This window comes from Homalodisca vitripennis, chromosome 1 (genome assembly GCF_021130785.1).
Source record: "Homalodisca vitripennis isolate AUS2020 chromosome 1, UT_GWSS_2.1, whole genome shotgun sequence".
Lineage (NCBI taxonomy): Eukaryota > Metazoa > Arthropoda > Insecta > Hemiptera > Cicadellidae > Homalodisca > Homalodisca vitripennis.
The window spans coordinates 150,585,443-151,738,875 of NC_060207.1; the positions used below are offsets into that span (position 1 = coordinate 150,585,443).

At 31.4% G+C, this 1,153,433-nt stretch overlaps 2 protein-coding genes across 2 annotated transcripts; one reads left to right on the top strand and one right to left on the bottom strand.

Annotated features, from left to right (window-relative positions):
• Positions 1–235,603: 235,603 nt before the first annotated feature.
• Positions 235,604–242,914, top strand: LOC124353658. Its single transcript, XM_046803605.1, has 3 exons — positions 235,604–235,942; positions 237,387–237,636; positions 242,844–242,914. The coding sequence occupies exons 1-3, from the start codon at positions 235,694–235,696 to the stop codon at positions 242,912–242,914; spliced, it is 570 nt and encodes a 189-aa protein (XP_046659561.1). The 5' UTR covers positions 235,604–235,693.
• A 93,261-nt stretch (positions 242,915–336,175) lies between these two features.
• Positions 336,176–844,394, bottom strand: LOC124373942 (hemicentin-2-like). Its single transcript, XM_046832254.1, is given in 15 exon segments — positions 336,176–336,466; positions 337,196–337,362; positions 337,453–337,707; positions 339,582–339,884; positions 341,088–341,381; positions 342,016–342,136; positions 342,138–342,176; positions 342,259–342,389; positions 343,837–343,978; positions 344,736–344,896; positions 346,453–346,656; positions 347,670–347,780; positions 349,770–349,978; positions 351,166–351,298; positions 843,346–844,394. Coding segments are annotated over 15 exon segments (2,601 nt in total). The 5' UTR covers positions 843,449–844,394; the 3' UTR covers positions 336,176–336,238.
• Positions 844,395–1,153,433: the final 309,039 nt, after the last annotated feature.

A 1,153,433-nucleotide genomic window follows, 5' to 3' on the forward strand; every position in this document is an offset into this window, starting at 1 on the left:
CTATCAAACAAAGTCAACAGAAAGTTCGATAGCCTTTGTGCGGATCAGCAACGTTTACCAGTACGAGACAAGAAGCAAGGATGACTACCGAGCTTAGAGTCAGGCTTCAAAACATTTGTCTATATTAATTGGAATCAGATTGATGAACTCCTTGAGAATATCAAACAATTAAACAATTACGTCAATAAAATATTGAAATAATTTGAAGTATCGTTGGTGTATGTAAAACGTCTTCCACTGTATCAGTTGATGAGTTTCCATCAAAGAAGGCTGATATGTTTTCTATAATGACCAATAAAAGTTTTGTTGGCAGTTTCGAGGATAAACATGTTAGAGTCTGACAATGGCTCTTTTAGATTCAACGAGTTTTCATTGAAATACTAACACAAAAGAAACACAGGGTTTTAGCCAACAGCCGTGACGATTCTGTTCGTGTTTTGAAAGGCATTAAAATAGAAATGTTCATGGACTTAAATATTAAAATTTTCTCTCATTCTTTATAAAGCCTTATTAAGGATAAGCAGAGGATCACCATATACGTAGAGGTCAAGGATCATAAACCTTGGAGAGATTTTGAAATACTTTTTGTCTCCACGACTACCACCTCAGAAAATGGGCAGACTATATCTTACCCAACCATAAAAATCTATCAACAAAGGGATCTATTTTTCAGGCTTGATAGTAATCTTAAAATCCAAAGGAAGCCCCACCTTTTTTTAAAGTAGAATTTTTTCGGCTACCTCTATATGTATTTTTAGTGACAAGTATCAGTATTTAAATTGGGATAAGTAAACAACATGGTCTATCTATGTACCGTACATTGTAAAATAGAAATGTAAAAACAAATTCGTCTATTTGTGGTTTTTACAGTTCACCTAATGTGTCTTTATGAAATATTTTCAATGTTAAATAAGATTAGGCCATCGTTAGCAATATTTGCTTATTCCTTCTTTTTTAGGACTTCTATTCAGTAAATGATGACCAGAAATAGAAACAGGGGCAAATAATAAAAAAAATAATTTGTTGTATCGCTATAAGAATAAATTTTATAGGAGACTTTAAAAAATGAAATAACTTTTTAAATTAAGTTATGTTAAGAGAAAATATTATGTTGAACACTGTTAATAATAAGTTTAATCTTTAATAGCCCGTTAAATAATATAACATGTTACATCATCTATTTAAAAAACAAGTTTTCTACAAGTACGTCGTAGTACTTGTAGAAAACATCTATTTAAAAAACAAGTTTTCTACAAGTACATCGTAGTACATATTGTGTTGGTAAACTATTTTTCATGCTATTATATTGTTTGAGTAGGTGGGTGTAAGATAAAGAGGACAAACATTTGTATTTCTAATTACGCCTGGATATTCTATTAATTTATTAACGTGATATTCAAATTACGTTTCGACCATTAAAATCTAAAAAAACTAAACATAAGACTGATGAAACAAAATGTTATGGATATTTTATATCAATTTACAGGCACAATGAATTTTGTCTATACAGACATCTACACCTGAGGCGCGGTGAGTGTAAGAGGCTGAAGACCCCTATCTGCAAACATTACCACCGGGTCATCTCAGTGATGTAACTTGTTTGCCAATAAGCAACTCAAACACCAACCGCTGAGTTAGTAGTTTCATAAACGACATGTGTATTTGCGACCAAGTTAGATCCTGGTTTGTCCAGTGGGTGGAATTAAACAAGAGACAATTTTGTGTTAAATTGTTAGCCACTGAGCAACACTGACGTAACTGTTGATTTAGTGGTCCCAAAACGATATATGTGTTTGCGACTAAGTTAGATCCTGGTTTGTCCAGTGGGATAAATTAAACAAGGAGGCATGTTGCACAAAGTCCTCGACCATAACCACTAGATCAACTCAATCCTGTTAAGTTGTTAGCCACTAAGCAACACCCACATGAACTGTCAAGTTAGCGGTAGACAAGCTGACGTGTGTGGTTGCTACCAATTTAGATCCTGGTTGAATGTCTACAGGCTTCAATTAAATGAGGGAATGTCTTCTTTTATACATTTGAACATTTTTATCTATATATTAACATACATTATTTTTATGAAAAATTATTAGCACAGTTAAATACCACCTACCAGACGAAATATTTTATAGTATCTAAAATATACTGTAACTCTCATAACACTTGAAATGATATGACAATAGGTTGTGTTATTGTAAAGTAGCACGCATATGTCCTGACTTATACATCAGAAAGCTTACATCCCATTTCTTCATCTGTGATTGAGTATCATCGATCATGATCTTGGGCGCAATATAGACGAGTAGGCGTATGAAGAATAAGTAGTTCAAATTCCATGTACACGCTTTAAACAGAGATCTGTGGTTTTAATCTCTCACCTACATAAGTAGGAGTATACCACACCACATGTCGTTTAACAGGCTTTGCTGAGATCCCAGGTAAAATTTAAAGTATGTAGCTAATTTAATTAGGATACATATATTACTAAGTAACTTATAGTAAGGATACTAAGGATTTACATCACTATACTTTGTTTGCTTACAAATTTATTTACTCTGAGATTTACTCGTTGCTATCACGGTTCCTATAGGACAAATGTAAAAGTTTTCGCTAACTCTCAGTCAAAGCCCATAGACTGACATGCATCATAATTGAACTCAATTTGATGATTATAGATATGAAGCTTCATGCAAAATTTCAATTTATAGGTCAGTTTTTTCTTGATGCTTCGTGCGAAAATACATAAAGATGGTGACAAATAAAATATTCAATCCTCTCAAGTAATAGGTTTTCCTAATGCAACAATAGTTTAAAAGACGAAATCTAAATTATGTCAAATTTTGAATTATCGGTTGTAAAGTTAAATTTAATGTTAATGCTAATTATATTGTACACAAGATTATCTCACTAAAGTAAAAAACAATTCTTATGTGAAAGACTCAAATTTACAATAACAACATTGTACCCTTATTGAATATTCTAGTCAGATTGTGTTCGTCATTTATTTGCTAACGTGACAAGAAAGGATATAGTAAAAAGATTTTGTAAAACTGTTATGTAGGTGTATAGCTATCCAGGATTAAGATTACCAATTCTTCTTGCAAGGGTTATCATATATTTTAGGGTTTGCAACAATTTTTTGGTTGAGTAGTGAGCTTATGAGGGAAAGGACGGCTTGCTACTTAGTAGTAGCAAGCCTATTTTGTTTGTCACGGGATATTTTGTTTAAGATATCATGTTATTTAAAGCCCTTAATCTTGCAAGTAAATTGACATAGCTGAATGTGAAAATTGAGTTAATGCTTTAAAAAAGTCACGCGTAGTGTTTTTGCAAGCACAGCTGGTGACACACACCACCCGCTCATGGCGCATTTCCTTTGTGACCTTACAGGAATTCCAATTACCCTTGTATACCATTTACCATAGGCCACAAAATTAATATTGGTACCCGTTGGTTAACAGTCGAGGACTGTGAGGTTGCTATCCGGTACCTTCAATGGACGTCAAAATGTATTGATATTATTATGGCTTAAAAAATGTCATTCATATATAAAACATATATTTTTTGCAATAAGGAAAAGGGTTGGTTAATTTCAATTCTTGTGTAAGAAAGATATCCGTTGTCCCACTTTTTGGTTTATCTAGGTACTGAAATAAACTACGAGTATGTATCATCAATGTTATATTTACACAACATATACCTAATTCATATGGTTACAAAAGTTTTGTCTGCTTAATCTTTCTTATGTTTCTAAGTTTTCAGTTCATGCTGTGTAATAACACTCATAATACAATTAGTTTTAATATTTATAAAGTTTCAGCTAAGGCTATGCAGTTTTAGTAGCAATGTTATTATGAGTGAACCTGAAAATTAATACATAATTATCACGTAAAACATTTATTTTAATTCTAGAGAAATAGAAATTAGATACAGATTCAGTTTTATTGTGACTAATTATTAAGCATGAGAGTTGAGAAACTAGTTTAAAATATGAGTAAAATGATGTTTGTTTCATTAAAGAAGTCAGCCAAAAACAAATTGGACATCATGATTGTATAAAGAAGAAATTTGAAAACCCCCAATAATTTAAAAACCTTACAGTTATTACAACGAAACGTGTGTCCAAATTACAGTCAACATTTCAAAATGTTTGATTTAAAAAGCAGTTTTGAAAATGTTTGCATAATTTATTTATATACTATTTATTTATTTATAGACCTACTAAATGATAAGTCCAACCTTACTTAAAAGATTTACGTTTTCTAAAGATATAATATTTTAAATATAAACTGTTGTATCTTAAATTTGAAGTAACATACAACATTTCGGTTTTATTGTGAATAAAACAAAAACTGATTGACTTTTCATAAATACCTAGTACGGCTATAATTATTTAAAAAAATAAATGAATTAAAAAATTATAATGAGGTATAATTTTTCTTATTTTTAATTCTATGTTTTAATGAAAGGTGCCCCTATAAACCTACATTACTTTATATTTACTCTATCAAATGTTGATTCTAGTTTGTTTATGCTAAAAAATATAATTACGCAATAATAAGAACCAAATGACAATTTAGTTTATTAATATATTAACTCAAGGTATTGCGTAAGTCAAGGTATTGTGGTAAGTTTGGAACATGGACAAGACTGCGGTAAGGTAACATTTGTGGTTAACCGCAACACAGGGTACCTCCATCAAACAATTGCGATTATTAACCCTATTGCAACCACAACACCCATTGGTGTACCTGAGAATGGATAATTATATACAGATTATAGTTTCAGTTAGAGAAGTACAATCTACATCAGTCATTACATTAAGTATACAAAACTAGTATTTCGTGTTCAGCTTATGTAGTAAATTTTGTATGTAGTAAATAGACAAAAAATAAATAAATAGGGCATAAAGTTCTTTATTATAATTGGAAAATACAGATGTTTATATACATAAAGCGTAAAAAAGCTAAATCGAGTTTAATAGATACTTAAGAAACACTTTCTTTCGTCGGAGGCAAGTAAGGGAACTCATTTCCGTTTCATCGAAGTGATTCAAATATTTGGAGCTGTGCAATACACTGATTTCTCTTTACCTTAGATGTTTCTTACAGCTTGTACAGTACCTCAGTAACGTGGTGTAATACAACTCGTAATAGTGTAAAATATCAGTCTTCAGCGCTTGTTACACTAAGATTATTTTTTATTTTGAGAATAAATATCTTATATCTCTTTGAAGTTTATTTTTAACCAGCATCGTTAAGCTGTATATAATAACGGCAACAATAATTTGTAATAATTGAAATTTATAATAATTGTAATATAGCACTGAATAAAAACGTTCTTACCTACTACATGAAAGTACATAAATTACTTACATCAAACGGTCCTTAGATATCATCCTGTCAAGCCAGTTGTGCATGTCACGGATAATATATTATGAGGTAGTGAAAAATTAAAAATTAAATCACTGTATTTTAGAAATTCGATAAGCCATACAGTAAACTGAAAGGGAAAGCTGTTGGTTATATGTAGCATATAACACTTCGTTACAGGTTGATCCAACAATTTTATTAGTACTGAATGCGCTTAGCTGCACCACTTCTTGCACGCAGCTTGACAGTTTGATATACCTTTGTCTCCATGTCAATCCGATAGCTAGTGACTTATTTGAGATATAATCCTGGCTGAGAAACTCTCCACTAATACCTCAGTTCACACAAGGAAAGCAGTAATTGTCTTGATGAATGTTTCTCCAAGTATAAAAAACGTTTTGGGGCTAAAATCTTACATGTAATATTTAAAATTACAAGACAAATGTTTTTAGATTATTAATAATAAAAATAATATGTAATTATTCGTGTACAATGTGTCGAAATTCCCGGGATGGTTAAATATTTTTGAAACGGTTTAAGATAGAGCTTGCAAAACTTAGTACAGACTTACTGAAAGAAATATAATTTAAGACTTATCCAGTGACCAGATACTTCCTCATGGGTACAGCTCACGAATCAGAATACTAAACTTTAAATCTAAACATAGGCAGGTATGCTCATCAAATCAAACGTCTTTATTAGTAAATTAAAATGCCGTAAATTTGACGGTAAACGTAACCAAATTCATGTAGGTTAATTAATTTATTATTAGGAAAAAACTAGAGAAATTGGCGATTGCTGAACCACATTATCATGACATAATCTAGAGATGCAATGACAATTTAACTATCAGCAGTTTATTATTTACGTTGCTTAACTGAAAATACGTATATTGATATCATTAGTGATTAAACGCTATTATAAATCCTATCATAACACAAGGATTGGTGTCTGAGAATGGACAATTGCGTAAAATTTCTCGGTTACAGTAAAGCGGAATACACAAGCAAAGAAGTGAATAATATTTCATAATATATGAGTTGTAGTTTTCATTGTGTTCCAAACATATGCATCCTAAACCACTGAACCAATATACCTGTACAACTACAAATACAGTTACATTGTAATTTGTAAAAATAAACATAACATATTATTAATATTTTGTAATTTATTGTAATTAATCAAAGTTATTGTTAACTTGACACTTAGAAAACCTGTGTCAGAATTATTGTAACCTTAACACATTACTGCAATTATAAGTGTGAAGTCACTACATAGATTTTAATACATTCCGTACTTAAGAAACACCTTCTTACGTCAAAGGAAGATAAGGGAACTCATTTCCGCTTCTTTGAAGTGTTTCAAATATTTAAAGCATTGCAACACACCCGATCCTCTGTGCCCTGAATGTTTCCTAAGACAGTCCTAAGATAGTTACACAGTCTTATGTAAGACAACTTACAGTAGTTTTAGGCATTAAAAAATAAACCAATTCAATACGAATTACATGACACGTTTCAGATGTTTTTACCCACTTTTTTTATTTTGAAACATGAAATAACTAGAAATACTACTTCTGTTTTATTAAAGGTATACAGAAACTTCATTAAGTAAGTATATAATATATTCTGCATATAATCATATTCTGCAACTTAAATAAAAGTGTGTATAAATGTATTTATTCAAAGTATGTTAAACTTACTGCTGTCGTCTGGCATATATTAATCTACTTTAATATTAGTTGTATTGCTTATACAAATCGTAATAAATGACATATATCCGGTATGCATGGTTTATTCCAATTTTAGAATAATTGAAATCAGTATATGCAGTTTTTACAAGTTAATATCTTTTAAGTAGTTTAATCCTATTAATAACTTTAGAAAGAATAACAGATTTTGATATATGTTTCATCATTTTCGTTTACAAAAACTAAAACGTGGCGCTTTAAGAACGCGTATCTGCCCTATTCTCCAGGTGTCAAACCATAAACATTAGGTTCAGCCTATATACTATTATTACTAAACAGTACAGATTTCTGGTATAATATAGTATGATGTATGTATACTAAAAAGAATTTTGAATAATATGGAAGTGTAGTGAGGAGAAGTCGGAAAATATTCCAACATTCCAATTCGGTGGTGCGGGGACTTCAAAAACAAAAGGTAAGACCGTGAAGAATGAGGATTAAATGGACAGACGCCTTCAATCTTACTTTTTATATCCAACTCTCGTTCTTAATATCAAAGTAATAATGCGAGACACAATTTTATATACTGGGGTTTCTTAAAATTTTGTGGTTTGGTAAGGTTTAGGCATTTAAAAATATATGTTTTCAATAAGTGATTACATTATTGATTAGTCCAAAGATTTAATACATTTAATGTAATGATTTTCAGACCATGAATGTTGAAAATTTTGAGATTATTCTAGAAGTAATTTTCTAACACTATAATGTCTTTTCTCGCCTAGGCATTCCCTATAACAGGAAAACATTATACGATAATAGTTTTTTTTCTGTTTGTATATTTTTCATTTTTAAGGATTTCACCTAGTGTTGTTTAGTGTTCTAAATGTAGTTCAAACTTTATACTTTTGTGTTTTCTCTGGCTGATTCTTAAAAAGTGATGTATAGTACGATTTTGGTTCTTCCTTTTTGTTTTCAACTATGGCTGAAAATTCTTATTTCAGTTTTCGTTTGAAAAACCTTTCCATAAAGCAATCGAAATTTAATCTAACCTGTGGAGACGTGTTTTCCTCAGACTTCAATTTATGTTGAAAAAGTAAGTTAATTAGCGCTACAATAAGGTACAGTACCGAAAATAGATACGGAATCATATCATAGATGTTGCACATTTCACGAATTTAGATATATTCTAAATGTAATATGAGGTAACAATTTTAAATATAAAGTTTATTAGAATAAACTATAACTAATTCAGGGAGATTGCTTTTAGTTGCAAGATATTTTAATCCATAATAAGAGCGTCTGCCACGGTAGAGTTGTCGCAAGTGTATAAGCTGCTTACCTCCATCTCTCAGTAAGAGCTCAGGTATGTGAGCTTGTGGATGAAACTCCTGCACGCTTCAGCGTACACACCAGTGCTACCAACTCATTGTCATTAAAAACCTTTCAAAACCAGGAAAATAATATCCTAGTGAATAGAGTTATTTGGTTGAGCTTAGCTAAGTTATTAACTTAGGTGTTAGAGGTAATTTTTATATCATAGAACTATTATAGTTCGTTTTTCAAATTGTTATAAATAAAATCTTACCACAATGAATCTTTTTTTATTTTCTCTCCTTGTATGTCCTATGAGTTCTGATCACTTACAGTCTAATATAAATAAATATTTCTTGTGCATAATTCTACTAATCTTGTGAAAACAATCATTCGTGTACTTACGTTGGCATTGTTATCGTCAACAATGAAAAAAGAAATCTAATTATTCTAGACCTTTTAAAGTACTAAAATCTCTCAAAAACGGGGTTTTGAATGAAGTCAAATAAATCGTACTGAATAACATTTGAGTAAAATATTATTCAGTACGCCCACATGTTTGGGTAATTTCACGACATCAATACCATTACTTCTAATATAAAGGAAACCATATTATTTTCCCTCGAAGTTTAGTAACCATAGCTATATACTTTGAAAGATTATATATTTGTAAAAATACACATATATGGTGTCATGAGAAAATAAAGAAAGAATGAGGGAAAAAACAGTATTACATGAAACTTAAACATAGACGACTCTAAAAATCATAGAAATATAATAGTGTATTAAACATATAAGAATTATAATTTCAAGTGGATGAAATTGATTCGTCCATGGAATCATTTCATTTTCATTGAACACATTTCAGACACAGGTAAATTATTTTCTGTTGACTTAAATCACTATCTGACTTATGGCCTAAGCCAAAACCTTTATGATTGCCGTAGTTTAATTTTTCTATGTGTATATCGAGAACCGTTACGGGCCACAATTCAAACCGCACAAAATTTAATTTAAATCTTTTACTATAATGAAATTTTAAAATATAACAAAAATTAATCGAGTACAAGTTTTGCTTATGCGAAGTGCATAATGTTTATCACAATGTTTTTTTAACTTAGGAAAATAATTACTTTTCTCAGGGAGTGCAACATATGTTCACAGAATTTGTTGTGAACGTCTTAAAATAAGATTTTCCAAACCAGTAAAATATAAAGCTGTAAAGTGAATAATGTTAGTATAAAACAACGAACATAATCAGATAATACTTCCTAAAGAATTAATGGCCACGAGTTTGTAGCGAAATCATGTTGAAATTTCCTAATGTAAGTGATTAGACAAGGTTATTACTAACTGACTGAGCCAAATAGAAAAGTTTGATAAGGGAACGATTACTATTCTAATCCTATTTTTATTTGGAAAAATTACGATAATATGATGGTACAAAACGTTGGGGGTCTAACTGGTAAACTAACAAATTATACGAATTACTTGTATTATATTAACATTGAAACTCTTTTATGTTAAAAGGGTAGATTTCAGTATTCTTGGTCTTAGTTTAATGTATTATTATTCAATTATCATTAGTTATAAGCTATTCCCTTCTGTCCACAACCGTTAGTTCTTAATATACATTCAGAGCAATGTAAGAAATACTTTTATTAAATCAATTTAAATATTTGCTTGTCGTTTGTGCGATACACTGCTATCAAACATCAAAGTCAGTAATCACATAATAGCGTCGAAGGTAAACGCGTTACCGTTGTCGTAAAAGTTATGGCATGATGTGTGGGTGGTCGAGGTGTGGCACTTGGGATATTAGGATATTAGCTGAATGAATAAGAATGTAACTGGTACAATATAATAAAACTAGCAGTTAACGTAGGTTTGCACACAATTTGCACCTGTATGAGCATCTCTGGTTTGATTAAATCATAATTTCGACGAAAATGTTGAGTTTACCTTCTTGCCATAATCAAGATAAAGACGTACAAAAGTGTATTTATAGTCATTGTAACTTACTTAGTTCTTAGTATTCTTTGTTCCACAGTTCATTTTGCTTTTTTTCCCTACCAAGAAAATATACATCTAGGATCAAAGAAGCCTAGTTATGTCAAAAGAATTTTTTTCATTTAAATGTATTATATTTCACAACTCTAAACCAAGATGTGATTTTTCAAACAACTTTTAAATACCAGTAGATTTTAGCACGGAGGTATTTCAAAATATTAATAGGCCTATACCCAGTAACCGTAAAAATGTCCATGTACACTTTCAGTACAATCGGTTGTATAGTTGACGCGTGAAAAAGGACATCATCGGATTTATAATATTATTAGGAAATATATTGAGCATTAAATTTAATTAGTGACGACATAAATTAAAAAAAGGATTATTTTAATTATTTTTGTAAGCATTTATGTTTAGAAAAGGCAGTTTCGTTTAGTCACTGGATGAAAAATATTTTTGTAACTTCTTAAATGTTTAGAGACTTTCAAGTCATTAATTTCCCTCAGAATAATACCCCTTTCCAATACAGTCATCAAATTAGAAATGACTAATCGTGCATATTGTTAGAGAATCTCATCCGTGTTCTACTGGCGTCCCAAAAAGGAGTTTCTATAAAAGTATAATTATATCTCTTCTGACTATTTTAGCAATGTAAAAGGAGGCAGAGTTATAAAAATAGCTTGTTCTATGTTCAAAAATGCTCATCGAAAACTTATGCAATGTCTTGTAGTAAGTGTCTTATACAGACGAGTTTTGAAACCTACTATTCTCCTTACCTACAAATTCTCTGTCCGAAAAACCATATCCCTTGAAGGATAATAGACTCTCAACTACCCAAGCGCTCCCATACCGCTTCTTACTTTATTCCCTTTCAGTCATTGATTGAGTTCTCCGTGTCCATACAATACTTTATTTTCGTATTTTATTATACATACTTAATAACAGAATAAATAAAATAACTCCAAATACAATGTAATTGTGAAATAGTAAAGCTGACATTCAAATGAATTTGTACATTTTTATAATTTATTTTCATTTAGGTAACGTATTTTATAAAATTATTTGTATAAATTACCAATACATTAACTAGGTTTTGAACGTTATGGCACTATCTGACAAATTGGAGCAGCTACATAGTTATTTTGAGGCGTACAACTGTGTTGTGGTGACCATGGTTCTCCGGAAAGAGAATAGTAATTTTACGTTTCAAAATTAAGCTGCTCTATTAAATTAACGGCAGTAGTTTTTTAGTTAGAAAGAACAATTTTATAATTGTGTAAGCTTCACTAAAACAGACAGTAAATCCTCCATCGCGTATATGAGTGTTTAGTGAATAAATGGGGTAGGTAAATTGGGTTTTATCGCCATTTTTATCATTTTGTCCTCTTCTATTGCCCAAACCTCATGTCGCCAAACAGGCTTGACGTATCAACATCTCATACGATAGTATTCGGTTCGTTTACAAATTTATTTAATCTGCTATATTATTACTGCCATCGTGCTTACCCAGGAGACCGATGTAAACATATTTCCTAACGCTCAACGAAATTCCATGGAGTGACTTGCACTATCATCTAGTTCATAATTTCTTATGAAAAATTCCAGATTGGAATGCAACATTTCAAGTGTATAGGTCAATTCCTTTTTAGATATTTCGTGCAGTCAGACAGATATATATATATATATATATATATATATATATATATATATATATATATATATATATATATTCTGAATTGAAATTTTTCTAGCGGCTTGAGGGGCTAACTATTCGCCACTTTCGTTTTAAATAACGGGTGGAAACAAAGATTTTTGAAGTGAAAACTTCTTTAGGCGCGTTGAGCGTTTTGGTAGAGGGTAAAATCCTCGGTTCGCGTCACCGACATGCTAATGATACTAACCTGCATGAAAAAGTCAGTCTCGCTGTGTTTTTTAACCGTAGACTTGGCCGCGGACTACTAACCTGCATGAAAAAGTCAGTCTCGCTGTGTTAAAACTGTCCCGGCGGAGTATGAAAACAGACTGCGAAAATCAGTGACCTTTACGGCTTCCTCTCGCGATTTAAAAGTGAAGCCAATGTCGTACAATTCTGTAAGATGCGTCAAATTAAAGCTCTTAATATTGGCAATCTATTGGTTACATTTTTAAGTATTAAAAATATTTCGAAATAATTTTGATTATTGTTTACATTTTACATAGCGTTTACAATGACAAGAAAAAAGTAGTAAGCGAGGATTTTTTTATTTTTTGGTCAGACAAAATTTGTCAGCGAGAAAGTTGTGTGAAAATAGATGAATATTTTTTTTGTAATTTATCATTTTTTTATTGGAAGTTTAGTTTAGCCTGTAGTAGCGTTTTGAAGTGATGAGTGAACGTTTCTGCCGGAACTGTAGTTGGCGCATTGGCTCACTGATACCGTATTAACTCAATAAATTAGTTTATTGTGCAATAAAAATACCTTTACGAAAGAACCAAGTTAATTTAACTAATTTATTAGTTTTAAAAATATTGTGGGTTTAATTGTTACTGCAATTATATACTTTATCCGTAAGTAAAGTTAAATTGACCACGTGGGAAGTTCAAAAGTGAGTATGAAACATATTAATATTTTTATACAGATAAATGAATAATGAAAACAACGAATATATTTTTAAACATTTTTAATATTTGTACGAATATTTGTATTTAAAATTTAGCATTATTCATTTTAATTATGTTTTTAATATTTAACCTCTTCATCATGAAATGAGTATTATTACGGTATAAGATTTATCTTACTAGCGTGGTAAAATAGATTTCTAGTTATTTGATAATATTTTTTCGTGGATTTTAAAATTGGAAAATTAAAAACGCGTCACATTTACAATTACAGATGTACTGCTACTATAACGTGTTGTTAATTACTTTCAACTTAATAGTTCCGTTTTCACTTCTATCGGCAGTCCCACGACTGCTACTGTTTTTTTTAAATAACTAACACTCCCCTATGCAGTCTCCAAAGATGTATGCAATTATTCCTAAAGTCAATACAAAATCACCTTAATCAATGTTTTAACTAACATGTTATAATTATCAGTACCGCTTTAATGCAATTAAGAAATAAACCAATACACCTAAGTATCCTAGAACTCTATAGAACAGCTACTATGTTATTTTTACCAACAAATAACAAATCAACACGTAAAACTCACATGTTACTGTGTCATATGCAAAAATTTAATATGGATTGTACACAGTTTGTTTACAAACTTCCCTTCTCTGCGATTTTATCGTTAACATCATGTATACTTAAATGTTATATATTATAATATCAATTTAAAGCTATTTTTTAAATTTAGGATTGAGCTAAAACAAAACCGTTCGTCCTTGTACCAAAAGGAAATAAGTTAAACCACTTAGATTTCTTAGACATAACACAATTCTGATAGAAATTTTGATTGAATGGAAAATGTTCACTTTAGCTGCAATTCATTTTCTGCCCTCAACTAAGCACTTTATGAGACAATGAGAACAGCTCTAGGTAAATTAGACAGAGTTTTTGTACATTACGTGTCTGTGATGTTGAAACGATAGAATATTAAAACAACTAACTCATCGTGTTTAAATACTGAAATGATGGAAAATGCTAAGTATTATTGTCAAAGAACTCCTGTCAAACAGATTTGGACTCTGCTGAAGATATCAGACGCAGTATTAAGTTGAATGGATAAATGGAAGTAAACTCTACATTATTGTTGAATCAATTTTGTTCCATACTAGCTGTGTTATGTGTATTGTTATTAGGTTATAACCTTTAGGCTATACATGTCACATAAAACCGTGCTTACTCATTGAAGCTTTCATAATGTCACATGTAATAATGAAAATTAAAGTAACAATAGAACTAGTTAAAAATTTATAATTTTCAGGTAACCTGTTTTGCGACTTACTATCTATAATTATATATCTTTAATGTCGGATTATTTCTCTAGATAAGCTCACAAACGATAAAGTGTTCACGTTAAAGGGGATTATAGGTTAAACAAACTGGTGACTGACTCTTATTATTCTAGTATATGGTTAGGAGCACTCCTGTATGGAATGAATTTTATTTTCGTCAAAGTTGGATTTGTCTTCTTGCTCTGATCAAGAAAATATATTTAAGTAAAAGCCTAATTAAGTCTACTTCCTGCAATTGTAATCTACTTCAGTATAAGTAAGGGATATAGTGAAAAATGTAACCTCCGGATGTCACTTACAATATACCAACATTGATGAAATATCCCCGTAAATAGTAATTAAATAGTCATAAAATAACCTGCGCACATACATACCTGTACACCAAGATCCCAAAATTCCCTAATAATATTCACGAATATTTTAATTCGCTAAAATTTATGAAATGCATACTTAGTGAGCCAACCGTCTTACTGTCTTTACTTATGCTCTCAGTATTATTTCTTAAAAGGTGTGAAAATCTGTAAACCTTATACAGTTCTCTGAATACCCTCTTTTCTGATCTGTGTTTACTATGCCATTTATGTATTTTCTCCATTCGCATGGATCTTCAGGTAAAAACAGACTCACTGCTCCCTCGATTGTCTCCTGCCATAACAATAATATACTTTGTGTCTTGGGAATTGTAGTCGCAGGGTCAGTTCGAGTCATATTAGTGCCTCTGTTTTTGTTTCTCCAGGCTCACAGTGCTTACATGCACCGTCTCACAATGTAAAAGGAAATTAATTTTTCGTATCCAAAATGGTTTAAATTAGTCACTTTTTTATAGCTAGTTCAGGTAAAAAAAATTATCATAACTACTGCAAACTGCTACGACATGTCATGATATTTTTTCTTGCTAACAGTAACGCTTAAAACAAATATGTTATAATGAGTAGTATTTCGGGATCAAAGTAATGTACATATTATTATAATATACAAGCAATATTAATGTAAATTTCTTCTAAACTGTCCTTAAACTTTGTGTGATTGAGTGTCAAAACATCACAACACCCAAAACATAAAATTTATATTATTTATATTTATTATATATTATATTATATTATTATTTATATTTAATATCTAGATATTCAACCATCATTCTTTACATATTTTCGCGTTTATAATGTTAATAGGATTGACAAGGAAAACATCAGAGTAATATTTGAACAACTGTGTTTATTGATTTTGTTATTTTAAACTTACTATTATTAAAACCTTGAGATGGTTTTTGTAAATAAGACTTCTTTTCAGTAATATTCGTCTAAGACTATGAAACAATGATATAAATTCGTAACTCATTATGTAAACAAATAGAAAAAGTGTAACTTATAGAATATAGCATGGATTGTAAAAACTACCGTTACTTACTTCCAAGACTTACAGAGTTAATTTGGCGAAAGAAGGGTTTGCCTGGAGATTTATAGTCTTAAAAACAGGGCCAGAGGCTTTTAATAAGGATTAAAAGAGTCAGTAAATCCTGAAAACAAAGTGGAGAAACATTTTTATGCGTTGGTGACAAAGAAGGATTTGTTTAAGTGACACCCGCATTGTTATTTCTACCTGCCCGATAAATGAATGTGGAACTGTAATCTTCCTTGGACAAAGAACTTTTACGTTTTGCCCCCTCTGTTTAACTGACAGAGATTTAATGCTGTTGGGAATTTGAGTTCTTTTGTACTTTGATTCAAAAGGTTATTTAAAAGATGAAAGAATGTATAACAATGTTGATACAAAAATGGTTTTTTCCTTCGATGTATTAAAAAAAGTTGTATCCTAGTTAAATAATTGTTATTTCTGCAGTATTATACAACATGAAATATGACTAGTTCATTTATTTTAAAGTAGTTGACCTGGATTAGTTATATTATTTCATTTTAATATAGTAAGAGGTAAAACAGATTAGTCTAAATAAATAGTTTTTATTAGAAAACACAGTAAAAAAGCGGTAAAAGTTGTTATTATTAAACCAAATCTGATGGACTATTTAATATTAATAGTGAATGCTAGCCAAATGTAAGTCTACTAAATTCAGAATAGTATTTATAAGTCCTAAATAGTAACCAACCTAGTAAGGTTAGTTACTATGTTGGGCTTAAAAAAATATTTGTTATGTTAAATTCATTGCTATTTAATATAATTTCCTAGTCAACAGAGGTAGAGATTTTTTGTCGCCCTACGAAAAAACACACTTAAAAATTGGTGAAAATAGAAATGTGAAAATATTTTTTTATGAGTTATAATTTCAGAAAATAACAGGTTTTTAAATATTATTTCTTAAAAAATTAAATTTGCAATAAATAAAGACACGTGACAAATTTATTTCACCAAAATTTCTTTTTTTATATTCAGAGAAGCTACCTTAAGGGTTACATACATTTAACACAGATTTTTGTTAATTCCAAATTCGATTTCACTACTCTGTTTAAAATAATAAGGTAAGGCCATTTTACGGCAACCACAACGCAGTAAACCCATTGTTATTGCTTCAGCTCGCCAAGTAGGCTGGGTAACCAACTACTTAGGTTGATCTGTACTTGACAATACACTCTGAACTGGGTCATTGAACCGATTTACAGATACCGCGGCAGATAATGCTGCCATATACTGTGTAAAATTTCAAGCATCTTTTCGCTTGCTGCGGAATCAATTCAAATAATCGATGTCTTGTTTTTTTTTCTTTTCCTTTATAATATTATAAAGCTTATTTATAAGTATTACAAATTAAAGTTAGTCAAGTAAGAGCTCAAAATGAAGTAGAATGCTTTAAGTTTAAAACTATATTAATGTTTGTATCAAGCAAACTTTAATGGATGCAATGCATTTAACAACATTTAAAAGCATATTTTAACATTTGTTCTTTGCGTATACTGCAAAACAGCATAAAAATTCACTTCTTAATGTTACACTGTATGATAAACAAAACAATATGTTCCTTAATTGCAAGTAATATCCAAATCATACTAATAAAGTAGTAGGGAACGTTGGTGCATAGCTATTTGCGTAGTAAATAAGTTTATTGTTATAAAACAATTGAAAGATTTGTTATAATTTTTATTGCTTTACTATTTAAGATTATTTCCTCTTAAACACCTATAATAATTCCGACAAACAGTCAGCATTATTTATATTCAGATGCTGTCAACAGATGTTCGCTGTATTGAATTATATAATACTTCCGACAAAAAAATCAGTATTTTTTTATATTCAGATGCTGTCAACAGATGTTCGCTGTATTGAATTATATAATACTTCCGACAAAAAATCAGTATGTTTTAGATTTAGATGCTGTCAACAGATGTTCGCTGTATTGAATTATATAATACTTCCGACAAAAATCAGTATTTTTGTATATTCAGATGCTGTCAACAGATGTTCGCTGTATTGAATTATATTGTCGCTGTTTACTTACAAATAGTAAGTCAAGGCAAGAGTTTTCTTAAAACCAACTCTAGTTCAGATTTATTCTAATTTTTCTCTGAATTTGGAATTTAATAAATTGCAGATTAAATACTTTGATTCAGACAATGTTTAAAACTACATATTTAATTTATTACAAACAAACACACAACACAAAGGGCAAGGGCATGTAAGGAAACGTCCGTCTCATTTGAATTTTAACTTTTTGCATTAACAAATGTTAAATAGTTGTGAATTAATATTACGAAATTACAGTTCATTCCTACTGCTGAAACGTTCATAATATTGATTTATGAATTTATCTTCACACGTTCATTAATTTGTTACATTACGACGAGTTTCGTTAACACTCTGGCATCATTGGGTATCCAAGGATTTGCTTTTTATTGTAGGTTAAAATTAAAACACAATATACAACACAAAAACACTTAAATAAATTGTAAAAATATGTACAAAACAAGAATTGCTACGACAACAAGGTATCAACATGTTCACGCGTGCTGGCCGGACGGTTTGCGACTACTGCGAAACACGTCGTAACGTCGCAAAATTAAGGAATGAGAGTAAATATATAATTAATTGTTAAATATTAGTTTATTTAAGTGATATTTATTTATACAGATAAGTTATTCAGAATTTCATATTACAGAATTGCAACCGAAGATGTAGGCTATACTGATTCCTTGATACATTATTTTAATAAATGAGTACAGTTAAAAATCAAGATTTATTAAGTTGAAAAATTACAGAATTTTAAAAGAATAAAAAGGGTTTAATTGACAATTATAGGATACACAATAGAAGTATCAAAGGCTTATTTAGTTGTAAAGTATATTTTATTACATTCCGGTAAAGCAAAAGTTCTCAACAAAATATCGGATGCGGTCTTTATTTATTAATAACAAGCATAGTTAATTCAATTCTAAACCAGATTATTTAAATATTTAACATTATCTCTAAATATTTTTAAAAGAGGGACAAGTTGCAAGTGTTTCTTGTAGACAAGTTGGATTAAAATTTAAAAGTTCCTGAAATTTATGGAATTTATCAGAAATTCACGTATTCTTATATTTAGAGTTCACAATGGGAAATTTGTTCAAATACGTTGAATATTTCGCCACTGTTGTCCTCTGCACCACAGGGGAGTCTTGACGTTTTAGGAAACAGTGGTACTGTAGTTTGGTTGAGAAAAGGTTTAATTTAAATGTATGAACTAGTTTACTGGGAATGCACCCTAAATACGCTAACACTGTCTTCTATTTCTAGATGGCATCTGAAAGGGGAGTCATGATTTAGGTAATGTTAAAATAATTAATTTGTTCAACAACGAGAACAGAAAATGAAACAGGCTAATAAGGTTTTTTTTTGCAGCTATATATAGCTATATGTATATATATATATATATATATATATATATATATATATATATATATATATATATATATATATATATATATATATATATATACACACATACACACACACATTACATAGACTTTACACAAAGTAAAAAAATATATTTTATTATATTATTTAATTGATATGCCGAATTTAATTGTTGCAAGTTGGACAAGCACGTTTCTAGGTAACAAATGTTTTATATTTTTAAATTGCTGTTTGTATTTTTAACCTCAGCAGTCCATCATGACTGATTATACTTGTAATAGCTGAGGCAGAAAATGAATCTCCTCTCATACACTGCTTTATGCAGTTATAGTAAGAACATAGCCTACAGCTAGTTGCTTGAGCTATTAATGGATCCCTGTTGGACTAAAACACCTTGGCCTCCTGGAAGACGGGTATTATCAGACACCACCCTGCAGTGAGGTCATTCCTAGTTTCTTGAGGTAAGCCAACTATTACTAAATTTAGAATACTAAATTAAAGCAATTTACACCAGAGAAGTACTTTGAAAAATAGCCAACTGTAGAGTAGAACATAGTGGCCACATCGAACAGCTGGTGACCACTTTTAAAGCGTGTGAATACAATTAATTTGGACACAGAATCTATTGGAATTTAAGGCCTCAGTAGTCTAAACCAGTGAACTAAACTAAGCTCAAATGTGTCTTGTATCATATTTCGTGTTGTAGAATAGTCAAGGCATAAGCTCCATTGTATGGGATCAATGTTTTCGTTTGTGTGCATTGTAGTTAGCAGAAAGACGTATTTATTAGGTATCGGAAAAGAAGAACTCAGCATTTTATCTGGAGTAAAAGCAAAAAGAGAACATCTATAGTGTTTTATGCAATGAAAGAGAGATCAAGCTTGTTGGATCTGAGGATACCACCCATTTCTAGCTGATAATTTTGTAGCATAATGTAAAAAAGTAGAATTGATGTAAAAAGTTATTTACTGTAATAATTCAATGTGTATGATTTATTGGTTCACTTAGTGTCCGTCCATAGTATGACGGTTCATTTTTGGGTGGCTTGATTGTGCTAGCACATGGAAAAGTATTGATCATGTAAGCAGTTATTGAGTCATTTAGTATGAATATTTTATGTCCATACTTATCGGGATTATTCCTCATATACACTCTGAAAATAAAACTATCATAATACCCAACCAACCGCCCATCTATGGTGCAATGTTCATTATGAGAATACGAACCTTTTGAATTTTATACTAAGATGGTCAATATATTTCTGATAGTTAAACATTTGTCATTCACCCTCTTTAACGTTCTTGCAGCTTTGTTATTAAATCGAAAAGTCGAAGCAAAAAACTTAATTATATATTTATAGACATTTTAGCACAAAAAATCGATAAGCCAAAACTGATGGACCAAAGTTCATCTAAGTGTCGGTTATTTTTCTTTGAACACCAGCTAAATATAACAATACAATAAAAGCGAAAAGCATTTAATTTGTTGCATTGTGGTAGCTTTGGATGTTTAATAACAATAAAACATTCCCTCTAATTTCTTTTTTTGTCTTATAGACAACTTATTTTCAAATATATTTTTTAATTTGAAGTAACCATGACTACTTCTAGGGGTTCTACCTCTTTTCCGGGTCCTTCAGAACCAAGAAAGTGAGTTACCAAGTTTCTTACCAACCTCTGTTGATATTATTCAGAGTTCCACATGTAACCATGTTCCCCAATACAGCAGCTTTATTTCTCTTACTTTCATTTCTTCTTCTTCTCCTTCCTCTGCACTGTTTTCATCAGAATGATATGACTCCTCCTCTGTATAAGCAGGATCATCATCCGTATCATCACCACTAAATCAAATTTCTTGTTCACTTTCATTATGTAATACTGAGTAGAGTTGCAAAATCTTCTTTCCAAAATTTATTCAACCATAGTTTTACGTTCCTTAATATAACTAATACGATGATTAAATATATGACCAATTGATTCCTCAACACCACAACAAAATTAGGATTATTTAATATTTTAACAGGCACTTCTAATTAATACCATGTGTCGCCAAACATGTCACAGTTGAGAGGTATCGGTTGTTTGTTGCGTCCGGCTTGTGCAAACATATCTTTAAAGCGGTCGTGCTAGTTTATGCCTTTGATGGATGTCGTTAGAAAAAGTGACGTTCAATATTGTTATACAAATTGCAAAATAGTTGGTAAATTGTATCATTTGTATAACATATTTAAAACAGCTGATCCCTACTAAAAGGCTGAACGTTAGCTTGTCAAGGCTTCTTGCAAGCATGCCTTTAAAGTGGTCGTGCTCGCTTATGTATTTAAGGATTTAATTAAAACAAGTACCGCAGGAATTGTTATAACAGTGTTACAATAGTTGATATCTAGTAAATGTTTTATAAATACACTGATTTGTGCTGTTATTTTACTGTATACATTTTCAAAACGCGCTAATTTCTTAACATTAAAGAAAATAAAACAATATTTATTTTTAATTTTCCTCTTATATATTAAAAACTATGTTAATTTTGGTTTCTTTAGCTTTAATAGTTTTAGAGATAATGATGTTGCCATAACAAATATAAACTGGCAGCTAGGGGCCAGGCGAGACATTTCTCAAGCTATGTTTCTACGCCATTTCTCTTTGAAATCATGAATACTATCACCTACAGAAATGTATGACACCTTTCTGTGAATATCCTGTGTGGCCGTCCTGACTGACTTATTGCCTGATTCCCACTGGTAGTTCTCTAACAATATTATTGTAATTGTGGATATTTTTATTCAACGTTTAATAAATAATACGTTATGTAACTCACTCATCAATAAATCATCACTCATCAAAGATATATAAGTTTAAAACTATACGTTTAAGACTAACATAAACTTAATAAATACTAATATTTCCATCTGTACGAAATTGATAATAATTACCTATACATTTCATATATAGTGAAAACATATATTTAATATGTATTTTGCTTGATAGTCATTTTAAAATATTTCAAGTCACCTTACATCCTGACAAAGAAATAACATTTTTAATTTTAAACTTCTATTTATTTTGCAAAGTACGCTCTACTTTGGCAGCTCACATATTTGCACGGAAATCTCTTGAGTGTAATTTACAGCGGAAAAATAGTTAGAGTAAGATTTATGCTACAATTTTTTTGTACTTCAGAATGGATGGCGCCAAGAACCTACATCTACGAGTAGTATACTCTGGGAGAGGATCCTTACTTAGCTGCAAACCCAATACCTTCTCATTCTACAAACATCTCCAGTGAAAATCCCATCCTTTGAGATTTTCACTATACCATCTTCTCATCCAAGTCAAAGCTCGAGGAATCAGTCATTTAAAAATTTATCCACAAATCTGTCTTCCATATGATTTCAAACAGGCCGTTTATATAATAGCACAGGTCTATAAACCAATAAATATTAGATTAGTTTTCTTCACTTCACGTAGTATTGTTATTCATACACTGAAACTTGTTTTTGTTATCTTATTATCTTCTTTTAAACCCATCAATATCAGTCAGAGTCCTTGGTGTTTCATTTTAAAATTTTAGTCTACTATAGTCCTTGTGCATCTATTAAACTTCACCTTCACTGTAGCTTCAATTTAAAAAACTGTAATTACTTTTCGAAAAATAAGTAAATGCATTTGTGGATTTTGATTCTCTAATCTTCACAACACCTTTTCAAAATAACACTTGTGTCATATTCGATGTTATCCTATCTTTCTTTCATCTTAAAACCCTGGATCTAAAACGTTTCTCCTACCCGTTAAAATTTAGCTTTACCAAAAATCTGATTATACTTTTTGACTTGCGTATTCCGGATTATTATCCCTGTTTTTATTATCAATGATCCTAAACTATTTCCGCTAACAATAAAACATTCCTTTAATTTATCTATAAAAGCAAACGGTCTTTTGTATTAATCCACTAATATGTTCCATTATATATTTTAACAGTTTTTATGCTAACGTTACAAAACTAATTTTGGACTATCTATTGGGACCTCAGTTTGTTGTTAGAAGTTTTTACATACTTATGCCATTTTCCTTGAATCCCTTTTTTTGTTTAGTTTAAACCATTCCCATTATTATTTCATCCGTCTTAATGTTGCATTGTTCTATATATTCCTTCTGTGTGGGCAGCAGTATTCTTTCTTCCGTAGAAGTTTTCCATTTTCAAGTTATATATTAATTTAGTATTAGGCGTGTTTCACATCACTCCCTTTCAATGTTTCTAACCAATATTTTCCTCTTCTTTGTTGGGGATACCTTATGTTTATGCCTCATGCAACTTCTAATTATGAAACCTTAATCTTAAGACATTGTGATGTATCTATAATATTGTTCCTAATCCATAACACTTTGAAACATTCCTTCTTTAAACAAAAACCTTTTACTTTTTCTGTTTATGGTTGATAAGGCAATTTTAGAATAATTTCTTACTATTCGTACCCTGAAGTAAGATACTTTCTTTCCATAATATTAAACTTTTAGTCCAATTTACTATTATCAATTCTATAAAAAATATTCCATAAATTGTAATTGTACGTTTTCACGCACTTCACAAATATTAACATTTACTCTTTCAGGAGCCACAATTTAACTTCTTACGCCATAACATCTTGCTATAATTTAAAACCACCTTTGCAGCACTGTATGTTATTTTCCAGTTTCATAGCAACGTTCAATTCAAGCCAATATCATTTCATAACCTCTGGTTTTATAAACCATTAATTTCCATAATTTTCCATCTTCTCCGAATGTATTTGCTATTATTTTCTTAGAAACATCTTCCATAAATTGTCATATTGATCCGAAATTTCTCTTACGTTAGTCCTATTTAGTCTCATAACAACATTTTTCAATGTGCTCTTCACCATATCCTCCTACATTATATTTTCTAATTATTTGTGCTAGAACTACCTGTAGCTAACTTTTTTACTCTTAAGTCTTTTCATAATTTTTCCAATTTATCAGACGAGTATTCTTATTTTGTTTCATACCTTTCGCATGTAACATTTCATGTGTCCATACTATATATTGTGCTTATTTTCTTTTGCAAAGATCCATTTAGATTTGATTCCACCGTTTAAGAACTTCTACTGTTATGGTCACTTTACTCCCAAAGTTTTATGTTTTTAAAGTTTAATTACCTACTTCTTCCACATTCCCTGTAAACATTTTCTAGCTTTATTTGCTTCATACCACTTCCCTTTATTACTTCTCCTCTTATCCTGATCCTGAGTCTTTGTTTATATTCTTCTTCATAATACTCGTTTGAAAAGTATTTTTTTAATTCTGTTATATTTTATCCTTCTCATTCATTCATCGGACTAGTTTAGGTCACCTAAGTTCTCATGTTTTGTTACCTATTTCAGCCATTTTCCAAAAATTGTCCTAATTTTTTTGCCTCCTATATATTATTCTATTCGACCACACAATATTTTATATTCGACCTGTTTTTCCTTTTCCATAACATATTTTTAAATTTTTCTAAGATGAATTAAAAATCTTTCCTATTACACCATGTAAAATATTCTAATTCTTGTTTATATGATTATATGATAACAGATTTTCTATGGCATTTGGTATTTAGTCGATAAAATATTCTGTATGATATTTACAGTTTATTCTAACGTTATTAAGATACTTTTTCTACAATTTCAAAATTTGTATTAAATTTTATATATTATTACAACGGATCATCTCTATTATACGGATGAATAATTATTAGACTTACTGAAACTGTTAAAATGCCCTTTGTGGTGTTTTGTTTCTAGTCCATATTCATTTTCTGGTTTTTCGAGTTTCTGGTTATTTGTATATTCTCGTATTCGGTGTCGCTCCTACTCTGTATTACATTCAAAGCCTTCTCTAAACTTGTTTCTGCATTTTAAATAACTATTCTCAATAACACATCATTTTTTTATAAGGTGCTTCCAGATCATTTCACCCACAGTTAATCTTCTTTGAAATCGCTGTCTTCTAACAAATCAGCACTAAGGAAATGGACGATTCTAAACAGGTAATTGTATACAGTTATTTCTTTTAAGGTATTTTTATACATTATTTTTAACTATATTTATGGCACAAACTCATTCGTTATTATACAGTTCATTTATTATATTATTGTACAGTTCATTCCTCGTAATTAAATATTGAGTAATTATTAATAAGTACGTTTTATTTTATAAAAATATTTGACTACGATACTTCATATTTAATAAGAGTGTCGTGCATAGCTCTTATGGCATAGTTTTGGGTTAGTGGTATGGTTTATAATCCAATATTATACATCAATGTTGTTTCTTGCAATAACGTTTATTTGGAAATAATTTCCAAACATTTTTAATAATGGTTTTAGCTTAGAGCATATATTTTCTGACTATAAAAATAGACAGAACCGTCTAGAATTATAGTAACCGTCTTCGTCGTGTTCGAAAGCTTTACGAATTGCAAGGATCCAAGAGTCTAATCTTAGTTTTGTTCTATGTAGCTGTGTGATATTTTATTGTCATTCACATGTTTAAGATGCCATAAGAAGGTGAATCATAAAAAAAATACTTGTTGTTGAAACGAAACCATAAAACGTTGATATTTCAAGGTTAACAACAAATGTGTGTCTCCAAGCCAAATTTAATAACAATTGAATTGTCCTGTTGATTCGTACTAGTAGTTTTGCAAAGACACGAACACACATACACATACAAACAATTACTTATACAAATACATATCCTTCTTCAAACTGATTTTTTTGAAGCAAATACAAAGTGGTACTTACATCTAAATATCCAAATTAGTTATTTTCTTATTGTGGTGTTTAGTACAAAAGAGAAACTGTGGTAAACTTATTAAAATATGAGAAGATACATATAAATAGTACACAGGTAATGACAGCTATAGGTAACCAGGGTGAGTGAACTGACTTACACAACCCTATGTACAAGAGGATTAGGTTGGGAGGCGGGTCCCACTGTTAACCCACCATTACGTGTCGACGCCGACAAACAGCCTTAGACCTCCCCGCCCTGGATAACACAACAGTGATAATTAGAGCTTTGTTAACTGCACGTAATCCCCAGGGTTAAAGGGGTTCCGACTTTATGACTGGCTCTGCAGCACCCTTGGTGTCGCTTTTGCATTGGCCAAGTTTTCAAGGTTTAACACCAACAAGCGCTACGTACCAAATATGTGAGCACATACTTTCCGTTGTTAATAACTGCTGATATTTTAACAATTCCACAATTAAAATAAAATAGCTTTTAAACCATTCATTAACATATTAAAATATATGCAGAGCTCTTACTTTTTTATATGTTGGGTAAGGCTGCCAAATATGAGACCCCCATTTCTTTATTATATACAGGTTGTAAAGTTGAGGGATAAACAATGCTCTATATTATCAAACATGTAAGGAATCTATTTAATACAAAATTGTAAGTTTAAAAACCGTTCAAAACTTAAAATCTACTTTTTATTTATTTTTTCAAAATGAGTGAAAAATGCCTCCTGAAAAATTCTCTTTTATATGTGACTCTCTGTTGTCTTAAAATGAGACCCTATGTTTTAGGTAGACAAGTATAATCAACCTTTTTAAACATACATAGGTTGAAATACAAAAAGATTAAGTCATGTTTTTCAATTTAAAAAAATAACAAGTATTTTATTAAAATTTATATTATTACTAACATTGTTGGCAATATCGCATTGATCATGGTTCGTGAGAATATCTAGAGAACGTTTAGAAGGCTATGGAATATTAATATATCACATATTTAATTTATAGAGAATCCTTAACACCATATTAAGGTTTATTCGTCTACTTTTACAATACAATCTTTTTGTAGATTGTCTCTTAGTTACTGTAAAAAAGTCATCTCTAGGCTCTTTCTCCTCCTTGAACCAGGATCCCTATTGGTCCCTAATTATCGTCTCATTGGGATCCTTTACTTGTTTTATGGAATAGAATACAGAGGTTATAGTGGTTGAAAGCGTTCTTCTTCACATACCTTATCTACTAGATAAGTATTAAACTATGGAGGACTATGAGTTCTACTTAGTTGGATGATAAAAAGTGGGATTGATGAGGCAATAGGCGACTGAGGGATGGTGTCTGCATCACCAGCCGTGTTCGTAAAACACTTGGTAACCAGCAAAGAAAAAGTGATTTCAACGTCATGAGGCTCTTCACAACAAACATCGCAAACTAAAATAAGGATATTGACACCCTGGCATATTCTGCTGAAATACAGTGATCACAGGACATCTGTAATAAATAAATAAATAAAACCATACGTAGAATGTTAAATTATCCAAGAAGAACTAAAACTGATCCAAGAGTAGTAAGGGTTGTATATACCATCGAATCCTCAAAGTTACCTATTAAAAATTGAAAGTTTACCAGCATATTCCACTGTTTGTCACATTGACAAAAATTAAACAGGATTATATTTCCAATACGGAATTTTTAAAATTACCAGATTTTGCAGAATATACATAACACGATTATATGTTAGACATTTTACTGAGTAAACTTAATTAATTATACAGTCGGCACTATAGATCTTCGAAACTTCTGTACTGTACCGACATCACTCCGACAGTAAATTTCATATAGTATTTTAGGTAATCTGCTTACTATTATGATAAATATCAGGAATTAACTTACTGCAAAAACCCTTTCTCTCTCTAATGGTTGCTCAAGGTGGACCGGTCAATTACTGTACAGTACTGCAATGTTTTGACAGTGTGTTGCTGTTATTATAGTGTACTACTGTTGCTGCTGTTCCTCTACTGTAGAAGTGCTTGTTAATGATGAGTGTACTATAAATTAATTATAATTCTTGGCCTGTATAGTTATTATGGCTGGTATATTTCTTGGCCTCGAGTACAGTAAGTGCAGATCAGAAATGCCCCCTGGGCATCACTGTAGGCTTGATTGCTGCGCTAGTAGCTCCAAGCTAAATGTATCTCACATCTCGGTTAAGAAATGTGGTCCTTGTGTTTTTTAATGTTGACATACGAAATCAGTAGGATTGTCGAGATTCTAAAGTGGGAAATCATTGTTTTCTTTCAATATGCTTAAAATAACTGTTTATTAGCATAATTACAAATTGACGTTAGTGCATGGTGTAGATAAAGTATGATAACGTATGCGTAACGCCAAGCAAGACATCAATAGCGATGTACATGACGTAGGTGATTGATATAGATAGTGAAGTATGATACTGTAGGTAGTGGCTCACAGTGCCACAGCTCATAGCGCCTAAACTCGCCACAGAATTGGTCAAGTGGTCACAGCGCCAATACAACCGAATAAACAATCGAATCCATGCTCATAGTGCCTAAGATCATAGCGCCACAGAATAATTGGTCAAGTGCTCAAGGCGCCAACACAATCGAATAAACATTCGGATCAATGCTCACAGCGCTACATTTATTTATTGTCACGTTAATATTTTTATAGTTATTTATTGTCATGTTGGATTATATACACCACTTAGTTATTTATTTTTTGTTACTAATTTATTTATTTATTATTCTGTTTGTTACTGTACTTTATAGAGGTATGGATATATTACCGCCCTGCAATCATATGAATGAGGAGGTGAATGTTTATGTTTGTCTTGTACACAAGTCATACATTATAGACAGAAAGTATAAACACAGCCAGCTGGAGGACTCTGATATAAATATAAATGTATGTATTTTCTTCATTTCGCAAGTGCCATTTGGCATATGAAATGTAATAATACATGTACATTTTTAAATAAATAAAGATTTTTAGAAATTCAACTTGAACGTCTCAAACAAAGATCACGGCTTCTATTTATCAGTATTAGTCTACTTGGCTAATATTCCGTGGAACATAATATTAGTACAATATAAGAAGTTCAACAACGTCTTCAAAACAACCTTTTCTCAAAACCATGTAAAAACCAATTATTGTTTAGAATTAAATCTCATTCTCATAGCGTATCAAAATATAAAATTTCTACTTCTGAGGCAGATGATGCTCTTAATGTTATAAAACCAACTTGATCTCTATACTAAGTGTACCCCTTACTAATGAATGAGATTAGGTAGTATTTTAGGGGCGTGATGAGATTAGGTTATGGAACGTGGTAGGTACATGATAACTTGAACAGCAACTCCAAGGTTAGGGAATGAGTTCCTCAAATTATGAGCTTGATTAATATATAGTGAACAACTTAATTCCGTTCTAAGAAAAAATGTATTGCAAAAATTCAATCAAATATTAACAGAGATAAAACACACTAAAGCCTACAGATAAAAAATATATTTTACAGTTTTATTATCCTTCAAATAGACATTAACTTGTATAATTATCATAAAAAAGTACAACCCATATCCATGAAAATGTGTGTAAAATAAATATGTTTAAGTAGTATTTTCGTGAAACTCACAATGATCTAAAATGTATGCCTTTTGTACGTCCAGTCTGAACTATATAACAATCAGTAAGCTAAGTTAGCAGTTCGGACTTTTCCGTATTATGAACTGAATAAATGACTAAATAGCTTTACATTAGGTTCTAATTAATAGTAATTAATAGTATAGTTGCAGCTATTTAAAGATGGAAGAGGTATTAGGAAATGATGTTAGTGTATATGGATGACTAAAAATAAGATAATTACAGGAGAAAAGTATTATTGTGCTGTAAAGCACCTTACACTAAATTACGTATAATTGAAATTATATTATTACAACTAAGTGTAAATGTTAAAATAAATTACTAACTAAACGCAACACATTTGTCAACTATTTAATTATATGTAACCATTATTAAATGAAATTCTCGTATTTCGTTAAAGTAAAACATTTTCCTGTTTTCAGTAATCGAGCATAGTTTTATAGGAGGAAAGGAGATAGATCAATAGAATGCAGGTTTCGAGGTACCAGACAGCACGCAGCGGTAATTACTACCATTACTGTAATTGTTCCTGTAATGGCTGAGGAGTCTGCTCCACGGTCTTTTAAGAAATCTAGAGATATTTTTGTAATGTTGAAAGTCTTCATAATTAGTCGTAGTTCTTACTAATGTAAAGTCACTAAATAGAATATATTTATAATAAGTGAGAATTCCATCTAGTATTACTGCACTTAAGCTAAGTTTGTGCACATAAACAATTTATCTATATGAGAATGTATTATACAAAGAATTCTTGTAATAGTTTTGCAGGAATTATAATAGTGTAGATGAATAGGTTTGTATATAATGTTAGAAGTCAAACTACTATACATATACTATAATCTATACATATATTTCAATCCGACAGTGCAATATTTTTGTAATAAGGATTCATTTTGAAAGCAATCTGAGAAAGTTTTTAGAATCATCTGGAAGTGTTATTGACTAAAAACCTATGGGGAGCCCTAGAGGCCATAGATTCCTACATTCCACGAGACTTCAGAGGCCGTGACAGTTGGAAGCCTTGGACACTGAGTTACTGGCCAATCCAAGAGACACGAGACTGCTGGTAACAGCATTGTGAATAGATTCCAACTTAAATTCCAATTTGTATTTATCTCATAATATAACTGGGAGTAATATAGAGATGTAAGAAACGTCCTTCAAACTAAAATTTATACTTAGTATTCTCTAACGGAAGAATTAAGGAGACTGTAATAAAAAAAAACTGATTGGAGTTTTGTGAATTATACGAGTAGACCAGAAATATGCATTTTAAATGATTCTTTAAATTAATCCTTAATCAAATTATTAAAGAAAGTTACAACTTCAGTTATCGTATGCTTTCCGTTACAAATTGTTAATGTTAATGTTAGTGTTGTGAAATGTAAAGTTAATAATAGTTAAAAAATTATTAGTTTATTATTTAAGTATCACCAGTAACACTATATATATATATATATATATATATATATATATATATATATATATATATATCTTATATATATAAAAATCTTGAGTCACGATGTATGTTGCCAATAAACTCCAAAACGACTGAACCAATTTCAATCAAATTTCACATGTATCCGTAATTTAGTCTAACTTAGAAGATAGGATAGTTATTATCTGAATTATTCGCTTATGTCGTGAATATAAACGAATAAAATGAAGAAAAGTTTTCAAAAGCGCCTGCACATTATAACCTGCAATTACGAGATAGATACGTATATTAAACAGTGAAACACTATTTGAAGGCGCTAAGTTATGATGTATAATTGTCTAAACTAAATTTTTGGTTGAACTTAAAGGTTGAGTGGTAGACCACTTTGTAATAAAATACATTATGCATGTACAATACATTTTTGACATATTTTCTTGATCGTGACATCAAGGTAAAATCTACATCGGGGTTGGAAATATAATTTACTTCAACCAGAAATGCTCATACGCGGGCAAAACTTACGAAAAGCGTGCGAAGCCGCGGGAAACAGCTAGTATATATATAATTATCCAGTATAATTAAAAGATATACATTTTATGAAGATATATTTTGATAAAGATTGATGAAAGATATAAATTTCATAAAAAAGTAACTCAAGTATGTAAGAAAAATAACAGTAAAATATACAATGTTATGTTCATGTGTGTACATATTACAATAACAGAATAAAGGGGTGGTATTGCATTTTGAGCGAATTAAGTTTAAAAAAGGTCAGTATTTATCTGCAAGTGGTTTCTCCGCAGATAGAAAAACCTTTTGTTCACCCTTCGAAGAGTTAATAAGTACTTAATCACACACTAGCACTTAGTGTGTGTGTGTGTGTGTGTGTGTGTGTGTGTGTGTGTGTGTGTGTGTGTGTATATATATATATATATATATTTATACTTCACAACATTTTTGTTGCCTTTAATAAAAGTTATTACTTTCACAAAAACAAACAAGAATTCACCTTTCTTTCTGTTAGCAGACTGTACAGCAGCCCCCTCAGCAATTACAGACACAATTACAGTAATTGTTGTAATTACCACCGCGTGTTGTCTGAAACCTCCAAACCTGGTTTGTATCGATCTACCTTCTTTCTCTCTGACAACATTAAATCATTTATATGGTGAGTATATATCACCTGTATTACTTTATGCGGCAATACATTTGTTTAAAAATGTCTACGCTTCTTTCCATGTATGTTTTTTTACTATATTTCTTTAGTCTACTTTTACTATGACTCATTTTACTACGCCAGTTTTTAGTAATTAGGCAAATTTATACAAACATTTAATGTCGGAACAGGAATTTAGAAAACAATGTGTTACCAAAGCAACTAATATTGTTTCTATGAAATTTATTTCGCCAGTTGTAGGATTTTTATCTTTCATTAGATTTCTCTTAGTATATCCCTGTTCTGTATATACTGCGATGAATTTACCAAATATGGTTAATACATACTCAGAAACAAGTTGAAATGACTTTTTAGTTTGTCTTGTAAGCCATAGTAATTTACAGCATAAAATATTGTATAAATGACGATTATATGTTTGAGTTGAGAATGATAATCAATTAAACGGTAAAAGAAACAGAACATATTTCCAGGAAATGAAACAATTTCTTCTGCTTTGTTTTCAAACTTACCTAGAGATGTGTGTTTGTATGTATCAGACTCAACATTTGAATTTAGTGTGATTGCAGGTTCAGATAACTTCTAAAGCTGAAGGTTTTTCGAAGAATGGAACTATTTTTTACTCTCGCTTGTTATCTTGTTTTGTCTGTTATCTTGTTAGAAGACTGGGCTAATCATGCATAGACTTATATACTTGCAAGTTAACCAATATGAGGAACCGTTATCATATTCAAAAAGTAATGATTGAAGTTAAAGTAAGTAATTAGTTAAATGTATGAAATTGTAATTAATGTAAGGTTTTAAATTACTGTAATGTTACAAATTTCTTAATTTTATATTTGCGAATCGCTAAATGTGATGCAAAGCACTAACTTCAAGATTTGCTGCACCGATTTAGCTAATTATTTTTTTTAACATTTGTTGAAGTTCAAGAACGTTTTAGATGCAGAGAAAATATAAGAAACGTTTCCCACAATACCTGTGAGTTATTAAAAATATATATTTTTTATTTCCCAATCAATTTAAACAGATAGTAAACAGATAGTAAACAGATAGTGATACTTTCAGCTAAAGTTAAATAAATGAAAATGAACATAAAAAAATAGTATACAGTGCTTGATCAGCATTGTAATGCAGATAACAATAAACATTACTATCAAACCTTTATTCCAGATAGCGCTAATTACAAATATAAAACACCTAGTGCATTGTAAAAACTATTTAAACTCTGTTACAAAACCCACATTAATGAAAATATCAATTCCTGCCCAGTCGGGAGAAAAGTAGATTTCACACGTGACCATCGTCTCAAAGTGTCAAATTGAAGATGCGGCATTTGTCTACATGTTTAATTCACACAGCAGTGATGGCACAATAAGCTCTCCATGTCTGGCATGTTAATGTAATCATAACGCTTTCAAATATTTAGATACTTCTTAATCTTGAAATCATGCAACACAAAAATGATTAACTTCTTTGTAATTACGTGAAGTTGATTAAATCGATTAATCTAAAATTATTTTTATAAATATATTCCTTTATAACTGTTCAATTAGATACTTCTATAAATTTAAACTGCTGCTATCTTGAAGTCTTGAGAGTTATCTAAAAGTAAGTAGGAATAAATGTCGTTTACAAATTTCAATTTCGAGTATACTGGCTAACAAACTCATCCAAGGTATATGCAAGTACTGCCTTTGTGCCAAGTGTAGTCAAGTACTGCCTTTGTGCCAAGTGTAGTCAAGTACTGCCTTTGTGCCAAGTGTAGTCAAGTACTGCCTTTGTGCCAAGTGTAGTCAAGTACTGCCTTTGTGCCAAGTGTAGTCTCGATACGTGAAACAACCTTCGGCAGTTATCGCGTTCACAAGGCAGCGTTAAATTGCATAAGAACACACGCAGGCACTTGTACAAACACACACAAAATGTTTTATATATATGATTTTCCCGATTATGGTAGTTTTCCGATTGGAGAAAATACCAAAAACTCGGCCAGAAACTCGGTCATTATGACGAATGCAATATGCAGATATTTATGAAACCCACCTCAAATATGTGAGTGTATTTGCTCATAAGGTACTCTAAATAGGTTGGCTTTTTGGCATTGGTATGTGGTATTTTACACTAGCTTATAGAGAAAAGCAGAGAGATGAACGCTACCATGCGTAAACAAAACATGTTCAAATCAAATCAAAATGCCTTTATTTACAAGCGTTTCTCAGTACATACACTGTTTTGCAGAACAACTCAAGTCATTTAATGGCCTTAAATACTAAATAACAAAGACTTGTGACTAAAACTAAAAGGAACAACATTGGATTATACTAAATACTAAAACTTATACACTAACAACTTAAATACGTTATTTACCAACACATATGTAGTCCTTAAGTTTTAATTTAAAAGAATTGCAACTGTATTGCTTAAGGCTAAGGGGGAGGTCATTGTACAATTTAGGGCCGAAATACGAAAAACTTTTCCTCCCGACTTCATGCCTGACTTTTCGAAAGTCAAGAAGGTAGCCATGGCGGGTACTGCGCTGCGAGACCCCCTCCTGGAACAACAACCGCTCGCTAAGGTACTGCGGTTCCTGGTGTGATAGGACCTTGTGGACCAATGAGCAAGTCAACATCCTGCAGACGGACTCCACTGGTAGCAGGCTGGCAGCATCTCGAAAGGGGGACACGTGATCAAAACGTTTCAAGTTGAAAATGAAATGCACCGCAGAGTTTTGAAGTCTCTGAATACGTTCTACGTCCCCCCGCGAGATGCTGTTACCATAGGCTGGATAGCAGTAATAAATGACGGAAAAAACCATCGACTGCATAAGCTGAAGCTTCGCAAATTCCGGCAGTAGAGATCTGAATCTGTATAGACCTCTTAATCTGCCAAGTGCACGTTGTATGACATAAGTGACGTGTTCAGAGAATGTTAGATCGCTATCAAGCATGATGCCGAGCGTTTTCACCCTGTCACACAAGGTCAAAAACTCCCCATCAAGAGCAATCCCCACACCACTGTCTGTCAAGGCCTGTATTGTGTTGTGTGGTATAGTATGAAGGACAGTGCACTTGCCTACATTGAGCTTTAACCCATTGTCTACAGACCATTTACTGATGTTTTCAAGATCAGAGTGTATATGGGCAAAAGCCACCTGAATTGAGCTAGGGTCATAGGACAAATGCAACTGGCAGTCATCAGCATACATATGAGCCGTACAGTGTTTAATACACTTTGGGAAGTCAGAGGTGTACAGGTTAAACAGTACAGGACCAAGACAACTTCACTGAGGCACACCTCGCTCCCTACTTAGAGAGGCAGATGTCTCGCCCCCAACCCTTGTCACCTGGCTTCTTCCTTCAAGATAAGACTTCACCCACTCAATAGCGTTTTCTCCAAAGCTGTAATAGTGCATCTTGGCCAACAACATTTTGTGACTAATTGAGTCAAATGCCTGCGAATAATCCAACATAACAATGGAGTTGTATTTTCCACTGTCTTTAGAGTCAATCAAATCTGAAAATTAGTTCATCAGGGCAGTGCAAGTACTATGATTATGTCTGAAGCCAGATTGAGTTTTAGGAAGAATGTTCTTATCATCCATGTGCTTCATCAATTGCTTAGTAACAATTTTCTCCAATATTTTGGACATCGCTGGTAAAATCGATATTGGCCTAAGTTGATTAACACTATGAGGGGTGGGTACCTTAGGTAAGGGATGAACTATACTTTCTTTCCATCTTTGTGGAAACATGCCTTCAGACAAGGACTCATTTATCAAATGTGTGATGGCACCTAGTGCATATGGACTCACGGCTTTAATCATCTGAATAGTAATTTCATCGCTGCCCGCTGCTCTGGTTTTTATTTCATTCATTGCTGATTTCACGTCCTTGTCAGTGACTGCATGGAAGTTAAAATTAACGGCATCATTATTTATCTTGTTCGAGTTGAAATAAATTACTTTTTCTTCCTTAACCTCATTTGCAATGCCCATCTCAACAAAGTATCTGTGAATATCATTTATATTCAAATTTATGAGGCAAACAGTTATTGGTAGAATTTCCAACTACATTACATTTCTTTAGGCACGTCCAGAAATCTTTTGGGTTACTTGAAGATGATACTTTTTCAGTGAAATATGCCTTTTTTGCCTTCCATATCATCAGGTTCTAAATAACAGTCCAAAAACAATGAGAAAATAACGTATAATCTATTATAACAGATTATTTTAAGCAGTTAGATTAACATAGTAAGGATTTTTCCATAGACCAGAAGACTTAACTGTGCCACGAAAATGCTGTACACCGAATACAGAGTAGTTCACAAAAGAGGAAGAAATGACAATCTGTAAAATTTTCAAAATATCCTAGACCAAAATTAGGTTACAAGAACCGACAGTAGCTTTTGAATGCTAAAGGTTTTCAGATGTGACACCGTAAATGAACTATATCGAATTTTAAACATCTGGAAGTATATATTTTTGACCAAAGTATGTTTTTAAGGCTAATTTGTATATTTATTGTTCAGGGAAAGAAGACAAATACAACTTTCGAGTCGTAAATATGTCATTCAAGACCAAAAGTGACACTATACTTGGAAAACGCGGTATAATAATCAGTGGGAATTTTTTCTGAACCTCTATCATAATGATGAACAATGAAGTACCTGTTTTACACCTATTTATTTAGAAAAATATTATAGAGCTCCATCTTACTAAGTAGGTAAACCGGACTTCGGTTTTGAAAATTTCGTGCAAATATGAGGGTAACAGCTAGGAGCTTACTAATATATATGGAACGTCTTAACTATATACTGGAACTTCTTTACAATACAAAATAAAAACTGATAAATATTGTAGAAGTTAGTATCCATATGGGGTTTACTGTTATGGCTGTTCTTAACTGGTGTACACGTGTATAAATGTGGGTAACACCGTTCACAGTTATTATGGGTTTTAGCATTCCCTTGGTAGAATGAAATATTTCTTTAAAAAAATATTTTTCTATAAATTACCTTCTCAAATTGTTTTCTTTTTTGTTAAGGACGGTATAAGTAGGATTTGTAAGAGCCAACTTAAAATAATTTATACTCTAGGACAGCTAGGACAGCCGTAAATACCTTTTCGTAGATTATGTGTATTTTTTCCAATTTCTTTTACACCCTCATATCTAAAATAAAATTTCTTCACCAAATATTCCTGAATTTTTCTGTGTGGAAGCTACTATTACCGACTATAATAAGGCTTAGATAAACAACTCTCATGTTTATTGCTACAAAGAATGAAAAATTGCCATACAGATAAATTACAACTTTTGAAATTGTAGAACTAGAGACGAAGTTATACTAATTTGAGTATAACGTGGCAATGTATTTTGTACTTCTTTAGTACACAGTAGCCTGTTACACAAATGGAAATGTGTAATTATATATATAAGGTTATGTAATTAGTTCCCAGCATTTTATAATTAAAGGTAAGCTAATGTTCTTTTCGCAAATAACTTGTCATTAAAAAGAAATTGCTAGGGACCTTTAGGGCAGACTGTCATTAGCCTTTGTAGTATTACATATTACATGAGTGTTGCTGGCTATTTTCTCTAGCTGGGGTGTACTCTGTCTTCTATCATTCTTATTTCTTCTATTTAGTCATTAAACAATCTTTAGCAAAACAATACATAACGATTAGTGTACGTTAATAAGTACAAAGGTTTTCTCCATCTGAATCACTTTTTCAAATAATCCATAAATATAATTGTTATTAACCAATTCTTCTCAATTTACAGTTGCTCAAATTATCTCAATAAAAAAAATAATGCTTTTGTTTTATTTCTGCAATCAGAATGTTTGACATATATGGTCATTATTACTAAAAAGGTACATGGTTTCATTATATAAAAATTAAAACAAGGTACGTCACACCACGTTTCGTGTAACATGATTTTTTCTAAGATTAAATACATTTTTTTAAGTCTACAGATGAAATCATTCGCAAAGTAACTAGCGGAAATTCAGGGCTCATGTTAATTTGTCAAATATTAAAATGGTATATGACTGTACTGATTTCGTTTACACATTTATTTACAGTATTCTGTGAATTTTTAATGCCATCATGGTTAACTATAATAAGAATTTAACAATTGTCGATAACGCTCTACTAAATTCATTTTAGTGCCACGTACTATCATAGAGACATTATCTTAATATACAACGTTGAAAGTTCATTAAAAATATCATTTGTAGGTTATTTTTCGATTTAAATATCAAACAGGCATTCATGAAGAATTTAAGTTTAGCCAGCCCTTCGAGTGATATGCAGATTTAACACTCAACTAATACACAATAGTTTCATAACAGCTGTTTATAAAACCATTTGTTTTTTTACCCCTTGTACTCTTTAGTTAAAATTCAGAATATTTTTAAACAGTAAAAATTTTTAATGACGATATGCTTACCTCACTTAAAATGAAATCTACCGTTTTGTGATATTTAACTTATAAATTAGGTATTTACTTAAACTTTAAAATGAACAAAGTTTGTTATTGTCAAAAAGGCTAGTAATATTACTATACTAAGCACTTAATCTTCCGGGTTAGCACAGATAATCAATTTAAATTATAAAGCAGATAAAACCTTCAAATACACCCTCCCTGTAAAGTAGATTGTCGTGCAGTTAATTGTAAACAAGTGATGGCGTGTCGGCACATCAATGGTGGTGTGGTTTCTCTTAACCGCAGGCAATGGTCGCCTTTGTGAATTTATAAGTACTACCGATCAAATGAAAAGAAGTTAACTTCTTTACAGATGTTAATAACATGTTTTAAATATTTCATAGTTCTTCTTTTAGAGTAAGAGTAGTAATAAAATAACACAGTATTGCTTCACATAAACAATTTTATGTATAAAAACCTCATATGATATTATTTATTTATTGAATCCTCACGCACTTCACCTGCTGGTCTTCTAATTACGTAGTACTGGCATAATTCTTGTCAGCCAAGAGAATCCATGAAACTATAGGGGTTCACTTTGTGCACACCTACAAGATAATCTTTATGGAACATTATAAGGATACGTTTATTAACAGTCAAAAATGAATATAAGTACTTTTTTTTAGGAACAACAATAGAAGGACCTCTCTAAATTGTATGTTTTACATATGTGTTTAGGTTTTGGTTTTTATAGCTTATCATTTCGATAGATTGTATATTATTATAAAATAGTTAAGTAATCAAGTGGTTAGGGTTGCTGCATGTGAGATCAACTTGTGTGAAATCTTATCATAGTATAATCTGAAATCTTAAATAGAGTAAGGAGATTTTCTGTACAGCATGACATGAACAGTACTGGCGAATTTATATATGGGTCCGAATGAGTTACATGAGATGGCTGAATACAGACAGACGTATGTTGTATGATCTGTGAGTGCTCGTCTCTGATTGATGAGAACATTAATACATACCCTATCGGCAGAATTGTTTGGCGTGGCGTAGCGCCTCTTGCTTAACTCGGTTCTCTAGAGTTTCTCGTGTTTGTAGTCACTCTTTTGGGTCAAATACGAGTAGCTTGCCCTCCCTCTCCATATGATTGTACTTTAGTTTTCATCGAGGAGCGTGCTATTAAATCCCCTTTAAATGTAGTAGTTTTGTTGAAAATTTCAAGTTTCGCTCTCCCTCCTTTACTTTGCCAAGGGAGAGCAAAGTAAAGATGCTTTGGACTGTATTGTTCGAACTATAAACTATTCTTAAGTGCCCAGACACTATGTTGACACTGTGACAATCCGTTCTCGAGTATTCGAATCTCACTCTTTTGCCGAGCTGTGTGACAGATGAATACAACTTCGGGAAGTTTGGCAGTCCTATACTATTTAACCTCTCCCCATTTTTATACCTTATCCTATTTTACCGACAAAGTTTATCAATCCGTTTAAATACTATTTAGCAGGTGGAGGCAGACGGAGAAGGAGGGCTGTGGACTGATGTACCATGGCAATCCAAGGCAGACCATGGCAGCTGATTCGGATGTCAATAAATTATTCAAAAACACGTGTTACTTGTACATTTCTGTTGTTTCCTGTTGTCTTAACATTCGTGTCCCTCCCTTCATTAATATCAAGTAAATATTTGTTCAGTTATAAAACGTATGTAATCCTTTGAAATGCGTCGAGCTAGTGATTCCTGGTTTTCTAGATGGTCATCTCTTACAGTAAGTAGTTTCCTTCCTTCTGAGATTGTAAGACATTAATGGATTACTGATTTACTGCCTTATGGTTTTCAATGTAAGTCTAACAACAGTAAATATTTGAAGAACATTACATTTTGCCTGTAAAGCAATGATTTTCATGTTACTAATTTGGTTTCTGATTTGGAGTGGTTTTAAAAGTCTTTATGAAAAATTTAAATCTTTTGAAAATATTGCAGTTTAATTATTTATATTAGTACATCCTTTCTTTTATTTGATTTCTTTGGGTATTTGTTATAGTACATTTTTATTTTTGTTTTCAATTTTTTGGAAAGGATATTTTCTTTTGTAAACAAGTTTTTACTTATATCGTTCAGTGTCTATGTGTTAATATTTAAATTTTCAAGGAAAACAAAAACCTGTTACGTAATTTTACATAAATTTTTTTAACAGTTTAAACATAGAGATCAGACTTTGGCTTTGTCTGTTAGCAAACATAAATCCCCTACTCAAATTGAGTTAATTTTATTTTACATAGTACCTTAAGTCTTAGTAGTATACTAATCCAAGGCTTCAAAAAATGATAAAAATTGAGATTAATCTTGATATAAAGCTATGCAAAAAATTAAAGTAGAAGCAAGAACTAAACTAACAATATAAATAATAGACAATAAGAGGCCAGAAAGTTTGGAACATTCAATATTAAAATTGAGTACAATGTAACTTTTTAAAACTACTTTTTAATATAGACTTTATGCTCACAGTGAACAATCGCTTGTTTTACATAACAATAATTTAGTAAATGTCCCAATTTATTTAAAAATATAAAATAAATACGTAAATGTTCTATAGAATACACGGCTCTGTTATGTAAAATAATTATATATTAAAGGAAAGCTGATCAAAGATTAACAACGTAATAATTGCACATTATATAATTTGATTGCCTCTCATTGTAAATGCATGGTCTCTTATATTTACTAAATTGTTGGCAGGCCAGGCTCTTTATAAACAATATGGTGTTGATTTCCCGACGGCACTCCTCAATCTAAGGCGTCTGAATCAGTACTTGATTCTCACTCTATTATATTGTACTGGTAATGTCAGTAATTCCTTGCAACAAACAAATTAAGGGTTAACAATGGTTGGGAACAATAGTTTTTGTTTGCTTTATAAGAGGTGTCAAAATGTAATGCAAACAAAATTCATAATCCTACAGAGTAAAAACTACTCTTTATTGATGTGCTAACTTATTTGTAATAATTAAAGAATTCACCATGATGAATAAATAAATCTAGACGTGCTCCAACAATAATTACAATACACCTGTTGGTTACAATAAGATGATCTAAACACTGTGTAGAAAGTGCTACGCTAATTTTCCCAAACCAATTTTCTTTTATTTGCTTGATATTTTTGTCTAACAGCATTGAAATGTATATGTTATCACTCTATATATCTCTATAAATTGTTGCTGAGGATAAAATCTTTGTACAGGTGGACAAGTTATTGCACCTAAGTACAGTTATTTTTTTATATTGAAGGCCAACATTTTAGAGTATTTCTAAGTTTATAAAATGCTAATTACAATTTAAAATGGGAATTTCCTTTTTTCATTGCGTTTACTATAGAAAAAAAGTCAGCAAGCTTATACACCATACAATTAACCACCAAAAGAAGACGTTTTAGCGTTGTTATAAATTCAAAGTTGTATCACCTAGATTAGATCTAGGAGAGTTCTAACATATGAAAAATATGCTTTTGAGGCTCTAAACTGTTATAAAAAATTAAATCAAATTGCTATAATTAATGAGATAAAAACTATGCTAAGAAATCGAGGAACTTTTGGCTGCAATACATTAAACGTTTTATCAGCTACCATTTCTTCTAACCAAATTATGAGTATATGGTTATTATCGTTGAAAAAATAATTATGTATAAAGTAGCCATGAAGCCATAAATAAAGCATTGAATCAAAAAGAAAAAATATAAGTTAATAAATACGGTGATAATTTTATTTAACATTAGATTGCCTGGTGATGAACGTATTTCTATTGATGATGGACTTGTTGCTTATAACTCGCTACCTAATTCAATTAAACTGTTCAACCGACAAATTTGCACTCGTGTACAGAAAAACTAATTACTAATCCAATACCGTGTAATCGCTAGCAAACTTTACATTATAATAAACTATTGAGTAAAAGGGCGATTTTATTTTATCTGCAGCCAATTATATACCCGTAATGTTCCATTTCGTACTACCTAAACTTATACTGACAAATACATAATTTAACTATTATACTAAACTCATTTATTTCATGTGCTGAAATAAGACTATAATGATGATAAATCTCTGCTAACAGACTGCATGATCAGGTTTCAATACAATAATTAGTTAGCCAATATGGAAATTAAAATGTGAATGGAATATATTTAATTTCTTTTAAATAAGCCATTTACAAACAATTTAAGAATGGGGTTTTATGACATAGACATTTGGAGAAGTTTTACGCTATTTATCTGTAACATTTATTTAATTTTTATGTTTCTCAGCACATAGGCGCTTGTACAATAATCCACTGATAAATATGTGCCTACTAAAACTTACATTCGGTGCTAATAAAATATCGTCTTTATAAATATAAATAAAAAATATGTAAAATTTGGCAATAACTACTAAAATATGTATGCATAAGGTTGAAGTAGTAGTATGTTAAACTCTAATGAAAATACAACAAATAATTTCTAATTTATAAGCTCAAAAGACATTATTTATTGTATATTAAAATATTAACCTACATACGAGTAAGCGTGTAGACAATTAAGTATATTCAAACAAATTATTAATAATTTATTTATTTCATGGTATGTAATATGCATAGAACATTGGATCTCATGATATATTCAGCATCTTAAAAACATTGTTAAACATTATGTATTGTGTTTAACGGAATGTTGTTCATTAGGTAATCACATTAATCTGAGCTTCCATACAATGATATACTGAAATAAATTATTTATTAAACGGTTATTTTAATTTTTTTACTAATATTCATTCACCTAGTCCTTAATAAATATTGCATAAAGGCATAGTGATGTAAAATCTTTTGAAATGCATAGGGAAGCGAGAGATGTTTCATTCGTCCATAACAGAAAACAATAACATTTCTAGGAAGTAAGTACTTAAATACCATAAAGCTTTCTAATGGAAAACCGTTTATATTATCCGTTATATATCCCTCTGGTTATCCCCAGCTAAACGTATTAACTTGGTTTTAATTTTTCATAGACACTAATCATTGCTTTATATTATACCTCTGGCCCGTAAAAAAAATAAATTATGAGATTTAGTATGATTTGTACGATAATATGATAGTGTAAGATTGGGTGCAGATTATATAAAGATATAATAGAGATAATCTTAATATTATAAAGATTATAGAGACTTAAATCAGGCTAGAAGAATAAAATGAACAGTTAATCGATTTAATTTAAACTCTCCATACCGCTAAATACGATGGTATGTGAATAACAAAATTAATAGTTGAGAGAATTTATTTAAACTAGTCCGGTTTCAAGTGAACTAATATGTGTGATGTAAGAGGCTATTACAATGCGTACAAACAGTAATCCGACTACTAATGAGCCTGTCTGTATGTATCTAGCTCTAAAGTATCTTATTGAGAATTAGGTAACTGCATATCTAGAGCAAGTAATTCTTAAAACAAAATTACATTTTATGTTGTGTTGGACCAAAGCTATAAATATTATATACGTATATTTATTATAATGCATATCCTAGTGAAACTATTAAGACTGTAACAGTTCAACCCATACGAAATACCTCCTGTTGTGTAACGAGTCCTCTCTGCAATATACGGCTAGAGTGCCTGGTGCAGACGCGGGGATAGTTAATGCAGGCCGGCACTAGACGATTGATTGGCCTGGTGTGATAGAAGGGAAGAAAGAATCCCGGGGGAGAGACTGATCACGTGATAGACGACTTATTGAGATGGATTGTTTGTCGGTTAACAAACACTGTTTAAGTGAAAATCACCTATTGTTTTTAAAGTGAGTGAGTTTGAAAGTCTATCATTAGGTTTTTTTAATGGTGATAAAACTTTCATATTGTTAACTGGATAACAATTTCAATTGATTAAGAACGACCCAAGAAGCGATGTGTCTAAAGAGATTTGAAATACTTTTGCCAAGATGCAGTTAGCCTACTAACAACAAATATATTATATATAAAGCAGCTATGGTGGGAAGGGCTGATTCAATGTGAATGTTGAGTTTAGCTCAAGTTCACCTTGCTCTTAAGTGCAGACTCTGAAATATGATGCTGTTTCAGACGACTCCTGAAATCTTGAGTCATGTTCGTCTGAATGGATCCAAAAATAGTCGGTAATAAAGAACAAAGACACTCAAAATGAACACCCTCCCGCTCGATCGTTTCGACATCAGAGACACTCAGACAACAAAAATTAGTGCAAACTAGGTGAAGATATATTCTCATTGTCTCATCAGGTACACAATTAATTGAGCGCACCGACTATTTTTGGATCCCTTCAGACGAACGTGACTCCAGATTTCAAGAGTTAAGTCTTGGAAAGCATCAGATTTCCGATGCTGCACATAAGAGGAAGGTGAACTGGAGCTAAACTCAACATTCAATACAAATATTTTATCACACAATGATAAAATTAGTAACGTTAGGAATAGATAACCTGGCAATCAGCGTTCAATAATTTTGATCTTACCAGCTAGCACACTCACTTTTAACACTGAGTTGATGATACTACGTGGTTGTTTAAAATAAGTTTAAAAAATACATAATCCTTTCCTAATCATATGTGTTATCAATTAGCTTCTATCTCTTTTTTCCAAACTTTTTATATTTATTTTTCCACCACGGTAAGTTTTCCAATTCTATACTTCTATTACAGTATTTTAAAGATGAAAGATGTGGTAGAAACACTTCCAATCCCTACATTGGAAATTGCATTCACCCCAGAGATAACATAGATCTTGGATGCAATTAATGCATAGTAGATAAATCTATAGTACAATCTCCCGCTACGCCAGTATATGTGGTATTCCTGTCAACAGCCTTACTGACTTGAGCTGCTGAAGGCCGACTGCTGAGGACATTTTAATAATGTTATGCGATACACTCTTTAAGACATAGCAGTGAGGTAATTTGTTCATTACGAAATGACTGTAGTAAAATAATCTTCATGTTTCAGCATAAGAACATTCTTACACTTCTAACACTTTTACGTTCTTACCTTTAGTCGTAGAGTTCTTAGAGATGTCTCTTTAAAAGTAAAACAATCAATACACGTCCAAAATATTTTTGTAAAACATACTTTTCAAAATATGAAGTTTAAAACCATTTGAGAATTTGTTTAACAATAAAAATATAAAATATCATAAAGTGTCTGAACTTTAGCGTTATTCTTATGGGTCCGAAATCAAGATGTCTGTCAGGTACAGCTGGCTCTTAAAATATATACTCACAAATAAAACTTCCAGTATGTGAAAATTGTAATAATACTCGTAGTAATTGAGACTCTTTTTAGGCAAAGTGAATATACCTCTGAGTTTATTTCCTATCTAACACTGTATACTACAATTATACAGTTAATAATATTTAATATAGTATGCTATAGCTAAATCGTTGGTATTTTAAATCGTATACTACAGCTACAGAAGGTTTGGAACTCGTATAGTACACATGGAAAAGTGTTGGCAAAAATAACATTAGCCGGCGTAGTGAGAAGCGGTTATGACATTTTCGTCAGTTAGGTTCCAGGGTTGCTTTAAGGCACAATACCACCCACATGAGATACATAGTGACCAAAATATTAAATTTACTAAGATTTGACCTGTAAATAAGACCAATACCGACTTCATATACTCACTTGTTTGTCAAGCTTAAGAACCTGTGTGATGTTTTCTATAGAGGATTCACGTTCAGGAGACACTATAGGTAAGGCTGAGTGTGTTATCGAGATGGTGATTTTGTAAAAAAAAAAAAAAAAAAAACTCGTCCATATATTGGTTAAATGACGTGTCGTCTTCATTTATATGGTGTCAGTTTTTAATACGTTGGTCTTAGTCAATATTCACAGTTGGGGTTATGCCAGCAAAGCCTCTTACAATAGCTTAAAGTAGGTTTTGTAACCAAAGAAACTGTAGTTATTATACTATTTTTTAAATGTACGGAAGTGAGTTTTGCAGATAAAATGTTGCTATAATAATTAAATGATAAAAAATTAAAGTTATTTATTTTTAAAACTTTATGACAGTTATAAAAATGTTTGCAGCACTTAAGATATTAAAAGTATTTGATTTTGTAAAGAGAAGTGCGGCTAACTTTAGATAAAGCTCCTGGTAAGGGAAATGGGAGGGATGGTGAGAAGTTGACAACTTCATTTGTTTGTGCGAAAAAAGATAAGCACCGTGTTCGTTTCTTCAGTCTGCAGGATTTTGTAGTTTTTAAAAAACTGATATTAGTATTTTCACATAACTAACGGCTAGTTGCCTCTCATAAACTCTCACAAGTAAAGTTTACATCCACTATAAGCTACCAATTAACCCTAATTGTACGTAAAGATAACAAATATTTCATTGATAGCTTGAATTATTCCACATAACAAGTATAAATTGAGTAATATGTACAACAATGCTAATAAATGTGTAATAATTTAGCCTATAGTGATTACACACGGTAGAGTTCCCGATTCAGTCCAAAATCGTAATACACTTACTTTAAAACATGTGGTGATTACTACAGTATTCCAGAAGGTAAGAGCCAATTGAATTGTATAAACACACAATCAGAGTTTTCTTGAAATTGACGGAACACTTTTTTCTAAGAAGTAAATCGATCGTCAACCACGTGAGTTTCAGCGAGGTAAAAATGAGAGGTATCAATAAGGTTAGAACATGAATTTTGTTTCTTATCTGATTTGTAGATAACATGAATTTAGTAAGACAAAACATTATATTATTTTGATAAAAATGCCCTTGAATGCTAATTTATGGACACTCCTGGCATTGGGTGCCTAATTAATACACATTAGACTCTAAACTAAGTATGACGTACTAATTATCTTATACTATTGTCATGAAGCATATCGCGCTACTATTTTTCCTCAGATACATTTTTAAAGCTTGCTGTACTTAAAACGAACCGTTGTTAATAAACGTAGAACCATCGTTAGTTAACCAAATATAGTTCAAATTTTAGGCTGAAATCGGCTTGTTTTCTGACGAAAATATAACTATTATTTGTTTTTCTGACTGTCGGTTTAAATTGTGGCATGCAGAGCAATATGAGATCGCAGAAAAAAATTCGTTCATTTTTTTAACTATTTGATATCCCTCCCCATTTCACACCCCATCACATTTGATCTCCTGTTACTGCATTTTGATTCTAAAGATTCACAAGGAATTCCAGAAGTTTGTTGATTACAGACAATTTTACAATAGCTGCTCAAAGGGAGTTTCAATTAGTTCAGTGGCATTATCAGGACATGTCCACTACACTATGTACGTGCTGGAAAGTATACACACTAGAGATACAATGAACTTACATAATTGCTTAATTAGTAGTTTTATTTAAATTTTGTGAAAAAGGTAATAGAGATTTCAAACCTGGTACATAGTGTCAATGAAGAACTCTATTGGGAATCTGTGCTCAAAACTGTACTCACAACGGTAGTAATGTTTTCATTAACCGGGCTATCAATAACCGTGTTAGTAACGAAGAAATAATTACTAAATATATCCGTAAACAGAATGAGTACACTGTACGTTATTAATACATTTGATGAGAGTATTTTGTTTCATTTTGACAATATCTTAAAAATATGGAACATTTCAACTTACCTTATTTTCTTAATAAAACGATCAACAGTTAAGCCGTCCAATCCTTTCCTGTGGACTTTCGTAATGTTGAATAAAATAGGGGAGATCTTTACCGATATTGGTTTGGTAATCCAGCGTATTTTGTAACTATGCCTGTAATGAGAAAGTTATATTTTAATTAGTACGTAAGTCTTAGTTTAGTGGCTAATGTGCACAAAGTAGGCACTCAATGCCGGAGCTTCCAAAGTTTATAAATTAACATTCAAGAGCATATTACAATAATTTGTTTTGCTTTACTACATTCATGTTATCTACAACTTTTTCCTCCATAAATAAGTAAATCCGTTAATCTCATATTTTATGTAAAGAAATATTGTATCCCTAGTGTAATAATAATAATAATAATAATACTAATAATAACGTCTTTATTTAGCAAGCGTTCTTCAAAGTAAGACTCTGGTTTACAAGACAACTTTTGTCATAACTTACAGGTAATTATTACATAAATTACAGGTAATAATAGTTATTCTAAATGATATAAAATTACATAATTATTCTAACTTATAAAATTATATAAAAATCTCTTTAACATGATTTTTAAATGTACTATAACTAAGGGTCTTTAAAGCAGGGGGCAAAGCATTATATATTTCAGGTCCAAAGTAGCTAAAACCTTTCTTGCCAATTTCTAGGCGGACCCTAGGCAAATGAAGTAGGCTGTCCTGCCGAGTACTGCGAGAATTTATTTCATGTCTAAAAATAAGTTTTTTCCTGAGATATTTAGGTTTGCCAGTCTGAAGAACCCTGTGGATTAGTTGGGCAGTCTGTAAGTCACAGCAATTTCCAATTGATAGTATCTTAGAGCTTAATCTAAATTCCCTGATGTGATCAAATTTCTTGAGATTATAAACAAATCTCAGAGCTCTGTTTTGCAATCTAATAAGAACCGTGACATACTCCTGAGACAAACAACGAGCTAAAGATGGAAGAGCGTAATATATAGTGGGAAAAATTATTGAGCGGACAATTTCTAGCTTAGAAGACACAGGCAGTACTTTTACACATCTATAAAGGGTTTTCAGTTTGATGCATATGCTTGAGGTACGAAAAGAGAAATTGACAGTTAACAAGTTGGTCTATAATAAAGAGGTTTTGGAATTTTAGTAATGTTAGCTGTTATGAGTAGCATTCGGCATGTGTGGATATACCGAGTTTTTAATTTTGATTTGAGTAGAAAATTGATAAGAATTGCTTTATATATCTACTGGTTATAATGTTAAAGGAATAAATCAGTAATTCATAAGCATAAAAACCTTATTAATAATCGATTTCCATAGAAACAGCATAGTATTTGTATGGTTCCATCAAAATCTTTCGGTTTAAATTCTTATTTTTGATATTTCTGTTGTGTTAAAATATTCCAAGCAAGAGTAGTTTTAACTAACAGATACAGCAGAATCCCAAATTCCCCAGAGAGCTGAGCAAGTCAGTAGGCAGTATCGATTCAACGTTACTGACTACGCCCAGTAGTTAAAGGCCTCAGAACCCCAATTACTGTAATCAAGCTCTTTAATTACGGTAGTATACAGGTACTCCGTATTCGTGAGAGTTTCAGAAGCTTTACATAGCTAACGTTTCTAATTTTGTAAATACATGATAGTGAAATTTTCCTCACAAAGATTACATGAAATTTCAAACAACCGTCACCAAAAATGGTACTTGATAATGCATAAAATAACAAATTATAATTAATATATTTTTGTGAAAAATGGAAATAGGAATATGGTTTATACAAATAATTAAGTATTTTTTTATGGTTAAAAGAAACTCTGATGATACGTTATAACAAAGTTAATAGTTTGTTATAATATATTTTCCTACAAATAAATTTAAAATTATTTTAAAAATATTAGTGGGTATATGTAAATATTAAAACGTAAAAAATTAAGATAAAATGCAGTAATGTATAGGTAGGATTGTAATTACATATACCCACAACCATGTTAGGGAAAACACTATATACCTCTATCAATCAATACATCTATAACCATCACTTCTAAGAGTTTAGAATGTGCCTAGTTCAAAATTTCACATTGGCGGAAAAAGTTATAGTCAATGTAAAGCATTTTATTACTTTTTAAAAAGTTCTCCAAAACGAGAGAATAATACAATATTTAGGCAGCAAATATGTTATTATTATATGAATTATGTATTTTTAGTAGTAATAAGATATGTTAGTATATTTATAAATAGTATTAAAAAGTATATAGCAGTATAAACAAAGTATCTACTTAAATATATCTATTATACGTTTAAAAAAGTATTTTTACTGTAATTTAGATTAAATTGAATATGGTTGAATAATAGTATTTATGTTTTATATTTTATAAATAATAAATTTGAGCTTAACACGAGAGCTAAAATATCAAACTATCAATATAAAATAAACAACGTGTGTTGAAAAATTATGTTCCTTTTTGTCTAGTACTATCTGGTTATTTACTCTCTCTTATAGTTAGACTAGATGCCATGACTGGATATACTTATAGGATATATTTACCATCAAATTCTTAGTTTTCCAGTTCTGGAAGAATGATTTCTGAAGGAATACAACAAGCTGAATATTGAAAACATTTATTGGACTTATACAACTTTTAGATGAAAAAGTATTACTTTTAAGGGTTTTTTTTTAAATATTTGGTTTTATATTGTAAGACATATGTATTATTAGTAAAATAAAGTTCATAGAATAGATGTACAGATAGTTGCTGGAAAGGAAGTCTCGTATTGCAATTCGAGACAAACATCCTCCGGATGTAAGTAGATACGCACATCCGCCCAGACGCCGATGGTGAACAAACAGGAAATGCTTATTTGTAAAAACCGTGCGACAATGTAAGGGACAGCCATGCTGATATGGAAAATTGTTACTCACCAATTATGATGGAGAGATTTGGCAGAGGCGTGGTCAATGAGCTGGCGGGAGAAGAACATCAAAACTGAAGAACAAGGAGGAGAGGTGGAAGTAGAGGCCGGGAATTCGAAAAGTGAAGTTCGGGAGTGTTTGTGTTCGTGTGCGGAAAAATATCTCTAGGCGTAATAAGTGTGATGTGAAATAAAATGTAAGTAATTTTAAGAACTTAGTATATTTTAGGGTTCATTAATCATTTTCAATTCCATATCTATTTAAATGTTCACAATTTCGAAAATATAAATTCATGTAAATGTTTAGCTATTTTAAAGAAAGTTTCTCATGTTAGTCCATGAACTCATTATTATTGCAACACTACAAAATTACTAGTAAATGTTATAATGAATTAAATTCAAAATAAATTGTAATGAATAATTTAATATTAAATATGTCTTCAAAGTATTAAGACATTAAGTTTTGTGCTTAATATGTCGATTGACGCAATCAATTAATCAATTTAATGAAATGTTGTCACAAATAAATGTGTTGGTTCATTTGAGGGTATTTGTACTGCCAATCTAACCTATTATTAAATCCTCTCACAGCAACCCTTGCTCAAAATATGTCACAACCTTAATCTTAAACTAAACCAACCCTACAAAACCTTACAATATAATGGTTTTGATTTTAACATCAAATCATGAAGAAGTGCTTATTTAACAACTGTATAATTCTTTTGAAACATGAAAGTCTTAAAAGTATTCTTTAAAAACTTTGTGTTGGTTTCTGTATAACAAAATATAATATTATATATTTACTACTTTAAAATTGTAACCTGTAATATTATTAAAATATGTTACAATATAACAGCCTATTTATGTGCCTTATTTTATATTTATAAATACAAAAGCATTTCAGACTATAAGCTTTACTAAATAGCCTATTAAAAATAAACAAATAATTTACATTTGGTAAATATGTAGCTTTAAAAATAAGATTGGAAAACTTTGGACATTGGAGAATACAAACGAAGCAACGTGATTAATAAAATCGAAGTGCAATTTCAGACAGTGTGCTGAAACAAAAACTAAGTAAACCATCCAGTGTTGCCAGGTAGAAAAACAGCCTGAGGTCTTGATTTCCCCTTGGCCCGGCTCTCGCAGGCCAAGATATTGCGTAGCGTATCTCAACTACCGCAGCAATTACTCTTGGACCTTTTGGGTTTCTGTTTCACTGCATCTTTATTCTGAACACTCACGTTCTGAATAAATATGTATGTTTTCGTGTGAATACTACTTCATACCACATTCAAAGCGTATACTGCGGTAATACAATTATTTTCAAAATATTTTAATGAAGTTTTAACCAAGATCAAGACAAGCCGATATATCCTCTTAGAACTATAATAACCTTTAATGTAATGTGAAATTCTTAAAAACATAAATATACTACCCATTCGCTTACAAGCATAACACATGGTAATGAATGAACTGCTTCACAAAAATTACATCAATCTTGCATTTTACATATATGTATCATGATGGTTTCCTCCACAACATGCACTTAGCTCTTAAAACTGAGAGAATTATTAATGGCAGAATATTTTACACTGTCTACAATTACAGTGTTAATGCTAACCGGTTTTGTAGAACTATTGTATTATATTCATTGAGCTAGTGTCATTCATAGTTATGTACAGGACACGTTATAACTAATTGACGTAACTATATAACAGATAATAAAGTATATATACAAATCTCAAAAGTATATATGAAATAAATAAATTATAGGTTTTGACGAGTTTCTGGAGCCTTAGGTAAACAATATTTCTGAAATAATAAGACGACATTTTAAGAAACAATAATGCGTAGTTAGTTGACTTTGAAAGCGTACATTAAGATGATGATTGAGAAAAAGATTCTTGTACGTATTACAATAGTGATACCAATGTCTTGTATTTTTTTAATGGATACATTTTAATCTCATATACAAAATAATTCAATTAGTTACTTTTTTACTAAAATACAGACATTTATTCCTAAAATTAAAATACGTGAGTTGAGTATTTTCTGCCCCAATTTGGCAACTAGAATTATTTAAAATAAATAAACAATTACGGCAGTTATCAGATTTGCTATCTTACATTATATTGCATATGCATATATTTGATTTTTTGTTGAGTCCTTGACCAGCGTAAATACGTAACACTCCCGAACATTTTGTCATAAGGTTTAGAGTTATTAATATTGTAAATGTAATGTTAGAAAGTATACCATAGATAATACACTTATAAATTTAATCCATGTATAATACTCTAATTTTTAATTGAAGTGGAATAGAAGAATAATAAAAAAATAACTTATATGAAAACGTTCCTAAAGGTGTAATGGCCAAGAATAACTATGAACGGAAATGTTAAATGCATAAATTATGAAATTATTAGTAATTATTTACGTGTTTTTACAAGGTGGTCGTGGTTTTACACTATTAATCAAAGAGCATAGAAACTTTTAGGGTAAAGAAGACACAAAGGCTTAGCTGTACTGCAACAGTATAGGTTTCTTTTTACTTTGAAATGCACTTATTGGGTTTAAAAACAAATTAGAATATTGTGTTGACTGATCTAAAATTTGTATATACTTAAACCAAACTTAGTAATTCAAAATTACTTGAGGTCAAATTAGATCAAATAACACAAAATAAAATGTTTATACATAAGAAGAAAATCACTGTTAAATGTAATCTTGTTACATTACATTTTGTAACACTTTATAATAATTCTATATGTTCCTTTTTGAAGTATGGAATATCATTGCTCTGCACGGTGTTTTCTGCATAGGATTTAACAAAATGTTTCTAAATTTCTCTAAAATAAGTACTAAATGGACTGATTGCATACATTCGAGGAAAATTACATCCTGTAATTTGTAGGTTGATCGATTTCTTGTTAAGTTCTTTTGAGTGTTATTACTCTCAGTAAGGAATGACAAGAATCAATCAGTACTTGGTAACTGATATAGGCAAATATAACGAGCTGAAATCAACTGTTGATACCTGCAATAAAAGCACAAAAGTTAGGTTACATTGTTCTCTGTTCTTTGTTCAAATGAACACCTACTCTGCCTTTGTCGTCACTCGAAAAGGCAAACAACAGCATCAGCTTTAATTAAAGACTCCCTTGGATTTGTTTTACCTTTGCTCATATGAGTAAACGAAACATTTTCGTTCGAATATGTAACTGCTTCGTGAAATTCAATGTTTCCGTCCATACAGTTTTATATATAAAAAGGATAGTTTTTAGATCTGCAATATTTTTACACAGCTTGCATCATTAAAGAGGTTCACAAACAATATATTTTAGGAATGGATGATTCCCAGTTCCAGGTATTTGAAAGCATACCGCCAGAGCGACATATTTTGGGTTAATCCTTGTTAAAACTTCACAACTATTATTTATGTTCCTTTTTGCAGCATGGGATTATGTTTTCTTATTTACAATATTTTCTAGTTGGGATTTCACAAAATACTACTAAATTTCTTTTTAATACGTTCTAAATGGATTAATTTTTCGCATAAATTACATGTAAATAATTGAATCCGCCGTATATCAAGATGTATTTCAAGGAACGATTAAATAATACACAATACTCATTGGCAAGGGAATCCCATTTTTAATGGAGAACGAATATTCTATACTGCGGACTAATAATATTTATTATAATTATTATAATGCCCATTAAATGTAATAATTTGTGTACGAGTGGTATAGGTGAGCAGTCGGAGTAACAGAGCGCCACGGTCAGAGATCGATGGACTGGGGATACCGCAAATATCGCACCGCTCTGCTCGTGATAACGTTATCATGATCGTAGCAAATTCGAAATCATGTGAGTTAACGAGTCTATGAACCATTAAATGTCACAAGATCAGTTTTTACGTTAATAAAGTCAGAATTACTCTTTATTATAAATAAGGATTTTGGAAAGACATGTTATCTAGCAATCATGAAGAACCGTAGGCCTAGTAAATAAACTGATTAAACTGGGGTCTACCTTGCTCAGAAAATGTGTCCATGTAAAATCGCAAAACCGGGAAAATTATTCAATAGGTTGGACAAAATAAATGATTTTGTTGGGCTAGGCACATTGTAAAATGGAAGGTATGATATTCTGTATACGTTATATTAAATGAGTTTAGGAAAGGCAAAAGTGATGCAAAAAGTACGTGGAAAATCTGGTTTAAACTGTACTGTTGGAATAAAGCGGCAAGATTTGACACGTGTGCGCGAGCTGAAAAGGCTATGAAGGAAATTGACAAATGGGCGAGTGAAGCAAGATAATATTCAGCAAGTATCTGATGACCCAGACTATGGATATGAACCTCACTAATGGAAGTTCACAGTAATTGTTTTTGCTTTTTTAAGACTGCCGAAAACTGTATTTAATACTTAGGAACTAAATATTTCCTAATTTTTAAGCTTTTTTAAAACATTTTCACTGGTAACTTATAGCATTATTTCTAACAGTAATAAACAGTTTCTAGGCAACTTAACTGTAAAAACATTTGTTTCTATAGACAAAAGAGTTTATTTTAAAGTTTTTAAGTTATTTATATATATATACTTAAAGTAAAACATAAATAAATATCACTGCAAAAATCTCCTTTCATATAATTTATCGTTCCTTTTCAAACACTAGAGCATGCTAAAAATAAGTAAGTTTAACATGGACGAGATGGACGCTGAAAGGTCTCCATGAACTCTTTAAATAAGATATTATTTTAGAATGGTTGTTCAAAAGAAAGAGATTGGATACTTACGAACAGAATTAGGATATTTAAAGACGAAAATACTACCATCCAAAAAGTATTTACGAAAAACTGCCCAGCACAAATGTTAAAGGATCAACATAAAGGATTAAGGATAAAGGATTGTTAAGGATTCCTGTTCAATGTTGCAAGAATGCAATATAATTTTGTTACTGTAAAGTAAAAACTAGTATATCTGGTTTTGTTCATTATACATCATATTAAGAATGGAAAGTTTAGACAGTTAAGTTCTTTTATTTTATTAGAGTCTGTTTTATTATAAGCTAATCAAGCTTCAAAGCCGTATTCAACATGTTACGAATATACGTATTTGTCTCCTCGTATTCGTATTCTCAGCTTCGTATTTGACTTCAACTATTTACAGGTAAGTAGTGGAGCTGTAGGATTATTTCAAAATGAAAAAACAGTGCCATATAACAGATTAGTAGATATATAAATTTAAGTAGGTTTAACATAATTGAATTTCTACATCTTTTAATTACATATTTAAATTTGAATTTTTTTAGGAAAACATTATAATAGGATTTCAGATACTTGTCATCGTTATATGTTACAAAGTGTATAACAACACACCCGATGTTGGAAATCTATTCTCTTCATCAGGAAATAGACAATTAGTGCCTAAAATCTTAAATGAGCGGAAATAGACTACAACTAAATTAAGGAAGGCGTATATAATGTGCTTAGTATAGATAATAATTAACGTATCAGAAACTCCAGAAAGAATACACTAATCCACGCACAGCTGAAACATTAAACTTAAGTATGATAAAATTAAAGCTAGCTCTTAGTTTACCTAATATTTAACATAGCACCTAACTAGGAAACCCAATCTCGTACTATACAACACTTCCCATACGCCTATTTCCGAAACCTTTTTGGTAAAATGTCCATACGATAAATTCAGGTCAAAGTAAAAACTAGTGAAATAACACGTTTCTAAATATTTCAAACACATCAAAGAAGCGGAAATGAGTTTCTTATCTCAAGCCTTCCTTTAAGAAGATGTTTCTTAAAATAGGATTCACTTATATTCATGAAATAGCTGGGAGTGTTTTAAATAAATGATATTAAGATATATATCTGATAATTTTATTTGACACAGTTCCACATAATTTCTTACATTTAAACGTCGTGTAGACACAAATAAGAAGAAGCATATTATTCCTGATGTTTTATACATTATGTAAATTTGTGTTTAGGTGATTTTATTGTAACTAAATATTATTTCGTATTTTAGTAGTATTGTGGGTTTATAGTTGTAATATTTAATTTATTACAACTTTAGAGAGGTTGTGTGATGAGCATAGCTAACCCTAATTAAGAAAAATGTGTAATTTCCGGGAGGGGGAATGAATAATAAACCAGTCTTATTGTGGAGTGCGTGGCGGCACAATTTATCACAATTAATCACAATTTATTGTACACTATCCTCACAATGGTAGCCGCATGTACTGTCTTCGGCTTCAGTAAACAAAACCTTACCATAGTAGTATATCAGTATTGCTTAACATATAATTAATCTGAGATTTCAATGAAAAGTAGTAGTTTTTAATGTTAAATTATTTACAATTATAACTAGTTTTGACGTAATTAAAACGATGTTGTAACAAATACCCACTGTTTTATCTTTTATTTCTCCACATGGAGTACATACTATCACACTTTGAGGTAAATATAGTTAACTCTCCTACCAAGGTTCGGACCTATCATTTTTATGATTTTGGCTGGACACCCTTACTTTTCTTTAGTACTTGCCAGGTTTCGAGTCAGAAAAAACTGTATTAGAAGGAGCACATGAGTGATAGTTATGTACGTGTTAGTAGTAAAATTTTAGATTTTTAACGTCAGAATTTCTCAAGACAATCGAGCAAACACAGAAAGAGAATTTAGAGCCAGAAAACGATTGGAAACGGTGCTACGATACAAATAATGATGGTTTCCACGTGGGTAGTAGAGGATGTTGTAGTTCACTGCAGTAGGCCTGCAGTTTTAAAACTATCTTTTTCATATCAAATATGAGTTTTAGTAGAACTGGCGTCTTATGGTGTATAAATACTAGCACATTTGAAGTAAACATAGAAATAAATTTCGGCTTTTAAATGTGCAGGCATCGCTTAGTCCGTATCAGAACTAGATTCTGTATTGTAATGTGGAAATAATGGATAAGATTAGAAGATGAGAAAATAATGACCTCGACTGTTGACGGTGTAGTGAGGTAGTAATTGACGAAACTCAAATAGGTATATAAGTATTATTAGATGTTAGGATCTGATTGTTATGGAAAGAAATTAGGAAGAGCCATGTTAAAGTTATGGTTATCCATCTTCTTTTAGTTTTAAACTTTTTGTAAGAATGTCCAACAACTAAAGTTGTAGAAGTGAAATTATAGAAAAAAGGTTGATTGTTTGTGTGGTTAAATTATTTTTATATTATATGTATATAGATACTAACAAAGTTTTTTTACCAGAAATCATCACTAAAAGAATATAAATTCAACAACAACAAAAATACTCGTAATGGTCAGTGAATAGACAAACTTACTGTAAAATTTTGGAGAAATGTAGTTTTTATTCTTAGTTTTTTATTTTTGTTTTGTTAAGTTCAATTAGATGTTTGTACATTAAAAAAATAAAAGCTACAGTTTATACAAAATGTATTAACATGTTTGTCCACAAAAACTGAATTCTTTTCTGTTACTAAACCAGTATTAACATGCTACTTACAGTTATAAAAGTTGTCATTAAGGGCTTACTATATAAAACATGATATAAGAATTCGTTATTGTATTAATATCACTAGTTTAATCGTAAAATTGTAGGCTATATACAACTTTATAGGTTAGCAGCGGGTAACTTCTAGTGACAGAATATTTATGGTAAGGATGTATAGTTACAAAAGGTCATACAACAAATGAAGAATATTTTTGGATGTTAGGATATACTAGAGTAGTGTTAAACCAAGTGTGCAGCTTCGAAATTCATTAGCTTAACTTTGGGGATTCAAAAACATCAGATTTGTTTTGTTTTCGGCTTGTAACTGGCTGGTTTTTACGAATAGTTACTCAAGTATTTTTAAAAGTAGATGAATTTTGGAAAACTCGAAGTCCTAAGAAGCTAAATTATGCTAACCAATGGATTAAAAATCATAGATCAAAAGTGTTTACATCAGATGGTTAACGGGACTGAGATCTTCTAGGACCTGATAGAGCTAAGGGTTTTTTAGTTCTAGTTGCTGACACTCTCCACAGTGACCGATGCTTTAAGAGGAAAAGAAAAGGCATACATATGTAGGATCTTTGAATTTATTGTCAGTCCAATAGCCCTAAGAGTCCTTCTTAAGAATAGGAATACATTCGGAGGATTGGAATAGTACAATTTTTAGTATACTGTATATAGTATTTTCAGTGCAAGGATACTAGTAAACAAAGTAGACGGTGGTTTCTAAGTTTGTAATTATGATAATCATTCAGAAACCAGGAAGTGCCAGGAAGAGCCAGTAAGACCTTGGATCTTAAAATGATCAAGCATCTCCTCTGTTTGGGGATGTCAGAGAATAGAGACTTGAAGATGCCAGGTGATTCAGGATCAGAAATGTTTTTAAGTCAGATCTTTTTAATGAAAAGTATAAAAATAGGTGTAGTGTGGAATTCTACATGTGTTTATCTTTCGTTGATGTTTGCTAAAATTTCTCAATTGAAACAATTTTTTTAAAATGTTGCACAAACTGTATGTTTAAATAAGATTAAACACACTTTCTTGTACTAATTATTTAATAAAACACTATTTGATGTCTTTATTTTGTATCCCATATGTTACGCCTACAGGAACTTTGTGTTAGTTCAGAGTGCAGATCAATATTTTATTTTTATACAACGTTATTAGCATTTTAATATCGTCTAATCCTAGAATATGCTACACATTTTTATTTAATTTTTAATTACAAACAATTCACAACTTCAGTTTTAGAGATATTTGGTCAGTGTACCACTTGATTTAGTTCGACATTAGTTAGGTTCATATTTACGGTATTTGATCAATTGTGGCCTATACATAACGAAATACAGTATGGTTTATATCATGAACAATGTATGTTTAAATACCACCAGGCGTAGAGAAAAACCTTAAGTACTATTTGTTAATATTAAAAAAAAATCTGACTCTGAAATAGTAGGATTGAATGAAAAACAATATGCTCACTTGATTGCCTTATAATATTCAAATATGTTATTATTTCATGCTTATTTTAGTATAACCTTCAACAAAGGAAGTTGCTTTTTAAAAGATCGGTCACGGGTTTAATCCCTGAGAATCTCGTAAAAATTGTAAATGGGGTTGTACAGTTTTCGTTAAAACATTTGATTTAAATATTCAAATGTGACTGCTGTAAAATGTCCTCTTATAAAAGAAAAAAGTAAATTAAATGTACGTTTGAAAAATAATAATCGTTTTGTAAAACAAATTTAATCAAATAATTTTAAACAAAATTTGTGAAGCCATCTTAAGGTTTAAGCAAAATAAATACTAGATCTTGAGAACTCAAGTTCCAGAGACAGCTGCAGCTACAACTTATTGGTTTGAATTATGCATTCTAGATGAGCAAAAGTAGTCTTTGATGTAAATGTTTAGTTTCTATACGTCTCTGTGACCCTTTGACGGTGATTTCAATCAGAGTTTGTTTGTTCACTGGGAGGGAAGATCTGTTTGCCATTCGGTTTGCTCTAAAACTAACTATTCCATTTATTTTGTTTACGTCATCCATTGAATTAATTCCTTTATCCTCAATAAAACGACTCTTTAACTAATATTATTTATCAACAGATGAAAGATCTTTTTGTTATTTTAATGATAATTTAGTTACATAATTTATATTTGTTTTATTAGCGAGTGGTAACAAACTCTTAACGGTGTTTGTAACTATCACAATCATCCTCATGTTCGAATACACCACGTCGGTGGATTTTAACCAAGTTGGAGAACTTCTCGTCAATGTTGTTTTATAAACACATTTTTTATATTATAAGTGTGTAATCATCAGTAAAACTTGATAATAAATTGGTTTTTAATAGACTTAAAACTAGTTGTAATATGAAAAGTTGTGGATCAAAATGTATATTTTTAATACGAGCATTAAGTAATAATAACCGAAAAATATACGAGTTTGACTCAACAGTTTTTAAAGTTTATTGTCAAATAGTTCTCGGTGTCCTTCAACTTCAGTTAAACTGTAGTTTTTTTGTAAAGAAAATTATGAAAACTATTTAGATGGTAATTTACATACAGCTTTTAGAACATTCCCAAATTAAAAGTCATATTTAGCTGGTAATATACACAAACACTTTATACGTCATAACATTCCTCATTACAGCTCGTGCACTCTGTACATAAGAACACATCATAAAGTAAAACTTACTGAAAGGTAACATTGTTAATAAATATACAATCACAGTTATAAACTCTGTCAGGTGACTGAACAATTTCATTTCCGTCGGATTGTCTATCTGTTTCCCTGTCCGCATTGTATTTAGAGAATTAACTGACCTGTAGACTTGGCAATTTAGCATGATGCTTCATTTCTATATGGGTAACAAGTTTGATGATCTGCATGTCACTCAGTGGGATTTGGCTCAGCGATATCGAACAATATTACTTTGCTCTTATGGTCATCTTTGTCGGCAACGAAAAATACCAGTATATACGTATTTTGAAATAAACCGAATACCACCTTATGACATTTTTTAATGTGACATAGTAACAAATACAGCCTTATGACATGAGCTACATACTTTAAATATTGCTTGTAACCTCAGCGAAGGTGGAATCTAATCACAATGCTTTCACCAGCAGACTCGTGTGTCTTGGATTAGCCAGTAACTCAGTGTCCATACCCAGTAGGGATCACTTCTAGCTGGTTTATACCTTCCAGTTGAACCCACCACTGGGCACATCAAAAACCGATGTTTCACTTCAGTCTGGGCAACCCTTATGGACGTCCAGGAGCGGCACATCACTAATCGCAAACATCGACATTCTGGGGTTCATGGGCAATTCGATAGGTCTAGTCTACTGTGGGAGATGACTGTTGGAGTTGGTGGGGTTTGTTCCCTAACCTCAGAGGTTGCTAGCCTTAACAAGGATGTGCCACCCCCTGCCTACTTTGACTGGATAGGCTGGTTCAGAGCTGGCCTCACCTTCTTTCGGGGGGACATGATTTTGAGATGTAGTGCCCTAATTCTTCCTCATGAATCTCTATAGGAGGCGGCCCCTACTCCGTAATCTTAATCCATCCTGAATATCCTGTCACTCCGGAAGCAGCGCAAAGGACTAAATGCAATTTATAAGCTTCTTGTCCTAAGAGAATAAAAAAAACCTCAGCGAATCCCGTTGCGTGACACATGCTGTGGCGTACTATTTCATTGTTTATAAACGTAGAGCATTAATTAAAAAACAATAATTTTCGTTACTCATTTTAGATGTATAATTTGTATATAATATGTTTTATACACAAGTCTCATAAAGGAAAAGAAAAAGCTTCCTTATGAGTAACGTACTATTCGTAAGTTAGCAACATCCACGGTCAAATTGCTCGCTCAATTATTGAACTTGATGTTTCTTATATAGAAATGAGGCTTCATTCGAAATTTAAAATCTATAGAGCAGTTCGTTCTTGACGTTTCGTGCAGACAGACAGATATTCTTAAAATACAATGAAACGTTTCTTTGGCATAAAATTTTGTTGCCAACTTTAGAAGAATAATTGGGTCAGAAACAAGTTGAATAATAAAGTTGCAGGATAGACATTAGGAAGTCATAACTCTAGATAATGGTTCTGTAGAAGAAATAGTATTCATTCATTGTGTAACTTTCAGCAATTATATTGAAGATAGTACAAGTCTGTGTACGCGAAGAAAGTTTTAATAGTATATTTGTTACGTGTTTAGACGTAATGATAAAAACTTTTTATTTATGTCTGTGGTTGCTACTATTCTTAATTTAGAGCCCCTTAACCTTTACATAAATTGAAATTTATAATACGGTAGGAATTATAGATGTTGCATTTGTACACTGTATTAGTTTACTTAGTGTACCAAAGACTATTAACGCTTTAGAAACAGAGTTTTCTGTTTATTTTTATTTAAAAAAAGGTTATATAATATGAGTTATAAAACTATAATTTAAGACTACTAATTGTTGAAAGAACAACAGATATTCAAACATTTCCTATCGTTCTTGTTACGAAAATGGAACACAGTGTGATATCCTATCAAATAATCAATCGTCAACAATTAAATATAAACTTCCTTATTTAGCTACACTACAAAATGATTACTGCTGTTAAAAAATATATAACTTAACAGCAAGAAGATACAAGAAGATAAGTATGTGGCTTGTTTGTACTACATGAATAGTACTAATATATAAAGGGTGCTTTGCCTTATATAAGTCACCTATATAAAGCACAAATTATTATTTAGAAATGATTTTATTACTTATAAAAATAGGACCCAATAAAGCTAATTCTTGGAATACTCAGTATGTATAACTTGATTTAACTGAGAAAAATTAACCATTTATCAATATGGCACTATTCATTATTTTTTCTTACATATTATTTGCACTTACACTGAAAATATGGTATTATTTCATGAAAATTTTCGTTTTACATTAAATTAAAACGAAACCACAGCTGTTGAATAATTTTTATTTTTATTTGTCATAGCAACCTTGAGTTTTGTACGTAAGGTGGTAAAATCCGGGATTGGTTGGAATATTGTTCTTTATTTCCGTCATATTACTTTAATATATTTTTACAGAAAATACTAGATAACCTCACTAGGTGTTTTTAGGATTTGAACTATAATCTTAAAGCGTCTTATAATCTTGCTTGAAGGAAAACTGCGGAGGGCAATATGCCTTTATTACAGCATGCATATAAAAAAAGATGACAGACCTACACAAGTATTCTCAAATTATGTGAATTTTTAATATTCTATTTCATTATGAAATTTATATTTTTCTGTCTTCAACCCCAATGAGACGACACTTCAACAAAAAAGTTCCTAATACTAACTGTTGTCCATTACGTTTAAAAGTATAATACAACATACAGTTCACAAAAAAAGCGCTTTACGACAAATTTACAAACAATAACCAAGTTTCATTAAAATCTATTCCACTTCAAAAGCCGATCTAAAATATTATAAACATGAAAAATAATATCGATTACGGAATAACCTAGCATTTCATATTGTATGAAATGTGCCTAGTGAATAAGGCAACATAAGAAATAAAAAACCTATATTGTGTCCATATACTTTACCAGCATAGTAATTTAGAAACTAAAACCATTATGAATGAGTGGATAAAAGTTATAAACATAAAGATTATACACCGTATCTTTCTTAAAAAAATAATTCTTTATTAACTGAGATGAGAAAATATTTAATGGCATAATAGTCTAAAATCCATCATTCCGACAAATAGAAGATTCCGTAGTTTAGGTCAGAGTCCGAAACTAGCAAAAATATCTCTTTTAATCAAAAGGTTAATAGAATCCATTAACGAAAACGAATCCCTTGAATGCAATGAATAAACACGAATCTGATTGAAACATAGATTAAAGCTCCGTAAAAGAGTAATGCTTAGAATTTTATAATGAATTCTCGACATGTAAGCACAGACAGCCCGTGTAATCCTCTACGCTGAAAGGAAATTATGTTGGCTTTTATATTGTAAAAGAGGCAATAACAGTTATTTGTCATTGAAGGAAATCCAACAAGTCCCGCTCATACTAAAAGTGTTGTGCATCATTCTAATTTGGAGTCATGTATGATTTATAGAACTACTAGCAGTTACCCGCGGTTTCGAAAGCAATTCCGTAGGTTTTGCACCTGTAGAACACTTCTGGTTCGAGTGAATTATATTTCCGACGCTTGTGTTGACTTTTCCTTCTATCCATGATCAAAAAAATAATGTTAAAAACTGTATATTTGTGATAATTTTAATTTACTTCGGTGTTAGTATTTTTGTTTCCAGCTGGTTTTGCGTCTTTCCAGATCAAGACAATATAGAAAGATCAAAAAAGGACTAATTCAGATTAATTAACAATACTGTAATGTAAAGTAAAAGTTAGACTACATTGAATCTTACATTGTACCTGCACTACTAGTTATCTAGCACATGCTCCTACTATTCATTTAGACTAATTCCTAATTTATTAGGCGTTGAACGTTTATGACCACTGCTGGTTCCAGTGAATTGTATTTCCAACGCTGCCACATACAAGAAAAAACTTTTTAAAAAGCACACATTTACTTTGTTCTTAGTATGTATGATGTGTTCCATACTTGATTTTGTCTACTTCTGTCATAAATGAACGAAGACGGGTTTAATATCAGTATTTAAAGCTATAGTAAAAGTTAGAAGTAACATTGTCTTTTACATTTAATATTTATATTTATAAAAATTTACAGATAAAAGTACATAAAAAATACGAGTTTGTTCCTTTATGAACTGAAAATTATTGTTATTATTTTAGAGCATTAAGAGATTGAATTGGTACTATAACGACTTGGATTATAGGTATTAATTTTCCAGAATATTAAGAATAAAATTATCAATCAGACATCCAAGACGATATAAAATATTTTTTTGATTAGTAAGCTCCGAGTGGATATTCAGTAAAATTTATTACTAACATATTTTACTATAAAATATTATCTGGTTTGTCGAAAATAAAAATAATAAATTTATTTTAAACTGGTAAATTAAAAATTTCAATGTTTCAGAATTTCATCACTCTCTATATTCACCAAAGAATTGACACAAACCGTTTCCCATTATAGTAAAAAGGCCCTTTGGCAAGTAATAAAAATTTCAGTCAAATATCTCAAACTAAAATCAGAGCTCTCTCCTGAAATAAAATAATAAAGTTTTTGGATAAAAATTAAATACCACTTGGAGATATAAAAAATAAAAATAAAAATATTCACTTCTAAGTTCACTAAAAATTCAAAAATCAAACTTCTCTTTCAACTAGTTGTACCTTAACTTTCAAGTCTTTGCAATTCCGATACAACTCTCTCAAACAATTATTAAAGTTAAATCAATTTCCAATAAAAGTTCACAATAAAACAGTTCAAATTACTTATTAATAAATTACTAAATATCCAAAATTCAATCAAGTTATTAACAAAGTTCAATTTTAATTCACTTTTTTGCAAGTTTGAACCAAATGTAACTTGTTTGATTCTATTGTGCTTTATTGTTCATCAAGAATCAGTTATGCAGATTGCTCTGTAGTTTCTATAAATTTATTTTTCCTCAAAATCCCTCGCGGAAAAAAATTAGAAACGCGGCGCGCACTGTCATCAACTTCATTCACGATAATTACCAAAAAGGGGCCAAAAATTATGAGCTGACAGAGCTGATAGTTCTATCATTGGCTCAGCTGTATCCAACTTTAGAAACCATAGCCCTCTCAGATCGGACGTAACTGCAGTACACAAGACACGTTCTCATCAATTCAAGCCAGTGAATCGCCTTCCTAATAATTTAAAGCTACCAGCACTAACTTGCCAAAGGATTACATATTCGTATTTATCCTAACTTTTCACGATCTAATTACAATTAAATCCCAATATTTCTTTCCCAAACATTTAATTAAATTTATGTTTTAATAAAACATTCAACCAATTTAGCTTTAAAAAACGCTACAGGTACATTAGTTAAAAAGCACAGTCCATCGAACTTTAATTTATCAGAGTTCTTGCTGACTGTTTCAAAGGTTGTCTAGGTATCAAATTCTGACCATCTTATGTATTTTTAAGGGCATTTTGTAAAGTAGATGAGTATTTACCTAATCGCTGAAATCTAAAACGGCGTTAAAATATTTGATATTCCTTAGAGAATTTACTCACTATAAATGTAAACAAATTGAAAATTCTACTTTAAAAAATGTTTTGTAACAAGCAATGTTTACACAGAACGTTACATTAGACTTGCTATTTTAATTAATATTTCACAAATTTAGAGACCAAGTTGGGATTTTCGCCACTTTAAAGACTAGTGGGTTGTATCCCAGAGGGATTTTCGAGATAAAAATGGTCTATCTTCGTCTCAGGAACCGTCAGAATGTACACGTAAAATGTCAGTACGATCAGTTAAATATGTAGTTTACACGTGAAAGCAAAACGTAGTGAGACTGCTTAAATATTTTCATATTTTAATGTAATTTACCATACTCTGTATTGTGTACGATAATAAATATTACAGTAGAAGATCATTGGAAAGAGATCATATTTTTGTTTCACAAGAGAAGGTTCATTTAAATCAGCTTATACCGCTTATAGTATGCCAAACGTAAGCTGACAATACTTAACTAGACGTCGTACACAATGTTTTAATGTTTTAATGAACCAACACAATTCGTCTCATTACATAAACGGTTAGTTATTACTTCATAGTTATTGATAATATTTGGGAAATGAGTTCTAATGAAACCTTTTGTAATATAAATTTGAGAAGATTACAAATGTTTTCATTGCTCGACCCTCCTCCTTTAATGTGCAGTGGAATCAGGTATTTTTAACTGCAAGATATTAACTAAGGTATATCAGTATTTTGGAATAATAGATTTTTAATAGCTCCAATCTCTAATAAGCTAAAATTTATATTTTTAAATTAAGCCCTTATAACTTATTTTACTGTTGATTGTCTGTAATAATGGCTGTTAAATATGATATTTATTGTATTACATCATTGCTTTTGCATAATATACAACCATGTTAATAATGCTTAAGTTACAATAAACCACATACCGGTCTTCCAAAATACTTTTTATAAATATATTTTGATAAAAGTAGGAATCTCAGACCTGTATATGTATACATACATTTTGTTGATCGGAGAAACAAGGAAAAATCAATTACGATACGAAAAATCCTATGACCTAAGTATATTACAATAGCCATAACTATGTATTTTGTAAATATTTCGTAACTGAACATTGGCATCGCAAATATAATCCACTACAACTAGAAGTGTTCATACACGTGCATAGCCCAAGAAATTGTGCGAAGCCACGGATAAATGCTAGTATTTAAAATACAAATATATTTTTATAAAATTTAAATTTTCCAAAATTCTTCACATTTGGAAATATATATCAAAACAGGTGCATAGTCTAACAGCTCCTCAAAAGAACATTAGTTGATAATAGTGAAGATATTGGCTATACAATAAGGCGAATCCCGAACAAACATGTAATCAGCACAAGCCATCATTGTACAGTAACGACGTTTAAGCCATGAGTACGCAATTGTGCAATGTGACTGTCGGCCTAGCCGGCGATCAAATCGGTTCTGGCAGTTAAGTTACTTAAGGTTTCAATAATAATAGAACCAGCAGTACTCTAGCCCGGATACGAGTAATGACTTTTCTATTTAATGAACTCGCAAAAATCAGGTTTTTTCTTTTACTTGGCAGAAACTAGCTCTTTGCTTACATTTTAATATGATTGTTACAATTTTGTTTTAGTTAAGATTTTACAACTAAAAGGAGAATTGAAAGTAATTATCAAATCAGAACATCCCATACCTCCAATTTCTCTGGATAGTGATTTTTACTTGCAATCAGTTCGGCCTGAGGTTATAAACTACGGCTTTTCCATCTTTCAAGTATAGAAATGCGCTACTGTTGTTTCGAATTTATTTAGTCTCTTCAGACATAAATACCAACAATTTGTAACGCTCTCTGTTCAGATTTAATTAGGGACATCAAAACTATGCTATAATATAATACATATACATTCTGAACTGAATCACTGTTTTTGTATTTTATTGGTTACAGATTCAGTAACCTTACTACACTGGTGTCAGTTCCAATCACCTGGACAGCAAGGTATAAATTCTTGGCATTAAAAGCTTTAGAATTCTAAATCTATTAGTGTATAAAGCAATTTCTATGCGAAATTGAAAGAGTTAATAAGTATATGAATAAATGCAACAATTCAATAATTTTACAATACACCCAAGTGAACTTTAATCTTTTTCAAGACGTGATTATTTTATACTATGAAATTTATGGCATATAAGATTGTGTGTATACTTAATAACGATAAAGAATGTAGATCATACTACCAAGTAAAGAAGTATAGTAGTTAGAACGTTTCAGAATTATATTTTTGGAAATGCTGCCAAAAGCAACAAGCTCCGAGAACAACTACACAAGATGCGCCCGTAATGAGCCAAATATTTCAAGTTTTATAAATACCGCTCTGTGTCTGTTCGTAAGCCATCACAGGCTAAGTTTTTTTTTCCTTTTTTTGTGTTATTTAATACACCAATTTTCATGTATAGTAAATTATATACATATATAATAGATCTTATTCGTTGAATTTAGAGTTGGCTGGTAGTTATTTGCAGTAAAATGTAATTTATTGTAAAATTTAATTATTTTTTTAAGGAGAATCCGATCCACCTTTATGCCTTATTCTGCCCGTCCTCATGGGCCACTTGGCCTGTGCGAGGATCTTATCAAACAGAATAAGGGGGGAGTCAATACAGTACAAGGTCGATGGTACTAATAAAAAGTGATTCGACATTAAATCTAAAATTCGATACTTCTATAAACATGAAATAATAATTTGTTGTTCAGTAGCGTTGATGTAATATGAACGTACTTGTTTAGTAATTATATAATTATATCAATCTATCGCTGGATCTCTAGCTTAATTGAACTGTAAATCAGTAATTGGCGATAGCCCAATTAACTTTTTACTTTGACAACACATTATTCTTTAGTCTTACAATTCTGAGAAATTATTTGTACGGGAATACTGGACCAGTTTTATATAATATAAATGTATATATATATATATATATATATATGTTTACTTTTATTTCTTTAATTCTTTGCTTGTATACACCTTATGTCCAACCAAATATATTCATGTAGATTTCATAGTTTGGTCCTAAAGCTTGTTAATGGTTATTAAAAATTTTACTAGAGTAGGTATTGTAATCTTTTAAAATAAAATGATTAGTTATGTTGGAACTTATGGTATGCGAGTAATCAAAACACTTTCTTCTTTAGATAATATTGGCCTTTATAATATTTTTGTTTACATAAGTTATGTAGAGCCTGATGTCGTTGTACATTCTTCGTGACTGAAGCTTACGCGTCAGCAAAACAGTGATACCAACCTTCAACTGAAGTTTGAGGGAAGACATGTTCATTAATTTCAAGGAGTTTAGAAACTCTAAGGAGTTGGTAGTGCTTTTTCGTTACTATACGGTAATCAGTGTCTAATCAACTAAGTTTATTCGCCAATTATAACATTTCGTATCTTTTTCATTATATCTTTTTCGAGAGTGTGTATTTGGTAAAAGCACTGCTCTCCAGATAACCAATCTTGATCTTTTATGTTGTCTTCCGAACGTGGAGGAACTCATGGTATGAGTTCATGTATTATGTTATACTGGCTGACAGCAAAAACCACTTGTAAATTTAATTTACTTTCATCATCCGTTCCTAGTCGTCTCTCTCAAGTCTCACCAATCTCTAGTAGTTGTAAATGCACTTGAGTCCTGGTTGTTATTTAAGATGAACACGAATTTTGCACGTAAGATGAAGTTATTCCATCCTGAACCACAGTGGAAATGCTTTAGACATGCTCTCTTATTACCAATGATGTGCTTCTTTAAATAACTGACATAGTCGGTCTAAAATATCCACTAACCAGTACGGTAACACCACCGACCAGATCCTGATTATTTCCAATATGTCGCAAGCTGTGATTCAACGCTTCTACCGCGCGCTTCTGTGACATTGTGCAATCGTCCCATTCGACCAACTTGTAATGCTTCAAGAGAGCGTCGTATGTTGCTGTTTTCTAATGTTACGTGTTGGGGTTTCTTGCAAGATTAAGTTTCAATAAACAATATGGTCGATTTGGATGGGACATAATTTATCCTTGAGTTACAGTAAAATGTGTATATGAGGTAAACAGCGGGTTTGCCACTCTTCTCGGAGTATATAAAACAGATTTATTTTCAGAAAATAATTTACTACGTTTCAGAAATTTCAAATGCGGCTTGCGGGGCTAATCGTACTTTATATAGTTCTTGATACTGTTCTGGCATCTTAAAATCCCTATTTGTCGCCAGGTAATCAGTTTGCTGTTGATTCCAAAAAGTAAACATTTATTACGTTTCCGTAGCTTTCAATATGTATTGCATACCTTTATTTGTAAATTATGGCATTTTTCACGTAAATTCTGAAATCCTGCATGGCATGTTGTTGCCTTCTGTAACTTACCTTGCTGTTCTGTGTCTATCTTTTCAGTAAATAGGTTTTCATTATATTACATTCATATGTGTTTATGAGTTGTTTTCTGAATATAAATACTTCTACGCTGCGTTCTTACATTTAAGTAGTGGATATGCCAAATGGCGCTAAAATATTTCGTCTACGTTGTGTGCGATCGAGTATTAAACGTCTTCACAAACTTTTTATAATTAGGATATATAATTATTATTCTACTTCACATCAAGAGGTTCTCGTGCTAGTCTATGGAGGTACAAGATTTTCCACGTGTCAATACCGTGGAGATGAGATTTACAATGGAACTCTACTCCATCGGAGGCAACATCAGCTGCAAACAAGGTACAGACAGGCTACTTCAAATCAGGAGGTTCTCGTGCTAGTCTAAGGAGGTACAAGATTTTCCACGTGTCAATACCGTGGAGATGAGATTTACAATGGAACTCTACTCCATCGGAGGCAACATCAGCTGCAAACAAGGTACAGACAGGCTACTTCAAATCAGGAGGTTCTTGTGCTAGTCTAAGGAGGTACAAGAATTTACACGTGTCAATACCGTGGAGATGAGATTTACAATGGAACTCTACTCCATCGGAGGCAATATCAGCGACAAACAAGGTACAGACAGGCCCGATGTGTACTTTATACGATAGTAACTTTCCTCCGAACAGCTGAAACCATCACTATCGCATTAGTGTAATAGTGCCAGGCTTTATTATATGGAAACCCAGATTTTATATAAATATTTTATATCGCACCAAGTATGAAAAAGTCTAGTGCATAAGATTAGCATATTGCCAATTACAAAACCAATATTTTCTTTTGAGATAATTTTTGTTGGTTCTTTTCAACACTACTTTTAAAAATCACAATAATCTATATTTTATAATTTTGTATTGGCCTTTATATAGCAAGGCTATCTTCTTAAGACACATCACTAAATTAAATACAACAACTAAACAAATTCATTTTTTGTTAGACATACTGATTTTAGTATCAGTTTTGTCCCATGTGCCGAAGTGTGTAAAAAGATAAATCATAACTTGGAAGTACAAATGAAATTATTAAGGGTTATATTTGTTATATTCGAGGAAGTATTATGATAATTATTATGATAATCCTATGGGATTTTATAATGGTCCTTATTCTTGATTTAATAAATCGTGTATGTTTAATTTATTTATTTAAAACAGGCATCTAAAATCTTTACGTTCTAACATCTTTTAATAATTTAAAGATTTTCTTAATATGGTGTGTCCAGTATTAATACAGCATTTAGAAACGGTAGATTTACCTTCTTTGTTAAATTTAATCTGGGAGAAGTTTTCTTTGTAGTAGTTTTGTTAGAATTTTTTTCTTTGTTTTTCAATGGAGTTTCCATTTAGCTCATCACTTTTTTATTTGGTATATAACTAACGAATTTTAGTTTTCTTCAGAATCTTTAATTTTTTTCAATTTACTTTTCAAATTAGTTCTCGTTTGTATGTGACAATTAAAAAATCTCAAATAAACGCGTTCAAAAACTTATTATTGAGAGTTGTTTTATAACCAGAAACTTATTGAAGCTAGTAGGTATAAGATAAGAGTTAAGATTGTATAGTTGTTTTAAACTTTCCTCAACAAGGCACTTTAATAAAAACTAAATTAGGTATCAAACTTGATTCATAAATAGTTCAGAATTTTTTATCTCTGTGTGACGATGGTGGGGAGTTCAATATTTCGAAGAATTGCACGTCTAGTCCATGAGGAACTGTGTTCGGCGTCTGCCAAAACTAAAATTATCCACAACCCGACAAGGCCAAACGTAACTGCGTAAGTCGGGTTGAGGGTATTAGGGTTTCCTCAATCTCCGGAGATCATGTTTACTTCGGCGATTGAGCAAATATTATTATCCACAGCATGTTCTGGGTATTTCACTCCGGCCATCGTTCGTATGAAATTCTCACTCTGTGAAGTGAGTATATCACATGTCCACATTGCAAAGTGAGTGATACTTTTAGGGCATTGAACGGATCAGGTATTTGAACGTAATATATATAAAAAATAGTCTTAGTTACCGGACAAGATGTCGGTTAGGAACAGCGGCTGGTGAGAACAACAAGAGGGAAGGTCAGAGCAGAGGCTGGGAATTGTTAAACTCCACGTTTCCTCAGGAGCATGATGATATTCAGACCGGTAATAATCTTAGAATCCAAGTTGTCTCAGTGACATAAGGTTTTCAATCACGAAATATCAATATTTACCTCAACGCCAGATGTCCAAGAGATTGTTTTACTTAATATATGTTTCAGGGGTTGGGTACATTAAGCGTAAGAAGTATTGTAGAGGCCGAGCAATAAAAGTGATTGAAGTACCCTATACTTCGGTACATAACATGTCACTTATAGGTTGAATATCTGAACTAGTGCCTATAAGCAAAGAATATGTTTCTAATATCCTAAACAATAAATGAAATCTATTGCTATATAGTACTGCTAAAGAGAAGCAGACACATTGTATGGTTATGTTATCCTCTACTTAAAATAATACATTAATATTTCTACTTTAGTAAATAATTTCTGCTATAAGCCATATTTTTAAAACTGCTTGATTTTCATACTGTACAATTATAAATGTAAAATAAACTAGAGACAGGAACAGGTAAAATGAACCAAATTATTTGACCGTGATAATCTGAATATAATTTTTTATACATAAATAAACGTGTGCGTATATAAACATTATCAACCACAGCTCACTAAACCCTCAGTTTTACAATGGGAGTTGATCTGTTTGAGGTTTGCTGTAGTAATTGCTGGCAACAAAGCAGTCTAGATTAACCCCTTGATACAATATTGATGGCACCTCGCATACCAACCGATGGGCAAGTGTACTTTGTCTGATTGCTCAACTATAATGTTGTTTAACAGTAAAAGATGAATAAAAGGAGTAACGAATATAAAAATTGTATCCAGCCCAAACATATCAGAATATATTTAATCTTATTTAAAAATTAACATAATTTTTGAGATTGGCTATCAACGTATACATACATATATTTTATATAAAAACGTTTACCTGTAGTCATGTTTATTTCAATGTCGGAAAGAATCAAAATTTGTAGAGTTTAAATTTTATGTTTATGTTTAAATAAAGTTGTTGAACATTTGTATATTCTTGCTGTAACATAAATTTACAATTCTCTAAAGTGTATCTCCATTGTGAATTCTTCTACAGCAATAATTTTTATTTTAATAAGAAGAGGTCCTCCTTCGATGAAATTTGTATATTAGTTTATAAAATAGAAAACTGTCATGATACCTAACAAAATAGAATTTAATGCCTGAGCGTGAGTATAACTATAACTCTAAGAGACTACAAATTTCAGTTATGTCCGTCTGTCCACGTGATTTCTCGAGAAGAACTTACTTACAGATTCCAAATTTAGTATAAAGCATAATTTTTATACAACGGTCCAAGTCTCTCCATGATAATTAGTTGGGCATTAGCGACCATTGTTTCATTGATCTTATGTGTAACCATGATGGCAAAATACAATCGCAGTGTATAAACTTATAATTAAACTGAGTACGAGAAAATAAGAAAATATGACACAGTAACAAACATGAAGCCTAACTACTCGCAAGGTATCCAGAGAAGAATTCGTGAAACCTTACAATTTTGAATCAAACTTTATTTCTAAATAGAAAAGGATGAGTTGTATGATAAGTCTAGGACCCCATACACCGGATTTGAATATGAGTCATAAAACCACTTAATAGGCTGGCACAATTTGTCTCTTGCGTGCCAGGGCGATGTAAAAGATTTATTTCCTTAAAGAAAAGATGGGGGGACGTAAAAAATATTTTATGAAAAAATGTATGTAATATTTCCGTTTGAGTTTGAGTTTAATTGTGCATGTAACATCAACGAAGCCTGTTACGCGACGTGTAGCGCAACACTTGTACTCTTAACTTGTAAAATGTTTGTGTGTTGTTATAGTTTATTTATGTATTCTTGACACAGTGAGACTACAAAATATCTCGATATTTTAAATATTTTGTTAATGGTTAGAAGCGGCCTCAAGAAGAAACTTAGAAGGAGGTGACGACCTTTGTACTCTACCTTGTAAGTGTAAAAACTGAATTCATAGTATCCTCTCTGTCCACCGTAAAATTTGGTGTAAATCTCAGAACACTTTCGTTTGGTCATGGGTGTTGATAGTCAATGACTACGTGATATATTATTATGGGTAACTTATTACGATATAAGTAAGCAATTACGATAATTTTCACCCGCAGTTCTAACATTTTATAATATGCAGTATTCTAACCTTTTTATTGAAGGATAGACATTTAAGATCATTAGAGACTCCATATACTACAAAATTTCAAAAAGGAACCTCGGAAAGCAGGTAATAAAATTCAACGGCAAGTATATTTTGAAATGATTTTGGCATTCTTTGTATAAAACATTGCAGTATGACGTTTACCCTCTTAACGTAAAAACAACTGAACCGATTGAGTTTGAGTTTTGTACAACGTTTTGTTTCAACATTGGAGTATTGGTTTATTTACGTTGCGTAGTACCAAAGGAGAATTAATTACTAGACCCCATCAGTGGCATTTAAATGGCTTATTTAGCTTAATAGAGATGATGCAAAATGGTTAATGATTGCTTTAAAACTCTGTAATGTTTACTTTGCCAAATATGTAGTTTACAGCTCATTTAGTGTAAGTATACATTTGTGTTATAGTTTTAACAACTTAAAGGATATGTATATATATATATATGATTATTCTTAGATAAGAAGTATATCAAATTACACATACTAAAATAAGTTAAGTAAATAAAATTATGTTTTTTAATATGTTACGTATAAACCTATCTTTTAGGGATACTGAGACCAATTTTCAATAAAAAAGCTCGCACTTATTATTATTGTTTTTCCAAAACAATGGAGCTAATGGAAGGTTCCTGCAGCCTTATTCATTTTTAATAATTTCATTAACTTGTATTTAAATAAAATCATCCAACTGATTAGACACGTCTAGTTTCAAAATCAGATAGACAACTTTTCAACGGTAGGGTTGAAATTTAAAAGTTTATTTTTTACTTCCTATCATTAAGATCTCTATGTGATCAAAGTTTAAAACATTTAATCTCTGTTATATTTATTCCTTGAATGAAATGATATGAAAATTAGGAATTTCTTGCAAATCCAGATAGTTCTAGATCACTTTAAAAACCATAACTCCATTCTCAAGAAATAACTGATATAAGAAAATAATCTCTGAAAACACTGTTTGCTCTGTAATAAACATGTTAATCTGATTTAAACATTTTCATTTTATAGCATAATGTAAGAACAAATTGCATCCTAATTTTAACAAATAGTAAAATTTGCTACAATAAGAGTTCTAATTTAAAATAAATATTATAATTAATTTTAAAATTATTTCTCCTTTTTTAGTTTTTAGCTCCTACTAAAATATAACTATTTGACTTAAAATGGACTACGACTTAAAATTTTGAAAGAAAAAAAAACTTATTTTCAAACTAAAACGTAATACATTTTTAAGTTGGTTGTACTTGTATTTAATGAAAACACCAATAAATATTAAGGCTTTTTACAAAAGCAGAAGGACCACAAGATTTTGCGCAAGCAGATACTTAATAAAACTTTGTTTCGATAGGTCAAAAATAAAAAACGCATTTTTTAAATTATTGTACACATATTATAGAGATGAAAGAGTTTAATACTATGTCGATCGTATATGACCTTGGTGAAAGATTTATAAAATATATCTATCTGACTCAGTTGAACTGTAGGTGGGGTAAATCTGCAGTTGATAAGACTTTTAGCCTTCAACATTTTGGAAAATTTTAACCTTTTTCAATATATATAAAATACTAGCATTTCTCCGCGGCTTCGCACAATTTCGTAGGCTTTGCACGTGTATGAGCACTTCTAGTTCTAGTGAATTATATTTGTGATGCCAATGTTCAGTTATGAAATATTTTTTTAAATACACAGTTATGGCTATTGTAATATACACAGGTCATAGGATCTTTCGTAACGTAATTGGTTTTTCCTTGTTTCCCCAATCAACAAAATGTATGTATACTGTACATATACAGGTCTGAGATTCCTACTTTTATCAAAAGACAAATAATATGGATTTCATAACAGTTTTTAAATTTATATTAATAGTTCCTTAATAATGTCTAAAAATATGAATATTTTAATAATGATTAGTACAGTCTTTCATATCTGCATGCAGATACTGGCTTAAAGTATAAATACTTTCAATTAACAAGTATTTTTTTTTTTTTTTTTTTTTTTTTAATTAAAAGATGTTACTGTAAACACGCACATTCATCACGCCATGAAAAATTAAATTTCAGTTGGGTGCAATATAAATAAAATTATTGAATTGCTGCATTATTTTATACACTTATTTACTCTTTCAATTTTGCATATAAACCGTTTTATATACTACTAAAATTAGGATGCTAGTTTTTTTGTATACCAAGGATTTGTGCCTTGCTGTCCACCTCGAATGGTGATTGCAAATGACACCAGTGCAATTAGGTTGCGGGAATCTGCAACCAATAAAATAAAAAAACAGTGATTCAGTTGATAATTTATATGTATTATGTTATAGTACAGTTTCGATGTCTCTTGGATGTCTCTGATTAAATTTGAAAAGAGGGAGTTGCAAATTTGGTGTTTGTAACAAAGGGTAAATTTGCTGATAACCTTGTCTTATGTAGCATTACGCTAGTTAACGCTGTTAGGTAGTGGCATATGTGTATATGTACGTCTGAAGAAACTACACAAAGTCGAAAAAACAGTAGCACATTTCTTTACCTAAAAATGGAATAGTCGTAGTTAATAACATGAGGCCGAATTGATTGCAAATAATAATCACTATCCAGAGAAAGTTAAGTTTTGGGATGTTCTGCTTGGAAAGTTGATCCCATGTCGTGTTTTAGTTGTAAAATTTTAACTAAAAAAATTGTAACAATCAATTGTCTTATGTAGCATTACGCTAGTTAACGCTGTTAGGTAGTGGCATATGTGTATATGTACGTCTGAAGAAACTACACAAAGTCGAAAAAACAGTAGCACATTTCTTTACCTAAAAATGAAATAGTCGTAGTTAATAACATGAGGCCGAATTGATTGCAAATAATAATCACTATCCAGAGAAAGTTAAGTTATGGGATGTTCTGCTTGGAAAGTTGATCCCATGTCGTGTTTTAGTTGTAAAATTTTAACTAAAAAAAATTGTAACAATCATAATAAAATTGACAAAGAGCTAGTTTCTACCAAGTAAAAGAAAAATACCTGATTTTTGAGACTTCATTAAACGGGACAATCATTACTCGTATCCGGGCTAGAGTACTCCGAGTTCTATTATTATTAACTATTCTTATGTAACTTAACTGCCAGAACCGATTCGATCACCGGCTAGGCCGACAGTCACATTGCACAATTGCGTACTCATGACCTAAACGTCGTTATTGTACAATGATGGCTTGTGCTGATTACATGATTGTTTGCTATGCGCCTTATTGTATAGCCAATACCTATACTCTTATCAACTACTTTACTTTTGAGGAGCTGGTAGACTATCCACCTGTTTCGATAACTATTTGAAAATGTAAAGAATTATAATTTCTAATAAAGACTTTATTTTATTACGATTTTTAGGGCAGAATTCGCTCCGAAATTAAAAGTTGAACAGACAGAAATGAAAAACCTGTCCCTCATTAAATAAAAATAAATAAATAAGGCCTTTATTCTTGAGCGGATTTCAGTTTACAATCTGTTTTACAAATATCGACTCACGTCAAACTAATCATAACAGCACAATTTCGTATTTTAAAACTGTGACACCCAAATATTGCGTGCTGGTAATTTACATAGAAAATTCATACTTAAACAACAATACATCATTAAGGTACCTATACAGTTTTAACTTCCTTTTTGAAAGTTTTAACAGACAAAGTCTTTATAACTGGTGGTAAGGCATTGTACTCCTGGGGTCCCAAAGTATGAGAAGGACCTTTTTGTAGCCTCCAAACCGCACACGCGGCAGTTGCAGCTTGTCGTCCTGTCGAGTGTGCCGTTCTCTTAGAGTCGCTCGCGCCACTAGTTTCCGTCTCAGGTAAGAGGGTTCACCAGTTACCAAAACCTTATGCACCAATGTCACAGTTTTTGGAGCCTACAAATATCTTGAACAGAGTGTAAAATTTGCTCTTTTGCGATAAGGTTGAGATGTGGTCCAAATTTTTTTTAGATTATAAACAAACCTCAGCGCACTGTTTCTGTATCCGTGCAAAGGATGACATTTGCCTCTTGAGTTAAGCAGCTACCAAACACTGGAAGGGCGTAATATATTGATGGAAATACCAGAGAATTTACAATATGCAGCTTTGAAAGCATTGGAATTAACGCTCTGTATCTATTCAAAACTCTCAATTTACACATTGCCACATTGAGAAATCAATTCAACATGTTTAAGAAAGTTTAGCTGATTGTCAATTATAACTCCCAGGACTTTAACAAAAACACGATCTTCCAAAACAAATACCCTCAACAGAAACAGAGAGAAGACTCCTGTTTCATGGTCTCTTTAATGGATGGTGAGGCAAAAATGCACCACAGAACACTTATCTGCAATTCAACTTTAGGCCATGTCCCTCCGACCACTCTTTAAAAAAAAAAAAACACAAACAAAAAAACAAAAAATAACCCTACGCAGATCAGCATTGAAACACTGCACCGCTTCATGGACACCTGGAGGGGGATATGTTAGAAGCATCTGAGAGTCATCCGCATAGGAGTAGAGAGTGAACACGACAATAAAAGACAATGCAAGTTCAAGATCAGCAGTATATAAAATGAACATAAAACAGGCCCTAAACATGACCCATGAGGAACCCCTGTATCCTTCGACAGCGAGGAAGAGCAGTTTTTTTATTTTACCTTCGTCACCTGACTCCGTCCGCTCAAAATGAGCGAAACCATTTTATAGCGATTTCATTAAACCTATAGAAATTTAATTTCGCAAGAAACATTTCATAATTCACTGAGTCGAACGCTTCAGAGAAATCAAGCGTCGCCAAAATACTTCCAAAAACCTTTATCTTTCGCTACATGCAGCTCATCCATAATGTTTATCAAGGCGGAGGTAGTGCTGAAAGACTTCCTAAAACTAGACTGATGTACAGGAAGAATATTTTCAGCCTCAATGAAAGCTGTCAAAAACTGATTCACCACTACCTTCTCAAGGATTTTTGACATGGCCGGAAGGATCGATATCGGCCAAAATTGGGAAATCACACTTGGATTCTTTATTTTGGGTATGGGCGTGACAAGACTTTGCTTCCAGCATGATGGAAAACACCCAGAAGCAAGGGACAGGTTTAACCAAATGCGTAATAGCTCCCAAGCAATATGGGCGCATGGCTTTCACTAGCCTGATAGATATTCCATCAGTCCCCACAGCCACTGACGTAATGTTATTCATTATGCATTTGATCTCACCCTCAGTAACTGGCACAAAATTGAACAACCATGCGCTAGATCCTCACAAACATTGTTTCTGTAGAAATCCAGTTTTCTCGAGGCTAATCCTGCTTCCACCATCCATGCCTGCAAAGTACCTGTTGAGGTCATCAGCTGAGAATCTTATATCGTCACTATTACGGTCATTTTCCAGCACTCCACCGGACCGTAAAACACCCCAGAAAATGATTTAGAGTCCTTGCAATTCAGCTTGTCGTGAAAGTAATTTCGTTTTGCTCTTCTGATGGCGCAGTTTCAATTTATTTCGTGCCTTACAGTACAACGTTTCTAGCAGCCGAAACATCACTATCATGCAGTCTGTGTTTTGAAATAAATTTTTTTTCTTTTGTGAGCTCTCTTATCTCGTCACTCCGCCACGGGGCTTCTTCTTGAGACTCGCTTTCTTGTTAACGGTACGCAGGTGTCAAGCAGTTGGACAATGTAGGTAGTTAACAATTGACTAAACTTCATCGACCGAGGTATTTGTCCATCAATATCATCCCAATCAATACGTGACAATAAAGAAACATAAAGAGGCACATCGAAATTGGAAAAATTTCGATAAGTTTTATAAATTTCTCTCCTTTTGGCCTATAGTTTGCCATACCTGAGATCACAATATACCAGGTGGTGGTCCGTAAATTGTTTACGTCTTGAATCAAGAAATTTTTGGACGTATCCACTAAACCAACTTTGACTATGTCTAGACCTTTATTCACAACAATTTGGTCGATCAATGTCGAAGAGCTCTCGGTGACACGAGTGGGCTCTGTTTATGAGTTGTACCAACCCTATCGATTCATACAGGTTTTTCAGGAATCTACAATCGGCCTTACCAGTATCCATAAGATTTTACATTAATGGTCACCCAACAAAACAACATCATCAACATCCAACATCTGATCAATAAACAAAGAATACAAAATAGAACTCAGGGTGGAATATATAACACAGGGGTGGTTTATATACCACGCACACACACAGCTTCTTGTTTCTCTCAAACTAAACTTGCCACAGATATATTCTAACCGACTATCAACATTGTTGAAATAAACCTGCGTCATTTGCAGATGATTTGCAACCAGGAGTGCCACTCCTCCACCAGCGGCCTCCCGGGAGACCCTCAGCGCCCTGTCTGTCCCTTGCGCCATAAAGAGTAGCCATCTACAATGAAACAATCTGAGGAACATTCTAAATCTCATCCCATAAAAGTTTTAGTCATAATCTCTTTGCAAAATGTTTACGCTAGAAACCCGTATAAGTCGAATCGATCTATTTAAAACAATACAGTATTTCCGTGACGAATACTACAACAGAGCTATATGAAAAAATACCCCACTGTGAACAATAATGTAATGGAGGCCTTTAATGTAAGCTTCCAATGTGTAAAAGCTAAAATTCCTACGCTGACCCTAAGTATGGAGTTTATTTATCATCAGGATAAATAATTTACAATTAGAATATTTTGTGAATATAATATAATGTTACATCTGTCTCATAATTATTTTTAATTCCTTTATAATGAGTTTATTATTTTTTAAGGAGGAGAGGCCATAAAAGTGGAGACCTAACTAACTGTTACGGTGACTTGTATGAGAGTCTTGTCAAACTGGATAAGGAGAAGCAATCCACCACAAGGTTGATTGAACTTATATAAAGTGTAATAGTAACAGGTAGGATGAGAATCTTCGTTAATATTGGCGCGGATTCCAAATCTGTTACCTTAGACCGTGAGCCTACTAACATTTATGAGGGTCTTGTCAAAAAGAATAAAGAGAGTCAGTCCACTACAAGGAAGATTGAACTCATATAAAGTGGAATAGTAACAGGCAATATATAACTTCTGCTATTAATGGCACCGATTGTAACCCGCACCTTATACCCTGAGTAAGTCCACCGGATATTCCGCATTTGATAAATTAATTAATGTGTTATTTAATTTAAATAAAAATATACAACAGTTTTATGAATATTATTATACTTGTATTAATGTTTATTTGTAGGAGTTTTACGGTGTTTATGCGTTTTTAAAAGTCGTCCATAAACAATTTAACTTTTTTTTGTAATTTTTAAAATACATTTTTTTAGATGAATCATAAAAAACTAATTTATTTCTAATCTGTTTATAAAACAATAATGATAAAATAAATATGATGAAATATAAAAGGGAATGGAAATTAGTTAATTTAAATAATATTAATTGTTTATTTACTAAAATTGTTTCATTTATTTACATATATATATACACAAAATAAAAACAAAAAGAAGAAAAAGAAAAAAGTAAACACTGGAACTGGACACTGGCAAACAAAGAAAAAGAAGGACCACGCCCCACTCAATGTAGAACCAAAGTCTATCGAGCAGGTGCCAAGTCAAAATTACATTCTCGTCAATGCTGATTGTGGGCGACAGCCATGGCAGACACCTGGCGGGCATGGTTCGGGACCTCATCGGCGGGGCCCTAAAGTGACCGGCGTGTGCAAGCCAGGGGCCGGACTCCTTGACGTCGCGTCTTCCAGGCCTTCTTCAGATGACTTCACCGTCCTCATCGCCGGTACAAACGACATTGCCAACGGTCAGCGATCAAACATCTTCCGCCATCTGGAGCGGGTTTTATACAAGACAGAATGGGGGCGTCCTCGGGTGGTGGTGTCGACTGTCCCTCATCGGCACGACCTTCCTGCTTGGCATCCAGTGCATCGCGATACAGATAATGTGAACAGGCATATTGAAGAAATAGCTGCTCGTCATGCCGGGGTTAAAGTATTAGATTTTAACAAAATACCCAGACTCCTGTTCACTAACGCCACGGGATGCACTTGCGAATGCCTGGCAGGCGGCTGCTGGCTAGACGCCTCCTTCAATGCCAGCACCAATTTTGCTGAAGACGGGGTGGCCTCACCGCGTACGCCTGGCGCTGCCATCACTCGTTCCATGGCGGCTGCTGATGGGTCCTGTGGATCGCCTGCGAGGGTGCCGGTCATGCTGCAACACAACAGCTATTCAGAAGCAGTAAAGGCCCAGCTGTCGGCGTCAGCAGCACCTGCGACGCCACCCTACTCCACCTCCGCAGTCACTTCCTTCTGCAACGGCCCTGCCAGCGTCTCCACCGGCACCAGTAGTACATATTTCTCAATCTTTTTTTAGTAGGGACTCCACTCCAAGTACCCATTACAAATTTGACAGACAAGCAAAAAAACAATAAAAACACAAATCTCAAACAATTTCAAAATTTTTTCACCAAAACGCACAAATTGCCACAAATAAAGGAGATGAGCTCCTCCTCATGTGCGATGAGCTCAATCCTGATTTGCTAGTTGTAACCGAGCACGGTTTTTAACAACAGCAACATTGAAAATTTCAAAATTTCAAAATTATGAATTGGCAAACTTTTATTGCCGCAACTCCTTCAAAGGAGGAGGTGTAGCAGTTTTTCTAAAAAACGAAATCTCCTTTACTCCCCTCACCCTTGCCAAACCTACACACAAAGACTTTGAACTCACGGGGGTGAAAGTAGAAACAAAAAACTCAAATTTTGATCTGATTGGCTTATATAGGTCTCCCAGCGTGAAACGAAGCATCTTTTTTTTTGAATTTCGAAGAAACTCTCTCTGACTTGACAGAGAAAAATCGCGGCTTCATTGTCGTGGGGGACTTCAATATTGATGTTTTAGATGTTGATAGCCCCATGACGAGGAGATTCGCCGATATACTGAGGTCGTTTGGCCTAAAGTGGTCAGTCACCTCTCCAACAAGAGTGACGGCCGATTCGGCGACTGCGATCGACAATGTCGTCACAAACATGACAGACATTGATGTATTGGTGGTTGACACAGCCATTTCAGACCACTATGGCCAACAGGTCATCGTCAATGGTCATGAAGCTACAAGGGGTCCAGTCGAAAAGAAAACAACTAGAGACATAAGGCCCGCAAACATAGCATTACTCAACTTTCTTTTGAAAAAAAGAGAGTTGGAGCTTTCTAAATTTTTGAAGACTCCCTTGAGCTGCAATTCCAAACATTGAAAACACCTTCAATTTCAATTTAGACGTGAGCTGTCCCCTAAGGAATACCCAACAAAAACGCAAAAAAAGGAAGTGCAACATGGATTACCAAAGGTATCCTGGTTTCTAGAGAAAGACTCCTCTTTTTCTCAGAAACTAACAAGCACACAACCAACGAGGAATTCAAAACATTTTTTTTCAAAATTACAAACGGATTTATAAAAAAGTCATCAAGGCTGCAAAAGCTTACGATGTAAACAAAGCATTGCTCACGTCAAAAAACGTTTCAAAAACCGCATGGGGCCATCATTAACAATAAAAAACCACTGACTGACAAACCAATTGAACTGCACATAAAAAATAAACTCATCAACGACCCTTCAAGGATAGCTGATGAGTTTAACAAATTCTTTTCCTCGGTTGGAGCTGACCAAGGACTTCGTCCCACCACATAGTCAGCCTGCTCCCCCCTTAGTACCGAGTCCGGTGGCTTCAATGGCACTGGTCCCGGTATCAGAGGAGGAGATTGCCAGAGTTGATAAGAGATTTTCCAACAAAACGGTCAAAATGACTCGAATCACGTGTCAACGTGGCTCCTACAACAGTGGTTCTAAGCATTTATTGGGGCCACTTGAACATCTCATTAACCTCTCTTTTCACGCTGGAACCTTTCCCTCCTCTCTCAAAAAGGCCAAAGGTCAGGCCAATTTTCAAGAAGGGCGACCCTTTCTCTATTCTAAATTACCGCCCAATTTCAAAATGCTGCCGGTTTTTCAGCAAAATCTTTGAGAAGCTTTTTCTTTCCCGATGTCTAAATTTTCTGGATAAGCACCCACCTGCTATCTGCAAAACCAATTCGGATTCCGAAGCGGTAAATCGACAGTAGACGCAGTCGCCCGTTTAGTCGATGCAGTGGTAGAGGGAATTGAAGGTCGAGGGAATACTTTGAGTATATTCCTTGACTTATCAAAAGCTTTTGACTGTGTCGACCACCAAATCCTCACTCACAAACTGGGAGTATTACGGGATACGAGGAAGGTCACTCAAGTGGCTTGAATCGAATCTTAGTAATCGAACACAATTCGTAGGCATTTCAGGCGTTAGATCGGAGGAGCTGGGGCTGAACTATGGAGTTCCTCAAGGCTCAATACTCAGCACTTTTCTCTTTTTGATCTACGTCCAATGATGTTGGCTCATCTGCGCAACAAGGGCGGCTCGTCCAATACGCAGATGACACGACTCTCTATCTCAACTCAGAAATCACAAGAGGCGCTCGAAAAAATGTCTTTCATTGAGCTAAACAATTTAGTTCAACACGTTCAACGAGCTCAAATCTGAAAACAAACCCATCGAAATCATCTTTCATCAAATTCAGTTTGCGACAATTCAGATTATAGTTCCAACAGTCATGTTGGATGAAACTGAAATCACTGAAGTCTACGCTATGAAATTCTTAGAATACACCTAGATCGAGGTTTGACTTGGGATTCTCATGTAGATCATGTTTGTTCAAAGCTATCCTCAGGCATTTATGTCTTTGCGGAAACTGTCCGAATACTGCCCAACCCAGGTACTGATGACGGCATATTACGGACTAATCTACCCGCACCTCTCCTACGGAGTGGCTTTGTGGGGAGGTTGCACAAACGCAAACTTTTTCCAGAATTTTCATCCTTCAAAAAAAAGCAGTCCGAACAATTGCAAAACTGAAACGGAGAGAGTCGTGCAGACCAGCTTTCAAAACCCTGAAACTGTTGACATTTCCTTTCTCTAACATATTGGAAACCTGCATTTTTTCAAGTCCCAAATGCGAGACCATAAGAGTAGTGACATACACCCTTATGCAACGAGAGGCAGGGACGACTACCGATCTGTGAGACATAGAACGGTAGCTCATGAACGACTGCCTTCCCCAGGCAGGAGTTCGATTGGTCAACAAATTGCCAAGCTCGATTAAAAGTGCCCCAATGCTGAAGGCATTTAAGACTCGTCTAAAAACAACACTGACCACTTACGCATTTTTACAGTACGGACGAGTTCATGGAACACCAACTGGGAGACATAACAATTGGCTTACTGACTGGGGAAAGGGTGGAACAATTCGAATGACTGGAGAGAGAGTGAATGTCAAAACTGTATGTTAGAAAGGGATTTTGATGCAAGTATGAGTGAAAAAGTTTAGCTTAATTCAGTTATCTGACGATTGCATAACATGTAATATGTTCACGCAATAAAACATTATTATTATTATTATTATTAATATATTTTAAAGGGATTTTCTAAGTGTGAATGTTTGTAGAATTGATGATGCAAGGGAATGGATATTTGAATGGATGTTTTTGACTTAATGGTAATTTGACTTACCATTAAGTCAAATTAATTCTGGGAATAGTTCCGATTTTATTACTGAGATCATCGTTAATCACAACCATATTCTACTTAATTTAAAATAACAAAGTATGACATTACTGGAATTAAGGAGTTTAATCTATTTATGTATGAATAGAATTATTTAATCATTTGATATCCATTATCAATAAGTTATTATACCTAATATTTATAAATAATTTAGTATTTAGGTTTTGTGACTATTTAAAAAGACTTACTTTTCAGCAGAAAATTGCGTGGGTAACTGATAGTATTATGTAAACTATTTAGTAATAATTTACTTATACTACCTATTCTTGCCTCACACTTTTTACAAACTGGAAATTGATTACAACTCCTTTGTATACAACATTATTATTGAACTACTTATGAAAAGATTAATTTTCGCGATTCTATACTAAATATTTTAGAAGTGGCCTATTTTAGCGAATCACGTAAGATTAAAACAAATTATTTCCATATTTAACATTGTTTACTTCACCATTAAATCTTCTCCATTATAAACATTCCGAAATGTAAAAATTAATTTCACAATAGAAATAAATGTCAAGCACACAATAATTACGAATAACAATAAAATTTGTTACGTTTTACATTCTTATTTCTATGTGTATTCCTATAAAGATAAAAAACATTGATTATTTATTCTTAGTAATAAAAAATCCATTAAATACTGATTACTATTTATTTTTAACATTTAGACCAATGGAGTAAATTATTTTTCACTCATCAAAACCTGGATTTTGTCAGGCGTTGATTCGCCTGCAACTACGGAAACACTATTCTTGACTCATTTAGGTCTTCATTCGCTCATTTCGACGGGCACAGGCGTTGTTAAAACTAATTTTCTGTTTGACAAGAGATTGATGTAATAGAATTGTAAGTGCTGTTATTTCAGATAACATGAACATGTTGAAAATGTATATACTATGTATAATCAGATTTTCTGGATTTAACTGTTGATAAACTAAAAAGGATTAATTTGAAAACTAATCGAAAATACAAAAATGTTTTCAGTCAAACGATATTATGAATTCAAAATATTTTGAAATACAGTACTAATTTAAAACCCCAAACGATTGAATGTTTTACACACTGCCTACAACATACAACCTTATGGGAATATCACAAAACCGGCGTCAAAGGTAACTTCTTATTAAATCAGAAAAAGTAATCGTTATGGAACATTATTATTTTCTATCAAGCCCTAAATATATTTGGTTTTGGTATTTTATATAAACTTACAAGAACAGCAGAGAGGAGCCCGAAATAAGTTAAAAAGTGTTTCTAAGTAATGAATCACGAAGGTAAAATTAATGTACATACAACAGTTCTATTTGGTGATTAATAAGATTTTGGATGTTCTTACTGAAACAATACGTCAGTAAGCTGAACTCCTAGAGTCAACGACATTTAAACGACATTAACCACTTCTTACTAAGCCAAATAATAACAACTAAGAGTATGTATAATATTGCACATTTCATATAGAGCATTTTTGGATTCCTGTACAGTATTGGCCAGTGAGGCGCAGATTTTAAATCCCAAATTAATTACCCATTAATATCTGCTTCTTCTTTAGTTTATGATTTTTCGATATTATTATAAATGATCTTAATAAAGAGAAAGTTTTCCTCATTCGAAATACCATTTATGGTAACCGTAAGCAAATTTTTGCGTACGCCCTAATATTCAAATTTATAATACAGTAAAGTAAAAATCTAATCATACTTTCTTATAATACGCCTTTTTACTATCCTCTTCTTTAAGAACAGTATAGGAAATAAATATTTATTTATTTAATCTATTTATATAAAATAAAATATTGTTACATTTTCGAACTCGACAATTTATGGATTGAAATGTTTCGTTTTTAAGAGAGAAAGATGAAACTCTGGCAAACGAAAAAGAGAATTATGAAAGAAAAAGTATGTTATTTTAGTATGACTTGCGTTCATACGCCAACGCAGTTGTAACTTAATCGGTTTAGTAATTTGTGCGTAATGGAAGATCAAAGAAGCAAACTTTCAAACAAAGTTTTCATGTTTATAATACTTGTGCCAGTAGGATACAATTTGTTACTGAATTGAATTAAATACTTTTGGTTTCTAGTTATCTCCTTTTAATTCTTTATGTATTCCAGAACTTTATTATTGTAAATAAAGAAATATTTGTTGTTTAAAAAACCATCAAAGCTACATTTTCATTAAAACTGAGATTTATTTAACTTACTTATTACTTGTTAATTTACTTTTATTCCTTTCTGTGCCATATGAATATAATGATACGACAATATACTCGAATTAGCACCAGGCTGGAAGCAAAAGGCATCCTAAAGTAGAATTTGAGTAATTCACTGTATACATCGATGCCAGAATACTACTTGGATATTGTTCACTGATTTCTGACATCTGACATATATCTAATGGAATATGTGGGTGTGGACATTTTTTCTGTATTTTTTACCCAATACGTAAAACTACTGGACCGATTGTACTGAAGTTTTACTTTGGGTCTGTTTCTATTTATATTTAGTGTTCTATTTCTGTTTCGAAAATCCTTCCGCGCTACTCCTCACTAGTCTTGAAGATACCCATAACACTCCATTGTCTACTAAATTTATGGACTTTGCTTAGTAAAAAGATCGTAACTGTGTTTGAAATCATCATAAATATAATAATTTATACACATTCAAACAGACCGACAGAGTTCGTTTATATTAATCTGTCTGTTTATATATGTCAATATACGTGCAGAAGTTTTTCTTTTTCTGGATATGTTTTTATTGAGATCAACTACAGCAAAATGCCATAATTTATTACATAATAAGGGATTAGCTAAAAAGTTAAGGATTTCGAATTTAGTCTGCTATAATTTCGCCACACTAGAATAAAACAGTGCAAATTTTAATTACATCAGTACAGCAATTCAATCAAATATCAAGAAATATTGGAGAGAAATTCTAGATATTTCAAAGATACTTATAAAAATATGTATTCTCATACTTCAGGACCACATTTAGTCTAAAATCTAAATGGACTTAGAGATTGGAATATCTTTCAGTGACTATCACTTATTGTACAGGATTGTTTGAAATGCCATTTAAAAATAATATGCTCATGGTGTCCCTGTTTAAAAAAATCTAATTGCAAGTGAAGTTGGGGTTAACATTTAGCACTACTTGAGAAATATACTGTTGTGTTTGGTAAATAAATTAAATTAATTTTTGTTATTACTACTAACTAAATATATTTAGATGGACTACAGTGGCGGTGGTATGTATCCACTTGTAAAGGGCTAGTGATGCAATCATTAAAGGTGCTTGGAGGTAGAACTTGAAGATGGTTAATGGCTAAGATTTATTGAAAGCGATTTAACTGTATCAGAGCACATCCAAACTTACTATGACACGAGCTCATAGGAGGCTTTGAAGGGATGGAATTTGCTTAGCATGTCAAGTGGTATTTTAAAGGCTTATAAAAATAACCAACAGTGAAATTCTTGTGGTTAACCTCGAATCGGACCTGTTTATACAGAATTCATGGACATTTTTTTCTTATTGTTATTTGTCATTCTTATACTTTCCACTGATGTCATTTTGTCACCAGTATATTATCGTACCTGTATACCCTATAACGTATATAGAACCTTAAATTTACGCTAGCTAAACGCGATTGAATACTTTTTTAATTCTAAGAAATTGTCAACTTTGCATGTATACATGAAGCAGCTTGAAACAAAACTTTTGAGGTGGAATAAAGCAAAATTGGAATTCAAAATATACTATGTAAATTGATATACAAGGTAGGAGTATTGCCACACTCCGTGTAGTGTAGTGGGAGTCGCTGAGACTACATGATCAATTTAAAGTTTATAGCTACATGTGTCTACTATATATCAGTTAAAATGCCGTAAGTTTTCCATTAATTTACAAACTTAATTATTCTGCAATATTTTCATTGCATTACGGTTATCTAGAAAATCAATGTAAAAAGTATCACCAACGCTCATCCAAACTCTGTTGAGTGTAATGATCAAACTCGATTTCGCTTATACTTATAGAAATTAACCTCATGTAAAATTCAAAGCTGTAGGTTAATTTGTTTTTGAGATATAATAAAAAAAGATAAGCAGATACACAGACAGAAACATCTTCTAGAACCCCCGAGTGTTGGACTTGAACGATCAGCTAACAATGAACAATGTATTAGACGTACTTCTACCATATGAATTTAGGACTACGAATGTCTCATTAAACTGTATAAAGCTGGTATCATCAAAGAACTAAGCACGTAACTGTTCACGAAGACAATAATTACTGGTTAATTGTTACTATTGAGTTAGAAGAGAAGTAATGTTTGTTTAAAGAGAATGGAATACATTGCAGTGTTCATAATGTTTGAAAGTGACTGCAGCCGGGGGGAACGTTTGTATTCGCGGTGGGAATTTTAACGAAACTACATTATTTCAACTGAAATTTAAATAATCCAAGGCCTCCGGTTCTCCAAGTAACAAACAACTGCAATGATGCTAATTCTAACAATAATGCAAATCAACAGTCCTCGCGGGAACTACAAGTTGTAGTCTGTAACTTCACTAATTGTTGTTGCTACTTTTAATGTTACTTTGTACCTCCTGTACTGGGAATCTCTATTCTCTGAAAAAACTTTAAAGGTTGTTAATCATAGGCGAATTGTTCATTACAATATAAACTTAGATTAACCAACGAAATTGCATCGAGTAAGGATAACAATTTTGCATTGCCATTATTTATTTTCTCCGACATAAAAATAGGAAAATATATTATAAAACGATTATGGAATAAATAATGATAAGAGTTTCAATATATTTAAACATAAATAACATACATTCTTGAAGCTCTTTTCTTATTGGAAATTAGATATTAATTTAAAACAAACACTCAAATAATATAGGTTTTTTATTTTTGTGAGACCAACAAAAATAAAAAAAACTCAATGAGAACATTTTCAGGTCCACATAACCACTTTTATTCAGTTAAAATATTATTAAGTTAATTTTATTCAACTTAAAATCGGAGATTTATGTAACACATCCTCTGGACCAAATACATAACTCATTTATTTAATCAGAAAATGTTTAAGATTTAACGGTATTGTTAAAGTACTGGTCTCTGTGTTTCAGCAAAAACATCTGCAAAAATATATGACAAAGTTTGTATGCACTGTACAAGTTAATAAGGCAAATAATAAAGTTGCATAATATTTTATTCTTAGTTATAAGTTTGTTAGACCTGATTATCTTTATTAATACTCGTATTTTGGCAATAAACTTTAAGCGCTTTAACTGTGGTTTGTAACTGAAATTTTGAATGCATGAGACAAAATAAATTCGCGCATGACAGTAAAAAATGCTTACTCAAAGTTTTATACGTTAGTGGATCCCGCTGCCTAATACATGCTCGGATCAATATTATTAATTAACGTTATTTATAAAACATATCAATTACATTTAAAAAAAAGTTAAATATAATTAAAACGACCAAAGAGCACGAAGGTTTTCCATGAACGAATCCTTGATAAACTTGAGCGTATTGGAGTTAGAGGTGTGCTGAAAGAATGGTTTCGTTCTTATTAGATTGCACGTCGCCAGACTTGAATTTCCTTATAAAAAGTGTGACGTCTTTGGGATGTATTTGTCTGATGTTCAGGTTGTGGGGGCTGGTATACCCCAGGATTCCATATTTGGTTTTCTATTGATTTAAATATACAATATATGTATAAATATGTATGTATATATAAGTAGATATGAATGTGAGGGTTCTAGCTCACTTTTGGGACAGTCAGAAAATCAACGTAAAATACTGTTTAAAGGACAATAAACTAATCTGTAACTCACGAATGAAAAATTAACCGAATCTATAGCTGTTTTTACTGTTCATTGTAGGCTTCTAATTTCTAAGCTGTTTTAATGAAAAAAAATCCAGAAATCTTCGAAATCTTTATTCCACGAAGTTAATTGTAAACACAGTCTTTATCTTTAATAGTCTTCTTTCCAGTAACAACCAAGTGTAATTTTTCATTTTTGTTTAATTCTTTAATCTTTTTTTTCATCCAAAACAGTCAAAAATCTGTTCGGTAAGTGTACTTTATAATCTTCCAACTCGGCAATTATTGTAAACCCGAATTTATCCTTCATTTTCTCCAAATTCAAAATTTTGTATTTCTTATTTTCTTCTAATTCTATTAATTTTCTTGTATTCTTTGAATGTTAAATCACCAACCTTATTCAACTCTTGTAACAGTGCCATTTACATAGAAAAAAATTAATACTTCTACACTTTTAAGGTGAAAAAATCAACACTATACTTCCAAAATACACAAAAACCGGGGTTTTTGACCCTAAAAACGTGTTTTTAGGGTCAAAAACCACAGCTCTTAAGGTGCATATACTAGAGTTTTTTTGAAAAAATCCTGAAAATCTACTGAATTTCTCTAATTATTGCGAATTTTTAGCTTTAAAGTTGATAATGTGAACGATATTTCTCGAAAAATCACTACAAAAATTGAAATTTAAAAAAATCTCTAAATAAAATTTTTTCTATATAAATAGAAGAATCAAAGTCTGTTTAACCATAAAATTGTGCTGATTTGTATCAAATTTTAGTAAAAATCTGTACTTTTCAAAGTGTTAGTTAAACAAATTTTTCTTCTTTAAATAGAAGAATCAAAGGCTGTTTCAACCATAAATTGTGCTGATTTTTATCAAAATTTTTGATAAAAATCCTTAGAAATTCTACTGAATTATTGCTATTTTTCAGCTTAATAAAAAGATATTTTACTAAAAAGTAAAAACTTGGCAGATTCAATATTTTCCCTATTTAAATGGAGAGGAAAAAGATATCCTGCCCGTACTGCAAAAAAAGATGTTTTCGAACATCATTTTACCCGACATTATAAGTCGAAAAATCATTTGAAGAAACAAAGAAATTTATAATAAAGAACTAAATTATTTGAGGACTTGGGCTAAAGAGAATCAAATCGATGGTCACGAGAAGATGTACAATATAGAAAAATTGCGTGAACTAAAGAAAAATTTTAAGGAAAGTAAAAAAAAGATCTCAATCTATTTAAAGATGAAAAAATTCAATCAATCGCTGAGAAAATTGTCCATTGAAACAAACGATAAAACTAAGTCTGAAATGATCGAAGAAATTGACAAAACTCTTAATGAGAAAACCTGAAAATATCATTGATGTAGAAGTTTTATCCTCAATACATGGTCTATTTAAGCAATACATTTTTAACAAATTTGAACGACAATTTCATGTCAATTTACAAAATATCTTTCTATTTTGCGCCCAGAAAATTAAAAAGTTTAATCGAAAAATTTCAAGAAACTGTGAAAAAATAGTAAAGGATATCTCTCTTTAGAATGCGAATACGAACGAACTTTTAGTTGAACGGTGAAACACAAACTTGTCCAATGTACTTTACTATAAAAGCAGACGAGATCTTTGATGTAAACGACTTTATTACTAAGCAATTTAATAAATTAAACACATCGAGAACAGACAAATCATCCAAATTAAGGGTTCTGGGATGGACATTTAAAAGCTGCAAACAACTAGTTTTGAGCCTTAATAAACACGAAATAATGAACGCAGGATCATATATCGATTTGCCAAAGAAAATCAAAGATAAGAAAGCTTTGTGTAAATATCAAAAATAAAGATGATTTCTGTTTTGTTTATTCTATCCGATGCGCTATTGAAAAACCTGAAAAGAATGCTGACAGAGCAAAGCAATACGAGAAATTTGTAAATGACGAGATATTTTCAGGTTTCGAGTATCCAATGTCCTTAAAAGATATACAATTTATTTGAAAAACGAAGCAGTAAAGCAAAAGTATAATTATCCGAAAATGTCTGTAATGTCTATAGTTTTGATGAAAAACTCAATATTGTTCCGTTACAAATTTCAGAAATTTATGATGCCGAGTTAGAAATCGATTTATTGTATGTTAAACAAGATGAAAAATCTCATTATGTTTTGATAACAGATTTAAACAAACTGGTATTTTCTCAGTTATCTAAGTGTAAAAATAAAAAATTTCTATGCAGAAGATGTTTAAGCCATTTCTACAAATCTGGAGATTTAACAGACCATTTAGAAAATTTGCAAGCAACACGAAGTTTGTAAGCCAATTATGCCGTTTCCAGGTCAAACAACAACATTTATTAATTAATCAAAAGAAATTTTCTCATCCTTACGTTATTTATATGGATTTTGAAAGCATATTAGAGAAGATTCCCACATGCAAAAACAATCCGCAAAAATCGACTACAACCAAGATTCAGAAGCATATTCCTTATGGTTTTACTCTATATTTAGTGTCTAATGTGACCAATCGTATGTACAAGCCGATATGTTATCGAGCAAAAAATGAAGAAGAGTTGCCGAACGTTCCTGCAAAATTGTTTGAAGAAACTCAATAAATTATCGAAGTACATAGCTAAAAAAATATAATTCAAAGAACATGAAGCCCATGAAATTGACTGACGAAGAAGAAATTTCGTATCAAAAATTCAAAATCTTTGCCACATTTGTGAAGAAATATCGTATCAAGACACTGAAAAAACTTTAGGGTTTTTACCAGATAATTGGAGTTCTGCTTATGATGCATTCAAAAAATGCAGAGATCACTGTCATTTGACTGGAAAATTTCGAGGTGCAGCTCATAGAATTTGTTAATCTGAATTTGAAATTTCCTCAGGAATATTCCCGTTTTCTGTCACAATATGTCTAATTACGATACGCATTTGTACATAAAAGAATTGGCAAAAACAATACGGTAATGTTGATTCGATTGCAAACACCGATGAACGATATATAAATTACTCTGTAAATTCTGGATACGGGTATGAATTTGATGGTGACAAACCTAGAAAAGTTCATAAAATTCTCTTTCGTAGACACGTTTAGATTCATGGCGTCATCTATCGAAAAATTAGCGAAAAATTTAAAGAAAGAAGACTTCAACATACAAATCATTTTATACAGGATGGAAGGAATATTGAATGAAAATTATAGAAAGACAGCCAAATGACGACGACGAGATTTTTAAAATTCTATCTGGAAAAGGAATATTTCCCCTATGAATTTATCGATAGTATTGAAAAACTTGATTACACAGAACAGCTGAAAATTCAAGAATTTCTATTCACTTTTGACAGACGAGAGCATATCTGAGAAAGATTATCAACACTACTTGAGCGTTTGGAACAAATTAAAAGAGAAAAATCTTGGAAATTACTCTGATTTGTACAATATCCAAGATGTTTTATTGCTTGCTGATATATTCGAAAATTTCAGAAACATTTGCCTTAATTGTTATAAACTCGATCCGGCACACTATCTAACAGCTCCAAGTCTTGCTTGGGACGCAATGTTTAAAATTAACGAAAATTGAGCTTCAGCTAATTAACGATTATAATAAGTATTTGATGATTGAAAAAGGCATTCGCGGAGGCATTTCTCAGTGTATTAAACGATATGTGAAAGCAAATAACAAATATTTGAAAGATTTCGATAAGACAAAGCCCGAAAATTATTTACTCTACGTTGATGCTAATAACCTTTATGGGTATGGTCTTATGCAAAAACTGCCGTATAGTGATATCAAGTGGATGGATCCAAAAAACGTATACAAAAGAAGAGTGGAAAGAAACAATTTTAGAACTCACTGGCGACGAAGATTTATGGCTATATTCTCGAAGTCGATCTTGGATATCCAACAAATTTACACGAACATCACAAGGATTTACCTCTTGCTCCAGAACATTTTTAAAAACAAACTTTGCACAACTCTACTGGATAAAAACTGAATACGTTGTTCATTCGAGAAATTTGAAGTTCTATTTGGAACAAGGTTATGATTTTGAAACATGTGAATAGAGTTATTGCATTCGATCAGAAGGCCTTTTATGAAAGAATACATTGATTTTAACACAAACATGAGAACCAAAGCTACAAGCGACTTTGAAAAGGACTTTTTATAAGCTGATGAACAACTCAGTTTTTTTTGGAAAAATCTATGGAAAATGTGAGAAGAAACAGATGTGATATTAAGCTTGGAAATGAAGAATTTTCAATGAAAACAAGCTAAGAAAACAAATTTCAAATGCTTTAACATCTTTGACGACAACTGTTATAGCGAGTCACATGTACAAACAAAAGGTTAAATTTAACAAACCGATTTACATAGGATTTTCAGTTCTCGACCTCTCAAAATTGCTAATGTAACGAGTTTTATTACAACAAATTAAAAGAAGTTTGATCCAGATTTGAATCTGTGTTACATGGATACAGGACAGTTATTTTCTAGAATTGAAACGTGATCCTTTTTAAAATTATTAAAGAAAATATAGATGACTTTGATACAAGTGATTATCCAAAAGATCATGAATGTTTCACTACTAAAAATAAGGAAGGTAATAGGGAAATTCAAAGATGAGTTAAATAGCGAAGTTTTAGAAGAATTTTGTGGTTTAAGGTCTAAGATGTACTCGTACAAATATCTAGATAAAAACCCAGTTAGGTGTAAAGGAAATTAAGAGAAGCGTTGTAAATAAAACAATAAATATCGAAAACTATAAAGAGAATGTTTGTTCGAAGATAAAGAAGGAATTTAGGGAGATGGACAGTCATCAAAAGTTTATAAACATGAGTTTGTACACTGTTACCATAAACAAAGCTGGCACTGAACGCTAAAGATGATAAGAGAATTGTCCTAGAAAATAAGATCGATACAGTACCTTATGGCTATAAAAATGAAGCAAAATCTGATATATTAGATGAGTTAAATAAACTTGGAAAACTTTGACATGTAATGGAAGATGATTTGATTCACTGCCACAAATGCAAGAAAAAAAACGAAAAATATAGATTCTAAAATCGTTCAAACTCAAAACGGGTTGTATAGAATTGCAGCAAAATGTTCAAAATGTAAGACAAATAAGAGTAAATTTTATAAAGAATCCAAATGAAAAACAAGTAAAGAAAGAAATCTAAGAATAAGGAAGAAATCGAGATTGAAGCTAGAGAAATTCATGCACCAGTTACGAAAGAAGTTTTAAAAAGAGAAAAATTATAACATTAGGAATTGACGATTTATGGGCAGCAGATTTAGTTATAATGTCTAACTATTCGGATCAAAATGATGGATTCAAGTATATGTTAAATGTTATTGATACTTTCTCAAAATATGCTTGGTCAAGAGCTATCAAAAGAAAAAACGGTAAAGATGTTTCAAAAGCCTTCGAAGATATAGTAAAAGACGCGATAAAGATCAATCACATAACCGCCAAATCTACTTCATACAGATAAGGGTTTAGAGTTTAAAAAATAAAGAATTTAACGAAGTTTTGAGAAAAAATACAACATTAAGATTTATCATACTGAAAACGAAGAGAAATCAAGTATTGTAGAGAGATATAACAGAACTCAAAATGAGAGAATGAAAGTAATTTTTGAGATTAATAAAAAACTTTAAATGGATCGATATTCTTCAAAAAAATCGTAAACAATTATAACGATACAGTTCACAGCACAATCAAAATGAAGCCTAAAGACGTAGATAAAGATGCAGAAAAAAGAGTTATTAGAGTCGGTTTTCAAGTATGTTCCACCTGAAAATTCACACGAAAACTAAATTTAAAGTCAATGATCATGTAAGAATTGTTAGTAAAAAACAAACATTTTTCGAACAAATATAAGAACAATTGGTCAAGAGAAATCTTTGTGATTTTATCAAATTAATAACACAGATCCTGTAACTTATAGTATAAAAGATTTAAATAATGAAGAAATAACCGGAAAGTTTTATGAATATGAATTGAGAAAGTCAAAGATTTTTTCTATATAAATGGAGGCCAAAAGAAAAATGTTCAATGTGCAAAGAATTAAAAGGTTTTGAAGAATTTTATAAAGATAAGAGTAGAAAAGATGGAATTATTTATAATTGTAAAGATTGTTATAGGAAGTATCATAAAGAGCTGTATGATAAAATAGAAAAATTAACTTTGGAAGAGAAAGAATGTCTTAAATGTAAAGAAAACTAAAAAAATTTCAGAGTTTAATAGTGATCACTATAGTAGAGATAAGAAAGACTCATATTGTAAAGATTGTGTAAAGAAGAATCACCATAGATTATATTATGAAGATACTCAATGTGAATGTGGAAGAAGAACTATAAAATGGTTTAAATAATTATCAAAAACATTTACAAACAAAATATCATAATTCAAGAGTTTTAACATTTTTCATCGTGTAATAATTTTTTCTATATAAATGGAGTCTCAAAAGAAATGTACAAAGTGTCAAGAAGAGAATAGAAAAGACTGTTATTGTAAGGAATTATATGATAAAATGAACAAATTAACTTTAGAAGAGAAAAAATTGTTACTTTTGTAAAGAAATTAAAAATATTTCTGAATTTAATAACTGGCAGTATAGTAAAGATAGAAAAAGATGCTTTTTTGCAAAGATTGTGCTAAAAAAATTTTCAGCGAAAGTTTATAAAAACGAAATGCCTTGTGAATATGAAAAAAAAATTCTACGATGGTTACCTAGTTATGCTAAACATTTACAAACAAAATATAATAAATCGAGAGTTTTTAGTAAAAATTTAGAAAACATTTTCATCGTGTAATTTAGATATTCTATAAATCAGTCGAGATTCTGCCATATTTGTAGTAAAATGATTTCCGTTGTATAAAATATTCAAAGATTCTTTTCATTTGGTTGTAGAGATTGATAGAATTTGGTTCGTCATCAATGAACAAAATCTCTAATTCAGGATAATTTATTTTTAGATGTTTTAATCGGTTTGGTATTTCTCGTTTCTGAGCTCTGATAACGTAATAAGGCCTTTCCCACATGTGATTCTTCTTAATTAACACAAAAACATGGTGTTTTTTTTTATCAAAATTTTTACATATCATATCTCTCTTCATTAAATTCCATTCGCAATTCTTGATTCTCTATTTTCAAGGATTTCATTTGACCTGAAATTTGTAACTGTTTTATTTCATCTTTTTAACTGCTTATTTTCGTTTTCAAGTTTGTACTCGCCATATTTTCTAATACTCGGTAAAACTTCTTCTAAAACCCAATTTTGAAACGTTTCTGCAATCTTCATTTTTAGATTTCAGTATTAAAGAATATATGCCTGGTTCATTGATGAAAATAGTGTCTGGATGTAATTTTTGTAAGAGTCGCGATTCGATACCCTTGTCAGAATCTATGTTTTCAAAGCTTTTTTTGTATTTTTCTTTAACATGATCTATGATAGCTTGTCTCGTATTTTTAAATTCCAATATTTCTGCAACATCTTTAGCCTTAAACCAAAATTCATTATTTTCGTCAACAATTGTAAAGATATGTTTGCTTTTAAATCTAAGTTGATTATTGAGTAGGTCTACAACTGACTCCATTTAGATAGAAAAGAAAATTTAACTAGTAATTTTTATTTTGAGAATTGAAGGCCAGATTCATTGATAAAAAACAGTGTCAGGATGAAGATTGTTAAGGGGCCATTCCGAATAGCCCCTTGTTTTTTAAGTAAAAATATTGAATTTTGTCATCATCATCAACTCATTTTTATTCCTTTTTTTCAATCTTAAATATATTGTTGTTTTACTCTCATTATTTAATAAATTTCCCTCAGAGTCTTGTATAGTTAGAACGATTTTTTGAATTCTTTTAATATTTTTTCTAATTGGAATATAATCGATTTCATTCGGTTTTTCACTGATTTTTGATCCATAAGCAACATTTGGGAAAAATGTGTACAAAATTTCAGATTCTTTGTGTAAATGTTCGGGTATGATTTTCAAAACTAGGTTCAACGAGATTGCAGTGCACTTCAATTACATCGAACGGTCTAAATTTTGGCGTTTTATTTCCTAAATATACCTGATTTGGCTCAATAGTTTCTTGAACAAACCCTAACAAATCTACAATAATTGCTGAAAACATTATTCTTACTGGTGATTTTATTTGAATTTTATTAGAGAGATAACTTTTTTGCATTTCAAACTTGTTTTCGTCCAAAGTTTAAAGATTTATCTGATTGTTTGAATGTTTTCAGGATAATTTTTAAGGGGAATTTTTTATTTGATCGAAAGTATAATATCCTTTGTTTAAACCATAGTATTTTGTTATGTTCTTCTCACTAAATCCTATGCAATAAGGAGAACTTTCACTAATATTTATTACAAAATTGTCAGAATAAAAACCGCTTAAAACCGATAAAAATAATTTGATTCTTCCTCTAAGTGTATAGGATGTTCCAAGTTTTAATAACTAATTTAGAGCTTTCTGAAGTCAACTTGAACAGCTTCATTTTCGCAAAGCGTTGCTTCAAGATGAAAATCTTCTATTTAAATGGAGAAAATTTTTAAAGCAAAAAGATCAGATAAAACTTCAAACGTTTGAAGAAAATAAGAAAGATCAAACCAATCAGATTGTTAATTGTTGGTTCAAGTGGATGTGGAAAAAAACAAACTTTATTATATTGAATTTTATCTACAATAGGTTGATTCCTTATTCCAATTTGTATGTTTTTAGTAAATCTTTAGAACAAGACGCCTATAAAAAAAATTACAAGAAAGATTTGAAAATATTGAGAAGAACTTAAGTAAGAAAATATCATATTTTTATAATGCTTCCGAGGACATAGTTCCGTTAAGCGAATGTAAACCGAATTCTTTAATCGTTTTTGATGATTGTATTTTGGAAAAATCAAGACGTTATCAAGGAATATTTCGTAATGTCTCGTCACACAAAAATATCTCTTGTATCTATCTTTCTCAATGCTTTTCAAAGGTTGATATTAAACAAGTTATAAGAAATAATTTGAATATGTTGTGTGTTTTTAAGCAAGACGATCACTATTCGAGAAAAAATTTACAAACAAATTATGTGGGATATGATATGAGTTTTTAAACCACTTTAATGAATTATGTGATAAAATTTGGAAAGAAGACTACGGATTTTTAACTATTAATCTAACTTTGAAGCCTAAAAATGGTAAATATTTGAATAAATTTTCCAATATAAACGTGTGATAATCTAGTTGTTTTCATGTTTTTACGTTCACGTTTACGTTTCGTGTTCCTTTTTTTTACGTTCCACGTTCACGTTCCACGTTCACGTTCATGTTTCACGTTTCATGTTTCACGTTCATGTTTCACGTTCGTGTTTTACGTTTCACGTTCATGTTTTACGTTCGTGTTTCACGTTCGTGTTTCACGTTCCACGTTCACGTTTTACGTTCCGTGTTCACGTTTCGTGTTCACGTTTCCACGTTCCACGTTTACGTTTCAAAATTTTCCTAAATAAATGGCGAACGTAACTTCTGAAGAAAGCGAAAAAACTTGATCAAATAGAAAAGAAATTAATCAAAGAATTCTCGAATTGATGAAAAAGAACAAGAATTTATTCAAAAAATTAATCAACCTGTAACATCTGCAATAAAAAATGTTGAGGGCAAAAATTGAAAAATGTTTTAAGCGATAATCAAAATTTGATGAATTTGGTTCCAGTTGTACGACAATTTGTGATATTTCGATACCAGAATCTGAGTTTGAATTGCCAAAAATTACCATCTTCAACACCATTTAGACCTCGAATCATTGAAGACTCTACCATAGTTGAACAAATAAGTCCTGGAACAACGGATATAATAATTGGTGAAATTGGTTAAAAAATTTCTTCCTTAGAGCAAAGGATGATAAATTTGGTTTTGTATTGGGACAGAAAAAAAGAAAAAAAGTTTTTATGATTGGAAATTTGCCCGTGAATTTTGAACATAATGATATCATTATTTAATGAAAAAAACATATGAAGGAACTCAAGGTTTATGGAGATTATTAACAGGCACTGATGTTCCAAAAGACGGTTTATATTCTGAAGAAGACTTGAAAAAGTATACAGAAATTTTATGGAAATCTGATTCAAATTTACAAAAATAATGATCCATCAACTAAGAAAACCAAACTCAAGTAAAAGGTAAAAAAATATCTCAATTTGATTAAACCAATTTGGGAAAAAAAAGATCGAAGGATCAGGTGTAAGAAAAATACAATGATAATAAGATTGAGTACAGATATATCGACGATTTGACAAAACTCGATGGAATTATTAATTATATTTATGCTCAAGAGAAGGCTGGAAACAACAATTTTTTGAACGAAAAGAAAAGCGATTAAAGATTTTATTTCGAACAAACTTGATGAAATGATTGAAAAACCTGATGGAATTAAAATATTTTAAAACGAGTTTTGCCGGCAATAAGTTCATCTATGATTGAGGGTAGTGGACTTTTGAATGGATTTTATCAACAATTTACCTTTTGAATTACACGTACCAACTTATCAGTATCTGGGGCCTGGCACAAAACTCGAAAAAAGACTAAAAAGAGGAGATCCTGGTATAAATAAATTAGATCAAGCTGCTATGGAAAACACGATATTTTTTATGCAAAACATAGAGACACAAATTCCAGACATATCGCAGATAAAGTTTTGCAAGATAAGGCAATGGATAGATTTTTATCAAAAGATGCTAGTTTAGGTGAAAGATTTGTTGCGCTTCCAACAGCTGGAGCAATGTTTTTGAAGAGAAAACTAGGAATGGGAATCGAAGAAGAAACTTGAAATTTTAACTATATAAATGGAGGTGAACGTAAACTTCAGCAAAAATCAGAAAGAAAAAATAAAAATCCGCTTTTAAGAAGAAAATACCCGTTAGTATTCAATTTAAAATAGATCAACTAAAAAAAAATGGCGAAGATAAGATATTTTTAACAAATAGACAATACAATAAACTCGAAAAAAACATAAGAAAAAACAATAAAGGAACCAGAATAGAATTTTCTTATAATCAGTTGAAAGAACTTAAAAATGGTGGAACTTTTGAAAGATTTATTAGATTTTGGAGAAAATATTCCAGTTGTTAAAAATGTTGTTCCTTATGTTCGTAAAGCTGCTCCAATCGTTAAAAAAGATGTGATTCCTATTGTTCGAAACATTTTAAATTGGTTAGATAAAGAGTTGGAAGATGTTACAGGATCTGGATTAGATGAAAAAAAAACTTTTGAATTACGTGAAATCAAACATCGGAAAAAAAAAATTTGAACCCTTAACATTCGGAGAATTGGAAGAAATCTGCAAAAACAATAAACATTTTAGAGGAATTTTTATGCGCGATACATTACCTGAAAAAGTTAAGAAATTTGAATGTGGAATTGTGAATTTAGACTCGATTATGGGAAGTGGAACGCATTGGGTTTGTTATTATAAGAATGATAAGAATGCCTGTTATTTTGATTCGTATGGAAGAATTGAGGACAAACCGCCGATAGAATTGATCAAATATTTGAAAAAATCAAGCGTCTACTACAATGACTCTCAGATTCAAGACTATAAACGATCCCCCAATTTGTGGATATTTGTGTATTTTTGTTTTGAATGAACTGAGTAATGGTAAAGATTTTAAAGAAGTTGTTAACAAATTATTGCTTAATAAATATGGATTCACAAAATATTTTTGACGTATTTGGAACACAAATTTATTCAAAAATGTAGATAAATAGTTTGAATTTTGTTAGTTTGAGAAATGAGTTTGATAACAAGTTAGAAAATTTATTACAAAAAACCTTCCAGATTCAGATACGTTTGCTGTCGAGATTGAAGATTTTAAAGCAGAATATTGATAAACAAACTTGCAAATTTCATGAGTTCAAATGAAGTTGCTGATAAAATAAAAACATTGGAAAAAAAAGAAGTTGATGATGGTGTAAAAAAATTATTTACCAATTTAATGTCTTCATATCGAAAAAGCTGATAAAATTACTGAAGCGATCAAAGTTGAAAAGAATTATGTTAGTTTGGCTAATTAAGAAAAGAATTGTCGGTGTTCGACCTGGTATTGACAAACATGATGTTGTTGTTAAAGAACAAATTTTAAAACCTCTAAAAATTATCAGAAAAACAATCGATATTGTTGATTTACATGATCCGAATGTTAAAAAATGCCTTAGATTTTAAAGGAAAAAGAATTAGCGGTGTTAGTAAAAGGAATTAATCCATTTGATGTTGTTGTAATGATTCAATTAGAAGATTCCTATTAAAATGTTTAATGAACTAAAAACAAAATTATGAGAATCATAAAACAGCATGTTAAAGATTTTACAACAGAAGTCTATGACAAGTTAGAAGCAGAAATAGAAGATCAGTAGACGATGTTGGTGAAATTAATGAAAAACTTTACTAATTTTAAAGAGTCTTTTGATAAGTTTAGTTTAGATGCTACGAAAAACTTTTGAGAATATTGGTCATAAATTTGTTGAATACAATGATTCTTATGCTGTCAAATTTCAAAAATTAGAAAAAAAAACTTAATAATATGGAGGAAGATCTTACTGAAATAGGTATTCGCGTAGGGTTTTATGCATGATAAAATTTCCTTATATAAATGGCGCTCATATACTGTGTGAGGTGCAAAGAGAAAACTGCCACAAACGATATAAAATACTATGCAAACATTAACGGAGTTAAGAGAATTTCTGGAAAATGTGCTGAATGTAACGCTAAAAAAAAGAGCCAATTTATAAAAACTTGAATTTTTCCCTAATAAATAGAGATGGCGGGACACTACAGTGCTTTCGATCTTTTTATTAATGCAACACGAAAAGAGATTTGAAAAAAGAACATTGGGATGATATTTCTCAAAAATATGAATTATCCGAAGATATGATGCGATTGTACATTAATAAGTTAAATTGGTATAACATTGCAAAATATCAAAATCTGTCCCCAGAGTTCATTCAAGAAAATATTACATTATCAATTAAAAGATCATATGTCTGTTCTTTGTCTCTATCAACACACTTGAGTATAAAATTTTTGGATGAAAATAAAGATACAGTTGATTGGAACAATATTATAGATAGCGGTTACTATCCTGTGCAGATTTTATTGAAAATATGTGACCGAGATCGCAAAATTTAAGGAACAGAATCCTGAATATGACGAAGTAGATCATTAAAAAATGACTCTAATTTATATCTTTTCTTATAAAAAACGTACATTAGATCGATGAAAAAAATGATACACGATGTTTAAAATTTCTAAATTTTCTCTTATTAAATGGTGGACTACAGAAAGTATGCTAGTGATATTGAAAGGACGGAGTTTAAAAATTTCTATCCAATTAGTAAACAACATTTGAATGAACCGAATAAAAGAACTGAGTTTAATATTGATTTTGGGAGATAACTTTTGCTCGTCTAACTTCCAGTTTTATATTTCTGGAACTTTAACAAGACAAGATGGTCAAGCATATCTTGGAACTGATAATGTTAGATTAATCGATAATTTTATACCGTTTTTATTTTCTAAGATTGAAGTAAGAAAGAAAAACCAATTAAATTGATAGAAGAAAGTCGAAAACTGTGGCCAATTAAGCACAATTAAAGGAACTATTTGTTATTCCAAAAGTGATGTATTTTCAAAACAGTTTTGAATCAACTTTTAAATTTGGACAATTTGAAGCGGTCGGTGATTTAGCACATTTCGGCTTAGGATTTTTTGAAAAATGTTACTATTCCGATCTATAAAGGAGGATTTTATCTAAGTTTTATAAGAGCAGAAAGACGATGATGTGATTCTGAAGACTGCAACTGGAAAATGTTATGCCTGTTGATGGCAAAATTACAATTAACGGAGTTTTTCATTAGAGTTCCGATGATTGATTACAAAACCACGAGTTAAAATTAGGTTGATTGATGAAATTATAAAATCTCAAAACATCACGTTTAATTTTCTAGATTGGCAATGTATTGAACAAAAAGGTATTTCCGGAACAACTTATTCGTTCGATATCACAAATATTTATAGAAATATCTTTCAATCCCAAGTTCGTTATCATTGGTTTTCAAACAGATAGACAAGAATAATCAAGAAAAAAATCCTTCAAAGTTTGATAGTTTGGATGTAAAAAAATATCAGAGTAAAATTGAACGGTTCTTATTATCCAGATTGAATTACAAAATTTAAACAATTTCCGGTGGTCTTTTCAGAATCATGTATCAGATGTATCAAGATTTTAAGAAAGTTTACTACAAAAATATGGAAATGTATTACAACCCCAAAGAATTTATAGCAAATAGACCCATTTATGTCATTGATACAACAAAGAGTTTGACAATATATTTCTATTTCAAAGAACGATATAATTATCAATATGGATTTTCAAAATGCTGTTACAAACGCGATTTGTTATGTGGTTGTGGTTTCTGAGAAATTTTTAGCCTATGATGTGATTAAGAACGATATTAAAGAAATTCAGTAAAAATCGTCTTATTTTCTGTTGAGCGAATGTTAGCAAATTTCATTATTTCCGTTTATAGATTTTTCATTAAGATTTCTGGGATTTTTTCATTAAAACAGCTTATAAATGTAGAAGCAAACATTGAACAGTAAAACAGCTATAGATTCGGTTAATTTTTTCATTCGTGAGTTACAGATTAGTTTATTGTCCTTTAAACAGTATTTTACGTTGATTTTCTGACTGTCCCAAAAGTGAGCTAGAACCCTCACATTCATATCTACTTATATATTATATATATGTGTGTGTGTGTGTGTGTGTGTGTGTATACACACACACACACACACAAACTACGACCTCGTACACTCCATCTCAGAGGTAGAACTATATCGGTTTGCAGATGATACTTTCAGTCAAATAATATTCTGCAATGGTGTTTAATGGGAACCATTTTGTTACTATACTGAAAATATAATGTAAAAAATATCTCCTGCAAACCAATTAAATCAGCTTGTACAAGGATGACATAATTATTGAGCCTGAACAGCGTGTGAGATTTCTGAGCATCACGGCTGACAGCAACTTGAAATACTACTCCAACTTAGAGCGTTGCTAGGAAACTGTGTTCGGGATTGTTTTTTTATTCGTAGGTTGTCGTAATTTACATGTGAAGATGTTGTTCTCAATGCTTAATATGCCATAATTTGTTCATATATGTCTTATGCATTAGCTATTTGGGGAGTATGAAAAAAAACTTATTTTACCGAAAAAGGCAATCCGAATTATAGCTCACCTTAAGAAAAGTAAAAAGTAAGGTAAAGAATGTCTTATTTTACCAGGCTAAGTTAGGGCTAAGAAGCCCTCTCTAACACTTAACCTGGGGACCAACGGCTTAAAGGTGACTTCCGAACCACCACCAATGGCCGCGGGCCGCTTGCAACGACAGGATCGCTGTTGTGTAAAAGATTTTATCCACGAAGAACATTGCAAATTTGAATTTTAAGAGCGTTGAAGTATGCGAAGGCTTGTAATAGTTAAAATGCAATAAATAATGGTTTGATTAGTGGATTGGTTGAAAAATAAAGCAAATTTATGTGGTTGCTAATGAGCGTACACTTGATTACTCAGTATACTTTGGAGTTATAAAAGGCTAACATAGTAAAAGTTGAATTTCCCTTCCTTTATCATTATTTTTGATATTTTAGAAAACATCATAAACTGAATTGATTCCTTTCCGTCCAGAACGGGAAACAGTTTATTAGAAATAAAAAAGAAACGCAATACAATAACAAAAAAAAAAATATAAACACTTCTCAAAGCCAACATGTTAAAAATATACATTTTTAGACGTTTAAAACTCCCTTATAAACATCAGAGGAGGACTATACACTTTAATAGGATATGAAAATTTTTACAAGCTGTAAATACTGATGAAAATAATTTTCATACGTGGAAAAGTCCACAATTCTCTTGCGAATTAAGATGAAAAATCTATGTGACCATAAAACTTAAACATATAAAAAAACCTATAATTTACGTGTGGTGTAAAAATAAAATAAAAAATATATTCTAAACTAAAACACATTTTGGCAATTAAATAAATCCAGATAATACATCTGATTTTACTATGTTTAAGTAATTTAGAAGCATTTATTTGTTGACATATAAATACAACTTATTAGGCTACTGTGAAACTTTAAATACAATCAAAGATTATATAAACGTAACATTTTAACTTTTATTGTTTTTTTAATTAACATACTCGTATATGTTACTCGCATATCATCGCTGGATCTACACAAAACTTACTGGAAGCTTAGTTCTGTATTTCGGTTTATATTTTTAATATGCTAGTTACATTAAAGGAGGAAGCAAATAGTTAAGGAAATAGCAAGCATAACAGGTGAGGACGCTTTGACGGTGGACAACACGAGACGTGCCAACATGGTGATGACATGTTGACAAGTCTTGTTAAAGCCACTCTGCTACATTCCGGAATATAGCGTTGACACTGGTTCGTGCTTGAAATATGTTTAAACTGTTACAATTTTCATAGTGGGATATTTTTAATTATATTATATCCTTAGGTAGATTATGATGCTAACTGTACGATTATTGTATTTTTTTACAACATTACGTTTAGCCAAATCCCATAGTTGGATATGCACAATCGTAGAACATGTTCACGTCTATGTAGAAATAAATTTTCATATCAAATTTAAAGTCTACGGGTGAAATCTTTCTCAAGACAACATGCCACACAATACAGTAAATCTTTTCATAAATTAAAATTTCATGGCAGTTATAAAATATTAAAAGTTCTGATGAGCTATAGAGGGTACTATAATTCAAGAGTACTCTGGAATAAATCATTCACTGACGTTTACCTTGACTTTCTCCTTTATTATTAGTTCATTTTGCTCCATGAATAACCATTTCACGTGCTTAAATCACATATGAGTGTACGCGATTTGTTTAAAAATGAATTTATTTTGAAATTTTTTCATTGGCATCATAGTTACCCATAAGAACAATGTAAATATATTCGGTAATGCTCAGCAAACCCCCAAGGAGGAACATGCTCTATCATAGATTTCAATGTTGCTAATACAGAAATGAAACAGCATAAAAAATTTCAAGTCTGTAGGTAGATATTGAGTTTTTAGTTCCTAGATACTGAAAAATATTTAGTTCCAAGAGATGCAATTTTTTTAGCCTGTAAAGTAATAGGCTTCACTAAAGCTCACCAAATAAAATAGGTTTAACTAAAGTAGATATAACACACACACACACACACACACACACACACACACACACACACACACACACACATATATATATATATATATATATATATATATATATATATATATATATATATATATATATATATATAGTTTTGTTTATAATTTTTTGTTAATATGTTTAACTATTTATGTCTATTACAAATGTCTGCTTTTATACGAAATATGCAGATTTTTTATGTTTACTTTTTCTGTTTTTATTGAAGATATATACGCGCGCGCGCGCGTGTGTGTGTGTATATGTGTGTGTGTATATGTGTGTGTGTGTGTGTGTGTGTTTGTGTGTCTATAATATGTTAAAGTAAAAATTAAGGTAAAGTAAAGATGTCTTATGTATAGACAAAGATGACTAATGCCAGATTTCTTATGTTAGTGATACATATTCACTATAACAAAAATATGGATTTTTACCTTCAATTGCATATTTGAACAACAAATTTCACTCAAATTTCAGTGACACGGTCACTGACATATATATTTCCTTTGCGTATATATTATGCTTTTTAATACGTTTATAGTTTGCAAAGGTAAATTTTTCACCAGGCTTCTTCGAGTGGTGTTATTATTTTATACGTAAAAAAGAGCAAATTGTTCTAGTTAAGTTCACTTGCTATTTTCAATAGCGCATTTGACATTTGCTACAAGTTTTATTATCCATAAAGGGAAAGTGTCTGTCTTGTCACGCATAATCTATCAACAATTTATGTAATTTAGTTGTAGATAATTAGCAGTACTTCCAATTACTAGTGAAAATAATAAGAAATGCCACTACCCTTGATACAGGTCACAGTCTTTATTGCTTAAACAACAAAAGCAGAAGAAAGCTTGAGTTTAAAGCACCAGATTCTTATCTCTTCTACCTTCGATAGTCCGGGGATACAAAAGTAAAAGGGCCAAACTGTACGGAAAGTCACGTGAAGTATTTTGATCTAAATTCTTAATCCGACTTTGTTTTTACACTGATTTAAAAAAAAATAAATGAATAAATGATAGATTTGGTTTTAATGTATGTTACTTTATGTGTTATATATGATTCTTTTTATGAAAATGAGGTTTCAAGGTAGCGGAAATACATGCGTAACAAAGACAAACATGTAATAAACAAATTGAATTATTACAACTTAATATTTGTACAAAATTAATTTATAGCTAATTGTAACGCAAATAAGTCTATGTTTGTTACATTTCAAGCCATGTCTTTTTATACTTATGAACTTTAAAACAACGAAGTTAAAAAACCTTTGTAATTATTGTTACCAACTTGTAAACATGCAAACTATATGCAAACATTAGATTCGTCATACTATCATACCATTATTGTACAATTTGACATCAAAAATATTTTTCTTCCATTTGATGATTCTAGATATGAGCCAAATTTTAAATCGACTTTTCTTCCGTAAGCAGTGGAATTGTATTTTTATTGCTAAGTGCTTTCTTTGTGTGCTTCTTGAAACTTTAAATTATTTGTCTATGGAATTACTAAATATAGAATCTTTTAGATATATTTATACCACCTATTATTGAAAGTAATACAATATACAGTATCTAAAATTGTAAAGATTTGAACTGGTATACACTAATACGGTATATTTTTATCTTTAATCCAATAGAACATATAATGTATGTTATTTTTAGAGAGAGGGCAAGGATATCTAATAAAAAATGTCATATATATATATATATATATATATATATATATATATATATATATATATAAAACCTGCTTCAAAAACTTGAGTGACACATAAAATATAAATGGTATTAAACCAGGTGAGTAAGGGCTCCAGTGGAGTGCCTAAGGCTTTCGTAACGTTGAAACCAATTAGGATTATCCATTACACCATTATCCGGTTTTCAATTAAACCGGATGTTGATCAATAGCTATGCATACAGTAAAGCGTCTCCTATTGTTCGACCACTTTCCCCAAAAATATCTAACATTATGATAAATATGATTATTTATCGTCTATGCTTTACTGATCTTCGTAAATGACTTCATTATACAAATAATTTACTAAGTTCAGTGTTAATAATTGGGTGTTAGGTAAAAGATATATTTGATCTACCATGATAATAATCACTATTTTAACATATCAAATAACTACATTACAGCAATGTTTAGTTTGCATTCATAAAACTGTTGTCTCATATTTTGTAAAAAAAAAAAAAAAAAAAACAAACATTATAATCCAGAATTTAAGTTTCTTGAAACTGCGTGTTCCGGTTTACTTTATAAAGGCTTGTTGATTTCAATCAAAAGATATTAAATGTATTAAAAATATATGTATACTTCGTCACTGGCATAATCCATAGATAAATTATAGACAATCCTTATCTAATTTTACTTATCCCAATTATAATATAGTTGGAAGTGAATTGAGAATTTGGGAGTGCCGATGGCCGAGCGGCTTAAGACGGACTGGATCTGAGTAAGAGATAGCGCAGGTTCGAATACAGTTTGACTGTAGCAAGTTTTTTCTGTACCATTTGCCTTGTACTGTGAAAACTCTCCCCTTTATTATGTTTAATAAGGTTCTCGTACAGGCTAGAGTCCCATGGGATGGACAAAATAAGGCTTAAAAGGGGTTCTACCTTTCCTTTATTTAAAAAGGTAAAATAAAAAATATTTATAGTTATAATAACTAGATAACACTTACTAACATCTAAATGAATTAAAACCTCGTAGTTACTACTTGTATTATTGAAATTTGAAGTACGCTGGTAGTAAAGTGCCGTAGAGAATATACTTTCTTAAATCAGCACTTAAGACTATCTTTGAAGTAAAATCTCTAATTTTCTTATACTAAAAAACTCCATGCACGAGTACAGATATGGTTTTAGTTAAAATAAGGAGTGTTACTTATTTGAAACAAATGTGTCACCCACTTTTGTTATTTCATATCATTTCTCTGTAATTTTCTTTGCATAAAATCAATCGACAAGGTGTCTATATTAATTATAAAACTCAAATAGTCAATACGTTATTTTATTTATTAAACTAAAACTATAAAAAATATTTCAAACTCAGCCGGTTTAGTAAGTTTTGCGCGATGGTTAGGAAAACATCTCTCTACTCATTTATATAAACTTTCACGTTTAAATTATTCGTATCGTACTTTAAAATATTCCTGGAAAGTTTTCGCTAATCACTCTGCATTCAAATAATGTAGATTTTTTATTAGCTCCTGGAAATATTGTCATCTTAAGATCCACTTTCAAATATTAATACCTTTTTGCATGTTGCCTCTATAACTCTTCCCACACTTGAGTCCGTTAAACCAACAAAAACAAATTCTTAAATAAATGACTATCTTACACGCGTCGTGGTAATGCACAACTAGTCTTTGTAAAAATTTTGTATATTTAGAGTAAATATGTGTGCCTTACCAGTAACTAACTATACAATATCCAAAACTAGACAAAATGTGAAATATTTAAATTTTCTTGGAAATTATATTTCCCCACTCTAAAATTAGTTATTTATTTCTCATAACAATCGTTACAATTTTACTAGTCTAAAATCTGAACTTATTAGCGGGTCTTAGCCACAAATATATTGGAATACATTGGTATTATTGATGACTATGTTTGCCTCAAGGTAGCATTGGAAATACATCGAATTCGACTGATGCTCTTTTTTGTTATGACTGTGCAAATACCAAATTTACCAACAAATGGCACTTTCAGCCTCTAGTTTTGCTACTTGGGATACATTTTAGGATTATATAAGTAAACAAAATTGAAACTGAGGGCACAATATCAGTAGTTCTGTATCACCTCCCTACTTTTCGTGTTGAGAACTACTCGTATTTCTTTAAAAACGCCGATTGTTATTGTCAAAATCTACTGTGGGTACAGTAAATTTTCCAATGAACATTTAATTAACTTTATCTCTTCAGATATAACATAAATGATATTAGCTATGATAATTGCAATTACATTGGTGAGTTTCGTTTTCTCGGATTAGTTGATTAAGACAATTTTATTATTGTAAAAATATTTAATATTAGGTAACTCTAGACTCTAGCAACGTTTACATTTCTAAGTTTCACCTAATACACTGAATAGTCTAAAATATTACCATATAAAAAGTATAATATAATTACTCTCCGCTGATTGATCCTTTGATTTATTTGAATTCTATTTAGACGTCAAAAGTAGTACTCTATGAGATTGGAAAAGTTTGCAAAGACGTATATTTATTCGACCTCAATTCTAAATGAAAACAGGTTGTCAGAAATACCGGTGTGGATATTACGTTAAGGAGAACGGAAACATTGATCTCTCTCCTCCATGGGTTACACAAATCCAATGCAGTGGGAGGTCTGGTCTACATCCCGTATGATAATTAAATCTAACAACTGCTGTCGACTAGACAAATTTATCTGACTACTACTTCTCGAGAGAAATAATATGTGACTCATAATTTTAATTAAAAGTTACTAACATATTAAAATGTTAGTACGTCTATAAACAAAGAAATCGAGGCCACTATGATGCCATACATTTGTACTCGCAAAGACAAATGTATACTGTTGTCGTCACGCATGTTGAACTGTAGATATTATTTCAAACTAATACTTACACTAAGAAATGTATTAAATGATGGCCTTAACCTATTACTCTGCCGAATACAGTTATTGGTATCTGGGTAGGCAGGCTGTTTAATTTAAAGAGGGAATATTACGAGCTTAAATCAATATTATATAAAACATTTATTACTGAGCGTATGAATAGAGGGGTTACAAAAATTTACTTCTGTTTGTCTCTTGTGTTCCCACGAACGAGAAAGACTTGACCTTAAACTTGAAATATTGCGTGAAACTTCATTTCTGTATAGACAACGAGTTTGATTCATGTAACGTCATGGGATTTAAGTGAGCGAAACTTTTACAATATTACATACTAACTTAGACAGCCTAATTTCCCAAAACAAACCGCATCACCTCTTACTTACATTATTTAGACTTTTATTTCTTTAAATATGCTATGCAACCCGACTTAATAAACAAAATTTATAAGACATACAGCAAGATATCTTTCGAAAGACTCATCTGTAGACTGTAGGGTTTTACGTGTTACATATGAAACAATGAGTTTTATGATGGTATATGCTCATCCATGGGATGTTACACAACGTCATTAAATCCTATATTTCAGTACGCTTACACAATTTCTCTTTTCACTATCATGGGTTGTAAACATATTTTTTTCTTTATCATTGTCTGTCTGTCCAACCCCACGTCACCTTAAGAATTCAATGAGCTATACAATTTTGTATAACTGTAGCGAAGCGTATTATGCCACAGGTGTAGTGACTAACACATACCTTGTTACAGTATATAATCATAACTTTAAGAGCTTTTGTAGCAAATATTTATGTTTGAGTGTAATAGGAAGAATCTATTATACTCAAGATGAAGGGTCAGGAATAATTAGGTTTTTATAAGGACATTAATTGAACAGATACTTTTGTTTCTCGTCAGCCTACACTAAATACCTTCTTATTGTTATTTATTTAATTTTAACATTAGTATTGCTTACTGATCTCCAACTAAACAAATATGGTATTTTACTTATACAGCCTTGGACTTAACTCAATAACATAGCTTGATAAACATTCCCCTATAGATAATATCTATAATTATATCTTGTAAGAACAAAAAATGTATGCACTGTTGTCTAAACACGCATTGGTTAAGTACATGGATTTAGTTTATAGATTCTTCACCACTATAGTTACTTTGAATCCTATAATGCTTAAAATACAATTTATAAAATTTTCAATTTAAATCTTTTTCTAATAGAAACTTAATTTAATTTCTTTAAAGAGTTTCTAGAATATATGTGGGTTTAGTAAACAAAAAGCTGTTTTCAAATAACTTCTAAACTTTTTCAAACAAACAAACAAATGTGCAGTAAAGGTTTTCACAACTAGCTTTCGATATATTTATTTATTTTTTAGCGTTTTACTTTTCCATGCAACCATACAAAAATAAGATTAAAACGTCTTAATTTGAGAACATTTTTGTGCAACTTTAAAATGTAGAAAAATCCAAGTTGGGTAAACTGTTGTATTCTTAACACTTTATAATAAAAAGACCTACTCAGTAGAGACATTATCTTTATGCAGGGAACATAAAATACAAAAGTTCATAGAAAGATAAGAGGATCAAAAATACTGTTATTATTTCTTTGGCCATTTAGGCCAATAAAATGAGTTCAAATATTCAACTCTGCCTTCTGTAGTACATAACTTTTGTCATAGATTTTTCATTTTCATTCAAAAGATTAAGAATAAGATCAGTTATTCTATTTATTTAATTTGCTATCTTTACCACACTCTTCAGCTCTTCTTTAATTATTTATATTAGCCAAGTGATGTCACTTTGAATGTAGGAGATTGTCCTGTCAGCAGTGCAGACTTTAGCGGTTATACACATGAATAGGTCGCAGTCCACTGTGTTATATTGTTTGGAGCCTGCCTTCCCCAGTGGTTTCCATTTTCTTGTAAGTAAAATCCCATTCATTTTGCACAGGGACTCAGCACTCAAATACTCTGTAAATTTTTCTCCTGCGGCAATGTGGTCCCTGTGGATACTATTGAATACATGTTTCGTGCGCGTGTCCACAGCAATTAACACAGTAATTAAGAGAATGTAAAATCAAAATATATCAACCTTTATTGTACGTTTGCCGCTGTAACTGCAATTCTACGAAATTACCTGTGGCATAGGATAGGTATCTTTCATAACACACATATTCACGGCTCTTAATCTACACAAAATCGGTATGTTCCCGATGGTTTCTTTACTAGTGTCACAGGATAACTCCAGGGTCTAACCGATGGGATCAAGCATTTGGTTTATTTCTTCATTTATGATTCTTTGCATTGCTGGGTCCTTAGGAATGTATAGATTTTTGATGAGCTGAACTCCAGTATTCAACTGTATTAAGTGTTATAAAAGGTGAGTCGGGCCTGTGATACTGAATTTCGGTAATTCTCTTTTGCAAGAAACTCATCGATTTCCTCTTCTTCTTTATGTAAAAAAATATAGTTTTCCTTATTACATTGTGGGTTTATGGACTCTTATAATCCCAACTCTCTTCGTTTCTGAGGATATCGATTTTTAATTCCTAATTCCGCCTGGCTTCCAGTCTAATTACTAGCTCTGACGTGAGACTTTGTAAAACCTATACTTCTAGAGAAAATTTATGGCCATATATTTTACAGTCTTCACAATATGACTTATTTACATGGATACGAGTTCCATTGGATACTCTTGCATAGTGCTACTAATACGTCTTTACTAGCGTCACTGTCCTGGAGCGTCTTAAAGATGATATTATCTATATATTAAGATAAATTCCGTTATAACCTCAGTTCATATTTCTCGGAATATTAATGACTTGGCTTGTAAGGCCTAGCAGAGGTATAAGTATATTGTGGGTGCTCTTTTTTTACCTAGCCCCTTAGTAGTTTAGCACTTCGATACTGGTATGTGTATTTAGTTAGTCTATCTTCTATGCAAAACCTGCATGTTTTCTTTTATCGGTAGTTTACATTCGCGAGAAAAAATCTTTTGCTGCAATTTCAACAGGTACTATTGGTTTACATTTTTTTACTTTTCTGAGGATATTTTTCTTTTTTCTCATTGTAGGATAATTACACTGTGATTTAAATAACGGGACATTCATCTTTGTATCTGGTTTCTATGATACGCTACTTCTGGGTACATAGCCAAAGCTTGATCATTAGGAGGACTTGCTGCTTGGATCAACTCCGGGAGTTTAGTTATGACTTTCTTAATCCCTATAGTTTATATTCCGGTAAAGAATTCTCGAATATTGTATTAAACTGTTGTTCCGGAGAGTACTTTCATGACTTCCCATTACTGCCTGAATGGCCAAAGTATAATCTTTGAAACTTTTATTTTATCCTTGTGTCATTCCTCTAATATCAATGTAAACTTTTTCTATGAACCTCCTCGGGATAAACTGAAGTTAAATGATGTAAAAAATCTAACTACTCGCAACTACGCCTTATATTATTCTGTATATTACTATATACAGTAGTACCATATATCAAATTTAGTATTTCTTTATAAAATTTTATCTATAGTTATATATTACCATCAACTACGATATATACTTTCGTTAATACATTAATATCGCTTTTAAGTTTGTTTGTGCATGTTTGATAGATGGAGTATATGAATGTTCAACAAATTTAATAAAGTAAGAATCGTTGTTTATGACTGATATGAAAGTGAGTCAAGTTGTAGGATAGGTTGTAAAGATTAAGCTTATCTTTAAAGTCTGTAACTGATATATGAAAACTCAGATACATCTCATCATATAGGTGATGATGTCCAAGGACGTACCGTTGGAGAATGAATCTTCTGGCTTGGTAGACTGAAATAGTATGGAACGTGTAAGTAGGGATAGTCCCAGTAATCTAGAAAGACCTCAAAACTATTTACTTAGGGCGCCTGCTGTTTGATGATGTGTCATCATTTTCTATGCGAAAGAGATATGGTGGCCTTATAACTTGCTGGCTGGACTGAAGTTAATATACCTTGTATGCGACGTGAATAACACGTACGTATATATACATTTGACATTGGCAGCGTTGACATTTTAGAGAAATTGGAACGAAATGAGTGTTACAGTTAAGAATTCTTAGATATTTGGACTTATAAAACCGAAGGAATAATTTCTTCAAGAGAATATTATTAATTTATCCAGGCTTAATCAATTAGACTGAGCATAGCCATTTATTATAGCCATCAAACAAATCGATAAGGTTTTAATGAATGTAAAGAGGTCATTTTGCTGTTTTTAGTTATTTATATTAGAAGATAATGAACGAAACGTACGAAAAATTATATTTTGCTATCAAAGTGGAGAGTCCAAAAGTAAACCCTTGTTAGAGTCTGTGGTTATCTGGTCCTAGTTTAAACTGCGATGGGGAGATGAGGACATTCTATCAACTGGTCACAGCTATCCTGAAGGAAGTACGAGGCAATTCTTTATTGATGTGTTGATTTTTCGATGATGCCCCTGGTGACGTTCCACTCATAATAGACATAGAAGAGGGAAAGGAAATTTTGTGCGGCTAAGTAATTTTTTACTAATTACCATTGTAGCACTCAGTTATGCCTTGGTATATCTCATAGTAAAAAGATTTTTATTAAAAAATATATCTTGATAGAGTTAACATGGTTTCAACTCTAATAGAGCAGGAAAATAGAGTATATGGGCACAATTCAAGTATTTTCTATGAACATAACAAGTCTGAAAAACAGTTTTAGTAAAGATGCTCATGACAACTACTGTTTTGAATTCATGAACTCTCAAACCCCGTTAAGCGAATCATAATAGGATAGAGACATTAGTGTTTCTAAAAACCATCACTTGCTTTACTATTTCTTAAATCAATGATTTCTTTCTATATTTGGACCTCTATAATTATCAGTAGAAAACGAGACCTTTTAGCTCACAGCCGCTAACACTTAGGTCATTTCCACTGCAGTTCGTAAGCAGGATACATAGAAACTTATATCAATGAATGACCTTGCTACGAAAAATTCCACAAAAATCTACATTAAACACTCTAATCTCCCGTATTCTGAGTGCTCCCAGCCTCTGAAAGGTTTTTGATTTTGGAAATTCTCAGTCTGGAAGAGCTCTCAGCCTCTAGAACCTTCCAGCCCCGGGCATGTTCCGGCCTCTAGTAGGTACAGACACTCCTCGACTCTTTAGAGCTGTCATAATCTACGACATGTTGGCCTCTGACAGGGCTTAAACATCTTAGCATCTGCAGCTCTTAGACTCTTGGAGCCCTTAAAATCGAGGATATCCTGGTTTATGGCAGCTTTCGACCACTAGCAGGCTTTCTCCACTTGTGTTTACCATATATCCAATGTTTGTTTAGAAACAAATTATGTATATAATAGTTTTTATCATAGGGTTCCACCCACTTGTCTCAGAAGTCGTTAAATAATCACCCTTGGTTGACAATTATCATATACAAAGGTCTTCACCGACATTAGTATCCTACGAAAAGACATTGTGTTTACGTATAAAAAAGTTTGTATCTGATGGCACTTTTTAAGCTCTAAATAAGTCTGTTGGCTTTATTTGTTCTATAGAATACATAATTTAATCAGGCTAAAATTCATACAACCACATGATGTTCACAATGATTTTACAAAATTTTGGGCATCCTAGGACTCCAACGCCTTTCTCAAAGGGCGCTAAGTAGACGTCCTTGGTTAAACATTTATCACATAAAACGTTTGTGCCTATTAGTTATGATTAAAATACATAAAATGAGTTTAGCCTGGAGCTTCAAACTCCTTTAAACGCTTTAGTTAGTAAATTAGAAGTCACCCCAAGATATGGATTGAAGTAAAAGCTTCAACCAAAGAAGGTCATAGAAATGTGTAAAAATTATAAGCTAACCCCAGTTTGTAAAAAGAATCGAGACCAATTAGGATAAATAGGAAGGAAATCTATCCAGCATAATAATCCTTATTAATGTTCTAATATACTGTATCTTATCTTAAATGGAAGTTCATTTTTGGAAGAAATTCCAAAAAAATTGGATAAAATTGGTAAAATACTAAATATTTAAAGGATGCATCGGGGTTTCTTGTAAAAATCCTTTGTACGTATCAGAACAACGTACAAGGTGACAATGGTTTTATATCTACTAATTTATAGCTTTACATTCTAAACAGTACCTATATTTCAAAAATCCTATATTAGATTCAGATTTACTGATGAAAAAAGAAAGATATGCAAGTCTCGCCCACTAGAAAGGTTGCGATTACAACATTCAACTTAGTTTAATCTTGTTTCCGGCAAAATAAACACGGGCGTGACACAGGTTGGCGGACTTTGGACAGGGCCGCACAAGGCTAATCAAATTGAATTCCTCTCACGACCGGTTCGACGCTAACAACAATTTATTGTGCGGTTCTGATTTGAATGTCACCAGTCGCCAAATGTCAAGAGATGACCAACATTGGTCATATCTGATTTTCATGGCCATCATTATAGTTGGTTCACGACACGATTTACGCTTTGTTACTATTGTTCCAATAAACAAAGGATTAATAACATTCATTTAGGATTAACCATAACCTTCGTAATTTAGCAATAATTTCATCTGAATAATACACATTATACACTAGGAGTATATCACCTTACATAAATAATACTTAATTTTAAAATAATTATTTCGTTTCACACTTGTCACAATCTTTTAACGTTTCCAGATTGGGGTTGTTAAAAGGTTTGATGGAGATTAGTTATATCATAGCTACCAAAAATTGTAAAACTGAAAATGAAAAGGTTTCAGGACAACCTCAACGTTCAAAACTGTACGTTTCCATTTTCTAATATCTCATGAAGTTTACATATGGTAGTCATACACGATTACGAAAAGAATACAACAACAAGGCAACGATATTGTAGAAAACAAACTATGTCATAATTTATAATTCTAGCCCTCCAAGTGGCGGTCATTTTTTCCTGTAGTGGCGACATGTTTTCGAGCCTCGTGCAAGGGTTTTTTAAATAATTTATTAAAAATATAAATTAAAAGTAATATATATAGAAGTATATATTTTTGTGTTCAGAATTAAATTTATAATAATATTAGTATTTAAATTTGGCCTTAAAAAATGTTTACTAAACATTTTTTTCCCATTAAATTCAAAATTTACATCCTTTTTTAATTTGGGGGGGACCATACCTAGCAAACCAAGTTATAGTAAGAAAACTATAAAAGTGAGATTGCCATTTTGTGTAAAATTTATTATAGTTTCAGAAACACATAAGCATTATACAAATTTATGAAACTATAATAACACTATATAATAAAAAGCAGCGATGCGCATAAATTGTGAAAATAGGGTGTATATGTAAGAGTTTGCTAATAAAAGTTTTACTAATACAGTTTTACTTCAATACATGTTATATTGCATATTTTATTACTCAGAATGAAGTAAACTATACAGCAGTATTAAAATAAATTCGATAACTTTTTTTTTGAAGAGTCGAAAAAAGTTTCATTTTGTCATTACTCAAAACTTTTGCAAAAAAATTTCAAACAGCAAAGTATAAAATGTGTTTCAAAGCTTGTATTATATCCAAATTTATAAATCTATGGTTTACATATGATGGGAAATTCTATGTAGTTTTAGAAAACCATAAACTGTGTCTAAATATAGTACATATATTTTGATTTTACAACTACATGTATTACTAAAATAACAGTATATAGCCTACGCGACTAACAATGACCCTGGAATGGTCCAAACAGTTATCATACATAACAAAAGAAATTACGGTAAATATATATTTGGGTTTGAAAATTGTTATTTCAGAACTAAAAGAGTGCCTAAAATAACGTTTAGTGAGTGAAAAACAATAACAAAACTACGTGAAATGAATTTTAGCCAAGTAATTTTGCCATAGCCTACACAGATTCGATAATTCATCAAAGATATTTCAGTAAAAAGAAATTTATTTATTCTAAAATATATTTATTTGCACTACTGCAATATCTAACAAATCACCACACACTAAAACACAAATAAAACTTACTAATAAACACGACTCGTCACATAAACAAATCAGACGGCATCGACAACATGGCGGTCACAATGAATTGCATCATCTTCTTTTACGTTCCAAACTACGAACTTGGTACGTTGCAACTACAATACAAAGAGGAATAAAACTATAGTATTCCTTAGGCCTTTTTTTCCCGAATCCAATGGTGCATGAATCGAATCGATACGTTGCCGGAATATACTGTAATAAGTGATTATGCAAGGTAATGTTTGTTTGTCAAAATTTTGATGAACAAACAGTTGGAGGGTTAAGTAAATCTGTTACCATTATATTAGATATACCTGGAACCGTACGTTAGCTTCAGTTAAACTTACTAGTATTTGTGATATTTTTGTAGAAATATATTTTTATTTATTATTTCAGGGTATTTAAAATTAAATTATATTAAATTATGCTCTTTGTATTTGTGCCAGAGTTTACGTCATTTACTCCACAGAAAAATTGTTGAATATATTTATATTTAGGAAAACAAACTCTGCGTGTCTAACAGTTTGACTCTTGCAAAAGTTTTTGTAATCAATATATGAAGTAACGCATTAACAAAACAGCCAATTTGTAAAAGAAAGAAGCTGTTTAATTGAAACATAAGGACTAACGCTACACTTTTACCTGATATTTTTACGATAGCTACCCATGATGTCAATAATACACAACCTTCATTCGACTATTCTAGAACCTGTTCAATTATTATTTATCAATTTGGTACATAGAGGAGTTCCTGAAATCTCAGCTGATCGATAAATGTCGCTCTCAAGAACTACATTTGGCTTTATACAGAATATTTTTTAACTGTTATTTTGTTATTGCATTGACAATTCATTGTTATTGCATGCATAGGTTCAGTTCCCGTTCAGTTAAATAATGAAACTAAACAATTTAACTAAAATATATGTATAAGTTTTGAACAATAAAACTTGAAATCAATGTATGTCTACAGACCCATCAGAGTGTTTTCCACAAACATCAATACAACGTTCAGATCCATCCATTACACATTCACAAAATGAAAAATATGGCCGTGACGAGAGTCACAACCCGGCGGCGGCTGGTGACATTCAAATCAGATCCTGCGCAATAAATTATTGTTAGCGTCCAACCGAAACGTGGCGGGAATCCAATCGTATTACTGCAAATTGTTGTGGCTCACGCTGTGTGCCATATTTGTGTTTAGGACAAATAATTACTTGAAAACACAATTCTAGTGTTGTGATTAGAGCCGTCAACAATTAATTATTGTTGAATTGCCAATTCATAGTCAAGTTACATTTAGTTTAACGATGGCATTTTGCCTTGTTAAAACAATTACATTTTCGTCGTAATACGCCTGTTAAAAATGTTTAGACGCTAGACCTCACGTAATACAAATGTATTATATTCAATAAAACAAAAAAAAAATTTTTTTCATTTTTTGCGAAATCATGAAATATTGTGATTGTAAAAGTAAATATACAAATTACAGCATATCTTGTTTGAACGCTATTTATTTCAGTTCGTTCAAATATTACAAATATCTAAACTATGATCAATTAAATACCGTATAACGCCATTACCTCTGTAACAAACATCAAACTGTACAATAATGCGTAAAAATTATTATTTCCCAGTTGTTCTTAATATGCAAGTTTAAGTCGATGCAAATAGGCTACCTCTTGTTTGGGATTGAGATGTGAGATGAACGGTCAGTATTGTGGACTTGTCGGTCACGTGTTGTTTGTCATAACTGTGTTTATGTATATCACTTTATATTACTGTATTGTCAGTCCATTAAGTAAGCCTTTTAATGATGGGATGTGCTCGACTCTCAGGTGTTTAAATTAGGGGCCTTTTACAAAGGGATGGCTGGCCACCTAGAGCCCAACCACTAGAGCCACTGACCGCTACAGACACACAACTACAAAGTCCATGTAAACCACTTTAGAATTTGTTTTGCAACCAACCTGACTTTTGATATTTAAAGCTTAACTTCTCTCCTTCTACCAACATCCTACGTCCCGATAGTCGCCACTTCTGTGGTAATGTGACAGAATATATAGCTCTAGACGCATAGTTGATTTAGATTAAATATTATTTCAATTAACTAATTGTCACTAAACTTAATATCCTAAATACGAGATGACCATTAGTTGCCTTTGCAGTAAATTGTCTGTCCGCAAAATATTTTATCTGTATGATTGTGTGTTTTCTTAAAACGATTTAACTGATACAAATTGTGTTATTGATCACAAAAACCTTTTCAATATTAGGGTTTATTAGTACAAAGCAATAGCAGCTGTTGATTTTTTCCAAAATATAATAATGAATGTATTATATATCTAAACATAATATTTATAATAATAAGTTCTTTTGGTAAATTAAATGCAGAATGCAGAGAACTTTTAAATTAGAAGAAATTAATAGCAATATTTTGTTTTTTTATCTTAATCCGCTTCGTTAACTAATCAGTTGCTCTTAAACGAGAAAATAAATCAATTACCAGCTGATCACTAGCTCCTCATTATTTAACAGTTTTAAAGTAAACAATATATTTTTTTAAACAAGTTATTCCGAGTTACTACCACGATTGTTTGTTAGTTGTGATGGAATACACCTATTATCTGTCATTAGCCAGGTATTGTTATACCATTTTATATAATTCTATATTAGAGAATAGTACCTGAAAAGTGTTTTGTAAGATTAAAAAAAGGTTTCAGTACATGATTCTTTATGGTAATAAGTAATAAACTAATAGTTTAGGCAAAAAAAAGGTTATTGAAATACTTTATATGTTATTTATACATTTCTTGTATAGTACTCAAAATGGATTTAGACTAGTTTGGTCTGTGAAAACTTAGATGTTATTAGATGTTGCTTTAAATTAATTAACATTTCTTTATTTGTTAATAGTGTTGAGAAGTAGCTATTTTTTAATTTTTCAATAAATAATTACCTTGTTGGATTTTATTTTTAAATAATGGTTTATATTTGCACAAATAGACTTTAGGGACACACATTATAATCTAAGTTTGAATGAAAACAATAAATTGTTTTACAATTGTTTTTTGCTACAAAAAAATATATAAAACGAGAGTTTATTGAGCAATTAATGGCTTATTTCTATGTCATTTAGTATAAGGATTATGCCCTTTAGGGATTGATCCTGCACCCTCTGATCCCACTGTACTTGCCAATCACACTTCACAGCGAGCGGCATCACCTTGTGATAACTTGTCCCCTTTTTCTCAGCGACCCTGCCATTTCGTGCTGCTCTAGGTCAATGCACATTCAATTTGCAAATTATGAGTATGACAGGTGCAATCTTTCATATTCTATTCTGTTTAAATTCTTAAGATATTGTATGTCTTGGATACTTAAGCTTGTAATACTAAGTTGTACTCGTAGATGTTACTATTCCGTTTTTAGTGTGACAAAATTTTTTTATTCCTTTGACTGTGACCTTTTTATGCCTTTAATTGTCTTCTACGTTAAATAGATAGAACTTAAAACTTTTATACACAACGGATAATTATGTCCAATATTTAAAAATGTTTAAAATCTTAAAATTACACAGGTTTTTAAAGCAATATAATACTATTTTCATTTTAGAATTATAGTAAAGGTCAGCCAACACAAAAATTATAAGGGGTTTTTTTCTCAAAAGATGAGATCGAAGTCCAGTAATCGTAGTAAAATAATAGGTAAACCCATTAGGATGTAATCCTACTGACTTTTCCAGGCCAGTTATTGGGATAAATCATTTTATTATCCTCAATGAATTTTATTACATTAAACTAGACATTTAAAATTTCTTATACTTACGTGAAATTTAATTCCAAGGGCTTAAAAATATTTAGAACTAGTTTTAGTGAATTGAAATGAAGCAAAAAATAAATTATGTCTCAAGAGAATGCCATAAAGACGACCTCCTTTTGAGTGTTGTCGACAATAAAGATTTGATACGATGATGAAATATCTTTACTTATCAGTCGAAAGTTGTTAACATAATTGTTGTACATTTTTAATTTTGGTAAGGCAGGAGGGTTTAATTTTGGTTAAAATATATAGTACTCGTTCAATAGTTTACCACTATGTATGAGGTTAAATAATTCTACAAATAACATACAGCTAACGAAGATTAACGAAGATTTAATTTATTTAACTTTTTCCTAAGCTGAAAGTATTAAGGTATGAAATATACCGTGGGTCTAAAAAACACAGGGCGGTTATATATTTTTTTAACTGTGTAAGATTTGTGCCCTTATCTTGATACAAAGTAACTGGACAAAAACATGTAATTTATCACATATTCAGTGGCCCCGCTATTCCTCAGAGGGACACCACACAAGGAGTTAGAAGAAATTATCTAAAATTTAAGCATAGGTTGATATGCACATCACATTAAAGGTCTTTAATAGTACAGTACAATTCCACATTTTCGACCTAAAATTGGCAAACGAGCTGGAAAAGGCACCCGTTCAAAGATGGCTTGAATTTGCAGTTACTAAGTAAATGTAATTAATGGTGGTGTTTTGATTAATGTATTCACATGTAGAACTAGAGTAATGATTTATTATTGCTGTTTACCATTACAATTATATAATTTAGTGATGAAATGACTATGATTAAGTATGACAAATTTTCGAAGTGCCCGCCTTCTGTTGTTTGGCAATGACCTAATCAGTGATAAAAGGCTTCTAAATCATGTTTTATTCCTGTACCATCACGTTCCAAGCAAGCACTGACTTCCAAGATTCTGGTCCTCAGTTCTTTCAAATCCTGTGATTTTTTTCTGTACACCCAATCCTTCAGATAACCCCTAGTAAAAGATGTTCAAAGGGGATTAATCTGGGGAACGAGAACTTATTGCCACTGGCACCTCACCTCCCAATCCATTTTTGGGGAACTTAAAATTAAGGTAATCCCTTACGACTGTTTTATAGTGGGAGGAAAGTGTTCTTCAGAGATATTTTGGCTTGCTGAAGAAACACGGTCCTACAATTCACCCACGATGCCGGTCCAGACTTTCAACTTTTGTGGGTGTTGAGTGTAAACTTCTATCGTCCAGTGAGGTTATCTATCACTCCAGTACCGGGTGTTGTTTTTTTTTGACATCGCTATTTAACACCAATTTAGCCTCACCCGAAAATCCAATGGTATTTAGAAGCATTCAGTTTGTATATAACTTTTTCATCATCACAAAACTCCAGATGACTTTCAAAACAGTTTTCGTTTAGTTCTTGATGCAATGTAAATTTATATAGTTTAAAGCCACTTTTATATAAAAACTTCCTCACTCAAATCCTCATCTGTTGCACTTAGTGGACGACCACTTCCAGGAAGATCAGATACAGAATCAATGATTAGGATTGAACTTCACTTTATGACCGTGTTAAGTCCCTCAAAACAAATGAAGGCAAAAGCTTTTACGGCCTTTCTTCACTAATGAGTACAACTGTAATAATAAAAACGAGCTAAGGCGAATGATTTCTGATTGCCCGGAATACCCTCTATCATATCAGTCATATCAGTGATAGTTGTGACTATAGGCTATTAACTCAGTAAAATAAGGTAAAATAAGGATGCAACCTCGGAATGACAGATAATAAGCTAAAAATTTGCATACGTTCTTTATTTTGATGGTATGAAACTTACCTCAAAAGTCTCATATAATCACGTGTACGCGACTTAAGATATTTAAGGTCAAACTTCACGAAAATCAGTTTTTTGTAAATATCTCGTTTCCCTTACGCTAAATGACTTGAAGGTGGTTAGTGAAATTGTAGAACGGAAAATTCTCTTCAACTTTTGTCTGTAATATTTTTATGTACGTTTTCACCCTTTTTGAGATAAAGCGCAAAGAGTAGGGGACCGCTTACCTGTATATACGATAATGCGAGGTCAGCCAGTAGAATACAATAAATAAATGAGTTATACAGTATTCTTAATTATTCACTTCATATTATTATTATTATTACTTAATACTATTATTATTGTTATTATTATTCAATTTTTATTATTATTTAAATATACCATATTTATAAATATTATTTATACATTTTATATTCTCTAAATAATACTTATTTTATTTTTACCAAATATACAATATTAAAAGAAATATTTTTCGTCCATATTAATATATTACTAATGAATATTATATCTCGAAATACAAATCTCTTGTTCGACGTTTGCTTTTTTCTGCGAAGCTGTAGCAGATGCTCCATTGTTATATATGACCGGTTTTTTACTTTCTACACACACCCGTAACGAATGAGTTTGGAATTTCTATGTATAGGTACAGTAGTGGTGGTGAGATATTTTACTTGATGATGGGAATGGTAGGGTATTTCTCTGTGTTAGTATTTCTATACCGATAAAAATTTATTCTATCCGTTAGTTGAAAACGACATCTTAGCATTAACAGACGTACGATTTTGAGTGTATCTTTTAATTGAAATGGCTGATTGTTGTTTTATTTGTAATACATTAATATCAGAAAGTGCTTCTGTGAGTGTTGTGCGTGGCTTACAAACGTTAAAAACTGCAAGTATTGACAGAAATGACGGTCATATAAATTATTTAAATACTTTGACTTCTGTGAAGGTGTAATGTTGATTGTCTAAACGTGTATATAAGTAAAACATTCAATTGGCTGCATCGAAGCGACGTGCAGAAGACGATGAAACTCCAACTGCAAAAAGTTCACCTCGTAATAAACGAGAATAGGTATTTGATTTAAAAACATCTTGCTTATTTTGTGGTCAAGTAGCTGATGAAGTCGCAGAAAAAAAGAAAAGTATAAACGAACCATCATAAAGAAAGTACTCTTGATTTTAACAATAACGTTTTGACGTAAGGTGAAGAAAGAAGCGACTTGTTTGGAAAATTAGTCAAAAAATCGTATAAACTTTTTTAACATGACTTGGTAGCTGCTGAGGCTAAATAGCATGCTATTTGCTACTCTCATTTTTTAAATCGAATACCTACTGATAAAAAGCATCACAAAGATGATAAAATCACACAGGCCATGAAAGAGTTTTTTTATATAGAAAATAATAATGATTCACAATTTACATTAAAAGAGTTGAAAGATATTCCTACCGAGTAACGTACCGGATGATAAGACTATCATTTTGTAAATTGAGGGAGAAGTATTTGACTGATATAATAATTGCAACTAAGGTTGGGTCATTCACTATTTCTTTTTTTGACACAGAGTCAAATATTTTATTTAAAGCTTGGTACGAGAATAAAAAAGCTCACCCGAAGAAGAACGATTACGAATAGTATAAGCTACTTCGGCGATTATTAAAGAAGATATTCGATCATCTATAGTTGAAACAAAGTCTTATCCACCTCCAAATAATTGATTATTGATTATTATCAATAAATAAATATATAATTATAATTCATTTGAAACATTTCTTTTAATATTGTATGTTTGGTAAAAATAAAATAAAAATAAGTATTATTTAGAGAATATATAACTTATAATTAATATCTATTAAATATGGTATATTAAATAATAATAATAGTATTAAGTAATAATAATAATATGAAGTGAATAATTAACAATATAACTCATTTATTTATTGTATTCTACTGGCTGACCTCGCATTATCGTATATACAGGTAAGCGGTCCCCTACTCTTTGCGCTGTATCTCAAAAAGGGGTTGAACGTACATAAAAATATTTCAGACAGAAGTTGAAGAGAATTGTCCATTCAACAATTTCTCTAACCACCTTCAAAGTCATTTAGCGTAAGGGAAACGAGATATTTGCAAAAAACTGATTTTCGTGAAGTTTGACATTAAATATCTTAAGTCGCGTACACGTGATTATATGAGACTTTTGAGGTAAGTTTTTATACCATCAAAATAAAGACGTATGCAAATTTTTTAGCTTATTATCTGTCATTCCGAGGTTGCATCCTTATTTTACCGGACTATATGGCTAATTCATTTTATTCTAAATCATTCGTTCAGTTCATGGATAGAACTGAGATTGTTGAACTGCTGGATTATGTTAGAATCATGTGGAAATGATTTAGAATCATTACAAACTCATAACAAAATGGGTTGATAGAGGGAAGAAATGCATTTCGGGTATATCAAGTATATGTAATCTATCCGAAACACATTAAATTATACAAAAATACCGCAGGTTTGCTCACTGTTCCAAAAATTGGACGAGGATAAAGCAATATCTGTTCTTTCTGTAATGTCGCACTATGCCAGGTACGTTTTTTATTGTTCAATAAGACTCTAAAGGTTTCAGTGTAAAACTGTTTTTTTAATTTGAACTGGAAAAGTATGTGTCATTGTTTTTAGTTGTATTAGGTTAGATCAGTAGATACTGTTTCTTGAATACTGTAATACGATCAGTAGTGTATATATATATATATATATATATATATTTAAATATATATATATATATATATACACTACCATAATTTAATTATAGTTACATAAGGTATCACATTAGTGGAATGACAGGCGAATAGCTAGTGATGACTTCAACCAGGCCATGTTATGCACCTCCTGAAAATGTCATTTGATTGAGTCTTACAAATCTCAAGGGGACAGTCAAAGGACTGAATATTAAGAGACTCCTCGCCAAAATTTCAACCAGAAGCCTAATGTTACAGATCGTAAAGTTTGTCAATAGTTCGTGAAATGCCTCTGGCTATACGGTTGAGATTTACTCCTGGGATGTTTGGCCGCGCAGAACCCGTTACACACGTATTTATCAAAAGGGTTTTATGATAGATAGAATGGTCAGTTTTATCTAAATCGAGGTTGTAAAGCAAGGTAACGATGAAGAAATTTTTGTCGGCTTGTCTGGCAGTGATGGACTCATCTGGTTGGCGGCAAATGTTACGATTCGTACTGGTACTTAATTGACCCAGGACGGTTCGGCGGCGGACCGGAAGCCGTTGTTTGAAACAGATTTACTGTACGATTCTAGAAGTCAGGCAATCACCTTTATAATGGTATTGACAGATTTATGTCGTGTGTGCGGTTGTCACCTAAGGCAGTTAAAGTTTTGAAGCTAATAGCTACTGGTAGACTATACTGTTGTGATATGTTGAGGTTATGTCCTTTATTTAGTTACCTATAAAGAGAGTTATATAGGAGGGATCTATTGACTTTTTGTCGGTGCATTCCCCTAGCTCTTTAGGTGTTCAATACTATTATAGGTGGTTGATCAAAATGTTATAAATGGTCTTTTTATAATTTTCATAGTAGTTCTTAGCCAATTTAATCTTTTAAATCCCACCAAGCCTGGCTTATTTATACTGAAATCTTATTATTCAATCTTGCACTTCACACTCACCATTAGCAACCACTGCCGACTCACCCTGTACGCCACTTTCAACTATTGCCCCTTAATTGTTGTAGTGAGGTGTAACGATAATAATCTATCTAATAGGTTCCACACATTTTTATCCTTGACACATTTGGAGCACTGCTGATACTGACAGGAAGTTCTAGACGACTATAGACGCCGGCTCGTACATCGCGGGAGGTCTCAAGAATCGTCTAGTCGTCACGCCAGCCTACATTATGCTAATAGGACTGCCCCTATCGACCCTGTTAGTTATTAATAGACCTGTTACCGAAGACAATGATCATGTAAAACAAGATGTTATTTATCTGATTAATGTAAGTTTGCTTCTGCCTATTAGAGTAAACACAACCACGTCTTGTCTTATCCATCATCTATCTAACAAGTTTGCCCAGTCTTACCGATGTTTTAACATCGACTTCAACCATAACCCTTTTCTTATAATCAGCTCTTTTAGTTATAAAAATATAAAAATTTAGTTGTGAATTTTGTGTTGTGAATATCAGGTAATAATTTGTTAACAAAACAATATATGTTCTAAACAAGACTAAGCCAATTTAAAAATTAGATGGCTTATAACAGAATTTAATAATGTGAGGTATGTTCACTAAAGCTCAACCAAATCCAATAGTTAATTTGCACTATAACCAAAATTGATGTTTCATATTTAGAAATGAAGCTTCAAGCTATACATATCTTATACTGCAAAGTCTGTAGGTTGTTCGTTCTCCTGGTATCAAACGAATAGGCAGAAAAATAAAATTTAAAAGATTATCAACCCATCGACCCCAACCAATGAAATAAATGTAATATTATACTTAGTTTTGTAACAAAATTCAACCAAAGTGAAGAAACGATCAAGATCAACAGCTTAGGTCAGATTTACCGTATCTACTTACTTGGCATCTGGATATCATGAATATATTCCAAGCTTCATATTAATCATGAATAGTAACACCCACACACACACACACACACACACACACACACACACACACACACACACACACACACACACACAACATGTGGATTTAAAAAAATTTGGCTTTGAAAAATACCATGAAAATTAATGCGGGAGGGAAAAACACCAGATATAAGTATTTATACGTTTCTTTTCAAGTTAATTCATTACTTACGACAATTACTTGTCGTAGGATTATGCTATGTTATGAAAGTTTCCTGAACTTCGGTGACAATATTTGTCATAATATGCCATCATCAAACCTCATAATGTCTCAATCTTCATAAAATACTGAACATCACAGACAAAGATTGATTTTCCTTAATTTTTACTTCGTCACATCATTCTTGAGTTACTCAAATGATGTCCTTATTATAGTTTACACTACGTCGAGTAAGTGCTTAAAGAAATAATTTACATTTAAGATTTATTTAAATACTCTAAAAAGCACTCGTCCTGAACTAATGTAGACAAGAATAACAATTATGTGATAGTCAAGTTTTGTAGCAATGTACATATTTTACAGTTGAGCTAACTCCTAAGTAACGACCAATAAGTAGTTCCAATAAAGGCAAAATTTTAGGCTACAAGCTTTTGAAATTATTTAAGAGAGACAAAATCAGTGATTTTAAATTCATTCATACCTAGAATTAGCCAAATGTACTGTCAATTAAAACGGTGATAGCTTCAAAATTTTAAAGTTCTCAAAGTTTAGTAGTGTAAACTTTATTTAACAACGTAGAGTGTGCAATTACGTCTAGATAATATTACTTAGATACCTTTACCATGAGACAGTTTTACAAGTCTTGTTAGACTGAGAAGGGAGGGATGTTCCAACTGTGCTGTCTGGCCACAAATTGCCCTGTCAACAGAGACAACTCTCAACTATTAAGGTAATGGCGTCTTGTGTATCTCGGGTTTCCGTCGTCTGCTATGGTTACGTCACATGATTTCACTACGTTCACCCACCCAAAATGTACACTATTACTAGCATTTTAATTTAAATTCATTTAGTTTTATACAAGTTTTGTTAATTAATAAAGATTATTAATTAATTAATTTTAACCCAACCATGGATACTAGTATATTCCTTTCAATTACAACAAAACAACATTACTAAGACTATGTAAAATACCAATATGAAAGCCACAAAAAGTCCTGAATATGTTGTTCACATAATACTACGTGTACTAATGTCAGAGAGAATTGCTATATTAATTTGATATCAGCAGCAGGAATGTAAATTAAAAGTTGAAAATTTAAGTCAAACAGGATGTGAATGAAGTTTTTTAAGTTTCTAATTAAAAATATCACTTCCAACGTAGTGGAATTAAAGTTAGATTTCAATTTGGCCGTCATCTAAATATTTAGACCGAGCACATATTATTATTTTCGATGTTTAATTTGTACAACACTGATGACGCAACAATTCTCAATGTTGGCATTTTAATACAGGGTATTCCAATCAAAAGAAGCCATACATCTGTGTCAAAAACAAATTATTTACTAACAAACACTTCCATTATATTGAATTACAAAAGTTTTTTAAATTCGTCCATCCATTTATATACACATATATATGTATATGTACATACATATTAATAAAGATACATTCCTGCATATTGTTTTATATCAAACTAAATAAAGTTGTTCTTTAGTTTTAAGACTTTTTATAAGCTATAAAATTTTACTTTGTTATTTTCCTTGTTTTATTAGAAAAAAATTAAAGATACTAAATTGACTTCTCATAAGGCTACGTCTAATCGTTGACAAATTTTTGTTTTCCTTACAACGTTATGTGTTCTTATTTTACTTTATTTTTTTAATTGTATGAAATCTAGATGGTAAATTAACAGGCCTAGAATTCTAAAGATAGGTTTAAGAGAACAGTCATGCAATAACATGAATATAAGAAGAACATAATCCCGATAATAATATTAACAACACATTTATGTTAAACGCTTTTCATATAGCAAAACTTGCTAATGTATTCATATACTGTTTCATAGTTTTCTAATTACTCAAAAGGTTCTAAAAATATGCAATTCAAAGTGGTTTATGTATTGTTTTAAATTCTAGCACATTTATATTATTTCTACATTGTGTTAGATAAATACAACATAATTTATAAAAAGCAGAGAACAATTAATTTATTGCATACGTATTGGTCTGCGATTGTTTTCGGTTATCTATAAGGCACATTCTAGTATTTATAAATATATATATACAATAATATATGAGAACATAACTTTCTGACAGAAAACGTAAAAATATTAACTATGGATTTTTGAACAAACTAGTTAAATCGCCCAAGAATTAATCAAATACTATGTTACAAAATGATAATTTTTGTTTTGTATTCAATATATGATTGTAAATGTTAAATCTAAATTCTAAAAAAAAAAAAATACAAATATTTATTTCAAATTTTCCATTCACTCTGATATTACTTAGTGTTTAATACAGTTCAGTTTCCCATAAGTAATCTAGCTGAAATTAATAACGACGTTTATTTCCAATAATAAAAATATATGATCCATAAAAGTCAACGTAAAGTACTTGGGATCAACGAGTAATGAATACCATATCGTAAATCTAATCGAGTATGAGATTAACTCTGAAGAATGCTGAATCACTATATTCCGGATATTTTATTTAATCTTTTTTTTATATTTCTATTGTTTTATGTCCTTCTCTGTATGGCTTAAAACTCAACTATACAAATAATTTTATTTCATGAATTCCTTTACTCTAAGACGCATTAAATTTTCCTATTTTAGAATTTTAGTGTTATAATAAATAATTTAAAAACTTAACACTAATTATTTAACGTCTAAAATACTGAATGTCCTTGAAAGCCTAATTAAAATATTTTACAAAGTAATTTCATTTCTAGTTTGTTTTTGCTATTATAACCTTTATCATGTATAGCGAAACTGATATGTCTCTTAAATCTGGGCAACCCAATGAATATTCAGGAACGGAACATCACTAACCGCAAATTACGATAGGTCGGTAGATCTTGTTTACTGCAGAGGATGATTGTTGGAGTTGGAGGGGCGCCCTTAATGTTAAAGGCATTTCAAGCCTAAACGTTATAGAATATTCCCCCGGTTTTCCCAGTCGCTTTGACTGAAATTGAGCTATCTGACCTTCCCCCAAGGTTACTCCATTGAAGTAGACCCTGTTATTCCTCCTCATGGGTTCTGGACAGGAGGCGGCCCCTATTCTCAGCCTTACTCATACTGAGTATACTGTCTCTCTGGAAGAAGCGAATAGTTCATTTTAGGATTAAGCACAATAGCGGTTTTTCCATCTTCATGTCCTTAGTAAGAAAAATTGTATGAATAGTTTCTACATAGTAATTATGATCAGTAATGCCTATAACGTTTGATAGCCTTGCAGACACATACAATTATTACCTAGGAAGAATGCCCTGCATTATAATCTTGACTGTTTAAACCTCCATTATTTTACGTGCTTAAATCCCCCTACTCTTAGTAATATACAGTTAGCTTCTAAGCACAAGGAAAAGCCATATTACTTAGAACTTATAGTCTATAAGAACACTTTTACCACACTACTACCAAAAAAGTATTGATTTCAAACTCCACTGTTAAAAAAAATTTCAAAAACAGTATATCCAGACCTGTATGCTTCCATAAAGTGGTGAGTAATAATGTGAGCTCTTGAATATACTCCTCTTTAACATCAACAAGTAGAAAAAGAAGGGTAATTCTTCGAGAATCATTTCGTTTTATAGCGTATTTTAAATAGAGCAGTCCACAAAATGTCAATTGTACAAATATTTAGTTTTTGTTGGCACATTTAAGTTTACTACACTTAAAAAATACTGTCAATTTATTGAAAAAGTTATGGAGATTTTACACCAATCTTAAAATATAAATCCCCATAAAATGTTTATTTACAACATCATGCATTGTTGATTCTTTTTCGCAGGAATACATTTCTGCAAGAAGTAAGTCGATGAGGAATGGGGGCCTCACTATATCGTGGTGAAGAGAAAAGCTGGGAGGACATAGACCTTGGTATGGGACAAAAAGAACATTCAATAAATTTTGAACAAATTTGTTATAATAAATAAGAAGTATAAACTGTTATTTAATTTGTTTTAAACGTCCAAAACACTTGCCTTACATGTTTTGAATGAAATCAAATCACATCTGTTGCAAAAGATAATGTTTATTCAAATGTTTATTGGCACGGGGACAGTCAACGTATCGAATTTCGCAACGAAGCGAGGCCTATTGTAAATTTAAAAAAGGAGCACAATATTTTGATACATGTGTACGCGATGAAAATAAAATTTCCAAGAATGACAAGAGTTGGCACGCTATTTTCGTCAGGTTACGAACAGGATCAGGTATCAGAGTCTTAATCAAGAAAACACATACTTTGGCTTGAAACTTTCATGATTATGCAGGACTGCTAAAACCTGTTCTCCAAACAGATAGACATGCGCAATCTAAATTTAGAATTAAACAGCGTCATTACTGAGAATTTGTGCTCGTTTTTTTGTAACTTAGTAACTCAAGTCATATGTGATGATATTTACAATCATTTAAAGATGCGTTACTTATCAAATTCTTCAAATTGTGATAAAATGTATGTAATTCAAATTTGCTGTGTTTTTAATTCTGTAATAAATAAAATTCATTTTAAGTATACTTCGTTAATTAATTGGTGAAAAGTTACTGATTAACAAAGTATTATAATTAATCTTTGAAAGTTTGATTTATAATTAAAATTTGGATGATATAAAAAATATAAGATTGGTGAACCTCCTTTTTGAACGGTTTTTGGGCCATAAAATAGAATGCAATTTAATTTATTTGAAGAATTATTAGTTTTAACGTCTTCTTTTGATTTTTTAATATTGTTGTAGCAGAGATAATCATAGTGAATTAAAAAATTAAAGTGGTTTCACTTTTGTGAGAAAGCCAATTGCAGTCTAGGTTCTTGCTTTAAAGACACGTATAGGCCTTTATAACCTTATAGGAATTCTGCAGCCATTGGCTTCAAAAAATGTACCATTAGACAACTCCATATAAATTTCAGTGAACTCAAAAATACACGTCGACAATGTGTATTGTAATATAACAAGGTGTTTTACGAATTGTGCTATTGAAACCATCGATTTTCATTTAAAGCAAATTTTAGACCTAATATAAGGAAGTTGTTTCCTTTGGAAAAACTCTGAAATATTCAAATCCATAAAACAGATGGTATTCCAAACAAAAAGAAACGTTCACAATAATTACAGATTAACCAGTTTCAAGTAATTTTCTTTCAATTCTCTTATTATGTTAGTAAGATTAAATTGTAAATCCTATTTTAATATTATAGACGAGAAAGTGGCTTTGTTTGTTTTACATTCACCCCTAAACTACTCTACCGATTGTACTGAAATTTTGCATGGATATCGTTAGGGTACCTGGGATGAATATTGGCCTATTTTTATTTCAAAAATGTCTCTGGGCTACATCCCATTAGACTCTAAAATAGCTAAAACCCATCTTAGTCTCTAAATGTACGAAATATTAGTTGAGAGATCGTATTAAATCTAAACAATTGTTTATGTCAACATTTTTTGTCAGCACACAATCATATTTTTAAAGTAATTTTACCACTATTTTAATGATAATATTTTATGTTTCATAATAAATGTGAATGTTTATGTGTGAAAGTTCTATATACTGAAGACTGATTGACTTCCTTGACATTAATACTGCCCAAAAAAATAAGAATATAAATGATTATTAAACTCCCTAAAGAATTCCACCTTATACCGGGATTTTGACCGTATGGATTTCTCAGGTTTAATTATGTATGCATTTTTTCTTTATCGTGACAACAAGGCAAACCTAACTATGGCACTGGAAATATCATCTTATAACGGAAGTCAACGCTTTTTGATAGGATTATTATTCCTAAATCTACATACCCATATATCCTGCTTTATGTACTCTTGAAGTCAATAAAGTAAACTAAAGTTTGACACCGTAAACTACATCAATATATAAGTGAATTTAAAAGTTAGAAATTAGACACTTTTACCCGAAGTAGGCTTCTCAGTTCTAAGTATATATATATATTTTTCTTATCGAGACAACGAGGTAAATCCAACTATGGCTCTATTTATATTAAACTAGAAGTAGATTACAAAAGTTGGAACTAAGTAGTTTTGTAACCAAAATTGCGTCTTAAGACCTATGTATAAATTTTATTAACCGGTGCAAAAATGAATACTCAGCTGTGGCATCAGAAGTATAATTAATTTCAACCAGAAATTCTCCTATACTTGAAAAACATGATATAAGAGTTAGTCTATCAATTTATGATCGTCTAACCATAAACGGTGAAATAACACGTACTTGATCTAAGCTTACTTATGTTTCAAATAAAACATAAAGGATCATTATATTGCATCATAAGAGCTTTGAATAAGTGGATTACTGAACTTAATTTTAAACATTGCGTGCGATGCCGCGGTTAATATGTAGTGTTTATATAATTAATAGTGTTTATCTTATGTTGCTATATCGGATAATTTTGCACGTTACCAATTAAATTTACAAATCAATTATTTAAAATGGACGTTATTAAAGAACATACCAATTAAAAGATTGAGAACTTTGTATACTATTATATAAGTCATAAATATAAAAATTAGTGTGATGACTGTGAAGATAAGTATTTACGTAAATAAAAACTTAAACCTCTCTATTTACTATTTCTCTTTGTAAATCCAAGTATGTTTGTGGAGTTACTTGTTAGATTGAATAGTTTGCCAGATGTATATTCGGTGGTAGAACACTGAATCCAAAATCCAGTGAGGACTAATCCAGACACGGCCCGTGAGAAGTTGGCCATAACTCAAACTTGTGGAAAGTTGTGCGGTCTGATGCCAACACAGTCCTGGTTCCCGCTCTGTTGGTTTCGTTGTTCAGCCGAGGGTGAACAGACATCCCAACCGTTCCGTTAGGCAGACTGGGCCAGTATTTGAAGGAAACGCAAACACTAAACAACAATAATTACAGATAAGTTTTGAAATACTCTAATATATGTAATGAAGTTGTAAATGATTAGTTTCAATTTATATATATATATATATATATATATATATATATATATATATATATATATATATATATATATATAGAAACTAATTATATATCCGTAATTTTTAAATTTATAGTATATTAAGAACGTATATGAGTTGCTCATTCAGGCATAAAGAAGTATATGTATATAATCCATGGAAAACTAAAAAACTAATAAGTTTAAGCATGGCCATTTCCGTAATAATGGTGAAAATAATATAAAAATAATGCACAATGTAAAGAAAGTTTTAAAATGTTAAAAATAGGTTATCTGAAGTTATGGTGTTTGACATCATCTACTGTTTACTGTTCATGGGCACCAATTCGTCATAAAATTATTTATGTTTTATAACGTAACATACATTTCCACTGCTATATCAAATAAATATATTACATTTTAATACTCCTATGTATTCGTATATTTTGTTATAATTATTTTATGTGGACCATTTATGTTCCCATTAATGTGAAATTAAAATAACAAAAAATGTTTATTGTGTATTGGCGTTGCAAAGTGCTTGCATTGATACAGTTTGATTTGATAGCTTACTCACGTTTAAATATACTATGGATTACCATAACAAGCGCTTTATGTTTTATATAACGGACGTTCGTTCCTGTTACAGATATTCTTGGTCCTAGGCTTCTGGAATTCAGTTTTCTCGCTTTACTTTTGCCTGTACTGGCTGTTTGTTTTGAGTTAGCTTCACTCTCAAGGGCTGGTAGTTTTTGACTGAGTTAGGTTTCTAAAACCTACTTATGTATATATTTGGTTCATCTTGGCAACATAGCAAACGTAACTATGGCACAAAACATATAATTAATTTATATCTGAAGATCTACTAATCGCAGAAAACTGTAATAAGAGCCATACGCGGATCATTTAGCTTCCAAAGCCTCTTAGTGTAACAATGAGCAAACTCATATTATTACTTAAAAACTGTGAATTTATTTATTTCATATCACTAACTAATAACTGAGTGCAGACTTCAAAAGTGTTGGTTGATCAGGCGTACACTTGTAATAAATCAGAAAATTCATATGCAATATTGACACTGAATACAATACTTTATTGCTTATCTATAATTAGTAAATATGTGTACTGATAATTAAACAAAGTATGTTGTATATAAAATACGAGGCTCTATAATGTTTTATTGCGCTCACAATTTCTATTAAATTGCACGATTTGCAATACCATTTAACATTTCTTAAGTATGATTATAAATAATGTGTACGAAAATTGGAAACAAAAAAAAACCTTAATATTAAATGCTCCTGATTCATAAGACCTACTTGCTATCTGGAGTGCCTCCACAATAATGCACGGTAGTAGAAACTATATCGCATGGCACGTAGTAACAGCTATGCTGAGGGTGCATGCATACTTTCTAGTCTATAGATAAGTGTAAAATATTCGCTAACTTTTAAGTACATTGCAAGGAGTGACATGTATCACCGGAATCGATGCTACCTATATAGAGCTTTATGAAAAATGTCAAGTCTACAGGTTTGTTCATCCTTAATTAATATAGGGGAACAGAAATAATATTTTTCAGTCCCTAACGCTATGGAAACCAACAAATATACAAAATATATCTCATATAACATTTTAGTAAACCATAACTTAAAATAAACTAAAAGGTGTGCCGCCTTTTATAGCAACATATAGCTTGTATTATACCAGAAAGGGCCTCAGGGTTATAATAATACCGGCAGTATAATGATACTTCTCTGCACGGCAGCTTTGAAGTTATACTGAGTGAAAGGTGGTAATAGCCACCGGATGTAGGTTAAAAGTAAATGTACTCATAAATTTAGCCACGTTAGTAACTCATTTATACGGTATATAATTATACAGTTATATCATAATTCAGACTTCAGAAGAATTCTTGACTTATTGACAATAAATTTGATCCACTTCATAGCTTTACATTGAAAACAAAGGTTAGTCACTTCATAGGAGAATACTCAATGTATCAGTTTTGTATATTGATTGCTCAAAACGTCTTTAGAAAAGATGCCCTTTACTTCACTTCAAATATTTACTAATCCTTAAATCAAATAAATAAAAGGAATAATGCATACAGTAACGTAAATCCAAATGCACTAAACACAGCCGATTATCCCATCAGCTTGTGAATACGGCTAACCATAACTTGAAGACATTAGCCAATAACCATTTGACTGCACATTGCCACAATCTAATCGTAACCTCATAGCTTTACGATTATATGTTTATGCAGCCAGAATCATATCCCTTATATTCCTTTATTGAAGAAAATGCGCTATTAAACCTTTATGTAATTAATGCTACCACTTTTACACTGGAATAAAAAAAATGAAGAGTTGAAAGTTTACTAAAAACTTATATTGATATTTGTTTATAATGACATATATATCAACTCCATGTTGCGTGAAAAAATCTTTTCTGAATACAAAGTTTTAAGTTAGTTTTGTAAATAAAAAGCGACGTGACAAACAAAAGTATACGTCAACTAATTTAACATTTTTGGCCTAAAGGCGGCAGTATTATATCGTAACTAATAATTTGATAATTCTAAGAACCAGTTACCTGCGAACACACATATTTACTAATAAAGTACTGGTGAGTGGCACGCTGGTAGCAAATACTTTGAAACAGCGTTACATTAAATCTTGGCAAAGTGCAGGTATGGGAATAGTTCTAAATTATTATATAGAAGACACTATAAGTCGGTAAGGTAAAGTATGTCTTACAGAGTACCTACAGTGGAGTGTGGTTATCAATGAAAACGAATGTATGGTTAGTTTTAGTAATATCTAAGATAATAAAACTTCTAGTGTATAGCAATTTATTACATTGCTTTAGGAGGTCCTGACATATGTGTGTAGGGACCATAGCCACAAAATAAAAACCAATAGTAATATTTTTATATTATTTGTATTTCAATACAACGCGAAAATTATAAGAGATACTCCCATCAATTAAACTTTCTAATACTATTCAGCTACATGCCTATTTTTCGTGCTATAAGAAAATTTGTAATCTTGACAATAAATGCCACTAATGAAAACTTCATGAAATTAAATGATAAAAGTATCACCATATCTCAAAATTATTAAACTACGTAATTTTTGAAAAAAAAAAAAAAAAAAATTAGCATACTTTAAATTAAAAAATACGAAATAAACGATAACAAATACAGTTGGAAAACGTAATAAACGTTATATATAGCTTTTCCTACCCTTTTAATACTTTTATGATAACGGAAATGTAACTAACGTTTATCATTGTTGGACTGCAAATTTTAAAGTAACTTAACAACGGCGAATATACCTGTTATCAGAAATGTTAAGAACGTTTATCATCGTTTATTGTAACAAAATTACAGTAATTCATAACTTAACAACGGCACAGAAGTTATCTAAAGCAGTGATAATTACACAAATCAGTAATGTTTATTAACTCATTATTAGGCCTCCATATGATACTTTGAAAGCGTTCTTAAAAAATAATAAAATGCTTTTTCCTCAAGGCAAAGAGTTTCATTACATGAATATAGAAGTTGAAAATAATCAATGAAAAGGCTTTCCCAAGAATTGCAAAGTAAGACTACATTTAATCCTTAATCAAATCTGTGATATTTATGAAAATTTGGAATAAAACTAATATTACTCTTAATCTTGCTATATTTTATAGAACTGTCGCGATGTCATTGGGCTTTTGCCTGTTTTGTAGCATGAAATTTAATAAATAATACACACGCAGGAAGTATAATGCCATAATAGATAATGATGTTACCAATAAGAGAAATATAAGATTCTAGCAAATATTTTTAAAATCTTGAATGATCATGAAATCCTTTTAATATTTTTCCAGTGTATTCATAATATGTGTAGTTTATTCATTATATTAAAAAACTTCTTTAGCAGGCAATATGTACATTAAAATGAGAGGTGGATAAGGTATCAGAGTGTTAGTATTAAAACTATTTCAACTTAACAATGTCCTCTTTGAGTACTGCTGAAAATGAGCAATATCAGTAGAGCTGCATAATGTGTAAAATGTCGGTAAGTATAAAATGAGTGTAGTGTTTAAATATTTCATATTAAAAATATATCAATAATTAGAATATCTTCTAAAACAATATTTGTTGCAATCCCGTTACGATTACAATCATGTTTTTTTTATTTTAATGACAAAAGTATATATAGAAAATTTCTTGTTTTATATAAATGTAGCAAAAAGAGTTTAACAAGCCATACAAAATCAGAGTTTAGCAAATAATAGTCTAAAGGGGAAGGTATAACATGTTATACTCTGTGATCATTTCAAGTAACTTACATTTACCTTTAGACCTAAGTAGCTCAACCTTAAAAGTAACTTAATATTTGAAATTAAAATCTAGCTGAATTTGGAAATACGGCATAGCTTTTACAAGCCATAATGAAACCCATTAGTACCCCCGGCTTAGCGCCCAATTTCCTGTTGAATAACTTGGACATCGTAGTCCTATCCTTTGTAATTTGTATAAAAAGATATACCAATATCCTTTTAGAATGTGTCTTACAATAATTGAAAATTAAGTTTAAAGAGTCCTGAAGTTGGAGAGTCAAACGGTTTTTACACACGGACACACAAATCAACAATAACTTTTCAGACCGTCCAAATTACCTAATAATATATGCCATAAATTTTTTTAATCGACTAAAACAAAACATGCTTACTTCAACCATTACAGGAGGATACAAAGATGCATTCCATTACAGGTTCACTATATTATGAAAATATTTACTTGGCCCTGTCAAAAATTATATCTATATCTGTTATCTTAGTGAGTATCGTATCCTTCATTAGTGCAAATTGGATCCGCTGCCACCTCGGTTGTGATACCATATGCAATGATCGCTTGCTCAGTGTGCCCACCTGTTTTGTCATGAGTGCCAGATCCCTCCGTTTTTATTTCATCACTCATATTGCCAAAACAAACAATTTTAGAGCACCCTACTTTCACACATTTACAATTTTGTTCAATAAAATTTATTTAATAATATGTTTTAAATTTTTAGTTTTGACTAAATAAAGTAGTTAACTTTAAATAATACTATTGTAATTTGCTGATATTTCACACTAAACAGCTAGTATTTATCAAGATAAAAGTTTAATACTGAGTGCCACATTGCGATCATCTTACAACAATTTTACCTATCTTTACATAAAATATGTTATTTCAATTATTTTCAAGATTATTTATAAACAGTGTTTCATAATAAAAATGTGTATATGTTTTATTCTTGCAACTGAACTATTTAAACATCAAATTTGTTCTAAATTATTCCACTAAGTTTTGTATATTTGATTATACATTCTAACAACTAACATCCTAAAAGCTTGCAAAACGTTTGCTTTTATATAATTATTACTTATAAGTTAATGAATTAATTAAAAATGATTAATAATACTCAAAGTAAGTAATTGTTTTGTAGTTGTATGCCCCTTTATAACTTTCCAAAAACTAAAAGTTTCATTGTTGTTTCTAAAAATGTTAATTTTAAGCACTGTTTTTCTTGTTCTACCGGAGGGGGGGAATAAATCCTGTTTTATCCTTTCTTAAAATATGGAAACAGAAGCTGAAGTTATTATGAACTAATTGTGTTGTGCGGAAACATCATAAAATCAACAAAGCGAAGGAGCATTACTCAATTCGGGACTAAAGAAAGCAGAACGACTGGAACCGTAGCCGCTCTACAGTCACGACCTGCGTGGGTGGCCTCACCTCGTGTTGGGAACACTGGTGCTACGAGTATAGTGTGCTTTTTGTTATTTATCATATGTTTTGCTGAATGTAATCAACCCTTTTTCCGTCAATGCATCGTATGAAGTTTAGGCGATGTGGCGTTGTTTACATTTTATGACACAATGTGCGTATTATATATTTTGACATTTATGACCAACAACCCAATAGTTTAAAGAATCGATAGTTATTTCGGCCAAAAAGTGACTAATTCCGACCATTAATAATCTATTTCCTGCCCAAGGTTATTCCGGAACCATAGTACAGATGGCATTAGTTTCCTGACCAAGACAGAATATTCATAGTTGGTCTGGAATACCTACATAATTTGGAAAAAAAAATACTTCCAACCATTTAAATTTACTTCCGATTGTAGTATATCAATATAGGCCTAACATGCAGTCAAGGACTAGTGGCGTGTCAACTGTGCGGTCGTACAAGCACAGCGCTGCACAGGAATCGATCGCAGTAGATAAATATGATACCCAGAGGCAGTGGGAGAGTCAGCGGCAAATGGCGGGTCTACTCCACTGTCTTACATAGACTGCTTGCAGCCACCCACAGGAATCGATCGTAGCAGATAAATATGATACCTAGAGGTGTGTCTAGGTCAGCGGGTAGTGGCGGGTCTACTCCACTGTCGTACATAGACTGCTTGCAGCCACACACGGGAATCGATCGTAGCAGATAAATATGATACCTAGAGGTGTGTCTAGGTCAGCGGGTAGTGGCGGGTCTACTTCACTGTCGTACATAGACTGCTTGCAGCCACACACGGGAATCGATCGTAGCAGATAAATATGATACCTAGAGGCTGTGGCTAGGTCAAAGGGTCGTGGCGGGTCTACTCCACTGTCGTACATAGACGGCTTGCATCCACACACAGGAATCGATCGTAGCAGATAAATATGATACCTAGAGGTGTGTCTAGGTCAGCGGGTAGTGGCGGGTCTACTCCACTGTCGTACATAGACGGCTTGCAGCCACACACGGGAATCGATCGTAGCAGATAAATATGATACCTAGAGGCTGCGTGGCTAGGTCAAAGCGGGTAGTGGCGGGTCTACTCCACTGTCGTACATAGACTGCTTGCAGCCACACACAGGAATCGATCGTAGCAGATAAATATGATACCTAGAGGTTGTGTCTAGGTCAGCGGGTAGTGGCGGGTCTACTCCACTGTCGTCTATAGACTGCTTGCAGTCACGCACAGGAATCGATCGTAACAGATAAATATGATACCTAGAGGTGTGTCTAGGTCAGCGGGTAGTGGCTTGTCTACTTCACTGTCGTACATAGACTGCTTGCAGCCACACACAGGAATCGATCGTAGCAGATAAATATGATACCTAGAGGCTACGGCAAGATCAACGGGTCGTGGCGGCTCTACTCCACTATCGTACATAGACTGCTTGCAGCCACACACAGGAATCAATCGTAGCAGATAAATATGATACCTAGAGGCTGAGGCTAGGTCAGGTGGTAGTGGCGGGTCAACTCCACTGTCGTACGGGGATTGCTTGCAGCCACACATTGTGTTTAATTATTAATGTTTACACTAATTTCCTTCTACTGTAACTATTATTTTAGTAAATAGTATAAGAAGCGGTAATTCAATCGGTCTTACAATGTAGAGCTTAATCAAGACCTAAATTGAAATAAAGAACTGTAATATTAAAAAGATATTTATGAAAGAGAAATAGTCGTGTTTACTGGAAATTCGGTTTCTAACGCTATAAATGTAATTATCGAAAAGTTATTTAGATAGAGGTGAATAAAATTTAATGTTTACTTTGATTGAACCCCGTTGAAACCCAATCAAACCTTTATCAATATGTTCTTGTTAGAGTACGCGATGCTGTTGTATCATTTGCCTTAAAGAGTGATCATTTATTGCTGAAGGATCTTAAATTTTAATTTCTTAGATTCCTTTAGATATCAATGAGTGTCTCACCTGAAGAAAAAGAATTATAAAAGGGAGTTTTAATAATTGACGACACTTATATAGATATAGACAGGGGCACTTGATATAATTCTTTATTTTTGTGTTTTCATTTCATCAACTTCGCTCATAGGCGATATTGGGAGCCAAGAGTTTCTCAAAATACGTTAAAGTTTCTTGTAACTTTTTCTTCTTACTGGATGACAGACCTTCTGCGTATTAAGAGTATCCAGGAGTTTGATTTTTCTCCAAAGAATAATAAGAAGTTCCTTCATTACAAGAGTGCACTACAGAACACATATCCTACCTGTAAGTAGAAAGTAGTAACTTATTGCGAAATTCCTGAAACTTATTTCAGGTGGCCTGTGCCCAGGAGTTTCCACTTTACGTTTGAATCATGAATCATCGCAGTCACTACCATCACAATTATAACAGGTTGTACTCTCACTCTCAAAATACAAGTATTCCGTCCATAGTGAAAGTACATTATGGATAAGTTAAACCAACTCTGGGGTTGGGTGGGACAATAATAGAAAAATATTATCTTAATAAAACAAGTGTGCATGCACTTTGAAAAGCTTAGATAGAATACGTTAACACAACAACGAAATATTTATTATGAAAAATAAACTGTGTGAAGGATACAACATATCGAAATATAATCGAAACATATCCAGGAAACTTATTATATAGGAAATTTTATATATATATATATAATTATATATATATATATATATATTATATATATATGTATAATTTAATTTCAAAAAACATTGAATCGCAAAAAGTGCTTGCTCCGCCGGGACTCGAACCCGGATCTCTCACTTGCCGGGTGAATGTGCTACCATTACACAGACTGGTAACGGTGTAATGGTAGCACTTTCACCCGACAAGTGAGAGATCCGAGTTCGAGTCCCGGCGGAGCAAGTACTTTTTTGCGATTAAATGTTTATTGAAATTAAATAAGGCTATTGCCACGAATAAAATTTTAATGTAAATATATATTCACCTTCAATTATTCGGGTGTTACGGATTGTTTGTACTTTTGAATCCTGTGCAGTGACATCGCTTAAGTTAATTTTCTCCAGATAGGATTTCATACCGTTTGTGTATCACCTAACAACACCTCTGAGTTTAAGTCCACTTCAACACTTTATAGTTTATAAGATTCTTTTATATATCTAATATATATATATATATATATATATATATATATATATATATATATATATATTTGTGTGTGTGTGTGTGTGTGTGTGTGTGTGTGTGTGTGTGTGTGTGTGTGTGTGTGTGTGTGTTCTTGAAAAAAAAAACAATGCTAAGATTTCCTTAACTTTTTAATTTGCCTTATAAACTACTAAATTCATACATAGCCTACATATACATACAATAAAAACATTCATACAAATATTATAAACAACGCTAGCAAAGATATTTTCTAAAAGAGTTTTCATTCCAAACACTTTCAGTCGGGTAGTAATTTAGATATATGAGACCAAAAGGCACGTTGGGACTATAAAGCAAGTCTCGAGCTCCACGGGTGGCTTCCTCATTATGTCTACTACAAGCATAATTATGATAATCATTAGATACTGCTACGTCTCTACCAATGCCGGTCTCGGTTACGGATGGGTCGTATTTCAATAGGATATAGGTCCTGGGCAATAAACACTAGGTCAGTACCAATAACTCCTCGGGAGAAACTGGGCACTAATTAGAAACTCTTCTTGTTGCCGGTCAATTGTAACTCGGTATTTAATAGAAGGTGCTAACATCATTTTGTTTAATATCTAAATATTATTAATAACATTTTCTATCTCTGTAATACTTGTACTTTTTATAGTATTTTTTCTTGTCAGCTGACAGAAAATTTGTAGTATAAATATTATTCAGAGTTTTTGATACTCAGGAAGAACGAAGTGATTGTGGTTAAAGGCATTAAATACTAGATAAAATGCCGTGTTATAATAAGATAATTTAGAGGACTCTCTTAGATAAACTTTTCATCTTAAATCTTTCAACAACTATTGATTAAGAACTGAAGTGTATATCTTAAAATAAAAGAAATTGCATGTACTTTAATCATGTATAGTGTTGAATATGTTTCAGACGAAAAAATTAAACTAAATATTGTTTGAATTTTATAAATATTTTAAATTATTCTGTAAGTTCTTGATTTTTGTTAAATTGTAACCCTTCAACGCACTATTTAATTTGAACTGAACACCCCCTATGTGGTCCACTTAATTTCTTGTTTTTGTGACAACATTACCTATTACATAACATTAAATGATTTTCTGTTAAGCCTATACTTGTAAAAGTGATTGTATTGCTAAAATATAAGTATACCCATACAAACATGTACAAAATACCATTACGAAATTTTTTTAAGACATGTTTACTGGAAGTTATAACTGTGTGATATGTCCTGAAGCAGTCCTCTAGACATAGGCCAGCCTCACATTGGGGACACCTGTAGATTGTGTCCCTTCTTCTGACATGTTTGTAGCAAACCACACATCTCCTTTGAGGCTTTGCTTTTTTCCCAGTTGGTGGAATCTTTTCAATAAAATGTCTTTCAGTTAGGCGCATTGGTGGAGGCTCAGTGGATGGTTTGCCTTGAACTATTCCTGGTACCTCTTGTTGAAATCTTTCCAAAATGTCTTTTACTAGGCCTAATCTAAATGTTAAGTGATCAATATTGTTGTGTTTTGATTTCCAAATGATGTATGAGTTCAGAATTGTAATGTTTAGCATACGCTTGAAGACTTTCATGTACCATTTAGTACCTCTTTTCCTTTCCAGTAGATAGTTCTCTAGCATTTGATCTTTAAGGTCCACACCCCCGATGTTCTTATTATATTCTACTACAATACCAAACAAATCTATATATATATATATATATATATATATATATATATATATATATATATATATATAAATCACTGTACAAAACTTCACGATGTTTCGTGCATTGGTTCCAGAGTTATAACGGAACATACAAACAAACATTCGCATTTATATATATTCCTGGAAGTAACATAGGCATACATACTAGAGTAAATTTGGTCCAATTTAAATAGTTTATTTAATTAATTTTTTTTATTATAAATCGTTGTTGATGTTAGAGTGTTTATATTGGATCCGACAGACTGCGCTACGACACATAATACAAAGCGAACTGATACTTAACAGCTGTTAATACTTTCAGCTGAAGTTCATCAAAGAGGCAGAAACATTTGTTTACATTTAAAATTTAGAAAATTATTATTGTAAAGTGCTTGATCAGTAGTGTAATGCAGGTTGCATAGAAGACGTCATTGCCTAATTTTAAATTCAGATTGCACCAATGATCAATAATAATATATAACAATGAATGTTTCTGTGTTTGTCCTTTATAGACTCAGAAACTATTGGACTGATCACTATGAAAATTTGTATTTATTTGTATTTTTATATGTAGAAGGTTTATATGCAATGCCCATTGATGTAACTCACCACCAGGCTGTACTGCAAGATATAAAAGTTATCAAAGCGCCTGCACATTATAAACTGCAATTACGACACAGTTACGTATATTAAATAGCCAAACACTATTTGAAGGCAAAGAAATATACGGGCAAAGCTTAAGAGACGCGTGCGAAGCCGCGGGAAACAGCTAGTAAACATCTAAACACAAACAATAACATCGTCATGCCAGCAGACAAAGTCGTTTCACAGTCAATTGCGTAGTTAGAAACAGCTGACAGCAATGTATTACACCGAAAATAACCGAAATATATTCGTTATAAGATCGGACAGCACGATGCGTACCGCGTACGTCGCGGGCCGAGTTCAGCGGTAAACACTAGACGTACGGCGTACGTCGCGGTGCGTCGAAGGGTTAATCACAGAAACTTGATAATGAATTATATATATATTTATATATATCTATGTGTGTGTGTGTGTGTGTTCGCGAGCGCGCTATATATTTTTATTGCTTATTTCTAAAAGATTTTACATATGTTAGTGAGAAGGAAGTAGTTAATAATGATGAAATTGACTTTTATATTTTACATAACATTTTAAAGGTTTATAACAGAATGATACCTAATAAGAAAAAAAGTATACACATTGCATACATCAAAAGAAATATAAATGTATCCGTATTTTATCATATTTATAAAGGGTAATACATTATTTAATGATGTTTATTGAATAAATGACTTAATTAGTTATTTTATAGTTTCTAAATAATACATATTCAACATTATAATAAATGTATTTAATAAAAATTAAGACTTACGTTTATTCCATCAATAAGTTGTATCATAGTTTATATCAAAAGATTACAAAACTAAAGCTCTGAATCTTCGACGAACTCTCTCCACATGGGCATACTTAAACACCAGTAAAACTAATATCTTAAGTGTGCAAAGCTCTAAACTTGAAGATGAGATTTAACCTTTGGGACCTTTAGAATTAGTTTCCATAGCATTATCTGATTGTTCAAAGTTCAAGTTCTTTAGCTGGAATCAAAATCAATATGCCTGCAGCAATGCTTGGGTCCCGTAATGTGTCCACGTTAACGTTTTGTAACTTTAATACGTATGTTAAAACTCAATGTTTAGCTCATCCAAAATATTAACAGGATGTTCAGAAAAGAGTGTCACAAACTTGTGAGGATGGTAGTACACAAATTTCAAACAAAAATTGTTTTGAAAAAATAGCTCAAGTCGTTTAGCCGCTAGCTGCCATGTTATAAGATTATTATTAAACCTAATACTATTTACGCTATAACACAAAATATTTCACAGTTGATTGGTATCAGTTGTTTGTTGTTCCCGGCTTGTGCAAGCGTATTATTGAAGTACTGTAGTCGTACTCGCTTATACGTTGACTGGTTTCGTTCAAACTAGTACCGTTGGAATTTTAATAAAAATGTAAAAACAGTTGATATCTAGTAAACTTTTTATAACTGTACTGTTTTAAAACATTTCTACAAATTCCATTTTCTTAATATTAAGGAATATAACATCATTATAAATAATATTATTATTTATTACAATCTATGTGCCAAATTTGGTTTCTTTAGGTTGAATAGCTTTAAAAGTAATAATCTTCTCATATGAAATACAAAATGGTGGCCAGCGAGACATTTCTCCACATACGTTTATACGGCAATTTAAAAAAGTGATAAATACTATCACCCACATAAGTTTGTTACACCCTTTTTTACACCCTATAAGTACACCTCACAGGTAAGAAGAAAATAAAATTGTCACTAATTGCTCCTAACAAAGATAAGGTATTGTGTAGTACAGGGTCCGGCAAAAAAATCTCCCTGATTTCAATATGCATTTGCAAAAAGAATAAAAAACATACAGAACAATTACTTATATTTTTGAATAGCCTATATGATGCCATTTTACATCACTTAGTACACTTTACTTGGTTTTGAAAATTATGTCCGATAAATGATGTCCCCCATTATTGTTAAGACATTCATGAAGCCTTTCCCTGAACTTGTCCATAGTTCTTCGTGTAACTTCCCTTGGAATGGCTGCCACTTCCTGCCTAATGGCATCTTTTGGTTCTTGCAGAGTTCTGGGACGATGTTTGTATACATACCTTTAGGTAGTACCTTTAGGTATACATACCTTTCAGCCTTTAGGTAGTCCCACAGAAAGAAATCACAAGGTGATAAGTCGGGTGACCTTGGGGGCCAGGAAATGTCTCCTCTTAAAGAAACAAGACGTCCAGGGAACAACTCTCTTAACATTTCCATGGACCGCCGATCAGTGTGACCTGTGGCTCCGTCCTGTTGGAACCAAACTTCTTCTTCCTCATGGTCTAAAACAAACTGGTTGATCTTGGGTCGGAGAAATGTCTCTATCATGTGACAATAGCGATCGGCATTGACCGTTACTGTTTGTCCATCTTCTTCAAAAAAGTATGGTCCCCACACACCAAATTTCGCAACGGCGCACCAAACTGTGACTGTTGGGCTGTAGTGGTTGTTGATGGAGTTCCCTGGGATTTTATGCAGCCCAGTAGCGGAAATTCTGTTTTTTAACAGTTCCACACAAGTGGAAGTGGGCTTCATGAGAAGAAATGAAGACAGCATCTGGGGGAATGTTTTGCAAAATGTCATCACATGCAGCCCTGCGAGTTTCATAATCTTCTTCAGACAACTTTTGTTGTCCAACCATTATTTTGTAGGGATGCAGATGAAGTTCCTTATGCAGTATTCTCCTTACACTCCTTTCTGACTATCCCAGGGCAGCTGCATGTTTAACCGCTGAACGCTTTGGAGACTGTTGGATGGATGTTCTCACTCGCGCCACATTCTCCGGTGTTATTGCAGTACGAGGTCGGCCAGTTGGTTTTCTTTTTAGTGCTGACTCTGTTTGTCTAAAGTTTGACACCCACAGTCTAATCGTTTTCGCATCAGGAACACTATCACGTCGGCCAAGTTCGAATCGAATCCGAAACGCTCGTTGAGTAGAAATCACAGAACCGCCATTTTTAATAAACTCCTCCACAACAAACGCCCGATGCTCACCAAGACGAGCCATGGCGAACACTCAAAATGGCACGTACGCCACACGAGCTCCTCACGCATATGAAGAATGGGGCGATCAAGCCAGGCGGAGAGAAAGAGTGGGGGCAGAGCCGAGCAGTACCGATAAATCCCGAAAATTCCTGACAAACCCTGTACATGCGGCTGATAGCTACCTCAGTTCGGAACGGCTCTGATTTCTATTATCTTACGAATTAATGAGTCGTTTTGTATCCGAATTAATGAGTCGTTTTATATCCAAAATAATGAGTCGTTTTATATTTGAATTAATGAGTCGTTTTATATCCGAACATATCTGAAAAACATAGAAATTATATAGAATTAATTATATTAATATTGAACTTTCTTTATAACTCCAAAGACACTTTACAAAATCTGAGATGGTGCACAACAAATAAAATGTCATAATCTAATTATATTTTGCATATAGGCTTAAAATGACGGTAAATATATTTTTTGTGCTATTGGAATATATTAAAATTAATAGGGCAAAAGCAGCATATTATAATGTGGAGTCCTTAATTGGTAGTAAATAAATTAATAATTACGCTACAAAATCTGTAATAAACTAAGGGGATTAAAAAAGAAACTTGCGAGTAAATATTCAACCAAAAACATAATTTTGAAATGTGACAAAATCAATGACAGCTACCTGACTTAAATACCTAACATAGCACGTGACATCATTAATAAATACAAAATTTTCCTAATTATATTATATTATTGTAACTGACAAATTCAGTATAAGATCATATATGAGTATAAGTTTGGTTTACAATTTTGAACACTTATATTTATGTAAGAAATATTACACTTATATTACAGAAATATTTATGTAATACAGATGATGAAAATAATTTAGTCCTACTGATCTCTAATGCTACGAATATCCAGATTTATGGGCTATCTGTAGTTGGCAGGAGGGGCCCCTCCATCCCCACTCTTTCTCTCCACCTGGCTTGATCGCCCCATTCTTCATATGCATGAGGAGCTCGTCGTACGCCACTACGGAACACTACCCCCTCCACATCTCTACCGCCACTACAACTCACGTGGTGGCTTGCTCAAACGGGGGACGTTTTTTTGCCGAACCCTGTATAAGCATTAAAACCAAAACAGATTTGAAAAAAGCAACGTAAATTTGTAAGGTTAATACAAATTGTATCCATTTTCCACGTGCCTTAAATTCAGTGATAATAATTTTGAGTATCAATATTACAATATTATGTTTCTGAAAAAAAAGATTAGAGTAGCCCAATATATACCGGTGTCGTCGAGGTTATGTGTTAATAAGATAAATAACATTACTAACAGTATTGGTATAACCACGAATAGCTTCAATCAAGTGTAGAATGAATCATTACACAACTAAATTAAACTAATACTATATCTGGTATATCATATCAATGAATGCTTTAAAAAAGCATTCTGTTTGATGTAGTCAATAGAAAAAACTAAATGATTACTTACTCCCTTTGTAAAACATTAAAAGGAAAGAGTTGTATTATTCTAACCACAATATCAATACATTAGAATCATCTATAAAGTTACACTACTTAACTTAGTCAAAAACACTGACAATTTTTAATGTTTGTTATAAGTTTTCTATTCCCATACATCCTGACCAACTTACAGGTACCTCTTCAGTATCTCTAAGATGGAGATATGTTGCAACAATTAGAGTATATGTAATATACAAAAATTATTGATTAATGAAATAGTTAATCACTGACAGCTTAATGAGTTCAAAATGATTGTGGGATTTGTTTTCAGTTCTTTTTATATTAAGGTTTAATGTTTAAAGTTATATAGGTTTCGACGAAGCTCATCCGAATCTCTTGGTTGGACGTGCACAATTATAATAACCACTCTTTCCTCTGTAGAAATTAAGTTTAACGCAATATTTAAAATGTGCATATGAAATAGTGGGTGATAGTTACGGGGCATCATAAAAAACGCTGCTGCCACTCATACAAGAGTAAATCAGGTTATTGTTGGACCACACAGGCAGATAGACAGACATATGAGAATTTTTTTACACTAATTACTAATAGCTAAGTAATATATGCAATTCAAACAAGTTTAACACTCAACTAATTCTCAAGATATCGCCCTTATTAAATGCAATATCTTAGTTACAAAATAAACTAGACGTTTCAATAGTAAGAATATACTACTAATTAACATATTGACTGCACTTTAGTGAAGTCTTTCACTCAAAGGGCGGGAAAAAATTTATTTCTGTCTGTCTGTCCGTAAGATATTACCAAATCGAACTAACCAATACCTATAAATGTTGCATGATGCTTCATTTATATATGGGCAACACTTAGTTCCTTGATGGTGTATGTTACTCCATAGGATTTGGCTGAGCGTTAAAGAATATCATTTCATTGGTCTTGTAGATAACCATGGTAGCAACGAGAAAATTGAAGAATAAATACATCTGTAAAGAAACTGATCCAGTCACTAATCATATAAAATTTCAATATACCACTTTCTTTCGTAGAGTAAAAAGAGAAAAATAGAGTAGAAATAAATTCAATGTTAAAAGTCGGTAACTATAGTCGAATTGATTACAAAATAGGACTGGGACCGGTGGGAGGGGCGCGGTCGACGGCTGAGAGCAGCCAATCAGCTTCGAGTAAAACGCACACGCTGCCGTTTTCACATCCCGCACGTCACTCCTCAGTCTAGTCTCTGCCCAGCAACCGATTCGTGTGTTTCACTTTGTAGTCTCGTGTTCTGTGTAACTGTAGTGGTGTTACCGTTGTTAAAACAGTCCTTTTCAGGACTTAGTTGTGACTTAGGCCTAGTGTAACAAACTATTTTGTACTTTCATAAACCTTCGTACTGGTAGTTAATGATTATATTTACATCATGAATGCAGAAAAATCAAACTGTGAAACGTCGTGGGCGTCCGCGCATTCATCATAAGCGTTTACATTATCAGAACGTAGGACGTGGTGTACCTCTGCGCACTCAAGCCAGAAAACTTGTTTGCACTGCCAAAGAATATTTCCAACAGGAAAAAACAAACAATGGCCCACTCTTACCCCGTTGCCAAAGTTGTACAACGAACTGCAGCGGCCTGGGCATAAATAAAAATACCGTTGTAAAAATTTGTTCAGAGAAGAAGAAAAACATCGTTAAATGGACAACTACATACCCTAAACAAAAAGAAATTTCCACGTCATAAACGAGTTACAAACCTGGATAATTTCCAAAAAGATGCAATCCGTCTTATGTGTATGCATACTATAGACGAAAGGAATATCCAACTTTAAAAAACTAATTCAATCATTGAAGGATGCCGATTTATTTAACGGTTGCAAATCTTCACTTTCACTTGTTTTAAAACAACTTGGCTTCAAGTACAAGTCAGTTGGGAAACGGAAAGTACTTCTTGAAAGACCAGATGTAGTTGCATGGCGCTGTAGGTTTCTTCGTCAAATGAAGAACTTAAATTTAGATGAAGTAGTCTGGATTGACGAGACATGGGTTAACACAAATCACTCCCAAACAAACGCTTGGACAGACGACTCTGTTCAAGGTTACAATGTCCGTACCTCTGGGTAAAGGGGGAAGAATGATATTGCTTCACGCCGTAATTCTAAAGGGTTTATTCCAAACAGCCTTCTACTTTTTTCTTCGAAAACAACGAGTGATTACCATGAAGAAATGGACCACGAAAAGTTTTTAGGCTGGTTTGTAAGCAATCTTCTTCCAAATTTGGAAGAATCCTTCAAACCATAGTATTTTATAATGCTAAGTACCACTCAAAAGTATTGGACAAGGCCCCAACAATGGCTTCAAAAAAATGTTTGATGGTGGAATGGCTACAGAAATTCAACATCCCATTTGAAGCAGACATGAAGAAAGCAGAACTTTTCGAAGTAATAAATTTACACAAGCCTCGCTTTCCAAAATATGTTATTGATGAGGTAGCCAAGGAACGTGGCCATACTGTAATTCGTTTACCTCCGTATAACTGCCACTTCAATGCTATAGAGTTGATTTTGGGCCCAAATCAAAGGACACGTTGCAAAAAACAATAAAACGTTCACATTGACGGAAGTAACAAGATTAACCAAGGAAGTGGATAGACTTAGTAACAGGAGATGAGTGGAAAAAAGTTGTATCACATACAAGGAAAACCATAGAGGAAGCGTGGGAAAAATGAGGGTGTTCTGGAAAACTGCGATTGAAGAGCTCATCATCACGTTAAACAGCGACGACGACTCCAGCGACGACAGCAGTGCTTTTTCGGATGACCAAAATTTGGGAGAAGATCGCTTTGACACCTGCTATCAGATGAATCTCAACATGACAGTGAAGATGAAAGTGACAGTGACTTAAGTGGAGGTGCAACAATTATGCCCAGAAGGTAGAGTACTACAATTTGATGAATTTTAATAAGTGTACGTAATAAACAATTTCAGAGTACAGCTACTAAACTAGACCTAATTAAAACGTTATTGTTTTGAATGACAGTAATATGTATGTAAATACAAATATTTAACATTTAATGCTTGTTGATTGTTTTCTTATTCCTGCTTAATTTGATAGATTTACTATTTTACTATTTTAGATATACATATATATATATATATCGATCAATTTTTCGAAAAAAAATAAAACGAATATATTTTTAATTCTATTTCCGCATGCAAATACGACAAAACTATACACTTAAAAACCATATTTTAAATAATTTTTATGAATAGGTACTGGTTTAAAATTACATCATAATATTATTATCTAGCCAATTGTAATGATATTTAAAATTAAATGTGCAACCAAATATTTATGTAATTATTTAAATCAATATTTACGTGAGTTTGTTTCATTTATTAACACCAAAACGAAAAGTATGAGCAAACAGGTTCATACAAGGTCATGAGTGAAACTTGATAATAATTTTGTGTAAATGACCAAAAGTCACTCAAAATTATTAACCGTAATGAATAAATTGATAGCATAATAATAATAATAATCAATTGAAGACTCAATAAACGGCCAGTGAAAAACGCGCGTGGCTAGCAGATCTGCTATACCCTGTAACACCAAGCGACGGTCAACGTTGGCAACGCCGCTCCCCTCCTATGCCGAGCGCCAGTCCTATTTGTAATCAATTCAACTATAATACATGTATTTATAATTTCATAAAACTTACAAAAGGAATTATTTTCCATCACTATCCATCATTCCAATCACTTGACTGTAAACTTATTCTTAACAAGATTAAAAATCTATAGCTACTTTCAATAAATCAGAAATTTGTACAGAATTTACAGATGGGTTTACAGCTTTGTTTAGGCGCAATTTTAAAAATTTACAGCTAATAAGCAATGATTAGTTATACCCTGTGATCAAAACGGAAGCCTGAAAATTATTTATATACTTATTCCTTACAAAAAATTGTCTTATTATTGTTTTCTATTTCTATTTTTGGTATTGTTATTGGAAAATCCAAAATCGTCAAAACTTAAATCTGTAGAGAGCTTTTCTTCGGTATTTACCGACCGAGTGATTTTTTCTCGGTAACTATACAGGTAGTCGAGTACAGTTTAATGATAACAAAAAATCGTCGTCCTACCTCAATAACTGAAGTCCGAATAGTTGAAGTTCTAATCATTAGAGTTTTTCTGGTGTATTTTATTTCCGACCGAAAGCGATTTTTTTTCCGATAGTTATATTCTCGTCTACAGTGGAATTATACAAAAAATCGTCATTATAACTCATAAATACCTCTATCAATGAAATCCAAAGTAGCCGAAACTTCTAGTCAGTAGAGTTTTTCCGTGTATTTTCCGACCGTACCGTTAGTTTGATCTGTACCCGAGCAACGCTCGAAAATTGCCCTACTTTTTCTAAAGGGTTTCGGCTGTCAGTGGCCCAATGTCCTCGAAAAGGGTATTTCATTTTTCCACAGAATATAGTTGTGTCTCAATTTATACGCTTGAGTGGAAGCTCTGTTTTGTTCTTTTTCTTTCTTATCCAGTGAATTCAACATCACTTTGGTGCCTTCTACTCGGTCAGAATCGAACTTCGAAAAGTTTCTGAAGATATACAAGAAAATTTGTGGTACTAGATTTGCTGTGAGAGTTGAATTTACCTATTACATCTTTACACTTTCTGTAAGGCGTAGTAAAGCTCCATATTTTTGGTATTTCCTATTTACCTTTTACCAGTGAACTCATTGGCAAATAACACACAAAACGTCGTCCCCGTAGATCCCCTGGTTTCGGACCCCCACGAACGTAATTTCTGGCTACGCTACTGGGGCTTAAGTAATCTAACATGACAAATTCCATAACCAAGAAAGTATGCGGAAGCAGGGAATATCGCAGACGATGCTATATTCGTACATTTACATCAATAATTAATATGAGTAAACTGATCGAGCAGTTAGAAAACAAATAATTGTAAAAACACTACTAGATTAGAGAAGCATTTTGTTATTTTATTATGATATATAATGTTGTATGTTATTATTACGCTTATATTATCCCTTCCCTTAATCTCTCCTATAAAGAGTTTTCACTAACGTCAACTTTTATTAGTTCAAATCAGATGTTTATATAACAATTTGTTTACATGTCGGTAAAGTAATCATTCTATTTTAAAATCATGTGGAAAACATAAAACATGCATGATGATATAATATATAAAAGTTTACCCCACTTGCGAAGAATACATCATAGGCGACCAAAAGAAGTAGTCAATTCACAAGGAGCGATAGTATTCTCTAACGCACGCCATAGTACCATAGAGCGAACATGCGTGACGTTCCGTTTTCGTTTCCACCATGGAAAACATACATCCATAGCCCGCCAAAAGAGGGTAATCACTTCAAAAATTAATTGTAGTCACTTCAACTATTGATGAACTCTAGCAAAAATGTATACTACAATAGGCATATTAATAACAATAGTCTCTCTTTCTTATCAGTTTTCATTTCCATTCACTCAGCTTACTTGCAGTTACCCAGTGTGACTAGAACCACCACCGTCTACCTTACAGCTGATCTACAGCAATAAGGGCATAACCTCAGCCCCAAAGCGATCGCTTGTTAATGATTCTGATATTATATGGGAGGTCGTTCCACAATTGACAAGTGGATACAGTGAAAGATCGTTATATAAGGCTGTCCGATGAATTGGAGTTGATAAAGAGATGGATCCCTACGAGTTCTACGAGCACCGATATCAGCATAAAAACAAAATTTTGGAGCCAAATAACCTGGATAACCATTATGGATTATTGCGTGCGGACATGACTAAGTAAATGAAGATCTCTAAGTTATTTGATTTTAAATAGGGATTATTGCTCAAGGACGCTTATTCACCATGTCTTAAGTTGAAAATGAATCGAATACAATAATAATTCTGTGCACGCTAAATTTTACTAGAATCACTGAACAATGGCAAATGTCCGGAAAATCCTGTTTCCATCACATCACAAATTAATAATTTATGTAGTAGACTATTTAGAAAATATATTCCAGGTTTTGAATGTTTAAAATTGCGAGATTAAACTAATGTATTTTTTATGTACAGCAAAAATATGTAGGTAACCATTTTGCTTAAAATTCGAAACCTACCCTTAGCTACAGTTGAGGCTCAACTATCCTATCAGTAAGAACAACACATTCCCTGCCTAAATAAATTAACAGACTTTAAATATGACGACTTTCAAGTAAGAAATTAATTTATATATTTTTGTTTTTTAATCTGTGGTACTGGAAAATATTATAATATTGCGTACACTTTTTTCAAAATAATAACAAACACTCATAAGTTTTTATGAAGTAAACTGTACATCTTGGTTGATTAAAACACTTTAACAGTGGCTACATTAATTACAGTACAAGTACTGAAAAAAGGCGTCTTGATATAAACAAAATTATGATTCTTCTTAGCGGAGCACATACACAAATAACGGCAGATGACTGTAATGAATATAATTATATGTTATCTGTAGGGCACATTCAAATTTTTGTGTGCAATATCTGTATGTTGACTCTTTTCTAGTCACAACTTGGTACTTTGGCCATCTGCCACTCATCTTTTTAACTTGTAATGCGGGGTTTTTTCTGATAAATGTACACCTTGGCATTATTCAAACATGTTCGTTCATACAATAATATACAGTTTTAAACAGTATTTATAGTCTCATTCAATACATAATTAACAATATTAATTACTTATCATAAATGGAAATTACAAAATAAATAAAATGTTCAATAAAAGATCTCTCATGATAAAACCACTTAATTCAATAGTTACTAAATTGAAAACTATTAATTACCATCTTAATTATAAAACTAATAAAGATGCTACATCAAGTGTAAGATGTAATATTTTATACAAATTTGTATTGTTTTAGAAATGTTAACTATTTTCAGTGTCAAAACAACTCCAAAATGTTATCTGGCCTCTTGACTAGTGACTAAATATATTTGTGTTCATTCATCGTCAAATTGCATTGCAATTGAAATTATATAAGTAGATAAGTAAAAAAAAAGAACTATGACTGCACATTTTAAAATTTTATTTTTATATTAAACCCTCCGCCACCCCCTAAAGTACATGTTATACTTTAAGACAACCAAACTGCAGTGTAATTTAAAATTGGTTTTCAATAATTAATAAAAACAAAGTTCAAGAAATTTATAGAGAGAGGAAATTTAGGGGTAGTTCCAGGTTCAAAAGTAGCAATTTTTTTAACTCACAATTACAACTTCTGGTTTGTTTCCTTTCAGGCTGATCACAGCAAGCTCATGTAGAGCAGTTACAAGTAGTAACGTCTCCATTTCAAACTTTGAGCCTTTTGTAGTTGCCAACCAGATTGATGCCAAGGATTTGGAGTCAATCACAAGCAGAGCAATCCGTCTTCACTGAAGATTTAAAGCTTGGAATCACCGACCAAGCTCATGACTAGGATTTGGAGTCATCACAAGCAGAGCAATCCGTCATCACTGACGATTTAAAGCCTGGAATCACCAACCAGGTTCATGACTAGGATTTGGAGTCATCATAAGCAGAGCAATCCGTCTTCACTGACGATTTAAAGCCTGGAATCCACCAACCAGGTTCATGACTAGGATTTGGGAGTCATCACAAGCAGAGCAATCCGTCTTCACTGACGATTTAAAGCCTGGAATCACCAACCACCATGTTCATGGATAGGATTGGAGTCATCATAAGCAGAGCAATCCGTCTTCACTGACGATTTAAAGCCTGGAATCACCAAACCAGGTTCATGACTAGGATTTGGAGTCATCACAAGCAGAGCAATCCGTCTTCACTGACGATTTAAAGCCTGGAATCACCGACCAGGCTCATGACTAGGATTTGGAGTCATCACAGCAGCAGAGCAATCCGTCTTCACTGACGATTTAAAGCCTGGGAATCACCAACCAGGTTCATGACTAGGATTTGGAGTCATCACAAGCAGAGCAATCCGTCTTCACTGACGATTTAAAGCCTGGAATCACCAACCAGGTTCATGACTAGGATTTGGAGTCATCATAAGCAGAGCAATCACGTCTTCACTGACGATTTAAAGCCTGGAATCACCAACCAGGTTCATGACTAGGATTTGGAGTCATCACAAGCAGAGCAATCCGTCTTCACTGACGATTTAAAGCCTGGAATCACCGACCAGGCTCATGACTAGGATTTGGAGTCATCACAAGCAGAGCAATCCGTCTTCACTGGACGATTTAAAGCCTGGAAATCACCAACCAGGTTCATGACTAGGATTTGGAGTCATCACAAGCAGAGCAATCCGTCTTCACTGACGATTTTAAAGCCTGGAATCACCAACCAGGTTCATGACTAGGATTTGGAGTCATCATAAGCAGAGCAATCCGTCTTCACTGACGATTTAAAGCCTGGAATCACCAGATACTCTATCTTCAATTTATTAATTTTTACTGATAACTAATAAACCCTCTCTCTTCTAATTTAGAATTTTGAATAAGATTATGTTAAAATTTGTATTACTATAGTTACTGTCATCAACAATTAACAATATACAGATTTTTAAAAGCCTGTTATAAAACTTTAAATTTACTAATAATTTAAAATTGAACTGGAGTCAAGGATGAAAATAAAAATGTAAAAAAAAAACAATAATTACCGGTACTGTTTATACAATAATTGTGCAGCGCATTATTGGAATCCTTTATTCTCATGAAATATATCAAACGAACAAGAATAAAATAAAAGTAAGGAAAAAACTTAATAAGCATACACTATATATAAATGAGATGGCCAAAAACAACAAATGGCTGTTATACAGTGATAATACACAAAAAGAAAAAAAAATCTCTGCGGATGCTGACACAGTTTCACAGCGTTATAGCCTACTTGGATGAAAGATTAGGAGGTGTCCTAAAGTTTATTCTATAATCGGGTCTCTATTTTGCTGTAGGCTTTAATTTTGTCTGTACTGAAGGATGTTTAAAATTGGCTTTAAATATGTAAGCAAATTTAGACATTAAATATTTACATATAATAATAATAATTTTTATTGTTGTAGTTTACCTCTTCAAAATTTAATCAGAAAGTCGGCATATCCTGTCTTAGTGTTAGAGTATCAATTGCCATGACGAGTTTAGAGGTGTTCTTAGGGTTCTCTTGTTCTGTAACATCTCCCTTGTACCGATGGTCATGTTATACAGATACAGAAACTTATTTTTGAAGTCATTGCAATTTTAAATCCTTTCATGAATTATCTGACCCTCTTTAGGTAATAGTGGTGACAGACTTGCAGTTGATATAATTAAATCGTCGTATATAGGAATTGTATTGGATAATTGGAAAATATTTAGTTTCTTTAACTTGTTTGTTTTTAAAAATAGCTAAAGTTTATATGAAAGCTGAGTGTTATATTCTTATTTTTGTTAACATGTAAAGTATCCAGATGTCATCATCAGTTAGTGCAGACCAAAGATATGCACCTCTTGCAGCTTGAATTTTCTTGATAATAGACTGTTAATAGATCTTGGGTTAAATATGTGTGACCGGTGGGCTTAGAGGCAGGGAGGGGCGCAAACAGCACAAAAGTACTTAACTTTAAAGACAAATGATTAAATTATAAATAGGTTTTTATGAAAAAGAAGTGCTACTTTAACAGTCATAATTTAATCAGTAGCATAGTTGTGGAAAGCGGGCAGCAAGTTCGGTGCCAATTTGAGGGTTCCTGCAGTAAAAGTTTGTTACTGGGCCAGCTCAAGATAAGTTATTTCTTAATGTTAGTTTTTGGCATAAGTTTTTCTCTTCTCAATTTACCCACGCGCTAAGTGACATATTTATGGATATAAGTTATGGATAGTAGGAAGTATTTGTAAAATTCATATTTTTAATTTTGTCTTCTCCACTTCTTATGTAAACAGAAATCCTTGGAACATTTGGAATAATGTGTGAATCAACATTTTAATAAATTGAAAATTTTAATTTTAACATTTTGCTTCCTATAACAATTTTATTTATATAACTTACCTGATTTAATTACTGTGTTGCAGTTTTAAAGAACAGCAGCTGTTTGATAACGCTCATTGTTACGCTTAGCTTCAATAATGATAAGGAATTAAAACAATCAATAAAATTGAAGGGGAACTTTTCCGGATACAGAAGATTAAGCGCTGTTATCAGTATATGATAAAATATGTTATGAACCTTATGTATAAATATATGAATATATATATGAGTAAAAGGCTACCGTATCATATCTATTGTGCTACTATGCTGTGGATATGTTTACAAAACTACAACACCTATAAAAAAGTCATACTTAAAAAACTCGTTGTGTGTTTGTTTGTTTTAGGTCCATTAAACAATCATATCATAACAATAAACAACTAGTAGGATGTTGCATTACAAACATTACGAAAACAACGGTATATCTTTTTTTTAGAAATGAATTACTATAGGCTAATGTTAATAATTACAATACTCTGGAAGGCACCAACAGTTATTCTACATTTTATTCATCTCATATATAATTAAACAATATCTTCTCATATAATTTGAAAAATGCCATATAGACAAAATGAACCGTACAGCACAGAGCTATGCAAGCACAGAGCACAGTGTAACTAAGTTACGTTCTGGATGGAGTGACACATAGCTGTCGTCATTGCTATTTATATTGCCGTTTGTTTTCCGCTATAGCAGATTTTTCCACAAATCTGATATTGATTGTTTCAAATAGGTGCATACTTGGCCAAAAAGTCATTTAAAAATATTCTGGCATATAAAACAATGTTAAACTAATTAGTGTTTTTGAATTCGTTACCGCGTAACTTAAATAAACTAAATGGTTGTTAAGTATAAAACAATAATGCGTTTTAGCGGACACTCATGGAACTTGCCCTCTCACTAATACTGCAGAAAACTTGTAAAAAATACGTTGTGTTTCAAATGTTATACACTGAAACAAGGGATCTTGTAAAAAATAGAGATACAATAAAGATTAAAAGAGACAAACTTGTATGTAATAACAAGACCAACAAATCATTGGGGTCAAGTTGATCCAGGTTGCGTCGTTCACTTGCTGAACTCAAAAAACTGTTTTTTTTGTCAAAATTTTCAAAACTGTCACAGCACTCCTATTAGTTAACTATATAGAAACGTTTTTATATGAAATCTGAGTGAAATTTCTTTAGTATTTAAATATTATAAGGAAAAGTTTTTCAAGACAAGCATACGGGAGGTGTCAGGAGTTGTAGGGTTTATTAGTTAGGTTTTACAAAACATATCTGAATAGTTGAAAATTATAAAACCGGAGTTTTTTTTAAAATATGTTAAAAAACCACCACAAGGAATAGTATGTTAAAACCACAATTAAAGTTATTTTAAATTCATTATAAATCATTATTTTTAAATTTATTTCATTAGGTAAATTTCATGGGATCAAAACGATGGATCTTTGCATTTAAACATATTTAAACATATTACCCCCCTGCTCTTTCTGTTTGCTTATTAAAAAAAGTCATTAAAATATTCAAAACTAGAAGAAATTTCATGTAAAAAAATCGCTTCAATATAAGTGTTGTGACGGTTTGAAAATTTTGACCAAAAACAGTTTTTTAGAGCGCAGCGAATAAATTGACGCAACCATAAAGTGAAAAAAAAAAACTATTAGTGAAACACGCGTGGCTAGCAGATCTGCTGTACCTGTAACACCAAGCGACGCGACGTCAACGTGGCAACGCCGCGCCGCTCCCTTTCCTATGCCGAGCGCCAGTCCTATTTTGTAATCAATTTAACTATAGATTAGATTTCATCGCAATCTTGCCTCATAGTAGCCTCCTTAAGTCACTGGAACTTTTATCGTTCAAACACTGTGTTTTGAGACTTACTTGATCAACAAAAATGTGAATGTATCATGATACAAGATAATTTGAAAAACATGTATCTAGATGTTTGCATAATACAAAATTTCTGCATGGAAAAGAAGTTATGTGATGGTATACCTGTATGTCCAACCCTGAAATTTGGCTCAGTGTCACTGAAGCTTATCATTCAGTAGGCGTAGACAGCTGGAGGTAGAGGATATACATATTTCTTTTAGTAATATTTCTGCTTGTACTCGCTACATCACCAGTCTGTAATGTATCTCTACTTGAAGTTGTGCATGAAACCTCAACGAAGCCTGTTGTACTACGCATGGTGTGGCGTACTCATATTTAGTCATGAATAAAACTTCCAATACTCTGAAGTAGGTCCCATAAGTTCAACGCATGTATCATGTGAGAATAATTGTGAGTAATAACGTAGTTTTGTATCTTAGAATTTAACAATAAAAGTTATATAACTATATAGAAATGTTTTCACTTACTTGATAATACCCGCACAAACTTAAGTAAGCCATACAAACGTAATATACCTTAACGATTATTTGATCCTTTTAATAATAATGCTTACACATTTTGCATGCAACAAAACCAAAGAGAACTTTCAAAGAATTGCTTTCAGTATAGAATTAAATTCAAATATCCCTATTTGGTAGATTCTGACTTTGGGTTCATCGTAAAAAAACAACAAAATACATTAAAATGTTCAGAGTTGTGATCGTTACCTGAGTTGTGATGGAGACAACAGTGCATATATATGCGAAGTAGCCACGGATTACACTAATGATGCTCGTATTGTGTCATAGTTATACAGGTACATCAGCGTGCAGCAATATCGAACGGTAACGATTTATAGTGTTACTAGTTCATCTCAGTTTATTTTGAACATTGATTACGAAGGGATATAACATGTGGGCATTGTGTTGTTACTTTGTGCTTTACGTAAAATACATAAATTATTATGCTATTTAATACATTGATAAGATCTGTAAAACATAGAATAACTTACTATCGTTTACTTAATGTCCGTCAATTGAATAAAATTGGTTGAATTATGGTTATTTTATTGTGTTTCAATGTAAAGTAGGAGGAATCAGCAAATTGTAATTTAGTATATTTGTGTATCTTAAATTTTGTTACTTTTAGAGTACAATATGATTTCAGACATTTACAATCGTTACAGGTAAAAAATATAACACTGAGTATCGAAGATTAATATCTATCCACTTAATCAAATGTCAAGAAAACACTAAAGTATAAAAAATGAAGCAAAATATATAAAAAGTCTATAAATGTTTAATTTTTACTATCCTTAGCCTCCAAATACGTTTTTTTTTAATCTTTTGAAAAGGATATATTCCAAATCTCAAAACTTAGTCTTCCATTTTTTTAAATATATAACTTTGGCAAACGTCCGAAATCTGTAACTTTTTCAAATAATCTATAGTCAATACCAAACTCTGAACGATTTAAGATATTTACAATCCTTACAGCCTAAAAAATATAACACTGCGTACCTAGGATTAATATCTATCCACTTAATAAAACGTCAACAAAACACTAAGGTATAAAAAGTGAAGCACAACGTATAAAAAGTCTATAAATGTTTAATTTTTCTATCCTTAGCCTCCAAATACGTTTTTTTTAATCTTTTGAAAAGGATATATTCCAAATCTCAAAACTTAGTCTTCCATTTTTTTTAAATATATAACTTTGGCAAACGTCCGAAATCTGTAACTTTTTCAAATAATCTATAGTCAATACCAAACTCTGAACGATTTAAGATATTTACAATCCTTACAGCCTAAAAATATAACACTGCGTATCTAGGATTAATATCTATCTACTTAATAAAACGTCAACAAAACACTAAGGTATAAAAAGTGAAGCACAACGTATAAAAGTCTATAAATGTTTAATTTTTTCTATCCTTAGCCTCCAAATACGTTTTTTTTTAATCTTTTGAAATGGATATATTCCAAATCTCAAAACTTAATATTCCATTTCTTTAAATATATAACTTTGGAAAACGTCCAAAATCTGTAACTTTTTCAAATAATCTATAGTCAATACCAAACTCTGAACGATTTAAGATATTTACAATCGTTACAGCCTAATAATATAACACTGCGTATCTAGGATTAATATCTATCCACTTAATAAAACGTCAACAAAACACTAAGGTATAAAAAGTGAAGCACAACGTATAAAAGTCTATAAATGTTTAATTTTTTTCTATCCTTAGCCTGTAAATACGTTTTTTTTAATCTTTTGAAAAGGATATATTCCAAATCTTAAAACTTAGTCTTCCATTTTTATAATATATAACTTTGGCAAACGTCCGAAATCTGTAACTTTTTCAAATAATCTATAGTCAATAACAAACTCTGAATAAAGTACATGTTATTTTGGTACAGGTTGGGTATTTTAAAAACACATACCTGTATAATTGATGCTGGAGAGGATTTTAATTTCCAAAATACCTTTTAATGCTTGAGTGTATTTTATTACCATAAATTAGGAGAAATTAATGTGAGAAATAAAACGTGATTACCTGAAGACAACAACATTCAGTTTGATTGCTTGGACGAGATACTCAGTTATTTTAAGCGAAAAAGGGTAAATAAAATGTGACACAAAGCCCATGTACAGTCCAGTTTTGGATCACAGTGCGCCCGCTGCTGCTGATTGACCTGTGACTTATTTCTTGTAAAGTATTACCATTGTAAACCCAACATTCTACATAGGCAGGTGAGAAAATGTTTTCATAAATATATGACAGTGAGTATTGTAATGGCAAGTGATGGTTTTTATACCAATCCTCAATATATTAAACCATAGAATGTGCTCTTCTTAAAACAAGGAATATTTGTTTCACACCAAGCTAATCCCTCACATAATGTGTTGTGACATTTTATGTTGTATGGCAAAAAATTATTAGACTTACTATGTTGTCCGAGTAAATTGTAGATAGCACATTTAACTCGGTACCACAGCAGTAGATGGTTCCATAGATTGTGGTAGGTCGAATTGCCGTATGTATTTGGGATTTTCCTATTTTCGCCTTGATACGGTATTTGAATAATTTATTTTGCATCGCCTGTTTAATATTCTAAAACAAATACTCGTATCATTCCTTTAACCGTAGGACCTATTGAGCTTTGTGTATTTTAGAAAACCTCTAAAACCTTCTGTAAATTAAAGATGAAATATATAAAATAGAATTCTATAAAGATAAACAACACATTATTTGATAATTAATGTTTAGATCCAACGGCAATTAAGTTAAGACAATTTTATCTGAATTATGGTTTGTACACATCTCATAGACGTTCATATTCACACACTGGATTACAATATTAAAGATTTCAATAGTCGATAATATTGTTTCTTAATATTGTTTATTAGTACTGTAACTTTAAACTGAAATAACATAAATTAGATGTCATAAAGAAAAACATTAATACATATAAAGCAATAATATGAGTTGCACAACCTAAAGTGTTTAATTGATAACAGAAACATTTAAGAGATTAATTTAAATATACATGAAACATATTGCTCAATAAAGGTTCAGAAGACTGTTATCCTATGTATAAATCATAACCTTATTAACGTATTCAATATCTTTGAGTTATTCCAATCCGTGATGTTAAACAATGCTTCACTCACGACAAAGAGACAAGGAAATAGTAGTTCGATTAAACAGAAAACAGGCCACAGGAAAAAGGCAAGAGATGCATTAATTACATTCTGTTCTTCTGTTCACTTTTATACGTCTGTCATGATTAAAATACCAAGCAGTTTTAACTAGTTAACACAATAACTATCTGACAAAATAACAGGTTACCTATTTGCATGGCATTCGTTCATATATATATATATATCATCCTGACTGTGTATATTCTCAGTTGAGACACTCACCACATACTGTCAACTAAAGACTTCAGTTGTTCAGTACATATGGAAAGCAACCATGTGCACTTCGTATTCTCTTTTACAGAACTCACTATTCCCAAATCATGATTTCCCTGTGCAAATCGCGGCTTCTGTTAGTTCCTGGCTCTGGAAGTTCCTGGCCTCGGGTAGCTTCCGTCCTATGGCTGGTCCCTTATTGTGGCTACTCTCGACCATTAGCAGGTTATAAACTCTGGCATGTCCCTGATTGTAGCTACTCTCGGATTTGACGATTTATAAACTCTGGCATATCCCTGCTTGTGGCTCCTCTCGGCCTAAGACAGCTCCAGTTTTCTGTTTGAATTTAGCTTTAATAAGCGTTGGTATTTGAGGCTTATAATTAATACAAATAATTGTGGTTAAAATCTATCCGATCACACAACTTTAGAGCAAAATTTGATTTATCATGGTTTTGGTTGCGTGGCTTCACCATATTGTCTCATAAGACGTCTAGAGTAATTGTGTATAAACAGTTTGTGGCCCAGAGGTTACTCCCCCTTCGGTCCGAATGGCTCCGGTAATAACTTCATCTTCACATTCCTCAGTAGAATATTCCTACCAAATTAGTAAAGATAAATTAAGAATTGCAGCCATAATCAAGATGATACGTACTAGTAGACAGAGAATGTACTCACTTCAAAAACCTATAATATTATTATTCATAAACCTATTATTCAAACAATTTCTCTAGGGAATGATTATACAATACACGAAAAGATAATGCTGTCGTAAACATAACTTATATTTTAAATTTTACTATTCAGGATGACTATTGGAAAGTTTAGAACAATGTTGTACATTTTTATTATACAAAAGCTGCAAGAATTCTGAAGGTAATCAGTTTTTCGTGTATAATATGTTGCAGTGGTCTGGGCGAGTTTTGGAGTTTTGTTTGTTTTAATTTAGTACTGGGTTTAGGGACTACATATATTCTTGAAGTGAAAATTCCCTACAGTCAGCATCGCCTTGAAGTTTTAATCGTCCTCTTTTCTATTATTTAGAATTATTGCACGCTTAATGTTATTCAATAGTGTTACACCTAAAATATAGTAGATGCAAGATCTAAAAGTGACGTATTTAAGCTTCTTTAAATAAAGTTATCCTATTCCATTAAACCCTGTAATAAATTTAACTTCATTGCATTGTTTGCATATTCATGTCTTTAAGATCATGATCTGTGAATAATCGCTGATATTTACACAATTCGAAAGTAGACAATTACTCTACTTACTGATTTCATAAATATTAATTTTGAAATAATACGACTAAAAGAGTATTTTAAATATTTGTTAGATTATAACTTTCAGTACAGGTATAGACAGTTTACATAAAGGTCTATTTGTACTATGCTCATTTTTTATTGCCACAATTCATAGACTTTATACATTTAAATTAGTAAAAAATACAAAAATTGGAATTTTTTATGAGTCGTGTAACGTAATAGTGGCTGGTATCATGCCCATAATTAGCTCTCCACTTATCGTGACAGTATAGCCATAAATCTAATATTTTACTTGAACTAGACACTTTATGGGTCGTAAATATAAAATGGCTTGTAATAAGAACCTAAAATACCTTTATCTAGACTATCGATAATTTTCACCGTAATTGGATACAGGCTGGTGTAAAAACATTTTAAACTATTATAAATATAATATCCTTTAAGTCCTTAAATAGTATAACAACTATCATAATACGAAGAATATTGCAATTGTCGAAATGATTGATTTAACGTGAATATTTAGTTTATCTCCAGTTTACCTTCCTCTTAGTGCATCATCCAAAATCTGACGCAGTCTTAAATTTGATTCCTCGAATCTGTAGTCATGTTCGCTTAAAAAGATCCGAAAAAAGTCGGCGACGAAGAATTCCAGGAGTCAGATTTCAGACGCTGCACTAAGAGAGAGTGAACTGGAGCTAGACTTAACATTTATTACGATGTTTGATTAATTATTTAAGTTAAAAGTTTGAGAATTTCATAGTGTAAAAAACAAACTTGTGTTATATTTTTCGTACCTGCACACAGTTTTGTGAGTTAGTAAATGGAATATGAGTAACTATGTGTAGTAAAAATGAATTTGAAAACTATAGGTAAATAATTATCAATACCCCTATATATCTTTATCATTCACCGTGATTTTTAAGATTAGATAATAGACCACTGTATCTGCTATACAGATTTATATAAATAATAATAGTTTAGCAAATAAGCAAAACATATTCGACGTAACTTAATTTACAGTACTATGTTGTGATTTAGTGTAATGAAATAAATTAGAGTAAAATTGCGGCGCCCGTTTGCTTGTAGTTAGGATTAAAACTATATTAAATTATTCAAATATAGATTCTAAACTACATAAACAAATTCTTAGCTCTTTGAGAAAACTAAATTTCAAGACCCCTCAAGAGTTATAATTAAGTGGAATGATAATTTCTGTTTTATTTTTATTTGTATTCTTATTCCAATATACATAAAGTAATCAATGATCTATTAAACCCACATACTTTTTCAGGCTGCTATAATTTTTAAATACATAATTAACACTCACTCACAGTTTATTACTTGAAAGAAAATGTTGGTTCTCCAACTTCATAATTATTGATACAGCATCAAATTACAAATATATTAAATAAACTATATTAAACTATTAAAACTGTACGTCCTCAAATTAACTTTAAAACATTTTCGAAAACTATCATGTCACGATACGCTATCAACTCATCCATTAATACGTTTTCTATCTGTTCTTCATCTTCAACTGTATTCATCCGTTAGCGGTGCGTGTTAATAAGAGAAAAGGCTTCCATGTACATACATTTTATTTAATAACTTTTAAGAGTAGATATAAATATGCTGTAAATACGAACACATGTCTAAAATATACAAAGTTTCTTTCTTTTTCCCTTCGAAAGAACGGGATGTATTACAATTTTAAGTGAGAAAATAAAACAAAATTTACCTCCCCTAAACATGGGACGACTCAATATGTTAATTATCAAAATACGAGTTTGTGTGCAACAACAAATTTAGTAAATCCTTCAAGATAATAACGAATTGTAGATTTCTTTAAGAAAAGTGACATAATATCCCAGCTCAAACTATAAAAATGCAGTTTTTCGTACATATGTGCTTGTATGTGAGAGGTCTATATGAACATAAATAACTAGGTGGATCTGTATTTGAAATACTTGATTTTTAAAGATAATATACTAAAATTGCCAGCTTTTATCTTCTTCAGAAGAAATGTTTTCAACGTAACACTTTTTGTTCAGCGTGAGTTGCAGCATAAAGCAGCGTTCCTTAGAAGCAACACTCGTATAGTTTTTATTATAAATTGTCACTCAACGTAAATAATAAATTCGCATTATTTAATAATAAGATTCTTTAATTCAGTAGGGAACTGTGGTAAACTTTTATTTATTAACTACAAAATATGTTGTAATTAATAAATTATCAAATGTTGATAATCCTAGAACCTTACTATTGATATTATCATTGCAATCAATTTAAAAGGTTGGCGAGGAATACAATTATTTAGTACTGTGGGTAACATATAGATGAGTCTTGATTGGAGACCGAATATTACCATTTGTATCAATTTGTGACATCATTAAATGATGTGATCATTAAAGATAAATTTTATCTTTATGATCTGACAGCCGTCTATATACTATCACAACATTAACTTGCTTAACCTGATATATTACAACTGTATTGAAAAACTTGAAATATTTTTTTTATTTCGTGCTCAAACAATAATAAAACATTACTAAATAAGAGATTAACAGTTTATACCAACAGTTCTAACTAGTCGAGCTAAAATTGTCTTGTAGTAATGACTGTTTATTATAAAGATAACCTTTACATTATATATTTTCTAAATTAGAAATGTACGTAACAGGCAGTCCACAGTAAAAGGACATAATAATTGCTCAAGGACGCATGAGAGTATTAATTTATCTTATTGAATATGATCTGCTACAGTTGGCTACAGTGAAATGACGGAGACAACAACCTTCGGAGGTTATTAAGATACTTGAAAGACATAAAAATAAATACAGTCAAACAGGGTAAAATAATAGCATCTTATATTTCCTAGCTTGTAGTTAGTCGTAACGTTTACAGAAAAATAAAAGTAACGTACAGTTTAATTTAGATATTTTATGTTTGTAAATGTTTGGTTATTATGATGCGAGGGATTTTTTTAATTAGCAGCAAACCCAATAGAAGTTATATTGCTTTTGCTGTTTTTATAGCTTGTATTCTACTGTTTATATTTAGAATTTGATTAGAATTAGGCTCCAAGTTACAAAAAATACCAATTAATACGTTGTGTCACTCTTCCACTAATATTTCTTTGTCACAAATACACTATACACATTTTATAACATTATTTCTAACTAAAACATGAAGATATGTTTAAACTGTGAATTGATTAAAGTAAGGGGAACGTTTAAATAATAAAAAACGTTAATTTGAATGTATTATAAAATAATTCAAATAACAAAGTAAACATTATAATATCACTGAATTATAGCCTGCACGACTTACCAAAAAGAATTTGGTACGTAGAATCGGGTTATGTACGTATGTATGTGATGTGTGTGATATCGGGGATGTGATCTACTATATTTTTCTAATGGATTTTCCGATCTTACACAACCACAAATCACTGCCGTCCTCACTGAAATAATATTGCAAAGGAAGTTTAATGTAACATACGTGAAGCTATTAGATATATGGTTTAACAATTAACAATATTGTCGCAAGATATATTATTGAAATCCTTTCGTCAAAAGATAACAGAAGTTCTCTTACTGTTTTGACCGACTGTATATCTACTAAATAATGTCTCAAGTGGAAATTCCACCATAGGTCACAGAATATTAATTTCTGGTTTTCATGGAAAGTGAATAATATACAGGGTGTCAATTAAGTCTGGAACCTCTTTTTTAATTTTTAAAACCACAATATAAAAAAATACCAAAGTTCACACGTGCTTACTGGTGATATTAACGCACATATATGTCCAATTACCGACCAGATAATCCCTTTGGGGGACGGTCCACAAGGAGTCAGTCAAAATTCTTAAATAGCAGCATAGGTCGAGTTTGGTATCAAATTAAAGGTCTTACTTAGTAGAGTACAATGCCGCAAACCGGACTTAAAAAGGTAGATTCATTCAGTAGTTATAGCTATTTGAATTTTAAAACAATTGAACAATGTAAATTATTAAGTATTACAAGTAAACACCAATTTTTAAGTACCTGTGATCAAAGTAAATGTTCAAAATGTTCCCCTACCATCGTCTGGCAATGTCCTAGGCGGTTGTAAAAGCCATCCACTGCATTTTGAAGGTAGTCACGAGGAATATCTTGAGCTTCTTGGACTATGAGATTTCTTAGGTGCGCCAAATCTCGAGGCTTAGTACGATAAACTTTATCTTTGTGATATCCCCAAAGAAAAAAAATCCAGCGAAGATAAATCAGGGGAACGAGCAGGACACTACTGCACCACGTCTTCCAATCCATCTGTGAAGGAATATTGTATCCAAGTATTCTCTAACAAGGATAGCAAAGTGTGGTGGCGCGCCATCTTGTTGGAAATAGATTCTTTGAAATTGTCGACCAAGAGCAGCTTGTAGTGCAGGAATTATCTCATTTTGGAGCATTGCTAGATACGAGTCACCAATTAAATTAACATTGATAAATAATGGGCTCATAATTTGATTTCCTATAATACCTGCCCAAACGTTAAGTTTCTGTGGATGCTGTGTATGACTCAATCTGCCACTTTCACATTCAAAACAGTAGTTGTGTTATAGGTAATAATTATTGATTCCTGGCTTCGATTACTACATTGTCAGATGATGGGAGGGGAACATTTTGAACACTTAATTTTATCACAGGTACTTAAAAATTGGTGTTTACTTGTAATACTTAAGAATTTACATTGTTCAATTGTATAAAAATTCAAATAGCTATAACTACTGAATGAATCCACCTTTTTAAGTCCGGTTTGCGGCATTGTACTCTGCTAAGTAAGAAATTTAATTTGATACTAAACTCGACCTATGCTGCTATTTAAGAATTTTGTCTGACTCCTTGTGGACCGTCCCCCCAAAGGGATTAACCGGTCGGTAATTGGGCAGATGTGTGCGTTAATATCACCAGTAAGCACGTGTGAACTTTGGTATTTCTTTCTATTATGGTTCAAAAATTAAAAAAGAGGTTCCAGACTCAATTGACACCCTGTATATTAAATAAACTGTTCGGTGAAACGTACTTTGAGTATACGGCATATTCTAATAATTGTAAGTGTGATAATTAATTATAATTAGTAATAATTGATAACATTATGTCTATATTAGTATTCTCATGTTTCTTTCAACTCTAAGAGATGGATATAATGCAAAGTTTAGTCATAACTTATAAAATATGTTATAACATGTTCATTACTAGCAATATATTTCTTTTTCATAGAATCACTTTTTGTTTCAGCAAGTTGCAAAATAAAATCATAAATATATTATTTTTGCGAGAAACATGTGATTTTATTTTTGTTATTAATCATATTTTACTAATTTTTTGGTTTTATTTTTCATTGTTACACCTTCGATCTTTGGTAATATTTTTTAAGTTAACATTTAATACAGGCATAGTTGTAATATTACGCTCGAAGATAAGTATCTTTTTTTGTATACTTTGGTTCAAAAAAGCTAAAGAGTAAACACAGTCAGCTTTAAAGGGTGTAGATTAAATCCGGCTCTGAATTAGCATACCTTGGAGAGCAGTTAAGGAAGAAGCATTAAAAGTTGTTAACAAGAATTGTAAATGATGTTGCCGTGATGGCATGTCCCTCAGGTGTTGTTGTAAATCCAGATGTTGTCTTGTGTGTTTTGTTGTGCACTCGGGAACGTTATGTTAATTACAATTTATTGTTTCCTCTTATTTAAAATGTTATATTGTGAAACTGAAGAACGTTCCAGTACCTTTGATCTGTATACAAGGCTAGATGACGAGTGTGTATTGTGAAAAGAAGAAGGTACATAATCGTTTTAGAAGGGTCGGAGGTATATGACCAGTGTTAGAATAGAGTGATATGCCATAGACTACAGTGGCTGACAGGGTCATGTGAAACAGGTTTGTGATTTGCTAAGAAATTATATACCTAGATTATGAATTTACAATCGAGTTTACATTAATCTTGTTTAACAATAAATGAAATAAAAAATAAAATACTGCAGCATTTCTTTGCGCCATTAACTTTTTTTGGTCCAAGTAACGTCTTATTGACTGAGGTAAATGTTTATGTGTATATTGTGTGTGTTATATGCGATATCTAATTATTATGTTAGATTACTATTGCATTCTAAAAACAACTATGATTTCGAAATCGACTGATTTTACCAGGTAAATATTTTATAAACTCATTTGTTCACATGTTTGGCAATAAAAATTTTTCACTGTAACAGATCTCTTTAATTGAGGTAAACTTCAGTATATAAAAAAATAATAAGTAATAGCTTAATCTTATGTTAAGTGAAATTTGCGCCATTTCTTCAGGACCTGGTGATTTGAGGTAAAGTTGTAAAGCAAAAAGTTATCCGCGTTTAGAAAACCTTGATTTTTTATTTAGACTTTGGATTTTGTAGTATAAATGTAAAATAATAAAATCATTTCCTTTAATAATATATATAATATAAGACAGATTATGAAACATAGAAGGAAAACATGTTCACATAGTTGTTAAATTTCCTGCAAGCATATTATAACAAATTAAATTTTAAATTACCGTATGTTATTTTTCAATATCCAAAATTTAACATATCAGATTTAACTTGAAGAGATTTAAGATTTTATATGAGAATTTCTTTGAAAACTGGGGTTTGACAACTTACATACTCATCATTTCACAGAAAGCTTGAGAGTGGTGATATGGTGACAGCGTTGACAGCTGATACCGATGCACCGACAGTTTGTCAGATAATTTGACACAACTCAACCTCCAGGACTACGTGTCGTGTGCATAGTAACAAACAAGTGTTTTATGTTTCCATAATCTTACACCTAATAATGATATTAAACTTAATAATAAATGTATTAAGAAACTTAATGTTTACATATTCATAATCCTACATTATCACCCACTTAATTTTAATTATTGGTATATAAGAGTATAAGTTACTTACAATATTATTTTAAGTAATTTCTATAAGAAAGGATAGCATGATTTTAAATAGTTCCATCTCTATAATAAAGAATTTTTAAAACTTTATGACAGATAGTATGCAAAGTTAGGAATTTAGACTAAATATGTTGGTGTTTATATATACCTTATTTAAAAATCTTAAAAACTAAAAACCAAACTCTTTTAAAATAACTACGGCAAACTTTTAAGATTACATTTCAAAGTTAAGATTTTTTTAAATAAGGTAAATTAATGGATTTTTATATTTTTTACTGAATTTTGTATTCAATTACCTTAGGAATATCTGATTTTGAAAAATCTAGGATGTATTTAATTGATCAGTGTTGTTTTGCTTAAGCAGAGATGGTTTTATACAGCAAAAATATTTGCTCACAATATTTATGAGTTTGGAATATATTATTAAATTTAGATGGTAATTTATCAATTAATAATCCTCAATTATTGTACGTCATTAAATGATGAACAAATAGAAATGGAGAGTATTGATGTCTCTCCAACCATTAATAGTTATTCCACGTAGTACAGTATTGTGAAACCGAGAAGATTGAAAGAGACATTTGTACTAACTGGCACTGCCAGTAGATCACCAACTGACGTTTAAATTTATAGTACGTACTGAGAAGCGACTAGATATGTTTTATGGTGGCGCAACTATAATCAAATCAAATCAAATCAAAATCTTTTTATTCATACACATAAAACAATAAAATATACATTTCCATAATTTAAATGAATAATTCCCCATATAGACTATAGGTCTGTGTAAGGGGAAGAGTCCATCAATCAGTCTTTTCTTAATTGTACTTAATTGTTCTTAATTGTAATCGTAATTGTAATTGTGTACCATACTTTAACCTAAAGATTTACCAAAGATCTGTTTAAGTAGTACAAAATACATTGTTGTAAAAATTGTATATACATATACTTACATACATGATACGCATACACACACACCCACACACACACACTCACACACACACACACACACACACACACACACACACACACACACACACACACACACACACACACACACACACACACACACACACACACACACCACACCCATCTCTATACAGTTTAGGCACCGCTTAACCACCATATTACTATTAGATGGATGGAAACAATCCAACAGCACCACCAAACCACATCCCCACAATAATAATTCCTACTTACACAAAATTCCCAAATAATTTGCTATTAAACAGGCTTCTTCGTAATTTATTGGTAACTGGAACGAATCAGTGCCTCTGCAGCAGCATCACCCAGGCTGAGCAACCACCGACCCACCCTACGCTTGTACTCGACTACACTTCCACCCTCTGCCTCCAATATGTGCTCTGGTAGATTTTTATAAAGCACATGAGCTATGTAAAAAGAGTTAAATTTTTCTATGCAACAATTTGGTCTTGGTATCTGATATCCAAACTGTATTCTATTTCTGGTAGTATAGTTGTGGTGAAGCGCTATAAAAATAAAATCTTTGTATTTTTGTATATGCAGTAAAAGAGATTTTATATATAATTGCCTTACACTTAAAACAGGAAACTCATTATATAACAGATTAGAAGGATATCTGCGGCTTTTTCCTCAAAATGATCCTTAATATACTTCTTTGTGTGAACCGCAAGTGGTTCCAGTACAGCAGACGACACTCCTCCCCACGCGAGAATACCATACTGCAGAACCGACTGCACGTAGGCAAAATAAACTGACCTAATACGATCCCCACTCAATACCGCGCTAAGCTGATTAAATGCAAATAACAACTTTCTAACTTTTTTCTTCACGTAATGGATTTGAGGTACCCAATTCAATTTAGTGTCAAAAATTACTCCCAAATAGTTGTATTGGTCCACACGACCAATGATACCACAACCGCAGGACTCGGAGTAAGGATCACCGCAGAAGTGCAGTTTGAGGCATCTCTGACCCGGATTAAAATCTATTCTAGAAACAAATGGTAAATATTTTGTTTTTGTTAAGTTAATAGTCAGAGTATTGTGATCACACCAATTTTTTTATTTTTGACAGATCTAAGGAAGCTTGTTCAAATGCCTCCTCCCACGTACTGCCAGATGACACCACAGCTGTGTCATCAGCAACAGAAAACAACTTACTATTTATGTCAATTTTTTGTTATATTATTTATATAGACTAAGAACAACAATGGCCCCAAGGGTGCTTCCCTGCACCACTCCGTAATCCACATTTGTTTGGCTACTCTTAACTCCATTAATTGAAACAAATTGCTGGCGATTATTAAAATAAACTGACAAACCAATTGAGCGCTACGTTTTTTACTCCAGCATATTCTAATTTTGATAGTAGTTTCCGCCTATCTAAAGAGTCAAAAGCTTTAGCAAGATCAAGAAAAGGTGACCAGGACTCGCTTTTTAGAACCAATTTTCTGACGATATGAATTTAGTTATGTCATAGAGAGCATCTGATGTATTTTTACCAACTCCTAAAGCCATATTGGTTTATTTGAAAGGAATAAATTCATCTCTAGATAATTCATCAATTGGACTTTGATACATTTTTCAAGTAGCTTTGATACAACAGCAAGCAAAGAGATCGGCCTAAAATTATTCATTGCTGATTTAACACACCTGACACTTATAAATGGGAACAACTTTGGCAACTTTAAAAACGCATTAGGGAATTCTCCTGTTCTAATACTACAGTTAATGATATTATAAAGGGGTTCCGAGAGTGCTTTGAATATTATCTTTAATTAATTTTGTAGGAATGTTATCCCATCCTGGTGAAGAGCTTCCTCTTAGACCAGCCACTATATTAAAAAAATTTCCTGCCGTGTAACCGGGCGGAAATCAAACACAGCACTCGCGGCGTGGTCCGCGTCGTCCACCACCGCAGGGTCGCTGGGGTGCAAAGCTCCCGCCAGCATCGGTCCCACAGAGGCAAAAAAGTTATTAAATGAATCGCAGACATTTTCCACAGATGGCGATGTATCAAGTTTTCCGGATCACAGAATGCCTCAATCAACAGGAAATCGCTCCTTATCAGATGTCCTACCCAGCCACCTCATTAACCACGGACCAGAACTTTTTTCATGTTACCTGCAGTTTCAGCAATTTATTATTGTAATAAACAAATTTAGCTCGCTTTATCGTCGAGTGTAACGTGTTACGGTAACCGAATAAATTTATTCGCAGTTGAGTATTAAATGGCTCTTTTATTAACGATCTACTGAGTTTATCCCTATATCGAATAGATTTTAACAAACCCATAGTTATCCATGGTTTTTAATTTTTTATTTTTTGCGTTTATTTTTTACTTTTCTAGAATTACGATTAATAACCGAGCGCAGAATATCAATAAATGTATCAACAGAAGCATTAACACAATTGCTCTCTAAAACAGGTTCCCAATTTGTGTCCAAAAGATCTTTGCCAATATTTACCCCAGTCATACGTATTATAAAACGGTTTCAGGCATTGAGTAGTGTGTATGTTTTTGTAAATATAGCTGGGCCAATACTGGATAGTGATCAGTCACTGTAGTTTCTAGAATTATAGAAATTATTTGACTCAAATTATGAAATTTTACAAAAATGTGAATCGATACAAGTGTTACTAGACGGTCGCGTTACTCTATCTATACACCCCACGAAACCTGCATCGCTCAGAATATCCATGTACCGTTCTTCCTGTGAATTCGAATTAATATTAAGAATATCACAATTAATATCCCCTACTAAGAAACAAAGTTTGTTTCTGTTGATATTATAGTACTCATCCAAGGCGTCATTAAAGAGGACAATGTTTGAATTAGGACTGCGGTAAAATAGCCAATAATTGACAAGGGAGACCGGCCCAATTGAAGTCAGAGATAAGGCGGTGGCCACCCCTCCAAGTCTCAGCTCACATGCAAGACACCGATAACGCACTATCTATATAGATAACAAGCCCATCTGATCGATTAATGTTGTTGTAGGATCTAAATAATTTGAACCCATTTCAAATGCATTAGTTCACTTTCGTTATCAAGCCATGCTTCTGTTAAGACTATGCAGTTGAATTTAATTTTTTAAACTATCCAATAAAAATTAAAAATTCATCTATATTTTTATTGTAACTTCGAATATTTTGGTGTAATATATTGAATGTGGTTCCGCGGTTACTAGTGGACCGCTTGAAATATGTCGAATTTTTAAAATTGTTGATATCCGAACAGGTTTCAATTTTAATTATCGGCTCGTCGAGGGGATCGTCCTCTAGAATCATTCTGTTATTTCGATGCCGCCGTCCGGTGTTAGGATTATATTATAATAGATAAATTTGGCGATTGAAATATAAATCTCTAATTAATTGTAAATTTATGTATCTAACAATGGCATATGTAGGCTGAAATCACATATAGGTATTTATATTTTTAGGTGTATAGCTTGTGTTTGAACACATCTCTAAGAACAAAAGCTTGTATAAAATTTTATTTTTAATATATAATTACTCTGTGGATTTAGATTAGATCCTAGAATTCCGGTTCGTGGTTAAATGATGCCATTTAACAATTGTCTTTTTTTATACATCTAGTACATAACACTTTGTAAAACTAATTATATAACTAGAAACATTCCAGTAAAGGGAGCAAATAGTACATATGAGAACTTAATGACAAAACATGTGGAAATTATCATGAAAAATACCATTCTATCTCAGTCCGTTTATCAGACGTATGATAAGCAACATAATTATAAATAACAGGCTAATTTAGATCATTATCATTCTATGCCTACATACATACATACATTACTATCGTGGGATATAATTTATAATTTGTAATTTGAGAGCAACATAGATGATTAAGTACATGCATATCGGTAATCAATTTTACTTTTAATGTATAATGATAAGATAATAACAGTACATATCTCAGTTTATTATTCCTTATAAGTAATGACTTTTAACTATATATTAAGACAAGTAAATTATTAAAAGGAAGGTATGACTTGCAGAACTTTACACAGAGATTGGATTGTATACATGCATGCGCTCGCGTAGACACACACTCACACGCACGCACACTTGCAACCCACACAAACACACACACGCACATGCACACACACACACACACACACGCACACGCACACATGCACATACACACTCTCATTCACACTCGCGGGCGCTCACACACATATGAACTGGCAATTAAACTATTAAAACTAATTAAGTTGATTAGTCCATAAAAAACAATCTTTATGTTTGAATTGTCTTGTCTAACATTAATACTTACTACAATTCCTATCCAAATTAGAAAAGTGGTTTCTCTCGATATCTGATCAATAAATACGAAATAGTTCTTTAATGTTTCTTGTTTTTATCTCATACTATAATTATTTTTACTATGCTTTTGTACAAACAAAAATCTCTCACATGAGATAATGGAAATAAAAACTAAAACCAACTGAGCTTACTACAAATTTTAATTCTAGGACATTTTCACAACAATACGTCCCAGATAAAATAGACACAACCGCGCCTATTTCACAAAATAATGAAACATTCGATATAATATATGTATTCTACATACTAACAAAATAAATACATGTCTTGTATTAAGCTTAAACAGAAAAACATTTTTCTGACTTTGCAACTGTATTTACTTAAGCATACTTTTTGAGAGCTACTCCCTTCAATAATATAAACAAAACGCATATGTACGCTTTTATATGCGTATTGAAAAATGCAACAGAAGAATATTACCTTATAAATAGAACTTACTTATATTGTTACTTACTTCTAATAATCAAAAATCAAATATTAACTCATACAGTTTTTATTGAAAGGATATATAGCAATAGATTATACTTAAGTTTAAAAGAAACTCATTGTATAATTTCAGTAAAAAACAGATAAATAAAATTCTACTTATAGAAAATCACCCCAAATTAATGTAACTCCTATGGATCAATTGAGGTCTACAATTTTAATAAGTGCCACTTAGCGTATAGTAGGTTAAGCTCGTCTTACATTAGACTGGTAGGGGGTTATCGGGTTTCGGTACGGATTTGGCAGCTGCTGAGTAGGATGCTGCTATCAATTCATCCAGATGTTGTTGATGTAGGATGCGAAAGGGTTTCCCCCCCTTCATGTTTCTTCGCGAGAATTCGTCCGTCACTGGTCCACACTGATGACAACTTGCCTGCTTTTATGAGTTCACGCGCCCCATTAAATATGGCTCTGGTGTGAGACGTTAGATGGTCGTTCATATATACCTGGTGGTCAGGAAACGATGGATGCAGGTCCCTGGCAGACAGTTTCTTCACTCTTCTTCTCGCCTCCAGCCAAACAGCCTTGACAGCCCGTGACACGAAGCTGACCACTATGACAGGCGGTCTTGAGTCCGCCTGGTATGATAATGGTGGCTGTAGCGCGGAGGCGTTTCCCCTTGTCAGTTACGCAGATTTATGTCGATTGCGGGGATGAAGGTCAGGCCGTACTTGCAGAGTAAATCTCCACACACACCTAGATTCCTACAGTGCGTTCATTCGTATTGACATCAATCATTTAAAAAGGCAGAAGCTATTATACAAATGTCAACTGTCAGTTTGTTGATTGTCATCCTTTGAAGTCGTTACCGCCGCAGGAATGAGATAATGCTAACTATCTAAATAACAATGGTTTTTGTAATTTTGTAGGAATAAATTTTAAACGCAGTACTGTGAATACCATGATAGGGTGTTATTTCAATTGTGTAATAACTTAATACATAAATTAAGTTTCTATTGAAAATGTTTTATTCTTTGACTACCGTCCATGAAGCTGTCAACACAATATTCCAAATAAAAACGACCCACAACCATAAGAAAACATGTACTTTAATCTACTCGAGAATTACTACAACTTTTTTAAGCAAAAGGTTCCGAAGAATGACATTATTTTACAGACTTGATGCTCTGAGAGACATTCGGTGTAGAGGATCAGCCAAATACTATAAACTACTTAGCTTATTACTAGGAACATGACATCAGAATATTACTTCCAGACGATTGACATCATATTTTCTCCAAATTGTTTGGACTCAGTCTTATTGAAAGATGTTTAAACTTACTTATGTATTCTGGGGATGGTATATCTATATATATATATATATATATATATATATATATATATATATATATATATATATATATATATATATATATATATATATATAGTCAAATAAATAATACATTTTCTACAACCCATGTCTAGATATTTTTACTGTTCGGTAAACTATGTAACTAATGCCATTAAGCTGTACTATTTCCAGTAGCGTAGCCAGAAATTTCGTTCGGGGGGGGTCCGAAACCGGGGGATCCGGGGGACGTTTTGTGTGTTATTTGCCAATGAATTCACTGGTAAAAGGTAAATACCAAAAATATGGAGCTTTAGTAACTACGCCTTATAGAAAGTGGAAAGATGTAATAGGCGAATTAAACTCTCACAGCAACTCTAGTACCACAAATTTTCTTGTATAGCTACAGAAATTTACGAAGTTAGATTCTGACCGAGTAGAAGGCACCAAAGTGATGTTGGATTCACTGGATAAGAAAGAAAAAAAAAACAAAACTGAGCTTCACTCAAGCGTATAATTGACACAACTATATTCTGTGGAGAAAATGAAATACCCCTTCAGGGACATTGGGCCACTGACGGTCGAAACCCCTTTAGAAAAGGAGGGCAGTTTTCGAGCGTTGCTCTGGTAGGCTACAGATCAAACTAACGGTCGAAAATGCACCGGAAAAACTCTACTAATTAGAAGTTCGGCTACTTTGGATTTCACTGATTAAGGTATTTATAAATGAGTTATATTGACGATTTTTTTGTATCATTACACTGTAGACGAGTATATAATTATCGGAAAAAATTTTAAAAAAATCACTTTCGGTCGGAAATAAAATACACATAAAAAACTCTAATGATTAGAACTTCAACTACTTCGGTTATTGAGGTAAACGTGGTATTTTTGATTGAGTTAGGACGACGATTGTTTGTTATCGTTAAACGTACTCGACTACCTATATAATTATGGAGAAATAAAACACTTCCGGTCGGTAAATACCGAAGGAAAGCTCTCTACTGGTTCAAGTTTTGACGATTTTGGATTTCACTGGTTGAGAAGTTGAGGTAAAAGTAGTACTTATAATTATGTTAGGAGATTGATTTTAGGTATTAATTCAACGCCGACTAATAAATATATAATTATCGAGAAAACAAAACAAAAATAATCACTTCCGATCGGAATATACTAAGGAAAATGAAATAATACTTCAGTCAGTGAAATCCAAAGTAGTCGGCACTTCTTATCAGTAGAGTCTTTCCGGTGTATTAACCAACCGGAAGTGATTTTTTCAATTTTCCTTCTATAATTATATAGGTATTAGTCGGCGTTCAATTGATACCTAAAATCAATGTTCTAACATAATTCTAAGTACCACTTTTATCTCAACGACTCAAACCAGTGAAATCCAAAATCGTCAAAATCTGAATCAGTAGAGCTTTTCTCAGTATTTTCCGATCAGAAGTGATTTAATTGTTTTTTTCTCGATAATTATATATGTATTAGTCGGCGTTTAATTATTACCTAAAATCACCGTCCTAACATAATTATAAGTACCACTTTTACCTCAACCACTCAACCAGTGAAATCCAAAATCGTCAAAACTTGAATCTGTAGAGAGCTTTTCATCGGTATTTACCGACCGGAAGTGATTTTTTTTCTCTTAATTATATAGGTATAGTGTACAGTTTAATGATAACAAAAATCGTCGTCCTAACTCAACCGAAAAGACCACGTTTACCTCAATCACTGAAGTCCAAATTAGTTGAAGTTCTAATCAGTAGAGTTTTAAAGTGTATTTTCCGACCGAAAGTGATTTTTTTATATTTTTTTCGATAATTATTTACACGTTTACAGTTTAATGACACCTAAAATCAACGTCGTAACTTAATTATAAGCAGTCATTTTACGTCCCCAAGACGAATTTGAACGAAGTGTTCGTTAATTTAAACTGTTCGCCGTGTTACGGCTCAGGTTACTTTGCGACGTCACGTGACCGCGCCCTATAGACATACCGTGATTACACTATACTATCTGAAAGGCCGAGCCCAAAAGTATCGTTTGATACTTTATGATTTAACGAAAGGACAATTATATTTTTAACAACGGTCACTTTAATCAATTAAATCAATCAATTTAATGTTTGTGGACAAGAGTAATGATAACTCTCCTTTTTTCTCCTGTTCCATGCTTTATTTTTTAATATGTCTTAAAATTTCGGGGGGGGTCCGGACCCCCTGGACCCCCCCTTCGCTACGGCACTGACTATTTCATTATACCAAATAAATTCATAGGTTTTGTTAATCTTATCTACATAAAATAATGTTTTTGCCTTAAGCAGGATTTTATTGAGAACTAGAGAACTAGAGAGTGATAGAACTATTGTTATTTGAACAAAGTCCAACGGTAAGGTTGGTTTACTTACAATCGACATGCAATCAAAATTAATTTTGCAAACGTATTTGACAAAAAATGCTTTTCAAATGAGCGTCCTATATTATTATAATATCATACTGCACATATATCTTCTGTAATGTATAAAGTCTAGTATTTTATAAAAAATCTCTTCAAAGAAAACTTTATGTAACTAATCTAACTTAGATTATAAATGTAAAGACAATAATAAAACACGTATCACTTGTCCTTTTACAGAAATTCGCTTTTGACATAAAAATAAATACAGTCAAACAGGGTAAAATAATAGCATCTTATATTTCCTAGCTTGTAGTTAGTCGTAACGTTTACAGAAAAATAAAAGTAACGTACACACACATACACTTTTTACATACACTTTTTTACGATATTTTCTTGACCGGGGCAACAAAGCAAACTTGCCGCTGGAAATATAGCTCTCAAGCACATGCAAAGCCTACAAAATTGTGTTCAAATCCGCGGGTAACTGTGAGTAACTTAACTTGTTCAATAAATACAATTACACAGATTTTTAATAGTTTTTAGTATATTCTAAATTATTCGCTATTCCATAAACAAAAGAAGGACACAAAATGAATCAAAATAACCGTTATATAAAAGGAATGGCTGGTTGCCAAGGCATGCAGCTTGCGGCCATGTTTAGCCATAACTTGCGTATATTGGTCAGTAAATATGTCGTAGGCCCTGCCGCCTACGCACAGCTGCAGGCTCTACTCTCATGTGGTAGGATTAGTTGTACTCGTTATATCTACGTTCTCATGCATGTAGTTCTGCTTTTTGGTTTTCAGTTATGAATTAAACTTACGCAGTTATTATAGACTTCTCATAAATTTAAATCCGTTCATATGCTAATAAAATAAAGTTAATTTGTGTGAACTATATAAATATGTTTTATAATTAAAAGTTATCAGTTAATTCGAGTTTAATTTGCCTGAAATTTTAGGTTTATAAAACGTTAATAGTCAAACATTAACGAAAATATGTTTTTTACATGACAACTCTTGATAAATAAGATTAAATAAAATCTATAGTCCTATTGATCGGACCTAAAAGTTACTTTTTACGAATTATTGCCACTAATAGATTATGACGTGGCTTGTCAGTGAAATGTAGTACTGTACAATAGTCACATTTACGAATAACCACCATGCAAAATACTGTACATGGAGGAACTGTAATTGCTCGTACGTTGTTACTAAGTGTATTTATTATTAGTGAGTTTTATTCCTCATAAATATAAATGAATAGCAATATGTGTTGCTAAGCGCTAATCTCGAGAACGACTTGACCCGTTCGATGAATATTTTGTAAACTACAGGTTAAAATCTAATGAATGTTTTGATTACGAGGAAACTGGGAAAAGTGTCCCGGAATATTGTAGAAGTCGGAAAAAATAATGATAATATTTTTTAATCGCATTATAAATTTAACTGACACTAAACAGCTGATAACACATTAAGCTGAAATTCGTCATAGAAGCTGATTCATTTGTTTGGATTTAAATGCTACTATATAATAAATACATTATCAATAGTGTAATGGAAATAATAAATACAAAGTCAATGTTTAACTTTTAAACCAGATTAAACAAGTGACGAATTGAAATCATCTAATTTATTATAATTATTATTAGAACAATATTTTAAAACCAACAATAACGAACAATACTGTGAATGTTTTCACATACGGTATTCCAAACTCGTAGGCTTCCTTGAAACTTCGATATAACATTGTAAAATTTCCGGAAAAATGGAAAATAATTACTAAAATGCCTCAATGATTCATTCATTCCCACACTGCAGTCCTAAAATCAAAATAACTTCACAACAAAAAACCATATGAACAATTATTTTGAAAAATTGCATGAACTTAATTAGAACTTTTCCCTTATAACGAAGGTAGATAGAAAGCAGGTAGGATTTCCCTCTACACAGTAACAGGTTTCTCAGCGTTACGTGTGTATGTAATCTTCTTCATCACGAAACAAGTTAAACCCAACTATATACGTTAGACCGAAAGTAGATTATAAGAACCGGAAGTAGTCACATTTTCTCCGAAGTAGAGCTATATATAGTTGTTTTATCGGGGTAATAAGGCAACTGAAGTGTGGCACCGTAAGTGATATAATGCGATCTGAATACACACCTTTTAACTGAAGTAGAGCTATAAAAGTATATAGTTTTTTATCAGGGTAATAAGGCAAACTGAAGTGTGGCATCGTAAGTGATATAATACGATCTGAATACACACCTTTAAACCGAAGTAGAGCTATATAAGTATATAGTTTTTTATCAGGGTAATAAGGCAAACTGAAGTGTGGCACCGTAAGTGATATAATGCGATCTGAATACACACCTTTCAACCGAAGTAGAGCTATATAAGTATATAGTTTTTTATCGGGGTAATAAGGCAAACTGAAGTGTGGCATCGTAAGTGATGTAATACGATCTGAATACACACCTTTTAACCGAAGTAGGCTTTTCAGCCTTGCTCACATATTTTTCTTCGTTAGAACAACTACTAGTAAACTCTACTAAGGCACTGGAAATATATTATACTGGAATTACATGACGGTTGTTACAAAGTATTAGTACACACTTTTTGACTGAAGTAGGTTTTCGAAAACCATGTATTTATTTTTTGTTTGTTTTTATTTGGACAACAAATATACTCAGCTGTGACTTTTAAAATTTAATTATTTCGAACCAGAAATGCTCCTTCACATGTAAAATATAGCATAAAGGTTGGGACACACATAACCGCACCGCGCCCGTCACGTAAGTCGGCCGTATGCTGGCCGTCATACGGTGAAAGAATTGCAGCGCAGTTTTCAACCTGCAAGTCCACACATGTCCGCACCGACACCAGACCGTCGTGGCCGCACCGTGCCCGCACCGTCACCGATATGTTTAGTTTGAATTTTGACGGGCACGGTGCGGTCTACGAGCGGCATCATATGTTGTTTACTGTTACGTTCTTCTTTTCAAAACTATGTAAGTAGTCTACACGTTCCATTTTAGTGAATTATTTAGTATAGCCTACTAACTCTACATCCTGTGTTCGCGTACAAAATCATATTTATTATTAAAAGTATTACATTTTCTTACCTTAGAGTAAACTAGTCATTTTTTGTTATTGTGCATATTTTCTTATTACAACAAATTTGAAAACCATGTTTGTACCTTAAGTGATCTTAAACAACTAAATTCGAATTATGAAAAATCTATAAACATTTTTTTTTAATTAATTAAAAAATAACAAGCATGTAATTATTTGCGCGAAAATATATTTTTCTTCGATGTATTGAAGTTACTTGATACATTTATTCCGGTATTTTGTAAAGGTCATATTCAGAATGTTTCTATGACATTTTTATTTTTTTTATTCTTTTCACTTCAGTAAACTAAAAATATTTTATTTACAATAAGATTTTTAAGCAAGAAAAACCCATTTTAAAAATAAATAATAATAATAAATCATTTATTTTCCCATAATAACAAACTGAATATTACAAATAAATATTATTGCCAGTGCTTAATAATAAATAATACTGACATAACGTATTTACAATAGCAGTAAATAAACAAATAAAAAAATGTTTTCTACTTACTTTATTTCAAATTTATGTACTTAGAGTAATAAAATATAAAAATTAGGTTACATCCTTTTAGATTTTTCTTTCTTTTTTTAAACTAATAATTAGGCCAATAGATTTACAAAATAAGGGAAATTTAGGTACCCCATAAGAGGCTGTGCCTGTGTTGGGGATACTACATACAAAAAACGTAAAATATAAAAATAGCGGAATCGAGCAAGAATGAAATGATAAAAATGAGTTATTGTAGCTTATGTACTAAATAATGTACTTTTACGTTTCAAAGTTTAAATTTAGTATAACTAGTGTGCTGTATTTAACAAAAAGGATTTATGCATGATTTACAATTCAAATATTAGGCTTTACACATGTAACATTAAATATTATACTATAAATAATTATTTTATAATGCTCTAAAGTGTCTATTTAAATATTATTATAACTTAGCAGACAAGACTAACCATACACTAATGTATTATCTTAAACAAATACTCAATATCATTTTGACCGATCAACCATACTCTAATGTTTTTAGAAAATATATTTATGTTTCTACTATTTTTGACTAATTCTGGCAATAAATTATTTGTCCTCGGAGCTATAAAAGAAAAACATTTTGTAAAATCTGTTTTTTGTAAGTTCTCCAGTATATATTTCACAAATATTTACTATGTTTTACAAATTATTATAAAAGGGCTTGTAACATGGCAAACTCTCTGGCATCACACTATAGCTCTTGGGTTTAATACAAAAAACATTAAATATACTGTTTATAGTGTATTTGACCGAAATTCATTGCAATGAAACACAATGAACAAGAATTATAGGGATAAAAAATATAACCAAGATAATGATATTTACAAATTTTACATACTAGCTGATTGTACAAAGCTTTACTGTAGCATTACAATGTTTCATTCACCACAGCGATTAATAAAAATAACAACAATGATAATTATTAACAATTTTCTCAAGCAATACTTAATCTTCCGAATATTTTTTAAGTATTTGTCACTTCGAATTCAAAAGAAACATGTTCTTGTACAAACAGTGAGATTATTGCGCTCGGACTGCATACGGACATGTGTGGCCTCACGGTAACCGAGCCGAGCCCGCACCGACAATCGCCTGACTCACGTGTCGGACACGGTGCGGTTATGTGTGTCCCAACCTTTAAAGTCATATTACACTCCTATACTATAAATCAAGATGACTGAAATACCTGATGTATGCCTCTTAAGTTTGAAAAATGTCGTAGTATTCTAGCATGTCACATCATAAGTGCTTTTACCAAGTAGTATAAGAACTTTGATTATGAGAATTGCGTGTTAAACAGCTTGTAACAGATATAAACAAATTAATAAAGTCTTTGAGAGACTTTTATGTTTCGCTAAGCGTTAGTGAAACCTATAACTGAAACATCTGGAAAAATAAAATATTGTCTGTTTGTCCTTTCACAGGATATCTAAAGAACTAACTGACCTATAGTCTTGATATTTTGCAAAAACCCTTTATTTCTACATAGACAACATATTCTTTGATGATGGCGATAGACACTCCATAGAATTTGGCTGAGTTTTAACACATTCTACATTGGTGTTATGGGTAACTATGATGGCATGATCTCGGAGAGCGAATACATTTATAAGCAAATTGAGTATTATAATTATATTTTTTTTAGTTATGACATATACCTATAGACGTGAAATTTTGCATGTAACCCCGAAGCCAGTTAAGCGACACGTAGTTTGGCGTACTGCTACCCTTATATAGTACATGTATTCAAAAGTTGTCGTTCTAAATGTTATATAGGTACTTTTAACTGAATAGTTGTAAAAAACTGCTGAAAAAACTCGGTATAGATATATACCAAATTGCCACGAAAAGCTATTTTCCTGACAATCAGTACCAGTCATTTGCAATGACCAGCCTTGCTGTTTATTTACGGATGTATAAAATCAAAGTTTATGCTGCAATTAAAAACTTTTAAACCAAACAAAGTAACCCAATAAAATTTACGGGTTTTACTGATCTCTGATCACATACAGCTAGTATTATTATTTTCATAACTTTTATATACAACATATAACAAATATTGTAGTGAAGATATATGAGTTTAAAGTTTTGCACACAGTTGTTAATTGAAATTCCTGTATAATTGAGCGTGTGGAGAACTGGATACGGTAATGGCCTGTTTCATATAAATTCCACATAAGAAACCTTGAATTAGTACCTAATAAGATCAGGTAGTTATTATAATATATCAACTCATTGCGTTGGTTAAAATATTTTTATTTCTTCTTCTTGTCGATATCGTATACCATAAGTATAAATATTCGCAAAATATAGTTAAGGACTTTGAAGTGAACTTGGAACTTATATTATACGATATAACTGTGTACATGGGCTCGTGTTTCGTACAACAGGTGATTGAAGTTTTGGTTCCAGAGCTTTGACTATACCCATTCAAATTTTAATTACTTTTCTCTCCTGTTAGTTCGTACTGTGTTAGTTTCTACCTTCCTGGACACGACTGACTCGTTCAAAATTATCAAATTAAAATAGACAAGTTAGGAGTACGATATAATACTTGTTGCGTAACAGGATTTGTTGAAGTTGAATCAAAACTTGAAGTCTATATGTGATTTCTTATTCAAAATATAGCGCCGACAGACAGACAGACATGACATTTTGCAGCCTTTAGAGTGTTAGGCTTCGCTAAAGTTCAGCCAATTACCTTTTAGTGATATATTTCAATTATAAATGTTTTTATGTGGGCTCTCAAAATATAATTAAAAGAAGGTTTTTAAGCCTGAATGAATATTCCATCATGGAATAAAAGTAAAGAACCGGGCAAAGCCACAAATATAAGAATGTTTATTACTTTTTAGTCTGGATGGTATATTGTTCAACAAATTTTTCCATAATATTTGGTGCATTTAGACTGAATTCACTGAGTAAATGATGATTATTATTTAATTCTTACTGACTTATATATAGATACATACAAATATATATATATATATATATATATATATATATATATATATATATATACATTAAATTGTATAAATGGCAATAACCTTATTTATTTTCAATAAACATTGAATCACAAAAAGTACTTGCTCCGCCGGGAGCAAGTATATTATATACATTATATAATATGTATCTATATATAAGCCAGTAAGAATTAAATATATATAAAATTTAGTTATGTGCAACTTATATATATATATATATATATATATATATATATATATATATATATATATAAGTTGCACATAACTAAATTTTTTTTAGAATCTCTACTATTAAACTTGCCCAATACTTCGTCAAATTTTAAGACAAGTATGTTTACGTATTTTATTCATTCAACGACTATTGGTTCCAAAATAATGTTATTTTTATAATATGGTATACTTTGGAAATATCAAATAAACGTTCGACAGTTATTTCATATCCCAAACTTCTGCTTAAAAATGTAAATATATGTTATATGAATATATTAAACACTCACCTGACAAACTAAACAAAGGATTTAAACTTACTGCAATATGCTTTAAAAAGTCGTATGCGTGTATTTTGAACTTTAGAAAAAACATCTACTCATGCATTTAAACAACAGCATGAAACCGCCAATATACAAACCAGTTAGGATTTATAAATATTTGTAAAAAGTATTATTTTCTAAACCAAGCTTTATTGTTCGTCTAGAACCCAAGAGAAACTATGAAAACTAACTAAGTAAGTTCATTTTTATAGTTTATTGGATAAACTGATCATGGTATGATTCAATTTTAACTCATGTACTCAAAGTACACGATAGCATGGAATAAATAAAAGTAAATATTATTTTTCCAATACAATTTATAATATTAATTTTATATTTTCCTGACATGACAATGGCACATATCGTAAGTTCTGTGAAAAATAACTTTTTAAATTCAAAATACTACAACATTTCTTGAACAGACAATCATGAAATTTACCTTTCCTTTAATTTCGGTGGAAGGGATTTTTATTTCCATAGATAGCCTGTATAGAATGAAAAACTAAAAACTAAAAATAATATATATATATATATATATATATATATATGTGTGTGTGTGTGTGTGTGTGTGTGTATGAGAAATGAATGCAAAAAATTTTATTTACTGAAATCTCTTTCTTTATTAACTAAATTCGATTAACTCTAAATAAGGAAATTTGGGCTGGCTAATAGTGAATGAAACTAGTATTAATACCAAATATAGTTTTTTATAATTTGTTCGTAAACATGTATTATTAAGAACATTTAATGCTAAGAACAAAAAACTCCACTCTATTAAAGTGAGAAATCGCACCTATCGACAGTCGAAAAAAGACCTTAGAGACCCATGTAAACACACAACAAGAACAATAACATCTACAGAACATACAGTGCCTTAGGGAGTCGACATCACTGCACTATTATTTACAATTCCAGTTAACTACACTTAATGTTTCTTTACTGAAGAACACTCCTGTGGGAAAAATAAGTTATTCTAAGGTGGCTTTATTCTTCTTGTTTGGGTAGAAAATGCATGTGTGTTTCAGGTGGAAAAACCATTAACCTTATAACCGAATAGATTCATTTTCACAATACAATTGATAATGACTAAAATATAACTGCCGTAGCTATATCATTATGAAAAATACGGGGCCTTATTTAAATCGTGACACTGTTTTTTAATTTGCTCCCTCCCGCCCATTATCCATATGTGTGATAACTCTCGATAGAACGGTCAAAAAACTCAACTTGGTACATACGAGTAGGTTTCTTCTAGTCCAATGTAGAACCCTTTTTATTTGTTAACAATATGAAAGAGTCATCCATTTGTCTGGCTGGCTGCATCTGACTGCCTGTACGATAACTCTTCAAAGAAAGACCGACCCTAGAGACTTGAAAATAGATATATACGTTACTATAAGCAATAAGAAGAACCCTATTGATTTTAAAGTCAAAACGCCAAAGGACATTAAGTGTATATGTCTACCCGTCTGTACGATAACTAATTAGAACAATTCTGGAGACTAAACTTAGGTTCCTCTTGACTTAAGGAACAGCTCTATTGATTTAGTGTAAAACAATGAAAAGGCAGTCACGGGACTGACCGACAGAAGTGACTACTTCTAAAATAACGGGTTGTGAATCAATATCTTGAAAAAGTACGTTTGCTAACCATTAAATGGTTATTTTAATGGTATGAGACGCTCAATTCTTTAACATAAAAGTGTTTCTATTTGCTATTATTCTTATACATATTTTTGTAATGTGTTTTAAATTTCATGTAATAAAATGGTTTGACTTCTAAATATAAAGTAATAAATATGTATGAGTTTTCTTTATTATCGTATTATTTCTATATATTATTTCTATTATTATTATATTAGTTTCTATTATTTTATAAGTATCATTTACACTACATTCACCAAAATAATTACCATTTTCATTGCCATTATATTCTCAAAATGAAATTATGGGTTTATAATAAGCTAAAGTAAGAAATAAATATTCTGGAATTAAATCTTATTAATATCTTGGAAACACAGCATCGATTCCTTTCCAAATCTGGTTAAACTTGTGTTTTTCTCGTTTGAAATTGTTAAATTTAATTTATCTTCTAAAACTTAAATTAATGGTTTTGACGTTTCTTCAGCAAAGTTTGTATTAAAATCTGATATACCAAATTTATTTTTTAATTGAATGTAAGGTAAGGCCCAATGTAGTTGACTAAACTTTATAATTATAATGAACAGAAAGACTAATTCTTTCCCACTATTAAAATTACTCTACGGCTTTGTTAGCTAGAAATGATCTAATCAATATATTTTGAACCCTTTATTAAATCTCGTCAGGACGAAACTGATAGTAAACTGGTATAGGAATTAATATTAACCATGCTGAAATTCAATTTTGAATCCAAATAGCTTTAAATACTGCTATTAAATGATGCAGTAAGTTAATAAAATTTACCTTGGATTCATTAATTATTAAATTTTTGTTTTCTAGAATTTTCAATCAAATCCATTAAAATGGGTGGTATATCTGTCTGTCTATCCGTGTATGCGCTACCTCTAATTCGTGCGTTCTGCTGTGTCCTTCGATACTTAATTGTATCACTTAGCGTTGGTATATTTGTTCCCGCTCTCATCAAGTGAATGTAAATAAGGCTCTAAATTTTCCAAACATTACAATATAGGTTTTGAACATGCCTCTATTGTCGCTACCACTAACAAGCGTTAAATTGTAGAGACAGAACATATGAGAATACAAAGTTTTCTTAACCACTGTAATTAACCAGTTCATTTACTTACTAAAGTGGAAATGCCTTTTGTCACCAGAAAATACAAAATCGAAACTAAACTAGATTGCTACCGATGCTTAAACGATATTACTTTTTCAGATGATAGGTTTCTCAGGTTATATTACAATTTAAAAAATCTTAAACGTATTTAAAAAAATATATTAAGTCCTAAGTATGGTATTTAGTCGGAAACATTGCAACAGTATTTGAGGTAAAGATTGTAACTATTGTGAGAGTATTGGATTTGACGTAACTTTTCGGAGTTACTGAGAATTTATCAGAGAACGTAAACATAATCTTATACGTGGCCAAAGGATGAAGTATTACTTTTTAATCGTAGGCCAAATGTCAGTTAGCGATTCTGTCAGGACAAATAAGGGCCCGGATTCCCGAGAACTGTGTGCCCCATGATTACAGGAGTCCGCCACGAGCCCACCCGCGCGGTTCGTGACTGTAGTTCCGGTGCGCCGCTGTGCCGGTCTGTCTCGTGTCGACTTGTATTATTCGCTGGTCGCAGCGTATTGTCGTTTTACGATGCCGCCACTGTAGGCGCGTTACCGGAAACCGGCTGTTTTACAAACCGTTGAATACGAAACGAAGTGAATTAAATTGGAATGATATTTGAATACGTCTTTGCTGAAACGAAATTCCGACTTCTAATTCCAATTATCTTGATTTTCCTATTCAGCTTAGCAAAAGTTGTCGTGTCATTTCAGGAATATTTATGGTTATCAGTCATAATACTACTGAATAAATTATTTCATTGATAAGTTATTTGGTGAAAACTAAACTATTTCATTGATAAAGTAGTTGTTACCGTAAAAAGGTGAGCATAGCCTATATCTGGTTTTTTAGTTTCTGACATTGATAAGTTGTGAAGAATTTATAATTTATCTCAACCGTTATATTCAACACCTTGATACTTTTCTACTAAACGTGTGCACTATGTTTTAGTTTGTTTAGGATGCAGTACATTTTTGTCAGACGTTATCTTCTGTTTACTTAGGACAATGCACTGAGGAAACCTCTTGATGCACTTGGTCCAACCAACCTTTGTAATGCTTCCGCAGTGACGGGATATTCAATATGTGTAAAGTTGGGAGTAGGAGTCCTGGATACATCGTGGAGGAATACCAGGCACTATCTCAGTCAAAGGTAGGCTGACTCTGTTCCAGCCTCTTATGTTCCAGCCAAAGCGGGCTGGAGGAGGCCTACTCCTTAATCCTTTGGTTAAAAATAATTAGTAATAAGCGTGTCCTACCCACTCCAACAGCCATTCTCAGCAGTAAACTATACTTATCGACGAGGCCTTTTACAATTTTTGATGCTGAAAAAATGATTTATGGACATTGGTGGATAGACAGTAGCGTGGGACTCTTCTAAGTGGTGGGATAGAACCCACGCATTACCCACTGAAAACTTTCTTTATTCATTAGGGGTCTAATCTGGGATTGGTTTTTTGTGTTAATTCATGCTAGGCCTATATTTGGCTTACTCCCATGAGGCTCTCTCCATTTAATTCTGTATGATCTTTTGGTCTAGTCCACTTTTCGATATTGATCAGTCTTCTGTAATCATAGGACATCATGAATAAACTTTGAAACGTAATCCTAGTTGCAATCACCTCCCATCATCTTACCGCACACCGTGTCAAGCGATAATGTACCAAAAATGAACAAGGCGGGGACTTTCCCAACTCGGGCAGTTCCACGTCGTCGAAATGGTTCTTTTTCCTTAATATATCAACATGTATGGTTAGTGATTTTGCCACTCCAAGTTAAATCTGAAAAATATTGGGTTTCGATTTCAATGTATCCCCAGTGTGCGTTCTATTAGCGGGTATAAACAAAAAATAGGTAATGCCCATAAGAATTTAAGCCTGATACAGCGAAATATATATAATATATGCAGTACTCCCAAGTAGTAAGTACCGCATACCTTCGGAATACGTCGCTGGATTTCACCAGGTTCCAGGTATAATATAGCGAGCAGGAATAGGCTTTCAATTGAAAAGTAACCTCTGAAAAGTATACAACACATTTCACTATGCATTGAACGTTGTTCGAAACGTAGTAAACCCAAATAAATACAATTACTGGTGTTTGTTTTAAATGAGAATTTTCTTTGAATAAGTGTTTTTTCCAATGGCTGTAACTATTCTTGTGAAGATAGGGGAAATCTTAATCTTAGTAGGGATGGAAAACTGTTGCTTTTTAAAAGTGCATGAAGTCATTAAGAGTCCTGACGTAACAATATAATGAGCTCAGAATAAATTGACTTTGTGAACTGTAGGGACGAGTATCAAGCTCTCCTTACAACAAGATTAGAATGAGGAAAGAGAGGCCGCTGTCAGTGAATTCATCTCCCTCGTGCCGATGACGTAATGACCACTCAGGAATTTAGGTCATGCGCTCTTCAAAGACTTTTATCTATAAAATCGATAGATTACAACGCCTAAAAAACTTTTCATTATGCTCTGGGCGAAAAACTATATATTGTTAAAAACTAAAAATAACACACACACACACACACACACACACACACACACACACACACACACACACACACACACACACATATATATACACACATATATATATATATATATATATATATATAACAAATCTTAATAAATTTTAACAAATGTACAAAACGTTTTCTTGTTTTTCTTAAGAATGGCCTTTATTTTATTTTTTTTACAGCCTCGACCGTTACCTGTATAGGCACAACACAAGAATTCCTGTGATACTTTTGTGTTACAACGCCAAATTAATATTATTGTTTCTTTATATTGATTCAGCTTATCATGTTATAAACATATGTGGTGTAGCAATTTTTGCAATACTAAGAATAAACATTAAACATGTTTCCCAAATATGCTAAAATCTATGTTATTTGAATACATTTTACACTACATATCTATTATAATATAAAAACTTCATGAAAAATCCTATATGATTGTTAATTATTATCAGTCTAATAAATAACCACACACGAAAAGTATTTCCAAGGAAGTAATAAGCATTACTGAATAACGAACTTAATGAGTAATTCTAGGTTATGAGCCGATAAATTGCACTCGTTTGTGTTGCCTGTCAATAGAGATAATTATTTGAGAAAACGAATTAAATAAAACTTCTTTCGCTCACGCGTGACTTATTTTCAATAAGTAGATGATAAGTACTAAGTAAGTACCTAAGTACTGTAATAATAACAATGTGTCTTGGCCCTACTAAGTGTTGTTATTGTCAGAGTTTTATTATATATTAAGAATCAATATTCACAATATAAAATGTTTTCAATGTAATTTTTGTATATAATAATGTAGATAAATGAATAAATGAACTAAACCAAAATTGGCGTGTGTGGTTGAGAAAATACAATCTTCTAAACAGAAGCTACTAGTCTGGTGTGTAAATGTCAAAATACATTAAGTTTGGGGTCAGTGGGATTTGTATGGTCAATGTAGGAGTGAACACAATTTACTCGGTCTTATCAAGTCCCTAGACACGAGTGCTTAGTTTATCCAGACCCTCCCTTAATTAATTATTTTAGTTAAGTTCTGTAATCTATGTTGGCTATTTATTGGTTTTTTATTTTAACATCGTTCCTAATATAATAAAATAAATACAAAACAAGCTGGAAAATGTGTTATTTAATGAAGAGATGATTAGACTTAAGCTACTTCAATGGACTATTAACTGAAAACCTAATTTAACTAACTTATTGGCAAAGTATTGATGGCACAAAAATTGAAAAATGTTATAAGCGAAATGTATATTAATGAATGTAATTGTTATTCCTTTATACGTTTCTGAAAAACACGCATACTTACTCACAACACACGCACGCACTAACGCACGCACACAAACAAACACACGCACATACACACACACACACACACCCACACACACATTGCTGGCTATCTTTCACTATGGAAACTGATTTATTATAACCAACTTAGTAATTACATATTAACCATTTAACCGTTTAGTGAATATTACGTATTTACTATGAGTAGAAGGAAAATTTTATTATCAGAAACTGAAGTGGTATTTGTGATGAACAACAGACTTTACTCATAAATTACCAACATTATGAAAACTAACGTAGCATTTGACAGACATAACCTCTTAGACAGTAAACCCATTTTACTCGTCAGTGCTGATACTGAGGCCTGTGGTTTGAATTTCGATAAGCTATCACCATTCATAGAGGTATCTTGTATCACCATACAATCAGGCATAAACATATGAAAATACTATTTCAGAAAATGACAAATCTACTTTCTTTGTGTAAGATCCTTTATTTACCCAATTGAGTGGCAAGCTCCAGTTATTGCGGGAGACACTGAAAGGATCGACAGAGTAGTGATTCTTGTCTGTGATGAGAAATTAATAATTACTTTGAAATTGCCTGTGGTTAAATGGTGTAAGACGTTGGACTTGAATCTGTCAGAAATAGCGCAGGTTCAAATCCTGTCTGTGACCGTTGCACTTTTTATCAGTAACCTTGACCTTGTACTGTATACAATCTTCTCCTTACTCTGATTGATAAGATCCTTGCACAGGTCAGTGGAACATGAGGTCAGGCAGAACAAAGCTTAAATTGAGATCAACCTCTTCTTTTTCCAAAAAGATATTGCAGTTTAAAGAATTATTTGAGTGGCAGGGAAAGGAAACAAGCTAGAGATTGTCTAAGCAGTATAGTATCTAACACAAAAGCTAACAATACAGGCTTGTGCAGCATGTGGTATACTTGAAGAGAGAATTTAATTACTAGTTTTGTGTGAATTCCCTGTGGGAACTATGTACATGAAATAGAGCTCTCATGTGTTTTCAGTACAGGTTTTTGAATGGGGAATCAGGTATTTGTAAGTATTTTACGAAAGGCTGCTTTCATTGATAAGGAAACACGTTTTTCCCAGCCCATTATGATCTGCTCAAGACCAAGCACTAAATAAAAATGCTAACGGATAATATCGTAGACCATTATAGGGAATTTTATTAAAACTTAATGAGACAAAATAGACACTAGAAGACAACTTACAGTACTAAATTTGTGTATTTTATTTATATAAGGTATAAACCAGGGGTTAATATTCCAAACGCCAGGAACTTTTGCATAATGTACGTTGGTTGGAAAAATGAGGATCAGTTTACACTTCATCTGGAGAACAATGAGGAAACACGGGAGTGAGGCTTTTGTAGCACTCATTTACGAACGGCAACGTAATAAGACACCAAAGGCTGATAAAGCAACTATGAGACGTTTTATTTTGACATAAATTAAACATTACCCTAATAGAAACGTTAAGAAGGCTTCTTTAGCAACAAATACATGTAGTTAATTTCTGAACATTTGTTTGACCCAGCACTATTGGTTTATTCTCGTGTCAGTGACGACAACAAAATTAAAATTATTAAAAGTCTACGGAATCCGCCCAATGTTCAGGAGGAGTGTTGAAGGCAGATTATTTAAGAATGAGAGTCCTCTGAAGGGACACGTCACACAGCAAACGATAGACCTTTGAGACCGTTTTAAAATCTAAAAAGTGAAAGCTATTTACTTCTTTATAAAGACCCCAAGTTGTGTTCTACTGATTCCAACATTATTGATTTAAAGAAGAAAGTATCACATGCCTGTACTAATAGATGAAGTGCTCTGAATAAGACGTATAATACATACTTCACGGAACATTACGAACAATTACAGTATCTTACTCAGCTCAATTGCACATAAAACAATATTAAAGAAGACGATGCTAAGCAGTACTCTTAAGTAATCAAGGAAACAAAATAATATTATTCACATTTATAATTCAGAAATCTGAATTAAGACAACTATAACCTATTTATTATTATTTAAAAATATTTGAACTTTGTGGTTATTTTAATAAAGTTTTAAATTCTAGTAAATTTAATCTATATTTAAGAAAGAAACAATTAAAATATAATGAAAAACTTTAAACTTATGGAAAACTAAAATCGTATAAAAATCGCTGTTTCTAAAAGATTGATACCTGGAATCATCCAAATTAATACAAGCATATTACAAAAGACAGATCAACGTGTTTCCTTTCTAAGAGCAATGGAATGGAAACGCTGTAGGACACGTGTGCCCAATAAACCAGTATAATTATGTTAATCATTGGGAAGCAGTATGGGCTCTCACTAATTGTGGCTTCAGTAGTCGGTGAACCATATTTCCAGTGATGTGGTCGTTCGACAACAAACACTGGGCTAATTGGTGGATAGTTGATTTGATCTTTATATCAAGTATTTATCGATCAAACTTAGTAGATAGAACTATTTGTTACTATCTTGCTTACCCGTATTACTAACTGATTCAGCTTTACCAATTGATCACTAATTGGATCCGACAAAGATACTAATATTACAACATTGTGAGAAGGAATTGAGGGTTACAATTTATATTTTGATGTATAATAACCATAATCTAATGTCAAATAATTCATTCAGTTAGTCATTTTCCAACCCATAGTGACAAATATTTCAAATGTATAAATATATCGTACTTTAAAACGTGTTAGTGACAACTATTTTCATGTTTAGTTGTTTCCTTCATGCAAACTTACAGCATCCACAGTCCACCAATGTTCACATTTTGCTTCTCTACAAATCTTCTTGGAAGAGGTTTATATAATTTGCAGGTTGTTTTACTGTTTTGTTGAAGAAGTGCACTCGTAATGTTTTGTTCAACTAAAAAATGGCTAGTTGTAACGGCCTAGGCAACTTTAGGAGCTCTGAAAACCCTTCAGCTAGTCTGGCTGAATGTGGAAGTCATGGCATTAAAACATTACTTGATTTTTGGTGACGACATCTTTTTGATAAAACACCAGGACATCCGAGCACCGTCCGTTAACAGTCTGAAGAACCTCTGTCCTCACTAATCCAGCCGTTTATACCCACTGATTTATAAACCTTAAGGGGATTCAGCACCCTTGCAACATTTTTTTTATATTTAATTTTGCATGGAATTTTTTTATTTTTGTTTGGTCATAGAGCCCTAACATACATAAAAAAGTTAAAAAAATTTTTTTTTTATTTAACGTTACCAAAAAAATAACGTTTTTGCAGAAAAATGTTAATTTAATAAAAATGTTATTCTGAAAAAACTACTTGGTCAAAATAGATGATTTTGGTGTTAAATGAAAGGTATTTTTATGCTCAAAAACTTTATGTATTTTTCATTATTGTATCTACAGAAACACTGTTTTTTTTAAATTATTTTTTTCAAACTCATAAAAAAACTGTTACAACATTTTAAAAAAACATTTTTTTTTACAAAACACCAATGGTCCAATATTGATCAAAATAAGTAAAAAGGTAGCTTGTAGTACTATATTGTTTCACCAAAAAAATTCGTGGATCTATCTTTAACGGTTTTCAAGTAATATCCAATTTTCCTCCTGAAAACAAAGAAAATATAAACTTTCGGATAATCGCAATTAAAGTTAGACAATATATTGATATCTAAATACTGTGTATTTTGGTACAGTTAAATATTTTTATGCAATTATATATTGATTTATAGATAGTAAAGACCATTTATACATCAATATAATGAATATTCATGGTTATAAAATTTCTCATAGGCTAATTTACTGGTAAGCTACAAATTTATTTAGCCTAGGCCTATTTAAAAAATATGACTTTACTCTTAAAACTGTCCTGCACCATATGATGTCCCTTCTCCTTCCAATCTTCTTTCTTCTTCCCTCATTACTGCTAATCTTTTCTTCCTTTTGTAGTCTTGGTATTTAGCATATTTCCTTTTTGTTGCTATGCTAAGCCTCGAGGCGTCAAAAGATTTGGCGATTTTCGCAGTGTTCGTACCAGGACTGGTTCCAAAGCCAGATGTTTTGTTGGATATCAGTTACTGTTTTCAGATACCCTGTGTTGTAAGTACAGATGCCTTCACTGAGTCTCATAAGTAGGGTACTTTTAAAAACAAATATAGTTTTTGGGCATTTAGACCATAAAACCCCGTGAAGAGCTTCATTTGCGTTTTGAGTTTTTCCCATCAACACATCTAGATAGTAATGTTGTAGAACCTAGTCTTTGATAAATTGGCATAATCTTTGCCATCACATCTTGCCTTAGTGGAGTCTTTATTTTATTTTTATGGGATGGCGGGTTTTCTCCTTTCGCAAGGGCTCTCTGGTAGAAACACCATGATTCATCTCCAACTGGACAATTCATGTGCTGTGGTTTATCGTCGGTGACATGCAGTGATGTAAAGTAGCAAATACTGCTTTTTTCATATTTTCAACACTGCCAATGTTGTTTTGAATGGCATTACGGTAGTATGCGGTGAGCTTTGTAATTGCTGTGTCTTTTAGGCTACCAAGAGATTTACCGCCTAATGTGCATCCGGTCTTTTTATTGTCTTGGACAACATTCCTCAGAGCCGTACCTAGTCTTTTGGAAACATGATTGACACATTCAATCTTTTCAATTTCCAGGTCACCATAAGGTTTCAGTGAATTCAAGTGGACAAGTGTCTTTGAATCACCATCAGATATTAGAGTTTTTATACCGAAACCCATGAGCCAATGAACGGGACCAAATCCTCTCAGCTGCAACGACCTCCATCATAGGAGATGATCCATCGTAATTTTTTTCACAATTCGGCTTGTGAAGCCATCCAAGGTTCTAGTTCTGCAGGCTTTTCTTTTAGTTTTTTTGACATTATGTCACAGCTTCGACAGTATTTTGATAAAACTTTCAAAATCAATAACAAGACCTGTGTTCATTTCAATGCCACAGCCAACCCCATATTTACTGGTAAAACCTCTCTTGTGCCAACTGCCTTCATAACTCACTGTCAATTCCAAAGGTTGATCAGTATCAATACCTCCCAATAAAGTATTAGCTTTACGAACCTCGCAGCGCGCAAGTTCAAGATTTTTTTCAACATTTTGAGTTGCTGATAGAAGTAAGGCTTTCTTGTGGGCATTATAAGATTTATTCTGAATGGATTTCATGTTCATGTACATCGAAAAAGTTTGAATGCCCCTTAGTCCTTTGCCTATAGAAGAGAAAGCTTGAACCATGCGTCTGTTTACATCAAACGATGGTGTTTTGGGCTTTTTGCTGTATTCTAGCCGAAGTATCAAACCGAGAGACTATAGGCACATTCACTGCAATATATTTTAAAAGTAATTGCAAACCCATTTACATTTAGTGTCTCCAAAACTACACTACCAACAGATAAACAATCAGGACAGGGAAATGTGCATATAAATGCTGTTAGCTGATCTTTATCAACTAATAAGTATGTAGTTGCATTTTCATCAACATCAATATTATCATTATAGCTATGATATAGAGCAAATCCAGTTTTTTTTCCTGCTTGTTCCTCCATCAACACTAGTTTTACCTTGATTTGATGGTAATGTTTCAGAAACACATGAAATAAACAAGTATTCGATTTTTTTATTATATTTTTCTTGTTTATAACTAAATAAAGTAACATTTTATAAAAAAAAAATTTTTTTTTAAAAATATTTTTTTTTTTACCATTTCAAGGGTGCTGAAATCCCCTTAAAGGCATTAAGGAGTTCTAAGCTGACATAGCATTATTTGTGTATTAAAAATTATATTAAGGCATGTGTGTTAAACTTATTAAAGAGCATACATTAACAAATAAACAACTATTGGACCCTGTGCTGAAAATCGAGCTCTTGAACTTGGTTTTAAATTGCAGCTATGAAATTAACACATATAAATGTATAAAATTCCCTTCTTATTTAACAAATAAATTAGTGAATTTTTTGATAAGAATTTCAAAAACATTCCAAAATTTATCTCATGAAATTCTTTTAATGAATTTTCGGGCATAGCTGTTTGATTTTATTTTAAGGCAACCGCTAAAACCATTTAGAATCATTAAAGGAAAAAGAACAAAGGGTCTGATATTGATCCAATCCTGAAGAATAAGGTGTCATTTGTTCTAATGCTCCAATTTGAGCAAAGACCAAAATCTTTTGAATTATAAGAGGACAATCTTTGTGATATTGAAATAAAACCACAATGATATTAGCTTTTGACAATTCATTACTGCTTCTCTATAAAGTTACACATTGTCCCCTTAAGTTGTAGGAATATTTAAATGTTATAAAACGATGGGAAATTAATCTCATCATTGCTATATCTTTTGTGTTACATTATAATTCTTTTGCATATTTTAAGTTATTGATTATAAAATAAAGTGTATTTATTATATTAAATTATATAATACATGCTTATACAACAAAAACTGATCACAATGTTATATTTACTATCATATCATGATTGCGTAAATATTTTGAGGAAAAAATGTCTTTTTAAAATGCAAGTGAAGCACAAATGTTTATCTTTATTCTAGTGAATAAGCGAAATAAATCTGACCTTTATGTTAGTCTTATGAGCGAAAAACAAACTTTGAATTTGATGCGTGCTCTTCAGAATTGTAATAACTCTGGACCACTTTACACGACTGCAAACCAAGACTAATCTTTAATCACCTCGTTTAAATGTGCAGAAATCTTTAAAATCGTTTTATAAGTAACAGAGGAGTTCCGATTACAAAACTCGTGTAAGCGTATTATACATAAGGAAGCTTCTTTGTTGTATTCTAACTTAATAATTATTAGTATACAAAACGGCTACGTATTTATAGCCAGAGGTTTGGTACTCTCACTGGCATAACACTTCAACAAACGTTAAACTAAGTTAATCGATAATGTGAGGATTGTGTGAGGAAATTGTGTCATTTCAACTTACTGTGTATTGATGTCTTCTGTGAACCATAAATTTTATTTGCCTTTTGAATGGAACCGATATGACTCGAACGTGGCTTAGCGTATACGTGAAGACTTGAGCGAGACCATTATATATTCTATGTCCTGAAGTTGAGATAAAATTATTTACATAAAAACTTTATTGTGATTCTAAATCTGATCAGTATATCAACAGAAATAAACCAATTCCTAAGTAACTTACGCTTACTATCACTATTTATCTATCTGGCAATCAACATGTATTAATATATTATCTATAGTTATGGTTACGTTATTTAAAATTAAAAAAACTAAAACTGCCTTAACGTAAAATAATATTCTTAACAAAATTGTATAAAACCAAACTATGTTCATATCTACAACTAAATAATGTTACCAACCTGTTATTCTGTTATATTCGTCACTCCACCCTTTTTAGACTCATCTTTTGTAATAACTCAGCCCTCTTCAAATCACCATACGTAGAGGTCTATAGATAGTTTTGGTCACTACTGTACGTCTCCTCTTTGGCTCTACGTCGGTGATACTCGCGATATCATTTTCCGTAACTGCCATCATAAGTCATTCTTGACTGGAAGTTTCTATACAAATCGTAGCTAACGCACACAATCTCCAATATGTGGAAGGGAGATTTTCAGATTATTTAAATATATTGTCCCATTGTTTTAGAAAATAATCATTGACCAAAATACTTTTCCATTCGGTCCTACATCGCCATTATTTTTTTTCTCGCGTAGTCTTAAAAACGCTTTTATTTATAACTTTTCTTTTGAAGTTAGTTTAGTTTTTTTTAGTATATGTCTTAAATAAATTCACTTATAAGTAGTAATTGCAATTCAATAACAGTAATTTTACGCAATAAAATGCTTTATTAGTGTATTAATTGAATGCAAGGAAAAGTTTCAACTTTTTCTAGTGAAATTTATTATTTATTTAACTATTGTTCCTCAATATACACACAAACCTTCGAACAGTACAAATCTTAGTAAATATTTTGTAATTTAGAAAACCAACGAGTGTACAAAATTGAAAAATTACTTTACACAAAAATATGTTTATGGGATAATTTTTTATAACTTTAGGTATAAAGTTTATTTCGTTATTTTGGGTCTGATCTTACTATTTTTCACTTAAAGTTCAATAGCGTCTATAGAGGCATGGTAAGAACTGGACTGCCTCAGAACACTCCACAGCCAAATAGGCGTACTCATCACGAGTTTCAAGTGGGTAGTCTCTGTTGCCACTACCTACTTATTTTGCTCATTAAAATGTTTGAAACCACCAACTTAAAACCCTGGTCTAAAGGCTCCTTTTAAGTCATTTACAAATTAATTTGTTAAGTCTAGTATGACCTTCTTAGTCAATGTGTCTTATCATCATAACCACTTATCGATTTTTTAACGAAACTATTTCTATATTTAACTGTTCGTTATCCATTGAAAAATTTTGAACCACACAATTGGGTTAAATTTAATTGTCTTTATTTAAAAGAAATTTTAATTTTACCGTCTATGGCCTCAGTAATGTTCATCGTCTTCTCCAGTCACGCTTTGTCATGCCATCCACCTTCTCCAATCCCATTATTGGATGAGTAATGTTGTCGGGTGATGCAGAAACCCACTGTCATTTTGAAAATGTCACGGAAAAAACTGAGTAATCGTAGAATCAGTCATGTGGACACAATAGTATAATAACGCAATCACATTAACTGAACGGGACGGCGTGTCTGCCTATCAACACACAACACTGTCCGTATCGCTGAATTCTCATTGAAAGACTAATTCACTAATTGTCGATTCCAACTGGTATTACCCATCATTGACCTTTATAAAGGATAGTTTAAACACGATTTATCACTAATTACAGTGAATTCAGTAATTTATTGCTTGATTAACGGCGAGTCGTTGCATAGACAAACCAAACATAACATTATCAGTAATACCAAGGATATTTTGTGAACATATCCAGAAAGAAAGTTACAAAATCTTGATATTTTATTAGTAATAAATTAAACGGTATTTCACTAATACTTCATCATCTAAAGATTACAGTTGTAGGCTATGATGTTTTACCGTAAAACCTTGCCAAAGCTGAAAGAGCTCTTTTCGCGTGTATGGATACTCATTACCTGAAAATAAACGAGTGAAAAATATTTTATTTAAGTGCAGGATATTTAAAATCTAATCATATACAACCATTCAATTAAAACTTAGCTAATAGCGATGCTTGATAAAAGCTTTAATACGAGTACAACCTCTACTAAAATTGAATTTCATTACCAACTTTCTGAAAGAATTAATGATTTATTAAGGTAATTTAAATGTTATAACTATTTCGTTAAGTTTGCTCTTTGAAATTAATGATTAAACATTTAGCAGCCACTGACTAAAACTTTTTTAAACTTATGTAAAAAAGCTGTAAATATTCGATCATCTGAAATGTATTTGTACTTTAAAATATATATACAAGCACGGTATAAACAAACATAAAAGTAGGGAGCAGCACAGTTTGGTACACAAATAATATCATTTAAGGTCTTTGTTTTATGATTTACAAAAATAAATAACATAATGATACCTGAACTACTTTTTGAACAATAACACTCTGTTTACGGAAACGGTGGAAAATGCTGACAATAAAGGGCAACTAAATTTAAATGGACCAGAAACCTCTTAAGAAAATCAATTTAACCTTATGCAGATTGAAAATGGGACTCATAGAGTTTTCAAAACCTCATTTTAAAATTCAGTATTATAGTTGCTTAATATATAATTTCAAAAAATAACTAAAACTGTATTCTGAAACTACAAATACAAGTAATTTTCAGAGTAACAAATGCGTGTAGTAGTTCTTATCTTTATATGTAGGATTCATTATACCATTGTTTAAAAACATAAAATGCCACAATAAACATTTAAAAAAATGAGTGTGGCACATTAATTGATAGTATTGTATCACTAATTTTTGTCTTAGGATTCTCTAAACGGTTTACTATATCTCTAACTGTATTTCAGTCCTTATTTATGCCAGTCAACTATAACCAGGACTGGTGGATAGCGCGATCAACTGAGGATTTTGCCTGACAAAACATCTTAGGGTTCCTTGTCAAGATAGGATGATAGGGCTCATAACCCTAGACTCAACAGTCAAACCTATAGACTATGCACAGATGACATCTCAAGGGGTAACACAAGGGACGATCGGCGCGCGGCGGTGAGAGGGACAAGAGGGAGGATACTCAGCGTTAGGGAAATCACTCCAAGCCATCAAGACTACTTTCGTCAAAGGACACGGACAGGAAAACAACCGAACATATTGGCAGTGGTCTAGAAAGTCTTAGTATACAATGACTGTGAGTTTTAAATCAATGGACTGTTACCAAAATACTTTTAGTTTAATTATTAATTACGATACAGTTATTCTGGTCTAAAATTGTATTTTAGATCAAGAATGTACTAATAGATATTGCTATTTCTAAATTAGTCATATGTTAAATTAAATATATTATATATTGATTTCTGAGTTTTGAGTTACATTTTTATTTTGTGGAAAGAGAAACACAATTTACTGAGGGGGATGGATGTTTTATTAATTAGCAACCTCGATTCGTTGAAATTATAAAGGTAGTAAATAATAACATTGGATTAATAGAGATTAAACATCTGGTAGCCATAATATAAGGTAACACATTGTTGCCTGCCTATGTAAATTATATATTCTTTTATCCACCCTCAAAGTCAGTGAAAATATATCATTCTGAACCGTTCATTACGAACGAATTACTTGATATTGATTTTAGGTTTTAGGAAAAACGTGCTCTGAATATAGTTAAATGTGGTAAGGAGTTCAGTGTAAGTTTTACAGATTTATTTTAAATCGTTGAAAATGGATAATGTTTAAAATTAGTTAAATTTAAAAATACCTTTAGGACGATGGAAGGAACTGCGATGGGACTTATATTGTCTAACGTTTATTTGTGAGCGTTTAATAAACGCAAAAGACGTCTTAGACGGAAGTGGAATGCGGAGATCTGTCGCCACTGTCACTCAGATTGGTAACTGTCTGACATCACAACGGCTGTTTCGGAATTTTCTCTTTCACTCTTATTACTTGCACAGTATCAAAAATAGGAAGCTTATCCTGTATTTATTTATTTTTTAAGCGTTTAATAAAATGTAATTCAATGATACAAATTAATAATTATTTTTCTATTATTAGTAATAATAATAACAAATCTTTATTACGTTCACAATTATACCAATTACATGGTATACTTTAAATAAAAATAAAAATTTAATAAATAAAATTTTATTTTAGAATTGTAAATGGATAGGGAATAAAAAAGTAAATTTATATTGTAATCCAGCGGCAGGCACAACGCGCTTGGAATCTGGTCTAGACCTGACTTGATGGCAGTGAATGCTAAACAATAGTCTACAGTGGACTCAATCTTTTGTTAGGCGGCGAACCTGCGTTGAGAGAGATTCAAACAGGCCTGCAGGAACAGGAGCGTAGTCGGTGCAGGCCGAGAAAACACGCTCTCCTCCCATTCCGAGTTGAGAAGCGATAGAGTAAAGTCTTTAGTGCGAGTTTAAAAGTAGTGTCGGGCGTAGGATCCGTCGGTATAGATTATTTTAATACCGAACTCCAAGACCTTCACGACCAAAGAGCTAAGTACTTTTGACTGAATTATTAAATTTTTCTAAATTTGAAATTTGAAAATTTAAGAAGTGAATTAATTTGAAATTGGAATTGAAATTTGAAATTAACGATCAAATTCTGTTGAGAGTGAACTAATCTATATATATAAATTGTAAAAGGAGTAATTTATTTAAAGTCGAACGTAAAATTTAATTGAAATTATAGGGATTGTAGTAAAAATTAAGAGCTGCAGGTGCTGCACCGTATCCTGTAGGAACTTGTGAAAAATTCCTGTTGAGAACTGTTTAGTTTTGTTTGAGAATTTTATTTTAAAGAAGTTTATAATTTTATTTTATTAGTTTTGAGAAGAAGCCTATTTATTTTATTTCATACAAATGTATTCAAGATTATTATTTTATTTTTTTTTATATTTTATACACACGTATTTGGAGGACAGTGAGTCCATGTTAAATCGAAAGTGCCTTGCCTAAGGAAGTAGTAATTTTAAACTATTGTGCAAAAACATTTCATTGGTGGAATACAAGGTTAATAATTGAAATTTGGATTGATTTAATAAAATATTTCTAAAAAGTGCAGTTTTTAATTTCCACCAGTATCTACTTAAATCTTATGAGTTCGAGAATATTTAAGGTCATCATAATAAAAACAAAAAATTTTGTATATTAAATTGTATTTTGTATTGTAAGAAAATTGTATACAATCGTAAATATTTTTAGCTGATTACAATTTAGAACAGAACTAAGGGATGTAACCAATCAATTTAAACTTTCAATTAATTTCAAATTTGATCCCAGCGGCTCATTATAAACTCTTCAACAGAGTAGAACATCCTCGACACCAATAGGTTTCTCAACCGAGGTTTTACGATCATTTTAATTTTTTATCTTATCAGGGACCTTATTTATTAACTTAAGGCCAACCTCGGATGGTAAACTTTCGAACAAGGCAGTTCTGTGCTGTTCAATACGGAAGTTGTCCCGGCCCCTAGTCCCATATTGGTGAACGTCCGTGCCTTGTACCATCTCACACTTGAATCGGCAGTACAGAGCAACCTGAAGGATATAGATACAGGACAAAGTAAGCAATTCAAGGTCCTTGAAGGAATTTTTACACGAATCTCTGAATTTCAACTTTGAAATTATTCGGACCGCTTTCTTTTGAAATTTAAATACCGTTACAAATTTGTATTTAGAACAGCTGCCTCACAGTCTCAGCCCATATGTTATATGAGGATATACTAGGCCAAAATAGGCCGTTCTTAATACATCCAAGGAGCAAAACTTTAAAAGGTTTCGTAAAGCATAAATGCCCGATGAGACTTTTGAAAAGTAGTTTTAATAATACCTCTCCTGAAACTGGTAACCGACATCATTATGTCAGTCTGAATCAATTCCGTAGAGCAATTGACATTATAATCTTAATATATAATTGACGATCTGACACGTACCCGTTTGGACAATTCATATATTACATAAGGCAACACTATACCACTATTCATATGCCATTAAAACATAAATTATTGCTGATTTAATGAAATGTTATGCTGTTTTGGAAACAGGGGCGTGAAAGTGACGCCATATAAACTTGCCTGAATGATTGATTTCATTTACCCATTTGGAGGCAGGCATCTGTCTGTTTTTGTCTTTAGATTTTCCACAAAACCCATTCATTTAATAGTGTTAATTACTTATAAACGAGTTTATAATAGATCTTTAAAAAAATTATATGTAGTGTTTTTGTTAGTAATTGCATAGTTTTATATCTTATATGTTTTAATTAGTAAGCCTAAGTACATCTAAGCTATTGTTTAGCAGTGAAACTGCTATAATAGCTAAAATATTATTGATCTATCATGGGTATGGTTTATTGTGTTAGTTTATAACTTCTTATAGTTTTTTTATACTCTAATTTAAATAATATCCCGCATTTTTACCGAACTTTGATATTAGTTGCTAACCTGTCAGACTCAGACAACCAAGGTTTAGACAGTGACACCTAGTTTTACCTTCATGCTCTCTGGAACCCCAGTATAATCCAGTATTTCAGCCAACGTTCAATTTTGTTTTTTTTTCGAAACTTGTCGCATTAAACACCACTTTACGACTATGTACCTACGAGCCTACATTTACAGAACACTTGGTAGTTATTATTATTTATTTATTTATTATTTAGTAGTGCACACAATTCTCTGGTATATTTTGGAAACATTTACATTTTAGCACATTTAATCCATTTAAAATTCAATAATACATTAATATCTACAGTCACAGTACCAAAACAGATTCTAAAGTCTCTCGTTACCATAAATCCACTATTAAAAAATTACTAATATATAATTAGTATTTAATTAGTAATACATGTTTTAAAATCTTATTAGTCATCACACATTCAAAGAAACCTTTTTGATTGAGTCCTTTTGATTAGTGTATAGACTTTGGTTATAAGAAAACAACGAATTGTTTAGACAAACTTGGAACGTATCCCATAAAAATAATAGGTTGTATTTTATTAACACTGGACACTGAAATAACACTGAAACAATTTTTAAATGATAATTTTATCTCAGATTCAGCCTGAGCTTAATTAAAATTACTAAGTTTAAAACATATAATCAAAAAAGGTTCAAATTTTCTTCACATCAAATGTGTCTAGCCAAAAACTGAGAAAAAGACACCAAAGATATAAGTTAAATTATTTAATGTTTTCCTCAAATCCGTCATTGATTTTGTTGGTATTCTATGGTACAAATCTCCATGTTCAGAGGACGTGATCTGTGATTGGTTGAAGTTAGGTGGATACGTTTATCTACTCGCGTCCATCAATCATCCTATCCGTCCAGACCCGTCTTCCTTCAGAATGTGAAGAATCTATAAATGTGTGTGTATGAACAAATAAAATTTCGGATGTATAGTTGCTAAATATTATTAGAGTTTTCAAATCACATGCTCAGGTTTGTTGTAAAGTAGGAAGGAATTGAATTGTTACATTATTATTTCAGAGGCAGGTTTAAAAAACAATAAGATGCTTGCGACTGTTTTAACTGAGACGAGAGAAATACATGTGATATTGGTAAAGAAAAAAGAAAATACTAATTATAAATATGAACTTGGCTTCAGTATATAGCTTTTATTTATATAAGTGCCGTTTACTTTGGTGGACAAAATACCATTTGGGGTTGAAAGAAAGCCCACGCAATGACCAAACGTTCCATGAGTCTTACCTTGGAGATTAGTGACTGGGTGATATATGTGCACAGTTACTCAATTAGTCAAGAGATCTTCCTTGTCAACACATAATGTATGACATAATGTGTGCCTACCTCTTCTAGCGCATCATCATATTCACTACGGCACTTAGTGGTTACCTATTCTTCTGTTATGATTGATCATTACATTCTTTGGTACCACAAATCTGAGATAAAGATGATTTTGTGGCAAATGAGGGTAAATACAGAATATAGCAATCTTAACTCTATTAAGTGAACAACTGCTTTTTTTGTATCAACGTCATAAATTCAAAATAAAATAAATTAAAACGGAACTTGTCATGGCCTTCATAATAAATTACAGACTGCGGTACACCAGAAATGTATTCATTAACACAAGGTCCTCCCTAGTGCTACGTGTTTATATGAAAATACTTGGTATTTTTAGGCGATTGTTAGGAAGATGTTCGCCATGTTTATCTCTATTTATGAGTTGAATACGTTTTTAATATAATTAATACTTCATATTTGGATAATTTACTGAATTTATTTCAGAATTAAATAATCACAGTCATGTAGAAAGGTTTATTAATGTGGTAAAAGTTTTATTTGTTTCTCTTTAGCTCCTCTTTAGCTCTTACAGCACTAAAAAATCAATCTACTGAGCTATTAGTATTTCGTAAAAAATATATGGTTGCCCTAGTCTTTTAGTCATGTATAAAAAAATCATCCTCTTCATTATCAAATGATTACAGCCTGATTAACAATTTGAAAGCAGTCCACTAAAAATTATTCATTCTCCAGTTAGCACCACTTAAAATAAAGTAAAATAATAAATAAATATAGCTGTACTGAGTAGATTATCAGTTAGTTTTGTTTTCTGGGTGGCTACGGGAATCAAGTTCAAATTAAATAATATGAAATATTTAGAGTAGTAGCAACGTAAAGCAGGAAACGGACACGACGAAAAGACGGTAAGTGTCAAATTTAAAGAATACTGTGATGGGGCTTAGATTAGGCTTGTGTGGTATTTGCTCTAGTTTTAAATACTGTAATTTAGTGATTCAAGAACCAAGTTTCAAATCTATGCTAGGTAATCAATACCTGATGAAGAAGTATATATGTTGTATGGTAATGAAGTAATTTATACCACCTTTATTAACTGAGATTGGAAGATGACTCAAGTTTTTTCACAGAGTGGTCATATACTTTTGTGCATGCAAATAGCGTAACCTAAAAAAATATAACCTGACACATTTTGTTTTTGTTGAAAGCGGTTTGCTATGATTTTGTGGCTAATGATATATATGATAGTTCTGAAAGCTCCAATTACAATCGACTACGATTATTTAATACATGAATGGCTTAGTCTCCATTAGTCACTCACCATTGTGACAGTATGGATCGTAAGCGAATTATTCAAGAAGGTGCCGAATCCTGATAACTGTTTCGGAGAATAATTCATTAAGCATACACACCAGTGTTAATGACTACTTTCAGTAACATGTATTTAATTGGGTAGGGATTTCTTTGATGAAAAACGATTAAACTACAATAAAAGAAATATAAAACAACAATCATTGTTGTTCCAACACCTCACAGACAAATTTCTGACAGCTAATGAATTATGAAATAGTGACCAGCCCTTGACATTGAATATATAGTAATTGTGTTACTCTTCGTAATAACTAAGAGTGTAGGAACTCTATTGACTCCTACATGAATATAAAAGAGCTCCAAGCTCACTACGTTGGCCATTAGTAATTGTGGGTTAACGCGCTGGCCTCTTATTGCCCTATAGTGTCGGGAGCATAGAGCACAATGGCACCGGATAGAGCAAACAATGCAGCAAACTAATTATGTCCAACCTGCATTGCTCTATGTCTGTGACAATCTATTCACACCTACAACTTCACTTAATACGGGTTGCATTGTGTAAGTGATGAAAGCTGTTATAATATCATGTTTGTTTTCGTCACTTCCTATTTTAATGATATATTCGTTTTGCAACGTACTATTAAAAATATCCAGAGAATATTATATGCTCTGAAAGAGCTAAAACAGTGTAAAACTGTTATGTTAAAACATTGCTTATTATTTTCTATTTGTTTACATTTATACGGAGTAAATTGCCTAAAGAGTAGATTATTTATTAAGAATTAGGAATTTAGATATCAGCGATTAGGTTGTTACTAATATACCTTATAAATTGTTCTTAAACATAAGAAGGTCAGAATTCGACTCTCCCTCCCGTTTAAACTGCCTAAAAGAACTACGTTTGATGAAATTTCGCTGGAAATTTCTTTTGAACTGTACTAATTCCAGCTTTAAATTTTTAAATAAATTAAAAAACTTTTACTATAAATTTAAAGACTGATATAAAATCCATTTCAGTTCTCTTTTGACAAAAGTAGTCTTCTCTGATCTGTGATATATATATATATAATATGTGTACACTAAAAGTGAAGTAAATTACAATAGCCAAAAATATAAACTTTTTGACATCATTTCTTGATATAGAAACAAAGCAAACTCATATTGGTATCGGAAATATAACTCACTTAAACCAGCAGTGATCCAAAAAGGGAAAGCGCCTACTAAATTTCGTGCAAAGGAGCGGATAACTACTAGCAGTGCAGAGAGTATAACTTTCAATATACATTTAAGGACTGTTATGAAACCTATCTAAGTTGTCTTTAAAAAAAACTAGGCTTCTAAGAGCTGTGTATTTATGTGAGTGTGTGTGTGTGTGTGTGTATGTGTGTGTGTGTGTGTGTGTGTGTGTGTGTGTGTGTGTGTGTGTGTGTGTGTGTGTGTGTGTTCTTGATCGGTAGAAAGACAAAAGCAGCTTTGGAGTAAAAAATACTAAGACTGGAGTAAATTTAAATGATTATAAATATAAAGTTTAACCATATTTTCTTGATCGTGGGAGGAAGGCAAAGTTAACATCATTGGTGTCGGAAATATAATTAACTCTAACCACAAGTGCTTTTATAGGTGCAAAAACTTAGAAATTGCGAGGGAACCCGCGGGTAACTGCTAGTAGTTGTACTTTACACGACTTCGCCAACAACGATTGTTACGTTTCCAGCGTCTTAGTAAGTAAGTATGCATCTTAATTTTATTATTGGCTTTACAAAATTGGAACAATAATACTACGCTAGTTTCTTTCCTTCATTGCCTTACAAAGCCTTTTAGAAAACTATCTCAGAAATACTTAGTTCTAAATACATATCTATGGGTTACTTTTATACCATAACCTTCTATGTTGAAGATGGAACTTATATTGGCTACTGTTAACTTAATTACATTTAAACACAAAACCAATATTTAAAACGTTTATTTTTGTGAGGCCTTTCGATAGCAAGGCTATCTTCGTCAGACACATCACAAAAGTCTTATAAAAAATCAGGTTTTAAATATTGGTTAATGTGTTCAAATGTAATTAAGTTAACATAACCATCTAATTACTTTTCCGTTTTAAATGTAAAATGCTCATTGTTTTCTTCACTTTACCAATGCTGTTCTAAAATATATATTATCGAAAGGAAGCATAACATGTAAACTACAATTCAATATACTATTAACGTAACATACGAAGGGAAGAATGTGTATATAATAAGAAGATAATAGCCGTGTTTGGATTAGTGAGAGATCCATATTTCTGTGTATAGAATCTGAGATTATGATATTCTTCATGACGCATTGATCATAAATTCAAATAAGGTGAACAAACAATAATTTTTAACCCATTTTTACTATTGAATACGTTATATTTAACTCATTTTAATCAGAACAAAAATTATAGTATTATAACATCTTAAACTAACTTGTGTTAGTGGATAAGCTATGATTAGGTACATTTAACATACATATTTAGTAAATACACCACGTTTCTTAAACAAACTAAAACAGTATATAAGGTAAAATTAAATAACAGTAGTTGTTCTACACTAACATTAGAATTAGTAGCAAAATAAAAATGCTTATCTTGGTTGTATATTAAGAAAAGCCGCTATAGAAAAGAGGATAACAAAATATAATAGGTAATGATCGCTGTTAAGACGAGACATCCTACCATATAATAAACTAACCTCTAAACGCCAACGCCATTTACTGCCGCTACTGGTGTTTCTTAGTTTTTCCGTTTATGTTAAAGTTTATTTGACTCTTAAAACATTTTATTTTTACACAACTCAACACTAGTTGTGAAAGGTTCATTTCATAAAACCCTAATGGTTTATCTAAATATGTTATTAGATTAAGACGGCTAGATGATTAGTCTCATATTATAATTTCAGTTTTTTTTGTTATGTAGCAATATAATGTCCCTTTCCCTTGAATAATATATATATATATATATATATATATATATATATATATATATTAACGTGACCTTAAACCTATCATGTTAATGTTTAGAATAAAATGTGTGACTAACTAGTTTAAATAATATTGTAAAAATTGCAAAAATATTGTTTGAAATAATTTAATTAAATTCTTCAAGGTTTTAAATATAACGATGTTTACTGTGTTAACTAAATCCTAATTCTTTTTCATTACTTTTATTGCTAACATATATGTAAATTCAGGCATTTACTCTTCCAAATATTTTTTTTCTGGAGGTCATATGATTTAATACTACACATAACTAACTATAATTTGCTTTCCAAAGATGTTAACATAAATTTTCCAAGAAGAATATTATAAGTATTTGGATGTGCAGGTACATAGAATATTTCTGATGAGAATGAAAAGATTGGGAATAGTTGAGTAGATTTGAAAATTAAATTAATATTAAGTTGGGTCAACAACCAATTGTAAAATGAAATATTTGTTGTAGTCGTCTAATCCACAGAATCAATTTTGAAGATTATTATTATATTTAGTTGTTAAACTATAAATTAGTATATGTAATGTTGTCATTGTAAATCATATCTCATGCTGACATTTTATTGAACAATAATTTTTTGATACAATATAGTTTACAAATATAGCAACCGTAACGAAATTATGCTTCATAAATCACCTGGTCTGATGACGAGGCGATAAAATTATAATGACAAACCACAACAACGTAGAACAATTTATGTGTTGACAGCTGGACTCTGTGATTCTGTGTTTTGCACATCAACAATTCCATCTGTCATCGCTTGGTCAATGTCCTCTGTTAGTAGTAACCACTAATAATAGAGCCTAACCGGTACACTCTGCTGCCGATTTCCATATACAACTGCCTTTTTTATTTTATTTTGGCCAAAAAATGTATCTTTATAATATGTTATATTACCAAATACAATTAACTTAATGTCTCAGTATAATCAAAAATGTATTATAAACCACTGAGATTTTAACATACATTTTGCTATGGTAGAAAGGGTGGATTCGATTACATTTTGAGTTTAGCTCCAGTTCACCTTCCTTTTATTGCAGCGTCTGGTATCTGACATTGTCTCAGACCTGACTCCTAGAATCTGGAGTCACGTTCGCCTCTAGAGATCCAAACCAAGTCTCTCAAAACAAAAAATTTACATCGTTTCGTCATCAGAGACACCTATAAACAGGTTAAATGATAGTATCGTCAGGTAAACAAGTGAGTGCACTACAAAGGATTAATTCAATTCAATTCTGAACCCTTCCTAGCATAGCTACTTTATGTGTAGGAAACTTGTTTGATTGAAACTTAGAGATTGAGCCTAACACATCGTAGTCTACTCGCTTTTGTACCTGATAAGATAATGAGACTACCAACTTACCTGCATAAATTTTATGTTCTGCTAATATGTAAATGTGCAAACAATTACTCCTTATGAATGTAGAGGATTCCAATTGTGTCAGAATACTATTTATTTTAAGAGACATTTACCTCATCACCAGATAATGGTTTATAAAATAGTACAGACGCCCAGAGAAATTTTGTAATGTAATCTTTTTATTAAAATATGTAGATGATATTAATGTGAGAAAGATAATTAAAGATTTTCAATAAGGCCTAGTAATTACAGAAAACGAGGTAGTTTTAGCGAGATACAAATTAGAAGGTAACAGAATGCAGTGATAAATTTGCATAGACAATTTTATTTTAATTCTATACATTCATGATCAATCTTCAGACATCTTAAATATTGAAGCCCACGAGACATAAACTATACATTCAGCATGAATAGTCGCCTTTTTTCAATAGGATGGTGTTTGGTTATAATTGCACTACTTAAAAAAAAGTATATATGATTAGTGAAATATTATCGTTTGGTTATGTTTTGTCTCAATACACCTCCGTTAGCTCTCACCGCCAAAGATACATTTATTTCTTAAAGGAAATTCCTATATAAATATTACTAAATACTAGTTTTACGAGTATTGCTATAAGGATGCAACATAACTAACTGTAACTAAAATTCACAGGTTTAAGGACAAAATATAAATAACCTGGTACTTCACTGTAGCATATAGATTTAGAATAAGTTAAAATCATATTTCTACTGACGTCTTTCTAGGCATTAAATAGCATTGGGAGACGAAGTGAAATGCAGTGAGTGGTTCTGTCACCACTGTCACTCGAACTGGTAAATGAATGACAAGAAACCGTCTGGGGCTGTTTCTGTTCTTATTTATTTGAGCATTATAAAAAAACTAGAAATTTAATTAAAACAAAATAACATCATGTAGTTTGACCGATTTGTTTTACTAAAAACGCTCGTTTATAAAACATTAATGTTATAAGTTTATCGTTCGTACTAGTACAAGTATCAAATGAGGAAGAAAAATGTACTAGTAAAGTCAATATGAGTTTTGACCTATAATTAGTTAAATCTCATGACATTTATGCGCTAGACAATGTCTGATGTAACAGATTCCACTAGATTTGACACCATGGACGTTATCTCAACGACATTCTCGTATAAAATTATTAATGCCACGGCGGGTGCGAAAAGCTGTCCTGACCGAATTACAGTTAAAGGTTTGAAAGGTTACATTAATGCGAGGAGGATTGATGTCCCATATGTCTCCCGCTGTTTAAAGGCATTGGGTGTATATTTGACGGCATCATGGTCAGGTAGGGGACCTCCACTCAAGAGATAGATTATACTATATCTAAATCTATAGTGCCTATATACAAGTGAAACTCATACTTTATTCATTCATAATTTTAAGCTATAGCTCAGATTGTTTTAGAGATATTTTTCGGGCACACAGACAGATGGAATAAAATTTTGCCACAACTCATCCACGAATTATATAAATAGACTTTGCAAATGGTTGGAGAACAGCTGTAATGTAACGGTTTTACGATTATTATTACGGTTTATTTTTTCTAAAAAAAGGTCTCTTTTTCAGAAAATATGTGAAATTTATTAAAGTTTAATAACTAATTAAAACATGTGTTTACAAATTTTCGTGAAATGTCTAGATAAAATAGCCTAGTAAATAAATTCCTATAAATAGCAGACAGATATGCACTTGGAGGTTATTTCGCTCCAAGTTTGTCTCAACGAGACGGTATAGTTTGTAAGTATTAGGAATCCACACAAAGGTTATCACTAACGAATAGATGTTTTGAGATATCACTTACCGATTTAATATTGATAGATAACGTACATGTTACAGACCACTTGCTTCTAGTGCAAAAATATATTGCGTGAGGCTGTGGTTTTACCAAAATGATGGTAAAATTTCCAGGATTATTTGGGAACATCCCAGTTTCATTACAAGTAATGTATCTGTAGGAGATCACAGCTAGTTTCCTCGCCTGGTCAAATGAAATGAGATAACGTGAAGAAGAAAATAGTATAGTATAGTATATATAAGTATGACTTATTCAGGTATCCACAGGGATATATAGAGCTATGCAGGAAAAACGTCATCTGATTTTCCTATTTAAATTTATTTGCTTTTGGCCATAGTACAGAGGGATAAAATTGTTTAAGGAAATTAAGATTTTACCGAACGGGTATCGATACAGTAACTTCAGGAATGTTTAACGAAATTGTATAGTCCTGATTTCCATTTCGTAACGGTTTTATTTAACCTGCTATGGACACAGGTGTTAAAATATTTATCTAAATCCTTAGACCTTAAAAGTGGATAATATCCAAATATTTCAACATTATTTTTAAGCTTTTTCCGGATGAAACGTGGGGCGTCTCATTAAAACGTTAATATCTTCTTTACAAGCTTGTTATAAACGCAAACTTTTGGGCTCAAAAGTTTTATGATTATGAACGTTCTTCTAACTGAGATTCATGAAGTCTATAAATTAACACTTCAACACTGAACAAACTTTAGGAGTTCTATTTAACGCAAAGCCTGTCTTTTCTTCTATAGTTAAACATCTGATATAATGTTAAGCAGCCTAATGAACAGTCTTTTATACACTAGATCTGATGAGTGGACTTAATAATAATAATTTACTAATAACTATTGTATGCAACTCAATTCCATGTTTACATATACATGTTAAGAAAGATTTGTTAAAAAGTACAACGTAGTTTCTAATCGATTTGTTGTTTGTATGAAGCTAAATAAGATTCTTTATATTTATTATTTATAGTAACGTGACTACAGAAATCTATAACCTTGAATAAAGTTCAGTTTAATAAAAAATATGTGCTGTTTACACGAAAGTGAAATTGACATTATCTTGATGAAATGTTCCCAAATGATCAGATGCTTTCAAAGTAATTTGAGTTTGGAAGCAATATTGTAATAGCTCACACATATAAAATCTCGTTTTTATGAAGCTGAAATTATCCTAAGAAATAATAGTTTAAATAAAACTATCTCGAGTTCGGTAGGTATATTTCGTATGCTTATTATTATAAATGGATTGTATGATCATGAAGTTAAAATATGAGTGTATTACACGATGTTTAATTTAATTATAATTTTAAGGACTTTTGAGCATTTATACAGAATCTTCGTTAAATTAACAATTCCTTGTGATTAAAATAGAAGCATTGATACTATATGGGATGCTTCTTCTCAATAATCCAATCCCGATCTCTTTTATTCTATCAGAAACCAACCTATAGCTTTCATTTGTTGGTTATGAACGATGATATTCATTCTCATGCATAGTCAGAAATGTTAGTTAAACTAACACGAGCTTCTAGAAAAAATTCAATCGACAAATGATACATATCGTCTGATTTGAAGGCAATATTACTATAATTTATGTCTGTTCCATTCATTATGCTAATGTGAGAATTATTTCATTTTCATAAAAAAAACTAGAGGTCATTCGATCGTTGGTTTCCAGCTTCACCCGTTACTGTTCCAAGAGTGGTATTTGTAATAGACTATCTGTGAATGTATCATAACACAGTTTTTGCACTCTAACTGTACCAACTGAACCATGTCCTTATCATGTGATTTCAAATTTGGATATTATTGAGCACTATTATATTCATTTGAAGGAAATTATTTCAAACTTCAGTTTTAATTTAAAACCATCTTTCAAGACTCTGTGTCGATATTAACCAAGAGGTCACCTAAGTGATATCGCGATTTTCCATGAGCTGTCATGATTGGTTATGGAAAAATGCAAAAATCTCGTCTTAAGTACATTTATAGGACTGCACGTGGAACTCTAATAGCAATTTTAATGGTTTTCTTAACCGTGTACTTTAAACCCATTTCTTAGTAAAGCCGAACATATATACAATTTTTAATGTCACCCCATTTAGTTTTGGGGATTTCTTGATGATGAAAACTGACATTAATGTAACAAAGTTTTTCACAAATTTTTTGATTGGTTATAAATACATGTAAAGAAATCTCGTTTTTGAGCGTATCTCATTTGGGATCCTAGTGGTAATTTAAATTTAAATGTTATACCATACCTGTGGTGAAAGTGTCTTTAGCGGATTTTCTTGAATTTCCACAGTTAAGCTGTGAAATTTAAAAATAAACCGTTTCTTACCTAGCACCAAAAAGATGAGATTGCGAATGTGTACAAATTTTAACTTCAATATTTTCCGTAGTATCGAATACTTTGCGAACTATACAAGTTTCATTCAGTTTTTAAGGCATAGAGTCAATATATATATATATATATATATATATATATATATATATATATATATTTACAAAACGCTTTTCATACAGAACCGTTGTTATGTTCCATAATGTATGAGACTTTTGAATCCCGAAGAAGATACCAGTTAATCCAAAGTGTTTCCATTTTGGGGCAAAGAAAGCACAATAAATGTCATACCGGATAAGGAGAGTAGTTCGGATACAATCTGACGTCACAAAGGAACAAAACAGAGCAGCATCAACTTGTAAAAGGATCGTTCAGCTTAAAGGCTTAGTTTATTACGAAGTCAAGAGCTTTGAAGCTCGTATTGCAGCCATTCTCTGTTAACGTCTTTACTTCACTCCAGAGTTCATTCTTGTTAACAGTATTACCTTAGTATCGTGTTTCAAATGATAAATGACAACGTTAGTACTAGTTCCACTGTAGTATTAAAGATATTGTTCATTTAACTATAGAAAGCTTCATTTAAAACCGTAAGCACTAATAGCTATTGATGTTGAGGACGTAGACAGTCTGATCTAAGCAAGTTGGAATTTGGGAGGTATTTGTTTGATCCAGGGGGGAGGTCTTATAGTGTCAAAAGGTGGTTCGTAAAATCTGGTTATTTATCTGTCCGTCAGTCTGTCTGTGGCTATAACTTTCGATATAAAGTTACTAGATTTAAAAATGGACACGCCAGTCCCTCTTGGTTCAGAAAATAACTCGTAATCTTAAAATAAAAAGTCTAAGGGTAGTAAGATTTCCATTGGAAGACGTGATATAGATGTTCTGTGTTTTTATGGTTACTGTATGTGGATATAGTTGGAATGTATGTATGCGTGTATGTTTATGTATATGTCCAAATTGGGAAAGAGCATCAACATTGCCCCTTCAGTCAGTTAGTTGCAGCCACTGGTTAGGTCAAACCTCGTGGTGGTGGTTGTGAATTCATCAGCATGAAAATCAGCGAAAATGCTTAGGGTATTGTATATTTATTATGACCGTATCTTTCATTTCGCAAAATTATATTAATGAGACTTGGAGTTGTATGTGTGGCCAAATACGTAGTGGTGTTATGCCTCTTGAGTTATTTACATCTGTTAGATTACGAATGAGTCCTCCATATACTTATGAAATGCTATGTTTGTATCTTGCAATGACCTTATATATCTTTCACGATGATGTTATTCTAACCTTATATTACATTTTTTATTTTTTATTAAGTGGTTCTTTGTCTTTCAGATATTGTTTTATGTAAACAATATATAAGCCATAACTTCGAATAAGGTACGGTATTCAAATTAGGTATTAAAACTGTTGCTGTATAATAATAATAATTCAATATATTCCTGTTTACAATTAAGGTTCTATAATACGTTAAGAGTTTAGTACCAAGGTCAATGTATCGTTTAGTACCCTTATTGATATCGTTTGTATATCACTAGAAGTAGATAGTTGTGGTTTATACATAATGTTTTCTCTTGTCAAGTTACTATGCATTTAGTGTAATATATTGGCCAATAAGTGCAAGGAAGACTGACGCAGAGCCTTTCCCATCTGTCAGATATTTTTAACCGTGCTATTCTGTTGGTTACAATCATATAGAATATGGAGATGATGAGAAGGTTTGCAGGTTCTCATTTTGGTCGTCCATTACTTTCTAAACTTATTAATTACATTAAGGAGGTTACTGAAGTTCCATTCTTGGTGCTCGTAAACAGGATAAAAGTATTATATATTGTATGGGACTTTAATAAGCTCCTGATCGTGTGTCAGAGTGATCTCAGTAGAATGAGATTACTATCAATGGTAGAAAGAATTAACTAATGATATACACGATAAAGTTTGCAACTATTGACCAATCTACTTCCTTGGTAATGAGCTGCAGAGCAATGTCCTTCTATTAAAGACCTTGGCAATGCTCTTGATTCCATTTGAGAAAAATGCCATAATCGTCAATCAAGTAGGACAATTTATCACATGTGTAGTTTGATCATGCGAACTTATAGACATGGCTACTAATATAGTACACGTGATAACATTTGTAAATACAAATTTCTTCAGCTATTCAGAAATGGATCAATTGTGTGCGCCCAGCTCCAAGTTAGTCTTAATAATAAGCTAAAATTCCTTTTGCTTTGAGCGGCTTAAATATTAAAACTAGGTAGCGTATATTTAAATAAGAATTATACTATGCTTTGTTCTAATCAATAAGGCGTGCAGATCCAATTTACGAAAACCGTTTTGGACCGTGGAGCTCTCCCTCAATTGATCAATAAGCGATGATCACCCATCTTAAATATAAAATATAAATCTCGTATTTACAAAACTGTTCTTTGTAAATAATATTATGTGAGAACACAACAACGTGGTTTAATGAATTAAAATACAATTTTAAATTTCTTTACGTTTATAGCTTGAAGAAATAGAGTAACTTCAATGTAACAACACTTCTTACTTTAATACTTTCTGTAGGTACTGTTGAAAACAGGTTATCCTGATAAAAAAGTCTTGGTATAAAAATAATTTAAATCGTAAATATTGTAACAAATATTAAGTATGCAGTACTTGGTGAGTAGTGTAATATAAAACAAAAAACTACTATTTCACTTTTACTTGCCATTTATAGACTAGCTGTTCTATTTTAACAGATATCGCGTTCTCAGCACTGTGATCGTATGTGTATATTATCTTTATCTGGGCAACAAAGCAATCTCAACCATGATGCCAAAAATATCTTGAACCAAAGAAAATTACAATGGACATAAGTATACACTTTTTGACCGATATAGGAATTAGAGACCTACTATATATACTTCTTGTCCGGACAACAAGGCAAACTCCAAACATGCCATGTGAAATATAATTAATTTGAACCAGAACTGTTCATACACGTGTAAACCTTAAAAAAAATCACACGTAATTTAGCTTTACATGTAAAGCTTTTAACTATAAATACTGTAATAATACGTGTAACTACGCTTCCTACCATTTTCAAATTACATATAGCCCCACCATTTATTAAATCATAAGTGTATTAAATTTAAAGATAAGGGCTTAAATATTAGGATTCCTTCACACTGAACTGAAATAGTTTAGTCGGTACTGAAATTGTTGGACCTATTTAATAAAAAAATCGTAGAATATTGGGGAGACATTCCAGCTATTTCACAGGTACTTATTCAAAATTGTTTCAATCTACGACAGTTACAAAACACTGCTCTTTAAATTAAAATCTTTAATGGATCAGGAGGGTAGAACATTTTTCAGGATTTATCACTTATCTTAGAAGAATTACGTTTATAAATTACAATGTAAATACAGTATATGACTGTTTAATTTAACTGTACATTAAATTATAAATGACATTTTTGTTTTATTGGGGTTGTTTTAAACTTTATTTAAGCAAGACTTGGTATTGAAACATCAAGTTTTCATTTCATCCAACTTAGTTTCAACGCCCGTTATTGATCTAAACCATGAATTAATTAGTGTTCGACTCGACAATCTACTGGTAAATTGGTCCAGGCATTGTGAGCTAAGTTGGTGCAGTATAATTGAGTACGGCTTGAGTATAGTACGCGTATAGTTTAGTTTAAACTACTTCCATAATTTAATGTAATTTAGATCAATTTTTGACAATTTTACTTTTACAACTTCACTGTACTACTGCACTGTATCGATTTAAAATGAATTATGGATGTTGTATTTGGAAAATATATTACAATCCTGTCAGACATACGAGAATATCCGTATATCAAATCATAATCCAATATTTTGAATTTTACAGCCACATTGTTTAGATATAATGATTTTCTTGGATTATGGCACTATACAAATGTAGCTTAAAAATTCAATTTTGAAATTAATCAGAACAGGACTTGAAATAAACATAGACGAACCTGACACTACACAATGCAGTGTGCAATTGCTCCGAGCTACAATTTGAGGAAACAAGCCACCGCAGCAAGTCTGTCACCATTGAAAATGGGAATGGTAAAACAACATACCGAATTTACGTGCCGAGGAAACCATAAAAGTAACAACCAGTCCCTTTGTACTGATTAGCCAGTATATACAATAATATAATCCCTAAACGTAACCAAGGATATATTGAACAAAATTCAGAAAACAAAGATATACTGTTTGTATCAGGATTTACAGATATTTATACTTTTAACGAACGAAACGGGGAGAAAAAACGAATACGTAGTATAATCCGCGAAGCAGGTATATTTAACTATAAGTAGGGCCTAATCATAATTACTAGTCTTTAAAAACTGGTCTTCCTCTCAGATTTACGACACTGAAACTTATTTGTCTTGTAAGTATAAATTAAAGTAATTTTTCTTAGTAGTGAAATGAAATTAAATGGCCCTTTCTTACACTTAACCTGTCTGATCAATAATTATTCACAAATATTAACACTAATCTACCTTACTAAATACATTAAATTAAACATTAATCTAAACACTAAAAAATTATAAATATGATACTTCTAAATAAAAATATAATAATACAATCATAACACAAAATAATATTACAACTTCCATTTTTGAAAAAAATAATATATATGCAGTTTTGACTCACTCACACTCCTCACACACAATGCCAGCACCACACCCACAGACCCCTAGGACGGACCCGCCCCGACCAACCGTTCATGGTACAAACATCTCAGTGCCGCCACAAACCGCCGATCTCCCTCAATGGAAGTGATTTCTGGAGGGAGGGAGTTCCACAGACGACAACCCATCACTTGAAAAGATCTATCAAATACTACAGTCCTGTGTTGGGGCATTCTTAAGGTACGAGAACCAGAGCGAGTGCTTCTTACACTATCATGAGATATAAATATGAAATAGTTTGAAAAATATTTTGGAAATCCAGATTGTAAAATTGAATGAACTAAATTTAGTATTTTTATTGATCGTTGTTCTTTTAATTTCAAAATATTTCCTTGAATATAGTACGGTGTAATGTGTAGTGCTTGATATGATATTCAATACAGTAACTGTTAAAAAAGTATTGTTGGATATAAAATATTTAAAGATCAAAAATTTGTTGTGACCTAAAATTGAATATGGTCCTCTGTTATGAAAATATCTGTTAAAAAAAGTATGATATTTATGTTGACATTTTACTTTTATATTGTTAATTTGTTTAAAGACATTTTGAGTTTCTGCTATTCGTAAAATACAAACAATTATTGTTAGTTTTAGTATAATACATAGGACATGTGTCATTCTTATATATTTTTATCAAGGTTGAGCATTTTGTGGTTTCAACATTTAAAGGTCCTAACAGGTCCCCATTTCGGATTGCTTAGAGTAAATTTAAATGTTTCCACTAGGACTGTGGCTTACAATAAGATTGATTACTACAGTATGTGCATGTATAAATTAAACATTTTTACTTTATAGATTAAAGGCTACCTATAGGAAAATATAGTTGTATAATACTCAATAATGTTTTAACATTATTTTATAGGAAATTTTATCTTTATTGCAATGTATTGAACCATTCCATATGTTTGGTGGCTCTATGTTGAAGATATTTCGCTTTTAAACCCACATACAAACTCAGGCATAGTCGTCCTAATTATATTAGTGGATTTCCCCCACATAATACGAACAGATTTCATGGAATACATAACTATGCCTATCTCTGAGCCAAAGTACTGCCTGGGGGATGACCGAGCTAAAGTGGTTAGAGTAGGTCGGATTGAGTGTAATTGGATCGCGAACTTCAGATCCGGCAGCACTCTTAATGAACTAAAGTAAAGAGCTTCAATTTAGTACTTGGAACTAACGAATCCCAATCAAGTAAACGTCAGCGAAATATTTCTTGGCTTTGTTTATACAGTTATTTTAGGAACCATTTTGTAATTTCATATACATAAGATTATGATGTAAATGTATAAATAATACTGGATAACACGGCAAGATTCTTTTCAAGAGGTAAGAGTTTACAGATCACAAGTAAATGTAGGTCATTATATTTTACCCCGTACGATACTCGAATAAAGTAAAATACCGAGATTACTCCAGAGGAACCTCTCGTATGGGTCCGTGTTCGTTAGGTTAGGAATAACTTTAGAAGTTCGTTTAAATTTTCTATGGCAAAATAAATTACACCACATAACAGCGTTAATGAGTTGCAAACGGTTAGCAAACTCATCGTAATTTTGTGTCAGAATAAATTTATGTATAACCTGTTACATTGTGTATTTAGTAACAAGTTTTATATTTGAGTATATATTTGTAACCTTACACATTATTTGTACATTTTAGAGTAAAATATACGTTTTATGTAATTACAGTTGGCTAATGCAAGCGACTTGAATTATCATCACAGAATCACTAAATTACTTGCCAAAGCTGTTTTACTGCCTCACTATACATACGCGTCGGCCACTACTGAGTGGAGGATATATATTAGGAAGGAACTCTGACCCTAGCAGCGAGACAGGTAGGCTGCGGCAAGTCTTGATGCCCGTGTCTGATTGCCTGTCCATTAGTCATGGCATTGTGGCGGGGAAGGGGCGGGCACCAGAACATCTGTGGCGGGCACTGGGCTGGTCGACCCGCACCGAATGTTGCATTGATTAGTTGTCGACAACTTGATTATTGTATCGTGGTTATGCCGCTGATAGCTTCTCATAAGATTTAAAACCTAGGAATAAGACCCTAATGAAACTAATACAGCAATAAATTAGAAACTATGAAAAGGAAACCATTGAGGAAAAACGTTAAAATTAAATTTGACATGGCTTTATTAGTTAGGCTTAGGCTTAGGGTAAATGTGTGTGGCTATAGTTTTATATGTTTGTAAATTATCGTCTAATAGCTATGTTTACACTTGTGCGATTTTGCGTGCGTTTGAGGCATGCTGCACAGCGCATGCGCTAGCGCACGTGACGCATGCGGAGAAGAGTGCTTGTTTTCCGGGAAAACAGTCTTCTTTCTGAATCGCGTGCTGCAAAGCAAGCAGTTCCATAATTTTGGATATTTCGTGCGTCAAAACCGTGCTGCATATATTTATTATTACAGTTGTTATTTGTTAGTTTTGTTTGATATATTACAGTGATGTCTTCAGATAAACAAAACTGTTGATTTTATAGAAGGACTACAGACACTATAGTGTATTGTGGGACATAAAGGACAAGTGTTATACCAATAAAAACAAATGCAATGACGCTTACCGTGCACTAGGCGAGAAGTACAAAATGAGTGAAAAAGGTGTTCAATCCAAAATTAAAAACCTTCGTTCATATTTTTTAAAAGAACAACAGAAAATGTCGCAAAGAAAAAGTGGTGCCAGTGCTAATGACGTATATCAAAGTTCCTGGTTTGCCTACAAGCATTTGTTATTTCTCGGAGACTCAATCACTCCAAGAACGACGAAGGACTCCTTAGAGGATACGATCACCGAAGAAGTTGAAATTGGGGAAGACGATATACACGACAACATAGCAGTAAAGTTTATTTCCTTTTTATTTAAATTTCAAATTGAAACAACGTGACAACAATCTTTGTTAGTAATAAAATAAAAATACAGAGTACTTTATTGAATTGCACATAATACAGTGGGTGTATATAAAAGAATTTGGTAGTTTTGAAAATTCATATTTTATTAACTATCCTTATAAAATTCCAATGTTAATCAAACGAGAGCATACGGTTACAGATTTCTGCTATTTATTTAGTGTAATTCAAATAAACAGCTGACTTCAGTAATTTACTTTTTTAACTAACTCTCGTACTTTGTTTACATTATAATTTCAGCCGATTTGTTTAATAGATTATTTAACTGCTGTAGAACGGATGTATATAACTATAATACAATTACGTGTGTACATTTATTAGTTTGATTAAATTGGACTGAAACACATTTTTTTATGAATAAATGTTTAATGATAAAAGATCAGTCATTACAGTCTTGATAACATTAATTTATACAATTCTTTAAAAATTAGATATAAAACAACGTTTTATTTCATTATTTAAAATGTGTATTGTGTCTTCTAATTTGAAATAGATCCAATATCAGTTAAGAAATATTCCTTGAATTCTGATCGAACCTGTTTTGCTTTATTCGTCATGTTTCTGGGGGGTCTTCTAAGCGCTGTTAATTCAGTATCCCCTGCAGTATGCCTCCTCCATGTGCCTGGAATGACCTCTCTTGTATTAACATCTTCACGGTCAAACGTCCCTGGTGGAGTGTAGTTTTTGTGAACAGTCTGGTTGGGAACGCAGGAAAATTATGAAGATAAACACATGCAAGGACAATATCTATAACGGTATTCTCAACTTTAACTTCGATGGGTTTTCGAAAAACCCTGAAGACAGAAGCCATCACTCCAAATGCGTTCTCTACAACAACCCTTCCTCTGGAATGCCTCCAATTATACATTCGTTGTGGTGAACCACGATGTAAGTCTGTCACATAGGGTTTCATTATGTTTTCCGTTAGTGAAAAAGCATCATCTGCTAATAATACATAAGGCACAGGAGATTACGACCTTCCAAAGTCATCTTGGGGCAATCCCAGTTCCTTGGCTAGCATTTTCTTGTGAAATGTAGTATTTTTAAAAACACCACCGGCAGAAATACGTCCTTGACAACCAACATCAACGTATATAAATTTATAGTGGGCATCAACTATTGCCATCAAAACTATACTGTGTGTACCTTTGTAGTTGTAATACTCAGCAACAGTATTTTCCGGACGTTGTATTTGGACATGTTTGCCATCCAAGGCCCCAATGCAATGTGGATAATTCCAAACTTCATTAAAATCATGGGAAACTAATTTCCATTCGTCCTCGTTCGCAGGGAGCTGTAAAAGAAGATCTAAGTTAAATTTTCGAACGCTTCATAAAGGTGTAAACAAAAACTATGTATGTTTTTTTCTTTCAGGATGAAGACCAACCACCAGAAAAAGAAGCACCTGAAACTCAAGATACAGCATCGTCTTCTTGTCGACAGCAAAAATTTCTCCCAACACCACAGACCTGCAGAGGAATTAAAAGAAAAATAGATGATGATGGGAAAAAAGAAGAGGCTGCCTTCGGATTTCTTGAAGTAGCAGCTAAATCATTATCTGAAAAGGACGACTGTTCTATATTTGGGGAGATGATAGCAACCCAGCTAAGGAAGTTGACTCCGCGTAAACCAGCAATTGCCAGAAATAGAATACAAAATTTGATTTTTCGATTTTGAAATGCAGGAAATGAATAATTCTTTACAAAATAACACAGTAGCTCTCCTCAATATTACAGCCCCTCTGTCTCCTCTTCAGATTCTTCTTATGGTACCCACTACGAAACCTACCATTAGTTCCCAACTACAAATTTCCAAAGAGAAATCCCAGCATCCAAGTAATGTGCTTGGGGAAGTACAGCAGTTTTTGTGTTTTAACCTTGATAATACTGAGAAATAAGTGTTATAGTAGGGTAATAATGTAAATAAAACACTTACCTTGACAAAATCTTGAAGTGCTTCAATTATTGCCTTTAAGACCCCTGGCATCATCGACGAAATCAATGGCTTAGATACTTTGAACAGGTACATCAAAGATGCAAATGAGTCACCTGTTGCTAAATATCTCAGACATATCGCTAGTCTGATCTCAGGAGGAACAGCTTCTCTGAAGGTAGTATTTTTCTTCTCTATATTTTGCTATGGACTAATTCTAAAAGGTTATAAAAGTTTTCTCTACTCATTCTGGTAACATTTTTGAATAGAAAACTTTCATTCAGTTCCAAATCGTTCAAAATACCATTATTCCTCCTTTTCAAATAATCATACATCCACATAGACCTAACTTTCCTTTTACGTTTACTCACTTTTGACAATAATAAACACGCTACACTAATACCAGCTAACACAGCGTCACTGTCACTTTTAACACTAAATAATTATTAAAGACACTGCGTCAAGCATACAACTAACGCTAAAATGTAAACAGCAATGAAGCATGCGTCAAAATAATGCTTGGAAAAGCATGCGCTTGACGCAAGACAAAACAAAAATTGAAAAGAAAGTTGAATCGAAAATTGCACAAGTGTAAACATAGCTAATAGAATAACACTACTGAATATTGTATGCATTTTATAAATTGTATTAACGGTGCCATATTTATCAACTGTGCTGGTTTTTTATTTTTCACCATTAAAATTTAAAACCTCAATTTTCTTGTAAAGAGGTTAAAAAAGGAGGAAAGGAAGAGGATAAAAGAAGTAGGTGTTCGTTCTAGCATTCTTTGCAATTTGAATGGTTGAAGTGTTGCTGCGATAGTTTATTTATATATTATAATTATCACACGAATAATGTGTTTAATAGTACATGTTTATAATATATTATAGTTATTCAACAAGTGATTTTTTATGGAATCTCACTACAGTGCTCAATTTATTATCATTTAATGATTTTGTATTTATTATATTAATTCAATACTAAAAGATAATTATTCAGTAAAAGTAGATAATTTTTCTAAAATACCATTGAACAGATTAGCCTATATGCTGTTACAGTTGATAATACCAGTTACCTCGAAAAATACAAATTTACATTTTTAACATGCAACTATATCATTCTTTAGTTACAACAGTTGTATACTATTTTGGGACTTAGGAATTATGCTGCCTAAAGTAATGAACACGAGAAGTCAACAAATGAGATCTTATATTGAATCCTGTATTACTAATAAATATTTATTGAGTTTATGCCATCGATAAAACAATGTATTAGGCCTACTCTATATAACACGTCATGGAATCCTTATCCTATCATCGTATCACCATAGAATAGTACAGTCTGAACAATAGAACACCTTGCTAACAGTGCCACTGTTCACACAAAGGTTTGACTTCATTCGCCTTGTCTAGGATCAATTTAGGGGCTGAGTAAGCGATAATATTACAACATTGAGATAAAGCAAACTATTATTCATACAGTTCTCCTTCGTAAATTGTACGTAATAAAAAGTAACATTTATACAGCTATGAACATCTATTTGTAAGAATACTTTCAATACTGATGAAATCTAGACGAATAAGGATAAATAATAGGACAGAACGCTATACCACGTGTTGTGTAATATGCTTTGCCCAAAATGTGAAGGCTAAATCTCATTTCATTCTCGAACAGAAATAATACAGACAGACAGTCTTACAGAAGAAACTTTTTCACCCCTCCCCTCCACCATCAGGCACAAGAGAAACTATGTCAGCCTACTGAATGATAGACTTCAACACTCAGCCAAATCCCATGAAGTGACATGTACATCAAAGCCAGTGTTTCCTAGACAGAAATTAAGCTTCATACAAAATGTCAAGTCCATATGTTCATTTTAGTGGTACCTTGTGGAGGGACAAAAAGAAAAACAGAAATAAAATCCTTCCACGTAGCCCCTTTTCTAGGACAAGGGAATATGCCTTGTTGGTACTCTTAACTCTACACAGCCGTTTTCATGACTATATCCTAAGTTAACATAATTACAATATTGAAATGTTCGTATCGTTGTTATGAGCCATCTTTAGTCAATAGAATTTAAACCAAAACTACCTACAGTATAAAGTTTATACTAGTGAATAAATCGGTGTAGTGCTGTATTATGGCTGAATTCCATCATTCAACAACCAGCATAAATAGTACAGTAGTCAATATTGATTCTTTATCACAGTCAGTGAGCTTTTTGATACTATGACGCTTTTTATTGAATATAATTATTATTTTAAGAAAGTTTCGGTGTGATGAAAGGACAAACTAGATAATTGATAGTTATACCAGTAAGGTAAACATTAATAAATTACACCACATAATGGTTATGTATTTTCTAATGGATTTTTTTTTTCAAATAAAGAAGGAGCTAATTATTCTGTCTGGTCACACAATGTTTTGAGAAGGTATCCTTAGAAAGTATGTTAAATCCACGAAATGCGTTTTTTTCTTACCTACTCTAATCGCGGATAATACAAATTTAGATCTCCATTATTAATTAAACCCATTAAGGTACTGTAGTAATTACGAATATTGCCAAATTTGAATTACTACATTTCCCAAATAGAAAATTATGTAACCCCTTACTGATAATTTACTTTAAATTGTCAGAATAATAGTCTATTAAAGTAACAAGAGTGAAAGCGACTTTTATTACAATTGTGGCAATACATTGATGTAGTGTATTTAAATTACTTCTTCTATATTTGGAGGAGTATACGCTTCACCTCCTTTCAAATTATGACTAAATCTCTTATGTGATATTCCGTTTATTAAACTCAAAATAACATGGTTAAAACGATTGTCTTATTGAAAATGTCGTCCCCGAATCTCCTTTTCCGTCTGTAGAGGTTACAGGATGCCTGTACTGGTAAACACGTTAGATCGGACATAAAACCGATTCCTAACTCGTCTCCAGTCCAGTGGTCTTGTGTCACCTTCGCTCAATGAGCTGAGGCATTATCATGATTTAGACTACACGAATTTTGATTTAGAAGTGCTTCTTTTCAGTAATATGAAACATCTATAATGCCAGTAATATCATCATGCTGTGACGTTCTCACAAAATGACTGGTGTAGATGTTCACTGTGATCATCAATATTGATATCCTGCTAGGACGTGGCGCACACTCAAGGTTTTATTCTCTCTCCATAAATAGGTTAGCTAATCTAAAACACTTTCCGTGATATAAATTTTATTCATAATCTACCTCAATTATATCGATTGTGTTGGTAGACGACTTACTGAGTGAGTTAACAACTATCTTAAAAAATATAGGCATCTTAATACTATCTTAAGGAAGACTTTACAAAAATAAGAATAGAGTTTAATGACAGAGAAATCAAGGAGAATCCATTAGAATGGAATAGAATAGAATTAATTTATTCACTAATCATACATGCATTTGGCCCCGCTAAGTTAGAACTTGTCAGCGGGGTCCACTAATAATAGTTTTTGTGATATACTGGTGGAAAAACAAATAAAATTACATAAGTGCTAGAAAAGTACAATCTATTGAGTCTCCTAGTGGCACAAGTGGGCAAATCCATGACAGCAGGAATATTAGCACAAAATATTCAAATGTTATTGTTAATATTAAATATTTCATACTGACGGCTTAAAGCCAAACATGCAGTTTGGAAAGGAGAAGACTTTCAGAAACAAATATACAAACATAATCTGACAATAGATGAAAATGAAATAATTGATGAGGTGACGAAAGAATTAACCAGTGATTTGTGCATTAGTTGGTATGATGTAGACGTGGTCTTTAGCAAGAAATGTCTACTACAGCAAGTAGAAATATCATTTTTAGCTCTTAATTTCAAATTAAATCTGCATTAATAGTTTAGATGTTTAATTTGCAGAACACTGACAGAACAGTAACACTCTATTCTGGCATGTTAATACTTATACAATCGTAAATGTTAGAAAAAACATAATGATATTGAAATCTTGTAAGGCTAAACATACTATGAGCAAATAAATTTCTTCGTAAAAACCTGGTCTTGATTTAGTTATTCGTGTTTTTATATGGTTAAAAATAAAATTTGATAAGAAATTATTTTTGCACAAATGTTCACTTACGAATCATCGTATAATGATTCTATTTGATAATATAACTTTACAAGGTCAAACTATTGGAACGTTAAATGTTATCTAAAAATAAGTAAAAAAATATGCATGAAATTTTTTGGCAATTTTAAGGAAAGTGATTTTTAAAAATTTTTATTTGTTATGAAAATTCTGATATAGAATTCTTCCCCAAATGCCAACGCCATCTTGAAACTCTTTATTGGTTGATACTGGCTAACAAACTCATCTAAGCTAAGTGTCAACGCTGTCTCTGTACAACGTTAAGTCTGAAGATAGATATCGTAAAAAATTAAAGAATAAAATACGTTTATTACTACTTAATATGTTTAAAATGTATTGTTTTGGGATTATGCTGGATATTGGTAGAGTAAAAATATTTGCTTGATTGCAATTGACCACCATCTTGACATGTTATACAATAAATGTTGTTATCTAAATAATACTGGCTGACGAACTCATCCAAGTTATTTACAAGTAATAACTGTGCAAGTTCAGTCTGGATATTTTAAAAACTAGGGATATTTTATATGTTTTTTGATAGTGGTAATTTTGGGATCTGGTAGTCATGATCGGAGAAAATGTAAATAGTTTCTTGGAAATTACGTTATGAGGATGATTGTAATAGGCAGATTTCTATGAATTCTACCTAAAATAGTCTTTAGTATACGTTAGAGAGTTGTAGTAAATAGGAAAACAAATGAAGAACTTACTATATTTTACAAATTCTAGCCACACCTGGAGAAACCATAATCAATTAATGGTGTTCAACTGTTCAGGAACAATGGCCCTGAGGACATTGCAAATGTCTGTATGCCTGTCCCTTTGTGTAAGCAACAAGATAGGTTGAGCCACCTCCCACCCCACGTCGCCTTGCTACTGTTGTATACGAGCTTTCCAATCTGGAGATACACCTTGCATTATGTCAACAATCGAAGGTGATCAACAGAAAGGTATAGATACTGATAGACTTTTAGTCTAATGCGTTAGAGCATTGTGTTGTAGATTGAGACCTCTGGCCAATGTCACTTGGATAATTTTTCCTTTTTACGTTACTATTTTTTAGGAATAAAATACTAATAACAATTTCGTAGATGAACTTTGCTGTACCATAAACACAAACACGATTAAATGAGACAACGTGGGGATAAATATTTACCATTAACTGACTTAACTTGGGATCTTATCTCTATTCGTGAACAATATTATAGTGTATATAAATAATATTTATAAATACGCTTTGCTTAATCTTTGTGATGTATCCTATTAAACGGTGTAATTTAATTGTTTTTTAAAAAGTGATATCCTACAATAAACTAAAATTTTATCTCAAACTATGCTTCTATAATAGGCCATAGAGTAAAAAAACTATGAATATTTATTTAGATTTCATGGATACAAACATAACAGTAGGTTTACGTTTGAGAAGTGCAAAATCTCCTTATACCTTTCCTGTAGGAATAGCCCTAAATTTTAAAACAGGAATAAGAATATATGTTAATCAGAAACCAAAAAAATGTCCATTTTAAATATCAATACATTCGGTCCAGTAGTTTTACGTAATTGAGTAACTCACAAAGACAAACCAACAATAAATCGTTATATAATAATATACATGTTGCGAATTCAAATCGTGGTATCTCCCTGTGGATGGGTCTCTTAATGGTACAAATTGAAAAGTTATCTATTCAACTGTACAGAGTACCTTCCTTTGTTTGTTCTGTCCTTATTGTCGAATATACTCTAATACAAAAATCTAGTTAAGTAACTTTTTGTTCCTAATGCTCCTTTGGAAGAAATTCCATTACGTAAATAAACACTATAGCAACAAAAGTTTTAAGGCGATCGTATAGTAAGTAGATTCTTTAGTACGACGTATTAAAGATCCTGGTTTAGTACAATGGCGAGAGCTGTAATGTCGTCGTATTGACGTCGTTCCCTTTTAACATTTCCTGTGGTAACATTAAACGACGTTTATTTAGGTGGGACACATAAACAGTTCTAGTAAGTTTTTATATGCTTATATTTCGCTTACTGATAATGCCAAACTTTAGAAAATTTCGTTTCCGTAAAAAATACTTTTAAAACTCAATATTTTGATCTGACAATGTTTAATTTAAGTTGCGTCGTCTTCTTATTTCATAAACCTTTTGGTTTCGTATACAGACTTTAAATTTATATATATATATATATATATATATATATATATATATATATATATTATATATATATATATATATACAAAATTATAATTATATATATATATATACAGGGTGATTCAAAAAACTTAAACGGCAATCTCCTCGAGAGCTTATATATATATATATACAGGGTGATTCAAAACTAAAACGGCAATCTCTCGAGAGCATTTCTAGTAAAACAGGATTCATCAGTAACGAGAATACGCCGAAGAAAATTACTGATGTCGTAAAACATTTTCTTTCTTAACCAGCGGCAGAACATCTTCCGTTTATTATGATTCTTGCGGTAATAAGTCTTGAACACGTGTTATATGGAATGGGTAAACTGTGCTTCATGAAGTGTCCGCAATACGCTTGACTGGCAAATATTTAAACTGACGTGATAATCGTCTGGTGCTTGTGGGTTGGTGATAATTTACAGCATTTATCATTGCTTGTTCATTATTATAGTTCCTTGCGTTACGTTGACGACAGTATCTATTCGCTTCGGTTTAAAGCTACCAGTTTCTCTAAGTCGGTCTCTCCACAGCTTCAAATGTTTTGCGATCAGGTGTTCTTCGATGTGGAAAAGTATCCGAATATTCCTGAACTGCAGCTAAAACCCATCTTGTTAACTTTGCCGTAAATCAGTATCATGTCCGTATTTTTACTCTACAAACGAATACATACCATTTACATTATCTGCCATTATTTACTAAGATAATTACATACACTTTTATAAAAATATATAATAAAATATTTTAAAATTAAATATTTAATAAAATTCCACACACAACTTGTATAAAATATTTCCAAATAATCACAGGATCTCACAAAAATTTACAATCTTCACACGCCACAATTACAAAAAACCTCCATAAAGGTTATTCAAAATATTACATTCATGAACTTAATTGTTGATCAAGCTGATATTGCCAACCTTTGCAAAGAAAATATGACGATAAAAAGTGTTGAATAAATGATCAGCTGTTACTCACAAACCTAAACATTTAGTTAATATTTTATGCAGATAAGAATATCGCATTTTTGTGCGTCTGTTTTATTTTTAAATAAAGCTAAATTTCAATACCTACCTATTATTAATTTTTTTTCCTAAGTAATTCAATGATCTTTTCAGAATTAAATGTTCTACAATCTGTTATTAAGATAAAAAATGACCTTTATTTAACATTTATGGAAGTAATCTTACGTTAAACACAAAAATGTGTTATTTCTTTGCACCAATTCTTGTGTGTTACGTAAGATATCTCTGAAAGTATTGCATTTACAGCTCTGGGACGAATTTTAATAATATTTGTCAGATATAAAAACATTAAAAATAAAAACAATCGTATTTGTATCTTTGTTTTCACCCCACCCCCTTCTAAACCTTTTACCATTTTTTATACGGCCTGACTTCACCAAGGGTTCTGAATATCCGGGCGAAAATCTTTCGCTAGGGCGTAACTCGCTAACGAAGCGTTTCGGGGCATATGATTATATGAACTTTTTTACTTGTTTTTAGCTATAGAATAAGCTCTCGAGAGATTGCCGTTTAGTTTTAATCACCCTATATATATTGGTCTTCCGTATCATATGTTAGTTTGCTTGTGTAAAACGCATATGGACAGATACGGCCAACATACAAAATAATTGAATCGGAAAAAGTAAGCGCTCTGTGGTGTAATGGTATCACATTCAACCGGCAAGTGAGAGAGCCGGGTTCGACTCCCGCGGAGCAAGTCCTTTTTGTGATTTAATGTTTATTGAAATTAAATAAGGCTATTGCATTTATACTTATACAATTTAATGTAAATAAAAGTCGTTTTGACAGGTATTTGGTCTTCCGATCATATGTTAGTTTGCTTGTGTAAACGCATATGTGACAGATACGGCCAAATACAAAATAATTGAATCGGAAAAAGTAAGCGCTCTGTGGTGTAATGGTAGCACATTCACCCGGCAAGTGAGAGATCCTGGTTCGACTCCCGGCGGAGCAAGTACTTTTTGTGATTCAATGTTTATTGAAATTAAATAAGGCTATTGCCATTTATACAATTTAATGTATATATATATATTACGTATATGTATATATGTACTGTATATAATATAATTCTGATTAAATATTAAAACACATCAAATCCTAATACAGTTAAGGGACTTACACTTAAAACAATAAACAATTGATGATTGTTGTGACGCTTCAATAAAGTTAAAAAAATTTGAACCGAAAAATAAATAATAACATCATTTCTTTTCAGGTTTCAAACGAAACCAATCCACTCGATTTTGACGACAATGCGCTGGGTCCTCATGAAAGTCAATAGCAAAGGAAGCCCGCACACAATGAGGGGGAGATCCTATCAGTAACCTCAGTCTGGATGGGGATGTCTGCAGCTTAGCGCCTTCTCCTCCATATCTGACATCTGACCGCATGGGGGTTAATGCCTTGGGCTGCCGGAACCTGTCTCGTAGTATTGCTGGCTCTCTTGGTCCAGTAAATATTGATTCCTATATATATCACCTTAAGCCAGATAAAATGTAATAATGGCTATATTTTTAAAGATATCGCGATAACTGATATTGATATTAATTTATTAGCGCTAATAACATTTTTGAATATATTGTAATAGAGTTATATTTGTCATATTCATTTAATCTCAATTTTTTTTCTCACTGAAAGTTGAGTACTTTTTAAAAATTTTCCCGTAATGCATTGTCCAAACTAAGCATCTCGAAATATATCTTATGAAAACATACAAAATTTAATCTTGTAATTGTATAATAAACATGAAAAGTTGTAAGATTCGAAAGAACAGTTTCATTTTGCAGAAAGTCCTCGTGAAGTTTCTATAGAATATTAATTACCCATGACTTCAAACTCATTCGTTGGTTTTTTACCTGTCGAGCACTTCTGGTTCGATTGAATTATATTCCTGACGCCAATATTAAGTTTGCCTTCTTCCCACTATCAAGAGAATATGTTACAAAGCGCATATTATTTTTGTATAGCTGATTTTGCCTTTTTCCCAGTAAAGAAAGTACATATATAGATATAAAGCTCTAAAAAGTCTATTTAGTCAAAAGAAAATTAATTTATATATCATAACAGGCTGGTTATGTATATGTATAATTTATATATCATACACTCTTATATCTAGCAGTTACCCACTCCTTTACATGCAGTTTAGTGGGTGTTGCACGAGTATGACCACTGCTGGTTCGAGTGAATTTCCTTCGCCAAATTTGGCTTGTTGAATCGATGTTGGTGGTAGTCTTCACTGTCAAATTCTGAACATATTATATTTTAGAAAATGTTGTAATATAAATGCATACTTACCTAAATGTTGAAATCTAAAACGGCATAACAATAATAGGCGTGCTTCAGTGTATAAAATAAAACCTTTATTATTTGTTATTTTGGTTTGGCGGTTTGTGGAAATGTATAAACATATATTTTCTTTACAATAAGTATATTCTGTTTATTTTTAAATTCACGAAGGGTAAGTTTAAGTTTTGTTAATTCTGTTTGCTAAGCCATAAAGATTGTAACAATAAATTAATTTATGGGATTAGAAGATATAGATAGTTATAGTGTCTGCAACCGCAAATGAACTCTTTATTTAAATAAACTTATCTGATGGAATCCCTCATCAGGTTTTGCCTTTGGGACCTTATTTTTCTAATAAAATTAAATTTTATTTGTCATAACAGAATTTTATATTATGTTAGTATACATATGTAATACGCATATGATTTTGTCTTGCTACTTATATTTGTATTTTTTTTAGGAAATAAATCATTTATTCATTTATTCCTAATACATTCTCACTTACTATAAATGTAAACGAATCTAAAATAATAAACAATATTTACACGTAACAGTTTATTACATTAGCCTTGTAATAAATTTTTAATTAAAAATTTCGCAACTTTAGAGATTGAGTTGCAATTTCTTTGCTACTTTAAAAACCAGTGGGGCTTACCCCGGGGAGATTTGCAAAATATGAATAGAAGTATTGAGAATATTCATGTAAAATTTAAGTACAATCGGTTAAATAGTTAACGTGTGAAAGCAAAACAAAGGCAATTTCGCATTTATAACAATATTAAAATTAGAATTACAAAACTTTTGTGTTTTTTTTTTATACAATAAGGTGAAAATATGACTTTTATTTCAAAAGCAAATAACATTTGCAAATAAATATTGTATATGCTACAAGTCAATTAATATAATTCTAGCAAAGATTTAATCCAGTCAACTTATATTTACAGGGGCTAAAATGGTCAGGGCAATAATCTTTTATCAACCATGAATAATCATAAATATTGTTTTGTAAATCAGCTTTCAAATAAACTTGAACAAGTTTCAAGCGTTAATAGATATTTATTACAATTGTTTTCTTATGCCAAGAAATTCTAATTTTGTAAAAATAAAAATTTGAAAATTCCTAACTAAAAACGAAAGATTTGTCAACACTGTAAACATCGAAGAAACAAGCTAGAAATTTTCCAAAACATATTTTAATCATACATCCACACCATAAACAAACGATTTGCTAGTGCAGGTAAGCAAGTAAAATTTAAAGTTACTTAATTATTAGGTTAGTTCCCTATCATACTGACTAGGCGTCATGAAAGTAAAAACGTCGCATTTATAGAGTAAATCTACGGACAAAGTTAATTGAATATAATACTATACGAGAAAGTTATATCGGCACTGAGCCCAGCCACATAGAAATATATTATTATAGTTTTCAACGAGGGATAAAAGTCATATATATATATATATATATATATATATATATATATATATATATATGTATATATATATGTATATATATATATATATATATATGTATATATATATATGTATATATATATATATATATATATATATATATATATATATATATATATATATATATATATATATACGTCAAAAATTAAATAAAGTTTAGTTTTTCATGCATATTACTAAAATAAGTTATTGGTGTATGAAAATAAATATCTATTAACACCATTTAGCAAGTGAGTCGACGAAGGTTCTAACGGTTAAATGATGCACAACAATAGTTACAATGCCCACTTCTTGTAAGAGAATTATAATATGTGTTTGTGTGATGAGAGGTTATGCTCATTTGAAGTTTATCTCTCACTGGTATCAAAATAATACAGATTTCGGTGAAGAAGACTTATCATGACTAAGATCGGATCTTATCCTTATAAATTAGTATTTCCTGATTCTTCGCCCTCGCACACACAAATAAAATGAACATTGTACAACAAAACAACAAGAAATTTCAGTCTTGCCTCTAAAATCGTTATAAAAGTATTGCTTATGACGACAATCCTCTAAGCATGCGTAATTGAGAAATGTTATAAATAAAGATGTATTTCACTAATTTTTAGAATACCCTAGCATTTGAAAGATAAGCCCTGGCGTTGAGTTCAATATTCATATCTAAACAATTAGACAACCCAATCATGAGGCATAATAAGTGAAGCTATAATATAAAATTAATGATCAAAACGTTATGAATACCAAATTGTTTAGGTACTTTAATAACAAAATAATAGAGTATTTCATTAATTGCATTAAAATTAGTAATTTACAGGAAAAATTTTTTTTTAAGGATTTCCAAAATAATTTGTGTGTGTGTGTGTGTGTGTGTGTGTGTGTGTGTGTGTGTGTGTGTGTGTGTGTGTGTGTGTGTGTGTGTGTGTGTAAGAGACTGTTGGCACTTAATTAAGTAATAGAGTTTTTATCCTCCATATATTATTATCTAAAGGAATTTTAATATATAACTTAAGATATTTTTATACATTATTCTTTTGTTGAAGTAAAAAATTGACAACTACCGTTTGTTAGTATATACCATTGGGTACGTAAATTGTGATATTCATCCCTTTGCAATAATAAGTAATCTTTCCTATGTATATCAATATACTATGTAGCTGATCTTTTTATAGTTGGTAATATATAGAAGCCAATAGATGTTTGACCATGGAGTATACCGGAACAAGAGCAACTCTGGTCATGAAGGTAAATACTCGTATCTACTAACATCCGTAAGTACTGTTAGCAAATCTGATAGATATTGTGTATGCGGAAAGCACCCAATCTTAATGTCATTGAAGTTCACTCTTAGATCTTAAACACAATTGTGTAGAGCAATAGCATGCGGTCTTTAAAACATATACAATTAAAATAAAACGAGAATGACTTATTGTCACCTTTCATTCATACATTTACACTTGTTGCATGAAATTAGTTGGAAGAAAACGCATCTTAATTGTAATTATAATGATAAAGGAATATTACATAATTATTATGTTTTCCTTGCAACCATCAAATTAAAACTGCTTTATAAGTAGATAACGTATTTTAATTAAATTAAAAAATGTTATATACGCATTTACATAAAATAACATACGGACCAGTTTTAAATGATTACTTTGTTTTAAAAATCCCAGTAATATTATACTTATATTGACGAATGACATTTATGTATAAATAAGAGAATACCTAGTATTATTGTTTAGCTATACAGTTTATTCAATAAAGATGCAGACATCGTATTTCAAATGAGCAACAGAGAATGATCAATTTGTTTTCTTTGACATTGGAATCAACGAATCATTATATTGGATGTGCACCACAATCAGAGTTCTCGCAGCCAGCAGTAAGATTTGTTCAGATACTGTGCTCCGTCTTAAAATTAAAGTTCTCATCTCAATATCCAACTTTTCTCTTCATTAAATGAATGAACATATTTTTTCAAATTACGTCATTTCCTATAATGTTTCACTAATCACCACAATATTGTATTTTAATTTCTTTTCTCTGATAGTGATGCAAGCTATCTCTAACAATATAAAAAACTAATAAAAATTGATTCCATTATTAAAATAAACACCCAATCGGAAGAATAATGGATGATTTATATAAAAAAACTACGAGGCTGCGCTTTATTTTTAGGTTCGGTTTTTACGATTTTTTTCTTAAGAATGTTTTTTGTTTGAAATAAATGTATAATATTTTATTTTTGCACATTCTTCTAATATTCTATGATAGTCGTGGCATTTTGACAATCACTTAAATTTTTCTTAGTCATTATTTACTGACTTATGATATTACCTACATTTTCTGTTGCATTTATTCATAAGAGACTAAGGGTATCTATTTTATATACGGCCCCAAAAAAAATCTGTTATTTTATCACATTTTTATCATAGTAGAAGCTTTTACTCTGATAATAAAAGTGTGTTATAAATCATTAAAACTTATTTTTAATTATAATAAATTATAAAACAATGTTCATAATTAAGACGAAGTAAACGTGGAATAATAATACATTATAAAATAATTCACATAGTATATTTGTCCTATTTATATGAACTTTGAAGCTGTTTTTGTTACTATGTTTGTGTAGCAAACAAAACAGGACGCGAAATGAACAATAACAGTCCAGCCCGTACAACGTAATTTCATTCCAACAAACATTGTTGTCATTGGCTGTGTATTCAATCTTGCTTCGAATTTTCAATAACCACCATTCCTGTCGACAACTAGAAAATATTGACGTGGGACACATTCAAGACGTTTAATTAAATGTTTGGAAAATCTTCAAAACATCTAGAGAACTGTACAGTGATAGATAATAAAAATTGATATTTCATTAGGCCTATTAAACAAAACCTTAGCAATAAAACATTTTATTTTAATTAAACTTTACAAAATACTTAACCAATTTTAAAAGTATTCTCAAGTACTTTAGTGAAGTACATTACAGTGCTGTCTAAATTCCAGTGGTAGTTAAATTAGTTACGATTACGTAAGTTTTCAAGTGAAAAGTAAGAAATGTCCTATGATTATTTAGGTACAGGAAAGTACACTAGCTTATTTTTTTTTTTGTACAATTTATTTTAATTACCTGAAAAATATAAATTTTTATAACATGAGGTATTCTCGTTAAAAGAAAAATATCACACAAAAAAAGAATGGCATTATATGTTTAAATCCAAATCTATTTGAAATTGTATGCGTATAAAAATTATACAGCATTGGCTTCAAACTTTAATGAGTGTCACTTAATCAAGTGGCAATATTATATTTAGCTTATCAGTGAATCTACATAATCAACCTAATTAATAAGTCATTTAAGCTAAACACTAAACACTGGTTGTACTTAAATATATCTTGGTGGAGACCATTATCCAGTCCATTAATATTTCAATATAGTGGTTAGATATTGTTGTGGTAACTGGCACATGTATGGATATAGATACATAACTGCTGTTTGTATGCAGTATAGTAATAACGCTTAATAAATAAAAGAAACATAAATATTAAAGCCAATTCTTATGAATAAAACTGTCTTACGAGTATAACGTGTAAGATACAATAATGTAATTAATTTAAAGTAATATGGGTTAACTTTGAGATTTGTCACATACCTTTATCGCATGTTAAAATAAAGCATGTTAAGTATTAATATCTTTAACATTTTAAAATTAGAAAGATAAATTTTCGTAATGTGTTATATATAGTTTTATCCATAGATTAAATATTTATGTTTCCCATTTACACGTGTTTCTCACAAAACTTCGTAAAACGTATGGATAATGTTTTCTAAAAACAGTATGACTCTTTTATTGAGAATGATGATTTATTAATTTAAAGTTTACTGTAACAATAAAAAATTAATCTTGACAAATAAAAGTATTCTCAATACTCGTATACGGTTAAATGGAAATAATTCCATAAATATTATTTTTCCATCGTAACCATTTTTAACTAGGAATATGGAGAGTCCTACTGAAATAAGAAATAAAATAAACTGTTAAAAATAAGTATCATAAGTGTTAATAAAGCAATGCAAAAAGGATTGTGAGTGGTAAGCTGTCCATTTTTGCAATTTAACATTAGTTTATTATATGTATAGAGTTTTTGTAAAAATACCCACAGATACGCTACCTGACTATAAAACGTAAACCAATGGGTTCAGATGAATGTGTTATCGACGTTTAGGTTCTTACAGAAATTGAGCTTTCTGACTTGAATGTATTTGACAGGTGTTTCCACGCAAACAAGATTTCCCTACGTCGCCGGTGAATATTTGAAAAACATTTTGATTTTTCTTACAAGATATTTTATTAATTCATATTTGAGTTGAACATGACACTCAAACACGTTACATTTTATAACTTTATACGGGTGATAGTTTTTTTGTAACCACTAAATTACTACAAATCATATTAATAATTACTTTTATGAAAAATTTCTATGTAAATTTTTTGAAATTAGAAATATTTACAACTGAATAAAAATTTGTGTACACATTTTGCACACACACACACACACACACACACACACACACACACACACACACACACACACACACACACACACACACACACACACACACACACACACACACCACACACACACACACACACACACACACACACACACACACACACACATATATATATATATATATATATATATATATATACTAAGTAATAATATTTAAAAAATGTAAAGCTCTTTAATGTTTTAGTCAAAAGGAATTTCAGATATAGACTTAATTTTTGAGTAATACCTGATTATTATAATATATTACAAAACAACTAATTTTTGTTGACTTTCACCAAAGCCACCTTTGGGATTTACTCTCAAGGTTGTCTAGAGTATCAATAGAGAGGGTAAAAAATTCATTTTTATTTGTCTGTATATTTCTGAGTACGATATCTCAAAAGCCAACTGACCATTATACTTAAATTTTGCATGTAACTTGAATTCTATGCAATCACCCAGTTCGAGTATGGTGCATGTTACTCCTTAGGATTTACCTATGAATAAGATAACATTATTACAATTATTTACGGGTAACTAAGGTGGTAATGGGAAAGTAGGAATACAAATAAACTGGTAAACAAACCGAGTACAATCATATTAGGTTGTAGGTTTCACAAAGGTGAACACATTTGAAATGTGACCACATGTAGACTAATTACCTAAAGACGTACCATAATCCTGTTTCGGTGATTTGGCGTGTAGACTATGAAGATTAAATATATGAAAATATATGAATGTACCATGTGGTAAGATTGTTCTATAAATATCCATCTCTATATTTTAAATTCTCCATTAAATTTCATTTTTACGTAGACAAGAACAAGTCCATGATAGTGCATGTCCAGTTTTGGAATTTGCTTGAGGGTCATTGAAGCGTATCACACAGTAGAGTGGGACAGTCTCTCTTTTGTCTGCCTGGAAGATGTATAAATGTCTTTGCTGTACGATCGTCTATTAGCCTATCTGTCCGAAAGACATTTTGTATATGAAATATTTGATGCCACGTCAGTGAAGCCTGTTATGCCACATGTGGTGTGGTGGTGCTCTCCTACATTAATACACCTTAGTAATTATGCCATATTTTTAGGTAATTGGATTCAACGAATGAAGTACATGTACGAAATTAAGTGTCAAGTGTAAAGACTCTTAGGGCGATTATTAGTTTTTATGGAACTAAAAATTATATTACATATATTTTTTACCATTAAAGTGATGGATATTACATGAAATATGTTAACATAGCAATAAAGCTCTACTAAGAACATCTGACACACAACAATATATACAGAGTAAGTTGTCAGTTTAGAACTGATATGTCTGTTGGGCGCTCGCTGCAACTTAGTGCCAAACTCAACACGCCACCTCTAATATACAGATATAGAACTGTCACTCTTGTTGAATGACAATCATTGTCTTTTTGTATCAGAAACTTTGCATGCTATTGTAATCATGATTTTGGCCTTTATAACTATTACGATAATATCACAATTTTTTTCAATTCTTAAACCATCACTTCTCTAATGCGTATGATGGCTTAATTGTATTTAATTTCTTAATAATTTTCATAGTCAGATTTCCCTATGCATTACATACAAGAAGCCACATTTTTAAACACTCTATGCATTATTTTTAAGACTTATATAAGACCGATTTATATAGTTTTAGGACACGACGGATAAATATATTTAAATAAAATGGTTCCCCACAGATTATAATGAAACTTTTAAAAGTGGAAACGTGGAGAAGATTCAACTGACTTTTTTCCGAATTTTATGAGGTGTGCCACTCTTCATGACCTTTTAACCAGTTCTTCGTATTTGACGATCCCTATTTTAGTTTAGACTTCGAATGGAAACCTTTTCTCTGTACTATAAATACTTGTGAAGGTAAAGAAGAGGCACTTTTCATACACTACAATTATTTCAAACAAAGGACCCTGGGACTGCATATCATTTGTGTAACTGAATGTTAAAATCCAATCGATTTAAATATTCAGGAAATAAGCACGATCTAAATTCACATGTAACATTTATCCACACAATATTTTATAATACAAAAAGTGAATATGTTATTTAGACCTCCTTATGCCATAAGAGACCTAAATTCTTGCAAATCCTTTTCTGATAAACAATACGAGTAGTCTGTCGAATCTAAAAAGCCTGCTGGAAAATTGGATTCTGGATGTAAATTTTAAAAATACAAAGCACCAGTTAAAAAATGCAAATCTGGTTCCATGTTTGGTTTAGTTATCAATATATTAAGACACGCTCACTGTATATGAAGTCTAGACGTTCATTATTAATAGCAGGAGCCTTTATAAATGTTGAGTGGGCGCTTTACAGCTCTTTCAATCATGTAAACCATTTTATGATAGTCTTTTAAGACATCCGTAGTAAGTAAATAAGTAGGGCTGTTGTAAAAATATAAAATCTTTACAGGGTGTCCTAAAGTTTCTTATCCTTCTAAGTATGGTTTCCCAGAATCTATTCTCATTCAATTATCACTTATACATATAAAATGTTCCTAAATTAATAATTAAGAAAACTATTAATTTTAATTACGTTTATAATTTCAAGTAAAAAGAACAAATTGCGCTAATTTACACAACTATGGTATCATATTACGTACGTGAGAATTACAGACCATGGGATGGATATTTTGTTGTCTCATTATTTATTATACAGAAATCCAGTAAATATATCCTTAGTAATAATGAAGAGTTTTTGAGTATTACAAAGATTTAAATTTAATATATCTAGTAAATTATTACACAATTATGCAATAATTATTATTTATTATTAATATTATTTATTATTATTTTTGCCATTAATCATACATGAGGTATGTTTAATTCCCACCGCTAACTCCATACCAGAGAAAATAAACCTCACATAGCATAAACACGAGAAACACGCCCAGCTTCAATCAAATAGAAACAGTGACTGTAGATTTTTCGTAAGGGTAGCAATAGACAAGTCTGTGTTATGATTTATGACGAGATACAGCTCATTAAATATTGGCCAAGAAGTCCTAAAACAAACTCACTGAGGGTCTTACGCAACTAAATACACAGCCCCTAAACTCGCCCCCAAAAAGGTAATTTTTCCTTCCTAAAAGAGACGTAGCTTTAAAAGCACAGCTTATTTTTATTAAAAAGGCAGTCTGGAAAAAACTTAACTCTATTTCAAGACTGAAAATCTTACTCCACTTTTTACCACACTAAAATTCTTTATCCTTCCTTTATTCCTTCCTTTATTCCGTTTCCAGTGGAGAAAGAACGCTAAAATATAATACAAGTCACATGATATGACTATGATAATTTTCCCTACAAACTTCAAAATATTTACTTTGTGCCGAACCATCCAATTCCATAGTAAACAATATAACTGTGTATTGATATTGTACGAGTTATATTTTAAATTTTCTACTCCTGGAACAAATACTAAATAAATAAATATTCTTGAAATTTACCTTTATGGTATTTTGTAGTTGATTCTCTTTTCATCACCTCACTATATCTTTACTGTTCCAGTACAATATTATAATGAATTTCCATCAAGCTAAAAGTCCTTCTTTTGACTTACAAGCACGTTAACAGTTGTTATCTCATTTTCCTTATTGCTCATAACTCATTATATCTCATTCTCATAACTTGTCGAGCTGTCATTCAGGAAATCACATCACTGAATTACTCGAATTGACTCCTAAAATAGCTATGGAAGACATGTTTGACAAATCTCTGGATTGATTTTATCTATACAAGTAAAGTACTTCCATACTTTGACATAGTTTTTTTTTGACCAACAGTTTCTTTATTCCACATAAACATATTCGTGGTGTACTACACAGCTCGCGGTACAAATATACAGTTTTGTTCTTTAGGTATAGTTTTTTTTAATGTATAACTCTATGATAAAAGTACTATAAGTTAATTAAAATCAACACATTGTTCGAGATAAAAGTATTCAATTAACTACAGTTCATTTTTAAAACAACAGTGCTCCTAAACAAGTTATATTAGACGCAGTCCTAGTATATCATAAATATAAAAATAATTATTTAATTTTTTTTACTGAAAGCAAAGCGTCAAAATTGACTCCTAAATTAACTGTTAAGGTATGTTTGACAAATCTCTGGATTGATTTCACCTCAAATTCCTGTAAGTTTCAAATACTGTAAGTTTGTATGACTTTCATTTTTGACAGGGGACGATGTTAAAGAATTCAGCCATTTTTCATCATTATATTATACATAAATAGAACACAATTTGAATCGTATTTTACCTTTATTATTATTGTGAGTATTTACTTTTACACTGATAAAATGATTTGTAAGGACATATTTACTCGGATATATAGATAATGTCCAACTTTTTTCATTCTTAATTATTTTTCGTACCTTTTCAATTGTTAACATACTTCTTGAATTTATCTACTGGGGATCTAAAACACTACTGTTTACCTGATGTTTGCCTAAAATGAATTTGTACTATTTTTTTTATTGCTTTATAATTTCTGTAATGTTTTGAGTACTCATAGATGTAGTATTCTAGCATAATGACCAGTTGTTATTACCAGAAAAATGCCAATGCACACGTTTTAAAAAATATATAAAATTTAGCCAATTTGTTTTATCAAGTTTAAATAAACCCATATTTTGTTCTTAAGCTTGTTTAATATAATAACGAAATAATAAATTTACCAACTTTATTAATATTTAGAAAAAATAAATAATCTAATGTGTATTTCTCTGGGTCTACTCACGTTCCAGGAAATATTCTGAGTATCTCATTTAAACGTAAAAAATTTCAATCTGACCACATTTTCCAGTTGTCGACGGGAATGGTGGTTATTGAAAATTCGAAGCAAGATTGAATACACAGCCAATGACAACAATGTTTGTTGGAATGAAATTACGTTGTACGGGCTGGACTGTTATTGTTCATTTCGCGTCCTGTTGTGTTAGCTACACAAACATAGCAATAAAAACAGCATGCATCCTGGCTCATATAAATAGAATAAATAAACTATACGAATTATTGTTTCATTCAATCCCAATAAGAGTAAAACTATACTAGTAACAAGAATAAACCTTTGAACACTTGTAGTTGTTTATTTGTAGAATATAAATTTCGAATACATACACAGACATCGAAAAAAATCTTTAAATTTTACACACATGCAAAAAATGACCTATCGTCAACTTTAAAACATTTTCAAATTTTTAAAAGTGCCAAAAATTATTCTTCGAATCTGAAATCTACATTGTACAAACAAAAAAGCTGTTTTTTACAGTGTAAGGGTTTATTCTTGTTACTTAGATCCATCAAATTTTGAGTTTTCATTTCTAATACGAAACAAATGTTTAGGACTATAAATTTAATTAATGTACAGATAGGTTCTCAACTTATGTCTTGGGATAAATAACGGGATACAGCAGATTTTTAAACAAAAAGACAAATTTTTTCATTAATTCATGTTAGACTAAATACAAGACAGAGAATAATCTTAAACAAACAAATCTCTGAACTGTGGCAAATGTACGGAAAATATTTAGTTTCCTACACATTCCTGTCATGGTAATTAATAAACCTTAAACTTTAATATTTGTTATTTATCTTTTTGCTCTACAGCACTTTGCACCTAATCAAATATTAACATTACCTATTTATAAATAAAAATAACAGCAAGTAAAGGTAGCCTTCGTTTAGATAAATTGTGATGTAAAGTTTAGTGTAATCAGATTTTTTCCCTCAACGAGAAATTATTAATATTATGAATGTATACAGGGGTGGTGCATATCTCAGTTTTCCCAGAAGGGAAATTTGAAGGCGTTATAGGCTAATTGAATAAAACACTTTTAGGCAAGAAAACAAAATTCATTATATGAAATTACTTACATATTACCATGCAATGTTATAGCAATTGTTCGAAATGTACACCCTGACAACGACTGAGAAGAGAGTCAAATTTCTTTTTTAGTAAAGGTTTTTCGTTATTAACATGTTCCATTGCATTTATAAATAGGTTTCTGAGTTCGTCAAGATTTTGTGGTATTGAAGCATACACAGTTTCCTTTATAATACCCCACGGTAAAAAATTCACATGGGGTCAGGTCTGGTGAGCGCTCAGGCGCGTCATTCATAAAATGTGTTAATTAATAGATCTGGGAAAATACCGAAATGTGCTGAAGCACCATCTTGTTGCCAGATGAGCGAATAAATATTGAAAACAGGGTTGTTTCTGAGCTAGGAAACTAATACTCTTTGCAGAAACCGTAAGTAACTTTCCATAAGTGAGTTAAAATTTCCTTGAAGAAAATAAGGACCAATCAGTGGCTATACTCGGAATACCTCACCATACCATAACGCCAGGCACATTGAATTCTGCTTGTATTACGTTATGAGTATTTACATACGACCAGTACACGTATTTATGCCGATTAACGCGTCCATTTAGTTTGAATCATGCCTCATCACAACACAAAATTGATCGCATGAAATTTGGATCAGCCTCTGAGTGGATAATCATTGTCTAACAGAATTTAAATCGTCAGTCGGAATCATCCTCTTGAAGCGCTTGGAGTAAAGATGGACGGTATGGCGTAAATGTTAATTGCTTTAACATTCTTTGCACGCTTCTTCTTGATGTTTATAGTTCAGCAGATGCTTTACGCGTCGATTTACCGGGACTGGCTAAAACTCTTGTGCAACTGTCTACAGGCTTTCCACGTTGCAAATTGATCGTGGACGACTGCACTTTGGGGCATTTAAAACGCTTCCTGTCTTTTCAAATTTATTATTTAACTTCCGCATATACTGTCAAGTGGGTATCGCGACACCTGGATATTTATCACTAAATTATTATAGCAGTATTTTCATTATACTTCCACCACAACTGATGAATGTAAACTCGTTGTTGGGTAGTAAATATTTTAAAAACACACAAACCCATAACAGATGCAAAGAGCGTTACTTTACACTAGCCACTGGAACAGACTCAGGGTTGCTGCCAACTTAACATTCTTACAAAACTGTCGAAACAAAATATCCCAATTTATGGGGAAACTGATATACGCGCCACCCTGTATATAAATATAATAAAAACCCCATATTTCCACTCATAGTGTACAATTTATGTCAATATTGTAAAATAAAATTACATGACAAAATTAAGTTTACAAGTAAAGTGGTTATAGCAGACATGACATTTTAGAAATAATATAGTTTGCCATACACTGCCAAGTCCTAAACGAGAAAAAAACGTTGATATTAAGATGAAGAATTTTATTTAAAGAGGTAGCTCAATAGCTCTAGAAATGTTTCAGCTCGTTGCGAGAACTCTGATTGTGATGCAGATCCACTCTAATGGTTGGTTGATCTTTATGACAGTAATGCCGTAGAATATAAATTGTGATCAGGTTCTGTTTCATTCTGATAGAAATATGATATAAGAAGATTGTTATTGAATACATCGGTACAAATACATAATAGGATTATACTCATTATTCATAGCATATTATTCATGAAATGAAATGGAACTTTGCCTTATTGAATGTGGAGTTAGGACTATAAAGACCTCTCAATATTGTGCCATAAAACATAATTATAAATAATACTTTTAAGAGGATTATTTATAACTATGTTTTTTTTTGTATATCTATATTATAAATTTTCCCAACTTATAATAAGTGATCATTTGATGTTAAGTACTTTCAAAACATGCAAGCTAAAATAATACTTTTCATATATTTTAACAACAAACCAATTGTCAATTATAATTTAAATCAACATAACACATATTTACTGGTGCTACTACGGTTGGGGAATATGTTCTACTACACAGCTGATTGAAGTACTCATTAACTATTAGTTGAGTTCAATAATGTTACTAAGATGTTCACTGTTACGCCTACACGCTAACGCTTCAGAGAATTCGTATTGCTGGATTCCTATTGTACGCTCGATCAGTGTTAAGTTTACCAACCAATCACGATCAGTTGTAGAGCGGAATTGTGTAGGCACAATAAGACATGGTTATTTACCACGAATACGATTATCTAATACGGAACTTCACTGTATGAAGATACTGTACTGGTTTGAAATTTGTTTAGTAGACGTATAAATAACTTTCATTATTTACAAAGCTTTTAATTTATTGGAAATCAACTTGTTCTTACAGTTATTTATTTCAAGACATATGTTTTCCTTTTAATAGAACAATAAATAATAAAAACATCATTAAAATATAAATTTTCACTGTAATACTTCTGGCAATTTGCCAGAATATTGAGGAAGATACGTCTTCAGACGACAACTAATGAGGCTTAAAAAAGAATGTTTTTAATCTCTTATTATTCTTATAGAGATAATTATTGAGTAATAAACTAAAATAGTTTATTAACATATTTTAAAGGAAATTAGGCAACGTTTAAGTAAAAAAACGTTTTTTACTGTTGGGAGACGAGGTGTGAAATTTCGAATGTACTAACTGTTATATGTGTTGAAATGAACTGTAATAATACTTACTGAAGAATCACCGAGATGTGTAGGTCTGTGAGAGTTGCAAAAATATACATTACAATTCTAATTTATTCATGATTCTTTCGACATAAATTTTAGCATTAAGACTAAAGCAAATCATCATCTATTAATATCTTATAATACTTTGTAGAGTTACCATTCTTTAAAAATAAATAAGATTATATTTAGTGTATTTATAATTATTTATAGGTCCACTACACTTGATAATAATAGTATAATGTTACTTTAAGCGATTGAAACCCATTTCATGAAAATTAAAAAAATATATACAGAATTCGTGACAAAAGTATCCCAACTTAAGGTAGTTGAATTATTTAATTAATGTTTAAATATTTAATCGTTAATTGACACACCATCGACGTATTCTTGGACATACATGCCATCATGTTCTTTGTCTGTTCAAAGGAATTGCACTGCTGAGTTGGTATTTGGGACTCTCTAATCGGGGCTGCTGCGGTTTTTGTATGACCTATTTTAATGGTTTTTGTTCAGTTTTATATTATTTGCTATATTGTTTTATACTGTGGTTACATGGCGTGCGGGGCAGGATATCTATATGTTTTTGATCAAAATTTTGTTTTGTTTTTGGTTTTGACTACATATGTAGGCCAGTATAAAATGACTAGTTTAATTTTTGCACACTTCAACTTATGATTTCGTATTTTATAAATGAGAAGAAAGATATATTTCAGTCCTAGAAACGCCGTGTTTATCTTTTGTAACATTTGAAGAGGGCATATGTCTGTAACCCTCTTATCCTATCATCCATCTTCTCTTTACATGTTATACTGTAAACACAGTTTTAGAATCCTGTTTGAATTTTTTGTTTAGTTTTTACAATACTCTGTCTAAGAGTATTGTGTGTTTTAAAGGCAGTTTTATTGTTGAATTTTCTAATTTTCTCTTGTAATCCCGGCCCATAAGGGATTGATATAAACGCAAATTTATCACTGTTCTGGTTAACAGACTCAATAATGATTCTTCTGGTTTGTTTGCACTTGTTTATTAATGTTTGAGGATATCCATTCCGTTTAAGATCCGACTCAACTTTCTTAAATTCCTCTTTTAATCCATCTTTATCTGAGCATAAGCTCTTTTATCTATCAAATAACAAGTAGTCCGCTCCTTCTTTGACAAATCTTTGATAGTTTCACTAATAATTTAAATGTGATCCTGTGTGACTTCCCTATCTTTTAATACTCACACAATCAAAAAAAGAAAGCTTATTTTGGACTTACACTTCCATTGTGAGATGGATGGAAGGAGAAATACCCTTAACATGATTCAAAAATGTATTCAATTTAGTGTCTCCGTGAGTAAAAACAACATATGTATCATCCACATACCTCCACCAAATCCTTGGTTTGAGCTGAGCTAAAGCTAAGGCTTTTTGCTCAAATTCCTCCATAAATGTATTGACAAAAATGGGAGACAGTGCCATGCCTTCATCTTGATGTGTGTTTGAACCACAAAATACTCTTAAACAAAAGTCTCGTAAAAACAAAACCAAAATATGGCACTAAGGATTCCAAAAACTGTGTTTACAGTATAAGATATAGTTGTAATAGGAAATATATAGGCGAGACAAAAAACCATTAAATGTAAGGCTAAAATAACACAATGAAAATACGATAAAAAGGCCAAAAGAGAAAAAATGGTCCGAAGACCATCATATAATCTGGTAAAAAGCTAACATATTACATCGAGAACCTCATTATTTAAAAAGAAAATTAATCGAGGTTTTATACTTTAAATTAACAAACCAACCGTTTAGTCAACCGTCAGTTGAAATTAGGCCCATTTGGTTGCCAATTCTGAAAAATGAACTCACAATAAGACCTAAAGTATCAAAGAGATTAGAGATATGTAATAACTCAATGCGGAGTCATAGTATGGTTTTAATAAGTTCACCAATAATAAAAAGCCCACTCCCGTCTCCTTTTGTTTTTGTCGCTATGTTGTTACTATTCTGGGTTCTGGTCAGTTCCATTTAGTTAGCCGTTGAGTGCAGACGTATTGTGACCTGTAGTCTGTAGTTCAGTTTTAATAAGTAGAGTTTAGTATTTAATACGTTCATGTTTTTAGAGTTAGTGTGCATGGAAGAGTTAGTGTGCATGGAATAGACACGCAACATGGCTGTTGTTGTTCCTGACTTATGCGTGTCACAACGGTCTGGTATGTTTTTCTTCTACGGTTTTCTTTAACCTAGAATTTAGTTATGTATTAGTTTAGTCATTTACCTGAAGAAAAGATCAAATTGCAGATGTAGAAACTTAGTGTTACTAAATGTATTACATCACTAAACGATGAAAAATGTCGGGAATAATCTTGTTTCCTGTAATAAGTCTTATTACTACTACTTTTAGTGATTTAGCCCTTATTCTTGATATTATTATCCAAACATTTCTTATTTTTAAAACCCAATGGGAAGTCTTCTCTATCTAGTCTTTCTTCTCTATCTAGAAGAAAATTGCGATTTATATAGATAATATCGAAATGATTGCTAGTTATATTTACTATATGACCTTTATATGCTCAGTTTTATGTACCAATAGTAAAATTTCATCTGAAAATGGCTCTATATGTAATAATATAGTTTATATTTAACTGAGTGTCAAGTTCGAATTGAATTCAGTTAGTGTTATACTGAAATAACATACAAGCGGGAGTGGAAATATTTATCTTATTCGTAACACAGAATTATATCCAAAGGGACGAAAGAAATTGTTTACGCTCCCTGGCAGGAGCAATTTCATCCTGCGGTTGTCAGATGAAATATAAGGATTCTCACTTTTGCAGCCCCAACACAATGCTAATCATCCTCATATGTATGTATTACTTATTATTTATATTTATTTATAGCAGTTATCAATGGTATTGTTAAACATACGGTACGTATATTTCAGGAAAAGTTTAATATTGTTGTCAATGGATTTAAGAATCACATGGTCAAACCATTTTGGTTACGCTGAATATTTAGAAATTAAGCTTTGGCGATTACGTTGACAAATGATGGCGTCAAAACAATCATTTTAAAATAATGTATGTACTACTGCTTACGTAATATTAAGTGTATTGCTAAAAAATTTTTGAAAGATAAATTAATTAGTTTATGACGTAAAAATAATATTTACGGGTAAAATTAAACCTAAAAACCTAGCACAGAATTTAAAAAGGAATTATTCACCGTATTATAAAACAAAATCATATTTTGTTGTTGTTCAGTATTACTTTTTTTAATAAAAATGTACAGACAAATTTTTATATTCTCATTTTATAGCAGTAGGAATTATATCCAATAAAAAACTCTTTCCAATAAACATTATTGTTCACTAAGATTTCGTTCAAGATACAATTATGCTAAACCAACCGTCGCGTAACAGGTTCTCGTTAAGGTTGAATGGGACATGTTAAACCTAAGGCTCATTTCATTCTCGAGATGTCCTCCGGTCAGATATATGGACTAAATTTATACAGATAAGAGTCCCGGGCAGACAAAAAAGAAGTTGCGATAGCCTAATAAAAGCCTTCAATGACAATGAGCCAAGTTTCAAGGTTTTCAAGGTAAAATTGTTTCAACTATAAAAACTGCCAATTATATTTATGGAGATATCTTGCCACACAATCCATTCATATTTGTTTATTAAGTTAGGTTTTATAGCATTATTTAAAATACACGTTCCAGTGAGGTAGGATATGCAAAACAACAGAAGAGAGCGCTGAAATCAGATCTTGTCACTCTTAAGTTACTACGTCACATCTTGTCATAAGATGTTTACTCAGTTTGTTTAAAGATCTGTTTGTTCTTTCTCGTTGCCATCATTGTTACTCAACAGACCAAAGTCAAATTGCTCACGAATTCCCATTATCACACGCGATTTTACCTATATAAATTAAATTTAATATAAAATTTCAGTTGTTTCTCGAGATATCATGTAGATAGACAAACAGACTGTTAAATGAAGAAGAGACAAATAAAATCAAAATGAAAACAATTATAACCCAATATGGAGGGTTGGGTGAGACATGAGGTATAACGAGTGCATTCGAGGATAGATGCCAAACTCAATGGCCTCAAAGTTTTAATGGCAAAATAGGGATAGCTGTTCATACTATATGTCATGGTAGTGAAGTGGTAGACAGAGAGGGATTGAGAGTGATCAGAACGCCAAAATATGAGCTGAAATCGTTCATTATTCGGGTACAATTTAATGGCGTAAAACATGTGTCTTATACTGCATAATAATATCTCAGATGTTATTTTGAACTTTTAGTCCTGTCACGAGGACATAATAGAGAGGGGCCTGACTACTCTTGCAAGGGACATAAAAAACCTTAGATGGCATCAACTACTAGTATGTCAATGGGACCTGACATATTGGTTGTGAGGTCCAATAGGAGTTAGGGCTTCACCTACCTGCACTTCCGGTAAGAGTTAAGTGCGTGGTAAATCCACCGATAATTTTTCCAAAATATGGAGAAGGTAATTAAAGGCTAATATATTACCAGAGAGAGATTCCACATGTACTTGCAATAAGCCCTTTCTATAGACCGGAGCTTCGGAGAGACTGTCAGCTGTCAGGTGGGAGTACATAAGACGCGTCTAACAGCTATGCGGCGCGCTCGCTGATAAAGGCTAACATGATGCCAGGGTCAAGGAAAGCGCAGAAACCTAAGTATTTCCGTTGGAGGCGGTGAGCTTAACACACGCAGTGCCCAGAATCACTGTGGTATTATGGTCACTTTTAGAACGATAGCTAGGGTTTTTCTTCAGAGAAGTACACGCCACAGGATCGGGTTATGGAGTGGTAGGCCTAGATGTCTGAGGGGGGGACCTTTCACCATGAGAGTCGTTAAGCGTAAAATGGAGTAAAGTGTGTTTTCTGTGACACAAGAGGCCATAGTTTTACATTGTGATAAACAGTGTGTACCAAGACATCAAAAACAATGGTTGGGATCTTTCACTATATTGTGACGCTCATGATGGATATATTTCTTGAATACAGAACAGCTTACAAAGCAGGAGGAGTTAGCTTCCGTTCTACGAGAGCTCCGCCGTGCAGAAGTGGCGAGCATTGACGAAATCTAGGTTACAGAAATGAACCTTGCGAGACGAGAGAGGTTTAGGCTTACAATAGGAACCTTTTTTCATGGGGCTTTGCGTGGAGATTGACATCCGCAACGCAAGAACATTCAGTGTTCAGGAACTATAATTTCGGTACATAGCACTGTCATAGATTAATAAACGTGACCCCATTGGAGTGGGGATAACTCAAAGTGTTTTAAATCTAATTTAGGAAGCTTTACGTTTGAGAAGAAGGTAACAGGAAGCTCGTGAGTGTAGAGAGGGATATTGGGCTAGAGGCTCTGTAAGCATTTCAATGACAGTAGAGATCTAGAAATACAAGTCATTTATATATTCTACATATTGAGATAACACTGTACTGTCCACGGTTTTGTCTGATTCCCACCATTATAACGGGACAAGATTTCTCCCACTGAACTCCTGCGCCAAGTGTGGGAGTCACGAACGCTCCCTGGTCACTCTATGCTTGTACATCTTTCACATGTACCTTGAACATAATTTTTTGTAAGCCCTATCCTGTTTTCAAACTCGTTCCCATGTAGAGTATGTTTCTTAATCTGCACATAAGTGAGGTCTAGTGCACCAATGACAGTAGGTAAACGAAAATTTCTCTGCCACAGAACTTTTGCTTCATTTAAATCTAATACTATTGTTGGAGATTTTATCAAAACATTAGCTCTATCTATAATTTTATCAATAACACGGCTTAACGTTTTGCAAGCTGTAGATCTATGAACACCTACATATTCGGCAATGCCTGTCTAAAAACAAGGATCGGCCACAACACGTGAGAATATCTGCATTTGTTTCCTATAAGAAAGTTAACCTCCGCGATTATCACTTGAATTTAAAAACTCCCCGGCTAAAAAATCCAATTTTTTCTGTCTCTATCCGTTTTTTTACACTTGTTTATTTCTACGAGCACTATACTGCTTTGGTTGCCGCATGTGCATGAACTCAGCCATATCTCAGGTAAAAATCCACTATCCAAAAGATACCATGCTCTAAGTGTGACGTAAAAAAGTCCTATCAATTGCTAGCTTTAAGATCTAAACATCAATATTTATTCAATTACATTCGTAAGCAAGTACTAGGTTTCCGAAAATTTTCTAGCTGTTGCTAGCCCTTAGAAAGTGCTAGCGTTTTATTTTCTTCAAATCAAGCAGTTGCTTGAAAATATCTTAGGCCTAGCAAGTGCTTCTAACATGTACTTCTCTCATTAAAGTATATGTTCTTGCCTCCCAACCCATATTCGCTTTCTCATAATATTTCCTCGGTCCAGTCTACATATTACATCAATATTTATATACCTCATCAGTGAGAAATGGATAGGATGTCCCCTCGACGATTTTATGTCACAAGAATCGCATTTAGCGTTTTGTGATTCTGCTTGCTATATAATCACGGATTCTCTGCGCTCTCTTGTTTCCTCAAATCGCCGTCACAGAGCGATAAGTTTTTTGAGTAATGCTAACGCCGAGTCTCTCCGTTTATTTTATGCTTAAGGTACTGTAAATATTTTATCCTACAATGTATAAGGAAACTAAATTTAATACCTTACAAGACAACATCCATACATAGTTCATTGAGGTAAAATACATTATAAATTAATAGATTAGCCTTGTTGTTATGATGTTGAAATAAGAAGTGCTGTTACTTCTGTTATGATTTCACTCTATAAATGTAGATAAAGTGAAAAATTTAGTTAATTATTTAAAAATTGATCGTGCTGTCATAATACAAGGTTAAAAAAGAATAGTTGTTTATATTTAACAGGCTCTTTCAATAATTATTTCGCAACTTCAGAGATGAAGATGGGATTTTTAACTGCTAGAATAGTGGGATGTAGCTTGGTGAGACCTATATTCATTCTAGAGAACCTAAAAAAATGTCCATGTAAATTTCAGTACAATCTGTGTAATAGTTCATGCGTGAAAGTAAAACAAACAAACAAAGGTATTTTTGTATTTATAATATGAATAGGATTAAAAATAAATTTGTTTTCCCATGTTAAATATTTTTAGGTTCAGTGAAATTTATTAGGACTATTTCCTATTTATTTATATTTCCTTGGCTGCATATGGTTATCACAACCTACAAAACTGCAATAAAATCAATAAGGAATACCAGTTTTATAAAATTCTTGTAAAAGACATGAGTGGGAACTTATTTTTTGAACGAATCAGTTGAACAAGAAACCAGAGTGTACTGTTTAAACTACAGTACAGAAAATATAACTTGCCTTCCTAATTGTTTGATCACATCATCAAGGGTAGGTCACTTTCTCTTTCCACGTACTATTAAACCTGTCATTATGAATAATTTGAAATAAATCTAACCTATGATTTAGTTTTACTATCTTTTCTATTGTAGGAACATTCCAGTGGACTACATTTAATCTGGCAATAGCCTATTAATATAATGAGTTTAAACTTAATTTCTCCTATACTTCATAATCAATTACCTGTTAATCAAAGGCTCTATTGAATTGTCAATTTCAAAAGATTTTAACAGAAATTAACAATTTGCGTTTTGTTTTATTTCATATTTTTTTGGAATAATAAATGAACTGTAATTGCATTATCTAAAAGTATTGATCAAAATCTATTAACTTTACCAAATCAATATAATGAGTTACTTTTTTTCATTGTTAGACATCTGGTTTTCCAAATTGTATTATCACTTGTTTTAATGTTGTAGTATGTTTATATCAATGTTCAAACACTACAGGTGTACTTGAAATATCACTAAATTAAGAGTTAACAAGGCCAAGACTTACACCAGCAACATCAACATTCAGAGTGAAAGATTCCGTGATCACAGCGGCTGTTTGGAGCGATATATCCCAGTGACGTGGACAGATTACCCGTCTTCTCGCACCATTTCATCTGTCCGGATCTGATTTTCCTAGGAAAGGAAATATAGTTTTTTTTCTGAATCGTACGTTTTCAAAACCCCTGTTAAGGTTCAGAATATCTTTATTGATTTTGTTTTATTGTTGCTGAAGCAATATTAAATTATGAATAATTTCAATAGTGAAATTTATATTTTGTTAACATTGGTAGAATCCGATATAAAGAAAGGTCTGTACTTTTTAAATTTATATTTTGTACTATAATTCATGTTTAATCTTTAGTTAACCCTTTATGAATGAGTATGGTTCCTTTTATCATAAAAATAAAAATACCTGTAATACTTATAACGGACGAATCACCCTGTATACTATAATCGTCCGTATACAATTAGGAATATTCTTAATCATTTCTTTTTGCTTAAAGGCTTTAAATACCTGCCACTTTTTTGGGGATTTAGAAAAGACAGACAATTTAATTATGGATTTACGAGTTAGGTATAAGACTGTTTAATGAAGAGTATCTCTAAATGAAGAGTATTTTAGAATTCAATGTCAACATTTTAAAACGTTTTGTTTGTCCCAAGAACATCATACTCAAATCGTTCGAAAGTTCCTAAAAAAAGCCTCGTTATTTATTTTTCACTTTTTATCTATTTACTAAAAACAATAAAATATATCAATTTTAAAATTATTATATAGAAATTATTACGAATTCCTAATTGTAAACAGACGATTAGTTATACAGGGTGATTCAAAACTAAACGGCAATCTCTCGGGAGCTTATTCTATAGCTAAAAACAAGTAAAAAAGTTCATATAACCGTATCCCCGGAAACGCTTCGTTAGCGACTTCGCCTAGCGAAAGATTTCGCGCGGATTTCAGAACCCTTGGTGAAGTCAGGCCGTATAAAAATGGTAAAGGTAGTTACAAAGATACAAATACGATTGTTTTTTATGTTTTTATATCTGGACAAAATTTATTAAAATTCGTCCCAGAGCTGTAAATGCAATAACTTTCAGAGATATCTTACGTAAGACACAAGAATTGGTGCATAGAAATAAACACATTTTTTGTGTTTAACGTAAGATTACTTCCATAAATGTTAAATAAAGGTCATTTGTTTCTTAAACAGATTTGTAGAACATTTAATTCTGAAAAGATTCATGTGAATTACTTAGGAAACAAATTAATAATAGGTATTAAATTTAGCTTTATTACAAATAAAACAGACGCACAAAAATGCATATTCTTATCTGCATAAAATATTAACTAATGTTTAGAGTTGTGAGTAACAGCTGATCATTTATTCTAGACTGAACATTAACATAAAATGTTATTTACCTTTATAAAACTGTAATAATCACCTATAATAGTTGCTCAAAGTGTCCTCCGTTGTTAGCAATGCACGTTTTCGCACGACGAATCAACTCTTTTCTAGCGCGTTTCATAACGTTTGGAGCATTCTTGATAGTTCTGCCGCCTCTGTAATGCGATTACGTAACTCCTCTATGGTTTTAAATCCGTTTTGAATAAACAATTGACTTCATCCAACCCCAAAAGAAAAAAGTCTGCTGACGTGAGGACAGGAGAACGTGGTGGCCATTTACTGGTCCATTTCGACCAATCCATTGTCTACCGTATGTATCATTTAAATAGTTTTTTTCACATCATTAGAAAAATGTGGAGGTGCTCCGTCGTGCATAAACCATGCATTTATTCTGTTTTGAACAGGAATATCTTCCAAGAGGGTAGGCAGGTTTGTTCTTAAAAAATTTAAGTACGCTACTCCATTAAGTCGATTAGGGAGGAAAAATGGACCAATCAAATTATCACCCAGAACACCAAGCCATACATTGACTGAAAATGTATGTTGAAAATGCCTCGTCGCAGTTTTCATGTGGGTTGTCGTACGCCCAAGTATGGGTATTACGAAAATTTACAATTCCATTTCTAGTAAAACAGGATTCATCAGTAACGAGAATACGCCGAAGAAAATACTGATGTCGTAAACAATTTCTTCTTAACCAGCGGCAGAACATCTTCCGTTTATTATGATCTTGCGGTAATAAGTCTTGAACACGTGTTATATGGAATGGGTACAACTGTGCTTCATGAAGTGTCCGCCATACGCTTGACTGGCAAATATTTAACTGACGTGATAATCGTCTGGTGCTTGTGTGGTTGGTGATAATTCTACAGCATTTATTATTGCTTGTTCATTATTATAGTTCCTTGCGCTACGTTGACAACCAGTATCTATTCGCTTCGGTTTAAAGCTACCAGTATTCTCTAAGTCGTCTCTCCACAACTTCAAATGTTTTGCGATCAGGTGTTCTTCGATGTGAAAAGTATCACGATATTCCTGAACTGCAGCTAAACCATTCTTGTTAACTTTGCCGTAAATCAGTATCATGTCCGTATACTCTACAAACGAATACATACCATTTACATTATCTGCCATTATTTACTAAGATAATTACATACACTTTTATAAAAATATTTAATAAAATATTTTAAAAATAAATATTTAATAAAATATTTTATACACTTGTATAAGGTAAATACATTTTATGTTAATGTTCAGTCTAGAATAAATGATCAGCTGTTACTCACAACCTCTAAACATTAGTTAATATTTTATGCAGATAAGAATATGCATTTTTTGTGCGTCTGTTTTATTTATTTTTAAATAAAGCTAAATTTTCAATAACCTATTATTAATTTTTTTCCGAAGTAATTTTACATGAATCTTTTCAGAATTAAATGTTCCACAAATCTGTTTAAGAAAAAAATGACCTTTATTTAAACATTATTATGGAAGTAATCTTACGTTAAACACAAAAAATGTGTTATTTTCTTTGCACCAAATTCTTGTGTTTTACGTAAGATATCTCTGAAAGTATTGCATTTTAACAGCTTTGGGATGAATTTTAATAAATTTGTTCAGATATAAAAACATAAAAAACAATCGTATTTGTATCTTTGTAACTACCTTTACCATTTTTTATACGGCCTGACTTCACCAAGGATTCTGAAATCCGGGCGAAAAATCTTTCGCTAGGCGTAACTCGCTAACGAAGCGTTTTTCCGGGCATATGGTTATATGAAACTTTTTTACTTGTTTTTAGCTATAGAATAAGCTCCCGAGAGATTGCCGTTTAGTTTTTGAATCCCTGTATAAGCATATTTGCATTGTTTCTATGGTAATAGGAGGCATACTTTGGTAAGTGAGAGAGTTCTGGGTTCGAGTCCGGTGTGGCACGTACTTTTAATGAATAAATTCTTATTAAAATTATACTATTTTTATGTACGGTAAATATATTATCAAAACCTAGAATTAGTTTTATAAGAACTCAATGAAATATATAAAATAACAAAAACTCATACTCACTAGGCAAATAAATCAAAATATATAACGGCGTACCTTACTATCAGTAAGTACAAAGTAATTACAATCTTTATATTTAATGTTGAAATATTTCACTGTTGGTCAATATTCTAGTTTTGCTGTGGAACATGCATCCAACACTTAGACATACGGTTAATACAGGCACGCTTTTGTGTGAGGAAACTATATATATATATATATATATATATATATATATATATATATATATATATATATATATATATTCATTAAATTTGTATAAGTGGCAATAGCCTAATTTAATTTCAATAAATATTGAATCGCAAAAAGTACTTGCTCCGCCGGGACTCGAACCCGGATCTCTCACTTGCCGGGTGAATGTGCTACCATTACACCACAGAGCCCTCACTTTTTACGATTCAATTATTTTGTATTTGGCCGTTTCTTTCGCATATGTGTTTAAATAACCAAACTAACATATGATCGGAAGACCAAATACCTGTCAAATGACTTCTGTTTACATTCATTAAATTTGTATAAGTGGCAATAGCCTAATTTAATTTCAATAAATATTGAATCGCAAAAAGTACTTGCTCCGCCGGGACTCGAACCCGGATCTCTCACTTGCCGGGTGAATGTGCTACCCGGTTGTGAGCATATATATATATATACAATTGTAGATGTGCACCTGCATTATATACTATTTGACTATAAATGCATATTCAGACGACGCACGCCTTCAGCGGAGGGTTGAGCACAGAGAGGGAGTTAGACTGTCACAGGCATGATATATGGCTGATTAGTGTAACGGTAGCGGTCACAGTAACCTCGACTGTTGACTCAGGTCAAGTCATCATGCGCATTTTGTATGCATATTGCGTGATAAATTTTGTATTGTTATAATACACTATTAATGTTTAAATGTTTAAGAAATTATTTTATGATTTATGATCGCTATTAAACCTTGTGTATAAACTAAAGTTTTCTTTTGTTGAAAGGTGCAATCGTAACTAATATACACTATATGTTAATCTTCCTAATAAACCATGTTTACTTAAGAATACTTAAGGCTTATTTCATGTATATTTATTTACATTCAATGTAATGAAAAAATATACTCTTGAAAAGAAGTACTTGATCTGAATTCACATACCGGAGTTTACTTACTTCCTCTTTATTTATTTATTTTATTCGCCAACGGCATACACCATTTTACACTATTACAAAACGAATATAAAGATGGCCAACAAGTGTAACAAGATTAAAAATAAGTATTAATAATTAAATTATGAATAAATTATGTGAGACAACTATTATATAATAATGGAGTTCATGCAGAGAAAGCAAGCAACAACTACTATACTATGCAAGCGAAAACAAGAATTTAAATGCAAAATCATTAGAAAAATAACTTTAGAAAAAATAACAATAAGTTAACAATATAAAAGTAAGCAGAGAAAACAAGCAAATAACTGTACTAAAATATGTAAATATTAACAGAGAAATAAATAAATAAATAAATATATATATATATATATATATATAAAATAACAATGTAACGATATTACAATAGACAAAGATAACAAGGAATAAATATGTATGACAAAACAACGTAAACTAAATGATAAGCTAACAGACAAGCTAACAACAAAATAAATTATAAAAGTAGCACATTGGAGGATGAAGCAACACTGATCAGGCTTTCATCAGCAGCAGCACACCGAACCGCACCCAGGGCTGCAAGAAAGAGGTCGACTGAAGAGCCAATGTCGTTCCCGAAACGCATGAGTCTAGGTATGGGACTAAATCGAAGATAGTTGGTCCCAGTATGGTCAGGCTCGAAGAGGCGCACCAAATTCTTAATTAATTTTTTATTAATTAATTACAGTTATTTAGTCTGTCTGTAATATATCTTTTTAGCAACCAAACTAAAATGTATTTAATATCCCGAACAATAATCAACCAATATTTAATATTCATTTATTGATGTATAAAATGTTTTTGTGAAATATTGATTTATTACGTATTGAAATAAAACCACCTGGTTTTTAATTTTAATAATATATATAATGTTGAAAGATTAGTCTGAAAATATAAACGAACGCTTTAAATAATAGTAATACTGAGCTAATAATGGAAAGATGTAAGAAAAATGTAAATAAATTACCTTTAACTGTTCTTTTATTTTCCTATGATATTTTACAATATCTTAAAATTAATGTATCAGAAGCATTTTTATAGATTACAACATTTAAAAGTCGCAATTCGTTAAAATCTCAATAATATAACCAATTTTTCAAATTTTTTTCGATTTACTTACAATGCCGTATAAATTGGTTGTACAGTAGTGTGATTCCTGTCCGATTCACTCAAGAGAATCTTCTTCATTAAACTATCTATATAAGTAAGCATTTGTGATTCACATTTCATCAGACATAATAACACCTGCGGCTGTGAGATTGAAGCCAGAATGTCCTATGTGACATATGACTGATCAGTGTTATGATTGCACTCCTCTGTTTGCTCGGCTGTTTGCAGCTCCAATCACGTGACCCTCGAATGTTTGCAATCACCGCCGTCCGAAGTAATGGCCACATATAACCACAAACATTGGTGTCTTTGTGTTAGAAAAGCTACGTTAGTAAAGTAAAGAGATACGGTTTGTTCAATCCATAATATGTTTTTCTGTTTAGAAACATACACAGTGGCTACTAACCAAATTGTACAGACATGTAACTTTTCAGTAAGGACATCAAACTTAAAACAAAACTAAACGAACAAATTGTTTGGATACATAAAGTTTGTAATAAAAATAATTATATAATATTACGGTATAAACTATATTCAAAATTGTGACAGTTATAATAAGTTAAAACAAGTTTGAAGTATAATAAATTTTTGCCATAATTTTGTTTTATTTATTACTTTGTCTAGTCTATCTTTTGGTAATTGTTAAGATGATGGGTATTTATAAATGAGTCGTCTTGTTTGAAAATGAAATAGATACATTTTACAACTTTTCACGAACAAAATATCATATAAAATTTATTATTTGTTGTAAAATAAAAATATTTCCACAAGCTATGTAGGACAGACACAGCATTAGACTAAGTTTTAAACCTTTATGTGCACTGTTTATTAAAATGTGTTTTTCATGTTCTGGCTACCTTCTTTTGTAATAGAACCTTGTAATATTTGTTATTTTGTTAAACTATTTGTTATATATGGATGTTTCTCATCAAAGCCCAATGCGGTATATTTCTAACTTATAGTTTTTTATATGTACGAAAATAGCTTTTTAGGTAAAATGTTTGACAAAATACTCCTTGTATGAGCTATAATATAAGATGACATGAAATAAGATACTCCAAAACTATTGGTTACAAATTGTTTAATAAAAGAAAAGTTAAAATACTGACAATAATAATAGTTTACCTATGTGTCAATTGAATGAATACAAATCAAGAATATGTTATTAAACAATACAAAAATAGGCGTATTCCATTGTTATTTAATTTTAAATTTTTCGATTGGTATTACTTAAGATTTTGTGTTCTTAAACCCATATGTGAATTAAAAGCCTCTTCCACCAGATATCATGAAAGGTATCTAATATATGTATGTCTGTAAACAAGATAAGTGTCGAATAAGTTGGCTAAGAGGATCGAAAAGTGCGAGTGAAACTCTACATCTTCTACCTTTACGTCGCTAATAAAAGTTATATACATCAACCCATTGGTAGTCTTGGTTTCAGTTTATAAAAAATTGAATCTGTTATTATTAACAATTATTATTCTTTGAAAAATAACTTCTTTTAGTCTTTTGACACATTTTCATTTACTTCGGAACATTTGAAAACAAACATCTTGAGTCACTAGACGTATTATATTACTCGTAATTCTGGACTAAACAACCATTTGCAATAATTTTTCATCTTGTTCAGCTCCCTCACTTTTTCATTTTACCGGAGTGCTTTATTTCAGGTAATTAACTTTTTGAAGGGTGGCATGCAGAAATTACAAACGCAAAGGATTTTGAACTAAAAACATCATCAACAATATGAACTTTTGATATGTTATATCTACTTCTCAGAGGTTGAAAATGTAACACTAGTTACAAAGTACTTCTTGTAATACACTATACATATAATTAGGTTGCTCTCAACTCAAGTGGCGTTGGTAGTACGTATATGAGAATATAATAGATGATTGAGTCGAGAGAGATATTTTATATGGCGCCATCACGCGACGAAGGAGAAAATTGACAGGACAATTTTTAAAAGTTTTGAAATCTATTGAAGATATGATGTAGAGTGCAAATTCACCGAAAGGGAATGAATATGTTATCGGCAAGCGTGCAGACTTTCACATTGGGTTGTCTGATTTGAATGTATTTGACAGGTGTTTTCCACTTGAACAAGACCCTGTCAGGTCAGGATGAATCTATAATCTTTACCTTTCCGAATACCCTTTGTTGTTAGTATCAGTTTGGTTCAAAACGATATTTAGCGTGGAGAAGAAATAATTTGTAGATTGATTACTGAACATTGTTTCGTTTTAAAATAAAGAATGCCAAAACTTAAAGGCGCAATTTTCCTGTAGCAATATCTTTTTATGTTTAGTATTAGAATACTGATGGAATAATTTTATTGGTAACAGTAGGGGTTTTAAGGTAACCTTATAGGGAATTACGTTAAAGTATTAAAGGAATTAATTCTAGAATTTATAAAATCATTTCAAGATTTTACATTTAATTTAAATGTAAAATTAAATGATACTGTGTTTGAAATCTTTAATAAAAGTACATAAAAAGTAAAAAGTGTTTTAAAAACAACAGCCAATGGCGCTGTGTAGCGGGTACAACGGTTATCGCAACCGGATCAAGCAACGTCGAGCGTGGCTGCTACTTGGATGGGTGACCGCTGAGCGATCCTGTCCTTGCAAGCAGCCCGTCTGCCCGACCATTGGTAGTGGTTCGGAAGTCATCTTTAAGCCGTTGGTCCCCAGGTTAAGTGTTAGAGAGGGTTTCTTAGCCCTAACTTCGCCTGGTAAAATAAGACATCTTTACTTTACTTTACTCTAGGCTTAGACTAAACTATGCATAGTATAATTATCGCTGTAGAGACCCCTAGGAAATTATATACAGTTGGTTAAGAAAAATAGACAGGTTCCTCTAACCTTTTGTCATATTTGTTTTCTTTAAGCGCATATCCATAAATTTATTTTTTTCTCAAATGTTCAAAACTCTAAACTACAATACATTTACACATCTTTATAAGCGTGGTAATTTATTTAAAAAATCATAGGTCAAAAATTGTAATTAAAAAGTATATACATGTATATATATATATATATATATATATATATATATAATATAATTTAAATAGTTTTGCTATATGTAAAATAAAGTGCTTGCTATTCGAAGAATAAAATTCTTTAAATTATTTTGCTAAATACCATGAGACTCGGTTTAAGGACCAATTATTCTACAGAAATGTATAAAACTTAAAATAAAAAGAATGCATAGTCACTCATATCTTGTAATCAAACCAAAAGTAACTTAATTCGACTGTATCTAATGAGATCTTAAGTGTTAGTAATTAAAACAATCTAGTGCTTACTATATGTCGCTTGATATATTTTTTACAAATTATTTTATCCCGTGATTTTATTGTTGGAATCTCAGTCATACATAAGGACCAATAATGTACAATTCTCATAAAAATATATGAACGTTCTAACAAGAAATATTTTCCCCTGAAACTTTAAACTAATAGCATTGAATTTTATAAGTATATAATTCAACATGTCCTATAATTTCTTCCTTCATTAATCAGACTATCAAAGTTCTTTCTGTTAAAAATAGTATGCCAGTTACGTTTCTAAACTTGACCACACTTTTCATTATTAAAGCATGTGTGATTGTTTTGGTGTACAATGGATATAGATTGAACTAGGTGTTTAGGTAACTATTAGATGACACAATTTAATAGAAACAATATGGTATATCGTTATTCATATAATTATTATAATATAAACTTAAATACCATAGAAGGTATCAACTATAACTCATTTCTTGCATCAAAGTCACACATGCGCAAGAGTTGAAGGTTTTGCTGACTAACTTGTTCCACTCGACAGGATACGAGAACATCTGACAAGTAGAAGTGGGATAGTCTGATACTTCAGTTCTTGCAAGCTCCACACGCCATTTCTTCCTCGAAGATTAGAACTGTCACTCATTTCAGCCACGTCGCACCTGTCTTTCACAAACAGTCTCTATTTATAGTGATATCAAGTAGCTGTTTGCAGTCTATGACGTGAAACTTGTAGTTGACTTTATAGTTTAAAGAAGCATTAAAATAAAATTTTATATTATATTTCTAACAATGTTTATCATAACCATATTGTAAATATATAAGCTTGAATACACACTAAAGAGCTCATGTTTATCTTTAGTCCTCGAAACAGTCATTTTTAGGTTATGATTGATAAATTAGGCAATAAACTTCTATAATTTTTTAGTTTTTTTTTAAGTTGTAAAAGTATGTTTAACTACAAATTTTTCCCAATTTTTTATTTCATAAGGATTTTTTTAAATGTGTTATCATGTTTATCCTGCCCGCCCACATGGGTCACACAAAAGATGTAATAAAATCTTACAGGGAGAAAAGTCGACGGTACAGTTCTCAAACTATTGACATATATTAACACTATACTATATGTATCTATGATATTGCTTTGTACGCCTTAAAACGTGCGGCCAACCACAGGTCATTAATCGGTTCTATACAGTAATTGGACAAGGATGATATCAATACTATAACAATCAGCAATAGATAATTAATATTTAAATAGGAACCATTACTCATAATTGGTTCAGAGAACCTTGAAAGAATGTAACTAAGATTTTAATCATTCTTCCTGTAACTGGCGAACACTAAATATTATCGCCAGCCAACGATGATTACTTGAAGAAACTGATAAAATCTTAACTACCACGTGAGAACCATGCCCACTTCTTGGACGCAGAAGAAATTGGCGTGAAAGGAAATTGCCTCCGTTTACTTTTTTTATAATTTGTGATTTTTTAAGTGGGAAATATACTAAGAAATCCTTTTATTAGTTTAAATAAATGTCTCTCTTAAATAAATATTCCGTATATAAATTTTAATAATAATATAAGATTATATAATCTGCCTGTGAAAAATATATTTAAAGTACTGTACAATTTTATGGAAAGTTTACACTACGCTAGAGGACGCAGGTGAGTAAACTACCAAAAGTTCTTTGTAAAACTTATAAATAAAAATATTATTACAAAAGAATTTATATCTGCCAGTGCAATTTCTCACGTGCTAACCACAAGTTTCATTGCTTAATAAAATAATTAGGTAACAGCTAATCGTGGCGTTTTTTTATTGATAATCTAAAATTAAAGCACTTAAATACTACGGCTTAAAACAAATGTTAATATAAGGTCAGCAACATAATGATAAGAAGAAGCAGGTCAGCATAACTAGTGCTAAGCTTAAATTGATGAAATAAGGTTAAATTAGCAAAATAAAAATTTTCTGTTTAGATTATCATACCAAATATTCTTTTATGTACATTATTTTTAAGTTGAGATGGATTTGGATAAGCCGTAAGTAGTGAATGCCCAATACATTACGCGATTACTAAAAGCGTCAATTGAGAATCAGTGAGGATTTACTTTTTAAAATTTCATTACGTGTTTTTCGACAAATCGAGACGAGTATTTAAAAGAATTTAAAAACCGGACATTTAATTATACTATTTTATGATTATTAGAACATTTAACATACAACATTATTAATTGCAGATGTATATATATTGTCTTGTAACTCAAAAGATGAAAATGAAAATCTCTTTTACTTAATTAAAATAAACCTTAATTAAGGTTAAAAAAGTGCAAGCAATGTACAAGGTAAAATGGGAAGCTTATTATCTGTTCATTCCAAGTTAGTGAAATAACCTCGAAGCCTCTTAACAGGCTTTACGTGACAAAGTATCTTAAATACGCTGCTAAAAGAGTACTCCCTCTAACTTTAGTTCGTTAAATATAATTTTAGTTTAAAGAATTCAGATTGGATTTAAGTATAATAAACTTAATGTACATAATTTAGCTTGTAAATACGAAATGTGATAATAATAATAAAAAATTACTAAAATTTATTACAATTATAATAAGCAAGTTATAAACAAGTGTGTTGTAGTAACATATGTTTGCTGCTTCGACATGGCTAATAATACTTTACGCTGGAGGAAGCTTACTTAAAATTAAATCGGTCATAAAGTTGTTTTTTCTTGCTATAGCGTTGGAAAACTGTGAAAGCCTTTAACAATTTAGATTTTAGAACTCCGGAAAAAAGTGAATTAATTATACGTCTACTACTAAGAATAAATAAACAGATAACATCATCAAATTAAAACCTTTTCAAATTATTTCCCTGTGTACGTTATGTTGATTAGTTTTATTTTGTATACAAAAAGTAAAAGAATTTAACTAATATTATTTATTATCATAAAATAATGTTATATGTTACTATTCATGGCATTTTAAAACTTTTATTCGTTATGATATAAATTCGGTTGATAATAACAGTTCAATGTTTAAATTTCTATATTCGGGCAGTTAAATTGTAACATAAGTATATTCGTAACATGAGTGCGGTTGTGAAATACTATAATTAGGCAAAAATATATAAAATAACACTTAAAAATTTAGTGAGTCTGATTATGAACATTTACGTAACATTGATGCAGTGTAATAGTGCGTTACTAAACGAAACATTTGAAAGAATGTTTTTAATACATTATGAAGCCCATTGCAGTAGATTTACACATGTTCTGTCCAACAGTTAAAATTTACTGTAGCTATTTTTAATATGACTTTCATTAATCCAAAAAGTTTTGTTTATTAGCTATAAAAAATCATTTCAGTTTAGACTTAACCGTTTAAATTTTGAATGTAGAAACAAATTGGATTCATTATTTTACGTTTTTGAAGATATAAATGTTTCAATCCTTTGCTTTAAGACATTTTGTTATTAATGTTTGTTAACACAATCAGCTATATTGACTATAAATCCATTATAACGTTTTGTGAGAGAGTTAGACATTACAAATTTATTTGATGTATAAACATTTATTTCATGTCTAAGTAATGATTATTATGAAATTATCATAAATGTACCAGAAATAATATAACGTATGAATGGCAACCATGTTCAATTCCCTCTTACAAAGTCAGTGGGGTAGTGCAAGTTTTCTGTATCCAAGCATTTTACACACAGGGATTTGCATAGATATTGTGCGAGGTAACCTGTAGCGCATTTTATATCATAACTTCATATAATGTTTGTGTGGCGGTTATGTTAGGTTTGGTTGTATTGGAAATTCAAATCTTTTCAATGAACGTTACTAACGAAAGATTCAAACGCTTATCAATTTTCTGTGTTTATATTAACAAAATAGTGTTTTTATCAAGCAAAATGAAGTTATACTAGAAACAAATGTTGATCATATAAAATGTTGATATAAAATCAAAGAAAACTTTATTACATTCTTATTATTAGGTTAATGAATATTAGCTATCTAACAAAGCAATGAGATAGCTGTTTCCCGCACAATGTTCTGCTCGCCAACTGAGATATCATATGAATATGTTTTTTTTTAATATCATACCAAACTTTTGGTAAGAGACGATTACTGAAACTTATTCTAATGTCTTGCTCCAGGTTATGTGAGGACCTGAATTTGGAAAGTAAAATAATTTGGGTAAGTATTTACTAAATAAACGTCCACTGCACTATTCAATGATATTCAATAGAATGCTAAGTGTAGGGTAGGTATAAGGTTCGGTAAAATTTGTGTTTTGGTAAGGACTTGATGTTTTGAAAAAACACAACACAAGAATGAAAAAAAGTTTCAAAGATGAAATGGACCAGGAAAATAACAGGTACATAGGAAGGGCACTAGTAGCCTTAGCATTTACCTCTTATATTCACTCCATTCTTACACTTCGGATGATTAGAGAAGCGACTTGTTCCCACAAATTTGCCACGGTTCAAGTGGCTCCATTGTCCTACCAAGAAATTTGACATGCCTGTAGCTCTCAGCTTTAATAATAATAATGCTAGGCATTAGAAACGCGGGATCTTATCAGGAACCTCGTATAATACTAAGCTCGGCGTTAAGTGATCGTGCATGACAAATAAAACTATATATACTTCACTAGTATTTTAAGGCTATGGAGCTTCAAAGACCGGTAGTTCCGATAACTACCTATATACATGCCCGTATTTAGTAATTGAGCACCCTGCTCCTCCCCCCCCTATTCCAACCCACCCCTTCCCTTCATCAACCAGTCAGCCTCGAATAGTAACAGATACATTAATTTACACCTCATACATAAGGGTTAAAATTATGATTTCTTCGTGGTGTCCTATAAATTATAACGATATTTCTTCAATAATTACCTGTTGGCTCGGAAGACATCCTTGTTGCTCAGGTAAACAGATATAAGGCCGTGTATTTTAAAAATTAGGCATATTTATTTCCATAAGATTATATACAATATAAAAAATAATAATAATGAAAAATCTGTTTCGTATTATTTATGAAATAACCTTTAGCTTACTTAAGGGGATACGCTACTATCTATAAGTGTAGATTTTAATTTATATTATTTTTTGTTTTTATATTTATTTCTGTGTAATATTGACTAAACTATTAGGTTTATAACAAAACATATGTTTCCGAAATATATAGTGATATTTTATTGAGTTTTCTTACAGATTTGTAACGATTTGTTAGTATATACATAACTAATAACGAATTGTTTTTTTAAGTAAATTATAAAAGCGAATTATTCAATGTTTCCAGGCAATGTAAGGAAACTGTGTGTATAGTTGTGATGATAACTCAATAAAAAAGCACTTGGGGAATTTGAACTCCATAATATAATAACTGGATTGGAACAAATGCAATATTTTAAATAAAATATTGAAATTTAGTAGTCATTGTAGTTGTATTGTTTTGGCTATACACACAAACCTTCAACATTTTTTCAATATGGTCTTGTAAAAAATTTTAAATAATAGGTATAGTACTTACAGAGTTATCCTAACTGACGTTGGTCAAAAACGTAAAAAATAAAAACATTCTTTTTCTTCAATTAAGCATTTAAGATTTATGTGCATAAAGCTAAAGTGTGAATACTTCAAAACACCCCTATACTGTATAAATGTCTCTATACTTGTTTTCTATGCTTCTACTCTCTCAGTTGGACACTTTTAAATAATTTTCTGTACTTCTTCTATTTTTCTGTGTTCTTCACTTTACACTGTTTCTCATTATATGAAGAAACACCCTCTGCCGCCAGAGTCCACCTTACTTTAGCCTGTGACAATAAGGAACACCAGCTTTTTTCTCCAACATGGCAATTGATGTCAAGGGTTTTTGTCATTTTTGTTTTTTAAATAAAAAGGTCTGTTGTCTTAGTTTTTGCCAAACCTTGCCTATGAGACGACAATACGAGTACAATTGTCAAAGGTTTGTAGATATAATTCAAAGACCATTTATTATGTATCCACAATGGCGAATTATTTTCATGTATAAAAATCAAAATAATTGACTTTACTTCGAACATATTTAGTCTAAAGGTACGCATACTTTTACAAGGTTAAGCGGAAAAAACAATTAAGAATAAAAAAGAATTATTAACAACAACAAAATTATATTCCTCTCTTCATAGTTGTTTCTACAGATTTAGTTCACAGCGATATTTATTTTTAGGTGACATTAATAGAAAATATGTTTTTATCTTAAATGGATATTTTTTAGATGAAATAGATAAAATATATATAATACTATTTTTAAACGATAGCAAATACAATCTTAAAATGGTTTAAAATGGCTATGCCGTTGCGTTTTCTTAATTAGACAATTGCAATATCTATAAGAAAAACTGTTTGGTAGGTTGATATTAGCGTATAGAAATATTTTTAGTTGTGGTCTATAAGGTACGGATAGCATGTGGTTTTTCAAATAAATTGTAAATCACCTTTAATATCACGTTGATCAAAGAACTTATGGCATATGGTAAAATGTATACTAAGTATACAAATTTTTATATAAATAAAAAAAAAATTAAAGTTGGAAAAATTTGAGGAATAGTAGAAAACTTGCGATTTTTACTAGTAAGGAAAGATACTCTAGACCACATGTTGCTGTTTCAAGGCCAGAAGCGTATTATCAGTATTTTCAACGATGTCCTGATCAGATGAAGGATATACTATAAAGGTATATGCACCATTATCAAACTTTTTGTATCATCAACAGAGTTTCGCTTCGTTAAACACTTCGTATGTTATATTCTTTTACACATATCTTACTCGATGCTACCAATACAGATCTCAAGATTCTAGCAAATTTTGAACCCTGTAGTTCAATAAGATCTAGAGACATCCAGCGGGATACGAGCTATCAAACAGATAAATGGACAGAAGTAGATTTTTATCAGCCATCTGGCTTATAGGAAAATATTCGAAATTTCAAGTCATAGTTCAATCCTTTCTCTAGCAATCTTGCGCTGGGCTTCGCTAACGCTTATGAGATTATGATCTCAAGGAGTGTAAATGAGATGTGTTTAATGAGGAGTGTTACCATCATTGAGCTCGATATTTCGTAATAGGAAGTTCTTGTAATATTTAAAGTCTAGCTTAATTTGTTCTTAGGATATCGTGTGGACAGATAAACATAACATAAATTATGTCTAACTCATGATAGTTGGGCTTTCACTTATGCTCAGCTTATGATTGTTTGGATATAATAAAACTATCGAACCATATAGTTTTGGATAGTAACTTACAACCATATTGACAAACATATCATTTCTTATAGATGGTCTTAGGTTGAATGTGTTAATCGGTTAAAACATCTGTCAATTAATTTACGTTAACAGCTTATTTCCAATTGAGGAGAAATGATTTGAGCCAAAAGTGATCTACATGCACCTAAATATCTGAAACACTTCGTCAAAGAAATGCAAACGTTTGCTGTTAAATATGCGGCCATTACTTGGGATGGCGGTAATGTTTGCACCACACATTCATGGGTCACATGATTGAAGCTGCAAACAACCGAGCAAACAGAGGGTCGCAATCATAACACTGATCAGTCATATGTCACATAGGACATTCTGGCTTCAACCTCACGCCGCCGTAGTTATCACTATGTTAGATTAAGAGTAAGCGAAGGGAATAAACTATTATACGAATCATTATACAAATTCGTTACTAAATAACATTATATTCCTTTGAGCGGTGAAGGTAATATCAGGAATATTACTTGTAGGGTCTATGGATAAATTATTAATCATCCTGCTTAATTAAAATTTTCATAAAAAGTGTTGTTTTCGATACGTTGTTTCCTACGACATTAAAAATATATATTTCCTAACTTATACATGTTTTATTACAATAAGTAACAGATGAAATTTATAAGGAGTAATATATCATTTACAAACTTTTTCAATAGCATGTGTTTGGTTCAGTATAAGAATTTGTCCATGATTTCATTATGTAGGCTATGTTCAAAAATGAAATAACATAGTATTACTTACATTAATTTAGGAAACACAAAATTATAACATAATAATATTGTTTTCTTTTAATGAAAATAATAATAATTTCCTGAATTGAAAGTAGAGTAATTGGAAACAAGTAAAGATTACGATATCCTTTGTATTAATTTAATAACACAGTAAATTTGAACCATTTTATTGATACTTCACGATATTTTATGGCTTTTAAACACAATTTCATTAAAAACGGATTATTTAATTTTTGTCCAAGCAGATTGAAAACGCAACTATGTACCGTATTTGTATAGAATGTAATAAAAATAATAAATGTTAAAATAATCAAAGATGAGGAATAAGGAAAAAGCTTCTAACATGTACGTACTTTATGGTGGATGGAGAAAGAATCAAGAGGGGTGTGGGGACTTGACCCGATGTCCACATGGTAATAGTCGATGGTAGAATAATTAGTTTATTTATTTTATAATATTTTATTCTCCAAAAATAAAATATTATATTTTATATAAAATATAAATTAACTGGACTAATATAAAAGGCATTGATGTGCGAACTACGCTGAAACATTCATTTGATAGATATAGAAAGTATAAGTACTGATGACAACTGTGGGATTCAGCTTTAAAGTTTTTGAATACGATTCAAGTTGATTTGTGTGTGTGTGTGTGTGTGTGTGTGTGTGTGTGTGTGTGTGTGTGTGTGTGTGTGTGTGTGTGTGTGTGTGTGTGTGTGTGTGTGTGTGCGTGCGTGCGTGCGTGTGTGTGTTTTGTTTTTATATTTATATTGTATTTTTAATATATTTACTGCTCGTAATATGAGTATAAATAAATCCTGTTTTATTTTTCATGTATATAATTCGTATTATTATTAAAGGTTTTAGGAGGTATTTTGTATTTTAATGAAATGTTAGTTCGGTTAATTAGACGCGTGTTACTGGACTTTGAATACTAAATAATGTAAAATAAATGTACAGTAAATATTAGTATGAACTGTGGGCACTGTGGCTTGTATATTTAGCACTGATTAGCAAGAGATATTTGATTTAATGGCCGTTTTCGACTATATAATTTATTACAATCGTTTTATCCTGATATGATTTAAATATTATTGCAATTAAGCTTTAAAGATTAACTTTCATGGAAATGTAAAGCTTAGTAGTAGCAATAAATCTTCAACTAAGCAATGAGATGTGTGAAACTAAAGTATAATTAATGTGTCTCACATTTATCACAACATTAATCACGCAATGTATATATTGATGCGTTTCATGATTGGTTCAACCAACAGTCGAGGTTACTGTGACCGCTACCGTTACACTAATCAGCCATATATCATGCCTGTGACATGCCTAACTCCCTCTCTGTGCTCAACCCTCCGCTGAGTGTACTTGAGGTCGGCGAGTCTGCATTCAAAGTTGAATATAAAAATATCTATTAATCAGTGTCATATCTAGTTTATTATCAAATCTTCTCTCAGCTAAGTATCACACACACACACACACACACACACACACACACACACACACACACACACACACACACACACACACACACACACACACACACACACACACACACACACACACACCACACACACACACACACACACACACACACACACACACACACACAACATTAAACCAAAAGTTTTATGCTTATAGTACACATATTGTTTTAAGAATGTACTTGTATTAGAATTAAATGTTTAAGTAAATATACACTATTCTGTATGTGGATAATTCCTTTTATTGACTTTTTGTTACTGTTGTTATTTACTACATATGGAACAAGTATTTTTGTATTGTACAGGTCTCGTGAATTGTGAATGTTTTAAATATTGTGCAATAAAATATTATTATTCTAATATAAGCATAAATCAAGGTTGAAAACAATTTTACAGTACTAACAAGAAAATAATATAAAAATAAAATATTGGAAAATTTGAACAGTTTACAGGTTTTGACAATGAAAATAAAGTAGCTTAAATAAATTTATAAAAGATGTCCGCTAAAAATGAAATGAAAACTAAGAACAAAGATGGATGAATATTATACTCAAATGAACTTTGCCTCTTTAACTACAAGCAGCAAACATGCATCCTGTCACATTAATCCATCATGAATTTATGTTAGACCATATAACATATTTTTAACCATAGCTAATCAATAAAACCCTCTAATGACACGCTATTGACCCAACATATTTATAAGTACTTAGTTGTGACAAAAAATATAAAAATAGTATGTGGAACATTGAAATGTAGGGATTGTACAAAACATATTTTCCTTTCTAGGGAAATCAGATCCGGACAGATGAAATGGGGCGGGAAGACGGGTAATCTGTCCACGTCACTGGGATATATCGCCCCAAACAGCCGCTGTGATCACGGAATCTTTCACTCTGAATGTTGATGTTACTCGTCGTACATCTTAGCCTTGTTAACCCCTAGTTACGATGTTTAAATAAAGCATGTATTTTATAAATAATAAAGATGATCGTATTCCATCTTTAAATGGCATTAGTAATAAATTGACGTGCACATAGCTAACAATACGACAATAAACCTCATATTTACCTCTTATATACAGAGGTAGTTTGAAACTCTAAACAATGTTCTATCATAAATAAACTAATACTTAACTATTAAGAAAATACTGTAACAGTGGTTTATAAACTAAAGATAAAGATGATATACAATAAACAATAGTATTAATTAGGTATGAGAAATGCACAAAACGCAAACTTAAATGTACAATTAAAAGCATAATATACAATTATATTATAATATAAAATCTATGGGAGAAGTATTAATGTTTCGTTTGTTGCAATACCAGAGTACCCTAGAAGATATTCATTGCAATTAAATTGTATATTATAATGTTTTAATCTAACAAATTCAAAAGGAACTGTACTAATATTATAACGAGTTTTAATCTACCTGTATCTAATGTTCTCAATTAAGTCCAAGGTGTATGCATCACATTCATACCTTATAATCCAAAGATAATTCATTACTCATAACTTAATTATCGTATCAGGTGTCCTAACAGAGGTTAAGCATTTATTTTTCTCACTTACTTAAAAGAATATCTTTCCACTTCGGTAACTAGTTAGGGATATGGGACATTTATTTAAAATCTACATATTAACTACAGATTTCAGGTGTACTTGGCAGATAATGTTTTAATGAGATCAAATTGTGTGTATATTTATAAACTTTTTTGCCTCCTACTTTTTTATACGTCACGTTCCTAAAGCTTTTAAATATTTCACCATTACCATTTTTTACACCTTTGACTTTTAACTCATAAAACAATTTTAAGGCAGTTATTTCAGTTATTTGTATAATATTTATATTATTTGTACTACTCAAATGCTTCACCAATGATGATAAACAATAATATTACTTAGTACAAAATGGGTCCTACAATGATGAATATGTATTGTATTATAGATTATTAAATACTGAAATATTTCAAAAAGTGAGAGGTTTAAACAAACGACTATCAGTGAAAAAGTCCCAGTCTCCCTGAGGTACTCAGGTACAGGTATGAGTTTCACTGAAGCTTTTTTATAGTCAATGATATGCGTGAATATAGTTTGCTCCAGGTTGAATGTAACACGTTCTGCGTGCCACAATTTTATGTATACTCAAAGTAAGAGTAAGAACTTGTTATATAGATCTGTTTTAATGTTGCTACTACTATAATAGTAAAGTATTTTTATCCGACAGTAGTATCTGCACATAGGCTCTGATTGTGCTTCAAAAGGAGACATGATTTCCACAGTCGTCAGTCATGAGTTCACTTTTATATTTGACGGCTTTTCATGACATCGCTATCTAAAAACATTTCGTTTGTGTGTTTTGTTTTAGGTTACATACAACAGAATATGTCCATACATATGTTCACACAACTATCAATATGTCCAAAATATTAAGCAATTATATAAAATGTAAGGACATTATTTATGAAAATCGCTACATGTATTGTACAAATCGCAATTAAAGTAAAATATATTTTAATAAACACAGTAACATGCATATCCTCCTTTAATATAAATTAAGCACGCAGTAATGGTTTTTTATTTGCCATAGTTCATATCTGGTTTGTATAAAATGTTAGGTGGTTAATCATTGGCTGGACTTTAGCCAATGACGAAGAATATCACTCGTGGGATTCGAAATTTTCATTTATCTCAGTTTACCGCACGATATCCTGAAAAAGAACTGATGCACAGACTTGAAATTGTCAATGAAGCTTTATTGAAATATATGAGGAACTTTGAGTTTAATGATGATTTAATTTCAATGGTTAACCTTGATGACAACGATAACAGGGCAAAATAAATACATTTTTAAACAAACGCCATAATAGATTCAAACATGTGACATATTAACAGATGTAGCCTAAATATACCAACACGTATAGTATAATTTTGTAGTAACTTGGTGCATAGAACTTTATTTAAATGATTATAGAAAACCAAATTTAATGAACAAAAATCTGTATGTAGCATGTGGCAAGATATGTCAAGAAAGTTTCATATGTACACCTTTAAATGTCCCCTGAACAAGAATGCCTTTTATGACGATTCATTTTCGAGTAAAACTGTCTTGTTTGTAAGATTGTGTTTATTTATATCACATAAATTTATGTTAACATAAATCTCGATAATGAAATCAGCCATAAATTTAAATTTTAACAATTAAACCTCAGCAAAGCGTATTTGCGAAATGTGATATGGCATACACCTATCATGTTCTAAATGTGGTTACTTTTTATTTATTTTAAAATCGTTTAGTTGCATGCATTTTTTTTTATGTATTTTGTATTTGTTTGTTTGATGAGCGTTAGCGAAGCCTATCACTTATGGGGCAGGATATTTTTGTCTGTCTGTCTATCCTCGCGACATCTCCAAAACGAGCTGTATACTTGAAATTGTGTATGAGGGTTCATTTCCATATAAGGAACTCTGAATTTGAAGATGTTAAATGTTATTCCATGGGATTTGTCTGAGGTATTATAGGTAGCCATGGAGGTAACGAGAAAACAAAAAAATAATAAATTTATAAACAAATTAAATACACCTATAAGAAATTTAAACATGTGAATGAAACTTTTCAGGTCCAATAGCGAGAGGCTTCGCCAAACGTCAGTCAATTAAGAGCTATATCATTTTTAAACAAACTCAGGTTACAACGCAACTTGCAATAAAATTTAATCAATGTTATTAAACTAGGCTGTATTTAATATTTTTACTCCTCCTTTCGTTATTTCTCTGTCTATCTGCAGGAACAAATCTTTGCGGATATGAATGATGGGAAATGATCTGTTGTAATTTCCTTAAAATACTAAACATGTAAAGCTATTTTATAATTACTGCTTTTATAATTCACACCATCCCCGATCTTACAAACTACAACAAGATACAAGATAAAGGTAGAGCTTGTGATATGTATTGGGATTAGAAGGGAAAATATTAAATTATCTGATTTGTATATTAGTTTACTGAAGTTTTTTTGCATCTTAAATTTACACTTATAATGTATGTGCTGGTTTTCTAGTTTTATTCTAATACATATATACCCCAGAGAACACTTTGCAAAAATTTTTTCGTTAATATTAAATAATATTATTATTACACAGTTCTGTTTTCGGAAATATATATTCTGAAACTAAATATATTTCGTTTTCGGAAATAAAAAATGTTTAAAATCTTGGATACATTTACACAAGTATCTGAATACAATAATTTGAGCATTTTTAATACATTTTATCTTACAATATAACATACAATTAAACATCTTATAATACATATTTTTATAACATCTTTAGCTCCAGTTCCTACTTACACGTTTTATATAGGTCATGAATAACCAGAATAAGCGGTATTGTGTCATGGCTGTAAAAGTGAGAATCCTTATATTTCATCTGACAACCGCAGGATGAAATTGCTCCTGCCAGGGAGCGTAAACAATTTCCTTGGTCCCTTTGGATATAATTCTGTGTTACGAATAAGATAAATATTTCCACTCCTGCTCACGTGTTATTGCAGTATAACTTTCTAACTGAAGCCCATTGAACGCTTTCTGCAATTCAATGCAAAACAAACAATGAATCCAATTGAAAATCATTTTAACGTTGGATATATTTCTTTATTAATATTAGTGGTACTCGAATAGAAAACGTAATAACGTAAAAGTGTAAATAAAGTTCCTTAAACTCTTTGGATGTAAAGTGAAAAATTAATCGATGTTTTTGGTGATCGTCTCAAACTAGCCTTGATTTGAGCTCGGGATCGATTTATGGATTAGCTTAACTATACTTCTACTGCTTTCACTAATGAATCAACTAAGAAATCAAAATCAATCTGACAAATAGGTAAGATTTTAAAATTTGTAGCAGTCTATAAAAGCAATAACTAAATTTGGTAGGTCAAATTATCATTCCTTTGATGCTACGACATTCATGGCCTCCCTAGATAGTCTATCACAAAGGAATATACTTATACATACAATCCCAAATGCTTGAAAGAGCTATCAAATGTCGTAAATTCATTTACATAGCTGAATTAAAGATATATATATATATATATATATATATATATATATATATATATATATATATATATATATATATATATATATATATATATATATATATATATATATATATATCAAATTCCAAGCCCGGCTGGTCAGTTGCAGGTATGTTATAATTAAAACGATAGGGTGTAAGATACTTTTAATTATCATACTTATCAATCCGTACAAATAATTCTTAGTAGTCGTTAACAAGGCAGACTAATGTAAGACATCGTGGTAGAGTTTAATAACATCATAGGGAAAGGTTTACGACACAGTTATGAAAGCCGTCTACTACGATCAATCCACACTGTGATATAAACAGACTGGAGTGTCGTTAGCCTAAATTATATTTGCACCGAAATAAAAAAATATAAACTTAAATATTTAGATTTTAGACCAAAAAACTGTAGCTTAGTAGTTTCACTTTTAGTATTTAGCAATGTAATAATGTTATTGTGAAAAAACGAGCAAGAAAAGTAAGTCACAAAAAACTTTTTACAAAGTGGCTAAGCTAATATACTGCTTTATAGCTATAATTACAACTTAGTTTATGATAAGAACTACAACAGCCAACAAAAATGTGGTATGTACAATTCTGTATAGCGCAACGTAGATCTGTAGCTATATACAATATGAGAAGTAGAATTAATATTGTGATTTCGTAATGGATGGTATTAGTGTTTTAATCATTGAAATAGATACTGCTTATTAAATAAAACTATTAGTTCAATTACTGGCTAGCAGGTCGGTTCCCACTACAAGAAGGTTTCCGCTGGAATCCATTTATCTCTTAGACAGGTTAAGCTAACTGATTTATACGCAAGTTAGCTTTGTAGCAATATTTCTAAAACTTTCTTTCTTTAAAACAATCGATTGACGTAACCCACATATCTAACTACTATTTATCTATATAATATCTGATATTGTGTACTGGGTACTCTCGACTATTTGATGAACCTTTATACCTCATTCAGCAGGTAAAAACTGACAAATATTAAATGACAGTATGTGTAATTGTCTTTTTGGAAACGGTGTGTTTCTGTCTATTGAATTGAAATACTCTCATGAAACTTAGCAGACACCTTTATCGAACTGAATTGCACAATCATGAAAAGTATTAAAATTGCCCGTTAGAAAACGGTGGTGTAGCACATAGGCAGGAATTTTTCCAGTGTGTTTCTAGAATAACTTTGAAAAATAAATCTATAGGTGAAATCTTTTTCAATTTATATTACAGATATTTAGACTACACATATCACTATATCACACATTAAAATGTTAATGGTTGTACTCAGTTTGTTTACAAATCTATTTTTTCCGTAATTGTCTCATTGCCTTCATAGTTACCAATGTAAAATGTTCGCTAAACCTCGGCTAATTTCAATAGAGTAACACGCATCACCATCAAACTTTGTTTTTTTTTCTTTTTTCTTCGAGAGGGGGAAAAAATTCCTTCGGATTTCCCATTGGGTCCGCATAATGGGGGTATGTGGTGATTCCACTAAAAAACCTCCCTCTATAATTCTACTCCTCTTCATATTGGTACCACCTTTCAGTATTTCTTCAAGGTGAGAGGACAGTCATCTGCTTACCTTCTTTGTCTTAGGCCTCTTCTTATTTCAGCTCTTAAATTTACATTTACATGCCTTTCATCCACTTCTTTTCTTCTCATTATTACTACCAGGTCTCTCCCCCCATCTTGCCGACGCCTGCTGCTACCCACAAGGAATGATGTTTTGCCCCTCGGCGGTCATCTGGTCTCCAGCTACTCACGTATGCGGAGATGGTCAGAGTACCTTCTACACCGGGAGGTCCGGGACAGCCTGCGCCTCCACAAACACAACTGCATGATACAAACATTAGTAGTATTTCACACCAAACTGTTTTTTAGGGGCTCCACTTGCCAACAACAGACTAAATTGACAGACACCTCTCCATCAAAACAAACAACCGCTTCAAAAATTTCTTAATCAAAACAATTCAGTACGACTGCTTCACCAAAACGCCCAATCAGCGAGAAACAAACTGGAGGAACTGCAACTCATTTGTGAGGACGAAAAAACATATATGCTCGTTGTGACCGAAAACGGTTTCACCGACAGGAACATTGCCCTCTGCAAAATTCCAAATTTCACTTTGGCCAACGCATTCTGTAGACAACTCTCCAAAGAAGGGGGTGTGTCGCCATTTTTATGAAGGAAAATTTTAAGTTCAACCTTTTTCCAGTCAAGGAAACAGTGGAAAAAGATTTTGAAGCAGTTGGAGTCAAAATTTACACACAAAAATTATGGTTGCCTGTAAAGTCGGTTTTACGGGCGAAGATTTTACGTGACAACGTCTTTTTTCTCGGTAGAATATTTATTGATATGAATATTATTAAATTGCACAATAGGAACAAGGAATTGAATAAAAATAAGAATTGCACAAATTTTAACTATAGAAATATATTTTGTTTACTAAAACATTGTACATAATTTGAAATTAATTAAAATTTGTTATTGTAAATGGTAAAGTTGAATAAAACATTTACTAAAATTGGAATTTGAAATTCTTGCTAAACACAGTTAAATTCTAACTCCGCGCGTGGTGATTGGTCGGTTTAGTTCGTTTGTTTGGTCGCACTGTTATGACAGGTTAGAGGTTATAATTTGTTATTTTAAATGTTTGACTAGCAATACGCGCTGTTTCTTCTCAATCGACTGAATTACGATTGATTGCAGAGTGATTTTAAACTAACAATTTACTTAACACTATCAACATTTGTCAATAGTATGACATAACCTATAAACTCAGTTTCTCAACTTTTGTGTCAATCTAACAATTAATCAATCAATCATAGTTTACGATAATGAAATATCAGTGTACAATTATTTACCTTTATTGTTGTAGTTGTTGTAAATGACGAATCTAAGCACTCCACATTTTCACGAATAAACATAGTTATCTGCTTTATCCCGTGCGGCGGACCCACAGTTATCTGCTTTATCCCGTGCGGATCCCGTGCGGCGGACCCACTGGACGGGCATCGTAACGTTACCGGGCGTTACACTTTTTCATGAGTGACTCCGAGCCGCAACCTAATTTAAGACGTTGTCACGTCAAAAGTCAAAATTAATCGTCGTTGGCGTTTATAGGTCTCCCAACGGGAACGAAGATGTTTTCATGTCAAAATTTGAAGCATTGCTGACAGAATTGACTAGCCAGCAACTGAACTTCGTTATGATGGGTGATTTTAACATCGATGCGATGAACCAAACTCATCCGTTGACTAAACGGTTTGTCGATATGCTACAATGCTTTGGCTTGGAGTTGCTGGTCAAAACTCCAACGAGAGTGACGCCAACAACACAATCTGCTATCGACAATGTAATTTCAAATCCCCCAAATGTCGAAGTGTCCGTGATCAACACAGCAATCGCGGATCATTATGGCCAAGAGGCTATAATTACAGGACAACAAATCGAGAGGGAGTCCAAAATTAATAAAACAATAAGAGACATAAGGCCTAGCAACATTGCTCTCCTAAACGCCTCTCTTTTTAAAGAACAATGGCATTTTCTAAATTTAAGCCAAACAGTAGAACAGCAGTTCCAGGCATTCAATAATTGCCAAAATTTTGATCTAAATCTTTGCTGTCCTACAAAAACAATTAAAATATGCCAAAAAAAGACAAGAAATACTTGGATCACGAAAGGAATATTGGTTTCAAGAGATAAACTAAAATTCCTTTCCGAAATTTATAGATCAGATTCAAATGAAAATTTCAAAATTTATTACCGAAACTACAAAAGAATTTACCGAAAAGTGATCCAAGCCGCGAAATCATATGATGTCTCAAAAAAAAATTCTTTCTTCTATAACTGTTTGGGACATTATTAATAATAAAAATAAAGCTCACAAACAGATCAAAATTAAAATTGGAGATACCTTGGCGCAGGATGAAGCTGGGATCGCCCACGAGTTTAATAGATCTTTTGCGTCTGTTCCTTGTGGGCGAGGTCCTCGACCGTCAGAGCCCCAGGTTACTCACACGCAAAGACGTAGTCCAGTAGAATCAATGATACTGGGACCTGTACTTGAGGAAGAGTTGGAAAAAATTATTCAGCAGCTCCCGGCCAAAAAATTAACCGATCTAAATTTATTGTCCATGTGGATTTTGAAAAAATGTGCCAAGCATATTGTGAGCCCTTTGACAAATTTGGTAAATCTGTCTTTTCAAACAGGAGTTTTCCCCCCCCTCCTGAAAAATGCTAAAGTACACCCCATTTTCAAAAAAGATGACCCATGCTCCCTTAACAATTATCGGTCTGTCTCTATTTTACCAACTGTGAGCAAGATTTTCGAAAAACTATTTTTGACAAGAACGCTTTGTTTTCGTAGCAAACACAACCAGATCTCTGAAGACCAATTTGGCTTCAGAACGGGAAAATCGACGATAGACGCAGTGGTGAGTCTGGTCGAAATGGTTGTAGAGAGGGGTTAGAGTGTCGGAATCCTACCATAAGTGTATTTCTCGACTTATCCAAAGCATTCGACTGTGTTGACCAAAATACACTTCTTGACAAACTTGAATCTCATGGCATTCGAGGTGTGCCCCTGCTATGGATTAAAACATTTCTAAGCCATTGAACACAGACTGTCCAAATTACAAATCACCTTTCAAGTCCATTGGATTTGAGATATGGAGTTCCCCAAGGCTCCATCCTCAGTCCAATCCTTTTTCTGGTCTATGTCAATGACATCGAGTCATCACTTCTGTACGGGAATCTCGTGCAGTATGCTGATGACACGACTCTCTGTTTTAACGAAAAATAAAAAGAAGTTTTGGAACAGAAAGCTTTTGTTGACCTTAATAACTGCGTCCAACACTTTCATAGCCTCAACCTGTCAACAAATTCCACAAAATCTAATTTTCTGAATTTCGCCCTGCGGCCAATGGACGTTGGGTGTGGACCTTCCGTCATGCTGGGAGACTCCACATTAGAAGAAGTTTACTCCTCCAAATTCCTTGGTATATACCTTGATCGAGGTTTGACATGGAATGTTCACATTGATTCAGTTTGTTCAAAATTAGCATCTGGCGTTTATGTTTTAAGATCTTTAGCCAAATACTGCCCAAGTCAGGTGCTGATGGCGGCGTATTACGGCCTGATTTACCCACATCTTTCCTACGGAGTGATTTTTTTGGGGAGCTTGTTCAAACAATCAAATTTTGAGAGTTTCAGGCTTCAAAAGAAAGCGATCAGAACAATCGCCAACATGAACTTCAGAGAGTCGTGCAGACCTGCTTTCAAAAAATTGCAGCTGTTGACTCTGCCATGTCTCTATATCTTGGAGGCAGTTTTATTCTGTAAGTCAAAATGTGCCCTGACTAGGGGCCATGACGTGCATGAATATGAAACGAGAGACAGAGACAAACTACCGTACTGGGCGACACAGAACGGTGGTTTATGAACACCTGCCCTCGCAGGCAGGTGTCCGTTTCATCAATAGTTTGCCTGATTCCATGAAAAACGTACAAACGCCCAAGGCGTTAAAAACTCGTCTGAAGCGCTTTTTAGCATCTAAAGCATTCTATAGCGTCGACGAGTTTTTGAATTATAGTTGGGAGACCTCCAATCTAGAAGACTGACACTGGCGTTGGCGGTGGAGAGAATTGGCGAGTAAGTGGTATGGATGAATGTAACGATTGTATGTCTGAATGTGGTATTGTGAACGAATGTAAAAATTTTAGATTTATTCGGAATGACCTTTGCCACATAATTGTATTATTATCAACGGCAATAAAAGACTTGACTTTGACTTTGAGGTAGTCAGCTACTGTGCGCCAGTTGTCTTCGCTCTCCACCATCAGTGCCACCATACTCTCCACTGTGAGAGCTCTTCCCAGATTCTCCTCGACTCCTTTCCGCTTGTATCTCCACCGTGGGCATGCAAAAACAGTATGAAGAGTAGTGTCGCACTCTCCGCAGTATGCACAGGCATCTGTGTCGCTCAGAGCAAAGCGTCTCGTATAGTAGCCAAAGCACCAATGTCCGCTCAGTACCTGCGTTAGATAATAACTGCACTGTCCATGAGATCTGCTGATCCAAGGTCTAACGTCAGGGATTACTCTCTTTGTCCATGCTGCCTTTCCAGTGTCTTGTGACCACGCTTCCTGCCAAAGTCTATGCCTGCCAAGGTCATGCATCACCATCAAACTCAATTTTACCTATATAGAAATAAAACATCATGTGAAAGGCTATAGATCAGTCGCGTGTCTAGACATCGCGTGAACATACAGACAAACAGAAGATATATTATTTTTCCCAACCTTCGCATATGCTCAGCTAATAATATTAATATTATTTAGAACCACATATTAAATTACAATAGATATAATACAATCATCTCATCTAAGTGATTTAATTTGAGATACGTAACAAAATTATGTGTTATATATTCATTTAGTTTAAAACTATTGTGCTAACTATACCTACTATAACTATATGCGAAACCTAGCAATAGAGAGGCCGGAAAAAATCAATTTCTATTTGTTTCACTTTCAGCACTATATCTCTGATATAATTTCTATAGACGAATGCTGTACGACGCTTAATATTTAAATAGTCAACATCGAGTTCGACTGTCGTTTATGTCACGTGACATGATCATTAGTGAATATTTTTCTATTGGTGTTACAGGTAACTATGGAAAAAACGAGAAAATTGGAGAATAAATAAGCATGTAAACAAAATGAGTGCACTATAATATGAACTTGCAGCGTTAAAATAGTAACATATGGCATGTAACCTAGACGTTTTTACTCCCTTTTACGTATTATGGAATGTTTTATTTGTTTCATTACCTAATAGACTTACCAAATTACTTTTTACAATTACATTTACTATTTTAAATTGATATGATAACATATATTGCTATACGCTCTCTAAATTTGGACGACATTCGTATTGAAAAGGTACGATACACAAAACTTTTAACGATTTCTTTTTCTAATCTAAACATTTTAAAAAACGATTTACCTTCCCTGTGGTTTTATATTAGTAGAACAGAATGGATTAAATATGAAATATAAAAAACTTCTCATTTCTCTTGTTTGCGGCTAAATAAAAGAACTTATTTACGTCAGGTGTTATGCACGTACTAATCTTAGGCCAAATTTGGCTAGAATAAGTGAATTACTGTCAGTTATCAGGTGCAAAACACTTTTTTTAAAGATTTTTTCAATGATTTCAATTTTTTTAATTATTGGAGAAGATATGATTGTGATTTGAGAAATAACATCGTAAAGCTGATTATTTTCACAAAATCTACCTAATACTCATCTGTTATAGTGGGTACTCAGCACTACTTCCTTGCCTAAAGCAATCGTTTGTTCAGAATCGACGATGAACAATAACAAAGTTTAACGGATCTGCATTTGCATATATATTGTGTTTATGCAATAAACTGTGAGACATCTTATATCTCATATGTCATCCCAAAAATGAAAGTGCCTTGCAAGCAGCGTAACTCTCTAAGTCCTCCTGGCAATACTTCTTTCTTACTGGTTACACCACAAGAGAATTCTGTGTTGTTGGTCGGGCATATTTTATAAAGAGAACCAGAGGTTTTTCAAACAGAAGTAGGAATGTATCAGGTACATATCTTTTGGTGTTCATAGTTAAAAGATTAAAAAGTTAAAAACAATTTGGACTGGTTATTTTTAGATGTTTTAACTCGTATAGGACAATACGTATCTGGTTTGATTCAGTTACAATTCTGACTCTACATTTGAGATTGCCTGCCCTAAAATCCTTCAAAAATATATACATATGAAGGTATCAAGAAACTATTTCAATCTTCAAATGTTGACTACGACCTGCATATATACGGTTAAAATGTGCTTTCATTTAAATTAACTTCTGATCTGTGTATATTATGGTCTCACAATTGAGTTTATATTGTTACTCTGGCTAAGAAAATATATACATATGTAGGTATCAGAAACCAACCTAAATGGAAAAGCGTTTACTTCTATACCATATTTTGTGGTATAATTGATTTTATCTTTTTACTGCGATCAATAACATTTAAAACATTGGCTTAAAAATGTATCTCCGGTATTAGAGTGCCATTTTCCGCAAAGTCATTAAAGCTAAGTACATTTAACATTTAAATATTTTTTTATCATACGTTTCCGTGATAGAAGATTTGATGTTTTACGGATTTTAGTCTGGGAAAGCATGGGTTTTCAGGCATATTTGTGTCCATTCTGTTGCTTGCTTAAGGCCCAGTAAAAATTTCATACCAAAATGTCAAGGAGCCAACCAACTTTGAGTACCTGATGTTCAAACATTCACAGGTTTGTTCATTCGGGTGTATTTCAAAACAGGGGTTAAATAATATTTCCAATGTATCGCAGACTTTCTTCTTAAGCGCCAAATAATATCTGGTAATAATGGTCTTTCAACTGCTATCCAAAAAGCTTCAAAAAGCTCATATATAAAATATTATAAAATATTCGATTCAGTATATAAATATTATTATATGTCACATAGCTAGTAGTGTGATTCAGTTAATTTAAATGTTAGCAAGATTTCGTATCTTTTCTATCAACAACAACTCTATGTTATGTTTGCAAAATATTTTCGCATATACTTTGTGACCTGCTTAGAGTAAAATATTGAGATGTGTTAAGAGGAACAACACTACCAGAGAGCGTAACGTGCTGAGATTTTCGAACTGTGACTGTAACAAATGAGCTTACATTTATATGCAGAAAGAACATCCTGACGTCTTGTTCGACAACCATTCGTCAGACTGCCATCAGAAACTCTACATTTATGAAAGTAATTCATTTTGGAATGTTAATAATTTACGCTCAGCATATAATCCAGATGGTCAGAAAATAATTATATATGCATGTGTACATCTGTGTTTGCAAATATAAAGCGACAGTATTTTTGAAAGTTTACAAAACATTTACAACAGTATTCAGTGAGTAATTATGTTGTTATTAGCAGCAGTACAGTAGTTCGTATACTAATTATTGTTGAGTAAGAAATTACATTATTGGCTGCTGATACCAAACGGCTTGGCCGATTAAATTTTTTTTAACAAAATACAGCATTTTTATGAGCTTCAATTTGAAGGCTCACAAGGTATTAGTCGCAATTTCAAAATGTTTGCCTTGGATACGGGGGGCAGGAGGTTGAGCACCCCCATTTTGAAATTTTTTTGTTCGTCCAATTAGTACTATACACTCCCGTTTACAGAATTTTGATACTTTGGCTATAAGTATTTTAATACGAGTTTGAAGTTTTCAAATGAACACCATACATATGTGTATTTAAAAACTCCAGTGGTGTATGAATATCCTATAAACATATTCCTCTTGCGACCCTCTAAAGTTCAATCTATTGTGAACTGATATTCATCGATACTCATTATAAGAATGCGGTACATTATTGTGCGACTTATGGACTTATAGGATCTAACGATTATAAGTTGTGGTTTATGGTATGTGATATTAGGATTTTTCTACTTATACTAGTTTATGACTTAGTAGTGTCTCTAGTGTTTCTAGTGTTAACCATCTGGGGTTCAACATTGCTTCAAACCGTAAGTCTTGTTTGCGGTATTATATCTTTGGTAGAAAAACTCCATTTGACTAACTACCTTAGAAAAAAATTCTTAGACCCACTATGCATTTACAAAGTTAAACTTCCACAAGTATAATAGAAAAAATATTAAGCCGTCTACAACAGGACCTACATTGTAACTTTTAAAAATTGTAAACCAGTGCCATTTTTAAGGATTAAACCTATTTAGATCGGATTTCCGGCATTGTATTCTAATAAAATAGTCCATTAATTAATGTACTTTTATTTTGTATTCTTGATACATATTACCTGTATTAATTAAACCATATTTTTACTTTATTATACTTATAAAAATGATCATAAACCACAAAACAGATTTTAAATCAAAACAGTTATAAATGTCCATGCATAAAAAACTGATTTAAAGTACGAGTGGAGCTTGAGGTTTTAGACATGGCACAATTTTTATAAGTTATCATATCATATGAAATGTTACGCCAAATTTAATATCACTATAAAAAACGCAGGATGCTACCTTTAAAACTTTGAGTTCCTTAAATATGAATAAGTAAACATTCAATTTCGAAGTTTTATATATATTGTATATATCATGTACAATATTATACAATACATAATCACAATTCAATCACGATCATTTACAATTTACTCTATTACAGCACAAATGTTTATTTTAACCGCTATATGTGTAAACATGTTTTCTGTAATGATAATATTAATAATATTCTATTAATTTGTAACGCTAAATTTGGCTAGAAATGTGTCTTTTCCTTGTAGCTACTTTTACCAGAGTAAATGTTTTTCATGTGTGCTTACTAATTTCAAGAGTAATAGCTTTAGCATTTCAGGTGTTGGAGAGTAGTCACGGGATCAGCCCGAAATACAATCCTGGAGACACTCAGCGTTGGGGTAATATAAGAAAAAACTACTTGAAATATCATTGGTTCCTACTTATAAAATTTAAAATAATAATACTTACGATTTGTTTTTGTTTTGTTGTTCTAAAGCAGATGAAAAATCATAAGGCTACATTAAAATAGAAACTGCGCAAAACGAAGTGAATAAGACCCTTGTTAAAAAGTAGTAAGTAAACGGTTTATAAAGCACACTGTGCAGTATAATTAAGAGATCTTTCTTTGTAATAGAAGTAGCTTAAAGTGCACTGTCCTCGTCCACTGCCTTTTAGTTGTATCTTAAGTAAACTTTAGTTAAATACAACTCTACTAGTGGAATTCATTTAGATACTCTTTTACTTTGTGCATCAATTATCAGACCTATACAAAATCATTCATATTTTTACTATACTTAGATTATAATAACGTTGCTCAATTTCGCAAAATGCCTTAACTTATGCACAAATACATTTATATATTTGTACTATATTGAATAACAACAACTGCGATGCTCATTGCTCATTTAACGCTTCATTTGCTGATTAAAAATATACGACTACGCAAGTATTTGTAGATTTATTTGATCGTTTCAAAACACACACACATTAACGTCCATATAACATATCTACAATTTTTAACCTGAAGTTATTATATTTTCTTAGGTTTAACCAAGATTTGTGTTTGGAGTCATTCAATACTACTTCAGAAACATTTATTTAAATAAAATGTATTATCATTGAGTTATACAATACTTTTGTTCAGTAAATAAGATTTGCATTTCCAATAAAATGCTTCCTAACATAACCGCCAGGCAAAGTTTATATAAAGGTATGATATAAAATCCGCTACAGGTTACCTCGCACAATATCTATGCAAATCCCTGTGTGTAAAATGCTCGAATACTGTAAACTTATACTCCTCACTAAGTTTGTAAGAGAGGATTCTACTTTGTTGCGATCTATGCGATATCCAGGATCTTTTGCTATTACAGGTATATATAAGCTAAATTATTATGTATTACAAAAGTAAAATGTTTATTACACTGTAAATGCTACTTTTAATCAATATTTGCAACAATCATTAAGTGATTTTTAATAGCTTTATTTTTGGTTTTAGTAATTCTATTTTAAAATTAAACAAATATTTTATAATAATGAATTGAAATGGTTTCATTCTTCAAAATTGATAGAGATTAAATAGTATTAAATTAATATAAATCAAGTTTATTAGCTGATCGGTAGAGAAGCCTATGACTGGATGTGCTGGTAAATTTCGTTTCTTTTTATTACTTATAAAAAAAGAAAGAATCTTTTATTATAAGATTATAAAATATGATACTATTAAAATCTAACATGCGACTGTGCTCATAACTCACAGAACTTTCAGCAATATTAATATTTGGACTAACCTAGTCAGATATCTTGTACGATCCAACAGCTGAACCTAACACTAAGTGCAGAAGAAATATCATGTGATCACTCAGGTTTACCAATCATCCGACTGGTAGAATCAAAATTCTCTTCAAACAACCATACAAAAAGATGTTTTTTTATATGGGTTTGACGAAACTGACAAGGAAGTTATAACACATATTATAAAACAAAAGTTTCTTTTCTAATATGAAAGAACATAGGCATATTAGTTAAAACATAACTCGAACCCTAGATCTCACGAATTAGGCCCTAATGCTTGATAGACTTAACGAATTATTCATAATAATAAGTAAAAACAAGAAGAAATGTAAATCAGAATGCATGAAAAAATGTGCCATTGTATGTAACAATAATAACGAGCTAGTTAACGAACTGTTTTAAGATTTTCACCAAAAGCAAATTTTTGAGCGCAGCGATTGAACTACGCAATCGACAATTGATTTATCCACATAGAATTTTGGTCTTGTTACTAGGCTCAACTTTTCCATTTAATCTTTGTTCTATCTTTTGTGGATTAAAAATCCTTTCGGTTTGAATAAAATTTGGAACACCAGGATAAATGAAGTTTAGTGCAAACTTTCAAGTCAGTTCATTTTCGAGATATCGTGCAGACAGAAATTCTTCTAGCCCCCGTCGCTAACGCCCAGGCAATGAATATAATTCGGTTTTGTGATTTAATAAAAATAATAACACACACTTAAACTATAACATAATTTTAATAAGAAGTATTGTATTAGAAGACTGTTGAAGGAACTATGATATTACTCTTGTATCTGCCTGTTATAAAATTCAGACTATTATAAATCGTAACTTGTGAGCTATAAAGACTCTTTTCGAATGCTGTAGGCTTTCAAGATTTCCTCTTTGTATTGTGAAGTTATAATAACAGTGTTTTTGTGAAGAGCTGAGAAAGTCTGAAATTTTAAGAATCCTAAAATTCTTATTGCTCGAGAATCTCCAGAAGAATCTCCTGCAAATCCTATTTCAGTGTAATTAGGCACGGAATCCTTCAGTTGAATTGTATTTATTTTCCAGGTATAAGAAACAAAACCAAAAATGTTAAACATAGATAAATACAAATATAAATTAGTTCTAATATCATTCACAACTTATGCCAGTAAGTTTTTGGTTTGAGATGTCATGTCGTAATATTGATATAAGCGGTAATTTCAACACGCAAGAGAATTTTGTTATTAGATTAAAAATTTTTCAAGTTTATTACACTAGACGTGCATGGAAATGACTAGAGAAATTAGATTAACAAATATATGAGGTAGAGATAATTTGTCATGATTTTTAATAACTCGCTATGAATTTATTCAGCCAACTAAAACTTTACTAAATTAAAGTTTATGAACAACATCTTATAAAGGAAGGTGCAATTCCTTAACCAGTAAAAGACCAAAATTTTCCGTTTTGTTTTTCAATTGAAGAAAGTAACTTAATGGTAGATCAGGTCATGAGAGTTGCCCCAGTTTTGGACTAACTATTATGCGTGTAAAAATAATAATGGGGACAATGAGAGACAGCTGTGTTACAGAGACTAAACCCTATTATTCTTTACATACCTATACAAACGGGAGCTGAAGGGAGTACTCTTTTAGCAGCGTATTTAAGATACTTTGTCACGTAAAGCCTGTTAAGAGGCTTCGAGGTTATTTCACTAACTTGGAATGAACAGATAATAAGCTGCCCTTTTTACCCCCTACCTCGCTTGCTCTTTCACAACCTTAATTAAGATTTGTTTTAATTAATTAAAAGACTTTGTTTAAATATTTTAAATTGCAACATACATTGCAAGTGTTATGTATTTGTAACAATTATTAAAATTAATTCTTACAAAGATACAAAATAATAATAATAAAATTAAAAAAGTAACTTTAAAAATATTAAATGAGGCCGTTTTGTATTCAATATAATATAATTACGGTAGAAAGAGCATAAATTGTATCATAAACTGTAAACATTTAATTCTTAACGTCACTAAATAATATCATTTCTGTGTTTCTCGTGCTTACTACTGAGCTAGTGTATGTCACTATTGTTATTTCCATTCTATCTATACGATTCATAAAAGAAAAATGTTTTAAAAAGTGTAATAAGTGAACTTGGATATCTAGGGTGTTTTTGTAAAGGTATAGCCACCAGTATAGTACTCGTAAAGCTTTTAAATATAACTTCAATTGTCTTAAACCTCTGGTAATTAGCGATACATTCTCTGTAATAACTCGTTGAGATAATCTGAAAAATGCAAAAAAAATGTTTTTGCCTTTGACACATATTAACCAGACATATTGTCAGTCTTTCGCTGTTAAACGTTTTTCAAAGACATTCTTAATGCACTAATTGGTTGTCACCTACAAAGAAAAATGAGCAAGGATTCCACTGGAATGTAGCTAGGTCAGCTTGATACTGTTGAGAGAAAAAACTTTCAGAAAATGTGCACGAGTGGAATCTGATTTTAAATTTTTACAACTTAAACAAATACTCTCTTAATTTGCAATTGAGTGATCACAGTAGAGTCATGTCCCTACATCCCCACAATACTGAATACTTAGAAACAAAACAACCGTCCTATAAATAAACATTATTCTAAAAAGAAAGGCAGTAAAGAAAAAAGACATTTCAAAGAGGTGCAGCAATAGGAGATAAAACCCCTTGACTTTGTAATAAACTGAGACTCCAAGCTGTAAGTTTCCTCTGAAGTTAATGTAGCTTTACCTTGGCCTCTTTTAGGGTCGTCACTTTCTGGAATGAACGTACATAAAATGTTAATTTATTGAATTTAGTATAAGGTGTAGTAAATTTAAAGCAGCATGACTAAAATAATTCATATTTTTTATGTTTTCCGTTAAAATTATATACCACAGGCATTAGAAATTCTTGGAACAAATGGGAAATTTTGAATTTGACAATCCTTACACATTTTCCTAAATTAATATTTATTTTTACACGGCCTTTTGAAAAATTAAAATTAATGTTTTTAACCACTTACTAGTGATATCCAATCACCAGAGGCAATATTTTATTTCCTAGTTGTATTTAAGTAGGTTTAAAGTTACCTGTATTTCGTAAAATGGGTTTTTTAGTATTTAATTTTAAGTTTGTTAAACTGGATAATAGTAAGTGAAAATTAACATAGATTTTATTGCTGAAGACTATAAAAATATTTATTGCGTGTAGGAGTTAAACGTTATCGAGGTTATACATATAAAGAAACATACAGGGTGTACATAAAGTCCTGCACGGGTATAATATTTTCTGAACGATACCAGATAAATAAATAAGATTTGGTACATCAATACTACACCTAAAAGTCTACTTTTTGAAGGAACTATCAGTTTTCTGTAATATCATGGGGACGTCCCGCAAGGAGTCAGAAGGAAATCTTAAATAGGAGCATAGGTCAATATGGACATCATTTTAAAGGGCTTGTCTAGCAGAGTTTAATGCCGCAAACCGCACTCAAAAAGATTGATCCAGTACAAAATGGTGGCTGTTCAAAGATTTTACTTGGTTACATTTTATTAGTAGTCATAACCCCAGTAAAGCAAAACTGCAACCAAACAAATACTGCAGCTAACTACTACATTATGCTGGTCAGTTGTACAGAAGTGAATTATGACATTAGTTATCCTCAAGGGTTACAAATTTGGTCCTAATATATTGATAACGGGGAAAACCTGATAACAGTAACAATTAGAAATCTCAGCGACCTATAACGATCGGAAACACTTCCTGTTTTCATAAAGTGTTGAACAGTTCTCCCTACAGTTGTTCTAGAAATTGGCTGCCTCTCGTGAAAGTAGTTATTAAATAAATGGCATGCTTCTTCGTGTGATCGTCTGTTATTTCCCCAACCAACCATCATAAGAAGTGTTATACGTTCACGTTCGTCAAGCGACATAGTGTAGTTGAAGAACTACAAGCAATACGACAAACTCTTTTGTACTAAAGCTGTACCAACGCCGAGCGTGGCTGCTGCTTGGACAGGTGACCGCTGAGCGATCCTGTCCTTGCAAGCGGCCCGCCTGCCCGGCCATTGGTGGTGGTTCGGAAGTCACCTTTAAGCCGTTGGTCCCCAGGTTAAGTGTTAGAGAGGGCTTCTTAGCCCTAACTTCGCCTGGTAAAATAAGACATTCTTTACTTTACTTTACTGATAAAAATGGATGGACAGTACTACTAAAACAAGAAAACTAGAATAGCCTACTATGAATAGACTGGCTAATAGGAAAGTCCTAACTGCGACCCAAAGATAAGAGATTTCTAATTGTTACTGTTATCAGGTTTTCCCCGTTATCAATATATTAGGACCAAATTTATAACCCTTGAGGATAACTAATGTCATAATTTACTTCTGTACAACTGACCAGCATAATGTAGTGGTTAGCTGCAGTATTTGTTTGGTTGCAGTTTTGCTTTACTGGGGTTATGGCTACTAATAAAATGTAACCAAGTAAAATCTTTGAACAGCCACCATTTTGTACTGGATCAATCTTTTTGAGTGCGGTTTGCGGCATTAAACTCTGCTAGACAAGCCCTTTAAAATGATGTCCATATTGACCTATGCTCCTATTTAAGATTTCCTTCTGACTCCTTGCGGGACGTCCCCATGATATTACAGAAAACTGATAGTTCCTTCAAAAAGTAGATTTTTAGGTGTAGTATTGATGTACCAAATCTTGTTTATTTATCTGTTATCATTCAGAAAATATTATACCCGTGCAGGACTTTATGTACACCCGTATATAACGATTGTCTTGTATTCGATTCATACTACGTCGTGAACATGACATGATTCCAGATCAGTGAAGGTCATAATTCCACTATTTACGCAGGGAATCTACAAAACTGCACGCGACTGTCTACATCAGGGAAACAAAACGTTTAATATTGCAGTACATGCAGTACAAGCTCAACATCAAGCAGCAAACTATACATAACTGATTACTATTATTTTATGATTTTCAATACATGAAATACCTATGACGTCAACACCTCTGTAATTAAAGTAAAGATTACATTCAAGCACCTTTCACACATAAATATAGCTATGGCGATAAGGATAGGTTCAATGCGAATATTGAGTTTAGCTCCCATTTCACCTTCCGCTCAGTGCATTGTTTTGAATCAATCCTTCCCCGCCATAGCTACGGTTGTGCATGGAAAACTCAGCTGCCTCTGCGTGATTTGAGATAATGTCCAGAACATCATATTGAGCTCAATGTTGTATCTGATGAAACATAGAGAACTCCTCTACATCTGGATTATACTGAGTGATTGCTGGCTAAACCAGACAGAACTCTTCTGTATTCTAAGTGTATCTGATGTCAAAATGATGCAAAGTGTTCGTCTTGACCATCTCTTAATATAGACGTGAACTTCAGATTACAGGAGTTAAGTCTGTGACAGTGTCAGGTTTCAAAAGCAGCACTGAGCGGAAACTGAATTTGAGCCGAACTCAACATTCACTTTGAATTAATCCTTCCCAACAATAGCTACTTTTATGTCTAGAAAACTCAGTTGCTCCACCGTGCTTTAAGTTCACCTCTACAATATCGTATTGCAATTAATTTTGATCCTGATTAGACGGTGAGTGGAAGGTAAAGTTGAGTTAAACTCATAACACTCTGTTCATGGTATAAAATTACACTCACGTAAGCACAGTATAGAGCCCGGCAGTGTTGTTAGAGGATTTTTTTATAACAAGGAGAAAATTGTGGCATCTGTTAAATTTTGCACTGTTAACTTTTTATTTTATATTGAGTTTAATAAGTTAATGCTATTGACATTTATATACTAATAAATCTTTAAATAGAATTAAATGAGAATTTTACGGTTGAACTTAAAGTATTGATAAATTCATGGTGATTTGGGCTGATTCAGAGGGGAAAGTTTCAGTTTTGTGGGTGGATTCAGGCTATGAATTATTCAGAGGCCAGCGGACAGACTGATGCAATCCTTTTGCCAGTACTTACAGGACAGACACATAAACCTCTCCTCGGGCCCGTCTCGGTATATATTGTGCCCGATATTGATTCTCGGATCAACTGCGGAGTTCGGAAAATCCTAAATTTTATTGTTTAACCTAAGTTGAAAATTCATTCATCCGATGTCTAAACACATTCTAAAAACATTTTGTACGGTATAAATTTTAGGTGTTGCAGTTCGTAAGTATTGTCTTATGCGAGAAAAGGACATGATATTACGTAGAGCGTTCTTTTTAAATATTATTATTCTAATAAATGAGTGGTTTTTGCGCAGGAAACCAAATATGATTTCAACATAAATATAGTCGTTATATCATAGCTGGGATAACAATAGTGTCTATAGACTGAGAAAACAAAGTATTACCTCAATGAAATATCCACGTATTAGAGTGTGGAGCTTCATTTCCTGAAGATACTTTTAGCTATATGGCTATTTTTAAGTGTACGTATTTTTTAAGTTGCTCATATAGCTTGTCATACTTTAGTTTAAAAGTGTTTCCTGATGTTACCTGCGGGTATGAAGGTAGCTATTTATCTAGAAATGGCACGTTTTATACTAATAAATACAATATTTTAAATTTACAACACTGCAGCTAGTGGATTATGTTGTATTTATAAACTGTAATACAACTTAGACATCTTAGTTAGAAATGTAGCCTCAAAAAGCGTTTGATAAATATGTATATAATAATAAACCTTTTTAAACTTTTTTATTTTCGTAAAATGTACATTTCAAATTCTAGGAATTCATCTTCAGGTACTAAGGTTAAGTTAAATTATGAAAATAAATAATTAAAACCAAATAGTCATGTGTTTTAACTACCTAAATTTGTTGTATTAAATTTTATGTGTGATCTATGTATATTTTTTAAAAGTCTATCGAATAATAAATTTGTTGTTAGAAAATCTTTGTAATTTAGTAATATATTATGATTTGTTTTGGCACTTTTGTAAATTTCAAAATGTTCTAAAGTAGACAATAGGTGACTTTTTTGCATGTGTGTAAAATTTCAAGATTTTTGATGTTAGTATGGCCGGTGTTATTAACTTAGGCATCACTTGAAGCATAGGTTAGCAGTATATCTTAGTAATTCATAGAGTTATAGGTAATTATATATAATAATAATGAAATAGGTCATTTACAAATTAGTTACTTTAAATGTGTCAACTATTTATTGTGATATACTGTGCAGCCTTTTCGCGCTTTTTGTTGAATGTTTATACTACGATTGTATAAATAGGAAGAAATAGTGGTATTACTTTCATAAAATTTTAGCGAACTTTTTAGCTATTATTTACAATTAATTTAAGCGTTCACATTCAATTCTAACAGTTACTTTTTAATGTAATACCCTCGGAGCTACAACTGAAAAAAACGAATTGATATAATCTCTCATGTGAAATGCCACAGAAAAGCAGAGTTTTAATATTGTAGTCTGGTCAGTTCCACCGTTATTGAATGGACACGGAGGCAAATACACAAATAGCTGCAGGATAGACGTGTCGCTCCATTTTGAAATGCACACATATATAGCTGACTCGGTAAGATACAGTGAGCTTTGAAAGTTATCATATGAATATAAAAAAGAACCAACATTTTTAATGAAAACTTTCATCTTACAAATTGATTTAACACTAAAAATTTACACTTTAGGAAGTAATCCAAAACTTAAACACTTTAATTAAAATTTAAACATATTCCCCAAATCTTTGTTCTGGATTTCGACGATTTGGGACTTTTTCTGCTTTCCTACCTCTTCTTCAAATAAGTTTTAAATTATTAATGAGTTATTAGTAAACCAAGAACTTTTCTGTATAAAGCAACAGGGGTTAAGATACTTTTCTTTTACAGTTTAACCAAATAACCAAACCGTCCATTAAGCCCTAGTTTAAGGGTTATGTAAGGAATAATATGCATATGCAGTTCTTAGAAACTTACTTCGTCAAAATGCGTTTATTTATAGTCTTGTAATATACTTTCGCAATGTAGAGTATAAAGTAATTAAAAACAAAAGTATTGTTTTGAGTTTAACTAGTGTCCAAGTCAGGATGAGAGGAATTGAGAGACATTCCAGCCACATAATAGAAATTTTTAACTCCATTTTTAAGCACTGGTTTTGAAAATGTGGTGCATTTTCTCACTTACGAATTATCTTGTACAAGATATTTAAAAAAATTATTCGATTGATAAGAAATGTAGGAATTTATATTTACAATTTAAAACTGTTAGGGTTTGAAACAATTGTAATTATATAGTTTTGAACAGCTGGTATATCGTATCAGTATTAATCTCTTGTGCTTATTTTGGATAGTTTATCTGTCCTTGTTCTGCGTGACCGGTGGAAGTCGTCCACCCTACAAAAAATTGGTATATCGTAACGGTACCAACGTCTTGTGCATATTGTGTATAGGTTATTATAAGTATTGAAACTGAAGAAGTTGTGTATGTATTGACTTAGAGAATTAAAATCCAATATTTGAAGTATGAACCTATATACAGTAGTAACTCATGTGTTTAATTTATATATTAATAAAAATATTGATGTAAAAGTTTAACATTTTGAAGTAATAAATCATTAATTTGAAAAAATAATCTGTGCGAGTAAAGTAAGATATAACTATAATAGTATACAGTTCGAATTTTGTATGTTGATCCAAAGAAACAAATAAGCAAATCAAACAATGCTTGCTTTTTTTCTCGTTAGTAACTTTTACTTTCAAAAAGGACCATAAATATCTATAAAATTATTTTCGTTTTAGTATTTTTAATTTAATTGTAATTTTAATTATTGAAATTATTTTTTTTATATACCTTACAAATTCTCCTCTAAATAGGTTTTTATTTGTCTCCCTACCTTATCGATTCCATACGAAAATTTCGATTAATTTTAACGATTTAAAATATTTAACCTTTGTATGGGAAGTAGTCCTAGTAAAAGCACGACTGTTTTACACATTAGTACATTTAGTCTATAATATGGGCAACTTTCTAAGAAAAGTAAAGTGGCAGCTATCCACTAGGCTCCTTACTCTTTGGAGTTAAAATTTCAATATAAATTCAATTTGAATCTTTAAAATATGTTTACTTGGTACTAAGTCAGTGATAACTTATAGATAGTAATGCAATAATATTGCTTATTAACAATTCCATAGTTAATGGATATTAAAGACAAATATTGAACGTGTAAAATAATATTATATTTTAAATTTCGTAATTGCTTTAAGTGATTGTAATGAACATCTATTTTAATTAAGACTGGAATATAGTAAATTCGGTGTAACTAGTATAACATTATTTCTTTGTGTCACGACTAGGACGATTTCATCGACGAACTAAAGTACTAAAATCAGCTTTTTTGTTTGTTCAGTTTATAATGCCTCATTAAATTATCAACGAAATACGATAACATGATAATAAATTGGGTGTTTGTAAGCAGTACGTAGTTTGTCAGATTGAGATACTTACAAATTTAACGCTCGGGAGTGTAAGCCACGACAGCTGCTAGGCAGTGTAATAGGAAATGGCTGGAACTGAATTACAAAACAACTCTCGAAGGGTGGTTTACTCGCACATACAACTACAACACAATTGTAAAACTGAACGTTTTGAGGTTTCCCCTCTATTACTTGGTTTTGTTGGATATCAGATAAATCTATCAGTTCAATTACTGGCGAACGGAACGGCCCCAACTATAAGAAGGGTCTCCATTGGAACCCATTTATCTCTTGGACAGGTTAAGCTTCCTGATTTATACCTCAACTTAGCCTTGTGCCACGGCCTAAACAATCCCGGCTTTTCTTCTTTTCATCTCATTTAGTATTAGTCCTATTTCTTCTGCAATTGAAGTGCTCAGACAGTTTAATAAATTTTATAAGAAGTGTAAATATGCGTTTTAAACATTAGTTGTGCACAATGTGATGTATATCCATTCAGTACATAATTACTATATTAAATTCCATATGTATGTACAAACATATACATATGAAGTATTTGAATTGTATTAATTGGTAATTAGTGTACACATGCCAAATAACCTAAATATTGATACACGGAATAACAGTTTTCAGCTAACCTTTGCTAAATATCTGAATCCCTTTTAAAACTAAGATATATTGTTACAACCAAATCCATACCAAGACAATTTTAAAATGTACACGACGTAGAAGTTAGGAAATAATGAGTTGAATTTGCAACGTCATTCATTATAAGAAGGCAACCATACTCAGGATGAGAAGAAAAAAAAATAGAGTTCAAATTCTATTGACTACATATTTTTCGGACTCTATTCGCCAGACTTGGATTTATGTGGGCTTTATAAATATTTACTAATAGGACTTCATAAGCATCCTGTTATGGGGAAAATGATCCCTAGAAGGAAAGCTGTTTAGGTTAGTGGGATCTTATGAGCTGAGCATCCTAACTCCATATCTACTAGTACATCCTACATATCTCTACTACATGTTTAAAATGCGAAACGTGATGATGCTTTGGTTTTTATCCATCGTAAAACGATTCATGAACTCATCCTTAAAGACTTACAATAAGTTCCTGAGTTATTCTAATTTTATATTTTAAACTCGATGCATGTATTTTTAAATTAATTCTTAGAAGGGGGTGATTACTGAGAATGCAGTGAGGTCAAAAAGCAGAAAACGGAAAATAACATCATAAACCCAACAAAGAGATACGAATGTGTAGATAGTAGACCGACGAGAGGTAGGTATGTTTCTGGCATATTTTGACTTCAAAAAGTTAGAACATATTTCATAAATTCAATACAATATTTAGAAAATAGTGTTTTTAATAAAAAGAGGACGAAATAAAGAGGTTTCGACAAAAATATAATCAGATTTAAGTGAACACCCAAACTGTACGCAGCTGGTAACATCCTATGACGTCAGCATTAATGTACGACTGTGTTCCGTGAATCAGTGATTATGTTAAACTATCAACCTAGTGAGTGATTTGCAGGTGAAACCAGGTGGTGATGTATTATATCCGCCAATGTAAGATCAAAGAACCATGCGGCAGATTATGTAAACGGCTCCTAGTCTACAGTACTTGAACGGCAATTTCAGTAGCAGTCGGGGATTGCTTACTAGTACGAGTCTCACGCAACTGAGGTTTATGTCCTGATCTCACGCCATCCGAGACACTGGAGACTGAAGATAAGAGGCAGTTATCTTGTAGGGTTTCACGAATTAGTAGATACCAACAAAACCTTGTTATTGATTACTGTAGATTCTCAAAACACACCGAATTTCCCAAGGAAAATAAATAAACTATCTTTTTATTTTCATACACTTTAAGATGTTTATGTTTTTTTTATAACACAATAAAATCATAAAAAATATGTGAAACATAAAAAAAGATCGACTTATTGCCCGACGCCAAACGCGCTAAAAACGCATAGATAAAGTACGATTACAAAGCAGAGCTAACAACATGTACAAATTGTTTTTTTGTTACTGAATATTAAAACATACCAACAATATAAAAAAAGCAAAATTTACATGACATAATATAAAACATGTATCAGATGAATTTCAATTACATTATCCAATTATTAAATGATTTTAAAGTATATCAATAAACATGCCTAATTAAGGTACATACGTTGGACAAAAAACAAAGCTAGTAGAACTTCAATAGGCGATCTTAAAACAAAAAGATATATGTGATAAATGACATCACATTATGCATTCAATGGAAATAATGAACCAGTAAGACAAGTTATCAAATAAAGTATAAAGTAAATATCGGATAACAAAGATTTTCAACAGCACCAGGCGACTTAATTAGTCGTTAGCAAATTTTCGTTGAATATACTATATAGATTCAATAGTTGATACACAAAATAGTTTTGAAGTCAGAATGGCTTCCTTCAGTGAGCACTTATTATGCTGTACCATGTGGCCCTACGATTTATTTTAGGCACAATTAGGCCTATCTAACCTAAATATTATTTCAGCGTTTAAACTTTTTATGTAAAGCTCCACTGAAATCGTAAATCGTATATTTGCATAATTAGAGACACAATATTTTTAATTTTGTAATATTTAAGATGAGATATGCATTATATGACATACTCTCCGATTCCTCGGATCAATATCCTATGTACGTTAATTCTTTATAACATAGCAGTGTTGCATCTTTCTTGGCAGTACCTTTGAGACATTTTAATCAACCCAAATAAAAACGGCTAGATATAAAGATGAAAATGATAAATTTTGTAGTATATACACTGATTATAACTTAATAAAGTAACGTGTTGTATTATTCATTAATGAATTAAGGAAATAGCCTATCTTTAATTAAATATAATTTAAGAATGTCATTCTTGTAAAAATATTTTTCTCAAAAAACTGTTACTTGCTGAAGTTATAATCCATGTTCATACTGTAATAATTAACATTTTTCTGAAGTATTTTTTTATAGCCCAAATGGCCTACTTGGAATGGCGGTAATTTTGTGCTTAGCAATACAACATTTAGAGTGTTCTTTATTCAGAGTTATCTTGCAGGGCTATAAATTTAAAAGCAAACTTATTTTCAAAACCAAAAATCTATTACATTCCTTAAAATCACAGTAGTGTGAGGCAAGGCAACTAAAAACTCGTATTGAGTGTTGCAGTGTGAGGGTGGTCCGTCAGGTGCGAGCGTCGTGCGTAGGTAGCGAACATTGGCCGCGCAATCCAACCGTGACACAGCGCAGGCGCCAGTGCTTGTCTGTCGTCATTTATATACTTTATCATACTTATATCCTTGCAGGGTTTTTGGATTTAGTTGGATTATATCGACACGATTTAATAAAATCTTAAATTAGTTAACGCTATCTAATGCTCTTGTAATTGATATGTCCATTAGACAACATAATAGTAAGAATGTGCTTTTGTGCAGGGAACAGTTTACAATTGTTGTAAGCGCCATTTGATAAACAAAAAGTAAAAAAAATTAATAATAAAATCAAATTCAAGTAAATATAGTATCAATTTTAAATTACATTTTGGCATGTGTCACCTGCCCTAGCTACCTCGACTGTTGCCGATTTTCTGTGGATGCCAGAAAAATGTACTTTATTACTTTTTTTTAATTATTACTGAAGACTATACCATTGGTCCATCGCAAACTTGTCAACTGAGTAAAATGCCCTTAAGCCCTTATATTTGAAGGTTATTTTTGACGATGGAAGGATTGTGAAGGAAACAGGATTTTTCCGGACATTTGCCATCGTTCAGTGAAACAAGAAAACAGTAACACTACGTTTCGAGATCTGCAATCTGATCTCTTCTTCAGGTAAAGAACTAACCTAATACATAATTACAAACTAGGTTAAAATAAACAAATCTTACTAAAGCGTTGTGGCACGCCTAAGTCAGGAATCACAACCTACATGTTGTTTGTCAACTTCACTAACTGTAAAGACATGCACTTAACACAAAACTATACCAAACACTAATCATTAGTTTAGTTTAAATTATAATACACTGCCAGAGTTCCCATCAAAATCCTTGTGAGTGGGTTTCTCATCAATTAAAATTCACCAATCAGGCATCGCTCTATCTTGGGACAACTGTGATTTATTAAAATGGTCACGAAACACCGTTTCAATCCTTATTTTCTGTTTTTATGTTTCCAATATTCTATCTAAAAGTGCAGTGAAACATGCCTAAGCCTTTTGATCAGAGATCATTTTACGGACAAAACAGTTCCGTGATATAGTATCTAACATTTTCTTTTATTCTTTCTCAAATTCTGCAGAAGAAGAAGGTGTGATTAGCAACGTCTTGCATTTAAACTATACAAAAACATACGGAGTTTTGAACTGATGCGAAATTGTGCCTACTCGTGATACCTATTCACTCAATCTGGCATACATGTGATTGTTATGCGTTCATTAATCTCTTGTGTTTTACCAATAACATTCTTGCTAGTTCTCCATATACCTTACTCAAACTTTGGAGTGTCTGAACGCTTTGTTTCCCTCAAAACATAGACTCTTTAACGCCAACGGTTGCCCACCCATGTTTGTTCGTAGCATTAATTCGTATCTAACCACTCCGAACACAGATTTTCCTTTCCGTGAACAAACCAAATGAAATGGCACCCAAATATCCAGTTCTATACAACTCTCCAAATACTTGATCCAAATAGTATTTGAAATATTTGAATATCCAAATACTGAAATGATGGATGTTAGTGAAATTGTTATCAAGTGGACGCCAATTTCAACTAAAAAACGTGCTATTCCCAGAAAGAAAGCTCGTCAGTAGTCACTATTTCTATTTTAAGTTTTTGCTACCCTCACCAGTCCCAATTCAATAAATATTGTGTTAGAGAAGAGAAAGTAATCAAGCATTAAATAACTGAACTGAGAATAATATTATATAAAAAAATGTCCCTAAGCTAGGAGCCTAACAGCAAATTCTCAAAGCGAGAAAGATTTCTACAACTAGGCACTTTACCATATGATATATTTGTCCCTCTAGAGTTCTTTGTATAGGAGGTTTTCTTTGATCCTTGAATACGCGAATCTTTTTTAGGCTTGACTGATATTTTCCAGTAACTACCACTTATATATTAGAGTTGTGATGTTTGCATTGTTCTGAGTATTCCAAACGAACGTTCATTGGTAGCGAAGCTCTCGCGTACAATTATCTTCCAACTATAGAAACTACTTTTATAGTCACATTAGCAATTAGGCTAAAAATATACGAGAAGTTTTTGAATTTGAGATTTTTTCCTAAGATCAATGATATTAGTCTTAGCAAATTAACTCAAAACATATACTTCTTACTGAGATTTTACTGTAGATGCGAATATAAATTCCATTCCTACCATGGCTATTCCCTGGCTATCAGTGATTGATACAGTTCCATGACACCCACACCAACAGAACAACTCGTCTACTTAAACCAAATCTCAAATATTGTCCTCTCACAAGAATAATTCTATTCAATGGCTTATTTAAGACTCAATCAGTGATTAAGGTGAAAGTAATTTATGTGTTGCAAAATAGCTTAAGACGTTTTCACTTGACACTTTATAAGATATATCATTTACTGTACAAATTTTAACCTCAATAGGTTTATGGGCGTAACTTTTACCTTAAGAGACAGTATAAGAATACGCCAAACCACGTGTCGCGTACCTAACAAGCTTCGATGAGATGACTAGAAAAAATTGAATTTTATTGCACATCCCGTGGACAAATGTAACATAATACAAAAAGAAATTTGTACATTCGTGGCTGTTGGCGAAGGTACGTTATTATTAGGACACCATTCCACACTTAGTGTTGTAATATGTAATCAGTAACCCATTTTCTAGAACGAATCGAGATAGGTATATGAACAGCTGAGCGTATGTTGGCAATGCTTGTGATTGCCATATTTTGTAACGTTGCGTTGTTTTTCGAAGTTGTATAGAACAAATGTCTTTGGTTGATAAACAACGATACTGTGTAAGCCTACTGAGCGATAGGCTTCAATGACGCTGAGTCACATTCCATGGTAGGGCACCACCATCACAGAACATCATTGTTTGGTTGATAAACAACGATACTGTGTAAGCCTACTGAGCGATAGGCTTCAATGACGCTGAGTCACATTCCATGTTAGGGCACCACCATCACAGAACATCATTGTTTGGTTGATAAACAACGATACTGTGTAAGCCTACTGAGCGATAGGCTTCAATGGCGCTGAGTCACATTCCATGTTAGGGCACCACCATCACAGAACATCATTGTTTGGTTGATAAACAACGATACTGTGTAAGCCTACTGAGCGATAGGCTTCAATGACGCTGAGTCACATTCCATGTTAGGGCACCACCATCACAGAACATCATTGTTTGGTTGATAAACAACGATACTGTGTAAGCCTTCTGAGCGATAGGCTTCAATGACGCTGAGTCACATTCCATGGTAGGGCACCACCATCACAGAACATCATTGTTTGGTTGATAAACAACGATACTATGTAAGCCTACTGAGCGATAGGCTTCAATGACGCTGAGTCACATTCCTTGGTAGGGCACCACCATCACAGAACATCATTGTTTGGTTGATAAACAACGATACTATGTAAGCCTACTGAGCGATAGGCTTCAATGACGCTGAGTCACATTCTTTGGTAGGGCACCACCATCACAGAACATCATTGTTTGGTTGATAAACAACGATACTATGTAAGCCTACTGAGCGATAGGCTTCAATGACGCTGAGTCACATTCCATGGTAGGGCACCACCATCACAGAACATCATTGTTTGGTTGATAAACAACGATACTGTGTAAGCCTACTGAGCGATAGGCTTCAATGACGCTGAGTCACATTCCATGGTAGGGCACCACCATCACAGAACATCATTGTTCCTGTATAAATGAAATTGTATGTGAAATGTAAAGTAGTCTAATGAAATTAACCTCAATATATATTATTACATGATAAATATAGAGTTTTTTTCTCACAATTTAGGTTGAGTAACAGAATATTTCAATAGTAAAAATGTTCAGTGAGCTTGGGAGGCCACTAAAAAATAAGAGAGCGCTACAACGTATCATGTAACCGATTCCTAACTTTCTATTCTACTTTTATCCTTTTTACTCTACGAATGATGAGTAACACGATAAAGTCTCATATGGTTGGACTCAATTTGTGTACCAAATTATTTATTCTGTAATTTTCTCGGTGCTATTATTGTTATCCATAAGACCAATGCAAGAATATTATCTAATGCTTGGTCAAATCCCACGGAATGATATGCACCATCGAATTTAGCGTTGCCTATATATGAATGAAGAAGCTTTATGCAAAATTCAACTCTAAATGTCAATTTTTTTCGATGTATCGCCGACGGACAGACATCCAGAATAAACCATTTTTCCGCCCTTCGAGAAATATTTTTCATAAATGCTCAGCTAATGAATTTATACTGATCTTTGTTTGTAATAAAATTTATATTTAACATAACACAAACACATAACAAATGTGGTTATGGAATGTAAGCATGATATTGTATTATTATACTGTTCTTTTTGACTTAAGTTAAAAGACAAGCGTTGAAATTAATTTTATAAATTCACCAATTTTCAATTATATATTTAAATATATTCAATTATACATTCACCATAATAAATACCATTAATCGAATTTAGGCAAAATCACATAGATCAGTCTAAAAAACCAATGCAAGTACTCATCTCAAGAACATTAAGTTTTCGAAAACAAAACGACAAAATATATTACTTACTTTAAAAGTTTTGGATAAAAATATTTCTCTATAATATTTTATAAATATAAAAGAAGTTATGAATAGTAAAATATTACACCAAATGACGAATAACAAATGAATAAAATTTTATCGTTGAATATCTGTTGAAGTTAGAGGTCCTTAATTATAATGATCTACCCAAAGAACTCAATAACTCCAACCCTTAAACTTATAATTAGGTTACGTAATTCTGCAGCAAACAGGATCTGCGTTGCAATTGTGCTTACTAAACTTTCCATCCTTGTTTGAGTTACTTGAGAATCATTCTACTGTATCATAATTACCAGCTTTATCTAACTGTTATTACGTGTTTGCCAAGAGTTAGTTTAACCAGTAGCCTACTTGATTGTTGTGTTAATTACAAATATATTTAAAAGATTCTAATCTTGTACTGGGTATTTTTAATATGTGATACAAAAAATATCTATTCAATTATTAAATATTCAATTGAGAATTATAATAAATCTTCAAAATATTATATTTGAAGAATAACCAACTGATCTTTGAATGATTGATAAAATTAAATTCTCAATAATTCAAACTATTTAGTAATATAAATCAACAAAAAACATGTATACTGCTGCTTTGATAGATGTAACTAATTGATGATAGATGTAATTTGAAGTATGTTTAAGCTCAGTATTTAGTATTTTGGACTTCATGAATGACTGAAATAATCAGTTCTAAATACAATATATATATATATTATATATATATATATATATATATATATATATATATAAATATATATATAAATATATATATATATATATTTATATTTATATATCTGTATTAATGTTTTGTTTTTTACTGTCTAATAGTAGTATTGGTAGTATTGTGAAACAAAAAATACAGTATTCAATATTTTGTAAATTACAAATCGAGTAGGTATTTAAATCCTGGACGAAACGAAATGTTTAGGGTAGATAAAGGCTTAAAGTCGACTAGTAAGTGAAGATTAAATAACTTATAAACGTAAGTCTTATTTGCAGCTCCTTCTCAAGCAGATATTATATAAATGTAGGATGGAAATTTTTGTTGAGTTACAGAAAAATGAAAAACTCTGGAATATTATATAGCTGACTTAGGCTTAATTATAGCCTGCATATGTATATATATATATATATATATATATATAAAATGAGTGCCAATACTGATACTACATTGGCAGTGTGAGTAAATATAAGACACTGTGGGTAAATCGTCCAATTACTCGATCACTCTATTACACGATTTCTAGAGCATATACCTAGCCATTATGTGTTAGTGTAACCAAAATAATACTCTATTATTCCTATTTTACATAAGTCGTGTGCTGTGTGTGTACTGTTTAAGAAAGCGGAAACCATTCCTAAGAATGTCTATAAATAAGGGATTTATGTAATAAGGTCTATATCAGAAACATTATTTGTAACATTAAACAGATTGATGTTTGTTCTTCGACTGTTTAGATACAGAATGTAAAATACAAATTCTACATCACGTCGCTTCTAGTACAAAATCCTTCATTTATGCAATTGGTGAGTTGGACCTAGTACATCAGCAGAAAAGTCATATGATGACTGAGATGAAAATTAGATTGGCCAGGATCCTAACAAAGGAAACTGGCGGACTTGATAAATAAACAAGAGGGTCCAGTCTGCCCTGCCCTCTGTTCTGGTAATTATTAAATTGGTAGGTATCTACAACTGTGTTCTGTTTGCAATTTCTGAAATTTTGTTTTAACACTCAAAATACTTGGTTTAACTTGTATCATTTCAACATCATTTGTGTGGTAGTGCCTAAACGTAGATTTGAGTTTTAAATATTATGTTAATTTATTTATTACATGTGTAAATATTTAAATATTGGATACCCAGGAGTACAACTAAATCTGCTGTTTAATTGAAACAATAATTCTTTGAAACCTTGTTGTTATAATGAATTAATATTTAATAACGTGAAGCAACCAACATAGTGAAATTTAAGAATACATATGTTAACATTGCAAACCATGACAATTCAATATATCCTTGTGCATGGTTGTGCTTGTTTGAATTTTAAAGTAAATTGGAACTTACACTCGTAATTAATCCATAGATTGAGTATCATCGGCCAATGGCCAAAATATTATTAGCGTTAATCAGAGATATTTTCATTCCAAACATTATATAATTATGTTTTGAAATTTAAGTTCTATTGATAAATACATCTTCGTTTTATTTAATTCAAAGCATTAGAACGAATAAATTAAATTAAATGATTAGAATAATTCGTTAAAACTTTTGAAAGATTATACAGTCTTGACATAGTATCAGAACTCTATGGGACGAATTAATTCCTTGATTATTACAACGTCCATCTGGTTGTCTCTAAATTTAAAATTAAATTGTTTCTCTTATTACAATGCAATAAAGTTTTTGGAGTATATAGCACAAAGTGACGAAATATATAATTTATGTATGATAATAAAACTTTAACTTACAGACTACATTATCCAATGTTATATTTAATATTCTACTAAATTTATTGTGACTAAACTTTATATATATTTAGATGCAATAATTTATTTTCGTAACCGAAATAGGGCAACTTGGAGAACTTGCAGAACTGGTAGTATTATCGTCTTGAGTGATTTCGAAAGATATCTCCTTTGACAAACAAAAATAGTAAAGTTTGATTCTCAAACTCTCAATGATCATTAACTGAAGGGGCGAAAACGGTCCGCCGCGACAGTCCATGTCAGTTCCCCACCATCGAAGGGCAAGAAAACGAGACAACCCACCGTTTACACACTGCTCTTGCTGCCCTCTGTTCTGTTTACGTACATTGTTTCACTTATTAATTTTGCGTTCGCTAATAACTCAATAAACACATGGCTTTAAATGAATTTTAAGTGATTCTGATTGCAATTGTGTTTATTTAATATTATTAGACATAAAAATAATTGTAGAAAATCGTTTCACAAGTATTAAGCACTACATATTTGGTATAAACTACTTATGGATTTAATTACATTTGTAATTTTTAAGAAATAGGTGTATTTTACTGCTCGCAGATACTTCTAATATTAGTCATTGTTCTAACAACGTTTTTAAATAAAAAAAAATAATCCGGTTTTCTTTTCAATTATTTAAACCGATCCGCAGTTAATTTGGGAACTATCTGACCTCGAGACTCGTAATACTATTAGTACTGTGACAACAACCTCTTACAAATTTACATATTGAAGATGGAAATATATAAATAAGTTTAAAGTTAAAATTCTTTTTTCAACCGCTAAAAATACTAAAAGTCTAGAATAGAACTATTAAGTTGATGAAGAAATTAGTTTTAGCGTGAAAGAAAGAATTGAATGTGCCTAAAATACTTATAGAGATAGCACAACAAATATTTTGAAGGGTCCCCTGTACGTATGTTTGTGTAAAGTATAAAAAAACAGATCTTAGTAAACTTGGGGTATATCCTACAAGATTTTCCCCCTTTCTCTTTGTCTTTTGTCGCAAAATAATTATTTGTATATCAGAAGACTGTAATATATTATGGAAAATATTTTCATTTTTGTGAATTCTGGATGTTTTTCTATTGTTGTGGTTCGGAAGTACTTACAATCCTTGCTCTTTCTCTCGCTTCTGTCAGAAGTAACCCAATTGGAATAGCTGCGGAGTAAATTATTTTTGGATTTATGTGTCATAGCGGAAATGTCCATACTATTGGTATAAACCCACAGCGAATGCAGCCTTTTTTCTACATGCAATGCAAATGCTGACACGTTATTCTGATGACTGTTGTTGTTGATAACTTCAAAAACTGTATGAAGTTGATGGATCAGGTTTTGTATAAAAGCCGGTTACTGAAACCATAATGGTGGGATTACAGAAAATGTGTTTCTAGAGCTGTAGCCTTGCTTGAGAGTCAACCTTAATACCAAGATCACCATTGAGTTAAATTTGAATTCGCTTCTTTTCAGTCTATTTAATTGGATTTTTACTGCATTGGTCCTTGAATTGGACTTGAATTTTAGATTTTTACTTACGTGAAACACACATTGCATAAATTTGATCCTTACGTAGAAAAGAGAAATTCCAACTTTTAAAGCCTAATATTTGAGACTTTCGTTTAACTTTAGTGAGACAATCATTTCCAATGTACGAATAACATATGGGAGAAGGTATATCTGTAATAAATTGGGCCCCTTTTCCATCCATCATCGTAGATACAGTTTATATCGTATTATGGTAGTGCGAGTGCTAGAGTTTAGTCTTAATTCTTATAGGTTTTTAATTTCGTTTTCATATCTCATTTTCAGCTCTAATTAGTTTAGGCGTCTCTTTTTATCAATACAATATCGACAAGCCCAGGGTTTGTTTAAATGGAATCGTCATCATTTTCAACAAGTTATTGGTAAAGGTACGATGTCATGTATCCGTTCGTATAACTTTTTGCTTTTTGTTAAAATTCTCCAGAAAACGCTTGACTGAACTCGTTCTGGCCAGTGGTTCCGTCAAAACCATACTTTCCGATCAGCATGTCAAAACCTCTTCAGTTTTTGTTTTAAAAATCCTTTCCACTGTGTGATCGAGTAAATTTTGTGACGAAATTTTCGATGAGGTTTCAGGGATTGTTATGTCATATGGATGTGGATTTCAGCCAGTGTTTTACGGGATAACATTGCCATAGCTTTCGTTTTCAGTTCAATACATGTTCAGTTTTTTTTTTTTTAATAGCTTTTGGAAATATTTTATGTTTAGCGTTTTTTGTAGCAGCCCTTATTATCTGGTACTAAACCCTGTTACCTTAGCTTGGAGGAGTAGTGGCAGAAAGATTATTACTGTAAACATTTATATTTGATAAAGAAGCTGCAGTATCAATTAGGCTCTGCTTGTGTGTTGAAATGTTTTACATTTTACTTCACCGACTCCTTCCCCCGTTCTCAGAGAAACTGTCTTTGTCTACCAACTGGATTAAAGGAACTCCCGTCTACACTACTATATAGAAAATGTATGGTAAACTCATCTTCCAACCTCAGTAAAATCACTGTATTTCTTCAGAAAAAGCTATTTATTGTGAGAAACTTCCTTACCTCTGTACCGTATGACGATAACACATGGGGGTGGTGACTTCTGAGGTCGTAGTAATAAATACTAGAAATACAAAGTTTACTTATAAGTTCAGTTTAATTACGAAAACTTAAAAGCACCACTTTTAGATGGTAAAGGAAAAGTTATGTAATGCCACGTTGCTGCCAATTAGAATATAATAACTAAAAAGTATATCTTCTAGGTGGGCCTAAAATATCCAATGTTCTATTGAATTATGCGTACGACGTTTTACTTTATAAAACAATAATATTTCACTTCCCTTCGCAATAGGTAGAGTCACAACCCGGGTGTCGGCGTCTTGGCACGAGACATTGAAGCTGTAGTCTAAGAACGGTTATTTCTAGAAGAGGAGTAGAGTTGGGAAGTGGTAGCCATCTATTCAAACAACACGTGAGATACATCAGCTACGTAAACTCGCCTAAAACAAATTCGCGACGGTATTAGCCATTTAATGATACAAATTACTATTTATAACAACGTGCTCGTCGCCATAAGGACGACGCCACAACCTTTATCTATCTCCATCAAGCAAATTAAAGATCTTCAAGGGTAAGTTACTTTACTATTCACATCTTTACTTTACGTTACATTCATTTTATACGTTTGGCATCAAAGGGCTAATTTAATAATACGAAAAGATAAATTTTACTTACGGACAAAGCGCGCGAGGTCTGATCGGTTACGTAGTTGGGCTGCTACAAAGGGTTAGAAGAAAAAATTCATACGCGTGCCAATTAGGTAGTTACTCCGCCCAATAATTTAGTTCCAGAACATTGGATGTAAAATAATATTATATTATACTGGCTGATTAGGTTGCGAAATTTACATTGTATTAAATTTAATTAACTAATTTACGGTACAACTCGTTGATGGCATTTGGTATGAACTGTTCTTTAATTTCGGAACTCAACAATGAAATTCGATCTTCTCATTATTCCGGAAAATGATTAGACACATACTGCTCACTATAAAAAAAATCACTTCGCACAGAGCACTATATAGTACTCGTATTTTTGTTGCTTCCATCGCAGAAAGTTATAGAAACCACTTTTATACTGCGTCCCTCTCAACTAATACTCAGGTAGATTTTCTCGGTTCACCGACCCCACTGTTCGGAACGGATCAAAGGCTATAAAGATAAGCCTCAGATAATATTATAAACAACCACGCGTTTTAATAAGTCAATATACTGGATGAACTCTCATTTTTAATACGCAATATAAATTGCAGAGTCCGGATTAGCAAATATTGGCAGCTGAAACTTAAACATCAGTTTCTCGAATGTACACAACACAAATTGCTAAGCCACGTTGGAGCTTAACGGAGTCTTTTGTTGGAAGTTATTAAAAAACTATTTACTTATTTTTTTAATTTCTTATGAAAACAAATGGTATAAAACATTTTCACACAAATAATGCATTTATACATATTTTAAATGTGATATTATTGGAAAATATTTTAAAAGCAGTTTTAAATATTATTGGGTTTGTATAGTAACTTTTAAAACTACGCATAAGTTCATTAACTGTTTTCGTTATTAAACTGCAAATGAAAATGGATAAATAAAAGATAATATTTTTTGCGAATAAATTATAATGCTTTATGATTTTACAGCTGATTTAAGAAGAGAATCTATTATTATATTATTAAAATTCCCACTTCGGAAAACTGTATTTTTACTACCTTTACCCCACTGGTTGCTGTGCTGCAGCCAGGCGGTTCTTGACGCGCTTCTTCATTTAGCCAGGCGGTCCAGACACAGCTCAGCTGATTGGCAAGGAGTTGCAACCTGCACGTGTTTGTGTATCATCAGTCACTGTAGCAGTATTGAGAGGACAGCTCCTATGCTTTTATTAACAGTTGTGTACTTAATTTAAATTGAAATGAGTAACGTTTTGTGCAAGGTTACATGTCTCATTATATTACAGCAATGTGTAAGATAAAGAATTTTAATAATAAAGAGAAAGACTACATTTCAAGGTAATAATATTTGAATTAGGTCCTTATTATGTCACAGAAACGCTCGAACCAAGTCATAAAAGTAATTATTACTAGATACTTTTTAATGTTTTCTCCGAAAGATGCAATGTCGTGTGCATAAAATTCTTTAATGAAAGGCATGCATGATTCAATAATTTACGATTTTACAAAGTGGTGAACAAAACGTGTTACCAAGAAAAAATTATGAGGGATGTAATATAAATTCTAATGTGTTCGCTATGAAGTCTGCACTCACTTTTTGCCATATAATATGGAAAAATATAAAAAACCGAGAGACCATTCTGATAATGAATGAGAAAAAGTATGTTAAGAATAGGAAACTTGATCAGTTAAAAAAATAAGATAGTTTGTAAGTAAAAAAGGTATCCTACTGTAATCTTTACTTTCTCAACAATGACCGTTACCCCATTTATTTATACGGTAGTTTAACTTTTGTACAACAACGTGCAAGCACGTTTCTGGCCTATATACAATACGTTCTTCCATAACCATAAGTTGTATAACCTACTTACGTATAATAAAAACAGCTATTTACGTGACAATGTCTTTCGTTTTAAAAAGCAATGTTGTGTGTTACTTCATTCACATTTCTTTTTATATGAAAACAAACCGAGAGCTTAGTAGGTTAATACGCTTATAACTAGCCTGTATAATGTCGCGTTAAAAATAACCCAATTAAGAGGTAAATAAACACGGTAACGATACTTCGAAACGGTAACGAGCGCGAGGCGCGATTTACAACGCACTGTTACGGAGAGCTGTGTCGCTGCCGCCCTTCGCTGTACCGTCATGAGGAGCACAGCCAGTAAATCTAGTGTGACCTTGGCCGTTTTCACAGTACAAAACGCCTCATCCGGTTTTGTTTATTAGTGGTTAGTATACTTGACTGACTCATGTGTACTGCGCATCTGGGGTTACTTGTAACCTTCATCGCCAGGCTGCGCAACCAGGAATTATTTCACATTTACTTAGTTTTATTAAAATATGGTACAAAGGAAAGGATCAAGTTTTTAAAAAGCGTATGTTTTACAACGTAAGAACAGTTAAAGCTTTACTGTAGAAAATAAACCATAAATTTGTGTTTAATTGAGCTTTGCGTAGAGTAAGTTGTAGGGCAATACTTCAACAATAAAGTTCCAATAATAGCTAACAATACATAATGTAATAGTAATGCTTTTGAACTTTGCTATGATGTTGCAACATGTGTTTAGGCTACATCAAAATATTTTTACGTCTTCCTTAGCGACCATTTTGATTTGGCCTTAAGAACAATTTTCAACTTCAAACACTTTTGCAACCTTATTTTTAATTGGGGAATGAATTATGGGAGATGAATAATTTTAAAGATGTAATTAATAAAGATCCAATTTTTTATATTTTCGTTTAGAATGTATATTTTTGAATATGGAAGTACTGCATAGCGTGCACTGCAATGGGCTCATCTCTTCCTTTTTTAGATGTCATAATGCGGGCAATTAAATGAGACGGCACACATTGCGGTTAGCTCACCTCAGCCTGGCCTAACCAGCTTAGGCTATGTCGCCCCTGGGCCCTACTAAGGGCGGTCTAGAGATTCTAGGAGTGATTGATGAGAATGATGAAATTGTATTTACCCAATCCGATAGAGTAGCCTAATTTCCATCCTATCGTTCACTACTTTATTAGCTCTAACCTCTCGATACCATTTATATGTTGTGATCTTTAATTTTAGCCTTTGCGTAGATGAATAATCTTTTCAAATTTACTTCAGTTTTATTAAAATAATTACAAAGGATAGGATCCACTTATATGTTTTATCAATTAAGAACATTCGTTTAGGTAATAAACCATAAATTTTTGTTTAATAGCTTTGCGTAGAAGTACTGCATAGCGTGCCACTGCAAATGTGTCCCAATAATAGTTAACAATACATAATGTATTAGTAATAATCCTTTTATTTGCTATGATGTCAAAATGCGGGCAATTAGACTACGGGCAAAATATTTATTACGTCTTCCTTGCGACCATTGATTTCGGCCTTAAGAACAATTTCAAACTTCAAATCAGCCTTTTGCAACCTTATTTTTAGTTGGTGAATGACATTATGTCGCCCCTGGATGAATAATTTTAAAGATGAAATTAATAAAGATCCAATCTTTTTATATTTTCGTTTAGAATGTATATTATTGAATATGGGATAAGTACTGCATAGACGTTGCACTGCAATGGGTTCATCACTTCCTTTTTTAGATGTCCATAATGCGGGCAGAGCAAATGAGACGGGCACCATTGCGGTTAGCTACATCCTCAGCCTGGCGTTCACTAACCAGTAGAATGCTTGTCGCTCCTGGGCCCATACTAAGGGCGGTCTAGTGATTCTAGGAGCTGATTGATGAGTAATGATGAAATCTTGTATTTACCCAATCCGATAGAGTAGCCTAATTTCCATTCCTATCGTTCGACTACAGTAGTTTGTGTTTTGCATTAATCAATGTTGGTTCTTGTCTTATAGTAATGGTCTGTTTTATTGAATGTAGTAGTATCTCGGTTAACAATTGATTCTTCATTGAGTAAACTCAATACTCATTTAAAAAGATTTATTGACTTTTTCTCTTACTAAGTAAATGTCTTACTTAGTAAACTATTAAAAAGTATTGTTTTCTAATAAATTACCTTTAAATATTTGGGCAAAAGTTTTACTATTACGGTCAATCGCTGAAAAATGGTATTTTCGTATGGGATATCTTACAGTGCGTAAAAATCTGAGTACAATAGTACAAGACTCTAAACACATGACTTAACACACGTAGCTTATTAAGAAATTACAGTAAACTGAAAAAATATTAGGGTTAAAAGTTAATGTTAAGGGATAATGTACGCTCTCAAAGAGGCTTAGCGAACATGTTAAGTTATCAATATTTAATCCCGTTCTTCTCTATCGGAAAAGTATTAAAGTCAAAGTAATACAATTTTTGCCACAAATTGTATGCTGCATTAGGACAATTATCTAGTAAAAAAGGGGGGAGGGGAGTGTGGGGAATATTATTGTTCTAAAAAGGATAATTGGATTGATAGGGGGGGGGGGGGGGGTCAAATATTTTTAAAGAATATTATTTTTAGAAGTTGTCGTTAATGCGAAAAAGTAAATTTTAAACTAGATCAAAAAATTATATTTCTAATTCATTTACAAAAAAATCGTAGTTTTAGAAGAAATTCATGAAGGGAGACGTATGTTATAAGTGGTAAACATTTTGTTTCAATATGCTCCAGCCGTTTTCAAATAAATGGGAATATGTGAGCAAAACAAAAATGTTTCAAAAATTACAAAGAAAATCTAGGGCCAACTGAATCAAAACCTACACCAACTTAAATTTTTACCATTCTGCTTCATAATCTGGTCCTTATCTTTTTCTGCATTAAAAAACTGCTCTTCCTTGCCATTCTTGACGTTTTTGGACTTATATTTTCGCTTTGAGCTGCCAAACAACTTTCAGACTGCAAAATCTCTCAACACTTAATTTAAAACCTATTCACTTAATTGAAACTGATCACTGCCATCTTATGTACACATCTCAAGATTGTATTCCAACAAAAATTCACTTTTTATTATACTAGAAACAAAGGAAATTTTAAAAAAACACATACGGAAATGAAAATTCTTTTAATATCGCTTTTATCGTCCCTAAAGCTTTACAGCCTGATCAAGAGCACTTTTGTATTTATATAGATACACATGACAGTCTAACTGTGAGTGAATTTCCTAGGAGCAAATTTCGAGCTCAGAGGTTCTGTGCAGGCATTAAACAATAAATAAATTACACATTCAATAAAAGATTAAATATAGAAATGTATTTCACAACATTGCAATCACAAATTAATGCACTACAACGCACCATAAGTATAAAAAAAATGGACTTTTTTGCCGAAAATTAGTAGTACATTTATTCTAATCTTATAATGAGTTGAAATATTTGAATTTCAGCGGCACTCTTGTAGTGGTGACATTGTTCAAAGAACATTTAGAGCGCTTTTCACTGAAAATACAGTACTTAATACAACTTATTATGAAATCTTTAATAGTTTTTAAAAGTGGTTTTCTCTCAAACATGGTTTTCTCTCTAGGTTTAAAAACTTGTTTAGCTTCAAATCTGTTGTTTTTACTAGATTGAGCAGATAGAAATAAGCTATAGTTGCAGTGCACCTGTGCATACTTTTGCAATCTGTTTTGGCTACCCGGTTAAAGGGACGTAGATGTGTCGGGTTGGGCCAGTCACAGTACATAGTCTTGTTTACTCGGACTTAGGTCCAAGAAGAGTCAATGTAAAAAGTAGTAGAAGAAGTGAGGACACCCCAGTCTCCAATGTGAACTTTTTCGCTGAATTTTTCTCATCGTGTACTCTAATACAGTGCTGCTGGTTACTCGTTCGATTTTGGTACCAACTTGAATGTAAGTAGTCTAACTTTTACTGCCCAGCAAGTGGAAAGGAAAAACTTAATACCTTGATCCAAACAAAGGTATGAGTACCAGATTCACAATACCACCAGCAGTTTTGAGGTACTGTAGCTCAGTTTTGTCCTCCACATCTCTCGACTTACTTTAACTTGTTACTTGCCAATGGGACCTTTCCAGCAAACTTGAATGGTCAGCTTACATAACGCCTATTCTAATAGTCTGCGCAGTAGGTTGAACGGTAGAAAACTACCGCCCTATTGCTATTCAATCTGGTAATGGCAAAAGTCCTTTGAGGGAGTTGGTAGTTGATAGACATGCATTTGTTTTCAAACAGGTGATAGTCGATGAGCAACATGGTTTCCGCAGTGGAAAGTCAACATCAACCAATCTATCTCATGTCTCCTTAGATAAACTACATAATATCCTCTTTCTCCAATAAACATCAAGTTTTACTGTATAATGCTGGATTTCTACGAATAGCCTTGATAGGATAAACCATGGTCTCCTCATTGGCTAAAACTTGAGGGTTATGGAGTGGCTGGTTCTCTTCTTAAGTGGCTCTCTAGTTACTTAAATAAATCGGGAAAAATGATACTTTAGGTTTGCAGGTTCCTTCTCTGGGCCTGTTTCCGGTGACATCGGGTGTTTCCTCAGGGCTCTCAACCTAGCGCCTCTACTATTTAATTTGTTTATCAATGACATATGTAGTGTCATTTGCGTCTAAATATCTTATGTTTGCTAATGATTTTGTTGGCTAATTGGGGTGCAAACTTGCCTATCAAATACCTTGACGTACCCTGTCGATTGTCTTCTTGGACGGGACTTTCCTGGGGGCTGCCCCTTCTTGAAAGAAGAAGAGAGATAGCCTGATCTCGTAACTGCCTGCACAAGATAAATTAATGGACTCATTGACTGCCCGAATCTCCTGTCTGTAATTGATTTTCGAATTCCCAAGACATCTTCTGCATGCGCGCGCGTGCTATGTCTTCTATTTACGCCCACCACACTGTATTCCAAGAATGACGAGGAAAGGAAACATAGTAAAATGGTGGTGTTGAGTTCTTTGGGTCCTCAAGCAAATCCCTGTCCGGAGATCTCTTGCAGAACCTTATTTAATGTGCATTGTAGAGCCATACAAAATTGAGCCGTGATTAAATATTTTGATTTCAATTCTGTGATATGTGCTTTGGTTGTTACCTAATGATGTTTCTTATTATTTATAATTAAATTATTTTGTTATTTATTTGGATGGTGGTAAATGTATTATTTATTAATGATTATTTTATTAGGTGGTATTTTTAGTTATTTATTAATAGGTGGTAAATTAAACTTCAGCTGTTATTTAATATTTTTCATATTATTTATAATTAATCGATTTTTATACTTATTTTGATGTAGGTGTTAATATTTATATGTATATTATGTTAAACTTTGGATATTTTATAACATTGTTTTCTATTATCTACAATTAAGTGTTGGCGATATATAGGTACTTATTTGGATTTGTTAATGTCTGGCATGCCATCTGTTACTTGATATGTATGAAATGGTTTACCGTTGACTCAATAAATGAAAATGAAAATGAAAATGTTCTGGGTGAATCTATTACACGAAACATTTCTATCTTGAGAAACCTCTTCTGTCTTTATAGGCTACGTGTAAATTTGTGGTTGTACATGTTTTACACTAAATTATTAGTATCTACATGACCAAATCTACACTCCAAAGTGTATTTACTGGTTTAAGATGTTTAGCATACTAAGGCTTACTCGGGATAATAATAATAATATAAGTTATAATAATAATTCGACAGTTTTATTTGAAACATATTTAAGATATTTACAAATATAAAAGAGCTACATTTATATACAGCTTTCTTGGATTCTGTGCGAGGCCGTAACGACTTCGGGACCCAGTTTGTGGTTATGGTTGGGGCCCAGAGTGGTTGGAGGGTGGGCGTGGTTAAGGGCGGGACCCAGAGTGGTGGGGGGATGGACATGGTTGGGGCGGGTCAACACTGGTACGCTTCCCACTGGACTGGATGCTGTCACCCCCTTGTGTGCCCTCAGCGTACTGCAGTTATTGACAATCTGTAAACCAAATATCCAACTTATAATATACGAGATAAATGAGGAAACAAATATTCATTTAACAACAAAAGTTAAAGAATATTTAAGTCTATATAAAGCTTCAGGTAATATATATCAAGTTTATAATACAGTCCATTCTTGAGATATCATGCGGATAGTGAGAAAGGGAAACGGGCAGACACAAATTTAACTTATCCAGCTTCACATGTGGTTAGGCTGAGCTAGTGCTAAGCATACAAAAAACAGATTGATATCAAATTTGTTTGCATATAGGGTTTATTATAACACAACCATATGTAAAGATTTGGTTTGTAGCCTTACATAAATAGTGACAGTGACACAATCAACAATTGAATACTGTATATTATATGGCTATGGTAATTTACAACGATAAGAATCTTTTTAGAAAAGTTTATAAATATAGAGGTATACTTTAATGAACTGTAAAAGTTGCTGTATATATTTAAAACATTTCAACAGTGAATAAAACATTACGCATACGCCACCAGTCTATATAATACGGTGGTATAAAGTTATTATAGATCTTTGTAATGTTGAGCATTTGTATAAACTGAAGGTTAGATAGTCAACCAAATCACTCGTTTTATAAATACTAATTTTATAAAGTGAACTAAATGACATTTTCCATCAATGTATTGGCCTTAAAAATAAACATATAATTTAAATACTTAAATATAAACTTTTAAATGTTTACTTTTGGTTGCTTACATGGGTGTTATTAGCTATGTTTTCTTTGGCTGCATGAAGGTGGTTAAGCGTAGTCTCGACATCGTCAGTCTCTGAGACGAAATCTCCTTCCTCACTCCCGTCCTTTTTTCTCCGCCGCTGCGGAGGCGTCTTGTAAATTTTCATGAATCCCTTCAGAGGCCTCCTCTCTGAAAAATACGTCACGAAGTAAAAACCTTCCATCGAGAAATACGTCGAAATATATATAAAAATGTGTCTTGTAAAATATAAATATGCACCATATTTGTTAGGAATGATGTCAGGATCAGTCTCGTCAGCGGGGGAGGGAGCAGTGTTGTTGGCGGTAATGAGAACAGCGCCGTGGCTCAGGGTGTCGTCCATGTCCAGTGACTCCAGTTTGACGGTTGGGCGGCGGCGCGCCTGTCTTCGGCGGTAGAGCGCGGCAGCCACACACAGAGTGACCAGCAGCAACGCCCCAGCAGTAGCCAGCAGGCATGTCAGCACAGGAGTGATCGTCACAGTTGTCACAGGGCCTGAGGGCAGTCAGGAACGTGTTCATTAGCAGTCACGTAACATTTTTAAAGGCACAGCCATTCTCAAAAAATGATCATAGTAATAGCAATAGTGATTTATTGCAGTTTGACTGTTGTACATCCTATTTTAATTTCAAATGCTAATAAAATAATCTTCGTCTAACCGCTTTTATTCAATCACTCGTTATACAAGTCACGATCACACGGATATACAATCAACTATATAATCCAGAATTGAGCTAATTAAAAATCAAAGGCGTTCAGATTCGTTCAGAAGTAAATGTGTATAAAATGTTTAACCTAGTAGTTACTTATTCGCTAATCTCATACTAAATTGTATTAACACATTAATTGTATTAACTATTATTGTATTAATTGTATTAAATTATTGCGCCCGCAGAGCGTTTGGGTACATTCATTCACCAGTGCTATGTTAACATGTAGTTGGATTACAAAGTGTTCAGTACCTCTAGTTTTGTAACGTGTACCCATGTTCCGATCTTGGACCAAAACACAGTTTTAACACCAGAAATTGATCTCAGGAATGTACAGTTAGCGATTTAATTAAGCCTCCTAATCATTTCAGATTTAAACTTCAGAAAGTTGAACGATGTAAATTGTGGATGACTTTCAGAATTTTTATTTTATTTCTTTAATGGCCTACACTTGGATTTAAAATGCATTTATGCCTTAATTATGTAAGACATGAAGTAACTCTAACATACACATTATCAAAACGATAATTCCAGTTTAATATTGATTGTTTAGACTAATAAATCTTACAATAATTGAATGTATTTTCGTTTAAAAACAGAAACTTCATAGCTGTTTCCACGATTTCGTAGCATTATAATTCACTGAACATTTTTTCTATACAACACCCTATAACTCAGACATAGGGCGATTCTAAACTCCAGCAGGTCAAAAAAAGAACAACCAGAAGTTAGAATTTTTAAATGTAAACTTTCAGATCCAGGAGCGTATAAAGATCAGAACCTAACTTTTAGAAACCAAGCATACATATACTAAAGATTGTAGCTTTCACAAGCTGCAAATTAGAGTGCTCCCTATTAGTTGAGAGCTTCAAGAGGCTTAGACCTAGAGGCTAAGAGGCCCTGAAGACCATGAAGGCTGGAAATTACTATAAACTGGATGTGAGAGAATGTAGGGTTCTACTGGTTAGGTAGAACTATATGCATATATCACCGAAAATGTTTCTTACAGGTAGAGATCACTAGCTGTCTGAGGTCGTATAGATACAGACACAAGCGGGCTTAAGACTAGGGACATTTAATGAGTAAGAGATAAAATAGTTGCAAGTCTTGCAGCAAGGTGGAACTTTAGGTCGTGATATTCCTTAGTTTGCTCCTGATGTGATTCACTTTACTCTTAGATACAAACAGTTTTTCGGAATCCAGATGGTTCCGTTGCACTGAAAGTTTACACCAATATTCTTTTGATTACTAAACGAAATACTCGTATGCCCTAACATTTTGGCTGGTGGGAAAAATGTCTGAATTTTTTATTAAATATAGGATTATAAAATGTTTTTTCATAAACATAATTATATCAGAAGAAATATTTGTTTAGCCATATTTTATGCGTACATGCAGAGCGGAACGAAAAAAGTGACATAGTAATTGTACCCACATTAAATACGGCCACATTTTCCTGTCATTGTACTTTATTTATAGGCACTATGTAAATTTTTCTATAGAGGCTTTCATAAGAACAAAAGCGTGTAATATAGACTACACTTATTCAAATCTACACTCTGTTAGGCTTGTTACAGTCTGGACTTTGAAAAAAAATTCTTACAACAATAGCATTATTAAGGTACGTATTGAGAGCAAACTGTTACATCAAATACTAACCAATATACTTGGCAACACCTTTGAAAGTGACAGTTTCCAGGGTTACAGGGTCGCTGCGACCTTTGGCGTTGAGTGCGTACAAGTTGACCTGGTAGCTGGCGCCCGACTCTATACCATAGATCTCAAAAATAGGTGGAGCTCTCGTCACAGTAACGTTGAAGCGAGGGGTCCTCTCCGGCAGTTCCAGTAGTTCCATGAGAAACATCTGCGGCAGCCCACCATCGAAACTCTCGAGACACTCGACGTGCAGTGAGTCGCTTGTGTGGTTAGTCACAGTGCAGTTCAGCAGGGGAAAGGGGCGGCCTGCAGAATATTATCATTATTATATAATTTACTCCAAAGCGTAGCAACTATTGGTGCTTTGAAGGAAAACCAATTTCAACCAAGTCAATATGACATCCGAGTGTTTATTAAATCATTGGAGTGCTTATTATTGGAGCCGGTGATTTACACAATATTCAGATGTTCTAACTATATCACTTTAGTATTTGGAAGACTCTTAACACAAATAATGTATTAACATTTTTTCGTTGTAATTTTCTTCTTAGCCTGTTTGTTTAAGTGCGTTAATCTATTAAATTTCTTTAAGAAAATCTATGTTTTGTTATTTGTAAGAATCATTGTGAAAATAATTTAAAAAATAATAAAACAACAAGGCGTTTTTATTACGTGTTCCTTGTTGTTTTTGAGTAAAAAAATCGGTAATATACCTTAGTCTACTTTACATATAGCCGACAAGACATTAACATGACATAGTACATATTTTCATGTAGGCTGTGATTGTTTTTATATCAATGACATGAGTATTTCCTTTCTTTACAATATAGTTGTGGTATATTAATTACATTAATGTCTATTCAATGATCTTGGACACGACCTAATGAAATCACTTACAGTGGTGTTGATATGAGGCAAACCTGAGAAAAAAACTTTAGTAGGCTATAGTTGATCGATATAGTGATTGACTTAAAACACTGCATAGAAAAATATATAACAAAACAAACTTAAATAGGTTAAGAATGCGATTTCATGTAAAAGATTACAAGAATGTGCAGGTTGGTACATAACCATATTGGAAAATGGGGACACAGTTATGAAATTAAACATTTATATTTTGTAATTTGGTCTAAAAAGTAAATTAAGTCTCCTATTTTATCTTTTGTGTATATTTAGTTTCGTTTGAGATAGCAATGGTGGCATATTTAAGATGGATATTGATTATTGATTATTTATGATTGATTGATTAAATATTGTGATTTAGCTATTAAATTTTCCAGATCGATTATATTTTACCTTTTTATAATTTTAGAATATTGGTTTCAATTTTGAAACAATTATATTGTGGCCTTTATAAACAAATATTAGTGAATATAAAAATATGCAATAACAATATCATACTAATTTACTTTTATTATAAAACGTTGAAAACTTTTACATTACAAATAAATGATTTACAATTCCGTTATAAGCTTTTTACATGTAATTTAAAATTTACATAAGACTTACCAGCCGCCACCACCTGGTAGACGCATGGCGCCCTCATCTGTCCTACACTGTTGGCACCCCAGCAGCTCAGGGTGCCGTAGTCCATGTCGCTGACAGGAGTGTAGTTGAGGCGACTTACGGTCCCCTGACTAGTGTACCGAGAGGATGGCACGTCCGTCTGCTCTCCAGAGTTATTGAACGTCCACTGAAACGTTACGACTGGAGGATTTGCGTCCACTTCACATTTAAGGTGAACAGTCTCGTGCTTCAGGGCGCCGTAGAGTTCCTCCCTCTCCTCCTTGCAGGTTGGCACAACTGTACAATATACGGTTACACTATTACAATAATTAAATGTTTAGTGTTCAGTATATTATAGCAACAAGTAATTTATTACGTCTGGGTCTTGCAAGTAACATCATGCCCTCACCTTTAACACCTAATCAATCGTATATATATATATTTCCATAGTAGACAAAGTTTATATACTAGTAACTAAATAATATACAATTTCAGGTGTTTGGGGTAAAACAGTCAACAGTAACATTTATCTTTAAAGCTTTGAAATGCTGAAATATCTGGCCTTAGATGTACTGTTCCAATAAACATAAATGGTAGATTTGGTCAATGTAGTAACAGTTATATTTAATAAACCCATCAAAGTGCTGGATGAGTCCAAAAGAAGCTTTGTCATTTTTAAATTTTCAAGGTATATTATGAATTGCTACAAAAACCCTTTGTACATTCGAGGGAGTCCAAAAAAAGTAAACGTATAGCTTATAACGGGGAAAAAATAAATACATAAATAAAAAAATTTTTAATAAACTATACAATAAACCATATCATTCATGTAATATAGCATGCACACTTACACGTCTTAGATGTTATTATTTATATTTACACATCAAAGACAATGTAACTTACTTATGATTAATTGTACTCAATAACTTACACATGACTTTCAGCGCCACAGGGTTACTAGTCCCCTTGCCCTCTGTGTTAGCAGCAAGGCAGGTAAAGTCCCCAGCAGTCTGCCTAGTCACCCCTTGTAACACGAGACTGTGATCACTCAAATATCACCCCACTGGTCACGTTATGGTGTAGTTCTTGGCCCTGCAATTGAAAGGATAATAAAACTCCTCTATTTATAGTACTACCTTTCATTCATATATTTGTTATTATTTCATATACTTACGTTATGGAACCAAGCAAGCTTGTAGGCTTTAGGATTGGCACGGATATTGCACTCAAAGTAGACATCATCCCCCTCCTTGATGTCATCAGGATTCAGACTGGACCCCATTTTGAGAGTCACAACGGGCATATCTGTAAAATGTCACAAAGTAATATAATGACTACTAATTAATTTTATCATAAATAGTGTAATGCTCTCATATAAACATATTCTCTCATAAGTACATTGCTTTTAGTTGCATAAGGTGTGTATTCTAAATACAATTCAATGTAAAATATATTTGACAGTAGTCTACATTCAATAAACACATGTGGGTTCCTTATATGGAATTGGATGTTCCCCAGCAACTAATTAACGGTAATTTCTAATACAGATCTCTAGTACATTTATCCAATGCATGGTATACAGTAGAATACTCTTTCCTATATATCTCTAAATATACACTCCTGGTAGACACACAGTCACACATTAAATCACATATACAAAGAATCTGAAGGAAATAAGCAGTTACTCTAACCTATTGTTGTAATAGCTCCGTGGTCTTATACAGGTTAAGAAATATTTTTGTATATTAGAAATATTAAAGTGACATTACAATAATAATCCTTAATTTAAAATTACATTTCATAAAGTTCTACTGCTAAAGAGTTAAACATAAAATAATCACTAATTAAATTTATATTGATATATTGAAATTTGTATAATTGATTTTAAAACCTCCAAAATGCATGTTCATAAAAATATTGAGAGGAGAGCAAATTAAAACGAGCAACTAACCTTAAACATTAATTTTTTTTCTGTCGGGTTCGATTTTTCAGGTCGACTAGGTACATGTTGGTGTTTACAGAATTACATATATTTAAATGTATATCCAGTATCTACCAAGTGAGCTTAGTTTTATATTTAGTATGCACCGCATAACTTTTGTTACCTTCAGCAAGACTCTGTCTCAAGTACTCATGTTTTCTGGTGTTGTAAGCGGTTAATAAAATATTTCTATCATGTACCTCAGTTAGTATGGAATATATGTAATTTATATGGGATAGTTACTCTCTTTCTCATGATCTCACAGTATTATTCAGTATTAGAATGGAACTTATCAATAGAATCATATTCAATTACCAAAACAATCGAATTCATTGACAATATGAACGTTAATATGGGCGTGGACAAATTATTCTACGCACATACCACGACATTGAGACAATCTTATAAGTGTTAGGACAAGAATAAAACTGTCTGTGATGTAACCAAAACATAGCAACAAACATTATTTGTATCTAAGACGTTTTTAATATATGGTTAGTTGTACAAATAAGCTAAACAGGACTTTAAATTTTAGTATTGCTCAAAGACTTTGTGAAAATATATTCTGATTCAGTTATAAAATTATAATAGTTCAAATACGTTTTGTAACTGATAAACATTCGTTTATGTGAGATCTCGTTACGGATTCTCAAACAAGGAAATAATAAATGTTTTTAATTTAGAGAGGAGATATCGAGATTTATACTAATTCATTCAACATTATACGTCTTATTTTCCATAAACCGACTGTGCTGATTTGTCAACACTTACAGTGCACATTGAGCCTCCACTTGTCCTCGATGGCAGCGTCAGCGATGGCGGTGTTCTCAGCACGACAGGTGAGATACTTGCCATCATCGTCTATCAAGGGTATAAAAGACAGCATGCTGATCTGGTGTTCGTCGTCAGAGTGCTGAACAGAAATAGGAGGAACATTAAACAATCTGGCATTGCGTTAATATATTGCTGATGTAGCCTAACGTGTTACACACATAATTTCTAGAACTTTTAAACCGTGAATTGTTACGTTTACGTTAATTGTATAATGTTATTTTAAGCATTCAATATTAATTTCTTTCTATACCTTTTCAAAACTGAGCTATGACTGTTCCCAATGAGCTTCCACCATATAGAAACATAAAAATATATCGGATCTTGTAGAGATGATAAATGCAAAAAAGAACTTAGTTCACGTGATGTTTGGTTTGATGAAAACAAGCAAAATCGTAAAAACTTAAATTTTTAGATTGAATCTTTTCAAAAACTTATGAAGTGATGTAATAAAATTTTAATTTATATATACTGGATATAATTTCTAATGTATATTGGTATCCAATGTTATCTGAGTATTATACTATTTGAAAAATATATAGATGCTGAAATGCCTGAAACTATTTCGAGGTCAATCGGTCATTAAACTTATATGCAATCATCACACCTTGGAATCTTCTACTAGATATAAATGAATAAGATAGCCCTTGAGATTGTTGTTATTCGTTAATGTCCGGAGTGGTCTGTCTTTATCCATAATGAAGTCATTACTGACACACATTCAAGTTTACACACAATGACGTACAATTAAAAGTGTATGTAATAAAGGCTTTTTAATACCTAAAGGTATAATAAATACTAAACTTTTAGATGACAAAATGAACTGGAAATAAACTTGCCCGATTAACTGTCTTAGCAATCTTGTGAACCTGGCGGCTACCCTTGTACCACGTGATCGTTGCCTCAGGTCGAGAGCCAGTGGCTTTACATTCAACCTCGTACTTCTTATCAGCTGATATCTGCTTCTCCTTGTTTAATATTGTCACATCCACTGGCTTCACTGAAACATATAAAAAAGATTTCAGCTTGTAACGACAGTTACTTTGTGAAAAACTGTATATTTAACAATGTATACATTTGTTTACGATATCATATAAAGCACCATAGTTATATTGCATCTTTTTAATTATGCAACGTTTCATTATATTCATTTTATGCACATTTCTTAAAAATCTTTGTTAATATTCGCTTTGTTCTGTACAGTTTTTGGACAATTTTAAACAAATTTAGAATTGTTTTAAACTTAAGATGACGAATATTCAATATAAAAAAACTCTGTAGAATACGTATATTATAATAATAAACTTTTCAAACATCTCCCGTATTATCAAATACGACTTTAAAAACTATCATCTATACTATAAAATAGTATAACATAACATACTATAACATCTAATAATGTCTGTCTGTATGTTTGTGTATGTGTTACCCATATACCATTACATAAAAACTACTAGACAGACTTTACAGAACTTTTACATAAATTTTTCTAAGAGAACTTGATTAATATTTTATTATCGTATATCTAAGCATAATTTGATTTAGAAAATGGCTCCGAGCTACACACCACTGACCTCTGAATGTGTGTATAATTTCATCTTAATCTCTAAAGTTGCACAGCAACAAATATTATTAATTAACTGTTCTGTTAAAACTATGTATTACGAGAGTAAAAGTATACGTCTAATTTGTTTAACCACTATATTTAATTGGTGCACACGTTTAGTCTCGAAAGTAGCGACTTACAGCTTGATAGTAACAACACTTCTTATTTCTACTTTGTCCGAAACCACAGGAGCAGAGAGTAAGAAAATTCCAAGATAAGAAAAACAACGAAAATCTTTAGTAAAAATACACTTTAACTGTACACTTTAACAAATATTAAGTACGATTGGTCAGTACTGTAATCCAGATATCAAAGATAAGGCTGCTGTCTAACTCTTTTAAGCTTCTTAGACCTGTGTACGAGTCTAATATTTAAATGTGTTAAATACATTATATATATATATATATATATATATATATATATATATATATATATATATATATATCGGGGAGGCAAAATTTCTTGATCATATTTTTTTAACGTGCCAACAGGGCAAAATTAACATTGGCATCTAAAATACAATTCACTCGACAGAAAAGTCCTAATACATTTTGAAAGCCTATGAAATAGCTTGCGTAGCCGCGGGTTAATCATAGTATATAAAATGTAATAATTTGTTAAGCATCAAAACAGATGCATTTTTCTCAAAATATATTTGTATTCACTAAGATACATACGAAAAATGATAATTTATCAATATAAATTAAATGTGAATGTTAAAATACACGTACAGACACAATAAAGAACGTTTTGCTTCGAAAGTGTGCTAAAAATTATAAAAATTTGTTCTAGCAATATTTTTCCTCTCTCGTAAAGAATTTCGCGTTTTACTTTGTATGAGTTCACTAATAACTTTTCTAAAGTTAGTATAAAATCTCAAATATATATATATATATATATATATATATATATATATATATATACACACACACATTAACACTCTAACTTACGGTTGATGTCAAGGACGACAACTTTGAACTGCGGTGTCATGAGTTGGGTGTTGGAAGCCTGACAGACCAGCCGCTTCTCTAGATGTTGTCTTCCAACCGCGGGTAACCGCATCCTGTTCACAGTCAAATTTTCACCTACGTACTCGAACGACTCATCGTATACGGTGTTCTCCATGAACCAGATGACCTTCGGCCTCGGACGACCTTAAACAGAAGTTTTTTTGTTAATCTTGGTGTTTCTTTTTCCATTCTCTTTACTCCCTTAAAACTGCAAAAATTAAATTTTTTGACATTTGGTTTTTTGTAGTAACAATTTTGTGATTTTTATGAGTACCAAGATGAAACAAAAACAAGATTAAAAAAAGTTATAAGCTACAATAATCAATTAGAAATATATTTTTTCAAGGAGATCTATTTTTTCTGAATATAATTTGAAAAGTAAACATACGATTTTCATGATCGCACCTGTGTGTTATTTGGATATACAGGTTCAATAAGCATTTAGTAATATTTGAATGTGAGTAATCTATATGCTTATTAATATGATTTCTCGTTATTACAAAGTCAGTGTGGAGCTATAGACAAAAATACTAATTAATGTTATAGTTTAAATTTCAGTAACGTACCGTAAATTATACTCAATTGATAGTAGGTAAAGCTGTACCTTTTGTTACCAATCTGTCTTGATAGATATTATATTACCTAACTAACATGTTAGAACTATTCGAAGCTACATTTATCTGTATTAAAGTTTTTAAAACCCATAACATAAATATAGTGAGTTCCCATGCTATATTCAGTACATATTTATTAGACAAATATTTTGTTTAAAAAAAATTGCTTTTGTGCTGCATTTTTTAAATATACTAAATGTTTTTCGTTAATGTATAAGAAATTATATAAATAAATAAGAGCAACATAAACCGTTTCACGTTTCTTTACTTCTATTGACGCATTTAATAACATAAATGTTAAATGCAGTGTTTATTTACGTGTAGAAATATATAATTACAGCATCTTTAACATGGAATCGAATGAAGGAACTGATCCACAGTACAGTTACGATACTAAAATTGTACAGTTGTACAATTATTACGCATAATCTAAATAATATTCTTCCACTGTAAAAGAACACTGTTGAATTGAACATTCACAGTGAAGACAGCTTTTACCAGAGAATTATCTGTGTAAAATAAATATAATGATGTGAATGTTACCTCCGGGCACTTCACAGCTTAGAACCACGTCGCTGCCTTCATTCCAGGGGATCTTTGTTTTTGTTCTGTCTCTTCTTTCCTTGTCGAATATCGTTGGATGATCTGGTGGTACTGTAACACAATTATTAATAATTTATATTATAATAATAATATAATATTATCAATATTAATGTTTGAAAATTCATTTTGTATCGTTGCATAAACTGGTATATATAATTTTTACTGCTAAATAACGTATTTAAATCAAATTTGATATTAGTTTTTGTAAATATTGGGAAAAAAATAAAATGTTTTACAAGTATAAATTCAAATATCCTACACCAACAATAATTTGTGTCTTTTACACAGAGGAGCCAATTATTTGTCACTCTTATACTTTACTTATGTTGATAGTAAACTAATTGTTTATTATTTAAATAAATAACAGTCAATCGTCTAAGACCCTGCATCATATTACAGTCAGCAAAACAGAACGTAACACAGCACACACTCACCAGAAATTATTACAAAATAAGGGTTAAAGAGATTTATATTCACTAAAAATATATTACACAATTAGTCTAATTCTGACAAACTTAGGAAGAATCTATCCACACATTTTCTGTGTAATGAATGAATTATGGCCAAATTTTCGTTTCATAATTTATGGAAGTCTCATTATCTTCTGTGAGTAGTCAACCACATTTAAATACGACAAACTATACACTTCAGTTTCTTTAGTGTCAAATACCTTTTGGAAATTACCCAAACAAAAAAATCACCCAATATAAGTTGAACAAGGTAGCCAAAAAATAGTTTGACGGGTGTAGCAACATGAAACACTTTTATAGTTAGTTCATCATTATAACTTGTATAGTAAATCTTAAATGTCCAAAAGTTGTAGGCCTAAAACAACTAAAAAAATTCCCATCTAATTCAATACATCTATTACTATTAACATTTAAATTAATTGTTTGAATTTAATTATTGTGTAACAAACTTGTTATTGATTGCTGCTCCTAAATAATCAACAGTGCCTTAGGGCTCTTGAGAAAAATCATGTTCTATAGTTCCCCGAACTGCAAAGTACAACTGTATTATCTACATGAACTTGAGGGCCAATCAATAAATTGTATCCCGTCTTCGACCTCTTGTAGAGTACGTTACTAAGATATCTCCTTACAATTAATACGTGTTGTGGAGGAGACCGTGTTGTTGCCAAAGGAAGTTTACATTTTCGTACTAAGTATTATTGTGCACCTCAAGCAAAGCCAATTTTATGATTTCTCTGAGAGGTAAACCAACTTTTGGGTAACTCTGGATAGTTGGTTCCTCGAATAAAGAGTTCTTGACTTAATTAAGCAGACCAAAAAATCTTTTTGTTGGCCTCTTAACTTGCCATCACAGTCTCATTAATATTGAACAGTGGGGAAGTAGTAAAACATTGCGTAACGTTCGGACACAAGGTTAGTTTGGATTTGAATTGACAAACAGGATATTTGCACCTCTATTGTCTCAGCACCTACAGATATTTATAAAGTATATTTAAAGAAGTCGACTCCTTATTTTTATAGTTTTAAAACACACTTACCAGATAATCCCAGTATAAATACAAAATCTTTTTTTACATCCATGTGATAGGAATAGAACAAAAGCAGTGTAAGATGGAACAATCAAAGCGAAAGTTATCACTTTGTTGTAATTATCATATAATTGTATGTTATTTGAATTTGGTAAACTTTCGAATAATAGTAAAAATGTAATATGTATGTTTTCAGTACATAACATAACAGGGTACGTTTTCTTTTTTTATAATAAATTGTAAATAAGTAATATATTTAATAAAAATGTATTTCTGTAATAAGTTTTTTTATGTTTCTTTGTACTAAATTTTTACTCATCTTTTATAATTTGTATTAATTAAAATAAAGTTTAGAGGATTTTGGCTTTTATTCCACGTAGTATTTATAACAATGTCCTTCTATTACGCCACTGAAAAATAGACAAAATACACCCAAATTTCATTATGATAAAGAATCAATAAATCATAACATTTTATTTTACATTTTAAGATTGACATGTAATTACAATAGCAATAATGTTAAAAATGCATACACCTACCAATAACAGTGAGATTGATCTTGGAATTTCTGGTAGGTGAGTTACGAAAGTCAACTCTACATCTGTAAAGTCCCTCGTCTTCCAAGTGAAGCTCGTCAACCAACAACTGAGCTGGCTTCGTAGCTGTCCGGAAATATGCACGTTTTCCAAACGCATTTTCTGAAGACCATAGTTTCGCTTGGCCAAAACTACGACCCCTCACGTCAAAACTGCAACATTAAAAAAATGCACATGCTGGAATAAGTAGTTTTGAGTTTTAACATGTTTTGAATTAAACGTATCTAATTATGTTGCCTAGAAATTATGTAGTAAACTATCGTTGAACTAATCACAGTCAACTACGAGTAAATTAAAACCTTACGTACAATAAATATATTCTCTGGTTTTATAGAATTCAATACACACAAAAAAATGCGTCAAATGTAAGAGAAATACAGTTTTGCTTTTAGTATATGCCAACACAAAAGTGAATACGTTAAAACAGATGCGTGTTGTTACAATTAATCTGGTTATCCATATGAACTTATCTTGTAAAATAATTATAAACAGAATATAGTAGTTCGTTAATGGTTTTTAGATCAGTCCTGTTTATAAAAATATAGTAAACAGTTAATATGTTAAAGCGAATCCTTGCAGTGTTTAAAAATATTCAAATTTAGCTACAAAATTTCAAATCAACCATTATTGGAGCTTTGCATATTTAAATGACATTAAATAATGTATAATTAAATGTGTACGAATCAGTTGCTAGTATAGACTTATAGAATAATTACAGTTAGGCGGCTTTTACTTGTTAAATCCCAGTTTCATATGAAATAGAAATAGATGTCCACAAATACTACTGCTTGAAACGGAACAGTGTACGGACAAATATATTATTTTATTATCCAACTGCACCTATACATCAGGTTCTATTATATTATTCATTGAGGATTGTTCTGAGGTATATAACAATTATCTATTTTCAGTAATGCTTAAAATTTTTACTTAACTATATTGTGACATTCTGAATCTCTCACTCAGTAATTATTATTACGTTTACATGAACTTCCACAAAAATAAATACTTCCAACGCAATGAGTAATGCATTTTGTTATGATTTAATCCAATTGATCATTACTCGTAAGCACGCTGTATTACTTCCCTAACAACTGTAATTTGCTAAACCATCGTTTGCTGACTTTTAAAATGGTTTAAGACTAAATAAGTTCTTTTAATAGTACTTAAGAAAGAAGCATATTTTCCTAAAAAAAATCCACCAGGAGAGTTTAAGAAGCATTTCATACAGAGAGGAACAAATCAGCTGATCGTTAATATCACTTGGTTAAATAACGGGCTGTAAGGATAATTATACATAGTCATATGTAAATTAACAGAAGGTTCAGATGTACTTTACCTGTATATCGGTTCACCGCCAGACTCTTTGAACCATAGAACCATGTAGACTGCGTCGTTTTCCCCTTTGGTGGATATATCGCATGGTAGCAACACTTTCTTCATCAGAACTCCTTCCACATCCGAAATGGGAACTGAAACATACGGAAACAACATTAGTGACATTCTTCAGCAACTTTATTCTGATACGTCACATCCTCCCTGGTTTACGTGCATTCCAAATCATCATTTCTAGGGAATTATAGAAAAACAGGAGCGGAAGAATTTACATACAAAATTGTAGCTTGTACTTAAATATGGTAATCAGTTTAAAATCCGGTAGGTAGAAGAATATACTTTGAATTAACACAATATTAATTACTATGTCAATATTTATTTTGACTAATATTGTTTTCTTTTGCTTTCTTTTGCTGCCAAATTTTGAAGTAAATAACAGCAAGTAATGAACCATAGTAAAATCAAGTAAGAACCATTGGAAATTTGGACAAAAACAACTATCATCCACAAATATACCCAACATATGCAATGTTATATGTGGCAAAGTCAGTTTTTCAACGTTTCTTCTGCCCCCTTAGTTTAGAAAAATTTGTATCTCAATATATTATAATTGTTATCATTTTAATTATATTTAATAAGTAATACTGATATATTTTTATTGATGGTTAATTATATTAGGATAAAATTTCATGAAATAATTAAATAACTAAGCATAATGATTTCAGCAACCATTGAGCCATAGTCATGATTATGTATGTTTGATAAAATTACAATCTTTGCCTGAGAATGTTTGCAGTACATTATAAGTAGTATCTGTAAATTAGGCCTCAGAGAAAAGAAAATAATGACTGTATTAACTCTTTGAGTTTCGCAGGGAATTCCTTAGAGGTTTTAATAACCCTACAAGCGAAAGATTCCTGAATATTTTATGAAACTTCTAACCATTATTAACGTTTAAACATCACTTTTCTCGTTAAAACTTGTGAACTTGGAGTTATTATGTTCATTTAAGTTAGTCAGTAGGTACAATATCATGTTGAATAAAATTGTATAAATACACTAGATGACTCGTAGTGAGCTGAATGGACGAATTACAATAGTAAAGCTAGTACCCAACCCAAGATAGCACAGAATAGAACCATAAAGGGCACTATTTAATTCAATCAGTACGGGTAATTTGCATCATTACACACATGGTTGACCATGGGTAATTGAAAATGTCAACTTTCCATAAATTCTTTTTTATTAATTGTTTGATATATCGCATTAAATCAGTTTAATTTTAGTATATATGGAATTAATGTGTTTGAAATTATATAGGGTGATTGTTTATTATTTTATATGTACCAAAACCAAAGAACATAAGTGTTTTCGTCAAACTTTCTCGATTTTCATTGTGATACAATAATATAGTCTAAAACAACAACATGAGAGGTGCATCACTCAGTAAATCGTGTAATTGTAAGAACACGTTATTGCTGTTAGTTAATGATCAAACAGAAAAATAATAGAGCATATAGTACCTTCAATGAGGGAAATATTATCTCGGTGGTACAAACTTTTAAAATGGATCATATCTCGCATCTGTCTGAAAGTACAGATACTTCCAACTGTCATGGAGGTAGCACAATGTCATTTGAAAAACGCTCGTATAGGAAATTCAGGAGACTGCTCTACTTCAGGTCTTAACCGAGTTGGAATTAAACTTATCCAAACATTACAGGCATCATGTTGAAGAGTGTTGGCATGAAAAGTTGAATGTCTTCTAGCATGACAGAAATTAACCATTTTCATATTATGACATGCCTATACTAGTATGCCCATTCTTTAACTCTTTTTAAAGAAACAATCTCGTTTCTCGCACAGTTTTAATATCCGTGCCTGATTATTGTTTATAAATTTAATATTTTAAGCCTAGTAAACATATTGTACAGTAAGTCCTTTCGTATCTCCATCCTTTGAAGTAGGGAGGCAAAACTTTATGAAAATCCTCCTTTGACCCATCAATATTTAAACACATGACTGTTTTGATCATGATTTCTTACTTAGGAATTATTTGGAGGCACAATTTAAAGAATGTTGTCTACAATTTCAGCACTTGTTAATCTGTTGAAAAACATAAAAAAGTGATAATACTAAATTTTCCATCATTCGCTTTTGGAACAACTTATAGGACCTGTTTAATACAAACTTCGATTATTCATGTTATAGAGACAGAACTTGATTCCCAGAGGAGTGAAAAATAAGATAATTTAAGATAATTTGTTAAATACATTGATCATAATTACTTATTAGGTTTATGTGGCTTGTATCGTTATTACAAGGTATGCACACCATGTGTCATAACAGGATTTGCTAAGGTTGTATGCAGATCTATATTTAAAATATATAGATCATTTCTTTTTCTCGATGTTTTGCGGACGAATAGATAGACAGAGTCATACAAAAAAAGAAGTTGACATACATAAAAATGACACATCATAGAACTCAATGTTGTAGAAGTGAAGTTTCATAAGCTATATATGAAATATTTTTCGACATACCTTCCCACATGATATATTCAAATATTCTTTATTAAATTCGGTAAGTACCGATTTTAAAATAATAAAAGTCTACACACTTAATCACTATAAAATGATGTTGCATGAGTTGGTATAGTTAGACTACATGTGTCGCACGTATGAAGTATTTATTATGGGTCCACTCAATTTATTTAAAAATGTATTAAATCTGCTATTTATAGTTGCGATCATAGTTACCATTAAGATAAATGTTAGAATATGCACTACTGTTCAGCCCAATCCCAATGCTTTATAATCAACAAACCCACTTTTCCTCATTTAGAAATGAAGCATAATGTACAATGCATAATGTACAAGTCCATAGGTCAGTTATTTCCGAGATATCGTGTGGACATACAAGGAATATAGATAAACAGACATAAATGCAATTTTTTAGACCCACAGGTTTCGCTAATCTCAGCCAATGTGTATAAAAAACTGAGGTGATTCCGTTTAAAATGCATCAAAACAATTACAATCATAACTTTTTAACGTCGCTGTGCAGAGCCTTCATTAAGCAGGTTTAACATAGAAGGTAAACTTATATGATAGCCCTATATGAATTTTGTAGGCATATATAAAATATATGTCTACATTCCACGAAATTTGTATAAAAATTACTACTGTAAAATATAAGTTTTGTTTATGTTGTAGAGAATGTTATATTACATTAATACTCAATATCGAAAATACTGGTTGAATATTGAGTACAGACTCTGTGCTATAAAAAAGCATGAAAGTATACACGCAATGTATACAAAAGTGTTTGTTTATCAGAAATAATGTACCCTCCTGGAGTATTAACTGTTTTAGATATATATATATATAGGTGCAAATAATTTACCGGATTTTGAACAAATAGTGTACTGTTGGAAATATATAATAATCTAGAATAGTAATCACACTTATAAATATATTTGTATCCCTGACTTTAACTCCTTATTGGACTTTTAATACTTTTATGTGTGTAATCTATTGGTAAAAATATTGGATAAAGCTCAATTGAGATCAGTAAGGCTGGAGACCGTTATCGAGGTGGTTTGCTTCTGACATCTTCAATAGAGAGAATTTGCATTCCTGACATTGAGTATTCAAACGGTTCGCATTCCAAGTCTCTCAAGTTTTAAAGATCTTTATTATACGGAAGAAACATTTTGAATTACATTCGATAACTTTTATTTTACAGTAGTATAAAATATAAAAAATCCTTCGCGTATTGATGGATTTTATTTATTATTTTTTTATTCACTGTTTGAACACATTTTTATTCGGTTAAATATGTCTCATGTTCCATAGTGACTTGGTGTGCAGACTTTTATTGTTGATACACTGATACGAACCTCAATTTCGTTAAAGGAAACTGAATGTATTATGTGGCCAGAAATATAGAAAAACTTACGTAGACTTTTTTTGTTTTTGTGTCCGCAGGTCATCTCGAGAATAAAGATAGTTATATATTTTAAATTTTACGAGCACCCTCAGCTGAGCCTACTACACCACGAGGTGTGGCTTACTTCTATCTCGTATTTATAGCATCGTTAACCTAAATTATTATTTTTTATGTTTTCATAACGTTGTAATACATTAACACAAAACAATATTTTGAGTTAAATGGGTCTCCAAACATTTATAAGTGACACGGAATTGTATACATAACTTATTGATACTTATTAATACTTGATATTTACATTTTTTAAATAAAAATTATACATTTAAAATTTTCAATGTTATAATTATTATTGCCTAACAAACTGTAAATATCCAATAACTCATCAACCTTCAATGTAACGCCTCTATAGCCGGTAGATTGCAGATTCCACATATTTTTGGAATGTTTCCTTAAATACATTTAATAGAACAAATAACAATAATTGTTATTTATTCATTTAGCCTAGAAAGATATCTCTGATAAACTTTTAAAATATACAGTTATGACCTGTATGATGTGAAATTATAAATCCCTTTAGCTAGTGAATATTTTCGGGATGGTCGTGTGCATTATATTGCTTACAACGGTTCGATTAAAATAATACTCAATTACTTTACTTCGGAATTGTACATAATTTTTATGAGTAGATGTAAGTAAATCAAAGTGTAATCACAGAAGAATATTAAGACGCAAATCGAATAACTAAAAGAGGGAACGCTTCATAAAACTCATCAGAATGTAGGGTTCATAGCTAAAGCTTGTTTTAAACGATTGCTTATTTTAGCCTCTAGTGCTCAGAAAATGAATATCAAGTAAGTTTATGATTGCTTGTCTATCTATAAGTTCCAAGAATCCTAAGTTCGAGGTATAGAATTTCTTTACAAGTATCGTCACAAGATTCAGCGTCTGTCCGCCAACATCTGAATTATTCATAGTCATGCTCCTTACCATTAAATTGAAGTCATATTCTTATGGAGCTTGGAGAAGAAAAATGGTATGTATTTGAAAAATAGGTTTTATTATTTGTCAAGCACTTACAGTAAATCCAACATCTAAGGGTTTTAGATTAAAGGAAAAACATAAACGATAATGCACCATCGCATAATTTTAAAGTCATCATCTGATACTCACATTACACTTTATAACTGGAAGTGTACCATATGAGATACATTTGTCATACGAAATAGTTAAGAAGTTACTTTGTCAAAAAAAACCGAGAATCAAATCAAATCTTTGAACAGTGAAAAATGTAGGGAAAAAATCGTTGATTACTATTATCGACAGAAAAATGCTTCATTCGCTCACTAAACTCGTTTCAATATGCTCGATAATTCATTCTATGCGTCATAAATATTTAAACCAGTGAGCGCTAAGATTAATATAGTGAAATCCACCAATTATTTATGCCAAAAGTGTAAGAATCTAATGATTTTGAATAAAAATGCAATATAATATTTATTAACCTATAATCACAAAATAAACTATGTTTCAATAATAAGAGCACTGAACAAGCAAGAATTTAATTTAATAACACATCCAAGTTTAATTAACACATCGATATGCATCAAGATTAGTTATTATTAGTTATACATGAGAATTGGTTCCATGATTTTTCCAAATTATTACATATAATTGTATTTCAGTTATCGTTTCATTATAATCTACAGATATTGAGCACCTACGTATTTATTATTCCCTGCTAACAGATAGCAAGTTTGGGTGTTTTGCATTTCTTTAGGTTCAATTTACCTTAGTGTTAGGGTTCATCATCAATCACAACCAACACGACCTCAACCCGTCCTTACAACTGCTTGGGTGGTTTTTGTGTTTTTATAACAAAATATTATCTAGATGACAGAAATCCAGCAATGATTTTAAATTGTGTATGAGATATTTCTCCCTTTTTATCACGTTTAATGAAAAGGTACATCAATATCATTGAAGAATCGAGTTAATTATTAAGTTTATTGATCAGAATTTTAGTAAAATTACAAATATAAGTGTCAAGAATTACGAAACTAATGACAGATTCCAGGTAAACACACAAATTCAATTATTTTTTCTTTTTAACAGTTGTTACTTCTATTACATCTGGAAATTATCACAAACTGAATTAATATTTTGGAACAATTTTGGAGCAAATAATGTTATAATAAATTTGAACTACATCATTAATTATCCTTTAAATTTTTATATAAATATAATGTGAATACGAAACCATTTAAGCTTATATTGTACAATTTGACAAACAATTAACTTGAACATTAAACCTTAGGATGACTGGAACCTTTTTAATCAATGTTTCCTTATATTCTCCATTTATTTACGTAGCAAAGTAGAAGTTACTTAATGAGCTATTAATTCAGTTTTTAAAATAGCTTGGTTGAATGTGGTAATTAAGAAAATATGGAATATTTAATAGTTGTACTCCTTATAAATACATTTAGTTTATATAATGCCGTTTTGAATGAATGTGTAATAAGGTTATAACATATATTATATCATTGCACTTTTCGTAATCGAGGTGGAATAGTTACGGTTCGATAATGTAACTTAGGGGATTGAAATTCTCTAAATTGAATGTGTCCGGAAAAGCTTCCAATTGCTACCCTGTCACGAGAAAACTCATTCTATAACTGCCCTCGGCCTCATTCAATTAGACACTCGAGAGTTACCTCAAATTCAACAATGAATTTAGCTCAATTTCTACTCCAATCTTTGTTAAACTTACAATAAAAAGTGTAATAAAAATGTAACAGACCAAACTACCCCAATCCTTATATCAACATCATGTCTGTAGTTTTCTAAGTCTATCTTAGGTACGATTTATGTGTTCAATATATTTGTTATATATTTCTCCTGATAGAAGAAAGGTCCTTAATGGAATTTTAAATTAATTTGTGACATATTTATCAAACTTTTGTTTTTAAGGACAAAAAATAGTTTAAATTGGAATGGTGGTAATTAAATACTATATTATTTGATAACATATCACGTTACACAGAAAGTAAATAATTCATGTCGTTTATCTCGTTGTTAACCGTAAGTAATTGAAGCGTACCATAAAGCTATGTTAACATAATAATTTTAAAATGTACATCATAAATACCTTCGTATATTAAAAAGGAGAAATTATACGTATGGAAGGAAAACAAAATTATAAATGTCATTAACTATTGTTAAAAATTATAAAGAGTGTTTCAAAAAGGTATTAAAATAACAAACAGATAAAACAAACAGATATAATTGGTATCTTATTATATTGCCTCTAACCGGAAGCAAGAAAAACTGCTGTAATGATCAAACATTACCATATTTATAAATAAATAAATATATATATATATATATATATAATTTCAATAAACATTGAATCACAAAAAGTCTATATATATATATATATATATATATATATATATATATATATACAAAAATTATACTACACCAAGAAAACTTGCGAGCATGTATAGCATGTATGATTATATAATATGATAAGGTAATTCAATTTTGAAATACAGGATAAGTTATAACATTATCGCAATAGTTTTATACAAAAAATATAAAAATTAAATTTACAGGCTCAAAACAACAGTAAATAAATTACTGCTTGTTCACCTACCATTGATGTTGTTATACAACTACGTATTCCAATATGTTGAAAATAAACCTATAAACAAAATTAATATTTTCTTGGTCTGTTATCTGCGTGATGATTAATCAAGTTTTAAATAAAATAAAATAATTAATATCAAATTCAAATTTTTTCAAATTTAAAATAAATGTTAAAACTAAATTTGGGAAGTTTAAAATATTTTTGCACAAAGGATTGTGTATAAATTGGAAGGGTATAAAGCATAATTTTTAGCTATTAAATAAAAACGAACATTTCAGATATAAACAATTATTCATTGAAGAGCTCCTTACTTTCGTTATAAGAGTATAATTTTGCCATTATGTGATTATTTTTATGTATAATACAAGCCATTATAATGTATTATTTCTTATTGCAATTTATTAAGTATCGGAAATTATTTTGGTAAGACCTTCTAAATGTGCTCTTTCACAATTCGTAGAATTAATAATCTTTTAAGATAATGTTCGCGCTATGGCAAAGAATGGAATTATATTTTAGGAAGTAACAAATACAAATATTGACGTAAAACCTTTACACGAATTATGAGTATTTTCCATTTATTATAACTCAGACATGCTGTATGTTCCAGGAAATTGGCATAAAGTATCAATTCCCTTTACCTCAAGTAATCTCAATAATTACTTTTCTCTTCCAATTTTCCATCGAACTATCTCAACTTACAGCAATACGGTGCCCCCTCCCGTCACAGTACAATTGTACATATCTAAACATCTCAGTAATTAGATTTTCCGAGCTCAAACCTTATTTGTTAGAAGAACTAACGTTAAAATAAACGCAATCATGTATAACTGACATATGTATAAGAAGATGTAAATGAAATGAAATGAAAAATGTCTTTATTAGAGGCGAAGTTAGGACTATAAAGTCCTCTCTACCACTTAACCTCGTAAAACATTAAACTAACATACATATACATATATAACTAAAAATAATTATATTTATTTACCTTATACGTTAAAAGAATCTTAGCTTTAAAATAAAAAAAATCATATATAATTAATGTAACTTTATAAATATTTACAATACTATAATAAGACATACACGCATTCATTCAACTTGCATTCAGTTGCCCTAAGTACCATATCCCAAAGCCGCTAACCGCTATACCCCCTGACCCCCAGCATCAAGGCCCTGACCTCCGCCCCAAAGCGAGCGCGCTTATCAATGGCTCTGATGTTTATAGGTAAGGCATTCCACAATCAACTGGCAGAAACTGTAAACGACTTACTAAAGGTAGTTGTTCGATGAATTGGTATAGATAATAAGGATGTACCCCTCCTTGTACTTCGTTCACTTATTTCAGACATAAATTGAAAGTTGTTTGAAAGATAACTGGGACAATTACGTACATACACATACGTACATTATACGTATATTTTGTATCACATAATCTTTTTAACATAAAAGTTTTCACTGGTTCTTAGGTCTTAGCAATATTTTTTTAGGTTTTAAATCATAAAATGCAATGTTAAGGTCATCAATTATAAATCCTACCTAAGGCAGCAATGACTCCTTTGCACATCCAATCCCGTTTATTATATGGCCATATTTCATGCAATACAAGTAGGAAACAATAGATTTAAACACTTACAGTTAAAATAAAATGTTTTATATTATTATATTGCAAAACTAAATATAGTTTATTAAAATATATTAGCAATATAAAACGTATACTGTGACTACCAATCACGTGAGCAATGTCTGCCGCTACGTGTGTTATTATTGTTGAATTCTACTGAATCATTCAATTTATTTATTGACGGTTTTAAATAATGAAAATTATATTACAAGAATTCAAAAGAGGTATTTACAGTAGTGCGAATCTTTTTCAGAATCTACAGATTAATTTTAGGACTAAAATATATATTGTCAGTAATAAATTCCTACGGTAAATATTTTGTGTCATACTAAGCTTTGTGTGTCCAATAAATTACTAAGTGATTATATTTATATTCACAGATTGTTACAGGTAATAACTAACTCAAACTATGAAAAATATGTTGATTTTTTTAATACTACATTTTTGGCTAACACATTTCTACTACGAGTAATACAAGAAACTTTTTGGTAATAGAACAATAAGACATATAGGAGTCCTTCGGCTTCGTTTTGATTAACAGAGAGGATCAATGTTACACGTAAATCATAACTTTATTAAAATGTTTACTAAAAATAAGAGTTATTCTAGATCATGATATATTTATTATGTTGAAATGTTCTTTTTTAAACGTTTAGGCAAACGTCTTTCTAATGCCATCGAAAAGCCTAATACATACAAATAGTAAGACTGTTTAGAATATCGGTTGTTGTGAATTTTAATTATTGTAATTACACATTTTCCGTTTAGCTTAGAGATTCATATTCAGAACTACATCGAACTACAGAAGGAGACGTATGGTTACACACAAAAGCACCTCAAACAACCACAAGCGTAAATTTTTGTAAAATATTAATCATCCTAGGTTAAATCTTTGTTATTCCATGATTGTCAAATATTCAGAAATCCAATTCCAAAACCTAATATTATAGTTAGGATATAAGTTAGAATAGAAAACAAAGCTAGGGTGTAGATTTGAAAGTGTAAATTTCATGTTATCACTCAACTTCGACAACATACATTTTTCCATTATTACTTAATTTGACTGTTCCTTGTTAAAATGAAATGATAAAATCAAATAAACATGGATAACTACAGTCGATGCTCTTATAATAGCTACTGAATTACAATTTCTCATGCTTAACAAGAACGATGGGCAGTTAAAATTATATTATAAAAGCAATGGAAAGTTAGTGTTACATTGATAATAACTGTTCCAGATAATGTTATGTGAACATATTTAATGCAATAACTTGGGTTTAACTACTTCCTGTACCAAACCATTGGCACACCCCACAGAAAAAATCTTAATATTGGCGTCTTAAATAATTTAAGAAGAATTATGTTTATATTTAGTTTAAAACAAATTTAAATAAATTATCATTGGAAAATATTTAAAGTTTAATAATCACCGAAATTGAATAAATATGCAGGACGTGGATTCAAACAAACTGAATAGTAAACATTGTGTTTCCCAGAAGAGGTATTTTCAGTAGCAAACAACCCGCCCGAAAGTGCATTAGAGCTCTTTGAAGCTGCACAACTTCCTGCCATATGCAGAGATGGCCGACTAGTCAAAGAGAATGAGTACTTGTTTTATACAAACGTCCACAATATTACCGGTCATTCGATAAGATGTTTTGTTCCTTTCGGTACGGAAACGTTATATCAAAGTACTATATCCTGTTAGAATACATGGATAATTTAGTGTTATCTGCTGTGTTTCATAACAGTTTTAAATAAGTAATTGGATAATACTTGGTTGGAGATTAGATAAATATAATTCCATCCCATTTTAAACCCCTTATATGACGGTATTATAAATATTGTGCTCTAGAATATTTATGAATTAAATTAAAGATCAGTCCATAAACTAAACTATGTTAAATATACTCAAATCCTATCGCCGGTTCATTTTTGTTATTATCAAACCACGGTTTATGATTTTTCTATAATGGGTTGATTACCTTACTCAATGTTTGCGGTTTATTAGTATTCGTTGGACTTGTGCGGTCGGTAAGTACTGAAGTTCGATATTAACAACAATTAGCAACTAGTAATGATGTCAAACAAGCTAGAACTTGCATGTAGGCTAATGACGTTGAGTGGAGGGTATGGTGGAAATAACGAATATATTTATTAAACTAGCAGTTGTCTCAATTTAGTGTTAAAACAAAGACAGCATGGGCATTCTTTAACGACGTTCTAAACATTCATTGTTAATGGCATAAGATGTTAAGCGAAATTGCTAATAACTACTATGTAGATCTTTGCACGTGTACTAGTACTACAATTTCTTGATCAAAATTATATTTTAGACGTCAATTTTGGGGTTGTAAAAATAAAAAAGGGCAATAAAAAATTCCTCAAAGTGTATATTTATGGCCATTGTAATTAAATCCGATTTTAGTATTTTTTAAGCGAAGTTCATTTTTCTTTGTTTTCCCGCCCAAGGTTATATATAAAACTCTACCAGATACTTTGTCACAGCTGCCGCCTCTGGAAATTCCTCTCTAGTTCCTCTGTGAGTTCCGTTTCATTATATTCTATGTAACCCATTCTCGGTAAATTGAATAGTATATACAAATTTCCTATATAGAAATTTCCACCTACCTAAACTTTATCCACAGGAAACATTTATCACTTATAGAATGTAAAGTCCAATTTTTAATCAAAACCATCAGTATAATCTTTCTATTGTGTATTGTAATTTGTGAGGAAAAACGGTTACGCCTCTCTTATTCCGATTAGACCCAACAACAAACTTAATCTTGCCATTCAATGGTGGAACGTTCATACCAATTTTAGTAAAGATGCGTTAAGAATTGCGGTCAATATGATATATATATATATAGGATTTTTACATGTACACAATGCAATAGGTAGTCTAGATGTAAATTTATCTATAAAACTTAATATGATAGTTGATAAAGTAATTAAAGGTTGACTGTATAAGAAATGGGGCTAACCCGAACACTTACTAAAATATGATTAATATGCATTAACTTTATATTTATATACAAGTTAAAACTCAACTGAAATAACCTCGATCATAATGTGTAACTTACAAAGAAAGAACAACAGCATGATTTCAACATTTATACAGAAAAAGACCGAACTGAAACGCCTGAGTTTGTATGTTCTCGTAAACTCCAAGCAGCAATAAAGTTATGGAAAGTTTCTTACTCATTTCGGCAAAACAGAGCTAATGTGGATTTATGGATCTGTAAGCGAGCAACAGGGTAGGCTTGGGTTGCTTGCTTACCGTCTGAATTATTCATAACCTACAGACTTGGCCAACTGAAACTCAAGAGTTCTTTGCTCCTCTTAAGGCAATTGCGATCTGATATATGCATCTCTTGTGGGGAAATATTCTCATCTGACAAGCATTTAACATAGTTATGGGTGATAAATAAAAATTATAATCCACCACATAACCATTTTCATGTAACTATATACCTAGTAGAAACCAAAATTATGTAGCACTAATCCTGGTTATGGCAAAGTTATATATCTTACATAAGATAATGACCTAGTAATTTTTTGCTGTGCCTGGCATTTTCGAAAATTTAAAAATGTTTATAATCATGAGTCCACTGTATCCGACATTATTGTGGGCATAAATACAAAAATAATATGGATAATATTTTAAATATTAAAATACTCCTAACCAATGAGATACCAAAAGCAATATGTTTACTACACAACAAGATTTACTTTTACACATTTAGTGGAAATTTACATTACGGTATTTAAGTTAGTTTTTCTTAAACATTTTGAATTGTTTTCTTGCCACCAAAACAGAAATACTTAACATGTTATGATGCACATAAGAATGCCTTCTAATTCCCCGCTGGAAACCCTCATCGTTACTCAATATGCTAATAGTAGTTTTTTTTTTTCATTATTAAATAAAATGGTTCATTGTTCAAAGTTGAAAGTTTTCGTAAACAAATATTATAGTAATTTCTCTATCTAAATTTCAACGGGAAATACGTCACTGATTTTATATTATATATATTATGTACAGTTTTGAAAGATGAGGCTTATTGAATGGTATTATACGTTATTAAAGTAATGTCTGAAAGTGTAACCAAAGGCTATAAGTAGATAGATAATGCTACACTGGAACTAAATGAAAAGTTTCACCCGTGGCCTAAGGAGAGAATTAAAGAATATCTTATTTCATGCCGCAAGCTTTTGGAAATTGAGTTTAATTGCAGAGTTTACTTGATATGTTTTTTTCTATTTAAAAATAATTTAATCAATAAACCTAAAGGAGCAAAACACAATATTTTTAAATGATTTCGTAATGTTCTCTTGGAACAAAATTATGATAACTTTAATATTAAAAAATTGTTTTGAATGGAGATAACGAAAATATTCAACAAAGATTTTATAGGCGAAAAGCTTAATAGAGTCCACTATTAAGTTATGAGCTAGTTTATATGCTGATGTAAGGGTTATATGTCTACTCACGTGCAATTTGGAGACGAAGTACAGATGTAGCGTGTATCAAAGTCCTACCTGTGGTCTTGTGTGGAGGGTGAGGGGGTGATTAAAAGAGACTATATCAGTCCTGTGATTGCCTTTTTGTGAATATCTATGATCCGCACAAAGCAGGATATGATGTAGGGAATAAATAGAGACAGATACCAGTAATCAGGTACCTTCTACATTGTTTTCTATGTTCAACCATTCTGGGATCTACGATAGTTAATTGTGATTGTAATTTGTATTTTTGCTATTTGGAATCCGTAAAATATATACCAAACGAACTACTAAAATTTATTAATTCGCAGTCCTTGTTAGATTTACTTAATAGGTTACATGAAATCATTCAACGTATAACATAATAACGCAAATAATATAACTTCCAATAATAATATTCCAAATATTTCTCAAATAGTTTAGATGTTTAGATCAGACCATATTATTGAGTGGAACCAGGTTATCCACCATCAAAATTATCCATAGCATAACTGCAATGTTCAAAGATTGGTACATATATTAAAAAACTGAAAATCAAATCATACATGGATTTATTATTATTATAGAGTTTTATTAATAATTATTACTTTATGTATTAAATTCCTTATATGTATTTAATATACACTTTTAAGATTTCTCACAAATATTATATATATATATATATATATATATATATATATAAAGTACAAGATTAAATTCGTTCTTTGCACCAAAATGATGGGTTTAATACGCCTAGTTCATCACTACAAAAATGCCTTGTTTCCGGAAGAGTTTTAATAAGAGTAGAAAAAAAAACTGTATGAAACATGGAATGACTTAGGATACTTAATTATTAAGCTAAGCTGACAAAACCTAAATCACATCCTCCACAAATTCTGGGTGTCTTAGGGATTAGTGTATTTTAATGAAAATCGCTAAGGAAACAAATATTGTTTTTTAAACATTACAGGATTGGTTTAGCGGAAGATGCATGTCCCTCCATGGAAATACACTGAGCGATTGCAAAGCCTAACTATTCAAAAATATCCTATAAAGTAGTTGAGCAGGATATCTCGAGGGGGAATTGAACTAAATACGTACATTTTGTTTTAAACTTAACACAGACGAGTTTAATGGTGATGACTGTCTCTCCATAGAAATGCCTGTTCGCCAGCGATATATGGAACACGTACCATACATTATACACGTACTCCTGAGTTTAAAAGAGAAAAGAGGGCATTATGCTTATACATAATATGTAAGTTTCTATATCAGAGAAAAATGTAATAATATATTTCATGTATATTCGTTATTTACATTTCATTAAATTCAAGTTTGCTTTACAATACCTAATGGTAACGTTTCTATCGGATACACCACTTTTATAATAATTTTTAGCTATTGGTAAAATTGTATTACTAACTGATTAGGTAATGCAGGGTGCTAAAAAACGAGTTCTAGAAGGTAAGTTTGTGTTTAAATCAAAGTATTAACTTTACATTGAACTGAAGGTGTAGGTAGCATTTTAAAAATGCATAGAATCCATTGAGCGGTGAGATGGGACTGAGAGGTAAAAACCCAATTACAGAGATGTCGAGTCTCTCACGAGCTGAGAGTGGGAAGAGGTCGATGAGTGGTTCTTTAAGTGGGGATGGGGTGGCGTTGACACCTCAGATGGAAAACTGGGTGAAGAGGGCAAGGAAATTGTTGTAATTTAGTCAAGCAATATCGACTTTATGACAAACCATTTGGGTGCACCTGTTTACCGCCCGTTCGCTCTTCAATGGTATACAGGTATATATGGCTTAAGTGGATTGTATTATATATAATACCTGAATTCGTTTAAAATCATAAATTCAATGTATGTTATTTACCTATAAATAAATAAAAATGTAACTTTGCTTGTATTTAACTCTGCAATGATTTCCAATAACCATTATTTGTGTTAGGCTTCTGTAAACCATTAAACTATTACACTTATATTGCTTTTTTTTATTAAAATATTCGCTTTTCGGCCTGACACATGAAAATTTTAATGCAATATTTAAATCTATGTATAGATAATATATATTTGTGTACCTTATCTGAAACTTCCACTTTGTATTATAGCTACACGGTAAGCCTACTATGATTAAACAATTAATATACAACATAGCCTACCAGAGTATAAACTTTTTGTCGCGGAGTGGTCAATCTCTTAATTAGATCTGACAATTAAGGGAACCGTTAGATAATAATGACATGTATACTAATAAATTTGAACACCTTAGCCCCAATTTAATTCCTAACTTGATGACGTTAGAATTACAGACACGATATTTTGAAGTCAATTTTGATATGCGAATATCTTTAATTGATGAAAGGTCAGCTCAGTTGCCTCCAAATTAGCCTCCAACAACCCAGTCCCTCACTGGCCACGGCAACTTCTGAGCGTACCTGTTTAAGATGGGTAAGTTTGAAAGCTCAAAGTGCCCTTATGTTATAACGTCGCCAACCACACGTTATTCTTCTGTAGACGGTGGGAAAACGAAAGAAGGGGAATTCGAGATTGCCATATGCTAAGTCTCAACGGACACAATTATTCGGAAAATGGTCTCTGCCAGACAGAATTGAAATAGAGTCTCTGCCTAAATGAAGGGACTGCTGTTGATTGCCGGTGTGGTGTTTGGTGGTTGCGAGTCCTACTCACCAGCGGAATAAGCGGACGGTGCTTTATCATTTTACCCATTGTAAAAAATCAAATAAAGGTTCTTGATTGGTTATTACTGGTAACGATTATATCAAAAATATTATTTGACTGAGTTAATTTTGGATATAACAACGCAAAGTCCTCTATTAAATTCTGAAGCAGAGGAACATTGCGGAAATAACTTCAAATTTTCATTCAATCATCTACGAACGAAATCCATTTTCAATGCATGGTTTTTAAATTTGTTTGTATACAAATTGTACCTGATGATTTTCCTCGGCAATTGATTTAGACAGATTGATTAATAATAATAATATATTTCCAGTCAAATAAACAGTGTAATGCACTGCTTCCTGAACGCTTACTGCTAAGAAATGAAGTAGAAATATTCAGAATATAGATTATGATTGTCTGGTCATGTATTCATTAACAGCCAAATAAACTCACCGAGTTTGTTCTCATATTTGACTCAACATCAAAGTCAGTAGACGACAAATAGCGCCCCCTTGAGCCCTCAAGTAGCGCACTTGCTTCTCCATGTGGCAGGAAGTTGTCTATACAATCCTCGCTTCAAAGGGCCCTAATGCACTTTCCGGCCTGTTTGTTTGCGACCGAAATACTTCTTCTGTGAAACAAAATGTTAACCTCTCTTCCTAATTTTTAGGATGCTTCCGTGACTCTTGTACGTAATAGGGTTTAAAATGAACTTTTAAATTGACACTCACTTTAGTTAATAAAACTGAAATACTGATAATTGTTTATCACAAATATGCATAAATCGATAATTATCAGTATCATTATTCCTCCCATTAATTCTACTTCAACTAAAATTTGTTTCTACTGCTCAAAATATAAATTTCACGTCTACATTTCTTAACTTAAATGTGTATTAAATGTAATTAATAAGTTATTACTCTATCATATTATAGAATATTACTATTATTTATTAATAACAACTACCTGTAGTATTCAACGTTTGCTGAAACACATGTTGTCTAACATGAATGATGCATTAAATGTATTTTTACCATAATCTTCCAATATCTTCTTTATAATACCGAAAATAAAAGTTTTTATCATTTAGATGGTATAAGTGTGTATAATGTATTGCAATAAACATTACAGACCTTGTGATTTATTAGGAAGTACAACTAGTTTTGTATCATTTTTGTCATTAAAAACAGAGGAGTGAACCTGAAATTGGAGCTGTCTGCGGATCTCTATGTACACACTTATAAGTATATCTTTGTTAATATACTTTTTTCTTAAGACATTTATATTTTGTATTTTGTCCTTACAACAGCTGAGTATAGCAATGTTCATCTATCAATACAACACACCTAATTCAAATAATACAAGTATTTATCATGTCAAGTAGTAGCTTCATCATAATGATGGCAAGTGAAGTACAAAAACTTACCATATTTTTGGAAATGAGTAACAAATATCACATATTTTGTAATTAAATGACAAGTTTATTTTATAAAAGGAGCCATTCCATATATACTGGAGTAATTCATTAAGTACTTTATTTATAAATCATTAGTTCCTCTTCGGAATTCAGGAGGAAAATTAATATTTTAATGTGCTGACAGAATATTGCAATATGCAAAATTTCTATTTTCAACTTCTTTTTAAAATGCTTGTTTTCAAATTTAATAATTTAAATTATTATTCATATGTACCCCTCCTGGGTTTAATAACGAAAATATGACACCAGTAACCCATTGCATTTTCTCTGGTGTATTAAACCACAAATGAAGCAGACACAAGGCAGCTGGAGTATCCCGCCCCATAACCCACCCGCTCCCTCTGTACCCTATTAACCACCCTTGCCTTCTACTAATGTACTTAGCGTGAATAAGTTATATCGTGTCATGCTTTGAGACTCACCAGCTTTCATCTACGAACCAAAACAAACCATTAATGCAAGTAGTGAGAGATAACAATGTGTTAAGTATTTAATGACGGGTAATTTAGTTACATATTCATGTCTCAACATTGCTATTCTATTATTGTTCCTGTGAGAAGACTATTGGCTAGCCGGCCATAAGATTAGTATAGATAATTCAAAGGATATTGACATATAAATTGCATTCCCCACTGGATTTATTAGGACCAACCAGGAATTACTTTTTATAGCTTTCAGTCTCTAAAACAGGTCAAAGCTTTGTAAACACAATCAGGTCTGTGCTTTTGGAAATAGTTCCAACATGTGCTTCTGCTATGTTGCTTTCGGACTCTGGAGACTTCCAGCCATCAGGGGATTATGGCCTCTGGCATAGAAGAGTCTAGAAGCTTTTTTAAAACCTCCAGCTAAATGGACCCTTGGGGTAGTGGCAGCTTCTTGTACCAACAGATTTTGTTCTATGAGTCCATCCGCTTTTTAGGTACTTAAGTTTAGAAACTATGGAATGTGATAGGTACTTGAATCTTCTAAATTTTTAGGGTTTAAAAATCTATATAACGTGAGTTCTCGGTCACTCAGAGCTACTGACCGTTGGGAACTCCCAGGCCTGTAAAACTACTTTTCACTGAAATTTTCCCTGGATAAATCCATCTTAAGTGATGTATGCTAGGATTTACCGTCATGTCTGAACTGCTGGATTTTCGACATTTTGACGTTCTAGCAACAGTGAAATATTTTGGACTGCAGGAATATAATGTTTTGACTTGAAGACCTGACATTATCTCTTTTTGTGTATCTGTCTTACCTAATGTTAATATTTTGGAAATACCACCATAGTTATTTATCAATACTAATATACTTTAGATTGGTTGAATCACAGTTACGTTACTTTATTCATATTTAGGGCTTGGTAATTCAGTACTTAATAAAGCATGGCAGGTAAAAATTTTCATATAGTTGTTATTGTAGTTTGATTGATTAATTCATCGTATTTTTTATACATAATTCCTGTCTTATTTTTCTTCGAATTACGTTTTTAATGAGATCAACCCATTTGATTCCCCATTAAACATATTACACTTCTTAGTAATCTTTGCACATTTCGTTTCTGAACTGATTCCCAGATTTTATACGAATCGTAATGAATACAATTCACTTAATTTCACATAATTATAGATCTAAATAATTTCATTGAAATTCAAAAGAATTTTACATAAATTTTAAACACACGCGTATTAAATTAGAGGAAAGTTATTCAGGTTAAACAGGAAGTATATCGCTCCAAAGTAAATCACTGACCCCAGTGCTGGATGTAAATATTTGGTATTAAAATGAGGTTCCCGCTAACGCTTCTCTAATCATAAATTCTTCCTACAAGCTTCCAAGCCTACAGAGAGGATTTTTAAGCTTAGGAAATTAATTATAACATTTATATTCTATAACATTAATATAACACTAGAAGATTATCTATTTGGAAAGTAGGGTTCATGTTTTACGTAATTTATAACTTCCAATGTTAAGGATGTTCCATAACCGAGAATGTTAACGATATTATTAAAAAAACCAAATTCTTAAGACACCTCTGTTCGATTTGCGACTTCACTAGGTCTTCATAAGGTAATCGGAATGATTGAAATAATATAGTTTAAAATAAATTTGAGAGATTCGGAAGTGCATTGTAATTTTCGAATGTACCTTGTAGTGCCTCTGTTGGTAACTTAGTTTCTTAGCATTGCGGCCCGAGATAAATGAAAATGCACGTTATGAATTCTTATTGATATCACACATTCCTCTGGTAGTAGTATTTATTCCGATTTTTTAAGCTGCAAGATTTTATATATTTATTCATTTGTAGCTTGAGACGTAAGGGATAGGATACATAAAGGGAAAGGAAATAAGAGGAATTTGTTGTAGGAAACTAAAATTCTGAATATTATAACAGAAAATCATATACATATAGTAATGCAAATAAGAAATGTTTAAATATGTATCAAACTCCCTTCGTAAGTCATCCACCATAAAATCACTGACCTATAAACCATGAAATATCAGTGTTTGAAGTATAAAAAAAGGTTTGTCTGTTAAGCGAGAACTATTAGTACTGCACTTAGTAAAACGCATAAATAACAACTCAATGTATGTTTTAATACATTTTTAACAGAAGTTTATTTGGCCACTTATAACAGCAAATCGGAAAAAGAAATATGAATGCCCCCGTTGTGTATTGAGTGAAGCACATGAGTAAATATATGCTTGACGTATTATACGTGTTGTACGTAAGCGTGAGAAACATTTACAGTTTGAATATTTGATCAAGAGTTATATCGATTATCCTGTAGTGACAATCTCTCGTTTTACGATATTTATATCTGTTCTAATGATTCATTGTTATTTATATGATGTCTTCATCATAACTCAGGAACGTCAAACAATTTAATATTTGTGCCACACTAAAATAAACAAATAGAGGATACAAATTCAACTGTTTAATTAGTTATATGTAGGTAGTACTGTTCTCCATAATGTTCAGTAGTTTGGCCGTATAAATTTAGTAAAGAAATTTTCCATTCACGCTTTATATAAACACGAAATGGATAAGAAATAGACGCAAATAGCAAAACTGTACTGTAATTAAATGAGCTCATTTTGTAATAAATGCAACCGAAATATAACTGATATTTATAATGAACTCTTAGATAATTATTTTAATTAACAAAACGGAGTTGCCTCATCAGTGCAACTACAGCGGTAGTGATTGACGTGTCTCAACGACCCAGAGAATCCTGATGGACTAGGTCAAATTGATAAAACATTTCTCGTGTCATTGCCTCCTTATCATCTAGCACTCGTTATCATCAGTGTGGAAAATCTATAGCAAATTAATATTCCAGTGGAATTAATCATCTCTCCACTAATTATCAGATAACACTTTGTAGTGTGGGCAAAAAAAGCTGAAAGCACTCATTACAAGGTTGATTATTGGATTTTAACCTGAAATGATTTATGATATTGGATACTCTTGATTAGATAACAACACCGACTTTTTACACTCACTGGTAGAATTTGAAAGAACCGTACATTGCCAAAAAAATGAAGTGCTAGGCATTGTATTTACCTGCCATCCCATCAGTAATCTGGGGTTACTAGGATCGTGGAAGATGCACGCAACTTCCCTTTACGCTCTCTCGACACGCATTCAGGATACCCGAGACTGTGTTGTTAAGGGATATCAGTCTGCAAATTGCCGGCCTGATAAGATTAATCATCAAAGATAAGAGAAGTAACAATTGAACACATCACCAATAGGGCTTTCTTGTAATGTGCTTATTTTACTGGGCCCTAATAAAAATAATATTAACAATTTGGTTTAATTTAAAATCAACGAAAAACATCAGCAATCTAGGGAGATCACACGTATTTTGTAGAATTCTAATTAATAACTAATCATACTTTACAAGTAGTACTTAGATTTTACTCTGACATGATAACTGATATATATATATATATATATATATATATATATATATATATATATATATATATATATATATATATATATATATATATATATTATTATTCTATTTCAGTTCATTTTCTTGTTTGTATTTAGTTAGTTTCATTATTTAATTTTGTAAATATTTATACACTGTTATCTGAAAAAGTATGCTGACATACGAAAATTTATAAAAAGAGTTTACCAATATTTGGTTTTTTATTTCTACATGATGAGAATACATATTGATATATATATATATATATATATATATATATATACATACATACATATATATACTGAGTATATTAAATTAGTATAGTAAATTGTATATATATATATACAAAACGATATATCATGATTATTCTGTGCATAAGCGGCAATTAGTTGCAACCCCCAAAACATTTTGTGTATGATATTTCTTATTTCTCTCCTTATTGAAGAAAACACAGTAGGATATCTTCCTATGGGTATGATCTGAAACTAATTGGAAACACTATTCAAACCAATCATAATTTGTATAAATATTGAAAAACTTTAGTAACACCCAATAAAACTTTAAACCATAGATATATGATAAATATATTCTTTTAGAATGGTATAAGCGAAGTTGAATCAAAGAATCCCGATATTATGTCCAAAACAGGATGAATCCTCTATGTATCCATAAGCAATCGTAATTTAACTTAAGTGAACAGCCAACACCTGTTCAGGAGATTGTCTTTAGTCCCACTTACAAAGGTATTTTCTCTCTAAATCCAGCTGTGAAAATTAAAACAAACCAAGATAGCTTCTTTATTCATTCTGGGATAAGGGAGGTTTCCTCCCCAGACATTTCCCTCTAGAAAGTGGCTTATCTAAGACTTTAGTTCTCCCTTAACGCAAAATATAACTAAGAAGCCGAGGGGGAAATAATATTTATTTTTATTGAGAAACAAAAGATACTTCAAAACCAATATAGTGCTAACGGTTAACACTAGGTAAAAAAGCGGGAGTCTTCTACCATGGTTGTTTAAATGAGAAGAGCTAGTTTTATTTTGTTAAACATTTTGAAACTATTAGAAATATATTACTTTGTAATACAAATCCATCATTAATGTCCTCAAAATCTAAATCTAAAATTATAAGAAAATATGAACAAAGGGAAGCATAAAGCTTTCCCTGCTTATGGTGCAACAAAGAAAAGAAGAGAGAACAAAAGGCTCCTGAACTTGATGAACTTTCTTTCTTTGCACTTAGAGCAATATTAAGTCAAACACCTTTTGTTAGAGGAGCACCTTTTCCGTAATATTCTTATTCCACTGTCTTTGTTTCTCCAATGATTTCTGAAGAAACCCTTACAAATCTCAAAATTTTAAGGAAATTACGTTTTTCTTTAATATTAGGCTATGATTGTTTTTCTTTCGAAGAAGAAAAATACTGGTAGGCCTATTCCTATTTTTTGTTATATAAGTGGATGAATATAACAACCTTTAAACGAGCGTCCGGTTATGGATATTTCAATTTTATTAAGTAGAATAATAGAATTATTTTAAATTCTGGGTATAACAAGAGCTATCACGTCTCTAATTACCAACCAAAGGTTTATAGCAACCAACTGATGGTATTTAACCTAAATTGAGCATTAGGAGAGTTCCACATCTAACTTCCAGTTATGCTACACAAAGGCACAGTATGCCTCGCCTTCCTCTTTGAAAATGGTACTCTCTTACAGTTGTCGGAAATGAAATTTCAATAGCAATTCTATCACATCCATACACGTACCGTTTAAAATGTTTGCCACTGTTTTTACTATTTTAATCCAACTTAAGAATGAAGTGGGTTCTAGGTGTGATTTAAATGTTTGCATTGTGGCTGTATTTATGTAACTAGCTCACAAATAGTTTCAAATAATTATGTAAAGTTTTGAAAACATGTTCATTACAGTAAATAAAACTGCAGTGGTTAATATTTTATTCAGCTAATTCGACTTAATTTAAAAATTCACAGTAGAATGATTTTATTTAGGCCTTATTTTGGAGGCTTGGTTTTTACCTCATGCTATATTACTAAACGATATTGGAAACTGGATAATAGGTAAGAAATGTGTTTCAATACACAATAATTGTGTTTCAATACACAATAATTGTGTTTCAATACACAATAATTATGTTTCAATACACAATAATAAAATTGTGTTTCAATACACAATAATAATATAAATTTGAAAAGATTAAGTGTTCTAAGTACATGTCATGTTATACGTGGAAGAATTAAAACATTTGATTTGTGTTTTTTTAATGTTGCCAATTACAAAATAATCATTATCTAAAATATATACCTTTTCGCTATTAATGACATCAGCAATACATTCTTACACTTCTTCAAGATATTGTAATTTAATTTTAAATTATTGAGATATCCATTTTTGGTGGAGAAATATTAAATTGAAATGTGCGCGACACAAAAGTAACTTATTCCTGCTAAAAAAAAACTAAATTTGATTTCAATTGTATACCTGTATTTATTAAATTAATATGTTCAAACATAACGATTTCCTTTATTAGTCTTATATACAAAGTATTAATTTTTATAAGACAAGTAAAGTAGTTTCTCGGAGTCCAAAAAAGTGACAGAATAACCAACCATTAAACATTAAATGAAGCCTATTACTCAAAAAATGCTACATACTCTTAGAGCTCTAAAAAAAAGGAAACGGAACAACAAAACAGTGTTGAAAAGTCGAACAACAAAGAGTCATTAAGTAATTTGTTGAAGGGGAGGATCGAATGGATTTGACAGCGTATAAATCAGAGGGGGGAGGGCCAACAAAACATAAACGGCCTGACCTCTGTCCTGGTAAATATACTACTTAATTAGTGCGGCAATTTATTAGTCTGCCCATTGTTAACTGCTGGCACTAGATATTTATCGGCAACACTGGTGGCTATTATCTTAACTAACTCATAGGATAAGCACTTTCTCTTTTCTGTGATCCTTGCAAAAAATGTGTTCCCATTTGTGTATTTGCCATTTTGTGTTACCAAAAATTTCTTCCACTGCTGGGCTTGACGATTTTCTTTTTTCTTTTGAAAACCAACAACTTGTACTTTCATAAGCGGATGATGATATATTAAATGAATTTTGGTACACACTAAAACTGTATTTTTTATTTATATAATGTTTTTTCATTAATCTAATGAACACCGACTTTTGTTTAGTGCTGTAAATAGCAATTCATTTCTTAAATGTCCTGGTCTGCAAACCTAAAATCTGGTGCTCTGTGTTATATTTTTAGATACATGACCTCAATGATGTTTTTTTTCTATAGTATTTTTAGTAAGATTTCTCATATATGTCTCTGAATTAGAAGCATTTAAATTATAAATACATGAGTAACTTTGCTCATGTACATATTTATGTAATTTTAGCTGAAATTCTTTAATGCAGGTTACACGTTAGTTATCTTTATAGGCAATTCATTAGTTTTTAAGATTGTATTAAATGACGAATAATTCTATGAGTACCTGTTCCTCAGAATAAAAAACCCATTATTTTTTAAAAGGCAGAACTGATACAAAGGAAATGCACTGATATTTTGAAAAAATTCTGAATGCCATGAAAGAATTTGTGTTCATGCAATCTGCAAAGCACGGCAGATACGCAAGATCTGCCACGAGACACCCGACTATCAAAAACGATACAATGTCCTTGTAACGTGTACTCTTTAATCAATTCTAAAGCAACATAATCAATATATGACAAATAACTTTTATTTTCCACATGGGCCGAGTTTCACTGAACCTGAGTCTAAATGTTGGTAGTAGTTATAATTTGTATCGATAACAGAATATGATTTGTTTTAATACAAATTATTTGGCCTAATTTACATTTAACAGAATTTACGTATAAAGAATATCATTTTATTAATAGAACAAAGGAAGCATTGCACTAACCAATTTTCTATACATAAGAAAAAATAAATCTTAAACATTCATTCTACCTTCAACTAATAAAGGCCAGAAACCACTCCTGCAAAAAAATATTCGTTGCAAGAAATATGTTTTAATAGACAAAGCAACCCGATCCATACACTCTAAGGAAAATCTAAATGGGTTTAATGGAAAGCTGACAGAAGTAATTATTTATTACAAACAATTGTTATTTTGTTATTTCGTAGGCTTGGGTGTTCATTGCGCCTTTCCTTATCAAAGTTTAATTTAAAATATTTAAACATTTGATTGGAATCCCATATTGCAGAATTTAAAACTGTTAAGAAGGATTCTATAACTTTAATATTGTAACTAAAACGTAGTAATAAGTTATTATAAGTTTATATCTTATTAAATTGAAAAAAAAAAAACACCCAAGCAAGATTTTTTAACTTTCTGTAATCTATTTACTCAGGCCAACATTGGTATCATTAATCACAGCACTGCAGTACAAAAGTCAGGAAGAAAAATTTATTTAACAAGTAGAAGACTATTATGAAGACACAATTAATGACAACTTTTTAAAATCGGTTAAACTACTTGGTATTTCCCTAGACAGTACACTCTGCTGGGATGAACATGTCGATGGCCTTTGTAAGAAATTGTCAAGAGTGTTATTCTTACTAAGGAAACTAAAGTATTGTGTGAGCCCGGATGTTTTATTGATGGCCTATTTTGGTCTCTTTCACAGCCATTTAAGTTACGGTGTACGCCTCTGGGGTAATTCTAGTGCTGCAAAAAAATCCTTTACATGGCAAAAGAAGGCAGTAAGGGTATTGGCTGGGTTATCTAATCGAGAATCCTGCAGAGCAAGTTTTTGTAAATATAAAATCATGACACTTACCAACTTGTATATTTATAGCAATTTAATATTTGTTAAAGTAAATATAAATAATTTTAATACTCACAGTTTAGTGCATAATTATCAAACAAGAAACAAACAAGACCTGGTTGCACCAAATATTAGATTAAGTAAAAACAATGAAAAGTTACCAATACCAACAGTTGAGATTCTTTAATAAGTTACCTGTTTCAATTAGATTGTTGCCAAATAATGAGTTTTACAAAGTTGTATCTAAGTGGCTTAAGTGTAATGTGTTTTATACAATTGAAGAGTATATGTCTTGTGAAAATTTTATATCTTAGTTAACCTTTTTTAAATTGTTAACATTGTTCTAGTACATAATATAGGTTTAGGAAATCTAGACTTACTCTGACGAAGCCTATTGTAATTTGTAAAAATTATTTAATGGCTAATAAAGATCTTGATTCTTGATTCTTGATTCTATATATATATATATATATATATATATTAATCTTCAATAAGAATTCTTCAATTATTGTAATAAACATTTTCTATATTTCGGCTTAAGCCGTCTTCAGGAAATAACAAAAATTATATAAATAGGGCTATAAGAACAGAATAAACATAAAAACATCAACACAGAAAATAAAAAAGTAAGAATGAATTATGTACAATGGTGAACATATGATTTAATTTTATAAATTCTCACTTTGTGTTGACTAAGTTCACCTTAAATTTAATCCACTTGGAAATTTTGATTTAGTGACGAGTTGATGGGCTTGTTCCATGGTTCTCAGACTGTGTGTACTTAAAATTTTGTGATATTTTTCTAATTGGTTTCACTGAATAAATGTTTCTTCAAAATTTAAATTATGTATTAAGCCATGTGCCACTACAGGTTGCTCTGTTTTTTTATGTTTATATGCATACCTGTGCCCAGTTCATCCTTGTTCTAAGTGAATTTATCGTTGAACCAATATTAATCTTTAGGGCATAAACTTGCACTGAATTTGGCAAACAATATTTTTTGATTCACATGTTAAGTCTTCAAATATACTGTATTGATTTTTGTGTAGAACTACTTGTAAATGTTTTTGAAGTAGAGCACATGTTGCAAACTAAACACCTGGGTTTATTGCAAGGATGTGACCCAACTGTCATGTTTTCTTGGTCTTTGTGCTTAGGTAATTTTGGATTAGACTAAAATATCTTTCAAAACTGGTGGTTTTCTAAATCTTATTTTTGGAATGTATCTGAATATGTTTTTTAGTTCATGCAGAGCTGTCCAATAAACTGTATGCTACTCGAAGTATATTGTTAATTTTATAAAGTCCTGGGTGGTATTTTGTTAAAAACTTTGGATCATTATTGTCAAATTTAGATTTACTTGTTCCAATTGATAGTGATTTGGTGTTCAGTTTGTTGTTTAAAAGTTTTCGTGGATAACCCCTTTTGGAAAATGCTGATAATAAATTATCAATATATTGTTCTAAGTGATATTTGTCACTGCATAAATTTTGGGCTCTTTTAGCTAAAACTCTTTGGAATGGCTTTTTTGACATGGGACGGATGACAACTGTCATAATGTAGATATTGAAATGTGTTGGTGTTTTTTATATTGATCTTCGTTTTCAACTTCTGATTTTCAATAAAAATATCTATATCCAGGAAACTCACAATTGAATCAGATATCTCCCACGTAAAATTTTAAGTTGCAGAAAGTGTTCAGTGATTGTAAAAAATGTTGCAATTGTTCGTTACTATATGTCCATATCATGAAGATATCGTCAATGTAACGTTTCCAAAATATGGGTTTGTATGTTTGTGTTTCTAGAAAATCATGTTCAAGCTTGCCCATGACAAGATTAGCATAAGAAGGAGCCATTCTTGTTCCCATGGCTGTCCCTTTTTGCTGCAGATAAAAAGTTATTTTGAAACCTAAAGCAATTCATAGTTAGAATGAAATTTATTAATGTTAAAAGAAAATCTGACGAAGGAAGTGTATTTTTGGGGACGTTTGTTTAAGTAGTAGTATCTAGTATTAAAGCCGTGTCCACACTATGCCGCGGTTGGCTTTTGGCAATGCCGCGTTGGCAAAGCCAACGCGGCAAACCTAGATTTTGGCTTGTCGTCTACACGTGAGTTGGCATTCAGTCGCAAAATGTCTGACGAGGAGGATGTACTAGTTGCTTTAGGCGCGCGTTTGTAATTATCAATCACGAAAAAATTGCGGTAAACGACGGTTTTGGGTGCGTCCAAGCCTTCAAAGTAGAAGAAAATACGGAACTAGTGAGTTGATGAAGGATTTGGTATTGGATGATGAAGACGAATTAAATCTCGAGTACAGATATGGATGTGGTTTCAAAAACTTTTTTCGAATGAAAAGTAGTGACTTTGAAGATCTTCTAAATAAGATAGCTCGTATCATCCAGAAACGAGACACGTCCTTCAGAAGTGCTATTCCTCCACATGAACGCCTTGCAGTTACTCTGCGGTTTTTGGCAACGGGAGACTCTTACCACTCGTTAAGTTACACATTCAAGATTTCAAAGCAAATAATATCAACCATCATCCCGACTGTTTGTGAAGCAATTGTCAGTGTATTACAGGATTACATCAAGGTAAGAAAAAATTGGTATATTAGAAAAAAAAAAAACCTTTATTTGGTAGGGACATGCGTCTCAAGTTCCGAACAAAACACTCTCCATTACAAATGAAACCCTTATTTACTTAGTTAAAATGAGTATTAAGTTAATTACAATAACAAAAATGAACAAAAAGTCTTAACTCAAATTTGAATTTTGAAGAGATGAGAATCAGAATCAATTCCTTGTTGGTGTTCAATATTTGTGTACAATGATTGAACATCGATTGTTACTAATTTAGTATTTTCAGGAAGAGGTTGAGCTACATTTTTCACAGGTGCAAAAATCATTACTATTTTTCACAAATGAAGGAAGGTTAGTCACAATTCTTTTAAATGGTCATCAACAAAAGAAGAAAAATTCTCTCAGTTGGAGAAGATATTGAAGCTACAATTGGTCTTCCTGGTGGATTTTGAAATATTCTTGTGGATTTTGGGCAATATGTAGAATGTTGGTGTTTTCGGAGATTTATTTATTAGTAAGTTGATGGAATGATCACTTAAGTTTTCTTCTAAAGCATTTTTCTTTATGTAATTAGATATTTTTGAACAAAATTCTTCATTAAGATCTCTATTTAAAAATTTTATAAGTAGTTGTGTCACTTAGTTGTCTTTCTGCTTCAGCAATATAATCCTTTATATTCATTATTACAGTCATATATCCCCCTTGTCAGCAGGAAGTATTATTATGTCCTTGTTATTTTTTAAAGGAATTTATAGCTTTTTGCTGCAGTTTTGTTAAATTATTGTTTTTTGGTAGAGAATCTGCAAATGAAGGGATCAGAAATGTTAGAGAAATAATTTTATTTAAAAATGCTCTATAGGGGTGATCTGGATTCAAAGCTGGGGGATCCCAATCTGAAGGTGGCTTAAATTTTCAAGAGAGATTTGTGAATCTTCTCATCTGCTTCTTCATTTTGATTGTTATTTAAAAAATAATGCTTAAGTCTAACTTTTTCTTGAAAACTCTAACGCATCAGAAACCAATTTTATGTGGTCGAATTTTGGAGTTGGTGCAAAGTTAAGCCCTTTGGTAATAACATCAATTTCATTTTGTTTCAAAGTGTAGTTGGATAAGTTAATATAGTTTGGTTTTGGTAAATTGATATCTTTAGATTTCAAAACAATCATCTATGTTTGTAGTTGGTTCCAAGTCATCAAAAAGTGATGAAATATTCAATATTAGCATTACAACTCATTGAATTATTTCGTAAAGCTGACAGTTTTTTTAAAAGTTTTTCTGATTTTCTTGACATAAAATGTATTGTTGACATCGTAAAGTTATTGATAATTTGTGAAACACTTGGAAATTTTTCCATTATTAATTCATGGTATTTTGATAATTCACGTCTATGCAATTCTGCTTGTTTTTTGTAAAGGAAGGTATACTGTGTTGGTTAGGAATTATGTTTGTGTTAGTTGCTATCACATTCATCGATTTATGCATATAATTTGGAAAATCCAGACATAGGAAATTTCAATGTCAGTCCATTTGGTATCAAACCTGAACTTAAGCAAGCACCTAAAAGAGGATATGGCAATAGCAGTTAGCTAATTTCATAGTGTGGAATTCAAACTGTTTTATCCAATATTGCTGTAATGTTTCTGTGTTTGACATTTTTATATATATAGTTGGGCATAAATCGTCACAGTCTCATCAGTGTATTCAGGTAAAAGGACTTTTAACTGGTAACTAAAGCATAGTCTGTCGATTGTGGTACGCTCGTCACAGACAATCCAAACTATTCACATTGATACGATATAGCATAACTGTCCCATCAACTCATATCCGTCTAGGCTATTATTTCACTTCCGTGAAAATTATTATAGGTTTACATTTTTTGAGTTCTTGCTTTTTCTTCAGATAGTATCCATTAAATGTTAGATGTAAGATCGGAGATGACAGCGTATGAGTGAACTTTCGTGTTTGTAGCGCAGTTTGTGCATTGTTAAAGTATATTGAAGATTATAATTCAGGTATAGGAATGGATTTCTTGGGCAGTCAACATGTAGTAAGTTTCCATTTTATCATCTGAAACACACAGTTGCCTACCACTCAGTGAATATCCCATTCCAACCAAGTAAGAGTTTCAGAAAAAAACCAAATTGATTAAATAATTTAATCAGCAGAGTGTATTTATTAAAAGAGTTTATACATGCTTTTGCCTTTGGTCCATAGCAACTCGGATGTTGTTTGTTATTATCAGTAATGCAGACATTACCAGTTCTCAGGACTTATCAAAATCAAGACTGATTGATATATAGGATTACTTTGATATAACGTTAATTCTTAATCTCGCTATAAGGCAATTCAATAAATCTTTAAGACCTAAACACACAATACTAATTGACGTGTTGTCTAGCGGAAAGAGGCTACAGGTATAACACCGATTTTATTTAACTTAAACTATATAAAAATGTTTAGACTATTTATTTTATCCAACATTACAAACACAATTGTATATAATTATATGTTTGTGCAATACCTACTTGAAGCAGAAGTAGTGATTATATCTTCCAGAAATTGGCGATACAGTTTCAATGTGGTAATTTTGTTTGAGTGACCACTAATTGTGATCGATTGAGATTTTATAGTTGACCTTTTGTTGCTGGTAATCCAATCGTGTTGGGAAATTATGATTACAATTCACCCAAATGGCGAGTCGCACGCAACAATTTCATAACTACGGTAACGTGCTTAACGTGCAATCGACTGAAATAGACTGTTAAAATGATAAGAACTAACATGCACGTGTTACTAATATTCGCATTGGCTCTGTCAATATGAACGACCAAGCCAATATGTAGAGACGAGCGAAGTGTCAGGTTATGTTCTGGTTAGTTAATTATTTAATTTATTAAGCTAAATATAGGAATATTTACAAAAATGAGAGTGCCAACTGTTAAGTGTATGAAATTAATACATGGTGTACATACTTAATACGACTTAAAGTTATTGTTAAATTAATATTAACTGGAGTTCTTAAGGCATAAATGATTCTTCATGTTGGAAGATGCAAAGAAATTGTAATTATTGTGTATATGATAAAACGAGAGCAAGGAGATAAGAGGTTTTGACATAGCCCCCCATTAGTTACCTATAGGGCACACGGTCTGCACCGTATGCTGATGTGAAGTAATAAACTTCTTGATCATCACTGGATTTCCTTCAAAGTCTTTATGCTAGGGTAATATTCACAAATAATTAGAGCTCTTGTTAAGTAATAAACTGATAATAAATGTTAAGTAAATAAAGCTCGTACTGATAATCACTGGATTTCCTTTAAACAATTTGTGCTATGATAATCACAAATAATCACAGCTCATGCAGGCATGACAAGGTTCCATAATCCATACAAGTATTGCATTTGATATTTTAATAGCATTTTTAAATAAAAATCTTTGGCATTTTTAAATGTTAGGTGTATTTCTTGCATGTCCAATGCAATTTACATTCATGTTATTTACTACTATATACGTATTTTAAGATTATTTTTTATATTCTTCTTCATTTACCTTTATCATTTCCTTGTAAGTATATCATTCTATTGTTAAGAATTATTAAGGTTGGCTAGGTGAGATTTTTCTTTTCGTTGTGACTAGCAAATTCAATAGAAGATTGCAGACTCCTCTGAAATGTTTTATTTAGTAAAACACTAATAATATACTACCTATGTCCTTCTACTGGAAAACAAATTATACAATTATCTAATTAATTATAGGTAGCACTAATTAACTTGAAGAGACGAGCGAAGTGACAGGTTATGTTCTAGTTAGTTAGGCGAGAATCGTGGAGGGGCGAGGGCAGCCAGTTTATGTGCCGACAAATCATGGCAGGAAATATATAGCTCGGCCGAGCAAGCCTAATGGCATTAGCGGTGTTGTTCGCCGGCGCCTGAAATATAGGCACCATTGTTCTTAACAAAACCGACTTGTTTTGTGTATATCACTGTAAACCTTGTGGTGGGGACCACTCTAATCTTGCATGGCAGATAGTAAGATAATAAATGCGACTTCACGCTTTGATCGTTACTTGCAATAGATGAAACAAATTAATGGTTTTATGAAAAACAATCTATTTTTGCAATGTGTATTTTAGGAAAGAATTTTTCTAACGAGGTAAGAATTTTTGTCCATTGAGGTCACCGGTAGCAAGTTGAAATGATATATAATAATGATATATAATATATATAAAAATATATAGGTTTGAAATGATAATAAGAATTAAGGTATTTTCCATCGTTATATGTTACAAAAAGGTGTAACACTAACTTTTAAACTTAAGAAGAGGATACATGTTAATCCCCTAAACGTAGTGTTATATTTTTATGTAACATAATTATAACGGTGACAAATGTCTGACTTCCTATAATATTCTTGCTAATGTCCTCGCAAACCTGTTATATTTTAATATCATTAATTTCTGTTTTGTTAGGGTTATAAATTTAAAGTTCTATTGTGTTTTTCTTTGCTAGTTTTTCTTTGATTGTATTATTCATGAAATGCACGATAGAGCTGGAAATTATAAAATGGTACTTCTCTTAAGGGAAATTTTCTTGTCATTAAAGGATGCTCAGATAGGATTGACTGAACATATTTTTTGAATAGAATTTGTTATGATACTAGAAGTATCCAAAGATCCTTTTTATACTTTATACATTTTTTAATAGTTAAATGTCATATAACGAAGTAAGCTAGTAGTACAGTAAACGAATACTGGAGCCTAAGGAATAAAAAGGCAAAAAGCTTTATTGCATAGTCACTTAATTGCAATGATTGAACCTAGAACACAACCTTTCATAATCAATCATAATTTTCCACTTGATTTGTACTCGTAAAGCTGATAATCAAATGCTAACGAATATTGAACGTTAACGTAAAATACAGTTGTATAGATAAATAAGAATCGGAATGTAGCACTAAAAATAAATACATTTACATCGTATAAAATAATATACACACATAATAGAACACATTTATTATTGACTTCTTCACAACAGTGCCATTTAGTAAAATTACATAAATCTTGACCTGAAATAACAACTTAATTTCAGTATTAAAGGATGCAATTTTCTAAGTATATGTTGTAAAATCTTTTACGTAATGTAAATTTTTTCAATTAAGATGACTATTGACCAGACGGCAGCATTATTTCGTCAACGTTCGTCATTATTTTCGGACACCCAGGAAGGCTGCTTATCAACAATGGTAGTTCGCTAATTATTTTAATTATTTAGAAATATCTGGCAATAAAACTCCTAGAGAACGTCAATAAATGGGAAGGATTAAGAGGTCTGTTGAATTATTCATTAGCTTCAAAGGGGCGAATAAATACTTGGAAACCGTTCTTGCTCTCCACAATACGCCACATTAAAATTATAAGCAATTAATTTTTATTTGAAACAATACATATTTTTAGCTAAACATTTTTAAACAGTGGTTATTTCCATTTGCTTCATATGAAAAGCATTGAATTGGGAATTGAAATTAACAAAATTCCAACTATTGTGTTAATATAATGTGGTTAAATTAGATCCAGACAGTGAAAAACACTAATATTAATCTCCATATAAAACTATTATATCGAAATAAACATTCTGATATTTAGTATTTCTTTTGTTTCCAGAATTATTATTGTAGTCTTACAGTGTGTTTGGAAAACAAGAAATATTTATTATAACATTGCAAGGAATGCACATTAATAATTTATTCCTTAGGAAACGATTTTGGTGTAATTAAATTTTCATTATTGAGGCGAAGGACAAAATGAAGATTACTAGGCTAGGAAGTATAGTATAAAATGCTACCTACCATATAAATCATTTCAGATATATGCAATTTTTATATGTAACCAACATTCAAACTATTTTTTTTATATTCGTAACATAACGATGGCATACGCCAATGTCCTGTTCCTTTCAAAACGACCGTTGTTATTCATGAATTAAAAAAAAACACCAAACGGAAAGTGAGCATCTCGTGAACCAATACGATAAAAACTGTTTAGAAAATCATATATTTCATTCAATTATTTGAATTTCAAACTTTATCTGATAAAAACGCAAGTGGTAAAATGATCTTTAAAATTTATAAATGACCTTTCAAAACCAACCAAATTCCTGTTTCAAAATATTTCATAAAATTTCTAGAATTATTTCACAATTCCCAACAACAAATACGCATACATCAGGTTTGTGGTTTGGTGTTCTTATAATAAAGGAGTTGCCAAGTTGCTACTTCTTCTAGTATATCAAATAAAATTTTGGTAATACTTTGGGATGTCATGTTTTCCAACAGTAAAATTACGTTATTAGTATTTATTCCCTAATTATTATTAATTTAAAACTTTTAAATATCCTTATTAAATCCAATGATTTACAATTCTTAAACTTCAGCGCAAACCTGTACAAATATAAAAGTGTTTGATTTCTTACCCATTTTGAAATATAAGGCATTTAACTATTGTTTATTGAGCATTTACATTTTTTAGACTAGCTGAGTGCTCAAGTAAATAACCTCGAAGGTACAAACTCACCCTTGAAATTGCGGGAGCAGCTCAAGATCATGAGAGCATTACTCTTTCTAGGAAATATGAAATATGACACTAAAATAGTATGAAATTGTGATGTAAAAAAGGTCGATCACAGAATTATTGATTCCATATCGGTTTAATCTCTTGGAGTAGTAGGCTACACAACAGCCGCTATTACCATAGATATTGTGTTTGTGGAATATATCAACGTTGATGTCCCACTTACAACCTTCCTGTTCCTGAGCTGTGTACTTTTATTTTGTCCGTTATAAAATGTACAGGCAATCCTAACAGTAAAGGTATAGTTTAGAGTGATGCTATTGTACCTCGATTTCATGTGTAAATCTATTTTTGATGATTAAAGGATTAATTGAAATGTATATGAATATATTTACAGGCAAGACAACAAAAATCATAACAGGAAAGAAGATCATCATACAAATTATGTACTTTGAAAAGGACATTGGCAAATAAAATTAGGAAAGAGTCTTTCAGTATTATTGAATAGGGGATGGGATTACTCATACCACACTGTCCTTTGGAGAGAATCATCAGAAACATATAAATCACGAGCATTTATAAAGATATTCGAGATAGTTGACTAGGTATATGTTTAACAGATTACGGTGTAATAACTAAAGGGCTGATACAAATATATAGGTAATATTTTGGAATGACACTGCAAACTTGTACAAAATGACATATAGTTTTACACTTTTTGTGGAGATTGTATGCCTACTTCAACAATAAATCATGAGATAAATGTATTAGTAAGTTATGAATTCATTCAAGATTCATTAAAATATCTAGTATTATTTTAACTGCCTGCTAAATACTATAACATGGGTAACATGAAAAAAATTGCGTTCACTTTATTTAGATACTACCCAAAGTCTATAGATTGTATCTAAAAAGGTCACTTATACAATTTGAAGTATGAGAATATGAAATTGTTATAAATTGAAAAATATTAGTAGGTTTAATAATGTTGTGCTAAAGAGTGGTATCTGATTCTCATAAAAAATTCGAACATTTTAATGTAGGAGTCACTTCAGTAACACTAAGTATTTTATTACAAAAACATTGAAATATATAATCTTTACAAGTAGGGTAGCCAACTTTGATAAAGCTTCTATATTTATGAAAACATTGTGATATCTTCTTTTGAATATTTATTATATTTTCTATAAGTGTAATTAAAGATAGCATTATATTGGAGCCAAACTACTAATGGAATGTAGTACAAAACCCTTTACCAGACTATTGTAGAACATATACACATAATAAAATCCATGTTAGTATGAACACGCGAATTTAAAGTAATGAAACTGGGTTTAATTGTGAAATGATGTACCGGTAAGATAACAGGAGAGTTGAAAATGTAACTATTTCATGGAAATACGACTAAGGCCAATTATTTTAACTATCGTAGTTACCAGAACTGATAACCATTATAAATATAACGTATGCGGCTGAATTGTAGTACTTTGATGAGGTTTGTTATTTTGGACAATGGTTTGTGCGTTTTCACAGTAGCCTACATACCCTATTGTGAAAACTGTGTAACTGTTTCGTTCCTATGTTTTAATTAATTTCAATATAGGATTATAAAACTATATATGGAAGAGTTTTAATTGGTAATTTTCCAAAAAGTGTCAGTTTTAATGTGGTAACATATCAAATGAAGTACAAACCAGCGTATATCACATGTTTAAGTGTGCGTGAGAATAAGTTTTGTACTATAAAAACACGTTGTGAACCAAATGTTAAATTATCACGACAAACGAAAAGCAATAAAGTATAATAGAGAGGAAGAGGTCTAGATAAAAGGTGTTAAACAATCAAAGATGTAAAATATATGTTTCGTACTACTATAACGTTAACTGGGCATCACTGGAACGCGTTTAAACAGCTGAAGAATAAACATTTTAGTATTTAAAACGTCAATGTTACTTAAAATATATAATGATAATGTGTAAGAAATTGCGAAATGGTGAAATGATTAATTTTACGATAAATCTGTACAATACTCTTAGTGGAAAGCCATAAAGTACACAATATTACATAACAATCAAATTATAGGATGAAACACAAGATTTATGATCCACATAAGTTTTTAAGAAATGAATAGAGCAGTTTAAAAATGGCCGGACTTATCGATTGATAAAAACCATTCTGGCTAGACTGTTGAACCGATAATATCATTCTGCGTATCATGGCTTAAATGGGAACTCCTCATTTACATTTGTAAAACAGATGAAGCCAGCAATCAAAGAATACTTTGGATTCCAGATTATGTATGTAATTCTCCAGCTTGAAAACGTGTTCTCCTAAAGAGTGACAATCGAAAAAGTGGGTAGGAACTACTGCGACATCCGTGCCTAAAGCCCTAATTTAGCACATTGTTTTACACTTGTTTGGCCACTAGTGAAAGAAAAATATCAACAAGTTTGTGAATAATGGTGGGAAATTTGTTCAGACAAAAAGAGAAAGGCTGCACTGCTTGCAGCAGAAGAATTGAGAATTGGGGTGCGACGTGTGTTCCAATATTAGTGGATTTCATGTACAAATTTAGGAACAGCCTCTTTGAAAAAACCATAAATATAAATGACTATGAATGGGTTTTTCATTTAATTAACAGTATATATATATGTGTGTGTGTGTGTGTGTGTGTGTGTGTGTGTGTGTGTGTGTGTGTGTGTGTGTGTGTGTGTGTGTGTGTGTGTGTGTGTGTGTGTGTGTGTGTGTGTGTGTGTGTGTGTGTGTGTGTGTGTGTGTGTGTGTGTGTGTGTGTGTGTGTGTGTGTGTGTGTGTGTGTGTGTGTGTGTGTGTGTGTGTGTGTGTGTGTGTGTGTGTGTGTGTGTGTGTGTGTGTGTGTGTGTGTGTGTGTGTGTGTGTGTGTGTGTGTGTGTGTGTGTGTGTGTGTGTGTGTGTGTGTGTGTGTGTGTGTGTGTGTGTGTGTGTGTGTGTGTGTGTGTGTGTGTGTGTGTGTGTGTGTGTGTGTGTGTGTGTGTGTGTGTGTGTGTGTGTGTGTGGTAAAAGTTCATACGGTATTAATGTTTGGTAAAGTATTCGACTTTACATTATACGCCGAGTATATCACCAGCAACGTATACATGATATTTATTTCACTTATAAAACATTTATTTTCATCCCAAATATAAGTAACCTAACCACTCTAAATTCAACCTGACATAACATGTACAGTTGATCCTACACCAGCCTCTGTGCATGCTGGACTGCCAAACCATTCAATAATAAAACCAGAAAGTTGTCCTGGAACCCTGTTAGACTTTCGTTGGATAGTAAATAAGATACCTAAAATATTCTCTTTCGATATTGGACAAGCCGTATCCAATGAGTAGGTACTTTATATCCTGCCTGATATCAACATATACGCAAACATTACTAAATTTTATGTTTGAATAATTCCTTCTTGTTTTAAAGTCAATGTACAAGTCAAATTAAGTACACGAAACAAGTTCATACTTATTTTCAAAATCTTCGTTTAGTATATTTACAAAAAAATGTGGCAAGAAATACACTTTGAACGTGCTGTCAACTTTTAAAATTGTACAACAGTCTTATACACATAATTTTTAAAAGGCCCATTATGAAATTTGCGCCAACTCAGCTTAAAAGTGTTAACATTCGGAGGCAAATTTTCAAACTATACTAAAACATTCGCATTGAATCTCAATTTTATGCTAATTTGATGTTGATAAACAAGCACTTGTGACTGGATGAATCTATAATATTTCCTCGCTTACTCTGAAAACTCCCTGCATTTGCTGAATAATGCATGAATGTCGGTTAAAAGTTCATTGTTTGGGTTTTATAAATAACGCGAAATTTGCAGTGTATTTTTAATGTGTATTGTCCAGACGCTAATGCAAAGTTAATCAATCAAAACGTGGTGTTACAAAGTATAGTAATAAAACAATTTTGATTGCAATTCGGCAAAGTGGTTAGTACTGAATCAATACTATTATTGGGTACATTAGGGACAATACATACGACTATTACAGGTTAATAAGGTTTTCATAGGATTTGTACTATAATACATTTTAGAATATGTAATGAACTTGTTATTAAAAAACAAAGAGAAGAAGATACATAGTTTAAATTGATTGGAAAGTAAATGCAATAAGCTACGTTACAAATATTAGTGGTTTAATGAAATAAATATTAATGAATTTGAATAAATCCTTCGTGTCTAATAATTGTCTAAGTTCACTATGACACATACTAGCTAAGCAAAATCGTCTCAACGACACATATCATGTGTCCTCACTTTTGCACGCTTATTACAGTTTAGAGAACCAATTACCAGCGCTGAACAGAGAATCCATCCCACAGACAAACCAACTAAGAAACATTCACAGAGTCGCTGTTTCTTCACTCCTTATCATCATTAGGCCTGTTTCAACTTTGTACAAGACATTTATGCACCTGTGTCTTGGAGTAAATAATCAGTAAGCAAGACATAAGATATACAATTACCGTTTTTTTAGACATGCGTTTCTAACGTGCAGTTTAATTTTGTTTTACATTTGAGCATTGCTTATCAGAAAAACACAAAAAAAAACAAAAAAAATTGCTTATTAAGTTATTATTCTGAAGTAATCTATATTTCAGGTACATATTTCACCAAGTCCTTCTTAAAATAGAAGAGGTTTTCTTATGTTTTGTCTCAATATAAAATAAAAAAAAAATCTACACTGTAAGTAAAATTTAATATGACTTTAGAGCAATATATAATATGGCGTTACCTCATCTGTAATGTCACAATAATTTTGTGAAAGTTACTCAAAATACTAAATATCCGGTTCTAAATATAGAAATGTCATGAAAAGAACCACTGTTATAATTTATAATTAAATGAGGTATTTCGTTTCATAACAGAACTCAGCACCATATGTTACCATAACACGATCATATACTGTATTAGTTAAAATTTACTGACTACAGCAACTATTGCATCATCAAAATCAATGATGACATCAAAATCAATGATGACATCAAAGTCATAACTGCACGGTTCTAAAAGGACTGTTATGAACAAACTATTCGAACAGATCCAATTTTGTTCACCACTCATGTTTACAAAACCTCATCAGCTTCAATTCCGTTTGTTCTGCATCCATAGTTGTTTCTGGAAGTTGTCTATTGAACTGTAGAGTACTCTACCACCAATTTACTATTACAGAGAGGTTAGTTCTGCTTCAATCGTAAACACTTTTCTTACAATGGTATCAATATAAACGGACAATAGTTAGTAAGATAATAACTACTGGAAACTGGTAATGATAGGGTGGATGCAACACATTAGAAATTCATGTACAATTCAACTGACTTTCATAATTGTTAAGCCATGTCAGCGCACATAATTATATTAAACCCTAGCTTTTTAAAATAAATAGCTTACTTTTTAGGATACTACAGTATGATCTTCAATTAAGAAGAATGGTATTCGTGACATTTCTCGTTAGTCTTGTATAACATTTCTTATTATGCTTCCAGTGCATTACGCAGCAAATCCTCTTTTATAATTCTTTAAAGATAAATCTCGAAGTTTTAGTTCTGTAACACATGGTTACCAACATCTGTCAACGTTTTAAACAGGTTTTTCTATCAGCCTTCAACAACATGTTTAGAGGTATCTTATGTTATATTGAGAAAGTAGATATCCTGTTTTGGGATACCACGGTATATTACCACGGTAGAGGGAAACCATTCAGCATTAAAAATTTCCTTAGTTTGCCAACTGGTTTAGGAAATCAAAACGCTTAGACAATGGTTTCGTATCCACTGCGTACGATATTGAAAAATGGTGCTAATGTTAAAATATCCCACTATTTCAAGTTATTTCAAACTTGATCAAACGCTTTTTATTTCAAACAAAAGATCCTTTGTAATTGGATTATGAAGAGGCCTTAATATTTTGTACCTTTATTCTCCCTTCTTATTTCTGTTTATTTGATGTATTCACAACTACCATGGTCTTTCAAGATAAAACATTTCTAAGGAACTTTCCTCACTATTTTCAAATAAATATTGTTATTAATATTTGTTAAGAAGAGATTTTTAATAAGGCATACACTTTTAAAACCATTCCAATAAACCGATGGCGTCTTATATTTTGGTATTACAAAACCTTTAGAGTAAATAAGCTGAGAGAAGGACACAAAATACGTTCCCATTAGCTTGTGTTTGAATATACAGTAGTAGTATTTAACCTCATGTATTTAATTTTAAAAGTGTGATACAAAGGCAACAAAATTAACTTTGTAGATAGTTTTGCAAAACAACTTTTCCTATCAGAAGGTGGTTTAGTAAACCGGACGACATACTTTTTTCATATCAGGCGAAAACAATTACAACCAGATTAGGACATCGTCAATAGTTAAGACTGTTTAATGGCTATTGAATGTTTAGTTATTACTAGAGATTTTAGTGTATAGGTGATAAATCTGTTTCATTATTGTTAAATGTACTTACTGTTTTTTTGTTTGTTTGTTTTTTTTTTGAGGGGGTATAGATGAATGTGGAACTCTTGTTGTAGACTAAAACAAGGCTAAAATTAATTGATGCAGCATTTTAATAATCTAGAATTGAAAACGAAGTTTATACCTTTCGATAGAATGCAGATTTAGATCTCTCAGTCTTCAAATTTAATAATTTTAATATAGGAATTTGTTTAGTACAAATAGATTGGCAGTAGTCAATATTTACAGTATAATGCCATCTGATATTTCCGGCTGGCAACTAGTCAAGACAAAGCCAACACAAGATCGTCTATTGCTTGAGTAGAAACCATTTATTGCAGATTTCACAATTTTTAATTTTAATATATCTTGATTAAAAATGCTTACAATAATAAGGCCTAAATGTCTCAATCACAAAATTATAACTTTGTTAGCAAATTTTTGTTGTGTTGCAAGCCGAAAAAGTAGATAGCCACAACGGCCAATGGGTTTGTGGACTATGATTATTTACAATATACATGTGGTAGCAAGACGAGACAATGATTTTTGAAATTTACTGTGCCCACAATCTAGGCTTAACTCGAAATGTCAAGGTTCCGTACATCTTAAATAACAAAAGTAGTAAATATTTGAAACGGAAGACAACATTTGGGGTCTATTATTGATTTATTTCTAACAATGACAACCAAAAGAATGTAATTTTAAAGGCAACATTTTAAAGTATTTTTACGGCACAACGACACGTTTGCTTAATTTAGCTGGCGGTAGAAGCAGACAAGTAATTAAGGCTAACGTGTATAAAAACGGCCTGTTGAATAATGTGCTCTCACCAGTGGCTTTTTTCACAACCTTTCTTGAATTTTCCAGTGACTTTTCCTCTTGGGGATGCATCATTGCGCTACTTTTTTATCGATACATAAGGAATACCTTGAATTTTTTGACTTTATACTACAACGTATCTTTTACATAAAGATTGAAAAAAGATTCTTTGAAAAAGATTTAAAATTTACTATGCATCATCTTTTAGTTTATTAATAGTCAGGAGACTAGGTTTATAATACCAGTGACTTGAGCTTATCTTGAACTTAAGAGTCCCTATTGACATTATTACACGAATGGAATCAACATAGTATGGAATACAGACAGCATTTGCCCTCCTCATCCTCTTGTAACGTATAGTTTCTAACTCAATTTTAATGGAAATAATTCTTGAATTATGAAGTGGGTGGATCTAAGCCAGAGAAAAGGACGTACTTTCGCCTAAACGCCTTCTCTAGTTTCTTGCGCTTGTACTGTGCAGTGATAAAAGTGGTTCTTAATCCAGTCATTCTGGACCCTCAGATAATAACATACATCTTGTTAAGTTATTAAGCATAACATGGGCGAGTTCATCGCTGCATTTAGATTGGTTTACATTTTTTGTGTATTGATGCTTAAGACTTCCTGACAGCTGGAGAAAAGGATATAGTCTAATCCTCGAAATTTATTGTTCTACGGAGAGTTGTATAACATTACCAGTAGTAAACATACGAAACGCTTTGTCATGTCGTACGTATTGTCAGTACTTTGAATATAGCTTGACAATTTTCTTGTCTATTATTTTTTATTTCGGAAGACTCTCAGTTACTTCCATTGACAAAAAATCTCTGGTAATAAACCAGAGATTTTTTGCCTATCGATTTTTTGTCATCGACTAAAGTATGAAATAATCATACTTTAGTCGATGCATCTAACACCAAAAACAGTGGTAAGGCAAAGGAATAATTCTGTTCGTTTTGCGGAATCATAGCAAAGTTGTATGAAATTAATTGTGTTTACTATGGTTTAAAGTTAATATTTTCAACTAGTAGTTACCTTAGGTTTCGCATGCAGTTCTCCACAGTCAAAGAGCTTTCTTTATGAGCTTTTTCAAAGAGTTTTCTGATGAAAACCAATGCTATTTTTCAAAGAGATAAATGAGGTAAATACTAATGTTTTACATTACCAATGGTTAAGACATTCAAATGTTAAATATAACTTTTTCTGTTCCTATTGTGGGTGTAGCAGTACGCATTTTTGTTTAAATCAATTACAATTTCGACAGTTGATTTTATTTGCCCAAATGTCTTGATTAAATGTATCGGAAACCTAAATCGGTGAAAAAACTTCAACTTCCAGCTTATTTCCATTACTCCCGGTCTAAGATATTTCAAGTCCCACAGAAAGAATATATGTGTGCTTCATTGTCTCAATGAAGAAAATAGATTACTGAAAAGTTACTGTGGTCAAAAAGTGTTAATATCAAAAGTGATTTTTTTACTCCAACGAAGAAAATATGCGTAAGCTTCAAAAGACTTAAATCAAATAGCTGGTACTTGTGTTTTCGGTATAAAGGAAATAGAGGAAAATTTTTGAAAGTAAGTTAAAAATTTAGAAATAATTGTTTTAGTATTGTTTCTCGGACTGTAGTCTGGGAAAGAAAGGCTCGTTGAGACATGTTAGTGTCCATCCCCATGTTTTTCTATAAGTTACAATAAAAGTGCCATATCATAATGTCAAGGAAATCAACGGGTTCACGTACCGTGTGTGAAAACATTCATAGCTCTATTAATACAAGGCGTTTAAATAAAGTTATCCAAAGCTGGTTCAAATGGTTTGAACTAACCACTAACGTAATCTGTAGTCACATTTTACGTTAGAACTTAGTTTTTTTTAATGGATTACATTAATGATCAAGCATTGTATTTTTATTATTTTATAATACGCGTATAAACTTAAGCCGATGTGTCAGCGTCTATGGCGAACTTCAGCTGAAAGTGTCTACAGGAGTTTAATATCAGTTACATTTAGATTACGTTTTGTAAATATTATTTTTAGTATTATATTATTATTATTTATATCGTCATCAATTTCCGGAGTTCTAAAACTTTACTGGATACTTTTCAAATTTTTTTCCCCATCCATATATTCATCGGACTTCCAACTTGTACAAACAATGCACACATTTAGTCAAATATTTTCATTTACATGATCCGTACTGGTTGTAGGTGAAATATTATATCGCAACTCTAGGAGTATTGAATTGATTGACTGTATCAGCTATATATATTATTGCATGTTATATTACCTTAAAAGAACTTTAAATTTAACTATTTAAATATATAAACTGAACATCTAGTTATTTTATGACAAGAATTTCTTCATGGTACTTTAATTGATCATGTACTACCAATGATCAAATAAGTACTTCATGTAAATTAGTTCATAAAGTATTATTGAAGAGATTGATAGACCTAAACAGCTAACATAACTTTGATAATGTACTTCATGTATCTATCTCAATCTATTAAAATCATTGAAGTTACAATACCAGTTGGTGAAACCAAAGAAATTTTAAACCCATAAATAGTGATAATATAATATTTTAATATAATATGCTAAGTGATTGTACTTAGCATATTATATTAAAAGGCAATTCGTTGACTTTCTTCAAATATAATTCTGAAATAAATGTAATGCAATGTTAGTAATTATTAGTTTGACTAGAAATACTACGATGATAAAACTCTAATAGCAATATATCATAGTAATGGTAGCAAATAAACAAAATTTTACCATCAGTGTCGTTTAACGGGACCCTCTCACATCCCATAAATCATTATAAGCTGCACAATGTGCTGGATGTTTGCGAGGTAAGGTAAACAGTTGCTGGTTACATTGCCTTTCCTCTCTCAGCCGTGGAATTCATAGTACAATGCCGTATAAATCTATTGTTATATATGTTACACATTTACTCGTGTTTATAAAGGAGACAATAAAGTAATAGATAATTAATAGATAAGCAATAATAATAAAGATCCTTACTTAAAATCGAAAATACATCTCCCCAGATAATTTATAAGAGCCCCGAATAAAATAATATGTACATTTGTAATTATAAGTATGCATTTAAGAATGTGTACTTAAAAACAGAGGTTAAATTACCTTAAACATTACTATAAGACCGTGTACTACAAAGGTTGTTAATAGATCACCGTCTAAACGTGTAATTCGTATTTTATTAGATAAATTATTTTTAGAGGGGATGAATACATACAATATTATCAGCAAGACATGTTATAAAAGCAAACATTTAATTTTATACTTTTCCGAGCCTACAGCATCGATTAAATTCCACATATGCCTGATAACTGTAAAACACACTGGTGGCCGATTAATAATCAGTTAATATTTGATAATCGTATGCGAACAAAAGGGGGTTGAATTTTATACTTTTTCTCTAATAAAAATATATGTTTTCAATTATGCATAGCGGATGTTGCTGACTTAAATGTATTTAATTTATTTGGTTATCTGCCCAAGAGAATAAATTCATGTAATTATGTTTTTTAATAGAGGGGGAGAGTTAGGCTCCATAACTTGAACAAAATTACGCTTGGAAGAGCAGGTTATACTTGGCACAGTTAAACATCCATCCCTATCTAGTCTTATATTTGTATAAACCGCAAATTGAACCAATCGATGTCAGTTAAAATCACTATAACGGTAAAACAGTGACAGAACCATCTCTCAAATTCCGTACATAAAAATCTTCATTACTAGTAGCCTACTACGTTCCCCGCTTGTGACTGGATCAAAACTTTGCTAAAACAAATACGTACAATAATAGCATATTTCATTCTCTCTGAGGGGAGATATATTGTAGCCCACGGATGTTAAACAGAAAGCCAGTAAAGCCGTATGGCCAAATTGGCAGAATATTTTATTTTTTTATTAATTCCTTTTTTAGTTAAATCAATCTTTTAGTGTGACTTTATTTTAAACTAGTTTTTACCAAAATTAATTATAACGAAACTTTAAGTTAGAACAAGGTCTAAAAATTCGTGTGAGCAAATAATTATATCTTCATATTACAGACTATTCATTTTATAATAACCCTACTTCGATGCCTTTTTAATGTAAAGAAATTTTGAAAATGCAATAAAACAGATATTATATTATTAAATTGTGAAATTATACATTCGAATTCAGAGAAAACACATATACTGGAACATTAGTTTAATGCCCTTTACGTAATAAATAATAATATATATCCAGTCGAAATCATGGCTTCGTGAAATGTTATATTGTTTTAAATTTATCATGACACAGGTACATATTATTACTAGCCCATTAACACTGGATATATGAAATTTACATGTCACTTCAATAATATATCTGCATGACATTTCCCTGTTTGAATGGAACTTAATAGTACCATAGTAGTCTACATGTAAAAATACGTTTTAAAATATGACATTATAAAACCGTCCTAATATAAACCATTTATATATTACTGGTAAGGTTCCGTATGTCAAATAACAAAGTTTGTGTATATCTTTTGCACCATTTAAATTTAGAGTGCTTATGCATTATTGGAATAATTCTAAGAATAGTAGTATCTGTACAACAAAATAAATTCGTTGTTTGGATGAAATGCTACAATAAAATACATAGCACTTTTATTGCATGTTTGCAACGTAAATATACTTATGTGATATGTTTATAATAAAATTCACTTGCACAGATAAAACCTTTATGGTAAGTTTAGGAAAGTAAATTTTTACCGATAAGGCACATTCGTGGTCACTGGAAATCTCGTTTTGTTGAATGAAACTCTTTATTTCTAACAATCTCACTGACCCAGGTACCGCTTTCTTGAAGAAGCTGCCAACAAGTCTCCAGATAATCCTACAACAACTTGTTCATTGGTTTGGGTAACATGCGTGCCGCATTACGGTCTTTCTGTTTTCAGGCTTTTAATAAAATATGCAGGTAAACAAATTCAAGCCTGTTAATGAAGCAAGAATGATTCCTTGTGACTGATTGCTTAAACGATTAACTTTATATAAGTAACAATATAATTATATTTAAGAATTGATTTTTAATTAGAATCGAATATGCTATTAACCCGCCACAATTCAAATTGTAGTGTTGAAACAATCAGTCGTTCAATAAATAAATGGTATTACATTCATGTTATGTTGATATTTAAGTGAAATATAGCTTACGTAAATAATTTTGCTATTACTACAAATAAATAAAATTATGTATTAGTGGAATACAACAAAGGTTCTACAACAAGTTATACTCTAGTATTGTTTACTATTTCATTTGGTCATGATTGCTTTAAACAAATAAAGGCATATATTTGTATACGCATTCATTTCATAGTTTAATTTACCAACTAATAACACTAATAGCATTTCCTAATCACGAATATTGATTTTCTTACCAATATAGCTAGTTATTCATTAAGACTAAAATATTAAGCTATTACTCAACTTGCTCTCAGTAAAAGTAACATTAATCTGCAGATAGTAATAATAAAGTATTCTGACAAAAATATTATATCAAATGTTATAAAAGGTAATAGCAATTTACAGTTAAATTAAATTAAAATAAAGATTGAATCACAAAAGGTACTTTCACCGCCGGGATACAAACGCGGCTCACTTGCCGGACAAGTATGCTACCACTACACCACACAGCCTTTACCTAATAGGACCCTGTTTTGTATGTATCCGATAGTATCATATATCTGTTTAAACAACGAAACTAACTTATAATCGGAAGATTAAATACCTGTAAAAGGAATTTTTATATACATAAAATAAATTTGTTTACATTGCAATAGCTAATTTTAATATTTATGAAAATTGAATCACAAAAAGTAATCACTCCGCTGGGATTCGGACCGGACCTTTTGAGGAAGAATATGCTACCACTACACAACAGTGCTTTCTACTTTTTATGATTCAATATGTATTTACTCGTTGATGTCAAATATATGTTTAAATGAGCAAACAAAAATACTGTAGATATATCTGCTAAACGACTGTCAACATTCACTACTTATTAGTGGTGTTAAGTGGCAATATCCTAATTTAATATTTATTTTAATTAAATTAGGTAATTACTGTTTATACAAATCCGATGTAAAAATATAACAACAATTAAATATTTTTAAGCTAATACGCTGAAACCATTTCCATACACTGAACTTATTTCGGTTATTTCCTCAGAGAGTTTAAATAAATTAAATACCACGATACATTCTTCAAAAGACAAATAAAAAGTTTAAAATACACACAAGCTGTGGCGAACCATAATCATCTTCTTGTTATCTGGAATTCGCGTGGCACATTGTGTGTGGACGATAAATTCTCGAGATAATGAGAGCAATATTTCACTAACTTGGCTTCCAGCAGAGAAATTCATCTTTTGCTACTTGACTTGTATAACACTGTGTACGACTACTCTGATAAAGCCCTACAGTAATATTTTTAACTATCTTAAAAACTGTCTTGCGTTCTTTTTAACAGTTATTTGTAAATAAAACTATGTTAGGAGTTTTACTCGCATAGGTCCATTCTACACAAAATCTAAAACATCAGTTTGCCCATTTCGTTATGGATAAGATAAAGACATTTTTATCAACGATTGGATTATGTTTTAGCTAAAAATAAGGAATGGAAATCATTTTACAACACAAAAGAGTTTTTATATATTGAATAGAAGAATATTCATAAATGTAATTTTCGACGAACTAGAAAATGAATAATTTTAGACGTAGCTTTAGCAATGTTCATATTTTAAAGACTATGATAAAACTTACACTAACCTAATCTAAGATAGACTCGCTTAGGGATTAACGTAACAATGAGTCGAGGCTACTTCTAAGGGGCGGACACTAGACCCACGCAGTCATGATCTGGGACCCACTGACCGATTGACACGAGATAGTACTCACACTTCAGTTCTTTAACGAGTGCTTCGAAATATTACTAAACTATTTAGATTAATAAATTGTCTGTTATTAGTAAGGTACTGTAGGCATTAGTACATTTTAAACAATTACGTAATGACACAATGTTAATATAAGAGTTTCTAATGTTATACCGTAAAGAAAAAAGTTTCAAGAAATAATGCGTATCTTGACAGTTTTCCTATTTATTGAACATAGATTAATTTTCGAAGTAAAACATACTCATTGTCAGTTATTGATTTGTACGTAATTTACATATTGGTTAACTCTATATACATTATAAGTGATTTAACTTAATAATACAATTTAGCTTCTGTTACAAATGTTATTGTGTTACGAAATGTACACTCGCCACTCTAAATAGATGGAACATTATAATGTAATACAATAATTAAATATTTCAATAATTTGATAGAACTACACGTGTGACACGTTAGACATTAATCATAGGTTTGTTTCCATTCTTGCGAGCTCATACCAGTCATAGTCTAGGAGGTGCTACCCGCACTTTTGGCGATAAAAGAAAAACATCCTTTGAGAAGTTTTAACTCAGATCACGTGAGAGCTTATAAATGCCAACTTTTAAGATTTATTCTCAGTTTACTTGCAATACGTGATCTCACGTCGGGAAACTACCTATCGAAAATGCCATAGACGCACTCTTTATGAAAGTGCGGGCGTCTTAAAGAGTCAAGCCTTGCTCCAGCAATATATGAATAAAATTATCGTTTTATACTCTAAACGAGAACTTGTCAAAAAGTGTCCGCTTGCACAGGTATTTGTGACACTTGCATTTTGAACTCACCCAAAGGTCTTGAGTGTCCCTGGGACGCGATACCATTTCATGGTCACTTGCACACAATCTCGGGTAGAGCAAAATACATACCCGTAATACAAACCGCAATGCCTGCTATTTAATGTCGCAATCACTAGCAAGCATCACATTCATTGCTTGGCTCGAAAACACTGATTTTCCAGCTGGCCGCAGGGCGCTAGGTTGGTTATCTTCATCACTAAGCGATAAGATAAGGCTTGCATTCATCCTCTAAGAACAACAAAAACCGGAATGAACATTTCAAAGTGCGTTGGACATTTATCTAACTGTATTTAGTTTTGTTAGTGGTTGTGAATAAACGGAATTCTAAGAACAGTACTGGTATTGAAGTAACGGGAAAGGACCATAATGCTTCCTACTTAACGTTATCAGGGAATGTGGGTTTATGGTCTGCCTTGATGTTTTACGGGAGTGGGTAGTTAGATTAACAACACTTATTGTTGTGCGCAGACAACCTACACACTATGTCACAATGCTTCCTACTTAAAGTTATCAGGACACGCGGGTTCAATGGCTGCCACGTTGTTTGCCGAGAGTGGTTGGTTTGATTAACAACCCGTCTTGTTGTACGCGGACAACCCACACACTATGTGACAATGCTTCCTACTTAAACTTATCAGGACACGCGTGTTCAATGGCTGCCACGTTGTTTGCCGAGAGTGGGTGGTTTGATTAACAACCAGTCTTGTTGTACACGGACAACCCACACACTATGTGACAACGCTTCCTACTTAAACTTATCAGGATACTCGGATTCAATAGCTGCCACGTTGTTTGCTGAGAGTGGGTGGTTTGATTAACAACCCGTCTTGTTGTACTCGGACAACCCACACACTATGTGACAACGCTTCCTACTTAAACTTATCAGGATACTCAGGTTCAATGGCTGCCACGTTGTTTGCCGGGAGAGGGTGGTTTGATTAACAACCCGTCTTGTTGTACGCGGACAACCCACACACTATGTGACAACGCTTCCTACTTAAACTTATCAGGATACTCGGGTTCAATGGCTGCCACGTTGTTTGCCGAGAGTGGGTGGTTTGATTAACAACCCGTCTTGTTGTACGCGGACAACCCACACACATCGGCTTGATTGCTTCACTCTAATAGAATAATATTTTTATTCGTACCTTATCCCTAGGTGGGATATTCTATATCCAGGAATACAATTTTTAAGAATTGCATGATTACTATTTGAAATTGGAGATTGACAACCTGTTTTCTACTGGTCTGAATAGGTCCTGTTAACAGAAGAAACTATTTCCAGTACACCTGGATCAGCAGTATCTGTGTCCCATTAAAACAAAACTTTTTAAAACAAAGTAATTTAATAGAGGAAATATGGTCTTTGAATGTTTTAGTTCATACCATACTAGTTTACCTATTTGTTCTTACAGGGAGTTAACTTCTACAGTTTTAAATCGCGTCATCAAAAATTAAAATGCTTTTGTAATTAGTGGAGCGTCAACATTGTTCAAAGTAATAAAGGGTTTAATGTGATTAATAGTATGAGTGCTACGTATATCATAACTTAATTTTAATATTGAATAAAACAATACTTTTGTATTTAGTATTAATTAAAACCAATAATTGTAACTAATGAAAGATTATCTATCTTTAATTTTTGGAGGGGCTTTAAAATATTTTCCTTGTTAACAAGGATACCTAAATTTCTGTATTGACATATAAAGAAATGTTATGACCTGTTGATTTATCAACGCCTATCAAAGTTAGTATGTACCATTTACTTTACATTTTAGGACTGCTATTGTTTGCATCAGACCTGTTAAAGTATACATATTTACTCAGTCGGGGAAACAAGGAAAACTCACGTCGGAAGTGTTCAAAAACTATTTTGCATCTTCAAGGAAATTTGGAAACTATTTGAACATTCAAAGATAAAATAATAACCTAGAGTAATCTTTCAAGTACCTCTTATCAGTGTAGATTATGATATCCTTAGTACAAGCCTGGAATAGATAATAGAGCTTGGCCCGGTGTTCTATAATTATATTTAGCAAAATTTACCATTTAATAAAGACAAATAATGAAAAAATCTTAAAATATGAATGTAATTATCAGGAAAATTATGTTTAAACATCAGCAATTTTCCAATTTGCAATACATATTTATAGATAACTTCACCGAACATGACCCTCCCAAAACCCATAACAGTTTACCGTTCAAAAGTTTATAGACATCTTATATATTTGCTATGAATTTCGGGTTGTAAAAATGATACCAATCTCAAAAAAGCACAAATAAGTTAGAACGTGGTCAAACAATTTATCTTCATCAAAAAGTCTGGTACCATATTACGTTTCAATGTAGTGGGTGCTAAAACTAAAAATCACATTCAAAGCGGTTATTTATTAATACAGAAAAAAGTGGTTTTAATAATTACTAAACTGTAATCAACAATTTATTGGTACATCTAAGTATTTCGAGATATGGATTACACGTAAATCTATAATTCAGCTATCCCAAAAGAACTGACGACAGGAAATTCAAATTAAGAGTTGAAAGAAATTCATAATAATACAAAGATTAATGTTATAAATATCTGTAGTATGTTCTATGGTTAGCTTGTTACGCCATTTCGTTCCTTTATTGCTGCAGTTCAAAATTTTAAATCAATCATAACTGTGTTATTTATGAAGGTTAACAATAAAATGTTCTGTAATGCTCGTAGAAAGTCCTTAACATCATGTTATAAACATGTAAATCCCATAATAATATCGCAGTTTTTACAAAATCTACCTATTTCTTCCAACCAAGCCGTAAGGTATATTTGCCTTGCATCTTTGGTTTCGTTGTTTATTTTGGCATCTAAATAAAACGTAAAAAGTAATTTGACATTAATATAAAAAAGCAACTAAGATTGACGGAATAGTAAATATATTTTTGTTCTAGTATTACTACTAGTTAGGTAATTTAATTCTATAACATTACTCTTATATTTTAAAAGTGGAATTAACTGATCGAAATATATAATAAAGTTGTTTACAGCAGGTGTTTTGTATGAATATGTATAATGACAAAACAACAATCGTTGCGTGACTTCATAGTTAGTTTATCTGATATGCAACACTATACTACAATGTGATATTTACTCATAAAAATTGCTGTTATCTTTCCCAGTGACTTAAACATATATTTTGGCGTTAATGTAGTTACTAATTGGAGATATATTTGTATAATAATACACGGCTGTGAACTTGTCCGGTTTTGAATAGTAACTATTGATTTTACCTAAACCGATTTTTAAAGATAAACAAACGAAACTCAGACACACCATTCTTATGTAAACTTTAAAAATGCTACAAAATTGTAAACCATTAAGGAATTGTGAATATTTCACAAGAAATGTAAAGTTTTTATACCCCCTTTTTTTCTGTGCCCCAATTACAGCCATTATTCAGTTCCACATTGTTCCGCTACACCACACATTGTGGCAAATGTCACCAAACTTACGTTCCGTGTTTCTGGATATTTCAAGTGAGCAAAACTACCTACCATGATAACACTATACTATATGTACATATGGGTACATCACTTTAGAGTAAAAATAACAACATTATAAAACTACACCTACCATAATGAAATAACATATAATCTAAGTTCACAAGCAAAACTCTAACACAAAAGTGAATTCTGAAGGAAAATACTACAACAAAAGTATAAACCCAATTATCACGATGCCCTAATGAGCAAAGAATTTGTAAACGGCAAAACAGACAAAGATCTACACCGACAAGCACAACAACACTGGCCACATTCTGTGCCCCAATTACAGCCATTATTCAGTTCCACATTGTTCCGCTACACCACACATTGTGGCAAATGTCACCAAACTTACGTTCCGTGTTTCTGGATATTTCAAGTGAGCAAAACTACCTACCATGATAACACTATGTTAAACTAATATGAAATGTTATTAAGCTGCATTGTGATGTCTAATTATCTTCAATGTATTTGTCATGTTTACGCGAGTATGGATTATATACATAGAGTTAAAAGCATTTCATTCCTCAAATTGAATTCCCTTTAATAAACTGAGAATTACAAGCCATTTGGTTGAAAGAACAATCTTCATTAATTAATGCAGAGAAATTCAGATCATTATCGTGTATAATTTCCACTTCAACAGTAAGAGTTTCTGCTTGAATTTATTTATCTTATCGCATTAGAAATTAAAATAAAAGTACAAATTATATTAAAATACAAAGAATTTTTTTATGAAAAACTAGTTACCGAACCAATGATACAAGAAGGGTTATAAGATATTTTAGTCGTTACAGATTTTTTTCCCAATACGACCTAGGTCAGACGATTTTCCAAATCCCAAATCAACCAATAGAAAGAATTATATTATTTATGATTTATTAGAATATCTCGTATATATGAGTTACCGTTAGTAAAGAGAACAATTATAATATTTAATACACTTCTAAAATACTTGATTTTAATGCTAGTCACATGTTGTTTCTAGATAAACAAGTCCACGATGGCACTTTTGATATAATACTTTGGAATCACGATCACCCGTAATTTAATGTTTCATGAATGAACTTTAAGTGGTGTAAAAACATATCCCACGGGAGCTATCAAGAGACAAATTTGTTATTATTACGAGGGGGAAAGCGCCGCTGACAAGCTATTCATTAAATAGCTGCGTTGTGTTTTGATGTTAGAGGCAAAGTCAACAGAGGCTGCTTACATTGTGCTCCCCGCCTGTAATCATTCATGCTACAATACAGCCTCAGCCTGTGCGCTCTCACGTAACATCGGGTTCCGTCTCACATATCTAGGTTGCTATAACTGCCTACTGATGTCTTCAGTGAGAGTGTCTACAAGTTATTTAGAAAACTATATAAGAAACTATACAAATTAATTATAGTCTTATACACTTACCATCGGAATATTACGAAAACATCGCTGTCCTACTATCTAAATGAGATGGTACAAAAATAGTTCTATAAACAATACCTTCAGTACGTGTGAATAAAAAATTAATTATCGTTAGCCAACTGACTATGAAATCCGGACTCTCTGGCTGAAACTGACGTCTTTTGTATTTTGATCTTACAATAACATCCCATTTTTAAATAAATGTATTGCGCCCTACAATAAATGTCTTTCTTAGAATACTTTAATACACCGATGTAATGAAAAAGTAGGTTGTGTGGTTGCAAATAAAAGTTGACCCTCACCTTCTAGTATCCGTGGCATAATCATTTGAGGGACTTGTTTCAGTTCAGTTCTATGAAATGGGACATAAGGGTGAGATTGGAATTTCTTATAGTCCACTTCTGATCTTAACAAGGTCTGAAAACATCTCGCCACCCAGGTGAAGACAAGCAGGACAAGCTTTTTTTCTGAGAAATCTAGTGGCCCTAGACATAAAATGGTTTGATTAGTAGGGATGAGAACTTTCCATATAACAAGTAATAGAGAGATCTGCCTATAACAATTTCTGAGTATAGTGGGTGGGGCTAATTGCATGATACAGATCATAGTGAGTCCCATGAAGACTTGAAATAAGGGAGGATTACGTTCCTGATGAGGAAATGTTTCACTTCCAGATCTCCTCTTCTGGGTGATTTACAGTCGAACACAAGGATTTAGGAAGTCGGTCGTGTTTGTCTAAATTGTGGAAAGATGCGGAGTGGCTCAGTCCTTCGGACGTATTCGCTGTGAATTCAACTGAGTGTAATGTTTTATGGACTCAGTAATCTAAAAGATAAATTTTTTCCCGTGTATTTAATATTCTGCATATTCTATTTATACATTTTACCAACAAAACATTCGTTTTCATGCTTCAAAAGATTGTTAGATTGTTAACTTGAATATATATATATATATATATATATATATATATATATATATATATATATATATATATATATAAACATATATAGTCTTAACGAAGTCATCCTATTACGTAATACTACTAGAAGGTAAGTAGTTAATTACCCAACTCATACATATTTACGCACTGTGTAATAAATTATATCTCTGTCGCCATATACTTAGTCGGAATACAGGTACGATTCATGTTTAACTGGAATCATAAAATATCAAATTGAAGATTCATGAAAATATTGGTGAGTTCATTAGACAACGGCAGTGTTACAATAATTTCGTTAAATATATTTATATCTTTATAATATATTTATATAATATATCTAAATTTCCAATAGAGGTGGAGCTTTGGAATTGGCCTTTCTTACTAAACAACTAAAATTTAGTGTAATAGTGTCCTAAAATACCTAGTATTACCTTTTCCGATACATTGTTATTGTATTCTCGGACTTTGACAATGTTTTATTTATTCAGTGACTTTCTGCTCTGGAGCGGTTGCTATGCAGATTACATTATTTTGTTTGAACTTTGCAATAAACACGTGCTTGCTTTACTCAATTGTTTCCTTTGGTTCCGAAAGAGAACAGCACTTTGGCCTAGTTGAATGCCGGTAATACCCTATATTTTGTCCCTCCTCTGTGTTTTACATCAGTCAGGGAGGCCAATTTCAATTGCCTTACATGCATACATTCATGGTGTTGTATCTAGACTTAGTAGCAATTATTAAAATCCCAGATTACATTGAATGGTTTGATTCGTCACTATAATAAAGATAATACTTGTTTAATTGCTAGCACTGTCACTATCTGTATAGTATAACACTGTCCACTTAAAAATTTGTCAAATATGAGCATTTTAACAGGGGATAAAATATCGTACCGGTTTTATTATCGTTTGTCAAAGTAATCCACTAACATGATCGTATGTTACTAAATAATGTACACTAAATTCAAAGTTTCTATTTGCAAAATGATACGGTAGCGAAGCGATACCATCAGACAAGTTCTTCGATATCGGAGGGAGGTGCCGAATACCCAATATGGTCTAATGATTGTGATATATAAATATATCGAGAGTCTAACGTTTTTTATAACGCAGATTAATGGAAAGGAGAAAATAAACAATACTCTGATTCAATGTGATACGGAGGCATACGAGTATGTCAGGGCTCTAAGGTCTTCCCTGCAGTAATATCACAGAAGGTAAACGTGTAGGAGTAACACCAGCAGAGGCGAATGTGTAATTAACAGATGTCATCGTGAAGTGGGAAATTATTAAACAATCCCAACACATGGTTGATCTGATGAAGATTTGTATAGCAATTATTTGGAAGGATTAATGCATATGCTTAGTGAAGCTGCTTAGGTTGTAATGGTGGGATCTATTGATTAAGGCCACATAACTATGAATATCCATAGCCTCACGTAGAAGCTATTTTTTTTAATTTATGAGGTTTAAATTTAAAGTGTTTTCACTGTCACTACTTAGATGAATCGTGAATATAGTTCTCTAAAATACTGATGTACACTTAAGTAACCACCAGCGCTGCGAACGCTACACGTATGCAAGAGTTTACCTCTTCTATGCTAGAAAGTTGGGGGAATTAAAAGGGATTATTTAGTGGGTGCATGCACAAATCCTTCCTAATTTAAAAATTCCCTTGCTCTTCAGCTATTATAATGAACTAAAATATTTTCATAATATGAATGTGAATGGTATTTAAGCATATGAATAAAACGTTATAAAACTAGACTTATCGACTTTAATGTTGGTTTTTTGTACCGGTCAACATTACAATTATACTAAATAAGTGTATTGTAAAATCCTTTAATATTACACATAGTGGTAATAATAATAAAATCAATAACAATTTACGTAATGGTTAATAAAAATATAATAACGTATTTAAAAATTAATATCTTAACTCAGTGAAAAATACGTACATAAAATTCAAGAGACACTCGTTAAGAAATACAGTAAGGAAGTGAACGGCAATACACAGTATTAGCACCTTAACGATAAGAATGAACAGCGTCAAAGGTTGTAAGATACAATGTACCTCCGTACAGAGCGGAAGGAAGGGCCGTTCTCAACCGGAAACTGTAAACTGCTTGCGAGGAAATTATTCCGGAAACATACTTGGAATGGATACGTATTTCCTACTTCTATTTCTTCAAACCAAAACATATATCTTTTTATTTTGTCAAGGGGTTACATTTGTTAATTTTTACCTTGGTATTTAGAATCCGTGTAATGATGATGTAGTTTGCGCGTAATGATAATTACATAATATACATAAAATCATGCAATGTCAGTTTTTTATTTTGTTCGACATGTAGACTTTAAAAGAATGTCATATATACCTTACTATTAAAAACGTGAGCATTACTTAACCTTCTGTAAAACAGCTAGTTATATTATAAGACTAAGATTCGACTGTGTGGTGTATTTTGTTTCAAAGTAATTCTAAACAACTTTTTTCTACAAACACATTGTAGAATAAGAAACCTCTCATATTAGCTCTGAGGTAACTCATAATTATTTGGAAAATTTGCTAATCAGCGCACTCAATACTCCGTCCGATTTCGTCTCATTTATTCAACAGGACTTCCTTATTGCTTCCAAAAGGGATGTTACCCGGACTGTTACTTTGAACAAAGAACTAATACACAGTTACTAAGAAAACTACTTATCAGCATCTTCCGTCTGTTACTCCATTTTATGTTTCAAAGGATTCCAGGATGGGCGTTTTCTAGGAAAAAAACACTATGCAGATTAGAAAATTGCCCACAGCAATCCTGATGGAATTTATTTTGATTTGGAAAATTCCGATTTCCTCCAATCCCCTTAATGCTGTCTCGTTATTCCAGGACGGGATGTATCTTAAAGTGATGTGTAGTAATTGAAAAAACTACATACCCAGAATTTAATTTTTGTGGCTTTTCCCTATGGGTTTGTTTGGAAAACTTCCAAAGTTATTTGCCTGTGAAGTACTTGTCCAATCCTTATAAAACCACTGCAGGGTCACTCTTTCGTTTAAAAAACGTTTCACCAAAATCGATAACGAAACAACAATATACAGGAGTTGGCAGTTCTGGGGTAAGGTTTGGAGTGAAGGATTTCATGACAAGGTAACTAACATTTTGAGTAAAACAAAAGTATGGATTCATTCACTGGTAGATGAGAGCATTCACATAGTAAATTACCCAGGTGAACATCGTAATTGGTGGACAGCATAGGCCCACCAGTCGTAATGGGAAATGGTTTGGACGTAATGGGCACCCAGGGAGCATTGAGATCTAAACATAGGGCAGACCAAAAGTCAATGGTGCTTAGGGATTAAGAGCACCAAATTTGACTCTTTTATTTACAAACAGTTCAAGTATTATTAAACTTGTTGCAACTATCCATCAAAATGTTATGGCATTTTATGGAAGTCATAAACAAAAGTTTCACGCACAGATTTCAGGGCTTCAGAACATTACTTTTTATATTAAAGACGAATTATTGAAAAATTAATCAGAAAACAGGAATATCTACCAGTGATTATTACTTATTTTCAGAAGTATTTATTACACCATTTAAAGACGATATGCCTATGCCGTACCTGTTGCGTGGGATATCGCGTGTATATCTGCGGGTAGTTGAATATTGAGGGGATACTGTTCTTCCAATAACATAAAACTAAAAATATATTTTCAGGGCTTTGTTAAATAAAGAAATATCGTTTGCTTTGAATACACTTTAGCGTATTGTACGTATAATCATAACATACATATGTTGTACGATTGAATGTGCACACAACTGATTTAAACTTAAACACAAATAATGTGTAAAGATAGAAACAAAATACAAAACATGTATCCATTTCATATAACTACGTGTAGGATGTCAAGGAACAATTTTTATTACCAGTAGCGAACGTTCCATGAGTTCCATAATTAGTTTTAAATCGGTTTTAAATAACACGATGATACAATAAAACAACGTTCATTAGAATATTAACAGTTATTTAAGAAAAATACAAAAAATATACCAGTTCATAAAATGGAACTATACTGAGTTATGTATGTATACTAAAGGACTATTCAATGTAAACTATGTGAATATTATTGTTTGTTGTTTAGTTTAATGATTTATCCTCGTTTATATGAAAACAAAATAATATCTTGTATAGACGTCAAGCTACGTAAAATTGTCTAACATCCTTAACTGCCAGTCAATTATACGTCACAAAATATTTTCAGAATGATCGTTCCGTCACAGGTGGTTACAAATATAATAAAAGATGCTCCACATGGTTGTATAAATTAACACATAAATGTAACAGCATACTATAACATTATATACTTTGTTGATATTTGTATTTTTTGTTATTTTAAAATTTTATTAATCGTTGAAAAATCTCACGTGGAGCATTTGTTGCTATGTTTTAACCGCTGATGATATAACGACGTTCTGAAACATCTAGTGGATATCTACAATATTTCAGCATTGAAACTGTTTGACAAGATATATTACCATATTTTTTTTTAACTGTTTGTACAGTTATGAGGCTATAGACCATGATTTATATAATGAAACTTAACAAAATGATCTAGGCATTTTATTCTTGATTAATTTGCTAACAATTTTCATACTTACTGGTTTAATAATATTTGTTACATCTGTAACGGTACGCTCCAGGCAATAAAAACTATATTTATAATATAACGTATTCTAATTGACATAAATCAATAACCGTGTTGTCCAATTGAAACACAATGCCTGAAAATGACCCGGAAGCAATCTATTCCATTTAGGTCAGCTCTTGATTAGCAGAGTAAACAGCCTCTTGTCTTGATTGGAGGCCCTTGAGGACTCTGAAGTAGCCTGACAGATACAACCACTAACACCTCACACCTGTTGAAAACTATTGTTTACTCTTGTTTACGTGTGGACTTCACTATATCAGTTATGGTACAAATTATTACATATCTAAATAAACTTGAACTCCATTTTTTTATAAAATGTATTTAATTAGTGTAATAGGCCATTAAAGGTCCTAATTTAAATTATTAATTGCTATACCTTACATTGTCGACCATATTCGAGACAAATAAGTATACAAAATAAACACTATTTTGAGCACTGATACTTGAAATTTGACTTTGATTGTGCTTAAACGTTATTTTATTGTATCTATGTATTTGTTGGGACATTATATTACATTGACATAAACTTGTTACCATATGACATAACTAAAACAATAATAGTATTATCTTAAACTAGTTATGAATAAAATTACTTACATGAGAAGAATACTGTGGTATTTAACTCACCTGTAACAAGAAAGTATTGTTTACTATCATTTCGTAGTATAAAATTTAAATTATTTTAGTATACTAATATAAAGTATATTTGAATACAATATCATACAATCTTTCAGAACCGATAATTAAATGATAGAATCATTAATACCGACTTCTGTATAAAAACCGGGTAAAAACTAGTTAAAATCGTTAATTATGGAGAATCTTTAAATACATGAATACTTTAAATAGAAAGTAGTTCATTTTATTCCAGTTCAGTTAAAATTTTTTATGAACACTAGTATTTTGAATAACATTAGGTTCGTATAATTTGACTTCTTTCGTGGGTTAATATGATTTTTAATGCTATATGGAGAGGATAGAATATTTGTTTTGAAAATCTAATATTACCTTCGCGGACTACAACTTATAGCAATAACTTATAAGCTTTTGTTGGTTTTAAACCTTTATAGATTAATAAATATAATAGAATAATATAATGGATAATATAATAAATAGAAAAAATATATTAAAATGAGATAATTACTTCGCCGTCGATGGCGAAGCTTACTGTACTTCTCTGTCTAATTCGGTATTGCACAGTTTTATAACAGAAGATAAGACCATCAGTTGTTCTGCGATTATTTTAAAATAAACATAATATTTTATTCTAACCATGTGAAATGTAAATCATGGAAGGTAGAGCAAACCGAAGTTCAAAGATTATTTCGTAAAAAAAAAACTTAACATAATCAGATTGACCATAACGTGATTCAATTTCAGTGTTTTATTTTTTAAGAACAAAATTTTTAACAAATAAAGTAAAATCTACAAGTTAATTTACAGTGATATAATTTTGAACTTACTAAAATTATTATGTTGGCAAGAGCATAACGTATATTTCTTGTTGGTTTTACTACATAATTAATACAAATTATGTTAATAGTTGAAAGCAAAATTAATTTAAAAATACGTGACATTCATGCGATAAAGTGTATCAAAACTTTAATGTTAGTTCTAAACATTACACTGTCCAGCTTCGTATAGCTCTCAGTGAGTTTCTAAACATGTTATATTACCCAAGCGAAACAATACATGATGACAAATACATAAAATATAAAGGAATAGAAATAATACAAAATAGTTTCTATTTTAACTATGTATTAAATTTCACGAGGGTAACATTGATACTGTATCTGGATCTTAAAAAACGAAGAATTAATAGGCTACGGGTGAATGTATTCCAGAATGCTGTTTACTATAATACCAAGGACGATCTCGTTTCCCCGTTGTCACATAAGTTCTCTGTACCCTTGATCCTTCTTTATCGGATAAGGGTCCTAAGCTCGCTTTTGTGGTTGAATGTTATCACCCCACTGTTACCGTCTAAAGTATAGCTCTACACAAAGACCAAATATTTACAACAATTTTCTATATCAAATACATGTTAACAGTTTTAAAGCTATTTGGGGTCCTTGAATTTTAATGTTAACGAAATGCAGTTCCAGATAACTGAAAGTGCAACATATAACATATAAAATTATAGTTTTCTACTCCTTACCATTTTTTTAAACCACGTGGCTTTACCATATCAAATATTCTTAAGTTATTCCTTTTAAATTTATGAAGTGATAAATTATGATTTCGTTATTGTTCAATTTATCTTACAACACAAAACTGAATAAATTGAGAATCTTGTGATTGGATCATAAGTGAAGCATTAGAATACAAAAATAATTAGTTATAACCCTTATGAAACCTGATAATTTTTATAACCTTTGAACTAAACAGTTTAAACGAAAATTTCACACATCTCAGGAAGCAGATGTTTTATAAAACAAAACCCATCTAATGCGGTTTGCAAATAATAATAGAAAAAAAAACAACTTCATTAATGTTGAGAAATATAGTCTTAGACAATGATACATGTTGAATTCATAATTATTTCTACATAAAATTAATGTTTACACATTCAATAAACCCTTAGAGAGAGTGCAATGATGGGTAATACGAGCAAATTAAGTGTGAGCATAAAGTGTTTACCTGCTGCTAAAATAAAAAAGGCAGATGAAAGAAGTGCTAAAGACAAATTTAATAAAAGTTGTAACCCTTTATAATAATAAACACTGATATAACAATAGTATTGGAAATCATCTAAATTACCTGTGTTGTAGTGAAACAGGAAATGTTTATTGTTTTATAATGTTTCAGCTTTTTATTATATTACGAGAATTACATGGAACTAATTTACTATTTGTATACTGCTAATTTAATGTATAAATATTATATCTGCTCTAAAACATTGTTAAAATATGAATTTTGTAAAATAAATTGTATTTCATCAAGAATTAAATTTAATACGGTGTAATGATATCATTTCAAACTTTAAATGTTTTTCCTCAGTGGTTTTAGTTTAGACTCCTCCAAATTACAAAAAAAAATTTAATTTACGCAAAACAGAAGAAGACTTTTTGTTATAAAAAATAAAATGCATTGCAACTTGATAGAGCTCACGTAGTTGGTGCATAATAAAACTTGTGGCACATTAAAAGGATTTTCAATTTGGATTAGAATAGAACCCTGCCTTAAACGTGTACTCATTGTCTTTGTTGTTTGTATCATATTTTACATACTCTAGCTATAATTCCGGGTTCTTTACTTCTTAAAATGAGGCTCTCCAAGCCTCCTAACCTTTTATCCACCTACTGTTGCAAATATGTCACAGGTAATAGTTGACAGCACTGGGTAATTTTCCAAACTCGATTCACTAATTAGTCATAAAATAAACATCGAAATAGTTAAACTTGTGATTACTCATGATAGTTGAGAATGAAAAAAGAGGACTTCCATGATAATAATTAAATATAGTACAATAAAGAATTTGCTTTAATAAATACGTTTATGTACTTTTTTCTGATTGCACCTGTACTTTTACAAAAGTCTTATAAAAGCTCCGTACCTACAAGTGATAAAATTAGGTTGGAATTTTAAAGAGAATATACACCATGTTGTTGCTATTTTTATCTGCGTGGCAAAAAAAATTGTATGAGAAATCTATGGTCCTGCGATAATTGAATAAACGGACAAAATATCCTGCAAATGTATGAGATAGTAATGTGTATGTAAGGTCGGGAAACGGTATTTCTCCAAATTCAAGTTATTCCTGCTGTTATTAGTCACCGTAGACGTAAAGCTGTTCTGAATATCCCTCAGGCTGCATTGCAGTGGTTACAGAGAGCAATGTCGGAATTCTAGCAGTTACGAAAACGGAATTAATGTTCATATATGTCTTTTGCAAAGTGAGTTACTCGCAGTTGCAGCTCTGTGTTTTATAGTATTTCTCAGTTAAGTCTACATAAAGGCTAATGGATTTTTACACAAGATATGTTTACACTTTTTAGTACCTCTTCTCTCGTGTGCACTTTCAGATTATTACACAACTTATTACCTACACGATATTAAAAATTATAATAACAAATATAAATTGAATAAATGCTGTATTTCAGTCTCTGTTAAAACATATACTGGAATCAAAAAGTTATTATAGAAATATAGTGTAGAGTGCACTCAGTGTAGACATATTTGAATTAAATTTGTAAATTAAAATAATAATGAAATTTATATTTACAAAAACATAAATTAAAAAAAAAAATAAAATTTAACGAATCTTAAAAAATATCATTGAAATTAAAACCTCTAACATTTATACACAAGTAATAAGGCAGGATTATGCCACACTGCGTATCGTGCACCAGGGTTTGCTAAGATTATAACAAAAATCCATGTGTATAACTGCATGTGTTTCTATCTCACATGGTAAAGTCTCATAATAACTGTACTCAGATAGATTAAAAGTCTATTTATACTGCAAATTCTGTTGCCTTCATGGTTGCTCACAAAATCAACATAAAAATGTTCACTAACGCTCAGCTTTATCCAATGGAGTGACGTTCCCTACAATAAAACATATTGCCTATGTATAACTGAAGCTTCATGCGAAATTTCAAGTCCATAAGTTGATTAATTTTTTAGATATCTTGCGGAATACAAAAAATGAAATTTTAACACCCCCTTAAGTGGGTTTGCTAACACTACCTCAATTATTTAAAAGCCTACTGCTAGCCTGAAGTTTTACAAAGTATATTTATTCCTTAAAAGATTGTAAGAAGTTACTAAATAATATGAAACTATGTAACATATGCTGGCAAGGAAATATTTTATAACCACAAGTTTAAACGCAAGACTCAAGCTGTTTTGAAGTGTACATTTTACTTCGTGTTAAAACACTAATGGTCTCATGACTACGTGAGATAACATTAATAGCGCAGCCATTTACCCTATCAGTTTAAACGAGCCAGCATGTTTACTATAATAAAGTATTTTGTAAATTTAATACTTACAAATAATATTATCAGCTAATATGTTTATAAACGGGACTGTCTGTACTTTTTAAATATAATTTTTATATTGTTTAACTAAGTTCTATAGCAAAACACTAATGATAGTTTAAACTGAATTAAAACATTATACCTCCATTTTATATTTGTATGGTACACATAGTATGAGCTATAAAGGAAATCAATTGAAAAATCATAATAATTTAAGGATCTTTTGTAAGAATTTAAAGGCTTTTACCAAATAAATTCGTGGTACGTTTATGAGACATATTATTGACTGCAGGTTCACATAGTGCCACATATAATTCTTATTAAATAAGATATTCTAATTATCTAAGGCTTTAAAATAAAAAATAAATCATTATGTAGAACATAATCTACTTGTTTAGTAGTATTCATATTGTTATCGTCTATATAGTACGATATAAGTGCAAAATTGAGCAACATCGTATAACCATTGCGTTTGTTTGTCATATACTTTTAATTGAGTTACCATTTAAAACGATGTTAGGTTAAGGGGTGGCAGATTAACAAAGCGATTTTACTTCATATACATAAAAGTATTACTCGTATTTAACGTAAGACAAACTAAAACTAGAATTTAAATTTTAAAATATGTGGCTTTCAACGTCGTATATTATTATAATGTGATTAAAAAGTAAATAGTACCATATTTGTAGTAAATAGTTTTACTTTCTTCCTTGAAATCGAGCTTAATAGATCATAGACGAACCACTGATTTAGAAAACCTTACCGAACGAAGTGAAATTTACCCTCTCATGCAAACATGATGAAATACCAAATGTTTTTCTAAATTCCTATTTGATTAACATTTGTTTTACAGAGATTTACATAAAATCTTATTTTCAGATTAAAAGAAAGAGTCATTATTTTGCACAATGATCATTAAGCGAAAACTCATTAGGAATTTAAATGGAATAATTCTGGCCTGAATTGAATTCATTTCATAGTTAATGGAAACGAGTTAAGATAATTATATTCCCTGGGAAGTGAACTTTCTCTTTGCCGACACTTCTTTTGGCTCACTTCTGAATAAAAGAAAACTCAATCTTCAAAATGGACGAGGAGGGGCGTGCTTACAACTTTGTTAGTCTTATAATAAACAATACCTTCATAGAGTTTAACGCTGTTCTTGCCTCTCTTCAATTTTGTATTGCTTTCTCCATGACTTACGTTGATAATAATTGGCTAGCTGTTACCAGTGCGCCGTACATATCTCTTTGGTTCTTAAGTTTTAAGAAATTAATTCTTTATATACTCTATGTCTATGCATAGTTCCATACTAACATGTTAGCTTAAAAGTCATGATCAATCATTAACCAATCTTGTATGCGCGTAAGACATATTAAAATGGAATATTATTAACATTATCGGGAACCTATCTATTGATTTTTATATACAGTCGCCATTGTAGAAAATTAACAGTACTGATTTAACAAAGCAACAATCTCTATACAGTTTTATATAACATTGTCAGACATGGATAGGCAAATAATAACGAAACCCCTGATACTACGTTCTTAATATCCAACACAGTGTAATTAGCCACGAATCATTTAGAAAAGATTCAAAACACTTCATGCAAATAATTTCTTTTAACCCAAATGAATCATTGATAATATGATGTCATGTATAGCACATTATCACAGCTACCGTGATGCAGTATTGTAATGCATAAGACACTATAAACGTCACGGTGTAACATCATAACTGAGACTAATGCCGACATGCATACTCCATTAACCTACTTCCAAATCGTGTCACTGATTCTGCAGCCATTAAAACAGATTTACCCGCATTAATGTGACAGAACTTTTAAAATATTTACTGAAGTAGAAACATCTTTAGGTGCACTTCTTGGTTGAGAAATTCTTTACGATTTTCATAAGAAAAATTGGCAAGTTTGCATTACGGTAGACCGGAACGTTTCCAAAGTTTTAATGAACCCATCTAAACGGGGTTTATTTCATACCCAAGAAAACTGTCCATAATTTGGAAAACTAGTTTTGAATATCTGAACTTTTAAGTAAACACCACTTGTTTCAATCACTCTAATTGAAATTATGTGCTACGTGTGCTGACATGTAGATGTATGAACCATTTGGTTATAATTTTGTATACACCTTTATATTTTAGCAGAAAAGAAACCAATCACAGTTGTGTTGTGTCTGCTTAATCAGCCTTTGCAGAGAGTGGTTTGCTTTAAAAATAAAGCGCAAAATTAGATGGCACTAAACTGAAGGAAACGAAAAAAAATAAATATTTTTCGCTACGTGTTGTAGTGAACCTAGAACATTATTCCTACATTCAGCAAAGAAGGATATAAAGGAAGGCACCAAAAATATAACGTGCATGATTCGGAGATATAATTATCGTCTAAACGGGATATCGTTGATAGAGTTTCGTAAAGAGACCAATATAGGTTCCCCAACAAATATATTGTATACATTATTATGTTTTAGCAGAAAATAAACCAACCACAGTTTAGTTGTGTTCTGCGTTACCAGCTATTGCACATAATCGTTCAGCGTTACAGTTGGTCTAAGTTATACTACGTTCACTACGACTTAACTACGACTAGTTGACAAAGTTTGTTTTGTTTTAAACGGTATTGATATTTATCATTGTATAATTTCAGATATTGACTAGTCTCTAACTAATTAGCGGTTCATCTTAAGTGTAGAGGAATCCATTCTTCTGTTACAGATTGCTTGCCTGATTATTGACTGGGCGGCGTTAGTGAAGCATATCATCCGTTGGACTCCAAATATTGCATTTCAATGTATCTGTTATCCTGTCATGATCTTTAATGCACGCCAGTTTATTATTTTTTCGTCTGAAATAGTATACATTATTTGAAATTATTAATAATGGTCATAACATACAGGCTACCCAGTTACATGTTGAGTAAATTAGTACGCGTCAATGAGGATTAATTTATAAAAATCTCACTTAGATCCTCATAAAGCAAAATCCACCCAACTGTTTAAGGAGATTTTAAACACTATATTTAAAACTATTGTTCTTCCTAATCAAAATCTGTAACGGGTATTGCCAATTAATATAAAAAATACTTAAAATATATAAAAACCGATAGGTTAAAAATACTTTTAAGCCTACAAGAAACTTCATTTGATGCAGTAGTCTATACAAGCTTGAAGGTACATTATCCTTTCCGAGTACAAACAACAAGATGTAACAATCACTGAAAGTGGTCGTGTCCAATTAGATCACATTTAGTGGACGACACGGACCTGCTGTGTTCTACAAGGGACGAGATGATACTACGGGCGTACACGACCTAACCGTTACACTGAATGCCAGTAATGTCATTGTGCAAATTATCTTATAGTAGCGTCATACAATTGGGTAGGTTCTTTATAATTCTATATATTAGCTTGATATGTCTTTATAACATATCTTCCTATTGAGTGATTATACTTTAAACATATGTCTAAACATGTTTAAATTAGTTAGATATAGGTTTAATATATTACAGTCATAAACACAGAAAATTAGTGCTAGTAGACTAAGTACATTTTAAACTTGAATGACGTTTATACAATTCATATATGATTAGTAATAATTTGTATTAACAATTTTTTTGCTGCCAGCCAAGTTTATAATGCCTATTTTATAGAGCTATAATAAATATTGGTTAATTAGTTATGAAAATTATTTTATGAATTAGAGCTTTTACATACAAATCGTGTACTGGAAATATCTATCTGATATTCAAGAAATATAACTATATTGTTCTAGGTTAATTATTATATTTTAAAAGAATACCATTACTGTTTCCTAATAATACACGATAAAAATTATTGCTCTATAAATATTGAAATAACTACTCTTGAATTTCTAATAAAAAGATAACTTTTGTTTTTCTAATGAAAAATGTAACAAAAATATTCCCATATAAAATAATTAAAGTATGTCTGTAAGTTTTGTGCCGCGGCTTCGCATGCAGTATCGTACTCAACAGTAAGTACGTCATGGGAATATAATTTTAAATGGTATAAAAATACTACAGACACTTATTTGAACATTTATTTATAGGCGAATGAAAAATATTCTAACCTTATGATTCAGTTTGCAGAGTATTTGGTGGCCTTAATTCAGAAAATAAAAACAATTTTATAAAAACCAACTAAATACTACATCGATTTTTTCATATTGCCATGTATTTAATTGAATAATTTCATCTATTTTGTTAGTTAACACGAAAACGTACTACATTTTCGTTACTCACACATATTACAGACCAATAGAAGATTTACATCCTTGAAAATACATGTTTTTAAACTAAAACAGAAACATTTGTAAACTGAACTAAACTAATAAACTAATATAGTATTAAATTCTGTTTTATAAACTATTTTTAAATAATAGATAGTTTATAATAATTTATAATACAAAGAAATATAAAATAACGCTGCAATAAACGAGGAAGTCTAATATACTTTCCATTTAGTTTATAGCTAAGCTACTGATTGCCTGATTAGAAGCTTAGTGACACGGTGATTGTATCTTATTTTAGATTTAGCGCTTGTAGGAGAATTTCTGGTTCAATTTAATTACATGAAAGTACGTGCATATCCTCAAACTCAATTTTACCTCTATGTATGTAAAAAGGAAGTTTCATGCAAAATTTAAAATGTATAGTTCATTTTGTTTTTCAGATATCTGGCGAAAGACAGACAGATAGAGAAGAAAGACTGGAAGAAGAAGAAGAAGAAGAAGAAGAAGAAGAAGAAGAAGAATTAAGCCTGAACTATGCATGGAAGTGTGGAGATTGATTTTAAGATCCTCAGTTGAAAAATTACCAAACTGAAGCAAGTTATCAAAAGATATCCAAATTTCCATCTTCCAAACAAGAAAAAAATTATCTAACCCGGAGTTTGCTGTTAATGCTAGAAATATTGCAACATTTTCCTGTTAATGTTTCAGGATAGGAATTTCACAGTTAGGATTACTAAAACCCTATAGAGACCCAGACTGCGATCATTACTTTAGAATAAGAGGAAACATTTTATTATTCAGAGGAAAGAACTGAATAACGCCACTATTGCAAAACTTATGCTTCCGTTAATTATTCATTGAAGTTTTAATGGCGTTATATTATACCAAATAAAGTTATAAGCAAGCAGTAGTCTTCCCACCGATAACTTTGGAATCAAAGAAATTTCACCTTCGTGTAGAAAGACAGGATATAATATGGTTCTCCACAATATGCTTTGTCATTTAATAGGATTTTATTAATTTATAATACAAATAATTATTTTCTGGAATTTACACTAAAAATATAGGAGATTTAGCCCGTAACTACATTTTACAACAATGAAATTTACCAATTTGGGGCAAGAACAAAAGCGGACACAGCCTGTTTAATAGTGTTAACATCATCTGTTGAATGCAGGAAAGTGACAAAACGCCGGAGCCAGAGTTAACAGAGAGGATTGTTTACCCAAGTTATGCCCTCATACTCTACACGTAAGTCTGTGACACTTACCACAATGTGTGGTGTGGCGGAACAATACGGGTCTGAATAATAGCTGTAATTGGGACACATACTGTGGCTAGCGTTGTAGTGTTCTTGCTTCATATCATCTGTACACATGTATTTCTATGAAGTAATTTAATTATTTTATTTATTTGTTATAATGAAATAGTTTTAACTCCGCCTTTAAAAGTAATTATTCCAGTAATTTGGAATTATACTTGTTAGTTTTGGTGTATGAATCAGCAATGCATTTTCTAGCCATCAGTTATTTCGTAGTAAGCATTTTAGTACGTGTAAGTGTATTAATGTTTATAAATAACTTTTTAATATTTATATTAAGGTTAAGGCTCCGAAAACATTACTAAAAAAAACTTTAAAGTTCAGTTATAACTTAAGTACTACTATAGACAACATGACGCATATCAGGCTTCGATCAGGATGGAATGAGAGACATCCAATCAAGAGACAATCACATTTTTTGGAACTCGATAGCGCATGAGCATAAATTTAGAATATTGCAATATATAACGCCTACAAAATATAACTTGTTTCAGGACATCGTTCGGACATACAGATATAATATAGATTTTGCTTTCTTTATGAGTGATATCGTATGCGTATATTCTTTTATGAAATCACCAATGCACTGAAGGATAATGTATACTACATATCATTTATAAACCCTAAAACAATAGTGTTTTCCAGAAAGTCTTTAAATAGTTCCAAAATAATCTATAGAATTAGTGAATGTCATGCAACATATCACAATATAAATGTCATAATCCAACGTGGAAGTCGTAAAGTATGAGCAATTATTCTCCTGATTCCCACTTTCAAGCAACGAGAGATTATTTTACTTATAAATTACGGATAAAACCAGAAGTTGATCCATTATTTGTTGATATAGAAGTTAAGAGACTAAAAAATTACTCTCCCTGCCGAAGACCTCATCTTTCGCGTACTTATTGTTTCACACGCATAGCTTTCGATTAGATTTAACCATAGCGTATTGAAAATAAATATGTTACAAAATATTTTGGTAGGGGACATATCATAATGGTAGTTTATAAACCGTTGGTACTTTGATTCAGTGTAATATTAGCCATTTACTGTAACGACATATAAAGCATCTGTATAAGACGTACCTGGGCAACTTCTGGGAGTTGGTCTTTGAGAGTAGTCTCATATTTTACGAAGATTTTGGAATAGCAGTTTAAATTCTTTTACAATAGCCAAACAGAATTGTTCTAGTGTTACAAAGTAATAAAACTTAAAGATATTATAAAGGATACTAATTATTTTGATACTGGTTGATTATGTGTTCCCTGAGTATGATTTTGGTTTTGAAAAATAGGAGAAAAATGTCACATACGAGTACACTACTTGTTTTGTTTGCAAAATTTATTTATATGAATTCATAAAAAAATTCCACGTTGAAGGTGATTTAATTGAAACATATTCAAGTTTATTATGAAATTGTTACATTTTAATAGCAATCCGGTTTTATGTTACCTTCTTACATCTTTACTTGGATAAAACCTGGATATATTAAATAATTGGAATAAAATAATGAGGCGATTATCAATAGAGAATAATTGTTGTAGTAGGTATTATGTAGTATATTGTATTAGTGACTTACGTTATTTTATTGCTTCACTTGACTGATAATAAAACTTATTTGTTATTTGATTTAAAATAAATAGCTATGAATATAACTATTCGAGTACCTATCTACTTCAATTTTATCCGAATTGGTAAAAACGCGTTACATTTTATGTGTCTCATGAGAAAGCTTATACTACAGGAATTTAGCTTGCAGTTCAATTTTACATACAAATGCATTTCAGGGGATGAAATTGTGTCACTTGAAACAACAATGCATGTAACAGAATTTTATTATGATTTTATGGTTTTTTTTGCACTATTTTAGGTTGCACCGAATATGTTATTATTAAATTACCAACGTTTAAAATCTGTTTAATGGATTTGGACATGACATTTTCAGATGAAAGGTTTAATTTTATCATTTACTTAATATATTTGTTCTATAAATGCTAATAAAGTCGTCGATGAATAATATTATCAACATTTTAGTATTCCATCCAATGTATACATGAGGTTGAAGAAGCGATTTATATTCCTCAGGATCCGTGTTGTTATAAAATCCTGATGGGCATTCATCCTTTTAATTTTAAATATTCATCATAACACTGAGATTGAGCCGAATTCAAAAATACATGAATAATTTTATTCCAATTACTTTTTAAATTTTACTGGGATTTTAAGTATGTTAAACGGATTGGGAAGCGTGAGTTGTACCTAATAAATAGACCTAATTAAATGTAATACAATATTGCATTAAGCAATACGTACTAGGACAACTGAGATATTTCTAATTGTATTAGAGCAGCCCTTACAAAAGTAGTTATATGGTGGATAGTGCGTCAATAAACTTTGCGCACGACAATGTGTGATTTATTTTGCATAAATTTTTATTTGTATGCAAAATGACTGTTGTCTCAACATATGTTGCATTAAATATTAATTATTGGCGGCTATCGTAAAATAAAGTACACATACATTTGATTTCATTCATCTGTTTTGCGGACAACATGCAACTCATCGAAATAGCATGCAGCAGCAGGAATACCTGATATCGTCGGCGGCACGATATAACAAAACCGTCTCAAGTCTCATCAGACTATTTTCAATAGTCGGTAAATCTAGGGCAGGCTAAAAAGACCAATACATAGGATGATTAGATATAAGTGTGCCAGCCATTTTACTTAAATACTACAAGATGTACCATAAAAGTTTTAATAGACACATCCCTAAATATTTTACTATTAACAATTTCGGGGTTTAACATTGTTTTATGTTAGCTATTTTAAAACATGACAGCTAATTCAAATCCTTTAAATACAGAGACAATATTTTAGTATGGACATAAAATGCAATTTTAATATATCGTTGTGTTGATTTTCATAAAACTACCGGTTTCATAAATATGAAGGGTATGAGTGGTGAAACCTTCGTCTACTTAGAAAATGATGTTTTATATATTAGAATTGTTGAATTTACCTCCAATTAAAAGAAACCGCTGAGAAGTTTGAAGTCACCAAATTGATTACAATAAAAATGTAGAAAAGTGTCATTAAGTTTTCGTGGTATCTCTTGTACTTTTGAAGTAATGGCTGGCAAACTCTCAGTTGGCTTGAAGAGGCTATATAATTATAATAGACGCCACCTTGTTTACCGTGCCAGAGATTTTGTTCTAGATCGTGAGTTAAGTACCAAGCGTCACGCCGAGATACTTTCCGTCCCGACAGCCCGGGACAGCCGCTATCAGTGGAGAAGCGAATGTTCATAGGTTCGACTGGGATTTCCTCGTGGCTGCGTGGGCACAAAAACCAGGCTTTTTACTAAGTTTTCCATAAAAGAGGAACTCATAAACTGGCAGGCTGTCGGCGCACGGAGTCTGCGTATTGCAACTCGGCAACCCAGTCTACAAGGGTTGTCGCCCATGTTTCCCTTAACTTATTACACTTATCGCACTTTCTCCTGATGATTGCTCGCTTCAAGGTCACCTCGCCGTATGGAACTCCTATGCGGGGGCCTCGGAAACTATTCGCCGCGTACGACGACGTGTCCCAGACAACTCTATTTTCGGCATCGAGATGTCATGCCCTTTATGATTAACTCGATCGCAGAGTGTTAAGTCTCGCTATCGTCCCTCGTCCCTTCCACGACAGTTTCCTGGTAAAATTGACATGGTCAAAACGGAAGCATCACAAGCTCTAACTCGCGACGGATTCTGCAATGAATTCAAAAGACTTTTATCCGGGCTTTCCTTACCTGTTGGCCGCACGCTCCGTTAGGTGCACTATGGCCAGTCCTTGCTCACGCCCTACCTTTTTAAGGCTGAAGTGACTAGCTCCTGACCTCCTGACCCATCAAAAGGAAAGGACCGAGGTTTCTCCTCAAGATCATACCCGACGACGACGTTCAATCGTCAGGCACAATCTTTTGGGAAGAATAAGATAGGGAAAAATTTCAATAAGAAGAAGTTACAGAGTGGTTGAAAGACAGTGATAAATATAATAAAGGATGTGAGAAGACCACAGGTTTTTACAGTTTTGGAACTACAGGAGCTTAGTAAAGGGTATTCAGCAATGTAGCAGGGTTTGGGATCTCATTTGGAGAGGAAAGAAAACAAGATCCCATAAAAAGGAGCATGTCACACGTAAGTATAAGTAATGACATACTCAGCTCGGGTAACTCCGTGGTCTATGTCCACGTACTCATAAAGGATATGAGCCCCTTGGGGAATTGGCAACTGTATTAAAACCAACGGTAATGGCAGTAATATTTTATACCACAGTAAAAACTAAAAATGTATATTTTCAGTAAAAATTTACCATTTATGACTTAACTAACAGGAAAAATATTTTTATCAAAGAATTGCCAAATAAGCTTTCCTAGGTTACTATTTTGATAGTAACGTTTATCTGTTAATATACAGGGTGTTTGAAAAGTATGGGTACGGCTTAATATTTTAAAAACCATAGGAGGTAACATCTATAAACTTTGCACAGTGTCATATGGCTATGCAAACTAGTTTTCCTTGCTATTACCATGACATGCCAACCAAGGGGGGACGGCCCACAGAGGAAAACATGGAAATCTTAAATTGAAGCATGGGTCGAGTGATACCTCATTTGAAAGAGCTCACTCAGTAGAGTTGAATGCCGTAAACCGCATCTCAAAAGGTTTATCCAATCAGAAATGGCGGGTTGTTTTAGGTACACATTGTGAAGTACATTATGCGCTGCCATTTCTGACTGGATCGTCGTATTCTGATGCAGTAGGCGGCGTTTCACTCTAATACCCAATGCGTTTTCACTGAATTTTATTAATTAGCAAATTATGACATAAATTTATAACACAATAAATAAAACTAAAAAATATCGGTATTTATTGTGTTATAAATTTATGTCATAATTTGCTAATTAATAAAAGTCAGTGAAAACACATTGGGTAGTAGAGTGAAACGCCGCCTACTGCATCAGAATACGACGATCCAGTCAGAAATGGCAGCGCATAATGTACTTCACAATGTGTACCTAAAACAACCCGCCATTTCTGATTGGATAAACCTTTTGAGATGCGGTTTGCGGCATTCAACTCTACTGAGTGAGCTCTTTCAAATGAGGTATCACTCGACCCATGCTTCAATTTAAGATTTCCATGTTTTCCTCTGTGGGCCGTCCCCCCTTGGTTGGCATGTCATGGTAATAGCAAGGAAAACTAGTTTACATAGCCATATGACACTGTGCAAAGTTTATAGATGTTATCTCCTATGGTTTTTAAAATATTAAGCCGTACCCATACTTTTCAAACACCCTGTATTTCTAGTTAAATGGTTTCCTGATAATGACCTAATCACCAGTCAATCACTCCAATAAAACACATTACCACATGTTGGGACGTTGTGGCATGACACGATAATGTAATGAACATTGTACAAGACACAATAAATGTCAAGTGCTATAACATAACTATGACTAATGCCAACATGCATACTCCATTAACCTACTTCCAAATTATGTCACTGATTCTGCAGCCATTAAAACAGATTTACCCGCATTAATATAACACAATTTCTAAATAATGTACTGAAGTTGAAAACTTCTTTTGCGCCCTCGACACAGTGCTTTAGTTAAGAAAACTTTAATGATTCTAATGAGAAGCAGTTATAAGTTTGCATCATGGAAAATAATAAGTCAGTGTTTATTAATAAAATGTTCACCAAACTGAGTGAATAAAGATATCTTTTCTAACAAGCATAATATTTGAAAAACTTTTTTTAAGTATGAGTTCAATTTGAGATATATATATATATATATATATATATATATATATATATCACGCTTATTTTATAGTTTTATAGATAATTCTTGCAAGAGATTGATTTGAAACGCGAAAGGAGTGGGTTATTATTTGATGGTGAAGTGCATTGTTGTTTTCATTGATTGTATTCGTATTAGTTCAATGTTGAATGCAATAACACTTCACTTTCCAAAATTGTCTTACCTGTTGTCTTAATTGGCTCTTATATATATATATATATATATATATATATATATATATATATATATATATATATTTGAGACAACAGCAAAGCTCTCTATTCCTGAATCACCCACCAATCTCTAATTCTCCAACTTTCACAAGTTCTCAACAGATTAACATTTATGCCTCATGATTAAAAAACACAATGCCATCAAAATCAAACATAAATACAATTCGAAATGGGGTTGCACCCCTAGAAGAACTACACTTTATTTTTCAAACTTATCAATGTCATTTTATAAGTGTAATTGTATATTATGATATCAACATACTATCGGTAGCAGAAATCTCTTGGATGAAAAGTAAATTAAAAAGGCTGGAATAGTCATATTTTTACCAACGTAGTCGTTTCAGACTTACTTGTTTATACTTTATTAATCGGGATAACAAGGTGATCGCTTGTATTGCACTGGAATGGAATTTTACAATGTTTGACTAAACCAATCTTTCCAGACCTGTGTACGCATATGTAGGCATGTACATATTGTCTTAATCAAGTCATGAATATAAACGCTTCTAAGTATCGTAAATACCTTTGACCAAAATATAATGTAATGACTGGAAGTAGACGCTTTGGCCTTTACTTACTTTGAGGTTTGTTTAATATGCCATTTCAAAAGGAAAAGGAAATACCTATACCGTACCTATTATTCAATAGGAAATCTCTGGTAAAACTTTAAGTAACTGCATAATAAAGTACTCACCTTTATTTATAACTGAGGTCCAATGCATCAACATTGAGGAACTTTTATAATACAATTCTTGTTTCTCACAAACATTATTGTAGTTTATTGTGAATAAATTGGTAACATTTTATAAGTAATATTTAGCTCGCATATGTACTCCCAAATTAGTAAATTACGTTTTAGTAAAATTCTTTCCAAAATTACAGATGTCCATTGTAACGTTTCAGTGTACAGTTAACAAGATGTAACAATCACTGAAAGTGGTCGTGTCCAATTAGATCACATTTAGTGGACGACACGGACCTGCCGTGTTCTACAAGGGACGAGATGATATTACGGTCGTACACGACCTAACCGTGACACACACCACCGACGAGTTTCATTGTACATGTAATCTGACACATAATATTGATACAGTTAGACATGCAATTTTATCCCATCATGTCAATGTAATATGTTTAAAATTTCACTTATATTGAGTGATACTTACGTGTGTTCACGGGAATTCTATATAGAAATTTGTTACAGTTATACTATGTTATATACAGGGTGAGTCTGACCACCCGTGCAGTATTTACAGCTGTCTTATTAACTAACTTCCACACTTTTTCTATCTCTTTTCTCCATAATTTGTCCTCTCCGAATCCGTTAAAATAATTTTCAATTTTGAAAAATGCCCCTAAAGGGCCCAATTTGGGGGGTAGGGGTGCTTTTTGGGGAATTTTCAAATGTAAACATGGGTCGTGTGATACATCAATTTAAAGGTCTAATTACACCGAAAATTTTGGCGCAAAGAGATAGAAAAAGTGTAGAAGTCAGTTATTAAGACAGCTGTAAATACTGCACGGGTGGTCAGACTCACCCTGTATTTCATATAATATATATATATATATATATATATATATATATATATATACGAGATATAAACCACTATGAGTAATGTGTTATGTTTCAATATCTCTGTATTCAATAGTGTACGTGTATATTTTATTGTAGAAATTCAATTAAGGGATTATGGACTCTTCATCTGTATAGGTTAAAGAAAATGTCGCCTTCAGTGTATTTATATTAATAGAAGAAGAGTGTGGTAATGTAAAGCTAATAAAATTATGTATTATGTATTACATATATTGTTTACAAAGGTTTCAATGAAAGGAACTATATTTATGTTCATACAGGGAAATTACTAGAACTATTAATACTAGAAAATTCACAGTTAACATTCAGTAAAACAATGCTTTCTTAGTACAAACTACATTTATATATAATAAATCAGCAAACAGAGTGAAATGCATGTCACTACATTCTTAAGGTTACATATTATTTCGTAATATATATATATATATATATATATATATATATATACATGGGTGTAAATGTTATTAGTATTTAAACATAAATGTTGTTTCAGATATAAAGAGTCATATGGGTGTCTGACTGCTGTTACATTTGAAATAAATGATATTTTTGCCAACTCTTGTAAAGTTATTGTTGGTAATATCTGAATAGATGCGGGACACGTACACAAATTACAGAGGCAGATGCGACACGAATGCGCCATGTGTTTCTCATAGCATCCGTTGTTTGATGACATCTCTGCCGTAAATAACCGCACCAAACATGTATACTTTACTCTATAATTACGCCCAACCATTAAATTATTAATGAAAGCTAATTAAACATTTATTAATATTGCTTGTAACCATTTTATTTTATTGTGAGTGTGGAATAGAATTCTTTCTTACTAATGTGTGTTTTGGCTTTTCGAATTTAACATTATGAGTGAACGCATTTGTAACTACATACAACATAAATGCGAATTACCTGAAACAGCTAATAACACATACCACTATGTAAATAACTCACATGCATTCTTGGTGGCGGTATTTAGTCTTGTAATGAAGTGGAAAATACATTTAATACTATTATCATGTTAAAAATATCAAGAGTGGTGGTGGATTGGATAATTAGATGTCAGTGAGTAAGCTTAAAATTCACATGCATAGATACATAGAATCTTATGATTTTTCACACTCTCTTGATAGTTTGAGCGTTAGAGAAGCCTATAACTTTATATTTAAGGGGCTGGATAAATTTATTTTTTAGCCTTTCTGTTTGTCTTTTCACAACTTATTTGGAAGACAAACTAACACATATAGATTTGAAATTTTGTATAATGCTTCATTTCTACATAGGGAATATGGAGTTTGAAGATAGTGTACATTGGTCTTGTGGTCGGAATATTTGTACATTGGTTGGTTATCTATTATTTGCGATAACCATGACGGTAAAGTAAAAAAAGCAGAATTAATAAATTTGCAGAAAAACTGAGTAGAATCAAATAAGACTTTAATGAGTAAAAGAATTACAGAGTGAAAAGACCCGATGACAAGATTTCCTTCCAGTGCTCTATTGCGTTGTTACCCTCTCTAGATCACCCGAACTTTTATTATTTAAACCCTACTATGACGTAACTTAATAAAACAATTTAATGTCAATGAGGACAGATATTTTGAGAAATATTCTTTCTTTGGTACTAATTTTCTGCATAGTCAAAATGAGTTCTATGTTTGTGCATGTTCTACCATGGAATTTGAACATCACTTTAGCTTATCTAGTAAGCTAACTTACTCTTTTGTCAGACAAGTGTTGCTAAGTTCCTTTTCGTACGTTTTTCTGTCCACAGGACACCTCAAGATTCTGATCAGTTGTAGGTTTAAAATTCTGCAAATAACCTCAATGAAGCCTGTTACGCGACACGTGGTTTATCGTACTCCTTCTTACCTTGTAATACAAATAACACAGTTTTAGCGGTTTATATTAACTATTAAGTTTTTGGTGAGCATATTGCCTCCTGAATAAACTCAAGGCAGACTGTTTATTTCTCAGATAAGGGAAGGGAGTTTGTTTCTCAGATATTCACTAATACTTGTTTCTCAGAAGCTTACAAGTATGTGTTTCTTCAATGCCCACTAATACGTGTTTCTCAATTGCTGACTAACACGTGTGTCTCAGATGCTGACTAAGAAGTGTTTCTCAGAAGCTTACTAATACGTGTTTCGCTAATGCTCACTAATACGTGTTTTCCAAAGTAATAGTTCCTTAAATACATTAATTCCAATTTACATGGTTCACCTCATTTTGCACTACCGTAGTGACTCTTTTATACTGGTGAAAACTTGTTATTGTCTAACGTTGATACTAGAGAGATGTCTGTTTATGATTAGATGATAGAAACAGTGGTTGGAATTCTCGATTTAGATGTATAAAATCATTGAGTGTGTGACGGATTATATTATATGAGTGAACTAGATATATGGAATATCTCTTAATATATGCGCTAACTGATTAAAATTAAAAATTGAATGGTTATATAATATTACTTAAGACTACGATGAAAATATTAATTACCACAAAGATAGCCGGTGATTTGAATAATAAGTGATCACTAATGTTTGGGAATAGTATATGAACATATTTTATAACTACGTGTGGTCTATAAAATATAAATGGCCCTCGTTAAATAGACTTCTAAATTGGTATATAATATATATATATATATATATATATATATATATATACACACACACACACATCAATGACATAATACAAGTATTATTACTACTATAAAAAATAGTTTTTTGACCTTTCAGGAAAATAAACTAATAAAAGCCTCTATTCTCTTTCTGAAAAAATGGTGTTACATCCACCATAGCTTCAATGGTGGATGAAGCTAAAAACTTGCAGGTAACATGAAACATTAGATCCATTCCCCACTAAATCGTATTTTAAATTTAATTCAATTTAATAATTTGTAATCTTATTTCATTTATGATGAAAATACCTAGTAAGCACTTATGTCTGGGCTTGCTATGTTAAAGGAAATAAATCCACATTTACAGGCAATGGACATTTGTAGTCGATTTTAAACTAAATAATCTAAACCATATTTATACATAGATGTAGAGACGCTGGAATACATTTACGGCAAATAACATCATATGTTTTTGTAATTATAGGCCTACTAATAATTTGTCTTGTAATTTAATATGTACTATATCACTTAGTTAATATATTCAATCATGGACTTCTATATTGATAACCATGACTTATGTATCACTGACGTATTACGTCCAGTTAATTTCAAAGCACTTTGAAGCCTGAAACTGATTTTACTACAGTGGTGAGGAAAAATACGGCAATGAATATCATCAATATACGAACTGTAATTAAAACGATTTTCTATATTATTGTAAAAATATCAAAAGGTATGTATAACACGAGATATTTTATCGATTGTTTTCCCGCTATCTATAATATATCTCCTAGAGTTATTATCGTGATAATTAGGATATTTTACGTGTAGAAATGTAATAGTGGTCTAAAGAACCAAAAAATACCTGTGTTCGTAGTCTCAAGTGTTATAAATTTGCAATTTACTGTAACTATTTACCCGAGAACTTATTCTAAACATTATAATGTACAGTAAATGATTAATGTAATTGATTTTTTACCGTTTAATTTTTTATGACTAAAGCCAGTAACGAAGATGCACGTGCTTAAACTTTCTGGTTTTTCAGTGTTTATTTTTTAATTTAATGTCTCGGATTAAAGGTAACTAACTACCTTGAGGTCGTTTTAGAGGAGTTTGTGTCAAAATGTATAATAAACATTGGGGACAACATTACTTCCTGGTCGTCAATATTGATTGAAGTTATCCATCCTTCGAGAAGCAAAGATTTGCGATCGTACAGTTATGTGGAATTATTTTTACTGTTAAAACTACTTGGAATTTTGCGTTGATGTAAATGAAGGTTTTAGGGATACATAAATGTGTTTCAGAGTTGTGTAGGTCAGTGATTTGTCCCAGTCAAGTGTCGGTTCCTAATATCATCAAGGTGTTACAATAAATGATTTTCAGCTGTGAAGGACAAGCTACTTATTTATTTATTAGTGTACTTTCCATCCCTTTTACTTATAGTAATATACACTTTTACAGGTATAGTGTTATCCTGTTATCTTAGTTACATAAGGGAGTCCAACCTAAAGACCCCACTGCCATAATGGTTGATCATAACCATATAACTATGTTATTAATGATACATTACTTTTATTAAATAAAATATTAAATTGCTCATATAAATCCAATAATCTAACTTGTAATGTAATCAGAGATTATAAAACTCAGCAGATAATATTGCAAGAAGTACATACATTTTTATTTTTGAGATGTTTATATAATAGTCATATATACGTGTACAGGGCGACAGTTTGCATAACAATATGCAATAATATACTTGAGCTTGTTACCAAGAATTTTTATCTTAAGCTGTTTTACATAACTGTAAAAACACAAGAATAATAATAAACAAAAAACCAAAAAGAGGTAAAACTATTTTCCAACAATCTGTCATAATTAGCTATAGATAATTTTGAGATTACCGTTTTTTTAAATTGCTAATTTTTCTGAATAATATACGAAGGAATAGAACAATATGGTCTGAATACAATTCATACTTATGGGATTTGATGATGATTTTTACTAAGAAGATTATCACGTTAGTTAATTTCGTTTATTAGTATTCAGTTACGACTGAACATTTTTAATGTTTCAAATTATTAATAATTTAACAGATATATTACAGGTATTATCTACAACTGAAACAAAACTGTGCACCGTAGTGGCTTAAATTATAAAATTATTTCTATCAACGTTTAATTTTCATTTTTTTTACATTCCAACTTTATTGTTGAACTTATTTGTAACTAATACATATGAACAGTTAAATTATTTCAATAGTCTAAACATTTAATTATACACTAGTAGTCATTCAATTATTTGCGGGTATACATGCACGGGTAAAGACGTATGACAGGAATTACATGAGCAAGAACACAACAACGCTGGCCACAGTCTGTGTCCCAATTACAGCTATTATTCAGACCCGTATTGTTCCGCCACACCACACATTGTGGCAAGTGTCACAGACTTACGTGTAGAGTATGAGGGCATAACTTGGGTAAACAATCCTCTCTGTTAACTCTGGCTCCGGCGTTTTGTCACTTTCCTGCATTCAACAGATGATGTAACATTATTAAGCAGGCTGCGCCCGCTCTTGTATTATGCAGAAAATGTGATATATTTTATTATTATGTTGATGAATATTATAATTAGGACTTACATTAGGATTTGTTGAGCTTTATAATTAGGACTATCGGTTTTATTCCGTTTCGGTACATTATGTTTTAACCTTCGTACGTTCGTAAAGTATATGTAAAATATGGAATTTTCCCATTTATATTGTATTTTCAACTATGTAACACTATTACGATTTTATTTTAAGATGCCTGGTAGTTTGGAAACTTCAATAAGGGCGTAAAATGCAACTATCTTGTGGATTATCTCAAGCTTATTGCCCATTGTTAATAAAGTTACAGCTCTGTGATCCATCTTGGATTTCTACAAAGCACTTAAAACTTACTATATTAAAACACGTGAGCTCATCAGAAATCATTAGGTGAAAAATGTGTGCACTATTAATTTGGTATTATATGACTTGAGCCACATTACATATATTTCTTAGATTTGTCCTTACAGAATAACTTGGGGGTAGTTGATATACATTAATCACAGAACTTGCTTCAGTTTTACATACACGCGGCTTGCAAAAGTAATGCTTCGGTTTTCCACACTCACATGTTACACTCATAAAGCTTTTAAGAACAATGTTTCCCGGTCATTGTATATCGAGAGGGAAATCGCTAGTAGTAGTTAAAATACAAATAATATTTGAGAATAGCCACTAATAAATTACATACGGAAGACGTGTTTGGTCCGAAAACTAAAAGATTTGAAATTGGTTTGAACTTATGGACGACCTAAATCTCATTACCTTTATAAGGTAGAATTACGCTACACCACGTAAGTATATGCTTTACTGAAATTGCGGACACACAGTCATACAATAATCTGCCAGAGTGACCTCTAATGACGCTCAGTCAAACCCCATGAATAGGCATGCACCTTTCTCGAGCTGGTTCTTGACAATGTAGGAATGAAGTTACATGCAAAAAGTCGAGCTAATAGCACAATTCGATGTTGAGATATCCAACGGAAGCTAACTTTTTGCTAACGGTCAGCCAACGAATAGTGAACACACCGACTAATTATATTCGGATAAATAAAGCAATCAAATTCGTTTGAGCCATATTTGCACAAGGATTTGTTTAAAATAGTTAGAAAATGTTATATAGTGATCATGTCACTTTTACTGTTTTTGATTTATTCCATACTTACTGTACTAAAAATTTGCTGGGAAAAATATATTAAAATTCCATACTTCCTGATGGTTTCAAGTAAATAAAAATAGAATAAAACGTTAAATTATTAAAATAAGGAGTTAAAAACTTTAGGGAACGACTGCCTTATCAATAGTAAGGAAAAGTGCTTTTCATCTGTTTTCTATCTCTAACACGTTTAGAGATGGAAGAGAAGAAGACAGCAGGGAGTGAGAGAGATATAAAGAGATAGAGAGAGCGTGAGGTAGAGAGGGTTGGAGAGGTAGAGAAAGTAACTGTCAGGGTGTAAAAAAGAAACTGAAATCGAGAGAAAGAAACCCGGCACTGCCGCTGTGCAGCGCATTATTCAACAGGCCGTTGTCCGCCGCATTAGCCTTAATTACTTGGTTACTTTTATTGTCAGTAAATCAAGCCGAAGTTTCGTCATCCTCCGGATTTTCCTTTAATCTCTTTACCCCTAAAGACCTTTTATAAGAGTATATGAATATATTAAAGAAGTATTTTTTTTATAAAGTCGTCACACACTGTTTTTAACTGACATGAAAAATCAATGTTATGAAACATTTTATCAGTAATTTTTACGTATAATCTGATTTTATAGGTGTAAAAACTTATACTCATTAATAGGTATACCATTAAATAAAAAGGTGTAAGCAGCAGTTTAGTGTTAAACTTAAATCAATTGTTACAGTGCATTTGGTCATGGACTATTTATGAAGCAAACATTCAACAATGTTTACGCAGAAAACAATTATTTGAGGTCTGTATATATGGGTGTGAATGCATTCAACAAACTGATTGCTCCACTATAAAAGGAGACTCGTCTAGTACACCTATAAAGTAGTTAAGATTAATACATTTTATGGTTTATACAATATGTTATTATCATACCGTCATGAGCAAATATTTAACACTTGCAATTACAGATTACTTTTACTTAAACTAATTATGCACCACTTGTGGTATAATATGTAGTGCTAAGCTAAATTCTTTAGATACAAAACTTTGTAACAGAAGGGAAATATAACACGCAGGTCATATACTCCAAATAAGAGATGAAGTATTTTATAGAATTAAAGGTGTATACCGTATTGTTTTATAGCATAATCATATATTTGTTTGCATTCAATCACAAAAGAGAAAACTTTACAGGAAGATATAAATGTACGCTGTCGTAAATTTATAACAAGAAATACCAAAGAGAGCGCAATTTACTCATCTATACCCAATATTTACTCATCTACGGACCTCAAATGTTAGTTCCATACAAGGGTAAGTATAAGGCGGTATTAAGGTACGATTTTAAATATTTAACCTTTCTATGCATTAAGACAACTTTTACTGTTACAAAACAGGATAATATAAAAAATACACGCACAAATTCCATATTAGTCCGGTTTTTAAATATTATATACAAAGAATTAAGCCTCCTGCGTGGTGTGATTGCCACGATTTTGTTTTAAGTAGTGAATTTGAAACGATAATAAGATAAGATATCACTCGACTCGAGGGGTAGAAAAAAATTTCTGTCTGTCTGTGCGATAAATCTGACAGTAAGATCGGACAGACTTAATTTTGCATGAAAAGTTTCTTTAAAAGCAATATTACCTTTTTATGTTGGTACATGTCAAAGTAACAAGGGATTTGTGTAAGCGCTAAAAAACATTTTTTATCGGTTGGTTAGAGTTTACCCCATCAAGGCAATTCACAAAACTACAGTAAATTTAACAATATTCTTCTAATTCAATCGTAAGAATTATAAAATGTTGTTATGGGTAACCAATATGGCAATAAGAAAATCACAGGATAAATAAACATTAAACGTACTTATTGCATTTTAACATAAAACTTTACCATAATTACATTACGTATATACATAAATTACTGCACGCATCCTCAGTAAATCCCTCTACGCAACACAATACATGGCGTACTTTTGTTACTAAAAAAATTAAAAATTCCGACGTAGCATAGTAACACATGAAGCTATTGAGTTGAATTTTTACATTCAACCTCAGCAAAGCATTTTACACGATACGTGGTGTTTCGTACTACTATCTTGTAACAAAGAAACGTTTAAACACAGTGTTTTAAATAACAATTATTTATCTTCTTTATCACGTGTCATAGTACAAGAGAATAGATTACGTTTGCTCAAAAATTAATACATGAATGTTAAGTGTCATGGAGATAAACATTAAAATCATTCAGGGACATTGTACGCCAAAACCTCAAGCATGTAAACAAATTAATACAAAATACTCTTACAAATAAACATACAATTACTCTCTAATCAAGTATTTTAGTAATCATTTTGTTGATTTAGTAATTCGCCTAATATTTAATCGTAAGTCCTGATTCTTGCATCTGACAAAGAGGTTAACATCTGACATGTAACGTTAGAAATTTTCTGAGATACTGTATTCCTGTAATCACATTTATAATTTTTCCATTATTAATCCTTCAAAACCTTGAATAAATGGTCAAGAATAAAGAGAGAAAAATTTCATATGTAAAGAGAATTCTCACATTTGACTGAAAGATATGTGGTCAATGAAAATTCATATCTAACGAAAATGTACGTGTTTTTAATTTTCTAAATAACTTCTACGAGTAATATAAAGGATAAAAGCTAAAACGTTTTCTTTGTCTCTTTATATGTTTGGAATACATGGTAAATGCATGTCGGACTTCAGATTGGCGTGAAAGACTACCCCTCATTCTCGTTTCTCATTCATACCGGAATCCATTTACGGTCCTCAATTTTATCTCATTCGCTGCACATTATGCAACGTTACTTGTTTACTATCGATGAAAGGAAACTGTAAAGCACTGATCCTTCGCTTTTTAATCTGCTCTTTCGACTCCAGTGCCACTTAAAAGTAATTATAGGTACTAAAAGTTTTAATGAAAAATCTGTTCAAACCAATTTAAAAAAAAAAAAAAAAAAAAAAAAAAAAAAAAAAAAAAAAAAAAAAAAAAAAACTCTTAATGCTATTCCCGGGATGTAGTCTTTGACCACTTGGTTAGAGAGTCACAGCGTAACATAATATAACATCATGCTAAGTTGAAGGTAATTCAGTAGCTGGTATGATTATAATTGGAGTATTTTTATATTTTAAAAAATGTGTTGTGAATCATTTAACTTTACCTGTGTTTTGGAAATAAGTACCTTCACTCAGGAGATTTCATTGAATAACTAGCTGTTACCCACGCCTTCGCACGGAATTTTCAAAATATAAAACTTTATAATACTTAGTAAACACACTTACCTAACATGATGGAGTGCTATAAGATTTTTCAAACTTAAGTGGGCATTCATTGTTTATGGTTAAGAATATTAGAGTATTACGTGACTGATGTCATGTTTTACAACACTGTAAAAGCATTTATGGTTCGGATTAATTATATTTCTAACTACAACTGAGTCTGCCTTGTTATTCCGATCGAAAATTACAAATACACAGGTCTCGAAAATCTATTTCAGTCAAAAAGCGGTTATTTGTGGCTGTATGTGTGAATATATGGTCATATATATTCGGTATCAGATATTTCCATTGCCATTGTTGAGTTTGCGTTGTTATCACTATTAAAAATATACATACATACATAAGACTAAAACACATCGTAGTCTACGGAGAAATCCTAACTAATTCCTATCTAATTTCGTTTTAAGGGGGACGACGTGCTTATAAGTTCCTGCAATATTCCAAAATAATTGTTTATATGGTTGTGTGTGATAGAAGTCTTGATTTTTTTACTGTAGTCTGGAAAAAATAGATATACAAATAGAATAAATAGAAATAGAGGCATGTTACTGTTCATAGGCAAAAATTACTGTTAAAATGCCATAAACAATGTCAAGGAAACCCACCAATTTGGAGTACCTTAGTATGTGAAAACATTGACAGTTTTCTTTCATTAAGGTTGTGTTTTATAACAGTGTTTAAATAGGATTTTCAATGCAATAAAAGTTTTAAAATCGTGACTAACGCAAACCGTATTAAAATTTAAATATCAACCTTTTTTGGTATTTGCAGTACACTACTGTACACTTATTGTTTTATAAAAAATTAAATCGAAATCTGTGTTTCAGCCAATTTGTCAAAGACAATCTGGAAGTGCATACAACAGTTTATACTATTTGAATTACAAAACAATAATACTACAATATTTTTCTCAATTGAAAAATATTTCAGGTAACTTTTCGAATCTTTCTCTACAAATAATAATTCCTCGGATTTCAATGAATTTAAAGAAAGAATTAATAGAATTGATCCAGCTGTTCTCAAGATTAGCGCTTAGCAACATAATTTGCAATTCAATTTTCTTTATAAGATATTTCTACTAAGAATAAAGTTTATCACACCGTTTGTGTATCTTCAAAGATTTAGTATTTTTAAGTAGATTCGATGAACAATACAATCACTATTCTAAGAACTTAAAATGTGATATGTGATAAGATTTTGACTATTCAGAAGTTTTACAACTTTCGAAATTTCTCAATTATTGAACTTTCAAAGAAGTCATATTAGAGTTACAAATCTTACTTTATATAGATATATACATAACCAAGTAATGTTACACTGATGTATAACAATTTTCTATTAAACTCACATTAAAATTATATTTTCTTTTTATGACAATAACTATTTATACCAGTCTGCGAAAAATTAAATAATTGTCAATGAGATTGAGTTGTCATATCTTTTAAGTCTTGTGAATCCAGCGGTATTAGTTAATCTCATCTAATAGGATTTCGCTTGTTAGCGGAAAGTATCTAAGATAAATCACATAGTAAAATGTTTGCTACGTTTAAAAACAATGCTTAAATAAATATTATATTGCAAAAAATATATTTTATGTGATAGGAATTCAGTATTGTTCTTGAGGCATGGCATTACACGTATCATTTTAACGTATTGGGATTAAGATTTTCTACAAGATATTAACAATAGAAACTGTTTTTAAGACGATTTATGACGGTTTAATAGTCAAAAATAAGGTTTTTATAAAAGAATAATTCAAGAAAATTGTGTTTACTCCAATACACTCTTGAAGAAATTGTACAGTAATTTAACTATAAAACCGTAGAAAACCAGTGCATCTTGTTAGTTATTACTATTGGAAATATGTTTATTGAATACTCACAGTTAATCTAGGGACTAATTTTTGTGAATGTTCTAAGAGATAAATTGGTTATTGCTAGCATAGGACACAAGCACTGATGACAGTTGCCTAATTAATAACAGCGCGGCGTTTTGTTTTTGGTGGCAAAGTCAACAGAGTCTGCTTACATTGTGTGCCCCGCCTGTAATCATTCATGCTACAATACAGCTTCAGCCTGTGCGCTCTCACATGAAATTCAGCTTAAAACAGCATCACTTGACGATCTATAGCTCAGAAGGAGTTTCCGTTATAAGATACGGGTTTTAACATAATATATTTATATTGTTTTGTGAAACCTCATATATAAAACGAGATAGACATAGGTGATTCAAGTACTTAAATTAATTTCGCATCTACTTAAAAAAATACAATTCATTTGGTTCTCTTCGAAAACTTTACTTTGGTACAATTAATTATTCATTTACGTATTTGAGATTTTACATGTATCTTTGAATTATATAATACGTGGGGTTTGGAGTTTCTTAGATTAAGACAGTTGTCGGAAACAAATAAGTTGAATAGTCTATTGCTTGCATTTAATTTAAATACGTTTTTGTGTAGTACTTAGAACTTACATATATGAGAAACATTAGTACTGTATAAGATACATATAAGTAATCAAACTCGTACTAACCTTAGTATAATGGTTTTAAACATTTATTGAAATACACAGATTTGAATCTACAATATAAAATGAATTCGTTTTGTAAAATCTGTACGCTCTGTACAAACGCAGAGGAACGAAAATGTTGTACTGATTAGTATTAATAAGGTATTTATTGTTGCAAATGAAAGCAAGAACAAATTATTATAAATTTAATATAGATTTAAATTATTTATTTTACGTTATACTGATATATTTGTTTAAATATGGAATTTGTTTGCATACTGCGGGATATTGTCCTCGTGTATACAAACAATTATTGTTATGCTATTTACAGATGATTATTCCATGTACGCATCATTTTGTTTCCATGAAAAGTAGAAACAAATAAATTAAACCGTGTTTTGAGTATACCATCACGTGTCGCACTGAGGTATCGACCAGACAACAGGAAAAACAACTCAGGAAACAGAAATTAACCCCCAGGATTTGCATATCAAATTTGATAAATTTCAAAACGAGTTTAGTATATGAAAGTTTTTGGTATTGTTACAACATGGTTTGATATTGAATCAAACCGGAAAAGAGGTAAAAAATAAGACATGAATGAATGACAGGAATAGCTCTATTCATCTCAATTCTGATCCTTTTAATTCATCAAGTCCCACATACGGAATGGGTCGATAGATTACATGAACCCATAAACTTCTTCTTATTATTTTGTTATTCTGTTATACCTTGAAAATCTGTATACCTAGATAGGAATATTTTTGAGATCTCAGAAGTAATAACATTGAGTTATGCTTCCATGAAAGGGTTGTTTGGACTTTGCACAATGAATTAAATAAAGCAATTCGTCAAATAAATTGAGTATCTTTGAGTAAAAAAAACTTACTGTTAGTATTTATATAACCGTGTTATAAGGTTAACGGTGGGAGTAGCTTAAAGGAAACCTTCGTTTCTGTTGAACCAAGGATTTCATCCTATTTCTGTAATACCACATCCTTTCATTGAAATTTGATATCCTTGTCTCGAATCGCATGAGAATATAATAGCTCTTCAGGGTGTTTCTTGTTGTCAATTCTTCAATAAATCCCCTGGTAGTGTAAATATATGTATTTACTGCAACTGTCTAAGTTTACAATATAGCAAAGAAATCAATTGCTTTAAGTGTTATACCAACTAAAATAAAATATATCTCCACGATATTACGTACTTACCGTGTGAAGCTTTCTATCGCATACGTTGTGAATAAATAATTATTAACACTTGGTTAGTAACACCATCAATGTGTGATACAGTTGTGATGACTTGCAAATGGTCTGGATTACGTTAGTGGCGTTCGCTTTCCTCATTGTGGTTAGTTACATTATGCAGTATCCCTGTTTAACCGACATAAGTAGATGAATTTAAGGTAGTCATTATTTGTGTGGTAAATATTTGAAGTCAACAGCGCACTTACTTCTTGAGATGAAGACAAAGTCAAGTGTTTAGTGTGAGGAGTTATACGGAAACTGGTTCTACATCTTCATCCCTTCTATAATTTTCTATACCATCAGGATTTTGTTTAAGTTAGTATTAATACTATCCATGAACCAAAAACAAACTTTAATAACCGAAAACCAAAGAATAAGTTTTAATTAAAAAAAAAACAGTACATATTTTTATACAATTAGAAATATGTGTTCAGTTTTAATCGCATAATTAAAATTTAACGTTATTCAAATAGTATTGCACTTTAAACCAATGTAAATAAAACTAAAGTGTAAATGAACCCAGAAATCAATTATTTAGAAATCTTGCCCATGTAAGACGACGTCTCTTGCAAGGGGGTCGTGCAATGGTTTGACATTATAACACCTTGTTGACCACTTTAGGCCCTTGTCGCCGTAAATGAAACGGTTCGAACATGATCACGTACACGATACACACAATCAGCTATTGCACTCTCCCTATTACAATATTGCTAGAAATTGTGTTGAATTACATTTCTAACAATAAGTTGTAATTGCTTATACAAATAAAAAAAATCCTTAACAAGTCTCTTATTATTATTTTGTTTTATATAGAACATTACATAATTATTTAATTTTAGAAATTAAACATCGGTATTTTATTTTCAATTGATGATCATTTAAATAAAGTAAGTTTGCGACTGTGGAACGTTTCGTGGAGTTCCCATGAACATTGCAGTTAATCTGTCACAATATCTTTTAATAAGCTGTTACCAATATTGAAAGACATGTCATTTAGTTTGAGCATTTTGGAATTCTGAATGTATACCTATTATAATAGTACAGAAAATTCCCGATAGATTTTTTTTAGAGATTAAAAATAATTTAAAAGTTTTAGAGTAAAAACGCTATTGTTTTATAAAATGCATCCTAGTGATAATGCACGCATAACTGTTACAAATTTAACCTAATTAGCGAATCACTTACTAACTTAAACTACTTAAAAAAAGGTAAGCCATATTACGTGCCGCGTAACAGGCATTGCTGAGAATACATGTTTATAGATTATAATAATAAAATTATAATAAATAATTACGGTAGAATATATATTAAAACAAATTTTAGAATAGAAGTGGAATTTTAAAAGCATGGGAACATAAAAAATGTAACTTCTCAAGTAAAAATCCGCGAAGGAAGGTAATGGTACAGAAAGGCAGCTTATTCTCTGAACGTCGACTACAATAACTGAAAGCAATAGGATAGGACAGTTGACAATTAGTTTCCTCAGCCTTGTGATTCGATAGTTGGAGACCAATCAGGGGTGGCGTTGGGGGTGTCGATAATATAATGTAGGCTAAGGAAGGCTTTAAATCTCTGGCTCCCGGTTTCCCTGTATTTTTCAGTATTTGGCGAATTATTTTGTTGTCTTTCCATTTTCACTTTGAATCTGTGTCAACTGTTAACAGGAAGATGAGCACGTGGTATTTTTATTTAGCTTCGCCTATTAGAGCGAATAAGTCGAAGCTATTCCCCGCAGAAATTAGCCATACAATATTTAATATATTTTTATCCCCGAAACGTATTTGTAGGTTAAATAGAGTAGAGTGAAAATTACATTATTTTACATAAAAATTAAACCAACAAAATGTTTATAGTGTTTAATTAGCAGTTTATTCTAAGAGTGTAGTTATAATACATAATGGATTATGTAATAAGAAGTATCAAACAGCTTATGGTTACTAACGCTTCCTCTTCTTGTATTAAGATGACGCCAGGGAGACATTTTCATGAATCATCTGAATACGTTACTCAAGTAAAGCAAGATGCTTGGCACCAATGCTCGTTCTATATCGTGTTATAAACTATTGTTCAACGTACTGTGAAAGCTAATTAAGTAATTAGTCCAAAAATATTTAAAAAACTGTTAACACATTTATGGCAGAGCTACGTGAACATAGAACTAAGAACTCATTCTACTAAGGACTATGTTTAAAATGTTTTCCGATGCAGAGCTAACTGATGGCATTCAAACACAATCAATAGAAATAAAGGTAAAATGATAAATATATATGATGATATAATGAAAAATAGCAATGTCTTGCACTAAGTTTAGCTTCAGTTTATTTCGATCTTCAGGTGGAAGTTATTGTCCAGATATTGGACGCCATCCAAGTTCAGAGGTTGATTATAAGACATGGATTTGTCAGAAATAGAGTTTCATCTGACGACTATTTTAGACCCAGACATCCTTCGGTGTATTTTGACATATGGTTAAGTCCTCCAATATGTTCATAATTATATAAGATCTCAAGAAGATTTTTGTTGCATTTTAAGTCCATGTAAAATGTTATAATAATGGCTAGCATACTAAATTTAAAAACAGTTAATGATGACAAAAGTACACTAGTCTCTCTCTCACCAATCTGATAAGGTTGATATGTCGAGATAAGGAACCGACCAGTCAATCAGTCCTTGGCCGGGCCGCGCCGCGCTCCTGTCTGTGTCAACATGCATTTCAATATTCCACTGTTTCGTGCCATTTATTTATTAACTATGTGGTATTATTGTCGTCTTTTTGATGTGTTATATTTTAATTAACTAGATGTTTTCTAGTAAGGTTTTGGCTGATGAGGATGATGAAGTGGTATCAAAACACGTTCTAAACAAACGTTCTCATATTCAAATTGAGCTGAACTACGCAACGGTACTCGTACGTAATCCACTCTTACTTATGGCACATTTCAAAATGTAGTTCTTACTTGAATAATTAGCCATGGGAACTCCAAAAAGTACATTTAACCTGTATGTTAACTAAAGAATCCTTAACCGTAAATATTGTAGTATTTTCTTTATTCGTTGTAGGATTATGAAATAAACGTAAATATCTTCTATTTTAAATTTATTTTTCTAAATTTTGTTTTAGTACACATCTTACTTTGAGTGAAAAATTCTTAAAAAATAGATTTTAAAATTAATATTTAAGTAACTAACATTACTTTTATTTAGATACTTATTTATATTTACATAAACTTTAAAATTGTTCAAAGGAACTTAGAAAAGCTATTAACATTTTAATTTAAACTTATGCCCAGCTCATTTGTGGCCCTTATATAAGTTACTATATTATATAGAAATAAGTAGATGCCTTAATTAACATTATTATTCCAAACTGTAAGACTATTGGTAGTACTTAGAACATTTAAGCAAACATTGAAATAAATATAAGAATCTCGTTTTATTTTCAGATATGGACTATGGTTATTGAACTATCTTGAATAGATACATTAAACAACGGGGAAAGATATAATTACAAATATTAAACACATTTAGGTCTTATAAAAGTTCACGATAGCTTATTTTCTTTTAATGGCTTGCCGTAAAGTTCATTACTTTACTCCGTTTTAGGTGGTATTGTAAAATTGTGATCCTGAGTAAAGTTTTATTGTATGTTACTTTAGTTGAGAAAAAGCGGTAAAGAGTAATGCATTGAAAAGTGAATTTCAAATTTAGTAAATACATACAAAATTATTTTCCGAGTTACCCATAAAAGAAAGCAATCGATGATCAATATTCGGTTATTTGGTTGACGTAAGCGCTGGACGTGAGGCTTGCTATTTCCATACATAATACCGTCCGCCTACACGACAAAGGTATTTTTGTATCTGTTTGAGTAAACAGTTCTGTGTACAACACCGGTATTTACAGATAATTATTTTTCAAACCCACTTATACGTTGACGGATTTCATAAAATAGAATAGCGTTGTAATTAGATTATAAAACTAGTAAAAATAGTTGGTGTCTTGTAATTTGTTTATATTAATACCAGATTTTTGTTATAAGACTTTTGTAATTTCCAAAATGCACTATTTTGTTATAATTGAGGTTTTTATTTTTAATTTTCCGCTTATTTATGACTACCTATTTGCAAAGTTTGGTATCTTTTGCTTTACTAGTTCTAGAGTTATATTTCTTATACAAAGTGTAGACTACCGGCTAAACGACACTTGTCTCGACTTTTGTTTATAGAATATTTCTTGTTTGAAGTTAGGAATACTATAAGCCACCTTTTCTGAACACCATGTGTGAGTGATATATATACATTTTATTTCAATAAACATAGACTCACAAATAGTACTTGTTCCGCCCGAGCTTGAACCCGTATCTCTCACTTGCCGGGTGAGTACGCTACCTAACTACCACAGATTCAGTTAACCAGACCTTATTTATTACGATTCAATTAATTTGTATTTGGCCGTTCTGTAACATATGTGTTGAAATACCCAAACTAACATATGATCAGAACACCATATACCTAACCAAAGGACTGTTTATGTGTGTTTATTAAATATGTATAAATGACCATAGCTTAGTTTGATTTTCAATAAACATTGCGTCATAAAAAGTACTTGTTCGGCCGAGAATCCGTATCTCTCGCTTTCACGGTGAGTGCGCTACCACTATATACACACTCTACATTATAATCGTTATAGTTTAGCGAACGCTATTCCCATTACTTTTATTCTTTTTACTATTCCATCAATAAAAATAATAATTTTTATACGCTAGTGGACTCAAAATATTCATTGAATCGGCATTTACACAGAACATAAACACTTCTTTTGTGAGACATAAATGATTCAGGAAAATATTTACGTTAGTCCAACATGGGAATAAAGCCAAAACCTTACCTGAAAGTACACTTAAGTCTATTATGTATTATATGGTTTTATAATGGAATTTCGTTAATGTATATTAGTGGTTAAACTAACTAATCGATAAGAGGGTATTATTTGTTTTTAATGCTGATTTAAAAGTCCATATCTACAGTATTGATAGAATATTAGGAATAGAACTGTACATTGGTATCCCATATTTCTACGTGAATTAAAACTAATATTTTACAATCTTTCTTTTGTTTGATACCCTGGAGTCCTTAAGTAACCATTTCAAATATGGCTATCTAATAAGTTAGAGAATTGTAATTCATAAAAATCTTTTAATCGGTACAGTATCGTCATGTCGATTATTGTTTGACATGTAGTAGGCTACTAACCACAAATTTTAAAATAACTTTTGAAAACTGTCTGTTATGTTATAAAATAAAAGATGATAGATTATCACAATTATGAAGATCACAATGTTACAATTTAATTTAACGTTAGATAATTAGGTAGTAAATAACTGCTAAACAATTTAAAAAGCAAAGCTATAATTAAGAGATAAATATTTAATTGCATACGATATTAAATCTTGGTAGAGTGTTCAGTGTAATCATCACACCAATAACGAATCCGTGAGGGTTTCTCGGCTTTAATGGGTGAGCCAACACTTTTAACAATGGATGACTGATGACCCGTCTAGCTCATCCGCTCTGAGTTACTCTATTGCTGTTGTTTGTGTTGGAAACATTATCAAGTTGTATTGCTTCAGATAAATTTACACAGTATCTGATGAGGCACATTTACAATTCAATACATAGTAACGTATAATTAATTTATTTAACGTAATGTATTAATTGGTTATTTTAATTACTTTATTTAAGGTAGATTACAGGGTTTGACATACGATATAGGCGTGACAAAAATACAATATTGTTAATAGATTTAAAAATGGATAAAAATACAACACACGTAAATATAAAAATATTTTTTACATATTACAAGATAAAACATTTTTAGTGCAATATTTTTAAAGTACAACCACATTCCTTGGAGCATAATACATTTTTATTAAAAGGTGTTATAATTATTTATTCGTATTACTAAGAAATGGACTATAATATGTAATTCTTGAATTTATTGTAATCGACTTCAGTTACTGTTGCTAAACATTATTAAGCACCACATGTATAAAACGAAACAAAAGTAAATGAATAGTGAAAAAATTAATAACTGATTACAAATGTTTTATTTTATTTGTGAAAACACAAGATTTTACACTGATTAACATTAATGAGCGAACGATGACGAACTTAATTATTGTACGGTTTGGGAAATAACGTAGTTTAGGCAATTTGATCTATTAATCCACCGAGGGCATGCGAAAGGGCACGGTATAAACGTACTGGGTGTCTGACGAAGTTCATGACCTATTCTAAGGTAATTTTACAATGCTACTTGGAGACATCTTATCATAAAGTAAGGATAACTAATTACTGAAACTCTATGTAGGATAGCAGATTATACCTTAGAGCCTACTGCTCGTGTGGTTTCCACCCATGGTCATTTTACGTATTATGAATACTGTTAATAGTTTCAACTTCTAATAAGGAGGATTAATTATAACTTCTGACATATATTTCTGGTCCTGAGTAGTGAAGGGAGGGGTGTAGAGGTCTGAATATTCTTGCAGGTGAGAACAGTGTTCATTTGTGTTTTTTGTGTATTCACAGTGTTATTTTGGATGAAACTGTTCATCCAAAATAAAATGAGGAATGTACATTCCACGTTACCTCCATTAGCATGGACATTGATAGATGTAGGAGTTATATATTTCTGGTATCGACATTGTGTGCTTTAGGTATGAATGAAGGCATATTAAACCCAGAAACCACCGTTTTACGTAATTTATGTGATAAGATCACTATAAAAACCCATGTACGAATTTAAATTTTTCAAAATAATGATTCAATAAAAAATATAACTTCATAAAATATTTCCAATGGTTAGTTAATACAGAAATCATCGACACGTTATGATAACTATAAAGTAATCCAGGGAAATATATAATATAGATTTTGAACACCAGTTCATACATTGTAACTTGTTTATATTTTTATTTATCTTTAGTTGAAAAAACCAGAACTGTTTTCCTTTTCCCCAAAAACACATCAACACTTGATAACTGAAAAGGTCAACTTTCAGATCCAGCGAGAATACTCCCCCGGGGCTTTCTCTGACGTGTCAATACAACAAAGAAGAAAGAATCAGCAATATTGGAAATCGCATTGGGGATCTTTCTTGGAATAACTTCTTTCAATAGCGTGAAAACCGTGAGATTACGCTATTTATTTACAACTGGAAATGTTTCTTCCAGTTACACTACTAAAATATACACGGTTTGATATACGGTTTTGTAAGAGTTCCAGGCTCAGGGTGGGATTAGACTATTATTGATCTCAGCTATAAATTGTGTTTTCATATCCACCTTCACTTCCATATCCATTCAATGTGACAAGAAATGGTTCCAATAACTGTTATCATGGAAATAATAGTAAATCAACAACCAAAAAGGCATGTGTTGGAGGTGTAATAAGAAATGTAAAAAAATTCAAGTTAGTGCGAGTAATTTACAAGTTCCTGAAGAAATACCAATGTAGTATATGAAAAAAGAGGTTTAGATGGTACTCTATTGTGGAAGGTAAATTTGAATTCATATTTTAATACTGAATATGGTGAGTAAATAAGCATTTGAGGATTCCTATTGAAGAGTATGTTCTTTATACGAAAATTAGAATAAGGAATGTCCAGTGCAGTTGACAAAATACTATTTTACTTGGAAGTTTAGCGCTTATGCGGCACTCCTCGCATGTGCATATCAGTTTTGCTGATTCATGTTTAGTTTATCGATCCAATAACAATGTATATGTGAATACTGAGATAGCTCCACTTCAACTTCCTCTTAATGCAGCGTCTGGAACATGATGCTGTTACAGACTGACTCCTGGAATCAGAAGCCTTGTTTGTCAGAGAAAAGATAAAAAATGTCGGCGTCGAAGAAGCTAAAAACGAAAAATATACATCGTTTCGTGTGAGACACCTAGATTAAAAAATATGAAATATAGTGCAATCCAGGTGAATTGGCATTTTCATAGTCTAATCAGGTGCTCTAATGAGAAATGAGAGACTTGGCTGTAGCATACCCATATTTATGGTTTTGTGTGTGTGTGTGTATATATATATATATATAATATATATATATATATATATATATATATATACACACTTCAGGGTGATTCATGAAGTTCTCCCCCCACTTCTACAGCACATTGTACTAGTAAAAATAATGAAAAAATGTTATATAAACATATCGATTTTTTGGTACTTATTTCTGTTTTCTTTTAGACTTTGATTATATCAATTTTCTCAGAATTAAATTCTCTACAATTAATGTTTGTTGATGTTATGTATTTATTACCAATTTAACAAAGTTATTGTACATCAAACTTAAAAAAAAAACATTGTTTTCGTGCCCCATTTTTTTGCATTTAACCCTGAATCCCTCAAAAACTACTACAGGTACAGTTCTGAAACCTATTTTATTAGCTTTATCAGGTAAAAATACATAAGAATCCACGATATTTCTTACTTAATTAACCTTTCCAAAAGTTCAGTATGGCTTTATTTTACTCTTTACCCAGGAATTCAGGCGAAATCTTTCGCTAGCTGTAACTCGCTAACGAAGCGTTTTCGGACCTATGTTTATATAACATTTTTTCATTATTTTTACTAGTACAATGTGCTGTAGAAGTGGGGGGAGAAACTTCATGAATCACCCTGTATACATTTATTCATTTAAACGACAGGACGTAATTACTGATAAAATCTATTTCAATTTGGTGGATTTAATTCATGTGAAAAATCATTCACACTAACAATTGTATTGTTTTATTTGACTTTTCTAAAATGGGAGTTTTTACTGTTACATGGGATTTTAATACCTTCACTGGCAATCAAGTCGAGAGATTCTGTTTCAACTAAATGAATAATACACTCTTTATTTTTTTGAAATTTGCTACATTGATATGGTAAATTATTTAACTTAAAACTATCCAGCAAAAACCGGAAGTTATATGAAAATGGAATCCGGTTTTCTCGGTTATTGCACTGGTAGCTCCCACACCACGTGTATTGTTGCAGCGCTATATTGTGGTTACCTTATACAGAGCTGGTCACATAACAAAACAGTAATTACATAGTTTCTGTTACAAATGTCTCACGAAATTGTAAATACTTAAAGCTGGAAATAAAGAAGTACTCACCTGCAACAAAGTATTATCGGTAAATAAATCTTCGTAATTAAATAACAATAAGAACATAAAAGATGTAATATGTGTGGTGTATTCCGTTTAAAATGTATTAGTAGAAGAAGCTCAAATAAAGACTAATTAAGAATATATAATTATCCTGTACTATACATATACATATAATATATATGTTATATATTTATATTGTTCGATGATAAAAACAGTGTAACAACTGACTGGAATCAAGTCACATCAAATAAAAACATCTAACGATCTCGTTAAATATAATGGAAGAACTCTTACTTTATATAAACAATTACGTAATCAATGTTACAAAAAAACATAATAAAGGCATTTTCCCCGCAGGTGAAATTGTTTTGCCTGTTGAGGGTATCTGCATGAACTGTCGGATTTTAACAACTTTATCATATTTTTTGTACAACTTTATCATATTTTAACAACTTTATCATAACTATGTACACTATGGCAATATGAGGAAATTCATATACGATATTAATATGTATACAGATGGGTTCATGTGACGCCGCTGGGACCACTAATGTTCGTAACTAAGTACCGATACTGAAGCCATGTATGAATGAGAGAGAGAATGTGACACATAGAATGTGTTAATTGAAAATTAATGTGAGTTAAAAGAATAACGTAAGAATTGTTGTAATGTATGTATGCGTGCAAGGAGTGAGTCTTAGAATAGTAAATTGAAAGTTTTTTAACTTTATTTATTGACGTTTGCAAATTAAATGTGAAATTGTTTGAAAGCAATAAAAATATAATTATTGATTATTATTACTCATATATCCATAGTTTCATTGTACTTTAAGAGGATAAGTTGTTGTGAATTGGACTTTTTCCTAAAGTTTCGTATCTTTCTAAATATCTAAAATTTGGTTTACTGTAAAGTTCAATCAGTTTTTTGTTGCTCTTATGGCAATATGATAAATACTAAGTTATTATATTTTTAAGATCCTATTAAGTATGCAAGTTTAAAATTGGTAAAATGTAACTATTCAGATTAAAACTAAAGTTTGTGATCTTTGCAAATTGAAATTCAATTGGTACAGGAATTAGTTCGGTACCTTTCGTTCCAGTTAATGCGCTGGTTGAGAGCCAAGTATAATAATTATCACAGAAATGATGAGGTCGCGTGGTTTTGTTGGCATTCGTTGCTGAGCCAACACTTTTAACAATGGATGACTGATGACCCGTCCAGTTCATCCGCTCTGAACTGTTTTATTGCTGATTTTGTTATTGAACATTAGAAACAATTAGGTTGCTCAAACTTTTTGATTATTAATTTAGATCAGATATTGTAATGTTTAATCGGATAGGGTTAGTGAAGCCTATAAATAACGGGCTGGTAAATATCTCTTCTGCCTGTGTGTTCTCACGATATTTCAAGAACAAACTGATCGATAGACTTGAAATTGTATAGGATATTTTAAATTTCTACTTCAGGTTTATTTTATATGTAGACGCAATCGAGGTCGATGAGTGTATATGGTCACTCCATAAGTTTAGCTGTGCGTTAGCGAAAATATTTACATTGGTCTTGTTGCATATCATGATGGTAACAACAAAGTCGCAAAACAAACAGATCTGGAAACAAAATAATTACAATAATATGATATTTTAACACGTGGCATGCTGTAATACATGTCATCTAAATATCCCTAAGATGTCTCGAGAATGATTTGTATATGTAAAGTTTAAGTTTGAAACTCCTTATCTACAGAGATTAAATAGTGACAAAAATGCGTTTGATTATTGTACATGATACATCCGTGGTAGTTTCTGAGGATATTTGGAACCTGCCACTCATTATTTCGGCAAAATTTCTCTTCCGTCTGATTGGGGGCTGCAAATAATTCTTTTTGTGTGATTGACTCTAAGTCTGTTTGTCAGCAGGAAAACATTTCGAGAGTAAAAATAGCTACGGACTTTAAATTCTGCATGCATCTTCAGCGAAGCCTGTTACATGACGTGTCGTCTGGCGTAACTTAAATAGAGTCAGACGGATATGTAAGCAAGTAAAGAATACTACAGAAAATTAAGACCTATTGTTCAATATTGTGTGTTTTGAAGTTTTAATAGAATATTAAATATGTTTGAAGTTTAATTCTTAAAATATTATACTAGACGATACTAGCGTCTTTTTATCCAGTTCCCAACTTCCAATCCTAGTCATTTCAGAAACCGTATAAGAGCTAACATGTTTGTATAAATATTATTTTCATAATTGGATTTTAGTATAACTTGAAGTTCTAAATATCAGTGTGATAGAGTTGGTTTTTTATGAAATTCTGATCAATATATCAAAAGTTTTCTTTCAACAGTCCACCATCTACAAAAATCTATAACACTTTTTGATTAGCAATACAAATATTAGGCAACTTTTAACATAAAATCTCTTCTAACACTAACTATGGAATGAATTTTAGTTATGTGTTAAATAAACCTAAAAATTAATCTAAAAAAAAAAAATTGATTTTATAAACATTTTTATGAGTTTTTATCTTTTAATGGCAATGGCATGGAACTTACTTCAAGAATATATGAGTATAATTTGTTTTTTTTTTTAAATAATTTTAATGCTTTAGTAATTATAAGTAATTGGAATATTAATATCAGAATACATAAGTTTCAAATGTATCCTAATGTATTACATGACAAAGATTTATTTTAAACGATATACATTAATCACTTATATAAATTAAATACAAAATTTAGCCACCAAAACATATGTCAATTTGGTCTAATTATTTATTTACTTTATTTATTTACCTTAACTTCTACAAGTACCTCAAGATGGATTCTTCGAATCCGAAATGTACATTGTACCATGGAAAATACAAAAGTTTGTGTTCAAAGGTGTATTCTTATTAGTTAGTTGGAATTTTCATTTCTTGTAAATAAATGAAGGGATTTTCTCATGAGATGACAGAGGATGCAAGTTTTTATTAAATTATAATTTAACTCTACTACAATTTATAATGTACTATTTCTTAAAGGGAAACGATTCTGCTTGATATAATTTTGGTGAGAGAGAGCTTATGGCGTTAAGGGAAAAGAGCCATGTTCATTCTTTACTGATAAACTGTCTGTCAATTCGCTATTCTTGCTAAGATAATATAAACATGCAGTTATTTTTACGTGTCAAATAAATTAGGAATAAATTAATCACACACTTCACTTTTAAATACTACAAATTACCTAGTCCTAAGAACTTGTCTTTATAGCTACTATTTTATGTCTTTAATGTCTTTTGTAATTGTTATGTCAGACTTTCACAAAATTTGGACGTAATAGAGTTTGATGTTAGCCATCCTTGTCAGACACTAAACATATTCTCCCACAATGGATATGAATGTTATAATTGGAAAAATCTCATTGCTATATTATTATGTTTATAATAATATAATAATAATCATTTCCATCATTAGTTCTATTAGGTCAATAAAAATTGGTAGGTCCATGATAGAAGATTTATAAACAGATCCGTTAGACGTAGTTCTGGTAAATAGTAACCCTGCCCAAATCTAAACCCCATGTTTCTTGTCGTGGAATATCTGAAAGTTAAATAAAAGTAACTATCCACCATACGTACAATGGTTTACAGATAAATTTAGAGAATTACGAGATGAGCAAGGACAATATTACTTGATGAATATATTAAATTTGTAGTATATTGAGAAAATGTAAATATTTTACCTTTCCAAATATTTATGACAAAGAGGAGCAACATTAATAAGCCAATATAAAAAATTAGTTAAATAAACAAATCTTTTTTACAAAGGAATTCTTTTAAGTTTCAATAAGATATAATGTTATACCATTCGATTTTACGGTACGTTATGCTATCTGTACCAAATTTCAACCATAGTATCTTTATACTCTTGACTTTTTGACCAAAAGCAGTTAATAGAAGTGGATTAAGAATGGGATGAGAATATTGTGGAAACTTATTTTTTAAGAATGAAATTCACGTAGAGCAATGGGAAACACGTGAACTACAGTAAAAACAGCATCTGTTTATATTACCACAAATGTGTAATAGTTCAATAGCTACATAATTGGTGTTTCAAACCTTTTGTTGCAAACTTAGCAGATAGCGCGCTGGTGGAGAGCCAAGTATAATTATCGCCACAATGATGAGGCCGCGGGGTTTTGTCGGCATTAATAGCTGAGCCAACACTTTTAACAATGGATGACTGATGACCCGTCTAGCTCATCCGCTGTGAGTTATTCTATTGCTGCTTTTATTATGGAGACCCAGAAACTGTTTTCATCAGATTTTCTTGTTCATTTGTCTGAATTAGATTTGCAGAGAAAAATATGATCACACACTCTTTGCAAAAAATCATTATTAGACCTCTGAGTCTATTAGTTTTCCTAAATATTACCAAATGTCCTGATAAATATTACATCAATACGTATAAGAAATTTCAAACAGCTTCATCTGGTTCGAAAGTTATTACACTTCCTGCACCTCGCCAGCACCCAAAAGCAAACAATAAAACTGTACTGTTTACACGGTAGTAAATTTCATGCTTCTAAATCTATGTTTGCTATATCATACTATTTCATCGGTCCAGTATAGGAATTATATAAATATTAATATACCTTATCAGTATCGTATACCTCATCAGTAAGAAATGGATGGAATGTCACCTTGGCGATTACATGACATAAAATTGCATTTAATGTCTCATGTATTTATTTATGGCCCAGAATAAATAAATTGGTTTGCCTAAGATTTTGAAATAAGATATATTGTTAATTTTGTTATGCTTTCACTCATAAATGTAAAAAAAATTAAAATATTGGTTAAAACGAACATATGGTCCTGCTGTCATAATTCAGTGTTTACACATAAAAGGTGAACACATTTAACTGGATCTTAGAATTCACATTACACAACTTTAGAGGTCAAGATGGGAATTTTTGCTGATTTAAAGACTATTGGGTAGTAGCAAGAAGGATTTACGAAATAAGAAAAGGCCTATGTTTATCCTAGGACACTAGGAATGTCCATGTAAAATTTAAGTACAGTCGGTGGAATATTTTGCACGTGAATGCTAAACAAACATAGGCATCTTCGTATTTATAATATTATTAGGATTTATTATAGTTATATATTTACATGAGAACATTATTGATTACCATGCTTGAAAGAGAAGCCAAACCCAAGATATAATAATGAAAAAATTTACAATACAACGAAATAAGTAAATCGTTGGAAGAACTTTTTGGCTAATAGTGATTGACAATAAAAACTTTATGCAATTTTTCTTTTTTTAGTACATTCTATTCGTACATTTTACTTGTACAATATGAATTTTAAAATATAATCGTTTTACATACAAAATATTTGCATGACTATGACAAAAAGAGGAAAGTAAATCCAATAAATATTTGATCCCCAAGGGCTAGATCTCAACAACAACAAAGCTCACCCTGGGGATTCGCTTTCTTTGGTGAATCAAAGACTGGATAAACCATGGAAGTGTGGACTATAATTTTCATAGTATATTCCTTTGAACAAAAGTGTAGTTTAATCCTCTAAATTTAATACAATAGAATGATACTCTTATGTTTCAAATTTAATAATTTTCTGAAATCAATTAGGTTTACGGGACATAAAAAAACTTCTGATCACATACATAGTGTATTAAAACTTTTGTAACAGAATAATAATTTGTTTTAAGAATATCACAAAATGATCAGATAAACATTGAAACAAAAGGCATAAGAAATTTGAAACGGCTTTATCTAGTTTGATTTAATCTGTGCAGTAAACGATTACAGTAAAAAGTATATACATACATGTAATTCTTATCTTTAAATAAAATGTATCTCTTTCTACTATGCGTCTCTAAAAATTGTTAATTATGTTTGTACATGAATATATATAATTCAATATTTCTAAAATTAACTGAATCGATGAGTTAACATATCCAAGGTTTGAAAAACGTGTAGGGAATTATTTAATAATACTTTAAGTATCTACAAGAGAGATAAACGTTGCATGTGAATTTCATGGCATACCATCCTCATTTGTGTTATGTGGCAATGAACGAATCTTTAGAATTTTCGCCTGAGTAGTTTAAAATATTACACGTTTCCGAATGGGTCAATAGTTCATCCTTTTTTTATAAGGTAGACATCATTACTTTATAGAAACATTGAATTCAATGAAGGCCGTATCATGTCCTATATTTAGAATGGTATATTTTGTAGATCTTGAGTTAATGTACCTGTATAAGCTAGTAATATTCCCATCAACTAATTACACGATAACAACGAAAGAAAGAGTACATATAGTATATCTATATAATATTATGTTCCAGTACGAATATACTTGCAATTCTTAACGGGTTTTTACAAAATTTGGCAAGGATATTTAAAAATAAGTGAAACATTTTAGGATAACGTTAGACCAATTATTATACTGAAGACTCCAATTGTTACCTAACACTCTAACAATGCATGTACACTACTATTTACGTCCTGTGACCGTATGTATTTAAATAAATGTCCAAAATATATATATAAAACATATACGAAATATAGAATTGGCTGATATAGAATAACTGTTGACACAGAATAGTTGTCTATTTGTCTTTAAAATAAAATATTGAAGCTACAATGTGATAAACAATAAACCGATATATAGGAACATTGAAGGAACAGAGAGGACGTAAAGAATATATTACCTACCAATCCATCATAGGAACTTCATCACATGTGCTACTATGCCACATGATAAAATGCCATATTATTTTACTGTGCTTGTTTACAGATACTCTGTTTGTGCACATATACTCTGTTTGTTTACAGTTGATTTATTTTGTGATGTGTTTTGTCATCATGTTTACTTATGAGACCAATAAACAAATTTTATAATGTTATTTTACCTTTAATTTTTAACTTTAGACTTAAAAAATAAATAGAGTTATGCATAGGGCCAATATGAAACTATTTGTTAACTTTCAAGCCTAGGACCTTTCTATCAAGATATAGCAAGTAAATAGCATGGAATATCTTTTGAGTGTAAGAATTACTCGTTACAACAGCTGCTTAGGTAACTTTATTACTGACAGTAGCGAGAAATTTCTGATCTGACGCTTCTGGAAACAATTAACTGATTAAAGGCGTGATAAAACTATCAAAATTCTCGGAAGTAATTCTGCTAACGAGTATCAGGAGCTTTGTTGCCACTAATGACCGAGTTAACACTTATAACAAAACATGATTAATGACTCGTCTAAGTTCACTTGCTGTATTACTTCTGTTTTCAAAACCTAAGAAGTTATTTTCTTAATCAAAAACGATTATCCACTGGTATATTCTTGAAATTTAATATATATCTATATGTGGTGATAGTTTCTCTTTAAAATCTTGATTAATTTGTTCTGTATTAAAATTCTGACTTTCGTGAAAATATGTACTTCTTTCTGGTCATAATTACTTTAAATTTTGAAATATGAAATTAATGCATAACAGGAAGTTGTGTATCTGATGAATGCCTATGTTATTCGAATTTCTTGCATATAAATATTAGTTTTTTGATTCCCTATCACACGAAGTCTTACAAAGGATTACATAATATCGATAATACAGAGTATAAATAATATATCACTTGAGTACTAAACAACTTCCTACGAATTCAAATTGAAAAATTGCCTAAAGTTCTTTGACATACTGTTAATCCATTCAAAATGTTCAACCATTTACAAACATGCATCTTTGAATCAATAACAAACATGCTATACAGGTAAATTGAGGAAATAAAAGTGTTTCTCAGTCCTTAATATGGTAGAGATAATAGATATATTTAATAATCGTTTTAAAACGTAATAGTCTCCTTAAAAAGATAGTTTACATATTTCTGTCATAGGATGTAAATTTCTTTTTATAAAATCTACAAACAATATTTGAAGTAGAAAAAAGTTTAATGAAGGTGATATTTTATATAACTAGTAATTTAGAAATTATTTTTATAACATAATGTTTTGACGTCGGCTTTTTCACCGTTTAATCTTAATTGGGAGTTGATGGGGTTACTAAGTGGTAGTTTCTGCAGTGTCATGCAGCGAATACATGTTTGGATGAAGGTTTACCAATGAGAAAAAATATAATCGAAAAGTATTATTTGGCGTTATATTTAGAAGTTATATTTTGATGTTGGAAAGCTTTGCAACAAAACTTTTTATTTCCCTACTTGGGCACCAAAATCTTTACTGTATTAAATAAATATTTTATACAATATTGGTGGTCCCAGGCTTACACGGATAAGGCATCGGAATTTGAATCTGAGTTAGAAATGACACACATTCAATTGGTATCTTTCACTTGTTTCGTTTCTGCTTTATTAGATGGTTACAGAAAGTGGGTTATACGTGTAAATGTTTAGCAGGAAGCTATGCAGTATACAGGATTCTTTAAAAATAAAGTAAAATGACAAATAATACGATAATATGAATTTCATTTAGTTAAAATTAATTCCACACAATATTTTGGTAAAGTCAAGTGGTAAAGTTGAATGCGGGTGAAACGTTGAAAGTGGATGCAATAAAATATTTTACCCCAAAGGGCTGGATCTCAACAACAACACAAGCCCACCAGGGAGATTTCCTTCCTTTGTTGAATCAACGACTGGGTAATACATGTATTTGTGGTGTTTAATTGCAAAGGGATTTCAGTTTAAACCACATTGCATAACAAGCTTAGCACGTTTGCATGTCAACATTCTTTACCAGCTACCTACACTCATTTTAGCACGTTTTGATCTTGCTTACATAATTAATCACGCTGTTACATTCCATTCACGTGATAAGAGCTTGTTAGGTAATGCATAAAGTACATGATATGTGCTTTCTTTTTTATGTTACTGCTCTTTTTATAAAACATAAATCTTTATCAGTTATTAATCGGCTTAAGTATTTCCGTCAAATTTATTGAAAATTATTGAAACATGTACAATTCCCGCTTTAGAGATTGTAATATGAGCATCTGTATTTTTATTTATAGCTGCTCTTTACATGTAGTGTAACACTAATGGCCATATTGACCATTTAAAGTTGAAACATTTTATTTACATTAGTAGACTTGCTTCATTGCTTATGTCTCAAGCAATTTTATAGTATTCCTTTTTCTTGATTTGTGCACCGTACTTTGTGTGACTGTCAGAAATAAATTTACTTGGATCCCAAGTCAGCCCAAAACAGAATCTTATGTAAAGTTGCATCATTAATGCATACTATAGCATTTGTGAATCTAAGCTTGAAAGTTGCTAAGCCAATTTAAACAGTTTTTGGAACTATTTACCTGCATCATCAGGTATCATCAGTATGGAACCTAGTCTGATCGGTTTTCTTGGTTATTTTTGGCAGAGCCTGGTAATAGAGAGGCTCGGGGTCGGTCCCAACCCACCACCCGCTTCAACCCAATTTTTTGATCCAGCTTCAACGTTACAATTTAACAATGATCAGGATCGCTCAACCTAATAGCGCTACATTTGTAACATATGTTGATAGTTTGATTGTTTAATTGTGATATTCAGTTACTCTGAAAGGTATTGATGAAGGGCAATTTAATTCAGTGAGAACTTATCACTAATTCAGTAAAAATTAGTTATGAAACTATAGACATGACCAGAAATGCGACGTATTTGGCGCAACTGCAGTGACAGCGAACATCACGAACACTCAGTGAGACAAGCGTATCCTAGTTGGACGTGTGATGCTAGAACAAATGTCGCTAGACACAGCGACAGCGAACATCACGAACACTCAGTGAGACAAGCGTATCCTAGTTGGACGTGTGATGCTAGAACAAATGTCGCTAGACAGCAGCGACAGCGAACTTCACGAACACTCAGTGAGACAAGCGTATCCTAGTTAGGACGTGTGATTCTAGAACGAATGTCGCTAGACACAGCGACAGCGAACATCACGAACACTCAGTGAGACAAGCGTATCCTAGTTGGACGTGTGATGCTAGAACAAATGTCGCTAGACAGCAGCGACAGCGAACATCACGAACACTCAGCGAGACAAGCGTATCCTAGTTGGGCGTGTGATGCTAGAACAAATATCGCTAGACAGCAGCGACAGCGAACATCACGAACACTCAGTGACACAAGCGTATCCTAGTTGGGCGTATGATGCTAGAAAAAATATCGCTAGACAGCAGCGACAGCAAACATCACGAACACTCAGTGAGACAAGCGTATCCTAGTTGGGCGTGTGATGCTAGAACAAATATCGCTAGACAGCAGCGACAGCGAACTTCACGAACACTCAGTGAGACAATCGTATCCTAGTTGGGCGTGTGATGCTAGAACAAATGTCGCTAGACAGCAGCGACAGCGAACATCACGAACACTCAGTGAGGCAAGCGTATCCTAGTTGGACGTGTGATGCTAGAACAAATGTCGCTAGACACAGCGACAGCGAACATCACGAACACTCAGTGAGACAAGCGTATCCTAGTTGGACGTGTGATGCTAGAACAAATGTCGCTAGACAGCAGCGACAGCGAACATCACGAACACTCAGTGAGACAAGCGTATCCTAGTTGGACGTGTGATGCTAGAACAAATATCGCTAGACAGCAGCGACAGCGAACATCACGAACACTCAGTGAGACAAGCGTATCCTAGTTGGGCGTGTGATGCTAGAACAAATGTCGCTAGACAGCAGCGACAGCGAACATCACGAACACTCAGTGAGACAAGCGTATCCTAGTTGGGCGTGTGATGCTAGAACAAATGTCGCTAGACAGCAGCGACAGCGAACATCACGAACACTCAGTGACACAAGCGTATCCTAGTTGGGCGTATGATGCTAGAAAAAATATCGCTAGACAGCAGCGACAGCGAACATCACGAACACTCAGTGAGACAAGCGTACCCTAGTTGGGCGTGTGATGCTAGAACAAATTTCGCTAGACAGCAGCGACAGCGAACTTCACGAACACTCAGTGAGACAAGCGTATCCTAGTTGGACGTGTGATGCTAGAACAAATTTCGCCAGACAGCAGCGACAGCGAACTTCACGAACACTCAGTGAGACAATCGTATCCTAGTTGGGCGTGTGATGCTAGAACAAATGTCGCTAGACAGCAGCGACAGCGAACATCACGAACACTCAGTGAGACAAGCGTATCCTAGTTGGGCGTGTGATACTAGAACAAATTTCGCTAGACAGCAGCGACAGCGAACATCACGAACACTCAGTGAGACAAGCGTATCCTAGTTGGGCGTGTGATGCTGGAACAAATGTCGCTAGACAGCAGCGACAGCGAACATCACGAACACTCAGTGAGACAAGCGTATCCTAGGTGGGTGTGTGATGATAGAACAAATGTCGCTAGTCAGCAGCGACAATTATATGAGGTAATTTAAAACCTAAATTTGAGATTTAAATAGCTTAAGACATTCTTTAGGTTTTCTCAGTAAGTTTCTTAGTATAATATGTAAATCTTAGTAAAATACACGACAAACTTTAGGAAGGTATTTCAGTTCCTTTTTTAAAAAATGCACAGACACAGACTCCTGCCTTGTCTAACAGAGTTAGTCAAACCTTGTGTTTCTTTCTGTAGAGGCTGAATATATATAAACCGGTGTTGACACTGCCGAGAGTAATAGTACTTAAGTTTAAGAAAGTTTGCTCATATCTCACTAAACGTTTTGCACAACATCGCACTTTTCATGAAATCAGGTTACCATTAAGTCGATCGGTATCATCCTATAGTCAAAATATTTACTAGCTGAGTTGCTGAATTTTTAATTCGATCCATACGGTCATAATTAATAAACAAGGACAACAGATTTAAACATTTGTGAGAAATAAATTACGCTTAGGCAGTAAAGATGCATTTATTTTAGTATGCATGTATTTAATTTATCTAGTTAACGCTTACATATGGACTTATCGGTGTAGAAACAGTTCCTTACTCTTAAAGTAACAGAGACTAAATTATTAAATGTAGGTGTTCATTGGTGGCAAATTAGTTAGTTAATGAAGTTATTCCGGTCTGACGGAGAACTGAGCACCACATGGGACTTGGCCGGGATAATGTATGTTGTAGCATTAAACTGTGATACTTTTTGAACTATTTATAGCTTAAATTAATTTTCAAAATATAATTTAAATAGTAATTTTTATATATGTAAAAACTATAAAAGGGTTTCCTTTCCAATTTCATAAGTTCCCAAAACACTGTTTTTTAAACTTAAATTTAAAATTACTCTGGAACGTTCAGAATGTTGTTTAAAAAGAATATGATCATTAGTGTCCTTATTCCTAGCGGTGCACATACAAATATATTAATATTTAGGACTAACTTTACCATTTAGTGTTAGTTAAAATCACTTGTACTTTATATGTGTTTGTGGAACACTCATTATATAAATTATGCTTATTAGCTTCAAACTTTCACAATTACCCAAATGCGCCTTGTGATTTTTTAATGTAAAATATTTTTTGCAACTGAAATATTTTAGTTATATTTTGAAAGGTAGGTCCACAAATAATTTTGGCAAAATTTGGAGTTTTATAAGTTGTTCAATGAAGCTACAATAAATAACCTGTTTAAACTGTGTTCTTAGATTTCTTAGGACCCTGTATAATCTAAAAATATACTATATTATATTATATAATCAATATATATATATATATATATATATATATATATATATATATATACATGCATATATTTATTTATTATAAATGATTTCACAAATACTAGGTAATAATAATGAATTCAATTTAAAATGTAATATATAATATAATATAATTTATAATATATATATATATATAATATATATATAACTAATATATATATATATATATAAATTATATTATATTATATTATATATAATTTGTAATAAATAGTATTGAATAGTAATAATTAGTAATTAGTATAAATAGTATTGAAGCTTAGGAAATTCCAAACATAGCATAAAATTAAATAAAAAAATATCATTAATTTTTAAGTACCGTTAAAATTATAAATTATCAAGAAGAAAACATCCTATTCCGATAGTTTATGCAGAAGCCATAATGAAATTATTGAACTCAAAATATAGCTTTTGAATGTGCATGTTCAAGATGAACTTGAAAACCAGACACAAGAAGCTAAGACTTTTTTAAAAATTAATTATGATTCACAAACTATCAAACTATGTATTCATGTAAAAAGTGGATTTATTAAGATTAAATATCAGTTACACTTGTTCATAATTTAAACACTATCATAATCTAAACATGTTAAAGACATACAACATACTGGAGAATGATAATGAAGAACGCTATGTACAGTGATTAAAATACGAATATACCGTCAAGACTGATTTGGTTATGCCTAGGTCTATCTCTAGGACGTCTAATTGATTCTCAATGTGTGTACATCCCTGCAGAAGATCAAAGACTTCTGGGTCTGATGTGGCTAAGAGAGAGGTTTGTGGTATTGGTACTCCTAACAGTAATGACCACTGGCTTAACGCTGCCTTGGTTTGGTATACTATTGATGTATCATATATCACGAAATAATTATTTTCTTCTGGATCATTAACTGATAGTGTTCACCACTTTACGTATCTTTTGAAACATATTTTGAATAATGAGACAGAAATTTATTCAGATTGGGTTTGGCATTCCACTTACACCTGAGTTATCAACAAACTTCAAAATCACTACAGACACACATTGCCTATAAAGTAGAATGGAAACACATGGAATTGGGAAAAGTTGAAATGAAATATTCCAAATTCACAATCACTGATGTTTCTTAAATTTAATTATATTTCACCATTTCACAATGAACATGTACTAGATATGAAAGACTCCTAAAGCCGATTTAATAAGGCTTGGTTTTGTGCAAGGATGATGAATTTTCATAAAGACCAGGAACATCAAGTTTTCTAACGGAATCTTGTCATCCAATAAAGATTTAAATAACAGCCCAGTTGATGAAATAAGCTTTCTTTCTGTCTATGTTTTTACATAACGCTCTGGTGACGTAACTTAAAATGACTTTCAGGATAATAGCAGTTTTTATATTTCCGAGTTCTAGATGTGCCTAGTTGAGAGTCTTAATACTTATAATAAATGGGTCAGTAATAAATGTTTAAACTTTACTGCTCTTACTCTCTTGCAGGAAAACTAAACATCCTACAACACGCTATCACAAGAGGGCAATAACATTGTTTAGACGTATTTTCATAAACTATTAAAAAAAGCCTTTTGACGCTATCGGCTGAATATGTACATGAACTGAACATAACAATTTATAGAAAAGCCTACTATCAAAAATAGGTTTACTGTACGTTTTGTCGGTAATTCTAAAATTATAATTAAATAAATAATACATCTCTGTATGGCAAACCCTATACGTTGGACTTGACATAAATACAAACGGATAAAAATTTACAGTTTTTTAGAGAGACTCACATTGATGTTCAGGAACTGACACTTGCACATTGAAATTAATGACATGGATTGAGGTGACACTTGCAATTACGAGATAGAGGTATCCTTAGGAATGAAAACACAATTAAATTCTTTGATTAAGATATATATTCAGAGTATAGTGCCATAATCCACCGGAGATTTATTTTCCAAATTAGCATACATAAAGAGTCTACTAGTATTATTAAATCTTAATATGAGAATAGTGTATACTTTGTTTACTTAAATCAATCGAGCAAATTAAAACGTGTTATATTCCATTGTATTTATTAGCATTGAGAAAAAGAAAGGGATCTGCAAGATTTAGTCTGAAAAGTGCAATCTGTTAAATAGAGTAAGAGCTTGATACATGTCTTAACTCAGCTGTTCTTTAAAATGGTGCCTGACCACAATAAACACGAGACCTCATAAATCCTGCAAGACTGAACCCATCCCGCCCATCCACTCCACTTTCCCATCATCGCATCTTGCGGCTTTTTTATAGGACGACTTCCATGTAATCTTTGCTGTCTAAAGTAAAGTTTGATTATTTTAGTGCTTTACTTACAATGGTGCCTGACCACAGTAAACATTGGACCCCTATAAATCCTGCAAGACTGAACCCATCCCGCCCATCCACTCCACTTTCCCATCATCGCATCCTGTGGCTTTTTTATAGGACGACTGCAATGTAATCATTACTGTCTAAAGTAAAGTTTGATTATTTTAGTGCTTTACTTAAAATGGTGCCTGACCACAATAAACATTGGACCCCTATAAATCCTGCAAGACTAAACCTATCCCGCCCATCCACTCCACTTTCCCATCAACACATCTTGTGGCTTTTTATAGAACGAGTTCCTTGTAATCTTTGCTATCTAAAGCAAAGTTCGATTACGTTAGTGCTTTACTTTATAATGGTTCCTCACCACCATAAACACCAGATGTTCGCAAATAAGTAACTACCACAATAATGCGTTTTAAATTGTAAGTTTTTACTCATTTATAACTCTTTTGATATAAGTACATGGAGAAATCTAGAAAAATAGGATATATGTAATCCTTATATAGTATAAATGTACATCATATATTAAACTACTCTGGATATAAAATATAAAATCGCAATACCGCATGTCGCGTAGCAGACTTGCAGTTCAAAATGCAAAATCTTCGGTCTATAGCTCATTTCTTTCTTCAGATGTCCTGCGTACAAACAGACACGCAGTATTAATGAAAACAATTACATCATCCTGCTAGACAGAGGAGAGAGAATGTATATCGCCCTATTGAGTTGCATGTTTAAGTTACGCGCAGAAAGATTCCATGGTTGGACATGGGCCATCATAGAACATTTTTTTGTCTGTATAAAATGAAGTTTTATCAAAACATTTCGATAGATTTAATCTTTTTGCTACAAGATACTTTTGAATTGTTGTTAGTTAAGTTACGTTTCTAGCGTGTTTCATAATAAAATTTTCGGTGCTGCTTAACAAGCTTCTTTGCAAACCTTAAATTATACAATTAATTTTACTCCAAAATAATAAATTGTCGAATTTATACTTATATATTTACATCATTAAAAATAAGGAAAGGAATGAAAACTATTGTTTCATATTCACTGTAAATATGAAACGTTGTGAGGTGTTTTTCCTGTAATACAAATAAAAAAAACTTTATGTTAACATACATATTAAAATCTATGTCAACCTAAGTCAATAATACAAATAAAACAAATTTATACCTAAAGTGTACTGTAAAGAATAAAACAGAGTGAATATAATCGTAATACAAATATTTACTATTTATTTATTTTTAACGATTTATAATGGTTTAATCGACTGAACATTTAATTGGACTAAATGGAATGGAGCATTAAATGTGGTAGGTAGTTATTCACAGTAACCACTTACTGTTATCCAATATACTGTTATAAACAAATTATTAGATTAATACATTACCAATGAGTGGATCTTTATAAAAGCCTGTTAATGTTGCCTACGCGTGCTTAATAAATTAAATTAAATGTAGTGGAATTAAAAGTAAATATGTTTTGCTACTATTATTTATAAAATGTCCTTTTATTTATGTCTTGAAAAATAAACCTAAAATAACGCCTACTGGGTGACAGTCCAGCTAAGTGGCCTGACTAAACCAGGCTTTTTAAAACTTAAAAATAAACTTGTAATACTCTTACCTTCTATCCTATTATATTAAAAGCTAATGGTGTCTCTCATTGGTTAGATGTGTTACTCAATCACGTTACAATTACTCGAGGAACTATACTGAGATATTATATGGACATTCTTGAGGTTCGTAGTTATCATATAGGCCTAATCCAATTTCAAAATTCATCCGAGCGACGCCTCACTGTTTTATTAAGCACCCTTTATCAGTTGATTTTAAATGGGTTTTTAAACACCTGTACTGTGTACAGGTATATGTTAAGAAAAATAATTATAATAAAGTTTACAGATTTAAATAAGTGATAGTAAATATTTGTTGTTATTCATCTGTCAAAGTAAGTTACACTTTACAAAATGTGTAAAGTGTAACTTACCATTTAATGTCATGTTACGTGCTGAAGCGTTTTATTGTCTGGGTTTGTTTGATTGGTATTTCAATCACCTGCAGTAAAATGCCATAATTTGTTACATTATAAGTGTGTTAATTGAAAAGCTAATATCAATCTCTCCTTTTAGACTTAAGATTTCACTCTCAGACTTCAGAGCTCCCATCTTTAACCTTAAATATGAAACGGTTCAAGAGATTGGAATATCTTTCAGTGATTCATCTCTGGTTTGTACGGAATGTCATTTAAAAAGAATATTTTCGCGGTCCCTGTGTTTCAAAATTAAATTGCGAGTGAAGCCGTGAGAAATTGCTAGTACGATCTAATTCTCCAACTATTTTATAAGTTATTGATTATTGAAACTATGATCTTCAATCTGCAGGTTTTCACGTGTCAGGAGTCCCATCACAACATTTGGTACTTTTCTGTTATGATAAAATGCAAGCAGCTTTGTTGTAGTCTTATTATAAAACTATCAATGCATTTTTATCGGTCTTAGAAGCTGTGATTTTTTGTAAGAGTTTCTAAAATATATTACTATTTTTTTATAAAATATCTTTTCTGATTATATAGAAACGAGCGGTGCAGCTAACTCTAAATGTGACAGAACGCAATATGTCGGACGGCTGAAATATTACTTCTGGGTCAAAGATTCGCTTTGATACAACGGGCTGGTGCTCGGCGTTCCATTGATATTGGCCATGATTTGGTGTTTAGCTATATTAAACTTTTTTGTCAATATTTGTAAACCTTGAGCAACTTTATTGAAGTTATAATTGTATGCAAATAACAACTAAACTCTTACTCGCTCAATTATTGAAATTACTGAAATTGAAGTAGAGGAAAAATTTAAGTGAGTAATTGACTGATAAGTTCAACTAAGTTGAAACTAAAATCTGGTAGCTAATATCAACGTTTAGAGTATTTAAAAAATCATAATTTGGCCTATCATATATTTTAAATCAGTTAGGTCAAATTTAGTATAGACCTTCTGTCTTCAATGTATTCAGGAAATTATTTAAAGATATATATATATATATATATATATATATATATATATATATATATATTCACGAATTTACAGACAATATGTATATTTTACTTTTTATATTGTATTCGGTACTTCGGAATTATCCGGGAGCCACTATATTTGGAAGGCTGTGAAAATTACATGTCATTATGACAATCGATTCTTATTTTCTGCATCCCAAAATGAAACGATGTTTGCAATGTCAGCGAGAAGGCGGTCACTATGTATCTTTCTACTTACAATTCATTATTCATCTTGGGTTGCAAGAAACAAAACACGATAGCATGTAATTTCCACAGTAATTCAAATAAAGTCTGCTCTTTCTAATAATGTAGTCTTCTTAGGTCGCCGATAAGAAAAACTCCTGCAAAATTCGTGCCTGATTTAGCAAAGTACCTGATTTTCTTAGCATCGCAATGCAAAGAGCGTATATTTTTAAACGGGGATAGAAATTTATTTCAGGTCTGGTACAGTAATTTTTACACGAGAGGAGTATACTTAAATATGTATATATGGGATCGCTAACAACTTTAATAACGCTTGGACGTATATATTTATTTATTTAACTGTCGACAAAAATGCCTTTAGATTAGATAAACTTAGTAATAATATTGTTCTTAACAAGTAATAACAAATCAGTATTGAACACTAATGGAAAATCATAACTTAAATAACAACGAAGCATGCTTAGATCTACATCATTAAATAATAACGATAATGCATATTTGATCAAAAACAACAAGTAAAGTATAAAAAAATTCAACAAATTAACAAATTTAGCTATCTTCATGGACAACCCAATGAAAGAAAAACCACTTGTGTAAGATTCTATCAATATGATGTGAACAATATCTAATTGTATATAATTGCATGTATAAAAGTACCCTCCTTTTGAATGTTAGGTTCTTTGTCTTGAGAGATAAGCATTGGACCAGTAAATAGGAACTTTTCCCAATAACTCCCATTAACTTGAACTTCTTGCTATTCAGTTAATGGAGACAAATTCATACAACTAGCTGTAGTTAAATCGGATTTTCCATTAATACCTGCAAGGATATCTTTAAGTTCGAGTTTCTTAGATACCTCTATCATAATAACATTATTATATTTGGTTAAAAACACTCATATTTCAGCAAAGAAAAAATGCCATCAGGATATTATTTTAACAGTTTTAGGATAAATGTATTCAAGTTTTAACAACAAATAAATGGAATCACTAGCAATTATTATGGGGAGGTTAATTTTATTGATTTTCATTATCAATACAATTATATAAATACATGTTTTGTATAGTAACACTTAAAGTGTACTTATAAACGATATTAAGTACGCTTTTACTTCATAGCAAACAATTCTTTTTCATACTTGAAAGAGCCTTCGTCACCAATAGTTGAAATTGGATATAAATAATCTATCGTTGTAGGTAACACCAATAAAAGTCGTAGTTTTAGAAACGCTAAAAATGCAGCTATTTGAAAAAAACAAGTATCGGATGGTTAATAAATAAAGGTTGGTAATACATAATGTTGTATAAGCTGACTATCAAATAAAGATACTGTAATATAACAATATCTAACTATGACATCTGCATCGTTCAATGCAAGTATACACGTCTAACTTAGAACTAGTCTATATGTCGTATCCCATTAATAGATGTGTTCCTGAAGGTTAACTGAGTTATATTGGAGACGATGGACTTTTTCCTTGGAAGTAATTTGCCTTAGGCTATATACGTATAGGAAAACTGTCTGTTTCAGTTAAGATTAAATGATAAAACTGGAGATATCCCTCTTTTATTTTATTATCAGTTTTGGTTTTTTTGGATTCCACATGGTGTATTAAAATACAACGTACTCTTTTTCGCTATATAATTACGGAGTTTTCAATATCTTGCTATCCAAGTAAATGTGAAATTATTTTAGTTTTAGAACGTGGTCTGTGTTATAGTTTAAAAAGTATAGCAAAGGGCCGGGGGATATAGTTTGAAATAAAATTTAAAAGCATGGACAGGTTATCGGGGCATATATTGTACATCTAGCCATTATAACGAACTGGAAAATTTAAATAAAATCTAAAACAAAGACATTTGTTGTAATAATAGTATTTATAATATTTTATTATCCTCTATAATCATGATCCCTTTATTTCGGTATTTCTTCAATTATCAACACATAATGCTGTACGTGCATCAGTGTTGAAGTGGATGTTATAGAGGGGATTTTTAATATATGCTTCTCCTTAATGAGCGCTGGATAATAATGTCACAAAATATAACTACTATGAAGTAAAGTTAAATTAAACTAGTTTTTTGTATTTTTTACCCTCAAATAACTCTTATGTTTATAATAACTGTTTAGTTGTACATATATAATTTAAGTACATTTATCATACGTACTTAAATTGTTTAATTTTTCATGTTTAACTTTGGTTGTTACAGCAGAAAATGTAGATGCCATTTTTTGAAACGTCAAGTATCTGTTATTGTAACAAGGCTATGCCACATTGTCCGATATTCGGATACCCGTATAACATGTAGTTCAAGATTACTATACATACTGTATAATAAGTATATACATATTGACTGCAATACAAACAATATTAACAGAAATATAAAGAATAAATGGGTCTAGAACTACCCGCTGAGCTGTTACGATATGAGCTTATACCTCCGATTTAAAAAATAAGGTACTGTTTGCATGGTGAAACCAGTTCCATTTTTTGCCATTGTCTTTTATCCTGACTGATTCCACTCGCATATTATTTCAGTTTAGTATTGTAAACACTTCGTGCTGCTAATACTGAGTTTTCTGCTATCGCAGTGTCGTCGTGTCACTTCTAGTCGTAAAGACGCCAGTTTATGTCCTCTTCAAAGCTGTGAACATACTCGCCTTTTAAGTGTCGACGCAGACCACATATGCATTCCTCTGTACTTCCTAGTTTTTGGACTCGTAAAGTTGTCATTTGCGCCCGCTGCGATAAAGTGAACAGACGTATTCTATTGCCAACTGTGACCACACATGCTCATATTCCTCTCTACTTCCTAGTTTTTGAACTCGTAAAGTTGTCATATTGCGCCCGCTGCAATAAAGCCAATAGACGAATTCTCTGCCAACTGTGACCACACATGCTGAAATTACTCTGTACTTCCTAGCTTTTTGACTCGTAAAGTTGCCATTTTGCACCCGCTGCGATGAAGCGACGGATTGCAAACGGTGACAAAAAATGCTCATATTTTCATCGGTACTTCATGGTTTTTGCTATATTGTGCCCACTGTACCATGTTTCAAGTGCCAAGACCGTCCAAAAATACTTAAACTGTTTTGTAATCATGCATTGGCACACTGGCTTTCACACACAAATGTCAACAACGAAAGTACATCTTTGCTATTACACTGATTTTACCCTCGTACAGGTTTCATTTTATACATGTGGCAAACATTATATAATTAGTAAACGGTTTCACTTGTCACGGACAAAATATGCTCCCATTTCTTGGTATTGCTTGACTTTTGACTCGTAAAGTTGCCACTGCGATGGAATGTGCACTCGAATTTTCACGCGTCTACGCTAAATACATAAGCTAATGATGTGGTAGTTAACACACTGCATTTCTGATAAGTTTAATCACATTTCGCCGTTTTTATTTGCTTTCTCTACCTGCTCTACCTACTACCTGCTTTCTCTACCATGCACTTATAGAAGATAGTTTTTCCTATTTTTACCAATGTCATACTAAAATGTGTATTTCCTTGCAGGTAGTAGATGTAGGAAATTTACAGTTTATTTGTAACTACCACTCATATTGATCCATATAGGCCCATTTTAATCATCCAAAAACTGAACACAAGGTGTTTTAGTATCCCTTTTCGCAGATAACGTCTCCTTAATTATCAGCTCACTTTTTTAAACCTATATTTTATCTAATCAACATTATTCAAAATTCTGATCGATAGATACATTAAGATATATCCTTCTGTTTTTAGACAGCTGTATTGACTACAGATGTAATATATTTTCCATCGTATAAATAAATACATTTCGAGGAAAGGTAACATAAAATCTGATCAGTTACCAGTTGCCATACCATTTTTGGTATAACAAGTAACGAATATCAAGTTTACACTATCGAAAACATACTTAAGGTAGGCTTTTTTGTGACTTTCTTTATATTGAACTGTACTGATGTGTGACATTTCAGCCTCGCCTACTTATTGCGTTTTGTATAATGGTAGATTAAGTTTATCTCTTTCTTTGGGGAACGTTTTTGTAGGAATTTATATTTATTAAAATTTAAGAATAAATACGCTACGTATTCTACAATGATAAAATCAAGGACATTCTTGAAACTATTATTAAGTTATGGTGATACATCTATTATCTGAGAGTACCACTTATAGAACTAAACTATTTTACATTTTAGGTTAGTATCAACAGTTGCAACAATTGGTTGATTACAATTGCTTCAAAAACAACATAAAACTAGAATTTTAAACTGTTTATGAAGTAATTTATTTTTAGGGACGTAAAGAGTAACAATTATTTACAGTATATTTTTTTATTTAAAAATGGCAGGTTTAGGATAAATATGTATCTCATATATGTGGAAGAAATTCTGTTGATTCAGAAACAGAAAAAATGAATGAAAATGATAAAACAGAAAAGTAGTTAAAAGAATAAGCTGGCTTTGATATTTGTTTGAAAACAAAAGAAGAAAGTAATTACAGATGGAAACTGTTGCTACACCAGACAGATGCTAACCCGTGGTGTATTCCCTATGGATTTACACCTGGTACGGGATTTACCTGCACGAGTAAAAACTGTGTACAGTGGAAAGAAGTTGTTAAACAATTGTAAAATACTGACGTTTATCCAGGCTTTGTTTTTACCCTTCGGACGTAATTTCGCATGCATTTTTATAGTTTCGGCTGTATCACTGATACATTGACTTTAAACTTAATTACTACAACTAGCAGACTCTGTGTTGAGAAACGGAGCCTTGTTTATAAGAATTATAAGATTATATAAATAGAAGTATTTTAATCCATTTCATTGGCACCATACCTAGACTGATACAGTGTATCATAATATCAAATATCAAAATCCAACGCGCGACTCCTTGTAGGGAAGTTTTTGTACTCTTAGCTTCCAAAATAATCACCATTTCGAATTAGTTTGTTTGGGTCACTGACCATCTAACCACCAACCATCTGCCTATGCTGTCCGTTTGCCGCATATGCTATTATTTCATAATTCTGACCTGAACTTTCACTATGATGGATCTAACACTTTCTAGTATCCTTATCTGGTCATCTGAGTGTTTCAATTGTGACGACACCGCTGAGCTATTTGATATCACATACCGTTGATAAATATACTGCAATCAAGTAGTAAATTAGTAGTACGTATCGTGTATGTAAGTAGAACGAGACTTTTCGTATTAATCGAGTTACGTCGCGCCTACTTGAATAAATAATAACCACGGTTCTAATTTAAAAACATGGATTTTCTTATAGCAATACAATGAACATGGTTTGAGGAATATTGCAGTTCTCAAAATGTGCTTATGTTTGGCAAAAGACCTTTAAGATACCTTGTTTGTAGATACAATCGTTGTAAAGGAGTGCCGTGGATAAAAGAGAGTACGAGTTAAGTTATTATTACGGTTTGATTTTTCTTCATTAATTAACCGGAAAGGCAAAACATTAGAACATATGTTACTTTGTACGGTATTTTAATTATTCATAATTTAAAATTAAAACTCCAATACCTGAAATTATTTTTAAGACACTCATTACTTTCTATTCGCATGTATTTAAAATGGACATGTTGATTTATGGCATGGACTGCAGTAAGTGCTATTGTAATTAGGACTGCATTTTTATTTACGGACGTGATAATGTCTTTTACAATAAATGTTTTAATGGTTTTAAAATATAAGTTATATAAATATAGATAATAAAAGAGAAGAGCAAAATTTCACAAGAGAGTAATAATTATATTCTACACTTTACAGTAGATCTTGGACCTATGTAGGGCTATTTGCTCTGTATAAATATCCATAGACATGCTTATTACAAGGTGTAATAACTAATCGACTATTTTAATTTAAATAAAAATAGGCACAGTTTAATGAAAGATAAATGTATTGAGAGACTAATAGTGGAGAAGACATTGTCAATTGAAATTGAATAGTAATTCCGATTGCCATTTAGTTCGTTTTATGAAGAATATATGTTTTGAATGTCTGATCATTAATCATATAATTTTGAACATTACGGTTTTAATTAATTCATAATTACTAGCTACTTTGAACATGTTTTACACTTAATACGTATCTCACAGTCCTTAAATTACTACACAGATATACATATAATTCATAGTGCACCATTTTTTATTGTATTTACTAAATATTTAATTCAGTCCTAATTAAGTCCTAATTAGGCGAGAAGGTAAAATATTGTAGTAAACTGCATTCTTTTTCCACGTTACCAACATACGTTGACATGATGGAAGTTCAGTTAAAGTTTTCGCAACAGTTAACAATGGTCAATTGACGAAGATGCCATTGGCGTACATTAAAGGCCAGTGCGCTAAGATTAACAGCCGCACTTCTGGTTGTTGTTTAAGAAACTAATTAAGTAATATATTTTAATGTTATATCTAGTCACAGGTTCAGTATATTTAGTTATGTCTAATTTTGGTAATAGTTCTTAAATAAAACGTTTGGAATTATTTAAAATAAAATACGAAATAACACGGAAACGTCCTGGTTCTAACAGCTACCGTCATTAGACGTGCTTCATTACTTCAACATTTCCTGGCATAAGAGGACTCCAAGCCGCCTACACCATTAGAGACTGTGTCGTTTCACACCACGCTATAGCCGTGCTCTCAGCCTGCGTGAGTGCTTTTGCCAGCTCTCTTACGTCTTAATTGATGTAAAGTGTCTGTAATTTATACAGGAATTGAAACGTTTCAGGTTAAAATATTAAATAATGGTAATATATGTTTATATTAGCATAACAATTTTTTTTATTTAACACAACTTTTAATAACTGCATGAATGTAACATATTAATACGATATTGAAAGGACACTATTTAATAGCATTAAATATGTATAATAATTACAATTTCTTTACATAAGATGTAATGAATATACATAGAGAGACAGTTTAGGCCGCATTTGGTGTAATATAATAATGAGTTAAAACTATGAAAGGCACACGAAACAGTCAATGTTAAATCCTATGGAACATGCGAAAGGTAATGCTTAGGATATGGGTATAGAACATTGCTCATACTCAAAATGTGCTTATGTTTGGCAAAAGACCTTTAAGATACCTTGTTTGTAGATATAAAAAGTATAAACTTTTTATTGTTGCACTATCAAGAAGTAATTTGAATCAGATTTTAGGGCCATGCTATAAACAGCCACAAAGAAATGTTAAAGATAAGGATATTTTGTACTTTATAAAAAGGTGCACTTTTTGTTATAATTAATATTAAAACGTTTTCTTTTCTTGAGCTTAAAATGTTTACATACTTTATACATTCACATTATTATCTTGGCTCTTTTATATTTGGAACTGGTTACAAAATTGCCCAAGTTGAATTATTGCTTGTAATTCCTTAAGGAGTGAACAAAACATATATTTTCCAGTTGTTTTCTATAAATATGTTATCTTAATGATTCTTTAATTAAACATAATCTGAAATAATAACAGTAATATGCATTCGCATACAAGATAATTCTAAATAAAGACAATGCATTATAATAAACTGTGAGGTTTAATTTTATGATGATCAGGAATTCTAATCGAGAAAATATTACTCATTACTTCAAACTGTGGTGAAATGGACTATGCTGAATTTAGTATCGTGCAAAAATGTTGTGTACTATCATCTTAATTCATTTCCATAAGCTGATAAAGATAGACTAAGATAAGGTCAGTTACTATGAACAAAAATTAAGAATTACATAAAAATGGGTTTCCTTCTTATTATTTTTTGCGTTTTTAACTTTTTAAATGGACATTTGAACTGGCAGATTTTGACCATTTACTATTACAATTGGTTAGTACATAAGGGTGATAACAGATTTTTAATCATATTAATCTTTCTATGGAGAAACTTTTTTAAACAGCGTAATGCCTGTAACTTGTCGGGGATTCCTTCGCGTAACCACGGTTGAATTTTAAAGCTATTCTTCTTCTCATTAAAAAATGAAGTACAAGCCCAACAGTTCTGAGCCTCAAGCGAGCAGCACTTGAAGAGTATGAGATGTGTATCTGAAATAAGAATAGGACACACAGTCATAGCTCGCACATAATTGTATTTTTCTCAAAATTAATTAATTATCTGTTACCATAGGTTTGAAAAACGTGATCTATGGTAAATCAGAGATATCTGGCCCTGCTAATATGTGCTATGATAATTGATCAGCTTTTTACACATATCTAACTCATTGAGTATTATAAAATAAGGAGTATTATCCTTAGTAAAATTTATTTCATTCTCTTAGTACAAATCAGATGTATGTCTGTAGAATATATTAACATCATTTATATATATATATATATATATATATATATATATATATATATATATATATAATTATTATTTCTTTGAAATACATTTTTTTGCAGATCATATTTATTACCGTGTGTATATATCATATCATATTGTATATATATATATATATATATATATATATACAACACTTAAAACACAGAAAACCACGGTAATAAATATGATCTGCAAAAAAATGTATTTCAAAGAAATAATAATATTTATAGAAACTAAATCCCCGAAGAAAAATATCCAAGAAACGTGAAGTTAAAGTAAAGCTGAACTTAAAAAACAATAAATCCGTAACGCAGTGAGGAGCACATTTCAAGGCTTGGCTTAGCTGTGCTTTACTGCGGCCCTGACCACGCTAAACACGTGGCCACATAAATCCTACAGAATCAAGCCATCCCCCCCCCGGCCACTTTCTTTTCTCTTCTATGTGATAGCATTTAGTGTTTATCTATTATTTCTCTGTTTCTTTCTCAAGACGTGAATCTAACAATAAATCGTACAGTGTAATTCTCTAAACACAATATAGTGTATGTTTCTTTGCGAAAATGTTTACATACAAATCTAACTGAATAACTCTTATAGTTTTAAATAACGTAATGCCTGTAACTTGTTGGAGATTCTTTCGCGTAACCACAATTGAATTTATTGACATTTGATATAGATTGATATATACTTACATGTTCCATTTAAATGTTAAGGAATTTAAAATAATTATTGTCATAATTGGAGCGATAAATGCAAACGAATGCTACTAATATTTTTTAATATTTATGATTAACTTGACTGAATAAGCTGAGAAGCTTTCCATTACGTTTTGCCTATTACACAGCTTTCGAAGTTATAATACATTCAGTTTGGGAAACATTGGAGTCGCGGCTAAGTCATGTTCTACATCCACAATGGAGAGATAACTATTATAATGTTAATCATGTTACCTTGGCTAATCGATATCCATTGGGCGTGCAGATACAAGTGACTAATAGTTTTTACGGCAGGTATATAAAAGCAACCAGGAGTGAATGCTCTGGAATTATTTTTTTCCTATTCACGATGATCGTTTGGGTCTGGAATACCCTTTCTAATACTGGTGGAGAATAAAAATGCTTTAATTACTTTCGGAAGAGTTATTCATTTGAAGGAAGTTTGGAAAGTTTAAAACTGAAGGGAGTTCAAATGCCTACGGCTCGCCTTCTGCTGTAACTCCGCTTGCCTTCAAGTCGTGTATAGAGACTATTTTTAATTTGTTGAACTATATCGAAGCTTATCAGTCGTGGAACTGGAAAAAGTATGTCGAACGACAATTCAAAATTGAACTAGCAAACATATAGACTTGACACTGTACGTGAAAGTGTATGTACTTTAATTCTGTATGTTTCATTTTTATATAAGGAATACTGAGTTCGACTACGGGCCTTGTCACTATGGAATGGATGAGATTTGGCAGAGCGTTTGCAAATAGTTTTACATTGACCTTAAGAGTAACTCTTGTATAATGAAAAGATAACAGACCAAATCAATTTGTAAATACGCTCAATGCACCTGTAAGAGATTCGATCACGTGACATATTAACACTTGTAACCTAACGACCCCAAGGGATAAAACATCATTTTATAGTGGCTTGATGTGTAGACTTTGATTACTTTGATATGAACATTGGTATCAAATACGAGTAATGAAAAAAATATTATGTGGTAAGATTGTATATTTAAACTTTTAATTTACATGAAATTTATTTTCTACTATAAAATGTTTAACGACGTATGTGTTTATTTATTTTGGTGTATCCTGCAAATTCTCCTTTATCAGATATGTTCAAATTTCACTTGCTGCCATAAGTTGGAATAGAATGCATGTTAAATTGAATTTACAATTTGGAAAAATGTAAGTCCTTGTACATTTATCTAAGAGAATTTATTATTAGAATGTGCAAAGAAAGTTGAAATGAATGCCTTTAAAAAGATGCATTATACCTACCTCAAAGCCTATAATATAAACGAGGCAAGGCGGATGAGGGAATGAAATACTGGTTTGCCGCAGGCGGTCACTGTTAACTCGGAGTCTGGCCTGAATTATACGGATACTTTGAAGCCTGAAAATTTCGTTTTAGAATTTCTCTTTTTCATCTTGCTCCTTCTTTGTGACACCGGTCTGAACCGTCTACCTGACACCTTCCTTTGTTACAAGATTTCCTCATCACGTCGGCCCTTTGAGTCTCTATGAAGGTGGTGAAGTGTACAGGAATCATTGGGCACTTGAAAACATTGAATTAACAGTTATTACATTTGAGTTATATTATTTTAACACAAGGAAGAAAATATTTACCCAAATTAATGCTTCCTATTATTGATTTACATATCGTTCAATGCACAATTTAAAAAACTTTACAAAGTAATGTATGGATTTTTGTACTTCTATTGCCTAAATAATAATTTATGGAGGGTGTATGCTTAAATATCTTATAATTAAAATGAAACAGTCAAAATAAATATTTAGTAGGTAATTGCGTATTTTAATTTTATGTTTAACATTTAACAACACACCATATATTATTTATAAATGCTATAATGTAAAAACATATTTTAATAATACATTGTTCTGATAAGGAGTAATTTAATACAAACTTTATATCTAAACTTACAGTGACATTAATCTTTTTTTATGTGTCAGTAATACAATTATTTTATATTATTGTTGTTTAATAAGCCTAATAACTATTTAGGCTAATAACTATATCCGTACTCAGATGCAGGTTATATAAACTCAGGGATTTCGCGTTCGTGCATTATTAATTATACAAAATATTCTACTGTTCCAGCTCAGCAAAATTGTGGGTGTAAGCACTTTCGTTTTACCTAAAACTATTAGAGTAGATTCAAAACTTCTGCAATAATATTATAATAGTAAAATATAGAGATGATTATTCAAACTATAGCATTTCAATATGACATTTTTGAACGTAGTAAGATAAAATTGAGGATTGGTAGAATTCCACGGGGTGGAAGGAATTTCATATCATAAATTAATTTAAATAACGCAGGATTTTTCAGATTAAATTCTGAGATTGAAGTGTAGTCTTAGGTCAGGAAAATCTTGTCATTTTAGAAATTTTGAGAAACCATTAAAATGTAGATGTAGATGTTTAGATTTTATTAGATAAATTATAACCCACACGTGTTGGGCTGGAAAGGAACCGACGTCATGGAATCCTAAGGATAATCATCACCACCAAAAATATAATCATCAAACAGTACGTTTAGTTGAGGCTAGGTGGCAAAGGCTTGATCAATGTTATCACTGAATGACTGAATAAAACGATGGCCCAATAGGAAGGTCGCATAAAGATACTGGCGGAAACTTGAGATTAGGTGAAACTGCAAACCTCACGTATATTGTAGCTGGAGTCTAAAGAGGGGTAAAACACGAGTACTTATGATGAAACATAAATCAAGCATTGTATGTATATGCATGCGCCATAACTGATTGGATGATCTAATCGGTGATTAATCTGAATACAATAAATGGTGTTCTGAGGTGCGTTGACAAGAATAGAGCCTCAACGAAGACTTACTTCCGGAGAATATATGGTGGGGGAAACATAAGGTTTTAGGCTGATGGGGCAATAGGTTCATGATATCAGAGATTTCAACAAGAGCTAGCCATCGTATGTTGAGTTTATTCCAATCCCACAATAATTGAGACATAAGCTATCTCAAAGCAAGAAAAACAGAACAACAGTTTTAATCAATAAACCATCAAGTTTGATGCTGAAAAATATTATATGTGACAATTTTTTCACGTTTTCTAAATTGGTTTTACACATATTACCATACAATAAATAATTTCTGATGAACCTAGATTTGTATTAAACTAATTGAATTGTTCACGAGACGTTTATACCACTAGAAAAGGAGTAATACAAATACAGCATGAAATGTAGTTCCTCGGAATTTAATTCCATCTTAAAATTGTAATGCCTTTTTTACATAAAAAACATGATAAAGAGTTTTGTAAAACAGTGAATCAAAATGTTGCTTACCGGCAGTAAAACGGAAACTGCCATAACCTTACTCGGCGGAAACCACAAGTTGGAGCAAAAGGCCGAGTGAACACGTGACCGACATAAATTTACCACAACCCCCCCCCCCCCCCCACCACTTTACTATCCCTTGTCTGATCCACACCCTCCCTTCCTTGAGAATCGTTTGATCGTTTTAGCGAATTTTTCCGTTTTAAATTACATGCGTAAACAGAATTTGAGTGAATAGCAACACTTAATTAGACGCAGATTTTAAATTAAAATATAATAAAAGCATTGTTCGGGAGAATAAAGTGGTGAAAGAATATTTATCTAAAATAATTTATACTAATTTGATTTGTAATGATTTAGTTAAACAGGAAATAAAGCTTTACCTCATCATCAAGCCAGTTTTACCTCTTTCAAACGCGGTTTGAACCGTAAAACCTTTAGGACAGTCACGATATCGACCTAAGAATTAAGATTAGTAGTGTACAATAAAATTTAAGAAATAGTGATGGAATTATTAAGTTGATTAGGAAGTATATGAATAAGATATAACGAGTTTGTATGTATTCATGCAGTTGTTACAGTACTGCTAAAATATGAACATACTGTTGTAATCCATGCAGGAAAAAAGTTATATCACGTTTATTGCATTCATTTCAAATATTGTATGAATCTCGAAGGTTTATCCAATATTCAAACAAATAAGCGGTATTATTATGTTTTAAATCTTTGAGAATTTTATAACAATATCTATAAAAAATATTTTATAGTTATCGAACCCATAAAATTATATAAATCCCAATTTACGAAAACTTAATTGGCCCAACTAACATCAAAACGTTTCTACAGATTTCGATTTTGGTGTTTCTAATCCGAGAATGGAAGACTTGACTACAAGCTTGCCATTTTTTGGACGTCAATCTTAACATGAACAAGAGAAATATCTAGTTAGTTAACTATACAGTACAGGGTGCGAGGTTTTAGTTATAAATTAATAAACGTGTTTAAAGAAACTGTATCGTTACTTTTCCATTTGTTCCCTATTTAGTCTTCTATTTAAGCCCTCAATTGAAATAAAATTGTGAATGTTTATTTGTACACTATACATTGTACTTATAACTTATTGTGCAGGATGTAATAAACTAACTAATTATAATTGCTATATATTTTGGTTTTACAGTTTTTATATTTTTATTTGATATTATACAAGGTGTTCAAAAAAGGTCACATACTTCTGTGATTGATAGCATTCTTGATTTCACACAAAAAGGTCATATAATCATATTTTAGGAACTGTATCGCTTAGGTACTTGCCGCTATTTTGTATTTATTATAAACAAATTATAATCTATAAAAGTAAGTACGTTACTTAAACCGAAGTTTTCATATTGGTTTCAATAGATGATGTAAAAATAAAATAAATACAATTGTGTTATTATCTAAAAATATTCGTATGTTGAAATTGTCTATGTAAAATAAAAACACAAGTATAGTTTTAAAAGAATTACTAGACACCAGATCTTTGGCAAATTTCATAAGAATTCTAACAGTACTCCTTTCAAAGACACCCGTAAATGCATAAGCGAGAAGGAATACTATAAAGGAGCGCTTGCACAAGCCATCAACTATTTTACGTAGGTTATAAACATGTTACAAGATGTTAACTATTTAAAATGTTGTGTATCAATTCCCAAGGTACTTTTTACAACGAAATCGGTCAACATATAAGCGAGCAAAACAAATTTAAAGATACCCTTGCACAAGACGGGAACGCCAAACACTTCACAGTTGGTCTTGATCAATTATGCATGGACGGATTTCGTTGAAGCAAGTACCGTTAGAATTCAAATGTTTCAAATAGTTGGTGTCTAGTAATTTTGTGTAATATTTTGTAAACATATGTGTTTAAAATATAATTACGTAATTTTTGTAATATTTAAGAAAGTAACAGAATTTTTCTCATATTAGAATTAGAACCTATATTAGAACCTATATTAGAACTTCATATTAGAATATTTATCAATTAGAACCTAGGTGCCAAACTTGACTTTTTAGTTAAACTAGTTGTACAAAACATTTTGTTCTAAAAATACAAAATGGTGGCCAACAGGTAAACGAACCATTTCTCAATCTATGTTCATATGAAATTATTGATTTGAAATGAATAATATTATCACCTACAGAAATATATATATATATATATATATATATATATATATATATATATATATATATATATATATACAGTAGAGCATAGGAATTATCCTGAATCAGAAGAAGATTACAGGTAATGAAAGTAGACCATTTCATATAAAATAATCACTATTTGATCGTGGTAACAAGGCTGACTCTACTATGCCGTAGTAATTAATGAAAAAGAAAATAATTAATTACTACCAACATTGTTACTTTAGGCGCAAAACCTTAATAAAAGCTACTAATTTTGTCTCAATTTCGTTTAAATTTGCAGCCTCTAAAAATTAACACTGGAATTAAATTTACCTCAAATATGCATACTTCCGATTTAAAATTATTATAGAGCTGTAATATATTAATCATAAGTGCTTTCACTGGGATAACTGTGGATTTAGTATTCCTCCAATATGGCATAAAAAGTTAAATGTTCCTGAAATTAAAAGAGATAATTATTTAAGTATGATGGAAAGTTTGTTTAGTCATTTGTACTCATAGAAACCGTTAACAAAGTCCATTTATCCTTAAATGGATCAGCAGATTGAAATTCTTCTAGGCCCATTACTGATTTCCAGGAGTCCAGGTCATTATAATATTGTAAAAGATTTTAACTATGTTTATAAACGGATTGGTATTGTTGGAAAATGTAGCAAAAACTAATCGGCCTTAGAAAAATGTTTATTTACATAAAAGTGGGTCTTTGCGCTGCAAGTTGTACATCTCATGAGAAGCAAAATATAGTTAGAAGGCTATAAGCGTAGAGGAAATGTTTACTTTTATTTTAAAAGAAATTTCAAGTTTTTATTCATATATTCCACAACATTATTCATTTTAACTTAACAGCAGAAAACAATTAAGATTAGTTTTAAATCTATTAGCTTTAATACACATTAGGATTTTATGTTATTTGCTCTGACTAAACTGCATTCTTACATAAAAGCCGACCTAAAAATAATGAAATTCTAATAAGAATATCTAACTGGTCTACCTATAATTAATCGCGCAAAGACAGTTGTTAAGCCTGCTAATAACATTGAAACTAAATTATCTTTAAGGATTTTTCAAACGTCTTACAGAGTGTATATCTAGATACCTAGTATCTAGGTAATATCTATTCACATACAATACATATTAGATATTTAAAAACTTACTTTCCCTAGTGCTCCTGCATAAACTACGTAAATCTGCCATAGACTGATTTTGAGATTTTGTTTATTGGGTAATCTGTCGTAAAACCTAGTTTATTCCTTATTAAAATTTAAGTATATCCTTGGTAAGACCAAAGAAACTTTAAATAATCAACACTCATACAAGATTTGATATTAAAACTAATTAGATACCTATATTTAGTTTGATATAGATTTTATTCCAGTCAATAAATTCGCCATAAAATGATACTACTATGGGGAATTACCAACTATATACTATGCTTCTACTTTATTCAAGCGAATAATAATAATTGAGTGAATAACGTACTAATTATTATATGGTAAGTCGGGGAATGCAATTTATTTTGAGATACTACGTGAGTGAAACAGCAAAGTTGCGTAGGAAAAATTTGTTCATATTGTATTAGTATAAAATTGGGTAAACACAAATACTATACACTTCAGTCACAGGAAAATGCTAATGCTAAAGTTCGCTAAAGATGATACAGTTCAAAGCTAATAATTTGTTTTACTCGTGTATACAAGTCAGAAATATATTTGGTATTCGGTTTGAAAACTGATATCCAATGTAAGGAGTTTTATTTCAGAAATGTTAAAGGATAACTCAGTCCTGCATATGTTGGTGCCATATGGCGCTCTGCTTTCCGTTCTAACTTAGCCTTTCCCGGGAAATATACATCGGCTCTGATATCATTTTGCAGAGTAAAATATTTTGCATATACTGCGTTGGTGATGTTATTAAAGTAATACCTGGATTCCAATCGATTAATTGTGTTACATTTTACTTTTCAACAACGGGACAATTTAAGCCTTTCAATTTGTCATCAATAATAATTGATAATTAAATAGTAATGCAAATATCCCAATTAATTAATCTTTCAAAACTATCCATTGTATTGATTTTATAACTTATATGGTAAATATTACACCTAAAATAACAGAAAAGGCGTGTTCCATTGCATATTTTTAATTTTTTACGTTTACTGTTCTTTAAAACATTATTTTACATTGAAAAATGTAAACAACAGACTATTGTATTTTGAAAAAAAGAAACAAATATTAAATTTAAAACTTAGATTCATATAATTTTAAAGTAAAACAAGACAAAGTAGGTTACTATTCGATTTAAAGCTTGTTTTCGATCCAAAACTACAAAACTTTGCTAATTAATCGTATCAAAATAATACATGATTACATACATGAATACATGATTATAAAGTAAATATATGATTTTATCTATATTGCATGTAGTAAAAATTATAAAATAAGGTAATCTAGAACCAATAAGTACAATAATAGTTACAATACCAACTACCAGTTTTTATGAAGGAATGCTCACTGATTTAGATATACAAACGTTTAGATTGAAATTTCACGATTACGTCTCATTATCTTTGGAGTAAAGACTATATTTTTCTGACCTAAGACTAGGAAATATAGATAACATATAAGATGAAAATCCTTCAGAAGATACAACTCTTTAAATGATTACCTGTGGATAAACTGTGGACAAACTGTTGATATTAGTGAATTGGGAACAACTACCAGAGCAGCATATGTGTGGTATATTAATCAGCTGTTTACACTAAAAAGATTAACATTGGAACTTTGAAACCTCGTCGGGTAAAAACCTATATTGCTCCGATGTATTTAACATCCACACAAGGGCAGATATATAGCGTAAAATATTTTGATTGATACGAAAAATGTATATTAAAATTACAGTTTTATATATCTAAATTGTTGTACAAAAAAGTTCCTTTAAATATGCAAATTACTATCCAAGAAAAGATTTTGATAGGCATGACTTTGTTAAATGTTTTATGAGATCAGTAACTTTGCAAGAAATAGCCATATATGTGGAAAATAATACCCTTACGTATCAACTTTACATAATTTTAATATACTTCTCTAAATTTCGCAAACTTTAACTTTTTGTTGTAAACGACAATTATAAGCAACAGATTACAATAGATTAAAATCATATCTTATTAAATATCAAATTTAATAACATTCATGGTAAAGTGGTCAATAGTTTAACCAATTCAAAAGTACTCACAAGGAAAATCGCATGTTTTGTAACCACCTTACGAACACGAGTGGTGTTTAGTCACGTAAACACAATATAAAAATATATTAAAATAGTAATTTCAGCCATGTATTTTTATATAGTCAAATAAATAAATCTTTAAATATTGTTTTAATACTATCATAATTAAGCTTAGTGCTTTTCACTAACATCTTTGCGTGTATCTAATAACGTTAATGTACGTAAAATAAACCTGAGCAAAGGGATATCTAGAAAGCGGTCATTATTTCATCCGCTTAAATTTTTGGTTTCAGTATACAACTGCACATGTAACCGATTGTGAGGGGTAAGGTAAAGGTTAAGAAAAGGAATTTCTCCCTTCATTTGATCAGTTAAAATATATATATAAATAATATTGGGATTAAAGTTATTTTAGTTTTATTAGTTACTAATTGTTTGAGATGTATTATTATTACTTTTATGAAGGGGATAAATAAAGTTGCCATATTCTTCTAGAACATTCACCATAAAATGTTTCATAGCTGTCGGTTTGCGCTTCCCGCTATTGAACCTATAACCATTCGACACAAAGAAACACAAGGTAAAATACCCGTTATTCGATTCTTTTCAGCGATTTCCTCATCACCGACTGAGATCTGATTTTACATGTTATATTTTACATTTTCAGGTACAAAAATATGCTTGCTATACTGTAGGCCTAGTAATTGATATAATAACGTTGAAAAATATAACATTAATACATTGCGAACATAAAACTATTACATTTTTTTTATGTGTGAATAAAATAAATTCACATTAAAGATATATTTTAGCATGCCAACCTGAAAAGAGAACTTATCCTTTATAATCTTTATCATTCCTACTTATGTATTTATTATTAATTCCGTCTTAAATAATATAGTAATACATTATTTAATAACAGCTTCGTTACAGTTTCATCTTTCTACTCGCTCTTCATAAAAAGTTTCTTTAAGATCAATGATCATAATCATCTTACTCGTAAAGAGGCAATCCTTACATACACTTAAGGTAAAACATTATTTGAGCTAGATTCTGTAAATAAGTGCAAAGACGTTTTTATACAACCTCATATGAGTTGGTGATATTTTAAACTTTCAATTAAACAAGAAAATAAAATAATGGAATTATAATCACAATATACGAAATGGTATGATCTCAACCACAAATCTAGTAGTATTTTTGAATTAGACTTTTGCATGCTGGCAGTTAGACAGAACTGCTGTAACCTTACTCGGCGAAACCACAAGTTAGAGCAAAAGGCCGAGTGAACACGTGACCGACATAAATTCACCACAACCTCCACCCCTTCCTTACCTAGTTACCCCAACACTTATTCCACCCCTTACTGAAATGTCTCGACTTTTGTGTACTAATAACCTATTGTGAATACAATTTTGTTTGACTCTCGTGATTTTATTTTCATCTAGTTGGACTTTGAACAAATATACACAAGGAAACTTCGTGTAAGTTTTGTTCTTCGTGTTTTACGCAGAATATTAAAATGTAATTAAAATATTACTTATTACAAACAAGGTACAACACACTATGTGTAGTAGTAGGCTTTTAAATGTTGCATGAAGAATTTAAAATTTATAGCTCATTTATTCTCGGAAAATATACCACGGACAGATAGACATAAAAAATGATTAAAAAAAGGAAGTAGACACGAAAAGATCTTATTCTTTTAGAAATGAAGTTTCATGTAGAAATGAAAGTATATATGTTGCTTTCGAATCATCGTGCGAATAAATATACAGATGAACAAAAGATATACAGATGGACAGAAAAGAAATAATATATTTCCAACCCTACGACTTTTGTAGGCTTCGCTAAAGGTTAGCCAATACGGTTAAGTCAATGAAGTACTTATAAGTGTTTAGGAAAGGAATTACAGCTTCATATATTGGATAGTACAGAAGTTCTATTACAATATTTCCAAAGAACATTTTTATTGTCACATTCATTTTTATTGTCACATTTTACAATGAAAGGAATGAGGTCTTATAAATATTCAAATACCTCATCTATGCTTTATAAAATACTAATTGGTGTACGAATTCAGGGCTATGCCTCAATTGAGTTGTTGTCATCGTCAAACTATTAAACAGCTATGAAAACTTTATATACTATCAAACCAAGGTTCTTGGATAACGGCTCACACCTATTCGTCTTCAAAGTGTGTAGAGACTGTAGACCTACCAATATTATTCACAAATCATTAAAACTATGAATATATATAGAGGTGATCTGATAAAAATCTGTTCTATCTAGATTAAACATTCAACATTTATGAAAGCTTTTTAAATACGCATTTCATCAAAACGTATAAAAATAGTTTTCCTTCATAAACAAAAACTGTGCATATATCAATTTAAATTTCCGTTCGCATCTATTTAGCTACTGTATTGTAAATAATCTGAAACTGTCAATATAGATCGTTATCGGTTACAAAACGATTACTTTTACAACTCAAACTCAGAACAACGCCAAACGGAAACGGAGTGACGGGTATTTCACCTTGGCGTGTTTCTTTGTGTTGAAACCTGATATACGTCCATTAGAGGGAATGGCTCGCTGAAAGCTACGAAACATCCAAGACAAATGTTCTTTTACTGTAAAATGGCCACTTGTTTTTACTTTCTCTGAGAACTCACTAAATGTTGTCTTAAAAATTTTTTTTTTACAAGCTTCATACCAGTATTTAATTATTGAATTCCTTTATAAATAACGTTTAATAAAATACGTTATTTTGATAGGTAGGTAAAAAAAATTTATAATGACTAGCCGTATATTTAAACTCCTATAAAAGCAATTATTGCTATTTTAATTTTGGGTCGACCTTCCAACTAAAAACGTAGTATTTCAACTAAATACTTCATGACTAACAGTTTCCTTTTATTATAAAATTATTTCCTCTGTCATACATGCTTAAACCTAACGAATTTCGAGAATATGTGTATAACTGTATGCTGAAGTAATAGTGAAGGATAATAGAGAGAATTAAACAAACTTTAATTAATGTTAAAAACCATTACGCTCATAAAATAGGGAAGGAGAATATGTACACTTAGTTTTAACAGTACTCCACTGTCTAATGCCACAAACTAAAGATATATGACGAAATTTTTATACTCTCTAGGTCTCTCTTCTTCGGCCTCTGACGAGCTTTTTCACCACAACCTTGGAACATCCTACCACTTGGTAAAAGAAAACAAAGAATGGCCATTAAATTAATAGCACTAAATCTGTAATTTATTGTATCCTCTTAAATATCTTAAATAGCTATGTTGAAAGACTAAAGTAAAGGGATGATAATGGGAGAGGTTGATAGGAAGCTGGAGTAGATAGACGAATTACTTGGCAATGCAAAGTCAGCTGCTATCATATTTCTCCATGAAATAATACAATTTTTCTTAGCAACCGAGACGTGAGGTACGGCCTTGTCAAGAAATGACAAGACATACACTCTGCTCCAGTCATTAGTGGGATTTTCCTAGGTTCAGCCTTAAAGAGTGACTATTCCGATATTTTCCGATAGCGCAGTATAGCAACTACGCCGTCATATGATAACTTATATCAATAATGTCGAGCGTAGATGTCCTTTGATGAATGACCACTAAATAATCCAGTGTTCTTGCTAACAATCCACCTGAAAAGCCATAGTTTGTGGTTTGGAAATCACCTAAACGTAGTTATTCCTCATGAGAAGTGTAGGGGAAGGCTTCTTAGAGTTGAAACCTCTTTCCAAAACGTAAGAGAAAATCATACAGATAGGTCTTCTCCATTACAGATTATATCGATGATACGTACTATTATGTCAAAGTTCCTACAGCTATACTATCTGTACCTAAAAACCCCGTGATTTATGACTTGAATACCAGTTGGAACAAAATTGTTACATAACTAAAACCTACTTAATATTTGTTACAAACTTTCTTAAGCTGGTTTTTCTTAAAAATTCAAACATCTGTAATATGGTAATGGGCAAAAACTGTAATACTCATTACACTGTGAACTTACTGAAAGTGACCGTACGGTAGTAGTACCATATGCCCATTTATATTTAGTTAATTGAGAACAGATCCTAGAAAATCATTTAGTGAAAACGTTTACGTATGATAGTAACTAGGAAATTGTTCGAACACAGTAAAGATATGATTTTTTATGTTATAAATAGGTACCTCAAAAGGATACCAAGTGCAATATTGTTATGAAAATAATGAATAAATGTTTAAGAAATACATTGTCTGCTAAGGTTAATATATGTTGACAGACAAAAGGCTAGAATCCGGCCACTAAAGATCCTTCTCAGAGCTATTAAGATGATAAATCTAACAAAAGGCAATATTAAAATATAATGTAATACAAGACACTGTTAGTATTGATAGTGAAATGAAAGAAGTAAAAGGGCTTAAGAAACGAATAGCATATAGTCATACATTTAAAGTTTCATATATACAATTAATGTAGCAACACATGCGATACGGTTTCTTTGTTACTTTTAATATACTGTTAAGGACTGGTTTTGTTATCGCAGACGGGCGCAGGCAATGTCAGGTAAAAGACATAATATTATTGCAGAGTGTTTGCCATAAACGAAAGCTTAAAAGCTCGAAATCATCCTCAAGATCTTTTCACATAAAAGTAAACGTTCCTGCGCACATCCTGTCGTAATGGCATAAGTTTTATTACTTCCTTAACTTGTTTAGAAAATATAAATTCTAAGGAAGCTGTACTTAGCATTTTCCAACATATACCATTCTACGGTCGTTTCTTCATGTGTTCTATTACTTCAAAAACATAAATGATTAACAAATACAATAAATCATACTAAGAAATAATGGGTAACATTACATAAGTAAAGTAGAAAGGCAGGTTTGGATAGGAACTCAGTAAATTAAAAAGTATTACATGTGTTTTATTTTCGTGATTAAGTTAATTTCGTACGAAATGAAAAACTATTTTCTAAAACTTTTATTTTATGTTATATAATATTTAAAAATAATTATTGCACTTATTGTAACACAAAATTATAAATTGTTATGCAAAAATGCGTAATTTTTCTGTTAAATTAAGTTTAAAATATAAGATTTAAAAACCGTAAAAATTTTAATATAACATTTATTGAATAAAATCTTATAGGTTAATATGAAAAATATAGAATATTTAGTATCTTAGGTTCTAAAAATTTTGGTTGTATAGAAATTTAGCTTCTCATCAATCAATCAGTAACTAAAATTTTGTATTTTTAGGAAACGATTTTCATTGTACAATACAGTACACTGATATTTGGCAGCTAGACACAATGCATTATCGGCGTGATTTCTCTTTGAACTTACCCGTACTCTTTTGATAAAAATTAAACCAAAAGTATATTTTCACCTGATAAAATAAACATAGTGCTATATTAGTAGTATTCGTTAATTATATAAAATCTACCAAAATGTCTGAGGTTCAAACTATAGAGGCTATGTGATAATACTATATTATGCAGCGTAATAATCTATAAACCTATTTTATAGATGATAGTACTGTATTTACCTGTCAAAACATCTTATGTTTTACGTCTGCATATTTTAACTTTATATTTTGTCTCAAATTTTCGCACATATAATGTAATTTAGTTTAAAACTAATGTATGTAGGAGATTGATTGTAATACTGTAACTAAAGTATTCATTACCTTATACATGATTACGATTTGAATAAGCACATACTGTAATATGCAATGAAAAGCATAATTTGCTGAACAAATTTGGACACTGAAATAATTCAGTTCATTTATGCTCATTTTCGATTTGGATTAAAACCTCTTCTCTTGAAATTGAATATGTTTTCAAATATATCCTTCAAGTATTTGATAACGTCTCCATCTCTTAGTTTTTTCTGGTTGTATTTTAATCGATAAAAACCGCTGATTTAATAATAATAAAGCAATCTAATTATGACTGTATTACGGTAAGCTTTTGAGTAAGCCATTCATTTCCATAAGTATAAAATGATGTGATGTATAAAGAGTGTGATGTTTTGAACTACTTTTAAATTATTTCGATGATTTGCCTCGGAAAAAATAGCATGCCTATGGTAAAGTTTCTCTACCATGTTCTTAATGTATTGTTTATATGCGAAATTTCCCGCTTTGATATGTTTTCTTAGTTCCCACATTCAATAATATCCAATATCTGGTTGTTACCTAAAACATATTTTTAACCTGGAATTGAACATTTAGTCTGTAATATATGGTATATAATAGAAAGCATAGTTTGAGAGCGTCTACTTGGCTGTAATACGTATCTGAGTTGGATATCATGTCATCCGACATCCGAACTGTCCCCGTGGAGTACTGAGTCTTGATAAGACATCTAGGTCACCTTTGAGTGGTAAAGGAGCACTTAGCATTGGAACCTGCATTTCCCCAACCTGTCAATACAACTGGTTTCCCCTTGGTATGTTTTCTATGGAAAATTGTCTTGATTGTCATGGGCAATTTTACTAATAATTATACATAGTTTTTCTGCCTAAAAGTAGAAGATAACTACAATGATGGTTTTACTTAAAAAATTGGATTTTTAAATACACTTTACTCCTTTATTTTTTCGTCTGACCTAATGTCAAATAACCATTTTGGAAGAGTATACTGTCTTGGCCTTAGTTAGATAATTATTTATTGATAAATCAACGGTGTCTGAGCTTAATATTTTCTGCAGATGGTTTTTTAACGAACATATTTCCCACAACCTGTTAAGGTGCAATCTATAAAGACAGGACCTATGCACATAGATTTTGTTTAGAATTAACAAGGAGTAGTATTATAGTGAAGCACAAATTAGATACATGTTTTAATCAGGGCCAAAGAAGAACATTTGAAGATAAGGCTATGAACTATTTAAATTAATTTTGTATGAACAATAACTTATATGTTTAACTAAAGATATAATTTTCGTAAATAATAAATCAATGCAAAAGATGCCGAATCAAACATTTACATTTTTATTTTAGACAAATTTATTTGGGTCCGATTAAAAAAATTCCACAATATATAAAAATACTTTTACCTTACTTTTTCTGTTCTTAAGGGATATTATAATTTTAATCAAAAGTTTAATTTTTTTCCAGCCAAAACATGTTTGTACATCCAGCTTCAAATAATTAATGGTTATTTTTTCTTTAAAATATCTACATTTCTAGTAATATATTTGCAATCCATAAATACAGGAACAATTAAGCTTCATTCTGCGTCCGCCGTAAGAAATACGTTAAAATTCTGATTAAATCACTAATTTCATCGCTTTATATATAAAAGAATTCGACCGATTTGGTATTTAGGTTTATTCCGCAACAAATTCTGTGTGTCATGCCAACAATGTATAACATTCGTGTGTTTGGTTCAGACTCTTATACTCCTAGAATTTTTTGGAGATCTCGCGGGTATCATAATTTAATAGTTGTTGGCTTTTGAGGAGGTCAACTATGTACGGGTATAATCTATCAAATATATCAAATAATCTATCAAAGTACTGTTTTTATCTCGTAAATTTATAAACATAAAACGACTAAAGTACATGAGTGGGCTATAATAGATTGAACCTAACTAATCACTGTAATTTATTCCGTCCTTATTGAAAAAAACTAAGACTTTAAAATTCAAAATACAAATGAAGAAAACTAATGCCATTAGCTCCTTAACCGAACGATATAGGTTTAAGCAAAGCAATCTACTCTATTTTCAGTGGAAACATTGAGAAAACAAGTAACAAGGGGAAATAACAATAAATAGAGCCAGTCGGGACAACGCATTGACAGGATAAAAAACTGTTCCCGAGGGCAAGTTCACTTGTAGCTCTGATTGTGTCCCGGCCATTCGTCTTGTGACAGTATCCTGGGAGTTTACGTCGTCGTATCGCCTAGGCTGGGTCACACTGTAGCCTACATACTTGAGATGGATTATAATACTCACACAATATGTTGCTGTTAAATCGTAGCCTGGACTTACCTGAAAATAAAAAAATCAATTATCATCACAAAACGAACTGCACTTAGCACCATTTAAAATTTTTGATTAACTTTGAAATTGAAAATATAGTAATTATCAAATTGGTTAGCTGGCGTTAGTGATTATGTCAAGTTTGAATCAATGTAAACGCTTATAAAACAGTACAAATTCAATAGTTTTTGTAATAAATTTTACGAAGACACGTTATTCGCCACTTAGTTGGGTGAGTTAACAGTGTGAGACTACTGTACTATTAAAAACTAAAGAATTAAGAATTTGTTAGGGAAAAATGATGTTTTGATGCAAAAATAAAAAACTAAAACTTTAAAAATCTAAAACTGTCATCTGTAAATATCCTTTACTGAAATCAAAAGAAATAATTAATACTTTGGTGTATTGCAAATAAATAATTTACAAAAATAACACATTTTGTTTTTTTACTATACAATTTTTAAAATTATACACCGGCACAATAAAACAAGCCTTATTATTTTAAACGCACAAGCATTTTTTTTATCTAAAACTGACCTTCTCATTAAATCATGTAGCCCCAATTAAAAAAGTATAAACAAACGGCCAAATATTTTGTTGTATTGAATAGAAACTAAATGTTATACCACACTATAATATTATTTTATTGCATGACATCAGTGCTGTGAAAAATTTATGTTCGTGTATATTATGAGTGATTAAGAACAGCTTAACTAAGTATAGAGTATCAATTAAGTAAAAATAATAAAAGCTATCATATTTCGTTAAAAATATATTTGATATATACACAGTTTATATTATAAAATTATCTGAGATGATAAAACTGACTTATCACGTTAAGTAAGATATAAAAGAATATTGACCTGTTTACAAAATGTGATGTAAATGACTGAGTGAAGAAAGTCGATTGAGCTCTTTATTTGTAGTTAATTGCCTTGCCCACTTAGCTACTTTGATCAAGATTAACTACTTCAATGTTATTAATGAAGCTGTTTGAAAACAACCTCTCTATTTTAAAGTTTTATAAGCTTTACGTGACTTCCAAGATTTTGCTTCAGAGGTTGCGATATTACTATCTTTGGATTACCAAGAATAGAAATTAAACAATGAAGGTACAAGGATGTACAGTAGGTGATACCAAACTATAACTATTTTATTGCATGACATCAGTGCTGTGAAAAATTTATGTTCGTATATACAAACTATGATGGTACAAGGATGTAGGTGATACATCGTTTAGCCGAAGAGCATTCACTATAGATTTGTATTTAGCTTCTCATCTCAATAACCCATCCTATCCAATAATACAATAGTTAGAAAAGTACAATAAAATTAGAGTCGTCTGAAATGGTTAAATTGAAAAGCAATAATTGATTGTTGCCAACATCGAGACATGACTGCCTTTAAGTAATGCAAGGATGTAAATAAAATATGCAATCCCTATTCTTCCTTAGCAATAACAGGGTACTGAAGAGGTCAAAAGTGCCTGGAGGTCAGATACACGACGTTACAAGGCAGAGATGAGAGTTCAACTGCAATATATTGCATTTTTATGTAAAGATAGACATCGCAGATATTTGTTAGGAGTGTTATTGCTAAGAGTGAATCACTTGTGCTCGGTGAATTGTTGAGGAGGCCAATGTACGGAGTTGGTATGGTGAACTGTGTTTGCACAATTACACGATGAATTGTTACCGAAGGCCCCCCTACCATCAGATTTATTACTGACTTTTCACTCATTTTTAGTTTATTTATAGTGCATGGTATACATGCCGAGAGCAAACTTGCTTTGTATAGGCTTGCGGCCTAATTTTTACAAAACAATAAAGTAATTTTTCCTAAGAAGGAAATCGACTCTCATATACGATATATTTAATGGACTTCGAAAAAGGGTTAACGTAAGGTTTAAGATTATTAAACAGAATTTTTATAAATCAAATATGTTAGTAATACTTATTTAAAACTAACCACCAAACACATAACTATCTAACTATAACACAACATATCTGTACTTACCTAAAGAGACTGAAGACGCCATTTTGAATAAAAAAATTAGGTCTTTATAGAGTTACCTGACACTATTATAACCTATATTTTCATGTTCGATGAATTGTTAAAGTTTAACAACTTAATAAAACTGTAATTAGTATTAAAAAGGGTTTAATATTTTTTACACCTTTGAAATTAAAACTCACACATTTCCACCTCCATCAAAACTGTTGTGGATGACGATCGATTTCTTTTTTAGAGGATATAGTCTGTAGATCTCACGCAATACTAGGTTGTCGTTTTACACAATGTAAACTGGCTACATGTTATCCTCGTCATAGTAACTGAAGTATCTTACGTAATTAGTATTATAGAAATTACGAATATTGGTGTGAAACATAATTGTTTAATTTTTCCTTAATAAGTACATCAAACTATAGTTATACAAGCCAGACCGTAACCAACGCTGAGGAGTCTGAAGTAAAGTAATGGACAACCTTAACATTTTAAATTATACATTAGCGTAAAAAAATACTGTATAGCATAAGCTCTAATGTTCTAGCATGATTGTTCTACCTGCAAGAGATTAGAATGATTTCTTTGATTATTTGATTAAGTGAGTAAGGTCCTTAGAGTGAAATATATATTTAAATATACTCTAGTAATCTGTAATGTGAATCGTTATCAAAAGTTTACTAATGACGAAAAAAGAGTTGAAAGCAAAGAGGTGTGAAATTTGTACAAGCTAGCATCTGAATTTAGGATTGCTTTGAATTGTTTTTAAGGCACACATCTAGGTATAGTTGATGATTTTGGATACCAGTTATAAATATATAGAATTATAAATTAATAATATAAATTTTTTACAAATTTGCCTTGCTAGTTAATGTTGCTAAAGAATGGGTGATAAATAAGCGCGTGCAATATCTTATCGAGTAAGGAATAAATCGTACACAAGGCGGGTTTCTTGTAGCAATGATTTTGCTCCAGAAGATTTCTTTTATCTACGTCCTGCTTTAGTGTTCTTCTGTTTTATTGAGATGATTTGTTTTTAATTGGATTTGACTTGTACCATTTACAAACTAAACTGCATATCAAACTGTTAATTAAATAATGTAAAAAATGGCATCAGATCTGCTGTGGTCCACACTCTACATGTCAGTAATAAGATATCAAAGTATTGGTTAGGTTATTGTTAGTAATTTATTTACAAGTAAAACTCCATTCTAGTGAATTAGTATTATACCTTCGTAACTAGAGGGATTATAAAAACGTTAATAATGTGTGTTAGTTGTATTTCTGATTTTCTCTGCTTTGTTGGTTTATAAATAACTTTAACATGAAATGGTAAATCTATTTACTTTTATATTTTGGGTAAACTTTTACATTTTAAGAGGGTCAATAGGGATAGAATAAAAAAAATTGGAAAATAAGTTCCTCATAATAACAAGTCTATAGACAATCAGGAAAATATAATATATCTAAATTAACATCTTTGGCAAAAGTTATTTCACGATTACAAGCTTTAATGAATATAGTATTATCATATTATTTCACAAGAATATTTTAATTCTTGTTTATGTTAAATCCTTATGCAACGTAAATAATATTACATAATGGTCGAAGTCCTGAGATGTGATTTCTATGCACACACCTTCTTGGAACCGACAGAGAAATTTACTTCAAGAAAGAAATTGATTGAAAATTTTGGTGGAGGTTAAAACACAAGAGTACAAAAAAACTGAGATATGAAAACATACATTTCTCCGATCATATTTCTTAGGGTCACACAGTTAAAACCATCAGATACGTAAATAAATAGTAAATGAACGTCAGACCAACACATAAAAACGGACTTTTTTGTTGAAAAAGGTAACTATCAGACTCTTTAACTACGTGTGTCTTTGTATACTGATCTGACGGTCGATTTTAAGCATGTAAAGCTGATAAAATTATTATCTGAATAAAAAACCCTTTGTATTCCTAACCCTTTCAATACCCTCCCACTTTAGCGTCGAGAAATACTAACGTGATTGGCGGTTCAATTCTTTCGTGACACTAAATTTCTCAATCAGTTTCAATATAGTGCTAACTATCGGCTCCTGGATTAGAAACAAGGGTAGTAACCGTAATTTATTATCCAATCGCTGTGAAGAGAAATTACGTAATGTAATTTGTTCAGTATCATACTTGTATATTTATCAGGGTAGTTATATAATATATATATATTTAATATAAGAAAGTATATTACATTATTAATCATGAAATAATAAAGGTTCAGAAAAGTACAAAAATAAAACGAGTTGTTAAAGTTTAAATTGTACTTGAGTTTATGCAATGTTTATTAAGCTGGTAATATAAAACCTATTCATAAAAATATGGTTAATTGTTAATTTACAACAATGTTTACAACCGTGCGCAATTGCAATAGTTTCTTAATATCATCTAGTTGGAACAATTTTAACCTTGCATGAAACCTGTGTATTGTAATAAAAATCATTACTGCATAGATGGTTAATATCTGTTTTGCTAAAAGTATTTAATACACTTTAATTAAAAAATTTCACATCCACGAGGGAAACGGAAAACTGATGATCGGAGAGCATGGGAAGCAACATCCTTCATTAGAGAATAATTAATTGCCAATCTACACCGTGCTTTACCTTGTTAACTATATTTCTGTTAAACTTCCGATACTTTGCATCGCATATTTTTCCAAACAATCAGTTCTAAATCTGTATCAGTCATTAATTGATTTAGAAAATTATAATACACCACAGTCTTGGAATATATGTAAGTATTATGTTTGAGCATCGTGGGTAAGTAATAACAAGTTACATAGGGAGTCTGAAAGGTATTTAGATGATGCTAGAGTATGTCACATTTCACGTCATACAGAATATTTTAGCAACCTCTTTTTTCATAATCTTCTCATGAATAGAGTCAGTAATGCTAAATATGTCCAAGCAGTGGTTTTAGTTAAAAGTATTAAAAAATTGTATGTTTTTTTAAATATATTTAATGATAAACGATTTCTTACAATTAACCTATTTTAGGTTGGCGAGTAGGAATTCCAAAGTCTAAGTACTTAGCTTTTCAGTAGATACACTCATAACGAAGGGAATTATGGTGCTCTATGTAATTTTGAAAGGCAAGTGTTTTTTCATACCCCAATGAAGAATATATATATATATTTTTATTTAATTTTTTATTCTCGAGGTGTCTTGCGGACAGACAAACACACAGACAGACATCATACAGAAAAAGAATATTTTTACTTCCGCCCTGCACATGAAAGAGAAACTAGGCAGGCTACTAAATGGTAGGCTTTAATGATCCTCAGCCTAAATCCATAATTAGACATGCACAATCATAGAAATTATGTATGACGTGTAAGATTCACGCATATTTTAAAATATATTAATGGTCTTTCCAGAGATATATAACTATATCATAGGTTTACATTTTTGTTCATTCAGTTGGGTTTCATAGCTTAAATAAACTTTCGGCGAGGTAAAGTGGATAGTACATGACAACACAAGAGAGCCAGCCCTAAAATCAAATCTCAACAACTACTTTTGTTAGTGACTTTTCACTGCATTATTTTTTTCTTTTCCTATAAGATCTTTATACTTGTTTATTAACATACTTTGAACTTTATATATTTTTGTGCCAGTCATATAATAACAAATATATAAAAATTATTAAAACATTATATGTATCCATGCATGAAAAAGCTGCACTTGATAATAAGGCATATTTTAAAATCTTATATGATTTTTCTCAGCGTTTTACATTAAATAATTCACCTATTTTTTCCATCTGCTTACCCATAAGACCAGTGTAGAAATATTTACTAACAATCAGTCCAACCCCATGGAGTGACCTGCACCATTATTTAACTCAAATGTTTATTATGTTATCAATGTTGCATTATCAAATTAAGCTTCATACAAAAGTCTGTAATTCAGACATACATAAATTAATTTTTCTTGACCCATGAGAGAGGTTCCATAATACTGAATATTCTGGGATTGTTGAAATTTTTAATGGATTTTAAAATCCATTACAACACGTAAGGCGACTTCAGTGTAAGTAAAAGAATCTGATTTAAATAGGGTATTCAATAATGATGCTTTGGATTGTTTGCGAAAACAATAAACCAGGTAATACGCTATTGCAAGTAGAGATAGATCAAATATTTGTACCTGTGGTTTGATAAACAACTTATAGGATTGTATGAATCACGCTCTTCCAGAAGCTAATCTCATAAAATAAATGTTTACTATAATTTGTAGGCTACAAGAGATTTAGATAGCACTTCGAATTTTGTTAAGAATAGTTGGACTACTAATACCACTTGCCACGAAACAAGATTGAAATGAGATTGTAATTTGATTTTTCATCAGAGTCTGATATGCACTTCGTTTCTAAATACTTACTTCAAGTGTCTAAGTAACAACTACAGTAACAGTTGAAATAATAATTGCACTTGCTATAAAAATAGTTCCGTTTTGGTATAAACAAGTGGACTAATAACATCACTTGCCACCAAACAATATGAAAATTTCATTGTACTTCCTGAGACATAAATAGAGCAATAAATGGCATTAAATGAGTTAGTCACATCGATGCCACATAGTACGTAAAGTTGGCATTGTAAGTAACCACATGTTTCTTTTGATTTTATATTAGCTTCACGTTCAAATTATGTATTAAATAAATATAAGTGAATTTCATAGAGATCTAGTTACTCAAATTAACCAATGTTCATTCCAAAAGTCCAGAACCGAACATCACCACAATACGAACACGTATGTGGATGAGGTGGCTTAGGGAATATAACCTGAACTTGAGCACATCAATAAACCGTAGTTTTTTTATCAATTCTGATGAAACTTTGTACTTATGTAACATTTGCATTGCTGTAAAGCATTTGTTAGCCTGTGTAAACCAATGAAAAGATTTGAAGATACAGCCTTTTATACTCTTGCTAAAATTTTATCGCCACTACACCCTACATAAACACAATTCTATTCAGGACAACTTTTAGTCTCACACTTTCTTAAGTCTTCCCTAAGATTTCTAGCGCTCATATAATTTTACGTATAATTAAATAAGGTCTTTCTAAACTGTAGTCATATAAATTTATTTCAGTGTTAGCGACTATTTACAATTGCTATATATTTTTTTAAGTATTTCACTGAATACACATTGGCTAGTTCATCCACGTCAAGCACTTCAACTACGAAGTTTCGAGTTGATTTCGTTAAACAGAAATCTCCTGCTTGTACTGGTTTGTCGATGCCGTCATCACTCTCCATTGGTTGCGGTGGCCAGTCACAGATGTCATCAACTGAATCGGAATCTTCTTCTGGGATGTCTTCATCAGATGTAGAGGAATCGTCAAAAGTGAGAAATTTGCGACCTTGGTTTTGATTCTTGCAAGTTAGGACAATTGGCTTCGATCGAACTTTAAGGCTGTTAATTTTTTCATTTGTCTTTTCTTTACTAGCAAGCTTTCCAGCCTTCTTTGAGACTTTTTCTTGTTTGATAGCCATTATTTCAAGTTTTTCTGGAGTGTCGGTTAAAATCCGGCACCTCCCAGGCTTACGCCCTCCTCGCTTGCCAGTCATCTTCCTTGGTGGTGCTTTAGGGTAAGGCCGCACCTGTTCTGGGGTAAGCTTTACGCTTTTTGTAGGCTGAGCTTCATTTGAAATATTGGTGCCAGATGTTGATGGTCGGTTTTCAAGCAAGTCTGAGCTGGTTGTGTCAAGAGTAGGCCTAGTCGTTGGTCCCATTAGGCCTGGGTCATCAGCTTCAAGTTGTGCTTGCACTGGCAAAGGCCTATCTGAAACACTTGAGCTTAAAAACTCGTCATCCGTGAATATATTTCGGTTTATAGGCCAGATGCCGGAAACTCTGAACCCTGCTTGTATGTTTGTATGCGTGAACGCCTTAGGGTATGATTTCCCAAATATCTCAGCCAAATCATAAATAGAAATTGGAGTGCCATAGTGCATGTTCAGCCACCCTGTGCACGCGGTATTGTAGTACTTTTTCAATGGCCCATACACCCCCCTGTCAAGGGGCTGTAGCTTATGGCTAGTGTGAGGCGGAAATGTCAATAGCACTATGCCATTAGATTTACAGACATCAATTGCTTCAATTGTGACGTGTGTTTCATGGTTGTCAAGGAGTAGAGGGACTTTTTCTTCTGGTGAGGGTTTTACATGATAAATAAAATGATTCAAATACTCAAGGAACTTTTCTGAAGTTGACCAACCTGTCATGTGAGCTGCTCCCATTGTTCCAGGAGGAGCTCCCTTGATCATATGATCTTTATAGTGTACCCTAGGGAAGATCATCATGGGAGGAACGGCGTTTCCAATGGCATTTACTGCACATATAATTGTGGTGTTAAGGCCTCGCTCACCAGAAGTGACTGATCCTACCTGTTTTACCCCTTTGCCTGCTACTACTTTGACCGGATTATGTACTGTAGTTATACCACTTTCGTCTACATTATAGATCCTTTCTGGAGGAAAGTTGTGTTTTTCAATGACTTCTAAATATTTATCAAAGAACGTATTTACATTGGCTCTATTAAACGAAGTAGCCCGAGCCAAGTTAGTAGGCTGAGGCTTGCGAAGACTTATTACAGCCTCATGTCTCTTCATGAAGTCTAAGTACCATTGATCGCCTGCTTTAGAATCTCTATTCCAAGTAGGAGGGAATGTTTTTCCATTTAATTTGGCATAATCAAAGGCAAGTTTTTTTACTTCTGTTCTAGACAATCCGTAATGCACTTTGCTACACTGTAGCAAGTACTGAACTAATTCAACCTCCTCCTCTCTAGTAAACACTGTCCACACAGCGCATCTATTAAAATAAGTAGTTGGATCTGTTTTACCAGTTTGGTAGGCCAAATAGCGCTGCAGTGTTGTTCTCTTCACTCCAGATTCTTTTGCCGCTTTTCGCACCGATACGCCATCCTCTAGAACCATATTTGCTGCAGCCATCACATTTTCAGAGTTTGGTTGCGATCTCTTCTTACCCTCTTTATTTCTAGGCATCTGAAAACCAAAAACACAGATCAGAAAAGCCAAACTTTAGGTTATACATTGTTATATAATTTAAACATTAGTCACATTTAATGCTTTTGTACCTAGGGCCACCAAACTTGTACCTGGGCCATGGCCCTAGGTACACATGTTTACTGTGGCCCTAGGTACAAGTCTGTACATATTTTATCAATAGTGTTGTCATAACCTTAAAGTCAAACTAACCTTAATCCTGAATACTAAAATCTATTCTGCACTAAACAAAGTTTCACACATACTATCTCTAAATTATCTGATACACTTACCTTCAGAGTGAAAAATCCAAGCTGGTAAGTAAAAAAAATTACTTTTGCAAGTTGAAAACTAGCTCAACTGGATATCCTCTGGCAATGTTCATTAGTTTGTCTCCAACACAGGAATAGGAGCTGCAAGCAGTTTAGCCAACACACTAAACTCACCAGAATGAAAATTCCCCCTACAGTTTGGGGGGGAAAAGGGGTGGCCCTAGGTACATTGTGGCCCTAGGTACACAGGTCTCCCCTATATATATATATATATATATATATATATATATATATACAATTTACAATACCCATATACAAATATATATATATATGATTGAATAAGGATTCTTCACAGTGAAAACAGTATAAGTTTCGTTACGCCAGATCACGTGTCACGGAACACATTTCTCTGAAGCTGCGTGCATAGTGTCAAGCCCAAGGCTCATTTTTTTTTCTCGATATATCCTGTGGAACAGTTTTCAAAGTCCGGAAGGACAGAAGAGACATGTTCTCGCTGTCCGTGTGAGACATGACTAACACTCAGCCAAACTCCATGGAGGAACATACACATTATTAAGTAAAATAATTTTCGTGCTAAATTTATAATCTACAGAATACACTGAATGAAATAAACCGACAAAAGATGAAAGACCTGATAATAAACTTTCAAAATGTAAACCACAGTTTGACGTTTTGATTAGTTGTTAATTTAAAAAATAATAACATAATATAATATAATTTTAATCTAATTTAGATAAATTTGTAGATTAAAATCCAAGGATTCAAGTGGAAAAAGTATTTAGCGAATGTTAAATCCATATGGTTGTTTCGATTTTAATATAAGTTGGTGAGCCAATTAATTATTCCTTAGATTCAAATCATTTCGATAGCTATTTTCAAAAGGTTTACTTTTGCTTATAGATTTGAGTTTATAGCAATCATCAATGCTTTTGTTATAGTGAACAGCGTTCTGCAGGCCTTACGAATGTCATTTTATGCATTTTTTCCTATTTTGTTCCTTATGTGGTTTATGGTACCAGAATTGTACAAGTAAAAAAATGCAATGATTCGCTACAAAGTAGCGTAGGAAAAGATAACAATAGACATTATCAGGAGAAGTAATGGCAGTGGTTTGTGTTCGATTACCCCCAATTTGTCAGCCGTACTATAGGTCGTCAATAATCGGTCAGACAATCGTCTACACTGTGTTCATGTAATATATGTTTTCTTATTTACCAAATACAATATTTGTATTTTAAATCCTAAGGAATCGTTTTCTATTTTCATTATAAAACATAATACACACAAACACAACCTGATGGTTAAACAATCGCTAATTATTAAACTAATATAACCAAGTCGGAATATAATTAAAAATAGCAACATTAAGTTGTATACATTAACATCAAAGTAATGTATATAGCTAATAGTTCTTGAATAATACTATAATATGATCCATACTTCTTTCTAATAACTTTGATAACCCCCACATAATTAAGAAGACGCATGCACGACTATGAAATTCTACCTGTAACAAAGTCATTTTTCAGATTCAATGGTTCTAATTTGGGTAGATAATCCATAGAAACTGTTTAGACAGAAATGACCTTAATATGTCTTAAATATAGCATATAGCTGTTAATTATAAGGGGTAATATACGAATATACCAATACCGATTCATAAGCAAGCTCTTTGAAAGACATAAAACCGTTTTAAAATAGTTGAGTTTTGAGAAGAAACACAGACGAGCGATATACGAGTAAAAATAAAAACCTAATTTCTATGTAATCAAAAAAAGTATAGTATAAATATGCAAATCAGTAGATAGATATAATAAGCAAAAATATTTCGAGGGCTTTCATAAGTAGGTCCTTCACCTCAGCACAACCATAAAATATCGAGAGAAGTCGTAAAGACTAGTGATAAAATTCTAATATGTATTTGGTAATAAACATGTTTGAGAGTTTTTTTAGTTAAAAACCACAAATATAAAAGTTTTGAATATCAGTTTTTGTGTTATTGTGTTTATGTTAAATTAATCTATTACTATTAAATATGTCCAAAATAGCTTTATACTTCATAGATCCCAATACATGAAAAATAAAATTTTCGTCTTAATTGGATTGTAAAATTAAGTTAAGTTTTTTAGTAAGTCAAATAAACGATGAAAAGAACATAAAGTATTTGTGTCTTTTAAAAATAGTCCAATTAAATACACCACATCGATCCGAAACCAATAATTAATTATGCGGCCTTTTGAACTAGAAAAACACTTTCTTACGCTTTTTTAACAAACCTGGATAAACTCTTAAATAAAAAGAATGTTAACTGTAACATATAATAGTATAAAATTTGTTTTGCGTTTTGTGTAATTGTGTGGCTAATTAAAATTCCCTAATTTGATAAAAATACCTAATGCTATTGTAATGATGAATGATTTACCATATATAATAATTAAACGCATGATTCCACATTATTACGTATCAATCTGTACGTGTATTTATTATGTTGTCTTTTTTTAATAATATATAATAATTAGGAAAATAATTCCCATTGGCATACGCTTTGGACAAAAATATTGTACTCGTGAAAAATAAAACATGATATTATAAAATTAAATGACACAATAAGATATTAAAAATTTAGTTTTGCTATTGATTTAAACAGATCAATAACAGGCCTCTAATAATTTAATAAGTACAAAAGTTAACAACAGTAATACCTTAGATATTTTTATGAGATGCCATTTAAGAAATATTTTAAGAAGCTACAATGTTTCTTGTCAAACCGAGTATTTATTCAAATGTACCTGTATATTTAGCAAATGATTAATAAAGTAGCATAGAATAACGAATTATTACCAAGACAATAAAGAAAAAATAGAGGGCCTCTTAATTATCATAATAGAGTAATAAATCACGTAGTGAAATATTACATCACCAGTAAAGCTCAATTTTGGAGTCTTTTCACTGTGGATAAATAGCTAACTGGGCGATTAAGCTTCACATTAGCTACATTAGCTGTGGATGGACGTGTAAGGTGTAATTGCACTTCATGCATGAGGCTTGACCTGACCTTGTGTGTTTGTACAGTGGGTGTGAGGTGAAACATTTCGCTCCGTTCGTTTCAGGTTCGATTAGCATGCCATGAGATGCCATTCACAATCACAAAGATAGAAAGTAGAAGTTTCTAATAGAAGTTCAGACTGTTACTGCATATCGGTACCTGAATATTGGTAAACTAATACCGAGAAAATGTTTAATATTTGACAGCTACAAACATCCGTAGGTGTCGTCTCTTCATAAGCAATTCTTGTAGTTAAAACACAACTTATTCTTACTAATTAGTACTTTAATAACTAAACCATATTCTAATGTGCTCTGTTGTACCATTAATTAAAAGTTATTATTTTCTGTAGCTTTTAAAGTCTATACACATAGTAAATATAATATAAAATCTGGGGATAATATAACATTTTAATTTCCAAAAGGTAAAACATAAGCATATCAACATATTTTACAATAATCAATACATATTTAATCTAGGTTATATATTTATTTACATAACGTATAGGATACTTAATTTCTTTTCCAATATGATAGTTTTATATTATTTTGAATTTCTTTTCAAGCAGTTAGTATTTTATAAAAAAATATTTGAGGTAAAATTAAACATGTGGAGAAACGTTTCTTTGGTTATTTTGTTGACAGGACGACAAGTGTTAGCATGACCTATTTAGGCAGAGTCTGTATCAATCTGTTAATGTTTTATACTGTCATACCAAATTGGTTCTTCCATATTTAATAACCATCACGTCCAATTAACTTAACATTAGAACAAATTGTTTCACACTTAAAAGTTTCAACCACTAATTTCTTCAGTTGTTATCTCGCAATTGCATCTGCCATATGGTTAATAAAATGATGGATGAATCTTCAGAAGGCGAAGTTTCATTAGTAATTGCACTGTCACGACACAATTTCAGCACATCTGTGGTCTCACCACAATACAATAAAGCGTAGTGCGTCAAGTGGATGAAATTTATGAGAATTCCACGATTTCGTAGGACTGTAAATATTACTTAAAACATGGTAGTCTAATTTGTATTAACAGCAGACCTACATCCTTCCTTTTTCGAACCTCGGAAATATTTTTAAACTTTTTGCATGAATCTTCTAGTTATAATACATAAAATATTCTTTTACCGAAGAGGCTCAAAGTAACTCTCTGAAATCACGTTTACAAAACATTTTGGGCGTAAGCATGCTAAATTTCAGTATCTATTTGGATAATAATTGGAAAAGATTAAGTATAAAAAGTAATTGTAGTATTGAAAATGGTATTTTAATTCAAAGTGCTCGTATTTATTGTCCAAACACTGTACAGCTTATTTTGTTACTTAATTTTACCTAAATACTATATAAAAGAGTAAGTTATAAGTTAGAATTTGTTAAAAAGGTAGACAGGCTTAGTAAAATATCAACGCTGAGTCTACAACCCATTAAGGGAGAAGCGTGGTGAACGTTGAGAAGATAAGGGGAACATCTTAGCCGTGACATCGCCTTGAGTATCATTGCCTGCCACTTTCACGCAACACTTTCACTTGTCAAAAATATTGTAAGATCGTAGCCCCTTTCGGTAAAACCCGGCTTGGCTCAACACCATTATTGAATGTAGTATGGTTTTCAGCATTAAACCTATTTTAAAATCAATAAGGCTTTCAGGAATAAAAAGTTATAATACATTTCAATTTTAAAGAAATGTATTCAAAGATGCATATGTTTTACTACGGAATCGGAATGTGCTGAGTATATATATATAAAAGGTTTTGGATAATGCAGACCGATTTAGGATTAGAGCTGGATAGGTTGAAATTTGTATACAAGCTCTTTTAAATTTGATTATTCATTATTCTAAGCTTCTCTCAGAAGAAGTAGCCAGATTTTGTTTATTTTGTACAGGATAAAACTGTCTATTGACCATTCTTTCTGCTGGTTTTCTGTTTATTGTCTTTGATATAATACTAAATTAGTTGATGCCATTGAAAATGAGTTGAGCAATTATCAAGAGAGACGTAAAATGTTTCGGGTCTTCTGCTAATAACTTTCATGCGCACAAAATATCTCATAATTCAGTAGAATCATTCAAATTAAATTTTTTAAGCCTTCGTGAATATTTGAGGCTCTAGATTTTGTAACAAGTGCCTCTTACCCCGCAATTTATATTACTATCGTAGCATGGTATTTGAATTGTAAAATAACACACCAATATATTTTTATTCTGTAACACTTCTTCAAAATACGTTTTAATCCCTTTATACGTTATACAATAACAATACAAGAACAAGGTGTAATAAAGGTAATAAGTCATAAATACTTATAAAGTAATAAGTGTTAAAGTGTAATAAGTGTACAATAAAGGTGTAATACAATAAAATTTACACCTTCTATCCTATATCTAAATTATTATATACAAATCTAATTGTCTGTCTCTATGTTCGTGTACTACAATTTTATACGAACTTAGGTTTCCCGGTTAACATATGGGCATTTTCTTATATCGATAATCCCTTCAAGCTACACCCCACTGGTCTCTAAAGTTGCATTACAGCTAACACATATTATTAATTGAAAGACCACTGTGAGATTTAATCAACTGTCCTATGTATTCATAAGAGGAAAACCGCATGTTCAATTATTTTCACTTCGATGTTTAATTTTTTTATATTGATAGAATTTAAAGTAAAGAGTAACCTCTATAACAACAGCACTTCTTATGTCAACATTTTGTGTAACCGAGTCTGAGCACAGTATAAGAAAATATCTTTATAGTAAATTAAAAGTTTTAGAACACATCAAATATACTTTTAACAGTACACTTTTGTATATAATAATAATAATCTTTCTTTATTCCTAAAAGGTTTTACATATATAAATATGAAAGTTGTACAATTTAGTACCAATCCGAAATACCACTCTGTATATAAAATTAACATATTACATAATTACACAAAGAAGTACGTTCACTGTTAATTTCCAACAATAAATAGAATATAGAGGAATCACCCAGGCCTAGCCTGATTGGAGGACCAAAACTAAACTTATTTTAACGTCTGGCAGAATAATATACAAATAAAATACATAACCATCCGAAACTTAATTAAAAATAAATGTTTAAACTAATTCATTGAAAACCAAAACTCAGTAATATGTGTAAATTTAAAGTATACTAACAGGGTCAATAAATAATGCTATTAAAATACAATATTAAAAAGAACATAATAAAGAAATTGATAAATTAAGGTATTAATACAGATCGCAGGGACCTCCCCCCGCGTAGGCAGACCGAACAGCTGATAGATAAGCTCATGCGTGGCAGGGATGGGAGGTCGCCATCCTACGTAGATTAATTTATTGAGGAACAACAATGCAAACCAAGAAAAACTTATGTCGTTAAATAGTCTTCAGTGCGTGCTTGTTCTTCGGTTTGTGTGTGTGCGTGTGTGTGTTTATATTTGTACTGTGTTTATTGTGATCTATATGGCATGCAGTTGTGTTGGTGAGAGTGAATAACTTTTTGTGTTATTGGAATACTGTATCAAGGTAGCTACTATTTAAAACTTAACCTAGAAACTAACTCGAATTTGCTAGGATACAATAACTCAGGTTTACAAATAAGTATTTAACGCATAATAGAAAAGAAAATTTAATCTACTTGTTATATGCTTATAATCCAATCCTAAACATATTTACTAAACATTTGAACACTATTAACATTCCTTAACTTAGGATATATCATATTAAAAAAACTTAGTCTATAATATACAATTGTACAACGGTTCCTACTATTTATTAAAAAAATCATGTAACCTTTAAAACAAACATAATTCTAAGAGGGAGTGTATGAAGTTGCTGGAAAGGGGGTAAAGAAGGATATCATCGGGCGCTTTTCAAACAATTCGAATACATTTCTTCTGTATACCTAGTTAATAAAGTTTTGAGATTTGTTAAATATGTTCCTACCCAACTAGTTATGCCGTAATTAAGCTTGCTGTGAACGAGGGAAAATAGAGCATTTTAAAAATAGCCTCATCACATATATTGCTTACAAAACTTAATACACTATTCACGTTCTCTTTTAAACTGGCAATATGTTTTTTCCAACTTAGCTCCCTATCAACAAATACTCCTTAAATATTTAATATACTCATCTTCCAACATGTCCTTACAATCAGTTGCATTCACTCTTGTTGTATAAGCAATTAGGACATTTGAACAGCATTTTACTCTGAAAAATGTCTTTTCCTCTCAAACTAAAGTTTACGTATTTTGTTTTCACACTTAAGATCATATTATTTTCCAGAAACCACCATCAAAGACTACATATATCCTCCTTTATTTGTATTTAAAATTTCATTTCTATCATTAGCAATGTAGCATAAAGCTGTATCATCTGCAAGTGACGTAATATAGCCCTTGCACGTACCATTACTTTAGTCGTTGATATAGATAAGAAACAATGTAACACCCAGTACTGAGCTTGGTGTACTCCATTAAAAAAAATTATATCCCTGTTTTGAACACAGTGCTTTCTAGTGTACTGTTCTTCATTTTCAAGAATGTCTACTTTGGTTTTCAGAATCCTATTTTCACTTTCCAACTTATCAATTAGTATTAGTGTTTAGGCTATCTTCAAATTGTAAGTTGAGAAGCTCATACGACTTATTGAACTCTTTGGTAGAATCAGTATGTTGCTTTTAAGATCATAGATTGCTACCATTCTATCATCTAGAGTTGGCCACCTTGAGTAACGCTAGACTCAAATCGTAGGCTACGCCTTCACTCCTCGCTACATGGAGAAAATCTCTGAGGCATATTTTCGTTAGTGAAATATTCAATATCAGCTTTATCAAGGCCTACACATTTTGCATGAAACATAACTGAACGAACACTACCCTTACATTTGAGATGACTGTTGGATATGCTCTTCGTACATGTTTCGTAGGTAGTCATTTTCAGTTTAAGTTGATACAAATCCCAGTTATTCCTAATCACTCAACATATTACACTCCAATATCACGATACACTATAGATTCTATTAATATTAATCAACAAAACTAATGTACATATCTTGACTACTATCTTTTGGCAGAATAAAGCATCTCGAACCTGTACAGAAATTATTATATTCTATTAACCAGGTAATGAAGGCAAATTCAACTATACCACCAAAAATACTGAGACCGGAGTAAGTTAGGTGTCCATAAATATATACTTTAAGGCATACTGCTCCTTTGATCTTGGTAACAAGGCAAACAGCATTGGCCTCTGAAATATATTTCACTAGAACCAGAAGTGCCCATACACGCACAAAGCCTTTAACTTGCGTGCGACATTGTTGGTAACTGCTAGTTACTTTATATTTTGTTGTATTTCCATATTTGTACAAAAATATATTATTTTTAAAAATAATTAGTGGTATATCATTCTAATATACAAATATTAAATAATTCAAAACATTATTTCAGTATATTTACATAATCAGCAAGCGTGTTTAAAGATTATGTATGTCAACATAGCTAACTAACATCTATAAACAGGAAGTGGTAACGAATTAAGACCATAAAATGAAATAAAAAGTGAACTCTACAGTATTAATTTCCTTTGAAATATATAAAAACACTGAAGTTTGGAATAACAATAACGGTTTTTTTTCTTTCAACATTATATTTGTACAGATTTATACCATATGTATTGAGACATTAGCGTTAAACTGTCTTACAATGTTATATATACCTTCAACAGATACCTTTTCGTACTATATACATGTCAAATCTACAAATTAAATAAGTATGTAGAGTGTAATTAGAATGACAATGTCTTAGTAGTAAGGCATGGTTTATCTTGTAATATTAGCTATCTATTCATCAAACCTACGTGACCTAATCTGTTAAATTAAACAATGCATCGATTACTGTAGGGGAACAAATATGGTAAAATAATAAGATTCGTATATATATTAACTTGCAATGCCATTACATTCTTCAGTAGCACGAAATATGAAAAGTCTAACTAAATCAACACTTTTGAAATAGTTAATTTTAACTAACTGGGTAGCAAAGAGAGATGAGTTTTGCCTCCGTGAAAGAACCATTCTTATTATCACCGACACATTGTCTCCACTACATTGTGGTTTCATACTGGTGGTTGTTAAAATGTAGATCCCATTTGTATCTCATTACATCCTAGCACCACATTCATGTCACGTTATTGTTCATTGTTCCACCGTGATTCGTTCAACTTTACCCTTTGTTGAGCGTATGTGCTGCACATACATTTGGTACGTGACTAGATAAGTATAGTAGATTGAAAATGCCACTAAAATTACTATGAACTTAATATTAAAACAAATAGGCCAAAATCAATAGCCTGAAACATTGCAATGGGGTCTGATATGGCGGCTTGAGAGTCCAGGCATCAGGGTGTCGGGACAGGTTTAAGGTAGGCTACATTAGACGGTACGAGGTGATGAAGCTAGAAAGCTAGTTGTCATAGTTTGAAGCATTTTTACGGAAAATCATTAGGCTAAAAAGGTCTGTTGGTAGTAGCTGACATAAAAATGGTTAATTTGAAATTGCGTAATATGGTCAGTATATTTTGGAATATGGTCTGTGAATCCTAACGTTATTTTTAAAAGTAAAATGAAGTTAATTATTAATAAAGTGCAATATTAATCTTGTATATATTATTATAGACAGATTATATTATTGCATGGATAAAAATGTCAGTTCAAAATACATGTTTTATTTTATTTAAAAAAAGTCACTGATTTAACAATAACTGGAAGAAGCCTCTTAATAGATTTGGAAATGTGAAAATTCTGAAACATATTTAGTACGTTGTACGAGTGGTGTATTGGCTGAGCATACTAATACTAAGCGAGAACGAACAGACTTGAAATTTTACAAGTAGCTTTATTCCAAGTATGTTATTCAGGCAACATCGAGTTCAATAATAGTGTATGTCACTCCATAGGATTGGGGCTAGCGTTAGCAAACGTCCTACAAAAGGTGTTGTGGGTAACTATGAAGTCAACAAGAAAATTTGCAATATACATGATTAAAAAATCTAACTGAGTACAATCATAAACAATTTTAACAAGTAACATAACCGTAGCACAGCCTGTTACGTGACGTAAGATGATATTATACCTTGTTAAATTATACACCAGTTACTATTACTTTCAAAATTAAGGTTAAAATTATGATTGGTGAATCACTGGTTCTGCAACACGTGTACCCACAAGTATACATGGGCGAAGTACAATATCTATAGTTCGTTAGGTATTGCTAGTTTACCGTAGTATCACCTATAGTATACCGTAACTATCAATATTTAAAAACTGTACTATAATTATATATAATCATAATTTTCAGAATCCACTTCTTTAATTTGTCATCATGCATACAGTATGCAGCATATTCAACGCACAATGTTTGGTGATATAGATATTCTAAACAATTCAAGAATCGTCCAAGTTATTTAAGCAAAGGGTTTTGCCTTATTCAACAGCTTTTCTATAGTTTTGAAGTTTACTTTGGCGTAAACTAATATTAATGAAGTTTAAAAATAATTCCGGGAAATGTCAATAAATATCCTACAGTATATAATGAGTGATTAATACTATAGCCGATAACCAACTGTAACTCAGATCGCTACAATGGACGTTATCTACCGGAAGTAACTATCCGACCGTTTAGTGCGCGATTACTGCCGATCTGACAGATGTCTAATCGGCTGCTGGCAATCAACAGTCTTGTATGTCTATTGGGTCAATATAACACCATTTACTTTCCTACGTAAGCTATATTACCAATCTACTAATATTAGTTAATATATGGTAACTTTACTAACAATAAGTTATATTTTTAAACAATTTTATTTTGAAAAGTTTGGTACGATAGGAAGTTTAAATTCTGCTGCGTATTTAATGTTATCAAATAAAAGTAATCCTTACATAGCCAAAATTTAAGTACATTTCCACATAATGCTAACTGGACTCAATTAGGTCTACAAAAGGCCACAATATGGCTTTCCAGATTGACTGCTTGCAATAACTTTATTAGGTATCATTTTTTAAGTCAAAATATATAGCATACTAGTTGTTTCCCGCGGCTTCGCACGCTTTTCGTAAGTTTTGCCCGCGTATGAGCATTTCTGGTTGAAGTAAATTATATTTCCAACCCCGATGTAGATTTTACCTTGATGTCACGATCAAGAAAATATGTCAAAAATGTATTGTACATGCATAATGTATTTTATTACAAAGTGGTCTACCACTCAACCTTTAAGTTCAACCAAAAATTTAGTTTAGACAATTATACATCATAACTTAGCGCCTTCAAATAGTGTTTCACTGTTTAATATACGTATCTATCTCGTAATTGCAGGTTATAATGTGCAGGCGCTTTGAAAACTTTTCTTCATTTTATTCGTTTATATTCACGACATAAGCGAATAATTCAGATAATAACTATCCTATCTTCTAAGTTAGACTAAATTACGGATACATGTGAAATTTGATTGAAATTGGTTCAGTCGTTTTGGAGTTTATTGGCAACATACATCGTGACTCAAGATTTTTATATATATAAGATTTAGCTGTGAGTATCTATATACTTTAAACTCTTTGATAATACGTTTGACTATCGTCCTCTTTTATTATTGTTGCAGCTCTTTCTCATTAAGCTGTTATACTAACATTGTCGTTGGAAAATGAAAGTTAGGCTAATATTACATCTTTGTGTTATGGTGTTAAAGATTGAGTTTGGTATAATTGGGAAACCATATCATTTAATTGGAACCAAACTAAAAAAACAATGTAATATATTCTTCATATTAAAGTTCTTATATTATTAAAATGTTCTTTATGAAAACCATTGAGGATTTTTAATCCTTTTTTATTAAGATTCTAATAACAAAAATGTAATATACTAAATTCATCTATAAATTAAGCATAAATTATTAGTATCTGTTTAGTTAAATTATTTTTTTTTTTATTTTAATGGACAAAGCGTTTTTGTAACTTCAGCTTGATATTTTTGGTTGGATCAAGGAGATTTTTAAAAACTGATTCTTAAAACTATTTGAGAAGGTTTAAAGAAAAGAATTAATTATTGTAAATATAAATAATATAAAAAATGTAATACTGTTACTTGTCATAACAAAGCTACATAATCTACGTATATCTGAAGGTTATAGTGTACTTTCATTAATATATATTATTATATTCAACGTATAATATTTAATACAGTATTTATATTTACCTCTATATTTGAATATTTCATACATTTAATTATGAGTCAATATATAATAAAAAATATACACTTGATTAAAATTATATATGTTAAGTATATTTAACTAATAAAAACTAAATAAATAAACATATATTACTCAACTAATATGTCTTTTGTAGCGAAACACTTCCCTCTCAGCTCAAAGAAAACATTTACTGACTACACAACGTCCCAGCCCTTTACATTCATGGCTAATCATATGTAAATAGTATACAAAACCCTTAATGCTTATGCATAAATTTGAATATTATTATAATTACAGTTTAACAGAAAATGCCTAGTGATATATTCGTAGGAACATCGGTTTGGGATATCTAATACCTTTTATATTTTTATATGATCTAAAATATCTGAAAAGATAAAATAAAGCATCATTCCTGGAATGAATATATTTTGCTTGTAAATACAATATTTAAAAATAATGAATTGTTTTAAATAAACCGAAGATATTATTCGTGATGGTATTCCTGAACGAATATAAATATGCCTGTCAGTGTTATAGGAGTGGTCTAGGATAGTGAAATTTAAAATATACAGCCTAGGACTAATTTTATGTTTATCGTGAATAGCTTATGAATTATGTCTTTACAATTTGTTGGAAAATTGCCATTGTTTAAAATGTAATATAAGCATAATAAATATTTAAAATTAATAGCTCCAAATGTATTATACATTGAAAAAGTATTACTGTTCATATTCCTAAACATAATAGCCATATGTATAGGTAGTATAGTATATATTTTAAACAACAGTTTTTGTATTAATTAAAACCATTTGATCAACTATGAATATTTCATTCAGTAACAAGACAACATGTATACATATTTGCTTTTACGAATTACGAACCTAATCTTCTAACTTTAAACTCAAAAGCCGCAGGCGAATAGATAAGATAACTGTTATAGTAAAACATTCATTATACCTTAGTATTTATTATCAACATGTTTAATTTTATACATACATTTATGAACACTTGTTTAGATTAATAGCACTATATAAAAAAACATAATGCAGTTAGCGTTGTGTGCTGCAGTAGCCACAACATACGGAGCATGCCGTAAGTTTCTGGGTACCTACATATACAGTGCACCCCTATAGTTTCATTCCACCTATTGTTCAGGGTCACCAGTATTGTATATTGAATTATTAATATATCGCATGTACTAGGAGATAAATTACTTCTTTCCATATACCCGGTATAAACATATAGCTGTTTAATCCTTAGGTCTTATGTTGAATTGGGGTTCTTTTAATGACTTTAACATACAAAATTGACATTTGCTAGTTATTATACTATTATTGAAGGATTTATATGATTTGTATTGTTTTCCTACAGTAATTCACGTATATAACCATTAATACTGCAATGAAGACTTCAAGCAATGCTAGCATACACTATAAATTCTTACACATAGACTACCTAGTATAAAAGGTTATCCTGTAGTCATGGGTGATAAATAAATATTATAATATATTGCTTTACCTGCTGTAGACTATCGAAATTATTTTGCACATATTGAAGTACATTATGAAACATAAAATCAATCCGTTACTGTAGCTACAAAAAGTCCGTTGAGAAATGGAATATACTTAATGAAAGAACATCACAGGACCGAAATCAGTTACAGATATTTTGCACGTGAATAGAAATGGCGTGGTTCTTAATCTCATCCCAACTGTGAAACCTTGAGTCGCCAAAAAAGGAAAGACTACAGTTTAAAGACTTTAATAAACGTGTAAGGATATCAGGAAATCAATTGATATGGTTGAGATAGCAGACATTCATGGCTACATTGCCTGTACAAGTCACGATCTCTTGCAATATTGCCTTGAACGTCCCTGACCTGTACATGCTTGAACTTTGTATGGTAGGGTATGACAGACACCAGGATATAAGTACATCGCATTATAAACTTATACTATTCGCTAGAATGTTTCATAGATAATTAATTATCTAAAAGAAATCCTTCCAATTATTATAAAGGGTTTCCTTTGAAAACATAAAGAAGGAAGGTACTCTTTGTAACTTTCTAGTTTTGCTGTCGCATCAAAGGAAGATTGTTTAAGAGATTAAAAAGTCTATGTACGGTATTTCTCGCTTAGAACAGTGCCTAGAGAGTTTACACATTTAGAGAATTTTAGAAAACTCTAGCACATTCAGAGTCCATTTCGTAAGTATGGCAATCTATCTCGGAGTGTCGAAGAAACTGAGTTAGATATATATAAAATATCACGAATCATTACGAAATGACTTTGAGTTACCAGATTTCTTTTTCAAATTAATTGGATAAACGATGTTTTTAAAATTCGGGAATTCGCAACTATAATTACAATAGCTGTCCAGTAGGCAATACATTTATGTATATATTTTGAAAAACAAACTTACAAAGTGAAAGTAAAAGACTTTATTGTATATATTTAAAGCTAAACTCCCAGGATGTTTTCACCGTAATCCTCAAAGTTATAATTGAAGCATTTATCATGGCGTGACACTTAGATTTCGCGATAAAATCACTATCGTGTGTGATATCATACATTATACATTTAGTGTCCATCCAAATCATGTTTCCACAATTTTTATTACGAGTATAAAAAAGGAGTATAACTCTATAGTATTTTAGGTGACAACTTTCAAAGAACGTACAAAGCAATAAATAAAGAACGCGTTCATGGAACTATTTAGAATTGCTTTCTATAAAACCCTAAATAGCACTTTAAAAGCAGCTTTATTTTTATCTGCTGTTTGTTTAAAAGCAATACTTTGCCACCAATTTCTAATCAAATAACAAAATAATAATATTACTTGTATTTCGCTTCAGAAATTTAAATTAATTACTTTATTCAGATAAAATTGTATAGTTCATAAATTTGTGATTTCGAATATTTTACTACTTTTAATTCTAGTTTTATTTCCTTCACAGCTCACAGTCCGACAATTTTGTGTAAGCTCTTAAAACTCACCCAAAGGCTCATAACAAGCAGACACAAGCACAAGTAGAGTAATTAGAGTAAACGTTGCTCTAGTTTGTAGTTGAATTTGACTTAGTAGTTTCTCACTACAAATAACTCATTCTAAGTACGAAGTAGAACAATTTAATGTGATTACAACAAAAATTGCTATGTAAACAAAAGTCTTGTACTTATTTTTTCAATTTATATAAGAAAAGAAAAATTTCATTTCAAATAAACTATATTTATGCACTTGAGTAAATCAAATAAATTATCTATACAATTTAATGAAATTAATTAAAACATTTACCATTCAATATCAAACGAGGAATTAGGAAATAATGAAAAGTAAGTAATGACCAGCAATTACCGAGTTTCACTCGTAATATTCTGCAGTAGTCTTTGTTTTGTTATTACTTTATGCTCGTGATTGAGATTAAACCTTTTTTAAATCTCTAAAATGGATATTTAAGGTACATACAGATATTTCTAATGTTATTGATAGAAATTAAAAACGATTATTTGTTACAAAGCAGCTGGGTTCGAAAATGTTAAACTACGCAAGAACCATCAGCATATACTAACTAGTCTCCAATGAAAATCAGTTTGAAATCATTGTTTATTGATATTCATTGATTTATTTCAAATGTTTTCCCTCTTGGTACACCCGAGGCAAATCACTGTAATAGTTACTGTAAATATAACTTCAATAACGCATAACATTTAACTTTAACGCTAATTTATTAAAAAACAATGGAATACAGAATTTTTTTGAAACCGAGATCCACTATTATGTCAATACAAACTATCATGATTTGTGCCCTTTTAACTATAGCGATTAAATTATTATATCCTTTCATGGATAAATTTAAAAAGTAGTGGTTAAATAATTATTTTATGCTGTAATAATTACACACTTTTATTGAAATACTGTTGAAAAGGAAATGATATATTATACATTTAATGTCTTCAAAATGCATTTTATATTAAGAAGCATAAGGATGTTATCGACTCGAATAAGATACTTTGGAAAGATATCTGATAAATATATGAATTTATGGTAAAAGCAACCGAATACCGTAAAAAATATACTTTCAGTCAATAAGATAATGTGTTTAAGTCACGGTAGTAATTTGGAGTGGAAATTCAATGGACTCTATAAAAGCATGTCCGATTACTGTCGGCCAATAGAACGACTGACAGATAGCCGGCCGTCAGCCACTAAACGGCCCCTGTTACTTCCGCTAGATAACGCTCATTGTTATCGCTCTAGTGTTCCGCGTAACATATCGTCGCTCATTCGTCAAGCTGACGAGAAGTGGAGACAAAAAGTTTGTTCCGCCAACAGATGTTTGAATACGATGGGATTATTTAAAATATTTCATTTCCAAACATTGTATCTTTTTATGAGGGAACTGTGTTGTGTGCTAATTCGTATTGACCTTGCCATGTTTCCAGCACAAAAAAGTACTTTTCTATGCGTAGTGCTAATTTAAATCTAATTAACATTCTAACTATGATTTTATTTATAGTCCCATGATATTTTGTCTCGTTTTTTCTTTGATGAGAACAACATAAAGGTTATTTGACATTCATGGTTTTGGTCATTATTGAATATATATAAGACAACCATGAATTTTCGTTACATAACAAGGCCCCATACTTAGGCATGCTAAATTCCTTGGCCTAATAAGGCAAAGCAATACCAAAAAAATCTAGTAAAATACTCTCAAATTTAACTTAAAATAGCATGTAAACAAGAAGTATATACCTTTGAATGACGGTGTACTAATTTAATTATTTTAAAATAATGATTAAATAATTGTATTAGTCCTCAAAGTTTACACGAATTGATACATGTACCCGCACAATTTATTGAATTTAACTTCAAATCTTAACTCTTTTACTCAGAAAAACAATATGTGCCACTTAGTAATGTGCATTCCATATTTTCTATCAATACTTATATTCAAATTGGTTACTAACACCCAATTTTACTGTTATTAAATGCATGGAAGTAGTGCACAATTGATATACGTTACAAACTTACAAATGTACACTTATCAACATAGATTAAAAAATAACATACATTCTAAGATGACTTTAATTAATTAAGACGATCCATCTTGAAAAATCAGATCATCTTGAAATGTTCAATTCATGTTTATATTGTAAGTTTTACGTACTAAATATGTAAAAGTTTTATCGTAAAATAAATATTTTACGTTGTGTGTTAGTGTGATAATACGAGATTTTATTATACATATGCTTAGAGACAGTTATCTGATTAACGCTATGATGAGATTAATATGTCTTTTCCATTTTTTAATGCTTTGCTTTTATTGTAAATGAGCTACAGAACTTTCTTGGATTTTGTTATTTTACCTTGAAATAGTAGAATAAGTATTTGCTTAATAACTACCGCCACATAAATCGTTTTGGATTCCCAAAAATAGGCTTCACAAATGTTGTCTAGTTCCTAAATGATTTAAATAATCATATGAACTTGGAAATCAGTGAAAGAATTCAGCTAAATTAACAGCCCATATACAATTAACTACCATAATTGCTTTAATCGATGTAACAAAATAAAAACAAAATAGTTGATCATCTGCGCTTTTTAAAGATATTTTTTATATCATTTTTACTTGGATTTGAAAGCAAAAACATTGTGTATGACCTTAAACGGCTCAAATAGTAAGTACTGTTTTGGTAACTAAAATTGTATAAATACGAGTAAAAGTATTATAGACGGTTTCTACTTTATCCTTGTACTATTAAACAGTTTTTGTCGGATATACAGCTAATACAAAATAGTCCGAGAGCATGAGGATAATAGCAATTTTAAAATAATCTTGATTCACAATGAACGAAACTAAAATTATACTGCATAACTTATTTTTCACACTTAAAAATGACGTGTTCTGGCTTCATTTTATTTCTGCAGGATCTATTTATTATAATTGAATGTATATCAAAGTAAAATTGGGTACTACCTTTTACATCAAGAACATATATATATGATTAGAAAGTAAACATAGTTCTTTGCAACGGCCCTTGTTGCATGTTATATTTACTGTAAATATTACATGTTAATATTTTGGTACAACCGTGTAAAACTTTTAACTGTAAATAATTATTTTTTATTTTAATAAACCTCTGAATAAGTTTACTTCAACACTTGCTTTGAATTTATACGTTAAATTCTAAATCTGAAAATGTATTACTGGTATTTGCAGCAAACACTTATAAAACCCCAGTTGAAACCATAAAATAAGTTATAATTTTCAGACTGTACTGATGGTATGTGCAGGAGATTAGAGAACATCAATTATATGTAGGATGGAGAGACACGCAGGACTGTCACCACAAACACCTGACGGTAGATTGATGACTAGCTGCAGAGATATATCAATACAGTCACATGCTGTGTCACAACACTGGGTACATTCAATCCAACGCCAATCTCAGTGTACTTCGTTCAGATATAACTATTCATGATACAATATTTGATAGGCTGTAACAACTGTATCAGTAAAATGGCTTACAGTTTTGCTTTACAACTTCATTATAAATTCATTAATTACGATTAATAAACAACAATCTGTTAGAAAAGAAATCTGGTCCCACTAATACAAATGGACAAGTAATACATCTTATCTATCTCAATAAGATTATAATTAGTGAATAATTCTACTCGCTTTGAAGTGTAAAAACAGGTGACTAATCGAATAAGTAATTATTATTGTATCACAAATTGTTATATAGGAAGAATTTCAGTGCAAAGTCGTTTCATTTTTGCCTTTAGGCAAACAAATTACAAGATTAGCTCAAAGAATGAAAATAATTTATACCTTCGTGTTCTGTCTCTATGTGGTATAAAGAATATTTAGCCATAAGGCGCGACAAATTCAGTTCATATTTAATAGAGTAATCCTTTTTCTTTCCACTCATACGTAAATTATTGAACACTGTTGTAAGACTAGTTGTCTTTGCTTTGTTCTTCCAATATTTTTATTATGTATAATGTAATAACACACATGTACACACACACACACACACACACACACACACACACACACACACACACACACACACACACACACACACACACACACACACACACACACACACACATGTACATGCATGTACATGTTGTGTTGTGTTTTGTTGTTTTGTTGTGTGTTAAGTTACTAATACAGTATCTTCGGTGTCCAGTTGGAAAGGATCCTAAAATTTGCCTGATCGATTAGTTAAATTGTGCATGAACATCTGGTCATCTCATTGAAGGTACAATTTTCGGACCATCCATAATATGACATTTTGGATTCACAACTCACCGAGGGAGAAGAAGATATACACACCAAGGTGGGAGCCAAACTCTTTATTTTCAGGATTTTAATCTTTCCCTCAAATAATAGAGGTAACGTGATCTCTATTCATGAAATGTGAGTTGATAGTTTTAAAGGGACATTATGTATTATTAAAGTGAGGACATTAGGTGTAATTTTTCTCCGCCACCCAAGGTCATTTATTTAAATTACAGTAATACTTATAAATCATACAGTACTTATTAAAATGGTGCCTTGTCTTGATGAGGACATATTTATCCATGATATACTATTATAAATTAACAACGCCTCTTGTTTACAACCGTACACAGGGAATTAGGCTCCTATATAGGCGTATTGTGACCGTAACTACGCGCATAAGTCTGAAAACTAAACTGCTAAATTGTATTTCTGGTCTCTACCAACATTTCAAAACGGGCTTCACTGAGGATGCGTGCAACATTTTAAATCTACAGCTCATTTAATTTAAGATATATTAAGTGGACACATAGGCAGATAGACAATCATAAATAAAGGAAGTTAACACAAAATGAAGTTGTTTAATTTATAGTATATAAGTCAATTGGTTTTCGAGATATCGTGCGGACAGACAAACAGAAATGAAATTTTCTAGGCCTACGAGTGATAACCTTCGCTACAGCTCATCCAATAACCTGTTGTGGCAATTATAAAATGGCTAAATGTTCACAGCACATATGAAGTCTCCGAGAAAGTTCCAAGTTTTACGTTTCTAGGCTGAACTAAAATTGTTTTCATACTTTTCCTCAGTGAATCAGATACACGTTTCGTTTTTAAATTATGGCTCTTTTAATTACAAAAATACTAATATATAATAAAATATTCGGTAAATGCATTTGTTCAGCCAGCTTATTTATTTAAACCGATTGTATATATTTAAGAGATAGGAAAAATTATAGTAATGTTCCATATTATTTCAGAGATATATAAAGTAATAACCCCAAAGCTATTTTGTGTCGTGACACATTCATGTCATGTAGAAGTAAAGATTCACCGACGGCTCCATATGACACACGAGCACTTCGGAAATGATAATGGTATTACACAAACCCTGTTAAAAGTGTGAGACATGGAAGTGTAGTTAATTGTTTTATTTGATTCCGTCTCTGTTGAGACACAGTTTTTGAACAAAGTTAGAGAGAAAACTCCTGACTCGTTTGGTGGCGCTCGCATCTGAAGAAAACTTTTGTTTCACATTTACTACGGCGATATATCATTTATTTTGTAAGCGAGTAAACCCTTTTAATAATACACATATCTTTATGCTTGGTAAATGGATATTTTATTTGTAATTTTATTGAAAATTAATATTTTCAAGATATTTGTCTAAAATAACAACCAATATTACGTTGTAGTAAAATGTGTGGTGAATATTTTTTTAATTTTAAGATAAGCTTTAATGACTTTCTTATGACTCGTGTACGTATGTCCACATTCCACGTACGTCAACATATGACTTATAAAAGAGCTTTACTATTATAGTAATAATAATCACAAACATCTTTTATAGTTTCATTGATAATGTAGGCTATTACTAGCGGTGCTAGATGAAATAGCAATACTTACTCTTTGGTAAACGTACTATGTAACCAAATACCACCATAGATTATAAAAAACTACTTGTCTTTATCTAAGGTACTAAAATCGAAACATTTATTATACTGACAGTTTGAAAACTGATTGTTTATCAGTAATAATATCACCCTAAGAATGTTTATCCCAAAAATGTTCTGCAAAATTAATTTTATAAAAATTAAGTTCATACAACAACTATTTAACTTTAAGTATTTAAATATCACTTTAAACTTAAATTAATTAAAAGATTGCAATTATAAATCAAGTCTACGAAATGGTACTTACATTGAATCCAAAGCAGTAGCGCTAGTAACACGAAGAGTACTTGAATGACAAAGCGAATGTGGTTAGAGAGACAAACTGTGTCTACCAAGATAAACGACATGTAGCCTGCTGCCCGTCCACACGTGGCATTACATGGCAAACAGGTTAAAGTATCAATTTTTATGTAACGCTTAACTTGGATACTTTAAACCATTAAACCTAATGGAATTATTGTATCTTGTCGCTAGGGATGAGAATGTTTTGTTCATAAAAAAGTGATATTATTATATAATACTTTATCTATAAGGAGTATAACTCTCGTTTATATGACTTAGTGTGCGATGTTTTGTTTAATAAAGAACAATAATAAATATCATATGTCTTGTTAATGAGCCGTTTTAGGTAAATAAAGGTTATTATAAATATTACAAATTACAGAAATGGTTTTATAAAAAAGTGACTTTGCAGTGTTTATAATATAACAAGGAGGAACACGCTCACGACGTATCACGTAATACACCGCTCCAGCCAATAGTTCAATTATTTGTCGAAATGTCCTGCGGTAGACGGAAAGGCAATTAGGCGGATAAGAAAATTTACCTATCTACTGAGCGATAAACCTCAATAACGCTAAGTCAAATCATATGCAGAAATATGCAACTTCGACAAACTAATTCTCGTATACGTAGAAATGAATTTTCATGCAATTTTAAGTCCACAGATGAAACCTTTCTTGAGATATTTTGCGGATACTAAAGTAAAGTAAAGATGTCTTTTTTACTATGCGAACTTAGAGCTAAGTAGTCCTCTCTAACACAACCTAGGGACCAACGGCTTAAAGGTTACTTCCGAACCACCACCACCGATGGCCGGGCAGGCGAGCTGCTTGCAAGGACAGGATCACTTAGCGGTCACCCATCCAAGCAGTAGCCACGCTCGACGTTGTTTGAACCTAACTGTGGATACCTAGGATATGTATCTATATAATCTATCTATGTAGAAATTATTTTAATACAAAATTATTAGGTGCAAAGATCAATTCAGTTCTTGCGATATCAATCCGATCCATAGGCTTTACTATCGCCCAACCCAATCACAACGCTCAGCTAATAACGCTGAATGGCTAGCCTTGTAGTTCCTTGAGTTCATAGGCCTGTGTTTGAATACCACTTCTGTTTCAGCAATTTTACATGATGACAATATTCATGTGATAGTTAACTAAAGTTAATGTAATTTGCATGGCACAGAGCTAGGCCTTCAAATCGCAGACTACATTTTTGTATTTATACCAATATATATTATTATCCGTCACAATTTTAAATAAACTATAGGTATCATATTTTTTTCCTAAATCCTAAAAGAATGCTTGAAAAAAAACGTAACGTGACTTATATGGAACAATTATAAAAGTACTCTACGTACTTAAGCATTGGCTTTATTTCAGTTTTTTCAACAATCATATTAAGAAAAAGAGTTATACTATTTCTTATATGAATATTTTAAAAATACCTCTCTAAGGTTCCATGGTTCTTTTGTTCATGTGTACCTTAGAATTGAGATATCCCCAAAATGTTAATGAGATTTTATACCTTTTTACGAATTTGCTACGAATAAAATATTTTTAAAAGCTTATTAATTTACTTACCAAAATACTAAGCCAGCATTGTTATGAACAGCAAGCTTACCTGAAAATAATAGTGTGTTACTATTAACCTTAGGAATACATTTCACTTTTAGTAACTAAGTTATGTTTAATTGTATATTCGAAATGTGTTATGAAGACCTTTTAGATTTTGTCACTTATTTTTTTCTTTTTTCGCAATATTCAATAATGTGTAAAAACAGAATTTGGTGTACCATATAGGAGACATAAAATGTTCTAATGTTTATTGTTAAACAAACTATTCTGAAGTAATACACGTTTAATAACAAGTAATATTATGCAGTTAAATTCAAATAATTAAAGTATAAGTGGAAAGTATGGCTTGTGAGAATTGCGTAATCTTTAGAATGAAAAGTGTATTTACGTACTTTGTGAAGCTGGACATGTATATTGTTTCGAAGTAAATAGGCAAAAGCACGCTTATGTATTCAAAGACATTGCGATTCTCAAATAATAAGTAAACCTTAAAATAAGTTTAAAGTCTTGTGACATCAACTTTTTAGAAGAGCAAAACAATGAGTCACTAAGAAAAGAATTAATTGAATTCCCGATTTTGTCAAGATACGTGTACACGATAAAATAACGCTATTCGATTTTGTCGCCTTAGTTGGCAAGTCGTAACTTCCAAACAAAGTTTGCCAAAAGCTCCTCACTCACCAAGAACTGTCACTAACAAGGCCAACTTTGACTTTGTATCTCCCACTTTCTTCTTCTAGTTGTCTTCTTAACCATTGAATTGATGTTACTCAATTATATCAGTTATCACCAGTCAATAAACATCCTTCTTGTGTCACAAGAATTAGATTTGTTTCACCTAAATAAAATTGTATGATAAGATTTTTTTTGTCCCATTCAGTGCCTACTCGCCTAAAGAAGGAAAGTAGTTTAGATACAATAACATGCTGTAAAACTCACTACTTTTTTACTATTATGAAATTATCTGAAGCTTTATAAATATTTTGCTTGGTGTATACGTGCACTTAAATAGTTTGAAAACAGCAAACAGACACTGCAAGATCTTAAAGATAAATGGCCTGATATAGTTAAAAAAATATCATTTATAAACCACGTGTTTCCTTTTGTAAAAACTTGGTTCACTAAGAATCTTCTTCTTTAACATCTTGCAAGTAGAGTATGTGAAGAGTACTTTTAAATTAGATGAAAAACGATTCTTTAGTAATTGGGTATAGAAGATGATAATTAAAAAGAAAACTTTACTAGAAGTATTTATTAACATTATAAAAACATATTCAAGCAAAAGTTTTAAAGTCACCGACGAAGTATGTTCATTAAAACCTTATAATACTCGTATAATTAGAAAATTTGTTTTTCTATCCTTATATATTTTAAAATAAATAATGTCATAGTAATAATAATGAAACCTATTTCATGATTTATCACCGTCGAAAAAACCCTCTTATGGTGCTTAAGGGAAGCAACTATGCTAATTTTAACCTAGGTACATTTATTCTCATGAACTTGGGGATGTAGTTTTGAAATTTTGCGTAGTTGTTATATAGTCGTTTGTACATAATCTACCGAGTAGTTACAAAAATTAGGAGATATATTTATCTATACGTTACAAAAAGATTGTTTTCCATCTACACAAATAAGTACAAAAAATATGGTTTTAGTAAAACCGTTTGGTTTGTTTGTATAAATTTACATTAAATGTGTGTATCGAATTTTATCATTGCAGCCTATATATTTTCTGGGAAAAGAGTACCTACAGTTTTGAAAACTGCGCTTTAGTGAATCGCTAAATACGACTGCAGGCTCGTAACCCACATTAGTCACGCACAAGGTTTATTCATGACTATAAACAATATAATGAAAGAGAATTCAAAATTATTAATTGTAAAATATGTATGAAAACAAACAATCACATTGCTCACTTAAAAGAGCCAATTTTCATTGGATCTCTTCAGACCATCATGAATTTATATACCAGGAGTCCTCTTAGACAGCGTCAGATACCAGACGCTATAATTAAAGGAAGGTGAACTGGAGTCAACATTCAAATTGAAGCAACCCTTTCTACTATAGCTACATAAAATCTTAATGATTAGGAATAAGTAAAATAAGGAAGGTGAACTGGAGTCAACATTCAAATTGAATCAACCCTTTCTACTATAGCTACATAAAATCTTAATGATTAGGAATAAGTAAAATAAGGAAGGTGAACTGGAGTCAACATTCAAATTGAATCAACCCTTTCTACTATAGCTACATAAAATCTTAATGATTAGGAATAAGTAAAATAATAATATCTACTAAATGAAATGTTTACATTATTTCGTATTTAAAGTAATAACACAACTTATTCCTAAAAGTAAATAATGTCATATAGTTTTATTGTAGTAATGCATTAAGTTTTAATATAAATAATAACTTTATATAAAGTTTATTAATAATATTATTTAAGTTAAAAAGTAATGCGTAGCACACTTGTATAAGTCATAAGCAATTTTTAGATGGTATTAGTAATCCAGGATAGCCATTGAAGATGTTTTCAGTATAATTCAAAAGAACGTATTCTACTTACTATGCATGGAGCCTTTATATTTTACTCTGAGATATGCCTGGGAAATTATGGACTCATATAATTGGTATCATCCATTGTATATTATATCACTCTGAGATATGTATACATTGAGTTTAATTAATTAGTTTCAATTAAATTACATACATTAGGCCCGCTAAGTAGATTACTACTTATTTGCAGTGTCCTAGCATTCAATAATATTAAAAACAAGATTTATATTCATAGTTTTAATGCTCTTGCATAAATATTTTACAATTGGTGGCAATACTGTGGGGTATGTAACTATCATTACAGTATTAGTAGTGTAAAACAGACACAATATAAGAATCTTACACAATCAGTCAGTGATTTCCCACATACACTTTACAGTTATGTAATACAATAATGAATTATTAAACCTGTATTATTTATGTATGAAAACAAACTGGTATACATATTTTAATCCAATTGCTTATTACTGCATTTTATTAAATTTGTATAATTGTCTGACTGTACGTTATAACTTATTTATTCCCTGCATATGAAAACGGTAATTATACCCAATTGTGATTCTAGTGTGTAACTCAGCCGTACTTTGTTTAACAGTTTAATAATAATAGAGCATAAAACAACATATAAAGAAAACAAACAAAGCCAACGAGAAAAATATTTCGATTAGTTTTAATCAAATAACTGCATATTCAACATTACGTCACTTCGCGGTTATTATAGTCGGTTTACTGTGTATAATACACAAAGACAAAAAAAAACTGTGATTTATAAGTAGACCCTCTCTTACCCACCCAAACAGGAATGATTGAGGAGGAAACAAGGCAACGGCCTAACAGTTCAGTAATATAGTATGGCCATACCAGAGGATTACACACTGTGTGTGTGTGTTTTTTTTGTTAGTATACATTTTTACTTAACATATTTTTACAAACTACATATATGATAGGAAAGGAAACGTTCTACTTATAAACTATAATTCCCTAAAAACTTCATTGAAGCCTAGTGATGACTAGGCACATTTCTGATCAGTAATATCCCGAGCTCAGACTTGTTATCATTTATTAACAAACACCTGTACAGCAAATGAAAAGCAGCGGCACAGTTTAAGTGCAGTATTATTACAGAGGTGCACCGCCAAACACTGTTGCATCACTGTTTAATAACTTATTGCTTGACCTTCGCCAAGCATTAGTGCAAGGGGAGGTGGAGATTGCCATAAGATAATTTCCTGATATTTATCGACTAAGCATTGCTCCATACTACGCCAGAAGGAAAGTAACCAACATATCACAAAGCGTTTACTGTCTGGGTGTATTTGGTAAAATACCAAAGTAGAGATTATTTTATTTAGAAGTCTTATAAAACCTCATATTAGACAGAATAATAGTTTTTAACTGACTTCTCTGTACTAATTTATGGAAATTATTGAAATGAAGAAAACTTATTCTTTATATTCTTAATTATATTCCCATACAATTTACTAACTTAAGGAGTCGAAAAACGTTATTGCGATAATTTATCGACCAATTAATTCTAATAGATCATAAAAGTTGCATATATTTTACAATGCATTCTGTTATAGTATAAAAAGAACAGTTAAATAAAACGTTAATAACCTATATGTTAGAAATTAATCCATATTTTATGGTATAACCCCACATGCATTTTTATAACTGATTTAGTATAAGGAATTGTCTCGTACAGTTAGTAATATATTGTTTAAAAAAAGTTGTAGAAGAGATGTTCACTGAATATGTTTGTATTTGATGTATGAGAATAAACAAACGTTTGTACCTTAGGTCAGGTCCCGGTTGACCAATACAAAGACTGAAATATTATTGCACTGTTTCTGCGACATGGTGCACGGTTGACGTTTCAAACTGCAGAGTAAAATAGTGCAATAAAACTGTCATAACATGATCTACTAGATTAGTATTTAATATTATCGACATAAAATTGTTAATGTATTTATGAAATGAAATGAAGTAAAATAAAATGAAATAATTGTAGCCCCCATGATAACTACCTGCTATTTAAAACTGTTGGACTTTTGTTCTGAGAAATATTAATTGCATGTTCTGAACGAAAAAAATCCGAAGAAATACAATGTTATAAAATTTTAATCGTTGGTACAACTACTAGTCAAGATTAGTATTAAGGGTAGTCTATTGAATATTTTGATTTCTTAATGAATGAATGTTAAATTTGAATACTTATTGAGAAATGAATCAATTCCATATAGTTAGACAAACCAAACACACAAAATATGGAGGTAGCCATAATAAACATAATAGAAGTTCTGAATGTATATTAAACTGAAATTGACTAAACTCTGTGTTTTTATATTTAATAGTTTAAAATTTGTAGTATTTTAGTTACGCTTTTTAAACTGGATTATATTTTTTTTATGCAAGTTTGAAAGTAGGACACACGTCATAGAATATCACTTGGTTCACTCAAAAATGTATCACTTGACATCTTAGAGGGGAAGTTTATCTGATTTCGCCGCCTTGCCCGGTGAGACACTCCGACAACAAAGTTTTCAAGAAGCGGCCTCACTTAGGGGAACGTCTTCGACAGGCAGAACTAACTTTACTACAGAAGTTTCTAGTTTCGTATTGTTTTATCGCTATCAGTCCGTCAGCCGATAATTACCAAATAATTTACTAATTAGTTTCTAGGTATCACTCAATTGTAAACTTCCCAACAATTATTATAATATATCTGAAACTTAGAAAACTCTTGAAGGACGCAAATTTTGAACTCCATTACATCAGAAGCTTTCACCAATGCAATGCCTAGATATATCATCGCAGGCCCAGATGACGAAACAAAGTAAATGTCTCCTTTTGAATGAGATATAGTTGAGGTTTAATTTCACGTTCAGATAATAAGTAGTGTGACGCAGCGACACCGTGAACAATGAACCAAACTATAATGATAACTATTAACAATAATAACCCTTACTATCATTAGTATTATTATGTGAACTGATCATAATAATATGCAAGTTATAATGAAAAGTCAGATATCGTAAGTGAATTTTGTTATTGATAAAATAAAGATACTACTGAATAAAATAAAACTAAGGAAGTTATGACATTACAAAGAAATCGGGGTATGCTATTATACTTCTATGATTTTTGTTTATAGGAGATTATTCATTACAATAGATTGAACATATTTATATAAATTTGCTAGAAATTCCTTTTTCGTGCTAAAGAGAAGTCATAATAGGGACAACGCGTGCCTATTGCTATTTTGAAGCTCATAAAACGAGATGATTACTATGAAGCTATAGTCGTTACCCATTATATAAGCACTCGTAACTGAAAATAAAAAGGAACCCGAATTCTAGCCTGTAGCCGATTTTCATTTTAAACTGTTCTAAAAATATTGTTTCCAGGATAAAACGATATTGGAAGATAGTAGTGAAAGACCTTTTTGTAATATAAAATACCTCTAAATACTTTTCCCTCTGTGTACAATGGGCAGGAACATTTAGAAGTATTCACTTCGTTTCATAAGCTGTAAGATGGTATTATAAATACTTTAAAGTTCCTGTTAAAACATTTTCCATCTCCAACAAAACTACATTATGAATACGCCAATTTCATTGGAGTCACGTCGTGCTATCAGTAACCAGAATACATGACTAAAATACACCTTTTACAGATCTCACCAGCACTAGTTGGTTTTGTGAGATCATTAGTAGACACATTTTAAAAGGGGGTTTGAAGGAAAACAAACTCATTAAGAAATTCTTATTGACCTAATGAATAAAAATTGAATCGAAACTAGGTCGTATTAAATAGAGAGCCGCAAAAATCTCTATCCTGTGGTGAAGGTCGTTTAGGTAATTTTTCATTTCCAGTATAATAGACGTATGAATTTTCCAACATCATCATAATAGCTTTGATCAAAGATAAGGTATGCATATAGTAAACAATGTGTGTTTTTTTTTTTTTTTTTTTTTTTTTTTTTTTTATATAAACTGAAATTTGGAATAATAATTACTTTCACTTCAAAACATATGTCTATTATATTAGCACATGTATAAAAGCCGTGTATTTTAAAATCAAATGCTTTATACCTTCTTTATTTTGAAAAATGGTCTAACATGTATTAACATGTAGTATATAAAATTCCAAAATATTAACTAACAAGTTAATGTCTACATAAAGAGATTTTGGTTACTTCCTATCAATAAGAAGCTTTATCTGCAAAGCAAGGATAAATGATGACCATAAATCAGTGACGGTCATTGAGCAAAATGTCTGAAACTTTATTTAATGTCGAGTAACTTTACCACATCTAAAAGATCATATAATAAAAAAATCCACATTATTATAATAAAATTCCCTCTCGTTTCCATTAATTGCAAGTTGTAAAAGTGAGATAACCACCATTATCCCATTTGAATAGATCAAAAGACCCTCACTGAGCAGATAGTATTACTCACCTTCCACTTTAATGTTGAATCCAATGTTTAAATAGTTTGTTGAACGAAGACGTCAAGGATGTGCAGAGTGTTAATAAATGTCAGATTTCAAGTCCCCTACCGTTAAACCTCTCTGTTTGTACTAAACATATCAGGAAAAACTTTTCATGAGTAAACAAACATGCCATCGTGTACATTGACTGACAGTTCAAGATGGCCTATATTTTAAAACTATTATAAACATTGATTCTGTTAATGCATGTCATACTAAGGCTATCTATATTCAATAGAAAAAATTAAACTTAAACTGTATTGAGTAATAAAATGTGCAAAGAATATTTCCTGTATAAATTATAACCCATCGAATCAATATACAGTTTATTGATTAATTTATAGACAGACCGTATTATCAATGTGCGAATTCTATACATTGCCTATTTGTGTTATAATCCAGTTATAAACGCCTTGTGCCCTACTTAGGTTAATAACCAGCTTACAATGTGATTTGGTCTAATATCCACACATATCAGGAAATATTTATTTTAAACACATTACTTTTTGGAGTTGACAATAATATTGTGAAAATTTAAGTACATACATAAAACACTCAAATTTATCCACTAAAATACTCTATAATATCTATTAAATATAATATACGCAAAAAATAGATATATAATTGGTTAATTTACATAATATAATGTGGGTATACATAGTAAAATCTGTGCAATGAATTTCTTTTATTGTGGAAATAATTGACCCTAAAATTACTACCAATGCAAAAGTTCACCGTTGTGGTTGATTGCGATATTTTATATGCGGGTCAAATTAAATATTGTAATGGATTACTTTGTAAGTATAAAAATTTAAATATTTGATATTTAAACAACATATAGAATATTTAAAATTCAATATTATTTCATTTATAAAATGGTTTCAAATAGTTTTTCAAACTTTTTTTAATACGAGTACAATACAAACGACTACATAAATAAACAATGTTGCGTTTTAAAAATAAATATTTTTGGTAATAAAAACTAAAAATGTACCTTTAAACAATTAAAATGAAACAATGATATATTATTAAACTTCTAAATCTCTTTGGTTTGGCCGTGCTCCCAATTTGACTAAAACAGCTATGTCCGAGGCAAGGCGATCTCCGGGTGTGCAGTAAAATCTAATTACTCCTAATGAAAGTCCATTAGAGTTCCACGCGACTCAGTCGTCCACTGAAATAACGTTGTGGGACTAATTACTGTAACACATAATAATGGTTACTTATCTTGCTACAAAATGTATTGTTTAAAAAGTTAGATACATAAAAAACGCGTTAATTAGGACGAATTAATGTCTTAAACATTTAATTAAATTGGAATCTAATACAATAAAATAGCCATTTACAGTATTAAATTACTTTATGTGAAGTAATCTATAAATTCACGTAATAGACGTACTGTACATTTAATATAAATAGTGTTTAACAAAACAAAATAGCATTCATACATGTTACGTTTATAACCCAAAAAATGAGGAGGTTATAGAATTCTGTTTCTGTGTTCTTTTTCATGTCTACTGATTTTTTCAAAAGTACAGAATCAATTAGGATAAACCTTCCTAAACGAAAGAGAATGATCCAGGATTGGTCTTACTTAATTTATATATGGATGGGATAAGTGATAGAGATCAGAAACAAGATGCAATATTTACATACAAAACTATATGGAGAAGCCAGACAAAGCAAATTGCGGATATGCGGCTTTCCCACAGTACTACGACTTGCCTCATAACTGCTGGGAAACATCACCTTTCGCGTTTAGCTTCGGAACGATGATCCTATTTCAGGCAATACCTTAAAATCGCCTTGAATTTAACGGCACAGGATTGATTGAAGATTATAAATTTTCCAAATCACCGTAAGTTACCTTACAGATACTGTGGGACTTTTGGTAGGCTATGTTATGATTCCAGAAAGCGCTTCTATAGGAACATGACATGGGACAACGTGATAAAATAATATGCCAAGATTTATTTTTGTTCCGTTGCCTAGACAATATGATATGACAATGCCAAATGATAGTAGACAATATACCATTGTTTAAGGTAATGATCCAATAGGAAAGAATATGAAAACTCCATCTATATATATTTATATATTGCCGCACTGAGTGACATGTCAGTGCGGAGGTTGGATGTTTCTTAATCATTATAAAGTATATTAGAGTAGCTGTGAGAATCTTCCTAATAAACTTTGGGGTTCCAGATAATGGTCCTATAGGAGTCCTTAAATTAAACATGAAATGGCGTAATGACACAGAATAACATGCCGAGATATAGTTTTAAACGAATGCCCTGAAATGACTTCATATATGCTAGGAAACATATCGATGTTCACAGTAACGGTCCGTGTAACATCCTGTTGGAAGCAATGTGGCATTCATCTTCTAGCTATGAAACAGGATTGAGTGTGAAGATTGGAATTTTTCAAATCCTCATTTGATACAAGGACATTGATTTAAAACATAATTATTAAATCCAATAACTTATAATATAATATTTAAGTAGCAGTTAGTAAAATGTGTTTAAATGGTGAAAATATCTGTTATCATAAGAAACTGACAGTACTTCATTAGGCATTACAGTATACAGTTATATCTTCTACCGCCTTAAAAACTTATAGAATGATACGAAAGTATTAGTATCTCATTCACGATACTATTACTAGCATACTAAAGGTTAACGGACATTATACACTATGCCGTACTATGCTATGTTAACTAAAAGTGCGTCACTAGCCGTAGTGGGACCATGTTAACCTTCATTGTGCTAAATAATAATTAAAGGGAGACTTTTTAGGACATTACACTCGGGATAGTCAACCTACGGTGGCGTACCAAGTATTATCCGACAGTAATCATTAGCTGTAGTAGAACCATGATATCCCTTATTGCGCTAAATAATAATTATAGAGAAACTAAAAGGGCAGTATACCCAAGATAGTCAGTGTACTGTAGCGTACCAAGTATTACCCGACAGTACTTCATTAGCTGTAGTAGAACCATGATAACCTTTATTGCGCTAAATAATAATTATAGAGAAACTAAAAGGGCAGTATACCCAGGATAGTCAGTGTACTGTGGCGTACCAAGTATTAGCCGACAGTGCTTCATTAGCTGTAGTAGAACCATGATAACCTTTATTGCGCTAAATAATAATTATAGAGAAACTAAAAGGGCAGTATACCCAGGATAGTCAGTGTACTGTGGCGTACCAAGTATTAGCCGACAGTACTTCATTAGCTGTAGTAGAACCATGATAACCTTTATTGCGCTAAATAATAATTATAGAGAAACTAAAAGGGCAGTATACCCAGGATAGTCAGTGTACTGTGGCGTACCAAGTATTAGCCGACAGTGCTTCATTAGCTGTAGTAGAACCATGATAACCTTTATTGCGCTAAATAATAATTATAGAGAAACTAAAAGGGCAGTATACCCAGAACAGTCAGTGTACTGTGGCGTACCAAGTATTAGCTGACAGGACTTCATTAGCTATAGTAGAACCATGATAACCTTTATTGCGCTAAATAATAATTATAGAGAAACTAAAAGGGCAGTATACCCAGGATAGTCAGTGTACTGTGGCGTACCAAGTATTAGCCGACAGTGCTTCATTAGCTGTAATAGAACCATGATATCCCTTATTGCGCTAAATAATAATTATAGAGAAACTAAAAGGGCAGTATACCCAGAACAGTCAGTGTACTGTAGCGTACCAAGTATTAGCCGACAGTGCTTCATTAGCTGTAGTAGAACCATGATATCCCTTATTGCGCTAAATAATAATTATAGAGAAACTAAAAGGGCAGTATACCCAGAACAGTCAGTGTACTGTAGTGTACCAAGTATTAGCCGACAGTGCTTCATTAGCTGTAGTAGAACCATGATATCCCTTATTGCGCTAAATAATAATTATAGAGAAACTAAAAGGGCAGTATACCCAGAACAGTCAGTGTACTGTGGCGTACCAAGTATTAGCCGACAGTGCTTCATTAGCTGTAGTAGAACCATGATATCCCTTATTGCGCTAAATAATAATTATAGAGAAACTAAAAGGGCAGTATACCCAGAACAGTCAGTGTACTGTGGCGTACCAAGTATTAGCCGACAGTGCTTCATTAGCTGTAGTAGAACCATGATATCCCTTATTGCGCTAAATAATAATTATAGAGAAACTAAAAGGGCAGTATACCCAGAACAGTCAGTGTACTGTGGCGTACCAAGTATTAGCCGACAGTGCTTCATTAGCTGTAGTAGAACCATGATATCCCTTATTGCGCTAAATAATAATTATAGAGAAACTAAAAGGGCAGTATACCCAGAACAGTCAGTGTACTGTGGCGTACCAAGTATTAGCCGACAGTGCTTCATTAGCTGTAGTAGAACCATGATATCCCTTATTGCGCTAAATAATAATTATAGAGAAACTAAAAGGGCAGTATACCCAGAACAGTCAGTGTACTGTGGCGTACCAAGTATTAGCCGACAGTGCTTCATTAGCTGTAGTAGAACCATGATATCCCTTATTGCGCTAAATAATAATTATAGAGAAACTAAAAGGGCAGTATACCCAGAACAGTCAGTGTACTGTGGCGTACCAAGTATTAGCCGACAGTGCTTCATTAGCTGTAGTAGAACCATGATATCCCTTATTGCGCTAAATAATAATTATAGAGAAACTAAAAGGGCAGTATACCCAGGATAGTCAGTGTACTGTGGCGTACCTAGTATTAGCTGATAGTACTTCATTAGCTGTAGTAGAACCATGATTACCATTATTATACTAAATAATAGTTATGGAGAAACTAAAAGGGCAGTATACCCAGGATAGTCAGTGTACTGTGGCGTACCAAGTATTAGCTGACAGTACTTCATTAGCTGTAGTAGAACCATGATAACCATTATTGCGCTAAATAATAGTTATAGAGAAACTAAAAGGGCAGTATACCCAGGATAGTCAGTGTACTGTGGCGTACCAAGTATTAGCTGACAGTACTTCATTAGCTGTAGTAGAACCATTGATAACCTTTATTGCGCTAAATAATAGTTATAGAGAAACTAAAAGGGCAGTATACCCAGGATAAGTCAGTGTACTGTGGCGTACCAAGTATTAGCTGACAGTACTTCATTAGCTGTAGTAGAACCATGATAACCTTTATTGCGCTAAATAATAGTTATAGAGAAACTAAAAGGGCAGTATACCCAGGATAGTCAGTGTACTGTGGCGTACCAAGTATTAGCTGACAGTACTTCATTAGCTGTAGTAGAACCATTATAACCTTTATTGCGCTAAATAATAGTTATAGAGAAACTAAAAGGGCAGTATACGGTAAGCCTAGTACATTACTTACGTTACTAGTACCCGGCAGTACTACATTACATGTACTACGCAATGTTTTTCTTACAATATTTCTTTTGCTTTAGTATTCGATATTAACAGGTAATGTGATAAGAATTATTATTAGAGGGTAATTTGAGAGGATCAATTTGCCTAAACAGTCCGCTTATACTATATCAATAATTCAATAATATTGAATTGTTTTCCCTGAAAATATTGTTTAATACGTTAGAGATAGTTCTGTATAATTCAAAAATGTGTATTTTCCGTAAACATAAATCAATGGATTAGCTTAAATATCTTATCAAATCACATTTTTTAAATTTATTGTATAGTCAATAACTTTATATGATATGTCAGAAGGGAATGTTAACATGTTTCCTGAGTTGATTCTAGCTTCAAGACTGTGTAACTGTGTATTATAGCGCTTACGCTGTTACTGTCAGTCTCTAATGGATTTTCATTACGACCTAATGCGATTTGTCTTGTCCCTTAACGCTCTTTGGCCTGGTTCATTCCATTTCACAGTCCAGTGCTTCAACAGTTGTATACTAGGCCGTGCTGAGAGCCATGCAGCAATATAACAACTGTGTTTAGGATTTATTTTAATCTACTTTCAATTTCATCTATAAAATTTAAAGACCTTTTATGAGGTTAAAAAACAGATAAATTATGAAGTTTAAATCTTTACTGATTATAGTTTATACGTAAAGATGCATGAATATATTATTTGTATGCGTAAATGTTAAGCAAAACTTAAGTTGAACACAATAAATTTATATGCTCGGATGTAAAAAATCATGCGGCTTTTTATGCGTCATAACATTAAGAAGACAAATCTAAAATCTAAAAATAACAAAATAAATAGGAGTTTCCAGGTAAGGGTTTTTGGGATGAAATTAAATGTTTAAAACATTAAATGATATTTCTGAATTTTTAAAGTAAATGAAATAATATTGTGTTCTGCTATTCTCACACATACGGTTAGTACTAGTTGGATAATTGTAACTGTGTTTAAGACACCGCCATCTGGATTAATACTTTTTATTTTATTTTTAGTTTGTGATGGTTATTTTACATCATCATTTCCTGAATACAATGATATAGTTCACTTACATTTAGTGGCTAATAACAAAGGTAAATAAAGTGCTAAAGTTCAAATTACAATTATTCAAAAGTACTAATTAACAAAGCCTTACCAATTATTTCTGCCGGAATTTTGCAGAACCAGGTGCTCCCGAGCTACAGTGATTTTAATATTAAACACCTATTTGGTAATTTTAGATAGGCATAAGATTGTCCTCTGTATGGTTGGATATTCTGCCAAACTGGAATGTATATGCCATATTGAAAAACGAGCGACTTTTCAAACTAAAAATTGAAAAAAGTCGAGTGATAGCAAACCCCTCAAAGTTAAGAGACGCTTGTCTGGTGAAAGGATTAAAAAGCATTATTTTATGAAAAATACCAAGGGTTTCAAAACATGCAGCAAGCAATTTGGGCTACAAATATGCATTTACAGGCCACAGATAAATACAAAAAACTCGTTAACTTTGTTCTTAAGACACCAATATACCTGAGGTAAATTCCATAAAGCTGAAATGGATAACTCTTAATATGACCATAAAAATCACATCCAGATAAAACTGCAGTTTCTCTGTTAGCAATCAAGCCTATTTTGCAATCGTTAGCTGACCCTTTACTTCTAAATAAGTGTTTATCGGGAGAGACCCAAAGTCCTAACGAGACACTGAACAATGTTTTTAAGCTAAACGATCATTTGTGACGCTTCCTGTCCTTCAGTTTTAAGTATATGAAGGTGTATCTTTCTTCAATGAAGGATACATTTGCAAGGTAAAGGTTGTAAGAGAAACGGATTTGGAGGCGGGAAGAACATGATGCTGGCGATGAAGCGCCTCGACAAAGAACGCGAATTACGGAGAAAGAGCGCATCTTAAGCTCCAAACAAGATCTGGCAGTCATGAAATGTCCAGAATAGGAAACTAGAAGACCTTTATGAGGCATAATACGACCCTGAGTATCCGTATTAGAGTACAGGGGGCCAATAATCTGTTAATAATTATAAATTAATTTCGTTTCCATGGATTTTCTTTCTTTCCTGAAAACAGTTGTTTGCAAACATCAGATGACACATAACTCTATAACTATTAGAGATAGAGATTTTAAATTTGAAACAGAGATAGCTAGGATTTATATATGCACAAGTCAAAATAACTACATTTATTTGCAAAAAAATTATGGTTGCCTGTAAAGTCGGTTTTACGGGCGAAGATTTTACGTGACAACGTCTTTTTCTCGGTAGAATATTTATTGATATGAATATTATTAAATTGCACAATAGGAACAAGGAATTGAATGAAAATAAGAATTGCACAAATTTTAACTATAGAAATATATTTTGTTTACTAAAACATTGTACATAATTTGAAATTAATTAAAATTTGTTATTGTAAATGGTAAAGTTGAATAAAACATTTACTAAAATTGGAATTTGAAATTCTTGCTAAACACAGTTAAATTCTAACTCCGCGCGTGGTGATTGGTCGGTTTAGTTCGTTTGTTTGGCCGCACCGTTATGACAGGTTAGAGGTTATAATTTGTTATTTTAAATGTTTGACTAGCAATACGCGCTGTTTCTTCTCAATCGACTGAATTACGATTGATTGCAGAGTGATTTAAACTAATAATTTACTTAACACTATCAACATTTGTCAATAGTATGACATAACCTATAAACTCAGTTTCTCAACTTTTGTGTCAATCTAACAATTAATCAATCAATCATAGTTTACGATAATGAAATATCAGTGTACAATTATTTACCTTTATTGTTGTAGTTGTTGTAAATGACGAATCTAAGCACTCCACATTTTCACGAATAAACATAGTTATCTGCTTTATCCCGTGCGGCGGACCCACAGTTATCTGCTTTATCCCGTGCGGATCACGTGCGGCGGACCCACTGGACGGGCATCGTAACGTTACCGGGCGTTACACTTTTTCATGAGTGACTCCGAGCCGCAACCTAATTTAAGACGTTGTCACGTCAAAAAGAGTATATTAAATTAGGAATAAAAAAAATCAAGTTTATAAAAAAATCAAAATTTTTGGGTTTTAGTAATTTAAGAAAAGGATAGGTAAGGAACTAAATAATTTACTTATCTTTAAAAGAAAAATTTTATGGTTATAGATTAAACCGTTCATGAGATAGGTGTCAATGATATAACATGGTCGGTATTTGAGATTTCGGGTCCCTTTAAGCATCATTCTGTTGGCAAAAATCTTTCTATCTAAATCACAATGACACTTTCAAAAACATATAATCTGTCAAACCTATTTGGAAATTGCATCAAAATTCAAACCAAACTTACCTCAGAACTATAGAAAAAGCACACAAATTCTATATGAACTCAACATTAGATAACTTGGCTAAAACGTCTACATTTGACACAACATATGGAAAAAATATTTAGTTTATGTGATCTGAATTTATTATTTATTCACTGATTATTTCTTTTTGTTTGCATTATGCTCTTTGATATTTTATACTATGTATGCGCTTGAAGACGGTTTTTACCAAAATATAGTGCCGATGTTTTCAATAAAAAAAATAATGTTATTTATTTAATATATATATATATATATATATATATATATATATATATATATATATATATATATATATATACACATAAATACATACATATACATTCCACATGTAACTTCTATTACATATGATGACATTAGTGTGAAAAAACTGTCAACACTTATTTTTAAATGCTACCTACTACGTCCGTTCATTGGGTTTAATTGCAAATTATGTCACCAGTTTAATTTGTTTTTTGTGTGCAATTTTACAAATTTCACGTATATACCCAAAACTCGACTATCATAACCCGACTGATACACCAATACTGTATCATACGTGAAGAAACTCGTTTAAAAAAAACCCAGCTAATATGAGAATATAATAAAGAGTCAATCGAGGTATTTGGATATAAATTGACAATTGAGTTAACATACTACATAGCTAATTATTAGCCACTAACGATATTACATTATAACTATTTTATACATAGAAATTTTACGGAATTTTCAAAGGTATATTACACAAAAAATCATAAAAAAAATTTAAAACCAACATTTCCATCAGGCTAAAGACGAACTTTTGTGTCAGAATAAATACGAGTATATATGATCAAATTATCTAATAAATAAAATATAAGTTTTTCCATACGAGGGTAAAGAACCCAAATAACAGCGTGACATTATTAAGTAATCTCTTATATTTAAAATGTGTGCTTATACATTTAATTATATATTTTATGTGTGTTACGATTACATAAATATATGTTTGTAATTTGCCACAAAAGGAAAGTAATCAGTGGATTACAACTTCTAACTTATGAGGAATCTAATTTGCTAAGTTGCCATGACGGCATAAGCGATGGCACTGATGGCCTGGGCGTAAGAGTAAATCTGATTAAGTCACAATGAGAGGAGCCCATTAGGGTGGCAGAGTTTGATTGGCTGAGTCCATGTTGATTCTACTACAACTAGAGATGATCAGTCTTATTTATAAACTTCAGTTTACTCTTAAACATTTGCATTCTGAAGCATTTGTTAATTTCTAGTGTGAACCCATCCAATTAGTATTACATAAGAGTAACTTTAGCCTTCTTCAATAATATTCTGAGTTGTACTTTATTTAAATGTTTGGTTTTGCATATACGGGTTTAAGTATTAATCAAGCGTTTTTAAAGTTATTAAAAAATGAATCTATTGGTATGTGGACATCATAGTTAAAGAAACTAGAGTTAGAAAAAAGCTTGTGTGTAAGAATGTTGAAACATAAACGGTGAAAATAAACGGAAGATTAAAGTAAAGTAGACTTAAATTTCATAATGAGAGTTATATGTACAGTGTGTATATATTATGTTTACCCAACATCTTTAGATCGCTTCATAAAATTTTAGCCTCTATGTAAACCTCGAAGATTTCAACAGTTCTTAAAAATTATTTATGCTATACCCATGGTGGGTATGGATGTGCAATACATATTTGTTCAATGGATTATTCGAAGCTCTGATCAATCGATATGTTGCTACGTTGAAATCAATTTGTAATTCAAGATTTTGATGCAGATAGTCAAGATTGGTAAAGTAAAAAATCAAGTACAAAGCTATTAGGTACAGACCAATAATAGTAGATTTGTTTTTATATTAAATATTTTATCCAGTAGAAAAACAATTTGATGTTGTGTCAACATTCTGATGATAGTTTCTCAATAAGTTACCACTGGTAATAGATTTTAGCTTGTTATAAATATGTAATTAGAACTATCATTTCAATTCTAGACATTGCTGGCATCATTTGACAAATACTTTGTTGTGAAAGATGGAGATTTCATTGTTTGGATTCAATTTTCTTCCAACCGTCATTATACTTTTTTCTATAATATAGTAAATATTATTATATATTAGTAGGGTACAACCCTAACCATTTCACAGCGCAACCCAGCTTGTTAGCTTACTATGCTTAAGATGTTGAACAGATGGCAAACTAGGATTAATATATTGTTAAAACATCTTAATCAAGGAGTTTCAACCTATATTTCAATATTAGGTTTACAATCCAATGAGAAGAACTTTATTTTTAAATTTTGTTTGTGTCGTTAAAACCATATAGCTATGTAATAATATCATGTATACTGACGAAAGAAAGTAATATTTAAGGTTAAATAAAGAATAAATAAAGAAAAAAATATATTATCATAGAGCATTCATTTATATTAAATTTAGTTTCACAGATATCCGATTTTGTGACGAGTTTTTCAAACACATTGTAATATTGCCACATATATGAAGTTTCCCATCTAATACCTATTTTGTTGTGCGTTCAGGTTTGATATTGGTGACCTTCCGTCGTCTATGTGCAGCTTGTCCATGAGGAAACAATATAGCAATATAGCAGGACATATAAGCATTACATATGAAGCTAACTTTAGTAATATATTAAACAATGGTTGCAGAGTTTAAATCACAGACAGTAATAATGTTCATTAGATATTATCTGGATTATAACGTATATATTTGGAAATTGGTTTCAAATGATGGATGTGAATCAACACGAAATGTAGTAAAATTAAACTACACCAATACGCAATATATATGTATGTGCTATGTTTCGTAATTTCCTGATGGTTATAATAATGTATACTACGTTTGGTGCTTGCCGTCTAAACAAGAGAGCATGTATTAGTTTTCATAATTTTCGCTACATATATTTATACCAAATAACCGTATCTGTATTTTCTGTATCAATATGTTGTAATATTCAAATTAGTCACTAAATGCTTCTTTTGTATTTGGCTGTCAAAACATAATAGTACATGTATGACGGTTTAAAGCTCAGGATACTGATTGATAATAGATTCTGCTACTAGGAACTATCAAATACAGAAGTCGGAATTTCTGGTAACTTTACAGAATCGACAGTGAGAACAAGTTAGCCGCATCTTGAGAAATTGAATCCGAAGAAAGCCAAGTACAGAAAGTTTGTATCAAAGTTTTATTTCGGTTAGTCGAGCGGAAAACGAACACAATTGTGTTTGTGCGCAGATGTCACGCGGCACCGTCCAGATGTTTCTTGTTTCTCCATTAACTCACTTTTCCGAAATTGTCACTTTCTCAGTTGTTTTCCGGAATATCAACGCGATTACAGAACACTCTGAGTTTGTGTTGAAGGATTTAAATAGAAGTGAGGAAAGTATAGTTAACAAACACATGGACTACTCTAGAATGTGTAGAATAAGATGTAGCTTTTTAATAATAACATAATTAAAGGTTACACATGTAGTTTGATCGAGATTAAACTTAGTTTACAACTAAACTGGCCGGTGTGTATTTAATAATTTTACTTTCAACAAATGGCTATGCTAGAAAAGGTATACCCAATTTAAAAGGCAGCGCGAAGATCGTTCATACATCCCCACAGTTACAAGCGTTGCCTAGCAAATTTCTTAAGACACAAGATCGTTATAGCTGAATGTTTGTAAGTATTATATTCGTCATGTTTATATAATTAATATTTACATACGGTGTTAATAGTTTTTTTTATTTTAAAGATCTGCAATTATAAACAAGTTTTTGAAATTATGTGGGAATGGAGAGCACTGCCATGCCGCGTCAACCATTAGCATCGCTGAACCTTGAGATATGGCTGTTGAAATAAAGATAAACAATATAGAGGTAAAGTGTTTAGATAAAATATTACAACTGTTATATTTACTGACTTTTTGTATGGCATTAGCCCTTTTATACTTCATTAAGGTATAAATAAGGGATTATACATACTAGTCACTTCTAGAAAGGGAACTCTCTAAGTATTAAGGAGTATACCGTACATATCATTATTGAGTCGTTACCACGTACAAGAAAATATAAGATCTCGTGTAGTCCAGACTTACTAGGTACATATAAATACGATGGTGATTTATATTTACTTAGTGCCAATAAAAAACGTAATTCATATTGTAAGTTTGTATAAACAAAAATGTCATAGAAATTTTTAATTATAATGTATGATTGGAATTTATAATTGTTGAAAAATATAGCTTATATTTACCAATTCATTGGTATTTTAGTCATATACACAATGGTCTTATTATATAAAAAATATAAATATTTAATATTGTATGCAAAGTATATGACGATATTAAACGTGTTGTACAAGTATTGTTTAGTCAAAGTTGGCTCTAAAATTTTATGAACGCTACGTGAAGCAGAAAAGCTGATACAATTGCACACACCTCGTGCCGCTGACGTCTCCTACTGGCAGAGATTTACACATTTCAGATACGGGTGTGTTGTTCTTTATATATCATTAAATTATAAATATATGTGCAACTTCTAATTTTAATTATAACTCAACTATTTTATATACCTACGTATTAGCACATTTTGCGATCGATAATATATAAACAAATTTTTATAGAATTATAAAAAATTTAAGTAATTGACAAATAGGAACTAAATATTTTGAAAAAAGAATGACATTACTTCTAGGTATTTTATATATTTAACACCATTAGTAAGATTTAAAACTTGTTTCCCACCTTCTTATTGCTACCATTGCTTGTTTTATGATTAGCTTAAAACTTACTCAGTTATTACTGCATACTTACTGGATGTATATATTATATATTATCTACTTCCTACACAATTAATATATATCACAAAGAAATTCTACATTTCAGTGGTTTTATATAAAAGTAATTTCTAATTCAGTTTAGACCAATATTTACGAACAATAACTATAATATATATGATTCCAATATTTAGTCGCACCACAACATCATCTGGCACTTCACATTATTAGTTTGCTAGCATATACACATTAATTTTGATGAATATCACCATTAGTAGTTTGATATTGCCCTATACAATTACTATTCATAGCTCTCTGTTTACCGTGTAATGACTGACATTGTTTTACATTCACGTAAATAGATTAGTATATTAATATGTAACCAGTAACAAATTATAATATTCATAGGGTTAATTTCGGTCTTTCTACAAACTTCTATGCTCTCTATTTAATTAATTTACCTGAAAACTAATCAGCATGTAACTATTCGTGTCTTATATACTTGGCAGATATTGAGCAATGGCAAAATAAATTAATATTTACTGTATATATATATATGAGATTGAGGAGTAGGATAGTTACTGATGGTATCAACAAAGAAATATTAACTATTTCCCTTCTCTAACTATATAGGGTGTACCAAGAGTAAGCCGACAAAATTATCAGGTGGTTTCCTCTCATCAAAATAATGAAAAAAGTTATAAACACATGCACTATAATGTGCATAAATTATCAAAGGGAATTAGTTTTGAACACCATTTATAAGGTATGGAAATTGGAATAAAATATTAGGAAAATACAGAAATTAGGATGTTGAGCGTTTATTTAATAAACATATATTGCGTTGTCTGTCTTATTTTTCGTATGGCTGGATTTAATTCAAATTTAATTTATTAAGCGTTGAGTTGTTTATTTTAGCCTACTTTGCATTATTCTCTTTAGAATTAAATTCTATAAAAAACTTTTGCTTAAAAGGTTTGCGTGAATATTACCAATTTAATGAAATAATGTAAATGTACTTCAAATCTAAATAAATCATGCCTTTCGACATGGATTTCGCACATTTTCTCTGATATCTCAGAAATGGGCGGTCTTACAGGTCTGGGACGTAATTGATTAAGTTTTTCAGTTCATTTGGCATAAAATTCAATAAATTTTACAACTATCTTCATGAACATTACTGTAGTTTCACTTTATTTCCATCCTCTCCTAAAAAAATCAGGTGAAATCTTTCGCTAGCTGTAGCTCGCTAACAAATTGGATATATGTTTAAATGGACTTTTTTATTATTTTGATGAAAGTAAATCACCTAAGACGTGTGTTGGGTTACTCGTGGGACACCAAGTATATATTTTACCAAAATTATAAAAAATATTTTCAGTAAGTTAGTGAATGTAAAAAGTAGGAAAATATTAAATGAGCATCATAGTAATTTTTAAAATTTGTATGAATATAATTTATTCCTTTATCGAAAATGTTAAAATTTACTCGTACAACTTTTCCGATGTTCATTCTTTTCTAATGAAACCAAAAGTTTATGGCACTAGAATTTGATTAAAATTAGTTAGTTTTATTTAAAACTTGTTTCAATACATTAAAAAAAAATTATTTGTATAGAAATGATTTTTGATACTTTTCAAGTGTTTTGCGGTTAATTTTAAAGAACCTTCCCATTTTAATTGCTGAGATGTATTACCACAGTATATAGCATTGAGAACTTTCATTTCGTGCAATAAAAAATAAGAGTAACAAATCCCTGTTGCAAAACACCTGGAGCTGGAATTGTCTGACCAAATGCCACTTTACATGAGTCGGATTCAGTAGTTATTACATTATTACAGCAATGGCATTAATTTAATAATGGATATCATGTCAGCCACATTGCTTATCGTGATTGCTGATATCTGTTGGCCTTTCATACTGAGAAATTTCGAGGAAAACCCAATTCAAAATATTTCATGCTCCGCCTCACAAGATAAGAATATTCGATGTTAAAAAGAAAAAAAAACATATATGGAATATAAACGTTATATTTCATTCTAACTCTATGCTAGGAATAATATATGACTAAATTAGACTACTGGGAGCTATACGTATACGGGAATTTGGAGCAAATACTCAGCGATTGTTATAGCACTATTTTGATGCACAAGTTGTTCTATTAATGTAGGTGATTTGTTACTATTTTGTTGTATGTTATAATATATGGAAATAATAACAATGATGCATAAAACAACTTCTTTCACACTTAACGACTAGGTCATGTATTTCCACATGTAATTCAATTTGGCTAACACAAATTTATCCTAACTCTTCTTTACGAATATAGTATTATGTTATAAATAGCTTAGATTTTAACATATATCTAACTCTGTTCTGCGTGTGCAAAAAAAGGGATTATATGAAGTATATTTGTGTTTCGCAATAATAACTATTGTTTCTATAATAGTTCAAAATAATTTCAAAGTATCACATTCAATTTTATATAGTAGAACCCGATGTTGATGTTAATTGTTAATGGAGAATTATATATGTACACATAAAATATGACTTTATTTCAGCTATGCAATGCTTCGCTAAAATCTGTAATAGTTATTATTTCAGAAGTCCAAGCACCAGGCCCTTCAGCTCTATCTCGAGGATTCAACTGTCGATAACGCGAAGCACTATTTAGTAACTTAAACAAAAGTCTTTAATTTTCAATCCATATATCATGCCTGCACTGTTATTAGCTACCCCCTCTGTACTCGATACCGCACATATTATTCTGTACAGTATAAGGTCTAGAATTAAACTTTTTTTGTACCGAAGTATGCTTCTGAGACCTACACAGGTTTATATGTTCTTGATCGGGACTGCAAGGTAAACTAAACGTTATAGCACAACACTGTTAAGTAAACTTTAGCGTGGTTTCAATGTCGTTATTTGGTATACGCCTGGTGGCATGCCAGTTGATGAATACAATTTATTTCTCCGGTTCAGTCAAAGGAGTATGCAGATTGTGTGACAACAGAAATATTCATAGGTTATTTTTTATGGGATTTACATGTAAATTGAGCTTAGTAAATTTTAATTTTCAACTTCAAAAAGGCAAAGCCCTCAATAATACACTCACTCATCACCTACTCTCCAACTTCCCGATATCCCAGAAACCTAAAATTGGACACACTTATGCCTAATGACAAACGGATAAAACTAAAACTAATAAAGATTAAACGTCGATAGGGGTTTAAAAACCGGTTGAACATTTCATAAGAGATATATTTCGTTTTTCAGTTTCTCAATATTTAACAGAAAAATCACCACGTTTTAAATATTTAACATAAAAATTTAAAAAATCATAAAAAATTAATAACTTTTTCCAAGAACATAACAAAAAAAATGCACACAATTATCTTTTTATATATTAATTAAACAGGTTATCAATGCTAATTTTAACTCGTACAAGATAAGTTTCCTGTATACCACACCAGAGCTTAGTCAGATATCCGTATAGGATTGACTTTTTAGTCATAGTTATTATATATATATATATATATATATATATATATATATATATATATATATATATATTCCTCTACCGTTGTACTTGCTTTCTTACGTTCACTTTAACTATTTAATGTTTCTGGAAAATGTTAAAGTATATAATATCGTCAGTCGTAGGTAAACGTTTAATCCCTGGTCTTAGCGCTACCACTTCTACCAATCTAAAAAGTTAGAAAAATTACTCTAATGATTTTTAGAAAAAAAATAGTTGGTTGCAGTGATGAAAGTACTAGACAGCAGAAACGTAATAGTTCTTCAAAACATGCAATTGATCGGACGTTGGTGATCAAAGAGCTTAAGCGCAGCCAATTGAGAGTCTAGCCATCTTTGGTGAGGGTGGCATTGAATAGAACAACCGGCACTGCAATGCAGGTGGTATAACTTTGAATCATACTCCATTTAATAAGCCTCTTACTACATGACTGTTTATAAATCTCCTCCATATTTCACGATTATAAACTGTTATATTTGAACAAGTACCGTGTGAACTACTTTATATATCTACAAAATGCAATTGATTGATATAACTGCACTGCAATGCAGGTGGTATAACTTTGAATCATACTCCATTTAATAAGCCTCTTACTACATGACTGTTTATAAATCTCCTCCATATTTCACGATTATAAACTGTTATATTTGAGCAAGTACCGTGTGAACTACTTTATATATCTACAAAATGCAATTGATTGATATAACAACTGTTTTTCACATCGCAATTGTGTTGTTTCTTCATGCTATATTTAACTATGATTAATAACTTTACGGATGATTGAAACGTTTGGTATACATATTACGGTCGTAACACAAACACAATTATGGTTATGGTTAGCCGGTGAAACATGTTGAGGGCATCTGTAGCTGTTGATGCAGATTGTGTTTACAACAAGCTTATCTCTGCACATTATACGATATGTTTGTGTATTTCAAACATACGGGATTCTATAAATGTATAAAGCGAATTACGATGACCTCTCATTAAGTTGAGAGATCGACATGAAATTATCAACTAGGATTAATAATCTTTACGGATGATGGAAACGTTTGGTATACATATTACGGGTCGTAACACAAACACAATCATAGTTATGGTTAGCCGGTGAAACATGTTGAGGGCATCTATGGCTGTTGATGCAGATTGTGTTTACAACAAGCTTATCTCTGCACATTATACGATATGTTTGTGTATTTGAAACATACGGGGTTCTGTAAATGTATAAAGCGAATTACGATGACCTCTTATTATTAGAGATATCTAATTGAAATTATTACATCAAAAATATAACATCAGGTGTTGAATGTTACACACTTGCCAAAATAATTAATTGAGTTGTGTCCAATTGGAATACATGTTAGCTATATCCGATGTATTATATTGAATTATGTTCTTTGTGTGATCACAGTATTATTACGTAAACATTAAATATAAGTTTATGCCAATTTATATTATTGGTTTTACATCACCAACGCCCAAATAAAAATAAAGTTATCGAAGTTAAATTTTATGAGCGACAAATTTTAAATATTAATGAGTTATATTCACTACCAATCATTAGTAAAACATTTGAAAACAAAACCAATATCGAAAACATTATTAATGTATAATTTTTACTTTTTGTAACCATGCTATTTTATTATTAACAATGGCTTAAACCCTGAGCAGTCATGATGTAAAATGAAATAATTACAATACACAAACACGTAATTAAAACATGCACGTTAAACAGTAGATGTAATTAGTGACTGGAAAACAGATCCTAAATACGTTTTTATCGTAATTTTGAAAAGGATCTATCGCAGTAAGCCAGTGATATTGTTTTCAAGACGCTGTCAAATATAACGCTTACCACTCGCTCCTGCTGTTATTAAAGCCTGAAACTGTTATATGAGTCTCTGAGGAGAGTTAGCGATTTTATTTCTTTATGCTACTTTATCGCAAAGTAATACTTAGTATTCTATAGCTGATGAATAATATAGTTTATACAAACAAGATAGAAACTATTATCTCTAAATAAATAGGTTTGGTATGAATACTATTTGCCAACCACGAATATTGGAAATAAAGATCATCATTCATATGTATGTAATCAAGTGTTTTACACTTAAATAACACAACTTTAAATTTTTATTTGTATTAAATATCTGATTATTATAAAATCATTAATTATATACATATATAAATATATGGAACAAAATAAATGAAAATACGTAATAATACCATCCTTTACTATAAACAGGAATTTTCCTATTTAATCTTGGTAGGTCCATTATTTATTTGTAAATTCCTTTTGCCTACTTTATAACCAATCAGTTTTAGAGGGTTTCTTCATTCAAATAATTTAAATGCAGGTGTACTATACCTTTAAAATTAATCTTGATTTTAATTTTCCGAAACACAAAAATATGTATTAATAGTTTTAGTAAGTGCTAATATAGCTCACTTATATGTAAGTTTATATTTAAAACAAGCAACAATATTAAATCATAAGTATTACCCCATTCTTCATCTTCTTTTAGTTTTCATGAAAATAGGATACATCTATGCAGGTTTTACAAGCCGTCCAAACTCATTTTCAGCTATGAATTGTGTTTTACTTTTCACCATCAAAATGTTTATCAGCTTACTTATCTAGTGCAGTATCGTTAAAGTAATTATTTAAAAGTACATGCAAACTGCTAGGTGACACTCTAAAACTTCTTATGCTTGACTCAGAACTTACGTATGATACAAATCCTTAAATTTCTATGGCTGGGGATATATTATATTTCACATATACAGGGTGGAAAAAAAGTATGGAAACGCTTTCACTAATTTTGTATGGCTTCACTTATACAAATTAAATTTTGTACATCACCACTTGTATTAAGAACCTAGTTTTTGAGACCAGTGGGGACATTTTTATCTTTTCAGGGGGACGGCCCGTGTGAAGGAGTCGGACGAAAAATCTTAAATGTAAGCATAGGCCGAGTTTGGTATCAAAATTAAAGGTCTAGTAAAGAGAAACTCATTACCGCAAACCGCACTTAAAAAAGGTTGACCCTATCCAGAGTACGAGCCGTATGAATTTCATGACAAAGAAATTTAGTAATTTTGTCTTGTGAAAGTAACTAATTTACTTTCAGTAGTATGTTTTATGTCGGTTATGTAAATTTGAAAAACAATTTCCAACAAAAAATTATTTTTTTTTACCTCTACATTTGTTGGATAACAGTAAATAGGGGTTTTCCTGTCTTGTCTTCAAGAAACTGAGAGTATTCAATAATACCACCGTAACTCCTTATCAACATGAGGTCAAGGTCCAGTCCCTCCAGCCCTTTTATCTCAGGCAAAACATAAACTGGTTTAGGCAATACAAACAGAACTGTCACAGCAAAACTCCACAGTTTTGTATTTTTAATATAAGCTTAGTATTTAGTCTTACGTTATAATTTTCCACGTAAGATAAAGTTGAAAGTCTTCACTAGAAGGTACTGCGATAGTTATAATTTTTTGTACTTAAGTGTTTACATTTTATTCTACTAGTTTTAAAAGCAATGTCACTTAGTGAGTTTGAGAGAATCACGCTGCTTATGATGCGTGGGTATGGATATCTAGTTCGTCCCTATGAAGAAACAGCGCATTTGTTTGATGACACTTTTCTTGATAGACCCCCCAATTAGTAAGTCAACAGTGTTTAAGACAGTAAAAAGATTTGAAGAAACTAGAACAGTCAAAGATCGCGAAAGAGGTGGCAGGCCTAAATCGGCAACAAAATGAACAAAAAATCTTTGGATGTACTCCAAACATTTGTTGAAAATCCCAGCACCTCGGCCAGAGTGGCTGCAGAAGATCTTGATATGAGCCATACCTCAGTGTTGAATGTTTTACACAAAAACAAGTATCACCCTTTTAAAGTAACCCTAACCCAAGAACTTGCAGAGGATGATTTTGATAGAAGGACTGAATTTTGCGAATAATGATGAGAAAGTGTGACGAAATTCAAATTTTTTAAGTTCGATATTGTTTTCAGATGAAGCTACATTCTTTGTTAATGGACAAGTTAAAATAGGCATAATTGCCGTTACTGGGCCGACCATAATCCACACTGGATGATAGAAGGCCACACACAAAGGCCTCAGAAAGTGAATATGTGGACTGGAATAATAAACAATAACATTGTAGGACCGTTTGTGATAGATGGAAATCTAACAGGCGAAATATGTTGACAAATAACATTTTGCTAGCAATGCGTGCTCTTCTTGGGGCAAATTTTAATGCAGTATGGTTTCAGTAAGATGGAGCACCGCCCCATTACTATTTGCGGCGTGCGCAATCTGTTAGATGAAGTGTTTCCTAACCGTTGGAAAGATCTTCTGCAGCCACTCTGGCCGAGGTGCTGGGATTTTCAACAAATGTTTGGAGTACATCCAAAGATTTTTGTTCATTTGTTGCCGATTTAGGCCTGCCACCTCTTTCGCGATCTTTGACTGTTCTAGTTTCTTCAAATCTTTTTACTGTCTTAAACACTGTTGACTTTACTAATTGGGGGTCTATCAAGAAAAGTGTCATCAAACAAATGCGCTGTTTCTTCATAGGGACGAACTAGATATCCATACCCACGCATCATAAGCAGCGTGATTCTCTCAAACTCACTAAGTGACATTGCTTTTAAAACTAGTAGAATAAAATGTAAACACTTAAGTACAAAAAAATTATAACTATCGCAGTACCTTCTAGTGAAGACTTTCAACTTTATCTTACGTGGAAAAATTATAACGTAGACTAAATACTAAGCTTATATTAAAAATACAAAACTGTGGAGTTTTGCTGTGACAGTTCTGTTTGTATTGCCCTAAACCAGTTTATGTTTGCCTGAGATAAAAGGGCTGGAGGGGACTGGACCTTGACCTCATGTTGATAAGGAGTTACGGTGGTATTATTGAATACTCTCAGTTTCTTGAAGACAAGACAGGAAAACCCCTATTTACTGTTATCCAACAAATGTAGAGGTAAAAAAAAATAATTTTTTTGTTGGAAATTGTTTTTCAAATTTACATAACCGACATAAAACATACTACTGAAAGTAAATTTAGTTACTTCACAAGACAAAATTACTAAATTTCTTTGTCATGAAATTCATACGGCTCGTACTCTGGATAGGGTCAACCTTTTTAAGTGCGGTTTGCGGTAATGAGTTTCTCTTTACTAGACCTTTAATTTGATACCAAACTCGGCCTATGCTTTACATTTAAGATTTTCGTCCGACTCCTCACGGGCCGTCCCCCTGAAAAGATAAAAATGTCCCCACTGGTCTCAAAAACTAGGTTCTTAATACAAGTGGTGATGTACGAAATTTAATTTGTATAAGTGAAGCCATACAAAATTAGTGAAAGCGTTTTCCATACTTTTTTTCCACCCTGTAATAAAAAAATGTTTCAAGAATAATTATATACAGAGATACTTAAAACATAGGTGATAACAATGACCTCATATAGTGGTATGCAGATATACGAGCATATTTCATATTTGGTACATAGTTATATACTTTGACATAATGTCATGCCAATAATTATTTTAGTTTAACGCTGACAAACTTCTTATCTATTTAATAATATCGACCAGGGATGCTTGAAATCAAAGTAAAATCGATTAAATATCGCACATTCTTCACTTTATTATCAAATTTGAACATAGATTCATGTATAAATCTTTGTATGTTTTAACACAATCAATGCATTCACTTACAAAAGTATTGTATTGGAACTACATCGTTTCTTATAAATTTATCAAAAATAACTAAACATTAACAATATCCAAAATGTTTTCAATCAAATTAATATTTTAAATCTTCTAGCTGCAGAAATAGAAACAAGAAGCAAGAGAGATAAATTAATAGTTTGAGAGACCCTATCGCCGAATTGCGGGTGATCATACCAATCATACGTTTAGTCGATAAGATAAAACCTAATTCAATAAAAAATAAATCTATACTTTTATATAAAATATCTGATATTGTCTGTGACTTACTTTTAATTTATAGACTGTTTAGTAGTCTTTTAACATAAGTAGGACTCTTAGTCCTGTGTACGTATTTATATTTTATTGATCGGGGAAGAAAGGCAAAATCAACCATGGCATTAAAAATACTAAAACTGGATTAAATTTCAGTGGCCTTTTTCTAATCTATTATTATCTTTGGAAACATAATTCAATCTAAGTGTTCTTACACGTGTAAAGCCGTAGGTAATTTATAGTAACGAAATAACATTAGTTAACAAATCTCCTTGAAATAACTTTATTTCATACAAAAAAAGGATATTGCTTATTTATTACACTTACAAGTAATAAAACGTGTAAAAAGCTGTCATACTGGATAAATTCTTAATACTCGAAAATAACTCGAATTTAACAATCAATAACGCTTTGTCTCCCAACCTGTTCAATGCACATTGCATTAGGGAATTAACGTACAGTTTATACCAGAACTAATTTAAGTGCAAAAGTTTTCGTTGTCTGTAGTTGGGTTTCTTCCAGGTTTCCTTTTCATTCTTATAACTATTCAAATAAATATAGAAGTCGTACATTTACTCTACACACTGTTTTCCAATGATTATTCAGCTGGCATTATATAGTAATTTTCGTTGTTTAATTACTTCTATTTGATGTGAATCCATCGTTCTGTATATACTATCAAAACCCATATCACTTAGAGTGTGATTAATGGCCATGTAATTGAAAAATAATAATAGAAATCGAGCAGATAGTTCTTCAAATTTCATTCATTAAGGTTATATAAGCGCTGCATGTGTGTATGGATACGTAAGTAAATCTGAAGTTATGAAATAATCCTATTCACTATTGATAAGGGAATTATTGTTTTAAAAATAAGTGATTATCTTCTTAGAGTAGTTTTAGTACAATTTCTCTTTATTTACGTCGCGAGATAAATGTTTTTCTGTGCCCATTTAACACTACAAATGATACATTTACCTTTTTACTTTTAATTTTAATTAAATAAAAATTAAAATATACACATATAAGGTTGAATGATTATAATTGTATCTTCTTGCGTAGTTGCGATTAAAATTTGAGATAGACATCTATTATATAATAAAAATACTGTTTTAAAAGTATTCTTTTAACTAAAGAATCAACAGGTTCTGTCTAGAATGAAATGTTGAATCTCGTTAACTAAGAAGAGCACATCAAAAACAATGTATCACTTGTTCCTTATTGTAACGTCACCAAAGCATGGAGTGGTGTTGAGAGCACGTGCAATTATAACTTTGTTGATTTAAACTTCTGCTTTCAAGCAATACTAAACATCTTCAGATGCTCGATAAGAAGAGGTTCAGACCTTGAGCTCATGTTATACTTAGCCATAATTATCGATAAACTCTTGTGTTATTATTTTACAGATTACACTTAAGGTGTCAAGCTACGAGACTCTGTGGGTGTGTGTGTGTCCCCTATTGGTATTTTATTGCGTGTATGACATTTGATGTGTACATGGGTTAAATGTAACAATGAATAGATATATTTGTAAAGAAACATATTGCAAATACTCTTAAGAGGACTTTAAGAAATTGTATTTTATGTAATGGTAGGCTTGATTTAACTTATAAATTAACATCACACTTTCTGTTTTTATTAAGACCCATATTTCCATTTTCTCCATAAGGTTATAAAAAAATAAATTTACTTTGTTTGTATCGTTGCGAAATGAAAGGCATTCTGAGGCCCTTGAACGGTGAAAAAACATTCAAAAACCAGAAAACCCAGCTTATAAGACAGGTGACTGCATTGTAATGCTAATTAATTCATTCAAATATAGAAAATATTCTCAACAAAATTAAGTTAGCTATGATATTTGCAATATTATAATATCACGATCTCAGCTAATGTCAATAATGTCAATAATATTATTGAATTATTCATTTTAAATATATTATAGCATTAAACCAAACTACTTCGTTTCAGATATGTCTATTACAAAAATACTAGTGTGAGTAATCTATTTTCTATTACATCTTTCCCACTAAACAGACAAAATTTCATACCAATATTTCAGTCATATCTAGTTAGTTTTTTTTTTCTCAAATAAACAACTGATGGCATCCGATAGAATTTCTAAAACTTGGTCTTTAATTAAATATTTTATTATTTATTTATGTACTGCTAATAATATTTTCAAGAATAATTTACGTTTAAGGTTAAATAAGTATACGCACATATTTCTGTATCCCACATGCAATTGTTTATATTTCCTGGAGTTATAAAGTTGCATAAACAAAACTAAATTGCTAGGAATCTAACAATAGTTGTCTAAAAATATAAAAATGAGAGTCGCTACACACCAGATGATTGAATCACCCACTGTACGAATTGCCACTGATATTTTGTAGTTTTTTAAATATCTCTTCAAAAAACAGTCTATTATAAATATAAACAATACGTGTGAATGTTGATTTATCAGTATGATGTGGGAAATTGTTACAAGGGTAGGTTGAAAGTATAACCCTAGCCATATTATTGCAGTACGTGTTGTGGATACATAACGCAGTTTTCATTGTAAGGATGTAGGCTCTCAGTGCTGATAAAAAATATATTTTATAAAATGACAACAAAATACATATAGGTATAGTAAACTGTATAGGGCCTGTTTTCATAACGAGTAATGCGAGCATTCCCTGCTATTCACTTTGCAGTCGATTTATAGAACATATAAACTCGTATTGCCTCTGTAACAAAGAACGCGTCTTTATTATGACCTTTCTGCTAGACTAGCGCTGAGTGTAAAGGACCTCTGGGAGCGATGTACACGGAGTTATATAGTCTATCCTGTACAACAAGTATTGTTGAAAATTATTGCCCTAGTTCCTGTATTATCTTTCTATACTACATCCAACTAACTCCATGTTTGTTTATTACTGAAAGATAATGTTTGATTATTAGAAACTTAAAGTAAGCTTTTTAAATACATTAGTACTACAGTAGACGTGACAAAAATATAATTAATAACTATACCAAATGTTTTGAATTTTAAGCACGTACTATTCAATGTAGTAGTTATGATTAAATGTTTCTTAAAAATAAGCTATATTATTAAGCTATACAGAGATAATTAGGATTTTGTAATATTGTCTACTTACATGCATATCACAAATGTATACGACGTACCACCTCATACATAATTATTTTTGTTTGATAACGGGTATGTTTTTAAAGTTTACTATTGTAATTCAATAATACAATTGCTAATATTAGACGTTCTCTTGATACACACTTTATTTAAACCTAAACCGGTATCTTAAATTATTGTGCCGTACTATTGACCTTATGAAACATGAAATTTAGGTGTAATGTTAATCGACTCTAAATTAACAAGATGAACATTATTCGTTGTGAGAGATTGAATAATATAACATATAAGTTTTTTAAATGTATACTGTATAATAGGTAATGATAGACGTAATATAAAAATTAAATTATTGAATTTATATGTTTAAGATATTTAGTTAATTTAGAACATCTCACTTTTAAAAATATATAAATTTCTTTCATTTATGCTTCATAAGATTTTTACATTTGTATTGCAGTATAAAATATACCTCAGTTTTCACATAAGGCGATAGGAGTTGTTTATATGTTATTGTAGATACAAATGCAAGGCTATGTTTTGGCAATATTGTTACCTCGGGAGCAGCGCAATTCTCCGAGTAACACCTGCAATGCGGAACTGAAGGTGACAGTTATATTGCCATATATCATAACCCGCTTTCCTAACCTACAGAAGCAGGCCTGAAACTGAGTTGCACTGCACTCGTCAGAAACTCTTTGAAACTTGCATTATTGTGTTAAATTTACACTTACTGTTAATTATGCTAGTTTCCAAAACTTACGATTTATGATTTTGTGAACGGACTAAAATAATGCTTTATTGTTTAACACCTCTTTTACATTGCAGTAAACATTTATTATTCCGTAATTGTTTTAAAAGCAATCTCCTTGTACAATTGCACATACGTATCGTTATACTTATCAGTTATAATATTGTTAAATATTATCTTGGTACCTTTACCAAGATAATATTTAATATAACAGCATTATAAATAACTTTGTTTGTATATAGATTCGGTCTTCTCTATAAACTACGCAGTGCTTATCCAGTCCATCAATGCTGAATACATATATACTAAATATGATTATACTTATCTGATTTAACACATAGTAAATCTTCTCCATGATTTATAATTTTAAGAAGAGTGTTGTATGTTGTAAGAAGTAACAGATGCATAAAAAACATTCATAAAAATGTAGATAGACTAGTTAGCTCATTGACTTAAGATGAATCACATCGGACGACGCATTTGTCATTTTAATGTCATAACGACATCTTAAAACGTTTATTTTTCACTCCATACTAATTAGTCAATATATATAAATCTATATATAAACCCGTGAAAAATAAGTTTGCCAATATCATGTTATTTTTCAATCCGAAAACGAATACTCATATAGTGTTTGTTTATATGGTAGGTTATTGGGTTGGAAGAGACAAAATTGCATCTGTAATGTAAGAAACCTTATAAAAATGTTAAATGTTTTTTAGTATTGTCTACTTATACAACTTTGAGGAATGGATGTCTATTCCGCACAAATAAGTCTATGAAAATGATGTATAAATCTTCATTTACAAGGAAAATAATTACATAGATCATGACGCACTGAATGAAAATGTACGAAATAAAAATTCACATTTTCCTTTTAGGGGGTAAGGTAAAATCATGGTTTACATAACAATATTTAATGTTTAAACATGGCGTATCTGCTTATTTTCACTCAATCAATTAGTTTTTCTTAACAACAGAGAGACATAGATAAGGCTTTGATATAAAATAATTTTCTTGTATGTATGAAAAACATTATGGAATTATGCTTTGTTCAAGCAGATTTAAAGCGTTGATGAAAGTCCTAAATAATGAAAATAATTTTGTGTAACTATTTCCAGAGACAAATAGGTGATCGTTGAATCTATGAAAACCAACCGATACTACCAAGGGTAAGCTATACCGTGCTGTTTTTAAGAAATTCAAAACATTCAGATACTATAGTTTATGATTACATATCTACTATGTTTAATACGTAGCTTACTAAAAATTTAGTGCGAGTACGTTTATTATTACACTATTGCACAGTTTTCAACTTTAGAAAAACATTCAAATTACCCCAACACGAGATTAAACCTTGGATAAGAACGTGCGTAATATACCGTTATTTGATGAAGCGTCTCTCGTCAGTTGCTGATGGCAAAACTCAACAACTGAGTGCGTCTGTCTGTACGCACGATAACTGCTGAACGTGGTCACCTCGAGGGTTGAAATTCATTGTGAAACTCTACCTCTAATATCTGTATATGTATCGGTGTTGAAAATTATATATATATATATATATATATATATATATATATATATATATATATATATATATATATATATATATATATATCTCGGTCAATGGCGAATCCTGGAAATGATTACGGTTACATGGTGGTGTTATCGATATCTAAATCGGCAAAAGAAAAACAAATTAGTAAACAAACATAATATATATTATGTTCGGTTATTATATGAACCTTTCAAAAAACATACAATTTTGAATATGCAATGTCATTGTGATATCAAGATAAAAAGTTAAAAGCTTCTATTGATAGAGTTTACTGATAAAATGTGGTATTATTAGAACATAGATTAATGTGCCTTTTAATTAACGGACAAGACCGTCTGATAATTCAATATAAATTTTTTTATCCAAAACATTTGTACTAAAATATGTGTTTGCATACTTATTTTGAGGATTTTTAAGTTAAATCATACTTGTGTACAGAAGCTGTTACAAGAAATGTATTAATTGTATACGCTAGTCGCACCCTTGGACGTACACGTATAGTTAAGTTAACCTCTATGAAGTTTCATCGGCATTTATGCAGGATAACTTCTGAACGCGTTAACTTGAGATTTTAAAATCCACCTCTGCATTTAAATCGAAATGGTAACTATCTATCCATTGAAAGTAGTTTTTCGTGTCTGAATATTTGCCAATGTGGAACAAATGCTACGGCTCCCACTCTGCCCGAAATGCGGAGTGCCTTTAGGCTTGCAGTGCAATACGTTATTAGGTGACGTTAGCAAAGCCTATCACTCACTAGAACAGTTTATCTCTTAATATGTTTATCTCTCCACACGATATCACTTTAGACCGTGACCTCTAGGCGAATTGACATCTAAAAATGACGTTTCATGCAACATTTCAACTTTCTATATGGTGCGTACTCCTACCTTGTATTATTATAGATTATATATTTTTATACTGTTACAGATAGTATGACGTATGCAAAAATCTGAGATCTTCTCCATTGAACATTTTCTCTGTGTGAAGTCCACACGCGTTCAGTTCACAAGTGACCAGTTGGTATTCGCACCGCAAATCACGGCAATACAAACATTAATGTGTGCACTTCGTCAAATGTTATATACAAAAATACTAAATTCTTTATTTTGACAAGCCATATACAGTTTTCCTCAAATATGTTAATAAATTATAATATGAATTACATGTAAAATAGTTATTATCACATATATGTATCCAGGTACAAAAATCAACTTCCAGTATATGTAAGATCGCAACCAAAGGGTTATTATTCTTAGAATATTTTTAACCAAGGGCTCACGATGTGCCATCTTTTTCCTACATTATTCACCATTTAGGCTGCATACATTTAATGCATTTCGATATCTGTATAGTCACTCGTTTTTATGTAAATTCGAATTCATTGCAACTATTTGTTTATTATATGCTCATGTCATGGTTTTACATAAACTATGAATGGCGTAACTTAACCATATGGAACTCTTCCTCTGAACGTAAAACCAATGAGTTTACAAACATATACTGTGAATACTCATGCTGAACCTTAATATAAATACAATAAACTGTAGTATTAGGAGGACACAACTATAAATTCAATAATGAAAACTATGTATTATACTACATTGGTTATATCTCTTTTGTCATTACAAACACAGAAAACCAATGATATTACTCAATACCATTCCACGTCACACTCACTCTAGTGGAGAGTGTAGACATAACGCTAATCAACATTATTCCCATTAGTGTTCTACAAGATTGACTTATCTGTATCAGGTTCAATGTGTATCTGGTTACAGTTGTGCGATCTATATTTTACTGTAGGAAATGTTCCCGCTACCTATAACAGTATAAAATGTTTAGCGGACACCGTAAAAAAATTCAGTGATAAATCTTGTATTCTTTACCTTTGTAAATTTTACTGGAAATATATTGAAAATGCAAAATTCTGTGCATATTCCTGAACGTAATAATTATTTTATGTATTGGTTATTTGAATTTAAACCTTCTAATTTCACCATTTTTCCATCACATTTACGCACAATAAAAGTAAATTTTATTTGTACCCATTAATACACTCGTTCTAAATTTCAAACGTCCTATTGAGTGGGCTTTTATTTTACGATAATGTATTCTTTGGTAACATACACGCTACTTTGTCCTTGATTTTTAGAAAATTTTTCCACCAGTTACTAATACAAATAATAGGTTTTAAGTAATGATTCCGTAAAGCAAACGTATCTTAAAGTAGTAGTATTATGTTAAGCCGTCACTGTTTCTTGTACTTTCTTATAATTTTGTTGATTTTAATTATCAACTTATTGTAATAGTCAGTGAAAGCTGAATGATTGAATGAAACTGTCAGAAGGGCAAAGGAGGTCCATAGTTGAGAATCATAATACTATATATTTACACCATAATAAATTAATGTTACATCCCTTTATTATCATATGGGTATGTTACATAAGTTTACCTATTTTTAAACTTTCTAAAAGACTTAATGTAGTTAGCCTGTGTAGTTTTTTTTTTTAATACAGTAAGTAATGAAACCAGATTCGACTAAAATTCAAACTGTGTTTTACTTACAGCTTTAACCAAGGATATCTGACCAATACAAATATAACCTTTTTACAAAATATATTTCACTTTGAGTGATTGCTATCCACCCGATGTGTACAATGGAAATAGATATTTAACTGTGTTTCTGAACGCTGTTAAGTGCCTGGTAAAGATAGATCGTATCAGTGCTGAATACAGCTGCACAAAACTGGACTATCATATCGAATGGATCAAAACATTTAGTTAACTGCTTAGATTCATATCCGCTTTATTATTTATATCTATAGGAAGCTTTAAACAGTCTAGGCCAATCAAAACCAAATCCTACACTCTTAATGCATGATTAGCTATAATAATGTATACGTCATATGAACTATTTTTCCATTTTTAGATCGTAAATCTGAAATTCTTAATTATTTGTATAAGAATTTAGTATAACTATGATACAAAGAGTTGTATTAGATAACTGTGTAAAACAAGTTTTATATAAAAAATTCATTACATCTTAGAAATAACAAAATGTTACAATAATAAATAAATGCTTAGTTTTGTTTTTCAATAAAGAAGACGGTATCGATTACTCAAACCACACGCATTAAATACTTTAAAATAAGATCAGAACACATTCTTATGACATTTTGGCCCTCGATAATTAAGGTCAGTTATCTTGTACTGATTATGGCATTTCAACATGCAGTGCATGATCCATATACTGTAGTTGTTTAAATTGCACCATAACGGTACTTGTTTGAATGACACCGTATTACGATAAACATGTAGCCCTATATAAATCTATGAATACGGCGTAAAATGTATTATCTTGCAAACATAATAACGCAAAATAATATACAGGTCTTAGGGATACGTAAATGTAACTATAATAATCCATAGATTGTAATTAACATTTAAAAATTATCACTCTGAAAATTTTTTTAATAATATGATGATGTAGGGGAAACACGTTAAACGAATTTTTAAAACATTGTATTTGATTTTTTAATGGAATCTAAAATAGCTACAGAAACCTTGAGAAACTCATGTTTAGTGTAACAACACGCTAGCCTCTAAAAATAAATAATGTGGCTGGAATGTTACACTCGATACGACACCGATGAAACTGCCCCTGACATCGGCGAGGTGCGGTGTGATGTTGATCTTATCACCGTGATTACTCCTTTGTTCCTTGATTGCCCGTCATAGATCGAACATGGCCGTTTAATAACACCGCTGTCGATAGCTATTTGTTTATGGATGAACCACAGTAAATAGAGGTTAATAAGGTCTATAATCTATATCTCCAAACATAAATGTGGCATCTGTAGGCGATCTAGTTATGTAGAGTAAGGATATAAATAAACTACGAGTTACTGGGAAAAAGTTGGAAGGAAGTAACGGTCGTGTTAGTTCTGTTTTCTTCACACGTCTCAATGCAATTATAAGTTTGTCAGTTTGAGCTCTAAGTTGAGTAAATACACTGTGCAACACCTCACTTTGTTGTTACGTTTTGTCAGAAAAAATAAAATAGTAGTTTTGATATGTTTCAAAACCATCTGAAATTACAGCACGTGTCAATTCAACTGGTGCCAAAAACGGGTTTCAGTTGATGAGTTTTAATGTGTTGAAAAAATTATTACAAATAATTTGATACTAAGATAATGCTATAGAATTAAAAAGACGAACGTTTAACATTTTTTTTATTTAATAAACCTTTTAAAAGCCAAGATAGACGAAGAAAAAAATTGATATCGATATGAAAAATGACAATTGACCGCAGCTCTAGGATGTTATTAAGTGTGACTGTCACCCACTACACAACTTACCGGCCCACTCACTCCCACTCGAGTTTGCTCACCTCATTACTTATCAAAGGTATCTAATAAATCTTGTGATAAGTCCTGTTGTGTTTCATTTGATTTATCTCCAGAACACCACTGTTGTGTACCTTACTCTTAATTTTCAGTACCTTAATAACAGGAAAGTTTATATGCATTTATATTATTTATTAATTAGTGTGTTCAGGTTGCTACTATGGGTAAATATAAGTAATGTTAAGTGATTTAAATATATACAGCGTTAAATGTAAGTTTCAACTCATGTTTCCGTTTTACATAATCTTGCAGATCTGAGATAAAACTTCCCATAAAATTATCTTTTTTATTTAGCGAAATCATTACCAAGATTTCACTAACGAGTGTCTTACTAGTACGCAGTCGATATCATAAATATAATATACGTTTTTCTGTATACATCGCACCTAAAATTACTAAGACAAATCAAGAAATATTTCTACCTTACAGAAGAGTGCATTTTCAGTCAATTAATTTAACAAAGTGACAGGATAGTAACGCAACTGCCACTGACTGAGCTTTATCCTGATGGGGTTAAACTAATCAATCGCTCATTTCACCAGTACAGTGCACCAAATATAAAGTATAAATTATAAGCATTCATTCAAAGTTAATTACTCATTTTTATTATTGTATACGAGTTGTCGCTTTTAATGACCAGCTTAATGAATTATGAAGTAAAAGACATTATTAAAAATGTAGAAGACAGAAGCTTTATTGGTATTATCTTCAGAAATATTTACGTCTCTTAGTAATCCAGGATTCTAGAAGATGCTCGTGGTAGCAGATAAGTAGAACTGGAGGCAAAGTAGGTTGGGCCATTGATCATTCTAAAATTGATACAATAGTATATGAAAATAAAGCGATTAGTGAATATGAGTTTTAAGTTATATATACTGGAAACGTAAATAAAATATCGTCCATAATATCCAAGTTATACGCTTTAACGTGTCTCGTTGATGGTGATGGTACTCAGTAAGGTCGTACCGTCATTAACTGCAACCTTGTCGGTTATGACCCTCATAACGTAACTTTCCATCAATAACCATTATATTACGCTGGTATTAGATTGTTTAGCAACGTGTCTATGAAATATATCACAATTGGTAAAATAATGTTTAAGCTTCAAAGTGTGAGGACCGACTTTTATACTATTTCTGTGTTGGAAGTAAGCTCGTACCTACGTCAAACTATAAAGAATAAACCATAAAACATAGAAAGGATTCCACTAAAGTTTATGAAACTGATACACTCGTCGTATTTGTGACATTTAAAACTTTAATTAAGAAAGTTACAATTGGTACGTGTTCATTGAGAGAGCAACTCTTGAGTGTGACGAGTTGTTTGTTCCAGTGCTTGACTTTATCTTCTCATCTTTTACTGACAAGTTAATCATGAGGGTAGAACTCAACGAGAATAAGGAAGTTTTTACGTTGGCTGTAAGGTTAATTAGAGAAATCTCGCTTTGCTTTTTCTGATGTAATAATATACAAGGAAACAAATGTCAATAGTGGTCTCTTTTGAGCTTGATATTGTTTTTCTCAGCCGTTCCTCTTAGTAAAATAACGCTAGTATAGTTCTGGATTGCAAAAATTACATGTTATTTCTACATCGATTTCTTGTATATAAGAAAATCAATCTGAGTATAAGTACAGGGGACTACAAATGCTAATGGTTTAAAAAGTAAAAGAAACTATATATTACAATATCTGACTCTAAAAATATAGAAAAAATATTGTTACTACAAAAACCTGATGTAAATATTACATGTTTCAACCATAGAACTACTAAACATGTGCCTGGATGTCTTATATACCTCCATTTTTGTTGCGGATTCTATTATTTTTCTTACTATATATAAAAAAGCTTAAATGTAGACAATACTTATCCCACGTATTGTGTTGAATTCACGTAGACATGTATCCATCAAAGCAAACTGACTAATACCTTATTTTAGAAGTAAAGTTCGATAAAATATCAATAGGTTTTTATGAAATAAGTCTAAAACTATAATACGACAACATTAACGATTACTAAAACTATATTTTATTAAAACATATTGTTTCTTCTTCATTACAACAAAAAAATGTATAATAAAAATAGGAGACCAAAAATCCGTTCTGCACAGTGGCAGCAGTCAACAAGTGCCAAGTGTAGGCTATGAATACTGCCGGCCCGATATAATGGGACCTGTTGAGGTTTGCTGGCAGATATGGTTGTTGTGTCAGAATGGACGATAGGACGGCTCAGTGGTTTAACTGTCATATGTGTACCGTTCTCGTGCTTAACAATCGTAATTGTGCCAAAAACGTTCATCAACTTATTCATGGACGTTCTGAATAAATATGCCGCTTACTGTTATTTGCCTAGTTTGGGCAGTCACAGTTTAAGTGTGCATAAGAGGTATTTGCTCAGTCAGGGTAGTAGGATTTGTTGGGTTTAACATCATTCGTCTCCTTCTCCATCGTTCACATGCACATTCATTAAAATGATTCTTTTAAACCTCATCTTGCATTATACAGAGCTAAAATTAAAGAGGACAGAACAAAGAAAGATATCAGATTGCAATAACAAACACAATTACGAATCCATTTCCTGACTTTCCATCCTTTCCTTATTCAAATTCATTTTCACCCAATTATCGTCAAAATACTTATACTTTAAATACTAAATAAGTAAAGAACCATATTAAATCAGACATATTTGTTCATAACTGTAAAATGTTTAAAGAGACTAAGTGCTTTTAATAAAATTATTCAAACATTTTATCATTCATCAGTAAAATGTATAGATACATATTAATAAGCACAGAGTAATAAAATTTGCAAATAGTAATAATAAATTACACATGTACACTTATAGTGGTTTCATGTTCTCTCAGAAGTTTTACCTCTCAGACACTTTAAGAAATATCAATATTGTTTTAGGGAAACATATTTTTAATAATAACTGAGATGTAAATATTCTTTCTCACCAGCAATCTTAAGCAGGCGAAAATAACAGTTAATATACCAAAACATGTATAAACCACTGAAAGTTGTTATTGACAAACAGTTTAAATAACCTTCTTGAACTGAATCATACAAAATATTAATTTTTTCATTAAATGAAGCTATATATGAAAATTAATCATATCTTTTGCACTGTCTATTACCACAGTTATTTTGGTTAAAATCTTAAGGAATTGCGGAAATATCATATTTACTCTTAGCGTGCATATCATTGGAAATTCTCAAATGTATGTACCGCCTCCATCTCTTACCCGTACGAGGTACCGAAATGGATATATGGACAAAATATGTTTTAATGGCAATAGAATTGAAAGACCATTTTTAGTTTCACTCAGAAATTAAAACCGTTAGTTGTACTGGGCTTTTAGCTTAAAATATCAACACAAATGTATAACTTTGAACAAAATATTGTAAAATCCTTATCACAAATAACTTAGAAAGAAATTAATAAACGGAAATGTTAACTAAATGAGTTTACAGCAGGAAAAATATAAATATTTAAAAAATAAATCTACCACAACTTGTTGGTACATTTCATAGTTATATACCTATTGCAATCAACATTACGACGTGATACTATTATAACTGCCGTATGTCTTATACGTCTAGACTAAACCTGGTATAAAGGTAGTATTTGCAAATAAAATGGATGAGTTCGTTAGCCAATCTTAACCAATGAAAAGTTTCAAGATGGCGGCTGTTCACATTCAGTCATAAATGTTTAACCAAGTAATTTCCAACTTACACTACAAAAATTTATTTTTTACATATATTAGGTAATTATGAGAATATACAATTATAATTTCTTAACTATTTTCGACATGTCTAACGTTTAAGGATAACGCCCATTCAAAGTTTGAGAAATAAATAGTTATATATTCTATTATTATGCGTTACATCGCAGAACGACAAAGTAGTTTTGAATTCTCAGACCATTCACAATAATGCATGTCCTTACGTGCTTTTTTTATATCGCATAAGGTTTTTAGACACCGGGCGTACAAATTAAGCACTATTATAAAACATTGCAGGGATGAGTGTGAACAAGATAACTAAAGCAATTATAAACACATTAAGATAATCTTGGTACGTAGAGAGAGTATTTGCGAATGGTTGGGATGAGTTTGTTTCTCAGTGTTAAGCAGTAAAACCTTTCAAAATGGAGGCTATTCGTATTTTTGGCAAACGTTTTACTTGACTATTTCGTAATATAGACCGAAAATAACATATTTTAAATATATAATAAAAAAATACAACCAACTTATATTATTTTTCACACAGTTTCACGATGACGGCCGTTAATCATGAAAAAAAATTATATATAATCTATACTACATTGTATATCAAAACGTAACTTCTTTAATTATCATGTAATTTACATTAATGTATAATCCTATCTGTTTCATTTTTTATATCTTGTGAGGTTTTTAGATAAAGAGTAGTATTTAAGTATTTAAGAGGAATGCATAAATAATGGAGAACACAATAACTACCACAAATTCTTGCCGATTACAACAAAGTGGTACGTGGACCATTTTCACGTTCTTTGAATGATTTCGATATCAAGGCATATAAATTCTGCATACTTTTATCTCGGGTGTTTTTCATTATAAATCTGATTGCGAGTAAAAGTGTAAAAAACAAATTGATATGCTTATGTAAATTTGATGAAGTAAGGTTTCAAGGTGATTCAGTTTGTCAATATTTTAAAGTTGTACGAATATATTAACGTGCCAAACTTGAAAGTTACCATCCCAATAGTATTATGCAATTTAAATGTTTAAGTTAATAATGCATCTTTAGTTTGACATTTCGAGATAACAGCCACAAGTGAAATCTACTTTTAATCCGACTAAGCTGGATACTTTTAATTGGCATAACAAGTACAACTAACAACATAATGACTATAACTAACGTAAATATTCACATGTCACGTCTAACGGAATACACAGTTTCAAGGTACTGCTGCTAACAGAAGTGGAGCTACGTGATGCGCGTTGTAGAGTACTACGTGAAGCACATGTCTAAAAGTAGGTAAACTACAGACCAACAAGATTCCCTGTTTCTATCATGTAAGCTGTAGATGACAAAATGTGTCCAATATACCAAAAGAGGTTTTAAAGGCACAATAAAACTGATAAAATGAACAAATAAATAATCCAAATGCTATACATTTCTAATAGGTATGTGTACAGTAAATTATATATTTGCATACTGCTTCTTAACTTACGAAAATTAATCTACAATTGAAGTTTATTTATATCCAAAATGTATCACTAAGCAATTAATAAGTTTTGTAACATGAATATATACGTATATATGTTTACTGAAAGACGCTCTCTCTCTCTCTCTCTCTCTCTCTCTCTCTCTCTCTATATATATATATATATATATATATATTCATGTTACAAAACTTATTCATTGCTTAGTGATACATTTTGGATATAAAAAAAAAAACTTCAATTGTAGATTAATTTTCGTCAAGAAGCAGTATGCAAATATATAATTTACTGTACACATACCTATTAGAAATGTATAGCATGTATTTAGTATTTTATAAATGTATTTGTCTGTTTACTGAAAGACGCGCTCTCTCTCTCTCTCTCTCTCTATATATATATATATATATATATATATATATATATATATATATATATATATATATATAAAATTGAAGTTTTTTTATATCCAAAATGTATCACTAAGCAATGAATAAGTTTTGTAACATAAATATATATATATATATATATATATATATATATATATATATATATAGAGAGAGAGAGAGAGAGAGAGAGAGAGAGAGAGAGAGAGAGAGAGAGAGAGAGAGAGAGAGAGAGAGAGAGAGCGTCTTTCAGTAAACAGACAAATAAAAGATTTTTAATGAGGGTTAGCCACTATAGATGTTTAAATGGTGTTACAACTTACAGAACTATATTGAAGTTTTCTTTTTAATCTTTTTTATGTCTCAGACTGATGAGTTTTGACACACAGGTAAATTACAATTACCAGAATCTGTAATTGTAATAGGTGTATCCTATACCATTGTGAATGATATGCCTATGACGAACCTGTTATTTAACATGTGCAAAGTTGCGGGTAACTAACTGCTAGTTACCAATAAAATGTTTCTAGACATTGAAGTCTATAATTAAACTATTATTACATGTCATGAGTGTTTTATAAATTAATTTAAAATCATTCATGTTTTAAACGATACCCGGTCAATTTAATCAAATGTAAATATAATTCTGTTCAAGACAAATGAATTAAATATTTACAAGTAGTGAATTTTTCGTGATTAATTCAATTCCCGTAAAAGTGGATATTAGACTTATTCTGAGAAGATACAACCAAGAAATATAGGTAAAAACGTTTAAACCATTAACCGTTTTCGTTATTTTATACAACATCCTTTACCATGTGACCAACAAAGTCATCCAAAATAAACCTTTCTAGAAGAAACTAGCAGTCACCCATGACTTCGCATACAATTTCGTAAGTTTTGCACCTGTATAACCACTTCTTGTTTGAGTAAATAATATTTCCGACGGCAATGTTGAGATTGCCTTATTGCCACGATATAGAAAATTCGTCAAAAAGTTTACAGTTATGGCCATTGTCATCTACACTGTCTTTACAATGTTTTGTTCCATTGATGATTTTGTTTTGTTTCTCGATAGTTCGATGTAAAACATTACTACAAAACTCCTTTTGGTTTAACTACAATCTTACATCTAGTTATTAGAAAACAATCACTATCCGTGATTAACCCGTTAGAGGTCCCCTTGATAGATGGTATCTAACAAAAATAGTTGTCTGATGAAAATTTTTTTATTCAATGATAAATCCTACCGATACTTCACAGGTGCCTTAATGACTATATGACACAATCTTTTCCGTGGCGGAAAGGGGAATCCCACTCTACGCGCCTTTTTAGTTGCCATCTCGACACGGGACCGACCGCGATAGTGAAGTTAGATGGCATATACGCGTGTGACCGATCCCGTTAGTGTTTTGTATTAGTGCAAGCGTATTACTGGTGAATGGGGGTCCAGAGAATGTTGTTCCAATCTTAAAACGCAGCTGTTTTACTGCCCTGCCAGGAAAAACAGATTTAAGCTATTCAAGTGTTCAGCTTGTTCAAGGTGTACTTGCATAGAAAATATTGTGAAAAACGTTCACTAGTGCCATAGTTGTGCAATAGAAGAAAAACGTATTTTCAAAACTTTGATATTTCATTTTTAACATTTAATAAACAATGTTTGCGAGGTAAAGAAATTAAAAATATATTTATAAATAAGAAAATGCATTATTCTAAAAATTAAAAAAAATAATGGTATTATTTCTTTACATTAAAATAAGTATAAAGTAATCCAAAAACACATACGATACTTGTAATAGATAAGTGTAGAATTAATAGAATTTAGAAGCGTAAAAACAAAGGCAACATAAAAAAACACAATGTTAGATAGCAGCTATACAAGGAGACCTGCTACGTATGTAGGAAGGACGAGACCTCTCACGGGTTAATATAGCTTCCCTGAAGATTTGTATATGTGACTGAGTGGCAAAGAAATAAAGCCGAATTTAACGAAGAACTCTTCGTTCCTTATAGCTCCCTGTCATCATCTTTTTGATCTGATTCCCGTCCTTGTGTTGTCATATCTTGCATGATATGATTCCTTCAAAAACGACTCGATTCCTGAAATATTTATACGATTTGCCGTCAAGTTCACACACATATAAACTTTACTGTTATGATGGCTTAAAATCGTGAAACATTTTATACAAATAGTTATAACACATTAACAATGTTTAAAACTACAATCATGAGTTTAATAGAAATTAAGCAAGAACAATCCTACATTTGTCTTAGTATTCAGGTGTATTGATGGGTTTGTAAAATATTCTACACCATATATAAAATAGCTATCTTGTAATGTTCGACGTTAAAACTACAATGATGAGTTTAATAGAAATTAAGCAAGAACAATCCTACATTTGTCTTAGTATTCAGGTGTATTGATGGGTTTGTAAAATATTCTACGCCATATATAAAATAGCTATCTTGTAATGTTCGACGTTAAAACTACAATCATGAGTTTAATAGAAATTAAGCAAGAACAATCCTACATTTGTCTTAGTATTCAGGTGTATTGATGGGTTTGTAAAATATTCTACGCCATATATAAAATAGCTATCTTGTAATGTTCGACGTTAAAACTACAATCATGAGTTTAATAGAAATTAAGCAAGAACAATCCTACATTTGTCTTAGTATTCAGGTGTATTGATGGGTTTGTAAAATATTCTACACCATATATAAAATAGCTATCTTTTAATATTAGAGGTTAAATCTGTATACAAATTCTAACCTACTTCTAGAAGTGCTAGAAACTTGAAATTTTGCAGGCAGGTACCTTTTGCCGTATAAACCAACAGGAAAAAGTCTGAAAACCGGGAATTTTTACATTTTAAACCCCTCAAAAAAATTCGCAAAAAAAACGCGCATTTTTTACCCTTGCAGGCATTTTTTTGTAAAGCCCGATAGCGGGCGAACCGTTTGGAGCTAGCTCGGATCTGACGAAAAAATCGTTAGTGGGGAATGAAGTGATCTACAAAAAAGGTTCAGTAACTTTTTGCTCTATCTTCCATGGTTAAGCGGCAAAAACGCTCGAATATTTGACATTCCAGAGATTTTTTTCGCTTAAAATAATTTTTTCGAGCCCGATAGCGGCCGAACGATAGGTCGTAGCTCAAATCTGATTGACCCATCAAATTAGAAAATTCTGTGATCTACAGAAAAGGTTCAATGACTTTTTGCCCTATCTCCATTGGTTTTGGCCGAAAAAACGTGATTATGTGCAATTGTTTTGTAACTTTTACGTGAAACTTTTGTTTTTAGGATCGATAGCGGCGAAACCATTGCGTCGGAGGTCAAAATAAAACAAAGGTTAGATTTAGGAAATAATATGTTCTACAAAAAAGGGTTTTAGTGACTTTTTACAATATCTCCATTAGTTTTACCGCAAAACGCGATTAAGTGAAAATATTTGAAAATTTTCGCCTACAAATTTTCATTCCGGGCTTGATAGCGGCTAAATGGTTGGTCGTAGCTCAAAACACGTAATTTAATAAGTTTTTAGTAAACGACGTGTTCTACAAAAAAAGTCTAGTAACTTTTTGCCCTATCCTAAATGGTCTGGCCGAAAAAACCTGTTTAAAAGGAAATATTTTATAATTTTTAGGTGAAAATTTTGTTTCTGGAGGCGGTAGCAGCCGAACCATTGATCATAACGTAAATCCTAAGTGTTCAATAACTAGACAATCCAGAGATCTAAAAAAAGGTTAGGTAGCTTTTTGTCGTATATCCTTACGTAAGCCCTAAAATCTCTCTTAATGGTAAAATCTTGGTCGTATTTAGCAATTTTCAGGAGTTGTAAATATGATTGCGACTGTAATTTGTGCGATCCGTTCTTGTTCTGGATTTAACTTGTGTTACTAATTTAACGAGTGACTTCCAACCCCACATCGTGAATTGGCTGAGCGTTAGAGAAGGTAAGATTAAACCCCCCTGGAATTTCGTGGTATGACCAAATAACCTCCTGAGTAAATTAAACCCACTGATGTGTTAACCCCCCCGGTAACATTAACCCCCCAGGGAAAATTTCCTGGCTTGACTAAATAATCTCCTGATGATATTAAACCAAATGTTCAACTTAAAAATACTGCCTTTAGGTCGGTTTTTTCTTATGTTTATACTAAACAATTCAAGATAGCTGACCAGCGCAGACTTTTCTTCCGAGCTCAGTCCTGGCTAAACCAAAGCTCGCAGCTAAAATATGACGACAGAATCTAAACACAAAATTAAATTTCCGACAAGAAAGTTCCAGTCACTTTTTTGTCGTATCTATAATGGTTATCTAATCTATAATGGTTATCTAATCTAATATACTACACAGCCGCATGTGAAACTGACTGACTGACTCACTCACTGATATATAGATACAAATTCTAACATAGTTCTAGAAGTGCTGGAAACTTGAAATTTTGGCACACAGGTACCATTCACAATATGGACCCACAGGAAAAGTCTGAAAACCGGACATTTTTACTTTTAAACCTCTCAAAACAATTCGTGCATTTTTCACCCTTGCAGGCCTTTTTTGTAAGCCCGATAGCGGGCGAACCGTTCGAGCTAGCTCGGATCTGACGAAAAATTTATGGTCAGGAATGAAGTGAATTACAAAAAAGTCCAGTGATTTGTTGCTCTATCCTCCATGGTTAAGCGACAAAACGCGGGAACGTTTGACATTCCAGAGATTCTTTCGCTATAAAAAAACATTTTTTCGAACCCGATAGCGGCCGAACGGTAGGTCGTAGCTCAAATCTGATTGACCCATCAAATTAGAAAATGGCGCGATCTACAGAAAAGGTCCAGTGACTTTTTTGCCCTATCTCCATTGGTTTGGCCGGTTAAAACGTGATTATGTGCAATATTTTTGTAACTTTTACGTGAACGTTTTTTGTTTTTGGGGGTCGATAGCGGCGAAACCATTGGTCGGAAGTCAAAATAAAACAGAAGTTTGATTTAGAAAATGAGTTGCTCTACAAAAAAGGTCCAGTGGCTTTTTGACCTATATATAAATTGTTCGACCGCAAAACGCGTTTAAATGCAATTATTTTGTGATTGATACGTGAAAATCTTGTTTCTGGAGTCGATTATCAGCCGAACCGTTGATTGGAGTTTAAATCTTTATCATTCAGGAACTAGAAAACTATGAGATCTATAAAAAAGGTTCGGTAGCCTTTTGTCTTATCCTTTAGTAACCCTGTAAATCGCTTTTCAATGGTAAAATATTTATCGTGTTTTTTTTTTTTAAATGCACATTTTGGTTGTTTTAAATTTTTTGCTACTATTATTTGTTCAATTCATTCTGGTTCCGGATTGAACAATTATTACTACGTTACCGAGCGATTACAACCCCCCTAGGGAATTGGCTGAGAGTTAGCGAAACGTCAATAGTAGATAGTGACAGAGAGAATTTATTTATTTTAACACACACAACAACCTCTAAAAGAGAACCACGTGTGTGTTAACACCCAGTAACAATAAACCACCCCTCTGGAATTTCCCAGTATGACCAGATAACATCCTGAGTAAATTAAACTCCTGATGTCTTAACCCCCGATAACATTAACCCCCCACGGAATTTTCTTCTGTGACCAGATAACCCCCTGAGTAAAGTAAACCCCCTGATGTCTTAACCCTAGGTAACATTAACCCCTCCTGGAATTTTCTGGTATGACCAGATAACCTCCTGAGTAAATTAAACCCCCTTATGTCCTAACTGCCGGTAACATTACCCCCCCCCCCTGGGAATTTACTGGCATGACTATATAAACTCCGAGCAAATTAAACCCTCTAAAAAACTGTTAAAATACTGACTTATGGTAGGTCTTTTTATTATATTTACACTAAGCAATTTACAATAGTTGACCGGTGCAGACGTTTCTACCACGCTCTGTAACACACTAAACTAGAGCTCGTAGCTCAAATCTGAGGTCAGATAAAATTAAATTTCCGACAGGAAAGGTTCAGTGACTTTTTCTCGTATCTCCAACGTTAAGCCACAAAACGCCCTCTAACTCAAAATTTTGGTTAAAATTAAACACTACTTTATATTTCCTGCCAAACCTAATCTCGGATTTTAGTTATCAACCCAATTCTTTTGTATCATAAATTTGCTATGACGTCACTTAATTTTTTCGACGAAATACATTGATTATTTTTATATATCTCACATAATTTTGGCTGAGCGTTAGCGAAGCATTACAACCCACGAGAAAGGACACAGTAGGGAAAGCATAACTTGAAACCTCATGTCCGAATTTAACCTATAACCAAATCACTCCTATCCCCGAATTTGGCTAACACCCAAAAGGGGCCTGGGGGCGTAGCCCCCAGCGAGCCGAAGGCGAGTTTGATGTCTATACACCTTACAACTGAGCTTTGTACAATGTAGTATGTTTTCAATTCAATTTGTTTGGTATCCCAAAGACCCTTCATGTACCTTGAACCATATGTTCTTGTTACAGATTTTTTAGTAATATAAGTGTTTGCTAAAAAAGATAGCATTGCTAAGATTAACGCTATATATATATATATATATATATATATATATATATATATATATATATATATATATATATATATATATATATATATATTGCTAATGTGCTTATATTACAAAAGCATAAGTTTTTAGACTCACGCGGCAGCTGTCGTAACTAACATCTAACTTGTAAGGTTTACACCAAGTCGAAATATTGCTTGCCCAATTATATTGATCTTTATAACCTGTGTGTTAATAAAGTTGACTTTCAATAGTACACAGTGAGGCCAATTATTATTTCAAGAATATAATAGTTTAAGCAAGGTTTCTAAACAGGATAACTACAATGTTATTGAAATTAATTGATTTATACTATTTATTTTATGTTAAAACGACATTATTGGTCAACGAATCAAGTCTTATTAAGTCAAAAGAATACGTCTTATATCATAAATATAAACTTAATGGGAGGTTTTGAAGTGAAAACACTGTAAAGGATTAAGTATCGCAATTTGGTTTTCTTCACACGTAGAGATGCAATTATAACTTTGCCTGTTTGTTGTACAAGTTAATCTACTGCCGAACGATTTTCTTGTGACTCCCTCTACTGCATTTGGATCATTGAGACGTTTATATAATGTTGTTGTTCTCGGAATTAACTCACACTGCTTGTAATGAACTAGAATCATGTATACTAGTTGATAAGATGTCTATGGAGACTTAGAAAATGTTTGTATTACTAAGTAGATTTTCAGTTACTCGTAACACGTAGGTAATTAATAATTATAAATTGTATTACTATTTTTACAGAATACATCCAAGAAGAAGAGCTCTATATTTTGCTTCCTATACAGTTTTAAAGTTACCAAAAAGTAAATTAAATATAACTGGTTTTACAAGATAACTATGTATAAAACTTATGTGTATGTCACAGAATATTTGTATCCGATTATATTCGTATAGGAATATCGCGTGATACGTTAAAAGTGTCCGTCTACGCGCAACCAGACGCACGCCACGTGATAATCCGTTAAGTCACAGGGTGATTCAAACATAACCTTGTTTGCATTTTTAGTTCGTGCGAAAACATGATCAATACAAGTTTGCGTTGCGTTAGTTATTCGTGTAGGAATATTTATAAGTGAAAAGAACCCATTAGAACCTAAGGTAAGTTTTATAACTAAATATTATTGTTCTATTTTGTAGCATATGCAGTTTATATCACCCATGATTAACATTAAACTTGATTTTTGGAGTAGCCAAATATGTACCCAATTCATTAACAAACAATTCCTCGTAAGTTTGACCGAAGGAGTTTTTAATTTTGAATAAAACATTATTCAAGGATAAACAACCCATATAAACTCAAACTGTTGTCTTAGATTTAGACAATTTACATATTTTTAAGTCTTTAATTAATGCCCATACACTTATTTAACCATTTAGTTCATTTAATAATAGATTATTCAGTTTACATTTATTATTATTATACAAGAGAGTTTTTGTCATTCATAACAATATGAAAATAGATTGAACAAACATGGCAGAGCAACTTTACTTCAACATCAGGTAAGTTATGTACCAGTGACAGGTATGAACTTATCTAGTTAAAGTTGTGCAATAACTTGACACCAGCGTTTGTATAGGAAACTAGGTAGCGTTTATTCAGCATTAATAAATATATCAGCTTACTACTTTATAGCACATGATGTAAAATTATTATTGAGATATAGTGCAGCTAATTTTAATCGTTCAGCTATAGGAATATTTTCAAATATAAAAGCATATTGCTAAGTTAATAATGAATATGTAAATTTGAAATGTTTGTGTATCAATACTGCGTTCTTAATAGATGTAATACTCTTTCCCAGTACCGTACAAAAAGATTTATTCAAAATATTGGTTTTATTAATCAAAACAAACACTTCATGCCTTATATTGTCTAAAGGACACTGTTTTCAAAATTACTTTTTTAAATATAGAAATAGGACTATAGTATATTTATGCAAAACCGAATTGTAATAATATTAGTTAACTTATTATATTTTACAGAAAACGTATATTTGGTGGCCGTGAAAAGAATGGTATTCAAGAGATTTCTTTAGGGATGGTGTAAAAGTCCTCATCAGGGCAGCCCATTTTCATTACCTACAGAAGTTTTTGTTTGCTAATACCTCGTCTTGTCTGCATGTTTTGCAATCCTGCATACATTGAAATACATTCAACTTTTGTTATAAGTATCTGTGAGAAGCATATCTAATCTTTTAGATCAGAGGAAGGGTGAATTTTGGCCAAATTAAACTCATATAAAACTAAGTAAATGTGATCATAGTAAGTCTTCTTTCTGATAATATGATGTTTGGCGCTATCAGTATTTGAGTATTTTTTGATCAGACGCTGAAATGATTTTTAAAGTATTATATTAGTTCAAAAATAGAAAGCTTGTTTAGTCACTCAGTAAAAACTGCGTATACATATATATATATATATATATATATATATATATATATATATATATACCACCATGTAGGATTCGTTAATAATAAACCTAAAAATTAAAACCATATATATATATATATATATATATATATATATATATATATATATATATATATAATTTACTGTTTTAGGTTTTACTATACCATAAAAAAACTAGTTTGTCATCTTTTATTTTTTATAACTGAGATTACCTGCAGAAGCTCATGTTAATTATAGGATTCTGTTGCCCGACATATAAAGATATGTGTCCCGTGGCCTTTAGGTGAAGGTTCAGGTTAAATGATATAGGTAAATTATACAGGTCACTTATTAATTCATTCATTCCGTGATATAATTTATGCTGGTTTAGTGATGCCTAAAGATGATGAATTGTTAAAAATTTTATTATTCTGCGATTTAATTACATGATAAGTTGTGTGCTCTACCATGAATAAAATTCCATTTTGTCATGCTAATATTTCTCGAAGTTCAGTTTCTCTCAACAACAAATATAAGTTAGTATCTTTTAATTATGCAATGCTTTTACATTACATTATATTGTATTTATTCCTTTAAATTGAATAGGACAAATTTAATACATTTCAGTATTTTATGAAGGAAAGGGAGAACGAGGTGTGCCCCAATTTAGCAAGTGATCCTCTAAACCCACTCCTCGTAACGACCCGTCTTCTAGAGCCACGACTCCGACCCAACCTTGTCTACGTTTTACAAACATCTCCGTTCATGAATACTGTAACCCGAAACATCTCTCATTGTATAAATTATCTTAAAAAGAACCTTTACAAAAAGGCAGAGTTAAATTGTACGAGTAGGATATGAACCGGATCGAAATCTATTTTGAATTCTGAATTTGGAAATAAAGTAGGAGAAAACTGTTGTAAACTTACTAAGTATTATTATAAGCTTCATGCGTTAGAGGTATAAAACCTCTAACTATATATATATATATATATATATATATATATATATATATATATATATATATATATATATATATATCACTAACTATATTGCTCTCAATTAAACCATAAATAAAGTATGTACCGAATGATATTGAGCTGACATGGCAAATCAGTCAGGCTCACCAGCAATTAAATATGTAATAAAATCTCAGTTAGGTTCAGGGACAACATTTGACACTTTTAAAATTGGGTAATATTTAAAAAATCTTCATAAGTTGTTCGATATATATTTTGAAGCTGTAACCTTTACACGAAAATGAATTAAATTTTAAAACAACTGATAGACATGTGTTGACAAAACATCTTTGTTACGCATATTAAATTATAATCAAGAGAGTTATGGACTAATTCTTCCATTTTGTTATGGATTGCTGTTTTAAAATAAAGTTTTATTCGTGTACCATGAAGAATTCTTATACTGTGACTTTACCTTCTACTCTTCAGTTCTACTCCGGCCAGTCCAAAAATGGTGGTTGGTATCTAATACTTCATTGAAAAAGCTTCCATTTATAGTACCTATCATATAACCCCATGACATCTAAGACAAAAATTGATCTGAATTTTTCTAGTTTCATTCCCCCGACCACAGCACATTTTGACCTTCACCTATTATTATAGGTTTTGTGGCAAGAAAACCTAATCATTCACCCAAACCGTGCTCGTAAATATTTCTAACAATACTTCAAATACAGGATTCATAATGTTTCGTATTCACCCTCATGTATTATATTTGTATTTCAAAAGATCCATTATTTAGTTACTACAGTTAAATGAATTATTAATACATTTTTCATTTAATGAATAAATTTATTCCCGCGATAGCCTATGCAAATCTTCAGTGACAAAAATTTAAAGACAATCAGTACCACAGAATGTCTCTCTGAACCCATATGTAAAAAAAATAAATGAGTTAATTAAAAGGGTTAAGTATTGTGAGTCAGAAACAAGGAAGCCGAAAACATTACCTTTAGTGGCCAAAGACTCAAATTGTCTAGGCCTTTGTTATTAGAAGTATAACATTCCGTTAAATCATTTACTATGAAGATTTAAAATTATAATTAAATGATTATATATATATATATATATATATATATATATATATATATATATAATATATATCATTATGTAACTCGGTTGCTCCGACGTGCTTCGAATCGTGTCTAAAACATCGTAGAGCATCTATTTGTACATCTGATGCAACAATGATAACTTTCCATACTAAATCAGCCTTTTGTATTGTACGTGTATTTTGAGCTTATTCGTCGCTGCCTTTCTTTATCTCTTCAGACGGATATTGATTCCAGATGTCAAGTGTGTCACAGGGTCAGACTTCAGACGATGCACAAAGCGCGAGGTAAATTGGAGCTGAACTCAACATTCACATTGAATCAGCCCCTCCCGTCATTGCTTCGTTATGTGTAGAATACTCGGTTGGTTCACCGTGCTTTGGGATCAAGTCTAAAACATCATAGTGAACTCAATTGTGCATCTGATGAGAAAATAAGAACACCTCTTTTTCTAAATTACACTTGATTATGTAATACAGGTATCTTTAATGTCGGAACGATACAAAAAGTTAATTTTGAACTTCGTGGTCGCTGAATAATTTTCTCTTCAGACGCATGTCAATCAAAGAGTAAGATTTCATACGCTGCAGAAATTGGAAGGTGTAATGGAGTTGATCTCAACATTCACACTGAATAAACCCTTTCTATCATAGCTACTTAATGAGTATATCACAGTTGCAAATAATGTGTCTCTTATGTATCATCGGTTTTATTTTTTATGTTTTACTCTTACTTGTAAAGGGGATGTAGTTTTTCATCCAAAAATTCTATTAATCTAAATACTTCTTTTGACAACGCATGTAATAATTATTTTAAGGTGGTAAAGAATATCATATATTTTACATTGAAATGTATAAAAATAAACTTTGTTACCGAACTGTTGTCACAAGTACATCGCTTTCATGCTCTTCTCTAAAATGAAATGTAATAATTATTGTTTATTTATAAAAGAAAATAGTAGGAGCTTCCTCGTTTCATCAACAGCAGTTGTTTATAACTTCGCTTCTCATTCAAATGTTGTTGTTTAGTATTATTATAGCTAGTTGATAATAGGTTAAATCGACGAGACAGGGATCTTAGTTGATACCTATAGAATTACGTATTATTATATACCGTTTTTGTCGCCTCACCATAAATATAGAGATTCTCATCTTTACCATCAGCTATATATATACTAATTCCTCTATTTACTTATAAAAATATTAGTGTAAACTTTATTCTTTCTTCTATGCGTGACATCTATGTAGTAGTTTTCATACACTTTGTTTTCAGTTATTGAGCGATTAGTAGGTTTGAGCTACACTTTACACAGAGGATGTACTTCAGTCAGTGTGCTAAAAGTTACCCGATTCATGAATTCCAATTTATCAAGTTGACAGTGTTAATATTTTAAAAGTTTTAACATTATAAATTGTAAAAACAATTTGTTTAACGGAGCGCTAACATAAACCTACGGTTGTCTATACGTATATTGTGATTACCTCCAATATTCATTCCAAGAAAATGCATTAAATATGAAACGTCTTGTGAAACTTATTTCCAGTAGTTTCTACTGTCGCTGTGTATGCAGGAACACTTTCAATAATTGAGGTCCTTTGTCACCCAGGACAGTGCTTCTTTAACGACTGCAGCTAACGACTTTAATTACCCATTGTCTTTGTCTCTTCCTTCACTTTATTCGTGTCTGCTGACAAAGCTCTGTAAAGTTTAAATTAGATTTTTTTCATAACGTAATTTTAAACAATAAATTATAAAATTAACTGCTAGCTTTAGCAATAAATTACAATATATTAACTGAATACATGTTACAAATTACAATTAGTTACTGAAATTACAATATAAATATACTCACCAACTGCAATAAAAGTTATAAAACTATTATTTGCCACTCTATTACTACGTCCCATAATGTTATAAGTAGATTTTGAATTAGTTAGTCATTTCATCGGGAATAATTTACATTCCAAAACTACAGAGTAATTGATTTTTTTATTTCCTTATAATCGCATATGTACATACAGCGACTTTAATTACAGTTTTGTGTTAATACAAGTATAAACAGTATAGTATGTAAGTATGACAGGTTTTATAAATATTATAAACGGCTAAAATTTAACTATTGTTTTTTATGTATATTGTTGTGTGATGTATAAATAAATACATTGGCCTGGTTCACAGTAACAGTAGCCTCCTTCCAGTTTAACCACTCAAGATCCCATTTAACCACCTCTAAAGACATGCTGAGTGAGACCCAGTAGAGGATATAGTTATATATTACTTAAATATATAAAATTTGATATAAAACATTTATATAAACACAATAAAATTTAATTTCTTAATATTTGTTTTTTATTACATCGTTTTTCAGAGACAAAATGTTGTTATTGCTTATAATTCAATACATAAATTCAGTATAACCTATGCACGGTCAAGAAATATATAGGTACTACAAAAACTTAAAAATATTTTATTTTACATAAGAGGTATTTTTCCTTCATATAATAAAAAGTACGAAGATATGCAAGTGCGTTGTTTATACTTAAGAGTTTAGTTCATAAACAAACAGTACAGGATTGGTGAGCCAGCGCAGTTTACATAAGTCAGAATTTGTTACCACCTGAAAAATCATTGAGAGACAAGACACTAAACCTCAGATTTATAGTTGATGGTGGATTAATAGAAATGTGAATAATTTTTTCTGTTGTAGTGAGATTATTTTAGACACAAATATGGCAATCTTCTAGATTATGGAACAGATTGCGATGATCGGCATAGCAGACAACTTATGAGAGATCTAAAAGCACTCAACGGATATATTTGGTTCACCATTACTTTAATTTTACTATAATCTCAGTAAAATATCACTAATGCCCTTATTCAAGTTTTTCTGTTCTCGACTAAACTGATCCTTAGACACAGCTTATGCATTCAATGAATGTGCTAAGGATTTAAAGAAAAGTGCTAAGGATTTAAATACTAATTGTAAATGCTTTAGCAAGTGGATACTATATTACTTATAAGAAATTATACCAGTTAAAATAAGTGTCCATTATTAAAAAGATTAAGGGCCTAAAAAGACTAAACGTAATTGAGTCTTTTAATAACATGTGGTCGAATGCTGGAGGAACAAAGTATACAACATTCAGGTAGAGCCAGTATAGACATAAAGATATCAATGATAACGAGGAGGCGGACTTACTGCCAAACAAGGAGTCAGCTTCTCCTTCTTCGATAACCTACAAACATCGGTTTGTTTGTTTGGCCTTACTCTCAGAAAGGACTTATGAAAGAAGTGCGAGATAATAGTTTGGTTATTGGGGCAGAGCAGCCTTTAATAAAATAAACATATTAACAAATTCATATGTCTTTTGGGAAAACGATTAAAACACTTTGGCCTTGCCAACAAATAAGTCAGGACGTTTTGACAGAAATGTTTGAGTCAGAAACTTGATTGTAAAAAAATGAGGATTGGACCTTAAAAATTCGGATGCTTACACATAGGTCAGGAACTAGTCAGCGGAATACCGTTTTTGTCTCGAGTAAATCAGAACGCTTTTCCTGAATGCTTAGATTGTAGATAAGTTTATTAGTCCTGAAATATATTCAATCTACATCTCAATGGATAACTTACCTGTAATTAGGAGGTAAATATAGAAACTCCAAGGTCTCATGTATTATATTATGAGCTAAAATCTGGTCTTCATTTTCTTAAAACAAAATCACAAGCTGTTATGTTGTTATTTTTTGCTGCCGGTGTATGATAAGGAATCAGACTCACGGACCTGCTTACAGTCCATTAAATATCGGTAATGTAATAAGGTTACCTTTATTCTGGCGGTAAGAAACACTCCTGATATTAGTTCTAAGTACTCCTGGCTTAGAAACATCAACCTAAATGCAAATAATCAAAACTGGAGAAATGCCGTTTTAATGGTGCTTGAACTACAGCACGTTTAAAATTTAAAGTTTTCCAGCTACATACATCAACGATTAATCCACACAAAATATTGTTGCATTACGTAAGCCAATAGCCACAGGTTTCATTTAGAGCTTCAAAGACAGATTTATACTCTAATGCCAGCACTATACACGATGTGTTAATGCGACGAGTCCTCTTCCAATCATCATTCCATTACGGCTACAGTAATAAAGTGAAGCTCATGTATACCCCTATCGTTTGTTGAAAAGACACACAGACATCCTCTTATACGCTTATAGTCTATATAGTTTATTTTCCTAGTAGCTCAATGAACCATAAACACATAGTACAATTACCTTTAACCTTCTATATAACTGTATATAATCAATAATACGTATGAAATCAAGCTTACGGAATGATAACATAATTACAGGAAATTACTTTAAACTGTATTATACCATTACATAATGCATTACTTTAAACCATTTACAAACACCACTAAAATATTTTCAGTGCACATTTTGATAATTTTGCACCACGAGAATTGATTCCATTATTTCTAAAACACAGAGCACATGGTATTTTAACTATATATGTTAAACCAGAATTAAACTGAATGTATCAATACATTTAATGAAAAAAATATAAAACTAAAATTAATTTCACAGGAATGAGCCCTCGTCTCCAAACAAACTAGCAATAAAAAGAGACGAGTAAATATCACGCCAGCCAGATCGATGTTATGTTGTTGGGTGGGGCAAAGAGGTCAACTTCACTTTTTTTCTGTAGCTACTGTACTATGAAAACCAAATTCAGTAGTTTGTTTTATTTTGTTAAAATAAGGCTTTTAATTTGGTACAAAGGGATTCTCTTATTGTACGTAATCTTGAAATCAATCTAAATTATGTAAAATTACATTTTCGAAGTTTTTTACATGTTTATCTTTCAAAATGCAAACATTTATTAAAATAGATCTTCGGAACGCAAATACTTATTAAAATAATAGCTTTTAAGAAAACAGTTGACGTATAAGTTTTAAAAAAAATTATATGGTTTTTATTATTAAATTTGTTTTTAATGACGCGTTTAAGACTAAGAAAGACAAAGTGATCTTTTAATGTAAGAAAATTAATGCACTTACAAACCATGAGTTTAAAAAAAAAAAAAAAACAGAGATAGCCATGTGATTTAATCATCTGCTGATTAAATTTACTTTATTACTAGCAGTTAATGCCTTCGCACGCAATTTCATTTTTTTAACAGGGATACCATGAGCATATTCGTTTTAAAAAGCATTCCTAACAATCCTGAGATAAGTAATAGTTTCTGTATGTTACATATTATAAAGTTACAATTTGTGGAAATACTAACTACCTGCATACAACTATGTTAATTTTGGGAACAGATTACTGAAATATGAACAGGTGTACTAATAAAATTACACCTATCGTGATATGGTAGTTCGCACAACAACTTGAAGACTTAACAAGAAGTTAATAAATTGGAAACTTGTGATTTTAAAAAGCCTCGACGCGTTATAATTGTCTTACCATAGTGAAATTTATTGCGTAAAATGTCTTACGGGTGTTTCTAAAAAATATTCTATATAAAACTATTTTTAAACGATACTTTAAGAAAATATTAGATCTGGTGAGAAAATACTCAAACAAAATTAAATTTAATTCAAAATTACTTTGATTTAAATTCATATCAGAAGCCAACAATATTTTTATAACTACCTTTTTAGTCTTTTTTTAATTACTTGCGTATTATGGCTACTCTATTTTATTAATTAGTTTCCATGTGCTTGTACCCAAAAACCTACCAATATCAATCAATGCGATTTATATTTGCAAAAATATTTATGTTATAATTTTATATCATCTAGTTAATACTAATTTTTTACCATTCGTGAGTTAAACGTCTCGTTCTGTTACTTTTAGCGTTTTACAAACATGCAAATTTGGTGTGTGATTTATAACGGATTTACACCTAAATAGATTGCATGTATAGTAAACAGTGCTTTACATTTAGTATACTACAATACTATACAAAAATATATGTCTACTCTTATACTTATTATTGGGTCCTGTATTTTGTGGGTCTAAAACAAGACTTATTGGACTGAGATAAAATTAAATAAACCTTATACAAATGTACAATTTGTAATTGTTTCCGTGAACCCTTATTATTATTTCTACTGCCAGCTCAAACCAATTCATTAGTTAATTTTTGAAGTAACAATTATTTAAATGTTTTATGTTTACCAATTCATTAAATCTCAGGAAACAAAACAGTGGACAGTTAGTGTCGTGTTGTACTTTATGTAAACAAAATAACCTTCTGAAAAATCGCAGCCTGTTATTCATAATATTATATGGTTTGACAAATTTGTCCAAAATAAGAAATTGTAACTGCAATTAATTAATTTATAAGGTAACTAAATAAATTCATGAAATAGTTTTGAAACTAGTAAAAATGTAACAAATATAATTGAACATGGTTTTAAAAATAAAAGGTTACGAGGTTAGACTTGATTTTATCTCATTCCTGTTTATTAGACATAAAAATGCCAATCATCTTTGAAGTATTTAACCAGTAGTGCTTATAACTAAACCCTTAATCGTCCTTATGTTTTATGCTCTTCATCTTATTTTATTTTTAGATTGTATATAGAGTGTTAATTAGTTCGGGTGCAAAACCATAAGAACTAAAAGAACCCAAGATCTCTTTTCTAAATGTGTCTTCTATAAAACTTTTCATACTAATGTACTTTAAGGGCATTTAAGATCACTGACAGTTCTCAAAAGTTTCCACAGTTATAATATAAAATTGTGCTCCAGCTGCTGTATTTTTTCGATGTGTTATATAAAATAACTTTGAAGAAGTTATCCGAGTGGGTTATCACATGTGCATTTGTTGGGGTATACAATAAACGTTTTAAGTCTAAACTTCTTAGTAGTGGAAGTTTGAGGAGGCCGCCGCTACAGGCTAACAAGTGTTACTCAAGTTTGAACGAGTTCACCGTCGCCCACAAAGCCCCTTACAAAGTTATATCGATGTTGTAAGAAGACGACCTGGGATGCAACTTGGCCTGTGAGCTGCAACGTATTACACTGCTTCGATACTATGTTAAGCATACATTTTCATTAGTTCAACTAAATCGCATCCAATAGAAATGTTTGTTACATCTGTTGAAGGCAGTCTATACATGTAATTGAAATAACAAAACTAAACATTGCCCATACACATTTATTTAAAACTACTTATGAAATAGTAAAATATACTTTGGAGAATATTCAATACAGGCCTAGTGTCAGTTAAAGGAACAATTTAGTGAATCAATGTCAATGTCTGCTCTACCAATTACAATACTAAACTGGATATTTTAGTCGAATAGCTGAAGTAATTTGATGAGAATCAGAATCTCAGAATAAGTTCAAACTTTACAACCAATTCATACACAAATGGCTTTGCATACGATCATGCAATATAATTGAAAACTTATAAACCCAACGGGACAGGTGGTTAAAGTTTGTTTTACCAATAACATATACAAGGTGAGAATCCCTAATGTTGCTATAGAAGTTATAAGTTTTTACCGAATACATCGTTAATATTACTGTTGTGTATTTTAAAACTTAGTATGCACCATAGCTTTAAACTATTATACTGATAAACGGCAGCATTGACTATGCCTTAAGAAAGATACCACCACGAGGGGCTATTCCTGTCCAGGACTAATCTGCCAGATAGCGGACATAAAGTTCCAGAGCGTAATGTACCAAAGGCTGGATTTTCAGTATTTTGGAAACATTGATGATGGAAGTGAGTCCATCGCAGCATCGTTGGCGATTTCAGAATTGTAGATCTCGAGCTTCGTCCTAGAATTGAGACTATCCACGAGACAACACTAACCATCAGAGAGAACCAATAGTTTGTGCGAAACACAAAGTATGATTTGAGGAAGGTGTGGCTGGTATAATGGCCTAACGTCAATATGAGTACTGCTTTCGTGTACATACTAGTGTATAAATGATCAATAACTCTGTTCATATTACAGTAATGAGGAAGGCACGTCTCCATTTTATGTCCTTATCAACAGTCATTAGTACGCCTCTCTCAAACCAGGTGCAGTACATTTTTCGATGGTTTTCTAAATTCTCTATTTAGTATTTACAACCCATTGTTCTTAGCAGTACACGCAACGTTTTAACCGGTTCCTTGTTATGAATAGAATAAATGAGCTTGGCATCGAACTAAAAGCCATTTCTCCTTCAGGAAATGGGCTACACATTTTGTTAGATTAGTTTAGTACCTCTCAACCAGTGCGAATCGGCACAATATATCGCATACCGTGATTGCATTTTGGACTGAGTTTTCAAAATTCGCGAAGAAAACTGGTGAGCGTTTTTCATGCAAATACAGCAACTATTCTGGTGTGTTGTTACGTTATAATTATGTGTATATTTGAGGATATACCGTAAATATAAGATCTAATTTTGTTTACTTCATGTTTTAAGCTTTGTGTAAGGATGTGATATTAAATACGCCCAAATAAATAAATTGAAATAGAATGAGTTATTATTAAAAAACACACACAAATTAAAAATAACACTGTAATGCATCTATTATAAATTAATACATCTTTTCTCTACTGTGAGTGTTGTATTGTAATATTAATAACTAATTACAGATTTATTATTTTTTAGAATTTAATCTTTTGAGTACATCGTACATGAAAATATTTGCCTTCCTATTGTCTTTGTCTTGTGTAGGAATTAAATTGTGTTTCTTCATTTAGGAATACAAGGCATAATGTTTTACTTTGCCGCGTTTTCAGTTAATAAATGTACTATAAATATAATGGTATTTCATTACTTTTATTGGTAAGCAATATGACGATAATAAGGAGATCTACTAACGTTAGACTATTAATAATGGGAAATATTAATTTTAACTTAAAATACTCTATAAATTCCCTGAACTCTATTTAAGAGAAATGTCTTTAATATTTTATTTACAAATTTTTAAGTCTTAGGAAAACTTTTCCTTAGCAGTAATTTTTTTGTTTCTATTAAATAAAAGCGAAATAACACGTGCATATACTACGTTCTGCATGATTTAAAACAACTAAACTAGTATAAAATCACCCTCAAGTTTATCCTCCTGCAGAGTGTCGATTTATTGCAGTAAATGATGTGCTCTTACAGTGCTTGAAGTTAACAAAGGTTCTGCAGAATACATGGTTACTTACTGAACTATTTTGATAAAATTTCGAGTTTGTTGTTAAATATTACTTGTTAAATTAATGTATTTAATTGGAAACGTGTTTTATAGCACAATTTGCACAGATAAGGTAAGATACATTACTTTAGACTAAGATTATTTCATTTGCAATATTTTATATGAAAATAACTATCCTTTTCCCACTTATGTATTGAACGTTCTTTCTCGATTCCAGCGTTTGGATGATATATGTAAATATGTATTACTATATAATATAATTTTATTAGCAAAGAAACCTGCCGTGTGATAAAATTAGATCAAAGATATATACTTTAAAGTCTTGCTGAACATTCAATTCATCTGTTACAAATTCTATAAAATGTAGGTTCATTAATCTGTAAATTAGTAGTGAAACATAACTTTACTACTCGATTACGTACATTTATTAATTGTGTGGCAACTTGTTAACTTATACCAATTTAATCTCATGAGTATATAAACACGGTGATGAATCAGTTTTCTGTAAGTTTTAAATGTTGAATCTTTTATGTAAATGCACGAAGCAGCAATTCCATCTTAGTGTAAACATTTTATGGCATTGTAATAAAACTCCCCTCTTGATGGCATGCAACATACCCTAAAAATCACGCAAGAAATAATTGTGACAGTTATTTGCAAAGAGATAGCAATGACGGCACGCACAGGGCCTTGGATTTTAGGTTTCTGCAATATCGCCTTGCCTTCTGCAAATCTGTTTGCGGCACTCTTACTATCTACAAAGGGCATATCAATAATGATAGTTTTCAAATGTTTCACCCTCAGTGGTAAGGGTAGTGTGGGGCAACTCTAAATTTTAAAATAGTACTTATAGTTTTGTAACATCATTTAAAGGCCGTGGTTAGTTAATAAAAAATACACTTAAAGAATTAAAATCGGACGAGGCGCAGCTGTTAATATATCTATCTCGATTCTCCCAACATACGCTCAGCTTTCCAACAATGCTCAGCTGTTTATGTATATATGTCGATTCTGGCAAAATACTTACTCTCAGCTGATCAACAATACTCACCATATATCTATCTCGATTCTCCCAACATACGCTCAGCTGTCCAACAATGCTCAGCTGTTTATGTATATATGTCGATTCTGGCAAAATACTTACTCTCAGCTGATCAACAATACTCACCATATATCTATCTCGATTCGGGTTATTGAATGACATATTAAAACGTTAAGTTTGAGGTATTATTCAAATAATACGTACCTACGTCATACTCTGAATTACAAAGTATAACTAAACTCAGTAGGAACTCAGTATTTGGTATCTGAATAAGTCAGACCTGTCAAGCGAACTGTTAGACATTTAGAAAACTTATTGGATAAAAGCATTGCATAAGTTAAGAATCAGTTAAACAAGAGGGTAGTAGTTTTCCCAACTATTCCCCTCGTAATACGACAATAATTCTCTGCAAATTCGCAAATAAGTTTTAATTTTTAATTGATTTTCATTATTTGTTAAATTAGGTATTAGTCCCTACGTTAAGAACCACAATAATGATCGGTTACGTTTGGAGAAGCCATTTCTTTTATAGTGGCCCGTGTTCAATTTTTAAGTGTATTTTTATTCACTAACCAAGACCTTTAAAATGACTACACTATAAGTGTTATTTAAAATTTTTTCAGTTGCTGTCCCCTAAGAGTCAAAATTTTGAAAAAAATATTATTAGTCTAGCCTTTTATAAGTAATAAGATTGTCGTAAACAGATAATATATATATCTAAAATAACAAAAAGGTTAAGAGAGGATGCGACTTACTTTTCAATCACCCTGTAAAACTACAGCGAAGAATCAGACAATGATTCCTTACTTACGATCAGATTATTCCATCTCTGCAATACAATGTGAGTTGTAGATCTCCATGACTTACCTGTAAATATTAAATTTGGATTAAAATCATAACCAAATCTAACAGTAATAATAACAACACTTATTTAATTTACTGCTATATGGTGGAATAAACCTTAGACAGCGTGTTGGAAATGCAATCGGTCACTCAGAACTCTAAGATGCGTGTCTTAGAGCCATTATTCAGACAGGATCATTCCTTCGATTCTATTCTCCTGTAATTTACCATGTATAAAACATAACCTTGAAAGCACACACATCTAAAAAACAAGTGTTTCCACGTATTCCTCTACTACTGTGAAACCTTGAAATGTTCTGATAATTACAAATAATGAATGATCATTTTGGCAACAAACAAACAATGTAAATCTGTAATAGGAGTCTGGTGTAAGTAAACTTTTCAACTTTCAAAAACTTACAGCTGCAGGAAGTGTAACAGTACATTTCAGGTAATAAATTTGGAATCAGTATTGAATAGTAATTTATATTTCCTAAATAGTGCATAGATTCAATTGTTAGTTCAAAATTATAAGCAAACTATTGATAAGACGTGATAATGAAATTAAACATATTTTTAAAAAATATTAGGAGACAATGAAGTCAAATCCAGTTTTTTACCAAATACATAAGTATTCCTTTAAAATGATTATTGTATGTTTTAACAAATCACTAGGTTTAGAGATGTTATTCATCCTTAACATTTTAAAAAAAGAAGGCCTACTATGCAATTCCATGCCATTCCTAGAGTCTATAGGAGGTTCTAAACTATTCCTCTCCTAATCGCAATCATTATCAAAATAATATTAAACAAAATATTATTTGTCTGTGCTAAAAAAGGAACATGAGATCTATGTACATTATGTTAAACATACGTAAAAAAATACTTACCAAAAACTTAACACAATTGAAATATTTTTACAAATATATCATGTTAACAGTGAAGGACAAAAACAAAACTTGGATTGCAAACTTCAAGACATAATTTAAATACAGTAACCATTATTAACCAACAATATTTTGTAAAATATTTTATACTCAGAAAAAACTTAAAGGATAGAGTACAAAAATATTGTAGTGAAGAAATTCTGTTATATTTGTGCGGAGGATTAAACCACATTAAGCTTAAATATTAGTATTTATCCATAAGGAATTGTTTGTATGGCATAATTTAAACTTGATACACTAAAACCTCTGCTTAATTGATCCTAAGTTATCCTTGCTTATAATTTAAAAACAAAAATTTACAATAAGTAATTATTTCTTCTAATATATTAATCTTCTAGCATTCACAATAATGAGGTTTTTCTTATTGTTGTTTAATAAATACACGTAATATCTCGTAATCTCTAATCACACAATGCTGTGAAGTGTACGTTTGAAAAATCAGTGAATAATTTGTTTTGTGGAATTTAAATTTAAAAAGAAATATGCGTTTGGGCATAAAGTGCCTACAAATTTCGCCTTAAAGAAATATCCGGCTTAAGAAAAAGAGGCTACAATGATAAAATACATACATGCCCTCTATAGAAGTAATGCGCATAACAAACATCAGTGGAACATACAAATCATAATCGTTAGTTTTTAAGTAAATCGTAAGTGTGTAAAGCGCATGATTTATCAGTCTATGTGACCGAAGGACAATTCGAGAATGAAATTAGCTACATACTAAAAATGTTTCATGCAACCTCAGCTAATCTTCTTATGAGACTTATTGTGTGACGTAGTATCTTGCTCTACCAGACTTAAAATTACCAAATTATACGTCATATCTTTTTTCTTTCGGTCTCAATAAATGTTATAGAAAATATGTTTACTTACAGTTCAGGTTATGCATTGAGCTTATAACTATTTGCGAATGAGGTTATATTTAAACAGAATCGCTGATGAATATTAGTTGTGAAGAGCTCCTCAGGTGCTGACGGTGTTTGGGCGAATGTGCGGAATTTCATTAAAACTTTCCAACGTTACTGCTTGGTTAAGGTTGTTGGGGATATTCAAACACTTAATTGTGCTAACTTACTTTGCTCGTTAGTGAAATATCTTGCCGCTTCAAAGTTTCTAGTTGTTTACCGTTTATTATTTTGCAATTTATGGAATTTTGGATCTACAATTATTAGTTTTTCGCAAAACTAACTAAGAGCTTTATAACGCTTGAGCGGATAATATGTTATACTGGACGCAGTGCATACAGAAATTTAGTTTACTGAAATTTCATAAGTATAAGTAATGAACTTCAAGGGAGTTGGATGGGTAATATCAGCGAATGTTAATTTGGTAAACTTAAGGTAACATTTATCTTAGGAGCCGTACTAAGTTAAGACTCCGTTTGAATTTGTTCCTTAGTTAAAACTAATATTTTGTATTAAACAAAATGTAATAGTATCAACATTGAAAGGAATTATAGGTTTTTTATTTTGTGAGATATAACGTAATGCATATGAGATATTTACATTTATGTTTCAATGCATTTAAGTTGTTCTTTTTATATATTAAATAGAAATCCAAAATAGTAAGTTTGTACCTGTTTAATTTATGAAAAAGTTGGCACTATACACAAAATCCACTTATTGTAAGTCATATTAACTTATATGTAGCAGAATTTAAAAACATACGTTGGTTAGCTGGATCCTTATCCTGTTCAAGTCGCTCATATAATATTTTAGTTCGATCTTTTTTCCCTTTGTAATCTGAAGGTCATCTTGATTTTTATCAACACTACCAATCTGTTACAAAATCTGTAGCCTAACTGCTTAAAACCGATTAAAATATACTGCAGATTCAAATAAATTCCATTTCCTATCTAATCACTTACTTTCCAGAAATGTATAATGGAATAGTTTAACTTATTTTTGTTGATCATGAATATTAATTTTATGGGAGATTTCTTAGAATACGGAATAAAAATTTTCTATTTATGATGAGTAAGAAGTTTATTACTCAATAATAATAAACTCTGAAGGTTATGTTATCTTTGTTAGCCATGACTAAGATTGTTAACAAAATAATGAGTACAGGAAAAGTGTATATTTTTCAATTCGTCTGATCAGGTGTCTATACAGATGCTGTCGTGTCCTTTTTACAGTAGATTGTTGAGGCAGCAATTTTAAAATTGGTTCCGTTTCTAGTGTTATGTTGGTAGATTTCTGAGTTTGTCGGTAGATTTCTGAGTTTGTCTTGATTAGTTTCTACTACATGCTGGATTTCTTCCAAGCTTTTATTTATAGGTTGCTACGTGACTTACGTGAATAATATCGGATTTTTTAGTATATTTACTACCCATAGTATTAACAAGTGCCTCAACATTAAATCTTTCTACATATGAGCTAGCTGTTTACCCCAGGCTGTAACCATAATGTATTAAGAAGGCAAAAATATTAAGAATGTCAAGTTTTTTTTTTTGCCTACTCAAACTAGTTTACTTAGTTTGTCTGATGTTTATGATACAAACATTCTTAAGCAATTGTTGAAAATGAGGTCTTTAGGTATGATTCTATTACAAATTTAAGATATTTTATTTTTTATTCTGTATTAACTTTCGGTAGTCTAACTCCAATTTCTTTTTTTATAAAGTGTTTGGTACGTTATTTCTGGAATATTATGTGTATTATTTAGCGACTGCTCTTTTGATATTTCTTCCATTGTTTCTTGTAAATAATCTAAAAGAAAGACAGTATCACAAATCAGTTTAACTTTTGTCTTTATTGACATTAGGGATATGATAGGTCCAACACTGATAACAAAAGTACTCCTCCCGCAGTGGTGTTTGTGTTGAATACGTTATTGGAGTGCACTAAATTCTTACGTATGCAGTTACCCAGTCTGTTTCATTAACTTTTTAAGCCATTAAGTTTACGAAGTTGAGTTCCAAATATAGACTTAGTAACTGAACATTCTCCCCCAAAACCTTATGTCTGATATATTTCTAATGACCTGTAAGAGACCAATAGCTCTTAATAATGATAGTTAATGATAGTATTTAGTTTTAAGGTTCTTTTGTTTCCGACGTAGCAGTTATAAAAGCAAATGTTTGCATACATATGTTTAATGTATACTTAGTATTTATTTCGTAAACAGATTTGATATTGCTACAATTTTTCATACGTGTAATATCATAAAAAGGGGAATGATAAAAACAGAAAGAGTTATAATTGAGTATGTAAAAACATCGAAAGTACGAAGCGATTCAAAATTCCTGTATTAGTGTTAATGTTTCTGAAACATACAACATATTTTACTGATCATTCCAAAATTCAAAAAAGGTTGACGTTAACAAAAAAATACTGAGTCCTCTTAGGTGAAGACAACAACAACTCAGATTGCAAGTAACTGTATAAAATATTCCGCCACTGACATGTGACAAGGAGAACAACGAAAGGTGACTAGGTGAGTGATCCACTGACTCGGAACTTGACGCCTCACGTATGGATTGCAAGTAACTGTATAAAATATTCCGCCACTGACATGTGACAAGGAGAACATCGTAGGGTGACTAGGTGAGTGATCCGCTGACACGGAACTTGACATCTCACGTATGGATTGCAAGTAACTGTATAAAATATTCCACCACTGACATGTGACAAGGAGAAAATCGTAGGGTGACTAGGTGAGTGATCCACTGACTCGGAACTTGACATCTCACGTATGGATTGCAAGTAACTGTATAAAATATTCTGCCACTGACATTTGACAAGGAGAACATCGTAGGGTGACTAGGTGAGTGATCCGCTGACAAGGAACTTGACATATCACGTATGGATTGCAAGTAACTGTATAAAATATTCCACCACTGACATTTGACAAGGAGAACAACGTAGGGTGACTAGGTGAGTGATCCACTGACTCGGAACTTGACATCTCACGTTTGGATTACAAGTAACTGTATAAAATATTCCGCCACTGACATGTGACAAGGAGAACATCGTAGGGTGACTAGGTGAGTGATCCACTGACACGGAACTTGACGTCTCACGTATGGATTGCAAGTAACTATATCAAATATTCCGCCTCTGACATTTGACAAGGAGAACATCGTAGGGTGACTAGGTGAGTGATCCGCTGACACGGAACTTGACATCTCACGTATGGATTGCAAGTAACTGTATAAAATATTCCGCCACTGACATTTGACAAGGAGAACATCGTAGGGTGACTAGGTGAGTGATCCACTGACTCGGAACTTGACATCTCACGTTTGGATTACAAGTAACTGTATAAAATATTCCGCCACTGACATGTGACAAGGAGAACATCGTAGGGTGACTAGGTGAGTGATCCCGCTGACACGGAACTTGACGTCTCACGTATGGATTGCAAGTAACTGTATATCAAATATTCCACCTCTGACATTTGACAAGGAGAACACAACGTAGGGTGACTAGGTGAGTGATCCACTGACTCGGAACTTGACGTCTCACGTATGGATTGCAAGTAACTGTATAAAATATTCCACCTCTGACATGTGACAAGGAGAACATCGTAGGGTGACTAGGTGAGTGATCCGCTGACACGGAACTTGACATCTCACGTATGGATTGCAAGTAACTGTATCAAATATTCCGCCTCTGACATTAGACAAGGAGAACATCGTAGGGTGACTAGGTGAGTGATCCACTGACTCGGAACTTGACATCTCACGTTTGGATTGCAAGTAACTGTATAAAATATTCCGCCACTGACATGTGACAAGGAGAACATCGTAGGGTGACTAGGTGAGTGATCCACTGACACGGAACTTGACGTCTCACGTATGGATTGCAAGTAACTGTATCAAATATTCCGCCTCTGACATTTGACAAGGAGAACATCGTAGGGTGACTAGGTGAGTGATCCACTGACTCGGAACTTGACATCTCACGTATGGATTGCAAGTAACTGTATAAAATATTCCGCCTCTGACATTTGACAAGGAGAACATCGTAGGGTGACTAGGTGAGTGATCCACTGACACGGAACTTGACGTCTCACGTATGGATTGCAAGTAACTGTATCAAATATTCCGCCTCTGACATTTGACAAGGAGAACATCGTAGGGTGACTAGGTGAGTGATCCACTGACTCGGAACTTGACATCTCACGTATGGATTGCAAGTAACTGTATCAAATATTCCGCCTCTGACATTTGACAAGGAGAACATCGTAGGGTGACTAGGTGAGTGATCCACTGACTCGGAACTTGACGTCTCACGTATGGATTGCAAGTAACTGTATAAAATATTCCGCCACTGACATGTGACAAGGAGAACATCGTAGGGTGACTAGGTGAGTGATCCACTGACTCGGAACTTGACGTCTCACGTATGGATTGCAAGTAACTGTATAAAATATTCCGCCACTGACATGTGACAAGGAGAACATCGTAGGGTGACTAGGTGAGTGATCCACTGACTCGGAACTTGACGTCTCACGTATGGATTGCAAGTAACTGTATCAAATATTCCGCCTCTGACATTTGACAAGGAGAACATCGTAGGGTGACTAGGTGAGTGATCCACTGACTCGGAACTTGACGTCTCACGTATGGATTGCAAGTAACTGTATAAAATATTCCGCCTCTGACATTTGACAAGGAGAACATCGTAGGGTGACTAGGTGAGTGATCCACTGACTCGGAACTTGACGTCTCACGTATGGATTGCAAGTAACTGTATCAAATATTCCGCCTCTGACATTTGACAAGGAGAACATCGTAGGGTGACTAGGTGAGTGATCCACTGACTCGGAACTTGACGTCTCACGTATGGATTGCAAGTAACTGTATCAAATATTCCGCCTCTGACATTTGACAAGGAGAACATCGTAGGGTGACTAGGTGAGTGATCCACTGACTCGGAACTTGACATCTCACGTATGGATTGCAAGTAACTGTATAAAATATTCCGCCACTGACATGTGACAAGGAGAACATCGTAGGGTGACTAGGTGAGTGATCCGCTGACACGGAACTTGACGTCTCACGTATGGATTGCAAGTAACTGTATCAAATATTCCGCCTCTGACATTTGACAAGGAGAACATCGTAGGGTGACTAGGTGAGTGATCCACTGACTCGGAACTTGACATCTCACGTATGGATTGCAAGTAACTGTATCAAATATTCCGCCTCTGACATTTGACAAGGAGAACATCGTAGGGTGACTAGGTGAGTGATCCACTGACTCGGAACTTGACATCTCACGTATGGATGGTAACACGACACTTGATATGCAGATTTGCAACGTTCACATGTTGTACCTCAAGAAACCTGGTTACACGAGTTTCACTAGTAATGGGTTTACTTGGGTTGAATTTACGATAAATCTTATTGTTGTAGGACTTTTTACGATATCTAACAGTCCCAACAATGTTTAATTGGAAAACTTTATTTTTGTACAAAATTACAAATTAAGTTTCTATGTTGTAACTTTGTATACAAGTAGTTTAAATATCCTTAATTTTCTACGGATTTGATTCATGTATGAAACATGTTTGAATGCATTTATGAAAAAATACACATTATGTAAAGAAGTATTAAAATATACATTAAAGTAACACTACAGCTGGTTGAAAGTATGCACAGACAATTTTCATATCAATAGAATGTCTTTTCGATAGACTGTTAAAAATGTTTTGTAAACAAGAAAATTACAAAATTATGAGCCAGTTACGATTATATAACAAAAAGTTCACTTTTATTTGGTCGGCAAATAAATTATAAATACTTATATATATATATATATATATATATATATATATATATATATATATATATATATATATATATATATATACATTAAATGGTCAACCAATACGGCACGATTTAAATTGTAAATTAAAAGAAGCTTAACCAAATCTTAGATTATATTAAGCCAATAGTTATAAGATCTCCTGTATTGTCTACATATATATAGAATAAAAAGCTTTAATACATTTCAATAAATAAAACATTATCAGCGTTTCCGCATGCTCAGGAATAAGGAGTTATTGTGTCAACGTAACATTTAGTTACCAAATTATGAAAAAGATATAACAGTAAAGCCTATTCAATACTTTTGTTTTATATATATATATATATATATATATATATATATATATATATATATTCAATATATTTGTATACAATATATATGTTTGTAATTCAGGTTTACCAAAATAAATATTATGAGCTCATTATAAGTTTAAGTTAAGAGAAAACCCACAAATACAAGTTACGTCTTAATCCAAAATTCCCATAAAACCCTTACGGATTTTCCTCTTATAATATGAGGGACAAGAAGTGCACATTTATTTATATATTCTAGTTTGATTTCTCCATGTTCATGTTTAAAAATTAAAACAATTAAAAGTTTATGCAGTAGTATAAATATTACAAGCCTAGGTTTTCTTTAACAACAATATGTAAGTCATCGTAATTTATATAGGATGGGCATTTTATATAAATTTAGTGTAGTAAAATATTAACTACACTAAACACATATTTGCAAAATCTGGAGGTTAATATTTAAACTAAGTTTATGTATTTAGAATGGAAAACTGCTGGTGTCTCTTGAATACGTTTGCTCGTACCGGGTTGCAGGAATTACTGGTTCAACAGACCTCGATGCAGACACTCATTAATATTTTATTTTTGTTTTGTTAACTTACAAACTTTTAATTCCTACGGACTTAAGTTTGATTTTACCAAAGAATTTGTATACCCAACTACAAACATATATAATGTGAATGCTAAATTTATTCTTAAATTGTATATCCATTGCTAATATAATACATAGGCTCACGCTCAATCATGTCTATAGATTAAATGCATACATGTAATGTTAAGTTCTGTACACATTGTTTATACACCGCTTAATTAGCACGATATAAACTTTGTCTATTAATGGATTATTGACTTCAATTAAAGTATTATATAAACAATATAGTTTTTTATGTATGAAAAATATATACATCCTTTAAAAACACGAAAATATCTTAAAAGATTATATGAAGGGTCCAGGGAAAGAACATGTTCAGTCCAAAATCTTTGATTTTCTGATTTTAACGTCACGTGATAGAAGAATTTAGTACGTGTTCACATGTTTACTCACTCATGGAAAAAACCTGTCCACTCCAGAAATATCTACAGGCAAAGAAATCATATACAGGGAAAGAATATGTTCAGTCCAGATGAAACTGGGAAAGAAAATGTTCAGTCCTACATGTTCAGGTCTACATCGTTTTAACAGTTGGTAGCCATGTTCATGGTTTGGCTGTGTAGTTCTTATTCTTTGTTTACTTTCGTCACAATGTGGTCTGACTTGGTCAGTGTTTGAGGTTACTGTTTACTGTGTTCTAGTGGTGTTTACTGAGTGGCTTGTAGTGTGTTTACCTTTTTTAATATGGATTCCATCTCTACTAATAGTGAAGATGAGGACACTACCAGGCATCAAACAACCAAGAAAATGAAGAAAACTGGGAGAATGTCTTTGGTAAATATGAAGCTAAAACTTCAATCATTTGAAACAGGAGAGGACTGCTCCTGTAGGCTAAAATGTTTTGAAAAGGTGGGTAATCACAAGACAGAGTTTATAAATCGAATGAATTCGTTTGGCTCAAATGATTCTGTTAACGCTTACCTTGCTGGTCTAAATAGTGTTATACCAGTTGCAAGACGACGACCGAGGGTCGACGACAATGAGGCTAAATTTAGAGATGCAAACTTTGCATATAATGTAAGATTTGTTGACGACAGTGGTCCCATTGAAATAGCTGTATGTAAAAAAGCGTTTATGGCTTTGCATGGTATAGGTCGAGCAGAAGTAGCTTATATTTTGAACTCGTTAAAAAGAACTGGTGATGCTCCCAAGGACCAGAGGGGGAAACACAAGAAACACAAACATGCTTTTTCTGAGGATTCTAAAAAAAAAAATACGTGACCACATAAAAAGCCTAAAGACGAGTGACGTCCGATACAGTCTTGCAGATACGAAGAAAAAATATTTGCCAGGAGATCTCAATGTTAATAAGTTGTATAACATGTTTAAAGACCTGAATCCAGAATGTAACGTCTCGTACGAATCCTATAGACATATATTTTGTACTGAATTTAATCTTGCTTTTGGATATCCACGGAAGGATACGTGCTCTCAGTGTGATCTATACTCTGCAAAAATCAGCTGCTTAAAATCTGAACTACAATCAGCTAAGGATAATGAAACTAAAGGAAAACTAGAAACTGAAATTAGAAATATCTTCTGACAAGGACATTCACTTGTTGCGATCTGATGAATGGTACAGATTAAAACGAAAGGCTAAGAGGAACTCTAGGAAATATAAGACTAAAGAAGCAATAGTTTTTGACTACACCAAAAACTATCATGTACCAAACATTACGACTAATGACGTCTACTACAAACGTCAACTTTCTATATTTATGTTCAATATCCATGTACTGTCTACAGGACAAAGTGTTTTCTATGTATATCCAGAAAATACGGCTAACAAAGGAAGTGATGTGGTTTGTTCTTTTTTGCATCACTTCATATACAACGTACTTGACCCTGATGTTACTGATCTAGAGGCCTTTTGTGATTCCTGCTCCTGGCAAAACAAAAATAATATTGTTTTGAAGTTTTTCCATCATGTCGTTGTGAAAGAGAAAAAGTTGAACAGTGTAACATGCTCCTTTCACATGTTATGTTAGTGATTTTTGTCTATCTGACACTTTGTTTATTTAGAAATAATATAAGAAAATCGAAAAGAGTGAAAATGATCTTTATTAATCAACGGTTTACATAGCGTTCAAACTTGTTAACGTATCATTGATCTATTTACATTTACTTTCACAAAACAACATCATAACTTTTATGAAATAGTGGTGGATTATAAAAGAATGATCCAATATCTATATTTGGAATACCTTTCTTAAGTCATTTTAATTAAAATTAAAACATATTATTCATACAATGTCAATGCAGCAACAAGCTCTGCAACTCCTTAACATAATTAATAACTATTTAAATTTACGTAAATCTTTTCAAATATAGCAACTTTTGAGATTCTAAGTAGTGATAGTCTAATTGACGTATATACCAGAAAGAAAAGTAATAGAACCAACCAACTGTAATGGAAACGGGCATTACATTTCCCGCATTGCAGGTGATCCGTTTTCTTTTGACAAACGCAAACCACTGCAATAAAGTTTATTGCTCTCACCGCTATTACCTATTACACCAGGAACACTCTAAAAGGTAATTAAATGATTACGTTAACGTTTACAACGCTTTAATCGACAAATAGTTTAAGTTTTACAAATTGTATGCAGAATAAAATCTTGAAAACTATAAGAGATACGGCAAATGTTAAATTAGCAAAGTTGTGCTTCATAACAAGACTAACAAATTAATGAGGCTAAGTTAATTTTTGTTGCATAGTTCACTCACTACGTTCAAAAAACTGTTTTTTTTAAAACGGTTTTAAACTGTCACAGGTGTCTTCTGAATGGAACGTTTTTTAGATAAAATCTTTTCTACTCAAATATTGTTATGAAAATATTTTTACTACTAGTAAGCAAGTGGTGTAGAGTTCAAGTAATTTATTTTTATGTAACTAATAAATTTTTAATTATTCCAAACGAAGTAAAATTTTTTAATTATTACAAAAATACCATATATTTTATACTTTTCTAGTGGTTTTCATGAAATAATTCTAAAAAAAACCAAACGAAATTTGTATATACTATTCGGATGGTAGGTAAACCTGGCTAATATTTTACTGCACATAGAGATGGAATCAGCTGTTTAGTTAAACATGTATTATATACCAAGATAAGTCTAAAAACGACTGTAACTGACATTTAATAGAATAGCATGTTAGTTTAAAATTGTATATTGTGCCATAACTTTATAAAAAATTAAAACGATTTTATAAAAATAATCAAACAAGCTAATTAATGTTTAACGCAACTTATTTTACTCCAACTAAAATTTTCGCTGGCTCACGCTTTTACGAGACTTGACTGCATTGCAATTTTTTATCCCTAACAAAGTTTGTATGCGGAGCAACATACAGTAGGGCGTGCGTGATTCAGAGAAGGGGCCATATTGAAAACCTTTTGTAAATGAAAAGGTATATAAAAATCGTCTTTGCATTTTATAATAGTGTTGCATAAAAGAAAATTAGGCTATATACTATATTCTTTTTTAGTTCAATGTTTGTCATTGTAAATGTAATTAGGTTCTTTGATTATTTATATATTATTTCTATGTTTTTAGAATGTAAAATATGATATAATTATGAAAAAACATGCTACTCTGAATATAAAAAAATTATAATTTAGAATGTAATTTTAAAATCATTAAAACATATTTTCGTTTTACTCAGTACAAGATGGGTCGTTGTATTAGTAACAATTTACTTTAATTCTACACCTCGTGCTTGCTGATTGTTCATTAAAATATTTGAAATGCAGAGAAGGTTTCACGTAAAAAACGTTCTATTATAGGTACTTATAAGATAGTTGTGGTAGTATGAAAATGTTGTCAAATAACAATTTTTAGCGCATGTTCATTTAATCTTTGCCATATCTCGTATAGTCTGCATACAATTTAGAACATACCCTATATTTAAAGTAATAAACTGTATTAAACGTAACTTATAAAGTAATTAATAATTTGGAAATTTAAAATTTACAAAATAATTTAAGCATATTTTATTTAGTTATGAACGTTTTATTTTGTATTTACACACATATTATAATTAGTTGTAAATTATGGTTTTAAAATATATTTTTAATGCAATTTTTATCATATCCGTATGTATTTGTGTGATCATACATGTAAATGCACGTGAAAAGAGTTCAATATCTAATGCAAGTACAAAATATTTGCTATATAAAATTTTGTGAACATAATTTTAAAAGACAACTGAGAATTTTAATGGCAAATTCAGAAACCAGAACAGGTCCATGTAAGATATGATAAAAACAAATTACCAAATAATTCGACAGAAATCAATGTATAAATTTATTTTATTGTTTAAATTGTGGTAAAGACATTACGTTATTTATTCATTTGTGAATTAAGAAAGTGTCACCTTTGTAATAAAACATATTTCAGCAACATAAAAAATGCCTAACTCTATGAAGCTACAATGCATGTAGATAGTTTAAATTTACACATTTTTATACTCAGGCGTTTTATTTGGGCTAGATTAAAGTATGCACTTATTTCATTATTTAGACGTATGTCATTTCGTAAACAGTATACTAAAAAATGTGTTAACATTGTATGTATCTAGGGAAGTTATGTAGATATGGTATAAATTTAACATTATAAAATCGAAACCCAAAATCGATTGAACCGCCGATGCACCGGTGGTCCAATGTCATTACCAAACATTTTATATCAAAATAAAATGTTCAGTCGTGGCAGAATATATCACGTAGAGTTAGAAATTAGAATATTAAGGTGCTGGATTAATTAGTAAGTTGTTGGAAATATTTTTAGCTCAAACTAAAAATAATTACTGGGATTTTCCTTCAATTATTGATATAAAAAATCAGTAATATACGTTTCGAGATCTACAGCTTGGTCTCTAACAGGAACCATAACTAAGAATATAATTACAAGGCTAGTTAATAGAAACAAATATACATGTTAATGGTGGATTTACATTTTTCCAGACATAAACCTTTCTATTATAAATTTCAAACCACCGAGGTTACTCTGTAGCTTATATAAAGAGGGTGAATTAGAAGTCAGAACCACCCTTTATGTTGATCTAATGTATGTACAAGTACATATATTTTGGATGGTACTGTAAAGTGAAAACAAAGTTTTATTTGGTTATTTTGGGATTCCCTCAAAAATGCAAGATTTTAGGGGCAACCTTAAAATTTTTAAATGTAAACTCTTCTCAAGGAACCACTTATTTATAAGTACATAAAAATCAATTAATAGCGAAAAATAAACAAAGAAACATCTTTCCTATATAAAATAATATGTCAAGATTTTAATAAAGTACACTTAAATTTCTATTGTAAAGTTACTATTTGCGTTATTGGTTGTTTGTGCTCTATCGATTCTGAAAGTAATGGACAAATTTTTATAAATCTTTATTAATTTATCTTACTTTTTACGATTCAATCAGTAAAGGTAAGAAAATACACAAATAAGAAGTTTATTTGCAAAGAGTACGAACTAAGGAAGTCCCTTTTTTTACTTCCATCTACACAGAACACGTCATAATTTTAGAGTGGTTATTACCCAGTGGATCGTTATTATCTATTGTTATTGTGTAGTTACTGTTTCGTGAAGTATTTTGAGACGTTTTTGTGTTGTGTTGCTACTTAATAGCAGTAACAAGTTATTGATTTTAAAGTTTAAAGTAAAGGGTATGTATACAGCCTGTTTAGTTTTTGAAGGATGAAAATGGAGGAATGGAATTCGGTACAATTTTATACTAAATAGAAGTTAAGTTTTTAATCCCTATTACAAATCTGCCATTTCATTAAATGGGATTTTTTGAGGGGGGCGGCTCAAAAGTAAAGACCTATTAGGTGACAACGTATTTTAGAGGTCTTGATACAAGAAAAAGAGCAGTGGAAACTAGAGCTTCATATCTCAACCCAGTACAAAATGGCAGCTCATTGAAATTAATTAAGTTAAAAGCATGGATGGATCTTGCTCAACCTTCAATGTAAAAACAAAATATTACTCAGAACATCATATAATATTCCATTTATCTTTCCATAATTTCATTTATGATTGGACTAAAAATTGTTTTTTAATTTAAAAATGAATGTAAATGTTAGAACAAGAATCCTTAGGGCATAACAAGTTTGATAATTTATGCATAAATAATCACCAATCAAACGCTCATGTTTTTACCATAAAACAAAGTTACTTCATTACATGTGTTTGTGCCTAACTAAAGAGGATTATATGATAAAAAATCACAGTATAGTGTGTTTACAAATTTGCTTAGATGAAATATTTCTCGTTGTAATCATTGTTACCTATAATAAGACAATGAAAAGGTTTCAGATTATTAAATTACATATATTTATATTATTATTATTCTATATTATTGCATTGTAATCCAATAATATAGTCTTAAGACTATTCATGACTTTGAGATGACAGTTTATAATTGATTAGAAAATTGTTAGCTAAGACCTCTAAAACATCCAAGCAATAAAGTGAACTAATAAATTATTTTAATGTGATCCTATAGAATTCTTTAGAAACAAAGCTTAACAGTTTAGTATTAAGAACATAAACGATAACTACAATTTGTTCATTTATAGCGACAGCTAGCACTTATGCTCCTTAATAAGGAGTAATATAGTCACAAGCGTACCGCATGATTGGCCATTGTTGCCACAAAGTATTCATACTTAACCGCAAAGCCTTCTAATGGTAAATATACGAGTTATGTAACTCACTAAACACGTGAGAGTAATAAGGCATAAATAACTGCTGAAAAGCCAAAAATATTTTCATATCAGTTTTCCTGATTTGATGTCAGGCCGTTACGTTTTAGATTTAACGTGAAAGTTGCGTGCCAAACCTATCTGTTTCTACAATCATTTACATTGTTCTCTCCCCTCTAATCTACCCCATGAAACGTAGTATATAGTTCTAGCTTCAATCTATTTATGAACGCGAATTTTAGAAACAGCTTCTGGTCGTTAAGTTCCTATTTTTAATTTTGCGAGTTTCAAAATGTGTTTTTTTTACTGTAAGGGCTATAGCTCAAAAACAACAAAAAAAAAAAAAAAAAAACGAATAATAACAGTGGCATACGAATTTCCTAAATGCAATAATTAGGTGCAAGTCGAACATATTCAACATTCAAAACACAATATTGCAAAATACAAGGTGTTTTTATTGAAAAATAATAATTATGATTGTTTTAGTTTTTTTTAAATTGTTGTTTGCTGTTAAAAGAATGATGTTATCGCCAATATAATTTTTGGGGCAAAATTTAGCGTTATATACGTTTATAAGTTAAAGCGAAGCATAACACAGTTAAAAAGCGTCTTTTTACCACTTGTATTCCACTTTGAGTGTAAGGGGTAGTAACAAACAGAATGATGAGCCATGTGCTCTCGATGAATTGTTACCAAAAAAAGTGTTAATATTCGATTTTTTCTTTTGAGATTCCATTTTCAATGGTTTTATTCTACTTTCCTATGTTTTTTAACAATTCAAAAATCGGTTAGAAAATTAATTAAATCATAAATGCTGTTTTCACTAAGTATGTGTATGTATGTGTGTGTGTGTGTGTGTGTGTGTGTGTGTGTGTGTGTGTGTTTGTTTGTTATAAAATTTAAATTTATCTCTTTATTTCAATATATCTATTTATTTCTGTGTGATATAAGGTTTTTTAATATTATTTAGCATTAAATCGTTTAATGTTAATTATTTAGAATTGTATTACTTGAATATTATTGTAAATCGTATTAACATTTGATATCCAAATGCTACAATTGTTTTCTTTTTTCAATACAAAATATTTTTTCTGCTTTTCAGTAATTTGTGGAAATAAATGCGGTTTTGATCTTTTTTCCGGATTCACAGCGTTCGCTTGTTTTCTCAAATCACAGAGCGAACGGTTAGTTTAATCTTGTTAATGCACGATTTCTCCATTTTATTCCTTCTTCTACTGTTAATTTGTCGTCTAATAATGTCAAAAGAAACTAATCTTGAGTTGCCTTTGTTTATGCATTCACATTTTTGTTCATTTAGTAAATCCAAAGTAAACCAATTGCTTTGAATTCTTCACTAATGGAATCTGTAATAAAGGTTAGATAATAGTATTTGTCATTACTATACACATCACACACTGACATCTGATATTTATTCATGCAAATACGTACAAAGTAGTGATATATTGCAGGCAAGTCCACTAGGTTTTGGATATACGTGATTCAGTACAAAATATCCAAACATCTAAACGGCTTCACAAACTTTCGTATTAAGTAATATAACTAGTATCAGTCTTTTGAAATATTTGTTTTCGCTGTACAGTGTGAAAGGAATTTCCATTAATTTGTATTTATTTCTATTGAATTTAGCTTGACCACACAAACATACTTAATATATGTATGCATTTTAAATTTGGTCTTCACCAGAAATACTAAAGAACCAAGAGCATCATTAGGTGCATAACATAATAACAGAAAATATTTTTAGTTTTTGATTGCGATTTGTTCAATTAATGAAATTGACTGCAATTTAAATTTATTTTAATGTAAACTGTTACAGTTAACTAGCTAAGTTGTAATGAAACGTGATGTTCGATGGTCTAACATCAATCATAATTTATCATTGTATTGTTATTTCACCATTCCATTGTATGTGATTGGATTTCAATATTTGATATCGTTTGCTGCAATGCGGTATCACTGGCAGATCTCTGTCAGTTGAAGTGTTATATTTCACAATCTTTCATTGAATCCTTAGTATTTATTTGAAATGTGTAATTATTATAGTGTTCCTAGAAGGTACCACTCGGAGGGCCTACTGTGTTTCCTTATTCCCTTGTATTTCTATACCGGAAAATATTCTTCAATATTCCTGACAGAAAATTTTTAATTAGCGTTCATTCGTTAATCAATTTAGCATAATTATTTTTTGAAAAAATATTTTTTTTACTCTGTTTTGTACACAAATGACATAATGAACAACGTGAATTATAATTAAAGATAAATTAAACATACCCAACAAAGGACTCAAAAGCTTTATACGTTACAAAATAGTGGCCGTTGGATAATTTGTGATGCATACAGTAAAATAGCAGAAATTGCTTTAATTAGTTTAATTTCACCTTAAAAATTGTCAATGGTTAGTAAAAATGGCAACAAAAAACCTAGATTGTCATGGGAGGTGTTCGAAACGTTTCCCATGGGTTTATTTGCAATTTCCCAGCTGAAGATAGAATACTGACAACACGTTGTTTATTACGTCAACTAAAAAACGCGGAGCTTCTTCTACAATACGGTATCGTGCTATTGTTGTAATTCTTGAGCTTGCACTAAGATCAGTATTCAAATATTCGAGCACCGCAATTTTGTTTTGTATTAACATTTTGAGGTACAATTTGTGTCGTAGGCTACTGTTCTACTAATTAAGACCTTTAAAATTATATGGATGTCGACTTATGGTTACATTTAAGATTTTCTACCGACTCCTTACGGGTCATCACCCCGATGTGGCGAAGAAATACTGATTGCACCAAAAAGTAAAGTGTTATTCCACTATACAAAGTTTTGTGTTAGTACGTTTATGAGTACAGAAGGTACTAGACCGTTCCAAGACATCAGCACCCCTACATACAGGTTTATACATATAATATATGTTTCAGACAGTATTAATTAAAGTAATCACTCAATCAGGATTCTAACGCGCACTTTGCAATTACTTAATTTACTTAGAAGAAATATTACAACATATAATATTCGGCCAAATAGAAAATAATTTAACCCATTAAACAGAGGACTGTATGGAGTAATGGTAGCATGATCACCCAGTATGTAAGAAATCCGTGTTCCACCGTTTCGTACAAGATATGTTTTTTTAAATAAAACATATTGATAATTAGTTGCAATTTTGTTATCCCAGTACGATTTTAATACTATTTACTAAACAAACTATATATATATATATATATATATATATATATATATACACTATATTAAGAACATATATTTCTAATTATAATTCGTTAATTTTAATTTAATTAGTATCATACTAAATTGATAATTATTAAAATTAGTCTTACGTATTGTTCAATAATGGGGGTCACTTTGTTAAAATGAATTGTGAATTATGGTTCTAAAATAATTCGTTTGGTTAAAAGATGTACAGATGACTGGATAAGATGTGCAATATACTGCATTCACGAGTGTAAAAACGTTAGCCAACGTTTTACATGTTTATAGCTATGAGTGATGACATGAACACGAACCTATAAGGAATAATTCATCACTCACAGTCAGTGTCCAGTTAGAAGAGGGTCAGTTATTGGACAGTGTATCACATGAGGAAGGGCATATTATGTCGCCACTCATCTTTATACAGTGTTGAATGATGGAAGACATGAAGTATCACAAGACTCGTCATCAATCAATGTCAGTCAGTGTCCAGTCCATTTACAAAACCAGCTCCGGTATATGATAGCTTGATGTTTACTTTAGGAATCTTTAGGACATAACTCATACAAGTGAATAAATGACCGAATTTGTTGGACAGTTTACAGATGCACTAAACAACACATTTTACCAAAAAGACTCTTGCTTCGGTATTCAACTCCAGATTGATGTAGTAATGTTTCTTCTTTTGCTACACTCGATTAGTGTTTAGACTGAGTATAAATTTGTTGAACTTTTCTATTTGGTGCAAGGGAGGGAGGTCTTCACAAAATAGCATGTTTGGATTTAAAAGATAAAAACTTTTCATGTGTAACCCAAAACCTCTATATTGTATCTCATCTCAAAGTTTACAGTTATTGTAAAAGATTCAATCAAGGAAACAGTTAAATTATTGTTGCCTATCCAAAAATGCATTGTTTACCTATAATTCAATCAAGATATGGAATATGTATATATATATATATATATATATATATATATATATATATATATACATATACATATATACATATATATATACATATATATGTGTGTGTGTGTGTGTGTATGGTAGGAGTACGCCATACCACGTGTCGTTTAATAGGCATCGCTAAGGTTACGTGTAAAATGTCAAATCTATATAGCTCATGGATAGATAGACAGACAATCATACATTAGCCCTGCGAGTGAAAGTGTATTGGGCTAATGTATGATTTCTTCCCATATACTGTACGTGCATTATATTCATGCATTCAGCCGTAATAATTGTGGTTATGCGCAAGAATTTCTACAGATATATACGTATACGGAATCCATTTTTTTTAGTGAAAAGAGATCTTTCTTTATAGGGAATTACTTGCTATCGTAATTCATATAATAATAACTAATATATAATAGGAATAATAATAATAACTTGATTGTTCCCTATTTAGATTATCAATATGTGCTAAAAGTGTATTCTTTAATAAATAATAGCTCAAGCATTTACTTGCGTTAATGGGATTTATTATACTGTAGTATATGTAGAAATTCTATTTAATATTTGTTATAATACTTTGGAATGTTTAATAAGTTTTAAAACGATTGATCTTTTTACGAATGATATAATAGAGGCTTTTAAAATGCAATAACAAGGAATGTGCGTATAGTATAAAATTCAATCATCACCTATTAACTGCCAATAAATACCGAAATGAATTCCTCCGCATTCACGTAACACTCATATATCTGTTGAGTAGCAGGGCAATACACGATCAGGTAATAAATTGAAAGAAATGAGAATTCTTGACGAATGAATCCCTGGAATGCTTGACTGCCTGTTTTGGGAAACTGCCAATATACTGACCTTGCAATTGAAATCTCATTCAAAAATGTGCTGCTAGGTTATTTCATACTTGAAATATCCATTTAATGTATTTTTTTCAAACAAGTATAGATTTTGCCAATAGTAATCATAAAAAGTTTTGAAATTGTGTATTGAAATATGATTACTCAGTATTTATGATTTCATAATACTTTTTAATAATTATAAAATGTACCTAAGTAGGTACCTTTATGGAAAAGTTACCAAGTATTGATATATATTTATTATTATTATTATTATTATAGGAACATCTCAATTATTATTGAAAAAAACATAAAAAAGACGGGTTCACAAAAATTTTCATAAGACAATTCTTTGGGTTTTATAATATAATAGAAATTAAATTACTGGAAAAAATAATGGGTTATTTTCATCGCAAATGTGGAAACTTGGCATTATTTCTAATTTTATTATATTAATAAAAATTTACTTAGTCTTGTATGAAAATATAAACACAATCCACACAAAAATGGACTTTTCATGAGTTTGCCATGGAAGTTTTTATTGCATTTTTTGAAATGGTTCATGCTCTTTTAAAAATATATCATACCTTAGTTAAGCGTATATTCTAAGAGTTGTATATGCTATATAGTAGATATGATTTTACTTATACATATTTTCTCATACTCAAATGCTCAGATACGGAAAAGGTTCTGAATGCCCCAAGAAAGTAAACAGTTTCATATTAGCGTTCTTACACTACAAATATTATACTAAAAAAACATGTGTTATATTCAAACATTGTGTTTTCAACGCTACACGTATGAAAAGAGATCAAGTGTACAGTAATTGAAGGTTAAGAGTGAAATATGATGTCTGGAAATAAGAAAAAGCGGTAATGGCAGTCTCCTGGTAATTTCAGTTCCTGGAGAAATAAAGATGTGACAAAAACTGGCCTCTCCATTATTGTGGAGCAATGTCGCTGCTAGCCCGTTGTTATTTCCGGTCAGTGTTGTCTGTACAAGCATTCTAAAAACTGGGAATAAACTACAAACTACAAAAACAGGCCTCTCCATTATTCTGGAGCAATGTGACTACTGGCCTGTTGTTATTTCCGGTCAGTATTGCCTGTACAAGCATTCTAACAACTGGGAATAAACTACAAACTACAAAAACAGGCCTCTCCATTATTCTGGAGCAATGTCGCTGCTAGCCCGTTGTTATTTCTAAAAACTGGGAATAAACTACAAACTACAAAAACAGGCCTCTCCATTATTGTGGAGCAATGTCGCTGCTAGCCGTTGTTATTTCTAAAAACTGGGAATAAACTACAAACTACAAAAAAAGGCCTCTCCATTATTCTGGAGCAATGTGACTACTGGCCTGTTGTTATTTCCGGTCAGTATTGCCTGTACAAGCATTCTAACAACTGGGAATAAACTACAAACTACAAAAACAGGCCTCTCCATTATTCTGGAGCAATGTCGCTGCTAGCCCGTTGTTATTTCCGGTCAGTGTTGTCTGTACAAGCATTCTAAAAACTGGGAATAAACTACAAACTACAAAAAAAAGGCCTCTCCATTATTCTGGAGCAATGTGACTACTGGCCTGTTGTTATTTCCGGTCAGTATTGCCTGTACAAGCATTCTAACAACTGGGAATAAACTACAAACTACAAAAACAGACCTCTCCATTATTCTGGAGCAATGTGACTACTGGCCTGTTGTTATTTCCGGTCAGTATTGCCTGTACAAGCATTCTAACAACTGGGAATGAACTACAAACTACAAAAACTGGCCTCTCCATTATTCTGGAGCAATTTGACTACTGGCCTGTTGTTATTTCCGGTCAGTGTTGTCTGTACAAGCTTTCTAACAACTGGGATTAAACTAAATACTTCCAAAACTAGCCTTTCCATTATTCTGCAGCAATGTGACTACAGGCCCGTTGTTATTTCCGGTCAGTTTGGTCTGAACAAGCATTCTGACAACTGGGAATAAACTACAAAAACTGGCCTCTCCATTATTCTGGAGCTATGTGACTACTGGCCTGTTGTTATTTCCGGTCAGTTTGGTCTGAACAAGCATTCTGACAACTGGGAATAAACTACAAAAACTGGCCTCTCCATTATTCTGGAGCTATGTGACTACTGGCCTGTTGTTATTTCCGACCAGTGTTGTCTGTACAAGCATTCTAACAACTGAGATTAAACAGATTAAACTACTAAAACTGGCCTCTCCATTATTCTGGAGTAATGTGACTACTGGCCCGTTGTTATTTCCGGTCAGTTTAGTCTGAACAAGCATTCTAACAACTGGGAATAAACTTGTAATGTTTATCGAATATACAATATTATTATTTTTTAATAGTATCCTGTGTGTTGTTTTAACGGTTTTACTTCTCACCACCTGTACAACTCGACGTGTATGTTTGTTTCGGGCCGTAAAGTAGATCCATTATATTCCCCAGCCCGTGCTGTATGTATGTATTAGTGTGTAGAAATATAGTTAGGAGTTACGGGGGAGCAGTGTTGTGGGCTGTAAATCATAGTTACTGGATTATTTGGGTTTTTCATGGGCAATATTGCGATCAAAGGTTTCTTAGGATTTAGGAGTATATTAATGTTATTATTGAGATAGTGAAAATAACAGTATAAATATTGTTAATAGCATTTACAACATCTCCAACAAGGAATTTGAAATCATATCATTCCATTTAAAAACATTTATTTTTAACATTCAATGTTTTATTACATTAATACATTTAGAAAGGTCTGAGTTCATCTATTTACCACCTATTATTCGCAAATATAAATGTGCAAATTTACAAACAAAAGAAAATTATATTCTTATACGTAAGTACAACTGTTCAACGCTAAAAAAATAAAGTATTTGTAAATAATATTTAGACACAAATATTGTGTCATAAATCGAACAAATTGATCGAACAAAAAAGTATTATTTTAAAAGAGCTTTAGGTATATATTTAGTGACGTTCTAATGCATTCAGTAACTAATTTGTTTTTCAAATGCATGATGCCATAACACAATTGCAAGGTGGTTATGAGGCTGGTGTTGATTTTAATTGCCCGACATAAATATAAAGTGACCTACTTCCGTTTATGTTTAATTCATGAATATCTAAGAGGCAATAAAAACTCCTTAAGTATACCATAAGTTGGGTGATAATAATTCTTGTGTATACACAACACTATTGAACTAGACTCGGACTCCACATCATCGGTACCTTTACCAGCAATACTTGCGTGTTACACAGATATCTCTCAATGCAGATCATTCTGTAATTCTGCTAGCCCCAAGTTTCAGTGGCTAATTACACGCTATTCTTGTTTCGTGTTGTCTGCGGTATCACTACGATTTCATACCTTTGCTATAAACTGTAAAATTGACGTAATAAAATGCCTAGAACATTGTATCTACCATGAATTAGTAATTCTCTCACTTTTTAATGACTCATGTGTTAACAATTTGTCAATTCAGCTTAAATAAGTCGTTAGAACCACTGTCCATATCGGTTTAATGACCTAGTAAATAGAGACTAATGTGAATATAATGGTATAAGTTTTATATCATATTCATATGTTTATAGCTTTTGTACACAGCAAATGCTGAACCTAATGTCATAGTAGGTGAATTAAAACTACACAGGGTAGTAACTTTTGAATTTTGTAATAAGGCCCTGAAATCTACTAAGACTTCACAAAACTACTATACCTTGGAGTAAAAATTACGCAAATATATTGCCTCTAGTTTCAAGACAACTTTTTTTGTTAAAATATAACTTAAATATTAATTATAAAATAATTAATTATAACATATCACTCATAATTATATTATATGTGTTATAATATTCACAAAATAATTAAATTATATTTTGTGTGTTTATACCTATGCAAGAATACTGTGTATTATAAAAACTATTTCCTAATATGACTTAAAAAATACATTTTTCTTGTAAAGAAATTAACCACAAAGATATGAAAAGATGAAACACAGATATGGAACTGGTAGTGCAAGAGTTGATATAGGTAGTGCTTTCCCTATATATAATAATGATTGATCCACAAATATTTACTTATTATCACTGCAGTAAAGGATAGCGATAAGTAATAAATTATCATTACTCACTGCAGAGTTACTAAAGTATTAAATACTGCTGAACCAGGCGCTTAGGAATTTCATATGGACATTCACGTTACCACACAGGTACTCACTGGGGTATTATTCACCAGCTTCTTTGTGTTTAAATGTTTTATGGAAATATGATGTTGTCTTTGAAACTATAAATATAATGCAATTAATAGATTAACCAACCAATAATTTGTTAACCGACATAGCTTGAATAGGATTAATTATCTACTTTTATTTAACGGATCTAATCTATGTATTTTTTAACTGATATAGGTAATGTCAAGTACTGAGGGGGAATACAGATAAATCCGTGCCTCTTGATGTCTAGACGCTGGACAGTTCAAAACGAGCACCCAGACTATTTCAGAGTTAATATTTTCCACTACTAATCTTCACAGTAACAAACCTTGATGAAACTTGAAAGTCAATTCGAGCAGCTTCAAAAACCGTAATGTAATTAGGGAACATAACAATAATAAGTAGTACATTGCACTGTATATTTTAAAGCGTATGGGCTAAGCTAGCTCACATTAAATGGTTCAAATCAAAACGGCGAGCCTTTTAGTCTGAGGATTAGAGAAGTATTTTCTGGCCCAGAGTAACAGATATTCCGTTTTTAAAAACTATACAAAACAATTTTTTAGAGTACCTACAAGTCTCGTTACGTTTGACTTCCTTTTTTAGTTAATGGATTATTTCTAGAATAAAAAATAATCGTGAAAAATATAAACATGAAAATTACGTTAAAATGTTACTTACTTCTATGATTCAATTTCTTGATCTTTATGATGAGCCATAGATAAGATAGTAACGATTATATTAATGAAGGTTTGTTTCATTATTCATTATTCAAATGTAAATCCTCCAAAAATTTAAAAAAGATAATCAATAGTTTATGGCATTTTTATGTGGAATATTCTCTGGTAAAATGTTCACTTTCATAAATAACCTCATGTAATTGTACCGGTGCCATAATGTAAATAATTTCCATTATTATTTGATACATTTCAATTAAATGGGGGTATTTCCATCTGTTGCCAGTAAGACGAGGGGATAATATAAGACCTATTGCATTGGAAGACGTGTTATTGAACAGATTACACTCTGGCCATGAAACTCTATTTCGGAAACTTATTATTTTATGTAAATTATTTCATATGATTGCCTTGCAGCACTTTTGTTATTGAACTAAGCTACCGAAATGAAAGACACAAATGGTTTGAAAACTCACTGACTTAACCATAACTCAATAATATATCGTGCATGGTAACACAATCAAGCATAACAAGATTAACTTTTTCATGTAAATAAATATCAATAACAAACGTTTTCATATCATCGCCAAACCTTATGAAATAAATTAAATATGATGTAAAATTTTACAATGTAAAACCGGTATAGTGATGTTTTTATATTTGGCCTAACGTATTCATGGAAATCCCTGATTAGGTTTGCAGAACAGTAATAAAAAGCTTACACCGATAAACATGTATTTGTTGGACTAGGACAACAATAGAGAGATTAGCGAAGCGGAGCCTGTGGCAAGCACAAAACAATCTGTTCAGACTGCTTACTTTTGTAAAGAAACCATGCATTTAGCGTGCTACTGAGTATAGACAACGATTCATTCATGCATTATGTATAGCAGAACACTCGTAGTTTTTGCTTTAGAGTGTTTGAAAGACTTGAGAGAGAAGATTTTAACTGAAAATTTTTAATAACTGATAAGATTGAAGTGGGTGTATATGGCTCTTAAGGTATTTGGTGTCTGGAAACATTAAAACTAATTTTTATCACTAAGTTAATAATTATCAAGATTGAAGTAGATGTACATAGCTTCTAAGGTCTTTGGTACCTGGTACCATTGCACTTAGCTAATAACAATCGTATTTTTATAATTTCGTAATCATTAATAAAATCTATTGGATGTACAAATATTACATAGCTTCCAAGGTGCATTGAACCATACAAACCTATCTAATCTAATAAAACCTTGAAGTTTTATATTTACGATTTCGTAATCACTAAGGAGATTAAGTAAATGTTTACGGGCCCTAGTTTTGGTTCCTCGAACAATTTAACTTGTGTACTTACGCACAACTGTTTCAAAGATGTAAACTAAGTGTAATATGAAATGGGCACATTATTTTGATCAGAGCAACGAGGCAGATTCACCTATAGCACTGTATTGTTAAATTATTTTAATTAATTAATTAAATTATTAATTAATTTGAGCTAAAAGTAATATTATTCAAAAAGTGAAATTAGCGTTATTCGCTGGTCGCTTAGCTTCGAGAAGCATGTTACGGCAAGAATAAGAGTAGTCCTAAATGTTTAAGCCAAAATTACTTTATGTCCACAAGCAGTCCGTGTGAGTATTATAGTATATTGTTTTATTTCTTAAAATACGTTTAAGCTATTAATTTACATAACAACCAACAAATATATTTATTTTATTTTTAATTTTATATGATCGAACTTTTTACTGAAACAAAAAAAAATTACTAAAACTACTGAACGTTATATAAACAAACTCTCTTAAACCTCCTTCCCCTATCAGGGATACGGCCGATCAAAGGATATGAAAAACAGTACAGAAATAAAAGAGTATGCTAAATATTAAAGAATGCAACCTTTACACTGTACAAACCCAGACGTACACACACACAAATAAAAATGCACGTACCCCAACTCTGTCACGACTCCATAATAAATAAAACGAAAACATTTGTAATCTAATAAGCTATACAAGCTCAGATCCTGGTTGAGGCAAGTGGGTAGACGTGTCGGTATTGATTGAGGCTCCAACTTAAAGTGGTAGGTCAACAACAAACTTTAAGTGTTGGGGAACTTTGGTGAGTTTACGGTATCCTGCAGTGAACCGTACCTCCTGGATCGTACGATATTTGGTGTACATGTTATTTTGCTGGCCCATGTAAAGCTACGGTTGTTCAATGTTCAACCATCAGTAATGTTTTTATTAAGAATCTTAAAAGTATAAATAAAGCAAATGATTTAAAGGATATGAATTGAATCATTAATGTCATATAAAATATTCTGGTTGATTTTAAAATAAAGTAATTTTATTTTAGTACCGTGTCGCAGGGTTGTGAATTATTTTAATGAAATAGTGTTATTTTAATGTATGTGTAAAAGTTTGTACTTACAAAAGATAAGTTTTATACAATACGAGTATTTTTCATTATAATCATCAATAAATTACCTATTATTTAGGTCCTCTTAAGTTTGATTTAAACACTGAAAATAGAAATCAAAAGCTACCATCTTTTACGTATAAAACCGGATATATTTTATACATAAACATGATAAACCAAATAATTAAAACTATTATTATTTATGCGGATAATTTTATTTTATAAATTAAAAAAAGTGTAAAGTATTAGATGTACATCATACTAGAGGGTCCAAAGAATATTGAAATACTACACCAGATAAGTATTAAGCACTTGCTTAATTTACGAAAAAATAAATAAGTAATTCGTTTTAATAATAGTGTAAATACTTTCAGTAGCATCTATTTAACACAGTAGAGAACATAAACACAATGATTGTTACTGGGCAGACTTGACTAACCTAATCATTCTGCATTTAATCCCATAATTGTAGACATTCTCTATAATTATTTTAATATTCAGTCTGAAAAACCTTGAAAATATGCTTGCGATTTCAAACACAGGTGTAATTTCCACAATTTTTAATATGAAATTAGTCTCGAAGAGGATTAAGTGTAAGATATTAGGAATACACCAATAAACAGAAAATAACATATTGGAATGTACACAGATGAATACATAAGTACAATAAAATACTAATTCCTTGAGTTAAAATCAGGCTCTTGATATAGTTTTCCAAAATATGCAAAAATCGAAATGATACTTGTATCATTGTTAAAAAACCTTATGGTTTTTCAGAACAAATTATTATATATCTTAGCTATGCGTGTCATATGGGAACTTTAGTACATGAGGTAAAACAATTGTATTACAAGACATGTACATTGTAGGCTACAGTTTTCCTATACAAAACATAGCTTTTTAATGATGATAATACAAAATTAAATCAGGTGCAGTTTCTAGTGCCACTGGGAAAGTGCCATAATGCACATTAACCTGTAGTATAACATAATAGTAAACAAAATGGGCACATTACATTGTTCATTATAATTGCAACTAATAATTTATTTTAGGCATACTATTAAATCCTAAGCCCAACTTGTTTATGACTGATATGTTAAAACAACAATAATTTCACACACTTGTTATCATAAAACTTTTCATCTAAATAAAAAAAAACTGTTAGCTAATTTTCATATTTATTACATTTTTTAGCATTTTGATATTTAAGGTTTCAAGCACCGTTACAAGTAATAGTTTTATATAAAACTATCCACTCACTTGTTTCATTAACGTGTGAAAATAAAATCATGTGTTCTTAATACTATAAAATGCAGCACTGCCGTAAAGTGTTTATGATGTTACCGAACTTAAAAGCAAAAAATATACATTTGTACAATATACTTTCATATATACTTCTGTAAAAATAGTTTGTGTTACATAAATATTTATTTAGTATATAAGTCAATGTAAATGTATAGTTTGAATAATTTTAGATCCCTAACAGTTAGAGCGCCAAAGAGTTTAATGAACATTGGGAGTTTTATTATAAATAAATATTTATTTAGTATATAAATAAATGTAAATGTATAGTTGGAATAATTTTAGATCCCTAACAGTTATAGCGCCAAAGAGTTTAATGAACATTGGGAGTTTTATTATACGTCACACAAATTGGAAAGGTGGACAAAATGATGAATCACAAGAGACATCATCCCTCAGTGTCAATCAAAGTTAATTACAGACATGTTTCCTGCACAATCCCTAGCAGTTTTACGAGCATACTGGACTCCCAATATAATCTGCCTACATTTCATGTAGTGCTTATAAACTAAAATCCAAGTGCGAGTAAACCTAGTAATATCATGTAAACCAAGTAAAATTAATATCAGTTTTTAAGTGTAATAGTGAATAAGGAATATCTAAGTTGGCTTTTATTCGTTAAATAATAGAGCGGCCTATAACTTGAGGCACTGAAATGATTTCCTTGGCTATAGATTTAAAATTTTGCATGCAACCTCATCGAAACCTGTTACGCGACACGTGGTATTGACCTACTCCTATGATTTTCTTACATTTTGTTTAAAAATTTATTAAGATCCAAAAGTTATGTAGTACAGTTGTGAATAAATTTACGATATTCAATCAACGTACCAGATACAGAGAAAAATACTCTAGAAATAAAAACTCATACCATTCATAACATTGACAATCAGATTCTTAATAGTCTTTTAGGAATCTTTTTCCCTGAAAAAGTCAAATTCTTTCCCGGATGCTACATATTTTTCTCGACCACCTATAAACCGTTGGTCCCCTGGTTAAGTGTATTAGTAGGCTTCTTAGCCCTTACGTTGCCTGGTAACATTCGTTGACTTTGATTCATTTTAAAATTTAAAGTAGTATGTATAATAGTAATCAAGTAATAAAGAACATGTAATATATTATAGTATACCGTTATAAATATGTAATGTTTATAAAGTTAGAAGTTGTATGAGGTATGAAGTTTCTGTTTCTTAAAGTCTTTTACAAACATATATTTCATAATGCTCGTCATGACAAACTTCACGAGTTAATTTTCATTTAACGTACTCAATATTACTCATATTAGTAGTATTGGCCAAAAGTAATCTTTCGCAGTGGTATAATAAAAATGCAATCCATATTGTTAAAGGTATTATAACTTAGTTTAATATATTGTAACTGTAATAATTGAATATATAAATCAATAATATAAAGAACTCGTACCTGTGTACTATCTATTAGCACGTTTAAATCCACATTGACCTATTTATTTGAATGACGCCGTTTTACACAAACGAAACAGTATCGTTTAATTACATTTGGAATGAGTTTTCATATTGAGATAACAAAAATCTTAATATAAATATACCATGTAACTAAGGAAGCACTAATCTTATGTACTGCTTGCATTTGCTTCATATCATTGTACGCATTTTGATTGGTTCAGGATTAGAATTAATTTCTCCATATTTACGTATGTGTATGTGTATGTATGTGTGTATGTAGGCGAGCGTTATCAAATTCTACCAACTGAAGAGCTGGAAAAATGTAATTATTTATGTATGTCTGTCAACACAATATATCACAAACAAACTTACCTATATATTTGAAACTTTGCATGGAGTTAAATTTTATATTAGCGAAATCGAATTTTATGATGATACAGGTTATTCCTTGAGATTTGAGTAAGTGTTAGTGAATATTTTTACATTAGTCTTATTAGTATAGTATTGGCTGAGCTTCATCGAGGCTGGAAAAGTATATTTTCTGGCTGCCTAGGGATGGCTTTAAAACCCATTTTCTGTCCGATGGTCTGTTTTCCTCAGGACATCTCACAAAAGCTTTAGAATAAGGATATAGGATACAAATTCAGTAAACCTGTTTCGCGTCACGTGCTGTGTTAACTTGTTACATTGCATTAGTCGTGTATGATACGTTGTTACGGTGCCTAGTCTTCTCAATACGCTGAATTTTTAATGACTTTGGTAAGGCGGGTTCTCAGTTTGGGTTCTTGGGATACAAATCATAACTATCGCGAACTTACAGGAACTGTGCGCGTCGAATACACCGAGTATCCCACTTTTAGTAGTTTAAATGATTAGTGAATTCCCCTTATTCCTTTCATCTCCCTTTTCCATATTCTCGGCTATTTCCTTTCATGCTTATAACTAGTACTTACCAAATGAAATCAATTCTTTATACTTATTCAGATTGTATTCACATTTTTATCTATACAAATATTTAGAGCATACCTATGCTGAAAATTTTGAACGTTTCGGCGAGGTTCAATATAAACCCTTGGCTTAATATATCATAGAACAAGAAATAAATGTAGTTGTAACGTATAGCGCAAACAACTTTCTGAATTCTCTTGGAGTAAAATTATTACTCCACGTGAAGCCAGTATATCTGGTTCAAAATTGTATAATTATTAACATTTTAAAATTTACACTCTCTACACTATACATTAAATATGAAAAGTTTGAGTGCATTGTATTTTCAAACTCATAATTATAATTAGCAAATGTCTGAAACAGAGATTACTGCATGTTAATCACCTTCATATTATCTCTTTTGTTGTTATGATGAATTAAACAATATTTAAAAAGGAAGGTCGATACTAACTTTGAAAAGTTGCTCCATTCGAGTCTTAAGAAGTACTAATGCTCTGACCGCAACAGCTTACATTTCTGATGAGAACTAGCTAACTAGTTATTCACCATTACTTGCTAATTATTGAATAAATTTAACATGAAACAGTATTTATCCTAACCACAGATAACATAAAATCATAATACGTACAATTGAGAGCTGTTTTAATTTTTAGCTAAAATAAAATCGGATGCTGCGTGATATTCAGTCCAACTCCCAGTTACCAGGATTATAGATAAACAGAGTGATCCCTGCGATGCGGGCGGCTCAGCGAAGGGATTATTTGTTTTCGTTTCAATAATATATATTCGGAAACGTGTCTTGTCCAAACAGATTTAATATTCAACATTTGAAAAACAATATCAGAATTCATTCAGGAAAAATTTAGTGTATACCTTTACGCATACACGTTTCCGTAATATTTAAAAAGGAATTTAGAGCTGTAAATTTGTTTGCAAATCATTAATGAATAAACAAGTCATGTTGTAAATTAACGCATAAAACAAATTATACTAATAGACATAACGATACTAAATTTAAGTTATTCTGCGTAACTAAAAGATAAGATTTATTGTAGACAAAATGAGGCTAGTTTGTCTGTTCCTAGTAAAGTTTTATTTTATAATTTCAGTAACACAGTTAGTTATACATGTGAGATCCTGGCATGATACTATCCTTGATTTTAATTGAAATATAGATAAGTAGAATTGATGATTAAAATTATTTTATTATTAAATATTTTCTACAGGGAAGAATTAGAAATGAAGATGCAGGAGTAAAGGTTATGTATTACAACATAAAAATATCAATACTAGGTTTACATCTTTTAAAAGTAGAATATTTTAGTAGCAGTTGGATTATGTTTACTCCTAAAATAAGTATATATTTTATAAAATTATAATTTTTCTTAACTACTATAATTTTTCTCTCGTCTCTTCGATTGTTTGTAAATTACAAACTAAGAATTATATTATTTACTGGGAAATTAAATACTCTACGTTTTTTACTATCGGGAACGCACACTTTTGCAAGGTTCATTATTGAGTTACGTTTAATTTTCATATCTAATTTTAAATATATGAGAAAGGTATAAACATGAATGTTTATTACCTTGGATATAATATTCGGTTAAAGGTAGTATTTCCTTCATACACGTGGAAATAAATAATCTCCTTGCAATAGTTACTTTTGCTTAATCAAGCCCTTTCACTAAAGCTGTGAATAAATCAAAGAATGAAACAATGTTAAATGAAAGAATGTAAACAGTTTTATTGTTGTATTGTTTTCTTCTTTTTATTTCCCTTATCGGTTGTGTTTGTAATACCTCAGAGTGTTTATTTATATACGGTTTGTGTTTGTTCTCAATGTCTGTCAAATATTTTCCTGTTCCATTTCAGCCAATTTTTGGAAAGTCTTATCAACATTAGGTCCAATAATGTAAACAAAATTATAAAGCTAAAACATTTAAGACTTCACAGTACGTATGAGTTCAAAAGAAAAATGCATGGAGATTGAGACTTTATGATGACGTCATGGTATATTTCGGAAACAAGTAGCGGAACTAATAATGATTGTAGCCGGATGTGGTCGCATACAGCTGTTGCTAATTCTGGCATTGTTCTGGTCGTGCACACTACATCGAGCTGTGTGGAACCATGCCGGGCCGGCAACTGTAGTTCACCGATCAATGGTCGCCGGTCGCGTGCCCATCGTGTCCAATTCACAGTTGTAAATTAGTAGTGCTGTGTAGTAACTGTACGAAGGTCATTGCTGTCAGCGTCATAATACATACGAGTAATCAAAAAAATAGCCTTGTATATTGTAAAAAACTGTACAACATTTTAAATAAAAAAAATATCCAAACCTAGGAAAACGTTTTGATTACATTTACAAAAACACTAATATTGTAATTTTATCATATAGTTAAGTACTAAATTTTTAAAGTACATCCTGATACTCCAGGTATTGAAAAAATACATGTCAATTAAAGATTTTCTAAGGAGGAATTACTCTCCCTCCATTCTTCTTTAGGCTACCTACGATCCATTTTGGCATCACACGTCTTGTCACCTTGAAAATATATTACAGAGGTCACATGGTAACACACTGTGATAGCCTCATTCCTTGTGGCATGCGGAGCTAGATCATGACTATGGGAGAGAATATAACAATATACGAGCACGGTCCACTGAGGTTGTATGCAAAATATAAAGCTTTTCATTCTCGAGATGTCCTGGTGACGGAAATACAGACAGCAATATAAAAAAGTTGGATATTTTCCGAGCAGATGAAAGGAAATTGTGCCAGCCTTCTGAATGATGTTCAAACAATTTCCATGATTAGAGATACAACTTGATAGAATTCATAATTGTCTCCTTAAAAATGAAGTTTAATGGCAAATTTAATCATTCCATAACATATTGTTCAAGGTATATGGCCACATGATGCATTCTTGTGTTCAAGTAATAAACGTTCCGGTGAGGTATTGAGCGCATTATAACACATGTGAGCGTTGAAATCAAGTTTTTCATCTCTTTTTAACTTTTCCACTTGAAATATTCGCTAACGTTCAGCTATTGAGAGATATGCACCATCATCGAACTCGGTGTTGCTTATACAGAAATGAAGCTTCTACATATAAGCTTTCTATATATCGCGCAACAGACAGACATAAAGGGAAACAGAGATAAATGAAGTTTATCCAGTGCTACAGTGACAGACTTCGATAATACTCAACAAATTATAAAAGGTGCTACCTTTAAGATGCCAGTGACAGGTAGTCGTATATACCGGCGTAAAAGAGTATCTAAAACACATTTTAAAACTTTTATTCGATCGACAATTTTGATGAATCATTTTATATACACCGTCACACTAACTCCAAACTTAGACTCAAAGAACTCTCCAAATTTACCAATCAGTAAAGAAGTATTTTCATTTATTCCTACTACAAAGACGTACAAAATGAAGGTTTTATATGTAAAATGTTTGAATTACCCACAAAATACCGCACTTTCCAGGGACACAAAATATTTTCAAATGCTCCCAATTAAATTCCTTACCTCATTACACCATTACCCAAAGGATATCTTTTTACATAAACGTTAGACAAAAATAAATAGAGTGGAGTCCTTACATTTTATTCATTCTGAATACATTTATGTTCTATGGAAGGAATTTGTAGTTTTCATTTATTTACACTAAATTATGGAATCTATACTAATCAAATCTCTGTGTTTTGAAAATTAAAAATCAGGCGTCATTCATATTGGATCATTCGTAACCTAGAAAACAGAGTTTATCCATTTGATTTTAATATAATCTTAACCTGAACATACGGATACAGGTAACATATTACATAGTGACAGTGGAAATGAGATAATACAAGTAAGTGTGGCTTCATTGAAACAAAAAGAAGTAGTTTAGATTATGAACGCAACATACATTATACAACTATATTTAGACTGTCCGTGGATAACCTAACATAATGGGGTCATCTCTCTTTTTTACATCATAATTACAAATGCCCACATATTCAAGTGGCCTCGGTCTCGGTCTTATATTCCAAATATCGAATTATTGTCGTTAGACTAGTTCAGCAGTAGTTTGTAACGGCTTTTAACAATGTTTCTACGTAAGGACTGAGGCTGTTAAACTGTTAAGCAATATCCTTGATGTTGCATTTTGTCCTAAAAGACTACTACACCACGGCCGTCGTAAAAACAAAGTAGGCTAACGACTTTGGAGGAAATGGGAGGGGGTTGAGTAATATTCTACATAAAAAGCGTCTTGATATCTTGTTCTTGCTCGTGAAGCTCATAGAAAACAACAGTAACCTTGAGTAAAATAATATTAGGCCACTATTAACTTGTCATGCTCAGTGAAATGACAGTTTTCGAACATATTAGATGTAAAACTACGTTACATAAATGCAACCAAATTGAGTAAAGGTAATGTATACCTTGATATCATTATTAATAAGGATATAATCAGCAATTCATTGATTTTTCCATTTGCCTGAAACGGCTGTGACATTTGAATAAACAGCATTATTACACCTGTTTATGGGCAAAAGGCCAATTCTGAATATTTCTGGAAAGTGTTAGTTTCTGACGAAGATGGTCAAACCATTATAAATAAATACCACTAGTTCATATGTATAAATATTTAGCCACTGAAATGAATACAAAACTATCAATACAAACAAACGTTCATAAAAGCAAATAAGATATGCGCTTTGACCTTTTAATAAGATTGCATAAAATAACCTTGACGTAGAGTTTAATTATATTATTTATCTTTATGAATACGGTACAGCATTTAGACATGCAAAGGTAGCTCCTAGTTTATTATATTCAAGTTTAAGAACAGTTTAAAGTCACGTAAACCTAATCCTCTGCATTTGTTATATACTTTAAATCCTCCAAAACATAAGAAATTGGGTTTTCTTTATTTTGTGCCTTGCAAACATTTGTTTGTGTGTAGTTTCTTCAGATGTAAGGTTTTTATTAATTTCCTCTTAAATTTAAGAATTCTCTAATTCCTTGCATCGAATGAATACACTCTTATGCCTACAATGAATTAAGTAAATACGGTATTTTACTTAGTGAAAACACTACACATAGGCATTAGATTCAGGCATGTAGACTCGTTGATGCTTATAATCTGCATATCAAACGAAGGAGATGTCATCAATATGCAAGATGTCTTGCGAAGTTTCATGCCAATAGATCACTCAAGGAGTCACAGTTCATCTCTGGGGAGTGGCACTCGGAATACGGAATTCATCACCTATAATGTTGCACAAGACGCGACCGACCTGCTTTTGTTCTCGCGTCGGTTTTGTTCCGAACTGAAAGGAAATAATTTCCAAGCAGAAAAATATATGTCCACCATTATAATATAGGATGTTATGAAATATACAGACAGAATTACACAGTATATATATATATATATATATATATATATATATATAATTGAATACAAAATAATTGAATCGGAAAAAGTAAGCGCTCTGTGGTGTAATGGTAGCACATTCACCCGGCAAGTGAGAGATCCGGGTTCGACTCCCGGCGGAGCAAGTACTTTTTGCGATTCAATGTTTATTGAAATTAAATAAGGCTATTGCCATTTATACAATTTAACGTAAATAAAAGTCGTTTGACAGGTGTTTGGTCTTCCGATCATATGTTAGTTTGCTTATTTAAAAACGCATATGTGACAGATACGGCCAAATACAAAATAATTGAATCGGAAAAAGTAAGCGCTCTGTGGTGTAATGGTAGCACATTCACCCGGCAAGTGAGAGATCCGGGTTCGACTCCCGGCGGAGCAAGTACTTTTTGCGATTCAATGTTTATTGAAATTAAATAAGGCTATTGCCATTTATACAATTTAACGTAAATAAAAGTCGTTTGACAGGTGTTTGGTCTTCCGATCATATGTTAGTTTGCTTATTTAAAAACGCATATGTGACAGATACGGCCAAATACAAAATAATTGAATCGGAAAAAGTAAGCGCTCTGTGGTGTAATGGTAGCACATTCACCCGGCAAGTGAGAGATCCGGGTTCGACTCCCGGCGGAGCAAGTACTTTTTTGCGATTCAATGTTTATTGAAATTAAATAAGGCTATTGCCATTTATACAATTTAACGTAAATAAAAGTCGTTTGACAGGTGTTTGGTCTTCCGATCATATGTTAGTTTGCTTATTTAAAAACGCATATGTGACAGATACGGCCAAATACAAAATAATTGAATCGGAAAAAGTAAGCGCTCTGTGGTGTAATGGTAGCACATTCACCCGGCAAGTGAGAGATCCGGGTTCGACTCCCGGCGGAGCAAGTACTTTTTGCGATTCAATGTTTATTGAAATTAAATAAGGCTATTGCCATTTATACAATTTAACGTATATATATATATATATATATATATATATATATATATATAATATATATATATATATGGTTACGTGTTACGCTTATACGTGTGAATGTTTATTTTCATGAAACGAAAATTATTATTTCGTCAGTAGTAACTGACTAATCAACTTTGATATTTATTTGTCATTGTTTAAACATCCTAATAATTTTGTTAGTTATTGCGAATTATGTGTATGATCATACAATGTAAATACACTTAAGATATTTGAATTTTTGGTGATAGATTGCTTATAGATTGTTTGTTCATGGTTTCTTGAAAATTAAATTAAAATTATTATTTATTTTTACATGGTAAATGAAGTATTTGTAACTGCCTTCGTAGTAACACCAAAACTCTTCAGGGAGAATTATAAGCCAATTCTAACTAGCTATCACTTTGTACTCAACATTCTTACTGAATCAACCCTTACCACCACAGGTATGTTATGTGTAAGTTGGCAATAGTATTTCAAATTCTTTAAAAAAGCTTGTGAGAAATATATATATATGTATATATATATATATATATATATATATATATATATATATATATATAATATATATATGTATATATATATATGTATATATATATAATAGTATATATATATATACATATATAATATATATATATATATATATATCAATGCAACAAAACTAGTCGTATCCCTGGAGGTATATTCAGGCAAGCAATTGAAAATATTACAGTTATTTAAATCTTTGAGGAATCTTCTTCTTATCTCGTCTACCAGGAATTCGATGAAGATCCGGAAAGCTACCGAATATTTTTAAAAGACTAATAATAATGTCTTCTTATAATCAAAGTGAGTTTTAAACATCATTTATATGTTGTATAACTCACAGGCTTTGTTACAGTGGTTTACATATAACATTTATTTAAATACGCATTTTTTTAGAAGTTGCTGTTTTTCTTAATGAAATGCCACAGAATAAAAGGTATACTATTTATCCCAACGTCAGAGCGTTGATCGTTCGATAACGGTGGTGGCACAATAGTGATGGCCAGGACAGATTTTACCGCTCATTTTATTTGTCCAATACACGCTAGTGACAACTGTGCTTACGTATTATATCCGGAACCAAAGCTTAAAAAATTAACCTTTTAAAAATACTTTTAAAAAGAGACCGATTGACTAGAATACCTCTTTTCCCGAACGAAGCATATTTCACAAATACATTGATACGTATTTTACATTAATTAATTTTGGTAAGAGTATTGAAGAAAATTGGTAAATAACTTGATTCAAGAGGGATAACTTTCTGCTCAAAATTCTGCTTTGTTTAAAACATAAACTGTATACTTACCATTTAGCACTGTGTATAGGAAATAATAAATGGAATAATTCTTTAATGAATTACTTATAAAACAGTCTTGGCTTTTATTGTTTTTATTGACGTTAAAGTGACACTTCTACTGTCTTATTGTATTTGAATGACAACCAGTAATAAAATGTTGCAGAGTGAATACAGATTGGCCAACAACACCCAACCTTAGTTAATTGAAACATTAAAATAAATTAATCTGATTACAATTTGTTATTTGAATTGTAGTCAAGTGTTTTATTAAAAAATATGTCTTCAATAATATGTAAATTATGTAAATAAAAAAAAACAAACTATTCTACTGACCTATCCTAAATACATTTTTAATATCTTTTGTAATGAATAGGGATGCAACTATTTATAACACTGTTGCGTTACATGTTTTCCCTGTCAGGAGAAGACAATTTACAAGCACGGGTATCTGAAATAAGAATTGCGTGATATAAAACCACGTATTTTACTACACTAGTAAACATTTCTTTCGTATTACGATAACATCTGACATCCCACCATTTTACTGTACTTGTAATGTTCTAGCAGATTATCTTTACTGTAGAGTTTAAATTCAAGTTGAGAAATTTACACAGATACATGCGTTATTTACTTAAATAGTCAAGATTGATTTTAGAAAAAAAGAGACATTCGATAATAAATGAATTTTATATAAGTTATACCTATTTCAATTACTCTGGAACCTTATTTATTATTCTGGCATAAGATGATCTGACAAAATTTTGACCATCATTCCAAACTCTTATCCTACCAGGGAATTTGGAATTTTTATTTAACGTCTACAGATATTCGTTTTAGTTTTGTAATGAATAGTGTTGTCCAGCAATGACTACCAATAACATCAACTAGCGTAATATTTGATATTTCAACAGCAGCAGATATGATCAGCTTTATGTCATATCATGAGGCTTTTTAGATTATGCAACTTTATAGAAAGATAAAATAGCATTACTGATATCCTTTGATTATTTGTAAAATGCAGACGTCTGCTTGTTTTTGGGTTATTCGTTTTCATGTAAAACATTGGTGAAGAGCTACCAACTACCATTTTAATTTACTCGGAATCATAGGTGTAATATATAAAAAGTTCACACAAATTAGATGTTGAGTTTGTTTTTCACATTTATTACCAATAAACCCCCATTTTAACCCCCCGGTGTTAATATTTTTTTAATAAGCAATAATAAATACGTGTGCCAAATTTAAATTTAATGTGATACCGGTGAGATGGATAATGACTTATAACAGAGGGCTTTGGCTTTTATATATGTATATACTGTTATCAACAAAAGCTTTTACTGGACATACTTAGAATTCATAGTTAGCAAAATAAAAACCTGCCTTTAGTTGTGGAAGTTCCATTGGTAACAGAAGTAAACGCTACGATCACTAAAGGTATAAATAAAATACAACAACACATTACAGAGATCTTGGCTAAATACAAACCTAGTCAATGACTACACTCCAATTTAAAGCAATATTATCAATGACTCCGACCGAGAACTATCAGGGTCATGATTTCAACAATTACTGTTGTTATACTAAATAATAAAATGTGTTTGCGGCATTGTGTGTAATCTTGGTAGATAACTTGTATTTTTGTTAAATAAAGTACTAACATTTTTTTCACGATAATTTTTCATTGACAGTAGTGCAATGTAGCAAAGCATATACGACAAATATAAAAAGCGAATTCATATGTCTTTGTCTTATCGTGATGGTCCTACATATTGTGATTGGTTAAGTTTATGAGGCGAAAGCCAGTTTACACTGTGTAAGCGTTAATATAAGATTCCATAGATATCAATTGAATAACTTGCCTTAAGAAAGGAAGCAAATTAGAATTAGATATAGCAAATTGTCTCTTCTATCCAAATAGTCGGTCTGTATTTTAATAGTTGCCGCAGATGTATCAACTCCCTGACTTGTCTGGCGGTTTGTTTCAAGAGTAGTAAACTAGCGGGTAACTGCTAGTCGTTTGATATTTTTAAGCATTTTGGTACACTCACACTTCGACCCCAAAAAATGCTAGTGCAATTTCTCCAAATCCGATCTCTTTTCTAGAGGAATTCCCTTGTGGATTTAAAGAAAATTAAGGTTTCTTCTTATAGACTAAAAATTGGCTCCAGATTCTTGGACTGTTGTCAAAATATGAACATGTTAATATAATACGATGAACACTATTACATGAATTTAATAAAGAAGCTTCTTATTTGGTTATGACTTTAGGTACTCATAAAATTTCTATACCGAAAGAGATTCTCCTTAAAGATATTTCCACTAAATAACTTATTTTATTATTCGTTTCTGTATATTTTTTTAATATTGTAGAATTAATTCACATTTATGTTGTTGTTAAGGTCGTGTTGAGAAGATAACGCTTCCTCGAAAATAAGCATAGAATTTTTTGGTGCAAAATAAGATTATTTCATGCTAAATATTAAGGTTAAATAGTGAGTAAGCATAAAATATTGAGTTTTAACACCACGATTTAAAATATAATATATTTATTTTTTAACGGTATTTTTCCTCATTTAGGGGCTCTTACACTAACTAGTAGCATTTGTCTAATGACGTTTTATTAGTGCTAAAAGGATACATATGTTTTTTATAATTATAATGTACTTGTACACACAGTTATTTAGGATAAATCTATACGAAATAAAATGACATAGATTTATGATTTCATGCATATTAGACCAGCTTTCAAATTGTATTTACATATAAGTGTAACGCTAAGAATATATTTTAAATAATGGTAAATACATTTTGATTTTATGTTTATTTACCATAAATAAACCCTTCTGCAAGGATACTATATTCGTGCCACTTTGCTTACTATTTCATTCATATTTTAGGATATATTTACATCTGAAATAAGCAGGGATGGATTTAATATTTTATTTATGATTTCCTCTACGACATGAATTGTGGAGTATTAATACAAATGTTTACGAAATAAAGAGGAAGTTATTTACTTAACTTTATTACCGCTAACTAAACTGTACTGTCCTTCGTAAAATTAATCATGGTTCATACGCATCCTATCTATCCTATATTATTTCAATTACAACAAAGCGTAAAAAACTCATTAAACTAAGAAACATAAAACGGATGGAAATCTATATTCCTTCAGCCAATCTATTTATAAAGCAATCCAAATGCCTCTTTTTATTCCGTAAACTAAATATTTAGGATTTACTTGTGGTTTTTCCTACGACGCTTGATCCCTAATATGAATGCTTAGTTGAACACTCACGGATATACTTATGTTAAGCGTTGAATATCGGTGTTCCTGGAAACAGTGATCTCATTACATCAATATGACATGGCGAAACACTCAACAAGGCATTGTAAGTATTGTCTACCTTTCGTGGAACGGCCAGTTATTTTCGTCTGGGAATGCCATGCGTCAGTCCTCTCTTATAAAACAGATGTTTCCATCTAGTAATGATGATTAGACACTTTGTTTCAGTAGCACTTCCAGGGCCACAAACAAGTCTCAGGGTAGTTAGGAGATGACTGGCGCCCTGTCGTGCTGGACTGACTCATTATAATCATCTCCTTGTCTCCCGCCTACCGTGGACCGACGCGGCACGGCGGGAAGTTGTTTACATTCCTCACACGCCGAATACAAATGTGATTTCGATAACGCAGAGCGGAGCGTGATATTGATTGAATGGTTTCTGTTCCTGCTTCTCCTTTGTGTAAAGTATTCAGGCAGATAACATGTAAAATATGACAGTTTTACAAATTGGTATACCACATTCTCTAAATTTTTATTAGAAAATATGAAAGTATAAAATAATGTTTAATAATGACATGACACTAATATCAAACATAATTTTTAATAACATGAAGGCATACACTTATTCGCTAATCAAACACACACACACACACACACACACACACACACACACACACACACCAATTTTGTTTGTTGTTGTCATTACAAGTAATTAAAACAGTAAGTAAGTCAGACTAGAATTTTCCAAATAATATGTACTGTTTACATGTCAATTTTTAGAACTGTAGATTTTTGTGTTGAAAGTAAAAGAAGTTGTTTTAATATATTATGAACATTTTTCAAATTCCAGTAGCCGTGGTTATAATACAATTACTTAGTTATAAAAGTATTATATCGGATAACAACTAAAAAAAGCTACACTTTCAATAATATTGCCACATGACCTACATTACTAAATGATGCAGTCAAGATTTTAATGACGTATTTTTTAAGACTTATGCGATCTCACAGTGCACAAATGCAGTTTCATGAGCAACGCGAAAGTTTTCTTTGAATTTATTAATATTAAAATTTATAATATTAATTATATGAATCTTAAAAAGTTAATAATAATACACAATGGATACAATACATGTCCCGTATATTACTAAAACTCACAATAAACCTGTTTATTATCAATTATTGTACATTAATATCAAATATTTGGTGAAAGATAGAATTGACAATACTTATTAACAACAAGTAGTAAAGAAACTGTGCTTTCATGTTGAAATGCATTTATAAAACGTTTATATTAGTAAGAGTATTAGAATGTGTAAATCATATATGACATTTCTCGGTTAATATTAATTTGAGCCTTCAAAACTAGGTTCTATATCTTTTCACTACAACCATAAATCATTTGATCAATAAATAGGTTTACTTGATTGTAATAATATTATAATAACAATAATATAATAAAATCTCCGTTTTGTGCAATTTAAATGTTCATATATACTATATATGTATATATATATATATATATATATATATATATATAATATATATATATATATATAAACTATAATTAACATTGCAAGTTTCTTTTTATAACAACGTTTATTTTAATAACAGAAAACGGAGAACATAGTTTTAATCAAGCATTAAGAAATAGGACAAGGGTCTTAAATCTTCTTTCTATCATGCTAGTGCACTCACTTTAATCTTACGTGCCGATAGTTGTAATATTATATCGGCACAGTTCATTCAGAGATAAAGTTGCCGGTGTCTTGTATAGTCATCTTTCTTGGGTTTATATGGGTTCATTTAATTAGCCAATAACTTTTCTAGGTGATCATAATTTTATTAACATTTCAAGGTGATCGTTTCATAAACCTGCTTTCGTTCTACGAATAACATTTTTGATTGAAAATTAAGGTTTGGTGTGGTTTTATTAACTAGTTTTGGACAATTTACAAAACGTTTTTACTTACATTTATTTGATGTTTACAGGAATACTGATACGTACCTGAAAAAGTAACAAACACACTAAATATGAGTTTTTACATCCTTTCTCGGAAAACACTTATCAACACAGTCATTATTAAACTGCCACAACCGGTACAGTAAGAATTAGAGAGAAATACTAAAGTTACTTAATTTAACGTAATCTAGTTACAGGGAAATGAAACAGAATCGTGTATTTTGTTTTGAATTCTTCTTTCCACTGGGCAGTTTAAAATACGTTTCTGTAGTGTTGTTTTTAAGTGGGTTATTCAGGAAGGCAGCACTGTATTAATGAGGCAGATTCTTGTAGTGTTACGGTACAGATCAGATAACACGCTTCTCAATTAGTAAATGCCTGAGAGCGGTTTTTATTGTATTGGAATTCAAAGTAGTTTATCTTCGACTACGATATACTTTGTTTTTATTTTTTAATTCAGACACTCTGTCTATCTCGAACTTATTTATTTATTACTCTAAATCATATATTCCATAATAAAATAAAAAGGATCTGGAAACACATTACAATAAAACAATTAAATCTTTATAATCATCCTAAATACTATATTACGGCGTTAATAGGGACTTTTTAATATCATACATACTTAGATCATAATTATTTACAATAATATTTCAATTTCAATAGTAATTAAAAGAAAGAAAGGAGATTTAATTTTAAATCTATCGCAGTTTTATTACATGATGCCATTTTTGATGGTTAAACACCAGTAATGTTAATGAAATTATCAAAATTATCTGTTTAAAATATATATTCAAACGTTGCTGTAACTAACGAAAAGTTTTGATATCACTGAAAACTAACTTCACACTTCCAACCCCATTACGTAGATCCATAATTATTTATTCCTCAGAAAAAGATTTCAAATTTTCACTATATATATATATATATATATATATATATATATATATATATATATAAACAGTTCTGATATTTCATGTATTAAGATCACAGAATTGTTTAATAATGTCTGATCGCGGACCCATAAGATAAGATATTAATCTGAGGCTTCAATAAAGTCATGTTTATAGAACATAATTTTTTATCGTTATAAGGGGTTTTACATTTTTTTAAATTAATTTTTGAATCGGAAGTTGAATATAAAAGTGAGAAAATATATTATTTAGAGTTCAATCTATTTCGGCTCTTGATTTGCGTTAGATTAAAAATTAAATGTTTACAAAAGCAAAATTAATTCCAAAATTACTATACCATTGTGAGATTTCTATTGTACAAAAATCCTCAAAACTAAAGACCCGTAAAGTCTTTTGTCTTAATGTGTTCGTCTAACTGACGCTCTTGACATAAATGTCTTAGAGACTTAACATAATAAGCAGGTTACTAGGGTTACCTATGATTTAATGAAAACAATATTGTATTTGAGATCAAAACATTAAAGGGTCGCCAGGTTACAGATGGTAAATTTCAGTTATTTGGTGTAAGCTTTAGTTACGTTTTACCTTATCCTTCGAAAATACTTTTTATCTAGATGTTATGTAGCAAATAAGTAAAATAATGCTGGTGAAGTTATAAAGAGCCTTATTTTCCTGCAGATATGTTAGGCCTTTATACAGCTTAGTTGAGTTGATCAACTTGCTACACCGTTGTTTCCTTTATTTGTTTATATGGAAATAACATGTATAATATTAGCGGTGGTTCATAGCAAAGACAGTTAAGTGACTAATTTAATATCAAATAAAAAAAAATTAATACTCTAGAAACCTCATGTTTTAGTACGAGTTTTGTAAAGGCCAGAACATTAGTGACATCTTACTTACGCCTAGAAAAAAATGTTAAATTTATATATATATATATATATATATATATATATATATATAGCATTGCAGCTCTTCACATTACTATATACTATCATCTCAAAAGGTATATCCAATCAGAAATGGCGGGTTGTTTTAGGTACACATTTTGAAGTACATTATGCGCTGCCATTTCTGACTGGATCGTCGTATTCTGATGCGGTAGGCGGCGTTTCACTCTACTAACCAATGGTTTCACTGATTAGTATTTATAAAAAATAACAAAAAAATTTAATTCAAAAATTAAGTAGTAAGTAAACTATTTCACCAACAAAGAACGATGGTAGAACTTATTAATTCATTACATAAAGACGACGAATACATTTTAGTTTTATTTATTGTGTTATAAATTTATGACATAATTTGCTAGTTAAAAAAAGTATTACACAATTTAGTTAAACAATTAAGAACGTATCTAATAACTATAAAACCCGCAGTTGTAGATTAATACAACATTTTTGAAGGGATTTTAACTGGTTGATACTAAATATTTTGTTTAAGGTTTACTCCCAGAGGATAAAGATGTTAGGGACAAGAGTACGATACTTTAAAAGGTAACTTGACACAGAACGCTGAAACTGCTTTGAATAACCTCGTCCTTTACAATATTCTACTCGTAATATTTCATAGAAATATATTTTAATCTTAAGTTAGTTTTTAATTAGTGCCTACGAAACCAGCTGGACGTTTACCATGTTTGTATTTTATTGTATTAAATAATGCGTATATATCAGAATCAACATTCTTCCACCCAAATTTTCACAATCCATCAAGCAATAGAGTGTTTATTTTAATATACATGCATATTTTCAGTATAGAAACATTACTAGTAATCACATCAGTAGAAAGCCAAATTGAGGCGTGTAACAAGTATTTGGTTAAACCTGTCTGAAACCGTACATGCATGTATATTTAAAATACCAAACTATTTATAAGGTAAAACTTTTCAGCCATTATAATGGTTCAAATACTGCTGAGATTTATAAATTGAACTATAAATAAACTGTAAGTGGTATAACATGAGTTTTTGATGCGACATTTACAGAGTTGAAAGATACGTACCTAGGATTTCAGTTTGGAGGGCCTCAGAAACATATTATCTTTTGTGATTGGTGGTACTTGAATACAGAGTGCATGTAATACATGTAAAGAGATAACAATAAACATGTTATAAATATAACATTGATGTACTCTCCATAAATGAGGATATATTGTAATTTCTAACTTTAATGTGTATTGTATTATTTGTACATATGTGCTATGTTCATTAAACACCTTAACTCCGCCTCTTTAATAAAGGCATTTTTCATTTCATTACCCACCAAGAAAAGAAAGGTTGAAGGAATTATTGGTGGTAGATTTTTTTATTTCAACTTTTCACCCAGATATTAAGTTTCAAACCTATTGACCACGCATTCATTTAAATCGAAGTTGCCAATACGATTTTCAACTTGAATTTACACGCCAACACATACGCTTAGGCCTTTTTCCAAAAGTCGTTAAAGTCAAAATGCCAAGGAAATTGTATAACCGACAGATGGTTATACAATGCGCCAGACGAGGCCAAAAGTACAAGTTGCTAGCTGTAATACTCATTTCCAAAGAACATGTTACTGTATTTTTAAGAAGAAATCGAATAAATGTAGTGTATTTGTCACAATCAGCTACTAGTTTCCCCACAAGCTAAAATAATACAGTTATGTAAAAAGGAGAAATTTTCAAAAGATTACTACATATTAAAAGAATGAATTATTTCTTGTTCTCTGTTTTAAGTTGTATTAATTGTAATTGAGACTAAATATAATTACTAATACATGCAATGAGTTTATAGCTTGTTAATTTGTGTAGATAATTTGATATTATTTGTTTTTTCATCGTACTTTATTGGCTCAAAAATTACTTTATTGGCTGTATAATATAATACTGACCTTAAAGTAGGTTTAGTTCTTTAAAGGGAATATTTACCTGAAATTTTTATGAATATTGAAAACTCAAATTATTGGTCTATGTTAACAGTATTAATGAAAAGAGTAATTAAAATCCAACACGTTTTCTGACAGTAACAACAAACTTGGCTGATACCACTATTTCCGGTAAACAAGGTTCAGCGTGAACATAACATTATCCACCACATTTTGATACAATGTTGTGTGCCAAAGTTTTAATTAAATTCCATACTTTCGCTAACAGACATGCACCTGACACTCACGGCAAGCGTTTACAACCCGAAGTCTCTTTTACTGGTCATAATTAAGTTATCATTCACGGCAGTAATCGTGGATAAAAGTTTTAATGTTTGGCTGTTTTACAATGTTTAGTAAGCCCTCGTTAATTTAGTAATAATTTAATTTGTGAGAGATAAAAACGATAAAATGTTGAAAGGTTACATACACTTAATTGGAATTTTTATAAAAGTCAATACATATTATTAAAAAAAAAACTATGAGTGCAAACAGACTAATTTAATTAAAATAAATATTTTTTTATAAAAAGTGCATGTTTCATCCGGATCCCTGACAAGACGACGAGTATACACTACACACTACAGAACCCAGACTTTTCGTGATTACTTTATTTTGTATTTGGCTGTTTTCTTCTTTCAGGTGCTCATAGTGGCGAACATGTGATCTGGAGAGAAGGTACTTGTACAATTTATTTACTAATATATTTCTCTCCCAATTGGGGAAAAGCTCGTATATTGCAGAAAACCTGAAACAGGCTACTTTGTAATGTTGCGAGTACTATTATTATATTATTTTGCTGTAAAACAAAACTATTGATTATCATCAGTTTAAACAATGGGCAATCACAGATATTCAACCTACTAGTAAATTACGTTAGCCGTGGCCCAACTACAAATTGCTTTATCCACACAAAAACTTCCCGAGAACGCGACGAAACCTGACGAGACAGGTTCTGTTGTTGGCATTCACAGACCAATTAGTGCCGCAAAATCCTGATGAACGAAAAGCTCACATTATTTGGTTCTTTACGAGGCAACAGAGTCGATTTATTGAATGACAGAGCGTTCCTCTATGAATGAACCATCTGTTTTGAGACCAAAGCTACAAAATATGTTTTACTTACATCCAGGATTGTTGATATTGTAATGTACATAAATATTTCAACTCAAACAGAGTGTGAATACTGTGTTTCAAGAAAATTAAATTTACAATACAAGTTGTTATTTACATTCTTATAACAATAAAGTGTATTATTTACAATACAATTATTATCACCCCACAACCTCACGATGGCTAAACAATTGTAAGCTGTCAATATAAGGTAAATTTGGATACGTATATGATTCTAAAAAACGTATGCTATATTTTGGGGATGGCACAGATCCTCATACCGTTTGTTCTTTTATATTAATTATAAGCCCAATAATAATAACTTTAACCAAAAAACTTTAAATTTTTATTATAATACATGCTTAGTTAATAATCAGATACTATGGAAAATCGAAATAACCGATAGCATGTGAGGAAAGACTGGTTACAAAAACAGAAAAACCTTCCTTTTTGTGTTTTTTATTCTAAAATCTTTTTAACAAGTACATTTTAACAACAGATATTCTAGAGACGGACAGCGAGACGAAAAACGATACTATAATAAGAATGCCTTGTCGTGTCGTTAGTAATAGATCTCCCACGCGGTTGTAAAATAAATCTTTTTCTATATTTTTTCTGAATACCATTAACTTCTGTATGGAAAGCGTATTTATATAAGAACCCGAGTTATTATCACTCTCAATTCCAATGAATTGTGTCAGCTGTAGGAAATTAGTTTTATTTTAAGATAAAAACAAGAAAGCCAAAAATCTGTTAAAATTAATAAAGGTTGTACTCTTATCTTCACGCTTCCGGTGACGTCAGTGTTTAGCGTATGACTCTTGCATACATACATTCTCCTGTTTTAAATGTTTCTCTTAGTATTATTTTCCCTATTTTCCAAACATATTATTTGTATACATTTATGCACCATTTTCCTATACATACCTATCCTATCCTACCTATAATTCACTTATATTAAAAGGAATGATAATCGTCACATTTTGAAAATGAAATGAATACGAAACGTTACTATTTTTAATACAAATTTTGGTACTTTTAAGAGTTTTTTTAAAATACGAATTCTTTAAGCTATTTATTTACTAGATTTTTAATCTTTTCTAAAATTGAACCCTATTTATACTTTTAAGTCTGTTTGAAACCTAATTTTAATCCTCAATACTCGTCTTCTTGCTTTGTTAATATCAACTATGGCAATTATCATAACATCTGTTATCCCATATAAGTATCCATTGCTAATAATAACCTTTAAAAACCTTAATTTTCTTTTAACTACGGTATTACACACTTATTTTTAATAAATAAAGATCACAAACCAGGCACGTTCTGGTAAAATGAAAACAAAGCTTAAAAAAGAGAAGTATCAGATTTATTTTCAATTCCAGAAATTACAAGGGTTTAATTAAACACAAGCACCTGAGGAAAACGTATAACTTAGGTTAGACCACAACAACTACTCGCAAGTACAGTAATTAAATTCCTATCTAACTTATCAATATTGACATACCTTGTTACAATACGTTTACAGAGTAATAGATCAGGTGGATTCAATTCATATTTCAGTTTTATTTTTGTTTACTTTTCAATTCACTTTATATTTAAATAAATTTATATTAAACTATGCTTTTTTATTTAAACGTAAAATATGTAATTACTTGTTTTTATAAATTTTCTTAAATTCGGAGTCTTTTTATCAATACCAGTTTTGGTCTTGTATACGCAAAAATATTTTTGCAGTATAGCAGTATAGATATAGCATCTCTTCTCTAAACTCTCATTCACCCTCTTGCATTCTGAATATCATTTTTTGGATGACACATCCATATGCGAAATTTTGCCTATTTTGCTGAATCAGTAACAGAAGGAGAAACAAAGTCTAAGTCTAACTTTCATTGTGTGTGAATTCTGTGGAATATGGAATGCATTTAGTGATTTGATGATTAATTATTCTTAAAAAAATTCATAAGGTGATAAAATTATTACTAATGTAGTACAGTTTAACAAATCGATAGTGAGATTCATAACACGTTTTAGGTTTGGTTGACATAAAGAGAGTGTGTATTATATTGATTCAACTGGAAATGCTTTGCACTTGTTTTAGGAATTTCTCCTTTCCTCGGACAATACACGACACGTCAGTTTTACAATTCCCTTCTTCATAAACACTGAATATGGGTCCATGAAGATATATCCTGCTTACTATTTTCACGAGTTCAATCCATACAATATATATTTATTTTACCGTTTGTGGATATAGACCGAGGCATTTACTGGGAATATTTACACGCTTTTTCAACCACAATAATTAAATTATATGAACAGTTTGGTTTTAGTTCGTCAAGAATTAGGTTATAAAGTTCTTTTAATACAAACAAAAACAGTTTAGGTTAAATAAACGAAAAACTACATAATTTAGATACATGTTTTCATTGACATAACAATTTTCAATACATGTATTTTATAAATAAATCATACGGAGCCCTGTGATGTATATGTCAGATATGTTAATGATTTTTAACATGACAAGTATCTGAAATATAACTTTGATCCCAAATAAACCTAAAGCCTAACTAGATAGCGCAGGATTACGGTTAAATAATTTTTTTTAATTAGTCCTTAAAATTATCTACAACATTGTCCCTAGGTTGTGTTAATTTGACATTGTTCTTGTAACGGAAATATTATATACGGTAATACACTGCAACCATCAAGTATATGATTTATTTTATTATGAATAAACATCAGTTGTTAATGTTTCTGATTTATTTTATATTATATTATACACGTATACATATATATATATATATATATATATATACACATATATATATACATATATATATATATATATATATATATATATATATATATATATATATATATAAACAGACATAACTTATGTAATATAGTTTGTGTTTCATTAATCACGTGTAAGTTATTTTGACGACAATATTGTTATTGAAAACATATACATTTATTCGGAGTATTTTTATTTATTTCTGGCAACTGGCAGAAGCCTATATAGATTTGTCGATATCTGAAAGCAAGAGGATTACCCTGGTAGTAGGCTACGGTGAAGATACTAAAACATTTTGTTCCTTTAAAATTGCCCTCATTTGAGACTAATTAGGCACACGAATTACTTACTAATTGTATAAAGAGCAAAACTACACAATAGTAAAAATGTTTGAACGTTTTCTTCCAGTACCGTGTGGATATAGCGATGGACAAGGAATTTTTAAACAGGAAGGGGATTCTAGAAAAGCAAACGATTTTACACGATATAGACTATTATGAATTTATTCTTTAATTACAGGATCACTGGCCTTAAATGGAAGACTGTGGGAGGGGATATGAAGTATTCAATGAATAAGATATCGATGAATCGCGCCATTAGGAATAATTAATCATTAATTACGGGATTACGGAATGGTCCAGTACAATCTTTATTACACATTTCCGTTCCACCTGGTTAAAGTTAACTAGTTGTGTCTTTGTCACATTGTGCACAATATGCTATCTCCGTAAACAGGACATCATTCATTACGGTACTCATGTTTTTATTAACTACTTGATCAGGTAATTGGAATTTCGCCTATTATTTGGTAATTAAATTTAATTAATTAGAAAACAGAAGAATAAATAAATATTTACTGAACATTACCATAAATTCACTTCAAGAATATATTATATTTAATAAAATAATTACGATAATTTGACAAGAGAACCATGTATTTCATACTTTCATTGAAATAAATTTTTACGGAATTGTTAAAAATTCACATATTTTGCATTTATTATTATATAATATGGATTTGTCATTTTATGAAGGCTTTTCAGTTCTTACGGGACAAACGCCCTGTAATGTAATGCTTTAATCAATAGCAATCAGGGCATCGTATGTTGGTTCATTATATTGGGAATCGTATTGACTCTGAAAGCCATTTCCTTAGCTACGGTTTAAGAGAGAACTTGGTTCTTTATTAAGCCATATACCTGTCTACAGCCTATTTGCAATATACACAACTTCACAAATTTAATTTGAGCAAAGTTGATTACAAGTTGTACTATAGTACACATCAAGAATACGAGAAACCACCAGTTAATCTGTACAGCTTCTAACATCAAATTGGAATTAAATCTTTGAAATACGTTCTTATAAGCATGTTCTAAGAATGTATACGTTATCAAAATAACTCCTAGTGATTCTTCAAATGAAAGAAGACTAGTGTATTGTTGGCATGACAGCGATATGGTATCGTTTGTTTGGTGGGGTCTGATAAAAGGTAAAGAATGTTTTATTTCAACAGGCAAAGAGAGGTCTCAGAAGCCCACACTATAGTAAGGGAGACAGAGAAGGTTAAAAATACCAGAGCTTCTAATCAGAGGATTCTTCCCCTGAAAACAAAGTGACGTTTGGGGTCTATCTGCCCGTGTAAAAAACCAACTGCTACCTTTACTGTGTAAATTAAAACAAAATTATATATCCATATAAACGAGCAAAATTTACGCTAAGTTCTTATTAGAAGAAAGCACATAGCATTAAAAATATCTAAAGAGAATACGTTCAGTATTAGCACCACAACAAACTATCAATGAAAACAGTCCTATTACTTCATAAACCAACAATAAAAAGGTTATCATGTTTTTCGAACTGAAAACATTCGATTTGTTTTTTTCTAAATATATGTGAACTTATAACTTTATGTGCATGCCTTACATTCATTTACGTAAAACTGGCCATGATATTCTACAGTCCACCGTGTCTACCCAATCTAAATCCTGGCCCATTGCTACAGAGTTCGATACAAATAAATTAATTGTAAGTACGTGCCCTTCCTCGATTTTTGTGAAAGGACTGTGAAAGTGACAAAGGCACGGGCGAAAGGCACTCAAAGCTTTAAGTGGAGCAAGAGCCTGGCTAAGGGTAAGGGTCGTCACTTTATGAAGAGTGGCCACTTCTTAACCTCCTTATTAACGTCCTGCTCATTTTATAAATATTAAAAGCTTACACTACAATTTAATGTTTCGCCTTTTTCAACCGACAACTGTTGTGGACGTTAACACTGTTTCGATAGCTAACTGGCGGATTACTCGGCATAGTTGGTAACTCTCTGTTTCTCTATACAACACTATTTGTGTTGAACGTATCAATTTTCAGCATAAAATACTGCATATTCTGTGAGTTTTCATGCACACACAGACAACAGTAGTAATTGATTAGTATTATCCCCGCGTCAAGAGCTTGTTTATTTAGTCAATAGTAAGAGAAGTAGTATTAATTTAAGAATTAAATATACACAATTGAATTAAACCCTGAGAAAATAAAGTAATAATAATTTTAATAAATATAAAAGCTTTATTGAATTAAATTATTGTTTTACTAAGAGGTATTAAATGTCTAAACTAGAGTTTCGGTATTCAGCGTAAAAACTAATGATGTACTCGTGTTACAATACATCCAAGAATATTAATGTTCAGTTGTTATCTTTTCAATTCAATTCGCTCCATTTCATTCTTATTTAACAGTATACAGTACGGAACTCACACTAATAATAGTATAAATACTATAAATCGATACATTCTTTATACAAGGGTTAAGGTCATGTTAATCACCCGTACGATATGCATTGGAGAATACTACTCGTAATAATATTGCCATAATACTCGTATATGATATAATTCATAAATCTGAAAATTGTGTATTTATTTTGATGTAGGTGTTCAATAACAATTCAGCCAACTATATTCAGTATATTCAATATTGGCTCTAATGTTTCAAATATACAAAACCGTTATAAAACCTTAATATTTAAACGAAACTATATCACTAAAAATGGGGTAGTACGTTGATGTAAAGAAACTAGTATTGTGTGATTTTGAGAAAGAATTATTCACACCAACACAATCTACATTACAAATAGAACCTTTAAAGTCAAGGGCGATGACAAGAGATTGCCTACAATAATTCATTGAACCGAAGGATGATGAATACTAACTTTAGGAACTTGCGTCTTTCTACATATAAGATGGAACGCACAGGTTTACGCTGAAGGTCAATTCTTCGGTAAATTAGTAATGAACGGAAGACTGAAATGTGCTGTTAAGATTCAATTGTGCATGTGATGAAATAAAATAATACCTTCATCAAGATTACACGATATGTTTTAGTCAATGTGCCTCTGATGTTGGAAACGATGTATACGGTTAGCTTTGATATTCTTCGTCGCCCAATGTTTTATATTTCTTCAGACAAACAATACTCCTGGTTCTGTGACAGCGATGAACTAGACCTAAATTCAACACACATTGAATCATCACTTCCCACTATAGCTAGGTTACGCGTAGAAAACTCTTTCCTCCACCGTACTTAGAGATCAAGTCTAAAACATCGTAGTGCAATCAATTGTCAATAACGTATTTTGCTAAAATAATTAAATCTTAACTAAGTACATGCAAAATATTTTAATTAATTGACAAATAGCAATTCTATTTAGTGAACTTAATCCTGACAATTAAGAGAACTACACATAATATGTATATGTGTGTAATGTTTAAACACCTAGTAAAATTCCAAACTTTATTTGAGTGAAAAATACTATCATTACTAACTGTTTTATATTATTAACTATAAAATAACTGTACTGTATTATATGAATATATGTACTCCATTATGTATTAATAGTTTCATTATGTGGAGTTCTCTTAATCGTTTTAAATACGTTCTGAACGAAATTCGAATAAAACAAAACCGTGGTTATTTTCCCATGCTAAAAAAGAAAGCACTTTAAAAAATGCAGCTGCATAAAACCACTGTGTATCTTATTTAAAATGTAAGTAAACATATCCATAAACACGGTAAAGTTCTTATTAAGTTAGTAATATAAAACAGTTAGCATTATTTGTACTTTTCACTCTACAAAAATTTGGGGTTTTTACTAGGTGTTTAAATATTACACCAATAAGGACAATTTTAAAAAGAGACTGTAATTATAATGAAATCTTGAGAGTAATTAGCAAAAACTAGTTTTATGACAAAATTGACTTCCTTAATGGTCGTGAACCTCTGGCTCGCAATAGCCTACAGCTACTAGCCATTAGAGCCTTGTCCACCTTGTTCTTTCAGCATTCCATTCAAGAACGCTGGCCGAGTTCATCCTTATCTCCCACTTTCACCATCTGCTTATAAATTTGTCATAAGTTTGTAGATGGACAGGCCATTCACCTTCTCTAAAATATATTTATTAGTTTATTAATCTCAATATAGTTGCTTAAACACCAGTCTGTGCTTAAACACGATATTTTACTTACAATGAGTAGTCCTACCACTTTTAATATTAATTTAACATCAATACCGATTTACTTACAACAGGTATGAACATCTTTGTGCTTTCTTAAACGGTTTGATTTTGGTCAAAAGGTATTTTAGATTTAGGTACGATTTTTTATCAACTTAAGAATCATGTATACTGTACATGGTTCTGTGCTAGATGTTGGAAAATGCATCTCAAATTTTATTCAACCACTGATGTTGCCAATGTATTTTTTTAAATAGTATAAATTTTAATACTTTTCAAAGAATGTCAAGTACAAGATTAAAATAAATAGCCCTTCTTCAGCCAGGTAACATTAACAAATACGAATACGGTCGAAACGATTTCATTGATTTTCGGATAACTTCTTCCACCTCTCAAGCGATAATTTAGAGAAAGATTTGGAATTTAAAACGTATTAATTATACAATAGAAAGTATTAATTATAAATCGAGTAATACCACTCAATTAAATAACAAAAATGTACTTTTATATAGAATAAATAGATCGAACATAAAGGCGGTAACAGATACTTACTTAATAGCGCAATAAGAATTAACTATATTATATTTTCTATTATTATTATATAGTTGATTTCTCTAAAGTAAATTAAAGTTAATGCACGGTTAATGAAGCCGTAAACGTATAAATAATAAACACTTGTCGTGCAATACAAGCTAACCAAAAGTTTACTTGTATACTGTTTCTCGGCCATGTTTTTTTATGTTTTAGGTGTAAAAAAGTTTACCTGTTAGGTTTAACAAATTTAATTATTATTAAAAGTTTCAAAATCTTATACTTTTTTCGGTACTAAGCTTTAAGGCTTCAAATCATGAAACGTCAAGTTATAATGTAATATTAATTTGTATAGTGATATGAGACTACAAGAGAAAACATTTTGCCAAATTAGTCCTATTTTATCTTTAAAGTTTTATCCTAAAAAATCATACGGAGAAGACATTTGTCTTGATCTGAATGATAAATTGCTTAAATATTGCCAGGGAGTTCGTAAACTCTATGTAAAATAATTAAATTAGATATCAGTGACAGGCACTCTATGAAGGGGAAAATGACAAGGAAGGCGAAAATCGTTTCGTACTTCTACTTCAAACAGCTCAGGAAATTTCCAAACCTTCCGCATTAGTAGGTTTCTATGTATTGCCAGTCTGATTTGTTATATAAATACAACTTAAGTTCCTATTCCAGGCAACGGCGGGTTATTCAATATGTCTTTTTAAAGTACAAATACACTCTTTGCGTTAAAAGCCGAATGATACATATCACAGGATCCATTATCCCACACGATTTATGAAAATATTAATCCTATTATCCTACTAAATATTAATTCCAATCACATGAAAATATTAATCCACATGCTCCCAATCGAGGGATCGGGGGCATGTGGTTGGTTTTAGCCCAACGTACCGCAGAATCAATGGCTTATTACCGAACTACACTGTCTATCACCTGTGTGATTATTAAAATTATCCTAAAACATCACTATGAATCTAGATACCACAGTTCAGGATATGCATTAGTGTTTTCTAAACAACAAGAAAATCAGAGATACTAAATATTTGTTTTAAGGAAAATTTGAACCCACGACAAAATTTTTCCAGGAAGTCATTTAATACAATTTATTTATAAAAATTTTAATTTGATTCAGAAAATATGGCCCTCAGGAAGTCTAAAAGAAGTGAAATCAAAAAAATACAAATATTTACTACAGTGATATTAGTGTATCAATCCTGTTAATTTTAGTTTTTTTTATTAATCCTTGTCCTTGTACAAGTAACAATAGTCTTAAAGTGGATGGGAACATATAAATGTCAAATATTTTTGCACCCAGCTCAGTTGTTTTTCAGGATTAAAATGTGTGCAGGTAAAGAGTTAGCAATTTATTTCACATAATATGGATATAAATCATCGCAGATGTTTGTTTGCACAGGTTACATGTAAAACTCTGACCCAATAAAAATATGGATTGGTATGAATGTGACCAGTCCTGTAACATTTGTAAATGTCAAGCTCTTTGCTTTAATAACGCATTGTGTTGTTAAACAGGTCAAGCGCTGTTATTTGAATATGCCAACAGCAATTATCGGTAAATTGCTTTGTGATGTTATCAAATTTGATTGCTTTACACTAAAACTGATTAATGTCAAAATGTAGTTCAACGGATTGTTACATTTAACGCAATATTCTAAAGAAGAGTAACTGAAAGCTTGAAGATTTTTTGTGAAACACATTGCTGTAATAGTATTAGTCTAATATTTAGTTTAACTGAAATCACATGAAGTAAAAAACAAAATTCAATACTTAAAACAATCCTAATTGTTAAGGCGGCAAGTAATTTCTGTCAGGACAAAATTCAAATGTTAAAGATTTGTTTGATCTCATTTAAGGATACTCTGATTAGTATATTTACGATTTTAGATTACATGATACCATGAAATGTTTGTGAGATCCGACAAACCTCGAAATACATGATCGGCAGTACTTCTAAACAATGGACCATACAAGGTAAATAAGTATAAAGTTGAACATTTTGAAAAGTTTCTTTGTACTTATGACAACTCTCTTCAACATTAATAAGTCTAAGAAACATAAACCGCTGAGATACACAGGTTTTTAATAGTTAAAAAATAGTATTTTGCCACATACCTTTCCCTTATGGATTTACATTTGAGAATGAATTCTTCAAATATAGATATAGACATGCATGAAGTAGACTTTTTGGATTCCCAAGGGACAGCGTAGTCAATGTTTAGAGCCTCGTCAATGAGCTTAATGAAGAAAATTACATTGCGACAGCTCAGTCTGTTTGTCTTGTATAAGTCTCCTTATAAGTCTTGAAATTAATATTGGTTTGTGAGTCATACACGTGGTATAAATAAACTGTAGTTTGTTATATGATAACAATGAGAGTAGCCATAATTTATAAGGCAGTAGAGGGAAGAAATCGTAAAGTGGTAGAATAATGTTATTTCTCAAACTAAATTTTGGGTCCTTAAAATTGAAAGATAGCACATTATCATAGGACACTCTGACTCCCTCACATCACTAAAAAGTCAGACGATGGCCTTAGGAAATTCAAATATTATATAGCTTCAAGATTCGCACACATTGATAGTAGGTTCATTAAGTTAGAGTAAAAAACAACGAAACTCCACATTCTGGGTGGTTTGTAAAACTTATATAAAACTATGTACTTCACCATAACACAGCTCATTAAATCACAAAGCCAGCCGTATGATCTCACCAGTCTTTGTTTTACCTGTTCACAATGCTCGTTTTTCCACTGCAACAAATCCCACTAAAATCCCTGTGCCAAATGACACCAAGCAGAACTGATACCTAAAAAGGGCACAAAAGAACTTCAGGTGAACCAGACAACAGAAGTTGCTGATGTAATTAGTGTAAAAACAATACTTTCATCAGCAGAAGAATTTAATACTATTTAAGAGGGGAAAATAGAGATCTTTCAGTTTTAATTATTATTCTAATGATTGCTTCATGACTCGCTTCAATGAACGAAAACATTTTCATAGTATGCACCTATTCTTGCTGAAAGCAACAACAAATTTGTTGTAACATTTATTCTTTTGTGTGCAACTCGAGGAACGGGAAGATATGGACTTATCTGTCTATCCATTCGTATCTTAAAGAAGTGAATTGAAAGTATTAAACACAGTAAAGAACTTGTGTGTTTGATAAAAAAAAAATTGCACAATGGGTGTTTGATGAATAAAGTTTATTAACACTAAAGACATGAAGGAGAGTTTATATTATTAGTAAAGTTCTTATTTACATCAATATTAACATTATATAAATATATTATGCAATTGCCTATTGGATGCTAATAGAATGGTAGAAGAGGGTGATTATTTAATTTAAATTATTGCTTCATAACGGATAACATGTTACATTAAGAAACTTTACAAATTAATAAAAACCGAGATGTATAAACAAACAGACAGACTGGTGACGGTTACATTTATTTATCTATATGTAATATTATGTAATCGTCTGATATCAATAGATCATCCAGTTCTTTTATTAATACAGAGGCCTAAAGCTATCTGACCTATCAGTTTAATTTGACAATCGTATATATCAGAATATGTCAGAATCTTCAATTTACACTCTCCAATACAATGTGTTATGCATTTAAATGAGCGTGGCACATTTTCTATTTGTCCAAGAAATATTCCTTCTTGTAATAATGTGTACTATGGCCAGAAAATTAATACTCCATTTTATACAGTGTAATGATTGAAATAATATACACGTGTCTTTCCTGAAGTTGTTATATATTTATTAACAACCATTTCCCAATGGGGAGTGTCCAAAAGTATTACCGTGATGATAACTTTATGTTCGTTGAAACCTTAATTTATTACCAATGAAGTGGTTTTTATATTCTTGTGTTATTTATTACAACTTTTAACCGATATTGTCTGCATGTTACCAGTCAAATCAAAAACCTATTAATCAAAGTAACATATTTAATTATTTTCTGTAACTAACACGGTCAAAGGTATAATAAATTGGAACAATATGATGACATATTATTTCAGGAAATCACGAAACTTGCAATCGAGAATTTGGTGTAAAGCAAACAAACATAAATATCAGGTTGGCTGCCTAAGTACAGAGGGGTTTCCTTAGTTATTATTACACTGCTACCAAGTTTTGTTGTGATTTTGTAATATTTATGTTGCCTACTCAGCGATTATTATCAATCCTGATGATGTATGGCCACATTTAACTAGTGCTTTACTAGGTAATAAGGTTCCATATACTACGCTGCTGTTTATGTACTTATTAAGTTTTTTGTTATGGTTCTAAAAGTATAGTAACCATAAATTAAATCCTGTTTTTAAATGAAAAGACTTCTTAGAAATCCAAGTTTTTTAATCACCTACAAATTTATTCAATTTTGACACACCACATTGTTAACTATGTTTTAATAGTGAATGCGTTGTACCTGATAATTATATGTTTGAGGCATTTCAAAACTTGTTATTAACCGCTAATCTATACAATGCTGGCGGCGTTATAATGATGATTAGGGAAGATTTAGCCGCTGATACCTTGTTAATTACGAATTATAACAGGATCATTGACAAATAAATGCCATAAAATACCAATAATATACGGTAATTCTAATGCTAAGTGGGTAATTTCTAACACATTTGGAAAATTATAAAAACTGGTTGACGGACCACTTAGGCAGCCGACCTGTTTGATAGCTCCCGGCCGCCGACTTTGCCGTAATGACGGAGGCGCCACATTTGCCAGCTGTTGTCAGACCATCCCTGAATGTGTTTACAATTCATTAACTTTGTTCACATAACGCAATAGTTGTAATCTTCAAATGTAAATCAATTAAACTGTAAATGATGTACACGCCGTATTTTTAACAATTGTAATTTGCCTGGAATTACTGAACCTTGTAAATACACATTAATTCCGTAGAACAAAATGACACGTAAACTTTGTTTAGACTAAGGTAATTTTACTCTGGGATCTCATAATTAGTTTGAGAAGTATAATAAAGTTTAAACAATATATACTTTTGCTACTCAGAAGTTTTGAAAAATCTTATATCCATATGACGCCCAGATAGTCATTCAAATGTAGAATGGTTTGGAACAGTATTGTTTACTACGTAATTAATAAAAGAATGGAAATTTTCATCTCTGCAGCACGTCTAATTATTAGGTTGTCAGGCTGAAAGTAAAAGAAAGATGATAACGATTATTTAATTGTTCATAATTGAACGATTGTGTTAGTACTGTACTAACTTACACACACACACACACACACACACACACACACACACACACACACACACACACACACACACACACACACACACACACACACACACACACACACACACACACACACACACACACACACACACACACACACACAGGTTTTATATATATATATATATATATATATATAAACAAACATCTACTGATGACATTGGGTCTCTGAAAATTGTTCTTCAGGAGGAAAATGTTCCCAGCTGCTTCAAAAATCTGTATTTTTAAGAAATTAATATATACTTGCGTTAATATTAAGCATATAACTAGCAGTTATTAGTTACGGCTATTGGGCTCCAAGAGACCTTAATGAAGTTAAATTGTTTCGCAATAGTATAATCTTAAGCGTAGTAATAGTATAATCAACAATTTTTGTGTCAGCAAAGAACAAGACAATAAATAAGACAAAGGTACATTTTAAAATTCCCTATCTTAGCTATTAATACATGAACCTCTGTTGCACGGACTTTCCGGAGGTCTAACTGTAGGTTACACGGCCGGAGTAATTGAAATTTCAAAAATGTTCCTTGATAGGCCATAATGGATCTAGAATTGCATAGCTCGTAATGGTCGTCAGAGGGAATGTCTGTTAACAACTGAATCATTTCCTATTTCGACAAGATGGGAATAATGAGGTGGCAAACCGGTTTGTAGAAGTGTTGTATTAAGTAACCAGTTGTGCCTGCGCCCGCCAGTCAGTCACACCGGACGGGAGAGGCTTGCACCTGCCACTCAGGAATCAAGCACACGCTGAGATGACCGTCCGTCTCTCAGCTCAATTATCCTAACCCCAGAGGTTTCAATCCGTAGTTTATACACACCTACTTCCTGTTTTATGTTTATTTACAGCTGAAAAATAGTTGTTATAGTAAAAAATTAAATCGGTGGCATTATTGAAAACATTACTTAAGGATCTTGTACGTAAATGTGTATAGTAATTCATCCCAATAGTTGTGTAGTTTCCATTCAATTTTTATAGTCCAATATTCCACATAGTGCCTATTCTCATTTCTTGTTCTGCATGTATGTATTAATTCGAAACAGGTCAGTACCTTTGGATGATGAGTACCATAATGAGTACCTTTTGGATGATGCCAGGTTATCATTATGTAAGAAAACCTAGATGGCGAAAAGTACCAAAATGATGGGATACTCTTTAACTTACAAATTATTGTTGTATTATGTTAAAAACTAATTCAACCTTGCCAAAGTTAAAAAATTTTAGTTTTCAACATCAGATTGAAGCCTAAACATTTTTACTGCTTTGTAAAAAAGTTTTCCTTTCGCCTGGACGTCTTTTTGACGGATATAAACAAACCAAGATTAGCAAACCTATTAAGTATTCGATAGTCCCGTATAATTGATTCAAAGCGGCAGCGTCGCTGATTATAAGGTACCGGCGATCTGTGCGATTTGAAAGTACGATTACAAACTCGTTCTACAGGATGGTTCCAATATGGTCAGAAATAAAACGGAAATCACATTGATGAACTTCTGACCAAAGATAGAGTTCCTGTTTTCCAAGATTCTACTGAAACACTTACGCAGGCCCTAACAATCAACACAAATATTTAAAAACATGTTTATAAACAATGTAGTTATGTAAAATACTTTTTTATAATCACTTTTTATTGAGTGAATATTTATTGGATATTGAACGATTTTGCGATCGTTTATTGTATCGTAGATTTATTTTTCTTTAAAAGATTAAAAGAACGATTTCTAAAAGCCAACATGTACTGTGAGCGAGCACAGACAGGAAGTAATTGATTGTGTGAGGGAAGCTTTGAGGCCAACCAACCCAACCTTTGTTGTTGGCTAGATAGTTGTTTCCCAGATAGCTACCCGCCACTGATGTTTTAACAACATAAATAAAACACCCATACAGAGAAAGTAAGTATTTCTATTTCTTTATTTATTCTTTTCTTCTTAAATTTTGAGCAGTTTTTAGTTTTTTAGGAACTTCAAATGTACGAAAACTTTGCATTGTAGAAACACAGATAAAAATAAATTCCTCTATTTTATTCACGTTACAGATATATTGTGCTTTACATTTATAGCATACTTTTGAGGTGCTTCGACCGTTCATATATGTGAGATTTCCACAATAATATGTATTTATAAAATTAAAATGTGGTTGTATGGATTTATTTAGGCAAAATAAACTAAGGGACATGTCGCGAGAATAAATTTATTTTTAAAAATATCGTAATTAAATAAATAATTCTTCAGTTTCATGCTGTGTTACACAATATTTAATATACGTAATGCTTTACATATTTATAATGAATGAACATTTTTTAGAACCGCTACGTTTCAATAAGAACTGGTATAGAAATATAGCCCTCAGTATGAAATTACACACACACACACACACACACACACACACACACACACACACACACACACACACACACACACACACACACACACACACACACACACACACACACACACACACACACACACACAGGTTATAACTTAATTGGTAGTATTAGGGATAATTGTATTATAGTATTTACTTTGGTAATTTTGGGTTCAAACGATATTGCTTACGACGAATACTTTGTAAAACTATTCTTCAAACATACTAAGACATATTCCTGTTTCAGATCATATCAATTAATTATATTTATAACATAGTCATTTTTGTGTCATTAAAAATGTAGTATGGCATTTATATTTGTTTGTTTGTGTTTTTAAGTGAAAATTAAATGCCACTTAAATTATCTACAAGGAACATCTTTTCCACACAGCTTGCAGCGTTAAGGTTGCTAACGAGGAATATTTTACAGAGTAGATGCCTCTGTAAAATGTACGAACCTTTACGACTTTTAACATAACAGATTTAAAAATTCATCAGCATGTGAATTCTTTGTGATCAACAAATACAAATATATTTTATTATTAACATTATTCTAAGTACTAATATTTTTATAAACATGTAGGCCTATACCAAAACTACAGTTAGAAATCAATATGTGAAAACCCCCTTTATGAGCAATCATAACCACACAATTTATTTAGCAGTGCACCGAAATTTATCGTCTTTTCTGTCATTTAAAATAAGAGCACTTTCTACATCCATTATATTCCTTTGATATTTTAAGCTATACTGAATCTATAACCTTATTTTCTCAGTACCGAAGTGTACCGATGAACTGCCACACGCTTAATATCACGATGAGTAATGTCTGAAATTCTATTATCCTGTCTACCCATACGCAAGAAATACATAAGAATACCACATAATTAAATTAGTTTTGTCCCGTATAACCTTCATATCTTATTTATTGAGCACGATCATTTTAACAACATAAAGCATATTATTTGAAAAGTATTAAATACATACGTATGGATATGCGGTATACATACAAATCGAAAGTATATTTATTTTCAAATATAGTACTGTGAGAGATAATCTTTTAAATTTTACCTACCTATTTAGACAGAATTAGTAGTTTAGGAAAACAATTTTTCGTGGCTCCCGTACCTCAAAATATTTATTAAAAACGTTTTTCCATGAGGTATTTATGTCTTTGTTTCTCATATTTAACATATACTTTTAACACTCTACATGGCCATATTATGGGAGTATATAACAATTTTTCTATATGTTACACACACACACACACACACACACACACACACACACACACACACACACACACACACACACACACACACACACACACACACACACACACACACACACATATATATATATATATATATATATATATATATATATATATATATATATATATATATATATATAATTGAAATTATAAGTAAGAACATGTTGGCTGTGATCTATTCCGTTAAAATACTTTATTGCCTGTTTTATAAGGTCAAGAAAAGTTTATACTGATTTATACTGAATATGTTTGAAACATTGGGAAGGTAATATATGAGAGAGAATGATATGTAATATCCATGTACAAAATTGTTTTTGTTTGTACAAGAATCGCTATAAAAATAATGCGTGGCTTCTGCTTGACTAATACAATAAATGTTTAATATTAAACAAGTACATTTCGATCAAAGTCACTTCAGTCGGCAATCAATGATACGTTAACTGGATTACAAATATCTAAAAATAACAGTTATATTTTTATACGTTCTTTGATTCCTTGAAACACAGGGGAAATGATTATTTTGTTAATATTTATTATACATCTAAAAATTGGTCGTAATAATCTTGTGGAAAACAAAAGGGACGTGGACCAAGATTACTTGTTTGATAGCAATGTTGTAAATTTGCATCGATTAATGGTAACGTTCATCCGCATTCCGGAAGTCAGATATTACTCTAAGAAGAAACTCAAGTCCTAAATCACTTTTTGTTCTAAATCATCTCATTTGATCAGATCCAGAAGCTTTCAACAGAGTCATTATAGGATACCCTCTTTCAGTTTCAATATCTGAAATCCATTACCTCTTTTTTAACGTAGGCTACATGCTACGCTTTCTATAATGGGTGTATGGGAACACTTTAAAATTAATATTAAGGTATCCGAAGTGTTAGGTGAGGACGGTGTGGTTACTTGGAGAAAAAACAGCCTTCATAATCATTTATATCTCATATAATCAGGTGTTAACAATAGCCAAACACCGAATTTTTAAGCTAAACAAAGCTTATTATAACAACTAATCTGATAAGAGTTTAGCAATACCTTACTCAAATAATTTCCAATTAAGATCTGTTTGGAAATGTTTGGCTGATATATAATCCAAGTGAGGGCAGAGATACAAAATGGCGTGTAGAAAATTAGTTTTACCTCGCAGCCAAATGGGAACAATTACTTTCGCTCGTTTTGGCGCGTTACAAAACTCCACAAAACCTAAAACTATTACTGTTACGAATCCAAATCCGTCTAACAACGTATACAAATTATTAAATTGTGTATTTATATAATTTTTTATTTATGATTTCAATCAGTGACATTCAAAACGTATTCATTTGCATTTAACATTATGATACTAGTTTTATAATTGTGAAAACATGACTGATGTCTAGCTATATACTAAGGTTTGTTTCATAACGTCCTTATCACTAAGAACCTACAAGGAAATTTCAATAAATTATAATAATGAGATGGATAATTCCGCTTATAATACTACCGCTTTAATGATAGATCTTCCAACTACAATAGAAAGATAAAGCGTAACAAATTCAAATAATCAGTAGATTATTACTCACCCAAACAGCAATTAAATACTTCTACCCAATAGTGACTAAATGTTAAATATTATTGCATTCATTAAAGGGTGTCATCAATTAAAATAAACGCTTAATTTAAAGTTGGCGAAGAATGGAAATGAGTCGCAATTTGCATAATTGAACCGGTCATGCTTTATTCATCAAGCTACATTTTCTTGTGTGCTGAAGGAATATATAATTACCTGACAGTACAGATAATAACATAAATACTATTGTCATCCAATTGTTGGTGAGTACTACAAAATACGCTAAAATTAAGTCTTAGTGCAAATAAATTTATATAAATATTCAAGACATGTTATCATGAATTGTATAAGCTGAATAGTCACACGACAGGGTAATATACGTTGTTATGAACCAGTTTAAAATAAATGGGATATCTTATATTAAACAAATCGCTATTTGCAAATAATAATGTCTTCTACAACACTGCAAAGAACTTTTGTCTTGAACACACTGTATCCCAAAGGGATAGAGATGAGGGAAATAATCAGAAACATCATATTGTATCTTAATGTACTACATATAGAGGGGATGTCCTGTTAATTGAACCACACTACATATAATTTATTATATCAGAATATTCATTATCTTCTTATATTTCATTATGCTAATCAGTTGTCCTGAGCTGTGTTCAACGCCATATTCACTTTAGAAACTTTTGAATTTGAATAGGGATGACGTAACATCCGTTATATGTATTGTAAACCTTGTTTACTGAAACCCTCCACATTACATATTGAATTCGACTAAAATTTATCGATAATTTCGTTGAACGCCATTAATACAAATGGTCATTTATATATATATATAGATTTTTATAGATGGAAGGATGGCTACAAACCTCCATAATGGCAGTTGCATCAGTTGGGTAAATTCCTTATTACTGCCATAAAATCTTCATCGATTCAATTCATGACACGCCCAGAATTCCTATACCTACGACATTTCTCTTCAAGAATCTCTTAAGTTGAGATGTCCAGCAGGTGTCTCAACACCGATTAGGAACATTATTGATGTTGGCACTGATTATACATCTTATTAAATTCTATGAAAACAATAAAACTATTTGAATTAAATGTGTGTTATGGTTAAATTCGAGATGGTAAACAGAATATGAAACGAGGTTTTAAACACTCAAGTTCCTATAAAAAAAACTGTTCCCGAGAAAATTAAAAGCAACAGTTTTTTAAACACAAAAGGAATAAACCAGTACTATTGTCAGTTGAGTGAAGTATTACGCTGTCCCTTAAAATACCTCTTAGCCATATAAATTCACCACTCAATGTTGTAAGGTGGATGGAAAGAACCAAATTTAATACAGAAGAACCAAGCACACTAAAGGACGCACAGTGAGATTGCTACTCAGTATTTTAATACTCCATCAGAAGTGCTACCTACAGGAGATGGTAATATAGGCTGAGCGGCGGATATTAGATATTACCCTAAAACATCAACTTCATTACCTTATAAACTGTGTACACAATAGACTTCAGCGATGACTCCGTTCCTTGTTTATTTATCTTAACTGATAAATTATTACAAAACTCTTTTCCGTTTTTGTCTATATATATATATATATATATATATATATATATATATATATATATATAGGAAATAATTTCAATATTTTTTGGTAAAAATTATAATCTCTAATTTAGCTTCACAAAGGCTTTGCGATAGCCTATATGCAGTTATTAAAGATGTGTTTCTACTATACTCATGTTTTTGTAAAACAGTGAACTTATCTACGTATTACGATACTTACTTTTTTAACTAAACGCCTCTTAAGTAGGCTACTTCTTTATATTTTCTTTATGAAAAAGGAGTTGTGATGTAAGTTGCGTATTAGTGATATGAATGACCGTCTGACCCTAAAACCAATTTGTCTCAAATCTGCTCTAACGCACACAAGCACAGTTCTCATTGTGCACTTTGGCCAGCAAGGAATGACGTTGCGTTTATCATTAGTACGTGTTATGTTACGTTATTCATGATTTAAGCCGGCCTTAGACAACTCACTCTTGCATCAAGCCACATATTTTGAAAATATAACACCTGGTTCAGATTAATAATTTTGATTAAATAGTTTATATATAGTTGGGCTTATAATATACGAAATCCATTTAAGCGAAGATTTTATAATATAGTTGTTACTACATTGAAACATGGTTCAATATTAGTTCCGGGATTACATCAGTATATCACATATTAATGTCACTTAATATTTTAAATTATACTATATTGTATTACATAATATTAACATTAAATTTATTTCACGAATTATTTATTAACGTGTTTTTCCTAAAGGCATTTCAAGCACACGACTGTGCTAATCTCGTTGTCAGATTCCAACGAAAGGGATCCGCCACATGGTGATGATTACACAACACCGCGGCAACAAAAGGGAGGATAGGTCACGTGGACACCTGCAGGCAATCAGGATATGTCACGTACAATCACACCCTTATCATCCCTCCCCATACCCACTGACGTCACTCAACCAATACCTCTTCCAATTCAGCAGTAAAGATCTGTGTTCTAGGTATCATTACTGTATTGACATAATCTATGCAAATTTTCATTTTACGTAATCCTTCTTCGGTGGTGATTTTATCAAATGTTTTGTACGGTTACAGGTTTTCCCTAGTGACGTTTATACGAGACTGTATAAATATATAATTTGTAGTTATAATTATTTACTCATTTTGTATGGATATTACGAACGGTAAAACATTTAAAAGGAAGAGAAATATTTTAAAATATATGATGATTGGTAGTTATCAGTTTCCTTATGCTGTGATCATGAAAAGGCATTTATGAGAGTCGTTAGCGATGTACAGCATTCGTCTCAGAACATAATGTAACCATTGGTTGTATTGGTAATTTACATAATGGTAGCGTGCTAATGCAGCACGAAGGTAAACATGGAAGGTATAAAAACTTATAGAATGGCATTCCGTGAGTGAATGCACTTCAATTGTGTCGTTTAGATTGATAAAGGTCTCAGTTAACTGTAAACTCAGTGCTATAGAATTCTACGCGTTTCATCAACAAAATGTCTATTTATTCTATGTAACTTTTTTGAACGAATATCTCAGTTGTAGCTTATGAACAAATACTGTGCAATTAATGAAAGATATATTTTATATTGTATAATAGAAATTAATTTTAAATGTTATAAAAAAAATTGTTTAGTTTTGCTATAAATGTGAAACCATGAATAGTTTTCTAAATAACTGTAATTTGGAGAAAATTCCAAATAGATTGGATTGGAAATAAGAATAAATTTAAACAAATACGATAATATTAATATCACTACGCTAGATCTTTACGTAATGTAGTTAAACTAGTTAAGTTACAATCTAATCATATAGTATATTTACTGAGAAAGTTATATACACATTACAACTTGGGCTATGCAGTTTAATAATGACATTTCATACCGTTAAAAATAGCAACGTATTTTATATCAACGACTGAAAAATGTAATTTATCTGTCTGCCTGTCTATTCATCCGTTCAATAGCTGGAGAACAAACTTACATTTAGACTTACAATTTTGCATTTTCTATATAAGCAGCATCGAGTTGATAATGTTTCGTGTCCATAATCTTTAGCCGACTTTCATTAAAACTGTTTACCTAACATTTAAACTGTGTTCTGTCAAACAGTTTTTGATTGTACTAATAGCTTGCAATCTCACTATTTTAGTTTTTATTGTTATGACGCAAAAATACATTGCATGAATTCAATCACTTTTCTCTACTCTATTGTGCTGAAAGTTTCAAACGTACTCAAATCACGTGACATTATAAAATAGAGAGACATTAAAAACATTCAACGGGCTCCATCTCGCTGGCCTATAAAGCTGAATACATTTTAAAAATAATTCGTTTGGCGATAAACATATAGTCCAAATTTTGTTCACATGTTAAAAATGAACTTTACATTATGTCAGTTGCTTTATTAATAATCTGGTTTAAATATACTACAGCTGTGAATAAAAGCTGATGTAAACATTACGTATATTATTGCTTATTGATTTTACTGATTTGTGTAATATGTAGCCTATAGAACACGAGTTTAGGTAAAAGTATTTTTACATTCTAATCGCATTTAAACACACGGTTAAAAGAAATATGTAAAATTAAATATAAAAACTACTAATCTCGTAAATCAATACATTAATATATATATATATATATATATATATATATATATATATATATATATATATATATATATATATATCAAGAGGAAGGCGAAGCGCTTATAATGAACAATAGATACCAGTACGCGTTCTAGTGATCTTACTTTATAAAAGTAGGAATCGATACAAAATTTAGTTTACTTATTAATGTTTAAAATTAAAACACATTCAGTATTTATGATAAAGGTTATAGTTACTACATGCCCCAACATAACTCTGTACTATATGTTTTTGCGGAACAAAACATAACCAAGTTTAGGGACTACTTTCTTTTTATATGTTTATCACTACATAAAAAATATAAATCTTGCAAATTAAAGTATTAAGAATTAGTGTATGTGCAAACTTAAATCATAATCATCTTTGAGTAAACTGTAGTGAACGGAATTACGTGCACAGAATGTAGAATATAAAAGCTTTATCGAGTTTGCCAATACAATTTCAAAATGTGCAGTCATTTATAACATGAAACAAAAGTATGTAATTAGTTAAAAACTAACAGTAAAGTAAAAAATATAATTTTTAAAATCACAAAAATAACTGTTTGCAAAATATGTATTAACAAATCTAATGACACTTAACAGTTTTAGATTTGTGATTTAGTAACTATCGTGTAAACGTGGTGGCAGATCTACAATAAAAACTAATTCCTAACACATATATATATATATATATATATATATATATATATATATATATATATATATCACCAATTCTATATCATTAGGCCGTTAATAGCACTTTGAGATCCGAGATTTAGGTCAAGGCAACTAGCCTCTAGGTAGTATCATTTGACACAAGGCACAGTTATGTACTATTATGGGGCATGTAGGTTAAGGCACAGTACGTGTAGGTCTGGCATATATAGTACATGTAGATCAAAGGCGAGAAAATATGTTTAATGACAAATAATATGTGTTGCGTGGGTGAAATATTTATATCAAGAGAATAGAAAATTATTTTATTCTCACTAAAACGTCTATGCTCAACAAGACAGGGTAGCTTGTGCTGGCTAAATTCATTCCTATAGCCAGTATAGTATTTATAGAGATCGGAAATTTGTAAATCACCGGAGTCTTCTCGGGATATCTATGACATGGTAGCTGTCTATGACTGATAACAAAACTATAAGTTGATAGGCAACATTCTATAGTACTTTATGAAAATAAGGGCAATGAAAGTATATTGATAAAGCAAAACCTCCTCTGCAATGGATATAGCCCTGAACAGATTTTGTTCAAAAAATACTTTTTGGTCATGTTGAGACCTATCCCATACATGACAGAGGAGAAAAATCTATAATAGGCCATGTGTTAACTGACACAATCTGAAAGGCGCTGTAATATTCTAAGCGCGTATATATGACGTATCAGTCTACAACAGAGTCGGAATACACAATTGAGCCATAGTACCCTACTGTGTGAAGTTATTCTCAATAATTGGATTGAATATCTCGCTTTTCTTTCAAATTCCTCTCAAAAAATAATTCCATGAGTGTTATTAATAGTAAGGAATTACATAAAACCAGACTATTTTAGTTTAGCAAAATATAATTGAATGATTTTTTAGTTACTGAAGGCGGACCTCTAAACAGTAAAGATATGTCATCAGAATACAATATATATTAGGGTAAAAGAATATGCGCAGGAAGATTATTAATGTAAACAATAAAGAGCAATGGTCCGAGAATGATTCCCCCTAGGAACTCCATGCATACATCCTGCATAATCAGATCGGATTTCTGACGTTTCTACAAATTACATCCGGTTAGTGAGATATGATCTGACCTGGCAAGAGCAACTCTTCGTATACCACATCTTTCCGGCTTCTTAGAAAGAATGTCATGATTAACTTAGACGAATGCCTTTAAAAGATGGTCTTTTACAAAGTCCATGACAGCCTAAATGTTTAATCAATTCACTCTAAAACCATATTGGTTATATACAAGGAAAACAATATTTGTCAAATGAGCGATGGATCTGGCATACTGTCCCTAATGACCATCCTTAAAAATAGGAAGCAGCAAAGCAGTTTTGTAAATATATGGGAATGTTCTTGACGAAACTGTAGCGGTCTAAAAACAGATTTATCAATAAAGAATGGCTGATTATTTTTGATTGAAGAGAAAGCCAGAAACTTCGTCAATTCCAGTACACTTTTAGAGTAGTTTTATGAGCAAGAATTACAAATTCTATTTCATATGCAGAAGCAGGAGAAAAAAAACAATGAAGGTTACTGTTGAAATATATTATTTAGAACATTATTATGAGTTGGAATGTGAAGAAGTTATATCTAAAGTAGTTATAGTATATAAGAAATAGTTATTATAAATGTTTACGGTTTTAGATGGCAACTTAATCTTTACTCTATGAACTGTTGGAAGTAAGGCAGATGGTTTCTATTCACGAGTGCACCCCAAATTTGCATGCAATTTAAGTTTTCACCTTAAGCGAAATCTTTACACGATTCTCTTCGGTCTTGCGAAAAATGATTTGCCTTCCTTTTATAAATGCTTTAAGGGGGTAACTTCACGAAATTTTTTTTAATAATGTGGTGTATAATTATAGCATGTTTATTTCTGCATACAGTGATATATAACACTTATATAGTAAACAAATATATAATTACTTTATTTACATTTGAATGGGGCCATGTTCTTGCGAGTTTTAGCTAAAATCTGGATTCCAATGGGTCTACTCTCTCTTAGCTTACAATGGCCATAACATTACTTTTTATAGTACACATGTTTTTGTTTTGTAATTTTATTATTGTTTGCAGTGTTGGCAAAACTCTCACACCAGCACTGCAGTTCATGTGTTTTGTAAATAAGCTGATTTGTTGTTTACTAGACTTGTTTTGGTTAGTGTTTATACAACGATTTGTAGCATTGTATTAGTGATTTTTCTTGAAACTAAAATCTGTTATTGTGAAACATTGTGTGTTTATATTTAGTACATTATTACTAGAAGTACCAAAATATTCAAAAAAACGGAAATACCATGGCAAAATTCCAGGTAAAAATAGGCCGTCAAACATATCTTCCAGTTCTGAATCTAGGCCTAGGCCTCTCGGTGTCTCAAAACTGAGTAAAACCCTTGATAGTTATAATAAATGCAATAGTGATGAATCAGAATACACTGTAGTTAATTTGCCAACTCTTGAGAAGTATTTGAATGAATCTGCTTCTTGCAAATTGTGTCACTCACCTCTAAAACTAACAAAAGAAAAGCAACCGGCCTAGCCTGTGAAATTAATATTGATTGTATTGCTTGTGCCAATAAAGCAAATTTTGACAACTGTGGGAGCATAACCTATTCATTAGAAGGAAAACAGCAAACATCTTATGATCCAAACATTAGATTTAGGGGGTAGGATCTTTAACATCGTAGGCCAACATTTCCAAATCATAATTTATATTAGCAACATCATTAACAGTTAAACTTGTTTCACAAGGCTTTTCACCAGAATTATGTTTTTATATTATAGTTAGGTTTTTCCACTCTTCTAATCTTAAAATTCATAAGTCGAAAAATACAAAAACTAGTTATTAGTACTAAATCTAAGCACTGCTATCTTTTAAATAAGAGGTAGTAGTACGCAACACCAAGTTTGTTGCATAACAGGCTTTGCTGGGGTTATTCAAATCATGTCTGTCTTATTATATTAACATTCTACTATAATATTTCTTTCTTTTTACTATATGAAAAAATTGTCACATGTTTAAAACTTATATGATTGTCCTCGGTTTGCTTATAAATAATTTATTCTCTTATTTTCTTGTTGCCACCATTGACACCCGCAAGAACAATGTAAACATCGATTGTTCGCAGCCAAATACCAAAGAATGACATGTACCATAATCACACTCAGTGTTGACTTTTAAAACATGAACTTTCATGCAAACTTTCAAGTGTATAATTCAGTCGTTTTTAAAATTTAATACGGATAGAAGAAAAATATACAGACATAAATAATTTTTTTCGCTAACGCTCTGCCAATTACGCGTTATTAATTTTAATACTCCTCGAATGATGAAGTTTCATATTACGGTAATAAATGTACGTCGGTAATTTGATGAATCAATTTTATTCGAGAGGTGTTCATTGAATGGGTTGAAACAGGATATTCAGGTTTCAGAGAATAAGCTGTGACGCGAAGCGATGGATTTCTAGTGGCATGGCCTTGAACTTGATAAGGAATCCCATCACATTCCAACGCTGTTTACTTTACTTACTTTATTGCATATTTTCCTACACAGTACGTATTGATGTCTCAGTCAACAAGTTATTTCATTAAAGGTTTATCATTTTGCATTGTTCTTATTTATAATATGAATAACTAGATGGAATAGTAGATTGATGGTATCTATGAATTGATTTGAAAAATGACATTTGAACTTAAAAAAATTCTCTCTCCCATGTCACTTCACCAAAATAAAAATTCTTTAAATGACGACCTAAGAGTAACAGAGTTTTTTTAAGTCGCACATAACTTGTTTAAACAATGATCTATTGTAAGTTAATAGGAGCAATGTTTAGTAATAAACTCAGGCTAAATAAACATATATACCTTCTATGTTTATCAGTCACTCTCGCTACAATTATAATCCCTCGGCTCATATATAAGCGAGCTCGCAGCATCAAGCCTCTGACCCCGAAGCGTGGGCACTTATCGATATCATATACAGGGTGTTTGAAAAGTATGGGTACGGCTTAATATTTAAAAAAACCATAAGAGATAACATCTATAAACTTTTTCACAGTGTCATATGGCTATGTAAACTATTTTTTCTTGCTATTACCATGACATGCCAACCATGGGGGGACGGCCCACAGAGGAAAACATGGAAATCTTAAATTGAAGCATGGGTCGAGTGATACCTCATTTGAAAGAGCTCACTTAGTAGAGTTGAATGCCGCAAACCGCATCTCAAAAGGTTTATCCAATCAGAAATGGCGGGTTGTTTTAGGTACACATTGTGAAGTACATTATGCGCTGCCATTTCTGACTGGATCGTCGTATTCTGAAGCGGTATGCGGCGTTTCACTCTACTAACCAATGTGTTTTCACTGACTTTTTTTAATTAGCAAATTATGTCATAAATTTATAACACAATAAATAAAACACAATAAATACCGATGTTTTTTAGTTTTATTTATTGTGTTATAAATTTATGACATAATTTGCTAATTAAAAAAAGTCAGTGAAAACACATTGGTTAGTAGAGTGAAACGCCGCCTACCGCATCAGAATACGACGATCCAGTCAGAAATGGCAGCGCATAATGTACTTCACAATGTGTACCTAAAACTACCCGCCATTTCTGATTGGATAAACCTTTTGAGGTGCGGTTTGCGGCATTCAACTCTACTAAGTGAGCTCTTTCAAATGAGGTATCACTCTACCCATGCTTCAATTTAAGATTTCCATGTTTTTCCTCTGTGGGCCGTCCCCCCATGGTTGGCATGTCATGGTAATAGCAAGGAAAAATAGTTTACATAGCCATATGACACTGTGCAAAGTTTATAGAGGTTATCTCCTATGGTTTTTTTAAATATTAAGCCGTACCCATACTTTTCAAACACCCTGTATAGCACATAAACTCAAATGTGATATCATATGTCTTAATGCCTATTGCAAATAATTGTGTGAAGGGGATGATACATCCCACCAACGTTTACTAAAACGCTGTTATAAGTTTCGACAATATTGTCGGATATTACTTTTAATCAGTATTATATTTGAATATTTATTGAAAACATTTGTTTAGAATAATTCACCAACAATTTTCTTCATTTACTGTCTCCTTAGTCATAAATTGTATGCAAAACCTATCGAAAAATGCGAAACTGTGTTATTGCTCTTTTTAACATGGAGTGAATATCTGGATATAGTTTAAGGATTGTAGGTATCTTGATTTATATAATTACACATTTTAACACTAAAGTATTTGGAAATGTATGTAAAATATTTAATAATAGGCATGCTGAGTTTAAAAACGAATTTGCACAAAAATACTGTTAGATCTAAAGTAGAGTTGTGCTTAAAGCAACGTAACAACTCTCACTGTAGCTCTTACAATACGAGCCGCAGGGATTGTTGGTAACTAACTGTTTGTGAACTTTTTCACCACATTTATCCACGGATTGTTTTATACTTTGTTTTTTGGGCCTTTGTGTTGGAAAGCTTACTCTCCTAGTTAACTTTTTCGTGAGTTTTAATTTTTAATTCCCATTTAACGGCAAATGTGTTTGAGATTATGACTGCCTTTGGTATGCACGCTCTGTAATCTAAATGAACACGTATTTGTATGAAACGTTCTTATAAGTCGGCACGCTGTTTACATAGCACGTAATAACTAGGTCATACCTCACAGATAAAAATGTACCGACATTTTTAAAGCGTTTCTGTGTGTGGTACTGAAATTATAATGAGAATAACAGTGCATGTATTAACAAATACTTTAAGTCTTTTTTGGTAAACAGAAAAATACTTATGTTTATAAAAATTAATTTAATTTAAATTGTTAACACATGATATTTTACATATAACAGTGTATAGTGTAACTTTTAGTAACTGTAAGTAGTTAAATATAAAGGAAATAAATCATATACATTTCTACATATCATTACGTCAGTGTTATGTACTTGAATTTTATGTAAAGATGCTTCTATTCTAACTTTGTTGACAGAAAACCCAGTTAAATATTATAAGTTTATTATTATTATTATATTTTAAGTTTTAGCAAGAAATTGGCTATTATTCCCAATAAACAACGTGTTTTGGGTAAGCCCATCTTCAGTTTTTCTATGAAAGTAAAAAAACAATGGATCTTTAGCAATTTACAATTCACACATATGAACTTTAATAATATTTTTATTAAGGCCAAGTGTTCATAACTCCACATTTTACATAGTATGCAAATTTTTAATTCATTAAACCATTAATCTTGGCCTTATTTAAGTAAAGATCGACTTCATTTTGCTCGATATACGCTCCGGTGAAGGACAATACTAAATTAACAACATACTGTTAATTCAACTATTGAAAATATAAAATTTATCCTGTTTAGAGTTTAGTTGCAGTAAATTTCAACAACAGTTCAAAAAAACCAGTGGTTTTAGATCATTTTTCAGAATAAAACCTTAATACCTTACCAGCAAACATGCTTTATTTGTTTTTAAATTAAGGAAAAACGTTATAAGTGGCTGATGGATAGAGGTAGTAAATTAAAGCATTCCGTATACGGAACAGCGGATTAACAGATTGTTCCAATCTGTTAAATAATATATAACGCGTATTTCAGTAACTATACAATATATGTATTGATGATATATCACTACATGAATCCACTACATGAATTTTGTTTACTAACCAATATTTTAAAAATTAAATATGTGTCCATCACACATTTATGCTTTTGAGTTCGAACTAAAGTTCTGTTCTGTATACCGTTACGTCATAGTATGTACGTGTAGTGCCAACAAGACAGCAATCATCTGCCCGTGTAGCGAAATATGTTCGAAAACTAGGCGACCACATTGCTTGGTCAATAATTAAAAATGTTCCAGTTGTTTTTGCTGTATGGATAGATTACAAAGTTGCCTGCAAAGACAACAATTATGCATTGAAAGCTGCGTGCCATTCAATGCAGCTTTGTTTCATCCTTAAGACAAAATTCACTATTTTTATGTCCTTCTTTCGCTGTTATAATTATAAAGTATTATTTAGAAGAAACCAGCATTCCATTCTATTTTACCGTATAGTTACTTTAAACTCACGAAACAATTTAGTTTTACACTATAACAAAGAAACACAACTTTGATGTATATATGATTATTCTAAAAGTCCTTAACAATAAACAGGTAATTAAAACAATAAATATCAAATTTATAATAATGTCTTAATACATTCAAAGTTATAAGAGATGTCACTTTAAAATATGAAAAACATTGTCAATAACATGTTAACATTGACATATGAGAACGATTTTTTTTATTTGTAAGGTCTGATCCCTTTGTTAATACTAGATGTAGTCTTTAGAGTAACATTTTGGTAAAAAAGTAAATGAATTTGAAATGACTAAATTATTTTTTTTGTATATTTCTATACAGAAAATAATTGAGAGTAATTTAATCATACACTTTTAGATTAAACTACACAGATAAAAATTATCTCCTGACTACGACATGCAGGTTAAATAGATGAAATACTACTTATCGAGCCAAATACTTGTAGTACTGCATCTACTGTGTAGTAACCATACTACACGAATACTACTTTTGCTTTATACCCCGAGGGAGTTTGATACCCAGGAACAAAATAAAATTATTTTAACTTAGACAAATGCCCTAACATGGCCAAAAGTGGGAGGTAATGCTGATTTTTCAAACATTATTGAACATAAACTTCGTTTCTGAGATACATAGCATTAAAAGCCTCATTAAATTAAAATATTCTCTCCAGAATAAAAACATAATTACGTTAAACCGTGTTAATAAAAAATATTGTTAAAAATGGTTAAGTATGGTTTAATTCCTACTGTCCTACGCTTGTAATTTACGTATTCTTTTAGGAATGTTGTCTGGAAGTTCCAATTCAAAACATGAAAAATGCGCAAACTTAAAGAATACCAAAAAGCCTTAATAGGTATCTAGGATGGTCTGTTTAAACCGAACGAAGAATAACATTAATGCATTAAATTTAATTAATAACGTGTAATCTTAGATTTCAATAATTAATTTCAATAAAGTGTAACGCCAAACCATAGTTTTGTTTTACATACAAACATATTTTTACTGTATAACTACATTGTAAAATCATTATGGGCTCTTGTGTGTTCGAAACGTGTTGAAGTTGTGTAGTCACACATTATGTAACGCAAAAATACATACTAAATTAACACACACAATTTTAAGGTACAATTATAATACTGCAGATCATTTAGCGGATTCAAGTACAAGTACTGATCCACCATTATTGACGGCTTGTCAGCTCCCGTATGGATAAACATGACAATTATGTATCTAAACGGGAATCCTCATTGCGTTGATCATTGATATTATTTTTATTATTAGAATATTTTATACGTATTGGATGGACAAGTGTAAATTCAGCAAAAAAGCTCTTAAACACTTATGAGATTTTTTAATAAATGCCTATTTTTTGAAGATCACTTAAATAAAACAGTTTTTAGGAGAAACAATATTGTTGCTTTTAATAATCACATAACTTATTAAGTAAGATTTATTGTTGTATACTGTAACATCTACCAATTTATTATTAATTATGACCAATAAAATAAATAAAACATTACTAATATACTTGTATGGTGCATTGAAAGAGTGTTGAAAATAATGCTAAAGTACATTTAAAATAAATCATCATTGTATAGTACAATCGAGAAACATTTTAATTTCAGTATTGGCAGCGATTAAATGATATGTATAATGACTAATTTTCAAGGATATACTCAACTTTGGGTTTTTTTTCGGAGAACCGGTCGGTCGTTACTGTCAACCTATATTAGCATAATCTGGAGGAGCATAAACAGACTATTTTAAGGATTCACATTTAGATAAACACTCAGCCACGTCCTACTCACGATATTATGGCCAAACTCCGGTCCAGGCTGCCAAAGGTTACGAACAGGCGAGATGGTTTCAGACAAGGATACATTACTTTGGGATATGGTGGGTTTCGATTGGGGGAAATAGAAAATCCTTTCTATTTGTTATTATTTTTATAATATGATTTCCTTTTACGCTACTAACTAAAAAAATACTATTTTAAAATAAAAACTATTTGTAACATTTTAAGTCCATAGAATTGGTTATGTACTATAAACATGTCACTTTCAATAATAAAGAGCTACATTTTTCTTGAAAAAAAAAAATTCAATTTATAATTTGTATGCTTGTATCATACAATAAATTACATATACATATATGTAATTATATATATATATATACTCAGTTTTATATATATATATATATGTGCTACAGTACCTAAAAAGTCACCTTGAGAAAGTATTATATAAAATATTGCAAGGTGATTGGGCACCACACCACGTGTCACGGTTTCACAGAGGTTGCGGGCAAAACTGCAATCCTTACGTTTATTTCATTCTCGAGATGTCCTGCGGATAGAAAAACAGGCATACAAAAAAGAAATTTGTATAGGCCTATCACCCACATGTAACAAAGGAGAAATTGTATCTGTCAACTCTAAATGTTAAGCTTCAATAACACTGAGACAAAATTTCTTATTTGAAATTACACAATGATAGAAAAGATTTTTGTCTACGTAGAAATAAAATTTCTTGTAAAATTCTTTGTCTAAAGATGATCTTTCTCGATAGATTTTTAAAAAATTACTCTATGAATAAAAATTCACGTATTAAAATCTCATATAATAAAGTTATTTTTTTTTATTTGTGTAATCTGTTATTTTCTCGCTGACATTGTAGACCTATATATATATATATATATGCCAACTGTAAACACGGTCACTAACCCTTAACCCCTGTAGTAACATGCAATACCATCGAAAATAGTGTTGCCTGTATAGGAATCAAGCTGCATGTAAACTTTTAATATCGTTTACATCATTTTTGAGATATCCTGTGGAAACACAAAGTTTTAAGTTATAGGCTATGCCAACTCTTAGCTAATAAATATCGTATTGATATGATATATCATATATGATATAGCCTATTGCTATTGATGCTAGCCTATTATATAGACCTAATATGTAGCCTATCGCATAATCTACTGATAGCATTCACATATTTACAATAGATAACAGTATGTTTATAACGTTTATTTACTCTACATACTGGTTATACATATAAGACATAAAAACAAGGGGTTTAAACTGAATGAGCATTGAAAGATATAAATTAATTTTATTAGTTTAATACACAACCTGGAACCTGTGTTTAACACTAATATAGCTTATTTACAATAAACCTTAGCTGGAAGGAAGTATATATACATTTTTTTGACAACTCTTATCGTATGAATAAAGATGCCTCATATAGTAATTAAGATAAAAGATCGTGTTTTATCAGGTTAGGTGAATATAATTGAGTTATATAATACTTGGTGTTATTGAAAAATCATCCATTCACTTTTATCAACATCACGACATTAACAATATATACAGTATATGTCTCATGTTGATGTTTTTAGTAATAATGTATAGTTTCTAAACTCAATTTTAAATATGTTAAAATAAATACGTAAAGAAGTGTCTATAATGAACCGAAATCAAGATTTTTTATAAATAATTAACGCTTTTAAGCAAAATATTATTTTACAAGATGTGGACCCATAATTCTAGATCCAGCTGAAAGGATTTTTAGATTTGAAAGCACGGAAACGGACACACAGAGGATGTAATTGATTGTACTCTGAGGTTTGTGGTCACGGTAACCAACATATCGGTTGTTTTGCGGCCAATTCTCCGGTATCTTGTGAAAGTTGCCTGGGAAAAATGTATATATATATATATATATATATATATATATATATATATATATACACAAGTTTCAATTCTATTTCCTATTTATATTATAAATCCTGGCTTTCCACGATATTTATTGTCAATTGCAATCTACATTAGTCAGAATTTGACTATAGTTGAACCAAATCGTAAAAAATATATGATAGGAAGGGTTTAGTATTATAAAGGATTTAATTTCTGTTAAAATGTTGACTTTTCTTAAACTAACTTAGTTTTTTGTATTTGATATGTGATTTGGTGGGCAATTCTACAAATTTCAAGAGTATTATACAATAATAAATTTTTAAATAGTTATTAGATACTGTCAACCTAATTTATACTGGTATTTTATACATGTTTTCCTGGGATTAGGAGCATTCCTGAGATTCATAACGGTAAACCAACGAGTCTTATTGTGTTGTAGTTCAGCTACTGGCCAGATCTCCAAAACACGCTTAATTTGAAACAAATGCTTTGGTTGAAAAACCTTTATGATGCTCTAGTTAATTAATACCCTCATGCTCATCGGCTATTAATAGAAAACACGTCAATTTCCAACCTTCTTCCCCAAGGCGCAAACCAAAAAGCTGACCTCTAGCAGGATTATTTGGAGCCTTCATTCAATAAGGTTCAAAATATGCTGGACTTCAGAATTTGTAATTTATTTTACACGATTTTTCTTTCAATTACATAAAGCTTATAATCTCAACTAAAAGAATAATTTCTTAGGCGAAAATTATTGTAGTTATTCGTGTTATTATTGGGACACATATTCATCCATTTCAATCTGAGACACCGCGATCCAGACGCATCTCTCAGAACAGTAACTAGGGCCAGTCTGTACAACGTGATAGTGCTACGCTAGGTTTCGTCAACTTTAGTTCTAGGACAGGCCGTTTTTATACGATCTGAATAATCGTGCTGTAAGACTTGTAGGTTTCCTCTAAATTGGTCTTTTTTTGCTTAGAATTACCATGATAGCAACAAGTTTCAAACATATTTTGATAGTGACTTTAATTATATTAAATGATAAATAGTTTTTACGGATACAATACCAGCAGTCCTTTCTGGTCCAATTTAATTTGAGAGCTCTGGGTTTAAAAGCATGAAGCTTCAATTAAGAGCATTACTACGCTTATCTGATTTTCAGGTATCTGACCCATGTGGTCAGTGATCACTAGAGGAAACTTTCTTCCAGTTCTCTATAAGTATTAGTTGCGTCTACCGTAGAATATAATGGCATACAACGGAGACACCGGAGGTAACTCGCGTTTAAGACTGACATTATTAGGGCCTTGGAGACATCTGCCTGAGGCGAGAAATAATAAAAGTTAAGTACTTAACGATTCTCATATGACGGCCAAATTCCGATATTCTGACTCAAATCTTCACTGCCTTCAACTATTGTGGCAGCAAGAAAATTAATTTGAACGGCAAAATGTAGGCAAATAATTCGTCCACTAAATAATTAACGTATGGCATGGGAAACCAACTTTTTCGAAGTTAAACTTAATTTAAATGAATATGAATATAAGGGTAATGTTAAAAAAAGTATAACATAACCAAGTAAATTTTATTCCTTTTTCATAAAGCCATTAATACATTTTCAAAGTCATTACAAACACCAATTTCTTATACTTAAGACTACTATTTAGGACAAAAACTGTCCAATGAAGATTTGGTCTGTGAACCGAATTTTAGTCTTATAGAATGTCAAAGAATACGCTGTAGCGAATTAACCGACTGTGGGAATACGTACAATAGCTTTTTATGTATAAAATGTATTATGTTTAGTTCGATAACAGGCTGGATTTTTCTAGAACTATTAAGTTGAAAAAGACGCTATGAATGTGGCTTACATACTGTAGTAGAAAGTCCAGACACTGGCATATGCAATTAAAGCTTGTTTATTAGGATTTAGAAGTTAAAATGTGTGGAATCTAGCAACTGCGGGGTTTTCGTTATTGAGTACCTATACAACATCAACAAAGAATCCTGAGCGTGAATTGCCCACATTCCCTGCTTGTTTACGGGAAGTCAAACCAATTTTAATTAACAGGATGAGGTTTCCGAGAGTGAGTGAAGGCAACCACCCACACACTGCATTGAAAACCTTGATCGTGGCTTTCAAATATCATGTTTCAATTCTTCTTCTCAACCGGTTAAATAATATTATTTTGACCTTTTGCAGTATACCACTTTATTATTCGGATTTCTATTTAACTTGGGAATATAATCATCATAGTTCTTTAAGATGCTTTAAAAGTCTATTCTATAGAATTTTATATTCATCTCATTACACAGTTGGTTGTTCATCGTGTTTGGGGTATTCGTAGATAAACGAGCTTTCAGGGTATTATTTGGTCTTTCAGAAATTATTTCAGAAAAAATACCAACACTTACTGAACTATATAATTATTAATTTGATATCTTTGGATATTAATATAATTGTTTATACATAATCATATACACAACCATAGTCTTATAGTTTCAGTGTTTAATGTAATCTGTGATCGCAGTACTTGAATATTCAGGAAATAGTTGTCATTGTTTTAATTTTAGGCATATTAATCACTGTTTTAGAGAAAATTCCGTTTTATTTTTTACTTAGTTGCGTAAACTGTTATTGCTATGTGTACAAATGTTTCACTTCATATATCATATGATATATAAATAATAATAAACATATAAATATAAAAATTTGGGTTAAATTTTTCTAAGGCATAACGTCCCACAAATAAATTTGCATGGTCTAAGGTGGTATAAGTTAATTGTAAGAGTGTTATTATAAAAAGAGAAACAATTATTTTTCTAGGTATTGAGCAGGTTAAAATATCTTTTTGTACCCAATTCCTTCAATGTTCTCCACATTTCTTATTTCACATTACCTTGTACTGTAACACGGTTCAACTGATGGTTACGATCTTTAATGACCTATATTTAACATTTGCATTCCTCGATCACATCATATTGGAAGAACGTTTATAAATATTATTTTAAAGTAAATAAATATATAATGTTTTAGCTTTGATAGGACAAAAGCTCATGTAGGAAAGTAATTAAACTTGAAACGGATATTAGATATAAGGAAGCTTTAGACTCACGCTTAAGACACGTGACATCATTAACTAGAATTATGTGTTAAAGTTGTTACGTATTTGCAACGCTTTTCTTACAATTTCCTGAATGTTATTTTGTATCTGCCAGTTATAAAACAAGTCAGACTATAAGTTTGAGTATAAGTGATTTACAAATTATAAAAAACGTGGAAAATTTATAAGTTTTGATAGTCTCGTTAGCAAAGCCTAGTACACGAGGGACTGGACAGTTTCATGTCTATCTATTTGTGTGTTCACACGATATCTCAAAAACCAACTGAACTATATGATGTAAATTATGCATGAAGCTTAATTTATATAGATATGAAATGCTGAGTTCGATATTGAGCATTTTACACAATGGAGTTTGGCTGAGCGTTACCCAATATTTTATATTTACCTTATGGGTAATAGTAATATGTAGGAGTTTGAAAAATATTCTCTCTTAGTCGCCATTTTTATACTTGATATAATATTTTTTCTGAAACTTTTGTCCAAAACATAAAATTTAACTTTATCATTTATTAATTTAATGTTAAAGTTTTACATAAAAACTACGAACACATAGACAAATACTATACTTAAACCACATTTTATATAATATTTCTTATTTACCGTAAGCTTTAAAACTAAATGTTGAAGTTACATAGAGTAATATATGGAAAACCTGTATAACAATAAAGGTTATAAGTAAATAATTACTCCGAGAAATTGTGACATGCAAAATTGGAAACCACAAAAATCATCTTACATGTCTATCTTTGAATTAAGCACTTCATAAAACCAACATTTATTAGTTCCAGTGTTATTTTACGATGTTGCTTTTCTAAACACCGCTTTTCAAAAAATATAACTAAAAAACAATGTTTTGGACATACAATGTGTTCAGTAAAGTATTTTGCGTTCCTATAAAACTTTTGATAACAAAACTGTAAAGTGTAGTAGGGCAGTGAAATGTGTAAAGCAACAATATGTAATTATGATTACATGAAAATAGCGTGTGACTGAATGACGGATTGCGCTCACTGAACTTGTTTTAAATCTAGTTCCATTAAGCGCTATGTGCTCAACCTTCATTTTAACATTTAGACTTGAATAAAAGTATGTTGGCGTATTGAGAAATTTAGGGGTTAATAGGCTTGTCTGCTAAAAAATGGGATATTGACTATTTGACTAGAGACAACATAAGATTTGACACTACTTACATCTTGTATTTTAATACTGAACCTATTAAAATAATTTATAAATAAGTTCAAGGTTTATACCTGTTTCAAGTTTGATAATTGTACTAGTTGTTACCTTCGGCACCGCTTGCAAATTCTTGCTGTATAACAGAAGAATCATATCCTTTGGTATACCGACCACTCCGCAAATAAATTGATCGTAACCTCAAGATATTCCCTTTTTTTCACTATCGAATGATAGACATTGTAATGTTCGAGATAATGTGTCGAGGTTTTGAAAGTGGAGAGTGAAAGCGTTTCTGAAGTTACTCAAACGACTCAAAAGTATATACAACATTCTATGGTTCCTAATTAAAGTAGCTATTAAGATTAGTATGCATTAAATAATTTCAATGTAATGAAAAAGAGCCATAAGTGTTTAGTTTATACATTTCTTAGTGAGATCAGTCATGGTATAGCGCCATAATAATTTTTAAACGTAAGAAGTAATTGTTGACGTACATAATATTTTGATGTGAAAATAAGTTGATGCATTAATTTTACACTTGCATATATAGACACCCATGTAAAATTTTCATTCATAACATTAATATAAAACAGAAGCAGTATATCTGTTAGCACAGAATAAACTGTATCAACACCAGACCAGGACCGTGAATCTAGTACATTTTAGTTTACACTTGTAATCTTTCAAAAGAATTAAAAAAATATTCGTTGGCAATCATATTAAACTGAGAATATTTTAAAAACTAGAATTTAAAAAAATCAAAATTAATTTATAATGTTGTATTTACTTTCCTATATTTTCTCACAGATACGTAATAAAACATAATATGACTTATTCTATTTCTACACCCTTTAATGTATCTTACTTTAAAAACATATCTAAACACATATTGCTTTATTTTTCGAATACATATATAAACTAGTTCCTCAATATTTTATTAAGTAGTAACCCCAGAAATACTTCTATTCCGATAGTATTTTATAACGTGAAATTGATACAAGCCTCCAAGCTGATCATCGAACCGTGCGTCAACAACAAGGGGAGGGGGTGGCCCCGTGGAACATGCAGCAATCAGGATTTGTCAAGTCCAAACCTGTTCTCGTTTGCTCTCCATCATTCGCCCTCCTTACTTGGTAGACTCTGGCCTTACCCTTTCTAGTAGAAAGGAAATAAAATGTACGTGTAAGGATTATTAACTAGAAAAAAGCTCATTATTTTAAGATAGGATAAAATATGTTTTGAACCGTTCAGTTATGTAATAGTGTTGTTTACCAAAAAATAAATGGGATAATTATTTTATATCACAGTTCAATTTCGATTACTTGAAAAATTTGATTACTTGAAAAAAAAAGGTGGAGATGGCAACGGTAGACATGGAAATTACCTATGAACATATAACAGATTGCTTCATAATTAATAAGGTGGTTATTCACTTTATTCTATAAGTTCAGGCCTACACTATGAAACCTCTCGTAGCAGGAAATTTTAATAAAAAAAAGGCATATAATTTCCTGGTGATTATTACAATCAACCATGGAACAATAAAAGTAACGACTGCTGCAGACGGGCCACACTGATATCGTCGTCAGGTCAGGGTTAGGGCAAACTAATAACGCAGTCAGGGTCAAGTAAGGAGTGGGTTGTCCGCTGCAAACATAAATCTCAGCTATCAGGATATAACATGTGTTGATATAATATCTGGTTAGCATAATACACACTGGGATATTCGAAGGTTAACGGATGTCTATTGAATTTTGTCCGGGAATTTTTACTTCGTCTTCAAACTTCGTACATAACTAACAAATCGCTGAAGAGGTAAGAATAGCTTCATCCTGTTCTTGGAAAGAACTAAATGTGTGACCAAGGGGAATTTTTTAAATCATGCAGAAGTAAGTAAGCCACCAAGAATAGTATTTGTTGGACATAAACTTAATCCATAGTTGTCAAAACTTCTATTCTATATACAGAAATCAATTTAAAGTCTTTTCACATAAAATAACTAAATTAAATATGCGTTGGAATAGTACATGCATTTTAAGTTAAAACATGTTCGCAATTTGAGGAACAAAATTAATTTTGTTTTGTAATTTCAATTTAAATAGGATGTGACTGGATACTATTTTTAAAGCTTACTGGCATGTTAGTTTTTTTTTACCGATGAAAGATACGGAGTGCCAGCTGTTAAAAACTGCTATTGTTTCAGCAATAAGAGATTCTACGATATAATCATACCTTCAGTATACCTTTCTTCTGTTTTTTTTTAAGAATGATCCGCTAGAACAAAGGTATTATATTACGCCAGATTGACGCCGTAAGTAATGATAATAATGTGGCATTGTCTCAGTAACAATCAAATATTGCATATTTAGTATTTACACATTGAATTGAGAGCAAATAATGTATTCAGATCAGGGACCCGACATTCCTTGTTACAGCCACTTAAGTTGTCTGAGAGCTTCTTTGTGGCATGACAGGAACTCGATATCGTGTGTCTTATCAGGATCAGGGCGAGGTCTGAGTGGGGAACTGTGCATCGCTCTGCCATACGACTGGCCATCGTGATGTGGAGTGTGAAATTAAAAGTGGTCCACCTCTTATAAAGGTCCATTTCGGCCATTTATATTTACATTTATAGGTAGAGACTATTACTGTGTATTGCAATTATAACCTGTTATATCAGGGTATTCGATAATGTAGAAAACAACTACACTATTGCAAGTATTTATCCAAAACTCAAGATATACAATCAATTTTAAGAAAGAAAAAACTGTTTAGTACATAAATATTAACGGTCTCCATAGAAGTTATACTGAAAGTATTCCAAAAAAAGTAGATAACAGAATTATCATGAACATATAATAAATATCAATTAAGATGCCATGGTGTTAGTAACATAAATCAAGAATAATTGTATTTGAATACTTACCAATGCTGCAACGTCATCTAAAGGTTTCACTTACCTAGAAATAAAAGTTACGTTTAGTAAAAAAGTAAATGGTAGAAAATGCATTGATTAGTGACATTTGTACAAGTAAACATATATGTATGTATATATAAAACATCGTGTCATGTTTTATAACAAATCATTACCATTATAAATTTTTGTTAAATCATATATGTAACCAAGTACGTGCAGATTATTTTACAAATTTGGTTTTTCTATAGCTTTCGTGGAAGTAATATTGGAATACAAGACATTTTGCTCATTGACCTGTACAATAACACTGAGATATTAGAGTTTTTATTTTTAGCGTAATAGCATTAACCTAACTTGTTCTGTGTATTTTATTACCGAAATAATGGTTAATGGTTGACCTCAAAGTAAAAATATTTGTGTATCCATAGGTAAAATTGTAATTTATTTTATTTAATATTAAGATATACACATTTTTCGGTCATTAGCAAAACGATTTAAGTTTATGAATATCAGTTTTACTTAGTTGTAGTAATGAATGAAAATCTTTATGCTTGTTAGACTTAGATGTTTTATTATAACTCGCCCCTACTTCTGTCAATATCAGAACATTCAACGAAGAGACGCCCACTCTTGTACAAATTATTCAACGGACCTCCCTCCATCTCATTATTTTGTTCTGTCAGCAGAGTTTACGTTAATCTGATTATCTGTTTTTCATTTCAAAATTGTATGAAGAAATAAAATTTTAAATACATCTTAATATATTCTTCAAATTATATTACATAAAGCATAATGTAGTAACCCATCTGTTATTTATGGCTGTGTTTAACATTTGAATAAATTGGTGAAAAAATATGGATAAACATAACAATGATGCAGTGGCAGGAATGAAGTTATAAAATGCTATAAATGTTAATGATATTTTTTAAATATTATGATTGGTAGTTATTCCCAACGAACAAAGGTGTCTTGGAAAGTTGTAAGTGTCATTATATGTATGGTGTAATATATATCTCATTAGTTAGTAATCAAGATAATACGTAGAATATCAGTTTAAATTTTACGTCTGTAAATGAAAATAAAATTGTGGGTAAAGAATGTTTTCTGGCGTTTACAATGAGATATAAGAACATCAAGTTTTGTGTTTGTATCAGTCATAGTATTCTTAAAAAAACAACAAAAAACGAAAGAAATATATTCTTTAGATTAAAAGCACAGTATTTCCATTGCAAGAAATGTTAACGAGAAATAATGGCTTCTTTTTCCTCTTGACGGAAGATCGATGTGGCGTCGTTTGTCAAAACAATCTTGCGACCCAATCTCTGCTTGTTTGGAAAAAGGTAATGCCATGATTGCCTTTTTGTATTGTTAAACATTAGTGTTAAAATAACAAAATAACAATAAATAATGTATTATCCAAAACAAAATTATTTGTTTAAATTGAAGAAATTGATTGTATTAATTCTACTATTTTTGTTAGACAAAAGTAGCCTCTACATCACATTAACTTGAGTTGTCTAGGACCACTGTATCATTATGTATCACACGGACAGTTAGGAATAAAAATTTAAACTTCGAAAAGGCTCTGCCTTTTTGTAATAAAAACTAGAATGAGTAATATTAACATAATCACAGTATACCATAACAAATAAGTAAGGGAACATTCACAAAAGGGAATCACTATGATAGACGCATATAAAGATAGTATGAACTAGATTTTGTTTATCTGATTGTAACAAACGCACATTGTTTGTTATGGTTAGGAGGTTTATTAAATTACGCCCACCATTGTTGTTCCAATCAGCAATCGCTGGATTGTTCTGACCAGAAACGTCTTTAAACACAGCCGTGTCCTTCAGGCAGGTAGCGGTTGTTTGCTTTGTCGAACCATTTTATCTAAATGGCTATAATGGCATATGCTACTGGAAAATAGCAACAGAAAGGCTTCATTAAATAATCAAGGATGTTGCATGATTACAATACTTTACCATTAAAATTTAATTGTTGTTGATGAGGCCAACAATATTAATAAATAAATAACAAAATATACGCCTACTAAGATAAATATGGAGGTATTAACAGTTACTATAACCACAAAAAATATTTAAGGTTTTATTCAGACTGCGCTAGACAAGTCACTTCTTGGAGTATACAATTCAGAAAAACTGCATGACCAGTACAAACTTGTCTCAAAGTGAACTATCATTTCGTGTTTAGAGAAAAAAACATTCACTGTTAGATAGTGTCGTATATTGTTAAAAAAATATTTTGGCTATCAACCTATTGATGAATCTATCATGTGGATACATCAGACAGATTTGATTACATCTCGTAGGAAAAAGGGATTTAGGTGAGATTCTGTTATAGACAAGATTTTTAAGATTGTGTAGCGGGGTACATGATATTCACACAGTCCGAGGCGATCCAGAGATCAAGGGTTTGAAATGATCGAAAGGTGGAAGGATGTCAAAAACCGAAAACTGTAGGTTGGAGAGTTCCTAGAGTGTAGCTTAGGTTTTGCTGTTAAGACATTTATGAGGAAAACTCAATAATTTTGTAGTCAAAATTAAAAGTTCAAGTAAAACATATTTGAAATGTTAACACAGATATTATGGTTAACCATAATAGTAATGAGCAAATCACAAAATAAAGAAATATTGTTACTAAACTAAAATTCATTTCAAATTGTATTTTATATTTATTTATTTATAAATCAGTGTTTTAGAGATAAATATTATTTTGTTTAGTTTTATAATAATAACAAGAAATTTAAGAAAATGTTATACCACTAGTAGTATTTAAATTTTATCATTATCTGCATATTTTCTATGTATTGTTATTTTGTGCTTTGTAACTATTTGGATCATTAAATACGTTTTACTAGGACGTCATTCATTTCACATTTATGGGCTTTTCAATCTTCATTACATTTTTATTACAATTTTCTTTTACAATTTAAAAGTGCCTAAATAACTAAGTAAGCTTAGACACTTGCAGGGTAGACGTGCAGTTTCCTTAATGTCAATAAAGTCAAAATTATATTCTTACCCCTAAAATTAGGAACCATATAATTTTCATGTATTGTTTGGTTCATTACGAGTAGAAATGATTTTAATTATAAAGTTTTAACTTTTTGCCCGTAACTTTAACAACTGTCAAACTCAACTTACACAGACGTGCCACGTACTTCAAAGCCATTTTGATACTCCAACGTATTTTGGCAATACGGTAAAATTAGCGAAGTAATTCGCTATCTAATGTCTATAAACAATTGTAACTAAAATAATTTCTGTACTCCCTAAACTACTAACGTTTTTTTTTTTAAATAATTTCATATACAATAAAATAATAAACTCGATAAATAATTAAATATACCCTGTATATAGATGGATAAAAGTGATAAATTCTGCGCTGATTATACGGCTGTATTATTTTTTTAGTGAAGATAGAAGTGAGATATATGAGAAGTAGTCTGTGACTAAGCACTTAGCAAACAATGGTAACATAAAAACTTTCGATTCTCAGAGCTCCCCCTAACTCATGCAGCATACTAATTGATAAAGATATATTTATTACTACCGTTATATGTATTAAAATAGATAATAACACATTTTATTATTTTTCTTATGCACATTCAGCGTTGTAATAAGGATTGTTATTTTGAGGAAGTTTCTAAATCCATTATCAGTAATTCATAAGGTTATAATAAAAATTCATTTACTTCCAATTACATATTAGTTAGTTATACGCGAAAAACACGAATATGTATGAGGTCGTATGCAAAATTTGAGTTATTTTATTAATTCTAACGTCTACATGTGTTACTTTGTTGTGTTATAATTTCATATCATTGTAGTCAGTTTAAAAAAAAATTCATCATGGCTACCCATAAGATCATTATAAAAATGTTCATTACTACTCAGGTAAATCTAAAGAAATGCCATGTATTCTCATCGAACTTAATGTGGCCTATCCAGAAATGAAAATTCGTGCAATTCAACAAGACCATAGGTAAGTTGTTCGAGATATCGCTAGGGGAGGATAAAATGAATGTTTCAGCCTCTATACGATAACCTTCGCTAACATCCATTTCTTGTCAATACCACTAAATACTCGTACTACCTAAAACGAGCGTGTGATGAAAATTAATTATTAAACATAAAAAATGCTCACTTAAATCAAGGGATGAATAATTATATCCTTCTCTTAAATAATAATAAGTTAAATAAAATTGTATTCACAAGGTACATTATCAGGGTAACAAACTGAAAGAGTGATTAGTTTATAATGTCAATAAAAAAACAGCCTGTCCCTAACAAAATACCGACCTACAACTACTGTAACTCCCTAAAAATTATAACTTCTTCTAATTTGCCTTATTAAATCTGAGACTAACATTTTCCTTAATCATTGCAATAACGCATATTTGATGATATATTAAAAAAAAAATAAGTTATGTATAAAGTTGGAGCATTGCTAACTTCAAGTAATCTTAATTTTTTGAAAAAAAAAAAAAAAACTTTTTGGAATATATTTACATCATCCTTTAGGCAAAACTATATATATACTGAACAGTGTATGTTAATCATTTCTTTTCAAATTAAGAACATATTTGTTTACATTTATCAAAGGTTATAAAACGTCAAATATAGCTGGTTTGCATAAAGTAGTCCAAAAGAATATATTACCAACTGAATTCCGTAAAAAGGAACACAGCTTATTTCTATTCAGAAGAGCCAATATAGAGTTATATCCTGCAATACAGGGCATCAAATAATGCATTCAGTGCAGGGAGCTGTCATTCTTTATTGTAGCCACTTAAACTGTCGGGGAGCTTCTTTGTGGCATGACAGGAACTCGATATCGTGTGTCTTATCAGGATCAGCTGACGGAAGCTACACTAAGCCTTGCTGAACAAGAGATGAAGATGCTGTCATTTCAATCATTATCAGAACGGAAACAGCCTCATGTTTGGGGTTTTCCGTAATATTTGTGATATTACAAGTATTGAGAAACTATAAGGCAAAGTTATCATTAACAGCCGATTTTAATTAGATAAATAAAAATATATACACATTTTCTTCTAAATGTATCGTTATTTACATATCTAAATGTACCTAGGTGTGCCCCTGAAGACTGCATTACGGTCATTTGAATTTGCAGAAAATTTGGTTGGTCATGCAAAATTGTCGGGATAAAGAAATATTCTATTACTTTATAATGTTTTCTCTATGAACGTCGATACTGATTCGCATTACACAACAAAACAGTACGAAATTTTTAATTTTATAAGGGTACATTTTATGTTTCCAAGATCTGTATAGGATGTATTCGTCTAGTCTGGGTTCTACCAAAAGCGTTGAGCCATACAACCATTATTGTATATACAATATAAAAGAAGCAAAGGCTTTGCAGTTTCTTTAGTTTTTTTCTAATTATCTATACTTAAAACTGTGTTCATTATATGACAAATGAAATGAAACTTATGTTAATGTAATAATTACATTAAATATCTTAGGATTAGTCAAAGTTCCCTCAGTAATCCCCAAAAGGTTATATAATATACATACCAAACACTGATTATAAAATCAAATAAGACGGAGTCTTTTCATATAATTAGGAATGAACATTACAATATATTACATTGAAATGTTATCATTTAAATTTTTTTATAACTGCTGGTTGTTTTTAAACTATTAAACATTGCAAAAATAAAAAAAACATGCCTATTAATGAAGCTTACCTTTAAATGTATTATAGATAAATATTAATCTTAAGAAATTCTGTCGGTAAAAAAAAATGTTTAATTGTATAAAAGTTTAATACAACTCACAAACAGAGAATGACTCCTTAAAAAAATGCAAATCCTTTAGGCCTTTAGTATTCGAAAAGTTGCTTAGGGAGGAAAGTCATATAGGAATGCTAAGGAAGGTGAAAAGAACATCATTCGAGGTTTAAAACAAAGATTTCTGTAATATATTTAGTACATGGAAAAGTTCCATAGCATATCCAAAGTGAGATTTCTGCATAAAGTTAGCATTATTCGTTCAATAATGACGTCCGTAATTTATTGTTGCAAAATTATTTACAACTGTACATTAGAAAATACAAAGAAACATATATCGTACTACATTTTGCTGCAGCAATATTTTTCCACGGGTACAGTAAAAAGCGTAAAACAACGCATTAGACAGACTATTTCTTTAAGAGTTATAAGACGACCATTTACTTATATTTAGTGGGTAAGAGACAAAGTGGAAGAAGCTTTCGCCTCTGTGGTAATGGAACGTGGCAGGCTAAAGTGGGCTTTGTCAGGATATGTTGAAAGGAGAAAACAGGACTCCTCGCATTTCACACCGGGTGGCCTACTGTTAGTAAATTCTTCCGTGCACATAAAAACAAAACCCATATGACTTTGAAAAGTTTTCGTTTCTCAACAAAACACCAAACCTGTTTTACTTACCTAAATATGTATTTATGTGTTATTTGGGTATACATTAAAACCTACCTTAAGTAATTAGTTTTAAAACGCCAATCGTCTTATTCATGTCTGATTCTAAGAGTCGGCCAAAATTTGAATTGTCCTATTTTCAGTATTTTTTTTTTCTAATAACAAAGTTCGGTTTAACTTTCTAGTGCAGGTTTAGGTATTGAGCGTAGTTGTACCATTTTTGAGGATTCTTTAATTTCGAGAAGTGTTTTTAAAAGAATAAAAATGGTGAATCTACCAACCACTTATGCGAATTTATAGGCCGAGTAGAAACTGTTGTAAGTAAAATATTATTTGATTTTTGTTGCTCGATTTTCGTATCTGCCTAATGGCTTACTTACTAATCACTGTGATAAGGAGTAAAATAAAAGAAAAATTTTGCATTTCTATCCTTTCGGTGGATTTAATAAGTCTTGTCTTCGGTAACTTTTAAATATAAATTAATACATAACAAACAGTTTTAAAAAGTAAAACGGAATTAAGTAAACATATATGTAATCACAATTCATAACATTTGATAGTCTTTTTCTAATTTAATCTTGTTGGGACAGTAGATTTTTGTAAAGGATGGAATGGTACTTGTAATTTTTCACAAATTTGTAATCTATTAAATTTATCTTAAATTTAGACCAAATTGTCTTCAACATGATATTTTGATGATTGCTCCATGTGCTTTAATTTTAGTGTGCTGTGATTTTCATCAGGACATGGTGGTATTTGGTGTATTTCTTTTAGTATACAACACTACTCAATGTTGTCTTGTTTATCTTCGAGACAATGTCTTTCCAATGGTTTTCTTTATGTTGATGAAAATTATCAATCCTATGCCCTGCCATACTAATTCTTAAATGGTTAGATGTTTGGCCAATATATTGTTTGGACCAAAACTTACAATTAATTTGGTATATTACATTTTTAGAATTACAGTCAATGTTGCCAATTATATGATAGGTCATTCCAGTTTTACTGCTGGTAAATTCTCTTGAAAAATTCATAATTTCCATTTCTCGTATAGGTAATACATTTTGGAACTTGTGTGTTAACAAATTTAATTTTTTTTAAATTTGGAGATCTTCTAAAAATTACTACCGGTGCTTTTAAAGCCTTCGCTAATTTTATGTATACTGAAAATTTCATAATGGATTTTTATTTTATTTAATCATTGCTTAAATTATCATTTTAACAAATTACAAGATCTACGAAATCCCAATTCAAGATGAAGATATGAAATTGGATATGAAATGTTTGGGTTTGAGTAAAGTATTTTGTTTTTGTAATTATATGGCAAATTAATTTGATATTTTTGGCAATTTAATTTCCATTTATATTGTCTTTAAGAGACTTCCTTTTAACATTTATATTACAGAAATAACAATCTGCAGTACTATTTGCCACTTATATTTATGTGTTTTACTATAGTAATATACAGTTTGAAAGAACAAATAAAAATAAATAATATCTTTTAACAATGAAATGAGAACCTAAAAAAAACTCTGATTAAATATTTTGAAAAAGAAAAACCTTTTTTTAAATAATTCAGTTAATTAAAGTGCCAAATAATATAAAAGCATTATAGAGTAGTACTATTTTCATTGATATTTTGATTCCATAAATAATGTACAAGCCTAATACAATAGAATCCATAGCATACAGTACACTTACGTTCTTCAAAAGACTTAAACATGCTGTTACAAATAGATCTAAAAATTATTTACCAATCATACAGTAAAGAGAACATATGAATAGTAAACAATATTACGTACGTATACGAATAGTAAATATATTCGTACATTAAAAACGTTTTATCAAACAAAATTGCCATTCAACTGTTGAAATCTAACATTTAAACTAGAGCGTGCGCTGTTGTTTCCTGACAGGAAATCAATAGACCTGTCTTGAATGAAAATCGCATCAACCGTAAACGTGTTAAGAATATTTATTTCCGTACTGAGAGTTGTTAATAAAATTACAACGAACCTCGTTTCTAAGCATAGCAGTTAACAGTAGTTCATTTATGGGACGCATATTGAATTACAAATATTATTGTACATCGTGAAATTCGAGGTTTCAATACAAATGCCTACTAATTACTGAGGTCGGAACGTGTTCTCTTATACTGCTAATTGGAGGTCGGATTTTAAAATTGTGTTACATAAGTATTTCTGGTGCCTTCGTTAAATTTACCTGGTTACCGTGGTCAAGAAAGTATATACATACCAAGATCTGAGAAGCCTACTTCTGTGAAAAACTGTATGTAATCTACTTCCAGTTTGAGTAATGTAGTGAAAAATTCCGACCTCCAGCTTTGCTGCCGACACGCGGACAGCCCACGAGGACATACCATACAGTCACTACTTTGAACTTTTGGAATAGGTGCGATTTACTTATTTAATAATAATAAATGGTGCACGCTTTTAAATGTGCCAGTCGGTATCCTAGTTTGATCATTATTCCCTCCAATATGTATAACTTTGTATGTCTAGAGTATGCAATACCATAAAATAATAAAAACAGTAGCTGAAAATCATAGTAACTTAAAAAGTTCCGAATTCCCCCCAGTTTTAACAAACCGTTAGTAAATCATTAGTTACCTGTACTAGCCTTCGGCAATTGCACTTCGAGTTCTACGTGGTATCATATGACGCATTCTTCGGGAGGTAATACACTTACCTGTGTAATGGCTTTTATGTAGAACCCCATTTAAATTCTCTTTGAGCAGGAATAATATACAGAGTGTCCCACGAAGAGGTTTAAATGTTTGATTTTACATTACTTGCCCATTTATGCACAGATAATTTTCAAAATCTACACAATTAATAAAGTAGGTTTTAAAAATATTCCGTGAAAATTGAAGCTCCCTAACAGTTGTAGAAACAAACTAGTAACATATTGAGAACTTTACAATTTTGTCATATAAAAATTCATTTCTTGAATTGCCTGATTTGATTTCTGCGTTGCAGTGTTAAAGAACAGCTGTTTAAAAACGCTCATTGTTGAAAACAGCTGTTTGATTGAAGAATATTGCTTGTGCTATAAAAACACAACCTAATCTCTTCCATTACAGTTTTACTGGTATTAGAATTTGAGAAATCGCTTTTAATGTTGGATATTGCTTTTGACAACGTTACAGAAGCAATTAGACAATTTCAGGTTGCCTACCCAGGAGTTGAACCACCTTGCAATCCAACAATAACTAAGTGGACATTCTTTTTTTTAACTGGAAGAGTCGTAAAAAAGTACTCTAGAGGATCAAATGAGGGAGGAGAAGTACTGGTATGCGAATCAATGCTCTGCTCTCCAGGTGAACCGAAATCAGTAAGGAAGGTTGAACTTGAAACTGGCGTTCCAAAGTATTCAGTACAAAAAATAATTAAGAAAAACAAAGTTAAATTTCAACAAAGTCACCTGGTCCATAACTTTAAAGATGATCCTTACATGAGAGTGGAATTTTGTTCTCGTATCCCTGAGTTTTAGGACCTAGATCCTAATTGGAATACTCTAATTTTTTTCTCAGACAAGTCCACTTTCTACCGCAATGGTGCTGTAAATAGGCATAATTGTAATTATTACAACACTGGTAATCCACACATTCTTGAACAGACCCTACTCAAATCAAAAGGAATTACTGTTTGGACAGCTGTCAGTTGTAATGGGGTGATATCTTACGACATTTCCGACAATACAATGACTGGGAGTAGGCATGAAAAGGTTTTAAAGGAACAAGTCTTGCCTCATTTTACGTATCCAGAAAAGATCAAGAAATCTTCTAACAAGGTTGTGCTCTTCCTCATTTCGCAAATCCTGTCAAGCGATTACTAAATGACACAACCTTCATGGCCGTTAGATTAGTCGTGGAAGTGATTTTTTTTAGATTGGCCACCCCAATTCCCCGATTTAACTGTGTGTGATTTTTTTCTATGGGGTTAAATGAACAAGTTTATACTCGTAGCTTCAATAATGGTAAGGAATAAATTGAATAGGAATTTTTCCGGATACCGCAGAATTTCTTTGTAAGAGATTACGAATCATTTTGTTAAGCGCTATTATCAGTGTGTCACTTAGGATTGATTACAGTTACAAAAATTGTGGAGTGTAATTGAAGGTTTTTTAATAGGCGATGTTCTAAATTTTTCTGAAATTTTTTATTTATCTAGAATATGAGAGTTAATAAGTTTACAAAACCAAAATTACTGTTTTTAAAGTATAGTTTTTCAAAATGCCAAAATTTTGTTTCAACCATTGCTAGAGAGCTGAAATGTTCACACAATTGTAAAACACATTTAATGAATTGTGTAGAGTTTAAAAAACGTTCAGTGCATAAATGGGCAAGTATCAAACGTTTAAAACCTCTTCGTGGGAAACCGGGTATGGTACTTTTATACCAATAACATTTCCGTTTAATCCAAATAAACTACGAATTATATAACAAAGACATACGGAATTGTTTGTGCAACTGTGGAGCATAAAAAGTAGGTTAAATATCAAGCAATATAAAGCAAATTTAAGTACCTTGCATTTGTTTATTAAATATTACTAAGATAAATTACAACATAAAGGATATGTCAATGCATACAATTCATCCTGTTCATATTACTGCTTAGGCAATGAGTGTCCAAGTTGTAACAGATATACGAAGACTGAAGGATTAGCAAATGTAATATGCACACGAGGTACAGCAGATGCGGTCCCGATGATTGTTTGATGGAACCTGTACATCCGCCGAACCCCAATCAAGCCGTGTCGATACACTCCGGACGCAAATGTTACCGGTGGTTTATTGTATATCCTGCGCCCCTCGGAGACTACTCAGGTTTCATTAATCTCTCGGCGCAAACCTTTCATTCAATATATTTACTGATATATTCTGTCTTTGTTCTGTAAAGACTTAAAAAGAAAATTAAAAAGAAAGTGTAATATTTCACTACTGTACTTTAAATGCATTACTCAGGTTTATAAAAATTTTTTTAGACAAAGGTAACCAAAAATGTGTGAATGATTGTTCAAGAAAATATTTTTAATCCCATTAGAGCATATACCATAATAAGCTTACTTAGCTCGAAACCAGTTCCACGTCAGTGATGTTCCAAAGTTAAAGGAAGGTTAGATCGATCTCTGAACTTAGAGAACACAATCTATCTATATATTAGTGTTTCATACGAGATAAATCGAAATCTAGAAAAATATCATTTCGCTGTTCCGGAGGTATTTTTGGAACGGGATCTGCTATCTGTAATAATGTAATCTTTCTAAAAGTAAAACTGTTGTTATTCTGTTTTTGCTAAAGTAGTATACGCTGAAAAAACTAAATAAAATAACACACATTATTAGTATCCGTTATATATATATATATATATATATATATATATATATATATATAATATATAAAATATATATTATACATATATAAGTATATACATATATATAAAATTATATATTATATATGATGTTGGAAATTAGTAAGACTTGTATATTTATGAGTACTATCGTTCAGCTAAATGAATATGAAAGAAGATAATTGACATGATAAATAATCAAGATAATAACGATCATACAACTAATTAAATTTATGTACAGCTCTACTACAAAATGCAACATACTCTTAGAATAACAATGGAGAATTACGTTCTAAAGCTAGTTAACTAGTTACACACTTCGGAAAATGATTCCTAATAAAAGGAAATACTCAATAACTGTAAGTGTACGATAAAATGTGTCGTTTGTCCTAGTCTCTACTATAATCCAAAAGGACGAGGATATAACATTCGTTTTAATGAACACCGTGTCAACCCTAAATAAACAGACTAAATTATGATATATCATTCAGTTTGTGACATAGACGGCATTTCACAGACATTACGTTTGTAATGAGGTCCGAGAAATGGATATTTTAGAGAAATATAAAATATGTAAATAGTTAAAAAGCAATGACACGCAAAATTAAGTACTGAATGACAAATTAAAATTCATCCCTACTCCGCTTTCAATCGTCTCGTCGATAACAAAAGTGCACCTGTCTATCTCCAATCTGATAAGGATGATAAGCCGGAATGTAACCAAACACACAGTCAGTAAGCACTCACCCGGGCCGAGTTGCTGTTGTGTTTGTGTCGGCAGTGTGTTGTACTTTGTGTTGTGTTATGTTGAATTCACCCGGTGATGCCTTGGGATAACCAACTTCATATGAAAAACTAGGTGATGACGACACGCATTGAAAGAGATGTTCTGAAATTGCTGAACGAGAGGATTCGTAAGTAATCTAATCATAGTAATAAACGTACATTGTATTATAGAAAAGTAGTGAAAATAGGGCTACAATATAATAAACGTTTAACACTCGAATTTTGTGTATTCATGATTATTGAATAATCGATATTCCTGAGTACTGAAATCTCAACATAGCTAGTTAAACCAACTTACGTTATGGGTATTTCAAATTACAGTATGAAGAATAATAATATTATAGTAAATAAAAACTAGGTAGGCTATTTGTATATTATAAAACATAACAAACAAAACAGTGCAACATTTACTTAATTTTTATTATTTTGAAGGATAAACTTGTCTGACACTTATTGACACACAAACAAAATATGCACATAGCCATTGTACTTGAGGCCATTATGGATAAGCAGTATTAGTGTCAGTAACAGTTTACTTAGTGGTAACATATTACGGGATTCCGTTATTTTAGTAACAGCTCGGCGAATTATTTCGTGTTCTTTTAACAATTTTCTGGTTTTAGGTTACTCAGGGAACTCTAGAGAGATCTGCAAGTTTCACAAAATCCCTTTACTTAATATTTTGATTAGTTAAACTGCACTTAACAATCAAATGAAAAAAAAAACATTTTCTAGAGTAAATAGACAGGAGAATACGAGCTAATCACATTAAAATCTCTTTATTAATTAGCAGTTCATTAAATTTTACGTAAAGTAAAAATCCTTGTACTCGTCACATATTTTTAATTTAATTCTAAATAAAATGTATTTTTCTCTATTGTAAACGAAGCTAAATAAAACTGAACTAAAAACTTTCTGAAAAATTCTCCCTACCACTTATGTGACATCCTGTTACAATTGATACTGACTAACAATTCATACTGTTATTTAAATATGTTTCACCCCAAAACTTTTGTTTACATTTTTATATCTTAATGCATAAAAATATACTGTTGAATACTAAATGGTTATTACCAATAACACTTTACTCTGAACAATACTTGCAATGTACTCTCTTGAAAACTTGCGTTGATTATAAAGTGAATCCAATTCACTTTAGTTAATTAAATTCAAATTAATGGTAACCTCTACAAGCGCTCAAGTTATCTGAGCTTGAATTTAGGTACTATCTCGAGGGATGTTTTCCTTTTCTCGCTAGAAGTGTGGAGTGTTGCCGAAAGCGCCACCGAAGCCCACACAGATGGCAAAGGGCATTTCAGATCGGTATTTTCCGACCTCAGATCACGTCCTAGATCCACTCCTCCAATGTTAAACTGTTTCGTTTGTAACATTTTAGAAATACACATAGCCACAGACAGTTTTTTTATTAATCATAACATTATTACTTTTTAAGATATAATAATAACCGTAATATACTGTAATTTTTAATACCTATAACGTAATTTGGTTTAAGTAGTTATATCGAGTTTCGTTATGAATATCGATGATAATTCTAATGTTAGAAGCTTATCCTATTACTGTAATATGGCATAAAAATATAGGGCTGTAAAACATTACACATAATTGGGTCTTATGCCCAAATCGGACAGTTTGTTTCTTGCGTAAAGGTATTAAAATTCTTCAACTCCATAAGGTGATTTTCTTTTGCTTTCTCTTTTATTTTTACTTTATTTACAATAAGTTCAGAAATATCACGTTTAATAAATCCGAATCATTCTTTTGGCCCTGTCAAGAACATTAATACAGTTTTTTAAATGTTCGACATAGATACTGTCTAACCAGTTTTAGTACCGAATAACTTTAAAATAGTTTATGGTGGACTTAGGGCACAGTTCTGTGATGGGATAGCAAATGTCAAAAGATAAACATAATTGCATTTTAAAAAGGCATAGTTATTCGTCGCAGTTACTATAAGAATTTATCCATGCCACCAAGTGGAATTATTTTAATTGTTAGAGAACCCAATCCCCAATTATGTTTTTGAGGGTATTATATATTTAATACTTTAAAAACTAAAGGGTCACAGTTAGTAACTTTATTGCTGAGAAATTCTGTCAAATCTCATGGAATTTCCAAAGTTGTATTGTACAAGGTTGTCCACCTACACTCCCACTAAAGGAATCTCATGTTTTAGATGTAGGTTGACGTTTCCTTACGAAACTGGTTTCGCCAGTTCTGTAGCCAACTGTATTATACCAGCATTGTGTCAATAGTGAATAAATTAGTAATACAACTAAAATCTTCCTAAAAACGTAGATTTCAAAATGACCTTAAGCATTATTCTTTATTGTTTAGCATAAACAAGTTTATTTTACAGTATATGATAACTATTGATAACTTTTATACTGTTTAGTACTTTTAGAAAACAATACCAGTAACTCCATTGTGATTTATATTTTATGATTTCCATCGTTGCAGGAATTTGAATCATTTTCGAGACGAATTTTCTTCATTCAGTTAATTAAATTTATCTTCTGTTACATAAATACAAACATAAAATTTACTTCTAAAGTTACATTTTAGTTTAATTTGGTTCATATTTAAATAAAGAGAGAAACATGATTTTGTAGATTCAAAATTGTATGTATTTTTGTATTAACTTATAATAATAATTATGTCCAATTATTCAGGGGATGGGATTAAAACATGAAGAGGTAATGTTATTGGAGCGAAATCTGCATATACAAAACCGCGCTGTTTTCTAGATATTGGAATCTGGCATAGATGCAGCTGTTCGAAGTCCTGATGTAAAGATTTTTTTACACAAGTTCTTAAAGATATTTTAACAGAAGTTAAATTACATTAGTTACTTTAGTACTTTTAGTAAATCAGTCTTTATTGAAATAAAATTAGTTTAATTCAATTTATACAAATGTATTGTTTTCGCCGGGTTGAGAGGCAATTGGTCTTCCCATCACATCCGGATTTAGATATTTAAAAACATCACATGAAACAATTTAATTGAATGAAAAAAGCAAGAGCAGATGTGGTCTAATGACATAATTCTTATTCAAAAGGGACGAGGGTCGGAATCAAGTCCCGATGGATTAAGAAACTTTTTAAATCAATCTCTACTGAAATTAAGGAAAACCCTTTTACCTGTTTTAGATATTCAAATCATAATATCGTAACATTTTATGGCCATTTTAAGTGCCCCTATGAGGATTATCGGAATAACTTAGATTTCACATATTATATTGTTAGTAAAAAATAAATAAACTCTATTAAAGTGCAAATTTTGTAACTTAGTCTTGCCACAATGTTGTAAGGGTGTTATAATGCTTTGGCACATTTCATGGTATATCTGGTATTTTACTCACTAAAGTAGAGGAAATTAAATTATAATTATCGCCTCACAGCTTAGAGACAGTCAAAAAAATGTATATTTTCATAATAGTATATGTTGGACCGCCAAAGCCTTAAGTTTAATTAATTAATTTAATTACATTCATCGTAAACCAGCAGTTAGCAGCTTATATGCAGCTTCGCATGTAATTTGAAAAATCCACTTGCAGTACAAAAGACAAAGTTAAAGGTCTTATTTTATCAGCCCATGTTAGTGCTAAGAAGCCCTCTTTAACCCAAACCTGAGGACCAACGCCTTAGAGGTGACTTCCAAATTACCACCAATGGCTGGGCAGGCAGACTGTGTGCAAGAACAGGATCGCACAGTTGTCACCAATCAAAGCAGCAGTCACTATCGACTTTGCTTGATTTGGTTATTTTGCCTACTAGCCAAGCCACACTGCGCCATTAGCCAGTCTAAGATATTTCTTGTACTATAGATTTTGCTTTGTTGCCCCGTATAATAAACTATTTACATAATATGTAGGCTTAAAAAAACTACCTCAGTCAAAAAAACATTTATTTCCGGCGTTTGTAATCTACCTTCGGTACACAGAGATGAGCCTCCAAAAGAATTGTTTTCTGTGATATAACTCTTCTTGGTTTTGTGCTCTATTCTAGGGAAACATTACTCGTTGAGGTGTGTTAGTATCCATTATACTACTGGAGTAAAGAGCCGATACATTTTTATGATGTAGATAGAGACAAGTTGTCTATTTATTTTCATAAATAATGCGATTTCAATCAAAATTAAGCTTTTAAAATGTTAAAACGGTTACTAAATTTACGCTGAACAAATCTCTTGAACACATACTGGTCAGTTATAACCAACCATGTCAAATCCCACGCGAAAAGCAATCATTCACTTGTTACTAATCTCGTCATTTAGGTTGGTTGGACACACAGAATTATTTAACGAATGGTAAAATATTGTACGTCCAATTTCCAATAGTGGCGTGGATAATTGAATAGTCCGTGAAACTTGCAAACATGATACTTCTACCGAAACCACCGCGCTTTGTCGTTGCGCTAACTTACGTCCAATCCAGGCATCGCGGATACAATGGAAAATAAAAGCTTTTGTGAAAACTTCGTTGGTAATATGACCAATTCACCATACAGAGTTTGAAAGTACTGCAATACGTACTTGAAAACCTGTTATTTCATGCAAACCTACACACACAACAGCCTATTCCCTTTTATCGCACTACACAACTCGAGTAGATGATATTTTGTATTTTCATTGATAATTTAAATCATTTGCAAGAATTCTCCAACTATTTAACATAAGAATATGTAATTTTATCTTTGAAATAGTAACACAAGTTTAACTTAAAACTTTGAATGCAGGCACATAAAAAACTTGTTACACTTAGTGGGGAACGTAGTTCATGCATTGTTTTAAAAATAAGAAACAATTATTTACAAGAATACCAATTAAAATAAAAAAATATTACTAATTGTCTTTATAAGAATTATATCTGTTATGTTTGTCCCTGAATGTATCCAAACAAGTTTAATTAATAGAAAAATAGTGTATTCATATTTAAAAAAAACATATGCACTATCGGTATAATCGAGCTTGTACTGTACATACGAGTAACACACTAATACGCCTGTAGTATGATCATCACTTACACATGTGTTAGTCTATGTCACCCACCATAAGTGATGACGGTGCATGCACTACGTCAGAGAAACAAATTTAAAAATATAAATTTAGTGTCACACCTGTATGAATTGGAGAATCGAATCTTTTAAACTGCTTTTCACTAGAACTTTCATCTTATGATAATTTTGAACGTGCGGATATAAAGGCTGAAACATCTCTCTGTATTTTAAGGTGCTGTAAACTTTCCATGTAGTATCTTATATGTAAATGATCGCACGGAATAAAACGAATTACTCGACCATAATAATTATATAGTTTATCTAAATTTAACTTAGGTTCTTATTTTTGCCAAGTATACTTTTGATTACCAGGATATTGATAGTTTGGTAGTAAGATAACCACTTCAACGTATTTGGAGATTTTTGGCACGTAAAGACTGAAATTCCACATTATAAGTTTCTATAACAATGGTTCTAGAATTCAAATTACGCTGTTATTGTAGGTGTTTTTACTTCGCCTGCAGATACAAAATACGTAAATGATATAGCTTGAATAATTAATTAAATATTACTATTTTAATTAAGTTGATCGATTTTAAAAAAACTAATAGTATACCAGCCGTGTTGAACTGATTAGTCCAGCTATATTACTTATGAACGTGCATAAGTTAACCATGTTTATACACAATGTGATATTTAGGATTATACTGGCTTGTAATATGTTCCATCGTCTTGGAAATGCAATGCACGAGAGCAGGGTAAAAGACAAGGTCACATATAACGGAAGTTAGCTCTTCTGACCTTAAGTAATACATTGGAACCTTTTCAATAACTTTGTATTTTTTCTTCTGTTATACTTCTACGAACCTCACTCAACAGCGAGGGAAGGATAATGAATAAAATATCTGTATACAATATTTACCGCTTCAGTTATTTAAATTAAGGACATTTAGTTAGAACTGAGTTCTAGATAAAGTTTCCCATAATGGGGATAATTACGGGTTAATAACTAAGTACGTAGCTGAGACCTAAGTAAGCAAACATTTAATCATCACGGCACAAGATATAGTACAACACAACAACCGGAATACAGCTGCCAAATTTGGAAACATACTCGGAAAAACTTTTTAACAAACCTAGATATTTGCAGCGAGCTGTGAAATCTCGATAAAAACGTTGTTCTTTACAACTGCGTGTTTTTCCACCACAAATAACGCCAACTTCGCTGCGGCAAAACTCGTAAACAGCCCTTGTGGAGGCGGTTACATTCCGGAGATAAAACACAAGTTTGAGCAGGAACCAGCTTGCATGTTGCTGTTATCGCGTTAAACAGCAATTTTGGTGTCAGAACAGGTCAGATTACGCCAGTGATACTGTGATATTATTCAGAGATAAACAATTGAATCTTGTTCCAGTGAAGAAGGATACAGTGATGTAGGATTCCAATTTGGAGAAATGATTATAATATAGTTACTTATAAAATTCATGTATATATATATATATATATATATATATATATATATATATATATATATATATACATACATACATACATACATTCAAACACGTGATAGTTTGTTATTTATCTGTTTAAGCCATTCTCACTTTACCAATGGAATGTTACGTGCAGATGCTTTCCTTTGTCTGGCTTTTTATTTTCTATGTTTGGAGGGGGAGAGGTAGTTCAAAAGACAGGTATCTTAGCCAAATCTAGTAAAATTCCATCAATTTTAAAGGTGGTAACTGAAAAGCTAAGGACCTCAACTTTAGTTCCACTTCAGGCTTATGATTATCCACAGTGGCTAAATATAGTTAACAAAACTTAAGGAGTTTACAAAATATCATGTAATATTAGTGACTTATTACAGAAGTACACATAAAAAGAATTTTAACCGTCCAACTTCAGGCCACTATCAATCTCTAAGTTTAAATCTTATCAAGAATTTTGAATATATTTCAGTTGCTATCCCTTATCTCACGATTATTTGGAATACAGTTTAAAATTAACAGGATAATTGTGACCCTGTTGTTGAAAATGTAAATGCGTGCGAAGTCGCAGATACAGTGTAGTGTAATGGTCTGAACTAAATAGGTTACATCCTAAAACCTTCTCCTGGACTAACCCATCAATAATAGTAATATGTCTGCTTATACGCACAAATATGCATCAACTTTAATTAAATTAATACAATATAATGTGATCTTAATATTTGAAAATGATTACTGGAGACTATGTAGCTCACAAATGTTCAAAAAGAGGGAAAACTTAAGACATAGAAATCGATCAAATGTCCCAACTTCATTACAAATGCGTAGAAAACAGAGTATTGTGCCGTTATGGTAGTAGAGTGAACAGTATCGTTGGCTCTCGAATATGATCATTTTCGTTCAAGAACTTGAAAGTAGAATTCATTGAGTGGTCGGGGACAACTAAAGGTATGAGCGATAGTTATCTTTTTAGAGCCTGAAGCTATATTGTATAACGTAAAATAAACAGTAGCTACTAGAAAGCAAGAAATATAATTCATTATTACATTATTTTCATTTCTCAAGAGTACGTGGAGGTAAAATTGTTTGGCAAACGAAACCATTCAAAGGTTTATTAATTTTAGTTTCAAAAAAGTTATTTAAATATTAAGATGGAGCTGTAAACCAAGTTGTTCAAGCTGTATCTAACACATTAAAAGTAATATTTCCTTTTGAAAGAGAAACGAAACATTTAATGAGATAACATCTGGTCGCCCTAAGTCAAGAACTCTATCCTCTTATAACACTTCCAGTGACTACACAAATGTTAGTTTTAAACTTAAATTAGATTGGAAGGGTAAAGGCTTTAACAACCTGTGTTCATTTTGTACAATGTGATGTAAAATAATAACATGGTTTAGGGACTTAATTCTGTGTACGTGTTCTAATATTTAGGTATTAGTACTATTTTCTTAAACATAACTTTTCTTAAAATTTATGGATAATTTTGCAGGTAAAACTGAATGTGTTACAACGCTACTAGTAATTACCAGAAACTTCGTACACAATTTTCTGCTGAACAGATGAAAGATCAAAGACATGTCCTTTGACCTACCTAAGGATAAGTTATAAGCACTAGGAGATATATTCCGATCTTCTAATCCATTTTCCATTTATCCATCTTTAAGATATATTTAAGAAATAATGAAAGTCTAAGTTATTGGTATTATTAGTGGTAGCGCAAATAATGTAATACAATGAATTCGTAAGCTTGCGACTCAAAATGGAGTTATAAAATAAAAATAAGCATGTATAAATATATATATATATATATATATATATATATATATATATATATTCTAGCATTTATAATTAAGAGCATAAAAGCTTAGTCAAAATTGAGACTGGCTCGAGTTTTAATATTTGCGCGTGTTAGAAATTAAGTTCTGGATTTGCCATAATATTTAACAGATCAATATCGGTAATAAATCTCTATACTTTAAGTCTATGTTCGCTGTATCATCCTATGGTAGCCTAGTCTCGGCATTATATAAATGTATTAATAGACCATTAGTATTGTACGTCTCTTCAGTGCAAAAAGGTCTCCCGATCCCATCGATGGTTTTTTTAGATTTATTTAAACTGGCACTTTGAGTATTGTGTATTGCTTTATGATTCCATTTGCAATATCAAGAAGTCACTGCGTTCGTTTTCTAAATTTGTTGTCACAAAAGAGCGAATGGTTCGTTAAATCTTATTAGTGCCCGGTCCCTCTGTTTTTCCTGTAGCCACTGTAAATGTCTAAACTGATGTTAAGTGAAATAAACGAAATATTCCGAATTCATCATTGCTGCCATCTACTTTAATAGCAAATGATTAGTTTATATTGATAACAATATAAACAACTGTATAAACTGGGTGTTTGAAAAGTCCCACCCCTCCCCTCACTACCCCTAGTAACTTTCTTATGAATAGAGATGGGGTGATTTACTTTTGGTTATGTTTATATGACCAACTGAGGAGATTTTTTAGGTATTAAAATTGTTGCTTCTCCCCACCAATGGGGTATTTTGGGATAAGTACCAATTTTTAAGTAAAAATCTCTCGTAAGTGTACGCCTAACCTTTTTAATAAGGCATTATAAAAAGAAAAATAATGGCGTAAACTAGAGGTCTCTGGACGTTAATCTATAAAATTTGGGGACAAGTAAAAATTGAATTGTTTTAAAAAAAACCCTACAGTTTGTTTCAATTCAAATTTGTGGAAAGCAGGCAAAACATTCAGTTTATAGTTAGTTTGAGAACTTACAACACGAAGTCATAAAACAAGTTATTACAACAGTAAACAAACATTATTAACCATGTTTAGCATAGCATTTAATAGGCTTTGTTAGGTCTGACTAAATCCCTTTGGGAAGTCCTTGGAATACCAATAGCTTGTTTTGCCATCTATTATTGGTTACTAGTTGGTATGTGAGACACATTCAGTCCACTTTGACACTGGCACACGGTATATAAGGAATATACACTCAAGTTTTGGCTAAATCTTTCCACTAGAGTTTGAGTAATTTTATATCAAAACCCCAAACTCCCAAGTATAAAAACATTTAAATATAATTCTTAGAAAACTGTTACATGTATAGTGTAAATAGGATAAGCATCACCGTATTGCATAATTAATTTTATCAATAACAGTGTATTGCTAGTTTAACTATTATCCAAATGTTTGATGCGCTTTCCATGATTATGATCCAAGCAATGATCATAATACAAGCAAATTACGCATAACATAATATACCCCGTTAATAACCTTATGCTTTCAATGTAATTATCTAAAAAATTAGTTCTAAACCACCTGTCTTCCAAATACTGTCATGAAATTATACCGGTTTTTGGTTTTTGTTTAGTGTACAGTATACTTAGAGGACTAATGAAATAGTAATGAATTACAAGGTCAGAATACATTCTTATACATTCTTATTACATTCTTATATACATAAGAAATGTTACTGCGAAAAACATCAGGTAGTTATATTTTTATCTTTATACTTACAATCATAAATAAAAAATTGTCTATTAATAAACAATAGGAAAAAGTTCGGAATAATACCAATTTATCTTAGATCGTTAGAAGGTAAAAGTGAAATTATTTATAATTAATTATTAGTTAGAATATTTTCGACGTTTATTGTAACTGAAAGAAGCTTCTAAATGTAGCATTGTGTATGAAAAATAAAGCAAACTTTTACAGGATTACAATTGTTAGAATTCTTAGGTTCAGACTTTTTATTTCACATGAAATAGTCTAACGACTATTTAGTAAAATAAAAAAGTAAGAAACCTATGAATGTAAGAAGTTATGAACACTATGCAGGAACTACAGTAACAATTTATTGAAACGAAATGAAAAGCTAAAGATCACTTCTTGCATAGTCAAAATAATGGGAGGAATTCAAATGTTACACGTTTAATTTGCCTTGCACTGATAGTATGTTGCCTCTCAAGATTATTGATATGATCCTAATACTTTGAAATGCTCGGAAACACTATAAGTCAAAATAATTATGATGTAAATTGCTTGATTTATTTCATAAATGGACTTGGCATTGATAAAATAATCAATCTGATGTTACGTATGTAAACATATTTACTTCAATATTTGCTCTGAAACTTTTGAATCACAGTCATCTTTAAACCTTGCGATCATAAATAAATAGGTATGTATATTTGTTGCTTAAAATTGCTTGACTACTATATAAAAAGAATAAATGTTGGTTAAACTATGAATTACCTGAGATAAGATATTTGCATGAGTACAGGTATGAATGACCACCATCTTCAAACTTTTTCCACAATTTGAGAAGTAGCCACCTTAAAATATTAAGAAATACAAAGTCCAAGGATAAAAGTAGTTTATAATTATTTAGTATTTTTCAACGTTTTCTTTTGGATCTATCTATATTAATTATTTGGAAGAAATAGTTGAATTAATCATTCAGCACAAGACAAATGGCCACCAAATTGAATGTTTTATTAATTAAGACTACCTAACGAACTCATCCAATATTTGTAAAAATATATAGTTTTATGTATATATTTATTTATTTCTCTTTCTTTCTTTATTTATTTTTATTGAGGTGGTTTTGGGTTCCCCTGCCTACGATCGTAGAAAATGTAAAAGTGCTATTGAAGGTTACATCGTGAAGATAGTTTAAATAGGCAGATTTCTAGGAAAATCTACGTAAAAGGTTTAACAAGAAATTACGTTTGGTAAATATCAACATATTTATATTGAACCAGTAATTGAATACAAACCAAGATGTAAGTTTTTGTTTTATACCTGAGAAACTCAAGAAATTCCACATAATTCATGGTAACTTGGGAATTTATACTTAATGTATGAAGTTACTATGAAGTACTCTATATTGGCCCTTGAAATTTTAAGTAGATCTATAGAAATGAAAGAAGTGATTTTATACTGCTAAGTCGAGCTATTCGAGAACAGTTTGATACAATAATTTCATCATTATTTATAAATAATACTGTATGTTGTGTGACTGTGACTGTCATATCACCATACAATGGTAACAGAGCGATATCTCATCTTTCATTAGTCTAATAAAGTAAATAGTCAATATTTTTGGATAGCTTTTTAATCAACAATTATCTTATGTAAAACATGACACATAATTATTAGTGCTATAGATTTGTTAAACATTTTCCTTAAAGTTATTTAATCGGATTTCAAATTTGTTAAAATGAAACATTCGGAATACGTAAGTGTAACATTGTGGTAATGAAGTAATACGACTTTGCGTTTGTGTTTCTCAGCCCACACCGCAGTTAAGCATCAAAGTGGAGACCGCCAGGGTGTTCTGCCGCAGCTGCACAAATACAGCCTCGCGTCTAATTACTGCCGGCACTAGAGCTCGGCATGCCTTGCTGTATTACCCTCCACCGACCACACTTTTAACAGAACAGTTTCACTGTTTCTTAAACAAAATTTTTAACTGGATTAATTCCAAATATATAAAATATGGTCATTAAAATGTGTACTATTCCGTCGGAAGAAAGGTAGATATTACATGTGACCTTCATCTCTAATGTCAAATTGAAGATGCATTGTTGGTTAGTTATTTATTTAGTGCGATGCGGCAACTCTCATTGATGGCATGTTAATATAATCGTTACATTTTAAAGATTTAGGATCTCCATAATCCTAAAACGTTACAAACAAAAAGGTTGTAAGCACATACATGTTCTTGTATAAACGACTTGGATTATTTGCAATAATCAAAAATTATTTTACTTATAATAGTTCTATTTTGAAGATCTATAGCTTTAAACGGTCACCGACTTGAAACCTTATGAGTTATCGAAACAAGTCAGAATAAGTGTAGCTAAAATATCCCACTTTTGAGACATATTATAAAATAATACATAAATAAATTTTACCCATATATGAATGGCCATCAAGGAATCTAACTGCCGTGAAACGTTTTTCTACTTGAGACTGGCTAAGGAATTCTAGCTCTGAGTCTCTACTCCCCATTTATACTGAATCTGTTAAAAAAGTACGTTAGTTACGTGTTTAAAATTATTCCCACAATGTTGTATACTACTTTAAACCTTGCTATTTAGAAACCGTAATAAATGAGAAAAACCTTGTTTGGTTTATTTTCGGTTATAATGATGTATAATAACTTATGTAAATGTGTGAGAATATATATATATATATATATATAATATATATATATATATATATATATATATATATATATATACAAGTAAATGAAAACTTTGTCGTAGAATATACTCATATTCCTGTTATTGTGGAACGTGTCTGGAATTAAATGAAACCTTTAATTGATATTTGTTACTTTTATTTAATATGTGAGTTTGTCAGCTGTCAAAGCCGCAGAACAAATGTACAGTATAATTAAATAATTATATGACTTTACTACAGCCCGATGTTTTGTTCAATCAATGCAGTGTGTTTGACGGAATACTCGCATTAGTTTTATAACCAGAACGGCCGGATTAAACCTATATTTATGTTTCATTACAAAATGTGTCAACATTATCTCGATTTCGGTAAGTACTTGATGAATCTATATAAGTTTATTATGAAGTATACATAAGTATAAATTAATGTTCATTAATTTACAAACGAATTGAATTACTAATAACTATGCAAATAGGTGTATAACCAGGTATGTTAGAGATTAATGTTGTTAAAGGTAATGGTGGTTGGAAGAATTAACGTTTACTAATAGTGTAATTCTCTATATAAAAACGACAATAGTTCCCACTCCTCACTATTTCTTTAATTTTCCTATATCTTGAAATGTTTAAATTTGACACATTTATGCATTACGACTTAAACATAAAAACAAAATCATTTTTATAAAAATGTGGGTGTTGAAATTGAGTTGAAACCCCTAGAAGAATTATATCTTTGTTTTACAACGTTCCGCTGTCCTATAAAAAATAAATTTTACACACATAATGGTCTTTGAAACACAAAACTTTATGAAGAACAACCACTTATATGGGCGGAAATTGAGTTGCAATCTCTAGAAAAACTATAAATTTCTTTCAAATTCCTATGGCCTAGGAAATAACATTTGAAGTAAGACAGATGGAGCTGAAACAGGTTTGCCTCTACTATATTTTATTTTTAGATTTTCCGGTGTCCTATAAATGTGAATGTTGCAAAATATGAAAATTGTGCTTTCAACAAATTATCGACACTAGCAATACCTTACACTGAAATTGATTTCAATGGCCGGGAGCAGTCTTGTTTTGATGAACTGACTTCTTAGATCAACTTTAATTATAATAAATAAATAAATGTATTTATTTTATCATTCTTCCACCAAACATTCATAAAATAAATGAAACACTTACATAATTACAAATCATAAACAATAGAGTAATTACGCTTGCAAAAACTGACTAAATGCACTAAATGAAAACTTAATCATGTATTTAGATTTAAAATAATATAATGTAATTTCTTTCAGTCCCCTTATATATATATATATATATATAATGATTTTATATATATATATATATATATATATATATATAAAATCATTATAAAACCTTGTAAATATACAGATTTTTTTTAAATAGCAGAAGAGAAATGTTAGGGCCTCTACAGCACTTGGCCTGTTTGGAGATTCCAATTATTTAACATTACAATTATTTTACAGTGTCTATATGGTAAAAGAATGAATTTTTATTTTTATTGAATGCTTTTTTTGCCATTATTTTTGTCGTACCATCAGTATTTCTTTGCTTGCTTAGTGGATGAGAAATTATTGAAATGAAAAAAAGTAATAGAAAAGGTGTTGAAAAATTGAAAAATTCACTGCTTGTCTGAGAGCATCTTTAAGTAAAACACTTCAAAAATGTTTTAATAGTCGGTATTTCTTTAATATCGTTTCATAATTTGTTAAAATTACAAAAAATATAAAATTTAAAGTTCTTTTAAAAATTTATAATTTGGTTTTGCAACTGTAAATTGATTCCCGGATCTTAATTTACGATTGTATTCTATATTTCTTGTGGCATTTTACCTCACTTGCAAGAGCAAATCTTTAGAACGTTATATACAAAAATGTATTTTAATGGAAACATTTACAACTCTAAAAAAAGGGGACGTGAAAGGACTATTTCTAATATATAATACTAATCTAACTGCATGCGTTTATTGAACATATATTGAATTCAAATAAGTATCGTATTTTCTGCCCCAAAAAGTGATTCCACAATTGATTCTGAACTGAATTAATGAAAATATGGCATACGCATAACTATTTCATTACATAATATTCTAAGAAAATAAAAAATACCTTAAAACATTCTTAACTTTTTTCAAATGATTTATGCGAGTTTTACAATTAATTTCACTTTCAAAAAAATCCTTTAAAAAAACTACTTCATATGTGTTGCTCTATCATTTACTGCACAACTATTCCCGATACATACTGTTTGAACAGATAGACAATTAGCGCATTTATAATAAAATTTATTTTCAAAGTAGATATCTTTATGAGGTTGAAATTTATATTCCGTTTTTTACACTCAGCAGCATGTGATTCATAATAAACTATCATTGAATTGCTTCCTAATAATTTTTCATACTGGACCTTATAATGTTCCAATTAGATTCTGAATTAGCAGAGAGCTGTGTCATCAGCAAAAGAAGTATTTTTTTTTACTATCATTGCATGAGTCAATTTAGACAATGAATAATATTGCTCCCAGGATAGATCCTTGGGGTACACCTTACTTTATTATCCCAGAGGCACTTAAAAACAGAATTACCTCTAACACACAATTACAGTACTGCTTCCTATTTTCCAAGCAACTCTGAAACCATTTGTTTGTGATTCCACGCATTCCACATTAATATATTTGCCCAATAATATTTTATGATTCAATATTTGTCAAATATGAAAATATTTCGTTATATCGAGGAAAAGACCACTAACACATGTACTCTCATTCAAACCATCATTCACATATGTCATAAAATGTAATAGTGCATTCTCTGTATTCATACTAGATCTAAATCTAAATTGATTATTAATAAAAAAATGTGTTATTTAAAAATGTTTTAACAATGTTTTTTCAGTAGTTTTCAAAGCCTTTTGAGAAGCATGAAAGCAAAGATATATTGCTGCTTATCAAATTAGAACTTTTTTTAATACTGGTATTACTACGGCATTTTTTTAACTGTGTTTGAAAGACTCCACTGTTGAAACTAAAATTAATTATGTACAACATAACATAAAAGATTTTGTGATTATTACTCCATGATTATTACTCGTGAAGGAACTGATTCCATCCAGACCTGGAGAAGTATTATTTTTAAGTAATTTAATAACACTCACCAGCTCATGTGGTAGAACTGAATAAATAAAAGTTTAATTTATGTCGGAAAAGAATTTTTATAATGCAGTAGAGGAAAATTTGTTGATTGTGCATAATTTACATTTAGTTTACTTACTATGTTTAAAAAGTAATCATTAAAATACTTTGCAACGATCAGAAGTCGAGGTGCCATTTATGTATAGTGTTATAGTCTGTTTGATTTGTTTAGCTTGACTAGTTACTTTATCCAAAACTTTCCAAGTGGCGTTGGAATTTCCATTGCAATTTTCAAACTTTTGTTTATAAAAGTTATTTTTTGCTTTTTTATGTATGTATGACGTCTATTTCTAAATTTTAAGTAATAAAGTTTCAATTTGGCATTGTTTGGGTGGTTTTTAACCAGTTTAAAGATATGGTTCCATCTCTTAATTCTGGAACAAATAAAGATTAATTTATGGTTTTTAATGTATATTGATTGATATGTCGTAATTCCACTCTAATTTGCATAAAAAAAGTTGTACAGTTCCCAAAAACCCATCAAACGCCAAAAACACATTTGCCTGATTATAGAGAAGAGACCAGTCTGCGCTATCCAACAGCTGATCGAGCCGAGTGTAATCAGTGCGACAGCGGAGCGAGGACATCACAGGCTCACCACTCCCCCCTCCCCGCACGCCAAACACCTGCACCGCTCACCCAGACCATGGAGTGGTCTGTGATGTCCGCATGTATCAAATACGGGTCTACAATAATCTTGTTCTTGCTGGACAATTTCATATAAGCATGATCGATGCAAGTTTCAGACAAAATCAAAAGTAACCTCCTTTTTTAGGAAGATAAGTCACAGTTTACTTAATTCAGCTTGGCAAGTCACCTGCATTACATTCATTCCATCATCTTTTCTCAAAAAGAAGTCCTTGTCCCTCTTGATCTGCTGTACCACCCCCAATAGCCGCCTCCTCACCGGTGTCAAGGCCTCGTTGACGTACACTATTTGGTCCATTGGCATGTTCATGTGTCTGGTAGGCAGGTTCCGCTTAACGCGACGCTTTCTCATGAACTCCTCCTTGTCAATACGCATCACAAACTTGACAATGATGCCAGGCAGTGGGAGGGCTGTAGTGGCTGACTTTGTTACCAAGACGATGGCAAGCATCAATCTTGGAGTCCGTAACAGTTTGGTCCACAGCTTTTCCCACCTCCTTCACAACGCTGACGACCTCTTCATTTGGATGCACAGGAATTCCCTGTATTTCTATGGCATTTGCCCTGGAGTATTGTTCCATATCATCGATTCGCTGTACCAGATCAGCAACCTTCTTATTTAAACTTTTGTTTCTTGTATCAAGTCATCAATGATTTTAAAGCATCTTTCCATAAATATATTTTGCTGCTTCATGGTGTATTTTCTTCAAATTTTTCAGTTAAGTACTCATGGGACTTGTCAATAAAATTTTTATTTTTGGCCTTTAGCTATTTCCTGAATTATATCTTCGAGTGAAAGTTTCCCTTCCTGAGCTGCGGAATCAAACCTCAAGCTCTTTCTCTGTGTTTCACTAAACGGCTAAAACCTGCAAGTTAGTCCATCGGTGGTGATGCAGTCAAGATCAGCCTTGTTCATCCGCATACAGGCTCCATGAAACTCTTTTGAACAATCATTACATACAACCTTGAGTTGTTTTGAAGTGATAGACTATGTACAAACATCACAATTGCCTTTTAATATGTAAGAATAGTAAATTAAATTTGAAATATGTAACTTGGATTAACCAAACTGGCAAAATAAAAATCCAAAAAATAGAACCAGAAGTACAGATTTATAATGAAAGCACACGAGCTCAACACTAACTTAATACGCTGAATAGATTATGCCGGAGCACTATCGTTTGTCGATCCGTCTTATCTGAGCGCTGACTCATCACTTTTAAAAATTATTTAATTTCTTGATCGGGTCAATAAGACAAACGTTACTACTTCACCCGACATAAAAAATTACAAGAACCGAAATTTGAAAATATTTGACTGAAGTAGGCTTCTCAGATCGAGTCCAATTTATTCTAAGTGGAACAGTAGACTGGTATATGTTCCAGTAACTTATATTCAGGAGTCTTTACTAATCATTATTAAGCCTATAACGTGGATATTATTTGATAGGAAGTTCAAACCAGAGGTCACTGCTAGTCTATAAGTAAACCATGAAATTAAAATTTATTAAAGAATGGTAAAATAAGGTATTAATTATTTATGTGAGTAAATTGCTCACATTGTTATGTTGCTATATTTAAATCACTAACAGTTAATGGTCGGAATTGTTAAATATTAATAGAGTAACCGAGCACTTGACACAAATAAAGGAAACAATAACAACTTCTATATTCTTTGTTCAGTTGTAAGCAATTTTAACGAGAAGTAATGGTTTCTTTTCTTCTCAGACAGAAAATCGATGCAGCGTCGTTTGTCAAAACAATCTAGCGACCCAATCTCGGTGTCTTCAGAAAACACAATGTTGGAGTGTTTTATCTGGACATTGTGTAGGTTGATTTAAAAACGTTTACACATTTAAAATAACCAAATAAAATTAAACGTCATTTCCTCTCCCGTGTTTCATACATTTCAGTTTGATGAGTTGTTTTTAAAGTAGTAAAATAAAGTAGGTTAAGTACAAATAAATCAAAAAAATAATACATTGACTAAAAAAGACCTATATTTATGCCATACGTCAAGCTATGTCAACCATATGTCGAGGTTTTCTTTTTGTTTCGTTGATCTAAATAATTCCATGTCCTATTAGCTTTTTAATAATAGTTTGCGAATTTACGTTGCTGGTACAAATATTATAGTAATTATTATTTATTAAAAGAGATAGCCTAAGAATAAAATCTTGTTATTGCTTTTATCAATTTTCATATTGATTGATTATTATAAAACATCGCAATAAAATAACGAAATAATAAAAATGAATTGACAGTAAACTAATGTGCCTATTAATGCGTATAAATATGACTCATATAACTCATAATAGAGTACTATAACATTATTATTCTCTAGAAATTGTATTTATTTATTTCTATAATGCTATAATGTTTAATATATATCTCAGACCCAGCACTGCTCAAGAGGTTTTTACACGGCAAAACTCAGAATCCCTACAAAAGTATCAATATCGTAATTTAGAACAGACTAGCAAAAAATAGTTTTGTTGATATTCAAAACCGAACATTAGGAGCTATTCATGTTGTTCTGTGTTTTAATTAAGGGTCTGCAGCTAAAGTGATTGTTTTGGCAAGATAAGGCATCAACCCGGGATGTTTTAAAGTTGGATGACTTTACTAAATTGATCAAAATAGAATAAATAAGGCTGACAATGAGGTCCAAGAGAAGAATAATAAGACGAGAGTAAAGCTGATGCTAGTAAAAATGTCCATCCATGAAGATGACTACTGTCCTGGTGATTTATAGTTTTTGTTTAGTTATGGTACCTGCATGGTAGGCCTGACTTCAACTTCCATTTCCCGAAAGTACTGTTTTGGAATCTTTGGGTACACTTTTTTCAAAAAACTTACATCCTTCAGAATTTACACAGTTGTTTAAACTATTTGGTGAGTTGGTCATGCATGACATTTAAGCTATATGTTAAGTCATTAAATATAAAAAAAAAACATAAAAGTTGATTTTTTAATAAGATTTAAATACAAAAAGATTTAAACTTTAATTTGCTATAACAACTATAGATATTTATAAATAATTGCAAAAATGTGAGGCTCTATCCATGTAGAAGTCCCTAGAATTTGCATGGGACGCCAAAGGTACATACTCCCCTTAATCCTACGCGGTTCGTACGACGAATCTTGAAATGTCCTAATGTAACATAATATTGAGTACATAAAATAAAAGTTCCGTGTAATTCACTTTTTTAGACATAGCTAGCAGAGGTGTAACGTTTAATTAAAACTGCTTCCCCTCTCATTTCATATCCAGTATTGAAGCAATAAACGTATACAGCTATTAAGAATTTACACAATTTTAGTAAATTCTCCAATAGCTAGGCTATGATAGCTAATTATTTATTGAGCTTCATACAAGTGTAGAAAAGAGCGAATGCGTAATAAAAGTAATACTTTACCAAATAAACATTGTATATTTTGATTGAACAAATGAAACATGCTGAAATATTATACTGTGAAGGCAGTACGTTTCATTGCCATTTATTAATTGCAAGTTTTTCTTGATAATAAACCAAAAAAGCTATAGGTTTGAGTAAATTTATACTTTTCCAGGTTTAAAGGAATCTGTCACAAAATGAAACCGTTAAAGTTATTTGATTTTGTATAACTGCAATGTATTTAATTTTTTTAATTAACTTCCAAAGCATGTTTAAATATCAAACCAATTAGTACAAAATACTTTGGAACCTAAAAGGCCGTTCTACAGACAAGAGGAAGGGCACAAGTTGTTCATGAGGGATGTTTTCACTAACGTACGTACGATCCCTAACCATTAAAACTGATTTTATGGCTAATGTTTTGTCGGAATAGCACAAAGTTGTCTGCCACGACACGCCTAATTAAGGTCAATCAGTCTAGTTAGGAATAAATTAGAATTTACTGCGAAGAATTACTGAGTTATGAATGTGATCATTAACTATGATTTGTGTTTTATTGTGCAGTTTGTTTCAGTAAACTTATTTTTAACATTTATTTCATAAAGAATTGTTTATCAAATTTAAATGAGTCTTAAATTTTTTTAAATTTTGAATGGAAGGAAAAGAAATTGATATGTATTTAACGCATATAAATGTATGTTAAGATTTAATAAAACATTTTCATTCCGGTGTTATTAATGTCGTAAAATTAATATACACCATATTAATATACACACACATGTATATATTCAAATAAGGACATCAAGGTTATATCTATAATGAACACCTCATGGAATAAAACAAATATGTGACAAAGTATCCTGAATTTATATACATTGTCCTTTATTTATTTTTATAGACACCTATAAGAACCTTTGTCAATTGTTTCAAGATTTACATGGGACAATATTTAAAAAAAAAAATGCAAGGATATAATGCCTATCCTTGAAGTATTAATTTGCGCATACATTAATACCTGTGAAACTCATATACCATCAATTCCAATTGTGCCGACAGCTACACACAAAATATCATAGGCAAAGTCAGTATGTAGAAATTCTACTCGTATTTACAAAATTAGTTTGATTATATTATTGTATTGATTGTATTGTTACGTTATCTAAACGTTTTATAAACTGGTTTTTAATAACCACTTGTTTAAGAATAATTTATAGTTAAAAAAAGTCCAACTTCAAAAGTCTATACAAGATGTAGACAATACAATATATGTAATACAATAAAAATGTAACAAATTATATTATATATCGTTACATAGTTTACTATGACCTTTTATTTTAAATTATAAATAAATTATTTTCTAAGAAGAGTAACATTTAATAAATAATATACCCCATTATTGGTACCCGAGGATACTAAGGTCATTTAATTCCTCGATAGTAAAAATAAAACCAGTAAATTGAAGTGGTTTATCCATTGTTACAGTTAAAGAATGAGGCATATACAATGAAACCCTGTTGAAAGTACACCACACCCGTAATGAAGAGTGGGCTACCATTGTAGCTCTGGGTTGATCAACACAGCTTGATTGGGGTTTGGTGGTTGTACAAGTTCAATCAAACTAAATTCATTTTCGGGCGATCCGTTTACATTTCCCAAAGTTTACAATGTTTCTGGTATTGACTTTGTAGCCACCCCAGTCATACTTTAAACCTACGTAGATCTTATAACATTAAGCGGTTTCACATTTAGTAACTTTATGTTGATATATTGAATTTAACTGCCGCGTAAGATAACCACTGGAAGGAACGATATACGGGATTTCGATGTCAAAGAAACGCCTCTAAGCACAAGACGAGTGGCGTATATCTCAGCCGTTATCTACTTTCCATTCCACAACTTAAATTGGTTTTTAACGTGATAAACACAACGTGCAACAGCGTGTCAGCTCAACTTTACGCCCTTCTCCTACTTTTGCCTTGCTTCTTAATTACTCTTTCTGATTATATCTTATCAGACTGAAACTATTGCTCATGCAACATTGGGTAATTAATCTTGACTCTTTTACTTTCATTCAGATTTTAATATAAAGAATCCTAACAAGTTTAGTGGTCTGTACGATTGTAAACATAGAATTTAAAAAAGGAAACTGTATATAATTTAAAATTAAAACTAAAATATGATAATAATTCTAAAAATTTGGTAAATTTAGTTTAAGAAATCTTCCAAAGTCGTATTTAATTTCCTTAAATATTTACATAGAAATTTAATATTTGTTATTTTTTAAATGGACAAGTAAAGAGAATAGTAAAGCTTTAAAGGTTTATAAGAGAACAAATTCGCATTTTGTTAGTGATTTTATGTTACATCCAACGCTTTTTTAATTACAGTATTGTAATAATAAGTGTTTCGTTTATCATGTAGTATCTTTTCCTGCAAGTAACCATATTAGGTAATTTATTCTGTACAATTAAAATTCGTGGTTTTAGTTTTAAACGATTTCATATAGTCGTTTTATACCTTAAAGTGATAGAACCTAAATACTATTATTAGTGGAGGGATTTAGTAATTATTTAGTTACGTCATTCAGTTATCTAATTTGCATAGTATTTAACAAAAAACAATCTATGATTAAAAGAAATTGTTCTCGTTTTCGTTAAATTGTTCTTTGTATGCTATTTAACCATACCACCATTAAGGGAAACAATTAAGTGATTTAATGCTACTTATATATTTTAAGAAATGGAATTTTTTTGTTATGATTAGTAGGTATACATATTAAATAATTCATGTAAGAATTTATAGATAATTACCGTGTGAAATGACAAATGATGAAGAAAGTGAAGACAGTCGTTTAATAGGTACACTTATATTAGCTTAAATTTTAATAAGCTTATAAATAAGGAAGATGATGAATTCATGCTTTAACCATCATTATCGTTAATTAAATAATAACTGATCAACAGAAACATTGCAGGTTGTGATCGCGAAGGATTCTCAATAGCTTTATTGAAACACGAAGTCAGTGTCACCTCAGAATTCTTTGAACGATTTTAAATTAAACGGACATATTTTACAAAAAGTCACGTTGACGATGATGACAAAGTTTGTGAATCGGTTAAAAATGCAGTTGTAGACTAATTTAACAGAATAATTAATACAACATTATTTGCAAAAGTGTTGAATGTAATTTATATTAAATATAGCACATGATAAAAAATTGTATTTATTTACATTATAATTTGACTTATACAGTAAAACTCGTATTATGTATAGTGAATAGGTGGCTCCGACCCACTAATCTATTTTAATGGATGAGTATATATTCCTGTAAACACCACATTTCTCAGGAGTGCTTGTTACACTAAATACAAATAGATGTTAGAAAAGCTAAGGGGAACAATCAGTAGACCGTTACATACATGGAAACTTCCTTCAATGAATTCAGGTCTTTTACTGCAACATACATTGTTTTAATTTTAGAAACTACATTCCACCTTGTAACGTTTCCGTGTTTACTTTTTATTAATTAATTGATTAGTTGCTGACTAGCTCAGTTAGTTATCTATGTAGTAAATGATATATGAAACCTAGAGTCAGAATTTATAATATTTGTTTCCTATTATTAACACAAAGGGTATAGGCTAATTATGAAAAAGTATTGAAACATATTCATGCTTATTAATTTATAATGTTAATGTAACGAAACTTATGTATCATTTTGAAATAATAACAAACTTAGTTATATCAACGGTGACTAATTATTGATGTAAGAATAAAATAAGTTGAAACTTAACTAATTACTGCGTGAAGTCACTGGAACCAGATTCCTTGGTAAACGTTCGTAACGGAACTCAGGTGTGACAAAACTTATCGATTAAGGATATTTCTTTTAGTCGATTAAATAATAATATGGAAGCTACTCAATTCACTTCGATTGTTCTGTAATTACAAGTCAAAGTTCCGGCACACAACACTTCCCAGTCACCACCTAAAATTTATATTCGGATAATCAAAGGTTCTTAATGTGTACTATCCGCATACTCGGACGTGTTCCGGCTGCGACTCTAATACCTTTCAACGCCGACATTGGTAACCCTAGACGCGGTTCCTTCGCCTCGGAGGTTAGAGCTTACACTGACTTTTCTCACTGTGATCGAATCCCGCCATTCTAGAATAGGTGTTGCCCTGTAAGCTGTAATTAAATTTTATTAGTTCTAATAATCGCGACGTTTATTTTGCTCTTCCCCCCTCCGATTTTCGAAGATAGTTTTGGACATCCGAACTCTCATGGCAGCCGGATATCTTTGGTATTTCCTGCAGGTGGCCTGGGATTTACAACTTTATTTCCATCCGCGCTTCAACCTAATGCCTTAACCTTTTCTTCACTTTTTTATAAACGAGGTCACTTGATAAAATGAAAATCCTTTTATAGATCCAGTACTATTTGTTTTCTCCCGATATAAACTCCCAACAATATTACGATAAACGTAAAGAATAACCTAGGACTTTTACGTATTTTATTCAATATTTTAAATCCTAATTTTTAATACAGTTATTCAATACCAGTTACGTTTTAAAAAATCACCATTTTCTAATGTACACAAGTACAAACAATCCAAAACATATATTAGACCTACCATTACAACACGTTTATTATGAACGTGTTTCAGTATCAATGAGTTGTGACCAAGCCAATAATGGGAATAACCGTAAAACATAGGAGAGATGGAAAAGTTCCCCATGCTCCATAATCTCACGGAAGTAAAAAAGTACGTTAACAACAATAATTGATTCAAATTAGTACGAGTTTTGAATTTGCTTGGTTACACCCAAAAGATTTAATGATTGTCCACATATTATTTTGTGAGACGAGACTCTCAAGTGCCTATCCATAAAAACAAAAAATGAATAGCTTATGGATGAAGGGAGAGTTATCAATATGTAAAATAATATATATGTAAAAATGTACGTAACACATAAAGCAATATTAAACTAACTACAGTCACACTTGACAGAACGAGTATACGCATTTGGTCTCTTTCAGCTTCATCCCACCTACCATGACTACAAAGTGGTAGGTAATATATCTTAATGGAATTCAGAATAGTGTATTTAAAACGCAATAAAATTTCAAAACTGTAACGTTCACATAGTTGCAATGAATAGTAAAATTACAAAATGTTATTTTTATTTTTTAATAAGTATTGTATTACTATATAATTGTGGAGTGATATTTTATATATTTCATGATGTGTTTTGTATGCACCATAATATTAAACTAAAATAAAACAAATATGCAGGTAAATATATAGGTAATGTTGAAAGTAAAATTGAAACGCCTTTGCTACATTATTATATAATTTTTTTTTATTTTAACACTGTTAATATTTTTACGTTTTACGGTTCATCATGGTTTTACAAAGGCACCAAGTTTAGTTTTGAACAAATTGAAAGTACAAGGGTCACTGACATGTTACTGTCTAGCGCATGTTGCGCTGTTCTCAATTAATCGGAAGTGTTTCTCGTGTGAGAGAAGCAATTAAAGTTGAAGAGCGGAAATTAGATACAAGCCAGAGATCAGTACCGCAGACACCACGCGTAGTCTTAGACTGATCTGCCGTATCCTTCTTCAAATTGCCGATCTGCATCTATTACGTAGGAGATTTATATATAATAATTTACGATCAACCTAGAACATGATAGCAGAATGTATATATAAGGTACAACATTTTAAAAATCAGAGACACAAACAGCTGAATCTAAGATCTTAAATTCACCATATCGGAATAATAAACCGTGCTTTCGCTTCTTTAGACAACGGTGCAATAATTAAATTAAATGTTGTTGTCCTACAGGGTGATCTAAATGAACAATCTTTTAAAGAAAGTAGTTCTTCAGTGTTCACGAAAAATCAGTTCAGAATCTGTGGTAACACCATCCATTCTCTAGGATGTAATTTACTAATCCCATAATTGAATAAATTTGGATACGTATTATAGATGGTCGTAACTATTTAAGTGTTCCTGAAATTCAGGGGTGTAAGGCTTATTTTAATGTACTATAGATTCAGCATATGATTGTATCCTACGACACTTGTGGCAATTATATTTGAAGGATAGACGGACGCCAACGGTTTTTTTTTTATGCCAATAATGGCCTCTTTTAAGTAACTTGAACTAGGTTAGGATTTCTTAATATTGCAGAAAAAATCGATATCTAGCTAAGGATTTTACTTATATATATATATATATATATATATATATATATATATATATATATATATATATATATATATATAATAGATATATATATTATACGAAATGTTTGTTCTTTTTAACACAGAATAAATTATCCCAGTTTAAATAACACGTCATTTTTAAATGTTCTTTAATCAATCGTTTTGCAGCTCATTACGTGTAATACTTAAAAAATAAGTTAATAAAACTATTTGTAATTCGACTTGAATAATCCTACGTAGCGTTAGTATTTTCTTAAGGATTGATTATAAAACATAAAAGGAACAATGCCTTTTTGTAGTTCACTTTCATGGCTTGCATTAAGTTAAGTAACGCAGAAGTATCTTTAATACTTTTCTTTATTAAAATGTTGTATTTTAATTATCCTTTAGAGTAATATATTTTACACTAGATACTACTCACAATAATTATTGGGTCCACATTGCCTTCAAGGGTATAATTGTTAAAATTAACTTCCTTAATGGCATAATAATTTAAACAAGAAAACTTAAAATAACGGCTAGGCGATAATAGTGTAAAACAAATGTTTCCTACGTGAAGTTTTAAGCCCGAAACTTATCCTTACGCTCAAAATTTAGAAAGATTTAGTTTAATTTGGAAACCACTAAACGTGACTGTCTACAATTTCTTACATTGTTTGGAATTGCTTTATTGGTTATATTTATCACAAAATAAATGTTAGGGAATAAGTCATCGTAAAGTCTATTAGTCAAAGAGCACGACAAGATTTACAACGTAGGATGTTTTATTCATATATACTGGTTTTAAACGAAACCCAAAACTCCTATCGTTAGCAGGGACATCACATGGGACGCTGTAACGTATTCAGGACTCATCAAACATGCAAAAAGCCTGCCGGCTCGGGAGATGTTCCAATCCTACGCAAATATGTCCAAGACTTCGACAGGGAGCATGGCTGTTCGTTTTAAGTTCATCTTGGTGTTTACTGCGTTAAATAACTAGTAATATGCTGTTAAATACCTACTTGATTTAAATATTTTATCTTTAAGTAAGTTATATTTAATTTAATTTGTATTTTTAAGTTTCATATGAATGTTTTTAAGCTACCCTATACTGTTAAAAATCAGAAAGATATTTATGTTACTCAATATCTATTTGCTGATAATGCAAAGATTTTCATAGAAATAAACTCTTTTACTGATCACCAACTGCTTCAATCAGCACTTTTCCATATCGAAAAATGGTGCCTTATGAACGCTATGGACCTTAATATATCTAAATGCGCTGTGATGACCTTTTCAAGATCTTTTACACCCTGTCTCTTCAACTACTCTCTTTACAACACCGTTCTTCATCGAGTAGATAAAATAAAGGACCTTGGCGTCATCACAACACCAACTCTTCACCCTGCTGAGCATATCCAATACATCTGTAATAGAGCAAACTCAACTCTTGGATTTATCTTCCGCTCTACTCGTAATCTTTTAGTAGACGCCCTGCTGATCCTCTACAAAGCACTTGTTCGTCCTCTCCTGGAATACAACTCTTCCATCTGGTCACCTTCCCAAGAAGGACTCAAAACACAACTTGAAAGAGTTCAGCATCGTCTTGTCAGAACAGCTGGGTTCAGAGATGGCCACCACTACATGAATGTTCCAATTGCTGGTTATCAACTACAGCATGGCCTTGCTCCTCTTGAGGCTCGTAGAAAGATACATGATCTTATCTTTCTCCACAAGATCATCATCGGAAGCATTGATTGCCCGCGACTACTCAACAAAATCTACTTCCATGTTCCTGGGCATACGAGACTGCGAGACACCTTTGCAAGACTGTACTATTCAACGACCTACCAACAACAGAGTACGATACCTCGACTTCTACGCAGCGGAAATGAGATGGGACATCTTGTTGACTTCTTCGCCACCAGCCCTGCTAGATTTCGAGAACAAATCTTCAAATTAGTATATGGCACTCTATAATTCTGTTTCAACTATACCTTTTTTTCTGTTTTTACTCGCCTTTTTTAGTAGTACTTTGTTATATATTAGAGTCTTTGCATTTAAATTGTTCGATATTGTTGTTGTATTTATAGTTTATTTATTATTTCATGTACCTGTTCTTGTTGATCTTGTTTAATCAACCCTGTTTTGCTTGACTCTCTGTGCATCTTAAATCTCCAAACTTTTCTTGTTATATTGTCAAATGGTTACCTGTTGTTGTTATTGAATTATTGTTATCTATTAATTTAGTCGTTATCAAGTTATTGTTATCCAATTGTATCAGTTGTTGTATTCGCTTGTTGCACTCTTATTCTATATTGTTATGTTATTTTACTATGTAATGGTATTGTAAAAGTGGCGATTGCCGTGGAAATAAATAAATGAAATGAAATATATACCGAACCAAATTAGTGTAACTTTTATACGCCGTAAACGTAAATTAAACATTGGAGACACACATGATTACTTTCATTTTACGCAAATTTTACACTACTCCGAGTACAGAAATAAAACTCTATTTTTAATCTCCATGCTCTGGTCTTGTTTCGTTTCTTTTAGAGGTTATATCTTTTTCCATTTGCTGACAAGAATGTTATTAATAATGTAATTCATTCCCTTATTTGAATATAATATTTTTTAGTGTTATTAGTTTAGTGCAGACTGATGAACTCGTTTCCCCACATACAGGCTGATACCCATGTGGGGATAGTTTCCTAGAAATATATTTTAGATTTATATTCATTACTCTGTACGTAAATTTAGGAAATTAATGCAATCAATCGACCAATTTTTTAATTATTTTCGTGTAGTTTAACCAAACAGTTTGAGGTTAAATTTGACGGTTATCAGAAATTAAGATTTTATAAAGAATATAGTGCGATACAGCAAACAATAATTGCGAACTTTGCTTGGGTTTCTTAAAAATGCAAAATGCTTGAAAAGAGGAATTTTAATGAAGCTATTTAACTATAAATCCAGTGTCTACGGTTAAACTAAGTTTACAACAAAAGTAAATATAACCTTTACCACGAATTTTGCCAATAATGAATAAAAGTGACTTGATATATTGCAAGTATCGATATCAGTGATGGGTTTGGAATTTTTTATTTTCAATCCATCTCACTGTCCACACGATATCTAAAAAACTGACATATAAGCTTGATATTTTTCATGAAGCTTCATTTATATATTAACACCAGTTAGATCGATGATACTGCATATCACTTCACGGGATTAGGCGAGTGTTAGAAAATATTTGAACATTGGTCTTACGAGTAAGTATAATGGGAACGAGAAAATAGCAGACATGCTAAGTACATCATATAACATATAAACTCATGTAGATAATTCACACAGTAACTAAAAAAAAACCAAAATAATAGAATAGCGCACCATTACGTTGTAGAACACTCACTACCCTACCGGAACGTTTTATTATTTAAAGGGTGCTATGAAACATAACTTACTGAACAAAATGTGAAAGTATAAGGATATCTCTATAAATATCGTGTGCAGGTTTAAAAATTGGCATAAAACTTCATTTTTACATTGACGAGAATGAGTTCTCTGATGGCACGTGTCCAGCTTGAAATTTAGTAGGCTGATCTGATCAAATTTCTTTTGTCTGCCAGGGAGGTGTAAAAATGTATTTTCTGTATTCTCTATGCCTTTCTATCTGACCAAAGGACATCTTGTGAATGAAATAAGGTATATAGGCAAAATTTTGCACGCAACCTCAATCATACCTGTTACGCAACAAGTGGTGCATTCCTGCCTTGTCTATGAAACGTGAAAGAAACTATTTACAGTAAGTTACTGCTTTTGAGGGAGACACCTGGAAATAAAAAGGGAATAATTTATATCTTAATTAGGGATGTAAAAAGCATTGCAATCCATTGGTATCAAACACAAGCTTGAATCGTAAAATATTTTGTGTAGCTGAAAGAACATAAATTTTGCCCTCTATTTTAATTAAAATAATCATTATATTTGTACGGCCAAGAGCTAGGTAAATATTTCGGGCATATTTCTGACCGTTTACCAGCACGATTCTGATTCATATTAAGGTAAAATAGTTTATTCATTTGTCACGCTGTTAGTTACAACGAGGCAAATGCCTACAGAAATATAAATAGCATTAAAATGTTATATGGAAAAGAATCACATGCGGTATCAAATAGTATATTAATTTAAATAAAAATTATGTATTTTTACAACATTTTGCACTGAACGTCAATCTTATCCAAACAAATCCTATGTAAAACATCTGTCGAAAACTCATAAATAGAAATAACAACGCTTGCCTTAGGAAACCGGCGAACGTGAAGTGATGTTTTCCTATGATATATTATGCAAACAGCTCAGTTTAATATTGAATTCTCGTCTCCTCGAAAAGCACACATTTGTGATTCCATTCTATGAAATCATATTTGTATTCAAATCAGTCGTAAAACTTGCATAAGCAAATTGAGTATATATTTTACAATAACAACTGAGGCCATCGTAGTAAGGCCTGTAGAAGCTGAACTCTTAATTGGGAATACAATCAATTCACAACACTTGGGATTTCTATGGGGTATTTATTAAAAGAAGTATCACTTTGAAATAATTGTAATATTAGATGTGTGAGACAAAATCAATCATATAGAATATCTTGAGTTATCTCCAGAGTATTTCATTTTGTATCCACCTTGACAAGCTTTATTCCCAACCATAAATATTGTTCGTCATCCGTGATATGACCCTAATTTAGGCAATCAAGGTTTCGGTTATATAACCAGTCAACCGAAAGCGATACCAAAATTAACTTTACATGGTTTTGACATACCTAATGTCCTTGTCGCTTTGAGAGAACATCGCGTAATTGCGTTCTCTAGCTGTCTTTCCTTATGAGGTACCCCTACTTTCCTTCCTTAATTTAACCGTGTTCCCTCGCTACTCACCAGTATGTGAGGTTACCTATGTCACATTTTAAACCAAATCAATCCTGGAAATGATTTTGGGCTTATGACTATGATTCGGTTTACAGCCCACGTCCATAGTTAGGCTCTATTACCGACAAGTCCAGTTTCATCACAACTTGCTTCATAGTCTTTCAAGCTCAGTTGGAAAAAGTAGGTAAGTTATGTGACAACCGAAATTATTTATATGTACTCAATATCTCAAAAAGAGTTATAAATGCAAAAATTATTTATAATAAAATGTTTAGGATATATGTTAGGATAAATGTTATAAGAATAACATAACAGTTTTAGTTTATAGTTCAAATATTGTTATGGTTTGTTTAAAAGTTTTAACGGCCGCCATAATAGAAATAAATAGTGTACCAAGCTGGCGAACTAAAGTAGTTCTGGCATTTAAAACCTCTCACCAGGTGATAGAACAGTTTTTACGTTGTTTATTTATGCATTTGATATCTGGAAAAACACTAAAAACATTTTTATTAAATATTTTTGAATAAACCTCATAAGCGTTTCAAAAAAACCTTTAGTGTTTTCCTTAATTTTTAAATAACGAATTATAATTTTTTGTATCGTAAACTGCTGCCACATTAGAAGGAAATAGCTTGCTAAATAGGCCAGCTTAGTACTTTATTCCGTTCATTACGGCGTTCATTGAAACATAAAAAAAACCAAAACTCCGTTATTTGTAAACCTAGAGAAAAAGTATTCTGGAATATTTACTTTACGTTACAAATAATTTATGCTGTTTTTTTCACAGTTTTACAGATATGAGATATATGTAAATCCAATGAGAATAAATTATTAGTATATTATAGTTATTATTCAAATCAAATCAGTTTTTTATTGCCGGAACATTATACAACGCATGGCAAATGTCATATTTTTACTTTTTATATTATTTTTATTATTATTTTATATTATTAGTATATTAGGAAGTGTGTCACAAAATCCACACACTTCCTCTACTTGAGCCGATAAAAACGATTAAAGTTTAAATTTGGCTTCAACCAGTTCACTTTCGAATTGTTATAGAGTTGATTATTTGACTTAAATAATATAATTATGCTGAATGTAATACAAACTTGGAAATATTTTGGACAAAATGGTTAATACTGTACAGTACATATTATTAAGATTTTATGAAATTATTTAATATTTTACATTAGTAAACAAATAAAATATATAAGCTATCAGTATAAGAACAAAACAAAAATCCTCATGGAGAGCGTAAACACCTTTGTGTTACTTATGTTACATTTGTTCTTTTGTTACTAAGAAATACATTTTATAACCACAAATAGAACGGTGTTCTGAGTTTACGGTAGTATTTACTTCGCAAATTGAGAACATGAAACAGAAGAGTATAAAGTCTATGCAATTTACTTTTAGGGCCATTGTTTATTTCAGTTTAATTAGCTATTAGGAATTATATAACCTGTGACCATAGTAATGTACCATCTGAGCGATTGAAACTCTGAATATATTTGATACAGTATAATACCATAGTCTGGTATTTCTTTATAATATAAATTAGTAAACATTTCACAATAAAAAACATAAAATGTTTCATATTTTAGATGCCTTGTAAATGTGAAAGTGCCTTTTGGTCGGAGGCTCTCTACAATTGTCCTGCTGTGAGATACCTCGGCAAGAGGTGGTATATCCCCATAATATGGTCCTATATCTCACTCAGTCTTGATTTCAATAAGCAAACATGATTCAGCTTGAGCTTACTCTTGGATGTAAATGTTAAGAGGAAATCACAATTAGTATTGATACTGCTAATGAATTTCCAAGTACAAGAGTAAAGAATTTTTGGCGTTTCTTGCAATGTATCCCAAGCTGGGTAGCATATTTTTGTTCAGTTTATGTGATCTAACCATTAATTTATACAAATGTTCTCTGTTTTACTTGTCTTAACAAATATAACAGAAAGAGAAAACATAGGGGAATACCTGGGAGGAAAAATTACGCCATATTCTTAATGCCGTAAAGGGATGAAACCAACTTGTAACAAGGTAAGTATGTTTACACTCCTTTGATGGAACCTGCTCCCACTAGGCGATGTAGTCGGCGCTCATCAAAAATGCAAACAGCCGGCTCCTACCTTTGGATATTCGAATATTTTCACCAGCACACATCACCGGGTGGTAGTATGCAATGTTAAATAGTGTACTCGTTAAAGGCAAATAACAGAGTCAAGGGAGATGTTAAATTTTATTTGTTTGCATTAATTACAAATGGTGTAATAGTTTTAGTAACACGTATATGATTATTATTCGTTCCACACATCACTGAAATATGAAGTATACTCTTTTTTCGTACTGAGAGAATCCTTAAACAACTTTAACAGAAACTTCTTTCTGAAACAAAGTGAAACACACACACACACACACACACACACACACACACACACACACACACACACACACACACACACACACAATATACATATATACATATATATATATATATATATATATATATATATATATATATATATATAAATTATAATTGAACTTACAAAATCAATTTAGTTAAGTAAAGTTATAACGTTATTATTTCAGTGTGATACTATGCCAAAATAGCAAAACGTGATGAAGTAAACACTATAATACAACAAATTGTTTGTGTAATATGTAATTATACCCACAGTTTCCTTAAGCATCACTAATAACTTGGAGAAAAAGCCATTTAAGTGAAAAGTGTCTAATTGGATTTGAGAAATAATGCCACCTTATTTGTTTAATAGCTGTTTCGCTTGAGATGTATTCACGGATTACAGAATTGTCTCAGATATTACAGACCACTATGGTGTGTAATTCCTATCAACAGTTAAAGAAAGACCAATAATCTTTTTTACTTAAAAGAATAACACACTTTAATTTATTTTAAAGGTTTGAACATTAAACTCAAAGAAGTTATTGGGGATTCTTATTAATAAGAAAAGATCAAGGTTAAATGTTGTAACATATTTGTTAAAAATAGAAATTATTTAGCAAAAGGGTGCTTGTAACTTCTCCATTCCTATCTCCGTGCATTATGTAGTCTAAAGTGATGGAACAATGCCTGCCTCCAGACAGCTGCTTGTTGTTTTTGGGCTAAAATATGCAATTGTAAACTTGAGAAACTTAGTATAACAGACAACTACATTATACATATTCTCTGCAATTATGTAGTGAAAACCGGATTGAAAATTAGGGAGGCAAAATTGTCTGGCGACAGTATAAAAAGATTATCTCTTAGATTTTAATTTTGCTAAGTCTGGCATAATTAAATTATCACCGAATATTTAACTGCAAAGACACGTTTTTAAGTATTAATCCACAATATAGAAAAGTAATATCGCGAAGGCTTAGAGATGGCGAAATAAATAATAATACTACATTAAATGTAGTACTAATTTTAAACTTCGTCAATTTTATTTCACAACTCATACAGAAAATGGATATAGATAAAACGTGATGAAAGATTCGATGTAAAAATCACTAACAAACACATAGACAGCGGCGTTAACACCGTTGGAAACAAGCCGTGGAACAGATAACGTATTCTGAGGATCATCAAACATGCAAACGTCCCTTCTCCAGCTGGAATATCCCAATACCGTACAAACGTATACAAGACAATCTTTACATTTATTACATCAATCATCAGGGGTGTGAATATTGTATATTTTGTCATGCGAAGTGAATTATCGTATAATACGAATGATTAACTAATAGTCTATAAATACAGTGTACCGCTTAATTCTTATATTTTGACTATGTTATTTTAACAGAAACTTTCCTAGAAATGTCCTTACTGTACAAAGAGCTGATACAACTTGTGCTATACAGTTCCCAAAGAATCAACGTATTGAACCATTATTGAAATAAAAACTAATAGATCACTCGTAACTACGAGATTATAACGCATTTACAAAAATATAAAAAAGACTATTTTAATATTAGTTTTTATTTATCAACGGAAAACCCTTTAAACACCGTATTATAATTTAGAGATAAATAATTAAAACTGTAAAGATCAATAATAATAACCAGAACAACAGTTTATAGCGATCAAAATTATTGTTAATACTGCATAATATTTTATAATGTTTTAAGTTATTTAATAAAAGTAAAGAAGCTAAAAGTTGGTAGGTCATAAATAGCGACTGTATTAAGTTTTGTATAGTATACAGCAACATTGCAAAAATAGTGGTGTACCACAAAAGCTGTACTTTAAGCTGATATGAACTAAAAGTAGCAACAAGCTTATAATTACATTTTAGTAGGTTAGGTCGTTAGTAGTCTTAACCTATAAAATATTTCTAGGTGCCATAATTAGTATATAAATCTTTTCTTCGGCGGTAAAAGGCAAACTCAATTATGGCACCTGAAATATGTTAGACCAGAAATATATTACAAGGGCTAGGATTGAATGATTTTTGGTAGAATTAGGTTTCAGAAACACACGTATATGTATTTCTATTTTCTTGATCAAGGTAACCAAACACAGCTGTGGCGCAGAAATATATAATTTGAACCAGAAATGCTCATACACACGCCAAACCTGATGTAAGAGTCAGCTCTATCATACCCATCATTAGTGGTATTACGAAGTAGGCTAGGGACTTATATTGTAAAGTTTGCGAGCAATGACACGGATACAGCTAGTCAGAATTTTCAGCAATGTTATGGGTTTTTATATTTTATTAGATTTCGAAACAAGCAATTTTATTGTTTAAGAAGTATACAATAAAATTGAATCGTTATTGGTGGATATACTACGTAAGTAATTTGTAACTGAACATACCAAACCAAGTTCACGTTTTCACAAACAAGATTAAATGTTCACAAATATGTTTCATTTGAAGGTTACTATGCTGTAGCAGCCACACGTAAAATCCTCCATTCAACCTAATAAGAGAAAAGGGATCTTGATCTCGGACTCTAACTTGCATAGCGTTATTCAATTTAATACTAACAGAATCAAGGTTTTTTTTAAATTAATTTTACTCTTGACTGTCGATTGTAAAAAATCGGCCCTTTAGAGGTTACAGAACTTTAGCACCTAAATCTATAAATCTTTAGAATGAAACAAAATTATAAAAACCAAAGACTAACGACAAATTATGGGTTCTTAGCTCATAAACTTCGATTCGAATCGATAAAAGTTTACAAAAATTCGCTTATAAGCTGTTACTCTCGCCATCGGTATTTCTGGCACAATAAAAGGTCATCATAAGTAACCCTTCTTAGTTTGTGTCACAAGCACTTCTGAGTGTTGATCTGGAAGGATACAGATAATGAGATGTGGCACGAAAGTTATATATAAAAGCAATTCCTTAAAATAAACGAAGTAGACAAGATTTAAATTGCATTATGTGCAACAGCGCAACTTCATTTGGGATATACAAGACTCATAAAGAGGAATGCAAAAGTGTCTTGCTGCGCTCTTTGTTAGTATGATTTCTGTTGTTTACAACAGCGTGAGTGTAGAAGAAAATGCAGACATGTTTTATGTGGCGACTACTAAGCATTACGATTTAGGTGTATATGGCTGTTGTTTTACTTTATAGTTTAGCTAGGCTTTAAATAACGACGCATAGTAAAACAAAAATTTTATAATGTTAATCTTTTTGAATTACACTAAAAATGTTTTAGCAATAAAATTATAGAGTGGGTTTTGAGCCTCGTAACTGTTATATCATTCGTACTTGTTAGAAAACAAAATAAAAAATAAGAATAAATTAAGTAAATAGAAGTAAATTATAAATTCCGTATTAGATAAAAACGCGAAATAGAAAACAATAAGGAAAATAATCGTATTTTTTTGTAATCGCATAACCAAGAAATTGTTACAGTATTTAAACTAACTTTTAGAAAAATATGTAACATGAAATTTAAATTAAAATAAGCTTTTTAAATCTGCAGTTTCTTTTTATACAAACAAGCAATCCCTCGTATTAATAAAATTGCAATAGCTTACTAAGTCATCGCATCAAGTATTTTTCAGATTGTAAGATCCGTTACAATTTAGAGGGAAGATTTATTTCAAAATAAGGCTCAGTCGTATATTTTAGCTACTGTATAGGAGTTCAGAGAATGTATAAAGAGCATTGCTATAACTCATTTTCTTTACACAAAACTCTATATCTATTGCATTTTTTCTTAAATGCTTTTTTGAATAATTATGTTAATATTTTAACTGAACTGAACATTAATATAATAAAAGCATCACACTGCTTGAGGAGGTCACTATTGAATAAACCCTCCCAGCTCCTTCAACAACATGCCCCCTCCCTTTCTCATGCCAACCACAACAACAACAACTAAGTAAAGACGTGATGCTATAACTGATCAGCAGGCCCGGTCTGGCCTAGTACGTGATCTGCCTTATAGATGTTATGGTTAGGAATTGGCACAATTACATGAAACCACAATGAGCTAACATTACTTGGATACTTTGATGCAATTTTTATCCTAACTTTAATGGAGATATTTAATTAGTGTCTTTCAAGAATGTATTTTTTCATCAAAAAATTAATTAAAAAGGAATATAATTTTACGTATTCTTATTGTTTTAAGATAGAACTTTGATGTTACTCGCTGAGCATTAGCTAAACCTGTTACCCAGGTTAGACTATCATGAGGACTAATTAAGCTGTAGCTAAATTTTAACATGGACAAGATTGAATTTTATGATGACGCTATAGCTCTCAAAGAGATATAGAAGTGAGCATTAGCAAAGCGTAACTATTTGCAGGATATATCGAGAAAAAATTGAGGCGTTGACATGCAATTATTCTTATTTTACTGTCACTGAGGTAACGGGCAAAATGTGTTTTTTTGTTTCCTTGTCTGTCTAATTTCGCAGAATATTTTGAGAAATAATTGAAGATTTTTACTATGAATTTTTCTGAACACTTCATTTATACATAGGCAACATAGTGTTAGATAATGAAGTATGTTCAACCAAAGACTATTCATATCCTTAGTGAAGCGTGTTTTACATTATATAGTCTGACGTTCTCATACCTTATATTAATAAAAAAATGTGTTCTACAAGAACAGTTAGCTAGTGTCATGGGTAATTTTAATTTAAGACCTTTTGACGTATAAACAAAAAATATCAGTTATAGCAGCTAGTAAGACACAAAAATCGATGAGAAATTACAATTTATCATGAAAATCATAGTCAACAAATTGAATAATACTCAATTCCCTCATTTCTATACTGCTGTTATATGCTATGTGTTCTACATCATATTGAAAAAAAAGAAATAACAGTTTTCTTAATGTTTTGAAAAATCTAAAATCAATTTCAAATTATATTACTATAATATATTAATGGTAATACTTATATTTAGTATGTTATCCTAAACTATTTTATAGTAATTTGAGACAGTATGTTTCTACTATATTCATATTCACGTTTAGAAAATTAATATGATACGAAATAAAATCATATTATTGAATGAACTTAAATACACTCAAACTTTATGACTTTATACAAACTCAATATGTAAAGACTGGATAATTATATATGAAAAATGCGCATTGGGACCAATTTCCGTAAGTCTTTAATATTATTCCATTGTTGTAACCGCGAAATGGACGTTATTTTTAATCCTTACCTGTGAAATTTAACTCATTACCTTAACCATGTTTTGTGATAATTAACTACTTATATTGTAAAGAATATTAAGTGATTTTTTATACAGAATAACATCGTTGATAATTTGATAACCGTTTTTCCCTAATTTTATCAAATGTATGTATCGATAAATCTGTGTACATTGTTATTCAGCTCAGTCTTGAAAAGTGTGTCACTATAGTCAAAAATTAAAAATTTGAACATGTAAAAGCCTCTTCTGAAGCGTAATATTCTTTTGGAAAAACTAAACCTTACTTTTTTATATGAAATAATTAATAGATTGTCAGGATAACAGGATTTCGGATATTTTCCATTGTTATGGTGACAAAAGGCATAACAAAACCTTTTAAGGATTGAAATGTATGTTTCAGATGATATGATTCGGGTACCAAAGAAAGAGCCGACATCGATTTTTGTGTAAATACACCACTTTTATCCGTACCGGTGTGATGTGTGATTGTGTTCTCGTGATCTGGACTTGTGCTCGGAATTTGCATTATCTGCAGAGACAACGCCTGGACTAGACTCCAAGCATCTTTTGGGTATGTTATTACCCTATCCTTTCCCTTCTTTTCTTCTTTCTGTTCAACATTTGTGTATGTACTAAAAGCTTCCCCCACCTGATGAAGAGGATATATTCCAATCTTCGAAACGTTGTGTTATACCTTTTGTAGCTATTGGATGCCGAATGTCCGAAATCCTATTATCATATCAAACCTTACATCGTAACAAACAAACCTTAAATAAAAAATTGTGTTTGTTTGCATATACTAAATATAACAATGATAACTTGAAATGTTTATATCTTTGTTTATATAATTAACTGATTGTACTGTGTATTTATTACAAGAATACGGTATAGTATCTTTTATAATACTCTGAAAGTAATCAAAATATTACCGGTACATTTTTAATCCTATCCATAAAGGAATAAAATGACAGTATAAACCTCTTTAGAAAGAGTCCTATGCTTTGGGCCTGGCCATACATCACATATTGGCATCGAACCCAATCTCTAGTAATTTGTCCACTAAATGCCTCAATTACTGTATTGGTGATGTTGTGCCAAATCTGTTATATATTTCCAGATAACATTGCTTTTGTGTTTCGTATGACAATATAAAGTGCTTATTGATATAACAAAATCTACCCTATTGCTTGCAATTGGTTGAAGGAGTATTCTTCAAATCTCAATATAGATTTTAGTGTTGCTAAAATAAAAAAGGTCCTTTTTTGTTTTCCATATAATGTGACTGGCTCTAGTTTCACGTTTGGGAGTCAAAATTTGATATGACTTTTTTTCACATAATATTGACATCTACTTCCATGTATCAACCCAAATGGCATGAGTGAATTCATAAAATAGATTAAGATTTTTCTTTGGATACGTTGCGATAGGAAAATAAATTAGAAAACCGCATAACGTCCCACAGTCTTTTTAACTCCTTTCAGTCCTTTTTTTTAAAGATAACACATTGAAAATACAGCCAAAATGTTATTGAAGACTTCGTGTAATTATGTTTGATTGAAATTGGTTAGATTGTAGCACCATTATTAGAACAATATTTATGTAAAGGAATGAAAACTGATGTACTTAGTAATATTCAATAGGACTATTAGTGATAAATAATTTGCTATTAATAAAATAATTAAGACAAATTTTAGTTATTACAACTATTTATTAACATTCCAGTCATAAAATTTTAAAATAGTGAATGTGTATTTTACTTGTTAATTTTGATTAAGTTAAGTAAGCAGGAAAATTCATGTGGCTCTGGATCACTTGGAGCAGGTGTTCTCTCCTTTGGATCTCACTTCAATTTCGCTAAGTGCAGCGTTTGTCCGTTGCCCCTGACATAAAAGTGAAGAAGGTCAAGGTCTTTTACTACTATGCCCACAATACTATACCCACGCATTTCTTATGCGTGTATGTACTAAAATTATAATTAATATTTTAAATTTAGATAGTTATTATTGATTACGTATACAGTTGTGTAAATGGACACCACATAAATATCTAGATGTGTATTCTAATAAAAAAACAATGCAGTTTAACACAGCATTTCAAGCTTTTAAACTTGAAATTTTTAATTAATTTCTGTCTTGATAATAGATTTTTGAATGCATTTAACTAGTAAAATAAATCTAATGACTCACCTGATGAAATATATACCTATTATCAGACTGGCAAATCGATAATAGGTTTATTAAACTATAGTTTATCGTAACTGTTTCGTTCTAACACGAAAATGAAGAGGGAACATCAGTATTCGAAACGAATAATCCTTTATAAAATAAGTTTAAAGACAAATTTTGAACAATATATATCTCAGTTATTAAATATTATACAACGAAAGAGGAAAGGCATTTGGAACTCTCAGGTCATTTACAACAACCGGTGTTCCTGCATGTTATGTAATGTCTTGAGATTTAAAGACTATTTCTGGTTAAATTGTGGGAAAGATTACGATACCATTCAATAAAAATTAGTAAACACTTTAAAAATATAACTTCTAATGTGATTGCAAACAATCCAAATCTATGAATTGCCTTAATGCTTAATACTTATTAAGCCTTGTAACTTTTAAAATATTGGAACTATTACAAGTTTAATACATTAATTTACATGTAATATATTAAAGGGTCGTCTTTTTATAGGTTTTCAGCAGATCACTCTTCAAAATAAATAAATAATTTTTAACGTGTGGTTTTAAAATTGACGGTATATTTAAAATCTTTCCTTCCCCTACTTCACCGGAAATGTATAGCATTTTTTATTATTAAAGGCCTTTTTTACTTTAATTTAATATCTCAATTTTGTATACCATTTATCTAAACAGGTTTAAAAATGTTCAGGATTATTATGACGTTTGCATTATCTAATTTGGAAATCAAAGAGGCAAGCCAGAAATATTAGTTGGGGTGGTTGATAAAATAAATTAAAACCTACTGACAAATTATTTCAAGAATATTCACATAAAAATTTAATCATAACATAGAATTATAAAGACAATTAATTAAAATATATCTTCACCTTTTTATTTGTGTTTTAAGAACATTGAAATAGTTTTCTCTAATAATAAATTTATGTAGATATGAAAATCAAAATAATAATTATAATAGTCAGGATTAACTTTGTCAACGTAAAAACGTGCAGAGAACCACCAATTGGCAATAAGTTAATAAAAGTACATATATAGTTTATTAAAAAATCACTCAATTTTATGCTGGTATAGTTCACGTTCGTATGAAATAATTTACGCTGTTACTGTTTGCATTCAGTATATACCTAGCTGCCATACACAAACAATTTCCTTATTTTGACTTAATTTATTATTTATGAGGTATAAATTTTATGCTAATTTAATCTGAACTGGGTTGATAAATCATCTACATAGACGCTAATGTTATATTTCACGTTGTTCATGTTCAAACAGCCATAAATTAGTGGAATGACAGTTATAAGCTAAACCCATAGCATAACTGACACCACCATTTGCCAATATGTGAGGTGACAAATCACACTGGCAGAGATTGGAGCCAAACTGTGATGTTTGTGTATGTTTTCAGTGTGCAACGATTTGTGTGTTTAGGAATTACGCTTTTAATGTCACTGTGGCAACAGCGATTACATCGCGTGGAAATACGAGGACCGAAATACAAAGACTTATGCTGACTCTTATGTATGTTTTAGTGGAAACTACTCGTAATTAGCTTATTCAAGATTAATAGTTGACAATGTTACTTTAGTAAAGTATCAAAAGTAATACAGTAAGAAGATAAAATAATATGCAACATCATTCTTTACGTTTCCATTCAGAAAAGTAATGTGTCTTAGCACACCATCTATAATATTTACTGTTATTGGTTAGTGTCTCTTCTGCATAGCTCACCCGCCGCCAATGGTAGTGTAGTGAGTACAACGGTTATCACAAGGTAACCGGATCAAGCAGTCGAGCGTGGCTGCTGCTTGGATGGTTGACCGGTGAGCAATCCTGTCCTTGCAAACAGCTCGCCTGCCTAACCATTGGTGGTAATCGGAAGTCACTTTTAAGCCATTGGTCCCCAGGTCAAGTTCAGAGAGGGCTTATTAGCCCTAACTTCGCCTGGTAAATAATACATCTTTACTTTACTCATCCAATCAATTTTACCTAGTCCCAGATTATTACAGGGGACTACATTTTCGTTTTGGAACCTACTGTGCTATGAATACTAATTTACTACGCTTATCCTAAATATTTAACCATGTTTAACTTTAGGACACTTTAAATAAAGGAAGACTTCTGAACGAATTGTGAAAAACGCTGAAAACTATTTAATGGAATTCCTAAACCTCAATGTGCTCGTGGATACAAATCTTCATATTTTGACGCTATTGTCCGAAACTTCGTATATAAACAGCTCAAATGTTTATATAATTGGAAATACGTTATAATCTAAAAGCAGAGATCCAATTGTCATTGTATAAGCACATAATATATATTTTCTAAATTCATACTGATCATTTCTCAAACACAGAAAACGATTGTAAACCAGGCTACTTTAGGTACTTTTTCTAAAGTGGTGGTTACTTAAACGGTGTAGACGTTTTTATTTTAAATCATAAGTTTCTTAGCTTTAACACCTAAAACTAAACATCATACATATAAATAAATGTTAAATAAATATCAGCTAACCATATACAAGACCGACGTTTTGGTTAAAAATGTTAGTGATATATAAGTACTATCATTCATGCACTTGACTGTAGTTTTAAATTTGCCAAGCTCAGAAAATATGAGGATATGATTTCATATTTTTAACCCTTTGATGCCCTCCCATTTGGATATCCACAAAAGTTGCATGGCTGACAGTAATATTTTTCCTTGGGGAAAATTCCCTATTGACTTCAAGAAGAACAGGGCAGTGTGCGTATATAATGCGAATTAGCTATCAAAATCTAGAGTATAGGAGGAAGTTCTCTCAGATTTTGGATCTAATTTTTAGATACATATCCAAACAGAAGTGACATTTTATCGTTAATTTTGAGTTCGTCTTTCATTAATCCTCCTACTTTTGTTTTATAATATCCTACCGTAGTTATTTGACTCATGATACTGAAGCGAATAAGGATAAAACTGAGACCAATTCCTACTTTACAAAGGAGATAGACCTATCCAAAGGTTTATGGATACTAATGAATATGCTAGGGTATTATGTTTCAACGAAACTTTAAATTTGATACCTAAATGTGCACATACACAAACTTAAGTTGTATCACTGTATTGATTACGTATATTATAACTTCCAATTCTATTCAATCATTCGGAAATGTACATTGGAACATTCAATTACGAAAACCAGCTCACAAGCAGTTAGACTCAGTCCGTCATTGCAATCACACTGGAGCTATCATTAGAGATTCGTGACTCCGGTTAGTTTCAATTATGCATTGTTATCTCTCTCGGTTCCTAATCACCAGATGGGACGTCTGTGAATCGTAATCTAAATAGCATCCAAACTCAAACTGGAGTAAAATATTTATAGTTCTTTTTACTGGGCTATATACAATTATCTATGATTTAAATTGTAATATGGAACTAGTGTTTAATATTGTAGTGAAATTTCCTTATAATAAGTATTTTACTTTTTAGGATAAAATAATCTACCTAAGGTTAGATTTTATTACACATAAACTAAATAAATATTAATATAATTAATTCTCATTTGGAATGTGACATAAGAGTATTTCCATTATATGTTTACGGTATCCAGCTGTACTACACTATATGTCGATGGTATGAATTACTTTTGGTTTCTGCGTACTTGGGATAAACATTAACTTAAAAAAATTATGGTTGCCTGTAAAGTCGGTTTTACGGGCGAAGATTTTACGTGACAACGTCTTTTTCTCGGTAGAATATTTATTGATATGAATATTATTAAATTGCACAATAGGAACAAGGAATTGAATGAAAATAAGAATTGCACAAATTTTAACTATAGAAATATATTTTGTTTACTAAAACATTGTACATAATTTGAAATTCATTAAAATTTGTTATTGTAAATGGTAAAGTTGAATAAAACATTTACTAAAATTGGAATTTGAAATTCTTGCTAAACACAGTTAAATTCTAACTCCGCGCGTGGTGATTGGTCGGTTTAGTTCGTTTGTTTGGTCGCACTGTTATGACAGGTTAGAGGTTATAATTTGTTATTTTAAATGTTTGACTAGCAATACGCGCTGTTTCTTCTCAATCGACTGAATTACGATTGATTGCAGAGTGATTTAAACTAATAATTTACTTAACACTATCAACATTTGTCAATAGTATGACATAACCTATAAACTCAGTTTCTCAACTTTTGTGTCAATCTAACAATTAATCAATCAATCATAGTTTACGATAATGAAATATCAGTGTACAATTATTTACCTTTATTGTTGTAGTTGTTGTAAATGACGAATCTAAGCACTCACGCACATTTTCACGAATAAACATAGTTATCTGCTTTATCCCGTGCGGCGGACCCACAGTTATCTGCTTTATCCCGTGCGGCGGACCCACAGTTATCTGCTTTATCCCGTGCGGATCCCGTGCGGCGGACCCACTGGACGGGCATCGTAACGTTACCGGGCGTTACACTTTTTCATGAGTGACTCCGAGCCGCAACCTAATTTAAGACGTTGTCACGTCAAAAACCCTCTAATGTCTTTCTGTTTAAGACATTGTAATCGTTCCCATCTCTTCAATTTAAAAAGAATTTACATTTACGCAAAACAGTCAATATATAACAGTATATTGTTTAACAAGCTGCAGAGCACATTATTAAAAATTTTACATAATCTGTTGATAACTAGCTGAGATAATAATATTAACACGATTTTTGTTATAGTTAATGGAGGAATAGATTTTTTTATAGCAAGGCCGAAATATATCAGGAAATTAATAAAGCAAGAAATATTTGACGTGAGTAAACCGTGAGTAAAAATATTAAACGTGAGTAATTCATTGACGTCAGCTATCACATCTGACCACAGTAAGGACAGTAAGGCCGGAAGGACAGTAAGGGCATTTCCCAATACCACGATTTATAAGGCAGCTACAAGGATGAGGGCGTGCCTCAAGAGTGAAAATTGGGGCCATTACTTTTTATAATTTTTATAAACGATATACAAAACAGTGTAAAGTATTCTGAGTTGCTGTTGTACTCTGATGATTTAAAACTATTCTTAAACCTTAGATGATTGTCATGAGTTACAGCGAGATTTATATTCGTTGGTTATTTGGAGTTACAAACAATTGAAATTTTATATAAAAAAGTTATCCTTACCATGTTTGACTAAATATTGAATGATGTAAAATAAAAAGGAAATCATCTTTCAAATACTTGTATAACTATTCACTCCAAGTTTACATTCAACGATCATATAGTTTCTGTATGCAAGTCGTCATTTTGGGGTTTATTTTTTTATTTATTTCAAAAGACCAAGTTTATTTTTCGAAAAGCTCCAATTCTTTGAGATTATTTTTTTCACACTTGTGCGTTCGAAGCTTCAGTATGGCTTGTTGATTTGGTATACTCATATAAATTAACTTTCAGAAATGATTCAGAAATATTTTTGAAATTTCTTTAATACGAATCTTTAAATTTTCAAACAAATTTAGTAATATACGCTGAGCTACATGAAGTTCTTAAATTATCTAGTATGGTAAGAAGATATAAGATATTACTTTATTGTGTATTTACAAGTTGCTAAAGGGTCAGATTGGTGTCACAGACCACATTCGGTGTCCCTCGCCTAGGCTATCGCAGCATTTATATTTTTTCAACGAAATATTCAAGGACCAACCAAGGTTACAATTCTTCTTTTAACGGTATGTGTAGGCTTTATAACGGTTACTGTCTAGAAGTTGACAGATTTTCTGATTTAATAAACATTTTTGAGACTAAATTGTTAAGTAGCATAAGTAACTTTTAAAAAGCAACGAAAAGATGTTTTTGTATTTGTTCTAAAGTTTCTTGCTGAATTCTTTTTTCAATGTAATTTAATCAGTCTTGTTGCCTATTTGCATGTTGTTATTTATTTACTGTTTTACTTTTTTATGTTGATATGTATTGTTGTTATTTAAAATTTAAATCATTGATTTATATTATGTAAATGTTAAGCTTTAACTTGTCTGTCGCTGCTGACTTCAAGCGTGTTAAATTGTGATGTATTTTAATGCTTTGTATAATTGGAAAATTAGCTGTACTAAAGCATTCAATAAATAATTTATTTATTGAATAATGAAATTTTACAAACCAAAAAAGTATAACAAGAAATCAATATTTTTTGGGTTTATGTATACCTTTAATAAAGATTGTGAATATTTTAAATGATTCAACTTTAAATATATATTTTGATAACTTCCTTGATAAATAATAAAATAAATATAGTAAGAAAAATCTATTAAAATTAAATTTGCACTATTCGTCAACATGGAATTCTGTTGGAATGTGTTTAACACGTTCACAAATCGTTTGGGTTTAGATTGAATGATTGTTAAAAATTAGTCAATTCTCATTTATACAAACTTAATGGATTTAAATAAACATTTTTTGACAGGTATTTGTTCTTCCTATCATATGGTTGGTTATTTAAACACATGTGTGACAGAAACCACCAAATATAAAATAATTGAATCGTAACAAGTAAGGGTTATACATAGACATATTTCAATATAATGATTCGAACTATACAACAATTATTACGTAAAGATAAAACATTTCAAGCATAACAGTAAATAATAATAAAGAAACTCATAACGCTTCATAAGGCCCGTGAATTAAAAATCTATTCTCCACTGTGATGTGCAATCTAATTTAAAAAAATATATATATTTAAACCATCACTTTACTATTACTGTGGTTATGTATTAAGTATTACGTATCAAATAATTAAGAAATTATTAATTTAAATCGACAAACACCCACGGCTACAAGTTTCAAATACCATAGATACTCAATTATAATGTTTAATTAATATCCTGACAACGTCATAAAGAATATTTTATTTGTTTTTTTATTGTTTCAAATATAACAAGAATCAACACTCAAACGAAACATGTATCAAATGTTCAAGAAAATTAATTATTTATATCATCAGTATAATGATATCAGCAGTGTTATGTACTATGTAATTACCATTAGATAGAAGGCATCATTAGAGGTACCCGTGTCTGTGATCAATACCAAATCTATGTTTGAATCCCTGTTTAGGTCCTAATTGCTGATATTCCCTTGTCGGCTACATTATCTCGGATGGCTCTGGCAAATACTCATTTCCAAACAAAATTATACATTTAATTGACAAAATTTTTAAGCGTTATGTTTTAATGATTGAATAGTTCCTATATTCATTTTAGTGATTGAAAGGTTTATAAACAGTGGCAGATGAATAGGTGGTTTTGTGGTCTTATAAAAAACATATTAGGCAAAATCATTATTTGAGATTTAAAACTATGTTTACGTCCGTAATATGCAGCTGTATTATAAAATAATTATTTCAATTTATCCAAGTTCACTTGTTAAAGGCAACTTTAGAAAAATTCTTAACTACATCTTATAATACAGTAATTTTTGAGATAATCACTTTATACATATATAAATATGTTACTTTATATGTATATATAAAATATACATTACAGTATACAGTAGTTATTCCTTAGAAAAAGAACTAAACTCTTCATCTTGAGAAAAAGTGTGGACTTTTATTTTTGTTTAAAGGTATTTGGTTTTTAAATAGTACGATGTAGATCAAATAGTCACCCGTAGTAGTGATTTCAGAAATTTCTTTCAAACAACTGTATTCTTGATGTCTGTTAAACTACACCAATAATACTACTACAATAATAGACTCTAATGATCAATTTATAAAATACACTTTTCTACAACATATTTATTTTACTACGTTTAATGGAAATAAACAATGCTAGCGAATATATTTGTTATATACTTATAAATCTGCAAAAGTCATATAACTATGACAGAGCTATAGGAATAGTTAAAGGCCGGGAGTCTATATCCAGCACTTTTCATCCGGCAATGCAGTATATTGACTCACACCAGCAGCTGCTGTTTTTAATAAATGGCCTGATGACCTGTCACGGTTATAAACATAATCTTTAATTATTAACTAATCATGGGAAGGGCTTTCAAATTATATTTTTATCCTAACAATTATAGTGCCTAATTAAATCCTGTAAATTGTTATACCACTTAATTATGTAAACTCACATTATGTACTCTCCGTATGAATACGAGTGTTTTTAAAACCTAGCAAACTGTATGATGCCAAACAGCTCCCATGCTAATAGCGCACTGAACACACAACAATTTAAAGAATTAAAAATTAGAAAATAAGGTAATAGACGCCCGACGTAACTTAAACAAAGTTTTTATACTTAACTTACGAGACTAAATAGCGTCTATTGTAAAATATAAAAATCATACATTTTGACTTGGAATGTTCTTGAGAAAATGTTAATTACTTTTTTACGTAATGAAGTGACCCAATTGTGAAATTCGTTGTGTGGGATTTTTGTGATTCAGTTCTTATGTTAAATCTGCTATTGGGATTGAATTACATTAGGAATAGCTGAGCTAGTTTTCTAGTCCAATAAATGTAGGAAATCAATATTATCTATTACTGCATTTGATTGCTTATTTAAGACTGGCCGTTTACATTTGGAATTCGCTATAAACTATTATCTACTTGAAAGCAGCAATATGAACATATTCAACGTTACTATTTGCTACATGCTGAAAATGTAGAAGTTATAGAACTTAAAAATAGCTCAGAATAATTACACCAAAAGTACAGTTTTATGATATCCTAAGTACAGAAATTTATGGTTCAGTTCATAAATAAATTGGAATAAATTTCCATTATTTTGACTGCATTATTTTAGACTACCTAATATATTTTTAGTTCACTACCAACATATCATTTAATATGCGTGATAATATCGCCGTTCATCTGAAATTGTTATTTAAGTTTTATATAAAACTATATTTATTATGTTTTAATATATTAAACCATCTCCATAACTATCAGGAATTATTGGAAGTGACATGAATTGTCTTCTATGTTCTCCTACCTTTTTAGTTGTCACCTTTGGTAGTTATCATAATGGAAAAACAGATTGCATGATTTAAAATTACAATTACAAATGTAAAAATGTTTTAATGTGAAAATAATAACGTATCCAAAGACATAAAATTGTAGGACACAGAAAGATATTATTTCGAACAATTTGAGTCGAGAGGTAGCTTACCAACACTCAACCGAGTAGTTAAAGTTGTTGGTAAGGAAACCGCAGCAGTTAATCATCCATGCCAACATCCGGGAACTGGTTAACGATTAATTGCAGCACAACCTCTACCTGCAGACTCAAGTAAGTGCAGTTTGCACCTGACATTTTTATTTGTGTCGGTCGCCTTCTGTGAGGATCAAATTATTTCTTGAGCACAGTAAATTCCCAGTTTCATTTAAATTCAATACGTTGATGTATTAACTTTTTCATAATACACGTTCTGGATGGCTTTTCGCAATAAACAATGTTAAATAGACGGAAGGTACAATATTAGTGTGCAAGTTGACCTAGCAGCTACTTGTCTACATGTGACCTGCGTGACTAGCCGACCGACATCAAACACACATTACACAGATTTGCATGATTGCCAGTTTGCCGCACTGCCATTGCAGGCACAGCCGGCTTCGGGATCCATACCCCACAGCACACGTCAAAAGATCTACGTTTACTACAACATTTGTCTTGTCGTACTTGGATGGTTTCAATTATATACTTATTTATATGTTTTCGTTACGTGTATTTATACTTGTACAACTGCTGCTCTTCCAGACATATTGTTATGGACTTACGCTTGTTTTATATTGTTTTTTAGATATTTTTAATAAGTAATCGATTGAATTAAAAGTTTTGAAATAATCGTTCATTATGAAAATAGGTCTATAAAGATGTTTTTACTTATGTTGAATGTAATCTTCATTAAAATTATTTATTGACTTGAAATGTTATCTCCTTATTATGTATAAATTTTATAATCAGAAAAACGTAATCAGATATACACTGTACTATTATAAAAATTGAAAAACATACGTAACTATTAACAAAATCTAAATGTTAATATTGTACATTGATCTTATTGGTAACCATAATGGCCACATTAAAAAACAGAATAGAAATTGTAGTACGGGACAAATCATTCCATGCCCGGGGTTGTACCAAATAAACTGTGTTTTATGCACTCAGGTCTGAAATATATTATTTAAACTTCACATGAGTATCATTGAATACTTTCTTGCGATAAAACACAAATTATTATTAATTGAGACCTCTTTAGATTAATAATACATAATAATACCAAACTTTAACTTTGTTCAACATTGATCAGAAATGGATAATCAAATGCTATTGTATGAAGTGCTCCACCAACATCATCAGGTGCTATTTACTTAATCTAATATGAACGAAAATATCTTATCATTGAAAAAGCTCTATAATTACCCAAACAGCCACAAATGTGACATACATAGTCTTGTTATATTACGTAGACCCATCCCGTTTTAAAAGCCCAAGGGCCTAATAACAGACACATTATTATTGACAAACTTTGCTTTAAAAGTTGTGGCTTTTATTATATATTTCATCGTAAGTGTCTTATCAATGCATATCATAAAAAATTTACAATTATAACGTTTAATATAGACCATTTTTAACAAACCCCACGATGTCAAGTTTAAGAAAGTGGTTTATAATAGGCAGAACACTTATTTTGTGACTAAGTTCCAAAAAGTCTCAACTGTTATTTACGTGGTAGTACTGCTACTGAACCACAACAACTGTAGCTCCTGTTCGAATTTTAACAACTAACTGTTTCAAACAGTCTTATCGGCTGACTAATGCATTTAGCTAAATAGCTGAACTCATATTATCCTTCGTATAACAAAGTTTACACATATTGTTTTTAAAGAAACGTAAATCCAACAATATGTGTGTATGTGTGTGCGTGCGTGCGTGCGTGTGTGTTTCTGTGTAAATGTATTTAGATATGCAAAAGAAATGAGAACTCTTCAAGAACTCTTTTTGTCCATTTTAACAGCTGTTTTGTGACATTACATTATTTATGTTTTATATGTGATGAGAATGTACTATTATAAAACGTTATAAATTTAATGCTGGATTTCTTTTATTCAAAAAGGAAGCTAGAAGCTCAGTTCATATTAATGCCATTTAAGTTAGATAAATTATTATTATTTTGACCAATATTAGCACAAGTGTACGTTCGATACAATTATTTTAGAAATGAGATGTCTGCGATACTCCCTCTGATGCCAGCAGTATCAATGGAGGCAGTATATAACGAGGTCAACACAAGTTGTTAGTGATGCATCGTGTAAGGTTTTGTATGATGAAAACCCAGGACATGAGTACTTGTGAAGCTTGTGTCTTACAAATGTTCTCTTTATAACAAACGCTACATCATACACCATAATATACTGTTACCAACGCGTACCGTTATTGTAGACTATATATCATTTGTATGCACAATTGGAGATTGTTTATAAAATAAACATACACATACAGATGAAAGGAACTACACATGTACCAGTATATAACAAAACAGCTATGCATTGCATAAAATTATTACAAGTTACCCGTTTACAATTTTGTAGACTTTGCACGAGTACGAGCACTCCTTGTTGAAGTGAATTATATTTCCGACGCCAATGTAGAGTTTTCCTTGTAGCAAGACCAAGAAAATATGTCAACCGTTGTATATTTATAGCTACTGTAATTTATTATGGTCTTAGTATGTTTTGTTCTGTAGTTGATTTTGCCTTGTTTCACCGATAAAGAAGATAAATAATACATACATATATATATATATAATACATATATATATATATAAATAATATATATATATATATATATATGCATTATTTTCATATTAAATTAAAGGAATGCACTATCATCTAATTCCAACTTATAATATAAAAATTATTCTTTATGCAAATTTTCAAGTGTATTGGCCAGTTCGTTTTCTAGATATCGTCCGGATAAATAGAGAGCAGGTACACCGACCAAGAGAAAATACATTTTCCAGCCATTCTAGTGATAGGCTACGCTGACGCGTAGCTAAGAATTGCGTTATTTTGTATATGTATGATCTTTGATGAAGTATTAACAACTTAAATATAAACATTAAATCCTCTTTTATGTTCTAACTGAGTAAAAATTTTGCAATGTCAAATCATTTAGTCTAACTATGACGAAATGTTGAAATAAAAGTTGATAAGTTTTAGTTCTTACCCTGACGTGACCGGTCTTGACTTTTTCTCATAACTAATTTCGGTTTTTAACATCTTTAGGGTAAATATGCTCTTCATATATAGCAGAAATGTACGACGCGTGTCGTACTACATTATATATATACATATATATATATCCTATATATATATACAGCCGCATATGTAACTCACTCACTGATAGGGTATACGAAATTCTAACCCACTTCTAGAAGTGCTGGAAACACCAAATTTCGCACGCACGTAGCTTTTACCTTCAAAACCACCGGGAAAAGTCTGAAAACCGGATATTTTTATTTTAAACCCCTCAAAAAATTGGCAAACTTTCGCACTTTTCACTCTTGCAGGCATTTCTTTGATAAGCCCGATGGCGGGAGAACCCGTTGGTCGTAGCTCCGATCTGATGGAAAAACGTCAGTGTGGATTTATGAAAGTGGTCTACAAAAATGGTCCAGTGATTTTTTACTCTATATCGATTTGTTTGGCTGCAAAATGCGATGATGTGAAATTTATTGGAAATTTTCGCCTAAAGATTTACCTTTCGGGCTCGATAGCGGCTAAACGGTTGGTCGTAGCTGAAAAAAAAATTTCAATGCGATTTAGAAAATTGCGTGATCTACAAAAAACGTCCAGTGACATTTCCGCCTATTCTCGATGGTTTGGCCGCAAAATGCGTTTAAATGTGTCGTTCTTTTAAGTTTTACTTCAGAAATTTTGTTTCTGGGTTCTATATCGGCAGAATCTCTTAAAGTTAGGGTAAACTTAAAAAGTGGATTTTAATACAAAAATAGACGATCTACAAAGAAGGTTCCAGTGACTTTTTGCCTATCTCTATCGGTTTGGCCATAATAAATGCTAATATTTTGTCATTTTGACGTGGAAATGTTTTTTCTGGAGACGATATCGGTTGACCCGTTTATCCTAGCTTAAACTTAAACACTTTGTTAAATAGCCATTAATAGGATCTACAAAAAAGGTTTTTTTTGTTGTATACCTTTCCGTAAACGTGTTATACGCTCTCAATGGCAAAATCTTTTTTGTGAATTGGCAATGTTAGGGGCTTTTTTATTTTTTCCGAATAGAATTTGGTACAATTAATAACAGTTCCAGATTTAATTTTTATTACTTCGTAAACCAGTGACTAGTATAGAGCACATCGCGAATTGGCTGAGCGTTAGCAAAGGTTATTTTTTAAATTTTTTTTTAAACAGTTTATTTTAATTCATATAATATATCAGATTTTGTTTCTTTTTTATAAACCATACGGTACTGTATCAATCTTATTTTCTAAAACAATTATTTTATCGCCTTTCGAGCTCAGTGCTAGCTTGTTTATCCCTATATATATATATATAATATATATATATATATATATATATATATATATACAGCCGCATATGTAACTCACTCACTGATAGGGTATACGAAATTCTAACCCACTTCTAGAAGGGCCTGGAAACACCAAATTTTGCACGCACGTAGCTTTCACCTTCAAACCACCGGGAAAAGTCTGAAAAACAATGGACATTTTTACTTTTAAACCCCTTAAATACTGTCTTAATGTCGGGGTTTTTATTACATTTACACTAAACAATTCACAATATATGACCAGTGCACACTTTTCTCCCCAAAACCTCTGTACCGGCTGAACCAAATGTCCTACTTTAAAACTAAGGACAGAATCGAAAAAAAAAAAATTTAAATTTCGGACAACAAAGGTTCAGTGACTTTTTCTCGTATCTCCAACGGTTAAGCCACAAAACGCCCACAACACAAAACACAAAAGTTTGGTTTTAAAATTAAATACTCTACTTTTCACTTCCTTGATAACCTAATCTCGGACATTAGTTATCACCCAATTCTTATTCTACAAAATTTGCTAACACGTCACTTAATTTTTTGACAAGTTCCATTGATTATTTTTACATACCACACATCATTTGGCTGGGCGTCAGCCAGCGAAGCATTACATTCCACGAGAAAGGACACAGTAGCCATCACGTAACTTGAAACCCTCAAGTTCGAATTTAACTAATAACCAAATCCTTCCTATTTTAAGCACTCACTTTGGGGGCCTGGGGCACTCTACTTTCGGTAAAACGACTGACTAGTACGTCTACTAGAGGACATCGCGACTTGGCTAAGCGTTACCAAAGTTCAATAGTAATTAGGGACAGAGTGAATTTTATTTTTTGCTCACAAACACAACACCCTCCGAAAGAGACCCACGTGTGTCTGAACCCCCCGGTAACATTACCCCCCCCCGGAATTTTCTTGTATTACCAGACAACCTCTTAAATAAATTGAACTCCCTGATGACTTATCCCCCGTTAACATTAAACCCCCACCAGGGAATTTCCTGGCATGACCAAATAAACTCCTATACAAATTAAAACCGCTGACTTATAGTCGGTTTTTTATTATATTTACAGTCACAATTTACACCAGCTGACTAGTACAGTCTTTTCCCACAAGCCCTGTACTGCCTAATCCAAAGGTCGTAGCTCAAATTCGAGGACACATTGGGAAAACAAAACTAAATTTTCCGACAAGAAAGGTCCACTTTTTGTCGTATCTATAACGGTTAAGCCGCAAAATGCCCCTTAAAGTTAAAACTTTGGTTAAATTGGGATAAGAAATCAACACATTCTAATTTTAATTTACGGATTTAACCTGTCACCGAATTTCACTTATCCCCGAATTTTAAGCACTTACCTTTGGGGGAGCCCCAAGTCGAGTATATATATATATATATATATACTATATATATATATATATATATATATATATATATATATATATATTGTGTGAACTATAATATTTCTAAAGTTGTGTCTAATTTTCTCCAAAAATGATACCAAACAGCTTCCCACCAAAATGTTTGCAATAAAAATTATAAATATTCATTTTGCAAAATATATTAAAATAATTAGTCTTAATGTTGTATAATAATCTTTCCAGCTTGTATTATAATATTCTTCCTGTGTAATGTAAGTATGTAACATTCATAACACTTGATATATGCCTCTGTTGAGGAATCTCTGCTTATTCATAACGGACTGAGGGTAAAACAGTGCTCCTAAATATTATTTACGGAGCGAAAAAGTTGTAATTCAGCTCCTGTATGTATTTACTTCTACGTAAAACGATTAATAATGCAAACGTAATCTGGGCAAATGTAAGTATACAGCTTAAATTTTTATGTTTTAGTAATTCCTATATTTTGTCCTAAATATCATTCCTGTTATAGCAGGTCATTCTCGCTATTACCTTAAAAATGGTAGTCACGTGTTGAATGTTAATTGCTAATTACCCCTCGTTGTCAGCGCGAGAGGTGGCGACTGGCGACCGAGAGGGTAATTTGTGGTCAAACACCACCCACTTAACGACGCGACGGGATGTTGTAGATTTTCAAAGTACGATCAATGTAACACGTCATTCAAATTGAGAAAATTAAAAAAAATGGCAGGAAACATTTTTCTTAAAAATTGTCGAGTGAACTTTCTGATTAAAACGATAAATTAATTTATATTTAATTCAATAAAATAAATTTATTGGTTAAATGATACATACACTTTTTACATTTCATACAATTCAAAAATGTTATGAATTAATTTTAATTTTTCTGTTATTATTTGATTGAGTCAAACTGTTCAGTAATGTGTGAAATGTAAATGCTATAATCTTTTATCAATATAGTACTCACGACATGATTCTGTATTATTAATGGCAACATGTAAAACACATCGCAATAGGCCTATAATCGTGTTTCATGTATCTGTTATAACATATTTACATGTATTAACATAAATAACAGTAGTGCAAATGTTCAAAATTAAATTACTTACAGATTTTATTTACCAGTTATAGATATTTGTACTTTTTATATCGCCCTCTCACCAATACATACACCTAGGGTAGAGAAATAACTGTCAATAATGTTCAATAGAACAATTTATAAGTGGTGTGTAACATTTATAACAATACTGCGTTATAACATACAAATATACATTTCCTTTGGATTAATACGAGTAAAACTGTATTATGTATATGAATAAATAGTCCTCAATGAGCTATATCAGCTGGCTGCATACAGATAGATTATTGTGGTATGATCGCTTATTGTCTCTGATTGGTCGGAATAGTACAAAATCCTCTCTAGACTGTATTGAGGTTGGTATTGTATCCTCGTCCACTTCGTACTGAGTGTGTAGAGTTTGTTTCGTGCGTTGCGTAGCTCGCTTAGGTAGAGCACATCGCGCTTTCTCGCCCTTCCTCTCAAGATTATACTGAAGATTATTTATCATCAAGGTATGTGGTGTTGGCCCCCACATCCCACGTTTATTAAATGTAGTAGTTTCGTGACTGTTCTGCTTTCCTATCTCTACAATGTCATATGACTTATCAAGTACCCGGACATTGGCGTCAACCTGTGATAATCCTCTCGGGAGGAAGAGAGCAGTTTTGCCGTTCTGTGAGGCGGATGAACACAGCTTTCTTGAGAAAGTTGAGTTAAGCTCCAGTTCATCTTCCTTTTAGTAGAGCGTCTGGAATCTGGAGTCAGGTTGTCAGAAAGATTAAAAACATTCGACAACGAATAACCTCAAAAGGAACGTTTTGCATAGTTTCACCATTAGAGGCACCTAGACTACAAAATATAGTGTAATGTAGGTTGACAATGCTCCTTGGTACTAATACTAATACTTATTATTGCCTCTTAATATGTATTAATACAATAGCCTGTTTATGTTGGTTTCCTACATGTACACACTTCATTTTGCCCCACTACAAGCAGGATTATTGTTTTACTCATTATAGTAGTCTATCTTATTCATAGAGGATTAGCATTTAAAACAGGAAATGTATGCGTAAACATGTATGCGTACATGTATGTTTCTATTATGTTAATTAACACAGTATTTACTACAAATGTATTCGTTCTCCACAAATCTACTTATTGCTTAAGATTGAAATTCTCAACGTCTGCCTCTACATCTAATGTTGATTCAAACTAAAACTCGTGTAATATTAATAATCTCTGTATAAAATTTAGAATCTGTATAATATTTGTTGTATTAAGTTATCAATAACATTAGTTTTCAAAGAAAATATTACTATTATCCCATGAATCTTACCTTTATGTAATTGAATCTTTCATTTATAGAACGCAAGTTTAACAAAAATTCTAAAATCGCTACCAGCTTACAAGTACCAGTCCCGAGCTGGTAATACGTAACGTTAGGTATAACTAGAAATCAATAATACTTGACATGATTTATCAGGGCACTAAACATTTACGAACAGGATAACCACTTACGACTCCACTTAAAACGTTGGGTTGGACGAATAATCATGGTCGTACATGTCTGAATCAATATGACAGTATTGTTTAGGTTTGCTTTGCCAGAACTCAATAGCCAATTTAAATTGTATGTACTACCAATATGTCGTGATTGGCTAGCCAAACATACTCATAGATTTTGAATCGTTCATTTAGTATTCACTCAACAATATGTATATAAGTCCTGATTATTGAACATACGTAGCATATAAGTTTAGTAAATCAAAATGTATTGAATTTTTTTCAACATGTTGAGAAGAGTAGCTTATTTTGTACGGTTGTACTTAATATTTAGGTTTCTGTATTTTGAAAAGGCAATTTGTACTAGTTATAACTTTAATCATATTAGTTTTGTTATTTAAAGAGGTATAATCGTCCTGAAGGAATTATAATAATTGCTATTCTATTACATTAGTAATCTTTCTTGATATAAACACTCACGAGATATGTGCCGTTACTCCACGTTGCCATACGCTTAAATGAGTTTCTTGTTGAGTATTAAAAATTTATCTTTTGATCGTAATTTCTGCAAGCCCTGTCACCGGATCAAGTCCATTAATGACAACCTCCTGAGCGAAGTGGTCAGAGATGGCAGGATTGAACACAACAACGTCAACTTTCAGGATGTTGGTGATAACGTTGTCGTTGGTTGTACTTGTCGTGGCACTTGCTCGTGTAGGAGAGTTCACTGACCAATTTAGACCAAAAGATTGAAGAATATCCCGCAGCCGCCTGGTGTGGGGGTCGGTGTGATCCAGTGTGTATAAACCATAATATATAATAATATAAATATTATATAATATATATAAATTTAAATAACCAATTAAGAGAAATAGTTGATTGTTTGAAAACAAATTGGTTAGCAGGATCTCTAGTTTTCCAAAAAAGGATTAAATACAACTTTGGTTTGGGTAATACAACTTATCAGACTACAAATTTCAATAGAGTAAAAGTTTTATTTTAAAAACTATAACTGTTCTATTTTAATAAAGATCTTGATTGAACTATCAACGAGAGGCCTGGCTTACATGTAAAATCCAGATCGGTTTACACACCATGTCCTATTATGAAACATAAGTGGCAGTCCACACAAGATATAGCATAACAACCATATAGAACATTCCGGCTGAGTGTTGTAACAACTGCCACTTCAATTGTAGGATTTATTAATTTATTAACCCTGTAACAATAATTAAGTTTTAGGTCGTGAACTAGAGTTTTAGTTCATTTTTATATGTGTTGGCCGATTTAGGGAATCCACGTAAGTAGATAAAGGTTTTTATTAGTTCTATAATTTTGATCTTATTAATATATCTACTGTTGCTTTACAAAATAAACTAAAAGCTCATTAAAATGTAATACTAAGCATGTAAAGCCTTGGGAAAATATTAAAATATCAAAAAATCCTCATATAACGAAATACATTATATAAACGAAATTAAATATTGATAGTATTCTGTTGATGAGAACGAGGTCATGGCAATATTATAAATATCTCCTATATTACTTAAATGCATTTATAAGTTCCATTTATATAAAGCAATTCCGGTGGCAGATAAGATGTATGGTCAGCACGCTGTCGTAGAGCAGAAAGTAGTTTGCAATCTCGATATTACAGTTGCCACTTATGCAAATCTAAATATAATGTGCATGAGAATGAGTACGTAACACGAACAAAACCACTTAGAGATCTTTTCAACCGTTGAAAAAAACATAATGTACAAAAGTGTTGAGGCTTTACGCAATGGATTTTTTTCCACCTTATTCCTTGATTCAATGAAGTTATTATGGCAAATAAATAAATGAAAATATGTATTTCCAAATATACAAGTAATAATATTAAGCTCATTCATAAGTAATCTAGAAACTTAATTCTAGAGTTTTTAAAAACTTACAAGTCTACATGTAAATTTTAAAGAAATGGGTCACTTCACCATGGAACATTATTACAATAAAATAGGTGTGTGAAGAAAATGGAGAGTCTGTCTGACTGTAGGTCTACCAAGTGTTGAACTAAGTCTGACCAAACAGCTGCCGGTGGCATCAGAATTAATCACTAACCTGTCCGCGGATGTCGGGGTCGATGATTAAACGTTGTGGCTTCCTTTCCAACAACTTCAACTACTTGGTTGCTCTGCGCTAAACTTTGCTGCAAGACTTTCTAATTGTCAGTACTCGTGCACATTCGAACACATTTCTTTAACAAAAAAGGTACATTTTAACTTAAACTAAACTATTGTTACAACTTAACGATATAATATGTTTTCTCATTTTAAAACATAAATAGAAAAAAACTATAAAGTACTTACACAAGACTTGTTTTACACATTACTTTTTAGAGGAACAATATACATATTTATATTTTATTTATATATTATATTTTTTGGTGGGTTTTCCAACGTAATATATAGTCCTCCCTCTATTGTAGACAACCAGAACACACGGTTGCCTGTGCCCCCCCCCCTCTCATCATGGTGGGAAGCACGAGCGGGCCATGTTATTTACTATCTTAAAAAACATATTTTACCAGTTAGAGCCACTATACTTTGCATATAAACATTCTACTCTTAGTCTGAAAAAATACAACTGCATAAAATAAGCATATGATTTAAATTAAGTTATTTTCGCATCTACACTCCTTACCCTCTTTGATAAAAAAAGCAAATAAGTCATCCTTGTATTTGAATTCTCCGATTTCTTGCGATTACAATTCAATTGTTTGTCTTGACCGAGTAGTGTATTGAGGGATTTTTTCTTCACTAATACTACATATTCTTTCTTATTTCAAATACAGATCTACTATCCCTCTTTGAGTTCTGGACTTTCATTTAATTTCAGTCTTTTCTTGGTTACATCTCACCACTTTTAGGATAATTAAGGGACTGAAAAGCCTTATCAGGTAAACTATTGCTGTTGACGATTTAAATCATTCTTTACGTTTTGAATATCTAGGTATTTTGAAAAGTTACCCCATACCACCAAATATCAGTCCCCCCAATTTAGCAGTAGTCTGTTCAAACAACTTGCACTGATTCATGGTAGTTGTGATGTGATCAAAAGTTTGGTGCGTTATAGTTATTGCCATGTAATAAATAATTTGTAAACCACTAACAGTTGCTATTAATTTTTTAAAGTTCAATAAAATCGTTATCAAACATAATTCTAAACTCGAACTATTATAAGTTAGTTACTTTTGCATTAACTATTGATTTTCAATAATTCAGATTTTAGAGCAATCATAATCCGTCTGTATGTGTGGAGGTTTTGCACATCTGTTGAACACATCTGTCGTAACTTTTGATATATCCATACTAAGCTTGGTACACAAACAGTATTTGCGCATAATTTAGATGAGTTCGTTAACTAATTTTAACCAACAAATGTTTCATTATAGCTGTCATATTATTTTTAATAAAATGTTTCCTCTCTTATTCTTCAGTTTCAAAATGACAATTATTTAAAGACACATTGAAGTTTTTTTAAATTATATATATTTCTGCACACTTTTGTATACTTCGTAAGATTCTAAGGTGTTGGTTGTTCGAACGCTGATACAGGATATTATGCAGCTCAGTTGTTATGCATCATATAAGTAAACCAAAAAGTGTTTAAGAATTCTTATTTCATTTGCAATATTGATCGTTCTTGATGTTCTTGAGGATTTTCAGTCATTGGCCGTACAAAGTTTTAAATAGTAAGCTATACAGTAACATTAGGGACATAATGATGAACACTACAAGTTTAAAAAATGGAGGTCTTTTATGCACAAAATGTATATTTTTGGTATTTCACAACATAAATAAAAATTGACACTTAAAAAAATATCAAGAAATTTAAAGCACCTTGTTACATGAAGGTTAAAATGTTTAGAAATACACAGTAACGATGAATCATTGGAAGTGGGCGTGTTTACATATATTATTTCAATTTTTTTTATCTAAATAAATGCCATGATTTTTCAAAGAAATGTAGATAGATGCTTATAACGGCGTTTGTCTTATAATTTTTCTAAATAGTTAAACGAGTGAGACTAAGCCAGAAGGGTTTTTGAATATGTAAAATGTTTTAATATGTAAATTTTAAAATACCAAAACGATTAATAACATTCAAAGTTGTTCAACACGGTTTTTAGAAACACATGGGCGTAAAGGTGGTTTAAATTTGATATTGTTTTTACAGAGGTAAAATGTAGGGCCATCAGGGCAGCCGGATCCAATCAACGTAAGAGGAAAGTCAATGTAGTACTACATATTTACAAAACTTTTCCAGTTTGGTTAAAGTTTGAACAAACTCGTAGTCTAACGCGAGATTCATTTCCTTATTCCGGCTCTCCACGTAATCTCATAACTATAAATCTGTACAAGTTTAGAACTATTATATTCCTTAACCTTGAAATCGTCCCAAGAATTAAATATAAAATTTAATCACAACCACAGGGATTAAGTCAAAAACAAAGTAAGTCAATATGTTATAGTCTAAAGCAGTAAAATCTACAATTGTGATCGTATTGCTGAATTGCCTTGCGTAATTTATGTACCTATTATATTAAATTGATGCTATTCAATACTACGAGTTTATATTGTACATCATCCAGAGCAATCAAACCATCCGACATCAATCTCCTCTCTGTGTGTTTCCTGACTCTCGGCTAACATCAAATATAGTGCGCTGATTTGCATGTATGTCGCACAAGCACTGAAGGTGCAGTCATCACTTGCTGTCATTAATTGTCATCAAAGAGTACTCCAGTAGTATGGCTTGGGATTGGCTGGCATCACGATCAAAGGGAGTTGATTTTTTAATCATATTTTATATGTTAAAACCAATATTTCTGTTATATATCATATAATATCACTACAGGCAACGATAATACATCCATGTATTTAATGATTTGATAAAAACTTAATTGAATGGTATATAGGGTTTTATAAATGCAGGCCCGTCCCTTTGAGAGTTAAATACTGATTATAAAAGCGTTGTTATTGATAAAGTAAGAGATTATACATGATATAGAGTATATTATACTTAACCATAGAGGTACAATGTAATACGTTAAAAAACGTAAAGCATAGTATCCCTTAAATATACAAATATTGAATATTGAATACAGAAACTAAATAACCAGCATATTTTTCACTGTATAGTATTTATAATTGTATAGTTATAATTTTAATTTGAAGTATACATGTGTTCTTTAAATCTCAATATCAATTTCTAATTATCTGGGCAATAATAATTGTACAAATATTGAAATTGATGTGGGTAAATAAAAAATTGGTATGATAATCTATTCTTCCTTTTGGTAATATTTTTGTTAAGGACGTCCAAGCAACTGTGCCTTGTTTCATATCTAGTGAAAATACTTGAGTTGTCAAGTTTTAGTATAGAAAAATAAATTTTTATCAATTACGAAGTATTTTTTCTTTGTAATGTATACAGGGTGTTCACAAAAGAATATAATAAACTTCTGTGGCTGATATTACTCATAATAAAAAAAGTACATATAAACATAGGTTGAGAAATGTCTACTTTAGCCGCTAGCCGCCATTTTTATTTTTACAAACACATTGTTACCTCTAAAGCTAGTTAACCATAACCAAACTGGGCACATGGATTTCAATATTTAAGTTACAATTGTTTTTAAATAGTTGTATTACTTCCTTTCTCATTACCAAACTGGCTTATATTAAAAATTGTTAAAGTCGATAACATAAATACAGCATACTTATACAAAATTTACTCGACACCAACTATTTAAAAAAATAACAATTAAAACTGTGCTTGTTTTAACGAAATCAGTCAATGCATAAGTAAGTATGGCCACTTTAATGTGTGCTGCACAAGCCGGTAGCATCAAACATTTATATTGTGATAGGCATCAACTATTTTACATAGGTTAAACACATTTTACAATACCCTAAATACTTCTAAATTTTTATAACAATTCCAACAGTACTTTTTTCAAAAAAACTCGTAAACGCATAAGCGCGTATGACCGCTTTAAAGGTACGCTTGCATAAGCCGGGAGCGCCAAACATGTCATAATTTAGGTATCATTTGTTTGCTACTCCTGCCTTGTGCAAGGGTATCTTTAAAGTGGTCGTGCTCGCTTAAGAATTGACAGATTTAATTGACACGAGTATTGTTGAAATTGTAATGAAATTATTCAAATATATGAAGTAAAGTACATTTTTTTAAACTTAACCAATATTATTCTTTTTATTTATTTAACTTTAAACATTTTCAACAGACGTCATTTGCTGCCACCTTGAAGTTTGTAAAAGTCTTTGTGACACTCTGTATACGTATATGTGTATAATTAATAATTTATGCATAAGAAATTAACACATAGATGGTAAAATAGATAATATTACCTGTGACAACTCAAGCGTACATAGATATTGAGTATTTGATACTGAAATGTTAAGTACATTTAGCCAAATGTAGTATCAAAAGTCACTGTTGAACAACTGTTTCCTCTCTCATTGTAGGCCATAAAAGTAGCGGCTGGTTGGGAGCCAAGTCGTTGATTGGGCTGGCAATCGCCAATTTCTACTCGCTATCGAAAACCATTCTCGCGTTTTCACTTCTATACATCGTAAGACAGCATCAAAGATACGTTACTCAAATTCAAAGGAATGATCATATTTTTGTTAAATACTCAAATAATAATAACAATAATATTTATTTATGGCCTTCTTTACCCTATTACCGAATCAATTTTTTCTCTTGTGTATTACTTTCCTCTCAAATATGGTTGCATCACAGTCAGTGAGACGTGTTTTATAACAAAAATAAAACGATAGGTTATAGTAATTTTCTCAACAATACAAGAGTCAGGGATGCATGAAAGCCGTCCATTTGCTACTCAACACAGGTTTCACAGCCTCATCATGGAAGGCAAGCCACTTTTCTATGCGGAATGCAGTACTATCAACGACCTTTGAATGCAAAATGTTGAATTTACATGATTGACTGTTTACCGTAAAAGTTCTGCTGGAGATCTTCTTTAGACATAATGTAAGTTGTATAACTTACTGTCTGCAATTTTATCTTAAGCACACTATCTACTATGTAGCAGCCTAGTTAATGACAGGTTAAATGGTATTAAGTGTACAAATTTCAATATCTTAAAAAAAGATACTGAAGAGAAAAAAACTTGTCAATTGCCTCTAAAGTAGAGTTATTTGGACAGTTTCATAATCTTTATGTTCTAGTCTGCCATGCGTTTCATGATATTTATATTCAAAGTGAACTCTGTGAAACTATGTAGTTTATCAATGTATAACCCTCAATTGTATTCAAGTTAGTATTATAAACATAATTAGTACATTATACTGGTCCATCAGCATTCACGGAAAATATGAAGGGACACTAAATATTCTAGAAGCACAAATCATTTACGAGAAATCCTTCTAGACGATCACTGTTCCACTTGACCAACAATCTGATTATTCTTGGGTTGACATTGTGGACAAAACTTCCAAATATTTATACGTACTTCAAATTTTGTGATAACAAGTCTATAAACCATATTAAAAATTCCAGAGAGCTAGTCATTTTGAATATTCACTTTGGGCTATAACCGGAAGTGCACATCCGGTAATACACCGTATATACTGCGGAACGTCTGTTTAGCTGAATAATCAAACTAGGTGAGGTTATTAGAAAAGTTGTTACGACTTTATGCTGGACTAAACATACCTTCTCAAGCACATAAAACTTAACACAGTAAAACCGATTTTAAAACATATTAACGTACTGTATCTCAATTAACAATTAATCAGTTAATGTTAGTGAAGTATGATACTAGATGGAATATGTAAGCTTTTTTTGAAACACGTTAAGGATTTCATAAAATGTGTAACATTTTGGTTTCGTTAGTAAAAATGATAGGTTTAACATTCCTTAAATTTTATTTAGTAATGAATAAAAACAAGATATTTGTTCCTTCGGATAAAAAATGGTGGGAGTATATATAATGTGCGACTTGCAAGCAACATGTTATTTCGAGATCCGATATTAGATTATTTATTTAGCAATGGAAGCCTGTTCAAATGGTTTTGAAAAATGTCAAAAGGTAGCAACACTAGTCTAGGAACAAGACTGGTTGTCAAAAAGGAACTAAATCCGTCCAAATTCTACCTCAGTACATTTTAACTAAATGCCCTGGTCTGGCCCGGAGTTGGAGCTCACGCAACAATGTTGCGTACGGGGCTCCCTGGAAGTCGAGCAGAAAGGGAAATATCTACAAACCCTTATATATATATATATATATATATATATATATATATATATATATATATATATATATATATATCGGAGTGCAGTCCGATTAGTGGATACGAAAAGTGACATTATCTTATAAGTTATAAATTTTACGAATTTGGTAAAAATATTGACCAATAGACAGAGCTCTGAGGTATGATGCCAAACTGTTACTTACCGGGTGTCTCTATCATATAATGAAAGGTAAAATGTAATTATTATTTTCAGTGTAAAGTGGCTCGCCTTACAAATTAAGCATTTGTTATTTTTTATGAATATAGATTTTTAAAGTTATTGGTTTTTAGTTACATATTAATATTTTTCGGGTACAACGTTATTCTTCGAATTAAATTAGTGATTCGTAATAATATTAACAGTTCGTAAGGTGAGCTTATGTACACGAAACCATATATTGGTTGTTTAATCGAAATAGAAGATAATATCTTGCAAACATATACATAAATATAGCATATATATATATATATATATATATATATATATATATATATATATTAGTTTATAATTTAGTTTGTTATATTTTTGAATCTTATGTGTGTTATAATACTATGCATGTGTGTGTTGTGCGTAATTACGAAATAACCTTTTGCCATACTAAGACATTTATATGTGGATCAAAATGATGGTCAGTACCCATTACATTTTCATTAATTAACTTGGAGCAATTAATTTACATCAGCGGTTAGCTTTGCTGAAAGTTTTTGCACGAGCGAGGAATCTCATTTCATTTCTGAAGTGTTTCTAAATCTAAACCAATGTTTACTATTTCTATAACACTATTTTTAAGGAGATACGATTATATTAACATAACATTTATAGTTATTGTTTCCAGTATTAATGGGGAAATTATTTTGCCAATAGCTACATGGAAGAATACGGAGAAATTTTACCTAATATTTTAATATTAATAGATTTATCTCTGTCAGTTATAGTCATAAATCTGCTGTTTTTTTAAATTGTAATAAACATATTTATATTTAAAATACTATATACTCAAACACTTACTGTCATATATATATATATATATATATATATATATATATATATATATATATATATATATATATATAATATTAAAAAATGTATTTAAAAAAATAAGTATAATGTGTGTTCGTTAAATAAGATACGAAGAACATATATACGGATAAGACTGTGCAAAGGAATAAAACGTACTTGACCCCAGGTAGAACCTGAGCCCGCCCTCCAATCAAGGACCTGGCCATGAGCCAACCTCTACATGCAGGACTTGAACGAGGTAAAATAGAACTTATATACTTTTCCTTCACAGGATAATTGACAGTAACACGGCATTCATCATGATAATATCAGGATACTTATTCAAAGTGTTTTTTTAATTTATAATGTAATATAAATTAATGAGACACATAGAATAATAGAATGAAAGAAGAACATATAATATGTGGGAATCTAATCTTTTCCGAATAGACGCTATATCCATTTTTTTAATTATTAAAAAGTTGCTTAATTTGGATTAATCGTTTTAACGCTTGAACATTAAAGATGTTTAAGACGTCTTAATTTTCGTTTCCTGTTTGCATGTAAAAAATTTACTTATAACTCAAATATAAATGTAAAAGCTTATGAATTTAATTTATGTTTTATCTTTTGCATTTCAAAACTTTATTTAGATTTATAGCAATTTTGGACGAGCTAATGTAAACAATGTTAACACTCTCACTCCTATGTGAAGATTGTTAAAAATCATATATTATTAACACTCACTTTAATACACTAACACTTACTTATTTACACACTAACGCCTGAGGCTGAAAGTGTTGAGTATATTATTTAATTTTATTTCAATCTTAGTTATAAGTATAGATAAAATAGTAACTGCTATAAATAACTTTTATATGATACTACTCCTGTATCAAGGATTTTAAATTTAGTTGTATCAATTATTTCTACTGTCAAATAACGGTTTAAAAAGAATGACGTTAAGTACAGGACATAAGCACATCTCATATACGTACACACACATTTTGACAATGTGTTATAATGAAAATGGTCATCGGCCTTGTTTTGATGCTGGCTATACTCAATACAGGACAGTTACAATATTTTTAGAAATTAGATCAAAGTTGCGTTGCTGTGAAGTTATCTGTCTATATTTTGCAAATACGACTTATAACGTGATTCATTTTACCTCTTGTGGGTTTTTTTGGAGAGGTGAAATTTGTAGTGAGATTTTGATGTTATATTCAAGTCTTTGAGTAGGATTTGAAGGACCTTGGCGTCGCAGGCGAAAAGTTAAGTTTGAAGAAACAAGCAGTATGTCGTTATCGATTTTCCATTGGGGATTTCCTTTCCGGGGACATGTCTTGAAACATAAACCTGTTTTGCTACAGAAATTGAGTGAAGACTTTATACTCTTCTTAAAAAAGTAGAGCAAGTGTTGCCTCAAATATTTTTTTTGTTATATTTTAATCAGCAGTCTCCCTTCAAGAATGTAGATAACAAATGAAAGACGAAATTTACACGATTAGTGCCACACCGGTTGCCATGTATCAAAGACGGCTGTGAATGTAATACAAAGCTGCCACAGAACGAATGGTAGTCGCGATAAGATATTACTCTTATTTATGTTTGCAAGTTACTAGTACGTTTCACTTGACTATTTACCAAATGATTAACTAATGCTATAATGCTGTATGCGCAATATCGTATGTAACTTATTACAATTTAAGTGAACTATTGGCTGTAACTATTGTGATTAATACATAATTAAACGATAAGCATAACGATTATGTTTCCTTCACAGCTGTGCCGTATTGGCTTTATTAGTTGTATTTTTAGGATATAACCCAGCTGAACGGGACTGGTAAGGAACTATGTAAACAAGATACAGTATATTAAAATTGTGCAATACATTAATTTACAATTGTGACAATATTGTTTTGTTTTAAATTTTGAACATTCTGCTCATAGCGGAAAATAATATAAATATATTAAACAATATATTAAGTAATTATATATACATATATATATATGTATATATATATATATATATGTATGTATATATATGTATATATATAATTTATAAACATTTTTAATAACAATATATGAAAAAAATGAGTTCAATTGGTGAAATGTACCAAAAATGCATATGTGGAAACTCCTTACATTTGAAACAATTATGTGAGGGAACTATTCCTCAGATGTTACTGCGGTGGTTGTGTCAGGAACAGGCTGGCAGCGAGCTGACACATGTTGTTAGTGCCTCTGATGAATGTCAACTCTGAATGAACATTTCACGCGAAACATGGCTCAAGGGAAATATCTCCCTTCTTGCTATGTAAATATCATTTTATACTAAAACTATTAGCTTCAACGAGTTAATCCTTTTAATCATTATGCACACGGGATATATATATATATATATATAGTATTGAATCGTGGTTTTTATATGTTTAATATAATTCTAAACGCGTTTTGTGTAATTTCAAAACGTGTATTATTGTTGCAGAAAAAGACTTAGAAAACAAAACCACTGTATTATTTGATACTGTCATTTCACATCATCCTCTACCAAAACATATATTTAGTATCAGGCCAATAACCACTTTGAAAAAAACTTTGAACGTATGTCTAATTCAAAAATCATGTGATGCCACACACGAATTAAAATTAGTTATCAAAATTAGTTTGGTGTTCAAATTTTGAAACCAAACTAAAACAAGAACTTCTGTCTGAACTGGTGTGCATCTAAGGAATTGAGTTTTAGTATGCGTCAGAGACAGCTTAAACCTGAATACTGTCTACACAAGAAATTTGAAAAATAAAACTTTTCCCTTAAAAAGTCTATTTAATTAGAAATAAAAAGAAAATACATGATTGAAATGCAAAATGTAGATGGGAAAGGAAGCAGGAAAGTCCACTGGTAAATCAACACTATCTTTTATTTTTACTCAATTTCCCAAGTGGTAAATGTGGATGACTTGCGTGATATGACCGTCTTCAGTGCAATTTCTGTCATTTAGTTAGAGCACCTTCAGCTCATGTTGATGTGATTGAATAATCGTTATACAATTATTTTAATTGTTAGTACGGTGTACGCTATATTTTGATCAAATTTAAATATTAATCGATTAGTTTGTACCATATTTGAGTCCATTTGATCGTGTATATAAGGTACAGTATGGTATCTACAGGATGGGGAAACACCTTATTATGCACTGCAAGTACGTGAACTGGTGAGCATAGAATATAATATAATAGAATGGCAACCATCAAATTCTTGAGATTTTTCTTGCCGTTATAAAAAAAAAATAACAAAAAAAAATTATTTTACTTAATTATTTAATCATGCCAACAGACAAGAACTAATTTTTTGCATAAATGAAAAAAACTCTACAAATACCTCCGATTAGGTTACACAATGTTCTTACTAGTTTCTACAACAGATGGGATATTGCCAACAGACACTTGGAAAGCATTTTGAACACTTACTGTTCTTGTAAGTACTTGATTTCTAATTTCAGTACAGTAAATTAACGTTATATTTAATAAATAAAAAAATATGGGTTATAGTAATTTACATAATTCAAGAGAAAAAATTTTAACTCCGCTATTTGGATGGGGTAATCCGTTTGAGGCCCGGTTTGCGGCATTGTGCTCTAATAAAAACGACATTTAACTTAATGTACATCTCGTCCTATGCTCTAATTCAGCATTGTCTTCTGACTCTTGGCGAGCCGTCCCATCTGATGAGACAACAACCTGACAATCGCATTAAAAATAGGTTTCTATATATAATATTAATATATAATGTCTTATTGCTTTATTAGAAATGGTTACAAAATCAATAAACCCTCTTGGGACTTATATGGCACAATTTATACTAAATCATATTTAATTTGTATTTCCGTTATTTATGAATCTGTATTAGTTTGTACTATGTGTTTTAATACGATAAATTGCAAGGGTTTCACATGTGTTAGTATGCTTAATTTAAATGATTTGATAACGTCGTCTTTGTGTGTGCGTAAGGATAGAATGAAATAGATAATTCTAGAGAAAATGATTAAAAAGTACATTTACGTATTGTATACATTCTTTATGCATTTATGTGGTAGTATTAGTAATATTAATAAACATTTTCACTCACCAGTTTATTTAGAGTCAATATACAAGCATACTATCTTTTTTAATTGAAACCTTTTTTATGTGTAAACTCAGCTTATATTTTTTATATTATCTCCTTCGATTGCATATATTTCTAATTGTAGGTCGTTCAAATCTAAAAGACTGTTTTATAAAGTTTTAGTTTGTTACTTGCTATTTACTATTTTGTATAGTCTTAACGATGGCATGAACTTCTCCAATAATACATGCGCAAATCACAATCCATTTTTTGCGATTTAAAATCATACTCACCCCAATATTTCTAACCGCAGTATGGTAATTAAAAATAGGGTTACCACTTTTGCTTCAGTAGTTCAATGTAATATTAGTAGGGATTAATTTGTTTCTATCAAATTAATGATACTATTTCATTAATATAATATAAACGAATTAATTAATATAATTAATAATAGCCAATTATACTCTTTTAGTGTATTACGGTAAATATATATTTCCTTTACTTTCAACAGAGACGAAATAACTTAAATATTCAGAGTATATAAAAGCTTTAATGCTCATTTAATGAAAATAATAGGCATGTTGGCACAGCATGTGCGAGAAAAAGATATCACTTCTGTAATTAGTACATTATTAAAGGTGGTGAGAGAGAGTTATAAAAAGAGAGTAGAAAATACGCTTACCATTGGCGTTTCATTATTAATTACACACATTCATAAAGTACACATTTTTATTATCTGGACTAGTTTTAAAGCTAGTTTTAATTAACTAATTCCAGTTTAACAAGAAGCAAGAAACCTTGGTAAAACTGGCTTACACTCGTGCCGTGGTAATTAAACTCTTTTAACCACTGTCGTTTGTGTAAAAAACATTTAGAAAATTAATATATTGCTAGTAACAGTATTACTACTTTAAAAAGTCTTAGTCTTTTTATTATATAAACTTTCAATGTCTCAGCTCCAGGTTTACTTACGTTTGTTTATTTAAAAATTTAAATTTATTTGCTTCATCATAAAAAGTCTTATAATTTAAGTTTCACACACGTAAAAAGCAATTGCTAACATGTAAACAAATTAAGAAACATTAAAAACATTAATGAGATTTGTGGCGTCAATATAAATTACAAAAAATAGGAGCTCGGTTAGAAATCAAAAACGCATAAACATTAATGTATAAGATAAGTAATATTCTGAATTTATTCCGGCTATCTCAAAATTTAGTGTTTCACGGTATTTTTCAATTGGCTAATGAAATGTTTTAATTTTACTGCATTATAGTTAACACATTATACATAATTTTTAAGTACTTAAATTTACAGGTTCATATAAAAATAGTAATTTCAATTACAAATCCAATCACATTGCAGGTTTTATTCACTAACATGTTTGAATGTCCAAATTAAACCAATCTCTATATATAAAATGCGAAGCCTTCACTCACTTATCACTAATTCTCCAACTTCTCTATATCATAGAAGTTTGAAATTTGGGATACGTATGCCTCATGACTTAAATAGAGAAACTAAACTATATTCACAAAGACCAAACACCCATTGAGGGGAAGTGGGCTTGCAACCCCTACAAGACCTATATTTTGTTTGTTTATCAATTTCTCTAAGTCCTGGAAAGATTAAATATTACAGAAACGTGTTTTATAGTAAAACAAACCAAAAGCATTCTTATAAAAATCAAACAACCAAAGTGATTCAAAGAGGGTTGCAACTCATATAACAACCATGTTTTTTTTAACTTTCCAATGGTCTGGAAAGATATATTTTACAACATACTTGGCTTAAGCCTTCAACAGACAATTTAAAGATTTTTTCATAGAGATACACTGTACATAGTGGATGAAATAGGGTTGTAACCTCTATAAGAAATATATTCTGTTTTTCAACCTCTCACTGTCCAAGAATGCAAACACTGCTACGAAATTGCACCTACTGTAGACCAGCAGATAATTACAATGTCCATATGTAGACGTTTTTTGACGAGAATAAAAATTTGTAGACTAACGTTTGTATATTTTTTTGTTAATCGATGCATCATTGAAAACGCTATTAGATCACCACAATTGGCTTGAACGGGAAATAGTCACTTTTGATCGAAGAAGCATTTTATGACCTGTGTGCCTTAATTGGAGCAACATTACAAATGATACTAAGGCTATGTAAATATCTTTCTTGGTCACCAATACAAACGGTTCTGGAGAATCTGTAATAATTTAGACAGAAATATGATGATAAAGGCAAAAAATAGGCAATTTTCAACTACAGTAACTTTTTCAGACCGCGTGTGCAATGCGTTTTGGTTGTGGTAACAGAGTAAACTCTACCATGACACCACTGAATATCATCTAGTGATAATTACTTGATTATATTATATAAATTTAAAAGTTTTTATTACAGCATTTAAAGGTATATACCTATTACGTACCTTTTATTCAATAGGAAATCGTGTAAAGCCGTGGATTACTGCTAGTTACTTTTATCAGAACAGTACAATTTTTCTTACCACTAACTAAATAAAATAAACATTTGTAAAGTAATTACGATGTTCAAATAGTATCGCAACACAATGTATGTGTAATGTGGTTTTCTAAATTTCCAAAACTTTGTTTTACTACGTTGGGAGACCAAGCTCAATAGATTTTGAAATAAATATTAATAAAATTATCTGTAGTTACAGAAGATTTAACAAAGAATGAAACTCGTTAGTTGTGACATACCAGAGTGTTGGGACAAGTATTAGTCATAACAAACAGTACTGTAAAACAGAACAAAATAAGAATGTAGGACAAAATAGTTCTGCACTGAACTACTAAACCAATGTCAACTGACAAGAGGGTAATAGTAAATTATTTATGTGACGAATTCTTTATTTTAACATAGATTGCGAGTACGTATTAGGTTAGGTATCAAATTCAATAAAAAAAAACATTGTTAGTGAGTCAAAACCGACCATCGTAGATGCTCAGGTTCTTTTGTATTCATTAAAATCTAATGGGTGGTGTAAAATCTGTTCGCTCACGGCAAAGAGTGAATAGAGTTTATTTGGATGCAAATCATCTTTGCGAATCTCATTTTAAAGAAATTAGTGTCCCTACTGTGATTGTAATATTTACTTATTTCTCTCTGAATAACCTGTAAATATATTTTTTCGTAAACTTGCAATATATTCTTTCTAATAAAATGTAAAATATAGGCATATACTATATTTAAAGGGAGATATTCTGCTACTCTTTATTGAAGAAAGGGACTCCTTATTTATGATATAAAAGTTAAATCGCAAAACCTAGGAATAATTGTAAACATTCATATGCTGCAGTTAAAATTTTTTCTGTAAACTTAGCCAAACCAAAACCTACAATATTATTAAATATTCAATTTAAGAGTTTTGAAAATACACACTTTCCAACAATACATGAATATCAGGATACATAATTAAGAAAATAATAGTATTTAGCTTTTAAGAGTAAAATATATGATTCAACAGTTGGACGAGTGGTCTTAATATAGTATTATATTATAATATATAATATTGCACACTGCTTCCTATACTATAAAGATTCAAAAGTGAGATAACACAATATATCGCTTGCTATATAGTTCATCAGTTAAAGCTACTTCACAATTCTGAAAACATTTTACACACTAATTTAATAACATTCTTTAAGTTTATATATATATATATATAAATTTACATAAAAAATTGTTAATGAAAATTCTAAAAATCCCGTCTAAATTATTAAAGTTTTAAGAGATATAAATGTGTAAACATACTAATAAAATATAATAAACAAAACATTGTGTAGATATGAGTTGTAGCCTATATAGCCTTAAAATAATAGTAGTTTTAACATGTTTTAACCAAAAATTTCATTCACCTAATATACCAAAACAATCCACACTAACACGCGCGTGATGGTTGAGCTATCTAATTCGCATTCCAATTCAATCCACCCTTCCGGATGTTAATGACGTAATGGGACCAAAATTAACCCAGGACTGTGTACCTCATGTGTTGCAACCCCATAAATAACCCGTTAACAATGGGGAGTCATTTAGCCAAACATGGCGCGCCAGTACAGGAAGCCACGGCTATAATGAAGCACGCATCGGATTGTTATTTGAGCTCACAATAAACTTCATTTCTGAGCACTCATTTTATGGAATAGAATTTCTATTTTAAATTTATTTAAACAGAAACAGGTGTATATTATTGAGTTTTGAGTGTAAGTTTTATTAGTGAGTAATGCATTTAAATACTAAAAACAATAATAATAAAATAATATCAATTATATAGAGCAAACTGAATACTAGTAATTATAACTAATAATTATTGGGTGGATAACAACCTAACTACAACTAACCAACCGTTTACAATTCTGCGATTAAAACATTATCAGAAAGGTATTAGGGACCACATGGGAAATGCACAGGAATTACCTTATGACAAACACCAATTAGGGAATATTTTATGTTATTATTTTATATTTGTTCTTATCTATAGATTTTAACAAAAGTGTTACGCTAATGTGCAATACTACAATGTGCAATACTACTTATAAAGATTACATCTAATACACGATATCGTGAAAACGATAACCACCTTCCTGGAAAATTACATTTAATTTCTTTGTTTTTGGTTAATAGAGCATTACGATATGACAGTTACAGTTACAGGGGAGAGCGAAACCTACTGTTATCGCTGGTTCCGTATAAAAAGTGGGTCGTGAATGGAAATTACATTGACAATAATCTTTAATGTATTTATAGGTATTAAAATCATATACGTTATACGCAGAGTTTCACTTCTATACGTTCAGCAGTATACCATTAGTGTACAATTATTCAAGTACGAGTAACTTTTTGCCTAGTATTTATAATGGAAAATAATCAGCTTTTGCACGTTCTAACTTGTACATTGTATTCTACATTCATTATGAGTCATCAGGAAGTATGAAAATGACTTTTTTACTTTACAATAATTTGAGATTTTTCATGAAAATGTCACAATTTTACGTTTTCATGTATATATAAGTCCCGGCGGAGCAAGTACTTTTTGCGATTCAATGTTTATTGGAATTAAATTAGGCTATTGCCACTTATACAAATTTAATGAATGTAAATAGAAATCATTTGACAGGTATTTGGTCTTCCGATCATATGTTAGTTTGGTTATTTAAACACATATGTGAAAGAAACGGCCAAATACAAAATAATTGAATCGTAAAAAGTGAGGGCTCTGTGGTTTAATGGTAGCACATTTGCCCGGCAAGTGAGAAATCCGGGTTCGAGTCCCGGCGGAGCAAGTACTTTTTGCGATTCAATGTTTATTGATATTAAATTAGGCTGCGAGTTTTGCGATTTACCTTTATATAATCATAAATAAGGAGTCACCTTTTTCAATAAAGAGTCGCAGAATATCACCCTTTAAATATTTTACCTAATCATGTACATACATAAGTAAAAGTAATAATGAATAGTACTTTGAAGGAAATGTTTTTAAATTAATTTTGAAGTGGTCAAATGTAGGAAATTTGTTCTGAATGAATGCCGCTTCTGCTTATTCAATGTTCTTCCTTAAAAATAATGATCCATTGTAACTTTCCTTCACTATTCTTTTTTATATGAAGCGGAATTTATGTCACCAATTTATAGAGTATAATTTTTCTCTATGAAATTATTAAGAATTATTCTTTGAAAGAGGGAAAATTGTTGTTTAAATGGATCGTTTTTTTTCGTACTTTGAACCTGATAATCAAAAACTAATCAAATATTAAATTCCACACTCTTAATTTAGTTACAGTTACATAGGGTGGTACACGAGTATACATTCCTTCATGTGAGTAATACTTGTAACGCGTTCTAATATGGTTATGATGTGCTGAAAGGGTTTTTACCTGTTATTTATTCTCATACAACAAAGAAATTTAGTCATTATTAGTTTATAATGTTTGAATCTAACACATGTTTACATGTTGACTGAGGGTTAACAAAGCCTACTACTTGAGGGGTTGGAAAATTATATCCGTCTGGGTCGGTACGATAATGGAACTGATCTATAGCCGAAATGTACCATTAAAATTCCTTTTTATATAAGTAACATCGAGTATGATGTTGGTGTTTGTCATTCCATGAGAATTGGATGAGCTATAGTGAACATTTTATAACTGACCTTATGTATAACCATGATGGCAACGAGAAATCAAAACTAATAAATTCTGTAATACAACTCTATATCTATATATTTAAATTTTGCATTGAACATTAACAAAGCCTATAACGTGACTCGTAGTGTGTACTTTGTTGTGATAAAATAAATAGAATATATAAGTAAATATCTTGCTCGTAAGAGATAGTATCGCATTGACAGGTTGTAGTGTATGGTTTTAAATCTTAAAATCAGGCACATACGACATATTATTCCATTTAAAGTGAACACTGTCTACGTAAGTGGCAACAACACTTGGATATCTGCTTTTTGTGAAATTCAAGAAAATGCCGTAATATTCTGAACTGTTCAAGTAACCAAAAAGCATAAAAATCATATAATATAATATAGTAAGTAAATGATTAAATATACTGTAAATAAGGAGCACAAAAATATAATATAGAACATTTTTCGTTTACCTGTAAAGCTACAATTAAAAACACACATAGACACGTATAAAAACATATAAATATAGCTAACAATTTTGAAACATCACAATACCTTCCAATTCTTTTACTTATTAGAAAATACGTCTATTAAATTATAAAGAATCACAAGAATGTATAATGCACTTAGAAGAAATCTATATTTAATAAAGACCCGTTAAAAAATCACTAAAATATTGAAATTATATTTTCCTAATATTAGTATACTCATAAGGATACGTTATGAGGCATATTTTTTCTCGAAACTACTCTGTTAAAGGCAATATATGGATTGTTTGTATTGATTTTGGCGACGTCCTGAGCACAAGGAAACGGAGTAAGAATAAAGTTAGGATAAAAGAGATTCGTAGTCAATAAGTAAGGTAGTGATGCCAAAGTGGATATGGAAGATGTTTACTCTACGCGTATCAAGAGAAAGCAAACATCTTGGCTGAAACCTTTTAGCCGTTCGATACACTACGATCACCATCAGCCTCTATATAGATAGGTTACTTATCCCGTTTGTAGAGATAATGGACATATTGCTTTTTATTAAAATATGGCTATTACATTTTGATAATAAAGCTAGATAAGTATAATATATGTGTGCATTAAAGACATAATTCTTACCACTGAGAGTAGATAATTGTATTTTTTATTTTATTTGCACAAAAATATTTTGAGATGGCGTTTGAAAGAATATCCACCAAGAAACCTTTTAACACAGTTCCACAATACGTGGTATAGAAAATTGTGTCATAATTAATTTAAGTTTTCAAGTTCAAGCATGTTTTATGCTAGATTACCAATTGTAATATATTGATAATATTAAAACCTTGAAAATAATATAGATTTTTAAACGAAAAAAAATAATAATACAACATAATTGAAAACATACGAGATTATAGACAGTGTATTATAAATCTAACAGTTATACAGAACAATGTTATATAATTAATTAACAATATTCTAACATCAAAAAATACACAGTAACACAGTAAAACAGTAAATGTAATCGATATTACCGTTACTCGTTTATTTGGTTATTATGTTCCCTGCAAAATTAGTTACTACTTGTAAAAGATTATTCCAATCATACTACATAGTTACATATATAACATATCTTGAAATTATTAACAAACGCTGTATAAAATAATGAATAAAATACAGATATAATGTATTTTGTTAGCAAAGTAACTTAATGACAGCATTGTATACATAATCCACGTAAAAATATTTTAAGCATTCCATTCTCAATTTTATTTTATTCCATAAATGTTTTATATTGGTTTTGTATACGTTAATTTTTAGTTGTTATAAAAGTTGATGCTACCTAAAATAATTCTGTGGTGTCTAATTTTAAGAACCCCCCTTTTCTTAGAGTAAAAATACAATTCTAGTTTACGAAACTAGAATTTATGTTTATTACTTTTTCGAGAATTTTATTTTGTAAGGACTGTAATAAACTAATATAGTGGAAAGTGGATAATAGTGGATAAAAAGCTGATTTTTTCAAACACTGCATCTTAGAGCAAGATCTTATAAGAAATTTTGATCAAGATAAAGAATACTAGCGCTTGTTCTCCTCTCAATGAATTACCAATGTATATTTTTATTATATTGATATTTGGTAATAAACTATAAACTTTTTGAAACTTAACATGTTATAGTTTTGTAACATATTTTTAGGCACTGGATCAGATATCTTTATCTTTATTCAGAAACCATATTGCTCATAAACATCTACACAGGTTTAAACTATCTGTAGTTTTTCATACATGCAAGTAATAGTTAAAGTTGGAACTTTACTATACCAGGTATATAACGGGAAGGACCTGATGAAAGTTATTGCCGAGCCTCTAGACAAGTTAACTGTGTGACCCAATGTAGTGCCCATTGATCGGAACATTAACCTAGGCCGGGTCAGTGTTAACGATTGCTACAAACACGATTGAGTAACCTCTCAGGAAGTATTTCAGTGTTTCAGTGTTGTAGAGGTTGCTATTATACTGTCTGCTTATACTCTTTGTCGTTCATATAACTTTAATTCTGCATGAGCTTTTGGAGCACGTAAGATACAATAAACGAATAGGGTAAACTACTAATTTAATGTAGCAGATTACACCTTAAAAATAACGCCTTTAAAAAATCTGTTGAACATTGTTATTAAAATTGTATCATCATGTATACATGTTTTAATGAAATAAATTAACTACGGGTACCAAATCTCTATAGTATTATTCTTCTTAATAGGATACCTAATAATATATAATCATATAATAATTATTTTTTTGGCTCGGTTTAAAGAAGTAGGCAGATTTTGTGACTACTGAAACATTAATGCATAATAATGTACTAATACAAGATTGTAATTGTAAAACCAATTTATCTCAATAACCATTTGTAATGGAATTCAGAATTTAGTCATGGTCTGATCGCCATATTATAACGAAATGGCGTACCAAGCGGGCCTACGAGCTTACCCGAAATATTTGAAAGATAAATGTTTGAACCTACTTTTAATTTGTTTGTTTGATTCAGTATTTACTAGTGACTTTTAAATGTAATTAATATTTTTAAAATTCCTTAAGATACATGATATTATTTATAAAACAAACTGTAAGAAATTAATCTTTGTTTACTCTTTCTTCAAGAACATTAATAACGGAATTGTGATTATTTTGTATTTAAGGGACTGGTACATTGCAACGCAATGGTGCATCAAGCTGACAAACATTCCTGGGGTATTTATAAGATAATTTTTTTTTTAATTTTAAATTTATTTGTGCTATTTCGTAGTTTTGTTTTTGTTTCCACAAGCCGCGTTAATAGCATAAATTATATAAATTTTAGAACTGTGAGTGGTTTTAGTCTCTGGGGATCATCTTGTTGAAGTGATGTCAATTTTTTTTGTGTGCTATTATGATGGCTATAGCAGTAGATCAATTTGTATACACAACCAATCTAAAACGTTAAACCCCAGACAGTTACTAAATAATCTACACAATAGATTCTGATTTTGAAATCAGTGAGTTTGACATTCAAATATAATTAAAACATTTAACAGGAATATAACCTAATACTTACCAACAAGAAGTGGAAAACTACACATTTCTACCTTATTTTACTAATGAAAATCCTAACTTAATTATCTCTATGTATATTTGTTTTAGTACACCTACCATTATATACTTCATATTAATCGAGTAAGTATGAAGGCTTTGGATAAACTTAAGAGAGTTGGAGTTTCCAGGTCAGTTGGTGGAAGATGAGATAAGATGCGGAGATGGTACTCTTATAAATGAAGTGTGGTTTTATAAAAAGCAAATATGTATTTTCACCATACATGAATAATTTCCTGATCAATATTTGTTCTCAGGGATATTTGGGATATATTTTCATGTTATATTACAAACAAAATTACCAGACCAATGACTGAACTTTATTTTACAAAATTATAATTTAAGATGAATTTCGTAGATGTATACTCAACATTTCCATACTTTAGAAGTAGTCAAAATGACCAGGTATATACTTCCCAGTTACATGTAAAATTTTTAAGGGTGAAATTAGTATTTGATAACTGTACTTGATGAAAAAAATATATTGGAGGAAAAAAAGAACTAGCTGTCTGTGCGGAATATATATTTTTGCAATACAAAGTGTTATAAAACGCTTATTATATATGTGTATATATACATTATATTACATATACATATATTTACTAGAATACATGTATATACTCGTATATTTACTATAATTAGATTTTTAATAAAAGGAGAAATTCAGTTTTATTTAATTTTTATATACTTATTATTCACAGGAATAATTCCTGTAGTGCGGGTAAATTGTACGTATGTAAATAAACTTTATGTGTTCAACTCCCTTTTAATCAACATGCGATCACACATAGAATAATAACGTTAAATTATTCTATGTGATCACTTCTATGTTACTTTTCGTTAGGCCAAGGCAGAGGGTTTTTAATGCAAACAATGTTGCACTAAACCTAAAAATTGTATTTTTTATTAGCTTTTAAGGAAAAGGTAATCCCAAATTAAAACACAATTATTAAGTGCATTTACACAGAGAAGAGAATCATGCAAATGTTCCTCTCCAAAAATTTAAAGTTTCTCGTAATCAAAAAGAAACTAATAAATATTATCGGATTGTTACTGTACAAAGGTTTAAATCTGTAGTAGTACCAACAAGTGGAACGACCATAATTTACGAGCCAGGTGCTTGCAAGCTATAAACTACAGGGGATAAATAATAATAACAAGGGTGTCATAAACGCCACAATGGCATAGTTGGCACGACGATGGGTCTCTGTGCCAAGTCTCCCTGTTCACCACTGCCCTTTCCCTCTCTTCTATTTTACGTTTACTTGATGAGGGGATTATATTATTGGCATCTGGTGGTATTATTAACTTAGTTCATATTTATAGCGTTCATTCAATAAAATATATCGTAATAATGGAACGTGTAAACCTGATTTCAAAAATAAGACCAATTGCATACACAAGCCAGATGCATAATATGGTAATATGGTGGTGTAAAATTGATTAGTAATTAAATCAATAAGCATATTCATTCGAGATGAATAATATGGTAGTGTTGTAAAACAGATTAGTAATACGATTTATGTTCATAACTGCAATAATTATTGTTATAGAGTATTGACTTAGTATAGAATAATGTTTAATTGTAAATATCACTAGCACCCATCTAACTCGTTTTATTTCTATCCCAGCTGCAGAATATAGATTTTGAACTTTGCGAATAGAAGGTTTGTGGCAATAGAATAGTCTATATAAATAAAAATGAATTACTCTTATTTTCTCGTTGGAAGGAGCATCACTTAACAGATGGACCGATGTGCATATTTTTTATATCCTTCATAACCCAGATTAGGTTTATATGGGAACAAGTATAAAGGCATTTGGGAATATGTGTCCGAATTCTGGAGAACAACGGAAACGGAAGATCTTAAACGGTAGTATTGTAATGCAACTCCAATGAAAATAGTATTACTGAATTTTTGCCATGTATAGTACTCGTGACAATCTGAAAATGTTCAGTATATTCTGCATTTTATGTTAACAATAATTTAAATTAGACATAATAAACAATATTATGATTTAGGCAAGTAAAATGCGCAACATTGGGTACAGTTGAATTTTGACTATGAAAATTTACCAAGCAAATAAGATAATATAAGGGACATAGATTGGAAAGTAAAGAACTGCACGGAATGTTTGTGGTACTATAATTTAAAACTACTAGGTACAATAAATGTGTCTAAATTTCGCTTGAAAACTTAAATAATATGTATCTCAAATATACATTTTCTTTTCAAAATTATCACAGCGCCTCAGATTGGAATTACGAGTACCAAGTAACTGATGGAACAAACTGGTCGACTAACTTTTCAATCTGTTGTTCTACGTATAATAAACAAATTTGTGTGCGCCACACCTGGTATCGCGTAACAGGCTTCTCTGAGATTGCATAAGGAATTGCAAGTATATATGTATTTTCATTTTTGTGACGTCCAGCAGACAGTAGATTATACAGAGAAATTAGGCAAAATATGTATACCTGCTCTGTTATCAGCGCCTCATATTGGAATTACTTAGTAATTGATGGAACAAACTGGTGAGAAATTTATATTTGAACTCGATTAACTTTTCAATCTGTCGTTCCACCGTATAATAAACAAGATAGGGTGCGACACACCTCGTGTCGCGTAACAGGCTTCGCTGATATTACATAAAAAATTTCAAGTCCACACGTAGTTTTAATTTTGGAACGTCTAGCAGACAAAAGATAAATCACAATTAAGATAAAGACAATTGGGTCAATATACTTAGTGACAGACATTAATGACAGTCAGCCAAATTTCCATCGATAGGCTCGCATTACCTTAGAACTCATTGTAATCTGTATATAATTGATGTTTCATGAGAAGCTTACATATGATTTCTCGCTAGGGTTATCTTATAAATAGTAGACTAACTCATGTATTATATATGGCCTTGCATATGTTTGTTAATATAACATGTTACATATCATGTTATTGTAATATTTCTTTATGGAGTTCATTTATGTACGTGCGTCTCTCTTTTCACCCGTTATTTGAAAAAGAACTGACCTATAGACTTGAAATTCTTTATGAAAATTAATTTCTATACGCATCTAAGAGTTTCATGAAGCTGCGTTTTACTTTACGGTGTTTGAACATATTGGACTTAAGGTAACCATGGAGGCGACGATACAATTAGATAATAAATAAATGTTGTGAACAATATGTACAATAATATTACATTGTAATACGTGGTATAGTAACACATATAGGTGTACGTACGCTTGAAGCTCTGCCAAGCCTGTTACGCGAAACGTGGTTTGATGTACTTCTACTTTGTTATGGTTATCTATTTTCAACGTTTTTTAAGTTATGATAAAAACCACAATCGGTGTTCGTCATTCCGTAATGTAGTATTACATAACCGAAGATCCTAGGCAATAAAGCAGTAACTCCTGGATAACATTATTTTTACGAGTACGCATTCTATCCAAAAACCCGCAAAGTTTCATCTCATAAGTATACAGAAATATTTGAGAAATATTTTATAAAACTCTAATTTTTACACTATTTTCATAAACGTTATAATATTTACTAGTATGAAATACTTGGCAAAGTAAACTTTCAAATTTAAAGTAGATCAAATATAAACTCCACAAAACTTTGTAATCAATTTAGTAGTGACATAAAAAATTATGATATTTCGACGTTGAGAATGATGTGAAGTCAACATTAAGTCATTTGTTAATATATTTAATGGAATATCTATTTTACACTGTGGATTTAAAAGTTAGTGTTTTAGAGGTTGCGTCACGATAAAAACAGTTGATTTACTTTTTTAGATTTTGGATAAAAGATTGTGCGAGGATAAATTTTACAAGACATTAACCCTGTGATTAACCACTGTAATTATCGTAATATGTCCAATTTGTCATTGTATATAGTTTTACTTGTTTTTGAGCCTAGTTTTTACAACTGCCAGTTAAAACTACAAACTGGTGGCTGTGAACGTTCCAGTTATACCCAATCCCGACTCTTACACATAACATGAATATCGAACGTTTAAGCCATTACACACTTTGACTGTTATTGCTTCTGTCATGCGACGCTTAAAGGTCAATCGCGATCAGTAAAAGAGTCGTTACAGACATCACCTACACGTTTTAGTTACGTGTGTCAAAAAGTTCAGTACTTATGCACTTAAGTAAAACCATCACGCAGCTAATAAGTAAAGTTTTGCTCACCCTTACAAGTACACGAGTTTCATCACCAACCCTTAGTTGATCAATAAGATCCAGTAGAAAATAAGTACTGAAGTACCATCAAAAGGTACTAAATTGAAAACATATTTATAAAAGCACTATGTCACTGTATACGGTAAATTCTTACAGGAGTGTATTTTATTTATTATTTATTTTATTCTGATGTCAAGCACGGGACATTTGAGTATTTAAGTATTTTATTTATCTTTGAATATTATCTGGCTTAACCGAAATATGCTAAACCAACCCAATAAATAAAGTTGATTATTAAGTTTCAGTACATGAATCGCTTTGCTAATTATTTCTATGGAGCCCCATCCACCTCGTGTAAAGGAGAAAGGAACAACTTAACTATTTAAATAATCAGATTATAATTTAAATCATTTTATATAAACTTTATTGTGCCCTGAAATGCACACTCTTGGTTTCAAGGTTTATGATAAGTTATCCCCTTTTTAAATTATTTACATGTATCTTTTTCACCGTGATTGGCCAAAATCTGCAAAATAATAGGTTGTCCTAAGTAGTTGTCTAGGAAAGGCTTAAAAATTACTTTGATTAAACAATAGAGGAATGGACCATGACTTTAGAGGAAACTATATTAAAACATCAATGCTATTTTAAAATTGATGTTTTACTATATTTATGAATATAGTATTACTGAATAATCTAAAAACTTAGGCCTTTTATCAAATAGTCCTATGAGATTGACTTACTCCAACCAAAGCGACAATAAAAGTATTAAAACGAAAATATATGTAAAAAAGGGACCAAATGATTGTACCAAGCCATTTCTTTACGTCTATAAAATATGAAATTAAAATTTAACTGCGCATTCCTTAAATATGTTTAAGACTAGCTAAAGTTAAAATACTTACGAATTTCTGAACATTGATGAATTATTGCAGTAAATGCTTACCTGAAAAATTACAGTAAACATATCACTGATTTGACTATAACATCAAAGTAAATTTAAAAATGTATTACTAAATTACTATATCATATTATTTACCTCCTTCACTAATACGAGTATACCATTAGTGGGGAAGTCAGTAGGTGGGCAAAAATAAAGCCCAATCCGAATGGTGTTGTAGGATTCCTAGTGCTGATGATATATTCTACTAGTGAAACCCATACTATTACATCATAAAAGAAACTAATACTTACAGCATATAATATTTTTAACAATTTTTAAAGTTAAGGGTTGCTTATGATAGTAAATATATGATTAATATAATAGTAATAATTTAGGTTTTATTACAGAATACTTCTGTTGGATACGCTTTCTCCAAACGTTAATGAAATAGTTTACTAAGTTATTGTTGATAATGTAATAGACTGTAATTTGAATTAATAATAAGTTATATGCATATTGTGCTAAATTGGTTCTCTTGATAAAGTTTTAGCATACTAACTATTGTTCCATCTACTCCATTAAAGAATAAAATTACTTTCTATTAATGTATTAGTTATTTTTATTAATTATATAACAAGAGTATTTAAAACTTTGTGTATAGATATAAAACGACTGTATATTGCTAATTAGCAATACAACTAAATTTAAGACCCACATTTTATATTATAGTTGAGAAACCAAACAAGATAGTATTTCCAAAAAAGATACATCGAAATTTTTCTAAAATTAAAGAATGTTATGATAAGAATATATCTTGTTCCTAATACAACCTCAACTTGGGAAATTGTATTATCCAAAATAGTTTTACTTCTTAGGTACATTCTTTGCTAATCCAAAAAGTATGCTGATAGGCAAGCTATAAAAATCTAACCTACCGCATCGTTTTCTTAATTGGAAATTAACAAAAACCTTATCCTAGAAGGAATTACGAGTCATATTAAAATCTTTTCCTTGCTTATTAAGAATAGTGTATCGAAATAAATTTCCACACATAATTACATACTTCTTAAATGTTATTATCTATATAAAACGTTATACGTTTAACCTATAAATTATTGGTTACAGTAAGTGGTATACGACATAATATTAGTGTGGACCAGGTGAAAGTTAAAAGAAGACATTAATCGGGACATTATTCGGAGTTGAAGTTACTGTAACGATTGTTACAAACCGCTGGTGTATCGTGTTTTTACTAAAAGTAGCCTTGTTTTATTATAAAGCTATGGTGTTGTTTTTAAAGCATATTAGTGTGACCGGGGGAACGTTTGGAGAAGCCATTGATCGGGACATTAACCCCAGCTGAAGTTACCGTAACGATTATTGCAAACGGCTGATGTATCTGTGTTTTTACTCAAAGTAGCCTTGTTTTATTATAAAGCTATGACGTTGTTTTTACAATATAATATTAGTGCCATCGGGTGGGTGTTTGGATCGGGACAATAACCCGAATTGGTCACTGTAACGATTGTTACAAAACAGCTGATGTATCGTTATTCTTATTTAAACTGACCTTGTTTTATTCTAAAGCCATTTCGATGTTTTACATCATAATATTACTTTATCCAGGTAGGCGTTTCGATAAACCAATGATCGGGAAATTAATCCAAGCTCAAGTCACTGTAAAGATTGTTGGAAACGGCTGATGTATCGTTATTCTTATTTCAAACTGGTCTTGTTTTACTATGGCAATGGCGTTGTTTTTACAATATAATATTGGTGTTACCGGATTGGCGTTTGGAGAAGTCATTGATTGGAACAATAAACCAAGTTGGTCACTGTAACGATTGTTACAAACAACTGATGTATCTTTTTTCTTACTCAAACAGACCTTGTTTTATTATAAAGCTATGTCGTTGTATTACAGTGTTATAGTACTTCATCCGGGTAGGCGTGTGGACAAGCCAATGATCGGGACATTAACTGGAGCTCAAGTCCCAGTAACGATTGTTATAAACAACTGATGTATCTTTTTCTTACTCAAACAGACCTTGTTTTATTATAAAGCTATGTCGTTGTATTACAGTGTTATAGTACTTCATCCGGGTAGGCGTGTGGACAAGCCAATGATCGGGACATTAACTGGAGCTCAAGTCCCAGTAACGATTGTTATAAACAACTGATGTATCTTTTTCTTACTCAAACAGACCTTGTTTTGTTATACATCTATGTCGTTGTATTACAGTGTTATAGTACTTCATCCGGGTAGGCGTGTGGACAAGCCAATCATCGGGACATTAACTGGAGATCAAGTCCCAGTAACGGTTGTTATAAATGTATCGTTATTCTTACTTAAACTGGGATTGTTTGATTCTAAAGCCATGAAATTGTTTTTGCAATATAATATTCGTGTTGCCGGGTGGGCATTTGGAGAAGTCATTGATCTGAACAATAAACAGAGTTGGTAACTGTAACGATTGTGAAAAACGGCTGATGTATCGGTATGATCACACAAACAGAGCTTGTTTTATTCTACTCTAAAAATTTAATTTTATTGAGACTTCTCAATAGTATTTTTGTAAATTTGTTTATGTTCACACACACACACCCGCGCGAGCGCGCTCGAGATATTAAGAAATTTACTAAATATTTTTCTTAATTCACCTGAATGGTTCTTTTAGTTGTTTACCTGACAGTGTTAATGTTTGTTTAGGTGAATTATGATTTGTTTCTCCGTAACAGGTTATTGCATCAAATTTTTATTTTGTACTTCTCTGATGTCAACAAAGAACTGTAACATTAAAAAATATTAATTTTAATGCAATTTTGGTATACTCATTGAGAAATTCAGAAATTTAAACTTTTTTGTATTATACCTGTAGTCCTTTCAAAAAGTTTATGTAGCAGTATTTTTCTAATAATATATAGATGTCCAAACGGTCGTGGTATTTTTATTCTAATAAATACATCTCGGTAGTGGAATTGAAAACACACCAAAAAATAAGAATTCAAAGTATCTGTTTTAAGAAATTCATTTTCTATATCAAGGGATTGGAATGTGTTATGCTTTGGACCTAAGCCAATCCATTGATAGGAATTAGGGCAATCTATAGCTGCAGTTTCACTATTGAAAACCGCTTTGTGAGATAACCCGATATTACATCCCGCCCTTGTGCAGAAAGCACTCACCAGTCGGGATAATATAGTCTTTATCAACGTCCCCCTCCGTCCCCCTCCAATACCTTTTTATAAATAATATTTCTTGTAAAGATTTGCACAATTTAGATAGTGTAACATTTATTCACGTAACGTTCTTATCATTAATACTTATAAACTTTTGAATTACTGTATTTCAACTTTTTATATTAAAAACAATAATTAAGTAAATAAAGCTTAATCCCTTACTGTATAATCCAAAACAAAGTTACTATGTTTCGTAACAGATTTTTTCTTATAAATGTTTGTTAAACATAAACATGTTTGGTATTTCAGATGTATAACAATTTTTATTAGAATACATAGTTAATAATAGATATACACATGTTATGGCCGCATCTAGGAGAACTAAACTCAGTATGCATCTGAAGGATACAAATTTGCATTTTTTTTCGGTTAGTATCACAAGTTTGCCTTGCTCCCAAAATATAAAATTTAAAACTAAACCACCGTCGATTTACACATAGTCTTATTATGTCTTTATGAAAGAAAATAACAGTGAAACGCTTATGTACCACTCTAAATCGAGTACAAAATGGCTGAAATTTAGAATATTTTTATCTCAAAATATTAATGAATATCAATATTCTATAATCTATATTTAACGATGAGCAAAACTTACTTTTACTTTAGCAACCTAGTTATTATATTGTTATTCCAGCAAACTTTGACCTGCCTCGATAAACGAGGGTCTACAATCTTATCAGCTTTTGTTTGACTCAAGGGAACGTTTGTTAGTTTATGTATGGTATTCACAAAATTAAGAAGTAACTATACATTCAGTTTTCTACTTACTGTGCAGTGTATACCTCTATGAAAATTAACGTATAAAGATTTTAATGATGCGTTGTTATGGATATTGGATAGATCTTATGATGGGGTAAGAAATGATGCTTTTCCAAATCGCAACTCTATTTCTAAATCATAATTATAGTTTCAGTATGTGTTAGCATGTAAAGTTTCGCACAATAGCTAATTCTAAACCTACAAAATCTACTTATTTTATGATTTTTCTTAAGAAAAATTAGATCGTCGAGTTCAATTTTGAAAGTGAATGATGAGGGATATTGATAATAATACAATAGTACTAAATACAATTTCTTTTGAAGCCGACACAAATGTGAGTATTGATCACACGATAACCCTCATTGGATGACAAAGCGACCTACTCAGTGTCCATAAAAATAAATAGTTGTTTTACTTTTTTCAATTGAAGGAAACCTTACTGTATCGATTTATGAAACAGCAGGCAATTCCGGATGTTTCGTAAGCAACTAATAACTTCGATGTAGTCTGTTTCCTGCAAGATGGAGCACTTCCGTATTACGGTCGGGATGTCTGCGCGTATTTAGATAACACCTTTCCCAATCACTGGAAAAGTAGAAGAGGATGTGTGGGTCCAAATTAAAGACATGGTTCATAAATAAAAACTAAAGTGTAAAAAAATCTTGCATATTTATGCGAGGTATTCAAGAGTTCCGCGGGAACCCATATAACTTGCCACTTTCGGATTTACAACAGGTTAGGATCGACGGAGAGCAGTTTGGGCGGTTGTTAGGAAAACACTGATGTTAGCAAGCTGAATAAACTTTGATTTTACAGACATTTCCATTTTTAAAAGCTATTTATTTCAATTTTATAATATTAAAAATTTCATTCTCACTAGTTGTCATAGCTTTGTTTCGATGTTGATTTGAGATATTGACCCTTGTGAAGTTTAAAGAGTCATAACTTTCTTGTTAACTGTATTCATTCTAGGACACTCCCGGTCATTGACTTGACTCAAGTATTGATCCTTAGAGGCATTTATAAAATCGCCGTAGGAAGAGTCGTTGAGATCGATTCTGTAATAATTGCTGAAAATAATTAATTTCCTTGAGAGTATATTTTATTTAGGATTTTTGGGACCTGAATAAATGTATAAGTACTGTATTTGTATGAGAAATACTTGTGTAAATCAGGCAGAAGTAGTTAAGCGTTGATGTTGTAATAGACATAAGCAATCTTTGAGACTTTTGAAACTATCTGGTATTACTATCGTATGGATTATGAAGTATCATTTTGGTTTCTATGTCATGTTATTGTAATTAGGTAAATCGTAATAAATATAATCATCCATGCTAAACTTTAGATAGTAGAGGATTAATCCTATCTGAGCCGATAGTGCCAGATGACGGAAGTCTATCACCTGCTCCGATAACCGCCTCCAGACAGGGATAGTAGGAGGGGTCACCCCTTAATGCACGTAGGTGCTGCCTCCTCACCTTATTGACCTTGTGACCTCCATTAATAGAGCCCCTGTACCTAAACGTGATCAGTCAATACTGTCAATCGTAATCAGTACAACCATACACGCTATCTACAAATGTTAACAGATATTATAATTAATGATGTTTTATAATAAAACTTTCATTGCATGGTACTTTTATCATGAGTAAAATAGCAACAATGCGATAAAAAAACCATTAAACAGAAAATAATAGACACAAAACAAGCCTTTAACTTTTTTCTATAACTGTAACCATTTTGCATGAAAAAAAACTATCTAGCCTCCAAAAAGAATTTAAATGAAATTGTTTTAAAAGTTTTTTAGTAAAATGCATTTACATGTATTCAATGTTAAAGGAAATTATTGGCACTTATAATATATTTTGCTTTATTTTATTGTTATTAGTGCAATTAAACTTTAATGAATTTTCAAGATTTCGGTCCAAATTTGTTAAGTAAATTATGAACAAAATAATTAACTATTTAATCATTGGAAGTAGGAACGTCTAATAATGTAAATACAGATACAATTACAGTTTTTTAAATTCGTATATAAGACTTTATAAACGGCTAGAAATTCGTTGTCGTACAGGTTGGAACCGCTAGCCCAAATTCGGCCCAAATTGAGGACTTTAGGAAATTCCAATTTTATTAACGAAAAAACTTCACTTCAAAACAATAAAACCCTACAAAGTGAAAATATTTATGAAAATATTATTTTCTCACTTATTTATAATTTTCTTGAAGTCAGTAGAGGCATTGTCTCTATGGATTTTTACGTTACATGATATATTGTGCAGAATTCATTAAAGAAAATATAAATTATTTTTACAAGCAAAAGTTTTAAATTAAATAATGTCCCACTTATATCAGTAATCATATTTTAATAATGGGGCGTCATCATTCTTTTACTGCTCGTGAAGTAATGTAATTGTAGCTAGCAAAGCAGTTTATTTTGTGGCCAAGTGTCGGTTGGCGATCGGTGGACCCGTCACTCAGTGGACCATTTCATTGAAAAACTTATTCAAGACAATTTGAAAATTTGAATTTTTTTATTTTTATAAAGTTTTTTGAGGCAATACGCAATTTAACATTGGCATTTTATTTTTAAATGTAGGAGTTTTCTTACATTCTTATAATATCATCAAAATTTAACTCCACCACCCTAATAAAACAGGCCTATTTCTTTAATGTGGAATTTTTTATTTCTATACTGTATTCAAGGGTAAGGAAACATATAGATGCATCTCTTCAGGTACAGTCTAATCTCAAGAATTAATCCATGGTTTATCCAAAGTGATTGATTAATAACATTGGTCAGATGATAAAACATTAGCTTATAATTCGGTCAGATGATAAAACATTAGCTTATAATTCGCAATTAATTAATTAAACTTTGAAACATACTGAAGTGAGACCTTATTTCCCAGGCCCGGTCCAGGTATAAAAGGTTCGATAAGCGGTAAGGGTTGGGGCTGAGCCAAGCTATTGATAGAAGGTTGGGCAATCTACAGCTTCAGCTGCACTATCGAAAACCGCTTTGAGAGATAACCCGATATCACATACGCCCTTTGTATACTGAATGCCAGGGTCCTATTGAAGGTTCCAGGACATACGGATATTAGAAATATTTGGCTTTTGTTACAGATATAAATAAATTAGTATAATTGAACAATGCAAGAAAAGATATGTTTGTATTTTAGGAACTTATATATTTTACTAACGTTAAAAGAATAAAAAATATAAAAAGATTAAATTCGCGTCATCAAAGCACCTCAATTAATAGGCTGACACAATTTCTATTTTGTCGGGCGTTATATGTAACAGTTTTTTTTCGTGCAGTGTCTTTTTTCCTATTAGTCCGCAGACATCTTGACAATAAATTGGGTTATATACCTCACAATAACAGCGAAGCCTGTTACGCGAAATGAGACGTGACGCACTACTACCTTCTTAGTTACGTAATGAAATTGATAGTATTCTATTTTTTTTTTTTTCAATAATATTAATAATTAAAACTATCTAGAATCAGAGTTGTATCTTCGGAAATGATTGTTAGCAATGACTTTATGAAATATTTTGGGAATTCCACGTGAAAAAACATAAATTTAATCTCTCAATATAATCTAAAACCAGGTTCAGTGAACAGTGAATTGGAGCACCTACAATAAGTAATCAGAAATACAACTTTTAAGTTTTATTACTACTATCTCTTCAGTTATGGATTTATAAAAAGATAATACAATGTTTGAAACAACTTAGTAATAATTTGTTAAAAAGAGGAACCTCGAATTTAGGTTCCGAACAATTTATACCGCGGAATCGTCACATCAGCTGTCTATGAACGTACGCATTTGCGTACATTTGACACATATTTAGTCCAATCTTACGTACGCTACTGCCTGCGAAAAGACAAATCACATAACTTGTATTTAAAACACACAAAACACAAAGAGTGGGAACAACAACGTAATCGTATTATCTGTGTGAATTTGCTGATCTCAATAACACGAGTATTTGATACATTTGTGTTTTTGAAATTAAATGAAATACACCAAAATTTAACGTTCAGTTTAATGTTCACAATTTAACGCATGCTGTAAATACACGCTAATTCTACCCATAATTCAGTAATCATTGTTATAAAGACGTAAGTTTGCTCTGATCACTATAGTAGTTTATTAACTATATGTAGGTTAAGCATATATATATTATCATGACATATTATAAGCATAATATGTGTGTAACTTTCTGCACCACGTGTTACGTGATCTACTCTTATAATTTATTGTACTGTTTACTTGAAAGTAAAATTTTTGTTTTGTAAACATTTGGCAGTTGATTGTCAGTGAGTATTATTTTACTAATTAATTATAAGAAATAATGATTTGTGGAAATTCTGGCGATATTCGTATAATATAGGAAACATGAATTGGTAAATGTTAATTGACACAGCAAGAAATCAAACTATTAATATATACTTCGAATTTCTACTAGGGAAGTTAGATTATTGATTGGATCTACAGATATATGAATTTTATTTTAGTAATATTGTACTGAATTGTTTACACTGTTTGTGACCTATTACATGAATTAGTGTGACAATGTCTGCATATAAGAGTATTGAAAAATAGTTATAAATATGATTTCACTACACACATTATTACAGTATCAATAGGAAATTGTTGTACATATCTCTAAACGTCAAATGGATTGAAGTGAAGCGTAGCATGGAATTGTATAAGCGGTTGAAATACTCTCGTTATTTCAAAATAAATATGTGTATGTTAATCAAATAATTAAAAAAGTAACACAATTAACTTTCCTTTCCAAAAAGCATCGCATGACTCATTATACCCATCATTATGTTACCTTCCATTCTTAAAGTATTCATTGGCAAGTATAACATAAACAAAACTCTCAGATTTTTAGTAAAACAGCTTTCCCTTATTCTCGCCTTTCTTAAATTATTCTAAGGTACCTTTCCGTTTTATATAATTTTGGTGTTTTTCATCCAACTGAATATTTTCTCAGAAAGTACAAGCATACTTTATATAATCTGTTAAGCTTCATTATTAGGAATGAATATAATATTCCTGAAAATGTTGAGATAATATTCCTTCCATAAACAGAATAACCCGTTTATTTCGTAACTGAACAAATGTGAGTTGATTATAACGAAATAAATATATTTTACCGGTGGAATATACAGGGTGTAACTGAAATACACCGACAAACTTCAGGAGGTTGTTCCTGAGGTCAAAACGAACCAAAAAGTTTCCTATAAATGTATGTCCTAAAATGCATCGTTTTCCGTCTGTCCGTCTGTTTTGTGTTTATTACATTAAATTTTTTTTCTAAACAACCATTAAAGGTACAAAGTTAAACTTTTCAACATATGCTAATCTAGTAAAAGATTGTCAATTTTAAAAAAAATTGAAAATTTTTTACTCAACAAAATTCAAAATGGTGGCTAGTTAAAATCTTTGATGGTGAATTTCTCAAAACTACTTCCTGTATAAAAAATTTACTAGAATATAAAAAAACCATATAAATTTATTTATAAAACGAAACGGTACCTCATTTTTTGAAATCGCTCAAGAATAAAAAAAGTTATGGCATTTTTCTTAACCTAGTAACATATCACATTTACAAGTTTTTTTTCTTGTTTCAAAAAAACTACAGTAGCCTACAATTGTTTAGAACATTCAACAAAAAATATCTCACATTAAACAAAAATATCTCACATTAAACAAAAATATCTCACATTAAACAAAAGAGTTTTAAGCTGTCATTATTAAGAAATACGGAAATAACTTAACAAGCAAACATTTATTTCAAAATATTAGGGATCACTTTACAACAAATGTTCAATATGCCTTCCATTTGATGCGATGCATGCATTAACACGTCTGGTCATTGATTGCCGAGTTCTTTCAAGTATTCCCTGGTGTATTCCTTACAGTGTTACAGGCTGCAGTGATACGCTGTAAAAGGTCATCCCTGGTATTAAACTGGTCTTTCATAAACTAGAGTTTTCAGATGGCCCCAAAGGAAGAAATCGATTGGATTTAGATCTGGTGACCGAGGCGGCCACGATACAGGTCCCCCTCTGCCTATCCATCTTTCCCCATAAGTTTGGTCCAGAAATTGCCTGACATCTAGTCTGAAATGCGCGGGAGCTCCATCATGCATGAACCAACAGTGCTCTCTCACACCCAAGGGAACATCATCTAAAATTTCAGGCAATTCGTGTTGTAAGAAATGTCTGTAGTTTTCACCATTTAGTATGTCAGGTAATACAAAAGGACCTAATAAACAGTCTCCAACGATGCCTGCCCAAACATTTATTTTAAACTGCTGTTGATGTCTCCCTTCATGAATGGCTTGTGGGTTTTCATCAGCCCATTGATGCATATTGTGTTAGTTGGTTATTCCATCTCGATTAAAACAAGCTTCATCTGTATACACAACTAATGATGTAAAACCAGGGTTATTAGCTTGCTGACAAAACCATTGGCAAAACTGTAAACGTAATGGAAAGTCAGCTGGACCAAGGGCTTGTACACGCTGATAATGGTACGGATATAACATCTGCTCATGTAGAACTCGCCATTACTGTCATGTGGTCTACGTCGAGTATTGCTCCTAACTGCCTAGTACTTACGCCTGGATCTTTCCTCTACTCGCTGTAAGATGTTTTCTTCCAAATCAGGAGTTCTACGCTGTCTCTGTACACCTCGGTCTGCAGTAGAAGGTAACAAAGTGCCAGTCTCATGAAGTCGGTTGAAAACAGCAGCAAATGTTGAATGAGTAGGTTGTTGTCGATTTGGAAATGTATTCGTAATACAGGCGGGATGCTAGGCAACTATTACCGTTAGCTTTTCCATACATAAATATCATGTCAGCTTGATGGCTAAATGGGTAACCTGCCATCTTCAATAGAATAAGAGCACTATCGACTAATAATGTTTCTACAAGTGAAAGTAACAGATCATATCTTGTCAAAAATAAACGGAAATGACTTACTTATCTGAATTCATTGTTGTTCTAATCAGCTGTGTCTCAACATGAAAACATATTCAGCTGTTTAAAAAACCATGAAAGTTGAGTCATGTAGATTGCTTGTTACAATGTTGTTTTTAAAATTTAATACTAATTACCATGTTTAAAGTTTTTTAAACCCAAAATATCGTTTTATTTTTATACTGCCTAAATACTTACATTAACTTTTGAAACAAGAAAAAAAAACTTGTAAATGTGATATGTTACTAGGTTTAAGAAAAAATGCCATAACTTTTTTATTTCTTGAGCGATTTCAAAAAATGAGGTACCCGTTTGTTTTATAAATAAATTTATATTTTTTTTATATTCTAGTAATTTTTTTATACAGGAAGTAGTTTTTGAGAAATTCACCATCAAAAGATTTTAACTAGCCGCCATTTTGAATTTTGTTGAGTAAAAATTTTCAATTTTTTTTTAAATTGACAACCTTTACTAGATTAGCATATGTTGAAAAGTTATAACTTTTGTACCTTTAATGGTTGTTTAGAAAAAACATTTAATGTAATAAACACAAACAGACGGACAGACAGAAAACGATGCATTTTAGGACATACATTTATAGGAACTTTTTGGTTCGTTTTGACCTCAGGAACAACCTCCTGAAGTTTGTCGGTGTATTTCAGTTACACCCTGTATAGTCAATAACAATATCACTGTGTGATAATTTAAGATAGTCACAATAATTCTTTCCATAGCCATTCAACATAATAATATTTTTAAAATGTATTTATTCACTGATACTCCTATAAAACTATTAAAAAATATTGACTTTCCTAAACTATATTTATTATGAAACCTTTAGTTATTATCTTTACTCGTTAATCACGTCATGAACTTGATATGCATAAGCACATCTCTTGCAACACTGAAACTTAAGGTTACAGAATGGATTTCACTGTCAATATTTAAAAATTTAAATAGTTAAAAATAATATAATCGCGTAAATTAATTTAGTTTATGAAGTTTTAGCTTCGGCGTACTTGAAACTAAAAATAAATCAAATACATTAATAAGTTTCTCCATGTGTTAACAATCAATCTCAGCTTTACTGCAGCTAATAATTTTCAAAGCGTATTTCTCTTTAACAAACGTTACACTAAAGTGGTGTCGACAACTTGCGTAATCTAACAAAATAAACAAAGCTGAAACGTTGAATGAAGCCGTTTGAAGCACAATGCTGGATTCCCATTTAGTACATTTTTCATCCAATTAGAACACATGGGCCCCGCAGCGTCATTATTTAATTACCAACGCTGTAGGCTTAACAGTATTGTGGAGCGCTACGCTGTTTCGATGCAAAATAACCTCACAACACTCTTTAATTTACGAACCTTTCATTCTCAAGCAAATAAAATATTGAGTATGTAGTAAAAATCTGGACCACATTGACTTGAAATATTTAATCACATTATTTGATATTAATAATATTTTTTTTATATTATTTATTTTCTGTTAAAGCACGAAAAAGTGTTATAAATGATATATAATATATATATATATATATATATATATATATATATATATATATATATAAATTATAATATGTTAAGAAGGTCAAACTTTATTTTTAGCTATATAAAATCAATATGAAGGATCACTATTATTTGTATTGGAAAATCGTTACTGTAATTATTACTGTCATTGTTTTACTATTGGATAATTAACATCGGCAAATTGGTCTGTAAGTTTCTGTAAGGTAAGAACTCTTCGAATTTACCCATGTTAAATGAGCCATAATCAAGGAGATTTAAAATTTAGAAACTATATTTTTTAAATTTCAATATTTGTTACTAAATTAAAAAGACAACTGTATAAAAATGCATGATTTAATATAACTTTCACTCAATCAATAAATCATTAAATTCAAGTGGTATAATGTACCATTGTTTGTTGTCATGACAATATTTGACAAAGCTCGATAAAAACTGATCGCTCTTTTTTGGTAAAGGACGAATAATATTCAACAATGTTAGATGTTGTGGAATGAAAACAATTGGATAGTGATTATAAGTTTTGTTGATTAACACAAACTGCAGCAATATAAACAAAAGAATAACAGGTATCATTGTTAATTAATCTATTTTAAGTTCTACTCACACAATAATTCATTAGGTGAATCAAAACAATAATTTATTTTGAAAATATTCTACTTCTAAAGAAGACGAGTAGTCCAAATAATTCAGAATTGCTTTTTAACGATTAAGAATTCATTCAAACACGTTTCTTCGTGGATACTCTTATGAACAGTCACAAGGTGATAAACATATAAAAAAATACTACGAAACTGATCAATTTCATACTGCCAATATTATATTAACTTATCATTTTATATATTCAGAATCTTTATAGTTTAGTAGAATATCTGGCTTGCTTGTAATAAGCGATACGAGTTACGTTTAGTATTTGTGTATACCAGATCATTTTACTACATTTAAATTTTATATTCATAAATTTTAATGTCTATTAGAAAAAATTAATTTTATTCTCTTTTAAAAGACATACATATGTAATGTATATATCTAGAAAAAAATATTGTGTATGAGATTTTATAATCTCCAAATGTCAAAAATAGGCATTTAAAAAAGAAAATTGTAACTAAACAATAATGGAAGTTTTACGAATATAAAACCTACTATAATATTATGTAACCAGAATAAGCAACATTTTTATAACTTTTTCATACTTCATATCTCTTAATATTACTATATGTTTTATTGAGGTAAATAAAACAATGTACGACGATCGTTAGGTTTCCCCTTTTGGTAACTTTTGAACGGTTGCATATAGAAGTTGAGAAAATAATCGTAGGTCGATATTACCTACATTTTTACTATTTTAAATATTATTATGTAATACACCCATACAGTATTTTCTTATCCAATCTAGAATTTTATCTTACACTCATTCTATGTGGAATAATTACACACAGGGATGGCGAGTATAAAAACGGAATTCCAGTATAAAACTTTTCCTCTTTTCGTTTAAATCATTCGGTTCAAGAAATTTGAGATCATGGTTAACATTTGCCAAAAATAATCATAGATTTTAATTAAGAAATACATCAAAACATACTTCGGATAGATTTATTTTTTATTTACTCTTGATAGCTTTATAACCCACTTTATAACCATATAGCAAAATATAGGAGAAAGTACAAATGAGAGTGCCACACGACGTGTATATTTAACAGATGTTGCTGAGGTTATATTCAAGTCTATAGCTCATTGCATCATTGAGATATGCTATAGGCAGATAGACAGATAGACGATGAAAAAGAAAATACATATGTACATCTTTCAGGCAGGCAAAAGAGAAATTATTGAGTTATAGATGTCAATGGCGTCAAGCCAAATTCTACGGTTAGACATTCACTTTCATAGGACTCATTCCGGTATGGAGATTATAAAAATGGAGATTTTCTCAAGATATTTTGTTAATTGATATATTTACACATTTGTTTCATAGCACTGTTTGAGGAATATAAGTCTAGACACTTAGTCACCAAAGATGATTGTTATGTATTGGCAGGGTTAGAGTACGTGGGTTAATATGCTACATGTTCAAATCTTATATGACTGTACTCGTCTTATTTACGAATGTATCTATTCTGCTATAATTCTTTTTGTAATCACAATTTTAACCAATACCGGTTTTAAAATATTCAGCTCAGCGAAATCCCATCCAGTGACATTGAGTATAGTGTTGGCAGTATATAAATGAAGCATGTGAAGTATTTAAAATCTACAGTTTGATTCATTTTCTTCATATCGTAAGGCCAGACTGATGGATAGACAGTCCGAAAGATATTAAACATTTCCAGCTACTAAAGTGATATACTTCGCTATTGCTTAGCCAGTAAAATTTAACACACTGATGAGTTTTTCTTTCATAAGATGTCTTAAATTGGTACAAATTTAATCCACTGTATTTAGTTTGTGGCATAAAAGCAATAACAGTCTATTTTTATAATAATAATATTGCTCCTCCAAGTCACAATTTTGAATATGAAAACTTTTTAAAATTCCGAATTAGTTTCACTGAAAGTAATATTACAACACTGGTAGGAACGTAGCTGTAAAAATCTTAATATAATCACATAGAAACATCAATTATAACAAAACTCTTACGTTTATTTACGGTATCTGTACGTTAATGCATAGTTCGTAAGATGAGTGTTTAGCGTTTGTAAATAACAGCAATATTTTTTATAAATCTTTTAATTGTTTAAATGTTATCTCAAATGCGTTAGTAACATAATTGACTGAGCCTTAGCGAAGCATAACACGTGCGGCTGGAAAACATTTGTTCTGTATGTCTGTCAATCTACCTGACCTTAAAAATTATGCATTAAGCTATATTTCTATATGAGGGACAATGAGTTCGATGATGGTGTATTTCACCTCATGGGATTTGGCTGAGCGTTAGCGAACATTACATTAGCCTGATTACATTAACCATGATGGCAATAAGAATGTAGCAGAATAAACAAATATTTAAACAAACTCAAACTCATCACTACAACCGATGTTCCGTAAAAATGTTTAGTTTAAGGAATATAACTGTAAATTTTGGTTAATAAGGCAATATTTTTTATTTTCTTACATGTATTGTTTCAAAAACAATGGATGATGGATAAAATCGAAAAGTATGTATGAATATCGGTACAGTACGACAGTTTCTTATTTTATATAATAACATGATATTTAAATAAAATGTTATGCCGCTGTTTTGTAAACTTTATAGGGGATGTTCTAAAAGTCCCACCACCCCCCGCCCTCACACTATTAACTTTCTTAGGAATTGGCATAGAGTGAATTACTTTGGGGGATGTTTATATGACCAACTGAGGATATTTTTGACGTATGAAAATATTTTATTATTCTGTCAGTGATATTGTGTATGATATTCTGCATCTTGTATTGTATAGTATTATAGGTATTTATATTAGGCGCCCAGAGAGTGGCATTCTGGCTGTTTTTTATTAAATTGTTTATTGTGAACTGAACTCACAACAAGTTGTATTATTACTTTGAATTTAATTTACATGCAGCTAACCACATTACTGGCAGCGTGGTTAGCTTATTCTTAAGAAACTTATGTATATTTTTGTATTTTGAAATTTTATGGAAGAATAAATCATTATTTCATTATTTCATCATTATTTCATTTTACGCTCTCTCCAAAAAAGGGGTATTTGGAAGTAAGTAAAAGTTTTTCAATAGGAACCACCGTTTTAAATGTATTATAAAATGAAGACGAATGGCACAAACTAGAGTTCTCTAATGTTACTCTTTCAATTTTGGTAGCAATTAAAGATTAACATTTTTATAAAACCACCATAGTTGTTGTAAGACAGATGAAACATTCACTCACTAGTTATTTTGAGAAATTAGGAACATAAAATCATAAAATAAGTTTTATTTTCATAATGGAATGCGAGTGAGATAAGTCCCTCCCGTAAAAGGCTTCACAAAATGACTTCGACAAAATAATCCTTTACAGTTTTGAGTGTGTGCGATAGTTCAAATGAATCATATTTCCAGCGCCACAATTTACTTTGATTTGTTGCCTGTATCAAGAAATTACGTACATTCGTAGGTCTGAGAAGGCTAAAAGCCAACGCTTTCTTCGATAAAAAAGCGTTGACTTAAAGCCATTTTAATCTACTTAGGTCTTGGATGATGTAAAAAATCCTGAATCCGGATCTGTCTTCCTAATTTTTAATAGCCAAAGTTTGATGCTAATCATCCTAAATCTTCCGTTCAAACTCTCCTAAATATATGTGTGGATAATAAGACAAACCCGGAAGATTTTGCTTCTGGTTTGTGATGTACATTAAAAACTTCCGACTTTGCCTTATTATTCAATTTACAAAATTGCATTCTAAATCTGTAGATCACTGTTCTTGAGCCAATGTGCGGATAAACCTACAGGGACATTAACCACAACAAACATGAAGCGAAACCTTTTCATCATTAAGGATTTTAATTGGTTTCTCAGTGTTAAGGGCCTTCTCCACTGGCTACAGGAATCCCATTACAGTTGCCTAAACCTGTTCGCTTAGTAAGTTTTTAGATTGCATACTGTACTTTATCTGACTAGCTGGAGTTATTAGTTAATAGCCAATTAAATTAGTAACAAAACTGTGGACGCTTATCAAAAAAAGGAAACAAAAGATACGATGTCGTACAAACACTTCCTTTTAACCCTCTTTTAGTCTGAAAGCAGTCGATAAGCAGTAAGGGTTGGGTCTAAGCCAATCGTGATATAAGGTGGGGCAATCTACAGCTGCACCCTCCCCATCGAAAACCGTTTTGTGTGATAACCTGATACCGCCTATCGTCTTCTTATACATTATAGAAACATAGCTTCCTCTAAACATATGGTATATAAACAGAATACTGTGTTTAACTTGTTCAATATCAGTTCCTGAATAGGAAACATTGTTTAAAAACTATTTTACTTTTGTTTGTGAATTATCATATTTATTATTATCATCACTACTATTGTCTTAACTTATATATGTGTAACTGTCTTATTGCAATGTAATAGATTCTCAATGTAGTCTAAGGTCTACTACTTTTCTTCTTAAGATATTATCATTACGGAGGATTCTAGCGTAGGGTTACTATCAGTCAGATAATTAATTTGACTATTTTTACTTGCAATTTAATTGATTTTAATCGTATTTTTATTGCCTTAGAGAGTCCTATCACTCGCAAGGCTTGATAATTGAATTTCTGTCTGTCCACACAATATCTACATAAAGCTATTTAGGCAACACTGAGTTCAATGATAGGTCATGGAGGACTCGGCTGAACGTTATCAAATATTTTATCGTTGGTCTTATGAATAACGACGATGGCAATGAGAAAACTGGCAGAATAAGTACATTTGTAACCAAGCTGTTTACAGGTAGTAGTATATTGTGGGATTTCAACATGGACTACTTTAACAAGTGGAACCTATTCATATAGCAAAAAAAGGAGATTGTAAAGTTCTATTAGCCTAAAAATTACTTATCAAAAAAATGTGTGTCATATTTCGAGAGGTGTTAGCTGCAGATTTTAAATTTTGGATGAAACTACATTTCTACATAGAAAAATAATCAGTTAGTGCACACATAATTATGGAATTTGGCCGAGCATCATAGAAACCCAGTCGGGTGGCATAGTTTGGTTTTTTGTTCCGGGGGATGCAAACGTCTTTCCTGTACGATGTCTGACTATCAGTCAAAATGACATTTTTTAAATGAAATTTGCTATAGACTTTAAACGTTACATGCAACCTTAGTGTTTTCTTATCTTATAGGATACTTTAAGAAATATTTCTAAAATTTTCAGGATTTATTGGTTAGTTCTTTGTATAGTTTAGCAAGAACCTGTCTCTTTTAAACTTTATCCATGACAAATATATTCATTGTCAGGATATTTCAACATACACTTTTCTCTTCATATTTTCTTGAAAGAAATAGAATAGCTAATATCAGATCCTTCAGACAAATGCTATCATGGCCCTATCCGTTCATTTTATTTAAAAAAAATATAAGTTTCCTTGCTTTACGTAGCTCCCTTGCCGCTTAGTAGCTGGCTGAGTGATTTGAACATTTATATGTAAAAGTCCTTTGCTTTGTATAGAGATTCCACACAGCAAATAATGACATACATTTACATTCTTATATATGAAGGCATAGTTTTGTTGTTTGAATCTAGGTAAGGTATGATACGAGAAAAAAACGAGTGAAAATATATTTTGTCTTAGTATACAAAAGGAATGTATATATATATATATATATATATATATATATATATATATATATATATATATATATATATATAGGTTTACCTATTTACTAAACCGCTGCTAAAACAGTTAAAAGTTTTTACGAAAAGTACTCCATATCCTACATTTTACAATATGAATTTATTGCATAATCTATTGAAAATCAGATTAAATTGAACTATTTTTATATGGTAAAATAACTTATAGCGTGATGTAAAATGTCCAGGTATTAGATATCAGGTAAAAACTGTTTTGTAAATAGTATCAAGAATCCTGAGTTTTTCTCCCACGTTTATTTGAACACAAAAATCTATAATATCCCAAAAAGAAAACATTTTTACGAATTTATTTATAACGCCTTTCGTTGTGTGTAAATTTACTATTACGATACTTAAAATACTATATTTCGCAAATATGCCATATTAAAGCCTATGGCCCAAGAATTTAGTAAAAAGGCATAGGGCATCCCTACAGTAAGTACTTAAATTTATATCTTATATACTGTCTTTCAATACATTCATAAAATATGTTTCTCAAAACAAAATGTCAATAACATGAAAAAACATTATGTATTTGTTTAATCATAATTATATTGACTATAGAAAACAATTTTACTGAATGTAACACAACACTAGACATTAACTTGTTCAAAGCAATACTATAAACAAGCTATTTGAAACTACAGCGCGAATGATTATAGACAAAGACCTATTTTAGATGAGTAGTTTTGTTTAAAAACAGCAATTGATTCTCTAGTGAACAGCTGGGTTATGCCGATGTGTCGAAGGGTTATCTAACGAACTAGAATAACTGTATCAGGAAATATTATTATTAATATTAATCTAGTTTCATTTAATTCATACCGGAATATAGAATAATGAAACGTTTTATAGTTAGTATTGGTAGGTTTAAGAAAGAGTAATTGTCAGTAATAACGTGATTTAAATAGAATTATAAATATTAGTGTCCAAAATTAATAAAACAATTAGAAGACTCGACCCGTCTTATATTAATACATTTTGGCAACGGGACGTTTTTATATTGCCAAATATGACTACGTAATGAGAAATAAAAAGAATGTTTTCAAACATTAGAATTGTTAACCGTTTGATTTGTTTCTCCGCAGTTATTTTTAGAATGGCTGTCAATCACCTGAGTGGTTTGCCATGGATAGAGATCCTAGCTTCATTACTAGAAGCTATTTGCAACCGGTAGTTTGCGTTGTCCTTGAAGGAAACACGTCTTTCATGGGTGAGCAATGCAGGAGATTCTTGACTGACAATTTAACGGAAAGGAAGTTATTAATGTAATGTTGCTACTTGAATTTCTACTTCTTTCCAATATTAAGAGAAAAAGCACTTTTTCCAAATAATTTCTATTGAAAAGCCATAGGGGTACAAAACTTCCTAATGGTTTACTTCATATAAATAAGTAAATAAGCATTCTCGTATTTATGGCTTTAAGCAATAAAGGTACATTAAAAAGGTGTAAATAAAAGTAATAATTTCTGTGACAATTATAGCTGCTTTTTATTGTCGTTTATTGACCAACAATCACACTTTCTTCAAATATGTTTGTCATGATACTTCGACGGCATGATTTGTCTCTTTTTCCTTTAATTTTCGCACCTTAAAAAACACTCCTTTTCACTATTATTCACCAACCTTATCACTAATACTCTTTTCCCGAACTGTCCTAAAGTGGAACATGGACCCCTTCAAAATTCTTCCGCCGGATTTCTGGGTATTTGAGTACCCAACTATATGGAGGGTCCAGTGTCTTCTCCTCCTCGGTCTTTATCTGTGACTAGAGATATTTCTCCTGTGTTGTGATTTATTTTTAATCCTCTGCTTATACCCACTTACTGATATATATTTAAGTTCATGGTAGAATTTTATCAAAATGTTAAAAGATCACATCAGCATTAGTAGTCAGGCATTTCCATAAGATGTATGTCTTAGAGCATTTAGAAGTAAAATGCAATAGTTTTTGTGTCAATGTTGCTATGACGTTGTCTGCTGAAAATGTCCGAATGACTATTATTATCTTGTCGGAATAGGGAATAGTTGCGTTTAATGGGCGTAAAATTTGATAGCAATAATTGCATTGCCTTGTCACACCATGGTCTGGGTTAAAATTGGTTATAATAATGCATCTCAAGTATTAATATTTTGACATTGATTGCATTTTAATTGGTAAGCCTGAAGTTTCAAAAGTCTTTTTGCGTTGGTACAAAATGTGCTGATCTATTATTGGAAAATCTAAATTTTTTGGTGCTATACAAGGCATGCCCAAATGTACGGGTTTAGAAAATGAGGACTAACGTGTCAGTATTAGGCTCTGGAGAAAACCTTTTTAATTGTGATTTGTTATTCCTAATATTATTCTCCTTCAACTATAATATCACACGGAAACCAAAATGATATTTTTTATTCTTTGATTCCTCCTTCATGACGGATGTATTTTAAAATGTTCTATGCACAAAGTTTAATCTTGGTTATCTTTACATAATCTTGAGTTTCTATTTATCTATCTTCGTATGTTTGAATTGATCGTTATCTATCCATTTGTTGAGTAGTATCTCCTTAACAACCTTTACACAATTTTAGGTAGTCCGCATTTGAATATAAAAAAGTTATCTTATTCAAATATTCCGTAAATGGTCTCTAGAGATAAACTTTTAAGTCCAAATCTTTTTATCTGCCAATAGCTTAAAAGAGGTCTCAGATGATCTTCAATAATCAAAATCCTCTCTCATGGTGTTTTAAACTCTAGTTATTTATTAATTGATGTCTTTTTTACATTACGTTATCTGAGTTCCAAACGCAGCAAAGAATTTTCATTTATATGTGTTATTTACTCTTCTTTATTTACATAATAGTCAGCTGTATATTTTACCCTTAATAAATACAGTATAATTTTAAAGAATAATATTTCATTTTCTATACTTATGTGTGTTTCTCTACTAATGAATTCTGGCCAATGATAACGATACTAACTAATGCAAAAAGAGCCTACTAAATGTATTTAGTTGAAAGACCGAACAGTGCTCTAATTAGTTAACTGTTGTTCAAAGGGTTACAATGCACGTTATTCGAAACTACACCATAAACAAAGGTCTGTGTTACACAAAGATATAGTTTTATGAAATGGTATCAATTGTGTAGCTAGCTTTATGTGTATTCTTCCCTCTATATTGTTTATGTAAATTAACTAATACCATTATATTATAAAAACTTATTTTCCGTACTAAATAATGCAAAATAGTAATACTGAATGGATACATAATACATTTCTGCTCTCAGCATTATCAGTGTGCTATAACGTTAATATTCATAAGGAAAATATTTACAGATATTTAACGTTAATCAAAACATAAAGATAAACTGCTAATTGGCATTTCAAACAGAAAATTCATTAAGTCTTCATTTTAATAAGTAGCAACTAACATCCAAAAGTTACTTGTAATTAAACTGTATATTTATAAGTATAGAGTAAATATCAACAGTGTTAAAAGAGTTTATGATTTCGGTGCGGTGATTTCAGGTATCTAAGAGTATGATTTATTATACATATTTGGCAACGACAAGAAATTATTACAATCTCTCCATCCCACTATAGGGCTCTACCTCACGGGCTTCCTAAGATTCAATGTTAATCTTATGAGACGTTTGATCTTGTTTGACTTAAAACAGGTGATTACAAAAACACGCTTCTTGTGTTTTAGTTTAAATCGACTAAAAAACTTAATATTAGCTGCCTGGTTAAAAAAAATTAATGCCATACAAATATTATATGGTACTCTCCTTTCATTCTTTTATAAAAATATTGAAATGTAGAGTATACGCACAATGCCTTGCGCAATATAAAAACTGTTGTTAGTTCGTGAAAATATTTTATTGTCTTATAATATATCATAGTTTCCCTCTGGTAGTATGTAACTAAATATCATAATAAAACTAAAATTAAAAACAAAACTTTTTAATACGTACTTATAATAAGTTAGATTTTTTTTCACTGTGGGACAAAATGAATACTTGTAGGCATAAAAAATAAACTACGAAATATTCGTGCCTTGATTACATTTTGACGAAACAAGCTTAGTGAACCAGGGACCAATTGAACTGTATCTTCCAGCGATGCAACATAAAAAAGTAAATTCTATCAGGATAAGGAAACGAGTAGGGTGGTAGCGGATCCATTTTTGCTCTGAAAATGGTTACGATGCTGTTAGTATGTAAATACAATTTATATAATGTCTTTAATGAACCAAGGAGAGAGGATGTTAATGCAAACAGAAGTGGGAAAGTAAGGACCTATACTATATTATATCAGGTTTGTAGATATTCCCACTTTCCAAGAAAGAATATCGAGGATACAAACAAAGACAGCAAGCCTGTTGGGTCGTGAACTTGTCATTTGTGCCTTATAAGTAAATTAAACTAAAACGTATTATATTATGTGAAAGTGTGGATGACTGTTTTCCTGGTACACAAAACCAATTATATAAATTTGTGTTGACAATTTGCATTAACACTGAAATTATACATACCAGAAATCAACTTACTTCCGCTTTAAATCTTTCGGCCTCTGAGATCTCCTCTGCCTCTAGAACTTCCCAGCCCCTAGCAAGTGGCGGCAATTACCAGATTTACCTAGCCTCTAATAGATCCCAGCCTCTGGGCGTTCCCAAACTCTGGTTTTTGGCAGCTCTTAGCCTTCAGGACGTCCCAGCTTTTTCAGGGCCTAGCTATCTGCAGCCCCCGGCCTCAATCCTCGCGGCCTCTGGCGCTCCCGGCCTCAAGGAAGACCTGACCTCTAGCAGGAACGGGATCCTGTAAGCTCTCGGTCTCTGAAATATTCCAATCCCTAGAAGTTTCGGTTTTTCGCAGTCCAGTTTAGTGAGAGCTTTCAGTTTTTTAAAACACTGCTTTGCTTTCCTTTCTTTTGGAAAATATCAATTCTGTGTCATGAATAGTTCCATTACGAACGTTCAGACCATTTATGGTTAAAATACTGTTCGCAAAGGGATTAATTAAAATTGTATACATCATATAATATTTTCTCCAAGGGCTTTATTACACTGAATCATAAGCAACCAAAAACCCTGTCGGTATAAAATGTATAATATAGAATTTATACACAAAGTTTCATTAAAACTAATCCAACTTGAAGATGTTCACAGTAATTGTACATACTGCAGAACTAATTTTAGAACTCCGTTCCTTTTCCTTTGTTATTTATTATTATATATTACTTCGTGCCAATTATGGTCCACCGTAATTGCTAGTAAATTTTGTCAGCCCAAGGGCTCCAACCTCTTGTTTCAAAAACGGAACGAGACTTTATCTACGGTAATCATTAGCACTTAGAATGTCCGATCCAAAGTTTCTTCAAATACGTCTTACTATAATTTGTATTTATTGCTTGTGGAGAAAAGGGATTAGCCTCTCTTAGTTAGATTAACCCAAACAACATCATCTTACCATTGACTTATAAATATTTCATACCAAGTTTCATAAACATGCGTTCAGAATCTCGACAGAAATCGTGATCACACTTGTTATATAGACAGAGAATGTTTACTTTTACACACTAGAGTAGGTATTTTAGAATTGTTTTTAAAAAGCATAGCATTAATCATGGTTTGATATTCAAACTAACACTAACAATTAGAAAAAATAAATCTGTTTATGTTTACAACTTAAAAATAAACACAAAATGATAAAATATAGCTTTTTTTAATACATGTAAGAGATACTATAATTTCACATACTATCTATCTACCTATCAGATTACCATAGAAACATTTGACAAATACGTTTTAAAATAAATGGTGCATGAAAGCACAATAAAATTTATAAGAAACATGAGCAATAGACCTAACGTGTAATACAAGTCGATTATAACAAACAAGGTCAAAGTTCAAGTATGCGGGTTCTACGCAGTGAAATAATGGTTGATAATAAACACGTACCGCTGTGGAAAACGATCTTTCGCACGCGAATACCCAAACTGGTGGACGGAAATAGATGGTGAACATGGCAGTCCATTTAGGTCTCATTAAACGTTAATCCAATGTAATGTAATTCGGCTTCATCAGAAATACTTTTGTATAGTAGCAATTTATAATAAATTTCTAGTCTTCTACACCATAAAATGTTTCTGAAAATCATCAAAGAAAAGAATTATACTTTAACTTTAATATTTTAATTCATTATACCTGAATGTAACCGTTCAATCGATATAGGTGGCAGATCTTCACTAAAATGCATTAATTTCCTGTTGAGAGCAGAAGACACATGTGTGTTAAATTACATCTTTCTAGGACATCGGGTAGTTTGAAAAAACAAAATTTTGCTATTCTAGGGAAGGAACCATATCTCAACTCCTATGGCTTGTTTGTCTTTATTGTAATACTTTAATTTACTATGTAAGTCATAAAACCACTGCAAAGTTTCTGAGATATCGGGAATTTAGAAAAAAATTACAGATAAGTTAATGATGGCTTTGCCTTTTTCGCTGAGCTTTAGTGAATCATATATCTTTCAAGCCTTTCCGCACGATTTCTCGAAATGGAGACATGGAGTTTAACTGATAATTAATTAAAATTTTTACATAGTTCATATGGATACCCAAGATGGTAACGATAAAATAGTAGAATAAATAATTTAGTAAAGAAACGCAAAAATGTAAAATATAACAAATGTAGCCTAACTATTCCAACACAAACATAATTTTAAAGTGAATTTTGTGTGTAGAATTTCATTATTTAAAAACTGATATGAAAACAAATATAATGAAATAAATATCTGAATCATGTATCATGTCGAAAAATATGTAAAGAAAGATTTTATAAGCAGACTTTAAATTTTACATGAAACTTCAATTCTACAAAAAACTTCTTTTTTGTATTGTTGTCTTTGTGGCTTTCTATCTCGAGAATGAAATGGGGTATAGATTTTACATTTTTTCATGCAATCTAAGTCAAGCCTGTTACTACACGTGGTTGGCGTACTTCTACCTAGTATAGATACGTATTTAAACATGAAGTTAGGTCAACTGTATAATCTAATGTAAAAAGAAAGGTTTAATTAGTGAGAATATTGTTATTGCCATTTTATTATGTCAGTGATTACTTCTGATTTTACACAAGGTGAAACTTAACGTTTATGTGAGATACGTCATGGGCAAATATCAGTAAGTAAATATTTTTCATTATTATTAAACAAAGAATAAACTACAGTCATAAAATACAAACATTAGTCATAAGAATTGTCAATACGTGGCTTTTAATTAAAGCAATTCTGTACGTTGTATAGCAAAATTAACACTAAACACTTCATTATTTTAGTCGTCCTACAAGTGGTACAGGAGATAAAGCTGCAGAGTTTTCAAGCACGCACACACGGAAGTATATTACCGCACTGCTAATATTTTAGCCCAGAAGGTAGCAGTTACAGGTGCGTGCATCGAGTCATTCCTGGCGCAGTATGTGTTTAATGCGCTCCGTATTTCGCAACAAAAGTGAAACCCGTTACTCTTTATTTGTTTCACTTTTCCTTGGTAGGGTGGTATTTATCCTCTTTAAATCTTTTGTAAGAATGCCTAAACATAGTGTGTAGGACATGCAACAAATGCAATATGGAAAAGAAATATAAAACTTTGTTGTGCAGGTGGGATCTTTTGTCACATTTCCCATAAGCATTTACAGTAATCATTATTAGACTATTATGTTTTTGAATAATTTAAATTAACAAATACTGCAAACTGAAATTTTTTATTAAACAAAATTCATATTTTAATCTTTATCTAGATTAATTAATTACATCTTTCAATTTATTTTACGCCTAATATCTTATATATATTCGCAAAAATCACAGATTATGCCGATAAGAGTGTATATAATATAGTAAAATACTTGTATATAAAAGAAAATTATTAAATATCACCTTCTGAAAAGAATGGATATCTTAGGTGGGGTCAAATGTTAAATAAATAAATAATAACCTTTGGAGCCTTAGTAACAAAATAGCAGTTGATAAACTTTAACAGAACTCAAATGACAACTGGAGATCAAATTATAAAATTATACGTAAAGAAACATGATTATGTTTCTTATTATTGAAACGTAAACTCTTAAGTTAATATAATGTGACAGGTGGGTTGGGGGAAAAGACCGTTTTTATTTCTCTATAGCCCAATAAGGGATTAGAAGGTCTGTTCTGATGTTTATATGAAGTGTTGTAGTAAGCCACCATACCCAACTGGTCACTTACCATACAATCTATATATAAAAACCAAGATGCCCATGATGTAATCTCCGTGATATATTTAGCAAGTGCTTCCTTATTGTCTGTTAACGGCACAATCTTATCACCATGTAGGAGCTGACAGGGTTACTCGCTTGATTCCGCTGTTTGTGTTATCTTAAGGGACGTATGTAGCTATAATCCTGTTAGTGTTGTTGTTTTGTGCCTACAGGTTCTTAGTCAGCTATGAATAATCTTGAATGTATATCTTTTTACAACACTGTATAGTCGAGGCCATCGTTGGGTACTTAACCACAGCTAGTTGCATGTGTATATATCCTATAAACCCAAAAATATTGGATTCTGGGATGGGGTTCTTGAAATATAACAACCAAGCGGAAAAAGATAGTAAGACTAAAATTATGCTTACTCTACAAATAATTGTGATGTTTCAAACCATTATTTAAAAAACAACTCTCCCATTGAAATATAAAGAACAGAAGATACATTGATTGTTATAGACGTGGCATTATACAGCATTATTCCTGTTAAGAACCTTAGCTGTCATGCTAATATATATAGGCCTCATCCTCTTGAAACCTATCTCTAAATATCTAAATAATTGTTACAACATAAGAGCTATTAAAACATGTAAAGAAGTTCGCTCTTTTTCATTAAGGTTTCAAAGCATGTCATCTATTGGGATATCTATTCTTGATATTACTCCAAAATAAGTATTGTTGCATAATGATTGTAAAATCCCAACGCATAAACTTATTTAATTTTATGGTATGTTTTAAAATCACGTACAAAAAGTATTTATTGAGTTAACATAAAGAGTCATCGTACTGAAAAGTTTTTAAGTAGATGTGGCTTGAAAACTTTCGTAATAAATATCATCGTGCCAGTTTTGGTTGCAGTCTATAAGAAATTGTGGTAGTGGTTGTATTCACTCTTATTCCTACGATGTTATTGTTGAAAGTTGTTTGAAATTGCTAATGCATTATACATCACGTTTAACTTCTTCTCTAACTTATAGAATAGTACCGATTAAATGTTTATACAAATGCTAGTGCTCACTCTCTGGAAACGTTTGTTGGACAATATTGAACAATAACCTTACCTAAATTAAGTCACGTATAAGCAGTATATTTATACAAATGTTAGTTATACTCAGTTTTACTTTCTGCATAGTATTATGTATTTATTTTTCTGTCTTTAGTAATTAACTGAATTATTACACCTTTTTTTCTTGTTTACAGTCAGATAAGCTCAGTGTAAACGTAAATACAAACAAAAAATGTTATTGTTTATTAATGTACTGGTTTTTTATACGTTTTCAAATCTATATATTAAAACATAAATTTAAAAAATATATATTTAAGGCTTGTTTTGTTTGGTCAGGTGCACCTAATAATGACGTTTAGCTGTTAACCCCTCATAAGAAGAATGTTTATATTAAAACAAAAATTTTAAAAATATATATTTAAGGCTTGTTTTGTTTGGTCAGGTGCACCTAATAATGACGTTTAGCTGTTAACCCCTCATAAGAAGAATGTTTATATTAAAACAAAAAATTTTTTAAAATATATATTTTAAGGCTTGTTTTGTTTGGTCAGGTGCACCTAATAATGACGTTTAGCTGTTAACCCTCATAAGAAGAATGTTTATATTAAAACAAAAATTTTAAAAATATATAATTTAAAGGCTTGTTTTGTTTGGTTCAGGTGCACCTAATAATGACGTTTAGCTGTTAACCCTCATAAGAAGAATGTTTATATTAAAACAAAAATTTTAAAAAATATATATTTAAGGCTTGTTTTGTTTTGGTCAGGTGCACCTAATAATGACGTTTAGCTGTTAACCCTCATAAGAAGAATGTTTATATTAAAACAAAAATTTTAAAAAATATATATTTAAGGCTTGTTTTTGTTTGGTCAGGTGCACCTAATAATGACGTTTAGCTGTTAACCCTCATAAGAAGAATGTTTATATTAAAACAAAAAATTTTAAAAAATATATATTATAGGCTTGTTTTGTTTGGTCAGGTGCACCTAATAATGACGTTTAGCTGTTAACCCTCATAAGAAGAATGTTTATATTAAAACAAAAATTTTAAAAATATATATTTAAGGCTTGTTTTGTTTGGTCAGGTGCACCTAATAAATGACGTTTAGCTGTTAACCCTCATAAGAAGAATGTTTATATTAAAACAAAAATTTAAAAATATATATTTAAGGCTTGTTTTGTTTGGTCAGGTGCACCTAATAATGACGTTTAGCTGTTAACCCTCATAAGAAGAATGTTTATATTAAAACAAAATTTTAAAAATATATATTTAAGGCTTGTTTTGTTTGGTCAGGTGCACCTAATAATGAAGTTTAGCTGTTAACCCTCATAAGAAGAATGTTTATATTAAAACAAAAATTTTAAAAATATATATTTAAGGCTTGTTTTGTTTGGTCAGGTGCACCTAATAATGACGTTTAGCTGTTAACCCTCATAAGAAGAATGTTTATATTAAAACAAAAATTTTAAAAATATATATTTTAAGGCTTGTTTTGTTTGGTCAGGTGCACCTAATAATGACGTTTAGCTGTTAACCCTCATAAGAAGAATGTTTTATATTAAAACAAAAATTTTAAAAAATATATATTTAAGGCTTGTTTTGTTTGGTCAGGTGCACCTAATAATGACGTTTAGCTGTTAACCCTCATAAGAAGAATGTTTATATTAAAACAAAAATTTTAAAAATATATATTTAAGGCTTGTTTTGTTTGGTCAGGTGCACCTAATAATGACGTTTAGCTGTTTAACCCTCATAAGAAGAATGTTTATATTAAAACAAAAATTTAAAAAATATATATTTAAGGCTTGTTTTGTTTGGTCAGGTGCACCTAATAATGACGTTTAGCTGTTAAACCCTCATAAGAAGAATGTTTATATTAAAACAAAAATTTTAAAAAATATATATTTAAGGCTTGTTTTGTTTGGTCAGGTGCACCTAATAATGACGTTTAGCTGTTAAACCCTCATAAGAAGAATGTTTATATTAAAACAAAAAAATTTTAAAAATATATATTTAAGGCTTGTTTTGTTTGGTCAGGTGCACCTAATAATGACGTTTAGCTGTTAACCCTCATAAGAAGAATGTTTATATTAAAACAAAAAAATTTAAAAAATATATATTTTAAGGCTTGTTTTTGTTTGGTCAGGTGCACCTAAATAATGACGTTTAGCTGTTAACCCTCATAAGAAGAATGTTTATATTAAAACAAAAATTTTAAAAAATATATATTTAAGGCTTGTTTTGATTTGTCAGACGTTTTCCAAGAAAATACATACATTACTAAGTGATTATTATTGCTATTTGATATATCTCAATTATTTAACTTTAAATTAGTATAGTACTTTAGGGGTCGTTCCATTGAACTTTTGAGTATGGGCATGATTCCAAAAAGTTAATTTTTGATGTGCAATTTGACTTAAACTGTAACCAACATAGAATATTACTAAAATAAATCAATATTAAGTGTTAAACTGTCTTAAATTTATTGATTCAATTTACATGGAAAATTCCATACATTATTCAGCTAAAATTAGATTTAATTTTTCAGAAACATGTATACTAACACAGAATGGCACCTTTAAGACGGCTGTGATATCCACTTTCAAAACCCCTCCTTCTTATTTTAAATCATTCATTATCTTCTATTTCAGTCTTAGGATAAAAAATGAACTTATGAAGTTTTGCCTTGTCATGCAGGTAACCGCATATTTGATTACTAGGAAATTGTTTTTCCTTTTCAAATACAGGACTTAAACCCACTGGCCTTTTTTAGATATACATAAAAAACGGGTAAATTCTTTTCCAGAAAAGTCATTATATAATGGTTTCAATTATTAATGAATCTTCTTATACCTCGTACTCTTTTATAGATATGTATTGTTATACAACTATATCCGGATATCCAGTAAATCCGGATATGGGGAGATTCTCAAAGAAGCATTTTTGTGTCGTGAATTCCTAGAATACCTACAGGTTTTCTGTGACACTCTATTTGCACTGTTTGCAAATGGTTTTGAAGCATAAGGTAACAACAAACAATTTGAGCGTTTTCGGTGACATCACTTCTAAATTGCGAGACGTACTATTGATTATTCCAAAACAACACAAACAATAAATGTAGGTCGAACAATGAGATCCATTATGAATAAAATAGCAGCTGCTGCTGGTAATTTCTCGCTTGACTTACTCAGTTTAACGATACTCTTTGTTACAAAAGGTTGTCTGTCAGTCTACATCATTTTTAATATTGCAGACAAAAAGAAGTTGAACCTCGTTACTTATTCAACACAGATAGTAATGCAAATTTACTAAACTAATGTTTACTAGCGATCCAGGCATCCATGGAGAATAATGGCATCTTTGTTTCAATTCCCCGGAACTACAAGCACTAAGTGACTAACCTAGATTACAGTTTACTAAATAGATCCAGGTTTGATGTCAACCTGTTGTTCTATAAAACTCCAATAAAATACTATAGTTGATGACATTAACCTCAAAGTAAAGATTTTTCTTTAAGTATTGTTATGTATACCATTTCATGACTAACCCAGTGCAAAATTGCAATGTTATTGAAAGCCTTGGGTGTAAGATTATTTAGTAGTCTGACTTGAGAGAGTGCTTCATTGAAGCTTATTTGTGTCACAAAGCGTGCTTGATGAATCAGAGTTACAATGACGATACAATGGGAAATACAATGGCGTGCGAAGATTTTTGTCTGTTGCCATTACGAGAAAATACAGTGATATAGAAACCAGAATATTTTTGCTGATAATACCCTACTTGATGCTCCCGTGGTGAGTGATATATTATACGCGATGGTTTGGATAGGGACATTTGATCATGAGGTATTGGGATCATCTCAACGTATAGGCAAGAATTATAATCATACCCCTACTTAAAATAAAATGGTGTGATGCCATATTGCAAGAAAAAGGCATTTTCTTCCAATACCCATACCTCAATTAAGAAAAATAAAAGTCAATTTCACAATCTAATAATATTCATTCACACAAAAAAGGACTATTCCCTGGCAGTCTTAGTTATAGTTTCGTTATTTATTATACCAAATTAAATATTAATGAAGCATTATTTTAACAGTTTGAAAATGATAAAAAGTGTACAATAATTACAATGTACGAAATAAAATTATACGATATGATAAATTTACGTGACTCGCTTACAAGCAACACTTTACTTGAAATTAATATACGTCAGATTTTGTTTTGAATACATGACTGTCCTCGTACTTATTATTTTAACAAAACCAGATTTGGATTCTTTACTTAAGAATGTTTAAATAGTATAAAACTTTATCCACGATTAAATGTATGAGTTCCTTCCCCTCTGTACATCAACGTAAAGAAAGATTTTTTAAATGCCAAATATAATGAAATCTATTTCAAGATTCTTCACAGTTTCCAAATGTTATATATATATATATATATATATATATATATATATATATATATATATATATAATTTCAATAAACATTGAATCACAAAAAGTACTTGCTCCGCTGGGAGCAAGTACTTTTTGTGATTCAATGTTTATTGAAATTAAATAAGGCTATTGCCATTTATACAATTTAATATATATATATATATATATATAAAATATTGTTAGGCTTTAAAAAATCTAAAAATATTATAAAATTAAAAATGTTTTTACAACGCTTTACGCATATATATTTAAAAGATCTCATTGTGATAAGGAAATAACACTAGCTTTATGTCGGTAATTTCCTTATGTGTATAAGACGCTATCTTTGGACTATGAATAGTATTAAACAAATTTCAAATTATCCCAAATAATACATAATTTCACATAATGACTGAAAATATAATGGCCTGTTTATAGACACAAACAGCAAAACAAGTTCAATTACGTATTATTTTAGAACTTAAGCATTTTATGAGTAATGAATAACACATTATGATTACAAATAGCATGAGACACATATGATGCTATATGTGTAAATAACTGCAATGGCTTGTTATTTTTTACTACGAAAATAGTTGCTTTAGGTCAGCGCTCCCCTACAGGGCTTTACACATGAATGGCTTGATGGCACGGAATGCTATACCAATAGTGTGTTCTTAAGGCAAATCTACATACTGAACTCTCAAATCCGTTACAGTGTCATTACGATTTTGATAATTCCTTATGTATAAATTATTAATTCCTTTATTTTCCTCTTCTCAGTTAAAATGATTTAATATTAAATGAGTTTAAATAGACAGTTTAAATTTATCCATTTTTTTAGTTACCCAGAAGGGAAAACCCTTACCCATTACATCCGTTAAATTAAAGATAATTCCAGTTCTTTCTATTCCGGCTATTGAGAGCATTTGTTTAATCCAGCCACAGCAAATGTATTGATACTTTCTGCATTTTTCATGATAAATATATTTCATTTCCTGTAATTAATTTAAAATCCTGCACATTTTTATGATTAAAATGGTTTAATTAACTTCTTCAATGACTCTCAACGAAAATAAATTTATATATTTAAAACACAGACAGACGAATTTACTATAAATTATTGTATTACACACTTAGTGCCTTTAGTAGGTGCCTATATTGAGCAAAAGTTCTAATTGTCATCTTAATTGTATTTCGTCGTAGTTCCTACAAAATTCAATAAAACTATCATACTCCGATTATATATTTCATATAAAACATTGAAGTAAAGTTAGTTAGCTCCCTTTAATTGACAAGGTTTAACTCCTAATAAATTTTTTTTTAAATACAAGACAAGTTTTCCTTATTTGGGTGTGATGTAAGAAATGTATTTATGCACGCCTAAGTATTGATGTGTCTTGGAGAACTCAATAAAGCTTTATTATATGTATGGCAATAACTTAGTTTTGTTTTATACATTACATCATACTACACTTATTACATTCAAGTCATCAATTGGGCTCCACCGAGCCGGATACCCATCTTTTAAGTAACCCAGAAGGGAAAACCCTTACCCATTACATCCGTTAAATTAGAGATAATTCAAGTTCTTTCTATTTAGACTATTAAGAGCATTTGTTTCATCCAGCCACAGCAATTATTATTATTTATTTTATTGTAGCGAACTATACATTTTAATTTTCACGCGAATTACTGAAAATATCGTGTCTAATATGGACCATCAAGCATTATGTTACAAAACTATCAATTATTTATGAATAGAAATAAAGCTTAACCTCTGAAAACAAACTTATATTAAGTACAAAAATTCATGACAGACGCATAGGTAGAGTGGACTTTGGTCGGATAGACACCACTCTAAAACTGAGCTAGTCAACACGTCATCGGCCTGGAATAGTTTGGAACTGGACAATTGATCTCATATGTGAAGAGTTAAAACCATGTAAGACCTAACGGCATACTTCTTTAAGGTCCACACGACTAAATACAATGTAAGTTAAAAGTATGGATACACTCTGTTTGATCTTTCAAATTAAGTGTCACCTAATGGGTCTTTACAATCAAAATTTAGAGCCCTCCCCCCCCCAAAGAAAATCCCATTTTGGGAAAATGGGCAAAGTTGTATTTGTGACTAAAAATTTCACTTCTATTTCCTAGAAAGTTGTCCCGAGTTACATCCTTCCATCTTCATCCATAAAAAACTAAACATAGTGTATCCATAATTTTAACTGACCCTGTATAGATGCTATATTTTACATTTCGTACCATATAATCAAGTTATAGGTTATTTTTAATTCTATTTATCGTCATTAGAATTTAATATGAAATAATTCTACACGACGTTTCTCTTTAATACATAAAACTATGATATAAAAACATTAAACAATCAGCGGTGACACAAGTAATCTATATCAAAAAACAAACAAGTCTCAATTATGCCTAGCGCATATCCGTGTACTGTTTGGAATGGAATCTGCATACATAAGTGCAGCCAGGCTCAACAGAGCAAGTGAGCAGTCGAAGCCTACATATCCCGGGCTCACAATGACTCCGGTACTCGGCTTTGTGTATCATTGCATGCAACTGGATCACCAGATGCGGGCTTTTCATTCACTGGAGTGTTCGGAATTGTTAGCTTAGTTTCTCTGCGAACCGTACTTTTAAATTGGTCCCCGATTAAAACAATTACATTTTAACCTTGTGGATTCAACGCAGTCTGCACGAAAATGTAATAAAAACATCAGTAGTAGGACAAATATTGAAGTTTGATTCTAAGTAAATTATTTTAATTTCTAAAATAACATGTGGAAAGTTAAAAGGATAAAAAAATTGCATTATATCGGAATCAATGTATTAACCTTTTGATGCATACTGTAACATAATCTGCCATTGATATTGTAGCGCATTTTGTCCTCAATATTGGGAACGAAGATGTGTAACTGAGCTGAATTATCATGTATTTAGTCTAAAACTAAACCCCATTCTCAAACAAGAATAACAACTCTGATTTCCAGTGAGCACCAGCCATGGACCAAGCGGAGTGGAGGTTATTGTGAAACATTTAAGAATTTCATTTAGTCACTTGTATTAGTTTCAATGATAAATATTTTCAGTTTCACGGACATTTCTACTTCATAAATACTATTTGGGTAACTATTCTGATTTAATAGTTTTATAGTTATAATCTGAAATAATTTTGTATCTCAAGTGCAGCATTGTGCATAATTATATGCATGTACATAATTAATAATATAACTTACAAGTTACATCTTGTGAACTTCAATGGTGAAAGTGGCATAAACATTAGGATGTATTGTTTCATGAATTTATGTCAGACTAATTTAAATATATTGTGTTTATTTTATAGGACAGCTTTGTTGTATAACTGTGAGTAATTTACACAAACGGTTCTTTTTAGATATCATGGATTAAAATTTAGAGACAGACTAAATTATGAAACTTTAGAATTTTCCCTACAGTGGTGAGGACGAATTTGGAGAAATCATCGATGAGAACGACATTGACGTTGATAAGGGAAATAATGGATGACGAGCTTTTTGACAAGCTAAATTAAATACTTTGTCGCCTATCAATATACCTTGTTCTTTCAAACAATAATGGGATCAATGATATGTGTAATTATTCCCCAAACAATATTGTTTCAAATGTACCAGATGAACTAGAACTGCTAAATAACGCTGTTTCTATTGATACCAATGACATAGTACGTAAACCTCTTGAACCACTACCAACCAATGTTATATTACCTGAAACCAATGATTTTTTAACATAATTGTTTATAGGTACTGGTAATCAGCAGAGTTCCAAAAAACACTAAACAAAAAATCACTAAAAATAAATCAGAAACCGGTAAAAAAGATCTTCTCAAATTTGGAAGCATGGATACGTATTTTGAACTAGATGATGAACAAACTGAATATAAAGGAAGTTATTATATTTTTGAAACTTTGACTAAATTACAATATCCATAAAACATCTGCTGAGACTCTTCATTACTCTACACAAAAAATTCCAGCCAAACCAAAACCCTATTCTAATAGAGATATAGAAAGATTTTTACGAGTCATAATATCTACTCGTACTCTAACTATACGAGCTTGAGAGATATGTGGCACCCTATTTGAGAATATGAAGCGATCAAAAACTGGATGGGTTTGAACAGTTTGGAAAACATGTGCTGAAATTTTCATTTCAAAGATAACTCCCAACAAGAAGCAACACCGAACCAAATCGTGATCTATAAAATGAGGCCAGTTATCGATCGAGGCCAGTTATTGATCATCTCAATTCGAAATTCTTATCTATCCAAATGAGAGCCATTCTTATTATCAATTGAAGAGCATACATGTGCTACAAAGACAAAATATTAAGATTGTATAACCCAAACAAACCCCATGCATGGGGCTAAACACTTACGTTAATTGTGATGACAAAGCATTTGCTTACAAATATGAAATATACTACACAGGTCAAACAGAGGCTTCTTTGAGTGACGAACCTGATCTTGGTACTACTGAAAATCTTGAAGTAGGGTAAGCAAAAGAGGTCCCATTAAATGTAAATCACACTCTACAATCTACTGTGACAACTACTAATCCAGTTTGCCCTTATTTTTATACATCCCCAAAGAAGGAATATTCATGCTGGGTACATTTCGCAAGGACAGACTTCCGGATATTCTTCGAAGAAAATCAGTAATGAGTCCGAAGGGAACTAGTGGTAAGTGGATAACAGTTATCGATGAAACTTATGTAACTATAGTACTTTTTGGCATGACACCTAGGTTGTGTTGTTAGGTTCTAGTTATTGCGCAGCTCTCCCACTTGAAAAGATAAAGAGGTATGACAGAAAGGATAAGGAACATTCCTCACCTGATTGTAGTGAAAATCTACAACAAGTACAAGTGTGGTGTTGACCAAATGGACTGCCATATTGCCATACACCACATACATTTAATGAAAAGTAAGAAATGGAATTTTCGTTTTCTATACTACTTTGTTTACATGGCTGCGATTAACTCTTGGATTTTTCATTCTTGCATGAAATTAAAAAACAAAAACTAAATCAAAAGGAATTAAGAAAAAAATTCGCTGTCACTCAATGTTTAGGTAAGAAGGATACTCCCAAAGAGGAATGTCGTCATCCCCGAACAATGAGCAATTCCTGTACCCGTAGTCAAGGACCAAACTAACCATTGGGCCAATCTTGGACGAGAATAGGATCCGTTGCAAAATGGATAATAGCAAAGGAAACACAAATGTAAAGTTTAGTAAGCGCAACCTAAAGCTGTGCTTGTATTAAAAAAACTATTATAACTCATACTACACTTAAACATATGTTGGTTATGTCCTTTGTAACTTGTAAATAAAGTTTGTCACCTAAAACTTGAGAGGTTTAAAAATCATGTACCATTAATTAGTTTGCTCTATATGTAACTTCTTCGTTACCCTTTTTAGGTAACACGTGGTGTATTTTATACTTAACAGAAGAAAAAAAACAAAATTTTGAGTAACGCAATATGCAACTCTAGTGTAACAAACCAAAAAAGCTTGTTTTAACGGTTACTTTTTAAATATATTATTTTACTTCATCTAACCAATGTGGTTAAAAAATTATTTTCTACGATTTAAACAAATCATGCATCAAGGGATTAACTCTTAAGTTTATTATACACTATAACAGCCCTAAATCCTCCTCAAAATAAAGTAAATTATAATTTTATTTCTTATACCAATAAGCCAAGTGTCGATGTCATCACGTTAATAATTGTGAAATGGTGGAGTTTAATTGTAGGCTGGATTAAGAAATCTACCTTAAAGTCTCCATGGTTGGAATAAAACTGTCTTATGTTTCCTAATTAATCAGTTAAAGACAATTTTTACAATTCAGTGCATCCTAGTAGGGCAAAACTTCATCCAATATTTACAATCATCATTCACCCCATAATTTAAATTAAAGTTCTTATTTTATTCCAAATCAATGTTTTTTAAGTAGTATGTTGAAATTTTAAGTATCAAGGATTATATAAAGTACATGACATCGTATGATTGTTAGTATATAAATAATAATAGTATAATTTATGTATGAAATTCAAAGAGCACTTGTTTATTCTAACAGATGTGTCATGTCACAAGATTCAAAACATTCTTTTTTCCTTACATCAGTTTTTGTGACCAGAGGACCAGTGGAAATGTCCCATCTGGCTTTAAGGGAGTATGATGGTCCAAAACTGTGTAAGATTAATATGAAATACATGATACATATAATACATAATAAACTATACACATTTTGTATACAATTCATAAAATGTTAATTATTATTAACATATGATTGGTAAGAATCAAAAAGACCAAAATTGTTCTTCATCTTAATTGTATTTTACTTACAATGAAATTATTCCAGTTATATGAAAGTCTCCTCGGATGTTTCAGATTTGAAGGAACCCTGTTGTATTGTCAGAAGTATTCCATCTGGTTGTTGGAGGCTCTATTCATCATTTATTCTCCGAAAGATAAAAGCCTCTATTAGTCTTCGGGCGGCTTGGGATCAGGACTAATGAGTGTAACACTAACTACCTCTGATATCTTCCCATAACCCACTAATAGCTTTCATTAGGCTCTACTAATTGTTTCAGCAGGTACTAATTGGGAGAGATCGAATGATGTTGCCGCTCATTAACATTTCCAAACTTTATCTACGTTTACAATCCATTAAAATCCAAGCTTACGGATTGATTGTAAAACGAACATAATGCGATATTGGTTTTTTAATGCTCTAAATCTACTTATCATAGTGGTTTATAGCGTTTAACTACTTACAATAAATTACAATAAAGATTAAGGGGATGTTACTCCAAGGTTTTATATTTACTCAACGCTATTAGTGGCAGTGAAATAAATTTCTAAATTTCTAGGAACTGAGCTTTATACAGTAACTTCATTAACTGTATTTGTTAAACTGCAAACTGTTAACTATCACCTTGCGTTGTTTCACGTATTCAGATTTTCATCCTGAGATAGTTCTACTTGCTTTTCAGAACATATAGATTGAATTTATATCTTCCAATATTAGTACCTATCTTTGGATCTGTAATATTATACTTGTTTAAGTTCCTTATTCTTTAGCTATAGGTATATTGGTCGTTCTGACTTTCAGCATCTTATCTCTGAATCTGTTGTCTTTTCTTGTGGGTAGCATTAAGTATCCCTTAATTTCAAAGTCCAAAATCTTAAATTTTTTAGTTCACAAAGGTTTTAAATACTATACGCGGGTTTTTACAGCTTCAGCGCATAGTTATAATATTATTTTATCGAAGGCTAAAGTAAAATCAATGCTTGTGTCTGTAATCTCTTACATAACACCTATCGCATGTATTTATTACAAAAGTAGATAATAAGGCGAACCTAACGTAATCTTCGACGAATTAAGCACAATTTTGGAAATGTGTCAAATATTGTTTTGTTTATAAACATTTATACCATTTATTTCTTACGTGCTGTTAAAGTCGCAGTACAAATCATACATAATCAGTATTCATTATCCTTAAATACAATATGATAATTACATAAATGCTTTATTATTTCGACAACACTATCGATAACCACGAAATACAATTACAAACTTTTGTTTTTTTTTTAGAATGTTTGAACGTGTATACTCGCGCAAGTACAAAAAATAATTGAATAGGTTTGATAATTTGTATTCAAGTAAAGTAAATGTATTAGAATATAATATACTACTAATCATATTCGACTAGGTTGGTAAATATTCATTTACTAGTTTCTACGAAATAAAAACAAACTTTAAAAAAGAAATACATTTTCTATTTATTATGCATGGAATATCTATAAAGTTGCTTCTATTTACATCACAATTATTTTACTTCTCACATTATTCTCCCTTCATAGTTACAAGAATGTTTGCTATGATCTAAGAGACAAAATATTGTATTTCAACAATTATAATTAAATTTAATGTCATAATACGTCGTATTAATTTGGAAGACTTATTGTTTTAGGTTTTTAGGATTACTATTGACAAATCTTACTCTCTATATATATTTTTACTTAAAGAGCTTATTAATTGCATTTTATGTATGTCTGCAATGATATTTAATTTAATTTAATTTATTAATTTTCTATCAGGTGAAGCCTGTTGACAGTCTACTATTATAATTGAAAGATAATATGCCTATACTCCCTAGCTACAAAAGTACTGTAGTATACTTTAAGCGTTGTTGTAGCAAAGTATGTTTAATGACAGCCAGGAAATTTATAATAATTCGATTTACTATCGCATGGAAGATAAAGTTGATATGACAAACAGGAAAATGATAAGCATGTATCACTATTGGAGATAGTACTGCAGTTTCTGCAGCTGATGGATGGCCTGGTAGCTGATGGTCTAGTGTCACCCTATCATTCTAGTGGTCGCAGGTACCGCTTGTAGTTTGGACAAGGACAAACTCGTAACCTAACGAAATATCGTATACAGCTAGTATCAATGAATGTGTAAACCATTTTGGATTATATCCTCAGAAAAGAAGAAAGGTGTTACTTATAAAATTATAAGTGTATTGAATCAAATATTTTGCAAACATTAATTAGTATAGTTTTAATAAATATAAAATAAATATTAATAGCACTGATTGATAAACTCATTTATTATACTGAATTAACATTGTAGTTCCTAAGCACTAAAATCATAAAAACGATGTATTAATATAAATAGAATATAAGCATCAAAATTAGTGAATTTTATAGATATTTCAATATATCATTCTATTACACAAGTATAAAAGTAACACACAAAATTTATATTACATAACGAGCAGACCCTTAGGATGGTAAATTACAGAACAGTAAGATACATACATTACATTCAAGGAAACGGAACCCTGACAGAATGAAGGTCTGATCATTCCTGTTGCGTGTAAAGGTACAACATTTTAATGATTGATTAGCCTGTATTTAGATAGGGTTACTTGCTAGTCACACATGTCCTCAGCTAACATTAATAACATACTTATTGCATTAATGAAATCGGAATTCAAACTAATCGAAAGTCTGATTGTATCCTCAAATGCGTATGCAAGTAGAGCATTGTATAATTTGGAACATTAGCCTGTAGTCGGCGTAACGATCTTCAGTGTTAGTCAAAGATATCTCTGGGTAGTATTTCATATAGGGACATCTCAAGCAACTAAATTAAGGGAAACAGAAAGCTAAATAAAAAACCTTTGATTTTATCCTATGTGCAGGTAGAACATTGTATTGGTGGACCATTAATTTGTAATCGGCCAACGTAATGAGCTGCAGTAATTGTCACAGATGTCTCCATATACGCTTTCCTATAGGGCAGTAACCTACAGCAATCCAATTAAGGGAAACGGAACACTGAGTAAATGAAGGTCTGATTGTATCCACTGATGCGTGTAAGTTGTAATGATTGGAATATTTTGATGAAGATTGTCAGCGTAATGAGCTCTGGTGATAGCCACAGATTTCTCCAGGTAACATTACCTACAGGACAGAAATATACAGCAATTACAGTAATGATATTCCAAGCCTGGGTAAATGAAGCCCTGATTGTATCCTATGAGGCGTGTGCAGGTAGAGGCTGTAGTCGGTCAGCGTAATGAGCTCCAGTGCTAGTCACAGATGTCTCCAGGTAGCGTTTCCTACAGGACAGAAATCTACAGCAATTATATTAAGGATATCACAAGCCTAGCCTGGGTAAATGAAGTCTGATTGTATCCTATGAGGCGTGTGCAGGTAGAGGCTGTAGTCGGTCAGCGTAATGAGCTCCAGTGCTAGTCACAGATGTCTCCAGGTAGCGTTTCCTACAGGACAGAAATCTACAGCAATTATATTAAGGATATCACAAGCCTAGCCTGGGTAAATGAAGGTCTGATTGTATCCTATGAGGCGTGTGCAGGTAGAGAGGCTGTAGTCGGTCAGCGTAATGAGCTCCAGTGCTAGTCACAGATGTCTCCAGGTAGCGTTTCCTACAGGACAGAAATCTACAGCAATTATATTAAGGATATCACAAGCCTGGGTAAATGAAGGTCTGATTGTATCCCCGGATGCGTGTGCAGGTAGAGCATTGTATTGATTGGAACATTAGCCTGTAGTCGGTCAGCGTAATGATCTCCAGTGCTAGTCACAGATGTCTCCAGGTTGTATTACGTAACGTCGTCCCCCCTAAGATTCAATTTACCCACCGGACAGTTGCCAGTACATACCTCTGTAATTTCACCAACTAAATGGCGGATTGGTATACCTATCTTAATAGCTCAGCTTATAGCAAATAAGGGATATTTCTTTTATATATGTCCTTGTTTCGAATGCATCTAATACTCCACTTAATAGTTCACAAATATATAACTTCAATTAAGCGATTTTAGTTCATGAATCACGAAGTTATAGTTGATTTGTTATTATAAAATTGAGAATTAATCAACAGTATTTTAATATATAAAACCTCATCTTTAATATATAAATCCCAAACATGTCTATACTACTTTTGTTCCTAAATGTCCACTATTAAGCCCTCTATTATTGATATTGAAGTAGTAGATCATCATACAATATTAGCTGGTTAGTTTGTCTTCATTTGTGAATTTTGTTAATCAATCCATGAGAAGAATTGTAGAGGGGTGGAAATGTTAAAGACTATTTTATGGAAGATGTTATCGAATCATAATCGTAATTACAGAAAAGAGTTCACTCAAGATTCTTTTACAAATATTAGATTACTTTTACGAATATAAATGGAATTCATTAAATATCAAAAAAGTTATTAAGACATAAATTTCCTTTAAAGCACATTTTATATTCATTATTTTGTTACACAATTTCTGAGCAAACAAGTTCCCAACCTGGCAACTGATTAATGAATGTACAGTACTTAATTTACTCATCCTAATAATTAAGTGTACTACAACACTTTTTATTGGCAATGTGAATTTCCATATACATTTTCACTGCTCACTTAGTTATTTTACAGTAAAACCTATAACTTCGTTAATTTATTTAGTGACATTGGTAAAATTGTATAAAAGCTACGATACCAATCAGGTATTATGTTAATAAGTCAACATACTAAACAATACTATTTACAAAATCTGAACACCAATACAAAATTAAATATGTAATACTAAAATTTGTAATAAAGGAAACCATTATATTTCAAACAACTATGTCAGCTTGAGTTCCCGCCACAGCGTTGTTCACGAATTATTGATAATTAACTTTTGGACATAGAACACAACCAATCATAAATAAACCCATACGATCTTATTCACTGTTCTGTGATGTCAAACAGTGAAGGTTAAAGATAGTTATTGACGAGGGCGGTGCGATTGGGGTGGTGATTTGATTTCAGAAGCCCTAATGTGCAGACTGTGATAACCCCCCTCCCCACAACCCGTGTACATCAGAACCCTCTACAACGATAAAACTCTTGCTTGTACAATACTTCCATTACGTAAGTATTATACTAGCCTAATCGATTCAACTTAGAAATACTGAGAAATTGTTAGCGCAATGAAAGAAATTCTGTCATCTGATAATTGCAATATTCCTCCTTAACTGTTTCATAATCGCTTATAGAATCTTCCTTGCGGCGGTACGAGGAGTTATGTTTCTGTCTACTCAAGTTCTAGCCAATGACAACTGCGTTTGTTTTACTTCTATGCGTGATAAATTCTCAAACGGTATAGAACCGTTATCATCGTGTATGTTTTCTTGTAATAAATAGGCTAAAATATCAGATTTCAAATCCAATATCTAGTGTATTGAAGCCAGGTTAACATTAAGCTGTAGTTGACGAATGTGTGTGTGTGTGTGTGTGTGTGTGTGTGTGTGTGTGTGTGTGTGTGTGTGTGTGTGTGTGTGTGTGTGTGTGTGTGTGTGTGTTTATGTGTGTTTGTAAAACGCGCATTTTAGAACAATAAAGTAAATGTTATTAACTTTTTTACTTTATGTTTATTTACTGATATAAACTAAATCGGCAACTTTAAAGAAATATTCTCAGAATTGAATCTACTACATATACCTTATAAGCTGTTCCTAATTTATATTTGTCAAATATACAAATACACTTTATTCTTAATTAATATTATGTAAACAACATCACAAAGGGAAGTAATTTCAAGGGTTTTGTATATTAATGGAAATATTCAGCGTGTATTTTATGGCTACTCGTAAATAAAATCAAATTAATAGTTAGGTCGTTCATCATTGAATGCAATATAAACAGGGAGTGAATGGTCAGATGAAATATACAGGAAGGAAGAGCAATAAAGTAACAATCTATGGTGAGCGCGGGAGTCTGGTATCGCAACTACAGGCACACATTAGCATACTGAACTAATGTGTGCACCAGGCAACTGCCAGGGTCAAGGAAATCGTATAATCTGCGTTATATCATTCCTTTGTCCTATTTGCTCTACTCCTACATACGATGGGATGTAATGACCGCGTACTAGTATGATCTGGCGTTCGTTTCTGGCAAAGGTTTATTATATAACACAGTTATCACAAAGAAACCTATGTTGTTAAAATGTGTTTGGACCTCCTCCTTTTATTATTAAAGGGGTCATCGACCAAAGAATCCATTTGTATTTTGCTTGTAATTTTTTTCTTAGGATATAATTGTAATTCAATATCTGTTTGATTCTTTTCACGTATCTCTTATATGTTTTTTCTGGGAAGTACAAGTCCAAAGCTACCATCCAAAGGTACATTTAGTTGAGGCCACAAATAGGAAAAAGTTGTTTGACAAAATATTGTATATAGGAATAAATGCCATTTTATATTGTTTTGGGAAACGGTTCAGTCTTAAACGGTTTTCTCTGAATTTTTAGACAAAGAATTTGTCTTCTTGGCAAGGATGAGAATACTAGATTTTTGATCATGGCAGAAACAAACGGGTGTTGATTTTGGCTGAGGATATCAACAACTTTTTAAACTACATACATTTTGTGCCATAGACTGAAATTATTTACTATCTTCGAATGTATTTCTACAGCTCTTCAGTTTTAGCACAGCGGACTCAGAAAGTCTCTAAAAGGAGCATTATAATGCATCTTTAAGCTGTGAGATGTCACATTATAGATAAAGACGATCATTGAGAGTGATTCCTATTATAATACTCTAGGCCAAAACCTCTTGGTCTTCTTGCGTTGGCGCAACTGCTTAGGTTCCAAGACATGTCAAAGCATTGCTCACATGTATTAACCGCATAATGATACCCAGTAATGATTTTCAGGAGCGTCATCCGATATACTTTCTCAGCCGACGATGGTAAATTCCATTCCTTTCCATCTCCACTATCAGTCATATTTTTGGTGCATTAGATCTAAACTATTGGTATGATCCTTTTCTTGTGATTTAACGTACTTAAATTCCTCATAATTGGGACGTGTACCTTAATCTAATCTTCTACGACACCTAATGAGAGTGTATTTAGGTGTTATGTAAGATTTGTAACTGAAGAACAAATTTTAAAGACAGTATTTACAAATGCGTGGCTCTAGCTCATTATATCCACAATTTAGACATAACGACTGTTTTTGTACTAATAAAACACCAGTCTGCGTGTACATTAACTATAGGAAATGTTTATTACATATTGCTTCTAAGTGCTCAAAGTTTTCCCGATTACCTATTCCATTCTCTGTGTCAACAAGAATAAAGTCACAGATAATTTAATTTAATTATTACAGTTTAATTATTAAGTTTAATTTTAAATTCAAAGAACAGATCATTCGTGTAGAACTATATAGTTGTGTACTTGTTAAACACCACACTGTTTAAATTAAAATGTATTGGAGAATAAATGCGCGGGTTCTTATTAATCTTTAGTAATTCTTGTTTAATGCTAAAAGGAAGTGGAGAGTAACTTAAATAGTTTCATTTAAACAAGAGCCGTTTCCTGTTCCTTCAGCACAGTTCGGAGTCATTCACATCCGAACTTGTGTCTTTATCTGAATGTAGTTGGTTGGGAACTACATTGAGCGTGGTCGTTGTATCTTTAGGTTCTTAGTCTTTCATGAATCTTTTTTCATAGCCCCTGTTATAGGTATATAACATTATAACTTGAAAGTGCTCTAGCAGAAGGTTTTAAGTACTCAAGTGATAACAATGCATATGAACTGTCTCGATTTTATTAAGATCAGCTTAGAAAATACCCTGTTCCTGATTTTTAGGTCCACTGATCATACAATAGAAATCAACATTTTTAAACCCATGATTCTGAGGGCGTTTAAAAAAAGGAGCGTATACATTCTGAACAAAAAATAAGTCTATTATCCTGCTTTAATATTCTTTTAGGAACAACCATGATTTTTGTAATGTATTTTATGATCAAAACCATGGCTTATCTACGTTTGAACACAATAATAATGAATTCTTATTCTTTCGTTTCCAATTAAATAATAATTAATTCTCATTGAACAGTATTGGAAATCTTATTGATATATATATATTACCTCAATTTCATATCTAAGCATTAATAGATGATTGGACATGACAATATTGAAATCTGTAACAGAGAGATAGATTCATGCGGCAATACTACTTCAGCGGCTAGTTCCATTATTGTCAGTGAAGTGCTGATGGTCTGGGCTGAAGTAGTTTTGGTTTAGTGGCTGAGCATTAAAGCGAGTTACTTTATTTAGAATGTATAGACTTTTAGTTGACCGTTAACTGAACTTCTGCGAATTTTTATTTAACTAGTAATAGGTGTGTGCAATTAAATGAAAACCGTACCTTGTTTCATAGCGATTACGTTCCTAATTAAATCTTTATTTATAATTATGTTGAAATAAAACCTCAATAGTTTTAAAAGAATTTTAGTTTTATAGCTTTAAGAAAAAATAAAATGGTATACTCTAATATTAATTATATTTTACTATTATTCTTCAAAATGCTACAAATTGACTACCTTTTGTATTTCAGGCAGTGCGACATTCATTAGGAAGCTTATAGGAATTGTATAAAATGAAAACAATCTAAAATGTGTCTGTATATAGTTTTGAATTTCAATCAGAAAACTTGAAACTTTCATTATTTTCTACCTCTTTTAATTAATTTGCATAAAGGTCAGCTTTATTTTATCTATGGTAAACAAGTTTTGATGTACAACTGGAAATCTAAAAATGTTGGAGATGCAGATGTTGGAAAATAGACATTGAACGCATTTATTTGACATGAATAAATATTGCAGAAATTGTAACAGGTTTAAAAAGTACCCAGAAATTAAACACGTAAATAAGGGATGTACGAGTATATCCGAAGATAAACCTTTATACAGAATAATGGTGTAACGCCTATTTTCATTGGTGCTGACTAACACAATTAATTGCCAAACTATTAGCCAATGATTATATGGGATGAGTACTTATAAATACATCGCACTTAGAATGTTTCAGATGTTAACATTACGAAAATAAAAATAAATTATCCCTTTTACAGATATTAAACTAAGACGATTTAGTAAATTGTATTGTTTTTAATAAATTATTATAGTATATAGATAAATTTACTAATATAAACGTATAAAGTATAACTTTTTTTTAACTCTAGTGTTTTAAACTAAGAAAATACCTTTATCATAAATCTTTTTCTTGCATTAAATACAATACTTCAATATTGTGTGTATATATTGTACAGTTGTAAAAATATTCTTGAAAATATATAGACAATTTTAAAATTTAAAAAGTAAACGTGTCTAATTCACGATTTGTGTTTTTTTTATCTTTATTCTTCTAAACGTGTCTTGTTATACGGCTAAACAATAATCAGTTATAACAATCTTCCAATGTATTATTCTATAAAGAAGAAGAAACAAAAACTGATCTACATCATGGAAGCCAAGTAACGTACAGTTCGCTGGGAGGGAGGACAGCTGAGAGGCGCGCGCGCGCTCTGCACAGGTAGTCACTACCGTTTAGTAGCGACAGGTCCCCAAGGACTCAGCGTCCTGTCTGTATCTCTGCGTGTCTGGGAACACCGGTCCTCTACCTGCCTTGGGCGCTGATTTTATCGTACACACTGCGTCATTTTACTCGTTCCACAGGACCCGTTCACTTTATCAGTAAACGTGTCCGATTTCCTTTAACACAGGTAAATTAGAACATTAAACTAATACCTTCACATAAAGTGAGGTATACTCCAGGAAGGAGTATAATTTAATCAATGTGACCTGATTAAAAGGGATTGATTTTTTGCTTGTGTTTTGCTGACACGTGTAAATTTCAGGAAGCGTTTAGTGATTAATTTCAATAAATGAAATACTAATACGAATACAATAATCTTAAGTGACGATCTAAATTACCGAGTAAGTATTTTTGAAGTCGTGGGATGTGTAAGTGAATTGTCGAATATAATATTTTGTGTTATTGTTATATTAATCGTTAATGTTGAAATTATGTAGAATTTTTTTTATGATTATTTTTGTAATCATTGGCTAAGGGTTAGCGACGCCTACCACTCGAGGCACAAATGATTTTATTTATGTCTAAGCGTTTGACTGTCTGCACGATATCTCGAAAACAATCTTATATGTAGACATACAATTTAGCATGAAGCTACATTTATGTAAAGTTAGCGTCAAAGTCGATGCTGGTGTATGTCATTCCATGGGATTTGGTTCATCGTTAACGAACATCTCTGTACATTGCTCTTATGGGTAACCATGACTCAATACTATGTCATTTTAAAAGGTGACCCAGTAACACGTGTGTAGTCTAATGAAATTATAGACTTAAAATTTTGTATTCAATTTTAGCAAAGCCTGTTTTGATTAAGGGTACTCCTACCTTGTATTTTAGGTAATGGTTTAACTAAATGTCATGGTTTGTGATACCAAAAGCTGTTAGTTCTAAAATGGCATTGAAACATTAGCTGGACCTCCCATTATAAGGAAATATCCACGAGGTCAACAAGAGAAATCTGGCCAACTAATGGCACAGTGGCATAGTCTTTACGAATCATAATGCCAGATTTAAAAAACCCATTATACTAGGGATGGCCCGAGAAATTAAGAAGAGAGTCTGCTTACTGATTGTTAGATCATTGCTCATTTGACATTTTCATTGGAAAGCATTTTGAAAAATATTACAATTTATTTTTTCAACAATCATAAGCACAATTAATGAATTACTTTTAAAAATCTGTATAAGAATACAATTTTAAAGGAGTTTTAAAAGTGTTCTTGCACTTTTACAAATAAGATAGTCAACAGTGTAAAATGAAAATTCAAACGTTATTAAATCTGTGAAAATAAAGGTATGTATGTAACATCTTTCAAATATGTTAAATACTTAAATAACGTACGTTGTAAATATCGAGCAATTTATCTATAATATTAGATAATATAAATAGATAAATGTTTTATTGTAAACTCAATATAAGAATCTGCAAATATGTTTGACGTAGATAATAATCTTTAATTACATAATATCTAAATTGAAAATTGTTTAAAGAATAAAAAGCTATGGATGAATAAAAACGTATAACTTGATTTGCGAAAGTTTTTACAAGACAAATCTATACGCCAATCAGTCAGAAATATACAAAGAGAGGAATTTAATCCACATCAAAATCTCATCACCATTTCTCGCGCGGCCCAGGCGGCCGGAGCACGGTTTACAGCAAAGCTTCTGGGAAATTATTGTGGGTTGGTGGATATTTCAGTCATTGTTGTGGCGATTGGATTGGGCACTGAAACTCCCAGCATACATCCACTTGATACCTCTGTGAAGTTATCCACAGATACCCTGCATTACAGCACTGCAGTGGCCGGAATTGTTGAGGTCCATCAGTTTACCTCGAGATTAACTTATATAGTGAAGTACACAAATATGTATATCATTTTTATTCAATACAATTGTTATACAATTTTAATCCCAGAAAATGTATAAAAAACAATTATTGTTTATAATCTAAACATACAGTATTTAATGTGTATTATCCTGTATTTAAATTCAACAGTCTCTGTCCATGCCAATAGGTTTGTAAGGATCTAATTAACTAAAGAATTTTCTGAATACAAACATGTGAATGAAATGTGTATTATGTACTTTGAACAAACAAACGCTTTGGTTATTTCCCTTCAGTGCTGTCTGAAGCCCATATTATTCCAAAGTAACAAAACTAGAAAAACAGGAAAAGAATGTTTTTTGTAACTAATCATCATTATAATTTAACGCTAAGTAATTATAATAATAACTTGCTATTATAAAATGTAATAAGAAAACTGTTTAGTATATACAAGTAAGAATTTGAGATATGTTTTTTTCTTAAGCCTTGTCAGACGTTAAGATAATATGATACTTCCAAGAAAAGTGCGGTATAAAGGTGTTTATGTATTAATGCAAACTATTTTAAAGGGTGTTAGAAATACAAATATAATTCTGCAGAGATTTCTACGAAGTACGCTGCTAAAATTATTTAACTTTAACAGGCTTGCTTTCAATTTTATGTGAATGTATGTAAATCTCATTGGACTTATTAACATTAGTCACCGCATATTGCTTAGTGAGCTATGATAATTTACTTTACATTATTATTATTTGCAAGCCACACACTACATTGTACACTAAATATGTGACAAATATTTAATATATTTAACTACAATAACATTTGTATGCACTCATTGAAAACGACTTCAAAGCTTTGGCGTTGATTTTTTTCTTTATTGTTTTGGATTAATCCTTTTACTATATCTGTTTGTTATACTTACTCGTATTTCATTAACAAATATTTAAATCTTCCTATTTGTGTACACAATTTAGAGTTTTAAAAAGGCGAGTACTTCTGTACAGTTATGGATGGAAGCATTTCCATTTGGTGTTAAATCATCTTTGTATTAAAACCCATTACTGAAAACCTCCTTTAAAACTATTTATCTCTGTAAACAAAATATTCTCTAGTCAAACCAATACATATCTGTGTAATGAAATTGACGAACATGTAGTATTGCATTGTTATAAATCTCGTTCGTGATGATCATGCCTTTGACTGTAATTTCAGTGATTATTATATTTCATGATACATTCAATAGAATGATGGACATGTTTTTGCATGGTTTTCTCCATGTCTACTGCAGATTATGTTTCAGTCAAAACTAAAATATTAATTGGGATCTAGTGTTAACATGAGAGTAAATTTTGATTTGGTCATCATCTAGGTTGTCCAGTTAACATCACGCCGAATCCAGTTTCAAGATTTGAATAGTGCCAGCAATCTCGCGACACGGTGTGAACAGTTCTTTGCGATGTCGAAGCCTCTCAATAATATAATCAATGAAAACAGTGCTTAACTCCAGTGTGAACATAACAAAAGATAACCAAGTTAAAAAGTTTAATCTCTTACTTTTGCAAGATAACGTATTCTCCAGTAAAATTAACTGTTAATATTTATCGTAAAATGACTGTTATTAATTCAAATAAAACATTACTGTTAAAAGTTTTATATTTGAGAGCATTTGATTTTATTAGTAAAATTTCACAAATTACGATACGATTATATATGAATACTCTGCGAAGCCTTTTGTACAACTCACACTCGTATACCTTACTAATGTTTCTATTGCCCAATGACACCACGAACTGTACAGCTCTCAAAAATCAAGTGTTCACATCAAACCTGTGGTCTGCGCATGTGAGAGAAATGTTGGCACACTGAAATAATATGACTTAAAAACAGTCACAATTCACACACATCCCATTTGCATGGTTCTTCACAATTAGTACAATTTATGTAAAAACAAAATTAGATGTTAGCATTATCGCTGATACAAGGAACCGGTCACCTATTGCAAAGGAAATTTACAAAGGAATATCTTAGGAGATATTTGCATGGATTTTTTTTACCTATTCATTTTCCTATAAATGTGATAATTGAATACTCATTAGAAAACACCAAATCTTCCACAGTGTCAAAGAGTTTGATTTCGATGATTCTTTCGTGCATTTAATCTGAAGAGTGCCAAATTTAATTCATATTTCAAGAACTTCCAAAATTTAGTGACAGGATTTTTTTAAATCCTGTTACTAAGCAGCTATTGAAAGCAGCTATCCGTGGCTTCACGTGCAATTTCATTCTGAAAAAAGAAGAAAAAAAAAAAAAAAAAAAAAAAAAAAAAAAAAAAAAAAAAAAAAAAAAAAAAAAAACAGGGACACCTTGAATATATTATTTTAGACATTCCAAACAATCCTGAGATAAGTGATAGTCACTGAAAGATATTCCGTTTTGGATTTAAGTTTAAAGATAGAACCGTAAAGTCGAATATTGGTATATTTTTTAGATATGTCTGAAATTCCTCAAATTTCTATCCAATATTTCATCATATTTTATTGAATAGCTCACATGATTTCATTAACGACTGAACTGTTCTAGGCCAGAGTGAAGAAATTCTCAATTGAAAGGGATACACAAATCGAAGACCCTTTATTCAGTTTACACATTTATGATGTAATAATTGATAGCGTTTTACAGTAGTTTATTAAAATACCAATAAATCAAACCCAGACAGGGAAAGACATCTGAAAGTAACATGACATTTGTAAACTGTTTCTGACTTTGACAGATGAATAACAACAAACATCTGCTGATTAAGCCCATAAATACAATGTACAATGGAGTTTTAAATACCAGTGGAGCGTAGCCCGGAGGGAATTCCGAAATATGTATAAGCCTATGTGTTTATTAGAGACCCTAAGAAATTAACATTTTAGTACAATTGGTGAAGTAGTTTGTACTTGATTGAGAAACACACACATAAACAGAGAGACACCATAGATTTATAAAATAGTATAGATTATACTAGAAAATACATTTCAACAACTGGTATATGGACTCTTCTTCAAGTGTCCAATCCTAAATTATAACTTTGCGATTGCGAACATTTTTATTGTAAAGAAACATGAAGATGAAACACCCAAAGTTAGAGTTTCCGACATAAATTTATAATGTCAAATTTTTAATCTTATAAATATAACTCTTTGGCTTATTTTTTGGGGATTTGACGCCTGAAAATAGAGCTGAAACTATTTTACGTAACGACGGGTCATATACATTGGTTTTGTTAATCCATTATCCGTCCAAATGAGGATTTGAAATCAAAACCAATATGAGTTTCAAACAGGCTTAAAATTCACGACAATCTTGAACTGCCTACCTAATGGAGATATGTAGACAGAATTAAGATGACTATGTCTATGTCCATATGCATTACGTGATTTTTTTCGACTATTTAAAAACTCTCATACTTTAAATCCAAGTAACATAAAACTTTTCATACTGCATGATTGTTTTTATTTGCATAGTTTCGAATTTTAATTTTTAATAATAGCCATAATTTACAAATAAACGTTGATTTTTCTCATTGAAAAGTCTATAACTCCAGTGTCCATAAAACAAAGATAGCATTTATAGAATTCTGTTCTTTAAAATAACAGTGTTTAAGTATTACTTTCATACCAACATTTCTTCATTTTCCCAACGATAAAAACAAAAATGTGGTATATTATTGTATTAACTTAACAAAAACTTAATTTTAGAAAACCGCTTCACATTTAGTTAAGTTACTTTTTTTACCTGGAAATACATTTGTATAAACCGTTTTGTTATAATGTATAAATCATGTTGAATCTTTGTATAAATCATGTTGTATCTTATTCGATAATTCCATAATAAAACACAGCTGCTGGAGTAACTAATATTTTTTTGTGTTTAAATGCGTAGTACTAAACTAAGCTATTTAATAATTTAAAAAAATAAGCTTACGGAAATGATCCTATACGATATTATAGTATGTAACTCTGTGTTGTGAGTAAGTTACTGCCCTCAGAATAATTTCTTTAACTATACAGTACTTTATTGGAGAGATAAGGTTATAGTTATATAAGCCTGTCTTTTGACCAAATGTACAGATTATCTTAACCTGGCACCACCATAGACTAAATTTATTTAATCATTGATTTATTACCTTAACATATTTAAAAACTTGAAATTAATAAAATTTAACTTTATTGAATGCAATATGCATGATCAGAAACAGTTTTGTATTAAAATAGCTACTTGATAATATAGGACAAATGTTCAGAAACAAAACAGTTAAAGCTAATTTTATAATATAAAACTATCCTGTGTATACTTGTTTCCTTCGCAAGAAACATTTTAAGGGTATATTTTTAAACGAATGCATCAACTGAAGATACTCTATGTTGGTTTTTAAATGTCTAATTATTGTTGTGTTTTTTAATGTTCACGGTGCTAATACATCCTATTCGAATATAAAAGAATGTATGGAGCTAATAACCTATAATCACCATATGTCAAAATATTTATACAATTATTTTTAATATTAACATTTATATGTCTTATCTCCGTATTATCATTCAAAAACGTATTAAAGTTACAAAATTAATAAATTATTGTTAGGAAAATTGAGAATTAGTACAAATAGTAATAATTTTTTAACTATAAGTAGTGATTTTATGGATTTTAAATGTGATTTTTTCTAAATAAATGTGTTTTATGTTTTAATCTAACTTAATGTGTTATTCTGCATAATGACGCATAAGATTTAGCTGTGAAATTAATTTGTGTTTCTGAAATAATGTAAAATAAACTATTACTATTAGCTTTATACTTAGATGAGTATTCGATTCACAGTTCTTTTTTGGTGTATTTCATAAAGGAACATTGTACTATTATTACATTCACTGGAATAAAAGGCTTTGACAACCTATAGTTAGCTCACGGAACGTGAGCTTATATACACTTTACCTAATAGTAATATTTAACAGTATTAATTCAGTTTATATAAACTAATCATCTGTTGTATGTGAACTATTTGTTGGAGATTGCACATACGGAAACAAGTAAATTAACAGGTTTTTAAATCATATGCATAAGTAGAAATAGTATCATAAATTTATACATAACCACTTTTGTTCCGCTTCTTTAAGGGTTCCACCCTTTTGAGGGTATGATTCATAATCATAACCGAAAGATGGACAATAAAAAAAATTGGTTTTTATGAGCTGCTTTCATTTTTCAAATAGCAGTAAGTTGCTAACTCTAAACATTTTTGGGGTTAACTTTGAAATCGTGGCATATAAAATAATTTATATCAGAGAAATTAATTTAACGTAATATAAGTGTTTTCAGCATTGACTTTCTACATTTACAACACAGATCTTATCAGATACTTACTTGGTCTATCGAGTTCTGAAAGGAAATCCTCCCCTGAAGCAGCGACGCCTTCTTGAGTCATGCAGAAATAGGTCGAGACGACTAAGAATATATTGAAGATCATGGTTACACTATCGCACAAACACCTCTAACACTAACACTGGAAGATGCTATCAAATTTAACAAGAACACGGAGAGAGAAAATGTGTACAAAGTCTAAGTCACAACAACATATCACATAACAATGAAATTCGTAGAACAACAGTGCTAATATTGGGTAGAAACACTAAATTCAACAGTCTACACGAGGTCAACAACATTACCTTGGTTTCTTTAGGAAAACAAATAAATTACACTAATAGTTAGCCTTGAGGAAGGAACATTTCAAGTTGACAGGACAATTTTACCATAAATTTACCGGAAGAGGAATGAACTCTGTTAACTCGGCAGTTAAGTTTTCCGTGTAATTTAATTCGGCCTCTTTTGGAAGAAAAGTGTACTTTGGGATCTCTTTAATCCGCTCCGAACTCTCGGAAAGTTTGCGGGGCCGGAATAATGGACCATACATTACCGGGATGGGCGCAGGAGTTAAAAACTTGCCTTCTCCAATCCACCAGATAAAGTGCCTTACGTGTTTCACCACAAATTCGTGTATTCGTATGCACTCAAAGTTTCAGTATTTACCTTAAAATACAACAGTACTTCGATCAAACCATTTGAATCATTTGTAACAAACAACTATAGCACTTTTAACCACAACTATCTCCATCGTAATTGTCTTTGATGGATGGCTTCCACAGTCTGAATAATTGAGATTTCTTGACAAAACTCATCATAAAATATTTTAATTGATAACGTACAACGATCTTATCACATTACTGTTTCTCCTCCGCAATCCCACATTTTTGAACTGAATACGATTTGTTTCCAGATTAGTCACAGAAAATATTCACTAGAGTTAATCAGTTGAGGTCGGTTGCACAGATATCACCAGCTGAATGTATTGGACTACAGGACCACCGCTTCTCACACGTCCAGTTGCCCGGACGGCGGCGCGCACAACACTGACGAGGCTCGAGCCGCCGGTCCTCTGCGCAGGCTCCATTGCGCACATCTCCCACCTCCATCTTCTAACTCTCTGTCTTCAATTGTAGCTTTTATTAAAGCTCACAAAATTTACCTTCTTTAAGATTTCACAATATTTGACAGGTCGTTGAAGCCGAAACTTGATTACCTCCTGTTGATACCCCTTTAAGCGAAAGTGCGGGCTGAATGGAAAATCTGTAACATTATTGAGAATAATATCAGAGGTGCTTTTCGTCATCGGCGAAACACGTTCTCTTCTCGTAAAACGCTTTTACTTTGAATGTGATTTTCTCTTTTAACATTCCCTTGAGATTATTCAGGGAAATGTCTTAAACACCATTTAAAAATTGTTGGTATTCGTTCAAAGTGTTTTTATTTTTAGCCTGTATAATTAGTTATGTGTTCACTCTCAAAGGTACAAGGTTTTCAGTTTGTATAAAGTTTGTATGTCGTATTGTTCTACCTATTGTACGTTTATTAAATGATAGATGATCTAATATTTACTAGCCGCCAAACGTAATATCCGTCATTAAAATTACATTAGTTTCATACCATCAAAAGACACATCTCTGTATATAAACAAACAAGGATAGTAAAGTTGGACTGATAGTTAAATGTAAAAATTTCAAATCAATATTTGGAGAGTAGATATTTATAGCAACATTTTATATCAATCTCCAAGTCTAAACTAGTAGATAGGCTTCAGTATATCATAAGATGAATACCCTACTAGTTAGTATACCTTAAAATATTAGTAGTTAGTATATTTGGATAGGCGGTAAAAAGGATTTTAAACTTAGTAAATATTTTCATCAATAGTGGAGAGTCTTCTTAAATATGAAATAATCGAAAAATAAGGAAAGTAAATTAGTAAAACATAAATAATCTAATTAGACATCCACACTATTTCAACAATAGTTCCAAGTTTCTTAAATTATGGGAAAACCCCAGTTAGAATCTTAAATCTATAGTAATAAACCCAAATTTCTATATTCTATAAACTATATTAGGCACAAAATCTGCAAAACCACCTAGTGTATTTACAAATTTACACCCGTTAGTCCTACAAATCAGGGAAAAATTAATCTTGTATTATTATTGTGTTTTCGGTCTCTAACGTAATTTATGTTTAAAATAAAGATAAACTTAAATTTAATGATATTTTGTTCGCCATGCTATACAACTTTACAAAATAAACTTTGTTATTTTCATGATTGATAAAACGAAACACTTTTTTAATCCACTATAATGTACAGTACAATATTGAATATACACTGAGGTGCAAAAAAGTGGGACGCACTGTTTTTCTTAAATGCCTTTAGCTTAAATCAACTTGTTGGGCATGAATCGTGTTTACGTAAATAAATATAGTGTATGAGTTCCAGTTCTAAGTGAAAACCGCTAATTGCCCTATAAAAAATTGACAAACCTGTTCATTAGTCTCATTCTGCATGTCTGTTATTGTAATAATGTGCTTGTCTATTCTTATCAAGCCAAATCTTGACCTTTGTACATCACTGTTGGCCACCATATCCTCATTCCTGTTTCTGATTGTAACTAATACAGTTGTAGTTGTTAAGTTGCAGTTCATTTTTTACTTTTAAAATGCCTCTTTCACCAGTGAATGCGGCTAGAGTGGTGGCATTAGTTGAAAATGGCAATAGCGTGCGTCAGGTGGCTGAGATAACAGGATTTTCACGTTCAAGCATAAATAGAGCTGTTATTCGATTCAGGTTAACTGGTAGTTTTGGTAGAAGGCCCGGATCTGGTCGTAGCCGAGCAACTAGTGCTAGGGATGATCGGTTTATTGTTTCATTGAGTCTACGAAATCGGTTTTCAACTTCTGTTGAACTGGCAAATGAACTTCGGAGGGTTCGGGAAGTGAATATTAGCAGATGGACTGTAAGAAGAAGGTTGCAGGAAAGACAATTAAATGCTTGTCGGCCTGCCACTGGCCTAAGACTGACCGCACGTCATCGGCAAGCTCGTTTGCGATTTGCAAGAAACCACTTAAACTGGACTATTGACCAGTGGAGTCGAGTATTATTCTCTGACGAGTCCAGATTCTCTCTCAGATCATCTGATGGTCGGCAAAGGGTGTGGAGAAGGCGAGGTGAGCGATATGCGCAATGTAACATATCACTCAGGGACAGTTTCAATGGTGGCTCTATCATGGTGTGGGGCGGAATATCAAGGGAAGCTCGAACGGACTTAGTTGTTTTTGATAGAGGAACTTTAAATGGTCAGAGGTATGTCAAAGAGGTTCTAGCAGAACATGTTACAGTTTATGCAAGATGTTTTGGGCCAGATTTTGTTTTCATGCATGACAATGCTCGACCCCATACCGCTAGAGTGGTGCAAGACTACCTTCAGGATGTGCAAATTAGTACGATGGAGTGGCCAGCACGTAGCCCAGATCTAAATCAAATAGAAAATATCTGGGACCAGATTGGGAGAGCAATTAGAAGTCAACGTGGCGAGCTGCTAACTTTGGATCAACTTCGACAGGCTGTACTGGCAGAATGGAACAATATTGGTCAACAGAACATACAGAACGTGATTGACAGCATGCCTAGGCGGCTGGAAGCTGTCATCATATCTCGGAGAGGAAATACGAGGTACTGAACTTTCTGAAATGGAAAACATAAAACCCACCAAGTGTTTTAAAAGAACTCCTTGAAAAGAACACTATTACTCAATTGTGTGGATTTTTGTTGGGTATGAAAACATAATTTTTCTTTTTTTTATTAAAACATAATACATTTTAAGTAACTGATTTGATTTTTTGTGTTTTAGGTTATGTCTTGAGAGTAATATTGTGTTCAAGTTGGTTTAAACTAAGAAAATAAAAAAGATATTAAACGAAAATATAGTGTCCCACTTTTTTGCACCTCAGTGTAGTTCAAAAATACATGTGTTAGTGTATATGTCATATAAGCATTTTATATTAATATTTCTAGCTTATATAAAACGTTTACAAGTACAACATATTTATTAATAGTTGGATTATGTAGCCTATATTAAGATAAAAATATTAAATAATAAATGTTTGAATTTTAGAATATTTATTTCTTACTTTTTGTTTAATTTGATAATATTTTCTAAACAGTGCATCGTGCGCATAATGCGTTTAAAATTATTTTTGATTCAGGATATTGCATTTAGCCATACGACGTAAAAATACAAACAATATAATTTGTATTACATATAAAAATTTATTATGTAAGAATAGTACATACTATGTGCAATGTAAGATTTTAAAGGGTGCTTCTTATAAACGAAAGCCTTTAATCCCAAACTTGATTTTTATGGATGACATCTTATAGCCATATAACTTCATATAATAGAATTTGTGGCATCTTTGTCGTGTAGTTCCATTATAATAAGTGAATAATTATCATTGCCGCACTTAGATTATGTTTGCAAAATACAATTACTTTTTTCTCTGCTTGAATTTAGTTTATATGCATCCAAAAAGAGCAGGATACTATTATCTTTAGTTTATTTACAACTATACAAATTTATTTTTTTCTAAATCATATACTGTATATTACTTTATACTGTGTATTGCAAACTTGAGTGAAGATGGATGGACTCAGTTCTCACACACAGGCCTTTGCCCATGTGGGTACTTTCTCGTGTAATCTGTTGGCACTGTATTTATATATATATATATATGAAAATGAGATAAATAAGTAAATGAAATGAGATGGAACTAACTGACTTGGAATTTGGCATGAAGGTTTAATATATATATATATATATATATATATATATATATATATAAAATATATATAAATATATATATATATATATATATATATATATATATATATAATATATATATAAGATGGAAAAGCCCTAAACAACGTTCTGTAGCAACATTTGCTAAGGTAGCATGGAAAATTTAAATCTAATTTATTTCTTGAAATGTACTGTGAACAGGAAGATAAACAATCATATAATGTTTTATCATTGTATTGATGTTTTTACAAATATTAACCCTGCTATTTTCGTGTTGCCGTCATGGTTACCCATAAGGCCAATGTAAACAAATTTGCTAACGCTGAGTCTAATCCCATGGAGTGACAAACAACATCTTCGAATAAGTTTTCCCTGTACAAAAATCAAGCGTCATGCACAATTTCAAGTCTAAGGTGGTAGTTTTTATGATATCGTGCAGAAATACAGAAATAAATTAAATATTTCCAGCCCCACGAGTGGCTTTGCTGAAGCTCAGCCAATAAACAATACCAAGTTCAATTATGGTGCATGATAATCCATTATTTTGCTTCATGAAGTGTCTAATGAAGGCAGTCTTGTTGTTAAGAACCTTCACAAAATAAAAGAATGTAATATACATATTTTACGATATTTAACTTAAGTGGTATTTCAAAATTGGAAATCAGCGTAAGCTCCAACTACATGACTACTTCATGGGCATTGCCTGAGCATTAGTGAATATTTATCAATTTGCCATGTAACCATGGTGCCAACGAGAAAATCACAAAATAAATAAATTTTTACACAAACCGAGAACAAACACTTGTAACCTAATAATAATCAGTGAAGACTGTTGTATAACGCGTGGTGTGACGTATTGCTAACGCGAGATGATGGCAAATTATTACTTCTATAACAACAAAAAAGCGGGAAACGCCATTACGGAGTTGTCAGTGTGGAATTTTGGGAAACAGGGGATATATCACTTGGGTGTCAAATAGCAAAAAAAAAATATCGGACACCAAACACAAGAATATTTATTAAACCCTCCCTTTTCCAAGGATGTTGAATGGGACGGTAGCCGAGGCGATAGGGTTAAAATGAGAAGACAGGCAGGTTTTTTGTGGGGCCATCTGGAGCGTTTACATGAGTGCCGGCATCGACAAGGAAGCGTTGATTTATTGGGAGCCAGCCTGGTAGGTGAGGCCGCTAGTGGCACAGACGCGCCGAGCGGGTGGTCTGCTGGCTCGTACAGGCGCAGCAACATAACTTCCGTCAACTGTTAATAGTAGATTATGTGTATTATAACAACATCAAGTTTTAGACAAAGTTTTCATGAAAGGTATCTCTAAATGCTTTGATCATTACCTTCAAAAGTGTGCAAACTTTCGGAAAGTCAAAGGATGATAAATTAACTTATAGTTTATACTAAGAAAAAAATAGATTTACCAACTTCATAATTACGTGTTTATAATATTAATGCCCTAAAATATTCCTGAATTTTGACAGTTATTTTGTAGAAAATCACAGGTTGTAAGGTTTTTATTACCATATTGTGCCTGTAAAGATTGTATTAGCAATTATTTACTGAATTACTTAAATTAATTAAAAATAATATGCACCATAGTTTTCTGATGATAAAGTTTACGCTACAAAACGTTTCATCTAAATTTTTGTAATTAAGACGTACGACAAAGCATTCTTTACAATATATCATTACAATCATTTCTTATAAACAAACCATTGTGTGCCTTTAAGTACAAATGGAATTGAATACTCGTATACATTGTAGCACAAACAAACAAAAGCAATCTGTGAACTAACTTATTACTGTAACGGTTATACAAGCAGATGTTAGTCATAACGATACAGGTAGGACTAACAAATTTTACCTTATTGTAAATTTACGCTGTTATTTCACTGTAAGAGATTAAAAATATTCTACACAGTTACTGTTGCACAAACTTTGTTTCTCCAGTACTTCTGTAAACTGTACAAACATATGTTGAGTAATTTAAAAAATCAAATATTAAAAATTAACACGTATATTTAAAGTAAAACGTTTATCCCTTAATAGAACATGTTAATTAAAACCTCTTTCCTTAAATATCTCACATGAATACTTGTGAAGAAATGAAGGGAAAATATTGTTAGAAGTACTACTTTAATATGTTGTACGGACGTGATTTAAAAAAAAAAAAAATTGATTAATTATAATCTGCATACACTAAAAAAAGTAAGTTTGGAAATGTATTGGTAAAAGTGACGTGGTGACAGAATCTTTTCAAAATGTATTATTACAAATTATGAATGGTGTGCAAAATGGGTTAAATGCTTATTACAAATGACGCTCTTTAACGAAAATGATTGACTCAATGTGAATTCTGAGTTAAGCTCCAGTTCACCTTCCTCTTAGTGCAGCGTATGGAATCTGACACTGCACTAAGAAGTCTGAAATAATTCACAAGCCTCTGAACCTAAGCACCGATATAGTAACTTCTGTGTATGCCACCGTTGTCTGGGATAAGGACAGAGGCTACACAAGTGCAGTAATCAAAGCTGAGTGCAAGAACATTATTCTCAAGAATGGTCTGGAATGGCCTCGTTTCTCAAGTGTTTCATCTCATCCTCAGTAATATTTGAACACTTGATATTTTAATAGTTCTACTGGTAAGATATCGTTGACTAGAGATTGGGTAAGTGAGATGAATGGAAGAGTGCGAGCCTAACTTCAACGTTTTAAGTAAATTTAAAATATAAGACGTTATTCAAAACGAATGATCCGGCTTGTTGTTAACTAATCTAACTATCTTACCCAAACTTTAAAAGGATATTCAAAGGCTATTGTCTTACTCATATTAGTTATGAACATGTTAGTAATTAACCCAGAGTGGAAACAATGTTAACAAAACACTACTACTCTTGTGGTTTTGTTCGTGTAGGGACTTTTGTAATTTGATAAAATAAATAATTTATGATTTGATCGTTAGGTCGAGGCCTGATTTTAAGAAAAAACTTTCATAGGATTAATCAGGATAAAGGTTAATGTTTAAACCACTGAAGCAAATCACTCATTATAGTATAAGGAGGATCTATGACAGTATCACAATGGTTGTTACTATTTTCAATTTTTTCCTTATCATGTAAAATATAATGGAAAGGTCTTATTATTATCACAACATATTACGCAAATCAGAGTGTAAAGCACTCACGTTGTTTCGTTGTTTTTATTGATGATTATGTTTAGCAGGACAACTATATTAGTTTCCTACGTTCCAAGTACTTAAATCCTGTCAACATAATGCATATCCCTTCCTTAAATGTTTTTGGATGTTGCTACTCTTTTCTTTTATTGAGAATAGTTCAAACGGACACCAGACGATGAACAGTTTACATTCCGCTTGTTGTGTGCACCTCACCTCCTTTGCATACTCCCGTAATGTACAACTGCACAGAAATTGGCAAAGAAATTTCTTGAAGGTACGATTAGAATATAATTCTATTATTTCATTTTGTCATTCAGCTGAAATATATAAATATACTTATTGCAAATACGATTCTAAATATGTTTCCAAGAAGGAAATCTAATGACAACGTCATTACAATTTAAATAACACTTCATCTTGTGTTCAACTACATGTTGTTAACTAATTTAGGTTAGTTACAAAACGTCTGTCTGACTTAACTAGATAGTTGGCCTTCCAGCTCACGTTTTTACCAGATTCACATAAATCCTGAATTTCAACTTTAAACTTATTCTAACCTATTTAAAGCTACTTTTAAATGCCTCTATATTATATCCAATTTATAAAGTTTTCTTTACAAAAACTCTACTAAAAATTACAACTTCGATGATATCGAACTCTTTTGTTACCGTATTTTAAAGTCACATTTGGGATGCGACATCCAGAAGAAATTAAAAAAGGATCGTTATTGCAAATTCAAACAAAAATGCACGTTCTTTGATTAGATTGCACTCTCAGACAAAACTGATTTAGTTTTAATAGTACTAATTACGAAGTAGTAGATTTTCAGGAATCCCTACTCTGCGAAATGGAGAGGGCGTGTATTCTTAACTTCATTCCGTAATATCATTTATGATGCCAATAGTTTATGGCTATTAGTGTTACTTTATAGAGAAATCCTAGTTTTATTATACAACTTACAACACAATTACTAACATTTATGTATACTTATTTATATCAAACGTACTTGTATGAATTGTTGAAGAGAAATAACTTTCAATATTAGTAATATTATATCAAATACTTATAACAAGAATAATGCAAGTACACAGGTAAACCCATTTATGGGTGTTTTAAAAATGTGCTCCAGGTAATATAACAATAATATTAATTAACTATTGTAAAAAATATGTTTTGAAGTATAAGAGTTTTAAATATTTATCTAGGTGTATTTATGATTTTAGAGATTCTATGGTTACACACATATCTTAATTAAAAAATATGTGACATTCAGAACGCTATTGAATTCTATTCAGATAATTGGGCTAACTTTACAGATAATTACATAAATACAGATAAAAAACAAATTATGATATTCGTTTTTAATCATGGCTTTTGAAAAAAAAAACAAACAGGTAACTTAAATCTGGGCGACTCTTTGGAAGTCTAGGATCAGCATACCACTAACTGATATGTCGAAATATTGGGGTATAATGATAAATAGATCTAGTCTAAACTGTTGGAGAGGGGGGCTTCTTAAATATTCAAGGCAGTTGCTATCTTAGACTGAAGTGCGTGCTACACCAGGCCCCTTTGACTGGAGATACTAGTGCAGAGCTTGCCTCCTTCCCTCTTAGGTGACATGACTGATATAGTACCCGGTATTCTTACTCATGGATATTGAGGGAGCCCCTCCCCAAAACCTAACCCATCTTCATTATACAATTTATCCGGAAGCAAACGCAAAGATTATTTTAGGAAGTTCAATGAGATTGTTGCTTAAAAATGGTTGCTTATTTTTCAATCTTTGGTTGGTAACAACCTCGAAGGAGCCAAAACCATTTTATCGTGAAAACTGAAATACACCGTCAATGTTGGTGGCGTGGTTCAAGATATTTTACATTACTGCATTCTCTCATCATTTAAGTTATTAAACATAATTGTCATACGTGGAAGCGTGCATTGACAGGGGGTGACATAAACGTAAATTTATATTTTTGTATAGGTTGTATTGTTATGATGAAGGAACAAACTGAAGATCAGCTTAGTATGATATATTGTCTGGTAACAGTTTGTCGAGACTGCTAAAGCCTCCTGGGGAGGAACTGACAGGTTCTGCCGGTCTGGCTTCACTCGTCAACTCTGCCACGTATCTGTCAATACCTACCCTCCAGTGTTTTCACACCTACTGTTCACTACGTGTTAAATTTGCTTCCGGAACCATTTTATTTATTCGAGATCACTATGAATGTAGCCAAAGAATGAAATAAATAAATGACCTACCTTTATTTCTTGCATTATAAACTAATAACAAAGTAATAAAAAATATATCGAACGATAGTAGTATTCAGTAATTGCATTTAACCATTTAATTGATGCAGTATATATAATAATATTATGGTTTATTATTATTATTTCATAATAATATTAAGTATTGTGATGTATTAAGTATATATCATTATACGATTTTATATTTAATATCGTAAGTTTATCGCTACGAGACACATTATAAAGTTCGTTTATTAGTTGAATTTACCTTTCTCAAGGGTCTATTTTTTATTCTGTCAGTCTTATGAACGCTTTCTGATGATGACCCACGTTAGAACACTCATGAACAATGGAGTGGATTCCTTGCTCTTCCTCATGCAAGACCTGTACCAGTCGTTTAGATGCATTTAATTAATCAATTTCAGTCTAGAATATCAAATCTATTGATCCATATAGATAGTAGTGACTGATAACTTCTATCTTCAGTTGACTTATTATGGTACACTGCTATAAACGTTCAGTGTGGTCACTCAAATAATACGTGTATATCAAAACAAATATATAAAAGATTATATTAAAAAATTAACCATTATAACTAGAAGTATAAATAGAAGAAATTTCAGAATTAATAAAGTAAATAAATCATTTTTTAAACATTCTTTTATATATAGTGGACCATCATTTTTTTAATAGATTACCTCAACATATTAAAGAAACTAATAATATAAAGTATTTTAGTCTGAAAGTAAAATTTTGGTTGTTTAGTCATCACGATATTGCGTTTTTAAAAACAGATGTTGGCCTAAATGCTTAACTATTTATTTTTATTCTTTTTAATGTAAATAATATTTTAAGAACTTGTTTGTTTTAGTATAATTAGCTGTCCCTTCATATTTTGTAATCTGAGTAATGCATAATTTGTATACTGTAGTTTTAGTTAGTTTTGTATAAGTCTTAACTTATGGAATAGAGTCAGCTAAGTCTGACAGACGCCACAGAGTGCGGCTTAACTGGCAGCAACATGAACATTAGACCTGGACTCAAGAAGTAACTTTGTTTTTATATTTTTGTTTTAACTGACCACATTACTTGTAAAAGTGGCCAGTCATTCCAGAGTTTTTAAGTTTTGTTAACCATGTGTATTCTATTATTGGAATAAATAATTATTTTCATTTTCTTTATGATTTTACGACATATTTATCAACGATCAACTAAAAAAGTAATTTTTTATGACACATATTTTTTCGTTTTATATTTTTTATATAATTTCCTGATCTTAGGAATAATTTAAGCATTTAAATGTTTAATTTCTTAAGGAATATCTTTGTTCAGTTTTTAATAGACAATTTGATATATTAAAGGATTTCTTTGCTTTTAATTGTTTGAATTAGCATTTATAAATATTTTAAAGCAGTTTTCTGATTTGTGCATGTTTGAAGGTTAATGCTTCTTATTATATGGTATTAATGATATTATGATATTACTGTGTGTTTTTATTTTTTATTATATTATGTGTTAAATTGATGCATAATATTGAAAGTTATAATTTTATATTTATTTTATTGATTACGTTGTATAAAAATAAATCAAGTTATATTGTTGACAATACTTGTCTCGATTTGGCTGACTTTGTACTGGATACTGTATTATCAAAATTCAATAATTCACATGTCTGTTATTCCGACAGCCATTTTAACCAAACTAAATATATTTAGTTAAATATTTCAACCATATAAAAACTTATTACACTTTTTTACAACTTTTTTCGTGAATTAAATTGGTTATTGTTTTCTTCTTAATGTAGCTGTAAATATTATTTAAAAAAATTTTCAGTGTAACAGTTGTAATATAATTTGACTGACTCGCCTAAATGTAGAAATGGTCTAATACGATATGAATATAACATATTTACGAGGAGTATTTTATTAATTTATCTATATTCTACCCCGCAGGATCTAATTCTCTCTCAAAACACGTATCATTGTCAGGTTATAGTAGTACGGTAGCATTACATTACATGGTTAAACAGTTTGACCTCACCTAACTACACGGTTTATCATAGTTAGCCTAAACAATGTATTGTAGTTGCGGGTAACGACATGTTTCCATTACTACGCTCTCTCAGAGCACAAGGCTGGAAAGAGGACTCATAATTAAAACACGAACGCGTAGACTATGACGACAAACATGTAATGTTGATGCTATGCACAGAATTTAATATCAGCTACAAACAAGAGCTTAGAGCTTGAGTTATTTTAACTAATGAAGGCCCCTCTGCAAAATATTAGTTGGAAGGATGGGTGAATAATATATACAGTATTCTCTGGAAATACATTTTAAATTTCAAAATTTTTGTCCACTGCAATTTTATTTTTTTTCCGACGAACAATAGTTAGTTAATAGTTTTAAAAGTGCAAATGGTCAAATACATTGTTTATCTTTATTACATACTCAGAATATTGGTAGAAATTTTCATTATATATTTCACTAATATATACTGACCATGTTACCATACCATCGTGCATTAATCATATTTTCATATGAAAACATTTTTCGCATATAGAATAAGACCTAGATTTTATGTTCTTTAAGACTGACGACTTATATATAAAACTTATGTAGTAAAATTAGTTATAAAATAATATCAACTATAAATAGAATTTACTATTTCTTACTTACATATACGGTATATAACCATCCCTACCAACACAATGAGTCTTGTGAGTATTAAATGCTTCTAATGATTTAAATAATTTTAATTTATCATTAAAATAAGACATTAGAGACGTGAGTATTTCTGAAGATTTATCTGTTTATATAAATAACCATGCATCTGATTATATTTGCAGGCTTTTATTTAATACCTATTGACCCATGACCCATTGTATACATAAATCCAGCATATCGAATTATGTTCGCTTCTGCGACGATTGACATATTTATGCTTTGCATAAATAACTTGATAACTAGAATTTATAAAAACTAAAACTTCATTTTGATGATTACATACATAATTTTCATATGCACAATACTAATACAATACAATTTCGGACAAGTTTTCTCTAGCTCCTAATTGTGTGCCGAATTATTAAAATATTTTCATATTTTAATAATTCGGCAGACAATTTTTGCCTTGTAATTACCTAATTACCTCTGTACTTTGATGTAATTATAAATTATTTATTTCTTAAGATAAAAATCGTATTGCACATACCTATAAGGGTAACTAAGTTTGGAACGAAAAAATACGAAATAAGAACTAATTAGTAAACAATTGCACTATTTTGTTTCATACAAGTATTTAAAATCGTAGAATAGTAAAATAAGGTCATCTTAGTAGCAATCTAAATAGTGCTGGATTATTTACTGTGTTTATTGACTAGCATTACTGATAAAAACGAAATGGACGCATAATGGATGTAAAGTATTGTAGTCAACATACTTGGTATGCACAAAATCACATTTTCTACTGTGAAAGAGTCACACTGTCATTCTAAAAAGAAACATATTAGCTAAAGCATAGCCCTGTGGTTCTTATATATTTGTCGGGAGTTGTGTAGCTGACAGCCTTTTACATTTATCATTAGAATCAAACATTACCGACCTGTTCAAATAAAAGTATTTCCAGAGACTTTACAGTTGTAATTAATTACGTTTTATTGCATGGTCCCACATGGAAGGTGAGAATGAGATCGCGATACCACACATGACCGTCTGCCTCTGGAATCGCAGTAATAAAAATTATTAACGCTCATTTTATTGTAGTGGTATAGGACGGCTCGCGGATGTAATATTTGATTATCACAGGCCCATAAAATGGACTAATAACCGGCACCTAAACGACCAGCGCAGCCGGACTGGTGAGGCACCTGATGTCCATTCACAGCCCATAAACTGCCGCCCCTCTCTCTAGCGCCGCGCCAGGCTGGGTAAACATACACCAGCCAGCCACCTCACCTTCAGCATCTCTCAGTAATACCCGGATCGAAATTAGAACGGCTCAGTAACCTATAAAATAATATCACGTATTATTACGCAAATCTCGAGCAAATGTGAATATATGCATTTGAATCTTAATTGATAGACAGGTCATATTATTTCCGTATCTGCCAAAATTAATCCCAAATTACATTTCAATCATTAAAATTAAGAAAATACTGAGTAAAAGGCCAAAAGTCTTCTTTAAATCTCCTTAAGAAACATTGCCTGTAATAGTTATAGCTATGGAAATGACAAATATTAAATGAGCTTTAATTTGTATTCACGATTAAACCTGGCGTTAAGGAGGATGATATCCCTTATCTTAAAAATAAACTATTATATACAAATGTAATGGTTTCTCTCTGATTGTGTAATATCGCTATGTGAGTGTTACTCCATTACGAAATACTACTATACCGATTATACTAAAATTTTACATAGACATTCTTGGGGTCCCTAGTTAACTTATAGGCTTATTCCTATGACAAAAATCTCTCCAGGCTCCTCCTCTGAGGTTTTAAAATCTCCGTTAAAACTCCATTATCCATTGGACGTCTGGACTTGGCGAGACCAGTTAATGAGTTTTAATCACCTTTAAAAGTCAAGAATAATTAATATAATAATTATTACATATTTAAACTATTGATAGTGAATACAGTATTTGTTGTTATTCAGCTATCAAAATCAGTTACACTCTAAAAAAGCATGTTCCTTGCAGAAATAAATTAAAAGAGCCTGTTATATGTAATCAGATGTTCTGTGTAAACATTGTTTTATTACAGCAAAACTATATGTTGAATTAATGTAACTATTATTATAAATTTTGTTTACATTTCTAGTCTTCAGAGCGAAGAGTGTGCTTCATAGTAACAGAACCTTATTAAACCTTTTCTGGAATCGATGTTAAACACAAAGTTTATCCCGATTAGTAAATTATTTTCTAAGGCAAAATATTACCGTAAACTTCAGCAAATATTAAGTGTGCAATGCTTTTGTCAGTATTGTAATGAATATACATTACAAAGACATAAATACATTAAGTTACACAGAAGTATTGTATGATATAAGAGCTAAAAACCTTAGCGAAATTTATGACACAAAAGCACCACAGTAACATTCATTTATTTGGGTGTTAATTTTTTCTAAACACTAAAATTATAATAGCGATAACCTAATTCATACATTAAGAAAGAAAACATGACAAAGGTCTAGATTATTGTTAAGTCCATGGCTTCTCATTGGCCTCAAATGAGTTATCAACTGGTATATCTCTGATGATGTTTAACATATACATTCTTATTGGTACCCTGCATGATATTTATTAGCTTTTGATTCAAAGGCTCTAAAATATATTAAAATTGTCATCCGAAAGTGGGATTATTAAAAACAATGCTCTTAATAAGTTTAAAAGGTAAAGGCTTATGAGTATAAAAGATTGTATGTGAAGCTGCGGGAACAACTACTGTACAATATTTAATAAATGGGCCAAACTCCATAAAAAGACCGTATATAGATAGTGCGTGTATCCCAGAAACACCCAATGGCCACGGACCGTGGTCATTAACAGCCAATTAAAACTTGTAAACAGTAAACAGTTCATAAATTAGTTCCTTAAATTAGAACAACGTTGGACTCCAGCATTTGCTGGGATCGAGCTAACTTCAAGTTTACCTTCACCATATAATGTGTCTGCATGGCTGGTATTACTTGTGATTTTGGTGTAAAATACTGCAGTAAAATAATTTACGTAAATTATTTTTACTGTAGTATTTTAATCAAAATAAATATCTTTCAGAAAAAATTGTTTTATTATTAAAATAGTAAAATTTAAATCTTTATTGTTGTATATTACTTATATTATACTGTATATTATTTATCGATTTTCATGCATTTTTAAAATTTATTCACAATTTTAGTTTTATTTTTATTTGCAGGTTGAATTTGAAATCCCTTTCCAGATCTTTCCGCTTCCACGAGAGTAATAAAATATTACTATATTTTTGATACATAATCTTGAATTACCAACAAAAAGAGTTTTTCATTTAAAATCTCTTCCTTCCGAAAATATTTTTATTTTTATTTATGAAATAAAAATTTTAAAGTGTTTTACAAAAAGGAGGTCAAAGTATTAAGATTATAGCATAAACATCTTTTTTGATAATGGTTTCAACAAATGTATTAATATTGTTTTTTAATGTAGGTATTTCTGAAATATTTCTTATTTTTATTGATACTATTTATCTGTTTTTGTAGACCTTTACATGTCGCCATGTCGGCATTCTCTGGGAATAGCTACACAACAATAGCGTTGAATGCCAGCTCTATATAATTATGCTTATTTTCCTTTATATTATTTTGACAATCTTTTCGATTAACTATGGTGCATTTAATGGAGTAAGAACATTTAAATGGTCCTGGGAAGGACTTTTTTCATTTCGCAAATACACTGAAATAAATTGCTTAATAGTTGACGTTAATTTAAATTACTATTTTCATTTTTACATTAGTAATTCAGAAATGACAGAATGTCTAAATCTACATTAATTCCAGATGCCTACCTATTTATATATATATATTTATTCCTCAAACAATGTTGTGTTGAAGAGAACGAATAAAATAACACTGTATTCAGTAACAATTATAATATACATTTGTAACACACAACTTTTTATTCTATTTATTAAGACCATTCTTATGCATAATTATTGGTATATTACAGTCAATTAGTTCCTTAAGTTGTTCTGTAAATATTTTCATTTCATATCAATCATTTTAACTTTAAAATTTTAACTTTCTTAAATTTCAACTATACAACAAGAAATTTTAGAAATATTTTTAGTATATATAAGGCGATTTATAGTTATATCAAGCCATTCTGTATTCATTAATATGTATTCATAAATTGAAATGTATTAATATTGAAACAAAAACTACAGCAACGAAACACTTATGCCTGTTACTACTTGCTATTCATTGCCCTGTTCTATCAGTATGCTAATGGGTCTCTTAACAAGAAGTTTGGTTTTGCTACTCCATTTGATTACACTTCGGACTGTTTCAGTGGTGAACCTTCCTAGATTGGTCATAGCTAAAAAGATGTTTTTAATATATACATTTTCCTAATACGAATTTACAAAAGAAGTTTTATTATTACTAGTATTGTGTGTATTATGCATTTATGAAATGTATTACGATGCTACTTACTTAATAGGTGAAAGAAGGGATTTATGGGAAACTACCCGATAGACGTTTAAATATTTTGATTGAATCTACAAAATAGGTTAATTCCTGGTATGTTTATAATATTGTTCAACACGCTACTATAACCATCCCGGCAGTGATATTGATTGATGTACTCGTATGTCATGCAGTGTTTGCTTTAACCCTAAGAGCATCCATATTACTTGAGTTTTAACTTCGCATGAAGTTAAGTTGAACACTAAAATTATAAACAGGGTGTCCATCTTAACTGTGGCAAAATTATTATCACAATAACAACATTTTTGGATAATTTTAAATGAGGGAGTTTACCTAATTTATCGTGTTGATTGAACATGTGACTTTGTGACATAACAAAGTTTCCAACATGCACATCATACATTTTCCTAACCTGAAAACTTCCTATGGTAAACCCCAAAAATTCTTAAAATTTTGTATATAGTGCCAGGATATTTACACTCAACTACTATTGTGAAAGTGATTTTCAATTAATTATCGTAAACTTATGAAGAATGTTATTGTTTCGTGATCTTTAGTATCATGTTCTATATAAAAACCGCAATATATTTTATAAATTAGCCTATCTGAATGAATATAAAAATAGAATACTAATTGATAAAAATTTTGCTTTCCTAGCCATAAAACGGTACTTTTCGTCCGTAGTGTTTATTATATCCTCAGTATTCCATATCAAATTATGATACGTTCTACAAGTATAATATCAGATTCCAAGGGACCACCATATTGGAAAATTTGATGAAAAATGTTTACATCCATATTTTTAATGGTCACTGAAAAGAAGCCCATTTAATCTATCCTGTAAATCTGTACTGAATTGATGTTTATGAGATTCATTTTGTGACACGGGATGGAGATGATGTATATAAAAATACAGTATTACCCTTCTTATAGTTTGCTTTCACATCAAATATTTGTATACACAAAGTTTAAAGATTTCCTTAAACATGTAGTGTCTCATAGAATGTTTTAATTTATAAAACATTTCTACGGTACACTGTTATTTAGTGCTATAAAGAGAAGAAGAGAAAAATGTGATATTTCTTAAATAATGTAGAGGTTTCCTTGAAAAATATATATTCGCGCTCAGTAGGATTTAATACACCAGCCAACTTAAATTTAGAGTAATAAAAAAGAATCAATCCAAATGCTAAAATAATTATCTGCAATTTATAAATTATATTCTCTAATATAGTAACTAAAAACTATGGCGATGTGTATTTTCATGGCTTCTTTCCTCAGCCTTCAAAATAATGCAATTTAAAATTCAAATTCATTAAATAAAAATAAATTTTCTTTAAAATCTCAAGTTATATGAAATGTTAAAACTGATTCACATAAAGTAATTGCTTCTAGATTTCGGTGAGAGCTTTGTGTTGTAGTCGTAACATTCTCGCTTGGTGTTTAGCAATATTAATTATCAATATTAAATCAATATTAATTAAATTATTTCAAATATATACACTGTAAAAAAATAACCTATAGAAGATTGGGTGACCATTTAAAAGAATTGTCTACAACATCCCTGATACGCTGTTGCAAATGTATTTGTAAATGTGGATAACAGGTAGTTAATCAGTTAATAACAGTATTAACAATTAAAGTTTGTACTTGTTTAGGGTTCGCAAACTCTACTTAAATCTCACTCTAGATGAAATTCCTGATAATTTAAACATGAAAATCCACAATTCCAATAACATAGGCCATTGCAATATGGTAATATATACAGACATGAACTTGTGCAATATAATTCATGTTTGTAACTAGAATAATTTCAGTTGTATCTAACTTATTCACATTAAACTTGGAATTAGTACGTACATGTCTTATGGATGAATTTGTTAACTAATCTCATTTTACAAAGCTTCTCAGATCGTGAGGTTTGCATCGATGCGAAACATGTACTTCGGTTACTCCGTAGCATAAACATATAATACTGTGGTTACAATCTGCATGGCAGTACACGGGAGGTTGATGATGATGGTGGACAGCGTTAAATAACACAAATTCATCGGGAAGATTTTATTGTTACTTATGCAGTGGCATATAAAAATGTTGTTTAGTAAAATAAACTTAAAATAAAACTGCCCCTCTTACCAAAATACAATGTAACGACTTAACGTTGTTTCCTTTAGTGTACAAGTGTATGATTAATAGTTTATTTATACATTCGGATTTCCATTAATGCACCCTACCGGAAGAGAGCCATCTGCAAAACTTTACTTGGTGTCTTGAACCTATCCCGGGTTAATATCGTGTATAAAATTCAAGTAATTTCACAAGAATCTACGGTTAGAACATTGTTTTATTTGATGTATCATAATCATATCATACATCATAATCTCTTTAATTATCATAATTTCTTCCCAATAACATAATGCTATAAAAATACTTATTTGTAACAAAACTTATTGTTGTTATGCAAAAGTGACTTTCTTAAAGTACTGTAAAATATCATTCACAGATCATGTGTCAATGTCTGTATGTAGGTCGTAGGTCGAGATAATGATGCGGTTGTGTGGGTGGGATGAATGTTTAGAGGGGACGCTGTTCAGTGGGAGGGAGAAGGTGGTCAGGATGACCCTAGCCCTGTGACATCTCATGTTCTGGATTGCTATATTTACGTTTATGTTTTATTAATTTCTAGTAATTATATTAACGTAATTTCCATTAACCTTTATTATGAACAACGTCGCAACTAAATGCAACCCCCTAAATAAAAAAGCAGAACTATTTCGTCGAATTTAAAGATCTATTTATACCTAAACTGGAATCCCGGGTTCAAATCTCAACCTTTAAAAAACCTGTAACCTGAGAAAAAATAGCTTCTAAGCTCTAATTAACAGAAACATTATACCATTCATTATACATTATAGCATTTTAAGAACGTAACTCCACATGGTACGTTGGACTTAATGCAGATTCTATATCTTATTTTACAAATGTAATTCATTTTTCTATAAGAAAATATGTAGATGCAATTTGTCAATAAATTTAATATTTTGTAAATGGTGGCCATAATAATGATTTAAATGAATCCGCTATCTATATGTGTTTTCATCACAAGGAAAGTGTAGGAAACCTTAAATAACTCACAACACACACACACACACACACACACACATTTTACAAGAAGTCTTAGTACTTGTATGCAATGATAAGTCTGAAACAACACTTCGTTAAGGTAGATATTAATTAGAGGTTTCCAAACTGCAAATTTAAAGAAAATTTTCCTGATGTAGTTTGTATAAAGCTGTAACACTTTTTTACAACGTACATTTTCATACATGCCATTCAGCGGTAAGTTTTGTATTATAATAACTTATCAAGTATATGGATGTCGTATCCAGTTTATCAACTCATTAAATTTCTCATTCATATCACAACACCATAGTTTCCATGTTGCCAGTAATATTAATTTAAACCTTGGCTTCCATAATGTCTATGTACTATATGACATTGTAAATTATTGAACATCTACCATAATTATAGGAAATACCACTCAAATATAAAGAATATGGTAGATTCATGACAACGTAACACGTGTGAGATGTACCGACGTTTATAATTATTCTGAAAGAGACCATAAAATACCTGTGGTTGCATTTTTTCTATGCTGGAAATAGTCTTGAATAGACCTGACTATGGATAAACATCCCGCATAATCTGTATTCTTTTCCGTCGTGCAAATTAGGATTTAGCATCCTTTTTGTACAATCTTTTATATATACTGATGCTACAGGTTTTCTGCGCGAACTCATAGTAAAGCTGTTAATACAGTTCAATGTGAGTATTCTCTTTAATTCAGTGCATCTTGGTGATTAACTATATGTAATAGATAAAAAATCAATACAACAGTTTTCACTTTTATTTTATATTAGTGATAGCTTCACAGTTTGGTTGTAAATATGATATTGTATATTAAAATCATTTTAACTATTTCTGTAATGAAATGTAACAGTATAAAATATGTTTTTATTCAATTTTTAATTTTATAAGATGCAATGCAATCCTGACTTCACATAGAGGCCGTGTATTTTACGTGTATGGAACTCGCCTCACAATTTTCCATTAATGATTATTAAAATCGTAGGTGGAATTGCAGAGCAAATACCATAAATAAGGTATCGTATTGTAATTTCATAGGTAAAAATGTTAAGAGTACATCTAAAGCCTTTTCTGCAGAAATAAGTAGTTCATTGCTCTGGTTTCCTGTGATGCCGCAGACTACGACTCTCTTTTTTCTTATTATTAGAGAATGGATAGTCTTTAAGTACGTGCCATACAAATTATCTAGTCGTGTATCCAAGAAAATTAGACAAAACAAATGTAGTGTAAAATGTAATTATAATAGTTATCCGCTTAAAACAAATATTATAAGTATCCGATGTACAGCAATACCAATCTTACTACAAAATATTCATTATTGTCCTCAATATGTTTGATTGAGTATTGTTTGAAAAATTTCAATGTCTTATTAGTGGTTTATATTTTTTATACATATCGAACTGAAAAATTTTGATTTCATTTCTTATGATTGGTTTCATCCCGTCTAATCGGCAATTTGTAATCCTTTTTAAAACCTTGCAAAACTATAATAGTTTTTTACAAACAGAACATAATATTTGCAGTTTATGATGTAACCACATGAAGTCATTCTTTGTCATGACAATGTTTTATAACTAATTGAGTTTTTTGTTGAATTAAAATAATACTTCGCTATAATGAAGGTTCTGTTAAAAGTGACATTAGCATATTAATAGGGGTAGGGGATCAGGTAATTGCTTTTATGTTTCATCTCGTCTCTTACAGTTTAGGAAAGGCTTGTCTGGTATATTCAGATTATTTTGAAAATTTACAATAACATGAAATGAATTGTAAAAATTGTTATTGTGCTGTCCTGGCCCAAATCAAGAGCTCTGCTATTGTTAATACTTATTACTTTATTAAATTTCATCTAGTAGAGATATGCCACTATAGGCTTCAAAGTAATGGTAGTATAAGAATCAATATTTAATTTGAGATTTAGCTGGTATTTAGATACCAAAGAGAAGATTCCATTATAAACTTTACACATTTCTGTTCATAGTTGTTTCAGTGACCGTATTGTAGTGATCTTCTAGATAGATATATTAACATTGAGATCACTGGATTGCTATGTACAAACTCGGTTCGCCCTGCTTTATTTCGTAAAGGATGTATCTACTGAGTTGCGTATACCATAGTGAAATAGGGATTTCATCTAAGCTTTTTACAGTCTACCTATTAATGTATGATATTGAACAAACCTTCCATAATGATATCATTATTCCTAACCATAATAGTGGCGTCTCATTCTAAATTTTTTTAGGAATGTATTGCTTAAATTTGGAATATCGGTGCTCGATAATGAGATGAAAAGCTACGTACAAAGTAACTATCAGCAAATTCGCGACTCAATACGCAAAATTCTTAACTCGAGAGTGTGAAATTAGGCACGCGTGTGTTCGTTCACGTTCATCCAAATAGAATTCCTCTCTGCAAGAATATGACCAAAAACAGAATAGAGGACCTTCGTACTTTGCGCATTTATATTATAAACAAACTGTTATTGTTTTTTATGATTTACAGTTGCCTCTTAATTGATCACAAGACATTTTACTGTCGTAGTCTAGGTTCCCAGATTCAGAACTCAATTTCATAATTTGTACCGTGAGATTAGGGTGAAATATAGTAATGAAAATATAGTGTTATTATACCTTAGTCAGAGTTTAAGATATCTATTTTAATATAAGTAATGCGTAATACAGGCTTACGCATTCATTTACCCAGTACATTTACTCACATTCTTAGTCATTAGATGGATTTTATAATTTTGGAATTTTTAGAAACCGATTTTAACATTGCTGATTATGATCTCTAAATCGTCAACTAGATTCCAAATAATTCTTCTATAAAGTTACAATCTACGCTTCTATAATTGTGCATTTTATGTATAGGTATAACTTAAAATATTTAAAATTAAAAATGCACTATTAGGTATGAAGTTATATTGTCACATGAATCGTTATTGGCTTGGATAATAATATAAGCAAATGACTTTTTGAATATATAAATATTTCCAGAACAAAATCACTTTAACCCAGTAAAATTTTTAACATTCCTGGAGTATCACTAATATGAGATCCTAGTGCTGTAGGTTTTAATTTATTTTTGTAATCTATCGTTTTGCACCATTCAAGTCAGTTTTTGTGCTCAATTACGGACCACATGATAGCTTAGGGAAAAGCTCTTGATTAATCAACGGCTGAAAATGGTCCTGGTCACCCCTCGAACCTCCATCTGTATTCCTCCCCCTCAGACCGCATCATTATCCCAGCTGGCGGCCTTGCAGATTCCCCGGGTACTGTCGCTTTAACCTTAATGAGAGACTAAGTGAATAAAGAAATATCACCATATACATGAACGTTTTGCTACAAATCACTGGTATATAAGCTCTGTGATCATAAAAGTGTATTAAGTAATATTAAGTAACGATAATTTAATGTTTTACGGGAGAATACTTTTTATATAATTCAGCTCTAATCATTTAGCATAAAACCTCACTGTTCCTGCTTAAAGCCTACTGATAAGGTATTTGATCTTGAACCTTTTAGATCTTGATAAGCTTTTTTCCGTTCAATTACACAACAACAAATATTAAAAATAGGCTACTACACGCTCTGTTTATAACTCTAACTCCACCAACGTATCTAGGGTTTGTGTATCCTCCTCACTTTTCTTACGCAGTTCCTTTCACTTTGTCTTGCATGAAAATTTTAATTTGTACGATACAATATTTAACTTTAGTATGTTTTTTTCATTTTACTAAAATGATTTTTAGTGTGTAATAAAATGCCAATGTTACCTGTTCAATATCAATGTTACGTGTTATAACTATTTTTATTCATTTATTTATGATACATGTGTGTTTTATGTAGAATTAGATGTTATGTTATGTTGTATATTTTATAAGTTGTAAATCTGATGTTTTAAAAAGTAGATTGGTGGTAACAAAATATTATATATTTTATAGTAACAGTATAATATTAAGTAAGAAAGTTCGTATCTCAAAGTGATTCTTTATATATTTTTATTTTTAATTTATTAGTATTTAGAAATAAGCTGCTAATGTCACGTCGTTTTCAAAAGAGGTCTAAACAAAATGAATAAATGAAATCGGTGTTGCAACAGAATGTTTGTGATACTATCAAATTTTGGTAGTTTAAGTTAAACGAAAAAACTTTTATTATCTAAAAATACATAAAGTAATACATATTCTATACATATTGTCATTCTTGCTACTTATTTCTCAACTGTTATGGTTATGCTTATGATATTTCTATAATTGTTACAATTTTCTCTCTCTCTTTCAATTTCTGTCAATCTTATTATTTCTTCCAAAGCTCTTCGTTTCTCAAAAATGGTTTCTACTAGGACTTTTCTGTCTTGCGATGACCGCATGTTCCGCAAAAGCTACCTAAAGACCCTAGAGGGATCGAGTCTGTGGCTACGAGTTTTTGTTTCATAGTTGGCTACTTGACTCACTTAAGAAGAAAAACTTTGTGTCAATACTACAGTGGAAGAATTTCACTATCTTATTAGCCCTTCACTACGTCCAAAATCTCTTGCCTTTTATATTATAGCGATTAATTTCCCTTATTAGGGTCACCCTCTTTCTGCCAATATCTGCTAACTATTCTACCATCTTCATTATTTTCATTCCTTGGGTCTTGTAAGTTATATTTATCTTGTCAAAATATAAAATTTTCTACTTACTTTTACTCTAGATTTTACGTAGGAAAATGTAACTTTCAACTCTTCACTATATATTTACAGGAACATTAAGCCACACTATCTGTCATATATGGGAAATATCAAATCTATTGCTCATTTTATTAGGCTACATGTGTTATCTGTCATATTTTAGAATGTCATATTTCTTCTACTCAGTTTGTTTATCAATTTTATTTTAGAAATTGTTAATTTCCATTATGGTTATCTATGAGATTAATTGAAAAATGTTCACTATCGCCCAGCCTAATATATATCTTAAACACGCACCAACATTGAACTCGATGTTGTTTATATAGAAATGAAGCTTCGTGCAACATTTAAAGTCTGGATGTAAGTTCGTTCTCGACATCATGCAGACAAAGAGACAGACAGAGCGAGATAATTTTTCCAGCTCCTCGGTTGATACTAATTACACAATGTTTCGTATGAGACAGTGAAAGAGAAGATGTGTGGGAGGGGGTAGAAAGAGGGGGAAAGAGACAATTTATAAGCTGTGAACTGACTATCGCGTTCGACGACTAGGCTATTGTTTTCATTTAAGTTGCAGTGAGCCTTGTTTTGTGGTTGTAATATTTACGACCATTCATATTCATTTTTAAATGCTTTTTTAGGTAACTTAAAAATATTGATTACTTAGTATGAAAGAATGGTGGTAATTTCAACACATATGTTTTCTATAGATTTTTTATTTCACATAGAGGAAATATAAGTGATTAAGAATTAAAATACTTTTCACTTCATTAGTTGTTTCTAGTTACTTTTTCAAGGTCAGATGGTATTACTTCAATATGTTCGAGAGCAATCTACGTCCTCGTCAATAAAGAAATATACGGTATCAACAATGTAAATACTTGATCTATACAATTAATAATTTCACTTTAGAAAAAGGAACTAATGATAACTGTTGCATAAAAAAGTACATTTTATTAGTAAATTGGGATTTCGGACAACAAAGACTGATTATTTCCTCTTTTTAAAGGAAAATAGTGTATAGTGTATGTATAGCACCTTTTTTAGTAAATGACATGTTTAAGAATAATTTTGTATTACTTTATGAAAAAATTGTTTTTGGAATAAAAAATTAGTGTATTGTTAACTAAAACGATGATACAAATAAAATTACATCTTTTTCATATTTCAAATATAGAGCTTTTAAGTTTGTATGTAAACCTTTTCTAAGCGATCTTGACAACAGTACATAATTATAGTCATATACTTTATTGAACATTATGTTTATATACTTATGTATTTTCCAACAAAAATAGTTCGCATATCTTATGAAACTAATTATACCATAGTTAAAATTTGCGTCATGCTCCTAAATCTATTCAACACACTAATGAACAATTAACAAATCCTATATGATGTGCTAGCAAAGATGGTTGGGTCCCAAGTGGGACACTAGGCGGCAGATGTGGGATGGTCGGACAAGGATCCATTATAAGGGATAACGTGACGTGGAGAGGGGTGGGCTACCCCACTGATAGACAACAGGCGTTACTAATTGGCTGAGATTAAGTGGAATTCACACCTCCTCCTCGTTCTCTATTCTATTCATTATTTACCAAAACATGTGGCTGTCTTAAAATTGTTATTTATAAAAAGTACTGTATTTAATAAACAATGAATAGTATTAATTTTGATTTGTGATGTTTTCTAATAATCGTAATAGGTTCCTACCAATGTGGTAGTGTACGCTCTTTGAAGCTCCAGCAACCATTAGCATATTATTTTCTTTCACTAGAATACCGTAGTAACGATCGTTTACGAAAAAGATTCATTTGCAGCTTCAGCAGTCGTAGCCCATGTTAGGCGGCTACTGTGATGAGTCAGTGGGTAATGAACATCGTTTATCTAACACCGTTATTATAATATTACACTGACCTCACTCAGTTACAAAAGCTGAATAGGATTTAAAACTTGTCAGGCATATTCTAATGTAATGGAAACAAACAAGGCTTTAGTTTGTACTGTCGTCTAAAGTCTGTTGTATCACTTTAGAAAACGAAACGGCAAGAAATATCGTATATCAAGGATAAACGAATAGGGACTTATTTTTCTACTAGTATTTAAGGAGCTAGATGTTTGAGATCCAAGTCACCTAATCCGCTAACTGGTAGATAGATAAGTAGCAAATGTTCAGCATGCATGCTAATTAGGTATGTTGTTTTAACTTTGCCTTCTCGTAACTATATATTTCAATACTAAAGTATTGTTGATAATGTTAAGGAGAGACTTCTTTGTGGATACTTCTAGAACTAGTAGTTAATATAAAAACGGATATAGGAGAAACAACATAGTTGGTCTATTATTTTACCTTGAATTTGATGAGGTATCTTGTAAACAGAAAGTTTTTAAAATTCTATGTTAATTATTTTGAAATTATGTAGTTTTGTTATGCTAATATTATTAATAATTACTGTGTAATAATATTATTGGCTGAGCGTTAACAAAGCTTATCATTCGGGAGAAGTGGCAAGATTACATTTTTTTTAGGAGAGACCGATCCCCTTACAGACAGATTTTAGTCTGTCTGTAAATTTGTTTGCGTGTCCGCTCGATATCTCAAAACGAGCTGACCTATAGACTTGAAATTGTGCATGAAGCTTCATTTCTTTATGAGGATCACTAATTCGAAATAATAATTGAATTATGCCCAATTTTAACTATAAAAAATTAAATGTGCTTAAAAGTTTATTGAATCTTTTTTCATAAACATTACACCCTTAGTAAACTTGGATAAAAATGTTATGAAACCATAAATGTATTCGCTAAAAGTTTAACCAGGTAAAATTAATTAAAATCTATCAAAACGTATAATTTTGACATTTTGGACCACCCTGTGTAAAAGAAGCAAAATAATATAAAACTATTTTTAAACTGATCCCTTTAACACGAGGTACGGCTCGGCCTACCTTTACGTTTAAAAATCCTTTAAATATGAAGTCTAACCACCACCCCTCAAAAACCATTTTGAGAGGTATTTGAGAGTTAAAAGTTATGTTATTTTATTATTTGAGGTTTAAATATGCGGGGTTTCGTTTAAACGAGGGAGGTAGGTTTCTCGGTTCAGCTGCTAAACTTCGCTTACAGGTGCTCGGCCTCTCCCCGTATATAGGATAAAAGATCATATATTTTAAATTCAAACAGAACTGAATAATAGTGCTACAGGAAAGTCTTAAGGAAAATTTTATTTCAATTGTATTTTATTTGAACTCTAAAATTATTTCTTCACGAACAAACATGTGAATTTACTATTTTTACGCTATTTTATGCTATTTTTACTTCACGTTGCTATATAATTGATAAAAATGATAGTTTATAGAACCACAAGTAGAGACGCATGCATAAAATCGTTCTAATTTACAATTTCCATAAAGTCTGTGGCAATACTTTGATTTTGACTTTCTACTAAACAGATGTAAATTAATTGTATCAACACCTCTTGTAGTAGGCTAATATTATTTATTTCGTACGTTCCAGAGACTAACAACCATGTCATAGGAAAGATAGCCCGACTCGTCTAAACGAATATTACTGTTACATTATGATTAATAAAAGGAGACAAAAAGGAATGAAATGTTAAAGGAAAGGAATTGGTCTGATATCAATAATAATGATTTGCATTAATTTTCCGTATCGCGTATGTATGGACGTGACACGATTTGTCTGATTCTAGGTGTCAGAACTTGTACACCTTTACCCTCCAATTAACTGCACAAAAAACTAGCATTACTGCTTCTGCTAACTCTTGTGATTCCTCAACATTGCATGAGCCTACATCTGCTCAAGACTCAGAACTGTAAAAGACTACATTGTGTTTCTTCCATTCGAAACAGTATTACATTGCTTTGGACCATCTCTTTACTTTCAGCACTACTGACAGTAAGAGACATGCTTAAATATTCAACCTGAATTCATTGGAGTTAAATAAAATAACTTTAAGCTTTTACAATAGTGACTCTTCATGAAACACCTGTATTTTTCTATTATATAAAAAAAAACTTAAATTAATTTAATATTAACAACTGATTTTAATACAAAAACCAACATAGTATACTAGACAAGACAGACTAGAAAACAATAACTATTATCTTTAAATTTGAAGACAGGTTTTAGTGGCCATTATAGATTGAAACGAATTCAATACATTATCGTTAAGTTTTATTGCACTTCACGTGATTTAAAATCATTATTTAAAACTTATTTACTCAGTACATAAGGGATTATAGTTTAATCATTTTAACATTGATTAAAAACCAAGTCCTATGCTTGAGTGGTGTTAATAAATAAAAAAATGTTGAGAAAATGCTTGGTAAATTCAAATTTCCATGCAAACTAGGGTTATACGTTTAAATGTGGATAGTTTAAAACAAATATAAACACAATCAACACGTTCAATTTACATTTTTCTGTGTCAATGTCAAAGAATAATTATTAATTTTGTTATCTTTAATTTCGTTCGTTTAATTTCAATATTCTAGCTCAATTCTTAATTTGATGCTAAAGCAGGTGTTTAATTGCTAACTTGTATACTACGTAATATAAACATTAATTAATAAGCCTGAGACTAAAGTAAAGAGTTTTTGATAATACAATTTTTTTGCGATTTTACGAACACATTAGTAATAAAGACTATGGTTAAAACAGTATGGTTATTTTTGTAAGCTGAAGGCATTTATACTATTTTCCTAAGTCTTTAGGTGTAACAGAATTTTTATAACTTACCTTTTTCCCAATTTACATATTTATTCTGGATCCTAATTAAGTGGAGCAATATTTTTGAACTTTTTATCACTAAAGTTTATTTTAAATCACTAAAAATATAACAACATTGCACATTAGTTCATAGTTTTACAAGTTGAACTATAGATCATATGTCATACTTGCTTGTATTTATCAGCAACATACTGTTAGTTACATTACATGATGTATAATAACTTTCCATCACACAAATTAACACAAATGTTGACAGTCTGGTATTCAATCACTAACGTATGTTAATACAATTCGTAATTAATTACATTGTTCTCATTAATTCGTATAAATACATATAGAGATGTTTTTAGCTGTCGGTTAGAAAATTAAAAGTTTATGCCTTAGAGCACCAACTTGGCTTGGTACTGATAGTTTTATTACCAACTTAGCCTAGCTCGTATTCAGCCAAAAACTTTATTATTGACTGCCTTATGTCACCTTTGCAATACAAAACAAGCCTTAATAATAGTATTTCGACCATTTGCCATCGTGATATGTTATAAAAATATTTGGACCTCTACAGGAGAATGGATTGTAATTCTCGATATGTGGTATTTCATTCTTGTAACATATAATATAGAAAGAATTCGAAATTCATTGTTTGGTCCCATCCACATATGTTTTTTGTAACTTTTACTAAGTCTCATCCTCTATCGCCAAAATCTCTCAATGAATTGGACACGATATCCGATTTATTTTCAATAATTGCAAACTTTGTGAATCGTGCTTGGATTTGTTTTTATTCAAAGAATAACATTTATGAAACCCTAGCATTATTTTTAAGTCTTAGAATTAAGTATTATGTTTAGATTTAAAGATAAATTAATACGCATCAAAATAAGTTTTTAGTTTTTGGCCTTTAGTGTTCATTACTAAGTAAAAAGCCATAAACGTTTCGTACATAATTGTTAAATAATCAAAACGTACATAATTTACAGCAAAAGTCTAAAACAGTGTTCGAATGCCTAGTAAATATATATCTAGAATAAGATACCTCCCATAACGATATGATAAACAATAAGGGCATAGATGTGTATGATGGTATGATGGTACAATTCTTCTTATAGGGTTGTTTCACAACTTAATGTAACAGTAATATTTTAAAGCCAGTAGTAGAAAGTTGGAGGATGTGTAGAAAATTACTGCCTACAAAACACTTTGAGATCGCTATAGTATAATATGAATTAAAATTAAATTATTATATAAATTAAATTAGATGACTGACATATGACGTAGGCAGGCAATGGTGTTCATGAGGGAACTGAAAAGACCAAGAAAGAGAGTATTTTTGGGAAAATAAATATAAGACGTTGAAGCATGCCAATGTTATATATTGTTGAAATAAAATTTTAGATTTAGTAAACATACAATACTTGTAATATTGTTGTGTTTGAGTCCGAACACATTATTATATCAATTATTACACCTTGTAGTTTAAATCTTTTTTGGCAATGTATAATGAGTGTGTTGGAATATCGAGAGTAGGAATGGTCAGGATGATGTCTATACATGGATACAAGCTAGGTAAATGGTTTATATAAGACATATAACGTGATTCATCAAATGCATAAGAGGTCAGTAGTGGCAAAGGTATTCTAATAGATGATAGCATTGACGGAATGATTAATGTAGCCGAAAATAATAGATCTAGTACACGTATAGTTAAATATGTTAGGCACTGGTAATTTTCGTAAGTCAGTATAGGCAACCATTAAGGGAGATGATGTACTTCTGGAATGAATCTATATTTTTAAAGATATATTATCCCCGAAGTACTTGTAATTTGTACAGTTACCATAAAAATGATCTTACATACATTTTTTATCAAAGGCGCCCAACCCAGCCCGGCCTTTTTGTGAAGTCGAAATATATGCAATCAAATGTACACCCTCCAACTGCGATCGGCCCGGCCCAGCCCAGCCCGAACCGGTTTTTTATACTCTGTCAAAATGCATACGATCAAATGGACTCGGCTCACACGGCAACGGCACAGTCGTCCTTAGACGTTGGACTGTCTGTGACCGTTGCACTTATTAACAGGAGAATCGATCTTGTACTGTATCGACTCTGCTCCTTATTCTGTGTGATGCTCACACGGGCCAGAGGCCTATGAGGACGGGAAGAATACGGTTCAAAAGGGGATTGGCCTCTCCTTAAAAAAAGGAATACAAACTATAAGAAATCCTAATATAAGAGATCCAGGAGAAGTGATATTATATCACAATGTGTCTGCAATCATATCTGTGGTCAGTAATCGTAATTGAAATAAATATCTTCCCTGCTTCGATTCCTTACCTATGCAGGAAATGAGAATACTTTCAATCATCTGCAATCATTGCATGTAAATACAACTTAACAATATTTGTATGTACAGTACTATTATTTGGAGTGCAAGATCTTTTTAACCCTCTTATTATTTTCATGGCTATTTAGAGAAATCCTATATCTATAGCCTACTTCTGAGTGTTGTTGAAGCCAGAAAGTTAACCATGTTTAAGCAGTGCTTTCATTCGTCATACGCAACTAAAAAGTTAAACAATTGTAAAATACTTGCTCCAATACACCTTTATAATGTATTAAAATCAAAACTAATACTGCTTTTTATGACATCTTAATATATGCAGCCTTTAAATAGGGAAACCAAAGTTTATATTTTAAGAATAGTTTGTATTTATGTTTTTCTACATACTCTTTAGACCATATTCAACTCTTGTATATTTGAAAATTCGATTTCATTATGTTTGTTTAGTGATTATCAGTATACATTTAGACTATTTGAAAAAGTTTTTTAGTTTTTAAAACTCTAAACTTAATTTTAAAATCTCTTTTACACCGTTTATATTTGTAGAAATTCTTAGTGAACAACAAGAATTATTAGTCTAGTAACTTGGTCGTCAGAAATGTTATTTGATGAGTAATTAAATGGAAGAGCATAACCAAACTTCTTGCTTCAAAGCTATTAGCATACTGATGGAATGGCGTAATGAATAACAAGCGGTCCATCCAGACTAAACGTTACTTGCTTAGGAGGGGAAATTCATTAGAAAATACTCATTCAAGTTACAATAGTTGCACTAAACGTGCTTGTTTTGCACAGTTTGTAGAGATGTAATAAATTCATTACACACAGTATCACATTTCATATTACAAATTTAAATCATAAACTATTATTCTTCCTCTATATAAGGAACGATAGATTTGAATTATAAAAAACGTAATTTTACATATTTTTGACAATAATTTTTGTATGTATTTTATCGGTTGGTACTCGCTTATCGCTGTAATCATAACAAAGGTAAGCAAAGAGTGTGGCATTATTTAAAGCACGAGTATGCACAGTGTAAACTGCCTATAAGTGATTTCAGGGGAGCATTTCAACTTTTCACCATCTGAGTGCCGTTATCCATTAATACTCCTACCGTTACACACATTCGTAATAATAGACAAACGCTTAAAGTAGCAGAGGCTGATAAGATAAGACTTAGCTCTCATATCAGTACATTTAGATATACTTAGACATACATGATCATTCAGACGATGTTCTAAAATTATACTCTTGTTGGGATCCAAAGGTTTTAGAAGATAGAAAATCAACAAATTCGAGTGTCGGGTAATCTCAGTTGACCATGAGGACAAATTTATGTCTGCCGAATTATGATATAAATAACAACATGGTATTAAAAACTATGGAATTTTGATCATGTTGCCAGATGACACGATGGGATAAATATTTTTCATAGTTATTAACATTAAATAACGTGGAATTCCTCGAGATTGAAGTAAGAATGCCTCTTGCCACAAGAGCACGGCATAATAATTGATAGGAATAATATTTGTTTAAATGTTATGAATTACGAGTTTTAAAAGCATCATCCACTAATAAAAGCATCAGAAAACATTCGTGGCAACATAACGTTTAAGCGTATTGCGATACAGTAGTAGCCTTTCATGTACTTTTGTACCAAAAGAAGAATAGTAATTTATTTATATGATGGTTTATCTTTAAGCCAGAAAACCTCATTGAAATAAATGCATTATAACTTACTGTGATATTTTAGATATTTACCACTGCAATCAAATTGTTAGGTAACAAAGAAGAGGTATACAAAAATTTATGAATTGTTGTTATTAATATTTTGGCAAGAACTTATTTTTGTTGTATATTTAAAAATTACATGCCTATATAAGTATAACTATTTTTTTAGAATGTAATATTTGTGATTGAAAGTAATACATAACGCTAAGATTTGTGTCAACCACCGCATAATTCATTCTATACAATAATATATCAATTTATTTAGCGTTAAAATTACAAAAAAATAAAGCTAAACTGATGCAATGGACTAGTGTTTTGACACGTCATGAACAGATGAAAAATCTTGGTTACATTGGTGAAATTCTCAATGACAACTGTAAACATAAGTTGATCTATATCCCGCGATGTTCTGCCCACCCTCTGTTATACCCTGTGTTTACATCCGTCCTGCCGCGACATTTGCCAGACCCCAGACTGCTAGATTAAACACTGGAGCCCCATCCCTCATAGCTGGTGTCAAGCCTTAAACAAGTGCACCTCGGTTCCTTGCAGTTGTATTGCCACAATTCAAGTAGCAGTTCGCGTCACACTACGGACGTATAAAGCTGTTCACGTTTCATTTGTTGATATTTGTGTTTGGATAGCAATTAAAATCTAATTCATAATTCACTTTTCATTAGGGTTTCCTTATAAATACAGTAGTTAACATATTCTTCCGTTTGCTGCCAAATTGTTTCTCATTCCATAAATTTACATAATATTGTAGTGTGTACTGTTTAATGCGACAATACAGTACAATACAGTATTGAATTAGCGTAAGCAATGTCTTCTTACAATCCGTATTAAAATAAATTCTTCCAAAACGTTCTGATTAGACAAGTCATTAATAAAACAAACGTGTGTCATCTCCATATGTGCTACCTTTGAATTATGCTTTTAACCAAACAAACACTAAATATTAGTAAGAATAATAGAATATAAGAAACTGAACACAAATAATTGTTAATATGGACGACTTGCAATTGAAGCTCAAAATTATTAAGTTGACAGATGTTATGATAAATATATAACGACATATAATTGAAACATTTTAATATGAGTTTACAGTCTAACTTTTTTGGCAAGATGTATTTCATTTCTTTATAATTAATTTGTCTGTTTCACTCAAATATTGAGTTATTACATTATTGATTAGTCATTTTATATTTATCTTGAAATTAACTTAAGACCCATACAAATATATTTTAAGGCCTTATAAATTATAATAAACTAAACTAAAATATAACCCACAACTATCCGGTGGGTCACCTAACATGTTGTACATAGAAGACATGACGGTAACTCAGGGAACGGTAATTTTTTATTATAGGTTTACTCTAGATGAACTTATCAAAAACATAATATGGCTGCGTTTTTTGTCTGTCTATTTTGTTTCATTCCCTACCTTTTCTTTTAGTTCATTTTTCAGAAGTACTAAACTGCAGCGGCATAATTTCAACTGACGGTTGAGTGGGCGGTCAGATAATATGGTAACTCTTTCGTTACCGTCCGTTAGGTCCTTTAATATTTCGTTGTATCGGTTTATTTATATTAGTTTCCATTGAAATTTTGAACAAAAAATAAATAGTATCTTGTTTAAGATGTCTTATGGAATGTACAGCACATATTATTTTATGTTTTATTTTAATTTCAAATATTTTGTATTTATCTATTATATTACATACAAAAGCCCCAGGGAACATACTTGTTTAATATAAATGTCACAACCTGCGTCCAGAGCAGAATTTTATAATTTATGGAAAGTTAATACAGATTATCTCATGAATGGAGTATCAAATATTTATATAACAACTAGAATTTTGTTTGGGTATTATATGTTATTGTTTTGTGTATCCATACAAAATCATATAAGTAAATTCGATATACACTGCTTATGTATTATTACATTTATCCTACTAAAATAGTATTTATAACATATCTGTACAGAAATGTCGTGGACGTATTGAAAACCATTGCAGTAGTTCTTTCGAAATCAAATACTATAGTGTAGTGCAACAAACGTGCAAGTAGTGGATGTGTAAAAGTAGATTGAATATTCAGACAAGGCAAGGAATATACGGAATGCATGGTTTTGTTGCCGACCGTCAGAGAAATGTACTGTACATGTGGATCCCGCGAGTTGCATCCGATAGAACGCGGTATTCTGCTGTACCCATAAACACTCAGACGTGTACATTACTGCTCTTCATTGTATCAGCTATTCTACAGTCTGGATTCAAAAACGTGGTCTGATCTATATCCGCAAGTAAGGAACATTCCATGGTATGAGTGCAAATGGAGTTTATAATCAATTATAGGATTACCCATTGTGTTGGTACTATTATATGGCTTGTAACAAACGTGCTTGTTACATACAATACAATCATGTTGACATCAGTTTGTAACTATTAAAGAAGTTATTTCCATAATCACTAATAGTTTTACGCATACACTGGTCTAAAGTAACACAAATATTAAATTTTATATTTTTATTGTATTATAATACAAGCCTGCTAGAGTTATTGTCGTTAACCAAAAGGTGTACAAAAATTTAAATAATAATCCTTAATTTAAAAGAGTTTTTTGTGTAAAGCAATACTATTTTATATTGTTAGACCTGCATTGAATTTGGCAAAGTATATTTAAGAAAGGAAGATGAAGATGTAGGAAATATTTATTAGAAGAGGTGAATATATTTATCCTTTCCTTTTATCTTAAGTATTTTTTGTGGATAAACTTTTTATTAAAAGTTATATAAACATGTCTATTTTAGTTTATTGTTTATTACATTTAGTTTTTACTTTCTAATTAAGCTTTTTTTGGTTCATTGCACAATATTTATTTATTTTAATTTTAGATGTAATTATGGTATCTTATTTATTATAAGAAAGAACTACATGTCCCTAATGATGCCTGTAAAAATAAAGATATTTTTCAATTCATTGTTTCATTTCACAGATCTGAACGAGGTGATTGTCTAAGGCAATGCCACACGTCGTTATAGTATAATTTGGACATTACATAAAAGATCCTACGGTCACTGATTTGAGTGTGTGAAATTCTAATTAAAACTCTAAAACCGACGCGTAACTACATGGCCCTCTCTTTCCAACAATTTTTTTTCTCAGGTGATTGTTATCACTATTATTCTTTATTCAGATTATTTTTTATGTCTTTCAGATTATGAAATGCATATTTCACAAAAACATTTCAACGCGTATTGAACAGAATTCCAGAAACCTTATTTCAGATTTAAATACTACAAATAGCAACGATGTATTAAAATTTTCTTCTTATAATTCAACATTCAAGAAATGTTGGGATCAAAATATTTATTATTATATCATGAAGACGTTCAGAGTAGTCAAGATTACTTGTATCTGGTATTAAAGATAGTTGCAAAGAGCTGTAGATTTTGATAAGGATTACCATTATACATTTTTATAAACTGCGTCTGTTTGTGTTAGAACTCTAACAACGTTAAGCCAAAAGTGAAGTCGCTCTCTCTGCCAGAAGGTAAAAGCAGGAAGAGAGAAAGGTTCCAATAAAAATAAAAATCTATAACTAATTTGGCAGGCCATTCTAGTGAGAGAAGAAGATATTTGTTTTAGAGAACATCAAATATGTAGTGAGGGATATTATTTTACTCAATTATATTTCAAGTAGTTGTAGAAATCAGCAAATCCACATCAATTTAAAGTTAGTTGCAATTAAATATGGGGTAAAAATTAATATATAAAAAAATATAAATTAAGTATAAAAGTTAGTTAAAAAGTACAGCTACGCAGTTTTGTGGATCCAAATATAACAAAGTTCTATTCTGAAAGATTTTAACAATACAGTAACCAATACGATAATATTGAATAAAGAAATACTGTAGCATTTTAACAAGCCCTATAAAATAATAACATTGATAATTTCAGAAATCTTTTAGTGTTTATTTAATAAATAAAAATTGTAACAAAAGATGTATGATACGTCTCTTTGCCTCTGGATGTAAATTTATCACAGGCCAGTAGCAATTTAATGAAATTATAAAAGCAATTAGGCCTTCAAAACTGTACACAAGGAAGAATAGATTGCGTGGTTAATCGAAGTAAACTGTCATCACCCTTGGGCTCATCAATATACATTAGTATGGCGGCCTATAATCACCTCTTGAAATGGGAAAATAAATTAATTTAAGCCACACTTCATTTTGTACCACTACATTTTGTCTATTGACGTGTCTGAATCACGTATAACTTATATTCATGTGAATGTTACAGGTTTATTTGGATAGTGAAATATATAATAAACGTAAATTATGGTGTTTAATTAATTACACACATAATTATGCTTTTTACAATATATGGTTTCTTATTTATTATTTTTCTGATTTTAAAATTACAGCACTACAAGATAACATTGAAAAAAAACTAAAAAGACTGAAATAATTTTTTAGTAATTAAACAAGTGTTTCAAAAAGGAAATTTGAGCACTTTGTAGCCATGCACAAGCAAACGGGAATTTTGAATTGTGATTTAAGATCACAATTAACTTTTTATTTATTTTTCTTAAGAAAATGTTATTTTTAATGGAATAAATATATAAGAAATGTTGTGCAATACAATGTTACTTAACTAAGAATATTAAAATTTGTAAACAAATGTCCTATCATACCTAAGTATACCGTATTCGAAAACTTTATATGGCACTAGTGAAATCAGGAATTTTCTAATTTGAATTCTGGTACATTACTGTATACATTTCAACAAGACCTTTAAATTATATGAAACTTTACCTACATATTATACTAGCCTCTCTTATTCTCTATATATGGTACTTTTAGGAAATATATACCATACTTTATTTGGATCATAACGGTTTATGTGTTTAATACTTTATTCCTATAGAAAAGCCTATAATCTTGTATTTTATGAGTTCACTCAATTAAATCTGTTATCTTAAACTGCAAATACAGTAATATCTCACATTGTTTAATAGCACTCTATTTCCACTCGCACAAAGCTATAATTCAAGCATTGTTTCAACCAACAGTTATGCTTTGTTTAATGTTGCCGGACAGTATCATATGTATATGGGGATTGACACTAGTAGTTGAGTAATAAAATGGACTTGATATATATCACCTCATTTCTTTGGTATTTTATACATCTATCTGTGTAATATCACAACATTAAAATCATGTTTAAAATAGACAATTAATTCTATCCTATAAATAGGTAGTAGATTATCAGACCATAAATATTAACTCCAAATGCATTGATATTTATGTGTGTTGTGTGTTTTAGTTAGCATACAAAAGATTTATATTTAGTTGATCTTTAATTACAGTTAAATATAATTGGTATGGTTCTAATTCATATACTGGGAATCGACTTTTCTTTTGGTTTATTGTACATTCAAAACCGGTTGATCCATAACATTAGATATTTGTGTTTTACCCAACCTTCTATTTATGGGTTAAAGCAAAAACGTTGTATTTTTGTCTATTTTTTGCCAGCAAGAAATGATTTTCCGGTTCCTTTTTATTTAGTCCAACTTTGTATCGCCAAAATAAAAAAATAATTAGACCGATGGTATTTACAGAATAATTTACTATGTTTATTATTTATACAAGAACTATGCAATGATTTTGTATACTGAAGAGTCGATTCTGTGAATGATAGACATAGTTCTGTTCATAAAATCAAATTTAAGCGTTAAAACATTTGAATACTTAAAACAGAAATGTGTGCTGGCGAAAAAAATGTATTAGGATTTCAAATTTGCACCATTTATTTTATGAACTTTATACCACGTGTCGTAAGAGGCTTTGCTAAAGTTGCATACAAAATGTCAAATGTATCTCTCAAATCTGTGAAATCATATTTATCATTTGGTCTTGAACCGTTTCGCAATTTTAATTTTGTTTTCTCGTTTGAAAACTACAGCAACCATTGAATTATTTCTTATTTTGAGACATTTCCCTACATACTTAACAGAATTTACTTTATTTCCTAATAAATTTGAAACCAGCACTGATCTTAAAAGCATTAAAAATCATAAAAAGAAAATTATGTTCAATATTTTAAAATACTACAAGGCTTTGGATATTTGTTCATATTTAAAAAATAAAGATACAGGTTAATCGCTTTGAAAACTATAATCCCCAAGAAAATGAGCCAAAAGAATTTTATTTTGTAAATAAAGTTTTCGAGTTAATACAAATTGATGCCGATAAATGTATTAACCCTTGTAGATGAAATAAAATGTCTCTAGTCCAACGAGTGATCAGCATCGCTAAAGGTCAATTATTAACCAACGTCATTAAACTCACATCTTTTAAAAGTTACACTGGTCAATAACCAAATCTTTAACAAAATGCCTTGATAATTTATCTTTAGTCATTTTACATACATATAATGGCTTATTTTGATTTTTATCCATATTTTGAAATGTAGGCAATTGGAAATTATATATTTGTACATGCATGTGTTTACATTCTATAACTATATTTTACATATGATAGTGTATTACCGTATAGTATGATACAGCTCAAATAGTTTAATAAAATCACAAAGACTCCGCTATGTATACAGTTTGAGTGTTTATATTTAACATTATAAATGCTTCCAACATTTTTGTAACAAAATAAATAAATTAAACCTTTAATTATTGTCAACCAATTTTAACGGTTCTGGAGATCCGATTCTATAATGCAATAAAACACGCGACGGTTCCGCTAACAGAGTTACGCTTTGTTAACTGTTTACTCGGTTTAATGTTTTATGCTAATGAATGAATCCGGGGAAGTGGATAATGCACGTTACTTATTCATAGTGAGTACTAACATTGGCAGTTAAAGTACTCAAAATATTATGAATGGTTTTAATTGCATACTAATAACGTTTATGTAGTAGACAATCAGTATTTGCTAGCTGTTTACTGAGGAATCGGTTATTAAAAAATAATTATTGAAAACATAATTATCAGTCAATAGCTGCACCATAACGTTATATACGTTTTTTAATATACATGTGGACAGTTTTTGTGTAAACAAAGTCCGATACCTCTCTATATAAGTCAATTATTTCAGCCAATGTTATAACAACTTTAAAACAATTGATAAGGCTAAACTTCAAGTTAATGACAGTTTCAGGTTCAGTTTGGAAACCAATTATGAAAACCAGTTTGGAAACCAAGTAAAACAAAATACCTAATTAGAAAAGTTTTTACACAAATAATCTAGACGAATCTTGGTTAGCTTGATTTTAGCCGAAATTACTGTTTCGCGGATAAAACCAACGGAACAGATTTAGTGACGATTTCAGATTGGACCGAGTGGAGCCCTACAAAGTTGGTCAGTGAATTTTAGCCGAGACGACGGAGCTCCACTGATATGAACTAGTTTTGGACTGCTATCCTGTATACCCTGTAGATACATAAACCAAATTGTTTAAATACATTTCATGGACATCTTTTTATTCAAATAAATCAGTGTTATTAACACAAAGTCATTAATTGCCTTCGTATAACGTCTGTTCTGAATGGATTTAAATAAAACATAGTTAATAGAAGTGTATACAATAAAATGTGAACCTAATTTATTTGACAGCTTAAAACAAAATTATTATGTTACAAAGTCACAGCCTAGTAGAGATGAACTTGTAGTAGGAAAGCATTTCTAGGCTTCTGTAGGCTTGAATCTAAAGACCTTAAATTGGGATATAATTTATAGTGACCGAAATTTATAAATTACCCAAGAGTACAAAACTCAATGTTCTGCACATTTAAGTTGCCGAGCTCCAAAATTATTTTAAGCTTTTAAAAACTTACATCATCAGCAGCTGACAGATCTGAGAGGTTTCACAGGAAGTACTGTCTCAGAGGCTAAAACCTTCCAGAATCGGAAAACTTTTACTAGGGAATTCTTCTGTAGCCGGGCCATTCTAGATGCTCCCAAGGTCTTACAGAGTAAGTTAGAGTAGTAAAAAATTGGTTTTCACAAAAATTCGGAATTTTTTACGATTTATTTAATGTATTGATGCAGTTAACTAGTTTTGCGTAACATAAGCATATATAAAATATTATGGTAATTAGAAACAAAATTAATTAAAACGCTCTGTAATACTTATACTCGTGACAAGTGTAAGTTTTATACGATATATTATTATTATTATTATATCATTTACATACTTTAATAACTTTCCTCATTTATCAGTTAGTAATTATCTACAATTTTAGCTAACCATGAGATAATTTTAATTTATAAATTACAGTGTGAATATTTACAACGTATTAACGTGTGCACTGAGTTAAACACAGTTATACTATATATTGAATTTATTTGAGTACTTATGTTGGTTTAATGGTTGGTTTTATATTAGCTAAGAGGAATGTTCTTAAGAATTGTATTATGAAAAGATATATCCCTACCTATTTCATTATCTAAAATCTACTCGTTAATATTATATTTTCGATTTTTAAACTCAAAAGTTACAGTACCTAAATGCTAGTAAGCATCACGTTCTTTGAAATATCATGAGCAATCTAAGGCATTCTTATGAAAGATCAATTGCATTTTCATTTCAAAGTTACAAATTTAAAATTTTTAAAATGCCATATTTGCCATCAAGTAAAACTATCAGATACTATAACTATAACTATAACATTTTGTAATATATTTGTTACATTATATAACTACGGATTAAATTTGAGGCAAGATTTTCCTTCCATAAACCATCGACAGTTCTTTTCACGAATTCCTCATTTTCGTACGCGTACTATAAAATAATATTTAAAATAAAGCTAGAGACTTGAGAACGCATTTTTTGGTGCTAGCTTCAAAAAGGTTTAATCATGCCAAACAGTTATTATTCGTTCCGCTACTTTAAATTATTTTAGTAATGTTGGTATTGTTTCATGCGGAATGGTGACATGTAAGAAAGTTGACCATTCACATGTTTTATATTGTTATTTTTGCTGCTACAGTGCACCTCAGTTTAGGATAGTCCCTTTCCTCAACAAACATTCTTTTCCATTTGAGTAAAAGTAGCTTAGTTTAATCTATGTATGCGCCCTGAAGAGGATCAAATTATTGCTTCTATTAAATTAACTACGTCCCATCCATACAGATGAGTAGAGGTGTAACCTATTATTACTCCGGTAGATTGCCCTAACACAGTGCCGCGCACGCCGCGCCGTGCCGCCTAGCAAGTGAAAGCATAGTCGCGAGATGTAGATCCATTATCACACTTTCAGAGAATTACATTAATCAACCCTCTTGCTTAGGCTCTTTATGTCATAAGAGATATTGAGTTTGGGAGCCTAGGTTACAGATGCGTAGACACAGTAATTCATGGTCAACGAGGTCTTTCCTTGAGTTCTAATGTCACTTTGCTGTAGCAAAATAATATCAATATACTAATTAATATACAAGTGATAACAAAAAAAGAATATAACTATAATCTAATTTTATTCCTTCCTGTATTGCTTTATATGTACTACTAATCCTATTAATATAATAAATGACGATGGTATCAGAATGTAAGGATTTTTATATTTGAAGGCTTGATACTCAATCACAAAATCCTAAATACTAGGTGACAGATTTGGACGAAGTATGAACATTACATAGATTTAAAAATAAAGCATAGGCAATAGTGATTGATAGGAAAAGTATTATACAATTTGTATTATATATGGCAATAATGAATTCAAACAAATTAGTTTATTCTAGTGTTGACTTGATTAGTTCATGTATAAAATTATAAATGTATACATATAGGATAAAAGAACTTTCTTTAAGGGTTTCTTTAGTGATGTGGGACGACACATTACTCTAGTTGAAGAAACAATATCGGAACGACAGGCCACTAACATGGTTCAGTAGACCATAGCTTCGTAACTTTGAGAAAACAATAGAGGCGGTGAGCTAGTAACCATAGTAAGTTGGAGTCATAAAACAATTGATTGAGCATTAAATGTAACTTTTAAGATAGAAGAACATCGTGGGGACATCGCGTTCGTTTTTATTTCTCTAGGATAGGATAGTTAAATATATATATATATATATATATATATATATATATATATATATATATATATATATATATATATATATATATGAATATAGGATGGTAAAGCAAACAGCGATTGTATAGTAAGAGCATATAATCTACAGTATACTGTACGTTTATAGTACTATTTAGTTCGTTTATGAATAGGAAATTGAGTGCCAAGCCGCGGGGAAGTCATAGTAAATTATATAATTTATCAACCATAACAATTGTATACCTTCATTCAGGTTTTAACACTTACACAAAAATGAATAAATACAGTTTTCGTACGAATCCTGAATAAAGCTAACAAAATGGCGTAACTCTAGAGAAATGGAAGTTTACGTAGGTGGAGGGATCTGTTCTAAAACCGTGCCTAATCTGTATTGGATCGTTCATTGAATATTGATCGTTGAGCAGTGAACTGGTATTTTAGGGCGCACACCATTGAGCTCCCTCTTTCAGCAGATTAAGAAAACAAAGTGCAAAGCAAACAAACTCACCTTGCAAAAGGAAAAATATCTCGTGATGTAGTGTAGATAATTTTATAATATATGCTTTCTATCGTAATGCTTTGAAACAGGCTTTGTATTATATTTATGTAACTTCTGTAATATTGCTCACGTTTAAGTATAAGCCAAATTACAGAGTTGTTCATGGTAGTACTGATATACAAAAATAAAAATAGTGGTTTTATATCGTCCACAGCTCAACCTCTTTGTTCTAATTACAAGGATAAGCAAGTTTGGAAATGCCCTCATGAGACAGATTTTGTGTGTGCATTATTATTATCAATTATTCTTTGCAGCATATTTAAAAGTACCACTTATCCCTCGTCAAAAATTTCAATATTTAAACTCAATTGAATTTATATATGCTCGCCTCGGCTTGCGTACCAAATTAAAATATTGGACAAAATTTTATTATTCTTCAAGAAGGTATGCTCATTAGCAAGTTGGAATATATATTGTAATGAATCAGTGATACAATAAAAACATAATAACAGCTGCAACTCATAACTTATCACAAAATAATAGTATACGAAGGATTGTATACCTTAAGGATAAGGCTCATCTTTAACAAATTTTCACGTAACCATTCCCAAAAACATTTATATATTTTTTTATAAGAAAGTGGATAAACCCTAATACATTGATTTTATACCATAAACTATATTACTGACCTAGATATGAATATTTTAAACAAACTCGCACAAGGACTTTGCTTTTTGTTACATGACTACTGTTGTTTTAAAATGTTTGGTAGACGATTACTGTTTAACTCCTTAATTCATCCACAAGCGTAACTAATTCAGCTCATTTTGACATTACAACAAACTCATTATATCCTCCACTCAATTAAAGAACGGAAGAAGACTTATTTAAATTTGTTGTAATAATATTAAACGAATTAACTTAGAAACACATAAATAATTAGTTTTAGTATCTATTGACACATGTGTTGTAAATGGCGCAGTGCGGCGGTTATCGCGAGATAACATAATGAAGCAATGTTGAGCGTGGCTGCTGCTTGATAGGCTGACCGCTGAGCTATCCTGTCCTTGCAAGCTGCCCGCCTGCCCAGCCTTAGGTGGTTGTCGGAAGTCACCATTAAGACGATGGTTCCCAGGGTTGTTACACAGGGCTTCTTACCGCTATCTTTAACTAGTAAAATAATACATTCTATACTTTATTAGATAACAAACGTTTATTAAAACAAAGTACTCAGTCTGCGCCGTCCGTACTAGTGATTTAGATCTTTAGAAATAAATGCTAATTTTCTGTGAAGGCGGCGTATCATTATTTCTAATAAGCTAGAAAACTCACTATATACGTATTCCGAAGGGCACACTAGAACAGAATAATTTAGTACGTCTTCCCAATATACAATTATACGTTTTTTCCATGTAAATACTTTTTTGAAATCTTAAAGTTAAATTACATATTATTAAATAAACCATAACACAAAATAAACAACTCTCCAATGTAGGAATCTATGTAGTCTCAAAATAAATCTAAATTCTGGCGATACTGTCGACTGAGGTAATATAACAACTATACTTTATGACATCTTCGTACTCAGGAGAGGATTCGCAATGCGGCTCTAATCTCCATGTCAAAAATGCATATGCAAGGTGAATCTGTTACATCTTTAGTGTTTTTAGTTACGAGTTCCAAACGAAGTGAAGTAATAGAACGCTGGATAAAGTAACGGGTGAGGAGACTTCTCTTCCAAATGTCTTAGATTTTGTAGTTGGAAACTAGACTGAATGAGGACCTAAATTCGGAGGGGAAACCCGGGAATTATGTATGAGACCTGGTACACATAATGCTAACTTGGTACCAGCTAAGAATTACCTCTTGTAGACTCTTCAGCTCAGGTACTAAAAAGTGTTCATGATGCTGTCTTAGAGATTGTGTTTGAATTAATTCCCCTAAATACATGAGAAGTAGGACACAAACGCAGTAACAATCTCAAACGGTTAAACTATAAACGCAGTGGTCATGCTGATAAGATAGTGGTGTCGATATATTTTTTATAATCAATATTCTACACTTTTTTGAGCATGCTTAACCATTGAACATGTCCATCAAATATGTTAAAGCATAGGTCTGTTTTACCGACCATAGTGGCTACACTTATCTATAAAATTATCAAACAACTGAGTCCTTAGTTTAAATATTTATTTAGTTAACTCCCTCGCCACCATATGGGTTACCCATCATGCTGTATAGTTTATCACTGAAACCATGTTAGTGAAGCTTCAAATGAATAAGCCAGTGTTTTATGAGGAATACTAATAAAAATATATTCGAATATGCGTCTTCTATTAAATTGGATTTGTACTACTAGAATCTTGATTTAATTGGTTTTATTATAATTTAATTACAACATAGCTTGGACAATGGGACATAGAAAGGAGCTAAAGGACACTGCGTGTTATATACATAGTCTCCAATGTAACAACAAATACATCCAATATACGATAGGAATATTTAGTTTTGTATGGATACCAACTATTATTTGCGTACACTAAAAGCATTACAGGTAAATGGTCTACAACATAGTAAACACGAACTAGTACAATAGCTGTGCAATATGTATAAAAGCTGTACCGAGCGACGTCGAAGCCACACAATATGGCGGCAGGTGGCGTGATGGAGAGTGCACTCGTGTGGCTGTTAATTAATAATTTTCTGTTAGCTGAATCACTTGCTTTATCCACTTGTTTAGTATTATATCAGAATATATGAATGGCCCTGTACACCTTTTTTAGTTTTATGAATACCTGTAAACTTATTTCATATCTGCAATTAGTTACAATGTACATACGTAGTTCATTAATAACCATGATTTATATTTTCATCTTTTAAAAACTTACCCAGCATGTTAAAAAACGCAACTTATTGATATTTATTCACATCCTTAATCTTATTATGATAAAACATTTTATATATTTAATTCCGTTTTATATGTTATTTTGTTATTATACTGTAAAACACACAATTGTTTGTTATCTTCTAAATAATTATGGACTGCATTGTAACAATACCGAGTAAAAATATTCTATTTAAAAAAATTAAGTTTCCAATGGATTTATATTAGTTTTTTACAATGGTAACTATCTAAATTTTAACCATTGTCAATTTTCAAGTAATTAATCCAAAGAACATGGTTACACACACGCACGCACATGCGCGCGTGCGCTCCACCCACAAGCGCACACATTTAAGATCACAAATGGAGCTAAATATTATGGGCATCCTTAGCCATTGGTTTTCCTTAGCTATCAGTTGTCGAATTTCCAAAAAAAATTAAAGATTAAAAAGTGTTTAGCCACATTATTTAAAACGTGTTGGAATAACTAAAGAAATATCTATTTAATACACGTATTCAAATGGACGTATAGTATTAACCAAAGGCAGCATATAAATTATAGTGTCTTTTAAGTTGACTTGTAGAATAATCCAATAACTATACTATATATTTAAATCAATTACGGTTATTTTTTAAACTAATCTAATATTATATTACTGAACACATTTGTAATATGAGCAGAATCCAGTTTTAATACTTCACAATTCAGTTTCAGTTTGCAGTAAGACATAATTTATGACATGGTGCCACGAAAAAACGAGTGCACAACGGGTATGGCATTTGAATAGAAGGGAGCAAAGTTTGTACACGTACACGTATTGTACAACAGTGAACTGACGGGAGAGCGGCGGCGGACGGATCGATTCCCGTGAATGGAGATAGCGGTAGAGATTGGGCACGACTTGAAGAGCGACCCGCATCCCGAGTAACACGGCACCTTGCTCATTATACCGCCTAGTCGCGGCTACTGCCGTATGCGCGCTTTGTCCACTTCTCGACTCGTAGAGAGTGTACACTCGTGTCTACATTATAACATTTCAACTTTACATTGAGATTGTGGAAGTATTGTATCGCTGTGTGAGCAATATGTCAGAATCCAACGAGAAAAATTTTACTATCTAGGAAAGTAGGCCCTACACTAGACACTGACAGTTTCAACCTTCTGGAAAAATATTTTTACAAATATTCATCAAAATTATTCGGTAGATCTATACTGATTCATTTTCATCTCTATGTAAGAGTTTCCTTTCACAATCCTTAGGTACCAATCCAACGCCCTTATCCCCCACGACAAGGTAGCTATGTAGAGTCAATCTTTCTTGACATTACATGTAGGTACCAATGAACTGTACTAACTTGTATTTTTTTAATATTTAGGCAGTATTTGACCGTATTACCGGCTAAGAAAGAATTACCAAATTAAATTTTCTATTACTGTTTTAATTGTTGCTATACTATTGCGCATAATCATGCATTGGATTAAAATTTACAGGAATTCGTGCTCTAGAAGTGGCAGAAGACCAGTGACACTACAAAATATTGTACATTTAGGTTTTTTTATCTTATACATCGTAAATGTAAATCTTTGTTTTTAAAATCACAATTAAAAGTTCATGATTTCAAGTAATTTAATTTAACGAAATGTATTAGGAGTAGACACATTATAAAATGTAATACAAGAAACATTATATAAAACATAATTCATTCGAAATATTAAATGTAATAAGGCACCACTTCCTTGAGTTAACTATATAGATCCTGTAATACAGTTTTTAAACCCACGCTAATCGTCAACAAGCTAAGTGTAGAAACTTAATTAGTTCACGTTTAAAATCCATTTTCAACAAAACAATACAGGACTTCCTCGTGATCCATCGATTGTGTGGAATTCATGATGAACCTGAATATTTATTAAGCATATATATATATATATCCTCATACTAACTGAGGATAGTAAAAAAGCAACTTTTGAGGGAAGGTGTAAAGAAACTCGATATTCATAACAATACTGGATTTGGAGATATAAATCCATCTCATAACATAGAAGCCGAGGTTTGTAAAACAGCTACTGTATAGCCAAGGTATGAAGAAACTCGATATCTCATTACTTTCCTGGACTGTGCTGGGTTTGGTATCCATACTAACAAAAATCGGTATATAAATCCATCTCATAACATAGCTACCGAGGATAGCGCTACTTTAGAGCGAAGGTGTAAAGAAACTCGATATTCCATGAAATTCCTGGACTGTGCTGGGTTTGGTTCTTATAGTAACCCAAATTGTTATACTGTATAAATCCAATGGTATAAAGGTTCATTGAGGAAAGTTATTCACTGTCTTAAGTGTACAAAGTATGGAACGAAGAACCTAATAGCTACAGAGGGTCACCGCTCACATTGTATTTCTTATAAAAGAATGTATTTGGGAAAATATTGCATGCACGTAGAGTACTGGTTTATTATTTTCCGAAAATAAAAAAAATCTGTTAGAAAGAAATTAATAGTAGTGTATATATGAAATTAAATATGATGTATATAACTTCTCGCAGGTGGATTAACTTCTAGCTCCTTTATAAACTCTAGTTGACCGTACTCTCGATACAGAAAAACCGATGTGTCACTTAAATCTGGGGAACCCTATGTTCAGGAGTGGTCTATAGCTCACCGCAAATGTTAAGATTTTGGAGTGCAAATATATATTGATAGGTCAAGTCTACTAAGCAGGATGACTTTTATTAAGTTTTAAATGTAGTCGCTAGCCTGAATACTAGGGCGTGCCTCCCCAGCCCGCTCTAATGTAGAAGCTGGTATATAGTGAGCTGCGCTTGTACCTTCTTCCAAAGTAACATGACTGATACATAGTGGAAACAATTCCTCCTTATGAATTTTGAGAGGAGGCTGCCCTTATTATCAACAGTACGCATCCTGTATACTAGGGCGTGCCTCCCTAGCCCGCTCTAATGTAGAAGCTGGTATATAGTGAGCTGCGCTTGTACCTTCTTCCAAAGTAACATGACTGATACATAGTGGAAACAATTCCTCCTTATGAATTTTGAGAGGAGGCTGCCCTTATTATCAACAGTACGCATCCTGTATACTAGGGCGTGCCTCCCTAGCCCACTCTAATGTAGAAGCTGGTATATAGTGAGCTGCGCTTGTACCTTCTTCCAAAGTAACATGACTGATACATAGTGGAAACAATTCCTCCTTATGAATTTTGAGAGGAGGCTGCCCTTATTATCAACAGTACGCATCCTGTATACTAGGGCGTGCCTCCCTAGCCCGCTCTAATGTAGAAGCTGGTATATAGTGAGCTGCGCTTGTACCTTCTTCCAAAGTAACATGACTGATACATAGTGGAAACAATTCCTCCTTATGAATTTTGAGAGGAGGCTGCCCTTATTATCAACAGTACGCATCCTGTATACTAGGGCGTGCCTCCCTAGCCCGCTCTAATGTAGAAGCTGGTATATAGTGAGCTGCGCTTGTACCTTCTTCCAAAGTAACATGACTGATACATAGTGGAAACAATTCCTCCTTATGAATTTTGAGAGGAGGCTGCCCTTATTATCAACAGTACGCATCCTGTATACTAGGGCGTGCCTCCCTAGCCCGCTCTAATGTAGAAGCTGGTATATAGTGAGCTGCGCTTGTACCTTCTTCCAAAGTAACATGACTGATACATAGTGGAAACAATTCCTCCTTATGAATTTTGAGAGGAGGCTGCCCTTATTATCAACAGTACGCATCCTGTATACTAGGGCGTGCCTCCCTAGCCCGCTCTAATGTAGAAGCTGGTATATAGTGAGCTGCGCTTGTACCTTCTTCCAAAGTAACATGACTGATACATAGTGGAAACAATTCCTCCTTATGAATTTTGAGAGGAGGCTGCCTCTATTATCAACAGTACGCATCCTGTATACCCTGGCTCTCCAGAAGCAAGTGCAAAGGTACCTTCAGGATTAAGTGTAATTATAGTTATCTCATCTTCTCCTCCTTACCGGTTGAAAGTCCGGTAAACACAACTTTTTTTTTACTTTATGAAATCATTACTTGAAAAAGTAATTTTCAAAATTTCTATTACTTAAATATAATCGATAATTACACCTAGAAAAGTACTTTTTCGTCATAGATCTAATGCAATCAATACGTTAAATATGATTGGCTATAACATAGAAATGGGTGAAATGGCCGAATAGTAAGTTTAATGGGGAAATTGAGTTCCATGTGGAGTGGTATAAATAATACAACCAGTGTTGAATATAACAGGGATCGTTCAGTTATAAACACAAAGGCAGTAGTAATTGGCAGCCGCATGAGCGCCCCACTTCATCGCGCCACCTGCCATATTGTGCTGCGGTGTTACAGCCTCCTCTATTGATATGGTGCCGAGCCGCTCTGCATTTATTCTGCCTTCTGTTTTCCAGTTGGCAGTTTTTCACTGAATTAAACCCATTTAATTGCAAAAAAAGTTGGATTCTGTTTTACCCATTTCCAGAAACCTGTATTGGAATACACCTAAGCGTAAACCGTAATGTCGTATCTAAAACAGTGAGATTTGCACTTCAGTAATAGGAGAACAAGTAGTTGTATGACATTCGTAATATTTCTAAAGAAATAATTGCTTTTTTCAAGTTCCAGTAGTTCAATGTGTAGAACAAGTTTATACTGTTAATTTTATCTACAGTATATTGAAGTGGTTAGTTTAGGACGTTTCTTTGTATATCTTAGTCTTGTATACAATAAGTTTAATTTTCCTTAGAGTTCTTCTAGACATGTAAAACCTTTCTCTTGGGAAAAGTGTTACGATCATTACCATAGTATAGAATATACGGAATCGTGTATAAAATGTTTAATGATTATAGGGGTTTACTTTAAAGTTTAGTTAAAGTTAAGTATATATACAGAACTAAAGGTGTATATTTTTGTATGTAGAGTTATAAGATCAGGAATTTTTGAAGTCTTAAATCGTTGTATTATTACGAAGCATATTTATATTCGAAGGTAGTACGTTTTTGTTTTGCACACAAATGTCTGTACAAAACTCGTAATAGATTTTTGTATATTATTTATTTGTTTATTTAGCACTATAGAATCACTCTTAGAATACTACAGATTTAGTTCGGTAAAAACATGAATATTATGAAGTTATTAATAATGTTAAACATCTCTCCTTGTGTTATGGTTTAACATATAGAGTCTTACGGACTGCCGTATTGCTGAAAATACGGAGGCACGAATAATTAGCAACATCCATATTATTATCGGTGTAACTGGTTTTTTCTATGTATTGCTAGATAATTATAAAAATGCAGTAAACGTATTGGTATTTACAATGTAATACATCGTTTAGAGATTGTGTTGTTCGTGTCACTAGTCAATGACCTTTCAGCAATATCAGCTACCGTATACAACTAAAGTTCCTTATAATGGGCACAAAACAAATAACTTAATATGGTTTTACCAAAGGATGAGACTCAAAAGTATAAGGTTTTCTCAGATTCTTAAAGAAATACCCAGTTGAAAATAAAAAAATGTCAGCATGGTACTCCAGATTTTTAAGAGTTTAAGATTTGGTACTCCAATAACCTTAGTAAAAATCAGATTAAATTTGCTTTATGAATAAGATTCACGTGATTGTACATTATAGGTAAAGTAGGCTAGTTTAAATTTTAGCTATAATTTACAGGTGAGAAACAAGCATATTAAACGTTTAAAAGAGCCATTTGAAAGGTTTTCACGTTTTGACCATATTATCGTTTATGCAAATGAATTTCTATTTTAAACCAATGTGGAGAGAATCCGATTCCCTAGATTTCTTAGTCGTGTGTTATCTTTCTTGGACATAAGTCCTATGATCTATGAAATTGAAGTAGACTGATATAAAATACAGATTGTTTAGTTAAATTAAAAAGTATTGTATGAATAACAATATCAGTCTGAATACATTCTTTCAATGTTAGCCAAGTATAACTATATGTGTACCTGATGAACACAAAAAATATTTCCTGTACGTTAGTTAATATAGAATAGATTAAGTTTTACGTCCCGGAAATACCTATTTATTTACAACAAAAGAGAATTTTAAAAACTGAAATAATTAATTGGATAATATACAAAAGTACTCAATAATTTAAAGATTAATACAGTTTGTACTAATTTCAGACTATAACATAAAAAATAAATGTTTTGAAGAAAAATACATTATTTTTGTATGATTCTTCGATTATCACCAAAAGAGGACACTGTCCATTGCTAGACCCTCAGGAGTAGAACATTGGCGGTTAGAGCTTCCATCCGGGTATGGTTTCATCAGTATAACTAGAAGGCGCACGCGAGACTACTCGTACAACTAAAAAGTTTAATACGATGTTATCGAGGGCGCCTGATGCCGATAAACTACGGCTAATGCACCGGCCAGCGCTGTCCTCGACAATTTCCAATTCAGATTTAGACACGCACCTGAGATGCGGCCGCTCCCTAATTTCTGATGTTCAAATTACAGTGGCCCAGATATAATGGCTTTTATCAACACCATATGTGGCCTGATTACTTTTCATTACGATCCTTCACTTCGGTAATCACCTCAGCTTCCTCCTTACAGCTTAGATTGTTTTAAAACGGTTCTCGTCTACAGCAGGGTGTATCTCCTTTGTGGTACTACGATTACTCTTTGATGTCGTCATTTTCCTGAACGTTGAATGGAACTTAAGATAAACAATATGTGAAATACCTACGCAATAACTTTTCTTTTCTATAAACTAGTAATCAAAACACTGGTAATTTAAGATGACTTTCATACATTATTTGTTACTATTTGGTTTTTTTGCTTCAAAATCGAGGATATTGAATGTCCAATAATATAAATAGAAAATACCTAAAATTAAAGGACACAAAGACATATTGCTGATTGCTAATATTGAAAATTACTTATTTATACTAGTCGCTACTCACACACATATCGTAGTATTTTTAAAACACCAAGAAGTTTACGTCACTGGCCTTTCCTGGAGTTTTAGGGAAATCAAGAATATACCTTTAACATATTTCACTTTTAAAATAATAATAATTTTATGTCAAACCTTAACCCTATCGATTAAATCTTAGCCTTAAAGCCTTAGTAATCAGTAGGACGAATGAGAATTAAACAAATAATTCGTTAACTATATGCTTGAAATGAATCACATTTTATAATAAAATATATTTCAATAGTTCTAACGAATTTTTGCAATAACAAATTATCAGATAAAATTTTGTATATAGTTTGAAATATTAGATATAAGCTTTACACATGTTGAATGCAACTGATTTCAAAGGCAAGCTGCATATTATAATAAAAGTAACTGTGCTTTGCATAGAAAACTTGAAACGTTTCACATTTAATTACGTGTTTAATAAATGTAGACAAAGTTGGTTGACGATGAAAATCACAAATAGCAAATGGGCTTTATCAGAGAGTCAGTCTAGTTTAACTCTTAGATTACTGATGCATTGCCAATAGACATATTGCGAAAAGGTATTGTACCTTTAATCCTGTTGGTATAATCCAGCGTCTAATGGTCGTAGCCTGACAATGGTGATTGACGATGATTACCACACATGGCTAATGCGCTTTATTAGAGAGTTAGTCTAGTTTAACTCTGAGATTGCTGATGCACTGCCAATAGACAAATTGCGGAAAGGTATTGTACATTTAATCCTGTTGGTAGAATCCAGCGTCTAATGGTCGTAGCCTGACAATGGTGATTGACGATGATTACCACACATGGCTAACGCGCTTTATTAGAGAATTAGTCTAGTTTAACTCTCAGATTGCTGATGCACTGCCAATAGACAAATTGCGGAAAGGTATTGTACATTTAATCCTGTTGGTATAATCCAGCGTCTAATGGTCGTAGCCTGACAATGGTGATTGACGATGATTACCACACATGGCTAATGCGCTTTTTAGAGAGTTAGTCTAGTTTAACTCTGAGATTGCTGATGCACTACCAATAGACAAATTGCGGAAAGATATTGTACATTTAATCCTGTTGGTAGAATCCAGCGTCTAATGGTCGTAGCCTGACAATGGTGATTGACGATGATTACCACACATGGCTAATGCGCTTTATTAGAGAATTAGTCTAGTTTAACTCTCAGATTGCTGATGCACTGCCAATAGACAAATTGCGGAAAGGTATTGTACATTTAATCCTGTTGGTAGAATCCAGCGTCTAATGGTCGTAGCCTGACAATGGTGATTGACGATGATTACCACACATGGCTAATGCGCTTTATTAGAGAGTTAGTCTAGTTTAACTCTGAGATTGCTGATGCACTGCCAATAGACAAATTGCGGAAAGATATTGTACATTTAATCCTGTTGGTAGAATCCAGCGTCTAATGGTCGTAGGCTGACAAAGGTGATTGACGATGATAATCAGACATGGCTAATGGGCTTTATCAGAGAGTCAGTCTAGTCGTTAACTCGGGGGTTACTGATGCGCTGCCAATGGAATCACCAATTCAGATCTTCCTTCTTCACGACCTCTCGCCGCTCCATAATCAGGTAGACAATACTGGAAAATTACAGACTATTGCTTTGTATCTAGTACCTATCATACGTTATATAACTGTCATATTGCAAGATTGTTAATTTTTAAACCAATGTTTTTTAACAAACTGTATTTTTATTTTTACAATTTTTATTTTAGAAATATTGAAAATTCAACTAAGTTAACCACTTACAGGTATATTGAAGGAGACCGTAGTTTCTAAGTCTTCTAAATTTCATAATTATATGAAAGATATTTACATATTAGTAAAAACAGCTGCAATAAAATATTTATAATACAAAATAGACAAACTATTTACCATGGTAGATATGTACAAAATTTATATATATAAAATAGGTACAGTAGTTCAAATACTAAGGACTCAAATTATTTTTGTTTGAAAGAAACATATTTATGAGTCAACACCCTACTTTATCTGCATCTGATTTTCAAATGGTCTGAATTTATTTCGGTGAAATATTTACCGTAGTAATTCTACTATTTTACTGTTACTGGCTAAAATATAAAAGTAAAATAACCTCTGTGAGTTATGTCTTGTCATCGGTACTTGGTTTTGACAAACCTTTCCCCATTATCAATGATAAATATCTCAACCAAACACTATATAAGTATAATCTTTAAAATAAAATTGGATATATATTTTCGAGAATGAGTATAATAATAACCTATCTGATGTATATTCTTTATTAACCATTTGTTTGATTATAAACAGCTGTTACTGATTGTTGATCACAAATTTGATCATGTATTATGTTGATTTTTATTAGTTATTATTTAGTTCAATAAAAATTGCCTAAATAAACAACTCATGATTACAGTTTCTTAATTTTTTATGTATTAATAGCTTATGAAGGTGGAATAAGAAATCACATTTGTGTAAAGCACGTTATATTATATTGGAATGGTAATAATGAATTCTTATGCAAGAATCCACTCGAAGGTTACTCATACTAATATAGAACTGGCTCGAAACTGCAAACGCTGTTGTCTTAAAAGGAACGAACCAGCAAGTCAACCTTCATCACTGGGAAGATCCCAAGGGTTGGTGGAAACGTCTACATATTGACTTTGCAAATGGAAGTTCTACTTCATTGTCATTTATGCTTACACTAAATGAATCGAAGTCATTTCCCCGAAAAGAGCAACATCATATTGGTGCACTAGAGTACTTTAAACGCTTTTTACTAAATTTAGCATTCCAATGGTCATTGTTTTCTTATAAATGACGACAGTCTCTATTCCAGATATTCGAGAACATCCTTCAAGATAACTGCATATTACATAAAACGACTGCACCCTTTCATCCCCAAAGAAATGGTCAGGCTATTCAGACAATAAAGAAATCACTTGAGGCTATGTCTGAAGAGTCTGTTGATATGCATTTCAAATTCAACCGCTTTCTTACACACCTCAGGGGAACACGGGCTGTGTCTTTATGAGAAAACGTAGTACAAATATATTACAATACGTAGGTGTCCTTGATATCAGTGCTTCCACACATCGAAAAGCCAAAAGCATTGACAAAAATGCTTGCCTCATTCTTATGCCAAAACTTATTTTAAAGTTTTTATTTCGGTATTGTTTTCTTTTAACCAATCTTTGTGTTAATTTATGTGGTGATTACTCCTAAACAAATTGTAGTTAATATTACAGACAAAATATTGCGTAAATAAATAGAGAAACATTAGTTAATATTCCTGTGACTATTGTAATCATGAAACTTCTGCAAGAGAAAACAGCTTAACGGGGAGTTTCCAACATTTTTTGTGGCGAAGAAGCATCAATCACCCCGAGTAGTGGTGTCGGGTGCCCCGACATTGAAGAATCAATTAGGGCCTCCCGCAGTAGGGATGGGGGATCTAAGAAGTGATTGGGCACGTTTTCATTAGTAGAACTCTTGAACGAGACTGCTAGCAGCCCATTATATTGCTATATAATCCCCTAGCTGACAGGGATGTTCCCAATCTTCCGGCTAAAGTGTTTGGCTGTTTTCTCCTTTAGAAATATATTTGGAAACGTTATTACAACTTGTGATCTACTTACACTTTCTTCACAGTTGCTTTTAGAATTTAAAATCATTGTTTTACTTACAGGGTGTTCAGTATAAGTATTCCAATACTTTTTTAGGGATTTTTTCTACACATAAAAATTAGCGAAACAGTTCACATGAAGGTATGTCCTAGAACCTTAAGTTTTCTTTCTATCTCCCTGTATTTGTTTTTTATAAACAAATATATTTTTTTAAACCAGTTAAGATAAAGTTATACAATTTAAGAATTGTATTAAACTTTCATAGACCTTATTGAAAATAAAATATATACAAAACCTTTATACCCATTTCAAAATGGTGTCTATAAATGTTTTCAAAGTCAAATAAAAAACGGTATAGTTATAAAAAGTGCATAGTATATGAACTATTTAGTTATTTTTATACCAATTAAAACGGTATCTAAGTGAGCACGTTTGCTCTATAGGTAGGTTGCACAAGCCGGGATTAACTATGATTTTGTCTTTTGATATCCATCGCTGTTTTAATAGGTTATAAAAATTTTGCAGATAACAACTATTTTGATATTTTTATGATAATTGCAACGTTACCAAAAATATCAAAGTTGAGAGGTATCAGTTGTTTGTTGATCCTGCTACATCAACGAATGTCAAAAATTACCTTTGCAGCGCTGATATATATGTAATCGAAATTAATACTCACTCAAATGAAACAAAACTTTTTATTCGTACATGTATTCAAAATCCATAAATATATTCAAATTATTAATAACGATGAAAATGATTGAGTTTACAATCGTGCAAACTATTCCTTCTATTTACCGATCTCTTGAATTACAAGCCAGCACATACCACAACAAATATTTAGTTTTTAGTAGACCGCTTAGTATTACTACATAACTATTTAATTTTTGACATACAATTGTTTAACTGAATAAAACAGCAAAAGGCTAAACACGTTATTCCAAGCAATCTTTATATTAGAGTTATTTTGGAACTTTTAATTTATTTGCCACCAATCCTGTTACGTACCAATTACCTTTTTAATCTTTCATTGTCAGTATATATACAGGGTGTCCCATGAAGAAACGGAGAAACTGTCAGGACTTGTTCTTACGGTGAAAATAACGAAAAAAGTTCATATACACATAAGTCCAGAAAAGCTTAGTTAGCGAGCTATACAGGGTGAAATATTTCGCCCAGATTTCAGTGCCACCGTTAAAAGGGAGCCCTATTAAATTATTTTGGGCGTTACCCAGGACGTAAAATTTAATGTATATATATTATGCAAATTGAACTGAAAAATTGAATAAAATTGGTACCAGACCTCTAGCTGCAGTAATTTTTAAGAAAATCTGAAGAAATACGCAAAATTCGGTGTCCAAAAACAAGTTTCATTTAGGTTTCAAGTAGATTAACTTTGTTAAATGTGTAACAAACACGTAAAATTCTTTAACAAAACTTGTAAAGAATTAATTTCTTAAGATAATGATGTAAAATAAGCCAACAAAAATTATACGTAAACAATTTTTAATTAAATAAATAACGTACGAAGAATAGCCAAAATCGGTAACACTTTTTTTCTTACTAAATGTACATCCTAATATTTGGAGAAAACATGTTAATTATTGAAAATAATTATGTATAGATTTTATTTATAGAAACATTCTTCTATTTTTTCTAATGAATTACAAACTTGTAAAAAATCTTTAGCGTCATAAAATCTGAAATTTAACAATAATTGCGAAATAATTTACGTTATTCTACAACTTTTGTAACAAAAACACTATTGTTAGGTTGGCAGTACTAATGGCTGTTCAAAAATCACAATTACGAACTCTTTTTGAATTTTTTTTATTTGAAGTGTCATACAGATAAGTTAAGTGTAAATATTGATACAGTATAAAAGTTAATATGCCGTTTCAATTTTCTAATGAAGAATATGTCGACATAATGTTCTGTTACGGATATGCTATTGGAAATGCGGAAGCTACTCGACGTGAATATCAGGAAAAATTTCCTGCAAGGCGGATTGCGAATGCGAAAACCTTTTCTTCAGTGTTTTAGTTTTTAAGAACGAATGGATCATTTCCAACAATTTCGTTTTCGGTTGATCGGCAGGCACATCATCGCGTTAACGATGAACTTCAAGTGATTCAACATATTCATCGTAGCCCGGGTACTAGTACGAGGCGAATTGCGTATCGCACTGGTTTATCGAGAAACAAAGTGTAACGCATCTTGCGTAAAGAGAGACTTCATCCTTTTCACCTGCAAAAGGTACAAAATTTGCTGCCGACAGATTACCCTTTACGGTTAAACTTTTCTCATTGGCTTCTAGACAATGCTGATAGGGTGAATTCAATTTTATTTACTGATGAAGCAACTTTCACGAGAAACGGGTCCTTCAATTGTAGAAATAGTCATTTATGGAGCGAAGAAAATCCACATGGTACCGTAGAAACTTTTTTCCAACACAGATTTCACATTAATGTTTGGTGTGCCGTTATTGATGACAAAATTCTGACCATTCGTTTTTGAAGGAAACTTTGCAGAAAATATGTACGAACAATTTCTGAAAAATTATTTACCGGCTCTTTTGGAAGATATCCCTTTACAAAAAAGATTAAAAATGATTTTCCAACACGATGGTGCAACTCCTCATTTTTCTTTAGTAGCTAGAAATCATTTGAATGCTAATTTCTTGAACTGGATTGGGCGTGGTGGACCAATCAACTGGCCACCACGATCGCCTGACTTATCGCCTCTTGGCTACTTCTTATGGGGACATATCAAAGCTATGGTGTATAAACGTAAAGTTGATACCAAGGAAGAATTACTCGTTAGAATTCGCAACGCATTTGACAGTATAAGAAAAAAATCCAGACATAATTCGCAGAGCCATCACAAATATTTTACGTCGAGCAGAGTGCTGTGTGCATTGTGAAGGAGCGAATTTCGAACAGTTACTAAACTAAGGTTAGTTATTTTGTTAGCATTTATTTTTTTTGCAATAGTAAGTGAAAATAAAAGTTTATAAAAACATGTACGTTCATCAAGAAAAAAAGTGTAACCGATTTTGTCTATTCTTCGTACGTTATTTATTTAATTAAAAATTGATTTTCTTAAAGTTTACGTATAATTTTTATTGGCTTATTTTACATCATTATCTTAAGAAATTAATTCTTTACAAGTTTTGTTAACGAATTTTACGTGTTTGTTACACATTTAACAAAGTTAATCTACTTGAAACCTAAATGAAACTTGTTTTTGGACACCGAATTTTACGTATTTCTTCAGATATTTTAAAAATTACTGTATATAATATAATGTTAAGTATGATTAATAATACAAGACCCACACACAGCTCTCATTTCCAAGACTCGCTGTTGGTGTTATGTATTAGTATACAAGTACAACTAGGAGATGAATTATTCTTCCTGTTAATGAGTTGTTAAGAGCTACAATGAAAACTAGAAATGTCATGATACTAACACAATCCTTTCATTTACTTTTACTGAATTACGAAATACAATCCTTAGGTAAATAGGGCTAATATTATTCTGGCATTGATTATAAACTCAGAGCAAACTGATATTATTCTATAAATTTCTCAGAAAAAAGAAACCTGTGATAGTCCTGGGGCTACGGCTCCTGGAATCCCTCTTCATTATTTGTGTAACCACTTGATGTATGGCGGCAGCCCACGGCATCTGGTAGCCCACTTCTGGTACCACTCTATGACTCTTCCAGGTTTGGAACTATATAGCGTCTAAGAATTCTTGAAAACTTAAACTACGATGTTTTAAATCTCCACATGGACATGATCCTTTATGCTCTCAACTTCTAAATTCTGAAAGCCACAACTGTTCTTTGTAGAAAGAACTCCCCGGTGCGTCACCTGGAGTATCTGTGATTCTTACTCCATATTGCCGAAATACAAGTTTAATCTTACATATCTTAACAGTAGCTATAATCTGTTAGATAAATGTCTAAAAGATTATAATTATTATAACCAGCATAGTTCACTTTACATGTAAGACTTTGCACAAGCCCCTCCGAAAGCCTTGTGGATCCCTATCCTACAAGGTAACGAATAACTATAATTCATTGTTCTGAACCGTAAAATGTTCATGCCAAAATAGGAACGAATGTATTAGTAAAGATTAAAGAAGTAAACTACGCCGGCTCCCCACCCATTTGTCCTCTTAGCATTCATTCAAATTTTCGGAGTTCTTTTGATATTGGTTCAATATTTGATCAATGCATTTTTAGAACGTACAATTTCGATATGACGGGATATGGGTAAAATCCGCCTTTCTTACTTAAATGAACGTTATAGTTACATTGAGTAGAAATATAAATGAACTAAACGATAGTTGCCTAAAACCTGTGTAAATAAACATCTTAATTTTTAAATGAAGATCGTTTGAGTGCTAATCATAACCATAGAGAGTAAAGGAAAAAGCATAATGTTCAACTAATACACCTGTTAGGAGTCTGTTAATTTTGAATTACCACCATTCTGTTAAAAGCAATATCATGACTCTATTTAATTAAAAAGTTCTAAATGTGTTTAGGAATTCACATTGTGCTAATCGATTTGAAAATCATCGCAAGAGGAACAATTATTGGTGTCACATAACTATTCCTAGATTTCTAAAAATAAGGGAATGACTGGGTTGAAACGCCGATAGAATGTATAATATTCAACATAGTATCATCGGCTGATCATCAGCAATACCTATCGCTCGAGAAGCTGCAAAGTTTTATATCTGTACGTCCACACAACATCTCGAAAACGATTTGACCTATAAACTAGAAATTTTGCATAACATTTTATTTTATGTGGAAAAAGTATGATTGTGTAACATAATTCTATGGAATTTGGCTGAGCGTTACCAAATATTTTTGCATTAGTCTTATGGGTAACCATGATGGCCACGAGAAAATATCAGAAGCTGATAAACAAACTGAATACAATCGTATGAGATTTAACATGTCAAATTTTTATAATTAAAAGAAACATATTAAAGTATAGAATCAAATTTTTGTTAATGTAGAGATTTTATATCAGCATATTCTTGCGTTGTGGTATCTTCCCGAGGTCATAAAAAAATTTTATTATTTGAAACATGCAATGAATCTTGTGATTAAAAAAACTCTGAATGTATTATGTGTCATGATATGGAAATATTTCACTACTACACTTTTAATTTTGCATAATACTTTATTTCTACATAGACAGGAATGTTTTATGATTATTGATGATCAATAGTTAAATTTATTTGGTAAGGCGGAGTTGAATTTAAGACTTAAAAAGGGTGACAAAATTTCTTATTTGTCGTCAGAGAAAATGAATAGATTTATATTCTTTATTATCGTCAGATTAACTCCCTGTAGAGCATCTCGAGATTGATATGAGATATAGATTTGAATTTTTTTTTAACAACACTTGGTATGGCATAACAGCCTTATGGTATATCTATATCTCATATGGTAGAATTCTCGTAAACTTCTCGTTATAAATGTCCTTTCCCAAAAGAATGATGATTTAAAATTTTTAACTAAACATTTCCCTGGTTCATATAAAACTAATAATATTCTAAGAACAGCACACAAAAATTCTTGAATCTTCACCAATAATAACAAACACCCAACTTATTTTCAAAACCACCCAGGCTAGTGTTTAGTAGAAATACTAACCTGAAAGATCTTCTAGTACGGCCCAAGTTGCCACCTAATACTTGCAAAAGTAAAAAAACTTCAAATTATTTTACTAGTAGTAAAACAATGAAAACTTATCCTATTAGAGAAGAAATAAATTTTAAAAGTAAAAATAAAATGTATCAGTTAACATGTAAAATTTGTGCAATGGATTATTTTGGATTGACAACAAGCCCATTGCACATAAGAATGAATAATCATTGTTGTTCGTCTAAAAAACAGAATGAAAAATTGGTTTCCCAACACGCATTAGGCCATCAACAAAATTTTGAACAGTGTTATTCACTGAATGGTGTTTGCAAAGTACCTGAATATGTAAACAAAATTTACTTAGAAAATTAAGAATAGACACATTAGTTGATATTATAATCTAACGTACCTTTTGGTCTGAATAAAAGATGATTCGATAAATTGAATTCATTATGTATTTTTTTTCTAAATTCTATTTACCTTTCTCTGTTTATGATATTTCTCTTAGCTGTTAATCACGTTTTAAAATTTGTATTTATTTATTTATGTACATTTCTATTTATCTATGTGAATTTTGTTTGCTCGTTGTACAATTTTATTATTTTTTGTTAATCCTTTTTGAGAACGGCAAATGCCAAAATTTTGTTTCGAGAAGTCTTATATGTTTATTATTATATGTATATTAATATTGAAATTTTATTGAAATTAAATAAGGCTATTGCCATTTATACAATTTAACGTAAATAAAAGTCGTTTGACAGGTGTTTGGTCTTCCGATCATATGTTAGTTTGCTTATTTAAACGCATATGTGACAAATACGGCCAAATACAAAATAATTGAATCGGAAAAAGTGAGCGCTCTGTGGTGTAATGGTAGCACATTCACCCGGCAAGTGAGAGATCCGGGTTCGACTCCCGGCGGAGCAAGTACTTTTTGTGATTCAATGTTTATTGAAATTAAATAAGGCTATTGCCATTTATACAATTTAACGTATATGTGTATATATATATATATATATATATATATATATATATATACAAATAAACAGGCGGACAGATAAACAGGCACACAATAGTACAGAAAAAATAATTAAGTCCCTTTAGACAAGAGAAATCAGCCAACCTACTGCGTTACAGGCTTCACTTGAGATATAATTGATGTCTATTTATAAATAAAGTTTAATATTACATTTATAGTACTCAGATGGAGAATTTATCGAGTTATATTGACATATGGTTCATTAATTTCTGATTATTAAGTTAGGTTTCACAGGAGTGTTGCGATAATATAAGTTCCGCTGAGCTAGGGAAAGTACTCCAACGCAAGAGTGCACTGAAATCAAATATTCCAACTTTTCATTTTAACTTTCAAATCTACTCCTTTTTTATTTACTGTACGAATAATAATTTTACATTTTGAAATGCCTCACTATTTCAATAATCAGTTAATATATTCATGTAAACAGTCCTCTCATTCTACTTGATTTTAAAGGTTTTATTTCCAAATTTTTCATAAAATTTTTAAAAAACTATGAGTTTATTTTCTATCAGAAAACTAAACTAGTATAAAAATAATTTTGTTAAATATGCTGCTATGTTTATACTTCTCTGTTTTTTAGCTTCCCTAAACACCCTTTTCTCATAGTATAGATAGTATATACGTAAAACAAAAAAATTGGTTTTACTTATTTCATTTAAATTTTAAAATTAGACCTCTCCACTCCATCGTAGCCACAGTCGTGTTAGTTTATTTAACCCTTCCCCAAGCTCTAGAATCCTCTGCAATTCTACAAGCAAAGGGTCCTACAACTTTCACTTCCTTTCATTGTTTTACGGCAACTAAGTCTTTTTGTTAGGTATACACCTCAGCAATTAACGTAGCCCTTTCAGGGCGCATTTCCCTTTGAGATACGAATAATGGAGTTAGACGTCAAGAGTCACCTCTGTTTCTCCCGGTCTTTAGGCCACAAAGTCTTTGAGCACACATTGTATGTTGATCTCAGTGGTTTTACACTATGTTCACGAGCTTGACCGTTGTACTGTTTGGCCTATTTATACGGTTAAGAGTATCGTAGGACATTGGTTTTCATCCTAATCATATATCCCTTACATGGGTTCTTTCTATGTTTTAATTTACAAGTCCCACACTATCCTAATACATTTTTTATTTTATTTTTATTTTAATAGTTGTTCATTTAAAGTGTGGATAGGAACAATATATTAATTAATTTGTGTGCGTTTATCTTTGTTGTTAAGAGTATTAAATGACATACGGTTTTTGTAACATAAAGACCTGACCCGAAGTTTATAACTGTATAGATATTTCCTTTACGTGGATCGATGATAAAACTAGTGAATCATGGTATTGTTATATATTTAATTTGACCCTAGTAAAAAATGTTTTAATAATTTTTTTCTATTTAAAACTTAAAAATGAAATCGTAACAAATAATGGTTGTAAAAAGACTTTCTTTAACTATTTAAAAAAAGGAAAAAAATGTGATTGTTTAGCTGTTATTTCAGCACTTATATAGGCCACCGTTAATTGAATTCTTGATGTTCTCAAACATGACAATAGTGTTATTTAAAGATTTATGGAGCACAGACGTTGAAGCAGCCCAAGTGTTGACACGCTACGGACAGGTAATGGCAGGTTACACTTCTTCTCATCAATATGTATGATATAGTTATTGATAGTCTCCTGTCTTGTTTCCACTTTCCTGAGTGCGGTAAATAGAGAGTGCTTTACATCAAACATGCGGTTCTTATCCAATTAAAAGTCCATGTCTCAAAAAAGTCCACACACCTACCTATGTTTTGTTTTTATTGCAATAAATACTTCTTGATAGTTATTACGTGACACTTGTTATCAAAAGTCTATGTATTGAGGTAGAATAACATGCACTTAATCAATCAATAAATTGTCAGTTTAACATTTCAAAGCAACCAAATATTACATAACAACGTATAAAATTTTAAAAACTGACTTATTGCTTATGTTATTTTTTTATTATCACTAAGTCTTGAACTTTAAAATAGTTAACCTCAAATATAATTTAATCAAAAAATAGCACTGAATTTAAATAACACACAAAACCTTATTTCATTAAAATTAATGTAGGTGCATTAAAGGAAATTAACCGGTTGTGATGTTCGCTTTTATGATAATCATGAAATACATTACTCTTTTTTCACCATATGACACAGTATTATACATTGACATTCTTATAAAAAATATTACAGTATAATTCAGGTAGCAAATATGTCAAATAATATTGTCTTAAAACATTTACTTAAAATTATATGCAAACATTAGTATATTACCAAGAGGAATTAAATTAACGTTAAATATGTGAACTTAAACAATTTGACAAGAATATCAATAAATATAAATAATAACATCGATTTATTCGTTACAACTTAAATTTCAACCGTTAGAAAAGTATAAAACATTACAAGTATTACAGTTAAATGTGTATAGTGTTTTGTTATAGAACTTATAAGATTTGTTTGTATATATTTCACATCACCGTTTCCACTGCGGCATTACTCCATGTTTTATTTTACGTACATAAATTAAGAATGATATGTGTATCTGAAGTACATAGTGTAAAAATTGCTTGTCACTAACTTTCTCCATAGTCTTAATTATTATTCCCATTTTTATGAAAATCCTTACCAACCTAGTTTCGTTTATGGACTTTAAAAGTTAATAGTAAGTGATTTAGGTTTTGTTCTTATTTATTATAATAAATAGAATTATTCATTTCAAATGGTAGTAACTTTTTTCTTGGTTATAATAGTAAAGTACATATCTGTCAATTCATTCATTTAGTAAATAATACAAAAAGTTTAAAAAAGGTAATAACAATTTAGGGCGAAAAAACTAACATATAATGTAAACTATCCTTCATAATGAAGAGAATATATAAAGGTGGTATTGAGTTAATGCTAAACAGTATCATGGCAAAATGTTATGATTAGTTTTTATAATGGTTATAACGGTTTATAAATTCTATTTTCTGTAATAAATGTTAAATGAGCTATTATATGAGGTATACATCTGGTAAACGCTCTTTAAAACCACCACTATTTTAGTTTTGGGAAATGTTATTTAAAACAATAATCATCCGCTATTGATAAATATTGATAAACATAAGTCGGTGGCAGTATTACGATCAATATATTTTTTATAGAAGCAATAACAAATATACGTATTCATTTAACAGTTAAAATTCACGCAAATCTTATACGGGTAGGAATAATATTAAATATACGAGGTCCAATCAAAAAGTATCCGACCTCGTCGTGTATCGCGGCTTCTGCTGCCAATAATGAGATAAGATTTGTTGCGACAATAGTTCCTACTATGATAAGGATAGGTACAAAGTCTTATCTTGATCCCCCGACTGGTTCGCCGGAGACGGGTCAGTATGTACTGATAAGTCAAGTGCGCGTATCGGTTTTCTCTAACTGTGAAGATGACGGAAAAAGTGGAACAACGTTATTGCATTAAATTTTGCGTGAAACTCGGAGAAAAACAAAGTGGAAACGTCGCTGGAATCGTTGTGTGGCTTCTCAGGGTGCTTATTTTGAAGAAAATTAACGCCAGCTTTTTTCAGGTAAATTCAGTTTTACGTTGCACCAAAAGGTAGGATACTTTTTGATTGGACCTCGTATATATATATATATGAGTTATTATTATTATATAGGAATATTTAAAAAAATGAAAACCTGGGTATTTAAAACCTTAAACCTAATAAGAAGTACGGCTTTGTTTGACAATAATGGCCTCTCCGATGGATGATAAATTGGATTATAGTGGATAAAGAGCTTTAACAAGTTCGAAGTATGATGGAGTGAATCATCCATCACATCTTGAGACACTGTAGAGCTCTTCTTGTGTCATAATACACTTAAACTGGAAAAAACATTAACTCGTTTGTTATATTTCAAAATATCGAGTACCTCTTCATTCTCCTTGTTACAGAATTAACGATACAAAAATATTGGAAAACTTGACAAAGCATTTAGATACTATACAGTACGGTTTCTCTGCATTAATATTCTCCAAGAAATTTTAACCATCTGGTGCTATATTGTAGGTAAGAGGGGTGAGATTATTTAATAAAATATTCAAATGAGGTGTATCTAGCAGGCAAATAATATCATATCATCAATGTATGAAAATTATGAAATATGTAACTTAATCAGAAGAGTGTGAAAATTAAAGAAATTATTACTGTTATTATTCTATGTGTAATCGAAGAAATATTATGAAGGCGTAACTAGTATGTAATAAAGAAACAAGAATGTTTTACTACAAATCTATCAGTATTTAACTATTACAGATTATTACGGTTTTTTTTTTTGTTTGAAGGTTATTTTTTTTTTAACCACCAGTCGTAGGTGGTTAGTAGACGAGTGAAGACGTGTTGTGACCTGTTTCCGTAGTTTAGTTTTAATGATTAGTGTTTTGTATAGTTTTGTATTAAGTGCATGTCTTTAGAGTTAGTGAAGTTGACAAACAACATGTAGGTTGTGATTCCTGACTTAGGCGTGCCACAACGCTTTAGTAAGATTTGTTTATTTTAACCTAGTTTGTAATTATGTATTAGGTTAGTTCTTTACCTGAAGAAGAGATCAGATTGCAGATCTCGAAACGTAGTGTTACTGTTTTCTTGTTTCACTGAACGATGGCAAATGTCCGGAAAAAAATCCTGTTTTCCTATTACGGTTTGTGGTTATGCAAGCCTTTTCCACTATTTAATGAAACTCCCTTTACATCCATCATCCATATATATTATAAAATCCACCCCCCATCGTATTTTCCACACGGAATTCGGGTCATTGCAGGCTTGTGTTTTACTTATTAAATCCAACTTTAACTTAATGAAATACGTTTTTTAAAATCTATGATCGAGTATAATAGGTAAAAATTGTATAAGAAAGGTTGTGTATCAGATTTTATAAACCTTTATATATATATATATATATATATATATATATATATATATATATATATAGGTCTTACACATAGTAATGTTCATATTTTATACATTAAAATAAGGTGTTCCGACTGACTGACTCATCAAGGCCCAGCAATAAAATGAAATATAAAAACATACAAATATATACTTACCTTTATCTTGTGCTACAGAGGCTCACTAAGAAAGGTTTTTATTTATGACCTCAGGGCTACACCTCACTGGCCTGTAAAGTTGTGAAAATTCTCTTTGTGAAGGCAATCCAGCAAAACTTGTTGTTCATTTAAATAATCCATTTATTTTTTTTATATATAGGCTTCTAATCATTGATTCACTTTTAAACTAACATTATAAATTTTATAAACTAACTAAATATACATAATTAATTAATATGAGACAAACTGCCGCATTTGTACAATACATTTTTGCCATTTGCTCGCTAAACAACTAGGGCGTTCTGATGTTTAAATATAATTCATTGTATACTCTTAAGACGTTTATGACTAGCACAGTAAAACATAAATTAGCTTACGTGCCGTACGCGTGTAAGTATAAAACTGTGAAGGAAAGAAAAGCAAGATCCAAAGGAAACGGTAAAGTTTTATCCTTAGCTAGTGGAGTGGCGTATGTTCCTTCGCAGCGAGAGCTCCTAATACAAACATCGCCAGGTGGAACAACAAACAATTTCTGTTGACATAACCGTTGGAAGACTCCTCTTCCGTTTACACAGTTCGCACATACTTGTAGCATACTTTTGAACAACTCCGGAAAGTATTAGATTATTCCACATGAACAGTTCTTTGTGTGCAGGAGTTCATATTTAAATAAAATAATATGGTTGTCATTTGAAATATAACCTACTTTAATCTGATCGATATTATTCCTTAACGACCTGGTCCAATAAATATTGTATATAAGTAATATACACACTATTACTATGCATGTATATAATTATTAGTAAATACATTTTTGCACATGCGATAGATACAATGGCAGATTTAATTTTCATAAAAAGAATGGAAATTTCGTATAACTTTCAGAAAAACAAATGTTAGCAGATAAAATCAGATGGTAAGCGGTGATGATATAAGGCCTAGTAATTACAAACATTTTGCTGTGAATATGGAATTCTGGAAATTATTGACTTTATCACAGCAATAAATTTGGTAATTGACGTCAGTTGCATAACGCGTTCCTATATTCCATTATAATTTCTATCTCAACCACAAACAAAGAAGAGTAATTACTGGAAATATATTTTACTGTTCATAGAGGCACTCCTTTACTTCAATTTTGATACTAGCTACTCGTAAACTAGCAACATAACTAATCAAATATATTATATTTAATTTATCATATTATAATATAAAACACATGTTACTTCTTTATACTACATACATTTATATCTAAGTTTATGAGTCACAATTTAGAAGCTATAACATAATTGACAAAATTTCCAAACATACGAGTCAAATAACACGTACTAGACTTCCAAACTCAGTAGAAAAAGGAGCATCTGTTCTAAATATAATGCAATAAGTTCTGTTTCTGTAGTTCTATTGTTAAGTCGATTTATAATTTTTACCTATTTCAATATACTCTTATTGTGATTTAAAATGTTCCACTTCCAATGTCTCATACCTTTCACACCACTAACTTTTAATGGAGTTTGACAAAAATTGAATTTTTCAAAATTTATTATTAAAAGAAAAAGTCAATGTCAAGTGCATAATTATAATGAAAACGTGCTGAGCATTGTAAAATGTATTGGTCCAGCCTTAGGTGAACCAATTGAGGATAATATGGTAGATGCAGGAGACTGGACAACTAGAAAACGTTACAGAACAGACGTGATAATGAAAACGTTTCTACGAGACACCTAGGCATGGGAACGGATACTGCAGTGTATGTGAACGTGACTCTGTCACAGGGAGACGCTGATTCTTCACTTTTGCTCGAGCGATAAGACGTACTAAAGGATACAAGTACATTTGGCTTCGTGGTGAAAGAATTACGGATCGTAAAATGATGGTGACAGATATGTATGTATGTATGCATGAATGAATGTATGCATATATTTGCGTGCGAATGTGTATTGTGGATTTTCATGCTATTTATATTGTGTATAATGTAGGTATTTATATATGTGTGTATATTGGTATTTCCTTAGCATATTTTAAAATAAATATTGTGTGATTTAAGGAATTAAGAATTGGTGAATTAATATTTATATAATTTTATGAGTTATTTACTTTATGTATGATAAAACATAAGAAGTTTGACATATTGTAATTTTGACTCTTTTTTTGCTTAAAATGAAGGTACTAGGGTCGAGGCCAGATTTTATTGCGTTGGCAGAAGTTTGGGTAAATTCAAATAAAGTAGCATTATATGCAATACATGGCTATAACAAGTAAAGCAATTGTAACGATAGTTACCCGTCAGAAGGAGTAGCAGTGTAAGTACGCCACTGTCATCAGTCTACTGAAAAATCGATCGTAGACTTGACTGATATGCGGTCAGGTGTTGTTTTCACTGAATGTTTTCAACATCAATTATACAAAAGAAAAATTGATGAACAATTTTAGTAATGGCTCATTGCTTTAAGATATTTTATAGGTAATATTAGTAGTTTATTCTCAGTACCTATACAAAAATGGGGAGCAATTTGGTTAAAATTTGGCCGTATTGGTGGCCCAGGAAGACAAATTGGTAAATTACATTTGAAAACTGTACCAAGCTTAGTCATAAATGCTTTTGGATTGAAGACTATTGAGACCTGTCCATGTATACGAGAAAAACTACTCATATACGTTTTCTTGTACGGTGAAACAAGGCAAACTAAACTTTGGCACTAGAAATACCTCAGACCGGAATTAATTTATAAAGGTCGTAAGTATATTCCTTTGACCGATAGGGCAACGTTCTTGATCAGGCTAACAATGCAAACTCAACCATGGTGACGGAAATATAATTCATGCGCTCATTTTCATATCCTAAAATAAAAACCATTCATGATTTAGCTTAAAATATGAAGCTCTTTAACCATGAATACTGTAACAAATATTTACAAAAAATAAGCATAATTCCGTTTAAAAACTGCAAATATACATGCTATTTATACAATACAGCACAAGTATATTAGCTGAAAATTAAGTCCTATACTGATACCTATACTGTTGCCAAAAATTGTGCAATTGTTACTGAAATGTATGTAGCCGTTCAATAAATAATCACCAAATATTGAGGAGAAATGCGAATTGTTTCACAGGTAATCATAAGAGATTGTTCAATATCTGACTTCATCTTCTCAAAAACTGTTCTTTATACTTAAATATAAAATATATCAGAAGATATGATATCTTTCAGTGACCATCACTTATATCAGGAATGTTCAGAACGTATTTAAAGGTAATAAGCCCATAATGACCCTGATTTTCAGTAGGAAAGTACGGGCACCTGCAAGTAATCTATAATATTATATACAAATGTTATGGTACCTGCCTTCTGTGTTCTTGTGAGTTTGTTAATCAATCACGAACTGGACCGATTGTTATGAAATTTTACGTATAAGTACAATAGGCACCCTTATGTAGGATCACTGGATAACATATAAGCCTATTCCAATTTCGAAAATTATCATAGGACTCAACTCCTTATTTCATAAACTATTTCGTTAAGATTAATACAGAATTAGTTTTCCTCTACTATGGCCTAACATAATTATAAAATAGTTAGAATAATTGTTTCAGCTATTCATTAAAATATTTTGAAAGGTTTATTGTAATTAACACTCATAAAAACCGTGCTCATACAAACTACTTTAAAAATGTGCTCTTTAAACTTATACTTCCAATCATTCTGAAATAGATCAGGAGATTGGAAAATCTTCAGAGTGAATATAACTTATTAAATGAATGTCTATTTTGCCATTTAAAAAGCATATACCTATGACGTACGTGTTGTTCAATAAAAAAACTGTTAGTGGTTACAAAAATGTTGGTGTAATAACTTTAGCAAACATATTACATTTATTTAAAAAATATTTATTTATATCACAGTTGACTCTTTTGGGGAAAGTGTGTTTTAAGGATATCATATTTTATTATTATAGGTTTATTAGTATTTAGTCCTGTGATCCAAATGTAAATTACCTACGTTATTTCCGACTACAAAAATAATACTGTTACAATATGTTCCTAATTTTGTAATTATGTTTTTATTACAAGACTTTTTATGTTATCTTGATTCTAGTTTATAAACTGATGTAATGAGTTTATACTGATGTAATATAAAAAAACTAAAAATTTTTATAAATGTATTAAAATAATCGTATTTAACTCGGTTAACTATTGAGATATGCTTACAACTACTTGCAGGAAGGCGAGAGACTAAAAGAATATGAAATAACGTACTCTTTATATTAAACTGAGTAACTTAAAAGGACAACAAGGAACCCTTCTAATTAAATGGTTTTGGTAGATAAAGCATAAATAAACAAATATATAGTAATAGGATATAGTAATTAATGTCTTAATTTCAGATACAAGAAATAATTGAAATACAATTTTTTTGTAAACAAGCCCATTAACAACAATATTAATAAACATATATAAATGCCTTTAAAAATTGCAATAACTTTGGTTTAAAAAATATTGCTTCCTATTATATATGGCATAGTGGTAGAATTGATAAAAAATACTTTGTGCTATCACCGGCTCTCTGGGATACAAAGGAAACACACCATAAATACCTATTACTACTTAATTGCTTAGGTTAGTATACATACTTTTGGAAATCTGCAAAAAAAATTTCGGTTTCCTAATAATATTATGTAAATACATACATATGTATGTAAATAACATTTTCATAAATAATGTATGATTTGTCTGTACAAAATGGTGTCTAAAATATTGGCAGAAATGTAAAGTTGACTTTACTTCTTCCAAAGACTTCTTGACATGACATCAGCAATTGTGTTAATTCTGGTTTGGAAACTCCAATAAAACCTACTTCGTGGCTTAAATACTCATTATAGCACATGTTCCTATAAACTGCTCAATTTAAACAGCATTTGTATTGAGAATTTATTATCATTTTTTAGCACTGAACAAGAAGTTGCCATGGTTTGCGGTGTTTTTAAACAAGCAATTAATCGAAAAATGATTTGATATAGTACACTGGGCAGCCTAATTGATAAAAGTTTCAGGAGGTGCCTTATTCCATTCCGGAAATACTGTTTCACTCTCAACTCTAGTTTCATGGGACAATATTGGAATATCTGTTCGGAAATTCTTTCTTTTCTCAGAAGTTGAGTTTTCCCTGTTAATTTTCAGCTTCATGTTGATCCGATGAGTCAGTAGAGCTGCCTTATAAAGGAAACAATATACATAAATACATGTCTTACTGTATTGGCTGAATTTTGTTATATATACAAAGCGAGGTATAATAAGAAGGGATATTTGTGTAGCCTATATGATTTTGTTTGGTTACATTTAAACGTAAATAATGAAAAATGACATTGCGTGTCCGCTTTTGTCCGTCTCTTGGCGTGTAATCTTGATCTTCATACGTATCGCCTGCGAAGCTATCTTCGCTGTCACCTGAGGATAATAAGACTGTTTGTTGATATACTCTTCTTACTTGTTTCACCTAAAAATAAATATATTCATTTAGTTAAATTACCGTCAATACTAATTAGTGAAAATCCTAGTAACCTATCAATAAAGGTTATAATAGGTTAGCAAACTATACACTAGCCGTTATGCACATCATACAATAGTAAAGTAGCTCCATAATAGCCCATTATACTATCCATAGCACAAATCCCACACGGCCAATATCTTCTTTATAGCCTAGAGGCCTTTTTATAGCACACACCTAATTTTATTCATAAGTAATTACGTAATTGCAGTATCACTTTGTTAACACGTTAAATTATAGTTCATAGGTTTATAATCTCGTGTGATTTTATACAAGTTTAGACTTACCTTGAAACTGGAGTAAAACTCTCAACAGGTGAATCTTCAGCAAATTCAGCAAATTTCCCAGTGATGCTCTATTGTTGAGGTTAGTAAAATGGTACTCCCGACAGTAACCACCTGATCACTCTAACTGCTTCCTTTGCATAGAGAAATGGGATAGTGGTCCAATACAACTCAAAGAACACATAAGTAATAAGTTAGAAGGTAATGCTGTGTTTGTACCACACATAGCACTGTGGTAATTAAGAGGTTTAAATTTATATTACGTGTCGTATAACAGTCTTAGCTGTTGTTCAATACCAAATTTCAAGACCATAGCTCATTTCATTTCTAGCAGATGATGAAGAAATTTTATATCCCCCCAGAAAACCAAAAAGAAATTGTGGCATCATACTAAATGATAGGTTTTAATGACGCCTAGACAAAGTCCATAGTTGAACATGCAACATCACAGGAATTATTCTTTCCTATGTGGAAATCAAGTTTCATTTAAAATTAAAATTCTTCAGATGAAATCTGCCTAGAGATAACTTTGCAAAATTATACATTCATATTTTTGTTTGTTAAATTGGGATTTAATATCAATGTTCAAAAAATAAAAGTCAAACACCAAATCACCGTAAAATATTGTTAGATAGGTTGGGATGATTAAACTACATGGTTGATTTTGCCGCATGTTACAATCTCTTAAGATTATGCCGATTTTTGTTACGAATGTATTTATCCTTCTATTTTATCGTTTCTGTTGACGTTACCTATAATTTCAATGTAAAAATATTACATAAAAAATATTAGCTAACGCTCAGACAAATCTCATGGAGTAGCATGTACCAAAATTGAACTCAGCGTTTTTTAAGTGAAACTTCATTTTATTTTCTAGATATCATGTGAAAAAACAGACAGATAGACAGACATATGGAAATATAATTTATCCAATCAAAGGAATGATACAACTGTACAGAATTATATATTAGAGATGTTTAAATATTGGTCATAGTGGTTATCTCTTGTCAATGTGACCACTTATCAATGGATGTGTGACACATTAGTTGCCAATAAAATTTCATTTTGCCTATGTACCATTTGATTCTGTAGTTCAATTCTGCTTCATAATTCAAACCACACAAATTCATATGGTACTAAATATAAAACTGTTATAAAGACAAACATGGGTTCAATATAGTTCTATAATACCGTATTGAATTGGTACTCACTTCTCAGTGGCTATTAAAATGTAAAATGCAAATGGGTAATACCACATAGGTGGGCCAGCAGTGACCTCTGACCTCAGGTGCACCGCAGCTATTCCTGTCTTCAATTACTTGTCACTGGGTTAGCAGCCACCTTTAGTGTCTTTGAGTTAAGGTTGGGTAGCCGTTTTAACCATCGAGGATTAACTTAATGGTTGGCCTATTGCGTCCAGTTCCGCTCCATTTCCAACCCGCAAGGTCTAACTAACCATAAGAGCTGAAATCAGTTTTCCCTAGAAGAACTGAATTTTGTCTTTTTAGGTTTTCGTTATCCAGAATGTTTCAGTTTGGCAAATATATGCATTATTCCCTCAGTGGACAACCGACACCCAACACCTCAGTGTAAATATCTTACATTAGAAGTAGATAATTATATATCTACTATCTATCTATAATAATTTATAACATATATAACGATTTATAACTGAATATATTTTCTTGATTAGGTCAAAAATGCAAACGCAACCAGGGGCTAAGAATGCCGTAGACTGGAAGTACACTACACTTACCGGAAGTAGTAGATTATTGACTAATGTTTAATATATTTCATGTTTGGGAAAATTGCAAATACTACTACGACAGATTAAAAATACAGGAAGTAGTCACTTTTCCACCGAAGAAAACTTTTCAGACCAACTTTCGTGATCAGGAAATAAAGGCTATGGATACAGTAGCACCGGAAATTAATAGTTTTAAATTTAAGTTGTAACTATTTGGGAAAAGTAGTTTTTGAGATTTGTGCCCGCTAAAAGAACGTAGCAATGGTTCACCTGCGGTGCGGTAGTCATGGGCCGTACGACGGTCATCAGGCCGACTCCGAGTATACACATACCACACACGCTAACATCCAGCCGCATCAGCTTCCCAAGTATGCCACCCATATAGTGGACGTGACCGTCTTCCAATAAGGTGATATTTTGAAATGGCATTACTTTTGATATTTCCTGCATATCGGGTAATTTATTCACCATAAGTTTTCCTCTCGAAGTTAATTTCTTTAAAGGTTTACTCTTAATTATTTTTACTGTATAACTATTTTTTTCTTGTACTAATGTGTATTTTGACTTCTACTAATCATTCTTGTTCTCTGTTAACGGGTCGGAAGATTATTGCAAAGGCAATGGTGTTAAGCTGAGGAGACGCTAGTCAAAAAGGGAAGCTAGCCTAGGGAGCAGAGGGGAGTTTGCAGTTGTTTCAATTTTATTTTCAAGGTCACGACTTTCATGTTGGAAACTTCTTTTTTTACAGTTATGAAGCCACTTTAAAACCTCCACTTTCTATCCTAGTACATTTTCCCTCGCCGATTTCAGTTTATCCTGCAGTATCATTTATAACTTTGAGCTTTTTCATACGGTAAGGAAGAGGTGGGTTCATCCGTATGACTGTGATAGTCATGGGCAATAAAAATTGCAGGAATTAAAGTATTAGCTGAATATGGCCATACTGGAAAATTTCAATCGTATACTGTTCCAGGCGCATTTAATTCCTTGTAGCGTGGTCGAAAATTCATTTTTTTGGCTTTGAGATGTATTTTTTAGTGTTGGGTTTAATGGTAATTGATACGGTACGTTCCTTATCAATGAACCGAGATTATACCGATACTGCCAAGGGAGCAGAATATCGACAGTAGGCTACTATAGGAGTGATAAGCCTCGGCAAGCTCCGAGTTACGTCAAACGTTGATGTGTTACAGAGTACAACTATAACCCTTGTTAGCTTGAAGGTTATCTGTACACTGGGTAATTTCTCTCGAGGTAGGTAAAAGTATCCAAATCATTTACAAATCACAAATAATATCAAGTAATTTGGTTGTTGGTTCAGTAATAAAATTTATCTTAATTTATATGAAACCGTTATAATTAAATACACTAAGGAGCGTCGTGGACAATGTGTATTATACACAGTAGATCTAAGCTTAACGGACTTTCTCTAGTATACCAAATACTACTACTCTGCAATAAAGGTAAATAGAAGAATTAAAATCAAATCATTGAATTGATGAATTAAAATCTCACCCTAATGCCAGCAGTTGAGTAAATGAGTAATTCTCGTCAAATTCTGATTGTGAAAACTATTGCAGCTAAAAATAGCTGAATAGATTGCGTGTGACAGACGCCTTACGACAAGTAAGCGGAATGACATCACTCATCATTTAGCCGCAGTGAAGGTTTTAAATGGCCTTTGCGGCAGTAATAACACTATAACATTGTAAAACTAATAAAACTATAGAAAATTAATTAATGGGATTTCTGGCAAACTCCATTAAGCTCACGGGGATGACATGTCTTTTATCTAACAATATTGGGAGAGCAAAATGTTGATGACCAAAGTAAAAGGAGTTTCTTAAGTAAAGAAAGGACAATTAGCCTTGTTGTTTGTTACATATAAAGTGGAAAATAACAGGAGTATCTCCACATACTTCGTGTTGCTATTTTATTACACTTCACATTGTCTCAGGTCGTAGTTTTTTTATCAGCTCGCTTGAATGTCATTTGAAGTTCATCAACAAAATGAGACCAATGTGTTTTCCTGTTGTATTTTAAACAAACTATTTGTTGTTGTAGTACCAAATGAGTAACTTAAATTGTATTCCCACAGTATATATTGTGGTAAGTATGTTATAATTACTAGGTGGTTTCTTAATGTTTCCAAGCCGAGTTTCCAGTGAGGGACATTAATGAACATACTCGTGTATAGTTTGTATGCTCAATATAGAATATACAGTGCATTTTGTATGTACATTATCTGACAATATGCACTGTAGTAGCTCTTCTTACGATTTTACCTTCATATTAAAGCCAAAGCAAATTAACACGGAACTTGATATATTACCTGCTATAAACAGTTTTTAACAATGTAAACGCATTGCGTATAGGTGTGAATATATTACAGCCTTGGTGTAACGATATTAATGCGGTACCTAATTTATTTGTATTTATGACTACATATTTCGATGTAGGCTGCTGAAATATGCCTTCAGTAATTGCTAAAATAATACTGCTTTTAGTTTGGCCTTCTTTACCGATTTACACCATTCAATCATCGTTATTTTAATTATGAATTAAACTTAAATTAACAAGCTTACTGAAATTGAAAGCGAACACATACTGACACCATAAAAGCCATTTTAATTTTCAAACATTGTTCTTAAGAAAGAACATACTTTATTGTGGAATGGATTGTAGTATTGATAATATTAATATCTTTTAAGGTAACATTAGTTTATATTATTAATTGCATGTAAAATTTAAGTTGAGGTTCTTTGGGTTCTTCTGACGTTATTATACACCGAGAGACTATCATCACCATCCTTTGCGTGGACATTTAATGTGGTAATGTCTTCCTGGGCCGGCCACGTGGTTGTCGGGTGGAGGCGGTAGAACATTTCGTTGGTCAGTGGCCTGATGGTCTTTTCCCTCGCTCTTCTGGATGCTGCAATGGCTTGCCTTACAGCCCCAGTAGCTCTTGGGTGTTACCGCCACAGTTTCATCAAAGTTCCTTCTTCATCGTATTTTGTGTGTTGCGCTTTAATGGCTAATGACCCATCTATAACCATACATTTTTCAATTTGAATAGCTGCTATGTCTCTTTAGGTTAAAATGCTAAATGAACTCGTCCAATGTATGTGGAATTATCGCATTTGTACTAAGTTTAATCCGGATATTTAAAAAATTATGGCAGTTATCGTGTTTGCAAGCTCGTGTTATATAGCTTGAGCTCAGATTTTGCGGGCTTTGATTCTTGGCACCACTGTTAAAGAAAATATCAAATATCTCTCAGAAATGGTGTCATGAGGGCGATTGTAATAGGCAGATGTATATAAAATCTATCTAGAACTCAAACACTAAATTTATAGAAATCCCATCATTAATAAGTTGAGTAAAAATAACAGTAAACTTGTTTATATTGTTATAGCTTCGACATTTTCTCCTCTCCACAGTGATACAAATTTTAGATTAATTATCGGAATCTGTTTTAATCGAGTTACAGTGGTTTACGTGTATTTATATGTTCTCAATTACAAAAGGTGATATACAAAATAGTTTGGCACGTATTAGAAATGTTTTGAAGAAATAAAGTAAGTCATATTTTTACTGCATGAACTACGTGTTACCTTCATTAAAAACCTGTCTGAGGTGAGCCTTACAGCGCTGAACGGTTCGTGACGTCACGCTACATCACGATTAATTACGGAACACGTTGTAGATTGAACCTTTCACACGGAGGTGCCCACAAGATTGATAGGTGTTTGGAGCAACGTTAAACATCATCCGTCTTTTTATGATTGCCCTTTCCTATCCCGTAACAGAACGCCGACTACTTTATTTATTTCTGAAATAAAATACTGGCCCGTTATTTCTTACATAAAAAACTATTATACTTTTCACGTGTACTTTATACTGAAATACGTGCAAATATTATTGCGTAAAACTCTATTACTAAGTTACTGTGGTGTTAAACATTACAAGTCATATTGGTTGAGTAGTGTTTATGATAAATTATTTAGAATACAAAGAAACGAAAAATATTGTGTTTACAGTTAGCACTTGAACTACTCATGACAAGATGTGCGCTAAATACAGAATAGAACCAGATTGACACTGGAGCCCATCATGTGATGCAAGATTAAAACATTTGGGCACAGAAAAACATTTAACAGTTACCTGCTATAACGGTCTTGTTTCAATATGTTATTTTTTTAATAACAAGGTGACTAGTGCTTAACACAGTTATATAAAATGTTATTTGAAGTTATCATTAGAGTACATTTGTTCGCATCCCTGCATAACTGACGATACTTTTAGTCATCATGAGTACCTACCATATGATCTCTTCTTAGGGTGAGAGAAAGGATAGAGGCAGGGATTAAGAGAGGGTGTGAGGAGGAGAGGGTTTGATGGGAAGAAGGGGGAGAAGAAGATAGGGGTAAGGGAGAGGGGAAAGTGAGAGTAAGAGTGAGAGAGAGGGAGTGAAAGAAAGAAGAATCAACAGCACGGTGTTTAAGAAAGTTAGAAAGTCTGAATCGTTTTTTAATACAAATGTTGTATTGTATTGGAGCTCACGAGAAAAGTGGTTACTTTAGAACTGACGAGTGGCAAAGTTACTGGGGAAGCTCTTTGGAGGAAATTGCATTCAAGTGCACTAATACTATAGAAGCTTTCTTCTTTCCTCGTAGAGAATGAAATTGTGCCAACAAAACCACACAAGGGATTGTGATCACCGTATAAAACACCGAGCTCGTTGACTTATCAAAACCGAAGAAGAATACGCTTTGAGAAAACACTATGAATGATACAAATACATGTCAATTATGAATTGGGAAATAGTTCAACAGATACTACTATGAATTCTAGGAATATTTAGGGCTGCAATCCATCGCACGAGCTCAATCCGTGTGAAATTTCACACATTGATTTCAAATCGAGCATGTGCCTACACGTAAGTAAATCGTCCTAAGTTTCCTTTTAAAATGAAGCAGTGAGCTAATACAATCAAAGCTGTTTAAAATGTAAATGTTACGTGCCTTAACTGAGGCGTGCAATAAAGAACTTTTTATTTCGAAGTAAATTTATGTTGAGATGGATGCGTGTTCAGGATGAGATAAATCTAATCGGTCATATCGCATTTTACATAATATGCACTTATTTAGTAATAAATATGCGTGTACATGTTCTCCATAAGCCGACAACAGCTCGTGCTTGACGACACATTGCCCACTCACCACGGGCACGATATGCACTTGAGCATGAACTGTTGTGTACCAACTGTGACCCTTGACACTAGAGCTCTCTCTAAACATATTGACACGATACCCAGGACCATGTTTCCTTCACTTTCCATATCCGTGTGGGGAAAACACAGCATTTTTCATTAATTTAACATTAGATAACATATTAATTCTTCCGTGTGAAATTGTTTGCTTGTAAACATTACGTGTTTAAATTTATATTTGTTTGACATTTATTCTCAATTTAAGGTACCCAATTTAATGCAATTAATGAGTTATCAATAAAAATTCTTTTGAAAATAAAATAAGTTGCCTATAATTATCAGTATTTCTTCGTGAGTAAAGAAAAATGAGGTATAAGTAATGGATAAAAACAAAGAAATGTAAATTTTTGTCTTAAAAATAACCCAATTGTAGATTTGGCAAAATACTTTGAAGGAATTGAAATATATATTGTACTGTATATAATTAACTAACAAAATGAGTACAATTTATTGGCAAACGTTAAATTAGATTTCTGTTGAATATATTTTTACAGCATCGATCTCAGGTAACAATTATATCAATAGTTAGTTATTAGGAGAAAATAACCCGCTACTGTATTAAACTAAAATAGAACTTTTTCTCATGGAGATAACAAGACAAAATTATTTATCATGCATATTTTACTGAATCATTTTTGTTAGAAAACGAGTAGTAATGTATAAAATAAAATATTTAAAATATTATAGATATAAGGTTTATTCCCTAAGAACAAGTATTTTTATTCTTCTTGTCACATCAAGTTTTATTTCATTCGGTCCATTTCATTTCTGTCTGCTTACTTAATCTCTAATCTAAAACGAATTGAACTTTCTCATTGAGAAGTGTTAAAATTTTTACTTATTTTTAATTTAGTAAACTCCTTTATTTTCAATAAAGTGAAGTTTTGTTTTATTTCATTAGCAAGTAATAAGATCCACGAATATAGTTTTATATTAGAGCAATTGGTATAACATAAATGCGTCATTTAATTATAAAAATACTTTTGAGCACAATTATGTTATAATTAATAATAATAATTTGAAATATAGTATTGCTAAATATAAAGTTCAATTCGCTACACATTGTTACCCGCTTATATTATAATCCATTAAACAAACTGAGCTTCTATATCACAGCCATCAGTCAAACGCTTAAACAGCCATTACAATGGAATGAAATATTATACGGAACTAGGTTAAATCATCTGCATGGCCGAATCAAGTCAACAATGATTGATAAGTATACTAATGCATATAAAGCGAGCAGTACCGTAAATTCAATGGAAGTACATTTTAGGCCTAAATATCAACAATTAGTATGTATTAAACAGTAACACTCTTATGAATATGCTTTCAATAAATATCAAATATTGGCAGCCTATTATACATTGAAGGAAAATATTATGTTTATTTTGTCAGTAAAAATTAGTACCATTTATTGCAGAAAAAATATCTTCTTCAAAATATGAAGTGGTTTAAGGAATGTGTAGAATATGTTTAGTACATATTTAATCCCATTATTATTTTCTCCCTTTATCTTATTATCATCTAATTCGAATATTTCTATTTTAGTAATATTTTTTACACGCAGGTAATGTATACAAAATAGGGATTTTGCATTTGTCCTAATGGTAATACTTAAAAACATTTCACTCTAAACTACTTCATCGAACATAGCCCCAACAGTTAAAACCACCCCAAGTTAAAAATGAGATACATAGACATAAATAAATACAACAAAAACGAGATGAAGAAGGGAAACATAAAAAACAGGCCATTAAACACATAATAGTAATGATACTCAAGTCAAAACGCTATCTCGGTCGATAGGTAATATATATTATACTTTGTTTAGTATATCACAGCTCCGTTATAAAAATAAATATAAAATAATTTATAAATTATATTGCTCATGATAAATATGTTATATACTTATCAATTTATAGAACGCTTCCTGCACTTTCGTTACACAAATTTATTTTTGTATAAAGCCGTTTTAAAAAAATGTTTGATTATAAAGAACCTACGAAAAATGTTTAAACAATTTCAAACTTATTACAAACATCCTCGTTGTAAAATATTTCGGTTAAGTTCATTGACCAACTTTTTATGTGATTTCCTTCCAATATGGTGGCCGTTCATCCAGTAAAACAATTTACAACTCCGTTATTTATGAGCATATATAAGTTGTGTATTGACATAATTGAAACTCTGTATTTCTAAAATAAACCAGATTAATGGATCTGTTTTCCAAAAGTTCACCTTCTTCTTGTAGCTGAGCCGGAAGGAGTGTTTTCTATTTTTAAAATATACAAGAACTGCATTTACTTATGTCGATGAATATGATGCTAGGTTCACTTCTTAAGGGGTTTTAGGAATGAATTATCATTAAGATTAAATTTTGCTTTTCTGTGTGTGACAAAATTGTGTTCACAATATTATTCAAATGCACAGTTTAGGTTGAAATTTGAAATTTTTTGTTTAAACTTACTTTAATAAATATACCCTTTTTTTTGAAAGAAGTTTAATTTTAGTTTATCAAATTTAACTCACTAATCATGTGTTTCTCTGCTTCATGGATTTGTTACGTCCTGACCAAATAAATTAGATATCGTCTATTATACCGATGATCGACACCGGTAATATGTTATACGGTAAATTGTATTTACTTCCCCTAGGGATTCATTATTAAAACTATACTATTATGTAAATTTATTACACCATTTATTTTCACTTTAAAACTGAATACTTTATAAGTGTTTAAATAATCGTGCTTAAGACGAGGATTCAATGTTGTGAAGACGAGATTATATATGCACGAGATATTCAACGTGATAGCCATAGCCACAACTACCAGCAGTTGGGGAGTAGCAACCAACCAACTTCCAGGATGCCATCCCTATACCAGAAGAACCCATCCCATACCTAATTAATTGTCACAATGGTTTCACAGGAACCTACTAAGCAGAAAGAACTACGAGGGTCTTCCAGAAAGTAAAGAACGTTTTGTTATAAGTCAATAAAAACAAAAGATAAGAGCATGAAAATTTATTTATAAATACTTATAAACTTACTCTATTTTTCTACAAAATCGCCGGAACTGTCAAGGCACTTGTTGTAGCGTGGCACCAGTTTTTCTATACCGACGTTATACTGTTCTGCCGCCAAGGAATGAAGCCACGTTTTTACTCCTTCTTTGAGGTCTTCGTCACCCAAAAAGTTTTTTCCGCCTAAAAACACTTTCAACTTTGGAAACAAGTGATAGTCACTCGGAGCCAGATCTGGACTATACGGAGGGTGTCCGAAGATTTGCCATTTGAAAGAATTGAGTTCTGCTTTGGTTCGTGCACTGCAATGAGGCCGAGCATTGTCGTGGATCAGCACCACTTTCGACGACAGCATTCCGCGTCGTTTGTTCTGAATAGCGCGGCGAAGCCGATGCAAGGTCTCGATGTAGGCCTCTGAGTTGATTGTTTCGCCTCTCGGCATGAACTCCACATGGATTAGGCCTTTTCGGTCCCAAAAAACTGTTGCCATCAATTTCCTGGTGTTCAAATTTGGTTTTTCTTTCCTGTTTTTTGTTGGTGAATTCGAGTGATGCCATTCCATTGACTGGAGCTTTGTTTCCGGGGTTCGATAGGAAACCCAAGTTTCGTCACCCGTTACGATGCGGTCAAGAAACGCATCACCTTCTTCGTCATACTGAGTCAAAAACTCAAGAGCTGCTCCCATCCGTTTAGTCTTGTGGACATCAGTAAGAATCTTAGGCACCCAACGAGCACACATTTTCTGATAACCAAGACGTTCAGTCAGTATTTCGTGCAAAAGCGACCTTGAAATTTGTGGAAAAAATTCCACTAGACCACTCAAAGTGAAACGACGGTTTTTTTGAATTTTTCCATCAACTTTCGCTGCCAACTCGTCAGTAACGAGTGACGGCCTTCCACTTCGTTCCTCGTCGTGCACATTAGTTCGACCTTCCTTAAATTGAATGCACCATTTTCTCACTGATGACTCGTTCATCGCATTGTCACCGTAAACTGCCTTAATTTGCCTATAAATTTCAATAGGTCGAACATTCTGTGCATTCAGAAACCGTATCACACTACGCAGTTCACACTTGGCGGGATTTTCAATTAACGCCGCCATTTTAAACTTTCACAGGAGACGCAAACGTGACCTAACGGTACCGCTACTCAGCTCACACTGAGGCAGAAGGTGTGGCTAACGAACAAGCTATCTACCGCGGTGGTGGGGGAACTGCGCCGCCCGTGATGCGCAATCGTTCTTTACTTTCTGGAAGACCCTCGTATATGCTCTTCAGTATCTTAAAAATAATATGGAGTAGTAAACTGGCTATAGTTTCGTCAGCTAGAACTCATTAGCAGTGGAAATGGATCAACTATATCCTGGAAATATCCAAGTAAACTACTGTTACAGTCGACACTGTTATAATCATTTTCTAGATATACTGCGGGCCAATAGAGAGACATAAATGATATCTTCCCACATCATATATTCACGTTTTTTCAATAAGTTCACAGTAATCTAGGTAGGTTAATGCAATGTAAAAGTGCGTTGAAGGCAAATATTTTCAGCGGTTATTCAGCCTTTTGTATTCTTTTACGGTATGAATAAAACTCAATGGTGAACAAAAAATATAACCCAATGGTTAATTCAGCAAGTTTTTCGTTTCCATCACGGTTACCTCTAAGATAAATGTAAGAATACTCAGTAACACTAAGCAAAATCCATGGAGTGGCATACCCTTTAAACAAATAACGACACCGTTTATCTAATGCAAATGAGATTGGACTTTTATTTTAACTTCATTGAGTTTTAGTTTTTTATTTGCCTAAAATAAAAAAGATCAGGCCCAAACCTATGAAGAACTTTAATCTCCGATGCGAGCAAATTACAAGTTAAAAACTCAAGTACCGAAAAAACTGTACTTTCAGTCTCAGCAATGCAAGGTTAATGACCGAACCAAACCAATAATCTTATATTTTACCTCTTATAACATAAGCTAAGAAAGGTAGAATATTAATAGCTAGATTATTATCATAAACATATATAATAGAGCTCATTGATAAAAGTAGAACACACTCTCAAGACATCAAGCGTGGGTTAGCCTTATGTATCAACCTACGTTACTTCGGATCAGGAAGCTAACGCATGTTAATACAATCTTCAACTGTACTAGTTCGTAGATATTAACAACTAAAATCTTATGATGGCTACAATAATTACCCATCTATAGACCAAGGAAACAGAACCGCCAGTAATAAAAACCCCGTTCAATGTAATTCATTTATAGGATGGTAAAAACTAAAGTTTTTTTTATTTCCAGCCAACAATATCAGTCTTTCCTTGCTATGTACAAACGTATGATGCAGTGGGCTGGAAACCCAAGTGTCATTTGCACGTTGATTCTTCCATATTGCCTCTAACACAAAACTGATATTTATGGAACCAGGTGGAATGGTGGATGCTTCCATTAGATCATTCTGCCAACCACACTCATGTACCTGTAGAATTAATGTTTCTTCTATAAAAAAAGTTATGCAATTTTAACTTAACTTACATGATATTTAGGATAATAGTATGATAATTACAGTTGAAAGTGAATAAAAGCGATCGTCCATGTATTACATTTTAGTGTATGATGGAAAAAATAGATACATTCTTAAAGTATAAGCATCTATCATACTTTTAGGTTTTTATAGGAGCAAAATTTCAAAATAAACAATACTCGTTGGTACTAAAACGTTTGAGTTTCACTAAAAACAATCACGTTGTTACTGGAATTTATTCTTTGTCGAATATTCTCAACCAAAAAAGGGGTTGTAGATTGATTTTAATCGGACAAACTGAAATCATTATCTATATTGAGTTTTTGTTATTTTTAAAAATAAAGTGCTTTGAACATTTTGAAAGTTAAGAAAACTACGATTATATGGAACAAAAGAGATAAAACAAATGAATTTGAACTGCCTCGAACTGTTTAGCGATGACGTTGTAGTTAGCTCGTTGAATCACCGGAATTAACAATGAGTAGCACTAATCGATATTTCGTTCCGGCTCATTGCTTTATAAAAAGCACTTGTTTTATGGTTGGCTTCACAAAAGTTTAAACGAACGGAAATATGGATGTGTTCTATTGTCTCAAATGTTTTTTTATATAATATTAATGTTGTATGCCAACTAGGATTATTGTTTGTTGCAACTATATCATTCGCTTCACAATTTAATTTTTAAAGAAACTTAATTGTGTTCGCCCAAAATAATAGTAAATGCTATAAAAGTCCTTTTGACAGAGAGGAACTTTATTGAATACTAATATAATTCGGAAACATCCTAAATAAGCCAAACTTATAACATTAGGAAATAAAAAGTAAGTGATCTAACAATATACTATATAACAGTTATTTTATATTAGGTACTATAAGTAACATTTATTATAATGTTACAACTAACATAACAAAATATCCAATTGTGCTATAGCGTACAATTTAATTTTCATGTAAAAACAAATACTAGTATTGAGCATTTGCGTATTTATCTGTTTACTGGTGGATATAGTGTCAGGCTTATAACACAACGACACAAGATTTGATTCTAGTTACTCAGTCATCCCCGTATTATATTAGATTTACTAAGAGAATAAAGTTAAATATGTGGAAATACAAACTAAGATAAGTGAAAGAAGAGTAAACCATAGTAAAAATAAACCGATGTTTCGTTGTTAAATATATTTTACAAGATTATAACACATGCCAGACTTTGGGTCAGTACGATAAACTTCGCCTTCTCTCCATACCGTACATAAATGGCACAAGAGTAAGAAGGACCGATGTTTAACAATTTCAATATTGATATAGAGAAAGTATGGGTACTTTTACACATCAAATTTCAAATCTCTACTTTTAAACTTTTATTTCATACAGACATACATAAAGACTGAAATCTGATTCGTATTAAAATTGTGGGAAAGACTCCGCAAAAGGCGTAGCCAATTAATCATAGTAGCAAACATAAAGTATATAAATATATTTTAAGAGCGAAACCCTAGTTTTTTAAATCTTTTAATTAATTTAAACCTTTCCTTGCACGTCTTCTATACACATGTAGAATCAAACCGAGTTTCCTTAAGTTTGCAAAACCACGTTAATAAATGAATCCGCATTGATTTTCATGTGGAAGGGATTTTCCCCGCGTTCCTTTCGTTAAGGGGACTATCTTAGGAGTTTGCTCATACTCGTATAATTATATACGTGTGTTTAATATGTAAATCAGTAAATTGTATATTATCGCACTGTTATTGACTTCTGACCCACGTTCAAAAATTCAAGACTCTTGATTTCTTAAAAAAAATGAAAAATAAAGGTGAAAATCGTTATTACCTGAAAGTAGCTGACAGATGAGAAATGAGCTAATAGACACTTCTTACTACATGAGATCCATGATCGTGCATCCCATTTTAACTAGTATTCCTAGCACAAAAACACAGTAAAAGCTTACCTTACCATGCTATGAAGATGATGTTACATATTGAGCTAAAATGTTGAAGCTTTGTATGAAACAATTTTACTATTGGCTACTGGTCGGTTCTGCATGGTTCGTCGCTGAGTACAGACCTATTTGTTTTCTGTATTCTATATTTTATTTTTCATGTTATTTTATAGGTTATTTTATGCATGTCTTAGAGTTAGTGTACATTAAGTTGATGTACATCATAATGGATGTGATTCTTGACTTAATGTGCATGACAACGAACTGCTATGATTTGTTTATTTTAACCTAAATTTTAGTTATATATAATGTTATTTATTGTATATCCTGTCATTTACTTTAGTTATTGCGTATTAGGAAGAAATCAGATTATATATCTTGTAATGTAGTGTTACTGGTCTTTTTGTATCACTGTAAGATTGCAAATGTTCTAAAAAATCCTGTTTTTATCACAATCCTTCCATTAAAAAAACTTCAAAGGAACAATCAACATACAGTTATGTGAGTTTAGTAATCAGCTGTAACTAGACAAAAACACTCTAATTACATTAACCATGAAACTTTGGAAACTCGCGGGCATCAGTACTATAGACTGATGTACTTTAAACCTACAAGAGGCACATCTGTAGTGAAAGAGCTTTTGATTGATATAAATATGTATACAATTAATGCATATTTATTAGTTTCGGATATACAAAATGCTGGACAAACAGCAATGTATCATATTAATACAATTATTGTAATAATTTAAATAAACTAGGATGCCCGTTATAGTATACAATATTTTCTAAATAATCTTACCACGCAGAACAGATATGAGTAAGACCATTATGATCCAAAAACTCAGGAAATAATATAATTTCCACGCCTAAATCTAACAAATTAAAATGAAATTCAAACAATGTGGGTTAATACCTTAAATATAAATATATTATAAAATGAATTAGTTGGACTATTTAATAATGCCAATAATCCTTTATAAATTTCATACTGAGATTATTTTGATAGTTTTAAGTGTATTGCAGTAAGGATAATGTGCTATTGCGGCCCCTCTCATGGTAACTCACGTGGCGAAGAAATGCAAATCCATTCACAGTTTTAATTTTTGTTAAAGTGGATTTTATTTATTTTTTCAAGTTAAATATGTTCTAAAACAAAAAATAGACGTGTCTCGATCCAAGATTACTCTCTAATTTAACCCATTAACGTGCTTGGGTGGATACAAAACGCGCAGCTTCGTTCTTAAACAGTCTCCTCCTCCGACGTTGCATGTACTTTTCACTTTCTCTGCTAGGTTACAGCACTTGTTGAAACGTGTTTTAAATATTGTGTTTTTAGCGTGAAATTATGTACAATTTCCATAAGCAGTTTGATATTCCAAACTTTTAGAAATATAAACGATACAACGATATATTAAGAAGGCGTACGTCTAAGCCTTTGTGACCTAAATTACTTTTCATCAACTAAAATATGTCACAATTTAATAAGTACAAATACCATAATTCATCATTACAACAAATTAGTAATCGTACTTACTATCTTTTTAGACAATCAATGATTATCTGTTTAATAAGTTTGTAGTAATAACATATTCTGTATCTGTTGAAAACTTCTGTTGAACAAAATGTTCCATCATAAGTGGAATTAAATTTTTTTTGAATCGCCAGAAAAAGAATACTTTAGTGAGGTTAAAATGGTTTCATCAATACGTTATAAGGAAATAAGAACATGTCATGTGAACCAAACTTAGACAGTATAAAAATTCAATTTACGTCATAGTTAGGTATGTTGATATGATACATACGGTTTCTAAGTAATAAATATACATTTTGTATAAATTATTCTACATTGAACACATTTTTACAATATTTCTAAAACTATTACAGACTGTATGTGCGTAAATAAATGCCAGTACAGTACCAAGTAAAACAAATGAAAGTTAAATGTTATCTCACGTTTCATTTGTTCACCAAGTTTTGATCATATCTATATTTCATTACTTGATAAAATGTAACTAAAGATCCTCGTCACTATGAATGGAATTGTATGTTTTGTGAGGTCTGTCAGAAGCAGGGTCAAACCCAACAAAAAGACGGTCCACTTCGTTGTCAAGGCGTAACGAGGTACACGGCGGGAATACTGAGTGACGTTATAACACAACCTTACCGTCTTTGTTACAACCTTCCATTACACTGCTTGGCTGTGTAACTGATTGCAACCGTGGCATTTTTTCACACATTTCATGTGGGACATCCATGGCATAAAAGAAACATTGCATTTTAATGCAATTTTTCAATAGTTCATTTGCCCATTTTCTGACAAAAATCTCCAATCTGCACTTTTTTAGAGACATTTTTACACGCACACATATCATAACAACACGGAGGCTGTTTACATTTGTTTACGTGTCTTTCTTCATACTCAATTCACTGCCTCATGCACCTGCCTATTTAAATTGGAAGATTAATGCAATAAAAGTAAGTCAACCAAATATTTATAATAATTAGTTGTTACCTCACATCATATTCAAGCTCATTTTGATATCTTTACCCGAGTTGGTGGGGTGTTTGGTGCTTTACGGGCTGATTAAATTTAAATTTAGTGTTCCAAAACCAAAGGATTTTAGTGTCGTTATTTGCAAGATTTTGAATGTTATAATGTAGTTATTATAAACGTAATAAATTATATTTATTTTTTAGTCTGTTACATTTATATTAATTAATTAGTTAGTTTAATCTTTTTGTGTACAAAGAATGTGTTGCATTATGATTGACCACCAAGATGAAATATTTTGTTCACTTTCGTTAAATAAAATGTTACAAAAAATAGGGTGCGATTTTTTTTACTTTTGATACAAATATAATGTACAAGTAACATTCTTATCATAAAAAAATTATTGCACCTCAAACTGATTTGTTGTTTAAAATGTCTGTTTGTTTTTTGTGTATAAATGTTGTGTGTGTGTGTGTGTGTGTGTGTGTGTGTGTGTGTGTGTTGTGTGTGTATACAGAGGATTAGGGTGGTTTTTAATTCTAGGAGTCATGATCAGAGAAGTTAGGCAGATCACCCACAGCTTTTGATTTTTTTCAGATATTTTTTGATCGTTCTGAAACAATTGTAACATTTTAAATCCATTCTTTAAATTTTAAAACATTTTAATTTTAAATTTAAGCCGAAAACTATTTTGATTCTTTTAATATTGTCCTTAAAAAAACATCTTTTATAATTCCATGACCAAACTGTTTGAAATTATTCATTGTTCCTATGCGGTAAAACTCGGTAAAAGTGTTTTCAATATATATATATATATATATATATATATATATATATATATGGAAGAGAAGCTTTAAATTATTTAAATTCCAGCTAAGGTTGGTAATACCTGTATATCCACGATTTATAATAACGGCAGAATATAAGAAGTGCCTTTGCATATGTTTTTCTACGGAGTTTCCAGTTTCACTCCTACTCGAAAGTAAGAGAAATACTTAACTATAAATAAAAAAAGTTCCCGATGAAAGCCATACATTATAAGACAGTACGAGGCGAGCATTACAGCGCTGAACGGTTCGTGACGTCACGCTACATCACGATTAATTACGGAACACGTTGTAGATTGAACATTTCACACGGAGGTAGAAACAAGATTGATAGGTGATGTTATCACACGCAATATCATCGGTTTTTCCATAGTTATATTTGCGAAATTATATTTTTGGTGCTGTTTAATATTGTTAAAACTCAAAATAAATATGTGAAGAAGTGACAACATAATACTCAAATGTGAGACTATTAAAACTTTTCCGGTTTTATAAAAATACAGCACATTCTTATAAAAAAAGCATTTCATAATTATAACTGAGTACAACTATTGATTAGTGACTTCATATATTATAAGGAAATGGGACTATGAATAAAAACTAGTTCTAATTTTTAGTTATAATGTTTTAATCGAAATCAACAGTTAAAACTTATTATTTTCATATAAACCCATAATAATACAACTAACATAAATATAATGAGTTTTTATTTCGTAAAAATATTAGTCTAATAAATATTATACTACAGTATTAAAGTATTTTTATTTAAAAAATTAAACCTTACGATAAAATAATTTCATCACTCACGTGAAAAAGTTATATGAGTAATGTATTATATAAGTAATATACCAAAATCACTTTAATATGAAACATGATAAACGTTCTTATTAGCTTTCTTATAAATTTATAAATTTCATTATTTTTTTATGCATAATTTCAGGATTGTTTTATTTAATATTTTATTTCCTACAATGTGATTATTGATCCAGGCTTGGTCCTGGATAATCGTTCCACCATTTCCATTAAACGCGATCGTTTAAAACTCCTGCAGATTTTAAACGCAAAATATCTTTATAGCTACATTGTAATGCCTAAAAAGCGTTAGAAGGCGATCATGTCGACTACCCATATCGGAAGGTAATACGCAGAGGACAATATGATTAGAAAAAATATATTTATACAGTAAACTTATAATAAAAGCTATATATCGACATTCTAACTTCATATTGTTTTTGTAATGTTGTTAAATTGTATTGAAATTATTATAAGATTATTAAATATCCGCGAATGTATTGATAGATAATAATTTCCTTGACTGATCATTACTTGTAAGAAGCGTACGAATAACCAAACTTTTATCCAACTTTTAAATACAGTTTCTATTTCGATTTTATATTAATATTCCAAATCTTATTTTCAGATTATTACATTATGTATGTTTCTTTCCATTTTAATCTACGTAATGCTGTAAGGTCTATACGTGTCGATTAAATGTTTATAGTGATGAGTGTTTAGAGGTTTCAGGGCTTCTGGGTTGGAGTAAGATTAACTGAATTACTTAGATGAAGTTGGGAAGTTTAATTTTCTTCCGTATTAGAAATTATTTTACGTGAGTAATATATAACAGGGTAAAATGAGGTTTCTCTAATGTGTTTTCTCTATCGAACTCCCTTACACTTTTTTATGGTTGGAAAGAGATTAAATACATTAATAGCCTTGAACTATTGTCCAGGATCTCTCCCATTACCCACGCGTGAGTCGAACCTATTTCGAAACGCAGGAAACAAAAGTGTCTTTTAATATTTGCCAAATAATTACTGTATATATTTAGGCTTCCCGATGTATGTTCGTTAATTATTCCGTAGTTTTTGGAATTAAAAGATTATATGTTTTTAATAATTGTGTGGCAATAATGCTCGAGAAGATGGCTGTAGCGGCATTTGTTAACTAGTCCATCATGGGGTAATGTGATCTTCATGTCTAGTAGTTTATCAAATACTGTATTTTTATACACAAAATTTCGCAGAAAACATTAAAATCCACGATTTTTATGTTTGAAGTTAAATATATTGTGTTACAATGTTTTACTGTGTCGTTTGGACGACACTTCCACGTTTGTTATTAGTCAATATTAAGAATAAAACAACATTGGCTATTCTTTTCAGTCATAGACTACAAAACCACCATATTATTGGGCAGTTTTAAGCTATTTATGAAATTCATTTATTGAATGTAAGGTAGCTATTCCTATAACGCTCCAGTCTTTCCGTCAGACCGCCACTTGACAATGAAACGAGCTAAAGACTTGACATTTTCCTTGCCGCTGTATTACTCCATGATAAATATTGAATTTGATGATAAAATTATTCCATTTATGGGATTTAGCTAAGGTTTAGCGATTTAATATTACCACTCTGGTGATATTTTGAGTGAATTAATTCAGTTGCAGATCCAACACTTCCCATGAAATTTGATAAATCTTAGATTTTAATAGCACATAGGCAAGATTAAGTTCAATGATGATGCATATCCCTTCATTGGATGTACTTCATTTAGCTAGGGTGACGTGAAGGATACACTCATGTCCTCCAAAGAGTAGGGGTCAAAAGTCAGGAAAGCAACAATCCACCTCTCATTATTGAGGAACAGCTTTTAACTAGTAAATAGTATAATGTACACAGAAAAGCTAGTAAAATAGTAACAGCGTACACGAAAATGCATGGTTACCTCTTAGAATGTATGCAAAACATGTTCCTAATATAACAAATTACTGAATTTATCAAATAAAAATAAAACAAGAATACGGAATAAGAAAAAGGAAGAGTACGCAACACTACGTATCGTCAGGTTTCGCTAATGTTGGATGCAAAATTTTAAATCTATACAGCTCACATCATTCTCTAGATGTTCTAAGGACAGATAGACAGACGTACAATTATGCAGATCTGTACACCCCGCTGGAACACAAAAGATAAATTGTGTTCGTCTACTGAGTTATAGGCATCGTAAAACTTATTATTGTCTTTGTAGAAATAAAGGTTCATGCAAAATTCAAAGTTTACAGGTAAAACCTTTTGAGATATCTGGCCATATGATACATTAAAATTGCTGTACAGAAGTTGTGTTTTATACCAGTGTTCAAATAAAAGCTCCTGTAAGCTAGTGAGAGTAAGAGTGCGTTGAAGTCAAATATTGTCACCGACTGCGTGACTGTTAACATTGACTCCAGTCTGTTGTGGTTTTCCCTCTACGAGTATCAATTGTAAAAATCTCAGTTGTTTTATTGTTTCCATCATGGTTCCCCATAAGACCAATGTAAAATTATTCGTTAATGCCCAGGAAAATTCCTGAGTGATGTGCACCATCAGCGAACTCAATGTTTCTGATAAGTGAAGCTTCATGTAAAACATAAATTGTATATGTCAGTTGATTTTGGAGATTTCGAGAAAAGTACAACATATATATGCTACTTTTAGGCTTGTCCATTCATGGTGAAAATATTTTTGTGTGGCAAATTTCCACTTCATTGTCTTATTAGCTGTTTATTTAGTAACATTAATGTTCTAGTTTTGAAAACATAACCAACCGTGACTTATTTAGAGATTCTTCTCTGTATAAAAAAAAAAAAAACATTATGGTTGCCTGTAAAGTCGGTTTTACGGGCGAAGATTTTACGTGACAACGTCTTTTTCTCGGTAGAATATTTATTGATATGAATATTATTAAATTGCACAATAGGAACAAGGAATTGAATGAAAATAAGAATTGCACAAATTTTAACTATAGAAATATATTTTGTTTACTAAAACATTGTACATAATTTGAAATTAATTAAAATTTGTTATTGTAAATGGTAAAGTTGAATAAAACATTTACTAAAATTGGAATTTGAAATTCTTGCTAAACACAGTTAAATTCTAACTCCGCGCGTGGTGATTGGTCGGTTTAGTTCGTTTGTTTGGTCGCACTGTTATGACAGGTTAGAGGTTATAATTTGTTATTTTAAATGTTTGACTAGCAATACGCGCTGTTTCTTCTCAATCGACTGAATTACGATTGATTGCAGAGTGATTTAAACTAATAATTTACTTAACACTATCAACATTTGTCAATAGTATAACATAACCTATAAACTCAGTTTCTCAACTTTTGTGTCAATCTAACAATTAATCAATCAATCATAGTTTTCGATAATGAAATATCAGTGTACAATGATTTACCTTTATTGTTGTAGTTGTTGTAAATGACGAATCTAAGCACTCCACATTTTCACGAATAAACATAGTTATCTGCTTTATCCCGTGCGGCGGGCCAACAGGTATCTGCTTTATCCCGTGCGGATCCCGTGCGGCGGACCCACTGGACGGGCATCGTAACGTTACCGGGCGTTACACTTTTTCATGAGTGACTCCGAGCCGCAACCTAATTTAAGACGTTGTCACGTCAAAAATTTCTCGTGAATATTTAAAAGAGGCACTAATGAAGAATTTTAAATAGATTTTTTCTATATTTTAATACACAACGTATGTTTGATATATATAAAAGAAAGACATATGTAAAAAATTATTCAAAACTATAATTTGTGTGTAAAAATAGCCCACAATGCAATTTTCCTTTGAATAAAATTTTCGAGTTAATATAAATTGCTGTTGATGTGTGTAATAAAACTTGTTGTTGGAACCATAATGTGATAATTAATTTAAATGAAAATTTAAAGTTTTCTTTGTACTATATGTTTGAGATTCTTTTGCTTTGCTGTGTTATTCGGTTGTTTTAATTATGAAGTATGTTTTCCAATACACTTATTTAGAACTTTTGCTTGTTCTAGAGTTACTGAATAAATGAAATTTCTTATTATTCGACAAAGTTACATTACTCTAAAACGTCACGTTTTATAATATTCCAGCTGTAAATGAATAACGTTTACAAATAAAACAAACGTCATTAGATAATCATTTCCAAATACAGTGAAGCTTTGGTCGCAAAGCGCGGGCGAGCCACCAGTGTAAACTTTGCTTTGGCAGACATAAACAAACAGAACACGAGGAGCTAAGAAAAACACGAACCAGAGAGGGATGGATTTATATTTGATATGATACTGATTCTGAATTACAGTTCAAACGTTTAGTTATTGCTTTGGGTTTTAGAACGCTATTGTTGCTTGGAAAACAAAAGAAGGTAAACGTAAAACTAATAACGTATAATAACGATCTATTATTAGCACACATAGCTAAAAAACATATTAATGTACAGTGCATAATAATTATATACATGTCAACCCTACTATTGGGCAAAGGTGTTTTCCTAACCTCCTCCCTGTGGAGAAATTAGATTATACACAATTTGGTATAAGTTTGTACCTTATACCAACAGAAAAACCTCAAAATCTACTTACCTTATAAAAGCTACTATATTTATTTTAGACTAACTTGGGAAGTAATTGAGCATTTTAAACCCTTATCAATGCAACAATGTCTAAAAGTCTCATCCATAGGTTTGAATTAAAACCGGAATAAACATTGTATTAAACAAACGTTTATCAATTAATGTTTTGAAAGTTACCGATGAACCTTTCATTTTCATCTCCTACAAACTGGAGCAGTAGAGTCAGAAGGATTAAACGTTGAAGTCTCATAGAAACCAAAACATTCCAAAGACCAAAATCATTTACAGATGGCACACTTTCAGTGAACTGGAAGTTCCAGCGATCCAGCTCAAATATTTTAGAAGTTGTATCCTTCTGCATTCTAGTAAGAGGTCTGGTATGGTATATTCAATGTATTATAAGCTACCGTATATGGAACTGTAAGTGGCAGGGCTCTTGGTCGAGAAGTAGCACAACTAGTGACTTTCCACAAAAAGCTCTCGCAATCTCTTAGAGTCTAGTGCTGGAGACTGTAATCTTGCAGGACTTTCCAGATGCTGAAAAGTTCTGAGGCCAGAAAACTGTAGTGGCCGACAGTTTCTTGTACTGTCCGAAAGGCACAGTACAAAGGAGTGAGTTAAATGTTTAAAGAAGCTATCTTATAACTGTAATATGATTTATTTTAACCAGGATATAAACATAGGGGCAACAAAATGCAAGCGAGAGTAATACAGACTTTATCAATGTTTAGCTTAGGTCACAAGTATTGGGGTTATAAACAACTATTGCTTTTAGTACTTACTTGATTTTCTGTCGTCCCGAATTCGTGTACAATAGAGGTTCTGTGATGGCGTTGTTGTATTTCTCTAGAGAATTGCTCGTATACAACCATAAATCCCCATGTTCTTGATAAATACTATACGTTAACCACATTATAAGATAGTATGGGCGAGAATTACAGCGCTGAACGTTTCGTGACGTCACGCTACATCACGATTAATTACGGAACACGTTGTAGATTGAACCTTTCACACGGAGGTGCCCAGAAGATTAATAGGTCTTTTATCACACGCAATTTCATTGGTATTTCCCAATAACATTTATATAATATTTATTTAAAAAACTGTTTATAACCTCGAATACAAAGTGAAGTTAAAGAAAACTATTAGCTAGAACTATATTGACATAATAAAACTGTAACACGTTCATTTCGAATAGCATTTGTGCGCAAGCAACAGTACTGCTCAGTACATACAGGTAAAGTATTCAAGGCTTTAAAGTCAGTCTCAAGGTGATACAAATAAAACCATCAATGAAGTAGAATAAGTAGAATATTAATTTAAACAGTCCAAACACTTAATAAACAACTATTGGAAAAAATCAGTCTCATATATATTGCCTTTTTAGAGTTATCTTTATGTTCAATACTGCTGTAATTTTAAAATCCTCTAGGGGGTGGGAAGGGGTAGGAAGTGTGGTTTTCACAAGTTAACGGTCGTAGTAGAGTTAACTGTTAACGGTACTATCCAAAGGCGCCACCTTGTTTCCAGTAGTAGTGTGGTAGGAGAACGGAGTCAGAACAAGGAAAAGACCCGTTACTGAATGATGTTGTTGTAAAATTAATGACCTTTATAACCAACCAAAGTAAGAGTGGAGTTAAATACAAGGTAAATTTAAGAAAAGGAAATACATGTAAGAAAGCTAAACTCATTCAATGTAATCATTTAAGTTTAGAAAAAATTCTAAGAGCCTGTTTTTTTTTTTTATTGCACAAGAAACATTTATCAAATGAAATATTTATTAAAATTATGTAATTTTACATTTCATATCATGGAAAAAGGTTTGATTACCATTTCTGTATTTGGATCTCAACAGTCTGAGAGGGTACAGTTAACCCTTAGATTTATCAATACAATATACCCTAAACACCAGTAATTATACACTAAACAACATTACCTTGGCCGGCCACTAGTACTTCTGGTATTTTACCCATAGATATCAATCAAACAATACTTACATAAACTAGACACATATTTACACAAAGCACATTAAACACATCAATATGTATCCAATAAAGAAAGATATTTATAAGTAATTATTCAACTACGTAGATCACAATCATACGCCTCCGTAAGGGCTCACGGTCAGGGAGGAAGGCACAGTTAGCAGGGTATGGCAACGGGCACTGGGTGGGTAGTGGTACGCAAACCTATGTGGAGGCACACAAACCGCTCCCGAACAAATCCCTTGGCAAACAATCCAGTAATGGGCCAGGAAGGGAGCAATGTAGGTAAAGACATTATAGATAACCTCGTGGAGACTCAATTTCCAACTGAACAATCTTCAAACTATCGCCATGAGAGAGAGAGAATAAGCCCTCGTGAAGCCTGACAGTCAGTAACAAAGTCCAACAGGAAGTAGGAGTCAATTGTTGTTTGGCCAGCTGGAGCTGCAGCTGTTTAATAGCCAGTTGATATGGATTTTCCAGGTTGATCAGGCCTGTCTGCCAAAGTTAATAAAATCTAACTCTTACTCTCTGTTATAAAATTTAAGGTTCACAAAAAAAAATGTTACACCACCCCCTCTCTCATGAGAAAATTTCCCAAATTTTCATCCGTTACTGAAGATAAGGTTTTAAGTCCGAGGTATGCCAGGTGCCCATGAATTGCCCATCTTCTGATTGGAGCTGATAGGTCATGGAGATATTTTCTCTTAATTCGGTAAGGCCCAACAAATTTTGGAAAGAGTTTGGATGACTTGTAGTTGACTGCATCCGCTTGGGTGAAGTTCCTCTTCCATACAAGTTGACCTTCTTTAAAACTGCTGCTCTCTCCTCCGCAGGTTGTATCGTTTAGCATTAATCTCATGTGCCCTCTTCATCCTTTCTTTGATCTCCTTATAAAAATTTCATTCAAGCGCGTCAGTTTCTGGAGGTGATCACCTGCATCGGAAAGCTGAGGCAAATCTTCTTCACCAAGATTCCCAGATCCCTCACCCGATAAGTTTATCTCATGTCCGAATACAAGAAAGGCTGGAGAATGACCAGTGGTCTCATGTACTGCCGTTCGTTGTAGGGCACACCCTATCTGAGGTAACTTAATATCCCAATTGCGGTGATTATCCCCAACATAAGATCTCAACATGTTCCCTATAGTTCGGTTCACCCGCTCCGTTGGGTTTGCTTGAGGATGATGACTAGGAGTGTTAGATAGTCTTCACTTTATATTTCCTTGAGCAAATCTCGAAATGGTTGACCAATGAATTCAGGATCCATTGTCGCAAAATCACAATGTTAGGAACCCCATATACCAAGAATACATCTTCCTCCAAAATGTTTAGCAACAAGTCTTGCAGTTGCTGCTCTTAATGGAAACAGAAGGGTATACTTGCTGAAGTAAATCCACACTACCATTAGGTACTTGTAACCTCTTGATGATCTTACAAAAAGTCCCATCAGATCCAGACTTATTGTCTGCCACGGTCGGTCCACTACTCTCTGAGACCCCATAAGTCACTGCTGGCTTTAAGGTAGCCGACTTAGCTTGCTGACACACCCTACAGCGAGAGACATATGTTGCGGTGTTGTCCTTTCTCATCTTAGGCCAATAGTACTTCTGTAAGAGTCTGTGGTAGGTTTTATACGTACCCAAGTGTCCAGATGTAGGAGCGTCATGAAATTGTTTGAAGAGTTTCCCACGCTGATCCTTGGGTACAACTAGCTTCCAATCTTCTTGCTCATCACCAACCAAGTAGATGAAGGGACACACTTCCAGAGCTGATTTATCGACAACTTTCCATGAAGAGTAAAGGTCAGGCTTTTCTTTTACTGAGTCGATCATCTTCAGATACCACTTGTCCCCAATCGGAAAACAGTTAGTGAGGGATAATCAACGATAAATTCTGCAGGTACAGATTTCTAATGGGTTCCTAGATAAAAGATCCGGAACGACGTGTGTTCTTTACCTTTGCGATGCAGCAAAGTGAAGTTAAAAGGTTGAAGACGTAATGCCCACCGTGCCAATCTTCCTTGAGGATCTTTTAAATTATGAAGCCATAACAAAACTGTGATGGTCAGTTACAAGAACAAAGTGAAACTCCTTCTTTATAAGGGCGGAACTTTTCAATTTGACCAAATGACGGCCAAACACTCCGCTCTGTAGCAGAAAACTTTTGCTCAGGCTCAGTTTTGCTCAATGTCCGACTTGCATAGGCAATCACATTTTCTCCTTCCTCTGACATCTGGGAGAGTACCGCTCCAACACCAACAGCCGAAGCGTCACAAGAAATGGTAAATTCCTTCCCAAAAGTCTGGGCAAGGAAAGGATTGAGAGATTTTACAAGGTTTACCCTTTATATCTTCAAAAGCATTCTGAGCTTCAATGGTCCACTTAAAGTTGTTATGTTTCCTCAGCATTGAAGTAAGAGGATAAAGACGAGAGGCAAAATTTGGGATAAACCTCCGATACCAACTTGCAGTACCGCAGAATGCACGGACTTCCTTCACTGAGCGAGGGGTAGGAATTTCCAAAATGGCTTTCACCTTTTCAGGGTCAACTCTCAGGCCATTAGCATCGGACAATATAGCCCAAATATCGAAGTTCAGGTTGGCAAAATCGGCACTTGTCTTGATTTAAGGTTAGATTAGCTGCTGCTAGCCGCTTGAAGACTTCTTCCAGAATTTCAAGATGTTTCTCAAAGGTCTGTGTGACTATTATTACGTCATCAAGGTAGATAAAGACAAAAGGTTCCAAGTCCATCCCTAATATATTATCAACCAATCGTTGCCAGGTGGCTGGTTGCATTGTGGAGTCCAAATGGGGGAGAACATTAAAGTGGAAAAGACTCTTCCTTGGATTGTAAAGGCAGTTTTCTCTTTACTTGAAGCTTCAAGGGGAAATCTGCCAGTAAGCGCTTTTGATATCCAACGCAGACAAGTATTGGGCATCCCTTAAGCGATCCAAAATCGAAGTGACATGAGGTAAGGGGTAAGCATCTCTGCAAGTGACTGAGTTGACTTTCCGGAAATCGACGCAAAACCTTTGGCCACCATCAGGTTTGTCCACAAGTATGATTGGGGAGGACCAAGCACTTCTTGACGGTTCTAAAACACCCAGTTTCAATCATTTTATCAAGTTCGGCATACACAAGCTGCAATCTAGCGGGAGACATGGGATAGTAGCGTTGCTTTATGGGAGAAGCATCTCCAGTGTCAATTTTATGCTGCACTAAATGGGTTCTTCCTAATTTCTCTCCTTGATTGCAAAAGTACTTCTCCAAAAGATTATTTAAGTCTTCCCTTTGTGACGTAGTCAATACGGTAGAGTCTTGTAGACCAATTGCACATATCTGGCCTCGTGTTGGTGGGTTCTCAGGAAAATTCCCAGGACTTCTCATAGGCGTCCATAACAATATGCATAGCATTCCAAAAATCTATCCCCAAAATAATTGTTTTGAGATAGAGAAGGTACAACAATGACAGATAAATGTTTTGTTTTATGAGCGAGAGTAATAGGAATGTTGGCTCTTCCAATAATCTTATGTTTCTGGTGGTCAGCAGTTTCTACAAATTGGTTGGACAATGGCCGAATTTTTGCCGGGAACTTATCAAAAATCCACATCAGGTCTCTTCCGACCACTGTATTTGAAGCTCCCAGAATCTAACAATGCTTTGGCAAACTAAATCCAAAAATTCGAATTGGTAGATAAGGTCGAGGATCATTAGCGGAAGTTTCAATCAGAAAATTTATACCTTTAGGCAATGAAGCCAAATCACAATTGGACAACTTATGGGTTGACGGTAAATGAGATAAGGGAGGTACTCCTAAGATGCCCGAGGAGGCTCCCTTCGTACCCCGTTTTTTTGAACTACACTTAGGACAGGTTGTTTTGCGATAACCAGCATTGCCCACAGCCATAGCAGAAAAGTTGCCTCTCTTTAGGACAATTACTGTACATGTGGCCTTCCTCACCACAATTCCAACATTTGGACTTCCTTGGGGCAAAACTCTTAGGTTTATTAAGTGCATGAACTTGATGATTTGAGGAATTCTTGCGATTATCAGTGCTAGAGTAAGCTAGATCAGGTTCTAAGGACGGTGCCTGGCCTAGGAGGAGACCTACTATTTGTAGTTCTCAATCTTCCCAGCTCAGCCTTACGTCCCATTTGTCGGAGAGTTCATCAATAGAAGAGATCACAAAACATATAGAGTTTGTCCTGCAAATAATGATTTAGATTCTTAAGAATCTGACGAAGCCTGATGGGTTCCGGAATTGGATTTGACAAACGACCATAAAGACCCTCCATAGAAGCAATGAAAAGATCAATTTGCTCTTGATCGCCTTGAATTCTGTTCATAAATCTCCTGCAGCAACATATCGTCATAATCCGGCGTCTGAAAAACAAGTTTCATCTCCGTACACAATTGCTCCCAGGAATTGACTCTGCCCACGGTCGACCGATACCAAATTAAAGCATTGCCGGTAAATAAATTAACTGCTGACCTAAAAAGTTGAACTTCAGAAACTCCGCGAGCATGACGAAAGTTCCTCAACCCGCTGCAAAAAATGCACCAATGCTCTGGCCAGGACCATTACTAAACTGTAAACCCCATTTGAAGACTGGTATAGGCTTTGCAGTTTCTGCCTCTATACATGACTGATCAGATTTCAGTTTCCTATTTTCAAACCATAGTAGATATTCCTTGTCCAGCATGTCCAAGAGGGGGAAGGTGCTTTTCTTGTGCGATATTCTTCCGATTTACATTTCCTTGAGAGGGTGGAGTTTCTGTATTGGTACCTTGGGAAGTGCCTCCTTCTTCCGCAGTATTCACTGACGTATCTTCACTCGCCTTATTTATTTATTTATTTATTTATTTATTTATTTACGGCAATACACCATTTTACATAGAAATTGTACAACTGAAAACAACAAAGAAGAAACTTCTTCAGCACTGTCCAGCTTCTCCGCTACCTTAGATGAGAGGGAAAGGAAGGTATCTAGCATGTGTTTTGATCTCTGTAATAAGTCGTCTTTTCTCCTCCGCTGTGTCTTTATCCCAGTCCAGATCCACAGGTATACGCTCCACTCGCAAGTAAAGATGCCAAAGGCGGGCAGAAAGTTTTCGATATTCATTGTCTTTTGTATTTCCTTCATAATCTTCAACTAGCTCTGACAGGTCATTGAATTTTTCCTCACATTCTTCAAGTTCGGTTTCCAGCATTTAGATTACTGATAACGTCTTCCTTAATCTCAACAATTATCAAGAAAAGCTTGAGAGAGCCTGGATCTCAATTCATTTGCATTTCCTGTAGTAGCTAAACCTCTATGTTTCAACTCATATTCATTTTCATGACGACGTAAATAATATGCATTCATGGTGACAGCAGAAACCAAATTCCAAAGTGAAAAACGAACACTCACACAATTTAAGAAAAGATAATAGAGGTGTAACAGTCAGTAAACAAAACCACTAATAATTACGAGTACCGACAAAAGTGTTGCAATATACAACAAGTTAACCAACCATAATGTCCATATCAATCACCATCAGAACAAAAAAAATTCACAAATATATTATATAGTCCCCACACAAGCCAGGTCCCACGTTGGGCGCCAAATGTAGCGGTCCCAGTTTGCTCAGTCTAGGGGGTGGGAAGGGTAGGTGTGGTTTTCACAAGTTAACGGCGTAGTAGAGTTAACTGTTAACGGTACTATCCGAGGGCGCCACCTTGTTTCCAGTAGTAGTGTGGTAGGAGAACGGAGTCAGAACAAGGAAAAGACCCGTTACTGAATGATGTTGTAAAATTAATGACCTTATAACCAACCAAAGTAAGAGTGAGTTAAATACAAGGTAAATTTAAGAAAAGGAAATACATGTAAGAAAGCTAAACTCATTCAATGTAATCATTAAGTTTAGAAAAAATTCTAAGAGCCTGTTTTTTTTTTATTGCACAAGAAACATTTATCAAATGAAATATTTATTAAAATTATGTAATTTTACATTTCATATCATGGAAAAGGTTTGATTACCATTTCTGTATTTGGATCTCAACAGTCTGAGGGTACAGTTAACCCTTAGATTTATCAATATTGAGGAGGGGAGAGCATGTTAGCAGACTGACACGCGTTTGTTCGCTCCGTCTTATTACGTGGTTGTGCCGGGTTTCTGTGAATATTTTCTATTGTGACTGTGCAAGTATTATTATTAGCAAGTTGATATATACCCGATACGTACAAGTATTGCATGCTTTATTATAGTTATCCCCGTGCAATTTCAATAGTTTATAACTGCGTAAGCAGGTTTAAGGTTAGGAGCGGTTGCAGTGCAGTGTGTCAGGCAGCTTGTCAAGGTCAACTGATAAGCTCAGCGCAACAATGGTAAACACTCGGAGCAACAGCTGTTCTAGCCAGGATGAGTACAACAACATGACTGTGGATGATAAATTGAATCTGTTGATTGACGAAGTTCGTCGTATTAAAGTGGGAAATGAGCAATGTTTAAGTGAAAATTACTCATATTAAGGAAGATATTACAAAGATTAAAAATGACTTTACTGCCTCAGTGGACATGTGTTTCAATAAAATTAAGGACTGTGAAGATTCTGTGGGTGGTAACTCGAAGAGGATTACTGAATGTGAAATCTTATTGACAGCTTGAGAAGTGAGAACATTGCGTTGAAGGAATCTTTGGTTGGTTTGAAGAGGAGGGTTGCTGCGGGCGAACAATACTCGAGGAGCAACTGCCTAGAGATCACTGGAGTGCCAGAGGCCGAAATGAAGACATATTTGAAGTCGTTGAAACGGGTAGCAAAAGCTGTAAACTTCAACTTGGGAGTATTCCATGATTGATGCTGCCCACAGGCTCGCAAAGAACCCAAACAAGCCTGAGTCTCCACGCGGCATTATTGTAAAATTTTGCCGTCGCGTTGATATGGAGGAGATGCGTCAACGAGCCAAGGTGAAGAAAATGGGTCAATGCAGGAGATCTGGGCTACCAGAGCGACAACAAGATCTTCATCAACCTGTCTCTGTCGAGGGAGTCCCGGATTCTCTGGAACGAGGTGAGAAAGTTCAAGGATGACAACAACTTCAAGTTCGCCTGGATAACCAACTCTGGTAAAATCTTTCTTCGCAAGGATAGAGGGTCACGCACCGGTTCTGGTCTCGGAGGTCTCGGATTTGGATAAACTCAAGTAAAGTAAGACTTATGAACCTATTAAAAAATGAATTTACATTGCCTGTACTTAGTTGTGAGGAGTTTGCTGGGATCTATACATATTTATTATTTTTAAGTGTTTTATGTCTCTTTGGTTTATCTTTTGAACATTGTTCAAGGTTAGTTATTATATTTATACTGTGTGGCTTTATTTAACGTAGATAATGATATTAGATAAAATTTTGCATGTTTACTATCAAAATGTTAGGGGTTACGATCAAAAAACTGCTGATTTTCGTTTGAATATTCTTTGTAAGGACTGGGACATAATAGCTTTGACTGAAAACTTGGTTAAATAGCTCAGTTTACAATGCAGAACTGTTTCCCGACGGCTATCAAGTATACCGTAGGGACCGGTGTCAGCTGCAAACAGGAAAGTCAAGGGGGGGAGGAGTGCTTATAGCAATCTCCAATAGTATAAAAGTACAAAGACTTTATAATTTGGAAAATAGTGGAGAAAACTTATGGTTAAGATTAGAGTTGTTGAATAAGTCAACAATTATTTTATGTAATTGTATACTTTCCTCCTAACTCACCTTTAGTCGATTACTGTTCCTTTTTTGAAAAGTTAGATTCATTCAAGCTAAAAAAAGAAAAGATTTTAGTGCTCGGAGATTTTAATCAACCAATTTCTGGGGTTAACTATAAGTTAGAACTAGGTAATGCAGTATGTAGGCAATTATTGTTCTTATGAAAACATTCAATTTGAATTTGCTTAATAACGTCACAAAATAGCAATGGAAAAACTTTAGACTAGTGTTATCAGATTATTATAGGTTTAATTGTAGAAGTAGATTCTTGTCCTGTTGTCAATGTAGATAAGCATCACCCTCCGCTAGACATTACTTTCAATTACTCAATTCAAAATTGTAATTCAATTAATCTTAATAATTCTAATTTATTTAACTTTAAAAGAGCAGATTTTTTCCAGATCTATAATTATTTAAAAAGATACAGATTGGTCTAATTTATTAAATATTTTAAATGTTAATGAAGCTGTAAATTATTTCTATAACATTTTAAATAATATTATCAGTCAGTGTGTGCCGCATTATTGTAAATCAAATCGTAAATACCCTCCTTGGTTTGATCAACACTTAATTAGTTTAATCAGACGATAAAAAATATTATAAGACGTAAATACTTAAAGTACAGGTTTCCTGAAATTCAAAATGAGTATAAGGAAATAAGAAGCAAAATCAAAATAGATATTAAGAAAGCATTTGAAAAATCACATTAAACACGTAGAGAGCAATCTTAAGTCAAATCCTAAAGCTTTTTGGAATGAAATCAACCAAATTGAGAGTTTGTAGATAGCATACCGGCTGTTATGAGACTGGATGGGGTGGAGGTGGAGGGGGGCCGCACAGATAGCAGAGAAGTTTGCCCAATACTTTAGCTCGGTGTATGGACACTGTCAGCTGGACGGTGAGGAGTTGTGGCGTCGTGCGCTCCGCTCCCCGGTGATGCGGGTGTACCGACTATGACACTTGGTTCCGTCACACGCAGTGAGGTGCAGCAGGCTCTTCTTGAATTAAAACCGAAAACTTCTGTTGGCCCAGATGGCCTGCCCCTTACATTTTCAAGGCATGTTCTGAACTGTTGGTTACTCCTTTGCTTCACATATTTAATATTTCTATTTTATATTCAGAATTTCCTGAAGTTTGGAAAACGTTCAAAAGTTACTCCTATTTTCAAGAAAGGTCAAAGATCGGAAATAAGGAATTTTAGGCCCCATTTCAATCCTGTCAGCACCTGCCAAGGTATTCGAGTCCATATTGTATAACAGATTGTTTTATCACGTAAAAAGCTTTATAACTCCTCATCAGCATGGTTTCTTCCCTGGTCGATCCATAACTTCAAACTTGCTAAAGCTTTTTTCTGACTTTTGTACTTCAACTATCGATTTTGGTGGCCAAGTAGACGTCATTTATACGGATTTCGAAAAAGCATTTGATAAGGTAGACCATTTGGCATTACTTTCTAGACTGAACTACTTTGGGTTGTCTTCATCATTGATACAATTATTCTCATCTTATTTATCCAAAAGAACTCAATATGTGTCATATAATGGCGGCACTATCTTTTGATTTCCATCCAGAGTCCTGGAGTCCCTCAAGGGTCAAATTTAGGACCACTCCTATTTATTGTATTTATTGACAACATAACCTCATCAATAAAAAAATTGTAATTTTTTTTGCTTTATGCGGACGATTTAAAAATATTCAAAAGTATCAATAATATTTCTGACTGTGAGGAGTTACAAGATGACTTGGATAATCTTTTTCAATGGAGTTGCAACAATTTAAAATTCAACATCAATAAGTGTTCAATTATGCGATTTTCTAGAAAAGTCTGAGCAAAATATTATTCGTTTAGATTATGAAATGGGAGGAACAAAATTTAGTGTCTAATAATTCCATTAAAGACCTAGGCATTATATTCGATGAGAAATTTTCTTTTGCAGATCACGTAAGTTTCAGTTTGTAAGTCTTCCTTTTCCATTTTAGGTTTCATACGCAGATCTAGTAACTTCTTAAAAAATACTGACGTAATAAAGCTTCTTTACTGCTCTTTAGTAAGATCTAGATTGGAGTTTGGATCTGTCATCTGGAAACCCATCTTTACGCATATCAGTCTGACTTAATAGAGAATGTCCAAAAGAAATTTCTGAGGTTTTTGTATTATAAAGAGTTTAATCACTACACAACAGTCGTTCCATATCCAGAATTGTTATCATTGTTCGGTATTGACTCCCTGGGTAAAAGAAGACGGGTGGCTATGTTGGTGTGCCTGTATAAGCTGGTGGGCGGTGTGCTCGACGACTCGGCTCTGCTGTCTAAACTACAATTCAGTGTCCCTCGGCTGAATTCAAGAAGTCGTCTGTTGTTTTCGCCTCGTTACTCTCGTACCAATCTGGCGGCTAACTCTCCGTTAAATGTAATGATTCGTTTGCATAACTCACTCCCAATCAATGTTGATATTTTTGGCAACTCATTAGACCAATTTATTCAGGGTGTTTCACTCAGTATTAATTAGTTTGGTTTTTGTATTATCGTTATTTTAACTGTTATATATTAAGTCTTGTTATTGTTGTTGTTACTTATTTATTTGTTACAGATATCTATCGTTATTTGTCGTCAACTATTACTATTTATTATTTTACATTATCCATACACATTTTATTACATTGCTTGTTGTTGATTTAAATGTTATACTTCTCAGCTGTAAACTATACTCTACTTGTTTGTCATTGTCTTGAGAGCGCTTGAAAGATGAACTTTTAAATTGTTATTTTAGTATTTATCCTCTATTTAGTATATTTTAGTATTACTTTAATGCTTCATTGTAATTGGGCAATGCCTGTAATGTAAGCATTTCTTCAATAAACGAAATAAATAAATACAATATACCCTAAACACCAGTAATTATACACTAAACAACATTACCTTGGCCGGCCACTAGTACTTCTGGTATTTTTACCCATAGATATCAATCAAACAATACTTACATAAACTAGACACATATTTACACAAAGCACATTAAACATCAATATGTATCCAATAAAGAAAGATATTTATAAGTAATTATTCAACTACGTAGATCACAATCATACGCCTCCGTAAGGGCTCACGGTCAGGGAGGAAGGCACAGTAGCAGGTATGGCACGGGCACTGGGTGGGTAGTGGTACGCAGACCTATGTGGAGGCACACAAACCCGCTCCCGAACAAATCCCTTGGCAACAATCCAGTAATGGGCCAGGAAGGGAGCAATGTAGGTAAAGACATTATAGATAACCTCGTGGAGACTCAATTTCCAACTGAACAATCTTCAAACTATCGCCATGAGAGAGAGAGAATAAGCCTCGTGAAGCCTGACAGTCAGTAACAAAGTCCAACAGGAGGTAGGAGTCAATTGTTGTTTGGCCAGCTGGAGCTGCAGCTGTTTAATAGCCAGCTGATATGGATTTTCCAGTTGATCAGGCCTGTCTGCCAAAGTTAATAAAATCTAACTCTTACTCTCTGTTATAAAAATTTAAGGTTCACAAAAAAAATGTTACAAAACACTTAAGAAACAAACTATTGGAAAAAATCAGTGTCATATATATTGCCTTTTTAGAGTTATCTTTATGTTCAATACTGTTTTAATTTTAAAATCCAATGAGCAGCACTCCGATGTGGCTTGTCTTGGTTACCATACTACATTGTTGAAGTTTATTGAAATTATTAGATAGTGAATATAAAATATTTCTGCATGTCTATTGGAGTTAGTATTATACATTTTTGGTTTATTTTATATTTATTACCGATATTGCCGTATATTTTGCTATTCATTTAACAATTAGTATTATAAATTTAATAGTAATATATACTATAAACCTAAAGTAAACTTTTTTATTTGAGCTGTTTGTTTTTACGAAAGTGTAACTAATATTTTCAGTATTATTCATGTCGATAAAATGTGTGTTATAACAGATAATGAGTTTTTTTATGGAGAGGCAAATTCTCTTTATCTAATCTTTTCTGCGTGTATTTATGGACCATCCTGTTAAGCAGAGTAAGGAGGAGAATCGATACAATACAAGGTCAACATTACTGTTAAAAAATTATTTAGGCTAATCACAGATAGGATTTGAATCTGTGATAAATCTCAAATCACAAGTCCGATTTGTTATATGTGTTAAAGGCAGTACTCCAATGTACATTAATTAAATAAGTCACCTTTGAATCAAATTTATTTTTCTTGGTTTGGAATTAAATGATCTTTTGAAATCACTTTATCCAAATTCAAACTTTTACCTTGTTGTTTAGCACAGATTAAAAAAATTCTTTAACGTCTATGTATGGAATGGTGACTATACATATCCATTTTACTGTCTACCGATCTGTCCACAGGAGTTATTTTCCTATATGTGAGTTTTATAATTGCAACCAAACGTTGGATAACTATTTAAACAATATTTGCTATGAATCTATCCTAAAATAGTTTTATTAATGCATATTTTTAATGAACAGTTGATAAAGTTTTTAAAAACATAGGTAGTTTACACGATGGTAGTACTGAATAACAATAATGTGGCAGGCATAAAGAAGTAGGTAAAAACAATACATCTATTTATTCGTTATAAAACCTCATCTACATTACATATACAATGCGTTGCAGGCTAATACTTGAGTAACATGACCTTAATTTTACCATTGTTACCATTTTTTTTAAATATTGTGAGCTGTGATTCAATAAAAATGTTAACAATTTTCAAACAACTAAGTTTACCTAAACAATGTAAATTTGGTATATTTTATTACCTATTACTACGACTTCTGATAAAATTTGTTTATTTTCTGTCTTTCTACATGCTTGTGTGTATGTTGTTTGCTCGATACATCAAGAACAAATTGTGCTAGAACGTTAAATATTGCCCGTGACATACTTTTGACGTAGGAAACGTCGTGTTTGACGGTGGGCATGTCTCTTTATCGCCGTTCATTTAACGTTGAACATCTATTTGAACTTATATCGAGGAAAATCATACGTCTGTCTGTTTGCCTGGCCACACAATGTATCGAAAACAAAATGGACTATAGCCTTAAAACTTTGTATGACATTTTATTTCTCCATTCACAAGAATGATATTGATGATGGTGCATGTAGTTTGACTGGTATGTATATCTGTATCCAGGATATATCAAGGATGAACTGATCAATAGACTTGATATTTTGTTTGAAGTTTCTGTGTAGCTTGTTAAGCGACATGCGGTCAGTGGTACGTCTATCTTGTTATACAATACTGATATAGTGAACATTATATTCATTTTCATTTGGATACGTCTCTTTCTCTTGGTTATATTCCCTTGGGGCTGCATTTAACAACCTGGAGTGGTTTCTCCATATGGGAATTATAACAACTTACATGATTAAATATAGAGATACATTTTATTATTATTAAATCATTGACATATGTTATTAAAAGTACCTTGAAATATTTCTAGATTTTTTCAACGAATCTACTGAGAGTATTTCGTAGGGCAAGAATACCTGAGTAAAATATTATGAGTATAAATCTAATTAGTCTTTATCATTAACAAATCTGTAAAACAAGCCTGTGTGTTATAATATACCAATAGATAAGTAGCGTTTACAGATCAAACAAACATATGCAATCATTTCCAAATACATTGGAGCTTTATTCACAAAGCGCGGGTGAACCGCCAATGTAAACTTTACTTTGGTAGACATAAACAAACAGAACCTGAGGGGCTATTCCAGTAGTCGGAGCTAAGAAAAACACAGACCAGGCAGGGCTAAGTTTATATCTAATATAACATTTACTCAGAACCATTTTACAGCATTTAACTATAGCTTTGTGCTTTTAAACAACTGTTGTAACTTATACAGATGAATAAAACATTACGTTGATTAAACTTTTACCTTTAAACATGAATAATTATAATATCTTTACTAAACAAATGGAATTTTCTCCCATAAAACTAGTATTAAATAAATGTATACATGTTTGGTATATTATTTCAAACATTTATATATTTCTTTGATAAATATATTTCTAAGCAGTGTCTATTTTGTTTGACGCTTGTAGGAAACTTTTAAAATGTTCTACCTTAACTATTACAAGATAAATAAGCAACAACCGTTATTATTTTTTCAATGTTAAGTGGAATATTATTCAAAATACCAAATAAATCAAAATCGTAAACTAAAAATTACTAACTGGTACCACCGAATATTAGGGTAAAATAAATGAAAATTAGTCGCATAGTTTGATAAGAGAAATAAGTTAAAATTTAATGAGGACCACTTTACTTTTCAAAAAGTATTACTATGCGAATGTTGACTTTTGCTCCATTCATCTTCCACTAAAAACCCTTCCTACTATAGCGACGATATGTGCTTTAATTGGACCATAAAATTTGCTTTAGTTATTAACTTAATAATAAATTTGTAAACTACACATTAATAAATTATGAACAATTGTAAAGTAAAAATAGATATGAATTATATATATATATATATATATATATATATATATAATATATATATAAGATTGTAAATCGATATCTCAATCCTTTCGGGTTATATCCATGCGTAAAAGGACTTAACTGTACACCCTGTATATAAAACAGTTCCTATTGAATTCTACTAGAATATCACGCGAAAAGAGACATTAATGGTACGAAAGTCTCTGCATATAGTATTTGCTTTAAATTAATATAACTGATATCATTTACATTATAGTTCATAAGATTTGTCATATGTTGTAGACAAATCCAAAACACTATTGAAGGATTTGAATTTGATTGAAAAACACATGACAAAATATATTGGATTTCCGTATTTCAAATTACATTCTAAATGTACTGGGATTTATCTCATTCAATAGTTGTTACGTTACAATGTGTTCCAAATGTTATGCGCACTGAAGGGTTCTTGAAAATTATTAGACACACAGCAAAGATTAAACGTACAAAATTGTGCGTAATAACTTCATCAACCAATAATTAATGTGGTCACGTTGATTATTGGTTGCTTTGTTCACTTGTTGTGGCCAAAAATTTTTTGTCAAAATGTTAAAACTGTCACATATCTATTATTTGTACCTACATTGAAACTTTTACATGAAATATGCATTAAATGTCTTCTAGTGTTAAAATAATATAATAAACAATATTTCAGTAGTCAGGAAGTGTAGGTTTCGTGTAGATTTTTTTTAATGAAACAACCCATTTTTTACTTCATAAGAAAAATTGAAATTTTTTATTAATTTAATAATACCAGAGATGTTCTCGTGTGTTTCATAAAATAATAAAAACCTGTTTTTGTATGTTTATTTGAAGGGAATTTTTAATTTCACTTTCACGGATGGTTGGTAAACCTGACTGGTATATCACTGTATATAGTGTTGGAATCGGCTTAGTGAAACATTATGTGAAATTATCAGACAAGGTCGATCTAAAAATTATTGTTACAGATATTTGTGTGACTGATAAGAAAAAATGCATTCTTATTTAAAAATGTAAAAATAATTATACTCATGAATAAAAAGGCTAATTAAACTTTAACCCAGATTATTTTATTCTAACTAAAGAGTCGGCTAGCCCGCACGTTCAAAAGACAGCACCATTGGATATTTTTATTTCGGAATAAATTACAAAAAAAGTGTAGCAAAGCAAGGCGGAAAATGTTAGGTGTGTGTGATGCAAGTGCTTTATTTATCACATTTTATATATTAAATTATACCAAAAAAACTGAGGCTTTACGTTAATATTTCTATTAAATAAAACAAATAAGTTATTTTTACATTCTATTTAAGTTTCAGTAAACTTAGTTGCGTTTAAATTGGGTTGTATAAAACATTATATGACAATCTTTTTACCGTACATAAAGTTATGTAATTTGATATAACTTATTATAAATTAACATATTATTATGCTAAAGAATCACAAAAATTTCAGTGTAACAGTAATCTTTGGACTGTATTTTTCAGATATATTCTATATTTCAGTAAATAATTGATTCCAACCATCCGAAAAGTGGAATACAATTTCCTCCACACAACCATACAAAAACCCGGTTCTTATGAATTGTTCGCTGGACTCCAAGATTAAAGTGTAACACATATGGTATTTTTGAAATCATGAAATAATTAATTTTTAGATTAAGTAAAAAAATTGATCGTTGTATAAAAAAAACTGACTTGAACTATACACCTCTTGCTTGTTAGTTTTATAAGGTTTTCCATTAAAAATATTATTAAATTAGAAGACATATCATGCAGATTTAATTTAAAAAAAAAAGGTTTTGCTATCTGTAGTAATGAGTAAACTGCACTGTTTAAAATATTTGACGAAAAACAGTTTTATTAGCGGAGCGAATGAAGAAAGCATCTAATAATAAACTTAACCACATCGATGTCTTGTTATTACGCACAACTTTGTCAAATTAATCTTCTGCTATATCCTGTAATTCTAAGATCCTTTCAGTGTACGTAAGGTTTTTATCACTGAATATGTTAGAAGCTAAACATCCTTAGATATTGACTTTTAACAATGAATATAATGAATCACTTGAAAGTTGGAATAATAATTTCGAATTCTTAAATAAAAATTTCTCGATACTTATTTATGTCCACGTGTAAAAAGCTATGCGATATGGTCAAAAGAAATAAATTTTATAAAAGGTAAAAATAAGAAAACACCGTGCTTAAAAATCAATGTATATATAGATAAAACTTCTGGACCACAGCAGTACTAGAAGCCGAGATTAAGCTTCGGCTAATTTAGGAAGGAGGTCATTCATTAACCAATGGGAAGCACTCACTTTCAGGATACTCTGAGCATGATATCAAGATTTCCCAACGGCTACTGTTTGAGAGAGTTAGTTTACTTGCAAATTTCCAGACGACAGCCCTGTTAGGGACTATAAGAGTTTGGTGACAGTGGAGTGCATTATTGTAAATTCGGTGTTTTTTTTTTTAACTAAACGTAAATATAGGTTTTTGTAAAAATATCTGTAAGGAATTATAATATTTAGTAAAAAGGACACCTAACGAAATAAAATAAAATATTGTCCTATCTGTTGGTTATTGTCCTACGAGTGCGCTATACCACGTGTCTCGAAGTTGCGCTGAGGTTGCCTGCAAAATTTAAATATATACGTCATTTTATTAGGCTACACGTTTTATCATGTCTCAGATTAAAATTTACTCTGTTTCTGTACAAATTAATATACTCTGCAATGTTCTCGTTACTTATATTCTCGTTAACCCTAAGATTAAACTAATAATATTCGATAACGTTCAGTCAAACCCATAGAGTGGCATGCATCTACATTGACTCGATATTGCATTTGTGCAAATTATATAGAGATGAATCTTCTTTTACAATTTAAAGTCTATGCGTTAGTTCGTTCCTAGGATATCGTTCGATTGGACAGACAGATATGAATCTATCGAGGGAATATTGATGAAAATAAAATGAGATTAAAATAAAAGTGAACCATAGATGATTATTTAAAGTTACACTTAATTTATTTAAAATAAACAAAATATGAAATATAAAATAAACAGTAAATTTGATAAACAAATAGGTTTTTTAAATGTTACTGATATATATCACAACACTCACTTATTGTTGAACAATAAAGGTAAAATAATGCGTGACCCTTTCAGTTTTTTCATATCATAAACTCGTTAACAACATTTCCGCTCTCTGTGTGACGTCAGCGGAAGCCACGCGAGTCGCTTAGCGCTGCCGACCCGGGTGAGTGGTTTACAACACAAATCGTTTTCTGGCTCGATACACCCTTTCGTACTGTGCTAATAGATCTATTTGCATAACAAAGCCCTTTGCAACCATCACTGACCTTTTCATCTACTAAAGATTAACCTTCTATTAGTAGTCATAATGGATACGTCTTATTTTTACAGATGGCTGAAATACAACAGAAGGATCTCAAAATTTATAACAGTGCGCTAATTTATAACTGCAAAATGTTTATGAAATTAAACTGAAAATCAACACGTTATAAAAACAGAAGAAAAATATGAGACAACATGTTTTGAAAACTAGTGAGTTCCAAAAATCTGGTGTATAAAAATATTGTTTTTGAAACTATCACTTTTATGCACTTAAAAGAGTTCAAATAGCTATTGTTAGCAATCTTTTCACGTACAATTGTGCAGGTATGATGGTAGTCGCATGCATAGTACCCATTGCTTTATTTATTGATTATATGTTTCAAGATAATTTCACGAAAGAATAAATGATCTAGTTCATGATAAAACATATGATAATACCATACAAATAATATCTTATTTTCCGCAAATAATGTTAATAGATCTTATTATATTTTGAATGGAAATCTCTTGCATTTAAAAACAATACACTAAAGAACAGGCCCATTTTAATGGCAATCAGCTTTTAGTTACCAGAATTTAAACTTTGATTCAATTGTTTATGTATTTTGATACTTGAGAAACTGATAATGTCACAACTTCTCTGAATGAACAGCCGATATTGTCTTTACTAAATTTAGCTTGAGCATTCACTAGTGAAATAATATAAGTTTAATGTGTAATGTTTTACACGAATGATAAATATTTTTAATCTGATCTTATAAAAATGTTGTCAAAACCAGATTAACCTTACAAATCAATCAATATTTCACTATAAGAATGCAACAAAATAGAAGTTTAAAATCTTTTGGTGGGAGAAAATCTAAATTCATTTTTGTTGTGTATTTAAATTTTGTTAATTTTTATACAAGATCATATCATATATAAAAATTATGAGAAATATGAAGGCCTTTAAAAACACCCTTTAATATTTTTAATGTAATAAAATAAAACATTTGTTACTTGAAAAGAATGGACTTTTATAAGTTTATTAATGACGGAAGAAAGATAATTACATAAAGATGTTAATATATTTAAGAGTAGTCATGTTTTTGTTTTAGTATTTGAATTATTGGAACGAAATTAATCAAATGTTATAGTGAAAACTGTATTAGAGCTCTTTGATGCACCTACTGTGTTGTTGAATATGAAGTCCCCTTACAAAGAGAAGTAATCATACATACCCTACGGACTATTATATAGTGCAGCCTCTTCACTACGCGCACTCATTTTAAATAATATTTTGAATGATTTTGAATACCCCTGAGACTATATTGGTAATTATTAATTAGTAAAAACTAACACCAAATGTTACATAGAATTTTTACATAGGGTATATACAAATACTTTATGCTTTACCATATTTTCACAACTGTGAAAATTTACAACATGGGTCTGTGAAGAATATGGACTTTTAAAGTTATTCTAAGAGGTTTGTCCTTATTGGCATGCTAAAGAATCCGTATCCGTCCTCGTAATGATTTTTTGCTGTCGTAGAATATAACTAAACCTGTGCTTCTTGACGATCTTTATCACCACAATATAGGAAGTATAATCCTACTTGACAGGGCATTATTTAAACATATTAACTATTACTAAATTCTGGATATTTTAATCCTTTAAACAGGACATTTTTCCTTTGATCACTGTCAAAATTGGCTTTAGTAGCTGAAACAACTACTGCGAAACTCATTGTAATAGATACTAATAACGTTGTTACGTTTCTGCTAACTTTGTTTCGAAATCAAGACTTAAATCGTGATAATTATCGATGCCCAACTACCCCCACCCCATATTTATCAAATATTACAGACTGTATAAGAAGAAGAATACTTTTGACTTGAACAATGTACACCAGTGTGACGTGTGTGTTTGAAATGTAATGTTACAATTTCATTAAAAAAGCCTTTAATAAATGAAAAAACTGGCTACATAATAATATTGTTAAAATTGAGATTTCTCTATTCCTTCGTCAGTGAGTTAAAATATACAATATAGTTTAAAGTGTTACTATCAATGTAGCAAAAATATATTTATAAGTATTATTTGTGAATAAAAATCCACATTTGTCTCAATAAATAAAATATGTAAGTTAAATATATGTGTACAGGAATACACCATGAATGAAAAAATCTTCTAGTTCGTGATTCGAATCAATTATCTTATGGTTTGTAAATGTCCCTTGCTTACAATGAGTTGATATAATAATAAAAAGACTTTAGAGCAAGCAAGTTGAATACGCTGTAACATTTATGAGTCAGTCAAGGCGGTTAATAGAAGGGTTTATATGTCATATACATAGGTTTATATGCATGGACGAAGTGGTAGTCTCGTTGTAATCAATGGATTTACATTATCTGATAAATACACAAAAATAGTGCTCAAGATATCTTAAGTCTCAGAGAACGTAAACTCCAATAAGGCTTGGATGGGTAGTGACAAAAATGGTCTTGAATAAGGTTACACGATATTCATCATTTACTTAGAAACTTATTTTGCTCATTGAACTTTTATCGCTAGATTTTTACGACATGGAAAATTAATTTATTGACATAATTATACATGAATGGTAGTAAAGCTTGAAGATCTAAATGTAAAAGTAAGAACTATTAAAAATATATTAGAATAATAATTCTGTGGTATTTACAATTCCATAGGATTTAAACGATTACGTTATTTAAGTACCCGGTGTAAAAGAAGGAACTTCCTTTCGGAAGAACAGAACTTGTTTCGGTGGAATTGAGAACAGATTGTACAATTAAACGAAAAAATCACAATCTTATACACCTACATACCTTTATTGGGTTTCATGTGATTAGAATATCACATGTATACCATTGCTTCATCGTAATTGCAATATGGTAGATGGATTAAAGTCATGAAAATAAAGTGAAGAGCTCAAAAAAGTAGTATAACCTTTTTACCCTTTGACGCTAATGAGAAACAAGCTATGAATACGAAACGACAAGAGCCGCCTTGAGTCTCAATGGCTTTGTAGATTTTGATTCATCTGAGAGAATTGTGTAAAATATTTATCAAGGGGATCAGAAAATAAAGTGAGTTTTTATTTACGACATTTGTAATTTGTGCATTATACATTATTGTTTATTAAAGTTAAGTTGTATATAAACAGCGTCAATGAGCATTAAAATGCATTATTGATAATACATTTTATTGAGATAATTGTTTAAGATGCTTCAAGTTACTATAAGATGAGTTAATTTTATTTTACAAATTGTAATTAAATTTTCTTTGTTATTTTTAGACCACGTGAAACACTATTTCATTTTATAAGGAATATATGTTTAAATAATAGAAATCATTATAATATTTTAAGTATTTTAGATCTAAATGTAAAACTGAACATTATCTTTGTTTGAATATATACGTAGTAGCAGTTCCCTGCGGATTTGCAGTCAATTTCCTGTTCAGTGGTACTATTAGCATACTAATTTTAACATTCTAAACACTCCTTTAAGAAACAGTATGTTCAGACCCTTAGGTTGGAGAGTGAAGCAGTTCAAATTTCTCTCCAATTTTCCATAAAATTCAATTTAATACGATCCATAATTTCTGCAGCAATTGAACTATGTTAAGCCAGTTTGGGGGAATAAAACTGTTACAAACCTTAGATTCTCAGCAATAAATGTGGGCGTTCTATCTAGTCTATACAGGGTAATAGGTATATTTTAGGTTTATGCTATGTCAGAGTTCATAGTTTATAGGTTTAAGTGAAATATTTAAAGTCAAACTCAAATTTACACACACACACAGACACACACAGACACACACACACACACATATATATATATATATATATATATATATATATATATATATACTCGTATATATATATATATACGACTCGTATATATATATAAATAAAATGAAATAATAGAAAATAATTTTTAACAGTGATCATGCACCCACTTTGAAAATATAGAAGGGAATACTTGAGTTTTTTTGTAAGCTCAAAAGCATTGCCAATATGCATTACGTAGAACAGAAGTTTTAACCGCTGGGAGGCGCGCCCCGTTGGGGAGGCGTCACTGTTAGAATGATAGGAACGTGTTGGAAAACACGGATTGCAAACAATTCTCCTAATGATTATGTGCCAGTTTGTTTATTAAGTGATTCTTGATGCTCGCATGGTTAGTTAGTAGTGTACTGCAGTTTGCTGGACCAGTAAACTTAAAACGTGGGACAGGCATGTTGTATGTTGTTTTAGTAGGCCTAAAATGGCCCGTCACCGAAAATAAAAGACTGTATAGTTATTATTGCATTAAATATAACCTTGTTTTTTGGAACGGTGCTATACGGACTAGACGTTATAAATCCTACTTTACTGTAAGTTTTCGAATTGAAAACAAGGAAGCTGTTGAAGATACATTTAGAACTAAAATTAATCAACAAATTCATAGACCTAGTAAAACTTAAATTGGAACAGTATTTTTCCAGATATTTGCACGAATAGCTGGCAATTTAAGATAGAAGAGATCCATTTAAATTCGATGTGGGTGTACTTCCTGACTGAATTCAGGAACGTTCAACAGACATACAATGTGATTTTCAATCATTTTGGAGAATTTCAAAACATGGTCTTTCAATATTTTGGGTCAGTTATCTCATACCTCTGTGAGTCTGGATTTTGACCTATCTAAAGTCAAAGTGTCAAGCAAGACGGGACGTAGAAAGTTACCTGCGATGTGCTTTGTCACAGTTACAACAAAAATATTAAAAAATTGTAAAAAAAACTCCAAACTTCTTACTAAGCTACGAAGTGTCCGATATTATAGCTTCATTAACGATCGATATTTTTAGTTCTGTATTTCATTTATCTAATAAAAAACAATATTTGGCAGTAATTGTATCTATATACTGTATGATAACAAAAGCATTTGACGTAAATATTAAACTTTTTGTAAAATAGTTATAAAATATTTAATTTTTAACGTGCAAGTTCAACATATACCCTAACCTACAAATTTAAATTTTAATACTTGTTTTGACTACACAAGGTGTTTTTGGCAAAAGGGAGGCGTGACCAAATGTCTGTGTACTAAGAAAGACACAAAGCCTGAAAAGTTGAGAAATCCTGATGTAGAGGCATACTAAGCTAACCATCTTGACTCTTTCCGTACTGTTAAGCTGAAATGTTTCTTAGCATCCACGAGGTAAATTTTAGCAATAGCTAGAAAAATACATCTCGGCAAACCTCGTTGCTTTTTGCCATGTTTCAAACTCCTCTTAGATGAATCAAATATACACAAATAATTTTCAAGATTCTGTGGGATAATTTATGTTTATTTGAGAAGCGTTACTTTCTGAAACTGGGTTAGCTGGAAATTGATCTCCATCTCCTCATTAGATCTTTTTATAGAAAAAATATTTTTAAGCTTTACTACAACTGGTGTGGCTACACGAGGTATAATTAAAGTGAAGATCCTATTTCGTGAATGTAACAAATTCAGTAAACGTCAGTTCTTTAATTTAATAAACATTTACGAGATCTATACAGTTTTGTTTATTATAACTGAGTGTAAAAGACACTTCTGCTCTAGAGGAGGAATAATTAGGAGATTAGTTTTGGAAACATATATTTATCTTCTACGAAATTTATATTTATTTCTAGCGTTAACATTACTATGTTTTGATTGTTTTAATTAATAAGGAAGTAATGGTTGAAAACTGTAAGTATATGCTATGTTAACGCCTTTTTAATAGGGAATTTTTATATTTAACTTTTTTACATACACCTTTTACCAAAAAAGCTCAGCTCAAGTGTAGTAAAAGTATTAGAATATACAAGTATATAAAGTAATAATTATTATGCCGCAAAAACAACTAATTCAAACTAAAATATCATTTAAGATATTTGCCATAGTTGTATGTTACAAAAAAGTATAAAACTACGTTTCGATCCTAGATGTACGATATCCAACTATACGTTCAAACCTTCTTAATAACCATCGTAATAAACAACTTAAAAAAAGAAGAACTAAATTTTAAATTACACAAATATTTATCTTTGATATTCAATTTAGATATTTTTCTTAATAACTAAGTGGCGGAGACAGTTCACTGTGACAGGTCCGTCACTACATTATAATATTCTTCTTATTTTGTAGCTTTTATATTGCTCTTGGTTATTGTGTGTTTTTCTAAGGTATATTTAAAAGATGTTACATTAAGTCATGCTTTAGCGATTAGTTTGGATGCGATCATACTTCTCCATCAAGCAGCTTTGATCAGCAATTCATCAACTTGTCATTGACATGCAAATCACTTTGATTAGTTGTTAATCGCTTGACATCAACCAGGGATCTCAGATTTATGTGAGTGCCACTTAGTGGAACAATATTTGACATTTAATGAGTTTGTCTCTTCGTACTGTACATAATATTAATTGGTTGAGTGTAAAGAAGCGTCATGTTGGAATATCTTTTATCTATGTACGTGGGACAACTTTATGCATCTATATGTGTTTGTGTGTATTTTTAATAGGCAAAAATACACAATCTTAACATATCATAAAAACTAGCACACATACTAATTGTTAAATAAGCTTTCTCCTATAGCTAAATATTCAGAAAATAAAGAATAAAAGTATATTATTTTTCGTATTAATTGTGTCTGCTCGTCGAAGCACTTATAGGTAACATTCCAATATAAATACATAAATCATACAATATCAATTTTTAATATCCTAATGATATTATAAACTTGAAAGTGCCTTTGTTTTGCTTCAACGCGTACAACCGATTTTGTTCTTCAAATTTACATAAACATTATTACGGCCTCTGGTATGAATATAGGCCTATTCTTAATTCGAAATTCCGTCCAGGCTACGCACCACTGCTTTTTAAATAAGAAATAAAAACTCTCACCTTGGTCTCTTTGCCTGCGAAATATTAATAAAAAGAGCCTGTCAAATGTAATGAAATGTTCTGTGTGAATATTATATTGTGATAGCACAACAATATATTTAATTAATTTAATTACAATTTTTAATTGGTTTACATTTATAGTGTGAAAATTCTCAAAGGAGTAACCATTAGTTCACGCCGTTTTTAGATTTCAGCGATTAAGTAAGTATTCATGTACCTTATAAAATATTGTATAATATAAGATAGTTAGAGTTTGACTTCAAAGACTCCTTTTGAAGCAGTCGGGAAGAACTATACCATATTAAAGTTTTCTCAGTAGTTTGGAACTAATGTACCAATTCCAGTTCTAATATATCAAAAATATTTTTCAGTTTTATAGAAACGAACACGTAAATAGTGTTAATAATGTACTTTAACTGCAAATTTTTAGCAAATATTTATTATTATATATGAAAGACAAAGTTACTATATAATTTTTATTATAAATTTAAATTCTTAAAAAACCCATCTTAGTTTCCTTTTGAGGGAAGTATGCTTCTATAATCTGTGATGTATATTTTATTGATCGGGAAACAAGGCAAAATCAACTTTATCCTCGGAGATAAATCCACTCAAACCAGCAGTGGTCATACACGAGCAACGCGTACTAAATTGTGTGCAAAGAAGCGGGTAACTGCTAGCGATGCAGGTATGAGAGACAAAGTAGTCCAACTGTTACTATATATTAAGGACTGTTATGAATCTTATTTTAGTTGTTATTTGACAGAGTTATGCTTCTCAGAGCTGTGTTTCTATAATATTTTCATATGTATTTTCTTTATCGGGAAAGAGGCAAAATCAACTATAGAAAAAATACTAAGGCCAGAGTTAATTAAAATGGCCATAAATATTATGTTTTCTAACATATTTTATTAGCCATAGCAAGAAAACATATGCAACATTGGCGTCGGAAATATAGTTCACCCAAATCAGCAGTGCTCTTAAACGTGCAAAGCATACGATATTGTGTGTGAAGCTGCTTTTAACTGATAGTGTAATATACATTAGTTATAAATATATACAAGTTAATTTTTATTAAAAAAAAGGTTTTTTTAGTTTCAACCTATCTACATTAAAGAATGAAAAATATCCATGCCTATTTCGCTTCGTTGTGGCGCTTGAATTGACCTTTGACGGCCAATGAAACATATAAAAGTCCTGGAGTAGTGTATAGCATAAATTATATATATATATATATATATATATATATATATATATATACTGGAATTTTCTTTACGTAATAATGCAGATCGATAAATCGAAATAAATTGCAATTTAAATATTTTTCCACTTTATATTAGGGCTTCTGGTTAGAGATTACTTCTTCTGGTTATTCCTTCGAAGCCACCAGCAAGTATATGTGAATAAACAAGACGGAACATCTTCTGAGGGTGTTCTAGTTTTCTTCCAAGCAGATCTAACCTGACTTAGGGGAGATACCAAACAAACTTGATGCTCAGTAACCTATATTTTGAAGACTATCGGGAGAGAACATATAGATGTTGTGTTTCGGTAGAGAATTAAGATGATTAAAGAGTTTTGGGAATATAAAATTATTATTTCAGACTTCAGATATAGTATGGAACATTCTACACAGTTTTGTGTTACTCTTCCCAACGGAGCCCTTTTTGATATATTGGTATACTGGGTTTCGTCAGTGGCTACGAGTAATACTATAGTGTTGAGATAGAACTTATCTTTTCGGGCTTCTGAAACCTTTTTAGATGTGGCTCATGTCGACCAATATATAGTTAAAGATAGAAAATATATCTAGAAGATCATGCATCACGTACGAAATGTTAGGTAGACGTTCTCTGTTTATGTCTGGCTTTCTGATGACAGTAGGTCCAAAGAAATAAGATGAAATAGCTTTCAGAGCTGGACTTTTGGTTTAGCAACCTTATATTAACTTACATTAGAGGCATTTGCAATCCACAATGGAGCAATGAGATACTAGATAATATAGGATGGGCCAAAAGCTGGATACGTGCGAGGAATCAGAATGTCTTCTCCTATAAGGTGTCTGTAGAGTGATGAGTATTCATGACGGCAGTGGGCGGCCCTTGAAATTCACCATATTTGATTTTAGTAAAGGGTTTTGAGTGAGGAATGATTATGTGGCGCTTTATTTTGAAGTGTCCTATTCCCTTGAGTACAAGTGTTAAATCCGTTTTAAGATATATTTTTTTGGTATATAAATAGCTTAACATTTGACATGTATGGTAAGATAAAAGTTTGAATACAAACCTATAGAAGTCAAACGGTACGAGGAATCATAATGGTGTCTAGTATAGGGTATCTTAGTTGGGTACACACATTTATTATCGGCCGATTTAAAATCCAACATCTTAGATTTTGGTAGAATTTAAAGAGTTAACGGGGTAATTTGGGAAATACCTTTCACTGACACCACGTAAGGAATACTAATGTAAAATCTTACTTAAGAAGTAATTATTTAGCTAAGAGTTATGATCACTACAGTACAAGATACGATACTAACCAAAAAGATAGGTTACACAAATTGAAATAATATGTCAAATACATGATTCAATTCTATATGATTGTTTTTTTAAGTTGTATAATAATGAGCTATAGTAAACCCACATTTCCCGAAGCAGAGATTCGGGTATCTTCCAGTAATTACGACTTGCACCATGTATGGTGAAATGTGATAAATTATATTATATATATATATATATATGTGTGTGTGTGTGTGTGTGTGTGTGTGTGTGTGTGTGTGTGTGTGTGTGTGTGTGTGTGTTTTAATTTTGTATAAATGGCTATAGCCTTATTTAATTTTAATAAACATTGAATCGCAAAATATATATAAAATAAGTATTTTTGCATTACAATTACGGGAAATGTAGTTCATAGAATTTACATAGAATGTTTGGGATCCGAAAAAGAACTCAATAGTTACTAAGGATGGAACTCGTTGAAATGTAAGAGTACTAATAAGTTTTATTTTCATAAATTGGGAGTAAGGTTATTAAATCTGTTTGACCTTGAGTGCAACAATATTATCCTCAACCCTAAACTATCAAGGCAATGGTATTCAACAGTAGGAAGAACAATGAGTCATGGTTAGCGGAAACAAAATCTCTTTCTTCAATTCAGCTGGTCTTTACTGAATTTGCCTGATCCAGAATTAACTTCTAATCGGTTAAAAAGTTTGAAATGAAAAATCAACAATTATTTAGGTGTAGAGATCATTGGAGATTCGTGTTTTCGCAGCCCCAAGAAGTCCCTAGTGTGACGTGGTATTAGACAGTAACATTAGGAATACCAGGATGATGACGATATTGTTGGGTATTTATGATGATTGTGACCTACAAACAACGTTCAGCCTTAGACGTTCGTTTAACAGCAAGATGGATGGTAGATCTGGCCCGATTGCATGGTCTGCAAAAACCCAGATATAACACCACTGAACATGTATATAGGGTAACGTCAAGAACTTGGTGTATGCAAAAAAGATGAACTTGATCATCTTCGTCAGAGAATCTTAGCGGCAGTAGCTCAGTCACATTAGATGCGGTAAGTAGTAGCTGGACGAATCTCGAATACCAGTTGGACATTTGCGAGGCTACAAATAGTTCGCATTTCTAGAAGTAATAGTGTTAGTAAAATCACATAATATTGCATGTCTTGTATAAAAACATATAAGTATATATATATATATATATATATATATATATATATATATATACATATATATTTGTCTATAATAAATAACAGTTATCCAAATTTGGGAGTTCGTTTTCAAATATACAAACAGTATTCCTTATAAACAGTCATATTATTATTACTATAATAGTATTGTTTTATACTTTTAATATTTTTTGTTAATATTTTGCGAGTTCACCAGAATAAACACTCATAAACTTGCATTCTTTTAAAACCTTATAAAAGTGTAATGTAGCAAGATCTGGAAACTAAATATATCTGTATTCTACCCAGTCAGCTCTAAGGATGTTCCTGTTGATTTCTTCAACGTCCGGTAAACACAAAAGTGCTCCAAGCCCACCAGAATAATAAGTAGCAACAGTATTGATCATCCCATTCCGTATCTTGTTTCTCTTACTCAATAGATATAATGGGATAATAGTAGCACGCACATGTCACTAGAAATCAATCTATATTAATTTGGCAACATACATTGTATTCCAGTGATGTTAATTATGTTAGACATACAACTACAAATAACAGAGCAAATAATTTTTAGAGCGGTTGTATATTAAAACTGTTTTGTTGGTGACTGTTACCTCATTATTAAGAAAACTTATATTGGATATGAATGGTCAAGACTACATTTGCAACATATCAGTTATTTGATAACTGATTTTAATATTGAACGTCGTTTAGTTTTTTGATAAATGTTCTACACAAAGTAATTTTCTCACTGTTATCACATTTTTACGCTTTAGACATTTTGGTTTTAAATATTTAAATTGCCACAACCTTGAAATATAACTTTTGTATTAGTAAATTCTATCAACATTGAGAGTTACTGAAGTTTTGTTAAATTTATTGGTTGTGTTTTTAAAATATCAGGTTTAAAAATAAGCAACTCGTACAGATAGATGTAAACAAAATAGATAAACCAATATTTACATTTAGTCTTTGGTTTCTTTTGTCCATGTAACATCATAAAGTTTGAAATGAGAGTTTATTTTCATAAGTAGGTTAAAATTCGTAGTTGTAGTAAAATTATTATTTTTTTTTTAATTGTATAAAGTTTCCCTTCGCAAAATTTAACTTGCAATTGTATGATGTAACGTAGCTTTTTTGTCACGTTGTGCTTAATATGTGTTTGAAAGCGTTGTAAAAATAACATTGGAGCTAACAAAAGTTTTAGTTTAAAATAAGTTATAAGTTTAATATACGCTCAAAGATTATTATTAGGTATTCAACCTTTTATAACTTGTTTGGGAATATAATGCGTATCCAGCACCTACAATTATCTTATGCTAACATTCAAATAATTATTGCAGCTAGAATTAGATTTTTTTCTTACTTTCACTGTTCATTTTAAACAGAATAAATCAGATCAGAAATAAATGAGACATATCGTAAGTTTTTATTTTTCGTTATATAAATTATTATAAAATTTGGAATATAAAGAAAAAACAAGCCGCCATTTTGAAATGAGGAAAATAGGCTTTCATTTTTAGCTATTTTATTATTGATTATCATCACATAAATATTCATATAAACCAAAACAATGTAATAACTGTGATTTAGTTACGAATTTATCAGTGAAAAACGAAAATCAGAAATATTGCAATTCTGAAATATTTCATAATATAGTTAGTGAACATTTAATTTATTTATTTTTGGAAGTAATATATACAAGCTGTAACCGTAGCTTGGAAATAACTTACATGCAAATTATTAGAAGAGCATTTGTACACGCAGCTCTTAAAAGAGCGAATTCCGGTACTCGTCATATAAAAACGAATGTAAGAACCTTAGCATCATTGGCTGTTGGCACTCAAAAGCAGACTTTATTTACTAAATTTTTCTTAAACTTTCTTAAATGAAACCATAAAATACAATGAGATATCAGAATTTTGTGAGACAAATAACCAGATAATAATTAAATAAATTGCAATTTACTGTGACCTCCCTTTAATATTTGCTTGCCACTCAAATGATGTGGAGTTAGGGCAGGACCACTTTTATTGGTTTTGTTATTTAATAAGTACACAAAATTACATACAATGAGGTTTTTCAGTACGTACAAAAAATTAAAAGATTTTTGGATATTTGTTTGAATCGCGACGTCTTTTGCCAGTATAGTCTATTATAAATTATTTTTACCTTGCTATCAGTGCTCACGTTTTCAGAAATTGACTGTTTTTCATAATTCAGTTCGAAGGGAGATCAACTAATATATCATTTTCGTTTGCATTGCTTGAAGTAATTCACTGATTCAATGAATTTGTAAGCGCATCACTACATTGTGGTTAGCAAACGTTTAACATAATATAGTTTGTTAACAAATAAAGTGATAACACTACAGAGGCCGAATGCCAATTCTCAGTGTCATAAAAGTAGTGACTGATAATAGTGCATATTGTTTGATTGCCGGCCATCAAAACTGTGTAGGATGGTCGAGTATATTCCTACCATTATAAGATGCATGAAGTGTAATATTGCAGAAGGAATAAATATTTTCATTTCATTTTCATTTCATAATATACTTCACAGGTAACTGTCTGTAACTTACAAGTCGGTAGTCAATCAAGCTTGTTGAGTCACAGAAAACTATATTTGTTATATATTAAAATTATATTTGGCTTAATTATACCCTGGCATGTATGATGTACATGCAGCATTGATATATTATTTATAAATGTAACGCGTAAGCTTATAAGATTGTATTATGTATTAACCTGCATTTTCGCAAGTACTACACATATACTTATATTATATTATATATTAGTTATGGCATGTGTGTGTGTCGATCTTCAGGCGATGCAGCTTCTGTACATGTGTAAGAAATAAACGCAATGATAAACCTGTAACATTAACAATATAAATATCAACTTACATGGTAACCAACATGTTAACAAAGTAATGAAAACAGCCAAGACATAGGTAACAACAGATTACGCTGGAACAGAAATAATGTAAATAATATAGAGATATTATAAAAACGTAACAACAACGAAAACAATCTACACAAGGAAGACTCCATGTAATAACAGGAAAAAGAAACACACACACATTATTGTTGTGTGTATGTTTTAAAAGATCGACCTTGGTAGTTATTTTGCTTTTTTGTGATATTAGAATAGTATATTGTTATTTTCTAACTGAATCTACTCTCAATATCTTGATTTATTTTCAAATTTGCATGCTTACATAATATTCTGTTTCCAGCTATATTCCATGATGTATCTTATAATAATATTCATCTATGTTTCATATTTTTACAAACAGCTGAACTATATATTGGTGTTGTGAAATGGTGCATTGCCGTGCAATAAATCATAAATGCCTATAAACATCACTTTATCTGGATTTTTATCTTTTTCACATTTAAATATTATCATACTACATTTATTTTAACACCTTGTCCACTGTTACACAAACTATTAAGATTATCAAATACGACAGAGTACCGGAAGAATTCTTTTTTTAATAGAACCTTAAAAATAAAAGGATTAATTAATGTAAGATCGGTCTCGAACGCTGACAAAGTGCAATCATTTTACCACTTAGCAAATCTCAGACATCATCAATAACTGTCTGAACAAAGGAGGTGGGAACGTTCATCCAATTATTCTTTTCTTAAGAGAAAGAACAATAATAGTATTGGCAAATCAACATAATTTATTATAAATGTAATTTGGAAATGTGTTTTCTACTTACGGATATAGAAAACCCCTAAATTAAAAAGCTAAGATAAGATGAAATTTATTATTAATTTGTAAATTACTGTTAAATTTATGTGGCATATATTGACAATTTCAGACGATGTTTTATTAACCTGTATGGACAAGTTTAAATTTTATACCATTCTTAGCTATTGTTTTAGTCAAGATAATCCTCATTATAATCCACGCTTCTTTTATCGTTTGCATAAAATATGTAATTTATATACAATAGAATTTTCCTTAAAACAGTTTTAAGAGTTTTTAATAACATAATAACATTGAGAATTTTGAAATACCAAGTTGGATGTTGAAAGAAAACAAAACTATTTTACTTCCTGAATAATGGGCCTGCAACTGTATTATCGGAATTATATTGATACAGTAATTAGCAAAAGAGGGTCCTTATATTTTGACACAAAGAAAAATGCATGAAACGATTATTTATAACAAGATTTTTTAGTTCGGTCAGCTTCTAAGATATTCGTATAGCTAATTATTCTTAAATTGAGATACATCAGTATTCGATAATATAGTTCCCTTAATGTCAGTGAGATTCAAATTTAAGAAGGTTGAAGGAAATACTGATTCCTTATATAAGTTGGAATAGGAAATGGGAAAATCGAGAACGAGCAAGTTGTAATAAAACTCTGGCAAAAACTATACTCGTGACGTATATCGAGAGGCGCAATACTGTTTGATAAAGGAATTCATTGAAGCAATGTTCCACTAAATGTGCTGCTTATCAATTGTGCCTGCTTTGCATTGTTCTACTTAAATATAAATAGACACTCCTGCAAGAAGGCAGGAGCACATTGTTATACAGGGTGCCTTACAACCCCAAAGATGATCGCAAGCACTCTATCATTCACTCCTAAGGAATTCATTGTAAGAGATGGTTCAAAATGGTTTATCTTGTCTGCTATGATTTGGAAATTAATTTTGAAAATACAGGTTTAAAATCGTTTCTGAAGTTTGACATTCTCAATGTTTTTTGTAATATACCACAGAAACTCCCTGTTTACAGCACCTTCAAACTTATAGCTTGTCATACGGTTACTGACTAAGTATGAGTACTATTTTAAGCTTATAAAAGGTAGTAAAAGGCTAAATACAGGATGTGAGTTTTCGATCTCCTAAAAAATACTTTTCGCTTAAAAGCGGTTCATTCTTTAAGTGTGTTTCGGGAATGGCAAAAGCAATAATTTTAATACGAGTTAACATTTTTACCGAATGAAAATAGATACCATATTTTATAATAAATCGTAATATAAAATTATAATATTTATAAATATAATATCATTGAAATTCAAGATCAAATGTTTGACTACTTTTTATACTATCATCGCACCTTAAACTTGAAACAAAAATAATTCCAAGACAAATTCTCCAGGTAAAGATTAATATTATACGAAATTGAAATTTTAAAACGATTTAGTTCTTAGTATGCAGAGCTTTTTAAGTGGGAGATATGCACACCTGATTTATGATTAATATTTTGAAATGCTCAAAATCAATAAACTATTATAAATAATATATTTACCACATAATTTTATATAATTAAAAAAATAATAGTAATATAGAGAAAATATAGCTTGTAGTCATCTCCCGCAGTAAACTAGACCTATCGAATTACCACTGCGTCCAGGAATCTCGACATTTGCGGTTAAGGGGGTTCGGTATCCAAAAAATGAAATTTTTTATAAATTTTCGTGTTTTAATATTTTATTATTCTATGACTAATTCCTGACATTTTAATGCAAAAACTATTAAAATCCGATGATGGGAACTATTTTTATTTTTATTTTGAAAAATATATTTTTCATGCCAACAATTTTAGTGTTTCCATTGCAACTGAAGTATTTGTTATTGTAACACAGTTGTATTCTTCCAAACTATGATTTAGATTTATGGGTTGGTACACCTGCCTTGTCTACTAACAAAAAGTGCACCTGATTTGCTTCGTAAATGTCTCCACGGTAAGTCACAAAACCCAAATGAGTCCGTAAACCAAGTAATCTGGTCTCGCCTGCCAAAAACTGTCTTTGTTGGCATACACACCTTGCACTTAGGAGTGTATGATGCCATAAATTCCTTCAATAAAGGAAATATGGCAAAATGTATGGTTTTACAACATCTTGGAATGACTGTTGGACATAATTTTTGTGAAGCAATGAAAAAGCTGGACATAGCTCGCTTACAAAAAGCTCAACGCATGGCTACCGAAGTCGCAAAAAAATCAAGGCAAGCTCGCTCAAGTGCCAAGAGGAAGCTGGAAGATCAGTGGGAAGAGTTGGAGGATCCTGATAACCCTAGTTATGCAGCTGGATTTCATTAATATTATAATAAAGGTCAGTGAATTCACTTATTAGATGTGTGTTGCCTTTAGCTGCGATTTCCCGAAAATTAACTTTTTTATCACTTATGTACCTTTTTCTCAAGATCCACTGATCAGATTAACATTTAAAAAATACACATTTACTTAAGACCAGTACACACATTTAGAGCGGAAGACATTATAAAAATCTATTTTAAATTTTTATTAAAAAAATTATAATTATAAATTATTTTACAAAAAATTAATAAATTTTTTATTTACAACAAATTAAATAAAAACTTCTTTTTTTAACTTTGTTCCGCTCTAAATGTTAACAAAGGTATAAATAGTAGTGTCCTAAAGTTTGATGATGATAGCTTTAAAGGTTTCTGAGAAAAAGGTACATAAAATTGGCCAAATTAACATGGGAAGGATAGGGCATACCGAACCCCCTTAATGATGTGCCGCTCCTGGACATCCATAAGGTTACCCAGGTTTACTTGACGCATGGGTTTTAGCTGTACTCAGTGAGAGTTCAACTGGAAAGTACAAACCAGCCAGAAGTGAACCCTTTCGGGTTAACTATGTCTCACACATAATTACCACGTTACTATAGTTACCTATATAAAAATGATCAATAATGTTAACCCTAATCTCATAGATTTAAATGCACCATTAAACTCAAAAAATTTATAAAATAATGCATGCAAAAGTTCTAGTCTATAAATTAGTTCTATTTTGAGATATCATGCGGACTCAACAGTCCCTCGAGTGATCAGCTTGAGGGGAGTCTAAATTCCAATTAACGATAATGTTAACTTTATGTTACATATCTCTGGAAGTAAGTAACCTAGAAACCTACATTCTTGTTTGTTTGAAAGAACATCTCTTTAGTTAGTTCCGCGTAAATTATTGTTATTATTGGTAAAAAAATAAAAAAAATTGGTGATTTTTTAAAAAAAATATGATTTTTGTAATTTATTTTTTATATTTTTCTATTTGCTAAATTTTTATTTATAATTGGAATATTTTGAAACTTTAGGAGGAACTATGTTTTATAGTAATGCAGCTACAGTAAAAATTTCGCTATCCTACCTATAACCGTTCTTGAGATATATCACATCAAATGTACAAAAATGCTATTTTGCGGAAAACTACAAAAATGTAAAAATTAACACCAAAATATAAGTTATATTATCTTCAGTGTAATCCTGCACCATAAGATGGGTTGTCTGGGTCTTCTGACTCCTGGTAAATGTCTTCCACTCTTCTTTTGCCTAATGTCCTGCTTTGTCGGATTTTTTTTTTAAAGGTCAGTCATGGCCTTTTCTGCTTTTCGGAGTCGGTCCAAGTCCATCTTCTTCATAGCGGCAAGCATGTTAGATCCTACTTCCTAGCCCTAACCCCTCTAATATTTTACACTTGCTGGAAAACCCTTCATTAAATGATAGCACAGCATCATGTGCGCCAAATGTCAAGGTGTGCAATCGTACAAAAGTCCTTTTAGGAATACGAGACCATATGAGGTTGTTTAGTGACTCATTTGGATTCTGGGATTTCCCTTAGAGGCACTTTGCTAATAACTCTGGATCAGACAGGCTCTTGAAAATTGGTTTTAATTTCAACATAATGGCTTCAGGGAGATGGAAATGTTTGCCATGGTCATAGGATTCATTTTCTAGTTCTGCTTCTTTTATATTTACATTACGTCAATTCACCATTCGGACACAATTGATGGGTTGGCGTTTTATTTGTAGATTGGACATGAAAATATGTTGCCCAAACAGCTTTCTTCATCTTAACTACACTATGGGTGTTCCTCCTAATTGATAATCCATAAAACGTCTGAAGCTTTTCAACCGCAGCAGTCGCTAGTCGTTTTTTCCCAGACAAAGGTTTCCCATCTGACAATTTTTCTTTTTTACATTTATCTTTTAGAGTGCGTAGGCGAGTCCCCATACGCCTCTGTACATGACCTACGCACTCTAGTTTTCTAATTACTACATCAGGTCCATAAGGTAGGGATTCAGATTGATACAATTGCATGACCAAGGAGCTTTTTTACTAAAACTGAGTTGCAGGCCTTATTTTATTGCTTTTTTTCATGGCTTTATGATTTATGTATTACAAAGTGTTATATATCATTGGAAAGAAGAAATTTCAAAGTGTAGTATTCAATAAAAAACCAAAAATTAAAAAAAAAAAAAAAATTTTCAATTTAGACTCCCCTTGAATATCGCTTAACCAATACATTCTAGACATCAACATCCATTAACAATTTTTTATTAACTAAAATATTACTATTTAATTTACTATATCCATATATTCATGTAAAAACATATTGGTTTCGGGCCGAGACTCAACAAGGGATGAATATTGTAAAACTAAATTTCGAGTAAGCTTATAACTAGCGTATTCTGTCGTAAGCAACATACATATTAAATACAACTGATTTAGATACTATCAACGATGTGCCGTAAAGTACTAGCAACTGACGAGGCTATGTAAAGTTGTTTATATAGGATGTCGAGGTAGACACAATGACGCCAAGCATATAACTTCCACTCCATGAACCACGATCCGATGAAATGTTTCTCCTCGCCGCCTGTATCCGCGTTACTTCAACCCTAGTTTTCTCCTTTAGTGGAAATAAATAAACAAGTTTTTCAATAACAAGCATAATTCTCTTACAGAAACCAGGAGCAAGACATTTGAACATTTAGGTCAAATATTACAATTGCCTATTTTGTTTAATGGGTAGAAAATGGGTAAAGTGTAATTTTATTTTGAAAGAGCAAATCTTTATATGCTATTTAATTAATCCTAACGAAGGGAAACCGTATAGACAAACAGAAGATCAATGAGTAAAATCTTTTATTATAATTATAAATACACAATGGTGATTTAAGTACTGTCTTATTGTATAAATAGTGAGCTATTAAGTATTGCTATTTCTGGACTTTTAGTACATTGTTTGTTATATAGTGTGCTTTGATACAAAGTGCGATTCATCTAGAAGAATGGGATAAAATATTGTCTTCTCCTGAATATTTACTTAGCAGTACGAAGTGAGTGTGTGACAATAACACGGCGAGTAAAGGTCAGGATGATAAAACTAAATGGATACATTCTAATAAAGGGTTCAGGTATGTAGGAATATATATGATTATAACGAATTTAAATGTGTTGAACTTTGAGATTCCTACTTGGTCTCAACAAGAGATGATATATTTTGTTATTTTATTAATTTAAGTAATCACTCCAATTATTTTAGAAAAAATTATAGTAAATTTTCTGGTAATAATCAGTTAAGTGTATTCATTCATGGAAAATAGTTGGGCTACTTTGTCAACCACAACCACCGTACCAAAATCATTTCCTGTTTGGAATACTTAAACAAATATACGTGTTAAAATAATTATGCACGATTGTGGTCGAACGTATGCATTTTTCTGGCCAAAACTATGTATGATCGTTTATAACCAATCAAACATATTATGCATGTTCATACCCAGACATATTTATGACTATGGCCAACATATGGACATTTTTGTGGAAAAATTTGTGTTGTTAATTTTCTAGCCAATGGACTAGTAAATCATGGCTATTTTGAGTAAACTGTAAAGTTACATATTACAAAAGACCTAAAGTTTGTCTATTCTTAGAAAGGTAACAACTTCATTCATATAATGTTCAGATCACTCATTGCATATAAATTGTTTGATGCATACATTTAACAATGTCTGAAAAACTAGCTTCATATTTAAATTAAGAAAATTAGATTAGATTATTTTGTTACATTTAAATTATTAAGAAGTAACATAGAGAATCACTTTAAATTATTGAAGAAGGTGCATTTTGTATATTTATAACAATGTCTAAAGCTAACACACAACCTCACTGATAGTGTAACATTTTGTGATTGTTATCAATACACTGTAATTAAAAACAAACGGAATACGAGACAAAGCTATGCAGAGCGTTGGCTTTCAAGTGTAAGTTAATATCCGTAGCCCGCGGCAGGTACGGTTAGAAGCAGTGTTGTCATTCAAATAATTCATATTAAATGAGTTTACATTTTGTTTGTGCTTTAAAATGAAGATAGATTGTTTATATGTGCAAGGTAGGAGTACGTGTAACTGAATTCTCTGCAGCTTCATACAAAACTTCAAATGAATAGCTCATTTAATTCTCGAGAAGTCCTGTAAACAGATAGGCAAAAAGGAAATCTTACAAAAAATTAATGTTTATATTGCACTAAGAGACGAAATAAACATTCTGACAGCCTAATAGTGATAAGGCTTATAAAAATGTCAGCCAAATTTTATGGCTGGACTAAGGCTATTATAGAACTCATAATTGTCAATGTAGCAATTTCTGCAGAATTTTCTTATTAGTATTTAAATAATAAAACACACACCATGACACAACGAGATGACCTTGTATGTATTGAGTGAGGCTACACGTATTACTATGTTACATGTTAAACTGGTATATAGTTCTAATCAGTATGTGTCTAAACTTATTTATTCTGCTATTTTTTCGTTGCCAAAATTGTTGCCTACAGGACCAATGTAAATATTTTCCATAACGATCAGCTAAATCCCAAGAAGTAACATTCCAGTAATCATAGTGTTGCCTATATAAAAATAAAACTTTATGTAACACTTTAACTGTATACCTCAGTTATGTTTCAAATTACTGTGCGGACAGACAGAGAAAGATAGAAAGAAATAACATTCTTCCAACCACTGGATACCAAGGCTGTACTATCGCTCAGTTAATTATCAAAACATAACATTAAGATTTGTTTATTTTAGCCTAGTTTGTAATTATGTATTAGGTTAGTTTTTTACCTGGAGAAGAGATCAGATTGCAGATCTCGAAACGTAGTGTTACTGATTTCTTGTTTCACTGAACGATGGCAAATGTCCGGAAAAATCCTGTTTCCTTCACAATCCTTCCATCGTCAAAAATAACCTTCAAACAAAGAATAATATTTATATATATATGTTCTTCCTTAAATACCACTGTTTTAATTCAAAAAGTAGAAGTACGCCCCACCATATGGCGCGTATCAGGCTTTGCTAATGTTGCAAGCAAAATTTAATCCTATAACTCATTTAGCTTTTGAGATGAACTGTGGTCAAATATACAGAAATAAAAAAGAAAAGAAAGTTTTAAACTCTCCAGGCACACAAAAGAAAGTTTTGTCTACTGAGCGATGGGTGTCGATGATTAAGCCAAATTCAATACGTGGACATGCACTACATTATAAATTATTCTTGTCTATGTGGAAATAAAGTTTCATCCAAAATTTAAAACCTGCAGATATTAAAAAAGAATTATTTTCCGATGGTTATTTTTCAGAGTGGTGTTTCTATAATACATGTTCAGGTGAGTTAGGAGGGGCACTAAAACGCTGAAATCAGGGAAAAATTTCACCAACTTATAGCAATGAATTAACGTTATTTTATTAACTCTTAAAATGCAATGAATGATTGTACAATATAAAATATATGAAAAGAATTTTAAAAGATCTAAAACTACTAGTCTTTCGCGTTTTTAAGTGGATTTACTTCTAAAACAGAGACATAGGAGTCACATTTCTTTTAAATGGTATTCTAAACCTTCCTGATCATCACTTAAATATGTTCCAATTATTTGATCCACTTTAAATTTAATTTTAAAAGATTTTAAAAGTATTAGTTTGGATCCTCAAGGCGGATAGTGGAACAGGTTTTAAAAGTATTAAAATAACTTGAATTTCTCTACAACATTTCATAATAAACGATGTCGGTAACACTTTAAACTATTATAGACCAGCGAGGAGGAATCCTAAAGTTGACGTTTTTAGCTTTTCAGTCAACACATTGATTATGTAATTAATAATGGGACTATGCTATTTTGAAACAAAAGCCAATTACTTTAAAGAATTTAAGATAAATATTAAGAGCGAACTGAATTTTGTTGACGAATAAGCATCTAATACTGTATTGGGGCTTACACATAAATGTAAACTTAGTACTTAGCAGTACTATCGCAGCAGTTCTAAACCACGATTAAATCCAAAACTAAACTGTTATCTTAGTCATTCTTTCTGTTTGGTATTATCCTGAAAGATTCACAATTCAACGTGTTTTAAATCAGGGGTTTCTATGTTAATAGTTATCATAATATACCCGAAGATAACTAACGAATTATGCTAATCTAAAAATAATAGTTTTTTTACCTACGAATGTCTCAAACATTAATGCTCAAGTGCCTATAACGAGCCGATTAAAATATAAAAAGTGCAATCTCTCAATTTGGGTAAAGGTCCTTTGTTTATTGTTGGCACGATAATTATTGTTAGGTATTAGTGAGTGTGTACATACTAACACTGAAATGGTAATGCTTAATCTCGGAAGATTAGCAGTGATTCCTCTTTCCATATATATTTTCCTTTTTACTCTGAGCCAATGGTGATGGGAATTTCCAACCATTCCATCTTTCACTTGTGGTCCTGTATGTCGTCTTTCAACGGCATTCTCTTCAACTCTCATGCTATCTATTATATATATAATAAGTTTATAAAAATATACAATAAGCCTATGTAAAGAGCGTTTGCCTAAGACGTGCGTGTAGAACTCACTAGTCCTTAAGTTTTGGAATAATAAGAACTACCTAATCTGTCCAAAAATTTTAAACGACATATGTGATGTAGTTGGATCATCACCCCCTGCTCAACACGTTCTCATAAATTCCGGGACATGAAACTCTGTACCGTTTGCCCAGCCAATAACAAAGGATGACCTGTTCCCTGTGTGCTAGCTGCACTACATGTCTTTGTTCAGATCATTGAGGTAGAATGTGTAAACCTAAATATATCTCAAAAGGAGAGACTACGCGTTTTCATTAGCGTGTGGCGTTTAGGTGTATCCGTCCACAAGCAATGAAATTCCGATTGAAAAAAGTTTATAAATGTAAGAACAAAAGAGTAATCATCAGTGATATTGCACAAGAATTCCATGGCGTTAGGAGTAATATTCGTATATGAGATACCAGATTAAAGTGCTAAGTAAAAGAAAGAATCCTATTACATTGAACGCATTGACATATGTGAAGACATAAGGATATAATCTAATACTAATTTAATTAATTTAATATAACTTTTCGAAACATAATTTATAAATAGGAAGAAAGAAACAGTTTTCTAACACAATGTATATACTTTTTAAAATCTTTATATTTTAAATAATTCTCTAATTTCTACCAATTAACATAAATTTACAATTTCCGAAAACTTTATAGTTGCATTATTTACCACATAACTCTTTTTTTAAGTATTCATGCTCTATTTTGTTGAACAGGAGCAAACCGGCATTTAAATTGAATCTACATTTTCTATCATGGCTACGACATGTGTATTACCTATAACATTGTATTTATTCTCTTGTAATTCCTTTACAGGAGCATTGTGTTTGAATAACCGATATTTCTATCTGATGCCTAAATCTGTCGATGAATTCAAGTGCAGATTACAAATTGTGCTGAATTTGGGTTTCTTTGAAACAAATTATTAAAATTTGGTTAAATTAGCCACATTCACATTACAATCAAAGTGACGAATGTCCGAACCCTATTTACATTGAAGTAAAACCCGATTAAATTGTAGGCTATTAACCACTTTTGGATGCGTTTTAGTATTAAAAGATATATATATATATATATAAATAGATGAAATATATTATAAATGAAAAAGTGCCTTTTTTTGTTTGATTCGCTCTCACGCGTTAACTAATTGATTGACCGTTTAAACTGAAATTTTACATAGACATTCTTGGGGTCCATGAGATGAATATAGCACAATTCTTATTTCGAAAATCCCTCCGGGCTACGTCCCACTGGTCACTAACTCAGTGAAAACCCCATATCGGCCTGAAGCGTTGCAAAATATTAATTGAAGTCAACTAATCAACTGTTCTGTGTAAATATTGTTTTGTTACATCACAACCATATGTTTAATTAAATGATTCATTTTTTAACTTGTTTGAATTTATAGTGTGATAATTTTCTAAGGAATAGAAAATGAGTTATCATACAGTTTTTAGATCTCAGCGATTAGGTAAGTAGGCCAGAATTTGACTCCGAGGACTTCCTTAAAAGTAGGGAAAACTAAGCTAGATGAAAGTTTGCTGGATTTTTACTTTTCAACTAATACACCACTTTAAACTATAAATGTTCTCAAACATTAAAAAAAATTTCAGATTGTAAAGAAACAAACGCGTAAAAAGTTTATTGTTAATGTACTTTAACTGTACATTATTTCAAGTATTGAGTATTATTTATAAAAAACAAAGTTACTATCTAAATTTTATTATAAATTTAAAGACTGTTACAAAATCCATCGTCGTTGTCTTTTGGCAGATGTAGGCTGTTACCTGTGTTATATATTTTCTTGATCGGAAAAAAGGCAAAATCAACAATGGAAAAAAATACTAAGGACTAAGTCCAATTACAATCACCATAAATATAAACTTTCTGACGTATTATCTAAAACGTGGTAACAAGGCTCAAAAATTCAACAATGGTACCGGAAATAAAATTCACTCGAAAGCAGATCATACGCGTGCAAAGTCTACAAAATTGCGTGCAAAACAGCAGGTAACTAATATATAAAAGGATAAGTAGTCTAGTTGTTGCTATAGATTTAAAATCCGTTATGAATCCTATTTTTGATATAATATTTTTGAAGTAGGCTTTTCTCAGAACTCTCTGAGTATATAAATTTTCTTGATGAAGAAAAAGGCAAAATAAACAATGGAAAAACTATTAAGGCGGGAGTAAATTACAATGGCCATCAACATAAGCTGTTAAATATATTTTCTTGATCGTGGCAAGAAAACAACACTCCACATTTGCGTAGGAAATATAAATCACTCAAACATATGTACATATGCCTACTAAATTGCTTATGAAGCTGTAAGTAGCTAATAGTATATTTATATATACTAAATAAGCATATCTTAGATATATATTATATTGGCGTCTATGTAACTTTTATACTTACTCTATGCTTTCAAGACTATATATGAGTAAATGAGTAATGAGTAAATGAGTAAATGATTTATTTCCTCAAATAAAAATACAATAAAAACAAATTAACCTCTTGGAAATTAGCTGACCAAATTTCCAGTAGTATGGTCAGTTTTAATACTTTTATTTATAACAAAAAATAACAATTCTTGAGTCTAGCCCAGTTTACATTTTAAAAACAAAGACACAATCCGTAATGCTTGCACAAGTGAAAATAAATGTTAACTAAGCAATAATGTACAATCAAACTGTCTCATAAGTTCGTAACTAAAATCAAAAAAAAACAATAAAACATACAAAAAGAAAATACCTGCAGTGAGATGATACATTTTAACTAACTACTTCATTTAAATATTCTACATTAGGTTGCATAAGTAGACACTCTTTTAAGTTTTTACAGAATTCATTTAAGTTACTTGTTTGTCTTAGATTAGGAGGTAGCTGATTAAAATATTTAGGTCCAAGATAATTATACGAGTGTCTAAAAATGGATTTATTCACCTTGGGTAGTTTGGTAAAACCAGAAGAAACACCCTTGTAACGTGATAAATGAAATTATTTTCCGAATTACCACTCCGATTGTAAAATAGTTTCAAGACTTTAAATATAAAAAGGATGTTGGAAAGGCAGCACTCTCAAATCCTGAAATAATGGAAATGAACTTTCCCTTTTATGCTTCTTCAAAATAACACGTAAAAAAATAATTCTGTGAAGTTCGCAATTTTTGCGATAAGTACTTAAATGTACCACCAAAAACAGACAATGCCATACTGCATACGGGAATGAATTAAAGCGAAATAAAGCGTTGTTAACAACGACCTTTCACAAAAGTTCCTTAAGAAATAAAATGTTCTAATAGATGATCTTGATTTTAGTGTGTAAAAGGACGAGACATGAACATCCCATTTCATTTTATCATCAAAAATGAGTCCAAGATACTTTATGCTTTTTAACATTTTCTATTATTTTACAGTTACACAACAACAATCGCAATATTGGGAATGAAAGTTTATCTGACGTGGCAATTCAAAAACCAGTCTGGTCAAAAATTCATAAGTTTTGTTTTGGTCAACATTTACGTGCATTTTATTGATTTTACACCAATCTCTCAGCAATAATAAATCTTGGCGTTACACGGTATGATAACACTTCAGCGTTTCTGTCAGTGTAAAAAAGGGCTACGTCATCAGCAAAAGCTGATATATTTCCTTTCCAATTTCAATTTTAGCAAATCATTAATAAAGAATTAAGAATAAAGTTGCTGAGAGCACGGAACCTGAGGGACTCCAGCCTTGACTTCTTTTTGCGAACTATATAAAAAATGGTTACTGATTTTTACTTGCTGTTTCCTGCCCCTCAAAAAGCATTCCGAACCAATCCAATGCTGAACCCCTGATTCCCACTGTTTCAAGTTTAAACATAAGAATTTCATGATCAACAAGATCAAAGGCTTTTTTAAAATCAATAAAGATACCTGTAGTTTTATTATTTGAGTTAATATTGTTGTAAATTTGATTAGTTACAGACATTAAAGCGTCTTCCGTTGATTTTCCTTTGTGAAACCATATTGTTTTTCGCTAAGAAAATTTTAACCTATTTAAATATGTTAAAAGTCTTTTCAAAACATAATTTTTCAAAGATCTTGGAGAAAACAGATAAAAAAACTGATAGGTCTAAGATTATCGAGTTTATTTGAATGATTTTTCTTATGAATGGGAATAACCGTTACTTAGTTTTAGTTTTTCTGAAAAAATCCCATTGCTAAAACTGACATTAATTACATGAACCAAAACTGGTGCTATGAGGTCGACAATATGTTTAACCAAACAAGTACTAATATTCGAAAACCCGTTGATCTTTTATTTTTCAGGCTTTTTACAATTTCCAAAAGTTCAAGTACATTAGTCGGAGCGATAAAGAAGGAGCGCGGGTAAGTGTTAGAGGCGAGGGCGCTGGACAGGGTCCAGCAGTCTGCCAGTCCTGCACGCTGATAAGATAGTCGTTGATTGTCTCTGCCACTACTCGAGGCTCTGTAATCATTTCGTTATCAACCTCAACCTTTGTTACACTCTTATCACTCGCCGAACCGGTCAATCATTGATCAGTTTCCATTGCATGCCTGAGTCACCATTGCAGTCGTCAATTCGTTTTTTTAAAATATTTATATTTAGTGTTGTCTATTTCAACTCTTAAATCTAGGCAAAAACGTCTGTAATAATTCAAAAAAATCGTATCATATGGCCTTCTCTTAGATATTCTATATAACTTCTATCTCTTTTTAATTTTTATTCAAGATGTTAACATTCATCCAAGGACTCACTAACCTGGCTTTATTTAGTTTGTCAGTGGTATCCACAAATCTGCTACTCTTACTTAAAATAGTACGTATGTCATAAAACTTATCATAACAACTATTTACATTGGCATCTGAGTATAATATGTTCCAGTCAACATCATTTAAATGTGTCCTAACCGAATGAAAATCAATAAACAGTTTTTTTTTTTTTTACGATACGCTGGAACCATCAGACAAAACATTCTTGACATTTACTTTGGGAGCCGAATACATTAAACCAATCAGGCAGTGATCAGTCAAACCCAGATCAAAAGTATCCGTTGTAAAATAACTTATATTTCTATTTCTCACAAAAACGTGGTTCAATACAAGGATTCGTACTATTGGTTGATCTAGTGGGAGAATTGACGAGGGATAAAAAAACCATTATTATTTAATAAGCTGTGGTTACCTCTGAGCGTTCTGAGTTATTGATTAATAAATTTAATGTTTATGTCCCCAACATAGATCACGTTGTTTGCTTAAATTGCTCAGAACTAGGTCTAACTCCTCTAAGAATCATTTACAGGATAAAATAGAAATCTATATAAGCACAATAACTTAAAGTATGTTTGTCCTATCTTTATATGTAAAAGCAAAGCATCTGCTGTGACCATATCTAGTGTTATTGGATTAACATTAAGTGTGGATTCAACATTACAAATAACACCTCCTGCTCTATACTGATTATTGCATTTAGCAAAGGCCCTGAAACCTGATATATTATAAAGATTCAACTCATCCGAGCCAATCCATATTTCGCTTAGCACTATGATTTTGGGGATCTATTTATACTATTCAATTCAAGCAAGAAACTGTTAAAATTGCTTCTCAGACTTCTGATATTTGTTATAAAATTAAACCGAAATCAGTTGAGTTACTCTTGCGGAACAAAAAAAATCGTTTAAGCTACAAGTGGACATAAATAAAATCCCACCTTAACTAATTTTACAACAATGGATAAAATAAAAGGTATTAATTAGATACAGTTACCGTAACTTAACAGTTTGACAACACAATAGCACAGCTCTAAATCAATTCTACTTGATTTTGTACAGTTCTTTCATAACTGTTAATTTTGACAAACTTTGCCCCTGCAGCTCTTCTTATGAAAAATTTCCCCTCTCTGCACCACACAAAGGCGTAACCAGCCTCTCCACATTTCTGTTTGAGTTTAGCCAGAAACACCTTGTTCTCGGGAGATAGGTGTTCATTGACATAAACCTTTTGTGGAGAGAAAGATGAATTTACCTCCTTAGCAGTCAATGTTTTCCTCTCCCTGTACCGCATGAGTAGGGAATCTCTGGCTGACCTGTTGGTAAACTGGACCACAATCGAAGGGCTGCGATCCTGTCTGTAGGAAGGGATCCTGTGCGCGGCGCTGACCTGGCTCTCCTGGATATCCACCCCAAGTGCCGCTCCCACGTCTTTGACGATGGTGATGACGCTCTCCTGGGCAGTCACTGGAACCCCACTGATCTCCAGGATAATACATATATATGTATTATATTTAATATATGTAATATATTTAATATATTAAAAATTATATATTTAGTCAATGACTAGTTCACTACTGTATATTTATATAGCTTATACAATTTGAAGGTAAAGTAACTTAGAGAATAGTACGATCCAGACGGAGGGTACTTATTATTCTGACGGCCTTGGAGCACTTTCGTGTTCACCGGACGTTGAAGAAATCAACAGTAACATCCTTTGAGCTCACTGGATGGAATACAAATACATTTAGTTTTCAAATATAAGTTTTATATAAAGTCTACATGACTTTTAGAAAATGTACTTTTATTTTGGTATATTTATGAGTTTGCTCTATTGTACTCCTAAAAAGTTAACAAAACATGAACACTATGGGTGTTAAACAATATTATTGCCCGAGTTTTAGTTAATTCTGTTAATTGTTACTGTTAAACTTCATTTCCGTCTGGTTTCATACCCACACGATTCTTCGAAAAAGCTGACTCATAGAATTTTGCATTAAGCATCATTTATATATAGGTAACATTGAGTGGATGATGGTTTCTGCTATTTTATTGGATGTGGCTGAGTGTTAACGAAACGTTTTTATATTGTTCTGACAGAAAAAAGAAAAATGTATATTAAATATATTTGTAAACAAACTTAGTTTCATCATTTATATTTTCATTACAAGTTATAGTATCACGTGAAGCCTAACTATATATAGATGTATTGAAAGCAAAGTAGTTCCATCTGTTAACATGGTATGAAACGTAATAACAAAGAAAAAATTTGCTATATGCATGTTCCTTCATAAGATTTAACTGAGCCTAATTGAAGCCTGCTACTCAGTTGCCTGGAAAAATCTCTCTTCTGTCTCCCTGAGGAGCAATACCAATTTCTTTTTTGTCTGATTGTCTGTCCACAGGACATCTTGAGAAGGATATAGACTTGACATTCTGTATGCAACTTCAGAAAAGCCTGTCTTGGGGCACGTGGTGAAGTAATACACATTCCTTGCATTATATTATATTTGTAATTCGAATGGATTTAAATTTTCTGTAGCATACATAATATACATTATTTTCGTTCAAATTTAAATGCAAGAAATATATCAGTGGCAATCGTGATTTATTTAATTGCATCTGAGCCTACAGTGTTGGGCATTACTAAAGTACATACATAAAGAAAATGATTCTCTGATAATTTGGTGATAAATATTATTTACAATTCCATACAAATTTACAATATATATTTGATGATGATCATCATTTTACAACTCGTATTATACTAATTTAAAAAAGAAGTGCCATCTGGAATTGTAAAACGAGTTTTATTTTAGTGACATAATTTTCACCTTAAAATGTACAATTATCGTTATCGATTAATCTGATTTGATTTAATAGGTGCTCAATAAGAAATGAGTACAAATAATATTAATATTATAAAATTACCGTACCACATGTGTTTGTGCAGAAGGACGGGATGGATCGCACAAACTAATGTTATAAGCAGTTTCTGTCATCATGAATTATCTATAGAAATACTCGTAATATATCTGAAGGAAATCTCCCTAAGTAATGCATCCTTGATATTGCTTAAAGACTTCCGATTAGTTTATCCTGTTTTTGAACCAATTTAAATAAAAAATTCAAAGTCAAAACGGTTTTACTTTTATTATAAATACTAATTTGTTTCAGATCCAAACTAGATAACAAAATTGTAGTGATGTGTTCTAATACTTCTATTCAACTGTATTATACTGAGGTCACGGTTTTGTGTAAAGCTTTATGTTTGTTCACCGTAATTTCAGAATGTAAAGTTGTTATTCTCTGTGACCTTCGAGCCATTACATCGTAAGTACTTTCACTAAAAATGCTACGAACAATTTTGATTGTTTTATATATTTTTGTGGATTTATATGGATTTTTTGCCTCTTTGAGATTATAATTATGGAGAAATATCAACAGTAGTTTCAAACGAATTAGATGGAAAAAAATTTTAGCATATTCTTTTATGGACGATACTGTATTATATACCGTATGAACAATAATATATACATATATACTGTATGTAGTATATAATTTTACTTTTCAATTAGGAGACTAGTTTGGTAATTTTAAGTAACTGTAAATTGTATCGACCAATTCTATTCGAGTTTTTATAGTGATAATTAAAAATTTACGTTTCAATTATAAATAGCTCTGAAAGTCTCGTTTTGGTAGTTTTGCAATATTATTGTTCATGAACGGAGAAAATGCAAGATATCTCTCGGAAAAAAACCTGTCATAAAGGCGATTTCAATAGAGAGATTTCTGCCTTATGAACTTTACCCAACAAATGATTTAAATGAATTCATTAACAAATAAAAACCAATAATCTTTTAACCCAAACTCATATAATATCAGCTTAATATCTATAAAATAATTTCTTTTTTATTTTATTTATAGTAGTATTATAACTCTTTATAAGTGGATGTTTAGATTTGTTTATACTCTATTTCTTATATTGTGTATGACAAAAAGTCCGATTATGTCATATACATACATAAAAGTAATATCGATTCAATGTCAGCAACATGTAGAAATACACCCAAATAATGATTGATATCGGAATACCGAATAGTCTGAATGACTTTGCTTTCAAAGCCGACAACATGAAAGGAAGGCCTTTCATGTCCAGACTTGCGTAAAATTGAAGGGATATGTTGGACAAAAGACTTGCAGATTGTATATCTTCGGACAAAATTTTATATTGTTTATCCGTGTTTTAAATATTTCAATAATAGATTTCAACTAATGCGTATAAATAAATGCTTTGCTATAAAGAATTAGTTGGGCGTATGATATGACATTAATTTATTTTAACTAAATTAAATCCAAAAACAATATAGAGAAAATAAATCATTTTTGTATTTACTGGTTTTCATTAGATGTAAAGAAAGATATAATCACACTATTACAATGTTTAGAAGATAATTAATTTGAGATATATAATCCATATAAGAGTTTTCTTCAAATCAACCATATACTACAAAGAAGTTTATATGTAAACAGTAATTAAAACAAGTTTCAAGCATTACATTTTCGATTACGTAGTGAGCTTGTTTTACAATACGTTTTACCTATAAGTTTTATTATTCATTAGAAGTATAGCTACTTAACAAATTGCTTAGTAAACGTTTAGTTTTTTATGTTTATATTTTATATGTAACCATTTTTATAACTATCTGTGACGAATCAACATTTCTGCATGAAGCAATATTAAACATCCTTAAAGGATTAAAATGAAGGACGAAGGAGTACAAAGAGACCATACCAGATTATATTATGATCATTAGTGCAACGCTAAAGAATTTGTTGAATAAACGAGCAAGTAAACTAACAAACCATGTCATTTAAAAAGCTTTAAACCATAGTGCGTATTAAGTCTGTACCAGAAAGAAGGCACAATGTACATTTGGTAGTAGTAACGAGACACTTAGACGTCATATTGTGGATTACAATTAATACTTTTGACTGCAGCAGCGATTGTAGGTATTCATTATTCTTCCAAACATTATTAACCCGTTGGCATGCTCTGACGAAACGGTTCTTACCATGGAAAGATAATAGCCTGCAGAAATCCCCATGCAGGCACAAGGGGAAGAATCAGAGAATAGCGAAATCGTAAGTGAGCTATCTGCACATTCATAACACCAAGTCACGAGGGCTGGCCTTGGAGTCGCTGGTACGATTCCCTCGTCAGAATATTTCTGCGGCCTGATGTAGACCTGTGCTGGAGAGTCCTACATTGTTTAAAATATTAAAGCAAGCAGAAAGGCCCACCTTAAATTACCGGTGGTTGGCTACGATGTAAGTTGAACGGATTAGTGTATTCTTGTGTAAGAATATCAGATCCAAAACACCCATTTTGCATATTTTGTCGTAATATCACTAAATATTTATAGAGTTTGCCCGTTAATACAATTCTCTGTGATGGCGTTAGAGATGTTAAGAACTTTAATTTCTTGTAATCGGAGGATACGTAATGGTAATATCTAGACGGCGATAGTTCTAACATTACAACCAGAGACCTTGCGTTTTGCTAATCAGGTATTTCTAGTATATTAGGCAGTTTTTGTCACATATGTAGGGAACTAAACTAATATATGACTATAAAACCAAATAACTTTGAATCCAAAAATATTAAATATAAAAACGAACACAGGATTGTATATTTATATAAATGTTTTGTTAATTTTATTGATAAATGTTTATTGATATTACTTGAGTCTATTGATACTTATACAAACCTAACTTATACTTGAAGTAGTTCGACAGTTATATAGTTTTCAGAGAACATGTTTTATTTTTTCAGATAATTATGCTTTTGAAGAGGTACAATAATTTATTTTATGGAAAGAAAATGAGTTTATATTTATGTATTACTAATTAAAGTTGTCCCAGCAGTCAATATATTTGGTTCAAAATGTAACTAATTTAACCTGATCTCTTTAGGACGTCGATGGAATAATGCTTTGTTTTAATTAAGGCAAAATTTGAGTTAATTAAAAAATTTAACATCTTTTTAAATTACACCAAACATGTATATAAAAAAGTGCATGGATCATTTATATAGTCTTTCCAGTGCTGAAAAAAATTATAATTAATAAACAATGTTCACGGATCGAATCCCAAAACACTAGGCCAATCTACAAACACTTTGTCGCTATTTTTTTTAATACCATGGTAAGTAAATTATGGGAGTGGTCTCATCTTAAAGATATAATTAATATACATCGAATACGTTTTAGATTGTTAAGATTATACTTTTGAATATTTAAACAATCTGGTACTAAAAAGTTAGAGAGTTTTTTCAATAACCAATAAAAATTTTAAAAAAACTAAAAACAGTTTGGATGTATATTAATAACATTTCAAATACGAGGAATTTCCTATAGTTGGCGAATACAATTAGATATTTCATCAGCTTCTCTCCAGAGAACAAGACTGTATAAAAAAGGCCCATCTGACCTGGATATACGAAACAGAGTACAACAAGCACAAAGAAGTGTAAAATTCTTGAATCCTTCACTTCGATTGTATAGAAGCTCCTGACAAAACTAATATTATCTTACGGGTCGGAATGTTTGCAGTTGACTGAGTGGTCGAAGTGGAAAATAGACGCCTTAGAAATGGGCGTTTCAGAAGATATTGACAGTTTTTCGATATATTGTAATTCGACTCATTTAGTTTTTGTAAGCATAAAATAAAAATTATGATGGGTTTTTTTCATATAACATTGCATGTTTAATGAGTGTACAATGGCTTACAATAACTGGATTCCTATTATCGATTATACTTATGCTACTTTTAAGTGTTTGTTTACGTGTTTGTTTATATATTGGAGATAAGAATATTATTACATTACCCTACTTTTAATGATCCATTCGCGTATTTACTTTTACAGGTATACAACTATAAACTTATTAGTATTAACACTATAGTATCACCCTTTATTTCATTTTAAATAGTACGTATGAACGTATTTGATCTATCCAGATTGGTAAATGGTGAAATAAGAAACCTTAAACTAATATTTTAATTTTTAAATGTTTTTATTTTCCATGTTTATATTTTTTAAAGTAATTATTGTTAGTTTTGAAAAGTTTAGTAATATAATTTCACAAATAATAGATTTTTTTACAAAAAATAAATTTGTATGGCTTTCACATATGTTCAGAATTTCTTACATAGTAAATCAAAGTTGCACTAAGTTTTGAACTCTACGCTAGCTGAATAACATCGCCATATGAATAAACTTTAGCGTGTAATGCCTTATTCCAGCATCTTATCAAGATTACAATAAATTAGTGAGTACGTAGATTTTCATGATATGTAATTTAAATTAACATGCAAGGTAGGTATATTACAAGCTACATGAGATGAATGCCAGTTTTAACTACTGGGCAATATGTCCCCATTGTGCGAGGGCATTCGACCGATGTTCTCAGTTGACTGAGTGTAGCACACCTGACTGCCCTATCCCTGTGTACTACCTCCACTATGCAATTAAACTGCGTGGACACTTTACAAATTAAAATCATTTTGTTTATCATTGCTTTTAGACAACAAATATAATACCGCCCCTTGAATTCAACGTGTTATTGAAATATGCCTAACTGAAAATGCATAATTGTTCGATAAAGTTGTGTTTGTATATAAATAACTCAAGGCAGGTAATATGTATAATACTTTTGATATATTCTTTTGGTATAATTTGATATATTCCAAATAATGCAAACAATTTTGAAACATAATTACTCATAAAACCAATAAAGGATAATAACCAGGGACTTAACTTTACAAAGAAACGTGTGTATTTCCATTTTCTTCTCAAGAATAAAATTCTGTGAAAACAATACACTACTTGCACAATTATGAAGCAAATAAATTAATATGGTGTTATTTCAAAAAACGTCTAGCAACTCCCTTACTAGTAGTTTGATGGCAGGATGAGTAATAAGGCCTACGAGCATAATGTAATACAAGATATTTCCCAAAAAAACTACAAAATCTTAGTATAGCGGTTGGGTTCTGAGCGGTTAAAATAGAAATACCATATCTATGTATTTATATTTATATACACGCATTAAATTTGTATAAGTGGCAATAGCCTAATTTAATTTCAATAAATATTGAATCGCAAAAAGTACTTGCTCCGCCGGGACTCGAACCCGGATCTCTCACTTGCCGGGTGAATGTGCTACCATTACACCACAGAGCCGTCACTTTTTACGATTCAATTATTTTGTATTTGGCCGTTTCTTTCACATATGTGTTTAAATAACCAAACTAACATATGATCGGAAGACCAAATACCTGTCAAATGACTTCTGTTTATATATACACGGTTATATATAACCTGAAAAACTGTTAAACAATGCTGTTCGAAAAACCTTTCAAAATTCAAAATTGTCCATCAGTCACCAAACAAGAAATAATACATTTAAACTTATTGAAAACAAAGTGAACCAAAATGATTACAAACAAGAATTATACAAACAATCTGGAGTATACAAAATTAACTGTAGTGACTGTGAAAGCTGTTATATTGGGCAAATTGGAAGAAATTGTAATAAAAGGTTTAAAGAACACATACAAGCTTTGAAAACAAATAACATGTCTACAATAAAATCAAATTTTGCTGAACACTTATTGGAGACTGACCATAACTACACAAATATTGAAAAGAACATGGAAATTTTAGATATCGAAAGGAAAGGAGAGAAATTAAACACAAAAGAAGAATTACATATCTATCTAAATTATAATAAAGATCCTCATAACATTTTAAATAGTAATCTGAAAAATTAGACAAATCCAATTTTTGAAAAAATTAAAATATTGAATACAGATTACTAATAAGAAAATTACAACTGTGTCATTTAAATTTAACATATGTTTAAAAGGTCCACATGTGTACATCTAATTGTTTATTATTTATTTATTTATTTAGAGGTTAATGTACACTGATGATGGTTAAAAATTTAAACACGTGTATATAATAAAAAGATTTTAAAAGGGTTTTAGTTACTTTCATTACATTAATATTTATTTTTTATTTATTGCACTTTTATTATTTTTTATATCATTTAATTTAATACAATACATAATAAAGCATAATGTGTACACCGTATTATTTGCTGTGGCTGACCAAGCCATGGCTAAACGTGGCCGGATCAGCTAGTAGAGATGTATTTTTGTTTATTAAGTAAGCCACCTAATCGCTATGTAGGTAAATGTTATAATACTGTTTTATTACCAATTATTATAGTTTGATGCCGTATATGTTTTTAATATTATGTTATAATATTTTAATATTATTATATTATATGTTTACCGTATATATCTATCTCAATCTTGAAGATGTTTTGCAATACTTTGATAGAGCCTCACAATATTTAGTTTTAGCACACTCCCTACTTTGAGCAAGCGTTGGAATCGTTGATAGCATATAGTAAAATGTAATAAACCTGACTAAAAAGAAGAGCTATATTATACAAACAGTAAGCAATATAATTCTACAAAAACTGTTGATAAATATTATACACAATTCTCTCAGTGGAATCGAAATCCACAAACCCATTAAGACACAAGGCGGCTCTTGTCGTTTCGTATTCATGGCTTGTTACTCATTAGCCTCAAAGGGTAAAATGGTTGCTCTATTTTTTGAACTCCATGTTTTATTATATGACACTTTAATTTCATGTGACACATCCCGCTTACGAAAAATATATAGTAGGGTATTTTAAATGAGTGAGAAACAGGTCAGTGATTTGAATAAAAATGAATGTATTCTGGACCATAGAATAAAAACGAAAAGGGTGTCTTATTCCATAAAGTCTCGGAGGTTAAAGATAAATGTCTCTATACGATGATGCACTAAAGTTGCTGGCTGTCTTAGCAGACTTATGGGGAATATACAGGGGCCCAGTCCAAGTAGACGAAGATTGCTGATTGCTGGCAACAGTTGTTGAATCGATCGCTCTTTATGCAGCCCCAGTCTGGACAAGGGCTTTAAACTCGGCAAGAGCAAGAAGTACATTAGATCAAGTACAAAGAAAATTGGCTCTAAGAGTCTGCAGTGGTTACCGCACCATTGCAGCCGATGCAGCATTTGTCATAGCAAGTGTCCCGCCACTAAGCATAAAAGCCGAGGAAAAAGTACATCGGCATAATGGCATAGAAACTACTGAAGCACAGAATAGACTACTAGATCAGTGGCAAGAAAGATGGTCAAGCAGTCAGAAAGGAGCATGAACAAGGACTCTCATCCCTGATGTTGCTCAGTGGGTCAAAAGAACACATGGCGAACCGAATTTCTTCCTTACACAGTTTTTCTCTGGGCATGGGGATTTCCAAAAATACCTATTTCGTATGCATAAAACAGAATCCGAGAACTGCAGATACTGTCAGGATGTAGACACGGCAGAGCATACCATACTGGATTGTGAGAGGTGGGACCAGCTGAGAAGACCGTACTTGGTGGAGCTTGGCATCCTGACGAGTGGCAACATCATAACTAAGATGATTGGAAAGCCAAGATCAGTGGAACATGGTGACAGAAATGGTCGAGAGGATCATGAGGCAAAAGAAGATGGAGGAAGGACATCAATAGACTAGAAGAGTACAGATGTCATACTGCTGAGACGCTGCTGGACTGAGGTAATGCCTTTTGGTGATCCCAGTTCCAGTAGATGAAGCGCAGGAGGTTTTAGTGGGTAAAACTAGGGATCGTAGAGAAAGAGAAGAAAAGGGAGTCCCACACACGGGGAGCTCTAAAGCGGAGACCCTAGGTCTGGTGCGTAACGCATTTCCTCCTGAGGAAAAAAAATACGATGTATGCCGGGAATTTTGAATAACCTAATAGCTAATTTGTATAGACTTTGTTTTCCCGCTTGAATATGATTACACTACTGTTTATCCGTTACCTTTTCAATGTATTCAACTACTCAGAAATCAGAATCAGAAAATTTTTATTCCATGTAAAATATATACAGGGTGTCAATTAAGTCTGGAACCTCTTTTTTAATTTTTGAACTATAATAGAAAGAAATACCAAAGTTCACACGTGATTACTGGTGATAGTAACGCACACATCTGTCTAATTGCCGACCGGATAATCCCTTTGGGGGGCGGTCCACAAGGAGTCAGACAAAATTCTTAAATAGCAGCATAGGTCAAGTTTGGTATCAAATTAAAAAAGGTCTTACTTAGCAGAACGCAATGCCGTAAACCGGACTTAAAAATGTGGATTCATTCAGTAGTTATAGCTATTTGAATTTTAAAACAATTGAACAATGTAAATTATTAAGTATTACGAGTAAACACACCAATTTTTAAGTACCTGTGATCAAAGTAAGTGTTCAAAATGTTCCCCTCCCATCGTCTGGTAATGTCCTAGGCGGTTTTAAAAGCCATCCACTGCATTTTGAAGGTAGTCACGAGGAATATCTTGAGCTTCTTGGACTATGAGATTTCTTAGGTGCGCCAAATCTCGAGGCTTAGTACGATAAACTTTATCTTTGAGGTATCCCCAAAGAAAAAAATCGTATATAAATTGTATATACAGTTACATAGTCAATATACATATAAACACATTACTCGAACTGATAAGCACTGTAGAAACATAATAATAGACACAATACTATCCATAATAATAATCTATAATACTATTAAGACTACAAAATAATGTACGGTGTTATCATAGGGCATTAATAATTTTACATGGTTGACACCTCATTAGCCGAAGCTGCATTTAGGTGCCTTCGTTACCATTTAAACAACAATAAAGATTGCAGAAGACAGATGCTCAAATATATTTTGTAGGTTTAAATTTAAATGTGTAACTAAAAAGATACAATTTGAGTTTTCATTTTATAAAATATTCTTCAACTTCATCGATATTAAATGTAAACAATCACTCTTCAAGTTATCTAGAAAACGTTGTAAATTCTGTAGCATTACTGATGTGAATAGGAATTTTGTTAAATTACTTATTGAACTATCTTGAATATCGCGTTTAAAATTACTTAGGGTAATTTTTTTATATTTTAATATGTTGATCCCCTTAGTATAGAATATCCAATAATAAAAAAATGATATGTAATACCAGTTAACAAGTCTTTCTTGACCTACAATATATTCATGAACATTTCTTTCACTAGTTTTCAAAACCACGCGTCTCAAGTTTTACGTTTTATCGTGTTCTGGATTCATCAAATCTAGGCTTGTTTCTTATTCAACAGTTCATTCAACATAAATTATACTTTTTAGCCATTTTACCATTGTCCTCCCTCCTTTCCGTAACTTCCTAGCCTCTGGACTAAGTTTAACTTATTTTTATATTTAAAAGCAAACTTCTAAAATTGTCTCGTTGTTGGTTACCGCACTTCTTTTTCAATACGAATTTAAGATAATTTTTTGAATTTAAAAATCACTAGGAATTTCGATAAAGAACATTTAATTAATCTTAAAAAGCAGAATATTCTGTTTCTATAAATATAAAGTAATGATTCATATATCTTACAGCACTCAGTACTCTGTCTCTTATAGGCCATACTCTTCCTAATTGATAAATCAGTTTACTTCACGCTAATGTACATAACGTATTTGTATAAATATAAAACCACTCATTTAAAAGGACTAATTATGTAAATTTACTTTATAATTTACTAAAACTTTATAATTGGAAACTACAATGGAAAACTACAGCAAGATATGAGAGCAAAAGCTTATTAGAAAATTATTAACCAATTTTAGAGATTTAAAAATAGCAATGAGCTTTCAGGAGCTTGTTGTTCATGCTGGAAAATATAATTAGTTGCTTCTAAAGTTGTAGTCTAATGTGATTTTTGAAATAGGTTAATGTTTCTAGCAATGAAAAAAAATATTTTACTGTTCTTTATTCAAACTCTCAAGTTAAAAGCAATAGTTTGATTAGATAGGAATGGATTCGATGAAACTGCAATTGTCATTTTCATTTTTTATTCTTTACAAAATAATTAAATCCTAGAAAAGATTTGTTTTAAGTTTGGGATCAAAAATCTTAAAATGGCGATTTAAAATTGTACAGTCCATTTCACAAAGATTTCTTCTGGCACAGGAACATCTTGAGGGTTCAAATATAAATTTAAATGTGCATGGCAAGACCCAAACCTTGAGTGTATCATTTCACTGTTTTGGCGAATGAACGCATTCTTCCTCTACTATTGATGATACTCCTGAGGAAACCGTTTATAATTAATTGCTCCAACAACATAATGTGAAGTAGACATTTGCTAGCCTGTATAAACCATTACTTCCGAACACAGCATAAGACTAAATTTGAAATGCAGGGAAGTTAAATAATTTGGGTTTCTTAAATGTTGATTAAAAATAGATTAGATGGTGACCAGACACATCTATAACAACCGGATACGGGTTTCGATAAAGGACAATAACAGCAGAGCTGTGTAATGGTTTTATTCGTTTTTCCTTCTGGATAAATTATGCACATCCGTAAAAATATACAATAAACCATCACTTTCGTAATACAATATTCTGTACTCAATTATCCGTAAATATTTGCGCCAAGTCTAAAAGGACTGATATCCATCACAAAGCTAAATCCAAAACCCTCAGCCATTCAAGCACCGCTTCACTGAACTTATGCAAACCTGCCAACCCGTCCGAATAAAGGCGTAAAGGGCAGTCATTGGCTATGTGTTCCATAGCTTAAGTCACGCTACCACAGTCACATGTTGGGCCTTTAACATTCCCCAGTACTTTCACAAGTTGCATCTGTTCATCCATGTAAACAATCGATTCCGTAAAGTCCACTATTTCAGAGGAAGCTTGATTCCATTGACTGCAGTTTTTGACTACGAAACTAAGTAATTATTACGACTATTAAGGCTTTCCCAAGATTATCACCTGCTGGTCTAGGAAACAAACTCATTTTAAATTAATTGGAAAGCTAGGAAGGGATTCTCGTCTTTAGCCAATTTTCAAGAGGTCGGAAGGATTTTTTAATGGGGAGATATTGTACATATAAGATTTTGGTATACTCCCGTAGTAGTGCTTTTTTATGCCTAGTCTCGAATGAAGCTATATTGCACAGTGCATTTTTTACCTGGTTCTAACATCATATAAAATCATGTTGCAATAAAACTATCCGGATAATGTAAGCCAAAATCAAACAGACGTTAGTTCAAATTTTCATAATCTCATCAAATAAACTCTGTAAGGTTTGTAAGGTTGGTTTAGATTAAGGTTGTGAGATATTATAATATATTATGAGCAAGGGCTGCTGTGAGAGGATTAAAATAATTTAGATTGGCAATACAACACCCTCAAATGAACCAACACATATTTTATTTGTGATAGCATCTCATTAGAGCATTATAAGAGCATCTCATAAAGAGATGTTGTTATTTAATCAAAATTTTTAATAACAATGGATATCATCGACCAACATATTGAACACAAATTTTAATACCTTAATACTTTGAGCACATGTTTAATATTAAATTATTCATTAAAATTTATGTTTAATTTATTTAACTATAAAATTTATTAGAAATTTGTGTAGTGTTGCAATAAATATGTATTCATGAACTAACGTGAGAAAACTTTCTTTTAAAATATCTAAACATTTACATAAACTTACATGATTTAAACAAATGAGTGACTTTTCCACATTTAAATAAAATATATGAAATAAGAAAATATGAATTTCAATATTAAACTATTCATTTTGATTTCTACACATTATAATCTTTTCTTTTCATTACTTTAGGTACAGGTACCTTGGAATTGTGAATGAGACGTATTAAAATGATTAATGAACCGTGATATATAATACTACGTTCCTAAAATTAAATACAAGATTTTCTTATTTATACAAGACTTACATTATGTTTGAACTTGACACTTATTACGCCTAAAAGATTTTTCCCGCACGCAAACACAAGTACTGGCACTCCCGAACGTCGCTTTTCGAATCCCGTCCTCGACTTCCTCCTCTCCTCGTTGTTCCTCATTTCATTTCATGTTGTTCTCCCGCCAGCTCAAGACCACGCCTCTACCAAATCTCTCCATCATAATTGGTGAGTACCAATTTTTCATATCAGCATGGCTGTCCCTTACATCGTCGCATGATTTTTACAAATAAGCATTTCCACTGCTTAAACAAGCATTTCCGGTTTGTTCATCATCGGTGTCTGGGCGGATGTGCGTATCCACTTACATCCGGAGGATGTTTGTATCGAATTGTAATACAAGACTTCCTTTCCAGCAACTATCTGTACATTGATTCTAAGAATTTTGTTATACTAATAATTACGTATGTCTTACAACTCTTAAATATATTATATAATTAAACTATTAAAGAATTATTGAGGACTCCAACTTGCACCTTTCAGTCCATATAGTTATGTGTTTGAATACAGTAATGTTACTTTGATGATTACAGTAATTCAATATAGTACGTAAAATAGATTGCAGTGTAGGTGGGAGAATGTAATATTACATAGTTCCTAAGGTACGTTTGATTGCTTCTCTTTGTAAGACGTCTTGTATTCAAATGTCCTGTAAGTACATGAAAGAGCTGTCTATTATTTATAGCAAGATATTCCTAAACACAATGAATTCCAAGTAAATACTTTAAATTTTTAATAAGAGTTCAAGGATTTATTTAATTATACGAAATAACAGAATGTTTTCTTACAAAACGACCTACAGATACTTATTGTTTTATTTTATCTCGTAAATAATTTCTATTTAAAATTCAAAACATGTCATATTTTTATGGTATTACAGTTAATAGTAAGAATAAGGAGTTTAATATGTATATTATAATGTTTTACTGTTTTTTGTAGGCCTATTATAAGTTTTTATTTATCTCGACAACACTTTCATTCTCACGTTTTGAGTTCTCTTAAACTTTTCAATGTACTAGAATATTTTTCATTGTGTAAAAAATGTTGATGCTGCATTTTTTTAACACTTCATTAAATTCATTATTTTTTAGTAACAGATTTGGAGGTGTATGACCGATTTTTATCTTATTCTTTAATATTGTTTCCGTTTTTTCTCTTAATTGCTCTTGATCAAACGTATTGTGTAAAAGTATCAATAATATTTAGCAATAACATTTTCATGTTGTTCCGAATAATTTTTCACTATTAGAAAATCTGCTGCTCACAAATCATTAATTCCCAGAGTTATTATTTTTATCTTTTTAAGATATTTCTTACTGATGCACGAGTTTCTCTAGGTTAAGTCACTATTTCTTCTTTATTCTTTTTTTTAACAATTAGTGGTTTAGTGTTTTTTATGAATTAGCTTTTATTTTTCTTGCATTTTGCAATAATTCTATATAATCCATTTTGAGCTTGAACAATTTTAGCAAAAACATTTTCAGTTTTTTCTTACATATGTAGCATTAAATTAAATCATGTTTCACTTATAAGAATTAATTATAAGACTTTATCTATAGTTTTTAATTGATTCTTAAAATACTTTAAGAACATTTTCATTGATAGGTTTTCACTGATTTTCAAAGCTTCCAATTTGGTTTAAAACGTCTAAAATATCTAATTTTACATAGTTTTTTAATCATATGGTAGAGTATCGATCCAATTGTCCAAGAAAACTCGTTTATTATTCTTAGAGCACAACGCCAATTTGTTGATTGTTACCTATAAATAGTTAGTATTTTTAACCTTCATTTCCCTAAATTCTCTAGTATTTTCAAACAAGGATATCTCTAAATTATGCATATTTATTGTTTTTTTCGACAACAATTTCCTTAATTCCTTGACAGGTTGCCAAATTTTAACCAATATATTTATACGGATTCATTTTTACCAAAGTCCAAACAAACCTTCTAGCATTTCTCTATTTAGATCGTCTTTGAATTTTCCTAGTTTCCGTCTCCACGGTCGGAGGTCCTTCTCTTCTGAGAGTACTTTGGTGGTCTCCTCTACGACTTTCCTTTCCTTTCTCTCTCTCTTAGCGAAGGTTATCCACTCAGATTCATCATTCTGGACATATGGAGCTGTTGCGTACACGGGAGTTTTGCCTCTTACTTCGCTCTCTTCTTTTCTGGCCCTGCTGGCGGCGTAGGGCGGTCTGAAAGTTCCCGTTTTGGCTTCTTTTCTTTTTGGAAAAAGTGGCGAGGTTTGACAAGCACCATCCTTGTGTACGGTACTAAATTTATCTTATCGCTGGTTGCTGGTGCTCTCCGGAACTCTCTCAGAGAGCGTCTGTTAGCCTTCGCCATAGTTTTAAGCTCGTTGCGAAAGTTCTTTTTAAGCTAAATGAACTCCAATATAGAGCACAGTTCGCTTGTGAGAGTCAGGAGTAGATCTTCTTCCGTAGGTACTAACCCAATTCCGTTCTCAACGACACATCTTGCAGAAGATGTAGCAGGGACCAACTGGTCCACCTCTGTTACATCAGCCTAGACTTAGTTCCCTATGGCTCTCCCTAAAATCCATAGAGCCAGCACCAACCCGATCGTAATTGGTCGCGGGCTTTCCCTCTTTATCGAGGGTTTCCGTTTGGGGTAGTGGTGTTTTTGTACACCTTCCATGTTTGGTATACATTCAGGGTTCCTTCCTCTAGCTTGTTTTGGTCCACCCCGAGATAGTTGTTGTTTCCCCGGTCCCATCCTTAGCTGGAGGTATTCCCGATCCACCACCTGGGGAGGTGCTCTATAGGGGACTAGCAACATCCCCGAGTGTGTGTGTATATGGGTATGTGTGCGTGTTCGAACACGCTTAAACATAAGGTTTTTATAACGTAATATATTGGGTTATGGTTTCCTTGGAATTTTCTTTTAGTCTTACTTAAATTACGAAGTAGGAGTACACCTCACCACGTGTCAAGTAACAGGCTTTGCTAAGGTACAATTTTAAATTTCAAGCCTATAGCTCATTTCATTGTTGACAGATATAGGTTTTTAAAATCATACGGAAACGAATATGTTTATATCACCGGAATTTTAAAGAAACTTTTAGTATTAATCTACTGAGTGATTGGCTTCAACGACGCTAAGCCGAATTCTGTGGTTGAACAAAATGCACCATTATAGACCCTATTTTTGTAAAAATAAAGTGGCATACAACATTTCAAGTCAACAGATGATATTTTCTTGAGATATCGTGCTACATGATACATTCATATATTTTTCATTAAACCCTTTCTTAATACCAGTGTTTAAATAATAAAAGTCTGAATTCTAAATCACTATGTTGTATATGTTTATATAATTAATTTAGCTACTTGTGTCAATATGTCACATACCTATTAGGGATGCATTAAATTTATTATTTACTCTTTTATTTTCTCGTTCCTATCACGCACAAATGTAAAATTACGAATAACAAATTAAAATTAAACCACCATCACTAATCTCAGAGTTCCTTAAAAATTAAGCTATATGGACAAATTTAAAGTCTGTGGGTCACTATTTTATTTGATACCATGCGGACAGACAAGACGGACTTAGACAAACAGAAATAAAATTTGTCCAGCCCCAGAAGAATAGGTTTTTTTTCAAAAATCAATAATGATTTGTTCCATCAACAACGTAGCATTTATATAAAGAAAAATAATATAGTTACATAGTTTTCTCTTATATGGTATCTCTTTAATTTAACTCATATAATGGTAGTTATAAATAACAACAACTGATTGTGCAAAGACTGGTAATTTTCAATATTTTAATGTGGTACTATAAACGTTCATAATAATAGTATTAGGATTTGTGTAATACAACCATTCGTTTTCACTATTTTAGAATCAAAGATTATTATTTATTTTCCCCTATAATCAAATTATAAGAAGTATACAATATTATGACTATTAAGAGAAGGTTGATCCCTTGTAGACTAAAAGGTCAGTGATGGTTGTAAAGGCTTTTGTTATGCAAATGTATTATTACTACATTACGAAAGGGTGTATCGAGCCAGAAAACGATTTGTGTTGTAAACCACTCACTCGGGTCGCCAGCGCTAAACGACTCATGTGCCTTCCGCTGACGCGACAGAGAAAGCGGAAATGTTTATGATATGAAAAAACTAAAAGATTAGTCATTATTTTCCTTTTAATGTACAAAATTAACTGATTGAATCATTTATTCAGGATAGCTAAATACATAAGAATATGTTTGCCTCACACATCTTCGTTTTCTCACTTAATGTACGAATTTAAGAATTGCAGTTTATGTTCTTCTAATGTACCGTTTTTCTTTATTTATTATATACTTTTTTGGAATCCTGTCATTGTCTAATGTTTGTGCGATAACATTTTGTATACAGGTCTTAGAGTCGTAAGTGCATAGATCCTCTTTGTACAAGAAAACAGTTATTAGCCTTTAGGTACATTACTATAAAATTATTACTACATATTTGGTGCATACGTTTTTCTTGCTTCAAGGAGTAACCCGTTGATTGTGTGGTCGACATATGAAAGTGCAATTAAGGAAGCAAAACCCATGTATCATTTGGAAGGCACTTGCCCATTTCTAATAGTTATTGTTCTTTATTGATTGTACTCGTGTGCTTATTATTATGTAGAAATTTGATCTATATTAGTTCAATATTTCATTTAGAAGCCAAAGACTTGTTAGCTATTTTATGCTTATTCTCATGGGCCACTGGATTGTGAAGATACTATCATTCAGAAAATAGAGGGAGATAACACTTATAGGGTCGAAAAACGGAATCGGAACCTGGGCTATATCTAATTCAGATACAAAGTCCGATGCCTTACACTGGACGTAGGGAACTCTTAAGATGTTCAGAAAACCTTTGAGGTGACTGTGATTGAATAATAAACTATTAATCACACTCTCGCTGCGTATTATCCGGAAACTCACAACTTCTAACACAGATGTAAACTAGAAATTCTAATCTAAATTAAGACATATTTCTAAGAAATCTGACTCAAAATTTTTATTTAAACATATAATAACCCACCACCCTGCACCAGAATGGTCCAGAATAAATTAATTGTCTTTTTTGCGTAGTATAATAAAAATATGTAAATACGTTTTGTCATTACTGTCTGTATCACACTATGACAGTTAATATTTATTCAGAAAAATAAAAATACTTTGATGTTGTGGTACAGTGGTACTGAAACTTCGCCAGCTGCAAAATATATTGCCTATCTGGACTGTAAACACAATTTATATACATTACTTCTGCGAGTATACGTGGAAGGTATTTCCAAATAAAAAAGTGCCTATGTTTGGTTGTTATATCTAAGTGATGTACACGCTAATTTTAGTCTAAATCTGACCCTCAGTTGCTTTGTGATTGAGTATCAAACATGTAACATCCGACCATCCAAACATCTTTGTATACTTTCCATTTATAGTATTGATAGACCTGATAGTATAGATACGACTTTAATTATGGAATACTTTTTAACGAAACATGAAATACGTTTTACTACGAACTGACCATTCTCTGAAGCTGTATGTAACATAATCGACTGTTTTATCCATAGTTTTAAAATATGATTAACACCACATACGTTCAAGATAGCTTTGAAGGAAACTTATGGATTGAAAACAAGGAAAAATAAACAAGCTTACTAAGACAGCGAACGATTTTCCAACTACTCTGCTGACATACATTGCTTACTTAAACATTACTGACTAAATAACTTTGGAATACACATGTAATTACTTCTCTTATCGTTAAGAAATTTTAAACCCACGCACCTAGTTTATTAAGTACGTTTTGGATATGTGGAGTTTACAAATTAAACAAGTGATAGTCAAAATACAGTGAAGCTTTGGCTACAAAGCGCGGGCGAACCACCAGTGTAAACTTTACTTTGGCAGACACAAACAAACAGAACCTGAGGTCTCTTTCAGTAGTCGTAGCTAAGAAAAACACGCACCAGAGAGGGATGGATTTATATCTGAAAAAGCACTGGTCATGAAGAACAGTTTCAAAAATTTAGTGTTTGCATTGTTCATTTGAAAGCTCTTAAAACTTATGAAACATTAAAAAATATAAATTAATAAAAAAATATGTTGTTCATAGTTTTTATAACCATTCCAACATAATAAATATATGTATTCTGTTTACCAAACAACCCTGATATTATTGCGCACCTATTCTTATTGGTTAAAATATAAGTTAATACTAATCAGTGCACATGGTCTGGTCTGGTTCTTACTGAACACGGATTAAAAAATGAACATCTTGAAAATACCAGAATCCCAAATTATGATCTCATTGCAGGTTTTTCCAGGGACACACATAAGAAAGGAGGAGGTTCCATTTATAAGAACAATACATTTGGATATAAAATAGAACCAATCATTGCAAAACCATCAATAGAAATGGTGTGTTAAACGCAACTAGTTGCTATCTCAGAGGGACAGGAATGCACTTATGTCTTGGGAATCTACAGGCCACCTGGAGGAGATCTTGACGTAGCCCTTGACCATGTATCTGACATTTTGGACACTGTACCTGTATGGAAGTCACGTATTATAATCATGGGGGATATAAATATCAATTGTCTAAAACAAGATAGGGACAACGCAAAGCTAACTAATACTTTGACAGCATACAATATTCACCGTTTACAACTCCCACCTACCAGAAAGACAAATACTACATCTTAATCCATAGACTGTGTATGTAGTAATATCTCTCCTCAAGAAATCAATGTCTCTACATTCACTACTGGGATTTCAGATCATAAAGCACAGCTAAGCTCAATCTACAAGTGGTGTTCAGCTCCTCTGCCCATCGTAAATTCAGAAAGAAGGCACTTAAACAAGAAAAATTTGGACCACCTTTAAGAAATTCTCTGCGATCAAGAATGGGATGAAATCATAAATACAGAAAATGTAAACACAGCGTACAAAAAACTTAGTGGCATCCTCACCTCAACAATGAACACAGCCTGCCCTTACAAAAAAATCTAGATCCAAACAGAGGCATAAATTTAGAAGCATGTCAGACCCTGTTGCTAGCAGACTTCAAAAAGACTTTCTTGAGGCTCTTGAGCAAGAAAAATTAAGACCTGGAGTTGAGGCAAAAAATTTAACAGCAGAAAGGAAAAAAGCGTACGATTTGAGATTGAAATTTTGTAGAAGACAAGCAATTGCCGACTTTATTAACAATGCTAATAACAAGCCTAAAGCGATCTGGGACACCATAAACAGTGAACCACAAAAAAATGCACGGAATCAGCAATTGAACTGGAAGTTGACGGAAAGAAAACTCAGAATCCACTCCAAATAGCAGAACACCTAAATACTTATTTCACAACTGTAGCGGAGAAAACACTGAAAGTACCCGGTCAAAATCTTGACCTCACTGACAACCAAATGGACATAATCAACAATGCTTCTGATTTTAAGTCCGAAATGACAAATCTAACCGAGGTTGAAAAAACTATTCTTTCACTGAAATCAAAACCCTCAGCTGGAATTGACGATGTATTATCCAATGTATTGAAATATATAGTCGAAGAAATCAGGCTTCCATTGACAAACATAATTAACAAGTCTCTCTTACAAGGCATTTTTCCAGACGATCTTAAAGTAGCTAAGGTTATCCCGATAAATAAACAAAAGGACATGCAAAGTTGCAAGTGATTATAGACCTATATCTCTTATTCCTACGATTTCTAAAATAATTGAAAAAATTGTTTTAACAAGATTCATGAGACACCTCTCTTCTAACAATCTCTTATCTGAACACCAACACGGCTTCCTACCTGGAAGATCCACCACTACAGCCATCACAAGTTTTGTTGAAGGTGTAATAGACCAGTTGGAAGAAGAAAACTTGACCACAGCTTTGTTCTTAGATTTTTCTAAAGCATTTGACAGTCTGGGACATAACTTACTCATTAAAAAGCTTAAAAAATTGGGAATTCACAATACAGAAGAAAGCTGGTTTTCAAGCTACTTGAAAAATAGAATTCAATTTGTTGAGATCAAATATAAAGTGAACAACACAACTTACTATGCAAGATCTGATCAACTTCCTATCAGTAGAGGGGTTCTTCAAGGATCCGTCCTTGGACCAGTACTCTATATACTGTTCACTAATGACTTACCCAATCATCTCAGTGAGTATGCCTCTTCTACAATGTATGCAGACGATACTGCTTTGATGTTGGCAGAAATGCAACCTGATAATTTAGACTGTAAGGCCTTAATTGCTTGAAATGTAGCCAAAAATACTGTCATGTTAACAACTTGGCACTAAACGAAGGAAAACACAGCAAGTACTGTTTAGTAGAGCACAAAATGAAAATGTTGGACTCCCGATGTTAGAGGTGGAGGAAGAAACTAAGTACTTAGGAATTATTGTAGACAGTGCTCTATCTTGGACACCTTATGTTGATTTGGTCTACAACAAATTGAGTACTGCCCTGTATGTGCTCAAAAGAGTTAGAGCTGTCACAGACCTCGCAACAGCTAAAGTTGCTTATTTCTCACTATTTGAATCCCACATAAGATATGGACTGCTTGTTTGGGGTGGATCAACTGCAGAAAATCTGAATAGAGTCCTAATAATGCAGAAAAAGGCTGTGAGAGTGCTAGCAAGCTTGGGACCAAGAGACACTTGTAGAAGTGCCTTTAAAGACCTTGGTATCCAAACTGTTACTACCTTGTTTATCTTTCAGTCCATCATTCACATTCTCACAAGCAATGCTAAACGATTCATCGACATCCATACACACAACACCAGAAACGCAGTAAATTTCAACCTTCAATCTCACAGACTTGCAATGTTTGCCAAAAAACCTTCCTATGCAGGAGAAAAATTTTTCAATCTACTGCCAAGACATCTCAAAGAAGAGACGAGACTATTGCCATTCAGGACACGTCTCACCACCTGGCTGGCCGACAAGACATTCTACTCCGTTGAAGAATTTTGAAACTGGAGAGATTTGTCAACCTAATTTATAATTACTTTTATGTATTGACACATATTCTGTACTCTACGTTCACGAATAAACTTTACTTTGACTTTGACTTGACTTGACATTGTTTGAATTGCACATTATTGAGAAGCGAACAGAACTAAGATTTAAGATGCAAGACCATGCACGATACTCAATTACAGTTAGTGTAAAAATAATGATCATAAATTATCATTATGTACATCGATTCATTATAATATAGCATTGGTACTTTCCGTGATAGTAACATATTGTAAAACAATTACGCATTTCTGAACCTAGTAAACTATGTTTTGTATTTAAATATTTAAGCAATTCTTGATCATATACAGGTAATATCACTTAAAAATTAGGTGGGACCTTTTGTGGAACAATTTTCATGCAAAATTGAATTAATCAAAATCTATTTTGTACTTATAAAACAAGTAGATGAACGCAAATTTTAATATAATAGAAACAGATAAAGAACTGTGAAGAATTTTTAATACATACATTTGACTTCAGTTTTGGTTTTTTTGAAGCATTGAAACATTGAAGTTTCAGTTTCTGAAAGGTGTATGTACTTAAGAAGAATTTTTACTAATAATACTGGCTGATTGTAAACTTCAGCCACATTGAAAAATCGAATTCTCAAATACGCGCTGGGAAGTTAAGATTACGCGTTTCTTCGTAGGAATAGGTTTATATGTATGAAAGTTTATGTGTGGAATATTGTGACAACAAAATTTAATGGATTTCTTCAGATGCTTGTTTTGCCTTGTGACTTATAAAAATATAGCTTAAAACGGATAAAATGTTAAAATCATTTAAATAAATTTCTCAAAACTACTATTCTGATTTTTCAAGAAATTTGGGACTGGATGAAAATACTTGTTACGATTTATAATTAAACCAGTTATTTATATTTGAATCGAGTATTTTGAATTAACTCACATTAATAAGAATCTCCATATCTGGCTTTATAAGTTGTAGAATGGTAGGCCTACCTATAACAAAAGTGGAACAATGAAGAAACAAGCCGTTTCGAGAAGGATTCTAATAACCAGAATGGTTCCAGGCGATGAGACTGACAACAGAGCTTGTTTACTGTGGCTGCCATCTTGGTACTGTCAAGAGGTTACATATCAGACCTCCTAACTATCTCATATCATGCTTGTAACATTGAGTTAATAGAAAAAAGTTGATATTAATTACCAGGTTTACTCTTTTTTAACGGTAAATATACTTATCTACTCGTACTTAGTGACTGACTGACTCTTGTTAGGACATACGACTTTGGATACTTCCAGGTGTATTACGTCTCTGAAATTTGGTACCTACATTTGAGAATATTTTGTAAAAAGTGGTATTAAATACGATTTATTTGATTATGGGATCATTTTACATAAATTACCGTACGTTTTCTCAAGGAATATAAATATTGACTGATGATAAAATGCCTTAAATATTCATAAACTTGCTGAACTGGCATAAAATTGAGCACCGTATGTATCTGTTAAACCGTAATAATTTCTAAATTAATTAGAATAATTTTTATTGTATGTTTACTAAACCAAACAGAAATTGATAAGCGAAGTTTTTATACCTAATAATTTTTGGGTACAGTTGACAAATAACTTTCTTAAATTACCTTTCGTCAGTTAAATTACCATTTATGTTATTTTGTTTATTAAATTTGATTTAACTATACTATTAAACCAATACATTTTTACTGCCACATACTTATGTTGTCCGGATAATTTAAATATAATTCTATTAAAAAAATTATATTTAAAACAATTTTTTAGTTCAAGTGTTTGTAACTCTGTGCACCTCGGTCCTCTCACCTTTAGAAGAATCTGAGCTGGAGAGGTATCCATTTCACACAAGATTTAGATGGTTACCATCTCAAGACTTGTGGATGCTGCTGACCTCTTTGGGATTCACTATACTGTATCGTATAGTTAATATGTGTGTGGTCTGAAAATTCTCACTTTTTAGCTACTATATTTCTCCGAAATCTAGAAGCTTATAAATTACGTATCTACTGAAAATTCTAGCATCTGAAAGCTCTCGTCTTCCTGTCTCATGAAGTATCCGGAAATTGTGTCAATTGGCTAATAAAAACCCGTCACCTCTAAGAATTTCCTCAATATGTGAGTGCGGGAATCGCTAGATTTCATGAGGTTTTGTGCTATCTAAAATCTTTATTTCAATACCAGAAGATTTATTAGTTTGAATATCATCATACAAAACAATTTAAGTACCGTTTGAGATTCAGATTAGTGATGACTATATGACTAGTCTTCTTATATAGAGAGAACAGGAATATTCTTGGCCACGGTAATTCACTTTTTAAAGCTAACTACTGTAAACAGTGACAATAGCCGGGGATGAACCAAGCATTCAGTTCTGCCTCACTGAACTACAGTCAGTCAGTTCTGCAATGGCTCATTGCACCTGCAGTGACATCACAGCTACACTATTGACTGAGGTCCATTGACACTGAATTATTGTTTGAGCAGTAATTTCAAACAACAATTATTCGTTTTAGACTTAACTTTGTGTTCGGAGAGCGAGGTAAATTGTGAGTAATAAATAGATTTATTTATTAAAACTATATTCAGTAAAGATTATCGCAACTTCTGCTTTACCTATTTTACTGTTCTGATTTTAACATGTTCTTACTTATTTCCACAAAAGGCAATAAAGAAGTGGGAGAATATGAATCTAAAGTACCACATTTACATGTTTTTGTAATTGGGTATCATAATTGTATTAATTCATTTAGGTTATTAATTTATATTATGGTATAAATATTATATATATATATGCATGTATTTATATATATATATATATATATATATATATATATATATATATATAATATGAGGTAATTATAAAGATTTATTGTTTATTATATTATAGGTAATTATTAGATCCTGACCACTCAAATATCAATGTTTATAAATTTCGAACAATCGCCATTTTTGCTAGGGTGGTCCTTTTGAGATGGAACTTGTGGCTACTTACTCAGACAAAAGGCATTTAAAATAAGGTGTCAGTTACCACAGGCTTCCATAAGAAATTTTTACTGCATCCTCCTCAGGACGTTCCCTATTAGTGATAAAAAATTACGTAATGCACCGAAAGATAGGTAAAACCATAGTATACCCGAATAAAAAATCTAAATTTTGTTTCTTTAACCACTCAACAGATAAAATGGTGGTTACACATTTTCAACACCCTGTACATACTCGTATATATAAAACCTTTACTTATAGATCAGAACTGATAATAATCTATGGTGTATAAATTGAAACATTTCATTGATATAACTCATTAGAAATATTTTTTTATATTTATAAAACATTATGATATATATTTTCAATTACACAATAAACAAAAACACCCAGTGATTTTTATGTCCAATTTAATTGTACATTTTCAATTTGGAGAGGGCGTTTACTGCCTTTTGCTCTTTAATTACATTTCCCTTGCAAGAGAAACAGTGGATATTAAACCCTTTTAATAAAACCCCCAGACAATATTTTATGAAGTAGACCTTACTTTTGTCTATATAATATGTTTAAATGAATTTTAGTTACTGAAAATATCTGGAAAATCGTTGGAGGAAATAGAAGTAAAGGAAAGTATTGATTTGTCTAATATTCCACAATTTGTATCTTTGAATAAGTTATAGTTAAATCTGGAAAAAAATATTTCTTTTTAGAATAAACTAAGTAAACAGAAATTATAATCTTAAATATTAATAGACAACTATGGTCTGAAGTAATTAAATGAAATATAACTTTTAGGCTTAATAAATGACAAACATTTATTGTGGAAGAAACATTCCTGTTTGAAAATAATTTCTGGTTTTTATACTCTTAACCGGTATATTTATGTATTACTCCAAAACCAAAGGTAACATATTTACAATATATCCACTTACATATTTTCTATAGTATTTATCCCTAAAAAATTAAAATAAAATTCCCTTTGTTAAAAAAATGCAGTAACATGATATTAGAACTAAAAAGTAAGGACTCTAACAAAGCTCATTTTACAAATCTAAGTATTTTGGACGTTTATGGGCTGCAAATTTTTCAATTAGTTACAGTAATATGGCCGAGGAAGAACTTATATGCAGGGACAAACGCAAACGAACAAACACGCATGCAACACAAGTGAAAGGATTTTAGTTCAAGGTAATCTTACACTTAACAGCTTGCTAAGTAAAGGCAAGTAAAACAGGACGAGTTTTACGAACATTACTAATACTAAGAATTGTGTAAACCACCAATAAAAAGCTCTCCAAAATAAAAACATTTTATATATATATAAAATAATCTATATATATATATATATATATATATATATATATATATATATACGTAATATATGTAATATAATATACATAAAATATTATATAATATACATGAACGACAGTGTGTTTCATATCATATTTGAAGTAATTTATAGCCATTAAAAATATACACATCAGTAACTTATTCCATCTCATTAATCCGTGACATGACAAAAACGTCCTAAAGAAACATCCGTGATATAAGCTGAGAAGCTTCCTACAGCAAGCAACTCTGAGGAATCAAATGGTGATTTCAAAAAAAATTCCAATCTCAGTACTCAACCCCTTTTCATTGCTCCAGACGGATGACTCCATCAGTGATAAGACTCGCACCTGTATACCAAGCAACTCACAGCATCTCTGATATATCGTATAATAATTGAGGAAATTCCCAACTTCGTACTCATTCTTAGCTAGTCACTCCAGATGGAGTTTTGATGTTGGTTTCAATAGAAACGTCACTCGACCGATTGCCATAAACAATGGTGTATTCGATAGTATCTGTGATGTAAGGTTTGGGCATTGAGAGAAAAATAAATCTCGGTATATTATTTCGCTCCATGCCATGTTTCAAAGAACTCCCATGGAAGCGTTTTCTGGGACTCCATTGTAGACTAAGAAAACATCTCAGGTATATGTAACATATCTTATATTTCATTTTATAATTAATAATTCATGCTAGCGAGGTTTAATTATCGTACTGATAAAATCATTGGATAAATAAAGCTCTTGAATAAACGTTGATTACAATTTATTTACGGTTAAACTATATTGATTGTAGACCTTATATTTTTCGTTTAATACCAGGGAATAAGAATGTAAATTTAGTGAGGCATTTGACAAAGGATAATCAAACGTATCACTATATTCTCTAAATGGTCTATAGTGTTCAAAGTACTACACTTCTGAGTTAATACAAGTTCTGTTTCTAATATAATTTTTACAAGTTGTATTATTTTATTATTACGTAATAATGTAGCTTATGGTCCCACCCAAAATGCTGAAGGCTTTCTTGTAGCTTTCTTTAGTCCAGTCACAAAAGTTAGTTCTATAAAGAAAATCCTCAATTCAAAACTCGTGGATGAGAGAAGGTTGGGAGAATTGTAAGTACTTAATAAGCTTTGTAAGTATTGTAAGTTCACTACTCAGGTGGCCTCTCCCTAACTGTTACAGTAACCTTCTAGTAGAATTGTAAAGGTTAACTCACACTCTTGTAAAAGCACCGAGACATTTTCTTTCGTGACAGGTGATGACAGCCATTATAGTAAATGCTATAAAAGCCCATTTATATAAAAGGGTAATTAATAAACATAAACGAAGTTTGAGCTAAGCTATCGCAGTTTAAAGATTTTGTTGTTACATGACATAAAATACAAACAAAATTTTATTTAATATCACCAGGACTTAATATTAAAACATATAAATGAAGGACAGAGTTACTATGATTATATTTTATAGTAATATAAATAATTAGTGAAAAATAACTAATAGGAAACCTCAATACAAAGTTATTTAATCGTGGTTTTGATTTCTCTAAAACAGTTATGTTTTATGATTATTAAATAATGGTTATGTGATACATAACCGTATATGATATATACTTAGTATTTCATATAGTGTATCTAATGTTGTCGGAAACTGTTAACAGATTACAAACTGCCTTATTTACATATTTTAAAACTGTATTAATTTGTTGGTTTAAGTTCGGAGAGGGCACCTGGAGATCTTACATCAGAGGGCGCGCACGGTCATTAGGCGGTGATAAAACAAAACTTATACGTTGAAACAAACGTGTTTGACTGAGATTACAAGGGATGACAAATAGTTGCAGTTTAATATTAATAATTGTCTTGTCATTATACTGAGTTTCCTGTCATTCTTGATTTCCTGTAACACAGTAAATACGCATCACTTGCATGTTCTTCTCAGATATGTCGTTTCACTTGCAAGGTAACTGAAAGATTTTACTCCACTCACGTTAGGCCCACCTGCCTAGTCTCTCCAATGCTTGTGGAGCAGTAGCAGGTTCATCTTAAGACGTAACATTATATTACGTCCGACGCCAAGGTTGAGTTTGCCTTGTTTGCCCGTACAAGCATAGCTATGGATCAGGATCAGGTATATTTTCGGCCATTGCAATTTTCTTCGGCCTATGGTATTTACGGTATCATAGTTTGCTTTGCTACCCTGGTCAATACTGTATATATATATATATATATATATATATATATATATATATATATATATATATATGCCGTTCTGAGAATCCTACTTCTGTCAAAAAACAAACTAAGATGGGTTTTATAACAGTCGTGCACACATAAACACACAGCAATGAAAACGTTCTCTTTTCACAAGCAAAGAATTGCAATAAAATAGCAATAATATTATATTTGTATACCTAATTTTAATTAAAGTAAAGCATTAAGCATATTTGAATATATTTTTCAATTCTTGAAAGCCAATAATATTACAAAAAAAAAAAAAATTAAACCTGTTGCTAAACTGTTGAGAGAACAAATTACACACGCAAGAGAAGGTAAATTTTTTTTGTAGTTTTTTCGTAGTAGTCATCTAAATTGTATATTTTTAATTTTGATTTAATGTTGGCTCCAGTTAACGTAACCACAGAAGTGCATATGCTTGCGCTCTCCTCCCACCAAACACACACCTGCGCACACTTAAACACACAGACTCTTTCCGACACCCACGAAGACCCACAACCACATCCGATATTAACACATAAGTTATCACACATTTCATATAACATCTTAACTTGTCTCCCTTCACAATATCTTATTTTTTTAGTCGGTAGTGTCTCTCTTTAAACTAATTTTGAAAAAAAAATAACTAAATTAAATATACTTCAAAACATTGTTTTTATAGAAATGTTATTGATTACATAATTTTAATTATTCTTTAGTGGACAATAATATCTTAGTTGCTTGTTTTTATTTTTTTAGTTTTTATTTTTTGGTAATAAAATATGTAATCTGTAACGAGTTAAGCACAGAAAAACTCCTGCAATGGGCTAAGAGCTAGTTATTGATACTTTTTTAAGGTTCTCATTGCGGGTGAATTTGTAATGTAAAAATGTTAACTATTGTAAAGCTCAGGTCCGAGATATATAAAAGATTTCTGAAATAAGGAGCTTTTTACTCTTGGTGGTCTGATGATACATATGTAATATATCCTCTACATCTTGTTTTGAGTTCAACAGTGACTCCTGGATTAAAATTAATTTGAAAAATAGAAATAAATTTTTAAAGATATTTAAATGACGCAGTGAAAGTACTTTTTAGTTTGAAAACATTAGAAAATCATGTTTACGTCTTTTTTCCGAAAAAGAATTCTGATGAATGATTTTTTAGTAAGTGTACTTTTTATGCGATGGAATGGATTGCCATATAGCATATTGGAGTAAAAACCGTATTTTTATACACAAACAGTTTAAATATTTTCATAAATATTATTAAGGAAATAAAATTTGAAATTTATGATAACATTACTTTAAAGGGGCTGCTATATTTTTATTTATATCTACACTAGGTACAGCTGTTTTAAGTGTACCAAGCATGGGGAAATTATTTATTAAATTCGTATTAAATTCGTTACTATTGTAATAATCACTAAAATGGGATTAGGTAGGCTACATGTTTATAATGCACAAGTATAATTGAAAATAAAATATTTGGAGAATTGTTATTGGTTAAACTGAAGTAGGATCCTAACCTTTAAAATTTTAACCACACTTCATGAATACACGTTTCATGTAAAGAAACCTGAAGTAACATTTCAAACAGAAATTTTTATTTTCGAATAAAAATATTTCTTTATCGTAACACCTTGTTTACAGCGTACAGATATAGGGTAAAACGTACACCAAGTATTAAATAAGCTTATTTATTTCCACTAAAGTAGAAAACTAGGGTTGAAGTAACGCGGATACAGGCGGCGAGGAGAAACATTTCATCGGATCGTGGTTCATGGAGTGGAAGTTATATGCTTGGCGTCATTGTGTCTACCTCGACATCCTATATAAACAACTTTACATTGTTCTGACAGCTCCACAGCTCACCATACATTACAACTCATCGTTGATGATGACAGTAAGCTTTGAAATTCCTTAACAACGTAAAAGAAAAAAAAACCTACATTTATAAACAGGAATATGAACATTTTTAAGACTACATAAGCTTATTAACAGTTTATAAAAAATTTGGTTTTGGTTACAATTCTTGTGCCTTAAATATTAAAAATCGTGTTATTGTGGATGGACATATATCTAAGTGTTGATTAGGGTTGTAGCAGTTATGAAATACTTGAGGACTATTACATTTCTATAATTTATCTTACTTATTATGATTCTTTTTTTGGTTTCGAAGTTGAAATAGTTTTTATTCATCGATAGGAACTGGAAGGTGAGCGTGTGGAGCATTCAAAGCAATAGCCTAAAATCTGGAAAAATTAAAACAAATTCCATTTATAGGTATATTTCTAAAGATAATAATTAGGGTATAATTATTCAGTATAATTTCATACTGTATATGGAAATGTTAAAATTAAATCTTGATTTAATAGTTGAACGCCAATACAAAAGTAACAAAAGAGTATATATAACTTTTTCCTTCAATACATTTGTTTTCAACAATAATGTGATTACAACCTAGTTTATAAAATTCTATCTTATCCATCAAGAGGTTCATCACAAAATAAGATGAGCAAATTCCTCACGATTGCGTGCGACATAGGTAGTGGACATCTAATATTCACACCATATAATACTCCTTGCTTGGTGAGGATTTTCAGCGCTCAGTAAAATTGTTTCGGATTGTCTCTTACCAGACTCAATGGACTCAATGCGATGTGTTTAGAACGGCCAAACTTTGATAAATTACCTCTCTCTTTAAAACTCGTGCCTTCCACTTTTTGATATTAACAACAAATGCTAGACGGACAGGAGACTGTGAACGTTGAAACACAAACCTTAGTCTCTTTGATGATTTGATTTGCATTCTATGGATTTAGCTTATTCTTGATTAGTTTTAGGTTAATATTAAACAGAGAAATAATCATGTCATAACATCACGCAGAAAAATCATTATATTAGTGTAAATCGGTAATATGTAAGAATAGTTTGAAGTACTTGAGGTATCAGAGATTGCGATATGTCATAAGGTTGTTAGATATGCTTAAGATGTGTATTATGTTAAATTGTTTAGATGTGTTACACGTGGAATGAAAGCCTTAGATCACCAAGTTGTGCCCAGGCATGAGTATTTTTCAAAAGAGTATTTAATGGAAGTAGAGACATTTACGCTTTGCATAATAATGTGTCTACTTTACATTTAACTAGCTTATAAACTAATAAAAGTACCAAAGAAATTATATATTCAATAATAATAAAACAGTAGAGGTCTCTCGTGGCAATGAGTGTGCACGGGTATAATCAGGGGGATAGGCTATTGAGGGGATTCTATGCTGAGGTACTCCGGTCAGAAGTGTGCGGATAATGGGACAGTCGTTGAAAATCATGGTGCCAAAACAATTAGCTTATTAGCTCGGCGAGTACACCTCTGAACATCATGAGGTGATGTATCTACTTGCATACGCAAATAGCATTGCGCCCGGTTTTAATGCTGGTTTACAACGGCAGTCGCAGTAAGCACAATAGGTTTCACGACTTTTTGACTTATTTGTTGAGTAAGTTAGACGTAGCTTCCCTAGCCACGGTTATAGATAACAGTGTCTTAATGCAAAGGGACAGCAGTCATAAACCTCTCTCTTACTTCAATGGTAACTAGAGATAATGTGTGATACCTTTTGTGTGCTCTTTGTTGGGGGGCAATTGTCCATTAAACATGTGTCATCTTCTTCGTGATGGTAGACTTTTCAACCGATCAGGTAATGCATGTCTACGAGATTTTATTTTTCTTACAATCAAGGGAGCTTGCGGCACATCTGATCATTCATCTCAGAGTCATCCAGTGTTAAATGACAATGGCAATCAATCGAAAAATCCTGTAACCAGCCATCTTCCCATAAGGCCTCGTGTAACTCAGTCGGGAAACAAGGTCAAACAACTACGAACTGCTTGCAGGATAGCTCATGCCAATATGCGAGTACTTAATACAGGATGCAAAGAGGTATGTTCGGTCATTGAGGATTTTATTTTAACTTGTTAGGGGCTACTGACACCTAGCTGACTCTTGCAGCATCTTCAGACGTCTAATAGAGTAACATACTATTATTTATTGCGAAGTGATGGTATATCTCAACTTGGTAGTGGTGGTGGTGGACTTGCACTACACGTGAAAAATGAGATACAATGTGCAGGCTAATACGAGTATTAGTCGTATAGTCGTATTGAGTACATTTTTATCGTACTTTTGTTTGTCTTGCTTACAAGCAAAGAATATATAAATGCAACAAATCTCCCTTGATTTGTTTCTTGTTGTTAGTAAAGCTTTGTTTTTGATAAGTCATCAGACTCTAACGATATTGTGTTCATCGGTGATTTCAACATAAAGAAGTAACTCGGGTTTATATTCACCACTTCACACATTGATCACATTATTTTAGGTAAGGGTATCGTCTCACTCCTTGCAGAAAGCAATATGATAGATTACAAGTTAGCTTTTCCTTGTGAAAAATCAAGAGTGAAATAAATATCAATATTTATATCACAATTTTAGGAATATTGATCTGAATATGTTTACTGGACTTGCTGAGAAAGGGAACTTAAATGATATTAAATCTGTTGATGAAGTGGATGCATTTGGATCATTATTCATAGTTTGGAAAAGTTAAACTTTAAAAATACTATAGATATGAAATTCCAACCTGAAAGTTTCGTTCCACCTCAGCCAAACAAAGTAAGATTAAATATTTATTGAGCAGTATTCCATCCACTGCTTTTGGGGTTGATGGTATTACCATTCAAATGGTAGGCTAAGGTGTTTAAATCCGTATTGCATCGAAGGAATAATTCACCTTGTCAATGGTCACGGGATGTTTTACTACACTTGATCGAAAAGAGTCGTAATGATAGCAGTTCATAAAGCATTAAATTCACGTAAAATTTCTCAGTTTCGGCGTACTTCTACCTTCTTTATTTATAAAATTTTTCTTCAATTCTTAAGCGTATTCTGGTAAGTCACATTTAAAGGGATTCGTGTATACCAAAGGTAGAGTACCGTAACAATAACATATAGTACCTGTCATGATTTCGGTATTAAAACATATTCTCATTTCTTAGCTTTTTCTTTTTGCATTGTTTCGACAGCACGCAAACCTAGGCCAAAACGATCTTCGTCTGGTGTACCCAGCTTAAGTCCATTGTGATCCAAGTAAAGAGGTGTTTTCATTGTTTCATCAATTCAGTGCACTACGATGTCCTAGACATTATCTAAATGCACTGCAGGGTAACTAAGTTTTCTAAACATAACACTATAACGACTTGGATTGTAGATATTAATATTCCAGAGTATTAATATTTAAATTATCAATGAGACATCCAAGACGATATAAAATATTTTTGATTAGTAACCTCCTAGTGAATATTCAGTACAATTTATTACTAAATTGGTTATTAAATATTATCTGGTTTGTCTAAAATAAAAATCACAGTTCTAAATAAAAACAATGGATTTATTTTAAACTGGCAAATTAATAAATTCAACGTTTCAGAATTTTCATCACTCTATTTTCCACAGAATTGACAAACCGTTTAGTAAATTTAAAAGTTCCTTTGGCAAGAAATAAAAATATTAATCAAATGTATCAAACTAAAAACAGAGCTCTCTTCTAAAATAAAATAATAAAGTTTTAAAATAAAAATCAAATATCACTTGGAAATAACTAAAAACACTCACAATTCAAGAAATAAAAATTTAAACTTCACTTTACACTAGTTGAACCTTAACTTTCAAGTCTCAGCAATTCAGATTACAACTCTCTCAAACAATTAATGTTCAATTAATTTCCAATTAATAATTCACAATAAAGTAGTTCCAGTTAAATATTAATAAATTACTAAATTTCCAACTTTCAATTAAAGTTATTAACAAAGTTCAATTTTAACTCACTTTTCTTGCAAGCATGAAGCAAATGTAACTTGTATGATTCTATTATGCTCTATTGTTCCTCGAGAATAAGTTATTCAGATTGCTCTGTAGTTTCTATGAATTTATTTTTTTTCTATAAAAAAGACAACAAAATTAATTTAATATCAGATCTGGAAGACTATTTCAATAAAACGTACAATAAATTTGGTGCTTACCTCAAAATCCCTCGCGGAAAAAATTATTAAGAAACACGGCGCACTGTAATTAACTTAACTCACGAAAATGACCAAAAGAAAGGCGAAAATTATGAGCGGGCGCTTAAATACTTCCCTTTCCAATCAACTTTGCAGGACATCCGCGGTGTTCTCTCATTGGTCCAGTTGTATCAAACAAGGAGAACAATAGTCGCAACAAGACAAGTTCTAATCAATTCAAGGCAGTCAACCTGCCTTCCTAACAATTTAAAACTACCAGTACTAACTTGCCAAAGGATTACATGTTCGTTTTTACCCTGACTTTTCACAATATAATCTAAAATTAATTCCCAATATTTCGATCCCCAAAATTTTCATTTAATTTAAGTTTTAATAAAAAAATATATAAACCAATGTAGCTTTAAAAACACTACAAACACATCTATGTTGGGAGGGCTGATTAAATACCAATATAGAGGTTAGTTCCATTTCACCTTCCACTCAATATATCGTTTGTCCAGGAGCAAGTCTGTGACAGTGTCAGATCTCAGACGTTCAGTGGAGCAGTCAGGTAATACTTCAACTCATTGCTTTCATCTGTAATTTTCATTATTAGCTTGTTTAACTAACATATATGACAAAGGAAGTATATATATATATGTTCAAATATACTAATACTATTTGTCTTTGTAAATTTAGGGAGGTCATATATATTGAAAAGGGAGGAAAAATGTTTCTACCCCGAAAAGAATCCAAAACACATTAATTTAATAAGTGTGGTAAAGGTTGTACATTGATATCTCAATCTGTTTAGAATATATCCAGGCGTATCAGCACTTAATTACACCCATTACAGATGTAAGGGGTCGTTAGCCCGTAACGTTTGCTAGGATTATCGTAGAGATGTTTTGTTCATGTCATTGTGTTTCTTTTCAATTTACTTTCCAAATTATATGTCACAAGTTTATTGTTACAATTGAAAATTTAAAGTGACCTCCCTCTACCGACATGAGGGGGAAATATTTTTATGCTTTTATGCAAAAAAGGCAAAAAGGAGTTTTAATAACTTTAATTGCTATGGTGAAGATTGTACATCAATATCTCAATTTGTTTAGAATATATCCAGGCGTATCAGGACTTTATATATATATATATATATATATATATATATATATATATATATATATATATATATATATTAACATCTTAATGCAGAAATGATTTTGCGTTGTCTAATGGTGGCAATTTTCTTTAAAAGAGTGATATTTTGTATTCTGTTAACGTTAACCACAACAAGGATATAATCTGTGAAAGAAGACATGTGAGGGATATTCATTTGGCTGCTTACAAAAGTAGGAGTTTAAGAAGAGTACATGCATTTAATCTTATTCTGACCTAACATTTATTATCATTAATTTTTTTACATGATTAGTGATTGTGTTAGTACTGTTCTCAATTTAATTTAAAGTGAGTAAGTTTAAATTGTTAGGTTAGTGATCTTGAATACTTATAACACCCTGAAGTAAGAGTAGTAAAATAGAATTTTATAAAGTGCCACATTAATTTAGAACCAGATAGTCACCGAAACTATAGTGCCCTTACATGGTTGAGTAACATATCTAACTAATCCATCAGTGAGATTTGGATAAATAAATATGAAATAAAAATGGTGATATCATGGCGCCATATATACGCAATGCAATGGGAAATGTGCAACCTAAAATTCACAATAATTGTTATTTCCATAATTTATATCTTATACCTCAATATGTTTACTAGTGTTGGAAAAAGATCTTTAGACAAAATATTTTACAACATTTATTTTAAGACATGCTTTTGAAAATAGTGTTATTAAATTTACCACGCATAATGTTGAAAACATAGTTAGGCCGAACTTAGAAAATGCCTAATGCTTTGTAACGAAAATTGTGTTCAGTAAATTGCACAAACAAAAATAAAAATGACCGTCCAGCGTTTATTAAAAGGATTTCATATTCATTGTTCCTCTTGCAAGTGAAATGTAATTAAAGTGTAAAGTGAAAAGTAGCAAACGCCCACTGCAGATTGAAAATGTACTTCTAAAGGGGAAGATAAATCTTGGTTTTTGTGTTAAGCGTATATTTTAATTTAAAATTTTTTTGTCTTGATTGGTTAAACGTATACGGAAATGCGTACAGAACCTCAAATATATGCTTAGACTGTGTAAAGTAAGGATAAACAGTACAATTGGTTTTAAAGAAAAAATAACCAAGCAACTAATCGGAGCAGTGAAATTGTAAAACTGGATAGGACATTTTTTCATTAATATAGTACTCTTAAGTTGCATAGTATAATAAGCACGCAATTAATTGAAATCGGCGGGATTTTAAATCAGGATCTAAATGTGTTCTAACACCTTTAATTAATATAGTGCTCTTGAGTTCCGTAATAAAATAAGCACGCAATTAATGGGATTCAGAGGAAATTTAAAATAGGATAGAACCCTTTTAATTAATATAATGATCTTGAGTTCCATAATAAAATAAGCACGCAATTAATGGGATTCAGAGGGAATTTAAAACAGGATAGAACCCTTTTAATTAATATAATGCTCTTGAGTTCCGTAATAAAATAAGCACGCAATTAATGGGATTCAGAGGGAATTTAAAATAGGATAGAACCCTTTTAATTAATATGATGATCTTGAGTTCCATAATAAAATAAGCACGCAATTAATGGGATTCAGAGGGAATTTAAAACAGGATAGAACCCTTTTAATTAATATAATGCTCTTGAGTTTCGTAATAAAATAAGCACGCAATTAATGGGATTCAGAGGAAATTTAAAATAGGATAGAACCCTTTTAATTAATATAATGCTCTTGAGTTTCGTAATAAAATAAACACGCAATTAATGGGATTCAGAGGGAATTTAAAACAGGATAGAACCCTTTTAATTAATATAATGCTCTTGAGTTCCGTAATAAAATAAGCACGCAATTAATGGGATTCAGAGGAAATTTAAAATAGGATAGAACCCTTTTAATTAATATAATGCTCTTGAGTTCCGTAATAAAATAAACACGCAATTAATGGGATTCAGAGGGAATTTAAAACAGGATAGAACCCTTTTAATTAATATAATGCTCTTGAGTTCCGTAATAAAATAAGCACGCAATTAATGGGATTCAGAGGAAATTTAAAATAGGATAGAACCCTTTTAATTAATATAATGCTCTTGAGTTCCGTAATAAAATAAACACGCAATTAATGGGATTCAGAGGGAATTTAAAACAGGATAGAACCCTTTTAATTAATATAATGCTCTTGAATTCCGTAATAAAATAAGCACGCGATTAATAGGATTCGGTGGAATTTTAAAACAGGATAGAACACTTAGAATTAATACAGTACTTTCGATTTACGTATTTGTAACATGTTCCCTTCAAAATAATTTTGATTAGTGATTTTCTCTCTAAAAATTACTTATTCATTTTCTAAAACCATAATAAGTTATGGTTCTAAAACCAAAGTTAGTTATACTTTTATATTTATACATAACAGGCTGTTTGAGTTTTAGCGGGTTGTTTGATTTGGAGCATATGCATTCTCGAAATTTTACAAATAAATTTAATAAAAATAAGGACCTAGTTGTAAGCGTTTACGTAAAACTTACTGAACAGTTGTCAATGTTGACTCCTGAATCGCATTCCGAACCGATTTCTCTCTGGTAGGCCTACGCGTGAAAGTTTCACTCGTTCGACACTTTCTTCACTAATCTTTGGTCGTCCCGTATTCTTCCCTTTGCAAAGGCAGCCAGTTTCTTCACATTTATGACACCATCTACGGATGTTATTATTACTTGGAGGATAGCAACCAAACTTTTTAAGGTACGCATGTTGCACAGTTACTACAGATTCAGTCTTTGCAAACAGCAGAACAGAGAAAACCTTCTGTTCACGAGTTGCCAGTTGCCACTTTCGCCACTAGCGCTTTCTAGTGGATCGTGTAGGAAACAACGCGTCCAGATGCGCACAGGTAACAACATACAAACCTGGTTGAGTTGCTCTTTGATTTGATGTATGAATTATAATTATTTTAAGTTCTATGTAAAAAAAACTTAATTGTGTTAAAGCCGAGGTATTACATGATTTTGGAAGCTTTTTAAATTTTTTGATTTTTTATTATGTTGAAAAACACGGTATATTTCAAATATTATTGCAAACAATAATTCATATTAAATATTAAAAAAATAAAACACTCACATTCATTGTTAATTATATTTTTCTCCAAAGATTATCCTCATTTTTTAATATAAACACTAAGATTTTGATATTCATATTCGTCTCACAAAATACAGATTGTTTCGAAGTTCAAATTTATAAGATTTTCGTGGTATTGTTATGGATTGGGGCAGTGTCTAACAGCATTATGATAATTTTGTAAGTCGATTAAAAATGCCACAACTTAGATATGTAATTCATTTTTATTTAACGTGGAGAAAATAAAATAAATTTAATTATTTCTTGTTTACCGTAGAAGTAGTAGTGGTCCAAATAAACGCCAAGTCTCTTAGTAAATGTATAATTTTGGACTATTAATCCAAAAAGTACTTTCCAGGGTAAATATAATAGAAGTGTCCACACTATATAAATTGGTTCAACACATGAATAATTGAACTTATAATTTTGTTACTGACTGGCTGGTACGTAATGGTTAAATGTTAGGACGGAACAATCGTATCATGTTTTGTTCCCAGCTTGCGATTCATTAGTGAAGAGGCTCTTTCACAAATTGGTTCCTACCACATGTAAATGAGAGAACCGCTTTAATGTGGTTTCCTATAAATTTTAATGAAAGTTTTATTATGATTCCTGTACTTAGTTGAAAGCTTTCATCCTCTTCGGATATGTGGTCGAATCACTAGAAAGGCGAGAAGAATTGTTAATAAGTTTTTTTTACCATAAAGCTCACTGTGTTATTTTGAGTAATAACGACATTAATTCTTGAGCACAAATGTACCTCTTCATGGGTGAGCAACTTAATGGTATGTTAATTTCTTTCATTTTTATAATAGCATCTTAATATATATATATATTAATATGTAACATGTACATATACATGAATGCAGCGCATGAAATTGTAATTGTACGCCACTACATCTATTTGCGCAAGGAACTCGAACACCAATCAGTCTTTATGCCTAAATCTCAATTTAAAGACACTTTTGAGATCTAAAAGTACTGCTGAAAATAATTAGCTATGCTTAATGTATCATTGAATAGATGTATGATTGATAACTAAAAACCACACATTTTATAATTCCTAATTTCAAATAAGTTAAAACTTAAGTTTTCTACTCTTAAAGAGCGTTCTCATTGACTCATAATTGCTATATACTATGTTTTTTTCTATTTAAACCAAATACCAGTTTATTGGCGTTTATACTAGTTTCCACTAGGCTATGCAAGGATGATAAAAGACAAGTTAATAACACATTCATTAGTCATCAGTAGAACAATTATTAGCAAGCTATTGTGTTTTTGGTGTCTAAATTGTGTTTTTGAATTATAATTTGAAAACAAGGTACCTATTAATAATATATTATGTTGGTTTTCAATGTTTATAAGAAAAAAATGAACTTTGCTGTTACTACCCAAGACTGTTGCAACAAATCACTAATATATGCCTCTATTTCTAGGGTTTTAAATGAAAACTATACAACATCGTTCTTTAAAAACAATTTATGTTACAATGTAATTAGCGAAATATTAAAACTATTTTACGTCAAGTGAAAAATTAATGTAATATTACGACACCTTAGTTAAAGAAATGTCCCAGTGTTCCTGTACTATATCATAATGTCTACTTTGTGCATACTCGACAATGAGTTTACTTAGGATTTTCTTACACTCCAGTGAATCTAATGACGTATATCTCAAAAAAAAGTGGAAATATTACAGTCCCTTGAAAGTAGAGTTTTCCTATTGTTGATACATTTTCGTTTATTTTTCTTGGAACATAAGTTTAATAATTATATTTGGACAGTTTTCATGAATTCAAAACTATGCTTTCTCAGATTTTGTCATGAGAAATTAGTTTTTAAGTTCTGAAATTGCTCATTATTTAAAATGTAATTAGTGAAATATTAAGTTAAAATTAATGTAATGCTAGAACATCTTAGTTAAAGAAATCTCTTAGTTAATTTAATATATTAAAAGTAATATATTAAATTTTCCTTATAAATCTGCCAGATATTACGGAAGGTCTCTTAAATTTGATTTAGTTCATCCAGTGGTTATATTCTTGGAATCCTTTCTCCCAACAACAATTTGAAAACAAGTTTTAAATGTTTACTTGCATAATCATCTAAAAATGACGTACAATAATGAGATATAATACTAACAGAAAGGAGAAATTCTTTAATAATGACCACAATCATATTTATTCAACCTACAAACTAGTTCACGCTAAGCAAGTTAATGACGCTATGTTATTTTATTAAACGTATTAACTACGATGATTTACGACAAAGGAATAAAGACCGTCTATACATTTCTTTATTCAATTATAATATAATCCTGAATCAACATTAAGGATATACCTACGTAGTACTATCAATTACACATAATTTCTTTTCGGGTATGTAAAGTTCAGGATAACCTCTATAAATTTAAAAAAATTAAAACTGCCAGATAATTTTTTAGTTTGATATATAAAAATTCTGGTATAGTTTTACCACTACGAATATATAAAAACACAATTTTAACTTTGTTTTGAATTGGGGATATCTTCACACAGACACTAGAATCTTGTACTATACCATGATTATTTTACTTAGTGAATCACATCTACAGGCAATTCAAGACAATCTAGACACTACTTGAAATTGGGTGCCTAAATTCCAATATGTGTCCGTTATATTATAAAGCAGGTTAAAGTTGTGTGTTGTAAAGAGGAATATTAGATAACTGGACATCAGCTATAAAGGTGTTCCAATGATTCTCCACTTTAGTTTCTAAGCCAAAATAGTTTTGAGATCTGGAGCCAAAAGTTCTTGTATAAAGATTGGCTGATCGTAAGTGATATTACTCGAGGGACTGGAAAAAATCTATTTTTGTCTGTTTGTGCACACGATATATAAAAACAAAGTCACCTGAACGAATATTGTTACATTGTTCTTATGCGTAACCATGATGGTATCGTCACAATGGGGGAATTAAATTTGCAAACAAACTCAGTATACTCATTAGATATTTTAAGATGTCACATATTAAAACATGTAGCCTAATGATCCCAACATATCCAACACCACTTTATAGTGACTGAATTTTACTATACACTGATATTAAACCGAAGGTAATAGGAAAAAATGTTAATGTATCATGTGGCAAGACATTTGGAGAAAGGTAAATTGAAAACTTTTTTTCTTTATAATCTGTGAACCTAAATTGAGGTACCACATGCCACACACATAAATTTAAAAATGTTCCCAAAACAACCCTTCACCTTCGTCAAACAAATCGTTAACTATTTTTTAGGGAGTTCAAAATAATTTTACCGGGTTCTTTGTCCATAAAATAGGAAGGGAGGTAAAGGTTAAACAGGTTTTCTATCTTCACTTGTTATACCGCTACAACTAATAGCTTAGGTGGTCTGGTTCACCTTGTATAATGAAAACCATGATGATAATGATTTAAAAATAATGTTTATCTGATGAGTCTGCTATTTATTTATTAGGTCAAATCAAAAATCTAAATTTTAGGATAAGGAGGAGTAAGAACCTTCATTGTTATGTAAAGCACACCAGGGATAATAAAAACTAAACGTTTGCTGTGGGACTTCTCCCAATAGAATGCTAATTAGGCCTATTTTAGGTCAAGAAAACACAATAAATGGAGACATTGGATGGTGAATAAGTTTTCTCTTACCGAACTAGAGGAATTCCAGCTAAATATAATCATGACGTTGTTCCCTCCTATTGGAGTCTATTTATTCAAAAACATTTGAATGAACTATTACCAAAAACGATCTTCTTAGAAGAACTTGATCTCTTAGGTCTTCAGATATTACCTATTTGTTTTTGGGGGGTAAGGGTGGTTGTCAAGACTACGGTGTATGTCAATAAAGTAACAATAATGTGCCAATAATGCGTAAAACAACAAAGAAAAACTGAGAGAAATAATTGATCGGACGTTTGTGAAAATGATGATCAAATGTGACATTGTGTTTGGGTGGAAATGGTATTTAAATAGGATTATATGCATGAACACAATGGCAAGCACAAACTTTATTTGTTTAAGTATGTTATTTATCAGCAGTATCAGTAAACAGCGTAAACATGGGAAAGTGTATACACAATAGAAGTAAATTAATAAGTAGTTTCCTATCTCTTGGTCTAGTTAACTAGCTACGATTTGAAGGAATAAATAAATCGAGTTTAAAGGAAGATAAAGTAATTTAATCATTTTACTTGCTTATATTGATATAATTAATGTTCCACATGCAAATATCGATTCCAGTAGCACATTACATTAGTACGTTAGTATTGTTTCTGCGTGATAGCCCTATATATATATATATATATATATATATATATATATATATATATATATATATATATATATATATATATATATATATATATATATATATATATATTGAATTGAATTGAATTGGTTTATTTCCAAAAGCTTACATTTCAATGGCCCGCTAAGTACAACACTTGTCAACGGGGTCCAAATTAAACTATCTTAACTAAACCATAAAATGTATTTATTAAATTATTATATATATATATATATATTACATATATACACACACACACACACACACACATATATATATTTATATATATATATATATATATATATATATATAAACAATGTTAATTGTTTATTGAAAAAATTAAATTCGGCTATTGCCATTTATACAGATTTAATTATATATATATATATATATATATACATTCACATTAAAATTGTACAGGAAATAGCAATAGTCTTATTTAATTTCAATAAACATTGGATCACAAAAAGTACTTGCTCCGCAATATATATATATATATATATATATATATATATATATATATATATATATATAGGCTGAAATGTCATGGAATGCCCATAGTTACAGCTATCTAGATAGCTGATCTTATATCTAGATAGTGAATATCTAAACAAATGATCTCTGTATGAGCTGACAAAGACAATACAGTTTCCGGGCGAGCAGGGTCCTGTCCCAGAGTCAGCAAAATTTTGATCTTCATTTCTATGGAGATCACAACCTCTTGACTCAAAACCACTCACTCCAAGTGTGAACACACGACAACACTGAGCATGCCTATGTGTATTTCTTACACTTATAAAATGTTACACTGTCGGTTGGTGATGTTGATTTTTATTATTATAAGATTGATTGAACCCTGTATATAAACACAATCCGTAAACAAAACATGTGTTTGCTTCCGTTTTAATGTACTATGAAAGCTAATCTATCAGCATATTTTTTACATTTTATGAATAAAAATTTGAGTAAAACTCATGTTAATATTTAAATATATTTATTAGTTAGTTGAATAAAATTCTCTGTTAGTCAAGTAAAGATTTTTAAGACATATTTAGATTCAGATAATTGAACCATGTGCACACTTAGAATTTTTTCAAGGTATAATGAGAGGTATTTGTACGCCAGACCCAGTTACTACATAACTATAACCTAATCATTTCTCTAACAAGCAGCCAATAATTCCATTCAATAAAATGGTAATGAACCATTTTGAAAATAGTGGAAAAGAACCGTTATCTGGTCACTATCTCTTGTAGAAGCTGACACAAAGATACCTTCCGATCGAAGGAGTTATAAAAGAAATAGTGCCCCAATCGTTTCTTATAATGTCTGCACTATGGACTCTCCGTAAGAAGTTGATTCAATTACTCATCGTATTACATGCTGTTGGTGAATGGTCCAGCTTTTTGAAGTATGTAAATAAAACAGCTAATCAATAATGATAAATACTGCTTTTACCTAAGTGTTGTTTTTCGGAACTTACGTCTGTCATCGTATTTAAAAGATAAATTCGAGTACTTATGACAAACACTTAGAGTAACGGATTTATAGAAAAGAGTGACGTATAAACAAAAGTCAAGAGAGAAACGAAAGTGTAGGAAAAAGCGTGTGATCCTTTTTTTCAGTATAAGAGAAGTTTCTGAAGTATATTTTTCTGAGCCTCATGTGGTATAGCCGAGTGCCTGGTGTAAAGTAACACTGATAGATATTGTGTTTTGTTTGTGCTCCTACTGGCTTAGGTGCCGGATCACATATTTTCATCGTCTTTATTTCTTATTTCTGATTTCCCAACAAAAATAAAAATGGTCATAGCTTTTCATAACAAAAACCTCATATAATAGTCAGTCTGTTACAGTCCGATGCTCTGAACCGTGAACACTGAAATCATATGTACCTATATAGTAAATATATATATATATATATATATATATATATATATATATATGTATATATATAGACATTATAACTGCAACACAATACATAAATATTTAAATATTACAAGACGCCAATTAGTTATTAGTCGTCGTCTTGATATTATTCTGAGTTTTATAAAATTATTTATTTTCCGTAACATAGTGAATACACGTCACTTAAATGTTCATCGTGATATGTCGTTCACTTGTACGGCACAAAGACCTGGTTTTTGTGTGTTTCTAATCATGATAGTTAGGTCCAATTACCTAGTCTCTCCAATGCTTGTGAAGCTTCATAAGTTAATCTTAACGATTAATTAACGGATGTAGCTTTTGCGACTTCTGGACAGAGCGGTAAATGTATGATGCTCTTACAAGTACGAAATCCCATTTCGGTAACTTCTTACGTAATAAGGTCCTTAACATTCAACTTGTGGACGTGATTGGTTTTCTACATGCTGAGACTCTTGACCTTTGTCTAGCTGATAACCTTTACTTCTTCGGTGATACTTCTTCGCCATCTGATGACTCCTATACAGTGGAAACTTCCTCATCTATCTGTGTTTCATCTTCATGCATTTATCATCAATGTGTCGGACTGAATTAAGTCTAAATGTTGAGCATTGGTTCGTTTGAAATAGGCAGTTGAATGTTCCTCGATGTTTCTACTTCCCCTTCTCTTGCTATCTCTATGTTCACGCTGTCGAAAAGTCTTTCTCATCTCTTCTTTTCCCTAAGATTCCCTATTTTGCACGGGCCATTGAAAGGAGGAAGCTCCTACTCAGAAGGAGGAAACTCGTATCCAGTAACCCGATGTAAATACACTACCCTCCTTTCACAGGGTTAAATGCTACATATAAATACATTGTGTGCTGAATTATTTTTGCATCACTCATCACTGTTTGATTATAATACAAATATTTGATATAGAATTAAGATAACCTGAGAATGATATCACCGGTTTCAATAACACCGTAGGCCACAAAATATTTATCTGATAAAGGTGTATTTATAATGGCATTAGATACTCGTCTAATCCGAAATTAATGACTTCAAAGAACATTGGCTGTGTAAACCTTCTAAAATCGTACTGTACGTACAAGTTAAGCTGGAAAGATATATACATATCAATGTGGTGCTCCTGACATAACTATTTTTTTTTCATAAATACGAGATTTAAATTATTAGTTTTTCAATTATCAGCTGTAATTAACAAAAGAGTTGAGTGGAGAAGTAAGTTTAATAATGTGGTTGTTTAAAAAAATAAATTGCGTTCTTAAAAGTTAACAGATATTAAATATTTCAAAATTAGTTATATTACCAATAATTATTTTACATACGTTCAAACACGTATAATATTATTTTGCGATGTCTGTTTAAATATTATGATTTAAATAGACCTCAAAATAGTTTGGAATAGACTCTCAGTAAGTGTTTGATAAGTAAATTTTATTGTCTCCAGCCCAAAATGAGACAGCCCGATGTAAGTAATTATCCTCTCTGTTGGGCCCGACCTAAGTCCACAACCGGCAGACACTCATCCTGATGAGAAATTTCACTCTTCAGAAAACAGAGTCGGTAACTTGTATAAATTAAATAGACATGTTTTACTGCGTTACTTCAAGAACAAGATTCTTAGTTTTTAAATATAGGCTGTCATTTTTATATAGAGCAGATTCTATGCAACAATAAAGGAAACTATTATATTACTTTCGTAATGGTTTAAACAATTTATCTTCTAATCTTAATCAAACTTTCAAACAAAAAATTTTAAATTTTAGGACCGCCAATATCGAAAGGCGTTATTACAATACAATTTAATTAAAATTTGTTTATCTATTGTCAGCTAATACAAATTAATCCCAATAGTTCTAGGTTTATTTTGAAATTAAAATAAAAGCTTAGTTCTACAGGAAGATGAAAGAATCCTTAATGCTGAATATTTACGAAGAAAACTATAAATTGTAATCTAAAAATAAAGAAAAATATGAAACTAGGATGAATAAACATGATACAAATCTTATAAGAAAGTTTGTGGAAATTAAACCGTATATATATAAAGTTTAGCTTTGTCTTCATATTGAGGAACGCTCAACCGTGTGTTTGAAGTGTTCGTAATTAAATTCACTGAGATGTAAGAATATCCTACTGTAAACATATGCAGGTGTGTTTGGAGTTTTACCTCGTACTCTGATGTTTGAGAAATCTTTACTTATTTACCTCACAAGAGATGTTTATTCCACAATCATTACATAAGTTTTTATTAGGCTTCCGTATGTGTATAGTTGGGGATAAAATGGCTTAAGGATAAATTTTTCATCATACACTAAACTACATATAGTTTAGTGTATAATCTCATAGGATGAATCTTATTTTTATGCAAACTTCATATCGGAAGTTGATATTTACAGTCATTTAGATAAAATCTATTAAAATGTAGTTCATACAAGTACTGTAAATGGGCTACATAATTTTTATTTATATAAGAAATTGTAGGGTTGTTACTTATATGCTGATCGCTAAGAACGTAAGAACCAATTTATTTTTCTATATTATGCTGAACTATGCGCCCTATTAAATGTTGGTTTATACTTCACCCATATTTATAAATCCAGCAAAATATTCTACTTGATAGGTCGTAAAAATATTTGACTTGAAATAATAGTTTAACTTTTACAGTAGACAAATGAATGAATACAAATGTCTTTATTACTTGAGTAGTTTTCAGTACATACCTGATTTTTAGAATAACTTGTGTCAAATAGTATATGCCTAATAACTAGTTAACAACTAAATAACAATAACGTACATTAAAACACACAAACTATAGTTATAACAAAGATTAAAAAACAGTTAAAACGCTATTAAATAAATATTTTAAGGCAAGTCAGATAAATATACAAAAATTATGTAAATAACATATATAAAATTTCTAAAAACTAATATATATATATATATTCACTGCTTAATATGCAAATAGTTTATTAAAAACTTAGTTGCTGCTAACATGCTAACAGCATAATACTTTGTGGTGTCAGGGAGGTCATTATATAAGTTTGGACCTAAGTAGGTGAAACTCATCCTCCCGACCTTAAGATACACTTGAGGAAAGTGAAGTTTTTGGTTTTGGCGGGTGCTCCTTTAAGTTATCTCTTTCCGATACTACAGTTTGTGTCCATGATACTGAGGCACTCCAAGGCATAGGACTTGTGTGCCGATTCAGGCAAAAAATGAACCTAACGGCCGAGTTTTGCAGTTTTTGAATTCTATAAGCATCCACCTTCAGATACCATTTCTGTGTGCAGGGTAGCAGTAGTAAATCACTGACAATATAAGTTACTGCATGATCTGCAGCTTGGATTGGAAGCATATTTCTAAATCCATAAAGACCTTTCAGTCTACCCAAAGCACGCTGAGTAGCATTTGTTACATGGTCACTAAAAGTGAGGCCTGAATCCAGTCTGACTCCAAAGTTTTCACATTGTCACACATTGCCAGACTACTGCTACACAGCCTGATCTCTAGATTAGTCTCGTCGAGGGTGTGCAAAATAGTATGTGGGCCCACGTGAACAACTGTGCACTTGTCTGTGTTGAGCTTGACACCATTAGTCAATTATGACAGGGCCACACTGGATAAATCAGGTCATTTGACCAATAGCCTCGCTCAACCTCTCCGGGCCATATGACAAGTGCAATTGAGAATAATCCGCGAATAAATGAGGAGTACAGCACTACACACACTTGAGAAAGTCAGAAGTGTACATATTGAACAAAATTAGATTGAACAGAATTGGATCAATACAGCTGCTTTGGGAAATACCCAGCTGTCTGGCAAGCGACAATGACGAGTCACTACCAATTCCGGTTATCTGCTTCCTCCTACCTAGGTATGAACGTATCCAGCTCAAGACATTTTGTCCAAAACCATAGTAATTCGTTTTAGCCATCACCATATCATGACTGATAGGGACAAAAGTTTGTGAATAATCAAGCAAATCAAACGGAGCTTATTCTACCTTAGTCCTTTTTACCCACCAAATCACTAAACATATTTTTTAGGGCAGTGACGGTACTATGGTTTTCTCTAAATCCAGATCGCAATGCTAGCAATATAGCATTCTTTTTTATGTGTGCTTAGCTGGTGAACTACTATTTTTTCTAGAACTTTTGATATGGCTGGAAACATTGATGTAGGCCTCAGATGCTTAACACTTGTGGGGATCGACACTTTAGGTAAATTCCAAGTTTGAAGAGACGTATTGATTAAATGGGTCACCGCTTCAAGAATAAAAGGACTCACAGCATTTAACATATTTATTTAAATACCGTCAATAACAACCGCATTGGATTTTATCTCGTTCAGTGTTAAATTAACTTTGTCAGTCATAGCTATACACTAGAATTCTTTATCTATATTATTAATTTTAGTTGTCATGTACATGGTTTCTTTGCTGACCATTCCCCATTCCAACAAAAAACTCATTTATTGTACCTACCGTCATATCAGGAGATATGAAACTTACATTATTATTTCCAACGATTTCACATTATTTTTTAACAATTCCAGAAGTAAACGCAATTGTTTACGGTGAAATCCATATCAATAATGTGTTCTACAGTACAAGGGAATATTTTTTAAACGCCTTGAACTCTCTCCACCACTACGAATCCATAATGTAAGTTGATCTGTTTCTATATACCACAATCAAAATTTATCTAAAAGTAAGTCAGGTCAATCAACACTCTATCCATGAAATATTGGTATTTAACTGAGTTAAAATACCTAATTCTGCTCACACCAATTATCAACGTCTCGTCTACTGCAATACAAAGTACTTAGTGCCGTAAATCGGATATTGTTGAATGAATAAGCAATAAAAAACTTTATTCAAAGTATCGCTTGTGGCTTACACACGTTTTAATGATTATGAAATGAATTTATATTTAATAAAATCTATTTGTTGAATCAATTTGTTCATTTATATTAGAGTTAGTTATTATAACGTATATTAAAATAGAACTACACTGTATTTATATTTCCACAGAGGAGATTGTAAAAACTAACTCGTTATTGGAACTTTAAACAGGTTAATTATAGCATGTAATATTTATCATTCTATAGATTTATCACATATGTTGCTTCGTCTTGAATTTATAACAAACCAAATTTGTCGTAAAAGCAAAGGGGTTTCATCGTACCATTACAGCATTGCAGTTTCTACACAAAATGTTACACCTTTTCCACAAGGGTGCTTGAAATGGCGTGAACGGCATTATAAATGATAATGTGTAACAATTACTTTAGAATTTATGTGGCAGAGGAGAGGTTTATTGCGCCATTGTGTCTGTTTATGTCTACACCAGATGAGTGTCATTACAATGTGTACGTAATGGTGGTGTTTTACCTAAACTAATTTTGGAAAACGTGAAAGAAAAGCGTATTTCATGGGAGTAACAAAGTTTTGAGAGTGAAAGGTGCAAAACGTAGTATTCTAATTATACTTACAAACCCCTTGCTATATTTAGAGAACACAGTTATAGATAGATTATAAAATATTACAACTAATAAAGAATTTCCATCTTTGGTTCTTCAATTGATATACATAATTTATGTCCTACGTACGAACGAAGTACATTTTATTTTTAACCACCAGAGTAATCTTTTAAGAATTTCAAGGCTGTATAAGCGGTAAACTTCATTTAAACCCTTAAACGCTTAATTTAAGATTGTTTATTATAAAACAGTTCTACGCGCATATTTTTGTTTGTATAGTTATGAAAATTTATATTTTCAAAGTATAACTAATATTCATTCAGAAAATAATTCGAAATGTTTTAAGTTTATCATTAAAATATTGAAAAAGTTTGCACTAAAAAAAAAAATGGATTTTACAATATGGATTTTATAATAATTATTACATTTACATTATATATATATATATATATATATATATATTTATATATCACCCATTACTCTACAAATAATATAATAAGGGCTTTAAAGTGTTTAAGGTGTACTATTGTTCTTTTGAGTTAAAACTCATGGTAATTTCATTATAGCTGGGTTTTATAATATAAAATCCCATTAATAGTTGTATGAATTTGAATTACAATGCTATTCTTGAATTAATTTTTTGTAGTACTGAATTATCTGATAGCAAAGGGACATAACAATCCACACATCCTTCTGTCCTTGTTCCTTTATTTCAATAAGGTCCTTGCTCACCCCTCCCACCACCCTCGACACCACTCACCACTAAGACACAAGGCTCTCGCCATCATTTGTATTCATGACTTGTTTCTCATTAGTCGCAAAGGGCGTAAATGTCTCTTCTTTTTGTTGTATTAGCTGTTGTAATTTGCTTTTGTACAATGTAGGCTCTTACGGCTTCTATTTCATTACGAGACTAAAAAGTGATAAAAAGTTATTGTAAGTGGTTATTTAATCTAGATCGTGGATTTAAACGATATATCCATTTAAAACTATGAGGATACATAACATATACTGGCGTAATTATACTATATTAGAGTAGATAGTGGTAAATGACAGTACTCACTGTTTTAGGATGATACATGAACAGTAGTTAACTGTTTTTAAAGATGTATCTAAGAAATTTTGGAAAATAGGTTCCTTTTAGATTACAACATTTGGCTTTAGTTAATCACGCCACCGAACAATAACAACCTGGTCCAATTGTGCTTATACAATCATGCTTTAGATCTTTGTCTTAGTAGCTTGTGAATTACTGCCTGATCCCATATTACTTTTAAGTATTTCCTCTTTCAGGCCTTCTTGCAAATATATATATATATATATATATATATATATATATATATATATATATATATATATATATATATATATTTATATATATATGCAACATTTAGAAAAGAACAACACAATGAGTGACACTAATCCATTTAAAGAAAAAATAATTTATTGGTTTAGATATGTGGATGATATATTATGTCTTTTCAATGGAGATGAGAACCAAGCAGAACACTTTTTACATTTCTCAATTCTATATCACCAACAATTAAGTTTTCTAAAAAAATCCAAAAAGTCAAAATTAACTTTCTTGATATAAGTATTTCTAATCTTAATGGAAATCACTCATTTGAAATTTATATTTGAGAAACAACCCAAACAGATCTTCTAATACCATCATCCTCTAACCATCCTTGGAAATAAAAATTAGCAGCATTTCACTCAATGGTAAACAGAATGTTAAGTATACCAATGAGTGATGAGAAATAAAAATAAAGTAATAAAAATAAAGAAAAAAAATAATAAAATACCTAGCTGTCAAAAATGGATATCAACCCCATATTGTAGACAAAATTATTAAGAAGAAAACAAGAACAATCAATAAAACGAATAAAATACTATCTAATCCGAATACTAAAGAAATTCAGAAATATATATGTGTACCATTCAATACTAAACTAAACAAAGCTGTTCGAAAAAACTTTCAAAATTCAAAATTCTCCATCAGTCACCAAATAAGAAATAATACATTTCAACTTATCGAAAACAAAGTGAACCAAAATGATGACAAACAAGAATTATACAAACAATCTGGAGTATACAAAATTAACTGTAGTGACTGTGAAAGCTATTATATTGGGCAAACTGGAGGACATTTTAATAAAAGCTTTAAAGAACACATACAAGCTTTGAAAACAAATAACATGTCTACAATAAAATCAAATTTTGCTGAACACTTATTGGAGACTGACAATAACTACACAAATATTGAAAAGAACATGGAAATTTTAGATATCGAAAGGAAAGGAGAGAAATTAAACACAAAAGAAGAATTACATATCTATCTAAATTATAATAAAGATGCTCACAACATTTTAAATAGTAATCTGAAAAATAAGACAAATCCAATTAAAAAAAAATTTAAATATTAAATACAGATTAAATACTAATAAGAAAATTACAACTGTGTCAGTTAAATTTAACATATGTGTAAAAGGTCCACATGTGTATATCTAACTGTTTATTATTTATTTATTTATTTAGAGGTTAATGTACACTGATGATGGTTAAAAACCGAAACACGTGTATGTAATAAAAAGACTTTTAAAAGGGTTTTAGTTACTTTCATTACATTAATACTTTAAAGTAATTAATATTGAGTAGTTTATCCTTTACTTCTCAGTATGTGATATTTTTCATTTACGTTCCCTCTATACACAAGTACTCCTCTAAATAATTCACTGAATCTATAAATATTCTCAATTCATAAGTTATTTGGTATTATCACAGTTATTTCCTGTTTCTGCTTTATAACACATTAAAACAATATGTATTGATAATCTTACATGGATTAAAGACATTTTTATATAGGATAAGTAAGGTAATTTTTACTAAAAGAGACCACTTAATGTCTTAAATAATTATGAACAACACATTTATTAACTTAAATTAGAATTAAAATATTTAAAACATTTTGTAAGAATATTAATAACCTAAATAAAAAAATGTATAAATAGTACTGGATTCGACGGCATAGTGATGCTAATATTACGTGCCTGTACCTAGACACCTACTTCCGATATATATAGTGAAATCCTACTGATAAAACTTTCCTGTTTGACTCTGTTTGTTGAATAGTAACTGTAATGTGTGATACAATCCATGATAAAGTATTCCAGTGCCTTTTAATTTAAATTAGGTTTGCCTTGCAACACCTCTATCTATAAAGTGAGACTGTAAAGAAGGATATGAACCTGTCTCCAGCGTAGTATAACGCTGATTTATTGAGAGATATATCAATACATAGTAAAAATTAAAGTGGCTTTTTGTGTTGGTCTGTTTGTGCATCAATATTTACTAAAATACTCAACGGATTTTGATACGGTATTACTGCTGACTTTGTTCTGAACTACGGCAGATTTATATGTATTTTACATCAATATTTTTATTATAGAAAATAGAGAAACGTTTGTATAATGCGAAATTTTATATTTTTGAGAACTCAAAAAGATATTTGTAATGTTTTCGGAATGCAATTTATAGTTCACTGACACAAATAGTTGTTGGCAGAATTTTATCAAAGAGGAAGAAACATTTATTTATATTTAAATGTTAGACTATATACAGTGATTGATCAGTAGTGTAATGCATATTGCAAGGACGAAGTTACCATCTAATTCTTACTGCATATTGAACCAGTTATGAATTTAAACCATCTAATGCATTATCAATACTATTTAAATTCTGTCATAAAACCCACGTTAAGGGACAAAGCAGAGAATGTTTGCACATACCGTACTTGAAATGGTTGGCACCCTTAACATTGTGTATGGCTTTTTGGCTGTAATGTAAGGAAAACAAAGAACGCTTACTATTATACCGGAAGGAGAACGCAAGCAACGGAAATATGTGGATTTTGACCAAAGTCGGCTTTTTTAGCTTATGTATTGATATACGAGTATTTTCTTTACTGGGGATATATATATATATATATATATATATATATATATATATATATATATATATATATATATGTTTCAAAAGTATCACAGGACTCCAACATATTACATCATAATTGCTTTCAGTAAATAGTCTACATCGGTCAATTTTGAAAATTGCGAGTAAGTGCTAGTAGAATATAAATACATGTTATAGTAAATTTTTGCTATTGAAATTAATACCTTTTTTATTTGTACGTGTTTAAACCCTCTCGCGAAGCGGTACTTTTCTTATATTGAATAATGGCTTAGCTAAAAGCTATTTAATGTTTTTAGGTGGTTTGTTGCTTAAAACCTTTTGTGGAATCAATTTCGTAGTACCAAACATATTTTGACGTCAATATATAATTTTCACTCCTTTATTTATATTGTTGTATAGAAACCAAGTATAGGACGCCAAGTAATACGAGTAATAAGAAGGATTAAGGTCACTTAGTTAAAGGGACATTTTATTTTTTAAAGTTAGAAAATTGGCGATATTGGATCAAACGAAACCAATATAAGTGCCTCAAATTATTATTTAATTTTTATAATATCTTTGATAATACACATATTTATTAGTTTTTTTGATCAACTTAAGGAATTAATAACCTTAATTTCAGTCTTATTTTCATTCCAAACCTACACTATTTAAAACTATATTACATGAGTAAACCATACGAGTATGACGTCAAAACGGGTTCAACTAGCTGTATTTATTAGAAGACCAGTTGTATATTAACAGAATAATAGGATAGCGGGTAAGTGGATTTTGTAACCAAGCTCTTGTACAGGAAAAGGCTAATCTAGGTCAGTTTATACAATACCTTTAAATACCATATTATATGTTAGAATATTTAAACCTCTTATGAAAACTTTGAAAAATACTGAATTATCATTCATAGCATGACATAGAGCACCTCTCCTAGATTGTATGATAAATAAGGATGGAAAAATAGAAAAAAACTTAATAAGTTATCATTCCTCAAAGAAGGCTATACTTATCTCATAGAAAACGGACAATTTTAGGTGGTTATTTTTACATAATTTAAATTTGTAATAGATATAATTGTTAGTTACTATTATTCAGCTTCATCCAGGGATGGCCTAATGCCTAATGTGGATGCTGAAATAAGGAAGTGCGGACATTTTCCATAACATCTTGCGACGGTGGACGGTGATGTGATTGTTATTAGCGAAGTTTGAATAACTCATCATCCTCTGTATTTTGCCTCCTTTGTGTAAAATATTTTAATAATGATGGTAAACGTGATTTAAAACCTGAGGGATTGAACACTAAATTACTTTACAGCTCGGCAGTTATTTTCATCAAGGGAAATCTAGTAGACTTTATTTTGTAAGAATGTATAAATCCTTTTTTATAATCAATAATTTTCAATATTCGGTTTTCTATTGTTTCAGTTAGCTTCTTTTCATTGGGAATAAGAGCTACGAAGAAAATACTTTATTCAAATGACCAGTACTATGCTGGTTGTAGTGAATTTGAGTTAAACGTTAATGCAAAATCCAATGCGTTCACGTTAAACGCCATGATATATATAGTATGTCATGACCTTATCTAATACTGTTTGGTAGGGAAATAAATTTTCGACACTATTGAGGGATGTATTTAACACGATATGGTCTGCAAACCTGCGTTTATTATCTAGAGACAGTAGTGAATGGAGTGAATGGAATACGACATTAGCGTACTAAAGGAGTAACGTATCTTGGCACTTGTATCGAGATACAGTGATATTTTAACGTCAAATATTCTTCATGACGTTGGTGAGGAATCAGATTCTATCAGAGCGACGGGTTCTACAAATGTCAGTAGGATCTGGACTAGAGGTTATTCGAAGCAGTCTATTTCATTAGAATAAATCTGTAACAATGAGGTCAATATTACGCTTCGCTTTTAAGCTTTGTGTATTCTGATAGTTTGCAAATTTAAAGGCACTTAACGGTATTTGTGACTACGTCCGTGGACTACAAAATGTATTCACATTTTTTCGTTCATTTAATTATTCGTTCGGTTAATATTGATACTTTGGATGCCGTATACGTGTAGTGAATTTCTCTCTTCAGATTTAATAACAATAGTTGATTACAAAGAAAACTAATACATTTGACACAGTGCAAAAGGAATCGACAAATCCTAGTCACGATACAAAACAAACGGTAAGACATTTTGTTAGATCCTGCTTTACGAGACGAGAGAAGTTATGTTCAGTTTGTGTCTTTACACAATCCGGAGTCTCGGCGCCACTGTATTGTACAACACAACGTGAATTGGAAACTATGTGTTACTTTTATTTTGGAATATCTTTATGAAGAACACTATTACGCCTCATCAATTACCATATCATTTAATCATACTTTTAATTAACTTCATTATGATTAATTAGCTGTACCAGATGTAAATAGTATATTTTGCTTTATTTATAAATACCGCACACATTTAGTACAAAATATACTGTTCACCTTTCGATATATCAGTGCTGCTTTACGCTGGAAACATTTTCATATCGTGTGTTCCATTCTCACATTATTTACATAACGTATTAAACTTCACCATTTGATTAACAGGTCAAAATGAGTAAGAGATATTATGAACAGTATAGTTTTATCTTCCTAAGTTCACCACCTGTCTGTCTGTTTTTGTTATTCGGAGGAAAATTATATGTATTTACTGAATAAAGGTACAGGTTTAAACTTTGCAAAGTGTTTACTCTAATTAGAACCTGGTTTTATAAAAATGTAAGATTAATACTAAGTGTTATTAAAAATGGCAGTCACTCAGAATATTTCAATCTTGGTAAATTGATCAATTAAAAGTATATTGGCAAAAGAAATGTGAGGAAATTGTTCTTTAATACCGCATGAAAAAGTATAGAAGGCCAAAAAAAGGAATTCAGACGAAACAGAAATACTTAAAAAAGAAGGACACATTCATTAAATTTTTGTCGATCAGCTGTTTTGATATAGCTTCTGATTATATAATATTCTTGAACTACTGTTCACTAATAATATAAGAAGTCTAACAATGAAAGCTTCTCGACGTAAGAGGATAGTTTTTAAGCCTCCATTTTAATTGTATTATTTCCCATGCCCTAACAACTATTCGAAAGTTTTACCAGTATAAAGTATGTATAAAAGCTAGTGTTATCCCTACGCTTGTTATTGAAAAATTTAGTATATATAGTGTGTAATGAGGAAGAATGGAAATGTACTCTATATAATTAAGGAATACATAAGTTTTTTTGTGTTAGTTACGTTTTGTGTTCTGGACTAATTGTTCTTTAAGAGGTCTACTAGTTTGGTGATATCACAAGGAAAACTTGGTCCTGTGTAGGGGAAAATCCCTTGTAGGAACAAAAAATGTTATAACCCAACCAATAATAATAATTTGTATATAAACTATACATAACTCAGATTAAGCGAAATTCCTAAAAACTATTACTCTATTTTAAATATAAAAACTCACGCTAATTAAGAAGTTTTGTATAAAAAGCAAATATTACATTCCTCTTTCTGATTGTGTTAAGGCCTGCATATGTAGGTTGTATTTATATTAAAAAATACACTAGTCTGACTCTTCTTTTTCCTGAGATTGATTAGCGAGGAAAGTAAAACTCCTACATGCGTGCCAATGTTAGGATTGGTTTCAATGAGAGTGTGTGGTAAAATTCATCAGAGCTGAAATAAGTAGTCATGAATATGGATGAGGTTTTCTCTACACGGCGCTTATCTACTCACGTTTAGCGAATACACCTCTGAGCTACCTACATCAGCTACACAATGCTTACGGCTATGTGTCGCGATGTCGGTATTTCTAACTTTTATCTGCATTATTATTTTACCATGAATGTTATTGCATTTGACCAGAAGTAGTTGTAGTGGCGTAAAAGAAGAGATTAAGGCAAGGAATAAAAACGAAAGAAAAGTGTTCCACGGTTTAGGCTTCAAAGACTAGCGTCTATCTTTAGATTCCGTCGAATACGTAAATATTAATTATATCAGTGCTAGCTAAAGTAAAAATATTCTGAAAATTAATTATGATTTTACGGTATTTTAAGTGCCATAAGGTACAAAATATAACCCGTTAAAAATGTAATTACTAGTTATTTTATATTTTCATAATATTCGATTTCAACACCATTAACATAGATTATTAATAATCGATGTTTTACTTGGGTGATTCCTCTATGGATTATGAAAGACTAGGAAAATTTTAAACCTCAACAATAGGATTACAATTTTTAAAGTTGCTATTTTTTTCGTGGCCAGTCAAAATTTTATAAACTAATGAATCCATGAAGGTAAAATCATCCGTTAGGACGAAGTTTTTAGACGTGCCCGAAAAGAAAATGTCACACTACAACTGGCGTTCAATACTAAATGGATAATGCTGCATAATTGCTTAGCTCAAGATAGCATTTATAAAAGTTTAGAGTGTTCACCACTTTATTAGAATTTTTTACTTAATTATTAAAATACTATACACTGAAGTGATCAAAGAAGCGAACATTTTAATAACATTAACGCAGACTTAAAATATATGTATTAACAAAGGAGTTTACGTTTGCCGTAACTGATTTGTTGTAAGATAATACAATATATTATTAAATTTTTTTCCGCATCTTTATATTTGTGTTTCTTCTTTTTTAATTTTCGTTTCATGAGTCTTTAAGGTTCCAACTGAATACGACCTCAAGACGGAGTTTTCGGAAGATAACTTGCACTTTCTGTGACCATGACCTCCATAATCCAAAACTACCACAATCCGTAATACATCCCGGTTGTTCAGATAAAAGAGGGTTAAACACTTCTGTATCTAAGAGTACTCATCATTGAAAAAAGCCCTATTAACATAGGTCAACAATGAGTAATGAACCCGCTAGGTGCCATTTTGTACTTAACAAATTTCTCTAGAACAAGTACAGATTTAGGTACCACACTCTGAATATATATTTTAATAAATAATAGGAATTAACGGTGTGATTTCTTAAATATAAACAGAATGGCGCCTGTAGAAAATTTTCAAAGACAAATATAAAAAATTATTAAACATTTGTATAATAAACCTATTTTGAAATATTCAATGAAATTCCAACTATACCTTTTTTAAAGAAATCGGCCAACGCAGAAGCGAGCACGACCACTTTAAATGTACACTTGCACAAGCCAGTACCGATAAACTTGTCAAAATAGGTTAAAGTTTCATAAGGTTGCTGTTTGTATAGTAATACACAATTAAAGCATTATAAGTTTATATTTGTTTAAGACCATCATTTTGATCATCTTAACCCAGTCCTTATTTTTATAAAGAAATTTATATTCATTATAGTCATGTTTTTGAATAATTGAAAGTGATACGATTTTTCTACTATGCCAACATTGAAAATAACTCTCAAAATCCAACAAAAATAACTCTCAATAATTGTCACAAAGTGTTCTGCAAGTTAAACAATTAAACTAATAATGTATCGAGTTTTAAATTTCGAAATCCAGGCTGATGTGGAACCTTTCTTCCGACTGAACCGGAAAATATTTAAAAAATATGTTTGTTATAAGTTATAAGTGTTTTTAAATTGTCATTATATCAGTGTTCTGAAATACCTTTTACCATTGTGTTTAATCTAAAATATATAAAACAGTATTGTTTGTGAAAGGTGTCACAAGTAACACAGTTTTATAGTATTTGATGTAAATCCTGTATATTTTAAGTGAGTCATTAGTGAGTCAGTATAAAGAATAAAAGCTAGAACAATCATCTTCATAGTCATACACTCAACCCGAAAGTTGGAATGTAAACTGATCTCAAAAATATCGTTTACAGTAGTCACTACTTCTTTGGTAATTACAAACTTCAATGGACCATTACTGGTGCAATCCAAACATAAATTCGATTGTTAGGCATTTATTAAAAACTATTATGTTAAAACAAGGTTTTTATATTTTCATCACAGTATTTCTGCACCAGACGGGGCTGTTTCATAGGCATTTCATAAATTTTAACATTTACAAAACCATTTTAATCAACATTTGTGAATAAAAATTTGTATGTGATTAATGAGATGGGCTTCAAAAAATCTTCCGCTTTGTCCATCGTGTTAAATGTGACACTAGTGCTGATTGACCCCTAAGGTGTGGAGTCCAATTCTGACTAAATCCATAAGTTGTTGGCGACGAATACCTTTACAACGAACTCTTTCCATCGTTACGACATCGGAGATACCTAGGCTACAAGGGATCCTCTGGTTACCCAGCTAGCTATCTAACATAGTTTAGATGAAGATGAATTCTCATTGTCTCAGGTACACGCGATGTTTCAGACGAAGCAAATTAAAATTTTTGTAAGTCATAAATCTAAGATTGTAATTATTATCGAGACCTTTATTTCCTCGACTAAAATTGTTATAAAAGTAAAATCAGTTGAATATAACACAATTTGTGTGTTTCCGGTGTTGGGAGGAAGAGGAGAAATTATCCATCTGTGAATAATAAAACGTGGAGCAAAGTCCTTAAATATATCATAAAACCATACCACCGTTAAAATGTACAGAAGAAGGTTCCATTGCTTTCCTTGTCTAGTGTATTGCTTTCAATGAGAGGCTTCTTAGGTGGTCCAAACATGGATATTTGAAATGCAGAGTTTATACACTATCTAAAAAGATAGAGTCGGTATACATCCACGTGTTCGAAAGTGAGATAATGAATTCGGATATAAAGATTCTCCTCAAATGCTATTTTTTATATTAACCTGAAATAAAGAGTGCTTGAGCTTCAAATACCAGTAACCAGCGGTGAATTACGTCACTGAAAGTGGTGGTTAATCCATCTATTGAATGTCATAGAAAACGCCCCTGACGTGACATTCGGAGCGAAGAAGATACTCAACTCTCGGACCCTGTAAAGCGAAATAGTATGTAGTGTTTATTGTGGCGGTTACCCAAACCAAGAAGTGGAAATAAATTTTGCTCATATGAATAGTATAATTTCTGAGAAGTGAATGTAATGCTTAATCATTTGATAAATCCATTTTGCATTAATTAAAAATCCATAGTAGGTATTTGAGTTGAAATTTTGTATTTACAGAAAACGTTTTAGAAAAAATATAAAGAGAATCGAGTTGAAAATGAGCTGACATAGACAGCACAGTTTGCAGGTCAGCAGGGTCCAGTTTCCAGAGTCAGCAAAGTGTTGATCTTCATTCTTATGGAGATCACAACCTCTTGACTTGAAACTACCTCCACAAAGTGTATAAACATAACCTTCTTTCATGTTGTTGGTCCTTGAAAGTCTCAAGACTGGATATTTATAGACGCTGTTTAGCGGATTATTAAAACTTTTACTTAAAATCAAGACCGGTTATCAAATTACGTATGTTTAAATTTGTCTTTTTCTATTTAAGTTTAATTTCAAACAATTATCGAAGGGTACAATGCAGTCTTTACTGAAATTTTTAATCGAAACGTGATAAGGTGAACTAATGTAAAAACAAATAAATATGAAGTTTTATAATATTAAACTATGAAAACACACTGTGAAATTTCAGATGGTTATGTTATTCTTAGTTTATAAAGTAATAATTCAATGTTTACTTTGACCTATCTAAAAATTTGTAATTATTTACTAATTAATAATATTTAATTTTCTTCATTGACGCTCACACATTTATAAATTTTTTTTAGAGTTATCAATACATTCATCCTTATAATATTGCAGTAACGAAAGTTGTGAAGAACGATGTTTAGGTGTTCATATTTTTTATATTAATATAAAATATTATAACATAATTATTCTAGTATTTTGTATTTGCACAAACAAAAACATCATGTTTTATAGTGTGCTGGAAACAATTATGACAGTTTTTCATAATTTTACTAAAGCTGGTAGGAGTGACGAACTTAAACCAATTAGTTTTGTTAGTTTGGATACTCGATATTAGTTTCCCTTGACATTTTGGGACGGCATAACTGCATATCTAGAGGATAAATAACGGCAGGACAAAAATATGTCAATAAACCATTTGCTATGTTTACCGACAGAATGTGCGATAGTTATAAAATAAAACCATGTAGCTCTATTTTGAAGCTTTTTGGTTTTTTGGTATATAAAATCTATATAATTCCTATACAGAACCGATAATTTATGATATAGTAAAGAGATATTGTAAATCAAGGGCATATAATGTATTGTGTCAGGTTTGCAGATATTCATACCTTCCGAGACCTAATACCGACGACCAATATTCAATTCATTTTAAGGAATGAAATAATCATGAAAACTATTAGCCCATCCGGATGGTTTGAAAATATCGTCATGCATAGGTTTGTGAAAGAAGCTAAAATTAATTACAGACAGAAATATAAATCGGAAAAGAAGTCCTTTTACATTCACAAAACATGAAATAAGAGCCGGTCGATATATTTGTCTCTAATGCTTGTAATTATTGAAATAACATCTATTTCCCTTTTAAATAATTACAGGGCCTTACTTTATAAGTGCCTTTTTTAAAATACTACGTAATTCGAGAAATAAAATTTATTTCATTGGTAATTTTTATGCTGACCTTACAATGCCGCTCTTAAAAGTTAAGTTAATCTAAAATAAAAAATGTTTAATAAAAAATATCTTTTTAACGAGGTGGAGTTTAGGCCGTAAAACACTCTGTACAATTCAACTGAAATGAAAAAAAAAACAAGCAGTTTATTAGAATATCTTTTACTGACAATCGACTATAACAGGAGTGTCTGACATATTATTTAAAAAGAATATGCATACGATGCCAGGCCCAGAAATAGTACTCCCTTCATTGATAGGAAAATGTTTTTTTTCCATGTAGCAGGGTTAAGCAGCATTACGAATTTTTGAGAACAATACGATAATATCGAATCCGTTACAAAGTAACATAATTTATACCTGATTATAATCAAACCAAGTCCACTTTTTCCTTTGATCAAATATATTCTCTAAATTTGTCTATCCTGTACAACTTGCTCTTAGGATTACATGGATGTTCAAGGATTGGAAGTGTATGGAACATTTCAGTTCAAGAGATCACTTGCCATGGGACAAACTGGCCATGTATGCATAATGTTCAAACAGAGTAGAAGGCTATGAAAGTTACATCATAGGATTATGTAATCTAATCTAGCTGCTGTTTACATTGGGAGCATAATACTCGTCATTCAACATTCCTTGATCCAACTTTTAGGAATACTGTAAATTTAAATTTAAATTTGTTTATCATTTTAGTATAAAAACAATACTAAAATCAGAAAACTGTTTTAAATTTGAGCCAACTGCAACGAAAAAAGGTAGCACAATCTTCTTTTCTCAATATCGTCGCAATGGACTATTGTGTAAGTAAATAATATTGCATTAGGTATTTATCTGTAATATATAACTAAACAGGTGCAAGTAGGAGAAGTGAATTAAATTTCAGACCTCGTTGCCGACTATCTGTTAGTTACTTCTAAGATTACTCACAGAAACTAAATAAGTCTTGTTGAATTGGTTAACTATTCAGAAAAGCAATTCCTTACCGCTGGTTATGCAACACTTGGCCTTTAAAGAGAAGAAAATGATCATCCGCACAAGAAATAGTAAATATATTATATATATATATATATATATATATATATATATATATATATAAAATATATAATAATATTTTATCATTTAAGACAGACTCCACCAGAACGAGACATCACCTCAGACTGTGTAAGAGAGTAATAGGTACGCCATCTCCTTATGCTTCGTTACAGCCTTTTTGTTAGTCTACTCAACCTACAATATGCTGTTACAATAGCTGTTTATATTTAAAAGTATACATGATCTTTCTTAAAGGTATTAATATTTTTATATTTTTGACTAAAATTTGTTACATAGCTTGTGTTAAAAATAAATTGTTCAACCTACATAGTGTTCAAAATAATATTTGCAAGTGAATATTTACTTATTCATACAAATTAAAATACTAGATGCAAAATATGATCCGTGGCAGTGTCAAACTTCAAGTATAAAAATATGCGTATAACACTAGTTTGTGACAAACAAGTTTACATAGTTTATTCTCAATTAATAAAACAGTTTTCGGATTCAGGTTTAACTAAATGCCTATATTACTTTGTGGTAAATGCCGGCGTATTAAATAGCTACTTTAGGTGTAAAGTATTAAGTACAAGAATGTCTTGAAAAAGTTTGCTCATTATTTATTTGTATGGAGTTCTTTTCCAGATTAAATTCCATCGATATTTTCCATTAGTATATAGTTTTTTTAATTAAAAATACTACTATAACAATTAATTAATACATTAACAGGCAGGGTCTAATAAAATGTATATGAGAAAATATTTCTTAATTTATCGTCCTAGTATAAAACCGAGAAGAATAAACACAAATCGACAGAAGCTGAGAAATACTGTACAACAAAACAGAAGCACATCGTCTGTGATCCTGGTTTACGGTATAGGAAAAGTTATGTTCCCTCAGAACACCGAAAGTCACTGCCTCCCTGAACAACAGGCCACCTTGTTTCAATATTTATATTTTCGCATTGTATTAAATAATAATACATTATTGAATACAAATACAATTATTACCTAAAATAGTACTATTTGTGCTTTCAAAGCTTTACTCTGTACCTGGTCTCTGAGTGAATTCTCCTCGTAAGATAGTGATCGAACTGGGCCACTTGAAGCCCTATTCGCTGAAAGGGCCAGTTTCTAAGACTTAATATTAACACGGTATAGGCAGTTATTACAAATCTTGACTTAAACGAGCTGTTTGCTTTTCTAATAATAAATCCCTTCTAGTCTGTAGCATGGGAAGAAAAGTATTTATTTTAATGATGCGATATCAACAAACATTACTCAAAGCGTATAAAAACACAATTTGTGTGTGCATTACTTACAATGGTGCTTCTTTACAATGTGCGAAGAAGCTTTAGTAAAAAAGTAGGAAACAGTGTTCATAAAGCGTTTTCGTATATCTGTAGATACGGTAAATTTAATTTTAACACACACACACACACACACACACACACACACACACACACACACACACACACACACACGCACACACACACACACACACACACACACACAAACACACACAAACTCTCTCTCAGTGTTATTACGAGTGTATAATTAAATTATTGTGTTAAATTACTATCCAATAGATCGGCATGTAAATTAAAAGTTTAGTTTATATAAACCAACCTCTACATTTACTAAGATTTACATTTATTGTAGTACAGCCATATAATAGTTAGGCTAATAAAAGTTTAAAAGACTACAGTGAAGTCAAATGAAAATAACTGATGGTTAATCAAAAATTGTATTAACAAAAACGAGTTAAAACAACCATTAGTATAACTGTCAAGTTCAAAGCTTCATTCTTCAATAACCGTTTTTTTCTAATGTGACCTATAGACGTTTACACCAACAAAATTAATATTTTACGAGTAACAAATTGATCTGCCGTCCAGAAAGTGCTTCGCCCTTGTAGCCATTTATCAGTTTGGAATTCTTCAACATAACACCGTCCCAGTGTTGTCACTTTATCGGCTGTATATGAACTAAAAATAACCAACCACTGATGTTTCATACAACAATAACTAAAACTCTGGGTTTTTGAAACGTTAATAAACAGAAATAATAAAATTAATAGCATGGATGTATTTAAAATTTTTTTGTATTGTTCCTTATTATAAAGGTATTTGAATTAAACCATAAAGTCAAGTTGTTGGTTTGCAACAACAATATCGTACCCATACAATATCAATACAATACAATACAATATGCTCTATCGTTCCTTATAATTTAACGTAAATATTGTAGAAGAGCAAAAGATAATTTGCAATTTGAGATACACAACAATACTGTGGATTGTAACCATACAATTGTTCTTAATAGTCGACGATGCATGTAATGGCCAGATTATGGTCTACGTTAAGTAGTTTGTATACTGAATTTATATTATATGTATACTGTTTATAAATATGAGAATATTCAAAGTTAATTTTTATTGTATATCGCCTTGGGTTCTCTAAAGTCTCTGTATCCTGTGAGTTTTTAAGAACTTTTATTATACATTTTGGAATTTTAATTCAGAGGTTCTATGTGCAAACCATGTAAGTTTTGTGAAGTGGAATGTTCACAAAAGACATTAGGTATATGAAAAAAACCAGAACTTTCAACCGACTTTCTTATTTCTATAAATCCACCACATAAGTTTTGTAAAAATTACCACTATTCTAAGTAATACTTTTAATATTTTGTATTCCTTATAATTATTATAATTATGTAGTAAATACAGTAAAAGTTTAATTTAAGTACTAAAACAATAATAAGATTAAAATAAAGAATACATATGTGATCATTCCAAACTAAATATATCATAAGCCGTATATGCACTTTCAACTATGATATTATGTTACGGAACGGTAGCTACATTAAACATGTCAAGTTAATATATAACATTTAGCAACATCATATAAATCTACATTTTAAAATCAATAAATATTTAAAACGAATTGCTATGATTGTTCCATTTCTTAGTGAACTAGAATCAGAAATTTGTGTCTACATTGTGGCAAAAGCAAATTACAACAGCTAATGTAACAAAAAGACAACACATTTACGCCCTTTGAGACTAATGAGAAACAAGCCATGAATACAAATGATGGCAAGAGCCTTGTGTCTTAGTGGTGAGTGGGGTAGTGGGTGAGAGTAGCGAACTATTGTGTTTACATTAAAAGTGCAAGTGAAGTGTGAAAGGTTTTTTATAATTTATTGAACATTTTATGCTAAATAAAGTAAGGGTTACATAACTGTCCCTAGTGAGATTCAAGCTTATAGCTCATTTCATTCTGATATGTAAGATACATGTGTTACTTTGTCACATGTTAAAGTATCATAGGTTTTGTTTACTTGGTAATTCTTCTCAGAACTGCTTGTGTATATATCTTCTTGATGAGGAAAACAATGCCAAATCAAATAGGGCACTAAACATACTAAGACTGAAGGTATCATAGGTTTTGTTTACTTATATATATATATATATATACAAGGTGTTTGAAAAGTCTGGGTACGGCTTAATATTTTACAAACCATAGCAGATAACATCTATAAACTTTGCACAGTGTCATATGGTTATGTAAACTATTTTTCCTTGCTATTGCCATGACATGCCAACCATGGGGGGACGGCCCACAGAGGAAAACATGGAAATCTTAAATTAAAGCATGGGTCGAATGATTAAATTAAACGCCGCCTACTGCACCAGAATACGACGATCCAGTCAGAAATAGCAGCGCATAATGTACTTCAAAATGTGTACCTAAAACAACCCGCCATTTCTGATTGGATCCTTTTGAGATGCGGTTTGCGGCATTCAACTCTACTAAGTGAGCTCTTTCAAATGAGGTATCACTCGACCCATGCTTTAATTTAAGATTTCCATGTTTTCCTCTGTGGGCCGTCCCCCCATGGTTGGCATGTCATAGTAATAGCAAGGAAAAATAGTTTACATAGCCATATGACACTGTGCAAATTTTATAGATTTTATCTGCTATGGTTTGTAAAATATTAAGCCGTACCCAGACTTTTCACCTTGTATATATATATATATATATATATATATATTAAATGTAATTTTCTTATAGCTCGTTCACAAGATATATTGTGACAGACATACAGACAAACGGAATTACAATTTCCAGCTCTCGAGTTTTGCTAACACTCGACCAAAAAATAGTTTAAAGTTATAATTTATAGTACACAACAATCAATTTTATCGCAGTATTATAACGATATTATGTGAATTCTTAAAAGAATATAGTCTATTAATTGTAACTATTCTGTACAGATAGTTGAGATTTTATGGTTTTTTATATTTTTCCTTTCGTTCTAAACAAATATCGTGGCTTTTAATTTTCTTTTTATACATTAAGGTAAGGTAAAACACCACCATTAGGTACACATTGTAATGGCACTCATCTCGTGTAGACATAAACAAACACAATGGAGCCATAAACCACTTCTATACCACATAAATTCTAAAGTAATTGTTACACATTATCATTTATAATGCGATCCTCGTCATTTTGAACAACCTTGCAGAAAAACATTTTAAAGTGGCACATTGTGCATTTGCTGAATTGGTAACACTTTACAATTAGGGTTATATACTTTTAAATTGCAACTGTTATCAATAATATTAACGTTAAATGTGGTGTGATTAGGGAATTAAAGTATTTTATAATAACAATGATGTGCAAGTACGTTTAAAAATATGAATATGTATGTATACAGCAGTTAAGAAATTACGGTTTTGTTTCATTTACATTCTTACACCTAAATTTTGTTTAAAATTCCCAAATGTTAACAATAAACATTGGTTAAATGCCACATTTTATCGCAAACCTTTTTAAATGGTTATAGCTCAAGTTGTTTCCTATAACTTTAATGGTTTTAGTCTTAATAAAACTCTAATTTATAATAAAATTAGTTGTAAGTATTATTTTACTCCAAAAACAAGTAACTTGAGTAGATTACAGTCCTTTACAAGAAGTACAATAGTTTTGTAGTTACCACTGATTAGAGTATGGAATACGCTTGTTGTACCCAAAACTTCTTCGCGAAAAGACTATTTAGCACATTATTTATGACAGCAAATAAATTATTTCTCTAAAAATATTACGTATATAAATGGTTAAGCAATGTGTTTGCTATATAGATTTCTCTGAAACACTGTATTTTTAAGGTATTTTGAGTTGGTACTAATTTAGATTCTAATTGTAACTGTCAGTTGTAAATAACAAAAATAGAAGTCTATATAAGGCTATAAAATAGAAGGCTAAAGTCTATATGTGTACCACAAAATTAGTTTGTTTTAACAAATTAATAATACACATATTTCATGTCTTGTTATTTAAAGTCTTCATTGGATAAGAAAATTGTTTTGGTGTTTTATTAGTAGTGCAAGATATGTTCTAAAATGATCCTATAGTTTTTATGTTGTGGTAATCGTGGAAAGATACATTATATATTAATTTTACTCAGGAAATCACACATACCTGGGCCATTAAAGTTCTTAGTATATAATAAAAATCCTTTATGCTATATGCTAAATATACATATATATATATATATATATATATATATATATATATATATATATATATATATATATGTATATATAGCATAATAGCATAAAGGATTTTTATTATTACTAAGAATAATGGCCCAGGTATGTGTGATTGCCTGAGTAAAATATATCTTACTTCTTATGTTACTTTTGTTATGCTATTACTGTAAAATTTGTAATCAAATTGAAAATACTGGTTAAATTAATTAAACATAGAATGGTCGTGCTGTAATAATACAATGGTTAGGCATAATGATTACATTTAACAGGCTCTTTCATATTACGTAACTTTGGAAACCAAGATGGGATTTTTCTCTACTTTAAAGACCAGTGGAGCGTAGATTTCATCCCAGAGACAATAAGTATGCCCATGTTACATTTTCGGACAAACAGGAGTGGTTTACGCGGAAGCAAAACAAAAAATAAAGACACTTTCGAAATTATAATATTATTCATATTACAGTTCTTATCAAGCATTACATACTTAATATGTGCTCAAATTAGCTTAAAAGGAAATTTTTATAAAAATTTAATTTTATTATATAGCTATTCTCTTACTATGTGCTCAACACCGTTAGCAGAAAAGGTTAAAATTAGAATTGAGAATTATTTTAAATATTTAATAATATTTGTTTGCTATATCAAATGTTTAGAGAACAAGATGGGATTTTTTACAGCATCAGAGACTAATGGTACATGCGCCAGAGGGACTTTAGAAAAAGGAATAGTCCTGTATGTTAATCAGAGTCCATTCAAAATGTCAGTACAATCGGTGAAATAGTTTACTCGTAAAAGCCTAACAAACTCACATTCCCATTTATAACATTGGTTAGGGTTTAGCAATTATACAAATAATTAACATAATAGACATTGAAGACACCTCTCACTTTGAGAGCTAACCTCGCATGCTGTGTTCCTTCTCGTTCATACGTTCAGTAACACAGTGTTGGTGGAGTGTTTGGTGTGTGTTTTTGGTAAAGCAAAGAATTTTGTAATTTTAGAGGTATATGTTTATAATTAATTGTTTAAATGCAACGATCAAGAAAACTGTTCAGTGTTGTGTTTTCATTTTCAAATATCAACACTTACCACCAAACCACAGAAAAAGTTTATTAAAGTAAGTTGTAGACTTATCTGTGTAACGTTTTCTCTGGTAATGTTATAATCTCTATTTCAATTATATCCCTATAATATTTTACAATTTACAAATGGAGAATAATGTTTTTTTAACAAATTGGCACAATATACAATCTCTAAATATTTTTTAGTGTATATTTTCATGATTTCAGTAATGTAATTCTAAATTATATTGTTTTAAAATTATGTAAACCGTGTTCATGTCTATGTTCTTTTTGGAAATGTAAGCAATAGAAACAATGACATAAATTTTAATGTGCATATTGTATAATTAGAGAATCTTTAAACAGACACTTTCAGTATGAACTGCTAAAAACAAAACAGTTTGCTGGTCAGCAGAGTCCGTGTTTCAGAGTCAGCAAAGTGTTGATCTTCATTCCTATGGAGATCACAACCTCTTGGGTCAAAACTACTTCACCAAGCATACACAAGAGGCAAAATGTTGCTGATGTGTCATATACTAATATAATGTAGTCGTATTTGGCTTTTTACATTGTTACGTGTTGATTTTGTTTTTAATATGATTGAATTAACAGGAAATTTTATTAAGGTAACTGTAATTAATTGTATTTTATTCGCTTATATAGAAGTTTAATTTAGTATTATAAATAGGCTTATTATATATATATATATACAGTATATGGCTGCTAGGTCTTCTAGTGTATCATCATGGGGACAGGAAAATTCCACTTCTGTCTACGTGTCTATTTGTCTGCAGGAAATCTTAAAAACATTATGTATGAAGATTCATTACCCATAAGTGAAATAGAGAATGATTGCATTAGTGTTATTTATTTACTTTTTTATACTAAACTAAATTGATATCATTTGATATTTGTCATATAATAACTTGAGATGTTATCTCAACAACAAATTTTAATTTAACTTGAATTAATTGTTTATTTATTCATATAAAAGTTCACATAAGCATTCCATTCTTTTAAGTGTTGCGCGTTAAAACATTGAGTCTAACTATCCCAACGCACCAATTTTATGCAGACTTGGTGTGTGGAGTGTCATTATTTAAACACTGATAAGAAACATATCATAATAAACAAAAATGTGAAAGATCATATGGTAACACATATCTAGAGAAAGATTTTATCTATAGACTTGTAATTTTGCATTAAGCTTCATTTCCACATAAAAAAGTAGGAGTTATATGATCGTGCATCTCCGACCCCGGGATTTGGCTGAGCGACATTGAAGTCTATCTCTCTTTTTTTCAACAATTTTTTTTCTTTTGCCTGTCGGTTGATGTTAAAATGTCTTTTTGGTGTGATTGTCTTTCATTATCTATGTCAATAATACAAAGATCTACAGACTTGAAACTGAATTTAACCTCAGTGAAGCCTCCTACGCGGCATGTGGTTTAGCGTTCTCATATATTGTTCACTAGTTACAGTATAAGTACTAGTTTAAAATATGATTTATCTTTATTTATATTAAACTTTTTAAAGTGGCACATCCCTTTTTCTAAATATTTATATTTTTACTCCTGTAAATATAAAAATATTTCAAAAACCTCTGCAGTTATGTAAAAGCAGACACTTCCAGTGTGGGAGATTCCAGCGAAATATAACGTATCCTACACAATAAACCAGCATACACACAATGTGCTTATATTTTGTTGTGTTTTAGTCATAGATTTTGTTTTTTTTTTTACAGAATATTTATAAGATTTGATCAATAATGTACTCATTAAAATATGTGTAAATTAGAATGTTACTAAGCATTCCTTACACGTAACTGTCTAGTCTGTAATTTTCTGACAATTATGATTAAATCTCAATTTATAATTACTATATATTTTATACGAAAAATTTGTCTCTAACGAAGCAGTAAAATTTTTACAACAAGGCAGTAGATTCTGATTGTCTTCAAATGTATAACAACTACCAAATAGTGCGAGTTCAGGAACTGAAAACAAGGCTCTAACGACCCATTAGACGCTGAGGTACCTATTACTTTCTTGACCATTCTGTTTCACTGTCTTGTATCGTTAAACCTTTGAACTGTTTATTTTAAAGAGTTGCATTAGCACAGGACCAGTAAAAAGATATGTCTACTCAAAGAATTGATTGAAAAGTAGGTTGATTGAATATAGAATATTTCTTTCTTTCGTTTTATTAAGTAATTTTCTACAGAAAATGCAAAGTTTTTTTCATAATACAATATATACCAAAATAACATTATTGTTGTTGGAAAATACATGCAATATAAATACAACACTAATTAATTTCAAATATTTAGAATTGGGAGTTAATGATAAAATATTAATTTAGCTTTATTACATAAGACCATTCATTTTTTTTTGCCTGTTTATTTGATGCAAAGGTATCATCTGTTTGAAAGAAATTCCATGTGTGCATTGTAAATCTTTTATTGGTACTAAGACATATTCGAATGATAATTGCTGGTCTATAACAATACTAGCAATCAAAAGAGAACTCTGGCGGTGAGGAACAATAATGTAGCTCTTTAAAGTGTTTGTTAAATAGAAAATTAATTTACTTTTTGCATTTTATTATGATTATAACCATTTTAAAACATACAATGCAGTAGAATAAGAATTATAGAAAGATAATATTGAAATAAAATGTCTACTACAGGTATAAATGTACAAACATTTATAATGACAATGAAATATCTTTTAGAATTTTAAAACATAACATTGATATGAATGAAAATAGTTTAACAATACCTCATAAAATAAAACAAAAAAATATAGGAGAAAAGGAGTTTAAATAGATATAAAAAATACGAAAATAAAATAATAATTATAACGTGTAATTCAACAATAATATAAGAATATTATCAAATATACAACGTTAGATAAGGAGTATTTAACAACCAGCTCACATAACAAGGCTTCGTTTATATTGCAAACAAAATATCAAGTACACGCCAAATCACGTGACATGATATACACCATCATAGATTTGTGTTATTTTTAATAAAAGGAAGCCACTACAACATTCTAAATTGTAGGTTAGTTTTGTGGGCACAGAGATAAATAACAACAGTCAAATAAAAAACAGCAAACAAACATAAATTAATTTTTCGAGGCCTACGAGTGATAGGGGCTGAAACTTCGCTAACTCTCAGTTACCAACGAAAATCAATCAAAACAACATCACGGATAACATTATTAAGAATAAAGGAACTTAAAGATACCTCTGTTGTTAGCACTGCACGGCCATTATCATAACTAATATCATACTTTCGGATCAATAATTTCAGATACTTTGGAAGTTAAGCAAAAACTAACTGATATAAATAAAACGGCTAGACTTAATAAAAAAAAAAAATTGTAACTGGTTTATTTCTGCGTTTATACATAAAAGAAAAATCATTTATAAAATTAAAAATATATATTTCATCAGTGAGAACGAAAAAGTGTACTGGCTTTTACGTTTTACTTTTAATACATATTTAATTGAACACATTTTGTTAATTTACCGCAACCTACAACGCGGCGCGGCGCCTGCTCGTTGGAACGCGGAAACAGTTATTCTATTCAGGGCTGTGTTGTCTCGTTAGTTTGTGTACAGTTCAAACTCGGATACCTAATCTTTTAGATTACAAAATAGTTTTATGTTTCAAAACACGTCGAAATATTGCTAACAGAATTAATATCTTGCAATATTTCAGCCTTTCTGTGTACAGTCAATATAAGTCATTTTTTCCGGTTTGATCATCTTGTTCGTATAATTTGTTTTATGACTTAGACACGCACGTACAACGATTTTTAAATTTAAATTTTGTGATTAGTAATTTTTAGTTTACTTAAGTTAATGTTATAATATTGATTAGAAATCTAAAGTAATAACATTGCTCCTGTAATAATGTAGAAAGTAACCAAACTACTCAATTTGTGCTTGAATGAAACACAACTTTATGGCTATTATAATTTGAACAATATTACTGTATGTCAAAATATAAACTTTGAGATGAAAAAAGGGTTGGTTGATTTTTGACGGAATTAATAAAGCCATCTTCCTGTATGAAAACAGATACTTTTTGTACTATTAAAATATAAACCACATATTTTATAATAATAAATGTGTGTACGGGTCATTCCTACACTTATTGATTAATATAAAATGTACGTAAAATTTGTTTGTGTAAGACTGTTTTAAAAGAGCAAGTGCCAAAAATATGACGACAAGGATGACAGTTTCAAACATCAGTTGTCTGTAAAAACCTTGTTAAAAAGTTTGTGTGCTAAGCATGAGTGAATTAGTATTATAATACTACTAGTAATTATGATCCTCCTGAGAAAACAGTGTGTCAATTCCACCTCTTTGATAGTCGCAACGTCTCGTGTTTACGTATTTATCGGTACATGATTGGTTGCTTCAGCCACTTTGAATGTACTACGTAGTATTTCCTGTAATGTATTTGGTTCCTGTAACTGTAGTAACGCATAATACTGTATGAATTCAATAATATTTTATCGTACATATTATAACACAAGTAACAAATTAAGCCATTTTATTAATTTATGTTTGTTTTAGAAATATACCGAACGTATAGAACAAAATATCGTTCCAATTATAATACATTGCTCGTATTCAAAACACTAGGAACACGTGAATATCTATCTGTGACGATTTCTTCCATCTGTAATAACAACTATGACAATGATAACATTTACAGAAATATACCTATTTGGACTTCAATATATCATTGATAATTCTACACCATTTAAAATTCTTTCCTAAAACAATGAGTAGTTCTATCGTAATGTTTCAAAACACAACTACTTAAGTTGTTGTCCCACAAAGCGGGAAGGATCGCTTGGGAAGAAAGACTATCGCTAGTTTTATAAAACACATTATATGGTATCGTATTGACCTTATATTTTTCCAAAGAGGAAGGGAAATTTGAAATTTTTTAGTATCATAACATGTATTCGTGTTCAAGTTTTATGCAAAATCAGACAAATTACTATACTATTTATTGAATGTCTTCATAAATATTTTTACTGTTATTACAATGTGTGTAAGAGTATAACGAAGGTGTTTGTAAAGTGAAACAAAGCGATCATCCATTCCGAAGGAATATTTAAATACAAACAGAACAAAACAAACTCGTACTTATGCATTGATGTTTTACTGCATATATCAAAGAAACAACCATAATCATGTTTGTATTCAGAATGTGAACTTTATTTGCCAAACGTTTTACTAATGGTAAATGCCAATATGTTAAATCCCACTGTAATTAAGCTATTACTAGCGTTGTTTAAACTGTATATACTACGATTATATATATATATATATATATATATATATATATATATATATATATATAAAACAAATTGTATTTTAAGTTGTAATTTAAAACTATATATGTACAATATTTTTGTATGGTTATTTCTTTTAACTAAAAAATTAAATTCTTTTAAACCCAGCTACTATAGATGTATATTTCAATCACGAGTTTTACAAAGCCAGAAAGTTTGTTATTATGTTCTCTTGAATGTAAAGCCATAATGTCAGGGAATCCGGTTCAATTGCAAAAATTGCGTATGACATAACGGTTTTCTCATTAAACTAAAAGTATAAACAAGGATATCAATTGGCTTTCAAAACCTCGAACAACCTTGGACTTCTAATCAAAAACAAAAGCAATTCAACAAACCAAAATCAAAATTCAACAATAGTGGAGTATACAAATTAAATTGCAACCGATTGTCGATTGTCACATAAAAGCGTTGAAAACATCATCAAATTCAAACTATGCAGACAATTTAAATAACACCGGCCATACATACTCTAACATCGAAAACAATCTTGAAATTTTACACACAAACAAAAAGTGGTCGCTTATTATCTACTTTAGAACATTTTGAAATTTACAAAAGTGCCAAAATTAATCATAATATATTATTAAATGACAAAGATTTTCTAACAAAAAATGTATTATTCGACAGACTTTTAAACAATATACATTGATCACACATAAAATTAAATACAACAAATTTAGCCACCAAGGTAGTGAAAAAACACATGACAAATTGATTTTAATTATTTATTTTCATAACTTAACCTTAGTTAGTACCTGAAGATGAAATCACAGATTTCGAAATGTACATCGTAAGAAAAATAAAAGTTTACAAAAAAGTGTTAAAAGGTTTATTTATATTGTGTTATACACATTTATAAAACACTTTTCAAGGCTACATCTCTAACTAAAAGTTATTTAGATTTTAAGTTAATTAACAATAATTAGTCTTCAAATGGATTGATTTGTGCTTTTACGGAAAGATCTATTACTAAACTGACATTTATTTTTAAAATATCATGTTGTGGGGATTACAAAATGCTATAAAAATAATATTTGGCACTTTAAAAATAAGACCAAATAATAAAAAGGCTCTTTTTTGTTATTATAACTAAAGTAAAAGGTACTTTATTATATATTATTATGAAAAATAATCTGATATGTTGCATTATATAAACCGCTGTTGTATTTTAAAATGATGTTACTGATTGTTCACCAGAAATGTGATTAAGTATAATGTTCTAGGTAACAATCTGAGGGACTTTGATTAGAACATGTCAGATATCTGTTTCTTATCTGTAGGTATTCGTTACTCTGACCACTTCACTCCGTGGTGAGATTGTTCATTGTTCATCTGTGTGTCTACCCTTATCTGTCCTGATCAATATTTATTAGCTTGTTACAGTTATTAATCTATGCCAAGTCGGTATTCTGTGCGTATATTCATTTAATCATGCATTTCATATACTGTTCTGCCATAGCGATGGCATTTGCGGCTCCTATACTGTATCGAGAAAGGAATCCAAATGCAGCGCGATTCCCTTATTATGCGTTTTAATTAATGTACATTAGGTCTTTTTAGAAGGCAAAATACCTTTTGATCTACGATGAGAAATAAGTCCTCGCATGGAGTTTGATGCAAATGTTCAAGAAAAAGTCGACGGTAATCCTTATTTCTTAGTAACGACCATCGCTACCAGAACGTGTATATCAGGATCTACAGCTCACAGGATATCGCAGGGACAAAAGTAACATCCATATCATGAGCAAAGTGGGCAGACACGTGCAGACACGTTCAGCATAATAAACGTAATTATGCTGAAAGTGAATATTTCTGTCTATAAATGTTAGAAAAACACAGAGAATATCCAAGGTTTTTGAAAAACCCTATATTTATATAAAGCCATATTTAACAATGATGTGTTTTTTACCATATTCATAGCTACATAACTACGAAATGGAACAATAAATGGTGAAATTTACGCGATTTTCTTTAAAAATGGGTAAAAAATATTTTTGCCACTATGCCTTTGCTAACACGGCAATATATGTTGTTTCATAATTATAGTTTTCCAGCCCAAACCTGCCGCGCAACTTCCTGAATGTGGCCTGCTCAGGTAGCCTGACTTGAATTCCTAGGATTTTTACTATTGAGGCTTTCTTAAAGAAAAAATGTACCCGTACATAACATTTATGAACTGCGGCAACGTCTTCACCACGCTGCTCAAAAGTGCAATGCTTCTGGAAGTGCGCGAAGAGTTAAGCGATCCTTTATAAAAAGATGCTACGCCCGCATACTACAACATGACGACAGTTTGTACATTTATTATAAAGTCAGGTTAAGGCTAAACCGCTTAGTAGTAACAAAAATCTTTCACCTTTTATCCCAAAAATAACTTTTAACATTTTGAATAACAATTATTGTAAGTAATGATTTTATAATAAAGATGAAAGCACTTTTAAAGTGGCACATAGTATTATTATACCATTTTGAAATCCCAACAACATGAACATATTTTAAAGAAACATTTTAGTTTTGTAACGGGGTTTTCTAGTAAAAATCATTGAGTCAGAAGATTTAATATTTTCAAGTAGGGCCTACCTTAAAATTTAAATAAATTTTATTTTACTGAGAATATAATGATGGAATTTAACCTTTTCCCAGTTGAACTGAATTTCATGACATTATGGCTTTACTTTCAAGAAAGCTTAGTAACAAAAGTCATATTTATCTGACAGTAATGCATGAAGTATTCATCTGAAGTAGCTATTTCTGTGGTTTCCAAAAAAGTGTCTATATCTCTTTTGTCTATATCTATATCATTATCCATGCTACTTGTTTACTAGACATTAATATTAGTGTGAAAAAACATTAAAATACAAAATAACTTTTTGCTATATTTACTGCCTAACATATTTAATCTAGAAACGATTTAGCTGTAAATGAAAACTTGACCTAAAAATAGAATCTACACTCTCATTATCCGTTACATTACCCGGTTTATAGCCATTATTTACGCGTCGTGAGGATGGTTTTATGTGTGTCTAGGAAATAAGACAACGAATGGGAAAAGACAAATCTCATATACCTAGGTTCTTTTGTACATTTTGTGATTTCCACCATTTATCCACTATCATATTAAGTGCGATCATAGTGCATGTTTGTTTTTACGAGAAATTACTATATATTTAATGAAAACCCGTGTTGTGTTCTTATAAAAAGCGAACCGGTTTTTGAATTACAGTCTATCTTCATAAAAAGCTATATCTGAAGTAACACATTCACAGTCAGTGATCTAATAAAATAAACTTATATTTTTATGAAATATACTGTTTTAATCAATAAATTCTATGTAAATTAGAAACATGTACAATAGGACAAATCGCTAGGTAGTTCGGTGGTGTTACGAGTATACAAACTTTGTGTGAAGAAAACCTCATCCATATTCATGACTGCTTCCAACTCGGATGAATTCTACCACACACTCTCATTGAATCCTATCCGCACACTGGCATACAGGTAAAAAAGTTTTAATCTTTCTCTGAAATAAAGTAGATTAAATGGTTACATATACTTGTTACATGTGCTACATGCATGTAAGTAATTATTGGAGATGTAATAGAAGTGCAATTTCTCAAGGACTGACTACTGATGCAAATAGATAATGTGAATGTGCCTTGAAATAGAAGGAAACTATCTTAAGATTTATGTTCCAAGCTATAGGTTGAAGGGCAAATATGTAAATGTCGCGTTCTTTCATGATCATGATATCCGTCAACAACGTGCCCTATTGTAAGTTTTACAACGTAAAACTTTAGTTTTCTCATGTTAAGCCAATTGTCGTGTGGGTTAAGGAAAGAAAACATAATAAAATAGATCTTTTAATATAGTGAGTTTGAACAAGGCTAATGCATGAATAAAGAAGCATACATAGTTAGATAACCTTAGTTTTATTTACTAATATTTGCCAGAAAGTTTTACAATAAAAGGGTTACTATATCTATGTTCAGTTGACGGTAGGTCTTATAGCTGATATGCGTTAAAGTTTTGTTAGCATTATGGATTATTTTAGAGATTTAAATCTAGACCAATGTATGAAGATTACTATGCACCACAGGGTTGTCCTCGAAAACTTCTTAATATCATACTGAAAACTAAATCAATATCAATTGTAGGAAATTAACCTAAAATTGACTATTAAGATCCACATTTTTTGAACAAAATACCACCCAGAGCTCTACAAAATTAATAACATTTTTCAACTAGCATATAGTTTATTGTACAGCTCTGCTTCAGCTAACAAAACACATTTCGAAAATAAGATTGAGAAAGCCACCACTTTTAAAGGACATTTTAGTGCACCCAAAATTACATCAACACAAGAAGCACAAGGGACAAGAAAACATGACAGTCAGATCACATTCTTGTGACAATCCCATATGTTTAGTATGGACCATGTGGCCCACTTCCAAAACTTTTACAAGTAGTAGTACTACACAAAAATCCTACAAATTATTTGAAGATCTATCTTTTGAATTAAAAAATATTCTTTACCAAATTCAATGCAAGTTATGCCTTAACAACAAGGATGACAGGGCACAGGTATGCATATAAACATAAAAAGACAGAGCAACCTGTAGTGGCACATGGATTGATGCATCATTTAAATTTGGAAGAAATATATTCAGCGAAACCGATGAGAAAAATGTCACAAAATTTAAGTACGAACAACCAAAGAACCATGGAATAAGCCCACCAGCTCCTCACCAAATGATAATTTCCAAATAAATTAAATTTAAGATGACTTATGTTACAAATTTTAACTCATTAATTCTTAATTTGGTTTTCTGTGATAATTTTTACGTTTTAATGTTTTTATACCCCTATTCTATAACTTTGTTTAAGTTTCTGAAAACGGTTTAAACCGAAATGTAGAAATCGGTTTTTTCAGTAAGTATTAACAAGCGGCTTCGCACGGAATTTCCTAATTTTTACACATCGTTTTTAATGCCAATGATCTGTTACAAAATATGTTAAAAATTTATATCTGGCAATTTTAATTTACTCCGGTCTTGTCACCACATAGTTTATATTGCTTTCTTTCCCCGATCAAGAGTATACATATGTACATATATATATATATATATATATATATATATATATATATATATATATATATATATATATATATATATATATACAATCACAAATCTGAAAAGTCAACTTACACGATACAGACATGCCAACTGTATACTTGTACACAATTTTATGACTGACATAGACTAATGTAATAAAAAGATCACAGACATATCCAACACAGACATATACAATGCAAAGGCAAAAACCTTACTACCCTGGTTTTATATATTTCACAAGACAGCAAGTACTAGTTATTTGTTTCAAATAATCCAATTTGTTTTTTATATGAACTATCTGTTTTGAACATTTAGTAAAGTTTGGGCAGAAGCTAGGTAATAAACATACAATTTAGAAGTATCAATAAAATTATCATGTATTTCAAAATTAATTCATGAACATTAAATGTAAAATATTACATGTTGTGTAAAATATATATAAAAACAACATGTTTTATTAGGTATTATATATATATATATATATATATATATATATATATATATATATATATATATATATATATATATATATATATATATATATATATATATATATATATATTCTTTGTTTGAAGTTTTTTTTTGACGATGGAAGGATTGTGAAGGAAACAGGATTTTTCCTTACATTTGCCATCGTTCAGTGAAACAAGAAATCAGTAACACTGGATAAGGTAGTAGGTGGTTAGTGGACGAATATAGACGCATTGTGACCTGTATTCTGTAGTTCAGTTTTAATGATTAGTGTTGTGTATAGTTTTTTATTAAGTGTATATTTTTAGAGTTATTGAAGTTGACAAACAACATGGTGGTTTTAATTCCTGACTTAGGCGTGCCTCAACGCTTTAGTACGATTTGTTTATTTTAACCTAGTTTGTAATTATGTATTAGGTTAGTGATTACCTGAAGAAGAGATCAGATTGCAGATCTCGAAACGTAGTGTTACTGATTTCTTGTTTCACTGAACGATGGCAAATGTCCGGAAAAATCCTGTTTCCTTCAGAATTATATTTGTATTATGTTTATTGGTACTTCTAATATCGTATAAAATTGTCTGTGTGTAAACATTGTACAGTTATTATTATACTCATTTGTTAATACAAACTTGTAATGTGTACACAAAATCTGTTTTTAAAACCAATTTGATTAATTGCATCAAACTAAGTTCATATTCGTTTTTGGGTCATTTTATTTCCAACAGCATTGAAATCAGTATACGTTAGATACACAGTCATGATAATACAAGAGCTTGTAATACCATCTAGTTGACACTGTGTATGACAATTATATTAATACAAATTTTTATTAGTGTTTCGACTCCATAATCAAGTAGTTACCGGAATGAGTTTAAATAGTAACTACATTGTGAAAAAAGGAAATGAAAACAGCTAATTTAACGATAAGCCAAGGTATTTACACCCTTTGAGACTAATGAAAAACAAGTCATGAATACAAATGATGACAAGAGCCTTGTGTCTTAGTCATGACTGGAGTGGAGGGGGGATAGTAGGGGCCTTTTCAATTTACTTATGGTGCCACAGTAATTCCGTAAAAGGAACTATAGGCTTTCTTTGTGGGCCACTCGTCTCAATGTTTTTTCTAATAGCCTACATTCGATATTCGTTATTCGAATCCATACCGTACAAATGTCATATAAATCAGTCTCTATACTGTACATCCAAAGTTGAGCATTCATTGTCTAAATAAAACGTATAATTATCAACCGAGCTACACATTTAAAATTGTTGACAAATTACCGCGTTTATGTAAGAAATTTACTTCTCCTTACAAAATGAGACAAAGCATTCTTAATCAAGTTTCATTAAAGGCCTTTATAAACCTCTTCCTTTAAATATTTTAGTTTTAACTACAATATTGCAGCTAAAAATATGTTTACGTTAATAGATCAATCCTATGTTAATATTGTAAATTTATAATATTATTCTTTTCTGGATAACCTGGTCCACTATTGATTCTGCATGACTTGCGAGGCGGGGATTTCCCTCACTTAGTGTATTTTTCTTATGTGTCAGAATACGTCGTTATTTGAGGCTGCGTCCCTCCCACATACCACTGTCTTAGTACCAGTTACTCTAAAAAATTTGGATAAAGAGTCTTGGAGCATTAGAAAAAATAAATTTTTTATCACTTGTAAATGATACAAATTTTCCAATATTAATTTTATTATTGCAAGGCTTTTAGTAATCAATCGATTCCATCATCATTTGTGATAGTAAATTGAACATTTGGAACAACTGACGAACGTTCAACTGTCGCTAAATGTTGTTTACTCGTTCAATGCTACAGACTAATATTTTTGTTTGAGGAATTGAAGTTTATTACACATGTCTCCATAGATTTCATTTTCTTAAGTAAACATAAATTTAAAAATAGAAGAAATTCTAATTAAAAATGTAATTACAACATTAGAGAACAAAAATGCATGAAAGGTAACTTTTGGGATTATTATTGATGTGAGGTATTCCCTTCCTACGTGTGCAACTGCGCTAGTAATCTTAATGGCAAATAAAATGGTTTGGTTAATTTAATAATATTATGTGCTTTGACTAATTCAGCATAGTATATGTGTATGTTGAATATATATATCGTATATATATATATATATATATATATATATATAAATTCATAGACAATTAATTTACTAAAGAAATACTAACAATAATTTCTAAAATCTCAAGTACTGTCACCATGAGATAAACGTATGGAATAACATTATATTACTATCATCGGGTTTACTAAATTATTAAAGTCACCTAGAATTTTATCACTGTCTGATATGCCAATAGCAGTGAAGCTATAGGCTATTAATAATCTCCTATATATTTCTTAATTCGTAATGCATATTTATTTACAGTTTATATATCGTTTTAGAAATTTTATTTTTTATTTATTTGAATTATTTTGACTAGTTTTATATTTTAGGTCTAGCTTACATAGTATAGTAATAAAATAGGATTCAAATATATTTTAAAATTAAATCAAACATGACCTATTTATAACATCTTTAATACGTGTTGTAAAATTAATAGATTGTGTTATGTGACGTACCATTGCAACGATGAGTGTCAAAAGTGACTTCATTATCATCACAATTTACACATTACATTAACGAAGCAAAATACCAAGGACTTAATTAAAGGTGCTGCAAACTAGACCTTCCTTAGGAGACAAAGCGAGACAAAGCTATTGCGAAACTCAGAAAATCTTTTATAATTGAGATCTTTGTGTTTAATTATAGTTTTTGAAGGCGCACTTCTGTCCATGTTGAATGAAACTGGATTTAAGTATTAGGACTATACCAAGATTTTCAAAATGTTTACGAGAGAGTCATAACAATCTATAAAATATCGAGTCAATACTTTCAATTAAGTCAACATATGAAGCTGACAAATCATGATTAGTGTATAATTATAACGAATCGATCTTGAAAGCACCCTACCTTGTAACCATTTATCAGTTATATATTAAAAAAATACTCCGTCGTTATATTCTCACTTCCATAACTGTACCGTGTAAGTAGTCATGCAATACCGTGTAACACGATTTATTAATAAATCAAACAATTAATTTAGTATTTACATTTTGAATATTTACAATACACTGGTTTTATTAATCTGTTTTAATATAAACTCTGTTTTACAAAAAAATAATATAAGTACTTATGAATTAAGAAACTCTTACTACATGCCATACTATTAACTGTTTTTATGATTTGCTGTTATTATTTAATATATATTACTAGAAGTTCTTTCTGATACCTATATCCTTATTAATTTTTACTTAGTATTTTGCTGCATGGCCAATATTACACTGCATGAGCAAAATTTGCTGTTTCCAGTTCACTCCAATTTATTATACAAGTCGGGCTTGGCCTGTCTATACTCTACGACCGTCAATTACTGTGTTCTGTTACGGTAAACGTGGTTTCGCGACGTCACGTCGCATGTCGGCCTTGATTGAATGATCTCGAGAGCACGCTTTTCATTCCGTGACGTGATGAGATGTGACGTTAGTACTACAATTTGCCCTCACATCACATCGTGATTTGAGTAGCCGGGCCTTAAATGTTTACGTTGATACGTTTTTGTGCTTGCCTCAACAACCTTGCCTCATTAGTCTGTGCAATACATAAATTAAAATTTTGAACGCATCTTTACGTTATAAAATGTAGATGAGGGCTTACCCACTACATTAACTACTGAAGCATCTACAATTTTTAACGTTATGTAACCTCACTTAATGGTCACTTTAGAGACACGATATGCCCATGTTCGTAGCCATTTAATGTCAAACAGTATACCGTTATTTTGTATACAGTTTGATACATATTCATGAAAAACTAAATAAAAAACTATAACCGATCCCACAGAAACTTTTTAATTAAAAATTAAAATAAAAGTAAAAAGGATAAAAATTCTCAAATAAAGTTCTGAACTTAGATTCTCCTGAGCATTACCAATTGTTTTTCCCTTTAAAGTTTCCGTTTCTCTTTTTAAAATCAAAATGATTTACTATCAAAATGTCTTTTGTAAAAATTTTCTCTCTGAAATCAGGTAATTTACTATACAAAATAATAAGAAAGTAACCTATTTTTTATTTATATTCATGTAATTAACATTAACATCGTAATAATATTAAAAATTTGAAACTGTCTTTGTTTCTTTGTTTTGCTTTTACGCATAAACTATTCAACGGATTGTACTGAAATTTTACATGGTTACTTATTTACTGATATAACACACATAACATATAACTACACATTATTAGTATTAGGTATAAAAGACAATGTTATTATCTAACTTTTACTACAAATTGTATGACTGTTATAAAACTCATCTTCGTCATCTTTTGAAAGAAGTAGGGTTTTCTGATCTATGATATATATTTTCTTGATCGGGAGGAAGGCAAAACTAACTATAGAACAAACATACTAAGAACCAAGTTAATTGCAATGGCCATAAATACGCAATGCTTGCGCATTTATTTATAGATCATTGCAACAAGGTAAACTCAACGATGACGCTCGAAATATAATTCACTCGAACCAGCGGTGAACAGTCATGTAGTTTGCCTACTAAATTGCGTGCAAAGCAGCGGGAAACTGCTAGCGACACACACACACACACACACACACACACACACACACACACACACACACACACACACACACTCACATATGTATACAATATAAAAGACAGGTAAAATAGATTGATACAAAACCTATTTTAGTTGTATTTTGACATAAGTAGGATTATCAGAGCCGCACATGTATATTTCATTGATCGGGAAAAAGCAAAATCAACCAAGACAAAAATAATAAGACAGGAGTAAATTACAGTAGCCGTAAATGTATACTGTTTAACATATTTTATTGATCGTGCCAAGGAGGAAAACTGAACACGTACGTCGATAATGTAATTCACTCCAACCAGAAGTGCTCATACAGTTGCAACAACCACAAAATTGCGTGCAAAGCGACGGGTAACTGCTAGCTAACTATTAAAGAGTTTATACTACAAAACATATACATGTATAAATTATACGTATATATTTAAATGTATAAATTTATACATATAAATTTTATTTAAGCAAGCTAAATGCCAATTTTGTAATATTGAGCTGCTAGTAATTAGCTAACTCGTTTCCAGTGTGAAGCGAATTAGTTATCAAAAAGGGCGTTCCAAAATTCCAAGAAGCGAGAAGATCGACCCTCGGCTTTCTAGATCGAAGATGGTTTTCGCCTTCTTTCCATTTTTCATTTCCTGTCCCAATGCTTGATATGGCCAGAGATGATAATACTAAAACTTTAATATAATTGGGGTAGTATTTGGATTCTAAGTGGAACAATGTATAACAAAAACAAAACTTCACGACGATGTGCACTATTATATGCTCTGACTAGGGAATACTTATATCACCATATGCTTGTTCCCAATTATGTTCCCTTTTCCAATAGTTGGACCGCAAATTACTTCAATTGATCAATTTAACTGGCCTAAAGACATGTGGTGTTTCTGGTGTCTAGTTATGGTTGCATGATGATTGGATGATCAATGGGGAATTGATGGTGGGAAAGTAGAGTTACAATGAAGAACGTTTAAAACATTATGCTAATAATTTATCGTTGTTCAGCTCTATTTGTCCATAAAATATGTTTATATTATTAATATGACCATTTTTACACATGAGTAACATTGAACTAGTATGAATACGTTTAAAAAAAGTTTAAAAAACTACTTATCGTACATATATCAATCGTACTTGTGTTGTGTATTTGTGTAAACATATAAAACAACTATTAATGAAACTATGAATATAGTAATCTAAAATGTGATAGTTTAATGTGTTTTACATAACGATAAGTCAATATTAGCTCGGTACCTGTAATTTTACCTCCCTCTAAACTAGATTCATCTCTTGTGAATCTAGAATCATATTTTGTGTAACAATTCATTATGTTTTATGCTATCATCTAGAATATTGGGATTACTGTATCTATTACATTTCCAATGACCTCAAATTCATGGAAGCGTAGCTCTGTGGTTCTAAATATGGTCTAATGTAAAACTTATGAAATATTAACAAACAAAATGGAAATATAAACCTAAGATTCTAAGCAAGAGAGAACATATTACATTTTTAAGATTGTTGACACTGAACTAGTCAAATAAATCTTCGAAATGTGTCGTATATGGGATAAATTTTGTAAAATGTAACTTACAAAATAATTGTTCTTTGCTACCATGAATTGTAGTTTCAACTCTCAAGTGGTACCCTCCTAAATCTACATTGAAAAGGATTTTATCAGTAACATCCAAGAGGGTTACGCTATGGAAAAAAACAGTCTGGAAAGCATCAAATTCTGAATAAAAATTCTACCGTCAACCAATATGGTATGGAAAATGTGTAAAACTTATATTTGAGTAGCCAACCTCCCACAGAAATTAAAACAGAACATATGTTAGCATCTAATTGCTCAACGCTACTATAAAAAATAACTAAGATTTGGAAGAAAAAAAGGAGGACCATTGTGGTTTACAAGATTCACGCTTTACTATCCAATAATTTTATGTACTTAAATATTACTAATCAATCTGTTGTTCCCAGGCATTCCTCGCGTGACAGGCAATTTATAGTCTTTTATATATATATATATATATATATATATATATATATATATATATTTAAATTAGTGTTACAAGACCATTCTATACTTTTAGTATAAATGTATATATATATATATATATATATATATATATATATATATATATATAAATTTATACTAAAAGTTCCATAGAATGGTCTTGTAACACTGATTTAAATCGAGGGTTTCTATGGATTCCATGTAAGCAGTTGTAGTATTCACTAGTTGCTAAGTACGAGATCTAGCCAGTTTCAATACTTAAGACAGGTCACCTTTAATGTTGTTTCAAAATATGTCGGTATAACATAATGGAACCAGGGTTTATTATTTACTCCATTTTTGCGACGATTAGTGTTAGTAGTGTGACATTCCTGGATACATACAGGGTTATCCAGATGCTAGTGACACATCATTGTTGTATCCAGTATAAATTCTACTGACAGTTATAAACCAGCCAAAGACTAACCCTCACAACGTCCCTCTTTCTTTTGTACTTGAATTGAACTCTTTAACTTGTTCTTGAAATGGCTAAATATTTACTAATTACAAATGGAGTGTAATAGAGATAGTAAAACGAAACAATTCTAGATACATGACGGTAGGAAAAGTTTAGTAACTAATAACATAATTTATAAATTATACATTGAAATAAATAAATGAATTATTTTATGAGAAGAAAATGTTTCTGTTTTGAAAAAGGTAAAGACAGGTCAATGACACGTGATAATTTGACAGGTATGGCTGTAAACTACTGAACTAAATAGTATTATAGTAGTATATTAATTATAGTCTTATAGTATTAATTATAGTCTAATAGAATTAAGTTACATTAAATTAGGTACTCATACATCGTGCTTTATGCTATCACTTTATATTCTGAACTAGCTTTGTATCACGTTACGACTGTAAAAATTTGTTAAGGCAACCTTTTTATATGCATCCAAACACGGTTTATCTTCTCTGTCAACTACTTTTTATAAAGTCTATAACAACAAAGTTGAAGAAATAAATATTTAAAACTAATTCTTTACCACTGTATCGTTTCTTAAAGAAATACAAACCGAAATGATCTTACACTGTTGCAAAAGCATTACTACAGCTAAGTAACAAATCGAAAAGACATGTACACCCTTTTATATTATTTAAAAACAAGCCATGAATACAAATGTTACAAAAAGCCTTGTGTTGTAATGGTGAGTGGGGTATTCTCCTTATATCTTGTAAAAATACAATGACAATTAATTGTTAAATTTCCTTATCCTATTTTATTCTGCACAGAAAATGTCCAATAATACATATAAATACTGTAACAAAAAATTTTGAACTGGAATTTAGTATATTTGAAAGTTGAAGAATAATAGGAAATGGGTGAAAGTAGAAAGATACGAACTAGAAGAATTTGGGATAAATAGAGTATTTTCATGAAGCTACCAGTATATAAGGTATAACCTATAATATTTTTTGTATAGCATGGTAGTTTTAATACATCTGATTTGTTTACATTATAACATTGAATTCTGATTAACATGAAACACGTGCTAAATATTGACATTATGTTTGATTTACAAACCACCTAACTGTATTATTGTTCTTCTGTTTTTTTTATTCGAACAACCAAACAATGCTAAATAAACCTATTACCATGTAGAATGTGCAGTTTGACCTATATATCTTGGTAATTATTTTTTTATGGTTTAGTGAATGCATATCAAATAGTACTCATGCCTGAAACATTGTAATACGAAGAATTGTAAAGGAAAGAGGAATTTCCGAATATATGCCATCGGTAAGTCATAAAAAAAATAAGTAACACAAGGTTTCGAGATCTGCAATATGATCTCTTTTTCATGTGGATAATTACCTAATAATTATCTACTGCCTAGCTTAAAATAAACAAATCATATCATAGCGTTTTGACACGCGTAAGTCAGATATGAGAACATGCACGTTACGTGTCAACTCCATGAACACTAAATTTATAACATCACAAAAGGTCTGTATTGACCGATCAAGTACAGAGAACTGTCCAGAGGCCAATTGTAAATGGCGATCGTCACAGTAGAAACAAGATGGTGGCCAAAAAAAGAAAAGTTAGTGGGCCTTTTTTATGATTGGTTCATTCTAGATGAACTTTTCAAAACCATGTTACTTTACATTAGTCTATTACAAATATGTGTCTGTTTGATAATTAAGGTTTCCTTGTTACTTAGATTTTATAAATTTTCAACCAATGCGGCATAATTTCGACAGGTGGCAATCGTTAATTTTAATAATTTAATAAATAGCACCTTGTTTAATTTTCTTTAAAACAAGTTAGGTTCTCGATGTATTTATGTAGGCTTCATCTCATTTCATACGATAGTTTTTGAACCAACTATTGAACCAAAATAAGCAATTTTGCTATTTTCTATTAGCCCCTTTCTCGTATTTACTCTTTTATTTTACGAGTATCTTTCCTTGTCATGTTCTTGTTTTGCCTATTTATTCCCCATTGCAACTGCATTTTACACTGTAAACACAGTTTTTGGAGTCTCCATTCCATTTTGTTTTTGTTTTTACGTGACTTTGTCCAAGACTGTTGTGTGTCTGTGGATGACTAAAAGAAACCGTTCCTTCTGAGAGTTGTGAAAGATGTGTAAAATACTTCGTATACTATTGAAGTTTATGTATAATCAGAACATGAAGCTGGATTTCGTTAGCAACTGATTGGACTGGAATAGCAGCATTGTTTTTAGATGGAGTAACTATACTTCGTCGTTTAATATTGCTTACTGTACTCGTACTACTTTCATCTTCAATCAAGACCAATTTTGATAAAGATACTATTGTCAGTAAAGTTTCTGTCATTAAAATAATTGAATGTCCAATGGTGCCTGTTTGCTGTAGATTGGGGTTTTCCTATTGCAACGTTGTCTGGTATATGCAAATAATTTAATTTTTCCTTCAAAGAAACAGAGCTTGAAAACACATTAAACTTATTCATTTAACAAAATAAATCCGACAAAAGAAAGTTAATTGCTATTTCTTTATTTCTTACTTTCATTAGGCATGGTATAACAAACAGTGCAAGAAGAACTGATTCTATTGAGATTCCTGAAAATTATAATATTTTTTTAAGATTATCAGATCAGCCATATGTTTAGAGACTCAATAAAAGAAGAAAAGATAATGCACTCATATAATAGTCTGAAAGAAATCTGTGGCAAAACTAATAAGGGGTACTATTTGCGTTAGGCAACAGCAAAACTGCTTTTAGGATTCTTTAAACGAATGCATCAACATTAAACTAGAACGTATCCGTAGCTCTGCCTTCGTTATCCTATTGAATAATGGGCACATCCTTTTTAAATGGCTTATAAAGATTATTACATTTGCATTGTTAATAACTGAAGGTGACCGGCAATATTAAAATCTCCTAATCAATTTCAGAATAAGCGGACATTAAGTTTAGAGAGCCATCTTTTTAGGAGCTGAAGTCTGAGAGTGAAATAGGTTTTATGACTATCACTTAAATACACAAATGTCGCTACCACATCCCTAAAGATTGTATTGAACAGCTCCAACAATTTCTGTAAGATATTAACTAATTTAAGGCAGAGTGGAACAATATTCGTTTCCATAGTAATCTTGATTGGGAAATTACAGGTTTAAGACTCGAATTATATCAGGTTAAGTGCGTGAATAAGCATTTCTGGTTATAATAAATTACATTTCAATTTACAGCAAATGTTTTTGTTGCATTACATATTTACTCTGAGAAGGCTACTTTAGTCAAAAGTGCCTACTTTCGGCTTCATCTTAGGCATTCCCCATGCCGTAATAGTATTTCCATTGTTGCCCCGATGGATAAAATATGTACAGTATATACATGGGTCTAAAAAAAACACTTGTAGTAAAAAGGTCTACTGCTCTCAAGTAAAACATACTCCTGGTCTAATATGTATCCAATGCCGCAGTAGTATTTAAATCGCTGCCCTAATTAAAAAATATATTTACATATTTAAAAAGTCACTTTGGTAAATATCCATTTCGTATTATTTTATCTACTTCCGGTTTATTCCATATTTGTTTCTGTATGGTTTATTTCTCAATCCCATATTAGCAATTGCATTGTTACCCTGATTAGGAAAATATATAGGACTCCAGAAAAAGTAAACTACAGTTACTGTAAGATTTTAAACTCCTATAGAAATAATAAACAAGTTAATTAAATATAATATATACATCATAATTTATAACTAAATATACAGTGTTTATTGAGTACGTTGGTTGGAGATGCAGCAAATATTGCCTTTTAATAATTTATTACTATTCGCAGTGATCAATAAATATCCTGTTAATAATTAAAAAAACTTTACATTTGAATCTAACTGTTGTTATCTTCAACATAAATATAAATATATTACAAATATAAAATCACATACGGGTTTAATACTTACGTGAACAATGTAGGTATGTGAGATTATATTCATATGGCTTACGTGGTAAAATTCATCCGAGTTGGAAGCAGTCATGAATATGAATAAGGTTTTCTTCTCACAACGCTTGTCTACTCGTGTTCAGTGAAATCTCTCCGAGTTAACCAGCTCATAAGTGAGTGATTTTGTCGCACTAAAAATTAATTTAATTACTACCTACTTTAAGGTATACAATAGAAGTAATAGAATAATACATAACAAATATGGTCTTTGTTATAATGGGTATACCAGTGAAAAATTCACAAATTCATTGGATAATGAAATTATTATGATATTTTAATTATTTTAAAAAGGTGTCAAAGTAAATTAAAACTTGTACGGACACTACGGAATGGCATGCGTGTAGTGGCAGAAGTAGAATAATAAAAACTGTATTATCGTGACTGTACCAGACAAAACGAGATATCCTTACCTAGATTATAATCCGAGAAAAGAAGTAAACGCAATAAGACCTTCTCTATTGCAAAAGGCGATTATAAACAGCATATCTGACAAAAATAAAAACATTATAGATGGAGCATATTCTATAATACAATTAGTAGTCGTTTTTGCAGCAAAGAGAATTATTACAACATGGTATGAAAAGTTCTTACTGACACTGATCATATAAATATTTTTGTTATCATGAGGATAATGCTAATGCACCATTAGCGGATTCCATCTCGCACCCACTAAAAACCCCAGGAGCCCAGTCATCACTCTCTCTTGAAACAGCTTTCCGCATTAATCCAAGATGGTGTCTACTTAAGCCAACATAGGGCTCCTACAGTAATCTGTTGGGCAACACTCAAACTAAATCACATTTCTTCTAATTTCTTGGTTTTCGACACCCTTTATATTTATAAAGCATTATTAACTTATTAACTTATTTAAGCAGAGACAATATTCCAAGTTTATCTGGTGTGTGTTGTCAGTATCATTTTCCGAGCAAAGGTTTCCGGTGAGAATTGGCAATTGGTAATCTCGATTATACACACATAAATTATAATTCTTGGAATAGGAAACAAGAATAAAATACTACTGTAAACCAATTTAGAAAAGCAAAGGCATAATTCTCTATTTTATTAGGTTTGTCATAGTCTTTCTAAGAACTAAATATGAGGATACAGACAAGTGCACTAAAGTAGAATGGCCCTTTACAGAAGCAAGAGGTATATTTAGGGGACTAGACAAATCTTAATATTAAAAAATAATATTAATGTAATGAAAATAACTAAAACCCATTAAATTAAAACTTTTATTACATACACGTGTTTCGGTTTTTAACCATCTTCAGTGTACATTAACCTCTAAATAAATAAATAAATAATAAACAATGAGATATACACATGTGGACCTTTTAAACATATGTTAAATTTAAATGACACAGTTGTAATTTTCTTATTAGTAATCTGTATTTAATATTTTAATTTTTTCAAAAAATTGGATTTGTCTTATTTTTCAGATTACTATTTAAAGTGTTATGAGGATCTTTATTATAATTTAGATAAATGTGTAATTCTTCTTTTGTGTTTAACTTCTCTCCTTTTCCTTTCGATATCTAAAATTTCCATGTTCTTTTCAAATATTTGTGTAGTTATGGTCAGTCTCCAATAGGTGTTCAGCAAAATTTGATTTTATTGTAGACATGTTATTTGTTTTTAAAGCTTGTATGTGTTCTTTAAACCTTTTATTAAAATTTTTCTTCCAGTTTGCCCAATATAATAGCTTTCACAGTCACTACAGTTAATTTTGTATACTCCAGATTGTTTGTAATAATTCCTGTTTGTCATCATTTTGGTTGACTTTGTTTTCAATAAGTTTAAATGTATTATTTCTTGTTTGGTGACTGATGGAGAATTTTGAATTTTGAAAGGTTTTTCGAACAGCTTTGTTTAATTTAGTATTGAATGGTACACATATATATTTTTGAATTTCTGTAGTATTACGATTAGTAGTATTTTGTTGGTTTTATTAATTTTCTTGTTTTCTTCTTAATCATTTTGTCTACAATTTGGGGTTGATATCCATTTTTTGACAGCTAGGTATTTTATTATTTTTATTTCTTTATTTTTATTTTTCATCACTCATTGGTATATTTAACATTCTGTTTACCATTGAGTGAAATGCTGCTAATTTTGTATTTCCAAGGATGGTTAGAGGATGATGGTATTAGAAGATCTGTTTGGGTTGTTTTTCTATAAATTTCAAATGAGTGCTTTCCATTAAGATTAGAAATACTTATATCAAGAAAGTTAATTTTGACTTTTTGGATTTCTTTATAAAACTTAATTGTTGGTGATATAGAATTGAGAAATGTTAAAAAGTGTTCTGCCTGGTTCTCCTCTCCATTGAAAAGACATAATATATCATCCACATATCTAAACCAATAAATTATTTTGTCTTTAAATGGATTAGTGTCACTCATTATTTGTTTGTTTTTTTCTAAATGATGCATATATATATTTGCCAAGAAGGGCCTGAAAGAGGAGATCCCATTGCCAACCCATCTTCTTGTTTGTAAAAGTCCTTATTGTATTGAAAATAATTTTGATTAACAGTTGCTTTTTGTCAATGATAAGATATCGTCAATTTCATTCATATCTAGTTTACTGTATTTTATTAGATTATCTTTTAGGATTTGAATTGTTTCTTGTTTTGGAATGTTTGAGTACATGTTGTTAACATCAAAAGAAATGAAGAAAGAGTTTAATGGAATTTGAATATCTCGAATTTGATTTTGCCAGATTACTTGAATTTGATATACTGTAATTATTTTCAAAATGTATGTGGGTTTTTATTTGTGTTATTTAAAAATTTACATACCTTGTAAGTAGGAGAGTTACGAAAGTTTACTACTGGTCTAATTGGAATATCTGGTTTATGTGTCTTTGGTTGACCTTTTAGAGTAGGAGCTTTTGGATTTGTCATTTTGAGTTGGTATTGTTCTGCTTTTGATAAATTTTTTGCATTTACTTATTGTGGCATTTATAAGTTTTGTGTATTCTTGAGTTGGATTCCTTTTTTAAATTTTTAATTTTTGTTGCTGTCAATGAATGTTTCAACTTTTTCTTGATATGTTTGACTGTCGATAACTACTACAGTATTCCCTTTTTCAGCCTTTGATATTATACAATTTATTATTTTCTTTTAGTTTTCTTGATATGGATGTCACTAACTTCATATCATTGTTTGACGTTTTTATTGATTTAGGATTTTGTACTTTTAAATTACTTTTGTTTAGTTCATGGATAAGATTGTATCGGAAAGGTTCTTGGAGTTCTGTGTCTGTTTTCTTTATGGCTGTTCTAAATTGATTAGATCATCTTTGATTGTTTGAATTTTATGGTCCAGATTAATATTATATTTGAGTGATTTTGTCCAATAGGGCCAACTCCTCAGCATTAAATTGGATAGATGATAAGTTTTTTATTCTTGGGTAGAAATCTTCATTATCATCAAATGTATAGTTTTTTTTAAATTATTTTCTTCCTTTGAGTTAATCAATTTATTAATTTTATTAAGATGGACCTGTTTTTTTCTTTAAAATAATAGGTTTGATCCATTGCTGTGTATTAATATCAATTTCTTCAATGGTCTCTTGGTGAAATGTTAATTTGATTTCTGTTCTAATATCTTCAATTGATCTGACTATTATATTCATTTTTGCATATAAACTGTTAATTTCTTCTTTTATCCATATTATTTTCCCTCTTTTTAATGCTTTTAGCGCAGCTCTTGATGTAGATTTAGGTTTTTAATTGAACATAATTTGGAATAATACTTTCACTCAGGCATAACTTATTTAAACTGTATATCTTCTCTTACCTTTGCCAACTTAAGTGAGAGGTATTGTATTTGTGGACAATGGATGGGTTGTTAGTCATATTTGTTATGTTATTAACTCCACTTCTAGGGTTATCTATTTATATTAATGTAATGAAAATAACTAAAACCCATTAAATTGAAACTTTTTATTACATACCACGTGTTTCGGTTTTTAACCATCTTCAGTGTACATTAACCTCTAAATAAATAAATAAATAATAAACAATGAGATATACACATGTGGACCTTTTAAACATATGTTAAATTTAAATGACACAGTTGTAATTTTCTTATTAGTAATCTGTATTTAATATTTTAATGTTTTCAAAAATTGGATTTGTTCTTATTTTTCAGATTACTATTTAAAATGTTATGAGGATCTTTATTATAATTTAGATAAATGTGTAATTCTTCTTTTGTGTTTAACTTCTCTCCTTTCCTTTCGATATCTAAAATTTCCATGTTCTTTTCAATATTTGTGTAGTTTATGGTCAGTCTCCAATAGGTGTTCAGCAAAATTTGATTTTATTGTAGGACATGTTATTTGTTTTTAAAAAGCTTGTATGTGTTCTTTAAACCTTTTATTAAAATTTCTTTAGTATTATGATTAGGTAGTATTTGGTTGGTTTTATTAATTTTTCTTGTTTTCTTCTTAATCATTTTGTCTACAATTTGGGGTTGATATCCATTTTTGACAGCTAGGTATTTTATTATTTTTATTTCTTTATTTTTATTATCATCACTCATTGGTATATTTAACATTCTGTTTACCATTGAGTGAAATGCTGCTAATTTGTATTTCCAAGGATGGTTAGAGGATGATGGTATTAGAAGATCTGTTTGGGTTGTTTTTCTATAAATTTCAAATGAGTGCTTTCCATTAAGATTAGAAATACTTATATCAAGAAAGTTAATTTTGACTTTTTGGATTTCTTTATAAAACTTAATTGTTGGTGATATAGAATTGAGAAATGTTAAAAAGTGTTCTGCCTGGTTCTCCTCTCCATTGAAAAGACATAATATATCATCCACATATCTAAACCAATAAATTATTTTGTCTTTAAATGGATTAGTGTCACTCATTATTTAGTTTTTTTCTAAATGATGCATATATATATTTGCAAGAAGGCCTGAAAGAGGAGATCCCATTGTCAACCCATCTTCTTGTTTGTAAAAGTCCTTATTGTATTGAAAATAATTTTGATTAACAGTTGCTTTTGTCAATGATAAGATATCGTCAATTTCATTCATATCTAGTTTACTGTATTTTATTAGATTATCTTTTAGGATTTGAATTGTTTTCTTGTTTTGGAATGTTTGAGTACATGTTGTTATTAATTAATTAAAATTAATTATTAATTAAAACAAGAAAAATTAATAAAACCAACAAAATACTACCTAATCATAATACTACAGAAATTCAAAAATATATATTTGTGTACCATTCAATACTAAATTAAACAAAGCTGTTTCGAAAAACCTTTCAAAATTCAAAATTCTCCATCAGTCACCAAACAAGAAATAATACATTTAAACTTATTGAAAAACAAAGTCAAACCAAAATGATGACAAACAGGAATTATACAAACAATCTGGAGTATACAAAATTAACTGTAGTGACTGTGAAAGCTATTATATTGGGCAAACTGGAAGAAAATTTTAATAAAAGGTTTAAAGAACACATACAAGCTTTAAAAACAAATAAACATGTCTACAATAAAATCAAATTTTGCTGAACACCTATTGGAGACTGACCATAACTACACAAATATTGAAAAGAACATGGAATTTTTAGATATCGAAAGGAAAGGAGAGAAGTTAAACACACAAAAGAAGAATTCCACATTTATCTAAATTATAATAAAGATCCTCATAACATTTTAAATAGTAATCTGAAAAATAAGACAAATCCAATTTTTGAAAAAATTAAAATATTAAATACAGATTACTAATAAGAAAATTACAACTGTGTCATTTAAATTTAACATATGTTTAAAAGGTCCACATGTGTATATCTCATTGTTTATTATTTATTTATTTATTTAGAGGTTAATGTACACTGAAGATGGTTAAAAAACCAAAACACGTGTATATAATAAAAAGTTTTAATTTAATGGGTTTTAGTTATTTTCATTACATTAATATAAATAGATAACCCTAGAAGTGGAGTTAATAACATAAAAAATAATAATATCCTTAACTTTGGCAATGTAATATATACGAGTATTATTGTCATCTGTAATTTGATTTGAATTTGAAAAAATGTTTTTGAAATCCTACGTGTAGACAATGCAAAAAAAGATACTTTGATTAATCCGGCCCACCTCCCCTTCGAAAATATATTTCCAATATAATATGAGTTATGTTACAATAGACAGTTTATTTTCTTTTCATCCTGAACTATTCCAATTTATCATATTTTACGCCCACAGCACAGTTCAGATACTGTATACTGAATTTCTCATGTCCCAGAATGAGTTAGTCAGTAAATAATTGAGTGACTACACTATCTTTCATATATACAACTACTATTACTTTAAAATACGTTAAAATATATACTTAAGTCAATGTTACAGTAGATCTCTGTCCACAAATATGTAAGAACTCCTTATGCCTATGAGCCATACGAAAATATTCGAAAATCACAAATTGGTTTTGTGTTTGCTATTTTTAGTATGCCTTTACACTTTTTATTTCCTTAAATTTTAAAGTACAAAAGTACTAATATGCATGATAGATTTTTAAAGCTTTTTCTGAGGATGACAAAAATTCTGCATGTTCAATCAAATAGATTATCCAGAGCTTACCAGTTGACCTATGTTCTCAAAGATAACCTAGATATTGAGTTGTCAGAAAATTTTACAATTTTTATGTTGGATTATCATGTAAAAACTTGTGCCTACATAGTGCATTACAGGCGTCACAATTTAATTGACTATTACATTTGACCTGTAGGCAAAACTGTCGTAACCATATTTATAAATAACAATTAGTTGATTATTGTAAGAAGTTTTGGATAACGAAAATAAACTATTTTTTGATGTGAAAAGAATAATTGATCTTGGAAAAATGAAGGTTTATACCAACCATTATTTAAAGACACTCAAGATAAAAGCATTTGTCTAAAGAAAACTGATTTATTTTCATCAAACATGACTGGAATTTACTTTTCCATATAAATTTAGTTAATTTAACAGACATTGCAATTCACTTAGTCGTAATAATCTCGAATTGAGTTTTTTTATCATAACTTAGTATATTTTACATAAACAGCTGTTTTAAATCTGAAAACATATCACTATCGCACACATTCGAAATTCTCTATGATCAGAATATCTAAGAATACAAAGAATAATATGGAAAATACTGCTGTAAATAGGTTACAGTTTGGTATTGTGTTTGTAAATTATTTATTGCTGTCATGGAATGGTACAGATTTCTGGTAGACCACAGTACAATCAAGTGATAGGCGATGCGTGATTGCATGGAATAACAAATCTGTTAATCAACACTTATCGACAAAAATTCCCCAAACGACTGGTATTCACGAGGATGGATTATTATTATGCCACAAGTAATCCATTTTTACATCGGTGCATTAAGTAGTTTTATTTGTTGTTATAGATTTGTTTTAGTAATAGTTGTAAATTTTATTATCTACCGTATATAATTTGAGTTATAATTGACATACATATGTGTGTGTGTTTTAGAGAATATGTTTAATTAAATAAAAATAAAGAGATAACTTTTGTAGGTATCTGATTTATAAATCACCAATGTAACATCACTTTTCACCGTGTAAGGCATCAGTTCGCCATCTGTAGGCTCAGACGGAATATAACTTCTCGTATACGGTAAAGCAGGATCACACGCTGTGTGCTTCTGTCTTGTTCCTTTTACTCCCCCAACACTTGTTTATACGTTGCAGTATGTATTATAGCTGTTCTTTATCTGTTTATCTAAGGCAGCCGTACTGGTAGTCTTTAAATCTTATCTTAAATTCAATTTTATATTTAAAACATTATATGTAACATAAGTAATTAGTTTAATTTATGAAATCCTATGAAAACATTCGAAGTGTAAATATTTCCTCCAAATTATCCTTTTGTTGTTGTTGTTGAAGTAAGAAGTACACTAGAAGTGTTAGTTTAAATAATAATAGTCATAATTTTGTAATATTACTTATATATTTTATGTATATGTTTATGTATAGGATAAGTAGTACTTGTACGATAATAAGTCGTATTCAGCTCGCTGAGGGCCCAGGCCCCAGAACCAGGTATTTGTTTAATTCGGGAATAAGCAGAATCCGGGGACAGGTTAAGTCCGAGCATTAGATTATGGTTGTGAGAGTTTAAAGTAGATCTACTGATTGAACTGTCCGGATTAAACAAAATGTTTCACTTTAAGGGCATTTTGTAGCTTAACCGGTAGAGATATGGAAAAAAGTGACTGGAAAAAAATGTCTGAAATTATTCTTGAATATTTCAATTCAGGATTTTGAGCTATGACTAACGGTTTTCTCGGTATGGAGCTTGGGAGGAAAGACTGCACTGGGCAGCTTTCATAAATTTTAAGAGTAATTTCAATATAGAACTTGCTAATATTAGGTGTTTTCTAGGGGTTGCACCTGCTATGGTAGAATTATACCTAATGTCAAGTCCAACGGGAAACTCCGGAGGGGCCATAATGTTCATGCGGGTAAGAAAAACGCAAGGTATTGTGTCTGTGCAATCAAAATAAATAGAGAGCAATATTAATCAGATAAGGTACGACTGACTATTCGGCCGCTATCGACCCCAGAAACAGAATTCTCACGTAAAAATTATAAAATATTTCCATTTAAACGTGCTTTTCACCCGAACCATTAAGGATAGGGCAAAAAGTGACTGAACGTCAGTAAATGTTTATGAATCACGTTATTTCGTAGTTCTGATATACAAACTTGTTTGTAGTTCAAATATGACTAACGGTTTGGCCGCGATCGAGTCCGGGAACTAAATCTTCACGTGATAACTACAACAATTATGCACGTAATCGGGTTTTGCGGCTAAAGCAATAGAGATTCAGGTAGAAGTCACTTGTAGACCATTTACCTTACCATTTATAAAAATAACGTTTTTGTAGACCACATTATTTTACTATTTTTTATTGACTTCCGACCAACGGTTTCTCCGCTATCGACCCCAGAAACTAAATTTTCAAGTGAAAACTACACCATCTTTTTATAAAATTGCGTTGTTTGGCCAAAACAATAGAGATATGGTAAAGAGTCACTGGACCAATTTTATAGATCGTGTAAGTTGCTAATTCTATAGATCAATTATATTTGAGCTACGACCAACCATTCGGCCGCTATCGGGCTAGAAACATTATGATATACAAGTAAAATCTCTGGAATGTCAAATAGTCCAGTGTTTTCTCGCTTAACCATAGGAAACTAATTTTCACGTGATAACCTCTAAAAGTTTACACAAATCGAGTTTTGCGGCTAAACACTATTTGTTTGGCGCTCTATTAGATGGCGATAGAAGTCACTTACATTTTTTAAAGACCACGTTACTTCCTAAATATTGCTACTAGTTTTTTTTACCTCTGAGAAATGGTGTGACCGCTATCGTCCCCAACAACAAAACTATCACGTGAAAAATACATACATTTTGCACATACTCGCGTTTTATGGCCAACCCGATAGAGATATGGGAAAAACTCGCTGGACGTTTTCTGTACATTGCGTAATTTTATAATTTGATGAGTCAATTAGATTTGAGCTAAGACCAACCGGTCGGCTGCTATTAGGCTCGACACATTATTTGAGGCGACAAATCTCCGGAATGTGGAATATACGAGCGTATTGTCTCTTAACCACAACGCATAGGACAAAAAATCACTGCACCCTTTTCTATAGTTCACTTAATTCCTGTCTAACGATTTTTCGTCAGATCCGAGCTAGCTTCAACGGTTCACCCACTATCGGGCTTACAAAAATGTGAAAAATGCGCGAATTATCTCGCATATTTTGAGGGGTTTTAAAAGTAAACATTCCGGGGTTTTAGACATTTTCTGCTGGTTATACTGAAAAAGGTACATGGTTGCCAAATTTCAAGTTAATAGCTCTTCTAATAGTAGGTTAGAATTTATATACATATATCAGTCAGTCAGTTTTACATGCGGCTGTATAGGTTATGACATTTTTTAATAATAATTCTTAGAGTTTCATTATCGCTCCTAAGATTACATAATGGAGTTTTCAACTTAAAGCTAACTGAAATACTTTTCGTGTATGGGATAAATATTTAATATGCTATGTAAAATTTCATATTAACTTTATTATACTGAAAATCAGAAATACCAAAAAACTGTGTAAAAAGCCTCATGTTAATGAAGTATATAAACAATTCAGCAAATTCTATGTCACCTTGTATATATATATATATATATATATATATATATATATATATATATATATATATACTTGGTGAAGATATTCTTGGGTCAAGAGGTTGTAATCTCCATAGAAATGAGTATCAATGCTTAGCTGACTCCGGGGACAAGACCCTGCTGACCAGCAAACTTCCATATCTTTGTCAGACCATACCGAGATACTTTGTCTAGAGATTCAATGATATAATTACTCGCGTATGAAAACTCTGAATCATTTAGGTATAACAGCAGTAGGAATAACAAATAAGTTTTGATTTACAAAGATTTATAACCTACATTAACACGGGGTCATAACATTTAAACAAATATGTATGAAAATAAATAAACACTCATTTAAAACTTGCCATATACAGTGTATTATGAATTTCATCAAAGCATTACAGCCAACATTTAATCATTTAGACTGTCATATTCTATTTTTATACATTATGTCAATTAAAACAGTTAAAAATGTATTAACTTTATTACAAAATTTAAATTATCATCTAGTTCTCTAATTTTTATATTATGAAAATAAAGATATTTTAATACCATGGTAAATTTTACCTATAACAGTTTCAATTCTCACGAATTAAAGTCCTTTTTCAGTTAGCTCTGGTGATGAATAGAAATAACCAATAAATATTTACTGATTTGCACTTAAATCCCTGTAGGATAAACAGTACTCAGTAGAAAAATCTTGTATGCCAAGCGCACCTGAGGTTAGTAGCGCACACTAAAAGTTATTTATATCAATCCAATTTCAAATAAATAACGTGAGAATAAAAGATATATTAATAAGCTCGAACTATTTTGAGAAATTCTTTAGTATTGGGTTGATAAACGCTTAAGAAAAAGAAGCTATTTACTCATGAATTATTTAAGGACAGTGGAAGAAGTCTTGAGGTCATATTCTTGCCTTTCTTAGCATCCTTGATGACAAAATAAGACATATTTAAGTTCATTACTCAAGTCCTACATACACCACTCGTAACTGCAACGTAATGGGACAAGTGTCAGACAGAATTGTGACCCAACCGTGGAGGAGAAACAGGTATCACCAAAAGAATAAAAGATTTAATCCAGCAAAGATATCATATCTATGTTTATCTCTTTTCTTCAAAACCTGCCAAATAATTTTATCCCAAAAATTATTTAAATAAATCTACCGACCAACATTTCCAAGTATATTATTCGGCTTACTTAACCCTAGATTCAGCTATGTTCAAAACTCTCTGTGAAAGCTGTTTTAGACCATTTGGTAGACATTTGTGAATATAATTAATTAATTTCCTCTTCCAACACTCACCAGTATCCTTAAATCTTTCTATTGAAGATAAAGTTTAGATTGTAACTATAGTAACTATAATATATTATATGAGCACATAAAAACCTATGTAAAGGGAAACTATAAAGTTTGATTATAGAAAGGAAATATTTAATAAGTAATTGCATAAACAACATAGGAATAATTTCTTTATCTCATTAGGGTAAATGTAATATTTTTGAAATACTACACAGAATTTCCTACAAAGAAATATATAGTTTTCGTATTACCCGAAAATATAAAAATGTTGCAGTGTAACGTAATAAGTTATGTAACGCTAAAAAAATCGTATTTGTACTTACATATTTTTATACGTAATTGAAGAACGTTGTAATTTCAAGTGAATATGTATATACACTATGAGTTAAAAGTATGGATACAATCAGTTTAGTTTTTGATGGCTAAAGATGGAGGGCTGGAACCCTGAGTACCTTAATAAAAGTGAACTTTGTAATCACTGTTATAACCTTTCCTATTTCACGCAAAATGGGATTTTGGGAGGGTGACTCAACATTTTTAAATGTATAGACCCATTAAAACATTTAAAGGTCTTTATAAAAGAAGAAGATGGCAGGTAATTGAAATTAATCAAAAACTAAATGAGGCAAAACATTAATTTCCAAATTTAGGAGGTAAATAAATTCAATAGACAACAACTTTCCTTATAAATTCAACCAGGATTAATAGTTATTACCTGCTGCAGGGCACGGTTCTCTTATCTTATCAGTTTTCAGGAAGTCCAGTGCCTTGTTTATTTTCTGGTTGGAATTAACAAAGTAAAGACGTGTTTTTGTGATACCTTGAAACGGATTGTTTAAGTGGACAAAAGCGCATTTTGACCTTGATGATGCGATGCTACGGAGACCGGGTGAGATATTATGATGAAGTAAGGAATTTAATTAATGACACTTATAGCAATCAAACCCCTGTATCGAAATGAGGACCTTTTAACTCACACTATAATGTACAGTGTTATGAACAGGATTTTGTACATAAAGGTCCAGATGATACAACAAAGTAAAAAAAAATCATTTAATGGATTTTTTTAAATTTTTACTACCATGCAGAAATAACATAAAACTGGTTTTTTCCCGGTATTATAAATTATTTTCCTACACAGAAAGTTGCAACAGTCTGGAATACAAAAAAAATTGTGAATATCGTATAAAAAAACACCTTTTCAATGGGATTTTTTCAGCTCAACTTACTATATTTTCTCCCTAGAGAACCCTATAGAACTTTTTTTTCTATTATTTTCTATTATATATATATATATTTATTTATTTATTTATATATATCAGGCACCATTTGGTGCTTGCTTTGAGCTTTCAGTGGTACAGTTAGGTGGTTGGTAATCGTCTACAAAGTATTCCAGTAGTAGTTTTATAAATATATATATATATATTTATATATATCGGGCACCATTTGGTGCTTGCTTTGAGCTTTCAGTGGTACAGTTAGGTGGTTGGTAATCGTCTACAAAGTATTCTAGTAGTATTTTTATAAATAAATATATATATATATATATATATTTATATATATCAGGCACCATTTGGTGCTTGCTTTGAGCTTTCAATGGTACAGTTAGGTGGTTGGTAATCGTCTACAAAGTATTCTAGTAGTAGTTTTATAAATATATATATATATATATATATTTATATATCGGGCGCCATTTGGTGCTTGCTTTGAGCTTTCAGTGGTACAGTTAGGTGGTTGGTAATCGTCTACAAAGTATTCTAGTAGTAGTTTTATAAATATATATATATATATATATATATATATATATATATATATATATATATATATTTATATATATATATTTATATATATCAGGCACCATTTGGTGCTTGCTTTGAGCTTTCAATGGTACAGTTAGGTGGTTGGTAATCGTCTACAAAGTATTCTAGTAGTAGTTTATATATATATATATATATATATATATATTTATATATATATATATATATTATATATATATATATACAGGGTGATTCATGAAGTTCTCCCCCCTCTTCTACAGCACATTGTACTAGTAAAAATAATGAAAAATGTCATATAAACATAGGTCCGAAAACGCTTCGTTAGCGAGTTACAGCTAGCGAAAGAATTTCGCCTGAATTCCTGGGTAAAGAGTAAAATAAAGCCATACTGAACTTTTTGGAAAGGTTAATTAAGTAAGAAATATCGTGGATTCTTATGTATTTTTACCTGATAAAGCTAATAAAATAGGTTTCAGAACTGTACCTGTAGTAGTTTTTGAGGGATTCAGGGTTAAATGCAAAAAATTGGGGCACGAAACAATGTTTTTTTTTAAGTTTGATGTACAATAACTTTGTTAAATTGGTAATAAATACAAAGAATTAACAAACATTAATTGTAGAGAATTTAATTCTGAGAAAATTGATATAATCAAAGTCTAAAATAAAACAGAAATAAGTACCAAAACATCGATTTTATTCAGTATAATACATTACTAGCTGTAAAGAAATACCATACGGTATTTAGTTAAATAAAACAAAAACAAAATGTTTGTTCCTTAATGATGAGATAAATTGAGGAAAACAAGATTAACTGTTAAATAAATTTGTTTGTAAATAAAAATATCATGTTTTATTACGTTGTATTTTTTTTAAATAAAAAATTTACATCAAATGTTCGAAAATAAATGAAGCAAACATTTTTCCCATTATTGTTTACTAATCATCGAAAATGCAGTTTTTTGTTTTTATTAATTTCTAAGTTGGTAACGCACGAATAACAGCTGATCAACAATGGTATTCTGTACTGTTAACGTTTAGAACTGTGTATTAGTGGTGTTTTGCAAGGTACAGCAGGAGATCGGGTTCTGTGAATCGTGTTATTAAATGCAATTTTTCTGTGAGTTATAATTCGATTGTTTATTCAGCGAAAAATGCCTTACTTATTTACATCAGAGGAATACGCTGATATGGTTTTTATTTTGGGTTACTGTAATGGTAATGCTAGAGCTGCTGTAGAAGAATATGAACTACGTTACCCTAATAGGAGGATTCCAGATACCAAAACAATTTCAGGAACTTATCGTACTCTTCGGGAAAACAGGATCACTACCAAGTACTAGAACCAATTATGAACGAGCTGTCCAACTTGATGATGATATGTTATTAATGCTGTTCATCGCAAGTCCAGGTGTAAGTACACGACGTATTTCTAGGCGGATAGGAGTTTCGCAGTCAACGGTGTGGAGGTCACTTAATCGAAACAAATTTATATCCGTTTCATAAACAAAAGGTTTCAACATCTACAGCTAGGGGATGGGTCCGCTTCGCTTGGAGTTTTTGAAACTTTTTTGAATATTAATAATCAACTCTACAAGCGTATATTGTTTACGGATGAGGCACAATTCACTCGGGATGGTGTCAATAACTTGCACATGAACATTCATGTTCAGAAGAAAATCCACATGAGGTAGTGGAACAGAACTTTCAACACCGATTTAGCGTCAATGTCTGGTGTGGCCTTTTGCACAATCGGCTGATTGGACCTTTTCATATTACCTGGACGCCTAAATGCTGAGTTATATTTGCATTTCCTTCAAGAAGAGTTGTCGCAGCTGTTAGAGGATGTTCCTTTACATCTCAGACAAAAATTTGTACCTCCAGCATGACGGAGCACCTTTCCCACTTTTCACGTGCCGTTTTTTCTGCTTACTTAAATCATCAAATTTCCTGGACACTGGATTGGTCGTGGAGGGGCTCACCCTTGGCCACCAAGATCACCAGATCTATCTCCATTGGATTAATTGCATCTGGGGATGGATGAAAGACATTGTATACAAAACAAAAAAGTGAATTCTCGTGATGAATTAATTGCCCGTATCATGGATTCGGCTGTGCAGATACAGGGAAGTCCTGAAAAATTAAGAAACGCAAAAAAAGCAATACACAAACGTGCTGCAAAATGTATTGATAATGATGTCCTCATTTTCGAACATCTATTATAAAAAGGTGCGTACGGTTGGCCCAACCTGATTAATTTTGCTTAAAACTAGTAATGTATTATACTGAATAAAATCGATTTTTTTGGTACTTATTTCTATTTTATTTTAGACTTTGATTATATAAATTTTCTCAGAATTAAATTCTCTACAATTAAGGTTTGTTAATTTTTTGTATTTTATTACCAATTTTAACAAAGTTATTGTACATCAAACTTAAAAAAACATTGTTTCGTGCCCCAATTTTTTGCATTTAAACCCTGAATCCCTCAAAAACTACTACATGTACAGTTCTGAAACCTATTTTATTAGCTTTATCAGGTAAAAATACATAAGAATCCACGATATTCCTTACTTAATTAACCTTTCCAAAAGTTCAGTATGGCTTTATTTTACTCTTTACCCCAGGAATTCAGGCGAAATCTTTCGCTAGCTGTAACTCGCTAACGAAGCGTTTTTGGACCTATGTTTATATAACATTTTTTCATTATTTTTACTAGTAAAATGTGCTGTAGAAGTGGGGGGAGAACTTCATGAATCACCCTGTATATATATATCGGGCACCATATTGGTGCTTGCTTTGAGCTTTTAATGGTACAGTTAGGTGGTTGGTAATAGTCTACAAAGTAATCCAGTAGTAGTTTTTATATATATATATATATATATATATATATATATATATATATATGTATATATATATGATTGAAGTAGTTTTTAACTTTAATTTAAATCACGATAAAAATTTTATTACCATATAAATAGAATGTAAATTAATAGAATGTTGAGAAATTGTTTTAACTATTTTAATTCCATTTTAAAAATTTTATAAAAATATCTTTAATCACTTAACTGTTAAATTGATATCTTATTGTTAAATTGTTATTTTTATATGTAAGTTTTAAATAAGATACAATGAAATTGATTTTAAATTCAGAAAAATATTAATAAGATACTCTTAAAGGTTTCGTACAAAAGTAGCCAGAATGAAGTCTTTATTCCCTTGAGACCCTTGCCAATTTCTCCGAAGGAAACAAATGGCGCATTCGAACGTGTTTCGAATACTAAACAACTGACGTAGTTGTGTTGTAAGGAATACTTTTCCATCAGAAAAATATTTAAGTTCAATTATTATTACCATGCAGTAATTAATTGTGAATAAGATGTATCTGGTTGATATTTCATTGTGGTAATACATTCTTATTGAATACTATTTGATATATACAGTAATTGTAGTAAAATCATTACTATATTCACAATTTCAACCTCAATGAAAGTTGAAACTGTTATTTTATAGTATTTTTAGTTCTATTATATAATACTGAGAGGTTATTATTCATTTAGTATATATAGGGTTTAAAAGTCCTGATACGCCTGGATATATTTTAAACGGGTTCGATAGAGATTTCGATACAATCTTTACCATACCTATTAAAATACTATTTTCGGAATTTTGAAAAATAAAAATATTTTCCTCCCTATAAAAGGAGTGTCAAAGGAGGATAGAGAAAGGTCACTTATAGTTTTCAAATTGCAACTTCTATCTTATGATATGTCATTTGAAAGATACATTGAAAATAAATACAATGACATAAACAAAACATCTCTACGAGGATCCTTATAAAATTCTGGCCAAACAACCCTTTATATGTAAGGGTGTAAATAAGTCTTGATATGCACACTCGATTTATTAATATTTTTGTCTCACATTGTTTAAATAATTAAATTTTTATTCAAATAAAATTTATATTTCCCACGATTTCATATATAAATTGTGATAAAAGTGTTTTTTTACATAAAAATGATCTTTACCACGTGTTGGTAAAAAAGGTTAATAATACAGCTATATAAATAGGTACCAAAAATATAGACAGATTTAAGTAACATTTTTTTAATTAAGAGCACGATAGAATTGGAAGTAAGTAATGCTACTAAATAGCATTAATATATAAATAAGCTATAAAATCAGTTATGTTCATGAAATTTTTTCATTATGATGAAAATGAGTCTCTAAATGGCTTTCTAACCATGAAAGAGTATTTTGGACATTTTGTTTACAATACCTGTAAAATTTATAGAAAGGTTTAATGAAAAGACATTTCCCAGAATATTTTTTTATTTAAAAAATAATTTCAGTATTCGTGAAAATAATTCAGACATTACTGAAATTAAATTTTTGTTAACACTAATGAAAGCCAAAGAGGCTGAAATATTTCTTTAAATTTTTACTATAGGAAATATTACATATACATTGATTGAAAGTAGTGTAATATATAGCAAAGAAAAGTTGATATTTAAATTTTAAAACATGTCGCACCAGTGACAGATTAAAACCATTTCATACATTATAAATTCCATTTAAAGGCTATTATAAAATTAATCAAAGCTAATAATTAAGGTACTACAAACTGGTTTTCTATTTTACATTGTGATATTACATTTTTACTCAGAAAAAAAAGAAGGAATGAATACGAGCCATTCTTTCCCAGAATACAGTTTGAAAACAACTAGATTTATATCACTTACAATTTATAAATTATTTTCTTATACATATTTATTTCCCTCTTATATCGAAAATATATTTAAAGCACAAGTTTTAGATTGTTTTTTATGAAGTAATTTTTACAAGCCCGCGTATATTTTTGATGGTAGTAACAAAACTAAATAAATGATAACGTTAAAAATATCTTGTACTTACTCGTAAAATAGATTTTAAGGGAAGGAGTTAAGCGCTTTTCAAGCGAAGTAGGTTACCTAGACCTACATACTTACATAATTTCTAGTTCTGGGCAACAAATTAAACTAAATTGTGGAGTCATAATTATAACTCATTACAACCAGAAATGTTTCTACTCGCACAAAACCTGATATCAAAGCCAATCCCAATTTCGCTGAAACTCTGATCCTCTTAACGATGAACAGAGAAATGATATGTGACATCTGATACACGTCTACTAGCATGTGAAACATATTATAGAAATCCATCATACGAATGGATTTCTATAATATTTATTTCATAATATTTCTATCGACTTATTTAATCACTTATTATTATAAAATAATAAGTGATTAAATAAAATAAGCATGAATTTAGATTTTGAAAATTGAAAATGAAGCAATGCGTAAATGCTAGTTTTCCATAACCATTTAAGCTAGAGTACTCTTTACGCATCAATGTATGTTTTTGTGTAGGAGAGTTCACTTTGACTTTTAAAACCAACGCATTACCGGTTGTTGGAAAAATCTTGAGAAAACTGGGATAAACTTTATGTGAGCATAGTAAGGTAGTATGTTATATTTAAATGATTCAATAAAGTTATAGCACGTAAATAACGAGTTATAGATTTTTTTAGAATAATTAGCGGTATATTAGATATTTTTGTTTCAATAGGTTTTAACCAACCTTTTGAGAAATTATATCAAGGAAGTAGTTTTATAAAACTGTAACTTATTTGAAAAATAAAATATCTCAGACAATCATAACAATAAAAACAAGTTCAGTATCAGCCTGCATGTAATTTAAAAGGCGTAGCAATAAAGCAACTAAGCCAGTGTGTCAACAGAACAGACGAGGATATCCTCATTTAATATTAAACTGTTTTTATTCCACCCTTTTTTGATGTGCATATGAAATGGATCGTAACAGTTAAACATTTTCGGAATATTATGAGTATTATGTGCAATAAGTGCACACAATGAACAATGAAAGGCGTAAAATGATGGTCTGGAATCGAAGCTATATTAATAACGTATATGAAGAAAATTAGAAGCCTACGAAATTTTAAACTTAGAAATCTCTGAAATTTAATTAAATTACATTTTTTAAATCTAATTAAATACGAAATTAAAAAGAGCCGCCAACGAGTTTTTACGTGTTAGCAGGGCTCCTTCTTCAGCATTAGTAAAGTATTGATCTCCATTCTTTCAGATATAATATTTGTTGAAACTAAATAACAAAAAGTACGGTCACATTATATTCACAATCTACTTGCTAATGCCTATATTCAAAATTGAATTATTTAATCATCTTCTTCTTCCTTATTGTTATTCTGCTACGTATATATGGTGTATATATATGCAAGTATAAATATATATATATATATATATATATACATATTATACATATATATATATATAATATGTATAATATGTGTGTGTATATATATATATATACACACACACACACACACACATATATATATATATATATATATATATATATATATATATATATATACTTGAAATAATACTTGAAAAGTTACCTTATTCGAGGGCGTATTTATTTATTTATTACTTCCAACGGTACAACGCAAATTTAACATATTTACAAAATTACAGACTTCTAAGATGACTATATTAAATTAAAGCTAGAAAAATAGAATATCACATTGTACACAAAACAACAACACAGCAATCAGCATAACAGATAATCATAAGGCAAAGCAGTAACAACAATAGTTTGACACCAAAAATTATTTAACATTCATAGCAAGAATGTAACAAATCAATAACAAGTATCAATAATAAATAGGTCAAGAATAACAAAGATAACAATCAAATATAAGGTAACCATTGCAATAAACTATCAGACAAAACGAACCACTTGAAAATCAACATGATAATAGAATATAAAATAATAACATAATTATAATATATAGAGGAGAAAAAAATATTTAACAGAACTATAACATGTATGGAAATAATATACAATTATACATTACGAGGTAAAACAAACTATAAATTAAGGAAAAACAACATAACAATAATAACAAGCACATGCACTGATGAACTCATGTCAACACCCTGGAGCACCTCCACTTAAAGGACAACCAAGAGCCCTGGAAGAAATCCAACCTATCGCAGACCAATCCCCCAGTACGCTGCATCCTCGCCAAACCACAGTTGCTAGCATAACTAGTTGGCCGGTATACTCTTCCAAACACTACCTTTGATCTAGTTCCTCTAGGAATGTAGAAGTTTACTTGACTCAAGGAGGTCAGGACAATCCAACTTGCCATTAACCAACTTGTAAAGAAGCTGAAGATCTTGCAATTGTCGTCTAGTGTGAAGAGGATGCAGGTTGAATCTCAGCTCCAATTTCAATTGGAGTCGTCAGGTAACCACAGCCAATCGAACGCCCAACACCCTCAAAAAACAAAGCTGAACTCAGTACAAGTAGTCGATATGGGTAATAAGATGAGGGGACCAGATCACTGAACCATACTCAAGGACCGGGCGAACGAGAGTCCTGTAGAGGATTAGGAGCGACTGGGGTGACCTGAAGCTCCTAGTCGATCTCATGATGAATCTCAAGAGGGAGTAAGCTCTTCATACAACACCATCAATATGCTCCAAAGGGTCGAGTGTAGAGGTGAAAACAACTCCAAGGTCCTTAACACTGTTCATTCTTCTCAGCAACAATCCATTGATGCGGTAGTCAAAGATATATGGAAATTGACTACGAGAAAAAGACACCACTTCGCACTTGGAGACATTCAGCTCCATAGCATTGGCAGCACACCACGTTTCAATCCTGGTGAGGGACCGCTGGAGAACTTGCTGATCGAACGTAGAGTGAACCCTGGTGTAGATCTTTAGATCGTCAGCAAACAGCAGACAATTGACCGGAAGTTCACAATTAAAATCATTTATGAAGATGTTGAACAGTAATGGACCCAGGTGTGAACCCTGGGGAACCCCTGAGGAAGCACAGAAGGGTGCTGACAGAGCACCCTCACATTTAACCATGAGTTTGCGGTCCCCAAGGTAACTAGCCAACCACCTCAACAACCCACCAACCCCATAACCAGCAAGCTTCGCAATCAACAGTCCGTGGTGTACCCTGTCAAATGCCTTAAAGCAATCCAAGTAGATACAATCCACCTGACATGAGTCAACAAAGGCAGCCATAACATACTCCTGAAAGACCAGCAAATTAGTGATTGTATTAAAATTTGTAGGAAGTAATTTAAAACTCAGAGAAAACTTTCTGATGGATGTATTTTACTTATTGTTACAGTATAGTAAATTTTAAAATGGAAAATTTTAAATTTGAATACTTGTTTGTATAAAATTTTCATTTTACATTTTAATGGTCGAAAGGGTTCATTATTGATCAAAACTTTAATAAAACATCAAATTAAAATTGTTTTACTTTTGAAGTTAATTTTTAATTTAATTAATATTTCATTCTGGTTTTAAATCCAAAACTCGGAAAACAATAATTTTGAATGGTCATAATATTTTTATTTTCAGCCTCTAACTATAGAATACAGTGTAGAATAACAACAATGAAAATTCGTTATCCAACAAGAGGAATACATAATAAGTGTACTTGGAAACTAACATGATTTTAGTTATGGCTTGAGCTTTCAATAGATATGATATTTGATAAAAGCAACAGTTAGTTGTAACACCAATCTTATGCTATAATTTCCACTTAGATTCTACTGTAATAATGGCAACTACCTAGTAGATTCTACTTTTGTTCTGGATGAGCTTATGTTACTTACAATTAGTCCTTGTTTATTTACTTCTTGCTAAATAATAAATAAAAGTATATTCTTGCTAAGTCTAGACACTAAACAAAATAAATAGATCTGCATAATAAAACAGTATGTATCTACCTCATTATGCTGTTAGGTACAGTATCAAATTTAATATTATTTTTTTTAGACTCTAAAAGTTTTTGATTTATTATTAGTTATTTAAATCTGTGTAAGGCGTTTGAAAATAAGTTTGTATTATTTTTCTGACTGCCCCAACATGGATATAGAAGATTCTACTTTTGATTCACTTTACCCAACGTTGGGCTCTCTAATTATTTATGCTTGCCTATAATTTATATTTATCTTCTCTCTTATACCGTATTTATTTATATATGTATCACATTAAAAAATACAAATGATGTGTAATAACTGTTATTTGACGTAAATTTATTTTTTAGGTTATAAATGTTTACTACATTGTTTACTATTGATGTTCTAATAAATAAATATGCAAAAGGAAGACACTGTTGCGATACACTAAAGCAGAATGGAGAGAGTAATAGGTACGCCAGCGCCTAATGGATCGTTAGAGCCTTGTTGTTGTTAGTCTCCTCAACCTACAATCTTTGGTAACCTTTATACATAATAAAATAAACAGAATCTGCTGTCCACCAATACCTTTTTTCCAGTTGTGATCATAATTTTCAATTTGTGTTTCAAGTGCTATCACAATTTTGTAATTTAAATTAGCATAAATAAATATTATTTATGTTCTAATAGAGTAAAAGATGAATTGTAAATAATTGGTATTTGATAATAATAATCTAAAGCGTTAGATTGTACAATCTATTACATAAACCTAGTACTAATACGAATATTATTATTTTAATTTTTTTAATCTCTGCTGAATTCTAAATGCATTGCTGTCATAGAGATATCTCCTCTTGTGAAAGTTATTGAACTGGCTTTAAATATTACATCTCCTCAGTGTTGGACAGGTGAGTGCATAGCGATGTGTAAAAAACGATCTCTAATCACAATGGAGCAACCAAGTTTTCTACAAAATAATTTAGCTATGATGGGAAGAGTTTATTCAATGTGAATGTTTAGTTTAGCTTTAATTAACCTGCTTATTAGTGCAGCGTGGAATCTTGAGTCATGTTCGTCTGAATATATCTTAAAAGAATCAGCGACCAAAAAGCCCAACATAGTGCACCTGATGAGGCAACAAGAAAACCTCTTTACGTAGTCTAGGTATGTTTAATTACCAAACGATGTAAAGACTTCATTTTAAGCTTCTTCGTCACTGAAATTTTTGGATCTTATCAGATAAACATGACTCCTGGAAGTTCGTGACAGTGTCACATTCCAGACGTTGGGTTATGAGAAAGTTGAACTGGAGCTAAACTCAACATTCACAAGGTAAATATTAAAAACATTTTCTAATAGCATTTTTAAATATATGTATTTCAGTAAAATACTCTTATTTCGTTTATATAAGTTTGGTCATAAAGTTATTTTTTGTCCCGCGGTTTATAACTTAACATTCAATTTAGAATATTTATTAAATAAATTTTTTTAATATGTAAAATAAGATTGGAAATGTTGTTTTATTTATTTGCCGCATCAGAGGTATATTTGACCAGAACAAGAGTATTTTACAAGGTACAAAATATTCTTGTATTAACCACTGTATTAAGCAAAGTACAAGTATTTCAACGTCACAATCTTATAGGGCTCTCTTGGTAACGATAATCTGCCTAAATGGGCAATAAACTACTTCTGTCACATAAACTTCTTAACCTTGAACGCTTTAGCCAACATTGCGTCCCTTAAAATAATTACATTAAAACGCTGACAGTGCAAAAAAACACAATGTTAAATAATATTTTTATCATGAATTGAATTCTGTTATATTCACAACCGGTATAAAGCAGGAAATGTTTTTCAAACGTAGGTAATAATACAACGAGAATAAACTTTATAAATATAAACAGATTTTTGACCATAAAGATGATTGAAAATGTGAGTTTGAACAACCATTAAGAAAATAGTTCTGTAAGTGTTTAATTCCAATTCCAATTCACTGATGGCTATCAAAACGTATCTAGTTTGTAAATGGTTATAAAGGACACGTTATCATCCTTTTAGGTCATCCTATTATTATTATTATACAGAAATCGAGTTCTAAATCCCTACATTGATTTACATCATATTTCAAAAATCATATATTAGATTATTTGTGTATATTTAACTTCATAAAACATAGGATTTCTTTATCAAAGTTGGGGCAGTCAGAAAACTAATACAACTTTACTTTCAAACACCATACACATATTTAAATAACTAATAATGAATATCAAACTCTTTTAGATTCTAAGGAACTAAAAATTAAAATTGATACTGCACCTAACAGCATAATGAGTTAGAGATATACTGTTTTCATATGCAGATCTATATATTTTGTATATAAAATTATTGTTTAAAGACTTTTGGGCTCTCCAAAAAGTAAAGGATAAGAGCTAAAAATAACTTAATAGAAAATGTGTTTAATTTGTATTGTAAAAATTTTAAGAGCTACCTTTCCTTAATAATAATATATGTACAGGGATTTTTTCCCACAATTTAACATAACGGGTAAAATTTTATAACCCTCTATGTATAGGAATTTATTCCAAGCACGTTACTTTTTTGAGAAGCTAGTAGAACAGATTTACGGGACTTAACACAAAATAACAGGAATAAAGTACAATGCGTCTGTATATGTTGGCATGTGTAGGCCTAAAGTTTATCTTAATATTAATTGATTCTTGCATCTATGTATTTGAGTGACCTTTCAGAAGCTATTTTATTATTATTATTTTAACTATGGAATAGAAATTGAATAAGGATTTGTTTTCATGTATAGTAATTGAAAGCATTCATTAAATAAAACAGAACGATTATAAATCGACAATTTTGTAAGTACTATATTATTCACCTATGATAATAATTTGGTACATTTGCCATATTTATGATTGTAACAAAAAATAGATCAAACATAAAAGTATCGCAAAAGCAAAGATTATCACTTGAGGGACCAGAAAAAATCATTTATATATTTTTGTTTTTTATATCTCTCATACGCTACCTTGAGAATATGCGGAAATCTATAGTATTTATTAGAAAGTTTACATGAAACTTTACTACATGCATATAGCATTATACTACAGTGCCACTTCGTATATAAGTAAGATTTAGTTTCATGATAGTGCATGTAATTGCCATGGATTGGCGTGAGCGATAGTAAGTGATTTTAAATTTGTTTTGGTAGATATTTAACCTTGTAACACTAAAGATAACTTGGAATTTGTAGTATAAATAATTAGTTATTAAATATAGTATATTCATAATATGGTATTATAATATACAACATAGTAACACGTGAAACGTGAAATATAGCATTCAATCCCAGCGAAGACTTTTACGTGAAGTGGAGCATACTCATATCTTGTAAATAAACCCTCCAAAACTCACTTCATGTCAAATTTAGACAACTGGGATTCCATTTGGGCAAATTAAATAGGAAAGTTTGTACGAAATGAGATCCAAAACCAAATTTTTTCTAGCCTTACTTTAAATATATTTTATCACATCTCAGTTTTGTACTAATATTTATGAAACTATTTATTTCGCGATTTGGGAGCCTTTAAATATGAATTTTAAAATACCTTTTTTAGTCAAACCTTTACTTCTTTTTAAAGGTTCCATTACAAAAATTACTCATACGAATAACGTTATTCGAAAGATGAAACTGATGAATCGTGATTTATGGATGTTTACATTTCAACAGAATTAATATTTCAGGAATAACAAATTGATCTACCGTCCTGAAAGCGCTCCAAGCCTTGTAACCATTAATCAGTTTGACATTTTTGAAATGCACCGTCCCTGTGTTATTACTTTCCACGGAAACATATGAACTTCAAGTATTTATACAATACTGTCGACACACAAAAAAACAAGGGAGGCCATACTTTAGGACTGATTTTAACAGTATAAATGTGGAATACAATCTGTCAAATTAATTTTAATTTAAAATGCCAGTATTATACAAGGTAGGAGTACGCCATTCTCGATACCCAGAGAGATAGACAGACATACATCATAAGGGAATAAATTTTTATCAGTAGAGAGAAATTACTATATTATAATAGGCATTAGCGCCTATTAAACGCTACATTCCTAAAACATTTAACATAAAAAAACATACTAAGAGCAAACTCTTAGTATAAGGGTATACTCTGGGTAAGTTAATACATTATATATATATAACTATTAAAACGTATACATACATATATGTGCCTATATATGTTATGTCACATAAAGAGTTGTCCCTTTTTTATGTGCTATCATGTTACCCTTATCAAGGTGCATTCGTCGATTGATAAGGGTGTGCCACTTATTCTAATGCCAATATATGTCACCGATATGTGACATGCATTATCGTCGTATTAGAGGCTGATACAAATGCCTTGATAAGATTTGCACCACTATAAGTATTAACATGGCTGGCCTTGTGGTGGTTATATATTCTAATTTTTGTAATTTATGTATTGTGGTTATCTGGTCTATTATATTTGCATTTACTGTATAAATAAGCTGTATTTGTTAATACGTACCATGCAAAAATCTCGTATAATTGAGTTTTTTAAAATGTATTTATTTTTGTTTAATCATTGCTATTATGACTACCAATGGGAAAATATAAATTAAGGCTAATCAAAATACCATGAAGTGACATGCACCATGGCAACATAACTATGCAACATAGCTTATGTGTTGCCTAGAAGTTAAGTTACACGCTTCGCTAACACTCAGTCAATTATTATGCAAATAAACCGTAGTAAATTATAAAATTCACGCGCTGTTACATTAACTGGTTTTATTACTTTCTGTAATTTATTTTTAAAATGAGAAACACTTCTGGCTCGTTTATACCTTCCACTTGAACCCACACTGGATACAGCAAAAACCGATATGTCACTTAAATCTGGGCAACCTTTTAGATGTCCAGAAGCAGCACATCACTAACCGAAAATGTGGAGAGTCTGGGGTGCAAGATTAATTCTATAGGTCTAGTCTACTGTGGGAGATGACTGTTGGAGTTTGATGGGTTGGTTCCCTAAGTGTCTAATGTTCTTGCTAGCCTAGATATAAGGGTGTGCCACACTCTGCCTGCTTTGACTGGACAAGCTGATTCAGAGCTAACTCACCCTTCTTCTGAGGGGGCATGACTTGAGATTAGTGCCCAAAATTATTCCTCATAGATCTCTACAGGAGTTGGTCCCCCAACCTTACCCATCCAGAATTTCCTATCATTCCGGAAGCAGTGCAAAGGTCCTTTTAAAGGACTAGGTGCAATTTCAAAGTTTCTTGTCCTATGAGAAAAAATAGCAAAACAAGTACAGGACGATTGCACAAGAGCGAACCGGGTTGTTGTATTTCTGTGTTGTAATTAACGAAGGCTTATTGTTGGAACCTCAAGGCAACCCACTTCTCAAAATTTCCTAGATGCATCCAGTAATTAAAACTTGTATGTACTGTTAAATTATCATGCGAAAAGAGTTAATACTTAGAGAATTGTCACATACAAATATTTTGTCTAATGTAATAACGCCAATATATGTTATATATTCTCTAAGTATTATAAAGATATATTGTATAAATCCACAGTTTAATTTACTTATTCATTTCAAATAACATGTTTCCACTGTTTCGTCTTATGGTGAAATAGCTCCAATAATGAGATTACATTGTCACAGAAGAAAATTTCAACAGCTAATGTAACAAAAAGAACGACATTTGCACCCTTTGTGACTAATGAGAAACAAGTCATGAATACAAATGATGATAAGAGCCTTGTGACTTAGTGTTGAGTGGAGTGAAGGGGGTGAGTAGGGACCTTTTCGAAGAAGGAACAACTGTAGAAGGATGTATGGATTTAACTATTGCTGTCAGATCTTTAGTACTAAACAACGAACGGCAATTCAGTAATAGCATTCTAATTAAAAGTTATACGTAATATATGTCTTTTTTAGTTTTAAGAACCAGATGTAATACAATTACCTTGAATTTTAAATCATAACAACAATGATTAAACCTCAAACATTGTTAAGTCCTTATTATATCCTTTGTAGAGTCATGGAGGATTAATTTTAAAGACATGTCATTCAAATCAATTCAAGCCTTTTTTTAGTTGTTATTATAAAGTGCTTACTTTTCCAATATCTAAACAATAAGCTGAAAAATTATTTATTGTTATTTTACATTTAAAATGTGACTTTAACTTACCCTACGACCAAAATAAGGACATATAGGTGTTTGATATTAATCATATCTTTGATAGGTTTAAAATAAAGATATACGTCTTTATAACCGTCTTACAAAAGTTATCCGTGCTCTGTTAGTTAAAAATAAAATTTGCTTACTGCATATAATTTGCTTGGTTATTGTATTGTATCTTGCTGTGTTATTTAGAAAATGTATAGTGTATACTAAATGAACGACCATAAATACAAATTGTTTATTAATTTTACCTTTTTGTACTCAACCTATGACATAGTTGTATAATTATTACGGGCAGTAATTGAAATCCTATGATTTTTAATTAACTTGTTCTAAATTTTGGCTTTAATAAACCATAACTATGACATAGTTGTATAATTATTACGGGCAGTAATTGAAATCCTATGATTTTTAATTAACTTGTTCTAAATGTTGGCTTTACTAAACCATAAACTTTTCTTTCACGTTTTCCAAAATTAGTTTAGGTAAAACACCACCATTACGTACACATTGTAATGACACTCATCTGGTGTAGACATAAACAGACACAATGGCGCAATAAACCTCTCCTCTGCCACATAAATTCTAAAGTAATTGTTACACATTATCATTTATAATGCCGTCCACGCCATTTCTAGCACCCTTGTGGAGAAGGTGTAGCATTTTGTGTAGAAACTGCAGTGCTGAAATGGTACTATAAAACCCTCGTTTTTCAATAAATTTTGTTTTGTTATAAAGTCAAGATTTTGTAACCCATGTAACCGATTGATATAATGATAAATATTACATTGTGAATTTAATCTTAATAGAGATCAGAATACATTCACACCTCTGTAAAAATACAAATACTTTGTTTTTTTACTTCTAAACTTCGGTATGGTAAGTAACAGGCTACGCTGAGGTTCCAAGCAACATTTCAGACGTTTAGCTTATTTCATTATTGATATTTCCTGTAGAAAAGGTGTCAGTATGAAAATCATTTAAAAAAGTTCATAAATAATTAATTACTCCTAAACAATTTAGCTAAACTCATTTTTATATAATTGAAGTTTCATGTCAAATTAAAAATGTACGTATGAAATTTTTCTCGGCATATCTTGTTTAATATTCAACATTATTAAAAAATAATAATTATATTTCACATGCTTCATTCCTGTATGGGTGTATTGAGTTTGTTTACAAATTTAGTTATTCTTTTTTTTCTCGTAGCCATGATGATTACCCATAAAAGCATTGTAAGACTTTTTATATCTCTCATCCAAACCCTATCGAGTGACATGCACTATCATCGAACTAAGTGTTTCTCATATAGAAATGAAGTTTCATGCATAATTTGAAATGCGTAGGTGAGTTAAGTTTCGAGATATTACGGCAGACGTACTGACAGACAGAAGTGATGATTTTTTTCTAGCTTTACGAGTGATAATAAACAAATAAGGTCTTTACTTAAAGAGGTCTTCAAAGCACATCTTTGATTTGCGAGACAACTCATGTCTAAATACTACATAACTAAATAATACAATACACAAGACAAAAACATAATAAAATATATAGATTTACTGAATATATTATAAATGTATAACATAATAAATTAAACATATAAGAACATTAAAAACTAAAGCTAAGAGAAAAAATCATAAAATTTTTGCTTAATAGTAGTTAAGTTTTTATACTTTATATTATGTATTACTCGCGGCATGATTCTATACATAGATGACTCAAAAAGTGTTCAACTTTAAAACACCAAAATAATCATAATAAACACAATAAATTATGAAAAAGCCTATCGCTCTTAAGTATTTAACACTGTAACAATGCTCATCGACACTTAAACATCTTCATTTACACCAATCCTATTTAAAACAATGGTTGAGGTCACAAGAATTTAAACTGCTCTATACTTTAATACATTTTATCCTTTTTATGAACTGATATTACGCCTATGCAGAATCCGTACTTTTGCTGCACATACTGTTATGTATGTATAAATTATTTTCTTAAACATCGTTAGGATATCTCATCATCAACGATGTGTTGTAATGTATGGTGAGCTGTGGAACTGACGAGAATATGTAAAGTTGTTTATATAGGATGTCGAGGTAGACAAAATGACGTCAAGCATATAACTTCCACTCCATGAACCACGATCCGATGAAATGTTTCTCCTCGCCGCCTGTATCCGCGTTTCTTCAACCCTAGTTTTCTACTTTAGTGGAAATAAATGAACAACGTACTAGGCGTACTTTTTACCCCATATTTCTATATTCTAAAAAAGTTATATAAAAACGACATTTTATGTTAGGGAATAATAAATTGTTCTGTTTTTATTTTTAATTTCATGTCATTTTATTTTAAATATGTATTTATGAAGTTTGATTTATATCGTGAGATCCTGTTTAAGTTTAACCCATAACGATTCCTAAAGTTTTTATTTTTAGTTATAGTTGTGTATCATAATCAGATACTCAAACAAATTGTTAGTGATCATTACAATATGAAATACAAATTTAAATATTACTGTTCCCTTACATAATACACTTCAAACAGCTAGATGTGATATAGATAATATATAAAAATATAATATTTTATAGAAAATAATGTTATATCACATTTAGCAGTTTATTTTCTTCTTAATACTTATGAAAATGTAGGTTTACAAAAATACTTGTACAAAATGTTTTATTCTCTAACATAACTGATCATGCTTTATGAAAAGCTTAAAATATACACGAATACGTTTCAAAAAGCATTGCAATTTGTGAGAAAAAGTGCAAAAAAATATTTTCATGCAATGTCACATTGTATTACAACTCCAACGTGTTTTTATTTTCTAAATACTATACGTGGGCGTATATACATTTTATAAACTATGTAAACTCAGGTAAAATTTATGTTAAAACATGGTAAGTCTGTATCTTTATTAACAAATGTAATGGTGCCGGTTTTTGTTTCTTTTTGTTTATACTTGTGTGACTATAATTAAACCCCTCTTTTTTGGTTTTTTGAAAAATTAGAACTGTGTATATCTATATTTTCTTGATCAGGGTAGTAACGCAAACTAAGATCCCAGAAATACCATAGGCAGAAAAAAAATTGCTATGTCAAAAATACACGCTTTATGATCGAAGTAGGCTTCTCATACGCATGTATGTATAAATGTATTTATATTTTTTTGATCGGGGAAACACAAGAAACTTTCATGCCGCCGGATATAAGATTCATTCAAAACAGAAGTGCCCATACATGTTGAAACCTAAAACAAAAAGCCATATGGACTTCTGTTTAACACCTCAGGTAATGCGTACATAGAATATGCCTAATTTCGTTTAAAATTTGCATACAATCCCACCATTTATTATATATTAGGTGCTGATAAAAGCTAAGGACTTCAACCTTATGATTCCTCCAAACCGGGTAAAATAGTTCTTTCCTTTATGATATTATTATAGCTATTCAATCAAATATAATATAATCTGGAAGATATATTCAAATTATTTCACAAGTACTTTTCGAACAACGCTATTCGATTTCAGAGTCCCAAAATCTACTCTTTAAATATAAATATGAGAAGTATCAAGAGGTTAGAACATCTTTCAGTGACTGCCACTATCTCAGAGTTGTTTAGAAAGCTACGAGTATTTAAAAAGAGTATTCTCATAGTGACCATGTTTGTCAAAATCTAATTGTGTGCAAACTCGTCTAAATGGTATTATTTCATATATTTTAAGGCTAAAAATAAATAAATATTTATATTTTATTACCAACTATACAAATACGAGTAGAATAATGTTCAATTAAACATTTCAAATACATAAAATAAAAACTAAATGAAATGCTGCCCAAAGATACACAATCAGCAACTCTTTTGTCCAGCATATACCTTCAATTTTACGCAAGTCTGGATCTGAAAGGCCTTCCTTTCATGTTGCCGGCTTTGAAAGCGAAGTCGTTCTGACTATTCCGATTTTGGAAATCAATCATTATTTGTGTGTACTTCTATATGTTACTTACACTGAATCGATATTCGTGTTGCGCATGTAAACTACGTAATCAGACTTAGTGAAATAAATAGAATAATTATATGTATACTAGTTATTATTATAAAAAAATTAAACAGCATGCAGAGATTTTTTTATTCGTTGCAAATCAAATTAATTTTTAAAAAACTGTTATGCTGGTATGAACTTCACCATGTATAAAAGTTTGACTGCGTGATCGTTAGTGTGGCAATCATGTAATTGTTTGTCCATGCATTTAATTAGAAGAAAAAAATATTTTTGAATTATGTGGAGTTACTCGTGTATACTGCTGTGTATTTTACACTGCTATGAATAGCAGGTTTTAGTGACTCTCCTCAATTGTTACAAAGAAAGTGTGTGTTTTCGTCCGTAGTTGATACTTATAGTGTGCAAAAGTAAATTTCAATATTTTTATTCTCTAATCGAATTATTACTTTAAATTCTCTTCCTCACCTATATTGTAAGTGTAACAGATCTTAAGAGCTGTATATCAATTCTTAAAAGTATTTTCATATTTTAAAAAAATAGTCACGTGAATGTGTTTAAAAATCTTAGTTAAATAAAAAAAATTAAAGCAAGATTCCAGGTTATTCAAAAAAATATTTAAAAACACAACCAGGATATCAAAATTCGTTTAGTATAGCTGAACGGAAAATGGAAAACTTACTTCTGCGTTGAGGAAAGAACGTATTGTTTTACAATAAACGCATCTGTTATCAAGCTATTTATTCCAGTTTTAATAAATTTTTTAAGTAATACATATAAATTATGAATATAATATAATATGAACAAAAGATTTAAAATGATATTGTATCAAGTCTAAATCTCTTAATTTAAAACGTGTGCAAAATGAAAATATGAAAAGGATCAAGATAAGAGTACCTTTGCACACCAACCTTATCCCTTACATTTCAATGATAACTGTCATGAGAGTGTGCGGCAATTTGGAAATACGTCAAATGAATGCTTTCAAGTGAAAGGGTTTCGGACGTATGGTGTTTATTTTATATTCCTTATATTACAGACTGTTATTAGACATAAATGTGGCAGGATAATTTGTGTTTGATGCAAATTCGTTATGATCAACATGGTGCAGTAAGTCAGATAATTTGATTTACCCATGTTGTGGAGCATTCTAAAAGAGGTATCTCTGTCCTCTATTAAGAGAGCTAGAAATATCTATATCTGTAAAATATGTTATTTGAGTGCAATTTCATTTTAGGTAGTAATCGGAGGTGATATGCTAGTGATACTTATAAAAGGAGACAAATGTTTAGGCAATGAAATCATAAAAGTTAGATGTATTTAAAAAACAAAATAAAATCAAACAATAACATATTGATTTTTGTACTCTGATATGGTTTTAGTGTAAATTTGGAACAATATTTAGGTATCAGTATTAATAATAATTTTGAGTCTAACATCTTGGTTGATGAGGAAAAGTGACGCTAAAATAAAAAGAAATCATATGTGACAATTCTATTTCCCAACCGTATTACTATAGGTTTCGTAGGGACCAAATAGCAACCAGAGCAGGCATGCCCTTACAGGGTAGAGTAACAGATGCAACTAATCCATTAGTGGGATGCGGATTGGACAGGGAAAACGTTACAGCAGATAAACATAATGTAATGTGTAGTGAGTACCTTGATACACTATATATTATTTTCTTTATTTATATCCTATATTTCCATACATTGTTTATAAGATAAAACAAACATATTACAACAATTTCCACAAATAAGAATGTGTATTTCGTTATAAATTAGGTGAATTTGTTTAAAATTTTGCAAAGGTGCATCATCAAGACAACAAAACACATTTATAATATTTAAAAACGAAAATTCATTGAAAAATATAATATATACAAAATAGGTGTGTAATATATATACTTCGTGAAGTATAGTCTGGGTTTTATTAAAAGGGTTAACTGTTCTCTTGCAAGGGAAATGTAATTAAAGAGTAAATTACAAGGCAGCAAACGCCCACTCCAAATTCAAAATGTACTTTTAAAAATGAATTAAATTTCATGGAACGATTAGTTTTTTGTGTAATATAAAACATGTATTATCGTGTTTTATAAATATTGAAAAAAATATCTAATGAATTATATACGAGATGTTTACAATGTATACACCAAAGATTATTATCAGTATTGATCTCTAAGTAAATGTCACTGATAAACGAAAACTAATTAAAGTTATTATGAAATAGAATCACGAAATGACAAAGTTGAAATCATAAAACCACGATTAAATGCTATCTAATTTAAATAACTATTTTGTGACAGTTTTTTCAGTGGATGTTACCATAAAAAATTTAATATCTGTATATTTCTCAGCTTAATCCTAAATGTACCAAAACATATACTTTACACAAGAACAAAAACAGTTTAATGTGGTTGTAATTAGATTCTTAAACTTCCACCTCTGTATTACCTTCTGAGGACATAGTGGAAAGAGGTTAAAAACCAGAATAGTGACATAGGCACAAGTGAAAACGTGTTAATGTTTACTAAATATTTGGTTAATTAAGTTATTTTATTTGTAAAATACTAGCTTAGTTTAAAACGAATAAATGTTGTTTGAAATTACTGCTCGAACAATAATTCAGTGTCAATGGACCTCAGTCAATAGTCTAGCTGTGATGTCACTGCAGATGCAATGAGCCATTGCAGAACTGACTGACTAGTTCAGTGAGGCAGAAATGAACGCTTGGTTCATCCCCGGCTATTGTCCCTGTTTACAGTAGTTTGCTTTACAAAGCGAATTACCGTGGCCACAAACTATTCCTGTATTTTTTGTATAATAATACTAGTTATATAGTATTATCACTCATTACAATCTCTATAACAAACGCTTTTAAAACTTGATTTGTGTGATAATATTCAAACTAACAAACCTTTTTCAATTGAAGTTTAAAGTTTATGTGGACCAAGACCTCATGAAGACTGGCGATTCCCGCATTCAAGTACTGAAGATACTCATAGAGGCGAGGGGTTTATATTGGCCAATGGACTCAATCGTCCAGAAGCTTCAAGAAACAGAAAAACCGGTTTTTCAGATGCTTCATGTCCAGCAATTTATAGAATCCTGAGGCTTGTAGATTTCGGGAAATTCTAGTAACTAGTAAGTGGGAATGTTAAGGCCATTAGTTTAATTTCTTTCTCGTTTGACACAAGGTACAAATTGAAGTTAAGTCACAATATAATAGTATCCAAAAGTCTTAAAATGTTAAACATATAAATCGTTTGTCAAATGCAAGCTTCTACAGCCTAGACGCGTCTAAGGATAAGAGAACCTAGAAGCAGAGAGTTTGAACTAAATAATCTTAAATATAATTTATTTTATTTGATTGTATCATCATATTTTCGGAGTAAACGTTTACGACATATGTATGCCTCAATAAAAATGTAATATTATAGTAGCATGAGTAAATCAAATGTAATAAATTATGCTACCAAATTTGCGGACGTATGTATCATTTTAGCCATGTTCATCCCTTAAAATTAAAACTATTAGCTATCAAAACAACACTTCTCTAGTATTGTTTATTTTGGAAAAGAATGTGCTGTTTTAATCAATACTAGTTTTATATTTTGATTTTTTAATATTTTGTTTGACATAACACTGCTCAATTTTATGCCAATTCGTCAAGTACTGTATATCAAAATGAATGTCGTTTCAAAATCTACCTATTTTTATAATACCTTAAGAAATATAAATTAAATTAATCGTTTTTGTACCTATTGTTACCCAAATCTTCTTCAGTGTACCACGTTTAAGATATGTAAGATTAAGTAAACTTTTAAGTACCGAGTATAGTAGTATAACTACATTTTTTATAAAATTACGAGTAAAAATATTATTTAGTATTAATTTCCAAAGTAATAGTATTCTATAAACTACATGTTATAAGCATGACATAAGATAGTTAGGAGGAAGTATCATATGTAACCTCTTGACAGTACCAAGATGGCAGCCACAGTAAACAAGCTCTGTTGTCAGTCTCATCGCCTGGAACCATTCTGGTTATTAGAATCCTTCTCGAAACGACTAGTTTCTTCATTGTTTCACTTTTTCTAGAGGTAACCATTCTAAAACTTAGAAAATTGTATATGTATATTCTTATTAACGTTATATTTTTAAATACGTGATTCGAATATAAATGACTTGCATTTTAATATATACCGTATCAGGTATTTTTACGCGGTCAGCAATTTATTTACTTATTAAATCATATAAGTGATTAGTCTCATTTAATTCTTGTTGGGATTTTGAGATTAGTTATGTGATCATGGACAACCATTTGGATCCCAGATCTCAGTGACAAAATTAGATTTGTTGCACTCAGTTTAGGTTCTTCTGTCAGGTATAAACTAGCCATAAATTGATCTGTTCGCAGTACTCCCCAATACTTGTTTTACAATGATGGCACTTGATTATTTTAAGGAGAAGGCACAGTTATAATTTTAAAATATTTTAGTTTTCTCTCTCAAACTCTTTTCTTCGCGAATCCTTACATTTGGTTTCGAATAAGATGTGGAAATAGGAATTTATAGTGATACTCATCGTAAACATCGTCTGAAGTAGTAAATTGTCAAATAAGTATATTCTAGGAAGTCTAATGTGCTAATAATCGGCATTATACACATTGACGATAGTTAAAATGTTTATATATTAATAACCTGGATGGACAAAATAACAACTATATTTAGAAGAAGTGATGTTTTCATGATAGTCACTATTTTTTAGGATTTTGATCATTCGTCACCGCAAGTCTGCTGTGTGTAATTGCGGACAACAGCTGATCATGTCGATGTACACAGATTACCAATCGCTCATATAAATTACTGTCATACTTTATGAACTAAATGGTTTTAGTTCGTTACTGCTACTATCTACGTATGATACAATTTAGGTACCTTTACTGTCATTAGTTGCATTTGCATAACAATAAAACAGCTGGTATTTGAATTTTTTTGGACTCTTGGAGCAATTGGAAAAATTTAAATAGTGTTAAATGTTAATAAAACAAAACTTTCAATATGGTTTATATTTTAGACCAGGCCTTCCTAAACCGAAGGTTTCATCAACAGGCGACTCCACAAATAAATATTTACATTATTTTTCTTATAATTAGTATTAAAATACCATATGGTGTAACTATGCGAATACAAAAATGTTGGATAAATTGCACAATTTTGTTGTTTAATGATTTATTTGTAAAAACATTTTATTTTAATTCTTTTAAAGATAATTTACTCGTATGTGTGGTATTTCAGTATGTCCTGCTACATTTCTTCTAAATCTACCCACATTCATCCAATCCAATGTTTCATTCTAATGTGTTTTAATGATTGATTAAAATATATAAATTAATGCTCTATAGTTTAATAGCTATTTTATACAATTAAATTAACCTTTAACCTTTAAGTTAAGTGTTTGAATTACAATTCAATAGGAATACTTACACATTGTTCTTACACTTTTAATGTAAGCATTATACACCACTCACCACTAAGACACAAGGCTCTCACCATCATTTGTATTCATGGCTTGTTTCTCATTAGTCGCAAAGGGCGTAAATGTCGAGTCTTTTTGTTATATTAGCTATTGTAATTTCCTTTTGACACTATGCAGTATCGTTTCGGTTACTATTTAATTATGGAGACAAACCATTTGAAAATCAAACTTAGCGTGAACGAAATGGTATTGCAAGCTTTTGTATTATTCCACCTGTGTAGTTAACATATATTAATTTTAATGATAGTGGTAGTAAAATGACTTTGTTTCAGATGTAAGTTATCAAGATTGTTTTTCAACAGATATCTTGTGTACATTTCAAATTTGCATTTATAACTGAGTACAATAGCGAATGTAATATCTTTGCACTCAAACTGTCATGTACAAGAGTAGAATTACCAATAAACAAAACGCATGTGCAAAAACATTGCAGTTATTTAATTTACACTATATGTATATATAAATTATATATAAATATATATAATTAATATCTTACATTAAATGTACATGGATTTATTTAGCAATTCACAATCATAATTTTTTCAATCATAATATATATATATATATATATATATAAAACTACGATCGTATTATCAGATTAGTTAGATATAATTTGGTAAATATTTTAGGTGGATGTACATATATTCTAACTAGTAAACAGGCGTAATTCCTGTAGCTTATATCTTAATATTTCAACTTCAGCTCAATATTATTTGTGATATTAAAATTTGTCCATGTACCCGGACACAATTCCACCATTCCGATTGTACAGGTAGCATGATGAAACATGGATCATGATGTAAAGTTATTTGACATATCAGGAACAATTTAAACGATCTGTATGATGCGAAGCCTAATCACTATGAACCGATAAATTTATGAAAAAACTTTCTAATAACTTCGTGTGGTTTTGAAAATTATCAAACTCGCTTTAATCCGTTTATGTCACCACTTTAAATGTCAATAGTAGTGGAGCTCTGGGCTCTTAGTAATTTTCTATGGATCTTTCAATACAAAATGCGTTCCTAATAACAGTTTATATATTGTTTTAACAGATGCAGTTTTTTTACTTAAGTTTTACATATTATACCTAACTTACATGGCTTAGTAATAAATAAAGGTTTTAATTTAATTTCACTATTTCATAAGTATTACTTATTATTAACATATTTAATAATGTTATAAAATGAATAGATTGTGTTACGTGACGTATTCCAACAATAAGTGGCAAAAGTGATATCATTATCATCATAATTTTCACATTACATTAACAAAGTAAGGATCAGGGACTTAATTAAAGGTGCTGCAATCAAGACCTTACTTCGAGACACAAGACAAAGCTATTGCGAAACGGAGAGAACCTTTGATAATTGAGATCTTAGTGTTTAATTATAGCTTTTGAGGGCGTACTTATATTATTTTGAATCATTTTGAGTTTTTTGTTAGGACAGATTAGTTAGGAGATTATTGTTCACACAGTTTATAAGGTTGCAAAATATAATAAACTGTATTGTTTAATTCAATCATATTTCCAGTAAAACATGGGTTTATTTTAAGGTGATTAGTTTTTTGTATAGAAATGTGTTAAAAACATCTTTCTTCCCAATAACTTTGTTTAGTTTGATTTTAAAAGCTGAAAAATTTACAAGTTATTTATTATAAATATAGTGAATTATATATTATTTCTGACTACGTTTATAGGTTGGATTGTTTTTCCTTCGATTTATGTATTATGTATATATATTGTGTTCGAAATATTTAATATTTTTCAAAGGTATGCTTAACGATCTATCCATAATTGAGTCAAATGGGGATAATTTGTCTTTGTAATTATAGCTATCCAAAACAAAAATTCAAATAACTTAATTTTTGGCACAACTGTACTATTAATTATTTGTGTGAAATAAAATAAGATAATTTGTGCCAATAAGATATCAATGTAATTGTTTAAAAGCAATAAAATCTATAAATAATTATTATTTTATTATTTATTTTAAAAGGTTTCTTTCACTATAAAAGTGGTATAATACGAAAAACTTCTGCAAGTCTAATTAGTTACAATTTAAAAGCTAAAATTACCAGTTGGCTTTCTTTATAACTTTCAAAATTTTATACTAAATACATTATTAGAAAAACAGTACCGAATTCTCTGTTCATAATGTATCATATGGAATGGTTCTAATATTTGATAGTACGATATATAATTGCTATAAACGCTTCTTTTTAGATGTATTCTCCTACTATTCCTGTGCTAGAATTGTTGTAGTATTCATTAGGCACTTTGGCGGTCTCAGAAAAGAATCCAAATTCCAGTGAGCTGTATCCGTAAATATTAATTTTGAGTATATTGATAGCTATTTAGCTGCGGTCTCCGTGTAATTTAGTATTAATATTAACGTAATGGACAGTAAAAGTAATTAAAGCCAGTAGTGCATTTGCACGTGCTTAACCCTGAAGAAATTTTTATTTTAATAACTAATGATTCGGCTTAAAACTAATTAATTTCGGGTTGTATTAGGTGGGTGTCCTCGTGTCAAGAATTTTGTTGTCAATATTAGGGGTCACCATTTTATGGTTACCAGCTTACAATGATCATCAGTATGCAATGGAGTGAAGTCAAAGGGAGTTATTCATTTGGAAATGTATTAGCAAAATTTTCAGATATTTAGAGACTTAGAATTTGTTTCGTGTTTTCAAAGTCTGTGTAATTATCAAATCAGTTAGTCAGCGATTCGTCCCAGGCAAGTGTCAGTTCATAATATCATGTGTTAAAATAAAATATTGTCACCTCATAAGGCCAACATTTATTTACTTTGGTATACACCTCCTGTACGTTAATATAATATATAAACAACTTGTGATAATAATATTCAGTTAATACTTTTATATTTTTATGTAACCATGAAAAGTGACTAAACAGGGATTGTGCATTTCGAAAATGTCAAATTGATAAATGATTACAGGGGTGGAGCGCGTCCTGGACAGCTGATCAATTTGTTATTCCTGAAATATTTATTCATTGAAATGTAAACATCCGTGAATCATAACTCGTCAGGTTTATTTTTTACATTGAAAATTTTGTTGTAATCGTAAATAATTTGTAATTCATAAATCATTTTATAATTTTTATAATGATCAGAACTTTTTCAATAACTTAAACAACAATGAAATGAAGAGTGCTTTCATTGTCATAACCTTTACAATGTTATTGACCCAAGAACTGTGTTACGTTATAAGACATTTAAATAACAAAAAATTAATTAAGTGCTGAAACTTAAAATATTTTGTCTAAAAACTAAAATACGTAGTGCACTGAATGATCTGTATATATATTTACTAGCGAAGTCGGCCAGTTACCTTTGCAAGCAAACTTTCATTCCTTATGAATACGAATAGTAAAATATATTCTTACAGAATCAAAGAGGGAGCCGGACGTAACTAGAGGTATCCGTATTATGCTCATGCTCAAATTCATGTTGTACAGCGATATTATATAATTATTGCAAGCGTAAGTGATTGCAACTACGAGTAATTTGTGTTAATTATATCTAACCTAAACTTAATTTAAACGTCAGTTGTTCAGTAAGTAGTTGAAGAGAAACATGAAAGTAACGAATACTTAGAAATTTTAGAAAAGAACCCTTAAGTGTATCAGTTTAAAGATAATCTCAGTGCGATTGAAAGTAAAAATTATTTTTAAATAATACAACATGTAGCCTATACACTTTTAATATATATATAACAAACATATGAGATTACCTTTAGTTTTGTTGATTTTCCTCAAATACGTTTCCCAAAACAAAATTTCAGTGGTAAAATTCATCCAGGTAGGAAACAGTCATGAATATATATGAGTTTTTCTTCTCACTAAGCTTATCTTCTCGTGTACTGCACAAACACAACTGAGCTACCTACCGATGGTGCCTGGCGTGCATCTTTGACGTATTCATGGTTTTTTTTTTATTAGTAAAGTTTTATTTGTTATAAACACATAATTATCTTTATTTTTATATGAAAATTTACTGTAAAAATGCCATTTAGGTACAAATATTAATATTTAGCGTAAATGTCGGCGGTTTTTGTCATCCGTTAATGTCGACCAGAGTAGGTGGTTGGTCGACGAATGCAGATGTATTGTGACCTGTGTTCTGTAGTTCAGAAAATTGTCACTCCGCCTGATTTTGTTACGGAGCGGGCTATACTGATTCATGGTCACCGTGTCTCCGGTTCTTCGAGCTTTCCGGTAGACTGAGTCCCGTTTAGCCATTAAATTTAAAATATCGTTTGTGAGCTAAGACATAGGGCACCGTTTATACACTGGTGTTGTTATTATTGAAGCATGATTGTCAAATACAGACCAAGATAGTTCATTTAATTTGCTTACAATTTAATTTACGTCATTTCTATTCAATACCATAGCAACAAAAGAACATCCTATATAAAGGTCTCATCGTTTATACGCTTAAAATGCCTATATTTAGAACACCTCAACAGGCATTGATATTTTTTCAACCTTATCAACACGCACAGATGATAAGGTCGTATTTGAAATTGCAGGAATCCGAAGTTGCCCTTTGTGAACATCTTTAAACACATTAACTACGCTGAGGTCTAAGGTGTGTGGGATTCAACCATGCGTAGCATCAAGGGGTAAATAGCCATATTGCAACAGTTGAACAAAGTGGACAGTTGTAATAAAGTTGTGATCATTGTCCAATGTTTTAATTAGTATGTCAGTACTCATGTCACCCATAGTTAAGACACGATTGTAACCCGGCGTAAGGCGTAAGAAAACAGTTTCACAGTCAGATTATCAATCTTAGGAGGCCGATAAAAAATACAATTTTTTAATTAGTGAAAATATAATTAAACTTTTTAGATTGTATATATGATAGTATTTAATTTAAAATATTTTTATAAGCAGTAACCTGTTAATATAGACAGTTAAAATTTTTTCATCTATTGTATATGTAATAAAACTCATACTCGTATGATAAATTGGTATTATAATAAATAGTATATCATACTCGTGTTGTTACTGAAACATGATTGTCAATTACAGACCGAGATAGTGGGAATGGTATATCAAAGAACTCCAACAATAAAAACCAATTCAAAACTCGTATAAAACGCCTATTGGTGTCTACAGCATTTTACTCTGTCGATGAGTTCATGATGAGCCGCTGGGATTTATGAGAGGCATAGGATGTGGAGTCAGTGAGAGAGTGCTTGAGTGAATGTGTGGAAGTGTAGGTTTGGGCGCACGTGTGAATGCTTTAACGTTGACATGTGTGAAAACTATTTACAAAATGATTTACTGACATTTGCAATGCAATGTAAAATTGTAAAAATGCAATAAAATATGATTTGATTTGATGTTATTAACGTACTGTATTTTATTTTAGTGTGTATTTCCATAATGGATTTTACACGTCCCTCCAACGGGAGTAATCAGCCGAGGGATAGAAAAAGTGTGAGAGAGCAGCTCACGAATTGTCGAAAGTCCACGTAGCTCGGCCTCTTTTGTTGTTAATGGAGACTCAGTTGATCCTTTCATCTACAGCCCTTTCATTGCGCGCCCCGTGTTCCGCGATTGCCCGTTGCAGTAGCTCCCGCCGATGGAGCGTCAAGTCCTCCCTGACAGGAACTGGGCTCCCCTTCAGTTTCTTCTACTATGAAGACCTCTCCTCACTTGCGGTATCTGAGATCTTTACCATGATGGGCCTTGGTTTAGCCGAGCTGTGGAGCATCGGCGAGGTGGGACTGGTCTAAGTCTGGTAGGTCAACATCTACGCAAGGTTCGCCCAGAACAACTCCACCACCACACTGTCTGTGTCCTCCCCCTGAATTTTCTTTACACCAAGTATTCGCAGATTGTTATTTAGCTGATACTGTTGGAGCTCATCAGCCCAACACCTGGTCACAATATTATTTGTTGTTCCTTCAAGTCCGCCCATATATTTCAACAATTAGCTCTGAAAGCTGGAGACTTAATCTCTGCCAGCGAATTCTGGATGGCCGCATTAATTGTGGCAAACACCATATTTGACACCTAGGTGGCCACCAGTTAAACAATACGTCCAATGACGCTATTGTCGGAGAGGGCAGCTTTGAAGGCAGCGATAGTCGTGGTGGCTTGTTTATCAGGGTTATCCCAAGCTGCCCTTAAGTTTTCTGATAACGCAGCATCAGAAAACTCACGCTGGGTGACCGGCTTATCAGAGTTGGATTTTGAACCGGTAGGCCTATTGCTACGAGTCTTTTATTGGTGAATAGCTGGCTGACAAATTATCTTTTTACAGAAATATCGACGATAAATAATATAAACAGCTATTTAAGACTTACCCCTAAACACTGTAAACAGTTTTTGTCTTTTAGTCCATAGTCCAATGCAGAAGGTAGAGAATTACTACTATAATCTAGCAAAATTTGCGGAGAAAAAAAAGTGCTTGCACAGTCTACTCTGTCTTCCCCTCCTTTATCAAGGTTATAGCTTGATGCAATATGACTTTTAAACAGGACATAAAGCCATTTAAAAACCAGTAAAATTCATAAAATCAAGAGAGTAAATTAAAATTTATATTGATTGTAAATACTATATCAATTTAATTTCAATGCTGTAGAGTTTTTTAAACGTTTTAGTTTTTGTAACCGGACCTTCATGATGACATGTTTCTGCGCTTGCCTCATCACTTTTTCACTGGCCGATTCGTAATGATTCCGATTGTAACGGACCTTGATGTTATGTATATGTAAAAAATGGGGTAAAATCATTATTGAAAACACTATACCAAACTCAAGATACATTATGGTACATACAATTTTCCCCCAATTGCAACTTCACTAATGCTCACTATAAAATGGTTATTTTGTTCGATTTTAAGTATAATTTTAAGATTAAATTGGTTATATCATAGATATATTAGGTTGAACTTATCGAATCTATGTTTGTGAAGTACTCTTTAAAATTATACCTATGTTACAAAGTTACAAAATCAAGAGTTTCAACATAATAATAATAATGTTTTTGTAATAATACAATTATAATTGTGTTGGAGGCGTCATTATTTTACCTTTTTACCTTACGACAATCACCTAATTGTGCCAACAATTACTTGGAGCATTGTTTAAGTAGCCACGGTGATATACCGTATTACGCCTCAGGAATTACGCCCAGAGGTTCTGCATGACACTAGCCACCCCGCTAACGGGGACCAAAACCACGGACGTCACTGGCCGACGAGAAACATCTATATAGGCGGATGATCCTTTAATTTTATTATTGAAACAGCTATCTGGCTGAAATATTTACTGAAAAAAAAAACAGCAGCACTGTATGGTCTTTAATTATGTCACTGGCGTACATTTAGATTTTGTGGAAGTTTCATCCATTATTTAATAATTTATCAGGCCACTAGTGAAAACTTTTCGCAGGATTTTCAAGTGTTCTCAATGTTTTTTATGACCTGTTTATACTCTCTACTCTAGTATATTTACAGATCTCTCGTTCTCTAAGTAGGTGTTATGACTCAGCTTCAGCCTTGAAACATTTCAACTCAGCCTCCAGTACTTTTAATGCGGTCATAAACCTGGAAACTAATTACAGATTTGACTGCAGCGCGGGTCTTGGCAAACAGTAGATGACGACAGCCCGCGTTTTTCGGCGCAATTAATTGTGCGGTCACTAGGAGTTTCGATCATCGACAGTCCGCTGAGAAGGCGTCGCAGAAGCGCGGTGCGTTGTGGTCTCGGCCGAGGGTAGAGTTGGGAATGTATAGTGAACCCGAATATTTACCGCTACCTGTAATAATCGTCGTCCTCCCAAGTTCCTTCCCAAGCAGTGCCAAATCATTTAATCACACTTTAACGTTTAGCTTTCCCGGTATTTTTTGTTGTTAATTAAATGTTCGGTTTCCCATTTTTTGTATACTAAACTGTTAAAATTCATGAATAAAGTTCTATTGACTAGTTCAATTAAGAACCGTCAATTGAATATCAACTTTAAAGATAAATAAATAACAGATAACAACATATGACGGTTATAACGGGTTTACTGATTAGCAAAAAAGTTGTTCAGGTACTAGGACTCGAACTCAGGGGTAGTGTACCGAGACACTATCGACATATCCACTAACCCTAATAAGATACAAATGAAAAGCAAAATGATGGATTCACCAGTATAACCTTGTTAGTTCAGTTGTTGGAAATCGATTAATTATTAGTGTAATATGATATAGTCAGGTTCACTTATTAACTGATGAAAAGTTTAGTAAATATGCAATATATCACCTCTGCTCAATATAAATCAAATGTACTACTTTCAATTAAATCAACGTATGGACCGTTGTAAACAGCGTCTTAAAAGTTTAGAACCAGGGCTAACATATCTCCATAGCATATTATGTTCTATCATAGCCCTAAGAACGCATGCCAGACTATGACAGTGAAACAAGATATATACTGTCGCATTTCTTCCCATGATTATCCTTAACAAGGATGTTGGGAATATCTTATCGATGTACTGGCGATATCCTTTAGTGACAAGATACGTCTCCTGTTACTAGCCACTTGATGTCAAACTGTATGCCGTTCTTTTGTACACAGTTCGCCACATAAACATTGAAAACAAATTAAGAATCTTTATGTGACCTAGCAGAAAATTTTAAATTGCAACCTAAACTATAAATAAAATATAAATCACAATAAACAAACTCTTGAAGACTATTAAGTTGCAACTTTTAAATTGGCATGTTTATTTCTATTTATACATTTTAGTTTGTATGTTATGACATCATGTTATTGAAGGTTATGAATAATTATAAAACAGTACATATTTGTTCACCTACTTCTAAAATAATACACAGCTTACATATGCAAGTTATTATATCAGTGAATCTCTAAAAAATAAAGTCTTGTTTCAAATGAATGCCTTCATTTTCCAACATTTCTGGTGTGATAAGTCGGTAAGCGTTTTCAATCCACATCCTTAACTCATCAAGGTTCTGAGGTTTGGTCTCGTACACTTCAACACTTTCAACAGTTTGCCAAGAAGTAAATGGGGGCCATTTTGAGCATTTACCTCGAGCTTAAAAAGGTTGAGGTAAGATTTCAACGGTAAGTTTAATTATTTTAAGTTTAATTTAGCACTACTTAGTATTAAGAATAAGTCTGAACAGATTATTTAAGAAAAATAGTGTTTTTTTTTTGTAACTTTTCAATAAAACTTAGAAAACATGCATAGGATTATATTAAAATGTAATACTTTTAATGTTTGGAATAACTCGTGTACATTTAGACATGGAGACGCCATGAAGGTACGATTTCAATGCTATCAATAAATAGAATAATTATTTATCAATAAGCAATGGTTTTAATATATTTAATTATTAAGTTATCAGACATGTATATGTGACAATAAAAGGCTAGTACGGAAAATGTGTTCAGGTTGCGTGTTTATTTACGATATAATCACTTCAACTAATTACTTGTGTTACATAACATTTTGTAATTATAAATTGAATTTGAGATTAGATTTTGAAGACTACCGGTACGGCTGCCCTAGATGAACAGATGTAAATTAGTTACAATATATTCTGCAACGTATAAATATATTGGGGGGTTGGGGGAGTAAAAGGAACAAGACAGAAGCACACAACGTGTGATCCTGCTTTACCGTATACGAGAAGTTATATTCTGTCTGAGCCTACAACGGGCGAACTGATGCCTTATACGGTGGAAAGTGATGTTACATTGGTGATTTACCAATCAGATACCAACTAAAGTGATGTTTTTTTTATTTTATTTTATGAAACATATTCCCAAATACCTTTAGATACGTCTGCCAATAATAACTGAAATAAAACTTATTGCGATTTTATAATGGCATTTTTGTGGCACATTTACAATCTATTCTCATGGATTGCAGTTGTTTGAGGAATTTAGACGATAGGTTTTGATTACTGGATTTGTTTTTTTCCATACAATCACGCATCGCATGACACTTATTTGTACTTTGGTCTATCACATATCTGTACGGTTGTATTAGAGGAATAAGTCATTTACGAACACGATGACATGACCATATCTGGTATATTTACAACTGTATTTAGCATACTATTTGTATTTTTGAAATATGGCCATAACCAACTTTTGAAATATGCCAGTGATATGTTAAAAGTTGTAAAACATCTGAATAAGTAAAGGATTCAAAGTTTTGGTACTAAAACCTCATTTTGAGAGCAATACAACTAACATAATTGCAATGACTATTAGAGTTAATAGTCTTTGCAATTATGCAATATAATATAAATATATTTGAGTAACTATATTTATACGTAAAATAAAATTTCAGCCATATGCAATGTTTCCCTTAGGAAAAAGTATTCTTATCGTGTCCTGCTAGGATGAAATCTAATTTACACATCCCAAATATATTTTTATTATCTGTTAAAAAATAGGCTAAGGTCAACGAATATTGATGTTTACAAATATTGTTTAGTCACGACTCATAAGTAATAGAAACGTAACACTATACGCATGCAATATGCTATCTTCAAGCACACATTTTGACAAAATTAGCCAAAGATACAAGTAATACATTTTGCTGATGAATCAGCGATATCGAGGATATCCTTTGAGAATAGAGACCAAGTGATAAGTAGTGAATAATCTATTTGAATATACAGTCTAAGAAGATCTGTAAAAAACCCTCCAATACTTTGGTATTTTTCTATTAAAAAAATTAAGTAAATAACAAGTATAACATCTGATTATAAGTACATCAAGACTGTGTAATCTTTGTAGACATAACGTTCATACGTAATTTTCGAACATTTTCGTGCGCGTCAGACATAAATAATTGCTGCATGTTTGTCGAACAAGGATTTTTTATGTTTGTAATATATTCGATAGAGTAAATCTTAGTATTTAACATTTAGAAGAAGACTGTTTAATAGATGTGGAAATATTTCAGGGCATTTCTATGCACAAATCAATACAGGTTGTACCTATTGTCCGATTTAACAGCCGTCTCTGATAGGTGAACACATCGCGTGGTCCTGTCGGTGTGCCCGCCGTCCCTTAGACTGACGAGGCATCATACCGTGGGAACTGTTCTGGAGACATTGTTCGGTCGCGTTCATTTACAAAGTCTTGCACTTTGTTTTCTATCGGCCAGAATAGTGCCGTCTTGGGTCTCGATGCCTTATTTTCACGTACTTGGTAGAAGTATGAATATCGTAACTACCGTCAGAGATGACATGGTCCGGCCCGAGAGATGTTCTCGAAATGGTTCCTCTCTAAACTTGTTCCTCCCCGATTTCAGTTAAGATTTTCAGTGAAAGTGACTCGTTCTTCCGTGGATCCCACTACAGCCCTAGAAGCTCTGGATGAGCTGAAAGTTCTCCCTCGGATGAAGCGAGGCAAGAATCAAGACCAACATCGGTGAGTTGCCACCTATCCTCAAGTGAAGTAAACTCTTTCTACCTCATGTCTAACCCATCCTTCAATCTCCAGATGTTTTATATTTTAATTTAATTTGTAGCTATCTTTTCGCGTAATGTTTTGGCCTCCGAAACGGATTCCCTATATATGTATCTGTGAACTTAACAAGGAATCTACTGTAATATTAAATTAAATGTACATTTTAATACAACTTAAATTAATCATAGTTGTACATATAAACATATTCGTATTCACTCTAATATTGAGTGACTTATTCTGTGACATAAGAAATGTAGTGTATCTGGATTGTGCTATGGGTGTGAAATGTGATAAATCGGAATATTTCAGGATGAAAATAACACAAACTACCTAAAATAATATACTTTTTTTGGGAAATTTGTTTGCCGGTGTAGTAGTGGCAAGAGGTAAGAAAGTACAGTAGAATTTAAAAAAATGTTCATATAAATAATAGCGAATTGTGTAAACATAGCATTTTGGATTAGATTAGTTCCAAAAATATAACTCTGCCTTCTGTAATGTGATATTCCCCTTTAATGCACTTGTTTTTATCTTTAGATTTAGTTCTAAGATAGAGTGTGATGAACCTGATACAATACAGCATTATGCCCATGCATTTCGAACTTGGTTTACTATTGTATTCTTTCCCTAGTTTTATAATCCAAAAATTATCATTTAGATGTGCATGATCGAGATCACCATATGCCAATTCTCACTGGATACCGTTGTTCCAAAAATTTTCACTGACAGAAAGACCAGACATACTCGGAATACAGTCTCTGCCTATGTAGAGTGCTGCCGAAAAATAAAAGTCTTAAGAGGGAGTGATGCTTGCGTCGGTGGTGTTTTAGTAGGCCTGAGTCAACATGCAAGATCCGCAAACGGTGCATTAGTATTTTCCCCATTGCAACGAACAAACGTGTACGATCAGTATCTGTAAGAACTCCCTAATCCATTTTTATTGCTGTAATATATCTCTTCACTGTAGAAAGGACCACTTAAATTTACTCTAAAATTTACTTTATCCTCAAAATGTTTCTTTGGGGTCATGTGTGCTACTTATTGTTGCCTTTTTCAGTAGACAAATGGACATTGCGTTTACTTCTATTCTCGGAGTGTTGTCTTGGAGAGGTTGGATTTCTCGTGTATCTGGTACAATGACGATAGCACGGTTTGTGTTACGACCTCACCTGTTTGTTTTGTTCTTTCTTTGCCTCTACAAAAAGGTCATGCTATACTTTCAGGAAAAGTTTTAATTAACTTTATTAAATAATTTTATACAAATTTATTATAATGCATAATTATATTGATATTATATTGATTATTTTATATAAATTGCTCATTGGTGTTATATCGCTAATGGAGACGATTGATATTACAACTTTTAATACGTGTGAATCAAAATTCTTTTTAAGGTTGAAAAAAATCACTTAATTATGAGATTGTGAACTTGGAGATATTTCACTTAACACGAGTAGACAAGCGTTGTGAGAAGAAAACCTTATTCATATTCATGACTGCTTCCAACTCGGATGAATTTTACCACGTAAGCCATATGAATGTAATCTTTCATACCTACACTTTTCATGTAAGTATTAAACCCTTTTGTAATTTTATATTTACTAAACATTTATTTTGTATCTATGTGTATAGAACAGTTAATTTCAAATGCAAAGTTTTAAATATTGTCAGGATGTTGATTGATCGCTGCAAATAGTAATATAATATTTGAAGGTAATATTTCCTGTATGTTCCACCAGACTATTCATTAAACACTATATATTTGCTGTCTTTTATTGTTTCATGAAGTCTTGATACTTTGAACTATATATATTTTGTAATATTAAATTGTTATACCTTCTTTTACCATTTCTATAGTTGTTTCAAATGCTGCACTACCTAAAGTTTTAGAGAATCCTGTTTATACATTCATTTCCTTGATCAAAGCAGCATGGGAAACACTACTGTTGCTTCGGAATATGTATATGTTCTAGATCAAAATTATATAGCTTGATCACTTATGGCTCTGGGTATATTCAGATTGGAAGTAGATTATATTTGTCTAAATACTTTTTAGACCAAAATATGAATATATTTTCTGGATCAGGGTGACATTATAAGCAGAACTAAAGGTAAACAATTGGTTACACTGTTAGTAGATTAAAATTACAGAAAGTAGATCTTTTTACCAAAATATACTCTTTAGATCTCTAAATGTGTTTATTTTCTTGGCGAGTGAACAATGAAAACGTTACTACAGTACGGGGTACATCTTACACCAGAATTATATTACACTTTACGGAAGTAAATTGTAATTAGTGCAGTTTTATTTTTAGATCTGTAAATTTAATTTTCATCTATCTGGGCATAAGCTACTATGGCACGTGAAATACATTAAATCAAGTCTAAAGTAGACATTTCTGACTAGAGTAGGCTTCTCAGAGCAAAAATGTATGTATATACAAAATTTTATAGTGGCAAAAATGCAAAATCCGCAAACCAGAATGCTTCGTTATGTACTAAACCTAATACAAGAGATTACGGTAATATTGTTAAAATGTTTAAACTCTTAACAATGAAGAACTAATGTACCTTGGACATATCTACTACCAATTCAAGATTACTACCTACTTACCAGAAGTATTGATCCACTATGACCTAAAATAGTTACTTTGTTACTGCTGTTCATTCGAATTTTCAGAAATGTTGGAGAGAATTTTGTATGTTTAATTGGTACTCCTAAATACTATTTCACCTCAGACTTCTGGCCTTTATCATAGTTTTCTCGAAATGTAATGTCCCAATTATTCTGAAATGGGGCAGTAGAATAGAATATCACCTTCATTTATTCTTAGGAGTCTCAATTATGCCATTTAAAAAGGATATAATTATTATTCAAGCGAAAAACGCGAATAACGCGAGCAGAACCGCAGGCAAATGCCAGTTTTCTGTAACAGCCTTAGTTTAGAAGTTATTTATAATTGAAGTCATAAAATATAAAACTTATTTGTATAATACATATTATTCTTCATACATATCTTCAAGCCTCCTAAAAGCAGTTCCGCATTTGCAACACAAATAACACCCTTCATTAATACTGTTGCACAATTCCTTCAAAAACAGACTATTATTACATATTTGCAATATCTTCTAGCAATTCCTGATTAACTTATTCTACACAGATATGCTTCATCAGATAATCTTAAAAAATATTATAATTTTCAGGGATATCAAAACAATACGATCTACTTGCACTGCTTAATATTTCTTTTGCACAATTTAAGTATATATTCATAAAATAGAAATTCACTTTTATTTGCCTGATTTATTGAATAAGTGAATAAGTTTAATATGTTTCTAAACTCTGTTTCTCTCAAGGCAAGGCTCAATTCTTTGCTTATGCCAGAAAACGTTCCCAATCGACAGCTCCAAAAGACACCATTGAAAAATAATTTATTAACAGCAGCTACACTCTGGGGTAGTAGGAGTACAGGAAGTCCCACTAAACGATGAAGTATAGTTCTTCCATATAAAGGATTTCTGCTGTTTCAGTCCAATCCCTTGCTAAGGCAATCTTGCCTTGTACTTTGATTATAAACTTCATTAGTATACATACAAATAACTTTATATATTCTCTAAAATAACTAACGGCTTCTTTTACTTATAAACATACCCACAACACTCTAAGACGAAGTCCCGTAAAAAAAAACTAAACATGGCTTATACACGATTCTAAAAAATGTTTACAGCGTAAAATGTGGTTGTAATAGGGAATAGAGTATCATACCATTACTTTTCTAACTTTATGTACTGTATTTTTTATTTCCTTGTTTCTTAATTCAAAAATATTTTCTTATATGCCTACGATCAGTACCATCAAACTTTTCTCACATCAGTTTAATTGTTATAATGTTTCTCCTCACTTAAAAAGGACTAATTAATTTTACTCTAGAATTTGCTTCATACTAAAGAACTTTCCTTTCGGGCAGGTTTGATTATTGTTGCCTTTTTTCAATAGACAAAGGCTTATTAACGAATAGGTAATAAAAAAAGAGCATTAAACGTTATGGATGAAAGAAAACAAAGGAAAAACGAGAAAGAGGCTAACAGATAAGTTAAATATTGCATATGCTTGTTGAAGACCATAATACATCGGGAACCTATTTTTTGTAAAGCAATGTATCAAGGTGTCATATTTAATTAGCTGAACAACCAATGAGTCAACCATCAGTCGGAATCACCACTTTAATTGTAAATTCTGAAAAATGAAGTAACAATGAAACCTTAAATACCAAACAAATTATACATTTGTAATGACCTAACGTGGTGTCACAGTTTGGTTTTGAAAAGTTAATCTAGAATTAACCAATAATAAAAAAGGCCAACACAAACTTTTTCTGCTTTATCGTTTCTTTCTCAACGATCGCCATTTTCTAACTTATTTTTATTAAGTCCATTTCAAAAAGTGCATGAAGTTAACGCGCAATATGGTGGGTGTGATTCTTGTCAAAAGACTTTGGTATGATTTGTTTATTTTAACCTAGATTGTAGTAGTAATACGATAGATTGTAGTTAGAAACGTAGTGTTACTGATTTTGTTTTAACTCTGAACGATGACAAATGTCCGGAAAATCTGGTTTCTATCACAATTTTTCCATCGTCAAAAACTAATTTTCAAGAAAGTATAAACATATATTTCAAATTCAACAACCCTCTGTTCTTAAAGCACCTTTTATTTAAATTTTACATATATATGTGGAATACGAGTGCAAGACTGAACTGACAAGATCGATTCGTAACCAACACATTCCACATGCTGCTTGTGTTTATTTGATACTAGCATTTACCCACGGCTTTCCCGCAATTCCTCTGCATTGCATCAAACATTCTATGTCTTTAATTCAATATTTCAGATTATTTTAGTAACACTGCAACTATTTTAGACCAATGAGAAAAAAACCCAAAGTTGAAGTTATTAGTTTTCTTAAGAAAGCATTTATGTATACGATAGATATATAAATGGAAGTTGAAGAAATTTCTTATTATGGCATTAAAAAATATTAGCACTCCTGGTTTGAGTGAGTTATGTTTCCACCGCCGATGTTGAATTTGCCCTCTTTCCACGATCGAGAAAGTCGATGAAAAAGTGCATATTTATGCCCATTGTAATTTACTCTGGTCTAAACATTTTTGGTTCCGTAGTTTATTTTGCCTTGTGTCCCGGTCAAGAAAAAATATATAGCCTACATACTCAGGTCTGGGAAGCCCAATTTTGTCAAAAGACAACTAAGATGGATTTTTTAAGTTTTTAAATGTATAGCAAAAGTTAGATGGTACCTTTGTCGTTTATATCTGCATTACAGTATTATAGGATGCTTCCTATATTTGTTTAGTAATTTATAGGAATATTTATATTTATGTTAAAAGATAGGTAAGAATTGTGATTCTTTCAGCAGTGCTGAATATCTTGTTGATTCGGGTTCGAGGAATGCCTAGAAGCTTCCTTTTGTCTCGAGGTATTGGCCATAAGATACAGGTCTGGGTTAGATAGGTGCCGTCCAGTTCAGACATTGTGTTTGGTCAATTTTAATTCGCCAACGTTAGGTTGATTGGATGGTGGGAGGTACTTCGAGAGCTTTCCGGTTAATTCAAGTGGGTTTTTAGGGGAGTCTTTGCTGTGTGCTCAGAGAGAGAAGTTCGTGGTAGAAGTGATTAGCCTACTCTGGCCGTGTAGATATTTCGGTAGGAAGGTTGAGTTTGAAGTTAAATTCTTTTCAAAATATAAAGTTTGAATTTTCAAATAATTGATCAATAACATTTATTTTTGTTTGTGAAGTCTTCTGGAAAAGTGTGAGGTACTGTGAAAAGTTAGAATTTAACATTTTAATAGCAAATTGCTTAATGGTATTTTCCTTTTCAAGTTGGTTAATTCAGGAATAGCCTACTGATAAAGAAATTTTATTTTATTTTCTGAGATTCTATATATATATTACAAGGTCCTAAATTTAATATTCAAAGGGAACCAGATTATTCTGGGTAATTCGATAAACTTGAAAATTGGAAATTTATAGCAAATAAGGATTTAGTAATTGATAAAACTTTGAGTTTAACTGGTTGGACATTGTCTTTGTTCCTACTTAATTATTATTATTACCTTAATTTGTTTGATTTATTATATTGAGAAGAAGTCTTATTTTATTAGTTGTTTCATTTTGTATTTGAAGAAGATTATTTTATTTTGAAATTTTATGAAGATTTTTATTTTGAGTTTGTGTTGAAAATATTAGCACTGAGAACTTGAAGGACACAATTATTGAATTATTTGATTGATTGTTAATTATAAGTCTGGAAATGTCAACATCTGAAGTTTTATAAATAAGAAATAGTGACAATAAAATAAAAGTAAAAAAGATAGCTTGGCGATGGTCTATTATTGGTGTTCATTATAATTAAAATTTCTAGTAATTTATACTGAGTTTAATTATTGCATTCCTTTGGGAGTTGTGCATTGTTAAAATAAAGGGTTGTTGGTTTACAAGTCACTTGATCGCTCTTATACTGAAACAAAATAGTTGTAATTGGTTTATGGAAATTAACATTCCTATAGCCACGTTACAAGTATTGAGTAGGCACTGCTTACTTAACATTTGCCAAAATGTACAGTTAAAAAAAATTAATTAAAACTCAATTTTATTATCTGGATATTTTTTTACACTGTGCAGAAAAGTTTAAAATAAATGTGATGTTAGTATTTTTCTAACTCTATGCAGCCACGCTATAAATGTAAACTAATTGAAAACTGTGGTTTAATTATTGAAAACATAATGTTTTGCTATCATAAAAAGTTTACACGGAACAGTTCATTTCATTTAACAGGTTCTTTCAATTCTTATATTGCAACTTTAGAGACCAAGATGGAATTTTAACTGCTTTAGAGACCAGTGGGGCATTTCTTCGAGGGATTAAAAAAAATAAGAATAAACCTATATATTTATCAGTGACCCTAAAAATGTCCAATCTTTTAAACTTTCTGTAAAATCGGTTGCATACTTATATATTAAATAAAAACTATCAAACTAAGACACTTACACATGCATTATATTCTTATGATTGTTTAATAAAAATAAACATATCAAAAATATTAAAAGTTAGGTGGTTTTTAAATCAAACATATGCAATATCCTGCTTGTGGCTATAAATGAGGCAGAATAACGTGTTTTAAAACACGTAAAACAAAGCTAGCGCTTTAAAACTTCCTTGGTTTACGGATACTGTTGTACATTATCATGTATTTATTTTTATATAATACTATTTTTCCTGAAGAACTCTAGTTAATACCTTCAATATTCTAGTAATTTTTCCACTATTCTCCAACTTTCAAAACAAAACAATTTTCAGGTAAAAAGTTTGTTTGCTATATTTATATGGATTATTAGATACTCTTGTTACAGTAGTAAGTAAAGGTTTACATTATAATAGAATAAGAAAACTTAGTAATGAATAGTGTCACAATTAATATAACTAGAATACCCCACTCATCACCAAGACACAAGGATCTTTTATATCATTTGTATTCATGCCCTGTTTCTCATTAGTCTCAAAGGGCGTAAATGTCTTTTCTTTTTATTATATTAGCTGTTTTGCTTTGCTTTTGTTACTGGGTAAGCTCATTTCGGTTTGTATTTTGTTATGATACGATGCAATGATAAAGAATTTATTTCAAATTTCCATTTCAACTACTAATTGTATTTAGACTCTTTTACTTTATTTGTTATTACAATGAAGTAGTAGGGAAGACACAAAGTTCGATAGTGATATTAAAATACTAATTTTCGGAAGTAGTATGAATGAATACTAGCATAGTTACATGCTAAGTAGAAGTTTGTTTCAACAACTTGTTATATTAGTAATATAATACAAAGCTACCAAAGAAAAACTAGCTTAAACCTATACGTTTCTGTACGCAATTTAATCCTAACTTGATTCTGTTACTCTAGCAACTAATTATATGATAATATATGATAAATTCTCTAGTCACTAAATAATTAATTCCACTGCGAATATCTAGGAATGTTACAACACTAATAATGAAATAAGTTATAAAAATTAGTTGATTAGTTCCGAATGATTGTACAACAACATGACAGGAGGAACTCTCACCTCTCTTTTGTGCTGACAGTTTCCATCTTCTATATGACAACAGGTACATATTCCAACTGCTTACACGGAATCCTTTCAAACGCTCGATATAAAACAGTGTCACAAGACTATTCTATGGGATATTTTAGTATAAATTGTTAGATTGTCTGATACGTGGGGAGTTCTGAAAAATAACAGATTGATTAGCCAATACTTTAATACATAACGTGATAGGATATTAAAACATTACCCTTTGAACCATAGCGGTACTGCTTTTTTCTTCAGTCTTGTGTGACATATCATACGTCAGGGTTGATAAATTCGGGTTGTTTTGTTTAAATATTTTTGGGTAGATGTTGTTCTTTAAATATGAGGTACGGACATTACGTACCGTATTGCTGGACGACGGATTTTTTTATTCAGAGTTTGATGCTTATCAGACTGAATGAAAGGATAAAAGGATTTCGGACGTCTTCCATCGTTATACGTATATTACAAAAGGTATACCACAACGTTTCGAGGGTTGGAATCTATCCTCTTCGTCAGGTGGGGGAGATATTAACACACGCAAATATAAAGTAGACCAACCGCTAAGTCAACCTTCAGTTGGGGTTAGATTCAGTATTTAGGTAATATTGCTGAAGAAAAAATTAACTACGAAGCTTAAAAAGTTTCCAACTAAGCAAACCTCAACCAACACAATTTGTACACTCACTATGACACTAAGACCTAAGACCCAAAACATAGGGTTGGAAGCGATTTTAACCCTTCCGCCTCCTGACCATCGCTTTCCAGTCCTATTGTTTCAAATGACACGACACGGTACCGATGAAAGTGCCGACATCGATATTCTTGTTAGTATACAACTTTCGCCTGTACTAGTGTGCTGTGATTGAGACTCTCGTAGTCGTAACTCGTGCTCGGGACTTACATTCTGTGCAGTGACAACACCTGGACTGGCCTCAAAAAAGCTTGTGTGTATGGTTTAATCATTTTCATTTACCTTCTTTTGTTATTTCTGTTGTTTATTTTTATGTATTCACACCTCCCCCACCTGACGAAGAGGATAGATTTAAATGCTCGAAACGTCGTGTAACCTTTTGTCACATATAACGATGGCAATTGTCCAAAATCCTGTTATGCTCTCAAACCATCCATTATCAGTAACAAACTTTAAAAAGACTGTATGATTGCATACATTTTCGCTCTAGTTTTTTACTGTATATTACTTTTCAATGTAGATATAGGAAAGTACCGCTTGACAGTTAAAACTGTATAACTCATGGTATTCTTGTCAATCTAAGGATTTAGTGTTGTCCGCCTTGATTAGAATCGTAGATTATGATATTTTAATTTTGCTGTTGATGCTATTTCCTCGCTTTTAAAGGAATCCATGACATATTGAAGTAATTACTTGAAGAAATACCTTATTAATTTCAGGAAGAATACAATACAGATGTACTTTTGTGACATGTTATTCAGGTTTACTCTACTCTACAAATACAGTGTTGTATAGATTATTTGTATAGGACAATCTTTGGTGAAGGATGTTAAAAAGTTATTTGTATACTTATTACTCCAATTTACTTGTTCAGAATATGTGATCTGACACTGTGGCAGACGTGACTCTGGAAATCTAGAATCATTGTTTATATGAAGAGATTCAGTTAAATCTAAATTTTCATACAGTGTTAATATAAATTCATGCTGACCTAGGTATTCTAATACTTTTGAATAATTTTTCACTTATTTAATGGAACTGTAGTTAAACGTAAACCGCATCCTGTCGGTGAACCGAAGTGGTTCAGGAACCGCAACGCAACGAGCACGCATAACTAGCTGCCTGAAGCAGGGCACACGCATTGTCCATGTCGTGCATCATAATTGTCAGAAGGAGTATTTTTTTAGCTCGTTCCTAGCAAGATCATCGTACTACATGACCTCGAGGATGTGTTTATGAAGGTTACCAGTAAACTTAATTGTCTTTGCTGGAACGACGTGTTTTATTACTTGACATAAAAGACACTCAGTACTACTCCAAGGTGATGTAATGAACGAAGGATTTTTTTGATTCAGAAACACAGTGTGAGGAGTCTAGATATTACAATATTTTACCAAACTTGCACGCTGCGTGAACATGTGTATCAGGCAGATCGTCCAGCCGTCCCTTTTCTTAGAGTTGTATGTCAACCAAAGGTCTGCAATGCTTATTAATTTTTTTCTGTCCAATATATTTGCGGTGTCTCCAATAATTATGCATAATTTTGATCTCATGTTTACCTTTATTTGGTAACATTCAAGGAGATATTTTCATTCACAGAGCTGCGAACAAGTTTTAAACAGAGCAAAAAGAATCGACGAATCCCTGTAGCGTCACAAAACAGACGGTAAGACATTTTGTAGATCCTGGTTTACGAGACGAGAGAAGTTATGTTCAGTTTGTGTCTTCTTAGAATCCGGAGACTTGGCGCCACTGTATTGTTCAACAAGATTGGGAGTGTAGCGTTTGCTTTACACAAATATTCACTTATCTTGGTGTAAACCCCATTATAATACCACATCTCAATCAGGTTTATAATTTCATTAATGATTTTTTCCTGTATTTAAGTAATGTTAAAACACAAGTACGATATGCGTGATTGTTTTGTTGTTAAACATATTTCAATCCCGACCATACTATAAAACATCCATTTATTGAATAAAATAATAGCCTCTGGCTAGTTCAATGTTACACATGCATAAATTAAGATTATGCACACACACACACACACACACACACACACACACACACACACACACACACACACACACACGCACGTGTGTTACGGACAACAAGTGCTAAAATATTATTGTCCACATGAAGCGTTCTTCGTTGTAATTGTACTTTCGTGGCATCAATTAAAAAAGTAGATATCAAGATATCCACATATATTTGGTCAGTTGCGGAGATGAATTTTGATTGAATTAAATTCCTATATGGAAAAGGGAACATAATCGGGTATTTTTATTGGTATACTTATTAATTTACTGAACTATAGGTAATGTTTAACTTCAATTATTTGAAAACAAAAATGTTACTAACAAGAACTTTAGTATGGATGGTTTTGTTGAAGTCGATAAGAGCCTTATAACATAACCCATTACTAATATAAACACAAAAAAGACTACACAGCAATAAAAGTAAATTAATTTGTTTTGTAGTTAGGTGTCTAACTAGGCATTGAAAGATTTATTAATGAGTACTACAAGCTCTAAACTTCAACAAGAAATATACTATGTACGTTTAATTATAAGTTTAGATAACACCTAAAACTAAACATGCCAGCATGATGCAATATGCATGAAATATAATACCACCTAGCGTCATATTAATATCTTGAGAGACTTCTAGTGTCTTTTTCAACTATACGGCTATAAAGTCTCAAAACAAAACTTTTGACACAAGTAATTCATTTTTACATACTTTCTAGTTAAAATATCTCGTCCTGTGGTGTTATAATAACAGAAATGTCTGAATGTTACTTCACGATTAATGTCCGTTTCATAGAGCATTGTATTTCACTCGGTAATTCTACCTCAAAATAGAAATCTATCTATTTGGAAAGTGTACAAAATGGTAGAAATTCTCGTATTGTATTTTATTCTTGTACCAAATTAGTGCTGTACCCTGTGTAGGATCAACTGGTAGGTAGAACCTAACAAAAAGTCAACTCTTTTAAAGGAAACGAATAAAAACTGAACGTCAGTTTATGAATGTGGATTATAAAAAACTCTTCAATAGTTGTTGGCAATAACTTACTATGATCATCAATATTTGTGACGTAATTAAAATTTCCTGTTTGTATACTGTTTATCGAATCAAAACCATTTAATATTATATATTGAAGTTTCAAATATATAGAAAGAACTGCACTAATGAAATTTATTTTAAATGTGGGCTATGTAAATATATAAGTTATATATATATATATATATATATATATATATATATATATATATATATATATATATATATATATATATATACATCATGTCAGATTATCTCTTGCCAACCGCTACATAGGCCTACTAATAAATGTACATAAGTAACATATTGAAAGCGGAAATAATATATAATGAAAATAAATATATGGTTGTTCTTTAGAAGTGAATTTTCATGTAATCTAATTATGTAGCATCGACAAGTACTTCTGTTGAATTTTATCACTTTCTCATCTAAATTAGTTTTGGGATATATATTTGAGGAAAAATAAATAACAGTTTTAGATAACGTTGTTTCTTTTTATTTAAATTTCAAAAATGAGAAATACTTATATTTAAAACAACTTTAACTTCAACTCTCTCTGAGAATATGAATATTGGAAATTGATACACTTGAAGAATTTTGCTTAAAATTATTTAAATGTAGTCTTTTTTCTTCTGTTTCCCCTGAACTATTTGCTGAACAACTGACGTATACTATTTTACCTCTTATAGTGTATCTATGGTCGACTTTTTTGAAGTAAAACATTGCCGATGAAGAAGTATACAGCAGTAACAAACCCAGTTTTAATGTTTTTAAGGTTGTAAAATTATTGAGTACGTATATTAAAACGTGAATATTTCTTGACTATATTATTTCCAACATAATACAGTAGTGTATTAATATAATTAATTCATACATCAACATTTTTAATATTAAGAAATGTGTATATGTTGATCCATATTATCGAGGCATAATATTACAAGGTATAAATAATACAAATTACTATGAATCTACACTTGGCATTGTATAACAATAATATGAAGCATGAGTATCACATACACGAGCAGCGACACATCATATATATATATATATATATATATATAAGAGCATTTTAAAAAATAGCAAAGTGATAATAATGGTTACAGGGGTGTAGCGCTTTCAGGACATCTGATCAATTTGTTATTACTGAAATACAAAATATATCTAATATAATAGAATATAATTTGATAATTTAATATAATATATATATATATATATATATATATATATATATATATATATATATATATATATATATATATATGTACATATCATTTGGAAGATACACGTGAAGAGATGTTAAATTTTCGATGAATTAATACGAGTATATCAGTACTAAAAATTGATCAGCTGTCCTGAAAGCGATCCACCCCTTTAACCACTTATCAGTTTGTTATTTTCAAAGTGCGCCGCCCCTGTTTTGTTACTTTTCACCGCTACATATAAATCTAAATTATTAATTCAACATTTATAATGCAATTTGTAGTATATCATACCAAGTTAAAGCTGGTTTACGCAACAATAAATACTGAATACTGAAATGTGCTTCTGATCTCTTATAGGTACATCTATGAATGTTTCACGGACCGCACAACTTGCTCGGGTATTAGGTGTGAATTTGGATAATTCATAATCATATATCTTACTTGGTGATTATTTAACCTTTTGCTTTATTTTTGACACCGAAATGCAAGACAGTATTCCAAATCTTCGAAACTGTGTGTTCTATTTTTGTTTCATATTTTTTGTATATTGTCTGAAATCCTATTATCCTTTAAAACTTGAAATGAATTGGTTATTGAAAATAACACCATTGGCTCTATAACATATTTATTACAAAGGAGAAAATATTTAGTAATCATGCTCACAAGTTATAGAAAAACAAATCACCTTTGAATAACCACCACTTGGCACTAGAATACGATTCAACTTACAAGATATCTACTTTAATACATTTATATGAATATTTTATACAAATCTTAAACAATAATGGCATAGTCCTAAAACAAAAATCCAGTTTCCTTAAACGTGAAAGAAGTAATCCCTTAAAAGCTATAATTAAACACGAAGATCTCAATTATCAAACGTTCTCTCAGTTCGCAATAGCTTTGTCTCGAGTCTCGAAGGAAGGTCTGGATTGCAGCACCTTTAATTAAGTCTTTGGTACTTCCTTGTTTTTCTAATATAATGTGTGAATTTTTATGATAATGGAGTCACTTTTGTCAATTGAGTCGTCAAATTCCAAAACGTCCTTTGTCCACTTAGTAAAATTTGTGGGAAATCAAGGTTTTTCTTTAAAATATTTTTCTACACTTCAAAATAAGCTAATTATGTTTTAAAAAATAGCAAATAAATATTTGAACACAATAAATATGATTAAATAGTCTAATTATGTGTATGTTGTTCATAAAAAGCAAAGTAAGATTGAACAAAAGACGTTTTGGAACTGTAAGAGGGACAAAAGACATTTTGGAACTGTATAACTTGGACAAAAGATACTTTGTTTCAAAAAAGGTAAAAAACGAAAGAAACTTTAATACATTTGTTTCGAAACAAACTTGTATTTTATAATACATTATAAAGGCAAAAATTAAATACAAATCTTAACATTAACACTCGTAAAAAATTAAAACTCGGAACATTTTATTGTTCGTTCGTTTCTACATTTACAGTAGTTTTTAAACATTCTAAAATTAGTTTTCTTTGTAAAAAGGTTTATGAGTCCATTATGTACTTTTTACACAATATTGTCAATTTCTTCCATGTGGCCTCCGTCTTCTTCATTTTCTGATTCTTCTGGAAGCTGTTCGTCATTTATAATACGTTTGTAGAAACTGAATGCAGGGTTCTCCTCCCATCCGTCTCCAAAGTGCAGCTGAAGCAGTCGTTTTTCTTAGCAGGATTTACAGGTATTCCAACTATAACTTTTTCTATTGGAGCACTATTTACATCCATTGATGGCTTGAAAACCTTTTAGCACTTCCAGTATCAAACATGTAACCAGGTTCTCCTTGGACAAGAACTGAAGTTGTTGGAGCCTTCCCTCGGGTGATAATGAATCGTTTTGTAGGAGCAAAACGAAAGTGCCAGTTAGCCGGAGTTTTCATGACAGTTTGAGCTGGTGTTTTCCAGTAATAAAATTCAAAGTCGGTAGATATTTTTAGAACAGTCCCATGCTTCTGTAAAACATTATAGTACTCCTCAGGCTGTATGATTGTTTCAATTTTTTTTAGGTCTCTTTCAATGAGTCCAAAAATCCTATCGGGCGGCAAGTATGAATGTCCTGCCACTGGAAAGGTTAACTTTATTCCTTTGATGTTACCAGGAGCACGTTTTGATAACCAATGCACCAACATGAAAATCAAAATAGAATTTTTGTTTTGTCCGCCAGCTACATCAGCGAAAAGACGAACAAATTTATATCCATCCATGTTTGTGTTACAGAGCTTGTGGTACACAGCTGATGCAATCTGTGTTGAGCCTTTTTTGTTATCGGCTTCAGTCCATGTAAAAATTGACACTTTTTCTTTACTAAGATTTTCTTTGGAAGTGCCTTCACAAACAGTAAAGTTATACAAGTAGAACTGACGGCTGTAATAACAAGCTTGGTCAGTGACTTTTGGCAGTACCAAATTTTTTTGACAATCAAAGGTGAACGTTATTTCACCCTCATTAGCTTCCTTTAGCAAAACATAAAATGAATTTGCTCTCTTTTTGTGCACATTGTATTCAACTGAACAGTTTTCTCCAGACTTTAACCTTTCTTTAAATTGAAGGCATTTTGAGCATTGGTCAGTCGCTGATGATCCAAATCCAATATTGTAATCTTTAATGAAAATATCTCTAAAGAATTCATACTTAACTTTAAGATGATCTTCTATGGTTTTATTGTATTCTTCACAAAGAGAACTTATAGTTAAATGGCTGGGTAAGTACACTCTCCAGGACTGACGAGCTCTGCAATAATGTTTTTCCAAAGGAACTAAATTTTCAATAAACCTTTTCACACCTCCTCTCTGTTGTACCATCGCTTGAGATCGATGGTCACCTTCACGATTATCAGTAGCTAATGAGCCTGTACTAAAATGCCGTTTACACACTCTCTGGGCTCTTTTTTTCAGTAATACCCAAGATCTTACAAAATACTGTCTTACAAACTTGTTTGTACCATCAACCATGTTTCATCATCCAACGTGTATAACCGGAGTGGTAGAATTGTGTCCGGCTTCATAGAAAAAGGTATCACCATAAACCACATAATATTGAGATGATGATGGAATATATTGAGATATTCGCTCACTTGTATGAACAGGAATAGTAAAATTTTGCCTGGCTACATGGTAAAAGGTCTAATCATGTCGCAAATAATATTTCGATGAAATTGGCTACACTATAGAGGAATTCCACCTGTATACTTGTAAAAGTATACTTATATATAACTGAAAAATATGCTCATTGTGTCTAACTTAGCATCACAGAAAAATAAAGTAGACCTATATAAATGCAGAGTCAAAAACATTAATTTTCTGATTTAATATAAAATATACGAGACAGCTACTAATTATGTGTTTCAAATAATTATTTTTTCATATTTTTGAAATAAACTCTCTGATGTGGACGGATAGAAAACGATGGAAAGATTTTAGCTAATAATTAAAAAACTAATTTTCGTGAATTTTCAAATAAATTCCTGTACATTAAATGGAAAAATTAAATGTAGTATACAATAGATAACTACGCGAACAATGTTTGTGTAACACTATTTTGCTTACTTGTAACTCGTTCTGTTGTACAAGATAAAGATAGTGTAATTATTAAATATTGAAATTTGTTGTTAATTCAAACTTGTAATGTAAAAAAATTTGACTCTAAAACCAATACGATACTTTACATACAACTGAGTTCTATGCGTTTACGGGCTTCTGAAAATAAGAAAGTTTATTACCAAGAACATTAAAATCAGTATGTGTTAACATTATAGTCAGAATAATACAAAATTTAGTTCACACTGTAGTGGATATTGATGTTAATAAACATTATTTAACAGTGTTTTGACTCAATTATGATATAGTAACCGGAAGGAGCCTACATTGTGAAAAATAAAACGAATTAAAACAGCTAATGTAAAAAAGACAAGATATTTACGCCCTTTCAGATTAATGAGAAACAGCCCATGAATACAAATGTTGGCGAGAGGCTTGTGTCTTTGTGGTGATTGGTGTATTCTGCTCACATTGAAAGTATGAGTACAATTTTAAGCTTTCCTATTGTATTTTAATATAAAACACTTAAAATTCTGTTAAAGGGATATTTAATGATGAAAATTGTTTATAGTTTTATATTTCATATACTTTGCCACATAAGGACATAAAAGTATTAAATAAATTAACTTACCATTTTATTCTCCATTATTATGAGTAGAGCAATAACTGGCGTATGCAGGGATTCCCTCACATCTGCAATATTCCCCAACGTCTAAGTCCTGTCAATCACTTTTGTTCTATAATTATACAACTAGATTTATGATCCTTCTATTTCTATGTTTATATATACTTAAAAAACATCTTGGAAAGCAATACAAATTCACAAAGAAAAATATTACACTTTAACAATGGGCGAGGAAAACCATGCTTAACGACAGTTGAACGTACATTTGTTGACTCCAAAAGTTTAAGTTTAACTGAAACTGTAACAGTGGTGCGCGGAAAGGGTATAGGAGAGATATCCTTTAGACGCATCCTTCAATAACTACGTATCAGGATACACTAGTACAAAAATACTTTAAGTTATAAAATTCAAAGTGATATAAGAAGTGGATGTGTTATTTATACTGAGCCTTTTATGAGGATTAATAAATTAATAATTTCTTACCACACTTTGTAGACAGAGTCAAAATTCTGCATTTCTTAAATTTGACTAGTCCTATTAATATTATAAACTCTAAAATTTTTCAAGAAGATTGAATTTATAGATGTGTTGTATTTTTTATCCAGACGATATATTATTGAACATTGAATGTATGGGACAGAACAGAAATTTTAGTACGAAATTTTGGCACGCACATTGGTTAAATAAACAGAATAATAAATAGACACATTTACATCCTGAAATTCCACATAAATTATCTTAAAAATGTGAATACAATAAACACATTTTTGAAATTAACATTGTTATAAAATTCAATGTAACGACAAAAGCTGTGAATGTATTCACGTAATATACTCGACATTGACTTCGTGGAAAATCCGCCCTTTTGTACATAATGTTCAAAATAGTCAATTTGTCCTTTGTAATATTTTGGACGTATTATTAGCAGGATCTGCAGGAATAAAAACAGAAGGACAGGACGATGACTCAACTAACCATTTGTTCCATAACTACAGCTCGAGAAAATAAGGGAGTAAAGTGAGCCTATTGAGCCAAGTGACCATTGCAAATGGAATTATAAATCAATGCAACCGGCTTAATGTGCAATATTTCGGGCATATATCTGGCAAGGGGGGTGGATCCGTTTTGTAATGATGAGGTATAAATACATAAAAATTACATAGTTCCTAGACAGAACCAAGGAAACAGGATAATATAGCGAAGATTTAAACAGAAGGCTAATAATTCTTTACCACCATTGATCCTCTTGACCAAGAATACTGATATAATATGTTACCTGATATATGTGTTATATACGTATTACAGTTGAAAAATTCGTAGAGTTCTATCATATTACATTATATGCTTTTACTAAAAAGAGTACGTGCTTCGACTGCAGGGTTCGCCGATACAGGTCTAATGTAGTTTTACTGAAAATGGGAAGCTATTCTAGCATATGCAATGTAATTAGCAGAGAAATTCAATTTGTAAATTGGTATTTAAAAGATGTTTCATTATCTGACTTAAAGGTCCCATAACACCAAATTTTTACCAAGTTTAATTATTTTGAAACGAATCATCGTGAGTGACATATATTTAAGTCGCCTTATCTTATCTGGATTTTTAGTATGTAATTTAATTTGAAACGAATCATCGTGAGTGGCATCTATTTAAGTCGCCTTATCTTATCTGGATTTTTAGTATGTAATTTAATTTGAAACGAATCATCGTGAGTGGCATCTATTTAAGTCGCCTTTACTTATCTGGATTTTTAGTATGTAATTTAAAAAGTAAATGCCGAGAATTCTCTGTTATACAGCAGGAAACTTTCTTTTTAGTATCTTATAAGTAATGCAATCACGTGAGTGTTTTTATGTTTAATAATATACGTCTATTTAAAGCGATGCTATTAGATGCACGTTGTAATGACACTCATCTTGTGTAGACATAAACAAACACAATGGCGCAATAAAC

Coding starts and splice junctions, on each gene's coding strand:
- LOC124353658 (XM_046803605.1), top strand. CDS start 235,694: ATGAGTGAAAAAGGTGTTCAATCCAAAATTAAAAACCTTCGTTCATAT. Junction 235,943..237,386: donor ATATACACGACAACATAGCA/GTAAAGTTTATT, acceptor TTTTTCTTTCAG/GATGAAGACCAACCACCAGA. Junction 237,637..242,843: donor GCTAAGGAAGTTGACTCCGC/GTAAACCAGCAA, acceptor TCAACTGTTCAG/GAACAATGGCCCTGAGGACA.